The 1,116,883-nt window shown below is 39.9% G+C and overlaps 5 protein-coding genes, 1 long non-coding RNA gene, 4 other non-coding genes and 3 pseudogenes across 21 annotated transcripts in view; 6 read left to right on the top strand and 7 right to left on the bottom strand.

Moving 5' to 3' along the window:
* Positions 1-29,222: 29,222 nt before the first annotated feature.
* Positions 29,223-29,327, bottom strand: LOC136332694 (U6 spliceosomal RNA). The gene has a single exon (XR_010730856.1). It is a non-coding gene; the product is annotated as a U6 spliceosomal RNA (small nuclear RNA).
* A 17,191-nt stretch (positions 29,328-46,518) lies between these two features.
* CDKN2C (cyclin dependent kinase inhibitor 2C) lies at positions 46,519-52,498 on the bottom strand. Its single transcript, XM_066269223.1, has 3 exons — positions 51,263-52,498; positions 50,674-50,813; positions 46,519-47,261 (listed from the first exon to the last, which is right to left on the bottom strand). Exons 2-3 carry the CDS (start codon positions 50,800-50,802, stop codon positions 46,884-46,886), a joined length of 507 nt encoding a protein of 168 aa, XP_066125320.1. The 5' UTR covers positions 50,803-50,813; positions 51,263-52,498; the 3' UTR covers positions 46,519-46,883.
* Positions 52,499-62,555: 10,057 nt separating this feature from the next.
* Positions 62,556-558,641, top strand: FAF1 (Fas associated factor 1). Its single transcript, XM_066269224.1, has 19 exons — positions 62,556-63,069; positions 134,936-135,004; positions 196,572-196,618; positions 209,062-209,273; positions 241,238-241,329; positions 259,242-259,333; positions 284,140-284,245; positions 330,902-330,988; positions 386,539-386,634; positions 393,898-394,024; positions 394,967-395,030; positions 395,985-396,066; positions 413,719-413,873; positions 440,904-441,040; positions 444,901-444,989; positions 489,779-489,859; positions 491,081-491,158; positions 506,536-506,748; positions 558,385-558,641. Exons 1-19 carry the CDS (start codon positions 63,025-63,027, stop codon positions 558,466-558,468), a joined length of 1,956 nt encoding a protein of 651 aa, XP_066125321.1. The 5' UTR covers positions 62,556-63,024; the 3' UTR covers positions 558,469-558,641.
* Positions 104,454-133,567, bottom strand: LOC136328727 (proline-rich protein 3-like; annotated as a pseudogene).
* LOC136332746 (U6 spliceosomal RNA) lies at positions 237,703-237,810 on the top strand. Its single transcript, XR_010730898.1, has one exon. It is a non-coding gene; the product is annotated as a U6 spliceosomal RNA (small nuclear RNA).
* Positions 361,924-362,124, top strand: LOC136332516 (U2 spliceosomal RNA; annotated as a pseudogene).
* LOC136328728 (F-actin-capping protein subunit alpha-1-like) lies at positions 538,679-539,400 on the bottom strand (annotated as a pseudogene).
* Positions 542,560-542,634, bottom strand: TRNAA-AGC (transfer RNA alanine (anticodon AGC)). The gene has a single exon. It is a non-coding gene; the product is annotated as a tRNA-Ala (tRNA).
* A 16,875-nt stretch (positions 558,642-575,516) lies between the features above and the next one.
* LOC136329062 (uncharacterized) lies at positions 575,517-577,062 on the bottom strand. 2 transcript variants are annotated; one of them, XR_010730147.1, is made up of 3 exons: positions 576,526-577,062; positions 576,074-576,274; positions 575,517-575,737 (listed from the first exon to the last, which is right to left on the bottom strand). It is a non-coding gene; the product is annotated as an uncharacterized lncRNA (long non-coding RNA). The 2 variants fall into 2 exon arrangements; XR_010730146.1 differs by having other exon boundaries at positions 575,517-576,274.
* A 572-nt stretch (positions 577,063-577,634) lies between these two features.
* DMRTA2 (DMRT like family A2) lies at positions 577,635-583,111 on the top strand. 3 transcript variants are annotated; one of them, XM_066269227.1, is made up of 4 exons: positions 577,635-577,979; positions 578,161-578,359; positions 579,482-580,045; positions 581,332-583,111. In XM_066269227.1, the coding sequence occupies exons 3-4, from the start codon at positions 579,490-579,492 to the stop codon at positions 582,378-582,380; spliced, it is 1,605 nt and encodes a 534-aa protein (XP_066125324.1). In that variant the 5' UTR covers positions 577,635-577,979; positions 578,161-578,359; positions 579,482-579,489; the 3' UTR covers positions 582,381-583,111. The 3 variants fall into 3 exon arrangements, with proteins under 3 accessions (XP_066125324.1, XP_066125323.1, XP_066125325.1); XM_066269226.1 differs by lacking the exon at positions 578,161-578,359; XM_066269228.1 differs by lacking the exons at positions 577,635-577,979; positions 578,161-578,359 and having other exon boundaries at positions 578,367-580,045.
* Positions 583,112-745,410: 162,299 nt separating this feature from the next.
* ELAVL4 (ELAV like RNA binding protein 4) lies at positions 745,411-913,329 on the bottom strand. Of its 9 annotated transcripts, none has more exons than XM_066269238.1 (7): positions 913,313-913,329; positions 797,640-797,880; positions 770,792-770,895; positions 755,352-755,505; positions 753,034-753,259; positions 751,364-751,402; positions 745,411-748,398 (listed from the first exon to the last, which is right to left on the bottom strand). In XM_066269238.1, the coding sequence occupies exons 2-7, from the start codon at positions 797,866-797,868 to the stop codon at positions 748,029-748,031; spliced, it is 1,122 nt and encodes a 373-aa protein (XP_066125335.1). In that variant the 5' UTR covers positions 797,869-797,880; positions 913,313-913,329; the 3' UTR covers positions 745,411-748,028. The 9 variants fall into 9 exon arrangements, with proteins under 9 accessions (XP_066125335.1, XP_066125331.1, XP_066125328.1 ...); XM_066269234.1 differs by lacking the exon at positions 913,313-913,329 and adding an exon at positions 839,089-839,199; XM_066269231.1 differs by lacking the exon at positions 913,313-913,329 and adding an exon at positions 837,141-837,265.
* Positions 796,538-796,613, top strand: TRNAP-GGG (transfer RNA proline (anticodon GGG)). Its single transcript has one exon. It is a non-coding gene; the product is annotated as a tRNA-Pro (tRNA).
* A 28,145-nt stretch (positions 913,330-941,474) lies between the features above and the next one.
* AGBL4 (AGBL carboxypeptidase 4) overlaps positions 941,475-1,116,883 on the top strand; it is a 1,318,466-nt gene continuing 1,143,057 nt past the window's right edge. The window contains exons 1-2 of the mRNA XM_066269248.1: positions 941,475-941,569; positions 1,083,111-1,083,233. Coding sequence (XP_066125345.1) covers positions 941,536-941,569; positions 1,083,111-1,083,233 — 157 coding nt within the window. The 5' untranslated portion in view covers positions 941,475-941,535. The remainder of the gene's footprint in view (positions 941,570-1,083,110; positions 1,083,234-1,116,883) is intronic.

A 1,116,883-nucleotide genomic window follows, 5' to 3' on the forward strand; every position in this document is an offset into this window, starting at 1 on the left:
CGTAGGTGAGACATAAAAGTGAAACTAAGACACATTGATAAGAGTGTGGTGGTTACAGGGGGAGAGGGGAGAGGGAGAGGGAAAGGGGGAGGGGGAGGGGCACAAAGAAAACTAGATAGAAGGTGACAGAGGACAATCTGACTTTGGGTGATGGGTATGCAACATAATTGAACGATAAGATAACCTGGACTTGTTATCTTTGAATATATGTATCCTGATTTATTGATGTCGCCCCATTAAAAAAATAAAATTATTAAAAAAAAAAAAAAGAAATTACATTTCCCTAACAATAATGATGTTGGTCCTTATTGGCCATTTAGATATCTTCTTTTAGTAGTACTTGTTCAATTCTTTTGTCACTTTTTAAATTAAAATTATTTTTTCCTTTTATCTTATTTGTAGAAATTCTTTGTAAACTCGAGATACAAGTCCTCTGTTAGATATATGTGTTGTGAATATCTTCTCTGGATTGTAGCCTTTCTTTTCACTTTTTACTAGTCTTTTTGATGAACTAAAGTTCTTAATGATGTTTAATTCATTTATTTTATTTTATAGTTAGTGTTTTTAGCCATCCCATTTAGATTTATGATTCATCTTAACTAATTCTTATGGATGGTATGAATTAGAAGTTAGGTTTCATTGTTTCTCAAATAGATATCTATTTTACCTAACACCATTGTTTAAAAAAATTCTTCTCCCACTTAATTGCAATTACATCTTCATTGTAAATCAGGTGACTGTATATGTGTGAATCAATTTCTGAACTCTCTCTTCTGTACCAATATTGGTCTGTATGTCTGTTGTCTTAGTTCAGACTGCCATAACAAATTACCGTAGACTGGGTGGTTTAAATAACAAACACTTGTTTCTCATAGTTCTAGAAATTGGACAGTCCAAGACATAATGCCTGAAGATCCAGGTGTGGTCCTGCTTCCTGGTTTACCGATGGTTATGTTCTCTTTGTAGCCTCACATGGTGGGGAGCAGAGAGAGAGAGCAAACTCTCCTATCTCTTTTTATAAAGGTACAAATCTCTCATGAACACTCCATCCTCAAGATGTACTTACCTCACAAGGCTCTACCTCCTAATATTGTACTATCACATGGTGATTAGAATTTCTTTCTTTTCTCTCTTTCTCTCTCCTTTCCTTCTTCCTTTCTCCCCTCCCTCCCTCCCTCCCTTCCTTCTTTTCTTGTTTAAATTTAAGTGAGAGAAGGGGAGATAGAGAGACAGACTCTCACATATGCCCTGACTGGGATCCAACCAGCAACCCCCATCTGGGGCCAATGCTCTGCTCATCTGGTGCCATGCTCACAACTGAGCTATTTTTAGCACCTGAGGCAGATCTATTGGAGCCATCTTCAGTACCCAGGGTGAATGTGCTTGAATCATTAGAGCCATGGCTGCAAGAGGGAAAAGAGAGGAAGAGAAAAGTAAGAGGGGGAGGGGAGGAGAAGCAGATGGTCGCTTCTTCTGTGTGCCTTGACCAGGAATTGAACCCGAGACTTTCACATGCCAGGCCAACACTCTACCACTGAGCCAACCAGCCAGGGCCAGGATTTCAACATATAAATTTTAGGGAGACACAAATATCTAATCTTTTGCCAATACCACAGTGTAATAATTATTGTACCTTTATAGTAAGTCTTCATAATTTGTTGTTCTTACTCAGGATTATCTTGGCCATCCTGAGTCCTTTGCATTTTCACATAAATTTTAGAATTAGCTTGTCAAAACTCAAATATAGGATTTTTGATTGGATTGCATATAATATATAGAAAAAATCATGGGGAATTGACACCTTAATAATATTGTTTTTTCCTTCATGACCATGGATTATCTCTCTTTTTATGAATGTCTTCTTTAATTTCTCTATACAATGTTTTATAATTTTCAGTATAGAGATCTTTCATATATCTTGTTAGATTCTTTTCTTAGGTATTGAATTTTTATGTTATTGTCAACAGTATAGCTTTATAACTTTTATTTTTTGTTTGTAGCTAGCATATAGAAATACAACTAACATTCATATATTAAACTTGTATCTAGCTACCTTGGTAAATTCAGTTATTCTGTAGATTTAAAAAACATTTTTATGTATATAATTATATGATCTGCAAATAATTCAACTTTTACTTCCTTTTCAATCCTCATACATTAAAAAATTTATTTTTCTTATTGCACCGACTAGGATCTCTAGTCTACCAAATAGACTACAGTGAACATTGATGCATCTTCCCAAATTCAGAGAAAATGTAAACTAGGTGTAAGTTTTGTGTAGTTAAATTTTATCAGATTTTTAAAGTTTTATTTTTTTCTTATTTTTCTGAAAATTTTAGCAGTTGACGTTTATCAAATGTTTTTGCTGCAGCTATTGAGATACTGTGTTAATGTGGTAACACAGTATCTCAGTAAATTAATTGATTTTTAAAATGTTAACCCATGCGTGTTTTCTGGAATAAATCTAACTTGGTCATGATATTTTACCCTTTTTATATATTATAGGGCTTAATTTGCTAATACTTTGTTTAGGATTTGGCATCTAAGTTCATGGGAGATATTGGCCTATAATTTTCTTTTCTTATAATGTCTTTGTTAGGTTTTGTAATTACGGTTTTGCTGCCCATATAAACAAGATGGGAGTGTTCACTCTTTCACTATAGTCTGAAAGAGGTTATTAATATTGGCATATTTCTTTCCTTAAATGCTAGGAATAATTTACCAGTGAAGCCATGTGTGTCCAGAGTTTTCTTTGTGGAAGAGGTTTTAATTTTAAATACAATTTCTGTAACAGACATAAGACCATTCAGATTTTTTCTTTATGTATTTTAAAGCTATGTTAATTAGGTGCATACAAATTCAAGATTGTTGACTATTCTTTTAAAATTAATACTTTAATCATTTTCAAATATCTTCCTTTGTATCTAGCAGTGCTTCTTGACTTAAAGTTACTTTTTTCCACATTAACAGCTGTGATAATTTTCTTTTGGTTAGGCTTTATTTTAAACCTTTATCTCTTCTAATTTTCTTTTTTCTGAATTTTTCTGAAGCCGGAAACGGAGAGAGACAGTCAGACAGACTCCCGCATGCGCCCAACCGGGATCCACCCGGCACGCCCACCAGGGGGCGACGCTCTGCCCAACAGGGGGCGATGCTCTGCCCCTCTGGGGCGTGCTCTGTTGCAACCAGAGCCACTCTAGCGCCTGGGGCAGAGGCCAAGGAGCCATCCCCAGCGCCCGGGCCATCTTTGCTCTAGTGGAGCCTCGGCTGCGGGAGGGGAAGAGAGAGACAGAGAGGAAGGAGAGAGGGAGGGGTGGAGATGCAGATGGGCGCTTCTCCTGTGTGCCCTGGCCGGGAATCGAACCCGGGACTTCTGCACGCCAGGCCGATGCTCTACCACTGAGCCAACCGGCCAGGGCCTCTTCTAATTTTTATAGAATGTCTCCTCTAAACAGCATATAATTGAATTTTGGGGTTTTTGTTGTTGTTGCTTTGTTTTGTTTTTAGGTGAGAGGTGGGGAGATAATGAAGCAGATTCCCACATGCACCCTGACCAGGATTCACCTGGCAACTCCATCTAGAGCTGATGATTGAGTACTGAACTATTTTTAGTGCCTGAGGCTGACACACTTGGACCAGCCAAGCAATCCTCAGTGCCCAGGACCACGCTTGAACCAATCGAGCTACTGGCTGCAGGAGGGAAAAAGGGAGAGAAGGGGGAGAGGGAGAGGGAGAAAAGCAGGTGGTCACTTCTCCCATGTGCCCTGACTGAGAATTGAACCTGGCACCTCCATATGCTGGGCCTACGCTCTATCCACTGAGCCACCGGCCAGGGCCTTGAATCTTGTTTTAATCTTTCTGACAATATTTATCTTTTCATCAGAATGTCCATATACATTTACATATTAATATATTTATATTTAAATCTGTCATCTTGGCCTTGGCCAGATAGCTCCATTTGTTAGAGCATCATCCCAATGCGCAGAGGTTGTCTGCTGGCTCTCTGAGGGGCACATACAGGAACAGATCAATGTTTCTGTCTCTCTCTCCCTTCCTTTCTCTAAAATCAATCAATAAAAATAATAATTTCCTCCCTTAAAAAATGTATCATCCTGTCATTTGTTTTCTGTTTGTCTCATTTAATCTTTAGTTCTTTATTTCTCCTTTCCTATAGTTATGATCATCTTTTCCTTTTGAATTAGTGAAATTTTAGTTACACCTCTTTTGGTATCATAGAAGGGGTTACTTTAGAACAGGGTTTCCTCAAACTCAGCACTATTGACATCTTGAAACAGACAAGTGTCATGGAGGCTGCCCTGTGCCTTATGTTTGTCAGCTAGTAGCAGTACCTGACTTACACCTAGTAGCAGTACCTTTCCTTCCCATGGTTGTGAAACTGCCAAATTCTCAAGATATTGCCTGATGTTTCCTGAGTTGGCCAAATCAAGCCTGGTGAGAACCACTGCTCTAGGTTAGTTCTGTCCAATAGAAATAAAATAAGCAATATATATGTAATTTAATTTTTCTAGTAGACACATTAACAAAGCAAAAAAAGAGGGGTAAAATTACTTTAATAATGTTTTTATTTGATCAAATGTAGCTAAGATATTACCATTTCAACATTTAATCAATGTAAAAAATGGTAAATGAGATATTTCACTTTTTTTTTTCATAATGTATCTTCCATATCATGTGTTTTTACTTTTACCAGTGCTTCTCATTTTGAACTGGCAACAACAAGCACTTAATAGCCACATATATCTAATATCTACCAAGTTGAACAATACTCTATAGATTGCACTATTTCTCCCTAACTTATTATAATGACATTTGGATTATCTGTGGTTCTGGCTGTTTGTTTTTTATCTTGATTATTAGTGTTATTTTTTTCTTTATATATATATATTATAATTTTTAATTATATGCAGACATTACATAAAATAGAACCATAGAGTATCCTGGTGATTTTTTTTTTTTACCCCAGAGATAGTTTATTCTTTCTCTAAGTAAATGGAGTAAGGTGAAGATCATGATAGAACATTCTGGAATGAGCTATGTTGGAGCTGAGTCAGTGTCATTAAAACCCAGTCCATCTCTGATTTGTCCCTGTTCTTTAGGGGTGGCTTTTCTGAGCTTTTCATTGAAAGCTTGGTAGGTCTGCAGTACTGACCTACTCTGGGAAAAGTCTGGAACACCAGTGGAGATTTATTCAAAGGTTTGCCTACTGTGACATATAAAACGATTTTATTCTATCTTTCAAGCCCAGATCCATCCTCCAGTGTGACCATCCCAGGCTTTTGGCTGAAAATTTTGTTAGTTTCATGTCACTTCTGCTCTGAAATTTCTATGGATGTTTCATTGGAAATAAAGTCTTGAACTTAATTTTTTTTTTGCTTCTCTCCTCATGTAGGTTTAAAATCTGGCAGATTTCTTGAGAGGAAAACCTCTTGTGTGTTTATCACAGATCCATCACTTTAGCAAGACTCTTTGTAGCCTAAGCACCATGAAATTTCACTCTGCCTCCCTGGCCCAGGCCACCAGCTTCCTGATCTACTCTGTCAGAAAATGTCTCGTGATAAACTGGCTGCACATTGGGGTGCTTCTAACTTCCAATTCATTATGCCAGCCAATGTGGCTGTCAAATGGTTTTCTGTTTCTTTTTCTCCCAAGGGAGTTCCTCTGACTAGGCTAAATTCAATTCCTCTTTCTATGCCTACAATCAGCAAGTATAATGAGGAAAGAAAACAGTTGGCTATTGTCAGCTTACCTGGAGAGCTCTTCCTTTTGAAATTTTAATTTATCTAATGAATGCTGATCTATTTTAAAAGATGATTTTTATAATTTCTCCAGTTTTTCTAGTTGTGGTAGGGGAACATTGGTCTAGCCTTCCCTATCCTATCCACAGGTGGAATTATCATTATGATTTATAGTGAGTTTTTTTGATTGCTAATTAAGTTGAACTGTTTTTATGTATTTATGGGCATTGGTGTTCTCTTTTTATAAAATGTATTAGTCTTTTGCCTTTTTTTTTTCAAATGGGTTATCTACTTTTTAATGATTTCTAGGAACTTTTCAATAGATTCTTCTAGAATGAGTTCTTTATGAGGATTTGTGTTGTAAATATATTTTGTTCCTCTGTGACTTTTAAAAAAACTTTTCTGTGGCCTGACCAGGCGGTGGCACAGTGGACAGAGCATCGGACTGGGATGTGGAAGACCCAGGTTCGAGACCCCGAGGTAGCCAGCTTGAGCGCGGGCTCATCTGGCTTGAGCAAAAAGCTCACCAGCTTGAGCCCCAGGTCGCTGGCTCAAGCAAGAGGTTACTCGGTCTGCTGAAGCCTCAGGGTCAAGGCACGTATGAGAGAGCAATCAATGAACAACTAAGGTGTTGCAATGAAAAACTGATGATTGATGCTTCTCATCTCCCTTCATTCCTGTCTGTCTATCCCTCTCTCTGACTCTCTGTCCCTATAAAAACAAAACAAAAAAAAACAACAAACTTTTCTGTGGATATGTAATATATTCTAATAAAAATGGTTTGTTTTGTTGTTTTTATTTTGTATTTTTTCTGAAGCTAGAAACATGGAGAGACAGTCAGACTCCCGCATGCGCCCGACCGGGATCCACCCGGCACGCCCACCATGGGGCGACGCTCTGCCCACCAGGAGCGATGCCCTGCCCCTCCGAGGCATCGCTCTGCCCGGACCAGAGCCACTCTAGAGCCTGGGGCAGAGGCCAAGGAGCCATCCCCAGCGCCCAGGCCATCTTTGCTCCAGTGGAGCCTCGGCTGCGGCTGCGGGAGGGGAAGAGAGACAGAGAGGAAGGAGAGGGGGAGGGGTGAAGAAGCAGATGGGCGCCTCTCCTGTGTGCCCTGGCCGGGAATCAAACCAGGACTTCTACACGCCAGGCCGACGCTCTACCACTGAGCCAACCGGCCAGGGCTCTAATAAAAATGTTTTTTAATTAAACTTTTTATTTTGTAGTTGTACAAAATATTTAGACATGGTAAGATTGATATACCTGTAGACTATCTAAAACCACCACTATAAATTTGGGAGTATATTTGACACTTTTTATGCATTGCCTCAGACTTCTCACTAGTCTTTCTAGGCCTCAGCTGCTTGCTTTGCCCCAGCCACTGCTCCATGACCAGTTCTACAGACTCCAGTGGATGCAACTGGTTTCATAACTGAATCTTGAAATATCTGACTCCTCCCACAAATTCCAGGCTCAGATGAAGGATTATGCCGCAGAGTATGAGATCTTGATTATCCAGAAAGTATAGGAGAGGCCAGGTGATTGGAAAGTATAATTCTTCGAGGGGCAAACTTTGACAATAGAGGACAGGACACAGGATGTCTAGCCAGTAAATTCTTTCTTCATCCTTTCCAGTAGACTTTCTGAGGCATGGTGTTTCTGTATAATTTGTCTGGAGATATCCTGTTTAGGTAAGTTTCTAGCTGTGTAACTTTGAGAAATAATGTACCACATGGTATTTGCTACCCGCTTTTCCCTACCTCTCTTTTTTCCTCTTCCTTTTATGATAGCACCTCAGCTTTGCCTTAGGATTTGTTTTCTCAAGAATAGAGCTGAGCCTGACCAGGCGGTGGGGCAGTGGATAGAGCGTCGGACTGGGATGCAGAGGACCCAAGTTCGAGACCCCGAGGTCGCCAGCTTGAACGTGGGTTCATCTAGTTTGAGCAAAAAGCTCACCAACTTGGACTCAAGGTCACTGGCTCAAGCAAGGTGTTACTCGGTCTGCTGAAGGCCCATGGTCAAGGCACATATGAGAAAGCAATCAATGTATGAGAAAGCAATCAATGAACAAGTATGGTCTTGCAACAAAAAACTGATGATTGATGCTTCTCATCTCTCTCCATTCCTGACTGTCTGTCCCTGTCTATCCCTCTATCTGACTCTCTCTCTGTCTCTGAAAAAAAATAATAATAATAATAGAGCTGAGTTCAGAATGGGAACAGCTAAATTTGGAATTATTACAATTTAATGCTTAGTCTTTTTCTTTCTCAAATTCAAATTCTTTTTTTTTTTTTTTTTGGTCAAGTTAGAATGTGGTGAGAATAAGATATTTATCACATTTATGTTTATTGATTTCCTATTACATAAACTGCCCTTGTGGAATTTATGATCTATTTAGGGGAGATAAGATAATCTGTAATTTCATAAGATATACAATTTGTTAAATGATTCAGAATAAAATATAAAAAATAAAGTGCCATAAATTTAGAGATAGGGAGTGTTCAATGTCTAAATAATAAAAAATATATATGCTAATTGGAAGCTTATCATTAAAACTGACAGTTGTAACCACACAATTGTTTAGAACTTAGACTAAAGATTTTGGGAAGAGGAGTATTTTATCATTGACATAATTTCAAAGTGGGGGTGCATGATGACAGTAAAAAGCAGATGTACTTTTAGTCAGTTTTATTACTGTTTTTAATTTTCTACATTTGGTACCCCTTTATTGCCTTCATTCAGAGCAGGCCCCTCCCACAATCCCATTGTTAGTACACTACTAACTCTAACTTGGTTTTCCTCATAATAGGCACTCAATAAAAATTAGTAGAATGAATATTTACATTGCCTTATTTTATTTTGACAATAATTGTAGGTACTATTTTTAGCCCCATTTTTAAAATGAAAAAATTGGAGAGATAAAGTAAATAACTTGCCAAAGTTCACGAAGCTTGTAAGATTTCAGAGCCCAGCTTCTAATTTCAGTCTGCTTTTCTCTAAAGCTCAACTGCTTCTCCTCTATACTATAAATGGTTTCCACTGAGACAAGGGTGATTATTGTAAATAAGATTATATTTGTGACTGTAAACTGGTACAAACTGGGAAAATGTCAGTTATATTATTATTATTAATAATGATGATAACAAGATTATACAGACCACTTATTAAACACCTTTATATATCAGGCATCACGAGAGGCATTTTCTTTTTTATTAATAGACTGTCATTTAGGACAGTTTTAGATATACAGAAAAATTGGACAGACAGTACAGAGAATTCTCATATATCTCCTCATCCACATAGTTTCCCCTTTTATTAGCACCTTATGTTAATAATATAGTATATTGTTATAAATAATGACTGAGTAGATATATTATTATTAACTAAAGCCCATAATTTATACACATTTTCTTAGTTTTTACCTGATATCTTTACTCTATTCCAGGGTCCCATGTTACTTTGTCTTGTCTCCTTAGGTTCTTAACTGTGACATCTTCTCAGACCTTCTTTGTTTTGAAATCCTTGACAGTTTTGTGGAGTACTTGTCTGATGTATTGTAGGATGCCCCTTTAATGGAATTTGTCTGGTGTTTTTCTCATGATTAAACTGGAAGTTATGGTTAATTTATTAATTCTTTAAAAGACTATTTCTTTAGAGAAATTTTAGGTGCATAGTCTAATTGAGAGAAAGGTTTAGAGATTTCCCATTTATCCTCCACTCTTACACATGCAGTCTCCCCGATATCAATATCCCTCTTTGGAGTGGTACATTTGTTACAAATGATGAACTGACATTGACACATCATAATCACCCCAAATTCATAGTCTACCTTAACGGTTAACTCTTGTTCTTGTACATTCTGTGGGTTTGGACAAATATATAATGATATGTATCCATCATTATAGTGTCATACAGAGTATTTTCACTGCCTTAAAAATCCTCTGTGCTCTGTTTATTTGTCCTTCCAAACACCTAATCCTTGGCAACCTCTGGTGGTTTTACTGTTTTCATAGTTTTGCCTTTCCCAGAATGTTATATAGTTGGAATAATGCCATATGTAGCCTTTCAGATTGGCTTCTTTGCTTAGTAACATGCATTTAAGATGCCTCTATGTTTTTTTATGGCGTGATAGCACATTTCTTTCCTTGTCTGTATGTACCAGAGCTTATTTATTTATTTACCTACTAAAGTATATCTTGGTTGCCTCCAAGTTTCAGCAATTATGAACAAAGGTGCTGTAAACATCCACGTGCAAGTTTTTGAGTGGACGTAATTTTTCAACTCCTTCAGGCAAATACCAAGGAACACAATTGCTGGATCAAATAGTAAGAGTATGTTTAGTTTTGCAAGGAACTGCCAAACTTCTAAAGTGGCTGTACCATTTTGCATTTCCACTAGCAGTGAACAAGTCCCCTTGTTTATCTACATCCTTGCCCAAATTTGGTGTTGTCAGTATTCTAGATTTTAGCCATTCTCATGTAATGGTATGAGTTTGGGGTTTTTGAGGAACATTACAAATGTAAAGTGCCATTTTCATTATATCACATCAAGGTTACAGACACATGACTAACATGACTTATGACTGTTGTTGTTGACCTTGATCACCTGACTAAAGTAGTGTCAGTCAGGCTTCTTCACTGTGAAGCTATTCTTTTTCTCCCCTTTCTGTATTGTACTCAGTGAAAGAAAGTCACTATGCACAGCCCACATAAAAGAAGTGGGAACTTAGGATCTCCTTTCTTTAGGTTGGGATATCTACATTATTTATTTGGAATTCTTTTACATGGAATATTTATCCATTTCCCTCTATTTATTAATGTATTCATTCATTTATTTACATCAGTATAGACTCATGGATATTTATTTTATACAATACATTGGGGTATAATCTGGTGCTCCTTTTATTTTATTGCTCAAATTGTTTCAACTTTGGCCGTTGGGAATTCTTTCAATTGGCTCCCATACACCTCTTACATATCTTGCCAATGTGTGTGTGTGTGTGTGTGTGTGTGTGTGTGTGTGTGTGTGTGTTTTACAGTTCCTTACTTTCTGATACTATGAAATGATTCAGGCTCATCTTGTATATTTTTTACCCCTGTCTTAGGATCATCCATCTTTCCAAGGAACCCTGGTTTATTTTCACAGAAAATGACATTAGAAGCTAAGATCTAGATGTTAAGTGTGCTCATTGTGTTTAGGATATCATTTCTTCTAAGCTCTCTCAGTTGACAGAACAAAGAAATATGTGAGCATATTCTAACCCAATTAATGTATATATACATCTTTATACATATTTCTAGATATAATCATCTGTATTTCTATAAATTAAACATGAATTCTTTTTTTTGTGTGTGTGTGTATTTTTCTGAAGTTAGAAGCGGGGAGGCCGTCAGACAGACTCCACATGTGCCTGACCAGGATCCACCGGCATGCCCACCAGGGGGCGATGCTCTGCCCATCTGGGGCATTGCTCTGTTGTGGCTGGAGCCATTCTAGCACCTGAGGCCAATGCCGTGGAGCCATCCTCAGCGCCCAGGCCAACTTTGCTCCAACGGAGCCTTGGCTGCTGGAGGGGAAGAGAGAGATAGAGAGGAAGCAGAGGGGGAAGGGTGAAGAAGCAGATGGACGCTTCTCCTGTGTGCCCTGGCCAGGAATCAAACCTGGGACTTCCACACACAGGCCAATACTCTACCACTGAGACAGCGGGCCAGGGCTTAAACATACATTCTTTATTTTCTTTATTTTTTTTTTTTGTATTTTTCCGAAGTTGGAAATGGTGAGGCAGTCAGACAGACTCATGCATGCGCCTGACAGGGGTCCACCGGGCATGCCCACCAGGGGCCGATGCTCTGCCCATCTGGAGCGTTGCTCTGCTGCGACCAGAGCTATTCCAGCGCCTGAGGCAGAGGCCACAGAGCCATCCCCAGCACCCGGGGCCAATTTTGCTCCAGTGAAACCTCCGGCTGGGCTACGGGAGGGGAAGAGAGAGACAGAGAGGAAGGAGAGGGGGAGGGGTAGAGAAGCAGATGGGCGCTTCTCCTGTGTGCCCTAGCTGGGAATTGAACCTGGGATTCCTGCCCACCAGGCCGATGCTCTACCACTGAGCCAACCAGCCAGGGCTAAACATACATTTTTACTGATGCTTCCAACTCTAAGCCATTACAACCTCATTCTAGCCTGTTGGCCTGACTTGTCTGTAAATTCCCACCCATGAGAGGATTTATGTATATAATCTTTTTTAATCCTGTAAAATATCCATTCATAGTGAGGCTCAGCGATGATACATTTTCTTCAATGACACAGAGATTAAGAGGGGGAGCTAAGACTTCCTCTGAGAGAAAAAAAAAAGACAATGCATGGAAATGAAAAGGCATATGGTTTGTGCACTAGACTATTCCAGTGAATCAGTAAAGTGGATTAAAGCTACAATATATTGGTATAGCCATATATTAAACATGAATGAATTTGAAATCATGTCAAATTTTTCAATGTTATGTGTACCCTTGGGGAGCAAACTATTATATTGAAGATCTGTTATTAATTATATATCACCTCATAAGTCAACTTTAAATTTGTGTTATATCTTCTAAAAGAGACATAACCTGCTCTTGTCATATGATTATTTTGTGTTCTATATTTAAATAAATTGATTAAAGGATAATAAATAGGAGAGGAATACAGATTAGATAGGGAAATTTTACCTCTAGTCAATTTTTTTCCTGACTCACTTAAAAAATCCGAAACAATAACCATGCCTACCCCAAAATATGCCTCATTTTGAAATCTTTATCTTTGACAGCTCATTGAAGAATGGGTTCTGAACAGTATGGTGATTACCAGAGGAAAGGTGGGTGGAAAAAGTAGAAGAGGGTCAAGGGGGGATAAATGGTGATGGAAGGAGACTTGACTTGGGGTGGTGAACACACAATACAATGCACAGATGATGTGTTATAGAATTGTACACCAGAATTTTATTAACCAATATCACCCCCAAAAGTTCAATTAAAATAAGTAAATTTGTATTAATATTTAATAAATAAGTTATTTGTTTATTTAAATAATTAAGAGCTTAGAAAACTGTGTGTATATTATATATCAATCTCCTCATGCAAATTCATATTTGCTTATTAAAGTTACTGATAAAACCTGCAACACCAAAAAATCAATTCAACTTTTGTGTAACTATTTCCCAAATTTATTTGTCCATAAAATACTTTCTTCATGTAAGGGCAATTAACATCCCCTATATCTATATTGGAAACTCAATTATTTATTCATTTCATAAGAGAAGGCACTTGGTTTATATTTTCTGTTTTCAGAATCTTAAACAGAGCCTGGCACATGGTAGGTACTTAAGATTTATCAAATAAGGGGCTAAGCAAATATTTATTAAGGATCTATTATATGCCAGTCACAGAAATACAATAGTAAAAAAATGAATATGGTTCTTGCTCTATGTAACTTATAGCTTACTGAAGAAGATTGAAAATAAGCAAGTAAAAAATTAAAATTTTAAGACAAGTTATTATGAAAATAAACACAATATTGAGATTGAGAATAAAAGAGGTGACAGGAATGGTACTTTAGAAGATAAGCAGCTAGCTCTTTAAAGCATTTACCCAAACAATAGTTTGGAAAATAGTTTGGCTCAATAGTTAAGCAAAATCTGAATATTCTAACATCAACTTTCATTCAGAATGAAGCATGGTATGCTCAAAAGGATTTAAATTAAGATAGTTTTTAAAAGGACTATTTACATAGATGTGAATGAGAATCTCAAGGGAATCTTAAGGGAAGAAGAGAATCTCAAAAATCAAAGACAGCCAAAGTCATTAGATCCCTTAGACCTGAAAGACAGGGGAGTGAGTGAGAGTGAAGTATTGGGGGTTGAATGAAAAAAATATATAAATATATATATGATATATATATTTATTTTAAGAATATAGGTCATAGGTAGACACTATAAACAACAGCTATATAAATAGGCTAAAACTGTGATTTCAAGTAGCAAAAACCAAATTTGTCTTCTTGACTTGTTTCAGCACCTATCACAGTCGTTAAATGTAGTGGCACTCAAATATGAGTTGATTATATAAATGGAATCTAACAGGCATTACTTTTTTGAACAGTAGAATCTTATATGTTTAAACAAAGATAACATTTCTTTTAAAGAGTTATGATTCTTCTAAAATTTTGCATATAAAGTAGTTACTGTAGTTAAAAAGTCAGAGTAGCTTTAATAAGACTCTTTCAAATTTAGAACTATGTCCTATTTGGCAGTTATATATTTCAAATGAAGAAAACTATTCTCTCATGGGACTAGTGAAGAAACCAGAGAGATCAGCAATAAACTAAACAGAGGTTTAAAAGGATACTGGCACAAAGGTGTAAAATGGGTCTTCTTTTTATATATTTTTAAGTGTGTGAGCAGTGAATTAAAGAGCCTTAGAAAAATGTATTTTTGCCATTTAGAGAAATTTACCATAAATTTGCATATATTATCACATTATTTTATTCTATGTGAAAAAAGATAGATTAGCATTGTCTCTTTGCCTGGCCTGTGGTGCACAGTGGATAGAGCATTGACCTGAACACTGAGGTCACTGATTTGAAACCCCAGGCTCGCCTTGTCAAGGCACATGAGAGAAGCAATCAATGAACAACTAAAGTAAAGCAACTACAAGTTGAGGCTTCTTGTCCTCTCTCCTTCTCTCTCTAAAATCAATAAATCAAATCTCTTTTTTAAAAAAAAATATTGTCTTTATTATTATTATTTATTGACTGATAGAGAAGAAGGGGAAGAGAGAGAGAGGGAAAGGGAGACAGAGAGAGAGATACATCAATTTGTTGTTACACTTATTTTTTAGTTCATTGGTTGAGTCTTACATGTACCCTAATCAGGGATGGAACCTGCAACCTGATGTATCAGGATGATGCTCTTAAACAACGGAGCTAACTGGCTAGGGCCTAGCATTGCCTTTTTAAAAGAACCAACTGACTTTAAATAATTAAAAATATCTGGATATTTTTCAAAAAAAATTTGTTTAGATCATAGAAATTAAATCACATTTGAAAACATGTTACTCATGAAAAAATTTAATAGAGCATTATAAGCACTAAATACTGGATTTACTACTTAGTATCCTGTATATGTATAAAATTATTTAATGTTTATACCAATAAGCAATTAAATGATTATACTGCAACATTATAGTCCAAATCATATTTTTTCCAGAATCAATTCATCTAGGTACTTTGAGTAGGATTAACTCAGTGTCCCAGAGATGGGTATAACTCCATTTTGGACAAAGCCACAGTAATTACTTCACAGATTGGTATATCAGCTAATTAGAACCAATGAGGCTCAATGATAGAGGAGGTAAGAAATCATCAGATTCATAATATATTATATTATATTTTGGTGATGCAATCAGTAGGATTTGCTAATAGTTTAGATGCTGTAAGAGGAAGAGAAGAGTTAAAGCTCATTAACCTGAGCATTTCTTTGATGGTGGGCCATTTGCTGAGATTGGAAACACAGAGGAGAAGAAATAAGTTTTATGGCCTGACTTGTGGTGGCACAGTGGATAAAATATCGACCTGGGACACTGAGGTCTCAGGTTCAAACCCCGAGGTGGTCCACTTGAGAGTGGGCTCATCCAGCTTGATCACAGGCTCACCAGCTTGAGTGTGGGATCATAGACATAACCCCATGGTCTCTGGCTTGAACCCAAAGGTTGGGGGTTTAAAGACCAAGGTCACTGGCTTGAGCAAGAGGTCATTGGCTCGGTTGGAGCCTCATGGTCAAGGCACATATGAGAAGCAATCAATGATCAACTAAAGTGTTACAACTATGAGTTGATACTTCTCCTCTCTCTCCCTTCCTGTCTGTCTCACTAAAAACAAACAAACAAAAACAAATTTAATAGAATAAAAGCTAAGGTTTTAGTATTGGAAATAATAAATTTGACATGCCTATTATACACATAATAACGGATGTCAAGTAAACAGTTGTACAGATGAATTTAAGAGAAATTTAGAAATCCTTAGGGTAGATTCTTAGTAGTAGAGTTGCTGGATCAAAGGTCACTGCATTTTAACAGAGTTGTGCTGGAGCCAGCTCCCACTGGCTCATGAGAGCAGTTTGTTAAAATTTCTGAGCCAGTTGTTTAAAATAGACACTTTAAAAATTAAGTTATACAGACTTACAATTAAATACATTACATTTTTAAAAAATGATAATGGAGGTAGTGTCGAGGAAGACCTAGTAGAGTGAGGACATCCACCATTGTTCAGCAGTAATGAACTTACTTTCCTCTTCTCCAACACTGTCAGTACAGGTTACATGGGGAGCAGTAATGAAGCACTCCTATCATTCCCAAACAGGGTGGTATCAATTGAAGCACTAATAAGGAGCTAGAATTCCCATCCCTGCCCAGCAGTAATGAATATCTCCCACTCTGCACATCAGCAAAGTTTAAATCAGAAACCTGGAATTCTACTCCTACTTGGCAGTAATGAGTTGATGTGCCCCTTACTCCCCTGCCATGGCAATAACTGAGAAAACTGGCTAAAACAGATAAGATCCAGAGTCTCATAACACAAAACACAAAATGCCCAAGTGTTAGTCAAAAACTATACATCTTTTCCAGAATGAGGAAAATATCAAGCCAAATTATATATATATATATTAAAAAACACACACACACAGCCAATAGCTGTCTACCTTATATTACAGAGATGTTAAGCATATTTGACAAAGATTTTAAAGCAATCATCATAAAATACTTCAATGAGAAATTGCAAAATGCTTGAAACAAATGAATAAATAGAAAGTCTTGGCAAGAATTAGAAAATGTAAATATGAACCAAATGGAAATTTTAGAATTGAAAAATATAATGACCAAAATGAAAACTCAATGGATGGACTAAACAGCAGAATAGAGGGATCATAGAGAAGAATTAGTTAACTACAAGATAGAACAATAGAAATGACTTAATCTGAACCATGAAGAAAAAAGATTTAAAAAAGTGAACAGATCCTCAGGAACCTGTGGACTACAACAAAAGATCTGATATTTATGTCATCTGAGTCCTAGAAGAATAGAAAAAGGGGATGGCTGAAAACATACTTGAAGAATAATGGCTAAAAATTTTCCAAATAATGCAAAAGACATGACCCTGCTTATTGAAGAATCAGAGTGAACCCCAGAAAGAATAAACCCAAAGAAATCCAAATCAAACATTATAGTCACACTTTTGAAAATGAAAGACAAATTTAAAAATTTGAAATCAGGGAGAGAGAAACACACCTTATCTATTAGAGAAAATTCAAATGACTATGGCTTTCTGATAAAAATCCATGGAGTCCAGACAGGAGTGCCACAAAACTCTCCAAATGCTGAAAGAACGTAACTTTGAATCCAGAATCTTTTTTTTTTTTTTTTTAATTTTTCTGAAGCTGGAAACGAGGAGAGACAGTCAGACAGACTCCCGCATGCGCCCGACCGGGATCCACCCCGCACGCCCACCAGGGGCAACGCTCTGCCCACCAGGGGGCGATGCTCTGCCCCTCTGGGGGGTCGCTCTGTCGCCTGGGGCAGAGGCCAAGGAGCCATCCCCAGCGCCCGGGTCATCTTTGCTCCAATGGAGCCTTGGCTGCAGGAGGGGAAGAGAGAGAGACAGAGAGGAAGGAGGGGGGGATGGAGAAGCAAATGGGCGCTTCTCCTATGTGCCCTGGCCGGGAATAGAACCCGGGTGCCCCGCACGCCAGGCCGATGCTCTACCACTGAGCCAACCGGCCAGGGCCTGAATCCAGAATCTTATATCCAGCCAAAATATCCTTCAAAAATGAAGGGAAAATCAAACATTCTCAGATGAAGGGAAAATAAATTTGTCACTACAGACCTATATTAAATGAATGATTGAAAAAATTTCTATAAATAGAAAGGAAGTAACTAAAAGAAGCAACCTTGGAGCAGCAAAAATAATAAAAGAATATAATAAGTAAAAATATGATTAAAAAGAATAGATTTTCCTTTTTTTTGAAGTTTCTAGTATGTTTGACAGCTGAGGCAAAATTGTAACACTGATATGGTGGTAAATGTAAATAAAGAAAATATTTAAGACAACCATATTACAGAGGGGGAAATGTAAAGGAACAGAAAGAAAGGTAAGGATTCTATACTCCCCTTCAAACAAATAAAATGACAGCAGTAGACTGTGATAAGTTTCATATATATGACCTGATATGATCTGATACCTAGAGCAATCCCTAAAAAATCTGTACAAAGAGATGCACTCAAAAACACTATGAATACTAAGTGAATTTTTAAAAAATTCAAGTAACCTACAGGAAGACAGGAAACCTTAGAACAGAGACCTTAGAAACAGAAAGAATAAATGAAAAATAAAAAATAAAATGGCAACATAATCTATAACTAATCAATAAATATTTTAAATGTAAATGGTCTAAATATCAATTAATAGAAATTGGCAGAGTGAATTAAAAACATGACTCAGGCCCTGACCAGCTTGCTCAGTGGTCAGAGCATCAGCCCAAAGTATGGATGTCCCAGGTTCAATTCCTGGTCAGAGCACACAGGAAAAGTAACCATCTTCTTCTATCCTCTTTCCTCTCCCCCTTCTCTCCATCTTCTCCTCCCACAGCCAGTGGCTTGATCGGTTTGAGAGTTGGCCCCAGGCACTGAGAATAGCTCATTGGTCCAAGTGTCCACATCAGGTGCTAAAAATATTGATAGCTTGGTTGATTTGAGCATCAGCCCCACACAGGGGTTGCTGGGTGGATCCCGGTTGGGGTGCATGTGGGAGTCTGTCTCACCATCTCTCCTCCTCTCACCTAAAAAATTGGAAAATAAAAGAATTTTTAAAAAACAGAAAACATTGCCCAACTATATTCTATCTGAAAGAAACTTCTTTAAATATGGTGCATTGGCCTGATCTGTGATGGCGCAGTGGATAAAGCAACGACCTGGATGCTGAGGTCGCCGGTTCAAAACCCTGGACTTGCCTGGTCAAGGCACATATGGGAGTTGATGCTTCCAGCTCCTCCCCCCTTCTTTCTCTGTCTCTCTCTCTCCCTCTCTCTCTCCTCTCTAAAAATGAATAAATAAAATAAAATAAAATAAAAAATTAAATATGGTGCGTTGACAGTAAAAGAATAGAGAAAGATACAAACATTAATTAAAAGAAAGTAGTAATGGTTAAATTACCATAACATTAGAATAAGTATACTTCAGAGCAAAGGAAATTATCAGAAACAGTAAAATACATTATACAATGGTCAACTTACCAAGAAGACATAGACATATCATACTAAATATATAAGCACCAAATAACAGATCTGCAAAACAAGTGAAGTAAAAAATAATAAAACTGAAAGAATAGACAAATCTACAATTATAGTTGAAGACTTTGACAACAATCTGTCAACAGATATATTGGATAACAGTTTAAATATAGAAGCTAAAGTTATTAAAAGAAAATTAAGTATACTTCATAATCATGAATTAGGCAAAATTTTTGCAGACAAGACCCAGATAAACATAACAGAAAAAAATTGATAAAATGGACTTCATCAGAGTTTTAATATTTTACTTAATGACTCATTAGGTAATGGACATTTGAATTGTATCTTTTTTTTAGCCATTATGAAGTATGCTACTATGAACATGTATACAAGTTTTTAGTGTATGCTTAAGAGTAGAATTTTTAGACCACATGGTATTTCTATGTTTAACAATTTGAGAAACTACCAAACTGTTTTTTCTCAAGTGGCTCTACTATTTAATATTCTTACCAGCAGTGAATGAGGATTTCAATTTCTCCACATCCTTGTCAACACTTTTAGTCTTTTCTATTATAGCCATCTTACTGAATATGAAGTGGTATCTTCTTGTGGATTTGATTTGCTAATGATATTGAGCATCTTTTCATATGATGATTAATCTTTTTTTTTTTTTTTTTTTTTTTTTCATTTTTCTGAAGCTGGAAACAGGGAAAGACAGTCAGACAGACTCCCGCATGCGCCCGACCGGGATCCACCCGGCCCGCCCACCAGGGGCGGTGCTCTGCCCCCCAGGGGGCGATGCTCTGCCCATCCTGGGCGTCGCCATATTGCGACCAGAGCCACTCTAGCGCCTGAGGCAGAGGCCACAGAGCCATGCCCAGCGCCCGGGCCATCTCTGCTCCAATGGAGCCTTGGCTGCGGGAGGGGAAGAGAGAGACAGAGAGGAAAGCGCGGAGGGGTGGAGAAGCAAATGGGCGCTTCTCCTGTGTGCCCTGGCCGGGAATCGAACCCGGGTCCTGCGCACGCTAGGCCGACGCTCTACCGCTGAGCCAACCGGCCAGGGCCGATTAATCTTTATATATAATTTTTTATACATATATTCAAATTCTTATGCTCTTTTTTTTTTTAGTGAGCAAGAGAGAGACAGACAGGAAGGGGAGAGATCAAAAGCATCAATTTGTAGTTGCAGCACTTTAGTTGTTCATTGATTGCTTCCTCATCTGTGCCTTGATGGGGGATTCCAGCTGAGCCAGTGACCCTTTGCTCAAGCCAGTGACCTTGGATTTCAAGCTAGTGACTAAAGGGTCATGTCTATGATCCCATGCTCAAGGCAGCAACCCCTCAAGCAAGCTGGTGACTTTAAGGTTTCAAATCTGGGTCATCAGCATACAGGTTGATTCTGTATTCACTGTGCCACAACCTGGTCAGGCTCTTATGCTCACTTTTGAATTAGGTCTTTGTTTTATTATCCAGTAGTAAGAATTCCTTTTATATTTGGGATTCAAGTCCCTTATCAAATATGACTTACTTAAAATTTATTTTAAATTAATTTTTGTGTGTGGTATAAGGTAAGGTCAAGATTCTTTTTTTTTTTTCCATATAAATATCTTGTTGGTTCAGCATCATTTGTTAAAAATATTAAACTTACTCCCTTGAATTACCTTATATATGTTGAAAATCAATTGGCCATAATTGCATAGAATTATTTCTGGAAATCCTATTATACTCGATTGATTTATATATCTGTCCTTATGCCAATATCATACTTTTTTGATAAGTGAATTAAATGATTATTCTTTTTATTGTAAAATATATATAATATAACATAAAATTTACCATTTAAATAAATAACTGTCCTTATTCCAGTACCACACTGTTGGGTTTTTTGTTTGTTTGTTTGTTTTTATTAATTTTAACTTATGTGTTTACATAGATTCAAGTGTCCCACTGAATACATCCCCCCACCCCAGTGTTCCCCTCAACATTCCCCTTGCTTCCCTCCCCCCAAAACCCTCCCCCCTTCCCTCCAGGATTTGCTTTTCTGCTCTCTATAACACTGTGCTATGTATATATAATTTCACCAATCTCTCTTCTCTGATCCCATAGTACCACACTGTTTTAATTACCTAGCTTTGTAGCTCTCTTTTTTAAAGGTTGTTTTGGTTATTCAGGATCCGCTGAGATTCCATATAGATTTTAGTATGAAGTTTTATATTTCTGTAATGCTCTTCCTCAAAGAAAAACTCACAAACAAAACAAATGATTGTTGGGATTTTGATAAGGATTGCAATAAATCGGTAGACCAGTTTGGTAGTATTATCATCTTAACAATGTTAAGTCTTCCAATAAATGAACATGGGATGTCTTTCCATTTATTTATATCTTCCTTTAATTTTTTCCTTTTAAGTTTCTTTTAATAATTTTTTGTAGTTTTCATTGTACAAGACTTTCATCTATTTGGTTAAATTTATTTCTAATTATTATATATACAGTTGTCCCTTGCCATATCATGGTTCACTTTTTGCGGTCTCACTGTCTCGCAGATTTTAAAATTTTATGTATCTAGTTTTGTATTGCGGATTTTTCACTATATTGCAGGATTTTGCGGTATATAGGTATTTTTATATATTTATTCTTTTTTTTTTTTTTTTCATTTTTCTGAAGCTGGAAACAGGGAGAGACAGTCAGACAGACTCCCGCATGCGCCCGACCGGGATCCATCCGGTACGCCCACCAGGGGCGACGCTCTGCCCACCAGGGGGCGATGCTCTGCCCATCCTGGGCGTCGCCATATTGCGACTAGAGCCACTCTAGCGCCTGGGGCAGAGGCCAAGGAGCCATCCCCAGCGCCCGGGCCATCTTTGCTCCAATGGAGCCTCGGCTGCGGGAGGGGAAGAGAGAGACAGAGAGGAAAGTGCGGCGGAGGGGTGGAGAAGCAAATGGGTGCTTCTCCTGTGTGCCCTGGCCGGGAATCGAACCCGGGTCCTCCGCACGCTAGGCCGACGCTCTACCGCTGAGCCAACCGGCCAGGGCTATATTTATTCTTTTAATAATTTTGCAGCAAAATAAGTGTGGGAAAGGTTTATAAGAGTGTGAGGAGGGTTTATAAAGCCTTAAAATATATATAAATAATAAAATAAATATAAGGTCGCTACTTCACGGATTTTCTCCTATCGTGGGGGGTTTGAACCTAACCCCGCATGATAGACGAGGGACCACTGTATATTTTTATGCTATTGTCAGTGGAATTTTTATCTTAATTTCAATTTCAGATTGCTAGTGTATAGAAATGCAACTGGTTATTGTGTGTTGATTTTGTATTCTGCAACTTTTGCTGAATCCATTTATTAGCTCTAAAGTTATGTGTAGAATTTTTAAGGTTTTCCACATACCATCTGTGGACAGAGATAATTTTATTTTTTTTTCCAAATTGGATTTCTTTTATTAGTGAAGTATTATAGTATATCTTGAAATCAGGCACTTTATTGTTCTCTTCAAAATTATTTTAACTTTTTAGGTACTTTTCATTTTAATGTAAATTTTAGAATCAGGATGTCACTTTCTACCAAAAAGTAGCTTCTAGGCATTTGAATGTGATTCTGTTAAACCTGTTAATGAATTTGAGGCCCTGGCCAGTTTGCTCAGTGGTAGAGCATCAGCCCAGTGTGTGGAGATCCCGGGTTCGATTCCCAGCCAGGGCACACAGAAGAAGTGCCCATCTTCTTCTCCACTCTTCTCCCTCTCCTTTCTCTCTCTCTCTCTCTATCTCTCTCTCTGTCTCTCTTCCCCTCTTGCAGTCAAGGCTCCATTATAGCAAAGTTGGCCCAGATGCTGAGGATGGCTGCATGGCCTCCACCTCAGGTGCTAGAATGGCTCTGGTTGCAATGGAGCAATGCCCCAGATGGGCCAAGCATCATCCCCTGGTGGGCATGCCGGGTGGATCCTGGTTGGGCGCATACAGGAGTCTGTCTCTCTGCCTCCCTGCTTCTCACTTCAGAAAAATACCCCCCCCAAAATGATAATAATAATAATAATAATAAATAAACCCATTAATTAATTTGAGAAGGTTAATGTTTTAGTGGTATTGGGCTTTCCAGTCTGTGAAATGAATATATTTCTCCATATATTCACAAATTTTATCAGCAATATTTGTGGTTTTCAATGTATAGGATCTGCACATGCTTTTTATTAAGTTTATCATTAAGTAACATGCTATTATGAAATAATTTTTTTCTAATATCTATACCTTTTATTTCTTTTTCTTACTTATTTTGTTGCCTAGGAGGGTCAATACAACTGAATAGAAATGGTGTGTGTGCACCTTGTCTTGTTCCTGAACTAAGTGAGAAAATATTCAGTCTAGCAATTAAGTATGAAGTTAGCTGTAATTTTGCACAAATTCCCTGTGGAGGTTAAAGAAGTTTCATTTTATTATGATTTTTAAATTTTTTAAAATTATACCTCGGTATTGAGTTGTGAAAATACTTTTTTCTACATCTATTGAGATAATCATGTGACTTTTCTCTTGAATTCTGGTAATGTAATGAATTAAAATGATTGGCCTTAATATTAAACTAACTTTGTACTTCTGGTCTAACTTTTACTTGGTCAAATTGTATCACATATTGCTGAATTCTACTTTGTTTAGAAATAGAGTATTCATGTTTATGAGGGATTTTCTATAATTTAATCTTTTTTGTATTACCTGTTTGGTTTTTTTTTTTCTTTTCCATTCATTCTTTTCTTTTTTTCTTTTTTTTTTTTTTAAGGAGAGGAGATAGTGAGACAGACTCCTGCATGCGTCCCACTGGGATCCACCCAGCAACCCTGTCTGGGGCCTAGGCTGGAATCAACAGAGCTATAGTATTTTTAGTGCCTAAGGTTGATGTGCTCCAACCAAGCGAGCCATCCTCAGCACCCAGGGCAATGCTTGAACCAATTGAGCCACTGGCTGCAGGAGGGGAAGAGGGAGAGAAGGGCAGAGAAGCAGATGGTTGCTTCTCTTGTGTGCCCTGACCGAGAATCAAACTTTGGGCGTCCACACACCAGGTCGACTCTCTATTCACTGAGCCAACCAGCCAGGGCCACAATACCTGGTTTTTGTATCAGGATAATGCTGATGTTATAAAATGAATTGTAAAGAATTTCTATTCCTTTATTTTCTGAGTTTGTGTAAGATCAGCTTTGGTTCTTCCTTAAAAGTTTGATGAACCACTGAAGTCATTTGTACCAGAAATTTCTTTTGCAGGAATTTTTTAAACCAATGATTTTCAACTGGTATACTGCAAGAATTTTTAAAACATGCAATGCCTTACTATTTAGTCAATGTCACTGACCTCTTTCCCCTTATACTGTCAAAAAAAAAAGGCAGCTAACACAATAGCCATCCCATATGAATGCCCTGTCTTGAACCATAAATATATAGGTTATATAATAGAGTTGTATATTATTGGTCACGTCGCATAAAAATGTTGCATCTGATTAAATAATTCTTGGTACCAGAGGTCCTTAAATATAATTTAGGCACCTGATTTTTTTAAAAGTCACTTTGGGACAAAAAGGGTAGGTAATTAATATTATTATTTTTTGTAAATCAATCACAATTATATCTATTTATTTTGTCAGGTCAGCAAAAAATATAATTCTAGTAATTAATTTATGTGTGCCAGGAGGTGAAAAAGGTTAAAAATAGTTGTTTTAAATTAAGAATTTATGGCCTGACCAGGTGGTGGCGCAGTGGATAGAGCGTCGGACTGGGATGCGGAAGGACCCAGGTTCGAGACCCCGAGATCACCAGCTTGAGTGCGGGCTCATCTGGCTTGAGCAAAGAGCTCACCAGCTTAGACCCAAGGTCGCTGGCTCCAGCAGGGGGTTACTCAGTCTGCTGAAGGCCCACGGTCAAGGCACATGTGAGAAAGCAATCAATGAACAACTAAGAAGTCGCAACGCGCAACGAGAAACTGATGATTGATGCTTCTCATCTCTCTCCGTTCCTGTCTGTCTGTCCCTGTCTATCTCTGCCTCTGTAAAAAAAAAAAAAAAAAAAAAAAAATTAAGAATTTATGTTTTTAAATAGTCATATGACCATTTAGCTAATCAGATTTGTATTTCTTCTTGATTCAGTTTGATTATGTGTTTGTTTTCTTTAAGAAAATATGTGTCGGCCTGACCTGTGGTGGTGCAGTGGATAAAGAGTCGACCTGGAAATGCTGAGGTCACTGGTTTGAAACCCTGGGCTTGCCTGGTCAAGGCACATGTGGGAGTTGATGCTTTCAGCTCCTCCCCACTTCTCTCTCTCTGTCTCTCCCTCTTCTCTCTAAAATGAATAAATAAATAAAAATAAATAAATAAAATTTAAAGAAATAAATAAAAAAAGAAAATATGTGTCCTCTTCATTAAGGCTGTTAAATTTATTGACAAATTTTAAAATAATATTTCCTTTTCCTTTACATATCTAATGATTAATTTTTGTAATAATTATTTTTCAGTTAATCTAGCTAAAAGATTAAAAATATGTTTAACTTTTAAAAGAACCAGTTTTTGGTATCTTCTAACAAGATCATTCATCTACCTAATCACATATTATTATTTTACCCAAGAAATTTACCATTGATTTGTTAATTTTGTCCAATATACAGTCTATATTAAAATTTTTCTAGTTGCCCACAAATGTTCTTTAATGCTGTCTTTTATTTAATCAAGGATCCAAGCTAAGACCATGTGTTTTATTGCTGCCACATATCATCTTTTAGTAATTTGTAATCTATAGAAGTTAACCCTGCTTTTTTTCTTTGATAATACTAGTATTTTAAAAGTCTAGCCAACTGCCTCATAAATGTCTCATAATTTGTATCTCTCTGATTACCTTTTCAAAATTAGACTGAGGTTAAATGTTCTTGGCAAGAAATTTTCTAAGTAATATTGTGTACTTCCAACTGGATCACATCAGAAGGTGCATAATGTCAATCATTCTATTATAGTCATGCTAAATTTAATCACTTGATTAAAGTGCTATCCAGAATATCGCTCCATTGCAATAATTAATATAAGTAGTAATCTTAAGGATGATACTTTGATATCATTTAAATATCCTGTTACCCACAAACTTTCATACAATGATTTCTAACTTAAGTATTATACTGGTGGTTACAAAATAGGATTTCTTAATTTGCTCATTCTACTTTCCTTTTTCATTCAACACATTTTTATTGGGTGTCTACCATATATTAGGCACCATACTAGAAATTAGGAATAGTGAGGTGACCAAAATGAATACATTTCCCTATTCTTGTGGAGGGAAACAAATAAGGAAACAACCTCTTCTCAGAACTCCAAGAAGGAGCGATGCAAATTAAAATATCTAAAGAACAAGTTGTACATGTAGTCATCATCTTTGTATCAAGTAACAGACAGTAGACACACATCTGGCTGGTTTTACTTGTTTGTTTTTGCCTCTCCATTTTAAAAAGAATGATATACACTTCATATACCATAAAATTCACTCCTTTAATAAGGTATAAAATTCAGTGGTTTTTTTAGTATATTTACAAAGTTGTGCAGTAATCACCACTGTCGAGTTCAAGAACATTTTCATCACCTCTAAAAGGAACTTTCGGCCCTGGCCGGTTGGCTCAGTGGTAGAGCGTCGGCCTGGCGTGCAGGGGTCCCAGGTTCGATTCCCGGCCAGGGCACACAGGAGAAGCGCCCATCTGCTTCTCCACCCCTCCCCCTCTCCTTCCTCTCTGTCTCTCTCTTCCCCTCCCCCACCGAGGCTCCATTGGAGCAAGGGTGGCCCGGGCACTGGGGATGGCTCCTTGGCCTCTGCCCCAGGCGCTAGAGTGGCTCTGGTCGCAACAGAGCGACGCCCCAGAGGGGCAGAGCATCGTCCCCTGGTGGGCAGAGCGTTGCCCCCCCCCCGTGGGCGTGCCGGGTGGATCCCGGTCGGGAGCATGCGGGAGTCTGTCTGTCTCTCCCCGTCTCCAGCTTCAGAAAAATTAAAAAATTTAAAAATTAATAAATAAATAAATAAATAAAAGGAACTTTGTACCCATTATCAGTCATTTCCCATTTTCTGCTCCAATAGCTGCTGACAACATTTAATCTAGTTTCTGTTTTTAAAGCCTATTCTAGACATTTTAAATAAATGGACTCATGCAATGTGTTGTCTTTTGTGTCCAGCTTCTTATATTGATACCTAGCATAATGTTTTCATGGCTCATTTAGGTTGCATCATGTATCAGTATTTCATTCCATTTTACAACTAAAAATATTTCATTGTACTTATATCTCATATTTTATTTGTTCATTCATCACTTTATATCAGTTTATAAAGTACTTCTTAACTTCTTAAATGACTTCACAGTTCTCTATTGTGTAAATGTACAACAGTTTATTCTAACCATTCCTCATGGATGAACATTCAGGAATTTTAGAATATCTTGTTGTTACAAATAACGTTTATTTATAGTGCTATTACAAATACTTACACATAATGAAATACTTGTGTACCTATGTTTCCTATTTGGAAAGTAGTTTCAGGTGAAATTCTTATCATTATAATTGTAGGGTTAAAACATGAATGCATATGTAGTTTTGTTATGTGTTGCCAAATTCACTTCTCAGAGGTTGTACCATTATTTTATTTCCAACAGCAATGAATAGAGTACTTGTTTCCACATAGTCTTCCCAACAGAGTACACTGTACATTGTTTTACTGAATTTATTTATTTTTACCAAACTTAGCATTGAGATTTTTTTTTTACTTTGTGTTTATCTAATTTTGAATTAACTTGAACAGTTTTTGAATGATTAAAGAGCATTCTAGACTATCCAGCCACATCTGACCTGGCACAGATGAGAAAAACCCTCTAGCCAACCTTAAAACTATATTAAAAAATAAATCTTGGCCCTGGCCGGTTGGCTCAGCCGTAGAGCATCGGCCTGGCGTGCGGGGGACCCGGGTTCGATTCCCGTCCAGGGCACATAGGAGAAGCACCCATTTGCTTCTCCACCCCCAACCCCTCCTTCCTCTCTGTCTCTCTCTTCCCCTCCCGCAGCCGAGGCTCCATTGGAGCAAAGATGGCCCGGGTGCTGGGGATGGCTCCTTGGCCTCTGCCCCAGGCGCTAGAGTGGCTCTGGTTGCGGCAGAGCGACCTCCCGGAGGGGCAGAGCATCGCCCCCTGGTGGGCAGAGTGTCGCCCCTGGTGGGCGTGCCAGGTGGATCCTGGTCGGGCGCATGCGGGAGTCTGTCTGACTGTCTCTCCGCATTTCCAGCTTCAGAAAAATACAAAAAAAAAAAAAAAAAAAAATCTTGTGTTAAGCCACTAAGTTTTTAGGTGGTTGGTTGTGCAACAAAAGTTAACTCATATAATCCAATTGGTTAACACAAATCATCTGACTGAGCTTAAATATAAGAGTCTGGATAGTAAGTCTGACTTTTGTGGGCAGAATGGCAAATTTACCTGGCAAATAACATAGATACAAGGAGCAGAGAGTAATTGTTTTTATAATTCAATCTGCCACAATATTTTTCATTTTTCCTCTCTTTATCAAGTTTAGCATTGAAAATTTTCCCTCTTTTATGATGTTCCGGAATAATTTAAGTATCATTGGAATTGTGATTGAGAGGTAAGTAAAATTTACCTGTCAAACCATGCTTTTTATTGAGAGACAGTTCTTTCATAATTTTCTCTATTTCTTCTACAGAAATTGATCTATTTAAGCTTTTTATATATACTGGGGTCATATAAGTAAATTTTATTTCACTAGAAATTATACATTTTCTATAGAGTTATGCAGAATGGTCTCTCCTACTTGGTTCTAGGATTCTCTATATCAATGTTTATTTCCTATTTCCATTTCTTATTTTGCATATGTGTGCTTTCTCCCACTTGATTAGGTAAACTAATGGTTTTTCTATTTTATTGATTTTCTCCAAAGAAACAGAAATTTTAATTTATTTGTTATATAGTTTCCCTGTACTCTACCTCAATAGTGTCTGCATTTATATTTATTATGTATTCCTTTTGCTTTCATTTGAGTTTTCTTTTTCTACTTGAGTTGAAAAATTAAGTCATATATTTTTATTCTTTTATTTTCCTCTGGTCACTACTATTATGTCACTTAGATTCTGACAACTAGACATTATTTTACTTATTTTCAATACAAAACACTTCACGAATTTGCATGTCATCTTTGCACAGAGGCCATGCTAATCTTCTCTGTATTATTCCAATTTTAGTATTATGCTGCCAAAATGAGCACTAGACATTATTGTTTTCCAAGAAATTCTGGAATTTTCATTTGTATTTTCCTTTTCAGCCAAGAGTTATTTGCTAGAGGGTTTTAAAAATTGTAGTTGTAAGAAGCTTTCTGGGTTTTTTTTTTTACTTTATTATTGATTTCTAGTGTTCTTAAAAATGGAATAAAAGAATGTTATTAGTAATAAATATATGGTATTTGTTGAGATTTTTGTTGACTCAATATGTGACTTACTTTCATAAATGCTCATGTGCACTTGAGAAGCAGGTATATTTTCTACTATCAGAGTGTGAATTTTGATATATGCATTAGAGCTACATATTTATTATATTGTTTTAGGACTTTTTTATTCTTACATCTTTTGTTTAAATTGCCATGTCTTGAATTAAGAATCATATGTTATAGATTCATACAATTAGTGTGTTTCTATTTTTTTTTCTTTCACCTCTTTTAAGTACAAATTTATGAAGGTAAATTATTTATGAAGTTGTGGTATTAGTTGGTTCATATAATTCCTAATTTTTATACTTCATTGTTGCTTTAAGCATAGGAAGTATCCTTCTTTGCTTCATTTAATGTTTTTGGCATGAATTCTACTTTGATATTAGAATCATATACCTTGCTTTCTTGTTGTTTGTATTTGCCTGGTATTTCTGTCCATCCTTTTATTTTTAAGCTTTCTGGCTCACTGTATTTTAGATATGTCTCTTAAATAAAGCATATATTGACCTTTGTTTTACCCTGAAATTGAAAATCTTTCTTTATTTAGGTGAATTAAGTCCATTTATATTTATTATTTATTTATTTAATTTTGATCCCTTGGAGAATCATTTTTTACTTTTTATTTAATTTATTGGAGTGGCATTGGTCAATAAAATTATATAGGCTTCAGGTGTACAATTCTATAATCCATCATCTGTGTATTATATTATGTGTTCACCACCCCAAGTCAAGACTGCTTCCATCACCATTTATCCTCACTTTATCCTCCTCTATCTTCCCCCACCCCTTTTTCTCTCTGGCAGTCACCATACTGTTGTATGTCTCCAGGAATTTTTTGTTTGATTGTTTTGCTTAGTCCTTATCCTTTTTCACCAGCTCCACAATCCCACTTATATTTATTGATATGACGTATGTATTTTATCTCAACTGAAATAATACAAAGTATATTTCCTGACCACAGTTGAAATAGCCCATAGGTCAGAAAAGAAGTCACAAAGGAAATTAGAAATATGTTTAATTGACTGAAAAAAACGCAACATATCAGAATTTGTGGCATTCGGGGAAATTTGAGAAACTGTTTCTTTTAGAAACAAGGAATGTCTTGAATCAATAATCTAAGCTTCCACTTTAGGAAATAGAGGAAAACTAAACCAAAAGGAAGCATAAAGAAGAAAATAAGAATGTTAAGAGCAGAAATCAGTGAAATTGAAAATAGAGAAACTAAAAATAATGAAGCCAAAGCTGGTTCTTTGAAAAGTTCAGCATAGTTGATATATTCAATTGATCAAAATACATAAATGAAAGGGAGAGCAGATAGTAATTGCCAATACTGGAATGTAAGAGGCAACATAACTACATATGCTACAGACATAAAAAAATACAAGACGATATTACAACCAATTTATTTTCAACAGGTTTAACAACAAAAATAAAATTCACATATTCTTTAAAAGATATAAACCACCAAAGCTTACTAAATAAGAACTAGACTGCCTAATAGTCCTATATCTGTTTTTATATTTGAATTTATAGGTAAAACTTTCCCACGAAGAAGTCTCCAGGCCTAGAAGTCTTCACTGGTGAATTCTACCAAACATTTAAGAAAGCTATAATGCCACTTGACCAGGTGGTGGCGCAGTGGATAGAACGTTGTCCTGGGACACTGAGGACCCAGATCAGTTTCAAGAACCCGAGCTCTCCAGCTTGAGCACAGGCTCACCAGTTTGAGCACAGGGTCACAGGCTTGAACGTGGGATCATAGACATGACCCCATGGTTACTGCCTTGAGCAAGGGGACACTGGCTCAACGGAGCCAACCCCCATGCCGGTCAAGGCACATATGAAAAAGCAATCAATGAAAAACTAAGGTGCTGCAACTATGAGTTGATGCTTCTCATCTCTCTCCTTTCTTGTCTGTTTCTGTCTGTCCTTTTCTATCTCTCTCTCTCTCTCTAAAAAAAATAAATTTAATTAAATTTAAAAAAGAAAGAAAAAGTTATAATACCAGTTCTATATAAATTCTTTCAGAAAACAAATAAAGAGGGAGCACTTCCCAATTCATTTTATGAGGTCAGCATTACTCCAGTACTAAAACCAGAAAATGATGTATGTTAGTCCATTTGTGCTACTATAATATAACAAAGTATCACAGACTGGTTGACTTATAAACAACAAAAATTTATTTTTTACAGCTCTGGAGACTGGGAAGTCCAAGATCAAGTCTCTGGCAGATTTATTGTCTGGTGAAGGCCCACCGTGAGGTTCACTGTGAAAGGGGTTAGAGAGCTCTGTGGGGGTCTCTTTAATCAGAGCCCTAATCCCATGCATGAGAGTGGTTTAGGCCCCTTCTCCTAATACCATCACATTGAGTATTAGGTTTCAACATATGAATATTAGAAAGACACAAATATTCCACCTATAGCAAGATATTAAGAGGAAAAAAACTATAAACCAATATAAATCATGAATATACACACTAAAATCTTTAACAAAAAATAGCATATCAAATCCAGCAACATGTAGGAAGTATAATACATCATAACCAAGTGGGGTCTTTCTTAGGAATGCAAAGTTGTTTCAATATTTGAAAATCAGTGTAATTCACCCCCTTAACAGACTAAAAAATATCACCTCAATAAAAGCAGAAAAAAACATTTGACAAATTCCGTATCTGTATTATTTTTTGAAAAAAAATATAAACAAATAAGTATAGAAAGAAACTTCCTTAACCTGATAAAGGGGATCTATGAAAAATCTAGATCTAGCATCGTGGTAAAAGATTGAGTGCTTTCCTCCTAAGATCAGGAATAAGACAAGGATGTTCACTCTCATTACTTTTTTTCAACTTAGTATTGGAGGTCATAGCCAGTTCAGGAAGACAAGAAAAAGAAATAAAAGACATAGATTTGAAAGAAAAAATAAGCCTGTTTGTATTTATAAACAACAAAGTTATGTTGAAAATACAAAAACATCTACAAACAACAACAAAAAAACCCTAAAATAATTAGTGAGTTTAATTAGTCAGTTTGCAGGATATAAAGCCAGTTTACAAAAGTCATTTTATTTCTATGTGCTAGCAATAAACAATTGTTAACTGAAATGAAAACAGCATAAAAATGTGAAATACTTAGGTACAAGTCTAGTATGCAAGATCCGAATACTGAAAGTGGCAAAATAATAATAAATGAAATTTTAAACCTAAATAAGTAGAGAGATAGTCATGGTCAAAAGATTCAAAAAATGGTTGAGATGTCAATTCTCCCCAAATTGACTTACTAATTCAAAATAATTCCAATCATTTTTGAGAATTTGACATGTTAATTCTAACATTTGAAAATTAATGCAAAAATGAAAGGACCTGAAATAGTAAAATTAAATTTGAAAATAATAGTTGGAGAAGTCATACTACTTGATTTTAACTTATTATAAAGCTATAGTAAAATAAAAGAAAGAAAATGACTATGGCAGTCAAGAAAAAGCTATAGTAATCAAGACAGTGTAAGATTTACATAATGATAGACATATAGATCAATGGTATGAAATTAAAAGTCAGAATTAGACCTATATATATATGGTCAATTGATTTTTTTAAACAAACATGTTAAGATAATTCAGTGGTTAAGGATAGTATTTTCAACAAATAATCCTGGAACAAGTGAATATATAATACATACACAGGGGGAAAAAAAAAAGTCAACCCTTATCTCACACCATATATAAAAATTTGTTTGAAATGTAAATTAGGTCATAGACCTAAATGTAAGATTATAAACTATAAAACTTGTAGGAGAAAAACTTTATTTCCCTGGTTTAGGCAATGATTTCTTGGATCACACAAAGCATGAAGAAGCAGAGAAAATGCCTAACCAGGCGGTGGCGCAGTGGATACAGTGTTGGACTGGGATGCGGAGGACCCAGGTTCGAGACCCCGAGGTCACCAGCTTGAACGTGGGCTCATCTGGTTTGAGCAAAGCTCACCAGCTCGGACCCAAGGTTGCTGGCTCAAGAAAGGGGTTACTCGGTCTGCTGAAGGCCCATGGTCAAGGCACATAGGAGAAAGCAATCAATGAACAACTAAGGTGTCGTAATGAAAAACTGATGATTGATGCTTCTCATCTTTCTCTGTTCCTGTCTGTCCCTATCTATCCCTCTCTATGGATCTCTCTCTGTCTCTGTAAAACAACAACAACAAAAAAAAAAGAAGAAGGAGGAGGCCTCTGTCAGTCTTCCTTGTCACAATTCCCCTAAACAGTGATTTTTAATGGGTATGCTGCAAGAATTTTTAAAACATGCAATATCTATTCAGTCAGGGGCACTGACCTCTTTTCCCTTAGAATATCAAACAGAAAAATGACAACAGACAACACAATAGTCATCCCTTGTGGATGCCCTGTCTTGAACTATAAATACATATATAGATCATATAATAGAGTTGTATCTTATTGGTCACATCGCCCAATCAGGTTGTGCCTAGTTGGTTAATTCTTGGTAACAGAAATCCTTATACTGTATACAAGTATAGGCACCTGATTTTTTAAAAGTCACTTTGTTATTTATTTGTTTATTTATTTTCTTGGAGGGTTGAATCTTTTATTTTGTTATATTTTTAATTGAATTTATTGGGGTGACACTGGATAACATAATTATACACGTTTCAGGTGCCTAACTCTACAACACATCTCTGTACTCCATATTGTTTGTTCACCCACCCAAGTCATGTCTTTGCCTATCACTATTTATCACACCTACACCCTATTATTGTTTTTATAAATCAATTAAAATTATACTTATTTTTTCAGTAATTAGTTTATGTGTGCCATGAGATGAACAAGGTTGAAAATCATTGGCCCAGCCTAAGCATTGTCTTTTGTCTTCCCTTTTAAGTCTCTTTAAAACTAAAACTTGCCTGACCAGGCGGTGGTGCAGTGGCTAGAGCATCAGCCTGGGATGCAGAGGACCCAGGTTCAAAACCCTGAGGTTGCTTGTTTGAGCACAAGCTCATCCAGCTTGAGTGCGGGTCATTGGCTTGAGCATGGGCTAATAGATATGACCCCATGGTCGCTGGCTTGAGCCCAAAGGTCACTGGCTTTAGTCCAAGGTCACTGACTTGAGCAAGGGGTCACTGGTTCTGCTGTAGCCCCTGGTCAAGGCACATATGAGAAAAGAATAAACAACTAAGGAGCTGCAATGAAGAACTGGTGCTTCTCATTTCTCTTCCTTCCTGTCTGTCCCTATCTGTCTCTCTCACTAAAAAAATAAAATAACTAAAACTAAAACTTAAGTGCTATGGAATGAATTGTGTCCTCCCACACCCCTCAAATAATGTTGCAATGTGATTTTATTTGGAAATTATTCTTAGCAGATGATGAAGTTAAGGTAAGGTTATTAAGTTGGGCCTCAATTCATTGTAACTGGTGTCCTTATAAAAGGAGAATTGAGGACACAGAGGCAAAAACACACACACATATAGAGCAGAGATAATGTGAAGACACAGGAGGAATATCATCTGCAAGCTATGGAACACCTGAGGTGTTCATAGGTGAAAGGTCATTGGCTTGAGCATGGGAAGAGTCTCACTCAGCCCTCAGAAGAAACCAACTGATTTCAGGCTTCTAGCATTTAGAAGTGTGAGAACAAATGTCTGTTGTTTAAGCCACCTAGTTGTGGTACTTTGCTATGGCAGCCTCAGGAAGCTAACAAGATAGGGATCAGTGAATGCTCCCCAGAGCATCTGGCATTAGCACTCACTTTCCCTCATTTTTTATCTCTGTAGATATCTCTTACTTTCTCACCAGAGCAACGCTGCATTCCAAAGTATGTTTTATTTTATTTTTATTTTTTCCTTTATTATTATTACTTTTTTTAATTAAGTGAGAGGCTGGAAGGCAGAGAGACAGCCTCCCGCATGTGCCGTATCTGGGACCCACTTGGCAAGACACTTACTTACTGGGCGATGCTCTGCCTATCTAAGGCTGTTGCTCTGTTGCTTGGCAACTGAGCTATTTTAGTACCTGAAGAAAGGCCTTGATGCCATCCACCCTCAGCACTGGGAACCAACTTGCTCAAATGAGCCAAGGCTGCAAGAGGTGGGTAAGAGAGAAGAGAAAGAGAGAGGAGGGAGGGATGGAGAAGCACATGGTTGCTTCTGCAATGTGCCCTGACCAGAATTGAACCTGAAACTTCCACATGCTAGGCCATCACTCTACTGCTGAACCAATCAGCCAGGGCCTCCAAAGTATGTTTTTAAAAGTATCTTATTTGTTTCGTTTTCAAAAGATTTTTTTAAAAAGGAAATCTAGTCTTCAATTTGCTGTTAATGTAAGTCTACTTGCCTCTTCTAGAGTGACTTTTTTGATAATGGTGTTTCATTTCTCTCAGGTACTTATTACTTTCCAAGTCTAATTTATTATTTTTATTATTATGCCTTCATTATGCCTCATATTCTATTATACTCTGTTTATGGTATTTTTCTCATTAAATTGCTAGTTTCTTGAAAGTTGAGAGGGTGTCTTACTCACCTTTTAATACTCAGCATATAGAAAAATACCTCACATTTAATAGGTATTTAATAAGTGTGATTATTATTTTTTAAGTTATAGTCTTCCCCCCTCCCCCTTTTTTTGTATTTTTTGAAGTTAGAAGGGGGCGGGGAGGCAGTCGGACTCCCGCATGTGCCCGACCAGGATCCACCGGGCATGCCCACCAGGGGGCGTTGCTTCGCTGCAGCTGGAGCCATTGTAGTGCCTGAGACGGAGGCCATGGAGCCATCCTCAGCACCCGGGCCAACTTTGCTCCAGTGGAGCCTTGGCTGCTAGAGAGGAAGAGAGAGATAGAGAGAAAGGAGAGGGAGAAGGGTGGAGAAGCAGATGGGTGCTTCTCCTGTGTGCCCTGGCCAGGAATTGAACCCAGGACTTCCACACGCCAGGCTGACGCTCCATCGCTGAGCCAGCCAACCAGGGCTAATAAGTGTGATTATTAAACTGAATGTATCTGTATATTGGTCACATGCATAAGTATATGAGTTACATGAAGTGATGGCTTTAATTCTTAAATCACAGTTTTTATTCTTAACCACAGATGTCTGTTACTCAAGGTTATGGTCACTTAGGAGGGATTTTTTTTCTTTCTATTAATATTACTAAAAGTCTTAGGTGTATGGCCTTCCAAGTCTCCCAGAATATGAAATAACTTACTAATAAATATTATTCCTAATTATTAGAATCCTATAACATAAATAGTATTGTCTCCATTTTACAAATGAGTAAAGAGGATTAGAAAGATTAAGTGCGTATTTCAAGGTGAGATACATAGTAAGTACAGTACCAGGGTTAGAATTAGTTTATTTGGCTGTAAAACTAGTCATTCACTATCTTACACTGACTTTCTATAGATCCCATCATGTACTAATTGTGAAACTTCTAGCTATTTTTCTATCCCCACTTGAATCATATTTTCTTATTTCAAAATAATGAAAGCTACCTTTCAAAATTCCTGCATTTGCATGCTTTTTATATTTTATACCCATGTAGTCACTTTCTATTGTTCAACTGATATAATAGTATCTATTAGCTATAAACAACCTCAGAGCATACATGCTAGAAAAACAGTTAATTATTTAAAGGTGGCTTTTCCTTTTTCTTCTCAGTAAGGGAAGTTTTCCACTGTACTATATTTAAATCCATTCATAAGCCTCCTAATAAGACTTTCCCTAATAAGGCTGCTTTTTGGGTGCAATCTGTACCACATACTACCATGCACTTGCTCATGCCTTGCTGCATTCCAGCTGTTATGTGTATGCCATATGTAAACTTTATTTACCCAAATAGTTTTTGGTAATTTTCTGTTTCTTTGTATTCCTCATAATAATAGATGCCATTTATTAAAGGCTTACTAAGTACCAGGAAATTTATACACATTTCATTTTTTATTTACAATAACATGGCAAATTAGGTATTATTACCCTTATTTACAGATGTGGGAAGTCTCAGATATAATTAGTGTCAAGGTTGTAAACCTGTTAATTGACTATAATGATGGGTCCTTAATGTGAGATTGCTGAGTTGACTGATTTGTGGCAATTTCCCTGAAAGAGCTTTCCATGTGGCCATAATGAAGCTAAAAAAAAAAAAAAAAAAAAAAAAAGACATGGATTTCTATCCTTATGCTATAAATGACCAGCCTGTGACCATGAGCAAGTTACATAGCATCATTAAATCTGAGTTTCCCAATTTGTAAAATGAGAGAATAAAGCCCAATCCACAAGGGGGCTATGGATATTAAATTAGGTAATACAGATAAAAAATAATAAATATAGATTTATTAACTTACTTGATTTTATTTCTTCTCTCTCTCCTTTTACTAAGTATAAGCTTAATTAATATATGTATAAATTAAGAAGTATCAAAAGAAAGACATTTATTAGAGTATATTCTATTTTTCTTTGTATATTTACAAATGAATAGCCTACTAGATGATGACAAAATTCAATATAATTCAGCACCTTTTGTATGCTAACATACTCATGAGTACATTAAAAAACCTTCAGAGAATCTTCTCATTAATTACCATCACACTTTCTGAATAAAGACCTACTTGTTTTTTAGGATGTTCATAGCCCTTTGCCAAATATTTAGGATTTTATTTCCTACAATATTAGATAAGAAATCAGTAATCTTTTCATCTAATGGAAAGAGATTTTTATATTTTGCTCTTACCACTCTTTTCCCCAAAATTAATAGGAGTTTTGTGCAAGACAATTTTTCTGTTGGTTGATTTAATATTATTGTTGTTCTGTAACTTGAATTTTATGTTTTGATCTGATTTCTCTTCAGGCTGTTCTATTCATGAATAAAGCGAAACCTCTCAATGGCCATACAGAGCTCTATAGTTTAAATATAGTCCTATATATTTAAACTCAAAACAATGATATAAAATATTACTATACTTTAGAAATGTTAATCTTACATTGATCCTAAATATAATCTATTCATTCAAAATAAGTGTTACTAAAAATTCCCAGATCTTCATCCTGGTCATTCCAGACAGAACATTTTCCTTAGAAAGCACTGATTTTAAAGTTCTTTTATGTTGGTAAGCCACAAACTTTATTTGCTGATCTTAGGTTATGGTTGATGATCTTTCATTAGGGTCAGATGAATTAAAGGCACTTTGGAGTACTTTTGGGGGTGGGATTTGAAAATTAGAATGTTAATAAGTTGGTGTTGTGTGTTTTATAGATATTAGTCATATTTTGAATAACTGCACTTTTAATCTTTAACACATAACACATAAGCCTTTTTAAAGAAATTGAAAGCAATCATTTATTTCCTGCTAACTTCTTATATACGGTTCTTTTATATTGCTACATTAATATTTTCCACATGACATCTGTGATGTCCCTCTGAATGCAAAATATCTGTATTCCTTCTTTAAACTCTCTTGTATAAAGTTATTTGCTTTTCCAGTAGGTACACGGTGTATTTAAAAAGCTGTAGGAAATTTATACTAGCTCAGAGCCATTTTGATTACTCTTAAGCAAATCAGCCAGCATTTGGTCAGTTCTGTGTTCTCTCTCATGTGCCCCTACTCAGGCTTCACGTTAAACAGTCCCTTCGCCTAGTCCAGACATCCAACTGTATCAATTCACCATTTTAGAATGGTGAACTTACTATTTTGGGGCAGAATGTGTATCTGTTGTATTTAAATAAAACATATATATGTAATTTAAAAATATGCCTACAAATAGTAAGTGGTTATTCTCTAACCTTGTGTTTTAAAAGCATTATCCAAGTGAAATGATAAAACACTTCACTGGAAACTGCAAAATTATCCATACCAAGAAATTAATTTGTTTATATTTCCCACGATGATGTAATAAAAAATATTTGGTAGGGGCCATATTTGCCCTGCTTTTGAACTCTTGGGCAAATATCTTTTACTGCTCTTGTTTTGTCCTTGCTTTTGGATTATTTAGCAAATTGCCCATCATGTGATTCATATGAAATTAACCTGCAGGCATGGCTATCCAAAACATTCAAAATATCCATTCTTCCCTCTTGTCGCTGTCACAATTCCATAAATATTTCAAGTATTTCAAATTTGATTATGTTGATTGTGAATGTTAGTGGCCTTCATATATATTTACCTTATGACAAGAATTGGAAACAAAACTTAGGTAGAACTAGGACCTGCATCAGTGTTTCCAGTTCTAAGATTTTAATTTATTATCCTTTCTTAGATCATTAATGAAAATGACCACACCCATATCTAAAAAATTATCAGCTTATATTTATGTATCAGACCATAATTTAACATCTTAAAAATTGTAATGTTAAGTGAACTGGTAGTATTTGCTCAAAATATCTATTTGCTCAGTACTAAACTTCAGTAAGAAAGTTTAGAACAGAACATCTAAACATACATACATATACAGGACAACAGAGTATTATTTTTACTACCTGTCTAATACCAACAATATGTTTATAGATAAACATAAAAAGGTTTGCTCCTTATGTCAAATGTGAAAAAAATAATAAATACTATAATTAAAATAGATAATTTATCAGTCAAAGTAATTTACTTTTAAAAATTGCTTTAGATTTGATATCATAGTTCTCTCCATATTTTTTGTCCACATTTTGACTTTTTATTGGTTAAAATAATTAGCCTTATCTTAATATAGCAAATTAAAATATATTAACTTATTTTCTAAAGACCTGAGATTAAATTTAAGATTTTCTAAATCTTGATTGTATACTGGAACTCTTAGCATATATTGAAATATTAAATACATTTTAAGATTCCAACTAATTTATATTCAAGACATAAATATAAACTTGCAACAACCTAACATCTGCACTTATTTCACTTTATTTTAAATAAAATACAGGCTGAATGGTTACACCCATAGGCCTATGAGCAATTAAAGTTAATGGGAATAATAATTACTTTTAGCATCACAAAATATGATTTTTTAAAAGTTGAAGTAATCTTTGTGGATAGAGAAATAGATGGCTGAGGAAGCAGGAATAAAGGAAAATTGGAAGCCTCTTTCTCATGCTATTTTTATTTATTACTTAAAATGTGGAAGCAAAAAAATAAAATAAATAAAAAATAAAACAGGCACAGCCAAAAATATAGGTGAGTGTAGTGGAATATATTTTTAAGAGATTATTTTAACTATATTTTACTTAACATTGAAGAAGAGATTCTGGAATGATCAATTGCCTTTATATTTCATGATGATTACTATATAACATTATCTTTCACAGTTGAAAATCTTACCACGATATACATTATAGCTTATTTGAATATTGAGATAGGGAATACTGTATGTATAATCATCAAATGCTACCCAATTTAATAAATTGATCCCATTTATTCTTCTAATATATGACGTTTTAAAATTTTCATCTTGAATCATCACCACACTATAATACTGATTTACAAAACAATTATTCTAGGTCTTTCAAATGTTAATGTTCATTCAAGTCTGTTCTACACTTTGACAAAAGAAGAAATGCGTATTTTTTTTTAATGGCCTATGTAAAGTAAGTTAGGTCTGAAGTTCTTGAATTCGCAGAATGGGCATCAAAATGCTGCTGCACAATTGAGGACAGTCTATTCTTAGCAAAAATATCTGAAAGAGAAAACTGTGAAACAAAACCTATTTGGGCCAAGTGACTTTTACAAATAGTTTCAAAACATAAGATTAGGATGTATTGTTACATTAACTGTATACAGAATAGTTAAATTATAGAGTAATTAGTCCTAAAGACCATTAAGTTATATTTTACTTTAGGAAATCCTGCTTCCAAAGCATAAAAAATAAAGCAGACTTTATTTAACTCAGGCAGACTTCTTTAATCAGCAAGTTGTGCAAACTGTACACTTAGAAGAAACAGAGGAGTGGGCCGTATTTTAATATGGTTGTGATAATCTGGTTGCATTTCTAAATTAAAATTTTAACATTAAAAGATGTCAGTTTTATATGTGAACTTTCCCTATTCACATAACTAATCTGAAAAACTAAGGCATATAACTAAAAGAGAATTTGTCAGCATGATGCTGCTTTATATAGTCAAGATAAAGTATCAATTTTTTTCTAAGTAACTACTGTAGAAACTTTTTTCTCCAAACATTTCAATGGAGATGTTTCTATAGCTTTTCACCTATTAATTCCATAAACTGTCTCATTATATAAAAATAAAATGACAATTAACATCACTTCTGTTATACCAATTTGAATGCATTTCAGGTCCTGCTAAATTTCTTCTTTCATAGTATTGGTTATATGTAGGATTTCTTTTTAGTACTCAAAAGAAAGGACGGGAGGCTGGATAAGGATTCATGGTTTTTTAACTTCCTCCCTCAAAGAGCTGATGGTTTTGGCTAACTGGTGTTTTTGGGGGGGGGAGGAGTGAGAAAAGAGAAAAAGGCTGTATATAGAATTATTGAATAGGCCTACACTAAAATTCTTCCTTGACCAATGAGGATGGGGGTGGGGAGAAAGAGATGAAGTGGAATAGCTGAAGTGCAATAATATCTGTATATATATTTTAAATGTACAAACTCTTCTCCCGTACCACCTCCTCGTATGTGCTGGTACCTCTGGATGGTTCGGAGGCCATTTTAGAACCTTAGGAAGCAAAATATGAGCTACACTTGTGCTTTTTTGCAGGTGCTGTGGTGGCAAGAATAATCTTTGCTCGCTTGCCGGGTGTGTTATCATGATGTTATTCAATGTCTCTGAGAATTAAAGAAAGTACAGAAATTCTAAACCCACATCCTAACACCTGAAGCTCGCACAATGTTTCTATAGCAGATGGCAAAACATTTCACTGGAACTTTAATTTACCAAGTCAATAACCAGATCAGGGGAGTTTTTATTCTTTTCATGTATCACTGAAGATCCATAACTTGATTTTTGGATCTATTCTGGGTTGATAAAAGAAGACCCCTTCTAGGTATTTTGCGCACTCCAGCCCCACACAAAGTCCCTGCGGGCCTGCAATTCTCCGTGTTTCGGTGTGAGGGTCTTTCGAAATGAACGTGCATTTTCAGTTGACAACAGCAACACCCTGGGGGATCTTTATGAATAGTCTTAGGGCTGACAAGCCTGAAAGGCATTTGCCTCCACACATTTGAACGCTAGGCTCGGACTGTCCTCAGCTGTCACAGGGGGAGGAGGAGGGAGTGCTGGCATGGGCAGACGGCATGGAGTTGTTCAAGCCGCCGCGCGGCGTCCCGCCGCCAGCTCACCTCTGCAGAGAGCTAGGCACTCACCGACCCGCCTGCTCTGCTCCCACAGCACCCTCTGGCCCCAGTCCTCAGGCGTAGGTCGCCGGAACCATCCAGTGGATGGCCGCCGTCTCCTCCGGGACAGCTGCCTGAGGGCCAAAGCTGGGGGACCCGGGCCTCCCCGGGAGCGGCTGCCCGGGCGCGGCGGCGGCGGCCGGGAGGCGCCGGGGCCCGCTCCTCCTCCCCGCCCCCCGCTCCCGCCTACTGCCCGCCGTTCCGCGCGCCCGCTCGCGCCAGCAGGCTGGCGCTGCAGCGCACCACTCACTCCGAGGGCGCCTCCAAGGTTACCCGCAGGGTGGGGGCGGGGGCAGGCTCCGGCCACCAGCCTCCTCCGCTGCGTTCCGACTGTCGCGGCCCTTCCGCTGCTCCACGGCGACGGGGTTCCAAACCCCAAAGCAGAAAGGCTCCAAAGTCCCGGGAGGAAAGTCGAGTTGGGAAGCAGACAGGCGGCAGGGGGCGGGGGGGGGGGGGGGGCGGCCTTAGTTGGGTGTGGGTGCCGGGAGAGCAGGGTCAGGCGAGGTCGCGGCAAGAGGGGCCGTGGCTTCGGCGGGCCCCCTGGGCCGCGAGGGCTGGGCAGGGGGCCGCGAGCAGAGCAGGGGCTGCGGGCAGCACCACTGTGCCCGAGGCGCCCCGGCCCCGCTGGGGGAAAGAGACAAGCGGGCGGCCAAACCTGCCGGGGAAACTAAATAAAAAGAGACTGTTATTTAAGGCGCGGAAATTTGAAATATTTGGACAGGAAGAGAAAAGAAAGAAACCTTAGCGAGGGAGGGAGCAAAAAAATTGCGAGCTAACGGTTTTGAAACTCCTCCACCCCCAACCCGGGCTTTTCTGCGCGCCCTGAGGGAGCTCTGGGCTCAAGCTTCCTTACTAGGGAGCCGGGAGCTGCAATTGGAGTTGGGACGGTTTCGAAGGGACACGAAGGATGTCTTCGCAGCCTCTCTAGAGAGGGACTGGGTTTGCTATGGGCAGAGCTTTACCCTCAGTCTCAGGCTGGAAGATTGTCTCCTGCCTCTTACTAGGTCCCTGCGTGGACCTGTTTGCGTGTGTGTGTGTGTGTGTGTGTGTGTGTGTGTCTGTGCGCGTGTGTGTGTGTGTGGGGGGGGGGGGGGGGTTGAACGGCCGTGTAAAATCAAAATAGTCTCTAGAGACCAAGAGAGGGACTCCTCCACTCACCGCCCTCGTAGCCGTTTGATGAAGGTCACTCTGGGCAGTTAGGAAGGCTGCGATTACGACCCTTTCTCGCTCCAGCGCTGTGATCTTGCAGCGCTTCTGGGCTATTCTAACCCGGGCTAAAGCCGAAAGCTCCTTTTTGGGAACTGAGATTTCGAAACCAGTCACCGGCCACGGTTCCCCCAACGTTCGTCTGATAAACACAATAAATGAAATTTATAATATTACCAATTGAATATCTTGCCAGGGACAGAATTCTTTTATTAATCACCCAGCGTTGTGTGTGTGTGTGTGTGTGTACTAGCTTATCACTCCATTACGAGATGCGTAATGTTTATCAGAAAACTATAGATTCACTACCAAAATATGGTTAAATGCAGTTTGCATAATGGCTGGAGAACCAGAACGTGGACTGAGGTACAGTTAATGCCCCTCACCCCCAAGTGTAAGTCAGCTTATACTAGGCAGTGCCTGAGTTTCCCGACCTGGATGCGGATACTGGAGAACTGAACTTAAGAGCGCATCTCTATTTAGCATCCTCCATCCTTTCTATAGGTTGGCCACTGGGGCTCTGATCACTTTATTAATTAGCCCTTGCCTCTCCACTCCGTCTTTTGCATAAACTCAGACCCTTCCCCACCTCAGTTAACTGCAAATTGGACCCCATTAAACTTAGCAACACCATTTCTTCCATACTACACATTTCGGCATATTCAAGAGTCTTACTGAATATTATAGTGGTTTTTGAGAAACCATATAATGGCTTTTTATATTTCCTAGAGGGGACCACATAACTCATTTCTAAAATACTTAGATTAGCAAAGCTATTTCCTGCGAAGAGCCAGAGAAATGTGGCGATGTTTAATGCCTAGCGAATTTTTGGCTGATGAAAAGATAAGAGCTCCCTCTCCCCTTGTTGTGCTCCAAGAAAAAAGCGACTGCAGAAGTACTTCTCTTTAGCTTTATGGGCGTCCTATAACTCTATATTTAAAATCTCTAAAGAGCAATTTTAATTCTGAGACTTGGTGGATACTGAAAGGCCATTAAACTCAACTTTAAATTCAGAAATGTTCATCTTTACAGTTGCGACTTGTGAGAGGGTTTTTTCCCTTTTTAGTAAAAGTCTTGTGTTTAGACAATATTCATCTTACTTAAGCTATGTGTTTTGTACATTGATTCTAGTTTTAAAATCCAAATATAACACTTTTCCCTTCAAAACCATCCCAATTTCTACTTTTTTCTAAATTTTAAATTAACTCATGTTTTAAATTCAGTTTCATGTTGCTATCAAATTTATTCAGTAACTTGTGGTTAAAGGTGGCAGATGTTGAAATCTTATTGCACTTAACTTAGAGTAGGTGAACTTTAGTGCCAAATGAAAAGGATTAATCTTACCCTCCTATATTCTTTTTATATTGTTATGGAAAACAAATTCTTAAAAACCACTTGGCTGCAACCATTTCAATCTTTGTTAAGGGAGGCATCAGAACACATCAGAACCATGTCCTTCAATAAACCTTGAAGTATTTTGTTCTTTTTGGAATGAGGGCAGTGAGCTTTTTGAAACAGGAAGAAAGTTTCACATAAAACATCTTTGTTCATGTGGGAAATGATGAATAAAGTGTTTATAAATTTATAAATGGTAACTGCATTGAAATCATTTAATTAAAATCTTTAAAATGACAGAATAGTAGATGCTGGAAAATACTCTTGGATAGTTGATATTTCTGTTTCATTCAAAAATTATTTTTAGCTAAACATATTTTAAAAAATATTTTATATGCCTTTACTAAAAAGGTTTGTGGGAGTCAAGTACTATATATAGGAATAGCCTATTTATTTATTATAAAAGTTTTTATATTTATTATACTGCAGCCCCTATATTACTTATGACCCTCACATATAATTTATATTTTTTATTATTGCCGAGCTTTCTATCTCCTAAAAATGGATATTTGCACAATACCTAAATATTTTGTAATTTTACACTTCTGTCATTTGAAGAGATAACTATACTATGTTGCACTTAGTATACTATGATATCACTTTTGGGAAATTTATTTACCAGTTGTTTCATTTGTGGTTTAAAAGAATCAACTACTGAGAAACACTTTTAAGGTGGCAGTCTCTTTTTAAAGTGTTTTTTTAGAGCTAATTGTTTTTAGATCGCTATTCTGAAACCTGTTTTTCAGCTATTCAAGTTAAATTTGAGAAAAATGGAAGATTGAACATTAGGATAAATTCACACTGAGGTAATTTCAGGTTTGATCTTTCAAAAATGTTGTTCTTATCCTATTTTAAAGCAGAAATTCTGGCACCAAGTACACTCTTTTGGGAGAGGCATCAGGAGAGGAAGGAAAGAATAACTGAACCCTTAAGAGAATATGTCTCATTTTCAATTGGTCTGCATTTTCTAATGTCAGGATGTAAAACGTCTGATCTTCTAGCAAGTGGTAAATTATATGGGGGTTATAGAGGAGTGGAAATGACATAAAAACACTGTCCTGTTTTGAAAAAGTGTTTTAATTAGGCAAAAGAAGCATCAGGACAAAGCTTTTTAAAAACGTCTCCAAGTTGGGTATTGAGACTGGCAAAGGGAGAAGCAAGGAAAAAGTCAAGGTAAGATAAAATAATAAGAAAGCCAAAGCTATTTGCAATTACATGTTAGAGCTCAGGATTTTGCAGGTGAAAACGATGTTGCTTAAATATATTCATAAACCTATAGTAATATTTCCATTTAGCAGTTTCAGAAGATTTAACAAGCTGCTTAAAATATGACAAAACTGAATTTTAACAAATTATTTTAAAATCAGAAAGGCAACCATTTAACTGACAAAAAAGACAGTGTGGGAGAGCCCTCCCCATATTCATTGTAGATTCTCAGCCCCTTCCGCCGGGTTCCCCTCCATCAGACTGACAACGTCGTTCCTCCCATAGAGCCTGGCCAAGTCGCAGGCGGTGTCCCCCTTATGATTCCGATGCCCCACTTTGCTGGCGGTGTGCTTCACAAGGAACTCCACTACCGGGAGGTGGCCTTCTTTGGCAGCCAAGTGCAAGGGCAGGTTTCCTTCATTATCCTCGATGTTAACATCAGCATGAAACTCCAGCAAAGTCTGTAAAGTGTCCAGGAACCCCGCTCTGGCAGCATCGTGAATGACAGCGAAACCAGTTCCGTCTTTCAAATTGGGATTAGCACCTCTAAGTAGTAGTCTCCTGGCAATCTCGGGATTTCCAAGTTTCATAACCTAGAAAAGACGAAGAAGAAAAAAGAATCCTTTAAGTGCTCCTACTATAAGAATATTTTTTTAAAACCACCTCTCTTATTTTTGTAACTATTTATTTTTGGTGAAAGAGTACTTGGGGAAGACCCATACGATGGAGTTTGAAGAACTCTGTTGCAGGAAGGAAAGTACTAGTAGGTAAAAGTAAAATAGAAGAAAACTTATAAAAATTGAGTTTCTATGATAGAATATCTTAAATGGGCCCCCAAATAAGGTAAGTTTATCAACAAAATAGAACAAGTCTAATTGTATAAAATTCACCCCCAACTCAGTCCTGTATTTCCCATTAAGTTATGTCATTTCATGATTTTATTAAAATAAATGGAATTTGAGATTTAAATTAAGTCTCCTTCTGTGTTTGTTCATATAAAATATACCTACAGTATTTACTCTGGAAAATCAAAGTGGGCAGAATTTATTTTCTAAATATCCACTGAAAAGAAATAAGGAGAGCGAGTTTCTTTAAACCCCCAAAGAAGTGTTTCTACAGATCAGACTCCATCACCTAAATGTAAAAATGATCTATTAAAAATCCAGACCTGATATTTTCTTAAGTGATTAATTTTCACAAGCTCTCTCCCAATAGATACAATGACAAATTTCCAAGTGGTCTTTAAATTTTTTTCTTTGCAAGTTATTACATATTGGCTACAAGGTGTATTCAGTGCTTAGAATCCTCCACTTGAAAATTTAAAATGTTACTGATTATTAAGGTGTTAAGTAAAAGTGTTCTACATGGTTTATGATGTTGATTTATCTAAAGCTATGTTCACGATACGCCATGTATTAGATAGGAAATGATTGTGTGGCAAGTGGATGAAACAGTCATCTTACTATATTATTTTCTGTTTCTGAAAGTTCTAACTAGCCTCTTGATTTTCAAGTAAGCAAAAGAAGAGAAAATAAGATATTTAATGTGTACTTTGGGACAGACAGCTTTATCTGTGGTTTGAGCCCATTAAATAATCAACTGGTAGTCCCATCTTATTTCCCTTTTGCAGTTATTGTCAGGCATTTAGGAATGGCTATCTGTAAACTACCAACACTTTAAAAACTAGAATGTTGTATTAAAATTTGCTGTCAACATACAAATAATTCACATGACAAAGACGTATCTGTTGTTGTTTGAATATATTTCACTCTAATAAGAGGTCTCTATTAGGCTCTCATAATTATAAGATATCTTGTAAAGCAGCATGCAGTTAAACAATATATATCATTTAGTTGTGAAAAAGTAGTCTCATTAACATGCCAGAAAATTTTAACATTTTAACTGCTTTCATTTATATTTACCTATTCTCATAATAATATAATTTTATAATAAATAGATTGCATAATAAACATTCAAATATTTGTGAAATTAAATATCCACTGGAAAATACAAAGTTGAGCTATCCCCTTTAAAACATGTGTTTTCAAAAATAACCACAAATTAAGCAATGTAATAAAATATATTCAGAATAAAAATATTTTATAAATGCAAACTATATAGATGGCCAAGATATTAAGCTTCTCTGTCGATAAAACCCTGCTGGCTTTTAGCCCTTCCTTTTGGTCAGTAGTAAAACTGATAGATAATTTATTTTATAAGAACTTCAATGAAATATGCATTTTGGTTATTAAAAATCAACACTATCTAATTTTTGCCACAACTGCTTCTGAAAATTTAGTCACATTTAAGAACCTAGACTGGGAAAAATAAGATGCAGACACCTTGGATCTTTGCAAAGCAAATATACGATTAAGGCCTTTGATATTGTCCTGATTGAAAAGCTTACTCTGGCAAGGGGGTGGGGAACTTTTACAATTGAATTAAATAAACAAATGTAGAAGAAAATTTGCCATCTTTCACAGAAAATAATGGTAATATTGGAAATTATTTGAAAAGAAAGTTCTTTCTTGAGTTATGACACAATTTCAGAGTCAGGATTATACATACTGAAAATAAGCTTTGAGACTCCTGTTTGTGTGTGTTTCATTATATGTACAAGGACTAAGCCACAAAAGTGGGTGTTAGTATCTTGATAAGTATGTTTAATATAAACAAGATTGCGGAATTGTATTTAAAATGTTTGTCAAAAAAAATTTTTTTTTCAGTTTTAACCTCCCAGTCTTCCTGTTCGTCAAAAGTTCTGTAAGATCTTATTCTGAACATGGGTTAAGTGGTTCATTGTTTGTGAGACTTATATAATCTTTTAGCTTTCAATAGGAAATTTTAAAATAAATTAAATTTGTGGCATTGCTACCATAACCAAACCTGTTAAAACTACTAAATAGAAAAAGAAAAAATCCTTTCCCCATTTAATCTACTTGAAATAACAAGATAAAATATTAATATCTATGCATAAGCTTCCACAATACTGAAAAATTTTGCAAGGTCAGTGTATTCTGATTTAAAATGTACAGATTGTATAAACTTCGTCAGTTAATAGTATATCTTCTGCCACTTAAATTTCTAATTCTTGTAACTAAAACAAAGCACCCTAAAAACCCTCTCTCCAATTTTCAAAGCTTCAAGTGTGGCATTTTTGCATAAGAATAGTTCATAAGAATATTATCTGAACTCTGATGAAGCAATTATTTGAGACCACTTTTCCATTTTTCTGTTCTAAGCCCTTCAACTAAATTACATGATAACGTTCAGAGGAGTAAAATTATTATCAGGTACAATACTTGGCAGCTGAACATGTTTCATTTGTTGCTTGTAAATCTAATTACTAAAAATTAGAACATATCACGGCATGACCACAGAGACAAAAACATGAGCTGAGCTCTGATTAGAAAATTCAACTTTTTATTCCTCCTCAATCTTGAATGGGTGGATGGTATTACATTAACTGTGAAATGTACATCCTGTGCCCATGCCCAGTCCACCCATTCCAAACGAGGAAAGGTCGTTTGTCAAAACTTGAAGCATTTGAAGGAAAAACACCCTCGCCAGTAGTCAAGAAAATTAACGTTAAAGTCAATTATTGGAGCAAAGTACGGAAACCACTAATAGCAGTGCATTTACTTCAAATAATAATCACAATAATGTGTTTACAGAGCTGTCTAACACCCCCCACACCCCCCAAAAAACAAAACTTGTCGCTTCTACGATTACTTTCAAATCCCCACCGTCACAAAAACATTCCAAAAATTAAGACCAAACCTGGAACTCACTTGATATCGAGGATGTTATTGGAGTTGACGAGTTTGTTCAAAGTACGTCATTTTGGGGAGTTGGATCCACTTAAAGATATAAAATATGGCAACCAACTAGGTTTAAAAACAGTGAAATTTTGTACCCCTGAAAGCTTAAAAGCTGTTATTCAAGAAACCCGGGTCACGTAGGCAACATTGTTGACCTGTTTTCCCCACCTCTGTGGATACCAACCTGCAGCGCAGTCCTTCCAAATCCATTTTGTGCATTGACGTTTACATTATTTTGCAACAAACTAGTAAGTTGCTCTAGGTCCCCCCTGGCAGCTGCGGACGCCAACTCGTTCCCCCAAGGTTCGGCCATTCTTTAGGGTCCTGACGATCGGGAAAAGATGAATTAGTTGTTTTTCTTTTTTCCCTTTCCTTTGGCCCTAACCAGGCTGCATGATGGCATCGGAGACTGACAGAAAGACTGGGATGGTTAATCTGGAGTACAGCTTGGTAGTAAATACTAGTAAGATCTGCCTGCCAAAAGCCCGCCCCTCGATTCACACGTGATTATTCAGCAAAACTGAGCCATTGGAGAGGGGCTCTGCTCCTTGCTTTTTAGCTTAACCCCTATGAAGAATTCTGGTGATTCAACAGAGAGACACACAGACACATTTCTGGTAATTACTCTGGACATAAAATGTAGGCAGAGCTGTCACTACTACAACACTACAGATCTCTGCGAGGAACGTGTACGGAGGCTTAAGGGACTAGACCCGGGAGAAAATACCGCGGAAGAAAAGACATTTGAGGGTGAAGAAAAGGCATTAACCCACCCTTGTTCACGGTGGTGACTTGAGCCGTGCGAGCCAGAACTGCAGGGGCAGGTCCTCGGAGAGGCTCGGTCTCCATCCGTCACGCCCGAAGGGGTAGTAGTCCTGAGTCCTCTGCGGCAGCTAGAGCGCCGCTGTAGCTGGATGCTGACGTACTCCGGGGGGTTAAAGATGATCGCCAAAGGCAAACGGGAGTAGTAGTTCCGTGGCCCTGAAGTTACAGGTCGTAATGACTCCTCGGTAGCCTCGGCTTCACGGGAAGAGCCTTTATTCGAGTCCGGGCTGAGCTGCGGGCTAATGCCGCGCGGGCAGGCTCCGGAGTCCGCCCGCCAGGCCACTGCAGCCCCGCCGAGCCTCAGAGGCCGTGGGAGCAAGGCTCGGCGCGCGTCTTTGGAGACCGCCGGGCGCGCGGCGGGCCTCGGGCAAGCGGGTCATGGCCGGCCCCACCGGGTCCCACGACTCCCAGCAGCGTGAGAAAGGGCAGAGCGATGCGGGAAGCGTCTAAGTGGCCGGGGCTTCTGGAGCAGCGCGTGGCAGCATCGCGGCTGCACCAGGCAGCCCACCAGTAACTTCCCGCCTACGACCGAGCCAGTTCAGACTTCCTACTGTAGACGCTCATTGAGCTGCCGCTGCCGTCTTTTCCTTCCTTTCCCGGTTTTCTGAAGGTCTCCGGAGATCAGGAGGGTCGTGGGGAGCTCGGCCCAAGCCCCGAGTAGGGGCAGTCACCACAATCCCAGGACGTAGCCAGCCCCGCTACCCTTTCGGCGAGAGCCCAGCGACTTAGGCGACTGGTGCCACTTCGCCAGCCTCTCGCGGTCCCCCGGCCTCTGCCCTCAGCCTGTGCCGCCGACAGGGCAGCGGCCACCAGCCAGCTGTGCCCTGGAGCCGAACCGGGTAGCGCTGCTTCCTTTTGAGCCGTAGTGCTCCCAGTGACAGTTTCTTTTGTAGCTGGGTTCTCCAAAATCGCCGGTTCCTGCGCCCTGCACCCCTACAGATACTTGAGCGTTGTCCCCCTTTCTGCTCTTTTCCTTGCCTCCCTTCTTAGCTTCTTTTTTCACTCAAACAATTGCTGCTTCTGTTGCCGCTGCAGAGACGGTGCCGGTTTCTGCTCTCTTTTTTCCGACCTCATCAGCTTTTTTTGAAAAGAAAAAAATTGAGCGCTTTTTGAGTTGAAAAACCCGCCCCCATTTTAACGGCAGAGTTTTAAGGAGGCTCTGTGGAGTCGCAGCGCCGGGGGAGCGGGAAGGCCGGGCCCCGCCCACGCCCCGCCCCCGGCCGGGTGGCGCTCCCCCTCCCGCCTCACGCTCCGCCCCCGCCTGGCGCCCTTTCTCCCGCCTCCTGGCTCCCCGCCTCCCTCCCTCAGTCTCCTGCTTTGGCCCCTACCCGCCCGCCCCGCGGCCTCCTCCGGCTGGCGGGCGGGTTGGAGTGGCGACGCGAAACCCCGGGCAGCAGCGAGCCCGGCGGAGGCGGGCGTGAGGGGAAGAGGCTTGTTAATTAAGACGGCTGCGGAGAGCCGCAGGGCCTTAGAGGCTGGGCGCCTCTGGCTGCTGCAAGGCGGAGAGCCAGCCGGCCTCTGCGCTCCCCCGCTAGGCTCTCCAAGTTCCGGCAGCAAGGCCTGTGCTGCTGCCGCCTTCTCTGAGGCTCGTGCTATGTAAACTTGGCTTCCTCTCTGCCGCCCCGGCCTCGCACCTGCCAGATCAACCCAGGGCCACGATGGGCAGAGGTGGCCGTGGGGGTGGAGGAATAGACGCGGACTGACAGCAACAATAGTGCTCAGCAAAAGCAAAAGTCTTTTATAGAGTGATTTTTTAAGAATACTAAAGACATGGTATATAGGTAAGAAATCATGACGAACTCTGAAAACCTAATAATGTTCCAGGGACTTGAAACTGAAATATCCCATTTCTTCGGAGGAAGGGAGAGAAGCAGTTAACTTTCAAGCAAAACTTGGGAAGCGTTTTCTAACAAGGTCGTCTCTTTATTGCCTAAGTTCTCACTTTGACTACATGGATGGGTTTTTTGGGAGGAGGGGAAGGGGTGTCCAAATGTAAATCGTTTATTTCAATCGTCCAGGCACCAGTTATCTCTACTACTTTCAAACCTCCTTTTTTTTTTTTAGCTGTATAAGATTAATTAACTACAGCTTTCCGTATTTTTTTGTTGTTATTATTAAAAATATCCAACACGGTTACATGAGCACCCAGTGGTCAAAATGAAACCAAGCAAAAAATGACAAGTGGTCTAATTAGTACCGGTGTCTAGCAAGTATATCCTCAAGCAACATCTGTACCCAGCTCCTTGAAGTATAAAGAGGATATTAGCAACAAAAACACACCAGAAACATCTGGATAATCATCTAGCAACAGACTGGCTGGTAGGTGGGGGCGGTGGAGGGGGGTGTCGTGTAAACTGGGAGGATTCCAGCAGTGTTTCCTTTTTTGTTTTTTGTTTTTTTTAATTTTTTAATTTTTTATTTTTATCTTATTTATTTATTCATTTTTAGAGAGGAGAGAGAGAGAGAGACAGAGAGGAGAGAGAGACAGGGGGGAGGAGCTGGAAGCATCAACTCCCATATGTGCCTTGACCAGGCAAGCCCAGGGTTTCCAACCAGCGACCTCAGCATTTCCAGGTCGACGCTTTATCCACTGCGCCACCACAGGTCAGGCCAGCAGTGTTTTCTTTAACTGAATTGTTGAGAAAAAAATAACCAGAGCTCTCTCTTTTCTTAGGTAACTAAACTTGAATGTGAACCAAGAGTGAACTATAACCACAAGAAATTAACTCTACTCTTTTCTTACACATATTTAGACATTTCAAATAGAACGTGAAGGGTTCCATTCTTAACCGCAAATAATATGAATAATACCATTAACTTTTGATTATTTTGCAACTTACTGTGTAATATTTTAGTACAGCTGGAGGATGTGATGATATAGCAGCACAGTTGACTGATAAGAGATTACTGGCATTAATCCAATTCATAAGAATTGCTTTCTAGCATTATGGTTTCCTGCTAAGAGAAGATAACTGTCAGAATGTTAAACAGTACTCGTTATTTAACTCGTAATAACATAGCTACACATGTGTTATAATTTTCATGAAATAAAATACTTTTGCTGAGTAATAGTAAATAAAATTTATGGCAATTTAAGATGCATACAGTGGATTAAGATTTTTGGAGGTACTAAGCACTGAAAAGATTTTGATGTCTTACCACCTCACCTTATATGTAAAAAAAAACCCAAAACATAATTAAGTATAAAGAAGTCCAATAAAGTTGTTTTCCCCCATGATGACTACTTCAATGTTTTTACTGAAATATTAAATCCTTTAAAGAAAGTACTTTTGTTTTTCTCTTCTGTTGTTGCTGGTGCCCTAAAGTATATGTTTAGTCTGCTTATTGTGTAAACTATAAGTGGCAGCACAGAGGTGTTAGTCTTAGTTCAGAGAGCATAAATAAGCACTACAAAGTAGCTTCATTGAAAATCTATTTATAGAGTGTCAGTTCACTGAAGGAGATTCAAAAGTGAGTATGTCTGCCCTCAATAAGCTTACATTCTAACGGGTGTAGAAGAAAAATTCACAATTAAGTATCTATTATATTGAAAGTGTGGTTTCTCTTCTAATATAGTAATGGCTTCTCTTTCAAACACAAAATGGAGGCCTTATAATTGGATATTACTAAATACTTAGTGTCATGGAAATCTTTTTTTTTCAGCAGTTCATACTTATTTGAAAGGGTTTATAGAAATATAATTTAATCAGACTTTCGTGACTTTCCCTCATTGACTTAAATGTGCACAATTTCTGAATTATTAGCTTATGGAAATATGTATATGGTGATTACAATTTCTTTATCTAATATATATATATATTATTGAGAGGCAAGGAGGCGGGGAGGCAGAGAGACAGACTCCCACATCTCCCCACCCCCCACCAGGATCCACCCAGCAAGCCCCCTACTGAGTGACGCTCTGCCCATCTGGGAGTATTGCTCAGTTGCTCTGCAACTGAGCTATTTTAGCACCTGAGGCAAGGCCATGGCGCCATCCTCAGTGCCCGAGACCAACTTGCTCAAACCAATTGAGCCATGGCTGCAGGAGGAAGAGAGAGAGAGAGAGAGAGAGAGATAGAAAGAGAGAGAGAGAGATAGAAAGAGAGAGAGAGAAGGGAGAGAGAGGTGGAGAAGCAGATAGTTGCTGTATGTGCCCTGACTGGGAATCAAACCTGGGACTTCCACAGGCCAGGTTGGTGCTCTACCTCTGAGCCAACGAGCTAGGAACTCTTTATCTAGTTTCAAAGTTGTTGTTTTTTTTTGTATTTATAAATCCAACAGAGGTGGAAAGTAGACTGGTACCCTCAGGGGACTTTTTAATCATTTCATAATTGTAGGTTTAGCATTTTATTTATATATTTTAAAAAATATACTTATTGAGCCTGACCAGGTGGTGGCACAGTGGATATAGCATTGGACTGGGATGCAGAGGACCCAGGTTCGAGACCCCGAGGTCGCCAGCTTGAGCACAGGCTCATCTGGTTTGAGCGAAGCTCACCAGCTTGGACCCAAGGTCGCTGGCTCAAGCAAGGGGTTACTCGGTCTGCTGAAGGCCCACCGTCAAGGCACAGATAAGAAAGCAATCAATGAACGACTAAGGTGTCGCAACGAAAAACTGATGATTGATGCTTCTCATCTCTCTCCGTTCCTGTCTGTCTATCCCTCTCTCAGACTCTCTGTCTCTGTAAAAAAAAAAAAAAAAAAAAAATTACTTATTGATTTGAGAGAGAGAGAAGAAGGAAGACAGAAATATTGATCTGTTTCTGTATGTGCCCTGACTGGGGATCGAACCAGCAACCTTTGCATACAGGGGCAATGCTCTAACCAATGAGCTATCCAACCAGGGTGGCATTTTATTTCTGAGATTCAGTGGGTTTTTTCATGTGGGTACTCACATTACTTATGAAAATCTTTTTGTAAAGTAAGAAAACATTGCCCAGTAAGCAATTGAGAAGCTTAAAATTACAGGGGTCCTCGGGTTATGTCACAGTTCCGTTCCTATGACAGCGGAACTCGAATTTTAGTGTAAGTTGAAACGCAACCTGTCACTTACCTATCCTAATACAATTGTAAAATCATAATCTAGAACATAAAAACACAACTGAGCCACAGAAAAAAAGGAAAAGGACATAAATATACTGTGCTGTAGTAACAGAAAAAAAATGACAAAAAATGAGTATAAAAAATTCCTTACCTTTATTCCTGTGGTTGGCTTGCACATTGGAAAGGGCATTGCAAGGTGGGAGAGTGATCTATTAGGAGGAAGAAGCTGGAGAGGCAGGATAACCTGCAGAAGGTGCTGGAGATACTGGGCCAGTTGAATCAAGATTGCCTAAGGACCATGCGGGAGACACTGGAGATGATTCTACCTGTACTACAGGTGTTTCATCTCAAGAAGCAGTTGATGTAGAGGGTACAGGATCTGTTGCAGGCCTCTCTACCATCTTAAAGAATTGATCCAGGCTAGTCTGGAAGGTTGATGATTTCTAACCAAACTATTTTGCCCACATAGTCCATAAGTACACTCCTAACGGTGTAAGCCGAAACACTCATGTCTCAATTATTATTTTTTTTTATGTGCCTTGACCGTGGGCCTTCAGCAGACCTAGTAAACCCTTGCTTGAGCCAGCGACGTTGGGCTCCATCTGGTGAGCTTTTGCTCAAACCAGATGAGCCCTCGCTCAAGCTGGCGACCTTGGGGTCTCGAACCTGGGTCTTCCGCATCCCAGTCCGACACTCTATCCACTGCGCCACCACCTGGTCAGGCTCATGTCTCAATTTTTTAAAGTTTTTATGGGAGTGAGTGTTGTAAACTTGAAACATCATATGTCAACACTGTTGTGACCCGAGGACTCCCGTATAGCAATAATTAATATTTGTATAGTGTTTCATAGTTTAAAAAATGTGATGCGCATATTATTTAGTCTTACAACTCTTTGGGGGAAATAATTATCTCCATTTTTCAGGTGAAAGAATTGAGGCTTATAGAAATTGTGACTTAAAGCCAGTAAGTTGTGGGCCCTGGCTGGTTGGCTCAGTGGTAGGGTGTCGGCCTGGCGTGCGGGAGTCCCGGGTTCAATTCCCGGCCAGCGCACACAGGAGAAGCGCCCATCTGCTTCTCCACCCCTCCCCCTCTCCTTCCTCTCTGTCTCTCTCTTCTCCTTCCACAGCCAACAGCCAAGGCTCCATTGGAGCAAAGTTGGCCCGGGTGCTGAGGATGGCTCTGTGGCCTCTGCCTCAGGCACTAGAATGGCTCTGGTTGCAGCAGAGCGATGCCCCAGATGGCCAGAGTATCACCCCCTGGTGGGCATGCCGGGTGGATCCTGGTTGGGTGCATGTGGGAGTCTGTCTGACTGCCTCCCCGTTTCCAACTTCAGAAAAATACAAAAAAAAAAAAAAGAAAAAGCCAGTAAGTTGGGGATATAGAATTTGAACTCAGGTTTTGAGACCTCTACATCTTTTTTGTTTTGTTTTGTTTTTTTGTTTGTTTGTTAGTTTTAAATAAATTTTTATTAATGTTAATGGGATGACATTAATAATTCAGGGTACATATATTCAAAGAAAACATGTCTAGGTTATCTTGTCATTAAATTATGTTGCATACCCCTCCCCCAGAGTCAGATTGTCCTCCGTCACCCTCTGTCTAGTTTTCTCTGTGCCCCTCCCCCTCCCCCTAACTCTCTCCCTCCCTCCCTCCTGCATCCTCCCTCCCCCCACCCCTGGTAACCACCACTCTCTTGTCCATGTCTCTTAGTCTCGTTTTTATGTTCCACCAATGTATGGAATCATGTAGTTCTTGTTTTTTTCTGATTTACTTATTTCACTCTGTATAATGTTATCAAGATCCCACCATTTTGCTGTAAATGATCTGATGTCATCATTTCTTATGGCTGAGTAGTATTCCATAGTGTATATGTGCCACATCTTCTTTATCCAGTCTTCTATTGAAGGGCTTTTTGGTTGTTTCCATGTCTTGGCCACTGTGAACAGTGCTGCAATGAACATGGGGCTACATGTGTCTTTACGTATCAATGATTCCGAGGTTTTGGGGTATATACCCAGTAGAGGGATTGCTGGGTCATAAGGTAGTTCTATTTGCAGTTTTTTGGAGACCTCTACATCTTATGCCTCTTTTATTACTTAAGAGTCCAGGATTAGGCACTAAATTACTAAAGAACATTAAGTCATTAGATGAAATATATTTGATTACTTAAATGTGGATGTAACACTGTAGTAGCATTTGTCTTCTCATGATTAATCAAATAGTAGTGTATTGTTAAAAAGCTTGATTAACTTAACCAAAGGATCAAGGTTAACACCACCAGTAATGTCACGTTGGTTACATGTGATGAAGATACATTGCCTTTGTGGTTTTCTTCCTCCAAATCCATAAACTTGGTATAATTAGAGAAAACATCCGAGAAACCCAAACTGGGGGACATTCTGTAAAGTTTCTAACCACTACTCTTCAAAAGTCAGGACTGAGGAAATACCATAGATTGGAGGAGGTTAATGAAACATGACAACTAAATGTAATGTATGGTATTCTGAATTGGACCTGGAACAGAAAAAGGATATTGATGTAAAAATCCAAATAGAATATCTAGAATATAATTAGTAGTATTATACCAATGTTAATTTCTTAGCTTAATAGCTGTACCATGGTTGTGTAAGTTAATATTAGAGGAAGCTGGATAAAAGGTAAACAGGAACATCCTGTAGTATTTTTGCAACTATTCCATAAATCTAAGATTATTTCAAATAAAAATTTATCCTAATAAGTACAAATAAACTTTACTATATATATTTGAAGGAGAAATGAAATAAAAGTTCTTTTTAAAAGGGTAATGATGCCTGACCAGGCGGTGGCGCAGTGGCGTCGGACTGGGATGTGGAGGACCCAGGTTCGAGACCTAGAGGTTGGCAGCTTGAGCGCGGGCTCATCTGGTTTGAGCAAGTCACCAGCTTGAGCCTAAGGTCGCTGGCTCCAGCAGGGGTCACTAGGGCTGCTGTAGCCCCCCCCACCCCCCACCCCCGTCAAGGCACATATGAGAAATCAATCAATGAACAACTAAGGAGCCGCAACGAAGAACTGATGTTTCTCATCTCTTTCCCTTTCTGTCTGTCTGATTCTCTCTGCCTCTGCCACAAAAATAAATAAATAAATAAATAAATAAATAAATAAATAAAAATTTAATGATAATTTCAAAGAATATGGAGATTTAAAAAAAGATCTATATAGTATTTGAATTAGGCTGGTGGGCTCCATGAATTAATACAGTAGAACAAGTATGAGAATGGATAGATTAAAATGATTTTTCTTTGTTCATGTTTATGTACAGAGAATCTCTCTGTGTATTTATTCTCTCAGTTTGTAACACTGAAATGAAATTGTTTCTCTTAAGGAAGGAATTCTGGAGAAATGAAAAGTGAAGTTTTTCTTACTACAGTATTTTTCTTTCATTCTTTTCCCTTTAGTAGACATTAACTTGGATATTAGCTATCCAACCATGAAGAGTTATGTCATAGGGAAGAATTAGTTTTATATGGAACTGTACAAACTTTGCAGCATGGAGGGTGAATTGCAGTGAGGCAATGGGAGGTGTAAAGAGCACTAGTTTTGACCTAGTCTTGAATACTAGGTCTGTCACTTTGTAGCATGAGTTTGGGAAAATTCCTAACCTCTCAGCAGTTTTTTATTCTGTAAAATAGTGGTTGTAAGAATTAAGTAAGTGTCAAAAAAAAAGATAATTAAATAAGTGACTACAGTACTTATACATTCTAGATATTCAATACAAATTAATTTTACTTTAATTTTTTTTTTTTTTTTACAGGAACAGAGAGAGTCAGAGAGATGGATAGACAGGCAGGAACGGAGAGAGATGAGAAGCATCAATCATCAGTTTTTCGTTACAACACCTTAGTTGTTCATTGATTGCTTTCTCAAATGTGCCTTGATCGCGGGCCTTCAGCAGATGGATTAACCGCTTGCTTGAGCCAGCGACCTTGGGTCCAAGCTGGTGAGCTTTTTGCTCAAGCCAGATGAGCCCGCACTCAAGCTGGCGACCTCGGGGTCTTGAACCTAGGTCCTTCTGCATCTCAGTCCGACGCTCTATCCACTGCGCCACCGCCTGGTCAGGCCAGATTAATTTAAAAATAGTAGTTATGTACCCAGAACTTTGCTATGTATGAACTATGCTGAATATAAAACTATGCGGGATGAAATGGCTTATAATCTCAAGGAATTTTCAACCTTTGGGGAGAGATTAAAACATGCATAGATGAAATTTAGCGATAATATTTACAGATTTTATCAGGGCATTAAATTGTGTTGTAAAGATAGTCCAAGTAGTGATTCGAAAGAAGAATCCTGTTGGCTTAAGTTTTATAAAGAGGTGGCCCTGAGAAAAGAATTTAGGAACTGGTATAGAGTAATAGCACCTAATACATTTGGAGACCTTTAAGGCTTCTGAAAAGTTTTCACAAGCATTATAATACTCAATATTCACAATTATCCTACGAGGAAAGTTTTATAGACCCTATTTTACAGATAAATACAGTCTTTTGAGACTCAGAGAAGTTTTTTTTTTTTTGAGAAGTTTTTTGTTAAGGGTCAGAGTTAGAACTCAAGCCCAGTAAATGCTGACTATGAAATATATGCTCATTTTGTAAAAATATTTTGTTTTCCGTTCATTTTTAAAATTGTTTTCTCATCATGTGAATAGTCATGTCAGAAACATAAGTCAGAGAGGCTAAGTAACCCATTCAAGTTCCCCAGCTAATACTTGGGAAAGCAATACTAGAACACTTATGCCCAAATCTCTAGGGCATATTCTTCTCATTTTCTGTATAACTACATTATTTTACTTTCCAGATGGGGAGAAGGGAGGCAGAAGAGGTACAACACTGGATCTGAGTGGGATGTTTTGTCATTACAGAGAAAAATCTCAACTTTTCAGGGTTGCATTAATTTTAGCCCTGTAACTAGAAACAATTATTTACCTGCCTTATGCTGCCAGTGACATATATGAATTGGACAACTGAATTGCCACATTTAAATTTCAATACTATGTTTCACCTCATGCACATTTAGCTATATTTTGGAATTACATCCTTAGGACTGGCAAACACTTCAATTCATGTGGCTATGATGAAGGGTTCTATTCCTTATCTAATTAATCCAGGTATAAATACAGATATTCACATATGTTGTAGGCCAGACTCTTTTTACTTAAAGAAAACACACAGAACAAACATAGGTCTTTAGTACAGCCTAGTGCCTCTGCTTTGTATTCACGGAATATAGAGACCCTCTCACACAGGCCTTGATTCTATATGGTGATTTCACTAATCTGTAGTTCAACTTTACAGCACAAAATCAGCAATCTTACTTCACACTTTCAGGATTTTACAGACTTTCCAAGGCAAGTAAATGCTTTATTAAGTTCGTAAGATGATATTTTCTCAAGTCAAGGTTGAACATATTCTTGTCACTCTTCCTCCCATTACACACTGTCACACTTCATTGTACATCGTCTTTGGCTATTCTTTGCTCAAAGCTTGTCAAAGCTGAAACTTTTAGTAATTCTTCACTTATGAAACTGCTTTAAATAGACCGGGTATATTAAAAGCTGGACTCAAGTTTTCCTCATTTGTAAGATGTTGTCTCTGACTTAAAAAATAATAGGTTTTTATTTCTCACAAGAAAATGCTCATCTTGGTCGATAGTTTTACGTTTCTCAGCTGCCATGTCTCCCCTGTGTCTACTGCGGCAGCCTGATTAGCTCCGTGTTTCTGAGGGTCTGAGGTTGCAGGAGTCAGGGAGATTGTGTAAACTGATTTAGACAGTGAGATTGAGCGTAAAAGACTGTATATGAAGTTAAATTTTGGTGAGACTTTGTTGGAGTAAATGTACATTTATGAAATGCTGTTTGTTAGACGGGTTGTCAGAGTGAGCTGAGTTAGGTTGTGAAGCTTGGTGTGTATGTGTGTGACTATGTGACCACGTAAAGCACAGAATCTGATCTCCGCCCCATCCAAGGGGAGGAGGTACCGCGAGGTCTTTGCTTCTCATTCCAAGCCGGAATAACCTGTTGCGGGACTCCCGCAGTTGTAGGGCGGCGTCCTCGCCAGCGGCGTGCAGTTCCCCACCCGATAGTGGCGCGCCCAGCGCTTGACAGAAGGGCAGTCACGTGGCAGCCGCAAAGCGGTGCTTTGCGACCTCGATGACAGGCAAAATGTGCGACAGCCGTGGTGCTGGCCAACCAGGGGCGGAGGCGGCGGCCAGGGAGGAAGAGGCGGAGGCGGAGGCGGCTGTGGCGATCGCCCGCCTGCTAGTTCGCTCGGTTTCCCCGCCCCCGCCGGTCTAGCCTCGGCTGAAGGGAGCTGGGTCCGTGCTGTCGCAACCTGACCTTATCGTGGCCGGTTACATTAAGACCGGACCCGCATCCAGAGCGACCTCCGTGTCGAGGTTTCTGCGGCGCGTGCTCCGCGGGGTGCAGGCGACCGGCCCAGGCTCCTGAAGGTTACCGAGTGCATGAGCTCCTAGCCTCCCGCGCTGCCCCGCCCGCCGGCTCGCCGGCCCGCCCGCCGGCTCGTCCGCCCGCCCCTCGGCGCCCGGCGGCGGCGGCGGCGGCGACGGCCGCAGGAGGCGCCGTCTCCCTCCCAGGTGCGTGCTTCGCTCCCGGAGCCGCGGAACTCGGCGGCCGCCATGGCGTCCAACATGGACCGAGAGATGATCCTGGCTGATTTTCAGGTGAAGTATCTGGCCCTGGCTCCTCCCACCTCCAACCTCGTGGGTTCCCGGTGCCAGAAGGGTGGTGTCTTCTCAGTGTTTGTTTGAGCACTGCAGTGGTTTGGGCTTTTATACGTTACGTGGCGTGTGTGTGTGTGTGTGTGTCTGTCTGTGGTGAGCCATGAGGGAACGTGTAATTAATGTGCTATGTTGGGTGTGTATAGGATATGTAATGTACAGCATGAATGGGATTAGTAGGATGAAGGGGTATTGTGGTAGGTAGGGTTATGTGTGCGGACTGTGTAGTGTTGCCTGTATTATATGGTGAATGTGTAGAATTTCAGAGTATTAAGTGTGGAGTGTTTTGGGTCAGGAGTTTAGGTTGCTCCGTGAGGAGAGAGTGTTGTATGGAGTGTGGAGGGTGTGGTGTTGTGGGCGTGTTGTATTTAGGAGAGTGAAAAAGGGTGGTGAGGAGGAGGGGGTGAGGGTAGTGGGGCATCCTGGTTAGTTTGAGGAAGAAATAAACACTGAAGACATTGATGCTTTATTGGAATCTTCTGAGGGTAGGAAGGTAAGGAGGAGGCAAATAGATTATATATATCACAGTATCTTTGCAATGTATTTACAAGCTTAATAAATTACCAATTGCTATTTGCAGATTCCCCTTTTCTACAGATTTGAACTGCTTGGTTGGTGTTCTCTCTCCAGGAATTATGTAAAGGATATGCAAAAGTTATCTCCTCACTGAGCTAAACAGTGACATTGGTATATCTTAGGGAGGCATTTTGAAAGTAGAGCTGTATACATTATGAAGACTAATACCCTGTGAACACCACCATTGTCTTTTGATGTTTAGTCGAAATATCATAGTGAGATCTTTTTAACCATTCATTTTGGTATTAACTTAGAACTTGTTATGTACAGGCAGACTTTTTCCTCTTTTTTTTAAAATTAACACTGTCACCACTGCACAGGGTCTAACATTGCAGGCAATATTTTTTCTTACTGAGATTTTGGTGGACTTTTTTTCTCTTTCTCTGATTTTTTTAAGCCCCCTGCTTTTTACACCTCAGTATTTTGATGGCTATTTCCAGAGTGTGCTCTTTTGATTATCCAGATGTATCTGACATATTAGGGATATACACATTATCTGCATTTAATTATGCTGTAATTTCCAAACTCAGATAGAAGTAATTCTGAAATTAAAAGTTGACCACAATAGTTTGGTGTTTTGTAGGATTAGGAATGGCTTGAAATTTTCTTGCCTGCCTTAATCTTTTCATCTTCTTTTTATTCTCTAATTCAGTCATTTATCTAACGTGGAGTGTAGCTGCTTGAAAAAGGTTTCTATATTTTCAGGAGTAGTTTTATCCTATTATACTATTGTTATGTTTGGGTAGGAAGGGCTTTAGACAGCAACAGAAAGTGTAGTTTACCTCATTTAAAAGCTCTAAGGTAATGATAACTTCGTTCTGCTTTCAGCGAACTTTTTATTTCTCTAATAACTTATGATTGCTTGCTCTGTTTTTATTTTTATTTAAAATTTTTTCTTCCTCCCTCCTTCTTTTGTTTGCTGTCTTCTTACTTGTGACAATTATGCTTATTGTGAGCCTTATATTGGCCAAGGACAGGAAATTTAGGATTTTTGTACTTAGAGGCAAAGTAAGATTTTCTGATGAGCATTTGGGACAAGCATTTTGGTCATATCAGTACATTCTAATAAGTTTTTCTCTTCAAACCAGTGGCAATGCTGTGAACAATTATTTACAAAATGGGAAAAAAGCTTAAGCATCTAAAGTGAACAATTGTTTGCTAAATTGTCTGAGTTTCACATTGTTAAATAGGTAAGCAAACATTATTGGTAGAATAGAAAGTTACTTAGTTTAGGAACCTTGTTTTCTTCTTACAAATGATGATTCCTGATCAATTTGGTCTTGTGGACTTATTTTTAAAATTGACTAGTCTTTTTATTTTTAAATATTCAAGATTTTTTGTAGGATTAATTTTTATAAATTAGCATTTATCCAGTTATCAGAGACCAGGTAATTTGTGTTAAGGATTACAGCTCAAGATGGAAGTGAATACTTGGATGATACTGGTTTCTTCTATAACTGGGCAGATCAGTTTTCCCTCTCAAAAGTGAACATAGCAAAACTATATTCTATTTATTTCATATGATTGTGAAAATTAAAAATAGATTTGAGAACTCAGTTTTGCTTTTGTAGATAGGGACATAATTTTTAAGTATGATTAGATTTTAAAAATAAATAACTTTTAGATTTCTGATTGTTGCTGGATAGTGGGTTCTTATAAATTCAATGTCTAAATATGGTAAAGGTTTTGAGAAAGATTTTTGTATTGTCTTTAAGTATTTCAGCTCAACAGAGAAAGTATCTTCTGAAATCAGTAGAGGAATGGATAACAATTATATGAGGTTAAGAAAACATAATTTGACTATGTTCATGTTTGGGTAAGGAAATTGATTTGCTTGGTTATGGAAGAAACCCATATCATTCAAGTATCCAGATTCCAAGTCTTGAGTTATAATTATATACACATATATTTATATATATACACACATATATAAATAAATAAAACCTGGTTTCATATAACTGGATAAATAGTAGATAGAAGATTATAGCTGAGACTTAATGGAATAGGTTTGGGATTTTGTAGGTGAATAACTCATTACAAAGCAAATATATTCCCAGTTGTCCTATAAAAGATTTTTTCCCTCAAATCAAATCAGCTCCCAGTTAAAACAAAATTTAAATTGTGGTGAAATACCCATAACATAAAACTTTCCATTTTAACCATTTTAAATGTCCTGTTCAGTGACCTTAAGTACATTCACTTTTTGTGACCATTACCATCTTCTATCTCTAGAACTTATCTTTTTTTCTCTATAGTTGGTTCTCTTTATAGACTCTGAATGTAGGAACAGAGAACTTTTTATCTTGCAAAACTGTAATTCTGTACCTACTAAACAGTAATTTCCCATTCTTTCTCTCTCCAGCCCCTGGCAACCATTCTGTTTTCTGTCTCTATGAATGTGAATAGTCTAGGTAACTCATATAAATGGAATGAATCATAATTATTTATTCTTTTGTGACCGCCTTTTTCCACTTAGCATAAAATCTCCAATGTTCATCTGTGTTGTAGCATGTGTCAGAATTTCCCTTTTAAAGCTGAATAAAAATATATTTTGTGTATGTACCACATTTTATTTATCTATCTGCTGATGGACACTTTTTTTCATGTTTTGGCTGTTGTGAATCATTGATGCCGCTGTGAACATGTACAAATATCTGTTCCAGTCTCTGCTTTCAATTCTTTAGGGTGTACACTCAGAAGTGGAATTACAGGATCATATGGTATTTTTATTTTTTATTTTTATTTTAGGGAACTGCCATACTGTTTTCCATAGTGGCTGAACCACCAAAATTTTGAATGGGGAGAATGACAGCACCCTGTTTAATCAGTTATTTGTAAATTCAACTCTGAGCAAATGAATTTAGAATTTGGGATAGTTTAACAATAATCAGCTTTAGTGTAAATAGTGTTAGCATAGTATGCTGTTAGAATGAGTAGAGTAGTACACCTGCAGTTTGGCCAGAGCCAGGTGGGAGTGTAAAGGAATTTCCTGGGTTTAGAAAACAATCAGTCATTGGTGAATCATGAGATTTTTTCTTTAATGTCTTTTTGTAACAAAGAGATGCATTCAAGTGAAAGTTCCAAATCTTGTTCTTTTTGTAATTGAGAATTCTTTTAACTTTAGGTTAAGGCATAGAGCAAAAATAATTTGATCAAACAAACTTTTGAGACTGTATTTGGTTTGCTTACAGATTTGAAAATACTTAAACAATTGCAGTTGCTGTCATGTTATTTCAGTAATATTAGTTACCTCTTACTTTGGGTCCAGATAAACCCAAACTGAGTCGCGTCCCCCTTAATCATTCTTTCTTTTTCTTTTTTTAAGTGAGAGGAGGGAAGATAGATTCCTGCATGCACCCTGACCGGGATCCACCCGGCAACCCCCATCTAGGGCCATGGTTGGACCAGCTGAGCCATCCTCAGTGCCCTGGTCTGATGCTGGAACCGGTCGAGCCACTGGCTGTAAGAGGGGAAGAGAGAGAGAAGAGGGAAAGGGAGGGGAAGAGGAGCAGATGGCCGCTTCTTACAATGTCTGTGCCCTGACTGGGGATTGAACCCAGGATGTCTGCATGCCAGGCCAATGCTCTATCCCTTTCCACTGAGCTAACTGGCCAGGGCCTTTAATTTAATTTTTCAATTAACGTCATGCTAATTTCTTTTTCCTCTAAGACAGTATTTTCATAACAGTTTTTCTGTGGGAACAAAAAGAGTGGTGTAGCTGTTTAGATTAATCTCACATGTTAGTCTCATTTTTTAGTTTATGTTTCTTTATTACTGATAATATAAAGACAGATCATAACACTACTGAAGCAAAGGAAAAACAAGAATAACTCATTAGTAATATTTTCTTTCAGACTTTTTCAGGAACAAAACCTTATCTGCCTTGCTAAAAAATACTCTTTCTGAACCTAGTTCCAGTGGTCACAGATTAAGAGCCCTTTTATTTTTTTTCTAATTTGGCATTGATTTTTATGTTATTTTCAGTTATGTTTCAGTTATGTTCAGTTATGTCAACAGAATTATGCCTTTGTTTTCTTCTGGTTTTTCCAGCTGGTAATACTTTTGTTGCCTAAATTGCTGTATACATTTTCATATATTGGATTATCACTGTGGGACTTTTAAGTTTTCATGGGCCTATCAACTCCTTTTTGAAACATACACTCTTCCATTACACTACTGGTAACTAACTTGTAAATGATTTCTGCTCCTTCATAATATTTTTTCTTCTAAATAAATCTGTGATTCCCTCTTCTTTCTTTTTAGTTTGATACAAAGATATCTCCTACAAAAGAGGATGCCAGACTATGTGAGTGGAAATAATACTGATCCAAACAAATAGATATCTTCTGTGATGTTATGGCTTAGGGACCAAACTAAGTATTCATGGAACATCATATATATTTACTGGGAGAATACCTTGTGCAAGACATTGAGAACTGTGGCCAAAAGTAGTCTTATTTCCATCCTTTCTTTCCTTTCTTCACTATCCACTTCTCTTTATTGGAGGGACAGATCATGTTGTTTGAGGGTTTGGATTGTTGGTCACTGGAAAATAGTGTGGTATGTAGAAAAAGTTTAGTAGTTAGTGGTTAAGAACATGGACTTTGAGGTCAGTTCACTTGGGTTTAAATCATAGCTCTGCCACTTACTCTTCTTGTGATCTTTGACCAGTCACTTCATAACTCTTTGCCTCAGTTTCCCCATAGGAAAGATGAGTTAATCCATGTAAAGTAATTAGAATAGGTGTCTGATGTAGAAAGTGTTCAATACATTTATCTGATATTTTCATTTTTACAGTTCATCTTAGCCAAAGTCTGAAAAATGATATGTTGTTTTCATTTTTTGACAATTTTAAGGTACATACTTTTTCTCTGCTGGGGAATTCAGAGATCATCTATTTATAGCTTTTCGTTTTTCCTTTTGTGCAAGTTGAGAACCCAGAAAAAGGAAGTGGCTTGTCCAAGGTCATGGGAAACAAAGATTTTATCCAGGTGTATATAAAAGTGTTCATTTCTAGGTTAATTTGTTAGCTTGGAGATTTAGAGGAAGATAAGATCCATTTTTCAGAAATTTCTCCAGAGAATAAAACTTACATATAAAATAAATTAACAATGCCTGGTGTATAGCAGACATGCTATAAGGAAGGAAGGGAGAAAGGGAGGGAGGGAAGGCGGACAGATAGAGGGGCACAGGGATAGAAGAAGGAAGGAAGGAAGGAAGGGGCTGGCACTGGCACTATATCTGGTCCTTCCTCTCCTACCATTCATTCCAGTCTAGTGCCTTGTTTCTAAGCGCATGGGTAGTTGGAATCTTCAGATTTTTTTGAGCATGGTTGAGTTGATGCCTGTTGTTTGCCAAACTGGTCTTATGGACTTTGTAGATCAAGGATCAGGAAATTATAACCTATAAGCTAGCTGCCTGTTTTAGTACATTAAGGTTTACTGGAACACAGCTGCATCTGTTCTTACCTATTTCCTATGACTGCTGTCTTGCTTCAGTGACAGAGGTGAGTAGTTGAGACAGACTTTATAGCCCACAAGCCTAAAATATCCACTGTCTGGGCCTTTAAGATAAAGTTATCCCCCACCCACACCCTCAATGAGACAAACTCTTTTCCCTAGGATTTAGTAACTGCAAAAATACCTCACAGGCTATTGTATGGTTATGTATGATATAATACCATAAACATTATATGGTTACACCTCCATAACAGGCAGTTGTTAGAACATTGCACTTAGGCAGACTAGAGCTCTAGTTTTTTTCTAGCTTTTTGCTTTGCTTTTTGTTTTGGCTGTGGTTCTTTGAGAAAGAACCACAGGCAAAACTTACCCTTTCTAGGATTCAGTTATTCAGTCTATAAAACTGAGGTCCTCTATCTACCCCCAAACAGAAGACTGTACTAGATCAGGTATTCAAATAGAGTCTGGACAATCACTCGGCAGCAGAAGGTTTGAGGATATTCATTTTTTTTCCTTTTGTAATTTATTTTATTGGGATACCATTGGTTAATAGGATCATATAGGTTTCAAGTGTACTATATTAAGGTTTATTGGAACACAGCTGTCTTACAATGATACATGATCTGAATATTGCATGGTGTGGCCATCACCCAAAGTCAAACCATCTTCCATCACCATATATTTGGCCCCCTTTACTCCCTACCCCCACCGCTTTTGCTCTGGTAACCACCATGCTATTGTCTATGTCAGTGAGTCTCAGTTTTATATCCCACATATGAGTGAAATAATATACATAGTTCTTAGCTTCTTCTGACTGACTTATTTTTGCTTAGCATAATAGTCTCAAAATCCATCCATGTTTTGTAAATGGCAGTATTTCATCTTCTCTTTTGGCTGAGTGGTATTCCATTGTATATGTGTGCCAAATCTTTATCCAGTCCCTTTTTGAATGACATTTTGATTGTCTCAATGTCTTGGCCATGCAGTGAATAATCCTGCAATGAGCATGGGGGTGCGTATGAGGGACATTCATTTATAATTTAGGTAATTGATCTAGATTAGGGGTCAGCAAACTACATCCTGAGGGCCGTTTTTGTCAATAAAGTCTTATTGGAAGACAGTTATACTTATTTGTTTATATATTGTCTTTACCTTTAGGAGCAGAGTTTAGTAGTTGATTTCATAGCCTACAAAGCTTAAAATATTTATCCTGCTCCTTATAGGAACATTTGCTAACCTCTGATTGAGATTCGTGGTTTTCAACTGTGGGTGATTCCTGTTCCCCAAGGGATATTAGGCACTGTCTAGAGACATTTTTTTTTTGCCATTACAACTGGGGGGTTGCTACTAGCATGTACTAGGTAAAGGCTGCTCAACATGCTATAATGCACAAGACATCCTCCTAAACTGAAGAATTGTCCACCCTTAATTTCAATAGTGCTGAAAAGCCTGGATTTAAATCTGTGGTTCTGAAGCTTCAGCTTGCATAAGAATAAATTGGACTTGCTTGACTTCTGGTAGCACAGTGGATGGAATGTTGACCTGAAATGTTGAGGTCATTGATTTGAAACCCTGGGCTTGCCTGGTAGGGATACATATGGGAGTTGATGCTTCCTGCTCCTCCCTTTCTCTCCCCCTCCCAAATGAATAAATAAAATCTTAAAAAAGAAAAGAATAACCTGGACCTGTTCAACTACTGTTGGCTGGACCCCCCACCCCAGAGTTTCTGATTTAATGGATCTTTAGTGGAGCCTGCAAATTTGCATTTCTTTTAGGGCTCAGATTATGCTGATGCTGCTGATCCAAGGACAACTTGTGAACAACTGATGTAGATGACTTTTGACATCCATACCTATGATTCTTTGATTTTGTGATAATAAGTACTGTTCCATTTTATGACTCAGGAAAATTAAATATTTCAGTATATGCTTGATGCTCGCAATAAAATGTGCTGTTTCATGACTCTGTTTTTGAGCTTTTTTGTCATGTCCCTTTGGACAACTTCTGTTTATCTTTTAAAATTCATCCCTTACCTTTGCTTGTAACGTCTCTGCCCATTGTCTCTTATGCACTTTATCTTCTTTTGAGTCTTATGTCACACTGTCAATAATCCCTTTACAAGTTTCTTTACCCTACTGTCAACTCTTTGAGTGAACAACTGCCTGTGTCTTAACTATCTGTTCCTCTAGTATCTATTAAGGGGTACTCACTGAATTTTTTGAAGGAATATTATGAATATTGGTGGGTATGCTACAAATAAGTAGATTAGAATTATAAATTTTTATGTATTTTTAAGCATCTATCCTTTGCTGATGTGATTTTGGTTTTATTTTGTTTTTGTTTTTTATTATTATTTTTAAATTTTTATTGATTTCAGTGGGAGAGAAAGGAAGAGAGAGAGAGGAGAACATAGAGCTGTTCCTCTAGGTGCCCTGACCAAGGATTGAACCACAACCTTGGTGTTTTCGGGACGACACTCTTAACCAACTGTGCTAACCGGCCAGGGCTGAACTTTTTTTTTTAAAGTCAATTTTAGTTGTATTACGTGGCATCTAGATAAAGTGAGGTAGAAATACAATTGAGCGTTCTAATTTTAGGTTTAATGGGGGAGGAAAAATAACATTAGCATCTAGCTATTGACTGCTTTGTATGTGCCAGCAACTGTACTAGGCTCTCAACATCTAAATTCTATAGTGATCTTTTGTTGGGATCCAGTGATATGGTTCTCCATGGTTTCTGTGTGTCTTTTGAGCAGAGACACTGACTGCTTTTTGTTTCTGTGTTTTCAAGGATGTTCATATAGTGAGCAGCTTTGGATGATAGAGATAGTGTCTCCCTTTGGAGTAAAGGGCAGGAATGCATAGTATTCACTTTTATTATTACTTTTTTTTTTTTAAGAGTTTAAAATGAAAATGAGTTTTTTAGTGAAGTGATAGGAGAAAGAAGGGTACTCCACAGGCAGAGTGTCCCATAGCATCCATTTAAAAATATTTGGGTTCTCCAGGCCCTGTGTTCCTCTTCTGTAATGCAGTCCACTGCATGTGCAGGTGTCTGTTGGCCTACTTTTGTGTTGCCCTGTGGGAAATGGGGCTGGGCAACTGCATGAGAGAATGCTGGTACTCTCACTACAGAGATTGCCATGAGTCATAAAGTTGATTTTCTCTAACCCAGGAGTCTAGGTCTTTTGCCAGTACCTATGAAACTGCAGGCTAACTTGTTAGCTTGCAAGTATAGTAAAATCTTAGATCTTTCACTACTGCCCTTAACTTGGCAACAAGGATGGAATGTTGACAAACATGACTTTTTGAAAGAAGGTTGAAGGTTTAATGGTCAGATTAACAGGATTTGGGGAGAGTCCATGGGAATTGGTAGCATGTTGACCAAATTATTGACTAAATTGTTGAGTGGCTCTCTACTTTATTGCCTGTTAATGAGGAGGAATTAAGAAGGTGGTTGCAAATTGAGTTCTAAGAAGTAGTTTTAGAAACAGTAGCCAGAACATTCCTCTGGTTGTTTTCTACTCTCAACTCTCACTTAATCCCTTAGGTAGGGGGGATTAATTTTTTTTTCTTAGATTTTATTCATTGATTTTATGGGAGTAGGGGTACGAGAAGTATCAGCTCATAGTCGCTTCACTTTAGTTGTTCATTGCTTGCTTGTTGTATGTGCCTTGACCAGGCAAGCCCAGAGTTTCAAACCAGTGACCTCAGCATTCCAGGTTGATGCTCTATCCACTGTGCCACCACAGGCCAGGCCAGGGGATTTTTTTCACCTCTCTTATTTGTCAGGCTCAGGTTCAGACTCCACCCATTTTAACAACGGGTACTAAGATTTGTCCTGGCTGGACAGAAAGTTCTGCCTCTATTCAGACAACACTTACAGACATTTGTACACCTATACTTATATGTGAAAGGAGGCAAATTTTCAGCCCCTGGGGTCAAAAAGCAAAGTTGTTAGGCCTTTCACTGCTTTGTCTGAGATGAAATGACAGGGGTACCTAATGTTTTGTGGCTCAGCCTCTTCTTTAGAGGGAGCTTAGTTCCCAACTTCACTGTTTGAAGCAAAGCCACTGACTCAGTAGAGTCCTCAATTCATAGAGGTTTCCCTAAACCTGAGCCTGGTGCTTCAGTGGTTCAGCTATGCTGGAACTGATTTTATCTCATCTTCTGGGACAGTTCAGCCTTAGCACGAGCTATGCAGACTGATAATGGATGTGGTTGCTCTGTTCAGTGGACAGAAGTCAAGGCTGTTCTTACAGCTCTGGCCAGTACTCTCCTTCATGAAACTGTATTTCTTCTAACCCTTGTTCTGTTGCCAATGGTCTATTTGGTCTGCCATTTATAAATTGTAGACTGGTAGGTTGAACACAGCTAGCTGTGAACAATGGAAACAAATTATAGTTGCTGATCAAACTGCCTGGATCACTCATGTAGATGCCCACAGTAAGGTCCTGTTCTCTCATGAAGTCCCCTGAAATCAAGCTTCTGATTGAGCCTGCACTGCTCAGAGCCATCATTGTTGCCTGGATCTATTATTGTATCAGATGTGACAGCATATTAACTACCATAAACTGCATGCAAATGAAAGGATTTTATGTTTTTGATGCAGACAGTACTACTGCATGCCAGACTTGTGACTCCTGCCAAAAGTTGACCGGTTTGTCACATTATGAGAGATGCCACCTTGCATGGGATTTTGGTCCCTGCCTGCTTTTAGCAAATTGAATATGTTGGATCTCTGCCCTCCCTCTCAGAGGTATCAGTGGTGCCTCACTTCTGTTGATACTTTTTCTGGTTATGGTTTTACTGTTCTAGTCCAGTTAGGTTACTGGCCACAACATTGTGGTCCTTGAAACTAGTATGTGTTAGGCTTTCAGGTTTTCTGGACCATTTGCAGATGATAGTGTACTTTTTACAGCAAAAGCTTCTCAATAGTGAGCTGATTGTCAAGATTAAGGGATTTTCCATGTTCCCCGCCATCCATAGGTATCTGGTATATGGATGAGTGATGAATGTTAGAATAGCTTCCTCCTTAGTAAGTCAGTTTGGTCACTGAATACAGCTGTCCCCAGAAAGGAATCATCTCCTCTTGATCACTTGATCACTTCCTGGATAAAGAAGGGATAGGAGGTTATGTAGCCTTATTTTGAAAATTCAAGATTTCATCCCGACCGTTGCTGGGAATGATACTTTTTTCCCTTTCCTAGCCGCAACTCAATGCCAATCTGTTGTTATATCTTCTATTTGACAGCTCTCCAAAAGGTGGCCTAGGAGGTTCAAACTTAATTCTGCTTCAGCCACCTAGCTTTCTTTTGTTGGGTTGACACGGTCCTATTATAAGGATAAATCACTACTCAGTTGAGTACACTGTTTGCAGAGTCCACTGTGGTGGCCCTTGTGGGTCTGTGGGGACTATAAATAGGTTTCTATAAAATTCCTTTGACCCTCTTGTGAATGACATTTCCAAATAAAAAGCCTGAGTGTGAGTAGGAGATGATGATTGGGAAAAGGATGAAGTTGTAACTACTGGATGGGGAATGGTTTTGTGGTAGTGGAGAGAAAGCAACAATCTCATCATCTGGGGAGGGAATACCTTATAACTGAGAAAGTTTGGGGAAGGGAAAGACATTAATGTTTTTTGTCTTTCAGAACTACACTTGAAGTCTAATCAGTTTGTACTGTTTAATTTGTGATAGCTATTGTTATTCCCATTTTAAAGATGAAAAACTGAATGTGTAAAGAAGTTAAGTACAATAATTTCCTGACCAGGCGGTGGCGCAGTGGGTAGAGCGTCGGCCTGGGATGCAAAGGACCCGGGTTCAAAACCCTGAGGTCACTGGCTTGAACACAGGCTCATCTGGCTTGATCACTGGCTCACCAGCTTGAGCGTGGGTTGCTGGCTTGAGCATGGGATCATAGACATAACCCTATAGTCATTTACTTGAGCCCAAAGGTTGCTGGCTTGAAGCCCAAGGTCTCTGGCTTGAGCCCAAGGTCACTGGCTTGAGCAAGGGGTCACTCGTTCTGCTGTAGCCACCTCCCCCCATCAAGGCACATACGAGAAAGCAATCAATGAACAACTAAGGTGCTACAACAAAAAATTTATGCTTGTCATCTCTTTCTCTTCCTGTCTATCTCTCTGTCTCTGTCTCACTCAAAAAAAAAAGTTCAGTAGTTATCTAATGTCAGATAGTTAGAACTAGGCTGGGTTTGGCACTCATATCTGCTGTACTCCATAGTTAAGTCTACAATCTTAAATATCCATATTTCTCAAATAAGTATGCTAGGGAGTACTTAAAGCTACCTGATAAGTAGCACATCTTTTTGTAGCACCCATTTAAAAGAAATTTAAAAAGAATTATTGGTTTTTAAAAATTTTATCAGCCCTGGCCAGTTGGCTCAGTGGTGGAGCGTCGGCCTGGCGTGCGGAAGTCCCGGGTTCGATTCCCGGCCAGGGCACACAGGAGAGGCGCTCATCTGCTTCTCCACCCCTCCCCCTCTCCTTCCTCTCTGTCTCTCTCTTCCCCTACCACGGCGAGGCTCCATTGGAGCGAGGATGGCCCGGGCGCTGGGGATGGCTCCTTGGCCTCTGCCCCGGGCGCTAGAGTGGCTCTGGTCGCAACGGAGCTGCGCCCCGGAGGGGCAGAGCATCGCCCCCTGGTGGGCAGAGCGTTGCCCCCTGGTGGGCGTGCCAGTGTGGATCCTGGTCGGGCGCATGCGGGAGTCTGTCTGACTGTCTCTCCCCGTTTCCAGCTTCGGAAAAATGCAAAAAAAAAAAAAAAAAAACTATCATGAAATAAATTAAATTTTGCACGAATTTTAAATAAAAGATGAAATTTCAAAAAATTATAGGGATGTGGCTTACATTACTTTGGTTCATTCTCCTTCTTCCATGAAGAAACATGTTTCCCTTTCTCCATCATTATGACTGGAGTAGTTGAGAAAAATAGTAAGTGCTGCATTATACAACGTTGGCTATTAAAATACAAATCAGAGCTGCATCAGTTTTTTATTTTTTTTATTCCTTCGTTTTGTTAAAGCTTTGTGAAACACAAAAAGAAAAAAAAGTTTTTCTGATGTCCTTGGATTTACCAAGGCTACTAGAGGAATCAAAAGAAGAAAAGAAAACGAACCCTGGCTGGTTGGCTCAGTAGTAGAGCATTGGCCTGGTGTGTGGAAGTCCCGGGTTTGATTCCCAGTCAGGGCACACAGGAGAAGCGACCATCTGCTTCTCCCCCCCCTCCCCCCATCTCTTTCTCTCTCTTCCCCTTCCTCTCCTGCAGCCATGCCTCTGTTGGTTCGAGCACATCAGCTCCAGGCACTGGGCACTGAGAATGGCTCTGTGGAGCCTTTACCTCAGGCATTGAAAATAGCTCAGTTGCGAGCATGGTCCCAGATGGGCAGAGCATCGGCCCTAAATGGGGGATGCTGGGCGGATTCCAGTCAGAGCACATGCGGGAATCTATCTCCCCTCCTCTCACTTAGAAAAGAAGAAAAAAGAAGAAAAAACTGGGATTCATTGATTTATGAAGCAATGATTGCTATTGGGATTTAATACTTCAGCAAGAGATTATCCTGTCACTGGTATTATTATTATTATTATTATTATTATTTGTATTTTTCTGAAGCTAGAAACCGGGAGAGACAGTCAGACAGACTCCCACATGTGCCCGACGGGGATCCACCCGGCACGCCCACCAGGGGGCGATGCTCTGCCCCTCCGGGGCATCGTTCTGTTGCGACCAGAGCCACTCTAGTGCCTGGGGCAGAGGCCAAGGAGCCATCCCCAGTGCCTGGGCCATCTTTGCTCCAGTGGAGTCTCGGCTGCGGGAGGGGAAGAGAGATACAGAGAGGAAAGAGAGGGGGAGGGGTGGAGAAGCAGATGGGCGCTTCTCCTGTGTGTCCTGGCCGGGAATCGAACCCGGGACTTCTGCACACCAGGCCGACGCTCTACCACTGAGCCAACCAGCCAGGGCTGGTATTATTATTATTATTATTATTATTATTTTTGAATTCAATATTCCTTTAATGCATGTGTCCCCAGTGACAGACAAAAACCTGAACTGGTATAAAGGCAGAGGAAATTCCTAGTATCTCATGATGTTATTTATTTATTTATTTTTTAATATTAATATTTTTTTTATTAAATTTAATGCAGTGACATTGATAAATCAGGGTACATATGTTGAGAGAAAATATCTCTAGATTATTTTGACATTTGATTGTGCTGTATACCCCTCCCCCAAAGTTAAATTGTCTTCTGTCACCTTCTATCTGGTTTTCTTTGTGCCCCTCCCCTCCCCTAACCCCTCTCTCCTTCTTCACCCCCTCCCCCCTCCCCCAACCCCCCCCCCCCGCCCCTGTTGCCATCACATTCTTGTTCATGTCTCTGAGTCTCATTTTTATGTCCCTTCTATGTATGGATTCATCTCAGTTTTTTTTCTGATTTACTTATTTCACTCCGTATAATGTTATCAAGGTCCATCCATGCTATTGTAAATGATCCGATGTCATCATTTCTTATGGCTGAGTAGTATTCCATAGTATATATGTACCAAAGTTTTTTAATCCACTCGTCCTCTGACGGACACTTGGGCTGTTTCCAGATCTTCGCTATTGTGAACAATGCTGCCACAAACATGCGGGTGCATTTCTCCTTTTCGAGCCGTTCTATGGTGTCCTTGGGGTATATTCCTAAAAGTGGGATAGCTGGGTCAAAAGGCGGTTCGATTTTCAGTTTTTTGAGGAATCTCCATACTGTTTTCCACAGTGGCTGCACCAGTCTGCATTCCCACCAGCAGTGCAGGAGGGTCCCCTTTTCTCCACATCCTCGCCAGCACTTATTCTGTGTTGTTTTGTTGATAAGCGCCATTCTGACTGGTGTAAGGTGATATCTCATTGTGGTTTTAATTTGCATTCTCTAATGATTAGTGATGTTGAGCATTTTTTCATATGCCTGTTGGCCATCTGTATGTCCTCTTTGGAGAAGTGTCTATTCATCTCTTTTGCCCATTTTTGGATTGGGTTGTTTGTCTTCCTGGTGTTGAGTTTTACAAGTTCTTTATAAATTTTGGTTATTAACCCCTTATCAGACGTATTGTCAAATATGTTCTCCCATTGTGTAGTTTGTCTTTTTATTCTGTTCTTGTCTTTAGCTGTGCAAAAGCTTTTTAGTTTGATATAGTCCCATTTGTTTATCCTGTCTTTTATTTCACTTCCCCGTGGAGATAAATCAGCAAATATATTGCTCCGAGAGATGTCGGAGAGCTTACTGCCTATGTTTTCTTCTAAGATGCTTATGGTTTCACGGCCTACATTCAAGTCTTTTATCCATTTTGAGTTTATTTTTGTGAGTGGTGTAAGCTGGTGATCTAGTTTCATTTTTTTGCAGGTAGCTGTCCAATTTTCCCAACACCATTTGTTAAAGAGGCTGTCTTTACTCCATTGTATTTCCTTACCTCCTTTGTCAAATATCAGTTGTCCATAGAACTGTGGGTTTATTTCTGGGTTCTCTGTTCTATTCCATTGATCTATATGCCTGTTCTTATGCCAGTACCAGGCTGTTTTGAGTACAATGGCCTTGTAGTATAACTTGATATCAGGAAGTGTGATACCTCCCACTTTATTCTTCTTTTTTAAGATTGCTGAGGCTATTCGTGTCCTTTTTTGGTTCCATATAAATTTTTGGAATATGTGTTCTATATCTTTGAAGTATGTCATTGGTATTTTAATTGGTATTGCATTGAATTTATAAATTGCTTTGGGTAATATAGACATTTTAATGATGTTTATTCTTCCTAACCATGAGCACGGTATATGCTTCCACTTGTTAGTATCTTCATTGATTTCTTTTATCAATGTTTTGTAATTTTCCGAGTACAAGTCTTTAGTCTCCTTGGTTAAGTTTACTCCTAGGTACTCTATTTTTTTGGTTGTAATTGTGAAGGGGATTGTTTCCTTAATTTCTCTTTCTGACTGTTCATTGTTGGTGTATAAAAATGCTTCTGATTTCTGAGTATTGATTTTATATCCTGCCACTTTGCTGAATTCATTTATCAGGTCCAGTAGTTTTTTGACTGAGACTTTAGGGTTTTCTATATACAATATCATATCATCTGCAAATAATGATAGTTTTACTTCTTCTTTTCCAACTTGAATGCCTTTTATTTCTTCTTCTTGTCTGATTGCTGTGGCTAGGACTTCCAGGACTATGTTAAATAAGAGTGGTGAAAGGGGGCACCCCTGCCTTGTTCCTGATCTTAAGGGTATTGCTTTTAATTTTTGCCCATTGAGTATGATGTTGGCTGTGGGTTTCTCATAGATGGCTTTTATCATGTTGAGGTATGTTCCCTGTATTCCCACTTTGCTGAGAGTTTTGATCATGAATGGGTGCTGGATTTTATCAAATGCTTTTTCTGCATCTATTGAAATTATCATATGGTTTTTCTCCTTCTTTTTGTTTATGTGATGAATCACATTGATTGATTTACGAATATTGTACCAGCCTTGCCTCCCCAGAATAAATCCCACTTGATCATGGTGTATGATTTTTTCCATATATTGTTGGATCCGGTTTGCTAATATTTTGTTGAGGATTTTAGCATCTATATTCATCAGAGATATTGGCCTATAATTTTCTTTCTTTGTGTGGTCTTTACCTGGTTTTGGAATCAGAATTATGCTCGCCTCATAAAAGGAGTTTGGAAGTCTTCCTTCCTCTTGAATTTTTTGAAATAGTTTGAGAAGGATAGGAGTTAGTTCTTCTTTGAATATTTGGTAGAATTCCGTTGTGAAGCCATCGGGCCCCGGACTTTTCTTTGTTGGGAGTTTTTTGATAACTGTTTCGATCTCCTTTGGTGTAATTGGTCTGTTTAAGTTTTCTGATTCTTCCAGATTGATTTTTGGAAGATTGTACGTTTCAAGGAATTTGTCCATTTCATCTAGGTTGTCTAGTTTTTTGGCATACAGTTCTTCATAGTATTTTCTTACAATATTTTGTATTTCTGTTGTGTCAGTTGTTATTTCTCCTCTCTCATTTCTAATTTTATTTATTTGAGTCCTCTCTCTTTTTTTCTTGGTGAGTCTCGTTCCAGGTTCATCAATCTTGTTGACCTTTTCAAAGAACCAGCTCCTAGTTTCATTGATCCTCTGTATTGTTTCTTTAGCCTCTATGTCATTTATTTCTGCTCTGATCTTTATTATTTCCTTCCTTCTACTACATTTGGGCTTTACTTGCTGTTCTTTTTCTAATTCTTTTAGATGCAGGGTTAAGTTGTTTATTTGAGCTTTTTCTAGCTTCTGAAAGTGTGCCTGTAGTGCTATGAACTTCCCTCTCAGCACTGCTTTCGCTGTGTCCCATAAATTTTGAGTTGTTGTATGCTCATTGTCATTCGTTTCTAGGAATTTCTTTATTTCTTCTTTGATCTCATTCTTAATCCATTCATTATTTAACACCCTGCTATTTAGTTTCCATGTGTTTGAGAATGTTTGAGCTTTTCTGCTGTGATTCATTTCTAGTTTCATGCCGTTGTGATCGGAGAAAGTGCTTGATATGATTTCAGTCTTCTTAAATTTGTTGAGAGCACTTTTGTGCCCTAACATGTGGTCTATCCTAGAGAATGTACCATGAGCACTTGAAAAGAATGTATATTCTGCTGCTTTAGGGTGAAAGGTTCTGAAGATATCTATTAAATCGAGTTGATCTAGTGTTTCCAATAAGTCTGCTGTTTCTTTGTTAATTTTCTTTCTTGAGGATCTATCTAGTGATGTTAGTGGGGTATTGAAATCCCCTACTATTATAGTATTGCTGTTGATCTCTCCCTTTAAATCCATCAAAGTCTGTTTTATATATTTGGGTGCTCCTATATTAGGTGCATAGCTATTTATAATAGTTATATCTTCCTGTTGGATTACTCCCTTTATCATTATGTAGTGGCCTTCTTTATCTCTTACTATATCCTTTGTTTTAAAGTCCAATTTGTCTGATATAAGTATTGCTACCCCAGCTTTTTTTTCATTTCCGTTTGCATGAAACATTTTTTTCCATCCTTTTACCTTCAATCTGTGTGTGTCTTTTGTTCTAAGGTGTGTCTCTTGTAGACAACATATGTATGGGTCCTGTTTTCTTATCCATGCAGCTACCCTATGTCTTTTGATTGGATCATTTAATCCATTTACATTTAAGGTTATTATTGATATGTAGTTGTTTATTGCCATTTTCTTCTTTAAAGGTGTATTCCTTTTTCTTTTTTTTTTTCTGTATTCTTTTCCCACTTTATCTGTTTACACCAGGCCCCTTAATATTTCCTGCAGCATTGGTTTGGTTGTAATGAATTCCTTGAGTTGTTTTTTGTCTGGGAAGCTTTTTATTTCTCCTTCAATTTTAAACGATAGCCTTGCTGGATAAAGTAGTCTTGGTTGTAGGTTCTTGTTCTGCATTACTTTGAATATTTCTTGCCATTCCCTTCTGGCCTCAAGTGTTTCTGTTGAGAAGTCAGATGTCATCCTTATGGGGGCTCCTTTGTGGGTGATAACTTTTTTTTCTCTTGCAGCTTTTAATATTTTCACTTTATCGCTTAGCTTTGGGATTTTAATTATGATGTGTCTTGGTGTAGGTTTCTTTGGGTTTCTCTTTAATGGAGTCCTCTGTGCTTCTTGGATTTGTGAGAGTTTCTCTTGCATTAATTTAGGGAAGTTTTCAGCTATGATATGATTGAACAAAGTCTCTATCCCTTGTTCTTTTTCTTCTTCTTCAGGAACCCCTATGATGCGGATGTTATTTCTCTTCATGTTGTCACAGAGCTCTCTTAAGAGTTTCCTCTGACTTTTTGAGTCTTTTTTCTCTTTTCTTCTCTGCTTTCATGCCTTCATTCCAGTTGTCTTCTAACTCGCTGATTCGATCCTCTGCTCTATCTATCCTGTTTTTAATTCCTTCCATTGTGGTCTTTATTTCTGATATTGTATTTGTAGTCTCCAACTGATTCTTTTTTATACTTGCTATTTCTTTATTTAGGTTTTCAAACTCCCCCTCCATTGTTGTTCTAAGATCCCTAAGCATCCTTACAATCATTATTTTGAACTCCGCATCTGGAAGTTTGATTATTTCCATATCACTCAGTTCATCTCTCGAAAGTGTCTCTTGTGGTTTCATTTGGATTGCACTCCTTTGTTTTCTCATCTTCTTCTTTTTTTTTTATTTGTAGAGTTGATTGAGTCTAGGCTTGGTGTTGTCTGCCTCCAGTTTTCAGTTGTGTTATTTTTAGGTCTTCGTGGGTTGGTATCAGCTATTATTTGTGGTATTATTTTTTTAATGTCACTTTTACATTTATCAGTATCAATAAAGCATTTTGTTATTATCAATCTAAATTTATGATAAGTAATTTTGTTCATTTCTCTGGGAATACTGTCATTTTTGGGTATATTACTAAGGTCCTAGTAGTAGGATTTAAAAGTAATGATGTGGCAAAATAGTAGTATTGATTCCAGCTAAGACAAGCTGGCCCCAAGTTCTCATACACATGGACTTTATTTTAAAAGATTTTATTTACTTATTTTAGAGAGAGAGCAAGAAAGAGGCGAGAAGGAGCGGGAAACATCAACTCATAGTAGATGCTTCTTGTATGTGTCTTAATCAGGCAAGCCCAGGGTGTCGAATCTGCAATCTCAGCATTCTAGGTTGACACTTTATCCACTGTACCACCACAGGTCAGGCAGGACTTTGTTTTTTAATCAATCTTTTTATTTATTGATTGATTTTTTTTAGAAAGAGAGAAGGAGAATGGTGGAGGAGAGAGAGAGGAAGGGTGAGGGGGGGAGAGAAAGAGAAGCATCAATTTGTTGCTCCACATACTTATGCAGTCATTGGTTAATTCTTATATTGAACCCTGACCAGGGACCAAACCCACCACTGTGGCATATTGGGTTGATGCTCTAACCAGCTGAGCTCCCCAGCCATGACCCACATTGACTTTGTTTTAAACTACCTTGTATTTTAGCCTGGCCACATGTTGGTGCAGATGATAGAGCATCGGATTGGGACATGGAGGACCCAGGTTTTTTTTTTTTTGTATTTTTCTGAAGCTGGAAACGGGGAGAGACAGTCAGACAGACTCCCGCATGCGCCCGACCGGGATCCACCCGGCACGCCCACCAGGGGCGATGCTCTGCCCACCAGGGGGCGATGCTCTGCCCCTCCGGGGCGTCGCTCTGTTGCGACCAGAGCCACTCTAGCACCTGGGGCAGAGGCCAAGGAGCCATCCCCAGCGCCCGGGCCATCTTTGCTCCCATGGAGCCTTGGCTGTGGGAGGGGAAGAGAGAGACAGAGAGGAAGTGGGGGGTGGAGAAGCAAATGGGCGCTTCTCCTATGTGCCTGGCCGGGAATCGAACCCGGGTCCCCCGCACGCCAGGCCGACGCTCTACCTCTGAGCCAACCGGCCAGGGCCAGGACCCAGGTTTGAAACCCGAGGTTGCCGGCTTGAGCAAGGGCTCATCTGGTTTGAGCAAGGCTCACCAGGTTGAGCCCAACGTTGCTGGCTTGAGCAAGGGGTCACTGGCTCGGCTGGAGCCCCCCCCCTTCAAGGCACATATGAGAAAGCAATCAATGAATAACTAAGGAGCTGCAACGAATTGATGCTTCTCATTTCTCTCCCTTACTGTCTGTCCCTCTCTCTGTCTGTCTCTGTCACCAAAAAAAAATTTTTTTTTAAACTACATTGTATTTTAGAAAACATTACTTAGTGATTACTATGGTATAATATAGTAAGAAATATTTTGCCAAAGTTGACTGGATTTTTATTGAAATCAAATCATTTTTTTTAGATGTGATAATGAATTGGCTTATGTTTTTAAAAACAGTGCTATCTTCTAGCAGTATATACTGAAATATTTATGGATGAAATGATATATCTCAAATTTACTTCAGAACAATCTGGGAAGGGTTTGAGGGGTTGAGGGCATGAAACCAAGATTGACTATAACTTGGTAATTGTTGAATGGGATCTTGTGTTCATGGCTGTTCATTTTACTGTTTACTCTTGTATATGCTTGAAAATTTCCATAATAAATAAAATGATGTTTTTCCAAAATAAAAATGACTTAGGGAAAATTCTAACCTTTAGTATAATAACTCCATGTCCTAATGGACTGTGTAGGATTAGAGGAGTGATGGTGAGACTATCACAATGAAGTTGTAACAGCAACTTCAATTTTCTATAGAAAAATCCTTGCTCTGGCTAAATTGAAAATAGTTTACTGAATGTTAGTATTTGTAAAAATCCTTGCCCTGGCTGGATAGTTCAGAGCATTGTCCTGAAGTGCAGAGTTTGCTGGTTCGATCCCTAGTTGGAGCACATACAGGAACAGATTGATGTTTCTCTCTCTCTCTTGCACATTCTATTACTGTTAATGCAGTCACCTTACAATTTTGTCATATATTTAAGGGATAGTGACATAAAATACTACCTGAGAAGGTAAGCCATGTCTCCCTCTCCTTAATTTAATCATTTGAAATTCTCAAGCTAATTGAAGTACTTTTCATATATCTTTGTTAACTTCCATACTTCTACCTGTTCTTAATCATCTGTTTAGGAATTTGCTCCACATCAAATTTTTCTTGGCTTGTGCATCTTCCTTTCTATCAATTCCCTCTTCTCAAACTATTTCTAGTTTAAAACCTTACCAAGCTCTTCTCTGAATTTAAATCACCCTTCATTGATCCCTACGCCCTATTATGAATGCTTCCTTAATCCCCCTGGCATGTCTTGTAAGTGTTAATGAATCTTAAGGATCTGTCCTTGTTTCCCTTTCCATTTCATCTTACTTCATTACATTTGGTTTCTTTGGATGATTATCTCTTTTTTTTGTTTTGTTTTAACTATTTGTTGCATATGTGCCATTGACTACCAGAGCAGCAGCCTTATTCCTAACTTCTCCTAACCCCATATTCAATTGCTTATATAGGATGGAAGTTTAGTTCATTGGCATGGCTTAACAGAGCTCTTTGTATTTGACTGATGTAATATATACTTTCCCTTATCTGGCCTTAATGTAGCCTATACTTTTCTTGTTCTATAGTGATACTTTGATGCTTGTATTTTTCTTAAGCTTGTATCATGTCATGTCTCTTTGCCTTTGCTAGTTCTTCTATTACCTGCCTCTATGTTTTCTGTTTATCCTTTAAGACTCTGTGTAGGCATTGTCTACTATGAAGGCTTCTATGATACTCCCTCCTTTGTATTTATAATTCTTATACATACACATGTCATTGTATCTATCACATTACTTTGTAAATATTTGTTTACTTGTCTTTCTTACTAATTTGTGAGTTCCTTATAGTCTGGAACTAGATACAGGTATTATTCATCTTAGTATTCCTAATGCCTCACATGCTCCTGGCACATAATGTATTCTCATTGAATATTAAATGGAACTGAACTAGATAGTTTTGAGTTTATTGAAATAAGGATATGATTGAGTTTTTGAATCCTGATTTTTATCATCAGAATATAAGCTAGATTAGCTGTGTCATTTGTGTATGTAAATGAATATGTCTGTTAGTTAACACTCTCTGAGTGTTTGAATTGTTCTATGGCCTGACCTGTGTTGGCACAGGGGATAGAGCCTTGACCTGGAATGCTGAGGTCGCCAGTTCCAAACCCTGGGCTTACCCAGTCAAGGCACATATGGGAGTAGATGCTTCCTGTTCTTCCCCCTGCCCTTCTCTCTCTCTCTTTTTCTCTCTCCCCCTACCTCTCTAAAATGAATTAAAAAAAGGATTGTGTTGTATTTATCTCTGTATGCTAGCACCTAACACAGTGCCTGCCAGATGTCAGGCTACCAGTGTTTATTGAACTGAAGCAAATTTAATTGAAATTAGATGCAGGTATTCATGCTTCAAAGATACAATATGGCTAGTAGCATTCATCTTTACTGCTATATCTTTAAGAATAAATCGGAGAAATTTTGTCATTTGCCTTATTGAAATCCAGAATAGAAAATATTTGTTGTGTTCCTGATATGCAAGTCAAATTATCAAAAACTGCTTTGGCATCATTTATTCATAATGATCACTCACTTCCCCTTCTAAGGATTTATAGATCAACATCTCTAAGGATTTGTTCTAAAAATTTGCAATAATTGATAGCAAAATAATAGGCATATAATTGTCTTAATTTTTCTATTTTTTTCCTCTTTTGAAGTGTTCCTAGCATTCTTCTTATTTGAAAATAAAATCCCAGACATGTCCAGTTGGGTTTAGATCTAATTGGAAAGATTTTTCAATACCTTTGCAGGTTCTTATGCAAGAGAGAAATTTACAGATCCAGGAGGTTTAGTGAGCATGAAGTATTGATACAAAGAAAGCCTCAGACAGGCATATCATACTCAGAGTTCTGAAAACCAAAGATAAAAGTCTTAAAAATATCTAGAGAGAAAAAAAAGTCATCCCATGAAAAGAGCAATGAGAAGAATGATATAGTTATATAATCAGAAAGAGTGGAATGCAAGAGACAATGGAATGATTTTTAAGTGCAAAAAGAAAAAATTATCAAACTAGAATTTTATATCTAGTACAATTATCCTTCTAAAGTGAAAGTGAAGACATTTAAGAATATAAAACCTGAGAGAATTTGTTGCCAGTAGACCTAACCATTATAAGAAATGCTAGAGGGCCAGACTTGTGGTCGCACAGTGGATACAGCATTGACCAGCAGTGCTGAGGCCATTGGTTCGAAATCCTAGGTTTACTCAGTAAAGGGGTGTATGAGAAGCAGCTACTGTGAGTTGATGCTTCCTTCTCCTTCCCATTTTATCTCTCTATCCTCTCTCTAAAATCAATAAGTAAAATCTTAAAAAAGAAAAAGAAAAAAAAGAAATACTAAAGGAAGTTCTTTAGGCTGAATAGAAACGATATCAGATGGAAATGTGGATTTTTGGAAGAAGTGAAGGGCACTGAAAATGGCATATATATGGTTAATTATAAAAAATGATATCTCTTTATATAATTAAAAAACAATTGACTAACAAAAATAACAATGGAGTTTTATATTTTATGTAGAAGTAAAATACATGACAGTAGTTGAAAGAAAAGACGTAAGTAGACTATCTTGTAAGGTTCTTACATTATATAGGATGTGGTAATGTAATAGTATTAACTCAAGAGAGACTGATAAGTTACAGATGTATATCATAATTTATAGAACAACCAGTAATAAACAGAAGAACTATAGTCAAAAAGCCAATAGAGGAAGGCCTTGGCCAGATAGCTTGGTTGGTTAGAACATTGTCCGGAAGCGCAGAGGTTGCTGGCTTGATTCTCGGTTGGGGCACATACAGGAATAGATCAGTGTTCCTGTCTGTCACTCTTTCCCTTCCTCTCTCTAAAATAAATAAAATAAACTTTAGGGGGAAAAAGCCAATAGAGGAGATAAAATGGAATGATAAAAATAGGCTCAATTTTAAAGAATGCAGATAAGGAAGAAAACTGAAGGAAAACTATTGGGACAGATAACAAACAAAAAAGATGGTGACTTAAACTCAATTCTATCAATTGTTATATTAAATGTAAATAGACTGACCTGTAATAAAAATGTAGAGACTGTCAGATTAGATAAAAAAGAAAAACTGATCTATTGTTTTCAAGACAGGCATTTGAAATATAAAGATTTCCCAGTTAGGTTAGAAATAAAAAGATAAAGAAAGCTATACCATGTGGACACCAATGAACAAAGCTGATATGATTAATTAATATTAGGCCAAGGAGACTTTAAGATAAAGCAGTATTACTAGAAATAAAGATGCCTGGTCCACTGTTCTGCTTTCTTAATCTGGGTAAATCATGTAACCTTTTGTTTTCTTATCTATAAATAGCAGTTAATATTTGAGCCCTTATGCTAAGCACTTTATTCGCATTATCATCAGTCCTTTGCATATCCTTGCAAGATGATTGTTATTCCCACTGTTTGGGTGAAAATACTGAGGCTCAGAGAAGTTAATAACTTTCCTAAGGTCACAGGGCTGGTAAATGTTGGAGCTTGGATTTGAAGCCAGTTCTCCTTTGATTCAGACTTGACTTTTTTTCATTGTACATTGTTCCCTGCCAACATATCTTCCTGGAAAGGATTGTACCAGCTTTATTATCAACACACCTATTTGGAAGAGCTGTCCTGAGGTCACCTACCTAGTTCATCATGCCCTTTTGGAATCCATTCCTCTTCAAGAATAGCTATATTCAAATGTTATCAATAGGTTGATTGGAAAATTTTAGTGTTGACATCATTATTTTACTATTCATCAGTGCATTTCAAAGATGCTTCTCTCCTGAAATACTTTGTTAACTACAGCCCCCACATTCCCCTAAGTCAGTGTTAATTTGTTTACATTTTAATTAAGCTAAATGAAAGAGATAAAGTGTTTTAGATAATTAGTGTCCACTTGGAGAAAAAATATTGGCATTTAAAGCCTACTGCGAATTCTTTATATAATTTGCATAATGCATGTTATTTGCCTCTTAGAGTTGTAGACTAAATTAATGGTATTTGTTTAGACTTCTTTATCATATTTGTAGTTTCTGGTCAGAATAATACTATAAATTGTAATTTATAGTAATGCTATAAGAAAGCTAAGAATGATTTGTTTGTGCTCATTAAAGAATTAAAAAATCTCTGGACGGACTTTGTTGCCTGAAGTATTGTGATACTTGAGAGCAGGAGCTTTACCTTTTACCCACAGTATTCCAGGCATTGCCTGGTTCATGCTAGGCACTCAGTTAAATACTTTCTGGTAATTGCTTTATTATTATTTTTTCCAATTATTGTCACCTAAAAGTCTTCTGTAAAAATTAGTGTCGAATGAAGTTCTCATAGAGATGTGTTAAATGTTTGCTCCCTCTTGTGGAAATAAATAAGATTGTAAGCTTTTATAATGAATCTGTTCTCTAGATTTGTTATTAAAAGAGTACTAGTAAAATTGACCAAACTTTTCCTCTTTTTGGAAGGATAGTAATCCATGCAGTATTATCGAGTTAATAAATTTTTTAGTTCACATACACTCATAAAACACAGAATTCATGCTCATGTATCGCATTTTTAATGTCCAGGATAAAATTTGAATACTCGTAGGTCACAACTTAATAGCATTTTTGGACATATTCTTTCTGCTTTTCTGCATATAAATTGCATGATTCATGAAATAACTGTTTTCTGTTTTAGTTCTAAAACAAGATTAGATATTTTTGGATATATGTAAGAGTATTAGTGAGAATATTATTTCCTAATGGTGTTAAGCATTCCTTTTTTTAAATCAAACTAAAAATAAGTTTGCCTTCACAATTTTTTAAAATCAGAACACCTGACTAAACTTTCTTTTACAAGTGCATAATAGTTTTTTTTTTGTTTATGTTTTTGTGACTGAGACAGTGAGAGGGACAGATAGGGACAGACAGGAAGGGAGAGAGATGAGAAGTATCAATTTTTTGTTGCAGCACCTTACTTGTTCATTGATTGCTTTCTCATATGTTCCTTGACAGGTGTAGGCAGGGGGCTGCAGCAGACCGAGTAACCCCTTGCTAAAGCCAGTGACCTTGGACTCAAGCTGGTGAGCTTTGCTCAAACCAGATGAGCCTGTGCTCAAGCTGGCGACCTCGGGGTCTCGAACCTGGGTCTTGCGCGTCCCAGTCCGATGCTCTGTCCACTGCACCATCACCTGGTCAGGCCAATAGTTTTATTCTAAGGTTTGTTTTTTAAAAGATTTTTATTGATTTTTAGAGGGGGATGAGAGAGAGAGAAAAAGAGAGAGAGAGGTGGGGTGAGCGGAGTTGTGGCAAGCATCAACTTGTAGTGGTTGCTTCTCAGGTGCCTTGACCAGGCAAGCTTGGGATTTCAAACTGGTGACCCAGTATTCCAGGTCAACTCTTTATCCACTGTGCCACCACAGATCAGACAATAGTTTTATTCCAAAGAATTAACTGAGACTATAAGCAGCTGGGCCTTGTGAATGCTTTGACATATAGAAAAATATTTTTAATACATGTATATATTCTTGACATTTTTTTCTATATACTTAGAAAATTTCATATTACTTTCTTTGACCCCTTCAACTTCTGTCATTAATAGAAGTTGAATTTCATTTTGAGACTGTTTTTGGAATAAAAAACAGTACTTCCACCATTTCAGAAGAATTGGACTTTATGTGTCAAAGGCAAATATGTAGCATGCCATGAATGTGCACTGTAGTGTGGTTATTGGACTCTCAATATGGCTCACTCACTGGACAGATGACTTGCTCCTGAAATCAGTCTCACTGTGAGCATGGTCCAGATTCTCATCTAAGCAGAATAACAACTTATCTGTCATTAACTAAAGCAAACGAAGAACAAAAAAAACCTTTGTGCTGGTATAATTACACAGCAGAGCACACAAATCATAAAAGTATAGTTTTGTGAACTTTCACAAAACGAAAACATTGAAGAAACCAGTACAGGGGGGACTCAAGTTACAACAGTCTCAACATACAACATTTTGAGTTCATGACACTTATTGCCATAAAAATTTAAAAAAATTGAGACATGAGTGTTTCAGCTTACGCCATTAGTGTCATACTTTTTTTTACACTCATTTTTTCTGTTACAGTACAGCGTATAGTACAGTATATTTATGTCCTTTTCCTTTTTCTGTGGCTTAGTTGTGTTTTTATGTTCTAGATTATGATTTTACAACTGTTAGGATAGGTAAGTGACTTAGGCTAGGGTGTGTTTCAACTTACACCAAAATTCAGGCTACGTCACTGTCGTGGGAACGTAACTGTGTCGTAACCCAAGGACCCCTATACTCAGGTCAAGAAAAGAGAATATAAGTAAAACTCTAGAAGCCGCCTTCTAGCCATTTGCCCATGATCTGGGTTAACCCAGTACTTTGAATCTAACATTATTATATGTATATTAATTTTGACTTTTTAAACTTTATATGCATGAAACCATACAATAGGTTTTATTCTTACTGTGATAAAACACATATAACAAATTTATATTTTAACCTTTTTTAAAAATTAAAAAACATTTATTGATTTGAGAGAGAGGGAAACATCATTTTGTTGTTCTACTTATTTATACATTCATTGGTTGATTCTTATATGTTCCCTTAACAGGGTCGAACCCACAAGCTTTGTGTATCTGGGTCAGGACCCATTTTTAACCATTATGAAGTGTAAATTCAGTGGCATTAAGTACACTTACGTTGTGCACCATCATCATTATCTATCTCCAGAATTTTGTCATCTTTCCAAGCTGAAATCTATACCCACTAGCAACCACCATACCACTTTTTGTCTCTTTGGATTTAATTTTTCTACGTTTATCATCTAAGGGGAATCATACAATATTTTTCCTTTGTGTCTGGCTTATTTCACTTAGCATAATGACCTCAAGGTTCATGTATGTTATGGTATGTTTCAGAATTTCTTTTTAAGATTGGATAATATTCTGTCATGTACATACCACATTTTGTTCATTCATTGATCTGTCAATGGACATTTGTGTTGTTTCCACCTTTTGGGTATTGTCAATGATGGTGCTGTGACTATGAGTGTACAGATATCTGTTGAAGTCCCTGCTTTCAGTTCTTTTGTGTATATAAATAGAAGTAGAATTGCTGGATCAAATGGTAATTCTATGTTTAATTTTTTGAGGCTACAGTAGGCTTTTGTCATATATTTGTTTTATATTTTGTGACCTTACAGATTCTCTTATCACTCTAGAAGGTTTTTCTTTTTAAAAAGTTCAGAGGGTTTCTATATACAGTCATTTCTCTGTGATAAAAGAAATACCTATACTTTCCAGTTTTTATGACCTTTTTCTTTTTCTAGCTTTGTTGCATTGGCTAGGACCTTCTGAACAGAGTTGACTAGTGGTGACAACAAACATTCTTGCCTTGTTCTCAATCTTAGGGAGAAAGTATTCAGTCTTTCACTATTGAGTATGATGTTATTATAGATTTTTCATAGATTTCTTTCATCAAGTTGAGGAAATTTTCTCTATTTCTGGTTTGCTAAAATTTTTTATCATGCATGAATGGGTGTTAAATTTTGTCTGTTAGCTTTTTTTTTTTAGTGAGATAATTATATTGATGCCATTGTTTTGTTAATAGGGTGAATTAAACTGATTTCTTCACATTAAACTTAGTCTTTGCTTTGTTGGAAGAAACCCCACTTGGTCATCATGTGTTATCCTTTTTATATATTCTTGGATTTGATATTGTTAAGGATTTTTGCATCTATGTTTATGAGGAAATCAATCCAGAACTGGAAAATTGAGGACCTAGTTCCTACTCCATGTCAGTGAGGAGATCCAGCAGATCAGTGACAATGTGTATGAGCTACAATAGCTCCTTGGGCCATATCCTAACTTTTTTGGTGCAGTAATGCCTGCTGCTTCTCTTCTGCCTTCTAAATTTTGCACAGATTTTTCTTATGGTCATTCCTGACCTGAAAATACTCAGGGAAGACATTTTCAGAAATTTAGTTTTAGTTAAGTCTGACACCAGCAGATATCATCTTGGCCATACCTTGTACTATATACCTCTCAGTTTTCCTCTTGTTGGTATAGGGAATAGAGTAAACAAGCTTACTTAACTCAGTCTGTCTTGTAATATATTATACCAGTTAATGCATAATGTAGAATTTTATGAGTATGCTTCCATTTACCCCTTTCCATCCTTTGTTTTGTTCTTTTCATTTAGTTTACTTCTACATGTGTTCTAAACCTCATAATTAATCACTATTATTTTTGTTTTAAAGAGTTTACTCTTTTAAAAAATTAAAGAAGCAAGAAAAAATAAAAAGGCATGTGTTTACCATTTTTGGCATTCTGTAGATTCCTGGTCAGCAAACTGCGGCTTGTGAGCCACGTGCGGCTCTTTGGCCCCTTGAGTGGGGCTCTTCCACAAAATACCACGTGTGGCCGCTACCTTGATAAGGAATGTACCTACCTATATAGTTTAAAAATTTGGCTATGAAAAGAAATTTCAGTCGTCGTACTGTTGATATTTGGCTTTGTTGACTAATGAGTTTGCCGACCATTGGTGTAGATCAGGGGTCCCCAAACTACGGCCCGCGGGCCGCATGCAGCCCCCTGAGGCCATTTATCCGGCCCCTGCTGCACTTCCGGAAGGGACACCTCTTTTTTTTTTTTTCCTTTTCTGCATTTTTCTGAAGCTGGAAACGGGGAGGCAGTCAGACAGACTCCCACATGTGCCCGACCCGGATCCACCTGGCATGCCCACCAGGGGACGATGCTCTGCCCATCTGGGGCGTTGCTCTGTCGTGACCAGAGCCATTCTAGTGCCTGAGGCGGAGGCCACGGAGCCATCCTCAGCACCCGGGCCATCTTTTGCTCCAATGGAGCCTTGGCTGCGGGAGGGGAAGAGAGAGACAGAGAGGAAGGAGAGGGGGAGGGTTGGAGAAGCAGATGGGCGCTTCTCCTGTGTGCCCTGGCCGGGAATCGAACCGGGGACTTCCACAAACCAGGCTGATGCTCTACCACTGAGCCAACCGGCCAAGGCCAAGGGACACCTCTTTCATTGGTGGTCAGTGAGAGGAGCATAGTTCCCATTGAAATACTGGTCAGTTTGTTGATTTAAATTTACTTGTTGTGTTCCCGTTTTGTTTTTTACTTTAAAATAAGATATGTACAGTGTGCATAAGGATTTGATCATAGTTTTTTTTTTTTATAGTCCGGCCCTCCAACGGTCTGAGGGACAGTGAACTGGCCCCCTGTGTAAAAAGTTTGGGGACCCCTGGTATAGATGATCATTTCCTTTCAGCCTGAAAAACTTTTTATTATCTCTTATATGCCAGAAAGATCTGTTGGTGAGAAATTTTCTCAGCTTTTATTTGAAATTGCCTTTTGATTATTTATGGGTTTTTTTTTCCTGGTGAGAGAAGGGGAGATAGGCAGATTCCTGCATGGGATTTGGCCGGGATCTACCCGGCAACCCCAGCTGGGGCCAATGATCCAATACTGAGCTATTTTTAGCACATGAGGCTGATGTGCTCCAGCAGAGCTATCCTCAGTGCCTGGGGCCATGCTCAAATCAGTTGAGCCACTGGCTGTGGGAGGGGAAGAGAGAGAGAAAGGGGAGAGGGAGGTGGGAAGAAGTAGATGGTTACTTCTGTGTGCTCTGACCTGGAATTGAACCTGGGATGTCCATACACTGGGCCAATGCTTTTTTCATTGAGCTACCAGCCATGGTCTTTTTTTTTTTTTTAATTAAGAAGTTTGATGCAGCCTGACCAGGCGGTTCAGTGAATAGAGCGTTGGACTGGGATGAGGAGGACCCAGGTTCGAGACCCCGAGGTTGCTAGCTTGAGTGTGGGCTCATCCGGTTTGAGCAAAAGCTCACCAGCTTGGACCCAAGGTCGCTGGCTCAAGCAAGGGTTTACTTGGCCTGCTGTAGCCCCACAGTCAAGGCACATATGAGAAAGCAGTCAATGAACAACTAAGGTGTCGCAAAGAAAAACTAATGATTGATGCTTCTCATCTCTCTCCGTCACTGTCTGTCTGTCCCTATCTATCCCTCTCTTCTGACTCTCTGTCTCTGTAAAAATTAAAAAAAAAAAAAGAAGTTTGATGCATTGGTAAACTTAACTGTGTTGGGTATTTAAAAACATTTTGGCTAAGTATTGATATATTAAAATCATTTGGGATGTCAAGTCTCTGCTACTTTACATTTTTATTTCCATTTTTCTTTTGATAAGTAAAAGTCAATTTATTTTGCTGTTTAGAACTACAAAAATTTTATATGAAATTCACATTTAGTGAAATGCACTTTAAGTGAACAAGTTGATGATTTTTAATAACTCTATATACCCCCTTAATCATCATTGTAGTAAAAATATAGCATATTTCCTTTTTATATATATATATTTTTCTGAAGTGAGAAGTGAGGAGGCAGAGAGACTCCCGCATGCGACCGACCAGGATTCACCTGGCAAGCCCAGTAGGGTGTGATACTCTGCCCATCTGGGGCATTGCTCTGTTGCAACTGGAGCCATTCTAGTGCCTGAGACGGAGGCCATGGAGCCATCCTCAGCGCCCAAGTGAACTTTGCTCCAGTGGAGCCTTGGGTGCAGGAGGGGAAGAGAGAGAGAGAGAGAGAGAGAGAGAGAAAGGAGAGGGGGAAGGGTGGAGAAGCAGATGGGCACTTCTCCTGTGTGCCCTGGCTGGGAATCGAACCCAGGACTTCCACATGCCGGGCCGATGCTCTACCACTGAGCCAAGTGGCCAGGGCCTAGAATATTTCCAGTTTTTTAGAAAGATTTTCTCATGTTGTATTCCATTCAATCCCCACGCCTTGTAGGAAACCACTATTCTGATTTCTGTCTTGGTAAATTAGTTTTGCCTTTTATTGGACTTCATATAAATGAAATCATGCAGCTTGCAGTCATTTGCATCTTGCATAATGCTTTTGTGCCTTATCCATATATGAGTGTATATGTAGCCTTTCAAATTGCTGAGTAGTATTTCATTATCCCAAGAAGGATATAGAACATTTTCATTGCTCCAGAAATGTTCCCTGAAGGTCTTTTCCAGTTAGTCCTCATGCCTTATAGGAAACCTGATTTCTATCACTGTGGATTAGGTTTGCCTGTTATTTGGCTTCATATAAATGATACCATAAAGCATGCAATGGTTTAAGTCAGATTTCTTTCAACCTGATGCTTTTGAGGGTCATCAGATATGTGTACTATGAATATTTCTCCCAGTCTGTGTCTTGTATTTTTGTTTTACCTTAGGGTCTGGCGTGTTTGTTATCTGAGGTCTTGACCCTTGTCTGGACCTGAAATATAATTTTTGTCTTGTAAGACTGCCAAAAACTATGCTCTTTTCTTTATATGGTTTTTACTAAGATTTCTAACTTTCTAACCTGTAGATGCCTAAAACTTATTAAATGTTACTTGGCAGAAAATTGGCATTATGTTTGAGGCTCCCAAAATTTCATGAATAATATGAGGAAAATATATAATAGTGTATTGCAAAATGGTATTTCAGACAGAATTATAAGAGAACAGAAAGGGAAGAACTGCATTTTTTAAGGCCTTTATACATGAGGGACTTTTAAACCTTAAAGGTGGAATATTTAAGTTGTTTTTTGGCATTTTCTCTTACATCTCAAATGGAATCTGATGAAATGCTAACTAAAATCTCTCAGATTTTTTGTTCTGATTTTCTAATTACAAGTAGTTTTGGAAAAACAGTTTGCCAATGGGATAAGAATTGATGGTAGATAATTAGAGTAGCATTGATTTACTCTGTTTATCATATGCTTATTTAGGAGGAAATATGCTTATATTAAAAAATGCTTTGTTTGGCCTATAATTATTTTTTAGAGTGAGAGAGAGACAGAGAGATAGATAGATAGGAGCAGAGAGAGATGAGAAGTATCAGCTCATAGTTGTGGCACTCTTAGTTGTTCATTGATTGCTTCTCATATGTGCCTTGACTGGGCGGCTCTAATTGAGCCAGTGACCCCTTGCTCAAGCCAGCAACCTTTGGCTCAAACCAGCTACCTTGGGGTCATGTCTGTGATTCCACTCTCAAGCTGGTGTGCCCGTATTCAAGCCGGTGACCTCATAGTTTCGAACCTGAGTCCTCAGCGTCCCAGGTCAATACTCTGTCCCAAGGGTCGGGAACCTTTTTGGCTGAGAGAGCCATGAATGCCACATATCATATTTTAAAATGTAATTCCGTGAGAGCCATACAATGACCCGTGTACATTACGCATTATCCAATAAAAATTTGGTGGTGTCCCAGAGGACAGCTGTGATTGGCTCCAGCCACCTGCAACCATGAACATGAGTGGTAGGAAATAAATGGATTGTTATACATGAGAATGTTTTATATTTTTAACGTTATTTAAAAAAAAAATTTTTTTTTTTTTGTATTTTTCTGAAGCTGGAAACAGAAGCAGTCAGACAGACTGCCGGGATCCACCCGGCATGCCCACCAAGGGGCGATGCTCTGCCCATCTGGGGCATCGCTCTGTCGCTACCAGAGCCACTCTAGCAGCTGGGGCAGAGGCCAAGGAGCCATCCCCAGCACCCGGGCCATCTTTGCTCCAATGGAGCCTTGGCTGTGGGAGAGGAAGAGAGAGACAGAGAGGAAGGAGAGGGGGAGGGGTGGAGAAGCAGATGGGTGCCTCTCCTGTGTGCCCTGGCTGGGAATCGAACCCGGGACTTCTGCATGCCAGGCCGACGCTCTACCACTAAGCCAACTGGCCAGGGCCAACGTTATTTTTTTAATTAAAGATTTGTCTGCGAGCCAGATGCAGCCATCAAACGGCTAGCGAGCCATAGGTTCCTGAAACCTGCTCTTTCCATTGTGCCACCATCTGGTCAGGCTATTTTTGAAACTTACTTATATGCCTACGGTAACATAAGCAATTACCTTTTTGGTGTGTTTGAAAGTGAATGGAGAGAAGATCTAACTTTAAAGTTCTTCTAAGACTGAATCATAGTTAATGCCAAGTTCTGATATTTCTGAGAAATGTGGTTTAAATTATTAGAGAGTGTGGCTTACTTATCAGGAATCCATAGTCTGGTTTTTTGCCTTGCAGACTTAAATATTTGATTTTTATCTATTATTCATCATTGTTAATGTTCTGGGAATTGAATCAGAATAACAGATTCACAAGAGACTGGTTTGTTAACTAGAATATCAATTTACAATAGGATAGATATTTTTTACATTGACCACAATACTTGTAATATTATTCAGAACATCCTCTTCCTGGTTTAGGATACCTGAGATATCAGTTTAGTCATCAGAACATGGGTTGATAAGCATGAAAACAGAACAAAGTAACTGGATTGGTTTGTGGGATGGTTTATCCAGGCTGTGGTAAGGAATTATTCCTGCTCTATTTCTTTTGTTTGGATACCCTCCGTTTAATTAATATCATTTTTTAGTATCTTTAGATACATCTTTATAGTAAGTTTTTTCTTTAATGTTTACTGTATTGATTTGAGAGAGAGAGGAAAGGAGAGAGGGAGAGAGAGACAGGAACATCGATTTGCTCCTGTGTGTGTCCTGACTGGGGATCAAACCGGCAACCTCCACGCTCTGGGGGGATGTTTAACCGACTGAGCTGCCTGGCCAGGGCTGTGGTAACTTTTTTGATCATTAATGAACAATTTCTTTCTGATTATTTTTCCTATATTAAAAGTACCCTTCTGCTCAAAACTTAAGGCATATATTAATATTATTAGTTTGATATTTTATCTCCTGTTGCTTACAGTTTGCTCCTAATGAAATTGAGGAACAACCCAAGTCTTTCTAAGACTGTGCTACAGATGTTCTTCTTTTTTTGATGTTTATACCTTGATGTAATTTGTAGTGGAAAGATTGTGCACTTTGGTGTTTTGGCTCAAGATTCAAATTCTGTTACAGCCGCCAAGTATCTGAGCAACTTGGACATGTTGCTTGATCTCTAAGCTTGTTTCTTTATCAGGGATACTTTATCTTGTAAGGATGATAAGAGGATTATGAATTAATGCCTAAAGCTTATAAACAGTATGTAAGAACTGTATTTGTATCTAATTCATCCAGCCATTCATCCTTTCAACATGTTTTCATTGAATGATCGACTATGTGTCAGGCAATCTGCTGTGCACTGGGATTATAACACAGACCATGGTTGTCAGTGATTTTTGAGTTTATGGCATTTACAGACTAGTGGGGGAATAGAGGCACATATCAAGCCAGTTATAATACTATAAGTGCTATTATAGTTGATAGAAGCATATTTATAAGTATTTTTAGAGGTGCCTTAAAAATTCATTGTCAAAATATTTAAGGCTTTTTAAAGCTTTAGTCCCCCAGCTTACTAGTTGTACTTGATTAATTTCTGTGAATTGACTGAGTAACTTAAATGCAGGAAATATTTCTGTGAAAGATAGCTCATCAGAATTTAATTCTGGTATGGCTTCAACATTTTAAGTTATTTTATTTTAAAGAAAAACTTAATGTTTTAAAAACTTTTAAAGAAAAGTTATTTAGAAACAAACTGGGTTAGTGACTGATAATATTTCCTATCAAAATTTGACAAAATGCGTGGCACTTGCAGTATGGTACTGTTTGACATTTACACAAACTTGTGAGTAGATTGCATCAATGTAGATCATATGTCTGCTTATTTTGGGAATTGGTAGAGACATGATTTGTTTTTCTTAATACACATTGCCAATGGAAGTATCTGTATAGGTTGTTAAAACCAGACTAATGATGTTAGAAAAAATGATAACAGCACAGTCATGCTTGGTAAAATTTAAAGTAGTATAATTCAGTAGTCCTTTTTACCACCAGTTAGTTATACTAGAGATAGTTACAAGTGATGAGCTACAAAGATGAACATGATGCCCTGTCCTGTTGGCTCAGTGGTAGAGCGTTGGCCTGGCGTGCAGGAGTCCTGGGTTTGATTCCCGGCCAGGGCACACAAGAGAAGCGCCCATCTGCTTCTCCACCCCTCCCCCTCTCCTTCCTCTCTGTTTCTCTCTTCCCTTCCCGCAGCCGAGGCTCCATGGGAGCAAAGATGGCCCGGGCGCTGAGGATGGCTCTGTGGCCTCTGCCTCAGACACTAGGATGGCTCTAGATGCAACAGAGCGATGCCCAGATGGGCAGAGCATTGCCCCTTAGTGGGCATGCCGGGTGGATCCTGGTTGGGCGCATGCGGGAGTCTGTCTGACTGCCTGCCCGTTTCCAGCTTCGGAAAAATGCAAAACAAAACAAACAAACAAAAAAATGAACATGACACCATTTATATCTTTGAAGAGATAATAGTAATATAGTAGATTATTAGGATATAGTACACTAATTATTATAATGTATGTATATGTATGTGTGTATATTTTAGGGTTTGTTGAGATACACACACACACAACGTCCTGAGAAAACAGGTAAATAATTTTTTCACTGGTTAGAGTTTAGTGATAGTTAGGGAAGGAAAGGTTTTTTAGAATGATGTGTGTTGAGTAGTAGAAAAGTCATTAATGGCACTTTAAATATAGCAAGTTATTTAAACAAAAGATGGGGTTAGTTTGAAAATGTATTAGATACTAACAAATATTATTTAGTTGTACAGTTAGGATAAAAAGGTGACCAAGTTTCTGCATTTCAAGGTACCAGAATTAAATAGAGATGAAAGAGATTTGTAAACAAATAATTATAATATAGTCTGATAAATGCTTGGGTTTTATTTGGGAGTAGTAGGGAGAAGGACCTGGATCATCAGAAATTACTGCCAAAGTTTAATTTAGTTACAGTTGATTATAACTTTTTTACCATACATTTTGATTTATAAATTTGTTTCAGACAGAAGAGTAAATCTGGTTATTGTTACTGTATGTTTGAGAATCCTTAAAAATTTTATTGTTGAATACTATAAAAATATTTACATGGTTACAAAGTGAAATTTATAAGTCAAAGTATATTCAAAGCAGTCTAGCTTCTTTTCCCTTTTGCACCTTTCCTTTTTTAATGTTAAAAATTATTTCTTTTGCCACTTTAAAAATAATAGAAGTGAATATTTTTATATTCTTACCAATCTTAAATGATAGCACGGTACACAAATTTTTCTATAACCTTTTTTATTTGCTCAAAGATATATTCTGGAGGTCTCTTAATTGTAATTAAAACACATTTATTTATTGATTTTAGCAAGAGAGGAAGGGTGGGGGGAGAGAGAGACAGAAACATAGATCTGTTCCTGTATGTGCCCTGACTGGGGATCGAACTAGCAACCTCCGTGCTTCATGATGATGCTCTAACCAACCCTGCTATCTGGCCAGGGCTAGAGGTCTCTCAGTTATAATATATAGAACAATGCACATTCTTTTTTTTTTTTTTTTTTTTTTGCGAGAGAGAGAAAGGATGGGAGAGAGATGAGAAACTTCAACTCATATTTGCAGCACTTTAGTTGTTCATTGATTGCTTTCTCATATGTGGCTTGACCAGGGGGCTCCAGCTGAGCCAGTGACCCCCTTGCTCAAGCCAGCGACCTTGAGCTCAAGCCAGCGATGTCTATGATCCCATACTCAAGCTAACGACCCTGAACTCAAGCTGCTGAACCCTTGCTCAACCTGGCAACCTTGGGATTTTGAACCTTGGTCCTCAGTGTCTCAGGTCAACACTCTATCCACTGTGCTACCACCTGGTCAGGTTGCTCATTTTTACTTGCTTATTTATTTATTTATTTATTTATATTTTTCTGAAGTGAGAAACGGGGAGGCAGAGAGACAGATTCCTGCATGCGTCTGACCAGGATACACCTGTAATGCCCACTAGGGGGTGATGCTCTGCCCATCTGGGGCGTTGCTCTGTTGCTCCTAGCATCTGAGGCGAGGCCTTGAAGCCATCCTCAGTGCCTGGGTCAACTATTGCTCCATTGGAGCCTTGGCTGCGGGAGGGAAAAAGAGAAAGGAGAGGGGGAAGGGTGGAAAAGCAGATGGACGCTTCTCCTGTGTGCCCTGGCCTGGAATCAAACCCAGGACTTCCACACACCAGGCTGACGCTCGACCACTGATCCAACCTGCCAGAGCTGCTCATTTTTATAATTGCAAAATACTGTTCAAGTGTTTTTTAAAATGGAAATCCCAGATATAGTATTTAACTCCAAACTAATGCTATGGCTAAGCAGCAGACCACTCTAACTCATTGTCTTCAAAGAACAATTCACTCTTATTTAGGCATTTGCCATGAGTTGACTATCTAGGCTGACTGATGGCTGGCTGTACTTCAAGGTACAAGTCTAGTTGGGCTTGGCTCCAGAGCATCTTGGGCTCAGATATGTTCCAAGCATATTCGTTCTGAGATCCTCTTAAGGGATTGCAGGTAACCCAGGAAATACCTGGTTTCACATATGTAATAACAGATGTAAGAGGGCAATCAGAAATTCATGATATCTCTGGAGGCCTAGGCACAGAGTAGTCATAAGACACATCTAGTCATATTCCAAGTCTTATATACAAATTCCAAAGTTTTCTTAGTGGTTTTCCTTGGTCTACTTATAAAAAATTTTAATCCTTTTCCAATGTTTCATATCTCCCTTCCCTGCTTTAAATCTCAATTTATCACTTTTAAATCCATATGTATATATTTAAACTATCTTGTTTACTGTCTGTATCTTCCCTTACAATGCATATATAACAAGAGCAGAATTTTCTATATTTTTATTCATTGTATTCCCAGCACCTAGGACATAGTTGATACTCAGTCATATTTGTTGAACGAATAAGAGAAGGCATGAAGTGAAATAGGATTGGGGAGACTTATCACTCATTTTATTTTCCCTCCAGTACCCTTCTTTTTTTTATTGTCAAGGCATACATTTATGAAATATAATGCTCAGTTCTTAAGAGTATAGTTTGAAAGATTCAACAAAAGTATACTCATGAAACCATAACTTTAATTAAAATATAGAACACTCCTGTCTCCCTAAAAAATTTCCTCATGTCCCTTTCCTGTCAGTTTTCCTACCTACAGAAGCCATTCTCTTTTCTGTCACTATAGATTAGTTTAATCTCATCTTGAATATCATTTATATGGCATTTATAGCATATAGTTTTTTGTATTTCCTACTTGCACCCAACGTAATGTTTTTGAGATTTATTCTTGTTGATGCATTTATTAGAAATTAATTCTTTATAAAATAAACTTAATGAAGTATATGAAGGACCTATACACTGAAAAATATGACATTATTCAAAGAAATTGAAGAAGACAGGGGAATGGGAAGACATTTCTTATTCATGTATTGGAAGAATCAGCATTAAAATGGCCATATTACCCAAAGCAATATATACAGATTTAATGTAATTTCCATCAAAATCCTAATGACATTTTTAAAGAAATTGAACAAGAAATCATCAGATTTATATGGAACCACAAAAGACCCTGTATAGCCAAAGGAATTATGAGAAGAAAAAAGAACAAAACTGGCAATATCATATTGCCTCACTTCAAATTATACTATATAAAGCAACAATGATCAAAACAGCATGATATTGGCAGAAATCTTGAACTATTGACAGACTAGTAAAACAGAATTGAGAGTTCAGAAATAAACCCAGATGTATACAGGCAAATATTTTTGTTTCTACTGCATTTATTACTAATACAAAAATTTTTTTAAAAAGAAGAAAAATCATTTTCAGCTCTTTGGCAGCTCTCATCTCTCCCTCTTGCCCACACAATTCCTGACCCGTTTCTTCAGGGCCAGTTCAAAACTGAGCCTGTTCACTGCCGTTTCCACAGAAAACAACCAGTGCCAGGGATGTAGGGGAAGAAGGTTGGGAGAGGACAAGAGTACTCTCCAGGTTCCACCCAAAGATAGGCCAGGTAGAGCTTCACAGAATTCACAAGGAAGGGTTGATGGCCTCACAATGACATAGTCTGACTAAAATGGGCTGTAGGGGAGATAGCAGAGGTTTTACAAGACTTCTCATGGGCCCCTGTCAAACCCAGAAAAACTGATACCAAAAAAATGGGGAGGGCAGGGAGGCAGTCTTGTGGGAAGTGTCAAAATTCTCCCATGTTGGGTAGTGGGGAAATTCTAGAGGGCACCAAGAACCTCACTAGTTTTGGCAGAAATACTCTAGTGTTGGGAAGCCACAAAAATGCCATGAACACTGAGGAAGGCCCCAAGGGGATACACGTTTCACAAAGCACAGTGATCACAGACCATGGCTGTGGGGTGGTAAAATTAGGAAATCCAAAAGCAGGAAGAATGGCCTTTTCAGGAGTGACTCTGTCCTAGTCATCCAAATTTGACCCCAGGTCAAAAAGCTTAGTGAGTTTAACAGAGCATTGCCACCATTGGAGTTAGGGGGTATCACATACAAAGGACTTAAAACAAGCAGTCAGAAAAAGGGAATGTAGGAAACTGCTCCAGGTCCCAGGAATAGAGGGCAGTACTGGGTACTAGGTGGACAGATCGCAACAAACAGCACCAAATAAGTTTTCTGTTTAGCAGTCAGCTGATGAGGGGGAAGAGGATCCAGGAGCACTTGAGGGAGCAAAGATGGGGTCCTGAAGGCGAGTCTCTGGAGGCTGATCAGAAGAAAGAATGCATACCTTGCACCAGTGATGAAACACAACTCTGGACCCTAAATGGAGGTGGTGGATGGAGTGGGCATCACTGACTGAGGGTGGTAGGGGGACACAGCCTCACAGTAGCCATCATGGGACCATGGGGAAATATATGGCTGCTAGGTCACAGAGGGTTCCTTCCAGCCTAGAAGGAAAGGTACAGTCTCACAGAGGAGGTTCTTTAATGCCTCGGTGGTAGAAGGCACAAAGGTCCTCATATTGACAGTGGCCCTATTTGGCAAAGTGTTGGCAGATAGGGTGTTCAGATTTGTCATCCATAACCTGGGGTTCATCCTTGGGTGGGCAGCTATTCTTTTTTGTTGTTGTTGTTGTTTTGTTTAATAAATAAATTTTTATTAATTTTAATGGGGTGACATCAATAAATCAGGGTACATATATTCAAAGAAAACACGTCCAGGTTATCTTGTCATTCAATTCTGTTGCATACCCATCACCCAAAGTCAGATTGTCCTCCGTCACCTTCTATCTAGTTTTCTTTGTGCCCCTCCCCCTCCCCTCCTCTATACCTCCTCCCCTCCCCCCGTAACCACCACACTATTGTCCATGTCTCTTAGTCTTGTTTTTATGTCCCACCAATGTGTGAAATCCTGCAGTTCTTGTTTTTTTCTGATTTACTTATTTCACTCCGTATAATGTTATCAAGATCCCACCATTTTGTTGTAAGTGATCTGATGTCATCATTTCTTATGGCTGAATAGTATACCATGGTGTATATGTGCCACATCTTATTTATCCAGTCTTCTATTTTTTTTTTTTACAGTGATTAAAGCCTATAAAAGAGTAGTGTCCTTAACATGTTCACCAAGTCCAAGTTGGCCCCAACACCATGCCAAGTCCCTGAAAAATGCAACCCAACCCCAGTTCAGTCTGTTAGGAGTTGTGCCAAGGAGCAGGAGTCCAGGAAAAGTTCACATCCAGGAAAAGTCCGCATGGCACTGGAATTGTCACAATTCTATACTTTGCAGCTCACGTCCAAGTCCCAATGACCGCTGCTTCTAGCTGGTAATGATTCAGGTAGACTGGAAAAGCCATCTGCAGCATTTGTGGAGATGGAGTTTCTGTTCTCCTCTGCCTGGAGAGATGAGACCAGGTTGCTTTTCCCTGGAGCTCTGCGACTGTAGCTTGGTAAAAAGAACCTTGGGATACACTAAGCTGGGTCGCAAAGGTAGATTCATAATAGAAGTTGGCAAAAGGGAGAAAGAGAGCTCTAAATTAGGAGTAGGTCCCAGCCTGAAATATGAGTGGGGCATTGAGGTAGGAGGAATAAAGGAAACACTATATATTAAACAAAGCAGCAGAAAATAGGACTATCAACACCCACAACAGAGATCTTTGAGGGAAGAATAAAAAACCTGACTATTCAGGCAAGACATAGTTAAGTGGCCCTTGTGCAAATGAGATCAGTTTACCTGCTTCTTGGAAGAAATACCCTAGGCTCGTCCACAGTGTCGTAAATGGGGCCGACGGCCTGGGGCCCCTTCAGCCTTCAGTGGCAAACCCCAGCATTCTGGGCAAGGTTAGGTCATAGGTGGCTGGAGCAGGGCTGGAAGAGACTGAACCCTCCCTTAGAGGAGCGAGGGGGAAGCCCACCTTCCAGTGTCCCTGTTTCCTCACAGCAGAGGCATGTAAGTCTAGCAGGCTTTAGCTCAATGACCTTCCTTTCCACTATTGAAGCAGGACCCAGATGGCATCCTATGAGACCCCTTTGGGGCATTGGAGCCTTTAAGGGCGTATCCTAAAAGCTGGTAGTTCCCCTGATCTCTATTGGGCTTTTTCTGCCTCTTGGTATCTTTAAAGCCATGCTCAGAAGATCTCGCTAAGGGGTTTGAGGATCCCCATCCACCTATATAAATCTTTTCCATATATCTGGAGCTATTTGGAAAAAGACAAAACAATGTTATTAACTGGATCAAATAAAGAAGGTAGTAGTTTGCAGGAGAAAAAGATTTGGCGTCTCTTGTTAATCAGCATTCAAAAGAAATTAAAAGTTTTTTAAGTAAAAAGCATGATATGGTAGACCCGTAGGAGTTCCAGGATATGACTCCTCCCTTTTAAATTTTTTTAAATTGACCTTAAAATATTTGCTGGGTACACTTTAATAATACCTTGACTTTAAAGATTGTAAGAAATACCCATAATTTGAAAGGTTTGACAAAATACAGTAAATGCTTTTGCTACATATGCAGGAGCATTGTCAGTTTAACCAGTTTAGGAAATTCAAAAATAGAACAATGCATACAGACAATGAGCTATAACATGCTTAGCAGCCTCTCTTCTTCTGACAGAGGTTACTATAAATCCAGAATGTGTATCCACTGTAACGTGGACATAGGACTGTTTGCCAAATGAAGGTATATGAGTAACATCCATTTGCCAAAGTTGTCCTGGTAGGGGTCCTTGAGGGTTACTCCAAATGGACAGATTGTAGTATAGGACCCCTTGGGCAGGATTTCCCAATCTGCTGTGCTGCTTCCCGAGAAAGTTGAAACTACTTACACAGGGCTTCAGCATTCTGGTGATGAATAGTAAGTCTGAATTGCTCGATCTGTCATGGTTGCTCCAAATAATTTTCTTTTGGGTACCTTGATCAACAAGGGCATTCCCTTGTGCTAAAGCTTCAGGGAGCATGGAGTGAGCTCGAGTATGTCCTATAAAACATGGAGCTCTATGTTGACATACAAGTCTTTGAAAAAGGAGGAAGTGCTGAAATAGTTCATCAGCATTTGTCCCTAAGACAGCAGTCTTTATAGTGGAACCACCATAAGTAAATATTTGCTGTCTGTATATAGATTAAAGGGGGAATATGGCAAATGCTGAAAAGCCATGATAATGGCATATAATTCTAGTCTTTGAGCTGATTTTATGTTGACAGTTTCAGTATAAAGTTGTCCATTGATTTGCAAGAACGATTTGCCATTTAGTGGAAGTTTCCCAGAGCCATTGTTGTTGATCCTTTGAAAAAAGGAACAACAATAATTTTGAGGCTCAAAACCGATAAGCTGTAAGGGTCGCCTATACCCCTTGATAATCCAGGAGGCAACAAGATCAAAATATGGAAGTGTATTCCATGGGCTACTAGATGGTTCAATGTGCCCAAGCTGTAGCTGCTTTTGTACCAATTGAGCAGCTGCCCTAAGTTTCTCCTGAGAAAGGGGCCATTGGTCTACCCATACAGGATTATCTGATTTCCAAGTAATTGGGTCTGCACAATGCATTATTGAGGTAGCAGGAGCTACCAAGGCCCCTATGCTAAATTTTGATATCCTAATCCACACCTTCTGGTATTGGGTGCACATCTATGGGGGTGAGAATTCCTCGCTGTTCTTTCCCTAGTCCCTTGGTGGGCAAAAATCCCCGATGCAGCATCTGAGTACTGACTAAACCATTAGGACTGACAAGCAACGCTCCCATATTTTTCAAAACATCTCTACCCCACAAATTAACTGGCCATCCAGGGGTCACATAAGGCTTAAAAAATCCAGAATGACCTTCTTAATCTTCCCATTGCCAGGGGCTTCGTTGAGCATTTTTTCATATGCCTATTGGCCATCTGTATGTCCTCTTTGGAGAAGTGTCTATTCATTTCTTTTGCCCATTTCTGGATTGGATTGTTTGTCTTCCTGGTATTAAGTTTTACAAGTTCTTTATAAATTTTGGTTATTAACCCCTTATCAGACGCATTGTCAAATATATTCTCCCATTGTGTAGTTTGTCTTTTTATTCTGTTCTTATTGTCTTTAGCTGTGCAGAAGCTTTTTAGTTTGATAAAGTCCTCTATTTGTTTATCCTGTCTTTTATTTCACTTGCCTGTGGAGACAAATAGGCAAATATATTGCTGCGAGAGATGTCAGAGAGCTTACTGCCTATGTTTTCTTCTAAGATGCTTATGGTTTTATGGCTTACATTTAAGTCTTTTATCCATTTTGAGTTTATTTTTGTGAATGGTGTAAGTTGGTGGTCTAGTTTCATTTTTTTGCAGGTAGGTGTCCAGTTTTCCCAACACCATTTGTTGAAGAGGCTGTCTTTACTCCAATGTATGCTCTTACCTCCTTTGTCAAATATCAGTTGTCCGTAAAAGTGTGGGTTTATTACTGGGTTCTCAATTCTGTTCCATTGATCTATATGCCTGTTCTTATGCCAGTACCAGGCTGTTTTGAGTACAGTGGCCTTATAATATAACTTGATATCTGGAAGTGTGATACCTCCCACTTTATTCTTCTTCCTTTTCAAGATTGCTGAGGCTATTTGTGTTCTCTTTTGGTTCTATATAAATTTTTGGAATATGTGTTCTATATCTTATAAGTAAGTCATTGGCATTTTAATCGGTATTGCATTGAATTTATAAATTGCTTTGGGTAATATAGACATTTTAATGATGTTTATTCTTCCTAACCATGAGCACGGTATATACCTCCACTTGTTTGTATCTTCCCTGATTTATTTTATCAATGTTTTATAATTTTCTGAGTACAAGTCTTTAATCTCCCTGTTTCAATTTATTCCTAGGTACTTTATTTTTTTGGTTGCAATGGTAAAGGGGATTGATTCCTTAATTTCTCTTTCTGACAGTTCATTGTTAGTGTATAAAAATGCCTCTGATTTCTGTGTATTGATTTTATATCCTGCCACCTTGCTGAATTCATTTATCAGGTCTAGTAGTTTTTTGACTGCGACTTTAGGGTTTCCTATATACAATATCATATATCTGCAAATAATGAAGAAAATACTTCTTCTTTTCCAATTTGGATGCCTTTTATTTCTTTTTCTTGTGTGATTGCTGTGGCTAGGACTACCAGAACTACGTTGAATAAAAGTGGTGAAAGGGAGCACCCCTGCCTTGTTCCTGATCTTAAGGGGATTGCTTTTAATTTTTGCCCATTGAGTATGATATTGGCTGTGGGTTTGTCATAGATGGCCTTTATCATGTTGAGGTATGTTCCCTGTATTCCCACTTTGCTGAGAGTTTTGATCTTAAATGGGTGCTGGATTTTATCAAATGCTTTTTCTGCATCTATTGAAATTATCATGTGGTTTTTCTCCTTTCTTTTGTTTATGTGATGAATCATATTGATTGATTTTGAATATTGTACCAGCGTTGCCTCCCAAGAGTAAATCCCACTTGATCATGATGTATGATTTTTTTCATATATTGCTGGATCTGGTTTGGTAATATTTTGTTGAGGATTTTTGCATCTAAATCCATCAGGGATATTGGCCTATAATTTTCTTTTTTTGTGTTGTCTTTACCTGGTTTTAGAATCAGAATTATGCTTGCCTCATAAAAGGAGCTTGGAAGTCTTCCTTCCTCTTGAATTTTTTGAAATAGCTTGAGAAGGATAGGAGTTAGTTCTTCTTTGAATATTTGGTAGAATTCACTTGTGAAGCCATCAGGCCCAAGACTTTCCTTTTTTGGGAGTTTTTTGATAACTGTTCAATCTCATTTGTTGTAATTGGTCTGTTTAGGTTTTCTGATTCTTCCCGATTAATTTTTGGAAGATTATATGTTTCAAGGAATTTGTTCATTTCCTCTAGGTTGTCTAGTTTTTTGATGTACTGCATAGTATTTTCTTACAATACTTTGTATTTCTGTTGTGTCAGTTCTTATTTCTCCACACTCGTTTCTAATTTTATTTATTTGAGTCCTCTTTCCTTTTTTCTTGGTGAGTCTGGTTAAAGGTTCATCGATCTTATTTACCTTTTCAGAGAACCAGCTCCTGGTTTCCTTGATCCTCTGTATTGTTTCTTTAGCCTCTATGTCATTTATTTCTGCTCTGATCTTTATTATTTCCTTCCTTCTACTAGCTCTGGGCTTTACTTGTTATTTTTTTTCTATTTCTTTTAGATGTAGGGTCAAGTTGTTTATTTGAGCTTTTTCTAGTTTCTTGAGGTATGCCTGTAATGCTATACACTTCCCTCTCAGGACTGCTTTTGCTGTGTCCCATAAATTTTGATTTGATGTATGCTCATTATCATTTGTTTCTAGGAATTTTTAAATTTCTTCTTTGATCTCATTGTTTACCATTTGTTATTTAATAACATGCTATTTAGTTTCCAAGTGTTTGAGTATTTTTCAGTTTTTCTGTTGTGGTTGATTTGTAGTTTAATGCCATTGTGATCAGAGAAAGTGCTTGATATGATTTTAATCTTCTAAAATTTGTTGAGACTGCTTTTGTGCCCTAACATGTGGTCTATTCTAGAGAATGTACCCTGAGCGCTTGAAAAGAATGTATATTTTGCTGTTTTAGGGTGAAAGGTTCTGAACATATCTATTGAGTTGATCTAATATGTCCTTTAAGTGTGCTGTTTCTTTGTTAATTTTCTTTCTTGAGGATCTATTTAATGATATTAATGGGGTATTGAAATCCCCTACTATTATAGTATTGCTGTTGATATCACCCTTTAAATCCATCAAAGTCTGCTTTATATATTTAGGTGCTCCTATATTAGGTGCATAGATATTTATAACGGTTATATCTTCCTTTTGGATTGCTCCCTTTATCATTATGTAGTGACCTTCTTTATCTCTAACTATAGTCTTTGTTCTAAAGTCCATTTTGTTTGATATAAGTATTGCTACCCCAGCTTTTTTTTCATTTCCATTTGCGTGAAATATATTTTTTTATCCTTGTACCTTAAGTCTCTGTGCATCTTTTGATTTAAGGTGTTTCTCTTGTAGACAGCATATGTATGGGACCTGTTTTCTTATCCACACAGCTACCCTATGTCTTTTGATAGGATCATTTAATCCATTTACATTTAAGGTTATTATTGATATATAGTTGTTTATTGCCATTTTATTCTTTAAAACTCTATTCCTCTTTTGCTATATTCTTTTTCTCCTTTGATCTGTTTACAACAGGTCCCTTAGCATTTCTTGCAGCATTGGTTGGTTGTAGTGAATTACTTGAGTTTTTTTTTTTTTCTGTAAAGCTTTTTATTTCTCCATCAATTTTAAATGATAACCTTGCTGAATAAAGTAGTGTTGGGTGTAGGCTCTTGTTCTGCATTACTTTGAATATTTCTTGCCATTCCTTTCTGGTCTCAAGTGTTTCTGTTGAGAAGTCAGAAGTCATCCTTCTGGGGGCTACTTTGTAGGTGATAGTCTTTTTTTGTCTAGCAGCTTTTAATATTTTCTCTTTATCAGTTAGCTTTGGTGTTTTAATTATGATGTGTCTTGGTGTTGATTTATTTGGGTTTCTCCTTAATGGAGTTCTCTGTGCTTCCTGAACATGTGAGATGTTTTCCTGCCTTAATTGAGGGAAGTTTTCAGCTATGATATGCTTCAACAAAGTCTCTATCCCTTGTTCTTTCTCTTCTTCTTCAGGAACCCCTATGATGTGGATGTTATTTCTCTTCATGTTGTCATAGAGCTCTCTTTGAGTTTCCTCAGACTTTTGAGTCTCTCTTCTTTTTTCTGCTCTTCTTCCGTGCCTTTATTTATCGTGTCCTCTAACTCGCTGGTTCGATTCTCCGCTTCATCCATCCTGCTTTTAATTCCTTCCATTGTGTTCTTTATTTCAGATATTGTATTTGTCATTTCTGACTGATCCTTTTTTATTATTTCAATGTCCTTTTTTATATTTGCTATCTCTTTATTTAGGTGTTCGTAATGACCATCTATTGTTTTTCTAATATCTTTGAGCATCCTAACAATCGTTATTTTAAACTCTGCATCTGGTAATTTGGTTATATCTGATTCATTTAGGTCCTTTTCTGGGTATTTCTCTTGGTTCATTTGCGTTGCATTTCTCTGTCTTCGCATTTTCTCTGTAGAGGAAGGTTTTGTCCACTGGAGTCCATTGGGTATGGCCTCTGTTCCCTAGGTATGGTCTGTCTGGAGGCCCGCTACCCTCTCTTTTGTTGCTGCCTAGGGCTTTTGGGTTTGGGCATTGCCAGTGCCTGCCCACTGGGACTGTTGCTGTGGTTTCCACCTCTCCTTCACGGGAGTGGCTGTGATTACGTGCTCGGGTGCACAAGCTTTGTTGGTCTTGGCCTTTGCCTTGTCCCCATGGGTGGCGTTATGCTCGGCCCTGAGGGCAGTGGCGAGCACCTTTGCTTAGCTGCTGATCTCTGCCTGTTTCCAGGCTTTCGCCCTGCCTTTGCAGGAAGAGCCTGCTCGTGGAACGGCTGCTTGCCTTGGCTCTACCGGCCAGGCAGGACTGCGTGCCCACGCTCAGCTAAGTAGTGGAACTCCGCCTGCTCTGGGCTTTTGGCTCCATCTCTGCGGGAGGAGCCAGCTCCCAAGTCAGGCCACAAGCCTCCGTTCCATGGGCAGGGCAAGGCAAGGCTGTGCTCCTGCGCCCTTGCTCAATGGCTGCCTCCACCCCTTCCGGGGTTCCTGCCCTTCACCCGCAGGCTGATTTACAGGCTGCCAGCAGCTGGGATTGACCGCTTTTGCATGCCTACTCCTCCCCAGCCGGGTAAGACTGAGCTCACACATCAGCCCAGTGCCAGCCAGCAGGCTTCCGCTTCTGCCAATGAACTGCTCCTCTTGGTCCCATCGCAACCCACCCTCTGGCGAGCCCTCTGCCATGTGGGGTGCGGGTGCTACAGCTCAGACCCTAACACTCACTACTGTAGACCCGAAAGCTTCCTCCTTCTAAGCAACTCTGCTCTGAGTGCTGTGGGAGACCTTGTTTGGCTGGTGTCCTGCTTCCCTTTGCTCGTATTGCTGTTTCCGGGGGAAATATTCACTTCAGATTTGGGGAGTGACTCGTCCCGGGGGTTAGAGTGGCTGTCTCACAAAATGTTTCTCCCTGTGCCTCCTAGATTACACTCTCTTCCTGCCACTCTGGTCCTCTCCTCTCTCCCCATCCCTTGGAACCCCGGGTGAGTGGTTGTGAGAGAGATGTTCTGTGTGGTCCCTTTAAGAAGAATCCTGGGTCTGAGAAATCAGACTCTTTCTCACAAACAGTATCCTACTTGTTTCCAGCTAAATACTGTCCTTATGTCTCTTCTGGGCTCTGGGGCTGCAGGCTGGGGCTTTGTTCCTGGGACTCAGAACCCTCCCCTCTCTGCTAAACTAACTTCCTGCCACGTGAGTCTCTCCCTGCTGCCGTTCGCTCCGGGGAGCTGGGCAGCCCTCTCCACGTTTCCGCTTTTCCTACCAGTCTCGGTGTGGCTTCTTCAGTGTTCTTTGGTTGAAGAGTCCTCTTAGTTTAGTCCAAAGTTGTTTTTTCCAGATGATAGTTCTTAAAATTATTTTGTAATCCACTTTGGTTCTGTGAGGTGGATATTGGTACGTCCGCCTAGTCCAGCGCCATCCTGTCTTCGGGGCAGCTATTCTTAACAAGTGACCAGCTTTTGAGCCTTTGAGCATGGCTTTGTTCTTTGTTAAGCCCTCCCCTGCTGGGACTGCCGTGGCCTGGTCTGGGAAAAGGAGGCTAGCAATTGACTTCCCACCAACCTCAACCATATAGGCCAGAGCTGGGGCCCAAGCCTCCTTTAGATTTGGCCTCTGCCCTAGGGAGGAGGTGTGAGACTCGGTGGTGGTGGATTCATCAGTGCCCTTGATCCTAGAGATCCTCTGTGAAGAGATTCTTTTGTGGTATTATTTTGTGTCTGACTTCTTTTGCTCAACATCATATTTGTGAGATTCATCCAGGTTGCCTGTAGCAGGAGTTGATTCATTTTTATTGCAGTGTAGTATTGCATGCACACACAACAGTCTACTAAGGGTGGACATGTGGGTGAATTCCAGTTTGGGGCTGACTTGGGGTTACTGCGCTTTCCATTAGCTATAGGGGGAGGGCTCAGAACTAACAGGCTGGTCCAATAGGACCCCCGTCCTCTTCATCTCTATTTCTTCCCACTTGGCAGTTGGGGCTGCAGGGCGGTAACTGCTGCTGATTCTGCTCTTGTTTTAGCACAGTGATTGTGGCAATGTCTGCAATGGGATTTAGAGGACAGTGAGGCAGCTGGGCAAATAATTTTTGAGAAGGGCACTAAAAACATACATATAATAGAGAAAAGAAAGCCTGTTCAGTAAATGGTGTTGGGAAAATTTAAAAGCCAAGTGCAAAAGAATGAAACTAGAGTGCTACTTGTCTAATACATAAAAAATTAACTCAAAATGGATCAAAGACCTGAATATAAGACCAGCAACAATAATTACATAGAAGAAAACGTAGGTACTAAACTTATGGACCTTGGTCTTAGAAAGGATTTTATGAATTTTACCTCAAAGGCAAGGGAGGGATGTAAAGGCAAAAACAAATGAATGGAACTATATTAAACTAAAAAGCTTCTGCACAACTAAAGAAACTGCCAACAAAAGAAAAAAGCAATTGACCAAATGAGAGAAGATAATGACAAGAGCTCTGACAAGGGGTTAATATCCAAATTATATAAAGAACTCTTATAACTCAACAACAACTGAACAATCCAATTAAAAAAGTGAGCAGAGGACCTGACCAAACACTTCTTTCAAGAAGGTATACAAATGGCCAACAGATACATGAAAAGATACTCAACTTCACTAGCCATTAGGGAAAAGCAAATCAAAATACATGTCAGCAGAAGAAAGGAAACAGGAAAAGTTAGAGCAGAACTAAATGAAATAAGAGAACAAGAACACTATAGAAAAAATTAATAGAACAAAAAGTTGGTTCTTTGAAAAATAAATACAAGTGACAACCCCCTGGCTCGGCTCATTATGGAAAAAAGAGAAGTGATTCATAAACAAAATCCAAAATGAAAGAGGAGAAATTTCCACAGACATCATAGCTATACAAAGCATCATACTAGAATACAATGAAAGATTATATGCCACAAAATTCAATAACACGGACAAAATGTCTAGGTTCCTAGAACTATACAATCTTTCTAGACTGAGTCATGAATAACAACAATAGACCCATAAGCAGGGAGGAAATAGAAACAACTATCAAAAATTAAAGAATAAAAGTATAGGACTGGATGGCTACCCTAGGATATTCTACATTCAAAAAAAATTTGGTACCTATTCTTTTATACTTTTCCAAAAAATTGAAGAAGCCATACTCCCTAACACATTTTATGAGGCCAACATAACCTTGATACCAAAACCTGGCAAGGACAACACAAGAAAACTATAGATCAGTCTCTTTATGAATACAAATGCAAAATTCCTAAACAAAATAATAACAAATGGAATAGAACAATACATTAAAAACTTAATACATCACGATCAAGTGGGATTCATTCCAGAAAAACGGGGATGATAGTTCAACATTCAAAATCAATCAATGTAATATATCCCATCAACAAAACAAAAGACAAAAATCATATGATTCTATCAATAGATGCAGAAAAGGCATTTGATAAGATACAACATCCATTTATGTTTAAAACACTCAATAAAAATGGGACTAGAAAGAAAGTACCTCAACATAATAAAGGCCATATATGACAAACTGTCAGCCAATGTCATACTAAATGGTGAAAAATGAAGGCTATTCCTCTTAAATCAGAAACAAAACAAGACTGTCCACTCTCTCTACTCTTATTTGACACAGTACTGGAAATCCTAGCCAGAATAATCAGCCAAGAGAAAAAAATAAAAGGCATCCATTTGGTAAAGAAGAAGTAAAGGTATCATTTTTTGCAGGTTACATACATGGTCCTGTATATAGAAAATCCCAAATACTCCACTGAAAAACTTAGAAACAATAAACCAATATAGTCAAGTCACAGGATACAAAATTAGTATATAAAAGTTTATAGCTTTTTTATACACCAATAATGAAACTTCAGAATGGAACTTAAAAAACACCTCCCAAAACAACTCCTTTCACAGTTGTACAAAATAATAAATAAAATATCGAGGAATAAGGCCCTGGCCGATTGGCTCAGTGGTAGAGCGTCGGCCTGGCGTGCACGAGTCCCGGGTTCAATTCTCGGCCAGGGCACATAGGAGAAGCGCCCATCTGCTTCTCCACTCCTCCCCCTCTCCTTCCTCTTTGTCTCTCTCTTCCCTTCCCGCAGCCGAGGCTCCATTGGAGCAAAGTTGGCCCAGGCACTGAGGATGGCTCTATGGCCTCTGCCTCAGGTGCTAGAATGGCTCTGGTTGCAACAGAGCAACGCCCCAGATGGGCAGAGCATCACCCCCTGGTGGGCATGCTGTGGATCCCCGTCGGGCGTATGCGGGAGTCTGTCTGACTGCCTCCCCGTTTCCAACTTCAGAAAAATACAAAAAAAAAAATATCTAGGAATAAAGTTAATAAAGGATGTGAAGGAACTATATACTGAAAACTACGAAGTATTATTGGAAGAAACTGAAAAAGTGAAATGGGAAAATATTCTATATTCATGGATTGTAAGAATGAACATAGTTTAAATGATCATGTTAACCAAAGGAATATACAAATGAAATGCAATCCCCATTAAAATGTCAGTCACTTTTTAAAGAAATAGAGCAAAAAAAAAATCACCAGTTTTGTATGGAATCATAAAAAACCCTGAATAGCCAAAGCAATCCTGAGAAAAATGGATGAAGCTGGAGATATCACACTACCTGACTTTAGATTATTCTACCAAACCACAATAATCAAAACAACATGATATGGCGAAGAAACAGACATACAGACCAATGGAACAGAATTGAGAGCCCAGAAATAAAACTTTATGTATATATATGGACAAGAAAAGAGCAGAAAACATACAGTGGAGAAAAGAAAGCCTCTTTAAGAATTGTGCTGGGGAAATTAGAAAGCCACATGCTGAAGAATGAAACTTGACTAGTTTGTCCCCATCCACAAAAATTAATTCAAAATGAATTAAAGACCTAAATATAGGATGTGAAGCAATACATTACATAGAAGAAAACGTAGGAACTAAATTTGTGGACCTTGGCCATCGAGAACATTTTATGAATTTCAAAAGCAAGGGGAGTAAAGGCAAAAATACATAAATGGGGAGAGGAGCAAAGAGGGACAAATATGCAGTGATGGAAAATGATTTGACTTTGGGTGAAGGACACATAACACAATCAACAAATGCTATAGAAATGTTTGCCTGAAAACTATGTACTTGTATTGATCAACGTCACCCTGTTAAATTTAATTTTGTAAAGGAAACAAAAAGAAAAAAGGAAATATGATAATAGTTGAAGATTTCCCTAACCTTGGGGAAGGAAACATGTCATCCATGTTTAGGAATCTCAGAAAGTTCTAAATAAAATAATTCAAAGAGAACCACACAAAGACCACAGTATAATTAAGTTGTCAAAGTTAAAGACAAGGAGAGAATCTTAAGAAGCAGCAAGGGAAAAAAAGTTGATATGTAGAGGAAATAAATCCCCATAGGACTATAAGCAGATTTTTTTAGCAGACACTTTGCAGGCCAGAAGAAAGTTGCAAGATATATTCAAAGGGCTGGAAGAAAAACAAATAAACAAACAAAAAACCTGCCATTCAGGAATACTCTAGTACAGTGGTTCTCAACCTGTGGGTGTATAATAAATATGTATTTTCCGATGGCTTTAGGCGACCCCTGTGTTTTGGTCATAAAAAGGTATTTTGTATGATTTCAGCCTTTTAAAATTCACTGAAATTTGCTTTTATTTGGAGATTTTAATCTTTTATACCTAAAATAATCACTGTTAAGGAAGCATTTCTTTCTGCTGTTTTGCTATTTTGTATGTTTCATGCCCACTACCCCAATTTCTTCATTATTGCCTTCTTTTGTATTTAATTGACTTTCTTGGTATTGTACGGCTTTGATGTTCCCCCCACTTTTTTCTGTATATTTTTTATTTTCTTAGCGGTTACTCTAGGGACTAAATTGACTTATAGCAATTTATTTTGAATTAATACCAGTTTAACTTCAATAGTATACAAAAACTATGTTTCTATACAGCTCCATCTCTCTCTTTGTTATCACAACTTGCATCTTTATAGATTATGTTCCCGTTAACGTAAATCTATAATTATTGTTTTATGCGTTTATGTGTTAAATCATATTGAAAAAAAGTGAATTTACAACCCTAAGTATAGTAATGTTAGCATTTGTATTTATCCTTATGATTGTTCTTAATTTCTTTTTATGGCTTCCTCTTGCTGTTTATTGTCTTTTCATTTCCCCAGAGGGACTTGTTTTATCATTTCTTGTAGCATAGGTCTCATAGTGACAGCCACCTTCAGCTTTTATATTGGAAAGTCTTTATATCTCCTTCAGTTTTGAATGATAGTTTTTGGCTTATACCTTTTTTCCTTTTAGCACTTTAAATACGTAATCCTATTGCCTTCTGACCTTTATAACTTCTGATGAGAAATTAGGTGTTAATCTTATTGAGGAACCCTTGCACATGAAATACTTTTCTCTTGCTACTTTCATGATTCTCTTTGGCTGTTGATAGGTTGATTAAAATGTGTTTTGGAATAAGTGAATGGGAGTATATCAAACTAAAAAGCTTCTGCACAACAAAGAAACTGACAACAAAACAAATAGCCAACTAAATGGAAGATGATATTTGCAAACAACAGCTCTGATAAGGGATTAATATCTAAAATATATAAAGAGCTCACAAAGCTCAGCAACAAACAAGCAAACAATCCAATTAAAAAATGGGAGAGGAGCTGAACAGATACTTCTCCCAAGAGGACATACAAATGGCCAACAGATATATGAAAAGATGCTCATCCTCACTAGCTATTTGAAAAATGCAAATCAAAACCACAATGAGATACCACCTCACACCTGTTAGATTGGCTATTATCAATAAGACAGGTAATAACAAGTGTTGGAGAGGCTGTGGGGGAAAAGGAACCTTCACTCACTGCTGGCAGGAATGCAAATTAGTACTATCAGAAAGTATGGAAGAAAGTGTGGTGATTCCTCAAAAATTAGGACTAGAACTGCCATATGATCCAGGAATCCCTCTACTGGGTATCTACCCCCAAAATTGAAAAGCATTGGTACCTAAAGACACATGCACCCCCATATTCATCGGAGCATTATTCACAGTGGCCAAGACATGGAAACAACCAGAAAACCCTTCAATAGAAGATTGGATAAAGAAAATGTGGTACATAATATACTATGAAATACTACTCAGCCATAAGAAAGGATGACATATTGCCATTTATGACAACATGGATGGACCCTGAGAACATTATACGGAGTGAAATAAGTAAATCAAAAGAAGCTAAGAAATATATCATTTTACACATAGATGGAACATAAAACTGAGACTCGCCTGACCTGTGGTGGTGCAATGGATAAAGCGCCTACCTGGAAATGCTGAGATCGCCAGTTTGAAACCCTGAGCCTGCCTGGTTAAGGCACATATGGGAGTTGATACTTTCTGCTCCCCCTCTTCTCTCTCTCTATCCCTCTTTCTCTCTTCTCTAAAACAAATAAATAAAAAAATAAAGAAAAGAATTCTTACCACAATTAAAATTAAAGAAAAAAACAATTACAAAAAACCTGAGACTCATTGACATAGATAAAAGTAAAGTGGTTACCAGGGGGAGAGGTATGTGAGGGAAGGAGTGGGGGAAGGGTGTAAAGAGGGACAAATAATATGGTGACAGAAAATGATTTGACTTTGGGTGATGGGTATACAGCATAATGAAGTTCAAATGCTATAGAAATGTTTACCTGAAACTCGTACTCTTACTGATCAAATTCACCCTGTTAAATTTAATTTTTTAAATAAAATAAATAAAAAGAAAAAGATAAAGCTTAACAAACAAAAAAAATTTGTTTTGATATGGATGTTTGCATTTATTCTACTTGGAACCTTTTGAACTTCTTGAATATGTAGTTTCTTTTATCAAACTTGGGTTGTTTTCATTTATTATCTCTTCAACTATTCTTTCTGACCTTTTCTTCCCTCCCTCCCTTCCTTCCTTCCTTCCCAGAGAGAGGGATAGATAGGGACAGACAGACAGGAACGGAGTGAGATGAGAAGCGTCAATCATCAGATTTTTTTTTTTTTTTTACTTTTTTTTTTTTCATTTTTCTGAAGCTGGAAACGGGGAGGCAGTCAGACAGACTCCCGCATGCGCCCGGCCGGGATCCATCCAGCATGCCCACCAGGGGGCAATGCCCTGCCCCTCCGGGGCGTCGCTCTGTTGTAACCAGAGCCATTCCAGCGCCCGAGGCAGAGGCCACAGAGCCATCCCCAGCGCCTGGGCCATCTTTGCTTCAGTGGAGCCTCGCTGCGGGAGGGGAAGAGAGAGACAGAGAGGAAGGAGAGGGGGAGGGGTGGAGAAGCAAACGGGCGCCTCTCCTGTGTGCCCTGGCCGGGAATCGAACCCGGGACTCCTGCACGCCAGGCCGACGCTCCACCGCTGAGCCAACCGGCCAGGGCCAATCATCAGATTTTTGTTGCAACACCTTAGTTGTTCATTGATTGCTTTCTCATATGTGCCTTGACCGCAGGCCTTCAGCAGACCGAGTAACTCCTTGCTCGAGCCAGCGACCTTGGGTCCAAGCTGTTGAGCTTTTTTTTTATGCCGCTCAAGCCAGATGAGCCCGTGCTCTAGCTGGCGACCTCGGGGTCTCAAACTTGGGTCCTTCCATATCCCAGTTCGACGCTCTATCCATTGTGCCACCACCTGGTCAGACCTGAAGTTTTCTTTCATCTTCCAAGACTCCCTGTTTTCCGTATGTTGGTACACTTGATGAGGTTTCACATAGTTCTTAAATTATATTTATTTTTCTTTGTGTTTCTCAGACTGAATAATTTGAGTTGAAACTTACAATATTTTTATTTTTATATTTCTTATATTTGTACCAACATAACGATAGGTATATGCGTTATGCTTATAGTTCTCACATGATAAAATTTAAACCATTTACAGATTGAAACAAAACCAATAAAACACAAATTAACCACATTAAGTTTATTTACTAGAACAAATTATGCTGTTTTGCTCAAATAAAATGATGTTTTGCCACAAAGTAAAAAATAATGAGTATATAATTTAATAGCAAAGAATGGTAGTTTCATATCTCATTCTGTTTTTTAAACTGTTTTTGAATGTTTTTACTTGAATAATAATGAGAACCCTTGTTCACATAGTATCTTGTTCAAACTGGTATTGATAAATGTAAGCCTTTTTCTCCTTCTTTCAAGGTAATCAAAAGAAAAGTTAACCAATCTTATGAATTGCTATTTTAAAAAGTTGTGAGTTGATCGACTGAAGAAATTAACAATTGCCTTTATTGCCTTCTTTAATCACTATTGAATCTTAACTAACTTCAGAATTTGGAAAAGAAGCATTCTTTACTGTTTATTTGCTATAATGCTTTTTGGTAATAAACTATTGAGTTACTCCGTGTAGGAGCCTGACAACACAATATTATTGACTGTTAGGTACAGATCTTTTTTAGTGAATATGAAATATTGTCAGGTACATCAGTGCAGCAACAGCACACCCTCACTGTTCTCATTCTCATGGACTCTGTTTTGCAGCTTTAACAGTTTTTTTTTCCAGATCAGATTTTAATTTTGAATACTTTTTTTTTAAAGATTTTATTTATTCATTTTATATAGAGGGTAGAGAGAGGGAGAGAGAAGGGAGGAAAAGTAGGGACCATCAACTCCCATATGTGCCTTGACTAGGCAAGCCCAGGGTATCGAACCAGCAACCTCAGTATTCCAGGTCGACGCTTTATCCACTGCGCCATCACAGATCAGGCTGATTTTGAATACTTAACACTATTGTTCTTATGATAAATACTGCCAATCTTTGCATCCATTCTCATTCTTCACTTGATTATAGACAAAACACAATCTTTTCAGGTGAAATAAAGTAACCAGGATCTGGTGGCATTTTCACCATTTGGAAGAATTAATGTATAATAAATTTTTGAAAACTCCCTCCCTGTATTGTCGTTTGGAAAATTAAAATTTCTTACTTTTAAAATTATGATTTTTTTCTGTCTGCCCATTGTTACTATTGTAACTCTGCAGTTAATTGTTCATTTCAGTTTTTTTTTTCTTTTTCTTTTTTTTTTTTTTGTATTTTTCTGAAGCTGGAAACAGGGAGAGACAGTCAGACAGACTCCCGCATGCACCCGACCTACCGGGATCTACCCGGCACGCCCACCATGGGCGACGCTCTGCCCACCAGGGGGCGTTGCTCTGCCGTGACCAGAGCCACTCTAGCACCTGGGGCAGAGGCCAAGGAGCCATCCCCAGCGCCCGGGCCATCTTTGCTCCAATGGAGCCTTGGCTGCGGGAGGGGAAGAGAGAGACAGAGAGGAAGGAGGGGGGGTTGGGGGGTGAAGAAGCAAATGGGCGCTTCTCCTATGTGCCCTGGCCGGGAATCGAACCCGGGTCCCCCGCACGCCAGGCCAACGCTCTACCGCTGAGCCAACCGGCCAGGGCCTCATTTCAGTTTTTATACTTTTTAGTTTCAGAATTTCTTTTTGGTTTCATTAAAATCTTTTTTTTCCCACTTTATTGAGATTTTCTATTTCTTGACACATGATGGTTTTTTTGAGCTCTTTGAGCATATTTGAGATAGTGATTGAAAGTCTTTGTCTAGGAAGTTTGATGTTCTTCTTCACAGACAGTTTGTTGATTTTTCCTTTGAATGAGCCATACTTCTTTTTGACATGCTTTACATTTTTTCTTCTAAAAGTGGACATTTAAATATTAACATAACTCTGGAAATGAGATTCTTCCCCTGCTCATGGTTTGTTTTGCTTTGCTTTCTATGGGTTGTAGTTTTTTATTTAGTAACTTTTTCTAAACTACCTTTGTAAATTTTTTTTTTGTAATGAGTGGTCTGTGTCTTAGTCTGCCTGAGCTATCATAACAAAAGATCATAGAACAAATTTATTTTCTTAACAGTTATCAGGATGAAAGTCTGAGGTCAAGGTGCCAGTATGTTTGGTTTCTGGTGAGAATTCTCTTTGTGACTTGCATATGGCCACTTTCTTCCTTTGTGCTCACATGGCAAGGAGTGATGCAGCGGGTGGGAGGGAGAGAGAATATGCATGCCAACATACACAATCTCTTCTGGTGACTCTTATAAGGGGCTACTAATCCAATTATGCCCCCACCTTCATGACCTCATCTAAACCTAATTACCTACCAACAACCCTATCTCCTAGTACCATCAAATTGGGGCTTGAGGCTTCAAAATATAAATTTTGATGAGAGTACAAAAATATTTAGCTCATAAAGTTTCTGAGATCTCTTTTTCTTCAGCTGTGGTCTGCTAGTGTTGAGAAATTTCCTTGAATACCTGGAATTAAAAATAATAGAGCCCTGGCCGGTTGGCTCAGCGGTAGAGCGTCGGCCTGGCGTGAAGGAGTCCTGGGTTCGATTCCCGGCCAGGGCACACAGGAGAGGCGCCCATCTGCTTCTCCACCCCTCCCCCTCTCCTTCCTCTCTGTCTCTCTCTTCCCCTCCCACAGCCAAGGCTCCACTGGAGCAAAGATGGCCCGGGCACTGAGGATGGCTCTGTGGCCTCTGCCTCAGGCGCTAGAATGGCTCTGGATGCAACAGAGCGACGCCCCAGAGAGGGCAGAGCATCGCCCCCTGGTGGGCATGCCAGGTGGATCCCGGTCGGGCGCATGCGGGAATCTGTCTGACTGCCTCCCCGTTTCCAGCTTGGGAAAAATGGAAAAAAAAAATAGAAATTAGAGGAAAGTAAAGAAAGAAAAATTTTTTCGAGTTTTTGTAGACTAGCTTTCTATTTTGGGGCACTTTAAAGGTTAGCCAGGCTGTTTATAACACCATCTTATCCTTCAATTCTGACTTGTATTGAGCCTAGAGTTGAGCCAGTTGTTTTGTCAGGTCTTTGCTGAGTAGGTGTTTTTTTTTTTTGCCTTGGACATACACATGGTTTTCTAAATTTCCAGTGTTTTTCTTTTTTTTCCCAAAGTGTTTTTTATTGCTTTTATTTACCAAAGAAACTTTCTTCCCAGTTTTCTTTCAGATTTTTGGCATGTGTATTGTTTGCCTCAACTGTAATATTTTACCAGATGGTAGTGGGTTTTTCATTTACCCTAAAATGTTTTTGAAGAGCCTGACCAGGCGGTGGCGCAGTGGATAGAGCGTCGGACTGGGATGCAGAGGACCTGGGTTCAGGACCCCGAGGTCGCCAGCTTGAGTGCGGGCTCATCTGGTTTGAGGAAAAGCCTACCAGATTGAACCCAAGGTCGCTGGCTCCAGCAAGGGGTTACTCGGTCTGATGAAGGCCCGTGGTCAAGGCACATATGAGAAAGCAATCAATGAACAACTAAGGTGTTGCAACGCGCAATGAAAAACTAATGATTGATGCTTCTCATCTCTCTCCGTTCCTGTCTGTCTGTCCCTGTCTATCCCTCTCTCTGACTCACTGTCTCTGTAAAAAAAAAAAAAAAAAAAAGTTTCTGAAGAATGCCCTCTGTATAGCTGCTTTTTTACCCTAAGAGAGTTCCAAGTTGATGAAACAAACTTGAGTTCCTGGAGTCCTTCAGTTAGCCCCACAAATGTCACAACAAACTAACAGTACAAGTTCTTTGAGAACAAAGTCTGTTCTCCTTAAGAACCAGGGACTATGGCTCTGGCCGGTTGGCTCAGTGGTAGAAGGTTGACCCGGTGTGTGGAAGTTCTGGGTTTGATTCCCAGTCAGGGCATCTGCTTCTCCACCCCTCCCTTCATCTGCCCCCCTCTCCCATCCTCTCCCCTCCTCTCCCGCAGCCATGGCTTTATTGACTCTAGCAATTGGCTCGAGCAGTTTGGCCTTGGGTGCTGAGAATAGCTCCATGACCTCGCCTTAGGACCTAAAAATGGTACCGGTTGCAACGTAGCAAGAGTCCCAGAGCAAGCCCTAGTGGGCTTGCCGGGTGAGTTCCGGTCCTGGCCCAAGTCTGTCTCTGCTTTCTCTCCTCTCACAAAAAAAAAAAAAAAGAGAACCAGGGACTAACGTTCAGCTGTTGCTGCTAATCCAAGAGGGGAAGGGGAAATGAAAAGAAGACAAACTTTCACAATGTTTTTTTTTTTTTTTTTTTTCTGGGGGTGGTGGTATTGAGGAAGCGTATTTTTGCTTACAGGTTCTGATATTTGCTGCTGTTGGGTTTTTGCTCTGGTCTCCCTGTAGTTTTTACCTCCACTTTCTTCTGTGCAATTTCTGCCCTTAGTTGTTCTTACCAGTTTTTATTTGTATAATTTAAGCCTTTGGATTATCCCTGTCTTTTCATTTAGATTAAAATGAGATTGCCTCTTTTAATGTTTAATTTGTCTTTTTTGTTTTTTTTATGGTGTTCAGGATACAAACTTCCACCCTAGACCCCTGGTAATCATTGATATGTTTCCTGTTGTTATAACATTACCTTTTTAGAATGTCATATAAATGGAATCATACAAGCCTTTGAGTTTGGCTTTCTCTTACTATAATACTTTTGAGATTTATCCACATCATTTTGGTATCAGTAATTTATTCATTTTTGTTCCAGAGTAGTTTTCTATTTTATGAATATACAGTTCCAGGACATTTGAGATGTCTTTTGTTTTTAGTGATTATAAACTAAGCCAGTGGTCAGCAAACTCCTCATTAGTTAGCAGAGCCAAATATCAACAGTACAACTATTGAAATTTCTTTTGAGAGACAAACTTTATAAACTATATAGGTAGATACATTGTTATCAACTTAATTAGGGTACTCCTAAGCTGGCCAAAGAGCCACATTCAAGGGGCCAAAGAACCGCATGTGGCTTGTGAGCTGCGGTTTGCTGACCACTGAACTAAGCTATCATAATTTTTTTTTTTTTTTTTTACAAAGACAGAGAGAGGGATAGACAGGGACAGACAGACAGGAAGGGAGAGATGAGAAGCATCAATCATTAGTTTTTCATTGTGCGTTGCAACACCTTAGTTGTTCATTGATTGCTTTCTCATATGTGTCTTGACCGCAGGCCTTCAGCAGATCGAGTAACCCCTTGCTGGAGCCAGTGACCTTGGGTCCAAGCTGGTGGGATTTTTGCTCAAACCAGATGAGCCCGTGCTCAAGCTGGCGACCTCGGGGTCTCGAACCTGGGTCCTCTGCATCCCAATCTGACGCTCTATCCACTGCGCCACCGCCTGGTCAGGCTATTATAAATTTTCATGTTAAGATAAGTTTTATTTCCTTCAGATAGGTACCTAGGAGTGGGATTGTTGTGTCACAACTTTCTAAGAAACTGCTAACATGTTTTCCAAAATGGCTACATCATTTTGCACCCTAATCCACAATGTATGTGATTTCCAGTTTTTCTGCATCCTTAACATTACTTGATATTGTCAGTGTTTTGAATTTTAGCCATTCTAATGTATGGAAGTGGTATCTTCCTGTGATTGTTTTGCATTTCTCTAATGAGTAATGATAATGAGTATTTTTTATTTTTTCATTTTCCTTTTTTTTTAAATCTTAGTGGGAGAAGGGGAGGCAGAGACAGACTTCTACATGCGCCCAAGCTGGGATCCACCTGGCAAGTCCACTAAGGGGTGATGCTCTGCCCATTTGTGACCGTTGGTTGCTTCATTGCAACTGGAGCCAGTTTCTAGCACCTGAGGCAGAGGCCATGGAGCCATTCTTAGTGCCTGGAGCCAACTCACTCCAATTTAGCCATGGGTGCAGGAGGAGTGAAATAGAGAGAGAGAGAGAGAGAGAGAGAGAGAGAGAGAGAGAAAGAGAAAGAGATAACTGAGGAGGAAGGGGAGAAGCAGATGGGCGCTTCTTCTGTGTGCCTTGACCAGGATTGGAACCTGGGACATCCATATGCTGGCTGATGCTCTACCAATAAATCAATGAGCCAGGGCCATTTTTCTTATTTTTTAATTTTTAAATTTTATTTAGAAAATTCATTTATTTTTGCTTTTACTTTCCTTGCCCTTAGGGTCAAATTCATAAATTGTTCTCTACGGCCAGGGTCCATGAGCTTAGTACCTATGTTTTCTTCTATGTAATTTATTGTTTTGGATCTTATATTTAGGTCTTTGATCCATTTTGAATTAATTTTTGTGCTGGAGGACAAACTGTAGTCAAATTTCAATCTTTTGCATGTGGCTTTCCAATTTTCCCATTTCTTTCTCTTTTTTTTTCTTACAGAGACAGAGTCAGAGAGAGGGATAGATATAGGGACAGACAGACAGGAATAGAGAGAGATGAGAAGCATCAATCATTAGTTTTTCGTTGCAACACCTTAGTTGTTCATTGATTGCTTTCTCATATGTGCCTTGACCAGGGGGCTACAGCAGACCAAGTAACCCCTTGCTCGAGCCAGCAACCTTGGGTCCAAGCTGGTGAGCTTTACTCAAACCAGATGAGCCCACACTCAAGCTGGCGACCTCAGGGTCTCGAACCTGGGTCCTCCACATCCCAGTCTGATGCTCCATCCACTGTGCCACCACCTGGTCAGGCACCAGCACCATTTCTTGAAGAAGCTTTCTTTTCTCCATTGTGTGTTTTTGGTTCCTTTGTCAAAGGTGATTTGTCCGCATATACATATGTGGTTTTATTTCTGGGCTCTCAGTTCTGTTCCATTGGTCTGTATGTCTTTTTCTGCCAGTAACATGCTGGTTTTTTTTTATTTTATTTTTTTATCGTGGCTCTAGTATAATTTGAAGTCAGGTAGTATGACACCTCTGGCTTCATTCTTTTTTCTCAGGATTGCTTTGACCTTCTGTGTTTTTTTATGGTTCCACATAAACTTGGTAATTTTTTTTTCTATTTCCTTAAAAAATGACATTGGGATTTTGATGGGGATTGCATTAAATTTGTATATTGCTTTGGGTAATATGGCCATTTTACTATGTTGATTCTTCCAATCCATGAACATGAATATTTTTCCATTTTATTGTGTTTTTTTCAATTTCTCTCACTAATGTTCTATAGTTTTTAATACATAGGTTCTTCCCAGACTTTTAAGTTTATTTCTAGATTTTTTTTATTGCAATTGTAAAAGGAATTGTTGGGTTTTTTTTAGTTTATTTTCCGAAGTTTTATGTTTGGCATATAGAAAAGCAATAGGCTTTTGTATATTGATTTTGTATCCTGTGACTTTACTGTATTGGTTTATTGTTTCTAATAGTTTTTTGGTGGAGTCTTTGTCGTTTTCTATATACAAGATCATGTCATCTTCATAAAGTGATGCCTTTACTTCTTCTTTCCAATACGGATGCCTTTTATTTTTTTCTCTTGCCTGATTGCTCTGGCTACAACTTTCAGAACTATGTTGACAAAGAGTGGAGAGAGTGGGAAGCCTTGTCTTGTTCCTGAATTTAGAGAGGAAAAGCCTTCATTTTTTTTTTTTTTTTTTTTTTTTTTACCATTTAATACGATATTAGCTGATAGTTTGTCATATATGGCCTTTGTTATGTTGAGATACTTTTCTTCTATAACCATTTTATTGAGTGTTTTAAACATAAAGGGATCTTTGTATCATATTGAATTCTTTTTCTGCATCTATTGATAGGATCATACGATTCTTTTTCTTTGTTTTGTTGAATTGTATAACGTTGATCGATTTCCATATGTTCAACCATCCTTGTACTCCTGGAATGAATCCTACCTGTTCGTGATGTATTCTTTTTTTGAAGTGTTGTTGTATTTGATTTGCTATTTGTTTAGGATTCTTATGTTTGTATTTATTAGAGATATTGATCTGTATAGTTTTATTTCTTTGTGTTTTTCTTGCCAGGTTTTGGTGTGAGGGTTATGTTGGCCTCATAAAATGTGTTGGGGAGTATTGTTTCTTCTTCTATTTTTTGGAAGACTTTTAGAAGAATAGGTACCAAACCTTTATGAATGTTTGGTAGAATTCACTAGTGCAGTCTTCTGGTACTGGACTTTTGTTTTTGGGGAGGTTTTTAATAATCATTTCTGTTTCCTCCCTGCTTATAGGTCTATTTAGGTTTTCTACTTTTTTGTGACTCAGTTTAGGAAGATTGTATAGTTCTAGGAATTTATCCATTTCCTTTAGGTTGTTGAATTTGGTGTCATATAATATTTCATAATGTTCTACTGTGATCCTTTATATATCTATGTCTGGTAATTTCTCCTCTTTCATTTTGGATTTTGTTTATATGAGTCCTTTCTCATTTTCCTTAGTGAGTCTAGCCAGTGGTTTGTCAATTTTGTTGATCTTTTCAAAGAACCAGCTCTTTGTTATATTAATTTTTTATAGTTTTTTTATTCTCTATTTCATTTAGTTCTGCTCTTTTACTACTGTATTTCCCCATATATAAGACACACCCTTTCCCAAAAAATTTGGGGTCTAAAAACTGGTTGTGTCTTATACAGTGGTTGTAGATTGTTTTACGTGCATTTCCCACTTTTTTGCACTTGTTTTTGTGCTTATTGTTGAAGATAGTGATTTGTCTTCAGACATAGGTGAGGACAAGCTAATGGATGGGAGTTTTGACAGTGATGAGGAGTTGTATGAATTTTATGATAAAACATAAGTTAAGTAATTTTATGTAATACATTTCTTTTTCAAATTTTGGGCCCCCAAATTAAGGTGCCTCTTATACATAGGCGCATCTTATACCTAGGGAAATATGGTATTTCCTTTCTTCTGCTGACTTTGGTTTGCCTTTGTTCTTCTTTTTCTAGTTTCCTAAGATGTGATGTTAGGTTGTTTATTTGGGATCTCTCTTGTTTTTTGATATAAGCCTGTTGTGATATAAACTTCCCTCTTATTACTGCTTTCATTGCATCCCAGAAATTTTGATATGTTGTGTTGTCATTTTCATTTGTCTGTATATATCTTTTGATATCTGCTTTTACTTCTTCTTTGATCTAGTGATTATTTAGAACTATGTTGTTGTTATAATTTCAATCCTTCTGAATTTGATGTTAGTTTTGTAGCCCAACATATGGTCTATCCTTGAGAATGTTCCATGCACACTGGAGAAAAATGTGTAATCTGACATTTTGAGATGAAATGTCGTATAAATGTCTTACTATGTCCATTTAGTCCAGAGTGTCGTTTAAGGCTGATATTTCTTTATTGATATTCTGTTCGGATGATCTATTTAAAGCTGTCAATGGTGTGTTGAAATCTCCAAGTATGATTGTTTTTTCTGCTTCTATTTTTAGATTGTTAATAGATGTCATATATTTTGATGCGCCCTGGTTTTGTTTATATACGTTAAGGAGTGTTATGTCTTCTTGCTACAATGTCCCCTGTGTCATTATGAAATGTCCATTTTTGTCTCTGGTTACCTTTGTTGTCTTGAAGTCAGCATTGTCAGGTATGAGTATGGCCACACCTGCTCTTCTTTGGATATTATTTGCTTGGAGAATAGTTTTCCAACCTTTCACTTTGAATCTACTTTTGTCCTTGCAGCTTAAATGTGTCTCTTGAAGGTAGTTTATTGTTGTCTTTTGCTTTTTGATTCAATCTGCTACTCTCTTCCTCTTTATTGGTGAGTTCAGTCGATTTACATTTATGGTACTTATTGACACTTGAGGATCTCCTATAGACATTCATTTATTTTATGTTTTGTTTTCTGGTAGCTCTGTGTCTTGTTTGGTTCTTTTCTTTTTTATTTTTGTCAGTTGATTTTGTTTGGTGGTGTTTCATACTTCTTTTCTCTGTTTCTTCTTTTTTTAAGCTGGTTGTTTCAGTAGTGGCTTTTTAGTGGGTGGTCACCATTAGGTTATTAAGTGAAAAATGTTTATATGTACAAGACATCTTTGTCTTGACTGCTTCTGCACTCCATCCTTTTTTGCTACTGCAGATATTTATCCTCTCCCCTTTTATATTATGTTGTCACAGATTATCCTTGTTTTTATTCTGACCTTGTTGGAACTTTTACTTATAGTTTTGATTTGTCTTTGTATCTGGTAGAATAATCCCCTTGAGTATTTTCTGCAGTGAGGGTTTTCTGGTGATGAATCCCCTTAGCTTCTGTATGTATGTGAAAGTTCTTATTTCTCCTACATATTTGAAAGATAACTTTTATAAATAAGTATTTTTGGCTGGTAAGTTTCTGTCTTTCAGTACTTTGAATGTGTGAATCCACTCTCTTCTGGCTTGTAGAGTGTCTGCTGAGAAGTCTGAGGATAACGTAATGGGCTTTCCTTTATATGTTATGTTCTTCTTTTCCGTAGATGCCTTGAGGATTCTTTGTCATTGATTTTGACAATTGTAGTTCAGTATGTCTTGGAGTAGGTCTGTTTGGGTTGAGGTAACTCAGTGTTCTGTTTACTTCTTGAGTTCGAGGCTCTAACTTTTCATAGGCTTGGGAAATTCTCATCAATTATTTGTTCGAAAAGGCTCCCCATTCTCTTCTCCCTCTTCTTCTGATATACCCATTATTATTATTTTTTTCCACAGAGACAGAGAGTCAGAGAGAGGGATAGATAGGGACAGACAGACAGGAACGGAGAGAGATGAGAAGCATCAATCATCAGTTTTTTCATTGTGGCACTTTAATTGTTCATTGATTGCTTTCTCATATGTGCCTTGACCATGGGCCTTCAGCAGACTGAGTAATCCCTTGCTCGAGCCAGTGACCTTGGGTCCAAGCTGGTGAGCTTTTGCTCAAATCAGATGAGCCCACGCTCAAGCTGGCGACCTCGGGGTCTCGAACCTGGGTCTTCCACATCCCAGTTCGGTGGTCCATCCACTGCCCCACTACCCAATCAGGCTGATATACCCATTATTCTTATATTGCTCTTTCTGATGGAGTCATATAATTCTTTTAAAGTTCTCTCATCTCTCAGTTCTTTTAATTTGTGAGTTTCTCTCCACTTCTCTCTGTAGCATCTCTAGTTGCCTGTCTTCGATGTCACTGATTCTTTCCTCTATTTGGCTTGTGCTTTTAGCTAAACTTGCTACCTCAGTCTTCAGTTTATGTATTGAGTCCTTCATCTCTTTTTAATGTTTCAATCTCCTTGGTGAGGTATTTGTTTTGTTGGTTAATTTTTTTCTGAGCTCATTAAGTTGCCTGTTGGTGTCTTCTTGCATCTCATTGAGTATTTTCAGAACTTTAATTTTGAATTCTCTATCATTTAACTCCAAGGTTTTCATGTGGTTGAACCGCACTAAATGTGGTTCAAATTCAGAGAATTTCTTTTTGAAGTATGTCTCAGTCTTGTGTAGCCATGGTATTTGATTTTTTTTCCTTGATGGCATTTGAGAGTGGTATTGTTAAGAACCTGAACAAAAATACAACTAAAAAAGATAAAAAATCAAAATGAAAAAAAAAACCCCACAATAAAAATAGAAAAATTAAAAAATATGACAGGAAGAAAAACCACAGAGCAAAGATCTAAAGCAAACAAAAAATAAAAGTAAAAAACAGAACACCCACAAAAAATGAAAATTATAAAAATTAAAGAAAAGGAAATCCCAAAATGAAAGAATAAGAAGAAAAAATGAAAAATAAAGTTTGGTTTATTTTTTATTTTTTTTAATTTTTCTGAAGTTGGAAATGGGGAGGCAGTCAGACAGACTCCCGCATGCGCCCAACCGGGATCCACCTGGCATGCCCGCCAGGGGGCGATGCTCTGCCCATCTGGGGCGTCACTCTGCTGCAACCAGAGCCATTCTAGTGCCTGAGGCTGGTTGGGCAGCCTCAGCGCCCGGGCCAACCCCACTCCAATGAAGCCTTGGCTGTGGAAGGGGAAGAGAGAGACAGGAAGGAGAGGGGGAGGGGCAGAGAAGCAGATGGGCGCCTCTACTGTGTGCCCTGGCCAGAAATCGAACCAGGGACTCCCACATACCAGGCCGACGCTCTACCACTGAGCCAACCAGCCAGAGCCTAAAGTTTGTTTTTGAGAGGTTTTTTCCAATAGGTGTCATTTTATTAAAACTTTTAGCTCTGTGAATTTCTTGAGCTATCCACTGTGACGTTGTTGTCACAATGATGTAGGTGGGGTTGTAGTCACATTGGTGGGTGGGGTGTGTTGTGGGGCCTTTTTGGCTTTGGCCTTATGGCTTTTGCTTTCTGGCTTCAGCTTTCTGGCTTTATGGGTCTAGCTATGAGTCTAGGCTTCTGGGGCGCTCCTTCCCACGTTTCAGTAGACCTGGGGACTGGACGTGGAGCACCTCTGTTCTTCAGGGGAGATAGTGGCTCTGGAGAGCTTGCTGTGGGGTTTGTCTTTGCCACTTTCTGTACTGCAAGGTGAGCAAGGTAGAATGTAGGAGGCTGGGGACAGCACTTTAGCTTTCTCTGTCTCTGCTGAGTACGAGAATACTCGCTTTGACCCCACGCTAGGGCTGCTTTGGTTTATCTGCCCCTCTGTCTCACTGCTCTTCCTGGCAGAAGGAGACCAATCACTATGATTTTCCCTCTCCATATCCCCAGACAAAATCCAGAGAGTTTGAGCTTTCCTCCTCTCCATAGTCCAGCAGAGAAAAAAAGGATTCCAGTCACTCCAGGTTTGTCTCCTCTCCTCTTCAAAGCCCACTGCGATTGCGTTTAATCTTCCGCTCCCCCTTTCACCCAGTCCCACCTTTAGTTCGTTTGGTGCATGGATATTTCAGGCAGGCCTGTGAGCCCACCTGGGGTTCCTTCACTGCATTATAGTTGTTCAATTTGTTGAAATTTCAAGGGGGAGTTTAGCAGTATCTCTCAATGCTGCCATTACTCTGACATCATCCAAAAATTTCTTTTGTCAGACATTTTCTCCTAGATCCTGCTGCTTTTTTAAAATTACCTAAGAAGCAACACTGATGTGTGAGCATTTTTTTCATGTGCTTTATTCTCATCTGTATGTCTTCTTTGGCAAAGTTATCTTAAGATCTTTTGCTGTTTATTTAAATTGAAATTTGAGAATTTTTTTCATGCTGGTTATTAGTCCTCTGTTAGACATGTTTTGCAGATATTTTCTCCTTCTCTGTGTTTTTTTATCGTCTTACCAGTGTCTTTCAAAGAGCAATTTTTAATTTTAATCAAGTTTATTTTGTCAATTTTTTGGATTGTTCTTTTGCTGTTGTATCTAAAGTTTACAAAATTTTCTCCTATCTTTTCTTCTCGAACAGCACAATAAATAGTATAAAAGTCAAGTAATTTAAAATTTGAGAACCCACATTGGAAAACAAAAAAATTAAATATTGTTTTATTTAAACTTGTATATTCAAGATGATCATTTCAATGTATCATATATTATATAGAAAAATTATTACTAGATACTTTATATCTTTATTTTTGTACAATGTTCTACCCTGGTATGTATTTAAGCCAACTCATTTCAGCACAGTTGATACACATTTTATGGTCTCACTAGCCCCATGTGTCTAGTGGCTATCATGTTAGCATCAATTGAGAAGTTTTATGTTTACTTTAGGTCTGTTATTTATTTTGAGTTAATTTTTATATAAGGTGCAAGGTATATGGATGTGGATTATTTGTACAAGGTGTAAGAGGTCAGATTTTTTTACATATGGTAGTCTGTCAGAAACTTTTTGCTAAAAATTTCTCTGGGCAGTTAGAGATCTAGAGATCATTCTGGACTCCAAAACACAACATTTAAACATATTTTCTTATACTGCTTTCTTTTATTGCACTGTAAATGTAAATTTACTCTTTAATTAGCAGTTTTTAAACTGTATGTGTAAAGTGCTCAGAAGTGCTAGGCATTAAGTATTTTGGCTTTATTAGCATACCTTATTCAGACTTAAGTTATTCATTATGTTATTTGCCTTTTTAAGATTAATTAACGTTCCATTCTCAAAATTATATATAAAATTCTTGTTTACTTTGTTTCCAGGCATGTACTGGCATTGAAAACATTGATGAAGCTATTACATTGCTTGAACAAAATAATTGGGACTTAGTGGTAAGTACTTTTTTATTTTTCCAACTTTATTGAGCTATAATTGATATAATGTCATGTAAGTTTAAGGTGTATAATGTGATGATTTGATACACAGATGTGTTGTGAAATAATTATAATAAAGTTAACACATTCATCACCTCACATGATTAGGTTTTTGTGTGGTGAGAACTTTTTTTTTTCTTTCCTTTTCCAAATGAGAGGAGGGGAGATAGAGGGACAGATTTCTGCATGTGCCTGACTGGGATCCACCCAGCAACCCCCATAGGGGGCTGATTGTCTGCCCATCTGGGGCCATGCTTGCAAGCGAGCTATTTTTAGTGCCTGAGGCAGAGGCTCCACAGAGTTGTCTTCAGCACCTGGGGCTGATGTGCTCCAGCTAACTGAGCCATGACTGCTGGAGGGGAAGAGAGAGAAGAGAAAGGGGAAGGGGAAGGGTGGAGAAGAAGATGGTTGCTTCTTCTGTATGCCCTGACTGGGACTTGAACCTGGGAAATACACACACCAGGCCAACGCTCTACACTGAGCCAATCGGCCACGGCATTGAGAACTTTTAAGATTTACTCTTACCAACTTTCAGGTATAAAATATTGTTAACTATAGCTACCATGTTTTACAGTATATCCTCAGAACTTACAACTGCAAGTTTATACTCTTTAACTATCTTCACTCATTCCCCCCCAATCCCTTGGCAACCACCAGTCTACTCTGTTTCTAAGTTTGGTTTTCTTTTTGTAGTCTACATTATAAGTGAGATCATATAATATTTGTCTTTCTGACTTATTTCAAGTACTTTTTTGTTTATCTGACCACTAATCAAGTTTTATGAATTCTTGAATGTCTTCATATTCTTATAGTTGATTCAGCATACTATAGCTCATCTATAACTTTAATTTGAATGAATAAAATTCAAATGTTATATCATTAATATAAAGTTCATATTTAGTTTAGTATTAAATTACTAAATTATGAATTCTTATGTAACTTAAATAATTTATAAACTTCTCTTACCTTACTGGCTATTTAGGTTCTTCTCCCTATAGTATTGTGGTGGAGATACTTGGAAGAGGAGAATAGTCAGACTTGTCTCAATAAGTGTATTTAATGTTTCCTTCTCACTTCCTGGGGCTTTCACTGATGATTACTCCTTCCCACAATTGTTAAAGAAGTGGCATTCTGCTGTGGTTTTCCTTATGAGCTTCAGGCAGTCTATTATAAAAGTGGTTTTGGTTTAGTTTTTTTTGGGGGGGGTGCTGGGGGAGGTGGCAGGCACTCAAAAGGCAAGGCCCAGTATAGCACTATACAGTCGCAAAATTATAATTCATTTACAATTGCAAAACAAACTAAAAAGTGTAAGACAATTAAGGAGCACTATTGATTGTATTGGGATGGCACAGATGTCTCGTATTGCCTTTGAAATCCTAAAGTCTAAAATTGTAATTTAGAAGTGTTAAGTTTTAAAAATCAAAACTTGAGGTGTATACTCATAGCTGAGATTAGATTTATAGGTATTTTCAAGTCTTTATATAGACTTATATAATCAACTATTGGTTATCTGTGTGTTTTGGGTAGATTTACTACTATTAATTTTTTTACTCAAAATATTTATTTTCAGCTTGTAAAACTAATAATGCTCATTGTAATGAAATGAGAAGATAGAGAAATTTACAAAGAAGAAAGCAATCACTTTTAATCCCATCACTTAGAAGTAGTGATTGTTTAACATTTTTGGGTGTATTATTCCAGGGTGTTTTAATTAGGTGACTAAAAATTTTTTTTTCATCATAAATGAGATTGTTCTGTTTTCTGATCTTCATTTTTCAGGGTAAATGTGACTGTTCATCATTTTAAAAAATGTTTGTTTAATGTTTGCATGTTATTATCATGGTGTGGTTGTATCATATTAATTTTACCAATCAGTAGACATTTTGAATTTAGCAATACTTTGCTATCATATACATTACTGTAGAAAACATTTATGTACATACATCTTTACATACTGAACCTATTATTTTCCTAGATGATCTTGAATAAATTCAATTTAGAATTGAATTTCTGGCTGCTCTACTTTAAATTTCTATCAGCTATATACGTTTTGAGATTGCCTAGTTCATTAAAGCAGTGTTTCCTTATTATTATTTTTTTAATATTCTGGCACTTGTCAAAATTTACAAATATTTGTATAGCCTGCCTCCAGTATGCTTCTACCACTGTGCTGTAGTCTTAAGAAAGCCTGGTGTAGGAGAAAGGGCCAGCAACTTATTTGTAATGTGTCCATGGGTTTCTTGTCTTGAAGCTTCTTTTGCAATAAAGGGCATTGCTTTATTTAGTTTGTATATTTTTTGTATGATATTTTTTGGAGAGGCTGATGTAAAATTACTGGTTTGGTTAAAAATGCTACTGAGCCACATTTGCATGGTATGGATGAGAGGGATATGGGATGAAGTAAAGGTCGGCTGTGCACTGGTAGTAATATGAACTACACATCTTTGATGAGAGAATTACCATTTATGGGAGATGGATGTAAGTTCTTTCCTTATCTGCTTTATGTTCATTAGGTTTGAAGTGTAAACCATTTGTTGGTTCTGGATATTTTCTCAGTCCAGTCTGTCTATTTGCAGGTATTTCACAGATAGTGTTAAATAATTGAAGGGTACAAGTGCTCTCCAACTACTTCTGAGTTAATTGATTTTGGAAAATGTTATAATAGCACTTGGATTAAAACTAGTGGTGCTATATTTTTGCTGAATTGTAATCTTATACTGTATTGGACCCAAGCAAAAGCATCAGGCTATCTTTTACAACGTGTTAAAACTTAGGCTTTCTTTTGAAATATATGTCCTAGCTGGCTTTTCTCTATAAGTAATCCACTTTTATCCACAGTAAAGATTTGCTGTACCATGTAACTATCTTGCTCTATAAATTTTCTCATTTCTCTTGTTTTTATACCATACTTAACATTATGTTTTTTAAGAAATGAAACTTAAAATATTTTAAATAACCCATTACTAGTTCAAACTTCATTATAATCATGGAACTTATTGTATGGTGTTTTCTGTAGTTTGCCTGTGTGTTGTATTTTGTGTTTCTACATTGTGATGACCATTTCTCTGTATTATGGGCCTTGTGGAACAGTTCATGTAATTTGAGTTTTTAACCTAAGACATGTCTGTATTTTAAGTATCCTGTACATGTTAGTTACATCTCTTCTCCAGTGTTTTTGTACAGAAGTGTAGAGGAAAGTGAGTTAGGCACCACAATTTGAAATTGTAATGAATTTATAAACTTTAATAGCAAAAAACTCATTCTCTCAGTACTGAGTACTTATAGTGTAATTTATTCTAGATACAATGGGGCATAAAGAAATGTAACTGTCTGACTTTGAGAAATGTACTGAAAAATAAATAAAACATGTAGTACAATCAGAAATGGGAACAACTTCCTGAAAAAATAATTGCAAATATTTTTAGCTATTTTATGGATATAGACACACAAATAAAAAAGTATTCTATATTGAAAATATGGTTTCAGGAATTTTAGTCATTACTTTATCTGATTATGCACGTTATTTTCATTATATAATTATACACAAAGCAGTACTTCCAAACCCTATGTTTCAAGCACCCCACAATTAGACTCTACTTATTTTGAGGCAGCTGCAAGTTGGCTTATGTGTTTGCTAAAATTTTGAAGACAAAATAACATAAACTTGAATACTATTGGAAGGCATCTTGGGCTATTGTTTTACTTGACAGGAAGCCTGCAGTGCCCTACTGCCTCTGTCTGCTTCAGATTTCCATGTTGTCCTGAAGTTGCAGTTGATTCCTTCCTTGCAGATGAGTATTTTCAATTTATTTCCTAAAAGGTAAATATCTAAGGAAGAATCGTTAGTAATGAATTAGAGTTTTGGCCAAAGGACTGCCTTCATACATGGAGCATGCTGCATGATTCCTATAGTCATCTGGGGTCCAGATTGACCCACTGCTTATTTTCTGTTTTTAGTATAGAAGGATTTGGGTCAGTGGAGAGTAGAAGTCTATATGGTTTGTGTTAATTTTGAATATTCAAAATGTGAGACAGCTAACTATAGTGGTAAACCCATTGCATTAATCTTGAATCAGGAGCCTTGGCTTTTTTCAAATCTGTCATTATTTTATTGAGTATAGCCTAAATTACTTCTCTCTGAACTTCATATAAAATAAGGAGTTTGGACCAGATTATACTCCAGATCCCTTGATACATGAAATATATATATGAAGAATCTGTTTATGTCCTAATTTCTGTTAAGATTTTACAAAAAACAGTCAATTATGATAGTAGTATAAACAAACATTTTAATAGAACTTTATAAGTTTGAAACACTTGTACATGTATCATTTTATTTAACTCTTTTAACATCTTTATAATAATATAGATAATAGCAGAACAAGATGCTATGCTAGTTGTTTCACAGAATGTCTGTTTATATGAAATTCTTTCAATTAATTAAAATTTCCAATAAACTCTAGAGGGTCCAAGGAAAGATATCTGACATATACTTGGAAACCCAATGCTAAGAGAAATAAAGTAAAAGTAAACGTTAACCTAGCCATACTACATTTTAAGTACTCTGTGCTCACAGGAAATAACTTTTGAACTTTGTACTCAAATTCTGTTCTAGAGTGGTGCCTCTGCTGACATAGCTATTTTGTTGAAGAAAAACTCTATTCAGAAGACTTGTGTTTATCTTTGACTACGTGTTCCAACTTAAGGCAAAAATGAAACAAATCAGCCTACTTTTTGGATCTTTACTGAATTTTTAGTCTTCAAAGATACTATTGTATTAATAGAAGCTTATAATAAAGTCATAAACACTGAAGAGTCAAACCCAAGGAAAATTATCATGCATATATAATCTGTCTCATTTAAAGATTTATTTAGGTTTTTTAAGACATTTCCATTCCACTGATTTTCACTTATGAAGAAATGCATCTTAATGATTATCCTAAAATTCCTTAGAACATTTTCTTCCACTACCCTACTCAGGATGTGGCTATAGAGTTCCTCGAATGTGCACTGTTTTTCTACTTTATACAGTGTTATGAACACCTGCAGTTTTATGAATGAACTAGTTTAACCAGTGACATAATGAGTCTCTGTCATCCTCATAAAGCAGCCAAGCATTGAGCGCTGCCCTTCATCAATGGCTGTTAGACACTGGCTTATGTTTGCACGGATCCTTACTATGACAAAAGAGAAGTTACTGTGGAAGAAATATCTCATCATATCAATTTCTCCTCCTTTGATATAACCTTCTTTGTATTCCTTGTTTTTAAGGGATTGTAAGCCCTTTATTCTACAAAATTTCTCAATTTGTAATTTGACCAGCATCCCACCTCTACTGTATCTCCTTTTATTTAGAGTCTACTTTGTGCTAGTATCATGTCGAGTGACTTACCTATATTATTTCATTTATTCTTTACATCAGCCCCCAAAAGTGGATAGGTAGGCATTATTTTTATTTTATAGATGAGAAAGAGGTTGATTGATGTTAAGTAAACTGTGCATGCTCACACTGCTGATAAGAGGTGAAACTGATTTGGAACTCATCTGTCCATAAAATTTTTCATAGCTTTAAAACAATGGTTTAGGTTATTAGATTTTCTGTATTTAGTGTGTTATTCTCTGAACGTCTGTATTTTTCTTTAAATTTTATTTTAAAGTTTACATTCAATATTATATTAGTTTTAGGTGTACAGCATAGTAGTCAGACAGTCATACACTTTACGAAGTGATGCCCCTGATGTATCAAGTGCCCATCTGGCACTATACATAGTTATTACAGTATTATTGACTGTAGTCCCTATGCTGTACTTTATATTTATATCCCTCTTACTGCTTTGTTACTACCAATTTGTACTTTTTTATCCTTTCACCGTTTTCATCTAGTACCCCGGCCCCCCTCCCCTCGCAGCCATCAGTCTGTTCTCTGAACTTTTATATATTTTTTTCTATCACTCACAACTAATTTTACATTGTTAAGTGAAAGAGTTTTTGCTATAGTTACAGAGTAATACTTTAAGTATGCATATGTTTTGTTGTTAAATATACTCTAATATTCTAGAGTAAAGGAATTGTGCTTTGGCTCATGGTAGTTGCTTAATAATGCTTATTTGACTAATTGGTTTTATTACTATTTTAAATATTTTTTATCTCTATCATTTGGATATTTGAAAAGTCTTTGCTGTTAAGACTTTTTACTGTTATTGCTATTACTGTTCCTTATCTGGCAAACATAAGGTTTAAGAAAACAGGGTAACCCAGATACCCAAGGAATAGGATTGGGCTGATTTCTTTAAAATTAAATTGTCTCTACCTATTACAGCTTTTGGAGAAATATATATATATGTATGTATTTTTTTTTTTTTGGTATTTTTCTGAAGTTGGAAACAGGAAGGCAGTCAGACAGACTCCTGCATGTGCCTGACCAGGATCCACCTGGCATGCCCACCAGGGGGTGATGCTCTGCCCATCTGGAGCATTGCTCTGTTGCAACCAGAGCCATTCTAGCGCCTGAGGCAGAGGCCATAGAGCCATCCTCAGTGCCCGGGCCAACTTTGCTCCAATGGAGCCTTGATTGCGGGAAGGGAAGAGAGAGACAGAGAGGAAGGAGAGGGGGAGGGGTGGAGAAGCAGATGGGTGCTCTTCCTGAATGCCCTGGCTGGGAATTAAACCCGGGACTCCTGCACGCCAGGCCGACGCTCTACCACTGAGCCAACTGGCCAGGGCTTAGCTTTTGGAGAAATATTTTACACAAACAAATCCTTTCCTTTGCAGTTTTTTTTCTAAGATCCTCATAAAATTTCTCCCCATTTATTTCTGGCTGTGCCATTCTACCAGAAAGAAAACTCATCATATCCTAACCTATTTGAAATTTTTTATCAGTTCTGTCTCTCAGGAGAAAATTTAGTGTGATAAAAGACTATTGTTATCTAAAACATAGTTAAGTGGGTATCAAAGAATTGTTATGTCTATTTCAGAGGAAAACTTAAGTTTTTACAAACATAAAGTTCTCATTTTTCTACATCATGGTTGTTTACATGATCCTATCAGAACTGTTTAAGGTCCACATTTCCCCCCTGACTGCAACTTGATTTTTTGTTTACAGTATTTTTTCATTAGATTTTGCTTCATACATTGTGTTATTTTTCTTTAAAATATAATACAGTTCTATAATTATTATATTGATGAATCAAATATCTTTTCTTTTATAAAAACCTATGGTAGATAAAAGTTCAGAAGCTTTAAGACTTAGTAAAATTGTGTGGTGTCAATCATCTAGCAGAAATGGATGTTCCCATTGTTAAGTGAAATTTGGAAATGTGGTTGATATTTACTTTTGACTTCTAGTTCTGCTTTCTAACGTGTTTCTGAGCACATTAAACTATTTAAATTAAATTATAAAGAGTCAGTTCACTGATGTGAAACTGAGCTAAAGACTTTATGCTAATTCTGAAAGAAGTAATAATATATATTGCTTGAGACTTGAACCTTTAAAAGAAAATAAAAATTTTAATGGTTTTTTTATTTTTTTGAATTTTTAAATATAAATATATATTTTTAATTGATTTTAATTTATTGTGATTACATAGATTCTAGTGTTGCCCCAAATGCATCCTCCCCTCCCCCGTATTCCCCTCAACATCTCCCTTCCTCCATCCCCATGGTTTTGTTTTCAAAATTGTTCAGTTCAATAAGATGTAGTTTGATCTTGATACTTTATAAAGCATGTGAACCTGCAATTAGCTTGATTTTAAAAATGAGGTGTTTTTTCAACAAATTGCCTTGCTGTGTATGCTATTTAACTAATTTATTTCTATTACTGGAAGTGGTTTAAACAAAACATTGCAGTGATGGTAGTGGTTTAGCACACCTGTAAATGTGATGACTTGCAGTTCCTCCTGCTGGTTTCAAGGACCATCTGACATAAATCAATGTGTGCTTGGGAAAGAAAAAATAATATGGCAGTTTAAATTCCTGATTTTATAACTCTTTATATTTGTATGACAGTTAAAAATTTTTGCTACTTAATGATAAAATAATTTCTTTAAAATTTTAGTTGTACTTGTATCTTTAAGTAAATATAAATTAAAATGTTCACATACAAAATTTTATATATTCTAATTTCATTTTCATTCTTTTTTATTACAAAAAGTTTTTGGAGATGAGAATGCTTAAGATCTACTCTTAGCAATTTAATTCTCTTTTAATCTATTTTTGGAATTTGTTTGGCTATATTTTAATTTGCTGTTTTAGTAATTTTTTTAATGTTTTTGGTATACTCATTTGTATTTCTTTCCCTCTTGAGCATAGGTTTCCCTTAAACACACATACTTGCTTTATATCTTAAAAAAAAATCATAGTCAAACTTAAAGTCTTCACTATGGTAAATAGTGGTAAACATAGTTCCATAGTTCTTCAGACCCGAGATGCTCTAAGCCAGCAGTTCTCAACCTGTGGGTCGCGACCCCGGCGGGGGTCGAACGACCAAAACACAGGGGTCGCCTAAAGCCATCGGAAATACAAGGCGACCCCTGTGTTTTGGTTGTTTGACCCCCACCGGGGTCGCGACCCACAGGTTGAGAACCGCTGCTCTAAGCTCAACTATGCTTTGTCTACATTCACTTCAGTTACAGGAGACTGAACAGTGGTGTTCTTTGCCTCTTGCAGAATTTGGAGCATCTTCTTTAGCTTAATGTTGAAAACACTCTATCATTTAACCCTGCCTCTTCATTATGAATGAGCTTATGTAACTCAGAAGCAGGTATGACTTCATAAAGCCAAAATAGCCTGTAATCTCAAACATACTTGATGCATTTCTACTGCCAGGCTTTTGTTGTTTAGGTCTCCTATGGATTTTTTTCCCCTCGCTTTCTTTCTGTTGCCCATCCAGACTTTATCCTTATTTTAAGGCCTAACAGCCTCTTCTCTGAGTATATCTCTTGTGGTACTTTGCTAGATTGTTGGTTCCTCTTCCCTTTACTCCAACACCTGGGTGCATGCTCACACATAACACACATACACTCTTTCTCTTTTTTGCGCACACTTAAAAATGTAATAATTGTTTTTTCCTTTTCATTGAATGTATTGGGGTAACACTGGTAAACAAAAACTATACAGGTTTCAGGTGCACAGTTCTACAACACATTATCTATATACTGTATTAAGTTCACCTTCCTAAGTCAAGTGTCTGTTTATCACCATTTATCCACAGTATACCTTCCTCCACTGTGCCCCACTCCCCTGTAATAATTGTTGAAAGAATTAAAATGACTTCCAGCTAGGGTGTGTAAGGAAATGCTTTATGAATAAGCATACACTTTGATTCATAGATATAGTTGGGAAAATACATGAACTGATACCCTTAATAAATTTATTGCTAGCAGCTGTGTAGAAGATGTCTTTGAAGCTTATTTGAGTAGTTTTGATGTATTGCTATATTATTACCAACATGTTTGTATTTTGATATTTTTTAACCAAGAAGTTGTTTATTATTATTATTTTAGTAAGAGAGACAGAGAGAGGAACAGATAGGGACAGATATACAGGAAGGGAGAAAGATGAGAAGCATTAATTCTTTGTTGCGGCACCTTAGTTAGTCATTGATTGCTTTCTCATACGTGCCTTGACTGAGGGCCTCAGCCCAACCAGTTGACCCCTTGCTCAAGGCAGTGACCTTTGGGCTCGAACCAGTGATCCCTTGCTCAATCCAGCGACCTTTGGGCTCAAGCCAGTGACCATGGGGTCATGTCTATGATACCACACTCAAGCCAGCAACCCGGTGCTCAAGCTGGTAAGCCTGTGATCAAGCTGGATGAGCTGATGCTCAAGCCTGCAACCTTAGGGTCTTGAACCTTGGTCCTCTGTGTCCCAGGCCAACGCTCTGTCCACTGCACCATCACCACCACCTGCTCAGACCATTATTTTCTTAATTTCAGAACTAAAGTATAGTTCTAGAGAGAGACCAGTTGTCTCTATAGTTAGAGATCTGTATTGTAGTTGACATGGCAAGTCTAAGCATGCTCATAAATTCTAGGCTTGAATATTGGGATTTTTTTTTTTTAGTAATTCATGTAATGCAGAGAATGAGTAATTTTAAAATATGTAATGGCTGATAACGGTGTGTTTAGAACAGGAACATTTTGAAATGTTAAGGAATTGCAGAAGAATTACAAAATAGTGCAGAGTTCTTGATACCCTTCATCAAACTTCTAATGTTAATATCTTACATAACCACAGTACAATTGGTACAGTACTCAGTTCACAATTTTGGTACAATACTACTATAATACAAGTATTATTGTACTGTTGGCACAATACTATTAAACTATAGACCTTATTTGACTGTCACTAGATTTTCTATTGATAATACATTTTTGGTTCAAGATCCAATCTAAGATCTTTAGTGCTTTTAGTTTTCACATCTCCATCGCCTCCTTCAATCTGTGATAATTCCTCAGTTTTCTTTGTTTCATGACCATGAAACTTTTGGAGAATGTCAAATGGAGCTTGAGACTTGTTTGGAGGTTCTAGCAGGGGAGCGCAGCTCCTCATGTACCCTTGACTGAAGAACGGTCCTCTCCTCTAGCGGGGAAGGTCGTCCTCTTCGACCGAGTGCGCAGCTTCGGGAGGGATGCACATGGAGCGGTGGGGGAGGAAGGGGACACCCGCCTAGCCAGCCAGATCAGCCGAATCAACCCTGGGGATCAATGGGTGACAGATGTCGCAGCCAGATCGCTCTTACATCCTGGAGAATGTCATATACATAGTCTGTAGTAATCAGGTATTTTGTAGCATATCCCTGAGTTTGGATTTGTCTGATGTTTTTGCATGCATGATATACTGAGCTAAATCATTCTTGGTGAGAGTACTACAGGTGTGATTTTATGAGTACTCAGTGTAACAGGAGGTTCTTTATGTCAATAAGTCTTATTACTTGTGAGGTTACCTTTGCCACTTGGTAATGTTAATATCTTCCAGGTGTGTCCATTGTAAAGTTACTATTTTTCCCTTTGTAATCAGTAAGTACCAGTATCTTTTTTCCTCTTCTTTTTCCAAGTGAGAGGAGGGGATATTGACAGACTCCTGCATGTGCCCAACAGTATCCACCTCACTACCCTGGTCTGGGGCCAGTGCTCTGCCCACCTAGGGCCATGCTTGCAACTGAGCTATTTTTAGCACCTGAGGTGGAGGCTTCAAGGAGCCATCCTTAGTGCCTGGGGCCAATGCAGTCAAACCAGTTGAGCCATGTCTTTGAGAGAGAAAAGAGAGAGAAGGGGGAGGGGGAAGTGTGGATAAGCAGATGGCTGCTTTTTTTGTGTGCCCTGACTAGGAATTTAACCTGGGACATCCACATGCTGAGCTGATGTTCTACCACTGAGCAAACCTGCCAGGGCAATTAGTAAATATCTTAATGAAGAGATATGTTGAGATTCTGCAAATATCATGTTTTCTTCGGATAGTCATCTTTTAGAGCAATAAAATGTGAACAGGAAATAATTTTGTTTTTTTTCATGTTTTATTTCTTTGGGTAAATTTAAGTTTTTGTTATCATATTCCTTCTTCCTAAACCACTTCCTTTAACATTTCTTGTAGAGTAGGTTTGTTGGCAATAAATTCTCAGTTTTTTGTTTGAGAGTTTTTATTTCTTCATTTTTGAAAGAGACTTTCAATGGCTGTGGAATTCTGGGTCGATTTTGTTTTGTTTTCCTCCAGCACTTTAAAGATTCCACTCTGTTATCATAATCCCCCCCCCCCCCCCCCGCTGCCTTGAAGATTTTCTCTTTGTGTTCATTTTTTATCCATTTGAATATGATCTGCCTGGGAGAGAGAGAAAGAGAAATAGAGACAGAGATAGAATGTGTTCATGTGTGTATATGTGTGTCTAAAGCCCTGCTTTGTGTTCTTGGATCTGTGGTTTTGAAGATTTTTAAAAATTGAGACTAAATTCACATAACACACAGTTAACCATTTTAAAGTGTACAGTTCAGTGATATTTAGTTTATTTGCAGTGTTGTGCAGACCAGCATGTTTTTTTAGTTGGTTTTGAAAATTCTTGATTATTTTTTTCCTGCTATTTTCTATTTCTTCTGTGTTTCTGGCTATGCATACTATATTAAAGAGTTTTATTTTGTCCTACAGCATTTGACACTCTATTCCATTTTTCCCAAATGTTTTCTATAGACCTATCTTCAAGTTCTCAGATTCTTTCCTTGTGTCAGTTCTACCGATAAGCATGTTGAAGGCATTCTTCATCTGTTACTGTTTGTTATTTCTAGCATAATTCCTATCGCTCTGCTGAAATTAACCATTGTTCTTATGTGTTGTCCATGTTTTCTGCTAGAACCTTTAATATATTAATCGTAGTCATTTAAAATTGCTTGTCAAGTTTAACATCTTTATCCTACCTGAGTCTGTTTCTGGTAATTGCTTACAAATGTGTTTTATCTGGCCTTTTCATATGCTTTGCAATTTTTTTGTTATTGAAAGCTGGACATTTTATTTAGGATAGTAGAAACTAAGTTAAATAATTTTTATGTCTGGAAATAGGCATGCTTTAAAATAAAAGTATTTTATTTATTGATTTTTACAGAGAGAGGAGGAGGGGAACGAGAAGTAGTTGCTTTAATCGACTTGTCCATTGGTTGCTTGTTGTATGTGCCTTGACCAGGCAAGCCCAGGGTTTTGAAACAGTGACCTCAGTGCTCCAGGTCGGCCCTCTATTCTCTGCGCCTCTGGTGACAGGCGAGGTAGGCATGCTTTTATGCTAATACTTTAGTGCAGGTGTTTGAGTTGATCTGATTTTGAGTTGAGTTGGGTTGGGTTTGAATTTAAGCCTTTAGTTTCTTCTCTTGATACCTTGTATTTAGGGTGTTGACTAGTTTGCTAGATTTTTTTTCATCTTAAACAAAAAGTTTATTTAAACAAGTTGATTGACTTGAAGGGAAAGTTTCTAGGATTCATTTATTTTAGAGTAATTTATCCTTGCTTAAAGAAAGATCACCCTACATGTAACAGCTATACAGAAAAAGGTTATGCTTGTCTTTGGATTTTAATGTGTGTGTTTTTTTTAATTTTAAAAATATTTTTAGTTAAACAGTGAGAGGAGAATAACTCGTGGAATATAAAGATAAGAGCTGAATGAGCATGCTGTTAATGGAAAAAGGGGGTATTTTCACAGAACCAGTATTTTTCCCCATCCCATCTTCATTTGAGGCCTGTCAAAACACACCATTGACCATTTAGTTTAAAGAAAATGCAGGCCCTGGCTGGGTGGCTCAGTGGATTAAGCATGGACCCAGTGTGACAGAGTTTGTGGATTCAGCCCCTGGTCAGGGCATGTATAAGAAGCAATCAATGAGTACACAACTACATGAAACAAAAGAAACAATGAATTTATGCTTCTCTGTCTCTCTCTTTGTCTCTCTCTCAAATCACTGGAAACCCTTTTTTTTTTTTTTTTGTATTTTTCTGAAGTTGAAAATGAGGCAGTCAGACAGACTTCCGCATGCGCCCGACGGAGATCCACCCGGCATGCCCACCAGGGGGCGATGCTCTGCCCATCTGGGGCGTTGCTCTGTTGCAACCAGAGCCATTATTCTAGCGCCTGAGGCAGAAGCCATAGAGCCATCCTCAGTGCCCGGGCCAACTTTGCTCCAATGGAGGCTTGGCTGCGGGAGGGGAAGAGAGAGACAGAGAGGAAGGAGAGCAAGAGGGGGAGGGGGAGGGGGAGGGGGGAAGAAGCAGATGGGCGCTTCTCCTGTGTGCCCTGGCCGGGAATCGAACCTGGGTCTTCTGGATGCCAGGCTGATGCTCTACCACTGAGCCAACCGGCCAGGGCCCCCTCTTTTTTAAATTAAATAAGAGATAGGGAGGCAGAGACAGACTCGTACATGTGCCCCAATTGAGATCCACCTGGCAAGTCCTCTACCAGGTGATGCTCTGCCCATCTAGGTCACTGTTCTGTTGCTCAGCAACCGAGCTGTTTTAGTGCCTGAGGTTAGACCAAGGAGCCATCGTGCTCAAACCACTCGAGCCATGGCTGTGGCAAGGGAAGAGAGAGAGAGGTTACAGGGGGGAGGGACGGGGGAGAAGCAGATGGTTGCTTCTCCTGTGTGCCCTGACCAGGAATCGAACCCGGGATTTCCACATGTTGGGCTGATGCTCTACCACTGAGCCAACAGGCCAGGGCCAACATTTTTTTTTAATGCAAATGTGTGTATATATACATCCATTTCTTTAGGTACAATAAAGAAATGTAGTAGTCAGGATGTGGTAGAACCATACGGCAGTTTTCTAATTGGGAATGTCTTCTTGACCTGGAGGAACAGAGTTCTGGAGTAAAGTAGCAGGTTCCCTTTTTAGTAGACACCTCCTGTCTACTGCTGGAACACATCAATTGTATCTTCATTCTCCATTTCCAACTGTGCTGGTATGTTTGTTTCATTATTTGGCTGCCTGTCAAATTGGAATGTGATCTGCATCATGGAGGAACCCTGTTGTTCACAAATAGATTTCATTAGTTTACTAAGTGGTCTGTATCACAGAACCATCCTTCAAATTATAAGATCCTTATTCTCAGTCTTCACTCCTTCCTTGAGCTGTTCTTCAGTCATGGCGAGCCTAGGACTCTTCTCAACTGTTGCTTCAGGAAAGAGGTATCAGGTCTGCACCCATCAAGCACACAAGCAGTGTCAGGAGTGGCAGCAGTGGAGGACAGAGAAGGTGCACTAGAGATTTTTTTTTTTAAATGTTTGTTCCACCGTCAGCTTTTGATTTCTCCCTTTGAACTATGCTTCAGAGAGTGTGTCTTTTGCAAGGTACTTATTATTCTGCTAGCTATCCTGGCCATGGGGAGTTGAGGGCATTTTCTCTTCTGTTAATAATACTTAATCTTCTGCAGGCATTGAGTCCCTGGGTCTTGGGTTTGGTTTGGGACCTTCTCAAAGGTATTTTTCCAGCTATAATTCTGAGGCAACATGTTTTCCTGCCCCTCTTTCTGGGAAATAAAATTCACATTCCCACTGCTTACCTCTTATTCTGGTTGCCCTGGAAGATAGCATCAGTGCCTGAAGGTTTCAATGTTTGTTGCCCATCTCCCATTCAGTTAAGGCTTCTGAATTGTGAGGGAGGTGGAAGGGTCTTTGTAGAGTTTTGTGCCCCTCCAGGGTCTACTGCTTCTCCTCTTTTGTTCTGCACCTGAGAAGAAACTTTCTTAGGACTTTGCCAGTTGAATTTTTATATGTGCACTTGGTGGTTTTAATGGAGAAACCACCCATATATGCCTTAAGTCTCTTACCAGTGCACTGTTAGTCTCCACCAATTTGTCAGTGCACCCTATTTTAACTTACTTTAGTAGGCCAATGCTCACATCTTACTCTATCTCTCTGCATGCATTTTTCTTAGATATTTGCCTTGTAACTTTAGCATTCCAGTTGCTCCAGTAAGTCATGAACTTGGTGTTGTCTTTCTCTATTATAAGGTTGGAAGCAGTGCTCCATTGTCATTTTATTTTAAATGAGAGGAGGGGAGATAGACAGACTCCTATATGCACCGTGACCAGGATCCACCGGGCAACCTCTGTCTAGGGCTGGTGCTCAGATCAATCGAGCTATTTTTAGCACCTGAGGCTGCCGCTCAGACCAACCCAGCTGTCCTCAGTATGTGGGGCTGATGCTTGAACCATTCGAGCCACTGGCTGCGGAAGGGAAAGAGGAAGGGAGAGAGAAGCAGTTGGTCCCTTCTTTTGTGTGTCCTGACTGGAATTTGAACCTAGGACATCCATAAACTGGGACAATGGTCTGTCCACTGAGCCAACCACATAGGGCCAAAGATATTATCTTTATATTTGAAGTTTAGCAGTTTTAGCAGAGTATGTCTCAGAGTTGATCAAACTTGATTAATTTTCCTTAGGCATCCAGTGAGTTATTTAATATATAGATTTATGGCTTTTTTTGTATTTCTGCAAAGCTTTCTTAGAATATAGTTTTACATTTTAGTTCTGATCCATTGTTTTGCTTCTTGTTTTCAAGAATTTGATAATATTAATATTGTTGTATTGTATCCTTTCCATGTCAACTACTTTCTGATCCTTTTTACCTTTTCCTTTATGTTATTTTCATTCTCTCGGTCTTTTTTTTGCCTTTCTTCAATGCAATTTTCCTCATTAAATTTATTTGGCATCTGTTTTCCCTTGGGTTCTTTGTGATTTATTCATTTTTGGGGAGTTTAATTTTAATTTATTGTGTTTATATAGATTATAGTGTGCCCCTGAATGCATCCCCCTGCCCCCCCGTATACCGAGTACATCCCCCTTTCCCCCCTCCATGCAATGCCCTCCCCTTTTTCTTCAGGATTTGCTTTTCTGCTCTCTATAATGTTGTGTTATGTGTGTATAATTTCACCAATCTCTTTCCCTTTTCCAATCCCTTCCTGTCATCCCCTTTCCCTCTATCCTCTTTCTCTCTGGACCCTTTGATCCCACCTCTATCTCTATTCCATTCCTCTGTTCATATTGTTCATTTGATTCCTCAAATGAGTGAGGTTATATAATATTTTTCTTTCTCTGCCTGGCTTATTTCACTTAACATAATGGTTTCCATGTCTATCCATGTTGTTGTAAAAGGTAAGATTGCCTTCTTTTCTACAGCCATGTAGTATTCCATTGTGTCCCTTAATTCTACTGTTACTTTGTTAATTTTTTTTCTTGAGGATGTATCCAGTGATGTTTGTGGAGTATTGAAATCCCCTACTATTATAGTATTACTATTGATCTCACCTTTTATATCCATCAAAGTCTGCTTTATATATTTAGGTGCTCCTATATTAGGTGCATAGATATTTATAATGGTTATATCTTCCTGTTGGATTGCTCCCTTTATCATTATGTAGTAACTTCTTTATCTCTTACTGTAGCCTTTATTTTAAAGTCTATTTTGTCAGACATAAGTATTGCTACCCCGGCTTTCTTTTTTTTTTTTTTTTTTTTTTGCATTTTTTTTTTTTTTTTTTTTTTTGCATTTTTTTTTTTTTTTTTTTTTGCATTTTTCTGAAGCTGGAAACAGGGAGAGACAGTCAGACAGACTCCCGCATGCGCCCGACCGGGATCCACCCGGCACGCCCACCATGGGGCGATGCTCTGCCCACCAGGGGACGATGCTCTGCCCATCCTGGGCGTCTCCATGTTGCGACCAGAGCCACTCTAGCACCTGAGGCAGAGGCCATAGAGCCATCCCCAGCGCCCGGGCCATCTTTGCTCCAATGGAGCCTTGGCTGCGGGAGGGGAAGAGAGAGACAGAGAGGAAAGCGCGGTGGAGGGGTGGAGAAGCAAATGGGCGCTTCTCCTGTGTGCCCTGGCCGGGAATCGAACCCGGGTCCTCCGCACGCTAGGCCGACGCTCTACCGCTGAGCCAACCGGCCAGGGCGGCTTTCTTTTCATTTGCATTTGCATGAAATATTTTTTTCCATCCTTTTACTTTCAGTCTGTGTGTATCTTTTGTTTTCAGGTAGGTCTTTTTAGACAGCATATGTACGGGTCCTGTTTTCATATTCATTCAGCTACCCTATGTCTTTTGATTAGAGTATTTAATCCATTTACATTTAAGGTTATTCATATGTAGTTTATTGCCATTTTTTTCTATAAAGCTACATTTTTCTTTTGCTAGATTTTTTTCCCCACTTTGTTAGTCTACAGCAGGCCCCTTAACATTTCTTGTAGCATTGGTTCGTTTGTGATTAATTTCCTGAGGAATTTTTTTTTTTTTGGTCTGGGTTTTTTTTTTCTCCTTCAATTTTAAACAATAGCCTTGTTAGATTGGATAAAGAAGTCTTGGTTGTAGGCTCTTGTTCTGCATTACTATAAATATTTACTGTCATTTTCTTCTGGCCTCAAGTGTTTCTGTTGAAATGTTGGATGTCATCCTTATGGGGGCTCCTTTGTTGATGATTGGCTGTTTTTCTATTGCAGCTTTTAGTATTCTTTCTTTATCTCTTAGCTTTGGTATTTTGATTATGATGTGTCTTCGTGTAGGTCTTTTTGGGTTCTTTTTTAATTGGGTTCTTTCTGCTTCTTGAACCTGTGTGACTCTTTCTTGCATCAATTTAGGGAAATTTTCAGCTATAATTTCTTCAGACAGGTTTTCTATCCCTTGTTCTTTCTCTTCTTCAGGAACCCCTATTATGTGAATATTGTTTCTCTTCATCTTGTCACAGAGCTCTCTTAGAGTTTCCTCAGACTTTTTTGATCCTTTTTTTCTTTTTGCTCTAAATCGCTGATTTGATTCTCTGCTTCATCCAGCCTGCTTATAGTTCCTTCTAGTGTAGACTTCATCTCTGATATGTCATTTCTGTCTTGTTCTTTTTTATGATTTCCGTATCCTTTTTGATGCTTACAATTTTTTTATTTAGGTACTCATTAAGTCCATCCACTGTAGATTTGAGATCCTTAAACATCCTAACAATCATTATTTTTTTTAAATTTTTTTAACTTTATTTAGGTGTGTTTTTTTTTTTTTAGAGAGAGAGAAAGAGAGAGAGAGAGAGAGAGAAGGGGGAGGAGCAGAAAGCATCAACTCCCATATGTGCCTTGACCAGGCAAGCCCAGGGTTTTGAACCGGCGACCTCAGCATTCCCAGGTCGACACTTTATCCACTGCGCCACCACAGGTCAGGCAACAATTATTATTTTAAACAGTGCAGCTGGTAACTTTATTACTTCCATTTCATCCATATTTTTTGGGGGGGATTTCTTTTTTTGATTCATATGGCTTATGTTCTTCTGTCTTCCTATTGTTTCTGTTTGTGGTTTGCAGGCTTGTTCAAGTTGTGGTCTCCTTAACTAGTAGAGCTGCTTTTCCGTTTTCTGTATCTTAACTGGGTCAGGTATGAGGAGCTGTTCCTTAAGATATCACTCTAACAAGGGTTGTTAGGTCCTGAACTGATGCCTTTCGTATCTGACTTCTGGATGTGCCCTTCCTGGACCTTTTTGGCTGGAGCCTGGTGCAGACCAGTGGGTGTCGCTGCCTATGACTGGCCCATATCTATCTATTTGTAGCAACAGGCGATCCAGTTCCTATGGCTGCCTCTGCTGATCCCAGGTGCCATTGTAAGTATCTACTTAGGCTGGCTTTTATATACTTTTGGCCAGGAGGAAGTTGGTTTAAATGTTCATGTTCCCCTGAGATCCGCTTTCCGCCGTCTTATTGGTGGGTCCTTGTTGGGCTCAGTACTTTAAATCGGATTAGAAAAGGTATTGTATGTGTTTGCCCCTTAGCCTCAGGTGTCATTCTATCCAACCTTCTATTTTATTTTATTATTTTATATTTTTCTTTCTTTTCAGCCCTCAAAAGGGTGTGGCCACAGGAGTCCAAAGGGTGTGGCCTTTGTGTTCCTGAGGTGCGGTCTGTCCGCAGGCCCGCTCTCACCCTGCTGCCACCTTGAGCCTTCAGGCATGCATGTTGCCGGTGCCAGCCTGCCACTGCTGTTGCTGAGGCTTCCGCCTCTCCTTCCCAGGTGGGACTGCGCAGGCGTGCCTGGTCTGCAAGCTTTGACTGGCCCCTGGCCTTAGCCTGCCCCTGCACTGGGTGGCAAGCCTGGGCTGGTTTTTTTACCTCCGCCCCGCCCCCGCAGGCAGGATTGCTTTTGGGTGTGCAGGCTGGAAGCCTTGGCCACCCTGCCTCTGCCCCCGCGGGCCAGACCGCGCTCCCTGGTCTGGCCACAGCCCGACCTCTTGCAAGCACTTAGCAGTATGGAAGAGGCATTGTAGCTCAGACCTCAGCACCCAATGCTATATCCCTGGTGGGCTTCCTGCTTCTAAGTGACTCTGCTCTGAGAGCTTCCATTTGGCTGGTGACCTGCTTCCCTTTGCTGATATTGCTGGTTCTAGGAAAAATATTCACTTTAGATTTGGGTAATGACTCAGCCCAGTGGTTAGGGTGCTGTCCCTCAAAGTGTTTTTCCCTGTGCCTCCTAAATTATACTCTTTTCCTGCTACTCTGGTCCTCTCAGCTCTTGCCATTCCCCGGAGCCCTGGGTGAGTGGTTGTGAAAGAGATTTTCTGCATGGTCTGTTTAAGACTAATATTGGGTCTGAGAAATGTGTCTCTTTTCTTGCAAACAGTATCCTGACTTGTTTCGTAGCTAAATACTGCCCTTATGTCTCTTCTAGGCTCCAGGGCTGCAGGCTGAGGCTTCGGTCCTGTGGCCACCACCCTCCCCTCTCTGGTAAAACTCCACCACCACGCGAGTCCTTCTGGGCGGCTGCTCACTCTAGGGAGCTGGGCAGTGCTCTCCGCTTTTCTGCTTTTCCTTCCTGTCTCAGTGTGGCTTCTTTGGTGTTCTTTGGTTATAGATTCCTCTTGGTTTAACCTAAAGTTGGTTTTTCCAGATGATTGTTCTAAAAATTAAGTTGTAATCTACTTTGGTTCTGGGAGGTGGAAGTTGGAACGTCCGCCTACTCCATCGCCATCTTCACACCCTTCGATTTATTCATTTTCTTAAAAATATATTTCATATATTGATTTCCTAGGGAGAGGAGAGGAGAGAAGAGAAAGAGGGTGGGAGAGGAGTGGAAGCATCAACTTGTAGTAGTTACTCATATGTGCCTTGACCAGTCAAGTCCAGGATTTCGACCAGGTGACCTGAGCATTCCAGGTCAATGCTTTATCCACTGAGCCACCACAGTTTAGGCTGATTCATTCTTTATTTAAAGAATTTTTTTTCCCCTGAGTATCATTAACTTCTTTCATTTCTTGCTGCTTTTTGTGTTGTTGTTCATTGTTTTTGAACTTTCTATTGTAATTTAAAGTTTTGGGTTTTTTTTTTAATGATCCTGACATGCTTATTTAAGTATATTTAAATATCAATTTGGATTACTGATTTACAGGTTTTTTTTGCTGTTTCATGTTTTTTTTTGAGGGAATTTTCCTCAGTAGATCTACATGTATGAAATTTCATTTTCTGATTTTTTTTTTTTTGCTGTAGCTCATATATTTGTAGGTTTGTGTGTATGCTCATTTTTTTTGGTAATGCCTGTGATTTATAAGATTTTTATTTAATGGCGCCCTCTTCTGTCAGCTTGGCTAAGTTCAGATATTTTAGCTAGGGTTGTTTTTTGGGGGGGTTGTTTTGACGTGTGTGGGGGAAGAAGTATAGGGGTAGTGAGGAGTAATGACTGCTTTGACTTTATGGTTGTTTGTCTTATAAGACCCTAAAATTTCCTGTTTTGTTTCTTCTTTCCTTTATTATTCCATTGCTGATGGGAGTTTTTCACTGTTTTTGTTTTCTTTTCTCTATAGAAGCTGTGTGTTTCTTAGACTGCCTCTTTAAATTCGTACCCATTTCTTTACATTGTATTTTTTGAAATCCCTTTTCTGTGAGCTTTGCTCTGATGTGGTTACACACTTTTCAGTGTTTTCAGATAGATAATACTTAGGCTCTCAGGCAGTAGTTTTAGAGCAGTTCAATTCTCTAGCTTTGTCTGTTTTCCAGTATTTCTGGGTCTGTCGTGCATGAATGGGACCAGGAGAGGTCATATGAGGACACTTGGTAATTTTTCTTTTTATTTACAATTATTTTGAAGTTTTAGTATTCTCTTTCTGCAAGCCATGATGAGGACATGCTTTTTGTTCAGCTTTATTTCCCCCTGTTATTTAGCATTGTTTTGGTTGGTATAACTTTTGTGTTAATATGGAAAACCACACAATCTGTTAAACAGGTGAGGTTTAATAGAAAGAACTGCTAACTCTGAAGAGATATGAGGAAACTATCTTGTGCCCAGGATTGAACGTGAGTATTCAAAGAAGGGCAAATTAGAAGGAGTTAAGGTCTTGTTGGAGAAGTAGTCACTGGGCAAGTAATTGGCACTGTCAAGTATACAGATGTGGGAGCAAATCAGCAGTCAGTATTGTGGGTGTGCAGTGGGCTTGCATGGGATTGGGGATGTTTTGGGCACAGACAGGCTGCATGTGTAGAGTAGGGGACTTTTAGAAGGACTAGAAGCATGATGTGAACCCACTGGCCATAGGAAGGTGTGCATAAGGGCCTTATAAGAGATTCAGGGTACTGGATTGGACAGGAAACCTTTGGACACTGGTTTCCATGTTGAGAGGACCATGGAAAGATTATATAGGCCAAAACTACTAAGGTTGCAGAGGGACCATGTTTTGAGTCCATGGTTGGGGCAGCACTTCATTGGGTCTCCTCCCTCCCATCCTGCTGGATTCCATGCTGCAGCCAGAAAATGCTGGAGTACCTTTTCCCTCTGCAGTGTCCTTTCCCTTCTCTCTACTGAGAAAACGTAACATTGTGCTCACTTTAAAGGAGAGATGTTTAAAGGAATTCTTGTGGTTTTTTTTTATAACTGAATAAATGAAGCATGCATTCAAACATGAGAGTTAATATATTACTAAAATAAACGATGCAGATATGGTAAATAATACAGATGGAAATTTTGGATGACAGATAGGCAACCACTGTTGGCTTCAGTTACCCAGAAGGTCCCACAAGATATTATATAGCTGTTACCTTTTTCTTATTAAACTCTTCCTTTGGAATGCCATCCTTTGGCCCTTCAAAGCTTTTTTTTCCTCCCAGCCTGTCAAACATTTATCCTGCCTCAGGCACACTCTGTTACAATCTTGACTTTAACCTTTTCATTACCAATCACTGATATCTCCTTCATAATCTTAATTTCAAGCATCCCTTTTTTCCACCCCCATCTCATCCTCTTTAATGATCTGACTTGGAAAATCCTTTAAGCACATTAGAATATATGGTTCATTGATTTTGCTACCATTACAGTCTTTCTGATCCTGTGTATCCACTTTTCCTGACTAGATTTTCTGGTTCCATCATTATATTGACACTGTGATAAGGCCAAAACTTGGAAGTCTAGTTCTTCTGACTCTAGATTCAGATTTTACTATAGTAGACACAGCAAACAGTTTTTGCACATAAACCAACTCTGTTCAACTTTTTGTTTTTCCCTGTGAGCAATGTCAATTGATAGTGTCTGCCTCAAAAAGTGTATTAAGATTTATGAGATCATGTCCATTTTAGCAAGAAAAATGACATTAATTGCTTTTCAATACCTACCATGGATGTATAATTCTCATTGTAACAGTATTTGTTTAAAAATACTGTAGAAATCAGTTGTGTTCACTAGTATGTTCAAGTAAATTTAGGTTTTGGTTTTATTTTTTTTTATTTATTTTATTTTTATTTTTTTAATTTTTTTTTTTTTGCATTTTTCTGAAGCTGGAAACAGGGAGAGACAGTCAGACAGACTCCCGCATGCGCCTGACCGGGATCCACCCGGCACGCCCACCATGGGGCGATGCTCTGCCCACCAGGGGGCGATGCTCTGCCCATCCTGGGCGTCGCCATGTTGCGACCAGAGCCACTCTAGCGCCTGGGGCAGAGGCCACAGAGCCATCCCCAGCGCCCAGGCCATCTTTGCTCCAATGGAGCCTTGGCTGCGGGAGGGGAAGAGAGAGACAGAGAGGAAGGCGCGGCGGAGGGGTGGAGAAGCAAATGGGCGCTTCTCCTGTGTGCCCTGGCCGGGAATCGAACCCGGGTCCTCCGCACGCTAGGCCGACGCTCTACTGCTGAGCCAACCGGCCAGGGCTTAGGTTTTGGTTTTAGACAAAGATAAATGGTGTTGGTAATGTCTGTACCCCAAATACCTGGCATGTTGTTCTAAAACACTAATATATCATTCCAAAATGAATTTATCTAAACTTTTACTTATTAAATCATTAAGATATGATGTTGAATCCCTACTATGTGCCAGTACTTTTCTAGGCACTGGAAATATGGTGGTGAACAAGACAAACAAGGTCCATGTCTTATTGAAATGAATAGTCTTGGCTGGGTGAGAGCCCCATTAACTGCAAGTAAATTCATAAATATAAATATAATTTTAAAAAATGAAAAATACCATGAAGAAAACTAAACTGGACTGGAAATAGGGTAATTTTATATTAATAGATCAAAGTAAGGTTACTTTATGGGGTAGCATTTTAGTTGATACCTGAGAATGCGGAGCCAGCCATGGAAAGATCTAAGGCAAAAGTATTGTAGGGATGGAGAACAAATGCAAGGAACCTGAGGTGTAAAAACCAGCCTGTGTCTGAGGAAGAGGTTGAAGTCTGATGTGGATAGAGTATAGTGACCAAGGAAAGGGGAGTACCTAGAGGAGCTAGAACAAGATGGGGGCCTGATTTTGTAGGACACTATAGATGAGGATTTTGTGTGTATCAGGAACATTTAATTTGATAACTCATAATTCAAAAATGATTTTCTCATCAGTGCATGAAACATTTAAATACATGCTTAAGAATGATACAAAATTATATTGGGTTAGATTACAAAGGTAGTGTTCTCTTACAGAAGACCTCAAATGACAAGCTATGGTACTACCTGTCAATGAAGAAACAATGGAAGAACTCATTATGTTCTGAAGAAATCATTACTCAGCCTGTCAGGTCTTTTTGGACTTACCTGCCTTTTACCATTTGAACTGCATTGATCTAGGAGCTCAAAATCTAGAGTTTTACATCAGGATCAAAGTATTGGTTCTGGTTAGTCAATGTGAAAGGGTTCAGTGCTTTTAGTGAGTGTAATGAGGTTCCCTGCAGTTAGTCAGTATATCTGGGCCTAGTACTCTTTTTTTATTAATTTTTAGAGAGGAGAGAGAGTGAGAGAAAGAGAGAGAGAGAGAGAGAATGGGGAGGGAGGAGCAGGAAACATCAACTCCCATATGTGCCTTGACCAGGCAAGGCCAGGGTTCCGAACCAGCGACCTCAGCATTCCAGGTCAACACCCCATCCACTGCACCACCACAGATCAGACCCCAGTACTCTTATTTAGTGTGACAAGACTCAATATACTTAGAGAAGTATAAGAGAATCTTACATTCAGTAAGTGAAATGAAGTCCAGAGTTCCAAATAAGTTAGAAAGTGTAATGAGGCTCTTGCATTCCTAGTCAGTCAGGAAATGTAACCAAGTCCAAATCTTTTACTTGGTCTAGAAATGTAATGACCCAGCATTCCTAGTTAGGAAGTATAATAATCCAACACTTAGGCAGATATTACTTAGCAACTGGCATAAAGGTTTGATGGAGAAGAAATAGAAACTAATAGTCACAGTGAATGAAGTTTTGGAATCATTACTTTATTCAAGCTGTGCTTTTGATCTCTAGAATTGCATGCCTCATATCTAGGTTTTCGTTTTTATCTTAATAACGTTCTTTAAAAAATCTTTTACTGGCCCTGGCCTGTTGGCTCAGTGGTAGAGCGTCGGCCTGGTGTGCAGGAGTCCCGGGTTCGATTTCTGGCCAGGGCACACAGGAGAAGCACCCATCTGCTTCTCCACCCCTCCCCTTCTCCTTCCTCTCTGTTTCTCTCTTACCCTCCTGCAGCCAAGGCTCCACTGGAGCAAAGTTGGCCCGGGTGCTGAGGATGGATCCATGGCCTCTGCCTCAGGCGCTAGAGTGGCTCTGGATACACGCCCCAGAGGGGCAGAGCATCGCCCCCTGGTGGGCCTGCCGGGTGGATCCTGGTCGAGTGCATGCGGGAGTCTGTCTGACTGCCTCCCCGTTTCCAACTTCAGAAAAAATAAAAATAAATACATAAAAAATCTTTTACTGTCTGTTTCCATTCTCTCCAAGTATTTTTGTCTCATATTAATTGATTGGCCAGTTCAAAATAATGCTTTTCAAATATCTTCAAATTGTTTTCTCTTTTTTTCCTTTGCTGGTCAAAGGCCCAGAAGTCTTGTCCTATCTTCTTTTTACTAAAACCTTATTGGTAAAAGGAAAACAAATGAGAAACATAGATAGCTAGGTTTAGCCTCTTTCTTCTGAGTTTACTACTATTAATTTTTAAAATATAATTATCTTTTGATACATAAATATTATTGGAAAAATTGAAAAGTACATAAAAGCAACAAAGGAGAAAGCCACTTATAATCTCACACTACAAATATTGTGTGGCATTTTGGTCTATTTCCTTTTAGTCTTTATTCTTATACTTGTGTGTAAGCGTGCTTACATGTATATCACTTTTTCTTAAGCTATTTTAAGATACACATCTTAAAATTTTTGAAACCTATGAATGAGAGAAAATTACATAAAAGATGACAAAATTTATATATATATATTAGGGTGATTCTGGATTCAGTCTGTCAGCATGGGTTTTTTCATTTACTGTCAGGTGTTTTGCTGAATCATTTTTTTTTTTTTTTTTTACAGACACAGAGAGAGAGTCAGGGAGTGGGATAGACAGGAACAGAGAAAGATGAGAAGCATCAATCATTAAATTTTCATTGTGACACCTTAGTTCATTGATTGCTTTCTCATATGTGCCTTGACCGTGGGCCTTCAGCAGACCGAGTAACCCCTTGCTCGAGCCAGCGACCTGGTGAGCTTTGGCTCAAACCAGATGAGCCCCATGCTCAAGCTGGCGACCTTGGGGTCTCGAACCTGGGTCCTCCGCATCCCAGTCTGATGCCCCTTCCACTGCACCACCGCCTGGTCAGGCTGCTGAACCATCTTATTTCAGATCTTGTTCTGCTGTTGCAGTAGAGCCATAGCTGCACCAGATCTTGGGGCCATGGTAATGCTATAGTTGACATGTAACATTACAGTTACCACTCATAGTTCATATTCACTGTTCACTATTTCTGTCAAAGTATGACACAAAGGGGCTGGGTCCTGAGGGACTTTCAGGTTGAGTAACATGTGTGCCAGCACCAGTCTTAGGTCAGTAACCCAGGTTACAGTTTTTGGTCAACTGACTAGTATTCCACTGAAAGATATAATGTTTATTTACTTAATCCTGTATTGATGTACATTTAAGCTCTTCTTAATTTTTTTATATTTATTATAAGTGGAACATAGGTGCAGTAAATACCCGTATTTGTACTTGTCTGTTTTCTTACAATGTATTCCTAGAAGTGAAATTGCTCAGTCAAATTTGATAATTGTCTGGTTGCACTTGATTAACATATTGATGTATAGACAACAAAATTTATCTTTGCTAACATTGGTTATTTTGAAGTATTTTTATTATAATTTTTGTGAAGTGAAATGCATAGATCTTATACAGGTAGATGAATTTTGACAATCCACTACACCTGTGTAGCTAATACCTCCATCATAGTATAGAATACTTACATTATCACAAAATGATTTCCTTGTGAATCTTTCTCATGTGTTCACTTACTTATATTCTTTGGTGAAGTACACAGATCTTTTGTGCATTCTATTTGGATTGTTTTTCTTATTACTGAGTTAGAGTTCTTTATATATTCTCTCTCTCTCTATAAGATAGTGATCCTTTGTCAGATGTATGCATTATAATTATTTACTCCTGGAATATGGGTTACCATTTCTTTTTCTTACTAGTGGCATTTTAAGCACTGGCTGATTGGCTCAGTGGTAGAGCATCGGTCCGGCATGTGGATGTCCCAAGTTCGATTTCTGCTCAGGGCACATGGAAGTGCTGATCTGCTTCTACGCCTTTCCCCCTCTCCTTTCTCTCTATCTCTCTCTTCCCCTCATGCACCCAGGGCTTGATTGGAGCAAAGTTGGCCCAGGTGCTAAGTAAGGATGGCTCCAAGGCCTCTGCCTCAGGCACTAGAACGGCTCTGGTTGCAGTGGAGCAAGGCCTCAGATGGGCAGAGCATTGCCCCTTAGTGGACTTGCCAGACGGATCTCGGTCTGGCGCATGTGGGAATCTGTCTCTCTGCCTCTTTGTTTCTCGCTTCAGAAAAATACAAACAAACAAACAAAAAAAATAGGGGTATTTTAAATACAGAGAGTTTTAATTTTGATGTAGTTCATTTTATGAATTATTTATTTAATTGTTCATGCTTTTGTGTCTTATCTAGGAAATTTTTTTTTCTTTTGTGACAGACAGAGAGACAGACAGATAGGGAAAGATAGGAAGGGAGAGAGGTGAGAAGCATCAGTTCTTCGTTGGGGCACCTTAGTTGTTCATTGATTGCTTTCTCATATGTGCCTTGACCGGGGTGGGGTGAAGGGGCCACAGCAGAGCGAGTGACCCGTTGCTCAAGCCAGCGACCTTGGGTTCAAGCCAGTGACCTTTTGTCTCAAGCCAGCAACCATGGAGTCATGTCCATGATTCCATCTTTAAGCCAGAAACCCTGCACTCAAGCTGGTGAGCCCATACTGAAGCCGGATGAGCCCGCACTCAAGCCTGTGACCTTGGGGTTTTGAACCTGGGTCCTCCATATCCCAGTCCGATACTCTACCTACTGTGCCACCGCCTGGTCAGGCTAAAAATCCTTATACTGGTCATAAAGATTTCTTTGTTTCCCCCTAAGCTTTAGCTTTTACATTAAGGTATATCATCCATTTTGAGGTAATGTTTTTGTATGGTATGAGTTTAGATTTGAAGTTCTTTTTTCTTCTTCTGCCATTGAATATCTAGTTTTTTGAGCACCATTTGTGAAAAGATTATTTCTTCCTCATTAAATTACTTTGTCACCCTTATTGAAAACCAGTAAACTTACAGAAATGTTATACTATGGCTTTGTGGAATGGGTTTGTTCAGAGTGTTGAAGTATGGGAAATCAGGATCTAGGCTTTTTCTCTCTGGAAGTTAATTTTTTTAAAATTCTTTTTAATTTTTATTTATTTATTTATTTGGTGACAGAGAAGAGAGACAGATAGGGGCAGGCAGGCAAGAAAGGAGAAAGATGAGGAGTATCAATTCTTCGTTGTGGTTTCTTAGTCTCCTTAGTTCATTCATTGCTTTTTCATATGTGCCTTGACCAGGGGGCTACAACCGAGTGAGTGACCCCTTGCTTAAGCCAGTGACCTTGGGCTCAAGCCAGTGACCTTGGGCTTCAAGCCAGCGACCATGGGGTCATGTCTATGATCCTATGCTTAAGCTGGTGACCTCGGGGCTTCGAACCAGGGTCTTCTGTGTCCCAGTCTGATGCTCTATCCATTGTACCACCGCCAGGTCAGGCAATTTTAAAAAAATTCTTAAAAATTTTTTTTTACTGATTTTAATTTATTGTGTTTACATAGATTCAAGTGTCCCACTAAATACACCCCCCACCCCATGTTCCCCTCAACATCCTCCTTGGCCCCTCCCCCCTTCCCTCCAGGATTTTCTGCTCTCTATAACACTGTGCTGTGTGTGTGTGTGTGTGTGTGTGTGTGTGTATATATATATAATTTCACCAGTCTCTTTCCCTTCTACGATCCAATTTTCTCATCACCTTTCCCTCTGGTCCTTTTGATTCCGCCTCTGCCTCTATTCCGTTCCTCAGTTCACATTGTTAATTGGATTCCTCAAATGGGTGACGTCATATGATATTTTTCTTTCTCTGCCTGGCTTATTTCACTTAACGTAATAGTTTCCAGGTCTATCCATGTTGTTGAAAAAGGTAAGATTTACTTCTTTTCATGGCCCCATAGTATTCCATTGTGTATATGTACCATTTTTAATCCACTTATCCACTGATGGACACTTGGACTGTTTCCAGATCTTGGCTATTGTAAACAATGCTGCCATAATCCTGGGGGTGCATTTCTTCTTTTGTATCAGTGATTTCTTGTTCTTAGGATATATTCCTAAAAGTGGGATGGCAGGGTCAAAAGGTAGTTCCATTTTTAATTTTTTGAGAAATCTCCACACTGTTTTCCACAGTGGCCGCACCAGTCTGCATTCTCACCAGCAGTGCAGGAGGGTTCCCTTTTCTCCACACCCTCTCCAGCACATATTATGTGTTTTTTTGTTAATGAGCGCCATTCTGACTGGTGTGAGGTGGTATCTCATTGTGGTTTTAATTTGCATTTCTCTAAATGATTAGTGATGTTGAACATTTTTTCATCTGCCTATTGGCCATCTGTATATCCTCTTTGGAGAAGTGTATATTCATTTCTCTTGCCCATTTTTTGATTGGATTGTTTATCTTGCTGGTATTGAGTTTTACAAGTTCTTTATAAATTTTGGTTATTAACCCCTTATCAGACGTATTGTTGAATATGTTCTTCCATTGTGTGGTTTGTCTTTGTATTTTGTTCATATTGTCTTTAGCTGTTTTCAGCAGGGCATGTTCAGATTTTTATTTTAGTTACTGAATTACTAGTTCTGTCAAATTATCTTTTGATATTGAGGATTATACAGGTTCATAGCCATCTGGGAATGGTTATTAGAAGGACATTTCAGGTCATGAGCATCATTGTGGCACCCCACTCTCTCTTCTTGTGAAAGATTTTTTGCATGTGGCTAGAGAGAATGAAAGTAAATTTGGCAAAGGATTGACAATTACTGAATCTTGTGAAAGGTATATTAATGTTCATTGTACTAATCTTTCAGTTTTTCTCTAGTTTGTAATATTTTTTTTTTAGATTTCATTGATTTGAGAGAGAGAGAGAGAGAGAGAGAGAGAAGGGTGGTGGTGGGGGGAACATGAAGCATCATTAGCATCATTTCGTAATTGCTGCTCAAATGTGCCTTGTATAGTCAAGCCCGGGGTTTCAAACCGGCGACCTCAGCATTCCACATCAATGCTTTATTCGCTGTGCCACCACATGTCAGGCTAGTTTGAAATTTTTCAAAACAAAAATGTTGGCAACAAAATCTCCACAAAGAATAAACTTTGATATTAGGATAGTGAAACTTTATTGGTTTAATTTTTAGCTGTAATATCTTTTGCAAGAGATTATTGAATATATCATGATATACGCTCAATAGTTATTGATTTCCTTCATTTTACTAATAGTATTCTATGATTTTAGAGTGTTTTACTGTTTAAAGAACATATATAGAGGATTATGTACACTCTATATTTTCATTTGTGAAATAGATAAGATAGGTGTATATTCTTCATTTTATAATAGAACAATGTGTTGTTTAGAGAAATGTGACCAAGGTTATAGCCAGCTACCTTCATTCCAAGATTTTCTCCCAAGTCTGGAACCCTCTTTTCTGTGTAATTACTCATCGGACACTTCCACCTTGATATCTCAAATGCCATCTGCCACAAACATCCTTCTCTCTTTTTCTATTCTATAGTTAATGGTGCCTTTGTTTACCCAGATGGACTGGTCAGGCACCTGGGTATCATCCTACAATTTCTGTCCTCACTTCTAATTGGCTTTAGGGTGGAAAGAAATAGGGAAAGAGAACTAATATTTTTTGTGTGTTTGTTCAATACCCTGTTTTGTATGTTTGCTGATTTTTCATAAATCATCTTAAATCCTCTCAGCAACAACTATGTTAAGATGGTGGCTTTGTTTTTACAATTCCAGAGTAGAACTGTCCTAGGAGGAAATGTTCATAAGCATTCTTTCCCTTTATAACACCACCATTTCTTAAGTCTCACTGAAAGAGCCTACATAATCAGCCTTTCTACTATCAACCTCATTTTCTTTAGTTAAGCCTTTAATGTTGTTGGCATAGTGGTCTTTCTAAAAAGTCAATTTAGTCATATTGCTTCTTTTCATTGATGGGATGAAAACAACAAATAAAGTATTTCCTATGATCTAGTTTCTACTTATTTCTCTTATCCCACTTTATATGCTTCCTCTGATCAACCTACTTGCCAGCCACACTGAAAAACTGAATTGTAGCTGTGTATTTGTTACTGTCTACCACAGGGGTTGGGAACCTATGACTTGTGAGCCAAATGTGGCTCTTTTGATGGCTGCACCTGGCTCACAGACATGTCTTTAATAATAAAAAAAATAACGTTAAAAATATAAAACATTCTCATGTATTACATCCATTCATTTCCTACCGCTCATGTTCATGGTTGCGGGTGGCTGGAGCCAATCACTGCTGTCCTCTGGGACAACACCAAATTTTTATTGGATAATGCCTAACGTACATGGGTCGTTGTATGGCTCTCATGGAATTACATTTTAAAATATGTGGCGTTCATGGCTCTCTCAGCCAAAAAGTTTCCTGACCCCTGGTCTACCATGACGGCATGCTCTCATATTTGTTATTACTCTAGCTTTTTTATTCTTTGCCATGTTATCTAATTCAGGATTCTAAAGTGTATGTTCCTACTGGAAGTCTCTGCATAACATCTTCACTGGGTGAATTAGGTGTTTGTTTTTTCCTCATGCATATTTCTGGTATGGAACTATGTTTTAACTCTTTGTTTTATGCCTTTTTGCTATAAACCTGTGAACTCCTTGAGAGTCATAGTTTACACAGGTTAGATATTCAGTAAATATTAATGGACTACATTTAATCCTAACACTATGAAAATACATTTCCTTAAGGAAGCTGGCATTTATTATTTTTTTTCATAGAGTTACTGTGATTTTATATTTATTTGTTTTATTTATCTTCAGTGTTGGAATAGTAATTGGGGAACCTGATTTTTAGTTTTGGCTCTGCTCCCTATATATTATATTCTCTTAGACAAGTCATTGTAACTTTCTATCTTAGTTTCCTTATCCAGTTAATGACAGATTGGATTACATTTTCTGATCCCCCATCCATCTTTCCCAGAAACTCTGATTCCATCCAGGAGATTTTCGGTTAGAGACATGAGACATTGATGGTGGTGCTAGAAGTTTCACTTTGATATAATATGTAGGATAGGTTGGAGGGGATAGACTGGATAGCTGCGGAGAGACCAGTTAAGGGAATAACATGGTCAATATTTGGGAAAGGGGAAATTATGAAAGAAGCTTTACAATGTGGAATGGTAAGGACAGAGTAGAGTGAGTTGTTTTCTGCCCATTCCACTTCCCCATAAGTGGATTCCAAGATTCAAAGCCTGTGCTGACTTCTGTAGATAACTTGATTTTCCAATTTGAGAGAGATGGAACTAGGGGAATAAGTAGTGTAAAATTTTAATTTCTGCCTTTGTCTCAAAAGGGAATAAGAATTGGTACTTCATAAACAGAGACGTATCCTTTCCAGATTTACACAGAAAATATATCAATATTTTCCCACTTGAGGCAATGGCTCCCTAAAAACATATAGAACGTTATGAGTTAAAAACAGCATAAAGATTCAAAAAAGAGGTTGGCAAATTCTATTTTAAAAATCAAAACTCAGCTATTTGAATATGCTCATTGAGTTCAAAGGCTGTGAAATTACGTTTTGAGATTTTCCTCACTGGGACATACATTGTGGAGAAGGTCTTTTTGTTAGTATTATTGCTGTTGTACCTTTAAATTTAACATTTGTTCAGCGCTCATACCTGTTTAGAGAGAGCGTTAGAAAACATCTCTACTGTACTGTAAGGATGCTATTGGTACTGATTATGCCAGAGAATCAAGAAATTCAGAAAGCTTTCTGGTACTAGGTCTGAAAATTGATACTAGGTCTGAAAAGTGCCATGAATAATTATTTTGTTACTGTTACTACTATTGTATTCTGTCCCAGTACAGGACAATGATAACAACTGTTTCAGGCAGCTGTTGCTAATGTTTGTACCACTCTAAAAGTTCTAAATAATGGTTATGCTGTCTTTTTAAATATGTTGAAAGGAAATGTGTTGGTTTTTCCATTTCACCCTTAATATACTTTTTGCCACACTGCACATTCATGTTTCTGATAGTAAGTGTATTAGTTTCTTAGGGCTGCTATAACAAATTACTCAAAACTTGGTGTCTTAAAACAACAGAAATTTACTCTTACTGTTTAGGAGACCCCCAAATCCAAAACCTGGAGGTAGTTGGCAGGGCCACACTCCCTTTAAAGGATTCAGGGGGAATCCTTTCTTGCCTGGTCCAGATTCTGATGACTCCTGGTGTTCTCTGGCTTGTGGCAGCACAACTCGAGTGTTTGCCTCCATCCTCACATGGCCTTCTTTTCTTTTCTTTTTTTTTTGTCTCTGATAGGATACTTTCATTTTCATTGAATTCAGGGATCACCCTATTTCAGTATTATTTTATCTTAATCCTTACCTTTAATAACATCTACAAAGACCCTATTTCCAAAGAAGATCATATTTTTAGGTTATAGGTGGACCTGAAATATTTTCTGGCACATTATTCAACAACTATAAGAAAGTGCTAGCAATTTGAGATATCTTATCAGTGGTGACATTGCTTTCTTTTGATCATTCTCATTCATTTGCTCAAAAAATATTTCATGAACTGCAACACTGAACCAGGGACAGGTTTAGAGAAAGATGGACCAGATAGATTCTTTGGTCTTAAGGATCTCCCAATGTGTAGTTGAAAGACAGATAGAGACCTACAATCCATGACAAGCTGGATAGTAGAGGCTTATACCAGGTGCTGAATACACCTATGTGTATTCATCCTGTGTTTGTTGTGGAGGGACTCAGAGGGTGGAGATGAGGGGGAGAGGAAAAACAACAAAAGACATGACATTTGAATCTTGAAGGAAGACAAGTTACTGAGACAGGTAATATCAGGTGTAAAGACACTGTGGATTGAGAGTGGTCTTAAGAAAACTGTAGGTTCTGAAGTACCACTGTATCATAAAATATGTATGAAGGGATAAGAATAAATAATAAGTTTCTGTTTTCTTACAACATTGGCTTATTGATTCTGCATTGTGATAATCCTATGACCACTGTGACACAGACAATTACTATAATATATCTCCAAATCCTTTTCCACATTATTTCTTCCTGAGCAAAGAGAAGAGTTGATTTTTCTAGCCCTTTTGATTTACATTGGGTCATTACTACCTCTTTCCCTTTTTCTCTCCTTCTCTCCTTTCTTCCTTCCTTCTTCCTAAACTGTGACCAGTGATGAAAGTTGTGTCATATGGTGGAACTCTAATATTGCAGCAGCCTGAATCACTACATGGAAGACAGCTATCCTGGAGAGTTGCCCATACTTCAGCAGGTTTTGCAAGAGTGAGAAATAAACTTTCTGATTTGATAATCCACAAAAATTATAGTATTATTTGTTACTACAGTATAGATTATGCTATCCTGATTTACATAGTTTAAAAAAAATTTCCTTTGAATACCTCTCACATTAAAAATAATAATGGCAAAGGAAGATAGTTGCTAGTTTTACATTTTAGATTGAAAATGTATTTCAAGTAAAATTGTATATTTCAAACTTACCTCTTATTTTACAATTATGAAAGTCATATAGATTCATTTCATTGAAATTAGACTGTAGAGAAGCTACTTTTCTGCTTGGTTATTAATAAATATTGTTAGTAGTTTGACTTAAATAAATTTCTTTCCCAAATGATTCTTCTATAAATTATTTTTAATATATTTTTGAAAAATGATAAAATATTTTTATAAAGCATGGTTTTTTATTTTTTAAAAACTGTTTATTTTAGCCTGACCTGTGGTGGCGCAGTGGATAAAGCATCGAACTGGAACACTGAGGTTGCTGGTTTGAAACCCTGGGCTTGCCTGGTCAAGGCACATATGGGAGTTGATGCTTCCTGCTCCTCCCTTTCTCTCTCTATCTCTCGCTCTCTTTCTCTCTAAAATGAATTTAAAAACCTTGTTTATTTTATTGATTTTTGAGAGAGGAAGGGAAAGAGCAGGAGAGAGACAGGAACATTTTCCTGTATGTGCCCTGACCAATGATTGAACTAGCAACCACTGCACATCAGATGGTGCTCTACTAACTGAGCCATTTGGCCAGGGCTAAAGCATGATCTTTAATGGCCCCACCATATCCTATCATGGAATGTGGTATTTAAATCAGCCTCCAATTATTATTCATTTGGTTCTATGTTTTTTTTAAACAATATAAACACCACAGAGAATATCATTGTAGAAAAATCATGTAGAAATTCCTAATTATTTCTTTAAACCAAAAATCTAAGGATAGAGTTGCTGATTTAAAGGGATCCCCCTCCGTGGCTGGTTTTTTTTTTTTTTTCTACAGGGACAGAGAGAGGGATAGATAGGGACAGACAGACAGGAACGGAGAGAGATGAGAAGCATCAATCATCAGTTTTTCGTTGTAACACCTTAGTTGTTCATTGATTGCTTTCTCATATGTGCCTTGACCGCAGGCCTTCAGCAGACCGAGTAACTCTTTGCTCAAGCCAGCGACCTTGGGTCAAGCTGGTGAGCTTTGCTCAAACCAGATGAGCCCACACTCAAGCTGGAGACCTCAGAGTCTCGAACCTGGGTCCTTGGAATCCCAGTCCGACGCTCTATCCACTGTGCCACCGCCTGGTCAGGCTCCGTGGCTGTTTTTATCAGATTAACTTCCAGAAAGGTTTTATCTGCTTGCAGTCTCACCAACAGTATATAAGAAAGCCTTTCTATTGTATCCTTAGTAACACTATATATTTTTGTATGTATGTGTATGTGTGTGTTTGTCAGTCTGAGTAAGCATGATATTTTTGTTTTGATTTTTATTTCTTTGGTTGAGATTTTGTACCCTCATATGTGTATTGTTCATTTATATTTATTCCCTGTGAATTTTGTATCCTTTATTTATTTTTCATTTATTTAAAAGAAGTTTTAGTGAATTTCTATAACTGCCTATTAAATGCATGTACTTTTAAAAAATGATCATGTATGTGCACCTATTTTTTTCTTCTTTATTTAAATTTCTGGGCTTATGGATTTTACAGTTTTATTTTTGTGTGGTCAAATCTGTCTACTTTTTTATTTTTTCCTTTGTTAGTATGCTTAGATAGGGCTTCTTTACTACAAGATCATATTAAACATGCACATATATTTCTTCTAGCCCTGCTGTGTTTTCATATTTTCTCACATTTAACTCTAATTCACACAGGGTCTGTTATTGTGTAAATAATCATCTAACCCTCTTCTCAGTTAATTAGTTGTTAATTTCAATTAACTGGGAACATTTTTTACAACCTGTGTTATCTCTTTGACTTGAAATATCACCTTTAGCATATGTTCAGTCTTTTTATGTGCTAGGATTTCTTTTCATTCCCTTGATTTTTAAAATTTGTTCTTAAACTGGCTTTAAGTTGTTTTCCTTAAAGTAACTTATGTACTTATATATTTATATATGATAGGTGAATGTATTTTTATTATACTTTTTTCTCAAAAATGTTTTGCTTGTTTTCAGTTGTTTTTTCTTTCAAATACGTTTTTGACTTGCTTTGTTCAGCTTACAAAAAGAGAGTGTTGGTATTACTATCGGAATTTCTTTATTCTTATAAGGTAAGTTGGGAGGAATTGGCATCATTTCAATAGTGTTTGCCAGTCTAGAATAATTCTCATTTCTTCTCATTTTTTTCAGCACAATGTTAAATATATATATATTTATTTCTTATTTTAAATTGAGATGAGAAGCCATTGGAGTTGATAAGACTTTGAGCCCTGGGAGAAGCCACAATATAGAATAGCTTTTCTATGTATAAACTAGTAACAAATTCTATTCAGATTATAAAATGTAGGTGGTAAAACTTGGAAATGTTTTTATAAGAGGCGTACTTGGCCTGACTAGGTGGTGGTGCAGTGGATAGAGTGTAAACTGGGGACACTGAGGACCCAGGTTTGAAACCCCAAGGTCACCGGCCTGAGCGTGGGCTCACCAACTTGAGCGCGGGATCACGGGCTTGAGCATGGGATCATAGTCATGGCTCTATGGTCACTGTCTTGAGTCCAAAGTTGCTGGCTTGAGCAAGAGGTCACTGGCTCAGCTGCATGCCCCCAGTCAAGGTATGTATGAGAAAACAATCAATAAACATCTAAAGTGACACAAGTACGAGTTGATGCTTTTCATCTTTCTGCCTCCCTGTCTGTCCCTCCCTATCTGTCCCTCCCTGTCTGTCCCTCTCTGTTACGTTTAAAAAGAAAAAAATGTACTTGCTTGCTGAAGTGGTCAGTCTGAATTTATCTAATGAATGCCACAGAAAATTTGTAGGAACAACCTTTTAAAGAAATGTATGTGTCTTAAATGACACCTTAGGGATGATGAGATGTTTAAGCAGTGTTTAATTTAGATCTATGTGATGTGGATGCAGTTTTCTTCCACCAGCCTACCTGAATCTTCAAAGGATATAGCAAGGCAACAAGGTTTGGGTGGTGTGTGAGGGCCAGATTTGAAATGACAGAACTTCTATTACTTTTGTAACCTCACAATTCCTTTTAGGCTACTAATAATGGTTTTTTATTTGGAATATTTTTCTTATTTTACTCACTTGCAAAAGAAGTTTGGCTCATGAGATTTAAACAACTGAAGTGCTGGCTCTTGGTTTGTCAATAATTGGCAGCTTAGTTACAGGATGCAATATAGCTGCCCAGATTTAGAAGAAACAAGTGGAATAGGAAAAAAGAGAAGGGTGTGTGGGTAGATTCTTGGTTTCCTGATGTTTCCACTCAGTGGTACAAAATGCTCTGAGAGAGGAATGGCCTTTAGGGAAGGTGTGTTGCCTTTGAGTGCCTTTAATCCTGAGCAGCAGTCTCAGTTTCCTACTTATTCTGGCACACATGCCTGTTTTCTTATTGTGGAATGCATTGAGGAAGGCAGCAGATGGATGTCAGCACTTTGAGGTTAGGCTCTAATGAGAGGCCACTCGGTTGAGGGTGAATTAATTTATGGTTTATAGCACATGCTGTTAGTATTTCACAGTTGATAACACTGTGAAAGCCAAATTGTGAGACCGTATTGGACAAGTAGGTTAAGAATATTGAGTTTTCTGTGGTTTTGTTTGTGTGTATGTGTATTCTGCTTTACCAAACAACAGCCCTTTCTGATTAGTCTGGTTCCATTTTTCACCTTTATGTTAGAGTGTGTAGATTCATTCAGTAGAGCACCTCCCTATTCTGCTTTCCTCCACAGTGTGATTGTACCACATTCCCTCTTTGACAAAAGTCGTACCATTTACATTACTATTAGCAGATTATGAGCATTCCAGATGTTGTATATCCTTGCCAGTACTTGATATTGTCAGCCTTTTTATTTTTAACTATGCTCCTGAGTATATAGAGGCATTTCATTGTGGTTTTAATTACTAACGACCATTTGGTTGTATTCTCCATGTACCCACTCAAATCTCTTGCTTATTTTTCTATTGGATTGTATGTCTTTTTGCTGTTGATTGCAAGAGCTCTGTATATTTTCTGTTTAGGAGTTCTTTGTTTCTTGTAAGTGTTGTGAAAATCTTCCATTCTGTGGCTTGCCTTTTAGCTTTTGTATTGGGGCTCTTAATGAGCAGGAAGGATTACTTTTACTATAGTTCTGTTTATTAATCTTTTCCTTTATTGAATTAGTTTTTTGAGTCCTGTTTTAAAGTAACTTCTCCCTACCCTAAGCTAATGAAGATGCTCATCTAGATTTTTTAAAAGAAGCTTTGCCTTTTACATTTAGATTGCATTTCATCTGGAGTTGATTTTTGTATGTGATATGAAATAGGCCCAAGTTCTTCTGTTTTGTTTTTCTCATGGTTATCCATTTAAGATTTTTTTATTGATTGATTTTAGAGAGAGAAAGGGAAGGAGTGAAAGGAGAGAGAGAAACACCAGTTTGTTCTTCCACTTATTTATGCATTTATTGGTTGATTCTTGTGTGAGCCCTGACCAGGCATTGAACCTGCAATATTGGCATATTGGAGCAGTGCTCTAACCAGCTGAGCTAACCGGCTCGTGTCTTGAATATCCATTTGATTTACCATTATTTATTGAAAATATCATTTTTTCCCCTACTTCTCTGTAGAGCTATCTTTGTTGTAACTCAGGTATTCCCATATTTGTTTATCTGTTTCTGAACTGTGTTCTGTTCCATTGCTCTGCTTGTCTGTACTTGCTTTAATACTACCTTGTTTTATTTAATAGTAAAAATACTTGATAATCTGCTGGAGTAAATCTTCAAACTTTGTCCCTTTCAAGATTGTCTTAGTCTTGGATCTTTGCATATTCATATTTACGCAATCAGAATATCAATTACAAAAAATCTGGCAGGGTTAGAACTGAGATTATATTGATTTGAAAATGAAGCTAGAGAGAAATAACATCTACACAACAGAGTCTTCAAACCCATCAAACCCATGAACACAGATTGTCACTCCATTTATTAAACTAGTCTTTTTTTTTTAAATTTATTTTTTACAGAGACAGAGAGTGAGTCAGAGAGAGGGATAGACAGGGACAGACAGACAGGAACGGAGAGAGATGAGAAGCATCAATCATTAGTTTTTCATTACGCATTGCAACACCTTAGTTGTTCATTGATAGCTTTCTCATATGTGCCTTGACCGCGGGCCATCAGCAGACCGAGTAACCCCTTGCTGGGGCCAGCGACCTTGGGTTCAAGCTGGTGGGCTTTTGCTCAGACCAGATGAGCTCAAGCTGGCGACCTCGGGGTCTTGAACTTGGGTCCTTGGAATCCCAGTCCGACGCTCTATCCACTGCGCCACCGCCTGGTCAGGCTATTAAACTAGTCTTTAATGTCCGTTAGTACTCTTTTTTGGTTCTCTTTGTTGTTATCTTGCATGTTTTTCATTAGGTATTCTCTAGGTACTTAAATGTTTGTGATACTGCCGTAAATCTTGTGTTTCTTAATTCTCAAAACATTTTTCAGTATATATTGTATATATATATTTGCATGTGGTATTGGTTCAGACTTCTTGTACAGTGTTAAAAGGAGTAATACTAGTGGGCATCGTGAACTTAAAGATTTCACTCTTTAAACTAAAAGTGATGTTAGTTACAGATCTTTTGTAGCTATGCTTTATCAGGTTAAGGAAATTTAACGGTTTGTTTTTTGGGCATGCGCACACGTGTGTGTGTGTGTGTGTGTGTGTGTGTGTGTGAGAGAGAGAGAGAGAGAGAGAGAGCGAATTTATTGAGGTGACATTAGTTATTGAAATTATATAGGTTTCAGGTGTACAGTTCTATAATACATCATCAGTATATTGTATTCTGTGTTCACCAACCCAAGTGTATACTATTTATTTTGTTAGGTACTTTATTTTTGTAGAAAAATATTAAGCTTCACAAATAACTTATTATTATTGCTCTTTCTTTTCTTTCTTTCCTTCCTTTCCTTTCCTTTCCTTTCCTTTCCTTTCCTTTCCTTTCCTTTCCTTTCCTTTCCTTTCCTTTCCTTTCCTTTCCCCTTTCCCTTTCCCTTTCCCTTTCCCTTTCCCTTTCCCTTTCCCTTTCTTCCTTCCTTCCTTCCTTCCTTCCTTCCTTCCTTCCTTCCTTCCTTCCTTCCTTCCTTCCGTCCTTCCCCCCTCTCTCTCTCTCTCTCTCTCTCTCTCTCTCTCTCTCTCTTTCTCGATGGGAGATAGTGAGAGAGACTCCCACATGCACCCTCACCGGGATCCTCACTGGCAACCCCATCCGGGAGCCAATGCTGGAATCAATTCAACTATCCTCAGTGCCTGGGGCTGGTGCCTGAACCAGCTGAGCCACTGGCTACAGGAGGGGAAGCAAGAGAGAAGGGGGAGAGGAGGAAGAGAGAAGCAGATGATTGTTTCTCTTGCGTGCCCTGACTGGGACTTGAACCTGGTACATCCTTACACTGGGCCAATGCTCTATCCACTGAACCACTGTCCAGGGCCTATTATCATTGCTTTAAGTTTAAGCAGTCACAATTCATTTAGATTTCACTATATTTTGCCCCATCTTTAAAAAGAAAAAATTTTTTTTTTTTTTGTATTGGTCATCTTCAATTTAGGATTATTTTTCTTCTGCTGTAGTATATACTTTAGAGCAGTGGTCCCCAACCCCCGGACCACAGACTGGTACCAGTCCGTGGGCCATTTGGTACTGGTCCGCAGAGAAAGAATAAATAACTTACATTATTTCTGTTTTATTTATATTTAAGTCTGAACAATGTTTTATTTTTAAAAACTGACCAGATTCCCTTTGTTACATCTGTCTAAGACTCACTCTTGACGCTTGTCTCGGTCACGTGATACATTTATCCGTCCCACCCTAAAGGCCAGTCTGTGAAAATATTTTCTGACATTAAACCAGTCCGTGGCCCAAAAAAGGTTGGGGAACACTGCTGTAGAGTTTCCATTAGTGCAGATCTGATGTGGGCAAACTCTTCCAGGATTAGTTTATCTGAAGCATCCCCCCTTGTGTGTTTTTCTGTTTTTTGTTTTTTTTTTGTTTTTTGTTTTTACAGAGAGTCAGAGAGAAGGATAGATAGGGACAGACAGACAGGAATGAAGAGAGATGAGAAGCATCAATCATTATTTTTTCGTTGCGACACCTTAGTTGCTCATTGATTGCTTTCTCATATGTTCCTTGACTGTGGGGCTACAGCAGACCAAGTAACCCCTTGCTCGAGCCAGTGACATTGGGCTCAAGCTGGTGAGTTTTGCTCAAACCAGATGAGCCTGCACTCAAGCTGGTGACCTCGGGGTCTCGAACCTGGGTCCTCCACATCCCAGTCCGACACTCTATCCACTGCACCACCGCCTGGTCAAGCTCATTTATTCTTGATGCATATTTTCCCTGGGTATAGAATTCTAGATTGGTTGTAACTTTCAGTACATTGATTGAAGATATCATCTGGTTTTGTTTGTTTATTTCTGATGGGTAGTTAGCTCCCATTGTCACGGCCACTCCAGTAATTGTAATCTGCCCTTTTTATTTGACTTCTTTTATAACCTAATTTTTAAAATTGGGACATAATTTATATAGAGTGTTTTATGTACTCTTTAAGAGTTTAGTTCAACTACCTGTGATACACAAGTACCATGTTTTATTGATGGCTTTTTATAACTAGGAAGCATCTTCAGGATAAAATTTTAGGTACTTGATCCAGGCTAATCCTCATAGGGTCTCCACTTTATATATCTAAGGATTTGTAGTAACTCAAACACTGATCATAAATCTTGCTAATAATATCTTTAGACATTGGCTAATGTATCATTTTTAACTTTGGATGGTAGGAAATTTTTCTTTATGCCACTATTTTTCTCTTAATTTCTCAGATGCAGTAAGTTTTTCCTACCTTATGACATTTATACATTTAATTTCCTCTCCCTCAAATATTCTTTCCCCAAATTTTCAAGTAGCTGACTCATGATCATTTGTTAGGTTTTAACATATGTTTTACCTCTTCAGAGGACTTTTATTTTATTTATTTTTAATTTTTAATTTTTTGTATTTTTCCAATGTTAGAAGGGGTGAGGCAGTCAGACAGACTCCTGCATGCACCCTACGGGGATCCACCTGGCATGCCCACTAGGGGGCGATGCTTGGCCCCTCTGGCTCATTGCCCGCTGCAACAGGAGCCATTCTAGCACCTGAGGTGGAGGCTATGGAGCTGTCCTCAGCGCCCAGGCCAACTTTGCTCCAATGTAGCCTTGGTTGCAGGAGGGGAAGAGAACGAGAGAGAGGGAGGAGTGGGGGAAGGGTGGGGAAGCAGATGGGTGCTTTTCCTATATGCCCTGACCGGGAATTGAACCCAGGTCTTCCATAAGCTGGGCCAACACTATTGCAGGAACGACTTTTATTTTATTTTTAAAAAAGATTTTAGCCCTGGCCGGTTGGCTCAGCAGTAGAGCGTCGGCCTAGCGTGCGGAGGACCCGGGTTCGATTCCCGGCCAGGGCACACAGGAGAAGCACCCATTTGCTTCTCCACCCCTCCGCCGCGCTTTCCTCTCTGTCTCTCTCTTCCCCTCCCGCAGCCAAGGCTCCATTGGAGCAAAGATGGCCCGGGCGCTGGGGATGGCTCTGTAGCCTCTGCCCCAGGCGCTAGAGTGGCTCTGGTCGCAATATGGCGACGCCCAGGATGGGCAGAGCATCGCCCCCTGGTGGGCAGAGCGTCGCCCCTGGTGGGCGTGCCGGGTGCATCCCGGTCGGGCGCATGCGGGAGTCTGTCTGACTGTCTCTCCCTGTTTCCAGCTTCAGAAAAATGAAAAAAAAAATAAAAATAAAAATAAAAGTGTACAATTCAGTAGTCTTTAGAGTGTTGTGCAACCACCAGCTCTTTTATTTCAAAACTTTTTCATTACCCCCTTAAAACAACCTATACCCGTTAAGTATTCTTTTCCTATTTTCTACTTCCCCTCCCCCCTGCCCGGTAACCTTTAATCTGCTCTCTCTCTCTCTATGAATTTGTCTATTGTAGATATATCATATAAAAGGAATTATACAATATGTAATATCTGGCTTCTCTCACTTAACATAATGTTTTCAACTATTTTGGTTCTTCCAACATTTTTTAAAGTGGATTTTAAAAAGAGAGGAAGGTGGGGGTTTATATATAGAGAGATAGACATTGATTTATTCCACTTATTTATACATTCATTAGTTGATTTTTTTTTTTTTTTTGTATATTTTCGAAGTGAGAAGTGGGGAGGAGGCAGACGGACAGACTCCTGCATGTGCCCAACTGGGATCCACTTGTCATGTACTCCAGGGGGTGATGCTCAGCTCCTCTGGGGCATTGCTCCACTGTAATCAGAGCCATTCCAGCACCTGAGGTGGAGGCCATGGAGCCATCCTCAGCTCCTGGGCCAACTTTGCTCTAGTGGAGCCTTGGCTGCAGGAGGGGAAGAGAGAGATAGAAAAGAGAGGGGGAAGGGTGAAGAAGCAGATGGGTACCTCTTTTGTATGCCCTGGCCGGGAATCGAACCTGGAACCTCCACACAACAGGCCAGTGTTCTACCATTGAGCCAACTGGCCAGCGCCCATTGCTTGATTCTTATATGTGTCCTGACCAGGGATCAAACCTGCAAACTTGGCTTATTGTGATGATGCACTAACCAACTAAGCTACCTGGCCAAGGCCTTTTCCAACACTCTTAAAAGTAGTTTGACTTATTGAAGTCCCTCTATTAATCTATCATTTTCACCTGCTGTATGGCCAGTAGTCGTGGCCATTGTCACAGCCATGCACGTGTAGTTTCACATTGGATTCAGGCAGATGGTAAAGAAACAGTGGAGCCAAAAATGGTGGGTCATTTCTTTATTAAAGTCTTGCACTAGTCAACGAGCAACACATACAGGGAAAACACTTCTCTTTCACTCAGGGCTCCCAAAGCCACTGACATATTATCCAGTTCAACAACCAGGAGAATTGTCTCCAGTTTCTCCTAGAATCAAAGGCCTCACAAGTCGAAGTAGGACTCGCAAAGCCTCTCACCTCTGGTTCCATCTGCACACCTTCTCTTTCCCTGCCAACATGGCTTCTTCCTTAGCACCCTACATTCTCTCTGCTCTCACTCTGCAAACATGGCTTCTTTCTTGTCTTCAAAACTCTCTGGTGCAAAAACCTCTCCTCCAGCAAACATTAGCAAAACAATGGCCCTTCCCAAGCAGGAAGGTAATTTGCAATTTCACAGATCACATATACCTGGCGCTGCCCAGCCCCCAATACAAACTGTAAGTAAGCAAACATGAAAATCACATTTTACAAACTTATCTGACCAACACCTGCCTTTGACAATAACCCTCTACCAAAAATGTATGCTATTAATTAACTAACGTTTCCTCATCTACTCTCTAAAAAATGTATTTATTTTAATCCTCTCTCCTCCCCTCCCCTTTTAAAAATTTTTATTTATTGGTTTAGAGAGAAAGGGAGAGAGAGAGGGACAGGAACATCAAACTATTTATATATGTGCCCTGACTAGGCAATCTCTGCGCTTCAGGACAATGCTTTAACCCAGTGGTAGTCAGCCTGGTCCCTACTGCCCATGAGTGGGCGTTCCAGCTTTCATGATGGGCGGTAGTGGAGCAACCAAAGTATAAATAAAAAGATAGATTTAACTATAGTAAGTTGTTTTATAAAGATTTATTCTGCCAAACTTAGCAAAAATCCGACAAAGTACTTGGTAAGTATTGATAATTATTATTATATGCTTTAACTTGCTGTAACTCTGCTTTATAAATTTTATAAAGTTAAGTTACTTTCCTACTTTTTAAACTACCATTACTGTGGAACCAGTGGGCGGTTAGAAAATTTTACTACTAACAGAGATAAAAAAGTGGGCTGTAGGTATAAAAACGTTGACTGACCCTGCTCTAACCAAATCTGCCAGGGCCTCCCTCTCTACCTTTTTCGTTCTTTCTTTGCAGGTATCTTTTTAAAGTGCTTTTTGTGTGTGTGTGGTAAGGAATACATGTCATAAATTTACCTTCTTAAACCATTTTTTTTTTGTATTTTTCTGAAGCTGGAAACGGGGAGGCAGTCAGACAGACTCCCTCATGCGCCCGACCAGGATCCACCTGGCACGCCCACCAGGGGGCGATGCTCTGCCCATCCGGGGCGTGGCTCTGTCCCGACCAGAGCCACTCTAGCACCTGGGGCAGAGGCCAAGGAGCCATCCCCAGCACCTGGGCCATCTTTGCTCCAATGGAGCCTCGGCTGCGGGAGGGGAAGAGAGAGACAGAGGAAAGAGAGGGGGAGGGGTGGAGAAGCAGATGGGCGCCTCTCCTGTGTGCCCTGGCTGGGAATCGAACCCGGGACTTCCGCACGCCAGGCCGACGCTCTACCCCTGAGCCAACCGGCTAGGGCCACCATTTTTAAAGTGTACAGTTTAATACTGTTCAAGTAAATTTACATTGTTTTGAAACCCATCTCAGAACTTTTTCATGTTATAAAACAAATTTTATACTGATTAAGCAACAACTTTTCCCTTCTCCATTCCCTCTCCTCCCAGCCCCTGGTAATCGCCATTCTACTTTTTATTTCTATGAATTTGACTACTTTAGGGGCCTAATAATAACTGGAGTTATACGTGTGTGTGTGTGTGTGTGTGTGTGTGTGTATTTTGTAACTGGTTTATTTCACTTAGGATAATGTCCTTCACGTTTTTCATGTTGTAGCCTGTGACAGGATTATCTTCCTTTTAAAGGCTGAATAATATCCTATTGTATGTATGTAAATTTTATTTTATCTATTTACTGATAGGTGGTCATTTGTCCGGCTTCTACTTCTTTGCTGTTGTGAATAATGGTGCTGTAAACATGGGTGTGCAGACATTTTTTTGAGATCTTGTTTTCTATTATTTTGCAAACATACCTAGAGTAGAATTATTGAGTCATATGTTAGTTATATTTTTAATTTTGAGAAATCTCCTTACTCTTTCCTATACTGGTTGCAACATTTTACAACCTCGTCAACAGTGTTTAAGCATTCCAATATCTCCGTATTTTTGACAGCACTTTTCTTTTCTCTCTCTTGTTTAAATAGTAGCTATCCTAATATGTGTGTGGTGTATTTCATTGTGGTTTTGGTTTGTATTTCTCTGATGGTCATTGAGGTTAAGCATCTGTATGCTTATTGGCGATTTGTACATCATCTTTGGGGAAATGTTTATTCAAGTCCTTTGCCCATTTCAAAAGAGAAGTACTTGATCTTTTGTTGTTTTGAGTTGTAGGAGTTCTTTATATATTCTGTGTAATATCCCCTTACCAGAATAATGATTTGCCAGTATTTTTTTCCTATTCCATAGATTGCTTTTCACTCTTTTGATTGTGTCTTTTGATACATAAACATTTTGAAGTATGATATAATCCCTTGTATTTTGTTTTTTTGTTTTGCTTCCTTTGTTTTTAGTGTCATAGCCAAGGAATCATTGGCAGAACCAATTTCGTGAAACTTTTTCTTCTAAGAGTTTTATAGTTTTACTGAATATATCTGGTTTTACTTATTCTTTTGTTTTGAACACTGTATCCTACTTTTTTTTTTTTTGACAGAGACAAAGAGTTAGAAAGAAAGAGGGACAGGTAGGGATAGACAGACAGGAAGGGAGAGAGATGAGAAGCATCAATTTTTCGTTGCAGCACCTTACTTGTACATCGATTGCTTTCTCATATGTGCCTTGACCGTGGAGCTACAGCAAAGTGAGTGACCCCTTGCTCAAGGCAGTGACCTTTGGGCTCAATTCAGCGACCATGGGGTCATATCTATGATCCCACGCTCAAGCCAGATGAACAGTTCCTCATGCTCAATCAAGCTGGTGAGCCCGTGCTCAAGCTGGATGAACCTGTGCTCAAATTGGTGATGCTGGGGTTTCGAACCTGGGTCCTCTACATCCCAGTTTGACGCTCTATCCACTGCGCCACCACATGGTCAGGTTGTAACCCATTTCTTGATACATAGTAATTACTCATTAAATATCAGAGGGAGGGAGGGAAGGAAGAGAAGAGTAGAGGGGAAAGTAGAAATGAGGGAAAAGAGATAGAAAAACTTGTCTACTGAATTATAATAATTCCAGCATATTTGGATTATTTAATAAGTGGCCACAGGGGTCAGTGTCTCTCATTTCCTCTCTTACATCTTTTCTTTTACCTGTTATAATTAAGACAGGTGTTTGCTAAAACATTACTTTCCTCAGATATTTTATTGGTAAAGTGTTTTATTATTATTTGAAGTTTTCCTCCCCCTCAAATAAAAAAACCCCACACTTTTCATATGAAAAGGATACATGCTTCTTAAGCGTCTGTACAGTAGTGCACTCTGCTGTCTTCTTTTTTCTATCTTCATATTTGGATCAGATAGCTACATTCACTGTGGTTTTTGTGACTGAAGTTAGTCACCTGTGGGCTACCTCTTTAGGATCTATTTTTATTATTAGTGGCTAGAGGAAACATGTTTCATTAAAGCAGTGATATTCTGCTCATTCTTTTATTTGCTAATTTTTTTTCACTATTGCAGGAAACAAGTAACTTTACAATTCCTTTGTAACTTTACAAATGATTGGGGCAGTAGGGTGGTGTGCTAATTTTTGGAAGTCCGTCTTTTATATAGGTAACCGTATGTTTGTTCTAGGCAGAGAGTTGTTCTGATAGGAACAGGAAGGGGGTGGTTATGAAATGTGTGTGGTGCTGATAGGGGTCTTATTAAGTATCTGAGAGGTAAAAGTGAAGATGGCTGCAACTATAAGAGAATAGTGCTGTGGGTAGAAAACCAATTTTCAGATAGTAAGAGAGTAGACTGGATGCAATTCAATCATGCCTTCTGTTTTTTTTCTTTTTGTATGCAGCAATGATAATGGAGTCAGTTGTCTTTTGTTAAGCCCTTAATTTACTTTCTGTCTCTCAACTTGCCCGGTGTTATTATGGCAACATGTGGCAAAGCAGAAAGAAAATGTGGCAGGAGGGCTTTCAAAGAAATTTGAAATAAAATGTTACAGAATTATTGGTTGTGATTTTCTCTATCCCAGTACTTTGATATGAGACTTGAGAAGTCACAGAATTGTTAGTGTAATTTTAAAAAAAGTAGAGGAAAAACTAATTTAGTTTTTTATCTTTTAATGCAGGGGTAGTCAACCTTTTTATACCTACCTCCCACTTTTGTATCTCTGTTAGTAGTAAAATTTTCTAACCGCCCACCCGTTCCACAGTAATGGTGATTTATAAAGCAGGGAAGTAACTTTACTTTATAAAATTTATAAAGCAGTGTTACAGCAAGTTAAAGCATATAATAATTACTTACCAAGTACTTTATGTCAGATTTTCCCTGAGTTTGGGAGAGTAAATCTTTATTAAACAATTTACTATAATCTATCTTTTTATTTATATTTTGGTTGCTCCACTACCGCCTACCATGAAAGCTGGAACGCCCACTAGTGGGCGGTAGGGACCAGGTTGACTATCACTGTTTTTAATGTGTCCCAAAGATAGTGTAGATGGCAGCTGCTTTTGTCAGCTTGTACAAGAAGCAGTTTTGCAGTTTATATTATTTGTATTTTTAGACTGTGGTTAGATGCTCAGGTGTGCTATGTTGCTAGTGCTACTAACATCTATGGATCGTTGGCAGACAAGATGTGTTTAGACATTTTGTCATCTTGTGTTGCTAAAGGATGGATTGTATATGAGGCAAAATTATTTGTCTCTTGGTGTTTGTATGGATTATAGTCCAACAAACATCAGAGAATTCTTTTTTCAGAGACGGAGAGAGTCAGAGAGAGGGATAGATAGGGACAGACAGGAAGGGAGAGAGATGAGAAGCATCAATCATTAGTTTTTCCTTGCAACACCTTAGTTGTTCATTGATTACTTACTTATATGTGCCTTGACCATGGGCCTTCAGCAGACTGAGTAACCCCTTGCTCAGGCCAGCAACCTTGGGTCCAAGCTGGTGAGCTTTGCTCAAACCAGATGAGCCCGTGCTCAAGCTGGCGACCTTGGGGTCTTGAACCTGGTCCTCCGCATCCCAGTCCGATGCTCTATCCAATGCGCCACCGCCTGGGCAGGCTGGAGAAATATTTTAAGGCTGAACAAGTGTATTTGAATGTTTCACGAAACCATTTGTAGCAATTTTATCTTCTTTTAAAGAATTGTACTATATTCATTTATATTCCAGATAAATGAATTCAGTATTATTAATTGCAGCTCTTTTTTATATGGCCATTATGTTTTCAGATACTGAACCAGCATAATTTTGCTATACTTTATGTATGTAAAATTACTATTTTATATTATTTAGTTGGGAAAAGACAGAATTTGTCTTTTATATAAGCTCAGTGTATTTGGCTAGGTCTATTGATATTCAGAGTTTTAATTATTAAGATCTATTTTTAAAATATTTAAAAACCACTCTTTACTCCATCCCAACCCAGTTTAATAGTTCTAATGTTGAAAAAATATATTATTAATTTGTGAGAATCATATTAGTTCAGGTACTCGATTGTTTTATCTTGAGGACTATGTACTTCTTAAGTAATCCATTAAATAATGGCAGGTAAAATACACATATTCCTGTTGAAGCTTAAAACCAAGAGAACACCATTGATTTTTGGTAGTGGTCAAATTAGTTTGGGATTAGTCATTCTCAAACACTTGGGGAGCTTAATTCGGAGTTCTGGGTGGAAGGCTACAGCGAATACACTGGAAATGAAGGGTTTTGGTTCATTCTGTTACTCAGTCTTCAGGTGTCCTAAGTCTAAATCCCTACGTTTTGAGGTTCTGTTTCTCTTGTTTGCCCATCTATTTCAGTATCCCACCTCTCCTTCCTTTCCCAGCCTCTTACTTATCAAAATGACATCTCTTGATATTTATTACAGGTACCTACAAAAAATGCTGTAAGGAAAGGCTTGATAAAATACAAGCCTTAGAGATGAATGTGAGAATTTTATGACATAATATTAGACATGTGCTTAAAAATCTAATTTAGAACTCTGTTTCTAGTACATACTATAAGACTGTGGCTAATAGGCTAAATTAACTGCTTTAATTGTGAGGTAATCATAATTACTTCAAAAGATTATGAGTTTTAAATAAAACTACACATGGAAAGTGCCTAGTATTGTTCTTGTCAAATTGAATCTCATCTAATATTGAGTTTTCAATATGAAAAAGTGTTTCAGGTACTGTTGCTGTGTAATAAACTACTACAAAACTTAATGACATAAAACAGACACTTTTTTATGCTCACAGATTCCACAGATCAGAAATTCAGAAAGATTATGGTGGGAAAGGCATATTTGCCTTATGATGTCTGGAGTCTTTGCTAGGATGATTCAAACGGCTTAGGGTGACTCACGTGTTTGGGAGTTGGAATATCTGGGGCTGGAAGATTTATTTTTAGGATGGTTTCAGTAATTACCTGACTGGAACCTGGACTGGGATGACTGTAAGGTTGAGCTTAGCTGGCACAGTAGACTGATTAATTTCTGAACTGGTTCTCCATGTGTCTTGTGCGTTTCTCACAGCTTGGGGTTAAGTTCTGAAAGGGAGTTTCCCAAGAGTGAACATTTAAGAAAACCACGTGGAAGCTGTATAGCCTATTATCACTTAGCTTTAGCAGTCATATAGTTGATTACCACTGTATTTTATTGGTTAAAGCAATCACAAGCCTACTTAGATTCAAGAGCCCACTTCTTGATGGGAGGATTGTCTAAGAACTTGTGGCTAGTTTTTAAAACCTACAAAGAATCCTTAGAGATTTTATATCTAGTTCAGTTTTTACCTTTGAACTGCAACACTGGTTCTTCCCTAGGTCTCCAGCCTGCTGGCCCAGCCTGCAGTTTGCCAGCCTCTATAATTACATAAGCTAAATCCTTAAATAAATTTCTTCCTCACTATATAGACACATCACATGGTCATTTACCCCAGCCCCCTTAGATTTACTGATTTGGTAACAAAGGCTCAGAGAGATAAAGAAATTGGCCATGGTCAAAGAACAAGTTATTGAGAAAGCCAGAGCATGAACCCAACTCTCCTGACTTCTGATTTAAAACTCTTATCTGAAATTGCTTTGCCCAAAACAAGCCAAATGGAAAAGCTTACCCTCTCCAACTTCAAACAAAAAATCAGGATGTTGAGTACTTTTTATACACCAGGTCCCATCCTGCGTGGTTTTTTTCCCTCCACTTTGGATCTATGTATCCATTTTTCTCAGATTTTACACTCCTTGGAAATAAGTATTATTATTGCCTTCCATTTTGCATATTGGGAATTCATATTGGGATAACACATTTAGTCAGTGATAGGCCTGTTATTTGAACTTAGAACACCAACTCTGGAACTGCATTCTATCTATTTATTTTTTCCTGTTCCCTGAGGATATTAAGCAACGAAAAAGAGAATTGAGTTTACTCAACTTTTTCTTTTCATCAGCCTGAAGCTTTTCCTTTTGTTGGTTTGGCAGAATGATAAATGATTTATACTTAACTTTAGGCCTTAATTATTTACTATCTCATCTTCTGCTATCTTCTGCTGCTGCTGATTCTCTTTAGAGAGGAAATATCTGGGCTGTTGTCTGACCATTGGTACCCAAGAAACTGATTTATTTGCTATGGAATCATGTCCTCAGGACACACATACGTTCTCTGTTGCCACTACTCTATCTTACTCTCTCCTGCCTTCTGTCCCTTCCAGTGGTGGCAATGGGAGTGTGGGGAGAAGGAGAGAGAGCGTGGTGGCGTTCAGATGGAGTTTTTAATCTAGGTGGAAGTAAGCAGGGAATATTTTTCAAAATAAGTTGCATACAATGCAATCTACAGATCACATACCATAGAGATGTACACCTGAAACCTATTAACCAACGTTGCCTATTAAAATTAATAACAAATTTTAAAAAGTAAGTTGCATATCACTTTCAGTTATATAAAGTTAAAAGGAGAACTTAGTTTATAGAACTAAAAATGGTAATATATATATAAATTAAAAAAACCAACTGAATGGTTTGTATCCCTTGTAGCACTTTGACTTCTGAGTGCTAATACTTAAAAAGTGTGCAAATGAGACAGTAATCAGTTAATAGAGAAATCAACAGTTGGGAATTGGAATGACCCTGCAGTTTTAGTACCTTGTGCAAATTGCTCAAATTTACTGAAGTTGAGGTAATTGTCCTGTAGATTTATTGTATAATAGCTTGAAGGCAATTTTGTTTGTCATCCTTTAGTTAACAGGGGTCCCCAAACTTTTTACACAGGGGGCCAGTTCACTGTCCCTTAGACCATTGGAGGGCTGCCACATACAGTGCTCCTCTCACTGACCACCAATGAAAGAGATGCCCCTTCCGAAAGTGCGGCAGGGGACCGGATTAATGGCCTCAGGGGGCTGCATGCAGCCTTAGTCTGGGGACGCCTGCTTTAGTATATATGTGAAGCACCAGCTCCACAGCTTTCCTTCTGTCTTCTATAAAATAGGTCAGCTCTAGTGTTATGGTAATGCATGGGCTCTTGTCTCTGAGAACACAGACTTCAGCTGAAGACAAAAACACATAGGAGATAAAAGAGTAACATTATAAGGCAAAATGTAGTATGTACAAAGTGAATATCCATAAAATAAGTGTCTTCAAATAGGTTTAGGCAATAAAAATTGAGAGAGAGTAAGAATGATTCAGAATGCCTAGGGTTGGAGGAGAGACATAAATTGGGCTTTGTGATTACTAGCTGGAGTGGATGAGCATAGCTGCCTTTTTTTTCTTTTTTTTTTTTTTAAGTGAGAGGAGGGGAGATAGACTTCTGCACACACCTCGACCAGGATCCACCCAGCACCCCCCTGTCTGGGGCCAATGCTTAAATCAGCTGAGCTATCCTCAGCACCCAAGCCTGATGCTCAGATAAATTGAGCTATCCTCAACACCCAAGGCCTTTGCTAAACCACTGGAACCACAGGCTGTGAGAGTGAAAGAGAGATAGAAGGGGGAGAGGGAGGGAGAGAGAAGCAGATGGTTGGTTCTTCTGTGTGCCCTGACCAGGGATCGAATCCAGGATATCCACACACCGAGCAGATGCTCTCTCCACTGAGGAAACCGGCCGAGGGCACCTACCTGCTTTTAAAATAAATATAATAATTTATTGTCTGTTCATGAATTTAAGATGATTCTCATTTTCACAATGACAAAATAATAAAAATGTTTTGGTCAGCTTGAATATATAAACTGGTTTAAGCTTGTAGAAGAAATAGTGATTAAGTTTAGCTATTGTTATACATATATATATTTAATATTATATAATATAAAAATATAACTTTGGAAATACTGCTTTTTTATATTAATACCCTTCACATGCATTTTATTTATTTTTCTTTATATGCAAGAATAATTGTTATATCAGTTGTAGTTTACATTCAGTCCTTCACATGCATTTTAAACATTAGTGGCTTCCTCATAATCAGTCAGTCTTTCTCAGTTTTCCAGAGAACATGATCATGAATTTTTTTTTTTTGTTTGTATTTTTCTGAAGCTGGAAACAGGGAGAGACAGTCAGACAGACTCCCGCATGCGCCCGACCGGGATCCACCCGGCACGCCCACCAGAGGCTACGCTCTGCCCATCAGGGGCTACGCTCTGTCCACCAGGGGGTGATGCTCTGCCCCTCCAGGGCATCGCTCTGTCGTGACCAGAGCCACTCTAGCGCCTGGGGCAGAGGCCAAGGAGCCATCCCCAGCGCCCGGGCCATCTTTGCTCCAATGGAGCCTTGCTGCGGGAGGGGAAGAGAGAGACAGAGAGGAAGGAGAGGGGGAGGGGTGAAGAAGCAGATGGGCGCTTCTCCTATGTGCCCTGGCCGGGAATCGAACCCCGGTCCCTTGCACGCCAGGCCAACGCTCTACCGCTGAGCCAGCCGGCCAGGGCATGATCATGAATTTTAATAGTTTCACTATGGCCAGTGTGATGGGAATACACTAAAGGTGAACAAGGAAGGGCAAAGCAAGGAAATCAGAAGACTATTGCAATAATGGAGGAGAGAGAAGATGGAGGCTTGGACCAGAGTGGTCGCCATGAAATGTGATCAGATTCTTGATGTGTTTTAACATCGCAGCAATCAGAATTTGCTAATGAATGGGGAAGGAAGAAGTGATGAGGAAAAGAGGGAGTCAAAGATAAGTTCAAGTTTTTGGCTGGACCTACTAGAAGAATGAATGGAATTGCCATTTATTGAGATAGATACTTTCTTTATTCTGCTTAATATTATTTATATTTCCTCCTGTTTTTCAAAGTTTGGGCTTGTATTGTCCATGTGTTATCCATAATTGCCTAGCTCTTACTTACAGTACTTGCAACCTGCTTTCCTGAATTAACTTGATTTTATATATTTTTAAACCTCAAATTGAAAGCAGTTTTATTTAGGACTTTAGTAACAAGGAAAAATGTTTTCCTTATGTGGCTTCTTGTAATGTAAAGCAGATATGGCTTATTGGCTTTGCTGAACCATCCAAAAGTCTTCCCTTGAATACTGTAGGATAACTACCGTCATAGATTCGTCAGACTGCTAAACCTTCAGACATTTTTGTCTTTTTTAGTTTTCAGCTTGCAAATTGAATCTAGAAATTCACTTACTCTTTTAAAATATATAAGTAAGGTTTAAATCCATTTTATTATTATCAACTTTTAAATTCATTCAATTTTTTTCTTGGCTTTCCACAGTGTTAATCTTAAGAATAAAATGTTTTGTTAATTATAAAAATGCAAGGTACCCTAAAGTCATATTTGGTCAAACGATTTGACTGGAGAAGATTCCTGTAGGACAGATATGAGAGAAGGCCAGAAAGGAAGGTTGGAGCATTGGCTTCTAGGCTGTGGAATTTTGACTTGGCGCCCTTTAAGCCCTGGGAGGATCTGGTTGGGGTAGCACTCAGGTTTTTATGTGGTTCTCCCAGTTTGCTGTTTTATTCATAGATATTTGTTAGACAAGTGTGAGTCTCTTACGTACTGTTATTAGTCTTAGGATCTGCCTCAGAGATTTATTTTTAATTTCGTCTGCACCAGTCTTGATTCTGAATGTTGGGCTATTTTATTTTGATAGTGATAACTACTTGGAAGGATTTGGTGAACATTTTTTGCATTTGTTAAAGAACAGATTTTTGAATGGTTACATTTATTAAATTGTCCTGCTTTTTGTTTTCTTTCCTTTAAAAAATCAAATAACTTATTAAAACCAAATATTTGGCCGTTAGGAGCTGTTTTCAGATTGCCAATTGGAATTCTTTTCTGCAAAAGTAAACAGCAGGGTTAATAAAAAGAAATTTGTTTTTAGACAAATTTTAGTTGTAGGTCTGTTAAACTATTTACTCTTCTACTTGTTCTCATCATCTTATCTAACTGATAGAGCATTTCGATGATGGTAGAATAGTACTTAAATAGTGATGAGGAGAAACATCTCTAGAAACAAGTTGTCTGCAATAAGTAAATGTTGTGAGTAGAAACATTTTTATTTTTTATAGTCTATTCTTTGCCTTCAAATGTTTGTGATTAGAAACTGTTTGTGATTTTAAATAAATATAAACATCAGCCTGACCTGTGGTGGCGCAGTGGATAAAGCGTTGACCTGAAAATGCTGAGGTTCAAAGCCTGGGCTTGCCCGGTGAAGGCATATACAAGAAGCAACTATGAGTTGATGTACCTTCTCTCCTCTCCCTCTCCCTCTCCCTCTCCCTCTCCCTCTCCCTCTCCCTCTCCCTCTCCCTCTCCCTCTCCCTCTCCCTCTCCCTCTCCCTCTCCCTCTCCCTCTCCCTCTCCCTCTCCCTCTCCCTCTCCCTCTCCCTCTCCCTCTCCCTCTCCCTCTCCCTCTCCCTCTCCCTCTCCCTCTCCCTCTCCCTCTCCCTCTCCCTCTCCCTCTCCCTCTCCCTCTCCCTCTCCCTCTCCCTCTCCCTCTCCCTCTCCCTCTCCCTCTCCCTCTCCCTCTCCCTCTCCCTCTCCCTCTCCCTCTCCCTCTCCCTCTCCCTCTCCCTCTCCCTCTCCCTCTCCCTCTCCCTCTCCCTCTCCCTCTCCCTCTCCCTCTCCCTCTCCCTCTCCCTCTCCCTCTCCCTCTCCCTCTCCCTCTCCCTCTCCCTCTCCCTCTCCCTCTCCCTCTCCCTCTCCCTCTCCCTCTCCCTCTCCCTCTCCCTCTCCCTCTCCCTCTCCCTCTCCCTCTCCCTCTCCCTCTCCCTCTCCCTCTCCCTCTCCCTCTCCCTCTCCCTCTCCCTCTCCCTCTCCCTCTCCCTCTCCCTCTCCCTCTCCCTCTCCCTCTCCCTCTCCCTCTCCCTCTCCCTCTCCCTCTCCCTCTCCCTCTCCCTCTCCCTCTCCCTCTCCCTCTCCCTCTCATGAATAAATACGAATGTCAGTATGGAAATCATTAGAATAAAAGCAGCTCACCTTTATTCAGTGGTTGGCTATGCATCAAACATTCAAGCATTTTATATGTGTTAACAAGTTTCATAAAAACTCAGTGAAAAAGTACTGTTATTACACCTCCATTTTACTAGTGAGAGAACTGAGGCAGAAAGAAATGAACTTTCTCAAGATTATACAACTAGTAAATGATGGAGCTGGAATGTTAGCTTGAGAGTCCTTACTTTGAGCATATTTAAAAACATGAATTTATGAAAGATCTAATACTTTAGACCTTAAGTAACTTATGAAATAACAAAGAATTTAGAGGGAAATAATAGACTTTATGTGTAATGGCAGCCCTGGCCAGGTAACTCAGTTTGTTAGAGAGTCATCCCAATTTTCTAAGGTTGTATGTTGGATCCCCGGTCAGGGCACATGCAAGAAGAAGCCAGTGAGTGCACAACTAGGTAGGGCAACAAATCGATGTTTCTCCTTCCCTTCCTTATCCTTATCCCCCATCTTAAAAAACCAATGGAAAAAAAGATTTATATATAATGGCAGAGTAAAAAATTTTATATAGATATCTAAAATTTATCCTATAAATTCTCTGTAGTTTTCCCCAAACCTGTCTGTTTATCACAATTACTTGAGGAGTTGGGGGCGGGGCATGGGGAGATTTCTGGGCCTCATTCCAGACCATCTATAATTGAATCATTAGGAGCAGGATTTAAATATATCTGGATTTTTAACCCAGCACGAGACAGACATTTGTGCACCACTGGTATATATCACATACAAAATAGATTAAAACAAAAACACTATGTAATGGTGGTGGATAATTACGGTGGCTAGTAGTATTTATGGAATTCTTTGTCTGTATTACCTCATTTAATCCTTATAACAACCTGGTAAAGTAAGTTGGTCTTATTACCTCCATTTAGTCAAGTTAATATGACGAAAGTCACACTGTTTGGTAGTTCTTATATAAAGGTAAATATATAACCTAGCATTTGTACTCTTAAGTGTTTATCTGAAGAAATCAAAATATATACCCCCCCAAATAATTATGTATTAATATTCGTAGCAGTATTATTTGCAATGCTGGAAGCAACTCAAATGCCCAACAACAGGCAAATGTTGTTTTGGGTATAGCACTGTATACAATGGAATACTACTTGGCAATATAAAGGAACAGACTATAGATACATTCAACTGCATGGGTACATCTCAAAAATATTAAGCTAAATGAATGAATTCAGACACATAAGAGGAAATATATGATTTCATGTATATGAAATTCTTAATTTGCTCTCTATTTTAAAAATACAGTTCAAGGGTGACTTGGGATTGGTGGGGAATGATAGGGAAGGTACTATAGGGAAATTTAGGGATGAAGACTCTGGTGATGGTGTATATACACTATCAAAACTTAATCATTTTCTACACTTAAAATAGATTAGTTTTATCATCAGGAAAGTTAATTTTTAAAAAGAGTACCACAAAGAAAGCCACTTCTAACACAATAGGATGGCTGGAATTAAAAAGACTAATGACACCAAATGATGGTGAGGATTTGGAGGACTAGAACTCGCATACATTGCTGATGTGAGTGTAAAATGGTACAAGAACTTTGGTAACACTTTTAATGATTTGTATAAAGTTAAACACACACTGATCAAGAATCTACAGTTCTGCTCTCAGGAATTTACCCAATAGGAATAAAATATATGTCTACCAAAGGCTAGTACTATTTTTTATTTATCCTTTAGTCTCAGTTGCGACATTGTTTAATACAGGAAGCTTTCTCTGAGCCTTCCTCAAATCTTGACTCTGAAGCTGTTCTCTGGATTCCTAGCATTATTCATTTAACAAATAATCATTGAGAATCTTTTATACATTGGCACTGCGCTATGGAACGGGGATTAAGAGGTGAACAAACTTAATATCATTTCTTCCGTCATGGGGCCTGTACTGTCTAGTGAGAAAGGCAGACATACAACAAATAATCACCAAATAAGTAATTAGCAATTATATGAAGGAAAAGTACAGGGTTCTTTGTGAGAGCAAACCTACTTAGATGGGGTTGATCAGAAGAAAAAAATTAAATAGTATATTTAACAGAAACCTCTATTATGATTATTAAGGTTTAGCCAAACAAAGAATGGGGAAAGGGCATTGCAAACAGATATTGTATCTCCATAGGCTTTAAGAAATAGAACTTGATGCTCTTGAGGAATAAAAAGCAGGCCCATTTTGGCTGAGATTGTGGTATTAGCTCATTATTACAGATGAGGAACCTAAGGCTCAGGGAGGTTCAGTGAATATAGATTATGTTAAGGTCATCAAATTAATAAGAGAGTCTAGATTCAAACTTTGGATTTTATAAATCCTTAATACTCTTTTTGTTATACCTAGGCATTCCCTAGTGAAAATTGGAACAAAATCTTTCCAAACTATGGTATTTTGTTTATTTTCCAACACCATAGAACAATCGTTTACCATTTTCTATTTTTTAGCAAAAGTGATAGTGTATGTGGAACTGTTGCTATCAACAGAAAAGGGATAATTGACCTGGCGCTAGGCAGAGGTACTTCCATTGAATTTGTGGCTTTGAAAACTGATTTGAGCATTTGCTTGACTCAAAGGATTTTTTGAGACTCTAGAGTTGTTGGGGCTATGGCATATACTGTCTATATTAATTTGTAGATTTCTTTGTTTTTTGCCAGTAGAGCATTACAACTCTCAAAATTCATAGCAAGCATCTTACATTCTATTTCCATTCAACAGTATAACATTGTAAAGTTGACCCGCCTCTGGCAAATATTTAAGTTAACGTTTCACAAAATACACAAACTCCTTTGGCAATTGATTTCCAGACAGCTGATAAAACATTGAAGTGTTAGCTTTGTTTTTCTCCCCCTTTTAATGTGGATATAGATGGAAAAGTAGAAGGAAGAAGTTATGATACAAAAATAAAGTTGGATAGAACATTATTTTCTTCCAGATAATCTTCTCTATTACCATGCAGTGAACTGTCCACAATCTAGGATATAACAGCCTGATTGCTTAGTAGACTTCAAAAAAACGTATGTCACAGTTGTGCTGTGTTCTAAGTAATTGGTGACTTGTTGACTTAGAGACCAATTTTAGGAATGTTTTATATAAGGAAACTTCCCTAGTGATGCTCCTGCCTCCTTTTGTAATCTGATAAAATCGTGGTGGTGTGTTTGTCAAAGAAATTATGCCTCTATATTTTTTCCTTCTAAATGTTCTTTTCAAAAAGATGATTATAACTCAAAAGAATGAATTTAATTCCTGAGCTAATTTTTGGAGTTTTGGAGTTTTAATTCTTTTTGGAGTTTTAAAAAAAGATTTTTTTTTATTTGTGACTTTGTATCTTGTTCTTCTCAAACTGAGGAAGAAAGTAATGTTAGAAAGATTACTTAGCCCTGGCTGGTTGGCTCAGCGGTAGAGCATCGGCCTGGCGTGTGGGGGACCCGGGTTCGATTCTCGGCCAGGGCACATGGGAGAAGTGCCCATTTGCTTCTCCACCCCCACCCCCTCCTTCCTCTCTGTCTCTCTCTTCCCCTCCCGCAGCCAAGGCTCCATTGGAGCAAAGATGGCCCGGGCGCTGGGGATGGCTCCTTGGCCTCTGCCCCAGGCACTAGAGTGGCTCTGGTCGTGGCAGAGCAACCCCCCGGAGGGGCAGAGCATCGCCCCCTGGTGGGCAGAGCATCGCCCCTGGTGGGCGTGCGGGGTGGATCCCGGTCGGGCGCATGTGGGAGTCTGTCTGACTGTCTCTCCCTGTTTCCAGCTTCAGAAAAATACAAAAAAAAAAAAAAAAATAGAAGAAAGATTACTTAAAGGTACTGATTTTACTTGTTTTGACATCCTTAAACATTGGTTTTGTGGATATTTTGCTTAAATGAGAGCTGTGGAATTAAGCTTATTTTGAGTTAAAATTTGGGAATATTATGTGCCAAATAATATGTTTTAAAATTTTTCTAAAATACGGTTTTATTATAGAGCTATAGAGAAACATTTAATAATATTTTGAATCATTAAGAATACATTTAGTATTTTGTTTAGAATTTTCAAAATGTATTTATTTCTCTTTATAATGTTCATAACCCTGTTGCAACCTACCCCTGAACATTTTTCTCTTTCTTTAAATAGCCTCTGTTTTCTGTTTGCAGGCAGCTATCAATGGTGTAATACCCCAGGAAAACGGCATTCTACAAAGGTATGTTATAAGGTGCTTAAAGGTAAGATGAGAATTTAGCCAAGCATAAAAGAGACATTTATTAATATGTTGTTTCACATTTTGATAGAGCATTTGATCTTTGGTGTATAAGTTCATTTTAATATAGTTACTATTCTTTCAGACATTTTTGTCATTATATTTCCTAAAGTCTAACTTTTAACCATATAATGTTATTTCAGATTGGGTGATATAATTTTTAAAGGTGGTTTTATTTTATTTTTAAGAAAGCTTTTTTTTAAGATCAACTTCTAATTTTTAAGATGGAAGGAACTGAAAGCTTTAAACCATTGGTAGCAAGAAAACGATATGATTCAGTATCCCCAGAGCAAGGTTATCATCTACGAATATAGGCTTTATCGCTAACTTTACTACATTCTTTTTTCCTTTCTTTTGGTTTCTAAATTAAGTTCATGATTACTTTCCATAATCTCAGTTAGTCCTTAATAATGAAATTCCCAGAGTGCTGAACTGTATTTCCTTAAGAATCCAGTATTAACATGTGGAATGGTCTTCATGGTTTTGTGTCATTGCCAGAAGTTAAAATTGGAAGGTGATGCCAAGAGAACTATAATTGTTACAAAATAATTTGTTGAATTATAATTTTTCTCTCTTTAAAATCTGAGACTCTGGTTTTGGGGCTCTGGTTTTGAATTAAACAAGCACACTATAAAGTCATAGGAGGTAAAACCATTCTCCTTTCCAAGTGTAGTTTAATTGCTTGATTCCCAAAACTTTGGCTTGAATTTTGGTGGCTGGGATTTCTAAGTCACTGAAGCGTGATCTGTTAAGTGCAGATGAGGCAAACAGAAACAGCAGACTAGGAATGAAGTTGTTTTGGAGAGGGAGAAAAGTGCTGTTGCAAAAACATTTGAAAATTCACCAGGAATGGCAAAATGTGCTGTCAACTGTGTATATTTATAAAGGAAGCAAAATTCTGTTTGGTACCTGTACCACCTAATGATTAATGGTTTTTAGGTAAAAGCAAATGGAGCTATTCCCTACCCTTTTAAAAAAAACTGTTAGAGGTTCATCCAGAGTAAATGTAGCTGATTTCCAGAGCCTGTGCTACCATTTTTTTTTTGGTTCAATCATTTTCTTTTTCTTTTTTTTTGGTTCAAAAGCATTCAGTTTTAACCTTGCCTAGAAAGCAGACCAGATGATTATAGGAGCCTCCTTTATGATCATTTTTTCCCCCTTGGTTTAGAAAGTTTTAGACTGCTAAATATGGCTTCAGTTTTATTCTTGAATAAATGTTATTCTACTTCTTTTGCCAAAATTTTTGCTTGCTAAACCCTTGTGGATTCAGCTGCTGGGTTCTAAGTGCATACTGGATATATCTTACATTTTATAGTATTTGCTATGGATGAACTATAGAAATTCCCTCATACCTGGAAACATTTCCATTTCCTTTGTTGCAGATGCTTTTTTTTGCTTAATATATTTTATACCTAGAGATTTAATAATAAGTTGATTTTCAATCAGGTTACTATAATATTTGGGTTTCACTTTCATCAGAATAAGTTTTTTTCATTTATTAAATTAAAGGAATAAATCATGTCCATAGAAGATACAGTTGTATCTAGTAATAGTCTTTAACTATTTTCCTTCCTACTAACTTTTCTTCTTCAGCTTTGGAATCACTGTGGATTTGAAATATCTGAAAATTCCTCTGTATGGCTGCTGACCAGAGGAAAACGAAAGTGGGCTCTTTGTACTCTCTCATAGGCTTAACATTGAAAGTGGAAAACACAATACTAGGGATGTAATATGTTGGCATTTAAAAGGCTCTTTGTTTTGTATGTTTGACTTTTGTACTAAAGTTGAATATAGTGTGTGAATACACGTGACTCTTAATTTGTCAGTTTATACCTTAACAGAGAAAAAAGTTAGCAAAAAGAGTGTTTTTGTTTTGTTTTGTTTTATATAAAGATGAATTATTTTTGGAGGGAGAAGAGCACCATCTCTGTGCTTTTTAACTTTTCTTGAAATCAGATTTTTGTGTGAATTTAAAAGTGGGAATATGGATTTTAGTGTACTGATTAAGTTTAAGGGCAAAGAAACTTACATTATTTTAATGCTTAGCTCATTAATTAAGTAATTAACATGTTTTTCCTTATTTAATAGTCATTACCAACCTTAAGAGATAAAATGTTCATTATCATAGATGAGGAAACTGAAGGTTAGAGAGTTTACGTAGACTTGGTCAAAGTCACAAGAGTAGTAGATAGTGAAGCCTGAACTGTTAGTTATGCTTTTTTTTTATACCACTCTGTCCTCTTCAAGGTTGGTAAGCCAGAATTGTCACAACTTTTGTCTTAAGAACTTTTTCCTTTGGGTTGAGGAGTTGATTTTTTTTAAGTGATAGAAGGGGAGATAGTAAGATAAACTGCTGCAGGCACCCTGAATGGGATCCACCTGGCAGTCCCTGTTTGGGGTTGATGCTCGAATCAGCAAAGCTGTTTTTAGCACCTGAGGCTGACATGAACCAATTGAGCCATTGGCTATGAGATGGGAAGAGAAGTGGATTGGTTGCTGCTCCTGTGAGCCCTGACTGGGAATTGAACCTGGGTTACCCATATGTCTGGTTGATGCTCTATCCACTGAGCCAGCCAAAAAGTTGAGATTTAATACATGTGTATAAAATATCTTTCTCCCACAGCTTTGTGTTTAGTTATTATCTATATTGCTCACAAAAATTAGGGGACATTTCAAAATGAATATAAAGCAATAAAAATCACCTAATTTTTGTGAGCAGTATAATTTAGTGGTTATTTGAGTAGAGGCAGATATTATTATCCCTTAGTTTATAGGTAGAGAGAATAAGCCATGAAGTGACTTGGCCTAAGTGGTTCAACATGATGTTACTGGAGTCAAGAATTTAAGTGCCTGACCAGGTGGTGGCGCAGTGGACAGAGCATCAACTTGGGACGCTGATGACCCAGATTCAAAATTCCCAAGGTTGCTGGCTTGAGGGTAGGCTCATCTGGCTTGAAAGCAGGTTCACCAGTTTGAGTGTGGGGTCACTGGCTTGAGCATGGGATCATAGACATGACCCCATGTTTGCTGGCTTGAGTCTAAGGTTGCTGGCTTGAGCAAGGGGTCACTGGCTCAGCTGGAGCCCCCCAGTCAAGGCACATATGAGAAAGCAATCAATGAACAACTAAAGTACTGCAACTACCAGTTGATGCTTCTCATCTCTCCCCCTTCCTGTCTGTCCCTGTCTGTCTGTTTGTCTCAAAAAAAATTAAGCAAGTCTTCTGCCTCACTCTTCAATACTTATTTCACTAGATGAAATATTGCTAATAAGACATATTTACAAAATGTGTAACTTATGCAGTCACAAATGTAAGTCAGTCAAAAACATCAAGTGTGTACATTATATTTATTACATCTTGGTATAAAGTTTTTGTATATTTATCATATTGTCCAGAGCCCCTTTTAAAATTATTTTTGGAAATAGTTATTGTTAGAAAGAAGTGCTACATAGGTGGGATATAAAACTGAGACTCATGGGCATAGATAAAAGCGAAGTGGTTACCAGAGGGAGGAGGGTTTGGAGGAAGGGGTAGAAGGAAGGGAGTAAAGATGGACAAACATAAGGTGACAGAAAATGATTTGACTTTGGGTGATGGGTATACAACATAATCAACAGTTCAAATGCTATAGAAATGTTTACCGGAAACCTATGTACTCTTACTGATCAATGTCATCCCTTTAAATGTAACTTTTTAAATTCAAATTAAAAAAAAGTAGTGCTAATGAATTACAAGTAATTTCTAAAAGAGAGCAGATCCTATGTTTTCTAAAATTTTATGAATAGTGTAATTTTACCCATTGACTAAATAGGTGCTATATATTAATTCATATTTGTTATGACCTAGAGAGATGTATGTTTTTTGTCTGTTGTATTCAAACCTTGACCATTATGATTTCAGAATATATAAATATCAAAGTTTTCTAATTTAGAAAAATCAATTTTTCCCAGTTAATTTCTATTTATTATCTTTTCTTGTACCCATTTAGAATATTTGATTTTTATTCCTAAAGACAAGTTTATCTTTTAAACACATTTTTTTTGTATATAGAGATTTTACCATAATGTAGACTTTTAAAAATTGAAATAAAGTGTAGAGTTATTGTTCACTGTCTTTCAAGGAACTGTGTGGTTTGTAGAGGAAAATTGAGAAAGGATAAAAATACTCTTCTAGTTGAAGTTTAGGTCTAGAATAGATTTCTCTGTAGAGTTTCTCCTACCAATCAAAGTCCTTTGTAGAATTATTTTTTAATTTAAAATTTATTTTTAATTACATTTTACATTTAAAATTATTAACTAGAAAAAATACTGAGGTCAAATTAAAGGATAGTAGTCTACATCCTATAGTGAAAAATCTTAAAAATACTTTTTTTGAGTCAACAAAATTTTTTTTAATCTAGTGAGGAGGGGAGGCAGAGAGACAGCCCACTAGGGGATGATGTTCAGCAACTGAGCTCTTTTTAGTACCTGAGGCAGAGGCCATGGAGCCATCCTCAGTGCCCAGGGCCAACTCACTCCAATTGAGCCATGGCTGTAGGAGGGGAGGGGGGAGCAAGAGAGGGAGTGGTGGAGAAGCTTCTCCTGTGTGCCCTGACTGGGAATTGAACCTGGGACATCCACATGCCAGGCTGACACTCTACCACTGAGCCCATGGGCCAGGTGCTGGCAGAGGGCCTAGTCAGCATTTTGGATGCCTTTGCACTTTTTGATGTCATTGAATATTAGTCAAAGTTTATAAGTTCATTTATTAATTGGTAGTCTCTTCTCATTTTTTGGATTGCTACTGAAAAACTCTAATATAAATTCTCTATTTTATATTGATCTTGAAATAGAGTAATTGTAGCCAATAAGCAAATTCTCAAATGATAACTTAAAACTGACTTTGTGGCTGACAGCCACACTAAATAACCTACTCTAGTTAGAACTATTAAGCTACCTCCTAGAATTAAGAGTTTGATAAAGAAAAAGAAAAGCACACTAGGAATTTCAAACAGAGGGAATTTTATATAGGGAATTAGTTACACAAATGTGGAGCAGGCTGAAAGAGTAAAAAGGGGATGCCAATAAATCTAGCTATGATCAGAACCAGTTATCCCAGCAAGTACCCCCTTTTTTGCTAGTTGTTTCAGTAGCATAATTAGAATTAGAATTTAGTGGGAGTACTGTGAAAACGTTATGTAGTTAGGATCTATGATTATGAATCACCTAAGCCCAAAGTTTCAGGAAGCAAATTTTGGTGAGTTATTAGGCATAATAGGAGGAAACACTATCACCACTTAATTCTCATACCCATGTTTTCTGGCAACATAGGTAATACCACTGTGTTTTGGTCACTGATGAAAAGCATATATACCACATCTTTAAAGGTGGAACACCAAGCTTTGAGAGGATTGTCTCCCTACCTGTGCTGTAACTGTCTTCAGCAGTCCAGTCCACTGTTCTATCAAGCTACTTGTTCTGGGTAGTGGTACACACAAATGATACCGTTGCTTCACTTCTTTTGCTGTAAAATGAATTCCTGGGTTAGAACTAGAGTTGTGCTGAAATAGATCAATAAGGCACTCCCTAATCTGTGAGTGGTGGTGCTGGCAGAAGCATTGCTGCCAAGGAAGTCAGTTTCTTATCCAGAAAACTGTTGTTAAGTGAAAATGATCATTGCCCTCTCCATGATGTAAGTAATCTATTACTAGATCTCTGGAAATGGTTCCATATTGGTCTTGTTTACATTTTAGGCAGTATTTTTCCTACCCAGATTCAGATTTGGTGAGGGGGATTTGATGTTAGGTCTATGCCTAAACTCCACTTCTATTGGCATGGACACATTGTACATAAATGCCCCGAGCACCGCTGGGACAGCAAGAGGACAAAGCTGATTGACATCGATAGAACTATGTCATCTTATCCATGTTGAGAACCTCCAGTTCAGTGGATAGCCTGTAAACATTCACCTCAGAAACATACATGGTCACCTTTTGTGTTCATTCTAGAACACTGTTCTAAAAGATCTATTTGCAAGTTTTTTTCCTTGACTTCCCTTTTATTCTTTCTGAGTCCTGATCCAGCTGGCCAACCTATTAATATCAATGTGGATATCTGCCTCAGGCTCTTTTTCCTTCTAAATGAAGCGGTCAACCTGTGGCACATCCTTAAATTGTCCTCACTGGGAGGCTTTTCTTTTACTGCTGTCTTTCAGAGATATCTTTGACTGGGGCTGTAATGCTTTAGCAATCTTTTTGTGGTTGGTGTCAGTATATAATAACCATTTATTTCCTTTCCCAGTCCAAACATTTTTCTTGCTCACTTAACTTAGTTATCACATATATTGATGGGAAGTGCAAGGGTACAGCAACCGGCATTTTACCCTGCTATGCTTCTGACCGTTGGACCACGGAGACTTCACCAAAGTGGCATGTGTCTTCCAAAGCATCCAAGTACTTGATACTTTTGCTCTTTAGGACAACTCTCCATTGTCATCAGTGTAACATTTTATGGAATATCTAGGTGATCAAGATCTCTCCAGACTAGATTACTGTGACAAAGAGCAGGAGAATTAACATATTTTCAGGAAAAGACAGTGACGATATATTGCCTTTTACTATTCTGGGTGAAAGCAAAAGTACTTGTCATGGTCTTGCAAGTTTTATAGAGAAAAAAACCTGTGTGCAAGATTAGCTGCTTCTTGCTGTCCCTCTCTACATAATAACCCAGTCTCAATGGAGTAGGAAGCCAATATGGGATGTCTACCAGTTACTGAGTGTCTCTCTTTCAATTATACATTCAGGCTCTGGGTTTCTGGAAAAACTACAGGATAGGCTGACAGATTGTTTGAACTCAGTATAAGTGAATTTGGGCCAAAACTTCATTTATCACCATAAACACACTTTTATATTCCCAGGAATATAAGGGATGATTTTTAGAGTTAGCATTTAGTAATCCCCAAGAGAGCTTGATTATTTCCCTTTTATCATTATACATATACCCTAGTAAATGGCTGCAGATCTCTGAGGGAATGTCTTTGAGGAAACTCTACAGTTACATGCATGTGGCTCTGTTGAATTTTCTTTGGGGACACCAGAAACTATTTCTATGAATGAACTTGCATTTGGAAACTGGAAGTGACTCTAACTTTCCATTGTGGTTAGGGAAGTTAGGATTTAGAGTGTCAGGTCTATGGTTTCTACTATAAATAGACCAAGTAATATTTTAGTAGTCTGACTTTTACTTTTGTTCCTTAGAAATACCATGTCCAATTAAGTACTACTAGAGATCTCAGCAGGTTGAAATGCCTCTTTTTTGTCTGTGCTATCCATTAACTAATTGTTCCCACCTTTTTCTTGCTAAATTCTGCCATTTGACTTCTGCACTCCGAGATCTGTCATGATCATTAGGGAGTCTTTTTCAGTGGTGCCATGACATTCCCAACCCAGAGAAGACACCCCTACAGGGTTTTTCAAGAATTCAGATAATCTTACTAATGTATTTCTCAGTGCTTGACTGCAATGTCCTCTGGGACCTCATGGACGATGTAATAGGAGAATGTGTCTATAATTAGCTTGTACATGGTAAATCTCCTCGAGCATTTGTATTTTTCTAAGCATCTGGATTTCTTCTACATTTTTGCCAGGAAAGTTTGGGCATTTATTTCTTATTCAGTGTAGATTCCTTTGGAACTTAAGTTTCATTCAGTCAGCAAGCAAACTATTAGAGGTACTTGAAGCTACTTAAGCAAACATGTTATATTTGGCCCTATCCAAACTCTTGTGGTCAAATTCACTTTAAATGTATTTTTATACCTAATCCCTAGGTTTTTGCTGATACAATTTAGGAAAAATCTTATAATTGTTTTTGGATATAAGTTACTGTCTCTCAGTTAAGACACTGTACTCGTTTTCTTGGAGTGTGCCTAGATTTGGTTTTGGAGGCAATAAAGAATGGTAGAGTTAGGTTTTAAGAATAGGTATCCATTTCAAGGCACCTGTCTCAGGTTCGAGTATTGATAGTTTTCAGTCAAAGGCAAAGAGCTAACCTTTTCAGTCATGGGGGTGGACACTCAGAGAGTCTTCAGGGATTCCTTTCTAACCATTCGATTCTACTCAGGAATCCTCATTTTACGTCTTAGGGTCCCACTCCTTCAAAAACAGTGCCTAACTTTTACAAGAAAGACTTAGAAAGTTGTATGTTCAACTTTCATTTTAATTATGCAAGCTGCAAAATTAAATTTTGGGTCTAATTCTCAGCAGGATCATATCCATGGTTACAGAAATAAAGAAGTTTTTAAAGGGCCATGTCAGAAGCTCTGTCATTCTCTTATTGTGACTTGAATTGAAAGTTAAAACCCCTAGATAGGTTATTTTCTTTTGTAAGCTCTCCTTTAGAATCAGAAGCAGCCAGCCCATAGTCCTTGTTGTCATTATAACCACCATCATGGACAAGTCAGACCATCATTTGGGCCTCCTGGACATTTGTTTCAAAGGCATGTGATTATAATTCACTGCCAGTGATAATTTAATCATTATTCCTATTATGGCTTGGATCACTAGTATCCCATTTTCCACTGACAAGGAGTTCAGCAGTGCACTGAAGGGGGGCAGAGACATAATCAATCCAGAGCCTGAATCCTTTGTTTCCTGAGACATCTCCATTATCAAGAAAATCAAACCACACTAGGGTTTTTCAACACAGGGGATTTAATAAAGGATTGGTTAAATAAGTGTGGAAGACTAAAAGAGAGGGAAAAAAAAGTAAAATGGAAATAACCTAGATATAATAACTGCTTTGGGAAATTACCACTCTTGGATCTAGGGAAAAATGGACTAACAGAATTTTGAAGCTCACAGGGAACCCTTGACGCTGAGGATTAAACCTCTGGAGTGCATACTGTTCAGCTACTACTGGTATCTGTGAGGGGATGTCAAGAAGTTGGTTATAAAAATGTTGGGGAAAAAGCGGGCGACAGACCTACAGGATGAAGCTGATGGAAATGTATGCAAACAGGAAGAAGAAAGTTGTTCCTCTTCTCTTCCTAATTACTAATCTTTAGTATCCTTCCTGCATAACTTTATCAGGAAATAATATGCCAAAGGGAAATATGGGATGGGGCAAAAGTAGGTTTACACTTATTCACGTGGAAAATAGTACAATATAATAATACAAGAATAAATTCAGTGTTTTGCATACTCCCAACTATACACCTATTTTGCCCCACCCTGTAAATAATTTTGTAGAATCCTAGTCCAAGCATCAAGAATAGACTATAGAATGGTGAATTTGGAGTTAGGAAAACAGTAAGTCAATGACCAGCTTTACTACCTTTAGTTGTTTTCTTGGGTTCTAAGAAGTTGTGACAAAATTTAGACATGTGAAGTATCATTGCATAGATTCTATTCCTAGATACTTAGGAGCTCACATTGGATTCCAACAGTGACATTCTTTCCTGCCTTGGGCATTTTCTCTGTTCCAATGTCTTCCTTCCAAGATTACTTTCTTTGAATCTAACAAGTGGGAGAAAGGATAGGGTTTTGTCTATGGATCAGTGATTATTCTAGTACCTAAACTCTGGTAAGAGCTAAGCTAGTCATGTTCAGACTTTTTTGACTATAACCTACAATGAGAAATACTTGGGATCCAAAATACACATGTACAATTATGTATTAGAGTAAAAAGTTTTATGAAACAAGATTTGGTCCTAATATTAAGTGACACATACTGATAATTTCTATTCTATTCTATTCTATTCTATTCTATTCTATTCTATTCTATTCTATTCTATTCTATTCTATTCTCTAGGAGATTGATAACAATTCACTAAATCAATTATATACTCTCTAATTTGGTAAATACTGATTAAAGCAATATTATGAAGTAAATGTAAATATTTTATCCTGCTTAATTGTATGAACAGTGCTTAATTTGGCATGTTTTCATCATTCTTTTTGTTCTGATTCTGGTTTCCAGTTTATTGTTTTTCCTTAAATTCTGGGTGAGAAGAAAAATATTTTAGACTGAACTTGTAGTTTTTGTGGTGATGCAAGATACATATACATATATATATCTATATATCTATTCATATATAGATATATATATATATGTATGTAAAATGTTCCAGTGGAAGCATTCCATATGTTCTTTTCATTCCTATTTTCCCAGTAAGGAAAAAAATGATAAAATAAGATAGTCAGAAGCATTCCATATGTTCTTTTCATTCCTATTTTCCCAGTAAGGAAAAAAATGATAAAATAAGATAGAGAAAAACCAAATTCCTTAATTATTATTCCTCTACTCATTACTTTGTCAGATATTGGAGCACCTTCTATATTTATAAAATTTTGAGCTCAGGGCAAAGATACAATTATTAAAAACATAAATGTCAGCTTCACCCTTGTGGAACTTACATTCTAGTGGGGACCTAAATGTCAAATGATTGATTATGCAACTAAATATATAGTTATTGATAGTAATGAGAAATTTGAACTAGTCTGAGATAGTAAAACATACTCTGATTTGGTAAACATTCAGTTTGAGATATGAACAATAAATATAATTAGCTAGAAAAAGCATGGAATTTGGGCATTGAATGGGTAGGAAAGAACAGTTTTAAAAGGAATAGTCTTTGTTTCATGAAATAAGATCAAGGTGAGACAAGAAATGAAAGGTTGTTGTGGCTGTTAGCATAGAGATATGGAGATAGCATAGCATAGCACAAGACGAGAATGGAAAGGTAGATAGGATTCAGGTCATACAGGACCTTGTATGCCACTTTAACTGTTGATAGGAAGAGCAGAGAAGTATTGAAGAAAATGACATGAAGACAGTTCTGTCTTTAATTTCAGTCTAGTGGTGAGAAGGAATGAAATTCAGGGAGTTTAGATAGGATGCTTTTGCATTAATCTATATAAAATAAAGTGATTTAACTAGGCTGGTAGCTTCAGGGGGGAAAGGTAGATGACTAATCTAAAGTAGGTGACATTGAGAGGACTGATTAGATGTGGGAGTTGAAAAGGGGTTGAAGATAATGCCCGCAGGTTCTGGCTTGGGAAACTGATATGAGGAATAATGGACAAGGATCAGGCTTGGGAAAAAATTAATGAATTACAACTTTGGATATACTGAGTTTGCCATCGTACTAGGTACCAGGCATTGTGCTAAGCTTTTCATACACATTATCTCATTTAGTCCTTACAAAAATAATTAATTTCCTTAGGACCAGGATTTTCTTTTTATTTTATTATTTTTATATTTTTTAGTGAGAGAAAGAGAGGCACAGACAGGGACAGACAGACAGGAAGGCAGAGAGATGAGAAGCATCAACTGTTGCTGCACTTTAGTTGTTCATTGATTGCTTTCTCATATGTGCCTTAACTGGGGGAGGGGACTCCAGCTGAACTAATGACCCCTTGCTTAAGCCCCCAACCTTTAGGCTCAAGCCAGTGACCTTTGGGCGCAAGCCAGCAACCATCGGGTCATGTCTGTGATCCCACGTTCAAGCTGGAGACCCTGTGCTCAAGCCGATGAGCCCGCACTGAAGCTGGTGACCTTGGGGTTTTAAACCTGGGTCTTCGGTGTCCCAGGTCAATGCTCTGTCCACTGCGCTACCACCTGGTCAGGCTCCTTTTTATTTTTTAAGAAGAGAAATACTTGAACAAGTTTAAATTTTTTTGAGAAGAATCCAGAAGAGAAGATGTTGAAGATATTGGAAACGGAAGGGATAATAAATAATTCATAATGTAAAGCTAGTGAGAAGATGGTTTTAGATTTGGCATAAATAGAGTGATGTCTTCTCTATTTTATAAGAAGAGAGAGTACATACGTGGGTTAGTTTATGGATTTGATGTCAAAAAGGTAAGGGAATTTTCTCTTTATGGCATCTGTTTTCTCTGCAAAGTAGGAAAAAATATCTTTTAAGACTACAAGTGAGATGGGGTAAATGCAAGTTTAAGGAATGTAAAGTGTCAAAATAGTTTTTGTGAAAAGTAGAGTTAATGAATCAAATGAGTCATTATTTACAAATGAGTAAATTATTTGAGAGTAAGATTCCTAATTTATACACACACACCATATATGTGTATATATGTATATATAGTATAAAATCACAGAGTTCAAAATAATGTTTTACCAATATTATAACAACATAAGGCAAAAATTAATTAAATGCTGAATGATATGTATGATACTGCTGATAGATGTAGAAAAGCAAGGATGGGACAGAGAGTAATGTGGCCTTCAGTCCCTTGGAAAGATTTTCTGGAGGAAGAACTTAAAGTTAGACCTTGATGCACAGGTGGGTAAGTTTGATAGGAAGAACAACACACACCAGTTATGGAGCAGGTTCTTAGTGGTGATCTGTAATGATTTGGTTGATGATAATCCTTCTTTTATGTCAACATTTCAGTGACTATGGAGGTGAAACTATCCCAGGACCTGTATTTGATCCAGCAAGTCACCCAGCTCCTGCTCCCGCTCCTGCTCCCTCTTCCTCTTCGGCATTTCGACCTGTAATGCCATCTAGGCAAATTGTAGAAAGGCAACCTCGGATGTTGGACTTCAGGGTTGAGTACAGAGACAGAAATGTTGATGTGGTACTTGAAGACAGCTGTACTGTTGGTAAGGTTTTTCCTACCATAAAGCCTTCATAAATAATTTATTAGTTAAACATTCGGTTAATATTTTTTCCTTTGAGTTGACTGCCAACAAGAAGGGAATAAAGCAAATTGAAACTGTTTTCCCATATAGATTATTGCATTCTATTTTTAAATACTGTATTGTGTTGAGGTAAGTTTGAGAATTATTTTGTATTGTTGTTCCACATATATGGAATGGTATATGATACAGTTTAAAGACAGATGCAGATCAAACATCTAAGAGCTTAAAAACCATAATCACTAGGTACATTTCATGTCTGACTTTATAGCTGAACCTTACTTACTTTTTATACTATGGTTTAGGAGAGAGAAGAAGTAAGACCTGTTTCTACCACTCCTCCTTGTGATGGAAAAATGCTTCATTCAGCACTATTCTTCTTTTTTATTTATTTATAATAATTTTATTTTTTTAATGGGGCGACATCAATAAATCAGGATACATATATTCAAAGATAACATGTCCAGGTTATTCAGCACTGTTCTTTTAAAAGAATACTCAAAGTATATACCTGCCATTTTTATTAGACAGACTTGACTAAATTTCTATAGAGAATCCATGTTGAGCTCATGTTTGGTTCAGATTGTTTGATCTATGTTAATTGTAGAACCAGAAATTGTATTAATTTTAATTTAGTTTTGCCTTAAATCTAAATTCTGGATATTTCTGAAATTTTGACTTTGTTCCTTTTTATTTATTTATTTATTTAGTATTTTTCTGAAGTTGGAAACGGGGAGGCAGTCAGACAGACTCCCACATGCGCCTGACCGGGATCCACCCAGCATGCCCACCAGGGGGCGATGCTCTGCCCACCTGGGGCGTTGTTCTGTTGCATTCAGAGCCATTCTAGCACCTGAAGCAGAGGCCATAGAGCCATCCTCAGCGCCCGGGCAACTTTGCTCCAGTGAAGCCTTGGCTATGGGAAGGGAAGAGAGAGGCAGAGAGGAAGGAAAGGGGGAGGGGTGGAGAAGCAGATGGGTGCTTCTCCTGTGTGCCCTGGCCGGGAATCGAACCTGGGACTCCTGCACGCCAGGCCAACGCTCTACCACTGAGCCAACCGGCCAGGGCTGCTTTGTTCCTTTTTAAAGAGATTCTTTCCTAATTTTATTAATTTATATCTGAGAAAAGCAAAGCTGTTAAGAATAATCATTCCTAAACACTAATCAGATTGTTATACCCTTCTTTAAAACCATTTAGAAACTTTCTGTTGTTTTGAGAATGCTCACTGTGCCCAAGTTTTAGTGCTTCTTTCAGTTCTTTGAAATGGTTCAGGGTCTATGTACTTGTTTCTTCTTCTGCCTTAATTCCTCTTCTAGTTCAGCCATTTCTCTCCATGCCAATCCCTGTGTCCCCAAATATTCTCCTGTACATTCCCATTTTAAAAAATAGTGGTTAAGAAACACATATGGTCTGACTTCTTAACAAAATTTTAAGTGTACAATATAATTTTGTTAACTATATATACATTGCTGTACAGCTGATCTGTAGAACTTCTTTTTCTTTTTCTTTTTCTTTTTTTTAGTGAAGTGAGAGGCAGGGAGTCAGACAGACTTCCGCATGCGCCCTGACCAGTATCCACCCGGCAAGCCTCTTACTAGGCGATACTCTGCCGATCTAGGGCAATGGCTCCATTGTTTGGCAACCGAGCCATCTCAGCACCTGAGGCAAGGCCATGTAGCCATCCTCAGTGCCTGGGGCCAACTTGCTTGAACCATTTGAGCCATGGCTGCAGGAGGGGAAGAGAAAGAGAGCTAGAGAAGGAGGAGGGGTAAGGGTCAAGAAGCAGATGGTTGCTTTTCCTGTGTGCCCTGACCAGGAATCAAACTCAGGACTCCTAAATGTAGGGCTGACACTCAACTGCTGAGCCAACTGGCCAGGGCCAAGTAGAAATTTTAAAATTTTGTTCCACAGATAAAAAACAGCAACTTTCCATTTTCCCCTCTGACCAGCCTCTGGTGACCATCATTTTGCTTTTTGCTTCTGTAAGTTTGATTACTTTAAATATCTCATATAGGCCCTGGCCGGTTGGCTCAGCGGTAGAGCATCGCCCTGGTGTGCAAGGGACCCGGGTTCAATTCCCGGCCAGGGCACATGGGAGAAGCGCCCACCTGCTTCTCCACCCCCAACCCCTCCTTCCTCTCTGTCTCTCTTCCCCTCCCGCAGCCAAGGCTCCATTGGAGTGGAGATGGCCCGGGCGCTGGGGATGGCTCCTTGGCCTCTGCCTCAGGCGCTGGAGTGGCTCTGGTCGCTGCAAAGCAACACCCCGGAGGGGCAGAGCATTGCCCCCTGGTGGGCGGAGCGTCACCTCTGGTGGGCGTGCCAGGTGGATCCCCGTCGGGCGCATGCGGGAGTCTGTCTGTCTCTCCCCGTTTCCAGCTTCAGAAAAATAAAAAAAAATAAAAAAAATAAATATCTCATATAATTATAATCACACAGTATTTGTCCTTCTGTGTCTGGCTTATTTCACTTAGTATCCTTAAAATTGGTCTATATTGCATTATATTATGGGATTTGCTCCTTTTTTGAAGATGAATGATAGTCCAGTTTATGCATATGTCACATTCTTTAATCCATTCATCTGTTGATGAACAAGTAGGTTGTCTTTGCTACTGTGAATAATACTGCAGTGAGCAAGGAATTGCAAATCATTTTCAAGATCTTGCTTTCCATTATTTTGGATAAATACCCAGAAGTGGGATTGCTGGATCATGTATTAATTAGTTCAATTTAAAATTTTTTGAATAACGTTTTTATTTTTCTTCCATAGTAGCTGCTTTATTTTACATTCCCTCCAATAATGCATAGGGGTTCCAACTTCTCATCCTTACGAACACTTGTTACTTTTTTTTTTTAATTTTTTAATTTTTTATTTTTTTTGTATTTTTCTGAAGTTGGAAACGGGGAGGCAGTCAGACAGACTCCTGCATGCACCCGACCGGGATCCACCCGGCATGCCCACCAGGGGGCGATGCTCTGCCCATCTGGGGTGTCGCTCTGTTGCGAACAGAGCCATTCTAGCGCCTGAGGCAGAGGCCACGGAGCCATCCTCAGCGCCTGGGCCAACTTTGCTCCAATGAAGCCTTGGCTGCGGGAGGGGAAGAGAGAGACAGAGAGGAAGGAGAGGGGGAGAGGTGGAGAAGCAGTGGGCGCTTCTCCTGTGTGCCCTGGCCGGGGAATCGAATCTGGGACTCCTGCACGCCAGGCCGACGCTCTACCACTGAGCCAACCAGCCAGGGCCTACTTTGTTTTTTTTAAAAGATTTTTGTTGTTGTTTTGTTTTCTTTTAAGCTTAGGTCCTGGCCAGTGGCTCAGTGGATTGAGCATTGGCCTGGCATATGAACGTCCTGGGTTTGATTCTGGTCAGGGCACAGAAGAGAAATGACCATCTGCTTCTCTCCCCCCATCCCCTTCTCTTCCTCTTCCTCTTCCTCTCTTGCAGCTAGTGGCACAGTTGGTTCAAGCGTGGCCCTGGGTGCTGAGGATGGCTCAGTTGGTCCAAGTGCATCAGCTTCCGGTGCTAAAAATAGCTTGGTTGATTTGAGCATCGGCCCAAGATGGGGTTGCCGGGTGGATCCCAGTCGGGGCACATGCAGGAGTCTGTTTCACTCTCTCTCCTCTCTCACTTAAAATATAAATAAATAAAGAAACGGCCATCGTAACAGGTAGAAGATGATATCTCATTGTGGTTTTGGTTTGCATTTTTATGATGATTCATAATGTTGAGCATTTTTTTCATGTTGATCATTTCTGTGTCTTCTTTGGGGAAATGTCTATTTAGGTCCTGTGTGCATATTTAAATTGGGTGGTTTACTTTTTTGTTATTGAACTATAGGATTTCTGTAGATATTTTGGGTATTGATTTCTATCACATATATAGTTTGCAGATATTTTCTTCTATATTTTGCCTTTTTACTCTGTTGATGGTTTCTTTTGCTTTACAGAAGATGATCAGTTTAATGAAGTCCCATTTATTAATTTTTAATTTTAGTTTGTTTGCTTGTGGTGTCATATCCAATAAATCATTTCCAGAACCAATGTTGTAGACCTTTTTCTAGGAATTTTATTGTTTCAGATACATTTAAATCTTTAATTCAGGTAAAGATCCAACTTCATTCTTTTGCATATAGATGTCCAGTTTTCCCTGAATGATTTGTTAAAGAGACTCTCCTTTCCACATTGTGTAAATTTGGCATCCTTTTAACCTATATGTGTGGGTTCATTTCTGGGTTCTCCTGTTCCATTGGTCTGTCTGTATGCCTCTGTTTATACCAGTATCATGCTGTTTTGATTACTTTGTAAAATGTTTTGGAAGTCAGGCAATGTGAGGTCTCCAGATTCATTCTTTTTCCTCAAGAATGTTTTGGCTATTCAGGGTTCTTTTTGCTTCCATATGAAATTTAGCATTTTTTTTCTATTTCTGTAAAAAAAATGTCATTGGGATTTTGATGAGGATCACATTGACTCTTAAGGTCACTTTGGGAAGTATGGACATAATAACACCATTAAGTCTCTCAGTTCATGAACCCATGATGCTTTCCATTTATTTGTTTCTTCTTTAATTTCTTCCAGCAATGTTTTGTAATTTTCATTGTGCAAGAGTTTTGCCTCCTTGGTTAAGTTTATTTCTATTATTTTATTCCTTTTTAAAATGCTATTGTAAATGAGATTCTTTTCTTTTCTTTTTGGATTATTAGTTGCTTGTGTATAGAAACAACTAATTTTTGTATGTTGATTTTTATATACTGCAACTTTACCAAATGTTTTACTTCTAATAGGGTTTTTTGCTGTTGCTTGTTTTCGTGGAATCTTTATCTATGAGATTATATCATCCATGAACAAGGATTATTTTACTTTTCTGGTTTGGATGTCTTTTATTTCTATTTGTTGCCTAATTGCTCTGGTTAGGACTTTTAATATTATGTTGAATAAAAGGGATGAGAGTGGGCATTTCTTGCATTATTCATGATCTTTTTTTTTTTTTTTTTTGCATTTTTCTGAAGCTGGAAACAGGGAGAGACAGTCAGACAGACTCCCGCATGCGCCCGACCGGGATCCACCCGGCACGCCCACCAGGGGCGACGCTCTGCCCACCAGGGGGCGATGCTCTGCCCATCCTGGGCGTCGCCATGTTGCGACCAGAGCCACTCTAGCGCATGGGGCAGAGGCCAAGGAGCCATCCCCAGCGCCCGGGCCATCTTTGCTCCAATAGAGCCTTGGCTGTGGGAGGGGAAGAGAGAGACAGAGAGGAAGGCGCGGCGGAGGGGTAGAGAAGCAAATGGGCGCTTCTCCTGTGTGCCCTGGCCGGGAATCGAACCCGGGTCCTCCGCACGCTAGGCCGAAGCTCTACCACTGAGCCAACCGGCCAGGGCTGTTCATGATCTTTTAAGGAAAAGTTATTTTCACCATTTAGTATGATGTTAGCGTGGGCTTTTCATACATAGCCTGTATTTTGTTGCGGTAATTTCCTTCTTTTCCTGTGTGTTCACTGTTTTTATCACATAATGATGTTGAACTTGTCATGAGCCTTTTCTGCATCTATGGAGATGATCATGTGATGTTTTCTCCTGCACTGTGTTAATTTGGTGCATCACATTGATTGGTATTCACATGTTGAACTATCCCTACATCCTATGGATAAATTCTACTTGGTCATGGTGTATATAATTTTAATGTGTTGAATGTTTTTCTAGAATTTTGTTGAGGAGTTTTGAATCTATACTTGTCAGAGATATTGGCCTGTAGGTTTTTTGTTCTTTTAGTGTCTGTCTGGCCTTCGTATCATGGTAATGTTGATTTTATAAAATGAGTTTAGAAGCATTCCCTTTGACTTTTGGGAAGAGTTTAAGAAAGGTTTATGTTAGTTTTTCTTTTACATGTTTGATAGAATTTCCTGTGAAGCAATCTGGTGCTGGATTTTTCGTTGTTGGTAGGTTTTTGATTACTGAATCATTCTCCATACTAGTTATAGGTTCTGTTCAGATTTTTTATTTCTTCATGATTCAGTGTTGGTAGGTTATATGTCTCTATAAATTTATTTCTTCTAGTCTATCCCATTTGTTGGCATATAATTGCTTATAGTAATCTCTATAATCCCTTTATTTCTGTGGCATCATTTATACTGTCTTTTTTTCATTTCTGATTTTTTTTTTTCAGAGACAGAGAAAGTTAGAGAGAGGGATAGATAGGGACAGACAGACAGGAATGGTGAGATGAGAAGCATCAATCATTAGTTTCTCGTTGTGACACCTTAGTTGTTCATTGATTGCTTTTTCATATGTGCCTTGACTGCGGGCCTTCAGCAGACCGAGTAACCCCTTACTCGAGCCAGCAACCTTGGGTCCAAGCTGGTGAGCTTTTGCTCAAACCAGATGAGCCCACGCTCAAGCTCGCGACCTCGGGGTCTCAAACCTGGGTCCTCGGCATCCCAGTCCGACGCTCTATCCACTGCACCACCGCCTGGTCAGGCTCATTTCTGATTTTATTGAGTCTTTTGTTGTTGTTTAGGCTAAATTTTTTTCATTTTGTTGATCTTTTCTAGCATCAACTCTTAGTTTTTTGTGTTTTTTTTTCTTTTTGTTTTAGTGATATTTTTATTTTTCTCTGCTCTAATCTCTGTTAGTTCTTCTCTTTTGCTAACTTTGATCTTAGTTTGTTTCTCTTTTTCTGGTTACTTGAGGTGTAAAGGTAAGTTGTTTATTTGAGATGTTTTTAAATTTAGATATTTACTGCTATAAACTTCCCTCTTAGTGCTACTTTCTGTCCATCCCATCAGATTTGGTCTGTTGTGTTTCTGTTTTCACTTGCTTCTTTTGATTTCTTCTTTAACCAATTTGTTGTTCAAGCATAAGTTGTTTAATTTCCACATCTTTGTGAATTTTCCAGAATAGATGGCATATTAGGTCATAAACAAGGCTTAACAGATTTAAGAAGATTGAAATTTTATCAAGTATGTTTTCCAACCAAAATATAATGAAGCTAAAAATCAATAGCAGTTTCTTTCTGCTTTTTCTATTAATTTTTGTTTATTTGGGAAAATCTTTAATTTTATTAAATTTATTGAGACTTGTTTGTGGCCTAACATACCATCTACCCTGGAGAAAGTTGCATGTGCACTAAGATCATGTATTCTGTTGCTGTTAGGGAAGAACATGGTATTGCAATTTTACTTTTTTTCTGTGTTATATAGTTTTTGTCCCTCTTTTCCTACCTTGCTGTCTTTTTATTATTATTATTAATTTTAATGTATTGTGTTTTGCCTTTCTGTCTTATTTTGTGTTTGTTGATTTTTTTTGTAACATCATGCTTTGATTCTATTCTTTCTTCTGTGTATCTTCTATAGATATTTTTTTTGTAATTATCATGGGGCTTACATAAGACATCTTAAAGTATAAAATTTATTTTAACTCAATTTTACAGACACACAACACACACAATCTTTAATTTCTTATTCTCCCCCCTTTTACTGCAGTCACAAATTACCTCTTTTTTTGTTTTTGGTATTTTTCTGAATTTGGAAACGGGGAGGCAGTCAGACAGACTCCCGCACGCGCCCGACCGGGATCCACCTGGTATGCCCACCAGGGGGGGATGCTCTGCCCATCTGGGGCACCGCTCTGTTGCAACCAGAGCCATTCTAGTGCCTGAGGCAGAGACCATAGAGCCATCCTCAGCGCCTGGGCCAACTTTGTTCCAATGGAGCCTTGGCTGCGGGAGGGAAAGAGAGAGACAGAGAGGAAGGAGAGGGGGATGGGTGGAGAAGCAGATGGGCGCCTCTCCTGTGTGCCCTGGCTGGTAATCGATCCCGGGACTCCTGCATGCCAGGCCGATGCTCTACCACTGAGCCAACTGGCCAGGGTCCTTTTTTTTTTTTTTGACAGAGAAAGGGACAGATAGGGACAGACAGGCAGGAAAGGAGAGAGATAAGAAGCATCAATTCTTCGTTTTAGCACCTTAGTTGTTCATTGATTGATTTCTCGTTTGTGCCTTGATGGGGGGGCGGGGACTACAGCAGAGCAAGTAATCCTTTGCTCTTGCCAGCGACCTTGGGCTTCAAGCCAGTGACCTTTAGGCTCAAGCCAGCGACCATAGCGTCATGTCTGTGGTTCCATGCTCAAGCCAGTGACCTCATGCTCAAGCTGGATGAGCCTGCTTTCAAGCCAGCAACCTAGGGATTTCGAACCTGTAACTCTGCATTCCAGTCAGATGCTCTATGCACTGCGCCACTTCCTGGTCAGGCACAAATCACATTTTTTATATTTTGTATCCATTAATGTATTTTATAGCTATCCTTATTTTTTTATACGTTTGTCTTTTAACTTTTATGCCAGAATAAGTGATTTAAACACTTATTTATTTATTTTTAAAAGATTTTATTTATTCATTTTAGAGAGGAGAGAAGAGGAGAGAGGGAGAGAGAGAGAAGGGGGGAGGAGCAGGAAGCATCAACTCCCATATGTGCCTTGACCAGGCAAGCCCAGGGTTTCGAACCAGCAACCTCAGTGTTCCAGGTCGACGCTTTATCCACTGCACCACCACGGGCCAGGCCTAAACACTTATTATTTAAAAAAGAAATTATGTGTTACAGTATTCTGCATTTGCCTACAGGATTCTGTAGTTGTCTATATATTTGCCTTTACCAGCAAACTTGATATTTTGGTGTTGCTGTCTGGTATCCTTTTGTTGCAATTTGAAGTTCTTATAAGCATTTTCAATAAGGCAGTTCTAGTGTGGATGTATTCTCTCAACTTCTGTTTATTTGGGAAAGTCTTTATTTCTCCTTAATGTTAGAGGACAGTTTTCCTAGACTTAGTATTCTTGTTTAGCATTGTTTTCTTTCTGCACTTTGAATATATCATCCTACTTCTTTCTAGCATGCATGATTTCTGCTGAAGTATATGTTGATAGTTTGTGGAGGAGCTTTCTGTTGCTTCTTTCAAATTTTTTTTTTTTTGTCTTTACTTTGACAATTTGATTTTAAAGTGTTTTGGTGCAGACTTCTTAGAGTACATCTCTTTTGAAATCTTTGTGTTTCATAAAATTGTGTATTTGTTTTCTTTTCCGGATTTGGAAAGAGTTAGGCCATTATTTCTTCAGATAAGTTTCTGCCCCTTTCTTTCTTTCTCCCCTGTGACTCCCATAATGCAATGCATATATCAGTTCTTTAATGGTACCTTGTAAGTCCTTTATGCTTTCCTCACTCTTTTTCATGTTCTTTTTCTCTTTTCTCTTTTGAATGGATAATTTCAAATTAAATGTCTTCAAGTTTAGGCCCTGGCCAGTTGGCTCAGTGGTAGAGCGTTGGCCTGGCGTGCAGAAGTCCCGGGTTCGATTCCCGGCCAGGGCACACAGGAGAAGCGCCCATCTGCTTCTCCACCCCTCCCCCTCTCCTTCCTCTCTGTCTCTCTTTTCCCCTCCCGCATCGAGGCTCCATTGGAGCAAAGATGGCCCTGGGCGCTGGGAATGGCTCCTTGGCCTCTGCCCCAGGCGCTAGAGTGGCTCTGGTCGCGACAGAGCGACGCCCCGGAGGGGCAGAGCATCACCCCCTGGTGGGCAGAGCGTCACCCCCTGGTGGGCATGCCGTGTGGATCCTGGTCAGATGCATGTGGGAGTCTGTCTGACTGCCTCTCCCCGTTTCCAGCTTCAGAAAAATACAAAAAAAAAAAAGAAAAGTCAAGTTTATAGATTCTTTATTCTGATTGATCAGTTCTGTTGTTGAACCCCTTTAATGAAATATTCAATTAAATTATTATAGTCTTTAGCTCTAAAATTTTTGGTTATTTTTTATAGTTTATATCTCTTTGTTGATATTTAAAATGATTTCAAAAATCACCAAAATCCATCTACTGATATTTGGAAAATAATTTTTTTTTTTTTTACATTTACACTAGTGGTTTGTCAGAATTGACCATGCTTATTATTGTTCATTGGGATTTTTAGTAATACTGCTAAGGCATCCTTGGTGTATTATTAGGGGACTCCGTAGATAGTAGGGAATTACTAGGCCTTTACTTTTTCAGTTTATTGATGAATATTTTATTTTCATGGGCCAAGGAACCCAATGCCTTACACTTTTTTTTTTTTTTTTTTGTATTTTTCTGAAGCTGGAAATGGGGAGAGACAGTCAGACAGACTCCCGCATGTGCCCAATCGGGATCCACCCAGCATGCCCACCAGGGGGCGATGCTCTGCCCCTCCGGGGGGTCGCTCTGTTGCGACCAGAGCCACTCTAGCGCCTGGGGCAGAGGCCAAGGAGCCATCCCCAGGCCCGGGCCATCCTTGCTCCAATGGAGCCTCGGCTGTGGAAGGGGAAGAGAGAGAGAGGAAGGAGAGGGGGAGGGGTGGAGAAGCAGATGGGCGCTTCTCCTGTGTGCTCTGGCCAGGAATCGAACCTGGGACTCCTGCACGCCAGGCCGACACTCTACCACTGAGCCAACCGGCCAGGGCCTACACTTTTTTTTAAATCTTAAAATTATCTCAGACTTTGTGTGTCTGTGACAGAGAGACAGAGAAAGGGGCAGATAGGGACAGATAGGAGGGAGAGAGATGAGAAGCATCAATTCTTCATTGCAGCTCCTTAGTCTCCTTAGTTATTCATCGATTGCTTTCTCATATGTGCCTTGACCGGGAGCTACAGCAGAGTGAGTGACCCCTTGCTCACGCTAGTGACCTTGGGCTCAGCTCAAGCCAGCGACCTAGGGCTCAAGCCAGTGACCATGGAGTTATGCCTATGATCCTGTGCTCAAGCCAACGACCTCGCACTCAAGCTGGTGAGACTGCTCTCAAGCCAGATGAGCCTGTGCTCAAGCTTGTGACCTTGGAGTTTCGAACCTGGGTCCTCTGCCTCTCAATCCGATGCTCTATCCGCTATGCCACCTCCTGGTCAGGCAAATCTAACGTTATGTCAGATTTTTGTCTGTTTTAAGAAAACTGGAATACAGTCTTATGTTAAATAAGTTTTAACTGTTCTTATGTCACATGTGGCTGAGCTGTTAATGTTAACAGTTTTTCATTTCAAAGTGACCTCGTTCTATTTGTTGATGCAATATTTGGCATATGGTGGAAGTTCATGAATGTTTTGATCATATGAACTGCTTTTGTATTGGTTCACTTAGTCAGAACTTACTTCAAGAGTGGTGTTCAGAAACACTGGCTTCTCTGGATTATATATATATTAATATTTTAATTCCATTTTAAGTTGGAGAATATGACTGTGGAACTGTTTTAAAGCTTTGTTATGGAAATGTGTGGTAGAATTTCCAGGGATCACATTTTGTAATATATTGAATTTGTAAATCACTGTAAAAGCTGAAGTATGGTAGAGTAGAAGCAGTCAAATCATCATTCTGTTTAAAAAAATATTAATCATTTAAATAGTTACAAATACATTGTAAATGAAAAATGATTCAAAATGAATTATAAGTCAGATATTGTTATTGTACACTGTGCACCTTCTCCTGCTTCTCCTTTTTTGAGTTTTTTATTTGTTCTGGATTATATTCTCTTATTATGAATTAAATTACATTGCTATCAGAGAATCACGCACCTTCTCTGCTTGTTTTGTTAATAAGCATCACTATGGGAGGTATGCTCAGGGATATTTGGGATGTTATTGGAAATTCTTTCTTCTTTTACTCCTTTCATTGTGTTTCATTGTTTAAGAGCTGTTAGTTTTATTATAGTATCACTTGAATTCTTCCTTTATTTTGGACCTCCTTATTACAATTCAGGAATTAGTTTCTTTCATGAATTATTAAAATCTTTATTTTTTTTTTAGTTTCTTCTAGTCTGTATTTTACATAATTGTCCTATGGTGATCTTTCTAGACTATAAATATCCTCATTTATCTTTTAGTGGTCCTTATAGCTTATATCCTATTTCATTTGCCCTTTCCTGTTTTAGTTTTTTAGAAAACTAATAGTCACCTTTGAATATCTCACATAAATATTTCCCCCTTTGAAGTCTTTCTTGATCTCTGTGGACATAGTTAAGTTGAGTCATCTCCTATGCCCTCATAAAATGTCGTTTGGACTTAGTAAATGGATTTTAAAACATCTTACTCTTTCTTTATGTTTCAGGTTTCTCTTGTGAATGTTAACTTTTCAAAGACCAGGTCTTATTTTTCTTCAAATTCTCTCTCTAAACACAGTGTTTGGCACCAAGTAGTACCTGCTGAGAGGCTAAATGGCTAGATAAATTAGCACATGTATATAATTTATATGTACATTAATTTACCTTCCATAAGAAATTTAAAAAATAGACTCAGTTTATTTTATGTGACTTGCAATATAATTATTAGTTTATAGATAAGGTCTACAGTAAGATCATCTTACTGTTAATTAAGAAACTGGATAAATACTGGTTTTTCTATGTATGTATAAATATAAGCATGCAAAAAGATGCTAAAAAATATAATGCAATCTTTCATGTTATTACTAGGAAGACTCAAAGTATAAAAAGCAAACCTAAAGGCAGCCAAGAACTTTATATCAGAGTGACACCTAGTGGTCATTGTGTTGGTCTGTTAATGGTTTTAGTGTCTTGTTTATTACTGCAGTTTCATTTTATTACAAAATCCTGGGTTTTCTTACCTTAAATAAATTTTCAAAATTATTTTAAATAATTGGTCCTTTTATAAAATTATTAGCTAGTGTGATGTACTGTGATATTGAATATAAGAATTAATGTGCATTATAACTAAGGTCTAGCAGAGGATTTAATTTAACCTAACAAACAGATATTTATCCAGTAAAATTAGTTGAATCAGTGCTGTCATCAAACCTACGTTTGCTGGGCTTATTCAACATAGCCTTAGTTTCATTTCTGGAAAATAGCAGAAAAATAAGTCTGCTTTTTTTTTTTTTTCCCTATATTTAATCTAATTTCTGAAAGTTACCTTTATTATGTTAGATACCATTTTAGTTTAAAAGAAACATTGAGTATGGAAATAGTAAAGGTATTTAATTTAGTAAGTGCATTTTGAGCCTGAAAAAGTAGTTCAGGGTATTTTAAACAAGTATTTGTCTTGAATCTGTAAACTTAGTTTCTGGTTTTGACTGCAACTCAGATCAACTATGTAATTTTTGGCACATGTCTTGAACCTTTTGTGCCCTAGCAACCCTTTATGAATAGGAACCACTATATAAGAGCTTGGTTTTTGTTATTTGTACAAGTGAAAAAAGGGAAAGAGTAGCAATCTTACTGGCTTTGTACAGATGTTAGGAGTATGAAATGATAATCGTAGCTTGTACTTCTGAGGAGGAAACACAGCAAATGTGGTGCATTAATAGTGTTGTTTTTTGGTCCATTTGCAAACTGGTGTCTGTTTCCTCTATGCCAACAATATGCACTCTCCAAATTATATATAAAATCATTTTTAAAATATAAGCAGCATCTCAAACTGTGGTTAATATATATAGTTTATTTTAATTTATTTATTAGAAGTGTTTCTTCAGCTTTACTTTTTTTTTTTTTTTTTTCAGGGACAGAGAGAGAGATAGACAGGGGCAGACAGACAGGAACGGAGAGATGAGAAGCATCAATCATTAGCTTTTTGTTGCGTGTTGCGACACCTTAGTTGTTCATTGATTGCTTTCTCATATGTGCCTTGACCACGGGCCTTCAGCAGACTGAGTAACCCCTTGCTCGAGTCAGCGACGTTGGGCTTAAGCTGGTGAGCTTTTGCTCAAACCAGATGAGCCCGCATTTAGCTTTACATTTTAAAATACTGAACTCTGAGTAAAAATGTTTTAAAATAGAAAAGTATGTAGAGAACAAAATGAGTATCTTCCCTTTTGTCATTCTTAATTTCTTCCTATTATCAATTGTGTTTATAGTTTAAGATTGCTATTTTATAGGAAGCCTTTAAACTTCACTTTATTTAAAATTACTGTTCTCTCAATTACTTTTATCTCTTATGTCACCTTTGTTGTCTTATCTTTTAAGCAAGTGAAGATCAGAAACTAGACTATTTTCTAACATCTTTCTACCATTCGTCTCTGTCTCTTCTTTGATACTTCCCTATAATCTTTTATTCTTCCTTTTAAAGATTCTAAAAGTTTTTTTTCTAAAGGAATAAACATATACAATAATGGATATAATAGGTAATAACACTTTACTTTTCCAAGGTCTCACATTTTGCAATTACTGCTGAAATTAGGAAGTAAATTTCAAAGACTTTTGTAAAATCTGAGTTGTAGAGTCAAAACCAAGATCTTTCCAATTTTACAATTTCTGTGAGGATATTGTAAAAGGAGCAATTAATTCAATTTTAGCTGGTGTTTTACAGAATGGGGAGGGAATAATTAGGGTTATGGGTTTGTTAGGAAAGATTTCAGAGAGGGATCAGTCTATGAAAGTAATATGAGTCAAAATATGTCATGTGGACAAAGTGAGGGGAAGTGTATTCTAGGCAAAGTAAAGCAGAGAGACAGGAATGATGATGATGTGTCTGGAGGAATAATGAGGAATATGCAGTATAGTTGGGGTTGTGGTGTTCATTTAGTTGAAAGGTAAATAGAATCTCTTTTTTTTTCACCGGTGACAGATTATTCATGCTACCCTTCCCTCCTTTCATGCTATCTCAGTACCTGCCTCTGTTATTCTATACTCATTCACATACTTATTTTCACATTCTCTTTGTTTGTTTTTGTTTTGTTCTTTGTTTCTTTTTATCTCATGGGAAAATAATTTAGTTCCAAGTTTTCTTTTTGTTTTTTTGGTTTTGTTTATAAATAAATTTTTATTAATGTTAATGGGGTGACATCAATAAATCAGGGTACATATATTCAAAGAAAACATGTCCAGGTTATCTTGTCATTCAATTATGTTGCATACCCATCACCCAAAGTAAGATTGTCCTCCGTCACCTTCTATCTAGTTTTCTTTGTGCCCCTCCCCCTCCCCCTTCCCCTCTTCCTCCTTCCCGACCCTCCCCCCCCAACCACCACACTCTTGTCCATATCTCTTAGTCTCATTTTTATGTCCCACCAATGTATGGAATCATGTAGTTCTTGTTTTTTTTCTGGTTTACTTATTTCACTCTGTATAATGTTATCAAGATCCCACCATTTTGTTGTAAATGATCCGATGTCATCATTTCTTATGGCTGAGTAGTATTCCATAGTGTATATGTGCCATATCTTCTTTATCCAGTCTTCTATTGAAGGGCTTTTTGGTTGTTTCCATGTCTTGGCCACTGTGAACAATGCTGCAATGAACATGGGGCTGCATGTGTCTTTACGTATCAATGTTTCTGAGGTTTTGGGGTATATACCCAGTAAAGGGATTGCTGGGTCATAAGGTAGTTCTATTTTCAGTTGTTTGAGGAACCACCATACTTTCTTCCATAATGGTTGTACTACTTTACATTCCCACCAACAGTGAATGAGGGTTCCTTTTTCTCCACAGCCTCTCCAACATTTGCTATTACCTGTCTTGTTAATAATAGCTAATCTAACAGGTGTGAGGTAGTATCTCATTGCAGTTTTGATTTGCATTTCTCTAATAACTAATGAAGATGAGCATCTTTTCACATATCTGTTGGCCATTTGTATTTCTTCCTGGGAGAAGTGTCTGTTCATGTCCTCTTCCCATGTTTTTATTGGATTGATTGTTTGTTTGTTGTTGAGTTTTATGAGTTCTTTGTATATTTTGGATATTAGGTCCTTATCTGAGCTGTTGTCTGAAGATACCATTTCCCATTTCGTTGGCTGTCTGTTTATTTTGTTATCAGTTTCTCTTGCTGAGCAAAAACTTCTTAGTCTGATGTAGTCCCATTCATTTATTTTTGACTTCACTTCTCTCTTGCCTTTGGAGTCAAATTCATAAAATGCTCTTTAAAACTTGGTCCATGAGTTTAGTACCTATGTCTTCTTCTATGTACTTTATTGTTTCAGGTCTTATATTTAGGTCTTTGATCCATTTTGAATTAATTTTAGTACAAGGGGACAAGCTATAGTCGACTTTCATTCTTTTGCATGTGGCTTTCCAGTTTTCCCAGCACCATTTGTTGAAGAGGCTTTCTTTTCTCCATTGTATGTTGTTGGCCTTTTTTTTTTTTTCATTTTTCTGAAGCTGGAAACGGAGAGACAGTCAGACAGACTCCCGCATGCGCCCGACCGGGATCCACCCGGCACGCCCACCAGGGGCAACGCTCTGCCCACCAGGGGGCGATGCTCTGCCCATCCTGGGCGTCGCCATGTTGCGACCAGAGCCACTCTAGCGCCTGGGGCAGAGGCCACAGAGCCATCCCCAGCGCCTGGGCCATCTTTGCTCCAATGGAGCCTTGGCTGCGGGAGGGGAAGAGAGAGACAGAGAGGAAAGCGCGGCGGAGGGTTGGAGAAGCAAATGGACGCTTCTCCTGTGTGCCCTGGCTGGGAATCGAACCCGGGTCCTCCGCACGCTAGGCCGACGCTCTACCGCTGAGCCAACCGACCAGGGCCAAGACAGTAATGATAATATAGTATGACAAAAAAGATAGACAAATAGGTCATTGGCACAGAATAGAGAATCTAGAAATAGATTTAACATATACTTGTTAAATCAGTTTTGAAATAGATACTTTTTTCAATAAATGGAACTGGCACAACTTGATAACCAAATGCCAAAAATAAGAACCTTAACCCATATACCATTAACCTCAAAGAAGAAGACCTTAACCCTTATATACAAAATTTAATCCCAAATAATTCACAAACCTACATGTATGAGTTAAAATTGTAAAATGTATTACAAAATCTTGTGACTTTGGGTTAGGCAAAGTTTTTCCATTTTTTTCAGATAGAACACAGAAAACACAAAGTATAAGTGAAAAATTGAAGTATTGAACTTCATCAAAATTATATACTCTGCTCTCTGAAAGACGTTTTTAAGAAAATTAAAAGATAAGCTGAAGACTGGGAGAAAGTATTGTAAAACTCTCTACCTTATAAAGGACTTCTATTTAGATATCTAAATAATTCTTAAAATTTAATTTTAAGAAGACAAACAACCCAATAAAAAAAACAGACCAAGATTCTATCAGACACTTTATCAAAGAAGACATGGGGAGAAAATAATTATGTGAAAAGATGTTCAACACCGTTAGTTATTAGGAAAGTTTGAAATGTTAACATTTTGTCACATTTGCTTTATTATTTTCTCTTTATATTCTTCTTCTTTAACATTTAAAAATAATTACAACTATGATATTTCTTTAACACTAAATACCGCAGTGTGTATTTTTAAAAAAATATTATAATGACATACAACCGCACACCTATTAGAAGAGCTAAAATTAAATAAGACAACACCAAGGGCTTATAAGGATGCAGAGCAACTGGAACTTTCATGAAAGGTATCTGAAATGGTAATTACACTTTTGAAGACAGTTTCGTAGGATCTTATAAATTAGAACATGTACTTCCCATATGACCCAGCAATTCTATTTTTAGGTATTTCCTCAAGAGAAATAAAAATATATCTCACAAAGACATGTACATGAATATTCAACAGTGTTATTCATAATGGCCTCGAATTAGAAACACCTCCGTCTATCAACTAGTGAGTGGGATAAACAACTTGTGGTATAACCATGCAGTGGAATAATACTTAACAATAAAAAGGAACAAAGTACCAATACAGCTAACAACATGATGTATTCTCAAAATATTATGCTTAGTGAAATAAGCCAGACACAAAAAGGAATCTGTATTATTCCTTTTATATAACCCTCTCAAAAGGCAATACCACCTGACCTGTGGTGGTGCAGTAGATAAAGTGTCAACCTGGAAATGCTGAGGTCGCCGGATCGAAACCCTGGGCTTGCCTGGTCAAGGCACATATGGGAGTTGATGCTTCCAGCTCCTCCCCACTTTCTCTCTCTGTCTCTCTCTCCTCTCTCTCTCCCTCTCTGTCTTTCTCTCTCCCCCTTTTTCTCTCCTCTCTAAAATGAATAAAAAAAATAAAAAAAAATTAAAAATAAATAAATAAATAAAAGGTAATACCAGTGAAAGAAATCAGATCAGTGGTTACCAGTAGTTAGGGATAGGTGAGGGAATTGGCAACAAGGAGGAACACAGGGCAGTATTTCGTGGTGATAGCAATATTCTTCATCTTGATTGTGGTGATGATGTCACAGGAATATATACATGAATGAGATCTCATCTCATAAACTGTACCCTTTTAGGATAATTCAAGTGCATTAGCTTAGTGCGTGCGCACACACTTGGGCCTTTTTATATCTGGTCTTATTTTAGTTTTCTAGCCCTACTACTTTTCTTTCCTTATAAGCACCACCTTTTTATTTATTTATTTATTTTACAGAGACAGAGAGAGAGAGAGAGTCAGAGAGATGGACAGATAGGGACAAACAGACAGGAACGGAGAGAGATGAGAAACATCAATTCTTCGTTTGCGGCTCCTTAGTTGCTCATTGATTGATTTCTCATATATGTCTTGACCGTGGGCCTTCAGCAGACCGAGTAACCCCTTGCTCAAGCCAGCGACCTTGGGTCCAAGCTGGTGAGCTTTTGCTTAAACCAGATGAGTCTGCGCTCAAGCTGGCAACCTTGGGGTCTCGAACCTGGGTCTTTCGGATCCCAGTCCGACGCTCTATCCACTGCGCCACCGCCTGGTCAGGTCCAGCTTCTGATTTCTTTGTATTTCTAATGTGTTTCGGGTGCTATTTTAGTCTCTTAAGAATAAGCTTGGTGTTAAAATTTGTTTTATTAAACTCTTACTGTAGTAAGCAGCTCTAGGGGTCAATAAAATATAAACCAAAAAGGACAAATTAAGCAGGTAGTATGACAGAAAGCCACTTTTAGGCAGAATTGTTTTGTTTGTTTGTTTTTGAGACAGAGAGACAGAGAGAGGGACAGATACGGACAGACAGGCAGGAAGGGAGAGAGATGAGAAGCATCTATTCTTCGTTGCGGCTCCTTCGTTGTTCATTGCTTGCTTTCTCATATGTGCCTTTACTGGGGTGGGGGGGCTACAGCCAAGCAGAGTGACCCCTTTCTCAAACTAGCAACTTGGGAGTCAAACCCAACGACCTTGAGCTTCATTCAATCCAGTGACCTTTGGGCTTGAGCAAGTGGTCATGTGGTCATGTCTATGATCCCATGCTCAAGTCAGCGACCCCGCGCTCAAGCTAGTGACCTCGAGGTTTCAAACTTGGGTGCTCTATGTCCCAGTCCAACACTCTATCCACTGTACTACTGCCTGGTCAGGCAGGCAGAAGTAATTGTTAACCTCAAGTTGTATGAAGCACCAGTTCTGTGGCACAGCCACAGATCATGGGTAGTCTGCAACAGCATGGAGCTGGTACAAACAGGCTTGAGAACTAAATGTTTATTTTCTTTTTCCATCCCTCTCATCCTCAGGTTCTACCAGTTATAGAACTTCTTCAGGAAGGTTTCTAATTTTGTGCACTTAAAAGTCACCTAAGGATGGGAGTGGGGCGGCTGAATCCCATAGATTTAGATTTTAATTCTGTAATGCAATAGGGCCCATAAATGTGCTATTTTAAAAACAAACAGTACATGTGGTTCTGATTACATTGATTCAAGAACTACATTTTGAGACACATTGCTAGAGTCTTTTTCACAGATTACTGTCTTATATGCAATCTTATTCCATTTCCAACATAGGCAGTTTATATATAGTTTAATTCACTGTTTTCTGTCTTGATATTTCAATGCCCGCTGATAATAGGTTTCATCTTTTCTGGTCCCCTTTCAGTTCTTTCCTCCACTGCTAGATTTTCTTGCTTAAAATCTATAACTAGTTCCCCATTGCTACTGAATATATATGGTTAAAATTTGGCACTTAGAAAAAAGCATTTCAATAGATACTAGTTGCTTTGTTTATTCTTTCTTTCTTGATTCCTAAGAAAGAAATTGCTTCCCTCTGTTTTTAAATATTTTATTTCTAATCACATTTCTGCTATAATGTTCACGGTAAAAAACTTATGAAATGGGCAAAAGTGTGAAAAAGCAAAAATTGCCACTAATTCTATTTTAAATTATAGTTAACATTTTGCTGCATTTGTTTCCAGTTTCAGTCTATGTCTATTGTATTACTCAATATGTATCAAAATTGAGATAGACTATATCTTATGTTTTTGTCGTTTTTCCCTTATAGTATTAGATCATGATCTTGCTACGTGTTTTAAAATACTCTTCAAGTACACAGTTTTTAAAGCCTGTACCATGATTTATTGGGTCATTATATTATTGTGAATTCCCCTCCATTCCTGATATTTCACTGTAACATTTTGCAGTGAATTTTGTTGAACCTTAGTAATTACTTGTCTTAATATTGATTCATAGAGGTGCAATTCTGTGTAAGAGGACATGCACATTTTTAAAGTTTTAAGTAAATTCTGCTAAATTACTCTTCATTGAAGTCTTAATAGTTTAAATTACCATTCCCAGTATACTAATTTGTATACTTTGCCAACAGTATGTGATATTAAAAAAAACAAAAAAAACCCCCAAAACCTCAAAGACCTAAAAGTAAGTGCTAAAAATATAAAATTCTTGGAAGAAAATATAAGGGAAAAGCTTCATAACATTGGGTTTGGCAGTGATTGGTGTGTGACAGCAAAAGCACAGGAACAAAAGAAAAAGTAAGTAAATCAAACATCATCGAAATGAAAAGCTTTTGTGCATCAAGATACACTTTCTATAGACTGAAAAGACATCCTACAGAATGATAGAAAATTTTACAAGTCATATATTTAATATGGGATTAATATCCTGATATGTAAAGAACTCCCTACAACTCACAAGAAACCAAACAACCCAATTAAAATTGTTCTCACTATAAAAAAGAAATGATAATTATTTGATGTAGTAGAGGTGTTAGCTAATAACATTATGGCGGCAATCATAATTCTTTACAAATGTATGAAATCAACAGGTGGACACCTTAAACTTTATTTTACATGTTTGAAAACTTAGAACCTGGAGAAACCTTACCACCATGGTTCAACAAGCAGTTCCTATCAGACCCTGGAAATAGCCAGCTACTGTCTTGATTCTCAGTCCACTCTGCTTTCCACTAAACCTAAAACAACTTTGTTAAAAAACAAAACAATTTTTTTTTTCTTTTTTTTTTTTTCTGAAGCTGGAAACAGGGAGAGACAGTCAGACAGACTCCCGCATGCGCCCGACCGGGATCCACCCAGCACGCCCACCAGGGGCAGTGCTCTGCCCCCCAGGGGGCGATGCTCTGCCCATCCTGGGCGTCGCCATATTGCGACCAGAGCCACTCTAGCGCCTGAGGCAGAGGCCACAGAGCCATGCCCAGCGCCCAGGCCATCTCTGCTCCAATGGAGCCTTGGCTGCGGGAGGGGAAGAGAGAGACAGAGAGGAAAGCGCGGCGGAGGGGTGGAGAAGCAAATGGACGCTTCTCCTGTGTGCCCTGGCCGGGAATCGAACCCGGGTCCTCCGCACGCTAGGCCGACGCTCTACCGCTGAGCCAACCGGCCAGGGCCAAAACAAAACAATTTGTTGTATGAATGACAAGTACAGAGTGTATTTATTTGGGCAAAGGCTTTATACAATACAAGAAACAAAGAGGTAAATAGAAAACACATTTATAGCCCTGGCCAGTTGGCTCAGTGAGTAGAGCATCTGCACTCCATTGTTGACATCCTAGATTCGATTCCAGGGCACAGAAGAGAAGTGACCATCTCCTTCTCTCCCTCTACTCTCTCTCTTCCCATCCCCTAGTGGCTCAATTGGTTTGGGTACCAGCCCCAGACAGGGTTGCTGGGTGGATCCCGGTTGAGGTGCATGTGGGAGTCTGTCTCACTATCTCTCCTCCTCTCACTTAAAAAAAAGAAAACACAATTACTAGTGAAAATTGTTTGATAATCTTTGTTTCATAAATGACCAGAACTTTTGCACCCTGTGAAGTTATTTTAAATACATACTTCCCTTATCTATTAATTACAATCTTTAGATTTCTTTCAATGTTAAGGTTAACATTTAATTTTGGGGAAAAAAAAGATGACTTAATCTCACAAACACCAGCCATTAGAGCAATCTTATAGAGTGTTTGTATGCATTGTTGGCTATAATCTCAAGTCCTATAGGATCCCATAACACACTGTAAATGACTTTGTAAAAATTAGCGGCATTTTCTGGAATCCTTTTGTCTCAGACCCCCCAAATATTCACATACCTACAGACATACACTGCTTAAGAGTGGGGATACATTCTAAGAAATAGGTTTAGGCAATTTTGTCATTGTAAAAACATCATAGAATGTACTTACACAAACTTAGATGGTATAACCTACCACACATCTAGGCTATAAGATATAGCAACCTATTACTCCTAGACTACAAGCTGTACAGCATGATACTGTGCAAAAGAACATGAACTTAAGCACCAGGGAAAATAATGCAATGAAGAGACTGTAAACATGAGGTGAATGAGGCTGCTGCCACTATAACATGACATAATGTTTAACAGCAAACTATTTTTTATAAGTAGAAAGAGTGTGTTCTAAAATGACAATAAAAAGTGTAGTATAGTAAATATGTAAACAAGTAACCTAGTCTTTATCATTATCAACTATTATGTACTGTACATAATTATATGTGGTACATTTTTATGTGACTGGTAGCACATAGATTATTTGTAACAGTATCACCACAAGTGTGAAGTTATGCCTGATGTTATGGCTACATCGTCGCTAGGTGATATGAATTTTTCAGCTTCATTATAATATTATGGGGCCACTGTAGTATATGTGGTTCATTGTTGACTGCAATGTTTCTTATACGGCACATGACTGTATTTTTGATTTCTAAAATAATTATAGCTGTTATCTTAATGATATTTTTTATTAAATATGTGTATTTGAGCAGCAAGATATGTAGGAGCTGCATCTTTGAATCTTTGAGATTAGAATGTTATAGAGCAGTGGTCCCCAACCTTTTTTGTGCCACAGACCGGTTTAATGTCAAAATATTTACACGGACCGGCCTTTAGGGTGGGATGGGTAAATGTATCACGTGACCGAAGCAAGCATCAAGAGTGAGTCTTAGACGGATGTAACAGAGGGAATCTGGTCATTTTTAAAACATAAAACATCGTTCAGACTTAAATATAAATAAAATGGAAATAATGTAAGTTATTTATTCTTTCTCTGCGGACCGGTACCAAATGGCCCACGGACTGGTACCGGTCCGCGACCTGGGGGTTGGGACTACTGTTATAGAGGGAAAAGCAATGGAGTCTTGCTTTGTAGTCTTTGCTGTTAAGTCACTACTTGTTCTTGGGTAAATCATATCTCAAAGTGCTTTTAAACAGCCTTTGAGATAGGTTCTTTCTAGTCCTGAAAATCTAATATATGTCCTATGATAAAAAAAAATCTTAATCTGATTTTTTTCTCAAAAGAATAGCTTTTATAGTTGAAACAAGTATTTGTAGGGGCTCATGTCTTATAATGTTTAAAATGAGGAAATGAATAGTGGCAGTAAAAGATTTTGTCTGCCATGACAAAAATGTTAATGGAATGAAAGGAGAGAAAATTTGTTTTTGAGAATTGTGTTTGAGAAAAACCCACATGACATTTTTTATACATTTGTTTCTTGTAGGTGGCAGTTTTGATTTCTTTATTGTGTGTACTTGAGATAGGTTGTCTCAATTTTCTTTTGGGGACAATTTTAACCTTTCGTTGCCACCTTGTGTTGACATTTTCAAATTTAAAAAATGGTGTTAGATGAAATTAATATGAAATGTAGTATGTAGTCTTAGTTTGTTTTTTTTTAAGAAAAGTTAATGTGGAATTTGAGGCTCAGAGAGGGTCTGTGATGTGGCTCAGTGACAGTCATGAAGTGATGGAACTGACATGCTTTTTCTTCTGTGTGATTGTAGTTTAACAGTACCCTGTATTCTGCCTGGAAATTATTAGTATACTTCCAGTATAGACTATTTTCTTTATACTCCCCATGTTTAGTTCTCTACAAATTACAAAAGTTCAGTACTATAAATTTAAATTACAAATTTCTTCCAACTGATCTTGAAAGAAGATAGTAAATTATATGGATAATGTATTTATTAAAACTTGGGAACCTGAAGGAAAATAAAAAGTTATATAAAATTATTTTTCTCAGGCCCTTAATTGGCAGATAAAGTATTTGTAAGTCTGTTTTCAATTTATTGGAATATAGCAGACTAAACAGAATGACCTTTTGCCAATTATTTCTATGTTGGACAGGCCAAAATCTGTTTAGAATAATAGCTGACTAAGGTTTGAGGTAGGCTTTTTTGTCTTTTTTTTTTCCTCATCACTAAAAACTGGGAAGTTTTAGAGAAGGTTGCTATTTAAAAACAAAAGGCAAGGACAGTTTTTATACTCACAACATTTGAATTTTCCATATTTATAAAGTAAACTGGTTCGTGTGAATATAAAACTATATGAATGTAAAGTATCGTAATTTCCAATGTAAAGATAAGCATTACCCTGTAAAATAGAATTAATGTGTCTAGTAATGGTCTCATATGCTTTTCTGAGCTATATTTGTGTGTGTGTGTGTGTGTGTGTGTGTGTGTGTGTTAAGAGACAGAGACACAGAGGGACAGACAGGAAGGGAGAGAGATGAGAAGCATAAATTCTTTGTTGCGACACTTTAGTTGTTCATTTATTGCTCTCTCATATGTGCCTTGACGGGGGGCCGAGGGGAGGCTACTACAGACCGAGTGACCCCTTGCTCAACCTGGGTCCTCGGTGTCCCAGTCCAACAATATATCTACTGCACCACCACCTGGTCAGTCTGAGCTACATTTTTGACTGGTTACTTTTCCTGAACTGTTCAAACCAGGGAAAACATTGGGATTTTTGTCTGTAATAACTTTGTATGAGAAATTACAAGAGTTTCTGCTTCTGCCCTCAGAGGAGTAACAGGCATAATATCTGAAACAGTGTGTTTAGGTATTGGACAGTGGGCAACAGATTAGGCCTGTGACCCCTGAGGAAACGGAAACAAACAAGGTAAGCTCTGTAGTTGTCTCTGATTTTTGCCTGGAGGGAATTTATGGACCAGCCTTTAGGGATAGGGAACACAGGCAGAGCCTAACATTTTTGCTGGGTTGAAAAGAAAAAGGTAAGAGATCCATAAGGCTGAAATGACTGGACTCTACAGTATAGAGAAATAGAGAAAGGAGAGCTACATAGAGGAATAACTCTAGAAATCTGGATTGTGCTCCCTTCACATATTTGACTGAATAGTAATGTGCATATCACAGGATAAGCCAGACAAATTCTTGAGTTCATAGGTAGGGTTAGGAGACTTAAATTTCTTTTACCTAGAGCAGCGGTTCTCAACCTGTGAGTCGCGACCCCGGCGGAGGTCGAACGACCAAAACACAGGGGTCGCCTAAAGCCATCGGAAATACATATTTATTATTTTAAATATGGCGACCCCTGTGTTTTGGTCGTTCGACCCCCGCCGGGTTCGCGACCCACAGGTTGAGAACCGCTGACCTAGAGGAAAGAGAATCTGTTGAACATGTGGAACAATTATTAGAGTCCAGAGAAATATTTTTATATTAGTAATTAAAAATGAGAAATTTAAGTATTCATTAATAAGTAACAATAATGAAACCTATTACCTGTTAACATGAATGAGATTCTTAGTGAAAGATAGCTTTCTAAAATATAAAAAATACTGAGAAAAAGGGCACTGTTTTACATTTCTGCAAACTCTTCTATCTCTTGATGTAGAAGACAGCTAGATTGTTATATTTACTTCTCTTTTTTGTAATGTGTTACTTCCATTGAAGTATTTTAAGAAAATGTGGTCACAAACAGATACATAGCTGGAGAAGGGAGGAGTATTTTAATAGTCCTTTCAGATAATATTTTTATAGTCTTATTTGATGCTGAACCAAAACTTGGCAAGTGGTGGTGGTTAAAGGTTAGTTGCAATGTAAAATCTGAAACCATATCAGTGAAAATTTAGCATTCTGTTATTTTAAAATTTAGTTTAATACCTTTACTTTTAATTTTAAGTCCCTGATTTTATAATATCATAAAATGAAAAGTAAATTTAGAAAATATTGGTTTAGTTTATTATAAAGATCAACCAAATGTTATTTAACATGTTACATTTTATAATATCCTTAAGTCAGTTTATATCATAACTGATCTCACAGAAAAATATTTTAAGTTTTGGGAAACTATCAGGCTTATAGTAGCATATATAAAAATTTGGGGTGATTGGCACACAATACAATATACAGATCATGTACCATAGAGATGTATATCTGAAACCTATATGACCCTATTAACCAATGTCACCCCATTAAATTTTTTTTTAATTTGGATTTTAGTTTGAAGACTCAAATTTTACCAGTTTTCCTCAGATTGACAGGCTTATTCTGTTCATTTTTGAGAAAATATCAAGTCTGAATAATATAGTGTGCAGTCATCTGTTCAAGCAAAAATGATGCTCTGTGAAAAAACTAGTTCATCTCACAATGCTAACAAATGCTTTTTCTCAAGACTAACATTGCACTTTAATATGAAGCAGATATTCTTCATGGGTGTTTCCCATTTCATCATACACAGTATTAAAAGCATTAAGATTTGATTAATAATTTTTGTTACTACATGACTTAAAAAAAAAAGCCAAGTGTTTGGTGATGAAGAAAAAGACAATACAGTGACTACTGGTTCAGCTTAGCACCACTACGTTGCTTTGTGGTCAAGTTTTACTTAGCATTATTTTGTATAGTCAGTTTCAAGAATCCCAGGAATCTGTAAACTATACTTTTGAGAATCACTGTCCTAATTCCACTCCCAAAAAATGTTGTAAAGAGGTCTCAAAAGACTTGATATGCATGACATTTAAGGGCCCATCAAAATAAACTTTTGTAGTCTCTAAAGGCAAATCACTAAATATGGACACTTATTAATGTACTTTTTATGAAATCTGGCATTCAATTAAAAACTAATAGACAGGAGAAGTACCAAAAAGTGACTCATAAACTAAAGACAAATTAGAAATTAAAAATATACTTGTAAATGGAAAAAATAATAAAAATAGAAGAAGATTTAAAAACAGCTTTCATAAATACACTTGAGCATTTAACCCTTTGAGTAGTATGAATGTTCATGTATGTCCTCACTCAAAGGGGTAACAAAAAAGTCACTACTCAAAGGGTTAATAGAAATCAAGAACTTAATGAGGAAGAAAATGAAAACATTAAAATATAACCAAATGAAAATCCTACAGCTAAAATTTAAGATTTTCAATAAAAATTTTTTCCAAGAGGATCTAACAGATTATATGCTGTTGAAGAAAAGATAAGTGAATTTGAAGACATAGTACTAAAAACAATGCAAAATGAAGTATGAGTGGCAGAAATACAGGAGAGGGTGAGAACAATCGAGCCTGAAAGAACCATAGGGAAATACGAAGTGGTCTAATGTATGTGTGAATAGAGTCCTGGGAACAGAGAGGCTTTTTGAAGGGGTTATTTTAAAGAAATAATAGCACAAAACTATTCAAATTTGATAAACTATAAGATCACAGATTAAAGAGGCATAGTAACTCCAAGCAGGAGTAACTCAAACCAAATCATGGTGCTTCATAATAAAATGAAGAAAATCATTAGTAGAAAAAACTTTAAAGTAGTACCAGGTCAGGAAACAAATACACATTCCAAATAGGGAAAGAGACTTTAAAAATAATGACTACAGACTTTTCTGAAGCATTGAGAGCCAGGAGAAAATTTGGTGATATTTTTAAGTGCTGCAGGAATAAAATGTCAAGCTGGAATGCTATATCTAACAAAATATCTTTCAGAAATGAAGACTAAATTTATTTTTCACATAAATAAAAACTAAGAAATGTTAAAGGAAGTTAATTAGATTGGAAGGGAATAATAATAATAGCTGGAAAATTAGATTAATACAAATAAATGAATACCAGAAATGATAAATATATGAAAATTTTTCTGTCCTATTTTTAATTTTTTAAAACAAAATTTAGTGCTCACTTTGGCAGCACATATACTAAAATTAGAATGATACACAGATGACCCTGGCCAGTTAGCTCAACAGTACAGTGTCAGGTGGGCATTTAGAAGTCCTGGGTTTGATTTCCAGTCAGGGTACACAGGAGAAGTGACCTTCTGCTTCTCCACCCCTCCCCTAACCGCTCTCCCTCTTCCTTTCCTTCTCCATCTTCCCTCTCTCCCCTCCCATGTCAGTGGCTCAAATGGTTCAAGCAGTTTGGCCCTGGGTGTTGAGGATGATGGCTCCATGGCCTCACCTCAGATGCTGAGATAGCTCTGTTCCCAGTGGAGCAGCAGCCCCAGATGGGCAGAGCATTTCCACCTAGTGAGCTTGCTGGGTGGATCTTGGTTAGGGTGCATGCGGGAGTCTGTCTCTCTGTCTCCCCACTTCTCACTTAATAAAAAAATAAAGAATGATACATAGATGATTAGCGTGCCCCCTGTGCAAGGATGACATGCAAATTTGTGAAGCATTTTATATTTTGTGTAGTCCTCCCACCTTTTGCTTATTACGTCAGAAGAAGCAATGAATCAAAGCATGTGTGGCATAAAACAGTAAGTATGTAAATGTTATGTTAGTAACATTCTTAGTAGATCATGTTAATGGTATATGAAGTAGACTTCTGGACAAGAAAAATTATGAGAGCTCAATGGGAGAGGGAAATTTTATACTTATGAAAAAATTCATCACAAAAATCAAGTGTTCTAAATGTGTACATATATAGTAACACTTTGAAAGTATGAAGTAAAAACAGAACTGAGAAATGGACAATTTGCAATTGTAATTGGAAATTACAACTCTCCTGTCTCATTAATGTTCAGAACAACAAGAAGCTATGAACAACATATTAACCAATGTGATTACTTGAAATGTATGTATAAAATGCTCTTTATAACCACAACAAAATACATATTCTTTTCATGTACAGTTGCTACATTCATTAAAGTTGATATGTGCAGATATAAAAACAAGTCATAAAAATTTAAAAATTGCCCCCACCGGTGGGCCGCAGCGCGCCCCTCAGTGGTGTGGCGTGCCCTATCGCGCGTGGGGACCTGGGGACTGGGGTCCGGTGCAGAGAGCCCCTCGTCCTGGGAAACGGGGCGCGGCCGGAAAGGGGCCGCCCCCTCGGCCGTCACGCAACACATGTTCCTGGGGAACTTGGTGCTAAACCATTCATAGACGACCTGCTTCTGAGTCGGGGTTTCGTACATAGCAGAGCAGCTTCCTCGCTGCGATCTATTGAAAGTCAGCCCTCGGCACAAGAGTTTTAAAAAATATTAAAAAAAAAAAATTTTTTTTAATTGTGTGGTATATTCTCTGACAACAATAGAATTAAAATAGAAGTTGAAAAGAACCTAGAAAATTCTGATATATTTAGAAATTAAGTAATATATTTCCAAATAAACCATTGGTCAAAGAAGAAATCACAAAGAAAAGTTGAAAATACTTTGACCTGAATTATGGTGGCAATATGGCATATCAATATTTGTTTGATGCCTACAAAGTGGTAGTGAGAAGGAAATTTATGGTTCAAATGCTTAAGATCCTAAAAACATTGATTAAAGCTTCCACTTAAGAAATAGAGAATGGGCCTGACCAGGCGGTGGTGCAGTGGATAGAGCGTCGGACCGGGATTCCGAGGATCCAGGTTCAAGACCCTGAGGTCACCAGCTTGAGCGCGGGCTCATCTGGTTTGAGCAAAGCTCACCAGCTTGACCCAAGGTCGCTAGCTTGAGCAAGGGGTTACTCAGTCTGCTGAAGACCCGCGGTCAAGGCACATATGAGAAAGCAATCAATGAACAGCTAAGGTGTCGCAATGCGCAACGAAAAACTAATGATTGATGCTTCTCATCTCTCCGTTCCTGTCTGTCTGTCCCTGTCTATCCCTCTCTCTGTCTCTGTTTTGAAAAAAAAAAAAGAGAAAAAGAAAAAAAAAAGAAATAGGGAGTGAACCACCCCCTTTACAGATACTAGATTTAGCTTCATTCTAAACAACTAAAACCACCCAAAAGGTTTCGAGGGAACACGTTCAGGAATAGTGTCTATACCCACCAGCTAGATGAGAAAAACCTCGTAATTTATGAAGTTTTGGGTAGAGTACTCAGAAGTCTCTTGTCTAAGTAGTGGGAAATAATTATCCCCAGATCAAATAGTGCTTGGGTAGTATCAACTAATATCTTGGAATCAAGATCCAAAAGCATTGAACTATTTCCAAGTAACATAATTGCATGCTAAAACAAAACTCAACAAGTTATCTATAGGAATAAAAACTTCAATACCCATCAAGGTCAAGTTCACAAAGTCTAGCACTAGTAACAAAGTCCGGACACACAAAAGTGCAGAAAAACCCAGCCCATAATAGGGAGAGAAATCAATCAATTAAAAACAGTCCAGAACTGACATAGATGTTGGAAATAGCAGATAAGGACATTAAAACAATTGTACTAACTGTAATTCTTTGCTCAAAAAGAGAGAAGAAAGATTTAAAATTGTAAGTCATTAAAAATGTAAAACTGTCTCAAATCATATGTCTGAAAGCAAAAACCATGATGTCTATGGTGAAATACCAGATGGGTTAACAGAAGATTAGACATTGAAGAAGAAAAGATTACTGAACTTGAACACATTACAATAGAAACCACTTTGGAGAAGTGTTTGGCACTTTCCCTGCAAAGTTAAAAATACATTATTGACCATTCCTCATTTAGGTATTTACCCAAGATAAATGAAAGCATATGTTTATCAGAGATGTGTACATTATTTTCCATAGCAATTTATTTGTATAAAAGCCTCAAACTGTAGAAAACCCCAAATGTCCATAAACTAGTGGGTAGATAAACAAATTGTTGAATAATCACACAATAGACTACTACTTAGTAATTAAAAACAATGGACTGTTACATGCAACAATGCAAAAAGAAGCCAGATTATAAAAATACATTCTGCAATTTCGTTTATATAAAACTCTAAAAAATTTGAAGTAATTCATAGTCACAGAAGTCAAGTCACTGGTTTCCTAGAGATGAGAAGGGAGTGGTGTGGAAGACTTCAATTACCAAAGGGCATAAGAAACTTCTGATGGGTCGGTGGGTATGTTCATATTCTTGATCATGATGGTGCTTTCACAGTGTGAATATATTTGTCAAAACTTATAAAATTGTAGATTTTAAATATGTGCAGCTTATATTGTTAATCATACATAATAAAACTTGTTAAATTAAAAAAAAAATTGAACTCAAAGTCCAAAAAGAAAAACAATTATACAACACATGCATAGAAAACAGTAAAGCAGACAGTGGCTACATAGTAGAGAAAATGAACAAACTAAAGCTCCTTTTTGGAATATTAATAAAATTGATAATTCTCTTGCTACTATGAGTAAGAACAAAAGAGAAAACACATTTATATTGAAAATGAATGATACCTACTTTCATTAAATAGATTCTAAGGCAACATTAAGAACAAATTTATGTCAGTAAATTTAATAGTTAATTATTTTAAAGTTACAAGTTGTCACAACTAACAGAAGAAACAAAGATATGAATAGCTCTACATCTAATATACAAATTGAGTCAACAATCAAAACCTTCCCATAAAAAAGCCCAAGCCAAGATGGCTTCACTGGTAAAGTCTGTATAATATATATTTAAGCAAGAAATATTAGCAATCATTAACAAATAGAGAAAAATGAAGTATTTTCTAATTCATTTTATGTAACATTACTCTAATACCAAAACCAAAGACATTACAGGCAAAGAGAAGTACAAATTTTTTTACAAAGTATTTGCAAACAGAATTTTGTAAAATATATAGAATATTTACATATATATATATATATATATATATAGTTTAACTCATGGTCAAGTGGGCTTTTGTTAGTAATATTTGATTTCTTCTTATTTCTACAGGAGAGATTAAACAGATTCTAGAAAATGAACTTCAGATACCTGTGTCTAAAATGCTGTTAAAAGGCTGGAAGACTGGAGATGTGGAAGACAGTGTGAGTTTCTTTTTTTTTTCTTTTTCAATTACAGTTCACATTCAGTATTATACTGTAATGGTTTCAGGTATACAGCATTCTGGTTCTCATATACTTTAGCAAGTGGCTCTCACAATATTTTAAGTACCCACCTGGCCCCATACAGTATCAGTTTTTTAAATTGCCTAAAAATAAAGTTTAGTTGATTAAATAATGTATAAAAATGGGTTTTTATTAATGTTGTTACATATGACAGGGGTAACTTTGGGAATAACTTAGTTTTAAAAAAATCAGCAATGTTTTTCAAGCTAACACATCTTTATGGTAAACCAAAACAGTTTTACAAAGTTCAGTATATAGCCCTGGCTGGTTGGCTCAGCGGTAGAGCATCACCCTGGCATGTAGAAATCCTGGGTTCAATTCCCAGTCATAGGACACAGGAGAGGTGACCATCTGCTTCTCCTACCTTTCTCTTTCTTTCTAATCTCTCTTTCCCTCCTGCAGCCATGGCTTGATTGATTCCAGCACATTGGCCCTGGACACTGAGATTGGCTCCATGGAGCCTTCGCTTCAGGCACTAAAATAAATACGGAGCTTGATTGCGAGCAGCCTCAGATGGGCAGAGCATCGGCCCCAGACGGGGGTCACTGGTGGATCCCGGTTGGGTTGCATGCGGGAGCCTGTCTCTGTATCTCTCCTCCTCTCACTTAAGAAAAAAAAGTTTGGTATATAAATGAAAACACTATTTGGCATATCTTTTATATTTTATAGGAGTTAGTTTGACAGTTTTTGAGAGCTCCCGCCTTTTTTTCAAACCTCAGAAGGTGTAAGTGTTCTGGGATAATAATTTACTAAACAATTACTAATTGGACTGAAAGAAGTCATACATGGTCCATATAAGTATGCCAACTATTGATTATAGAACAAAGATAATAGGAAAAATTTTAATCTTGGAAAATTTAAATGGTAAGAGTCTTTCTTGTTTACTTGGACATTAGCAGGGGCATGGATTGAATGATATTTTAAGAATTTTAAAAACTGTTGCAATTTTAAAGAAGTTGTTACTATTCTGAAGGATTCAGTAGCAGCCTTAGGTTTAAAATATTTCACACATTTTTCCTTTTTCTGATAGAGAATGGGGAGAGATAGAAAGAAACGACTTAACTCTAAAGTTTAGATGTTTAAGGTGGAAATAATTATCTTTTTTCCATCCATCCATCCATCCATCCATCCATCCATCCATCCATCCATCCATGGCTTCTGGTAGACATTGTGCTCATAAATACTAGTATGTGTGAGTTCACTTGATATATGGAGATGTTGGATATTTCAAGATATTTATAGGAATTTCATGTTGGCAAGATATATATAAATTTAGGTACCAAGTTAGTGATGTGCTGTATTCAGGGTCAGCAGACTTTTTTGTCTAGAGTCAGGTAGTAATACTGTAGGCTTTGTGGGCCAGCTAGTCTCTGCTGCGGCTGCACTGTTCTGCTGTCACAGAGTGAAAGGAGCCATCAGCCATATGGAAAAGAGTGAGAATTTGAAATTTATGTAACTTCATGTTATGAAATACTCTTCTTTTGAATTTTTTTAAACCATATAAAAATGTAAAAACATTCTTAACTTAACAGGCCATATAAAAACAGGCAGTGGGCTGGACTTGTCTCAGAAGCCATCATTTGCTGACCCCTGGTGCTGTATGACTCTACAAGTTGAAATGTAGATTAAAAAATAAAAAGAACTGCTGACTGAGAAGTGCAAATTTTTAGCAGAAATAAAACACCAAAGTGCATTAGTTTACATAGCTCTATCATTTATTCATTTTTTGAGAAACCTATGTGTATGATCAATCTTTTTTTTTTTTCTTTTTTTTCTTCTGAAGCTGGAAACGGGGAGAGACAGTCAGACAGACTCCCGCATGCGCCTGACCGGGATCCACCCGGCACGCCCACCAGGGGTGACGCTCTGCCCACCAGGGGGCGATGCTCTGCCCCTCCGGGGTGTCGCTCTGCGGCGACCAGAGCCACTCTAGCGCCTGGGGCAGAGGCCAAGGAGCCACCCCAGCGCCCGGGCCATCTTTGCTCCAAAGGAGCCTTGGCTGCGGGAGGGGAAGAGAGAGACAGAGAGGAAGGAGGGGGTGGGGGGTGGAGAAGCAAATGGGCGCTTCTCCTGTGTGCCCTGGCCGGGAATAGAACCCGGGTCCCCCGCACACCAGGCCGACGCTCTACCGCTGAGCCAACCGGCCAGGGCTATGTATGATCAATCTTGCATGAAATTTTCAGCAGTTTGTGAAGAGAAAGGCATCATTTTGAAAACATCTTAAAGCTATATACATTTTAATATTTGAACATAGTCTTTATTATCAATAAGATTTTCAGTTTCTTATTCCTGTGTATTTTTTTTTCTCTAGGTGATTTCTGCTATTCCTATGATGTTAATTTTCTGATTGTTCCCAAATTTTTATTTCCAGGTTATACTTCTATGAATTTCCATATCCAAATTAATATTTCACTTTTTTATTTGCATACTTTATTGGCATCTTTAACTTAACAAATTTAAAATAGTACTCTTGATTTTTTCTATCTTCCCTGCCCTTTCTTCAACAGTCTTCCCCAGTAAATGGCAGCACTATATAACCAGTGTTAAATCCAAAAATGTGGGCATCAATTTTTTCACATTTAAAACAACACCTAATTTATTGGTAAATCCTATAGATTTAATCTCTAAAATACATCTCAATGATGGGAACTTTTCAGTATTTTTATTGCAACTTCTAACCCAGGCCATTACTATCCTTTTCCTGGACCAATGTAATAACTTCAGCATTTTTAAATTCATTTTAATGGGGTGATATTTATAAATCAGGGTACATATGTTCAGAGAAAACATCTCCAGGTTATTTTGACATTTGATTATGCTGCATTCCCATCACCCAAAGTCCAATTGTCTTCCGTCACCTTCTAACTGGTTTTCTTTGTGCCCCTCCCTACCCCCAAACCCCTCCCTCTCCTCCCCCCCACCCCGTAACCATCACACTCTTGTCCATGTCTCTGAGTCTCATTTTTATGTCCCACCTATGTATGGAATCATATAGTTCTTAGTTTTTTCTGATTTACTTATTTCACTCAGTATAATGTTATCAAGGTTCATCCCTGTTGTTATAAATGATCCGATATCATCATTTCTTATGGCTGAGTAGTTTTCCATAGTATATATGTACCAAAGCTTTTTAATCCACTCGTCCACTGACGGACATTTGGGCTGTTTCCAGATCTTTGCTATTGTGAACAATGCTGCCATAAACATGGGGGTGCATTTCTTCTTTTGAAACAGTGCTATGGTGTTCTTGGGGTATATTCCAAAAGTGGGATAGCTGGGTCAAAAGACAGTTTGATTTTTAATTTCTTGAGGAATCTTCATACTATTTTCCACAGTGGCTGCACCAGTCTGCATTCCCACCAGCAGTGCAGGAGGGTTCCCTTTTCTCCACATCCTCGCTAGCACTTATTCTGTGTTGTTTTGTTGATGAGCGCCATTCTGACTGGTGTGAGGTGATATCTCATTGTGTTTTTAATTTGCATTTCTCTAATGATTAGTGATGTTGAGCGTTTTTTCTTATCCCTTTTGGCCATCTGTATGTCCTCTTTGGAGAAGTGTCTCTTCATTTCTTTCGCCCATTTTTTGATTGGATTGTTTGTCTTCCTGGTATTGAGTTTTTACAAGTTCTTTATAAATTTTGGTTATAAACCCCTTATCAGACGTATTGTCAAATATGTTCTCCCATTGTGTAGTTTGTCTTTTTATTCGGATCTTATTGTCTTTAGCTGTGCAAAAGCTTTTTAGTTTGATATAGTCCCATTTGTTAATCCTGTCTTTTATTTCACTTGCCTGTGGAGATAAATCGGCAAACATATTGCTGCGAGAGAGCTTACTGCCTATGTTTTCTTCTAAGATGCTTATGGTTTTATGGCTTACATTTAAGTCTTTTATCCATTTTGAGTTTATTTTTGTGAATGGTGTAAGTTGGTGGTCTAGTTTCATTTTTTTGCAGGTAGCTGTCCAATTTTCCCAACACCATTTGTTAAAGAGGCTGTCTTTACTCAATTGTATGCTCTTACCTTCTTTGTCAAATATCAATTATCCATAAAGGTGTGGGTTTATTTCTGGATTCTCTGTTCTGTTCCATTGATCTATATGCCTGTTTTTATGCCAGAGCCAAGCTGTTTTGAGTACAATGGCCTTGTAGTATAACTTGATATCCGAAAGTGTGATACCTCCCACTTTATTCTTCCTTTTCAAGATTGCTGTGGCTATTCATGTTCTCTTTTGGTTCCTTATAAATTTTTGGAATATGTGTTTATATCTTTGAAGTAAGTCATTGGTATTTTAATTGGTATTGCATTGAATTTATAAATTGCTTTGGGTACTATAGACATTTTAATGATGTTTATTCTTCCTAACCATGAGCATGGTATTTGCTTCCCCTTGTTTGTATCTTCCCTGATTTATTTTATCAATGTTTTATAATTTTCCGAGTACAAGTCTTTAATCTCCCTGTTTAAATTTATTCCTAGGTACTTTATTTTTTTTGTTGCAATGGTGAAGGGGATTGCTTCTTTAATTTCTCTTTCTGACAGTTCATTGTTAGTGTATAAAAATGCCTCTGATTTCTGAGTATTGATTTTATATCCTGCCACTTTGCTGAATTCATTTATCAGGTCTAGTAGTTTTTTGACTGAGACTTTAGGGTTTTCTATATGCAATATTGTATCATTTGCAAATAATGATAGTTTTACTTCTTTTTCAATTTGGATGCCTTTTATTTTTTTCTTGTCTGATTGCTGTGGCTAGAACTTCCAGAACCTACAGTGTGTCTGTAAAGTCATAGTGCACTTTTGACTGGTCACAGGAAAGCAACAAAAGACGATAGAAATGTGAAATCTGCACCAAATAAAAGGAAAACCCTCCCAGTTTCTGTAGGATGATGTGGCAGCATGTGCGCATGTACAGATGATGACATAACAACGTGTATACTGCAGAGCAGCCCACTGCCATGCCAGTCGAGATGTGTATGGTACAGAGGACAGTTCAGTGTGTTCTGTGGCTCACTAAATTCGAATCCGTGACGAAAGTGCAATGTGAATATCGGCGCATTTATAACGAAGTGCCACCACATAGGAATAACATTACTCAGTGGGATAAGCAGTTGAAGGAAACCGGCAGTTTGGTGGAGAAACCCCGTTCTGGTAGGCCATCAGTCAGTGATGAGTCTGTAGAGGCTATACGGGATAGCTACCTAAGGAGCCCTAAAAAAATCTGCGTGAGCCCACTTCAAAATGCACTGAATAGGTATGAAACTGGGAGAGTTTTCCTATTATTTGGTGCTGATTTCACATTTCTATCGTCTTTTGTTGCTTTCCTGTGACTGGTCAAAAGTGCACCATGACTTTACGGACACAACTGTCTGATGAATAAGAGTGGTGAAAGGGGGCACCCCTGCCTTGTTCCTGATTATAAGGGATTGCTTTTAATTTTTGCCCATTGAGTATGATGTTGGCTGTGGGTTTGTCATAGATGACCTTTATCATGTTGAGGTATGTTCCCTGTATTCCCACTTTGCTGAGCGTTTTGATCATGAATGGATGCTAGATTTTATCAAATGCTTTTTCTGCATCTATTGAAATTATCATGTGGTTTTTCTCCTTCCTTTTGTTTATGTGATGAATCATATTGATTGATGTGCGAATATTGTATCAGCCTTGCCTCCCCAGAATAAATCCCACTTGATCATTGGTGTATGATTTTTTTTTTTTATGTATTGCTGTATCCAGTTTGCTAATATTTTGTTGAGGATTTTAGCACCTAATTCATCAGGGATATTGGCCTATAATTTTCTTTCTTTGTGTTGTCTTTGCCTGGTTTTGGAATCAGAATTATGCTCACCTCATAAAAGGAGCTTGGAAGTCTTCCTTCCTCTTGAATTTTTTGAATAGCTTGAGAAGGATATGAGTTAGTTCTTCCTTGAATATTTGGCAGAATTCACTTGTGAAGCCATCAGGCCGAGGACTTTTCTTTTTTGGGAGTTTTTTAATTTTTTTTAATTTTTATTTTATTTTTTGTATTTTTTGTATTTTTCTGAAGTTGGAAACGGGGAGGCAGTCAGACAGATTCCTGCATGCGCCCGACCAGGATCCACCTGGCACGCCCACCAGGGGGCGATGCTCTGCTCATCTGGAGCATCACTCTGTTGCAACCAGAGCCATTCTAGCAGCTGAGGCAGTGGCCACAGAGCCATCCTCAGCGCCTGGGTCAACTTTTGCTCCAATGGAGCCTTGGCTGTGGGAGGAGAAGAGAGAGACAGAGAAGGAAAGGGGGAGGTGTAGAGAAGCAGATGGGTGCTTCTCCTGTGTGCCCTGGCTGGGAATCGAATCCGGGACTCCTGCACACCAGGCCGACACTGTACCACTGAGCCAGCCGGCCAGGGCCAGGAGTTTTTTGATAACTGTTTCAATCTCATTTGTTGTAATCGGTCTGTTTAGGTTTTCTGATTCTTCCAGATTAATTTTTAGAAGATTATATGTTTCAAGGAATTTGTCCATTTCATCTAGGTTGTCTAGTTTTTTGGCATACAGTTCTTCATAGTATTTTCTTATAATATTTTGTATTTCTGTTGTCAGTTGTTATTTCTTTACTCTCATTTCTAATTTTATTTATTTGAGTCCTCTCTCTTTTTTTTCTTGATAAGTCTGGTTAAAGGTTCATAAATCTTTTTTACCTCTTCAAAGAACCAGCTCCTGGTTTCATTGATCCTCTGTATTGTTTCTTTAGCCTCTGTCATTTATTTCCACTCTGATCTTTATTATTTTCTTCCTTCTATGACCTCTGGGCTTTACTTGCTATTCTTTTTCTAGTTCTTTTAGATGCAGGGTCAAGTTGTTTATTTGAGGTTTTTCTAGCTTTTTAAGGTATGCCTGTAATGCTATGAACTTCCCTCTTAGGACTGCTTTTGCCGAGTTGCATAAATTTTGAGTTGATGTATGCTCATTATCATTCGTTTTTAGGAAGTTTTTTTATTTCTTCTTTGATCTCATTGTTAACCTATTTGATATTTAATAACATGCTATTTAGTTTCCAAGTGTTTGAGTATTTTTCAGTTTTTCTGTTGTGGTTGATTTCTAGTTTCATGCCATTGTGATCAGAGAAAGTGCTCAATATGATTTCAGTCTTCTTAAATTTGTTGAGACATCTATGTGCCCTAGAAAATGTACCATGAGCACTTGAAAAAAATGTATATTTTGCTGCTTTAGAGTGAAAGGTTCTGAAGATATCTATTAAATCGAGTTGATCTAGTGTGTCCTTTAAGTCTGCTGTTTCTTTATTAATTTTCTTTCTTAAGTATCTGTCTAGTGATGTTACTGGGGTATTAAAATCCCCTACTATTATAGTATTGCTGTTGATCTCGCCCTTTAAATCCATCAAAGTCTGCTTTATATGTTTAGGTGCTCCTATATTAGGTGTGTAGATATTTATAACGGTAATATCTTCCTGTTGGATTGCTCCCTTTATCATTATATAGTGACCTTCTTTATCTCTTACTATAGCCTTTGTTTTTTGTTGTTTTTTTTTACAGAGACAGAGAGTCAGAGGGATAGACAAGGACAGACAGACAGGAACGGAGAGATGAGAAGCATCAGTCATTAGTTTTTCGTTGCGCATTGCAACACCTTAATTGTTCATTGACTGCCTTCTCATACATGCCTTGACTGCAGGCCTTCAGCAGACCGAGTAACCCCTTGCTCAAGCCAGCGACCTTGGGCTCAAGCTCGTGAGCTTTTGCTCAAACCAGATAAGCCATGGATCAAGCTGGTGACCTTGGGGTCTTGAAGAACCTGGGTCTTCCACATCCCAGTCCGATGCTCTATTCAATGCGCCACTGTCTGGTCAGGCTATAGCCTTTGTTTTAAAGTCCATTTCGTCTGATATAACTATTGCTACCCCAGCTTTTTTTTCATTTTCATTTATGTGAAATTTTTTTTCCCATCCTTTTATCTTCAGTCTATGTGCATCTTTCATTTTAAGATGTGTCTCTTGTAGACATCATATGTATGGGTCCTGTTTTCTTGTCCACACAGCTACCCTATGTCTTTTGATTGGATCATTTAATCCATTTACATTTAAGGTTATTATTGCTATGTATTTGTTTGTTGCCATTTTATTCTTTAAAACTGTATTCCTCTTTTGCTATATTCTTTTTCTCCTTTGATATGTTTACAACAGGCCCCTTACTATTTCTTGCAACATTGGTTTGCTTGTAGTGAATTCCCTGAGGTGTTTTTTGTCTGGAAAGCTTTTTATTTCTCCTACAATTTTAAATGATAACCTTGCTGGATAAAGTAGTCTTGGTTGTAGGCTTATGTTCTGCATTACTTTGAATATTTCTTGCCATTCCCTTCTGGCCTCAAGTGTTTCTGTTGAGAAGCTGGAAGTCATCCTTATGGGGGCTTTTTTGTAGGAGATAGCCTTTTTTTCTCTAGCAGCTTTTAATATTTTCTCTTTATCACTTAGCTTTAGTATTTTAATTATAATGTGTCTTGGTGTAGATTTCTCTGGGTTTCTCTTTAATGGAGTTCTCTGTGCTTTTTGAACTTGTGAGACGTTTTCCTGCCTTAATTGAGGGAAGTTTTCTGCTATGATATGTTTGAACAAAGTCTGTATCCCTTGTTCTTTTTCTTCTTCAGGAACCTCTATGATGTGGATGTTATTTCTCTTCATGTTGTCACAGAGCTCTCTTAGAGTTTCCTCTGACTTTTTGAGTCTCTTTTCTTTTTTCTGCTCCGCTGTCGTGCCTTCATTTATCTTGTCCTCTAACTCACTGATTCGATTCTCAGCTTCCTCCATCCTGTTTTTAATTCCTTCCATTGTGTTCTTCATTTCTGATATTGTATTTGTCATTTCTGACTGATTCTTTTTTATTATTTCTTTTTTGTATTTTTCTGAAGCCGGAAACACGGAGAGACAGTCAGACAGACTCCCGCATGTGCCCGACCGGGATCCACCCAGCACGCCCACCAGGGGCGACGCTCTGCCCACCAGGGGGCGATGCTCTGCCCCTCCAGGGCGTCGCTCTGCCATGACCAGAGCCACTCTAGCGCCTGGGGCAGAGGCTAAGGAGCCATCCCCAGCGCCCGGGCCATCTTTGCTCCAATGGAGCCTTAGCTGTGGGAGGGGAAGAGAGAGACAGAGAGGAAGGAGGGGGGGGGGTGGAGAAGCAAATGGGCGCCTCTCTTATGTGCCCTGGCTGGGAATCAAACCCGGGTCCCCCGCACGCCAGGCCGACGCTCTACTGCTGAGCCAACCGGCCAGGGCCTCTTTTTTATTATTTCAATGTCTTTTTTTATATTTGCTATCTCTTTATTTAGGTGTTCGTAATGACCATCTATTGTTGTTCTAAGATCTTTGAGCATCCTAACAATTGTTATTTTAAACTCTGCATCTGGTAATTTGGTTATAACTGACTCATTCAGGTCCTTCTCTGGGGATTTCTCTTGATTCATTTGTGTTGCATTTCTCTGCCTTCTCATTTTGTCTGTGTAAAAGAAAATTTTGGCCACTGGAGTCCACTGGGTGTGGCCTCTGTGTTCCTTAGTTGTGGTCTGTCTGCAGGCCCGCCATCCTCTCTGTTGCTGCTGCCTAGGGCGTTGGAGTATGGGCGTTGCCTGTGCCATCCCACTGGGGCTGTTGCTGTGGTTTCCACATTTTCTTCACGGGAGGGGCTATGATCACTTGCTCCGGTATATAAGCCTTGGTGGCCTTGGCCTTAGCCCTGCTCCATTGTGTGGGGTTATTTTCGGCCCTGAGGGCAAGGTGAGTACCTTTGCTGAGCTGCGGATCTCCGCCTGATTCTGGGCTTTCGCCCGCCCTGCAGGAGGAGCCCTCTCGCAGGACTGCTGCAAGCCGTGGCTCCACCAGCTGAGCGGGGCTATGTGCTCATGCTCAGTTGCGGGACTCCACCTGTTCTGGGCATTCACTCCACCCCCACCGGAGTAGCCATCTCCCGTGTCAGGCCGCAATCCTTGATTCCCGTGGGCCGGGCAAGGTGTTGCTCCTGCACCCTTGCTCAAGGGCCGGTCTCCGTCCCTTTGGGGTCTCCTGCCCTTCCCCCGCAGGCTGGATTGCAGGCGGCCCGCAGCTGGGCTTGAACACTTTCGCGCGTGGCCCCTCCACCCCTGCTGGGCAAGACTGAGCTCACACCTGGGCCTCAGTTGTGGCCAGCCAGCTTCCACCCTTGCCGACAGAACTGCGTTTCCGCATCCCGCTTCCACCTGCCCCTGGGTGAGCCCTCAGCCGTGTGCGTTGGGGCGCTATAGCTCATACCCTAAGACTCACTGCTGTAGTCTCGAAAGCTTCCTCCTTCTAAGCGACTCTGCTCTAAGTACTGTGGGAGAGCTTGTTTGGCTGGTGTCCTGCTTTCCTTTGCTGGTATTGCTGTTTCCAGGGGAAATATTCACTTCAGATTTGGGGAGTGACTCGTCCCAGGGGTTAGGGTGGCTGTCTCCCAAAATGTTTCTCCCTGTGCCTCCTAGATTACACTCTCTTCCTGCCACTCCAGTCCTCTCCTCTCTCCCCGTTCCCTGGAGCCCCGGGTGAGTGGTTGTGAAAGCGGTTTTCTGCGTGGTCCCTTTAAGAAGAATCCTGGGTCTGAGAAATCAGTCTCTTTCTTACAAACAGTATCCTGACTTGTTTCAGCTGAATATTGTCCATACGCCTCTTTTAGGCTCTGGGGTTGCAGGCTGGGACTTTGTTCCTGGGGCTCAGTACCCTCCCCTCTCTGCTGAACTCACTTCCTGCCATACAAGACTCTCTGGGCTGCTGTTTGCTCAGGGGAGCTGGGCAGCCCTCTTTGCGTTTCTGCTTTTTCTACCAGTCTCAGTGTGTGTTCCTTGATTGAAGAGTCCTCTTAGTTTAGTCCAAAGTTGGTTTTTCCAGATGATGGTTCCTAAAATTAATTTGTAATCCACTTTGGTTCTGGGAGGGGGAAGTTGGTCTGTCCGCCTACTCCAGCGCCATCTTTTTCGCCATTGCCCCAGCATTTTTTCCCAGCTTTCTTTCTTGGGTTCTTCCAGTGCATTCATCACACAGCTGCCAGGGTGGTCTTTTAAATACATAAATCGAGCCTGACCAGTGTTGGTACAGTGGATAAGGTGTCAACCTGGGACACTGAGGTTCTAATTTTAAGCTCTGAGATCACTGGCTTGAGCCCAGTCTCACTGGCTTGAACAAGGGGTCATCAGCTTGGCTGGAGGCACCCCTCCCCCCCAGGTCAAGGCACATCAGTGAACTAAAGTGCTGCAACTGTGAATTGATTATTCTCATCTCTCTCCCTTCCTGTCTCTGTATCTCTCTCGCTAAAAGTAACTAAATATGTAAATTGAATTATATCTGTCTCTGGTTATAGCCTAGCTTTTTATTGTACTTTGAATAATTTCCAGCTCCTCACTTTCGTTTAAAAGACATTGTATTATTTACCTTCTCACTACAACCTTATCTTCAGCTTTTTCTGTCCTCACTTTTCATGCAGCAGTCACACCCACTTTCTTTTTATTCTTCTGATAGATCTTTACCTGATAGATGCTGTTCTACTACCTGAAGTGCTTTACCCCTCATTCTTCACATTGGTGGTTCTTTTTCATACTTCAAGACTCAGCTTAACTATTACTTTATTTAACAGATCTTTGTATAAAATGTGGCCCTCATCTCAGCATTGTTCATCACAGTACCATGAGTGGAGGGACCATATTTGTTTCTTTCACCATTGTATATCCAGTGCTTGGTATAATAAGCATCAAATAAATGTTCATGGAATGAATGAATGAATAAATGACTTCAAGAAAGTATCCATTTAATCATGCCATATGTGATTTGAGGGGGATGATTTAGTGGAAAGTCTTTGGATGATGGAATGGACAATAATAACTTGGTCAAGTGGGAAGGCCTAGCATTTATCAAAAGCCCACAAAGTAAAATAATGAAAGATATGGTAGAAATAGCTTTCCTATGTTTATATGCATATTTGGTTTGTTTGCATGTTAACTCTGCAGCAGTAACACAGATCAATTTCAAAAGGACTTATTTGACATAAAGATTCAGAATTTCAATGTTTCCTGGTAGATTCTGACTTTATAAGTAATTAATTGGCTGCTACAGTGTTTTGGCTTTTTTTTGTGAAACCATGGGTCACAAAAACCATTAGTGGGTTGTGAAGTTAATTGAGTGGCTTATAGTCATAATGAAAAAAAAAAGATGTCAGTGTATTGAAAATAAGCTTATTTCTTTTTGTTTAACACATAACTAATATGACTCAATAGTAAATTCCATTGCCTTTGGAGTAGTACAATGCACTTAAGAAGGACCCTCTTGGTGAGGGGTCAAGAATGGTTCTTCATGTTCTATGCTTGGCTAAGCTCAGCCTCCCCAAGTGTCTCTACTTTTGTCTGCGGGGTTGAGAGGAATTCCTAGACATCAACTCCACCTTGCTATCTAACATGTTCAGTTTTGAGATTATTATTGGCTTTGATTCAACCAGGATCTTGATGCCTTTTCCCACTGTTTATACCAGTTACTGCCAGATGTTCTAAGATTCTCGTGTCACCCCTCACTGAGATCTCCAGTCTCTTCACAGCCTTTGTCTTTCTCTATCCTTTTTCCTTTATAATGCCCCAAAACTTTTGCTATGGCCTGTGGAGCTAACTCATCATTAGCAAAATTTCTTCTCTGGTTACCTCTTCCCTACACTTTGCCTTTTCCATCTTCCTCTGACTGAAATCTTTGGTTTCGAGGACATTATTTCTCTGTAGCCTTCTTAATTGCTTTTCTCTAGCAACCATTAAACCTGGACTAACTGGTGAAATAAATAGTAGTCCCTCTTTATCTGTGGTTTTGCTTTCTGCAGTTTCAGTTACCGAGGGTGAACCGTGGTCCAAAGATATTAATGGAAAATTCCAGAAATAAACAATTCATAAGTTTCAAATTGCACACCATTCTGAGTGGTGGAAGGAAATCTCTCATTACCCTATCCTTCCCAGGATGTGAATCTTGTCTAGCATGTTCACACTGTATGTGCAGCACAATAAGATATTTTGAGAGAGATCCCATTTGTATAACTTCTATAATATTACAGTATATTGTCATAATTGTTCTCTTATTAATTATGGTTCATCTCTTACTGTGTCTAATTTATAAATTCAACTTTATCATAAGTATGTATGTATAGGAAAAAAATAGTACATATAAGGTTTAGTACTGTCTGTAGTTTTAGACATCCACTGGGGGTCTTGGAACCTATCCCCCATGGATAAGAGGGGGACTACTGTATGTCCTCATTTTTCCTCATTTCCACTTTCATACCTTTATTATTACTTCCTCTCTAAAAATTTTCAGCTTTTAATTCCATGTCAAAAATTTTTTATCACCTACTATTGAATCATCTCCCCTAATGTTTTGATGATTTTTAATTTCTTGTTTATAATTATTCTGTTTTAATTTTTAGTAATTTAAATATCTTTGTAAATGATTCTTCTAGTACCTTGGTCTCTTAGTTCCTTGAACTTCTTTCCTAAAAAGACCTTTTCCTTTACCCTATGTCAACCATATTTTCCCATGGTCTTATCATTTAATTACAGCAATTCTCAAATCTTAATTTTAAGCTTCAGTTTTCTTCTCTCATCTTTCTAGCTCGCTTTCTTTAGTACCCTAACTACAGCAGTCCTTCAACTCCATTCATACTTCTAATTCATTGTTTGTATTATCTTTTCATGATCATTACCTCTTCATGTCTTCTATTCCTTACAGTAGGCTAAAACCCATGGTCAATTTTATAATCACTTTCTTGTGTGTAGCCTCAACTCTTGCTTCATGGTTCTTGCTTGACAAAAGTTCTTACCTAGGGTAAATTTAACTCTTTCTGTTCTGTGCCTCATAAATAAATGTGACTAGAGACAAACAAAATTATTTCGATTGAGATGTCTTTGAATTTATAACCAAGATTTTCAAGGGGCCTCTTAATATTGCTCGGCAGTCATAGCAAATGGTTTATTTTGGTTTACGGCATGCTTCTAAATGGCTATTTTATACTTATCCTCACTCCAGACCTTTGAAACACCTCTACCCTATGTTCACCCTCAACTGTTGATTTCACTTTTTATTTTGTTTCATGGACAAAATAAATGCAATCACAAGAGAATTTCCATAGGTTCCCAACTTGGTCTCTGTTTACTTATTGCATCTTACACACACTGCATTTTTTCCCCTACTATTCTAGATCAGTAATTTTTCAACCATTTTCATCTTGTGGCACACATAAACTAATTACTAAAATTCTGTAGCATAACAAAAAATGTATTTTTTGCTGAAATGAGAAAAACCAGGTATTAATTGATATAAAAAAAGTAATTACCTACCAGTTTTGATCCCAAGTGACTTAAAAAAAAATATATAAAGATTTCTGGTACAAAGAACCATTCAGATGCAGCCTTATTATGTGACATGACCAATAAGATGCAACTCTATTGTATGACCTATGCATTCATGTTTCAAAACAGGACATTCACATTGGATGGCTATTGTTTGTTGGTTGTTGTCACTTTTTAATTTGACAGTCAAAGGGTAAAGAGATCAGTGCTCCTGACTAAATAGTTATTGCATGTTTTAAAAATTCTTGCTGCACATTGGTTGAAAATCGCTGCTCTAGATGGCCTGTTCAATCTCCTGAGACCAAAACATTCATGTTTGCTTTGGATAACATTTTCTATCCCCCCTATCCCTCTTGGCCTATTCAAAGACTTCATTTTTCCCTGTCTTTCCGGCATCATCAATATTTTCCTCTAGTAGAGCATTACCATGACTATTCAAACATGATGTTATTTCTTTCATTTTTCTCTTCATCCCATCTGCCCTTCCCAAAATCACTTCATTTCTCTAGTCCCCTGGATAATAAAACTTGCCCCAAAGAGTTATCTATATTTGTTATTTCTAATTTTTTTCCTCCCATTTCTCATGGGCTCAGTCTAAACAGAGAACTCCTGGTGCATTTGTCAGGATCACCAGTGATCACATTGCTAAATTTAGTGCCAGTGCCATGGCTTTTAAGTATCATCCATATGCATTATCAGTTTTTTATCTCTAATTTATATCTCCATTCTAGACCTGTTCCCTGAATTCCAGGTTGATATATTCAGCTGCTTATCCTCTCCACTTGAATGACTATTGCATGTTTCATACCTCCATGGCCGAAAGAGAAGTCCTCTTCTGCAGTTTTCCTCATTTCATTTGACACCTTTCTTCTGATTGTTCATTCTAGTATCTTTTAGTTCATTATTGATTCCTTTCTGTTATAACCTTTATCCAGTTTGTCAGGAAATCCTGTTAGCACCACCTTCAAAATATATCCAGAATCAAACTACCATATTTCCCCACGTATAAGACACTCCCATGTATAAGACACACCTTAATTTTGGGGCCTAAAATTTGGGGGGGAAAATGTATTACATAAAGTTATTGACCTCAAGTTTTATTCATCATAAAATTCATAAAACTCTTCATCACTGTCAAAAACTCCTGTCCATTAGCTTGTTCTCATCTGTGTCTGGTGACATCACTCTCTTCAACAGTGAGCACAAAAACAAGTGAAAAAAAGCGGGAAATGCAAGTAAAAAAATCTACAACCACTTTGTAAGATGCACCTAGTTTTTATACCCCAGATTTTTTGGAAAAAGGTGATTCTTATACATGGGGAAATACGCTATTTTGTTTCTAGTACATCACACTGGCATAAGCCATCATTAACCTCATCATAGTAGTATATGTCATTAGCCTCCTGTGCTTCTGCCTTCTTCTGTCAATACCTTTTCCATCTATTTTCAACACAGCTAACAGAGTGATCCTTTTAAAACATGATTCAACCATATTACTCCAATAGCTTCCCATCTTATTCAGAGTAAAAGTCAAAGCCCTTGAATTAGCCTAAATGGCTCAACACATTTCATTTCAGGCCCCTCCCATTACTGTTACCTCTCTGACCTGTCTCCTACCAGTGCTCATTTGGCTTCAGTTACATTGAACACTTTATTCTTTATTAAACATTTTGCCCAGCTTTTCTTTGCTTGAAAAAAAATTTTTTATATATATTCTCATGGTTTTCTCAACATTTTCAAGTCTTTACCCAAATAAGAATGACTTTGATTACCCAGTTTAAAATTACGTAATTCCTTATCCCCATATTCTTCACCCCTCCTTCCCTATTTTGTGTTTAATAGAAAAAAATACTAGAAAAAAATAATAGATTACTAAAACTCAATTACATAAGCTACTTATTTTATTTATTCTTACTCAAGTATAAGCTCCACAAGTTTAGCATTTTTAGACTATTCTGTCCACTGTTATATTCTTAATGTTTAGAATAGTCCTGGCCCAGAAAGCTAACTCGGTAAATGTGTTCAATAAATATGTATGTCCTGGGTTTTGGCGTAAAGATGTATAGTATGCTTTTCTTTCATTCAGTTTTATTGGGGTGACACTGATTAACATTTATACAAGTTTCATTGCTCAATTCTATAACACATCCCTGTACACTGTGTTGTATGTTCAGCCCTGCCCCCCTCGTTTCCAATCACATCTTTGCCCATCACCATTTATCTCCCTTATACTCCCTTTATGTCTCCCTCCACCCTTACTCCTCACCCCCTCCCCCAGCATCACCACACTGTTGTTCATGTCCATGGGTGTTTTTATTTTCTTGTCCTTTTTTGGTCTATCCCTCTATCTTCTTCACTCAGCCCTCCACCTCTACCCCCTGACAACTGTCAGCCTGCTCTAAAGGTGTATTGCTGTCAAGAAATATTTGAAATACTAGCAGGTGTTTAACATCAAGTTGTAAGTTAGAAAGATATGTAGTTTTATAATAAAGAAATTTAGTGCCTGACCAGGCGGTGGTGCAGTGGATAGAACATCGGGCTGGGACGCGGTGGACCCAGGTTTGAAACCCCGAGGTCACCAGCTTGAGCACAGGCTCATAGAGCATGGATTCACCAGCTTGAGTGTGAGGTCGCTGGCCTGAGCGTGGGATCATAGACATGACCCCATGGTCACTGGCTTGAGCCCAAGGTTGCTGGCTTGAGCAAGGAGTCACTTGCTCTGCTGGAGCATTTGGTCAAGGCACACATGAGAAAGCAATCAATGAACAACTAAGGTGCCACAACGAAGAATTGATGCTTTTTATCTCTCTCCCTTCCTGCCTGTCTGTCCCTATCTGTCCCTCTCTCTGATTCTCTCAGTCTCTGTCAAAAAAAGAAAAAAGAAATTACTGAAACTTTATAGTTATTAAGACAGTAAGATCAGATGTAGCCCAAGAGTCATTCACTCCAGACAGAATGTTTTAACAAAACAATTCTCTGAAGTAAGGGTTAAGTGAACTAAGTTATTTAAATAACACTTAATAGAGACCTCATTCAAGTCACTTCACCTTTCAGGCTGCAGCTCCACATCTGTAAAGTCTTTGAGGTGCTCTCTATGATCTTTTCTAGGTTTAATGAGCTCTGAAAAGCTACATTGCTAATTTTTGCTGGAGTGATCCTGGAATGAAGTGCATTTTGTTGCCATGATATACTTCTACAATGAACATATTAATGAGCCTTAACTGTGTTCTATTTCTATCTTTTCATGAGCTAAATAATTTGTATTTTAATGTTCTTTTTTATGCTAATTTATGGAATATGTATGGGAGAAACAAGGTTATCTAGATTTCAGTAGTTCTGCATTACCCTATTTAGGAAATTGTCAAAAGATGAAAATTCAAAATACAATATTGACAGTTTTTCAAGAACTATAGGAAAAAATGTACAATTAAGTCATATTTTGTTTTATTTTTTCTTTTTCAGACGGTCTTAAAATCACTACATTTGCCAAAAAACAACAGTCTTTATGTTCTTACACCAGACTTGCCACCACCTTCATCATCTAGTCATGCTGGGTAAGGTGTTTACTTTTTCTGTGACTCTGAAATGAAGAGTTTAATTGTTAAAGATGTTGCTTTAAACTGTATATAAATATCAGAATCAAATAAAATCTTATTGAAGCTTTAAGTTATTGACAGCTATTAGTTATATAAATTTTCAAATTACGTGGTCTGGGTAGTTATGTGTTTGGTTTTAATGGGGGCATCTTTTTTCCAAAGAAAATCTTTAGCAAAACTCCAATATGTAAAAAATAGTAAAAAATGTCACTACCCTTTTTTTTTTTTTTTTTTTTTTCTTTCTCTGAAGCTGGAAACATTGAGAGACAGTCAGACAGACTCCCGCATGCGCCCGACCGGGATCCACCCGGCACGCCCACCAGGGGGCGACGCTCTGCCCACCAGGGGGCGATGCTCTGCCCATCCTGGGCGTCGCCATGTTGCGACCCTCCTGGGTGTCGCCATGTTGCAACCAGAGCCACTCTAGCGCCTGGGGCAGAGGCCACAGAGCCATCCCCAGCGCCCGGGCCATCTTTGCTCCAATGGAGCCTTGGCTGCAGGAGGGGAAGAGAGAGACAGAGAGGAAGGCGCGGCTGAGGGGTGGAGAAGCAAATGGGCGCCTCTCCTATGTGCCCTGGCCGGGAATCGAACCCGGGTCCTCCGCACGCTAGGCCGAGGCTCCACGGCTGAGCCAACCGGCCAGGGCGTCACTTCTCTTTTTGAAGGGGAAGAACTAGAGTTGGAGGGAATAGATGAGTGAGTAGAATTCCAGCCTATTTCATAGCTAAAGAAGGCATGCCTTTGAGGAAAGTCATTGGGTTTTGCAGAATACAGCCTGAAAACACTGATATATATATTTTTTATATTGCTGATATTATTTTCTCTCAAAATTACTGTGCTCTGTAAAAAAAAAAGAGAGAGAAAAAGAGTCCTAGAAGGCAAGTGAGGCTAGATGATTATTTTTTTACTTAAGAAAAACTGTGTGAAAAGATCAGATGGAGAGTTAATTCTTTTAAAGTCCTGTCCCCTCACCTCCCCTTTGGCAACCATCAGCTTGTTCTCAATACTTATGGGTCTGTTTCTGTTTTGTTTTGTCTTTGTAGATTCCACATATAAGTGAAATCATCTGGTATTTGTCTTTCTGTATTTGTCTTATCTCACTTAGGATAATACCTTCTAAGTCCATCCATGCAAATGACAAGATTTTTTGTTCTCTTTTTTATTGCTGAATAGTATATACAGTATATCTCTCTCATATCTTCGTTATCCACTCATCTGTAGATGGACACCAGGGTTGCTTCCATATCTCAGCTAGTACTAATAATGGTGGAATGAATAGGGATACATGTCTTTTTAAGTTAGTGTTTTTGTTTTCTTTGGATAAATACACAGAAGTGTAATTGATAGATCATATAATAACCGTAAATTTAATTTTTCTGAATTAAATTTTAAACAGGAATCTTTATACTGTTTTTCATACTTCACTAATTTACAGTTTCACCCACAGTGTACAAAGCTTCCCTTTTCCATGTTCTCACCAGCACTTGCTATTTGTTGGTTTATTGATTACAGCCATTCTGACTGGTGTGAGGTATCACATAGTGGTTTTAATTACGTTTCCCTGGTTATTAGTGATGTTGAGCATCTTTTCATATGTCTTTTAGCTATCTATATGTCCTCTTTTGAGAAATGTCTGTTCAGGTCCACTGCCCATTTTTAAAATTAGATTATTTTTTTGGTGTTAAGTTGTACCAGTTTCTTACATATTCTGGATATTAACCATTTATCAGACATATAATTTGCATTTATTTTCTCCCAGTCAATAGATTAGCTTTTCATTTTGTGCAAAATCTTTAGTTTGATATATTCCCATTTGTTTATTTTTTCTTTTGTTTTTTTTTGGCCTGAGGAGACATATTCATAAAGATATTGCTAAGATGGATGTCAAAGAGATTACTGTTTATGTTTTCTTCCAAGAGTATGGTTTTAGGTCTTACATTTAAGTCTTTAGTCTATTTTGAGTTTTTTGGTATATGGTTTAGGAAAGTGGTCCGGTTTCATTTTTTTAATGTGTCCAGGTTTGCCAGCACCACTTATTGAAGAGATTGTCTTTACTTCATTATGTATCCTTGGCATTTTTGTTGTAGATTTTTTTATCATATAAGTAAACAAAGATTTCTTTCTGGACTCTCTAGTCGGTTCCATTGATCTATATATCTGTTTTTATGCCAGCATTATACTGTTTTGATTATTGTAGTTTGTAGTGTAGTTTTATGTCGGGGTGTGTAACACCTCCCATGTTGTTCTTTCTCAAAATTTCTTTGGCTATTTGAGGTCTTTTGTGGTTCTATATAAATTTTAGGATTAGTTCTAATTCTGAGAAGAATGCCATTGGTATTTTAATAGGGATTGCATTGAATCTCTAATTTCTTTAGGTAGTAAGGACATTTTAACAGTATTAATCCTTTAAATCTATGAGCAAGATATATCCATTTATTTTTATCTTCTTCAGTTTCTTTAATGTCTTACAGTTTTCAGAGTACAAGTCTTTTACCTCTTTGATTAAATTTATTCCTAGGTATTGTATGCTTTTGATGTAATTATAAATGGGATAGTTTTTAAAAACTTTCTTCTGATCATTTATTGCTGTCTAGAAATGCAGATTTTTGTATCCTGAAACTTTCTTGAATTCATTCATTCTGTCAGTTTTTTGGTGGAGTCTTAGGGTTTTCTATATATAGAACCATGTCATTTACAAATAATGAGAGTTTTACCTCTTTTTCCAATTTGTAGGCCTCCCTCCCTCCCTCCCTTTCTCTTTCCTTCATTCATTTCTTTTTTCATTCCTTTTTTTTTTCTTTTTGTCTAATTGCTGTGGCTAGGACTTTCAATACTATATTGAATAGAAGTGGTGATAGTGAGCAACCTTATCTTGTTCCTGGTCTTACAAGAAAAGCTTTCAGCTTTTCACTATTGAATATAATATTAGCTGTGGGTTTGCTGTATAGAGCCTTCATTGGTGTATGTTGAGATATGTTCCTTCTATTCCTTTGTTGAGTATTTTTTATCACTAAAGGATTTTGAGTTTTGTCAGATGCTTTTTCTCCATCTATTGAGATGACCATATGATTTTTATCTTTTATTTTGTTAATGTGATGTATCCTGTTGATTGATTTACAGATGTTGAATTATTCTTGCATTCTTGGGGTAAGTCCTACTGGTCATGGTGTATAATTCTTTTAATATATTGTTGAATTCAATTTGATAATATTTCATTGAGAATTTTGCTCATCAAGGAAAATTGGCCTGTAGTTTTCTTTGATACAAAAATTTTGTTAAGCCTGGCCAGGCTGTGGCGCAGTGGATAAGAGCATCGGACTGGGATGCGGAGGACCCAGGTTCGAGACCCTGAGGTCGCCAGCTTGCTCATCTGGTGTAAGCAAAGCTCACCAGCTTGGACCCAAGGTCGCTGGCTTGAGCAAGGAGTTACTCGGTCTGCTGTAGCCCCCACCTCATCAAGGCACATATGAGAAAGCAATCAATGAACAACTAAAGTGCCACACGAAAAACTGATGATTGATGCTTCTCATCTCTCTCGGTTCCTTTCTGTCTGTCCCTATCTACCCCTCTCTCTTTCTCTCTGTCTGTAAAAAAAAAAAAAAAAAAAAAAAAAAAAAATTCTATCTATATATTTTGAATTATTAGAGGATCTATCTAATTCTTTCTTCAGTTTTTACAATGAAACTTGTTACATTTATAGAATGAGCAAATTATTTTAATGTTTAATTATATGTTATTGCTAGATGAAGCAAACTGATCTAAAGTGAATGATTATTAGATGCTAGTGTTAGTGTCATAATTTTTGTAAGTACAATGTCATTTCTGAACTGTGTTTAAATTTTAAATTTGTATAACTTTATACACATTTTCTTTTTTGATATAACTTAGTGATTTTGTATAGTAGAGAGACATTTACCCAAAACTTTGAGTATTGTCAAACTTTTACACACCACCTACCAAATATCTTAAAGTGAATTTTATTTTATTTTATTTTTAATTTTATTTATTCATTTTTAGAGAGGAGAGAGAGAGGGAGAGAGTGAGACAGAGAGAGAGAGAGAGAGGAGAGAGAGAGAGACAGGGGGGAGGAGCAGGAAGCATCAACTCCCATATGTGCCTTGACCAGGCAAGCCCAGGGTTTTGAACCGGCAACCTCAGCGTTTCCAGATTGACACTTTATCCACTGCGCTACCACAGGTCAGGCCCTACCAAATATCTTTATCATTTACGTAGTGGAAGGAAAAAATTCCTGTTTTTCTCTACTACACTACTCATAGACACAAAATATGTGGGCTTTGTTTCTTTTCTGAAACACCGGGCACTTCTTCAGCACCCGACAGGTGTTCTACAATTTAACTAAATCCTGATACTATCTACCTGGAGTAGCATCTGATCCATCACATACAGGGCTCAGTCCTACAGGGCTGCCCCCCACATCAGCCAGCAATTGCAAGTCTAAGGTATCACCTCTTGTTTCTGATCAGTTGGCTATAATTAGAGGTTTGTATAACCTTTTTGGGGTTGATAATTTACTAGAACAGCTCGCCACTTTCAGAAATGTTCTCTAGTTAATATTACTGATTTATTAAAAAGCATATTTTATGGGCCTTGGCCTGTTGGCTCAGTGGTAGAGCATTGACCGATGTGTGGAAGACCCAGGTTCGATTTCTGGCCAGGGCACACATAAGGGCCCATCTGCTTCTCCACCCTTCCCTTTCTCCTTTCTCTCTATCTCTCTCTCTTCCCCTCCCACAGCCAAAGCTCCATGGGAGCAAAGTTGGCCTGGGCACTGAGGATGGCTCCATGGTCTCTGCCTCAGGTGCTAGAATGGCTCTGGCCACAGCATAGCAACACCCCAGATGGGCCGAGCATCACCCCCTGGTGGGCATGCTTGGTGGATCCCGTTTGGGCGCATGCGGGAGACTGCCTGCCTGCCTCCCGGCTTCTAACTTCGGGAGTGGGGGAGCATATTTTAAAGGATGTGAATGAACAGCCAGATGAAGAGATACATTCCATGAGATCCAGAAGGATCTGGAGCATAAGAGCTTCTGTCCCTGTAAAGTTAATGCTGTGCCACCCCCTAGCACATGGATGAATTCTTATTCCCCTTCCTGGAAGCTCTCCAGAATCCTTCAGCTAGGGTTTTAGTTAACATTGACTAAATCATTGGCCAGTAGTGATTAACTCAACCTCTCATTCTCTTTTCTCACTAGAGGCAGGGAGGAAGGGGAACCCCATCCCAAGGAGTTTTCTGTAAATCACTTTATTAACAACTCAGGTGTGGATGAAAGGGGCTTGTTATAAATAACAGAAATATCCTTGCTCCTTTCCCTTTATCACTCTTTTCACATAGAAAAATTGTAAGGGTTTTAGGAGCTCTGTGTAGGGAAGAAGATCAAATAGAAATTACTGGACTGAAATAGTTAAATCTAATGTAATTGTTTTTTGTAGTCTGTAAATAGTTCATTTTATGGTAAGAATTTAAAGATTTCGTGGGTTGTTCCTTATCCACTATGTTTAAATCATATATTAGTGAAAATTGAATTTGCCTACTATCACAAACAGCCAAACAGTTTTTGTAGCCCTGCTATTTGTAGTAATGTCTGTATAAACACTAGATGAGATTAAGTTAAAGAGTTATAGATATGGTTCTTTATCTTGTCAGGTAGAACATTATTTTGTAGATTAGTTAATAGTGTAATCACTGTCATCCAATATGTAATCCACATAATTATAGCAGATAGGAGATATTATTGGTTATAATTTATTACTTTTCTGTGGCATGACTAAATAGATTTATCAAAACGTCTTCCTGGGCTAATGGAAATATTCTTCATTGCCATGTAACTGACTTAGTTTAATTGCCAACTGTTCAATCCCTAGGTAAGCGGGAGCCTACAAGGCTTTGAGAATGCAGTGTTTGTTGGAAAAGGGAGTCTTCATATAGCACTAAAGTAGTATTTTCTAGTTGGCTTTTTAGATTTTTACCAAGTTATAATGATGCTGTTTCCCCTATTGGAACAATAAGAAAGAAAAATTCAAAGTGGAACAAAAGACATATAGCACAGAGTAGCTGGGTGGTGGGAGGAGGGACAAGTAGAATTTCCTGCTAATGAAAAAGTCATATTAATGAATATTTTATTAAAATATAACTAAAAAGTCCAAGGTGTATTTATATGTGTTACTATATCTTTCTATAAAACTAGAGCTTATTTTTCTTTTTTGAGTATGATGTATATCTTAAATTCAGATTTCTTAGGAGATAATTTCAAAAACCAAATATTATGTAGAACCTTAAAGGCTAATGGTAATAATTACTTCTAACTTGTGATTTTCATTTTGTGTTTCACCAAAAATAATTTTTTTGACATTTTAAGTACATAGTGGAGTCCAAAAACAATTTCCAATTGAGTATAGCTATCAAATATGGTAGACAGATAAAATTGCTGTGTAATACTTTTTTTTAGAAATTTTTATATAATGATTTGAGAGAGAGAGAGAGCAATATCAGTTTGTTCTACTTATTTATGCACTCATTGGTTGATTCTCGTATGTGCCCTGACCAGGGATCGAACCCACAACCTTGGTGTATTGGGATGACGCTCTAACCATCTGATATACACAGACATGGCACTGTGTACTAAGCTTTACGATGACTTAATTTGATTTGTTTTTCCAGAGTTTTGTTATAACTGGTGAATTCATTGAACTCTTATTTGTAATCTAAAAAGGAGGGGAAAAGGTATGATTTTAGTGTTATATTTGAGAATTGGCAAATGAATTGGAATTGCTCTGAAATTGGTAGAGGAAAATAAAAAAGTTTAGTACATATCCCTTTTTATATATCGGGTTTGGGGTTTTTAAAAATGATCTATTTAGGTGTTTGGCTTGATTTTTTATTGTTTTATTTTTCTGAGTTGAGTCAGTGGAAGTTGGGACATGGAGGGGAGTTGCCCATTAATTTCAATGCAAAGAGCTATGACAAGGTCCTGCTGCTGCATCTCATCACTCCAATTCCAGTGCAGTGGCAGATACTGGGTTCTTTATCAAATACCAGTTTTCTTTAAGAAGACTAGACAGCATTGGTATTTATAAGTAAATCTGGAAAATAATATGATTATAACTTATTTCTCCTGACAAAAGACATCAAAGTATAATGAGAAGAATTTTGGATTGCAGTCTCAGCTTGATTAGGGTCTTAAGTTTTTTATTTATAAAATAGGAAGCATTGTTTAGTGGTCAGTATGGTTTTAATAACTTGTAAAGAGGAGTGGTATATTATATGCAAAAGCACAAATTACAGGCCTGACCTGTGGATAAAGCATCATCCTGGAACACTGAGGTCGCTGGTTCGAAACCCTGCACTTTTCTGGTCAAGTCACATATGGGAGTTGATACTTCCTGCTCCTCCCCCCTTCTCTCTCTCTCTCTCTCTCTCTCTCTCTCTCTCTCATATTCTCCTCTCTAAAATGAATAAATAAAAAAAATTTTAAAGGCACAAATTACAGAGAACAGTAAAAATTATTTATGCTAATAAATACCTATAGTAATCCTTTTCATTCAACTCCTAATTTTTATAACAGCCCTGAAAGGATGCAGGTTGATTTTGACACCTCTATTTTATAGATGAGGAAATGGAAGTATTTAGAAGAGTTTTGTGGATTGTTCAAGGTCAACAGTAAATACTTTGACTCTGAAGTTCCCCCCTGACTTTCTAGAGCTTTCAGATTCTTGACAAAAATATACAAAGCTTTATTTCAAAGATGCCTACTCTTTTTGAGGCTGATCTTTAGAATGAGATTTTATAAAATCTTATAATTTGTCATTATGTATTCTTTGAAAAGTATTTAAATACATTATTTCACTTTTCTTAAGAATGTTTATGAAATTTCAGTATGTTAATTAACTTTTAGTTACAATACATTATTAATTATTTAGTAATATATAGATACAAAATAACATGCTCTAGAACTGTTGACTGACAAACCATTTTAATCTCAAAGTTTGGTGAGAACTACAGATGCTATAAAATTTTTTAAACTTGATTCTACTGCCACTAGGGGGTGCCTGGTAATTGAGTCTTATTTTGAATTTACAGTTTCTTTCTGAAAAAAGAAGGCAAGAACTGAAAAATTATGATATGAGTACCCTATAATTGAATTATATTTAGAATTATTTTACAGTAAATTATGTTTTTCAGAAAACAAAATTTCAAGCTTTCTGAAAATTTAAGAGCAAATTCTTAAGTCATACTTTTTATAACCGTTGAAAGCATTTAAAAATCTTTTTAATAAAACAGATTTCACTAATTAATTGAAAGGTAAAGCAGTACCTCTGTGGGACAACTTCAATTTATACTGTAAATCATAGTAAAATTAGAAGGGGAAAAATACTGTTTATGTGCATGTTTCATATTATTGTAGGAAAGATTCAATCTGTCGAAGATTTATTGATTACTTACTGGATAAAAACAAGCTCCTTCCTCAAGGGTCTTATAACCTATTCCTTACAAGCATTAGACTTTTAAAAAATTTATCTCTTTACAGAAATTTTCCTAGATACCACTCATTCTTGGTGTTTTATCTGCCATTCAGGTTGATTGTTCTGTCAGATCCTTTCTTCATCTGCCCTAAAGATTGGTGTTCTTGAAGGTTCTGTTTTTAGCAGTCCCTGTACTGTGTCTTCTCCCTGACATCTAGCCTCAATCCTTTATTTTCTAAATATGTAAAGATGACTCTCAAATCTTTGCTCTCATATGTATAGTGGTGCAAAATACTGCTGCAAAACAGATAGGATGATTATTTAAAAGACCATTGAATTTGGCATATAAGGGATTAATGACTTTGTTGAAAACATTTTCGGTACAAAGAGAGGATGAGATCAAGATTAAAGTAAATTTTAAGGGATAAATGAAAAGTGAGGACATCGAGTTACTCTCATTTTCAGAACACTTGACTGAAAGGAAGGAGTTGAGGGAGGAATTAGGGTCAAGATTATTAGAAGTATGAGGAGAGATAGTAAGTAGGGAAAACTTTAATGTAAAACCGAAAAGGGATGATGGCCAAAAAGGCTATGGGAATGTCTTAGCTCAAACTGCTGTAACAAGATACCATGAACTGGGTGGCTTAAAAAATAGGCATTTATTTCTCACAGTTCTTGAATCTGGAAAGTCCAAGATCAGGGTTCCAGCAAGGTTTGTTTTCTGGTGAGAGCTCCCTTCCTGACCTTCTTGCTGCATACTCACATGGCAGAGAGAGAGCTCTAGTCTCTCTTCTCATTATAAAGACACCATTCTGTTGTATTAGAGTCCCACCCTTATGCCCTCATTTCACCTTAATTTTCTCCTATTAACTGTTTCCAAATACAGCCATATTGGGCTTAGGACTTCAATGTAAGACTTCAGTTCATAGCAGTGAGGCAGGGTGGAATCCAGGATTAAGTGTTGAAGCCGGGTAGCAGATTTAGAAATAGGAAAGGTAGAGGAATAGAAGCTTGGAATAAATAGAGAACATTTCTGAGTTCTAGATTTCAAGTTGTTCCAGTCATAGTTGATGACAGAGTGCAAATTATAGATAACACTGAATAGAAGATAAGTGATTGTTGTAAGAATAAGGATGTTAAGGAATTGATCAAGTTACAAGTATATCATAAGTGAAAGAGACCCTTAAGAAACAAACATTTGTTGTAATGAATATGAGAAGTTTCCTCACTAACTGAGGAATGTGATTTTTGGTTCATGCATCTGTAGTCTCTTCATTGGCTGTTTTGTTTACTTTCAAATTCATCATAAAATATTTTTCAGATAAATTAAGAGTCCATTTATCATGTTATTCACACAGGATGCCAGTTATTCACTCATTTACCACTCATTTATTTACCAGATACAGATTGAGTACCATCCTACAATGTATTAAGTTCTTGTCTGAGGTGTTGGGGATACAAGGAGAAACAAGTTGACAAGCTGCCTGCTTTCATGACGTTTACAATATAATATGTGTAGAGGTGGGTGTAGGATGGGCAAACAAACAGCAAACTATAAACAAGAAAAAAAATCAGATAAGTGATTTGTAGAAAACTAAAATAGAGTGGCATGAGAAGAAGTAATTGGGTGACTACTCTAGGTTGTAAATTCTGGAAAGGCCTTTCTGAAGTTGTACTGTTTAAGCTGAGACATGAATGAGGAACATTTCAAATTAATAAAGAATATTCTAGGCAAAGGAAATAGCTAGTGCCAAACCCCTCAGGCCAGATAGAAAGGTACTAGCAGGAGGTTTAATTTTTTAGAATTTGGCATTACTGATGATCATCTTGCTAGGAAAGTACTGAGTGAGTGGCTGTCCTTTTTCTGATAATAAAAGACAGTCTTTTCAACTTTGTTTCAGTTACATTGTACTAAGTGATGAGAATGTCTAGCTCTACTTTAATTAGATAGATTTAAAAAATTTTTATGGCAAGGTGTTAGAAAATAAGCTATGCCTTGTGTGTAGATTTACAAATAGTAATTGAATCTTACTCTTGAACTTTGACCTTTTTATAATGGGAGGATGGTTCCAGGTAATATTTTAATGACTGCTGGCTTATAGTAGAGGCTCAATAAAGCCTTTAAATGGATGGGTAAGTAATGCCACTCCTTCAGGAAGAGAGTTACAGCTTCCAGAGGGGGCTTCTTTAGCTTTTTTTTTGTTTTGTTTTAATTTATTTTCAAACTAGAAAAAAATAGTAGGTTGTTTTTTTTTCCCCCTGAAGCTGGAAAGGGGGAGAGACAGTCAGACAGACTCCCGCATGTGCCCGACCGGGTTCCACCCGGCACGCCCACCAGTGGTGACGCTCTGCCCACCAGGGGGCGATGCTCTGCCCCTCCGGGGCGTCGCTCTGCTGTGACCAGAGCCACTCTAGCACCTGGGGCAGAGTCCAAGGAACCATCCCCAGCACCCGGGTCATCTTTGCTCCAATGGAGCCTTGGCTGCGGGAGGGGAAGAGAGAGAGAGGAAGGGGGGGTGGAGAAGCAAATGGGTGCTTCTCCTATGTGCCCTGGTCGGAAATCGAACCCGGGTCCCCCGCACGCCAGGCCGACGCTCTATTGCTGAGCCAACCGACCAGGGCCAAAAGCAGTAGGTTTTAACTTTTAAATATATAATTTGTTGCTGACCAGGCTGATAAGAGTGTCAGACTGGGATGCGGAGGACCCAGGTTTGAGACCCCGAGGTCGCCAGTTTAAGTGCGGGCTCATCTGGTTTGAGCAAAGCTCACCAGCTTGGACCCAAGGTCGCTGGCTTGAGCAAGGGGTTACTCGGTCTGCTGTAGCTTCACGGTCAAAGTACATATGAGAAAGCAATCAATGAACAACTAAGGTGTCACAATGAAAAACTAATGATTGATGCTTCTCATCTCTCTCCATTCCTGTCTGTCTGTCCCTATCCTTCCTTCCTTCCTTCCTTCCTTCCTTCCTTCCTTCCTTCCTTCCTTCCTTCCTTCCTTCCTTCCTTCCTTCCTTCCTTCCTTCCTTCGTATTTTTCTGAAGCTGGAAACGGGGAGAGACAGTCAGACAGACTCCCTCATGCGCCCCACCGGGATCCACCCGGCACGCCCACCAGGGGCGACGCTCTGCCCACCAGGGGGCGATGCTCTGCCCCTCCGGGGCGTCGCTCTGTTGCGACCAGAGCCACTCTAGCGCCTGGGGCAGAGGCCAAGGAGCCATCCCCAGCACCCGGGCCATCTTTGCTCCAATGGAGCCTCACTGCGGTAGGGGAAGAGAGAGACAGAGAGAAAGGAGAGGGCGAGGGGTGGAGAAGCAGATGGGCGCTTCTCCTGTGTGCCCTGGCTGGGAATCGAACCCGGGACTTCTGCACGCCAGGCCGACGCTCTACCACTGAGCCAACCGGCCAGGGCTTCTATCCCTCTTTCTGACTCTCTGTCTCTGTTAAAAAAAAAAAAAAAAAAAAGTGTGTGTGTGTGTGTGTGTGTGTGTGTGTGTGTGTAATTTGTTGAAATGTCATTTGAAATCTTTGTTCTAGGAGTGTATCTTCTTTGTGGTGGCTTTTAATTGTTTAATATTTGTGAAATTTTAGCAGTGTGGCAGAAAGACCCTGAATAACCTATAAATGAAAGTTTTCTAAAAACTTTATACATGCAAGTAAATGTTCTAAATGGATAAATTAATTCTTTTCTAAACCTCTTTGCAAATCAACTTTTTTTTGTTTTCAGAAAGAATAGTCATCTGTGAAAATGTTTTAGCAGTGTTGTAATCAGTACAATGTTTGATAACAGTTACTTTAACTCAAGAAAAAATTCATTTATAAATTTATATTTTATTAATTTGTCTATGATAAATTTCTCAAGAATGAATTGATATAGTAAATGTTTCAGGTGCATTTTTGCATACTGTTCAACTTAAATTTATTTCTAGTGAGTGTTACTAGATTTTCTAAAAGTGAAATTTAGGAAGTATTGAGTTGGTACATGTGTCAGTAAGTTTTAGTAAGCTACTGAAAAGTGGCTTTTTAAAAAATTGTGTCTTTAAGTGAGAGTAGGAGAGATAGACTTCTGCATGCTCCCTGACTGGGGTCCACCTGGCAAGCCTCGTCTTGGGCCGATGCTCTGCCTATCTTGGACCATGCTCGCAACCAAGCTATTTTTAGTGCCTGAGGTATAGGCTCTATGGAGCCATCCTTATGTGCTCGAATCAATCAAGCCATGGCTGCAGGAGGAGAAAAGAGAGAGAGAGGGAGAAGAGGGAAGGGGAGGGGTAGAGAAGCAGATGGTCACTTCCCCTGTGTGCCCTGACTGGGAATTGAAACTGAGACGAAACTTCCATCCACTGGGTCGATGCTCTACTGCTGAGCCAACTGGCCAGGGCCAGAAAAGTGACTTGTTTTAAGAAGAGGACATTTCCCTAAAATTATTCATTCTGTATGAAACAAGAAACTTGCCCCCAGTTAAAGCACTGATGGAGAAGATTGCAACACATCTAATTGTATTGTTGTACCAAACCCATTTATATAGATTTTACTGTCTACTGATATGTCAGTGATCATTGACATTAGCTTATCAACATCACACTTTGAAAAAGAACTGCAGGTATTCTCTATAGCTGATTTAATGGACACTCAGAAACATTGTCAGCAATTCATGAAACAAAAATCATTATATTTATAAGTGTAAATTTGGGGCTTTCTTCAAATTTTGGATGGATAGAATTATGTTTTGACAGTTTAGCTATAAATTACATGATGAATTACAATATATCAATATCACCAGTAATTACCACATTTTGATTAATCTTATATAGTACTTTGGTTAATACATTTTGCCGAATCCAATACATCTCTATTTTGACACAGTAATTATAGACATAAGGACACCTGAACTTTGAAATCATCCTGAAAAATGTTATTAAGAATTATATGAAACCAAATGTTTATCTAGACATATTTAATTGCCAGCAAAGAAAGCAATTAAAAGTTGCTGCAGAGTAAAAGGCTAACCTTTGTTAAACGTGGTTTTAAGATTGTTACAGAACTTATGGTGATGATAACATGGTGTCCTGGAGGATGTTAACAACTGTAACAGAGTGTTAATTAAGAATGATGTAATCTGCGGCTCAAAATTATTAATATCATGTTAGTTTAGTTGGACAGGAGCAAAACCTAGTTTCAGTTATGATGAAGGCTCAGGTTGTATTTATAGTGGAAAGATTAACATTTTCTTTTTATGCTTTTCCTGAGACAGTTTTAAAATCCTGAATGAAATACAGTCAAATGTAAACATCAAGTCCCTAGCTCATTTACATATGTGCCAGATTTTCAAACTGATTGCTATTTGAACCTAATCTGTCAATGCTGGCTGCATTAGCTACAACAAACATTACATTTACATATTGATTTCTTATTTTGTTTTAGTGTAAATAACCCATAATTATAGTAAATTTGGTCTTTTGTTGACAAGAGCTCATATGACAGTAAGTTTAGAATGGAGATTTAAATTGCCCTGTGCCATGCTTTTTAATTTCAGATCTTGATATGTCTGAAAGGGTAAAAAGATCATTGTCGATCATAATGTATTTCCAACTAAACAAAAGGGAACATTTTGTAAAGCCTTTTGAAATGATAGAAATTATAAAATATTATAGAAGTGAAAAATGCAATGGCACATTCCAAGTTTATTTACATTTTTATAATAAAAAATCACAATAATTTGAGAGAAATTACTGTTTTGCTTCAATATCAGGTCATATTTAAAAAATGAAATCTCTTGGGTATTAGCTTTCTAAGCCTATTGTTTTACATTATTCTTTTGTTTCTTTTCTTTTAAAAAAATATCCAGTGCAAGAAAATAAATAGAATACTCACACAGCAGGGATGAAATAGGAGATTTTCAGTTTCTATATAGGTGTTAGTACTTTACTCAGCTACATATACAGCATTAATTTGAGAAGTTTAATTTCCCTGACAATCCATATTGTACCAGTGAACATATATGGTCTTATACTAAGTAGCAATGGCAACAAATTCATAGTTTTTGTTTTCATTAATTAAAACTGTATGGTATTTTTGAAGTTAAAATATGTGCCTATTTTATTTTTTGATTTTTAGAGAGAGAGAAAGAAAGGGAGAGAGAAAGGAGGGAGAAGCAGGAATCATCAACTTGTAGTTGTTTCCTATATGTGCCTCACTTGTCTAAGCCCAGGGATTCAAACCAGTGACCTCAGAGCATTCCAGGTTGACACTCTACCCACAGCACCACCACAGGTCATGCAATATTGGGCCTATTTAATTGCAAAAATGGTGGCCACCAGATTGTTTTTTATGATTTACAATTTTTAATGGAGATATTTACATACAATAAATGCACAATTCTCAACCATCCCCCATTTATATGAGTTTTAACAAAAGCATATTGTTTTCTCCTGTGGATTTTAATGAGTATTTTAATTTGTATATATATATACAGGTGTTTACAGACAGACAGCCATTTAGAAGCCTGTGCTGAACTGATGCCAACTGTTTACTTGAGTGTTGTGGATACAGAAGTCCTGAAAGCCCTGTATTAGTCAACTCAGCCTGCTATAACAAAATGCCATAGACTAGATGACTTAAACAACAGACATTTAGCCCTCAACTCTGGAGGCTGGGAAGTACAAGATTAAGATTTGCTCCCCCATGACAGAGCCCTTTTCCTTATTTGCAAATGGTTACCTTCTCACTGTTTTCTTATTTGACAGAGAAGAGAGACAGAAAAAGTAAGTTCTAGTTTTTTTTCTCTTAGAAGAACACTAATCTCATCATGGGCCCCACTTCATGTCTGTTGAAACTTTAGCACCTTCCAAAGGCCCTATCTCTAAATACTATCACATTGGGGGTTAGGCTTTCAGTATGAATTTGAAGTGGAATACAAATATTCAGGCCATAACATCCCTGAAGCCCAAGACTGAATTTGTTGTTTTCCTAGACTAATTGTTTATTTATTTATTTATTTATTTATTTATTTATTTTTTACAGGGACAGAGAGAGAGTCAGAGAGGGATAGATGGGGACAAACAGGAATGGAGAGAGATGAGAAGCATCAATCATCAGTTTTTCATTGTGACACCTTAGTTGTTCATTGATTGCTTTCTCATATGTGCCTTGACTGTGGGCCTTCAGCGGACTGAGTAACTCCTTGCTGGAGCCAGCGACCTTGGGTCCAAGCTGGTGAGCTTTTTGCTCAAGCCAAATGAGCCCGCACTCAAGCTGGCAACCTAGGGGTCTCGAACCTGGGTCCTTCCGCATCCCAGTCCGACACTCTATCCACTGCGCCACTGCCTGGTCAGGCTAATTGTTTCATCTTGATGGAGTTGTAGTTTATAACTGTGAGTGCTTCCCCTAGAACTGTTACTGTTTTACTTGGAAGGCTGTTGTTTAGCCTGGTCAAATCTTCTGCCCACTGCAGACTTTAAAAGGATTCATTACTCAAAAAATTGCTGGAGAGGAAATCCTTATATTACTATTAACTATTCTTGGTGCAAGGCACCCTGCCTACTACTGTTCTAACCTATGAAATGGGCTTGCTTCTCTCTGGTAGTAGGGGAACCATTCCACTTCTTAATTGGGAATAATGCCAGGTATATAGCTACATGATGATCAGGTGATTGTTTCGCTACTGTAATGCAGTTTTATGTTAATCTTGGAAAATCACTGCGTTCTAAGTGTTAAAATAGCCATGTGCTTTGGTCACTGAAGTGCTCTTTCAGTGTGAAATAAACACAGTCAAAGCAGTAAAGACTGGTAACTTTTATTTATTTTTAATTTTTCTGAAGTGAGAAGTAGGGAGGTAGAGAGACAGACTCCTGCATGTGTCTGACAGGGATCCATCTGGCAAGCTCACTAGGGGGCAATGCTCTGCCCATCTGGAGCATTGCTGTGTTGCAACCTGAGCCATTCTAGCACCTGAGGCAGAGGCCATGGAGCCATCCTCAGCACCCAGGCCAACTTTGCTCCAATGGAGCCTTGGCTGCAGGAGGGGAAGAGAAAGATAGAAAGGAGAGGGGAGGGTGGGAAGCAGATGGGTGCTTCTCTTGTGTGCCCTGTCTGGGAATCGAAACCAGGACTTCCACAGCCCTGGTCGACACACTACCACTGAGCCATCCGGCCAGGGCCAACATTTATTTTTTTAATGTTGCTTTTATCAATACTGGGCTATGAAAGTCAAAACTGTATGGCTTTTTATGTTTGAATGTATAAAAATGTAGCTTCATTTATTTATTGTGTTAAAGTTTGCTATACTGCCTGACCAGGCAGTGGAGCAGTGGATAGAGTGTCAGATGTGAAGGACCCAGGTTCAAGACTCCAAGGTTGCCAGCTTGAGCGTGGGTTCATCTGGTTTGAGCAAAAAGTTCACCAGCTTGGACCCAAGGTCGCTGGCTTGAGCAAGGGGTTACTCAGTCTGCTGTAGCTCCACGGTCAAGGCACATATGAGAAAGCAATCAATGAACTAAGGTGTCACAAGGAAAAACTGATGATTGATGCTTGTCATCTCTCTCTGTTCCTATCTGTCTGTCCCTGTCTGTCCCTCTCTCTGACTCTGTCTCTGTAAAAACAAAACAAAACAAAAAACCAAAAATTTGCTATACTTTTTATTATGTAAAAGAAGTGGAAGGTAATATAAAATGTTTTAAATTAAGCTAGTAAATTAAAATGAATTTTGTACACATTAGAAGGTAGATATTTTACAGACTACTTTTCTGTTTCTGATAAATGTTACAAGTAAATTGGAATGGGATCTGCTCAGACAGAGGTGGACATTCTGCTAATGAAAGAGTACTGGATGCCCTGGCCGGTTGGCTCAGTGGTAGAGCGTCGGCCTGGCGTGCAGGAGTCCCAGGTTTGATTCCCAGCCAGGGCACGCAGGAGAAGCGCCCATCTGCTTATCCACCCCTCCCCCTCTCCTTCCTCTCTGTCTCTCTCTTCCCCTCCCGCAGCCAAGGCTCCATTGGAGCAAAGATGGCCCAGGCACTGAGGATGGCTCTGTGGCCTCTGCCTCAGGCGCTAGAGTGGCTCTGGTCGCAACAGAGCAACGCCCCAGATGGGCAGAGCATCGCCCCCTGGTGGGCATGCCGGGTGGATCCCGGTCGGGTGCATGTAGGAGTCTGTCTAACTGCCTCCCCGTTTCTGGCTTCAGAAAAATACAAAAAAAAGAAAAGAAAGAAAGAAAGAGTACTGGAAGCCCAAGACTTGTAGATAGAAAGGACGCAGAGAAGGGGTGGTCTACTGAAACTATTTCTAGAATTGTGTTAGTGGCTTAGATACTAATGCTTAGTTATGATACTGAAAATTTTAGTGACTATCCATTCATCCATCCATTTGTATATCTATTCATCCATCCATTTATCTTCACATCCTACCTAGCCCCCACACCCTGCTGCCATTTTTAAATTAAGAAACTGACTAGGAGAATTTTGAGATAGTGTATATGAAAATTTCTAGCACTTTTCCTACTAATTGTTTAAAAATGTTCACATTCCTTGTATTATATTGTATTGTATGATATTTTTTGCAAATAGCTGCTAGCTCAAAGCTTTGGGACAATGTATAGGGTTCTCATTACATTTTAAACATTAATTTCAGTCTGATTTGAGGGTAGAACAGTGGTTAAATTGGAATGGCAGGGTCTGAATGTTAAGTTGGTAAATGTAAATATTCAAATGCATAATTTTATAATGGAGAATGAAAAATTAAAAACCAGTGAAAACAGATGTTCTGTCAAGACATTTATTGCACTGACTTAAGATTCAGACTGCTTTTAAAAAGTTTCTACATTTGCTTACATGTTTCCATCTCTCATGTAATTGAAGAGAAAACATGCCATTACAAAAGAAAACCTGTTTCATGTTGTTTTTCTTCTACCTATGTTGGTTGACAGTCATCCTCATAGCTACTGTAAGGGTCAAAAGTTGAAGTGGCGTGAATGACTGCAATCTGAACGTGAAAGAGAGCATGCTTGAAGGTGAGCTAACCATAGCTAACTATCCTAACCAACCATTAGAAGACACTGTTAGGAGAAAATTGCTCCTAGATGTAGGAACTAAGGACTCTTTCTGCTAAACAGCAACTATAATCAATTTGCCTAGATATTATTTTAGCAATACAGTTCTTGCAAATTATGCAAATCACCATGGTAAATATCTTAAATAGCCTTTCCTTTCCCATCCCTCTACCCTTAAGAAAAAGGAAAAAAACCTCATGAGGCAAAACTTAACTCAGTTTGCGAGCCAGAGTCTGTGGATTTCTTATTTCCATAGCATCTTAGGAAACGTGATGTTAGAGTTCTTAGCAAACTACTGTTTATCTGCCTATCTCTCAATAAATTCAATGAAGTCATAAGTATGATTTTACTAGGTTCCCTTCTCCTGTACCTAGAGGACAGATTATGAGTTAGACCTGGGTCACTACTATTTATTTGTATATTACATTAAGCAAGTAACTTAACATCAGTTTCCTCATCTGTAAAATGAAAATAACTTCTTAAATTGACAGGAAACTCTTTGCCTGGTACATAGTAGCACTCATTGAAAGCTAGCCATTATTAATGGTTAAGTGAGTAAATCAGGCTTAAGTTTGAGGTTGCAGATAATACCCTTAGCTTACTCCTCCAAACAAACTACTCTCCCAGGGAACCTGTATGTGCTATGTCAACCTCAGACAAGACCTGTACAAAGAACACTGAGTCTGAATCACATGAGGTATCATACAGTATGTTCAGTGCATCAGAAAAGGTTTTACACTCCGTGAACTCCTGCAGAGGAGTGGAACTAAAACATGAACAATAACTGCCGCAGAAGCACATGGGTTGCTTATTCATGTTTCACTGTCATTGCAGGATTTTAAAGTATGGAAATCCATCAAAAGTATTCCTTTTTCAGTAAGTTATAACAGGTCACCTTAAAATTATATGCAATAAAAATTCCCACTTGGCTTTCTAAAATTTAATATTCAAAGTTCAATGAAGTAAGGGCTATTATCCTCTTTCTGAAGAGGAAACTGAGAATTTATAGAGTAATTAAGTGCCTAAAATGGGGTCTTGTATGTAGTAGACACTCAATACATTCTATTGAAAGACTGTATGATTGAAATTTCAGTGTCTTATAGCTAGCACATAGTAGAGCCAGAGAGTCAAATCTGGCCCTGAGATTCCTGAGCAGTTTAAAGCCATAAATATTTTATCTTGCTAATTTACCCCTCCCCCAGGGCTATTGAGGAATTGTAGAAATAGACTAGATTAGTGTTCTTCTGCAGTAGTTTGGCAGTCAGTACTGGTCCTGGCAAACCTTTCTGCAAAGTTATTACACAAGTCTGCCATTCAAGATCAAGAAACACATCTCAGTAATTTCACAAAGGCGAGCACTAAAAGTATTAAACACATGTGTAGATTCATAGGTGAAGATAAAGGGAGATCTATATAATAGTCAAGACTTCTGGAATTCTGAGCTCCTTATTAGCCTAGCATTTGAAGCCCCTATATGTAGGTCCTTAATGTTTTTCAAGTTTTCTCTTTCACAAACCCTTTTCACACCCCTTTAAACTTCTTCATTGCTTTCTACACTTTTCTCTGTATTATCCAGTTTCTGTCTCTGCTCAAACTAGTCTGTATAAAATTGTCCTCCACATCCACTTTTCAAATTACTATTTATTCTTTTTCAAGTAGTTCAAAGCACTCTCCCACATCTGTACGATCCTCATGTCTGTTTTAATCTCTGAATAGTCTTTCTTGAGGTCAGTGGTTACCTTTTATTCCTGTATTATCACAAATAATAGAAATAAAATAATTATGGAAAGAATGATTGGTGAACTCCTAACAGTTGTTCATCTTTTTATGCAGCCTAGCCATTTGGGAGATAGGATGCTGATGTGTAAAGAACATAGAATCAAATATAGTTTAGACACTGGGTTCCACTTTTTTTTTTGACAAAGACAGAGAGTCTATCTCAGAGAGAGGATAGATAGGGACAGACAGACAGGAACAGAGATGAGAAGCATCAATCATTAGTTTTTCATTGCAACACCTTAGTTGTTCATTGATTGCTTTCTCATATGTGCCTTGACCGTGGGGCTACAGCAGACTGAGTAACCCCTTGCTCGAGCCAGTGACCTTGGGTCCAAGCTGGTGAGACTTGCTCAAACCAGATGAGCCCGCGCTCAAGCTGGTGACCTCCAGGTCTCGAACCTGGGTCCTCCACATCCCAGTCTGATGCTCTATCCACTGCGCCACCACCTGGTCAAGTGGGTTCCACTTTTTTTATAACTGCATAACCTTGGACAATTCCTTAACCTTGGTGAACCACAGTTTTGTGAATAAAATGGCAATTCACAGATAGGCTGAAAAACTGAGAATTAGTAATTTTTTTATATGCAGTTCAGAATATGCAGAGACATTTCTTAATGTTTATGTAATTGAATCACCTTTTAGTATGAGAGTTGCCAAAGGGAAATACTGATGAATAATAAGATATTTACCCTCTAAAGGCTTATAGTCTTGAGTTTAGTACTTTCACATGTGAAACAAAAAGCAAACTGTACAAAGCACACTATAAGCAAGCATTAAATACAGTATGTGATATAGGAATTTAGAGAAAAGGAGTTCTATAATAAATAAAAATGGTAGACCTTTAGGTGATCTGAAAGCTATGCAGTATTTGGGACTGGTGGGGGATGGGAAGGAGGACAAGCAAAACATGAATAGCAATTGAATTGAGTATGATGTGATGTTTTTGACATGAGCGAAGTTAGCCAAACTCTATAGCCATGTTTTTCAACAATCGTTGGGTCTATAATCTTCATTCAACATGGGTGGTTAACCCTTTTAGGGACTACACAAAATTTCTGGCGGACCGACAGCAGTCCATGAACCAGCAGTTGAAAAACACTGCATTAGAGCAAAAGCCACATTTTAGAAAATAGTTGTGAAATCAATCTACCTGTGAAAGGTCTTGAAACTACAAGTAGGCTCTTGGTTACTTGCCACTTTCACCCCAAATGCATTTAACAGGCATATGTTAAACATTGATTCAACCACTGTTTTAGCCTCACTACCCTACTCTCACACACTTTAATTGTGGTCACACCGAGCTTTTCATGATTTCCTGAGCATGGTCATTTTTTCTGGCCTTACTGTACTTACTGTATGAGCACCTCTTGGCATAATCGCTCCTAATTGAAACAGTTACTTTTTTGCTCCTTTATACTAGATTTTCTTGATTTTTCTTTTATCTCACTGACCATTTGCCAATCAAGCAAACTCCTCCTCTTCTGCTTGTCCTCAAATTATTGGAATGCTCAGGACTCCATTTTGGACTTTCTCCTTTTCTCTAAGTAATCTGGTTTCCCAGGTGATTTCTTTGGCCACAAAACCCAAATGCTATGTATATGCTGTCAACTCTCCTGCTCTGAGTTCTTTTGCTTGACCTTCAACTCCTATGTAACTAACTATACATGATATCTCTTTCTGGATGTCTTATAGGCATTTGAAAACTTTTTTTTGAGAGAGAGAGATGCAGAGAGAGAAGGACAGACAGAGAGATGAGAAGCATCAACTTGTAATTGCATCACTTTAGTTGTTCATTGATTGCTTTCTCATATGTGCCTTGACCAGTGACCCCCTGAGCCAGTACTAAAGCCAGTGACCTTGAGCTTCAAGTCAGCGACTTTTGGGCTCATGTCTATGATATCCCACGCTCAAGCTGGCAACCCTGCACTCAAGCTAGTGAACCTGCATTCAAGCTAGATGAGACTGGGCTCAAGTCAGTGACCTCAGGGTTTTTTTTTGTGTGCGTGTTTTTGGTTTTTGGGTTTTTTTTTGTATTTTTCTGAAGTTGGAAACGGGGAGGCAGTCAGACAGACTCCCGCATAAGCCCGACCGGGATTCACCCGGCACGCCCACCAGGGGGCGATGCTCTGCCCATCTGGGCCGTTGCTGTGTTGCAACCAGAGCCATTCTAGCGCCTGAGGCAGAGGCCACAGAGCCATCCTCAGTGCCCAGGCCAACTTTGCTCCAATGGAGCCTTGGCTGCGGGAGGGGAAGAGAGAGACAGAGGAGAAGGAGAGGGGGAGGGGTGGAGAAGCAGATGGGTGCTTCTCCTGTGTGCCCTGGCCGGGAATTGAATCCAGGACTCCTGCATGCCAGGCCGACGCTCTACCACTGAGCCAACCAGCCAGGGCTGACCTCAGGGTTTTGAACCTAGGTCCTCAGCATCCTGGGCCGACACTATCCACTGTGTCACGACCTGGTTAGGCACATCTTAAAACTTAATGTTTTTAAAACTTCTCATCTCAGTTTTCCTACCCAGCCTCGTTTTTTGTTGTTGTTGTTGTAGTTGTTAAATGCAGTTCCATCCTTTCATTTACTCAGTCCAGAAGCCTTGGGGTTATGTTTTTGTCTTGTACTCCATCAGTAAGTTTTCTGGCTTCTACATCTAAAATACATGTTAATCTGACAACTCTTCGCCATCTCCTGTTTTATTTTCTTCATAGCACTTAGTATTCTCTAAAATTACTTATTTAGTTAGTTAATTATTATTTATGACCTTTACTAGAATGTAGATTTCATAAAAGCAGGGACTGTGTTTTTTCTTGTTCACCTCTGGTATCTCTAACAACTAGAACAGTGTCATAAACATTGGTAGATGCTCAATAAATATGTTAACAGAATGAATGAATATGCTGTGTTCTACTTATCCTTCATATTTTAACTTATCTTTCTTCTCTGAAGCTTTTTTTTAATCTCTTTCTTCTCTCACTGAGACAGAGTTTGATACTTCTCAGTTTTTGTTGTATTTCCTCCCCAGTTTCTCAGTTCTATCTATTACTTATATTATGGCTGTTTATGTATTTGTCTACCTTTATAAGATTGTGAAATATAACCTGGAGATGTTCTCTCTGAACATATGTACCCTGATTTATCAATGTCACCCCATTAAAATTAATTTAAAAAACCCAAAAAACAAACAAAAAAAAGATTGTGAAATATTTTATGGTTAGGAAGTATATTATTTGGGTTGGTTGTCTTAGCACTGGAATAATGTGAAGCATTGATTTAATGTTGATAAATAAATGAATCAAAATTTTAATTCCCATGGTAGTTTTCCAGAGGCAAGATTGCTGTTTCCTTCTGGATTTTTACAATTCATTATTCAATCAATACTTATCTTCAATGTGCAAGGTACTATGCTTATGTACTAAGGAGACAGTGACAAAGGTCCTTGCCTAAAGAAACTATTTTTAGCAGGGTTATCATTTCCTTTGATTTTGATTAACAGTATTTCATGCAGTATATTGGTGTTGCCTGGGTAATTTTAATCAGTAATCCACCTGTGAACTCTTTAGGAGACAATAAGACAAACAGATTAACTGCCTAATTTTTAATCTTATGTATGTTTATCACATAGTTACATATTGGCAGAGGAGTGATCAAGGAAGGACAGAATGATATAATACACCCAAAATGTTTCCTGATTCCATAAGCATGGCATAATTATAGAGGCTGGTGGTACTGATTATTCATAAATAATAGTAATAGATTTTTATCGTCAGTACTGATAGTGCTTCTTAGTATTTTCATAAACAAATAGAACCATGACTTACGCTTTTTAAAATATATGACTAACTGCATTAACTCATGGTTCTGACACATTTCTACTATTTTAGAACTTTTTTTTGGCATAGAGTTTAATGTTGTTCTGAATTCTTCAGTTTCTGAATTCTGTGTATTTCTCATTCCTAACTGAAAGCACAATTATTTTGAAGGATTTTGGTACAGCAATTAAAATGTATAGATTTCAGTATATCAAGAATTTTTACTTAAATCATATTTCTATTCTTATAAAACATTCATAAATATAAACATTAGTTTCATATATCTCTTCTTTTAGAACAGTATTCATTTTAGTAACATACCTGGAATTTGATATAATTGACAAGTTTGGTCCTTTTAAAGGTAATACATATGCAGATACGCAGACATTAGCAATAATATATGACTTGTAAAAAAGTCTATGTATGCAAAGTATTTGCAATTGAAGTTTAAAAATACATTGGTAGAGAAGGAGTTAACAGGTTAGCTCCCCATGGTTGTTCTCAGCATGCTCTTTTGCCTTTAGGAGCTGCAAAGATGATAACATTGGGCCCAGACATGCCTGCATGGAGGTTATGGTACTCCTGGGGTTTTTGCAGCTAGTTGTGAAACAAGCTAGAACTTGTTCATCTCAGAGTTTCTTGTTTTTCTTTCAACCCTTTCAGTGCCCTGCAGGAGTCATTAAATCAAAACTTCATGCTGATCATCACCCACAGAGAAGTCCAGCGGGAGTACAACCTGAACTTCTCAGGAAGCAGTACCATTCAAGAGGTGAGTTATGTCTCACAGCTGAGGAATAAAGGTAGCTCATTATAGCTAATGTTGACCCTGTTAAAGAGGGCTTATCTGTTCTGGTTGGAAACTCTCTTTATGTTTCATTATTGAGTTCTTAATTTTAATTAACTGGGACATCATGATTACTGTAGATATATTAAATGACTTGACCTAGAAAGACAGATGTTATAAATGGGAGCTCTTGATAATCTTAAAATAGTCACCTTAAAACTCTGCTTATAATACTCATTATAATTTACCATATTTTATGGTTTTATAGTAATTACTCAAAATATTAAATTGGAAATTGTTGCCAGTATGCATTTTTGAACATACTTATGTTTTGTTTCAAAGATTGCTCTCAAATATATCACTTAAAATGTATACCCTGTTTCCAAAAAGAATATGAAAAGGCTTTTCTTAAGCAGCTCAATCCCAGTCTTGGGCAGTATTTGAGAGATGCTGATGAAACCTTAAGTCATTTAACTCAGAATATCTGAGAAGACTATTTATGGTTAGTATTTTTTTTCTTCAATGTAGCCAACCAGGGCCACTGTTTCAAAAAGGAACCTCTCCCAATAGAGAAGAGGTACCTTCTGGCCTGTGACCCCACCTAGCTAAAAGCCAGTGATTTACATATCTCCACTGGGGGGAAATGTATCAGGCTGTGACAGGACTTGTGTTTAGAAACACTGAAATGATGATTATATCACATTACCCCTTTTAAGTTGTGAAGACAACAATCATTTCTCTACTAATGTTTTTATAAAGAGAATCACGCTTAAACTTGGATTATTTTATAAATTTTTTCTTGGACTACATACATTGCTTAAAATAATTACTCATGTCATATTGAAAGAACAAGTGGTTTTCATCCTAATCATTTTTAGAGGTGTATGAATTGTGGCAGTAATGGCTAGATTATTAGTGGTTCCCTTTTGTCATGTTCTGTCAATGAATTTCAAGTTCTGAATTTGTCATAAATCATAGCTTGAAATTATTTTCTGTTTATCACTTGTATAGTTGCCTGATTAGTAATTAAAACCTTTAAAAGTATTCTTGGCCCCTAATTTGGATCAAAGGTTTGAGATACTTGATCTTTTTTTTTATAGTTTAAAACGTTGCCATTTCATTTTTAACCTGTATAATGGATGTCCTAGACTCTAAACTTAGATTCTTTATTTCTTGAATAAACATCGTTGTTTTTACACAAGGAATAGTATTTATGGCTCTATCACAGAGTTTTTCTGGAAACTTCATGATAGTAAAACTTAAATTATATATTGAATATAATTAAATAAGGGAAATTTAATCAAGAAAAACAAAGATACTGAGTAAATTTTATTCTGTTGATTTATTTTTAAATTGAAGACTAGTATAATACATGATGGATAAACATATACTATTTTATTTTTCTTTCTGAATGGAATTTTTATTGCTAAAAATTTAATGTTTTTTTCATTCCCAATTTCTATAGTTTGAGTGTGTTTCTGCTTTCTCCCACAAGAGGGCAGAAAGGACTATTAAACTGATAATCTAAAAATGCCATTCAGTGTTTTCAAATTAGCTTCTCTTATATTAACAAAAAGGAGCATAATGGCCAAGTTATTGTTTGATTTACAGATAATTGGCATATTGCAGGGAGGAGACTTAATTTCACCCTTTTAAATTAAACAGGGAGATTTAAAAAGACATAAAATATTCATTAATGTTCAGTGATTATAAAGTAGTGGCATATATTTATTTTGCCTTTATTACTGTTTCGATGGGGAAATACTGCAAATATTTCCGAAATCGAGTTGGCCATACTGACAAGTTGAAATGTTTAAGCAGCGTTAATGCAATGTGTTCACACCTGATATCCTATGCAGAATGATTCAAAATGACTGCATCAATTATTAAAAGAAATATTTAAAATTCTGTAAATGTGCCATTGGATGCCACAGTTAGCTGAAACTGTTCTTTATGGCCTGCTATTTAGATTATCAAATACATTTTAAGCTTCAAGGACTTGAAAACAGTCAGTATTTCTTATACCATTTTCTAAATGAAATAAATTCCAGATTTTTTTTTTTTTTTTTGTATTTTTCTGAAGTTGGAAACGGGGAGAGACAGTCAGACAGACTCCCGCATGTGCCCGGCTGGGATCCACCCAGCACGCCCACCAGGGGGCGACGCTCTTCCCACCAGGGGGCGATGCTCTGCCCCTCCAGGGTGTCGCTCTGCCGAGACCAGAGCCACTCTAGCGCTTGGGGCAGAGGCCAAGGAGCCATCCCCAGCACCCGGGCTATCTTTGCTCCAGTGGAGCCTTGGCTGCGGGAGGGGAAGAGAGAGACAGAGAGGAAGGAGGGGGGGAGTGGAGAAGCAAATGGACGCTTCTCCTATGTGCCCTGGCCCGGAATCAAACCTGGGTCCCCTGCACGCCAGGCCGACGCTCTACCGCTGAGCCAACCGGCCAGGGCCCAGAAATATTTTTGCAAAGACATATTCCTATGTATTTCTTGGCAAGAGTTTGGTTTCTTACTCTGTTTCACTTTTCTTTTTTTCTTTTAGTTGATTTAAATAATACTTTGAAGTGCTATTGATGGGAATAATAAGTCCTTTTTTTTTTTTTTTTAATAACAGTTGCTTTTCTGTGTGAAGACCAGGTACACACAGGTTCTTTTATTCTGTACAACTTTTAAAAAGGATGTGAATTATTGTCTCTAGGCCTGGGATAACACTCTGTAAGCCTAGTCCTAAAACTTGCCCCTTTAACTTGTGGACTAACTGATGAGGGGGAGTTTCAGGACAAGAGGCTCATATGCTACATACTTGCAGTTTTTATTGTGCATGATTAAAAGTCAGTTTGCTATAATCTTACAATGATTTTGCAGTGTTATTTTATAAACTCTAGAATTTTTGCTGTTAATATAGAAGCTTAATGATGCCATATATCCTAAATTATAAATTAATTTATATCATCATTTCCGGTATTTCTTTTCAGTATTTTTAGATAGATCTAAGAATGAATTCTGATCAATATATGAAGGAAAGTAAGAAATGTAAAAAAAACCCATTTTTTTTCTTTTTAAGTGTATATTTGTTGTAGGTGAAAAAAATATATTGGTACTTTTAAATTTTGGAAAGCCTTGCATTTTTGAAAGAAAGCTTTTGTAATATTTTTCCACCAAAGGGAATCTACTATTACATGAAATAGGGTTGAAAAGGACGCTATGATTTCAACTTTTAATTTAAACAAAATACACTTTTTAAAATACTGAATTAGAAAATGGAACGTAGATGCAGTTAGAATTTCAAATAAACTATTCAGTGACCATATGTTCATGCAAGTTAGTAGTGATAAACCAATAGTTGCACAAGTGTTTGTTCATTCTGGTCTGGTCTCTTGCCTCACAATGTGTGACATGTCTTTAGGGTGCTCTAGATTTTAATTTAAGCTAGTTAGATATTGAGGTTATTTTTTTAAAAAGCTCTTTACAAATCCTTCCACTTACCCTCCTACTTGAGGAAAAGGCAGAGATAATATAAAAAGGGCAGAATGGAGAGTTACAAGTAATCATAAGAATAAATGTTATTTCTCCTTTCCATTATGTGAAATAGTTTGTAAAATGTATCAAATAATAGAATAATAACTTTGTGACAATCTGTCTTACCTTTTTGGACCCTCAGTTACTTACTTGTCACACCTTAAAATGTGAATTTCCTTGAAAATTTAAACAAGCTTACCTTATATTAATGAATATTTTACACTGACAATTTCAATTTTTAAACAGTTAATTGTACAGATTCTAGTAATTCTGTCATACTGTTAAAGATCTGTGGTATAAATGCACTTGGGATTGGTTAAATTGGGGTGGGGGTGGGGGATTGATTTGCCTACTGCAAACCCTAAACCCAGATGTGGAAAAGGATATAAAGTCCCTGAAATCAAGCCAGTTTTTTCTTGGAAACGAATTCTTTGTTGTCTTTTTTACTACTGCAAAGCTTCTGTTGGGCTGAATATCCACTTTTCTTTGTAGAGGTCACACAAATTTAAGGAATACATACACGACCCAGAATAACAATGATAAGAAACCTAAGTATTTTTGGTGAGAATCATATTACCTATCCATTACAGCAAGAAGCACAATGAATAGCTATTGGAATTATTTAAATCCTCTTTGAAGTTTCACTTTACCTTAGAATTCTCACTGTTTTATTAATGTTGATTTAGTTCTTAATGGGAATAGAGGGGAAATTGGCAACCTATAAAGATATATCTTGCATGGAATAGTAAAACATTTCGCTATGGATACTAGTGATTGTCCACTGGGAAGCCAACATTGTGAATTAGCAATAAGAAGGGAACTAAATACATAAATTGTACCAGTCCTTCAAAATAATCTTGGCTAAATAATTGTGAAATCATGAGGCTAATTCTTATTCTGCAAATGTGAGACTTTTGTTGACTTTTGTTTTTGTTTTTCTACTTGCCTCTTTCTCAACTTGTTTGGCTAACATATATTTCAAACTATTCTCAAATACTGGAGGTCATTAACAGTAATTAAATATATAGTATTTTACAGATTGTACTAATGGACAATTTTCTAGTAGTGGATTGACTCTTAACTTTTTAACTAACATGCCCTTTCTGTAAATGTTTTAGAGGGGTAATGGGGGGTTTTCTGTTTGTTTTTTTGTTTTTCAGTATGGAGGGGGTGGGGGTGCTGGCACAGAAATGAAGAGCAGGGTAGCTTAGAATCTGCATATACAAGAGGGTAAATTAAATTGTGTGTATTTAATTAAAAGTTTCAGTAGTTTATTTTTACTTCCAGATAAATGGCATATTATGAGCTCAGTTAGAATGAACCCATTTTAATTACCATGTATCATAGTTTGAGTTTTTAAAATTTGAAATTACAAATGACATTTTACCAAGAATGAAAGAAATATCATTTCTTAAGCTACTGGGAATGAATTCAAGCCTTCATTCAGCTTTCAGAAAAGGAGATTATGAGTTTCTTTCAAATATACATGTTTATTATTATTAGTTTCAAGTTACATTTTATAACTGAGATCTCTTGAAGTTATACCATTTCAACTGAACAGATCAGTAAAGGCCATTTTAAAAAATTGAGGATTTCTGTGATTCTTAATTAATTATCCTATTAGGAAATAAGTTTATGTAATATTTACAATGCAGCCATTTGGAAATGACAAATCTTTTTCTCTCTTTGAAAGTATTTTAGAATAATCTCTATTGGAAATTATTTATAGCCTATTTCTTCACCTACATTTCAAGAAGATAGAAACAAAATTTTATTAGGAATTAAGGGCAATGCTTTAGTCCTTTGTTATTTAAGATACTTTTATTCTAACATCTACTTGGCCGACTACGTTTCACAATCTGTGATTTGTGGGTTGGCAGTTTTGAAATACCTGCGTTAAGAGAAATTATGTTCAGTTATCAGAAACTAATAAACATAAGACATTTTTATATGCAAGAAAAGGCAGAGAGTAAATAATTGCACTGGTGACCAATACTGTAATAATCCTGTTTTACAATATGCACTTGACAGGTTGTAATAGTGCTAATTGAAGAGACTAATTCACACTTGCTTCATTCTATTCAAAGGCAAAATCAGCAGCTTGTTTTGCTTTTGACCAGATGGTCCTCATGAACACCTACTGTGCACTTTAAGTGCTTTACTAGAATTACAAAGGCTGGGGCTGCGTTCGACTCCAAATGATTTGAGAAGCGAGGGGGGGGACCCTCTGTGCTCAATGGATTTGGTGCAAGTAAATTAATTCTAGTAGACCCATTACACACTGAGCCCCCTTTTCAAAGCTCCGAGTCTCCTCGCTTGCTCTGTAGCAATGAGAAAGAGAAAGAGAAAGGCAGATTACTGCAAACAGAAATAAAAAAAAGGGATATGAAAGGGAGAAAAGAGGCCTTGAAGCCTTTCATATCATTTGAGTTTTTCAAGTGCGTTATTTTTGGGGAGGGTGAATATATGAAAAGCCAATTGGAGTTTTTTTTGTTTTAAAGTGCGCTATTTAAGCACCGTGAATATAGGCGCAAGAGCAACAGTTGACTGAGTTTACTGTGGTGAAGCTTTGTGTCCGAGGATGAATCAAATTCATTATATTCAACTCTTTGTGTTTTAACATGAATGTAGGGTTAGTTTCACAAGACTGTGTCTGTTTAGGATAATTATAATTTAATATTTTCCTTTCATAAAGTTATCACTGTAGATGTCTAAAATTTTAATCAAAGCAGATTTTGTACATTGACTTTGAAGCACCCTGACAGTTTAAAATTCAAAGGAAAGCTTTTTTAGTTTTCAGAAGAAAAGAAAGGCTTATTCTAATGACATTGAAGCAGAGATTATTATAACTAATTAGAAGTCACACATCTGTTAGCTTTTAGTTTGTGACTTACTTATATATTTTTTGAGTAAAATATATACTTTAAAAATATATTGCTGTCATTAAATGAACCCAAAGGGATAAAAATGAACTTAAAAGAGAACCATTTATTTGAGCCAGCCATTTTTGCAGATCTCTACATGTTTCCATAAAAATATGTAATGTATTAAAATCCATTAAATGTAAATTAGAGTTGCATAGTTAATAACTTAAGTTGGAATGCACTTCTAAACATTTTTACATTTCTTGTTAGCATAATTCTGATTATTTTTCTGATTACTAAAGTTATGAAATAGCAATATAAGCAGACCCAGTTAATGCAAATGTATAGTTCTTTCTTATCCTTAAAGCTCTTTGTATACAATATAGTAATTTGGAATACTGACATTATAAAATAATTCTTATTGCAATCTGTGTGGGTTAAGATATTGGGGATCACATCTAGAAATACATGTCATTTTCTATGTTTTTATACTTTAATTCTCTTGTGATTATATATTTGTTGCGTGGTTTACTTTTGTTTGATGGTATATACTACTGACATAATTCAGGTTCATTTTAATTATAGTTATTAGCAGAGAATACAACAAAATTATAACAATATTTTATAATTTAATGATGATTATAAATATTTCATAGAAAATATTTATTTCTAAATCTCTTTAAATTAATGCCTTGATTTATATTTTAAAAGGCAAAATGTACCAATATGCTTTATATATCAATATGCTTTAATTACATTCTTCAGAAATAAAACATAGAAGTGCAAAATACAACCACAAAAATAGTTTAGATTTTATTTCTCATATACAGTATAGAAGTTTTAGTGAAGAAAATAGCATGACCTTTTTTATATTCAGAGTAAAATTGTATTAATTTCCAGTTAGTGTGGGCATTGCGTTGGGACTTATTCACAGAAATATAAGTTACGGGGTGGGGAAGAATATAAGTGGAATCCCCGAACCTTCAACCAAAAAAAAATCCAATGAAATTTATAAGCAATGAGGTGTTAATGAATGATATCCTTGGGGGGGGGGATAGAATTTCAAGAAAAAAATTAAATGATTAAAAACTTCCTAAAAAATGTTTTTGCAGTAAACTATTTAAATAAAGGTAAGATTACTCAATTCTCTTTCTTGTAGGTATAAAAAGCTATCTTTAAAGCCGGAACCTCAATTAGCAGAAGTTGATTGATCTTGACCGTGTAGTAACTTAGGTATGGTTGGTTCTTTGGTTTCACAGACACAGTACTTGAAGATGTTCTCATGAAGAAGAGTATATTTCATTTTAAAACATTAACCCTTAGATTTCTGAATTCCAGAGACAAGATTCTCTCCTGGAGGGTGAAGGTTAGAAAAGGCTGTGATTTCTTGTTATGCTGAAATACCATGTTATTTTAGCCAAGAAATATTTTAATATTTAAGTATCCTCCAGCCATAAAGTAAAAATACTAATTTCCATAATCATCTTCTCACCCTACCCTAGCAAAAACAGAAAAAACAAAACAAAAATACTAAAGAAACAAGTATATGAAAGGATAAGTGAAAGGGAGAGTGCTAGACCAAGACTAGGTATATTATAAGGCCTGCATGTAGAAAATTATTTACATTATACACCAAAGATTTTTTTTTACTATAACCTCTTAAAACATCTGTTTATGGTAATTTTTTTTGTATAATGCATCTTGTATATAACTTAATACTATCTTGTCAAGGAGTTATTTTTCAAATATATTTAGTGTGGCAAACATACTTTAAAAATCCTATCATACAATTTAGGGCTTTATTACCTTATTTTTGCCCTTAATATATTTCTGTCATTTTTCTAAACTTTTTTTTTTTTTTAAGGAAAAACGATTTTAAAAGCTCATAGCGAACATATTCTATAAATGACAAAATGTATTCCTTGCTTTGTGGTCATTGCGTGACCAGACAGTAGAGTACTGGATTGTTGTAAGGTTTTTACAGCTGCAAGGCAAAAGCATCTGCTCATTGCAAAGCCGGCATTGTTTAATTTTGACACTGACTTTTCCATGCGTCTTGTACCAAGTACTGGATTAGATGCCACTAAGATGAAATTTGTTTTAAGTTGCTCCCAAAGTGCAGCTGTCCCCATCTACAGCCTTATAGCTTAACCAAAGTAGATGGACATAGGATCAATCAGAATCTTTCTACAGGGTCACTCACTGGACTAGGGAGGCTCAGAGAAAGAATGTTAATGATATTTTTATTGTGAATAACTGAAAAATTAGTTTCCAGGCTGATTTAGTGTATGTAGAATATATACCCTCCCACATACCTTTTTGGGGCAGTAGAATCATTATTAAATATTTAACTTTTAAATTGGAGTATAATAGTCAATTATTAAGGTGCTTGTGTGTGCATTAGGCTCTATTCTTCTGCTATCAATTGGAAGAAAAATGATCAGTTTATTGGTCACTAAAGTAGACTGAAAATAAAACTCAATCTAAAATGGCTCTACTAAAATCTTGAAAAATTGATATTTTTATAGAATGATAATTTTTCTTTAATGTTTCAAGTGAATGAAAAAAGAAAGAGCACCTCACTTCCCGGGTTTCCTGGGATTGTGTGATTTTCTACCCAGCTGGTCCAAATTGATTGATACAGGGCCAAATACTTGTCTGCCTACATTTCAAAGTCTATAATTTGCTAATGAATTGTGGTAATAATCTTTCATCATACATGAAAGATTTAGCTCAACAATTTGCTAAGTATGTATTTTGATCATAAAATTTTTGGACATTCACCAAGCTTTACATCTATTTTACAGCTAATACATGGGGGTTGAGGGGGAGCAGGGGGGGAAACAATACTGAACATGGACACTTGATGGGAAGAGATGAAGGGAACAGGAGGGAAGAAGGTAAAAGAGTAATGCCAGGAAAGTCCTATGAGTGGCAGTGGAAAACAAGTCAGATTTGCACTTAGAATGCAAAATAGAAGTTTGAAAATACTGGCAAAGTTTTATTCTATGGTGCCTTAGGTATGTTATCCATGTACATGAAGGCAAGGAAGGAATTTTTTTCATTTTTGGCTACAGCTATTTCACACATTGATTATGGAATAATTTTTTAGAAGCTTTATGCTAGAAAAGTAAAATGTCTGCAAATTGGAAGTAATTGAAAGAATAAGAATAAAAGCCAGAAGTTTGTTAGGATTGATTTGAGACTTAAAAAAACCCAAAAAAACAGTGAAGAAATAACTGATTTGACCAATTCCCAAGGTGAGAAAGGAACCTCCCAGTTAAACTTTTGAAATGACTGTAAGCATCCAAGAAAATGTTTTCTCCTTTCAAATACAGACTATACAAATGAAAATGAGGTGTATATTGGGGGGTAGGACAGAATAACCTCTGTTTGGGAAAGTGCAGACCTTATTTATGTATAAATATTTTGTAGAGCAGCTTAGAGTATGTTCTAGCAGAAGTCCAGGTAAAAGAGACTGAACCTTCCATCTTACAGATTTTAAATATAAGCAGCTCTAGAATTTTTACATAACTGCCGGACCTCTTTCTTGTATATGTCACATTTCCAGATCATTAATATGTATCCATTTGAATAATTTTATTTTTGTTCTCTGATAGATCTAAGCCTGTTTAAATGTTAATATAGTGAATGTCTATTCAAGATGGCACCATTAAAACTAAAAGTATTTAGGAAATTGAAAGATATATATATTTTATTGATTTAATGCTTGTCATAATTTCTTCATAGTTTTATTGTTATCATATTGTGATATGTTATGGCAGTAAACATAAAAGAGATCCTATAATCATTAAGGGGAAAAATCACTAAAATTATATTTAAATACAATCAATTATAAGTGAGATATGAATGACATTCCTGATTCTCTTACTAACAATTTTATAAAAGTTTCATTTCAAAATTAAAAATTAGAATTATAGATTATGTATGTTAAACTTAAAACATGCTGTTGCCATTTCTTTCTAGGTGTCTTTTTTAATTTTAGTGTTCTGTTATCCAAAACACATTTGCACGCCTATCTTTGCCTGGTTAAAATATGAAACATTTCCTAAGAACTATATGTGTAATGTCCAGTGATGATAATAATAGTAGTAGTATCTATCAGTTAAACATCAGTTCCTTATCCTTATTGTACACAAGGGCATTTTATTGTGTGTTATTAAAGGCTGCTGTTTTCCTCTAGGTGAAAAATTTTGTTGATAACAGATTCACATTGATCATTTTACTTAGAATTTGAAATTTCAGAAATATAGTAAAATGTTATAAGAGTCCTGGCTCCTGTTGCTAACTGTTATTTCAGATATTATAACTGACTTTTGTAGATGATGAATGGAGCCATATGTGAAACATGATCCTAAAGTAAATGTGATTGATATATTAACATGCATACATGTCATAAATTTAAGTGAATGTTGATAGCTTCAAATTAGTCATCTTTGTTGTTGATAATCCAGAAACATATCTTCTATTTGCTCAAAAGCTATTCTGGATTTCCAGAAACTGGCTTTAGAGACTATATATTCATTTTCTGGTTTTTTTGGAATGATCTCAATTATGGCCAAACTTTATGCTGCAAAGGGGGAATATTGATTTTTTTGAAACTACCAAAAGTAATTTGAAGCCAAATATTGTAAGCCAGGTGGTTATTCAATGTGTGTAGTCAAATTTATGGTTATTCACGTTAGGTATCTCTTTCCTGAGCTCCTCTCTTCCTGTGAGCATATGTCTGTCATAGTATTTTTTTTTTTTTTTTTTGTATTTTTCTGAAGCTGGAAACAGGGAGAGACAGACAGACTCCTGCATGTGCCCGACCGGGATCCACCCAGCATGCCCACCAGGGGCGATGCTCTGCCCACCAGGGGGCGATGCTCTGCCCCTCTTGGGCGTCGCTCCATCGCCTGGGGCAGTGCCCGGGCCATCTTTGCTCCAATGGAGCCTCGGCTGTGGGAGGGGAAGAGAGAGACAGAGAGGAAGGAGAGGGGGAGGGGTGGAGAAGCAGATGGGCGCTTCTCCTGTGTGCCCTGGCCGGGAATCAAACCCGGGACTTCTGCATGCCAGGCCGACGCTCTACCACTGAGCCAACCGGCCAGGGCCTTTTCTGTCATAGTATTGACCACACTCATTTGCAATTATCTGTTTACTTAACCCCCAACCCCATCCCACCTCTGTCACTAAGGTGTCACTAAGTGCACCTTAAGAAGAGGAAAGTATTGCATTAATCTTTTTATTTTGGGGTCCACTGCTGAATTTGTCAGAGTAGGTATGCTTAATAAATGACTGAATTTTAGAAGAATCTATAATGATATCTGATACTTGTGACTGAAGGCATTTTCAAAAGCAAAGTTACCCAGGTATTCTTAAGCATTTCAGACATTAATATTAACATAAATATATACTTTCTGAGGGGATTATTATGAGAGGATCTCTCTGATTGGGCCTTCTAAATTCTCATTTATTTGTTTAAAAGGATCTGAGAATAGTTTGCAGAGTGTGCAAAATAAAAGTCCTACTTTAAAATTTGTTTATGTCATCCTCTATTTGCAATATCTGCCAGGTAATTACATGGTCGTTTCCTTCTAAATGAGGTTATAGCTGACTTTTTAAAAATGGTTTTGAATCCAGAGACATGTTTTACTCAACGGTACTTTTAAATTGGCAATTTGTTAGCTTCTGATAGTGCAAAGTTTATTGTGCTGTGGTGTAGGGAATCTGAGTTCTAATCCTCTTGCCACTGACAACCTATACGATCATCTAGCCCTGAGTGGTCTGATATATACTATTTCATTTATTTTTCTTTTTTTATCACATAGAACTGTAGAAAATCAGTTTTTTGTTAGTGGAAAACATAAACTGTCTTGGAACCTTGACATATGTAACTTGACCAGTCAAGCCCAGGGTTTCAAACCAGTGACCTCAATGTTTCAGGTCAATGCTTTATCTACTGCACCAACCACCACAGGTCAGGCCAGATTTTACCTTTTTAAGGCTGAATAAATAGTCCATTGCATGTGTGTATCACATGTTTTTTGTCTATTCATCGTTTATAGGACATCTGGGTTGCTTCCACCTTTTGGCTATTATGAATAATGCTGTTATAAACATGGATGTACAACATCTATATATTTAAGTCCTGCTTTCAACTCTTTTGGAGATATACCCACAAGTGAAATGCTGGAATTCTATTTTTAACTTTTTGAGGAACCATCACACTATTTTTCATAGTGGTTGTGCCATTTTATGTTTTTACCAGCAACACATAAGGGTTCCAATTTCTTCATAGTCTTACCAACACTTATTTTCTTTCTTTTTAATAATAGCTATCCTAGTGGATGTGAAATAGTATTTTATTGTGGTTTTGGTTTACATTCTCTTAATGACTAGTGATGTTAAGTATACATTATCTTATTTCTCCAAAGAAGATATACAGTGGCCATTTTTTGTCTATTTTGAGAGTGTTTTCTTTGTGGTAAAAATATTCTGAGATTTCTTACTGATGATGGTTGCACAAGCTTGTAAATGTACTAAAAAGCACTGAACTCTACAGTGCTTTTTTATTAGTAAAAATAATGAAAAGTAAACTAAACAAAAAATGAATATGGAGAACTGAAAGCTTATAAGAGAGCTATACCTACAAATTGAATTGTTCCAAAAAGCTGGATTAAGGAACCTGGAATGATGCCACCAAGATAAAGTCTAGCAGAGTACCAAGTTTCAATTAATCAATATTTGCCAAAAATTTAAAGACTTCTTTTTGGAATATTAATTAAATACCTGCCCCTTCTATTGAAGTTAAACCAGGAGAAAATGGAGTTTGGAGATAATTTTTTTTAATTTGATATTATGCATTGGAGAGTTTTATGATACTACATTTTGTAAGCATTTTTGTTAAATATTTAAAAGGGAAAAAAGATTTTTACTCTGTAAATTTGATGGCTAGTCTATTGCACAACTCGAATAACATTCCATGTAGTCATGAGTACCAACTCTTACATGGCAGAAGTCTGATCAAAGGTAGTATTATAGGGTTATGATTATATCATCATACAAACTAACTGATTTTGCATAATGCTTCCATCAGATTGTTACTGTGAATGTTATAGACATATATCTGATCATGGAATGAATATGGAGATTAAAAAGATTAGTCTGTTTGAGAAACATGTATTTTCTGTGATGTTAAGTAAGCATCATTTTATTTCTCCAAAGTAGATATACAGTGGCCATTTTTTGTCCTTTAAAAGTAGGGCAAATTATCTATCATCTATAATCTAGTAGTGACCCATTAAAAAGGGGGATGGGTTTTATTTTATAGTAATTTGAATTAATGTTTATGGGGACTCTTCTGGTCAATGATATTATTTGTTGACCTTAAGTTGTTAACAACTTCATTGAGGGGTAGGAAGAGGAAGCTTCACATTGGCTTAGTGTTTTGTACTTTTCAACTTCCTTTCACCTGCCTTAGTTAGTTCATTCGATTCTTATAGCATTTCCTAGTGTTAGGCCTGCTGCATATGGCTGTGCAGGTTGAAAACGGCATTTCCTGAAGCCGTGCAATGAAATAATATTTTTATTAATTTTTTTTAAGTGAGAGGAGGGGAGACAGACTCCCTCATGTGCCCCAACTAGTATCCACCCAGTGACCCCTATCTGGGGCCAATGCTCAAATCCAACTAAGCTATCCTCAGTGCCGGGGCTGACATTTTAAGCAGTTGAGCCACTGGCTGCTGGAGGGGAAGAGAGAGAGAAGGGGGAGAGAGAGAGGGAAAGAGAAGCAGATGGTTGCCTCTCATGTGTGCCCTGACTAGAGATCGAACCCAGGATGTCTGCATGCCAGGTTGACGCTATATCCACTGAGCAAACCGGCCAGGGCCCAAAATGGTCTTAATAAGCATGTAAATGTAGGACTTGATGGTCACTCTTCCTGCTATGTAGATAGAGGTACTGAAAAAGTTTATAGGTAAGTGGTGTCTAAACATTGCTTTTTCCCACTGTATGAATTAAAGTGAGTACATTATTCAAATCTTAAATTCATTAACATGGTTTATACTGAGCAGTAGCTTATTTCACTCTCCTTCAGTTTTGGTACATGGACTCTTTCCTCATCTGTAAAAATAACACAGTGGTAATATCACATGTCTGACAGGTATTTAATTGTGAAAATGAAAATGAGACAATATAGGTGAAAATAGCTTTATTAACTCTAAAATACTTTTTATAGAGTTCTGTGTACTTCAGATTTTACTAAATGATATTACTTGTCTCCGAACATGCCTATTTTTAAAAAGATTCCTTTAACTCTTCTTCTTCTCCTTGACTCCTACTCCTCACACTGTTTGGAGACCCCTATTTATTTCAGGAAGACCAAATTCAATTGAATATCCCATAGGAAATCTTCTATAATCCTTTGTCCTACTATAATGTAACGTCTTCTTACCTCTTGATTTTGCCTTCATATGCCACAGAGTGGTATTGTGCCTCATGTACTCATTTGCCTAATTGTCTTACATGCTTTTTGAAGGAAGTGGGACTTTGTCTTATTGATCATTATATTATCTATAGAACCAAGCAGAATCCTTTAACAGTAGAAGGAAAAAAAGCATCTGTTGAAATTAATTGAGTTTCATTAAACTGGTTTAACCTCTTCGATCTACATCTATTATAACACTTATTGATGTTAACTTGCAAAAATTCATTTGAAGTCATTATTTATATAGAACTAGAAGTAACTTCTGTCAGTGCAACAAAGCTGACTGTTAGATGTTTAGGAATTTCGTGAACCTGATAAACCTATTGGTAGCTTAAAATCGACCACAGTGAGAGTATTTACACCATGGAAATTGGCAAACTCTTCAAATCATAGATTTTTGTTTTGGGAGAGCTGATTTATCAACTCATCACTGATTGTATATCTCTAACCCCAGTATATTGTGAATTCCTTTAGATTCATTTCTGCCTCAATGCATGGGCTATGATAGGAACACTCTTTACTGAATAAATGATTAAATAATTAATAGAACATATCAGGTGCCTTATTCTTCTACTGCCTGACTCATGCTGGCAGATACTGAATTTCAAAACCTAGTGTATTTTTTGAGAACAAGTTTAGAAATAGCCCATTGTTCTGGACTGCAGTTTTTTTTACTGCTTCAGAGTTTGAACCAAAAAAAGTGTCTATTGGAAATCAAGGCTATTAAACAGACATGTTTCAATAGCACAGTAAGGATGGCACTTCTGTCCATTATCACCTTGTTAAGCAACTCCTGCTCTGACTTTACTGTCTACTAAGTTTTTGGCATCCATTGCTTAACTGCCTGACTCACCCTTCAGTTTCCAGGTTGGAAGCCAATAGTGTGAACCATCACAAATTAGCTGAAAGATTTTTTTCACATTATAAGAGGTAACTGACTGATTAATTCTATTTATAGATGCTATAAGTTTCAACAAATGAAAATAACATCTTAGGACCTTAAAATATTACTTTAAAAATTACTATGTTAAAACAACTTGTACTATTTTTTTCTATTAATGTCCTTGTCAGTTCTATAAAAAATAACATATAAAATGAATTTTAAAGATAATAATGTCATTTGGATTTTTAATTTTCTAAAGCATCCTCCATAATTAAGATGTATTTAAGCTTAAAAACAATAATACTCTTTTCTGACCATTCCATGTGCCATCAATTGCCATCTAAACTTGAAACCATTTTTATCTTTTGAATTTTGAAGAAGATAAATACTATGTTTGAATCTCAACATTAAGTAACAAAATAATAGGAATAGCAACTTACTCTCTGAAGATCTGAGTAAGTTTTATGTTTTATACACCATATCTTATATGACATATACCAGTGTTTTTCAACTGCTGGTCTGCAGACCAATGTTGGTCCGCCAGAAATTTTGTGCTGGTCCACAAGAGTTAACCACCCTGATGTTGTGTGAAGATTATAGGCCCAGTCATCTTAGTCAAATACAGTTATACTCAGGGCAACTGCCACTTAATAACCTTCCAAACTTATTTGTCATTAGCATGCAAAGCCTATATTATCATTGAAAATACTATTGAGGTTGTCTTAGATGTTTTTGGAACTTGTGGTTTGAACAACCTTTTGCAACATGCAGAGCATTTGAAATTATTCACAATAGACAAAACACATTCAGACAAACTTATGTAGTAGTAACCAGTGCATCGTACATGTTGAAGTCAAGTGCCAGCTTGTATCTTGTTGCACGGTTATATGAAGTAAGATAAAACTTCATTCATTCTGTGTTTCCATTTCCAGTGGGCTAAGTTGTACGCAGGCTCTAACTCCCACTCCTTCTCTTTGCAGTTCACCTTTTTCACGCTTGCACAAATATTTAGAATGTGTCCATGTTGTTTGCAAATAAATTATGGTATTGCATGTTTCAGTGTTGTTGTAGTGTAAATTTTAGACCCTATAAAGTGGAAAGAAAAAAACCAACAAAACATTTTAAACTTCAAAAGTGAAAACAATAGTTAAAAGAAAAGTAGTGATGACACCAAAAGTAAATCAAGTACTTGTTCTTCAAGTTAAAAAAAATGAAAAAGAAATCGCCCTGGCCGGTTGGCTCAGCGGTAGAGCGTCGGCCTGGCGTGCGGGGGACCTGGGTTTGATTCCCGGCCAGGGCACATAGGGGAAGCACCCATTTGCTTCTCCACTCCCACCCCCTCCTTCCTCTCTGTCTGTCTCTTCCCCTCCTGCAGCCAAGGCTCCATTGGAGCAAAGATGGCCCGGGCGCTGGGGATGGCTCCTTGGCCTCTGCCCCAGGCGCTAGAGTGGCTCTGGTCGCAGCATGGCGACGCCCAGGATGGGCAGAGCATCGCCTCCTGGTGGGCAGAGCATCGCCCCATGGTGGGCGTGCCGGGTGGATCCCGGTCGGGCGCATGCGGGAGTCTGTCTGACTGTCTTTCCCCGTTTCCAGCTTCAGAAAAATACAAAAAGAAAAAAAAAAAAAAGAAAGAAAAAAAGAAAAAGAAATGTGTTGATAATTTGAAAGGTGCAACAGAAACAAAAAAATGGAAAGAAAACTTTGTTAGTACGGTAAGGAGTATTTAAAACTTGATTTCACTGTAGCACCTGGTAGTAATTATTGCCATGGCCCTTGTGTGTAGTATGTTCTGAAATTCTGTCAAATGATGCAGTGAAACCTTCCAAACTTATTTGTCATTAGCATGCAAAGTACAATGATCTTGATGAGAAGCCCCTGGAATTTTTTTTTTAAGAGAGAGAAACGAGTGGAAGGGGCAAAGGGGGAGAGATAGTTGTGTCACTTTAGTGTATGTGCTGCTGAAGTGAGCATGGTTGTGTCACTTTGGATTTCCATTGATTGCTCTCACACAGGCCTTGATTGGGGGACTCAAGCCAAGCCAGTGACCCCTTGCTCAAGCCAGCAACCTTGGGCTCAAGCTAGCATCCTTTAGGCTTAAGCCAGTAACTATGAAATCGTTTCAGTGATTCCCACACTCAAGCCGATGACCCCATGCACAAGCCAGCAACCTTGGGGTTTGAACCTGGGTCCTTAGTGTCCCAGGTAGACTCCCTATGCACTGTACCACCACCTATCAGGCTCCCTTGGAACTTTTTGAAAGATTACACAACCAAATGAAAGTCAAAAAATTCAAATGAAGAAAATGATGACTATTGACAAATCGATGCTTTGAGCGTCTACCCTTTAAATATTGAAAGTGAATAAACCATTCCCTGTTGGTAAATTAGTAAAGCCTTGCATTTTAGATGTCACTCAGGAAATTTTTGGTCCTCAAGCTGCACAAAAACTTGAGGCTATACTGCTTTCGGATGATACCATTCAGAAAATTGTTGATATAGCCAGTAATATTGAAGAATTAATTGTGGAGGGGATAAAGAAATAGAAATGTTTTGCCATTCAACTTCATGAGTCAATAGACAAGAGTAACCTTGCTATTCTACTTTGCTTCATGAGGTATATTGATGATAAAAGACTTTAGGAAAGAACTATTCTTGTTGTCTTGATCTACCTGTTTGTACCAGTAGTTCAGAGATATTTAATGCTCTTGAGTACTTCCAAGCAGAGGGCTTAGTCTAGGGAGAGTGCGTCGGAGAGTGTACAGATGGTACTGCGAGCGTGATTGGACACCACTTGGGTAGTTGCAGAAATAAAAGTCAGTGCATATCTAGAAATGTTATCCACCCACTCTGTAATTCACTGGCAGTATTTACTTGCAGAGAAAATTTCCCCTGAATTGAACACAGTGATGAATGATGCAGTGAAGATCGTTAAGGATATTTGTAGTCAAAATTTGAACTCCAGACTGTTTATGACACTGTGTAAAATCATGGATTCACAATATCAGTGTCTCTTTCTCTATATGGATTGAGGTGTCTCTCAAGAGGAAGGGTTCTTTCATGCCTTTTCAAGCTGACATAAGAAGTGAACCAGTTTCTGCAAGACAAAACTCTGCATTAGTAGAGCTTTCATGGGATGAAGAATGGATGACTAAGCTTGCATATATGGCAGATATATTTAGCCTTTTTAATTAAATATTTACCTAGTAGTTTTACATTAAGAAATAAAAGCCTGACCAGGCGGTGGCACAGTAGTTAGAGCGTTGGACTGGGATGCGGAGGACCCAGGTTTGAGACCCTGAGGTTGCCAGCTTGAGCACGGGTTCATCTGGCTTGAGCAAAAAACTCACCAGCTTGGACCCAAAGTCACTGGCTTGAGCACGAAGTTACTCGGTCTGCCAAAGGCCCGCGGTCAAGGCACATATGAGAAAGCAGTCAGTGAACAACTAAGGTGTCACAACGAAAAACTAATGATTGATGCTTCTCATCTCTCTCCATTCCTGTCTGTCTGTCCCTATCTATCCCTCTCTCTGTCCCTGTAAAAAAATAAATAAATAAAACACATTCTCTCTCAAATCAACATTAGGAAATAAGACAGATACATTCAAAAAGAAACTCGTTCTTTGGGAAAGTTGCATGCAGGAATAAGGTGTAGAAATGTTTCCACTTTTCGAATACTGTTTTGATTGCTGTAGACATCAACTGGAAATTCATGTTTAATATAATAAGTCAACATTTAAGAGCTTTAGTTCAAAACTTTGACCATTATTGCCCTGAAAATGAGGATCCCCATAAAGGTAACCTCTGGCTCAATAACCCATTCATGGAAAATATCAACCCCTACTCTCTTAATTATTGTGAAAAAGAAAAACTGATAGATTTATCTTCTGATACCATTCTGATGTCCAAATATAAAATGAATGCAGTCATGACAATTTTGGATTTCACTGGAAGAAGAATATCCATCTCTTAGTTACAAAGCTGTTAAATTTTTAATCGTATTTTCTACTACCTACTTATGTGAGACATTTTCAGCCCTATCACTAATAAAAACCAAACAGAGAAACCGAATGGATTTCCACGCAATGCTTCATCTCTCAGAATCAAAACTGCAGCCTTGATTATCAAGTATCTTGCAAAGAAGCAACAGCAGATTACGCACTAGCTTTTACTTGAATTAAATATTGTTCTCTAGAAATTTCAATTGTATACGATTAAAAATATATATTTACTGATAATGCACAAAATACTGATAATTGTTTTTATTTCTGCCATAGTGATTCTCAAGATAATTCTATTTTCACCTGTTCCTAAGTGTAAAAAGGTTGAAAACCCCTGACATATAGTACCTTAAATTCCTTTCAAATAGAATGAGGTATACTGGTGTTTGTTAAATATTTAGCAGATTCACTCTTATAAGCGAGGAGGTAAGTAGGCAAATCATATTTCAACATTGTTTTTGAAGTTCTCTCACTTGACACAACAGGTTAAATATTTTGTTGGTAAAATTGTGAAACAGAAAATGACATTAGACAACATGCATATTTTTTTGGTTTTATTGAAAGTGTGAAAATTTCAAACAGTTCTAATTAGGTATAAGTGTTCTCTATCTCTAGAGGTACAACTCAGCATCAGCTATTCAGTTGCACATTGAAATTATGTGCTGTATGGGATTAATATGTCCATGGATACTGAAGACGTTTGATTCAAGAATAGTAATAATGGAGTGGTGGCATTTTAATAAAATCTTGACTGTTCTATGGAAAAGTTAAGGGTAGAAGCTATTCAGAAGAATGGGAGGTTGTTTGGTTAAAAATTTGTACTGTGCTAGTATTTGTTTGCAGGTGTATAAGAATACTATTGAATCATTTCTTGAGACTAAAAAGCATTTGAAATGTACAGTAAATCAAAACAAAAATTAACTCCTTTTTGTTTTTCTGACAGTCAATGTCATCTCAAATTTTGGTAGAAAAGAAGCATGCAACTAAGAAAGTTTTCTTTAAGGCATTTTACAAAAAATAATCGAATATAGTGTCTGTGATCTATAATGTGGGCAGTTTGTATTTGTAAAAGCAGCTGTTCAGTTTACCATACAGGACAGCTTTCTATAGACTCCACATATAATTGGTTCACATAAATTCTGTGCTTAAGTGGTCAAACTATAAAATGGGAAAATCAGAAGTACTTTAAGTTGATCTGAGCATCAGACAGAGGGATAAAAATTCTCTCAAAATTCTGATTACTTGTGAGTGATTTTTGTTATGGAGACCATTGCGTTGAGTAGTTGTTTTTGCCAGATATTCCCATGGTCACCACTTAGAATCTGTGATATTTTCAAATACTATGAAAGAACATAATTTCTTTAGAAGTTATCCTTTATATAAAATGTATCTTATCTAAATAATGTATAGCAGGAATAAACTAGAAATTATAGTTAATATTTACTGATAAAGCTGTTAACAATACCTGAACACTAGTTTTAAAAACCATTATTTAAATATTTCTTTTATTTGTCTGTTATACATTCAGTGCTTACCATCTCTTCAACTTGGAAAATACTATTTTAATATTTTTAGATCCCCTAATTCTATATGCTAATTTCATCTGTAACCAAAGTGATTTCTTTAGAACCTACTATGTGTGGTAGATATATCACAGTGAAAGTGATTTTTCTTTTTCAGCTAGATTTTATCTCAAGCCAATGTACTACTTATTTTGAAATAAAGGTGTAAGTGCCAGGCTCTAGAACTTATTCCTGTTTAGGTCATTTACCAAAAATGGAATATAATGTCAGTCTGTGTGGTGATGTTATTAGATGTATTAACTTCCAAGATGTATGGTTTATTTTTTTTTTCTTTTTAAGTGAGAGGAGGGAAGACAGAGAGACAGACTCCCACATGCACCCCAGCTGGGATCCACCCGGCAAGCCCCCTACTGGCAATGCTCTGCCCATCTATGGCTATTGCTTGACAACTGAGCTATTTTTAGCACCTGAGGCTTCAGGGAGCCATCCTCAGCACCTGGGGCCAACTTGCTCAAACCAATCAAGCCATGGTTGTGGGAGAGGAAGAGAGAAGGGGCAGGGTGGAAAAGCATATGGTGGCTTCTCCTGTGTGCCCTGACTGGGAATTGAACCCAGGATATACACACACTGGGCCGATGCTCTACCACTGAGCCTACAGGCCAAGGCTAAGATGTATGGTTTAGATCAGTGATTTTCAACCTTTTTCATCTAATGGCACATATAAACTACTAAAATTCTGCAGCACACCCCCCCAAAATTTTTTTTTGCCAATCTGACATAAAAAACAAAGTAATTTTGGCTCATTTCATTTTTTTTTATTTGACAATCCAAGGGAGAAGAGGTCAATGCCCCTGACTAAATAGTCAGGTATTGCGTGTTTTAAAAATTCTTATGGCACACCAGTTGAAAATTGTTGGTTTAGACTCTGCTTAAGTGCATGTAGAGAAGTTTGCATTTAAAATATATGTGACACACAAATACATGTGTAAATATATAGCAATTACCATATTTTTATTTTATATTTACCTACTATGTGCTTTACATTTAACTGCATAATATTATAAATTTATTAATTAGTAAAAATATGTTTGCAATAATACTAAATTGAAATATAACTGATAGAAATAAAAAATTACTGAGAGGCCCTGGCCGGTTGGCTCAGCGGTAGAGCGTCGGCCTAGCGTGCAGAGGACCCGGGTTCGATTCCCGGCCAGGGCACACAGGAGAAGCGCCCATTTTCTTCTCCACCCCTCTGCCATGCTTTCCTCTCTGTCTCTCTCTTCCCCTCCTGCAGCCAAGGCTCCATTGGAGCAAAGATGGCCCGGGCGCTGGGCATGGCTCTGTGGCCTCTGCCTCAGGCGCTAGAGTGGCTCTGGTCGCAACATGGCGACGCCCAGGATGGGCAGAGCATCGCCCCCTGGTGGGCAGAGCGTCGCCCCATGGTGGGTGTGCCGGGTGGATCCCGGTCGGGCGCATGCGGGAGGCTGTCTGACTGTCTCTCCCTGTTACCAGCTTCAGAAAAATGAAAAAAAAAAAAAAAATTACTGAGAATTACCACATTTCCTTCTATACTTAAATGCATAAGGGCTCTTTCCTACCTCTTACCCTTCTGTTTTGCTTTTTTAATTTTTATTTATTGAATTTAGAGAGAGAGAAAAAATAACTAATTTGTTGTTCTACTTATTTATATATTCATTGGTTGATTCTTGTATGGGCCCCATGGGGGTTGATCCTATAAACTATGCATATGGGGACAATGCTTTAACCCAGGGGTCCCCAAACTTTTTACACAGGGGGCCAGTTCACTGTCCCTCAGACCGTTGGAGGGCCGGACTATAAAAAGAACTATGAACAAATCCCTATGCACACTGCACATATCTTATTTTAAAGTAAAAAAACAAAATGGGAACAAATACAATATTTAAAATTAAAAACAAGTAAATTTAAATCAAGAAACTGACCAGTATTTCAGTGGGAACTATGGGCCTGCTTTTGGCTAATGAGATGGTCAATGTGCTCCTTTCATTGACCACCAATGAAAGAGGTGCCCCTTCCGGAAGTGCAGCAGGGGCCGGATAAATGGCCTCAGGGGGCCGCATGTGGCCCGCGGGCCGTAATTTGGGGACCCCTGCTTTAACCAAATGAGCTACCTGGTGAGGTTTACCCTTCTATCTGGAACATTCTTTGCATGATTGGCTTCTCATTTTTCAAGTCGCAGATCAGCTTATAAAGACCTTCTCTTCCACCAGCTCCTCAATCTGATTAGTTCTCCCCTCTTTTGCTAGTTTCCATCATTAAACCCAGTTTATTTCCTTTATAGGATTGATCATAGTTGTAATAGTGTACTTGCTTACTTGTCTTTTCTATTAGACTATAGGGCTCCTGGACACAAAACCATGTATATCTCATTTTCTGGCATAACCCAAACACTTAATTCAGTAGATACAACAAAATTTTACTGCCTTTAAGAAACTTCTAGTCAAACTCATTCTTGCCTCTCTTATACTGAAAAAGCACTTTGTACTAGATCAACCACTTATTAACTATCTGACCTTGGGAAGTTATTTAACCTCTTCCTGCCTCAGGTTCCTCATCTCTGAGGAGATGACATATCTCAAGGATTATGAAGATTAACTTTATGAGTGCATTTAAAGTTGTTAATACAGTGCCTGAAGCATTATAAGCACTTAATACATATTTTTAAATATTATTTTAAATGTGTTATTGCCTGGATTGTGTGAAAATTGTTTTACCATTGTGTCCGTTGCTCTCTTTGCTGTAAGTTTTAGGAGGGGAGCAGGTTGTCTTACTTGTCTATACTACTATATCTAGTACAATCTTTTGTAGCACGTTATGGTCTAATTCAGTGCCCATTTGATCCTTGATTCTATCCCCTAAATATCAAGAGTGGTAATAATTGCTGGTGTAATGTCTGAATCTTGTTATAAGCTAAAAACATAACATCACCTTTATTCCACCTTCTTCAACAGATGCTCCCACCGCTTAGGCTGCTCTGCATACTTTAGATACCCATCCCTGCAGCTTCTTGTAGCTTTGCTTGCTTGTTCATGCTGTCCTCTGCTTTGTCTTTATATTCCAAGTCCATTTATAGAATTTTTTTTTTTCAGAGACAGAGAGTCAGAGAGAGGGATAGACAGGGACAGACAGACAGGAATGGAGAGAGATGAGAAGCATCAATCATCAGTTTTTCATTGCGACACCTTAGTTGTTCATTGATTGCTTTCTCATATGTGCCTTGACCGCGGGCCTTCAGCAGACCGAGTAACCCCTTGCTCAAGCCAGTGACCTTGGGTCCAAGCTGATGAACTTTGCTCAAATCAGATGAGCCCGCGCTCAAGCTGGCAACCTCGGGTCTCAAACCTGGGTCCTCTACATCCCAGTCCAATGTTCTATTCACTGTGCCACCGCCTGGTCAGGCCATATATAGAAAATTTTTGAGGTTCATGTTTAAAAGGACTACCTTCCTAAGCCTTTCTCTAATCATTCATAGAGATAGAATAACTTTTTCCTCTTGGTTCTTTATGACTTTCTTTTGATACCTAAAAGTGTACTATCTTAAATTTGTTTATTTGTATGAAGATCTGCCTATGTAAAAGAAATATAGACTCCTATATTTAACAAGTATTTATGGTGCTCCTACCATGTACTAAGCACCATGCTAGCAGCTTATCATGAGGAGAATATGCATGTAGATTCTCTAAGGAGATAAACCCAATGCATATTACAGTTGATACAGTAAGTGCTGGAACAGAAGTCCATTGGAAGATTGCAAGGACTGGGGTTAACTTTACCTGCGAGGTGAAGAAGGCCTTCTTTGGAGTACAGTGTGTCCGTAAAGTCATGGTGCACTTTTGACCGGTCACAAGAAAGCAACAAAAGACGATAGAAATGTGAAATCTGCACCAAATAAAAGGAAAACTCTCCCAGTTTCATACCTATTCAGTGCAGTTTGATGTGGGCTCACGCACAGATTTTTTAGGGCTCCTTAGGTAGCTATCCCGTATAGCCTCTACAGACTCGTCACTGACTGATGGCCTACCAGAACGGGGTTTCTCCACCAAACTGCCGGTTTCCTTCAACTGCTTATCCCACCGAGTAATGTTATTTGTATGTGGTGGCACTTCGTTAAAAACGCGCCGATATTCTCATTGCACTTTGGTCACAGATTTGAATTTAGCAAGCCACAGAACACACTGAACTTTCCTCTGTACCGTCCGCATCTTGACTGGCATGGCCATGGGCTGCTCTGCGGTATACTGGGTGTTACATCATCATCTGCGCATGCGTACATGCTGCCACATCATCTTACAGAAACTAGGAGGGTTTTCCTTTTATTTGGTGCAGATTTCACATTTCTGTCGTCTTTTGTGGCTTTCCTGTGACCGGTCAAAAGTGCACCATGACTTTACGGACACACTGTATATGAGGTGGACCTTTAATGTAAGAATTTTCCAAGTGAACAAAAGAAAAGGATGGAGTTGTGAAATAATTGTGTTTTAAGGAAGCATCATTTGCCTGATATACCTAGAAAAATTGTTTTTTTAATCTTTTAAGTCCTCTCAGGGTCTACCCAGCATAGTGCTTAACATATGGTAATTTTTTTTGGGGGGGGGAAACAGACAGAGAGAGGGACAGATAAGGATAGACAGACAGGAAGGGATTGAGATGAGAAGCATCAGTTCTTCATTGCAGCACCTTAGTTGTTCATTGATTACTTTCCCACACATGCCCTGACCGGGGGGCCACAGCAGACCAAGTTACCCCTTGGTGAAGCCAGCAACCTTGGGCTCAAGCTGTCGACTTTGGGCTTTCAAACCTGGGTCCTCTGTGTCCCAGTCCGACACTCTATCTACTGCTCCACCACCTGGTCAGGCGACATATGGTAATTTTTTTTTAATTTTTTTTTTTTTAAAGCTAGAAACGGGGAGAGACAGTCAGACAGACTCCCGCATGCGCCCGACCGGGATCCACCCAGCACGCCCACCAGGGGCAATGCTCTGCCCACCAGGGGGCGATGCTCTGCCCCTCCAGGGCGTCGCTCTTCTGTGACCAGAGCCACTCTAGCGCTTGGGGCAGAGGCCAAGTAGCCATCCCCAGCGCCTGGGCCATCCTTGCTCCAATGGAGCCTTGGCTGCGGGAGGGGAAGAGAGAAACAGAGAGGAAGGAGAGGGGGTGGAGAAGCAAATGGGTGCCTCTCCTATGTGCCCTGGCCGGGAATCGAACCCGGGTCCCCCGCACGCCAGGCCGACGCTCTACCGCTGAGCCAGCCGGCCAGGGCCGACATATGGTAATTTTTAATAATAAAATTAACACATGATATAAGTCTAGTATAAAGTAGCATAAACTGTTCTCTGTGTCCATCTCTTGCTTCTACTTTCTTCTGAACTACTTCTTTTCTCAGTATCTTCCCAAATGGTACTACATAAAGCTCTGAGTTTATTCTGCTAGATTGGTAACTAGTGAAATTTGCCTCTCATAGTTAGAACAGAATTCTTGCTGCTGATTTAACTGGCTCAGCTTAGGTCCTATATTTTCTTTAAACGAGTAATTTGGTAGTGAAAGGTAGTGTTATTAATTTGAAGAAGTGGAGGCCACATCATTCTAAGTGCAATGGGATGCTTTTAAAAGTTTTAAATTGAGAAATGACATGATCTAGTTTATGTTTCTTTAAAATACTATGTTTTGCTACTGTGTGTGGGATGGATTGCAGAGGGCAATAAAGGGCCTAGACTAGTAAGGTGGTTATTGTAATAGTTTAGCTGAGAGATGATGGTAGTCCTGTTTTGGTTATGGATTCAAAGGAATGGATGGTGAGATTAAGGGGTAAGTGCAAGATTTCTAAATTTTAACTTATATAACTGAGTGGATAGTAATACCATTTATTGAAATAGGGAGGACTGAAATGAGGATAGTTTAGTTTTGGCTATGTTACCACTATTGTCTGTTAAATGTCTGCATAAAAAAGCAGATGCATCCTTAGGGGTCATTTTTCTCATCTGTAAAGTGGAAATAATGCTATCTATTTAAAGGGGTACTGAAGGATATGTTCATGTATAAAGCATATGGCATTTAATAGTTGAATGAACAATGTTTTTATTCAGAGCCTAATAACTCCACACTTTAAAAAGTTGAAACTGGCTTCCTTTCCCTCAGTAGTTTTGTTGCCATATTTAGCAGGACAAACTACAAACTGTGTGCTTATTGTCATGATAATAAATGAGTGTACTGTGTGTTGATTATCATATTTGGTAGATAAAGAATTTGGCATAAGAGAATGGAGTTTTTAAAAAGCAACTAATTTTATTTTGTCAAATTGTCCAGTTTTTTGCTTTCTCCTTTGTGTTTTTCTCATAAAATTGGTGTGTTTTGTGAAATGTGTAAACTAAAGGGAAAAAGGATTTTCCATAGTACCCTGGTCAAACACTAATAAACTTACCCTTAGATATATGCTTGACATTGCCTGGTCCATGAGTTTAAATAAAAGTGACACTGTGGTTTCAGTAGTGTACAGTTGCCTGGTTACTCAGTTCCTGTACACTTGCCTATGAGGCTAATGCTATTTGGACTTGAGAGAATTTGGGAAAATGCCTCATGCAGTTTTTAGATTTTGTATTGTGAGCTTTTTTTTTTTCTGAAGCTGGAAACGGGGAGAGACAGTCAGACAGACTCCCGCATGCGCCCAACCGGGATCCACCCGGCACGCCCACCAGGGGCGCCGCTCTGCCCACCAGGGGGCGATGCTCTGCCCCTCCGGGGTGTTGCTGTGCCGCGACCAGAGCCACTCTAGCGCCTGGGGCAGAGGCCAAGGAGCCATCCCCAGTGCCCGGGCCATCTTTGCTCCAATGGAGCCTTGGCTGCGGGAGGGGAAGAGAGAGACAGAGAGGAAGGGGGGGGGGAGAAGCAAATGGGCGCTTCTCCTATGTGCCCTGGCCGGGAATCGAACCCGGCTCCCCCGCACGCCAGGCTGACGCTCTACCGCTGAGCCAACCGGCCAGGGCGTATTGTGAGCTTTCTTAAAGTGGAGGTGTGTGGGACAGGGTAGGTAAAGCTGCATGAAGCAGGGGAAGGGCTTGAGATCAAGTGTTAATTGTGAATGGACAGTGTCTATATCAAATAGTCTTAAATTACTCAAAATATACGAACTAATTACTGGTATTTTCCTTTTGTAGTTTATGTAAATGGCCTAGATTTGCTTCCTAATTCACAGTTTTCTAAACTTAGTAATATGAAATAAAATGAAGAAATTATCTCATACATTCAGGTTGACATTGAAAAGTATAACAATTTTTCCATTATACTGTTAGCAATTTTTTAATTACTAAAAAAATGAATAATATTTTTACTGTAAATAACTTAGAAGTCTAAAAAATAATATATGACAGCCCTTCTTTGTGAGTTGTATGAATTTCTCTAAGCTAGCTACTTAGAAATAGAATGGCTGTTTGAAGGTTATAGTCATTTTTTTTTATAGATATTGGCAAATTGCCTCCCTCAAAAAAGCTTTACCTACTTCTTTACCCACCAGCAGTATGTGAGCATGCATGTTACATTGTATTCTTATCAACAATGTATTATGTCAGTACTTTTAGTTTCTGAGTTGAAAGGTTTGGAAGTTACTTTGTTTTAGTTTGTATTTCCTTAATTACTAGTGAAGTTAAGCATTTTTTTGTGTATCTTGATATATAATTTCTAAACCAATTTACTTTAGTGTTTATTGAATTAGAAAATGATTAATTAATGTGCATGTAGTAATGATTGAATTATAACAATGCTGAAACACTGGGTTCACATTGTTAATTCTACTATAGACCAAGTTGTAATATGGTTGTAGTATGCAGTTCCTTACTGCTTTCATATATATCAACTGAAATAAAAGAGGCAGAATCACAGGTGTTTGAAAGTATGGACTCTTGCAGTAGAATACAGCTTTAGCACTTGCTATTATGTGATCTCCACTAAGTTATATATACTCTCTGTGCCTAGGTCAGTGCCCTGGTATTCAATAAACTGTAGTTGCAGCTGTTATAATTGGTCTCTTCTCTGTGCCCCTCCTGAACTTTATTGCTATCTTGATCATAATAATGATCACATTGCACCTTGAATATTTGTTTCTGGATTGCAGCCTTCACAGGCTGTTACCTGCCTGAAGACAAAAATACTGTATCTATCTTTGTATCTCTCCTGCGGAGGTTGTAACAGGCAACTGCAAGGCTTTTGTTTGACAATCAGTATTGGTCCCAGAATGTCTTAAATTTGAACTGGTTGATGATATTTAGAAGTTAGGAGGCTTCCCTTTTAAAGAACAAAACAGGATTCCTGGTTCCTGTCTCTCTCAAGGAATTAGAAAATTCTGGCAACACCAAACCCCAGATTTTTCATAGCAAGAATCAGCTTTTCTGAAGTAGCAGCTGCCTCCTTGAATGGGGCATGCTCTCCGGTTTGCCATAGTCCCCTGTGCCCCAATATGGCTTCCTCAAAACTAAGGCTGAATGCCATTTACCCATCACATTCACTCATTTAGACACTTGGATTTGAGAAAGCTGCTCTAAATGACTATCAAAGAGTCTGGAACTTAGGATGTACTCACCAAATGTTTGCTGAATGGATGAATGAAAGAACCACGAACATATAAAAGTATAGAAGGTTTACCAGATTTACTTTAACACTTACAAGGTGATAAGGGCCTAGCTCTGCTTTCGCAACAGCTATTCCCATCATCTTTTTCAGTTAGAAAATGGAGGAAGTGGTAATGTTGGGATGTCAGAACATGTGCTTAAACACTGGTTTTCATTGGATGTGATTGCCAGGTTGCCACATTTTCAAAAATAGACATCCTCAAATTTATTCAGTACTGGCATAATGCAGTGAAAAATGACAAAAACTATGATCAAATGCATTTGCCATTTATTTTTGGAATGCATGACAATATCTATTCATTCTAGCAAAAACATACAAACAATATCCAACTTGTTTGAAGATAGGATATCTTTGATCAGAATCTCTGAAATACGCCTTTGAGTTAGCTATTAGTATAAACTTGATTAAAATTTGAACCTGACAGTAGTTTGAGATTTACAATGATTTAGTCTAGTTGTACTAAGACTTGTCCCAAATCTGTGAAGGAAGACTTCGTCAAGTAAGCAAACAGGGTGGGTAAAATTTCTTTGGCAATGATTTGGGGGGAGCATATTGATCTACTGAAAAAAAAATCCAAATTTTTCCATTCTTAGTTTTTACAGAAGTATCATGGTACAGTAAAAAGGAAAAGTGCCTCAGAGTCCTGTAGATAGATTTTCTTTTGAAACCTGCTTCTGCCACTTCCATGGAGAATTTGGATGCTCAGTTGCTTTTTCAGTAAAGAAAGATTTAAAAAGCTTCATTGAACTTGACAGTAGAATTAGAGAATATATACATGTATGTAAAGCACCTGATAAAACCTTTGCATTTCATGTTTTCTCCAACTGGAACATTCTTCCTGGGATTTGTACCTTCTTATTCAGGGTTCAACTCACCTAAAGTTGAGAATGACTGGTAGGACTCTAATATTACCCTTTATAAACCTTATGTAATTTTGAAATTATCTGATTTATTCATTCACTTATTTTTTTTATCTCCTTCTTTCTCTTCTCCTTTCCTCCCACCATACATATATTTTAGAATGAATGTAAGCTGCATGAAGGTTTTTCTTGTTTTTTGTTTTGTAATTTTCCAAAGTTAGAAGCTGGGAGGCAGACAGACTCCCGCATGTACCCGGCCGGGATCCACCCGGCATGCCCACCAGGGGGCGATGCTCTGCCCATCTGGGGCATTGCTCCATTGAGTCCGGAGCCAATCTAGCACCTGAGGTGGAGGCCATGGAGCCGTTCTCAGCCCCCGGGCCAACTTTGCTCCATTGGAGCCTTGGCTGCCAGAGGGAAAGAGAGAGATAGAGAGGAAGGAGAGGGGGAAGGGTGGAGAAGCAGATGGGCACTTCTCCTGTGTGCCCTGACTGTGAATTGAACCCGGGACTTCCACATGCCGGGCCAACACTTGACCACTGAGCCGACCAGCTAGGGCCCATGAAGGGTTTTTTGAACACAAGCACTGTAATACCCAGATAGTCAATCTGGTAACTCAGATGACTACTAAGTCAATTTATTAATGGTTGGGTAGCATATACAGTGTGGATACTCTGGACAAAGGGATGAGTCACATCACAGGTGGGACAGAGCAGGACAGTAGGAGATTTCATCACATTACTCAAAACAGAGTATGCAATTTAAAATTTACAAATTGCTTGTTTCTGCAATTTTTCATTTAATATTTTAAGACCACAGTTGACGACAGGTAACTGAAACCATAGAAAGTAAAACCATGGGTAAGGACAGACTACTGTACTACGAAATACTATAGTACCTTCCTCATAGTAGGTACTCAGTATAGATGTATATTGACTCCTGGAAAACTGAATGAGTGCTCATGTATTATTAGCACTTAGTGAATGTACTTGTTAAATTTAGAACAGATTTATCTGTTGCTTATAAGTCCAGTGAGAAATTCTCCTAGCACTTTGTAGCAGTACATTATGCATTTTCTTTAAACATACTCTTTAATGTCACCCTAATTTTAAACAATAATAAAGAGATGACCTGCTTTTTGTAAGGAGGCAGAAGTATTTTCTATTTCATTCTTATTGACTCTCTTCTCTGCTCCCATGTGCGGTTTTTCATTCATTTATACAGTCATTTTACTTACATTTAAGAAAAACCCTCTAACAAGTGTATTTGTACTGTAAATAACTATTCACATACTTTATCCCCAACTAAATTGACTTGCTTAAGGGAGTGTAGAGGTCTTTCTTTGCTGTACTGTAATCATTCAATTGATAGGTGCTCAGTAAGAACTTACTGAATCAAGAAGGAACTGAGTGTGAGACTGGTAGTGGTTATAGCATCCATTATAGTTGTCTCTTTCCAGCTCTGCTCCTGTGAATGCTTTAAGAATCTTAGCTCAAAAAGAAGAGCAGTAATTGATTTGAATCATCACTCAAATAAAAAAAAGTGCCAGGTATACAAGTAATGTGATTTATTATAGTAACATCTGAGTCATTGTAATCGTTCCCTGGTAACCATTTTGGGAATAAATGAATGAATTAATGAATATTAGAACCACTTAAGGTGGCAGCTATGTTAGTCAAAGTTACAGTGTTCAATTAAAGAATATTTTACTATCCTGGATATTTAATAACTATAATATAGTCCATTATTGATCTGGGTTCCAGGAAGGTATCATTTATGTATATTCTGTAATTATTACTTCAGTTTGGGGATATACTAAAACATATAGTTACTAATGATCCATATCAGGCTACTTTAAAATAATGTCATTAAAATCAGTGAAAGTATAATTATGAAAAAATTAATTTAGCACTATATTTCTACCTTTATGTCTCAAGGACTGTAAAGAAATAAAATTGAGATGATGCAATAAGTATATCGTTTTATCAGTGGTATATTCTTATGTTGCTCTGTATTCTCTACTTCCTTAATGAGGTGTAGTTACTAGCTACATGTGGCAATTTAAATTAAAATTAAATACAGTTAAAAATTATGTTCCTTAGTCATACTAGCTATGTTTTTGGTGTTTAGTGGCCCCAGAGGGCTAATGGCTACCCTGTTGGAGAACACAGATATGGAACATTTCTGTGATCACAGAGTTCTGTTAATGCTGGTAGACCATCCTACACACAGTTTTGTACCCTTTACTTTGTCATACTGTATGTTAGATTTTTTGTTTGTAATTTGAAAATGGAAGTTAATATATCCTAGAAACACTACATTGCTCACTTTTTGAAATCTTTCTCCAAAATGGTTGTTTTATCAACTATATATTTAAATCATGTTTTTTCCCTTTGTTTTTCCATTTATTAACACAGCCAACATCTGACATTTCATCATTATTTAAAACTCTAAATTCTGTGATGAATCCAGTTGAAGTAATCCTACTGTTATTCGCCTTTAAGACAACGCAGTGGATGACAGTGTCTCCATGAGCCTCTTACCATATACCATGAAAAAAAAATACTTATTAAGTGGTGATTTTTCTCCCTTTATCTTATTAAGTAAATTATATGGTCCTTTTTTATGGAAGCCTCCATAGTTAGAGATGTAAAACAGCAATTTCTTGGTTCTATAGCATGACATAGTTCAGAGCTGAGATTAGAGAAACCCCATAGAGTTGTTAATACTTGAGGGCATCCCCAACTAGAAAAGTATGTGAATTTAGGCATGGGAGGAAGGAAGGATCTGCTTTAAATTTAGTGTAGGGTCACTGAATCTTAATGATAGATTAAACAAGGGAGGTAGAATAATGAATGGGGTATGCAGTGTGTAGCACTAATACCAGAAGTCCATGGTTTGTGGCGGTTTTGTAATGTCCTTTCCCATATGGTTTTGAATAGAGTAGGTTATGGCAGGGATGAGCTAAGGAATAGCTTTGTTAATGAATAAATAGGAGTAATTTCTTTTAACAGGAGACTTCAGGCAGTTTATTTAGAATGTCTGTTACTCGTGATTAAAAAAAACATTTCTGATCTTAATATAATACATTAGTGGAGATGCCAAGGTATTCCTGTTATTTTCTTTATAAAATAGGTAAATTTACATTTCAGAGCCAGCCCTAATGTGAGATCCTTGGGTTAAGGTCTTAACTGCCTTAATTAAAAGCCAGCTTTATGAAGTTTCTATATATTGGCAGCATCAGTCTTTAGTTAGGGTTTGGTGTGCAGTATTGGACTTTGTTCATAGTGTCCGTTCATCTTGATAAGCTTTAACTAAATTGTCATTTGGAATCAGGTTTCTAACTCTATCTCCTTAACCTAAAATTAGATATGTAATGTTGGTGTCTGTCCTTTTGATATAACTTTGCTCTCAGTCCAGACAGGTGCTTTCCTTAAGATATCCTCCCTGTTCTCCCACTCACATCTTGCTCAGAGACAGTAATGCTGAAGTCTCATCTTGGAAAGTAGCAAGTTCAAATGAGAAAACCTGACAGACACACTGTTAAATATTTCTCAGGGCTGTTCTTCAGAGGAGACTACTTAATATTTCCGAAAGGAGCGGTTATGTAGGTTGTCTCTGCCGTCTTGGTTAAGTAGAGTGAAGGAGAATGTAACTCTCCTGATTTCAGGGACCCAAATGCAAACACTAACCTAGTTGTTCCCAAACTTTCTTCTTGATGTGGGTGACTTGAATGGTTTATTTTCCCTTGATGAGCCACACACCCCTGGCCATGTTAGTATTCATGGCAAACCCCAACACTAAGTCCCTTTGTTGTCTTTGTTTTTTGCATTTTTTTGTTAATAAGAAAAGATAAAATTATAAGAGACCTGATTATATAGACTGATGTTCAATTGCTAATGGTTCCCACCACTTTTTTCAACATCTCAGAGAAAGGCAAAGGCCTGGATGGGCAACGGAAAGCAGCAGAGCAAGCATAAATATCATGTCTGAGCATCAGTTGTGGTGCTACCAGAGAGGGAAACAATACAGTCTTCATCAAAATATAAAGATGGGCGTTTGCCAAAAACAGTAAGATTGTCAGCATTTTAAAAAATTTGAAGTTTGTTATACAAGCATTGGTCTTTAACAAAAACAATTTTTTGAGAAGAAAGAAGAAAAGGTTTAAGAATTTTTAAAACCTACTTTACGATCCTGATTTACACATTAACTAACTGAATGACATTTGAGCAAGTAGTTCAATTTGTGTGCCGTCATGCGTGTATATGTGTAAAATTTAAAAGAAAATGCAAGTCTATAAAACACAAATTAGCAGAGTATGGCATTGCCCTACATTTTATTTGAGAACTTACAGAGGTTGCAAATAAAACAGATATTTGATTCAGCATTTCACTTGTTCAACAAATCAAAAGCCTGTAACAAGGGTTGGCAAGAGTGCAAAACTTTTGAGAGGGAGAAAACTGGAATAACAAGATAGGGTATAACTGATTTACTGTAGATTGGTAACGTTGCAGGAGCAGGTCCATCGTGTGAGTCTCTTCACATGCTTTTATTCCATACAAAATTTACATAGTAGGGAATGGAGACTCAGAAGGCATTGGGCAAAAACTGGTAAGAGGACGAGCCTTTGCTAACCCTCACATGATAAAGTTTGCTTACTGTTCTAATTCTTCTTTTACCTTGATGTATTTTCCTAAAATTTTTTTTCTTTTTCTTCTTTTAATCTTGCTGTTTCTTTTCCAGCTGTGTGTGACACCAGCAACTGCCCTCTCACTGTGAAGGCAGCATTCAGTTGTTGAAACAATAACAAGTTGCTATTTGATCTGGCAGTTGTCCTTCCTCTGCAGCACTTTAAAGTACAAAATTGACAGCCTGTAACCTCTTCATTGCCTGTTGCAGCACAGGCAAAGACTCACTTGATCTCATGACAGAGGTTTTCCTCATAGTTGATCACTCTTAATGTTACCACATAATGCCCACTTAATGCCACTTAATGTTCACAGTGAGTGTAAATGGTCTCATAGAAAATTCTTATACATTACAATTAAAGTGTCACATGGAAAATAATTTTAAAGATGATTATTTCAACTCTTTAATTTACAGAAGAGCAAATCCAGTGTAAGAGAAGATGTCATAGTCCTGAAAGAATCTAGACCAGGGGTCGAGAATCTTTTTGGCTGAGAGAGCCATGAACGCCATGTATTTTAAAATGTAATTCCGTGAGAGCCATACAACGACCCGTGTACATTACACATTATCCAATAAAAATTTGGTGTTGTCCCGGAGGACAGCTGTGATTGGCTCCAGCCACCTGCAACCATGAACATGAGCAGTAGGAAATGAATGGATTGTAATACATGAGAATGTTTTATATTTTTAACGTTATTATTTTTTTATTAAAGATATGTCTGCGAGCCAGATGCAGCCATCAAAAGAGCCACATCTGGCTCACGAGCCATAGGTTCCCGACCCCTGGTCTAGACTCGCAGAACTAAATTAGGTTAAATCCTAATCTCACCACTCACAAAATTGGAGTAAGTTTAGGCAAATTATTTGTCTCTGAGCCTCAGTTTTCTTATTTGTAAAATGAAGATAATAACACACCTCAAATGTATTGTGAGGATGTTATATTAACATAAAACCTAGTTTTTGGTTTTTCAAAGATGCTCAATGAGTGTTCAGTTGCCTCTTTCTCTTTCCTTCCCATTTTCTTTGTTCTAGGGCCACTCAGATAATTAGTGGCATAGCTGAAATGAAATGAAAACCATGTTCTGATTCAAAGTGCATGTCTTTACTTTGAATAAAAACGTCTATTTATTTATTTATTTATTTATTTTTGAGAGAGAGAGACAGAGAGAGAGGTGAACATTGAGCTGCTTGCTTCTGTATGTGTTCAATTCCTAAATTGAACTGGAAACCTCTGCTCTCTGGAATGATGCTCCAATGCATGGAGTTATCAGGCCAGGGCTTAATTTTTATTGATTTTTAGAGAGACAGAGAGGAAGGGAAAGAGAGGGGAGAGGGAATTGAAGCATTCATTTGTTGTTCCACTCTGTCATGCATTCTTTGCTTCCCGTGTGTGCCCTGACTGGCATCAAATCCACAACCTTATCATTTTGGTAGGACACTCTTAACCAACTGAGCTAACCAGCCAGGGCCAGAAGAACAAAATTAAAAATTTTTTATATTAAGAATAAAAACTTAGCCTGACCAGGTGGTGGCACAGTGCATAGAGCGTTGGACTGGGATACGGAGGACCTGGGTTGGAGACCCCTAGGTCACCAGCTTGAGCGTGGGCTCATCTGGTTTGAGCAAAGCTCACCAGCTTGGACCCAAGGTTGCTGGCTCAAGCAAGGGCTTACTCAGTCTGCTGAAGGCCCGTGGTCAAGGCACATATGAGAAAGCAGTCAATGAACAACTAAGGTGTCGCAACAAAAAACTGATGATTGATGCTTCTCATCTCTCGCCGTTCCTATCTGTCTGTCCCTATCTGTCCCTCTCTCTATCTCTGTCTCTGTAAAAACAAACAAACAAAAAAAAACTTAGAAAAGATAAATTTGCAGAAAATAAAAATGAGTCATAATCCCATGATCCAGGTGGAGCAAATTTTAACATTTGTTACATTTTTTTTTTGTTCACACATATACAATAGTATAGATACATATCTATAATAAGGTCTACCGGAAAGTTCTGTCTGTTTCTATCACAAGTTTCTACACGTAAGCACATGTTTATTTGGCGCATGTGTGCCTCTCTATTTTTATCACTTAATGTATACATACTGATGTAGCAAATTAACTAAAACAAAGTTGATTCACGTTAGTCTTATGTGTGAAGCCATAGTATACCCATGGCTACTGATAAAGTTCATTTATGCCACTGTAATTTTTACGAATTTCAACAAGGAAGAAATGCTACAGAAGCATGTCTGTCACATCTGCCATATTCCCCGGACTTAGCACCCTCTGACTATCACTTGTTTTTGTCCTTACAAAATTTTTTGAAGGGCAAAAAATTCGAAAATGAAGAAGATATCAAACAAGCACTGGTTCAGTTTTTCGCATCAAAAGATAAACATTTTTCAAAAATGGGATATACAAATTGCCCTCATGCTGGCAAGAAATCATTAATAATAATTGCAATTATATTATTAATAAAGTTTATTGATGGTAAGAAAAATTTGTATTTTGTTTTATTCCAAAAATGGACAGAACTTTCCAGTAGACCTTAATTTAAATATATATATATATATATATATATATATATATATATATATGCCTGACCAGGCGGTGGCGCAGTGGATAGAGCGTCGGACTGGGATGCGGAAGGACCCAGGTTCGAGACCCCGAGGTCGCCAGCTTGAGCACGAGCTCATCTGGTTTGAGCAAAAGCTCACCAGCTTGGACCCAAGGTCTCTGGCTCTAGCAAGGGGTTCCTCGGTCTGCTGAAGGCCCATGGTCAAGGCACATATGAGAAAGCAATCAATGAACAACTAAGGTGTCGCCACGAAAACTGATGATTGATGCTTCTCATCTCTCTCCGTTCCTGTCTGTCCCTGTCTATCCCTCTCTCTGACTCTCTCTCTCTGTTTAAAAAAAAAAAAAAATATATATATATGTATGTACTTAAAATATATATTAAATATATTAAGCCTATATATGTAAATATTTATATATGTATATATGTAACTTAATAACAAGCAGAAAGGTACATAATTTTGTAACCTGGTTTTCTTTAATCATTAACAACTTTTAATGTTATTAAATATTCTTTTACATTGGGGTCAGTAAACTTTTTCTGTAAAGGCTAGATAATATTTTAGGTTTTGCAGGTCATACAGTTTGTTATATCTACTCAACTATACCATCATGATAGTGCAAAAGCAGCCACGGACAGTATATAACCAGTGGAAGTGGTGATGTTCCAGTACAGCTTTACTTACAAAAGCAGACAGCAGACTGGATTTGGTCTCTGGGTTGTACTTTGCTGACCCTAGTTCTACATCATTATTTTAATGGCTGCATGGTATTTCACTTTTTTATTTAGCTATTATATTATTGGATATTAAGATTGTGCTAACTTTGTGCGTGTATGATGATAAGGCTGCAATGAATATTCTTGTAGCTGAATATTTGTTTTACATATATGCTTATGTCTTTAAGATTAACTAACGCACACTGCTTCTGATGTTACATCACATTGTTTAGATACTAAAATTCAGGCTTAAAAATCAATTGGTGTATGTGACCAATCTTTGAAGTAGTATATAAAATTGAACTTTATTAAATGGTTTTAGGTTAAAGTGAAACTCCTAAAAATGTTTTTAATTGTTGTAGTTCAGGGGTCCCCAAACTTTTTACACAGGGGGCCAGTTCACTGTCCCTCAGACCGTTGGAGGGCCAGACTATAAAAAAATCTATGAACAGATCCCTATATGCACACTGCACATATCTTATTTTAAAGTAAAAAAACAAAACGGGAACAAATACAATATTTAAAATAAAGAACGAGTAAATTTAAATCAACAAACTGACCAATATTTCAATGGGAACTATGCTCCTCTCACTGATCACCAATGAAAGAGGTACCCTTCCAGAAGTGCAGCGAGGGCTGGATAAATGGCCTCAGGGGGCCGCATGTGGCCTGCGGAGCCGTAGTTTGGGGACCCCTGTTGTAGTTAGTAGTTATTTCTAGGGTTGACCTTTGTCTTAATTAGTATTCTTTGTGCAAGGAATTTTAAGTTCATTAATTTACATGACTTTAAAAAGGGAAAATTTAAGAGCATTTATTGAGTGACTGGTGTTTCATTCATTGCAGGCAATAAAAACATTTGTATCTTTTAGGACATTAAGTAGTTGGAAAAAATTTGTTCTCTCACTGTTTACATGAAATATAGAGAGGAAATATTTCCCTCCAGGACAAGGTCTTGACTGGCTGATGGGGATGTTAGCTTCTTACTGTTTTTCCTTTGGGTCTTGTTTAAGTTAGCTTTTGAGAGATAGAAAGAAAAAAAAATCAAACATTAGTTTGTTTAGTGTTTATGGGCATTTCTTCAATTCAGTGGATGTGTACAAGTGTCTTCCAAGTTTATTTAATGTGACCAATAGATCATTTATTATGGATTTAATTTTTACTGCAGTATCCAAATATGTATTATAGCCAGGAAGTTTTGTACCTTAAGTTTAAGGCAGAAAAACTGAAGGTTAACACAGATTTTTAATGATGGCTATTATCAATTATTTCAGTGTTGTGTAGTCTGTAGTGAAGAGATAGTGCCTTCTCTTATTAATTTCTTTGACTAAAAATGACTATTATATCATCCAAAAATGCAGTAAATCATTATATTTATTCTCAAAAAGGACTTGCTATGTTAGGCTAGAGTTCAAAGAACGTTAGAATCAGTAAACTGGAGTGGTATGGTATCTGGGAGAGCCTGTAATTCATACATCCTAAAACAGTGCTTCTTAAACTTTGTCTTTATAAGAATTACTTAGAGGGCTTATTAAAACAGATTCCTGGGCCCCAGAGTTTCTAATACACCAGGGTGAAGTGGGTCCCCCAGATTCTCCTATCTAGTAGTTCCTAGGTGATGCTAGCATTGCTTGTCTAGGCACTGCACTTTGAGAACCACTGTTGTAGAAAAATAATTGTTCCAGTTTTTGTTGTTTTCTTATGATTTCAACTTTTGCAACTTTACAATTTCTCTAAACTTTTTTTCCCTTAAAATTTAGCATCTTTTCTATTTGTGAAATATGCTCAGCCTTACTCATCTATATTTTCTTAGCACTTTAGGAGTTCTTTTTTAAAATCCAGGCTTAACCTTTAACTAAATATAATTATATATAAATTGACTTTAGTAAATACATGACTGTAGTTCACTTTATATATAATCTAACTTTGCAATTTTTATATCATTTTCACCCACCCAAACTCCTAGGAGAGAAAATTATGACTATAACCATATTTCTAATGAAAATGTTAAATCTTATTCTCAGTAATTTTTCAGGATGGCTAAAATCCATTTTCAACTATATACATTCCAAGTAGTTTCTATATTTGATTAGCTTTATTGTCATTCTAAATAATATCTGAAGATACCAATTTACAAATATTGTTACATACAAGTCAGAGGTGTGGTAAGTTTTTAAAGTATGCTATACAAAGCAAAACTTACAGTTGTTAGAAGAATTCCATTAGAGCCAAAGATGTTTTAAAAGATTAGAATATACCAGGTTCAAAACTGATTGAAAGCAACTTCAATTTTGTAGTTTTTTTCAAACATCATTTTTGTTTTCTAGAAAGATGGTATTTGAGAAAAAGAAATGTCTCAAGTTACTGTTTTTATGAGAAGAGAATTGCTGAGTTTTTTAAATGGTTAATGAGAAGAAGTAATAGTTAAACACTTTGAGCATTGATTTCTGATTTGAATTCTCCAACACAGGCCAGCCCTGAGGGAAGGAGGAAAAAAGCTTGCTAATTAACATTTGATTACTGATGCTACCTTCTCAGTCCCTTTGCACTATCCAGTTCCAAGTGTTTTTGTTCAGGAAGGATTTTTAGGAGGGTTTTAACTTGCATCTTAGTGAACAAATCCATGTGCAACTGCAACGAGTATACAGTTTGTTTAAAAAGAAATAGAAAAAGCCTTAGATATGAAGTATGTATTCAAACTCAATCTGGATCAGAAGTGATTGGTTTCTTAACTATGAGCCTTTCAGAGCACCAATGATTTCTAGGAAACTGGAACTAAGCCTAGTCTGTATGCCTTATTTTGATTTAAACACACACACACACACACACACACACACACAAATATTTGTTTAGTGCAGTTATTATTTAGTAAACTCTTGCCTAGAGCATCATTTAATACTATGAAGTACTTGGAGTTCAAAGTTTGATATATTTTAATTTGGGTAAGTTCAAGTTCTAAGTTTTTTTTTTTCTCTAAGATTGGCAAGATAATGAGATAGATGTCTAGTTTCAGGGTGCTTTTTGTAAGGGTTGCAATTTACCATAGTTATCTTAATTCACAAAATCTAGAATCTAGAGTGCTAACACAATGATAGCTGTTGCAAACTCATGCAATAAAATATTTTCTACTTTTTGCTATATTAAAATGTTTGATATGTGAAAAATCAGGACCAGATTTAAAAAATTTAAAGATGTTGAAATAAATTAATAGAACTTTACAACTATATCACTTAGTTACTAGTGTCAAACCATAGTCTCACTGATAACATTTGGCTGATGGAATTGTTTTTGGGGAAACCAGTGTGACAAGCTTTGTTTTCAGATAAGATCTCATAAGGGGAATTTAGACTTTAAAAAAAATCTAGGCGTTTTAGAATAACAAAAGTAAAAAGCTAAGACTTTTCTTCATCCAAGAAAAATATTCACCCTAAATGCTTTTTATATCTATATTTCTTATCCGAAATTATTTGCAGTTTTCCTTTTAGATGTGTTGTATTTATGATCTTACTTTTTTTTGTTTTCTAGCCTAAATAGATTAAACTTTTCCTCATTACTTGCTTGTCTCTGATATATTTAGCTCTTCTTTTCCTGTACATAGGAATAACTCCAATATTTTGATAAAATCATATGATTTTAGAGCTCTGAATATCAGAAGTGATCTTGTTTATTTTCTTTTAACACTGAGTAAACTAAGTCTCAGAGAGGTTCTACCAACTTGCCCACAGTAACAACTGGACAAATTTAGGGTGAGAAATCTTTTTTTCTGATTCTCATTATGCTATAAAACCTCAAACTTTGTGACATTTTTGTTTTCAGAAATTTTTTCAATTGTATAAATGTTTGACCAACTTTTAGCTCACAAGGAATGATTTTATTATAGCTGACAAATTTATAAGTTTTATATTTTTCTACAGTCAACTCATAGGAATCTAATTCTGAGCCTCAAAACTTAGTTTCGCAGAGTAACTTTCTAATACTTTTTTCTAAGAAATTCTGACAAAATTTAAAATAAAAACTGAAAATTTATGAACTTTTAAAACTTTGTGAGAGGAAATACTTTATATGATTTTATATTGAGCAGGTCATAATAAAATTATCTTTTTCCCAGTGCTGTGCTCATCGACGAAGTACGAAGTGGAGATCGCTGCTTTGTTTCTTACATTAATTATAGTTTATAAATAGATATTAACAATGAAAAGCAAATAGACAGTTCAGTCACATATTAATACTGTACCATTTCAAGTTAATCTGATTTAAATTTTTTCTTATTCACAACTCTTAAACAGTGAGAAAAACATTTTCTTTTTCTCAAATGTAGAAAAGAAACTGGAAAATCTATTGTCAATCTAGGACAGAGTATAGTTTGTAACATAATTTTGATATTTAGCTGGTAATTAAAGCATTTATTAAATTTCTTCAGAATTAATTGAAACATTTGCATAATTTAGCATCCTGAAATCTCATAGATTTAGAGCTTAATGCGCAACAAAAATTAAAAAGATTATGAGGGTTCAGCATGATCTTTAGTCAATGCTGATCAAAGAAAATGTGTAAGACAAAAAGGCCCTTAGGAAATACTACTTTGTGAAGTACCACTTATCCTTAACTGGAATTTAACACAAATCTCTAAAGATGAAATTCCATCAGAAGTAGCACAGTAATGGCAGCTGGGCATGCCAGCTACAGCACCCGGCCTCTGATGTTTGCTGTTGCTCTCAAGTGCTCGCCCATCTCTCAGATCAGTCAGTGATCTCCCACCCTCTCTCTCCTCCCCCTCCTTTTGTTCTCCCCTTCTTTTTAGTTCTTCCTCTCTGTCTCCTCCCTTTCTCTCTCTCTCCCTCTTCTGTTCCCTTATCCCTCTCTGAAAGAACTGCCCTTCACTTATTTCATGAAGACCTTACATTTTTCAGCATCATTTTATATGTAGCTGTATTTTGTCTCTTGGGTTTTCTAAACTACTAATATTTTTTAAAACATCATATTTACTTCTGCTTTTTATACATTTTGGATTTTTTCCTTTCCTGCAGAATTGTGACTTAAACTTTTAATTAAAGAAAATCATCAATAAAGATAATGGAGTTTTCATATTTCCATTAGTAAAACCTTTGCCCACTCTGTACTTTTCTGTCTTATCACGTGTTTCTTCAATACAGTGTTAAAATCTGCCTATGGTTACAGCATTGATAAACATAGAATTTTTTTTGACAGTCTAATTTGTTTTTAAGTTGTTATATAGTGATTATGGTTGAACACAAAATTCTTTTGGCTTAATCTCAGAATCTCTGTGAATTTATCTTTTCCATTGGACAAACAATAGTCTAATATGCTTTCCTTTGTACCCTCTCAGCCAAGTTCTTTCTGCATTAACCAGTTTATTCTATGACAAGTTGCTTAACAGATGTCATTCTGGGGAGAACAATGAAGCCAAATACTTGTGCAATGGCTAACATTACTCTAACTTTGATCACTTTTTTTCAGCACATCATTCTGGCGTTGTGCTTTATACCAACATCACACTATAACCAGAACTTGCTTTTCAGGCTTAGAATAGCAAAGGAATGTTATTCATTTCAGTGCAGTTACAAGTGAGTTAATGAAAGAAGAAAAATACTGTTTATTTCATAATACCATATTGTTGTGTTTAGGAATTAAAGTGGAATTTAAAGAATCCGCTCCATAGTTAACTTGTTTGTATACTCAATTCATAGTATTTGTGTGTACTCTAACACTGCGGTAGCCTTGCTGCAACCTTTTCTACAGATACAAATACTTGTCCTGTATTTTCTTTTTTAAATTTTTTTCAGAAATATCTAGACAATGTAACTGGAAAAATAACTGTAAGAAAGGAATTTTTTTGGCCTGAGCCCTAAAGTCTTATACTCTCCTCTTCTTTTTCTTTCTTTTATTAATATAATACTTTGGGTTCTGAAACACCTTTGCACTAATGTTTAAACATGACAGAGTAGTCTTAGCTAGTGGAGGTGGTCAGAGGTTGCATTTTTTAAAATTGTTGTGTTTATAATGACTAAGAAAATTTCCAAACTTTATGTGACTGATCATAAAATACTACATGGGAGACTGGCCATTGCTAAGAATCCCTGAAGAAAAATGCTGTTCGTTTGAATTGCACAGGAATCAAGCCATTCCCCCCACACTTCTCAGTTCTCATTTACTAAGCCTTTTTTCACAGGTGTACATTAGAGATAAAAATAGATTGAGTTCCATGTTGTGTTTTTGTTTTTTCTTTCACTGGTACATATATATCTCCATTTACAGGAAAGGTAACTTAGATGTATTTATGTATAATAAACAGAAATTTGATACACAATGCTGTGATTGGACACTATGATACTTTAGAATTCTACATTTCAAAACATGAATGAATGAATATTGCATATTTTCTCAAATGAAGTCATATTATACAATGTACAGGGTCAGGCAAAAAAGAAGTATACAGTTGTGAGTACACAAAACACAAAGTTTATTCTTGTATTATTATTTATTGTATTATTTTTCTTATGAACAAATGTAAACCTAATTTTACCCAACCCAGTATTATATGCAACATTGAATACTAGCTGCATTTGTTATAGAAGGGTAATCCTATAACTAACCTGAAGAGTTAACATAAGTAATTTGATAATTTATTTGTAAATATGGAACAGAATAGAATTTTGGACCTATTTAAAACTGAAAGTCCTGGCTGGATAACTAGGTTTGTTGGAGTGTTGTCCTAAAGTGCAGAGGTGCAGGTTCGAAACCTGGTTGGTACACATACAGGAACAGCTTGATTTTCCCTTCTTTCTCTCTCCCCCCCCCCCACCTCTCTTTTAAAAAGAAAATCTGAACAAAGATATAATACTTCTTAATTAATGGACAAAATAGAGTTTAACCTTCCAACACTTTATTTCTATAAATTACCTCCTCTCCTTTCAAAGTGAAAGGTATAATATTGCATGTTGAAAATAGTTTTTCATCTTTGACAGTATTGAAAATTAAAAAGTACCATTACTATATTTTCTTTTCAGGAAGGGCCTAGATAGTACAGATGGGTTAGTTAATAAATAGTCTGTTGAAATAGTTTTTAATTTGGGATGATTTCAAAGAAATAACCTGTGCTATTTTATTAAGTTTTTATATCTTCGAAGTTTTTATCAAATAATAAAGAAAACTTTAGGTTTTCCTCTCACCTGTTCCCCCCCAATCACCCTTCTTTCTCCCACATAGAAACTTAAAATATTTCTCTTGTTTGAATTATTTCATATCTTGAGTTACTTAAACATTGTATAGATTATTAAAATTTATAATTATATTCTGTCCTAGGTGTACTATGTACCTAAAGTTTCTTAACTGAAAAGAAACTTGAAGCCATCCAGGAATATAGAAAAACAATCAGTGTGTGGTGGGGGTTGTTTCTTTTTCAGTTATATTTTATATTCAGTATTATTTTATATTAGTTTCAGGTTTGCAGCATAATGGTTAGATGTTTGTATACTTTACAAAGTGATCCACTGAATAAAGAAGACTATTATTGACTGTGTTCCCTATGCTCTACTTTATATCCCTTGACTAGATTGTAACTACCAATTTGTACTTCTTAATCCTTGCACCTTTCCCACCCATTCTCCCAACGCCCCTTTCCTCTGGAAACCATCAGTCTGTTCTTTGCAGATTTTATCCAACCTTTTTTGCGAATATGCTTTTAAATTTGGTTTAGATTTTTTTACAAAATTTTTCTGACTTATGTTTTTCTAGTTTCAAATTGTTGTTTTGAAGCTAGAAGAAAACAGGATATACAGTGTATATTACATAAATTGAATGGCAGCAACCCTAAGTTATATGGAAACTCTATTTTTAACTTCTGTGTTCCTTTTTGCAGGTAAAAAGAAATGTGTATGACCTTACGAGTATCCCCGTTCGCCATCAGTTATGGGAGGGCTGGCCAGCTTCTGCCACAGATGACTCAGTAAGTAACAGCTGACTCAGCAGTTTTATATCCTCTTCTCTCATTTGCCACTTTCAATCTAATTGGCTGTGATAATAAGCAGAATCAAACGCTCTGAATATTCCACTGAAAAATTCTATAAATAAAATACTGTGAAAATAAGAGTCGTAATAATTTGAGTTCACTTGTAGAGCAGGTATCATAAGGTCAAGAATGTAAACATTCTGTTGATAATATTACTATTTCAGTATCAGGAACTTAATGCTTCTTGACTTGACTTAAAATTTTCCTTGATCAAAATAATAAATTCAGCTATTACTGATGAAATGTCCCAAATAAAAATATTTTTTCCTAAGTTACAGATACCTCAAAATCAATCTAATTGTTACATATTTAATTTTCAAGCTGTGTTTCTTACAGTGGACTGGTTTTTAAAAAGTTAACTTTTATAGTGAATGTTAATAGCAGTCTATTCTTAAATATACCGATAATTTTCACTACCATAAAAAAATGGAAGAAAAGATTTAGTCTGCAATTTTTACCTGTTATAGCTATATAAAATGATTTTTCTGTTGTCAATTTTGAAAACTTTCTTGTCACCACCTTATTTCTAAGAAATTATTATTTTCCAAGAGAGTAAGTTTTATCATTTGAGGAGGCCAACTGAAATTACCGTATTTCCTCATGTATAAGATGCCCCCATGTATAAGATGCATCTTAATTTCTGGGCCCGAAATTTGAAAAAAAAAATATTATATAAAGTTATTGAACTCAAGTTTTATTCATCATAAAACTTATAAACTCCTCATCACTGTCAAAACTCCCACCCATTAGCTTGTCCTCATCTATGTCTAATGACAAATCACTGTCTTTAACAGTGAGCGTAAAAAGAAGCGTGAAAAAGCGGGAAATGCAAATAAAGAAATCTACAACCACTGTATAAGACACACCTAGTTTTTAAACCCCACAAGTTTTGAGAAAAGGTACATCTTATGCATGGGGAAATATGGTACATTTTGACCTCTTTTACCCATAGTCTTGATTGTTCTAATCAGATACTCTTTTTTAATTTTTTTAAAGATTTTATTTATTGATTTTAGAGAGGGGAGAGTGAGAAGGGTGAGGGGGAGTGGGAAACATCAACTCATAGTACGTAGTTGCTTCTGTTATGGGCAAGTCCAGGGGACCGAATCGGTGACCTCAGTGTTCCAGGTCGATACTTTATGCACTGCACCACCACAGGTCAGGCAGATACCCATTTTTTAAAAAAGTAAAAAGTGAGAATATGTCAAGATTTCTAAAGTTAAATTTGATTTAAAAAATAAATAAGGCAAAAGAAATTGAGACTTTGTAAATAAACATCTTGTAATAATAAATACCCAAATAATGATATAAGAACTTAATTACCTTTTTTATATTTTATAGTTAATACACATTTCTATCTGGATAGTAATTACTCCTTTTCTTGAGCACTGCAACTTAACATTTTAAATGAGGAAATTCTTTGCGGAAGACAGAAACATTTTTAAAGAAGTTCTTTATATATATATTGATTTCTTCTCATATGTGCCTTGACTGGGGGTTCCAGCTAAGCCAGTGACTCCTTGCTCAAGCCAGCAACCTTGGGCTAAGTGACCCATGGGCTCAAGCCAGCAACCATGGGTGTCATATCTGTGATCCTGTGTTCAAGCCAGCAACCTTGGGGTTTTGAATGTTGGTCCTCAGGGTCCCAGATCAGCACTCTATCCACTGTGTTACCACCACCTGGTTAGGTTTAGTTTGTTTTTCTTTTTTCCTGTTAGAATGAAGAATTTGACAGAAAATGTGTTACATTTAATTTTATAAAAATAAGAGTAATTTTTATAAATGATAGCCTTCTTTTCATCTGAGGAGACATGAATAAACCAGAAATGTTCATAGCATTGTCTAGTAACCTATACAAGAAATAATAATATTAATAGAAGGAAATAATTAAGAACTGAGTGTGTCACTTAAAATCACAAAGCTTTAGTTACCTGATTTGCAGCATTTTATGAGGATTAGTGGTATGTGGCTCATAGTAGATAATCAATGAGATTCAGTGTTACAATATTAGCAACTCAGAAAAAGATCACAGGCAAGTAGATGAAGTGGTATCTGATACTTGCTTCAAAATTACCTATAGGGATGGGGAGTGGTAGGGGATATATAAATAAATTCAGGTTAGCTATCTATTGATCATTGTTAAAGCTGAGTGATAATGTGTATTGGGTTTATTATATTATTCTCTAAACTTTTATATATTTGTAAATCTCTATAATAAAAAAGTTTAAAGCAAAAATAATTGTCATTTAAGAGCAAGAATGTAAGATAATAAAGTCCAGAAATGTGGGACTTCATAGGGTTGGAAAAGCCAAAACTGCTGTTGGATCCCACACTTTTAGAAACTAAGTCTTATCAGATGCAAGATCCAAGAGTGATAGGCAAATTTAGTGAAATATTATAAATTCTTCTGTAGCACAGTGACATTACATTTCAGGTGTTAAATCATTGAATGAGTAGCACCGTCTTTTATGAAGCTCACGTTGTAATGATAGGCATAACAATTTGCATTTTTACCAAGAGTGCTAATGCAATTTCAGTAGTATAAGAAAACAGGAAAGCAGCTAACCCTTACCATTTCCAAGATAATAGTGCTACGCAGTGCTGTATCTAAGTCAAGCAAACACAAGAGGGAGTCTCCATTAAGAGGCTTGATTCTTTGCCTCATTATTCCTATTTGCACCTTGTCCCCAAACCTGTGAAATGATGCCTGCCCAGGCCTCCCAAGAATAAATGTTGCTATATTGGCAGGATGTTGCCTTGAGCTGCATGATTTGCTACAAAAAAGATGTTTAGGGCCAAGCTGCTTTTAACTGGTGCGGTAGCAGATCCACTAGCTCCAGTGCTTGAGTTTTGGCAAAAATGGCTTAAACTGTAGTCTTTTAAGGAGATCCTAGCCAAAGAAATGTCATGAAGCCTTTCATTAGGACTGTAAAAACTCATGAAGCCTGGTGCTTGTAATCTGTATTGTTGCAGGCAATGGTGTTTTTATACTTACTTAAATCACTCAAGAGGAGGCATCTGCTACAAAACAAGATCGTCTTCACAGCTCGGGACATGAATTGGGTACAGCTGAGAAATGTCAGCTGTGTAAACAGCCTGAAATGTGTTACCAACAAAAGTATAATTAAATTATTTCCAAGACATTGTGCCATAACTTAACACTTAGAATGGTTAACGTTTAGAAAAAAGCACCTGAACATTTTCTTCCCAGTGCCAGAGTAGATGATTGGATATAAAGGCCATTGAAAGTGAGGTTAGTTTGCACTTTGTGTGCTCGGTTGCAGAGACTTGTGTGGCTTGAAATATGGTATAGTAACTTTGAGTACCAATGGCTTCCATGAATTTATGGAAATATCTTAGATGAAGAAGTTAATGGCTTTGGGACGACGGTAATGTTCTAAAATGACATTGTCGCAATAGTAATGCAGCTGTAAATTTACTAAAAAGATCATTGAACACTTTAAAAATGAGTAAACTTAATGGCATGTAAAATATACCTTAATAAAGCTATTTTTATAGAAGTTAAAGAACTAGACTCAAGTACTTTGTTTTGTTTTTATGTTGCATGACAAATACTTTGCCATAACACTGGAGGTGTTTTCTTCAGTGTACTTCTCATTAACCTTTGACTTAGCAAACAGTCCAAAGAAATAGACTTCTTATAATTAGATTCTTGTAACATCTTGAGTCACTTCTCAACCTGACAGACTACAATCTTTGACACTTTCAGCACTACTCATTTAAGTCAACAATCATTAGAAACACTGTTGCCCCATCTTCCCTCAGAGTTAAAATATTTTCTTTCCCTTTAGTCTAATGGGGTGTGGGATATTGTATGAATTGTTGATAACTCTTTCAGTTCCATTTGGGCTATTTTACCAGGGAAGTGGTTGGTTAAGCACCAGTCATAGGGGAATGTTTTCATGCTGTGGCAGTTCAGCTGTGAGAACAAGAGGTTGCAAGTAGGCGAAATCTCATTATACACTTTAACAAGGATGCTCTTGGTTTCCAGAGTAGAAATAATTTTAACCCTGTGAATTATGTCTAGACACCTTATTATAATGCACATACTATGATACATGTCATTTATAAAATTCAGGTTTTAATAATGCTTATGCTAGGAGGAAAAAAAATTCTTCAGTTTTTAATACTCTTTTGTTGTGTGTGCCCCCCCCCCCCCCCGAGATCATAATGGTCTTCTGTGGTTCTCTCATTGGCTAAGGAATGTATACCAGAATTTGGGAAGTTCGAATTTTAGAATCAGAGGTCTTTAAGCATGTGTTAGGAGTCAGAAAGGTACTTATTAAGTACTTTGACATAAAAAAGGAGATCATTTCTAAATAGAACCATTACACAGTGGTTTTTCTATGAAATAAAAATAAAACAAAGGCTACACACACACCACCTTCCTTTATTTTTAATAAAAAAGGAATTTATGAATGAGAGAATGTAATCTACTTTTATCCTTCTGATGGGGGTCATTTTCTTCTGTAACTTCTCCCTGATACATTGTGTTTGGCAGGTGTCAAATTATGGACATTCCTCTAATACTGGATCCCTATCCTCCACTTTATAGGAGCTGTCAAGATACAGATTCACAATTACCATATTAATATATTTACCATACTGTAGTTACCTTCTAAGTAAACTCATAAGCCTCCACTATAGTCATTCCATCTTTACTGTAAGGTAAATATTTCTGAAGAGCAGAATGACTCTTCAGAATGAATGTTCAACTTTGCTTACTTATCTTCAGTGGCAGCCTAGTACTTGCTGATTATATACAGATTTTTACGCTGGCATTTAAAACCCTTCCTTCATTGGTCTGTAACTTCTCTTCCAGATTTATTTCTTCATACAAGCCCAAAGTAAATGCTCAATAAATATTTCTTGAATAATTGATTGAATGTGATACTCTATGTATCTCAACTTTAGCTAAGTAATCATTTTTCCATTTGTCAAATACACTTAGTTGCTCTCTCCCACTGTGTCATTTAATCATACTATTCCTTTCACCTATGATACCTATAGTAATTAGCTGCTCTTTTTAAGACCTTTCTTTGAGAAGTTTTGCCTTTATCCTTCTTCCCATGCCTCCTTTTTCAATGTGGTAAAAAATTAGTTTATATTTCTATTTTTTAACTTTTTATTTTTTCTTATTTTGTGTTTACCTTCCTTCATTCCAGTTTTACTAACATGAGAATGGTTTTAAAAATGCCTTCTCAGAGAAAGTGACATCTGATTACATCTTAATTTGAAAACAGTAAGTCTCCTCTATTCACTCAGGATACATTCTAAGAACCCCTAGTGAGTGCCTAAATCTGCAGATGGTATCAAACCCTGTATATACTATATATATATTTTTTTCTATACATTCAGACCTTTCACTCAAAGGAAACACTTCACAGCTTCTCTTTTGCATATCTGAGTTGCCAACATTACTTGAACACAAGCACTGTGATTCCACAACAGTCAGTCTGATAACTGAGACAGCTGCAAAATGACTAGTGGATTGGCAACTTATACAATGTATATCCACTGGACAAAGGGATGATGCATATCCCAGGTGGGACAGAGTGGGACAGTGCGAGATTTCATCGTGCTACTCCGAGCAGTATGTGATTTAAAACTTAAGACTTGTTTATTTCTGGAATTTTCCATTTAATATTTTTGGGCTGTGGTTGATCACAAGTAACTGAAGCTTCAGAAAGTAAAATTACAGATAAAGGAGTGCTGCCATACTTGTGTTTCTCCCTTTTGTAAATTCTAAAAATTGGGAGCAAGACCTGTTTTCCTCATCTTTCTGTGCTGTGCAAGATCAAACATAGTGTCGTTTTAATACAGTCACTCACTTGAATTGTTCAGAACTCCACTAAATTGACATCTATGAAAGTAAACAACTTAATGAATTTGTATGATCATAACTCGATAAACTGAGAATTAGGTTTATTTTCTTTCTAATTTTAATTAAATTACCAAAATTCTTTAGTAGCAAAGAGAATACCAGATGTAGGAAGGGGAGCTACACTGAGCTGATTAGTACCAGAGAGAAAGAGAGTGAGAGAGAGAGAAGGGGCAGACCAATTCAGATTTGTTGAATCCTAATATTTCTATTATTTGGATAAGTTAGTCTATGAATTTCAGTTTCCTTATCTGCAAAATGAGGATGATATTAACACCCTTGAAACTCTATTTTGAAGATTAAATTGATTACATAATAGGTTGGACCATATAAAATTGCCATTTGTTAAGGACAAAATGATTTGAGTATTTACAACTCCATATGGTTTTACCTAATGTGTAAAGTATGTATAACGCAGGCTTTGGCAGTTATGACTGTTAGCCCAAATCCCACTCACTATCTGTTTTTGTAAATAGTGGTTTTTGGAACACAATCACATTCATTTGTTTATGTATTGTATATAGCTACTTTTATATTATAATAAACAGTTTCCATTTTTGGTTGTAGCAAAACCACATGGCCCACAGAGTCTTAATTATCTGCTATTTGGTCCTTTACAGAAAAAATCTGCCAGCCTCTGGTATAATATCTGGCATTTAGTAGGCATTCAACAAACGTTAGCTCCTTTTCCCTTGAGTAAGCACCTTCTATATATTGCATACACATGCAGAATCAGAAGCATTCTTTGAGTAGCTTCAGGGTCATCTTATGCTATTTAAATTACTATGTTAGCCTGTCCTAGGTCAGACAGACTCAGGCAATCTTTGGACATTTTCACTGGCTTTTTCTTTATTTGGCAAGGTCATGGATAATGTTGCTTCTGATAGTGGTGAGACTCAGTAGCTTCAGAGGGTTCACTGCCCTTGTCAACATAGAGAGTCTTTTACAAATAACACAGGAAAAGACTAAACAGACAGAAAGAACAGCTTTGAAAGCAGTAAAAGAAAGTTTGAGTTTAAAAGGAATGAAAAGTTATGAAATGGACTATATTTTTAACAGAGAGAGTGAAAAGTTCAGGAAGGTGGATGAAGTATTCAAAGGACATATTTATTCAGTCAGTATGAGGGAGAATACATGAGGTGCGGGATAGCCCCCAACAGGAAATAGACAAGCACTGTGAACCTTGATTTTGATTTATTAAAATTATAAACCTGAGCACCACTACATCTGCCAATGAAGGGGTAACTGCAATGAGAATTTTATTCCCTCTGTAAATAACTAGAAGACTGATTAAAATATGTGAAAGAACTGTTTTCAGATATTAGACAGCAGGTAGTACAGGACTGTGAAAAAGGAAACAAATGAGTCCTGTGGTAGTCTTATATTCTGCCTAGAGGCAATTTCTCGCTCCTAGAGCAGGGAGAAGAAACCAAAATGGAACCTGGTGATTTTATTGAGTTTGAAGAGGTGAAAAGTGGAGTGCATAGAGGTAAAGGCAGCTAGACTTTGCAAGACAGAGTGCTAGCTCCAGAAAACTACATAGGTTTGCCCTGGTCTTTAGCTGAATACTAGTCAGTATGTGCATAGCTAAAATTCCTGGAGGCTGGCTGAGACACAGTTGCCAGGTAAAAGAACAATTAACTAGAAGCTATAAGGCAGGGGTCCCCAAACTATGGCCCGCGGGCCACATGCGGCCCCCTGAGGTCATTTATCCGGCCCCTGCCACACTTCCAGAAGGGGCACCTTTTTCATTGGTGGTCAGTGAGAGAGCACAGGATGCATCCTGTGTGCTATATGTGGTGGCACCACAAAGCGCAGCGATGCAGGACGCATGCGTCAGGGCTCCAGAAGCGCGTCATATCACTTGTTACGGCTAGCATTGACAAATATGGAACTAGACACTGACCATCTCATTAGCCAAAAGCAGGCCCATAGTTCCCATTGAAATACTGGTCAGTTTGTTGATTTAAATTTACCTGTTCTTTATTTTAAATATTGTATTTGTTCCTGTTTTGTTTTTTTACTTTAAAATAAGATATGTGCAGTGTGCTTAGGGATTTGTTCATAGTTTTTTTATAGTCCGGCCCTCCAACGGTCTGAGGGACAGTGAACTGGCCCCCTGTGTAAAAAGTTTGGGGGCCAGTTATATGCCTCCTGCTGTAAGGCATATAATTCTCAGAGCTCACACAGTTGAAGAATAGTTTGAGTTTTCACCAGCCATAGTAGAGACATCTCAGCAAATACACGGGCCATTCAAGAAATATCCGCAGAAGACTCATACCTTAGTGGAGTGGGTAAACTAGTCCTAGAGCAAAGGCTACTCTAGGACTGCCCTTTTATAAGTGTAAAAACAATTTTCAAAAGGAACAAGCTGATTAACAGAATCTAGCATCCAATCAGATGTTACTATGCATATGGAGAAGTAGGAAAGTGTAACCAATAACAAGAAGAGAAATCAATCAAAAGAAATAGACATAGAGGAGATTTAGATAATGAAATTAACGTATAGAAATTTTTGCTATTTTAAATATTGTGAATATGCTCAAGGAAAATATGCATTTAATGAGAGAATAAATATATAAAATAGAATAACTTTTTCTTTTAAATATAACAATATACTATCTGAACTGAAGATTTTTCTGGATGGTCTCAACAACATATTAGAAACTGCCAAAGAAAAGACCAGTGAACTTGAAGATATAGCAATAGAAACTATTTAAGCTGAAGCATAGAGGGAAAAAGATAAAAAATAAATATATAAAGTATCAATGATACTGGAACAAAATTGAAGCAACTGGGCATACATGGAATTAGAATCCTAGAAGGAGAGAAGAATTGAGATGTGGGAAGCAGGAGAGCAAAGAAAACAAATTGAAATAATTTCTGAAATTTTTCTATATTTGATGAAAACTATAAAACTGATAGATTCAAGATGCTTAATGAATGCCATGAAAGGCAAATACAAAAAAAAAAAAAAGAATTCTACAGTAAGGAGTTTATAATCAAACTGCTGAAAACAAGTGATTAAGAGAAAAATTTCGCCCTGGCCGGTTGGCTCAGTGGTAGAGCGTCGGCCTGGCGTGCGGAGGACCCGGGTTCAATTCCCGGCCAAGGCACACAGGAGAAGTGCCCATTTGCTTCTCCACCCCTCCGCCGCGCTTTCCTCTCTGTCTTTCTCTTCCCCTCCCGCAGCCAAGGCTCCATTGGAGCAAAGATGGCCCGGGCGCTGGGGATGGCTCTGTGGCCTCTGCCTCAGGTGCTAGAGTGGCTCTGGTCGCAACATGGCGACGCCCAGGATGGGCAGAGCATCGCCCCCTGGTGGGCAGAGCGTCGCCCCATGGTGGGTGTGCCGGGTGGATCCCGGTCGGGCACATGCTGGAGTCTGTCTGTCTCTCCCTGTTTCCAGCTTCAGAAAAATGAAAAAAAAAAAAAAAAAGAGAAAAATTTCATAGCAGATAATAGAAAAATACATATTATGCAGAGGAACCACTATAAACTCTTTAGATTTCTCCTCAGAAACAATACAAGCCAAAAAACAATGGATTGACAGTTTTAAAGTACTGAAAGGTTAAAAAATGACAACTTATAATTCTATATCAGGTGAAAATAATCTTTGAAAACTGAAGCCAAGGCCCTGGCCAGATAGCTCAGTTGGTTAGAGCATCATCCCGATACACCAAGGTTCTGGGGTTTGATCCTGGGTCAGAGCACATACGAGAATCAACCAATGAATGTATAAACAGCAATCTCTTTCTCTCTCTCTGTCTTCCTCTCTCTCTCTCTCTCTCCAGAAATCAATAAAAACAAATTTTAAACTGAAATCAAAGACTTTTTCACACAAGCAAAAACTGAGATAATTTGGTGCCAGCAAACCTGTAGTATAAGAAATATTAAAGTTCTTTAGGCAAAAAGAAAATGATCACAAAATAAACTTGGTCTGTACAAAATAATGAAGAGAGTTAGTAATGGTAAAAATATTTAAATATAAAAGATGTTTTTAATTCCTTTAAAAGGTAACTTTAAAGAAAAAACAATGTGGAATTTTGAACATACATAGAAGTAAAATGTAAGACAATGACACAAAGTGCAGAGTGAAATTATACTGTTGTAGGTTTCCTGTGTTAGGTACAAAGTGATATAATATTCATTGAAGGTAGTCTGGAATAATGCATCTTGTAAGCTTTAGAGCAGCTACTAAAAATACAAAGAAATTATAAGTAATAAGGCTTTAAAAGAGATAAAATGGAATATTTAAAATGCCATAATAAATAAGGCAGAAAAAAGAAAAAGGAAAAAAATAAGGTGGAATACATATAAAACAAATAGCAAAATCATAGGTATAAATTCAACCATAATGACAATTACAGTAAATATAAATGGTCAGCACATTAAAGGACAGAGATTTTCTTTCTTTTTTTTTTTTTTTAATAAATTTTTATTAATGGTAATGGGATGACATTAATAAATCAGGGTACATATATTCAAAGAAAACATGTCTAGGTTATTTTGTCATTAAATTATGTTGTGTACCCCTCGCCCAAAGTCAGATTGTCCTCCGCCACCCTCTATCTAGTTCTCTGTGCCCCTCCCCCTCCCCCTAACTCTCTCCCTCCCTCCCTCCCATGTCCTCCCTCCCCCCACCCCTGGTAACCACCACACTCTTGTCCATGTCTCTTAGTCTCATTTTTTATGTTCCACCAATGTATGGAATCATGTAGTTCTTGTTTTTTTCTGATTTACTTATTTCACTCCTTATAATGTTATCAAGATCCCACCATTTTGCTGTAAATGATCTGATGTCATCATTTCTTATGGCTGAGTAGTATTCCATAGTGTATATGTGCCACATCTTCTTTATCCAGTCTTCTATTGAAGGGCTTTTTGGTTGTTTCCATGTCTTGGCCACTGTGAACAGTGCTGCAATGAACATGGGGCTACATGTGTCTTCACGTATCAATGTTTCTGAGGTTTTGGGGTATATACCCAGTAGAGGGATTGCTGGGTCATAAGGTAGTTCTATTTGCAGTTTTTTGAGGAACCACCATACTTTCCTCCATAGTGGTTGTACTACTTTACAGTCCCACCAACAGTGAATGAGGGTTCCTTTTTCTCCACAGCCTCTCCAACATTTGCTATTACCCGTCTTGTTGATAATAGCTAATCTAACAGGGGTGAGGTGGTATCTCATTGTAGTTTTGATTTGCATTTCTCTAATAACTAATGAAGCTGAGCATCTTTTCATATATCTGTTGGCCATTTGTATCTCTTCCTGGGAGAAGTGTCTGTTCATGTCCTCTTCCCATTTTTTTATGGGATTGTTTGTTTGTTTGTTGTTGAGTTTTATGAGTTCTTTGTAAATTTTGGATATTAGGCCCTTATCTGAGCTGTTGTTTGTAAATATCATTTCCCATTTAGTTGGAAGGACAGAGATTTTCAAAATGAATTTTTAAAAACAAGGCAGCTATGCCTGACCTGGTAGAGGTGCAGTGGATGGAGCTTTGGCCTGGGACGTGGAGGGATGCAGGTTCGAGACCCCAAAGTCACCAGCATGAGCATGGGCTCATCCAGCTTGACCACGGGTCGCTGGCTTGAGTGTGGGATCATGAAAATGATCACAGAGCCACTGGTTTGAGCCCAAGGTTTGCTGGTTTGAGGCCCAAGGTCACTGGCTTGTACAAGGGGTCACTTGTTCTGCCGTAGCCCTCCAGTCAAGGCACATATGAGAAAGCAGTAAAACAGCTAGGGTGCTGTAACAAAGAATTGATGCTTCTCATCTCTCTTCCTTTCTATCTGTCCCTATCTGTCCCTCTCTCTGCCTTTCTCTGACTCTGTCAAAAAACAAAACAAAAACAAGGCAACTATTAATATATATACTGCCTACAAGGAACATTCTTTAAATATGACAATGATAAGGTAAACATAAATGACAACAAAATATTTACCAGACAAACTAAGCATTTACAAAGCTGTAGTGACTCTGTTAACATCAGGTAAGATACAGAAAAGGAACATTACCAGGACTAAAGGGAAACATTTCATAATGATTAAAAGAACCACCCACCAAGAAAACACAATTTTAAATGTGTATGCACCTAACAACAGTTTCAAAATATACAAAGTAAAAACCAATAGGACTAAAAGAATAGACAAGTCCACAATTAGAGATTTTCACATTTCTGTCTCAGCAATTTACAGAAAAATAGCGGATAAGGATAGAGATTTGAGCAATGCTCTTGACCAACTTGACCAAATACTTTATATATACTTCAGTTAACAATAGCAGGATACAGGTTTTATTTAAGCATGCCTGGTACATTCATCAAGATAGACCTGGACCATAACTAAAAATTACATGTTTTATAATTAATAATTTACATAAATTGTCTTTATTCTTATACAAAATGTTTAATGGTTTGTTTTGTTGTATATTCAATATAATCAACAAAAAAGCTACTAAACATGACAGGTGAAATTCAGTGTCACAGACTACAAGATTTAATATACAAAAGAAAATGTGTTACTATATAGCAACAAAGTGAAAATTTTTAAAAATGTTACCATTCATAATTTTATCCAAAACTGTCAAATATTTAAGGATAAATTTAAATATGCATAATATCTATTCATTGAAAATTACAAAGTATTGCTGAAAGAAAGTCCTTGATATCATGGTCATGGATTGGGAAACTTGGTATTTTATGGTGGTAGTTCTCCCCACACTAATCTCTGGATTCACTGCAATCCCAAATAAAAAGAAAAGTAACCCTTTTGGTAGAAATTAACAAGTTAATTCTAAAATTTATATGGAAATATGCAGGACCTAGAATTCCCAAAACAATTTTGAAAACAAAATAACAAAGTTAGAAGAGGTTAGTTTCTGATTTCAAAAAATAATAACGTATTCAAGACAATGTGGTATTTGTGTAAAAACAGACATATTGGGTAGATAATAAAACATTCAGAAATAAATCTATGTATATGTAATCAAGTGATTTTTGTGCAAGGAGAGGATAGTCTTTTTAAAGCAAACAGTGCTAGAACAACTGGATATCAATAAGACCAACTTCAACCTTTACCTTATTCCATACACAAAAGTTATCTCAAAATGGATCATAGACCTAAATGTACAGCTACAGCTGTAAAACAGAAGAATATTTAGGAGAAGAATATTCTAAGACCTTGGGTTAGGAAAAAATTCCTTGGAGAGGACACTAAAAGACCTACCATAAAAGAAAAAACTGGTAACTTGGACTTCATCACAATTTGTAACTTTTCCTCTTCAAAAGAGACCATTTAGAAAAAAGAAGGTGAGGCAAGCCACAGCTAGGTGAAAAGACTTGCAAAATACCTATTTGGTAAAGGGCCTGTATCCAGGTTACATAAAGAAGTCTTACAACTAAATAATATCATATAAAGCAATTTGGGGAGGTGATAGAAATTTTTGATATTTTGACTGGGCAATTGGTGGATACAAGAGTGTATATGTATGTCAAAACTCCTTGAACAAATACACTTAAAATGGATACATTTTAACTAGTGATTTAGAATGAATATGTTGATCTGAAACCATACTGGTGAGTGAGAAGGTGAAATGCAGAACCAATATTCAACTCCAAATTTGCCAATGTTCTTTCTCTGTACTTTTGCTATTTCTTAAATGTTCTGTATTTCTCAAAACAGTTTCAATTTTAAAATATCCAGCTTAATTTTTTTCCAGATTGGACTCATACTGGTTTGAAACTTTACAATTACTCAGTAAAAGGCAGAAACAGAGAAACAAGATCTGCCTTTATTTTCCTTTATTAGATTAACACTTTCATGTCTTGAATATAAGTGAATTTTAAATTTTCACTCTAGCACTTTGGTTTGTATGTATATATGTTCTTGAATAGTAGCTGTATTATTAATAAAGCAGGGAATGAGTAGCAATACTCACTGTTTTGGTAACCACAATTACTTATACAGTGCTAGATGAGTAGATTAAGACACATTTATATAGTATTTGTAGTTTACAAAGCATATTTCATATATTGATACATGATCTCATTTGAGCTAAGTAGTACATTATAAGTAAATAATTTTTCATACAAATAGTATACAGTGGAATACAGCCCCTATCTATTACTGTAAATTTTCCTAATGGTTATTTCAAACCACTGTTTCCTTCTGGCTAGCTCTTAGAGTATTTGTAATAATGTATTTGTTTACATATACTTGTCTTTATGAAACTATGATCTCCTTGAGGGCAGGAAACAGGTCTTTTTTTCCCCTAATTTATTGATTGATTTTAAACAGAGAGAGAGAGAGAGAGAGAGAGAGAGAGAGAGAGACATTGATCTGTTTCTGTATGTGCCCTGAACGGAGATTGAACTGGCAAACTTAGCATTTCTAGAGGATGCTCCAACCCAGTTATCTGGCCAGGATAGGGAGCAGATCTTATTTATCTTTGTGTCTTGTGTGCCTAGCATAGCCCCTGCCACAAAGTAAACACTCATTAAATGTTTTTTATCTTTATATTAAATGTAATACTGAAAAGTCTAGTGATTGGCTTTAATTCCAATAAATAACTGCTGACCCATTACTCCAACACATATTACAGTACTGCTTTCTTCAAAGGTGCCCCTGTTCTTTTTTTTTTTTTTTTTAAACAAGCTCTTTTCCTCTGTTTTGAAAAAGATCTTACTGGAAACCTTGTACCTGTTCCTTTTCTCTAACTGAGAAATGGAAGGTTGTTTATAATGCACATGTGTACTAGTTAATCTCTGGCATTTGTGTTTGCAAGTTAACATGCTGTCTATTTCATTTGAACAGCTGTAACATATGTGATAAGATTTCTTAATAAGTCATTTTCTTAAGCAGTGAAAATATGAATATGAAGAGTAGCATTCCTAGCTTGTTAAGTTGTGATTTTAAACCCTTGGGTTTTAGATATAATCAATTGCCTGTAATTCTCTATTTGAGAAGGGTAGTGAAGATAGCATTATAGCCTGGTTTGAGGCTAACAAAGATCCCATGCCATTTTTTTTGATATGCAAAAAAGGGGGGAGAATGTCTGTGACTGTGTCTAATTGTCCAAATTCTTATAAATTTTCTAACCAGAGAAGACTTGAAATGAACATTTATGCAATATAAATAGCCTTTTGAGCTCAAAGTAACTTAATTGTAGTCATTTCAACTGCTGCTCCATATCATGACATTGTTTAATATTCTACATGTAGAATATATAAGGTTGTTTTTGATAAACATCTAAAAGAGATTGTTGTTCCCACAGCCAATGAAAGTCTTTTTGTTCTTTTATTGTATGTTTGTTGACAGTTGTGATCAACACAGAATAAACTGCTTTACAGTTTATTACTTTCAAAGTACAAATTTGAATGCTGTGGATTCAGATGTATAAAAGAGATAAAATTACAGACAGCTTTGAGTGGCAGTTACACATCAAACCTCACGGGGGTTTGACAGGCAACGAATATCGTTATTAGACGCTTTTTCCATAATTGCTGACATTTATCCAGTGTTTCACAGTATTTGCTAATGTATTAATGCAGTCAATCTCTGAGAGGCTGCACATGCCTTCTTAGCCCTGGCTTTTATGGGATTCTGAAATTCATAGACCCACAGATACTTATTCCCTGCTGGTTGCCGTAGTGACAGAGCTCAGAGATAAGCCAAGACAGAGCCCTTTTGTGATTGCTTTTCAGGTGACATTCAGCGGCAGCTTGAGTAGAGTGTCCTTTTATAGTTCCTGTAATTCAGAAAATGATAACAGCTTTTTGCTGCTTAGAAGAGTAGTCTGCAGACTGCTCCCTGTGGGATTTCAGTTTGCTGTGCCACTTCATACCAACACCAGCCTGATAAAGTTCTTATTATTGTGGAGATTTCAAAGTGCAAGGGGATTGAATTAATTATGACAGGTTAGGAAATACAGGACTGATACTACAAATAAAACTTTAAAGAACCAATAGATGTTCTCCAACCATATGTAACAAATTAATTTGGACATTTTAAGCTATTAGTAATGATATACTTAGGTGCTCGCTTAATAAGTAAATGCACCTGACTTCTGAATTGCTTATGAACTAAACTAGCTGTTTCATCTCAAAGTTTAGAAGTTATCTTTCATTTCTCATTTGAAAACTGTTGCTTCTACATTTTATTGTTTGGAGGCAGATAGCTTTATTTGGACATTTTCTTAGGGTTATTACATATATGCTTTTTCAGTATTCTCAGCAGTAGGATAGTTAAAAAATGAATGTTTTAGCCCTGGCCAGGTAGGTCGGGAGCATCATCCCAATACACCAAGGTTGCGGATGCGATCCCCATTCAGGTCACATACAGAATCAACCAATGGATATATAGATGGGTGGAGCAATACATCAGTTTCTTTCTCTCTCTCAGATCAATAAATTTTAAAAATTAAAAATAAATAAAAATGAATGTTTTATAAGATATAGCTTAGATAAAATGCTTCAAATTGAGAAGAAAACACTTGTGTTGGAAGAGCATGGTTGGGAGTGGGGGCAAAGGCAGTTCAAGTGATAACTGGAGAAAACAGAATCTTATCAGGAAAAAACATTGATGTCCTAAGAAGCCATGTTTTTTTCCCTTGATTGTTAAGCTGGGGAGGGGGGGTAATATCTTAATTCTGGAAGAACTTCAGTAACAGTAGGTAAGTACGGGAAACCTTGAGAGCCGGAGACCACTGTCTTTGTAGTTGATGGTTCTTGAAAGGAGGCAAAAACAAACAAACAAAAAAAAACACAAGAGGAAGCAGGAACACTAACCCAAATTAAAACATGCAAATCTGAAAGGGAGGTATGAAGCACTTAAATATCATACCTCTATACTTTAAATGTAATTCACAATTAAACAGGAAGTAGGTAGAAGGAGCTTAAATAACTGGAGAATCTGAAGAGATGGAAAATTTCTGAATTGCTGGTAAATGGTGCTAGATAAACAAGCATATGGTTAACACATCAGTGAAAGCTCAGAAGAGAAATCTGGGCCAAAATATCAAATTGGTTATCTTGGATTAGATGTGCAATTGAAAAGCCAGAGATCTGATCTGTGTTACTTGTTTCTAACCTTTGAGTCTCATTTAGAGCCAGATATAAACTCAACTGTCATAAAATTCAAATATTTGTAATTCAGACAAAAAAAGGATAACCTTCAGACTAGTGACAAATACAACATTTCAAATGATATTTAATTGACATTTATTAACACTTTGTTACCGCATGGTGTTCATTGCCTTTTTTTTTTTTTTTTTTTTGGTAACAGAGACAGAGAGGGACAGATAGGGACAGACAGACCAGAAGGGAGAGAGATGAGAAGTATCAATTCTTTGTTGTGGCACCTTAGTTTCTCATTGATTGCTTTCTCATATGTGCCTTGACCAGGTGGGGGGGAGGGGGCTACAGCAGACCGAGTAACCCCTTGCTCAAGCCAGCAACCTTGGGATTAAGCTGGTGAGCCTTGCTCAAACCAGATGAGCCCACGCTCAAGCCAGCAACCTTGGGGTTTCAAACCTGAGTCCTCCACATCCCATTCCGATGCTCTGTCCACTGTGCCACTGCCTGGTCAGGCTCATTGCCTTTTTTTGCTTCTTATGGTTAACTTAATAATTTATCATCTGCTTTGAGTGTAAGAGAACAAGCAAGAGAGAAGAGAAATTTGTTAGTTGTATTACTGTGTGAAGTGCCTTTCTGTGCTATGGTTATCCACTTTGAGTCTTTCTCAAAATTTAGTCATCCACCGAGGTCTTAAACCATGAAATTCCCATAATGTTTTAGAATTGATAAGCATCAGTTTATAATTGTTACTAAAACAAAACACAAAACAAGTAAGCAAACAGTTCTCCCCCCCCACAAAAAAAAGAAACCTGTCGGCCAGGGGAAAATGGGCAGATGCTTGCTCACAAAGTGTAGAGACTCCCTTTTAAAAAATGGTTATTATATTCAAGGAATTACCATATTTTTCGCTCTGTAAAATGCACTTTATTTTCCCCAAAAGTGGAGGGGGAAATGCCTGTGCATCTTATGGAGCGAATATTCATATTCATTTTTTTTTTTAGCTGCTGCAGGTTCCTGGACAACTAGAAGAGTATTTGAACATTAAAGTCTCTTCTCATTTGTTAAGAACAGTGCTAATGGTTGTTAATACTGCTGTTGAGTTTGCATTGTTGAAATATTATTGTGGTATATTTTATTAAATATTTTAGCACACCATTTGGTTCAGAATTTTTTTTCTTATTTTCCTCCTTAAAACCCTAGGTGTATCTTATGGCACAAAAAAATACAGTAGTTCTTTTTACTAACATGACAGCTCATCCCCTGACTTCAGAAACTCAAGAATTTTTTTTTTTTTTTGTGGATAAGCAAAGCTTTATTTAGAGCGCATCCCGGGGGAGGTTCGCTGGTCTGCAAGACAGGGGCCAAGGAAGTCACGCAGCTTCTCTGACGGGGGGGGGGGGGGGGGGGGGTTGTTTATAGTGTTGGTAGGGTGGTGGTGGGTTGTGAAATTTTATTGGCTGACAGACAGTTGCTTTTTTTTTCAAAATTCTCCTGGGCCGTTTCTTTTGGTGGGCATGAGTGTGACCATTTCTTTTGGAGGTCATGCATGTGGGTGGTTCCTCATGTGACCTTCCCCCATTGCCAACCGACCTCATATTCCGACCTTTTATGTGAAATAGGGGCACCACTATTCGTCTGGCTACTTCCTGCTGGTTAGGGGCATCGTGGGGAAGAGAGGTCGGAAAGTGGAAACTCAAGAATTTTATTGTAGTTCTTGCTCATGATATTTATATCTACTTTCAGATGACTGTAAAGTCAAAAATAATTAAATAAAAATTAGCCTTTTGCAGTGTGACATCACAAGTTTTGCTGTGAGCACATGTTACAACTAAATATGGAATACCTTTGTGACTTGACCCCTGGGAAATGCCAAAAAAAAGAAATGCTATGTAAAATTTAACTGTTTTTCTTGACCACAATAATTACTAGTTTTGTTGTTATTAATAAAACAGTAACAAGAGGGACAATATCTATTTATTCTACTTTGTCTTAGGCACTTTGTTGGGTCTTTAGATGTTTCATCCATAATCATCCCATTATCAACCCAGAAAGGTAGATGTTATTAACCCTATGTTTACAAATGAGCAACTGAGGCTTAGAGTAGTTTAGTAACTTGTCCAACAACACACAGATAAATAGTGGCAAGGGGATGCTGGCCCGGGTCCCACTCTGAAGGCTACCTCTTTCCACTAAGATTCATAGGGATTTCCTTAGGAACCTTAAATCTAAGTTCTTATTTTTCCTTCCCTTTCATAGTTCTCCAAACTTTACCTATTATGAACATTCAGATATTTTCCTCGAATAATCTGTATTGTCCCCCTAAAATTGGTCCTTTTGCCTTAAGCTCATCTTAGACCTGTCTCTCAGGGATAATGACAACTTTAGGTAGCACTTGAAAATACTCTATATATTTTAACAATATACAGAAAATAATATAACTCAATCTTCCTAACAACCCTATGTAGTAGTGGGTATTGTTTGCCGAATTTTATACATGAGCAAACTAGTAATGTTCATATGAACTCAAAATTAATCAGTGGAAATGGTATTTGAACCAGGTAAATATGCTTCTCACAATAGCAGAAGAAAATTGGTTATAGAATGTCTTTAAAAGCCTTATCATCATTTGTGTTCTTCACCATGCTATACATGTTCATTGTAGAGAGACTGAAGAATGAGCATGCCACATTCATTGTGGCCATAATTTTACTTTCATAGAGTATGAGTTAGAAATGGAAACTAGATCTATCATTTACCGTGAGTGTGACCACTTTGTTCACCATGTCTGCCAATTCTCTTTGTCTTTCTTATAATTTCACCAGTCTAGAGACAGTTGGCAAATTTAATTACTCAAGCTTTTAACATCTAAGAATGAGAAGTCATCATCATCCTAGCCTTTTTCATCTCTAAAGCAATGTTAGCTGAGGGTTTATTAATTGATCCATAAAACTCCAGGAATGATATGATAGTGTGTTATATTCCATTTAAACATGGAAGATACTATGGGCTAATTATTTATAAACAATCCAAGGCCTTAGAGACAGGATTAAAACTTGGAAGCTCCTTACACTGAGCATTAAAATATTGCCACTAGGCCAGGCCCACAGTTTCAAATCACATAGTTTGTAGAAAAAGATCACCAGATGTGGAGGGTCAGAAAACCTTGTTTCTTGTCTGAACTGAGTCAGGTCATCCCTTTACCTGTGCTCTGTACCCCATCTCCTTCTGTAGTCTCAGGACTATGCATTATCAGTAATCTTTTCTTTGCTATTTTTATTAATCTCATTCTACTAGATATTCTATCTACATTTAAACATGAAAAACCTCTCATCTTAAAGGAAGCACATATGTACGGTACATTATATAAAAACAAAGACAAAAAGATTCTCCCCGATTTTAGCTATTACTTTCTTTCCTCTTTGTAGCCAAAAATCAAAAATAGTTATCTGTATTTAATTCCTCAACTTACACCACTCTGGCCTCAACCCAACCAGAATAGCTTTTCTTCAGGTACCAATGATGGTCATGTTGCTAAACAAGTAGGCCTTTCACTCATCATTGTACTTCTTAGCAGCATTTGGAAAACTTTCTATTGAAATACAATTATTCAGAAAAATGTACAAATCGTAAATAGATAGCTTAGTGAATTCTCATAAAGTAAATACCTTCATGTAACCAGCATCCACATTTAGAAAGAAAACATTCCCAGCATCCCAAAAGCCCCTCTCATGTCCCTTTCATCCTGGTGTTAAGCATATATATATGCTTAACTAATCATAATAGTATATGATTCCATATATATATGGAATCATATACTATTTATGTAGCTGGCTCCTTTCTCCCTGCCTTCCTTCCTTTCTTTTTTTTCAATCTTATGTTTATGAAATTGATCCATATTCTTATATATAGTTAGAATTTATTCATTCTTACTGCTTTATAATTTCACAATATTCATCTATTCTCTTGTTGATGGGGTGAGCATTTGGGGAGTTGCCACCACTGGGCTAATTTAGATACTTCTCAGCAGCATTTGACCCTATTGAAAACTTCATCTTGAAATTATCTTCCCATGGCTCCCAGGATATCATACTCTCCTGGTTTTTTCCCTGCCTCTGTGGCGCTCCTTCCTTTTCTGTCTCCTTTGGAAGCTCATCTTCACTAAATATTGAAGCTCCTTACGGTTCCATGTAATCATTTTGTCTCATCACATCTATAGTTTAAATTATCACCAATGTCATGGTGATTAACAAATTTATATTTCTAATGCAATGCTCCCCTGTCAGCTTCAGAAGAGCTTTCTTTATCATCACCACTTAAGGTCCAAAGGACCTTAAATTCAATATATCCCAAATTGAATTTATGTTTTTCCCTGGCCATACTTGATCCCCTTCTAAAGTTCCCTAATTCCGTAAGTGGCATCACCATGTACCCACTTTCTCAACCCAAAGAGGAGTTACTTCTGATAGCTCTCTCCCTTACTGACCTATCAAATGATCAACTACTGTCAATTTTAATTCCTTATTTCTCATTCATTTAATTCTATCCATTTTCACTGCCATTACCATAATAGAAGCTATCAACTTCTTGAATTTGTATTATTGCAAAAGCCTGAAAACTGCTCCCATATCCACTCTTATTTCCCTTCAGTATGTTCTTGTTCTACATCAGGGTAATCCTTTTTTAAAATGATGTAAATATGTTTAACCAATCTCCCTATTTAAATCTTCCCAAATGAAGACAAAATTTTTAACATACTCTACAAGGCCCTATATAGTCTTATTTCTTCTTATTTCTTCAGTATTGTCTTATTTCGTACGGCCTCTTGTTCTCTAACTAAACTGGTCTTTTTTCACTTCTTCCCATGCACCATCATTAGGCTTTTGCAAAATCCTGTTCTTACTTGGAACAGTCATCCTTTCCTCAATCTCTTCTGTATACTTCTCACTAATTCTTCCAACTCAAACCATTTTTTTTTCTTTTAAACGGAAGATTCTTAATTTTTTTTTTTTTTTATTTATTGATTTGAGAGAGAGAAGATGGGTAGAGAGAGAAAGAAACAGCAATTTGTTGAATCACTTTTTTATTCATTCATTGGTTGATTCTTGTATGTGCCCTGACCAGGGATCAAACCCACAACCTTGGCATATCAGGATGATGCTCAAACCAGCAGAACTAACTGGTCAGGGCTTTAACTGTTTTCTCTTGGGAGCCATTCTTTTATTGCATTTACCATAGTTGTGACTATATTTTATATAAGTGATTATTTCCTACTTTAAACTGTAAGTTCTACAAGGGTAGATGTCTGTTTTTGTTTACCATTGCATATCTGATGCCTTCTGAGTATTTAATAAATTTTGATTGGATGAATAAACCTCTCTGAACTTAAGTTTCTAATTGTTAAAGTTATCCAACATTATTTTAAGGTTCAAATAATATACATGGAAACACTCCTTAAAATATAACACATCAAGAAAATATAATGTGTTGGCATCATATACCCAAGCGGATAGATTATTGCTACTGAAAATTATAATTATTAAATCTTTCTGTGGTATTATGCAAACAAATGGCAAGAATTGTGATTTCAGTTCTCATCCTTTGGTTTATTGATCTGTCATCCTGTCATTCTGCCATTCCTGCCATAGGTCAGGCTCTCACTATTTCCTCCTGGTTTCCCCATTTCAGGACTCCCTCTCTTCCCTTTCCCACCCAGTTCATCGTTCCTTTTGTAGTTATCTTTGTTAAATGCATTTCCATCATACTACTCCTCTGCTTCAAATTGCTTGTTGTTTCCCATTGACTATGGGATAATGTCTAAGCTCCTTAATGGATATTGATCTAGCCTTTGCCTTTCTTTTCACCCGTCCCTCACCATTTTGCACCTTACCTGCCCTCCCACTACTTGTTTCTTAGATATATTACGTCCTTTCTTGTCATTTTGCCATTGCTTATCTAATGTCCTCCTAAGTGCTTGCCCACTCATCATGGTCTACTCCTTAATCAAATCATTCTTTTAAGATTCAGCTGGCACTCCTTTATGACATTTTCTCTTGAAGTCTTCAAAGTTAAGCATTTTCTCCCAAAACGTTTATTAAGAGATTTACCACATTTGTAAAATTAGTTATTTACACTTCTTAGATACAAGTACATTTCACTACTTGTTTGTGAAACCCTCAGTGGCAGGGATAATATTCTTTTTATCTCTCTATCTATATAAGGTAGTTGGTATTTATTGACATGATTAGAAGAAAACACTAACCAAGGAAAATGAGGAATAGACTCTAAAGTGTGAAAAGATATGTGGGGGTCAAATTCATGTTGTATTGTGCATTCTTTCTGTTGTTGTTTAGACTCAGGTCAGCTATAGAATTTGGGTGCTTTTGATTTTGGCTAGTTAGGCTTCTTATTGTGTCATCAAGATCACCTTAACAGTCAGATGTTTTATTGCATATCTTTTTAATAGATGGCACTTGAATTTGTTTGTTTTTTGACAGAGCCAGAGAACCAGAGAGAGGGACAGATAGGGACAGACAGACAGGAGAAGGGAGAGAGATGAGAAGCATCAGTTCTTCGTTGTAGCACCTTACTTGTTCATCTATTGCTTTCCCATATGTGCCTTGACCAGGGGGCTACAACAGAGCAAGTGACCCCTTGCTCGAGCCAGCAACCTTTGGGATCAAGCCAGTGACCATGGGGTCATGTCTGTGATCCCACCCTCAAGCTGGTGAGCCCGTGCTCAAACCAGATGAGCCTGCACTCAAGCCGGCGACCTCAGGTTTTTGAACTTAGGACCTCTGTGTCCCAGTACAACTCTGTCCACTACACCACTGCCTGGTCAGGCTGGCACTTGAGTTTTGCTTTGAGATTTATTTATTTATTTATTTATTTTGAGAGCGAGAGGAACAAACAGGAAGGGAGAGAGATGAAAAGCATCAACTCATAGTTGCAGCACCTTAGTTGTTCATTGATTGCTTTCTCATATGTGCCTTGACCGGAATGGGGGTTGGAGGCTGCAGCCAAGCCAGTGACCCCTTGCTCAAGCCAGCAACTTTGGGCTCAAGTCAGTAACCTTGGGCTTCAAGCCAGTGACCATGGGGTCATGTCTATGATCCTGCACTCAAGCCGGCGACCTCAGGGTTTCGAACCTGGGTCCTCATATCCCAGGCTGACACTATCATCCCCTTTGCCAGTGCATGGTCAGGCTGCGTTGAGGTCTTATAAAGCAACCAAGGTGAATACTTATGAAGAGTTGAAGATAGGATAATGCTGGTGTTACTTACGTAGTAGATAGAATGAGCCTGGTAAATGTTGAATAAAATCATTCATCTGTTTTTTCAGTGTAAGTCATTTTACATGGACTGACACAGTTTTTCTATAATCTTTGAATCAGACAGAAGAGTTATTTTTTCTCCTACAAATGAAGAAAACCTGAGGTTCAGAGAAGTAAATGGCTTTAGCAAGAACACCAGGAAATTAGAAAGTTGCAGAGTCTGAACTAGAATCCCATTTTTCTGACTTGTTTACCAGAATGCCTTACATGGAACCAACCTCATGGCCTCTCTGGTTTGCCACTTCAGCATAATGCCATTTGTGCTTTGATCGGTGAGAATTTTTTTAATATGGAAAAAATTGTTCTGAAAATTTCTAAACTGCAGTTAGAGTGGAACATTTTCCTTAAAATGCCACAGATAAAAAGAATGAATATAAACTAGCAAAATCTCCAGCTGTTCTTTACTTGGTATCGGCTGGTTCAAGTTTGGTGCATCTGTTGAACTAGTTGATACCTGAGGTTCTAAGGAGATGAAACTCGATATAGATAAATATAGTTGGAAGATGGCGAGAGCAACAGGGTTATGGTGTAGGAGAAGATGATATTAATGAGCCTAGTGCGTACTATGGAGTTACCAAGTCTAGGGTGATGAAAGAGAGAACCAGGTCCTAGAAGAGGGTTGGAGGAACACATAGAGTCTAGATGAAACTGCACGCTACCTCCCAGGTATACATAGTTACACTGTCATGGTTCCCCAGGGGAACTGGATTTTGTGACCACCACTGTACCCAGATATACATAGTTACACTGTCATGATTCCCCAGGGGAACCGGACTTTCTTTTCCTCATAGTACCCCCAAGGATATCCCCCTCTCTTAGAGAATCGATCACTGCCACTTGGCCCTTGGTTGCCTATATATGTCTAAAATGGCAGCCTACTGGTTCTTAAGCCCCAAGGAACCCAGGTACCTTCGTTGTTCTTCTTTCCTAGCAGACTTCTCCCAAGACTGGTGATAGCATGGTATTTTTTTTCTCCCAGGCCATAGTTGAGTAAAGATTTTAGTGTTAGGAAATTGGAGACGGTCAAGTTTGAGGTGATATTAATTTGGTCCTGTCAGATAGGCTTGAATGTCATTTTAGCAGGGCAAGAGTTTATATGACATCATTTAAAGAGGCTCTTGGATTCAGTGGTGGTGAAATAATGTATCTTGAATGACAGAATGTAGAAAAAGAATGTCGTATGTTCAAACCTACAGGCCCAGCTAATATCTCCCTACTGCAACTTGTCACCTGTTTAACCTTGGATAAGTCGTGGAAGTCCTCTGGACTTTGGTTTCCTTAGCAGACAAATGAGTTATATTAGAAAACGTGCCTGTGACCACGTAATAGAAGATCTCACAGTAGCTTTAGATAGATTTACTAGCTTTGCTAAGCCTCTGTTTCCTTATCAGTGATATGGGAATGTTAGTAGCTTTAGGATTAAATGAGTTAATGAATATGGATTTCCTAGCTAGGAAAACTTTATTTCATATGGGTGAACAGATACAGACCCTAAAATCAGAACAACTTAAATTAGAATTAAATTTTAACCCTACCAGGAGCAAATACTTTCTCAGTACTTTTCCTGAAACAGAGGTAATAATACCTACCTCATAGAGCCCTTGCATTAATAAGAGGTGGGGGGATGAATTTAAAGTATCTGGTACATAGTAGGTTATCAATATGTACTAGAATCCTCTGGCTTTTATTCTTCCATCTTCTCTACCCCCAACTTCAAGGTTTCGCCTAACTCTAAAATTCTGAAATTCTATATGATTCTATTTACATAAGTATTTAGCAAATTAAGTGGATCGACTAAAAACAAGTAAGTTAAAATAATATAAAATTCCTGAATGATAACCTTACTTGTGTCCTTAAAAAACTAAAGCTTTCCTTAATTCTCAAATTATTTCTTGTGCTCATTTTGCTGAAAAGTCTCTAGGGATTCTTTATGTTTGTTTTTGGAGGAATATTTTTAACATTCTTACTATATGTTGATTAAAATAATGTATTTATTCCCAGTCTCTGAAATTTTTTTTCACTTTTTAGTTTTGTTATATTCATATTAAAGGTTCTATATTTTTAAACTATAGTACTTTTCAACAAATTATTTTCAGCTCCAAGTTACAGGTTGATTCAGTTTTTGAAATGTAGGATTTATAATTAGCACACAACAGTGATTACTGCATGTTTTGGAGTGTTAACACTTTAGCACAACTTTCATTTTATAGTTTTTTGGCATTGATGAGTGACACAGATATGAATCTGCCCACAGAAGACATGCTTGACTCTGGAACGGAGCATTGTTTTATCATGGGTCAAAAAATTTTAAAGACATTGGATTTGAGAAATTTTTTTAATACAAAAAAATTATGCTTGGGGGTATGTACATATACATTTAAGAACCAGCAAACCAGTAAATAGATACATACACATGTATTATAGGGAGATTATTTACTAGTTCTAATATCTACCTGAGTGTGAATCCTAAAATATATAATATATAATTAAATTATGGGATAAATTATTAAAAATCTGTTATAGTATTTTTCTAAAGATTTTACTCATTGATTTTTAGAGAGAGGAGAGAGAGAGAGAGAGAGAAAGGCGGGGGGGGGAGGAACGGGAAACATCAGCTCATAGTTGGTTCTCCTGTGTGCCTTGACTGGGCAAGCGTGAGGTTTGAATCAGTGACCTCAGCATTCCAGGTCGACACTATCCACCTCGCCACCACAGGTCAGGCTTTAATATTTTTATATATAGTTTATATTATTGGATTTGGATAGTTTCTATACCACTCTGAAAATGTTTTTATTAGCTATATTATGTATCCTTATAAATTTGAAAAGCATATCTTACATGGTAAAGATAAAATGACATTTGAATTTCTCTAGTTCCTGTGAAGTTCACAGAGATGGAATATATTAGAATACACAGATAATTATACACTAACATTAAGTATGAAATGAAACTAGTATGACATTGTAAAAACAATGAAAATATATGTAAGTTCAAATTATGTTGATGTTGAATTTGAGTGATCTATGTTTTGCATATTTTGACTGGTAAGTTTCAAGTCATCAGTGACTACCAAGTTGAATTTCACTTCTCTTAAGTCAGAATTCTTTTGAGCTATGCCTTTCACTAAGACCCGGAAGTCAATCAGACAGCCTAATGATCGTTGTTAGTACTTCTTATTTTACTATGGAGTGGTTTCCAGGTTCTTTTTCTAGGTAGATTTTTATTTCTCTAGAAAATTACAAGTATCCATAATATTTTATCTTGGCAAGGAAAGTAGGAAAAGTACCAATTTAAATTCGAACAGTAGACATTTATTATGTGGCTGGCCTATCAAAGCAACCTACTAAGCCCTAAGAGGGTAAAAAATGAGAATATAAGATTAAGGTTGTTTCCTCAAGGACTTTAGGTCCAACACCTAAACACAGACCAAGAATTTAGATGTTTATAATCAGGGTATGGGAGTTGAGCAGAAGGAGAAAAAACACTTGGCTGGAATAGGCCGGGCATAGATTTCTTGTTTCTAGTTTATACCCACTTAAGCTGCTGTGCCTAACTTGGTATAGTTAATTCAGAGTGTTTTCCCCAGGAGCAAAAGCCCCAAGATGCCCAGCAACACAGGTGCTGAGACCAAAACTGTTAGCATAACTACCTGAGTTTTACCAAGGAATTCAATACTGCTGGAAAAATATCTGGAGCTCCTATGTTTGCTATCCAAAGAATTCCACAGTGTTGTTGGGTAAATGGCATCCCACTATTGACTAGACATATGCCAAATGGCTGATTGTACTCTTTATGCATACAAAGCAGGCTTGAGATGGATCCTTCTGTATTGGAAGGTTCTGTGGTTATGATTAATACCACTGATTAATACAGTAGGTCCATAAAATAATGATGTTTCTTCACTAGCAGAACCTTTTTATCAAACTTAAATGAGGAGTAAGCCTTAGGTAAAAACAACTCTCTGACCTAAAATTTTGTTTTGATTCTCTCTAAATATGTTTTCATTATAGAATAAGGCAAAGGGCTTGTTTTGATGAGATCCTGGATTCATTTAATTAGTACTTCCTGTGTTGACTTTATATGTTTTTGTTAATAATGACTTTCTAAATGCTAGAAGAATGAAAAAAAGAATCTTGAGGAGTGTGGTTTTTTGTTTTGTTTTATAAAATACTCCTTCTGTATTTTGGCTTAAAAATTCTGCATTTCTATTACATCATTCATGTGTATGATGGTTTTAAATTTTGTGAACTATTAAGGTCCTGAAACTATTACCATGCCAAAATTACCATAGATTCACCATGGATATGATTTCCTGCAAGCAAGTCAGCAAGCAAAACAATTTCTTCTGTTGAATTCCTGCTCACCATAAGTATTTTGTCCTTTGCTTTTTACAAGTATTTAAAACTTCTAGATTCTGTTTCAAACTTAATCTCTGGCTTGAATTATTGAATCAGGTTGCTGTGTGTGTGTGGTGTGTGAAACAACATTGAATTCCTTTTAACTCTGACCAGGTGATGGACATTGGCATTTGTGAAGCAGATCATGTGTGTTGTGGCAAATACAGATCCACTCACTGTTGTTTTGTTAGTGTGCATTAGCACTGATTATGAAGTAGGCGTATTTATTTTTCAGACTTTCTGGATTGTCATCTAAGTAACAGCAGCAAATAGTGAAGTTTCCAGAGCTTAGCCATCATCATTTGGTGTGTCCGTGAGCCCAAATTGAAGTAAAAATAGTGTCAGAGACCATTTTATTTTAAGTTCTCTATCTGGAGAGAGTAATTAACTCAGGATCCACAATTAGCCTCACAGCAGTCCTTATTAACCACCCCAACCCTCCCAGGTCTTTCAGAGGTGGCATAATTCTGAGATTATTTAAAACACATTTAAGAGTGTGAGTTTTTTCCTTCTCCATTTTTTTGTGTTAAAGTCTTTCTCTAATGATAATTTTCTGGTTTGCAAGTGGAATAAAAACAAATGTTAGGAGAGAAGGCTTCCTTCCTACCTAGTTATAAAGCTGCCTTTCCTTTGGTAAATTGAGCAGTAGCTGCTTTGCTTAGCTAGAAATTTTGATAATGAATTAGCTACATGACACAGAAGAATTAAAATGAATCAAATATTCAGTCTTTGGAGAAAACCATGAAGAAAACAGAGAGGTCCACTCATCAGCATTGCCTCCTGGTAAAGTATCACCACTGGCTCTTCCTTGTTTACCTTTTGGTTTGGTTTGGTTTTAAAGGAAATGTTCAGTTGCAGAGCATTCCTGCGTGATTGAGATATAGCACAAAGCTTGACCCTGGGAACTTTTTTGAATATTTTTTATGCAACCTGCTTTAAGAGGTTTAAATTACATTCTGTGACACTGTTTTTGTGGTCGAATTAGAAACTTTTTTTTTTAAGTTAAACCTGTGATAAGTAATTGTCACAGTTAGCGCACTTGTACAATGCTAATTTGAAGTGACATGTCCATACTGGCCTGCCCGTAACATGAAGAAGCCTAACAGGTGTGAGGGGGTGTGGCTTCCCATGGGCTCTGTTGAACTTCTAACCAGAGAAAAATAGCAGAAAAAGTGAAATGAACCTTGAATAAAGCTGTCAGCAGTAATTATCTCAGCAACACTTTGTGGGGAAATAAAATAAGAAGCCCTCATGCTTTTATAACCTGAACACACTGCACCCAGGATAGATTTTTCACCCATTTAACAGAAACTACCGAATACCTTTCAAGAGATATTTTCATAGGGCCTAATTAAACAGCAACAACAATAATAATTATCATTACATATAAATTGTTGGAAGATATGCATTGGTTTTTATTTGGCAACAACTTTTTCTCCCCATGCTTCTGGTTTTGAAAAGCCATTCTGGTGTGAAATCTCAAGTAGAGTATAGAAAATTATATTATCTCCTGGGAAGAGATTCCTTTACAGAGAGAGAAATGCTTCCAGATTTGGTTTCCAGTTACTTTAGAACTGTTCAGTGTTATTGGCCTGGCCCATATGGAGCAGGGCACTATATGTTAATGAGCTGAATGGAGCACATACCATCATATCACCACAGCTACCTGTACTTCCTTGGAGAGGTATAGAAGCGCTGCACTTCTTGAGTGGAGTAGAAAGAATCCAGGGAGAATTTGATAAATCTTTTTCAATCTGTTCTTCAAGTACCATCATTGTTATTTTCTTAGAAGTATTTTAAAAATATACTTTAATTTACCTACAAAATAATTTAAGTAACATGATGACCATGTTTGCCTGACTTGAATCAAAATGTGGAAAAGTTAAACTGTAATTTTTCCTAACAAATGTCAAGGCTACAGAAGCTAACTGGGCAAAAAACAGATGAAATTTCTCAACACAAATGACACTCATTTATTTCTTTCATCACCTTTCTATGCCTTAGAATAGAGTTATGATTTTAGGTAATCTAATGACATCTAGAGATTTAAAAAAATTTTTTTATAATACAACTTTACCATATTTCTGCTAACCATAAATCAGAGGCTTACCAAGTTAGCCAATTGGTTCACATTTAAAGTAGAGGGGATGTCATTTAAAAAAAACAAACATATCTCTTCTTGGCCTTTTGGCTAAGATCAAGTGTAGTATCTGTTCTTATCAGTTTAAAAAAAAACAAAACAAAAAACTAGGAGTCAACATATGTTAATCCTGACTGCTGTATATTTTAGTTCTGTGATTTGGGGTGAAAATAAGAGCCTCATTTGTACTAAGCTTTTACTGAGGCATTCTTGCTTAGGGTATATACCTTATCTCCCCATGTATAAGACGTACCTTAATTTGGGGGCCCAAAATTTGAAGAAAAAAAAAAGTATTACATAAAGTTATTGAATTCAAGTTTTATTCATCATAAAATTCATACAACTCCTCATCACTGTCAAAACTAGATTAGCTTGTCCTCATCTGTGTCTGATGATGAATCACTATCTTCAACAATGAGCGCAAAAACAAGTACAAAAAAGCAGGAAATGCAAGTAAAATCTACAACCATTGTATAAGACGCACCCAATTTTTAGACCAATAATTTTCCGAAAAATGGTTTGTCTTATACATGGGAAAATACAGTAACAAGTATTATTATATATAACAATAAAATAGATCTAACATGGTCTATACTGTATTCACAAGCCTATAGCTTAGAAAACTTCATCAAAGCAGAAACTGTTCACCATGGCTGTATCCCTAGCACTAGGTTGAGTTCTTGGCATATAGTGGATGCTCAGTAACTATTAGTTAAATTAATGAATGATACTGTTTTGCACTCTACTTAAAACAAATGTATATAGTATTATCTGTCCCCCAAAGTTACATAAAAAAATATCTACCACCTATCATATAAGATTGATGGTAGAAATTTAGTATATATATATTCTTTAAGCCTCACAACAATGTTATGACTTAGAAACTTTATTGATAGGGAATTGAGGCACTGAGAAGACAGGGAACTTTTCCAAAGTCGTACAGCTATCAGCTGGCAGAGCCAGGATTTCAAATGCTGACAGTGTGGCTTTGGAGTCCAAGTTCATAATCACTCTGCTTTTGTACTTCTCCAAGGAAATGTAGTGACATCTGATTACCAAATAAACTGACTTATAGTGACAGATGTTCTTCCAGAAACTACCTTGTTACAGGTGCAAATGATTTGGGGAGAAATGGAGTTGCATTTTAGGGGGTAAGATTTCTTCCTTATTAGTGGGACACTCCTCCCCCTGACCTGAAACAGCAGGTTCCCTGATCCACTATACCCATTGAAGCAGCATCACTGCCTTTCTTGGGACTACCTCTTCCTCAGAAACAGAAATATAATACAGGGCTATGGCCTGAGTAGACTTCCACAAACGTAGGGTGACAGTTTTGATATCTAGATACTTGGTTTTTCCCTCAGTTGGGTTCAGTTCTTGGGTCATTCTTTATTCCCTTTAACCCAAACCCTGATCTACCCACATAAGACCTCTATCTTTAAAATCTATCCCCACTGGCTGCTTCTACTCAGCTCCAGCCTGGAATTCTGGTCTTTCCCTCAAGAACTAGCTGACCAAAACATGTTTATTTCCGGAAGATTTGTACAAGTGTCAGTAGGTATGATTGACTACCAAAAGATAGCAGATATTTTAAAGAACAGAAATTTTTGAAATTAGGCAGCTTATTGAAGGCTTTGGGAAAGAGATTGAGCTGAATTTTGAAGTGTTTTCACTTTTCTTGGAGGATCTAAACATAGCTATGAAGTGGACAGGTGGAAAGGAATAGGGAGGGAAACCAGGCAAGAGTAACAGCTTGAGCAAAGCCTAGGATTAGACAAATGCAAGCCGTCTTTTTGTATTAATGAGTAGACAAACCTAAACACAGTATAAAAAAGTAGTGGGTGTTAATGGCTAGGAAGGTGGGCCAGATTTTGGCCTTGAAAAATTTGTTCAGAGTGAGAGAAAAGAACTTGGAAATTGTCTAGTCCATTTTTTTTATAGGTGATAAAATGGAGAGAAGAGAGTTAATCAAGGTCTCACAATGAATAAGGGACAGACTTAGAATTTAAACCCAGGCCCCTCTCCTTTTTTAAAAGTAGTGTTTTTGTATTAACTCAGCAGTGTTTTTACACACATGGAATCATCACAGGCAGCATTGATGGGAGAAAGTCATAAAATGGCACCGTGCAGCCTTAAGGAATAAAAGAACAATAACTGTCTTACTTCAATAGTGATAACAGAAGAGAATTAAGTTTACAGGATGGTTAAATATATTTAAGCTAAAAGTTCTCAGTAAGCTAACCTGGTCTCCCAAACTCACAGCAGCAGATAGGAACACTCCTTTCCTCTGCCCTCAGTAACCTGTTTCCCTGGCCCTCAATCTTGCCAAGGTTCCATCAGATAGGAATTAAATGGGAAGTTTATAGCAAGTTCCACTTTTGGACATCACCTTTAACATTCTTTTAAAATTTTGTTATAAGTAGGTAGTGAATGTCAGAGGTGGGCTTTTAGAAACACTCAGAGCCAAATTATGTCTAAAAAGACTGTCAATTCAGTGGCACTTAGGTGAATGTCATACAAGTTTTTGAGTAGAGAAAAGAAATTCCTACATAAACTTACTTGGTTCACCTAAGAAGAAAATATTTTATTACATAATTGGCCAACGTCTGTATATCTTTGGTGTGGAAAAGGTTGAAGTAATACATTTGGTGGTTTTGAATATGTTTCAGGACACATTTTAATTAACTTAAATGTAGTTGACATAAGATGTTGCAAAACACTTCACTTATACGACGATCCTGTCATCTAGGCTTAAATTCTTAAAGACAGTAATTGAGGATTGCCTCTGAAAACACCTACATCACAATCCTTCCTGGCAAAGGGCCAAAAATGAAGTGTTGCATGGTAGTAGGTTTCTTTGGTATTTTTTTTAACTTATAAATTAATTAAGTTTGCTGTTAGGCACTTTTTTATTTATCTTTTAAATGATGTCAACAAAGATGTAATTCCCATCTCTCAGGTGAGGAAACTGAAGTCTTCTGAGGTCTAACAACTTCCCTAGGAATGACATTAAATAATCAAAGCCAGGATCCAAGGCCAAGTTATCTGCCTCTTAAGTGCTGACATATAATAGGAACTTAAATGCTTATTGAATGATTAATTATGGACTCTGAGTAACTATATGGTTAATATTACTTATTCAGCAGCTACTATCTCTAAATTATAATTACAAGGAAAAAAGGCAAGTTCATGAGAAATCTATACATTTCACTTCCTCCTCACCAGCCTTGTGAGTTAGAGGCAATGTGTTTAGTAATATGTTCTTTCCCTGTTCTGCCCTCCACCAGAGGGTGCTCTTAAGCAATTAAATGTCAAAGCAGTAGAAGAAACAGGAACTAAGAAGTAAGTGCGATTTTAATTCACAGCATAGATTATTGGCCTCTGGAAAATAGTTGACGGAATTCTTGATTCAACTGAAAGTCGCTTCTTTGATTTAAAGTTGCCCTGCAAATAACATCTTGTCTGCCTGAGTATTTTTATATAGATAAATGTGACTATTGTTACTAAATGAGTGTAAGAGAGACTATGCCACTAGGCAGTGTTAAGCTGATTTAATAGGTCTATATTTCTTACATTGATGTTTTTCAGGAGTACTTCTAGTGTACACACTAGAATAATAAAATCCAAGAATGTTATTTAGTTTATAAAAGTACATCTTGTTTACTAATTTTGCTAATTATGTTACAGTGTCCAACTCTTTATCTCCCTGTGGTATAATCTGGTTTAGAGGCAGAGGATTTAAAATAACAAAAGCTTTTGTGTTCAGCAGCCTCTTCTTGATAGAAAGAAGTCAAGGTAATGTTGGGTCACTACAAGGAAGTATGAAGCTGAGCAATAATGTGGAAAAGTAGCATCAGATGATTCTCCTTGTTTTCAAGAATCCCAGCAGATTAAAGGAAACAAAAACAAGTCAGGATCACTTTCAATTATTTTAATTTTTTTTCTAAAGTTTTACTTTGCAAATTTGAGATATGTAAACTAAAAGAGTAATTAGTATTTTGCAACAAACCATGACATCTTTGAAAAATGTAGTTCAGATTATTTACTAGGAAGACCTAGGTTAGGAGTTAAGAGAACATGCTTGTGCTTTCGGTAAGTAGATGTGTGACTTGGGAAAACTTCAGCTCTGTACCTCTCAGGTTCTAGATCTTTTTTTTTTTTTTTTTTACAGAGACAGAGAGAGGGATAGACAGGGGGACAGACAGACAGGAATGGAGAGATGAGAAGCATCAATCATTAGTTTTTTGTTGTGCATTGCAACACCTTAGTTGTTCATTGATTGCTTTCTCATATGTGCCTTGACCGTGGGCCTTCAGCAGACCGCATAACTCCTTGCTCAAGCCAGCAACCTTGGATCCAAGCTAGTGAGCTTTTGCTCAAACCAGATGAGCCCGCGCTCAAGCTGGCAAGCTTCTGGGTCTAGGACCTGGGTCCTCGGCATCCCAGTCTGACGCTCTATCCACTGCGCCACTGCCTGGTCAGGCTGTTCTAGATCTTCTTATGAGGATCAACTGCCTTTCATTTGGAATCTTTTGGAGATGATGGGCTACTGATAGAAGAAGTCTAAGAGTAGGCTGCTGATAAACTTCTCTCTGGGGATTCTCGTTTACCAGCTGGGAATGGAGCAGGGCATGCTTGACGGGGAGGTTAAAGCAGCAGTACTTAACTTAGCTAGGGCTTCACAATGTGGAGTATACTGGATGGCATACAGCGATTGATGAATTCTAAAGACCCTTCTAACTAATGTCTCATGAGCCTAAACAAATCATTTATAGAAGACCATAACACAGCACAGCCAGGCAAAGGACAGTTTTGAGCTACTTACGCAGGAGTTTTGTAGATAATTGATTTTGACCTGTACATCTCATAATATTTCATTGGTTTTAGATTATTTTTAGTCACTTCCTTTTTAACAGTATGCTTTTTATTAAGGAGGTGACTAAACTGCTCTTTAACCCTGCTACAAGAATGTGGCGGTGGGCTAGTCCAGACAAGTGAATGTACACTTGGTAACTAACATTCTTAATAAGCTTGCTTCAACCTGCCACAAATTAAAGCTCTGTGATTCTTTCTAACACATGCATTATTTTTTTAGAAAGCTTGGATTGTGAATAAATAAGCTTTTTTGATTTCCACTCTGGTTGGCAGTAAATGAAACTTCAGTCTCATGATTCTTTTCCTCTTAAAACGACCTTAATAATCTGTCTAGCTGAACAGTGAGCATCCGAAAAATTTGAAGAGGTGATCTAGCAGTCATCTTAAGGGCTCATGAAAGACTTTGTATCAGTCAGACATGTGATGTAGACCAGATTTGGAGTCAGATCTGGTTTGCCACTTAGTACTTGATTGATCTTAGACATGTTATTCTATATCTCTAAGACCATTTTGTGATTGATGCAATTATGATTATCTTTAATTGGCAGGACTGTCACGTATGATAGATATATGTTAAATAGTTAATAAATAGTTCCTGAAAAATTGAGTAGTTGTTTTAATTAATCCAAAGAAAGTAATTATTGTTTATCAGACCATAGGACAACATATAGTAGGGCCTTACTAGCTGTTTGATTGAATGTTTTTTACATGGTTCTGAGCTAAAACTGCTTGAGTTTGAAATTTGGCTAACTACTCAGTAGCTGTGTAACCTTAGGCAGGCTTCTTAATCTGTGTAAGGGTTAGTATCATCTTTAAAATGAGGATTAACAGTAATACCTCTCTGGCAGAACTATTGGGATTATTAAGTAGCGTGATGCATATAAAGCACTCTGCATAATGCCAGTACATGTTAAATTCTCAGTAATAATTTTTTTTTTTTGGTATTTTTCTGAAGTAAGAAGCAGGGAGGCTGAGAGACAGACTCCCACATGCACCGGACCGGGATCCACCCAGCATGCCCACTAGGGCGTGATGCTCTGCCCATTTTGGGGTGTTATTTTGTTGCAACCAGAGCCATTCTAGTGCCTGAGGTGGAGGCCATGGAGCCATCCTCAGCGCCTGAGCCAACTTTGCTCCAGTGGAGCCTTGGCTTCGGGAGGGGAAGAGAGAGAGAGAGAGAAAAAAAAAAAAGAGAGGAGGAAGGGTGGAGAAGCAGATGGGCACTTCTCCTGTGTGCCCTGGCCGGGAATCAAACCTGGGACTTCCACATACTGGGCTGACGCTCTACCACTGACCAACCGTCCAGGGCCTCAGTAATAATATAAAAATATTTTTTAAACTACTGAGTGGTTTCATGAGTATTTATATAACTCCCAATTTATATAATATAAGTTCAAAACTTACAAAAATTATACATTTCAAAATGTGTGGTTTATTGTAGATCAAGTTATGCCTCAATAGAGGAACACTTGGTGGTATGTGTGTAGTGTAGATGTGTCTATCTTCTTTGTACTACAATAATTGGGTTTAATGCTGTTGCCCAGTAACATTCCCAAACCTGGTTCAAATTAATTATGCTGATGCCTTACCAGGATGATGGCAAGCTTGAAATATGGTTTTTAAAAAAGTTCTTAGATTAGTGTTCTTTTCAAAACACAAGAGAATTGTATTTTACAGACTGGTTTTTAAAAGACACAAATAATATAGCTGTAGTTTGAAAATTGTTGGGTTGTGTTACTAAATGTGTCATATGCCAGGCAAGGATTCTGCAGATGAATGAACTGAATCTTCTTTGTGACATATTAAGAGCACAGCTCATTAGAGCAGGAAGAGATCTGAGAGATCATTCATATGAATTGCTCCTGTGTTTTACAGAAAAGGATAATTCGGCTCCTGACAACTGGCCCAAGGTCCCAAACTCAGTCTCTAAGTTAAAGAGTATTGTACTAAATTCTTGTCCAATACTCTTAAAATGTCTTTGTGTTTGTCATCAACAATAAGGAAGAAAGACAGGCTGCAAGTATGTATTTGGAAGAGGACTAAAATTTTGCTAGAAAATAAAGAACTCTTTCAAAAACGAATTCATATTTTTAAAGCATTATTAAAAAGGGCCTTATAAATACCCTGAGGAACAAACTTAAAATAATTATTGTCAAAGATAGCCAGTGGTTAATTATGGTTTATGGGAGTTGTCTCTTGCACATTGTCCTAATATTTCATTTTAATTTGTTTATAAGGAAAGCGTTGTATTGCTTTCTTAGCTACGTAAGAATAAACATTGAGAAGATTCTACAACTTTATAAAACAAGGTGTTTTTTTGGACTTTCTAGTGTTTAAAATATTTTCATTGTTTATGAAAATTAGTTTTATCTGTACATAGAGCCTATTCCAGCATTATATTACTGTTTATGAATTGTGAATTTGAGAAAAAAATATCAAAGACTCCTAAAGAGCTACTGTTTGTATGGATCATATCTTACTGACATTTGTCATTCAAAATTAACATTGAGAAAAAGTATTTAAAATAACAACTCTGTTATATATTAATATAAATAACACTTTTTATGAAAAGTAATTTTTCAAAAAAATTAAAAGTGAGTGACATTTTACACTTTTACACATCTCCTTAATGTCTGTCTTCAGAGAAGAGAACCCCATTCTCATATCTTCTTCATTCACCCTGTTATAATATATTATTTTGATTGAAATACAGAAAAAATATCTGACCTCACACATCTCTAATTGGAAAGGGAGGAGTATTTCAACTGTCTTTTCAGATAATTGTAGATTTTTTTATTGTGACAGAGACAGAGAAAGAGAGAGTCAGAGAGAGGGACAAATAAGGACAGACAGACAGGAAAGGAGAGAGGTGTGAAGCATCAATTCTTCATTGCTTGACTGGGGCTACAGCACCTGTTGCCTGAGCCAGCGACCTTTGGGCTTGAGTCAGCAACCATGGGGTCATGTCTGTGACCCCATGTTCAAGCTAGCAACCCTGCACTCAAGTTGGTGAGCCTGTGCTCAAGCTGGATGAACCTGCATTCAAGCCAACGACCTTGGGGTTTTGAACCTGGGTCCTCTGTGTCCCAGTCCGATGCTCTATTCACTGTGCCACCGCCTGGTCCAGCTAATTGTGGATATTTTTTATACTAAACTGGAACTCGACAAGTGAAGTTTTCTAAAGGTTAGTTTCAATGTAGTATCTAGAGCAAGGGTCGGGAACCTTTTTGGCTGAGAGAGCCATGAATGCCACATATTTTAAAATGTAATTCTGTGAGAGCCATACAACGACTCATGTATGTTACGCATTATCCAGTAAAAATGTGGTGTTGTCCCGGAGGACAGCTGTGATTGGCTCCAGCCACCCGCAACCATGAACAGGAGCGGTAGGAAATGAATGGATTGTAATACATGAGAACATTTTATATTTTTAACGTTATTATTTTCTTTATTAAAGATATGTCTGTGAGCCAGATGCAGCCATCAAAAGAGCCACATCTGGCTCGCAAGCCATAGTTTCTCGACCCCTGATCTAGAGCCATACCAATGTACTTTTTGTACTTTATTACAGTAAAATACTCTACCTCACACTTTCAATAGCTCTTTTGCCTGTGCGTAATTTTATAACATTATGTATTTATCATTGATTTGAAGAGTATTGGTCCTCTGAGTTACACAGATTTTCTAATGTTAACATATTTCATTATATGATATCAAAATATCACATCTGTAAATACCACTACTGATTTCATTAGAATAATTAGAAAGCTGTTTGAGCTCATAATGGTGGATAGTTTTCCAAAATTTTAATTTTTACTTGAAAACTCAAATTTTGTCATTGGCAATCAATATTATTAGACTTGTTTCTTGAAGTAACAGACTTACTTCATTCATTTTGGAGGGCATTCCTGTCAAATACTTAAATCCAAATAACCACAATTTGTCTGCCAGTCTTTTAAGTAATATTTGTGTTCCGTGGGGAAAAAAAGAGCTCATTCAGCACACAACTCCAACAATTAAATAAGTGCTTTATTCCTCAGCACAATAATTATACTCAGAATATGCTTTATGCAAATTCCCATTTGTCACATACAGAATTAAAAGACATATTTAAGCCTGACGAAGTGGTGGCACAGTGAATATAGCATTGGCCTGAGATGCTGAGGACCTAGGTTCGAAGCCCCTAGGTTCCTGGCTTGAGCGTGATATCACCAGCTTGAGCACGGTGTCACTGGCTCGAGTGTGGGATCATAGACATTACCTCATGGTCACTAACTTGAGCTCAGAGGTCCCTGGCTTGAGCCCAAAGTTGCTGACTTTAGCAGAGGGTCACTGGCTCATCTGGAGCCCCCATTCAAGGCACATATGAGAAGCAATCAAGGAACAACTAAGTGATGCAAATACAAGTTAATTCCTCTCATCTCTTTCCCTTTCTGCCAATCTCCCCCTACCTTGCACTCACTGCATGCAAAAACTAACTAACTAAATAAATAAAAGACATGTATTAAGAGTCAAAGTTAGGGCCTGACCTGTGGTAGCGCAGTGGATAAAGCATCAACCTGGAATGCTGAGGTTGCTGGTTCAAAACCCTGGGCTTGCCCAGTCAAGGCACATATGGGAGTTGAAGCTTCCTGCTCCTCCCCCCTTCTCTCTCTTTCTCTCTCTCTCTCTCCTCTAAAATGAATAAATAAACAAAAATAATTTTAAAAGCCTACAGAAGGCTTTAAAGATATTTTTTTTAAAAAAAGAGTCAAAGTTAGCCTGACCTGTGATGGTGCAGTGGATAAAGCGTTGATCTGAAATGCCGAGGTCGCCGGTTTCAAACACTGGGTTTGCCCAGTCAAAGCACATACGAGTTGATGCTTCCCGTTCCCCCTCCCTCTCTCCTCTACAAATCAATAAATAAAATCTTTAAAAAAAAAAAAAAGTTAAGCTCAAATAAGAGTACTAATTTTTACTGATTTAACAGGGACATTCTTAAGTGAAATGAGCACTTTTACAGTGAATACATGGCACTGGAGACTAGCACAGTTTAGTGCTACTACCTTGATTTATGGTAAGATACCAGCAGTTTGCCCACCATTGTTTTTCTTCACCATCAGTGTGAAAAGACACAATGAAAAATAATACTTTTAAATATTATTATGAAAATTATTTTGACATTGTGGAACTTCTAAAGGGATTTCAAGAACACTGTGTCTGTAGACCACACTCACTTTGAGAATCATTGGCATAGATAATATGTTCTTAAGAAAATACTAAATACTTTCTTATTCTTTTTTTTTAGATTTTATTTTTTATTGATTTTTAGAAAGAGGGAGGAGAAGCAGGAAGCATCAACTCGTAGTAATTGCTTCCTATATGTGCCTTGACCTCAGTGTTTCAGGTTGACACTTTATCCACTGTGCCACTACAGGCCAGGTACTACATATTTTCTATAAGAAGAAAAGAAGAAAGGCCCTGGCCAGTTGGCTCAGTGAATAGAGCATTGGCCAAGCGTGCAGACATCCTGGTTTTGTTTTGTTTTTTTGGTTTTTTTTTTAGATTTATTCTTCCTTTTCAAGATTGCTGAGGCTATTTGTGTTCTCTTTTGGTGCCATATAAATTTTTAGAATATGTGTTCTATATCTTTGAAGTAAGTCATTGGTATTTTAATTGGTATTGCATTGAATTTATAAATTGCTTTGGGTAATATAGACATTTTAATGATGTTTATTCTTCCTAACCATGAGCATGGTATATGTTTCCACTTGTTTGTATATCCCTGATTTATTTTATCAATGTTTTATAATTTTCTGAGTACAAGTCTTTTTTTTATATAAATAAATTTTTATTTTAATGGGGTGACATCAATAAATCAGGGTACATACATTCAAAGAAAACATTTCCAGGTTATCTTGTCATTTAGTTTTGTTGCATACCCATCACCCAAAGAGAGATCGTCCTCCGCCACCCTCCATCCAGTTCTCTCTGTAACCCTCCCCCTCCCCCTCTCCCTCCTTCCCTCCCCCCACCCCCCGTAACCACCACACTCCTGTCCATGCCTCTCAGTCTTGCTTTTATGTCCCACCAATGTATGGAATCCTGCAGTTCCTGTTTTTTTCTGATTCGCTTATTTCACCCCCGCACAATGTTACCAAGACTCCACCATTCCGCTGTAAGTGATCCGATGTCATCATTTCTCCTGGTTGAATAGTATACCATGGTATATATGTGCCCCATCTTCTTCATCCAGTCCTCTATTTTTTTTTACAGTGATTAAAAGCCTTTAAGCAAACTCTTGGCCAATCCAGCAAGAATCCATAAAAGAGTAGTGTCCTTAACATGTTCACCAAGTCCAAGTTGGCCCCATCACCATGCCAAATCCCTGAAAAATGCAACCCAACCACAGTTCAGTCTGTTAGGAGCTGTCACAGGGAACAGGAGTCCAGGAAAGTTCCCCACAGGAAAAGTCTGCATGGCACTGGAATTGTTGTCACTATTCTATACTTTGCAGCTCATGTCCAAGTCCCAATGACCGCTGCTTCTAGCTGGTAATGATTCAGGTAGACTGGAAAAAGCCATTTGCAGCATGCGTGGATATGGAGCTTCTGTTCTCTGCCTGGAGAGTTGAGACCAGGTTGCTTTTCCCTGGAGCTCTGTGACTGTGGCATGGTAAAGAGAACCTTGGGATACACTAAGCTGGGTGGAAAAGGTAAATTCATAATACAAGTTGGCAAAAGGAGGAAAGAGAGCTCTAAATTAGGAGTAGGTCCCAGCCTGAAATATGAGTGGGGCATTGAGGTAGGAGGGATAAAGGAAACACTATATATTAAGCAAAGCAGCAGAAAATAGGACTATCAACACCCACAACAGAGATCTTTGAGGGAAGAATAAAAAACCTGACTATTCAGGAAAACATAGTTAAGTGGCCCTTGTGCAAATGAGATCAGTTCACCTGCTTCTTGGAAGAAATATCCTAGGTTCGTCCACAGTGTCGTAGATGGGGCTGACGGCCCTGGGCACCTTCAGCCTTCAGTGGCAAACCCCAGCTTTCTGGGCAAGGTTAGGTCATAGGTGGCTGGAGCAGGGCTGGAAGAGACTGAACCCTCCCTTAGAAGAGCGAGGGAGAATCCCACCTTCCAGTGTCCCCGTTTCCTCACAGCAGAGGTGTGTAAGCCTGGCAGGCTTTAGCTCAATGACCTTCCTTTCCACTATTGAAGCAGGATCCAGATGGCATCCTATGAGACCCCTTTGGGGCGTTGGAGCCTTTAAGGGTGTATCCTAAAAGCTGGTAGTTCCCCTGATCTCTATTGGGCTTTTTCTGCCTCTAGGTATCTTAAAAGCCATTCTCAGAAGATCTCGCTGAGGGGTTTGAGGATCCTCATCCGCCTATATAAATCTTTTCCATATATCTGGAGCTATTTGGAAAAAGGCAAAACAGTGTTATTAGCTAGATCTAATAAAGAAGGTAGTAGCTTGTAGGCGAAAAAGATTTGGTGTCTCCTGTTCATCAGCATTCAAAAGAAATGTAAATTTTTTTTTTTTTAAGTAAAAAGCATGAAATGGTAGACCCATCGGAGTCATTGGCCTGGTGTGCAGGATTCCCGGGTTCAATTCCTGGCCAGAGCATACAGGAGAAGCGCCCATCTACCTCTCCACCCCTCCTCCTCTCCCTCCTCTTCATCTCTCTCCTCCTGCCTGCAGCCAAGGCTCCACCGGAGCAAAGCCACCCCAGCCTCTAAGGATGGCCCCATGGCCTCCACCCCAGTCGCCAGAATGGCTCCGGTTGTAACAGAGCAACACCCTAGACATTCCCCCCTGGTAGGCATGCCAGGTGGATCCCAGTCAGATGCATGCTGGAGTCCGTCTGACTGCCTCCCCATCTCCATCCTCAGAAAAATACAAAAAACAAATAAATAAAAGAAAAAATACTACAAGAAAAAGGGGGGGCCATTCCCTTGTGCTAAAGCTCCAGGGAGGATAGAGTGACCTTGAGTATGTCCTATGAAACATGGAGCTCTATGTTGACATATAAGTCTTTGAAGAAGGAGGAACTGCTGAAATAGTTTATCAGCATTTGTCCCTAAGACAGCAGTCTTTATAGGGGAACACCATACGTAAATATTTACTGTCTGTCTATAGATTAAGGGGGAAATATGACAAATGCTGAAAAGCCATGATCTTTGTGCCCCTCCTCTCCCCCAACCCCCTCCCTCACCTCCCCCCACCCTATAACCCCAACACTGTTGTTCATGTCTCTGAGTCTCATCTTTATGTCCCACCTATGTATGGAATCATATAGTTCTTAGTCTTTTCTGATTTACTTCTTTCACTCAGTATAATGTTATCAAGGCCCATCCATGTTGTTGTAAAAGATCCTATGTCATCATTTCTTATGGCTGAGTAGTATTCCATAGTATATATATACCAAAGCTTTTTAATCCACTCGTCCTCTGATGGACACTTGGGCTGTGTCCAAATCTTTGCTATTGTGAACAATGCTGCCATAAACATGGGGGTGCATTTCTTCTTTTCAAACAGTGCTATGGTGTTCTTGGGGTATATTCCTAGCAGTGGTATAGCTGGGTCAAAAGGCAGTTCGATTTTTAATTCTTGAGGAATCTCCATACTGTTTTCCACAATGGCTGCACCAGCAGTGCAGGAGGGTTCCCTTTTCTCCACATCCTCGCCAGCACTTATTCTGTGTTCTTTTATTGATGAGCACCATTCTGACTGCTGTGAGGTGATATCTCATTGTGGTTTTAATTTGCATTTCTCTAATAATTAGTGATGTTGAACATTTTTTCATATGCCTGTTGGCCATCTTTGTGTCCTCTTTGGAGAAGTGTCTGTTCATTTCTTTTGCCCATTTTTGGATTGGATTGTTTGTCTTCCTGGTATTAAGTTTTACAAGTTCTTTATAAATTTTGGTTATTAAACCCCTTATCAGACGCTATGTCAAATATATTCTCCCATTGTGTAGTTTGTCTTTTTATTCTGTACTTATTGTCTTTAGCTGTGCAGAAGCTTTTTAGTTTGATAAAGTCCCATTTGTTTATCTTGTCTTTTATTTCACTTGCCTGTGGAGACAAATCAGCAAATATATTGCTGCGAGAGATGTCAGAGAGCTTACTGCCTATGTTTTCTTCTTAGATGCTTATGGTTTCACGGCTTACATTCAAGTCTTTTATCCATTTTGACTTTATTTTTGTGAGTGGTGTAAGTTGGTGGTCTAGTTTCATTTTTTTGCAGGTAGCTGTCCAGTTTTTTCAACACCATTTGTTGAAGAGGCTGTCTTTACTCCATTGTATTGTCTTACCTCCTTTGTCAAATATCAGTTGTCCATAGAGCTGTGGGTTTATTTCTGAGTTCTCTGTTCTGTTCCATTGATCTATGTGCCTGTTCTTATGCCAGTACCATGCTGTTTTGAGTACAATGGCCTTATAATATAACTTGATATCTGGAAGTGTGATACCTCCCGCTTTTTTCTTCCTTTTCAAGATTGCTGAGGCTATTCGTGTTCTTTTTTGGTTCCATATAAATTTTTGTAATATGTGATCTATGTCTTTGAAGTAAGTCATTGGTATTTTAATCGGTATTGCATTGAATTTATAAATTGCTTTGGGTACTATAGACATTTTAATGATGTTTATTCTTCCTAACCATGATCACGGTATATGCCTCCACTATTCGTATCTTCCCTGATTTATTTTATCAATGTTTTATAATTTTCCGAGTACAAGTCTTTAATCTCCTTGGTTAGATTTATTCCTAGGTACTTTTTATTTTTTGGTTGCAATGGTGAAGGGGATTGCTTCCTTGATTTCACTTTCTGACAGTTCATTATTAGTGTATAAAAATGCCTCTGATTTCTGAGTATTGATTTTATATCCTGCCACCTTGCCAAATTCATTCATCAGGTCTAGTAGTTTTTTGACTGAGACTTTAGGGTTTTCTATATACAATATCATGTCATCTGCAAATAATGATAGTTTTACTTCTTCTTTTCCAATTTGGATGCCTTTTATTTCTTTTTCTTGTCTGATTGCTGTGGCTAGGACTTCCAGAACTATGTATGTTGAATAAGAGTGGTGAAAGGGGGCACCCTTGCCTTGTTCCTGATCTTAAGGGGATTGCTTTTAATTTTTGCCCATTGAGTATGATGTTGGCTGTGGGTTTGTCATAGATGGCCTTTATCATGTTGAGGTATGTTCCCTGTATTCCCACTTTGCTGAGAGTTTTGATCATGAATGGGTGCTGGACTTTATCAAATGCTTTTTCTGCATCTATTGAAATTATCATGTGGTTTTTCTCCTTTCTTTTGTTTATGTGATGAATCACATTGATTGATTTGCGAATATTGTACCAGCCTTGCCTCCCAAGAATAAATCCTACTTGATCATGGTGTATGATTTTTTCCATATATTGCTGGACCAAGTTTGCTAATATTTTGTTGAGGATTTTTGCATCTAAGTTCATCAGGGATATTGGCCTATAATTTTCTTTCTTTGTGTTGTCTTTGCCTGGTTTTGGAATCAGAATTATGCTCGCCTCATAAAAGGAGTTTGGAAGTCTTCCTTCCTCTTGAATTTTTTGAAATAGCTTGAGAAGGATAGGAGTTAGTTCTTCTTTGAATATTTGGTAGAATTCACTTGTGAAGCCATCAGGCCCAGGACTTTTCTTTTTTGGGAGTTTTTTGATAGCTGTTTCAATCTCATTTGTTGTAATTGGTCTGTTTAGGTTTTCTGATTCTTCCAGATTGATTTTTGGAAGATTATATGATTCAAGGAATTTGTCCATTTCATCTAGGTTGTCTAGTTTTTTGGCGTACAGTTCTTCATAGTATTTTCTTACAATATATTGTATTTCTGTTGTGTCAGTTGTTATTTCTCCATTCTTGTTTCTAATTTTATTTATTTGAGTCCTCTCTCTTTTTTTCTTGGTGAGTCTCGTTCCAGGTTCATCAATCTTGTTTACCTTTTCAAAGAACCAGCTCCTGGTTTCATTGATCCTCTGTATTGTTTCTTTAGCCTGTATGTCATTTATTTCTGCTCTGATCTTTATTATTTCCTTCCTTCTACTAGCTGTGGGCTTTACTTGCTGTTCTTTTTCTAGTTCTTTTAGATGCAGGGTTAAGTTGTTTATTTGAGATTTTTCTAGCTTCTTGAGGTTTGCCTGTAATACCTATAATGCCTTTTTCTAGCTTCTTGAGGTATGCCTGTAATACCTATAATAAGTTTAATGCTATAAACTTCCCACTCAGGACTGCTTTTGCTGTGTCCCATAAATTTTGAGTTGATGTATGCTCATTATCATTTGTTTCTAGGAATTTTTAAATTTCTTCTTTGATCTCAATGTTAACCCATTCATTGTTTAATAACATGCTATTTAGTTTCCAAGTGTTTGAATGTTTTTCAATTTTTCTATTGTGGTTGATTTCTAGTTTAATGCCATTGTGATCAGAGAAAGTGCTCGATATGATTTCAATCTTCTTAAATTTGTTGAGCCTGCTTTTGTGCCCTAACATGTGGTCTATTCTAGAGAATGTACCATGAGCGCTTGAAAAGAATGTATATTCTGCTGTTTTAGGGTGAAAGGTTCTGAAGATATCTATTAAATCGAGTTGATCTAATATGTCCTTTAAGTCTGCTGTTTCTTTGTTAATTTTCTTTCTTGAGGATCTATCTAATGATGTTAATGGGGTATTGAAATCCCCTACTATTATAGTATTGCTGTTGATCTCGCCCTTTAAGTCCATTCAAGTCTGCTTTATATATTTAGGTGCTCCTATATTAGGTGCGTAGATATTTATAATGGTTATATCTTCCTTTTGGATTGCTCCCTTTATCATTATGTAGTGACCTTTATCTCTAACTATGGTCTTTGTTTTAAAGTCCATTTTGTCTGATATAAGTATTGCTACCCCAGCTTTTTTTTCATTTCCATTTGCATGAAATATTTTTTTCCATCCTTTTATCTTCAGTCTATGTTCGTCTTTTGTTTTAAGGTGTGTCTCTTGTAGACAGACAACATATGTATGGGTCCTGTTTTCTTATCCACGCAGCTACCCTGTGTCTTTTGATTGGATCATTTAACCCATTTACATTTAAGGTTATTATTGATATATAGTTGTTTATTGCCATTCTATTCTTTAAAACTGTATTCCTTTTTTGCTATATTCTTTTTCTCCTTTGATCTGTTTACAACAAGCCTCTTAGCATTTACTGCAGCATTGGTTTGGTTGTAGTGAAATCCTTGAGGTTTTTTTTGTCTGGAAAGCTTTTTATTTCTCCTTGGATTTTAAACAATAGCCTTGCTGGATAAAGTAGTCCTGGTTGTAAGCTCTTGTTCTGCATTATTTTGAATATTTCTTGCCAATCCTTCTGGCCTCAAGTGTTTCTGTTGAGAAGTCGGAAGTCATCCTTATGCAGGCTTCTTTGTAGATGATAGCCTTTTTTTCTCTAGCAGCTTTTAATATTTTCTCTTTATCACTTAGCTTTGGTATTTTAATTATAATGTGTCTTTCTTTTTTTTTTTTTTTGTATTTTTCTGAAGCTGGAAACGGGGAGAGACAGTCAGACAGACTCCCGCATGCGCCCGACCAGGATCCACCCGGCACGCCCACCAGGGGCGAAGCTCTGCGCACCAGGGGGTGATGCTCTGCCCCTCCGGGGCGTCGCTCTGCCATGACCAGAGCCACTCTAGTGCCTGGGGCAGAGGCCAAGGAGCCATCCCCAGCGCCCGGGCCATCTTTGCTCCAATGGAGCCTTGGCTGTGGGAGGGGAAGAGAGACACAGAGAGGAAGGAGGGGGAGGGGTGGAGAAGCAAATGGGCGCTTCTCCTATGTGCCCTGGCTGGGAATCGAACCCAGGTCCCCCGCACGCCAGGTCGACGCTCTACCGCTGAGCCAACCAGCCAGGGCATAATGTGTCTTGATGTGGATTTCTTTGGGTTTCTCTTTAATGGAGTTCTCTGTGCTGCTTGAACTTGTGAAATGTTTTCCTGCCTTAATTGAGGGAAGTTTTTAGCTATGATATGTTTGAACAAAGTCTCTATTCCTTGTTCTTTCTCTTCTCCTTCAAGAACCCCTATGATGCGGATGTTATTTCTTTTTATGTTGTCATAGAGCTCTCTTAGAGTTTCCTCTGACTTTTTGAGTCTCTTTTCTTTTTTCTGCTCTGCTTCCGTGCCTTCATTTATCTTGTCCTCTAACTCACTGATTTGATTCTCAGCTTCATCCATCCTGCTTCTAATTCCTTCCATTGTGTTCTTCATTTCTGATATTGTATTTGTCATTTCTGACTGATTCTTTTTTATTATTTCAATGTCCTTTTTTATTTTTCTATCTCTATTTAGGTGTTCGTAATGACCATCCATTGTTGTTCCAAGATCTTTGAGCATCCTAACAATCGTTATTTATACTCTGCATCTGATAATGAGTCACATTGGGTTATTTGTGACTCATTCAGGTCCTGTTCTGGGAATTTCTCTTGATTCATTTGTGTTGCATTTCTCTGCATTCTCATTTTGTCTGTGTAAAAGAAGGTTTTGGCCACTGGAGTCCACTGGGTGTGGCCTCTGTGTTTCCTAGGTGTTGTCTGTCAGCAGGCCCGCCACCCCCTCTGCTGTTGCTGCCTAGGGCGATTGGGTATTGTCATTGCCGGTGCCTGCCCATTGGGGCTGTTGCTGTGGTCTCCACCTCTCCTTCACAGAGTGGCTGTAATCACGTGCTTGGTTGTAAAATCCTCCTTGTCCTTGGCCTTCATCCCGGCCCTGTGGGTGGCGTTATGCTTGGCTCTGAGGGTAGCGGTGAGTACCTTTGCTCAATTGCGGGTTTCTGCCTGATTCCGCGCTTTTGCCCTGCCCCTGCAGGAGTAACCCACTTGTGGGATGGCTGCAAGCCTTGGCTCCACAGGCCTTGCAGGACTGCGTGCCCATGCTCAGTAGCGGTACTCCGCCTGTTCTGGGCTTTTGGCTCCACCCCCGCGGGAGGAGCTGGCTCCCAAGTCAGGCCACAAGCCTCGGTTCCCTCAAGGCTGTACTCCTGCGTCCTTACTCAAGGGCAGGTCTCCACCCTTTTGAGGGCTCCTGCCCTTCCCCCCACAGGCTGGATTGCAGGCAGCCCGCAGCTGGGCTTGACCACTTTTGCACGTCCCCTCCTTCCCAGCCAGGCAAGATTGAGCTCACACCTGGGCCTTAGTGGTGGCCAGCTGGCTTCTGCCCTTGCCGACAGAACCGCTCTTTCACGTCCCGCCGCCGCTAGCCTTTGGACGAGCCCTCAGCCTTGTGGGTGGGGTGCTACAGCTCAGATCCTAACGCTCACTACTGTAGCCCTGAAAGCTCCCTCTAAGCAACTCTGCTCTGAGTGCCGGCAGAGAGCTTGTTTGGCTGGTGTCCTGCTTCCCTTTGCTGATATTGCTGTTTCCAGGGGAAATATTCACTTCAGATTTGGGGAGTGACTCATCCCAGGGGTTAGGGTGGCTGTCTCGCAAAATGTTTCTCCCTGTGCCTCCTAGATTACACTCTCTTCCTGCCACTCTGGTCCTCTCCTCTCCCCCTATCCTCCAGATCCCTGGGTGAGTGGTTGTGAGAGAGGTTTTCTGCGCAGTCCCTTTAAGAAGAATCCTGGGTCTGAGAAATCAGTCTCTTTTTCACAAACAGTATCCTGACTTGTTTCCAGCTAAATATTGTCCATACGCCTCTTCTGGGCTTTGGGGCTGCAGGCTGGGGCTTTGTTCCTGGGACTCAGGACCCTCCCCTCTCTGCTAAACTCACTTCACGCCACGTGAGTCTCTCCCGGCTGCCGTTCACTCCGGGGAGCTGGGCAGCCCTCTCCGCGTTTCCACTTTTCCTACCAGTCTCAATGTGGCTTCTTCAGTGTTCCTTGGTTGAATAGTCCTCTTAGTTTAGTCCAAAGTTGGTTTTTCCAGATGATGATTCTTAAAATTAGTTTGTAATCCACTTTGGTTCAGGGAGGTGGAAGTTGTTACATCCACCTACTCCATCGCCATCTTGTCTGGAGAGGTAATATTTTTAGAGAGGAAGAAGCTGAAGTTTGAGATGTAAATTATTGATTGGAGAAAATAATGGAACTATGACTAGTAGAAATAAATTTGAATTCAGGACATTCTGACTTTAAAAGTTTTTCTTTTCAAGAGAATCAGAAGACAAGCCACTGGGAGAAAGTGATTACAAAAGATACATCTAATAGGGACTGTTATCTGAAATATATAAAGAACATTTAAAACTCGGTATTAAGGGGAAAAAACAGTTAAAACATGGGTTGAAGACCTTAGCAGACACACTGAGGAAAATATATAGATGGCAAGTAAGCATATGAAAAGATGTTCCATATCATATATCAGTAAAATGCAAATTAAAACAACAGTGATATACCACTACATATCTCTTAAAATGGCCAAAATTCAAAACACTGACAGCACCAGTTGATGGTGAGGTTGTGGACCAACAGGAACTTTTACTGCTGATGAGAATGCCACTCTTGAAGACAGTTGACTGGTTTCTTACAAGATTAAACTTACTCTTACCATACAATGTAGTAATTATACCCCTTGGAATTTACCCAAGGAGTTGAAAACTTAGGTCCACACAAAAACCTATGTACAGTTGCTTGTAGAAGCTTTATTCATAATTACATAACCTGGAGACAACCAAGATGTCCTTCAGTAGGTGAATGCATAAATAAACTGCAGGACATCCGGATAATGGAATATCATTCATCACTAAAAGGAAGTGAAATCTCAAGAGAGGCTACATACTATATAGTTCCAACTCTATGACATTCTGGAAAAGGCAAAACTATAGAGACAGTAAAAAGATCAGTGGTTGCTAGGGGTGGTGGCAGGTGGAGATGAATAGGCAGAGCACAAAGAATTGTTAGGGCAGTGAAAATATTCCGTATGATACCATAATGATAGATAAAATGCCATATATCTATATCTCTTTTCTAAGCACATAAAATATAAAACACCAGTAGTGAACCCTAATGTGAACTATGGGCTTTGAGTAATTATGATGCGGCAATGTTTGTTTTTGGTTAAAAAAAAAAATTGCACTCTTGTGAGTGATGTTAATAATGGGAGAGACTGCATATGTGGGGACAAGGGATATAGGATAAATTTTTGTACTTTCCTCTCAGTTTTGCTGGAAGCCTAAAATTACTCTAAAAAATTGTGTACATATATGTGTGTGTGTATTAGATATATAAAACACATTCCTACACCATTTAGCAGAACTCATTATAAATACATACACACACTCACAGAGTGTTCAGTGGCATAGGAATTTGTTTTTGTAAGCAATTAGTGAAATTTTAAAAATGGAAATTCTACTTTTTCCCCAATTTCTTCCATCCTTATGCATCCAGAAGGTTATACCCCCAAATATGCAGCCTTTACTATATTTAAGGGTTTAGGATAAAATAATAGAATCTTGCCTTTATTTTGAATTCACGAACCTATTTTGAACGCCTCTACATGTGTGATGATGGGAATTCAAAGAATTGCAGTCAGCATGGCCAGAAAAAGAATGAATAAAACCTTGAAATAGATTTTGAAAAGGAGTTATAGTCTTTCACTGTATTTTAGGTTAAAGCAGTCTTGTGATTGAGGATTACAATTATATATAAATTAATTAACTAATGTATGTAAATCTAAAATTATCAAGATAACCGTCTTCGACTATATATAATGTCAAACCTGCAGCCCTAATCTTTTACCCTCAGTTTCTGCGTAATAAATACCCCAATGATAATAGTATCGATCTTGTACAATTACATAACCATTTGGTTTCATATATAATATCTCATTGGATCTTATACCAGGTCTGTGAGGGAGATAGAACAGATTAACAGATTGTATTACCATATTTGGTGAATTAAGGACAGTATTACACCTTTCTTTCTTTCTCTCTCTCTCTCTCTCTCTTTCTTTCTCTTTTTCTTTGTTTTTAATAGAGAGAGAGAGGAAAGGATGTAGGGGGGAGAGAGAAGCATCAATTCGTTGTTCCACTTAACTGTGCACCCATTATTATACATACCCTGACCAGAGCTTGAACGGGCAACCCCGGGTTCAAGCAGGTGCCCTTGGGATCAAGCCAACAACCTTGAGATTGAGCTGGTAACCTCTGCACTCTGGGACAATACTTTATGCACTGCGCCACAGGCCGGGGCTATACCATTTTTCTAAGAAAACTGAAGTACAGAAATGTCAAGTGACTTTTGCCCATAGTCATTGGACAATTGAATGATTTAGCCAACCTGGAACCTCAGCCTTCTGAGCTTCACATCTTTTATATAAGTTTAGGTGATGGGTTCCAGTAACCATTTATTTTAGATCTATTTTTTAAAATCACTCTTTGAGTTACTCTTGCCCCTTCCAAGGGCTCTCCAGCCCTACAAAAACTGCCTGTTGGAGATACATCTCCATCTTTACTCACTTGTACTTCTTTGTACCAGTTTTTATATGCGTATCTTGTCTCCCCAACTGGTATACATATTTCCTTAGGACAAACACTGTGCTTAATATTTAATTAGCACTCAGAAATTCCTGATCATTTAACTTCCCCAGTGCATTGTGATTACTAGGATCTGAAATAGTTATTCAGATGCTCAGCTGGTCAGTTGTAGAGCAAGGAGAAAGTTTTGGCCACTCTCCTCTTATCCTCAGGAACGATTAGTAGCTATGGGGATCATTAATGTTGTTGACTAGATAGGCCCATTGAGGAGCCAGCTAGTTGTAGGACCGTGTACTGTCAGTAAGCCCTTTTCTCTGGTTCCTCCTGTGACTGGGCTGTCTGCAAAGGTAGTCACAGTGGGAAATTACTCACCATTTCTCTTCTTCAGGTCCTAAAAATAATGATTATTGGAATGATAACAGCTCTTCTGCCTGTGTCAGTATAGTTTCAAAGCCAGCTTTTACTTACCTTACTGCATTTAACCTTTTCAAAAGTTCATTGAGCTATTAGGGCAGGGCCATTACTGACCAATAAGTGAAGAAACTCTGGCTTAGAACAGAGAAATGACTTTCCCAAGATCAGGAGGCTCAGCAGTACTTGACTGGAGATTTTTTTGGCTCCTGGTCCAGAACCTTTCCATTATACTACACTGCTTCTGATTGTCAGTGATGTTTACCATCATTATTATTTGATTACTAGACGATTTCACAGTGGGGTTGGAGGCCTTTTTTAAATGAAAAATATTGTGAAGGTAGTATGGCCTATGCTTCTTATCCAACTTAGCTTTGCTTTTATTTAGCCTATGCTTCTTATCCAACTTAGCTTTGCTTTTATTTGTACTGAAATGAAATAAATTGAGCTAATTATGACAATCATGTTGATGAATATAATTGAATAGAAATAACAGGATCAATGCATTTTTGCTTTTTAAAAAAATTAATCAGGTTTAGCACTTTCAAAGTATAATGCCAAACCATCTAGATGTGAAAACAAATAAAACCTCTAGCCAGACTTAAATGAAAAATAACAATACTGAAACATGTATGATTTTTATTAGTATAATCTGTATGATGACAGCACATGATAGAAAATATTAGAATATTTCTTTGACATTTACATTTTTCATTTTATTATATGTCTTCAGATAATTAGCCTGATTATAACACACTTTGAAATGTTGTTTGACCAACCTATTATGTCTTTGACTGCTCCTGAGAATTTACAGATATTTGGGTTTTCTCAATTAGTACTTTAATTCATACCTCCCCAGAATTTACCAAATGGATGTTTTCAGTGTGCTGTTGGATACCCTATTTTATTTATAATAATAATAAAAGAAACTTCACTGTAATGTCATTGTTACATTAAATAAACATACTTCATTTCATGAACAACAAGGAAAAACACCTCTGTTAGCTATTTAATATTATTTTAATTTTCCTATATAGACAAAATAACATGCACTCATATTTCTTCATATTTGCCTAAACTTAATTGAAACCTCAAAATAGTTATTTAATATGCGACTCACTATAAACTTCAATAGAAGTAAATATATATTGCTTTATTTGAGCTAAACTAGGCAGATTTTTTGGGGTAGTGTTTTAGATCATAGTGGTAATAAAAATGGTAGGCTGGATGTGTGGTGCTAGGTCTTGTGCCAAGTGCTTTACATAAATTATAGATTCATAAGCTATAATAATGATCTGAAATTATGGATTAATATTGATTGAAGTGTAAACGATATAGTTACCATGTGTGAAAATTTTTTTAATATCTTCAGCAAACACTCTTTCAGGTACCCTCCAAAAAAGATTTATAAAGTATTGCCCTTGGAATTAGGAAACTGAGGTATTCTACTAATCAGAAAGTTAACAAACATATTAGTGTGGAGGGAGATGTATAGGATAGCTATCTTTTTTTTTTAAGATTTTATTTATTCATTTTAGAAAGGGGGAGGCCAGGAATTATCAACTCCCATATGTCCCTTGACCAGGCAAGCCCAGGGTTTTGAACTGGTGACCTCAGCATTCCAGGTCAACACTTTATCTGCTGTGCCACTCTTTTAGGCTTGTTACAGTTTCCTGAAGCTCAAGTCTATTGTCTAATGAATAATAAATAGCCTCAACTATTGTAGCATCCATGTGTGGAAAAATTTCAAGTTTCCAGAGCCTTCCTGGTAATATAATAACTGGGCTACTAGGGTAATCTTTCTAATATTGCTTCAGAAATAATAAAAAATATCCCAAAAGTAAAATCTTTTTGTGAGCATGGCCTCGTTCTATTTACAAATGATGGCTTCTACTTTTTTCAGATGTGTCTTGCTGAATCAGGGCTCTCTTATCCCTGCCATCGACTTACAGTGGGAAGAAGATCTTCCCCTGCACAAACCCGGGAGCAGTCCGAGGAGGTAAGCCTGTTTGCCAGCTTTCAATGACTAGAAGGCCTATCCTCCACCCACCTGCCCACTTCCTATTTTTATCTGCCACAGCAGTGAATAGATAAAGTTAATGTAGTGTGAATAAAGTCTCAGTAAATTCTTTAGGGCAGAAACTTTCCATGCTAGGTTATTGCTAATGTGGTCTTTCATGTTCTATAAGTTTTGTGTTTCAGCAGACAGAATTCGGGTGGATTGGTTGAAAGGGTTTTTACTTAGAACTGTCAAGTTAACAAAGGGATTTTTCTTTTCTGCTGATAGTTCAGGATTGACCTTCTGTGAGCCAAGGCATTGTGCTTGATATTAGGTAATAAAGATGAATAACAATGTACCTATATCAAGGTGCTCAGAATGGAAGGTAATAGATTAGTAAACTAATAATCATGACTTATTGTAATAAATGCAGTGATAGCAGTCAGTGTACATAGGGTGCTTATAGAAAAAGAAAAGAGTCAGATAAGATGAACATGTTTATGTATGTGGTGTGCCTGTGTTTGTCTTTGTGGGTCGGAATGATATTAAAAGGCGCAGTGCCTTTTTTATGGATACAAGTAGCATTCTCTGTACAACTATGACTGATTATAAGAGAATGGGAAAGTGAGCCTGAAGATTATTGTTTCCCTGTTTAAAAAGTATTTATTGAGCTCTTGTTAAATGTATGCAACAGAGGTCATAATTAAATAGCACAGAAAAACTTTATTTATACCAGTGTTTTCAGGCTAGAGCGTGACACAAGTATTTAAAAGCTTGGGATAGTTCAGTAAAACCATTTTCCACTTAGAGTCTGTATAAAATATGATTGCAAATTTTTACTTAAGCTGGGTTTTTGGACACTCCTTTTGGGAACTGCCACAAGTCCTCTCCAGCCATCCTCTGCATATGTATTTATATCACTTAAATATGTGGAAGAAGAATGAGACTACATACGTGAAGCTCTAGTCTATGGTTATTCTGTAAAAATGATAATTTGCTACTCTCGATTTTTAATATTTTTTTTAGAAATCCACAAAGAAAAAAAAGTTTTCCCCTGCTCCAAATACTACTGTACAATTTCCTTGGGCCTCTAAAAATGTTAATTTCCTTTAAAGAACCCACATTGTTTTTCTAGCACTTTATCTCACTAATCCTCATGAAAGACAAAAATAATATTGAGTTTTATGCTTGGCAGAATTTGCCAGAAATAATTTATTGAAATATTTCTACTATTTCTGAGTATATTTTAAATGGCTAAAGTAGGTGATGCTTCAACTCTTTAATGGATAAATCTCCTATCATTAAAAGGGAGCCAACTAGCTCCACCCAAAATTCTTAATTGTTCGGTTCTATGAGAGGTGACAGATACCTGTTTGACTCCACTTTATGTCCTTCTCTTACCCTTGCCATCATATATGTTGTTGGGGCAGTTCCATGGGCAGAAAGAAGTCAGAGTTAGAGAGTGAGAAGTAATGTTTGTGAAACTGGCACACTCTAGGTTAATTAGAGAAGGTAGACTGGGGTTGGTAGGCTTTGCCAAATTAAAGCAGCCACAGCCTCAGAATACCTTAAAATCTGATTATCTGAGATGAATCCGTTACTTTTTTCTTCCCTGGCTAACTGCAAATGCCATCTCCTCCTGGGAGCTGGTGAGAAATGGGAAAGAAGCTGTAATGTGGTTTTTATGTTGTCATAGAGTTATAAAACTGGAAAGGATTTTTAATTTAATTTCCACTCTTCCATCCATCCATTCTTCATTCATTTAAAGTTATTTACTGTCATTTACATCCAAACATTAGGACCAGTCTCTGTGCTAAAAGAGCTCACCCAAAATATCCCTTCAAAATATTCCTTTGTTTTACCTCTAATGACAGGGTTCTGACATCATGAGGCCACCAGTTCCATTGTTGAGCAGCTCTGTCATGTGACCCTAAGTGAATTTAACTATTAGAGTCAGCTAATAGTTTTGTAAGATACCATGCTATGCCATCTCTTCATTTTCACAGCCACCTTTGTGGGTCAGTATTAGTCACATTCTACAGTGGGATGTGAAGACACTTGCTCAAAGTCATAGAGAAAATGGTAGAATAATCAATGCAAAATCTTTTGGTTATAAATTCAGATGTCTTTGTGGTGGTTTTCTTGTCATAATATCATAGCTATCTCTTTCTTAATTTTCATCTTATTGAACCTTTCTACAGTTCTTGTATCCATTGAAACTTTCTCAAACTTTGCTTCTCAGATTCTTTCTTTCAACTGAGTTTATAATTTTTGGCAGCTGTCTTTTCATCTTACTATTTTTCTTCCTTCACCAATTGAAATATTTATATATTTTTTATTTATACATTAATATAAGATATAATTACCAGTATAGTATATACTCTGTAAACTTTTTATCACTCTTGTTCTTTTATTTTTTAACTGATCTTACTTATTTTTATAAACTCAACTATGATTTATATACTGATGATTCCAAATGTACATTTTTTTTCTGGGCTTCTCTCCTGAGCTGCTAAGAAGATTTTTATTCCAGCTGCCTACTATTTTTACCTGGATGTCCTACTGTTCCTCAAACTTAATTGATAGCTGGTCTCAGTATCCTCCCTCAGCAGTGTAACCCTCTCTACCCATTCAGTTACCCAAATCTTGGTATCATATTCACCTCTTCTATTTTGTTTATCTTTTAATCTGTTTGGTCAACAGTTCCCATCAGTTCTGCTGAAGTATATTTTAAGTCTGTTCCCTTCACTAAATTCTCAGTGCTACTGCTCAACTATATGTTCTCAAGTTCTCTCACTTGGAACTTTGAAATAAGTCTCCCATTTCATGTCCTCAGATCTGATCTGCCATGTGACACCACACCACACCACACCACTGCAAACACACACACACAAACACACACACGGAGTCATCAGTTATTCCCTTGAACAGTCCTCTGCCTAAAAATTTTTAGTGATTTCCTTCTTGCCATCAGTAATTTTTTAGGTAGCTCCATACTGCTTTCCACAGTGCCTGCACCAATCTACATTCCCACCAACAGTGCACGAGGGTTCCCTTTTCTCTACATCCTCACCAACACTTGTTGTTTGTTGATTTATTGATGACAGCATTCTGACAGGTGTGTGGTGATATCTCATTGTGGCTTAATTTGCATTTCTCTAATGATTAGTGATGTTGAGCATCTTTACACTAGGCATTATAATTATATTTTATGTGGTATTCTTTGAGAGAATATAATCTATTATATTCTCCAAGGAGTGTGGCACTTAGTAGGGGTTTATAAATATTTGTTTAATGCTAAAAGGAATAAATGAATGTAATAAACAGCTAAAATCAAATTGCAGATTTTTTTAGCTGTTTTTAAAATTTTGAATAAATAGCTTCTCTGTATTCAAAGAATTTTAGGGCAGCCATGACTGAACCAAATAATTATTATTCTCATCAGCAAATATTAATGAAAAAAAGATTATCTCATTTTTTAGAAAAAAGCTTTTCCTAACCTGTTAGATGGCTGTTAAAAAAATGTGAAGAGATTTCAAGCTCCTTATACATAATTAACTAGCTCATTCTTCCATATTTCAATAATTCATATTTGAAATATACTTTTTTTCAACAGAATTCGCTTTTTAGATACCTTCCTTTAAAGCTGTTATCATTTCACTTTCTGGGTTCTTAAGGGATTTGGGAACTCTATACTTTGTGAAGACAAAATGAATAGTGGGTTACAAAGGCACGAAATTGAAATCACCATTCTAGTATGAGGTAAAGTCCTATTGTTATGGGAAAGGGCTGTTATTAGATTGAAAACTGAATCAGGAGAAAAATCGATATGGGGGACTAAAGTAAAGGGAGTGAGAAAAGAAATATGACATATAGAAAAACCCTTTTCTTTTCATCTGTGTTCTTCAACCCTCCTTTTTAACCCAGTGCCTCATAAAGGCGGGGAGGGTACTAGGCAGGACTAAATGAAGGCTGAGATGATAGCTTAGCTAATAGAGGATGTGAGGTTTGTCATTGCTGACCTTTTGTTTCTTTCTACTTGCCTGTGAACTTGGGTAAGCATCGTAAAGGAACATGTAGTGTACCTTGAAGGTCCTGAGCCTTTGCCTGTTTAAGGCTGAGCCTTGGAGTTGAAGGGAACTTCATGCTCCAGATATTTGCCTGCCTGAAATAGAGGGAATTCAAGCACATAGATATGTTATTTTGTGGAGGAGGCTCCTTCACTGCCTTGAAATGAGAAGGTATTTAAAATACTTAAGCTGTTGAATTGCTAAAATCAGGAAGAGGTCTTGGCTATACAAAGCAAAACACTAAAGTAGGATTAGGATCACAAGTTAAAATAAGGCTTCTGTGAGAAATAGTGGTAGAGTCAGAATAACAGATAGACTGCTTAGGGCAAGGACCATTCATTTTCATTCATCCAGTAAGTATTTGTTTATTACGTTCTCTGTTCAAACCATTGGGAAGACTTTTTAAAATAAAAAAGGAAATGTTACAATTATAGGAATTACCGGTAATTCTTGGGATATATGCAAGGAAGAAATGCTAAGCCTACTAAATCAAACGTAGTAAATATCTTGGCTGCCTCATTTGGAGCTGTTAGACTCACTGGATCAGTAGTTTTTAAAATCATTCCATAGTATCCTGAGAGCCATCTGAGGTACCCAGCTGTCAAAGGGATATGAGCAAGAAAAGGCCAAGCGCAAGAGCATAGGCTCCCCTTTGCCCTCTCCTAAACCTCTATCAGAGTGGACTTAGTTTTTATATATTGTATACATTATAATTTTATGTAATGTTGTGCTTGGGGCCAGCGGCGGGAGGTAACCCTATGAAAAGAACTTTGGAAATTATCTTTAAAATTCCTTTTAGCTTTAAAACTGATTTTGTGACTGTCTATACTCAAATATTCCCTCTAGCTAAGTTTTATGAGTCTTTGATTCTAAGTGTCTCTTAATGCTTCTCTAGCAGATATTTATCACTAAGTTAGGCTCTTTTACATTGACTGAAGCATCAAATAGTTTCCTCATTTTCATAACTTAAGTATCTAGCACACTGTATTTTAAAAGATAGAAATTTCATTTATTAAATAGATTTTATAGAATTTATTTGTTGAACATAGTACAGACAGGTATTTAGCCAGATACCTTGCTGAGGCCTTGTTCTTATTTCAAGGCATGAATATTTGTCAGTATCCACAACTCAGTTTGAGTGTTTTAAGTCTCAGTATTTTTGAAATCTTACTCTAACCAGAGATCAGCAGACTAGTTTGTAATTTCAAACTGCTTTCAATGGTAATACCTTAAATTTCACCCAATATTGCTGAAAACGAAAGAAGCAGAGCATGTTTATCAGTAGTATATTTTCAATAGATGTTTATTTCATTGAAGCATCATTATATTTAATAGCCTGCAGTGTGTATTTTGTTATCTTCCAGTAACACTGGGAGGATAGTATGCAGTATTTCACTGAAGAAAAATTTGAGAATCATTGCAGTAAGGCAGTGCCAAGTTGGAAAATGCTACCTTTGCTTTATCTGCCAAATGTAATTTGAGTGAGCTTTTTATGTCTCATATAGCTACTTTGTCTCTGACCTCTTTGATTATACCTATCTCTTCACTTATTGAACAAATGTTTATTGAGCACTTAATTGTGTTATTATAGGCTAGGGATGAAACAGACTAAAATCCCTGTCTTCATTAAGTTTGTAAGCATCCTTTATTTTCCCTCAGTCTCCAATCTTTAGGGCAGTGATTTTCAACCTTTTTCATCTCATGGCACACATAAACTATATAATTATTAAAATTCTGCATCACACCAAATATATATATATTCAATCTATCAAAAAATATATAATTTTGTGGCCCTGGCCGGTTGGCTCAGTGGTAGAGTGTCGGCCTGGCGTGTGGAAGTCCTGGGTTTGATTCCCGGCCAGGGCACATAGGAGAAGCACCCATTTGCTTCTCCACCCCTCCCCCTCTCCTTCCTCTCTGTCTCTCTCTTCCCCTCCCACAGCGAGGCTCCATTGGAGCAAAGATGGCCTGGGCACTGGGGATGGCTCCTTGGCCTCTGCCCCAGGTGCTAGAGTGGCTCTGGTCGCAACAGAGAGACGCCCCCTGGTGGGCAGAGCATCGCCCCCTGATGGGCGTGCCGGGTGGATCCCGGTCGGGCGCATGCGGGAGTCTGTCTGTCTGTCTCTCCCCGTTTCCAGCTTCAGAAAAATACAAAAAATAAAAAAAAGAAAACAAAAAAATATATATATATAATTTTGATTCATTCACAGTAAGCAGCTAGTGTTGTGTTGGCTGTTGTCATTTTTTATTTGACAGTCTAAGGCAGGGGTCCCCAAACTACGGCCCCCTGAGGCCATTTATCTGCCCCCTCCGCACTTCCGGAAGGGACACCTCTTTCATTGGTGGTCAGTGCGAGTACAGTACTACTTCCGGTGACACGAGATGCATGCGTCACGGCTCCGGAAGCGCATCATATCACTTGTTACGGCTAGCATGGAACCGGACATTGACCATCTCATTAGCCGAAAGCAGGCCCATATTTCCCATTGAAATACTGGTCAGTTTGTTGATTTAAATTTACTTGTTCTTTATTTTAAATATTGTATTTGTTCCCATTTTGTTTTTTTACTTTAAAATAAAATATGTGCAGTGTGCATAGGGATTTGTTCATAGGTTTTTTATAGTCCGGCCCTCCAACGGTCTGAGGGACAGTGAACTGGCCCCCTGTGTAAAAAGTTTGGGGACCCCTGGTCTAAGGCCCTGGTCAGCAAACTGCGGCTTCTGAGCCACATGCGGCTCTTTGGCCCCTTGAGTGTGGCTCTTCCACAAAATACCACGTACGGGCACTACATCGATAAGGAATGTACCTACCTACATAGTTTAAGTTTAAAAAATTTGGCTCTCAAAAGAAATTTCAATCGTTGTACTGTTAATATTTGGCTCTGTTGACTAATGAGTTCGCCGACCATTGGTCTAAGGGAAAAGAGGTCAGTGCCCCCGACTATAAATAGTCATGTACTACATGTTTCGAAAATTCTTGTAGCACATGGTTTGAAAATTGCTGGTCTAAGAGTATCACAGCAAATTTAGAAATATGTGTAAGCTTTAAACTGAAAAATATTAAGCTTTGCTCTAGCAAATGGCTTTTTCTTTAATAAAAATTTTATAGTGCTAAATGTGATTATATAACTTATATTTTGAAATTTGATTTCCTAAAGTCAATATGAAACTAATCAGGACTTTCCTTAAATAGCAAAGCACCGATGTTCATATGGTTAGTGATAGTGATGGAGATGACTTTGAAGATGCTCCTGAATTTGGGGTGGATGATGGAGAGGTATTCGGCATTGCATCATCTGCCCTGAGAAAATCTCCAATGAGTGAGTATTAATAACTTTCTGGGTCCAGCACTTAATCCTCCCTCCTATTGCAGAATAGTGAGCTTAAAAGTTTCTTAGTGACTTTCAAGTTTGGAGAGATAAAATATAGCAAATAGGAATTATTCATTAGAACTAGAGCATATTGAGTTTTTACTTTATTGTGTCCAGCGATTCCCAATGCTTTTATAAAATTCATTAAAAATGCAAGGGAATGTAATTTGTTTCAAATGTATAATTAGCTGTGAATATGTCTCTTTAAACCTAGGGGCTGGTAAACAAATAGCTGAACTTTCTGTGACTATAGTTGTTTCCCTACGTTTTATTGGAGATACCAGTTTTAAGAGTAGTAATATTACTTTTCCATGAATTGTTACCCATCTTTGAAAGATAAAAAGTAAACTAAATGTACTATCTCCCTCACTTCCACTTTACAAGATACATACTATAGAATTATAAGTGATTGCTGTATACATAATGGCTGTTAAAATAAGCCTTTAAATGGGTCATTCACTCTGAAATTACAGAAATCCTGGGTGTAGAAATAGATATATTTGCATTAAATTGACTATTTTTCTGATTAATAGGGTATTAAAATAAATTGAGATCCTTTAAATATAATTTCATCACAAGATGCCATTTCAAGAAAACATCGAAATTCTTTTGATGCCTGGCACATGCTATAAATGCTTATTAGGATTGTGTCAGTTGTATTTTGAAAATTTGTGAGCTTGGAATTTTTCTAAGATTTGATGAAATCTTCTAATGTTTATCAAGTTAAAAATGTCTCCTCAGATATATCACAGACGCTAAAATTTAATTTTATTTCCTCTTTATTGATTAAATATATTTCTTATATGTGGGATTAGATGTTATGTGGTTTGTTTTTTGTGTCTATTTGTTTTGTTTTTTTTGTTTTTGTTTTTTCTTTTGTTTGTTTTTTAGTGCCAGAAAACGCAGAAAATGAAGGAGATGCCTTATTACAATTTACAGCAGAGTTTTCTTCAAGGTAGGGTTAGGACGTTAACTATATAAAATTCATGTTCTTTTAATGCCACTGTGATTTTTCTGGATCTATTTTAATCATAGTTTGATTGTTTTTAATTTCTCCTTAAAATATTCAAAGAATACATTTATCAATGTATATAGTCCAGATAGTGAAACATGTAGTATTTAATGTCGAATAACTAGTTAATCATTTATGCCACTTCAGAGATGTGTTCATCTTATCTCTGTATCTTTATTGAAGCACAATAAATGGATCACTAATTTAATACATATATTGACTATATTCTGAAAGGGCTAGGTTATGAAACACTACTTTTTAGTGTATCCTAAGACAACAAAATAAGCTTTAAAATAATATTACATAAAAAGATAATTTAAAATGTAAGCAAATTTTTTTTTAATTTTTGTTTTGGAATCACTTAGCATTTCTTTTAAGAGTCTAATATAGCATGTTTATATATTGAGATTCTTCTAAGGTGTTTAAGTAAAGAGAATTTCAATATTAAACCCTAAAATTTTATGAAAATAATATTTCTCTTTAATTCTATTTTCCAGTGTAACAGTATAATTTGGAATCTGTAGGATACCATTTTTCCCTCTCTGTTGAACTTCCATAATAATAGAACTAAAATGTTAAGGCCATAGTAGCTAGGAAAATCTAATGAAAGTGGGTAACCAGAAATTGCTACTTATAAATGGCATGGTTTTGTGACATTTATTAAATACATTTGCTAGATGTACTTAAAATTCCAGGGTTCTAATATATCAGTATAGGCCACGAAGAGCTCTAAAAACTAATGAAGCTCATTCTCAAGCCTTTAAATAAATGGTATAATGTTTGATCTGTATGTAAGACACATTAGCTCCAAATTTACTTAAGTCATTGGTTAGACTTGTGAAACTTTGAAGTTAATTTGAAATGTATTTTAATTAACAGACACACTTTTTCCTATAGATATGGAGACTGCCATCCTGTATTTTTTATTGGCTCGTTAGAAGCTGCTTTTCAAGAGGCCTTCTATGTGAAAGCCCGAGATGTAAGTGCAATCTTACCTTTCTGATTAAAAAGGGCATCTCAGGCCCTGGCTGGTTACCTCAATCAATTAGTGTCGTCCCAAACTCCAAGAATGCAGGTTCGCTCCCTGGTCAGGGCACATGTGGGAAGCAACCAATGAGTGTGCACCCAATGAAGTGAAACAAGAAATAAATGCTTTTCCTTTTCTCTCTGTCTCTCTAAAATCAATCAATAAATTAAAAAAAAAAAAAAAGTCCTTCTGAAGGGTTTATCACCAGACCTGAGGCAATGCTTAATATTTTTTGTTTTTTTTCAGATTAGAGACTTGATTTTGTTTCTAGTTCATTTACTGACCTAATCATCACTAAGGTGCCCATTTCAGAGGGTCAGTAGCATGATAGGGTACTACTGGCTCTGCAGGAGGCCTTAAAACGGGGTTTTGTTTTTGTTGTTTGTAGAGAAATAAAAAAGGTGGACATGCTTAGAAGGGACCAGGCTACTTGTTTGTATTCTTTTAAGTTATGTGATTGACAGGTTCTTGCTAAAATATTTGTCCTTCAGTCTTTTTCCAAAATGATTATTCCATCTTTTTTTTTTTTAAGATTTTATTTATTTAGTATAGAGAGGGGAGAGAAAGAGAGAGAGAGAGAAAGAAGGGGGGAGGAGCAGAAAGCATCAACTCCCATATGTGCCTTGACCAGGCAAGCCCAGGGTTTTTTTGAACCGGCAACCTCAGCATTTCCAGGTTGACGCTTTATCCACTGCGTCACCACAGGTCAGGCGATTATTCCATCTTTTAGTATGTATCTAGTAGCTATAATATTTTTTTTCCCCCAAAAGTCACTTTGGGTGGGACAAATAAAGGGTGATGGTAAAAGAAAAAAAAAAAGTCACTTTGGACAACAAGAAGATTCTTCCTTAAACACAGGAATAAGCTTTGTGATCTTGAAATCAAGTAGACTGAAGTTTATAACAGGAATTCAGAAGGCATGTTTTGAGCAAAAAGGTTCTATGCAATCATTCTAAATTGGCAGAGTAGTAGAGACTCAGTAAACTGGTTCCTGCCTATTTGTACAGCTTCAGTTTTTCCCCTTCCCTGCCTTACACTTAATAGATCTAGCAATAATATATTATTTGTATTTTCCCATAATCTGACTCTTTTTTTCATGTTTCCTCAGTCAGGAATGGCTTTCATCCTGCTCTTTACCTGGTGACTCTACACTTACTCTGAGACTTATCCTTTCCTGACATACTCATTTTTACACTGACTACACCCACTCCTGTAGTACTTTGCAGTGATACTTTCTGCTCTTATCTTCACACTTAACACATTGGTTATAAGTATCCATTCTCTCTCTATATATATCCTATTGAGATTTTGTTTTCTTTTTAGCAGTGATTGGGTACCTTATATCCTTATACTACATAGCAGGTACTCTGTATATTTGATGAATGAAGAAAAAAAGAGAGGAAGTAATACTGTGTAGATGAAGCAGAAGGAAAGTTATTGGAATTAAAGAGGGCACAGAATTTTGATAATAGAGTATAAGAATGCTTCTAAGATTTCTAGTTTCTGTTAAACTCTGCCCTAAAGAAAAAATTATCATAAACGGATTTTAAAAATTTAACTCCAGGACAGTAATGACAAAACTTACTAGAGCTATCAGAAAAGAAAAAACAAACAGAAGAAAAAAAAAACCTTAGAGCCATCACAGGCAGTTTAATGAAGGAGATTAAGAAATCTAAACATCTGCCTAACCAGTGTTTACCTGGGATGCTGAGGTCCCATGTTCGAAACCCCAAAGTTGCTGATTTGAGCACCGGTTCATCGAGCTTGAGCACAGGGTCACTGGCTTGAGCATAAGATTGTTGAAATGATCCCCTGGTGCCAGCTTGAGCCCAAGGTTGCTGGCATGAGCAAGGGGTCACAGGCTCAGCTGGAGCTTCCAGTCAAGTCACATATGAGAAAGCAATCAATGAACAACTAAAGTGACACAAGTTTGATGTGTCTCATCTCTCTTCTTTACTGTCTCTCTCTAACCTTTTCTGAAGAAATAAAGAGAGAGAGAGAGAGAGGGAGGGAGGGAGGGAAGAAGGAAGGAAGGAAGAAAGGAAGGAAGGAAGGGAGGGAGGGAGGGAGGGAGAAGGGAGGGAGGGAGGGAGGGAAGGAGAAAGAGAGAGAAGAGAGAAAGGAAAGAAAGAAAAGAAAGAGAAGAAAAGAAAGAGGAGAAAGAAAGAAATATAAACATCAACTGCTTTTTTAGCTTAAGAATAGTGGAATAACCTGTTATAAAGGCTGTTTTAGGAAACTATTTTTAACTCAAATCTATATGAAATGGACATTATTTTTTAAGAAATACATTTTTATAATACATGTTTATAGTTTCCATAAATACACGTTTATAGAAAATACTGAAAAGGAAAATATTCTAACACAGATTAAAGATACATGCTTTTCCGTAATTTGTATTAGATATTTTGCTGAGCATATTTGCTAATATTTAATATGAAATTGAGTCATTATAATTATGTTAAAACAGCTTATTTTTGCCTTTTAATATGATTATTTTTTCATAATTATATTTTATAATATTTTAACTTTTTATTAAAATGATTTTAATATGGGAAAAGTAAAACAATAGTGAAAGCATCCAAATTCCCTATACCTAGATTTAATAATTACTAAAATTTTGCAAAATTTACTTCTTTTATATACAAGCCATTTAAAAGTTTAATGGGGTTTTAAGCTTTAACAGCTTCAAAAGTTTTACTGCTACTCAAAGCATTTTGTATTTAATTAAATATGTGATTTTTATGAATTTTTTTTCTGAAGTGAGAGCGGAGAGGCAGACTCCCGCATGCACCCAACCGGGATCCACTCGGCAAGCCCACCAGGGGGCGATGCTCTGCCCATCTGGGGCGTTGCTCCATTGCAACTAGAGACATTTTAGAGCCTGAGGTGGAGGCCATGGAACCATCCTCAGTGCCCAGGCCAACTTTGCTCCAGTGGAGCCTGGGCTGCAGAAGGGAAAGAGAGACAGAGAGGAAGGAGAGGGGGAAGGGTGCAGAAGCAGATGGGCGCTTCTCCTGTGTGCCCTGGCTGGGAGTCGAACCCGGGACTCCTGCACGCCAGGCCAACACTCTACCACTGAACCAACCGGCCAGGGCTGATTTTTATGATGTTTCATTTCTTCTCTGAAAATGGCAAACATTGACTGGAACACAAAATATATTTAAAATATATTATTGAAGATTTACAAAAGGAAACAAATGTACAAGAATATAAAGTTCCAAATGATTTTTTAAGGTTATAGTTATTAAATGTTTAAAATTATTAAAACTTAAAAACTGTATATTCATTATTTTTTACTAAACCATTTCAAAGTATATTACAGACAGCATATTTTACCCATAAAAACAGGTGTGTGCATTTTCCAAAAATAGTTATATTCTATATCATCACAGTCCCATTATCACATAAAACAAAATTGATAGCAGTTCCCTAATATCATCTAATATCTTTTTAATTTTTTTTTTTTTTTGGAACCACGATCTACTCAAGAAATATGAATTATATTTGGTGTTAGATTTATTAAATCTCTTTTAAGTAAGCACTACCTCTCTATTTTATTTTTTTCATGAAGAAATCGTGCTAGATGACTTATATGTTGTTCCAAATTCTGGACTTGTGTGATTGTTTCCTTGTGATGTTATTTAACTTGATATCTATCTTGGTATTTCCTGAGGAATGGATATGTGGTCTAAAAGCTTTGTTTAATTCAGTTTGAAATATTTTTGCAGAATACTTTGTAAGTAACTTTGAATACTTTATTATAACAGGATTTTTAATGGTTATAGAGTCTCATTGTATTGCCATGTTTTTCATATTTAAGCAATTACTTATTATTAGATATAATCATATTTGAAAGAATACCTAATTATAGCTTTAAATTATTTATTTTTCATTTCATTCTTAGATCAGAATGTATTTGAGGTATATCTGTCTCTGCCTCCCAGCAAGATTGCTAAGCAGTTGAGGTAACCAGAAAATATTAGGAGCTTTTGTAACATAAACTGAAGCTCACAAAATAGAGATAGACATCTTTTAAATCACATTTTAAAAGCTACTGTAAGATGTACTAGGAATATCTTAAACATTACATTTTAAATGAAGATACTAAATATATAAATAACAAAAGAACTTTTACTAAGCGTTTTACGCAGTAAATTGACATTTTTATTCAGACTAATGATTCCCAGAGGAACATAAATTCTTACTTGCTAACATCTGAGTATTTCTGATGAACCAATTGATTGTTTTTGATCAGTACCTTGGTGTTTTAGCAGATGAAAATCATTGGTTCATATAATTAAATGTTTTGCCTCATACTAGATTCCTAGCAAAATCTGCTGACCCCTTTTGACTACTAAACTGTCCCTTCCTCCCATTGTCCAGGGCTTTTTTATTTTCTCATTTCTGTTTTCCAAGTTAAAGATCAACTGTTTATGCATTGATTACTCTATTATTCTAAATTTAAGTAAAACTTATCCACATGATGAATAAATTATTCAATATTAAATCTAAGCAGATACATTTCTTATGGTCATCAACCAAATTATACACATATAATATCAACATTGACATTGTAAGGATAAGGAAGCTCAGAATAGCTAAATGACTTGCTCAAAGACACATAAATGGTAAGTAGTACAGGCCAAATAAGAGCTCGAGTGTCCTAACACAAATAAGTGTTGGTTTATACTATACCACCATACTCATTTTCAATGCTAACTGCTGTATTGCAGAATTCAGTTATCAAAGTTTATATCTCCTTTTCAGATTTTACATTTGAGAGTTAAAAATAAATTTTTTTCAACATTTTTTAAATTTCTGAATGAGTCATTTTTAAGAAAACCGTTTACTGATCAAATATTGTAAGTTAAATGTGACTGATACTGTGGCATTCTTACTAAATTTCTTTCATCTTAAATATCACATGTTTACTTTAAATTGTGGGAGGCACATTAATTTTATCAGGGCAACAGATGAGCTTCAAGCACCAGCATTCTTCACTTCAAGTGAGAAATTGAGTTTCTAGAGTAAATAAAAACAAGATTGAAGGTTTAAATCCTCTGCTAGGCTTTTTGAACTTGTATACTCATTAAATGTTTATTGGAGTGGTGGGATTACAAAGGATTTAGGGAGCTTCATCAACTCGTATATAGTTAATCACTAAGTAAAACACTACATTTGATAAAGTGTTTCTCACAATGCCACTTTCAATCCATCTTAATGAAAACTGCTTCAAACTGATCTTATTTGAGAGCCCTTCTTGGTGAGAGTACTCATAGTTCTGTCGTCTGCCTTTTCCATGAGAAATTTACAATATGGTACAAAGCAGAGCTCCAACTTTAGTAAAACAGATATTTTAATTTCTTGTGTTTAATTAATATATTGTGACAAACTTTGACTTTTGACAATCAAGTGGTAAGTTTTATGACCTCTTTTTTTTGTAACTATTAAGGATGTTCATTTAGTTGAAAGCTATAAATATTGATCACATCCCAAATAGTGTATAGAGGTTTCCTGCCCTTAAGAGCTTGCAGTCTAGTGAGGAAGATAAGACAATATAAACAGCTCTTTATAGTATAGTATAACATGCTATAGAAGCAAAGAGGAGAGGTACTTTATCTACCTTAGAATTTTGGGGAGATCTCTTGAAGTACCTCTGACTGGAATTTTATGACTAATATTTAGGCAAATAACAGAGTTATTAACAGAGGGAAGAAAAGAAAAGAAGATAAAGATGAAGGAGATACAAACCAAAAAATTAATACAGAGACCAAAATATGCAAGACAAAGAGTTGGATTTGGATTGCAAGGCATGAGTCTGGATAGATCAGCAGGGGCCATGACTTGAAGTGGGTTGTGATTCCCAGCATTACCTAGCATTTCAGAGATAATTGCTGAATGATATTTGTTGAGTGAAGCTTATGTTTTATCTTTAGGTAAGTGAACAGTGATTAGCTTCCATAATTAAGGTTGCAGAAGAGTTACCACTGACCACATCATGAATTCCTGGGAATTTCTTAAAAGAGGGTTCTTTTTTTCCTTAAAGCCTTTCCACCTCTCATTTCTGCTACTCCTGAATTCTCTTTACAACAAAAAGTACCCTAGAGAATGATTAGACATTTGTAGTAACTAAAAATCAATTGCAATAAAATTCCCAGTGCCAGGGTTTACCTCCCATGTGAAGGATTGTTCCTTTTCCAGCACCGCCTTGAGAGACTGGGCTTTGATATCAGCAGTCCTGTTACATCTCCTTAGATCTTGACTTCAGAATAGTACTATTCCCAAACATTATACATAAATTAAGGAAACCAGTGCTCAATTTTTTATTTCCCATTGGTAACTGTGTCCCCAAACAACTAATGACCCTGTTTCTAATCTGGGGGTAAAGGGGGATGATGATGTAATGATTATGATATCTACTTTTACAGTGTGATTAGGATTAAATGGGGTGTACCTAACACTGTGGCTGTGGTGCTATTAAGCAGTTGTGAACAAAATCAAGAAATTTGCAACCAGCATGCCACAATGATTTTTAAATCATGCCATACCTGACTTTAGTCAGGGGCACTGACCTCTTTTCCCTTAGATTGTCAAAAATAAAAAATGACAACAGCCACACAACAGTAGCTGTCTGGTGTAAATGAATCAAAATTATACCTCTTTTTTTTGTCACATTGGCAAAAATATTTTTGATGTGCCACAAAATTTTAGTAATTAGGTTATGTGTGTCATGAAATGAAAATTTTTTTTCCTGCTATATAGGAATAAGTAATGTGGTAGCAGTTTGGCAGGATGAATTGAAAGGGAGAAACTGGTGGCAGTGAAATGAGCAGCTGTGTATATGTGTAGTTTGGAGTGTCAGACAAGAATAAAAAAACAGTACAGTAGTAGCATAATGTAATTTACAAACTTTTTATTTAGAGACAGATAGGAACAGAGAGATGAAAGCATCAACTCATAGTTGTGGCACTTAGTTGTTCATTGATTGCTTCTCATATGTACCTTGATCAGGAGGCTCCAGCTAAGCCAGTGACCAGGGGGTCATGTCTGTGATCCCATGCTCAAACCGGTGAGCCTGTGCTCAACCAAGTGACCTAGGGGTTTTAAACCTGGGTCCTCAGCGTGCCAGGTCTGCGTTCTATCCACTGTGCCACTGCCTGGTTAGGCTATAATTTGCAAACTTTTTAACTCCTAAATAATATAGCCTGTTAGCTTTTGTGTACTTTTTTATATGTACATACGTACATATACATATCTTCTAGTATCCTGTTTGTTTTGCACTCTCCTTGGAATGCCTAACAAAACAGAAGAGGATAATACTACTACTTTTGTCGTACACCTAACACTGATGTGTTCTGCCCTTTCTTTCCTCTATAAAGCATTTCAGTAGAATCTGTTTATTTTTTATTTACTTATCACTTATAGTCTTATAAGTAACTATATTAAGAAAATCAAAATATTTCTGATGATAAATAGCACACAGCATTTTTATTAAAGGTATTGGACACTTAATTTTTCTTGCATATACATTTATGAAGAACTCCAAAAATCAATAAGAAAAAGACAACAACACAGTATAAGTAAGCTATATGAGCAGGTATTTCACAGAAGAAGTAAAATAACTCATCAGTATGAAAAGATGTTTCATATTTTCCATAATGTAAGAAATATGAATTAAAATTACACTGATATATCATTTTCAGTTTTAATAGCAGATTTTCTTCTGCATATATATAATACTTAAGCATATAAGAAATAAGATAAATACAAGGACATTTACTATAGCTTACTATAGTTTTTGTTTGTTTTTAGCGAGACAGAAACAGACAGGAAGGGAGAGAGATGAGAAATATCAACTCATATTTGGGGCACTTTAGTTTATTAATTGCTTCTCATCTGTCGCTTGACCAGGGGGGAGGGGCTCCAGCCAAGCCAGTGATCCCTTGCTCAAGCTTAGCAACCTTGGGCTTAAGCCAATGACCACGGGGTCACGTCTGTGATCCTACGCTCAAGCAACAACTCTGTGCTCAGGCCAGCAACCTCAGGGTTTCTAACCTGGTTGCTTAGCATCCCAGGTTGATACTCTATCCACTGCACCGCCACCAGTCAGGCTACAGCATTTTTATAATAGCAAAAAATTGAAAGTACGTTAAATGTTAATTCATTCAATGGAATACCATTTGGCCATTAAAAAGAATGAAGCCACTTTATATATACTGATGAGGAATGATATTCAAGATACATTGTTATGTGGAAAGAGTGAGTTACATAATGTATATATATAGTATGTCTCCTTTTGTATTTTAAAAATTATGTATGTATAGATAGCTAAATACTTAAACCAATCACTTACTATGACTTCATCTGTCCTGTTGGACTTTTTAAGTCTGTATAATATGGCATGTATGGCATATTAGGTAGATCAGTGGTCCCCAACCTTTTTTGGGCCACAGACCGGTTTAATGTCCGAAAATATTTTCATGGACCGGCCTTTAGGGTGGGACGGATAAATGCACAAAATAAAATTATGCGACCAGTGTAAAAACTGGTATTTTTAAATATAATTGTCGAACTTACGAGACGAGCGTCAAGAGTGAATCTTAGAAGGATGTAACAGAGGGAATCTGGTCATTTTTTAAAAATAAAACATTGTTCAGACTTAAATATAAATAAAACGGAAATAATGTAAGTTATTTATTCTTTCTCTGCGGACCGGTACCAGTCCGCGGCCCAGGAATTGGGGACCACTGAGGTAGATGTACATGTCAGTGTTACACTATTACAGATCCCAGTAGGCAGGCTGTCCTCTCTGGATATGGATAATTAAGTGGATGAGACTACATTGATAGCAGTGAAGGCTTTCTGTGATCCATGCATGAAGACTAAGCTAGATACATACCAAGTAGCAACCTCCATGTCTTTTGGCTTCATCCAATCATGGTTTCTATTTGGCCTTCTAAGGATAGGGTCCCCTCCTCTCATCTCACTAATAGATAACACAAGATGGAGGTTTCTTTTTTTTCTTTCTTTTTTTTTTTTTTTTTTTTTTTTTTGTATTTTTCTGAAGCTGGAAATGGGGAGGCAGTCAGACAGACTCCCGCATGCGCCCGACCGGGATCCACCCGGCACGCCCACCAGGGGGCGATGCTCTGCCCATCCAGGGCGTCATTCTGTTGCGACCAGAGCCACTCCAGCACCTGAGGCAGAGGCCATAGAGCCATCCCCAGCACCCAGGCCATCTTTGCTCCAATGGAGCCTTGGCTGCGGGAGGGGAAGAGAGAGACAGAGAGGAAGGAGAGGGGGAGGGGTGGAGAAGCAGATGGGTGCTTCTCCTGTGTGCCCTGGCCAGGAATCGAACCCGGGACTTCCGCACGCCAGGCCGACGCTCTATCACTGAGCCAACCGGCCAGGGCAAGATGGAGATTTCTAAATGACAAGTCAGATTATTTGCCTAAATCCAGCGGCAGCTAAAATCCCTTAAAGCAGTGGTCGGCAAACCGCGTCTCTTGAGCCACATGCAGCTCTTTGGCCCCTTGAGTGTGGCTCTTCCACAAAATACCACATGCAGGCGCTACCTCGATAAGGAATGTACCTACCTATATAGTTTAAGTTATAAAAATTCAGGTCTCAAAGAAATTTCAATCATTGTACGGTTGATATTTGGCTTTGTTGACTAATGAGTTTGTCGACCACTGCCTTAAAGTATAATTCAGGGCCCGTTGAAGGCTGTGTCGTTCTGATGGGCCAAGAACAAATCTATAAATGTGAATCTTCAGATCTTATGGGTTAATGTCTATCATTTTTATGTATGACTAAGGATTTTTTTTAATCAAATAAGAGGAAGAGAGGAAGAGACAGACTCCTCCCACATGTGCCCAGACCACTGTCCACCCAGCAACCCTCATCTGGGGCTGATTCTCTGCCTATCTGGGGCTGATGCTCCGTTGCTCAGCAACCAAGCCATTTTAGTGTGTGAGGTGAGGCCATGGAGCCATCCTCAGTGCCTAGGGCAAACCTGCTCATTTGAGCCTTGGCTCCAGAAGGGGACAAGAGAGAGAAAGCGCACACACATGAAGGGAAGGGGGAGGGGTGGAGAAACAGATGGTCGCTTCTCCTGTGTTCTCTGTCCAGCAATCGAACCCAGGACTTCCGCACACTGGGCCGATGCTCTACTGCTGAGCCAACTGGAGTTTTTATAGTTAACCTATTGTAAGAGTTAGGGTTGGTTTTAGTTGCTTGTAAAAGAAAAATAAAATGGAAGCTAATTTCTCCCTTTTCTTCAGGATGTCCACAGGTAGTCTGTCCAGGGCTGTTCACATCTTAGAGTCAGAACCTCAGGTTCCTTCTAATGAATTGCTCCACTGTGTGGTGCAGTTCAGGTTATATCATGATTCAGTGTGACTAGTACAGCTCGGATTAGCACTTCTGCTTATATTGTCAGTACTTGGTTACATAGCTACCCTTGTTAAAAAGGGAGTCTGAGAAAAGCGTTCTTTATTTCAGTCAGCCATTAATCTAACTTAAAAATAAATAAGTTTCCTCTCTAAAGAAGAAATGAAAAATATTTAGGGACTACTAACCATTTCTGCCACTCCTATTGAATGAGTGGCTAATAGTTACTACAATTCTATATGTTTAAACTCATCTTAGCTCATTTTTATAATTTACAACATTCTTCTTTGAAATTTGCCAGACATTACTTGACAGGATTAGAAAGTTACTGAACATATATGCACCCACAAATCACTGGCATTCCTATAATTTTTCAGGAAGGATGTGATATTATCAATACCTTTTTAATGAAAAATTACTGTTACTTTATCTTTAACTCTTTATTGCTGTGGTTTCCCCACTCCTCAAATATGGAAACAGATGTGATAGGTAGGCTAGGGTTCTTTTTCTCTTCCCCAGTGGCTTAAAAGTGGGAGAAGGGTGTGTTTTTTGACCTTTGCCTTTCAGAGTGGTGATCTCACATTCACACTCCTGTTCTGCCTGTTCATCAGGCCCCTGGTTAACTAGGGATAGTTATTCCTCTCAGAGGAGAAAAGGATCAAAAAAATCCTGCCTGCTCTTTTCTGTGGCTGCGTTTTCAGTCACTGTTACTGTTCCTAAGTATTCACCTGGAAAACCAATGAGATAAGATCTCGGGTCTGGCTGAAACTGCCTACTTTTTTGCCTGTATACTCTCTCAGCATCCCCAAAAAGCTTGGCTGCCTCTCTGCAGTTTGCCATAGTAGCCAATCGTTTGAACTTCAAATTTCCTTATTCATAAAAACTTTAGTCACATATTGTCCTTCCTTAAAGGCACTTCATGACTTGCTCATCAGAGTCTTAACAATGAAGACTGATAAACCTTTACCCAGGGAACCTTTGTCAGCTTATTTTGTGGAGTGATTTTTCTTAGGCTTTTTGCTTGTTTTTCTTAACCTGTGACTTCCATTTGAGAGTTCTTCCTGTGAGACTTAAATACATCTGTGTCCTCAAGATTTCAGAGTGCTGTCCCAACATTTTTGCTTCAGGAAGTGGGAGGGAAAAGACACCATCCTGCCATCTCCTCATTGTGGGTAGCTGGCTGTTTCCTTTTGGAAACTCTCCAGTTGGTTGCTGTCATTGGTCCCGAATTCAGCTCTGGGAGCCAAAAAAAGCAAAATGTCATGATTCTTTTTACAAATCAGTTTGTATTCTGGTTCTTCCTTCTTCAAAAATTACTTTGAAATCTTTGAACACATCAGATGATATCACTGGGCTTTTCCCAAACTTTTATCTTTGCTTTTTCTCTTTTTCACTCTTTATTTTTTCCCACAATAACCTAAATTTAAAATTGCATGCCAAAGTCACAGAGAAGTCAGGTACTATCATCTACTTTTAAAATTTAGTCCAAGATCACCTTCATAAAGAGACAGCCAACCTAATGTCCATGCTTACTCCCTGGGACCTCCTCTGTCATAGCACTCATATCACCACTCCCAGCCAAACAAAGGGTCAGACTTCTGACCTCCAGAACTATATGACACCCAAGGCACAGAAAAGTGAAGTATCATTCCCAAGGTCACACAGCTCGTAGGTGGCAAGGCAGGAATTGAAACCTAAACACTGTGGCTTTATGTTGCCCTACTTCTATTTCCTTGAGTCACCATTGCATGCTCAGCTAGGCCTATGACTATCCATATACAGGGACAGGATTATGGAAAGGGGCAGTGTACTAGAATGATCATAATTAGAGCCTAAATTTAAAGCAATAAATGAAATAGTTACAGAGGACATGATGAGGTACTTGGGGACATTTGAATATGGACTCTAGATTAGATGATATTATTGTAACAATATTAAATGTCTTGGGTGTGACAATGATATTATGGTTATATAAGGGTATGTTATTGTTTCTGAGGAGACAGAACTTAAAGTGGGTGGAAGTGTCATGATGTTCATGATGTAAACAACTTTAAATATTTCAGGGAGAAGCATACAAAGAACGATAAAGCAAATATGGCAAAATGTTAATAATTAATAAATCCAGAAAAAGAATAAATGGGTGTTTATTGTTGTATCAGTGTATCAGTTGTCTGTATCTATAAACCATTCCCAAACTTAAAACAGCAAATAATAGTGATGATGAGGATTATTATGGTGATAATGATGATAAAAAAGAAGGGAAGGCCTGACCTGTGATGGCGCAGTGGATAAAGCGTCAACTTGGAACCCTGAGGTGGCCGGTTTGAAACCCTGGGCTTGCCCAGTCAAGGCACATATGGGAGTTGATGCTTTCTGCTCCTCCCCCTCCCCTTCTCTCTCTCTCTCTCTCTCTCTCCCCCCCTCCTCCCTCTCTAAAATGAATAAATAAAATCTTAAAAAAAAAAAAAAAGAAGGGAAACGGGAAGGGGAATAATAAAGTCAGATCCCAACTTACACCAAGGAAATACTTTTATTTTGAATTTATTTTAATTTACTGAAAAAAGTGACCCATCATTTCTAGAAATTATTTCTCATATCAACTTTAAAATCATTGAACACTCAGATTATGAATATTCTGGTACTCAAAAGGAAACGAGACAACTTCCTTGCCAGTCCCATCAGCAAACATTTTCTGAGTGTCTGTTCTATACCTGGCTTGTTTTGAGAAAGAGCCAGCTCATTTCTTCCAACTCTGTTGTTCTATGGCTCTGTGATGCTCAGTGTCCAAATACAATAGCTATTGTAGCTCAAGGCCAGGTCACATTGGTTGTCATTGTCAGTTTGGCATTTCTTAAGCATCAACTTAGTTCCTTCCTTAGTTCCTCAATTTGTGAAGATTTAGGGAGGCCTTAAAAGCAGGGACACAATTAAGCATCCCAAACACTGTTGCCAGTAGGAGAAATGAAAGTGCTGCATAATCTTCAGTACATTTTTATGGCTATCATTTCTCTTGGAATAGTGTTCAGATCTTTTATGTTGTGTGGATAATTCTGAAATCTTCATCCTAACAGCTACATTTTATTCAGCACCTACTATGGGTAAGACATTTTAAATAGGTAATTTACCTACTTTATCCACAAGCTTTACTACCCCCATCTTGCCCCAAATAAAGCCAAGTGGCAAAACTGAGTTTTAGCACAGAGCTTTCTGTTACTTAAAATTAGTAGACTTTCCTTTAAACCATGTGTCCAAAACCTAGATCATGAAGAGGGAGTCTGAGGAGAGTGTAGCTGGGCTGCTTGCCTTTGTCTACCTGACTTACATCCTCTACCAAATTAAAAAGAACAAATAAAATACAGTTTTTTTAATTCCCCAGCTTTATTTATTATATAGCGCTGTGATGAAATCTTTGCTTTCCTATTCACCACCCTTCCCCCAGATTTTTGAGGGCAAAGGGAACTTTGTTAATTCATCTTTATATTCTCAATGCCTAACGCATAGGTACTCCGCAAATGTTATTGAACTAAATTATTAATGGGCCAAAGGGAAAATGGTTATAGTAATGGAAAACAAAACATTTTCTTATGTTTTTTTCTATGTACTAGATGCCCTTTCTTCACAAAAGCAGTTTTCTGATGTGCTGAACTCAGTTCTCACTGTTTTGGACTGTGTTTAATTGAGCTCAATAAAATAATCAGAAATCTGAGCCTGGGCTTCATTTAGCTACACCTAAAACTTAATGAGATTTATGTAGCCCAAATTTAGTAGCATTTGCATATTATTAAGAGTCTATATTTTGTTCATTATTACTATCATAATAACAGAAAAATTTTTGTTGAAAGCTTGTTATTTTAGAGAGAAAATATTATTTTAAGATTATTCCATCTCCATTTTTGAAAGCGGCTATGGGAGTAAGTTTACCAATCTGAAGATCCTCTTCTGATACTCTTTTTATCATCTCCTTTCTCACAGTTTAGAGATTAAACTGCGAGTTTTGGTGTGTGGTTTTGTTTTTTTTTAGTGTGTTTTGCTGGCATCTCATATTTTAACAGTGTCAGGGGTTTGTGTCCCTTGAACGAACACTGTTTCTCCAGAGCCTTTTTTCTCTCAGCTTCTAGTGAAAAGAGGGGCGAGGCGAGCCAGTAGCTTACCACAAAGCAATGCCACCACAAAGGAAAGATTAAGGGTTTAGAGAGAGGTCAATGTGGGTTTTTCTCTAACTAAACACTTTCCTAAAGTTTCCTTGTGGAAAAATAATGAAGTCATCTCAGAGTTTTTAAAGAATTTTTATTTCTTTTTCATCATCTGCATTCGCTTGTCTTCTCAGCATGGATGTTTAATCTTCCTAGGCTTTGTGAATTGGCCCAAATGAATAAGTGGTGAGCTGTCTCTCTAGGAGCTGGAGGCTTATTCTGAGGGCCTAATCACTGAGTAAACACATCTTTGCCCTCCCTCTCACTACTGCGATATAATAGTCGAGATTCTAGCACAGTAACCTGGATATTGCAGGGACCAATGCTTTGAAATGCAGAATGGTTGATCCCCCAAAACAGACAGTGCCTGATCTTCGCCTGCCTCTTTCTTCTTTTTAAAATTAAATATTGCCAAAGAGATGCTGTTTTATTACTTGATATTGTGCATTAGTGCCCTGGATTTCCAAGTTTAGTTTCAGTCAACACTGCTGGCTGCACTTATAGGGAACTCTGCATGTTGGGTTTCTTAGTAGCCTCTTTGGCACATGTGTGTTTGGTTTGGAAGAGCATTTAAATTAATTCAGTGAGATAGCAATGTAAGTCACTAATCTCTTTCTCAAAGTCTAAATGTTTCATTGCAGTATTCTTGAGAGAAATAGGCACTTTAAAGATTTAACCATTGCCTTTGTTTGGTTAGAAATATGCTGATTTAAAAGTGGACTGCTCTCTTGTTCCCAGTGTCTCATTAAATGTAGTTGCTGAGATACGATCAAGCAGAATTAGAGGTTGACATCCCTCTGTCTATTCAGCTAGAGAGCTCCTAAAGAGGCACCCTGAATTTGTTAGTGCTGCCAGGCTCACGTTCCTTTCCCTAAAACAGCAGATTTCTTGATTCATTTACTAAAAGTGATTTGGCATTGCTGCTGCCATTTGGTGCCCTTTAGGGAGGGGGTTGAAATTAGCATTTAAGTTTTATTTTATCAAGCATGCTGAGACCTGTGCTATTTAAGGGATGCAAAGAAGACTGAAAGTGACCCAACCCTTACACTTGAGAGACTGTCTAAGGGAGGGTACTGGCAAACAATTATAATACTGATGGAATGAAGTAGAGGCCCAGAAAACTTAACTCTGCTTAAGGGAATCAGGGAAGGTTTCACAGAGACATTTGCCTTTAGCCTTAAAGGATGAGTAGGAATTTATCAGCTAATTATCTCTCCAGCAATGTATCTGATTACAAACTTCTTAGAAGCCAGCTACTGTTATCTGCAGACTTCAGCATGGTTTAAGAACCCTGAGTCTTTCTTATTCACCCAATTTATCACCACAACTTCCTGCTGGGAATGCCACAGAGTATTTCAACAAATGCTTGTTGAATGAATGAATGAATGAATGAATGAATGAATGAATGAATGACTTGAAACATGGAAGCAGCTAATGTTCGAGTAGCTGAGCTACTTATACTTAGGAGCCATGTCCTATACCCATTACATGCTGTCTCTGAGGCTCCAGAAGCACTGATGTATGAACAGTGGCCAATCTGGCATCTTCTTATTGTATAAGCACTTTAAGCCTTGCCTATAATGTTGACAATTTACCTCCTGCAATCAAAGAAAGCAGTAGGCTTGGAGTCAATCTGGGTTTCAATTCCAGATGGAATTTAGGGCAAGTCGGCTTTCTACGCCTAAATTTCCTCATATGCTAATAAAGTTAAGGATAATATTTTACAGGTTTATTCTGGGACTAAAGTAGATAATAGGTGTATAACTAGCTGCTTCTGTACCTGTGCTGCCTTCATCTAGTACAAAGTTTACCTTTGAAGAAAATATTTTAATATCTTTTTGTTATTATTATGTGGAGTAATCATCAAGATAATTTCATCAGATAAATTCATCAGACTTCATTAACCTTTCATCAACATGAGCCTCATATTTTGCTATAAATGTTCTTTTGTTTAGTATGTCACACAAAATTTTCTTTATCATCATCACATCCTTATTTAATATAAAAGGAAAGACCCTGAGCTTCCTTGAAAGAATTTCCGATTGCCAAAATTTCCTTTGCCAGAATTTTAGATTGGTTTGTACATTGACTTTACCATAAAATTTAATCTTTTATTTTCTAGTAACTGACTCTTCTTAAACTCAGCTCTTCAGCGAGGTAGCTTAGTTATTAACAATTTAGGCTCTTTAACTGTGTGTTGTTAAAGGTGATATGTTGCATTTGATATTGCTCAATTTTAGTTTTTAGTTTCAGTTATTTTATTGAATGTCCAAATATGACCAGACACTTTTAAGAAACCAAATGTCATTTCTTGAAAAAAATTTTACCAGGCAGAAGGAAAAGAGTAACTGTACATAAGAGAAACTATATTGGACATTTTTCTGAATTATAAACTAGAAATCTATAATTCATGTGAACATTTTTCTATCCTTTCAAATGACAGTAAGATGTTACATGCTCTTAAATAAGACTTTAATATAGAAACATATTCAGGACTTCGAAATTACCTGTAGAACTAAAACAAAACTTCATTTCAAATCTTTTCTTTCAAGTAGAAGAGACTACTCGTTGTTTAGATTAAAAACACGAAAACTGAGAGAATTTGTCATTCAATCTTAATCAGTATATTTTTCTTTCAATAGTTGAATAGTTCAAAATTAATTTATCCTTTAAATTTAAAGTGTGTATTAAATATGAAGAATGGTAGATCTATTTTATTTAAATAAGTGCAGTTCTTTTGCAATTTCTGCATGAGAGGCTTGCACATGTTAACAGGAATCTGTGTCAGCAGTCTGTGAAATGGAACATAATCTTCCCAGCCTCTTTAGCGTTTAAGGAAGCAAAATTATTCTTACTCATAAATACTTTAGGAACTCCAAGTGTTGGGTACTCTTTTGGAGCATAGCATTTAATTTTTATCTTTGCTGCTTATATTGACTGATTATGCCCTTTTAAAATTCAAGAATCTTACATTAATGTCAGTTTTAACTCATCAGGTTTTTTCTTCTCTTTTCAGAGAAAGCTTCTTGCTATCTACCTCCACCACGATGAAAGTGTATTAACCAACGTGTTCTGCTCACAAATGCTTTGTGCTGAATCCATTGTCTCTTATCTAAGTCAAAACTTTATAACCTGGGCTTGGGATCTGACAAAGGACGCCAATAGAGCAAGGTAATAATGTTGTTCACAGGTTATAGTTGGGCTTCTATTTTTTTTAAAAGTCATCATTGTATTTGGTTTCTTATCATCATAAACATTTTTATCCTCAGCATTAAATTCTCTACCTTTATATTTAATTAGATATAAACTATTGTAGCTGACATATGCAGTTAGTCAAAGTTGTGAATTCCTTAACTTGTAAAGATTTCTTAAATTCAAGAGTAACTAGAAATCCAAAATCAACACATTGTTCTCATCTTTTTGCAATAAAATAGATACAGTACATTTCTGTTGTAATATATTGTTGAACATTTAGAGAAAATTGGTGTTTTTAAATAATGTTTAGAAAAGGCAAGGGAAGTCTTAACGTATAACTCTAGTAGTAAGTTTATTTTTTAATAATTCCAGTGAAGAAGGCAGGACATTCTGGACCAGTCCAGTGTAGTTGGGAATAGCTTAACTCTAGCATATGCTAATTGATGTGATCGCTTTATTGCACACATTCTTTTACACACATCTATATTCTCAATAGGAAAAAAATCCCTTTTCTAGCTGTCAGGGTAAATTTACTTAGTTTGTTAATCATGATATCTGTAAAAGATGAATAATTCTTCCTATTTTGCCTATTTGCATTTCTCATCTGAAATATATTTCATCATGTTTAATTACATATGTGGCCATAACATCCCGTGATGCTACTTTGGGTGTGTTAACACAATCCCGATCATAGGCTGCTGGTTAGTAAACAAGGAGATTAATTCATTTTAAGGCACATCTATTGTAGTTAACTAATTTAAATGAATATAGAACAATTAGAAATTAAATAATCTGATTTATCTTTTTATTGTTTTATGGATCACTGAAATTTTGCTCATCATTCAGACTGTGTTTTATGTAAGCTAAATCTGAAAAGAAAGATGATTCTTCCTTTAATGTGAAGCAAAAGAATGTTGAAGCAATTCCTTCATCTAATACTTCATTTCTTTAAGCAAATGGTTAGGAAATTTCGTAGGATGGCTTCGTTCTGCCTTGGAAATGTTCTGTTATACGTAAATAAAGATCCTTTAGCACCTGTATTTGTTTAAATTAAATCAGGCTATTATTCACACTCAGTTAAAGGTGATGAAAAGCAGTGCCAAAAACAGATAAAAATGCAGCATCGAAGGTCTTTCATGAGGCAAAATACATAGACTGGAGACTTGGCTAAATCTTTTGCCATTCACTGGCAGTAAGGAATCCCCTCCTTTCCTTTTATCAACAACTTGATGGAGAAGGAAACACTATTTCTAAACCATCTGTAGTGGCTAAGTTCAGCGGGCTACCTGCTGTTATTTTGTTCTATCCTCCATTTAATTCCTTAGTTCCTTTTATTTTACAATGACAAAAAATTGCAGTGTAGTTTCTTTTGAAAAACAGTGTTTGAGGGGTTTTTTTATGACTGGCAATCAACAGCCATGTAATTGCTTTGTTATGTTTTACTAAAGAAGTCTGTTAAGTAGCACAACTTTGATACACTAGTAATAAGAGTTTGCAGGTTACAGAGACACCTGTGGTGACCAAAGCGACAGAAGCTGCTTATTAGAAAGAGCCAGTACAGCTGTGTCCTATTAACTCCTTATGACACTTTTTTAAAACACAAAATAAAGGCCTTGTTTAAGGCTTTAGAGCTATTTCTCAATGAATCGCAGGACCTACTATGAAGAATGATAGAATATTTAAAGCTACGTTTTTTAAAATGTGGCATCCCATTATTAAGTTACTGTCATGAAAATAAAAAATAAATATAAAAACCTGAAAATAGCAGTATCTAGAAATTTAATTTAATAAACAGAAAGAATGTAATGATTTCTGGAATTTAAAATACTTGACATCCTTATTCAAAATTAAATTCTATTGATAATAATTAAAAACTTTTAAGGAGAGCTATTACATTTCTTTCTACAAAGTAACAGAATTATGTACCTACTTTTCATGTTCAGCTCCTCATTATTACTGTTAAGGCAAATGGGAGAATACACATTTCATGAACATGATATGAAAATTCATTGGAATGGCATATTCCTAAAGGAAAAGAAAAGTGAATTTCCTTTTGACATATGAAACTGTAAATGAATTAATTAGGAAGATATATTTTTCCAAAAAGGGGTTTACTTTAGCCAGAAGTTTCTTACCACCCAGCACAGATTCATCTAAATAAAATTTTCTAATTAAGTTTCATCTCTGTGGTCTTAGATTTTAATCACCACATTTATCCAAAGGTTAATTATGCCATGAAATTTTCTTGCATCATCCATTTGATGTTATTACCACTGAGTAACAAAACCTCAAACTTTCAATTCAGTAGAAGATCTTTGCACTTATATTTATTGATCAGTGGGCTACATATCAAAAGTTGTTAGCCATCCTTTGTCTATTACCAGAGAGTTAAAATGGGACAGATTAATAGTTGGAAATACAGAAGAGATTTCTAGGCATCACAAATAAGGTTGTTACTGTGGGTTTCCTTTTACCTGTGGTTTTTTGTCTTTTTTTATGACAAATATAAAAGTTTGGATATACATTTCTGGTGGATGGCTTATCTGATCCCATATCTGGCTATTTTAGCTGAAGCTAATCATATAAACTTATAGAATCCTGAACCTGTATGCTATTAAGTCTGGATGCTTCCTTAGTGGTTTATTGGGATTACCCTTGATACAATAGCCAGGAAAAATTAATGCCTAAGATGGGGAGGGACTTGCCAAGCAAATTTACTTTTGCTTAAGAAATATTCTGATTAAGCCTACAGAAGCATTAGTTTCCACAGTTTACTGTGAATCTCATGTGTGTTAAATATAAGTGAAGGATATTGAGCTAAGTAAGTGAATGCTTTGGTAGGGTTTCTAGAATGTCAGTTGATATTATGTTAAATTTCCTCATTTCACTAATAAGCAAGAGTAAAAAAGAGATTTCTATAGCATGTCACTCCTTATACACCCCTGTGATGTTGATGTTTTCGGATTTCCCACCTCCAAAATGATTCTAATAACTTTCTAGGTTGAATACTTATGTTAACCAACCTATATCTGTATCAAATGAATTAGAATAATTTCTACATTGATCTTAGAATATTTCAAATATGAATGAAGATATCAAACTTTAGCTGTAAGAATTATTATAGTTGTTCATGCTCCCTAAATTATGATCTTCTAGAAAGGCTTATTAATTTTACTTCTCTTATTTTTATTTGTCTATTTATTTGTCCCAAGAAACTACAAAATTTTAGAAAGATAACTCAATAAGCTTTTGACAGATGAAAGTAATGTGTTTAGATCATTGCTTGTAATTTAAGTATTGTATATTGAAATGGAGGTTCCTTTCTTGGAAAAGCCTGAACATTCTTGTTGGTTGCCATATCTAGTTGGATTTCAGGTCCATTGTTTCTTAAAGCAGCAGGCAAAAAGCCCTTGTTAGTCTTGAGAGGTGCTAAAGGATATAATTTTCTAAAGATCCATTTAAATGGATGATGTCAGAGTAATGGCGGGGTAGGAAGCGATACCGATAAATCTCACCCAAAACTCAACAAGATCTTCAACCAGAAACAGAAAAACCTATCCTTGGAGCCTCCAGATGTTTTGCAATACACCCAAAGGTATGGTCGAGCGAAAAATTGGCTAAATATAAAATCAAACCCTGAAGGAAATAGGGAGTAAGAAATGCCCCGCCTTCCTCACTAACCTAAGCAGGGCGGCTTTCACTGGGAACTGAGAATATAGAAACTAAGGCAGGCAAAGGGGGTGAATAGATCCAGGCCACAGCCCAAACGGCTGAACCAGGCTGTGGCACGGAGATCCAAGCTGAGGAAAAACTGTTCCTGTGGCAACCCGAGCAATACAAGCTTCAAATATGAAGGAGAAATAAAAACATTCACAGATATAGAAAAGATGAGGGAATTTATCATCAGAAAACCCCCACTCCAGGAATTACTAAAGGGGATTCTCCAATCAGATACAAAGAAAAAAAAAAAAAACAAAGCCACAAGTAAAAGCTCCAAGAAGAACACAATAAAACCAAATTTAAATTGTGACAACAACAAAAAGAAAGAGGGGGAGAAGATGGAGATTAACAGTAGCAAAGGACGATGGAGTGCAAAAGTACTCACAAAATAGTGTGCTACAATGAACAGGGTAGGAACCCTTTTCATTACTTAAAGGTAACCACCATTGAAAAAACCACCACAGGCCCTAGCCGGTTGGCTCAGCGGTAGAGCGTCGGCCTGGCGTGCGGGGGACCCGGGTTCGATTCCTGGCCAGGGCACATAGGAGAAACGCCCATTTGCTTCTCCAACCCCCTCCTCCTTCCTCTCTGTCTCTCTCTTCCCCTCCTGCAGCCAAGGCTCCATTGGAGCAAAGATGGCCCGGGCGCTGGGGATGGTTCCTTGACCTCTGCCCCAGGCGCTAGAGTGGCTCTGGTTGCGGCAGAGTGACGCCCCGGAGGGGCAGAGCATCGCCCCCTGGTGGGCAGAGCGTCGCCCCCTGTGGGCGTGCCGGGTGGATCCCGGTTGGGCGCATGCGGGAGTCTGTCTGACTGTCTCTCCCTGTTTCCAGCTTCAGAAAAAAATACAAAAAAAAAAAGAAAAAAACCACCACAGAAGCACATGAGATAAAAAAGATAGCAACAGAGGAAAGGTGTATGGAATACAACCAAATAAAAACAAAAGATAGAAAAACGAAAGAGAAGGATCAAACAAGACACAAAACTAACAGAAAACAATCTATAAAATGGCAATAGGGAACTCACAAGTGTCAATACTTACACTAAATGTAAACAGATTAAACTCACCAAAGAAAGGCACAGAGTAGCAGAATGGATTAAAAAAGAAAATCCAACTGTATGCTGCCTACAGGAAACTCATCTAAGTAACAAGGATAAAAACAAATTCAAAGTGAAAGGCTGGAAAACAATACTCCAAGCAGATAACATCCAAAAAAAAGCAGGTGTAGCCATACTCATATCTGATAATGCTGACTACAAGACAGCAAAAGTACTCAGAGACAAAAATGGCCATTTCATAATGATTAAGGGGACACTGAATCAAGAAGACATAACAATTCTTAATATATATGCACCAAACCAAGGAGCACCAAAATATATAAGACAGCTACTTATTGACCTTAAAACAAAAACTGACAAAAATACAATCATACTTGGAGACCTCAATACACCGCTGACGGCTCTAGATCGGTCATCCCAACAGAGAATCAACAAAGATATAGTGGCCTTAAACAAAACACTACAGCACCTGGATATGATAGACATCTACAGGACATTTCATCCCAAAGTGACTGAGTATACTTTTTACTCCAGTATACATGGATCATTCTCAAGAATTGACGATATGTTGGGTCACAAAAACAACATCAACAAATTCAGAAAAATCGAAATTGTACCAAGCATATTTTCTGATCATAAAGCCTTGAAACTAGAATTCAACTGCAAAAAAGAGGAAAAAAATCCCACAAAAATGTGGAAACTAAACAACATATTTTTAAAAAATGAATGGGTCAAAGAAGAAATAAGTGCAGAGATCAAAAGATATATACAGACAAATGAAAATGACAATACGACATATCAATCTCTGGGATGCAGCAAAAGCAGTGATAAGAGGGAAGTTCATATCACTTCAGGCCTATATGAACAAACAAGAGAGAGCCCAAGTGAACTACTTAACTTCACACCTTAAGGAACTAGAAAAAGAAGAACAAAGACAACCCAAAACCAGCCTAAGAAAGGAGATAATAAAAATCAGAGCAGAAATAAATGAAATAGAGAACAGAAAAACTATAGAAAAAATTAATAGAACAAGGAGCTGGTTCTTTGAAAAGATCAACAAAATTGACAAACCCTTGGCAAGACTTACCAAAGAAAAAAGAGAAAGAACTCATATAAACAAAATTCAAAATGAAAGAAGAGAAATCACCATGGACACCGTAGATATACAAAGAATTATTGTAGAATACTATGAAAAACTTTATGCCACTAAATTCAACAACCTAGAAGAAATGGATAAATTCTTAGAACAATACAACCTTCCTAGACTGAGTCAAGAAGAAGCAGAAAGCCTAAACAGACCTATCAGTAGAGAAGAAATAGAAAAAACCATTAAAAACCTCCCCCAAAATAAAAGTCCAGGCCCTGACGGCTATACCAGCGAATTTTATCAAACATTCAAAGAAGACTTGGTTCCTATTCTACTCAAAGTCTTCCAAAAAACTGAAGAAGAAGCAATACTTCCAAACACATTTTATGAGGCCAACATAACCCTCATACCAAAATCAGGCAAGGATGGCACAAAAAAAGAAAACTACAGACCAATATCTCTAATGAATACAGATGCTAAAATACTAAACAAAATACTAGCAAATCGAATACAACAACATATTAAAAAAATAATACATTATGATCAAGTAGGATTCATCCCAGCATCTCAAGGATGGTTCAACATATGTAAAACGGTTAACATAATACACCATATCAACAAAACGAAGAACAAAAACCACATGATCTTATCAATAGACGCAGAAAAGGCTTTCGATAAAATACAACACAATTTTATGTTTAAGACTCTCAACAAAATGGGTATAGAAGGAAAATATCTCAACATGATAAAGGCCATATATGATAAATCATCAGCTAACATCATATTAAATGGCACTAAACTGAAGGCTTTCCCCCTTAAATCAGGAACAAGACAGGGTTGTACACTCTCCACTCTTATTTAATGTGGTACTAGAGGTTCTAGCCAGAGCAATCCGACAAGGCAAAGAAATAAAAGGCATCCATATCGGAAAAGAAGAAGTAAAGGTATCACTTTTTGCAGATATGATCCTATACATCAAAAACCCCAAAGAATCCACAAAAAGACTACTAGAAACAATAAGCCAATACAGTAAGGTCGCAGGATACAAAATTAACATACAGAATTCAATAGCCTTTCTATATGCCAACAATGAAACAATTGAGAACAAACTCAAAAGAATAATCCCCTTCACGATTGTAACAAAAAAAAAAAAATACTTAGGAATAAACATAACAAAGAATGTAAAGGACTTATATAATGAAAACTATAAACCATTGTTAAGGGAAATTGGAAAAGATATAATGAGATGGAAGAATATACCTTGCTCTTGGTTAGGAAGAATAAATATAATCAAGATGGCTATATTACCCAAAGCAATATACAAATTTAATGCAATTCCCATCAAAATTCCAATGACATTTTTTAAAGAAATAGAGCAAAAAATCGCCAGATTTATATGGAACTATAAAAAAAAAAAAACCCGAATAGCCAAAGCAATCCTAAAGAAAAAGAATGAAGCTGGGGGCATTACAATACCTGACTTCAAACTATATTATAGGGCCACGACAATCAAAACAGCATGGTATTGGCAGAAAAATAGACACTCAGACCAATGGAACAGAATAGAAAGTCCAGAAATAAAACCACATATATATGGTCAAATAATTTTTGATAAAGGGGCCAAGAACACACAATGGAGAAAAGAAAGCCTCTTCAATAAATGGTGCTGGAAAAACTGGAAAGCCACATGCAAAAGAATGAAACTGGACTACAGTTTGTCCCCCTGTACTAAAATTAACTCAAAATGGATCAAAGATCTAAACATAAGACCTGAAACAATTAAGTACATAGAAGAAGATATAGGTACTCAACTCATGGACCTTGGTTTTAAAGAGCATTTTATGAATTTGACTCCAAAGGCAAGAGAAGTGAAGGCAAAAATTAATGAATGGGACTACATCAGACTAAGAAGTTTTTGCTCAGCAAGAGAAACTGATAACAAAGTAAACAGAAAGCCAACTAAATGGGAAATGATATTTTCAAACAACAGCTCAGATAAGGGCCTAATATCCAAAATATACAAAGAACTCATAAAACTCAACAACAAACAAACAATCCAATAAAAAAAATGGGAAGAGGACATGGACAGACACTTCTCCCAGGAAGAAATACAAATGGCCAACAGATATATGAAAAGATGCTCATCTTCTTTAGTTATTAGAGAAATGCAAATCAAAACTGCAATGAGATACCACCTCACACCTGTTAGATTAGCTATTATCAACAAGACAGGTAATAGCAAATGTTGGAGAGGCTGTGGAGAAAAAGGAACCCTCATCCACTGTTGGTGGGAATGTAAAGTAGTACAACCATTATGAAAGAAAGTATGGTGGTTCCTCAAAAAACTGCAAATAGAACTACCTTATGACCCAGCAATCCCTCTACTGGGTATATACCCCCAAAACTCAGAAACATTGATACGTAAAGACACATGCAGCCCCATGTTCATTGCAGCATTGTTCATAGTGGCCAGGACGTGGAAACAACCAAAAAGCCCGTCAATAGATGACTGGATAAAGAAGATGTGGTACATATACACTATGGAATACTACTCAGGCATAAGAAATGATGGCATCGGATCATTTACAGCAAAATGGTGGGATCTTGATAACATGATACGAAGTGAAATAAGTAAATCAGAAAAAACCAGGAACTGCATTATTCCATAGGTAGGTGGGACATAAAAGTGAAACTAAGAGACATTCATAAGAGTGTGGTGGTTACAGGGGGGAGGGGGGAGAGGGAGAGGGAAAGGGGGAGGGGAAGGGGCACAAAGAAAACTAGATAGAAGGTGACAGAGGACAATCTGACTTTGGGTGATGGGTATGCAACATAATTGAACGACAAGATAACCTGGACTTGTTATCTTTGAATATATGTATCCTGATTTATTGATGTCGCACCATTAAAAAAATAAAATTTTTTTTTAAAAAAAAGATCCATTTAAACAATAATACTGATAGAAACAGTGAGATATGCCTGTAATGAAAGAGATGGAAGAGCTAAAAAGAGTTGGATACTAATAAATAAAGAGATCCTACAAATCACTTCTAGAAGTGGCTAAAATATATCTAGGAAAGGTATGTTTCCTTCATGTTTATTCATTGAATAAACATTTACTGAATGTTTTATATGAACCAGGGATGGTGCTCTGCAGTGGGCAAAAAGTTGAAAAAAATAACAGTGCTAATGTTTAAAACATTTGTAGTCCTGTAGGTAAGACAGACATAGAGCTAAAATGTAATATGAAGTATGTTCAAGGTGCTTGAGAGTGTAAATGAACTTCATGCTGAGTCATCCTATGTCGGGGGTCAGGGAGGACTTGAAAGAGAGGGCACATGGAAAGAAGAAATTAGAATTTTTTTTTTCTATTCAGAGATTTTTATATTAGCAGCATTGCTAGTTTATTGGGTTGCAGATATTTGTTATTCTTACAAAAGGATATTGGTATTTTAAACCTCTTTATTAGGTGTCTGAAATGAAGGGTTTTTCTCCCATGGTTTACCTAATTATGGGAGAGAAAAAAATAGAAGGATCTGGCCAGCTAATATATTCCTAAATGATCTGAACAAGATTGAGGATTAGGGCCAACCAACTGGGTTGGGCAGATGATTCACCCCAGTTTTGGCAGATGCTTACAGGCAAACAATGAAGCAGAGATCAGATACTCTTTTATTATTATTTCTGTTATTATTATTGACTTGTTTGAGAGCTTCAGAGAAAGGAAGAAAGAAAGAAAGAAAGAAAGAAAGAAAGAAAGAAAGAAAGAAAGAAAGAAAGAAAGAAAGAAAGAAAAAGAAAGAAAGAAAAGGGAAGGGAAGGGGAAGGGAGGGAGGGAGGGAGGGAGGGAGGGAAGAGAAAAAAAGAAAGAAAAGAGAAAAGAAAGATAGTAGATAGATTTGTTGTTTCACTTATTTATGCATTTATTGGTTGATTATTGTATGTGCCCTGGCCAGAAATAGAACCTGCAACCTTGGCCTATCAGGATGACACTGTTACCAGCTGAGCTGCCCAGCCAGGGCTAGATATTCTTTTGTATTATGTGTAGAAAACCATCATGGATTAAACTAAACAAACAAAATACTTTTAGTGAATAAATTCTTGGGTGATGAAAAGATAATTTCTTAAAATTCAGGATAGCTATCACCTCTCGGGAGCCTTGCCTCTCTCCACCCTGCTCTTGCCGCATTCTGGGTGAAAATGCACATTCTATATGCTCCCACAGTGTCCCTGCGCTAACTATATTGATTGCACTTGTTGCAGTGTATGGTTGTTCTCTATCTCCCTGCTGGATTGTCAGCTCTCCAAGGGAGCTACGTGTATAATCTCATTGTTACACAGTACCTTTTTAAAAGTGTTATTTTGATAAACAATCTCTACTAGGCTTACTGAAAAATGAGAGAGACCAGCTTGGGTAGTTTAAAGAGTATTAGAAATGCAGCTACTGTATATCCCTCTAATTTTGTGATCTTCCCCCATAGTCATTAATAGGACTATTAAAGCAAAAACTCATTCCCTGCAAATAAACTGAAAATATCCACACTGGGTACCATGTCTTCTGCTGACTCTGCAGCACCCAAGAATATTGTAGCCTATGCTCATGAGTTCTGGTGCCTGCAGGCCATCTGGAAAGAGGCTTGAAATCCACCCTAGATCAGTTTATCCAGTGGTTCCAGAGTTTCTGCCCTAGATTTACCAAGTCTCTATGATACCCTTGAAGCAACTGGCATCTCATATTGGGTCATTCTGGGATGGTACTCTGAGCCTTCTGCAGTGGTGGTGGCATTGATTCAGTAAACATGTCCATAAGACCAGAGTACGAAACTGGCTGTCTGGTGAGATATGCCCAGCAACCAGGCAAGTTCCATTTGGGCACCATCAGAATTAAATAGAGACAGCACTGTATTTATACTAATGCTATCTAGCACAATAAAAGCATTAGTTTGCTTTCCTCTGTTAGATACCTGCTGGGTACATGGAAAGATCGGCACACGAGTGCCCTCACTGCTAAGCTGTAGGTTCTTGGCTGAAGCTGCTTTGTCAGAGAAAGCCGCTGAATGTGTATGGAACTGTAAACCACCAGTGTCATCAGTAATAAGTGAGTTAATAGGTAACTAATTAGGCCCACAGGCAAATGTCTCCATTTGTCCATCCTGTATAGGTATTGGTTTAGACTATCTTCATTCTAAAAAACTTAAACACTGAACTGACTAGGATAGTGCCAGCTGGGTAATCAGCCAGCTACCAGTGCTGAAGAATGAGTTGCTTGTATGTAAGATCCTGAGGTGAAAATGTTTCGCACATCAGTGTACATGCTACAAAGTGTTAAATCAAGCATTGCATACCATTTCTAAGCAATGTTCAGAGTAGCTGCAAATGTTCCCAAGGAATTGCTGGACAATGCCTGAGTTACAGAGTTTGCATGTAACATATACGTAGTATTGTGTTAAGTTTTGCATACACACTACCAATGTTCACAGCAGAATTCTATTACCTGTCAATATTAGCTTTTGAACTTAATGCCCTTGGGTGCAATATTTCAGTTAACTAAATTTCTGCTGCTGTGCTGACAGGTACTTGTTAGCCTTAATATTCAATGAAAGTTTTCCACATTACTTAATCTTTGGCAAGAGTTAATTGACTTAAAGTTCTTATTATTAGTAGCTGTCTTCACCTGCACTTTCCATCTCAGTAATTAGCCATATTCACAGCGGCTTACCCTTAATTCCAAACTAGTCAGTAGCTCATGCCTGGCTGAAACCTAGCTGACCATGTTGAGTCTAACCCTACACTCTCATTGATCCAGCAAATATAGCTCAGGTGTGAGGTCTGCATGGGAAACACAAGGAGTGTTCATTTGTGGCTGCTACCTTAGGAACAGAATCAGATTCTACAAAAGTAGCTGATAAAACAGATGGACATGTTGTGGTCAGGAAATTAAGACTTTCAGAGAGCCTTCAATGCCAGACTTCCATATGCTTTTCCTCAAACTTCTTTATTCCCTTTGTGCTACATTTTCCTTCCAGTCGTTTTAAAGGGAATGTATTGCCATCCTAAACATCTTAGGTCAAAGGCTTAATTAATGCTTTAAAATAAAGGTTCCAAAACACCAGGAGAGTTTGTCATTTTCTCCCTGGTTTGTTTTGTGAAGAGGGAGGAGAGAAGGTGAGGAGGAACCCCTCCTGTTCCATGATTACATCCTACCCACTCATTTTCTCCTTTTCTCCTCTGCTTTTGATTTTTAGTGGCGGTCTTAACAGAATGTCAAGATCAATTTGCAGCATGGTTTAACTCAAGGTTTGCGTTCTGCCAGCAGCAATTGTCCTTGCAAACAATGCCGCCGTGTGTTCTTGTAACTTCAGAAGCTTTTAGAAGGATCATGGCAAGGGCAGCATCTAATGACTTTATTAGTGTAGGGTTTCAAATGGACTCAGTAATTGTTCATATCTCTTTGTCAGCAAGTCATAATTACTGCTCAGCATTGTCCAAGGGAGTATTTGTGAATAGTTTTCTAATAGTTCCACAAGGAAGGGAAAGAAGGAAGTGATAAAAGGTAATATATGATTGAGAACAAGCCAGTCTGTATATTGATGATGACTAAACTGTTTATAATACATTCTTTACTCTTGTTAAAATAGAAGATTATCCTTTTAAAGATGTTTTTTGGGATAATTTTAAATTACCAGTTTACAAGCCTTTTTTTACCTGATTTGGATACTTCCCACAACACTACCTAGTCCTATAATCATAACTGTCTGATGAGAATTTTTATCAAATCTTATTTTTCTCATGTACTAGATCTTTCTTGTTACTTGGTATTCTGCCCTTACCAGTTTGTGATGATCTAGTCATAGTGATCTTAGTGAGGTGTAGCTAAGGAATTATTTTCTGACTTTTTTGCCAAAAAAGGCATTCTTTTTTTTTTTTTTTTACTTTTTTTTAATAATAACAGCTCACTGTTTATTTTTTATTTATTTATTTATTTTTATTTATTCATTTTTAGAGAGGAGAGAGAGACAGAGAGAGAGAAGGGGGGAGGAGCTGGAAGCATCAACTCCCATATGTGCCTTGACCAGGCAAGCCCAGGGCTTTGAACCGGCAACCTCAGCGTTTCCAGGTTGACGTTTTACCCACTGCACCACCACAGGTCAGGCAAAAGGCAGTTTCTTTACCCTTAGAACTGTCCTCCAAGCTCATGTCATTTGTGACAGGTGCTTCTATGAAACTATCATTAGCCAAGGGCAAGACTATTACTGTTCACTGCTGCATTTAAAAAAAACAAAGCAGGCCCTGGCCGGTTGGCTCAGTGGTAGAGCGTCAGCCTGGCGTGCAGGAGTCCCGGGTTCGATTCCTGGCCAGGGCACACAGGAGAAGTGCCCATCTGCTTCTCCACCCCTCCCCCTCTCCTTCCTCTCTGTCTCTCTCTTCCCCTCCCGCAGCCGAGGCTCCATTGGAGCAAAGTTGGCCGGGCGCTGGGGATGGCTCTGTGGCCTCTGCCTCAGGCGCTGGAATGGCTCTGGATGCAACAGAGCAACGCCCCAGATGGGCAGAGCATTGCCCCCTCATGGGCATGCCAGGTGGATCCCGGTCGGGTGCATGCGGGAGTCTGTCTGACTGTCTCCCTGTTTCCAGCTTCGGAAAAATGCAAAAAAAAAAAAGCACATAATAACACCCTGAGCCATTAATTAAGCACCTACTATGTGCCTGACAATATATATGAGTTCATTCAATCCTCTATGCATTACCTCATTTAACTGCAATTTTGAAAGGTAAATTGCAAAGCTACAATTTCACATAATGAAGAAACTATTTTTGGCTCATAGAGCTTCTGTAACATACCCAATGTCATGCAAGTGGCTGTACTAGATGTAAATCCCAAATCTACCTGTGCTTTTCTGATACATAATTCTTTACTTCCCATGACCTTGCCAGGCTGGATTATTCAGCAACAAAAATGTACTGAATAACTGTGTGCAAAGTCCTGTGGGGGAAATAAGAAATGGATAAGGCATGGACTTTTTGCTCAGGAACACGTAAATATGAGATTCACCAAATATTAAGAGTGGCGTTAAAATCATTCTCGGTCAGTGTCAGTTTGCAGCCATGCAGGTATTTTGCCCTACACAGGCAGGTCTCGCTTTATTGTGTTTCACTTAATTATACTTCACAGATGTTTTGTTATTTACAAATTGAAGGCCAGGCCCTCCACCAGCAAAACGATTAAAACTTGCTTTATTGCAGTGGTCTGGAACCAAACCCACAATATCTGAGGTATGCCTGTAATATGCTCAACTGATGTCACTCCAGTTTCTAACTCAGCACTACTCAGAGAGCAAAAGGAAAGCTTCAAAAGATAGTATATATATTTTTAAATTTTATTTAGAAAATTAAATTTAACAGGGTGCCATTGATCAATAAGAGTATATAGGTTTCAGGTAAACATTTCTATAGCATTTGAACTATTGATTATGCTGTATATCCATCACCCAAAGTCAAATCATTTTCTATCACCTTATATTTGTCCTTCTTTACACCCTTCCACACATCCCTCTTTTCCCTGCCCCCTTCCCCCGGTAACCACTTCACTTTTATCTATGTCCATGAGTCTCAGTTTTATATCCCACGTATGTGTGAAATCACAGTTTTAGCTTTTTATGATTTACTTATTTCACTGAGTATAATGTTCTCAAGATCCATCTATGTTGTCATAAATGACATTGTCATCATTTCTTTTTTTTTTTTTTTTTTAATTCCGTGAGAGAAGGGGAAGCAGAGACAGACTCCCGACTGGGATCCACCCGGTAAGCCCTCTAGGGGGCGATGCTATGCCCATCTGGGACCCTTGCTTCGTTACAACCAGAGCCATTTTTTAGCACCTGAGGCAGAGGCCATGGAGCCATCCTCAGCACCCGGTGCCAGTTTGCTCTAATTGAGCCTTGGCTGCAGGAAGGGAGGAGGAGGAGAGAGAGAGAGAAATGAGAGGAGGAGGGTGGAGAAGCAGATGAGCGCTTCTCCTGTGTGCCCTGACCAAGAATATAACCAGGGTCATCGGCACACCAGGCCAACACTCTACTCTACTACTGAGCCAAGCAGCCAGGACTGTGCCATCATTTCTTATGGCTGAGTAGTATTCCATTGTATAGATGTACCACATCTTTATCCAGTCCTCTATCAAGGGACACTTTGGTTGTTTCCATGTCTTGGCTACTGTTGAATATGTTTTGATCTGCTCAAAAGCTGAAAAAGGTTTTTGCTCTAGTGCTTCTTCCTATAGAGAGTTTCTGCAATCTTCTCCCTTTTGGTTCTAGTTTTGGCCTTGGAATAAGCCAAACTTCTCTTCTACATGACAATTCTTTATCAGTGTCACTGCAGCTATCTTGTTTGTCCTAATTTTCTTACCTTTTGTAACCAAGTATATTTATTTCTTTCCATTGTTCCTCACATGACGGTGTCTAGACTCAGCCTGCTCCAAAGGTGCCCCGAGTTGTATATAGTGCTCCAGGGGATGTTCTTCTGGTGCTATCCTCACATCTATTCTGTAATTTTATTTATTATTGGCTCCTATTGAACTGGGAGTCAACTACCCTCTACTAGCAGGGGTCCCCAAACTACAGCCCACGGGCCACATGCGGCCCCCTGAGGCCATTTATCCAGCCCCCGCCGCACTTCCGGAAGGGACACCTCTTTCATTGGTGGTCAGTGAGAGGAGCATAGTTCCCATTGAAATACTGGTCAGTTTGTTGATTTAAATTTACTTGTTCTTTATTTTAAATATTGTATTTGTTCTCATTTTGTTTTTTTACTTTAAAATAAGATATGTGCAGTGTGCATAGGGATTTGTTCATAGTTTTTTTTATAGTCCGGCCCTCCAACGGTCTGAGGGACAGTGAACTGGCCCCCTGTGTAAAAAGCCCCCTGGCTTCCTGTGGGGAAGAGGTCTTATTTTATACTACTCTTCATTCACAAAAGAAACATCTCATGTCCCTCTCTATTCTTTTCAGCTACCCTCACTAGTTGATTGAAAAAACAGAAGTCATCAGACAGAAATGAGCTTAATATTGTCTTTATTTAAATGTCTCTTCATCAAAAAAGTCTGTTGAACCTTTCTAGAGAAGGCTTCTCTACCCTTATTCTCTTTCATAGTACTCTCCTACAACTTTTCATAATAAGCTAGTACTTTTGCTTATTTAAAAACATTGTTTTCTGATTCTTTCACTGAGATATAAGCTTCATAAGGGCAAAAATTACATCAGTCTTTTTCACTTTTATTTCTTACTACAATCTCAATAATTATTTGTTGTATAAGAATGCATGAGAGCATAATGGTTAAGAGTATGAATGAGTTTTGGATTTAGTCAGACCAGAATTAGAATTCTAGCCATGCCACAAGGCCACTGTAGTGACGTTGGGCAAGTTGATAAAACATTCTAAGTTGAAATTTCTGTACTGGAAATTGATGATTAAAAAAAAAAAAAAAGACCACATCCTTAGGAGTTGTTTTTAGAATTGAATGGGATGATTGATTTTTTTAAAGTCTGGCAGTACATATATATTTTATTTCTTGCCTCAGAGGAGGCAAAGCCAAGTGGTAAACTATTTGAAATCACTCTCAGTTTAGTAGCATTCCAGAGGTTCAATTTCCTGGTGACAAAGAATTTATCTAACTTAATTTATGTTTCTGAATCTTATTCTAAAAAGGATTTTTAGCTACCTTGTCACATGCCTTATTGAATTCCAGATAGTTGAAGTTTATGGAATGCTCCAGAGTTCTCAGTCTGGTAACCTCATAGTTAGTTGGGCTTGTTATGTTCTAAATAACCCAGTCACCACCTACTGTATTCTAAGTATTCATACACCATTTGTCTCAGTGACTTTTCTAGTTTTATTAAGGAACTGAGATCAGGTGTGCTGGTCTGTACTTTTTGAAAATCAAGGTATTTACTTGTCTTTAAGGTAATATGGTCCTCTGCTCTGACCAGATGGCTTGGTTAGTTAGAGGATCGTTTTGAAGTGCAGAAGTTGCTGGTCTGTCCCCGGTCAGAGCACATACAGGAACAGATCTATGTCCCTCTCTCTCTCTCTTTCTCAAGTCAGTAAATTTAAAAAAAAAATTTTTTTTAAGGTAGTATGGTCATTAGTTGATAGTAATTTCTATTATTCATTCTAGCTCTTTGCTGTCCCATTTGTTCTACTGCCTATCCATTTGTTATCTAGTACAGTATGCAGTAAGCATTCACTGTACTATATTGCTCCCATTTTCTCTCCTACATATTTTTGTCTGATTTTCCATTTAGCATTTATTCTTTTCCTACTTTAAAAATAGATACAATAGCTACACAAGAATAGATACAATATAAAACAGGAAAATAAAAGTAAAATAAGATGGAAACCAATTGAAAGTGTCAAATAATGCATATTTATAAACACTTGGGTTGACTAAAGTTTTTTTTATATAAATACTGACTACAACTCTGTAATTCTGGCAGCTAATGGAGAAAAAAGAAAATATAATAGATATAGCCTCATTTATTCATTTATCCATCTAATATATACTTATTGAGTTCCTGTTATTTCCCAGATATGATAGCCTCAAGTTTATAGTTCATCATTTACAATTCTCATTGTCTGATTAAAGGAAGCCTAATAGTTCAGTCAACATCTCAAGATGTCCTGGCACTAAACCTATCAGTATGATCACTTTTTAAGTGATACAGTTAATCACTATGTTGTTATACCTGAAACTCATATAACATTGTATGTCAACTGTAATTGAAAAACTAAATAATTTTTTTTTTTAATTTTAACTTCCTGGTGCTGAATTTAGGGGAGAATTCTATTACATGCTTTTCTGTTTGACAGTCATTATGGAACATAATTGACAATTATTTTCTACTGTTATTTTACATAAGATAGATTATTATAAGCAGATGTTTCTTACATCAATCCCCTGTGAAAAAGCAGAGGGCTTTATGTTAAATCTTTTTTCAGTGATGGTAATTCTTTGGGGAGCTTAGGTAATATGGTCCTTAAATATTTCATTTTGATGATCTAATTCGTAACAGGTATAGAGCTCAGAGGAAAAGCATACAGAGTCAACCTATTCATTCAACTCTGTCAAACATCAGCTTTCTCAAGTGAGCCTTTGTGAAGTGCTGGGTTGTAATTGATTCTTGCTTGAAAGCTTTGATGAGTTGACTGAAGTGCTATTTATTGTTCTGTGCTGTTGGTCATTTCTCTTTTCAAGACCTTCCTCCTGTGTATAAGATTTCTGTTAACGCTCTCCCACATTTTTTATCCATTAGAATGATAGTTCTTTTCAAATACATAAGGAAATGTCAGGGTTCCAAGAGAAACTGACCAACTCTGAAATAAATGACAGTGAACATATTTTATATAATAAAATCACAGTCTCCAAATTTTGCAGCTGGAAAAAAATCAGAGAATGTGACAACATGAAAAAAATATATTTTATATATATAATTTTTTATTTTTACTTTAAATCGCTATCCTAAAATAGGGTATGATCTTAGTATGCTATTTATACAGACTATAGAATTATACAGTGTGATATAGTGCTAACCATGGTGCCAAGTATAACTCTTTGTTTAGGTAGATGAGTGTGAGATTGCTACTGTAACTTTTATTAGGAACCGTTTTGCCATAGCCTTAAGTTGGGCGTGCAGAAAGAAAAACCAGTTTTGACTCTGAAAAAGGAACAGGTTTTGACATAAAGAGGAAAAGAAACAATATTTATTAACCCACAGACTAATTCTAAAGTAGATATCATTATCTTCACTTTATATATGAAAAAGAAACAATCAGCAAGTAAAAAGCCAGGTTTGTTTAACTCTGAAGTCCTTGTTCTTCCCACAAGTATTACGCTGCTTGCCGTAATTCCTGCTTTCTCTAATGTGTTAATGTTTGGATATTTTAGACCTTTTTTTTTTAACCTCTTTTAAGTCATATTTTCTGTCAGTGGATGGTGACAGGATGAAATTATGTAAAAACTTCAGTATGCTAAAAATTAAGAGGAAAGCTTAGAGTCATGAACTTGTGGATCAATACCTGCTTACTCTGCCGGTTCTAATGACCTGTGGAGGTGGAAGCACAGTAAAAGGGGCTTTGGAGACCACGATAAATCACGCCAACTCTCTTAATTAAAACTCACTTCAAAAGTAGTTGGAAGAGGTAAAGGAAGGTTGTATGGTCAACATTGCCATTGTGAAGATAAAGATAACTGAAGCATGAATTGGCCCATTCATGCAACAAATGCATGTTAGTCACTAGGTGCTAGGAATGCAGAGATGATTCCTCTCCTCCTAATAGCTCTCCAGGGGCACCATCGTGGAACACAAAGTTCTCCCTGAATTCTAAGATCTGGTATTCCCTTCTCTGATTCCCTCCAGCACTTAGTCAGAACCACTAAATCGAGGCCCCTGGTATGTACCATATATGTTTCCTTTTCGGAGTCTTTGATTTACCAAACCCAAAAATATCTTTATTATCTTAAGAACAGAAACCATGTTTTATCATATATTTAGTGGGTCCTTATAAATATTGATTGATTGGTAAAAGGAAGAACACAGAAGAAATATTATCTGGCATTTAACATAAATTTTGCTCTTTTATACAGTCCGTGGAAAATGAATCTTCTCTTTACAGTTCTAGAGAAGGGATTTCTACATTTGATAGAGATTAGATTTAGGTGTTTTCTCTTATCCTTTCCAACTAAGATTTATATGGGGTATTTAAAATAAATGTTTATATTCTTACTAGTGGTAAGAAAAAGACAGCCAATTATCTATTTATTATTGTTGTTCCTCCAAAAAATTAGTATAAATTAGCACCTTATAGATTAGCTACAGACCTGTCATTAAACTTTCAGTGCCTCAAAGTCTTTTCAGTTGAATGACTTACAGATGACAGTAAGCAGATAAAGAAGTTATTTTGGTTTTTTAAATTGTCCACTAATCTGTTGAGACAATTTAGGTTTACTGGTATTGGAAAGTCTTAGCCTTGGTCAGGTGAGAGATACTTTTGAGATTAAATGTACCCACGCTAACTCGATGTTTTCTTAAATTTGGCTGTGTTCTCTGACATGCATGCAATATTTTCATTTGCATGGAGAGGCATTATGTCATCCTTTTAGAAAACAATTTGATAATATGTATCAATAATCATTACATGATTCTTCCTTTTTATCCTATAATTCCACTTCATAGACTTTTTTTTCTAAGGATATAATTCAGGATATTTATCCCAGCATTTCTTATAATAATAATTTTTAAAATACTGAAAAGAAACATCTTGCTTTAAGTTAATAGTTATAAATATGGCAATGTATATATCTACTCAGTGGAATATTATTCAACCATTTCAAATGTTGGTTTATTAATATTGTGTAGAAGACTAAAATACTGTATCCACCTAGACTGTGAGCACCACAAAAAGGAAAAGATATACTTGCACAAAACTAATAAAAAAAATAAGAAATGTGATTAACATTGTGTTTAAAGTTGATGGAATTGATATTACTTGCCATTTTTATTTATATAAGGGGATTGCTATCTTTCAGATTTCATATTTATTTTATAATTGGTTGATATATTCACATTGGTCAAAACTCAAAAGGCATAAAAAGGTAAATAATAAAAAGTCTCCTTACTCATCTCAAAGTTACCTTCCTCAGTGACAATGTTAAAAGTTTCTTACTTATCCATCCAGAGATCATTTAATATGTAAACAAGCTAATATGCTATATTTATTTTTCCCTAGTTTACACAAATTGTAAATATATACTATTTAACACCTTGCTTTTTCCATTAACATTGTATCTTAATATATTTCAAATCAGTTAATAAAGAACTCTTCATATTTTATGGCTATATAGTATTCCTTTAAATTTCAAAAAATTCTATAAGTTATTTAATCAAACCCTATTGATATAGACATTTGAATTATGGTCAGTATTCTGTTATTATAAGCTTACAATAATTGTGCACTTAGGTAATTTCCACATAGAAGTATATTTATAGACTAAATTCTCAGATGTAGAAGTGCTAGTTTAAGAATATAGATGCATTTTTTCATTTTAGTATATACTGGCAAATTGCCCACAAGAGAGTTGGTACCAATTTCACTTTTACTAGCAGGTACAGTAGTAGCCGTTTGGCTATAATCTTGCCAATGCATCATATTGCTAAGTTTTTTTACCTTTACTAATCTGACAGATAAAATTTTTTTATTATAACTTTAATTAGTTAACTCATTCTAAATTATTTTAGTATCCTTTCACATGTTTCTGAGCCATTACTATTTTCATTTCTGGGAGCTGTCTTTATATATTATTTGTTGATCTTTTTCCTATTGTTTTATTAGAGTTCTTCATATACATATTAGGGAAATTAGCCCTTTTCTCCATGATTTGCAATTCAGACATTTCCCCTCTGCTTATCATTTCTCTTTGGGCTAGTTATGGTGTTTTTTACCATAGTCAAAATTGATAATTTTGACTTTTATACTTCATTCTGCTCCAACAATACTAACCCTCTTGTTGCTTTTTTATTTGCTGTTCTCTCTGCCCAGAATTCTCTTCCTGGAGATGGGTGTTGTGTTTCCCTTCTCCCTTCACCATCTTGAGTCATTGATCAAATATCAACTCTGCAGTGAGACTTACCCTGACTACTCATTTTATATTGCAAGCTCCCCTTCTCTGCTTTGTGTTTTCTCTGTCACCAGGAGTTCACAGACTTTAGAGATATTTGTTTGTCTCTCATCAGCTTGCAGCACATCTATAAAGATAAAGCAAGTGAGAATTAACATCTTCTGTGGTAACCATCTCAGGAGACTTGACACTGGGTCTAGTGAAGCTGCCATTGCCCAAATATTTTGGGTATAACTTCTTTAAAAACTGCCTTCAGAGACAGTTTAAAGCAGCGGTTCTCAACCTGTGGGTCGTGACCCCGGCGGGGGTCAAACGACCAAAACACAGGGGTTGCCTAAAGCCATCGGAACCGCTGCCTTAAAGCCTTACAAGGAAGCAGACCTGTGTCCTGAAAGTTTTTAAAGTGTGGAAATGTGGTCTGTTAGCCTGGGGTGGGATTAGCAGCATATTAAAAAAGCAGTTTCCTGGCCCTTACCCCAATTTATTAACTCAGAATCTGAGGGAATGGGGCGGAGGAACTTGCCTTTTAAATAAACTTCCTAGAGGATTCCTAGGCCATGAACGCTTGAAGATCACTCTGTCATGGTCCTTGTTCACCTAATTCAGTTTGAACCAAAGACTTCAGACTGTTTCCAACAATCAAAGCCACTGTCAAGGGACAAAGGGGTATGTGCCAGGGGTGCTGAAGCTTATTCCTAATGGGGAAACTCCAGAAATGAGCTAACAATGGTATGGCATGCAGACTTGTGGAAATGATGTTGCCAGAGATAAAACTCTTTTGCTAGCCTGGTTTGCGCATACCTTCAGTGCTAGCAACTTGGTAAGTCTCACTTCTGTATTAAAGGGAAAGGGGGAGGAAAGGAGAATTTTGTATTGGCAAATAGGTAGATGATCTGTAAGGTACTTTACATTATGTTTGGTTTTTCTACTGATGTACATAAATGTGATTGAACAAACTCATGAATGAATACGTGTAAGTCATGAGGCTTGTTACTATAGCCAAAAATACTAGTTTGATTTGTTACTAACGTGTCTTCAAAAGAAGTAGTATAAGGTTAGCGGCTGCAGCTAAGGAAGTCTATACGAACGATTTACCTCAAACTATTGGATAATACTGAGAAGTCCTGCAGCACTGTTGAATTATGAATTCCTTCTGCTCAGTAAACTTGTTTTGGAGCAATGGTTCACCCATTATCAGAAAGACATTTAATAGTTTAATGGCTCAAGAGTAAGCAGCCAGAAATTTTGATGTTGATTCCTGGTTTTCAAGTAATCAACGTTGTTAAACAGAGCTGCATTAAAAAGGAAATAGTGGTTTTAGTTTTGTATTCACTTTTAAATATGTGAATTTTGTGGTATTGCACAACTACAGCATCTATAATTACATTTTCTTACTTTCCAAATATCGATGCCTGCTCTTTCGTTCTCTGAGTGAAAGAAAAATCAGTGACTGTTTTTATTTAGTCAACAGTTCTTTGATGCTGTGTCTTATTATGCTAAAAAAATAATCTTTTCAGTGTTGGCCTGTCAGTATAAGCTATTATTTTAATCCTGAAAGTTATTGTGATAAAATGTTAAATACCATTATACAGCTAATAATAATGAAACTGTTACCAATTTTAAGGGACGACCATATTCTGAGCACACTTCTGAGTAGGCTTCCTATATCTTACAAGAATATACGTGTTTTAAAGATAAATATTATTCCCACTTTACATCTCAGGCGTCTTTATTTTTATGGGAGTCACACTGAATGTATTATAATATTCATATTCAGGAAGCCAGACATAGTTTTGTGGCCTCCATTTTTCATCAAGTGTGCCTTGTTTTACATTTTCTAGTACAGAGTAGATAGGTGGTGTTTGTGGAATTTCATCACCTTCCCCCTTAAACTGGTGCGTTTCTTTTAGTACATTTTTAATTATGACTTTGATTGAAAGCAACAAAACTATATCCTATTTTGAATTAAAATGAGATTACTTTTTCCCATATCTGATTTATTAGTAATCCCTATTTCCATTAGCAAGTTAGAAAAGATTTATACCTCAGCGACTGAAAATTTTACTAATTTTTCTTTACATTTAAAGGTAAGATTTGTTTTTTAGATTTCTAATAGCAAACTGGTGAATAAGAGCTACTGCTTCTATTTGTTTCTTTACCAATGTCAAAGTTTGAGGCTTCCCACACCCTAATCCCCCATCTCCCAGAGACAAATGAGTTGCTTTATTATACCTGATTTGTGATTAACTGTTTTTCTTGAATTGATTTTCTCAACCCTTCCTTTTTCTTCTCCTGCTTCCCTTCTTCTCTCAATAATGTTACCCCTATAGTGAGAGCATTTGTTTTTTGTGTTTTCAAATTTGTTGCTTTAGCTTTTGGTTTAGGGGGTTAATTAAGCAACCTGTTATTCCCCAAGTAGGTCTATGATGAGTAGGTTGTTTGATTTATTAAAATACATATTTTATAATTTATAAACAGCCATTTCTCCTTGCCAATGAACAGTTGTCTCTGCTTCTTCCTTTGGATTTGAGACTTGTGGAATTCAATTGCTGTAGAAACCATTTATCCCTTCATGATACCTCTCCATGATGAACACCATATGCAGTTAGTTAGGTTGAAAACTCTGGGCTTCCACTAAATGCACTGACACACTTAACCTCTTCTATGGGAAGGAAAGACCATGATTAAAAGAACCACATTGTTGTTTCTCTTAAAACAACTTGTTTTTTCCAAATCTGTTTCTGTTCTAATATTTTGACCTGGATTTTTGCTGCCGGTCATGTGCTGTGAATGCCAGCTTGGTGCTGTGAATGATCTTTAGAGGAAGAAGCAGAGCCTCCCAGCCATGAGAAGGATTTGGTATCTGTGCGGTGAAATTCTTGTAATGGTAGTGGGCGGAACTGACAAGCAGGCAGTTTGTAATGTGTGGCTCTCCGCTGCTCTGTAGGGTCTCAATGATTGCAATTTGAAAATCTCAAAGTAAACATGATTTAGATCTTAGGAAGATTAATCATATTAATTAAAATTTTAACAAAGTCTCTCTTTTATTAGAACAGATTGTTAGTTAAGGCCACTAGAAAGCATCACCTGGCTGAGTGATCCCCATACATTTCTCAGCGGTCTCAAAAAATTAGAATAGTTTACCAATACCTGGTAGAAAACTGATCACTTTTGTTTTTTTAAGTTTACTTGACATCCAATGTGTCTTTGAAGTCTCCCCCTCTCTCTTATAAAATATAAAAATATATTTTATGTAGTTTTAAAATTTTATTTCAAATATTATTGTAAACCAAATAAGATAACTACATTTTTATAATTATATTTCCTTCTAGCTCATTTTCAGAAAAAGAGAAGTTGGGAAGTACACAATTTTCAGGCAAAATTGTCTTGAAATTGAATTCATAAAACTACTAGCCTGCCTGCCTTCCTTTCTTCTCCCCTCCCTCCCTCCCTCCCTCCCTCCCTCCCTCCCTCCCTCCCTCCCTCCCTTCCTTCCTTCCTTCCTTCCTTCCTTCCTTCCTCTTTTCCTTCCTTTCCCTTTCCTTTCTCCTTTTCTTCCTTTCATTTTGAGGAATATTCCATTTAGGTAGTATTTAGTGTCCACTTTCAATGCTAGTTCTGTGATGGGCATCTACTGCACGATATCCATTTAATCCATTAGTGCAGCGGTTCTCAACCTGTGGGTCGCGACCCCAGCGGGGTCGCCTAAAGCTGTCGGAAAATACATAATGCATATCAGGTATTTACATTCTGAATCATAACTGTAGCAAAATTACAGTTATGAAGTAGCCACCAAAATTATTTTTTGGTTTGGGGTCACCGCAACATGAGGAACTGTATTGCGGGGTCACGGCATTAGAAAGGTTGAGAACCACTGCATTAGTGTAATAGCAACAAGGACTTATTTCCCCCCTTTTGTAGGAAATGACATTCCAACTTTTTTTTTTCTACTTCGAACATTTTAGTAAGAAGCGGAAAGAAAAATGAGAGCTTTCTAGTCTCCTGAACTACACATCCCCTTTGAGAAACTAAAACTATATGGTTGTTGGGAAATTTGGTATGGAGGCTTAGGCTGCTTGAAGCACCTTTTATCCCATAATAGTTGTGGAATGTGAAAATCTGAATTTGTGTAGGAGCACTGATATTCCATGGCCAACAATGGGTTTCCTAAGGCCTTGTCATTTCACATTGGCATGAGGTTTGGTTATTGCTGTTCTAAATGTGTATCTGAACCTGCCTCCCAGTGAACTTATTTGCAGCAGTGCTAACTTGTCTTCACATTCTTGCCAACAGTTCTAGTGGCCCACATCACAGTCTAGTTTATGTAGTCACATCACAGGTTTTGTGGAGGATTCAGCCTAAGTTTTGGTGATGAATTTCTGTAGACAAGAAACATATTGCTTTAAAAATTAAGAAGTTTGATTCTGTTTTGAATTTGGTTATCAAATGAATCTGAGCACATGACATTTCAATGCCGTTTGTCTTCTCAAATAGATTTACCTTCTAATGCATGTGATGACAGGACTTTGCTCATCAGCTAGAACATACATTTCAGAGGAGTTGTTACCTAAAATATTATCATAAGGCATAAGAAAACACATGATTTAAGTTGCCTTTCATGAACATAATTAAGAATTAATAAGCCAGTACCAGTGGCTAGTCCCCAGAATTTCCACTGTTTTGCCTTTTGTGACCTGTGTTATTAAAAGTCCATTATTTTTACAGACTTTATTAAATTGGATCTTATTAAAGCATTCTATATTTGCATTTGGTCTTTCATAATTCATTATTATTATGACATTTACTTTTTACCATCAGATCTGAAAACATATCATAAGCTACCCTTTTCTCTTGAAAGAAATGCTAATTTCAAACAGTCCTCTAATAGAAGAGAAAAGCTTTATCAGTTTTTTCATTTATTCTAGATCGTGTTAAGAATACTAATGCTAGACTTCAGTATGCTAATATCTTTGAGATTTTTTTGGTCAAAAGCTTAGAATTATTATTTTTATTCCATACTAAGTATGAAATTAGAAAATTTGCTACTATTGGAGAAAACATAATTCTAAAGTACAATTCTTGAGTCTAAACACTTGTGAAAATGTTGCTAAATCCTGTTTAAATTAGAATAATGATAGTTTAACTTTGTACCATGAAATATTTGTCCTATTTAAGAAATTATTTTCTCTTAAAATTCATTTTATTTGTTTTTCACGTGGTTTAGGGTAGTACAGGTTAGAGTATTTAAGGATCCCGTGCTGTCAACCCCAGACAGCAGGTAAGGTGTGCTGCCTGCTTTTCTGTATGATAATCATTTCTGTAATAGTAGAAAACTCAGCATTGCAAGACTTTACATATTGATATCAAACAAGCTGCTTAATTTTAACATAACTAATAAAACAATGAGTTTTTTGTTGAGGTACTAATAAATGTATTAAACTCTGAAATGAAACTTACTTTAAATTTTATCTCATTTTAGATTTCTGACAATGTGCAATAGACACTTTGGCAGTGTTGTTGCACAAACCATTCGGACTCAAAAAACAGATCAGTTTCCACTTTTTCTGATTATTATGGGAAAGCGATCATCTAATGAAGTGTTAAATGTAATACAAGGTAAAGTACATTTCTTAGGATAGTATAGTATCTTCTTGTGTATATGATAACCTTATAATATTTACCATCAAAACTGATAGTAATTTTTGTACTGGTGAATAATTTTGCATTTTAAAATATAGAATTTCCTTCAAAAAGTATAGGTACTATGAAAAACAAAATATGCTGTAGGAAAATCCAACAGAAACACCTTAATAAAATTGCACAGCCCTTGGGACATAGGATAATCATGTTAAATGTTCAGAATTGCTAAATTCTCTAAACTACCAATTAAGTTATAACCAGTTGTCAAATATGGCATTTCATGAATATATATAATATATACATATAGATGTCTTGCTGTGATGTTGATAAGTTGAAAGAAATGCTTATCTTTAGTTATCTAGAAAAACCTATGGCTGAATATTGTGAATGGAATTGTTTACAGTCACGGTCATTTCCCTCTATTTAAGTGAATCCATGTCTAGGCTGCAACTCTGAGGCATGAAGTTATAGGATACCTGTGAATTTAAACTTAAACAAAAAATTTAATCTTTATTTACATTCTTTATAAAAACAAAAAAATAAGTGAATGATTTTTTTCCTGTTACTCATTTACCTTAAGGATTCATATAAAATTTTGCCCTGTTCATGGCAAAGTTTAAATTGAAAACAATATCTCTTCTCTGCCACAGGGAAAAAGATAATGAAAATAAAATATTATAGTTGGTGGTTCTCAAAGTGTGGTCCGTGGTTCCCAGAGGTCCTCTACCCTTGCAGGGAATCCACAAAGTCAAAATTATTTTCATAATAGTAATAAGATTTTTTTTTTTTTTTTTTTTTTGCTTTTTACTGTTGACGTTTGTACTGGCTGCACAAAATCAATATTGTTTAAAAGCGCTGGCACCTTAGTATGAATCAAGGCCATGACACAAAACTATTCTAGTAGTCATATTCTTCACCTCGATATAAATGCAGCTAACAAAAGTATTACTTTTATTAAATTTTAACCCTTTTTATAATTTGTGTAACACAATGGAAGGTATGGCTAAAGCACTTCTGCATATCTAAGTAAAATGGCAGTCTCAAAGGAAAACATTTGTGTGGTTGCTTGAGCCAAACTAGTCATTTATTTTTATAGATCATCATTTTTTACTTGAAAGTGACTGACAAACTACACTTACACAAACTGGATATTTCCTTTCTCCAGAATAGCAAAGTGAGTCTGCCACATCAAGAAGGAGAACTGACAGTATCTGTTGCCAATGATAAAATTTGAGCTTTTAAGCAAAATGTCACATCTTTCATCTTTAGATTGATAGCTTATGTTAACAAATATAATTTTTTAATATATCTAATTAGGTGTAGTCGACATTCAGAAGAAATACATAACTCAGTGAACCAGTATTTCAAATGCCCAGTGCCTGATGTTATAAAATCACACTTAAGTAAAAGAGCCATTCAAAGGGCAAGATATAGACCAGTGGATCTTAATAAAGTACAAAAAGTTTATTGATACGGTTTCAGATTCCTCACGTAGCTCACCTTGAAGAAACATCCACTTGTCAGTTTGGATATATTAAGAAAGAATGTCTACAATTATCTATTAAAATACTTCTCACTTTTTTGTCTGCATATCTGTGTGACATCAGATTGGTTTCATAAATTTCAACCAAGACACGGTATATTATAATTGGTTTAATGTATATAGAAGTAGATATCAGAACCCAGTTGTGTACTGTTAAACCAGACATTAAAGAGATTTTCAAAAAATGTTAAAACAATGCCATTATTCTCACTAAACTTTTTTCTTTTGGAAAACAAAGTTATTTTTCATAAAAATATTATTTTTCATAAAAATATAATATTCATATTAATACATAAAGGCTTTATTTTGTCACTTAAGAAAATTAATTAAGTACATTTTAAATATTTATTTTAGTTTTAATTTTTAGCACAGTAAATGTTGATAACTATAACCACATGCAATTCTTTAGGAATCTCAGTATTCTTGAAGAGTATAAAGGGATTCTGAAACCAAAAAGTTGTAAAGCTACTGCAGTAGGCTATAAAGAAGAAATTTACTTTGAACTACTTTCTCATCGTAGATCATTAAGAACTTAGGTATAAAGTGCCTATAGTTCAGTTTGGCAGTGAGTCCTTACAGTTAACAGCTGAAGTATAGTTTATAAGCAGTAGTTTAAGCCTGGAAATTAATGGTCAGTATATAGTCATTTCTACACTATGGATGGTATTTTCCCATTGGTGATTTCAGTACCCTCCATAAACTATTCATGCCCTATACTTTGAGTCTTAGGCACTACAGTTTACAAATAAGAAATGTAAACCCAAAGATTTGCCTAGGAGCAAAATCTGCATTAAATATGATCCTAAACTTTTTGCCATTTATCATGTCTGTTACAAATAACCAGTGATTGTGTGTGTGCTGTGCACCAGGCCCTCCCTATGAGGGCCACTACAGAAGTAGTGTTATCTTCATTTTTCAGATAAGGAAATTGATCCTTAGAGAGCTTCACTTACTTATTTGTTCATTTGTTTATTAAGTGAATATTTGTTAAACCCTTCTCATGTGCTAGGTAATTTCTGGGTACTAGATCAAAGTGGTGGAACTAGGGTTATAACTATGATTACAAAACCAGTTTTGCAATCTCAGTGCCATGATACCACACCAACATAATATTTGTTCTCTAGGTGATTTATTGAGAAAGTAGGGCTGATGTGACCTAATTAAATCATTTTCTTTTGCTAAAGACTACAAGTGTTCTTTAACCCTTTGCTGTCAGCGGCCTTAAGGAAAATTGAGAAAAGGACCATTAAAAAATCAAGTTAGTCAAGTCCTGCTCTGGAAGAACACCAGCAAGAATACTTACTATTTGTTGTCTCATTAGTGGCCATTAATGAGACAAAAAGACCTCTCTTCTCAGGCCCTGGAGAAAGATAGACTCTTTGGGCTGTAGGTTTGAAAGAATAGACAAATTGCTATATCTCTCTGAAGCCTCATGGATTTCTTTCTTGCAGGTGCATCCAAAACAAATAACAGGACTTAATGCATTTAGGAAGTGGCACATGTGTACTATTTTTGTTATGGACTTGGACAGAGAATAAAATACCATTAAGGAATATTAAACATTTTAAATATCCTCTTCATAAAAATGACAATATAATCATTTGAAAACAACTGAAAAGGAGAAATATTACTTGGGCAAAAAAGGAATCAATTTATTTTCAGAACTTAAATTACTGTTTGTTTCACCAAAGAACTTTTAGAGATAGAAAATGATTCTAAGTAAACAGTGTATTGAAGTGGCAGAGAGGACAGGCTTAGAGTCAGACTCATGGTTTCAAATCTTAGCCCAACCACTTAACCAGCTTTATCTTGTTTGGCAAGTTACTTGTGCTTTCTAAGCCTCATTTTTCTTCTCTTTAAAATAAAAATCATAATGACACGTTCATAAAATTGTTGTACAGATTAAATGAGATGATACATATCATGTGCTTAGCCTAATCACTGGCATATAGACAAATGAAAGTTGTTGCTAGTTAGTATTAAGTAGATATATTTTCATAACATGGAAGAACTTCTGACTCTTATGACTTGTACACTATTACTTATGCTGCTAAAAATATTTTTTTGTTCCCTAAAATCTAAATGTTCTGAAATTTTAGCTGACAATATACTACTTTACTCTTCCTCATTGAATATAAGAAACTTTTCAATGAAAACAAAAAAAATTTTAACTACATAATAGCATACTAGTTTGTACATTTTTTATTGTAGTTATTTCTTATGATTAATTCAGGAATGACTTCCCATTTTATAATAACTAATGTGAAGTTTGGTGATTTCCATGTGTTGCTAGGTAACACAACAGTGGATGAGTTAATGATGAGACTCATAGCTGCGATGGAGATCTTCACAGCCCAGCAGCAGGAAGATATAAAGGATGAGGTAAGGTGAAAGGTTAAGTAGACCTTTACTAGGATTTTGATGAGATAATTTGTCAAGTGATGATGCTTGCCTATGCCATAATTGATAAGTAAGGATGATGAAGATGTATTTCCAGATTAACAGGATTTTATGCCATTGAGTTTACTTTGCAGTCCATTCTTTTCATGACCCTATGACCTAGCAGTTTGTTTAACTTTATGGACATTTATACTTTGCTAGATTTGGCATGGTGACAGGAGGTCAATTTGTAGGAAATTAATTCCAAAACATGTTTCTGGAAGAAACTACCATCCAGGAAAATTTGTCCACTATGTGGGTTTTTCACTCACTTTTAAAGTACTTTTTTATTCTTTTTAAATATTGAGATTGATTAGCAATAAAGACATTTTACATTTGAACATGTTTTGAAGCACTGAGAGCCTGACCAGGTGGTGGTGCAGTGGATAGGGCATCAGACTGGGACATGGAGGACCCGGGTTTGAGACCCCGAGGTCGCCAACATGAGCGCGAGCTCATTGGGTTTGAGCAAAGCTCACCAGCTTCAGCCCAAGGTTGCTGGCTCGAGCAAAGGTCCACTCGGTCTGCTGTAGCCCCCCGGTCAAGGCACATAGGAAAGAGCAGTCAATGAACAACTAAGGTGCTGCAACGAAAAATTGATGCTTTTCATCTCTCTCCCTTCCTGTCTGTCTGACCGTATCTGTCCCTCTCTCTGACTCTGTCTCTGCCACAGAAAAAAAAAAAAAAAAAAAGCACTGAGAATTAGTAAAAAATCTCCAAAATTCTGAATTTTTTAGTCTTTTCAATGTTCAAAATTCAGATGATATAGAATACATGAGCATGGAACCTTAAATGAAATACTAATAACAGCAACACTGATAATGACAATGATAGTCAACACTTACTGAATATTTATAATGTGCTAAGCATTTTATATTTATCATCTTGTTTGGTCTTCAAAACAACCCTGTGAGGTTGTATGAATCAATCTGGAAGGAAACAGATAGCATTTTCAAGCTGAGTTATTTGAAAAGAGTTTAGTAAAGGAACTGTATAAAGATATGAGCAGGAATTATGGAAGTCAACAATGGATTGTACAGAGTCTAGCACTGTGATGGCGAACCTATGACATGCGTGTCAGCACTGACACGCGTAGCCATTTTTGATGACACGCGGCTGCATACCGCATGCCGAGAAGGACGTTTCATCCTCGGCTCCTGCACGGCCAGGTACAGTAAGTAGCCGGAGATAAAACATTTGCTATAGTGTAGACACTCTGTGCCAGAGGTTTGTAGACCAAAACAACAGAACTCTGGCACAGAGCATCTAGTTCTGAGACTTCCAGTTAGGCCGTTAGGGGATCTTTGACCTCACTTCTGGTCAGTGGAGCAGGGAGCAGCAGAATGCTGCGGGGGACGCATTTCTGGGGGCCCTGTGATCACCATTACCAGCAACCACATAACCATAGCAACCATCATCCAGTCTACTGTTCTGGGGTGTCGTGGATTTCGAATTGACCATCATTACTGAGATAAGTGAGGGGAAGGCTGGGAGAGGTGAGGGCCTGGACTATGGGTGCCATTTCCCGCCATTAGAAATAGTGGCAGCCATCTTAATTTACATGAGATGCAACTTGCAGAATTTCAAGACAGCATCTGGGCTCAGGTGTTTGTTGACTTGAGGTCAAAGCTTGAGAATCTGGAAAGGTGCCGCTTGGAGAATCAAGAGGAGTACCACTACGAACAGGAAATTTGGAGTGCCTGGAACCGATTGCCAGATACTTTTAGCACCCTGAAAAATATAGCAATGGCTTTACTCACAATTTTTCCCTCTACATACTTTTGTGAGACCTTATTCTCAGCGTTAAATAATATCAAAACCAACAAAAGAAACTGATTGACAGATGAAGTTAGTAGCGCTTGCTTGGGCTTGAAGTGTACAAAATACCAACAAAATTCAGCAACAAAAAAGTCACTAATAGGCAGGTTAGTTAAAGAATTCCTCCTCCCCCTCACTTATCTTAGTTCATGGCAACCCACACAAGTTAAATAATATCAAGACCAACAAAAGAAACCGACTGACAGATGAGCAAAGAAGTCACTAAGCAGGTAAGTTAAATAATTAGTTTTTGGTTTATTAAATATAGTTACATATTACAATTATACATTTTTGTTATTTAAACTATAAATATCGCAAAATTATGGGTTTTTTCTCAAAGTGACACACCACCTGAGTTATGCTTGGTTTTTTGGCGAATTTTGACACACCAACCTCAAAACATTGCCCATCACTGGTCTAGGAATAAACAGCCATTACCGTCCCTGTGCTTGAAGCCCTGCGAAGGGAAGGTGGTATATGGAGAGGATAACTTCTGATAGAGGGATACAGCCAGCCCTTGGTGACCTGGTAGGGAAGAAACCAGGGAATAGCTTTACTCTCCTTCCACACTCTCATCTCCTGCTAGTACCCCGTTAACCTAATTCATTAGAACCTCCGTGAACAAAAGCTAGGTACAACATGGATACTGAGGGGCAAAAGGGAGACAATCTAACAGACTGGTATTATTATCTATTATCTCTACTTTTCAAATGAGAATACTGAGAATCAAAAAAGTTAATTTGCCCAAGGTCATATAGCTGGTGGACCTACAATAATCTCAAGTAGTCATTAGGGCTTTATCAATCAAGAAATTTCTAGCTTTTAAGATAAAATAAGAAGCAAATGATAACAGGTATTTATAAAATTACTCTTTTTAATTTTGTTTCTTTTTAATTTAATTACAAAGAGATTTCTATAGAACATATAAGGGAGAGTTTGATTTCTGAACAATGATGAAAGATTTCCAGGTATAGTGAATGTTTCCAGTACAATACCCTTTATCTGTTGCAAATGGGAAACGTAGACAATTTTAATGTAACCTTGTACTATTGTATTCTACTTTACTTGTTTGTCTTTCATAAGACTGAGTTTGTTAGAAGAATAAGGATTATACCGTATTTGCATTTGTAACTCTGTTCCCTGACAGTATACTTAGGAGTAGGCACTTTAATAAATGTTTTTTAAATGATTGGGTAAATGAATACTTGGAAGAATTTACATGAAAAAAAGGTACTTAAAAAATAATACTAGAGCCTGACCTGTGGTGGCGCAGTGGATAAAGCGTTGGCCTGGAACGCTGAGGTCACCGGTTGAAGCCCCAGGCTTGCCTGGTCAATGCACAAATGGGAATTGATGCTTCCTACTCTTCCCCTCCCCTTTGCTCCCCTCTTTTCTCTCTCTCTCACTCTCACTCTCATTCTCACTTCTCTCTAAAAAATAGTCTTTAAAAAAATAATACTTGATTACAATGATATAAAACCTGACATGTCCACACTAACAAATGTGAAAATTTGGAGTGTTATAAGTAGTTTGCAGTTTTAATTCTCATTAGATATCTTATGTTGCTGTAAAAATGTTAAGTTTGTAATTTTTCTTAATTCTCTTTCATTTCTCTGAAAGGTAATCAGGTATATGGTAGAAAGATGTTTATCTGTTACTCTATAAATTGACAGTGACATTTCAAAATAATGAAGTACTGTACTTAGTTAGGAATTTGTAGTAATAGGTGTGTTGCCATTTAAGATTATTATACTTATCCTAAAATAGTCATTGATTAACAATAATTTGCTAAACACATTCTTCAGCCATTTGAATGTTGAGTCTCATTAGTACTAGATCTACAGATTATGCTGTAAAATAATATGAGTGCACATTATTTGCATGCATACTCCTAGTTCATTCTTTCCTCTTAATTTATGTTTCTCATAATTCATTGGTAAAGAAATTTACTTTAATTCCTTTAATATTTAGCACAAAATTGAATATGAAGGTTACAGGAAAAATCCCATGCTCCATATAATTGAAATTTTAATTGAAATTTAACTGCAAAAGATAAGGATTTCTCTTTGTTTTTAAGAGTGCCTTCATGAAAATTATCATTCAGGCCTTAAGTAGAGAATTCCTAAGAAAAGCTCTTCTGAGTTTAAAGACTTCTCTTGGAAAGACTATACATAGTTCATAATGACTTGGTATCTGCCACGTGTATGTGACAAGAAGCACTGTTCCTTATAGTTGTGAATTTGCCTTCAAATAAGACATCTTGAACTCCCAGTTAAAATAAAATTCCCGAACAGGTTTGGAGGATGGCTTCCTAGGCCTCAGTTTATTTAAACTTAACCAGTTATATCCATTACTTCCATGATTCTGTTGTATTAGTGCAGCCTAAGATACTCATACTATATAAAACGTTTATTAAATAAAACTGAGTCCATTCTTCAGTGGCCCAGACTGGACTAGCCTTTATATCATTAATTGTTCTATCTCTAACCAGGAAGTATACATTATATGAACCTCTATTTTGACAGAACTGCCTATAGCTTTTTCATAGACATTTTCATTAACAATATGTTTGGTTTTTAAGTGTTTACTGAGCATTTATCAAGTATATAGCCCTGGGCTAGGTCCTGGAGACACAGGTACTTTGCTGCAATGAGGGGCTATTGGCAACAAAAGGATAAGGAGGAAAGCAATTGTCACTACATGACAATAGCTACAATCTACAGTGGTACCTTGACACCCGAGTTTAATTCGGTTCATGGCCAACCTCGTGACTCAGTTTGCTCGTGTGTCAAATCCAATTTTCCCATTTAAATTAATGGGAATACAGTTAATCTGTTCTGGCCCCCAAAAACCACACGAATTTTTTGTTTTATATGCTTTTAAATAAGAAAATGTACTTTATAAATAATAAATACATATACACATACACACATACACATAATAAGAAAGAATGTAAAGAAATAAACTGGTTTATAAAGTGTATTTACCTTCAAGGTCAGGCGAAGATGCTGGCGGAGGGGGAAAGACATTAGCATAACAATTGCTCTTTTACAAACTTATTTGGCCAACATTCCACCCCTTTTGCTCACTTTGCAATTCACACCACAGGCATTCCTGTGCAAGGAATTAGGCACATCACATAAACAAATTAGAGCAACAGCATAAGTCATACAATTTCAACCAGACCTGCTCCCCCCTCCATCAGGGTCTCTCATATTGTCCAAAAGCCACATGTCCATCCAACAAAGAAGCTGATGCCCCCTCTGGTCACAGTCCAAGAGTCAGTTCACACACATGAGGCCTCAGGCCTCCCCCCCTCATCCCTGCCATCCTGGCAGCTCTTAAGATGCTACCCCAAGGGGGAGCACATGGCAATGGCAGCCAACATTTCCACCTCTGCTCCAGAGAGCATGCTGCCATCCACCCTATGTCCCATAATCATAGCAAACCTACCAGGGGCTTAGTAGGTACTCTTTGCTGCTGGGCTTTTACCTTCTGGAGTCTTTGAATGGCAGCTTCATCCCCAGTCTCCTCATCCTCAGAAGAGGAGCTAGAAACACCTGCTCCCACTGACTCAGAGCCACTCCACCGGCTAAGCATGGCTCCAGCTTAGGCTTCTGTGGCTGCCAGCTCTCCACAACTTCCAGGGCAAACTGCAACTCATGAATCTGTAATTCCTTCTCCAGATACTGCTCTCTGGTTCCACAACCAGGAGAACCTAATCTGGTTTTTCGTAGAATCAAAGGTCCCCATGAGTCTCAGTCACCTCTGGTTCCCCATCTGCACACCTCCCTTCTCCTCTCTGCACAAACTGGCGTCTCCTTTAGCACCCTCCCATCTTGGCTTCTCTCTCTTTCCCTGCTGTCGTGAACCAGCACAACTAGTAATTCCAGGTCCTGAGTGGGAAAGGCACGGAATTAAGAGAATACACTTAAAGAATTAAAGAATGGGTTCGGGAGGGCTCTGCAAAGCTGATAGCAGAAACAGAGCTTGCTCAAAAAACACATCTTTGTTTATAGGACAAAATGGGCCATTAGCAAATCAATGAGATCTCTGATTACATTTCCAAGGCAACCCAAGAATTTTACCAAGTACAGAAAACCCCCACCATACATAACATCTTAACTTTACACAAAACAGGATAGAAGAAACTTGCCTTCAGTCTTTCCGGGCGACTTGGGGGTAGGATGAGTATCAGCTAACATGGAGGTTTGGGGAAGGGCTTAGCCTTTTGTAACTTAATCGGGCAAGTGAGGTGGGGGGGTTGGGCAGACTGTCAGCTTACAGCCAGTTCCGCACACCTCAGTCCCCCAAAAATCTAAACTGCAAAAACCCTGTTGGTTTTTCGGTCCCTAACCACCCTGCCATCTCGGGTCCTCTTTCAGCACTCTGCATCCTCTGCTCTTGCTCTGCCATCATGGCTTCTTCTCCTTTTTAAAACTTTTCTGGCACCAAAAACCTCTCCTCCAGCCAATATTAGCATAACAATGGCCATTCCCAAGCAGGAAGATACCTTTTCCTGTACCAGTTGGCCATCTACATATCTTCTTTGGAAAAGTGTCTATTTAAATCCTCTGACCATTTTTAAATTAGATTGGTTTGTTTGTTTTTGTTTTGTTTTGTTTTGTTTTTTGCTATTGAGTTCTATCAGTTCTTTTTATATTTTGGGTATTAACCCCTTATCAGATATGTCATCTGGAAGTATTTACTTCCTTTCAGTAGGTTGCCTTTTCAGTTCATTGGTTTACTTTGCCATGCAGAAGCTTTTTAGTTTGATATAGTCCCACTTGTTTATTTTTGTTTTTATTGCCTTTGCTTTTTGGTGTCAAATCCAAAGAACCATTACCAAGACTTAATGTCAAGGAGCTTACCACCTATGTTTTCTTCTAGGAGTTTTATAGCTTCAAGTCTTACATTCAAGACTTTAATTCATTTTCAGTTGATTTTGTGTATGGTGTAAGATAGTGTTCCACTTTTATTCTTTTGTGTGTGGATGTCCAGTTTTCCCAGCACAATTTATTGACAAGACTTTCCTTTTCCCATCGTATATTCTTGGCTCCTTTTCCCATTTATATACTTGGCTCCTTCGTTATAAAGTAATTGAGCATATATGCGTGGGTTTATTTCTGGGCTTTTTATGTTATTCCATTGATGTGTCTTTTTTTATGCCATTGCCGTACTGTTTTGATTACTATAGCTTTGTAATATATATACTTGGAAATCAGGAAGCATGATGCCTCCAACTTCGTTTCTCTCTTTCCAAGATTGCTTTGGCTATTGGGGGTCTTTTGTGTATGAATTTTAAGATTCTTTGTTCTATTTCTGTAGAAAATGTCATTGAAATCTTGATAGGGATTTTATTGAATCTGTGAGTTGTATGGACATTTTAGCAATGTTAATTCTTCCAATCTATGAGCATAAAATATCTTTCCATTTATTTGTGTCTTCCTCAATGTCTTTTGTTTATAGTTTTAAGTGTACAGATGTTTTACCTCCTTGGTTACATTTATTCCCAAGTATTTTATTTTTCATGCAGTTGTAAGTAGGGTTGTTTTATTAAGTTCTCTTTTGTTTTTAGTGCAGGCAAACAACAAATTTTAATATGTTGATTTTGTAGCCTGCAACTTTACTGAATTTATGGATTAGTTTTGACAATATTTTGGTGAAGTCTTTAGGATTTTCTACATATAATATGTCACCTTCAAATAGTAACAGTTTTACTTTTTCTTTTGCAATTTATTTTTCTTGCCTAATTGCTCTGGCTAGGACTTCCAAAACTATGTTAAATAAAAGTAGCAAGAGTGGGTATCCTTGTCTTGTTCCTAATTAAGAGGGAAAGCTTTCAGCTTTTCACTTTTGAATACAGTGTTAGATATGGGTTTGTCAAGTATGGCCTTTATTATGTTGAGATACATTCCCTGTATACCTAATTTGTTGAAAATTTTATCTGAAATGGATGTTGAATTATGACAGATGCTTTTTCTGTATCTATTGAGATGATTGTGTGGTTTTTATCCTTTATTTTGTTAATGTGGTATATTGTATTGATTGATTTGTAGATGTTGAACCATCCTTATATCCCTGGAATAAATCCCACTTGATCATGGTGTATGATCTTTTTGAAGTATTTTTTAATTTGGTGTGGATTTTCACATTTATATTTATCAAGGATATCAGCCTGTAATTTTAATTTCTTGTAGGATCTTTGTCTAGTTTTGGTATCAGGGTAATGCTGGCCTTGTAAAATGAGTTTGGAAGTGTTTTCTCCTCTCATTAATTCTTCTCTAGATGTTATAGAATTCACCAGTGAAACCATCTGGTCCTGGAATTTAGTTTGTTGAGAAGTTTTAATTACTAATTCAGTCTCTTTACTCTAGTAATCAGTCTGTTCAGATTTGCTACTTCATCCTGATTCATCATAATAGGTTGTGTGTTGTTAGGAATTTTTTCATTTCTTCTAGGTGATCTAATTTGTTGATGTATAATTCATGTTCATAGCAGTCTGTTATGATCCTTTTTAGTTCTGTAGTGTCAGGAACAACATCTCTTTTATTTCTGGTTTTATTTCATTTCTTATTTCTTAGTCTAGCTAAAGATTTATCAATTTTATTTATATTTAGAAAACAGCTGTTAGTTTCATTGATCTCTTCTATTGTCTTTCTAGTCTCTATTCATTTGTTTCTGCTCTGATCTTTGTTATTTTCTTCCTTCTGCTAAACTTGAGGTTTGATTTTCTGTCTCCTTTGAGATATAAAGTTAGGTTATTTGAGATCCCTCCTGTTTCTTGATGCATGCATTTATCGCTATGAACTTTTCTCTTAGAAGTGCTTTTGCTGCATCACATATGTGGAATGTTGTATTTTTATTTGTCTCTAGGTGTTTTTTATTAATCTTTTGATTTCTTCTTTGACTCATTGGTTGTTTGGTAGCATGTTTAGTCTCCATATATTTGTGAATTTTCTAGTTTTATACAATTGGGTTGTGAAAGATGCTTGATATGATTTCAATCTTAATGTATTAAGACTTGTTTTGTGACCTATACATGCCATGGAAAACAATTTGGCAGTTCCTCAAAACATTAAACATAGAATTATTACACTACCCAGTAATCCACTTCTAAGTACATACCTAGAAGAATTGAAAACATAGACTCATATACTTGTACACAAATGTTTGTTGCAATGTTATTCACAGTAGCCCAAAAGTGGAAATGATCCAAATGACCGTTAACAGGTGAATGAATAAACAAATGTGGTCTGTCCATACAAGAAATACTATTATCCAGTCATAATAAAGTTTGAAGTACTTATATGTGCTGCAACTCAGACAAACCTTGATGACTGTAAAATGAAAGATGCCAGACACAAGAGGCCAAATATTGTATGATCCCATTTGTATGACATATCTTGAATAGGAAAATTCATAAAAACAGTAGCATGGAGCTTACCAAGGATGAGGATATGGAGTGGCTTGGGGTTTTATTGTTTAGTGGGTATATAGTTTTTTTGGGGGAGTGATGAAAATGTTATAGAACTAGATAGTGATGATTATTTGTAAAACATTGTGAATATTTGATACTACTAAATTGTATATTATGTATATTTTACCATTTAACATAAGAAAACACAGACAATGCATGTCAATGTTCAGTACTTTTAAGTACAAAGAAGTGACAAATTGCTGTGGGCTGGCAGTATGAGTAGTTGATTCTTGGGCTCAGTACTTGCTAGACACTACTGAGAACTAACAGAGTGGAAAAAATTCAAGCTCTGCTCTCATGAGCTTTAAACATGAGCATTTTATTACTCTATATTTAAATTATAAACTTTTACCTCTTAGGGAATCAAAGATGTAAGTTGAAATACATTAAAGGAGTGAACAAGCAGGTAGTGAATGTATGCTAATGCCAAGCACTTTCTGTAACTAATCTCTTTTAGGTTTCTTCATTATCTTAGGAGATGGTTATTGTCCCCATTTTATTGAGGAGGAAACCAAGGCTTTTAGAAGTTAAATAAATTTTCCAAAGACATACAGTTATGTCAAAACCAAAATAAACACATATATTTTGCATACATCAGGATTCCTTATAAAGCTGAGTAACATGTATATTTAAAATTCATGGGACAAACTGAAGCAGTCCTGTTACCATGATTAGGTAGAACTGGAGTGGGTTGACCTGACAAGTAGGTCAGACAATCTCAGATTCCCAAATATCATATTTACTTGAATAGAATAAGAAAGTTTGTCATAACTGTCTACTCTTGTGTATGAAATAATTATTGCTCACTGTTAAAGAGTTATGTCCACACCTGTTTATTTACATTTGTTGTTCTTAAAGTGCCTACTGATGGATCTATTCATCCATGCTTGACACCTCAGAGTAGAAGTTAATAATTTGTCATGTATGAAACTAATGTAAAGAGATTTATGACAACTTTGGCATTACAATTCAGCACACCTGTTCAGAGCCAGCCCTTCACATTTTTTCTTCCTTTGCCTGAGGTGAAGATTTCTTCATGGATTACAGTAACACTTTTTGACAAGCTTAGACTGGGTGGAGCTGCCTTGTAATGACAGAACACAATTGATGATATCTCAGTAATGCATTCTTTTTTGATTTGGGCTGTCAACATTTATTACTGTTAAGGCGCTCATCGTTAAATAGCTGGCCCAACCTGTCCACTTTTTGTTTTTATTAGCAGTAGAGTCTAACAAAGTATGTTTACTTTCTAAAAACACAGTGTTTGCTAGCTTTGGGGGAAATACACCTCGTTATTGTATTTCCTTTTATGTACCATTGTTTTAAAAGTAGCTATCTTAGTGTTCTCCAAATAAAAATTAAAACCTCTACTTCTTCCAAAGCCTCCTCAAGTGGAAGCTGAGACCTTCCCTCAGTCATAAAACTAATAGGCACCTAAGGAAAAATGTTAACTGAAACTCTCTTAAGGCATATTCTTTAAAAAATTTTTTTGAAGAAACAATTCTTGTCTTAAATATTACACTACCTAAATCTCTTATCTTTGGAGACAGTCACTTCTTTGGTGCTTCCCCTCCCCCCCCCATCCCCCCGGCAGTCTATGACTGTGTTTATGAGAGGGAACTTGGTCATTCTGCCTTTACCTTGAATTTGTGTGCTGTGCCAGATAGAGGGCTTCCACTGATTGGTTTTTTTTTATTGTTGGTTGTTTTTAAAGTCTGAGGGACATTACTTTTCTTTGAGGAACTTTTTAGAGTGAAAAGGCTAAAGTATATTCTTACAAAAGTAGTTTCTTATGTGACATAGAAGACATTAGAAGGAGTGATCCTTATAATCAGGAGAGACTTCTCTGAAGAGGTAAGATTTGACTTCATGCTGGAAACTACAAGACAGATTGTGTGTGCAGAGAAAGTATGAGCAAAAGAATGAAGAAGTTGTAGGCGAGTTGGCCCAGCTTATAAAAAGCAGAGAATTGTATAGAAAAATAGCAGGAGGAGAAATTCAATTGCCTACCATTAGGGTTTTTGTTTTGGTTTGGTTTGGTTTTGGTTTTGGTTTTGGTTTTGGTTTTGGTTTGACGTGAGGGGAGGGGAGGGGAAACAGTGAGGCAGAATCCCACATGTGTCTACTGGGATCCACTCGGCAACCCCATCTAGGGCCAATGATTGAATACCAAGCTATTTTAACACCTGAGGCTGGTGAGCTCCAACAGAGCTCTCCTCAGCAACAAGGGCCACTCTCAAACCAATGGAGCCACTGGCTGCAGGAGGGGAAGAGGCAGAGAAAAGGAGAGAGTGACAGGGAAAAAGCAGGTGATTGTTTCTCCTGTGTGTCCTAACTAGGAATAGATCCCAGGATATCCATATGCCAGTCTGACACTCTATCTGCTAAGCTACTTGCCAGGGCTCCATTAATATTTTTAACAAGTCGCCTTTCCTTTTCAAATTACTTTTCTCTGATTTGATTCTTCTCATGGGGGGGAGGGGGTTTGAGAAATATTTGGTACTTGTCTCCCAGTTACAAATTTGCCTCGACTCCAGTTACCCTTTCCAATTACTTATCATGCCACCAAATGGGCAGTTGCAATATAGTAAGAAAACACAGCAATAGCAAAAAGTACAAAGTGCAGACATGGCACAAAGAAGACTTCTTAGGGAGGAAACATTGAGTCTTAAAGGAAGATATCTAGAAGTTCACCAGATAAATCACTGTTAATTCATTATTTTGGCCCTTAAACCTACACATTTTTATTAAGGACCTGTTATATGCCCACATTGTGCTAAGTACTAATAGATATAAAGGATGACACAGTCCTTTAGATATTCAATGACATGAAAACAAAGGATCCCAGTATAATAATAAAATTCCCATGATGGGAGTATAGGCAGGGTGTTAAATCTGCCTATCAAAATTAGAAAGACCTCACCAGGGAAAATTATTTTAAGCTGAAAGGGGGGAGGCAACATTTTAGTAGCTAGATTTGTAGAGATGTATCTTCTAGAAGAAGGACGGGTACTTTTCCAGTAGATGGCTAGAGTGGAAGACATCATCAGCCAAAAGACGCATTATACTGGACGGAGTAAAAGTAGGTTTATAGTTGTCAGTACATGAAACACAGTTTATTTTGTATTGTTATTAATTATAGTATTATTTTCCATATGAACAACTGTAAATCTACTTTGCCCCACCCTGTATAATTAACTAGAGACGACTTGGTTAATTAGGAAGAGTCTAATTTCAGATTAGCTATTTCACTTCAATAGTAGCCACATATACTTCCCATTTCCCATTATGTCTGTTCTGTCTTTGCAGACCAGTTTTACCATAAAGCTCGCCAAAGTCAGTCAAGGCAAAGAAGAAATGATTCTCCACACTTCACACTACTAAATGGTTGTTGTTGTTGTTGTTGTTGTTACCAAAGTCAGTCAAGGCAAAGAAGAAATGATTCTCCACACTTCACACTACTAAATGGTTGTTGTTGGTGGTGTGTGTGTGTGTGTGTGTGTATTTTAATATCTGGACATACAAAGGAAAACATCCTAGAGAAAATTTTAGCAGACTAGAGAGAACTATTTTAATAGAGGAGTTGCTTTTGGAATTCTCAGCTGTACCTGTTTTATTGAAGCAATTCACTCCTCATGTGTTAAAATACTGTCACCAGCTTTGCACAGCTTTGGGACCTTGGACTAAGGATGCTAAGGTATTCTGATAGAGAATAACAGGAACTCACATCCATTGCTGATGGGAATACAAAATGGTTGAGCCACCCTATAAAACAGTTAGACAGTTTCTCATGTAGTTAAACATACATTTAACACATGCCCCAGCAATCTCATTTTTATTAATTCCAGAAAAATGAAAGCTTATATTCACACAAAAACCTGTACATGAATGTTCTATTTATAATGGCCAAAGCTGGAAACAACTGACATGTCCTTCATTGTGTTTCAGTTCACCTTCAGTTACATGCATGCAGTGGAATATACAGCAATAAAAAGGAACAAACTATTGATACTTAAATGTATTACAGTGGCATTATGCTTAGTAAAAGAAGTCAGTCTCTAAAGGGTACACAGTATATAGTTTTTGTTTGTTTTTTGTGGCAGAGACAGAGAGTCAGAGAGAGGAACAGATAGGGACAGACAGATAGGAAGGGAGAGAGATGAGAAACATCAATTCTTCGTTGTGGCACCTCAGTTGTTCATTGATTGCTTTCTCATATGTGCCTTGTCCAGAGGGCTACAGCAGAGCAAGTGACCCCTTGCTCAAGCCAGCGACCTTGGGCTCAAACTGGTGAGCTTTGCTCAAACCAGATGAGCCCATGCTCAAGCTGGCGACCTCGGGGTCTCAAACCTGGATCCTCCACATCCCAGTTCAACACTGTATCCACTGCGCCACTGCCTGGTCAGGCCACAGTATATAGTTTAATTGTATCATGTTTTTAAAAAGACAAACTATAGGGGTGGAGCACCAGTCAGTGGTTGCTAGGAGTTAGGCATCAGGAGAAAGTCCTGAGGAACAGCACCAGGGATTTTGGGGGATGGGGGACTGTTCTCTATCTTATTCTAGTGGTGGTTACATGTATCTATACATATGTTAAAATTCATAGAACTATACACCAAAAACAATTTTACTATATGTTCACTTAAAAATAAGATTAAAAGCAAGGAAAATAAATAGTTTATAGAATTGACTTATAGTCTTTAGCAAAAGTGTTTTTGTGTTTTTATTTGTATTGCTAACTTTGTGTGCCTATAATAATAGCTAACATTTATTGAATTCCTATTCTTAGGCATAAGACTGGGCTACTTACATTCCTACCATAATTCTTCAAGACAGGTTTTATTATACCTATTTGACAGAAGAGGAACCTGTGGCATAGCACAGTAAATAACTTTCTCAGATCAGATACTAATTAGAAAATTTTTTTCTATATAGCAGTTAGCATGACACTAAATTTAGTGATATAAACTGCAGCCATTGTAACATCAGTTCTCAAGTGTGGTATAGTGGCTAGTAGCATCACAGTCACCTGGGGAGTTTCTGTAGGTTTTTTTGTTTGTTTGTTTTTGTTTTTTAATTGATTGAGAGTCTTCCATACCGTCATCCATAGTGGCTACACCAATTTACCTTTTTAAAAAATTATTCTATGTATTTACGCTAGAAAAATACTACTTAAATTCTGTTGTTCATAAAGCTCTTATATCATGTGCATGTGTTTATATTTTATTTTATTTATTACTTCAACAGTTGTAAAGTGTTTACCTTGAGAAAAAGATAGAATAACTGTACATAAAATGCAAAGAATACAACCTGTGAAATCAGGTATAAGTGAGACAAAGTAGTCCCGAACTAGTTTATTCATACAAAGCACTAGAACTATTCATCTTTGCAACCAGCCCAAAGTATTTGTGAATGCCTCTTATCTGGGAAGGGGGTGAAATCTATACAGCTTTTTTTTTTTTTTTTTAGTAAGAGAGAGACAGACAAGGACAGACAGGAAGGGAGAGAGATGAGAAGCATCAACTCATAGTTCCAGCACCTTAGTTGTTCATTGATTGCTTTCTTATCTGTGCCTTGACCAGGAAGGAAGGACCTTGCTCAAGCGAGTGACCCTTTGGGCTCAAGCCAGCCACCATGGGGTCATGTCTATGATCCTGCACTCAAGCTGAAGACCTCAGGGTTTCAAATCTGGGTCCTCAGAGTCCCAGTCTGATGCTCTATCCACTGTTCCACTGCCTGCTCAGGCCCTATACAGCTTTTTAATCCAAATAATAATTTTAATGTATAGCTATAGCTATCTAATTATTATTTACTAAGAGACTGAACTACAGAATTTCACTTGGAAAGTCAGGACCAGCCAATCATGGAGAACAATCCTTCATATACTTAAGAGCCCTTTCATATTTGCTTCTCAGAATGATAGCCTCTTTCAAGGAAGGAACTAACAAATACCTGCCCACTCACTCTCTCATTCCATGTTGGAAGAACTACATATTCCCCATCCATGTGCTTTCTCTTTAACCACCAAACATGAGTTAGCTGGTAAAATGCTTGCTCTGAATTTCAATCCAATAAAAATCCTTTCAGTGCGTGCCTATCGTGTGCCAAGCTATACTGGGTAACACAGTTTCTACCCTCAGAGAACTGCCACTTATCTCTAACAATGAAACCTCAGTACATGAAGCAATTATTGAATCATTAGGTTCAAAGCAGGGAGATGTAGTCCATAGACAAGTGGAATAGAAGGAAGTGAGTTTGCAAGATTAAGAGATGAGAGTAGACAAGAGGAATCTGAATGGAGATATGCTTTGAATTAGGCCCTGGGTAATTGGAAGAGAGTCCTTGCTTAAAAGTATCTCATTGTCTCATTAGAGCCAACTAAAAGTTAATAGTTAAGAGCTTATAGTGCCATATTACCTGAGTTCAAATCCTAGCTCTGCCACTTAGCAGCTATATAACCTTAATCTCTTTGTGCCTCAGTGTCTTCAATTAGTAATTATTTAATAGCATTAAAGCAGTTGATACATGTAAGTGCTTAGATTCATACCTGGTATCTAGTAAGTACTTACAAAATACTTTCTATAATAATAACATAAACTGAGTTTGGGAGGATGAGTAGGAAGTAATAATTTGGATTAAAAAGGAAGTACATTGGGGAAAACATGGAAATGTGATAAGCATGTAGACGTAAAATGACCTGGGACATATGGGCAATAAGAAGTAATTTAGGAGGACAAGAAGGAGGTGTTGGTAGAAGGAAACCAGCAGAGAAGGGGCTGTAAACGTACATTGGAGACACATTTTGAAGGTACTTCTATGCTCTGCTGTAGAGTTTAAACCTTAAACTCTAGGCGTGAGTAGCCATCACTTCTTTTAAGCAGGAAATGACATGATTATATAAATATTTGTAATTTAGGAAATAATTCTGTTGACTGTGCTATCTGCTTATCACTTTGTTCATATCTTTATGATAGGTGCTGTAATTTATCTTTTTTTTATTTTTGAGGTACAGTGCTTTTCAAAGTGTGGTCCACTGACCACCCATTTACAAATTACAGGTTTTTTGAGTTTCCATGCTAGACCTACTACTGAATCAGAATCTGAGATCGGCTAGATAATCTGTTTTCACTAATTTTCTGTAAAACTAGTGTTTCCTATGTACCTTAAATTTGAGAACCATTGGTTTAGTAAAAAGTACATAGGCCTTAAAAATAGATAGATTTAAATATTAAACCTGATCCAGTCCCTGACAAGCTGTATACGACAGGCAAATTACGTAGCCTCAAGTTCAAGTCTGTTTATGTCAAATGGAAATAATAATACCCTACAAGAAACAGTGTGTGTAAAATGACTAATCCATAATAGATCCTCATATTTATTGACTTCCTTTCCAAGCTTATACTTTTATCTCCTACAATTAGTGAGAAAAGGAGATTATGTCTTATACTCATCCTACTGTTTCCAGTTTCTAACACAAAGCCTAACATATAGTAGGTATGCATACATGTATTATAAATGTATAAATGAATTAATGAATGAATTTTACAGGGAGGGACCAGAGGTCAGGAGACCTATTATGAGACTAATGCTATAGTCTAAGCTGGAGATAACAAGGGTCTGAACCAGAGGCATCATGCTTGAAGAATGTGGTTTTATTCTAGGTTACCAAGCAGTAAGAAGATTTTCTCTGGGTTGGGATAGCCATAACATAAACTCTCACAAGCTAAGCCTGCTTCCTCTAAAGCAGACACTTAAACAGCAGTCCATCATGTGAAACCCTGCCACTAAAGAAATTAGCAAACCAGTCTTAAATCCAGCTTTTCAACTCACTCCCACATACCACTCTATCCAGATGAAAAAGAACCTTTTCTAAACACCTCCACCGGAAATTCCAGAGACTTACACTCTAGCAAAGCAAGACAATCTTAGGACTTGGAAATTACTAGCTACTTGTGAATTCGTCTCTCTGTTTTTTATAGCCCTATGATGGACTATCTTGAAATGTCTCTGTTTAAAATTTTTGTTAACTAGAGTTTAAAATGTAACCAGATTTCTAACACTTAGGCTCAGTCTTTGATATAATAGGTATCAAACCTGGTGTTTTTCGGTATGTAACTTGAAAGAATGTTGAGTGTCGGGTTTGCCATAATCCTATTTCACTGTTTTTGAGCAGTTCATTAATGATTTTACAGGCAAATCAGTTTAACAGATATAAATATATAATGCAAATTCTCACTCATTAGAATTTCTAAGGACCTATGAAGGAAGTACCAGGCACTGCTTGGGACTTGGGACATAGAGCTAAAAAAAAAAAAAAAAGGTCTCTTCTTTTTGTATAGGGTCTGAAAAGAAAAATAAACATGTAAAAAGGTAATGACAACACTGCAGGATAATACAAGGCTGGTGTTACCTGTACAGTCATCCCTCACCATATCACGTTTCACTTTCTGCAGTCTCATTGTATCGCAGATTTTTAAATTGTATACTGTATATCTAATTTTGTATCACGGACTTTTCACTGTATCACGGGATTTTGCGGTACAAATATTGATCGACTTACACCTATGCAACCTACAACCATTCGACTTTACGACCACAATTGCTAGCCACGACTGCTCTGCATCTGGCAGCACAAGTGTTGCCCAGCTGGGCGTATGACAATGCGGACCAGCTTCCGGCAGCACTACCATCTCCGCGTGCACCATTTCAACTGTTATCCCAGACTCGGTACAGCAATTTGTGTTTTGTGTCTTGGATATTTTTCATCAAACCCCTCCCAAGATGTCTACCAAGAGGAAATTGTCTTTGCAAATATTAAACCAGTTGTACTGGTAATGCAGTGTTTTACTTAAACCTGACTAATGTAAAAATAAAATGGTGTAGAGGTGATACAAATGGCATAAAATAAAAAAGAAAATTATGATATATAACAATAATGAAAGAAAATTATGATAAAATATGACTTAAAGATCTTTATAACATCATTTCACAGTACTGTACATATAGCCTACTCAACTTACGACCAAATTGTGTTACAACCAGTCTGTCGGAACCAATCGTGGTCGTAAGTCAATTACTAGCTGTATATAGGTATTTTTATATATTCATTATTTTAATTTTTGTGGTAAAATAAGCATTTTCTAGTCTAAAAAAATTGAAAATATTAAAAATATAAAATATTAATTAACACAAAAGAATATTAAATCAAAATACATAGCATAGAATTTTATATGTCGTTAAAATTACATAGGTTTAAGAGTGTAGAAAGTGTTTAAGAGCTTAAGAAGTACTTATAAGAGTGTGGGAAAGGTTTATAAGAGTGTAGGGAGGGTTATAAAGCCTTAAAATATATATATATAAATAATAAAATAAATATAAGGTCACTACTTTGCAGATTTTCACCTATTGCGGGGATTCTAGAACCTAACCTCCACAATAGACAAGGTACCACTGTCTCCCTTCCTTACCATCTTGCTCTTCTCTATGGAGAGTCCATTCGTAATAAAAGAAAATAAAACCTATATTTGTTTTTCCTGTTCATTTCTTGCAGCAAGTGAAAATAGTATGTTCCTTGCAGCAAATGGAAATAGTGTATTCCAAGTGAAAATCATTCCATGACTATCTCGTACACTGATCCAAGGACTCTTTTTTTAATGTCTGGAAGGAAGAAAATTTAGGAGGGGAAAAACACAATGAGCATTTAGGTTGAAGAGAAGTGAAATGACAGAAAGCTCTAGATGAGGTACCAGGTAGCCTGCATTCTAACAAGCTGTGTGACGCTGGGAAACTCACTTAAACTTTCTGAGTCTCAGTTTACTCATCTCTAAGTGGGTAAAAAAGTCCTTTCCTGGACAACTGAATTAGTGTATCACATGTGAAAGTGCTTTGTAAACTTTGAAATAGAAGACTTTAAAGTGTTAAAAGTCTTAGATTAAAATATAGGGGGGGAAATTCATTAATACTGCATTTTCCTTTGCAAATACTTAGTTAATGGCAGCTTTGATTAACAGGGAAACAAGCTTTTTATAGAATGGTGTAAAAACCATTGGTTTTTTTACACCATTCTGTAAGAAGTGATAAATTAGGCCTAGAACCAAGGAATTCACTGTTATCATAGAGGGGATGAGAACTTTTAAATTATTCCTAATTTCATTTAACAAAATGATCATTTCTTTTTTTTTTTTTTTTTTTTTTGTATTTTTCTGAAGCTGGAAACGGGGAGAGAGTCAGACAGACTCCTGCATGCGCCCGACCAGGATCCACCGGGAACGCCCACCAGGGGGCGATGCTCTGCCCCTCCGGGCGTCGCTCTGTTGCGACCAGAGCCACTCTAGCACCTGGGGCAGAGGCCAAGGAGCCATCCCCAGCACCTGGGCCATCTTTGCTCCAATGGAGCCTTGGCTGCCGGAGGGGAAGAGAGAAACAAAGAGGAAGGAGAGGGGGAGGGGTGGAGAAGCAGATGGGCGCTTCTCCTGTGTGCCTTGGCTGGGAATCGAACCCGGGACTTCTGCACGCCAGTTCGACGCTTTACCACTGAGCCAACCGGCCAGGGCCAAAATGATTATTTCTTTCAGTCTGGAATCTTTAGCACATTTTAGAGCACAGTCCCACCATGTGTTCCTCTATTTAGTTCTCACAGCCTAGGTCACCCAAAAGTAGAGCAAACTTAGGGGCTTGCCCTAAACATCATTCTAAAGAGTCCTCCCTCAAATTAGCTCCCACAACCTGCAACTTTGAATGTGATTACCTAAAGGCAGACAAAGCACTTATGGAATAAGCAGAGTAGTTTCACCAAATAAACAGGAAGAGAGAGAGAAAGAGCAATACCTTTTTGAATTTGATATTTCAAAAAAATCAAAATCAGAGTTTGGTCAGACTTCTGAGACTTATTTTACAGTATAGCATTACTTTTTCTTCTAAGTTGTATATGTTGCATAATATGTGCTTAGGACCTCTAAATATTCTCATTTTCAGCCCTGTGACAACTCTCAGAGCCCTGGTATACAGAGTCAGTGGTTTGGGTGGAATACAGCAGTCAACCAGGGCACAAGGGAAGATGCTTCAGAGCCCTGAGGCTTGTGTTCATGTAATTGTTTATGAGCCTTTCCCCGCTTCCCCTCCTCTACCATTGTCAATTTACCTATAGAAAAATGCTGCTATCAATGAGTGGTGATTTGTCTTAAGTCCTCCCTAGGCAGTCCTTAGAAGAAATTCAGAGAAATGCAACTGTTTGGCTAAGGTTACACATCTAGTTACTAGAAAGAAGAGGATTAATATTAGCATGATGGTGGTGGTGATGATTTGAATAACTTTTATAAAATACCCCCTGAAGCTCCAGATACTATTGCTAGGTGATGTGTATTCATCATTTCATTTCACCCTCCCAATAATTCAGTAAAGAGTTACTTTTCCCATTTTAGAGATAAAATTAATCAGCAATGAAGAGGTCAAGGAACTTGCTCAAGGGCCCTGGCTGGATAGATCAGATGGTTAGAGCATCATCCAGAAATAGAGGCTGCTGGTTCATTCCCTGGTCAGGGCACATACAGAAACAGATCAGTGTTCTTTACTTCTCTCTCCCTCTCCCTCTCCCTCTCCCTCTCCCTCTCCCTCTCCCCCTCCCCCTCCCTCCCTCTCTCTCTAAAATAAATTAAAAAGCAAAGAAAAAAGAAAGGAACTTGCCCAAAGACACAGAAATGAAGTGACAGACCTAGAACTTAAACCAAATCTGTCTGTGTTTGAAGCCCAGGACCTTTTCCCTGTACTGTTCTGCCATCAGGATGGAACAATGACTAGGAGCCAAGTTATTTGGCTGGAAGATGAGGGTCCTGGCTGCAGCACACCATGGAGCCAGTGCTGTCAGGCAGCACTTCTTTTGAATGCCAATTCAACACACCTTTTCAAGCAGTGCCCTCATCATTTATACTTCAAGTGCAGAAAAATGGAAATGTTCCTCTCCCTTCTTTCACTACAGAGAGCTTTGTTGTTACTTAGGTCATGGCTCAGTAGCTGTCAAGATAGCAACTCAGGTGACTTTCTACTGAAATTTTGATACTTGGAATCTTATTTAAGAAGAAATTTACATAACCCAAAATTAAACAATTTAAAGTGTACAATTCACTGACATCTTACACATTCATAATGTTATATCTCTATATATACTGCTCACAAACATTAGGGGATATTTTATTGTTTCATATTCATTTTGAAATATCCCCTAAATTTTGTGAGCAGTATAGTTAGAACAGTTTCTATCATATAAGTAAGCATTCACTAAATGTTTACTACTAATAATCTATCAAGTGCAACTTGGTGGTGTTAACTTATGCTGGAAATTCAGAGATTAATAAAACAGTATTTCTGCCCTCTTAAGTGCTCAGTCTAGTAAGAGAGACAAATATGTACATGTATAATTATAATAATACAGTGTGACTGGAACATAGAAGTGAAGTCATTTCAACCCAGGGGTGGAGGGATCACATGTGAATGCCTAGACACTTAAATTGGGCCTAAAAAATGGGTGTGATTTAGCATGAAGAAGTGATGAAGAGTATTCCAGGCCAAAGATAAGGGTGTACAAAGGCATGAAGGCATGCAAAGCCTGGTCTGTTCAGGGAGTGATGAGAGGGTTGGTATAGCTAGAGCATAGAACATGTGGAAGGGAGAAGTGGACCAGCTTCAGCCCAAAGACATAGTTTGCTGACCTTTCACAGTTTGTGATTGAAAGTAAGCTTCCTTGTCCTATTTTATCTTTCTACCTCCAGGAAGGAGTCTTGACTGGAGAAGTGGCCACAGAATTTAGTATTTATATTTTATCAAAAACCATTACATCATCTTTGTTACATGCCAGCGCACACGTGCACACACACACACCAAAAAATCTCCAGAGCATTAGCTAGACTTCCCATGTAACAGGGCTGCCATATTGGAGAGGAAATATATTTTGTCTTTCTCTGTTATCTTTCAGAGTGTATAAGCTTAGGAGACATGTTCCTGTGTGAGCAATCACCATGTCCATTTGGGAACCTGTTTGAGGAATCTGTTCAAAAGCACAGGTCTTATCTCCTAAACTTCTGTCTGGTTGCTAAAGGATTAGATCCTAGTCCTAGTATTTAACCATTCTTCTGCAACATTGTGGCTGAACTTTCTCCATTTGTGGCTTTCCTAAAAACTAATCCATTTCTGTTAGAAATTTTCATTAAAATTGTAGAATCTGATAAAGGACATCTATAAAAAAACCTATAAGCTAACATTTTACTTCTGGGTGAAAGTCTGAATGTCTTCCTGCTAAGATCAGCAAAAGTGTAGGGATGTCTTTTCACATCACTTCTATTCACCATTGAACTGGAGATTCTAACCAGTCTAATAAGCAATGACTTTTCATTCCCTGTCCCCTTAGTTCCTGGTAACCTTTAATCTACTTTCTATCTCTGTGAATCTGCCTATTTTATGTACTACATATAAGTAAAAACATACAGTATGTGTCTTTTGTGTTGGCTTATTTCACTTAGCACAGTCTTTTAAATTTTATCCATGTTATAGTATGTATCAGAACTGCATTATTTATTTATATTTATTTTGTGTATGTGAGAGGAGAGGAGGCAGAGACAGACTCCCTCAGGTGCCTCAATCGGTATCCATCTGGCAAGCCCACTAGGGGGCAATGCTCTGACTATCTGGGGCCCTTGCTCCATTTAAACCAGAGCCATTTTTTAGCGCCTGAGGTGGAGGCCATGGAGCCATCCTCAGTGCCCAGGGCCATCTTGTTCCAATCAAGCCATGGCTGCAGAAGGAGAGGGGAAGAGAGAGAGAGAGAGAGAGAGAAGTGAGAGGGGGAGGGGTGGAGAAAGAGATGGGCACTTTTCCTGTGTGACCTGACCGGGAATCGAACCCGGGATATCCACATGCTGGGTTGATGCTCTACCACTGAGCCAACCAGCCAGGACTACATTCCTTTTTATGGCTGAATAATAAACAACATTTTGTGTATGCATTCCTATATTGATAGATACTTGGGTTGTTTTCACCTTGTGTCTAGTGTGAATAATGCTGCTATGAATATGTACTTATTGGCATTTAGATCTCTTTAGAGAAATGTCTTTTCAAGTCCTTTGCCCATTTTTGATTTGGATTTTTGTAATTGTTTAGTTGTAGGAGTTCTGGATATTAATCTCCTACCACATATATGATTTTCAAATATTTTCCTCCTTTCTATGGATTGTCTTTTCAGTCTCTTGATAGTATACTTGGATACACAAAAGTATTAAATTTTGATGAAGCTCTACTTACTTTTTTTTAGTTTTAATGCCTCTGCTTTCAGTGTGATACTTAATAAATTATTGATCCAAGATCATGAAGATTTTTACCAATATTTCCCTTTAATAGTTTACTACTTTTGACATAATTTTTAGGTCTTTGATCTGTTTTGAGTTGATTTTTTTAAAATATGATATAAAATGAATGTTCAGGTGTGTTCTTTTGCATCTGGATATCAAGCTTTCCTAGAACTATTTGTTGGAAAAAAATTCTTTATTCATTGAATGGTCTTGGCAACCTTATCAAAAATCATTTTGCCACCTGACCAGTGGTGGCACAGTGGATAGAGAAAGCATCGACCTGGTATGCTGAGTTCCCAGGTTCAAAACCACGAGGTCGCCAGCTTGAGTATGGGACCATCAACATGACTCTATGGTTACTGTCTTGAAGCCCAAGGTTGCTGACTTGAGCAAAAGGTCACTGGCTCGGAAGGAGCCCTCTGGGTTAAGGCACGAATGAGAAGCAATCAATGAACAACTAAAAAAAGTGCTGCAACCGCAAATTGATGCTTCTCATCTCTCCTCCACCCCCCACCCCCACCCCAGCAAAAAAGAAGAAAAGTCATTTCACCATACATGTGAGAGTTTATTTCTAGGAACTCTGTTCTACTGCATTAGTCTAGATATCAGTCCTTGTGTCAGTACCATAATGTTTTAATTACCATAGCTTTATTGTACATTTGGAACCAGGAAATGAGAGTCCTCCTAACTTTGTTCTTTTTCAATTTTTTTTTTTTTTTTTTTTTTTTTGGCTATTTGGGGTCCCATGAGTTTTCGTATGAATTTTAGAATGGATTTTTCTGTTTCTGAAACATCATTGGGGTACACACAGTTGTTCCTTAGAGAGATGTAAATAGTAATAAATACTAGCTGTTAAATTACCTAAACTCTAATTTATAATTCTCTTCATTGCTTTGTGTAGATCCAGATTTCGATCTGGTATTTTTCTTCTCTATGAAGGACTTTTTTAAACTTTCACAATATTACACATCCTGGCAGTTAATTCTTTTCACTTTTGTATATCTGAAAGTCTTTATTTCACCTTCAGTTTTCCTTTTTTTTGCCATTTTTATATAGATCCTTTAATTAATTAGTTTTTAATAATTTTTTTTCTTTTTTAAAAATTTTTATTAATTTTAATGGAGTGACATCAATAAATCAGGGTGCATATGTTCAAATAAAACATGTCCAGGTTATCTTGTCATTCAATTATGTTACATATCCATCACCCAAAGTCAGATTGTCCTCCGTCACCTTCTATCTAGTTTTCATTGTGTCCCTACCCCTCACCCTCACCCTCCTCCGCCCCCAACCACCACACTTTTGTCCATGTCTCTTAGTCTCGTTTTTATGTCCCACCTATGTATGGAATAATGCAGTTCTTGGTTTTTTTTCTGATTTACTTATTTCACTCCATATAATGTTATCAAGATCCCACCATTTTGTTGTAAATGATCCAATGTCATCATTTCTTATGGCTGAGTAGTATTCCATAGTGTATATGTGCCACATCTTTTTTTTGTTTGTTGGTTTTTGTTGTGTGTTTTTTTCTCTCTATTTTCTGAAGCTGGAAATGGGGAGACAGTCAGACTCCAGCATGCGCCTGACCGGGATCCACCTGGTATGCCCACCAGGGGGTGATGCTCCGCCCATCCAGGGCATTGCTCTGACGGGACCAGAGCCTCTCCAGCGTCTGGGGCAGAGACCACGGAGCCATCCCCAGCACCCAGGCCATCCTTGCTCCAATGGAGCCTTGGCTGCGGGAGGGGAAGAGAGAGACAGAAAGGAAGGAGAGGGGGAGGGGTGGAGAAGCAGATGGGCGCCTCTCCTGTGTGCCCTGGCCAGGAATTGAACCCGGGACTTCTGCACACCAGGCCGACGCTCTACCACTGAGCCAACCGGCCAGGGCTGTGCCACATCTTCTTTATCCAAACATCTATTGAAGGGCTTTTTGGTTCTTTCCATGTCTTGGCCACTGTAAACAATGCTGCAATGAACATGGGGCTGGATGTGTCTTTACGTATCAACGTTTCTTAGTTTTTGGGGGTATATACCCAGTAGAGGGATTGCTGGGTCATAAGGTAGTTCTATTTTCAGTTTTTAGAGGAACCACCATACTTTCTTCCATAATGGTTATACTACTTTACACTCCCACCAACAGTGGATGAGGGCTCCTTTTTCTCCACAGCCTCTCCAACATTTGCTATTACCCGTCTTGTTGATAATAGCTAATCTAACAGGTGAGAGATGGTATCTCATTGCAATTTTGATTTGCATTTCTCTAATAACTAATGAAGATGAGCATCTTTTCATATATCTGTTGGCCATTTGTATTTCTTCCTGGGAGAAGTGTCTGTTCAGGTTCTCTTCCCATTTTTTTATTGAATTCTTTGTTTGTTGTTGAGTTTTATGAGTTCTTTGTATATTTTGGATACTTGGCCCTTATCTGAGCTGTTGTTTGAAAATATCATTTCCCATTTAGTTGGCTGTCTGTTTATTTTGTTGTCAGTTTCTCTTGCTGAGCAAAAACTTCTTAGTCTGATGTAGTCCCATTCATTTATTTTTGCCTTCACTTCCATTGCCTTTGGAGTCAAATTCATAAAATGCTCTTTAAAACCAAGGTCCATGAGTTTAGAACCTATGTCTTCTTCTATGTACTTTATTGTTTCAGGTCTTATATTTAGGTCTTTGATCCATTTTGAATTAATTTTAGTACAAGGGGACAAACTGTAGTCGAGTTTCATTCTTTTGCATGTGGCTTTCCAGTTTTCCCAGCACCACTTGTTGAAGAGGCTTTCTTTTCTCCATTGTGTGTTGCTGGCCTCTTTATCAAAAATTATTTGACCATATATATGTGGTTTTATATCTAGACATTCTATTCTGTTCCATTGGTCTGAGTGTCTATTTTTCTGCCAATACCAAGCTGTTTTGATTGTCGTGGCTCTATAATATAGTTTGAAGTCAGGTATTGTAATGCCCCCAGCTTCATTCTTTTTCTTTAGGATTGCTTTGGCTATTCGGGGTTTTTTATACTTCCATATAAATCAGATGATTTTTTGTTCCATTTCTTTAAAAAATGTCATTGGCATTTTGATGGGAATTGCATTAAATTTGTATATTGCTTTGGATAATAGGGCCATTTTGATTATATTTATTCTTCCTATCCAAGAACAAGGAATATTTTTCCATCTCATTGTATCTTTTTCGATTTCCCTTAACAATGCTTTGTAGTTTTCATTATACAGGTCCTTTATATTTTTTGTTATGTTTATTCCTAGGTATTTTTTTGTTGTTGTTGCAATTGTAAAGGGGATTGTTTTTTTGAGTTCATTCTCTAATATTTCATTGTTGGCATATAGAAAGGCTATGGACTTTTGTATATTAATTTTGTATCCTGCGACCTTGCTGTATTGGCTGTTTCTAGTAATCTTTTTGTGGAGTCTTTGGGGTTTTCGATGTATAGGATCATTTCATCCACAAAAAGTGATACCTTTACTCCTTCTTTTTCGATATGGATGCCTTTTATTTCTTTGTCTTGTCTGATTGCTCTGGCTAGAACCTCTAGCACCACGTTAAATAAGAGTGGAGAGAGTGGACAACCCTGTCTTGTTCCTGGTTTAAGGGGGAAAGCCTTGAGTTTTATGCCATTTAATTCAATGTTAGCTGATGGTTTATCATATATGGCCTTTATCGTGTTGAGATATTTTCCTTCTATATCCATTTTGTTGAGTATCTTAAACATAAAATTGTGTTATATTTTATCGAATGCCTTTTCTGAATCTATTGATAAGATCATGTGGTTTTTGTTCTTTGTTTTGTTGATATGGTGTATTACGTTAACCATTTTACATATGTTGAACCACCCTTGAGATTCTGGGATGAATCCCACTTGATCATGATGAATTATTTTTTTAATATGTTGTATTCGATTTGCTAGTATTTTGTTTAGTATTTTAGCATCTGTATTCATTAGAGATATTGGTCTGTAGTTTTCTTTTTTTGTGCTGTCCTTGCCAGGTTTTGGTATGAGGGTTATATTGGCCTCATATAATGTGTTTGGAAGTATTGCTTCTTCTTCAATTTTTTGGAAGACTTTGAGTAGAATAGGAACCAAGTCTTCTTTGAATGTTTGATAGAATTCACTAGTATAACCGTCTGGGCCTGGACTTTTATTTTGGGGAAGGTTTTTAATCGTTTTTTCTATTTCTTCCCTGCTAATTGGTCTGTTTAGGCTTTCTGCTTCTTCTTGACTCAGTCTAGGAAGGTTGTATTGTTTTAGGAATTTATCCATTTCTTCTAGATTGTTGAATTTAGTGGCATATAGTTTTTCATAGTGTTCTACAATAATTCTCTGTATATCTATGATATCTGTGGTGATTTCTCCTCTTTCATTTTGAATTTCATTTATATGAGTCCTTTCTCTTTTTTCCTTGGTAAGTCTTGCCAATGATTTGTCAATTTTGTTGATCTTTTCAAAGAACCAGCTCCTTGTTCTATTAATTTTTTCTATAGTTTTTCTGTTCTCTATTTTATTTATTTCTACTCTGATTTTTATTATCTCCTTTCTTCGGCTGGTTTTGGGTTGTCTTTGTTCTTCTTTTTTAGTTCCTTAACATGTGAAGTTAAGTGGTTTACTTGGGCTCTTTCTTGTTTATTCATATAAGCCTGAAGTGATATGAACTTCCCTCTTATCACTGCTTTTGCTGCATCCCATAGATTCTGATATGTCGTATTGTCATTTTCATTTGTCTGTATATATCTTTTGATCTCTGCGCTTATTTCTTCTTTGACCCATTCATTTTTTTAAAAGTGTGTAATTTAGTTTCCACATTTTTGTGGGGATTTTTTCCTCTTTTTTGCAGTTGAATTCTAGTCTCAAGGCTTTATGATCAGAAAATATGCTTGGTACAATTTCAGTTTTTCTGAATTTGCTGATGTTATATTTGTGGCCCAACATATGGTCAATTCTAGAGAATGTTCCATGTACATTAGAGAAAAATGTATACTCTGTCGCTTTGGGATGAAGTGTCCTGTAGATGTCTATCATATCCAGGTGCTCTAGTGTTTTGTTTAAGGCCAATATATCTTTATTGATTTTCTGTTTGGATGAACGATCTAGAGCTGTCAGTGGTGTATTGAGGTCTCCAAGTATGATTGTATTTTTGTTGGTTTTTGTTTTAAGGTCAATAAGTAGCTGTCTTATATATATATTTTTTTTTTAACATTTTATTTTTTTATTTTATTTATTCATTTTAAAGAGGAGAGAGAGGGGGAGAGAGAGACACAGAGAGAGGAGAGAGAGACCGGGGGGAGGAGCTGGAAGCATCAACTCCCATATGTGCCTTGACCAGGCAAGCCCAGGGTTTCGAACCGGCGACCTCAGCATTTCCAGGTTGACACTTTATCCACTGCGCCACCACAGGTCAGGCTGTCTTATATATTTTGGTGCTCCTTGGTTTGGTGCATGTATATTAAGAATTTTTATGGGGACCTGAAAATGGCAGTGGAGTAGGCAGATGCACAGACACCCAGCTCTCACCACCAAACTGGAATACAAATCAATTTAGGAAAAATCAGCATGAAAAACCAACACTGGACTAGAAGAACAGCTCTCAAAAACCAAGGAGCAAAGAAGAAGCCACAACAAACCTGGTAGGGAGCGCCTGAATCTCCCCTGCTTACAGGAACGGAGTGGGTGTTTGAGGCTGAGAGCCCAGAGGGGATCTCACTCCAGGGAAAAGAGCAGAAAATACTGCTCACAGCCACTTGCCTGGCAACCAGGGAGCAAGGTGTGTTGAAAAGACCAGCTTATCTCCCAAATGGAAAGGAGAGAGAGAGACTGTGAGGGGCTAAACAATGCAGGAGACGACCTAAAAAAGCTGACTCATCCATGCTGGAGGTGGCCATAGCTGGGGTAGGGACTGATCCTTCCACAAAACAGTACTGAATTGCTTCCGGATCAGAGATCTCCAGACATCTCTCCAGCTGCAATCAGTGCAACAAGTGCACAGCTGAAAACAAGAAGTGGGGAGGAGGGTCAGTAACTCGGATCTCCATGGAGATCTGAGATACACCTCCCCCTACTGAAGCTGAGAAAACACCCTGCCCCCAGAGAGATTAGTTGGTGGAAGAGGCCTTCAGAGTCTGAGGTTACACCCATCCCATTCCTGGATACAGTTTCAAGGAAGCCCCCTGCTGAGATCAGTAAACAAGACTATCACCTGTTAAAAAAACAAACATCAAAATTTCAAAGCTGCCCAAATCCAAAAGTGGATTACAAATAATAGCTGATACCAACCCAAGAAGACCTAGAAATAACACAATTGAAAACTGGAGGCAGACAACACCAAGCCTAGATTCAACCAACTCTACAAACAAAACACCCAAACACAGATAATGAGAAGACAAGAAAGTGCAATCCAAATAAAACCACAAGAGAAACCTTCAGGAGATGTACTGAGTGATATGGAAATAATCAACCTTCCAGATGTGGAGTTCAAAATAATGATTGTAAGGATGCTTAGGGATCTTAGAACAACAATGGATGGTCATTATGAACACCTAAATAAAGAAATAGCAAGTATAAAAAAAGATATTGAAATATTAAAAAAGAATCAGTCAGAAATGACAAATACAATATCAGAAATAAAGACCACAATGGAAGGAATTAAAAACAGGATAGATAGAGCTGATGATCGAATCAGCGAGTTGGACGACAACTTGAATGAAGGCAAGAAAGCAGAGAAGAAAAAAGAAAAGAGACTCAAAAAGTCTGAGGAAACTCTTAGAGAGCTCTGTGACAACATGAAGAGAAATAACATCCGCATCATTGGGGTTCCTGAAGAAGAAGAAAAAGAACGAGGGATAGAAACTTTGTTCAATCATATCATAGCTAAAAACTTCCCTAAATTAATGCAGGAGAAACTCTCACAAGTTCAAGAAGCACAGAGGACTCCATTAAAGAGAAACCCAAAGAAACCTACACCAAAACACATCATAATTAAAACACCAAAGCTAAGTGATAAAGAGAAAATATTAAAAGCTGCAAGAGAAAAAAAAAGCTATCACCTACAAAGGAGCCCCCATACGGATGACATTCGACTTCTCAACAGAAACAATTAAGGCCAGAAGGGAATGGCAAGAAATATTCAAAGTAATGCAGAACAAGAACCTTATCCAGCAAGGCTATCGTTTAAAATCGAAGGAGAAATAAAAAGCTTCCCAGACAAAAAACAACTTAAGGAATTCATTACAACCAAACGAATGCTGCAGGAAATGTTAAGGAGCCTGTTGTAATCAGATCAAAGTGGGAAAAGAATATAGCAAAAAAGGAATACACCTTTAAAGAAGAAAATGGCAATAAACAACTACATATCAATAATAACCTTAAATGTAAATGGATTAAATGATCCAATCAAAAGACATAGGGTAGCTTCATGGATAAGAAAACAGGAACTGTACATATGCTGTCTACAAGAGATACACCTTAGAAAAAAAGATACACATATATTGAAGGTAAAAGGATGGAAAAAAACATTTCATGCAAATGGAAATGAAAATAAAGCTGAGGTAGCAATACTTATATCAGACAAATTGGACTTCAAAACAAAAGATATAGTAAGAGATAAAGAAGGCCACTATATAATGATAAAGGGAGTAATCCAACAGGAAGATATAACTATTATAAATATCTACACACCTAATATAGGAGCACCTAAATATATAAAGCAGACTTTGATGGATTTAAAGGGCAAGATCAACAGCAATACTATAATAGTAGGGATTTCAATACCCCGCTAACATCACTAGATAGATCCTCAAGAAAGAAAATTAACAAAGAAATAGCAGACTGATTGGACACACTAGATCAACTCGATTTAATAGATATCTTCAGAACCTTTCACCCTAAAGCAGCAGAATATACATTCTTTTCAAGTGCTCATGGTACATTCTCTAGGATAGACCACATGTTAGGGCACAAAAGTGGTCTCAACAAATTTAAGAAGATTGAAATCATATCAAGCACTTTCTTCGATCACAACAGCATGAAACTAGAAATGAACCACAACAGAAAAGCTCAAAAATTCTCAAACACATGGAAACTAAATAGCAGGTTGTTAAATAACGAATGGGTTAATAATGAGATCAAAGAAGATATAAAAAAATTCCTAGAAATGAATGACAATGAGCATAAAACAACTCAAAATTTATGGGACACAGCAAAAGCAGTACTGAGAGGGAAGTTGATAGTACTACAGGCACACTTTAAGAAGCTAGAAAAAGCTCAAATAAACAACTTAACCCTGCATCTAAAAGAATTAGAAAAAGAACATCAAGTAAAGCCCAAATGTAGTAGAAGGAAGGAAATAATAAAGATCAGAGCAGAAATAAATGACATACAGGCTAAAGAAACAATACAGAGGATCAATGAAACTAGGAGCTAGTTCTTTGAAAAGGTAAACAAGATCGATAAACCTTTAACCAGACTCACCAAGAAAAAGAGAGAGTACTCAAATAAAATTAGAAACGAGAGTGGAGAAATAACAACTGACACAACAGAAATACAAAATATTGTAAGAAAATACTATGAGGAACTGTATGCCAAAAAACTAGACAACCTAGATGAAATGGACAAATTCCTTGAAACATACAATCTTCCAAAAATCAATCTGGAAGAATCAGAAAACCTAAACAGACCAATTACACCAAATGAGATTGAAACAATTATCAAAAAACTCCCAACAAATCAAAGTCCAGGGCCCGATGGCTTCACAACTGAATTCTACCAAATATTCAAAGAAGAACTAACTCCTATCTTTCTCAAACTATTTCAAAAAATTCAAGAGGAAGGAAGACTTCCAAGCTCCTTTTATGAGGCGAGCATAATTCTGATTCTAAAACCAGGCAAAGACAACACAAAGAAAGAAAATTATAGGCCAATATCTCTGATGAATATAGATGCTAAAATCCTCAACAAAATATTAGCAAACCAGATCCAACAATATATGGAAAAAATCATACACCATGATCAAGTGGGATTTATTCTGGGGAGGCAAGGCTGGTACAATATTCATAAATCAATCAATGTGATTCATCACATAAACAAAAAGAAGGAGAAAAACCACATGATAATTTCAATAGATGCAGAAAACGCATTTGATAAAATCCAGCACCTATTCATGATCAAAACTCTCAGCACAGTGGGAATACAGGGAACATAACTCAACATGATAAAAGCCATCTATAAGAAACCCACAGCCAACATCATACTCAATGGGCAAAAATTAAAAGCAATACCCTTAAGATCAGGAACAAGGCAGGGGTGCCCCGTTTCACCACTCTTACTTAACATAGTCCTGGAAGTCCTAGCCACAGCAATCAGACAAGAAGAAGAAATAAAAGACACTCAAGTTGAAAAAGAAGAAGTAAAACTAACATTATTTGCAGATGATATGATATTGTATATAGAAAACCCTAAAGTCTCAGTCAAAAAACTACTGGACCTGATAAATGAATTCAGCAAAGTGGCAGGATATAAAATCAATACTCAGAAATCAGAGGCATATTTTATTTTAACAGTGAACAGTCAGAAAGAGAAATTCAGGAAACAATCCCCTTCACTATTACAACCAAAAAAATGAAGTACCTAGGAGTAAACTTAACCAAGGAGACTAAAGACTTGTACTTGGAAAATTACAAACCATTGATAAAAGAAATCAGGGAAGATACAAACAAGTGGAAGCATATACCATGCTCATGGTTAGGAAGAATAAACATAATTAAAATGTGTATATTACCCAAAGCAATCTATAAATTCAATGCAATACCAATTAAAATACCAATGACATACTTCAAAGATATAGAACAAATATTCCAAAAATTTATATGGAACCAAAAAAGAACACGAATAGCCTCAGCAATCTTAAAAAAGAAGAATAAAGTGGGAGGTATCACACTTCCTGATATCAAGTTATACTACAAGGCCATTGTACTCAAAACAGCCTGGTACTGGCATAAGAACAGGCATATAGATCAATGTAACAGAACAGAGAATCCAGAAATAAACCCACAGCTCTATGGACAACTGATATTTGACAAAGGTGGTAAGGAAATACAATGGAGTAAAGATAACCTCTTTAACAAATGGTGTTGGGAAAATTGGACAGCTACCTGCAAAAAAATGAAACTAGATCACCAGCTTACACCATTCACAAAAATAAACTCAAAATGGACAAAAGACTTCAATGTAAGCTGTGAAACCATAAGCATCTTAGAAGAAAACATAGGCAGTAAGCTCTCTGACATCTCTTGGAGTAATGTATTTGCTGTTTTATCTCCACGGGGAAGTGAAATAAAAGACAGGATAAACAAATGGGACTATATCAAACTAAAAAGATTTTGCACAGCTAAAGACAACAAGAACAGAATAAAAGGACAAACTACACAATGGGAGAACATATTTGACATACATCTGATACGGGGTTAATAACCAAAATTTAAAAAGAACTTGTAAATCTCAACACCAGGAAGACAAACATTCCAATCAAAAATGGGAAAAAGAAATGAATAGACACTTCTCCAAAGAGGACATACAGATGGCCAATAGGCATATGAAAAAGTGCTCAACATCACTAATCATTAGAGAAATGCAAATTAAAACCACAATGAGATATTACCTCACTCCAGCCAGAATGGCACTCATCAACAAAACAACACAGAGTAAGTGCTGGCGAGGATGTGGAGAAAAGGGAACCCTCCTGCACTGCTGGTAGGAATGCAGACTGGTGCAGCCACTGTGGAAAACAGTATGGAGATTCCTCAAAAAATTGAAAATAGAACTGCCTTTTGACCCAGCTATCCCACTTTTAGGAATATACCCCAAGAACACCATAGAACGGCTACAAAAGGAGAAATGCACCCCCATGTTTGTGGTAGCATTGTTCACAATAGCAAAGATCTGGAAACAGCCCAGGTGTCTGTCAGAAGACGGACTAGTGGATTAAAAAGCTTTGGTACATATATACTATGGAATACTACTGAGCCATAGGAAATGATGACATCAGATCATTTACAATAACATGGATGGACCTTGATAACACTATATGGTGTAAAATAAGTAAATCAGAAAAAACTAAGAACTATATGAATCCATACATAGATGAGACATAAAAATGAGACTCAGAGACATGAACAAGAATGAGATGGCAATGGGAGTGGGGTGGTGGGGGAGGGGGCTACGAAGGAGAGAGGGGGTGGGGAGGGGGAGGGCACAAAGAAAACTAGATAGAAGGTGACAGAAGACAATTTGACTTTGGGTGAGGGGTATACAGCATAATCAAATGTCAAAATAATCTGGAGATGTTTTTCTCAACATGTGTACCCTGATTTATCAATGTCACTGCATTAAATTTAATTTAAAAAATGAAAAAAAGAAAGAGAATTGTTATATCTTCTTGATTCATTGTCCCCTTAATCATTATGAAGTGACCATTTTTGTCTCTGAGTACTTTTGCTGTCTTGCAGTCAGCATTATTAGATATGAGTATTGCTACGCCTGCTTTTTTTTGGATGTTATGTGCTTGGAGTATTGTTTTCCAGCCTCTCACTTTGAATTTGTTTTTATCCTTGTTGCTTAGATGTGTTTCTTGTAGGCAGCATACAGTTGGATTTTCTTTTTTAATCCATTCTGCTACTCTGTGTCTTTTTATTGGTGAGTTTAATCCATTTACATTCAGTGTAATTATTGACACTTGTGGGTTCCCTATTGCCATTTTATAAATTGCTTTCTGTTAGTTTTGTATCTTGTTTGATTCTTCTCTTTTGTTTTTCTATCCTTTGTTTTTGTTTGTTTGTATCCCATACTGTTTTCCTCTGTTGCCATCTTTTTTATGTCCTGTTCTTCTGTGGTGGTTTTTTCAAGGGTGGTTACCATTAAGTAATGAAGAGGGTACCTATCATGTTCATTGTAGTATACTATCTTATGAGCACTTCTGCACTCCATCGTCCTTTGCTACTATTAATCTCCGTCCTCTCCCCCCCCCCCTTTTTTTGTTGTTGTCACAGTTTAAATTTGGTTTTACTATGTTCTTGGTGGAGCTTTTACTTGTGGTTTTGTTTTGTTTTGTTCTTTGTATCTGGTTGGAAAACCCCCTTTAGTAATTCCTGAAGTGGGGGTTTTCTGATGATAAATTCTCTCATCTTTTCTGTATCTGTGAATGTTTTCATTTCTCCTTTGTATTTGAAGGATAGCTTTGATGGGTATAGTATTCTTGGCTGAAAGTTCCTATCTTTCAGGACTTTTAATATTGGGGTACACTCTCTTCTAGCTTGTAGAGTTTCTGCTGAGAAATCCGATGATAATCTAATAGGCCTTCCTTTATATGTTGTATTCTTCTTTTCCCTGGCTGCCTTGAGAATTTTTTCTTTGCCATTGGTTTGTGCCAATTTCATTACGATGTGCCTTGGAGTGGGTTTGTTGGGGATAAGAAAACTCGGTGTCCTGTTTGCTTCTTGATTTTGAGGCTTTAGTTCTTTCCACAGACTTGGGAAGTTCTCATCTATTATTTGTTTGAATATGTTCTCCATTCCATTTTCTCTCTCTTCTCCCTCTGATATATCTATTATTCTTATGTTAGTCTTTTTGATGGAGTTAGACAATTCCTGTAGGGCTTTCTCATATTTTTTTAATTTTTGAGTCTCTTTCTTCTTCTCTCTGTTGTGCCTAAAGTTACTTGTCTTCTATTTCACTAATCCTACCTTCTATCTGGTCTGTTCTATTAGCTAAGCTTGTTACTTTGTTTTTCAGTTCATGAATTGAGTTTTACATCTCTGTTTGATTTGTTTTTATAGTTTCAATTTCCTTGGTAATATATTTTGTGTTCATTGAGTTGTTTTCTGAGCTCCCTAAATTGCCTTTCTGTGTTTTCTTGTATATCTCTGAGTATTTTTAGGATTTTTATTTTAAATTCTCTGTCATTTAGCTCCAAGGTTTCCAATATATTAAATTTTTTCTCCATAGGTATTTCCTCATCTATCTGTGCTACATCTCTGTCTTTTGTATCCATGATATTTGATTTCCTTTTCCTTAATGGCATCTGAGGGTGCTTTTGTTGATAGTACTTCGTGTTCATTGTGTGGTACTTCTAGACGCTCCAAGGATAGATTTTTCTGTCTCTGATTGAAGAACTTGTTGAAATTTTGGGGAGATTTATCAGTATTGCTCCTCATGGTGCCATTTCTCTGACGTCACCCCCATTTTCACACCCTCAGTTTTCAAAGCTATACTTAGTGGGTAAAGAATTCTATGTTGGCCATGGCCACTTGGCTCAGTGGTAGAATGTCGGCCTAGCAAATGGAAGTCCAGGTTCAATATCCAGTTATGGCACACAGGAGAGGTGTCCATTTGCTTCTCCACCCTTCCCCTACTCGCTTCTCTCTCTCTCCCCTCTTCCCCTCTCCTGCAGCCATGGCTCAATTAGAGTGAGTTAACCCCAGGCGCTGAGGATGGCCCTATGGCCTCCGCCTCAGGCAGTAAAAAATGGCTCCAGTTGCAACAGAGCAAGAGCCCCAGATGGGCCGAGTATCGCCCCCTAGTGGGCTTGCTGGGTGGATCCCAGTTGGGGCACATGTGGGAATCTGTCTTTGCGTCCCCTCCTCTCGCTAAAAATTAAAAAAAAAAAATCTACGTTGACAGTTTTTCTTTCAGTGCTTTAAAGATGTTGCTCCACTGTCTTGTATTTTAAATTTATATCCTGCATGAGAACCATGTAAATATATCTGTATCTGATGAGAAGTCTGCTCACATTTCTATGCTGTTAACCTATACATATTATATGTTCTTTTCTCTGATGGCTTTTAAGATTTTTCTTTCTAGTATTAATTTTACACAATTTGGTTTAGATGTGCCTTGATGTAGCTTTATTTATGGGTTTCTTTAATTAATTAATTTTTTTTACCTGGTCTTTATTTAGATTCTTGGATCTGGCTATATATAGTTTTATGAAATTTTAAAAACTTTCGCTTTTTTTTTAAGTGAGAGTGACAGAAACAGATAGGGACAGACAGACAAGGAAGGGAGATGAGAAGCATCAATTCTTCATTGCTGCACCTTAGTTGTTCATTGATTGCTTCCTCTTAATGTGCCTTGACCAGGGGACTGCAGCCAAGCCAGTGACCCCTTGCTCAAGCCAGTGACTTTAGGCTTCAAGCCAGCAACCATGTGGCTTGAATATCTGAGCCCACACTCAAGCCAACAACCTAGTGCTCAAGCTGGCAAAACTGTGCTCAAGCTGGCGACCTTGGGATTTCAAACCTAGGTCCTCTGCATCCCAGGCCAATGCTCTATCCACTCGATTCACTGTGCCACCACCTGATCAGGCTGGCCATTATTTCTTAAAATAAGTTTTCTCCCCCTGCCCCCTATTTCCAGATTCCAATTACACTTACAGATTGCTGGAAGTTATCTCACAGATAACATTTCCAACTCCCTTCCCTGCTTGAGTCCAAAATAAATCTTTTGGTTCTAATTGGGCCTCTAGGTTACCAAAATGATAAATTACCTTGTCCAGTTCCATATTATTTCATCATTTACAGCTTTGATTTTCACTTTTGTCTGTATTTGTAGTACCTAGGAGTTTCTCTTTCACATGCTGAGTACACTTTAACATTTTTGCTATATTTTATCTATTTATATTGAAAGAATTCTAGGTTATCTTGATCCCTTTCTCTTTAAGGATATATACCAGGGCCATTTCCCTATTTACAAGATCCTACTTATTAAGGGCACAGAGTAGGCTATATATTCTGACCTGGGCATTTAAAAGAAAAATTAAATATATGGTGTGTTTATTTGTGTATGTTTGGTGAGTATTTGAAATAAGCCTAACCACTATAGCCTATTTCAACTTGATAATTCAGAACATTTTATTGGTCTTTTGGGAATATACTGACCGTTACTAATTTTTTAAAAAGATTTCTTATTTGATTGATGGATTTTAGAGGGGGGGAAGCATCAACTCATAGTTGTGTCACTTAGTTGTTCATTGATTACTTCCCATATGCATCTTGCCCATGGGGCTCCAACTGAGCCAGTGACACCTTCCTCTAGCCAGTGACCTTAGACTTCAAGCCAGCGACCTTTTGCTCAGGCCAGCAACCTCAGAGTTTCAAACCTAGGTCCTCAGCATCCCAGATTGATGTTCTATCCACTCTGCTACCACCTGGTCTTGCTATTGTCATTATTCTTAATGGGTTGTTATGAAGTTTGATTCAATAGCTACTTTCTCAGAAATATAGAAGTATACTGAGCTACCTGGTGTGGCACAGTGGTGGGGGGAAACAGACTTTTAGGGTGAGAAAGACTAGGTTTGAATTCTTTTTTTTCTTTTTTTTTGTATTTTTCTGAAGTTGGAAATGGGGAGGCAGTTAGACAGACTCTCATATGTGCCCGACCAGGATCCACCTGGCATGCCCACCAGAGGGCAATGCTCTGCCCATCTGTTGCGTTGCTCTGTTGCAACCAGAGCCATTCTAGCACCTGAGGCAGAGGCCACAGAGCCATCCTCAGTACCTGGGCCAACTTTGCTCCAATGGAGCCTTGGTTGCAGGAGGGGAAGAGAGAGAGAGAGGAAGGAGAGGGGGAGGGGTGGAAAAGCAGATGGGCACTTCTCCTGTGTGCCCTGGCCGGGAATCAAACCCGGGACTCCTGTATGCTAGGCCGATGCTCTACCACTGAGCCAACCGGCCAGGGCTTAGGTTTGAATTCTAATTCCAACACTCTTAAGTTATATAATACTCAGAGTAAGAAATATACTTACATAAAAATTACCTGAAGAATACTCAGAACTTCAGGTATATTACTGTTGAGCACTGATAGTTCCACTATTTTATCTAACAGATATGTAATGAATGCCTGCCATGCGTAAGATAGTACCCTAGATATTATAGGAGAATACAGAATCCTTCCCCTGTGGAATCTTACAGCTCAGGTTGGGAGCAGTGAAACATATACAAATGAGTGTAGCACAAAGCAGTATAAGAGCAGTGATAAGTGTGCTACAGGTGGAAGACTCAGTGGAGGATATTAGTTCTGAGCAGCCTGGCTTCTCACATTAGTGTGACAAAGAATATTTTCATACCAAGCAGCCTAAGCCATCCCCAGCAGCACCTGAGACCTGTTCCTGAACCCGATTATTCAACTCTTCCCCTTCTACATAATCAATTCTAGTCACTTTGATATGTCCTCTCAGATTTAGCAAGACGATCCTTCAAAAAAAAATTATTTATGGGACACAGGAGAAGTTCCAAGAGGCATATCTCCAGGTTATGAGAATCCATTTAGACATGAAATGCTAACCACAACACCTGGGATTTTCTTTTAAAATCTAATCATGTAGAATAATACAGGTAAAGCACCTAACCAGTGTTCTCCAAATCCCAAAATTGGAAAAGACTATAAACAGTACAGTTGGAAAGAAAAGTATAAAATCTACAAGACAGAAAATAAGAAATCATAGCCATTCCCAAGCAACTACCAATACACACAAAACTATGAACATGATGAGTTTAGGAAAATTCATGCTGAGTCAGCCCTTCTGTCTGCGATGGTCAGAGAGGTTTGTGGGCAAGGGGAAGAGCATTGGACTATGGGGAAGAGGGTTAGGGAAGGAAGCTTCAGGGAGACCTGGGTTCAAGTATAAAGTCTGCCACTGACTTAATGGGTAGCCTTGTGTAAATCACATATCTTCATATGATTTCAATTTCTTCATCTCTAGTGGCTTTTTTGGACAATGTTGGTTTATTATCTTTCAGGAAGTAAATGAAAAGCTGGTAGGATTTTGAGTAATAAAGCTGATGGAGCAGGAAGTCTTTCAGGTAGAAAGAGCCACCTTATTTAAGGAACGGAAGGAAAATAATATAAAACTTGAACACTGGGCTCTTCACAGTAAATCAGTAGACTCCATAAAATAAGGATGAAAATGGTCCAACCATGGTTATCTATGTCTTCTCCTGTTAAACTTGGCCTGCCTCCATATCCCCAGTACTAGGGTGATGCCTAGTATATAGTTGGTGCTTAATGAATATTTGTGAGAGGGAAGATAAGTAGAAGAGAGAGAGAGAGAGAGGAGAAAGGAAGAAAGCAAATTAACTGGTTCAAGAAGTCCTCTCACAACAGGTGCCTGATTTTGTGGCAAGGATCTCTGTATTTAATGGCCTTTCATTTTTGCAAGTGTTTTAAAACGGAGCTGTTTACTTAGAATGTTTTTACTATAAACTATATTTGTGCTGGAAAGGCTTCTAGCTGTGGTAGTTTTTAGATGGTTCCTTTGTTGTGTGTACATAGTGTCATAACAGGTCATTTCTGCCCCACTAGTCAGTTTCATTGACTCAAATGGCATGAGCTATATTTTTTTCCTCCTTAATTTTTACTGAAGACAATAAATATTTTATGCCTGGAAAGAGAACTCATTTATTCAACAAGTGCTTATTAAATACCTCCCAGAAGCTAGGCATTGTGTGAAATACTCAGAATATAGAGGTATATAATGTAGACAAGGTCCCTGCCTTGATGATATGCAAAGTGTCATGAAAAATCTCACATTAAATAAATAATTATATGATTATTAATGCAATTGTGATAAACATTTTCAAGAGAAAATACAGAATGTTATGAGAGAAACCTAAACCAATTTGGAGGGGTAGGGTCAGGAAAGTAAGGTAAAATTAAAACTTTAAAGGTTTTAAATATTTTCTCATTTGAAATATAAAAAGATAAGGTTACTCCCATGGGTTATTGATTATATTAGGTATATCTAAATTTAGAAAGATAAACATGTCTACAGAAGCATAGAATCCTTAGAAATTCAATTCTTTAATTTAATAAATGACTACAAAGGGAGACATTATTTACCCCTGAGCACATAGCCTGCTTCTGGCGGGGGTAGGACTTGAACACGGTTCTGTGATCTGCCCATTACTTCTCTCCTCAGTGACTTAAAAAAAGAAGACATTTCATATCAAATATAGATCAGCAAAGGCCAAATAAATCATTAAGGCCTGACCTGTGGTGGCGCAGTGGATAAAGCGTCGACCTGGAAATGCTGAGGTTGCCGGTTCAAAACCCTGGGCTTGCCTGGTCAAGGCACATATGGGAGTTGATGCTTTCAGCTCCTCCCCACCTTCTCTCTCTCTCTCTCCTCTCTCTCCCTCTCTGTCTCTCTCTCTCTCCCTTTCTCTCTCCTCTCTAAAATGAATTAAAAAATAAATAAAAATTTAAAAAAATAACAAAAAAAATCTTTAAAAAAATTATTAAGTAACCACTCTGTACAAACTTGTATATTGAGTGAGGGAAGGAGTTTATAGAGAGTAATGAATTAGTCAAATACAATTGTAAAAAGAAACAGAAAATACATCCTATCAGGCTCATTTTATCATAGTAAAGCTGTAGCATATAAACCAAAATGGGAAATACCCAGTTGGAATTGGTGAAAATATATTTAAAGGAATATTAAGTACAAGTCTCCAAGTAGAAGAGTTTAAAACCCATTTTTATTCATGTATGACATTATATGACATGTAAATTATTCCTGATATATTTTCCCTAGCGTACCCTTTCATCATATAAAGTATAGAAGTTAGCTTCATGCCTGGCCGGATAGCTCAGTTGGTTCGAGCACCTTCTGGAAGCACAGAGGTTGCCGGTTCAATCCTCCATTAGGGCACATACAGGGACAGATCTATGTTCCTGTCCCTCTCTCTCTCTCTCTCTCTCTCTCTCTCTCTCTCTAAAATCAATAGATAATTTTTTTTTTAAGTAAGCTTCAGTCTAAATAACATCTAAATCTTCCTAATTTTTTTCTTTTTTTTTTCTTTTTTTTTTTTTTACAGAGACAGAGAGAGAGAGTCAAGAGAGAGGGATAGACAGGGACAGACAGACAGGAACGGAGCGATGAGAAGCATCAATCATTAGTTTTTCCTTGCGCGTTGCAACACCTTAGTTGTTCATTGATTGCTTTCTCATATGTGCCTTGACCACGGGCCTTCAGCAGACCAAGTAACCCTTGCTTGAGCCAGCGACCTTGGGCTCAAGCTGGTGAGCTTTTGCTCAAACCAGATGAGCCTGTGCTCAAGCTGGCGACCTCGGGGTCTCGAACCTGGGTCTTCCGCATCCCAGTCCGACGCTCTATCCACTGTGCCACCGCCTGGTCAGGCTAAATCTTCCTAATTTTTTATTTGAAAGATTAGGAATCAATAAAATGTCACTATTCAAACCAGAGGTTGTGAAATTGGTTTAATCAGTGAAACTAAAAGGAGTATGAGACTCCAGGGAGAATTTCAGGCTTGAATTAGAGAGCGCACCAAGACAATGCTGAGCCTGTACTCAGCCTGGAGTAAGCGTAGATTGAGTAGGAGAGACAGAAAGTTACAAAGTATTAAGTTAAACCATATGAAATTCCATTTTTATAGGTCAAAATTATTAAATATCAGTGACTTTATGTGATTCAGCCTATTATACAAAATGACCAAAAAGGGATCTATAATCTAACATCAACATGATGTATTAAATTTAAATACATATATATTGACTAAACTCCAGAATTTAACAAATGAGAAGTTTTAGCAGGTTAAATAACTTTTAATTTCAAATGACATCGCAATTTAAATGTAGGCAGATGGCATCATTACTTCAGAAAGTAAAAATATTCTAAAAGATCTTCAATTTATAGAAGTTCTAAGTTATTCACACTTCATGAGTGTGAATTTAGTAAGGAAGTACTTATTTGATAACCAAGCTTTAGTGGTGTGGGTGAACTGAAGTACTAGGGTATTTTGCTTTCAGACTCTGTGCTGACCAGGTATTATTGCCTAGTCCATAATCCATTCCTTAATCCCAACCCTGACAGTTTCCAAGTTTATTCTTTTTTGTTTGTTTGTTTTTACAGAGACAGAGAGAGAGAGAGAAAGGGATAGATAGGGACAGACAGACAGGAAGGGGTAAGATGAGAAGCATCCATTCTTCTTTGCAGCTCCTAGTTGTTCATTGATTGGTTTCTCATATGTGCCTTGACTGGGCAGCTATAGCAGAATGAGTGATCCCTTGCTCAAGCCAGCAACCTTAGGCTTCAAGCCATTGACATTTAGGCTCAAGCCAGCAACCATGGGGTCATGTCTGTGATCCCACACCCAAGCCAGCGACCCTGCACTCAAGCTAGTGAGCCTCTGCTCAAGTCGAATGAGCCCATGCTCAAGCTGGCAACCTCAGGGTTTTGAACCTAGGTCCTCCATATTCCAGTCCAATACTCAATCCACTGCGCCACCACCTGATCAGCCTCCCAAGTTTATCTTTGAAAAATCAGGAGGAAAGTGGAAGGAACTAATTGTGAAAATGAACTGTCAGGTGCTTTGCTGGACAGTTTATATATTAGTGCATTTAATTCTCACAACAACACTATGAGACAAATATTATTTCTATTTTATAGTTGAGGAAACTGAGATCTAAAAAGGTTAAATAGGCCCTGGCCAGTTGGCTCAGCAGTAGAGCATAAACCCAGTGTGTGGAAGTCCCAGGTTTGATTCCTGGTCAGGTCACACAGAAGAGGCAACCATCTCGTTCTCTACCCCTCTTCCTTTCTCTTTTTCTCTCTTTCTCTTCCCCTCCCGCAGCCTTGGCTTGATTGATTCGAGCATGTTGGCCCCAGGGGCTGAAGATCACTCTGTGGAGCCTCTGCCTCAGGCACTAAAAATAGCTTGTTTGTGAGCATGGCCTCAGATGGTTAGACCATCAGCCCCAGATGGGGGTTGCCAGGTGGATCCTGGTCGGGGCACATGCAGGAGTCTGTCTCTATATCTCTCCCACTCTCACTTTAAAAAAAAAAAAAAGGTTGATAACTTGTCCAAGGTCACACAGTTTGTAAGTGGTAGAGAGCTAGGCTTCAAATATTCTTTCACTGCATACCATGCTACTCATCTTACTGTTTATTTACTTATTTATATTTTATACGCCTTAAAAGTGGCTTGTTTACTTAAAATAAATTCACACATGAGTAAAACAAGAGGATTGCCATTTTTAAAAATAATAATAATATGGTTAAACACATTGGAATCTTTTTCTTTCTTTTAAGGATGAACGTGAAGCCAGAGAAAATGTGAAGAGAGAACAAGATGAGGCCTATCGCCTTTCACTTGAGGCCGACAGAGCAAAGGTAGGTTTGGTCAAGGGACTTCTGGATAACGAACTCAGTCCTAACTGGTCTTTCATTACTTAAGTGCCAGCCCTTTTATCATTTTGATCCTTAAGAATGTTAGGTTTGCACTAGAGAAAGCTAGATTCAATTAACAGAATATATTTCTAGTCCTTAATGTATGGTTTGACAAGTTAAAGTTTGTCAAGAATCATAAAAATGAAAACAAAAAGGGGCCTAGTATCTACTTTATTTTTAGTCAGTCTATATATGGTACAAACTAGCAATTTTTTTTTTGAGAGGGACAGGAAGGGAGAGAAATAAGAAGCATCAGGTTATAGTTGCATCACTTTAGTTGTTCACTGATTGCTTCTCATGTGCCTTGACCAGGGAGCTTAAGCCAAGTCAGTGACCCCTTGCTCAATCTGGTGAGCCTGCACTCAAGCCAGTGCACTCACGGTTTCAAACCTAGGACCTCAGTGACCCTGGTGACTCTCTATCCACTACACCACCACTGGTCAGGCACAACCTAGCAGTTTTTAAAAAACTTTTTCAGGTAATTCTAAATGTGCAGTCAGGGTTGAGAATCACTGATTTATTTAATGCATTTTGAGCACCTGCTTCTGTACTGGACATTGAAGGAAGATAAAATGAATAAGGCACAGTTATTCATGCCCTCAAAAGAAGACTCACAATAGGGTAGAGAGTAAATTAAGTCAAAGACACAGATAGCTGTAATACTTAGGCAAGGATCCTAAATGTCATAAGAGAAGTACTGAGTTCTGTAAGAGTTTAGTGGAAAGTTTTTTTAGCTTTTTGTAAAGCCAAGAAGTAGGAATGGACCAGGAAGGGTTTCAAAGAAGAGCTATATATGTGAACTGGATAAAGAGGGGTAGGAGAGAAAAAATCGTACATGCTAGCAGCAAGGAGCCAGAAAGCAAGGGGTGCACAGTAAAGGCTGGAGTGCATAGAGCTTGACATTTGGGTACATGTAACGTAGCAGTAAAGGAAGACTGGAGAAAGGTTGTGGTGAATGTGAAACTACCCAGAGCTACCTAGGTATCTTAAAAGGAACCCAACATGAACAGAGAGATATGCTTTGCTGTTGCTTTCATTTTTATGTTTGTTCCAGAGAGAAATACTTCCATTACCACAGTGTACTTGGGAATGAACTTTTCTTTCCTTTTTTTTTTTAAGTAAGTTACTTATTGAGTGCTGGCTTCTTTTCCCTTCTATCAACAGAGGGAAGCTCATGAGAGAGAGATGGCAGAACAATTTCGTTTGGAGCAGATTCGCAAAGAACAAGAAGAGGAACGAGAGGTAGGACATAACTTTTAGGAAAGTTATTCAAAAGCTAGGTTTGTTTTCTCTGCCTTTGATACTGGGGCTGTTCATCGATCTTAGAACATACTTCTTTATATTTTTCCCAGATTCCTTTTAGTGTGGAAGATCTAACCTTTCCTAATTTGTTGTATGGAACTCTTAGAAAAACTTGACCTTGGACTAGATTCATAGTGTTCTGTTCAATTCCTTTCCCCTCTTGTTGCCTTACAAACACTCCCATCCTTCCTGAATATTGTCTCACCCCCAAAAATACAGAGTTTGTGTGTTTGGCCTTTTCCCCAGGCTTCATTTTACCCACCGAAAGGCACTGTGAGTTACTTATGTAACTTCTTGCACTGGGCCCCTAAATATGGGAAATCTATTTAGCTTGGCTGATTTTTTCACCCATAAGTTCATGTCATCATGTCTATAGTAATATAGAGAATTTTTCATTCACGTATTTTGCAAATTTTTAAAAATACTTAGTACATGCCCAAAATCTGTTAGGGATAGGGATACAGACATGGGTCCTCCTGTCCAGGAGTTCATAGTTTTTAAAAATAGAATTAAAATGCCATTTGTAACATTATGAAAAAGGTTTGTCTGAAGTGCAGTGAAAACAAAGAGAAGGTATCAAATGACTTTCTAGGGTGGCTTCACAAAAAAGGACTTTTCTTTTTCTTTTTCTTTTTCTTTTTTTTCATTTTTTCGAAGCTGGAAACGGGGAGGCAGTCAGACAGACTCCCGCATGCGCCCGACTGGGATCCACCCGGCATGCCCACCAGGGGGCGATACTCTGCCCCTCTGAGGCGTTGCTCTGTTGCATCCAGAGCCATTCTAGTGCCTGAGGCAGAGGCCACAGAGCCATCCTCAGCGCCCAGGCCATCTTTGCTCCAATGGAGCCTCAGCTGCGGGAGGGGAAGAGAGAGGAAGGAGAGGGGGAGGGGTGGAGAAACAGATGGGTGCTTCTCCTGTGTGCCCTGGCCAGGAATCGAACCCGGGACTCCTGCACGCCAGGCCGACACTCTACCACTGAGCCAACCGGCCAGGGCCAAAAAAGGACTTTTAGAACTTTTTTCTGGACATGAGATTAATACAAGAGTCACTTATAAAAAGAGGAAGCCATCTAACAAGTGATGGAAAGGCCTGAAGGGCTCTAACTTGAGTTGAGGAAAACGCCATTAGTCATCATTTTTAGTCAGAGAATGCCACCTCGTACTTATTCAACTCATCTTTTGTGTATGAAAACTGTGCAGAGCACTGAAAGATAAACAAAGGATAATAAAATATTTTCTGCCTGCCAGAAGAAATTACATCTTGTAGGGAAGATGCAGATTGTCTGCAAGTAACAGTTAATCAAGGAAAACTTTAAAATACCACGAGAAGTAAAAGCAAGTTTAAGGGCAAAGTAAAAATCAGTTACAGCTTTGAGATCAGACAACACTTTAGAAGAAGTAATATTTGAGCCCATAATATTCAAATATGTGCAATATTTTACTGTTTGAAAATCGAAGTTTATTCACATATAAATACTTATTGAGTGGTTTGAGACATATATATCATATATGTACAGAATACTATCCTGACAAACTATAGTGTCTGTGTGCTGAGGGGTCTCTGTTATGGAAGGTAGAAAATATTTTCTTGAGCATCTTCTGTACCTCAAGTGCTCTGCTAGCTACTTTATATTTGCTTACTCGTTGACTGTTAAACTACAAAGGCCATGGCCAGCTCACTTAATGTATAGAGCATTGGTCTGGCAAAAGGATGTCCTGGGTTTGATTCCCGGTCAGGGCACACAGGAGAAGTGACCATCTGCTTCTCTTCCCCTCCCTCTCCCACTTCTCTCTCTCTTCTACTCCCACAGCCAGTGACTTGATTGGTTTGAACATCAGCCCCAGGCACTGAGGATAGCTCAGTCGGTCCCAGTGTCAGCCTCAAACACTAAAAATAGCTTGGTTGATTCGAGCATTGGCCCCAGATGGGAGTTGCCAGGTGGATCCTGGTCAGGGCATGTGCGGGAGTCTATCTCACTATCTCCCCTTCTCTCACCTAAAAAGACAAAACAAAAACAAAACCAAGCTATAAGGTTAGAGATTCTTCACCTGACCAGGGGGTGGCGTAGTCAGTGGATAGAGCCTTGGACTGGGACGTGGAGGATCCAGGTTCAAAACCTCGAGGTCACAGGCTTGAGTGCAGGCTTATCTGGTTTGAGCAAGGCTCACCAGCTTGAGCCCAAGGTTGCTGGCTTGAACAAGGGGTTACTCGGTCTACTGTAGCCCCCAGGTCAAGTTACATATGAGAAAGCAATCAATGAACAACTAAGGTGCCACAACAAATAATTGATTCTTCTCATCTCTCTCCCTTCCTGTCTATTCCTATCTGTGTCTCTCTCTGTTTCTGTCACAAAAATAAAAAAATAGAGATTTATCTAAAGTGAGAGAAACAAACTCATTCAGAAGTCACACATAGAAAAGGGAACCGCTGAGATTCTCATCTTGGTCTTTATGACAACAAAGCTCATGCTGTTGTGCTTACTCCATTCCAGTCTAGGGCCATATGCCATTCTCTGTGTCTATAGGAATCACTTATGCAAAGTTTCACAAAAGTTTAGATAAAAGGGGTATCTGTTACTGTGCTTTGGGCTATTTTAGGAAATAAAGTTTAAAAATATAGGACTTTTGCTCTTTCATGTTCTTTTACACATGGTCTCTCTTAATAGCATGTCTTCAACCATTTACTTGCCAAATGTCAATTAACTGTGTATTCTGTAGTAGTTGCTTCCCATATGTGCCTTCACCTGGCAAGCCCAAAGTTTCAAACGGGCGACCTCAGTGTTCCAGGTCGATGCTTTATCCACTGTGCCACCACAGGTTAGGCTGTGTATTCTGATCTAGAGCTTGGAAGCATATGTACTTTCTTCTGGTGATTTACCTCTTTACCCTCAGCTAAAATTTTCTCCCTTTCCAAATATAGGTAAAGCCTGTCCTCTCATTTAGAAGGCTCCGTAAGCATTCTTTAGCATACCTCAATATATATGTTCCAGCTTATAAACATGTAAAAGGATGGGGAATGGGGAAAGGAGGACAAGTCATATTTTGCAACTAGTCATTACTTACACTTGCTCATTCCAAGAAAACAAGTTCAGGCAGTACTATGTACTCTACACATCTCCCCAGAGTGTTACAATTAAAGGCTCTTTTAAATCCCACCATTAAGAAACTTATTTTATATTTATTTTAATTTAAATAAAGTCCTACCCAAATTTAATAGATCGTTTTTCCATGGAGCAGTAGTTAACACGTTTCAGCACACTAGTATGCAACAAACCAGTGGTCCCCAACCTTTTTTGGGCCACAGACCGGTTTGATGTCAGAAAATATTTTCACGGACCAGCCTTTAGGGTAGGACGGATAAATGTATCATGTGACTGAGACAAGCCTCAAGAGTGAGTCTTAGACAGATGTAACAGAGGGAATCTGGTCATTTTTTAAAAATAAAACATCATTCAGACTTAAATATAAATAAAACGGAAATAATGTAAGTTATTTATTCTTTCTCTGCGGACCGGTACCAAATGGCCCACGGACTGGTACCGGTCCGCGGCCCGGGGATTGGAGACCACTGCAACAAACGATCCTTTGGGGAAAGCTAGTATTGTGCAATCTTGAAAGAAATTGAGACCCAGAGAGATTATGCGGTTTGCTTATCATTACCAAACTGGTTGGACGCATCTGTACTAGAAGGCAGGCACCTGACTTTTCGTAGTAATACTGCCTCCTTTCTAAGCAGAAATCCTAACCCATATAATTGCATTGAGGAACAAGAATGGTTTTATTATTATTATCTTTAGTATTTCAAAATCCTGTACAAAAATGAAGTATTGAATAGTCAAATCACCTTAGTTACAGAGAAATACCTTAGTGTTTGGCCTCATTTTGCTGTGTGGTAACTGTTGGAGTGAAATCAGTAAAATCTAGGAAGGCGTATTGATCTGGTCCTTGGCCATGTAAGGAGAAAGGCTTTAAGACTATTCTGAAGAAAAAAAAAAGAAATGATGACAAAAATCTCCCCTAGTTTACTAATTTATATATTGACTTATATCTAAAATGAGTTTCAAGTAACCTACATAAATACTTGCAATCCAAGTGCACTAAAAAAGAAAGAAAAGAAATTGTAATCCAAGCAAATAAAGGCAAAGGTAAGATTAACGTAGTAACAATAAATAATTCATCAGAAGCACCAGATGCATGTGATAGTGTTCTGTACATTTGTTCAAGATGAACCACAGAATTTGTTGTATTCTTCTCTTGGGCTAAAACAAAGGAAAATATGATTGCTTACATCTTTTACTCTGTAACATCAGATAAAGACCAGTATCTTAAAAGGCTACCAGATTTTTTAAGCAGTAAGACCTTAGAAATGTCTCCTGTGGTTCCCTTTGAAGAGGAAGCTATGCAGTATGGTGAATACTATCCCGACTAATCCAGTACCTATAATAGCAATAGCAAGTCATGTTATAAAAGCTTCTTATAACTTTATGTAATTCAAATTCATAAGGCCAGAGCATGATCTAGTAAAAACATCTCTGCAAAGGCCCAAGTAATATATTTTTCTGATAATCCATTTTATTTATTTTTATTTTATTTATTTCTTTTTTAAGTGAAAGGAAGGGAGATAGTGAGACAGACTCCCACATGTGCCCTGACTGGGATCCACCTGCAGCCCCAACCGAGAGACAATGCTCAAATCAACTGAGCTATCCTCAGCGCCCTGGCCAATGCTGGAATCAATCAAGCTACTGGCTATGGGAGGGTAAGAGGGAAAGATGGAAGAGAGAAGCAGTTGGTCACTTCTCTTGTGTACCCTGACTGGGAATTCAATCCAGGATGTCCATACACCGGGCTGACCCTCTATCCACTGAGCCACCTGATAGTCCATTTAAGAAAATAGAATTTATAGGAACTAGAGAAGTGTATGAACTACATACCCTTTAAGAATTCTTTCTTGAATATTATTTTTTGCCACTGAGTTTTTGGTAAATAGAGAAGGTGTTAGCTAAGATTTTTGATTCCCAGGTCTTTTAGTTAGTCATTATTCTGCAAATAATTATTAATCTTCTATGTGCAAAATACTAACTCAGGTGCTATGGAAACTATGTAGTATGAGTGAGACATAGTCCCTGTACTTAAGTAGCTCATTGTCTAATACAGAAGGGTAGAGGGATACAAAATTACTCAGGGAAAAACTATTCAAATAGCACAGAGTGCTGAAGATACTTGGAAGAAGATGATTTCTGCCTAAAGCTAACAGGGCCAAGTTTTGGGGAGTCATAGGTCAGTGAGAATGGGCAGATAGCTGTTGCCTTTTACTGCTAGTTCCCTTAGAAAGGAAAAGTGTTGCATTTTTGCCTATCTACCCAAAATTATTCCTTTTTACATCTTGGTGCCTCAAATATATAGAAAGTGTTAGATAATATTCAAGATGATTAATTGAGAATGGGAGAGCACGAAGTTTGAAGCCTTAGTACTTCCCTTCAGTTTTCTGATTTGATCTTCACAACCATTCTACAAAATGGGTAAGGAAGATAGTATTATAACAGGATTTAAAAGCCTATTTTAAAATTCTTACCTACCTTTTGCCTGGGAACAGCTTAACTAGAGTTATCTGGTGTTCTTTCTACCTATTCCAAGAATGAAGGTGGGATCATGAATAGGTTATTAAAGTAAAATTGCTGCCCTGGCCGGTTGGCTCAGCGGTAGAGCGTCGGCCTAGCGTGCGGAGGACCCGGGTTCGATTCCCGGCCAGGGCACACAGGAGAAGCGCCCATTTGCTTCTCCACCCCTCCGCCGCGCTTTCCTCTCTGTCTCTCTCTTCCCCTCCCGCAGCCAAGGCTCCATTGGAGCAGAGATGGCCCGGGCACTGGGCATGGCTCTGTGGCCTCTGCCTCAGGCGCTAGAGTGGCTCTGGTCGCAATATGGCGACGCCCAGGATGGGCAGAGCATCGCCCACTGGGGGGCAGAGCACCGCCCCTGGTGGGCGGGCCGGGTGGATCCCGGTCGGGCGCATGCGGGAGTCTGTCTGACTGTCTCTCCCTGTTTCCAGCTTCAGAAAAATGAAAAAAACAAAAAAACAAAAAAACAAAAAAAAAAATAAATAAATAAAGTAAAATTGCTCTTTGTAATTTGTGACTTTATCTTATATAAGTTGCTTCTTGGCACATAAAAATAACACCACTAGACTGAGCTATAAGGATGATCCTCCCTGCCACCATCATTATCACTCTCTATTATGCAATTAATATGTGGTAAACTCTGTGCTGAGCACTTAACAAACTTATCTTATTGAATCTCTTCAACAATGTAATAAGATAGTGGCCAATACATAAATACACCTCATTATAATTACAGAGACCATCTATCCACAATTTTTAGATAGTTCCATTTTGAAGTATTCCATTAAAATAGACTAGAAATACTAGTTTCGTGGTATCCAAATCACAACCCATAGACTGATTCTCATACCTAGCAGCAACCCAAAGGTCATATATCTGAATTGTGATTTAAGAACTATGATCATTTGCCTTGACTTACTTTATCCAACGGTGATACTGTGTTTTCAGTAAGCTAGTCAGACTCTCTAGATCAGCGGTTCTCAACCTGTGGGTCACGACCTCGTTAGGGGTCGAACAACCAAAACACAGGGATCGCCTAAAGCCATCGGAAAATACATATGGCTTTAGGCAACCTGTGTTTTGGTCGTTCAACCCCCGCCGGGGTCGCGACCCACAGGTTGAGAACCGCTGATCTAGATGGACTGTTTGCCAGGAGCAGTAAATGCTGCTGAATGGGGTCAGAACAACTGTTCCCACATAGGATCTGTTGTATTCTTTTGATGATCTTATCTGGTACCATGCCTTTAAATACTGTCTATACGTCTGAATTTCAAATTTATATCTCCAGCTCCTCCCTTCTGCTGATCTTTAGACTTCAATATCTAATTTCTAGCCCATCATCTCCATTTAGATTGCTAACAGACATCATAAAGTTAACATGTTATTAACGTACCCTCCCACCCAAACCTGCTCCTGTTTTTGTAAGTAGAAAATCTTTCCTGTTGTTTGAGCCGAAAACTTGGAATCTTTCTTGACTTCCCCCTTTCATGTGAGCATATACTATTGATAATGCCTTCAAAATATGTGCAGAACTCAAATGCTTCTAACTTCACCACTACCACCCTCATCCAAGCCACCATTATCTGTTACCTGAATTACTTTAGTAGACTCTCAGCTTGACTCCCCGCCTTCATTTTTGCCTTTCCTGTATGTCTTTCAGCAAATCTTTTAAAAAGCAATTGGTACATTGCATCACTTCAGAAATTCACAATGGTTTCATATCTCAAAAGCTAAAATCTTTACAGTGATTCTAATCCACATCTCTGCAGATTTTTTTTTTAGGAACTGGCAAAGTAATTCTAAAATTTTTATGAAAAGGCAACAAAACTGGAATAGCCAAAACAATTATGAGAAAGAACAACAAAGTTGGAGGACTCACAGTACCAGAATTTAAGATTTAATATAATCAAGACAGTGTGGGAATTGCCAAATAGATAAATTCCATTGATAAATGAAACAAAACAAATAGCCCAGAAGTAGACCTACACATGGTGAATTGATTTTCAACAAAAATGCAAAGGCAATTCAATGAAGAAAGGAAAATCTTTCCAACAAAGGATGTTGCAATTATCAAAAAATAAAATACAATAAAAACCTTTTAATGTATACCTTGTATCACATACAAAAGTTAACTCAAAATGGATTATAGACCTAAATATAAAACCTAAAACTATTAAAGCCCTAGAAAAAAACATAGAAGAAAATCTTTATGATCCTAAGTGAAGCAAAGATTTCTTAGATCTGATTCCAAACGTGTAAATAAGAAATATCTAAATTAGACTTAATCAAAATTAAGAACTTCTGTTCAAAAGACACTGTTAAGAAATTGAAAAAACAAGCATCAGACTGGGAGGAAATCATATATCTAATGTCCAGAAGATATAACAAATCTCAAAATTCAGTAATAAAACAACCCAACTTTAAAAATGGGCAAAATATTTGAGCATTTTCTCAAAGAAGATATACACAATAGAAAATAAGCATATGAAAAGACCCCATTCCTAGTCATCAGAGAAATGCAAGTGAAAACCACAATAGATACATACCAATTAGAATGGCTTTTTAAAAAGGAAAAAGGATAATACCAAGTACTGGCAAAAAGGCAGAGCATCTGAAACTCATACATTAATGATCGGAATTATTGATAGCTCATCCACTTTGGAAAATAATTGGACACTTTCTTATAAAGTTAAATATACACAAGCCGTATGACCCAGTGGTCACACTCCTATGTACTCACAGAAGTGAAATGAAAATAACAGTAAATTTTGTTTACACAAAAAGCTATACACAAATACTTATAGTGGCTACATTTGTAGTTGCCAAAAACTAGAAACAACTCAAGCATTCCTTAGCTGGAGAAGGAGTAATGAAATTACTATATCTAGACAATGGAATACTACTGATATATTCTACAACTTGGATGAATCTCAAATGCATTACACTAAATGAAGCAGCCATTATATGATATTTTCAATTAAATTTATATAACATTTTGGTAGAGGCAAACTTAGGGACAGAAAACAGATTAGAAGTTGCCTGCAACTAGTGATGGGGAGTTTTTTTGGGGGGGAGATGATGATATTGGCTATGCAAATATATATGTATATTTGTTAAAATTTACAGATCTATACATTTAAAAATATAGGCTTTACTGTATATTAATTATACCTTAATTTTAAAATGGGGATAAAATCATTAAGTGGGCTGCTCAAGGCCATATATGTAATCACCCCTCTCCCTTGATTTCTAACTTCAACTCTTAACTTCTCTGGCCCTTAACAATTTGCTCCAGCCTCATTGGCTACCTCGCTGTGCCTTAGTCAAGACGGGCACCAGAGCTTCACAGTTACTGTAACTTCTGCCTATAATCCTCTCTCAGATCTAATTGTGGACGTGACTCCCTCCCCTTTAGTCCTTTGCTTATTGAGGCTTACAGCAAAGTTGTACCCCTTCCTCCCTTCTACCAGCGCTCTGCACTCTAGATACCACTCATCACTATGTGACACACTGCACATTTTCCTATGTGTGTTTTTGTTATCTTTCTCCCACTCTTCCATTCAACTGAAATACAGGCTTCATGTAAGCAGAATTTTTAGATCTATTTTGTTCACTGCTATTTTGCCATTACCTAAAACAATACCTCGCACATGGAAGGTGCTCAGTAAGAATTTGTGGAATTCATGTTAGCTTTAGCCTACTTCCCACTCTGCTTCAACCATCTGTAAACTATTATTTGATGGTTACTCGTAGAAGCATAGACTGTGTGTGTGCATGTATTTATGTATGCTTGGTGAGTACAAATTTATTGTTAATTATAAGAGATTGGTGTGAGTAGCTTTCCTTTTTTTAAAAAAAGTAATTGTGTAGAAACAGTCTTTTCTGGGTATATATCTTTACTGCCTAATATTTGAAAAAGTCTGTATTTCTCATCCCTTTGATTTGAATGCTCTGAATATTTATGTTTTAGTAACAGAAAGTCCAAAATCAGTTCGTATTTCTAACTTATACCAGGTTTCCTTGTATTGTTAAAAACCTAAAATGCAGATTTAAAAAAAAACACCTTTATAGCATTTTCAGTATTGTTTACTAGGCAAGGCCTTTGCTTTTAGCTATATATTTCAAACTGAGCTACTGATACAGTGTTGTTCTTTTTTGCCAGTTAAAAGACTTGCATATTTAGATCCCAAGATTGCCAACTTACCCAATATCTCTTCATTGTTTGCCTCATTGGACCAGTGGTGTGGGATCTCTGAGGCCTGTTTTCATTCTGGGGAAAAGCCCTAGAAACTGGGTGCATTGAGAAGCAGACATTGTCTGCACAATGAATGGGGTAATGAGCTACTGTTGTTTATTCTTCTGTAGTATAATTGGTTGAGTTCAGACAATAGTGTAGCATCTGTTGTTATACTTTGCAGGGAAATGTCAAAACAGAAAGCAAGCAGACAGGTGTATTAAGGGGAGATTAGGAGGAGAAACCAGGAAATATCACATTAAGTTCTGATTTAAAGTACAGTGTGTCTGTAAGTCAAATAAAAGGAAAACTCTCCCAGTTTCATACCTATTCAGTGCAGTTCGATGTGGGCTCACGCACAGATTTTTTAGGGCTCCTTAGGTAGCTATCCCGTATAGCCTCTACAGACTCGTCACTGACTGATGGCCTACCAGAACGGGGTTTCTCCACCAAACTGCTGGTTTCCTTCAACTGCTTTTCCCACCGAGTAATGTTATTCCTATATGGTGGCGCTTCGTTATAAACGCGCCAATATTCACGTTGTTCTTTGGTCATGGATTCGAATTTAGCGAGCCACAGAACACACTGAACTTTTCTCTATACCGTCCACATCTCTACTGGCATGGCCGTGGGCTGCTCCACTGTATACATGGTGTTACGTCATCATCTGCACATACGCACATGCTGCCACATCATCCTACAGAAACTGGGAGGGTTTTCCTTTTATTTGGTGTAGATTTCACATTTCTATCATCTTTTGTTGCTTTCCTGTGACCGGTCAAAAATGCACCATGACTTTACAGACACACTGTAGGTGCAAAGAATAATGATAATGATATGATAACAACAAAACCGGCTGTCATCCATTGAGCACAGTGTTACAGCAGAGGCTCCATGCTAGGCACTTACTGAGTGCTGGCCATGTGTCAGCACTTGCTAAGTGTTTTATAAACATTACTGCATTTTATACAAGAACCTTTGTGAGGAAGATATTACTGGCTCTATTTCTTATGTGAGGTAACTGAAGTTCTTAAAAACTGACATATGTCTAATGACCAGGAATTGAACCTTTGTCACACCCAAAGCCTATTCCCAATCATACATTACATTTAATTTAAATATTAAAGTTTTTTAAACTGCAGTGTTAAAAGTCAAGATAGTGCCTGACCTGTGGTGGCACAGTGGATAAAGCATTGACCTGGAAATGCTGAGGTCGCCGGTTCGAAACCCTGGGCTTGCCTGGTCAAGGCACATATGGGAGTTGATGCTTCCAGCTCCTCCCTCCTTCTCTCTCTCTGTCTCTCCTCTCTCTCTCTCTGTCTCTCTCTCTCTCTCTCCCTCTCCTCTCTAAAATGAAAAATTTTAAAAAATTAAAAAAAAAAGTCAAGATAGTGATTTACTTTGAGGAAGGTAATTCTCAGAAAGTGGCAAAGGGACTTCTAGATACTTGATCAGAGTTCTATTTATAGGGGTATGTTCTCTTTCTGAAGATATATGAAGTTGTACACTTATCATTGTATGTTAAGTTACATGAACATTGTAATTCAGTAAAAACTTTAAAACAATGACAAAATACATGATTGAACGAAAGATAAAGCTTTATGCAGTGTAACACTGATTCAAATTTTGTTTGTAAGTTTAAATATATATAAAACATGCACGAAAAATTAATGGAGAATACCTGTTTGGAGTGATGAAAAGGTTTTAGAAATAGTGGTCACGGTAACACAATATTGTAAATTCACTTGATACCACCAAATTATACAGTGAAAAATGGTTAAAAAATTAATGGGTATAAACACTCGAGTGATGGCAGTGGCTAACTCTTCGTGGTGAATCTAGAAATTAATTTCAATTTTTTTTATTTAATATTTTTTTAATAAATTTTGTTACTTTTACAATCAGGAATAATGTTTTATAATCTAAAATAAAATAAGGTTTTAAGGAACCATCAGTGTTAGAAAGGAATAGTCAAATGATACCATTTTATAATTTAGTAGATGTGAATAACACTAATCCACAGAGGTAGTTTACCCTAAAAGCAGTTCATAGTTAGCTTTTAAGGGACACAAATCTAGAAAATCAGTCTGAAAAGTTAGTGCTGGAGGGAGTTAGACCTCAGATTATTTAAGCATTTGTTGAGCACCTACTGTGTTTATCACCATACAAAGCACTTCCACATGCACTATTTCAGTTAACATGTTAGTTTATTCCATCTTTAACATTACATGTAGAGCATCTCTTTTTTTTTTTTTAAACTTTATTTTGTTGATTTTAGAGAGAGAGAGAGAGACAGACAGACAGAAATATCAGTCTGTTTCTGTACATGCCCTGACCAGGAATCAAACCAGCAACCTTGTATGATATTCTAACCAACCAAGCTATCTGGCCGAGGCTTGACCGTCTATTTTGTGCTATGAACTCACTGCACTTGGAATAAGAAGTTAAGACATGTTCCCACACTCTAATGTAGGATAATGAGGAACCCAGACATTAACAAGTACCTACAGTCCTGGCCAGTTGCTCGTTGGATAGAATGTTGTCCCAGCTGCCAAAATTGCTCGTTTGAGCCCTGGTCAGGCCACATATGAGAAGCACCTGATGAGTGTATGACTAAGTGGAACAAATTGATGCTTCTCCCTCCCTCCCTCCCTCCCTCCCTCCCTCCTTCCCTTCCTCCCTCCCTCCCTCCCTCCTTCCCTTCCTCCCTCCCTATCTCTCGCTCTCCACCTTCCTCTCTCTTTCTCTCAATTTGAAGGGGAAAATGTTTTAATTATTAAAAGATTACTATGGTACAATATAGGGAATACTATAAAGACATACTACAACTGGAATATAATTTTGTTGTACACAGCATCATGTATTCATTGGGTTATTAATATATGATGGCATTACTAAAATAGTTTACTACTTGAAAATATGCAGCTGAAACTCATTCCTGACCCAGGACACCAATATTAAATAAACTGCTATGTGTCCTGTCCCAAAAAAAAGGCAAAAATAAATAGTTTAACTTCCTATTCTTCTAATTTTTGAACTTTCTTTTGTCTTCATTTCTGGGTATCAGCTTCCTCATATGAAAAATGAGATTGTAAGACTATTTAGTGCAACCTTAAGCAAACATTAACTGAAGCATATTACTATATCAGACACCACACTGGAAACTTTATTATATATATATCATGTATATAATTCCCACCTTTATAATCCCCAAATGTAGATGGTGTTACCCAATGCCTTCAGAAGGAAAATAACCTCAAAATCCAAGAAAAGATGAGCTTTCTCCACATATTCTTAATGTTTTTTAAAAAATACTTTAGTATTAGCCTGACCGGGCAGTGGTACAGTAGATAGAGCATCAGCCTGGGATGTTGAGGACCCAGATTTGAAACCTCGAGATCACTGACTGTAGCGTGGGCTCATCCGGCTTGAGCACAGACTCACTAACTTGAGTGCAGGGTCGCTGACTTGAGCGTGGGCTCATAGACATGACCCCATGGTTGCTGGCTTGAGCCAGGTCACTGGCTTAAGCAAGGGGTTACTGGCTCAGCTGTAGCTCCCCAGTCAAGGCACACATGAGAAAGCAATCAATGAACAACTAAGGTGTTGCAACAAGAGTTGATGCTTTTCATCTCACTTTCTTTCTGTCTCTCTGTCTCTCTAAAAAAAAATTTTTTTTTTTAGTATTAGAACCACTCAGTTCAGGGGTCGGGAACCTTTTTGGCTGAGAGAGCCATGAACACCACATATTTTAAAATGTAATCCATGAGAGCCATACAACAACCCGTGTACATTACGCATTACCCAATAAAAATTTGGTGTTGTCCCGGAGGACAGCTGTGATTGGCTTCAGCCACCCGCAACCATGAACATGAGCAGTAGGAAATGAATGGATTGTAATACATGAGAATGTTTTATATTTTTAGCGTTATTATTTTTTTAATTAAAGATTTGTCTGCAGGCCAGATGCAGCCATCAAAAGAACCACATCTGGCTCGTGAGCCATAGGTTCCTGACCCCGACTCAGATTATCCTAAATGACAGAATACTGTCATTTCTTATCCATACTGGTATCTGAGAAAACTTTGTTTTTCTGTAGGTTATTTTAAACATTTTTAAACATAATATATTTACATAAGCCAGAAATCAAAAATATTAAAAGGTATATTCAGAAAATACAGTCACCATTTCTATTTCTAAAAATTTTTATCACCCCAAACAAAATCTTTCTATTCCACTTTAATGTTAATATATTATCCAGTATTATACAAACTCTTAAGTCATTTCTACTTAGGCAATGTATGTTTTTTAATATAAATGTGTGTGTGTGTTTTGTAAATTCTTCCAATAACTTTAGTTTTTTTCCTAAAAAGGAAACAACTGGCTATTTGATGCCTTTTTCCTCGATCAGAAATACCTGCAGCTTTCAGTTAAAACATACACACACACACACACACACACACACAATTAAATTGCCATTTTTATGGAGGTACCTGTCAATAATATGTGTCATCAAGGTGGGATTTACTTTAATTTATTGCCTATTGGGTTAATACAGTGATTTTCAACTGGTATTCTACAAGAATTTTTGGAACATGCAATACCTGACCATTTACAATCCCTTAGATCAGTGGTCCCCAGCCCCCGGGCCGTGGACCAGTACTGGTCCATGGGCCATTTGGTACCGGTCCGCAGAGAAAGAATAAATAACTTACATTATTTCCATTTTATTTATATTTAAGTCTGAACGATGTTTTGTTTTTAAAAAATGACCAGATTCCCTCTGTTACATTCGTCTAAGACTCACTCTTGATTGACACTTGTCTCGGTCACGTGATACATTTATCTGTCCCACCCTAAAGGCTAGTCCGTGAAAATATTTTCTGACATTAAACCAGTCCGTGGCCCAAAAAAGGTTGGGGACCACTGCCTTAGATTGTCAAATAAAAAAATGACGACAGCCAACACAACAATAGCCATTGAGTGTGAATGCCCTGGTTTCAACCATAAATATGTATATTGGTCACATCACATAATAAGGTTGAGTCTGATTACCTAATTTTTGGTACCAGAAATCCTTATATACAGGTATGGACACCAGATTTTTTTTTAAGTCACTTTGCAGCAAAAAGGATAAGTAATTACTATTACTATTCTTTTTTTTTCTTTTGGTAAATCAATCAAAATTATACCTATTTTTTGTCAGATCAGCAAAAATATATGTTTTTTGGTGTTTTATAGAATTTTAATAATTAGTTTATGTGTGCCGTGAGATGTAAAAGGTTGAAAATCACTGAGCTATTTAAAATAACATATGATTCCATTGTTAAAGTGGTAAGTTTGGTTAATAAATGAGCAATAACTTTTTGATGAGCTAGAAAGCAACAGATTTTTTCTAGTGTCTCTCTCCCCCACTCCCCAGTCTCATCCCTCACTTAGTTTAACACCTGGTTCTGCTCTCCATAGGCCATTCGGCTCTCCTTAGAGCAGGCCCTGCCTCCAGAGCCAAAAGAAGATGCTGAGCCTGTGAGCAAACTGCGGATCCGGACCCCCAGTGGAGAGTTCCTTGAGCGGCGTTTCCTGGCCAGCAATAAGCTCCAGATTGTCTTTGATTTTGTAGCTTCCAAAGGATTTCCATGGGATGAGTTCAAGTTACTGAGTACCTTTCCCAGGAGAGACGTAAGTTCCTATGCCTATCTCTGGAAGTGTGCCCAGATGGGAGATACCCATTATTAGCGCTGGACAACCTAGTCCAAGGACAGTCCCATCCATGATTCAGCCTGCTACAAGACCACACACCACCAGTCCTTCATTGCTCTGTACACCATTCTTTCCTTAGCCTTCAGGGAAGGTGTGGTTTCCGAGGCTAGCAGACAGGTGCACAGTAGCCTATGCTACCATTTAGGTACTAGGTCTTCTAGCTATTTTGCCTGTTCCAGCATTCATACAGGCTTTCCCAAAATCTCATCTCTGTAAACCTCAGAATAAATCTAAAAATTGTATGCTTAACAGCTTAACAGTTAGATCAAGATCAGTGATTTTAAGTTTACTAAAAACAAGTTGTGTTAAAACAAGATTATTTTGTGATTTGATAGTTCTTACTAGCCTGGGATATCAGGGAGGGTAACCTATATTCATTGTGTATCTACATTTCAACAAGACGCTTAATAGTCTCTCCTGGTATTCTTAGGCAAAGTAGACAGGGTACTCTGCAGGAGGTAGATTCACTGCTGATTAAATGGTGGTGTCCAGAAAGTGTTGATTAAGAGACCACCCTCTCCCTGGAGGGAACCAAGAGGTTTAATAACTTTCTTTTTCCAACATTTTTATTGTACAGAATTCCACCTAAAAATGCCTGACAGACATATACAGATATTTTTATAGTGAATATTTTAAATACATTCTCAGTTTTCTCTATCCAAAAAGCAATAAATCTTTACAATTGTCAAATTTTAGGAATAACCCAATTTACAGTTATTTTCATAGTGGACTAAATAGATGGGAAATGTAGAAAACAATGGATAGGCAGTCTTCAGCAAATTAAATCAAAGAAGACAATGTACACAGATTGTACAAATATGCCATGTGCACAAAGTTACTTAAGATACTCTAACAACAAAAAAATATTAATCTGTTAATTCTTAAGTAGTGGTTAAAGATTTAAATAATTTCCATAATAGAGATGATGAGATGATGTCATATGTGGTAAATGATAATTCTTGAATGAACTGTGAGGTAGTTTTACTCTTAGTTATCAGAGAATGGAATGATCATTTTATATGAGGAATGAAGACAAGACTGAAAGCTCTCCAGTGTGGTATTCAAGTCCAAGTTTTGAAAATGAATATGATTATATGTATAGCAGAAACCTGTTTACTACCACCACCACCCAGTATTCTTCTACCTCAGTGTTTTCTTTCTTTTTTAAAAAAAATTATTGACTTTATTGGGGTGACATTGGTTAATAAAATTACACAGGTATCAGGTGCACAGCTCCACAATACATCAACTGTATATTGCGGTGTGTGTTCACCACCCCAGGTCAAGTATTCCTCCATCGCCACCTACCCTCTTCCTGTACCTACCTACCCTCTTCCTCCTGCAGTCCCCACACTGTTGTCTGTGTCTGTAAGGTGTTTTCCTTTGCTTTATCCTTTCACCTTTTTCTCGCAGCCAATTTGACAAGAGGTTTTATATTTAATTTTTATTGCTCACCATACTTATTAGCAGCTTAAATGAAGACTTTATGAGATTTTTGGATTGTGAAAAATAAGATTCAAGAAAACTTTAGCCTGACCAGGTGGTGGCGCAGTGAATAGAGCGTCGGACTGGGATGCAGAAGGACCCAGGTTCGAGACCCCGAAGTTGCCAGCTTGAGCCAAAAAAAGCTCACCAGCTTGGACCCAACGTCGCTGGCTCAAGCAAGGGGTTACTCCGTCTGCTGAAGGCCCGTGGTCAAGGCACATATGAGAAAGCAATCAATGAACAACTAAGGAGTTCCAACAACAACAAAAAAAAAACCTGATGATTAATGCTTCTCATCTCTCTCCGTTCCTGTCTGTCTGTCCCTATCTATCCCTCTCTCTGACTCTCTCTCTATCCTTGTAAAAAAATAAAATTAAAATTTAAAAAAAAAAAAAAAAAAAGAAAACTTTAAGTACTAAAACAATAGACAAAAATAAACCTAGAGAAATACTATAGAAATATAAAGAGATAGAGTATTACATTCAGGGGTCCCCAAACATTTTACACAGGGGGCCAGTTCACTGGCCCACAGACCATTGGAGGGCTGCCACATACAGTGCTCCTCTCACTGACCACCAATGAAAGAGGTGCCCCTTCCGGAAGTGCGGGGGGGGGGGGGGGGGACAGACAAATGGCCTCGGGGCCGCATGCAGACTGTAGTTTGGGGACACCTGCGTAGGTTTAGAAAATTATTATTTTTTAAATATATTTTTATTAATGTTAATGGGATGACATTAATAAATCAGGGTACATATATTCAAAGAAAACATGTCTAGGTTATCTTGTCATTAAATTATGTTGTATACCCCTCGCCCAGAGTCAGATTGTCCTTCGTCACCCTCTATCTAGTTTTCTCTGTGCCCCTCCCCCTCCCCCTAACTCTCTCCCTCCTTCCCTCTTGCGCCCTCCCTCCCCCCACCCCTGGTAGCCACCACACTCTTGTCCATGTCTCTTAGTCTCGTTTTTATGATCCACCAATGTATGGAATCATGTAGTTCTTGTTTTTTTCTGATTTACTTATTTCACTCCGTATAATGTTATCAAGATCCCACCATTTTGCTGTAAATGATCTGATGTCATCATTTCTTATGGCTGAGTAGTATTCCATAGTGTATATGTGCCACATCTTCTTTATCCAGTCTTCTATTGAAGGGCTTTTTGGTTGTTTCCATGTCTTGGCCACTGTGAACAGTGCTGCAATGAACATGGGGCTACATGTGTCTTTACGTATCAATGTTTCTGAGGTTTTGGGGTATATACCCAGTAGAGGGATTGCTGGGTCATAAGGTAGTTCCATTTTCAGTTTTTTGAGGAACCACCATACTTGCCTCCATAATGGTTGTACTACTTTACAGTCCCACCAACAGTGGATGAGAGTTCCCTTTTCTCCGCAGCCTCTCCAACATTTGCTATTACCCGTCTTGTTGATAATAGCTAATCTAACAGGGGAAAGGTGGTATCTCATTGTAGTTTTGATTTGCATTTCTCTAATAACTAATGAAGATGAGCATCTTTTCATATATCTGTTGGCCATTTGTATTTCTTCCTGGGAGAAGTGTCTGTTCATGTCCCCTTCCCATTTTTTTATTGGATTGTTTGTTTGTTTGTTTGTTGTTGAGTTTTATGAGTTCTTTGTAAATTTTGGATATTAGGCCCTTATCTGAGCTGTCGTTTGAAAATATCATTTCCCATTTAGTTGGCTGTCTGTTTATTTTAATATCAGTTTCTCTTGCTGATCAAAAACTTTTTATTCTGATGTAGTCCCATTCATTTATCTTAGTCTTCACTTCTCTTGCCGTTGGAGTCAAGTTCATAAAAATGTTCTTTAAAACCCAGGTCCATGAGTTTAGTACCTATGACTTCTTCTATGTACTTTATTGTTTCAGGTCTTATATTTAGGTCTTTGATCCATTTTGAATTAATTTTAGTACACGGGGACAAGCTGTAGTCGAGTTTCATTCTTTTGCATGTGGCTTTCCAGTTTTCCCAACACCATTTGTTGAAGAGGCTTTCTTTTCTCCATTGTGTGTTGTTGGCCCCTTTATCAAAGATTTTTTGACCATATATATGTGGTTTTATTTCTAGGCTTTCTATTCTGTTCCATTGGTCTGAGTGTCTACTTTTCTGCCAATACCATGCTGTTTTGATTATCGTGGCCCTATAATATAGTTTAAAGTCAGGTATTGTAATGCCCCCAGCTTCATTCTTTTTCCTTAGGATTGCTTTGGCTATTCGGGGTTTTTTATAGTTCCATATAAATCTGATGATTTTTTGTTCCATTTCTTTAAAAAATGTCATAGGAATTTTGATGGGAATTGCACTAAATTTATATATTGCTTTGGATAATATGGCCATTTTAATTATATTTATTCTTCCTATCCAAGAACAAGGAATATTTTTCCATCTCATTGTGTCTTTTTCTATTTTCTTAACAATGCCTTGTAATTTTCGTTATATCGGCCCTTTACATTCTTTGTTATGTTTATTCCTAGGTATTTTATTTTTTTTGTTGCAATCGTGAAGGGGATTATTTTTTTGAGTTCGTTTTCTAATATTTCATTGTTGGCATATAGAAAGGCTATGGACTTTTGTATGTTAATTTTGTATCCTGCGACCTTACTGTATTAGTTTATTGTTTCTAGTAATCTATTTGTGGAGTCCTTCGGGTTTTCTATGTATAGGATCATATCGTCAGCAAAAAGTGATACCTTTACTTCTTCTTTTCCGATATGGATGCCTTTTATTTCTTTGTCTTGTCTGATTGCTCTGGCCAGAACTTCTAGCACCACGTTAAATAAGAGTGGAGAGAGTGGACAACCCTGTCTTGTTCCTGATTTAAGGTGGAAAGTCCTCAGTTTTATGCCATTTAATATGATGTTGGCTGATGATTTATCATATATGGCCTTTATCATGTTGAGATATTTTCCTTCTATACCCATTTTGTTGAGAGTCTTAAACATAAAGTTGTGTTGTATTTTATCAAAAGCCTTTTCTGCATCTATTGATAAGATCATGTGGTTTTTGTTCTTTGTTTTGTTGATATGGTGTATTATGTTAACCGTTTTATGTATGTTGAACCATCCTTGAGATTCTGGAATGAATCCCACTTGATCATGATGTTTTTGTTTTTGTTTCATTTTTCTGAAGCTGGAAACAGGGAGAGACAGTCAGACAGACTCCTGCATGCGCCCGACCGGGATCCACCCGGCACACCCACCAGGGGCGACGCTCTGCCCACCAGGGGGCGATGCTCTGCCCATCCTGGGCATCGCCATGTTGCTACCAGAGCCACTCTAGCACCTGGGGCAGAGGCCACAGAGCCATCCCCAGCGCCCGGGCCATCTTTGCTCCAATGGAGCCTTGGCTGCGGGAGGGGAAGAGAGAGACAGAGAGGAAGGCGCGGCGGAGGGGTGGAGAAGCAAATGGGCGCTTCTCCTGTGTGCCCTGGCCGGGAATCGAACCTGGGTCCTCCGCACGCTAGGCCGACGCTCTACCACTGAGCCAACCGGCCAGGGCGTATTATTTTTTTAATATGTTGTTGTATTCGATTTGCCAGTATTTTTTTTTAGTATTTTAGCATCTGTATTCATTAGAGATATTGGTCTGTAGTTTTTTTTCTTTGTGCCATCCTTGCCAGGTTTCGGTATGAGGGTTATATTGGCCTCATAAAATGTGTTTGGAAGTATTACTTCTTCTTCAATTTTTTGGAAGACTTTGAGTAGAATAGGAACCAAGTCTTTTTTGAATGTTTGATAGAATTCACTAGTATAACTGTCTGGGCCTGGACTTTTATTTTTGGGGAGGTTTTTAATAGTTTTTTCTATTTCCTCCCTGCTGATTGGTCTGTTTAGGCTTTCTGCTTCTTCATGACTCAGTCTAGGAAGGTTGTATTGTTCTAGGAATTTATCCATTTCTTCTAGATTGTTGTATTTGGTGGCATGTAGTTTTTCATAGTATTCTACAATAATTCTTTGTATATCTATGATGTCTGTGGTGATTTCTCCTCTTTCATTTTGGATTTTATTTATTTGAGTCCTGTGCCTTTTTTTCTTGGTGAGTCTTGCCAAGGGTTTGTCAATTTTGTTGATCTTTTCAAAGAACCAGCTCCTTGTTTTATTGATTTTTTCTGTAGTTTTTCTGTTTTCTATTTTGTTTATTTCTGCTCTGATTTTTTTTATCTCCTTTCTTCGGCTGGTTTTGGGTTGTCTTTGTTCTTCTTTTTCTAGTTCGTTAAGGTGTGAAGTTAAGTGGTTTACTTGGGCTCTCTCTTGTTTGTTCATATAGGCCTGAAGTGATATGAACTTCCCTCTTATTACTGCTTTTGCTGCATCCCATAGATTCTGATATGTCGTATTGTCATTTTCATTTGTCTGTATATATCTTTTGATCTCTGCGCTTATTTCTTCTTTGACCCATTCATTTTTTAGAAGTATGTTGTTTAGTTTCCACATTTTTGTGGGTTTTTCCCCCTCTTTTTTGCAGTTGAATTCTAGTTTCAAGGCTTTATGATCAGAGAATCTGCTTGGTACAATTTCAATTTTTCTAAATTTGCTGATATTGTCTTTGTGGCCCAACATATGGTCAATTCTTGAGAATGTTCCATGTACACTGGAGAAAAATGTATACTCTGTCACTTTGGGATGAAGTGTCCTGTAGATGTCTATCATATCCAGGTGTTCTAGTATTTCGTTTAATGCCAAGATATCTTTATTGATTCTCTGTTTGGATGATCGATCTAGAGCCTTCAGCGGTGTATTGAGGTCTCCAAGTATGATTGTATTTTTGTCAGTTTTTGTTTTAAGGTCAATAAGTAGCTGTCTTATATATTTTGGTGCTCCTTGGTTTGGTGCATATATATTAAGGATTGTTATGTCTTCTTGATTCAGTGTCCCCTTAATCATTATGAAATGACCATTTTTGTCTCTGAGTACTTTTTCTGTCTTGTAGTCAGCATTATTAGATATGAGTATTGCTACACCTGCTTTTTTTGGGGTGTTGTTTGCTTGGAGTATTGTTTTCCAGCCTTTCACTTTGAATTTGTTTTTATCCTTGTTGCTTAGATGTGTTTCTTGTAGGCAGCATACAGTTGGAGTTTCTTTTTTAATCCATTCTGCTACTCTGTGTCTTTTTATTGGTAAGTTTAATCCATTTACATTTAGTGTAATTATTGACACTTGTGGGTTTCCTATTGCCATTTTATAAATTGCTTTCTGTTAGTTTTGTATCTTGTTTGATTCTTCTCTGTTTTTCTATCATTTGTTTTTGTTTGTTCATATTCCATACTTCTTTCCTCTGTTGCTACCTTTTTTAAGTCAAGTGTTTTTGTGGTGGTTTTTTCAAGGGTGGTTACCATTAAGTAATGAAAAGAGTACCTACCATATTCATTGTAGTACCCTATCTTATGAGTATTTCTGCGCTTCATCGTCCTTTGCTACTGTTAATCTCCATCCTCTCCCCCCTTTTTTTCTTTTGTTGTCACAGTATAAATTTGGTTTTATTGTGTTCTTGGTGGAGCTGTTACTTATGGTTTTGTTTTGTTTTGTTCTTTGAATCTGGTTGGAAAACCCCCTTTAGTATTTTCTGGAGTGGGGCTTTCTGATGATAAATTCTCTCATCTTTTCTGTATTTGTGAATGTTTTTATATCTCCTTCGTACTTGAAGGATAGCTTTGATGGGTATAGTATTCTTGGCTGAAAGTTCCTCTCTTTCAAGGCTTTAAATATTGGGATCCACTTTCTTCTAGCTTGTAGAGTTTCTTCTGAGAAATCTGATGATAATCTAATAGGCCTTCCTTTATATGATGTACTCTTTTTTTCCCTGGCTGCCTTGAGAATTTTTTCTTTGTCATTGGTTTGTGTCATCTTCATTATGATGTGCCCTGGAGTGGGTTTGTTGGGGTTAAGAAAACTCGGTGTTCTGTTTGCTTCTTGAATTTGAGGCTTTAGTTCTTTCCACAGGCTTGGGAAGTTCTCGTCTATTATTTGTTTGAGTATATTCTCCATTCCATTTTCTTTCTCTTCTCCCTCTGATATACCTATTATTCTTATGTTATTCTTTCTGATGGAGTCAGACAATTCCTGTAGGGCTTTCTCGTTTTTTATTATTTTTGAGTCTCTTCTTCTCTCTGTTGTGCCTCAGGTTGCTTGTCTTCTATTTCACTAATCCTATCTTCTATCTGAGCTGTTCTGTTAGCTAAGCTTGTTATCTCATTTTTCAGCTCATGAATTGAGTTTTTCATTTCTGTTTGATTTGTTCTTATAGTTTCAATTTCCTTGGTAATATATTCTTTGTGATCGTTGAATTGTTTTCTGAGCTCCCTAAATTGCCTTTCTGTGTTTTCTTGTATATCTTTGAGTATTTTTAGAATTTCTATTTTAAATTCTCTGTCATTTAGCTCCAAGGTTTCCAATATGTTAAATCTTTTCTCCATAGATTTTTCCACATCTATTTGTGTTACCACTCTATCTTTTGCATCCATAATATTCTATTTCTTTTTTCTTATTGGCATCTGAGGGTGGTCTTGTTGATAGCACTAATTAGAATTAATAAAGAATAAAAAGAAAAAAAAGGGAAAAAAGAAAAACACCCCACAAAAAAAAAAAAACAGTGATAATTTATTATTTCCCCCTTTTTTCTTTCTTCTCTCGCCCTCCTCTCCCCTCCTTAGGGAAATATTGTGGTGACCTGTGAATTATATTATGCTAAATGAACAAAAACTGCCTATAACGGAGGGCCTGATTTGGGGTGAAGAGTTCAAGGGGCAAAAAAGGGAGTAGGGACCTACTAAATGCAAAAAAACGGAGAAAATCTTAGACAAGTATAAAATGATTTGCTTGTAAGTGATGGTCAGCTAAGAGATATAATGAGAGGGATAAGAGGGAAACAGAAAAAAGGAGAAAAAAATAATTAAAGAAGAAAAAAAATAATAAGTAAAAATCTGTTGTATTAAGTGGAGCAAAGACTAAATACAATGGAGACCTTGGGTTGGGAGGAATGCTAATGAGTTAAAATGCAAAGCAAAAAGTACCCAAAATGCCACAAAAACAAACAAAAGAAAACCAAAAGCAAAAATAAAAACCAAAAAAACTTGATTCCCAAATTAAATAATTTGTTCGTGATTGAGGATTGAATGGGAGGAAAAGTAAAAGGAGAAGAGAAGAAACGAATAGAAAGGAAAAAATAAGAAAAAGAGGAAAACGAAGGAAGAAAAAAAGGAAAAGAAAAAAAAACAAAAAGGGAGAGAGTGAGAGTTAAGGGTTTTGGAGTGTAACCCTAAAGGAGAGTAAGGATGAAGAAAAGAAATAAAATGTAACACTCATGGGTAGTGTAGTTCAAGAAAAGGGAAGCATAAGATGGGCAGAGAATAAATGGACCAAGGTGGAGGAAATAGAAATAATTATAATATAGGCAATAAGATAGAAGAAACAAACAACAACAAAAAAAAAATAGTGGAACAAATTATAAAGTCTATGGATTTTTCTTGATTTTGAGAGGTTAACTTCTTCCTTTTTCTTTTCTCTCCCTCTTCCTGGTCGGTGACTCTGTACCCCAGGCTCTGCCCCTGTGTCATGCTTAGGTAGGGATTTGCAGTTGATGGGATTCTATGGCAATGTCACATAATTGGCTTTAGTCTTGCTGGTAGTCAAGGCTTGTTGGCGTTTGCAGGGTCCAACAATGAGAGAGTTTGCTTTCCCGGAGTCTCTCTCCTAGTCTCCCCTTCCTGAGCTAGCAGCCTGGTGATCCAGCTATGAGGCTGCCACTGCTTCTGCCTGGGGAGTAAGAGGCTCAAAGAGCTGGGAAATCCCCACTCTATCCCCACTCAGCACAAGGCTCTGGGTAAGGCTCTGGCAGTCAGAGCCTCCAGCGTAATCAGGCGGGGCTGGGAATCAATTGTTGTCAAGGTGACTGTTCAGCGCCTAGCATTCAGTTGGACCACTCAACCCAGGCTTTCCACACTTTGTAGCCTGTTTTGGCTGGGAAGAAGAGGAACTCCAGAATGCTCCGAGGATAAATTCTTCTGTTTCTAGTTGATAAACTTGTTGAGATTTTGGGGAGATCTGTCAGACGCACTGCTCACGGCGCCATTTCCGTGACGTCACTCCCAGGTTTAGAAAATTAATTGCTCAAGTTTGGATGGGAAGATTGTACTTTAGCAAAGATTATGGTTGAATTAAGCTGAATATACATTGTGTTTTCTCTACCAACAAAAAGCTAGCTGTATTTTTAGAGATATAATCTTATAATTCCAATAAGAGGATAACTTAATGGTCCAGTTCATCTCTATACTAGATAAACTACCCCTGAAAGAGCCCTTAGACTCCACACAGAAGTGTGATGAAACAGGAGCATGTCTAGAGCAGGGCTGATAGGGAGGTGAGGGAACTGGAAATTGTATAATTTGAGGAACATTTCCTCTAGAGAAGGAAAGGCTGTGGGAAATGTGATTGTTGTCTTCAGCTAATTGAAGGCCTGCCATGTAAAAGAGGGATCTGACTGCAAGCTCCAAGGACAGAAATGATGCTAATCAGCTGATAGTTATAGGAGGCAAGAAAGTGTCCTATAATAAAGTATTTTCTTTTGTTCTTTTTTTTTTTTTAAGGTGAGAAGGAGAGGAGATAGTGAGGCAGATGCCTGCATGCACCCTGAGCAGGATTCAGCTGTCAACCCTATCTGAGGCCAGTGCTTCAGTACTGAGCTATTTTTAGCACCTGAGGCTGATTTGCTCCATCGGAGCTATCCTCAGTGCCCAGAGCCATGCTCAAACCAATTGAGCCTCTGGCTGCGCGAGGGGAAGAGAAAGAGAGAAAGGGGAAAGGGAAGAGTAGAGAAGCAGATGGTCACTTCTCCAGTGTGCCCTGACCAGGAATGAAACCTGGGACGTCCATACGCCAGGCCAACACTCTATCCACTGAGCCACCAGCCAGAGCCAAGAAAGTATTTTCTAAGAGAAAACTATCTTGTGTTGTAAGGTAGTGATTTTTCTATTATTGGAGATAACTCAACACTAGTGAATGATTGCTTTCTGCAATAATATATTAGACAAGGAGTCATTCTTGGTGTTCTTCCTTTATATGGGATGCAGCTTAGACTAGCCTACCTTTAACATACATAGTAAATCTTAATATTCTATGATTCTATTACAATTGAGTAATGTGAGGCTTAGTAAACTGGACTTTATCTAATATTCAAAGCCCAAGAATTTAGTTAATGTTCATCTTAGTCCCTCACACTGGCTGTCAGATTTGCAGGATAGATACAGAAACCAGTGGTATGTGTAGCTCCACCAGTTAGCTACAAACCCCCTAGGGAGCATGAGGATCCTATCACTTTTGCCTAATTCAAGGAGACTATAGTGGTCCCCAGGTACTGGCCTTTGGCCTCTCTCTCACTAGCTCCACCCATTGCTCCAACCTCTTCCTCTTTATTCATATACTATACGATGCACAGACTTGCACAAGGGAGCACATGTATGCACATACTGTGTCCAAGTAACTTAAATTCTGTCACTGTAGTTGAACTCTAAATATGTGAAGCTTAGAAAAGAGCCACTATTAAGGGGTTCTGTATCAGCTGTGTGCTCTGTGATAAACATCTCACCTTGGAGAAGTTACAAAACTTAGGTGCTAGTTAGTCCTCCTCTCCCCTTGTTTTGTTTTTTAATTGTGTACAGTTGACATAACTTTATGTTTATTTCAAGTGTGCAACATAATGATTCGATATTTGTGTACATTGTGAAATGATCACCACAATAAGTCTAGTTAACATCCATCACCATACATAGTTACTAAATATTTTTTTCTTGTGATGAGAACTTTACCAGCCTAGCCCTCGGTTATTTTCACTGCCCTTCTTCGCCTCATCTGTAAAATGGAAGTACTAGAAGAGATGGAGTCTAAGGAGACCTTCCTGGCTTTTAAAATTATACTTTATTTTCTTTCAAATTAATTTTTAACCCTGACTATTGGAGGTGGGATACAAGTAACAATCTCCTAAAAGGATCTGGGTTTTATGATCAGTGTTAGTGTTAATGATTCTTCCCACAGGGTAAAAATGTTGACTGTGGGAAGTAGGGGATTGTGAGTGAAACGCAGAGGGTTCTTGGGCCTGCTACCTGCTTGCCTGGAACTCTACTGATCAAGAATTCAGTGTCTTTGGTGCAGCATCTTAAGTGACAGTATATGGATTAGCCCTAAATGGAGGATCAGTCACTTAATCTTAGAGAAAATTTACTCTTAATTTAGATCCCAATCATGCATGCTTTGTTTTACACTGCTGAACAGTCTTGTCTCCCAATGTCCCTTTCATACCTGACCCCATTTCTACCTCCAACCCTATCCCAAGGGCGATTTAGATTAAGTTTGGCCCAGTTGCCCAGAGGAAAAGTCTAACCAAAGTTTTGTTCCTGTAGGAGAAATCAAGAGCTTAGCAGAATCCAACACAGGACCATTTTAAGGTCCTTGATCAACATGGAATTATCTGCTACATAGTGGTTTTTCTAAAACCCCACTCTGATCATCCTCTTTCTTGTTTAAAAACGTTAGTAGCTTCCTACTGCCCTAGAATAAATACAGACCCCTTAGAATGTTTTCAAAAACTCTTCACAATCTGGTTTATACTTACCTTTCCCAACTAAGATCCTGCCTCTTATTACTTATTTCCACTACCAGAAGCTATGAAATTGCTTACTGTTCACTAACAACACAAGAGACTCTCATTCCTCTGTGCTTTTTTAATTCTGTTCTCTCGCTCTCTCCTTTGAATATCTACCCTTTCAACTTTCCCTAGCCTGTTAGAACTTATCTTTTAATGTGCAGCTCAAATGTCATCCTCTCTGGGAAGCCCTCCCCTTTTCCCAAGCTCCTCACCTATCTACCCATTACAGTTTGTATATTCTTCTCACTAGCACTTGTTCTATTGGTCTGTAATTATTTACACAGACTGTCCATATCGTGTTTATGTCTATCTCCCCTGACCCAGCATGTGCCTCACCCATAAGCATTCAGTTACTGTTGTTGAATGTTAATGACCTCAGGTCTGATCCTAAATCTCTGATTCCAGAATGAACAAGAGAGGTTGTTCCAAATAAAAACAGATGCCCTAAGCCCACCCAGATTCCAGACCTAAACTTAAACATGAGAGCCCACCCAGGACTCATTAGTCCTCTTAAAGCCAGAGGTGGGGTGAGAGTTAATAGCTCTTCATCCTTCTCTGAATGCTTTTTCAAGTCAAATGACTAGTGTTTTTGCAAGGCTATTCTGTAACAGCCATCTGTGTCTGCAAGGATTAGGATCTAATTTGTAAAAGTCATCTTAAATTACAGCCAAACTAAAGACTGTTAAAAAGCACATCTTAAGACCTCACCTCTTTAATAACAAATAACATTAAGACTTAACTCGAGGAGTCTTATTGTATCTTCCAGCATTTCTCCACAACACAGAGACTGGTTTCTCACCGAAGAACCTGTCAAATGTTCTTCTGCACCCCTGCCCCCAACCAAAACAATACTCGTGTTAAGATTTCCCAGCTCTCCAACTATTTACTAAATGTCCGGTGGGTATACCACGAACTGAGCACAGTGGAAGGACCAAAATAGCAGCACAGGCCTCCCCCAGGATGCTGGGAACATTCAGTTATTTGTTTGTGTTTGTTATTTTCTCCATGTTGTTAATAACAGTTACCAAGAGAAGATGCAGTATTCACTTCAGAGCTTTGGTCATTAAGCTCTACTTCTTGGATATGTTAGAGCAGGGGTCTCAAACTCGCGGGCCGCATGTGGCCCGCCGAACAATTTTGTGCAGCCTGCAGACTAATCCACGAAGTTCAAAATATTTTGGATAAAATTAAGTAAACCTAGGGGCCTACTTGTGTTTTTCATTTCTCTAGCATCCTAGCTAGATATTAGCTTAGTTAACAGCAGTTGTGATGCGAACTACAGTTTCTGGTCGTTTTGTGACACTGAGTAAACTGCATGTACGATTGTGCTTGTTGTACTGATTTTTTTTTTGTTTCCAACTGCAGTGAGAAAAGTGTTGCGTAACAGTTGCCTTTTGTAGACCTAGTGCGGCCCGCCAGCCAACCGGCTGTGATCTTGCTCTGCGGCCCACATGCTGAGTTGAGTTTGAGACCCCTGTGTTAGAGCCATGTAGACATCAGTGGCCTATTTGCCTTACTTGGGCATTACCAGTTCGAAGGTAGTGAAATAGTTGAGTCCTAAAAGCTGAGGAATGACACTGATCTCCACTAGGAGCCCAGAGAAAGGGGCCCCACCAGCCCCCTACTTTCCCTCTGGACCTACAGTGGCCCAGCACCACTCAGAGTGAGGCTGTCAGTATCCCTCAACCTTCTACCTATTCTCCTTTTCTCACCCTTCCCTTTCTTCTTTGTAATCCTATATTGCCCTTTTTATCCTCTTCTTCTTTCTACTCATTCCTGTTCCTTACTTTGCTATCCTACAATTCTTTCCTTTCCTGCCCCCTCTGGTCTTTTTTTTTTTGGTCTGTTCATATCATTTCGCTCAGAAGCTTCACTTACAACTGGAAAGTTAGATGTTTCTATTTATAAAATGCAGAATACATTGGAAAGAAGAATAGTAATGGCAGGTTGACTTCAGGACAGATGGCCTGTGTGCCTTGCACTTATGTCATTACACAGCCCCTGTTCTTGTCCCAAAAGACATTTCTTCCTCCAGATCTATAAATGCAAACCCAAAAAAATGGAAAAACATGCATTTAGAAATACAGTTTCACACATTTTGTGGGTATTCTAAAACAAAGAATTAATGTACTTATATTTTCTTCTAACTTCCTAGGGGGGTTTTTCTTCATAAATGTTTTCTTTGTCTCTGTAATGTTTAAAATATCAGGAAAGTGAGTATAAACAAGCTTCTAGCAGGGTTTTTCACAGAGTAGGCCCTCAGTAAAGGTTTCAATGAAGTGTGAGAAAAGCCTTACAAATTAAGGGTACACACATCACTTCCTCTGTCACCCATCTACCTTTATTTTGCTAAGCACCATGCTAAGCACTAAGCTCAACAGGGGGAATACTTACTGGAAAATAATGACACAGTTCTTACCTTTGTAGAACTTAAAGGCTGTACCCAGAAGCTCCTTCTGGATGACGACGTCTGACTTCATCGATAATACAGGAGTATCTTATTTGCCACCATTTGGGTATATAAGTAGTTTAATTTACATTTTATTCATGTATTTATTCTTTCATATATAGCAAGTTATTTGTTGAGTAACCACTCTGCCAGCCACCATACCAGATGCTAATCATACAGAAATAAATTGTTACTGACTTTTAAGAGTTCACATTCTAAAGAAAATATACATCTAAAACAAATGCATACCAAATTGTACCCACACTTAGAAGAATGGGTATTTTCAGCCTTCAGTGACAGAGAAGGCATTACAAAGGAAATAAATTTGACCTGAGCCTTGCATAGAGAAGTGTTGGGTGAATGGAAACACAAAAGCATAGTTAAAAATAAAAATTTGGTTCATAGTTAGACCTGTATCTGAATCCCACTCCATTATGTTCCTGCTCTATGACATTGTACAACTCATTTCAGTCTGCTAAACTTTTATATCTCTTTCTTTGAAAGAGAAATAATATCTTGTTCAGAGAGTTGTGGTAAGAGTTAAATAAGTGAATATAAACTACTGTGTACCTCCCATATAAAATATAGTTTCTGCTATAATTATCCTAAGTGGAGAGAGGCAGTAATGAGGGGAAAGGCTTATAGCTAAAGAAAGCATGGTAGCAGTTAATTCTTTCTGTACAGCAATGGTAGATATTTGTGTTAAAAATATCCAAATCCTCTAACCCAGATTTAAGAATGTATCGTTGGGGCCCTAGCTGGTTTGCTCAGTAGTAGAGCATCAACCCGGGAGGTGGAAGTCCCTGGTTCAATTCCCAGTCAGGGCACACATGAGAAGCAACCATCTGCTTCTCTTTCTCTCCCCCTCCCCATTCTCTTTCTCTCTCACTCTCTCTCTCTTCTCCTCCTGCAGCCATGGCTCAATTGATTTGAGCATGTCAGCCCTTTGAGCCTCCACCTCAGGCACTAAAAATAGCTCAGTTGCCCGTTGCCTCAGATGGGCAGAGCATCGGCCCCAGACGGGTTGCCGGGTGGATCCCAGTCAAGGTGCATGCAGAAGTCTGTCTCTGTATCTCCCCTACTCTCACTTAAAAAAAAAGAAGAATTTATTATTGGAATCATAATAGCTTATATTTGAAAAGGATCTCAGAGATCTCAAAGCCAATACTATCCTTTTACAGATGGAAGGATGAAAGCATGGGAAAAAATATTCTTAAGTCACATGGTCAAGTTGTAACACGGCTGACACTAAAACCAAAGTAGATTGTTGGTTCCTTTTAAGAATCTGTTCATACATTATATATACTGCTCACAAAAAGTAGGGAATATTTCAAAATGAATATGAAGCAATAAAATATCTCCTACTTTTTGTGAGCAGTGTAGTTCCACTTAAAAATTAGAGCCATTAGCCCTGGCCGGTTGGCTCAGCGGTAGAGTGTCAGCCTAGCGTGCAGAGGACCCAGGTTCGATTCCCGGCCAGGGCACACAGGAGAAGCGCCCATTTGCTTCTCCACCCCTCCACCGCGCCTTCCTCTCTGTCTCTCTCTTCCCCTCCCGCAGCCAAGGCTCCATTGGAGCAAAGATGGTCCGGGCGCTGGGGATGGCTCTGTGGCCTCTGCCCCAGGCGCTAGAGTGGCTCTGGTGGCAACATGGCAACACCCAGGATGGGCAGAGCATCGCCCCCTGGTGGGTAGAGCGTTGCCCCATGGTGGGCGTGCCGGGTGGATCCCGGTCGGGCGCATGCGGGAGTCTGTCTGACTGTCTCTCCCTGTTTCCAGCTTCAGAAAAATGCAAAAAAAAAAAAAAGAAAAGAAAAAAAAAATTAGAGCCATCAGATAATAGAACTAGAATATCAGCATTAGAGACCACCTGGTAAATGCAATAAATTTTGGCTCTAAGCACCAATATTTAAAAATATTGTACTTCAGTGACTTTCATGTGCTAATGCCTCTGATACTGCCGTGGGATTGCTTTTCAATTTATATTAGACTGAGTTTGTTTCTAAAAACAAAACAACAAAACCAGAAGAAAAAACTGTAATGGCATTGAACTACCTGTCAATTGATGGTCACTGGCACTAATTCAATACCAACAGGCATCCCAATTTGGAGTGCAGTGAAGAAGAAAACTGTGATGGAAAACAACTCAATTGTGATATAGCATGTGCTGTGGAACAGTTCAATTGTGAAACAGCAAGGCTATGAGGCAGCCCTCTGCTCCTCTGCAATCCTCAGTGGAAAGGAAGAGTGCTTTCCCAGATCCACAAGGGAGCTGGTTTATATGAATAGAAGTTCCCACCCCTGGTCCATGATTGGTCTGTTTGTATGCAGATAAGGACTCCAAATCTTCACAGTTTGATTGGTCCAAAAGGCACTGTCCTGATTGGTCAGAATAGAGACACTCTAGTTGGTTGGAGCTGCACAGCTCTGTATCCATGGGGAAAGCCTCAGTCCTATTGGTTGAAATAGGATTCCAGGACCTCCTTTATTATAAGGGCTGGCTCAGATGGCAGGAGCATATTGCAGGCAGGCAGTTCAGTGCAGGCCTCTCCTTGAAGTGCAGCTTGCATGAGAGGCCCTGTGTGGAAGTGCTGCTAGGCTCTGCTTTTTTAAAATTCAAGCCTAACCCTGGTCAGGTTGCTCAGTTGGTTAGTGTCAACCCAATACACCAGGGTTGTGGATTTGATCCACGGTCAGAGCACATAGGGGCATCAACCAATGAATGTACTGTAAGTGGAACAACAAATCGATGTTTCTCTCCCTCTCTCCCTCTTCCTCTCCTTCTCTCTCTCCCTCTTTCTTCCCTTCTTCCTTTTCCTCTTCCTCTCCCTCTCCCTTCCTTCCTCCTCTCTGTCTCCAAAATCAATAAATAAAAATTTTTTTGAAGATTTAATATTCAACCCCAGTAGTCACCAGGAGGCTTTCTTGGTAAGTGTCTTCTTTCTCAGGGTTCACAAACCTGAGCCCTGCTATGCTTTCAAGATAAAGCAAGATGAAGCATCTAATCAGTGAAATACTTGTTAGTTACTACTGCATACTTCTGAGCTTGTTCCATTCCCCTCAGGTGTGTTATATCTCCATATCTAATTATTTGAGATTCTCCAGTTCCTAAATGATCAAGATTTGGAGAATAAGAACTATGATTGCAGAGTGGGGTGCAATTAATATCTAGTTAGTTACTATATCAGTTCTGCCTCTAAACTTCTCTCAAATCTGTTCTTTTTCTCTCCTTCCCACATATCACTGCCCAAGTCTTCATATCCCAGTTTAAATACATAGCTTCTTAATTCATCTTCCTGACTCCAATCTTCCCTATTTTTTTGAAACATAGAAACATATTTCATCTTTCTCTTATTTAAAAAATGCCTTAGTGGTTCTAATGGCCTACAGGAAAAGCCCAAACTCCTTACTCCAAAGCATACACACCCTTTATAAGCTCACACTGTCTCCTTTTCCTGCTCGGTTCTTCTCACTCCCTCCCACATGTATCCTTACCACATGCATCCCACCATTAAGCCACAATGTACTTCTTGACTAAAAGAAATCAAGATGTCTTACTTACTCCAGTGCACTGTGTATTCACAGAGTTATTTCATTCCTCTTCTTTTGGCTTTCAGAGGTAGCAGGAAAGGTGGAATTAGTGCTGCTCAACAGATGGGGAATGTGAAGGCCTGAGGTGAAATGACTTTCTTGAGAGCATGCATTCAGTTACTGACACTCAGAACTACAGTCTGGGCCTTTCAGTTGCTTTATTTTCAACATTGATGTTATAAGGAGAAATGCTCCTGGAGTATTTTGACCACAGGATACTTGAGTTTGTAGGTTGAAGTAATTTGGTAAACTGTTTACATAATATTTACAACAAAAGTAATTAAATAGCAAAACTTTTAAAAGAATGATGGTGCTGCTGCTTTATTGTTCTATATGGAAAACTCTAATCTGACATAGCAGCAGTCTAATTAAAGGGAAAACTTTCTATTTGGGTTATTCATTTTGTTTAAGAAATGTATTAGTTACCAAATTATGTTTTGATTGTTTTTAAGTAATGAGAAGAACATCCAATGCTTTAACAATGCCTGACAGAGTGAATCAGTCTGGAAGGGCATAGTGAGGTGGTCTTTATGGGATCATTGGAGTAATTGAGGAGATGGGCTAGAGAGGAAAGGCAATGTTACAGGGGAAGGAACATTGGACTGAGAAACAGAACATCATTTATTACTTGTGCAGCCTTGAATAAGGCACATCCCTAACTCAATCTCAGTTTTCTTCTCTATAAAATAGGAATAACAAATTATTTCCCCAGGACTATAGCATGGCTCAAATAAGGCAATGTACATAAAAGTGCTTTGTAAACTGAGATGCTGTCTAAATATAAAAAGTAATGATCATTATGATTATCTAACTGATTAAATGTTTAGGATAAGATTTTCTTAATAATAGTAGTTTTGAGGCCTTACTATACTAGGTATATTATAAGTGCCCTGTATCTCATTAAATCCTAAAAACTATTCTAAAGGTAAATATTCATACTGTCTTTACTGAGATGAGGGAACTCAGGCACTAAAGAGGTTAAGTAATTTGCCTTAACCTAGCCCTAACCTCCCTCAGAACCAGATACAGACCTAAGAGTGTGACTCTAGAGTAGGGGTCCCCGAGCTACAGCCCACAGGCCACATGCGGCCCCCTGAGGCCATTCCCCCACCCCTGCTGCACTTCCAGAAAGGGCACCTCTTTCATTGGTGGTCAGTGAGAGGAGCATAGCTCCCATTGAAGTACTGGTCAGTTTGTTGATTTAAATTTACTTGTTCTTTATTTTAAATATTGTATTTGTTCCCGTTTTGTTTTTTTAAATACGGTGGATGGTAGTGGAGCAACCAAACGGCGCGCGATTGGCCCACCATGAAAGCTGGAATGCCCACTAGTGGGCGGGAGGGACCAGGTTGACCAGCACTGCAAAAGTGGGTGGTTTTTATAAAAAGGTTCACCATGCCTGACCTGTGGTGGCGCAGTGGATAAAGCATCGACCTGGAAATGCTGAGGTCGCCGGTTCGAAACCCTGGGCTTGCCTGGTCAAGGCACATATGGGAGTTGATGCTTCCAGCTCCTCCCCCCACTTCTCTCTCTCTGTCTCTCCTCTCTCTCCCTCTCCTCTCTAAAAAAATAAAATAAAATAAAATAAAATAAAATAAAATAAAATAATAAAATAAAATGGTTCACCATCACAATTGTATTTCATACTGTGGTTACCCAACATTCTAATTTTGCCCGGCCCCGCTCCAGCTGCTAAGGAATAAGGGTTTGTCATTGTCTTTGAGACTGCCCTGACTTCTCATACAAATAATCCTCATAGTACAGTTCATGGGTTCTAAGAGTAGTCAGACAAAGAGGGCAATAGATATCAGAGTTGGCAAAGATCCCTGCTGGCCTGGGTGACCAAGAAAACTTTTTAAATAGGAACTAGCAAGTGAACAAAACTTTTAGATAGATAGGATTTTGGGTGGGCTTATAAACAGACAGCTTGAGGAAAGAAGCTAATGTTGGAATGTTCAAGGCATGGCTAGATGGTGGAATGTAGAGCACATTCGTTGTAATATGAGGTTTGTGATGTAAAGTTCTGAGAAAAGGCTGAGGGGGGTGTTGTATAAAACCTAAAATATCAGGAAAGGAAGCGTGGCTTTGTTCCGTGTAAAGTTTTTTGAGCAAGGGAATGATGTGGCCATTATCATCAAAGTAAGAACAATTACCCATGCATTGCTCCAGTACAAATTTACATTAGCTGACCCATTGCAAGTGCTCAGTAAATGTCAGTCCCCTGATCTCTTATCTCTCTCTCTCTCTTCTTAATTTTTTAAAATTTACTCATTTTAGAGAAGAGGGGGAGGAGGGGGAGCAGGAAGCATCAACTCCCATATGTGCCTTGACCGGGTAAGCCCAGAGTTTTGAACCGGCGCCCTCAGCGTTCCAGGTCGAGGTTTTATCCACTGCGCCACTACAGGTCAGGCTTATCTCTCTATCTTGATTATCTTGGTAATCTCATTCAGTCTTGTGGCTTTAAATTTCATGCATAGAGTTACAACTCCAAAGTGTATATCTCTAGCCCAAGCTCTCTCCTTAACACCAGGCATTTATACATACAACTGCCTACTCAGCATCTCCGCTTTAAGTCTAATTGGCAGTTCAAATTAAACAGTCAAAACATAACTACTGATTCCTACCCTCCACCAAACCTGCTCCTCCCGTAGTCTTCCTTATTTCGTTAAGGGGCAGCCTCGCTTTTTTGTTCAGGTCAGAAACCTTGGAATTATTCTTGACTTACCTTTCTCTCATTTTTTTATCCAACTCATAAGCAAATTCTATTGGTTTTACCTTCAAAATGTATCCAGTCCCTACTTCTTACTGCCTCCACAAAACTTTGATATGGATAAGATTTTTGGTGTGCTGATAAAGACAGAACATTCCCAGCAGCTGGGACAACTAAACCCTAGTCCAAGCCACTGTGTTCCCTGGTCCAGATTATGGTAATGGTGTCCTAACTGTCCACTCTGCCTCCATGCGTAGCCCCCCTTCAGTCTCTTTTTTGAAAAAACAAACTGATTATTTTTTTATATAAGGCAGATTATATCACTTTCTCTTCTCGAAACCCTATAATGACTCCCCTTATAGTTCAGAGTTTTCGAAAGGTCCTTCCTCAAGTGACTCCCTGGCATTTCTGGGACCCCACTCAATCTTATCTAGTCACCCTGGTATTCCTTGCTAGTTTTGAAATACCATGAAACATTTTTTTATCTCCGCACCTTGCACTTAAACTTTCTTCCTGTAGATACCTGTAGTGCTCATGCCCTTACTTCCTTCAGGTCTCTGCTCAAATAGAGCCTTTTCCCTGAGGCCTTTTCTGACCAGCTCACATAAAATAACGGTCTTCTTTCTCTCCTCTCTGCCCTTACCTTCCCACTCTGGCAAACTGACAACTCCTGAGTCTCCTACCCTGCTTTTTTCTCTCCACTGAACTGACCACCATCCGGCATAATATTTAGTTGTTAGTGTCTACCACCTACTATAATGAATCTTTTTGAAGGCAGGAACTTGAAATGTTCTCTCCTGTATGCCTGGCACTTAGAACAGTACCTGGAACTTAAATGAATCTCAGTAAATATCTGTTGAGTGAATAAGGCAAATAACCTGTGAAGTACTAATAATGCTGTCTACCACTCATTGAGTTCCACTGTGTCAGTTACCTGTGCTACGTACTTTGCAAGTATCAGCTAATTGAATCCGTATAACAACCCTGTGAGATTGGTATTATCCTTACTTTATAGTTGAAAAAATTAGAAGCACAAAGAAGCAGATGTCTAACCTATGTCCCAAACCTATTATACCAGGCAAATAAAATTTCCCATTTTACAAGATACAGAAACTAAAACTATAAGTTAAGTGTTTTGAGCAAGATCACACAGCCAAGAAGTAGAAATGAAATATAAAAGTACTGCTTCTTTCTGTACGTCTCACTGGCAGCCCGGAAAGGTGCGCTGACATGGGGAAAGCCTGTGGCCAAAGAGCCAGGGGTGCTGCGCTATTATATTAAAGTGAGACTGCTGAAACCGCAGGAAGAAGGGCAAGACTAGAGAGATACTTCTGTGTACTCTCCAAACACCTAGACTAAGTATTTTGATAAATGTATCCGTAGCTTCTCCTGGTCCCTCTCTGCTTGGAGTCAGGAAGAGTTTTGTTCTAACACTAGCACATCCATCTTTTTGTGACTTTCACAGAGTGCCGTCTTTCTCTTTTCTGTACTTCAGTTCCTTCATTTTTTTAAGTGAGGATTGTGCCATGTGTCCTCACAGATATATTATGATGATAAGATCAAAAGTGATAATGAAAACACTTAGTAAACGTCAGAGGGCCGTGCCATTTGATTTAGCAATGCTGAGTTTCTTTAATCCTTCTCCAGTAAGTTACCATACTTGACCTGTTTCTAGCCTTTAAAAAATTAGTTTTAGACCCATTCCTCATTCTTAATATAACCTGCCCTTTGTCACTTATGTTATAATAGAACCTTCCTTGGAAGAAAGTCCACTATTTACTGCAGTGTCCCTAGGGCAAGAAAAATGTGTTTTGAGTGTGGGCAGTCATGACAGGGAGACAACATGATAATATGATACAAGGAGCCAGATGTCAGGACACGTCCCACAACCTCTAAACTGGCTTCTTCAACTGTTAAAGGCAGGCAACAATAGCCATATATGAGGTAGTTTACGAATTAAGTGAGTTGATTTGAGGACAAGCACATGAAACATGTTAGATACTCAGGACATGTGATGCTTGAAGATATGTAGTCCTTATGCTGAGAATAAATAGCACAGCTCACCACTGCATGTGTCCCTGGACAGGGTGCTGTGTGTAGGAAGAAATACACCGTATCACTTTCAGTCACACTTTTCTTTAAGGAAGCATGTTCTCTCTCCTTCTGTGTTACTGTTTCTACAAACCGTGGCACAATTTTCTGCTTAGTTTCAAGATGAGTTGGGTCTAAACCTTCCATAAGTATGTGGATTTCTGATATGAGTTTTCTTTGAAGTTTTGTGGCTAATTTGGTGAACTCTTCGGTTCTTACAGCCTTTTCCAGCTTTCAGCCAAACAGGGAAATTAATTATTAAGGTCCTACTCTGTGCCAGACACTTCAGAAAATATTCTCTCACTTAGTGTGTATACAAATTCTGCGGTATAGCTAGCAGCCCCATTTTGCAAATAAGACAATTTGAACCTCCAAATCCTATGCTTTTTATCCCAAACAGAAAATTTTTTTATAAAATGTGTCAAGAAGTCCCCAAGACCACCTCCAGGTTTGAACATTTCCTGCCATGACTCAAGCGGAAAGCTACAAAGCAGTATCAGCATAGTGGAGAGGCACAGTGGGCAAAGTCCAGGGGGAAACCAGGCACAGGCTTCCAAGGGTCCTTTCCCAGTGGAATCACCAGGGAGCTTAATTCCCTCAGCAGTGGTTTGAGACATGTGAAAAGTGGCCAAGCAAGGAAGCTTATTAGGGCCTCATGTGCATGGGGGTTTTTTGGGCGCTGATCTCAGAAGTAGGTTCCCTTTGCCTGGCACAAACCAGAATTCCAGAACCCCAGAAGGAAAGCAGATAGTCAGCATAAACTTGAACAGTTTGCACAAATTTTATAAGCAAGCCTTTTTGTTGTTGTTGTTGTTGTTGTTGTTAGCAAGCCCTTTAAAGAATAGCAGTCAGGCCTGCTATGTTAACTTTTCTGCACAGAAAAGTTTTTGCTTTTCCCCCCCTTTATTAGTAGTTTATTAAATATCAGAATGTCTTACAATCAATGGCATCTTAGATTTATTGTCAACATGGTATTTTGGAAAACTAGAGGCAACATTTAAAAATTAGGAAATTATACACCTAACAACACACTTTTCTGTGTTCTCTCTATTAACTCAGAAGGTCCAGCTCCACCAGGTGGCATCACTCCCAGTATGACAGCAGTTGGGTCCCAAGCAGCTGCCCCTTGAACTGAGACAGGCCAGTTCTCTACCATCCCTTCCACCCTATGGTGCTCCTGGACCTTGAGGCTGTGTCAGTTGTCATTTTACCCCCCTTGCTCTTGACCAGGACATCTTTACAGAAAAATTATATTCAGTGGGACCCTATATGCAGGGTGACAACACCTGCAGTCTTGATGTCAATTGTGCTTTTGAGAGATCCCAGACATAGGATCCCTAAACTATTACCCATTAAGGTCTTTCTTAGAAAGCCAGGTGTCTTCCTCTTTGAGTTTCTGTTTTAACCCCCCCCCTTTTTTTTTAACCTGGCCCAGGGCATCAGTTCAAGTACAACACAGTCCTGGCTAAGTTGAACCTGACCGTGATGCCTTCCAGGGCTGAGGCAGTGTGGTGATGGCAGGGTACACACAAGAAATACAATTCCAGAGGGCACACGTAGTAGCCCTGCAAACAAAGTTTCCAATGTTAGAGCACCCCAAGCAGGACATGCTCACTTATCAGGCTTAGGTTCTCAGTCTGTTCAAATAAGTTAGTTCACCCCTTGGTTTCAGAGGGACTGTCCAAAGCAGTCTTTGTTTTGCTGGTTCATGACACTAGTCCATTCACTTCATGAGTGTAGACAACATCTGGAGGTGTTCTGTATGGAAGTGTAGTAGCTGAGGCCGTCTCTTGTGGTCACCACTGTCAGGTGTGATTGTAGACTCAGCAGTCATGTGGAATTCAAAGCATTCACAGCAGCTTGGAAAGGTGGCACGGGGAGTTTTCCATCAGGATGAAGTGAAAGTTTCCAGGAAGTTTTGAAAAGCAAAGATCTTTAATGCCTTCTTACCTCCCCAAGTGCCAGAATGTTTTGTTTATATTGTTTTTCTCCTTTGTTACAAAAATATGTGTCCCATTTTAGCAATCATAATTTTACTTTTTTGTTTCTTTAATTGTCCTCTACTCTCATCCAGACCTTTCTTCTGGAAGGATTATATTTGTAAAAGGGACAAAGATTTTTATTAAAAATTAGTTTTATAAAACTTAAACAGAAAGACATATCATGGTTAGGAATTGGTTAGGACAATATTCTGAATTATAAAAAATTTTCAAAATGAGTTTACATGACCTCACATCCCCTTCATCCTGTTCATTTATCCAGTGAGCTGGCCAGAAAAGATCAGTTTCTTTGTGAGAACAGTAGCATTTAATAATCCAACTGTCTTCCTAAGATGTGTGCCTCAGGAGGGAAGGTAAGAGAGGTAAAGACAAACTATTTATTAGTCCATTGTTGCAAACTGCAACTAATCTAGGAAGTTGAACCCAAGTCAGCAGCAGTGAGACATCCCCCAAAGGAAGGCAAGAGTGTCCATCTGTAAGGAGCAAGCAGAAGGGCCAAGTCCTCGTGGTGCCCTCCCCTGACTTGCAGTTTCCGGCAGGACTCACAGGTTAAGAATGCAGTCAGTTTCTGTATCAAGTAGAAGCCAATTAGCAGCTTGGTTCTAGATGGTCCCATCAAAAAACAAATTATTTCCTGTGGGCATTTTTATGTGACCCCGAGCAGACAGTATCCATGATGTTTCCACAGTTTCAGGCCCCAGAGAGGTGTACTAAATCTCCAATGGTCCCAGCATCAAAAAGTCCTATTTGTAAACCTGTGCTTGCATTCTGTTCAGCACAGCGCATTCTGATGCTGAGACAGCTTACACCAGACGATGTCAGGTGTTAGTTAGGGTCAGGTCCAGACAATTAGGATCTGTGGAGTGAGGATTTCAAAAGAGGCCAGCAACTTTTCTTTAGCAGCCAGAAAGCCAAGATGCTGCAGGGCCAGAGAGCTGTTTTCTAAATTCAAGTGACAGGCAAGGCTTCCCTAAGTCTTTTGGTCTTATTCAAATTTACCTACTCAGAAATATGCATCACGCTGGAAAATCATCAGCCTCTAAAGATCTGATATCTGATTTTATAGGAACTCATTAACAAACTAAAAACTGCTTTTTAAAATCCCCACAGTGCATGTCCAGAATAGTGCCTCTTTTCCATGTTGTCCCCATTTTCCTAAGGCTCCAGTAAGGAAAAATCATGAGTTCTAGAGCCATGTTCTGTTTCCAGTACTCAAAGAGTCTTAATACGAACCCATTCATCAGCTGCAAACTGTAAGGAAATTGTGTTCTAACACATCTTCTTTGCAGATTTCTTTGGTTGGGATGATTCTTCTAGCATTTATGAAATTAGAAGCATATAATGTTTTATATCAATTTTTACTATATATCCAGATAGAACAAACACAAAACAAAATCATTATTAAAAATTCCTGCATCCTTTTGTTTCTCATTGCAAATTTACTCCAACACCTGGCAGTAAATTTATCATTTACAGGGTTACTATTAAAGTTGCTGGGGAAAAGGTAGGGGCTGGAATGCCAAGGAAGTGGAGGCGGGGCAATGCTCAGCTGCAGCGCAGGTAACAACAGCTTAGGTGAAGAAATGGTGTTTTTCTCCCTTTTCTTCCCTCTTGTTTATCTAAAATTGCATTCCAGCTCTGGGACTTTTTTCTTTCTTCCACTTGATAGAGAGAATAGTGGAACTTGAACATTTTTCGCCCATCCAAAGCTCACCTTTGGGAATTCTGGGACCTTTTTTGTCTTGCCATCTGAAAGAGAATGAAAACCGAGGGCATTAAAGGGTGCTTCTTTTCACCCTCACTTTGGCCAGTACAGCCCAGACCAGTCAGGGGAGCCAGCAGGCCAAGTCTTCTGGGATGGAATACATAGTTTTAAAATTCCATAGTCAGCGTTTACCCTTCACAATAGACAGCAGCTCAGCTATTTTCATACCTTGGATGAATGACTCCATATCCATCCAGGCTCCAAAAGTTCATCATTCCCTGCCCCTTCATTCTTTCTTTTCTCAAACAATATTTTCACCATATTTTGATGAGCCAGATCAGGTTCTTTTCAATCCCACTTCTGACACCAACTCAGTGGGGGTGGGTTCCTGAGACCGTTCCAAAGTTTGGCGATTCCCTAGCAAAACATACAAGACTCCGCATACAGTAATGCCCACAGCTATGATGTGTTACAGCAGGAGGATGCAACACAAGATCTGCACAGAGGAAAGCACATGGTGTGAAGTCCAGGAGAAACCAGGCACAGGCTTCTAAGAGTCCTCTCCCAGTAGAAGCACACAAGATGAGCTTAATTCCCCCAGCAGTGATGTGAAACAACACATGTAAAATACTGCCAACCAAGGAAGCTTATTAGGGACTTAGTACCAAGGCTTTTATTGGAGGCTGACCATGTAAGTACCCTTTGCCTAGCACATACCAAAATTCCAGAATCCCAGAAGGAAAACAGGTATTCAGCATAAACTTTGTTGTTTGCATAAACAGTTTGGGCTTAGTGAGCCACTCTTAACAGTTCTGTGAATGGTGAGAACAACCCCTCCAAAACCCAAGTTCCCAAATGCCATGCTTGGGCCACCCTTGCAAGCAGGCCTTTCAAAAGAATAGCTGTTAGGCCTGCTATGTTGACTGTTCTCTGCATGTATAGTTTTAGTTTTGAAGATATTTACACCTCAGATTCACTTCTGGGATTTACTACTAGATATGTAAGTAGAATGCCTGTACTAGAAGGAGTGCTAAGCTTCTGACTTTGCCTCTCCCTTCACTCATAAGAGAATTTAGTCCTGTACAAAAGGTGAATGTGGCCTCAGAAAAAAAACTAATAAGTACCAATTAACCCTGTATTTTCAGCGAAGAGTTTCAAGAGAACCTGAGGGAGACACAATCCCTGGATATGGCCGTCTCTCAGTTTCTAGAGTGCCAGCATCTTCTGTGAAAATTGGCCCAAAGGGCTGCAGCCACTTTTCCTCATAGACGGAGAATGAGGAAACCTGGCTGCTTAAAATAAAGGGGAACTTGTTGGTATTTATTTTTCCTTCCTTGTTTTATAAGCAAATATGAATCAACACTGTAAGGATGATTTATTTAACACTACCCGTTCTTTTCAGTCATGTTCAGAAGCTCTGTAGCCTGAAACAAGAACTTACGTAGGCTTTGGACTCTAATAGACCTGGCTGGGAATTCTGGACCAGCTCTTCATTGAGTGATCTTAGATTATTTGATCTCTTGGTAAAATAGAAGGAACCATACCTACTTCAAAGGGTTATTGTGAGCATTAAATGAGAGAATGAATGTAAAAGGTTTAATACAGCATTTGACACAGTAAGAATTTAATAATGGTAACTGGTGTGATGGTAATGCTGATCATTCCTCGTCTTATCCCCACTTCCTCCTTCCTGTCCTTATTTTTTCTTTTATGTTTTGGTTTCAACAGGACAAAAGGTCTTTGTTCAATATTAACTGTTTGGAAACTACCAGTTTTTAAGTAGGGATATCAAACAGTATACTGTACATACCTAAAAACAAAAGGTTGAGAGTCATTTTCAACTAGAAATATTTATGATTTAATACCTGCCTTCTGTTTGTTTGTTTTTTTGTTTTGTTTTTTTCCATTTTTCTGAAGCTGGAAACAGGGAGAGACAGTCAGACAGACTCCCGCATGCGCCTGACCGGGATCCACCCGGCACGCCCACCATGGGGCGATGCTCTGCCCACCAGGGGGCGATGCTCTGCCCATCCTGGGCATCGCCATGTTGTGACCAGAGCCACTCTAGCGCCTGAGGCAGAGGCCACAGAGCCATCCCCAGCGCCCGGGCCATCTTTGCTCCAATGGAGCCTTGGCTGCGGGAGGGGAAGAGAGAGACAGAGAGGAAAGCGCGGCGGAGGGGTGGAGAAGCAAATGGGCGCTTCTCCTGTGTGCCCTGGCCGGGAATCGAACCCGGGTCCTCCACACGCTAGGCCAACGCTCTACCGCTGAGCCAACCGGCCAGGGCTGCCTTCTGTTTTAACAAGCCACAGATTTGTTTCATAGTTGAAACATTACTGAATTAGTTTCTGGTGTTTTTCCTAGGGTGAGAGATAAGGATTATATCCTTATGGAAATCTTTGCCTCATTTGTGTCAGGGTCCTCTAGTGCCAGAAGGACTCTGTGTAAGCTCATTTAGAGCATTAGCTATACTGTGTCTATTTACCTTTGTACCCCCACTTTCTGGCACAGGGCCTGCACAGGCCTACCACAGACTAGAGGCTCACCAAATTGTTCATGGTTTGAGGATAAATGTATGGATGGCATACACTGTGGAAGATGTGATGATGATTATGACGAGGTCTCAGTCCATAGGCCAACTCTGGTACGGGTGATAAGGCAGATCACTCTAGCCGGCATGGGGGACATCCTGCCAACCTTAGACGCAGCATGAAGAACACACAGATGTAACTGAATATAAAGGTCTGTGCCAGTGGTGCAGATGTGGTAAGCGATGTACCTGATGTTAAGAAATTGCCATTTTTATTTTATAGTGTAGGCTGTGTGAAGCAATATATTGGTTTTTGAATTGAGAAGTACAGTGAATTCTCATTTTTCACGGTAGTTATGTTGTGTAAAATTGCCACAAACAATGAATTAGTGAATATTGAACATTGCTCCTAAGGGAAATAGAGGTTTAAGTTCCTTTGAGCCTCTGGTTACAAATTTTCATCAGCCAATCAATAAATAACCTTGTTTTATGTATGTTTCTATTCAAGACACCTTATTTAATATAGAATATTGATTCATTAACATTGAACTCATGGCCAACAATACTATAAGTCATGCCTGAATATAGCCCATACTTAGTTACCGGGTACTTGCTAGGCACTAAAGTTACAAAGATGTGGCCCTGGCCAGTAGCTCAGTAGATAGAGGGTCGGCTCAGTGTATAGACATCCTGGGTTTGATTCCCAGTCAGGGCACACAGGGTAAGTGACCATTTGCTTTTCCCCCACCTCCCTTTCCCCCTTCTCTCCCTGTTCCCCTCCCACAGCCTGTGGCTCAGTTGGTTTGAGCATGGCCCCGGGCACTAAGGATAGCTCCCTTGGAGTGCATCAGCCTTGCATGCTAAAAATAGCTTGGTCCTTAAGCATTGGCCTCAGATGGGGTTGCTGGGTGGATCTCAGTCAGGGCGCATGCTGAATTCAGCCTATCTCCCTTCCTTTCACCTTAAAAATACAGTGTGTCCGTAAAGTCATGGTACACTTTTGACCAGTCACAGGAAAGCAACAAAAGACAATAGAAATCTGAAATCTGCACCAAATAAAAGGAAACCCCCCCCCCAGTTTCTGTAGGATGATGTGGCAGCATGTGCGCATATGCAGATGATGACATAATACTGTGTATATAGCAGAGCAGCCCACAGCCATGCCAGTCGAGATGTGGAGGGTACAGAGGAAAGTTCACTGTGTTCTGTGGCTCGCTAAATTCAAATCTGTGACCAAAGTACAATGTGAATATCGGCACGTTTATAACGAAGCGCCACCACATAGGAATAACATTATTCGGTGGGATAAGCAGTTGAAGGAAACAAGCAGTTTAGTGGAGAAACCCCATTCAGGTAGGCCATCAGTCAGTGACGAGTCTGTAGAGGTTATACGGGATAGCTACCTAAGGAGCCCTAAAAAATCTGTGCATGAGTACACATCGAACTGCACTGAATAGATATGAAACTGGGAGAGTTTTCCTTTGATTTGGTGCAGATTTCACATTTCTATCGTCTTTTGTTGCTTTCCTGTGACCAGTCAAAAGTGCACCATGACTTTACGGACACTGTGTGTGTGTGTGTGTGTGTGCGCGCGCGCGCGCGCGTGCACACGTGCATGTGTACACACACACACAAAGCTGTAACCAAAGCTCTTATAGATGAGCAAAAAAAGAAAGGTATTTAAAGGTGAAAAATGCTGTCATTGTTGATGCTGGCTACAATGGGAACCCAGGGAACAGGTTAGTAAAGCTTCACAGAAGAAACCGGGTTTTAACAAGTTTTTTAGAACAAAACATGTATATTTCTATTGGACTACTTGATTCAGAGAATAGTATGAACATATTACCTGTCTATATCAGTAACAGGGCTTCATGGCTTGAAAAATGTTCTGAACAGTAAAATGACTTTAGGATAGATCTCTAGGGCTTCGTGGCTTGGAAAATGTTCTAAACAGTAAAATGACTTCAAGATAGATCTTCTTCTTCATCATTAAATATAGCAGATTTTAAAAAAAAAGATTTACAAGTAGATGTAGTGAAAACAGAAAATTATAAGACAAAGAACACAAAAGTATCAAGACAGTGTTGTAGGTTCAACAGTATTCCATGAGGCTAGAAAACCTAGCTTTGAAAGCCCTAGCACCAGATATCACTCTTGTTTATAAATCACTTATTTATTATATGACCATACATTGAACCCTTTTTTTCCACATACTAAAATATCCTGCACTCATCCTTTAAGCAGTCTGCTTTTCTTCGCCAGTCTTGTAGCTAAGTGTCTTGCTCCAGTCGATTTTTTTCTTTTTTTTTTTTTTTTTTTTTAGAGAGAGAGTGAGTCAGAGAGAGGAATAGACAGGGACAGACAGACAGAAACGGAGAGAGATGAGAAGCATCGATCATCACCCTTTCATTGCGCGTTGCAACACCTTAGTTGTTCATTGATTGCTCTCTCGTATGTGCCCCGACCACGGGCCTTCAGCAGACCGAGCAACCCCTTGCTGGAGCCAGTGACCTTGGGTTCAAGCTGTTGGGATTTTTGCTCAAACCAGATGAGCCCACACTCAAGCTGGCGACCTTGGGGTCTTGAACCTGGGTCCTCTGCATCCCAGTCCGACGCTCTATCCACTGCGCCACCACCTAGTCAGGCGCTCCGATCGATTTTGATGTGGATAATTGGAAGCTGCTGCAGCACAAGGCTTTGAATGTGATGTCTGACATTGTTTGATAATTTCCACTAATTGCTGTCTAATACTCGTTTTCTGCATGCCCTGTAATTTTTATAAACTCCTTGGCAGTTTGGACTTCATTTGAAAGAGTTGCTGAATCTAGTACATCTTTATGACTAATCAGTTGAACATTGCCGTCTTCATAATCATGTACCTGAATCTTAAGAACTCCTAGGCTATATGTAGATGATAGTGAACTTCTGTTGTGATCTCCAGTGACCATTTTAGAAGGTTTTAGGCTGAAACTACACACAATAATGGTTTGTTGCCCATCAATAGTTTTAGCATAAATAGTATGGAAGCCATTGGAATAACGATCTTTCATTACAAAGAGAATCACAGAGTTTTCTCCAAGAGTTCAGGTCTCCATCTACTTCCTCTGGCTGGGGGTTTCTGTAAATGATCAAACTTAAAAGAAATTTTGTTTCACTGTGTTCTATAAGACCTGAACTGATTCATGTTATACTGGGCAAATGCATACACTGCCCCTTCCTTGAGGAGATTGTCGTTATTAAGGAGTAGCTGGACATTGTTGAATACTTCTTTAAGTTCTCCTGGGGATGTATGAGTGATGAATTTAGCAGCTATGCGCTCCTTCTCCTTATCTGACACCAGATCCTTGAAGTAGGCCATCTTGGGCCTCTGTTGAACAAGTATTTTTTTAAAAGGAAATACTACTCAGCAATAAACAAGAATGAGCTCTTAATACATGAAACAACTTGGCTGGCTCTCAAGGGCATTATGCTGAGCAAAAAATTCCAATCTCAAAAGGTTACACATTATATGATTACATTTATATAATAACATTCTTCAATTGACAAAATTATAAAGATGGAAAACAAATTTGTGGTTACCAGGGATAGAGAATGTGGTTTCAGGAAGTGAGTGTAACTAAATTTTACAGTTTTATTCTATACCTTGATTGTGGTGGTAGTTACACAAATCTATACAAGATAAAATTGCATATAAATATTCACAGGCATACACTCAAATAAATACACATAAAAACTGATGAAATGTGGACAAGGCCTGTAGTTTAGTTAATGTCATACCAGTGTTGTTTTACAGATTTGGTATTATAGTTATATTTAAAGGAATGGCCATTTGTCAGGCAGAAATATGAACAAAACCTTAGGAATATAAGCCAGCATATATCTGGGAAATTGCACAGTCGGCTATGATGGGATTTAGGATGTAGTCAGGCATGGAGCAAAATGAAAGAGGAGTTGGAAAAAAAATGACTGAAGGACTTTCTATGCGTGAACCCAGAGATTTTCAACTTTTGTAATCTCATGGCACATATAAACTATTTACTAAAATTGTGCAGCACACACAAAAACCATTTTTTGCTAAACTGACCAAAAAGGTATAATTTTGATTCATTTACACTGGACAGCTATTGTTTTTGGCTGTTGTCATTTTTTCATTTGACGATCTAAGGGAAAAGAGGTCAGTGCCCTGACTAAATTGTCAAGTATTGCACGTTTAAAAATTCTTGTGGCACACTGGTTGAAAATTGCTACATTAATCCAACAAATATTGAGTACCTCTTATGCTCAAGGCATTGGGGATACAGTAGTGAATAGGCCAAAGTTCTTCCCCTCACAAAACCAATTCCAGTGGAAATTTGAACTAATTAAGGTAGGTATGGATGATGAGAAATGTAGGCTTAGAACTGCCAAATAACGAACACAAATTGACATAGCTAATAAGTTGAAGAGCAATGGCTCCACCTAGGTCTTTTGATTCCACATTTCTGCCTTTTTCCTACTGCCTCAAACTTGTTGGTTACAGTATTTTTTATCAGGAAGGATTAGAGTAGGGAGACCAGCTAGGACTATTGCAGTAGAGGAGAGCAGGCTGTGAGAATCTAAGATGGCAGCAGTGAGCTTACAGAGAAGGCAGAGAATCAGGAGGAAGGAAGAATCAGTGGACTTGGTGATTTTCTAGTTATGTCAGGGTGGGAGCAAGAAGATGTTAGAGGTGGCTTAGACGTTTCCAGCCTGGATGGCTAGAGGGATCGTAGTTCATGTGCAGAAATCAAGGAAGACAGGTGAGGAGGTAGATTCAGTTTGGGATTTGTTGTGTCCGAAGTGCTGGAGAAAGTATAGGTGATGCTTTCTGACAGAGGACAAAGAGATTGAAACTGTAAGAGTGGCCAATACCAGAAAAGCCCCTGACTGGGGTGAATTTGAAGGAGATGAGTGATGGAGAAACAGTATGGCCTTGTGGTTCAAAGATTGGGTTCTGGAGTCTCAGACTGACTCTCAGCTCTGCATTTCCTAGCTCTTTGATCTTGGGCAAATTACGCCTCTATGTAGCTCAGTTTCCTCATCATAAGGATAATGATAGTACATATCAATACTTCAAAGGCTGTTGTAAAAATGAAATGAAGTGATACATATAAAGCACCATCACATAGCAGATGCTCAGTATTTTAAGCTATTATGATAAGGTTGATGGCATGGAGAGGAAAAGCTCTTGCTAGAGGTAGAGGTATCAAGAGAGAGGGGTGGAAAAAAAAAGAGAGAGAGAGGTGGAATATGTAAGAAAACCCATTTATGCCCCGACCAGACCAATGAAATACATAAAAGAGTTTAAAATTGTTTGAGGTGATTACAGCCATTTCTTGGAAGCTGGGTGGAATTCAGTCTTAATAAAAATCTGCCAGCCTTGGCTGGTTGGCTCAGCGGTAGAACGTCGGCCTGGCGTGCAGAAGTCCCGGATTAGATTCCGGGCCAGGGCACACAGGAGAGGCGCCCATCTGCTTCTCCACCCCTCCCCCTCACCTTCCTCTCTGTCTCTCTCTTCCCCTCCCACTGCCGAGGCTCCATTGGAGCAAAAGATGGCCCGGGCGCTGAGGATGACTCCTTGGCCTCTGCCTCAGGCGCTAGAATGGCTCTGGTCGCAACAGAGCGACTCCCCGGATGGGCAGAGCATCGCCCCCTGGTGGGCGTGCCGGGTGGATCCCTGTCGGGTGCATGCGGGAGTCTGTCTGACTGCCTCCCCATTTCCAGCTTCAGAAAAATACAAAAAAAAAAAAATTGCCTCTGCTCCTTTCTAACTTATTTACGAAACATTTGGAGTGGTAGGGCTTGATGGCAATGAATACAGCCATTTATTTTTGTGCCTGTTGTATGCACAATCAAGTATATTAGTTCTCTGAAAGAGATAATATCCCCATTTTACAGATAAGGACGCAGAAGCTTAGGAGAGCTTAAAATTCTCAATACCAGTAGTTGATCCCCCAAATTTCCAGTACCATGCTGAACATAAGATGGAGTGACTATTACTGATTATGTATAGGTAGGGTGATAGATTTAAACCTTTAGTAAGTTATTTATTTTTCCCCAGAACTTAATTTTTTTGTTTGTTTTTGTTTGTTTTGGGGGGGGGGCTCATCCAGGATAGAACTTAATTTTTATAAAGTGTTTATAAAGCACTGTAATATTCAAAGTACTATATCAGAAATCAAATAAACTTTTTTTTTTTTTTCCTGAAGCTGGAAACGGGGAGAGACAGTCAGACTCCCGCATGCGCCTGACCGGGATCCACTCGGCACGCCCACCAGGGGGCGACGCTCTGCCCACCAGGAGGCGATGCTCTGCCCCTCCGGGGCGTCGCTCTGCCGTGACCAGAGCCACTCTAGCACCTGGGGCAGAGGCCAAGGAGCCATCCCCAGCGCCCGGGCCATCTTTGCTCCAATGGAGCCTCGGCTGCGGGAGGGGAAGAGAGAGACAGAGAGGAAGAAGAGGGGGAAGGGTGGAGAAGCAGATGGACGCTTCTCCTGTGTGCCCTGGCCGGGAATCGAACCCGGGACTTCTGCACGCTAGGCTGACGCTCTACCACTGAGCCACCGGCCAGGGCCTCAAATAAACTTTTGAAAGCTGTACATACAATCCAATCTGACTTCATTCAGCCATAAATAAAAAATCATTAGTTCTGTGCTCAGTATTCCAGGTGTTAATGCAGACAAGCTTTGCTCACTTAAAGTCTGTATAGTAAACCCACTGTAAATATAAACAACTGCAGACGTGTATATGTGCAGATTAACCTTTTCCAGACACTCACTGTAATTTTCGAAGCCTGTGCTGCAGTTCCAGAGTGCATTAGCACGGGCATCAACATGCTACATCCTCCTGCCCCCTCGCAGTGCCTGCCCCAGCCCTCTTCACCCAGACCACACTCTGCTCTTCACCCAGAACCAGAACCTCAAGGCTTTAGGATGGATTCCTTTCTACAGCTGAGTCCCAAACCTGAAGACTCTTGACATTGCCAAATTTATTCCACTTTCCTTCCTCTAGTTGGCTGTATGTAAGAGCCTGTGTGAACAGGCCTTCCTCATGCCTGCCTATTACACTGTTGAGATGAGAACAAGAAAAAACATCTATTTTATAGATTTTAAAAACCAAGATGCAGAGAAGGAAAGTAATTTGATCATGGCCTAGATCAAGACACCAGAAGTAGAATGGTTAGCCCAATTTTACAATAGTCACAAAGTAAAGTAAGATAGACATTTTGTAAACAGAAAAATAAAAATGTACACATCAAATCTGAAGCTATTTGGGATTATATCTAATACATCTGAGTACAGTGCCTGCTACATAGTAAGCAACTAATATTGGTTTGTTGTTTATGAAAGTGTAAGTCAGTAAAATGATGAGAGTGTAGCATATTAGAGTGAGGCACAGAGGAAAGAGATACATGGAGCTGATTGAGACTCTTGGACTGAGGGAGGTGTTTAGCTCCCCCACTGCCCTTTTCCCTATTGTAGTCCTTTACTGTTCTGAATTGCAGTGGGTGGATTTCCTGCATTGTCTGCACCTGCTTTACAGCCTACTGCCCTTGAGTGCAGAGATGGTGCCTCTTTATAAAGTGTTGATCTCAGTGTCTAGCACAGTTTCTGACATAGTAAACATTCAGGAAATACTTGTTTAGTAAATAAATGAAAAGAAAAAATACTCCTACCTATTCATGAGTCTACTATTTTTGCTTTTGTATTTTCTATCTCACTGGGCAGAAACTTATGGTACCCTTGAGGATAGGCAGGAGAGAGGCCACATTATAGTGACATTCACCGTCACGTATTCCTGGTTTTCCACCTTTCCTCCTTCCTCCTCCACTCCCCCCATAGTCATGGAAGAAAACTCCAAAGTCGGATGTACAGGTGTTTTTTTAATAACCATTTTATTGTCAGCCTCCACCTCCAGCAGAACATTCTTAGAGGAATGACATAGTGGGAAGGGGACTAAGGTGAGAGCCAGGCATCCTGGGGCAGAATTTTGATTTTCCAGCCATTTTGTTGTATGATCGATCTCATGCAAGGTACATGCTTCTCTGGGTCTTGTTTTCCTCTTCTGAAATATAAAGAGATTAAAGCAAGTGCTTTCTAAACCTCTCAGCTCTGATACTATGTGATTCTATGATTAAATGACCTGGATATAGAAAATACCTGCCTCACTGACAAATCTCTTCTGAGAGCTAGAACAAAACCTTTGGCTTCTTGGTCCTGGTGGCTTTACTTAATGACATCTTCTCCTACACCTTTTATATGAGAATGTCTCTGTCCCAGGCAGTTTATGAGGACTTAGCTTTTATTTACTGTAGCTGGAGGCTCCTATAAGCTGGAGCTTTGACAATATTTTACATTATTTATCTGAGCCAGAGCTTAGGATCAGGTGGCAGTTAAGTCACTTAAGGTTATCCAAATGCACTGAAAATGTTGCTTAATAATTCAGAACCAGTTTTCTCTATTTAGAGTATTAAGTTTTTAAATCCTTCTAATTAGCCAATTCCAACAGCAGTTTAGGGAAAAATATGTCCCTTCTGAAAGGGCAACTGATGCAAACTTACTGTCAGTCCCAGTGTCTGTGCAGCAGGACTGACTAAGGCAAGGGCCGGAGAGAGCCAGGGGACCTGCTGGGATGACCTGCTAATACATAGTATCTGCTCATAGTAACAGTTCTGCCTGTTGTAGAGGTGAGGCTGAGGGAAGAGGTCTAGGGATACATCTCCTCTCCACTCCCTTTCTTTGGCTTGGGGAAGGGTCTAGTGAGTAGTGGGGTGCCTCCTCTCAGCTAGTCAGTAGGTAGTCTTTCAGTAAACATCCATTGAATTCAAGCTGTTTCCAGCAGTGGAGTAGGCCCTGGGGATATAAAGCCAGTGAGATCTTATTATATATATGCCCTCAGAACTCACCCTAACTGAGAGACAGACTCATAGACAAGCAATTGCAGAATAACCTGAGACATACAGATGGATAACTCAGTGTGAGACTGTAGCTGACCTTTACGTTAGATCTTCCAGAAATGCATTGCCTTGCCTGGTCAAGTGCTGTTTAAGCAAACAACCTTGTTGATATTACCAGTGCCTCCATTTCAGTTTGAACAGTGACCTTCAATCTGCCAGCAGACCTTGGCTGCCACCTTGTCTGAGGATCCTAAGGTAAAACAAAGGTATCAATGCAGCAAACGTGAATCGACCACATCAGGGCAGTGGATTAGGCACGTGAGGGAGAGCCCACAGTGAACATACACGGCCCCTGTGTTTCAGGAGTGACTGGGAGAAGAAGATACCACTTCTGATTACCTCTGTTAGAAGGAACAGGAGAGATCATTTGGGCTCTGTCGCTTAAACTCTGCCTGGTTTTATGGATGAAGCAGCATTTGAGCTGGTCCTTGAAGGATATGTAAATTTTCAACAGGGAATGAAGAACAGTCAAGTAGGGAGAACAACAAAAGCAAAGATTCAGGTAAGAAAGGCACCAGGCATATTTGGGGGATAGCAAACTGCTCTGATTGGCTGCAGCATGAAGTCCGTGAGGGGATAGTATTTAGAGAAGGAATGTTGGGGCCAAGCCATGACCACTCTTTCAAAAAGTTTAGGCCTAGGTATCACTTACATGATGTATTTTTTTTTCAAAATGAAATAGAATAAACATCTATTTTGCAACTGAACTCTAAAATGTTGTTAGTAAAGGCTTGCTCTGTATTTTTATATGTTCAATGATAGTCAACATTCTCTGGTCTGATCATTTATTCAACAAGCCTTTATTGAGGGTATATAATATACCAGGTTCTTTACTAGAAGCTGGAAATACAGAAACAGGAAACACACAGTTCCTGTCTTTAAGTTACTCGAAAGTGACTTGTCCGAGATCACACAGGTAGTCCAAAGAAGAATGCTGGGGTTTGGGCCAGGTTTGCAATCTCCCGGAGGATGTGTGTTCCCATCTCTCCTCCACTGCTCTAAGCCCTGACCCTCTCTGGGCACAGAGAGCAAGCTGATAGAAAGTGGGTGTGCAGAAGTCTGGCCAGAGGAAATACACATTGCTATCCATTTTCAAGTACCACTTCCTTAGCATCTTTTCTCCTAAATTCTCTTGTTTCTCATCATGGTACTTGTCCTTAAATCCAGGAGAGAGTTTGGGAGTTACTGGTACAAGTTTGGTATTGTACTGGTGCCTGCTGGACCAGCCTTCAAAGAAAACACTGGTTCTGTTCACGATTCTTGCCTTCCAGTTTCATAAGCTTTTGGGCAGATGAAATGTAATAAGAAAATAGCTCCGAGAAAGCCTTGGTAACATTTAAGATAGTGAGCATGCTGCATCTGGTAACTAGAAAATTTAATGATCTCCTGCTGTTTTGGTAATTGGATAAGTAAATACATCAGAATAAATCACACCGGCAAGTCTTTTGTATGTCGTTAGGGACTCAACTCTTTTAACTCCTGTTCAAAGCTCCAGCTCTTGCGTGGTGTTTGCGTGCAGTTACATACGCACCAGCTCTGTGGCCCTGCTGGAGTATTAAATGCTTCCACAGTGCTCACTTGCTCCCTAGCCACTCTGCCTGAAGAGCACCTTGAGCATGCCACTCCAGGATTCTCTGAAGCCAGGGAGTTTACATTTAATAAGACATTCAAGCCCTTCATGATCTGTCTCCAGACTGTCTTTTCAGCCTTGCCTTCCATTATGGATGTGCTATGAACCTTGCCAGAAACACCACCCATTTACATATTGGGAAAATGAGGTCAAAGCAAAGGGGCCTATCCTGTTGCCCTAAGGAACGACTTAAGAATTTTAAGTAGAAGAGAGACAGGATCAGATATTTTATTTAACTTACCAGTGGCAGTGTGAAGGAGACCTGAAGAGAAATGGTCTGTTAGAGCCTATTAATTGTTTAGTAATGTCACCAGCTTACAGATGGGAAATGTGAGTCTTCTGGAGGTTAAATGACTTGCTCAAGAGCATACATGCAAAACTGGGATTCAAAACCGGCCAGTGTTCTTTCTGTCTGCCTCCTAAGTAGGACTTACTTACTCCATGCCTAGTGACAAAGCTCTGCTCAGGCAGTCATCAGAATTGCTTGGGTTTTTAAGATGAGGTAGCTGTTCTGAACCTAGCCAATTAAGAAGCTTCTCTCCAAACACAGTGGTTAGTGTTGTGCACCAATCTTTTTTATACAAGAACCTGGCCACCTTCTATGGTAACAGCCTCTGAAAGTGAGGTATGTTCCCTAGGATAGTGCTTCCCAGCCTTTTCCAAATCACTGCACACATTGAAAAATGTCTGTGTGCCTAGGTTGCTCAGAACTGTCTAGAACACAGCTCTAGCATAGGAAAGAAGAATCCAGATTTGGTCCCAGATCTGCCAGGAATGCTCAGGTAAATTCTTTCCATTGACTAGGCTTTTCTGTCCCCATCTGTTACAGACAGGACCTCTAAAGACCCCCTCCAGCTCTACAGTCACTAAGTCTGTGATAATTGAGGAGCTAGTTGGTGAAATTTGCCCAAATGCTTCAGGTAGTGATATACTCTATTACGGGGGGATACGTGCTTCAGCTATGTGAAGGGGACCATTCTTTTAAGCAGGAGACTTAGAATAAATAGTCCAATGTGTGACTATGGCACTAAAATGATATAGTGTGGTGGTTAAGGATACTCTCGAGCCAGACCTAGTTTCAAATCTTTGCACTACCACTTCCTGCCTATGCAATCTTAGGTTGTATAAACTCTCTGAACTTCTATTCCTCATTTTTAAAGTGGAGGTAGTAGTACTTCCCTCATAAGGTTGTGTAGTACTTATAGTGAACAGTTAGCACCTAGTAAGCTCCCAATGAATGTTAACTGTCATTATCATTATTATAATGTGATAAATGACAGGTCAGCCTACAAGAACAATTCTCATTCCTTGGTCACTTTAGTCTTCCTTGTTCTTCCTTTAAATTTTCATTCATTCTGCCTTCTTCCCACCTAAAAAAAAAATGTCAAGGAAAGAAAATGTGCTGTAGGCACTCTGTGCTTTGCAGCGACAGAAGCCCACCCAGCCTCGCTCTCTAGCAGCCTTGTTGTTCTAGCACAGTTTAATGTGGAGCACCTGTCACTGTTGCCTGGAAACCCTCACTGCAGGACCACTTCTTTTCTGTGATCCAATGAGACATTGGTCCAGAAATTACTCAGGAAGCTAGAATGAAAATAGCCATAGAGTAGTCCCATAGTGGACCCTTCTAGTCTGGAAGTTCCTTTTTTGGGTTTCATTACCACCTGCAGCAATTGCAGAGGAGAATTTGCTAGGAGCTACCGCTGATTTTGTGGATGGTGATGATGGTGACAACAACGATGATAATGATGATTATAATCCCTTATGTTTGCAAAAGACTTTATAATTACAAAAGCCTTTACACCCTGATCAGCCCATGACCAGCAGTTCAGCTCTTACATTCTCTCTCTGATACTTTGTGGGTATAACGTCCTTCTTTAGGGATTCCCAGTTCATCAAAAGGAGTTTAAAGAAAATGGGCAATTAGTGACTAGGACCAAGGTGACAGTAACAAAAGATAACCTATAGGGAACAATAAAACCCATACCACAACAGGAACATGAGCCACACAACACAGCTCAGAGTGCCTGCTTTCTCAATGCCCGAGGGAAAGCCAGCTAGTCACATTAACTGTCTGTTTCGAAGTAGGATCAGAGGTTAAGGGGCAACGAGGGGCAGTGCTGGGAACTCACAAACCCGGGTGCACATTCTGGCCTCATCTTTCTAGTTGTGTAATCTCGGGCAAGTCCCTTAATCATTTTTGATCTCAGAGAATTCATCTATAAAATGGGAATAACAGGAGTACTTATCTCATACAGGTGTTGCAATCATTTAACTAGATAATATATATAGAACAACTAGTATAGTGCTTGGTACTTAAAGTATCAAAGAAATTGTAACTTTGTTGGTATGACATTATTTATTTTTAAACTTGTCATATTTAATAGGCATGTTTGTTAATGAGGTACTAACAGAATAGGTTACTCATAGCATACCAAAAGGATTAGTTATTCCTCAAGTTCAAAGTAAATGCTAATTTTTAACAAAACCAAAAGCAGATATATTCAGCTTGACTGTGATCTGGGAATTTGCCTATGTAGCTTTTGTGCTGTCTACTAGAATAAGAGTTCAGGCTTTGAAATGAAAAGATCTGAGTTCAAATGTTAGCGCCACCAGTTCTAGTTGTATGGCTGCGTACAAGTAATGTTCCTACTATTTGGGTGGCAGTGTTCTCACCTGTGAAAATGAGGGTCAACCAGCCCACCCTCCTAGGAGAGCTCTGAAGGTTAGGTACTGTGGGAAAGTGCTTTGAAAGCTGTAAAATAATAGTCACTATTATTACATACACAGATTTTTCAGAAAGGAGATCATTAGCACATTCATTTTGTGTTCAAATAACTTGGGTTTAAAGAAGCATCTCTTGGCCCTGGCCAGCTGGCTTAGCAGTAGAGCATCAGCCTGGCATGTGGAAGTCCCGGGTTTGATTCCCGGTCAGGGCCCACCTGCTTCTCCACCCTTCCCCCTCTCCTTTCTGTCTAGCTCTCTCTTCCCCTCCTGCAGCCAAGGCTCCATTGGAGCAAAGTTGGCCCAGACGCTGAGGATGGTTCCATGGCCTCCGCCTCAGGTGCTAGAATGGCTCCGATTGCAGAGGAGCAATGCCCCAGAGGGGCTGAGCATCGCCCCCTGGTGGGCATGCTGGGTGGATCCTGGTCAGGCGCATGAGGGAGTGTGTCTGTCTGCCTCCCCACCCCCCCCACTCCCAGCTTCTCATTTCAGAAAAATACAAAATATATATATGAAGCATCCCTTTAAGAATAAGCTCCATTGTAACTTTATGTTACAGGTGGGAAATGTATTTTTGAATCGATTTATGTCCTGATTGGGGGACTCTCTCATCTTCTAATCAAGGCCAAACAGACTTTGAGAAAAATAGACCTGTAACCCTTGTATCAGATTACATCAAATCATGATTGTTAGTACTATGGGGTACTTGGTGGTTTTAGGACTATTAAATAATATATTTTTACTTAACCTAATTCAAGACTAATTGACTAATTGAAAGACATAGGACTCAGGTGTGGATTAAAATGTCGCCTTTTGGCCCTGGCTGGATAGCTCAGTTGGTTGGAGCATCGTCATGAAATGCAGAGGTGGTCCGTTCTATCCTAGGTCAAGGCACATACAGAAACAGTTTGATGTTTCTGTCTCCCTCTCTCCCCCTTCATCTCTCTGAAATCAGTAAAAAATAAAATACAAAGATATATATCACCTTTGTTACTGAAAAGGATGATCAGAGATTGTGGCTTGGGCAATTGGCTTGCTGATACATTCTCTGCCCCTAAATTTTATTGATCTGCCCACCCAGTTCTTGGCACGGCTGGACCCTGCAGGCCCCTTGTACCTTGTAACAGGAGGGCAAGTTGGTTCCAGAAAAGGGAAGGAAATGGGCTGAGTTCGGATTCTTCTTCCTCCCTCACTAACAGACAGATCTCACCCCATGTGAGCAACAAGGAGAGTATCCAGAGGTCCCTCCACATGGCAGCACGAATATGAAATAAATGTTTCATGGGTTATAAGTTTTGCCTTGTTTAATCCTCACAACAACTCTGGATGGCAAAACCAGTCTCAGTTTTATAAATAAAGAAAAACCAGTGAACCAGAAGGTTAAGTAACTTACCCGTGGTTATCAGCTAGCTAGGAGGTTATAGCAATGGGACTCCATCCCACATCTCCCTCCCTAGATTACACTTTTACCATTCCAACCATCGGGAAGCTCACGCCATACAGGGGACATCTACTAGACATAAAGAAGGCATTGAGCCATAACACCTTCCATATGTCAAGTTCTGTGATGGCTATTTTAGCCCCTACAACAACCCTTTCACCCAGTGGGACGGGAAACTGGAGCTCAGAGCATCTTACTGATGTGGCTAAGAGCTGGAATTTGAACCCAAGTGCTTCTGTTTCCAAGCCCAGCTGTAGCCCAGTTAATTCTATTGAGTCACTGTCCCCGCACTTTTAAAAATGTAAAAATTAAAACGTAGAGGATAAAAGTGATGTCCATAGTTGCACCACAAGAACCAGCACTGGAACCCATACATCCGGCCCTTTACATCCCGACATCAGATAGTGTATAGCCCCTGCAGTCGGTACAATGGAGTATGGAGGAAGGAGAGCCTGCTGAAGTCTGAACGATGAGACGGACGATTTGTAGGGGGATATGGTCCATAACTGCAGGGCTGGATTTCCTCATCCCTGTGGATGTTGATTGTGTCTGTGTGGTGTGTATCTGATGGAGAGGATGGGACCTGGTTGTCATTCACATGGGGGTAGGGAGAGATGGAAGGGGTATGGATGAGATTCTAGTGTGTTCTCTGCGTGGGCTACAAGGGGTTTGTAAATTTCCTGCCAGTGTGGCAAAGGGTTGCTCCTGGGGTCGGTTGTGCAGGGCCCTCTCTGCTCACAGAGCTGCCAGCACACCGTCCAGAAAGGGACTGTGAAATCACCAGAGGGGAGCAGGCAAATACGAGAGGAAATGTGAGAACAAAGCTTTTCTCCTCTTGAAAATGCTGTAACTTTTTGAAATCAAATTTTACTCTAAAAGCAAGAATACATTTTGAGAAAGCATTGATGATTTATTGCTGCCCAGTTACACTGAACCTGAACTGAAGGCTGTAACTCATGGAGTGAGAGAGAACCCTGTCAGGCCCCTGTGGGAGGTGGGGGCATTATAGTGGAAATAGTGAGGAAACAAGTAAGAAGGCCCAGGTTCTGCCCCTGCCCCTACCTCTGCCCCTGCCAGGTATGGTATGTGTGAAACCCAGTCTCTGGGTCTGGTTTCCTCATCTGCAGAGTGAGGCCAATTCCCACAGCAGGATTTCCCAGTGTGACTACAGTGCATTAGCCCACACTCTATTAAAATACATTGAGAACCTGAAAAAAAAATTCAACCTAGTATGTTTTTTAACACCTTTTTTTTCTTGGCACAGTTTTAGGTATATAGCAAAATTAAGCAGAAAGTACAGAGAGCTCTCATATAACCACATTCCCACACATGCACAGCCTCCCCTGTCATCGACATCCTCCATCAGAATGGTACATTTATTACAGTCAATGAACCTACAGTGGCATCATAATCATAGTTTACATTAGGGTTCATTCTTGGCGTTGTGTATTCCATGGGTTTGGACTAATGTATAATGGTGAATATCTGTCATTGTAGTATCATGCAGAGGGTTTTCACTGTCCTAAACATCCTCTGTGCTCTTCCTTTTCATCTCTCCCTGACAAATAGTGTTTGGGAGTTTTTTCTTTTACTATTTCCCTAATTTTACCTATTCCAGAATGTCAAATAGTTGGAATCATACTATATGTAGCCTTTTCAGATTGGCTTCTTAGTAATACGCATTTAAGGTTCCTCTGGCTTTCGGTAGCTTGATAGCTCATTTCTTGTTAGCACTTCTTGGTTGCTTTCAGGTTTTGGTAATTATGAATAAAAGTGCCATAAACATCTGTGTGCATGTTTTTGTGTGAACGTACATTTTTAGCTCCTTTAGGTAAATACTAAGGACTATGATTACTGGATTGTCTAGTAAGAATATGGTTCTTTGTGTAAGAAACCACCAAACTGTCTTCCAAAATAGCAATGTCATTGTGCATTTCCAAGAGCAGTGGTTGAGTTCCCATTGCTCTGTCCCCTCACCAGCATTCCGTGCTGTCAGTTCCGGATGGATCTTGACCATTCTAATAGGTATGTGGTGGATCTCAGTTTTAATTTGCATTTCCTGGTGGCGTCTGATCTGGAGCATCTTTTCATATGCTTGCCATTTATCTGTCTTTGGAGAGGTGTCTTTCAGGTCTTTGGCCCACATTTTAATTCAGTTGTTTTGTTATTGAGTTTTAAGAGTTGTTTGTATATTTTGGATAATAGTTCTTTATCAGGTGTGCCTTTTGCAAATATTTTACCAGAGTCTGTTGACAGTGTCTCTTCTTTTTTTTTTTTTTTTTTTTTTGCATTTTTCTGAAGCTGGAAACAGGGAGAGACAGTCACACAGACTCCCGCATGCGCCTGACCGGGATCCACCCGGCACGCCCACCATGGGGCGAAGCTCTGCTCACCAGGGGGCGATGCTCTGCCCATCCTGGGCGTCGCCATGTTGCGACCAGAGCCACTCTAGTGCCTGAGGCAGAGGCCACAGAGCCATCCCCAGCGCCCAGGCCATCTTTGCTCCAATGGGCCTTGACTGTGGGAGGGGAGGAGAGAGACAGAGAGGAAGGCGCGGCGAAGGGGTGGAGAAGCAAATGGGCGCTTCTCCTGTGTGCCCTGGCCGGGAATCGAACCCGGGTCCTCCGCACACTAGGCCGACGCTCTACCGCTGAGCCAACCGGCCAGGGGATAGTGTCTCTTCTTGATGGTGTGTTTCACAGAGCAGAAATTTTTAATTTTAATGAAGTTCAGTTTGTCAATTATTTCTGTCATGGATTATACCTTTCATACAGTATCTAAAAAGTCATCACCATCTCCAAGGCCATTTAAGTTTTTCCCTATGTTATCGTTAGTTTTATATATAGATTTGTGTTTTACATTTTGAGTTAATTTTTATAAAGGGTGTAAGGTCTGCATCTAGATTTATTTATTTGCATGTGGATGTTCAGTTGTTCACCATTTTTTGAACCTAGAATTTTCCTAAAAGTGAAAATATTAGATCCAGACTTTCCTTTATTCAACTGCAAACTAAAAGCATTTCTTTAACAAAATTAAGAAAAGTAAAAATTGTTGATAATAATACTTAGCCTACATGATTGTGAATTAATGGTTATATAAATATCTTACAAACTATAGAACATTATGCATGAATCGCTGCTACTGTAATTTTTTGTATCACTCAGCTCCTGCCTTCAAGTAGCTCCCAGCCTACTAGTAGTATGATATTTATGCTCAGATTTTTTTGGGTTTTGGGGGGGGGGGTTTGAGTGAGAAGCAGAATGGTGTGACCCGAAAGAATCCTAAAATAGAAGTCAGAAACTCTGGGGCAGACTATGGCATCCGCACCTTACCAGCTGTGTGACCTGGGCCAAGTCACTTGACCTCCCTGAGCCTCAGGTTGCCCACCTGTGAAATGAGGGGGCTGGACTGTTTGGCATTGTATTAATAGTGAGAAAATATATGCATTCAAGTTTCCCAGGTATAATGAAGAAAGTGTTAAGATGGGTGAATTTCATTTTCTAACATAAACAAAGTCAGGCCATCCCTCTTCTCTGAGAAGACCCTTCTTCACGCGAGGAATCCCAAAGGTGGGTTTCTCTGTTGATTTAGAGTCAATAATTCAGTAAAGTCCCAAGTAAATGGCAGAACACAAGCTCAAATTGGGTTTTTGTATTTGTATTTTGTAAACATTTCAGGATTTTTTCTCGCCCCTTTACCTTTTGCCATTCTTGAAATGTAGATCTTATATCCTGGAAGCTTGGTTAGAAACAACTCAGATCATCTTATCCAGCTTCTTTCTCCGTGTGGCTCTGCTCTTAGCAACACTCTGGCAGAAGAGTCATAGTTAAGCATGGATTTCCAAGCTAGGTTGCCTTGACTCACATCTTGCTCTGCCTTAATAGCTTTGAGACCTTGGGCAAGTTAGTTCCATGGCAGAGTTCTTTCATCTGTACAATGGGAATAATAATTATTCTTACCTCAGATAACCTACCCCAGAAGGTTATTATGAAAATTATTTTTTAAATGTAAATTGCTTGGAATATGCCTGGTACAAAATAAATGCTCAATAAATGTTAGCTGTTACTATCATCATCATCATCATGCTCTTCAAATTTGAATACTCTAATTGAATACTTCTAGAGACATTAAAGAGTAAGTCACCTTCCTACCCTAAGGGAGCCTGTTGACATGTTGGCCAGAATGTTTCTGGCCATCATGTGCTTTGGAGTCAGACTGAGTTTGAAATTTTATTCTGTCTGCAACCTTGGGTGAGATAAGTCTTGGTATTAGACTATAAAATGGCAATAATAACACCAACTTCACTTGGTGTTTGGAGGACTAGATAAGGTACAACACATACAGCAGTTAGCATGATTCCAGCATGGTAGGCACTCAATAAATGGTAGCTACTGCGATGATGATGATGATGATGATGATGATGGTGAAGAAGAAGATGAAGAAGAACAAGAAGAACAAGAACAAGAAGAAAATAAAGGACAGAAGGAAAAGGAAAAAAGGTAGAAGACGCAGAAGTAGCCACAGCAGCACCTGCTGCTATGTTAGTTCTTCCTGACCAGCTGAGTTCATTTCTTTGCTACTTTACCTCATTGATCCCAGCTCTCCCCACTGAGCTGCACAGAATACGTCTGCTGTCTCCTTGTCAGTCCTTCGGATGTTCACAGAGGGCTGGCACAGCCCCTGCCTGTCACTGTGGCAGCACAACCACAACTTCCAGCACCCTCTCTCCAGGGAGACACCTCCCACTCCCAGCATTTCTCAGAGAACATGGTTCTTAGGACTTTCCTGCCAGGAGGTCCCTCCGGGCATGCTCCACATCCTTCCTTCCAGAGCACGGCAGCATGCTTTCACAATATGGCCACTGTTTTTGCTAGAATGAAGCATGATGTCCTACATCCCCCAGGTTCCCACAGTCTCTTTGTCCACACCAGGCAAATGAAAATGGAAATAAAGATTGTCCTGTTTGTTTTGAAATTTCTGTCTGAAATGACCTTCAGAGAAAAAAAAATTGCTATGATATGGGGCACTAGGTCAGGCAGCCCCAACACAGCCATGTTCGCTGTGAAGCAGTCCAATGTGGCCCAAGCCCCGTGGCAGCTGTAGAAGGGGTCATACATATTGAGGCAGCACCCTGTCAGGGGCAGGGAGTACTTGCTGGGCGTTGGAGGAGAAGTAAGAAGGTGCAGGTGTGAGCTCCAGGAGGTTTTAGAGAAAGCGCTCCAGCATTGAGGTTAGACAACACTCCAGCCAGTAATGGCTACTGCCCACTGAACACTTCCTGGCATGGGCACCGTGCCAGAGTCTTCACCAGCATCATTCCATTTTAGCATCACAGCAACCTCTAAAGGAGAAACTGTGATTATTCCCCTCATACAGATGAGAAAACTGAGGCTCACTGGTGTATAACTTTTTCAAGGTGATAGGGGTAGTTAGTGAGAGCTGGGATTTGAATCTAGGTTTGCCTCATTTTGTTTATCCATTGTACTGCATAGGCAGAACCTTGCCATCCATGTGGCTTTAAATAAATAGCAACCATTTTTATCATTTCTACCTACTCTGAATAGTTTTTCTAGGAATTAAATGGAATAACGTATTTAAAGTGTCTGGCATGTAATAAATGTTCAAGAAATTTCTCCCTCACATCCCAGCTCTCCCACTTAAAGTAACAAGGAAAATCACAACTTTTTCTGGACTTAATTTTCTATGTATAAACTAGGTGTATTTTCTGAACCTCGAACCTTGCATGTTGACAAGTCAGGCAGGGTTCACTTGGGCCTGGGGCTCCAGCCTCCCGGCCTCTTTGTAGCATCTTTCCGCCAGTACACACAGCCCTGGAACAGTTATGATTATGGTTTCTCCCAGCAAGCGTCATATTTACAAACCACAAATAACAAAGCAGAAGATGCCGGAAGAGCTCTGGCATGTTAATTAAGAACAATAGCGGAAGCAGCTGGGCAGAAAATGCCAGTGAGTCAGAAGCAGAGGTAGCATAGCCATTTGTTGACAGAAGCCAGCGGAGTTGTACGTTAATTGGGGAACTAGGTAAACATTTGCCAGCAGCTTGCCCCCCAGTGCATTGGAAGATGGACAGTAGGCTGGGCCCTCCCCACCGCCTCGCCTGCCCATCTGCCCAGAACCCAAGAGATACCAGTAGCACAGCTTTGCTCTGGGTCCCATAGGCAGAGAGGATTCTAGAGGTGGATGTGTCTCCTTAAATGACCCTCCTGGGCATCCAAGTTTCCATCTGGATACAGCTGAAGATAGTGTTCCTCCTTCAGCTCACCAGCCTGCCTGTGACTTGTGGCCCTCCAGGACCCCCCTCTTGTCAGCTAGAAGATAGTGGAGCCATCCTATTAGGTGTGGCTTGAGTAGAGCATAGGTCAAGATTGCCTGCTGTGGTCTCTGCCCATGAGCCCAGAGCTCCTGTATTCGACAGAGCGCACTGCCCAGCCCCTCTCACACACACTTGGGGCTGCCCACTTATTGGTGTCCATCTACACAGTTTCTCACACACACAGCAGCCATTGTTGAATGCCGGCTCTGTGCCAGACACTGTGCTAATTATATATCTTTTCTCATTTAATCCTCGCATCATTCCTGCAAGATTGATACTAACTCCAAAGCCACAAAGCTAATAGCCAACACAGCTGTGATTTAAACCAGAATCTTTCTGATTCCAAAGCCCATTGTCCTTTCCACTAAACCAGTATTGCTCATCGTTTTAAAATTCATGATCCCTTTTGTTAAAGAGGAAGTATTTGTTTCTTTCACTCTCCAATTTAGAAAATGTCCACGTCCCATCCCTGCCCCAGCCCAGGAGGTCAGAACCCTAATTTAGGTTCCCTGTGTGATTAGCATATCCCAACCGAGCCACGATTCTGTCTAGCTTTACTCTCTATAGTTCATATTATAAAATGTTTTTTTAATTTCTAAAATGTCATTATGTTATGACATTGACTAATTTTGTCAGACTAAACAGCCACACACACACGCCCAGCAAGATGATTATGACAAGCCTCCCTGAGGAATCTCCCCGGCAGCGGAGGGATTCATCTTGGTCACGGTGGAGTGGGTGGAGTGGATGGAGTGGGCATCCTAGGGTTTATTACAGGTGGGTTTAGCAGGGAGATGAGCCCTGAAGACTTAATTCTTAGACAAGCAGAAAAGACCCTCCCTGCTGTGTCAGGAGTTAACCAGGAGAGGTCCTCACAAACGCCTCTTGGTTGGTAACCAGCAGCTTTTCCTGTTCTGCTGGCCAGGCTGAGCTGAACAGGAGGCAGCAAACCTCCACCTGCCCAGGAAGAGGTTCCGTCTCCTGAACTTAGGCCTTGAGGCCAAATGCCAGTTCTTCCACTGAACTGGGAGACTTGACCTCTCTGAGGCCTGGTTTCCTTGTTTATACAATGAGAATAACAACACCTACCTTCCAGGGCTATTTTGAGGATGGGATAAAGAAAATGTTCATGCCCACACATACTAGGCTCCGAAAGCAGTGTGCATGGATAGGGTCTGAATGTCACGTGGAGAAAACAGTGCTTGTTCCAGTCTTTTGAATGTGTGTTTTCTTTCCTTTTAGATAACCCAGCTGGACCCAAATAAATCATTAATGGAGGTAAAGTTGTTCCCTCAAGAAACCCTTTTCCTCGAAGCGAAAGAGTGAACACAGCCCAGCAGTGGAACCAGCCATTCCTTGACAAGCCGGAGGCCTGCATCAAGAGAAGGGCTCTTTGCCAACCCACCTACACGCTCGTCTCACTGAATTCAATGTCACACTTCTGCCTCTTGCAAGATTGCTGGAAAAAGTAATAATAAACATAGCTACTTAAAATGTCCCATCCACGAGTATATGTTCCCAACCCTCACAGAGAATTACAACTCTGCCCCTCCCGTGTCCCTTCCCTCACCCTCGTTCAGTGGCTCCTGCACTGTGCAGTGCGTGTGGTCACACAGTAGGGTTTATACTTCTCCAGCGCCCATCTTCTCCCCACTGTGTCCTAGGACACCAGGCTGCTGTGCATTGATATGTCTCATTGAGCCAGGGCTCATACACCTCTGCCTTTTTATTTTCATAACTGGATTTCTACTTTGTCGCCTAATTTTAAGAGGTAGGGGGGAAAATCAAATGGGACTTCTTGGCCTGGAGATAAAACATTATTTTAGGGGGGAAAACATATCATTTTTGGTGGTACTTTCTGACCTCTTTTACTAAGATGTAAGGTTGTGTTTGAGGACTGCATTTGACACATATGCAAGATATTTATTTACTGCTGCTGCCGTGGGTGTTCGGTTCCATCTCGGAGGCGTTTGCCGTTCCATTGCAGCGAGGGAAACAGTTGAAGCACACCGTGTGAATGTTGAGATAGCGTCCAGGGGACCAGTGCCAGGACGTCGGTGTCTGGCCCGGCTGCAGGAAGCTACAGTTAGGTTTGCATCTGGGCACTTGGAACCCCACGGATACCAGCGCCCAGCCTGCTGGTCCTTCAGTGTGCAATGAATACAATCCCTCCTGTGTTTCTTTCCCTCTTTCCTTCACTAATGTGGACCTTGTCACTTCGTGGTTAAGCCCCTTGTCTATCATTAGAGTCAAATCAGAATCGCCAAGCTGCAGCTTGGACTGTGAGACCAGCTATAATAAGGAATTTGTTCCACTTGTTATCCTTTTAATGTTTTAATATTAGATATTGAGCTCCCATCACAAATGAAAGGGATCTCAGTCAATGGCTGAAAATTCTGATTTCATGTATTTAAGAAAGCAAACCTGGGCGCTCGGCTCAGAAGACATGTTGCCTGAACCCACATATCATAATTTGGGGATGATTTAGTATATGTGGACTTTTGTTAATCTATGGATTTGAGGTTTAGAGTTCAGTTCATGGAAGTGCTGTTTATACCTTCACTGACAATGATTTCTTTTGAGCTGTGGAGTGTTTCTCCTTATCTGTTGGGATCCTGATTTGACGTTTTGTACTTGTTCAAAAGAGAGTTTAAGTACTGAGTTTTTTGCCCTGGCACAAGCCACGGTGTTAACAGAAGATTAACCAAGGCAGAGGGAAAATGACCAGAGATCCGCCTGGTTATTTTTTCTCTGCACTGAAGTGGGCATTGGCCAAGAAAATTCCATCTGTGTCTCTTTTCTGATGCCCCAATCAGGTACCTTCCCAGAGCACTCTCTTTAAAAAGAGAGGTATTCCTAACAGACCAGTCTGCGTCTGCCTAGGTGCAGGCCTCCTCTGGCCCAGAGGTCTCTGCAGGACGGCCAGGAGGAAGAGACCCGCTAAGGCTTTCAGCCTGAGCACTTCCTCTCCAGCTCCACTCCACCTTAACCTGTGGCCCGCACGCTGCAGGCGGGCGCACTTGGCACCAGCTCCTCTCCAGGGAGACCTGCTCTGCAGCTGCCATGGGAAGCTACCGCCCCGCCCCGCACTCAGGCCACACTCAGGAACAGCAGCAGGGTGCGGGCGGGCCAGAGGCAGGACTCTGAATTCACTTTCATGTGTATCCTGTTCCATTCGAATTGGGTTTGACACCATCATATTGTTTCCTCTATTGTCTTCACTTCTGTATTCCAATAATATAGACTTTACTCTGAAATTGATTTCATAAAAGTTATTAAATGCTACTTGAATGTGTATGGAGTTCACACACCGTTTTTCAACCCTGTCTTGGAAGGTTCTCCGTGCTCAGTCCCATGAAATCCTTTCCCATAGGCCCCGTTGCTGGGAAAGGCCTCAGGAGGTTCTCACTGCTGACCTGCCCAACCTAGTCTACTGAGCTCCTGCACAGGAGGCCAAAGCAGGTTATGCCTTTTCTTACAAACAGCGTTAAAATGACTAGAAAAACATTAAATGACTTGCTCCCGCCTCCTACCCTTAACCTGCCTGAGGCTTTCCATCAGCCTCCAGACAGCTCTGTGCTCAGTGCCCTGAGGCCCCGTGTTCACAGTGCAGTCCCAGGGCTCCTCGCCGGTCTCACCCTGTTCTGGTCCACGCTTCTGTGTTCCTGGAGTATCACTTGTACACTTGGAGCATTAGTTTGAAGGTGTACGGAAGTATCGCCAGTTTCCCACCGCCCCTTGGAAGGTGCGGTTTGGGGCAGGTTTCTGGTTAGTGGTGCTGTCATGCTCTGGCACCACTATACAGATGGGACACACCGTGTTCTTCCCTGAACTACAGGCATCCAAAGTCTGAGCTGGAGGGGAGCATCTTCTGTAATAGAGAATAGGATTTAGAGTTTTATTAATATTGCTTGGTGATATTAGAAATAGGAGTTTGCAGTTTCATTGTTCCTAGGGTGTGAGAGAGGGTCTTATTGTCTCCATGAGCAGCACCATGGGCTCACTGCCTCCATCCCTCATCCACCTGGTCCCGGGTTCCCTGGGGCGGGATGTGGAATTCTAAGTCCAGGCATAACTCACATAGCTGTCACACTACAGTCTCAGTGACCCTTTCTCATCTCCTTTGATTCTTTATAATGTGTGGTGGGAGACCACACACACTCCAGAGAGCCAGTGCCTTCCAGCTGGAGCCTTGTTGCTGCCACTGGAGGGGAGTAACCTCTCTAAACCTCAGTAACCTAGCCTGACCAGGCGGTGGCGCAGTGGATAGAGCGTCAGACTGAGCGTCAGACTGGGATGCAGAGGACCCAGGTTCAAGACCCCGAGGTCGCCAGCTTGAGCGTGGGCTCATCTGGCTTGAGCAAAAAGCTCACCAGCTTAGGCCCAAGGTCGCTGGCTCGAGCAAGGGGTTACTTGGTCTGCTGAGGGCCCGCAGTCAAGGCACATATGAGAAAGCAATCAATGAACAACTAAGGTGTCGCAACAAAAAACTGATGATTGATGCTTCTCATCTCTCTCTGTTCCTGTCTGTCTGTCCCTATCTATCCCTCTCTCTGACTCTCTCTCTGTCCCTTTAAAAAATAATAATAACAATAAATTAAACCTCAGTGACTGATCACAGGGAGAGCACACGGCAGTTTGCCACGCCTTTCACGCCATCACAGTCCACTGCTGCGAGAGCAGCAGGGCACGGTAGAGCATTCTGTTTTACACACAGGGCACAGGGCTTGCCTGATGTCATACAAATGTCAGCAGAAGAGTCAGGACTCAAGCCCTTGGCTCTGATTTTCAGGTCCACAGCTCTTCTATGAAGAACCTCTAAATCTCACATCCAGGAAGTTGTTGGAATGCCCTACAGTTTTGTACAATTGTGACCAAAAAGATCTGTGCACTTTTCTGGGTGAGGAAATCTGTATTCATCAGATTCTCAGTGGGCTCTACTGATACCAGGAAATGAAACCACCATTCCTCTCATGCAAACTATACCAAACTATTTGGGAAGTTGTAAGCTGTCCATCAAGCCATATTCTAAGGGCTGCAACCCCCAAAGAAGGTGAGAGGCAGCAAGTAGGGGTTCTTGCCTTGAACCTCGCTCTGTGTTTAATGCTTCTTTCTGTCTCAGTCTGCTTTGGAAGATGAGCCTCAACAATCCCAACTGGTCAGACAGCTAGCTCCTATTGGCTGTATTTTGAAAGTTTGGTCTAAGAGGAAATGCCAATAAAAGCCTTGCTCTCCAGTCTTCCGCCTGTTAATGCTTAACTTGTACATGATTAGTTGTGGTTCTCAGTTGAGAGGTGATCCAATGTGTGGTTAAGAGAAAAGCTTCTGGAGCCTTATTGCCTGGGTCCAGGCCACTCCACTTCCTAGCAGTGTGCCTGTGAGAGGTCACCGCACCTCCTGGTGCCTTGGCTCTCTAGCTGTAAAATGGAGGTAACAGTACCTGGTTGGTCATGATGTGAAGATTAAATGAATTAGCAGCCAACAGCTAACATGTAAAGCAGAACAGCTATTACCTGGTCGGCAAACGCATACAGGACTATAAAAGGAAAAGGTGATGGCAGCAATGAGAAGAGGCAGGTTAAGGGAAAAGACACAGAAAATGAAAAGCAGACACACCATGTCCAGGAGCACTGCTCCAGGACCCCCAGGGAAGGTCAGAGAGTCCTGCAGAAAGTGCCACTGTCACTGATGTCCGTAAGGACAAGACTGGGGCATCATGGGACAGAGGCAGGAGGAGGAAGACTAGCTTGCTTAGCACTTAGGATGTGCTCATTCTGTGTTCGGAGCCTTTCGTACATTATATCATATAACCCTCAACAGCCCTGTCAGATGGGTGATCTTGACCCCATTTTCAAGAAGCAACAGGCTCAAAGAGGTGAGGTGGCTGGCCCAAGACCCGCTCCCCTAATAAAGAGCAGTTTAAAGTTTGGGACTTGGGCCTGACTACAAAGTTCCTGCTGCATTTAGGACAACGCAGTGCCACCTTCAAGGAAAGTGTGACATATTACCAAGGCATATCAAATAACAGTTACAATAATAACACTTTTAAAATGTTGATGGATGCAGGCAGTAAAGCCACAATTTTGTAGAAAACTCAGCTCTCCAAAATGACTTATCCCCCAATGTGTCAGGAGCCAGAATTGAAGCCGTTCCTTTTTTAAAGCACCTGCAGTGATTGAAGAAGAGTCGCATAGCTTCTGCCTCTGCCATCTCCAAAACCTATTCCCTGCTCCTTCATCTGTTACTCCACTACCGTCTTTCCTTCAGCCTTTACTGTCCCTCCCCTAGGTTATAAAACCACATCCTGATTGACCTTCCTCCAGTCCCTCCTCTTCTCGACCAGTCTCCACACAGCTGCCAGAAAGCTTTCTAAAGCACCTGCCTCTGCGTGAGGCATTGCTGCTTCGATCCCCTTAAAGGCTTCTTATTGCCCTTCAAATAAAACGCAAACTTTTGGCTTAGATTTAAAACTCCTGCCGTCTGCCCCTCCAACCCTGCCCCACCCCATACCAGCCTCCCCCCACCCCCACACCAGGCGGCAGTACGTCAGCCTCTTGTCCCTGGCTGTTCTCCTGAGGCCCAGAGTCCAGAGTTTTCTTCAATTGTAAAATATATTTTTACTTTTCAGCCTTCTAATTTAATAAATGATCTATATAAAAATAAAAATAAATAAATAAAATAAAATAAAAAAACTCCTGCCGTCTGGCTCCTCCTGCTCCCCGTCTGTATCACCAGCCACGCCCCTCACACTAGGCCCTGAGCTCTCAGAAGTTCCCTGGAAGCCTGTGCCTTCCCTCACCCTGGCCTTGCACTCTGTTCCCTTCTCCCTGCGTATTTCCCCATGACAACTAGACTCCTATCACTCATTCCTCCTTTGCTCCCAGTGCAGTCTGCACTTCCTCCAGGATGCTTTCCCGACCATTGCCACACCCTCCAAGTTAGGTGGCTGTGCTGTACGTCTTCAGCCTGTGCTGCCCTTCTCATAGCACTGGCTCCCCTACCCCCCCCCCCCCGCAACTCCTAGACCAGTGGTGGTCAACCTGGTCCCTACCACCCACAAGTGGCGCTCCAGCTTTCATGGTGGGCAGTAGCGGAGCAACCAAAGTATTGATATAAATAAAAAGATAGGTTTAACTATAGTAAATTGTTTTATAAAGATTTATTCTGCCAAACTTAGCGAAAATCCGACATAAAGTACTTGGTAAGTAATTATTATTATATGCTTTAACTTGCTGTAACTGCTTTATAAATTTTATAAAGTAAAGTTACTTCCCTACTTTATAAATCACCATTACTGTGGAACCGGTGAGTGGTTAGAAGATTTTACTACTAACAGAGATACAAAAGTGGGCGATAGGTATAAAAAGGTTGACTACCCCTGCCCTAGACTGTGAGCCCCCGAAGGGTTTGAGGCACTTCATATCCTCTAGGCCTAAAGAAATGACAAGTACATAGTAAGCACACAGTAAATTGAGATTTATAACTGAATTTAAACCAAAAAATAATATATCCATGTGCTAATAAGCTGGTCACTTCCATCTATAACACCCAACTCATCTGGGAACATTGTGCAACAGAGACCTGACCATAATTATCTGTTTCCCTTCAGAGCCAGCCCAGGGCTTGGCACTTGGCAGTTGTGCTCCCAGCGTTCCTGAGGCAGTTAGTTAATTGGAGCTGGAGCAAAACCAGCTGGAGCTCCCGAGAAGAGACGAGTAAGGGAACCGAAGCTGGGTCCTTGCTGAGCCCTGCACCATGCTGGGGCTCTTGGCACTCTGTCCTCCCATGCCATCCTCTGATCCTGGGGGAAGTCACTGCTATCAGCATCCTACTTGACAGGAAAACTGAGGCTCAGAGAAATTGTGTCATTGTCCCAGAGACACACAGCCAGTAGGGAGAGAAGCTGAGCTTCCACTCTGGATCTGAGCCCAAGGCTCATGGCCGCTGTTTCCCTGATGGAAGAGGCCCCTCTCTGATCTGCTCAGTGACTGTAACTCCTAACCCACACACTGCTCCCCTGTCTTCAGTACTGCCCTTCTCCAGTTTCCCTCCCACCTCTGGAAGGTCCCCTCACAGTTTTCCTGCTCCGCTTGCTTATGAAATGTCGCCAGCCCCTGAGTTCCTGGCTCCACTCTCTGTTCTCCTCAATGTCTCCTTAGATAAGAGGCATTTTGTACTTCTAAGGCTCAGTTAGGATTTGCCTAAGGTAAAAACTCCAGGAGCATAAGGTCCGTGTTGATCTGGTTGTTTTATCCCTCAGCACGGGCCTGTCACTGTGTAGGTTCTTGAAAAAGAGCTGTTGATAATATAGTGAACAGTTATACCATGTTTACTGTATGCCAGGCACTAAGGGCTTTACTTGTGTTAACTCATTTACCCCTCATGACAGCCCTATGGAGTAGGAGCTGTTATTGTCCCCGCTGTAGGAGTGAGCAAGCTGAGGCACAGAGGTTACTTGCCCAAGGTCACACAGCTAGGGAACCAAGGAGCCAGGATTCAGACCCAGGCAGTTTGGCTCCTGAGTTCAGGCTGTTACCGCTCCACCTCCAGGAAGCCTCATGGGCTCTCCAGGACAAGTTAGGGGCCTCCTATAACCCTGCATTTGCCCCTAACAGAGCACTTATCGCATTACTGTGATTATTTACACAGAAATCTCCCCCTATGGACCCTGACAGGTCTGTCATCACTGTGGGCACAGACAACAAACGTTATATGAACGAATGAACTGACAAAACGACCCTGTGAGTGGAACATGCTATCCCTGTTACATACACTAACGTACGGAGGCTGAGAGAGGTGAAACCATTTGTCCAACGTCTCGTAACTACTCTATAACTCTATCTCCACAAAAAAATATTTTTTCCACCATGCATTTCATCAGGCCACCATTTAATTTAAGGACAATTTACATGCCCTTTGCCTTACGAAGGCTGGCTCAGTTTTGACTCACCCATTCATCACGTAGGCTTTTTGCTAAACGTTGGATTCTCAGCCTCCACATTTGGCTCGGAGACCCCAGCCTGGGGTGGATCCACCTATTTCAGGGCAGTGTGGTCAATGCTAGAGGATTTCCAGTCCAAACGGTCAGAAAGGCCTGTAGGGAGAAGGAAAACCCATCTAAGAACTCCGGCCAGAGTCCACCGCCCAACCTGACAGTCAGAGATCTCAGGGTTTAAAAATGCAGGCATCCTACAGGGTGAGAATGGAGCCTGCCCCTCTGGGCTCGGGTCCCCAGACCCCTGGAGGTACTGTCTGCAGTACTTGGGCACAGGCTGATAACATTATAATAGGACTTTTCTGAGGAGTTCGCAACAAAGACAGTCTTATTGAAACTTTTCTCTGTGGTTTTGGAGGGTCAGTCAGAAGTACCTGTAGGGGAACCAGGTGTGGAGACCAGGACCTTTGCTGTATTTCCAGGGGTGGGTACCAAGGCCACAGCTGGATGGAACATCCCTCATGGGAACATTTTCTTGGCTGGGTCTGCATCATTCTTTTTTTCACTTCAGAGCATTTCCCGGTCCGGCAGGTCTATCTTTCCTCAGTCTACAGATGGAGAAACTAAGGGCCAGCGCAGTGAAGGGACTTGGCCACAGCCTCCTTTCTGACATGCCTTCAACCACACGCCCAGTACCAGTGAGGAGCTGGCTTGCACAGATATTGCTTACATGTCTTATTTCCTTCATATAAAAATGAGGTGCCTTTTATGAGTTGTACACACTATGGGAGGTCATGGACACAGAGGACAGAATGTGTTCTCTGGAATTAAAATGGTACAGAACCCATCCCCTGCCTTTGGGGAGTCCCACTAGGAACCTGCAATGCCACAGTGTTCCCCAAAGAGTGGAGGTCCTGAGCAGAGCCAGGTCAGGGGGCTTCCAGCTGGGGGCAGGCTCCAGGCTGCACTGCTCCTTTTCTCCCTGCCCAGTGACCCCTTTGTGCTTCATGGCAAACGTCTGGTCACTACTGGATGCCCTAGAGAGGGTGGCGGGTGGAGTGCCCGGGGAAGGAGATGGCCCAGCGTCTCTTTGGGATCCCAAGCACCTTGGGCCTGCTGGAAGGTCTCTGAGCCATGAACACTGATCCTGGGGGGAGTTTTCAGATTATGGTTCAAGAGCAGAGGTACCTCCTGTTGCCAGCTCCCAGCTTCCCAGTCTTCTTTATTTATTTTCTTCCTTCTTCTTTTCCAAGTGAGATGAGGGGAGACAGAGAGACAGCCTTCTGCATGCACCCTGACAGGAATACACCCGGCAACCCCTGTCTGGGGCAGATGATCTGCCCATTTGTGGCCATGCTCATAACAGAGCTATTTTCAGCACCTGAGGAGAAGGCTCCCCAGAGCCATCCTCAGTGCCTGGGCCAGTGTGCTCAAATCAATTGAGCCATGGCTGTGAGAGGGGGAGAGAGAGCGAGAAAAAGGGGGGGGAGGAAGGGTGGAGAAGCAGATGGTCACTTCTGCTGTGTGCCCTGACTGGGAATTGAACCCGGGACATCCACACGCCGGGCCGACGTTCTACCACTGAGCCAACCAGCCAGGGTCCAGTCTTCTTCCTAAGACAGGCAAAAAAGTACTGAGAAATGAATGATTTTTCTCTCTGGAGTGAAGGCAAAGAGAACCCATTCATCCAACAACTGCCTAACGCATACAAATACCCAATGTACATTGAGTGTTTACTCCGGGTCAGACGCTGAGAAGGGTTTTACAGGAACTGTGTTAGTGAATCCTCAGAAGGACACTATGAACGCTTTATTTTCCCTGTCATCTTATACAAGAGGAAATGTGACATGTGCAGGACTCCAGCTCAGGTCAGCCAGGCCTGGTGACCAAAGATACCAAAGGTACATCCAGGGTGTGTCCGACTCTTGACTGGCACTGGGAACACAGTGTGGTCGGCTCTGAGAATAAAGGGGGGTTGTAGCTGCACAGAAGGAAGTGAAGAAACTCCAAAGCCCAAAAGAACTGCTCCCTCCCACAGACCCATCCTCAGGCCTCACCCCCACATCCCGGTCTCTTCTGTAGACGGAGAGAACAGCTTCATCCCTCCCCCACCTAACTGAGTGACGCTGGGAAGGTTTTTTCTTTTCTATGCCTCTGTTTCCTCCGATAAGAATGAGAGAGGACGATGGATAGTGTGTGGCGGCAGAAAGGGTAGAATGCACGGGCACTCAGAGCTTGCAGGGTCAGCACTCCCCTAGCATGTCTCTGACAGGAGACAGTGGGGCGTCCTGGGCACTGGATCCTAAAGGATGAGAGATTTTCTGGGCCAGTGACTGGCCTGGAGCTGGGAACCCGAGGAAGTATCTGCCCATCAGTGCCACCTCAAGCCTGTGGTCTGAACCACCCATTGTGGCAATAAAGCCAACTGTGAGCCAGCTTCCCAACTCCTCCCCACACTCCAACTCGCAGGAAAGAGATTTAACATGTTGGGCTCCAGGCCAACCAATATGGGGCCCAGCAAGAGAAGTGAAGGCAAAAATTAATGAATGGGACTACATCAGACTAAGAAGTTTTGGTGTTTTTTTTTGTTTTTTTTTTTTCATTTTTCTGAAGCTGGAAACAGGGAGAGACAGTCAGACAGACTCCCGCATGCGCCCGACCGGGATCCACCCGGCACGCCCACCAGGGGCGACGCTCTGCCCACCAGGGGGCGATGCTCTGCCCATCCTGGGCGTCGCCATGTTGCGACCAGAGCCACTCTAGCGCCTGGGGCAGAGGCCACAGAGCCATCCCCAGCGCCCGGGCCATCTTTGCTCCAATGGAGCCTTGGCTGCGGGAGGGGAAGAGAGAGACAGAGAGGAAAGCGCGGCGGAGGGGTGGAGAAGCAAATGGGCGCTTCTCCTGTGTGCCCTGGCAGGGAATCGAACCCGGGTCCTCTGCACGCTAGGCCGACGCTCTACCGCTGAGCCAACCGGCCAGGGCAGACTAAGAAGTTTTTGCTCAGCAAGAGAAACTGATAGCAAAATAAACAGAAAGCCAACTAAATGGGAAATGATATTTTCAAACAACAGCTCAGATAAGGGCCTAATATCCAAAATATACAAAGAACTCATAAAACTCAACAACAAACAAACAAACAATCCAATAAAAAAATGGGAAGAGGATATGAACAGACACTTCTCCCAGGAAGAAATACAAATGGCCAACAGATATATGAAAAGATGCTCATCTTCTTTAGCTATTAGAGAAATGCAAATCAAAACTACAATGAGATACCACCTCACACCTGTTCGATTAGCTATTATTAGCAAGACAGGTAATAGCAAATGTTGGAGAGGCTGTGGAGAAAAAGGAACCCTCATACACTGTTGGTGGGAATGTAAAGTAGTACAACCATTATGGAAGAAAGTATGGTGGTTCCTCAAACAACTGAAAATAGAACTACCTTATGACCCAGCAATCCCTCTACTGGGTATATACCCCAAAACCTCAGAAACATTGATACGTAAAGACACATGCAGCCCCATGTTTATTGCAGCATTGTTCACAGTGGCCAGGACATGGAAACAACCAAAAAGCCCATCAATAGATGACTGGATAAAGAAGATGTGGCACATATACACTATGGAATACTACTCAGCCATAAGAAATGATGACATCGGAACATTTACAGCAAAATGGTGGGATCTTGATAACATGATACGAAGCGAAATAAGTAAATCAGAAAAAACCAGGAACTGCATTATTCCATACGTAGGTGGGACATAAAAGTGAAACTAAGAGACATTGATAAGAGTGTGGTGGTTACGGGGGGGAGGGGGGAATGGGAGAGGGAAAGGGGGAGGAGGAGGGGCACAAAGAAAACAAGATAGAAGGTGACAGAGGACAATCTGACTTTGGGTGATGGGTATGCAACATAATTGAACGACAAGATAACCTGGACTTGTTATCTTTGAATATATGTATCCTGATTTATTGATGTCACCCCATTAAAAATGAAATTATAAAATTAAAAAAAAATAAAAATAAAATGAAAATTAAAAAAAAAAAGAGATAACATAAAAAATATATATATATGGGGCCCAGAGCCAGCCATGCGGCTTGGAACTTGCGCACCGTACACAGCCTGGAAGCAGAAGGCACAGTCCCAGCAGAAAGTGGTGCTGGTGGAAGTCAGAGCAGAAGAACCCTCTGAGGGGAAGATGCCCAGGGTGATGTGTGAGTGTAGCCCGGAAAGACAGATTAGGTCTCTCCCTCCTGGCCTTGTTCCTCCATCATGTCTTCATTTTGGTCGTGCGTGGCCTTGGGGTTACAGGCTGGAAGTATGTGTCTGTGGAAGGGTGGTCCCTCAACGTGCTTCCAAGAGGGGTGGGGGACTCAAACCCGGGCAAATCCTGCCCAAAAGCCTAGTCCTAATGCCCTTCCTCTTCATAACTCCTCCCCGTTTGCTGGGGTCTGGCTTCTGCTGTCCTTCTGGCAGTCTGATTCCAGGGTGGTCAGGAGGTGAGCCCAGAGAGCGCTGGCAACTCGTCCATGGTTACACAGCCTGGAGAAGGCTCTGAGTCTGGGTGGCGCATGGGTCCTGGTGGGAGGCAGTACTAATTCCCAGAACCACTGTTTCCAAAGGCCCCCTTGGGGAGATGGAAGCCAGAGAGAGGAAGGTCTAAAGAAGACCAGCCTACAGGTGCACACCATGCCCAAAACCTCAGAAGGACCTGCAGATCATGTGGACCTTTGCATCATTTTCTCTGAGCAGAATCGCCTGTCTCCTCACTTCCTCGACTTGGTCAATACTGGGTCCTTCCAAACTCAGCTTCCAAACTCAGTTCTCACTAAAAATAATGAGAACTATTTTTAAATGGGTGAGAGAAGGGAGGGAGGCCTGTTTAGTGATAAATATACTATAAACAGTAACTTATGTTTCTGTCATAACCAGTTAGATGTTGTAATGAGTGAAAAGATACCATCCACAATAGCTACATAATATATACCAAGGCATATGTTTAAGAAACAGAAGTATAGGAACAAAATGACAAAATTTACAAAGGGACATAGAAGTCATGAATAAATGAAAGCCATACCTGGTCCTAAATGGAAATATCCCACATTGTGAACATGCATAATCTCTTTCAAGTTAATTTCTAAAAATGACTATGTCAAATTTTCAAAGGGTTTTTAATTTTCTTTTTGAAGCCAGCCTTTAAGTATTCTAAAAATATTCATTCAAAAAATTATCTTTCCAAAACACCCATGAGAATTTTGGAAAAAAAAGAACCAGGAATCAGAGCATGACTTGCTATCCCCAGCATTACAGAACTACAATGATTAAAATAGCAAGGCTGCCGTAAAAGTCAACAGCTCCCTGGAAGAGGGAGCGCTGAAGCCGCCTTAGGCCACCTGAGAGTTTCCTGCTTCGTGCAGGGGAGGGGTGGAGGGGGGATCATTAAGTAGTGCTGTGATAACTGGCTAATCATTTGGGGAAAATTCAGTTACAAACTTACTTGACACCAAAATTAATTTCAAATGAATTGCAGATATAAATGCAAATCATGAAAAAGTGCTAATACAAAATACAGAGGAATGCTCTTAGAAAGTTAGATTTGAAACACTCAAGTATAATACTGTAAATAGAACTAAAGAAAAAGCGAGAGATTTAGCTACATTAAAACTTTAATTTCAGTATAACAATAACAAAACAGGATGAACAAAATAAATGAGAAATGCAGCATATGTTATAGATTAGAGAATACTAGTGTCTTTAATATATAAACAGCTATTACAAGTTAAGGAAAGGAACATCTCTATGCTAGAAAAATAAGCAAAGGACATACACAGAATTTTTTTTAAACCACAAGTTACTAACACATATAGGAAAAACCAAGGAGTAATTAAGGATATGCAAATTACAATGACAAAATACTCTTTTTTCCCTCTGTTCTAACTGGCAATGATTTAAAAGATCGGCAAGATTCACTACTGTTGAGTTTTGTTTGTTGACACAACTTTTCTGGGGGCTATTGGACAGGTAGCTGTCAAAAGCCTTAAAAGCCTCTTAACAATCAATCCTATTTCTAGGAATTTATCTTAAGGAAATAATAAGGCAAATTCACAAAGAATGTTTATTGTAGCAATGTTTATTATAGCAAAATTAGAAACAAACTATCAATTAATAGGAAAATAGCTAAATAAAGGTACATCCATAAAATGAAATGTCAAGTAATTGTTTTAAAAGATTCCGTAGACATGAAACAGTCTATCATTTATAAATAAAAAGCAGGTAATTAAAAGTTTATTGTTGTAAACACTGGTATACAAAAAAGATATATTCCAAATATACTTTTCTGTGTTGTCTAAAATGTTTTATGTTTTGCTTTATCAGAACTCGCAATAGGAATGTTTCCGTTTGGGAAACTAACCTCTCACATCAGGGGCCCTGTCTTGAGTAGGTCTTCCCTGTCGCTCCTCACCCACTCCCACCTCAGCCCTGTTCTCTCAGGCGAGGGACTCTGTCCTCAGGTGGCTCTTTACGGGCCCACCCATCACGGTTGATTTAGCTCCCTCCGGTCCTCAGGGCCTGGGACAAACTAGTGATCGACGTGAGCAAGCATCGAATGAAGGAATGAAAGGCCCCGTTTTCTCATGTTTCCGTGAATAATCGGTAAATAGGATGAACTCAAACTGACTGAAAGGCTCTAGGTTAGGATCCTATCCGGCCAGAACTGAAGGTAAGAAGGGGGAAAAAAGAAAAGAAAACTAAGAGTGGTATTCGGGTCTGAGTCCCTACCCTCCTGGCTCAGCAGCCTTGTGACCCCGAGCAAATTACAGGTCGCTGGACCTTGGCCGACGGGTCTCGGAAACGTGGAGCGCCACGCTTGCCCCAAGGACCGCGCACCGAGCAAGGCAGCACACGCCACGCTTTGGGCGGAGTGGGGGCGCACAGTGGGCACTCAGCAACAGAAGCAGACAGTCTGGCGATGGGCACCGCTCTCCACGCGTTCGGCCCAGGCTCAGATGCGCCCATCTCGGAGACTGTGCAGACAGGAAGCTCGCCGGCCCCGGGCGCCGCCTCTCCCCGCGCCCCTGAAGACGCCAGTGTCTGGTCCCAGGCGGCCCGAGGGCGCCGCGGCTCTGCGCGCGGGTCCGGACCGCGCTCTGGGCGCCGGGGCTTTCGCTCTCCCGCCTCAGGCTGCGCGGGGCCCACGCCCCTGGTGGGCGGTCAGGGGCCCCGGAAGAGGCTGAGCACAGCGAGTCCCGCGGTCCCCGAGGGGGAGGGCGCGGAGAGGGCCACGGGCCAGGCATCCGGCCGCGCATTCTTCCGAACCCGCTCCTGGAACCGAACAGAACCTGGGACTCGGGTCCAGGTTCTCCTGGCACTCCAGGATTCGAGTTCTGCCCTGCTCCCTATTAGTTGTAAGATGTAGGACAGATGATCTCATCTCCCTGAATCTGTTTTCTCACCTGTGAAGTGAGACGGTGACACCAGCCTCTGCCTCGCAGAGGGGCGCCGCTTAAGACCCTGCACCGGCAGCCCGGGCGCGGGGCCCGCGCCGGGGGCGCCTAAGGGCCCACTGCCGCGCTGGGAGAGGTTCTTTCTGGCTGCAAATTGGTGTCCGGGTCTCCAGCCCTGGCCTTGGCTGGATCCGTGGCGTTAGCCACGCAAAAGGGCTGTCTTTTGCGGACTCGGAAGCGGGGACAGCAAACCAGGCTGAGTGTCTCCCTGTCGGCCCGGGGGTGCCCGAAGCTGGGTCCTAATTAACATAGCTCGAGAAAATGTTGTGGCGTGTCTGTGTGTGTGTGTGTGTGTGTGTGTGTGTCTGTGTGTGTGTCTGTGTGTGTACAGGTGTTCGACGTGCGGACAAGAGCGTCCGTGTTTGTGTGGGAAGCCGTGCAGCGGACGGCCCGCGTAGACTCCCCCTTTTCTCCGTACCCCTCCCCGGTTAAAAGTTGTAGCCAAACTGACGGAATCTGGCGCGGCCGAGGAGGAGTGGGAACGGGAGGGGCGATTTCGTCCCGGAGCCACTGGTTTGGGGATAATTACTTTTAATGTCAGAAAGATTTAGTTTAATATCATCTCTATTAGGCTGCCGGGAGGGTAATTAAACGGGATGCGCCGCAGCCGGCAAACAGATGGCGTCTGCTTGCTCCGAGGCCGCGGACTAACAGCGCAAAAGTCAATGCCTCCCGGGTCCCCCCTCAGCGAGCGCCCCCGGCCCTGCTTCTCCTACTCAGCGCCACTGCGCCGCGCCACCAGCACCCTCCCCGCCCCTCACCCTCAAACCCCGCCACCACCCGGGGCTCCGCCAGCCCCATCGCTTTGTTCCCCTCACTTCCTGGGAGAAGGGTGCGTGGGGTGGGGTGGGGTGGGAGCGAACACCGGTGGAGGTGGATTTTTCTGGATGGGAGCGCTCACCTGGGGCCCCAGCCCTTGGCACAGCAAAGGCGCCAGCAAGTGACCCTGAGCTAAGAGAACACGTGTGAGTGAGCTTGTATGTGTGTGACCGCGTGAGGACGGGCTTTCTGCCCTCAGCTGCCTCATTCGTCCCGGAAGTCTGGCTTTCTCTGGCCAGAGTGCAGCCACGAGCAGGACCCTGGAGTAGGGTTAGGTCAGTGGAGGAACAACGGTACACTTGTGTGAGCATATGCTCCTGTCTGGGTATTCAGTCCCGAGGTGGACACTGCGCTTCTGAGTGAGAAACCACACACCAAGGGGATGTCCCAACATGTGGACATACTTTGAAAGCGCTGTGGAGTCAATGGAAATTTCTGAAGGGGTCATTTTGGGGGGAGGGTAGCCTCAGAGTGAGCGCACCCCTTGGGTGGTGATTGCCCGCAGGTGTGAGGGTGTGTCCAAGACTGTGCAGAGTGAGCGCACACGTGTAGGTGTTGTGTCCAGGTGTGAAGCCACAATCGACTGAGAGTAGAGGGGTAGCCCCTGCTACTTAAATCCGGGCGTGCCTTTCCCCACTGCTGTCGGCCCAGCCGGCCACCCCTTCTAGTCTGCTCCCCTCCTCCTGACCTGAGTCCAAACCAAGACTAGGCCCAGAGTGGCCTGGGAGCGTGTGAGTGTCCATCCAGAACGTTCCTCCGCCTCTCTGCAAGACACGCTCACTCGCACGGTCACCCCAACCTCGGGGGCACCAGGAGAAAGGTCGCGGGTCTTGGATCTACTGGACTGTGAAGAGGAGAAAAGAGGATCGGAAGGCGCCTGCTGTAGGTATAGGCAGGTTCCTTCTGGCTGGAATCGTGGTCAGGATGTGTTCTCTCCCCCTCCTAAGAAATGAGGCTCCTTGCACTCTAGGGGAGCTCCGCGTCTCCAAGTCTGAATGCTCAGCTGGACCCTTGACTCCACAGGCTCGCTTGAAGAGGAGTGGGGAAACCTCATAATGGCTTGATCTCAAGAACGAAGAGGGGTGTCTGGGTCACCACCCCCGCCTAAAGCTAGGTTGATTTCTCTAGTTCATTTATTTTGAGGTTTAAAACAATTTCTGAAAAACTTAGTCCAAGGTAGCTCTGAAAGAAGGCGCCTGGCTGTTCCCTCGCAGGATCAGGCTGCGGTCTCGCTTCCCGCTTCAGCGCCACCCCCAGAGCGCAGTCAGCGCACAGATTTCCTCGACCTCATAACCTCAAAGTGTTGGGAGGTGGGGTCTGGGTCCTACGCTCCTGAAAAACAGGTGATCGCAGACTCACTCCCTTACCCTCACTCCCCGTGAGAGACCCCTTTTTCTCTCCCAAGTTCTCAGGCTCCGGCGAGTGGTATTTGCTAGTAGCGCAGGGCCTGGTTTCTGTCGCGGTCACAGACTCCGTCCGGGTTGGAGTCTGGTCCCGGCTGGACCCGCGCTCGGGTCTGGTCAACTTTCTGGAAGCTCTCCGCCCCACTCTTGGCGCACACCATCCTCTTTCTCTCCCTCCTCCCCTAGCCTGGTCCTAGGGTTTGGCGACCCGGAAGAACCCGTACGAGGTTTCGCTGCCTGAGGTGAGAGGCCCGGCCCGTCGCACCTTCCTCCGGGACCCCCAGCCGTAGGCGTCAGAAACGGCAGGCCCGGCAGGGCGAGACCCAGCGGTCCCGCCGCGTGGAAGCGGCTGCGTTCTGAGGCTCCTGGGCCAAGTCCGCACGCCCAGTACGTCCACGCCCCGGACGGCTCCGGCCAGAACCCGTGGACCTGGGAAGTTCGAAAGAACAACGCGGAAACGCACGGTCTGGAGTGGAGAGAGAGAACGATGATGGGAAACATTTTTCTTTTCTCGCTTAAACGAATGTTCTTTATTCTAAACAAGAGAGAAAAGTAGATAATAAAAATGAGAGTGGGAGAACATTAGAACGAGGAAAAGATGGAGAAAAGGCGTTGAGAACCACACAGAGAGAAGTCCCAGGCGATCACGCCCGAGGACCGCGGCATTGATTCCAGATGTTCTCATTAGGAAGGGAAACAAAACCTGAAACCTGTTACCTCCTCTGCGAACCGAGCTGTAACCCAAAGCTGTGACGTCAGGACGGGAGAGGAAGGCGAAAGTTAGAACTGCTCCTGGGGGCTGCCGAGCTCGTCTCCAGCCCTAAGGATGGACAGACGGCTGCGCGTCCTGCTTCCAAGAGGCTCTTGGGGAGAGGAGGCCACTTTTTACTTTCGTTTAAAAAAGAAAACTATTTGTTCATTTAAAACAACAACGACAAAAATAATTCCACTATCACGGAAAAGAAATCGAAACGCCGCGGAAGCAAGGAGAGGAGAGAGTCGGAGGGGCAGAGGGACGGGGTTAGGGGGGCGGAGAAGAAAAAGACGCAAAGCGCGAGGGACACGCGGGGCGCAGACAGGAAGCGCAATCTCATTTCATCTCTCCGGGATCCACTTTAAAAACAAATATCTCAAATAACCACACTTACCCTCCGTGATGCTTTATCGTAACAGGGTTTAAAAAAATAATTTGCGTTTTCAAGCCGTCAGGAGGAACACCAAAACAAGCCCCTGACTACCCCAAATGCATGGGACTTGGGGGCACGTCTAAACAGAGCCGGAAGGAAGCAGGAAAATCGTCTTGGCATTGCCATATACACCCTCCTTCTCCACCCCCGTTTTACCCGCTCCCCCCCCCCACCCGACCACGATAATTGAATTGTCACCTGTCCCCAATTCGCCCCCGGCCGCCAGGGCCACTTGGGAAAGTCGGCCTTGCCAAGCGCCCCCGGCCAGTGCGGGCGGCGCAGCAGAGCCTGCGCCCCAGAAGCCGAGGGTTACACAGGTCTACGTAGAGGCACCGCCGGACACGGTAATTAGGCGCAATTCACACGCCTCCGGCGCACGGAAACTACTTGTCACGATATTTTCAAGGCTCCTTCTTGCCTACTTTCTTCCACTACTTTCCTGGCGCGCCCCTCCCCTCCCGGGGGCACTCAGTGTACCCTTCGGAGTTTCGAATCTTTCGGACACTGTAGAATGCGGGGCTCCCCGGGCGCGGGTCCGGCCAATCAGAGTGCCGTCTGCCTCCCCTGGCCAATGGCAGGCGCCACATTGTTGTCCAATTCTGTCTAATGGAGCCCTAAGGAGCAACAATAGAGCGGGCGGGCGGCTCAGTGAGAGTCTGGCAGTGCAGGGCAGCTGGGGCCCGGCTGTGCGCAGCGTTCGGCGCGCTCCGCGAGGAGACGCGGCGTGGCGAGGACCGGGTGGGGGGTTCCAGCCAGCTGGCGGGTCCCTAAACGGTCCCCCGGCTCCGATTTCCGAAAGAAGGGTTGGACTCCCAAGCGTTCTGAGGGGTTCCGGAAGTTCGGACATGGTGACTGAAGGCGGGTGACGTGGTCACATAAGGGGCCGGGGGCAAAGAGAAGAGGCCAAGAGCGCCGACGTCGCGAGCGGAGCTGGGAGGCGCGTGCAGCGCCAGCGAAGGAGGAGGATCCCTTAGCTCAACGCAGGTAGTTGAGGGCCGCAGGGAGGGCAGGGGAGGAGGCCTGGCCTGAGGCCCCTGTTGACCAAACCCGGGCAACGCTGGCCTTAGGGACTGCTTGGCCCGAGGGGCCTGAAGGAAGAAGCTGAGAGAGTAGAGAGGGGAGGGGTTTAGGATCGTTGGGAGGTGACACCAGGATTCTGTCTCAGGCTCCTGCGGGGACCGGGGAACCCAGAGCAAGCGGTGGAGGAAGCTCGGCGCTGGTGTGTTTGGGCCTTCTTGGCCTGTGGGACGCAGCTGGGACTCCTGTGTTCCCTCGGAGCCAGTTCCAGAGGCTATTCCCCTGCCTCAGCGCTGCCTGCTAAGCCATCCAAGTCCCAGGAACCCAACTCTGATACCAGAATGCAGGTCTCTGCGCCCCAGCCGGGTCCTGCGAGGCCCTAGCGTGGGGAGGGTGCGGCTGACGACTGGGTGCCTGCACCCAGAGGGGAGGAGAGGCAGCGTGCGGTGGTCAGGATCTTTCTCCTGCAATACCTAACTTTTGCAAGACACTTTCTCCTTCCTACTTCTCCAGACTATAATTGCGCCATAGGCTTTACTCCATACTCACCCCAGCCTATGCCTGCAGGTTGTTTTCTTCCCTTCAAGCACACCTCTCTCCTCTGCACGAACCCTGGGACCTAGACACCCGTGTCAGCTGTTTTCTGAGGTCCTCAAGCTAGCTAATCTTTAGACTGGGTTTGTCTATCCAAAGCTGAATTTTCTCTTTAATCATCTTCCTCGGGCATCCTAAATTCAGCTCCACACCCATAATCTTCACCACTCTACAGAGGCCCACACTACGGACTGCAGTTCCCACAGTTCCATGGATCCCTGGGTCCCTGGGCCTCTGGGCCTAAGTTTGCCCCTGAGTTGTTTCCTACCCCTCACTCCACTTCCTAGAGCTATGCTTTCTGTTCCTGGTTTTTCTCTTGAACTCTCCTGCTCCCATCTGCAAAAAACAAACCCAAAAAGCCTCCAGCCCAACCCTTCACCCTTCCACAAAACTGGACATTTCACTTCGGATGTTTCTGTTTTGTTTTGGCATCAACCTGTTGGGTCAAAATATTTTCTCTCTAATACAAGTCCAATCAAACAAATATTTCTCTCTATCCTATCTCATCCCAATGAAGCTAAACTTTTGGAGGGGAATACTATTTTCTCCTTCAAACTCTCGTTACATCCATCTGAACCAGTGACTTTCAAACTTTGTTGTTGTTTTTCCTAGCAGAACCACTTATTCAAACGAAGTATTACACTCAGCGCATACATCAGATATAAGAAGAGCTGTGGTGGGAGTGGGGTGGGGAAGCTCGGCCTTACTACGGCTCCAAAGGCACCTCCTCCTAGAGATTTGACAACCAGTAGCCAAACATCTGCAGCCGAAATTTCCTATCTAATCCTGGTTTCCTCGAGGGTCTGCCGTGGCTTCGCATTCCGTGCCCTCCTCACCGGGAGTCTCTCCCCCCTTCCCACGGTCTTCCACGCCAGGTCCTGACATGGAGCTACGCTCTGAGTTGCCCAGTGTGCCCGGCGCAGCGACGGCGGCGACGACAACGACGGGGCCGCCCGTGGCATCTGTGGCGTCGGTGGCGGCGGCGGCGGCGGCGGCCGCCTCGCTACCCGTGAGCGTGGCAGGCGGCTTGCTGAGGGCGCCGCCGCTGCTGTTGCGGGCGGCGGAGAAGTACCCGCGGACCCCCAAGTGCGCGCGCTGCCGTAACCACGGGGTGGTGTCGGCGCTCAAGGGCCACAAGCGCTACTGCCGCTGGAAGGACTGCCTGTGCGCCAAGTGCACGCTCATCGCCGAGCGCCAGCGCGTCATGGCGGCGCAGGTGGCGCTGCGCAGGCAGCAGGCGCAGGAAGAGAACGAGGCGCGCGAGCTCCAGCTGCTCTACGGCACCGCCGAGGGCCTGGCGCTGGCCGCCGCCAACGGCATCATCCCGCCGCGGCCCGCCTACGAGGTCTTCGGCTCCGTGTGCGCCGCCGACGGCGGGGGGCCGGGAGCAGCAGCCCCCGCGGGGACCGGAGGCGGCACGGCGGGCGCCGGGAGCGCAGGTGAGCGCACTGCCGGGTCGGGGGGGAGAGGGGAACAGGGACGCGGCCCGGGGACGCGCGGCCCAGGGACTTGACCCGGTACTGAAAGAGGAGAATCCCCTTCTCCAAATGTCCGGATTGGTAAGAGTTGACCGCACACCCAGCCCCTAATTTGGGCATAAACACATGAACTCTTCTTTCTCGCTCTCCTGAAGCATTTGTACTTTACTCCTTTCCTTCCCTGCGGGCCCAGTTGTGAACGCTTTAGTCTTATCTCTTAAGTAGACACGTCCCGGCTTCCCTGCTCACTTCGCTGCGTCCTCTCTCCAGCCTGGAAATCCGCTTGTCTTCTCTTTTCCTTCATTCTGGGTTTCTCTACAACGGGCAGTTTTCTCCGTTACTTCTCACTTCTCTTCAGAAATCCAGCCCTCTTCCAAGCCCCCTCCCCTGTCCCGCACCTTCTCGATATGGAAGACACCTAGTTCCTTTTCCACCTGTGGTTCCTTTAATCATGTTCCTAACGCCCTTCGGACAGCCGCGTGTTGCGTCCTGCTCCTTTCTAGCTTCTTTGCCAACCTGTCCCCCGTTTTTCAGAGCAGAGCACTCTCCCTTTCCCGGTGCCCGCTCCTTTTACCCCTGTACTCCCGGCCTGGCCCCACCCTCTTCTTAAAACTCCCTGGGCTTTTTCTGGGGAGGGAGGAAATCAGGCAGACGCCATTGGGGCCCTCGCAGCTCTCAGCTTGGGAGGCAAGAACTTCTTAGGTCTTAATTTTGGAAAGGATGTCTTATAAATAGGGGTTTTATTGTTGCCTGCAGAGAGGTTTGGAATCTTGTAGATGCCGGAGGCTCGTGTATTTACAGGCCGTGCTGTCCAGGGCCAGAGGGCGCCCAGGCCTGGGCTGGCTCCTGGAATGGCAGTGGGCTCTTCTACACAGAGTGTAACATAGGTGGGAGATCTGCTGGCTTCTGTTTGAACCCGGGGCCAGGTCACTTTTCCAGGGCAGGGCAGGGCTAGGGAGGAGGCTGAGGGTGAAGGCGTTGGGGCACAGATGTAGGAAGAAGGGCATTGAACACTGAGTTTGCAGGACACAGGTGGTTGGGTTTCTGGGTGCAGAAAGCGAGCGCTCCCTGGGGGCCGAGGGAGAGATAAAGGGCTGTAGAGACTCAGAAAAGAAGAAATAGTGGGGAGAAAAGAAAGAGCGCCGGCGCCCACTAAACGGGGCTCTGGGAAAGGAAACCGGCTGCGCAGTTGGTGTGGTCGCCTCCTCATTTCCGTTTTTCACATCTTTTTTTTTCTCCCTTCCCAGATGCCAAATTACAGAAGTTTGACCTATCTCCCAAGGCGCTGCTCCGAGCAGGCCGTCTGGGCAGCCCGCCGCCGCCACCCGGGAAGCCCTTGTCACCCGACGGCGCGGACTCGGGTCCCGGGACGTCGTCCCCGGAGGTGCGGCCGGGGTCGGGCTCCGAGAACGGCGACGGAGAGTCCTTTTCGGGGTCGCCCCTGACCCGGGCCTCCAAGGAGGGAGGCGGCAGTTGCCTGGGCAGCGCCGGCCCCGGAGGCGGCGGCGAGGAGGACAGCCCCGGCTCCGCCAGCCCGCTGGGCTCTGAATCCGGGTCGGAGGCCGACAGAGAAGAGGCGGAGGCCGCGCCAGCTCCCGGGCTGGGCGGGGGCCCGGGGCCGCGGCAGCGGACGCCGCTGGACATCTTGACGCGCGTTTTCCCGGGCCACCGGCGGGGCGTCCTGGAGCTGGTGCTGCAGGGCTGCGGCGGCGACGTGGTGCAGGCCATCGAGCAGGTGCTGAACCACCACCGCGGGGGCCTGGCCGCCGGCCTCGGCCCCGCCCTGCCCTCCGACAAGGCCGCAGCGGGCGCGGTGGCAGCTGCGGACGACGGCTGGCCGGGCCGCGTGGACGCCGCCGCCGGGGGACCCGGGCTGCCCGCGCCGCTGCAGGCCGGCCCCGCCGCGCCCCCGCACCACAGACCTTTGCTGGCCGGCGCCATGGCTCCCGGGACGCTGGGCTCTCTGAGCAGCCGCTCGGCTTTCTCGCCTCTGCAGCCCAACGCCAGCCACTTCGGCGCCGACGCGGGCGCCTACCCGCTGGGCGCGCCGCTCGGCCTCAGCCCGCTGCGCCTGGCCTACTCGGCGGCGGCGGCGCATAGCCGCGGCCTGGCCTTCATGGCCCCGTACTCCACCGCGGGCCTGGTGCCCACGCTGGGCTTCCGCCCGCCCATGGACTACGCCTTCAGCGACCTCATGCGCGACCGCTCCGCCGCCGCCGCCGCGGCGCACAAGGAGCCGGCCTACGGCGGCGGCCTGTACGGGCCCCTGGTCAACGGCGCCCCCGAGAAGCAGTAGGGCGAGGGGCCCGGCGGCGGGCGGCCCCACACCCGCAGCCTGCCCGGTTCCCGGGGGCCGGGGGCGCCTCCCCGGCCGTGCGCTCTGCGGTCTGCTCGCTCCGAGGTGGTTCTCAGTTCTGTTTTGAAGGGTGAGGGGGAAAGCTGAGCGCGGGCGCAGCTGCGGGCGGTGTTCTCGGAGGAGGCGCGCGGCTCGGGTCCTCGTCCCCGACCTCCTTCCTCCCCAGGCCTCCCGGACGTTCCGAAGGGGACAGTCCTTGCGAATTCGAAGGCTGCTTCCTAACCCATGTCCTGCCGCTCCCTAGGCTACACCCCCCCCCCGCCCGCGCGCTCAGATGGATGGCAGGACAGTTCCAGAGTTTTCGTGTTTCCCTCTCCCCTTAAAGAATTTTAAATATTTGTTCTAACAAATATAAATGTAGGATGTATAAATCTCTTGGCACTGAGTCGAGTCTTTGGGACACACATATATATCCATATCAGTTGTGAAGAAAAAGGAAACGAGTCCTCCAGTGCACTTTCCTCGTTGCGGTATTTGTCGCTCTTTTTGCTTATGCCGACAAGCATGGGTGTCCTTGGTGCAGTGTGAGTTTTTATATATGTATAAATCTATATATAATCTATACACAATATACAAGCCAGTGTATAATGTTATAAAATGGAATTCTAAGTTATTAATTGTAACCTGTAGGTGACCTCGGTATTAACGTGAAAAAAATCAAAATAAGCAAAAAAAAATTAGACTATGCGCGCATTGTACTATCAGGTTTTATAGACTAAGTATACTGTAAACTCGGACGAACCCTGACCACCTGCGCTCCGCCCGGGCCGGTCGAGGTGGCACCGAAGCGGGAGCAGAGCGACGTGCGGCCGAGCCGGACCCGCCGCGGCCCTCGCGCCCTCTCCGCCCCGGACTCGCCGAGCGCCCGGCGACGGGCGGACGCGGGAAGCGCTGCTGCAGAGAATGGCTCACTTTGTGCTTTCCTTTGCATAGACACGAGCTAGAAATAAATGTTATTTTCTAAGAAAACAACATCGAATCCGTCCTCGCTCCTCCGGCAGCGAGGGGGATTGAAAAATTGCTTTCGGCTCGGCGCCAGGGAGAAGCCGGACCGAGGTCCCGCCGCGGCTCCGGCCCTCGGGGATGCGGGGCAGGGAGCGCGGCTCGGGCGGAGTCGCCTCGCCAGGGCTCTCGGTCCCGGAGCGTCGAGCCTCCTTGGGAACCCTGAGGGGCTGACAACCAGGTTCTGGTTCTCCCCGGGGCGCAGATTGGGTCGTGAACGGCGCGTCTCCCTTCTCAGGAAGCTTTGGGACCAGGGGCGCAGCGGAGGCAGCTGGGAAGGGAGGACGGTCTCCCACAATTAATTTTGGGCAGTACCGGGAGTTATTGGGGGCATTGCGGGGCCGCGCCCCCCCGAGGCAGTGATCCGCGAGTGGCGGTGCGGACGCGCCCTCCAGCCCGATCCCACTGCGCCCCGGTGCTGCCCTCCTCCCGCGGAGCCGGGCGCGCTGTAGGCTCCGGGCCGACCCCCTCCGCCCGAGGTCCGTCCCCCTCCGCCCGAGGTCTGACCCCCTCCGCCCGAGGTCCGTCCCGCTCCCGACAGGGCGATCCCCCTCCTCGGGAAACAGGGCGCCCCCCCCCTCGGCCGGCCCCGGCGACGTCCCAAGGTAAACTTCTGGGGCCGGCTCGAGTTCCGCCAGGCGGTGAAACTTAATAGCAGGACAAGAAAACGCTTTAATAAAGAACTAAGGGCTTTAATAGGGAACTAATTTGATTGAGTTGCCTAATTCCACTTTAATTGGAAAGGGGTTTGGCTGTTTGGTTATAAAGTGCGAGGGTGACGGTGCGAAGTGGGGGGGGGCAGGAGCGAAAGAAGAAAGATGGGGGACGAGAGAGGTGGGGCAGGAGAGGGAGAGGGAGAGAGAGAGAGAGAGAGAGAGAGAGAGAGAGAGAGAGAGAGAATGAAGACAGGAAGGAGAGAAGAGGGACAGGGGAGGAAAGGCCGAGGGAAGAAGAGTCCTTAGAAGTAGCGGCAGGCGCGAGTCGGGGCGTCTGGATGGGAACCTCTGTCCGTCCCGCCGCCTCTCCAGCCGCCCTCCCGCCCCCGCTCCACGTTCCCGGAGCCTCCCGGCCTCTCTCAGCCCGTGTGCAGCCGTCCCCTTCCCGCTTCTGCCTTCATCCCACCCACGAGGAGCCTGACAGGCCTGGGGTCCTAGTTTTCAAGAGGGAACGACACGCGCGGCGGCCCCTGGAGCCCCTCGGAGGGTCCCCGCCGAGGCCGCAGCCAGACCCGGGGGCCGTGTCACTCACTCGCCCGGACCTCCGGAGCTTCGTAGATTTCGTATTTTATTTCACTCTCATAGCAAACCCGAAAGAATCCAGTGAGTTTTATTATGATTATGATTATGATCAACTCCATTTCACAGAGGAGGAAAACTGAGGTCCAGAGTGGTTCAGGGACTTGTCCAGTCACTCGGCGTTCCGGGCCTCTCCCCTCCCCACTGTTCCGGTGGCCGAGTCCTCCTCACCCTCCCACGACGAGCTCTCTCCTGGCCGACGGTGGGGACTCGGCCGAAACGCCCTCCCCTGTTCTCCTGTGGCCCAGAGCAGGACCGCGGCCTGGCCGTGGACCCCACAGAGGCCGTGATCCCAGCTGTGGCTGTGAGCGGCTCGGGGGAGGTCGGCATGATTCGAGTGAGGGAACCAGAGGGGTAGAGTAGTGGGGGCTCTCGGCTCCTCTCCTCCCCGCCGGCGGCTCTCCGTGGCCCCGGCCCCGGGGTGAACACTCGGGGCGCCGAGTCACAGCCTTGACGCCTGGCAGCACCCTGCACCCACGCGCACCCCGACCCCACCGTCCACCGCGCCGTCGGGAAGATCGGGGCCCAGAGTCGCAGGTCCAGGCTCCGAACAGCTGGAGTCAGAACCCAGGAGCTCGAGCCAGGTCGCGAGCAGGTGGCGGCGCGGATGGGGGAGGCGAGGGGAGGTGGGGCGCCGAGGAGGCCGCTCCGGTTCGGGGAGCTGCCGAGGCCGGTGGGAGCGGACTAGGGCCTGAGCTCGACTTCAGGTCGCCGTTGCAGGTGAGGACAGGGGCAGGAACAGCAACTCTTTTCTGCGGGGGAGTGGCAGGGAGATGGGGCCTTTACTGTCCATGTTTACTCTCCAACTTCCCCCTTCTGCCGGACCCGACCCGGCCCGGGCACTGAGCGGACCTGGGCCCAATCTCCTGGGGAGCTCTGAATGTTGGGGAAACAGACTCACCAGGTGTTAGTTGTTTATAAATTATTTTTTTTTCTCCTCCTCCTTCCCCTCTCCTCCTTCTCTTTCTTCATAACAACAGCAGCAGCTACACACTACCGAGTGCCTACTGGCTGCCAGGTTTGTACTAAGCTTGCTCTAATCAGGATCCTGCTCAGTGGGCGAGAAAGGGCATCGAGCTGGGATCCAGGCTCTGTCGCTAGTTTGCTTTATTCATTCATGGACGACTTCAGTCAGCAAATATTTGCTAGGTACTACTGTGTGCCCAGTCCAGTTCTAGGAGCTTGGGATACCAAGTTTTGAAAACAGGCATCATTACTGCCCTCTCAAAATCCACAGTGTGGTGGGGCTGCAGCCGCAACTAAACCGACAAGGAGGACACACTGATCAGGGCCCCCAGAGCCCAGGAGGTACCCATCGAAAAGGAGAGCTAGGTAGGACGCTGCACTTCAGTTTCCTCCTCAATTCAAGAGGCTAATAGTGTCTGCCTCTCTGGGTGCTGTGACGATCAACTCAGGTAATTTGCAGAAAGCTTAGCTCACTGCCTGCTTATGAGGTGTTCATTTTTATTCTTAGGTCCTGAGGTGTAGGTATCGTCCCATTTCACAGAGGGTTAAGCGCCTCAGAGAGATTGAGTGGCTGGAGAAAGTTCTTATAAATCCTCTAAAGTGTTGGCCCTGGCTGGGTAGCTCAGTTGATTTGAGTGTCATCCCAACATGTTAAGGTTGTGGGATCCTTTCCTGGTCAGGGTACATGCATGAATCAACCAATGAATGCATAAGTAAGTGGAACAGCAAATCAATGTCTCTCTCTCTCTCTCCCTTCCTCTCTTTGTTTAAAATCAATCGAAAGAAAGAAAGAAGAAAAAAAAAGCTTCTAAAGTGTCACAGGTTATTGGAGATGTCCTGCTCAGAGCAGGCAGCCACAGAAAAAGATCATCAGATGGGAGAGAGTGGGCCCTGGAGATGCTTCTAAAAGAAAGCAAGGCTGTACCTGAGTCCCGGGGGCACTGGTGAGGGGCAGCATTGTGACCCATGGCAGGAGGTCGGTGAGGGAGTGAAGGGTCCTTGTGGAGGAACGGGTGAAGAGGGACAGGCTGTGACGCTGGACAGAAATCAGAGGTCAGATCACGGAGAGCACGAGGGACCTGGGTGCCAGAGGGAAGGAGTCACCAGCCGCATCATCTGTTGGCCTGTGCTTTTGGGTTGGCTAGATTGTAGGGGAAGGGCTGAACCCTTTGGAGAAGGAGGAGCCGTGAGAAACGGAGGCACCCAGAAATTATCCGTAGGAGAAGAGACAGGGAAAGAAGAGGTTGGCTTCAAGAACTGCTGGGAGTCAGACTCTCGACTATTGATCCACCATGGGGAGTGAACCAAGGAGGAGGACTCTCTGATGGATCTTAGGTGTCTGTGGTGGGTGACTCACTGCTGGTGACACTCAGAGTTATGGGACACTGGAGCACAGCCAAGATTGAAGTGTGAGGAAAAACATTCAGTGTTCAACATACAGCGTTTGAGGGGCTTATGGGACCTGTGGATGTAGACACCCAATAGTACAAAGAGTCAGCATATGGGTGGCTGCAGGGCCTTGGTAGAGATGACGTATTTCCCCTTCATGCCCATAGGACAAAAGACTGCCTTAGTGGTGGCCACAGGGCATGTGTGTGTGTGTGTGTGTGTGTGTGTGTGTGTGTGCACGCGCGCATGTGTGTGTGTGCGCATGTGTGTGCGTGCATGTGTGTGTGTGTTGAGAACCCAGACATTAGAGTTTTGCCTTTTACCATTTCTGTTCATGCCAAGAAAGCTAGTCCCTTAAAAGCATTCTCTTAAAATTTTGCACCTTGTAAAGGTCTCTGTCCTGGGGTAGGACTCTGGGCAGCCTGTCATTGTGACTCCAATTAAGCTTAATCTTCAGGGTTCCCCAGCTGTACAGATAGGTCCCTTTCAACCTGTCCATACCCTCCCCCTCCTGAAGCTGTAGGCTCAGGGCTGTTCTTCCCTCTCGCGTTTGTCCATCCCTACCTCCCCAGGCTCCTGCCTTCCAGCCGCTCAGACTCAGAACAGACCGATGCACTTTCCTGCTTCTTTGTACATGTAAGCCCCTCTTTCTGCAAAGCCCTTTCCTGGCCCTCTACTTTGAGGATCATTCTCACCTCTCCCAAGTCCCAGTGATAGCAATGGAGCTTCAAGTTCAGGATTTGTGGTCTGTACAGGCCCCTTTCAAGGTCTTCAATTTGTGCTTGTGGTCAAGTGACTTCTTTTACTTTTTTTTTTTTTGTATTTTTCTGAAGCTGGAAACGGGGAGAGACAGACAGACTCCCGCATGCGCCCAACCGGGATCCACCCGGCACGCCCACCAGGGGCGACGCTCTGCCCACCAGGGGGCGATGCTCTGCCCCTCCGGGGGGTCACTCTGCCGGGACCAGAGCCACTCTAGCGCCTGGGGCAGAGGCCAAGGAGCCATCCCCAGCGCCCGGGCCATCCTTGCTCCAATGGAGCCTTGGCTGCGGGAGGGGAAGAGAGAGACAGAGAGGAAGGAGGGGGAGGGGTGGAGAAGCAAATGGGCGCTTCTCCTATGTGCCCTGACCGGGAATCGAACCCGGGTCCCCCGCACGCCAGGCCGATGCTCCACTGCTGAGCCAACCAGCCAGGGCCGTGACTTCTTTTTCTTGAAGTTTCAGTACCCAATAAAAATTTTAGCTGCCACAGCCCAGCTTAGGTCCCACCTCTGGCTTCCTGCTACTGTTAACTATTGCTGCATAACAAGTGACCCCAAAATTTAGTGACCTAAGAAAATAATCATTTTATTAACTCATAATTCTATGGGTCAAAAATTTGGCATTCCAGAGTCATTCCTTTGTTCCATAGAATGGTGATGGAAGGCTCATCAGTACTCAGCTGGTACATTTGTTGGTCTGCAGGGTAACAACTTCGGTCACATATCTGGTACCTCTGCATAGATGCCTGGAAAGCAAGGCTCAGCTAGACCACCGATTGCTGCATACACGCAGCCCTTCCATCACAGTGGCCTCAGGGAATCAGACCTTTTACATGTTGACTCAGGTTTCCAGGAGCAGATGTTCCAATGAGCAAAGTGAAAGCTACATGGCCCTTGGTGATCTTGCCTTATAGGTCAAGGGATGTGACAAGACCCTACACTTTGCAAGTGACTGACACCCATGTCATACTGACTTAGAAAGAGAGTTGACCTCCTCCTTGAAGCCTGTCCTCAGGCTTCTGCAGCAAATAGGACCTACCTGCTAGAAAACCAAGCTTTCAAGATAGTTGACTCTTTGCCACTTTCAGGCAATGAGTCACTATCTTGGTTTTAGCATTGTAGGGTCGAAGCTTTATAAAACATGCTACTTGCTTTTCCATTTTATTTTTCAAGGGACAAGAATTTGGGATTCTACAAGTTTTGATTCAAATTCATTTTGGGATAGCTCTGGCCGGGTAGGTCAATTGGTTAGAGCATCATCCCAATATGCCAAGCTTGTAGGTTTGAGCCCCAACCAGGGCACAAACAAGAATCAACCAATGAACGCATAAACGCATAAATAAGATGAACAACAAATTGACATTTCTCCTCTGTCTCAAAAAATTAATATATATTTTTTTAATTTAAAAAATTCATCTCAGGATGTGCCATGATAAGGCTGTAAGATATTATTGGATTGAAGGTTCATTGGCTCTGGTGCTAAGAGACTCAATATTTCTGGGATTTTCTGATGCATTTTTAATTTTGAAAACCTTTTATTATGAAAAATTTCAAGCATATAAAGAGGAGAGAGAAGAGTATAATAAATCTTTATATACTCATCACGTAATTTCAATAATTATTAACATTGGCCATATTTGCTTCACCTAATTTTTTCTCTGAAGAATTAAAAGTAAATTATAGATATTATGAAATTCCACTGTGAAGTACTTCAGAATTCATCTCTGAAACATGAGACATTTTTTAACAAAACCACAATATCATTTATATACTATCAGTATCATATCCCTGGGACCTTTTAGTCCACTGGTTTCTAGCTTCCAAGGTCAGTTTCTGTCTAAGGGCTTTTTATTTCAGAACCACAGAAGAGAGTGGCACACCAGTTTGGGGTAATGAGAGGCATCCTTCTCAGAGTAGTCAGTGAGTGGGTGCATTGTTTGTAGAGAATTTAAAACAATAGTAATACTGACTATTAGTTGGTTTGCTTTGGAAATTACTACCATAGGCCAGTAATTCTAAACAATTTCAGAGATAAAATATTACTCACCTCAAGAAACTCTAGTTGGTGGTCAAAGTTCAAAACAATCTTGATTGTTGAATTTAAATTATGTTTGCACTTGTGCACGGGCATGGGTATGCAGATATATAGACACATATGAAATACTTTTATTAATATTGTATCTTAAATGGTTACGTTATTTTTTATGTTTACATACAGCAACACTGACTTTTTTCATAGTACGTTTCTAAGTTTGAACATATGTATAGATTCGTGTAACCACCATCACAATCAGATTCTGAACATTTCCATCAACCCAGAAAACCTCCTGGGGCTGCTCCTCTATGATCAAAACTTCTCCCCAGCCTCTGAGCCAGTGGTTCTCAAACTTTTTGAAGTCAGGGAACATTTAAAATCCTACAAATAATTGCAGGCACACTGTATACAAATTTCTGAGAAATATGTTATAATAATTAAGTCAAATATTAAAGAAAAAAAAGTCCAAGCATGCTTTTATGGTAATTAAATGAAATAAATTATGACAAAAATTATTTGAAATAAAATATGACAAAATTAAATTTATTCCGACATTAAAAAACATTTTTATGTTACATTTTTTAAGTTATGCTTTTTAGAATTTGTAAAAAAGAGGGGTTAAAAACTTTAAAAAACTACAAAAATGTTATCTTCATATATATATATAGATAGATAGATATAGATATAGATATATTCTTAGTAAGATTTAGTAAATTGGCAGGTCCTGGCACAAATGTGTATTTTCATTTTTGTGTTTATGAGAAACATGAGCCTGATGTGTCCTAGCGATTTCTTCAATGTTTGGGCATCTATTTGAAAGGCAAACTTTCATTTCCTCATCAATACATTGAAGAATTCCTCTCTTTTTACTCTTAATCGTGTTGAGTGCAGAAAACCCCCACCATATATATATATCATCTTAACTTTACACCAAACAAAGGATAGAAGAAACTTGCCTCCAGTCTTTCCAGGGAACATGGGGGGTAGTGTAAACAATCCAACACCACAGCTTAACAGCCTTTTGCAACCTAATCAGGTAAGTGAGGTGGGTTGTTGGACTATCAGCTTACAGCCAATTTCCACACATCTGTGTCCCAGAAATCTAAACTTCAAAAACCCTGTTGGTTATTTTGTCCCCAACAGGCACATATTTCTCTGGAATAACATAGGGCACACCTGGAAATCTTCTAGGGCGCACCAGTGCACCCTGGCACACACTTTGAGAACCACTGCTCTAAGCCCTCGCAACCGCTGACCTGTTCTGCCTTTACAGTTTCTTCTTTTCCAGCATGTTATAAAAATGGAATCATACAGTATGTAGTCCTTTGACTTAGCATAATGCCCTGAGGAGTGTTGAAGTTGTTGCATGTGTCAAAGTTAATTCCTATGTATTTCTGCATAGACTCAATTATTTAGCTGTTCTCTGTTTGTTACTCCACTCACTGTTTTTTATTTTTGTTTTTTTTTTTCATTTTTCTGAAGCTGGAAACAGGGAGAGACAGTCAGACAGACTCCCGCATGCGCTGGACCGGGATCCACCCAGCACGCCCACCAGGGGTGACGCTCTGCCCACCAGGGGGCGATGTCTGCCCATCCTGGGCGTCGCCATGTTGCGACCCTCCTGGGTGTCGCCATATTGCGACCAGAGCCACTCTAGCGCCTGGGGCAGAGGCCACAGAGCCATCCCCAGCGCCCGGGCCATCTTTTGCTCCAATGGAGCCTTGGCTGCGGGAGGGGAAGAGAGAGACAGAGAGGAAGGAGAGGGGGAGGGGTGGAGAAGCAGATGGGCGCTTCCCCTGTGTGCCCTGGCCGGGAATCGAACCTAGGACCCCTGCACGCCAGGCCGACGCTCTACCACTGAGCCAACCAGCCAGGGCCGGGTTTATTTTTTATGGTTGAGTATTTTAAAATAATAACTTTATGAGATATAATTTATATACCATACAATTCAGCTACTTAAAGTGTGCAATTCAATGACTTATAGTATATTCCTATATACTATATAGTGAAACCCTCACTATGATCAGATTTAGAACATTTTTGTCACCTCTACAAGAAATTTAATACTCATTAGCTGACACTACCCACTTGCCCCAAACTTTCCAAATTAGTGTACAGCCACTAATTTACTTTCTGTCTCTACAAATTTGTCTGTTCTGGAAGAATCATATGAATGGAATCAAACACCATGTGGTCTTTTTTGGTTCCTGACCTTTTTCACTTAGCACAGTGTTTTCAAGGTTCATCCATGTTGTAGCATGGATGAGTACTTCATTCCTTTTCATTGCTGAATAATACTCCATGGCATGGATATACCACATTTTGTTTATCCATTCACTTGTTGATGGACATTTGAGCTTTTTCTGCTTTGTGGCTATTATGAATAATACTGCTATAAACATTTGTGTACAAGTTTTTGTGTGAAGATATGTTTTCATTTTTCTTGGCTATATACCTAGGAGTGGCACTGTTGGATCATATTATAATTCTATCTTTAACCTTTGGGGGAACTGCCAACTTTTCCACAGCAACTACGACCATTTTACAATCCCACCAGCAGTGCAATAGGGTTCTAATTTCTCCACATCATTACCAACAGTTGTTATTATTTGCCTTTTGGCAGTGGCCTCTTTTTGTGGTTTTGATTTGTATATTCCTGAAGGTCAATGATGCTGTACTTTTTAAAATTTTTTTTATTTTTATTTATTCATTTTAGAGAGAGAGAGAGAGGAGAGAGAGACAGGGGGAGGAGCTGGAAGCATCAACTCCCATATGTGCCTTGACCAGGCAAGCCCAGGGTTTTGAACTGGCGACCCAGCATTTCCAGGTCGACACTTTATTCACTGTGCTAACACAGGTCAGGCCTCCATATTCTTTTTGACCACTTTTCTATCTTCTTTGTAGCAATATCTATTCAAGTCTTTTGCCCATTTTTAATTGGGTTGCCTTTTTGTTATTGAGTTGTAAAATTTTTTTATCTACAAGCCCCTCATCAGCTAGATAATTTGTAAACATTTTCTCCCATTCTAGTGTTGTCTTTTAACTTTCTTGGTAGTGTCATTGCAGTACTGGTTTTTAATTTTGGTGAAGTACAATTTATTTGTCTTTATTTCCTTTTTTGTTTGTATTTTTGATGTTATATATAAGAAGCCATTGCCTAAACCCGTGATGGTGAACCTTTTTATAAAAACTGCCCACTTTTGCAGTGCTGGTCAACCTGGTCCCCCTTGCTCACTAGTGGGTGTTCCAGCTTTCATGGTGGGCGGTAGTGAAGCAACCAAATGGCACAGAGGTTGACCCACCATAAAAGCTGGACCACCTACTAGTGGGCAGGAGGGACCAGGTTGACCAGCACTGCAAAAGTGGGCAGTTTTTAAAAAAGGTTCGCCATCAGGGGCCTAAACTAAGGTGATGAAATTGTATACTTATATTTTTTCTTTATAGAGTTTTATAGTTTTAATTCTTTTATTGATCTTTGATCCATTTTGAGTTGGTTTTTGCAATATGTGTGAGGTACAGTCTTAATTCATCTTTTTGCATGTGGACATTTCATTGTCTCATTACCATTTGTCAAAAAGATGATTTTTTCCCATTGAATTGTCTTGGCAATTGTCAGAACAATCATAAATGTGTGGCTTATTTTTAAATTCTGAGTTCTTTCTGTTGATCTATGTCTATTTTTATGCCAATACCATACTCTCTTGATTACTGTAGTTTTGAGGTAAGTTTTGAAATTGTATAGAAGTGAGTCCTTCAACTTTATTTGTCTTTTTCAAGATTATCATGGCTATTTTATGTCTCTTGAATTTCCATATGAAAATCAAACTTAGGCTTTGATTTTCAATTTCTACAATGAAGTCAGAAAGTTGGTATAGATCACATTAAATGTTAAATTTGAGAAGTAGTCCCATCATAACATTAAATCTTCTGATCAATGAACATAGGATATCTTTCTATTTAGTTTTTAAAATTTCTTTCAACAAAGTTTTGCAGTTTCCAGAGAACAGAAGTTTGTACTTCTTTTTACAAATTTATTTCTAAGTATTTTATTATTTTTGATGTTATTGTTATTGTAAAATAAATTGTTCTCGTAATTTAATGTTTGGATCATTCATTGTAAGTGTTTAAAAACACAATTTATTTTTATATGTTGACATGTATCCTTTATTCTTGCTAACTCGTTTATTCATCCAAACAGTTTTTTTCCCAGTGGGTTCCTTAGGGTATTCTGTACAAGGTTATGTTCTCTACAGACAAAGATAGTTTTATTTCCTCATTTCTAGTCTGAATGCCTTTTTATTTCACTTTGTGCCTAAGTTTCTTAGCTGGAATTTCCAAAAAAAATGTTGAATAGAGAGGCAAGACTGAACATCCTTGTTTTGTTCCTGATATTAGGGTGAAATCATTCAATTTCTCACCATTAAATATAATACTAGCTGTGCATTTTGGGTAAATGCCCTGTATTAGGTTGAGGAAGTTCCCTTTTAGTACTAGTGTGTTGAGTGTTAATGGTGTTGAATCTTGTCCAGTGCTTTCCCTACATCAGTTGAGATGATGATATGACTTTATCACTTATTTATTCAGGTGGTATATTATATTAATTGATTTTTGGACTTTAAACAAACATTATATTCTTGAAGCAAATATAAACTGGTCATGCTGTATAAAACTTTTTGCATGTTGATAGATTCAGTCTGCAATATTTTGTTGTAAACTTTTGCATTTATATTCATAAGGCATATTGGTCTGAAGTTTTCTTGTGATGTCTCTGTCTGTTTTGGTATCAAGGTATTGCTTTTTTGTAGAATGAGTTGGGAAATAGTCTTCTCTCATCTATGTTTTGGAAGAGTTTGTGAAGAATTGGTATTGATTCTACCTTAAATATTTGGTAGAATTTACCAGTAAAACTATTTGGGCCTGGAATATTCTTTGTGGGTATTTTTTTTTTTTACTACTAATTCTATCTCTTAACTTGTAATAGATGTATGCACATTTTCTGTTGCTTCTTGAGTCAGTTTTCATAGTTTGCATCTTTCTAGGTTGTCCATTTCATCTAAATTATCTAATTTCTACTTTTTAAAGATTTTATTTATTCATTTTTAGATAGAGGAGAGAGAAAAAGAGAGAGAGAGAAGGGGTCAGGAGCAGGAAGCATCAATTCCTCTATGTACCTTGACCAGGCAAGTCTGGGGTATTGAACTGGTGACCTCAGTGTTCCAGGTCGATGCTTTATCCACTGTGCTACCACAGGTCAGGCTATAATTCTTTTTTAAAAAAATTTTGTAAGGCTAGTTATTATGTCCCTTCTTTCATTCCTGATTTTAATAATTTGAGTCTTCAGTCCTTTTTCATGATCAGTCTAGTTAAATGTTTGTCAAATTTGTGATTATTTTCTAAAAACCAACTTCATTTTTGTTTTCTCTATTGTCTTTCTATGCTTTACTTTATTAATTTCCACTCTATTATTTCCTTCCTCTTATCTGCATTGGGTTTAGTTTGTCCTTTTTATTGTTGTGTGTTGAGCATTCTTTATATATTCTGGATACAAGTCCTTCAGGATTTACAAACAGATTCTTCCAGTCTTTAGCTTATCTTCTCATTCTCTTAACAATATCTTCCACAGACCAAAAGTTTTAAATTTTCATAAAGTCCAGTTTATAAATTTTTAATGGATTGTGCTTTTGACATCCATTTTGCCTAACAAAGATTTTCTTTTCTCTTTTCTTTTAAAAATTTAATAGCTTTATATTTTGCATTTAGATCTATGATGCATGTAGAGTTAATATTTGTAGAAGGCATAAAGTATAGGTTTAAACTCATTCTTTTGCATATGGATGACCAAATGTTCCAACACTATTTGTTTAGAAGATTATCCTTTCTTTATTGAATTGCATTTGCACTTTTGTCAAAGGATCAGTTGCCACATTTTTGTGCATTTGTATTGTTTCTGGACTCTGTTTTCTACCATTGATTTATGTATTTATCCTTTTGCTAATACCACACTGTCTTCATTACTGTAACTTTATAGCAAATATTAAAATTGGGTGCCATGACAGAGGACTAAATAGATACTTCTCTAAAGAGGACATACAGAAGGCTAATAGATATATAAAGATATTCAACATCACTAATTGTCAGAGAAATGCAAATTAAAACCAGAATAAGATATCACCGTATACCTGCCAGAATAGCTGTCATCAATAAATCCACAAATGACAGCAGTTGGCAAGAATGTGGAGAAAAGGCAAACCTCACGCACTGCTGGTGAGAATGCAGATTCGTGCAACCACTGTGGAAACAATAGGGAAGGTCCTTAAAAAATGAAATGTGTAACTGCTTATGATCCAGTGACTTCGCTTCTGGGGATTTTTAACAAAACAAAACCCAAACACTAATTCTAAAGAATGTATGCACCTCTATGTTCATTGCAGCATTACTTACAATAGCCAAGATATGGAAGCAACCTATGTGTCCATCAATAGGCAAGTGGATAAAAAAAAAGTTATGGTACATATATACAATGGAATATTATTCAGCCATAAAAAGAATGAAATAGAAATCTTGCTACTTGTGACAGCTTGGATGTACCTAGAGGGTATTATGCTCAGTGAAATAAGTCAGTCAGAGAAAGACAAGTACCATATATAATTTCATTTATATGTAGAATATAAAGAAAAAATAAATTAACAAACAAAATTTAAGCAGACTCATAGATTCATGGCCGGGTAGCTCAGTTGGTTAGAGCATTGACCCAATACGCCAACGCTATGGGTTTGATCCCTAATCAGGGCACATACAAAACAACCAATGAGCGCATAAATAAGTGGGAGGCTCAGTTAAGTTTACTGTCAACTCCCAAGGCTCCAAGCTCTATTGTGAAAACTAGAGGGCCTTCATAGCACAATTTAAAGAAACTCATCTCCTGCAACGGGAAGGCAGACCATGTCAAAAATCAGCCCAAGATTTGATTGTAAGCATGGCTGAGTTACAGAAGAGACCGACTCTACAGCCCTAGTAAGTCCTGGGCTAAAGTCAGAGTCTCAGTAGAGCAGAAGTGAGACCCTGAAACTTGGGATTCAGACTTGAGAAACTCAGACACCCCACACTCTGCTGAGCCCCATAGGTTGGCACAAATGCCTCCCTTCCCTGAGTTGACAATGGACTTAACTGAGCGGGACAGATTCTCTTTCTTCAAGGCTTCTGTGGCAGGTAGTGGAAGCTAATCAGCTCCGCTATCCTTATCGTTACTATTGCTGCCATAGCTCTCCAGTGCTGGGGCTGTTACACAGCCTTCAATTCCCTTTCCACTTGTTCGACTGCCCCATCCTCCACAGGCCAGAGTCGTTAATGGTGATGTTGCTAAAGCATCCCACTTCCCACCAGAAATGAGCTTTTTTTTTTTTTTCCATCTTAGTGATTTTATTCTAGACTCTTTTCCTGAGCTCTTTTTTCCTGGGTCGTTTCTGTTACCAACTGCTTAGTGTGGGTTTCTCCCAAAGTTAATCTGGAGACAAGATTGTGGGTGTAAGCAGTTTATTTGGGCGGTAACCCTAAAGTGGCACAGAGAAGGAGTGTGGAAGTGAGACAGGAAATGGAGAAAAGCTAACAAAGGGTAGGCTAATGAATGGGTTACCTCTGGCATCACTAGGCACTCGGTTCAACTGGGGACCCTTTCAGAGGCGGAGTGGATCACTCCTTAGAATTGTCTCCCTGAGGGCTAAAGCAGGAGGCCTTATCCACCGACTCCATCCTTCTTGCGAGAGCGCTGCTCCTGGGGCCTTAACTCCTCAGCATTTCTGGCCCGCCTCGCCTGTGGCTGAGAAGACTCCCACACTGCAGAAAGTTCTCAGGTGGAAAGCCGCAGACGCTGTTGGCATGCTTGGAAACTGTGCGGGTGACCTCCTGGGCAGCTGAGAGGATGTGGGCTCCAGGCAGCCAGCATCTCCCTTCTGATCCCTGCAGCCTCCTCCCTGGCATCCCATGGCTCCGCTGACCTCGCCACACTGCTGTTTCAAAAACTGGAGTGGTTTCCTGGGTTCTCGGGATAGAGGAGCTGCTGTGCTCCGAGGACCAGTGAAGGCCGGTACTATTAGACCTCGGGGGGAATAATACCGGAACCCCTTGCTTGGAGCATCCTGTGTGCCGGGCTGTCCCCTTGCATCGGTCACCTCATTCTATCCTCTCACTCCCCCCTGTCCTCTCACTCCCCCCTGTCCTCTCACTCACCCCCTGTCGAGGAAGAAAGGATCCCTCTTATCTCCATTCTGTGAAGGAAGAGGGTGGGGCAGGGCTGGGGGGTAAGTGGTGGACTGAGGGACACCTGCTGCAACTGGAGGCCAGGTTTTTGGAGACCAAGCGCCAGCACGAGCCTCTCCTGTACCATCTGCTTGGTGTGCTCAGTGTCCAGACTTTCCTGACAGGCTGGACATTGCGGGTGGGGAGCAAGCAGGACCAAAATCTCCTCTCTTTGTCCCTGAAGGGACAGCGAGCATGTCCAGACCTCCCACCGCTGTCCAGCTCTGTTCTCTGATTCCTGTCAGTAAGCGGCGAGGGTGCGGCAGGCGGTGCTGACCCACCGTGCACCAGGTCTGCAGAGGGCTCGATGGAGGAAAGGGTGAAGAGACCTGATTCTGAGTCATCCGGGTCCATGTGCTGAGTCATGCGATCTTTCTGAGCCTCAGTTTCCCCAAGTATTATATGGAGAAATCTTTCTCAGCAACACTCCACACACTTGGAGACCAAATGTCCATGTCCCTCTTTATGTTGTGAGGATTCAACAACAAAAACATAATAATAATAATAATAATAGTTGGTGTTTATTGAGTGTTGATTATTCTGGGTTATTTAATTCTCACTTCAACCTTGTGAGGTGAGTGAAAAAATCAAGGCACAGAACACTCAAATAACCCAGCTAGTAAATGATCCTAGTGCTAATTCCATGACTTAACGACTGACCTCGTCATCTCTTATCCTCAGTTTATTCCTCTTTGAAATGGGCTCATAATAGGGTCTCACAAAGGGGGACAGCAGCACTTGGCACCTATGAGGAATCTATTACTATGAGTAGGACTTCCTCCCCTTTTTGCTGTCGGATTTCCAGTCTAGCCCTCTCTGTCTCCCAATTCTTCATTTTTCTGCCCTCTTTTTTGGATATTATCTATCCTTCTCTAGGTCTTTCTTTCAGCCTCCTACCTTCTCCCCACCCCATCCCCAAGACCCTCTCGGTTTTCTCCGCCTGTCTTCTGCTGCCCCCGTGTGGCCAGATCTGGCAAGGCCGCCCCTCGCGGACCCCACCCCTCCGCGGGCAGCCGCGCACCCGAGGACGCAGCTGGAGGTGAGCGGTCCATCCAGCTGTGGTACCCGCGCTGGAGGCTCGCTGTCTGCACCCACCTTGCGGAGGGTGTGGGTTTGGCATAAGCCTTCGTCTTGACTAACCCCCTGGGACTCTTCTGACCTCGTCTTGGGGTGGGGGACAGAGGCCTGTCTCTAACCTCGGTTTGCGTGACACCCCAAGCCCTTGGGCCCCGCCCCTTTTCCCGGCGCGGTGGTCGCGACCTCGCTCCCTCCTCAGCCTCAGCCCCAAGTGGAATTCGATGACAACTGAAGGATGATGGTCTTTCGCTAGCCTGGGTTACCCTGCGGACCCTCCCCCACACACTCCGTTGCTTTTCCTTTTCAACAGTTGTAATCGCAGGTTACAACGCGTCGGTAGAGGAACTGATTCGCCTTCACGGCACAGTGCCAACGAGTGGCGGCGCTCAGATTCGAACCCACGGCGCCTCCGAATACTTACACTCCTCAGACCCCTCTCAGAACTTACACACCCTCCCGTCAGAAGCGTGATGAACGTCCTATTCCTACATTATTCGATATGGTTTCACAATATTTAACTCTTTCGTGCTTAAATATATCTTAAAATTACACAAGAAATATATGGTTATTTTAGGAAGATGAGAAAACACAGCAAAGGATTTCCAATGAAGGAAAGGGTCAGACACACACACTCTTTCCTGAAACTCCACCAGAATGACAGCAAACAGATTTTATTAAATATTTAAAGCCACAAGGACAAAGAGAAGGGGAGAGCAGGTGACAGCAGCGGCGTCGGGTAGTTGGGAGCAGGGAGCACGTGTTTGACTCAATCTCACACCCCAGTGAGTCTAAACCAGCTCCTGGGTCCGCAGAGGGAACCCAGAAAGGCTCAGGCGCTGCTGGCAGCAGGTGGGGCTGAGAACAGAGAGCTGGCCGCCCCCGGCGTCCTCCCCCTGCGCCGGGAACACTCCCCGCCCCTGCCTAACTCAGGTAGAAGTCTGGAGGTTTCTTTGAGAACGACTCTGGCCTGGGGGTGGGATTGAGGGTGGGCACACAGGAGATCAAGGGAATGCTGCGTCCGGAATGTCGAGTCCCTAGCTCAGCACCGTGGCCCTGTCTGACTCAGCTCTGGCACCTGGCCGCCAGGCGCACACCTCCAAGCCCGAGAATGGAAGACGGAACCGGGCCGAGGGCAGCACCCAGTGAAATGGCCCCGTCAGCCGGCTCTCTCCCCCCAGGCCCGCTGTCAACACGCTCCATGCAGGTGCACACAGCTTCCCATCAGCTTTCTAATTTTTTCTTTTACCTGTTTTTTTTTTTTTTTTTTTTTGGGGGGGGGGGCTAATTTCAGACATAGAGAAAAATTCCAAGAATTCCTGTCTACTCTTCACCAAATTCACCTGATATGTACATTGTTTTTTTGTTTGTTTGTTTTTTACTGAACATAATGCCCCTTTAACCCTAAATTATTCAGTGTGTGTTTCTCAAAACCACCGACATTCTTTTTTAACGTTGACATTAACATTGATTCGGGGCTATTATGGCTTATTTAGATTTTGCTAACTGTGCCAATGATGTCCTTTAGACCAGAAAGTCCCAGATCATGGGCTGCAGTTCACTGTCCTGTCCCTTTAGTCTCCTTTACTTTTTTTATTTTATTTTATTTTTTATTCATTTTAGAGAGGAGAGGGAGAGACAGAGAGAGAGACGAAGAGAGAGAAGGGGGGAGGAGCTGGAAGCATCAACTCCCATATGTGCCTTGACCAGGCAAGCCTAGGGTTTCAAACCAGTGACCTCAGCATTTCCAGGTCGACGCTTTATCCCACTGCGCCACCACAGGTCAGGCTTCTTTAGTCTCCTTTAATCTGAAACAGCTTCCCAGCCCTTCTTTGCCTCATGACACTGACATTTTTTCAAGAGTAGAGGACAAGTTCTTCGCAGAATGTCCCTCGGTTTGGGTTTCTCTGATATCTCCTCCTGGTTTACGCACCGTCGGCAGGAACACCACAGAAATGCCGCTGTGTCTCAATGCATATCAGGAGGCATACAATGTCCATATATCCCAGAGACCGTGGTGTTAACTGTGTGTCAGCCAGATACCTCTAGTGTGAGGTTACTGTGTTCCCTTTATAATTAATACGTGTCTTATTACTCACTAGTTTTAGCATCATTGATGGTTCTTGCCCAAATCAATTGTTACCGTAATGCTATCTGGTGGTAATTTTCTAATTTCGCCATTCCTTTTGTATTTACTAGTTTTCTAGTACTCTGAGGAAGAGCTCATTCTTCTTCCCACACATTTATTTATAAAGTTATATTAATGTGAACTCATGGATTTTATTTCAGTCAGTGAGTTATATAGTCTGTTACTATTGAGTATCTATCTACCTATCTCTGTACCTTTTCTCTTTGTTCTAGATTTATCCAGTGGGCGATCCTTCAAGCTGGTGCTTGTGTGCATCATTACATCATTTCTTTGAGCACTTTTGGTCACAAAGAGCTGTGCTGGGCTCATCAATGACTTTCTCTGTCCTCGTTCAGAAATCAGCGCTTTCTTCAAGGAGTCTTGGTTCTCTCAGTAGTGCCTCACATAAAGATAAGAAAGGATCATTAGAGAGTTCCCCCATCCCTCCAAAACCATTTCTAGTACAAAAGACAGAGACAAAACAAAACAAATGAATACACAAACAAACAAATAAATAAAAGTTACTTGGCAGAAACATAGACAATATAGGGAGAGAAAAACTAAAAAATCCAACACACTAGCATGAATATTTTCAGAGTTAAGGGAAGCTATTGCATCTGTTAAAGAACAGGATGCTTCGAAAAGAATGACCAGGAAAACTGTTGAATGTTAAAACTTGAAAGCATAAATGAAAAGCTCAGTTGAGAGGTTATGAGATGAAGCTGAGGAGACACCCTGAAAGGTAAAGCAAGAAGACAGTTGGAAAATGTAAGCTCAAAATCAAAACAGATCCGAGTTCTGAAAGGTAGGTGTTCTAGAAAAAGGGAAGAGAGAAAAGGGAGGCAAAGTCCATGGTGGGGAGCTGGGTGATGGCATATTTGGGGAAACCAGCCTTTTGCCGAATGAGGGATGGAGCTGCTGTTTTGGGGTATTTGAAGGCTGTTAGGCAGAAGTGTGCTGGCAAGTTTTTAACAACGAGCTCTCTAAAAATGCATGTCTATATTTGCATTCATTAATTTACTATAAATTTTATTGATGTGAATAATGCAACATTTACAATCATACAATATACAATACTCTTTATGGTAAATTCTATAGCCAGCTGAGTCTCATGGAATACTTTCACTGACTTTCCCAAACTCTCACGTCTGCTAAAGGGCACTGCCGTTCAACCCTAATCTGACAAATGGAGCTGCGTTCCAATCTGCTCTTTTCCCACATAAATTTATTGTCATTAAATCTGGTAGATGTTCTTCTGTAGGATTGTTTCTCAAACCTCGCACAAATTATAGTCATAAAATTTGAACCTCTTTAGGCTTCAGCACTACATAATTTAGAATTCTACCTGTTTGTCAATGAAGTGAATGACCTTTCCCCTGCAATAAATAATAGTTTGTAAATATCAGGGAAATAGTTCCTCAATATTGTATGTAACTTACAATGTAACAGCTATAGACCCGACACGTTAATAATCTGCATTATTAATGTTTTATACATTGCTTTCTTATGTCTAAAGGAGAGGTCAGCAAACTCTGTAAAGGGTGAGATAGTAAATATCTTAGGCGCTGTGAGCCCATGTGGTTTCTGTTACTTATTCTTCTTTGTCATTTTTTCCCCCTAGCATTTAAAATGTAAAAATTAATCTTACGTAAAAAATAACATGTTGGCTGTAATTTGCTGATTCCTGGTCTAGATAATCAACAAAACAGTAGCTCAAGCCTGCCTTTGCCATGTTTGCCAATTTCTGGGTATATAAATACTCTCACCATGGTTGATTTTAAGGTACCAGTGTGATGTCCCTGAATACAGAGTTGGGGACAGACATACAGTAGCATGCCACCATATAGTATTTATGGCATAGAGCATTAGTAGATTAAATAACCTCAAGAGCATAGGGAGTAGTAAAATGTAAGACAATAATTAGCAAGAACAGTGGTACCTTGAGATACGAGCAGACCAACATATAATATTTTTTTAAAGATACGAGCTGTGACTCAGTCTGTATTTTTGTTCGGATTCCGAGTGAAAGTCCGAGATACGAGTTGTGATTCGGGAAGCTGCCGCTAGTTGGTGCGTTGGCGCCCGGGTCCAGTATCTGCAGCACAACACCAGCATCTCGTTCTTTCTCACGTGTTACCTGCAGAATCAAGTCGAATCTTGTGCGCTGTACTCATTCTTGCATTTTTTTTCCTTTTTACAGTGACAGAGAGAGAGTCAGAGAGAGGGACAGACAGGGACAGACAGACAGGAACGGAGAGAGATGAGAAGCATCAATCATTAGTTTTTTGTTGCGACACCTTAGCTGTTCATTGATTGCTTTCTCATATGTGCCTTGACTGCAGGCCTTCAGCAGACCGAGTAACCCCTTGCTGGAGCCAGCAACCTTGGGCTCAAGCTGGTGGAATCTTGCTCAAACCAGAGGAGCCCACGCTCAAGCTGGCAACCTCGGGGTCTCGAACCTGGGTCTTCTGCATCCCAGTCCAATGCTCTATCCACTGCGTCACCGCCTGGTCAGGCCATTTTTGCATTTTTTTACCAACTTTTTTTGTGTACTATCATGGGGCCGAAGAAAGTGAGTGTAAAGGACAGTGGTTAGAAGAAGAAGAGAATGATCTCGATAGAAGTAAAGCAAGAAATAATAGAAAAACATGAACGTGGTGTATGAGTGATTGAACTGGCAAGGCTGTATGACCGCAATACATCTACAATTTATACCATCCTTAAACAAAAGGATGCCATCAAAAGTGCAAATCCAGCGAAAGGAACTACAATTCTGTCCCAATTAAGGACAATATCCATGAAGAAATGGAGAAGCTTCTGCTGGTGTGGGTAAAAGAGAAAGAGCTGGCAGGAGATACAGTGACGGAGACTGTAACATGTGAAAAGGCACGTGTTATTTACGGCGACTTGAAGAAGAAAGAACCATCAACCTCAAAAGAGGCAGCAGAAGATACGTTTAGGGCAAGTCACAGCTGGTTTGAAAATTTCAAGAAGAGATCTGGCATCCATTCGGTGGTGAGGCATGGTGAAACTGCGAGTGCTGACGTTAAGGCAGCTGAGGAGTACATCACACGTTTTGCTGCACTTATTGCAAAGGAAGGCTACATCCCCTAACAGGTGTTCAACTGTGATGAAACAGGATTGTTTTGGAAAAAATGCCCTGGAGGACTTTCATCACTGCAGAGGAGAAGAAGCTGCCAGACCATAAACCCATGAAGGACCGTCTGACCCTTGCACTGTGTGCAAATGCTAGTGGTGACTGTAAAGTAAAGCCACTGCTAGTGTATCATTCTGAAAATCCTCGAGCCTTTAAGGCTCACAAGATTCTTAAAGAAAAGCTGCAGGTTATGTGGCACGCCAATGCTAGGGCATGGGTTACATGGCAGTTTTGTGAGGTTTTCTGACAGTTTTTTTATTGAAAGGGTAAATCTTGTCTTTGGTCCTGCAGTGGAGAAATATCTTCAAGAAAATAAACTCCTGATGAAAGCATTACTAATCCTTGAAAATGCTCCAGCCCACCCACCTGGTCTTGAAGATGACATTCTCGATGAGTTAAAATTCATGAAAGTCCTCTACCTCCCACCCAACATGACTTCAATCTTGCAACCTATGGCTCAGCAGGTCATTTCCAACTTTAAAAAGCTTTACACAAAGCACTTGTTCTGCCACTGCTTTGAGGTGACTGAGAATACAAATTTAACCCTTTGAGAGTTTTGGAAAGATCACTACAACATTGTGATATGTTTACGCATTATTGACTTGGCATGGCAAGAGGTTACAAGAAGAACCTTGAACTCAGCATGGAAAAAGTTATGGCCTGATGTTGCAGACAGGGGACTTTGAAGGATTCGAACCAGAGACTGAGACCAAGGTAGAAGCATTGGAGGAGAGTGTGTCCCTCAGAAAGTCGATGGGTCTGGAGGTAGATGAGGATGATGTAAACGAGTTAGTCTAGGAACATGAGGAGGAACTCTCAACTGAGGAGTTGAAGGAGCTACAGATGATGAAACATATGGAGCTTCTGCAAGAATTAGTAGTGAGAAAGAGGTAGAGTCGGAGGAAGTGATTTCTACAAGCGAAGTTAAAGACATGCTGGCAATGTGGGAGAAGCTTTCAAGCTTCATTGAAAAGAAACACCCAGAAAAAGTTTCAACTGGTTGTGCTTCAGCACTTTTTAATGACACTTGTTTGTCACATTTCAGTAACTTTTTTTTTTTTTTTTTTACAGAGGCAGAGATAGACAGGGACAGACAGACAAGAACGGAGAGAGATGAGAAGCATCAATCATCAGTTTCTCGTTGCGCGTTGCGACTTCTTAGTTGTTCATTGATTGCTTTCTCACATGTGCCTTGACCGTGGGCCTTCAGCAGACTGAGTAACCCCCTGCTGGAGTCGGCGACCTTGGGTCCAAGCTGGTGAGCTCTTTGCTCAAGCCAGATGAGCCCGCGCTCAAGCTGGTGACCTTGGGGTCTCGAACCTGGGTCCTTCTGAATCCCAGTCCGGTGCTCTATCCACTGCGCCACCACCTGGTCAGGCACATTTCCGTAACATTTTAAAAGGCAGGAAAAAGCAAACCTCTTTGAATAGATTTTTATTCAAAAGTCTTGCAAGTGAAAGTGCCAAAAGTGCAGTCCCAAAGGCAAAAACAGGTGATGATTAAATGAAAAATACGTAATATTAAGCTTAGGTTAAGTTTAAAGTTAAGAAAGTGCATTTTTTTTTTACAATTAAGTTTTTGTGGTTTCATTTTAAGTAAAGAAAGTGCAGTTTTAGTTTTGTTTAAAGAAAATCCAGTTTTAGTTTACATTTAGTGTTGAGAAAGTGCAGTTTTAGTTTACGTGTCTACAGTGCCTGCATCCCTTCCTCCCTCCGTCCTCCTCCGCCATTCACCTCCGTTAGCCACACTCGTCTGTCTCCAAGGTAAGAATACAGTATTAAATAACACTTTTTAAAATTTCATATATTTTGTTATGCATTGGTAAAGTATACATGTGTGTTTCTTTATTAAAAATCTGTCTTTTTTCATAATTTAGGATGGTTTGGGGATGTTTCACAGGGCTGGAACAGATTAAATCTATTTCAGTTATTTTAAATGGCAAAAATTTGTTTGATATACAAGTTGACTGACTTACGAGCTCGGTTATAGAACGAATTAAACTCGTATCTCAAGGTACCACTGTAATACATTTTGAGTATGGGTCAGCTTTGTTTTCCTACACAGCTTATCTAATTGTAAATTTATTGAATTTAATTTTCAATAATGGTGGTGTTAAACAACTGGGGAGCAGGTGAGGGGGATGGTAGAAGATGGGAGGGGTCGAGGGGTGAGCTCAGCCTTTAATCAAGGTCAGGACTCAATCTATGGGTACAGCGAGAATCAGGCTGTGGCCTTCATCACGTGACCTTCATCATCGCTTAGTCTTTATGGGACTCCATCTGGGGTTAATATTTGGGCTCGATATATGACCTCAGAACAATTGAGCTCATGTCCTGGTGAAGTAGAATGACCCTTGCACAACTGGATGTTCAAACCCGGACCTCTCCATTTACAAGCCTGGGAATCAGCTCATGGACAGCAGGCTAAGAGTACTGTGTTTTCCAGTTTTTTGAGTGAAGCCTCTCCTCCTGTCATCTCTGCATCTGCCACTAGAGGGCAGAAGAGACTTGACTAAAAGGAAAATGCCAGTGGAACTTTCACGTAGGACAGAGGCTGACGCCTGAGCCAGGCTTGATGGCAGGATCTGCGAGTGGGGGAAAGAATTTCACCTCTCTACTTGCGCGACCACCATGGTTCTAGGATAGCCTTCTGGCTGAAGCTCAGCTAGGGGATTCAGTGGCCAGACTCTGGAAACATGACTGACCCTAGCCCCTCCCCCACTCCCTGCCTCAGCCCTGGCTCTGCCTCTCTGGCTACATCATACACTCCTGGCGGTTCAGAGTGGGGTTGATTGAATTTGTACTCCCAGAGCCCGGCAAAGAGCCCAGCACTAAATTGGTGCTTAGGAAATATTTACTGAATCAGTACTCAGAAGGTGGGGCAGTGCAATATGTGGAAAAGAACCTTGCTTTAGAATCAGACATAATTTAAAGCAGTGGTCCGCAACTCCTAGGCCGCGAACCGGTACTGGTCTGTGGGCCATTGGTACTGGTCCGCAGAGACAGAATAAATAACTTACATTATTTCCGTTTTATTTATATTTAAGTCTGAATGATGTTTTATTTTTAAAAAATGACCAGATTCCCTCTGTTACATCTGTCTAAGACTCACTCTTGACGCTTGTCTCAGTCACATGATACATTTAATCATCCCACCCTAAAGGCTGGTCCGTGAAAATATTTTCTGACATTAAACCGGTCCGTGGCCCAAAAAAGGTTGGGGACCACTGATTTAAAGTCTAGCTTTAGCTATGTGACCTTAAGCAAGACACTTAGCCTCTCTGAGCCTTTGATCATCTGTTTGTAACAGGAAATACCAGTATGTAACTTGAAGGGCTGTTGTAAGGATTAAATGAAATGACAAGAGAATGGTCCCAGTACAGTACACACTAGTTTCTTAATAAAGGGAGCAATTATTATGATGAAATTTTGAGGAATGGTGAGCACTGAGGTTGGGATGAAGGACTAGATGGGAGATGAAAGATGTGGTTGTCAAAGGAAGACGTTGAAGGTCATAAAGGAGCCTAAACGCCATGTTGAGGACAGGTGATTTTCTTCTGTCTACAAGGGGCAGCCCCTGAGGAACTGTCAATCTATTTGGTGAGACGAAACCAAGACATCGGAAGCTTCTTATCTCAGCTCTTTGGCAATGTCTCTTATTGAGAATTTAATGTACACACACGAATTTAATTTGAAAATCATTTCAAATTTGCAGAAGTGTTGCTAGAAAGAATACAACATCCTTTTTATCCAGGATCACCTACTGTAAATTATCACATTTGTTTTATTGTCTCCTCCCGCCTGTCTCTCTCTGTGTATTATTTATTATTCCTGAACCACTTGAGAGTCGGTTGTGTACGTCATGACTCTTTGCCTATAAATACTTTAGTATATATTTTGGAAGGATAAGAATATTTTCTTACATAAACACAGGATAGTTATTAACTTCAGTAAATACATCATTGATAAAATAAGTCAATTACTGACTGTGTAGCCAGAATAATGCCCTTCCCCCATGATGTCCATGTCCTAAATCAATCTGTGCTGGTTTAAGCCACTAAATTTGTGAGAATTTGTTATAGCTGCAATAGAAACCAACACTAATACTTCCATTAATTCTGACCATATCAAGTAATTTTTGATAAAGGGGTCAACAACACACAACGGAGAAAAGAAAGCCTCTTCAACAAATGGTGCTGGGAAAACTGGAAAGTCACATGCAAAAGAATGAAACTCGACTACAGTTTGTCCCCTTGTACTAAAATTAATTCAAAATGGATCAAAGACCTAAATATAAGACCTGAAACAATAAAGTACATAGAAGAAGACATAGGTTCTAAACTCATGGACCTTGGTTTTAAAGAGCATTTTATGAATTTGACTCCAAAGGCAAGGGAAGTGAAGACAAAAATAAGTGAATGGGACTACATCAGACTAAGAAGTTTTTGCTCAGCAAGAGAAACTGACAACAAAATAAACAGACAGCCAACTAAATGGGAAATGATATTTTCAAATAACAGCTCAGATAAGGGCCTAGTATCCAAAATATACAAAGAACTCATAAAACTCAACAACAAACAAACAAACAACCCAATAAAAAATGGGAAGAGGACATGAACAGACACTTCTCCCAGGAAGCAATACAAATGGCCAACAGATATATGAAAAGATACTCATCTTCATTAGTTATTAGAGAAATGCAAATCAAAACTGCAATGAGATACCACCTCACACCTGTTAGATTAGCTATTATCAACAAGACAGGTAATAGCAAATGTTGGAGAGACTGTGGAGAAAAAGGAACCCTCATACACTGTTGGTGGGAATATAGAGTAGTACAACCATTATGGAGGAAAGTATGGTGGTTCCTCAAAAAACTGAAAATAGAACTACCATATGACCCAGCAATCCCTTTACTGGGTATATACCCCCAAAACTCAGAAACATTGATACATAAAGACACATACAGCCCCATGTTCATTGCAGCATTGTTCACAGTGGCCAAGACATGGAAACAACCAAAAAGCCCTTCAACAGAAGACTGGATAAAGAAGATGTGGCACATATACACTATGGAATACTACTCAGCCATAAGAAATAATGACATCGGATCCTTTACAGCAAAATGGTGGGATCTTGATAACATTATATGGAGTGAAATAAGTAAACCAGAAAAAACCAAGAACTACATGATTCCATACATTGGTAGGACATGAAAACGAGACTAAGAGACATGGACAAGAGTGTGGGGGTTACGGGGGGGTTGGGGGGAAGAAAGGGAGGGAGAGGGAGAGGGGAGGGGCACAAAGAAAACTAGATAGAAGGTGACGAAGGACAATCTGACTTTGGGTGATGGGTATGCAACATAATTGAATGACAAGATAACCTGGACATGTTTTCTTTGAACATATGTACCCTGATTTATTTATGTCACCCCAATAAAATTAATAAAAATTAAAAAAAAGAAAAAAAATTCTGACCATATTCCAATTTTGTCAGTTGATCTAGTAATGTTCCTATAACATTTTCTCCCTCTAGTACATGGTCACACGTTGTATTTAATGGCGGTATGTCTTTCATCTTCTATGACTTGGAATAGCTCCTCAGCATTTCTTCATCTTTTATGACAGTGACATTTTTGAAGAAACAGTCTGCCCCTTGCTCCTGCCCCTTGCTCCTGCCCCTTTCTCAGTGGAATGTTTCTCATTTTGGTTTGTCTGACATGTTGCGGTGACTGGATTCAGGTGCTGCACCAGTGGCTGGAACTCTGAGCAGTGTTGTGTCCTTCTCAGGGCACCGTCAGGAGGCGCTCTGTGTCCATATACTTCTCATTTGGTGATATTAATTTTGGTCCCACAGTGGAGGTATTTTTAATACTTGGTGCCACCTAAAAAGCATCCCATGGGCTGGGAACTGGTACAATTTGCATTGGAGTTGTCACCCATCTGCTGGGAAGTGGGCACCAGGAGACAGGTGACACCTAAAGCCCGTATTAGAGGACTACACAGCCTCCCAAGAAGCTCCCAGGCTACTGGGAAGCCAGACAAGCAGACACGCATTCGTGCACACATCGATTCCACAGCAGTTACAGAGCAATTCCGCAGGCCTGCGCGGGGACACAAGGGGAGTGGGGGAGCTGGTGCTGACCTTGATGCTGAAGCCCAGTGAAGGGGATGATGGGATAAGATTGCTGTGTCCCCGGCACCCAGAACTCTGCCTGTTACAGAATAGCTGCTCAGTAAATAGGGGTTGACTGAATAAATTGTTAAACATCAGAGCAGCATCAGTCATTTCCTAAAGGCACTGTTTTCCCCTCTTCCCTTCACAGGTGGGGAAATGGGGCTTAGAGAAAGGAGAATGGCCCTCTGTGGCTGAACCAGGTGGCCTTAGGGGCTGTAAGCCCTGATCCTCATGAACAGAGCAGCCCAGGACGTTGGAGTCTCCTGTCCGTGAGCAGCCAGAGGCTGGCTCATCTTAGAAGAAGCCATCTCCCCTGCCTTCCTGCTGGGCTGCCTCCTCTCCCTCTCCTGCTCCGGGGCCTGGGGCCCCTGATTGGGCCTGTGGTTATTTAGTCAGCGATAATATTGGATTTACTTTCATTTCTGAATTGCATCAAATGTCGCCAGTGACATTTAGCTGACACACAAGGAGGCTGGCATTTTTAGATTGTCAGCGTGTTGCAGATGTAGAAATGGATTGTGTTGGGGCGTCTGGTTTACTGTTAATTAGAGGGAGCTGGCTAGGCCTCCTCTGTGAGTGGGCGGATAAGCCCTGCCAGCCTCCACTGCTCCCCTCCTCAAACCGACTTCAAACCCCTCCCCGAAATTAATGAGGCCCTGCCAGTTTTCCCATTGTGACGCGGATTCGTCTCAGAAGTTGGGGGAGCCAACGGTGAAGTAAATTGTTCTCCATCTGTGGGTCTCTTATATCTCAATTACGCCTTGACAACTTACTGTCTTTCTCCTTTGCAACTGAGAGGTACAGCGAAAGGAGAACAGTCAGATGTAGACAGCAATTCACATTAGTTCAGCCAATATTTATTGAGCGCTTACTAGCTGATGCCAGGTTAATTCCTTAACCTCTCTGCCTCAGTTCTCTAATCTGTTAATTAAGGGGGAGGTAATAATAGTCCTGCCTTATATAGGGCTGGTTGTTGTGAGGATGAAGTGAATTTAAACATTAGAAGTACTTAGTGCAGTGCTTGGCATACAGCAGGCCCCGCCCCCTTCCGCACCCACGACTCGCATTGCAATGCTTACCATCAGTGTGGTGGGTGCTGAGGAGGTGCAGAGCTGTGGAAGACCCACCCCCCCAATAACTTATAATCTGATGGAGGAGGTGAACATATCCTTGACCAACTCTTCAGAGTCTGTGCTGGTAATATTTCAAGAGTCTATGATTATAGGACTTGAGAGTTCTGTGATTTCATTCTTTTAGGATTCTCTAAAGTTAGAATCCTAACATTCTATGGGTCTATGAGTGTAAGTTTCTGTGATTTTCAGTGCCAAGAGGTGATCTGAAATGACAAACACTGGCTTATTGGTCACCTAACCCATTTCCCTTTCCTTTTGGGCACACAGACTGTTTTTCCAGTCTCCCTGTAGTTAGATGTAGCCATGGAGCTGGGTCCTGGCCAAGGAGAATGGGTGGAAGTGGTGTAGACCACTGCCAGGCCTGGCTCTCGAAATCTCCTGTAAAATCCTATTGTCAGGAAGAGCCACAATATGGAAGGAGCCTGGGCTCCTGAAGGAGCATGTGGAAGGTTGTTCAGCCAGAAATGTGGGCAGGAACTGAAATTCTCTTGTGTTGAGCCATTGAGGTCTTGGGACTTATTTAATTTGGCAAATTAAATAAATTTTAGTACATTCAGGCACTTGTTAGGAGTGATAAGGAGTCAGAGGTAACAGAAGTTTGGGGCAGATGAGAAGGCAGGTGGGAATCTTTTTTGGTAGAACCTCCTTCCCCTTCTTTCCCTACCTTCCATTTGCATCAGTTCTTTCTCACTGCCTTCTCTAGCCGTGCAGCTGGGTCATGATGTCCCCAACATACAGGCCCAGGTTCACCGCATTCTGATCCCCAAATGCAGCTTTTAGCAGGAGGGGTATAGAACTGTCTGCTATGGTCACAACCTGTGGCCGAGTCCCTGCCTCTCCTGGCCATGCAACAAGTTAATGTCATTGCTCTGACTTTGAGGCTGAGGACCCCGTCCTGTGGGCAGATCTGGGACTCTCATGATGTCCCCCCTTCCCATTCTCTGTTGGAATAAGCTGGCCCAGCTCTTTCCCTGGGTGGGCATGAAGCGGGTCTCTCTTCCCTACTGCCTGCACCTGCACGGCCCTCCCCTCTTCCCGGGTCCTCTCCTCTGAGCATGCCTGTGGGCGGGGCAGGCTGTTTCTCCCTCGCTGCCAATAAAGAGCCTCCAGCTCACCTAAAACTGTGGCCTGAGGACCCTGGACACCCCTCAGGAGAGGGAAGAAGTTGCTTCTGTGGAATTAACAATACACTCTCTTCCTCATCAAAGGAAACTTTTTGAAATTTATGCTTCAGTTCACAGGGAGAGACTGTGTTTTCAGCTCGATAAGTGAATGGGCACATAGATAAGAACCTGTCTTCTGCCAGGGCCTGGCTCACAGCCTGAGATCTGAACTTTACAGACAATCCCATCCACCTTTAGGCTACAAGGAGCATGGAGGTTGGGGGAGAGGGGAATGTGGAATCTTGTCCTCTCTACACAGAAGACCCTCCTGGCAAGCTGGAGCTCCCAAAACACCTCCTCCAGGATGCTTCCTCATTCCTCCAGGCAGAGTTATCCTCCTTTCTCTGTGTCTTAGTTTCCTCACCCATAAAAGGCAGCTGCCTATTCTCAGGGCCACGCTGAGGATTGGATAAGACTTCCTATACAAGTATACATAACATATGCAGACCAGGGTCTGGTCCTAGTGCCACTCCATTCTGTGAGCTGTGCTCTTGGGTGGTGTTGGTGTTGGGATTAGGCTGGCTTGCTAGGATTCCAGTCTTCATGATGATGCACTGACCTTCTGGGAAAAATACCACTAAAGAAAACTTTAGCTTCGGGAACCATATTAAGGACTGCCGCAGACCAGCGCGGCTAGTAATTGTCCAGGTCCTGAGTGAGAACGGTGCAGAATGAAGAAATAAACTCAGAGAGAAAAAGGATGTGATTGGGAGCTGATAGCTTGCAAGAGCAAGTCTCCACCCCCAAACCGCTTTATTTATAGGGTAGAGCAAAGTCATTAGCAAATCAAAGAGATCTCTGATACAAAGCCACATTTCCAAGGCAACCCAAAAATTCTCCCAAGTGCAGAAAACCCTCCACCCTGTATAACATCTTAACTTCACAAAACAAAGGGTGAGAGGAAGGGCATGTAAATTGCCTCTAGCAACTTAAGCAAGCAAGTGAGGTGGGGGGATGAGATAAGTACAAATATTCAGCTTCATAGCCAATATGGCATTGTGGGGAAGAGCTTAGCCTTTAGCTTAAGCCTTAAACTGCAAGGGCTTTGCCAGCTTGCAGTCTCCCACAAAGGACTGAAACAAAAAGGGGTGGGGGTGGGGGTGGAGGGAATGTCCCTAATGGATGCTGCCTCTACTGTGTTTTGAATGATGAACTTCTTAATGGCCTTGTCCGTGGCATGCATCAAGCACAGTTGGAGTGGACAGGCTGCATGTGGCCACAGCCTTGGCATGAACGCAGTTCCTTCTTTTCTCAGTCACTTTGGAAGCGAGGGACCGAGAGAGGCTGTAAAGCTAGTAGCTGTGGCCACCATCACAGCCGCCTGGCCCATGCAGATTCACATTTGATTTGGACAGACGGTAATGAAACAATGGAGCCAAGAACTGGTGGGCCATTATCTTTAATCCTAGCTCACACTCGGGGTGAAAAATACACACAGTGAGAAAAAACTTCCCTTTCCATTCAGGGCTCCCAAAGCTACTGACTCATCCCAGTTTTCCTAGAATCAAAGGTTTCTACCTCACCAGCCTTATTTACCTCTGTTCCCCAGCTCCTTCTCTCTACACAAACTCTGCACAAACTGGCTTCTCCTTCAGCACTCTGCCTTCTTGGCTGCCTCTCTCCTGCAGTGCTAATTTCAGAAACAAAGAGAGCGAGCGAGCCCCCTGTCTGCCCCATTTTATAGTGTAGCAATCATAAACCTTTAAGCCAATGTACAAATAAGGAAGTCTCTGATACAAAGTCACTTATCTGAGGCATAAATGGGATTCCTCATAAGAGTGCATCACCCCACATCATGCAACAGTCAAGGGTGGGGGAAAAGTTTAGTTTTGAAAAGATCTTAGTATTAAAAGGGCAGGAAAGGCTTAGTCTTAAAACTAAGCCTTAGGCTATAATGACTTTGCTTGCTTATAGCCTGTCCCCCATACCCAATGGAAACTATAAGCAAGCAAACATATATATCATATTTACTAATTTGACCAATAGAGGCGAGGGAAACACTTCTGAGCAGGGACATGAAATACCTTCCAACCCAGCTCTGCAGCAAATATTCATCCCAGATTCCTAAAGAGAACAGCCCATGTTCTCAGTGGAGACCCATGCATGAGAACTGGGGCAATCTGGTTCCCAGAGAGTTCACACCCAAAGAAGCTGAAGTTGAGAGGGTAAGTTTCCTGCCCAAGGTCGCACAGCCATTAACTGTCAGGGCTGCGGCTGAAGCAGCAGTCTCCAGATCTTCCCCTTCATCTGGTCCAGGGCCCACATGGATGTGGGCGCGGCTACAGAGGCAGAGAGTGTAAGAGTGGCCTCCCAGCTGGCAGAGTTGGAGCGGGCAACTGGGAAGTGCTGGATGCCACCCAACAGAAATCATAACCCTTCCCATGAGGCTGGGGTCTCGTGGACCATCATTCCCCTTTCCCGAGACGGCCTTTCCCTCCAGCTGGCTGGCAAGGAAGTCAGGAACATCACACGTGCTGCCTGCTCCCTGCAGATTAGCCCTTGTTTGCAAGGGCCATGTACACTGTGCATTCGCTCTAGGTAAATAACAAAAAGGCAGGCTCTGTCACCGTGCAATCCTGCAGTCCCTGAGCAGGTCCTCTTTTCCTTGGGGCAGTCAGAGGCTTCCAACTGAAAGATGTTTAGATATTAATCTATTTCTCCCGAGTTGCCATCTAAATAGCAAACGCCTTTGCAGCCGCATAAAAATCTTACCCATGCCAGGTTGGTGGCCAGGGAGAGAGCAAGCTGGGTGGAGGTGGGCTTCGTGCGCTGTTATTATTAGAACATGGAGAAAGGCCTTCAAGACTTGAGAGAGGTTTTTCAGGTTAGTTGTGCTTTCAAAGAACGGAAAGAGGCTGGAAGAGGTGATGATTCTTTAGTGGCAGAGCCTGAGATAGAAGGCTAGAATACTTGTCACCTTTTTCATCTGAGTTTTATAGGGATGAAATTTAGTGTCTCTCTTGTTCACCTTATGGCAGCCTCCAGTTATGGAGCTGCTATGACGTGTAGCAGACACTTATTTCTCTTCTTTGCAAGAGTCCTCCCCGGAGTCTCGCTGAATCCGTGGCCAGCAAGTCTGCGGTGATTCGCGCAGACACCTGTGCATCAGAGGTGGCCTGAGTGTGGGAGAGCTTTGATTCTGTGGGAGTTCACTCCTTGTGTCTGCTGCAGAGTCAGAGGGCACGTGGACAGCTGATCTCTGATTAATGGTGACCTCATAAATAACCTTAGATGTGGATGTGTCCTGAGATAGGGAAAGAAAGTCAGTAGGGCCCTGGCCAGGAGGCTCAGTGGATAAAGCATGTCCCGGTGTGCCGAGGTTGCAGGTTCGATCCCTGGCCAGGGCACCTAGAGAAACAACCAGTGAGTGCACAACTAAACGGAACAACTACATGGAATGAAAAGTTGATGCTTCTCAACTCTCTCTTTTCCTCTCTCTCTTTCTTTCTCTCAAGTCAATGGAAAAAAGTAAAAAGAAACTAAAAAAAAGAAAAAAGTCAGGAGGAAGCCCAGTCAACAGGAGGGTGGGGAGGTTATGGGATGGCTCCCCATCACGTGATTGCAGGCAGCCATGCAGAGAGAAAGACACATGTGTTCCCGAGACACGTCTGGGCTGCGGACTCGGGTCTGCCGTTTTTGATGGTCAGGCTGGGAGGATCATTTCACCTCTGCAGGCTTCAGTTTTCTTAGCGGGAGCAGGTGATAGTCCCTGCCTTATAGGGATGACATGGAATAAGAAGAGGAAGGTTCCAGCAACCAATGGATGCTCAATAAGTGCTGGTTCTGCTCCCCACTGGAGACAGCTGGGTTGCCTGTAGCTTTGGTCTGCTGCATTTCCGTATTTTCTTTCTCTGTGTATATGTCTTAGAAGCCAGGCTGAGCGGAACAAAGACACTCTAGGGGTGAGGATCACGTGGTCCTGTTTTCTACAGAATAACTGACATTTTTGAGGTTTGGAATGTCGTGGTCACACTTTCTCTTGACATAGGTAATTCTTCAGCTATAGATTAAAACGTGAAGAACTCAGCCCTTGGTCCTCGGCTCACAGTGGCTCCCCTGTAACTACCTGTGGTGGGATGTTGGCCAAGGAATCGACAGTCAGGGCCTGTCCTACTTCAAGGGTTACATATTTGAGCTCCAAGCAGGAAATGTGTTCTGACCACCTGCCCTTGGAAGGGGCTGAGCGCTGACACACCCGGACTTGGAGTACCCTTCAGTTTCCTCAAGTGAAGCTTCTGCACAACATGCTAGGGATACGTGGAGCCGAGAGGGACTAGTGGTCTGGGGGTTGGGAAGGCTTCCCAGAGGAGGTGACATTTGAACTCAGTCTTGAAGATACACAAGAATTCTCCAAAAGGAGAAAGAGAAAGAGTGCTTCGGGCAAACAGCACATGTAAAACCCAAAGGCATAAAGGTGAGCTGCAGTGAAACCTGAGTGCTGAGACAGCAGCTCTGTGACCCCTTGGAGGCGCGGGTGCTTCCCACACACAGAGCCCTGTGAGGAGCTGCTCAGCTACTCACCCAGCACTCCGTGTGTGCCTGGCGCCCAAGGGGCTTTCCACACACCAAGTCCTTTCATCTCCATCAGGCTTGTGAGGAAGCTACTATTTATCCCTACTTTAGAGATGAGGAAACCAGGAAACTGATGCCCACAGAGGCCAAATAACTTGTTGAAGTTCGTGTAGCTAAAGGTGACAAGCACCCCTCATCCCTTTCCTCTAGTTTAGTCACTGTCACTTGATGTCTCCCGTGGGAGAAGTGTGCTGCCCACAGACTTATTATATGATAAGGTCAGAATGAGCCGCTATTTTGAAAATCATTGTTCAGCTGGGGATGGGGTGGGGAGGGAGGAGGGAAGAAGAAATTGCATGCGATGACAGGGTGGGAAATTAGAGTTGGCTAAAATTAAGTGGTATTACTCACTCACCGCAGACCTGCTCCCACTCCTGGTTTTCATCCCGTTTGCTCCCTCCCCCCACCCCCATTTAGTAGGGCGGTCACAGGTCACTGGTGATAAGACACAGAGCCTCACAGTGTCCAGAGTGGTGTCCCTGCCGGCTGGTCTGGGAGACAGCACCCACCCCTTGCTGCAGGGGCCACTTTCGTTTCTGCTTATCTCCTTTGTCTTTCTCTTCTGAGGCTTGACTTAAAAGTTCCCCCGCACCTGTTGAAGGCACTGGGGATCAGGAAGTTTGTCAGTAGGGATGGTGGGGGGTGGCAGTGGGATGGAAGGAGAGGAAAGGAGGAGGGAACTGAGGGGAAGTGGGGGGAGAGAGGGGGAGGGAATGGTGAGGGCCAGGAAAGGGAAGGGGAGGCTGGGGAAGGGGAGGAGGAACACAGAGGAAGGAAGGGAGGGAGAGTGGAGGGGAAGGGAGATGTTAGATGGTGCTCTGGGGGCCCTCTTCTCCCTGCCTCTCTGTCTACCTCTGGGGTTCAGGAGGTGGGAATTGTCCTTCCAGTCTACAGACCTCGGTGGCCAGGGTAAGGCCAGGTGCAGGATCCTGGGCACCCACGCCTGGGGTTCTGAGCAGAGTAGGTGCTCAGTGGCTGCACTGATGTGAACTGAATGGGCACGCTCACTGGAAGGGACTGGGTAGCCATCAGTGACTGTGCGAGGCTCACTCTCAGACTCTAGTGGAGGGATGGCCCCATGGGGTGGGGGCTGCTGGGTTGTAGATTCCAGCAGACCTGTGTTCAGATCCCAGCTCCTGCCACTCTGGTCACACCAGATGTGTGACCCAGGTAAGTCACCAAAGCTCTCTGTGCCTCAGCTTCCGTTATGGCTGTTTGGGGGTTACATGACATACAAACTATAACAAAGTAGTTGGCACATACAAATTCCTTTCTTTCCCTCTGCTATTAACTACTTGTGTGACTCTGGACGTACCATGCCATGTCTTTAAACCTGTTTCTTGATCTGTAAAATGGGAGAAATAATGACAAGGTCAGCGTGAGGATGAAAAGGCACAAAGAGTCTTTAAAATCTATAAAGACTGTGAAGAACTGGACTGATGGGAGACATCACTGAGGAATTGGCTGTGTTGCTTTTATCTGACCGCTGGGTCATAGAGGCACAGGGCTAGCCCGAAGCTTGCATGACTGTGTCTCTGAAAGCCTCAGGGTTTGAAGAACTGCAGAATTCCTCTATGGTAAGGGAAGCGTCGGGGGTGCTGTCATGTTCTCTATTTTGATCTGGGAGCTGGTAACACAGGTGGTGAGCTCTGTAAAAATTCATCAAGCTATACATTTTTGATTAGTGCACTTTCTGTATGTATTTTATATAGTAATAAAAAGTTACCTAAAATATTTGTGTGCTAATTGCATTTTTACAGATACCAATGAATTGTTAAAATTTTTAGTTAGGTTAAGTTTATTTGTTTAAAACAGAAAAATTCTTATATTTTAAAGATACACATTGAGATGTTTAGGAATAAATGAGTGGAATTTGATTATAAAAAGCACACCGAGGGCTGGGTAGATGGTGGTCAAGGCTGGCCACGGTGGGTGATGATGAAGCTGGAAGATAGGTATATGCAACTTCAGTACACTCCCTACTTTTGTGTATATTTTTAAATGTTCATAATAAAAATGCTTTAAAAATATTAAGTGGTTTGTATACACCATGACCAGGCAGGAGTTATCTCAGGTATGCAAGGCTGGTTCAACATTTGAAAATTAATTAATGTAGTCTATCACATCAACAGATCAAAGAATAAAAATCACATGATCATATCAATAGATGCAGAAAAGTATTTGACAAAAGCCAATATCCATTCATAATATAAACTCTCAGCAAACTAGGAATAGAGGAAAACTTCCTCAACTTGCTAAAAAAAATCTACAGAAAAACCCCTACAGCTAATATTATACTTAATGGTGAGAAACTCACATGCTCACTAAGATCAGGAAGAAGGCAAGGATGTCCCCCCTAAACACTAGTTTTCAACATCATAATGGATGCACTAGCTAATGCAACAAGACAAGAAAAGGAAATAAGAGATATACAGGTTTGGAAGGAAGACATAACAGTCTTTGTTTGTTTTCAGATGACCTAATCTTTCATGTAGAAAAACCAAAAGAATTGACAAAAACAACAACAACACCCTTTTGGAACTAATAAGTGATTATAGCAAGGTTTAGGATTCAACAGTAATATACAAAAGCCAATCACTTTCCAATATGCCAGCAATTAACAAGTGGAATTTGGAGTAAAAATACATTACCATTCACATCAGCAATCAGCAAAATGAAATACTTAGTAATTTCAACAAAATATATGAAAAATCTATATGAGGAAAACTATAAATCTCTGATGAAAGAAATCAAACAACTAACTAAATGGAGAGCTATTTCCTATTCATGAAAAGGAAGAATCAATATTGTGAGTGCTTCCTAATTGATCAGTAGATTCAATGCAGTTCCAATAAAAATCCTAGAAAGTTATTTTGTGGATATTGACAAACGGATTCTGAAGTTTATATGGAAAAGCAAAAGACCCAGAATATTCGACACAATATTGAAGAAGAACTAAAAGAAACAGAGAGTAGAATGGTGGTTGTCAAGGGCGGGGGGCTGGAGAAATATGTAAAGGTTGGTAAAAGGTGCAAACTTTTAGTTAGAAGATGAATAAGGTCTAAGGATAATGTATAATGGCACCTGTGGTTGATAACACTGTATTGTACAATTGAAATTTTCTTAGAGTAGAAATGAAGTGTTCTTACCCCCAAAAAGGTAAATATGTGAGGTAATGGATGTGTTAATTAACTAGATGGGGGGAATCTTTTCACAATGTATGCATATATCAAATTATTATGTTGTACACTTGAAATAAATATATTACAATTGTATTTGTCAATTATACTTCAATAAAGCTAAAAAAATTATTCTTAAAAAATTTTTTGGCCTGACCTGTGGTGGTGCAGTGGATAAAGTGTCGACCTGGAAATGCTGAGGTCGCCGGTTCAAAACCCTGGGCTTGCCTGGTCAAGGCACATATGGGAGTTGATGCTTCCAGCTCCTCCCCCCCCTTCCCTCTGTCTGTCTGTCTGTCTCTCTCTCTGTCTCTCCCTCTCCTCTCTAAAATGAATAAAAAAAATAAAAAAAAATATTTAAAATAAAAAGACAATATATGTTAAGTACCTAGAACCATTCTGGGCTCAAAAACAGAAGAGGCATATGGTATAGTGGTTGAAAGCTTAAGCTCTTTAGCCAGACTTCCTGGGGATAGTTCTGGCTTTGCCACTTATGACCTGACCTGTATAATAACCTTGGGCAAGATCAGTATCTCTAGATGACTCCTTAGTTTAACCTGAGACACTACAGACTGGGAATGTCAAATCTTAGGACCTGTGAGACAACACCCATGCACCTCTCCTGCCTTGGACTAGGCAGCCCTGAAAGGAGGCGGGGCGTCTAATTTAATCCTCATGTCATTGGAGTCCTGGCTCAAAGGTAGAGGCAAGAGAAGCAAGGCTAAGATGGGAAGAAAAATACTAACATTTATTGAGACCTTTTTCCATATTCACCCATTTAGTCAACAAGAATTTAATCGAGCACCTATCATACACTAGGGGGCACTCTAGTTGCAAACAAAGCAGAGGAAGGCCCTCAGGAGCTTATAGCTTATGGGGAAGACAGACAACAGGCAAGTGCAGATAAACAGGGTACCTTCAGATTGTGGTTTCACCCTGGAGGTGAGTGGGGTGCTGAGATGGGAGGGACTGGAACACCTCCTCTAGGTTGGGTAGCTAGGTAAGGCATTCCTGAGAAGATTACATCTGAACTCTGAAGGGGACGAGCCATGAGAAGGTCTGAAGCCTAGGACTTGGTTATATTATTATTTCATGTAACCCTCACAATAATGCCAGATATAATTATTCTTCTTTAATAGATAATGAAACTGAAGCTACAACTCCCTGGGGAAATGTTAGAGACACATTGAGCCCAGGTCACTAAACACAAAGTGCCCTTTGGGTAGTGTTTTTATGAAAAAAATAAAGGTAAAAGACCAGCAATTTATCTTGTAGAAATAAAGAATCAAATTGGCTTGTGAATGACGCAGTCTTAAAAACGATTCTCCCCGTAGGAGTGTCCTCGAGGCAGGTCGCCCCTTGCACATCTTCGCCTGGGCCAGCTTCAGTCTTGGCCGTCTCTTGCTTCTCTGTGCTTGTCCACACCCTCCCGTTGTTCAGGGTGCGGCTTCAGCGGCACTCCTCAGGAGACCTCCCAGGGGAACTCCAGGCCCCCCATATCCAGGGAATGCCTGCTAGAAAGGAAAAGAGTTTTGGCGAGGGTCACCCAGCTACAAAGGGGCGTCACAGCCAGAAGGCTGGGTTCCAATCCAGTCCTCCTCGTGACTCCCTCCTATCTCCTTCACGGATACCACCCCTTCCCTGGCTTCGCGCGCCCCGCCCCGTGCCTGTGGGCAGCTGTGTCTCACCTGCTGCAGACTGTGGTGCCCTCCCTCCGCCCCCCTCCCTGCTCTGATTTCATTCTGGGAGGAAAGAACTTTCTTCTTCCCTCGCAGAGATGACTCTATTGTCGTGGCCATAGATTACTCCTGACACCTAATTATTGTATATCATCGTGCCATAAGATGATGATTGGAGGTGTCACTGTCCCAAATTTGTGCTTATAAAATACGTGTTCTTTTGTTTTCCTCCTCTGCATATGTCTGGGAGAAAAGACAGGCAAATTTATTCCAACTTTTCAAAGGAACTTTAAAGCACAGGAACAGAGGAGTTTTAGAGGTGGGTGGTTTTAAAAATACCCTGCAGAGGCAGGAGGCCCTAGTCCCGCTAACTTTGTGCGGCCCAGGGAGAAAATGAAGACCTCGGTGAAGATGTTGATTCCTAATCTGCATTTTTTATTTTGCCTTGGTTGTCCTGGAAAACAAATCCCTGCTCCATTCTTTCTTCCTTCCCTTATTCCCCTACCCCATCTTTATCTCCCATTGGGCCTTTCTAAAGAAGCATTGGAATGTGGTGGAAAAGGTTCCCATGCTAATGCCATCCAGACTTGGGTTCAAATCTTGCCTCTGCAGCTCAGCAGTCCTGTGACCTTGGATAAGTTATGCCATCTCTAGAGTCTTGGTTCCATCACATGTAAAATGGGAAAATACAAATCCTACCTCAACCTCACACAGTGGCTACGAGGTTTAAGAATAAAACCATCACAGAGGTAAAGCACCTACTAAGGGGCCTGACTTGAAAGAGGGGCTCAATGAATGTTTGCTCCTTTTCCTTCCCTCAGAAAATTCTCTTGCCTCTTCTCCCTAAGATGGTTCTGAAATCCTGGGCCCTTTACTAGGGTGCCTTGAATTCAGCAGGGAGCAGGCTGACCCAGCCACTGCCCTGGCGAAGCTGCCAGCCTGAAGCACGTTCAGGATGCTCTAAGAGTCAGGATCCCACGCCAGAGGGTTACCCGATTAACATTCCCCCTCTCCTTCAAGCCCAGGCTGCAATCAGGAGCCAGTAGGAAAGGAATCTGATTAAACCAGTGGGCACCAGGGTAGAGGCACTGGTATCCATTTAGTCCTCTGACAGGCAGGAACATGGACATTTTGAAAGAGCGATCTTACTTATCTGTGGGAGGAACCAGGAAAGCCTGCTTGTTTCACCATCGTCCCTGCAACACAAGCTCTCTGCCAGTGGCTTTCCTCCCTCTTTCCTCTTCTGATGGGCTTGAGTTGTCTGCCTCCTGAGATTTACCTTTAGAATTCTCTCTCTTGAGGCCCCATACTGGGTCCCAGCTCTTGTACAGTAACTCCTGATCTATGGGACTGGTTTTTTCAACCAAAATAACTTGTCTTGTGAATCCAAACTGCCTTGCAGGCGATTCCCAGCCTTAAGGGGGGTGGTGGCTTGAGGACTTTTGGTGGGAAAGAAGAGGATGGTTGCCATGGGGTTGGGGGGCGGCTTTCCGCATATCACCTCTGCCAGGTAAATACCTCACCGCTCAGGCTCAGTCCGGAAGCAGCCTCCCCTGAGTGCCTGCCTCAGCCCTGGCTTGAGGTATTGGTTTCCCACTCTGGGATCTCTCTGTACAGGACTCCCGCCTCTATGTGGCACTTCCTCAGTTGGCACAGGGTCTGTGGTTGTGCATGGGTCTGGGCCACCCTCTGGCCTGGGATCCTGACTCTTAGAGTGCCCTGCACATGTCAGTCCAGGACAGTGGCTGGATCAGCCTGCTCACTGCTGTATCCAAGGTACCTAGTACAGGGCCAGACACACAGCAGGTGCACAGTGAACAATCATAGTAACACTGGGACTTCCTCTTGTCTCAGCACAATCTAATAATTGATATAGTGTTATCATCCCAGTATAGTATGGCAATTCAGAGCAGAGTACCTGGATTTTGGTCCTAGCCTCACCTGCTTATTTACTGTGTGACTTTGATTAAATCAGCTAACCTTTCTGTGCCTTGTTAAATGTGGGATAACTATCTACTTCCTAATAGGGTTGCTATATGGTTAAATGAGTTCACACACAATACCTATATATTAGGTATTATCCCCATTTTGTGGTGGCAAAAATGGAGAGAGTGAGCTCTGGTAACTTGCCCAAGGTCACACAGCTGAGAAGGGACAAAGGTATGAGTCAAGACTCAGCCATGGCCCTGGCTGGTTGGCTCAGTGGTAGAGCGTCGGCCTGACGTGCAGGAGTCCCGGGTTCGATTCCCGGCCAGGGTACACAGGAGAAGCGCCCATCTGCTTCTCCACCCTTCCCCCTCTTCATCCTCTCTGTCTCTCTCTTCCCCTCCCGCAGCCAAGGCTCCATTGGAGCAAAGATGGCCCGGGCACTGAGGAGGCTCTGTGGCCTCTGCCTCAGGCGCTAGAATGGCTCTGGTTGCAACAGAACAACGCCCCAGATGGGCAGAGCATCCCCTCCTGATGGGAGTGCCGGGTGGATCCCGGTCGGGCGCACACAGGAGTCTGACTGCCGCCCCGTTTCCAACTTCAGAAAAATGCAAAAAAGAAGCAAAAATGCAAAAAAAAAAAAAAAAAGACTCAGCCACTGCATGCTCTTACTGAAGAGGCACAGGTCGTCTCTCCTCATCTGACACCAGCAGCTGAGAAGGACGCTGGCCTCTGCCGCCGCCCGGCCCTGTCCGAGCCTGTTTTCTAGGATGAGCGCAGCGCGAGGTCCGCCTGCCCGCTGACACGCTGGGCTGGAGGGTCTCGCCCTGTCACGGCAGCCCGGCCAGGTCAGGGCGGGTTGGAAGTGGGTGGTGTCCCGACAGCGGGGGTCCCGGGCGCAGCGGCTCTTCCTCTGGCCAGCAGGGGTCAGCCGCTGCCGCTGTGGTGGCCGTAGGTGAGCGGCGGCGAAGCGCGGAACACACGGCTCCGGACTCGGTGCGGAAGGACCCTTGGAGGTCACGTGCCCACGGCTGGACCGAGTCCCCGGGGTTGGGGACTGCCCAAGGTCACCCAGGGGTCCGTGCGGACAGGGCAGGACCCCAACTCCCCCCTCTTGTCCCTGGCTCTTTCCAGAACTCTGAGAGGCCAGCTCCAGGGGCTCTGGACACCCGAGGTTCAGGCTCCCTGGAAGGTTCCATGGAAGGTCTGGGTCCCGGTGCTGGTTTTACCAGAGACGGATTGTGTGACCTTGGGCAGGTTGACACCCGATCTAGCCCCAGCATGTGTCCAAGGAGGGGGCTGACGCCAGTGGTTCTAGAGAGGGTTCCTCTGTCATTACAGCATCTCCCGGCCTTAAGAGTCCGGAGTTGGCCCAGCCCGGCTCGGAGCTTGCCTTTAAAAACTCCGCGAGCGGGGTCCTAACCCCTCACAGAGGACGGCCGGGCGAGGGCGAGCTGGGCGCGGGGTGCCAGGTTTCCGGCAGGGGGCGCTGTCGCACCGCGCGCGGCTTCCCGCGTGTCCTCCCAAGGACAGACAGTGGGGAAGCGGCGGGCGGCGCAGGGGCAGTGTCTGGCTGAGTCCGGCCGCGCCCACACGACCGTTGCGGAGCGGATTTTGGAGATGCATGCGGTCTGGGACTTCTGAGGTGGAAAGAGTCATCGGACTTCTGGAGCTTGGTGTGCGGGGTGGGGATGAGAGTAGGGGCGAAGGGAGAGGGGACCAGACCCACCTCTCTCTGTGACCTTGAAAGGTCACTGCCCCTGTTCTGGGCCTCAGTTTCCTGTCTCTTCAAGTGAGTTTATTGAATGAAGAAGCCGATGAAATAATGCATGTGAAACTGCTATAGGAAATCTGAGTCCCAAGGCCGGAGCAAATCAAAGGCTTTTATTGAAAAATAGCCATATCCTGCTCGTTCAATCCATCTTTCGAGTTCTGCATCCTGGTTGCAACCATTTTAGCCATTCTTACCTGTGTTTCTGATGTTTACCTACACATTTCGAAGTGATATGCTTATGCAGCTGTTTCTTAATTTACCAGCTTCAGCCATTATCTATTGTCTTCCAGTTGGAATAAATAAGGGATTTTAGCTGTTTTCCAACCCCATCCCCCTGCCCAGTATGTCTCAGGAGCACTATTTTTAGGTAATCCAGTGACCAGCATTCCTATTAAGAAAATGTGGCTCCTCATTTGCCTCAAAGCTCCGTCAGAGCTGCCCTCCACCTCTCATCTCATATTTTATCCCATAGTAGCTTTGTCATGTTCCCCATTCTGTCTTGGGCTCCCTTTCTGTGGTGTTAAACTGCCAGACTGCTCTGCCTCGCTGTCTGCCAGGACTTTCTCCCTGTGCCCCTGTTTCTTAGTCTTCTGTCTCTACTGGTTTATTCCCTTCTTTTGGAAACTCCAGTTGCTTCCTAAGAAAGAAAGGAGGAGTCAGAAATTTTCCTAGATGTGGACTTAATCTGTATTCTGTCTTCGCAATTTGATTGATAATTCAGCTAAGCATAGAATTCTGTGTTGGAAATTATTCTTCAGGGATTCATGCTCTGCTTCACTGTCTTTTGCACCTAGCATTGCCATTCAGAAACATCATGTCTTCCGATTCCTTTTTTTATGTAACTTTTTTCTCTCATTCTGGATTTTAAAAAAGAATTTTCTCTTTTATCCTTGGAATTCTGGAATTTCATAATGCATGTGACTTATTGGTGACTTTGTCATTCATTGTGCTTGGCCCTGGGAGGCCCGTTTTAGTCCGATTCTAGTGTCTTTCAGTTCAATGAAACTTTTTTTTTCTTTAATAACCTCCTTCTCTCTGTTCCCTCTTGGGAACTATGTATTATGAGTTGGAAGCTGAGCCTCCATCTTCCAGGTCTCTTTTCTCACAGTTTCCTTGTCCTTGTCTTTCTGTTCCCTTGAATCGAAGTCCCAATCATTCTGTTGAATTTTTTATTTCAGCTATCATATTAATTTCCAAGAGTTCTTATTAAATTTCCCCATAAGATAGATACAGTCTCTTTATCTTTCTGAAAATATTACTTAATGATTTTTTCCCCTCCTGTTCCCTGACTTATCTCTGTCTCCTCCAGTTTCCCCATTTTGCTTGGTTGGTTTATTGTGGTCTCTCTCTCTGGCTCTTTGTCACTCATCACGTTGGGGATATCTCTAATGTTTTGTGGTTCTAGCTAAGGAGAGGGGTCCAAGAAGCTGACTGGTATTGGATGTCCTGTGAAGGCAGGTGGGTCAGCTTCCCTTTTTTTTGGTTGGGGAACATAGGAACATCAACAAGAGGAATTCTTTTCTTTGAGACTGCTTTGTTTCTCTGGTAAGGCAGGATGGGTGTGGTTAAGAGCATGGATTCTGTAGCCTGACTACCTGAGTTTGAATCTTAGCTCTGCCACTTACTACCTGTATGGCTTTGGACAAGTAACTTAATCTCGTTGTGCCTCAGTTTCCTATCTGTAAATTAGAGCTAATAAAAATATTACCCCTTGGGTTGCTGCATTTATATATGTAAAGTTCTTAGCCTGGCACATCGAGCTAGGTGTGGGGGTCGCTCCCCATGTAGCCACATGTTTTCCAAAATAGAAAAGAAGACTGTGGGCTCTCACTGCCCCCCTGGGCAGATTCTTAGTCAATCTTTCTGTTTTCAGCCCTTTCCAACCTCAAAATCTCATCTGCTACCTCCCAACTGCCTTCCTGGCTCTGGGAGGTGGCTGACTTTCTTCTCATCTTCTGCAGGTTTTGTCTCAGTAGAAACTAATTTAAATTTAGTTGATCAAAAAATTGTTTCAAGCAAGAAATCATTAAAAAATGAAACACACATTGTAAGTATTTTGTTTTGACCTAAAACACACAAATAGCTATTTCCTTTTCTTTGAGCATGGGCTGTTAACTAGCATTCTGTAGGGTCTTTCTTGTACAAACCTCCACACACAAAGCATTGTCTACCATTTCCTGAGGTGGCATCCTTACAGTGCAGCTAAAACGCTAATGAATTTAGGGAACAATCCTAATGTAGGTTCCTTCTAGATTTATATAATTTCTTCCCAATCTGTTATAATTGCTTATCTGCAACTCATCTGAACATTTAAAAAAAAATAGCAGCCTGCCTTCACTGAGTCAAGACACTCATCTTAGTTTCATAAAACAATTCCCCGTTCACAATCATATTTTATTGGCTTATTAATATTAAATTGAATCACATAATTACAAAGCAAGTATAACTGGCATAAACAGGGTTGGGAATAGGCAATTATTTCTGGGGAAGCAGATAGATTAGCTGAGGGAGAAGTGCATGGGCATTCCAAGGGACATCCTACCAGACGGGACATCAGCCCATAAAGGTTGTAGAGAGAATGACGAGTGTGGCTATTCCAAGACTGCTCATTTGTTGTTGGTGGAGCATGAGCGCTTAGGTTGTGCTGTGGCTTCCTCTCCTCTGCAAAATAGGTACCATTCACTCCTCCATCCCCTTTCAATCTTAGAGAAATTTGTTGAACTTTCTCATCCACTAATGACTCCTCTTCCTTTCTTCCTGTCCTCTGGGTTTATATCTTCCCTTTCCTCTACTGTCATTGTAAGGGGAGGGGGCTGTAGAGAGAGAGAGAGAGAAGATAAACATTAAAGTTCAAGCTGCCATTTTTTTTTAATAATTTTATTTTTTTAATGGGGTGACATCAATAAATCAGGATACATATATTCAAAGATAACAAGTCCAGGTTATCTTGTCGTTCAATTATGTTGCATACCCACCACCCAAAGTCAGATTGTCCTCTGTCACCTTCTATCTTGTTTTCTTTGTGCCCCTCCCCACCCCCTATCCCTATCCCATTCCCCCCTCCCCCCCGTAACCACCACACTCTTATCAATGTCTCTTAGTTTCACTATTATGTCCCACCTACGTATGGAATAATACAGTTCCTGGTTTTTTCTGATTTACTTATTTCGCTTCGTATCATGTTATCAAGATCCCACCATTTTGCTGTAAATGTTCCGATGTCATCATTTCTTATGGCTGAGTAGTATTCCATAGTGTATATGTGCCACATCTTCTTTATCCAGTCATCTATTGATGGGCTTTTTGGTTGTTTCCATGTCCTGGCCACTGTGAACAATGCTGCAATAAACATGAGGCTGCATGTGTCTTTACGTATCAATGTTTCTGAGGTTTTGGGATATATACCCAGTAGAGGGATTGCTGGGTCATAAGGTAGTTCTATTTTCAGTTTTTTGAGGAACCACCATACTTTCTTCCATAATGGTTGTACTACTTTACATTCCCACCAACAGTGTATGAGGGTTCCTTTTTCTCCACAGCCTCTCCAACATTTGCTATTACCTGTCTTGTTGATAATAGCTAATCGAACAGGTGTGAGGTGGTATCTCATTGCCGTTTTGATTTGCATTTCTCTAATAGCTAAAGAAGATGACAAGCTGCCATTTTTATCCGGACAATTCTTTCCTAAGACTCCCTACATCTAGTAAGCAGCAGAGCTGATTATTATCTCCACAAAGGTCACACTGTTGTAAGTGACAGAAGCCAGTTTCAAACTCAGGTCTGTCAGAGGCTGTCGTGGATACTGTGGCGCTTTGCTCAGATCCCCTCTCCAGGGTGGACACACTATCCCCCGGCCGCTGGGAATATTGGTAGCTGGTGGCATGCTGGAAATTGCCCTTGGCTGTAAGAACTGCCTCACCCTAGTGTAGGCTTTAGCTTGGGGGCTCATGGTGGCCAGTGACCAGCTAACGAGGGGCCCAATCCTATTCCCTAAATTTGGGACCATTCTGAGGCACCAGAAGCTCCAGAGTTCCAGAGCTCCTTGTGGGATCAGCTGAGACATCAGTTACAATTCACTGTGGGTCAGCTTGTTCCTCTGCTTAGTTATAGGTGTGACTCCAGTAAGCCTCCTGCACACAACTCCTTGCTTCAGAGTCCATTTTTAGGGAACACAATGGAAGGCAGAGGTCATGGTCCCTGGTCTTCTGTTGCCTCCTCAGGTAGATAGACCCTGAGCTCCCAGGCTATATCGTGGGGTAGGATTCATTGGCAGGGAAAGGAAAACAGGGTTGAGGGTGGTTGTTGCAGAACTCAGGACCCAGCAGGGGCTGACCTTCTGCAGGAGGGGCAGGGATGGCACAAGCCCGGGTGTGGTTGGAGGGTGGGGTGTGGGTGACAAGACTGAGCAGGCAGGGGCTATGCAGGTCCGGCTTCCTGAGGGATTTGTAGTCCATGGGGAGTCTTTGGAGGGTTTTACACAAGGAGTAACATGGCCAGCTCTGTGATGGACCAAGATAAACTTGACTCCAAGATGGAGAGGAGGGAGCCTGTGGGCAGAGAGCAGTGAGGAGGCTGATACAATGGTCCAGGAAGGAGGATGAGGCCTGGGCTGGGGCACTGAGGAAGCAGAGACGGTGCTCAGTGGCTGACCACGCCCCACCCAGCACCCCGATCCCTACCACCATGCTCCTTTTCTGTACTTTCTAACATGCCACATATGGACTTAATAGTTACAGTTATTATCTGTTTTCCTCCACTATAATGTAAGCTCCACAAGGGCAAGGATTCCATCTGGGTTTTTCACTGACGCCAACAATAGAAGAGTGCCTGGCACATGACAGGTGCTCAGTAAATAATGATGGATGGATGGATGCATGGACGCATGGATGGATGAATCCTTATAAGCTGTGTTCAGTGGTGATTTTCCATATGATGACCAGAGGACTTGGGTGTAAAGGGGTTTCAGTAGGTTTCTACTTTGAAATGCTACTTATCTATCGGGTTCTTGGCCCAGGCTTTGCCAGCTGACAACCCTGAGCCTGAGCTCTGCTGGTGGCTCTACCATGAATGGGCTCTGTACCTGGTGGACTACTACTGAGGCAAAGTGGCTTACTCAGAGAAGTCCTCCTGGGCCCCTGCCAGTCTCCTCCCTCTCTGATGGTTTCCAAGGTACCCAACACTGCATCACATTTGAGTCACTATGGGATTGGGAGAACTGCTTGTCAAATATGGCATTGGCTCATGAACAGGAAACAGGGAGACACAGACAACTGCTTTCCTGGGTGGGAAGCATGAAGGTTGAGGCTCTCTATGGCATGTTGGAACTTGTTAATTTGTTTAATTTTGATGTTCTTCTCTAACGCCCCAGAGCTGATCTTTCCAAGATGTACCAATTTCTGCTTGGATGTTTACAGGAGGGAGGGTGGCATTGCAAAGGCAGCACGTGTGAAACCTACCTCATTACTGCTCCTCCCACCTTATCATGGCCCCTCCCACCACATCACAGCCCCTCCCACCTCATCACAGCTCCTCCCACCACATCACAGCTCCTCCCACCTCATCACGGCTCTTCCCACACTGCTTCTCCTGCTCTTTGTGCTGTCACTGTCCTCTGTCTGAGCAACTGTCATTCTGTCCTGCCTCTTTTTTTTTTTTTTTTTGTATTTTTCTGAAGCTGGAAACGGGGAGAGACAGTCAGACTCCCGCATGCGCCCGACTGGGATCCACCTGGCACGCCCACCAGGGGCGACGCTCTGCCCTTCCCCGGGGGTCGCTCTGCCTCGACCAGAGCCACTCTAGAGCCTGGGGCAGAGGCCAAGGAGCCATCCCCAGCGCCCGGGCCATCTTTGCTCCAATGGAGCCTTGGCTGTGGGAGGGGAAGAGAGAGACAGAGAGGAAGGAGGGGGGGTGGAGAAGCAAATGGGCGCTTCTCCTATGTGCTCTGGCTGGGAATCGAACCTGGGTCCCCCGCACGCCAGGCCAACACTCTACCGCTGAGCCAACCGGCCAGGGCTGTCCTGCCTCTTTATTATCTTTCTTTTCATTGTTTGGAACTATCTTTATTTTGCCTTTGTTCTTTACAAAAAGTTTTATTGTAGAAAATTCAAATTCATTCAAAAGTGGGAAGAATAATAATAAGTGAGAGAATGATGAACCCCCCCGTGTGCCTATCACCCAGCTTCAACATTTACCAACTCATGGCCTATGTTGTTTCCTCTACTCCTGCTCACTCCCCTTAACCTACCATGCCTCCAGATTATCTTGAAGCAAAGATCAGAAAGCATACCCTCAAGTTTGTATAAGGATGCATTAAAATACATAACTATAGAAATAAGTCAATAACAAAGAGACAATACTGTATGAATTCACTTACATGTGGTACTTGGAGTGGTCAAATTAGTAGAGACAGAAAGTAGAATGTTGGTCTCCAGGGCCTGGGGTTAGGGGAGACTAGGGAGTTATTATTTAATGCATATAATTTTACAAGATAAAAAGATTTATGGAGATGGATAGTGGTGATGGCTGCATAACATTATGAATGTATTGAATATGACTGAACTGTTAAAAATAGTTAAGGTGGTAAATTTTAAGTAATGTGTATTTTACCAAAAGAAAAAATTGGAAAAAACACACAACTATGTCATTACCATACCTAAGAGAATACAAAAATTTTTTAATATCGTCCAATATACAGTTAATATTTAAATATCTTAAGTAAATTTATAATTTTATTTATTCTACAATTTGATCCAGGGTCCAAATAACTTCCTTATGTTGCAATTGATTTATAGTGTCTTTTAAGTCTCTTTCGTCTGAAACTCACCCATCCTTTAATTTTTCTCCCACTGTTTACTTGTTGAGGAAACTGGGTTGTTCATCCTGTTCCCACATGCGGACTTTGCAGATTGCACCTCATGGTGTCCTTTGCTATGCTCATCTGTCCCCTGTATTTCTTGTCTATTAGTAGTTAAATTTACAGGCTTTGATAGAGTTGATTTTGGGGCAAGAATACTTCAGAGGCGGGGTGAACATTCATCAGGAGACACAAAAATGACATGTCTCTTTTGTTGTTAGCAGTCATTGATGATCATTGGCTAGATCCATTAGTTTTTCACAGTTTGCACAATAGTGATATTCTAATTCTATATATATATATATATTTTCTCATTAGCTGGCCCTCTATGAAGACTAAATGGATAACTGGATACCCTGAGATACAATTGACATTGAAAAGGAAGGATTCATTTTCAGTTTTTTCTTTCTTTTTTTCTTTCTTTTTTTTTGTGGGAGAGACAGAGAGAGTCAGAGAGAGGGACAGATAGGGACAGACAGACAGGAAGGGAGAGAGATGAGAAACATCAATTCTTCATTGCGGTTCCTTAGTTGTTCATTGATTGATTTCTCATATGTGCTTTGACTGGAGGGGCTACAGCAGATCGAGTGACCCCTTGCTAGAATCAGTGACCTTGGGCTCAAGCTGGTGAGCCTTGCTCAAACCAGATGAGCTCACGTTCAAGCTGGCAACCTCGGGGTCTCAAACCTGGGTCCTCCACATCCCAGTCCAATGCTCTGTCCACTGCATCACCGCATGGTCAGGCCAGTTTTTCTTTTTTAAAAATTTAAGTGTGAGGAGGGGAGATAGACAGACTCCTGCATGTACCCTGACTGGGATCCACCCAGTGACCCCCATCTGTGGCCAATGCTCTGCCCATCTGGGGCCATGCTCACAACTGAGCTATTTTTAGCATGTGAAGCGGAGGCTCCATGGAGTCATTCTCAGCACCCTGGGGTCAACTTTCTTGAATCAATTGAGCCGTGGCTGTGGGAGTAGAAGAGAGAAAGAGAAGAAGGAGGAGGAAGTGTGGAGAAACAGATGGTCACGTCTCTTGTGTGCCCTGATGGGGAACTGAACCCAGGCTTCCACATGCCAGGTCGACACTGTACTGCTGAGCCATCATCCAGGGCCCATTTTCAGTTTTTAAATTGAGTTGGTTCCCTAGTGTTATCCGAAGATAACCAATGAGATTATTTTGTATCCTTATGAACTCATGGATTTAAGTAAATGTGGTGTATTTCTATCTATTTTTTTTTCTTTATAGCTGCTCATATGATCCCACCTTTGGTTAATGGGAGCCTCTTCAACTTGGCTCTTGAATGAAGCTAAAGTCCTTGATTTCTAAGATGACAAGAGGTCCCATTTTGTACATTTCCTGCCCCAAACTTGCAATCAGCCAACGGTGTTTCAATAGGTTCCTAGTTTATTTTTTAATATTATATTTGATACATACAGAAGTATGTATGTATCATACATACAATTATAGAGATCATGTTAAAATGCCTCCCCACCAGCCACCACCCTACTTAAGAATTGGAGCATTGCCAATGACAGTTCATTTTGAATGTGCTTCTTCTTTTCTCAGTCCTTCCTCAGGCTCCACCCAAGAGGGTCTATTGTGTACTTATCATTCTTTTGCTTAAACAGAAGTTTTATCAGATATGTATGTGTCCTTAATAATAAATATGTTTAGTTTAAAGAGGAGTTGGGGAGGACAAAGAGGACAAAGGGGGTCAAATACAAGGTGACAGAAGGAGACTAGACTTCGGGTGGTAAGCACACAATATAGAGTGTACATATGTATTGTAAAGTTGTACACCTGAAATTTATATAATGTTACTAAACACTGCTATCGTGATAAATTTAATTAAAAATCTTTAGTTTAAATGGTTTTGAGCCTTGTAAGAATATTATCATGATGTATGTTGTCTTCTGTGACTTGCCTTGGTTTTATTCAATGCATTTTTCTAAGATTAATTCTGTTTTTTTTTTTCTGGTTACAGTTCATTTATTTCCAATGCCGCATAATATTCCATTGTGTGATCACACCATAATTTATCCCATCCATTCTATTTGCAGACATTAAAGTTTTTAAAATTGATTTTTTTAGAGAGAGATGAAAGGAGAGAAAGAGACATCTTTATTGTTCCCCTTATTTATTCATTCATTGATTGATTCTTTTAAAAATATTTATTGTATTGATTTTAGAGAGAGGAAGGGAGAGAACAAGAGAGAGACAGAAACATTTGTTTCTGTATGTTCCCTGACTGGGGAGCCTCTGGGCTTTGGGACGATGCTCTAACCAACTCAGCTATTCAGCCAGGGCAATTGGTTGATTCTTGTGTGTGCCCTGACTGGGATCAAACCCACAACCTTGGTGTATAGGGACAACATATTAACCAACTGAGCTACCCGGCCAGGGTTGGACATTTGAATTGTCTTTAGTTTCTGCTATTACCAATATTTTCTATGATAATGCTATCATAGGCACTCTGTTTTTGTCTCTGGTTCATGTGTACAAGAATTTGTCTAGGACAGTGGTTATCAAACATGTTAGTCTCAAGATCCCAAAGAATATTTGTTTATGTAAATTATAGCTATCAATATTTATACCCCATCAGAAATTAAAACTAAGAAAAAAATAAAATTTTATTTATTAATTTATTTTAAATGATACAATGAACTCATCTGAATATAAATCATAAATTCTAAATGAAAAGTAACTATAGTTTCTAAGACAAAATAAATTAAGTAAGAAGGGTGGAAACTTTTAAAGTTTTGCAAAATCTCTTTGATATCTCGCTTAAAGAATGCACCTGAATTCTCATATCTGCTCTGTGTTCAATCTGTTGTAGCCTCCATAGAACTTCATTGTATACTCAGGAGCCACTGAGATAGAAAAAGTCAGAAAATGCCTTTCAAAGAGGTCCTTTTTGGGCCTGGGGATTTCTGGAGAATTCAGAGGTGGTCAAGGTCAGCCCATGGGGTGTGGCTACTCCTTTGTCCCTGCTGCTGTCCCAGCTCATCTCTTGATCCTGGGCACCCCTGCTCTCTGGTTCCTGGGAAGCTTGCGTCCTCCCTGAGGGCAGCCGCACTACTCTAGGCAGCAAGCTGCCTCTCTCCTCCACCCTGGGTCTCCTCCCCTGTTTACCAGACATAGAGGAGCTCTGTCACCAAAAGCTGGGATTTTAGTTTGGCCAAAAACAGCACACAGGAAATAACCATTGGGCACCTGCTGCATGCCAGGCTCTGTGCTGATCTCTGAGGTTCTAGCAGTGGACCTGGCCTTGTCTTTTCCTCAGAAAGCTCAATCAGGGGGAGACAGACATCCTGACAGACACTAGCCATGTAATATGTTCTATAAAAATGAGAAGGCTACATTCCTAAGAAATCTTGTGTGAGAAAAAATGGAATAGTGGAGACAATTGTTTCAATGGGGAGAAAGAAGTTAAGGGCTAGTTTCAGACTCACCATCACCAAGTTGCCTGTCCTTCGGGAATGTCAATGATGAAGGTGTCTACAGCTCTCAGGGCACAGCTGTAACTCCCGCGATCACAGAACAAGCCCAGCCTTAGACATCGCCCACTTCTGCTCAAGCGGAGCAGCCTCTCTGCTCTGTCACACAGCACTGTCACTGGGGCCGGTTTCTGTCACCTTCCATTCGCCTTGACCACCCTCTGCTGGAGGAACACGGTGCAAACCCCTCTAAGGAAGCATCTTAAGGACATGAATTCCCTGCTGTCCCAGTCCCGACTCGTCCACTAGTCCCCTGGAGCAGATTCCTCCTCTCTGCTGTGCGGTGACCAGCCGCGGTCTGCCCAGCGTAGACTGCTTTCTCATTAACAGATCATGATAGTTAATTTTCATTTGAAAATATCACCATAGGAGAAAGTCTTACGGGGTGTAAGAACAGAAATAGGAGTATGAAGAGGGGGTGCCATGTCACAGGTAAGGACGGGGCCTCTGGAGCCAGTCTATGTGAGTTGAAACCCCAAGTTTGTCATTTACTAGCTGTGTGACTTCGACAGGTCGCTTCCTCCTCTGTGCTTCCTCTCTAGAAGGGGGAGAAAGGTAGCATCCCCTTCCTGTCGCATGAGGGTTAGAAGAGAATAATTGTAAAGTCTTAGCACAGAGCCTGACACATAGTCAGTGCTTAATAAATGTTAGCTATTCCACTTGGCCTGGGGTGGGGTCTGGGGGTGGGGACTGAGGAAAGTCACTGCAAAAGGAGACACTGGAGCTGGACTTGAGGGGCAAACGGGATTGGACAGGAGGACGAGGTAGAGGGAAGGGACGCAGTGAGTCTCTTTGGAGGTTCCCCAAAAGGGCCTGGATTGACCAAGGCCATGTTTTCTGGTTAACACTGACTGCAGTAACACATAAAACTCTAATGGCTTATCATAATAGATGTTAACTTCTTGCTCACATGAAATTCAATCAGTAGCAGTGGGGTAGAGGGGTACCCTGCCTCTCACCATTATCTAATCACCCAGGCTAACAGAGAGAGGCTCTATAACCTTGCCTGTGGCTTCCAAGGTCGCCCTGGGCATTGACCTCCAGCTGGCAGATGGGTGACAAAAGTGTAGATGATCATGCAGGAAGCTTTTAAGGGTCATGCTTGGAAGTGGCACACATTACTTCCTCCTCCATTTTATTGGCTAGAACTTAACATACGGACACATCTAACTGCAAGGGAGTTTGGGTAATACGGTTTAGATGTAGTCTTAGAAGAAAAGCAAAATAAATTTGGTGACTAGTTAGCTGGTCTCTACCCCAGGTTCTGGAGCTAAGAGGTATACCAGCTCAGCGGAGCAGGGGTTCACTGGTGCTCAGTGGCGAGAACTGAAGCGTTGAGCCAGTGATCTTGATCTTGATCTGAAAACAGTGAGGGCCACTGGAGGGTGTTCCTTAGGGGAGTGATGCAGACAGACAGTGCCAGGGCAGGGGTCGGGAAACTTTTTGGCTGAGAGAGCCATGAACACCACATATTTTAAAATGTAATTCCATGAGAGCCATACAACGACCCTTGTACATTACGCATTACCCAATAAAAATTTGGTGTTGTCCCGGAGGACAGCTGTGATTGGCTCTAGCCACCTGCAACCATGAACATGAGCAGTAGGAAATGAATGGATTGCAATACATGAGAATGTTTTATATATATATTTTAAATTTATTCATTTTAGAGAGAGAGAGAGAGGAGAGACAGAGAGAGAGAAGGGGGGAGGAGCTGGAAGCATCAACTCCCATATGTGCCTTGACCAGGCAAGCCCAGGGTTTCGAACTGGCGACCTCAGCATTTCCAGGTCAACACTTTATCCACTGCGCCACCACAGGTCAGGCTGTTTTATATTTTTAATGTTATTTTTTTTTTTTATTAAAGATTTGTCTGTGAGCCAGATGCAGCCATCAAAAGAGCCACATCTGGCTCGTGAGCCATAGGTTCCTGACCCCTGTGCCAGGGGGTTAATTGGCTCACTCGTCTGGCAGGTGGAAGGATGTGAGAGGGTCAGGAAGAGATAAGGAAGACCAGCTAGGGGCAGTTGCAGGATCTAGGCAAGAACTGATGAGGCCAGGACTCAGCCATGGCCATGGGGACAGGAAGGAGGGATAGCCTTGCTAAACCTCATCGAGCAACAGTTACTTAGAAGATGGCTGCTAGTCCATAATCCTAGTGCTCAGGAGTATAGGACGTAGAAGGAAAATACACCAGGCCGTATCTGTTGGTAGCACACACTCTGTTTACAGACATGCAACTGACAAAGATAACTTTTTGCAAGGTATTTTCCCGCCGAGGAAGAAAGAAGGGCATAGGCACCAAGTGTGGAATAGCAAAAGCTTTATTCAGAACGCATTCCGGGCGAAGTTCTCTGGTCCGCGAGACGGGCCAGAGAAGTCACGCAGATTCTTCAGCCCGGGGGATAATTTATAGCATCGGTAGCGTGGTCGGGTTGATACGACATGGCGAAATTTTATTGGTTGACAGACAGTCGTTCTTTTTCAAAGGGCTCCTGGGCCGTTTCTTTTGGTGGGCATGGGTGTGAGCAGTTCCAGCCAAAGTTCCCAGACCTGGTTCCTCACGTGACCTTCCCCCATTGCCCACCGACCTCACATTCTGACCTTTTATGTTAGATAGGGGCGCCGCTATTCATCTGGCTACTTCCTTCTGGTTAGGGGCATCGTGGGGAAGGGAGGTCGGAAGGAGGTGGCTCTGAGGGGAGTCACGTATATGGGTGTAGGAGCATCTGGTTGACTGTGACTCGAGAAACCTCACGGATGCGGCCCTGTAAGAATCTAAAATAAAAGAGTAAATATGAGTAATATGCTGATAATTAGAAGAGGACCTAGGATAGGGGCAGCCCAGGTGAGGATGGGTGACTGCCACCAGGAATTAAGTGGGTTGTGGGAGGAGAGATTCTTGTGCAGTTTCTTTTGCAGATGGTGGAGGACATTGATGTTTTCTTCCATCAGGCCAGTCTCATTGATATAGAAATAGCATTGCTCTCTACTTTAATTCACTTTGGCGGCAGGTTCCCGGTGGGAGGGACAGGAGTAACAGGAGGATCTGCAGGGCCCAGTGGTTCTGACTGCCAGCGGTTCGTATGGGGTCCCGTCCACCTGGGCTGTAGGGAGCCAGGCTGGAGTTCCCTCAGAAGAACCCTGTCTCCTGCTGGAGGGGGACTGCTGGGTGCGCTTCATCTGGACTCCCTATAGGAGGCAAGGTCCGGTCCACGTGTTCCCTGAGAAGATGGTGAAGTAAGGATAGAAAGGGAAGGTATGTGGCAAGAGGAGGGGGGTTGACAGGTAAGCTGTGATTGATTAGGAATGGTCTACCGTAAACCAGCTCAAAGGGGCTGAGTCCAGTGGGATTTCGCAGGGTTGCTCTGATTCTGGTGAAAGCCAGGGGGAGGAGGTTTGGCAAGGAGAGCCTGGTCTCGATGGAAAGTTTAGTTAGTTGACCCTTCAGCATGCCATGGGCCCTTTCCACCTTACCCGATGATTGAGGGTGATAGGATATGTGGAGCTTCCAAGTGATGTTGAGAAAGATGGCATCCTGCTGGGCTATTTGGGCAGTGAAGGCTGGGCCGTTGTCTGACTGGATGATAGTCGGCAGTCCAAACTGCGGGATGATACGTTCAACGAGAATGGAGGCAACGGTGTCTGCCGTTTCTTGAGAGGTGAGAAAGGCTTCTATCCACCCTGAAAAGGTATCAACAAAAGTTAGGAGATAATGGAGTTTTTTGTGAGGGGGCATGTGAGTGAAGTCGATTTGCCAATCCTGGCCTGGCACGTGCCCCCTCAGTTGATGAGTAGGGAAATGGGGGCGAAGACCCCCTTGTGTAGAGGCTTTGGAATAGACAGTGCATGCTGTGTGTACCTTTTTGATAGTCTGCTGGAGGCCTGGGAAGAAAAAGAGTGGTTGCAAGAATTGATAGAGAGCTTTTGGCCCTATGTGTAAGAAACAGTGGATATCAGAAAGGAGAGTTTCAGCCTGTCCTTTTGGTAAGGCAATTCTATCTCCGAGAAATATTCATCCCTGGTTGCACACGTCTCCACCCTTTCTGAGGAGGGCCTGTTCTTCCTCAGGAGTGTAGGAAGGTTTCAAGGAGAAGGAGAGAAACATGAGAGGAGTGGGGGAGGCTCCCAGGGTGAGGTTTTGAACTGCTGCATCGGCCCGAGCATTTCCCAAGGCCACCGGGTCCTGAGAGGTTTGATGGCCCCTACAATGTACCACAGCCACCTCAGCGGGAAGCTGTAATGCCTGCAAGTTTTTAGAAATGAGGGTAGCATTGATTATGGGGAGCTCCTGGTAGTGAGGAAGCCCTTTCCTTCCAGAAGGCAGAGTGGCTGTGGGTGATAAGAAAAGCATATTTAGAGGCAGTATATATGGTTACGCATTTTCCCTGGGCCAGAGTGAGTGCCCGCGTGAGGGCAATCAGCTCTGCTTTCTGGGAGGTGGTGCCCTCTGGCAGCTGTTGGGCTTCTAGGGTGGAGGAGGTGGTGACCACTGAGTAGGCTGCCCATCGTCACCTGTCGGGTCCCTGTACAGAGCACTCATCTACAAAGAGTATTAGATCTGGAGCTTTTAAAGGAGAGGGGGTGCAACTGGGTTAGGGTGATCTGTGGTAGTGGGACAGCCTTCAGTCAGGAGTGGTAGGAGTAGGTGGGAAGATGTTGTCAGCTGGATAGTGACTCTGAGACTGTGTAGAATGTCCCGACCCAGAGGGGTACAGGGCATGAAGGCATAACTAAGAAGGAGTGCGAAAAGGGGATTCCATTCAAACTACATGTCAGGTGTGGCGTGCAAAGGGGAAACGAAGGGGTTCCATCCACTCCCATAACCGAGACCTGTGAGGGAACTAGAGGTCCAGAGTGTGATGGCAAAACAGAGAAGGTATCCCCATGTCCACACGAAATGAGATGGACTTACCCACTACCTGCAGCATTACCCTGGGCTTGGCGAGGGTGAGGGGGGCTTCAAGTCTGGGCCACGTCAGTTGTCCATGAGGCCGAGGAGTTCTAGAGATGGGCCTGCCTGACTGGCTTGACCTCCCATTTGGGTGGCTTGTCCTCTGCATGGAGGTGCTGAGGAAGAGCCTGTTGCCCAAAGGGGGCAATCACTCCACAAGTGACCGGGCTGCTTGCAGTTAGGGCAGGGCTTAATGGGCAGCTGCGGGCAGGGGCACTGCTGGGACCAGTGACCCTGCTTGCCACATTTAAAGCAAGCTCCTGGTGGGGTTCCTCTTTGAGGCCTGGACTTAGGTCAGGCACCTCCTATGCCTTGCCCCTGTTGCTCTGCCGGCCTCAGGGCTGCCACAAGAGCCTGGGTTTGGAGCGTTACTTTCTGCTGCATGCGGGCCTGGCGAATAGCCTCAGCCTTTTCCTACCAGCCACGACCATTAAAAACTTTAAATGCCATGTTCATCAGGTCTTGGATAAGGGTTCGGGGGTTGAGAATAAGAGGAGGGGGGGCTCCTGGGGAGCCCAGCACCCAAATTCAGCCAGAAACGCTGGTGCCAGAGGCAGGACAGGGCCAGGCCTTCCTGCAAGAAGACCGGGGCTGGGCAGTGGGGTCAGGAGCCCTGTAAACCCACTTGAGGGTCAATGGCCTGTGGAGAAGGGCCTGACGAAGGAGGGGTTTAAGAACACAGCGGAGAAGGAAGGGGCTCCTGGCCAGCAGGGGAGGGGGCTTCCTGGAGGAAGAGACTGAGTGGAAGAGGTCCACAGAGGGACCAGAAAGGGGTCCCAAGAGAGGGGCACCCCCTGGGGGTCAGGCAGGAGGAGGGAGAGAGTTGGGGGTTGGTGAAGGAGGAAAGATCAGGAGCAGAGGGTTTAGCTGAGGTTTCTCTGGCCAAAAAGGGCCTGTGCCATAGAACAGGTGGCAGAGAGATTAGGATGGGAGCACAAATACTAGAAGCCCTGAATGTAAGGGATCTCCAACCATTTCCCAGTTCTTTGAAAATAGTTAAATTGGTGAGGGTGTTAAAGTCGAAAGTCCCTTCAGGAGGCCACCTGGTTCAATTTTCCAGTAGGTATCGTGGCCTGGCCATGGTGGAGAAGAAGATCAGTTTCTTCTTCTTTAGGGAGGGAGGGATTCTGGATAAGGCACTCCAGGAGTGTTTTTGAGTCAGGTTTATTCCTGTGTCTCTATGGCCGCCCTCAGTCTCGAAATGATTAGAGATGAGAATTGACGTCCTACAACTCAATCTCTGGCCACTGGATGGTTAGGTAGAGTGGGAGTTTTCAGAATGTCTCCACGGGCACACACACACTTGGAACAGATAAGAGGTCCCTGACGCAGCTGCGATTACAGACAGGGAGTCTCGGCGGAAAGAACTGAGGGGAGGCTGGAGGCAGAGACTTACCACATTAGTGCCGAAGTAAGTGGGAGGTCGGAGGTCCTGGTTCTTCCTCAGAAGGGAAGGGGAGAGGAGCGGCCCCCCCACGGGCTTCAAGCTCCTCCAGGGTTTCAACACCAAATGTAAGGTATTTCCCCGCCGAGGAAGAAAGAAGGGCATAGGCACCAAGTGTGGAATAGCAAAAACTTCAGAACTCATTCCGGGTAAAGTTCTCTGGTCCACCAGACAGGCCAGAAAAGTCTTGCAGATTCTTCTGCTGGGGGAGGGGGGGTTTGTGTGTGTAATTTATAGCATTGGTAGGGTGGTTGGGTTGATATGACATGGTGAAATTTTATTGGCTGACAGTCATTCTTTTTCAAAGTGCTCCTGGGCCGTTTCTTTTGGTGGGCATGGGTGTGGGCGGTTCCAGCCAAAGTTCCAGGACCTGATTCCTTATGTGACCTTCCCCCATTGCCAACTGACCTCACACTTTTAATCATAAAAACTTTGCAATGAACTGGCCAGGGTTATCTTAGAGTGGCCTTCTATGTACTTGAACTCTGCCATCTATTTCATTCCATCTCTGCATTCTCTCTCTCTCTCTCTTCCTCTCTCTCCATATTTCATCTTTGCTTCTCTCTGCATCTGACTTCATTCTCTCAACCAGGCTGCCCCCACCAGGCTAGGACCTTAGCTGAAGCCAGTCCAGGGCGCATTCACATGTCTTGGCACTAGAGAGACACAAATACTTGATTATGACTTAGAGCAGTAGATTCTCACAATTGAGAATCACCTAAAAGGCTTGTTAAAATGCCAACTAGTGGGCCCCAGAATTTCTGATTTAGTAGGTGTATTAGTTTCCCAGGGCTGCCATAACAGACTACCACAGACCAGAATGGCGTCAACAAGATAACTTACTTCCTTACATTTCTGGAGGCTAGAAGTCTGAGGTCAAGGTGTTGACAGGGCTGATTCTTTCTGAGGTCCATTCTCCTTTGGCTTGTAGATGGCCACCTGCTATGGTAATTTCACACGGTCTTCCCCCTTGTATGTTTGTGTCTAATTTCCTCTTCTTCTAAGGACATCAATCATACTAGATTAGGGCCCAATCCTGTGATCTCACTAAACTTATCTCTGAAGAAAGTCACATTCTGAGTACTGGAATTAAAATTTTAAAACATACATTTGAGGGGACATAATTCAACTCAGATAGTAGGTCTGGAGTGGGCCCTAGAATGTGCATTTCTGACAAGTTCTCAGGTGATGCCAGTCCCTGGACCACACTTAGAGAGCCACTGGCTTGGAGTAGGTACCCTCTCCCCGGTGTATATGCGCTTAGAAAGAGCAGGCTTATCATATTAACGGGAAGGAATGCCATGTATTTGTAACTGAAAAAGGGATGAGGGTTTTAAGTTGAGGAATTTTTGGCATTTCCCAAATTACAGGCCTCTGGTATTACGGGCCTTTCAGCAACATGTGGCCAAAGAGAGCGCTCAGCTTTTCACATTGGAGGCACCCTGGATCCAATCCGGGCTCTGTCCTTTCTCAGCTAATTTTGAGTAAGCCACATAACAAGTTTGAGTTTCTAATTCTTCACCCATAAAATGGGAGTGAAAATAATATCTATAGGGTCGTTGGAATTAAATGTAATAATTTATCTAAAGGGCCTGGCACTTAGTAAATGGCAGCTATTACCGTTGCTTTTTATTTGTGCATTTGCTCATCAAATATGTGACTAGGAGTCAAAAGACAGGAGGTCTAGTTCCAGCTCCGGAACCTGACTGTGTGCCCTTGGGCCCCACTTAACCTTTTCTTACCCTCAGTGTTTTTATCTGTCAAACAGAGAAGAACACCTCTCTCCTACAACTCCCAATCATGGTTGTTTTGAGAGCCAAATAAGATAATGTGACCACACTGTGCACTCAAATAACATTTTTTGGAATAGTCAACCATAAGAGTGACTGCCTGTCCCTCCTTTAGGGTGTCTGTGCTCTATAATCCTGCCCGGCTGGCCAGAAGTGTGCCCCTAACTCCACCAGGCCAGTCAGAGGGCTTGCGTGGGACTTCTCAAACTGGAAAGCAGGGAAGAAAATCCTAGATCCTTTCTGACAATGGGAGTTGTTGGCTGTGGGGCTCGGGATGCGCAGGTTTCACAGTTCATGCCACGTGGAGAAAGCTTTGTCATCTAGAATGGGACGACGCTGACATGCCGAGAGAGGCCGGGATGCGTCACAAAGAGTCCTGGTGGCATTGGAGACCCTGGCTTCTGCAGTTCCCCAGCTCAGCTGGGCCTCAGTCACTGCAGACGCCCCAACAGCCTTCCCCTTTTTATCTAGGCGAGTTCCAGCTGGGTTTCTAACACTGGCAATCCTGACAAATACATTATTCACTCAACAAGTATTTATTTATTGAACACGTATGCTAGGCTGCCCGCTGAGCTAGATGCTGGTCAAGTGAAGTAACAGATTGGCAAGGCTGTCTCACTGCCCCTGTCCGCTCTGCCTGCCTCCTCTTCACTCCTCAGGGGGCACCAGCAGAGCCCACCTCCATCCCTGGCTTAGCCAGACCTCTGGGAATTGTAAAATCTTAGTCTCTTAGAGATAGTGAGCCAGAAAATAATGAACTCTGAATTCTCACAGACTTTAGGGAAAACCCTTATATGGAAGCTACAAAGCCTTTTCAACTTACCACGGGGGGTGACTTTTCTACACTCCTCACTGGGCCTTGGGGTGGAGGTGGGAGTCAAGAATCATTTTAAGGGGGGTCCTCTCACATTTAAGCCAACACTGAAAATTGGAACCAATTTCAGCATTTATTTAAAATGATTCCAGGCCTTGCCCAAACCATCTAAACAGAACGTTTAGGGGCAGGATGTGGAGATCAGTATTTTTAAAAAGCTTCAGAAGTATATGTCGGGCGGCCAGTCCACAGGGCTCTGTGGTGGAGGCTCACGTGTTCCTTACCTTCCTTTTCTAAAAATGAGAGAAACTGGACAAGGAGGGGCTCAGGGACATGACTCAGGGGGCCAAGGTGATAACCTTATCATTTTGGTTCTTCACATTTATTTATTGAACACATGACATATACCCAGTCTTTTTGCTGGTCAGCCCTTCTCAGAAATGTGTAAAATGCACGGTTTCCCCTTCACCCTGGGCCCAAGGGGAGCACGGGACGCAGCAACCCGCCCTGACCCTCAGCACCACGTGTGGTCCGTTCCGTCTCCTTCCATCGCTCTCACCATCCCTCTTCCCGCCGCACTAGTCCAGGCCACCACCCCGCGTCAGGGAGTCCAGCTCATTCTCCTCCCCGCACGTCCAATCCAGGTTTCTCAAGGCAGCCAGAGCGACGTTCTAAAACACCAACCATGCTGCTTCTCTGCTCAGGACGGTTCCGTGGCTCCCTCCTGCCCTCCGCAGAAAGAATATGGACCTATGTGTGCACTCACCATGCCCCCACGCCCTGGCCCTGCTCTCTCCAGCTTCCTCCCGTGTGACATCTTCAGACCAGACCTCACCTGGCTGTTTCAAAGATCCACGGCACCCATGACACGGCCTCTGCGGGGTTTCCCTTCCTGCCTGCGCCTGCTCAGTTTGACTATCACCGTCTCTGTGAAGACAGTCCCGAGGTTCCTCCGGTAGAGCTGACCCCTTTTATCCGCTGTAGCAATGGTCTTAGAGAAAGAAAATCGCCACCCAAGCTCACAAATGAAATGTGTCGTGGACCTTCTATTTTAGACGCTAGGGCTGTCAGAATACACAGACTGGCTGATTTAAACGACAGACACTTGTTTTTGCACGGTTCTGGAGGCTGCAAATTCCAGATCAAGGTGCCAGCAAGGTTGGTTTCTGCTAAGGCCTCTGTTTCTGACTTGTAGATGGCCACCTTCCTGCTGTGTCCTCACGTGGCCTTTTCTCTGGAAGGCGTGTCTCTTCTTCCTCTCTACGGGCACCAGTCCTGTGTCCCCACATACTCTTATGACCTCATTTCACCTTAGGTACCTCTCTAAAGGTCCTTTCTCCAAATACAGTCACGCTGGGGCAAGGACTTCAACATATGAATTTTAGAGAAACACAATTCAATCCATAACACCCTTCTTGCTAGAGGCTCAAGGCCAGCAAACATATTAGTTCAGGGGCAAAGGGGGCCCTTGCACGTCCTGTGGAGTGAAAGGGGAGGGGCAAGGAGGAGCTGTGGTTTGGAAGGAGAGGCAGAAGGCGGCTTCAGGGATGAGAAGGGGAGGTTCTCCTAGCGTGGGGTGAAGACAGGGAGGGAGGAGCAGCCTGTGTAAGGCTGTGGGGGCTGGACTAAGTGTGAATGTGCTCTGGGCTGTGAAGGGGATGGGTGTGGAGGAGACGGCGAGCTTGGGCTGCCCTGCCCGGGGCGGGAGAGGAGAGCAGGTCTCCTTGTTGGCAGGACAGGTGGTCACCAAAGGCTGCCGTTCCTGTGAAAGCTCAGCACCTCCCGCCAAGTCCTCACGCTGTCCTTCAATCCTGCTGCATAGAGATACACATCCCATCTGGGTAACCAGTCTCCTGGGCAAATTGTCTGGCAAGTAGTAATGCCAGAACTTGAACTCAGAGGTCATAATCTCCATTCTGGAGTCCTTTCTCCACTCAGGGTCAGGACTCCGCTCAAGGTGAGTTGCCTAGGGTGCAAAGTTGAGAGGCACTTGCACAATCTTTTCTCGTCTCACCCTTGATCAGCCCTCAGGCGTCCTTCTTTGTGGTGACACCCTCTTCTCTCTAATCTCTGCAGCCAACAAGCTGCAGCCACCTGCAGCCGGGCTTGGCTTTTTCTCCTAGCCAAGTGGGAGGCATTAAGTTAATGGTCCTACAGGTGAAATCAATCTAGTTAAAATTATTGCCATCTCCTTCCCTTGCTTACTTTAGGAGCTAGCCATGCAGCATTATCTGTTCTCATCTTCCCAGTTCCCGTATCCTCTGGGGCCACTTTTAACCATGAGGGTAGCAGGCACATGGCTGGGTTAGGGCTGATAGAGAGGGGTGAGGTCAGAGACTGCTCAGGAAGCATAGCTGAAACCCTGATGTCAAGTCCTAGCTCTACTACTTCCTGACCGTGGCACCTGGGCATTTCTCTAGGCCTCCTGAGTCTCCTTGTCTCCTCCGTGAAATGGATGAAGTAATTTTACTCTCTCATCTCCCAGCCTGCAGTGAGAGGTTGACGTGAAAATTCTTTAAAAGCTAAACAGAAGCGGGGTAAAATAGGGAAAAAAGTTGCTGTCACTTTTATCATACTTATTGTGTGCCCCTATAACTCCACCGATGTCCCCATTTGGAAAGAGGCCAAGGCTCCAGGAGTTAAATAGCTGGCCCAAGGGCACACGGCTCAAAAGTAGTAGAGCCGGGTTCAAACCCTGGCAACCAGCTCTAGATCTATGCTCTTACTCACAATGCTAGTTTTTCTTCTGGGACCTTCCCCACCTATTCTAAATGTTAGTTAAGAATGATCAGCCTGCCCCGAATGGCCAAAACAATCCTAAGGAAAAAGAATGAAGCTGGGGGCATTACAATACCTGACTTTAAACTATATTATAGGGCCACGATAATCAAAACAGCATGGTATTGGCAGAAAAATAGACACTCAGACCAATGGAACAGAATAGAAAGCCCAGAAATAAAACCACATATATATGGTCAAATAATCTTTGATAAAGGGGCCAACAACATACAATGGAGAAAAGAAAGCCTCTTCAACAAATGGTGTTGGGAAAACTGGAAAGCCACATGCAAAAGAATGAAACTCGACTATAGCCTGTCCCCGTGTACTAAAATTAATTCAAAATGGATCAAAGACCTAAATATAAGACCTGAAACAATAAAGTACATAGAAGAAGACATAGGTACTAAAATCATGGACCTGGGTTTTAAAGAACATTTTATGAACTTGACTCCAATGGCAAGAGAAGTGAAGGCAAAGATAAATGAATGGGACTACATCAGAATTAAAAGTTTTTGCTCAGCAAGAGAAACTGATATAAAAATAAACAGACAGCCAACTAAATGGGAAATGATATTTTCAAACAACAGCTCAGATAAGGGCCTAATATCCAAAATTTACAAAGAACTCATAAAACTCAACAACAAACAAACAAACAATCCCATAAAAAAGTGGGAAGAGGACATGAACAGACACTTCTCCCAGGAAGAGATACAAATGGCCAAAAGATATATGAAAAGATGCTCAGCTTCATTAGTTATTAGAGAAATGCAAATCAAAACTACAATGAGATACCACCTCACCCCTGTTAGATTAGCTATTATCAACAAGACAGGTATTAGCAAATGTTGGAGAGGCTGTGGAGAAAAAGGAACCCTCATTCACTGTTGGTGGGACTGTAAAGTAGTACAACCATTATGGAGGAAAGTATGGTGGTTCCTCAAAAAACTGAAAATAGAACTACCTTATGACCCAGCAATCCCTCTACTGGGTATATACCCCAAAACCTCAGAAACATTGATACGTGAAGACACATGTAGCCCCATGTTCATTGCAGCACTGTTCACAGTGGCCAAGACATGGAAACAACCAAAAAGCCCTTCAATAGAAGACTGGATAAAGAAGATGTGGCACATATACACTATGGAATACTACTCAGCCATAAGAAATGATGACATCAGATCATTTACAGCAAAATGGTGGGATCTTGATAACATTATAAGGAGTGAAATAAGTAAATCAGAAAAAAACAAGAACTACATGATTCCATACATTGGTGGAACATAAAAATGAGACTAAGAGACATGGACAAGAGTGTGGTGGTTACCAGGGGTGGGGGGAGGGAGGACATGGGAGGGAGGGAGGGAGAGAGTTAGGGGGAGGGGGAGGGGCACAGAGAACTAGATAGAGGGTGGCGGAGGACAATCTGACTTTGGGCGAGGGGTACGCTACATAATTTAATGACAAGATAATCTAGACATGTTTTCTTTGAATATATGTACCCTGATTTATTAATGTCATCCCATTACCATTAATAAAAATTTATTTAAAAAAAAAAAAAAAAAAGAATGATCAGCCTGACCAGGTGGTGGCACAGTGGATAGAGCGTTGGACTGGGATGCGGAAGGACCCAGGTTCGAGACCCCGAGGTCGCCAGCTTGAGCGCGGGCTCATCTGGCTTGAGCAAAGAGCTCACCAGCTTAGACCCAAGGTCGCTGGCTCCAGCAGGGGGTTACTCGGTCTGCTGAAGGCCTGCGGTCAAGGCACATGTGAGAAAGCAATCAATGAACAACTAAGAAGTCGCAACGCGCAACGAGAAACTGATGATTGATGCTTCTCATCTCTCTCCGTTCCTGTCTGTCTGTCCTTGTCTATCTCTGCCTCTGTAAAAAAAAAAGAATGATCAGGTGCTGATTTATTGATGATAGCTATTCTGACAGGTATGAGGTGATATCTCAGTGTGGTTTTAATTGACATTTCTCTGATGATTAGTGACTCGAGCATCTTTTCCTATGTCTATTGACCATCTGTATGTCCTCTCTGGAGAAGTAGCTATTCAGGTCCTTTGTTCATTTTTTAATTGGATTGTTTGTTTTTGTGTGTGTTGAGTTTTAGAAGTTCTTTATAAAACACCCCAATAAATTCAATAAAAAGAAAAGATAAAATATCTACATAAAGATTTAAAAAAAGAATGATCAAGTGCTTACCAGAGGCCAGGCACCTTACATACAATTCTCTCATTTGATCTTCCCGAGATGATGGAAATTATTCACCCATTTCTCAGACAAGAAAATTGAGACTTAATTGTTTAACCACTATGCTGTACACCTGAAATTAGTACAAAATAATGTTGAATGTAAACTGTAATGAAAAAAAAAAATTAGCCCTGGCAGGTTGGCTCAGTGGTAGAGCGTCGGCCTGGTGTGCAGGGGTCCCGGGTTCGATTCCTGGCCAGGGCACACAGGAGCAGCGCCCATCTGCTTCTCCACCCCTCCCCCTCTCCTTCCTCTCTGTCTCTCTCTTCCCCTCCCGCAGCGAGGCTCCATTGGAGTAAAGATGGCCGGGGCGCTGGGGATGGCTCCTTGGCCTCTGCCCCAGGCGCTAGAGTGGCTCTGGTTGCGACAGAGCGACGCCCCGAAGGGGCAGAGCATCGCCCCCTGGTGGGCGTGCCGGGTGGATCCCGGTCGGGCGCATGCGGGAGTCTGTCTGACTGTCTCTCCCGTTTCCAGCTTCGGAAAAATACAGGAAAAAAAAAATTAAAAACATACCAAAAAAGAAGAAGAAGAGGCGCATATAGCTAGTGAGTATAAAATCACGATTCCAACTTAAGCCTCTCTCTGTTCTAAAATGGTAACAATAGCGATGACAATACGGCAACATGCGTAGGAGTAACAGTTATTATGCAGATACTGCTCTCAGGGACAAGATAACGTGCATTCTCACCCTGGCCTTGCCTCTGATCAGTGTGAGAGCTTGGCCAGTCCCTCTCCTCTCGGGGGTCTCACGTTGCATTGCAGCCTCTGGTCCGCGGGTCCCTCCAGCCCTGGCAGGCGGGGTGTCACCAGGGTTGGCAGTCTCAGGGAGCTGATTCTCTCAGATGGAGGCATTTGTTATCTGTACATTGAAAATATTTATGTGTCTCAACCTAATTAGTGAATAAGCATAATAATAATTTAAAAAGCTACCCTGGAAAGGGAATTGCAGTTGGAAACAATTGTTTAGACAAAACACCATTTGTTCCCAGAGCTTGTTTCCTGCTGGAATGGCAGGCCACTTGTTTTGGTGACAGATGCCTTTTGACTGGGGTTTTGGAGCGTAAGCAGCTGCGTGGAGTGGGGGTGGGGGGCGGGGCTGGCCCACTCTCAGCTGGCCTCTGAGGGGATTCCCAAGGTCTCCTGGAGGTAGGGCACTCTCTGCCCACCCGGCAACCATAAGGGCCCCAGACCTCTGGAACACAGCTAACCCCTTAGTCCTGATGTTAACCTTTAGACTTTGACTCAGAATTGTGGTTCTGAGATCTCTAGCTACTTGCCCAAGGTCACTCAGGAAGATGGTGGCAGAGCCAAAACTAGAATTCACATCTCTGAGTTCCTTCCATGGTGGTGGCATGTGGTCTTCTGAACCAGTGATGCAGTCACCTCACCTGCCTTTAGCACCTGGTGTCTGGTCTGCCTGCCCATGCACGAGCCCGGGCAGGAATTACTAACTCTGTGTACTGCCAGTGATCCTAAGATTACTCTCACCCTCTGGCCTGGACTGATACCAGAGGGGCTGGCGCTGGCTATGTGGTCCAGCAAAATAAGTGTGTGGGGCCCAGTCAGTCTCTTGAAGCAAGTAGAATAGTTTTGGTCTTAGCAATGTGATTTCCTTGCTTGTGTGTGGTTAGCAGGTACCACTATTCCCCAGCATATTTTGATCTTAGTTTCTTCATTTATGAAATGGAGCAGTAATCTCTGCTCTCCACATTCCTTTCACAAGGGCACTGTGCAAGATCAATTACACGGAGAAATAAAAAAGTGCTTGTAAACTAAAGAATGTTACAAAAATAGTATTAATAATAGCGGCCAACATTTACCAAGCACTTTTTAACGTGTGTGTTCGTTGAGGTATTAACACTTGCTGTTGGAACACACAATCTCCAAATCTCAGTGGATTAAACAACAAGGGTTTACCCCTTGCCCACCATCATCAGAGGTTGGCCAGGGGGCTCTTGGAAGCAGCTCTTTTCTAACTTCACTTTCCTGGAGTCTTTCCCTTTCCGGCTCACAGACAGGGTGAGAGAAACATGGAAGGTGTGGGGTGGACTCGGGGCCAAGGCTGGAATCGGTGTCCACAGTCTGCTGGCTAGAGTTCAGTCCCATGGTTCCTCTTGAGAATCGAGAAGTGAAGTCAAGCTGTGTGCCCAGGAGGAAAATACAATTATTTGGCGGCCACATGGCATTGTTTCAGCTACAGTGTGCCATGCACCTTGTTCATCCTCATCAAAATCCACGAAATGGTTTTATTACCCCTCCTTTTTTCCCAGATGAGGGAATAGAGACTCAGAGAAATCAAATAACTTTCTGAAAATGTGAAAATAATGCGAGGGTGGTGATCTAAATTCATCTGTCTGGCTGCACAGTCCCTGCAATTTTATTTTTTTTTCCAGAGAACTTCCAGCTGCGAGTGGGTCAGTTTAATTCATGCTATTTATTCTGGGCCCACTATGGACTGAGCAATGTGCTATAGTCTGTAAAATGTCTTAACCATTTCTCTTCCTCTTCCCTCTGCCTAGACCACCATTATTTCCCCAGCCATTCTCATTCTGTCTAGTTTTCAAGGTTCATCTTTTCGACTGTTCCCTTCAAGAAGTTTCCCTTGATTGCCTCTGAGCATCACTGCTCTCTGAATCTCTCTGGGGCTGGTCTTAGTTCCAGGAAATAGTGTGCAGGAGAGAGTGAGGGACAGAGGGAACTCTTTTTTTTATTTTTCCAGGAACTGACAACTAAAGTTAATGGCTCAGAAAAAATACACCGAGACTGACTGGAAGTCAGGATGGCCACTGCGGGCTGAGAGGATTCTGGTTTGGAAAAGCAGCAGCACTCCTACCTCTTCCACCTAAAGCAGGAGGGATGGGAGAGGAGAAAGCCGTTACCTCCCATCTCATTCCTTTGGAGGAGACAAAGGATTTCCCCTCCCTGAGACAGGTTCCCGAGAAAGAGTGGGATGAGATTTTGCTTCTCATTTAAGTACCTGGCCGTAAGTGCCAGGATTGCAGCAGAAGAGCAGGGGAGAGGTGGGTGGCCAGACTGAAAGGGCAAGGACAGCCTCGCTATCCAGGTCAGGTCTGGAACGTGCTCACAGGGCTCTGATTGGAGGCCCACGGAGATCAGAGAGGCTCGGGACCTTAGGCAGTAGGGGACATGAGACATTGAATTGTGAGACCATGATGGGGGCTGGTGGCTGATAATGAGGGACATGAATGAAGATCACCAGAAGCTGCTTGGGGAGGACCCTCATCAGTAGAGTTTATGGGAGTCCCATAAGGACTCTACAGGTGAGAAGCCCTCTCTGTGAGCTGTCACACGAGGTGTCTGCTACCTCCTGCCTCCCTCCTCACACCCAACACCAGAGCAGTGGAAGGGGGATAAGGGGAGTGAGAGAATACCCAGCCTCTTCCAACGAGAGCTTCATGCCTGAGCTGGGTTAGAGATGGGGGTGGGGAGTCAGGGGCAGGGAATGACATGGGCGGGGAAGGAAGATATTTGAATAAAATATAAGAATAAAAATAAAATAAAATAAAATAGGACTGAGTCTTACAGAAGCTGTGCAAATAACTGAAAGTGACTGAAAAGTCACGGCCTCAGACTGAGAGTTTGCTAAGGCAGCCCGCAACCCAGCAGGAGAAGGGAGGGTTCAACAGAGCACAGTGGGTATCAGTTAGTAGAAAAATAAAACTATTCTAGGTTTTATACCCCAGTGAACTAAAACTCTACAGTAAATCAGTTTCATACTTATCTATTTAGCTACTAATTGTTGAGCTTCTAGTCCAGGGGTCAGGAACCTATGGCTCGCGAGCCAGATGTGGCTCTTTCGATGGCTGCATCTGGCTCGCAGACAAATCTTTAATAAAAATAATAATAATGTTAAAAATATAAAACATTCTCATGTATTACAATCTATTCATTTCCTACCGCTCATGTACATGGTTGCGGGTGGCTGGAGCCAATCACAGCTGTCCTCCGGGACAACACCAAATTTTTATTGGTAATGTGTAACGTACATAGATAGCTCTCATGGAATTACATTTTTAAAAATTTATTTATTAAATTTAATGCAGTGACGTTGATAAATCAGGGTACATATGTTGGGAGAAAACATCTCTACATTATTTTGACATTTGATTGTGCTGTATACCCCTCCCCCAAAGTTAAATTGTCTTCTGTCACCTTCTATCTGGTTTTCTTTGTGCCCCTCCCCTCCCCAACCCCTCTCTCCTTCTTCACCCCATCCCCCTTCCCCCCATCCCCCACCCCTGTTGCCATCACATTCTTGTTCATGTCTCTGAGTCTCATTTTTATGTCCCTTCTATGTATGGATTCATATAGTTCTTAGTCATGGAATTACATTTTATTTATTTATTTTTTTTTTCATTTTTTCATTTTTCTGAAGCTGGAAACGGGGAGAGACAGTCAGACAGACTCCTGCATGCGCCCGACCGGGATCCACCCGGCACGCCCACCAGGGGCGACGCTCTGCCCACCAGGGGGCGATGCTCTGCCCATCCTGGGCGTCGCCATATTGCGACCAGAGCCACTCTAGCGCCTGAGGCAGAGGCCACAGAGCCATCCCCAGCGCCTGGGCCATCTCTGCTCCAATGGAGCCTTGGCTGCGGGAGGGGAAGAGAGAGACAGAGAGGAAAGCGCGGCGGAGGGGTGGAGAAGCAAATGGGCGCTTCTCCTGTGTGCCCTGGCCAGAATCGAACCCGGGTCCTCCGCACGCTAGGCCGACGCTCTACCGCTGAGCCAACCGGCCAGGGCCTACATTTTAAAATATGTGGCGTTCATGGCTCTCTCAGCCAAAAAGGTTCCCGACCCCTGCTCTAGCCTTTACCAGACAATGCTCTTGGCATTGGCGGTTCCAAGTTTACCCTGATGGGGATACAGACAAGTTAAAAAAGAACTGTTCAGTATGAAAACTGCTGGGAGATAGGGCATTAACATACTGTCGGGCATGGAGCAGAGAGGACCTTTGGTATGGCTGTGTGTGCTGGGCAGGACATGACAAGATTTTCTGGGGTCTTGAAGAATGAGCAGCAGGAGTTGACTAGGCAGCTGCATCAGGGAAAGACACCAGTGTACAATGGCACAAGAAAGCATAAAGTAACAGGACACATTACGGGAACTCTAAGGAGTGTGTTAGAGCAATGCATAGGAGGTGTGCATTGTTACCATTTTGCTTCTTATTTTTGTTTTATTTCCTTTGCTGAATTGGACTGAAAGCTCCTTTAAGGAAGGGCAATGTCAAATCTCAATTTTATCCAGTACTACAACTGGCATAGGTGTACACATGTAACATTGAACTGCTTCTCGCTGGAGGTGATTTAGTAGGAGCAGATGATTCTCAGGGATTGGGGGGGTCCTGTAGCAGGAGGGGAGAAGGTAGGCCTGTCTGTGGCTTTGGGCAAGTCATCTCCCTCTCTAGGACTTAGTACTCCCTTCTGTATGCAAGGAAATTGACCAGATGATCTCTAGACTTAGTTTGAAATTAGCCTGAATTTAGAATTTGGGAGACAAGAGCAGGGGATCGGAAGTCAGAAGACTTTTCCAGCTCTGTCATTGGCTTAGTGTGTGACTTGTCCTTACCCCTCCAGGCCTCAGTTTCCCTGTTTGTAAAATGCAAGAGTAGCACACTGTATCTCTAAAGTCTCTTTTAGCTCCATCCAACCTTCTATGTTTTCCTTACCGAATGTAGTTGACCTTGTCTTGACCTTGTCCTTGCTCAGAAAGGCCCCATTTTCCTCAATAGACTGCAGACATATTTTCAGACTCTGTGGGGTGAGGGAGGGAGAGCAGGGCCAGGAGAGGGTATTTGAGTAAAGCAGTGAATATTTACAACAGATGCCCCCACCAGAGGACACATTGGGTCTTGCAGCATAACAAAACTGAATTACCATGAAATAAACTTTCTTAATTAAACAAATTAAATTTCTTCGCAGTATGTAATTTAGAAACTCTGATAAACCCTGGTTGAAAAGGTTTGTTTTAGCCTTAAGCTGGCTGGGAAAGCAGGAACATCTGGCTGGTGGTGGAAAGGCCTGTTTAGGCTCCAGGCAATGGGGGCCCCCCCACGTCATGACGCTATCCATGGTGCTGAAACAGCTCTGCCTCACGGCCTCAATAAAGGACACAGGCAGGCCGGAGCCCGTGGTGCTCAGGAGACGCGGTATTTCCAAGACAGTGTCCTCCATTGTAGGTATGGAGGACTTTTCTTTTCCTTTGCTTGACAGCAGCTACTCGGAAGTTAACCATGTTTTCTTTCCACCCCCACAAATCCACTACAGTTTGAAAAGATGCCATGAATTTTTTTTTTTTTTTTTTATGTTTCTGGAATCCTAGACTTTCATAGCTGGGAGGCAAGACCTGGTTTAACTTATTTATTAAAAATAAAGGAAATTGTTCTTTAAAGAGTTAAAATGACTTGACCTAATGTCACACTCGATCCATGACAGAATTGAGACTCAAGCCCAAGTCTCTGAATTTACATTCAGTGCTCTTTTTACTAAGATGTTCCTATAGTTAGTTAGAGAAGCCTTTGAGGGCAGGGGCCAGGTCATGTTCACCTTTATTTTAATCTGGAATCTATCTTAGTGTCTGGGAAACTCTTTGAATGAATGTGTACATGCATGCTCTTCTTATTCTTCCATAGTCAAATACATTCAATAGCAACCAATGCACAGTACTATTTACACGAACACAAACATTTACATTTGTAAGATTGTTGCAGCTAACAAAATGCTTTTTGTCTGTTACCCAAATGATTCTCACAACAATTTTAGAGGCAATAATATTAGTCTGATTTTATACCAAGGAAAGTGAAAATGAGGGGTCTAGTGACTTGTTCAAGGGCACATGGAGAGTCAGTAAAGAAGCTGGAGGTAGGATCTAATTCTCCTGATTATTTGCCATAAACCACGAACAGAATTGAGCATTTTGGGGAAAGAAACATAAAGGCACAAAAGGCTCCTGCCCTCAAACCACAATCCAATCATGCCGAAATTCATTTCCCAACCTCTGAAACCACTGACGAGAAGGAATTGCTGCCTAGGAGCGACTTAAGTTGGAACAATGACGAGAAGCAGACACTGAATCTGGAAACAAAAGGGCTGAGTTCCAGTTCTGCCTCTGCCTCTTTCTGGCTGTGTGGCATTGGGCTTGCTATTCACACTTCTAGGATCATCAGTTGTTTCATTACAAAATCAAGGGAGAAGTTACTTCACCCCTTTTTCAGGACTGTAGAAATGATCAGAGTAAATATCTAAGTATAAATGCTTGGTTAATTATAAAGTGCTAAAGCAATATATATGTTAATTGTTATTATTTCTTTTGTATCAAGCTTCATACAGAAGACAGACAGTTAAGTCACCTCTCTGGGTCCTTGCTTTCTTGTTTATGGAATGAGATGATAACTATTCCATCCACCTTACAGAAATGGTGTAAAGTAAAAAATACTCATGATAATAAAGCGAGAGGTGCAAACAAAAAGCATGACTGTATTCCTGGATGAGGACCAGTGACTGAGTAGAAGGCAAACCCAGGATTGTTACTGTAAACTAACATCTGTACCCGAACCCATTTAGGAAGAGCATTCACAGCCATTATCCCCTCCTTTTCCCTCTACAGCTGTGAGCTGAGCCTGGAGGGATAAGCCTATCATAGATGTTTAGCCTCATCTCACAGATGAGAAAACTGAGACTCAGAGGAAGTGGAGAGCCCAGAAGCTGAATCTTAGTGTAGCCTCAGAGTCATCTCCCCTCCTTCCTTTCTAGCCAGCCCCCCAGTTTCCTAGTGTGCAGAACTCTCTTCATGCAAGTCAGTTGGGAAGGCAGGCCAAAGTCATGTTCTCTTGAACTTCCGCCTTGCCTTGGGGAACAATACTGGTCTTTTTCCCCATTCAGTACCTAGCTCTGGGGGTGCTTGGTAAAATCTATCTCAAAAATGGGTTGGAGGTCTTATCTTCATGGGGTACCCTTGCAAATGAATAAAGCCATCTCTAATTTTTTCTTTATTCAAAAGATTCCAGATGGGAGATTAGCACAGCTTGCACACTTCTTAGGATGCTTTCAGCTGCTCAGGCTGTCTCAGCCAAGTCATGCTCTCCTCTGCTCCTGATCTCAGTTGAGGACTGTCCTCCCCATTATGCAGACAGGAGCCTAAAGGTTATTGCCCTCTTCTTTATTCTTGCTCCTCCTTTGCTGAAATCTGCCAGTGACTGAATTATGTTAGTCCCATGTGTGTTCTCTTCCTCATAAGGACCCTAAAGTAGAAAGAATTGTATTTTAATGTTTGTGGACAAAATTTTATTGTGTTTTGTTAGAGGGTTTACTGCAAAGAATCTTTTCCACACTGTGGCCATGGGAGTTTGGAAGACTCTTCAATAGAGTCTGAATATACAGAATCCTGGCAGTAGGGTTTGGCTAAGTCTTCCCTCATTAGGGGCAGGATCTGGGTATAAAGTATACAGATCCAATTAGGAGGAGAAGGGATTATCAGAGGCAGAGCTGGTCCAGGCACAGGAAATGCTAATGCTTGCCTCCTGGGGAACAATTATTGGCAGATGATTATCTTCTAGGGGTCACCCAGGTACCCATTCTTTCAGGATGATTCCTTGATCTCCAAGCTATGTTGAGAAAGTGTCTTATTGGGCTCCCAGATCCCTGAGCTTCTCTCTGTCCCAGCCCTTATCACACTGTGTGGTTATTATCTGTGTTAGTGACTGTCTCCCTCCACTGGACTCTGACCTCCCCTGACGCTGGTTCTGGTTCATCTTTGTATCCAGTTCCTAATGCAGGGCTCAGCATACAGTGGATTTAGCTCTGTGGTGAGAAGCATGGGCCAGACCACCTGTATTTGATTCCAAGTTTAACCACTCATAGCCTGAAAAGCCAGGACCAGCCACTTAACCTCCCCAGGTCTTTTTTTCCTTATCTGTAAAGTGGGAATAATAATGGTAATTACCTGATAGCATTGTTACAAGGATTACAAATGTAACACATTTCTAATAGTGCATAGCACACAGTCAATGCTATATAAAGCTTGGATATTATTTAAATCCTGATTCTGCAGTTTAGGTGTTCACTTCATGTAAAGCAGGTCCACTTGCATTAGGAGGTGTAATCCCTGCCTCCCTTCTCCCCAGCCTGGCTGTGGGAACGAGTCCCAAGTGTCTGGGGCTGGATGACTGCCCAAAGGAGATTGCACAGGACAAGTTATAATTTTTTTTTGTGAAAAATTTGACCCTTAATAAAGCATCTGTGTTCTGTGACATGAACTGTAATCAGACTGACTTCTCCTTTCTCTACCCCTAATCTGCTCAAATGACACTCATTACTTGGGTCCCGTGGATGCTGAGAGGCATTAACATAACAACAAGAAGGCCTTCTGAAGGCTGATCCAAACTGGCCTCAGATGGTCTGTGTTCAGTGACCTGAGTGGGAGAGGAGGGGAAGGCAGCCAGTGGAGAAGGGTGAGCAGGAAGTACCAACATGCTTCCTTCCTCCTGCTGAGACGGTCGGTAGCATAACCCACGGATGTGTCTGCAGGGCCCACTATCTGGCGCTATATAGGTATTTGTTAAATGAAATAAAACACACACCACATTAATCTGGTGAGGGAGGAGTCCTGGAATGGCCTTAGGGGCATGGCAGTCTTGGCTCTGCCACTTACTGGTTGTGTGATCTTTGGGAAATTTATTTGCCATTTAAACTTCAGTTTCCTCTTTTGGAAAATGAGGGGTGGAAAATCAATGTTCTCAAACAAAACTACAATCAGTATTCTTAAACTAAGTCAACATTCTCAGTCCTCATCCTAGAGAATTGAATTAATTGGGCCTGGGATGGGGCCCTGGAATCTGTCCTTCTAAATCAGTGAGCAGGTAGTTGTGACACGTGAACTTCATTTCATGTGATCAAACGAGTTCTTCCTGGATTTACTATGTTATGGGTCTACCAGTCTCTTAAGATTAAATTACAAATCTGACCATATTGAGCTCCGTTTTAGGGCTTTTCAATGGCTTTTTTTTTCCACCCACCCCTCCACCCCCTCCCCTTTGGCAATAATCAGTTTGTTCTCTGTATCTGTGAGTCTGTTTCTGTTTTGTTTTTTGTTTTTGTTTATTTTTTAAAGATTCCACATATAAGTGAAATCACATGGCATTTGTCCCAAATCTTCAATGAATGCTGGCCCCCAACTCCATGTCTGGACTCTTCTTCTATGTCATATACTAGCCATACAAGGACTGTTTGCTGTGCGTTTCCCACCCTTCCCCTCTGCTCAAGCTCTTCTCCCTTTCTGTTGTATTCTTCCCTTTTCTCCCTTTGAAGGCCTTGCTCTGCCTTACTTCTTCCTTGACACACAGCATAACAACTCCAGCCACAGAAGCACTTGGTACCGCTTGCTGGTCATGGGGCAGACTGCCTTGTATGGTTATGTATTTGTGTCTTAGATTTACCACGTCCACATGAGGCTGTAAACTCCTGGAGAGCAAGGGTTTTATTCATGTCTCCATACCCTCTGCTTTAAGTTAGCAGAACATCATAGATGTTTGAAGATTAAGGATACCCTCTCTCATAGAGTGTGGGACCCTTATCTCTGCATTTGTTGGTTGATGGCCAACCTTGGGCTGATCCAGTTTGTTGCTTGTTTCTTAGCTGGGAAACACGCTGTAGCAGCTAATTGCAAAATAAAAGAGAATTCTATGACTAGCAATGTTATTTTTGCTTCTAAACTTATCATCCTGAAATTATCACCCATTAATGAGAACAACAGACTTTTATAATTTGTTAAAACTGGAAACAATTCATAGTTATTATTTAATGGTATTATAAAATCTTATTATCTAATTTAATAATAACAATGTTTTCTGTAGTTGTTTAAGGAAAGTGTGTTTATGCTCAGATGTATCTGTTTAATAGACAAAACACAGTGAAGGGGTGTTTGTGGAAGATGAGTTTATTGAGCACTTCTGGGGGCTGAAAGCTCCATCCAAGACTTCTTTCCTTTCCCTTCTGCCTTCCTCAACTTGGGCCACACGGCTGCCATTAATTCTCATGTCCACAGAATTTTTACCTAAATAAATAATTATGATTCTAAATTAAGAGGCCTAGGGTTTCTGGAAGGCAAGCTGACCCAGACACCGAGAGGACCCATGGCCCCAGGAGTCTACAGGGGCTTTGCAGCTCGGCCCTTAGCTACACCAGCCAGTTCTGTTCCAGATAGAGAGGGCTTTTCAGAAGCTGAAGTCATGGACATTCATTTCCCAATCTCCACTGCCAATTATTGTGGCTTGGGGAAAGCAGCTCTGGCCTGAGAGTCAGGTGGCTTAGTAATAGTTCCATCTTCATCTCTTGCTTGCTGGAGCAGAGCTTCTGAAACTTAAACGTGCCTGTGAAGCAGCTGGGGGGTCTTGCTGATTCTGGTTCAGAAAGTCAGAGAGAGGGGGCTGGGACTCTGCATTTTTAGTGAGCTCTCGGGAGATGCTGCTGCTGCTGATTCCTGGACCCTACTCTCAGTAGAAAGGAGCTAAACCATGAGCTTTCTCCTCAAAGTGTCATCTTCTTTATCTTCCCGGTGAAGGTGCTAGACTTGATCTCTGAGGAGCTGTCCCGTTCTGATTTTCTGTGATTCCACAATGAATCATAACCATGGCTTTTGTAGCCAACGTTTACGGCAGCTTTATTCATAATAACCCAAATACGACATAAAGAACCCAAATATCCATCAAATGGGTAAAAAGATAAGAAATTTTGGTACACCATCCAATGGAAAACTACTCATCAATGAAAAGGAATGGACTACTAATACATTCAATAACATGGATGAATCTCCCATGTGTCATGCTAAATGAAAGAAACAAGACACGAGGGATGACATAATGTGTATTCCATTTATGGGAATTCTAGAAATGGAATACTTTTGAGGACTGAAATCAGGTTAGTGGTTGCTATAGGCCACCAGTGGGGAGAAGGTAGTGATTGAAAGGGGACACAGTAAAGTGTGTTGAAAAGGGTTATGGAAATGTTCCATGTCATGATTGTGGTGGTGGCTACATGACTGAACACGCCTGTCAAAACTAAATGAATTATACATTTAAAATTGGTGAATTTTATGGCATGTAAATTATACCTCAAGAAAGAAAGAAACCAACCCCTCCCTCCAAACTGATATCCCATAGCTATTTTTTTATTGAGTATCTACTATGTGCTAGACATTTTACAGAGATCGTTTCCTTTCTTATTACCCCATTCACGGTAGGATTATCCCCAGCTGAGAAATTTAAGCTTAGATGGGAACTGATAGCTTTCAAAGAAGAGGTAGGATTTGAACCCATGTCTGATGTCTCTGTGGCCTCGGATGCTTCTGGATGGCTGCCTTGGCTTTCACATCACTTTAGTCCTTTCAGCCCTCAGTCCTAAGTGAATTCTAAAAGGTGTTCGAGGGCCATGCCTGGCTCCTTGCCTCTCTGCTAAGGACTTTCATTTTTAACAGGGATTGTTATTATGCATCCTTTTGCTGAGCATGAGACCCACATTGGTTAGAACACTCCTCCAAAGTGACATCCACAGCCTGATGGGTGCAATAAATCATTAATACACACAATGTTTCATGTCATTTTTAGTTAGGAGGAAAAAGTTTCTTCTGGGAGCATAGAGTGTTTTGGGGGGTGGGGGAGTGGACTCAGTGGGGAAGGCAGAGCTCTTGGTTAGTACACGTAGACGGCACAGCCCCAATGGCCCATCACAAGGTACCTGGGAGTCTGGGATTATTATGTTTTCCATTTTTCAGACTGAGAGTCTGAGGCTCATAGGGGTTGAGGAAATTTCCTGAGGTCACAGCTCGTTAGTGGCAGAAGCCAAGCTTGAACTCTGTTTTTTGTGGCTTTCAATTCCATGCCCTTTCCCTTTCTTCACAAACAAGGAGAAGACAGAGCTCTGTCCTTGAAGAATTAATAGGGACAGAATGGCTGGCTCACAAGCATTAAAAACACCAAAAATCAGGCCATAATCCTATAAACTCCATAAAATGGTTCAGAGGAGAACTTGGCCAGAGGGTGTCAGGAAAGACTTCCTGGAGGAGGTGAGGCTTGGGTAGGTTAGCCATGGAGGTTGGGTACAGCTGGGGCAGGCAGGGGGGGGGGGGAGTTATATCTGTATCCCCACTCGCAGCTCCCCAGGAAGACCTTGATCTGAGCCATAGGAAGAAGACTTGAACCATGGAGAGAAAATGAAGGAGGTGCTAGGCTTGGACGCATACTGGATGGTTAGGAAATGTTTCCATTGTTCTTCTCCCACTTCTGTCCAGAGGGCTTGTTTGGGAAGGGGAGGCAGAAGGAAGGGCATCACCACATATGTGCAAACGGGAAATAGAAGAGTGTCCTAAGGGTCTTCCAAATGGCCTTCCTCTCAGCATGGCCAACATAGCCAGCAGGCCTCCCCATTGAGTCAGATCAGGCACCGGCTCCTGCTGCCCCACTGGCTCCAGATGTGGCCAAGGAGCTGCTGGGTATTACTCAGCTCCCCCAGTCCTGACCCTGCCCCCACCTGGGACTAGGCCACCCTTCTGGGCACTCAGGAGGCCTGTTGGCTCCAGCAGCTGGAGCAGGATTAATAATTGAGGCTCTCTCCTGAGCCCTGCATCCATCAGGGACTAGTCTTCCTGCTGTCTGCTATAATTGTGCTTCGATCAATTAGTGGGGAAGAAATGAGGTCAGAGAGAGCAGGTGTGGGCTTGGCTTTGTTTCCAGGAAAGGCTTAGTCTGGGTGGAGTGGCAATGATGAGGAGACAGGTCTCAGGGCTTTAGGCCATGGGCAGTAGAGAGAGAGTGAACCACAGCAAATACAGGGCTTTTAGCTCAGAGTTGGCCTTTTAGCTTGGCCTCACTGTTGCCAAGAGATAAAAACAGCATTTGGAAATATTTGTGCTCCGGGCTGCACTGGGCACTGGGATGGGCCCATTAGCCACTTAATGTCCTGGATAATGACCCTCGGCTTCCGAGAATGTCAGCTGGAAACCCAGACTATACCAACACTGTGGAAACAGGCCAGCATCCTTGGCTTCATGTTCAAAGCCGTCCCCATCCAGCCAACCAACCTCAGTTATTTCGTCTATAACCTTCTTCTAATGTAGTTCTATGCTCCAGCAACCTGAGCATGTCCTGGGCTCACTTATTTCCCTTCCTTTGCTTAAAATGTTGCCCTTTTTGCCTGTCTCTATTCCATCTCTGCCTGGTGAAATCCCCTCATCCTTTGTGCACCATATCAGAGGCTAGCTTCTTTATGAAGCCTTCCCCTCTAGCCCGCATGAGAAATTGTCTCTTGCCTCTGACCTCCAGAATGCTGACAACATTTTACCTTATATTAAGGAAATCTGAACTTGTTCTCATCTTCTCCTGCCTGAGAGCACTGGAATCCCAGAAGGTCATGACTTGTCCAGCATGCTTTTCTGGTACACAGCAGGTCCAAAGAACTGTGTGCTATATCTCATACTCACCTGCACGTTGCGGTCCATTTCATTTTATTACTCTAAAAATCTCCTGAATGTGCAACGTCTTTTACACATCTCTGACTTTGCACTTGCCATTCCCCTTGGCTTAAGTACCCTTTCGTGCTCTTCTCTCTGGCAAGATTCAGCTCCAACTCGGGTCAGTCTGTGCTCTCTCTGTATCTTTTATCCTGTCTTCGGTGGCATGATTTGCACTGTGCTGTGAATAAGGCAGCCTTTCCCTTCTCAAAAGATGGAGGACAGCTTGGCAAGCCGAAGAACAGCTACAGCACAGTCTTCAAAACTAAGTGACTCCAAGGATCCAGGCTTCGGTGTCGTGAAGATTCAAATAGTATAAAAGGGTAGGTAGTCACAGGTTTTTCTTCTCCAAAATCAGAGCTGCTGTTCTGTTGCACAGCTCCAGGGACTCCATTGCCATTGTGGTCTAGGTATGTGGCTGTCCCGGGCTCCCACAGTGCACAGGCTTTACAACCACATCTGGCAGCCCTGCCCAGCCCCTCACCTGTGGCTCCATTCCCCAGAAGTAACCACGGGTACATTTCTCTTGTATCATTTCCGATTCATGCACATATCAAGCATTTGTGTGTGTATATTCTTTTTCTTTTTCTTTTTACAGAACAAGATTATACCATACACAATCTTTTTCACATTGCTTTCTTAATGTATCTGGAAAATAAGTTCCTGTCAGAACATCTGATTGACTCAAAATTCAAAATTTGAAGCTATTGCTAAATATCTCTTCAAAGACTGACAGTCTTCTCAGATGAGTAAGAACGAATAAGGCAAAGGCATGGGCATGGGGACAGCATGAGCAAAGGTAGGGGTGCAGCCTGTTTGGAGGAATTGAGCCATATTATGTGGCTGGATTATAAAGGAAGCATCATGGCACCGTGAGTGATGAAGCGAACCTCTCTGAGGCGGTGGCCAAGTCATTCAGGATGCTACGGGTTGGTTTAAATCATGGAGACTGGTAACTATGGCTCAGTGGCCAAATATGGCTCCTTGTTTTGGTGAAATAGACCTATATTGAAACACACCATACCCATTTGTTTACTTATTGTCAGTGGCTGCTTTTGCTACCATAGCAAAGTCGAGCGGTTGCAGCTGAGTGCACGTAACCCACAAAGCCTACAATCGCCGTCAGAGTAGCCTGAGGACATTGGTAGGCACTGGAAATTTTGAAGGTACAGAAGGACGTGGTCAGCTTTGCATTTTGGAAAGGTCATTATTGCCATGCAGAGAAGTTGGGGGGAGGTGCCGAAAGAGCAGGAAGGAGGCTGGTGTCATGACTCAGGTGAGAGATGATGGGAGCAAGGCCAAGGCCCTGCCGATGGAGAGGGGAGGGTGGATTTGGCGGTGCTTAAGGAACGACTGGGTGTGTGAGTGGGGACGGTCCACTTGAGAAGTCAAGCATGTCCGGGAACATGCTGTGTAGTGGTGTTGACAGGTGAGACAGAGGAGGCAGGCACCCTCAGAGCCTCTGATTCTGTTCTGGCTGCTGGTGCCAGTGCGCAGGCTGGCTGTCTCTGACCCAGGGTCTCTGATCTCTCTTGACTTAAGGGACCAACCTCCTCTAATGCTTAAAGTGGCATCAACAAAAGGAGACCCACAGATGTCTTCTAAGGCTGTGCTCAATTTCTATCTCCTCTTACAACACCAGTTCAGCTTTGACTTTACATTCAACCAGCCCTCTTCTTGATTTTCTGCCCATTTAAAAGTCCATCATCAGGATGACTCAAGTGATCCATGAAGTGGTGGGGAACTTGGGCTCATGGGACAGCTCAGGCTGCTGAAGACAATATCCTGGTCACATCCCACAAGAGAATACTTTCCTCCTTCTTTGAGCAGGCAAGGGTATCTCATTTAAATTTAAGTATAAAGACCAAGCGAAAAGCTAGGAATAATGAATCACTAGAATTGGAAAGGGTAATGACAATTGAAATCTGCCTCTCCAGAAGTCGGTGACACAAGTCTCAGAGTCACTGTTGCCTGAGTCATAAGGATTATGTCCTAATGACCACACAACGCAGACCATTGTCCAGATAAAAGCAGAAATAAGGAACAAGCTTAGTTTAGAGAAGCCTGTGGTAGTAATTTCTCTGAGTTTTAGAACAGAGCAGTCTGGGCCATCTACTGGATGTTCTAAGATTGACATAAACTACAGTGAAACAGGGCGAGAGAAGAAGGGAGAGGAGGGAGAGCAGAGGACAGAGGGAATGAAGAGCAGGTGATTAAGAGTAGAGATGAAGAAGAAGAAATGGAATGAGTGCCTGTGCGCAGAGGTGCAGTGAGCTGGGTGCAGTGCCAGGAGCTCCATCTGCATGGCTCCTGTGTGCCTTGTAATAACACCGGAGTGTGGGCAGTATCATCATCACTTGAAACAGGTTCAGGGAGGGCGAGTGACTTGTGCAAAGTCTCCCAGAGGGTAAGTGACAGAAGTGGGGCTTGAACTCAGGACTAACTGACTTCCTGGCGTGTGCTCTTCCTGCTGTGCCCTACAGGGCTGAGAGTGGGGACTGGGTAGACTAGGGCAGGAGGGATGGAATCCAGGAAGGCAACGGGGCTGGAGGAGGCTCACACAGACCAAGTGCTTGCCAAGTGCAGCCACTCATGCCTGAGCAGCCGCTGATTTTTCATAAAATAAAAGAAGTCCCTGAATTGAGAAATATGTGTGTCTCCTAGATTGGATTGTGCAGTGAACAGTAGCCAGAGCGAGCAGTAATCCATCACGGCCTGGCGTTGGCGGGTGGAACTGTCATGAAGGTGACCTTGGGTGGAAAGCCAGGGTCCAGCCTCTCGCTGCCTCCCCGGAGTCTGGGCCTGGGGTGGAAGGGAATGGGTGGCAAGCTCCCTCCACTATGCCGCTGAGCTGTTTTCCTCCATTTTCTTTTCAGTGTTTTACATTCTGCTCCAGTGCCGGCCTGGCAGCAGCGGGCCAGGTCCCAGGAGCCGAAGATGGGGCTGATGCTGGAGAGGAGGCTCGAGCCAGCAAGACCCAAAATCTTACACTGAGACTCGACTTGCTGATCCGTGTGACTCCAGACCTCACTGTCTTCATTTGTTGGCTGAAGGTTCTGGTGCGGGGCTAATCAGCCTGAGGTGGGCCGTGGAGGGCGGCCCCTCTCCCGGGGAAGGCCAGTGGTTAGGGATTCTGGCTCTGTAATCAATAAAACCCGAGTTCAAGTCCTGGTTTGTTTATCTACTTACTATCGGTGTGACTTGGGCAAGTTACCTAACTTTCTAGAATCAGTTTCTTCATCTGTAAATGGGGATTCTTAGTATGCTTGGGAGAAAGAAGTAAGATAACATAGGTAAAGAAATCAGTTAAATGCCTGATGTACTGTCTTCACAAAATAGTAGTAAATTATAATTACTTCCTTTATTCCTCAGGGTCAACCTGTCAGATTGGAGTTATTTATTTTATTTTGCAGAGAGCTAAAGGTGTACCTCTCTGTGCTTTTGTGAGTTTAGAAAAGACTGAGGGCTAAAGGCTTGTTTTCTGGAATCCATGTAAGCTTTGAAATCTTATGATCTTAGGCAATGGTGTTGGGCTTTCTGGCCTCCTGAACTCTTGGCTGAGTGCACCATGCTCCAGGCACCGCACTAAGCTCTTCGTGAGCATTAGCAGTACTCAGGATAGCACTAGCTGCTAGAACAAACAAATTCATGAAGGCCTAATAGAAGCTTATTTCATCCCTGGTAAAGTCTAGAATGGGTGTTCCTGATTGATAGGAAGCTCTCTTCCAAAATGGTAAGTCAGAGACCCAGGCTCCTTGCATAGTGTGGGTCTGCCAAGTTCAACACGTGGGTATAGACAGGAGCACTCTCACGTACACCCAGTGGCAGAGTAGGGAAAGAACATGGAGGTTTTAGCATGTCAGGTCAGAAAGCGGCACACATTGCTTCTGCACACATTCCACTGGCTAGATAAAATTCAGTCAATTGGCTTCTCCTGATGACAGGAGGACTGGGAAATATAGTCTAGCCGTGTGCCCAGAAAGCAGAGGACGTGGGCTTGATAAAGAGTTAACTAGAGTTACAGAGAAGGTGAAGGGATTAGTGAAATTATATATACATAACACAGAGATACAGATATCAGGGCAGCAAATCTCCCCCTGAGAGAGGGGGGAGGGAGTTAGGGGGGAGGGAGGGGGCAAAGGGGGTGTATTGGGGACATGGGGGTGGGGGTGAGGGTGTTATATTGACTGGATTGGGACACTTGAATCCATGTTAACACAATAAATTAAAATTAATAAAAATGAAAAAAAGTTAGCTATCACACATCATCTTTCTATTTTATTCTTAAAATGAAAGAGAGAGAGATAGAGGTAGAGAGAAAGACTTCTTCCTTTGTCTTAGTCAGCACCTTGCTATAAATTCCTTTTCCTTTTCAGTCTTCCAGTATCTACCTGGCCCTTTAACCTTGATATTCTCAATTGATTCCCTGTTTCTTCCTTCCTTCCCCTATCTACGTTCTCTCATTCTAATTATTTCTATAGGGTAATAGGTATTTGTATAAGACTCAATGCATTTGTAAAGATTTTCGGTAGATGATGAGCGTTATCCATAATGATAGGCAACACTTATTGAGTGCTGATGATATCCCTGAAGTTTCCCAAGCATTTTACACACGTTAACTCATTTAATCTTTTGAAAATAATTTTAAAATCATCTTTATTTTTCAATCACAGTTGACATATAATATTAGTTTCAGGTGTACAACCCAGGGATTAGAAATTATATAACTAAGTGATCATCTTTATAAGTCTTGTACCATCTGACACCATATATAATTATTAGAATATTATTGTCAATATTCCCTGTCTTGTACTTTACATCTCTAGACTGTTCTACAACAACCCATTTGTACTTCTCACTCCCTTCACCTTTTTCATTCGTCCCCCGAGGGCCCCCTCCCATCGGGCAACTGTCAAAATGCTCTCTGTATCTGTGTTAACTTGTTTAATCTTCACCACCATTTACAAGATAGGTTCTGTAAGAATCCTGTTTTAGAGATGAGAAGACTGAGACACAGAGAGGTTTAAATGACTTGTCCAGCCTGACCTGTGGTGGCGCAGTGGATAAAGCGTCGACCTGGAAATGCTGAGGTCGCCGGTTCAAAACCCTGGGCTTGCCTGGTCAAGTTGATGCTTCCAGCTCCTCCCCCCTTCTCTCTCTCTCTCTCTGTCTCTCTCTCCTCTCTATCCCTCTCTGTCTCTGTCTCTCTCTCTCCTCTCTAAAAATGAGTAAATAAAAAAAATGACTTGTCCAGGGCCATCCAGTGGTGGGGCCAGAATTAGAATTCAACCAGTCTGACTCCAAAAGCAGTGCTGTGGACAATCTAGTTTTGAGCAGTATTGTGTGTCAGGTCCAGAACTAAATACTCCACAGGGATTAACAACAAACCTAGGAGGAGGAGATAGTTATCATCATCTTCACTTTATGTATGAAGAAGAACTCAAGGATCAGAGGGGTTACGTGACCTGCCCCCAAGGTCACACAGCTAGTAAGTGACAGGTCTGAATAAGACTGAAGCCAGACTCTTAATCACTAAGCTCTAAGAACAATAAGGAGATGGGGTCATAACCATATTTTCATTTTCTACTGGAAGTAGAAAGACTTTCTTTTACAGGATGAGAGAGTGAATGGCTAGTGTGCCATTTCAGGTGGTTCATATACATTTAGGGGAGCAAGCCCTGAGGGAATGGAAGGGACTTTCACATTCCTGGATGTGAGAAGGAACCTCCAGTTATTCTGATTCCCATTTGCATTATTGTACCCAGGGGCTTGAATGGCCTTGCAGAAAATCCGTGCATGTTAGCATCCAACAAATCCATGTTCAAATCCCAGATTTGCCCTCGATCTTGAACAAGACCAAACCTCTGTGAGTCTTATGTTCTTATTTCTAAAATGATGCTATTAGTGTCTGTCTGCACTGTAGGGTGTGTAGTATCCTTTACAGAGTCTGGCACACAGTGGGTGCTTAAAAATTGATTGCGCTTGTGTGCCAGCTAAGAGGCTGTGTAGCTGGCTTGTTGTCACAGAGCACATGGGCAGAGAGCAGAGGTGCAGAACATCCTTTTCTAAAGATGGCAAAACAGAGGCTGAGGAGTGAGGGACTAACTTTCCCAAGTCACACAGACAGTTGACAGCAGCAGCAGCCCTCCTGGCCCAGAAATCTTTCCACAGCCCAGCCTCAAACACCACTCAGCCTATGGATTCCATGCTCCGCGCTCTTCTCTGATGGGTTAAATGACAAAACCAGGACCCCAAGAACCACCCTGACCCCACAGAGCCCCTGGTGGAAAGATAAATCGCGACCGAACCTTCTGCAGTGAGCTGGAGCTCGGTCTCCCTTTCTTTTTCAAGGGGGTTACAATGGGTGACTCAGATAGCCGCGACCTTGAAGCTGTACTGTGGAACCCGCCAATAACCTCCCCCTGTTTGTTAGCTAAATGCCTGAGGATTAAACTCCTCACCTATCAAGTTCCCCTTGTCTCTCAGATGCCTTTGAGGTTTCCGTAATTGAGAAGCTAAACCACTCCCTTGGCCGAGTCAGGCCAATTGTAGCCGATGTTCTGAGATGGTGCTGCCCACTCAGATCCCTCCCCTCTCCACTCTCTGTCCCACTGGCCACCCCACGCCCTGGCCCAGCCCTCACACTCTCTGACTGGGGCCCTGAAGCTGCCTCTGCTTGGCCTCCCGGTCTCCCTCCTGCTCTCCTCCAATTCACTGTTCACACCCAAGCCAGAACTGGTTTTCTTGCCCTGGTGCTCACCTGTCTAAGAAACACTTTTGGCTTTTCTCTGCTAACTGAATAAAACTCCGAGCTTGTCTGGGCCTAGGATTCTCCCCCTCCACCGACTCCCACACTCCTTGCTGGCCCCAATACCTCCACCTGCCCCGAGCATTCCAGGTTCCAGGCCTCTGCCCCTGCTGTTCTGACTGCCACCGGAGCTGGTTCCGTCTCATCTCTCTGCCCTGCCAAAGCTGCTTCTACAGCAGTTCTTTTATAGCACTTGTCTCATTGGATGGTACCTGGTGTCTCCCTCTCAGCCCGGCTCCTTAGTTTCCACCTGGTCTGTAAACTGTCTACAGAAGGACAGGGCCTTGGGACTCCTTCACTGGTATGTCCCAGTCGAATCACTGGGCTGTACCAATAAGGCCCTGCTGATTACCAAAACATTGAAACATTTTTATACCGGATGGCAATAACTGTTCTGATCTTTCACCTGGGACCATCAGACTTCCTACAGGCTGGCAGGTAAAGAGTCAATACTGAGCATAGAAGGGGGCTCCCAAAAAAAAAAAAAAAAAAAAAAAAAAAAAAGAAGGGGGCTCCCGATTGGTCAAGCTGGTTGCTACATTTCTAATTTTACTTAGAGAAGCTCTTCATAGGGAGTGGGCCTGCCCCATCCTTCTCTATCCGACAAACACCCCAGGTTCCTCTCAGGTCTTGACTTCCAGATTATGAATAGTCTCAATGGCTGTGGAGGCCTTGCTCTCTGGAAAGTAACACAGGCTTTCTCTCCAATATGCCCAGATCTGAGAACATAGAAAAGCGTGGCCCTTCCCTGGGGTCTGAGCCTGGAGGCAGGCCACAGGCTGTACCTGGGAGGGCCGAATAGCCCCGCTCAGTTACAGAACCTATACTCCATACTTAGCACCAAGCGAGGCCCCGGGCTCCAGAGCTGCATCGGGGTGGACCTGCTGTTTGGAGTTCACAGCCTGGATGCGGGGACAGGCATGGAAACAGAACAATAGCATGGGGTCTTGAGGTGGGGGTGGCAGTGGCCCAGATTCAGGGAGGGCTCCTCGGAGAATGAAAGAGGTTGGCTGGGGTTGAGTTCTGTTGGACTGCACAGTGGAGTTCGGTCTGGGTCCAGGGTCACCCCCTACAGGCCACTGCCCTCCTGGAGGAGCCACACCCAGGCATTGCTCTGTCTCGTACCGATCTTCTCCTGCCAAACCACAGTGCGAATAACAGCAGTAACTGAAACGCACATAGCGCGTACCGTGTCTTTAAGTTCTTGACATGCGGTCATTCATGTGGTCCTCATGACAATCCTACCAGATAGTTGAAATCAATATTCCTATTTTACAGATAGGGAAACTGAGGGAAAGAATATTTTTGTAACTTGCCCAAGGTCTCAACAGTAAGATGTGGAAGAGCAACCAGGCAACCTAGTTCTCGGGTTTCTGTGGGCTTAACCACCATACACACTGCCTCAAACCAGCTCCAAATATTATCGTTGGTGCCCTCACCTCTGTAATCAGCAGCAGGAGGTGATGCCTCAGGTATTTGGAAGGACTTTTACTTAGAGTACTGCCGTGGGCCAGCGCGGCTCCTAATAATGGTGCGGAATTAAGGAAACACACTTATCAAAACAAAAACGATGGGACCTGGAGGACTCTTCAAAATGCCTGGCAGTATCCGAGTGCCCCATAGTCCCAGCTCGCTTTATTATATAGCCATATGCAAATCAAGGACCCTGATACAAAGTTGCACATCCAAGGCTAAGACAGGAACTCTCCCAAGGCATAAAACAGGATGCATTAGTGAAATCTACCAACATCCGAAAACAAACAAAGAGTCAGAGGAAGGGCATGTATATTGCTTCCAGCAGCCCAAGGAAGCAAGTGGAGTGGGTGCAAATACTCAGCATCAAAGCCAAATATGGAGATGGAGGGGGGAGAACTTAGCCTTTTGCTAAGCCTCGAATCTAACAATGGCTTTTTGCCATTTACAGTCCACAACAGAGTACCATTAGTTGATAGTCCCCACAGTCTCAAGCATCGGGCACCTTCTGATACAAGCTCCTGAGAGTCCAGTGCTATGTTTGTCTGTTGGGAGTCACAGTGAGGGTGCCAGCCATGGGCAGCCACATGCCATCATCCCCTTGAAGCCAGTGTAAGCTCCTGGCCTGCAGGAGCTTTCAGGAACCCAGCCCCGATCAAGGGTCTCTGAAGTTGTGAGGCTTATTGTTGCTCACACTGTTCTCATCTTTTTCTGTGTCTAGGTCATCGCAATGCCCTCTCCTCTCTTCTCAGAAAAGGCTGCATGGAGGAGGTGACATCTAAGTTAGATCATGAAGAGTGAGGAGGAGTTTTTCATGCAGAGGAGAGTGGCACAGACATTTGGGTAGAAAAAGCTGCCCAAGGACTAGCATGGGCGTGGAATAGCAAATGTGTTTGAGGACTGGGCTCTGGTCTTCAGATAAAGACCCAAGAGTCTTCAGGGGAAGGAAGAACCTAAAGCCCCAGCAGGGGGTGATATCCTCCAAGGAAAGTGTGTCGTGACCCCAGGAAGAAGGACTGAACAGTAGGCCCTGAGGGAGGCCAGCCACTCAGGGCTGGGCTGCAGAAATACTATCTTTAGACTGTAAGGTGTAATTCATTCATTCAGCAAACTGAGCACCTTCCCTGTGCCAGGCTCTGCGCTTCATGCTGTGAATGCAGCAGACGAGACAGGAGAGAATCAGTCCCGTGGAAGCACAGCTTTGTGGGGAGAGATGGACATATACAAAAGTAAAACATGCAGCAGGACAGATGGTGTGCTAAGTATTTCAGAGGCTAATTAAGCAAAGGGGCTGGGAGGGTCAGGTGAAGGCCACAACTGTGGTTGTGGAAGGTCTCCCAGAACAGATGACGTTTTAATGAAGATTTAAAGGAGGAGAATGAAGGCGATATCTGAGGGAAGTCTGCTCTAGGGTGAGTAAATAGCAAGTGCAAAGGATCTGAGGCACAAGTGTGCCTGGCATGTGGAGGGCAGGGGAGGAATAGCTAGGAAGCCATGTGACTGTCACCAAAACGTGTGTATTATTATTATGTAATTGTTATGTAGCTTTGGGATTTACCCTTGCTTTGTATTGCAATGATTTCTATGGACGTGTTCTTGGGCAAGTCCCTTAGCCTCTCTGTGCCTCAGTTTCCTTATCAGTAAATGGGTATAATAATAGTGTTTACTTGTTGATTGGATCATATGAGTCAGTACAGCAAATGAGTTAGTATATGTAAAGTACCTTGCACAGTGCCTGGTACAAAGTTGGTGTTTGCTGCTATTAAGTATTATTATCATCATTATTATTGTTTTTATCCTCTGCATCTCTCCTCTTTAGACTGCAAACTCTTTGAGGACAATGGCTATGTGTGGTTCTTCCCCACAGCCTGAGCCAGCCCAGGGCAAGGCTCACAGTGCGAGCTATGCAAGGGGAGTGTGTGGATAGAAGAAACAAGGGAATAAATGGCAGGACAGGGAAGGAGCCAGGTTGCTGCTGGCCCCCCTCCCCCGGCTCCCCAAGCCCCACGGAGCTGGCTGGAGCCTGGGCGGCTGCGGCTTGAAGCGGGCCCAAACTCCGCCGCAGCGCGTGCAGAGCCTCCGGGCCTGACAATCTATTTGTTATTAGGGTAATAAATAAACAAGTTGCTTGTCAGCACGGGGACTGGCACGAGCGCCTTAGAAGATAAATGCTGCCTCTGAAATAGACAAATATTTACCATCCTCCAGACAAAGTTGTCAGCCCTGCTAAAGGCCTCCGGGGCTTAGAATTAAAGTGAAAGTTAAGATTTTTTTCTTTACCCTAATGGGACTATGTCAGCGTACATTCATAACAAAGAACGTGAAATTGCCTGTCTTTGAGCACCTACTATGGGGCTTTCTGTCATGTTCACCTCAACTTTTTGGGGTGGGGACGGTGGTCACCACGTCACAGATGAGACCTGACTGAGGGAAGTGAACTGCTCAAGGCCACACAGCGGTGGGGGTGTGCTGGGGGTTTGAGCCTGACCTTGAGCCCAGGCTCTGGGTTGGTTTCTTGTAGCCAATATGTTGGGACCCTTGGCTCAGTGGGAGAAGTGGGAGGCAGGAAGACAAGCTTCTTTTCCCTGCTGACCCTGGGGCCACTTTTGTTCCATGGGATAGACAAATGGGGCCCACATGGTGCTGTGTACCTGAATGACGTGGTCACAGGAGCATGGAGGGAACTGAGCCACGAGATGGCAGAACACCAGCAGGGAGAGAGGCCTTAGAGTTCCTTGTACAGATGGAGACCAAGGTCTGGCTCAACACTTATACTACATACGCTTCTCCTGTGTGTGCAGGAATCAACTGATGTGGTCCTCATTTTACAGATTGGGAAACTGAGGTTTGGAAGGCCAGTGACTCGTCCAAGACTACATGGCTATGAATTGGCAGCCCCAGGGTTCCAAGGTAGAGCCCTTCCATAATGTACAGCAAAGCCCACCTTGCTTTTGAATCTCTGAGCTGGATGGAGCACCCTTTCCAACATCCTGAACCCTGGGTCTCTTTCGTTTTTCCAACGAGACCCCTGCATCTTAACTTTCTCTTTCCTCAGAGCAGCTTCTACCTGACTCCTTCATCCTGTGTTTAGAAAGACTTGATTTCCTGTTCTAGTTTGAAATTCTTACAGGAGCATCAGTCCCAAAGTTCCCTTTACCATTTTCCCCCAAGGTTCTTGGAGCCCCGTTATAGACGCTGTTGTCCTAGGATTCCAAGGTAGATGTGCAGATTAGGTTTCCATAGTGACATCCACCCAGCTACAAGTGGAAGAACTTGGAAGTGGAGCAGACAGGCTTTATCCTCAGAGAGGTGTTGGTTTGGATCTGGATCTACCATTTCTTTGCCATATGGCCTTACAAGTTATTGACCTCTCTGAGTTTCTGTCTCCTTTTGTGTAAAATGGAGACATAATCACTTATCTCACAACAGTCAGACCTAACTCACAACAATAGGAAATAACCTTCATAAAGGGCCAGGTTAGTGCCCCTCAGGTTGACATGAGGAAAAGTTGAACTTATGCCTCCTGTTAGCACACAAATAACTATCTACCCACGGCCTGGAATGCTTCTTGCAGAGCTGGGACATCCTATTTCTTCTCTTTTGTTTCTTTGCCATCTTTTCCCTCAAACTATGAGATCTGTGATCAACTCCAGATCTGTTACCTGATTTATTTTATCCTCACAATCTGAGGTGGGCCCAGAGAGATGGGGGAAGGTAACAGGGTCACACAGCCAGGCAATGTCTGAGCAAGTCCTTGGACCTGCGTCTGGCTGAGCCAATGCTGTCATCTGATAAGTTGATTGGTTAGAGCCTGAGAGATGCTAGAACATTCTGATAGAACATTCTAAAGCTGCTGAATATTTCATTCAAACAACATGATGCCAATCTCAGCTCTTTTCCACAAACAAATTCACAATTTGTGATCATTCAGAATTTGTGAGCTGGCCTGAAATTTACCTTCCAAATTTTCGTGAAGTCTTGGCAAAGGTAAATATTTCTGAAGAAAAAAATGGCCATGCAGATGTTTAATTGATATTAAATATATTAACATAAAGTGCTCATGGCAAAGAGCCATATTTGCTCATATAAGTGAGTGATTCTAAGCATGTAGAGATGTGGGCACAATGTGTATCCTTGCTTTCATACTGTAATTCACACGTTTCTTTGTCTGAGTCTCTGAGCTCCTGCCCACAGCCAGTCATACTAATTCTGATTATTTCTTTTTCAGTGCAGTTACAATGGGACAGCCCCCTGTTCCTGCCAATCACTTTGCCATTTACTCAGGTTGAAGATGAGGGCCCAGTGGTGAAGGAAGGAGTCCTAGAGGCTAGTCCCAGTTCCCCATTGACTCTGTGTTCTCGAACAGGTTATTTAACCTCTCTGGGTATTTAACTGGCAGTCAAGTCCCTTGGCTTTGGCTTACCTTACTTTTATAGCCTCAGCTCCCACTTACCTTCCACATATCCCTGAACCCTCCAGTCGAACAGGCTTACTTCCCATTCCAGGGACATGCCTCAGCTCTCCTGCTTCCTCCTTCACCAAAATGTACCTCCTTTCTTTACCATTAAATTCCTCTGCACTTTTGAAAGCTCAGATGAGAAGCTGTTTTCTTCATTAAGCTTTCTTCCCAGTTGTTTATGAGCCTCCCCATCATCCCTTTGGGAGATTTTAATCACATTCTACCTGGTGTTAGAGTTCTTATAAACATGCCTTTTTATTACTTCTAGATGGTAAGCTCCTTGAAGGCAAAGCGAATATCTTGTGTGTCCTTGTAAATCCATATTGAAGACTCGGGGTGCACAGCTGTGTGTAGAGGAGCTGGAATTCGTATTTGCTAGTTTTGACTACAAAGCTTCTGCTTCCGAATCCCTAGGAAATGGGTAAGAGAACCTCAGTTTCCCTGGCTTTCGAATGCAGAAATATTCTGTGCTCTGTGTTACTCGTAAGGGTGAATTACACACTCTGAAATTCTGTCATTCTTAGGTTATGGGATAGCTCTGGAGTTTTAGATGCACAGGCTGGAAATTCAGCAGGAATCCAGTAGTGGCTCTATATTATGGACTTTAGCTTGGAGCCCAAGGCTGGATCTAGGAGATGGCCAGGACTGAGACTGACCATTTCTCATGCCTGGGCTCTGGAGTTAGATAGGGCTCTGAGCTGATTCCCAGTCAGCCTTCCTTTTTTTTTTTTTTTTTTTTCCCGAAGCTGGAAATGGGTAGGCAGTCAGACAGACTCCCGCCGCATGCGCCCGACTGGGATCCACCCAGCATGCCCACCAGGGGGCGATGTTCTTCCCCTCTGGGGCGTCGCTCTGCTGCATTCAGAGCCATTCTAGCGCCTGAGGCAGAGGCCACAGAGCCATCCCCAGCGCCCGGGCCATCTTTGCTCCAATGGAGCTTCGGCTGTGGGAGGGGAAGAGAGAGACAGAGAGGAAGGAGAGGGGGAGGGGTGGAGAAGCAAATGGGCGCTTCTCCTGTGTGCCCTGGCCGGGAATCGAACCCGGGACTCCTGCACGCCAGGCCGACACTCTACCGCTGAGCCAACCGGCCAGGGCCAAATACCAGTCAGCCTTCTTATACCTCAACACTCACTTCCCCAATATCTTCAATGCAATATCTATTCAAAAAACATTGGCTGATCTCTCTATGCATCATGCATTGAGCTAGGCTCTGGGAATACAAAGAGTAACTAGACATGGTATTTATTTGCCTTTTAGAGGGAGACAGAGAAACAAACAAAAAAATGATAAACCAAGGAGACACATGTGATGGTAGAGGGCAGCCCAGGGGTTAGGGTGGTCCAGAACAGGAGCTCAGGAGATCTGACAGATCACACTTCCTGCCTCTTGCTCTTTCTGGGCTGTGGAGGACATCATCTCACTGTGATTCCTCAGGTCACATTTGCTCTCTGGCCTTGGTTTCCATTCTCCACATAGCAAGGTGTCAGGACTCAGTGGTTGCCCCAGGTATTAGCCCATAATACTTACCTCTTCATGCCTCTGTGCTTGTGCTGCTGGCACCATGCCAGTCCTCACCTTACCCTTCATGCTTCTCAAGAGGGTAGAGGCCTCCCCAGAGGTCTACGCCCCACCGGGCAGAAATTCTGGCATTGGGGAATTGACTCTGGGACTTCCGGAGCAGTCCAGGCCTTCTATAGTTGTTTCAGGCGGCAGAGCTGCATGTGGCCAGCCTGCTCTGGGCACACTGCCTACCCTCCTGCTCTTTCATGGGAGGGGCTGCTGCCTGTGAACTTCATGCCAGAACCTGGGCGTGCAAAAGTGAACAAAAACAGATGCAATTGCTAACCTCATGGAGTTCACAGACTAGCTGTGGAGCAAGCATTAGTAAAACAGTCACACAAATAAGTGCATGATCACATCATGATATAAGTTCTTGAAAGCAAGAAACATAGCCTTAGAAGAGCAAGTATAATAAAGATAGAAAATGACAACATATTTAGCAGTGTAAGGTCATTATTGAGAGTTGTTTTGTCAGAGTGATGGGTCCAGAAGCCACAAGGGAGCAAGCTGAGGAGCAAGCTGGTGGGAAGGAAGTGGAGGTGGTCCATGGAGATAGATGGTGGATGAGGTCACTCAATCGGTGAGCACTGACATGGAAGAAATCTTAGACATCGTTCATGGCAGGCGCTTGATAAAAAGGTTACAAAGCAATTCACAGACATCATCTTTGCAATCCTCAGGACAGTCTTGTGACATGGGAATGTCAGATTTTGTTCCTCTTTGACAGATGAGAAACATGGAAATTCAGAAAGGTTTTGTGTCTTGAGTAGAGTATTCACAGAAGATCAAGGACTGGGACTTAGTCTCCAGAATCCCTGTCTGCTTCTGCTCTGAATGGATGTGGATGGTTTTCACCACGCTCCAGGTTTATTTATTACAGTACTTCTTTCTTCTCTTCTCCGTGCTGAAAGATTCAGGACCACGGCCAGCACCCAAACAGCCTTCTATAAGCACTGACATAAGCCTCAATCAAGCCTTAGCCAACGAGTGCAGCACCGCCTTTGTAGCTGGTTTTCTTAACAAACATCAACTAAGTGTCAGGTGCTGCGAGTGTCGCTGAGGACACAGAACTGGAAAGCTCCCCTCAGAGAGCCCACTGTCCAGGACAGAGAGGACATGGACACAGAAAATCACAATAAAGTGTGAGATGTGCACAGGGATCCTGAGATCAAAGAAGGCTTCCCAGGGGAGGCTCAGCCTGAGCTGAATCTTGAAGAGAGCTGCTGAGGGGTTTTAAGCAAGGGCAGAACAGGTCACATATGTGTTTTTGAAAGATTTTACAGGTACAATGTGAGAACAGAGAAGAAGGTGAAAGGAGAAAGGGAATGACTCAGGAGACTGAATAAGAGGGAGTCTCTTCAAGCACATCCTAAACGAGCCAGGTTTTAAATCTCACTTGCACGAGGAGATGGAAATATTCTAGGTTTTTCATGGGAATTTTCACCACTTTGCCTGGCTGAAGCTGCCCCTGTGAGAGAATTGGGTTGCTGGTGGACAAAAGGGAATTGAAATATGAAGAAAGAAGGGAAGAGGGAGGGAGCAAGGGAGGGAGGGAGGAGAATTTAATTTGTGCAACAGCGTCATGCTAGGTGCTTTTCACACATTCTTAGTTAATTCTCCTAACAACCTGAAAAGAAATGAGGTCCCTAGTTTTCATAAAGAGAAACTGAGGATCAGAGAGGTTAGTTAACTGCGGCTCATGGCCACACAAATAAAAGGAACAGCCAGGCCTTGAACCCAGGTTGGCATAGCCCCAAATTCCTCACACTCCCTCTTCATGCACACGCTGTTTCAGTGCAGAAGGCTGTGGAGACCCAGCCGACAGAAGAGCAAAATAATGGCTCCCTGGGTGCCCCTCCTGCAGCCTCTGTTCCTACATTAATAAATAAAAACATGAAGTATCCCTCTCTTGACCTCTAAATTTAGGAGATTCAGAAGGCCACCGATGGACCCGGGACCTGTGACATGGTCCCTCCTGGGCTGGGTGGGTTTTGCTTGTTCCTTACCACTCCATAGTACCCTGTCTTGCCAAAAGGAGTGCTTGTGTGTTCAAGGGTGAGAAGAGGGACTTCATATTGGTGCCAGTTACCTGTTTTGACACCCTAAGGTACCCTGGGCCCCCACATTTGGGAGTCTGCGCCATTCTCTCTGGGTCTTTTGCGGTGGCTGTGCTGGCGTCTGCCGCAGAGCCTGAGGAAGCTTTATGGAGATGGTCACACTCCAGTGCCCAGCCTACTTGTTGGAACTTTCCAGAAATATTGCACTGCAGACATTTTCCACGCTGTTATGCTAATGGAATCAGGAAAAATCAATTGTCCTTAAGGAACAGGGGAATGAGACGTGCTGTAAATGCCACGGGATGAGTGATTGGTTGATTGCTTGCCGGCGATGGGAGCGTGTCTCATCTCTACATTATTCTGATGAATTTTTATGGCATACCTCCTCTCTTGCTTGCTTCCTCCCCCCACCAACCCCCCCTTAGCTGGGGAAGAAGGTTTATGGCTTGCAGCTTCTCAGTTGATTGAATGCAGCTGGCATTGTTGCAGCAGAGGACAAATAGGTACATTTGCTTTACAGGCTGAGAAAAGTGGGTTTGGAGAAGTTGCACTGCCACGTCCCTCTGCAACAAAGGCGCTCTTAAACATGCAGATATTTTTTATAAAATGACTTTACTCTCCTTCTTGGCTGTCCCTAATCTTCCTATCAGAGGAAAGGGCAAAAAAGAAAAAAAAAGTTTGAGGGAAAGGAAAGAAATACATGGCTTGCAATTCTGTGGAAATCCAATTTTTCATTCTTATCACAAAGGAAGCTAACGAAGGCATTTCATTAGTATTCATTTTAGGCCGATGTGATTTTCTCCTCCTTGCTAACATAAAAAGAAATAAATAAACAGCCGAACCATGTCTGGGAAAGTGCCGATGAGGCGGCCTGGAGCAGAGGTCAGCGTTTTCTGAAATAAGTGTGCACCACATTCAGCAAGGTGGCCAGGAAAATGGACCCCGCTCCAGTAAGGGCCACCTGGGGCGGGGACGAGACAAGATTTAGGTGGAGACGGGTCCCTTGGGGTTCAAAGCTGGTGTCCAGATTGGCCATGGCAGTTTGTGGACTGGGGTAGGTGGGACAAACAGGCTGTGACTATTGTTTTCCTCAGGGAGTAGGCTGAGGGTCTGGCTGCTGGCCCTGAGGCGGGAGAGACTTCACATCTGGTTGGGGCACTGGGGGCCTCCTGCTGTTGTCTGCTCTTTGCCGTTTCTTCTCAAGGACAGCTAACCCCTGTTGAGGGTTAGGAAATCATACTGGGTGAAAATATAGGAGTGTTTGGCTGGGAAGAGGCAATTTTGGAAACACAGCTGTTGCCTTCACCCCTCCAAAGGGGCCTTGTGGGCACAGGAGCAGGCTTCTGGCACTGGACTCTCGAGGGCTAGACTAGGATCTGAGGTGGGCGTGACAGGGAGGCAGAAGAATCCAACACATTTGAGATCAAACTGCAGATCAAGCATTTTCTTGGTTTAATATATTCATGGGCAGATTATTAGTGCCCCTTAGCCTCGGCATCCACGTTTGTAAATTAGAGTAAAACGCAATCTCTTTATTATTTTCAAACTATTGTCAGGTACAGTAATATGCAATGCTGGGAAGTGGGTATCAGCGGCCCCTTTAAAGAGAAGGGAGAACCCAGGGTCAGGGACGTGGTAAGTCACACGAGCTCAAGGGAGCAGGCCCCTGGTCTCTGAGGCCAAAGCTCTTTCCCTCCTGCGGCAATGGGCCTCGTGGTTTCGCTGCTCCTCGGGCTGCTGGGAGGAGGAACTCTTTGTCCTTGGATAAAAATTCTTACCCAGTTTGTCTCAAATACCAAGTCACTGGGCTCCCCACCCCACCTCTCCTGGGTTGTGCACTCCCAGAGGGCAGAGTCCCTCTGTGCCTTCTGTGCTGGAATCAAACACTGCGGCAATTCCTGACTTGCCCTAACATGCCACGCCCTTCGATATTCCTGGCCCTGGCTTGCGCTATTGCCCCTTCATGGAGCTTCCTCCCCTTCTTTTTCCATTTGGCCAAGTCTCTTCCTTCTTTCAGCTCAGATGCCGTCACTTCTGGGAAACCTCCCCAGAGACCCACACAGGTCTTTATTCTCTCTGTGCTCTTGTTGGGTCATTGGGCAGTTGTTTGTAGGACTATAGTAATAACAAAAAAGCAGTAGAAATTGAAGTCAGGTTGACCTGAATTCAAGTTCTGCCGCTGAGGAGCAATCATGAGCGAGTTACTTAAACTGCCTGAGCCTCAGCTTCCTCAATGGTCAATGGGAACAGTAGTAATACTGTACTTACCTCAAAGGGCTGTTCGGAGGAGTTGGTGAAGACTATTTGCAAAGTACTTTGCTCAATGTCTGGTACATAGGCAACACTAAGCAATTAAAATTGATGAATGAATGAATGAATGAAAAAAATTTCTTCCCAATTGATGAGAAGTCTTGACAGAGAGAACTGAGGACACACTGCTCTCACTCCTCTCCACTTTCCCTTAGTCTCAGTCCTCCCTAAATGTCCTACAAATAATAATTAGCTCCACAATGTGTCAGGCAGCGGCAGGTGCAGGTTAGAACTAGGGACCCTAGGCTAGGGCTGTTTTTCACTGTCCTCCCTCCTAATCAGGACTGGTAGTTTGTAAAGGGCAGGGCTCTCATCTGCCTCACCTGTCTCCCCTGCTGTGCCTCCCACAGGTCAGCCCCCTCCCGTGGGTAGTCTATAAAGGGTTGTGACAGAAGGGTCATGGACTCACTGGCGGGAAAACCTGAAGCCCAGTTCAACCCCTGGCTGGCGGTGTGATCCTGGGGCCATCAGTTTTCTCATCCACTGTGGGGATGATAGTACTTCCTGCTAACCTACTGCACAGGGCTACTGTTAAAGAGAGAAGAGGAGGAGGAGAGGGAGGAGGGTGCTTTGTCCATCAGCTCTTAGGCATCTAGGAGTTGAAATGATTGCTGCCTTTGCTGCTGTTGTTATTTCCTCTCAAAAAAATAAAAAGTCAGGGTCCTGGAGCCAGTCTCTTAGAGGAGATGGTTCTGCCCTTGAAAGCCACTCTCTCAGTCTGCCATTTCCTGTGGGTAATTTGAAACTGGGGCTCAGAGAACTGAACTCCAGTTAATGGTTTTCAATAAAGAATTAAGTGCTGCTCGTCAGGCTGGCGCTGGGGCTGGTTTCCTGGAAGGGAGGGGGAGGGGAGTAAGCTGGGGGGGGCAGTTGCATGCATTTAGGGATCCGTTTGTATTTTCTGGTCAGTTAGGCAGCCTGATGAAAATGGATAAGATCAGGCTACAGCAGCCAGAGGGCAGAGTGGTGGGTGGGTGGGGGTTTGGCAAGAAAGACCCAGATCATATACTGTACAAGCATCAGAGAAAGAGTAATGGTGATGGCATTAGAGCTAGATGAGCTATTCTTCAAAAAATGCCCATCTGTTGGCACCTGGCTAGTGCCCTCTCCTCTTGGGGCAGCCCCTATAGGAAGGAATGCTGAAGCTTTTCTGCAAGGGCTGCCTCCTACATCAGATATCAACCACAGCTCTTGCTACAGGATTTGTGTGTAAAATAACTACTTTGGCCCTGGCCGATTGGCTCAGTGGTAGAGCGTTGGCCTGGCATGCAAGGGGTCCCGGGTTCGATTCCCGGCCAGAGCACACAGGAGAAGCGCCCATCTGCTTCTCCACCCCTCCCCCTCTCCTTCCTCTCTGTCTCTCTCTTCCCCTCCCCCAGCGGAGGCTCCATTGGAGCAAAGATGGCCCGGGCGCTGGGGATGGCTCCTTGGCCTCTGCCCCAGGCGCTAGAGTGGCTCTGGTCACAATAGAGCGACGCCCCCTGGTGGGCAGAGCGTCGCCCTCTGGTGGGCATGCTGGGTGGATCCTGGTCGGGCGCATGCGGGAGTCTGTCTGACTGTCTCTCCCCGTTTCCAGCTTTGGAAAAAAAAAAAAAAAAAAAAAAAAAAAAAAAAAAAAGAAAGAAAAATAACTCCTTAAACCTCATCTACAACCCTAAGGGGTTGCTGTTATTTTCGTTACTCCCATTTTGCGGAGAGAAAACTGAGATACAGAGACGTTAAATAACTTGCCCAAAGTCACCCAGTTTCTGAGTGGCAGATCTGGGCTTCAAAACCATAGTCTGACACCAGAGATTATGCTGTCTGTATAGTATAACCGACTATGCTCTACCAAGATCTCTCTAGCTCACGAGGTTGTCTAGAGGTTACTAGCTCTGTCTCACCAGATAAGGAGCTTGAGGGTCAGAGAGGTATGCTTGGGCAAGGGGCACTCCAGAGAGGGGAGGTGAGGAAGGCATCCAGATCTGAGGAGTGAGGTAGAAAGGCCCCATGAGAAAGGCAGCAAGGTAGCAAAAGCCTGAAAATGTTCGTATCTTATGACCTCGTATTTCTGTTTCTGAGAGTCTGCCCTATGAAAATAATCCTGCTAAAAGACCATCCTAAATAGAAGATTGATTATTTGTAATATCAAATGACTGGAAGAAATTTAAGTACCCTATCATGAGATATAGATAAAGTTTGGTGTTTACACCTGATTTAAAAGTCGGAAAGCCATAAATAGTGGTTTTGAAGGTAACGTAGTAACCTGGAAAATACTTTTGATATAATGTTAAATAAAGAAACAAGTAAGAAAAAATTATCTAAATAATAAAATGTCAAGTACTGTATGTGCTAAGCATATAGAAGATATGCAAAATAATAGCTGCTGTGTTAGGATGATCACATTGTAAGCTCCTTTCCTCTGTTGTTCCAACTTTCTACAATTATAGATAAATTGATGAACTTGATATCATTGGATGACCTAGGAAAGGGCCCATCTTTTCTCTATGCCTCAGTTTCCTAATCAGTAAAAAGTGAATAAAACCCCCTTCTTTTCAGGATGGCTGTATTTAATGAGACAATACGTACGATGTACCTAGCACAGTCCCTGTGTGTAGTATGTGATAAAGTGATGTCAATTACCCACTGAGGTTTCTTCCATTCCTCACATGTTGTCTTATGATTTATTGAGGTTTGCACAGTCAGGTCCTAAGCTGTATCCCAGAGACGGAGGCTCCTCAGAGTCAGGTATAGATAGACAAGTCACTCCTCTAATGCCTGACAGCAGCTAAAAGAATAAAGGCTAAAACCTCCAAGAAGGGTCAGCTGAACCCCAAGCCCTAAGGCAGCCTCTGAGACTTACTCATCCCTTAGTGTGTCTCTGAGCAACACATACAGCTAAGCTAGCTTTCTGGATAGCATATCCCCAGAACTCCAGACAGGGCATAGAGACTTGTGTGGTTCTGAGGATGCCTGCTGGGGACCCACAGGGTATCAATTCCCTCATCCTCTTGTTCATTCATTATTCATGCACTTTCACTCACTGAGTCATGTAGAGTCCGCTAGCTACAGTAGATCTCCATTGAGTGTTGCCTTAATGTTTATGGGGTGTGGAGGCAAAGGTATTTGTACTGGAACTTTCACTTACCTTAGCTTATTGATTCTTTTAGTTTATTGAATATCTTCTCTGCAGAGGAAGTTTACTAAGTAGAGCTTGGCAGTTTTAAAGACCAAGTTATGAGCGTCTCCTCTCATTGTTAGTCAGCTGGTCCCCTAGCCTTGCCAAATCTGCCTCTTCAGTGCCTTTTGGATCTAATCCTTCTGTTCCAGCCCTCAGCTTCAGCCACTTTCTCTCTCTCTGCCAGCATCATCTTTTAAAAAACCCAAACCAGACCTAGGAGAGCATTCCAGCTCTTCTGCCTGGCAAAACTGGCTTCTGGTGGTCTGATCCCCCTCCATGTACCTCGACACACAACTACTGCCTTCTCCCTTCTTTTCAATGCCGCTTTATGAACTCTTCCTGCTTCCTAGAATGCCCTTACCCAAATGGCAAACATTTACCCATCTTCTAAAACCTAGCTCAAATTTCCTCTCCTCTCTGGCTCCCATACAAGATTGCTCTTCCCCCTCTGTGCCCACCTCCTACTGATTTGCAGTAAGTCCCTACTCTGTTTTCCTCGGGCTCCCTTCCCCCCAGGACTATGCATCTCTCAAGTGCAAGGACCATGTCTTTTTATTTCTGTGCCCCTAGAGCTTAGCTCAGAGTCTGGCCCAGGCAGGAGGCCCAGTGAGTGCTTGTTGAGTGAATTATGGATGACAGTGTGATCTCAGGGTCTCTACCAAGGAGGAACAACAGAGCCCCACTGACCTCTTGGGAATGGGAAGTGTTCTCAGCTGAATTCTCCTGGCAGACACTTTTCAGCATCACCAGCTGCCTACTCCCCAGAGGCCCTCTCTGCTCAGCTCCCCGATGGGTATGAGAACATTTGGCCATAAACCGACCTAGCTGTGGGATCGCTGCCATCCCCTTGCAGGGAGCTCACCCGGACAAAGCCCCCACCTGGACAGCTGGGAGTACAGCCCGTCTCATGGTCTGGCCCTGACACATCTCAACCCCATGCCATGCCTCTCTTCACCCTTATGCTCAAGGCCACAGCCAGACTGAGAAGTTTCCTGAAGGCATCTAGTGATTTATCTTTTCTTTATGGTTCCTTCTTCCTGGAATATTCATCTGCCCTCCTCTCTTTCTTTGCCCAGGTGAATTCCTGCTGATTCTTCTGCTTGGGTCAAGAGTCACCTGTCTCCTGGGCTGGGGGCTTGCCTTGGACCCCTCCAGCCCCTGTGGCACCTCCATCATTGCACTGTTCATACAATGTTTTCATTATCTGTTTATTTTCCCAGCAAGTCTGTGGGCTCCCTGAGGGCTGGGGCTTCATCTGATTCACTCTGGAGTTCCCAGTGCCTGGATCATGATAGGTGCTGAGTGGCCGTGTGGGTACATTTTGCGAGGACCCTTCCCTGTTGTTCTGTATCACGCCGCAGTTCACATGAGGTGTAAGGGTGAGAGTTACAGGATGGAAGAAGACACACCCAACTCTCAGGCTTGTAGGGCAAATAAAACCCCCTGTTGGCGAAGGAGAGCTGAGACCCACCCTCATGTCCCCTGGTGCAGCCATGAGCTGGAGGGAGACCTGAGCTTCAGGACCAGCCCTGCGGCACACTGTCTCTGAGCTCGCCCTTCACTGGTCAAACAAGGGTCCTGATCTCTAAAATGAGAATCATAATGCTTGCTCAGCATACCCCACAGAGTTATTGTGAGGATCAAGTATGGCAATGCTTCAGAAATTACTGCATAAACTGTGAAATGCTGGACCGGTATTTTTTTACTCTTGGAAAGGGGAAGCTGAGTGCTGTAACATGGCGATGCCCGCTAGGGGGAGTGGCAGAGCAGGTCTGGCCCTCCTGGTTAGGGCCATGTGGACGGGAGGTGCCAGCTCTGGTCAGAAAGAGTGTAACAAGGTCCAAGACACACCATGGTCAGGCTCCAGGCTCCCTTCTCCTCAGCGTTTCGCTCCAGATTCAAATGACATCTGGGCTATGTTTGAAATGCTAGAAAAGAAAAAGAAAATCAGAAAAACTCTCTCCTCACTCGATGACACAGGGGGCAGCCTTAACTTTCTGCCTTATTAATGGGGGTGGTTATGGGCAGGATGGAAAGAAGGACCTCGAGCTCTTTCCTGTGAGCACTGTTTTTCCCTGTTAGCTCAGGAGCCTGAATTCTAGAGCTCTGAGACCATTGTTTGGCGGGTATAGGGCACATCTACTGGCTTCTGGAATGCCACCTTAGGGGACAGGGCTGACGTCTGCACAGACCTCCCTCCATGGATGCCTGAAACCTGCAGGCTCAGCCTCACGGTTGATTAGCTTCCTCTTCGCTGGGGCGGGTGGGACCAGACAAGGAGGCCAGCTGGAGGAGAGCTCTGTAACCCAATTTGCTGTGCAGAGAAGCCAGTCTGTCTGGCAAGAGCTAATTGGAAAGCTGCTTCCTCTAAGCCTGGACCCAGGAGGTGCTGGGCCTGGCTGGGCGGGGCCCCCTTGGCTAGGCCCACATCACTTAGTGCTTTGTGGGAGCTGCTCCCAGCGGGAGAGCACTTAGCACTGGTAATTGGCCAGGCAGACTCATCATTAATTCATGCCAAATTGTATTTTTTCTTTTGAGAGAGAGAGAGAGAGAGTGAAAGAGAGAAGGGCGGGGTATGTGGGAATGCATGAGTTTCTGAAGGGAGGAGTCTGTTTAAGGGATTGGTTGAAGCAGCTTCAACTTGGAACAAAGGAGATCAGAGATTCATTTGCTAACTTGCTGTTGACCTGAGCAAGTTACCGTACCTTCCCGTAGGAGGTCTCAGTTTGCTAATTTGTGGTAGGAAATAATAGTGATCTATCTACCTCAGAGATGGCTTTGAGGATTTAATCCAGACAGGAGAGGAGTGCTCTTCAGATGATTTCAACAGGCCCAGGGAGGCAGGGGCATTTACATTTCCCGTTAATTCTTGATATAGAGTGGGCTTTATCATCTTTTGAATGAACAGTAATCTTTTTAATGACTCCATTTTATCTCTTTTGTTGGCTTATTAACTCTTTGGTGTGTTATTTTAGAGGCTGCTTTAGGATTTGCAGGGGTGGTCAAACTTTTTATAAATACTACTCACTTTTGCAGTGCTGGTCAACCTAGTCCCTACCGCCCACTAGTGGGCGTTTCAGCTTTCATGGTGGGCGGTAGTGGAGCAACCAAAGGGCGCCTTGATTGGCCCACCATGAAAGCTGGAATGCCCACTAGTGGGCGGTAGGGACCAGGTTGACCAGCACTGCAAAAGTGGGTGGTTTTTATAAAAAGTTTGATGACCCCTGGAGAGTATACATCTCTCACATTGTACTCTACTTTCAAGTGATACTGTAACACTTCATGTAGAGTTTTCAATAGTACATTTCCATTTCCCCTCTCCTGATGTTATTATGCTAACATCACTCATTTTACTTAGGAACTCCACAACATATTGTTATTATTTTTGTTTAAATCATCAATTTCCTTAAAAATTTTTTATTGTGGTAACATACCCACCACATTAGCCGTCTTAACTGTATAGCTCCGCGGTACTGAATACATTCTGAATACATGCTGTGCAGCCGTCCCTGCCGTCTCTCTCAACTCCTTATTTCGTAAAACTGAAACTCCATATCCATTATTGTCAATAGTCTTTTAGAGGGATTTAAACAATAATTTAGAAACCTTATACATTTATCCATGTAGTTGCCATTTCTGGTATTTTTCACTCCATTGTGAAGCTCCATGTTTCCATCTGGTTTCTTTTTCCTTTTGACTGAAGTTCTTCTTATAACATGTCTTTTAATGTTGTTCTGCTGCTGGTGAATTCTTTCAGCTTTTGTATATCTGAGAAAAGATTCATTTTGCTTTCTCCTTGGAAAGATTATTTTCACTAGGTATAGAATTCTAGGTTGACAGTTTTCTTTCTGTACTTCAAAGACACCACTCCACTGTACATTGTTTTCATCTTATCTTTCTTCCTCCTTCCATAACTTGTCTCCCTATGAATGCTTTTAAGATTCTCTTTTACTACTGGTTTTGAGAAATTCAATTATGATGTATCTTGATGTCATTTTCTTTACTTTTCTTGCGTTTGGGGTTTCTTGACCTTCTTAGATCTGTGAATTCATAGTTTTCACTAAATTTGGAAAAAATTTTTAGCCATGATTTACTTAAATAGTTTTTCTGTCCTTTTTCCTCCTTCAAAGACTCTAATTAGGTTGCTTTACATTGTCACACAGGTCACTGATAATCTCAACTTAAAATTTTCTTATTTTTCTGTTTTATTTTAAATAGTTTCCATGTCTATTTATTCAAGTTCACTAATTTTTTTTTGCAAGGCCCAATCTGCCTTTAATCTAATCCAATCTAATGTATTTTTTCTTTCTCTTGGTCTCAGTTATCCTTTTTAAGAGCTAAGAGTCTCAATGGTCTCAACACTGAAGACTGTACTTATGTTGTTCTGAGACTGAATTGAGTAAGTGAACAATGACACAACGACACATTCCCCCCCCTAAATTTCATAAATAATTCTGACCAGTACCAGAATGATGGTGACCTTCTAGTACCCTCAGAATCTATTGTGACTTTGGAACTTGAAGGGACAAAAAATACCCACAACAAGTTATTTTGCCTAAGCCTCTGTATATGAAATGCAATTATAATGCTCTCTTTATGTTGTATTGTTCTTTTATATCTTTGCAATTTAATTTAATTATTAAAAAAATTTATTGCCTACCTACTATGTGCTAAGCACTTTTCTAGTTGCTGGGGGAAAATTAGTGGATAGATAATCATCTCTTCCCTCATGGGTCTTACATTCTAGTGATGGAGGAAAGACAATACATAATAAATACAGGAAATAAATACACAAACCATAAACTGTATTAGTATGTAATAAATGGTATTGCTTATAAAGCTCATCACTACAGGGCCTTATACACAGTGGGTACCCAAGAATGCTTTCTGGGAAAGCCAGTGTGACTTCCTCACATTGGGGAGCCAATGATAGCCAAGCTAAGGTACCTGGGAGGAGTCTATTGGGCATAAGGATAAACATTGTTAGAGGTTGGAGATGGGGAACATATCTGGGAAGTGGCTGAAGTATCATCCTTTAACAAACCTATGTAGTGCCTGTATGGGGAGAATGCATCCGGCTTTCCAGGCTGGCAGATTGAAGTCGTGTCAGTACCACGGAGAGCTCCAAGGGAGCCCAACCTCTACGGAGAACTCTTAAAGCAAAAACAGTCGCCTGGCTGCTGACCAGCTAATTTGTCTGACCAACTCAACCCCAAGTCAGAGTGACTGTCCTAAGTTCAGGCCAGGCTGCTATCTGAGGCTGAGTCTCAGAATTGGAAGCTAGTCTAACCCCGCCTTACCCTTGTTTAAGTAGTTGGCAGAATCTTGTGGCAATAAAATCTCTGGAATTGTTATTTAAAGACCTGAGTGTGAATCCGAGTTCTACCAAAGAGTATTGCATGGCTTTTGATGGGGCAGTTAGCTTTTCATCTATAAAGTGAGGATAATGGAATGTTAGTGGTGTTGTAAGGTCTAAATAGGACAGTCCTAGCAAATCATCTTGTGCAGTGCCTGGAACATAGAGGCTAGCTTGAAATACTTCACTGAAGGGTAAGTGAAATGTCTCAAAATGTTAGGACCTCTCTGGAGGCAATGCATAGGATCTCAGGGGTGGATAAAGGGGAGAGGATATTGCAGGCAGAGAAAATAGCTGGAGCAAATGTAGGGAAGCTTGAGAATGGATGGTTTGGCTAGGAAATGGAGAACAGTTTAATCAGATTGAAGCTATTCAGCTGCCACTTTTATTCTGAGGCCTCCTTATTTTCAGCACTGATTACTCTGTTGAACCTAGACTTTATTTTCAGCTAGCCTATTGTGCATCCCAGTTGAAAGATCTACATGCCCCTCTGACCCACCTTTCCAAAACAAAATTCATCACTGTCCTCCAATGTGCTCTCCTCAGATGGCATGTTAGAAGGAAGAAGTGTGTCTTATGAATAGTCTTAAATTGGATGAATGTTTTCTTAAAGGATATGGTGACCTTATTCTCTGTTCCAAGTGAAAGCAGAAAATGAGAGTGGTTTAACAGAAAACATGAGGTAATTGGGTTAGAGAAGGAAGAACTTCCAATATCATAGATTGTAAGGAACTCAAGAGGTGTGATCAAAGGAGGCCATGCAATTCTCTTTCCCAAAGAAGAGGAGGCACCATTGTCTAGTTGGAATATTCTTTTTCATCACCATTGGTCTCTATTATAATAATTGAATTATTAATACCCTTTTAACAACTTACATTTGTATAAAGCTTTACAGCTTGTAAAAGGTCTAATTTGATCTTAATTGCCACGTTGTGAGGTGATCGAGACAAAGATTATTAACTCATGCCACACCCCCCTCATTTTCTACATGGAGAAGCTGAAACGGCCAGCCACACAGTGATGCAAGTGGCAAGAAATCAAGTGATGCAGTCAGGAACAAAGCTACATCTCCCAGCTCCCACTTAGACCTCCGGCCCCCATCCCCCAACAGCACTTTGGCTATCAACTGAAAAACAACAAGAATGACAGTTAAATATGTGACTAAAGATCCATAGAGCCCATCTTTCTGGTGTCAGCTGCTGCCAGGAGCAGAAAATGAAGACCTTCCCTCAAGCAATTCAGGAGTTTAGGCTCGAGGTCCCTGAGCTAAGTTATTAGAAGGGAGGGGGCCTGGATGCCATGTGATTTTTAACCGAGAGAATTGGCAATCAGCTATTTCTCTCACAGTCTAGGGCTTGACCACTCACAAAAAAGCATTTTTACACTGCCTCCCTTATTCGGCACGCTCCCACCATCCTGTGAAGAATGTGTCCTGGTTATCACCCATTTCCCAGACATGGATGAGGAGTTGCAGAAAGCTGAATGGATTTGCCTGAGGCTCCTGGTCAGGGACTGAGCTGGGGTCTGAACTGCCTGTTCTGGCCTCTTGGTTTAAACCCTTTGCCTGGCTCTTTCTGCCACGGCCCAGCTGCCTCTGGCCAGACCCGAAAAACAAATCCTGTAATTGAGTTGGAATGTGGGTGCTGGGACCTGGGAGACAATGTTTCCTGCTTTTCAATCTGTTCTTAATTTATTAAAGTGATGAAATAAGGAAGAGGCCCAGGAGGGTGGATGTTTTCCATCAGTGAGTCACAGGGACGTGCAGAGGCAGGAGGTCAGAGGAAGGCGCTGTCGCGCAGGCAGCTCCCGCCCCTGGCCGAGCCCACACAGACCGGCGGGGGGGGGGGGGCGTCTGCTTAGAGCTGCCCCTAGAGTGACATAAGCCAGAGGGGACAGGCTTACAGACATCTCCCCACTCTCCATAATCTTACTTCTGACCACCTGAGCACCTTCCCTCTCATCTGACAAATGCCCAGTGTCCCAGGGAAGACAGGAGGGGGCCTCGCCCAGCCTTAGGGGGAATCACATAAGGCTTCTTAGAGGAGATGACATTGAAGCCAAGGCTTGAAAGGTACAGAAATGTTACCTGGGAAAGGGGGACATGAGGAGAAGAAAGCGTTTTCCAGGCAGGGGAAACAGCAGGGAAAGACCCGAAGGTGAGAGAGAGAATGGCTACAACCAGCAGGCTGGGGAAATGAGGCTGGAGAGGCAGAGCGACTGGCAGTGCTCAGTTCCAGAAGGGCCTTCCGGGTCAGGCTGAGAAGTTCGGTTTCCTCCTGAGAAAGGGTTTCGTTGTTAGTTCAATTTCTTTGGCTGTGCGCAGACAATGGACTGCAGCAGCCCGAGGCAGGGAGAGCTGGCGGCCAGAGCTGGGGCAGAGGGAGTGGGGATAGAGACGGCAGAAAGAATGGAGGGACGGAACAGGATCTAATTAAAGAGTAGGACCCCCTTGTGGATGATGATTGGATGGGGGAAGGGAGAGGAACGAGGTGGCTTGGCTCAGGCCTTGGTGACTTGGCCCAGGGGACCGCTACTGACATTTGCCTCTGCGCCGTGGATTTGAGGGCCAAGTTCTCTAATCACTATCCTTATTCAGATTGCATTCCATCCGCTAGGCAAAAACTGCCTGTGCCAGGCTCTGTGCTGGGCACTGGGTGTTCAGTGATGATTCAGAAGCTGGCCTTGTTCTCCAAGTGAGAAGACAGGAATATAAACAGAGGCGGCCACCTGGTGTGAGGAGGGTGGAACTGAGAGCTTGCAGGAGACCAGACAGAACACCAGAAGGAGGTTGGAAGTCAGGGTAGGCTTCCTAGAAGAGGCAACTCCAGAACTAGGTTTTGTAGCTTGGGTAAGAGTGCGGTGACTGAGGGAGAACAGACTATTTTGAAGACAGAGGGGTTGTGAGACAGCATGGTGTGTTCAAGGGGGCCTATGGGCGGAACCAGCCGTGGGGGGAGGACACGGGCAGGACTGAGCGTTCCTGGCCTGGCTGTCTGTGAGCTCTGTTGTTTCAACTTGGGATGCTTCTTTCTTTGGCTCCCTTCACCACTTCTCAAGGTCCACTTTAAATTCAAACTCCCTCTTGAAGCCTTCTTTGATCCTCTTCATGGTTACAAATAATTTATTAAGAACCTACTAAGTGTTCTCTATATTTTATTTCATTTATTCACAACAGCATTCCTGTGAGGCCGGTGCTTCAGTTCAGGTTTACCAAAGAGAAACTCTGATTCATGTTTATTTACAAACTGACTTTGTTCAGGGCCATAAGGATAGTAAGTGGAACCACGCCCCAGGTGACACTGAAGTCAGTGCTCTGTCCCCCAGAGTTGTTTTTCAGCTCATTAAAGGCAGAGTCCAGCATTGTAAAGTGGTCCTGCAGGGACAGATCTTGAGAAGGGCATGGGAACTAGCCCTTAGGAATTGTTGGCGGTCAGCATTGGTGTTCTGAGGCCAATCCCACTTGTTGTGCCTGCGTCCCTTCCTCTGAGCTTCCCACAACCTCCCACCCTCACTTACCCTGGTTCTAATCTCATGGAGAATGACTCTTGGTCCTTGTCCATTATTTGATGAGTTTAGATTCCTTAGAGCCCAGCACAGTGTCGGAGCTGTTTGTCAGAATCTGATCCTCTCACATTGGATTGACTTGAATTCTCCTTGTTGACTTCCACATGCCTTTACAGGGTTTGCACGTGTGTCTATGCCTATGTGAGTGTGTTGAGTCTGGGGGTTTCTGTGTGGGCTCATTCATAGTCTGCATTGTGTAGGTATAGCTCCTGTGTGGGGCCTTGCGTTGACTCTGCATGTTTGCTACAAGGGCATGCACTGCCCTCTCTGAACCCTGGGCCTCCTTGCCTCATCAGCATCTTATCCTGACCAGCCTTAAATGTCCCTCTCTTCTAGAACTGCATTTCAGGGTAACTTGTGTCTCCTAGCCCTGCCCGAAATACTTCTGAACACCCTGGGGTTTGAAGCTGGCCTCTTCGTGTGTATCAAGAGCCTGCATTTGCCAGTGGGCTCCCCAGCTCTGTGACGGCTGACCATGAGAGCGAGCCTGCTCGGTTCGGAAGGGAAGCGGGCAGTATGTAAGACAGCATCCAACCCCCTGTACTGTTTGCGGACTCCAAAGCACCCCAGCTGGCTTACTGCTTCTCTCAGGGGCTAAGCTTTGGGGCCAGGGAGGGAGAGGCAGGAATTTGGAAATTGCTGTCTTCAGAGAGTTTTCGCTTCTGGGTGTATAAGTACTTCCCCACCCCCAGCTGATCATGGTGTTTTAATAACTAAAAATCATGAATATTAAACTGAGAGAAAGTTGACAGTATTTAAATGAGCATCATTAAGAGACACATAAATTAACAGGGTTTTTAGTTCTCGTGGAACTGCCGTTTCAATGTTAATTAAACAACCGGAGTGCTCGGGTGCTTTCGCAGCAAACTGTCCCCAAAGTGTGCTGCAGAATATCATTATGGGTGTCTGCCTTGCTGTTTAATTATTTCCAAGTTGATTTTTTGTTGTTCATTGTTGTAGTAGTTTTATGCTTGTCTTGCATTTGGAAAAGGTGATGGGAACGAACCTCCAGGGAAGCGGTGGTGTGATCTGCTTGCCCCGCCGTGGAGACCCGAGCTGGACAATGTGTGTCCCTTCATGCTGACTCTGGGTCGGAAGCCCCGATGACACGGGCTTTCTTATGGGCTGGTCCATGGCTGAATCTAGGAGGCACCTGGGTCCTTAGATTGCAGGCCGTGTCGCTCTTAGAACACGGAGGGTCTGAGTTTGGATGGAACCTTGAGTCAGGAGAGGAAAGGCAGGGGTGACGGCGAGGGAGGGGTGTGAAAACCTGCGTGGCTAAGTTGGAGGCAGCGTGGAGGAGCCAGCAGCGCAGGAGCAGGAGCCCTGGGGGCTGCGCTGGACTCCCAGGTTCTGAGCTTGGTGACCTGGAAGCACTACTCCCTCGCCCTCGCTGGCATCAGTCTCTCCAGCTGTAACATGGAAAGGTTAGACCAGATCACGCATTTTCAAAGGGGGTAAAATTGCCTCCACAAGGATAAAAAGTGGTTCCTGGACATCAAAAAAGGTTTGCTCTTTTTATTTTACTTTTTGTGACAGGGACAGAGAGAGTCAGAGAGAGGGACAGACAGGGACAGACAAGCAGGAAGGGAGAGAGATCAGAAGCATCAATTCTTTGTTGAGACACTTTAGTTGTTCATTGATTGCTTTCTCATATGTGCCTCGACCATGGGGCTACAGCAGACCAAGTAACCCCTTGCTCAGAGCCAGCAACCTTGGGTCCAAGCTGGTGAGCCTTGCTCAAACCAGATGAGCCCGCGCTCAAGCTCGTGACCTTGGGGTCTTGAACCTGAATCCTCTGCGTCCCAGTCCAACACTATCCACTGCGCCACTGCATGGTCAGGCGGTTTGCTCTTTTTAAAATGTGTAAAACACAAACATATACAGACTACATAAGCAAATACACAATGTATCTATTGTATTAAAATTTCATGAGAATGGGAAAAAATTAAGAGACCAAGCATGTTTAAAATGACTTGTTAGGCAGATAATAATGGAAAAAAGATTGAGAAACAGTGGATTGTATGAACCGCATGAGCTTCATCTGTAAAGAAAAGAAAATCTAGGCCCTGGACAGGTAGCTCAGTTGTTTAGAGCATTGTCCCAGTACACCAAGGTTGCGAGGTTGATCTCTGGTCAGGACACGTACAAGACATCAACTAATGAATGCATAAATAAATGGAACAACAAATTAATTTTCTTTCTTTCTCTCTTTCACCCTTCCCCTTCTTCTCTCTCTCTAAAATCAATTAAAATAAATAAATAAAAGAACATCCACTGTGAGGTGGCCAGATGACCATATGTGCTGGGATACAGAAACGGTCTCCTTTATTACCTGTGTGAACTTGGCTGGGCCTTTACCTTCTCTGGGTCTCAGGGGCCATGTCTGTCAAATGGGGACATACATATCTTACCAGGGGGCTGGACTAAGTGAATTTTGATCTTTAGAAGCCAAGGAAGCAGCAGGTGGAAAAGAAGGATGCAGTTCTGAGTTCACAGTGGCTACAAAGGTAGAGTGTGTGGCTTCTGAGACCAGCCTACTGACATCAAAGCTTGACTTCACTGCTTATAAGCTGTGGGCCCTTGACTGTGTTCTTCACCCCATTAGGAAGATGGGGTTAGGAATAGTACATATTTCACCGGGTTGTTGTTAAGATTAAAGCAATCAACACAAAGAAAGACTTTAACAGGGCCTGACCCACAGTAAGAGCTCACTGAGTTTTGTTGACTCTACTCACCACTATTAACATTATCTTTTTAATTGTCACTATTAAGTGGCCTTGAGCAGCTCACTGAGCCCCTTAAGGTCTGGTCTTCATGTTTTGCCCTAAGACATGTTTCATGGTTTCTTGATGATTTTGCACACTTTTTTTTCTCTCTGCTAGACTGCCCTTCTGCTGGTGCCCATGGGCAAACTCCTACTGATCCTCGAACCCGCTCCCTGCCATCACCTCCCTGGGAAACCTCCCTCGGCCTCTCACGGAAGCTCAGGGGTTCTCTCCGGGCTCCTGCATGGTATGGTCCCCCTGCCTTGGACTACCCTCCTTCGCTCCTGCTCTTTGTTTATGTGTTACCCCTATACTCTTCCCTCCTCACCGCCAAGTCTTTGCTCAGATGTCATTTTCTCCATGAGACTGTCTTTCACCACCATGTTTAAAACTACTTTTTTCCAAGACATACCCCATCTCTTCAGCTTTGTCGTCTTAATAATTTCCTTTCCTGTCTGCTCCTTCACCAGAATGTATGCTCCCCGAGGGCATGGATTCAGGTCTGTTTTGGTCATTGCTGTAAACCCAGCATTTAGAAGAGGGCCTAGCACATAGGAGACAATATTTATTAATCAAATAAATGAATGAAGTGGGCTTTCTTCTTACAGCATCCCATGCTGGCTGTATTGGTGAGACCAGTCTGCGGCTATTATCAAGGGACTTAGGATCAGCTGAACCCCCCCCCCCCCGGCTGACATCTCCTCTCCCTTCCTTCTTTCTTTTAATATATATTTCCAGGATATACTTGCATGGGAGAGGATCAGCAAATCTACTGAAAAAATTGAGACTAACTAAGGTTTTCACTGCAAGCTTCAACACTAATAACCCCAGGGAGCTGAGCTGGGTCACAGGGTAAACTTCTTTTTAGGAAGCTCATCATGGCTGCATTTCCCCAGACCACAGCGGGACATCGATGCTGAAACCCAGGTCTCATATTTTGCCACTATAATTCAAGGGAATACTAATCCAATTCCCAGAAAAGTGGAGGGAGGGAGTAGCCGAAAGTGGGTGCTTGTTGCTATGCCCAGTGCTGACCAGCCAAGCTGCAATAGATTGTTAGGAGTAAAGAGACCCTCCAAGGAGAGGTGCTTGAACAAACAATTTCTGTTTTATGATACTTTAATATTCATTTATTAATTCTATGTCTCCCCAGGGTAGATTTATTTAACAGTGTAAGACAACTTTCCTAATATATTATTAAATGTAAAAAAAAACAAACATACAACTCTATCATCTATCTTTGTATACATTTGAATGAAACACAATCAACTGCTGTTGAGAGTTCCGATTACCCACCAGGCAGTGCATCAGAACACACGTGAGAAGAGCTCAAGGGCAGATCTGGACACAGGAAACAGCTGGAGTTGGGATGACCTGGGTCTGGGGTGAGGTTGGGCTCCCCTCTTTTGGTCTTGGCCTCTGGCTGGGCCCAGGTTTGTTCACTGGGGACCCCAGTTAAGGTGGCCTCCAGCCAGGGGTCCACCTTCTTTCTTTCAAAACTCAATGAGACAAGTAAATATTTATTTAACTTTGGGGTTGTGGAAGGCTTTCAAAGTCAAGAATCCAAAGACAAAAATCATAAAGAAAAACATTAATAAAGCTGTAAAATTTTTAGGCATAATGCTTGTCAAATTACTAAAGTTACTTGTTTAAGATGTTTTCCTTATTAGACTGTAAACTCCATAAGAGTAAGTACTGTGTATGCCTTTCCCACTGTTATCCGAGTGGTCTCTGGCACATAGGCGGTGCCCAGTAAATAACAATAATGTGTAATAATAAATAAATAAGAGGGAGTTCACCATGCTCTCAGTATATGGCATGATTATTGGAAGTAATTTAATAAACAACAATAACAAAAACTTGCTTTGGACTGTTCTCCACTCTTTTTTTCCGTGCATATGCCAGGATTAATAGAAAAAAAGTTCATAAATCTTAGAGGAGATTTAAAAAATTATCCCTTTTTTTTTTTTTTTTTCAAATTCTCCTGTCAAGAGTTGGACTCCATTTCAGACTGGCTTTGTGTCTTGCTTTGGCCAATAGAATAAACGACTTTGAGAGAATTCTAAGCGTAGACCTTAAGAGGCCTTGCAGTTCTTGCTGTTCTTGAAACACCGAGACTACCATATGTGACCAAACCCAGGCTAGCCTGCTAGACAATGAAAGACACAAGGCTTAGTTGACCCCAATACACTCAGATGACAGTCAGCTAACTCCCAGAAACAGAGTTTCCTAGCTGACTCATGGCTATACATAGAGAAAGAAATAAGCCCAGTCAAAACCAGCAGGAAAGCCTGACCTGTGGTGGCACAGTGGATAAAGCATCAACCTGGAAGGCTGGGGTTGCTGGTTCAAAACCCTGGGCTTGCCTGGTCAAGGCACATATGAGAGTTGCTGCTTCCTGCTCCCCCACTCTTCTCTCTCTCTTTCTCTAAAGTAAATAAATAAATCTTAAAAAAAAAAAAAGACCCAGGCCCTGGCCGGTTGGCTCAGCAGTAGAGCATCAGCCTAGCGTGCAGAGGACCCGGATTTGATTCCCGGCCAGGGCACACAGGAGAAGCGCCCATTTGCTTCTCCACCCCTCTGCCGCGCTTTCCTCTCTGTCTCTCTCTTCCCCTCCCGCAGCCAAGGCTCCATTGGAGTAAAGATGGCCCGGGCGCTGGGGATGGCTCTGTGGCCTCTGCCTCAGGCGCTAGAGTGGCTCTGGTCGCAACATGGCGACGCCCAGGATGGGCAGAGCATCGCCCCCTGGTGGGCAGAGCTTCGCCCCTGGTGGGCGTGCCAGGTGGATCCCGGTCAGGCGCATGCGGGAGTCTGTCTGACTGTCTCTCCCTGTTTTCAGCTTCAGAAAAATGAAAAAAAAAAAAAAAAAAAAGACCCAGCAGGAAAATGGCCCCTTTGAAGATAGGCCAATCTACAGGAGATCTGAATAAATGGTTGTGTCAAGCCACCAAGTTTTAGATGGTTTGCTATACAGCAATAGATAACTAATAAAGACCTCTTCAGAGGGACATTCAGGGCTAGTTAGAAGGTATTTTGTCTTAAACCTTGTCAATAGAAACACAAATAAAATAACCAAAGTTTATTGGAAAATATTGTGTAATGACTGTCATGATATAGGAGCAACATTTTCAAGAAGAGCCATGCTAAGCAGATATTTCCATTATAGATTATTGTCTGATGGAGAAACTGCCGAAAGTTGGTGGTGGTCGTGGTAGTGATGTGGTTGTGTGTTGGTGATAATGATTGTGAAGGTCCAGAAGTTCCTCCAATCCTGAAGGTAAATGTTTCCACAACTCCTTTTCCTGGGCCTCAAATAGTCTTTACTCACCCATTCCTCTCATCTCAGTGTCACTGGAGCTCTCATCCAAAGAGGGTCTCCATTACTTGCTGAAAAGTATTTAAACTCCCTCTATACTACTTGACCTTAAGAGACTTACCCATTCCCCTTCATGCCCCAACACCATCCCTTATCCACTATGCCATCCAGACCAGTCCTGATGGCCTAAAAACATGTCTCTTTCATACCTTTTTGTCTTCATATATGTCTCTTCTCTATTCAGACTCCTTTTCCATCTGGTGAAACCCCACTGTCTTTCAGGGCCCAATTTTTATGAATTTTACCCTCTTTGGGAAAATGTCTTCATTAGATAAATAATCAGTGGGGTTGTCTGTGAGCTCCCAGATCTCGGTTACAGCACCTGGTCCTATGAGCCAAGCTTTTCTCCTTTCCTTGTCTTCTTGTTTCCTGTCTCCTCTCTGTAACTTGTCTTTTCTCCATCTGCAAGGAGAGTTCCCATCTAATGCCTATTCATAGGTCAATTTCCAGTACATGATCTAATATAGCATAGAAACTAAAATATATTCTTTGAATGAATGAATGAATGAATAAATGAAAGCCAATATTTGAAGAGAGTTTTGTAGCATGCAGAGTATTTTCTCATCCATCGTCTCAGATGTCCTCATTAGCCTCATTTTCTCAATGAGGAAACTGAGACTCGGAGCGGCTGGATGACTTGGAGGCTTCTTAGCGAGTAAGCAGAGGAGATGGGAGCCAAGGCTTTTGAATTCTAAAGCTCAAGCTGTATAAGGCCTGTATAGACATTCATTTACTCATTCACTCTACAAATATTTAATAGGTTAATTTGTAACAACTCTCTGCCAGGTCTGCCCCCACCCATCTCCCCAATTTCCACTGGTGGTGTAAATCCTGCTAAGATCAGTCTTCTCTCCACTTCCCTGTCTATATCCTTCCCATCCGCCTCCTGGGAAGTCTTCATTGAACCCCAGCTGGGTTATGTCCCTTATCTCTGTTCCCATAAACTCCTGGGTTTTCTTGTATTCTTGTCTCCCTTACTGGGCTATGAGGAGCTGGAGGTCTCTCCAGAACCCCATTATGATCCCCATATCCAATAAGTTCTTGACTGGGGTAGAGTGAGGGAACCATGTGAGTGACAAGGGTTGGGGTGGTCAGCAGAGGACAGATCGTGAAGGGGCTTTTTAATTATGTGAAGAGTCTTAGACTTGATTCCTCAGTCAATCAAGAGTCAGAGAAGGGTTTCGAGCAGGTGAAATTCCATCATTTAAAGCATCAGAAAAGTGGAGCTCTTACAGGAGAATAAGAAGGGATAGCCGGAGAAGCTGGGAAACTGACATAAATGGGAAACTTCTAGCAGATAATGTGGGTGCTCTGCGCAAGTCCCCTCGGATCCCCACCCCTCACTTCATATGCTTTCAATAGCACTTGTGGCTTTAATTCAACAGACTGCCCTCAGCCTACTGGTCACTGTCACTAGCCAAGTATCACGGGCAACCAGGAGTGTCGGGGAGTTGACCAATGATAGTTTGGTTGTTGGAAGGGAGAGAATGAAAGATCAGCTTCGCTCTCAAGTTGAGACAACTTACACTCCAGGGTTCCCCTGAAGGATCTAGTCTCCGCAGGAAGTTTCCTGAGATTACACCCTGTTTGGCTCCTTCCTCTTGCTGTCCTGCTTTCCCCAGTTCCTGATTGGTTTCTCCTGGAAGCTTTCCCTTAATAAATCACTTGCACATGAATCCCCATTGTAGAGTCTGCTCTCAGAAGCCAGTCTAAGACACATACATGGGTTACATACACAGATATACAAATGGGCGTACAAACTGTGCTTCTGCCCTAAAGAAGTGGCCCAGAAACCTATATTATTTCCTTCCCATACACCTGGGGCTGTGAACGGAGCCAGAGGGTGTGGATCCCACCTCCTAGGATCCCAGTAAGGATCGACAGATCCCATGAAGCTGAAGTGAATGTCTGCCTTCTTCATCCTTGAGAGATGTGTTATTCTCTCCGTCTCGGAGCTCTGTCACATGAGTTCCTTCACCACACGCACAAAACATTCTGCAGTATAGGTGGGGTGTGTTTCAGACCCATTTAACAGACGAGTACATTGACATTCAGAGTGATTGAGTGACTTGCCTGAGGCCGCAGAACTTCCTTGGTTTCCTGGTTTTCACTGTCTGATTTTCTTTACCATTCAGTTCCTCCAAGGGCTACTGGATTTAAATCTAGGGAAAAGGCTCACATCTTTGTGCTACAAGATAAAGGTGAATAAATGGGTCACTGCATGGAAACCCAGTGCATCTAACCAAACCAAAGAGACAAAGATGTCTGGAGTTAGTGTCAGGCCAGACAGAACAGCTGAATGGTGGACAGGAAATAATGGGAAGTATGGAGGTTGAAAAAAACAACGACTGTGTTCTTCAGGGCCTGCTGGCCAGCGGAAGAGCAAATGTGTCGCCCGAAACAGACATGGCATCCAACACGGTGTTGGAAGCAATTGGAGAACCACAAAGTGAATTAGACCACATGCTCAAAACAATGATACAAACAGGACGTTGCAATGAGCTGCTCAGGGTCTCCTGGCCTCACAGGTCTAGCATCATCTTCTAGAAGGCGTTCCGTGGTCTCACAGACTGGATGATCAGTTCTTCTTTTATATTCTTACTATTTCCTGTTACCCTCTTTTATAGCTTTAAGAGTTGATAGAGTAATTTCAGGTTACTGTCTCCCTGACTGGACTATGGATTGCATGAGCAGACACTAGGTTTAAATCTTTAATGAATCACATTGCCACATCACAAGCTGGGCCATGATCCTGACCAGAATTTGGCCTGGGTCTAGCCAGAGACAGGTCTTGGACCTCAGTTTTAAATTGAGTCCTAATCTTGGCCACAGACTGAATCTTACTCCTGCTTATAATCTGAACCTTGATCTTGCTCCCAACCTGAACCCTAACCTTTGTCCCACCCGGAGGTCTGATCCTGGCCATCTATTGAGCCATAAACCTGGCCCCACACTGAAGTTCTGACCTTGGTCATAGCCTAGACCCTGGATCCATCTAATATGGCCATCATTTCACAAGGGGGTTAGTCCAGCCAATGCTTTTGTTATTTAAACAATTCCTTGCATACATGTTTGCTCTCCTTATTTCACCTGTTTCAGCCTCATACCTCTGTTAGACCTTGAGCACCCCCATGGCACGCCTACCTCACAGGCGGGCACCCGAGAGGCTCTGCAGGCTGCTGACCAGGGCTGAGTCACTGACCAGGCACTAATGAAAATGAGTTTGTCGTAGCTATACTGTGCAAGAAACAGGAACCTAGAAGGCAGATCATAAAGAAACTTCTTGACTTCCTCTACCCTGGCCATCTCTGTGATCAAAGGACAATAGAAAAAGATTTACCTTTTTATATGCAACTGAATCCCAGGTAACAGGACCTGCTTTTCCTTCACCAGGCTTCCAGAAGTAGGAGAACAGTCGGGAACTTGAGAGAAAAGAAATTGGGAGGGAGAACTTTTGCCTTCACAGGCAGAAAATCAATGATAAAATCAGATTGTTAAAAAAAAAAAAAATCAGATTGTGCTACCAGAATTGTTTATATCTATGTTTAAGAAATTTGCCATCTTCTGAATCTAATAGATGGAGCAGTCAGAGCTTGACTGCTACAACAGTTTTTAATTTGTTTGAAAATTAATCCAAATAATGAAATAATGCTTTTCAATACAACATGAAGGCAATGTAGTAGGCAATGACAACACAATTCTCTACGTTGATTAATTAAAGAAATGTGTATATCAGAAACAGGTTGGTTGTAAACCTTTTGTTTGAGGAATGCCGCTAAGAGGATTCTAATACCTAACAAGACTTCATGGTTTAGCACTTTGGTGGCCGCATCATTTTCGCCCAGGTGTTGAGGAGGGTCTGGAGTTAACCTCGGCTCCCTTTTCAGAGATGAAACGCAGGCTCAGAGGAAAGGAGGCATCTGCCTGGGGGCACACCTGAGCTAGTGCTTTCTGTACCCTCCCTGCTATCTCTTTCTGAGTTTGGTAGAGGCTTTGCCCTGATTAAAAAAATAAGTAAATTGCTTTCCCTTGCAATTTGTGGGCTCTAAAATTGGGCGCATCAGTCTAAAGCAGTGGTAATCAACCTGGTCCCTACCGCCCACTAGTGGGCATTCCAGCTTTCATGGTGGGCAGTAGCGGAGCAACCAAACGGCGCTGCGATTACATACTAATGGACTGTTGACCAGTCAAGATCAGGACAGCGGTCAGACTCTGTTACAGGGCATTTGTATTGGGACCGCACCCGACCTCTTTCACGACCACCTGACCCGCATTCACGAGTGGTGGGTACCTGACCCGGGGTCCACACACGCCGCCCGACCTGGCGGGCAGTTTATGACCACTATTGTCACCCCGAAACTAGCAGTTTGTCGTTTTATTACCCCGTAGACAAAGAACTCCATGGTTCGACGCTTCTTTCTATGACAGAAACTGCCGGACAATGGAGACACCAATTTACTCATATTTTGTCTCGATTCCTGGATTTTAGGGTAATAAGGTGACATTTTAGGAACCCTCCCTTGTACTGCCAAAACTAGCCGATGTCTTACTACTTCTCCCTGACTGCAAAGAAGTGATGCCATTGGCTAACACCCACTACATAAAATTTTATAAAACGCATAACCACAGATACTCACTAACTTAGTCTCATCTTGACAAATTCTCGCTCAACCACGCCACTTGTAACGTTGCAACCATGCAACAGACTTCAAGCGCATAAGTTTTGTTCACATTATGTAAGTGAAACTAAATCGTTACGTAATTAAAACTAAAGTCAGTATGTAGTTAGATTTCTGAGAGCAAGCACGTGCTTACAGCTTCAAACAAAATATTGTTAAATATCATGAGCCCATGTCTTAAAAAAAAAAAATACGCATGCGGCTATTCACCAGAGTATCTGAAGATGGGTTTCATAGAATCTGTTGCAAATAAACAACATCCAATGTGTTTATTGTGCCATAAAACATTATCCAATGAGTCAATGAAGCCAGGTCGATTGCGAGAACATCTTTCTACAAAGCATCCAAATGACAAGGACAAGCCCAATGAATATTTTCAGGAAATATATAAAAAATTTCAAAATCCTTCAACTATCATTGCATCATTTAAGAAACAACATACAACGAACGAAGATGGATTAATTGCCACTTATCGCATTTCACAAATAATTGCAAAAAGTGGTAAAAGCTATAATATTGGAGAAACTGTAATAATACCCTCTATAAAAGAATTTATCTCAACAGTAATGCATCAGGATATACCTCAAATTTTAAAAACATTGTCCCTAAGTGATAGCACAGTTAAGTGACAAATTGATGAAATAGCAGTTAATGTTGAAAACAAACTTATAAGTATTCTCCAAAACTCTTCATTTTCCATGCAATTGGACGAATCTACCATTGCAGATAATGATGCTTTATTGATTGCATATGTATGCTATTTTGATGAAAACAATATATTACGAGAAGAAATGCTATTCGCAATAAATCTCATCACAGATACAAACGGATTACCTATATTTAATACTGTGAGAACATACTTTACAAAAAATAATGTTCTTTTGAATAATATTGTTGCATGCGCTACTGATGGAGCACCATCAATGGTAGGTCGCTATCGTGGATTTGTTGCTTATTTGAAGCAGGAAGTGCCAAATATTTTATGTATTCATTGTGTGGTGCACAAACAACATCTTGTAGGAAAACATCTAAGTACAAGTCTCCATTCATCATTAACTATAATAATTTGAGCCGTAAACAAGATCAAATCCAATGCAAAGAATGATAGAATGTTTCAGCAGCTTTGCCAGGACAATAATGAAGATTTTATTAAGTTACTTTCGCACACAGAAGTTCGGTGGCTGTCAAAGGGTACATTTTTGGCTAGATTTGTAGCATTATATGATAGTGTCATACGATTTTTTGAAAGTAATAATGAGACCAATCTGTGTCAACAGTTAAAAACAGTAAAGAACTATGCCTTTTACTTGGCAGATATTTTCAAGAGATTTAACGATGTCAATTTGCAGCTTCAAGGAGCTAATAAAACTCTTATAGGTTGCCAAACTATTGTGCTATTACTTATTGACAAACCTGAACTACTTCGTCATAATCTATTGAAGAGAGAATTTAATCAGTTTCCTCATTATCATCTATAAAAGATGATGTAACTCCAGAGAATATTGACAGATTCAGTAGCCACCTCAACGAACTTAAATTGGACATGGAAAAACGATTTGAAGATATTTTGAAATTGAAGGTATATGACTGGATGAAAAATTCTTTTATCGCAAATATTGAAGAGGCTGATACAACTTGCCAAGAAGAACTGTTAGGAATTAAATATGATGAAGAAAGTAAACATAAATTCGACAGTGGTGGATATGAAAACCTATGACAAAATAAAAAAATGCCAGTCTTATATCCAAATATGTGGAAAATGGTATTCAGTTTATTGATACCTTTCCCTACCTCATATCTTGTGGAATCAAGCTTTAGTGCTGTTAATCGTATTATGACGAAAGAAAGAAACCATCTGAATATTTCCGAAAGGGGAGACCTTCGTGTGTTCCTCACAAAAATTGAACCGGATATTCAATATTTAGTTTCCCAGCATCAGATTCAGGGATCCCACTAATAATTCAATTAACTAATGTAATTTCTATGTATGCAAAGTATAAATAAAAAGATAGATTTAACTATAGTAAGTTGTTTTATAAAAATTTATTCTGCCAAACTTGGTGAAAATCGAACATAAAATACTTGGTAAGTAATTATTATTATATGCTTTAACTTGCTGTAACTCTGCTTTATAAATTTTATAGAGTAAAGTTACTTCCCTACTTTATAAATCACCATTACTGTGGAACCGGTGGGCGGTTAGAAAATGTACTACTAACAGAGATACAAAAGTGGGCGGTAGGTATAAAAAGGTTGACTACCCCTGGTCTAAAGTGTTAACGATGATTGGTGATACGAAGTCTGTACATTACAGACTCAGAGCCCATTTTCATGTAGAACTGTGTACCTGCCCCAGTTTTACCATTGCCAACCCCTGTGTGGTCTTGTGCACATCACTTTTCCTCTCTGAGCTTGTGTCCCCCTAGCAATGGGGTAATATCTACCTCACTGATTTGTGTAAAAGTTAAAAGATATTGTTAGTATGTTAACAAATAGTTGTATATTAGCTGAATAGTGCTTATGTTAAACACTGCTCAAGACCAAGATGTTATGGCCTCTAAAACCATGTCTGGTCAGTAAGTTGCTGAGCTCTACCTCCTAAGGTTGTCTCTGTTGGCAGGGTGAGATGTAACCCTAAGGATTCAGGAGCCTAGAATGGCATTTCTCAATAAGCAATTGAGCTTTGAGAGATCTGGTCATACAGTAAAGCTTCTCAAACTCACCACTGAAAAGGTGGGTGGGGGTCCGCATTTTTGTTCCCTGTTCCTTCTTCCACTGGGAAATTTCAGTGGAGAGAGGGAATGGTCTGGTGGGGCAGGCTGGTCTATTATTTTAGCTGAATATTCTTTTATTTTATTTTTCTGGGTCTTGAGAGGTAGATCAGATTTCAAAAAGCAAACAGCTGAAGGAAGGGTTTACTAGGCAAAAGGAGTCCTAGCAAATATATCAGAGGTGCTGGGAGTGGGGGTGGGAGGGGCTGGGGAGGTGTATGGGGTGGGGTGAGGCTAAGAAAGTAGAGCTGTTCTTCCAACAGCTGGGAGCCATTGGCCATTGACGAGCCTGGGGGAGAAGAGTGGTTGACTGATTTTTCTGTCAGGTACTCTGGACAGATATTTAACTCTGTGAGGTTGTTACCCTCATGCCCGTTTCACAGACTGAAAAGCTGAAACACAAAAGGCAGAAGTAACTCGCTGCAGCCCCATAGTTCAGAAAAGTGAGATCCAGGATTTGAGGATTTGAAGCCAGTTCTGATTCATTCCGAGGCTCTTGCTTTTTCTAGCACAATGTGTTACCTCCCAGTGCAGAACAGTGTCTACTCAGGTGGGAAATTGTGAGGTCAAGTCCCCAGGGTTGGGGGCCGTGCGGGGCTGGGAAGAAGGGGAGACCAGAACTGCCAGCTTCTAATTTCCTCTGTTTCTCCCAACAGGAGGCTCAAGAGGCCTTCAATACTAGGTATCCTCCCCTCCTTCCTTCCTCTCATCTTCTCACCCCTGCTGCTCTAATGGCCTCCCTCCCCCTCCAGCCTGTTATCCAGCCTTTTATCGTTCTCTGAGATGTCTGAAGACCGTCTCTTTCAGTGGCTGGGTCTGAGTCCGGATGAATGATTTGCATGCACATCACACAGCTGAGAAATGGTGGAGCTGGGCTGGAATCCAGGAAGTTAGAGCTTTTCTCATTGTACTGTTCTCACCATGCCTAACACATAGTAAGCGCTCAACGAATAGCAGCTCTTTTCCCTCCCTGCCGGACCCAATGTCTGTCCCACCGGGGATTCAGAATTTTAGAGCTTAAAGGTACTTGGACCTTCCTTTCCCTTTGGAGGTGGCTCATGTCACTGGCCAGATTTTCAGCAGCTCCTGAAGGAGTAGGAGCAGCGGTGTCTGCAGCTTAGGCCGGGGAGCCTGCGGTCCACGGGTCTGGGCCCGATGAAAAAAGAGTGGCTCAGGGAGGCCCTGGCTGCTCTGCCTGCGGATGAGAGCTCCTCTGGTCAATTTGCTTTCACTAATGTCAGGCCCCTGCGGCGCCTTCGTTGGTTGCGTAGCAACTGGCCAGAGCCGCACGGCAGAGGTGGCCATGCATAAAAGATGACACATGATGGTGGGGCGCGGGGTGACGATTTGCAAATTTAGATACAGTCGCAGCAGGAATATGAACTGGGCACTAGACAGGCGTGGTGGTGGGTGGCTTTCTTTGTCTCTTCCTGCCTCATTCAGAAAACCAGTTTCCCCCTAAAATTTTAGAAGTCTGGGGGAAAGGAGCAGAAAGGGGAAAGTGTGGCTTGACTTTAGCCCCCTGAAAGTCAGCGGCTAGGTTGGTAAGGCTGGGAAGGGGAAAGGACAGGAGACAAAGTGAGCAGTGATGCCAGTGTGGACACACAAGAGGCTCTGGGCATCCTGAAGACCCTGCTCAGGCAGCCTGGCTCCGGGAGACCGTTCCTTCCCCAGACGTGCCCCCACGCCAGCGGCAGCATAGCGGAAACAGCTGGTCTGGACACCCCTCCTCGCCCTGCAGGTCTCCTTTGCAATTCCTGGTAGTGGCAAAGAGATGAGGTGTGCTGGACTTGGCATCCCCAGGTCTGGGTTCCAGTCCTGCCATTTTCTGATAGTGGGAACTTCAGTAGATGACTTTAAATCACCTTCAATTTAATCCATCTAATACAATTTGAGCACCTGCTAGGAGCTGTGCACTGACCTAAGGCCCCGGGAAATAAATAAAAAAAAATACAGTCCCTGTTCATGAGGAGCTCTCAGTGTGGTGGGAGAACAGATGTTCAAATCAATAAATTATACTCTAGTGTGCTGAGTGTAAAAATAGATGGGCTAGGGAGGAGGTGACTTCTGCTCTGAGTTTTAAAGGCAATGTGGAGACTGGCCAGGACGGCAAGGGATGGAAGGGTGCTCCCAGGCAAAGGAAGCTGTGTGTGATCTCAGCAGGGTGTGAAGGGAATCGAAGGTGTTTGAGGTGGCCGGGGAGTAAGACTTAGTGCTCAACTTCCTGTCTGCCTGCTATGTCACCATACAAGGGGCAGACGGGAGCAGGAACTTACCCCAAATCACACACGGTGTCAGATGTGGACCTCTGTGTTCCGGCAGCGCTGACATGCCCTTGTGTCTCCACACCTAGGGTTTCTGTTCTGGAGTGAATTGCTGGTAATCATGACAATGGCAACAGATCTTGGGAGTTTGGCCTAGAAAGTTGGATTTGCGGCTGTCACTGAGGAATAAAATTGTCTGGAAAAAAAAAGATGTCATTTGGCTAAAACTTTGCTTGGGCCTCCCTGAATGGGATCATATATCAAAACAGAAAATCTGACCAGGAAAAGTAGCTTCCCTCATGCCTCATCACACTTTTTCATCACCCTTGAGAACCAAATAAGAGTTTAAATCCCAGCTCTGCCACTTACTTGTTGGGTGACTTTGTGTAACTCATTTTGCCTCTATTCTATTTCTCAGTTTCTTTCTCTGTAACAAGGACACTAGTAGCATCTCCCTTATGGAGTCGTCGCAAGAACTAAATACATCAATACATGTGACACCCTTAGAACAGTGCTTGGTGTGTGGTTAAGAAAACCACTGTTATTGTCATGGAGGAATGGAATCCGTCTGGGATTGGAGTTAGGAGATGGAAGGTGGGAACCTAATAGCATGAACTCGGTGTAGAAAGACATAGGAGGTAACTAGAAGAAGAAGTGAAGGGAGGTACTGAACTGCAGGGGCTCCAGCCCTTTATTTCAGGGATGAGGATGAAGGCCATGCAGCAAGTAGTAGTAGAGCCAGGCCAGCCAACCAGCCCAAGGCCTGAGCGGAGAGGAGAGCTCTGGGTACACCAGGGGCAAGGCCTGAGGATGAACATGGCCCAGCCCTTTCTGCTGGGGCTGTTTTTTGGTGAGCATAAGATGAGGTGGGCCTTCTCCAATGTCCAAAAAGTCAGAGGGAAAGCCAGGTCCTGCTTGATCTTTGAGCTGACCCCTAGGGAGAGGAGCATGGGGCGGGGCGGGGATGCTGGTGTTTGGAGTCTCTGGTGGTTGAGGGGCTCACTGAGCTGCCTAGGAGAGGAGTCAAACCCTGGCCCCTGGTGGGGATACGTGATCTGTATTACTTATGGATCCGGGATCGGAATGGGGGAGCAGCTGCCTGGTTTGTTTAAAGTCCGGGGAGGAGCTCAGAGGAGCCAGATTTCGCCGCAAGCCCACATCTGCTACGTGAGGCCTGTGCATTTTCAATAGCCTCTACAGCCTTGACAGGCTTCGGCCCCTGGGCGGGGTTGGACAGGGATTCTTACCTGGAAGATCCCTGGGTGAATTCTTACCTGGCAAGAGCCCAAGAATGTTGTCTTGGAGACACAGTTCTCCTAAGATGTGTTCTGCTTGCTCCTGGAGGGCAAGTCATGATGACCAAGGAGACTGGTAGCTTGTTGGGGACAATTGTTGCCATCTGGAGAAATGCACCAAGGGTTCAAATCTCTTCTTTACCTCCTCCTGGGTACCTGGCCTTGACCTAGTTACTTAACCTTCCTCCTATTCTTCATCCATAAAATGGGGACAATAATAGCACCAACCTCAGGATTATTCAGATGGTTAAATGAAGCTATTCATGTTAAACACTTGGCAAAGGAATGACCTGATACAAAGAAAGTGCTCAGCCAATGTTCACCATCATAGTAGGGTCTCGAATTTAATTGGCACTCTAATCCAAATCTGCAGAAAGTTTGTTTGCATTATTTTTTATAATAAGGACCCCCACTGCACCCCCACTAGTTAGAGGGGAACAGTGTAACATTTAGTTCTAACCAGGATAAAAATCTGGCTATTTTTTTAAATGTTAGCGGCTAGATATTTATCTTTCCCTTGGAATTCCTTCTGGAAGATTCTCAACTTCACATTAGTCAGACTGGGTAAGGCCCGTGTACTTAGAGAAGCAAAGGAGAATAATGCATTAACAATTTCCGCAATATTGCCTCTGCTACCCTTTTATTATCATAATAATGAAGCAGGGCTCCCATCATGCTCCGGTTGTGGTTGGGGTTGCAGCCCATCGCACACCCCGAGGCCAGAATAAGGCCGGACCATCCAGGGCGGAACTGTTGAGTGGGCCCTTGAGGGCACCTGGCTGCACTTGCAGAGGCAGCTGGTCACAGACGCCCCAGGCAGATGGCCCCTCATCTCTGCACAGACCCATCTGCACCCACCCCTGCTCTCCCTGTGCCAAGCGAGCCCGCCGTCCTCCCAGATCTAGCCACCTGATCTCTAGCTGCAGCCCTGGACTGGTCCTCGGTGACTCCTTTCAAGAGTAGTTAACAGAGAAAGGCATTGGCTCCAGGGGTTTGTGTTATATTTCTTTTTTTTTTCTTTTCTTTTCTTTTTGTGTGTATGTGTGTGTGTTATATTTCTTTATGAGACAAATAAACAGACAAACGAACAAGCCCCACTCCCTTTGCTCCTTCTGACAAGTCTTTCCTGGATTGATATCCAACTGAGTCTCACCCTCCAGCCGTGCAATCCAGAGTCCCAGTCAGATGGAAAGTGTCAGAGGGCCCTGGAGGAGTGGCCTGACCCACAGTTGCCACCACTGGCATGGGCTGGGCCCCGAGGAATCCATCTGCAGTTACCCCGGACTTTGTTTCTGAGGAGTTCCCGTGCCTACAGCTCCGGCAGCTGCAGGGGCTGGAGGAGCTCCAGGCCCCTCGGACTCATCAAAGCTGCATGGTTTTAGGTGGCATGTGAGATGGTTTGAGGTGACCTTTAGCAAGTTACTGAAACTCTCTCTGTTTCCACTCTCTAGAATGGAAACAATGCTATACCACATAGGGTTATAATGCAAATTAAATGTAATGAATGAGTTAATTTCGTTAAGAGCTTTTAGAACAGCCTCTGACACAGCCTGTGCTATATAAATGTTTGTTAAATAAATAAACTGCGAAGGTCATGGCATTGAACAGCATGGCTCACACGGTGAGCACGTGGATTCCACAGAACTCCTCTTTCAATCTGCCTGATTGCCTCGAAAGGTGCGGACACCTTATTTTGCACTCACACCTGGAGCATCTCTCTAATACTTGCTTTTTCCCTCGAATAGGGAGCTTCAGGCTCAGAACCTCTGGTAGGAAAGGGCTTCTCTAGCATTCAATAATTCTGTTTTGTTTTCAGTGCAATTAATTTTATATTTACTTTCTCTTTTTTGGTAATTAATATCAGTTTTTCATGTACAGTAGAGACATTTGGTGACTTGTGGACATGGTAAAACTGTGATACTAGGAAGTAAATTCTGCAGAATAGGGTAATGCAGTAGTGAAAAGTTTACTATCTATTATTCTCTCTCTATACAGAACATTTTATATATATATAATTCCTAAAGGGAAGAGGGGTGAAGACAGCGATTCTCAGATCTGCTTTAAGCAGTGTCTTTGCCTGCGTCCCACACAGGCCCAGCTGGCAGAAGACACCCTACTGCAGTCTGTGTGGCCCAACTCTCCAGACATGTCCCAGGCTAGCGCCTCTTAAGGCTCTGCCATGGCAGGTCTCTCTCCCCTCATGCTCTCTTTCTCTGTTAATCTTCTTGCCTGGCAGAGTGGCTGTAAATTACCACATTAATTTCCAAATCAAGCCACGTTCCATAGTAACAGAATGGCTTCCACCCGACCTGAAAAGATTCATTAGGAAGTTGATTTGCTAAGCTCCCTCAACTTATTTCTTCAGAAGAACAGCTGCATTTACCCAATTCTGAGAGCTGGGGCTCCAGCTAGCTGTGAGCCTGACACCGGGCTGCCAGGGTGAGTCCTCGAGCTGGTGGGGTGGGGAAGTCAGTGGAATGTTCACCTGGTGGGGGGCAGCAGAGATCTGAGTACCCCAGGGAAGGGGATGCTCATCTGCCTGCCCCCTTTGAGGACTCCTGGATGTCTCCAAGTTCTACTTGTGGGCAGACTTGCTAATCCTGCTGGGAGATGTGCTTAGGCCATGCATTAGGACCAACAGGTCTTAAGATGCTGGAATTTTGACCTTGGGGAAAAAGCAAGGGCACAGGACACCCCAACCTCTTTATGTGAGGGGAGGGACTGAGTAGCCAGGACACATATTTCATGGTTAAAAAGTGCTGGTATAATATTTTATAAAGTTCAAGTCAATTTTGGTATAAATTGTCCCCAATAAGCTATTGTTCAGAAGCTTCCATCTCATCCATTAAACGATACCTTCTCATGGGGTTGTTGCACAGCCTGAATGAGATCATGCATGACGGGCACTTAGTACTTACTGTGCCTGGGATGAAACTTCTTCTCTATCTATGATGATGGCAGTGATGATGATGATGATGAGAAGGTGATGATTCACAGCCACAGTACTGCCACCAGCACCACAGCCTACCTATCCATCCCTCCCCCTCCCTTGGCCCTTGCTCCCTCCGCAAGTGGGCAGATCCCTACGGTGCCCTTTCCTAAGCATCTCTCCATTCCACCACTTGCTCTCCTCCTCTTTGAGAAGCTGTGCTCATCTTTCTTTTGGAGGCTGGGAACAGCTTCCCAACCAGGGTCTGTGCCCCAGTCACAGCTGAGTGGGGCAAGTGAAGCAATTTCTCCTCCTTTCCTCCCCCTCCCTCCCCTCTAAGCAGTAGTGGTTCGGGTCAGGTTCTGGAGAGGTCAAAGCTCCGGGGAAGACAGACACAGAATCTGACCAGGATCCACCACTCTCACTTTGGGCAAGAGACTTGACTTCCCTGAGACTATGGAAAACTGTGATGCTTCTTACCTTGTGAAGGACTGTGAGATTCAATGAGATAGCGCTTGTGCATTTGTGTCAGCCCAAAGCCTGGCTTAGAGCAGATACCTGGTAAATTCTTGCTTCTCTGTTCATTCTCCTGAGCTGGGCCTTGTGCTGGGCCCTGAGGCTCAGAGCTGGATAAGACACAGGCCCTGCCCACCAGGTGCTCACTCTCAGGTGGAAGAGATGGACATCTGCAGGAACAACTGTAAATTAAGGTACCAGAGGTGGGTGCAGGGACTGTCTCAGAAAGGCTTCCTGGAGGCGGCCACAGGTAGAGATGAGCAGGACGCACCATGTGACTGCGGAATGAGCATTGCACACAGGAACAGAGATACCTAGACCTGTTCCAAACACACCCTCCTGCCAAGACCCCCAGTCCAAGTCTCCTGCAGGGATCTGAAGAGAGAGTGCTGTCTGAAGTAGCTGGCCCGGCCAATATATCTGTGACATTTTCTTGGGGGGGTGGTGGTAGAGGAGTGACTTTAGAGCCAGGTTTTTTTTTTAATACTTGAGAAAATATTTTAAGGAGACATTGTGTTCATTACTTTCACATACCTTATATGATTTAATTTACATTTAAGAAGGCAATAATAACAATAGCTGACAAATTACTGAAGATCTGGTTTGTAGCCAAGCTCCAACTAAGTGCTTTTCATGTATTATCTTGTTTGATCCTCAGACAATCCCAGGAGTTTTATATGACTGCTGTTTCCCCATTTAGCTGATGAAGCGAAGGCTCGGAGAGGTCACGCTGCCTGGGATCCCACAGCCAGAACATGGTGCCTGCCTGACGCCCCTCCCCCCACTCCCTCCCCGGCACTGGGGCACCGGCACCCGGAGATTCAGACGGAGATGGGAAAACCAAGGCTCAGGGGGTGGCAATGTCTTTTGGAATGGAGTTGTAAGGCAGTTGTGACATGTGGGGGACTTGAGGACTGGGGGTGGGGGCCACCCTTCCAGCAATAGGACTAAGGTGCTGCCCGTCTCGACAGAGGTCCCTCTCTGAAGGTGCCCAGTTGTGGGCCAGCGATTTCCCGTCTGTGCTGACACTGTGTCAGGCCTGGGTGCAGAACCGGCCAGCACCGTCCTCCTAAGGGCGCTGGTGTTTGCTCTGCACACTTCTGCAGCCTGCGGTGGGGAGGCTGTCCTCCTGTTAATTGGGCCAACATTAATAAGTCTGAGCAGAGAGACATCACACGTCGGGGTGAACATGGCACCATCACCCCCTCTAATTTGCTAGACAACACGGCCCTTCTGTAGCTCCCACTCTCAACGAGGAAAAATAAACACATGTATATTAATGACTATAAATGATTTCCATTTAGCCAAGCATGTCTTTTTTTTTTTATTATTCAGCATGTTCTCAGATCAATAATTAGTCCCCATACATTTTAATAACTGGAGTTTTCACTTATGATTGTTCTGTGAGGTTTGACAAGTTTGGGAGCTTGCTCAGTTTGAACAGAGAGGAAGAAAACCGGGGACTGCGGTGCCCAGGATCTAAGACGCTGCGGAGGGCGGGCTGTGAGGGGCTCACGGGAATCCGGGAGGCTCTTGGCCTGACTGTGTTCTGGGTGGTTCTAACCTCAAGGGGTGGGGGGTGTTGAAGGGGGGTGGGGATTGGATTCTTCATCCTTCACTGCTCGTTCTGTTTTGTTTGGCTTTGCTATCAGCAATCGCCCTGCTCAGGAAGGGGACACACTGGGCAGGCGATGAGCTGCTCACAGCCAGCACAGCGTGTTCTAAAGGTATCTCGGCCCCCACACTTCTAACTTTGGGCTCCTAGCTCCTTCAAGAAGGGCGACTGTCACGGTGGGAGGGACCTGATATCCACTGACACCTACTTTGTGCCAGGTCCTTTCTGTATTGCCATCTAACCCCTGACAAACTGGTCCAGCATGTATTACAATCCCACTTTACAGAAGAAGAAACTGAGGTCCTTAGAGGGCAGGTGATGGCCCAGCACGTGAGTAAGTTCTTCCAGGAAGTCATCTTGGCCCCTCTGGTGTCCTCTGTGGCCTCCGTTCCACTGTGCTTGCCTGACAGGCTCTGGTCTCTGCTATGGACACGTGTATCAATGCCCCATAGCCGTGCTCCTGGAGTGTGGACCTCTGCATACACCAGCGATGTTTCCCCTATTGGAATCTGGACTCCTCAGGGTAAGGACTAAACCTTATTTATCTTTGTGTTTCCAGGCTTGGAAAATAAATATGTGTGGAAGAAAGGAAGGGAAGGGAGAAAAGAGAAAAGTGGGATGAGTTGTACAAAAATAAATTGAGCAGATTCTAAAGTTTCAGTCTTTCTTAATGTGCCATATTCAGGCTGAATATGAAGAAGCCTCATTTACCTTTTCCCATCTTTTTCTTTTTCTTTTTATGAATGTGAAGGTTTATTTATTATTAAAGGCATATTGTTATTTTTAAATGAACTAGGTACTCTGCATAAGGCAAAGAAGGCTCCAACATGATCTTCACTTTACCAGACCTCGTAATGGAGCTTGAGAGACACACATATGGGAGGTGTTAAGTAACTACTAAATAAGGGAGCGGATGATTCAGAAGGGGGTGGGGTGGGAACGCAGTTATTAAGCATCTGCAGTGGGTCAGGAGCTGAGCTAGGTACTTTCCATACATTATCTCATTCAATCCTCACACTTGTGCAGTGGGCATGGCAAACCCCATTTGATAAACAAGGAGACCGAGGCTGGGTGGCAAGGACTAAGTGATTGATGGAACTAACTCGTTAGGGATACAGAACCAGTTTGGTCAAATTTCCAAAGCTGTTCATTGTCAAGTTAGTTCCTAAATAAAAAGAATAGTCAACACAAAGTACATGGGTTTCTAGGGGCCGTGGAGAAGATATTCTGTTTGCTTTGCATCTCCTGGTCTGCTGAGTTTACAGTCCCAGGTCTCTCTCTCTCTCTCTCTCTCTCTCTCTCTCTCTCTCTTTTTCTTCAGAGACAGAGAGAGAGAGTCAGAGAGAGGGAATGATAGGGACAGACAGACAGGAACAGAGAGATGAGAAGCATCAATCATTAGTTTTTCATTGCGTGTTGCAACACCTTAGTTGTTCATTGATTGCTTTCTCATATGTGCCTTGACCACGAACCTTCAGCAGACCGAGTGACCCCTTGCTCGAGCCAGTGACCTTGGGTCCAAGCTGGTGAGCTTTTTGCTCAAACCAGATGAGCCCATGCTCAAGCTGGCAACCTTGGGATCTTGAACCTGGGTCCTTTGCATCCCAGTCCAACACTCTATCCACTGCACCACCGCCTGGTCAGGCTCCCAGGTCTCTCTTGCATCACCCATTCCCTGAACCATCTGGCTGTTGGTGGATGGCATTGAGCCTCAATCTTACTAGTAGGTGGATTGTGGAATTAGGCTCACAGACTGATCCTGGCATGTTGGATACCTGCTGCTCTGACCTGCATTACACTTTCTTGATGTTAACCCAACAGATGCTTGCCTCAGTTTCCCTGATGGAGCTCTAGTGTCTGACAGGGGCTGCAGCCCTGCCCTCAGCCTATTTAGCTGACATCTTGATCCTAGAACTGACTATTCCTTCTGACAGGAGGAGTAGAAAGAGCAATGACTGTGCCAGCCAGTGTCTAGTCAAGAAGCAAATCCTTCCAGGTACTCTAAGCAGAGATACTTTGTTACAAAACTATTGGATGAGCTGGAGAGCAAAATAGGGAATAAAGAAGGTGCTCTCCAGATATCAGTCACTGAAAGGTCATTGCTGCTTCTGGATCTGAAGAAGTAAAAGGGGGAAGTGCAGGCTGGACCCCCATAGACATTCCTAGAATTGATGTCAGTGAGCTCCTACAATTCAAGAGTCCACACTCTCACAGGTAACTGAAGCCTAAATTGGCTTCAATTTTCTCCTTGCCTTGTTATGGCCCATGTGTGATTTCCACCTGCAGAACCAGACTGGAACCCAGCTGACATAGGAGCCTGAAAAATGTAGTTCTCAGGTTTCTAGCCCTAGTGTTGCATAGAAGGGAACAGAATAGCAGGTGTAAGGCTGAAGACCACAGATGGAAAGAACAAGTCTTGGGAATCGAATAGCTTTGGGTTCAAATCATGGCTTGGCATGAATGAATCCTTTGGTGGATTACTTAACTCCTTTCACTTACTTATCTCATCTGTAAAGTGGAACTAATAATAAGAATATATTCCCACAGTGCTACTTTGAGGCTTAAATAAGATTATACAAACAAAGCACTTAACACAGTTACTGTTCATAGTAAGGACTCTCTATAAATGTTAGCTGTTGTTGGCAGTAGTGTATTTCAGTTCAATTCCCTTCCATATACTTAGTCCTGTTTTTCTTGAACTGCTTATCACTGCTTGCTAACCATTACAAATCAGTGCCCAGGTTCACCACTCATGGGAGCTTTTAAAAACAAGCCAGATCTTCAGAAGATGTATATTTGCAGAAATCTTTCTATCTACATTGCATTGAAGTGGGATCCTACCCAAAGTTGTGCTTTTCCTCACTCTCTTTACCTCCGTTTCCCTGGTGATGCCAAGAAAATTATCAGGAGTTGGGCAAGAGTAGAAAGTGTTTACTCTGTGCCCATATCTGTGATCTCCTTGACTCTCCTTGCCAACCTTTAAGGTAAGGATTATCGACTCCATTGCAGGACAAGACTGAGGTCCAGAGATATTGTAGATTCAGGTGTCTCGCCTTCTGCATGCCACCTGCTCCTGTCTCCAATGCCCCGTGGTAGGAGTTGGGAGACTGCAGTGCTTGGGTGGTGCTTAGCTCCTTTCAGCAAGTGTTTCCTGGGCGCCCACGGGTGGTGGGCACTCAGCCAGACAACCACTGCCAAGCCCATCCAATCTGGAGTCAACTCACGAGAGTCATGCTGCTAGGAGGGGGTTGGCAGCAGGAAGAGGATGGTGTGAGAAAAGAACATCTCATGTTCCCCTTGCCCACGCATGAACCTCTCCTGGAGAAATGGGATCCAGCCACTTTATCCTGCTTTTTGGCTCTTAAAATGCGATATTGGTTCCAATTCGATCCCATTTCCTATAGGTTGATTGAGCATCTACACAGGTGGGTCAGGCCCAGTGTCTTCCCTGGAGGAGCTCAGAATCTGGGGAGGCAGGTGCGTGTGATGACACCATGTAGTCAGTGTGATGTCAGGGAGGCTCAGGGCTTGTGGGAAAAGAGGCTTCCAATTCTGCCTGCGGAGTCAGAGATGGCATCTTAGAAAGAGTAACTACTGCGATGAAGCTTGAAGGAGGCAGAGGAGCTGGTTGGGTGAAGCTGTTGGGGATGGTGGCCCAAGCAGAAGGATCAGAATAGGCAAAAGCCATTTGGGGAACTGAGAAAGGCTCATGTGGCTGACCCATGGAGGACAAAGGCAACTGAGGCAAATGCTGAGGCTGTGAGAGGTAGGAAAGGGTGGAGCCATGAAGGGCCTGTGACTTACATCTGTGAGTTTGGCCTTCGTTCCGGGGACACAGGAAGCCACTGATAAGTGAAAGCAATATGGCCTCAGGGAGACCACTGAGGAAAAGCTGTTGCTGTGTCTGGGGTGAAATAGTGGTGGCCTGGACGGGATCAGTGGCACAAAGAATGGAGAGAAAGGCAGGTTTGTTCAGGAGATACGTAGGAAGTAGAAGCAACCGATGTAATAACAGCAACTATTACGGTGAACACGGAACTCTCGCCATATGCCGAGCACCAGTCTAATTGCTTGAATGTAACTCATTTAGTTCTCACAATAACCCAGATAAATAGGCCCAGAGGAGTATATTTTATGTCCAAGCTATATACCTAGTAGATGGCGAAGGCAGGATTTGAACTCAGGTAGTTTGGCTCCAGAGTCCATGCTCTCAAAGGTATCATACTGCCTTTTGAGATCAGAGTACTTGGTGGCAGGTTAAGTGTAGGGCATTGAAGGACAGGGAGGAGTCCACTGTGATTTAGTTTCCATAGAAGCTCATACTACCCTGTGCCTTTAAGCAGAGCAAAGGCAATGCTGGAGGATGAGGGAGGAGGAAGCAGAGCTGGACTCTTCTGTGGCTCACAGCCACCTAGGATCAGATCCTATTTTCTTTCCAGACCTAGCTTTCTGTCCTTACTTTTTGCAGAACTGAACATTTGTGTCTCCCCCCCCCCCCCAAATTCGTATTATGAAACCTACCCTCTAATGTAGTGATATTTGGAGGTGGAGCTCTTGGAAGGTGATCGGGTCATGAGGGCAGGGCCTTTATAAATGGGATTAGTGCCCTTATGCAAGAGACTCCAGAGAGCACCCTTGTTCCTTCCTCCATGTGAGGACACAGAGAGGGCGGCTGGCTGTGACCCCGGAAGTGGGCTTCACCAGACACCCAACCTGCTGGTGTCCTGATCTTGGACTCCCAGCCTCCAGAACTGTGAGAAATAATGTTTTGTTTTGGTCACCCATCAATGGCATTTTATTATAGCAACTCAAACACATTAAGACTTCCTGGCATCCTGTGTGTGGCCTTGACATTGTTCAGGACTCTAAGCTTTTGACAAACTGCAAGTGTTCCAACCCTGTCCTCCCCAAGGGGTTCCGAGGACACACAGATGCTCCAGCTATGGCCCCTGTCTTGGGCAGTCTTGCTGGGGGACTCCCTGCATCCTCTCTCTCCCCTCCTCAACATACCCCATGTGTTAGTCTGCCCTCTGATCTATCCGTGGTGAAGGACCTTTTATTTTTCCATTTCCAATACGTTCTGGATCAATACTTTTGTAAAGTACAATAAAAATGTCTCAGCAATGCCAAATTGCTGTAAAGGTTTCCAAGTCCTGGAAACCTTTTCCTCTTTGTATTTCTCTTGACGTGGACTGGTTATAGTTCACAGATCGGCCTCAAGTCACAGACCTCACTTTGTTGAGCACTGCTTAAGCCTCTGTCTCCAATTCCACTACTGCCATTCTGGACTAAGTTACTCTTATCATCTGCCTAGACTTCCGCAGTGCTCTCCTAAATGCTCAACCCTCATCCATGCTGGCCCTCTAACCCATCTCCACCTAGCAGCTCGAGGAATAGTTGGAGCCAATAAATCTCACCAGGTCATGGCTGCACTTAAATCCTTCTGCAACTCCCCATTATCTTCAGGGTGGTTCATAATAGACCCATTTCTACTTCTTGCTTCCTATTTAAATTCTTACTTTCCTCCTTATTCACACATACCAGGCTTCAAGTCATACCAAATTGACTGTGACAGTCTTAAAAAAAATGAATGTACACTCTCATGCCTCAGGGCTTTTGCACATGCTGTTCTCTCTGCATGGACTGTCTTTTATTGAAAATTGATTCTCTCTTTTTTTTTCACCACCACTGATGGGACACCTACTGTGAGCTAAACTTTATGCTATGCACTGGGACTGAAAAGATGAAGGAGATCTAGCTCCTGCCCTCTAGGAACTCATGGTCTAGCGGGAAGAGACAAGTAGATGGCCAGTGACTGCACAAGTGAGGTGAGGCAGTGACAAAAGAAAGCACAGGTGCAGGAGGAGTCGAGAGGAGGGCCTTGTAACTCAGCCTGTGGCCAGGAATAGCTGCCTGGATGAGATAGCACTTGGACAGGTCACCCAGGATCGTTTAGAGTTAGCTCAGCAAGAGCTGTGGGTGAAGAAAGGTGATCTGGATGCAGGAACAGCCTATACAAAGGCTCAGAGGTGCCAGGCAGGGTAGGCGACAAAGAAAGGCAAGAGAGGTTTTTCTCATCGCCCAGATGTTTTTTGCCAGGCCTAAGGCTGGGTCCTAGTGACAGGGCCATGATGCCAAATACCTCACATGTACATACATACCTACAGACTTAAATACCTACAGATGTAAAATCATCTACAGAGAACCTCAAAACTATCACGCTAAGTGAAAGGAGCCAGGCACAAAAAGTCACACATTGTATGAATCCATTTATATGAAATATCCAGAATAGGTAAATCCATAGAGACAGAAAGCTGATGGTGATTGCTGGGGTGGGGGTGGGGGGATATGGAGTGACTGCTCGATGCGCACAAGGTTTCTTTTTGGAGGTGATGAACTGGATGGAGGTGATGGTTGTAAAACATTGTGAGCATGCTAATGCCACTGAACTGTACACTTAAAAACGGCTAATCTTGCGTTATGTAAATTTTACCTCAATTAAAATATATATGAAAACCCATAGACATATTCATGTAACAAATATTTACTGCACACCTCTTGTGAACCTGGCACTGTACAAAGCCCCAGAGATTCAGGGAGAGTTCCCGCCCGGAAGGTTCCTCACGTGAAAATAGGAACACGCAGCTATGAATCCATACAGGCAAGCACATGCCTCATGAAGATGCAGGTACTTTCACTTAACATTCATTTAACAAGTGTTTACTGAGTGCCCCCCGTGTGTTGGGCAGTGCTCCCGAGGCTGGGCGGACAGTGGGGAACGGACAGACACAATCACTGTCTTCGCGGCTTATGGACACAAGCACGTGCTCACCTAGAGGCACGCCTGGACCGAAGCACACAGACACACATACCTAGACAAGGACATAGCCGAAGTCCACCAGCCAAATGTGTGTTGGGTGCAAGGGATGATCAGTAACACACAGACCAGCAAGCAAAACCCCCCATGCTCCCTGACACACACACACACATCCCTTGTGAAGTCAATGGGAGTTCCAGTGAAAGTCAGATTAAAACTGGCCCGGGATTTCAGAGCCTTCCCGGGAGAGGGGAATAAACAAGCCTCAGTAACAGGTCCTGGAGCTTTGAGGAAAAAAAAATCTCCAAGTTTCACTTAAGTGATTTTTGGCAGAAATCAAATTAACGGCGAGACTATGGACTGCTGACAAGGTGCTCCATCATGCTCTGCGGTGTGAACGTGTTTCTTATACATGTTGTTTTCATTAGCACTTCATTTGATAATGATAAATGGCATTTTCATTTGAAAGGAAAATATTAAAAAGTTCTGATTTGCAAGAGCAAGTTAGAATAAATGATATTATTATGTCCTGTCACTTGTTCGGCTCAGAGAAAAATAATAATAACGATAATAAAAAAATCCCAACAGCTTTCTCTGCTGAAGAAACACAAGCATTTTATTTCTCCAGTGGGCCATTTGCTTGCCATCAAATCTGTCCTTGGCACAGAACCTGCAGAAAGATGATCGTTTAGGAGGGTGGACGAGAAATGCTGGAGACCTCGAAGGCTGTCGGGGGAAGGATGACCTTGGGAAGTGCTGGGCCCCTTGCAGGCTGCTCACCAGCTCAGGGTCTGCAGGGCCTACAGTGCACTTTCTTGTCTTTGAGTCTGATTTCTGCTTTCCTTGTACCAGTTTATAGAAGCTGGGCCTTACTTCTGAACTTACTTCGAGCACCCCAGGGTAGTTATGATGGTTGACCAAGTCACTACTTAGCTCAAAACCCAGGAAGGGTTCTCCATCACTTACAGGATAAAGTACGAACTCCTTCACCTGGCATCCAAAGCCCTTGGCTACCTTGACCCTGCCCCAAGCTTCAACACCTACCTGCCTCCACACTCATTTCATCCTGCAGTTACACTGAACTCAATACCATCCCCTACATACGCTTGCTTTCCTACCCACATTGCTGGCCTGGGACAGCTCCTTGGGTGAACTCCTACTCATTCCAAGAACCAGCTCAAGTATCTCCTCATGAGACCTTGTCTGGATTCTCGACCAGGAAGGGGCTTACTCATTGGTTCTCAAGTCTTATTTCTACATTCCTTATCATGAGTGTGAAGGCATGGAACGGCCTGGTGCAGAAGAAAGCCTGCTGCGTTACTGGCATGCTGGGGCAGAGGTTGTGAGCAGATGTGGCTGGAGCTGGGTCCAGCCCTTAGAGGGCTGATATCTTCAAAATCTCTATGGTTTTTCCCACCTTCAGCTAGTCAGCACTCCTTCCTCTGGCTCCCGCAGCATCCCGGGCTTCCCGTCCCACGACCTATCACTCCTCAATGTCCAGAATTGTCTTGGTCAATGCTTCTGCCCCTTTCTTGCCCCTAGATCGGCAGCTTCTTCAGCGCAGGGTCTGCTCTGTGTTCTTCTGGTGCTCCCAGGGCCCAGCTCAGGGTCTGCTCCTAGTGAGCACTTGTGAGATAATCAAGAGAGTGGATGGTGGCATGATGACCTAAGAGGGAATGTCACCTGAACTTAAACACAGGCTGTGAAAATTGAAGCCTAGAGAGAACTGTTGTTTGGATGACTTCTTTCTTGCTGTTTCTTCATATCAATAATATAACCTTTCTTTCCTCTAGAGGTGAATCAGAGTCAAATAGGCTTGTTTGAAAATCAGCACATCTCAGTACGAGTCGATGGCATTAGCATGCGTTGCGTGATTTCCAATGTCTGGCATCAGCTCAGACGATTGATGAATCTCCCTCCTGTCTCCTTTACAGCAGAGGGAGCTTGATGTGATGGAAGAGGACTGCTGCCTCTGGATGGAGTGAGATCTGCTCAAGGTCAGTGACCACGGCAGTTATGCAGAACTCTGAGTCTCACTTGACCATCTACTACCTCATTTGATGCCCTCCAAGAGCCCAATTTAACTAACATGAGATCAGCCCCCACTAAGTGCCAAACACGTTATTGGGTAATATTGCCAGGAAAAGTCTGACTATTCCCATTCTATAGATGATGAGACTGAGGTTCAGAGAGGGGAAGAGTCTGCCCGAGGTCACACAGCTGGATATTGGATAAATCCAAGTCTGTTTTACTTTTACATTAGTTAATGACCTCCCTCTCCCAAAGCAGCCGAAGGTATTCAACCCTGGAACAGGCAAATGAGAGGAAGGGCTGAGTGAGCTATGGAAATTGGTATCGAGAGGAGAATTTGTATTCTGGATGACACTGAGGGCCTCCATTGCCAGGCCTCACTTGTGTGTTCAGCTTCCTTTCTGCTCATCCACATCTTGGTCTGTATCGAGTCACAGCTAAGCATTTCCTAAGCAGTCCCTGCCACTTTCCCCACTCTATGTCCTTGCTGAAGATACCCCTCCTGCCTGGAAGGCCCTTTTAAAATTCCTAGAATCCTTTAGGCTCCAGCCTCTATCCCACTTTCTCTAAGAAACCTGCCAACTACATATGGTTTGTTATCTATAAGCCTGTAGGGCAGCGGTTCTCAACCTGTGGGTCGCGACCCCGGCGGGGGTCGAACGACCAAAACACAGGGGTCGCCTAAAGCCATCGGAAATACATATTTTATTTAAAAACGTATTGTATAATAAATATGTATTTTCTGATGGCTTTAGGTGACAAAATATGTATTTTGGAGTCACATCTGCAGGGGTTGGATTCAAAAGACGATCTGTGAGGCGAAAATCTCAAGTGGTCAAAATCACCATCGGAAATTCTTTAGCTGCCCCTAAAATCCAGACTACACAGCAGCAGTTAGTTGGGTTACATCTGAGAGCAGAAAGCCTTTCTTTATGTAATAGAGTACCATCCACACAGCAAGATGCTTACCTATGAAAAAAGGGATGAGGAAAGTCAGATTGTTTTTGTGGAATCAGCAGATCTATGCCTGTACGTACAAGTTTTAGCATCACCTTTAAAGGATTCCTGGACCTCAAAGCTCAAGCATGGTCCCCAGATTAAGAACTTTTGGTATAGAGCTTTAAGATGTACAAACTCCTTATCATGCAGAAGCTTATTTTAAGTCTCAAAACCATCTTTTGAAATGGATATTATTGCTATTATTCTTACTTTATAGAAAGATGAAGACATTGAGACTCAGAGGGGCAAAATGACTTCTGGCCCAAAGACCTGGCCTCTTGTCCGATGATTTTGCCCCCAAACTCCCCCATTCCATAGCTTTGAATACCATCTTGAGGGGCTGCACTGGGTCTTGATCCATTTGTTGATGGAATATGAGAATGTGTGACCTTAGTCTAGTCTCCTAACTTCTCTGAAACCCAAGCTTAGTTTGCAAAATAAAGACAATATCCACTAGATAGTGTCCTTGTAGAATTAAATGAGCCATTAGTTAGTGAAATTGCCCGGCAGGTGCCTAGGATATGGCAAAGGCTCCCTAAGGGCCACCTTCCCTTGTCCCTCTCTGCTGGCGTTCCTAGGAAACCAAATAGAGAAAAGCCTTCCTATGCACAGTGTCATCTGCCCTCTGGACATTTAAAGGTCTTTCAACAGTTGGAGTCTTGGGCAAAAATGCTTAAGAAGATGCAAATACCGTTTCTTGTCTTTGACATTTGGGGGCCTTCAATGCCCTTTATTGAGCACTGAGTAGAGAGCAGAGGAGCAGGCACCAGGAGTTTGCTCCATCACAAATTTTGTGTGACTTCCATTCAAGAAATGCTAATGGGAACACAAATGCCTCATTTAGGCTTTTGAGGCCCTTCACAAACTTCTGCTTGAACCCACCAATGGCTGCCCATTTCACGTAGAGTAAAAGCTTAAGTCATACAGAGGGCTATGAAGTCCACGTCCATTGGGGAACACAACCCACACCAGGCATGGTGATCATTTAATACAGGGAGTTAGTTACAAAAGGGGTAGAAGAGTTGGCAGAGCAACCAAGGGAAGGCGAGGCAACTCCGACATCAGCACATGCAGGGGCTGCCACTTCCCCCAGGGAGGCAGGAGTAAAAGAAGGAGGCCCCGTTCCTGCAGCCCAAGGGCCGGAGCTGCCTCACCAGAGTCAGAACCATGTTTGGCCTGTCTGGTGGGACCTGAAGCCGTGGGGACCTGCTGCCCCTGCTAGATATGCCACTTGAAACAGTGTGGGAGATATCCCGGTGCCTTGAACAGTGCCTGGCAAATGGTGAATACTCAATAATATTTCTTGAGTTAATTATATATCAAGATCCCATTAGCCCCTTTAGTTTAATTCATTTATTCAATAAACTCTAGTGTGGAGGATGGATAGGAGTGGGGAGTATAAAGAAGCAGTCTGAATAATTAAGATGCACCTCTGGTTTCTGAGCCTCTGTTTCCTTATCTATGAGGCAAAAGGGCTGAGTAGGAGACCTCAAAGAACCTTTCCAGCTGCACCATTCTACAAACCTATGAGTATTTTCCTGGCAGAAATACTAGGAAGAGAAAATTAATTCTCTTAATCAGCGGTTCTCATCTCCGCACGTGACTTGTCAGGGGAACTTTTCTCTGATGCTCACACGATGCGGGAACTTGTCACATCTTCCATCTCTGGGAACATCCTCACCTGCAATTGAAAGGTAAATATTTCAGTTGTGAGTCTCTCTGTCATGACTCAAATAATTTTAAAATTGCTTAGATGTCTTTGCCTAACAATGTTCAGATTGTTCTAATGCAGGGGAAAATGGTAGTTTTAGACACAGTAATATTGATAGCAGCTAGTAATTTCCATGTATTTCTCACGGTTATTGGCACTGTGAGGATTACCAAGGAGAACTTTTTGCTTATTAAAAAAATGATTTATGTCAAAGGGCTAGCACGGTGCTTGGCAATAGAAGGTGCTCACTAGATGATGACGTTGACAATAATTATTTTCACGGAATTGGGTTGGAAAATAGCCATGCTAGGTTCTAGAATGTTAAAATGTCATAGGAGGATCTCAGCTCAAGGGGGTTTTGTCCTCATTGGACCCCCTTTAGAAACCAGGACAGGCCCACTGCAAAGAGTAGCAGAAACTTTGTAGGGCAGAAGATCATTGAAGGAGTAAGAAGGGTTGGAGGCTAGGGGCCAGCAGACAGACAGCCCAGAGTTGGCGCAGTCCTTCCCTCATTCATCCAGCAGATAGTCTTCTGTGCCTTCATGAGAGTCAGACTCTGTTCCTGCTCCCAAGCACCTTCCTGTCTAGTCGGAAAGACAATATAATGTGTTGTAAATATCAGGGAATGGGCCTCAGTGCAAAGGTAGGGGAAGGTCCGGGTATTTCCTTGAGGCTTTCGAACAGCAAGGAAAGGTGTTTCAAAAACTATACACCGAATTAAGCACAAATTTGGTTTTTTCATTTTCATTCACCAGTCCTAGGAAAAAGAGTAAAGGAACTAATATAGTAAGCAAAAATCACCATTTAAAAGACTATACTGTTTACTTATGTGGTGATTTTTATTGTCTGTTTCCTCCTTGAGGCCAGGGAATTTTACATCTTGGTAACTGCTCTAGCCCAATAAATATTTGTTGGCCGATGAGCTAGACCTTCCCAGTCTTACTACACAGGAGAAGAAATAAAACTGGACCCTGGTGAAGAGAGAAGCTAGAGGGCCCCAATGTTCATAAAGTCAATGGGGTGCACAGTGGAGGGGATGACAGTTGGGAGGGAAAGACAGGGTTATAGAGATCGGTAGTGTGGTCTTGCCCTAAGACTTGAATGCCAGTCTCAAGTGTGTTGGCCTGTGTCCTGAGGCCTTGGAGAGGCAGTGAAGAATTTTTAGCTGAAGTGAGACCTCCACAGATTTCTGCACCATGACAGTCTCTTCCTTTCCAAAGAGATTCCTAAGTTTCTTTTGTGCCACTTGCTTTATTTGACTAGCCTAGTCTTACTTAAGGGTTCTCTCACTAGCAAAACATTTCATCTTTCTCATGAAAGGGAGCTAGATATATCTGTTCTTCCCTTCCCTAAATGCAACTCAACCCAACTGAAACTCACAGTCTTCCTGTAATTAAACCCAAACTACAGCTAAAGTAGGCAAATGGTTTAAAGTGGCAATTCAGGCCTGACCAGGTGGTGGCGCAGTAGATAGAGTGTCGGCCTGGGACACAGAGGACCCAGGTTCAAAACCCTGAAGCTGCTGGCTTGAGCATGAGTTCATAGACATAACCCTATGGTTTCTGGCTTGAGCAAGGGGTCACTTGCTCTGCTGTAGCCCCCTGGTCAAGGCACATATAAGAAACAAATCAATGAACAACTAAGGAGACTAAGAAGCTGCAACAAAAAATTGATGCTTCTCGTCTCTCTTCCTTCCTGTCTCTCTGTCCCTGTCTGTTCCTCTCTCTGTCTCTCTGTTTCTGTCACAAAAAAACCCCACAAAAACAAAAACAAAAGGCAATTCAGGAAGGACGTTTTAGTAGCTGTGTGATGAAGATATCAGATCTTTGTCATCTCCTTGTAGACTAAAGGACAGCTGGGAAGAAGTCACTCTGAGGGATTTTAATCAAGCGTCCAAATCTTGGTGTGTATAAAAATCGGGACAACTAGATGCCATTTTCAGAGAAGGTGGGCCAAACTTCTGATTGATGTGTTTGTCCTACCTGCCGTGTATCAGGCTCTTTATATATGTATGCATGTTAACAAAATGCTATATCACTGACAAATATTTCTTAAGCGTGTACTAGGTTCCAGACACTGCCTAATGCTGGGTGGGGGATCTAGTGTACACAAAAAGTCATGTCCTTTTAGGGTCAGGTACTTCTAGCAGTAGAAGTACTGCCCTTTTAGTCTAGAAGGGAAAATTTGACATGTGGCCTAACAAGATCACTACAACAAAAACAGCTTTCTTTATCTACTATGTGTGATTGACATACCTTTTTTTCATTTAATTCTCAAAGCAACCCATCAAGTTTGATATTTTTTTTATCCCAGCCTCTTTTGTGGTTAGTGTGGCCCCATAGAAATCTCCAAGGTGTGATCCTCCCTCTCCCTCTCTCTCTTCCTTGCCTGCTGACTAAATGCAGAGGAGCCCAGGGATGTAAGGACCTTGGCTATACAAGTTTCCACTTGGAAGAGAGCTTCCTAACCGTCAGGAACACCCCAGAGGACTCTGTGTGAATGGGAAATAACCGTTAAGCCACTGGGTGGGGCAGGTTACCTGTCCCAGTAGCTCGTAGCCACCTTTGCTCAGTGATCTTCAAACTCGAGCATGCACAGACCACAGCAGAGTTTGTTTGCACACAGACTTTTGAAAATTAAATTCATTTGGGTGACACTGGTTAATAAAATTATATCTGTATTCTAAAATACATCATCTGTATATTGCATTGTGTGTAAAACGCAGATTTTGGGGGCTCCATCCTGAATTTCCAACTGAGTAGGGCCTGAGATGGGGCCTTCACACTTATAATTTTTACAAGTTCCCAGGTGATGCTGAGGCTGCTTGTTGGGGACCCACTCTGAGAGTCACTGTCTGAACTAAAGGCTTTTTACCCAGTGGGAGAGGAATAACCTTGGGTTTCCTGAGGATAGAGACACAAGCTGCATCGGGAGGGACCTTGCTTAGATGATGATGATGATGATGATGATGCTGGTGATGATGATGATGATGATGACGACGATGACAAGGACGATGACGACCAGGACCAAACATTTCCTAGTCACTCACTATGTGCTAGCCTGTATTCTAAATCCTTAAATCCTTCCAACAACGCGATAAATTAAGTATGCTAAAATTTCCACCTATGAGGGCCAAAGGCTCTTGCAGCAGAGGTGCCTTAGCTGTCCCCATCCCCCAGGACGTCTAAGGAGGAAAGAGGAAATGTCCCTGGGAGAGGGAGTGACACTAGAAAGAGTACGCAAGTTCCGGAGCAAGAGAGACCAGGCTAGAATCCCAACTTCCCGACAGACAAGTCACCTGGCTCTTCTGCATCTCAAATCGCTCACCTGTAAGGTGGGGAAAACGCTATGTACTTCAGTGGGATGTGGGACGACTTACAGAGAACGTATGAAAGCCCCTGGCTCCTGATCTGCACTCACGCAAGAGCAGACACTCTCATTTATGCTCTGAGCTCCCAGACGCCAGGCCCGGCTCAGGCCTGGCCATGCTATTGTGTGGAAGCCTAGCCCCTTTCCCCAACTGCCCGCCTCCCCGTTCCCCCGGAGCAGCCCCAGCTTGCCGTCTGAAGAGGGAGGAGGAGCAGCCGCTCTCTGTAGCCACCACTCTGCCCAGCGGCTGTTGACCTGGACCTCCAGCCAGTTTCTCCCAGATCTCCAAGGCACACAGGACTGACTGGCGTGATCCAGATATCCTACTCCTTTCGTAATTTTCTTGGGACTCTCCTGACCTCAAGGTTACAGTGTCATTGATTTATATTTCACTCTCCCTGAATACAGAGCTGAGGCCCTCGAGAGGTAGAGTGAGGGTTACTGACCAAGGCAGGGGTGGGGGTAGACAAAGCAAGCCCCAATTTTGTGATTAATGGGACAGGATTCCAGGTTCCAGGTACTTTCTGTCAGTAGCTTACTTCTCAACCCGCCTCCTGAAACACCAAGAACTGAGCCAGCACCAGGGCTGGAAACCCTCAGGCAGTGCTAGGAAATGTCTTTTAACTTGCACCTTAGCAAAACAGCTCTTGAGGAGTTTTACCACATGTAACCTCTTTAAATGCAAACCATCTCTGACTTTCCCTTTTGCTTGGTCCATGCTTTTAACGATCTGGTTAAAATGTTTTTCAAGCTTTAGCCACGATACCTGTAAATATCCCTGGCTAATCTTACGTGAACCTGAAGACAATGGTACAAGGTAAGCAGGTCAGAAATGGTTATCCCTAGATTACAGATGTTGAGTTCAGAGGGGAGCGATACTTCTAGAGGTCGTGAGCGTCAGCCTGGCACAACAAGGATCCAGGTCCTCAGGTCTTAACACTCCTCCACGCTCTTTATTTAGAAAGTTAACAAGACAGGTGAAGTCAAGTGACCTTCGAATAAAATACACATTCCTTCCCAGTGTCTGTAAAAGCCTGCAGGATCTGGCCAGCTCTCCTGTGTCTGTTGGCACCTCTGTCCCTCCTCTCACTGTTCTGCGGCCCTCTGGCCACCTGCTATTTCCTAGAACTCATTAAGCTCTTAACCCACCTCTAGGCTTTTGCATTGTTGTTCTTTGCCTGGCTCTTCCACAGTGACTCCTCCTCCTTCAGGTCTTATTTCAAAGTCGTTTTCTCAGATTTCAAAGGCCACTACCCTGTCTCAATAGAAGGCCTCTGTTATTTTCTTCCACAGCGCCTTCCTTCCCAGCCTTTATCACAATCTGTAATAACAGTTGTGGGGATACTCCTGTGCCATTGAAAATCCACTTACAACTTTTGACTCCCCCAAAACTTAACCATAGTCCCTTGGTTTCCATGGAAGAATGGCTCCAGGATCCCTGCATATACCAAAATTTAAAGATGCTCAAGTTGCTTATATAAAATGGCATAGAACAATGCAGATAGTCAGCCCTGGCATCCACAGTTCCCAACCATGAATCAAAAGTAGTGTTTTCATTTTCAATCTGTGGTTGGTTGAATCCATGGACACAAAGCCCAGGAATATGGAAGGCCAACTATATATTTACTGAAATAAAATCTGCACAATTGTGGACCCATATAGTTCAAATCCATGTTGTTTAAGGGTCACCTGTATTTTATTTATTGAATGAACAGAAATTAATTTAATTATTCATTTATTTAACAAGTATTTATTGAGCACCTACTAAAGACCATTGTTTCAGGAGCTGAGGTTATAATCACAAACAAAACAGATACAAATCTTTGCACGATGGGGAGGCTTTCTAGGGGGTAGAAGAAAAACAAATGGAGTTAAGTGTTGCTGCAAGGGTTTGGGCTTGGGAGACCGGAAGGCTGGTGCTGCCATTTGCTGAAATGAGGAAGAGAGCAGGCTGGGTTGATGGGAGGAGAAAAGAAATAGCTATTTTATGTTAGACAGCCAACTCAGCAACAGCACATATGTCTCCAGAGTTCAGGGCAGAGATCTGGGTTGGAAATCTATTTGGGAGTCATTCAAGTAGTAATTATATTAAAAGCCACAACAAGAGATGAGTGATTATACTTAGAGAAAAGGTTCAAGAACACACCCTCCAACATTTAGAGATCAAAGAGTTAAGGGAGAAACTGAGAATGGTGAGAAAGGTAGGAAAAGGGAGCAGAGAGAGTCCTCGCTTGAGAATGAAGATGCAGGAGGAGGCACTGGAGGTTTAAAGGAGAAAGCGAGGAAGTGCCATCCAGGAGAGGGAATGAACTAGGGAGATGCAATGTGACCTTCAGGCAGCTTTAGGGCCCGCGGGAAGCACTAATTTATAGGGAGCTGGGTTAGCATTAATATATATCTTTCTCTTGCTGTGTTCAACTGTGAAGGTGCAGGCGCAGAGTCATGGAGAGCTTTGGTTGAGTCAAAAGAGTACAAGATAAGGGAAAAACAGGGAAAATGCAAATGTATGCCAAGGCAGGATTGGCTACGTGAGCATGGAATTCAAGCTGGATAGAAGGGGAAGTAAAGACATGTAGGGTTTAGGGGAGGAAGAGACAGTCAAAAATGAGTTGAAGGTCCCAGGGGGTTAAGGGTTTTGTTTGAATCTGAGTGTTGAAGGAGTGAGACAGGCAGTGTCTAAGGTAGTGGCAGGAGGGAGTGGAGCTGGAAGGAGAAGCAGAGGACAAGGAAATGAGAAGCCGGGAGGGTGTTGGAAGAATCATCTCTGTGCACATTGAAATCATCAAGAATTACAACTGAGTGGTTTTGGAGAGAGTCTTAGTGAGGGCTGGGGGAGTAAATCAGATGAGGTATGCACCTGGCACATGGTGAATCCTCAATCAGTGCAGTTTAGTTATTTATTTGCTTAATATTTGTTCAGGGTGCTGGCCTCCTCCATCAGTTGCTTCCAAAACATAGGTTCAAAGAGGGTTATGCACTGCGCTGAGGGTGGAGATGGGGGTTGGGAGACATGGGTGGGGTTTGAGCCTGGCCTCAAGGGGAAATCCATGTCCCGTCGCTGAGGCTTACCCATAGTCTAGGGTCCAGGTCCTTCTGCTGGCTTCAGGCCGGACTCCCACCAGAGCCTCACGCTTTCAGCTCAGCAGCAGCAACGGCAGATGGTGAGAAGTGGGTGGGCTGGGGGCATCTGCAACTGATCCCACAGTTGCCAGATTAATGAGGCCTCGTGCCCGCCTTCTTTTCTGCTGTGTGCCAGCCGACAGTAGCTTCCTTTGCCGGGGTGGGTTTGTTTGTGGGAAATTTTTTGGCAGTGAAGGCTCAGCACCTGACTGAAAACTTCCTCTGCCCCCCATAGCTCCCTCTCCTCTGGCTCCATGACTGGTTTTAATGTATTTTGGGGCCTCACATTTACCCCTGGGGTTCTTCCTGGTGTCAGACTGATGAAGCTGAGGTCAGGCAGTCCTGTTCCTGCATTTACAAATGGGGAAACTGAGGCCTAGAGAATTTCATCATGCATTCTGTGGCACGAGACTCAGAACCCTCCCTACATTCCACACTCTCCTGGTGTCTAGCGTACATCCTCAGGTATAGACCCCACGAGGAAGAACTTGGGTTGTTCGTGTTTGGGGTTCAGACATATATAAACAGGTCCAGTGGGTATTGAGGTCATGGGGACAGGGAGCCCTGGAAATCAGATTGCAATGAAGACAAAGGGGTCTTGAGAAAGAAAAACATCACTTTCAGGAGGGCATCTGGCACAGAGGGCCAGGCTGGCAGACAGGCTCTAAGACAAGGAGCACTGGTTGTAAGCATGTGTAAAGCTCTTAGCCTGCTCTGACCAGGCTTCCGTAGCAAACAAACAAACAAGCAAAACTATTTCACTAAGTCATTGGTGCACCAAAGCTGCTCTGTCATAGTATGATTCTGTCCCCAGCAAAGGGGGAGGAGAAATAAGGAGGGTACAGCCCTAAAGATGAGAAAGACAGACAGAGAGAGAGAGAGAGAGAGAGAGAGAGAGAGAGAGAGAAAGAGAGAGAGAACAAGCAAGAGAGAGAGGAGTGCTGGAGGTGAGCAAAGATGTCGAGATCTTCTAGTCAGTGGGGGTGGGAGCAGTATTGAGGGCTTGAAGGAGCATTAGAGGTCAAAGGTAGGTCTGTGCCTCTGGATGGGTATCCCAAGAGGAGCCTTAGATGGTAGTGGTACGGACTGGTACCACAGGCTGGTAGTGGTACAGCAATGACAATCTGGAGGCAGGTGGGGATGGGACTCCTAGCAGTTGGGACAACAGGCATCTGGAGGGGCACTGGACATCTTGGGTGTGTCTCAGACCAATCTGGGCCTCATGAACACGGTCAAACTGAGGGCTTCATTGCATTGTTGTTGGACAAGTGGGACAAAGTTATAATCAAACTTAACCAGTGAGGCAAAGTTGTCTAACTTTTCACCTAGTAGCATACATACAAAAATATTCATTTCTCTCAATAATGTAGAGGAAAAGGTTGCCTGGGGCTAAATATGAATGGCTTGGGGGGGGGGGTTAACAGTCCAGGGCCTCACTTGACTGCTCAGAGGGCTGAGGAGAGCACATCTATAAGACTGTTCACTGGCTGGGTGGGGAGGGCTCTGCAGTAAGGAGTGTGTTTTCTTCAAGTACTAAGAAGTCCAGAGGACACACCCCGGGGCTGCTATGGCAGCCTAGAGATGTGATCGAGAACCCAGGAGCCTCATGTGTTTCCAGTCTGCCATCCATGAGGTGATGCAGCCCCAGACATCATACCAGCGTTCCAAGTGAGGAGAATAAAGAGGCGAGGGGGTCGATGACAAAAGGAAAATTGTGTCAGCTGAGTTTGCTCTCTTTTAAAAAGTTTTCCTGGCAGCTTCATTGCTGCATCTCATTGGCCAGAGCTGTGTGATGTGGCCACCTCACACTACAAGGAAAACGGAAAGATGTCCTGTAGGTAGGCATTTTGTTGCCCTAATAAAATGAAGAGTTCTGTTAAGAAGGAAGAAGAGACCGGTTGGCTCAGCGGTAGAGCGTCGACCTGGCGTGCGGGGGACCCTGGTTTGATTCCCGGCCAGGGCACATAGGAGAAGCGCCCATTTGCTTCTCCACCCCCACACCCTCCTTCCTCTCTGTCTCTCTCTTCCCCTCCCGCAGCCAAGGCTCCATTGGAGCGGGGATGGCCCGGGCACTGAGGATGGCTCCTTGGCCTCTGTCCCAGGCGCTAGAGTGGCTCTGCTCGTGGCAGAGCGATGCCCTGGAGGGGCAGAGCATTGCCCCTTGGTGGGCAGAGCGCCGCCCCTGGTGGGCGGCCGGGTGGATCCCGGTCGGGCGCATGTGGGAGTCTGTCTGACTGTCTCTCCCTGTTTCCAGCTTCAGAAAAATACAAAAAATAAAAAATAAAAAAATAAAAAAAAAATAAAAAAAAAGAAGGAAGAAGAGAGTTAATATGGGTAGGCCTGTGCCAAAAAACTGTCATATTCGGGGAACAGTTAGTAGTTTTGCATAGCTTGACCGCAAATTGTGAGCAGGAAGAGGAGAGGGATCATCAGAGCCTACATGATGCAGGGCCTTGGGAGTCATACTCAAGTGTCTGGACCGCATCACTTGGGTGATGGGACTCCACCAATGGTATTTAGCCAGGGGGGTGATTTGATCCGATTAATTTTTTTTTTTTTTTTTTTTTACTACAGAGACAAAGAGAGAGTCAGAGAGAGGATAGACAGGGACAGACAGACAGGAACAGAGAGATGAGAAGTATCAGTCATTAGTTTTTTGTTGTGACACCTTAATTGTTCATTGATTGCTTTTCATATGTGCCTTGACCACAGGCCTTCAGCAGACTGAATAACCCCTTGCTTGAGCCAGCGATCTTGGGTTCAAGCTGTTGGGCTTTTGCTCAAACCAGATGAGCCTGCGCTCAAGCTGGCAACCTCGGGGTCTTGAACTTGGGTCCTCTGCATCCCAATCCGACGCTCTATCTACTGTGCCACTGCTTGGTCAGGCCGATTAATGTTTTAAGCAGATTATTCTGAGGAGATCAGGGCACTGCAGAAGGTAAGGAGGGGGATCTCCTCTGAGGTTAGTGCTGGAACCTATGTATATAGCAGGTATGCAGTTAATAGGTAGTGAGATGACAAGACAAACTAGGATAACAGCTACGAAGAGGGTCAGGAGGGGCTGAATTTGAAAAAAATTCAGGAGGTGAAATTGACAGGGTTTGGTAGTTGATTGATTGGTTGTTTGGGGAAGGGGTTTGGATTTAGGATCAGCCCTAGGTTTCCCATCATTACCTGGCACATGGAGCACAGAAAAGGAGCAGGGCTGAAGTACACTATTTGGCCAAAAGTCACACAAGAAATTGGTGATACAGCTGGAACTTGAACTCCAGTCTCCTGGGCTAATGTTTTCTCCTTTACTCTGTACTCCAACCTCCATCTGCTGAAGTCCAGGACGGCCACTCATTGAAGTCTTTGGAGCCACTGATTCTTTCCCCCTCTCTCCACCCACAAGTCATGAGAGCCCGGGGATGAAGTTAATATGGTGGAGGCATCTTGCTCCTGGAGGGCCCAGTTTGATGAGGGTATGCAAAGAGGGTGGGCAGAGGGCCCGAATTCACACAAGACGTCAGGGAAAGAGCTGAGCATTCTGACTCCTGGTCCTGGGTCACTTTCATTGCTCCCCTTGTGATGCTCCTGACCTTGCTCCAGTGCCTGCCTGTCCAGGTCCGACTCATCTTTCAAGATACAGTTGATCCCTATACATCTCTAGGATGCCTTTCTTGTTACCTTCAGCTTCATCCCCCCAACCCCCTGCCAGAGTTAGAACTGACCGCTCTTTTCTGTGTTCCTTACACATCTTCCAGCTCTGATCTTGCCCTTCAGTGATCTGCGTACATCCGAGCTCTTCCAGGGCAGGTACCTTTCTGGTACCCTGCTTTCCTAAAAGAGTCCCCTGCCTCAACCCCAGAGTCCACCTCTTTTTCTGTTATTCCTCTGCTGTCCTCTTGCTGCTGCCTACCCGGACGCCTCAACACCTGCTTCCATCCCTTCACTGACCCCGGGCGGGCCTGCCTCACCTCTACCTTGTCTGACCACTTACCATGGTACTGGACAGGCTGTTCGAGCTGCCTACCCTGCTCCAGGCCCCTCCTCAGGGCAACTCCTCCAAGCCATTCTTTACCAGCGGGCCATGTTTATCATATGTGACCCCAGCCTTGGCTTCACCTACGTGAGCCAGGTTGGACTGTGTGCGGAGAATTCATGGTGCCAGCAGCCTGTACAAGCTGACCAGTCAGGGCCAGTGTGATCTTCTTCTCTGGAATTTGAATTGTTTATTCAGGGAGAATTAGACTGCTGCTCAAGGGAGTATCACTGAAGAGTCACAGGGAGGAGGCGGGATGGCTTCAGTCATTGTAGTGCAGTGGTCCCCAACCCCCGGGCCATGGACTGGTACCGGTCCGTGGGCCATTTGGTACCGGTTTGAAGAGAAAGAATAAATAACTTACATTATTTCCGTTTTATTTATATTTAAGTCTGAATGATGTTTTATTTTTAAAAAATGACCAGATTCCCTCTATTACATCTGTCCAAGACTCACTCTTGAAGCTTGTCTCGGTCACATGATACTTTTATCTGTCCCACCCTAAAGGCCGGTCTGTGAAAACATTTTCTGACATTAAACCAGTCCGTGGCCCAAAAAAGGTTGGGGACCACTGTCATAGTGGCTGAGCACTAGAGGAGGGATCAGTGAGGTCTCTGATTGCTCGTGTGGCTGGAGTTAACTGTGTTTCCAAAGCAGCTCAAGTTCCACAAGGCCAAGTGAGATTTCCAAGAGCTTATATCCACGTGTAACCGGACTATTTCCTTCTTCCCTTACTTGAGAGATGTTCTTTACATCCAGAGGAACCCTCCAAATTCAGTCCCCTCTGCCAGAGCACCCCACCTGAGCTCTCAACCTCCGGGGACTCTTTCTGGCTGCTGTTTAGTTCCTACTATTCTTCATCCAGTGCTATGAACTTGACATATTTTATCTCTAATCCTTCCTTCTCTGATCAGGAATCTGAGATGTTGTGATTGCCCAGAGCCTACTCTCTTCCCACTAGGCCACGCCCTTTCCTTCCCAGGCCCCAGATACCCCTTTTACTCCCCACAGACTTTCAAAGTTTCCTGTAATTCTCCCTCTAGCACAGAAACAACCTGGCATGGCTCAATAACTGTTTCACACATCTTGTCTTTGTAACAAAACTCTAGATTTCCATCCCCTCCTTTCTTGGTTTCTTTCCTGTCATAACCCACTGCACAGTGCCACACAGATAATAGGTGGATGGGAAAAAAAGGCTGAATATTCATCCTTGTGTTCCTGACTCAGTGACTGGCATATGGCAGCTCTTCAGAGAAAGGATTCTTGGATAGACAAGGTTAGGCTGGTTCCCCTAACCCCACCCGGCCTTATCTCACAGGTAGGTGGGTGTCTAACAAATGGTGGTGTCGCATTGAAAGGCCATTGGTCTGGTGTAGTGGAAAGATGTTGAATTGGAGCCAGAGGATATGGCGGTAAATTCCAACTCTGCTATGTACTGTGCAACTTTGGGCAAGAATCTTAACTTCTCTGAGCTTGCTTTGTCAAGGGTCGCCAACTGGCTTTCAAATCTTCTTACCTTCCAGTCCTGTCCTCAATTCCTTTCTGACCTGCTGACTTTCAGTGATTTAAATAGATCTGTTAACAAGTAATTTCATTTTCAAGCACTGATGAACAATAGTTTTAAAAAAACTATCACTTTCAGTCTTTCTGGGTCAATTTGCCTATAAAACAGTGTCATGGATCTTTTCATGAAAGATCTGGGGAGGCATGAGCCCCGGACACTGTGCCTTACTGTTCCTTACATAGCAGGGCACCTCTCCACCTTGGACCCGGGTGAGGACTGCGTGGTGATTGTTTGGCTCTAAGAATGACGGAACTGGTTCAACACCGGGGTGGTGTAACGGGGTCTTGGGGGTCAGTTAGGCCTGTGTTTGAATTCTGTTTTCACCACCCAATTATGTGTGCAAGATAGCAAATCTCTCTGAGTCTGCTTTTGCTTAATGTAAAAGAAGGGCGATGCCCCTCACGAGCTGGCAGAAGCGCTAAATGCAGGTAGAGTGCCTGGCATATCTTAGAGACAATAAGCACTAGTGCTCTTTCTAGAAACAATTTCTTTTCCTTTTTTTTTTAAAGACTTTTTATTTTTATTGATTTTAGAGAGAAGAGAGAGAGAGAGAGGAGAGAGAGAGAGAGAGAGAAAGGTGGGAGGTGGGGGAGGAGCATCAAATCGTAATGTAGTTGCTTCTCATATGTGCCTTGACCGGGCAAGCCTGGGGTTTTGAACTGGTGACCTCAGTGCTCCAGGTTGACGCTTTATCCACTGCGCCACCAAAGGTCAGGCTAGAAACAGTTTCTTAAACCTCAAGAACTTTGCTGGAAACTTTAAAATAATTACATGGCATCTGTAATGGTACATGAGTCCACTCTGCATTTGAACCATGGGTAGATTAAGCTAGACTCACATAGGGAAGCCTTCTGGTAATTAAGCTGGGGTTGGGAGATATTAAGCTAGTTTTCATTCTGCCGCAGAAACAAAGAAGATGAGACCGGAGAAATGCTATTCCTTTAATTGAGGGAACACTTTTATGTTCTCAGGTCTATTTTAATCTTAAGTACCAATTATGCATCATTCTCTCCTGTTAACAGACATTTCTGTAAGTGATCTGCACAGAGAGAAATACAATTCTTACATAAATACTGTACCATGAGAAATTATCTTATTACCTAATATGCCAAAAAGCTAATAAGATAAAGGAATGGTATCTGTCATTTTGGACAATACTGAAACTTGATTTTAGCTCATAGAAATAAAGTGTAATTTCCTTGTATCATTCTCTTTCTAGGCAGAACAAAGGCAGTGAAGGGTGTGGGGCTCTCACACAGCTGAGTCTGGGAGGTCCCCTAGGGCTGTGGAGTGCATCCGCCAGGATGGCCTCCCATTAAGATTTTAATGTCTTTTCCGTTTAGAAAACACACTCTAGCTGTTAATACTGTCTTGTCCAGGATGATTTTCAAATTTTCAGGGAAAAGCAGAAAAACCTATTTTCTATTTAACTGTACAAACACTTGCCTCTGTGTGTCTGCGTGTGTGTGTGTTTGTTAAGGAACACATGTAGCGTATCTACAGAAACTAAGGGCAAAGAATGACGGGACTGACAGTCTCCTAAGTCATCTATCGCAAAAGGTGAGTAAGTGCCAAATTTTGACAAGGTTAGGGTAGCCAGACCCAAATACCGGCTGAGTAGGGGCCTCACAACTCTTTGTGAGTTTCAAACTTTTAAACTCACAAATGTACTTGTAAACCACAAATGTTCTTTGAGGCTTAAATGTTTTATTTGCAAATGAATCAGTAATGACTGGTGTTGATGAAAAAACTTTAAACGGGACCTGTATTGGCTGTACGCATCATTTGGTCAGTGTCTAATCTTTGGTGACAGACATGAGTAGCTTTGATACTTACTGGTGATGATGATGTGGGATGGTTACAGACACAAGGACATGTTTTTTGCATTCTTCCCTTGCTATCACTTTAACAGAAATAACACTAAGTAAATGCCTTCAGCCTTCGCTGGCATGCAATTTTTCATCCAAGCATAACATGATGTATTGAAGACCTATGAGAAATTTAATAATCCCTGCATTCTTGTGATTTGTTAGACCTTTCCAACAAACACCTGCAGAAACTGTACAGTATTTGCCTGGAGATTTCAGGTAACAGGCTTACACTCGCAGCAAGAGGAATGTTTTATTTGATGTTAGGCAGACACGTTGTGCGGGGTATTGGGAAGTGTTGCCAAGACAGTGTAAGTAGAATGTCCTTCTATGGATATTTTAATGACCTATTTAAATACTTACAGCTTTTGGTGAAACATTCAGGATAGATCTGTTGGAGGCTGGGGAATGAACTGTATTGAACTGGTAAGATCCCACCAACTCACTTAAGTACACTAAAATGACACCTTTAATTAAGAAGCAGGGGTGGGGATGATTGGTAAAAACTATCATAGGCTTGGCAGCAATATTTTTAGGCCCTATACACGTTTGTGAAGCTCTGCTATTCCTGTGGGCAACTGTTAGTTTGAATGCCCAGTTTTCTTCAGGAAAGAAACATATGGGCTTGTTTTTAAGATAAAACTAAAATAAAAACCTTGAAGTTTGACTGTGTGAAGTTCAGGCTGATGGAGTTTTAATATTTAGCTTGGTTAATTAAATACCACTCTTTGCCCTGAATTTAATTATCCCAACTATTGATGTAATTTAACATAATAATAATAAAAAAAGGGGGTTAATGAGAAATGGTAGAGAATCTGACTATTCCTTCATCTGCCTCATTGGGGGTATTTCTACTTCAAGTGTCAGTTTATGGATGAGGATGTTTTATGGGGGAATAATGAATTTTCAATTAGTGAGAAAATGAAAATGAAAGGATATCATCTAAGAGTGATTGTATCAGGAAATCACTAAAAAGCTCATCTGTAAAGTTCAGGGCATATTTCAATGTGACTTCACGATACCTCAGGCAGCTCTTTCCCTCCAGACTGACTTTGAATCATGTTCTTTCTTCACTGTATGAATAAGTCCTTGGCTAGGGTTTCTATTTAAAGGTGAGGAAGTCAAACCTGTGCTGGTTCTAGGCAAGAATGAGTGCTAGCACGAAAAGGCGCTTTCTTGTGTAGTCGTCACACCCAGTACAAATGGTCTGTTTCCTCAATATTGCTCGAGCTCTGCACCTCACGCTGAGTGGCCGCGCCGGAGAATCAGCCTCGGATTCAACTCCCAGCGGGAAGCTTGCTAGCTATTTCAAGAGACTCAATTTCATGGAGCCTCAGTATTATCATCTGTGAAATGAGGATGGTGCTATCTGCTTCTCCCAGATGGCGGGAAGAGAAAGCGAGAGGATGGAGAGGCCACCGCACAGCCCGTCTGACACATATCGACGCTCTGCAAATGGTGCCTCCCTTGCGACTGAATAAGTCACAAGTGCGCTTATAAATGAGTAACAGGCACTAATGTGTCATAATGCCAATAATAATGCCAAATGTGCCAGCTTGTTATCAACCAGCACAGTGCTCCTCACACTTTCAAGTACCAGTGATTCACTTGGAGTTCTGGTTAAATATAGATTTGCATTCGGCCTGAGAGCCTGCATTTTAACAACTCCCAGATGATGCTGATATTGCCTGTTGGAGACCACACTTTAGTGGCTGGAACTAGGGTAATGGCTTTTGAATACTGAGTTGATTTTTGCAACTTACCAAAACAGAATTTAACACTACCTTTTGTGTTCTTTTTTAATGGTAAAAATATTGGGGAAATCTGAAGATGCTACAGAACAAAACATTTGAATGAACACATTTAAAAATCTGGGAAGCTCAAATCCATTCTACACACTTTCATTTATTGTCTGGACAGATAAAGTACAAAAAATTCAAACACAACAAGATTATGGAAAAAAAACAGTTACAATACTTTCCCTCAGAAATCATCTAAACTAGCAAGATTAACATGAAGTCATCCATTATAACTAAAGTATACAACTGCCTGGTCCTAAGATTTTTTTTCCTTTTTTTTCCCCCGAGTGTGAACACATTATAGAGAAGAGATTTTGGCATGCTTTTCCCACTAATGCTTACTTAGCAAATGCATCAAAACTTTGCCAGCAAACTGCGTTCATTCATAGCAGATGACGTAAAGGTTTCCCTGAATGTTGAACGAGTGTTCTCAGAACTAAAATCTGGTTTTGTTTTGTTTTTTTCCAAAATCAAAAAGAGGAAAAAAAACAGAAAAAAAATTGAAAGGAGGAATCTATGACGCAGCCTTGGTTTTCGTTACCTGTCTGCACTACGACGACTACTACAAAGTCTGCCTCTTCAGTGTGAAAACAAGTCTGTCTACATGCACTTAGTGGGTTCAGCATGGGAAAAAACGCACAAAATAAGCACAAGTTATAAAGAACCATAACGTTTTATTACCATTAAGACTAAACTTGTATTGAAAAGATTTTATATAACAAGACAAGAAAAGCAATAGCAAATTTAACTATCAACTAGATTATGCATAGCGAGTAACTGTTTCTATTACCCAGGGAAGAGCATGAACCCTTGTATTTTTTTGTTTTGTTTTCCTTTTAAATATATAACCGTACAAAGCACAAACATACTAAAATGATCAGTGCACTGGACGTGGGAGAATGCTCCCTCAGTCATTTTGTTCCCTTAGCTCTGTTTTGTTTTCCCCAATCTGAATTACATTAAAATAAAGACCCAGTTGTTTTTATTTTTCTACTGTGCAGTAAGAAAAAATATTCACAACAAACATGACAATATATCAAACAATAGTTCTACACAAGTTACCTTGATACCTCTTTAACTGTCACTTAAATATCATAAGAAAACATTTTAAGACATTACAAACAAAACTAGCCAAGTGTTACAACTTATAATAAATTAACCCAAAGAAAAATAACTTTATATATATATATATATTTATATTGTATATACACATACACACACAACAGAATGACACAATAATATGCTTCTTCCCATAGTTTAAGTAAACAAATAAGTAGTCTAGCCAATCTAGCTATATTTGATCTCGGCCATAGGCATCATCACATCAGCGATTAAATAAATAAGTGTTTCAAGCAACATAAACAGTGTTTCAAATGTACCAACACAGCCCAATTCTATCAGCATGGGCTACAAAGTGAATTGGAAAATTCCATAATGAATCGAAAGCAAATGTATCTTTTGTGTTCCTCTCCTAAACACATTACATTTAACTATGATACTAAGATATGTAAATAATTTTGTAGCACCTACTGCTCAAACTAAGGAAGTTTTAGATAAAAAGAAAAATTAATCTTTAAAATTTTTGTTCTGCTGACATCCCATACTGATGACTTAAAGAAAAACTGTCTTTCAACTCATCTCCTTGCTTTTGGGTTTTGACTGTGGGGAACTGTGGTACCCTGGGTAGAACGAACACTCCTTTCCCCTAGTAATTAATCATTTTTAATTATTATTACATGCTATGAAAAGATATGAAGATCATCTGTTTATAGCCCATCCTCCAAAAAACAGTCTACGAATCCAGTTTAAAACACACATCTTGATCTCTAAAAAGTTACCAGTGCAGTATGAACGCGACAAAGTTGTCAATTTCCCCTAAATTAGCCAGTCAAAATATTTTTTTTTCTCAAATCCAGATTCTCTTGTAAAAATTCTTTATATTTTATAAAAATAGATTTTTCTTGAAACCCATTTTCAGCAAAGAGACCACCTCTTTGGCAACAATGTTAATGTTATTAAATTGTTAATGTCATCAGGTATCCCCCTTGCCCCCATCCCCTAACAGAAGACTGTTTTAGTTCACATGATATAAAAGAAAAAAGGAAAAATAAAAAAATTTGCAAAAGTTTTTTTCATTTTTGCAATTTTTATTATTCCTCTTTAATTTGTGTGGGGTTTTTTTTTTTTTTATATACCAATCTGATTGGATCAACATTTTGACAAAAAAAGAAAACTTTTTTTCTTTCTTTGAATGCCATTACTTTGTAAAAATTGTTTTATTTTTATTATTTTTTTTTTGTTTTTTGTTTTTCTTCTTCAAATGAGCGAATGGTCATCTTAAAAAGACCCACCTTCAAGGAAGGTAGTAAAGTTAGCTGGCTGGGTAAAAATCCCTGCACATTGCTATCTATGTATATTATATTCAACAACGACAGCTATGAAAGAACATTCAATGCATCAAAGTTATTTTTTTGTTATTTTTTTTTGTTTTTTGTTTTTTTTCTAAGCATTATAAAATCCTCTCCTGGTACACCTCAGGATAATCCAATGTTTTAATACTTAGGCAACACTGGCTTATAAAGTCCATGGTTGAATATAAGCCTTGAAAGGTTTGTTTCTCTCTCTTTTGTGTGTGTGTGTCTATGGGTGTGTGTGCACGCGTGTTTTGTTCGTATATATTTATATATATATTTTAATAATTAAGAATGGGAAATTCAGGACTTGTGGGCTTTGTTGGTTTTAAAGGAAACTTGTAACACTCGGTCTCCCAGGCGGTACCCGTTGAGGCTGGCGATGGCCATGGCGGCTTCGTCGTAGTTGGTCATGGTGACAAAGCCGAACCCCTTGCACTTGTTGGTGTTGAAGTCACGGATGACCTTGACGTTGTTCACTGCGCCAAAGGGGCCGAAGAGCTGCCAGAGGACACTCTCGTCGGAATCAGGGGATAAGTTGTAGACAAAGATGCACCAGCCTGTTCCTGTGTGACCAGGGATGTTCATTCCCACAAGGCTTGTCATCCCATCAATGGTGATTGGGGAGAACCTGGGGGGACAAGCAGAAGGGGGGACTGGTCCAGACATCAGTCTGACCAAGGATAACACAGAGATGCACAGACACAGACATGGGGCAGAGGGCTGAGTGAGTGTTTGCAGGAGAGTCTTCAGGGTTTAAAAACCAAAATGCAAAATCTAATGTCTAGGGCATTTTTCTCTGATGGAAATGGCTACACTGGATTAGGCACGTATATGCCAAGAGAAAGGCCTAGGTCAATTTCTAAAACCACAAGGAACTCCCAGGGCAAGTCTCTATCATAGTTCTATCACAAAATATATTCACAGCATATCCCACCCCACAATAGACGATGAGCTCTTGGGGAAGGGGCTCAATTTCATTCATTCTGTTGCTCTACTTATTTATTCAGTGGAGCACATACGGGAATCACACACATAGTAACACACAGAACTCAATAAATGTTTATTAATTAAATAAGTGAATAACATTGGTGGATGTCAATGTTTGGGAAATTTTATTAATTTTTTTAAAGAATGGCTTTAGAAGTGCTCAGGTCTACCATCTTTGCAGTCCCTTGACTTAATGGTTGTCAAAGATCTCTTGATCTTCTTGAGGACGGAGATATGAAGAATGAACAGACACGTCTGGTTATTAATCAGATGAGTGGCTCATATTTCATTTAGCATTTATTCAAAAGAGCCTCTCCAACAAATGAGCAATAATAATAAAGATGTATCACTCCTTGATGCTACATTATCTGGAATTCATTTCTAAGTATCACAGGAGTGAGATTGTAAGTGGTTTGTGCATTTATATATCTTGAATCATTGTACATTAAAAAAAATAAGCAGAAGACTGTGATTTGCCCTATTACAACTACTTTTGTATTTGGCTTCAAAACCTTCTCAATTTTCATTTAATCTTGAAAAGAAAACAACAACAACCCTTCATATTCTATTCACTGTCTGATAGAATCTATCCATGTGTGATTTATGATGGATGCCTCAGATGAAACAATGAGGTTGCCAGTGCCTACAGCAGAAAAATCTTTAACATTTTCTTTTATACCAAACTTATATAGGGATTTTGACCTTATACACTGACTAGTATCTTGCTTTTTATTTTTATTTTTAATTTGAAGGAGAGGTAGGGGAAGGAGAGGAAGCAAAAACTGGGGAAGAGAATGGGAGAAAAGTGTCATCTAGGACTGTTTGAAAAATAAGCACATCTTCTTGGAGATTTGAAAGTCTTATTAAAGGAAAGTTCTATGCCTGGAATTTAGACAATCAAATGGCTGCTGAAGATATGCTAAACATAACAACTTAACAGACATTATTTTTGGTATTATTCATTAAGTCAATCTTCTCTCTTGCTTATAAACAAATAACCAGATGAAACCAAAAACATCATCGTGCAGATTCTTACAGGGGAAAATCCGTGTCTAATTGTTATTGGTATTATTTCTGAAGACTGTCTTCTCAATCTTTTCTCCTCCAACCGAATGAATTGACCTCGTTCAAGTTTATAAGTAGAGAATAGTTAAGTATTTATGATAAGGCCAAAGTCAGGGTCAGCAAAGAGGTTTCAACTTTAGTTGGTTACAGCTGCCTGAAACACTTTGGTAGGAAAGCTTCTGGGTCCAAATCCGGGTTTAAGAGGAAAAGAGAATGAATGCTCTTATCCACGAGTGGTGTTTACTATATGTGGGGACCTGGAGGAGGTGGAGGCCATGCATCCTGCTGCTGTGTCTTGCCTGGCCTCATTTATGTATAAGTGTATCTCTCTCTCTTCATAATATTTGCTGCTACTTCACTCAGTTAGAGAGGAGCAAAGGTAGGAGATGGACTAGGAAATATGTAAAAAGCATGGGAACAGGCAAGCAGTGTGTCAGACACGCGGAGATCATTCACTCCCTCGTCCTGGGACTGAGATTTGAGAGACTGCTGTTCTGAACGCGGAGTCTGCTGTCAAGTCACGGCCTCCACCGGGTGCCTGTTTCCATGGTCGGGGCACTCACCATGCACGGCCAAGTGGTGAAAGAACTGCCTCGTTCAGGGGGTGTGATGAGGACTATTAAAAACCCTATCTCCTTCCGTTGACTGTACGGAGGGGAATTAAACTGTGCAGCTCTACTGAGCAGGATGATGAAGATGCTATGTCCCTAGCAGCTCAGTGGAGCTTATCGAAAGCACATTTGGGAATCCCATGGACACAGTGACATAACGCGCTCAGCTCCCTGAGATTCAGCTTTCAGACTAGGCCTGGAGCACCCCTGCGAGTGCATTTAGAGAGCCCCAAAAGCTCTGAATCAAATAGACTCCCCAACCTCACAAACAGGCTGTAAGTGAATGAAACAGCAAATTCAAACACACATACATGTATAATCATGGGAGCATTTATAAAACCGTTAAAACCTGTAACAAAAGCCCCACAGAACCCCTGGCTGAGGTGCACACAGGTACGCTTCACTCCCAGGCTGTGCCCCGAGATGCACACTGAGGTGGGGGCGGGAGGCAGGAGGTCCCTCACGCATTTGTTCACGCTTTGGCCAGGGGCTGGTAGTCCAAAATCTAATTTTTCCACTGACAATCATAAGATTGTCAACCATGATTAGCAAACTGTTCTAATTTTGATTTGCAGGAATTTGCCCTCTTAACTGAATCTTGGCATTGCTAATGCAAAACAGTTGCTCTGCAAGTTTGCAAAATGGGTGGGCAGAGCTGGAGCCTCCCCCTCAGGGAAGCCGCTGGGGGGTGGGGGCCAGACGATCAAGGGCTCGGTAGCTGTGGCACCTGAACCATGGGAGAAGCCCACCTGCAAATGAAAGAAAAAGTGAAACACACAAACAGACTTTGTGTGCCCTGAAAGAAACAAAACCAACTGAGGTCCGAAATGAAAAGTAAGAATTTGACATGCTGGTGGAAGAAAAAGGAAGAATTAAAAAAAAAAAAAGTAAAGTTAGTGAATTAAAAAAAAAAAATTCTAGCCCCAGTCTGTGCCAACACGGACATCTGGCAGTCTGCGGAGTTTTAATTACCTCTTTACGCCATAGGCCATATTAAGCAAATTGTCCAGCCTGCAAAGAGAAGGAGGATCTCTGGGTTAATGCCTCGCAGATGGCAAGGTCGCTCAATGGAACTATTAATAAGAATGCTCCATTTTCAAAGAAGAAAAGCTCAACAACTTGCCCCGTGCTTAGGAGTCTATCCACCAGCAGGTCCACCCTCCCTGCCTCCTACTGCCAGTCATTCATGTTCAGGTCAATGCTCGAGTTTAAAGCAAGTGTCTAATGAATCTCGCTTTCTTTCAAGGTCTGAACTAATCCCACTGCCCCCACCTCTTAGCATTCGTGTGTATTTTATTTTATATTGTGCATGAAATTGTTAAAAAGAGGTGATGGCTTCTTAAGTTGTTCACATTTTATTGTAATTAAACCTGTGAATAAAGGTCTTTTTCATATTAACAAGACATGCACACATGCCATGCGTATCAGAATAAATCTTTTCTCTTAGTTTAGCTACATTAACTAAATTTTCTTATTACACACATTTTTGGGGGAGTAGGGGAGGTTTTGGGGTGAACATTAAAAAAATTCACTATTTACAACCTGCAAGCACCTCGCAGTAAACTGCTATTATGCTATAATCTCCCTCATGCACAGTACCTTTTGGGGACAAGCTATTCACACCATGGGGCAGTAGTAACCATAGTTTCCACCATTAGAAGCCTGCTGGAAAGCCTTTTTGCATAAATACTGCATGTGCTCTCACACAAAATAAAAATTAGATGACTTGGACTCTTCATGAAATCGTTAACCATTTCGAATTCCCAGGGCACGGAGGCCCCTGCAGAGGCGGAGCGTTCTCCGCCCTGTGGCCAGCTGGGAGGGCGCCTCTCTTCCCACGCGGTGTGTGAAACGGGAAAACACCCTTCATTAAAGGGAAGTTGGGACATGCGTGGAGTAATTATTAAGAATTATTATGGATAGGTCAAGAATATTCTTATTATTTGCACAATAGAGGCCATTCAAACTCGCACTGCCTTTCTGGAGAGAAACCTGCCTTTCTTCTTCCCGGGAGAAAGGAGATGCCCATTGCATCAGGAGCTTCTGGGGTGGGGGGTTCTTAAAGGAAACACTAATAAGGTGTAGATAAAAATCTTCCTCCTTGCTTTCCCAGAGATCGCTGACTTAATAGTCAGAGTGAAGTTAACACAAAGGAGAGTACCCCCAAAGAGAGTACCCCGCACACCTAACCCATCAGTTACCTACAGAAGAAAGGGGGGTCAGGCCAACCCCCTCTCTCTGGCAAGGACCTGCCTTCTGACCTACTCTTTTCTCTGACTTTATTAAAGCCACTGCCTTAGCCTTAAGTCTAAGCTGCTGGATCTGGTCACATCTGTGATTAACTCTTGTTGAAACTGAACCTTCTTATTTGGTTAAATGCAGAAATTTTGTTTCCACCCAAGAAGCTGAAGTTTCACCACAGTCATGGTGGTTAAGTTGGAAGGGGGCTTGGAAGAGCATCTGATCCAATCATCTCATTTTACAGGAGGGAAGACTGAGGCTGAGGGAGGGGAATTTGCACCATCATTCCTGGGGGTGGAGGTTTTCACCCTTGCCCCATCCTCCGGGGCCACGGGCTTCCCTGGTCCTTGCCCAGCTCTGTACCCAGGTAGCAAGGTGAGCGGTCACGTGGGCATGCCTACCTGAACCTCTGAGCCTGGTGGTGAAGCGGGCCGGGGTAGCGCCGGTTGGGGGACTGGTAGAGCTGGGAGAGCAGGGCCTGGCTGGACTTCTGGCTGGGGTTGTTGGCAAACTTCACAGTAATTGGTTCTGTAGTACCGCTGGGCTTCTGGCCATTCAGCCCTTTGATGGCTTCTTCTGCCTCGATCCTTTTATCAAAGCGGATGAATCCCACCCCTCTGGACACTCCTGGGGAAAGAGAAAGAACCTTCATAAAGAGGGAACAAAATAAGCTAGTGGACATCTCAGGGAAGTGGTGGGCTGGGCCCAAGGGCATTCTGTGGAGAGTCAGCCCACCGGTGGGGCTAGGGCTGAGCCTGGCTCCCTGAATCTCTCTCACTCATCAAAACGCCTCTGCAGCCTTGGCTGGTTGGCTCAGTGGTAGAGCGTCGGCCTGGCGTTCAGGGGTCCCAGGTTTGATTCCCGGCCAGGGCACACAGGAGAAGCGCCCATCTGCTTCTCCACCCCTACTCCCTCTCCTTCCTCTCTGTCTCTCTCTTCCCCTCCCGCAGCCAAGGCTCCATTGGAGCAAAGATGGCCCGGGCGCTGGGGATGGCTCCTTGGCCTCTGCCCCAGGTGCTAGAGTGGCTCTGTTCACAATAAGAGTGACGCCCTAGAGGGGCAGAGCATCGCCCCCTGGTGGGCAGAGCATCACCCCCTGGTAAGCGTGCGTGCCAGGTGGATCCCGGTCGGGCGCATGCGGGAGTCTGTCTGTCTCTCCCCGTTTCCAGCTTCAGAAAAATACAAAAAACCAAACCAAAACAAAACAAAAAAACGCCTCTGCCTGCACTCCTGCCCCATCGTGGCTCTGGACAGGTGCCGTCCGCCCACAGAACACAGGCCTCTCTCACACCTGGCCCTTGCAGACCGCCACCACCTCCCTGCTCAGCCCTCATCTCCCTTTAGTTGCTGAAACTGATCACCCACTGTCCAGCTTCCCCTCCTCCAGGGGGGCTTACGCACCTAGCAACTAAGTACACTATTTGGAAAGCAAACTCTGACAACATTACAACCTTTAAAATCACCTTCTATACCTTTTTCTTTTCAATTTTTACCTCATGCATGGTACCTGTTCCTCATTGCCGCCGACTCCAAGGACAAATTAACAAATAAAATCCAGGAAAGAAACCCTCCATGTTGCAAACAGAGGAAGTTCAGACTTTTTGGAGTGGCACTTAATACCCTTGACGACCCTGCCCCAAAGCTGCTGTTGAGCCTCATGCCAGCCAGATGTTCCTAGGACAGGTTGTGTTCTTCCTGGACTTCATGCCTTGAACTGTACCCTACTAGCTTGTGCTATGGGATACACCCTATCTGCCCAGAATGCTCTATCCTTCCTTCTTGCAGAAACTGCAAGTCATCCTCTCAAACCTTGTTTAAACTCTGCACCCTCAATGGAGCCCTCTCAGCAATTCCTACCAGGCAGAGTGTGCCTTCCCCTCTGCTCGCACGGTGCACTGGACAGCCTCAGGCCTAGCAGGTGCATCACGCTGGAGTCCTGTAAGGGCTGTGCCTCCTTATCCCTGGACCTTAGTGCCTCCTCCATCGCGGGACCTTGGTCCCTCTGCACAGTCTGTGGCACAGCCAGCTCCAGTGAGGGTTTGATGCCTAAATTAAATGATGAGCATGTGCTGAACTGCTCCTAGGGGGTGTTTTAAATTGGGATCAAGTTGGGAGTAGGGGAAAACATTTTGTTATTAAAAATGCCCAGGGTGCCTTATGATTTTTACTGAGAGGAGGTGGTTGCTTTTCTTTAGTGTGGATAATGTACCTCAGCACTGGGATCTGGGTTCAGATCTCTGTACTGACACTAACTAGTTGGACCGAAGTCAGTTTCCCACATTTTGGACCTCGGGTTCCTCATGTGGGGCAAAATGAGGCAGTTTGAGGTTCCCTCTAACTCTATGATGCTACCATCAGGGTTAGAGCGATACATACACGTTATTTTCACACTCAAATGTAATGTTACCTGGTTGGGGGCTGAGAAAGACTTTGAAGGCCATCTATCCCACTCTTAACTTGATGCCTGAATCATCGTGACAGCCCTGCCGACTGCTGCTGCAATAGCTCCCCTGACGAAGACCTCTGGCCTCCTGAGACGGCACTTTCTAAATGTGGGAAGTTGATGGAGAAGAAGTCTTTCTCCTAGGTCAAAAACCTGTCTGCTCATCTTCTACAACCTTCATCCTCAGTAACCATTACCCCTCTGTTCCTATGGGTCACAGGGCACGGGCTGGTGACACTGAGACACAAAGAAAGAAATGACAAAGAAACACCTAACCTGTGACTTGATCGACCAGGATTCGTGAGGTGATGATACGGCCATATTGCGAGAAAAGCTGCTCCAGTTCCTTCTGGGTCATGGTTTTGGGAAGGCCGCTAACGTAGAGGTTAGCATCCCTGATTGAGGCAGAGCTCGGACGGGCATATGAGACCTAGGAAAAGGCAAGAGGAGCTAAATCCATTATAGGCAATACCCTCCGAGTAGAGACTGAGTCAACAATCAAGATGAGAGTGCCTCATCTATCATTCTAACTAATGGTGTCAGTTTAAATAACGCAGTAGCTCAGATTTTTAGCTACTCTTGTAATAGTGATGAGAACCAGGAGAACAGCAATAGAGGAACAAGAGGAGAGTTGACAATAACTTAAAACAAATGCACAGATAAGGGTCTCGGACTGCAGAACAAAATAGCTACTGTATGGCAGCTGTTAAATGCAGAACTACCCACGCCTAGAGTTCTGAAGATTTACCTCCTGGGTGTGGGTGTATAGATGATTTACTGTATCCAACACATAATAATCTTTGAATAAACCAAAAAAAAAAAAAACCTATAAAATTCTGCTCTGCTGGTTTCTCTCCTTGCCACCCTCCCCACCCCCACCCCTTTCTTCTTGAGCACATAAAAGCGATCAGGTTCTTGGCAAGATTTTTTATGTTCCATCCTTTGTGTTGCTCCAATCTGTTCCCACAAGGTCTGCTCTCACTGAACGACAAAGCGCTGGTGAAATGGGGCTGAATGAACATCTGCTTGCGAAACTGGATATGTGACCTTGTCATAACATCTGCAGGAACCAGGTGCCTTCGAACTTGGAGGCGGAGCAGATAAAACCGGGATAACCAGAACGAGGGCACGGTGGACAGGAGGGACAGGAGGGCGGCAGGAGAGACGTGAGCCTCACCGACGGTTATAATAAGTTCGACTTTGTAAATTTGTCCTCTCAGATCGCTCAACTGTTTCTTTCCCCCAAAAAGCTAACACAGAATTGTAAACAGATCTGAAATTCCATCTGCAAGAAGCCAAATCTGTAAGCAATACACACAAGCAAAGCAAACCCCAGCAGTCATTAATTTTAGACTTTCATTTACTTATTTATTTATTTTTTAAGAAAACAACATGAGACGTTTGAAATATAATTTACAGCTAGTCTAACAAAAGCACTTTCCTGCTAAAGCTATTTCTGGGGCGGTTATGGCTCAGAATAGATGATGAAAACAGTCATTTCAGAGAACATCTGACAACGTCGGACAGGAAGGGACCTGTATGCCTTAGAAATTTTCAGTTGAGAGTTTTATTTCATCTACAACCAATTCACTAGACCTGCTAAGACTATAGGGCTGAGTGTGTGTATGCGTGCACACGCACACTGTGCACACACAAAAGCATGTGTGCAAAAGGAATGGTACATGTTAAACTGGACCTTCAGCATTAAGAACAACATCTCAAGCAGTGAAGCGAACCTTGCGTCTGAGACGGGGTCTAGCAGAGAGGAACGGTAAATGAGCAGACCCCGCACCACGACAGAGGTGCTAGGCGCCCCTATGAGTCCCACACCTACAAAGAGATGTGATGTCAGTGACTAATCTATCTCTGGTCTCTCTCTGCTGAGTAAGGCAGTATGCCTGCAGTGTCTACTTCTAGAAACTCATAGGTGGCCCCTCCAGGTCCCTTCCCAGGACATGGCTGACTGGCAGAGGGGCCTTAACATGAAGGGACCCTGTGTGTGCATTTTTGGGGGAGTGGGGAATAAAGAACCAAGAATCCCATGAGACTGCTGGACAGGATGCCCCTCCATACCAGGCTACCCCACCCCTATCCTTTAAGGGACCAAGTCTTTCTGGTTATAACCTTGAAAAACTCTTTGTAGGCATAAGGAAGGAGCGGTAGGAGAGAAAAAATAGAAACACAGTGATATGTCCCTGATAATGAGGGTCACCCTTGTCTCCCCTTCCCCCTTACTGACAAGTTAATTATCTGAATGACCTTTTTGTTTCCTTAAACCATACCCTCCTATCATGATGCGTTTGTTCATGGGGGGGGGGGGGGAATTTCCCACCCACTTCTTCAGATTCTCTTTCAGATTCAGTTAAATGCCACCTTCTCTAAACAGCTTTCCCTGATCTCACCTCCTCCTAACCCCCACCCACCCCCACCCAGCAGGGCTCTCAATGAGCCCACCCACGGTACTTAACCTGTTCTGACCTTGATTCACCATCTCTCCATCGAGTCTGCTGATCTCCTTGAGGCTATGGGTAGTATGTGTGCGTCTTATTCATCTCTGTGGCTCTAGCTCCCGGGACAGAGACCGAAAACCACAGGGCACTCAAAGACTACTGAAAGAGTGAGTGAACATCCACTAGTCATAACAAATGATGCTGACACTAATGGCTCTTTGGGGTTAACTGCAGCTTGGATTCCTGAGAATTAAGGGGAATTATTGAGAATTAAGCACCCCAAATCACAGCTGTCTTCCCCACTTTCCATTCTCCAGTGTCTGAGGTTGGAAGGACTGAGAGAGTGTTCTAGGGCTAGATGTCACTTAGAGGCTTTCTCTTAGCAAACATTTCCTGAGGGTCTACTATGCGCCAGGCTCAGTGCTGCATGCTGGGGATATACAACATGCAAGAACAAGGCATGTTCTCTTGTCCTAAAGGAGCTCCAAGTGCAATGGGTACAACAGACAACACTCAAAAGGTATTCAACAAATGAGTAAAGTGGAAGAATGGATTAGTACACATGTAGACCACCTACCACAATGCCACAAATGTGTGGGCTACATATAGCTGCAAATGAAACACAGAGAAGAAAATGATTAATCTCCCTTTAATTAAGGCTTCAAAAAGTCAGGAAGGAGACAGAGGTGAGATGAGACTGGCGGTGACAGGTGGTGTGACAGTGTGTGCTGGTGTCAGGGAATGGTGGCCTGATGCTATCCTTCCACTATTGTGAGGACCAACAGGAAGATGAAGGTCAAGAGCTTAGTGTAGTGCCTGCCTGGCATCCCGTAAATGCTCAGTGGATAGTAATGACCTTGATTCCCATTAGTTCTGGGAAGCCAGAACTGGGGTACAGAGGGGAGCAGGCTGGGACAGACCTGAAAAAGGAGCTGGCCCTCAGCAGCCAATGACACAATCAGAACCATTTCCTCAAAAGACAATTCTGACAGAGGGCGAATCGCAGTCAGGGAGAATTACTGCTCTCCGTCCCCAGGGGTGGGCCCCAGCCACAAAGCAGCAACAAACCCCAAAGGTGAACAGCACCTGATTATTCTCTGCCAAGCCAATCCCTGCTGCTTAGTTTTTCTCCTCTATTTGAAATCATAAGTCTACTGTTCTCTTAGTCCCCTTTCCTGGAAACATATAGGAGGGGACCAAAAAGAAAAGGATCTTCCCACATTCAGAATCCAAAATACTCATTCCAGGATCTAAACTTTTCAAGTCTCCTCATACATTTATTAAATCCTCACTAAGTGACTACAGGTAGCAGGCCCTTTGTGAGGGTGAAACATTTCTGAAAATCCCAGTGTTCAGCTCCTGCAGAGGCAAACATTGCTGGCTTGTTCACCCCACTGAGCCAGTGACTTAGAGCCCTGGGTTTCCAGTGCTGGAGGCAGCATCCTGGAGAACCCCATGCCTAAGACCATGGGGGTCCTGCTTGCTTCATTCATCCAGAATCTGAAGACAAGTCTGGCATTTCTAGGCCAGCATCGATCTTGCTCTGGGGCTCAGAAAGAGCTGGAAGTGGACAGCCAATCCTCTCTCTTGGGTAAAGGTGACCCAAAGGCAGGTAGTGGAGAATGGCTGACTTTATAAAGGATCTGGAAGGAAGATCTGCAGTCCTTCAAAATTCCCCATCCCTTCCATCTCTGCAGGCTCATAGCAACCCTACCCCTTCATACATGGAGCCACCAGCCTTGGCTGTGGGCCAGCTCTAGCACTTACTAGCTGTGTGACCTTGGGCAAGTAATTACATGTTGATAAGTCTCAGTTTCTTTACTGTCAGAGGGGAGGACAATTCTCCTTTGATGGGTTATTGTAAAGCACTGAGATAATAGATTAAATGTGTCTAGCACATAGCCAGAATTTAGTAGATATTTAGTAAATGTGATTACTGATGAGTCACACAGGCTTTTGTGTGGGCCAGCATGGGACACACTTTTCAATTTGGCCACACAAGCAAACATTTCCAATTGGAACACCACCCGTGAGTTCCTATAGAGGCACTGTCCTCTGTCACCACTCTGTCATCCTGGTGGGGTCTGGATCACCCTTTACCCTGTCGCTGCCCTGACTTAGCTCCAGCACATTCCTACAGATTCCGCTGCTTCCCATCCACAAAGTACTTTGCATTTTCCAAAGTGACTTCACAAAGTTGCTCTCAGAGATTCTCACCAAGGTCATACGGCTGGCAGGCATTGTCATGCCCCACAGTCGGAGCTCAGGACCAGCACTGGGGGCTGCTCATCCCCAAACAGCACGCTTGTCTGCCTTCCCCTGTGCACAGTCAGGGGCTTGGCCTGGGCAGGCCGGCAGAAACAGCGCCGCCTGGGGAGAACACTTCCTGGATCATCTGGCAACGTCTGCCCTTGTCTGAGCCACCACGGTACAGAAAAGGCGGAGGACTTAGATGAAGGCAGGACCTCGGGTGTTCTTAAGGAGATGAGATGAGAGGAAAGGCATCGTTCTCTGCTTCAGAAAAACACTGGCATTAGAAGATGGAAGTTCATTCATTCCACTCCTTCCTCAATGCCTCCTGCGTGCCAGGCCCGGGGGGACTGAGGGTTGCGGGTTTCTCTGCTTCAAGGACCCCACCAGCTCAGGAACTAAGCGCACAATGAAGAGTGTGAAGACAAAGGCTGTTCCTGAAGGAAGATACTGGCGGGGAACTCTCACTTTACACTCCCTGTGTTTCCTTCCCTGTGAGGGAGCCCCCAGGAGGCGCAGTCTGAGCCCCTTGTCCCCTCTCCCCTCTCCTTTCCTGGGGGAGTGGAGCATCTGCTCTAAACCAGCTTCAGTGAAGGAAACAGCACCGAGCTGCAGCACTTCCTGCTTCCTCCCTCCTGGGAGTCAGAGGCCAGCCAGAAGCGCACTTTCTGTTCCAGGTTCTCAGGTTCTGTGGGAGCAGATTATGCTCTGGTATGGGGGCCAGAGCACCTGTGACAGGGTATGCCAATCTGTCCAAGTATGGGGTTCTGTGTTAGGAACCTCATTGTGCCCACTGAATCCATATGGGGCCTGATCAGTAATAAAGATGACCTTAGGATTCCATAGGCTTTTCTCTTGTGTCTCATCTCTCAGTGGGTTTAGAACTTGGAGGAGTCATTTGTTGGGCCCTTCGAAAAACAATAAGGACTTCTACCAATGACTGTATGCTTTTATGAGCTCCTCATTCTATTCACAAAACTGCCAATCTCTACAACCACGGTTCATAGTAAGTGGAAATAAATGTGATAAGTGACATGGATGATCCTAACAGAAAGCACCATCCTTGAAACCTGCGTCATAGAAACTTGATGTGGTAAGTGACCTCAAAAGTGCAAGGCAGGATCCACACAGCTGGCTACCCACTAACACATTTCCAAGGACGGGAAGCTCACTTCCTTAAGAAGCATCCTATACCATCATGGCCATCAATAATTATTGGAAAATTCTTTCTTCTACTGAGCTCAAAACTGCCTCCCTCATAACTTCTAGCTTCCTATTTCTATTCTAGTACACCAGGAGCATCCTTCTTGTCTTTATCACCTCTTATCTTATGGATCTCACTGATCGGTACTGGTTAAGAGTATCAGGCAACTATATTTTGAGACAGGCCACTACAAGGAAGTTCTCATTTATGTCACCTTAACTGAAATTAAGCATCTATTCTGGACTGGAAAGGAGACGGAGTAGCCTCATTAAGAGCAAGGACTTTGCGTTGAAGAGATATGGGTTTGAATTCTGACCACTTACTGGCTGCATAACATTGGGGTAAGTCACTTAAACTTTCTGAGCTGCATTACTTGACTAATGTAGTTTAGGATTAGAGATGTTTAAGGGTTAAACAAGCTAATGCATTTAAGATTCCTAGGCATAATGCCTGGCTCACAGTAAGTGCTCAATAAACAGTGGTTTTGATACGATTGCTATGTAATCAGCCCGTATGCTAGACACTGGGGGTGCAGAGATGAATACAATAGTCCCTGACATGTAAGACTATTAGTCTAGCAGAGGAGACACAGAGACCGATCATTCCAAGGAGCAGACTGCAGATTTCCCCCAATCTGTTGTAACACACTCTGAGTGCGCACAAACTCCCCAGAGTATGCAGATCCCTAGGGGACATTCGCTCCACAGAGGCCGGGAGCACAGCAGCGAAGAACAGACTCTGGTGTTGCTGGGGCTTTCTGGGAGCAACCTTCCTCGGAACCTCCAACCCCGCCTCCAAGAGCCAGGGAGAAGAACAAAGCCAGTTGGCTCCTGGAAGCCACAGTTCTAACTGTGAGGGTCAGCCTCTCACAGGTAGGACGGGTGTCAGCTTATGTGGCCCCTGTCCTCATACTTCTCCCATCTGCCACCTGATACATGATACCCTGTCATCGGGAGCAAAACCTGATGCTAAACAAACACTTCTGAGGGAGTTCTGAATGCGCCACATCCCCCTGCCCCAGCACCCTGTGATGGAAGTTCAAAACCCTTCCCTGAACATTCAAGGCCCTCTGGGGTCCAGCCCAACCTCTCCTCTTCTGCTAATCTCTCCATGCACTCTACACCTCAATTCACAAAAAAGTAAAGGTGGGCTGAAAGTTTCTATGTCCATGTCTTTGTTCCTGCTGTTTGCTCATCATTATGACAAATGGACTCCTGCCCATCCTTCTAGGCCCAGCCTGAACGCTGTCTCCTCCGTGAGGCCCAGGCACAAACGACTGCTCTCTCGTAGGGCTCCACAGATGGCAACATTTCAATGGCAGCAGTTATCACGCCCTGCTCCCGTCACAGCCATCTGTGCCAACACTGTCTCTGCCCTAACAGTCTAAGCATTCTGGTGGTTTGTGCAGACCCCCGGTGGCATCTAGCTGCAAAGCCTTACGTAGGGCAGGAGCTGAATAAATGTTCTCTAGATTGATACAGAAGTGTGTAATTCACTGTGTGCAGTGAATTTTAGGTCCCAAGAGCTGACTGCCATGGAGAAGGAGCTAGAGGAAATCATGGAGTTGAAGAGAATCTAAGAATATCGTGAGAGCCTCTGGCACACAGTAGGCTGATGTGCTAATGGTTTCATGGTCTGGTTAGTGGAAAAGATGATCTGACTCAGGGCTTCAGACACCCACTCACTCTCCTCACCGCCACTCCTGCCTCTGCTCTATGGAAGCCTGGTGAGGTCACTGTGGCCAGCCGGAAGTGCCATAACACTTTCCACTCTGCAAAGCCTTTTCTATATGCTGCCTGAGGCTTGATAAGACCCAAACTTCTTCATTATGCACCTCTGGAACATGTAGATGGGAAAAAGTCTTCCCCTCTCCTTATGTAATTTCCACCCTAGGAGTCACCCTATTCATCTTCATTCTGGGGATCATGACTGAGCGCCCACTGTATGCCATGATTACCTATAAGAGAGATATCATTAGTTCTATTTTCTGGATGACAGAATCTGGCTCAGTGAGGTCAAATACTTATCCAAGGTCACCAAGACAAACTAAGACAAGCTGGATATGACCCCAAGCTTTGGGATCTTTCTGCGATGGCAGACTAACTTGGACAGCAAAATACAAGCCGTGCACCGGGCACAAACTGCTATCACCTGGGAATGTTACCAAGCTGGAAAGATTGTGCTCTAATATTTTATTAGTTAGACTGTTAAGGGCTGGAAGAAACCATTCTCCAGATGAGGAAATAAGTCCAGAGAAGCCAAGTAAGCTCCCAAGGTTATCCTAGTAGCTTTTGACAGAGCTAGGCCTTGACTCCCCATCTCAGCTCAGGCTCTTTTGACTGAATAACAAGGGGGGAAGGGAAGACGGAAAAGCTTTTTGACCTTTGATCTACCAGCCGATTCGTTCTGGGGCTTCATGATAACCGCAGAGAAGTGATTATTTCCCGGGGCCACTGATGTTTTAGGCCAGCGTTGCCCAATATAATGTTCTGGGATCATGAAAATATTCTAGATCTGTGCTGTTGAGTATCTGAGCCGCTAGCTACACGTGGCTACTGGGTACTTCAACCATGCTTAGTGTGACTGAGGAACTGGACTTTTCATTTTTTCAAATCTTAATTTAAATTCAAATGATAGCCATATGTGGCTAGTGGTTACTCTACTGAACAGGACAGCTTGAAGCCCCCAAACAACATAAAGTTACAGCATCTCAGACCTACAGGGGACCTTTAGGATCATTTATTCAGACTCTAGGCTGGTAAAGGAATCTTTTCTACATCATCCCTAATGACTCCATTTGAAGGCCTTTGACAATCAGGGACTCACTATCACCCAAGGCAAAAATGTTCTACCCTCATAGCTCCATAAGTTCTCTTTACAGATTTCTGAAATATAGGATTGAGCTTCAGAGTCACCTCAGACATCTTCCCCTAGAGAATGGTAAAGTAACCACTGCGGGGTGAGTATGTGAGTGGAGCACCCTCTTTGCTATCTTTGTCATTTGCCTCTGGACAACCCCAAGGGTGACTGGTCTTTTAAAATGGTGAAGCTGAGATCGGACACAATACAACAGGGATGAGTTCACCGGGCATGACCTAGAAAGGACCACTAAGTCCTGTGCTCTGGAGCCCACACTTCTCCACCACAGCCAAGGTGCGCCGAGGTTCTTTTTTAAGCAGCTTACATCACACTGTTGGCTGCTTTACTCCTGCAGACTGATAAAGCTGAAGCCCCGTTCCACGTGCTTCTGAAAACCTTCATTTCCTCCCTACCTGGACCTGTTCAATTTTCTTCTGTAATCCAGACACAGGGCACTGTGGATGATCTCTAAGATACTGGGATCATATCAACCTCACTGGGCAGAGATAGCAGGGAAACTATCTCTCAGACTTCTACTCCTGTGTCTGAAATTATCCACTCAGAGGAAGCTGAGAGCGCACTGGGAAGCCCAGCAGCCCAGCAGAGCCTCTCACGGGAGCGAGAGCGCAGCCTGGTACAACTGGGGAAACGGGTCTCCAGTTTCCACGGCAATGCCTTGTCCCTCTCTCGGCTCCGCGGGGATTTGGCGATCCAGCTGCCCTTGCTGTCCTTGGTGGGGACATGCTCCTGCACTGGCTCCAACTCTAGCTGCAACGGAGGGGGGGGGGGGAGGAGGAGAGAAAAGTGCCTTTTTGTTATTAATAAGATTAAGGGAGGCAGTCTATTATTTCTGGGTGGGGTGATAGCCGTCAGCAAAAAATGATCTGCTAACTCTCCGGGAAGCATTAAGGACAGTGATAGGAGGAATAATTGCTTATGCCAAGTGCAAAGAAAAGATGCCTCAGCGGAATGAAGGTCTTTAGTGAGGCAGGTGGACGTGGGGGGAGGGAGGGCGGCATGGCTCCTTGATGACCCCGGGCTAGAGGAAGGAGGGGAGGGACAAACTGGAACCTGCAAAACTCATGTGTGGGAAGATTCCCTAGAGGCACCGTAGCGCTATCAGAAGAATAAAGTGAGAATGGAGAAGTGGCTAAGCAGCATCACAGCACAGAGGCTGGATAAAGACCTCGCTCTTCCTCTCCTTCCGGAAGGGAGAAAGCCTTCCCTCACACACCTTCCCCTTCCCTAGTCCACCGCCCTTGAGCTGGGCTCCTGCCTCACAGCAGAGCTGCTTCTTACTCTGCCACCCCACTTCCGGAGGGCCAACCCTCCTGGGCTCACTGAGTAGCAGAAACAGCTCTTCCGTCCCCTTATCCCTAACCTAGTCCTGAGATCACGTTCTCTTCCAGTTTGCACAAGAGCTCTGAGAATGTTTTTCTTAAAAACATACTTTTATAATTTGAGTAACAGCTTAATGCAATTATTAGAAAAAGAAAAGACATCAAACCATTTGCAAACATGTAACTTAATGAAAAAAGGAAGAAAATATATAAAAATGATAATCACATTGAGTTGGGATGGCTGATACTGCCTTCATTGTATAATAATGCATTTTCCAAATCATCCATAAGCATGTCTTGATTTTGAAATGAGTAAAAAAAAAATTCTCTCAAGAGAGCTGATAAAAACCAATGTCCAATGTTGACAAAAACCTACCGCAGCAGCCTGTAAGCTGCTGGTTCCATTCATCAAACACCCAGGTGAACCTTCTTAGAGCTTTACTTTGACCAGCTCCCTCTCCTTAAACCCTGCACAGCTCCCTACTTTCCTACAGCCCCTCCAAGTCAAATGGGAACCCCTGTGTCCACATGACCGCCCCATCTCACTGCTTTAGAGTTGGTCTTTTGCATGTGTGTCCCCTACGACAGTGGTCCCCAACCTTTTTTGGGCCATGGACTGGTTTAATGTCAGAAAATATTTTTACGGACCGGCCTTTAGGGTGGAATGGATAAATGTATCACGTGACCGAGACAAGCGTCAAGAGTGAGTCTTAGATGGATGTAACAGAGGGAATCTGGTCATTTTTTAAAAATAAAACATCGTTCAGACTTAAATATAAATAAAACGGAAATAATGTAAGTTATTTATTCTTTCTCTGTGGACCGGTACCAAATGGCCCACGGACTGGTACCCGTCTGCGGCTGGGGGGTTGGAGACCATTGCCCAACGAGACAAGAGGTTCCAGAGGTGAAGCAGTGAACAGTTCTCTAACCCTGCTCCTCAGACTCAGGTTAAAATCCAAGCAGGTATACTGTGAACGTTTTACTGGGAGGAATTGCAAACCCTCAAATCCTATTGTAAATAACTTTTTTACTGCACGTTCTCAGTGTAACTTGCACACATATCCAAATTTTGGATAAACATATCCTTCTTTTGAAGTACCACAGAACCATTTGATTTCCTTTGTTCCTAATTAATATGACAAAGAGCTGGACCACCGCAACTGGATTCAATGGAGTGCTTCTTAATGAGAGGCTGGAATTACAGTGCAAGTTCAGAAGCTGCTCTTTTGGAGCTCGCGGAGAGGTTTGGGGCTGAGACAGGCATTGACATGGGGTCCAGGGGGGCTGGAAATCATTTTCTAGAATCCGTAGCCATTTTACCAGATGCTTTCTAAAGTGATCTATGTTGGTGACAAATGGGGAAGAAACTAAACAGATAGCACCACAAAAGCCCTAAGTGGGACAAATCATCTCCATTAGACGCAGGGTGAAATGTTGAGAAAAGACCTCGTTTCTCGAGTGAGGAGCCAGGCTCTGTGGCAGGCTCGCCGATGTAAGCACCGTGCCTGTCTGACACTCATGGGCAGAACGATCGCTGCGGCACTGCCTGGGAAGCAGGGGTCTGAGAAGAAATGCTCGGAAGTCAGGTCAGTGGCCAGGGTGACAGCAGCAGCCCCGAATCACGAGCCTGTTTACTGAAGAACCTGGAGAAGACACGCAATTCATTTGTCTGCTGTGTGTGGCTGCGTCCCACGTCCGGGCGTATAACCCATGTGTGTGCTGAGCCAAATGCACTCCCACACACTTGCAGAATGCACGTGCTTGCTGAATAAACAGGCAGTGTGACATCCCAGCGGGTACGACCTACTGTCAAATTCCTTTGAAAACATTTTTTTTTGGTTACTCCAAATCTTGCTACCAACTGTGTGATCCTGAGTAAGTCTCCTAACCTCGTGGGGCCTCAGTTTTCTCATTTGTATAAATAGCATCTCCTTCCAGGGCTATTTTAAGAATTAGAACTGCTCTGTATAAAGCACCTAGCTTTAGGGATGTTTCAAGGATTAAACGCGATCAAGCATGTAAAGGAGTTAGAATAGTGTTAGGCACACAGTAAATACTCAATATAAGGTAGCACCACTATTATTATTATTTCCTTTCAAGCTCCTGGTCACATATTAAACAACTTCTCTCCTGACAGACCCTTCACAGAACCTTCGGATGCTAACTGAGCTGCACTGCTCACCACTTATGTGGCTTGGACAGTCACTTCATCTGTCGGAGCCTGGTCTGTAAGATGAGCGGTGGGAACCTAGCCACTTTCTTCCACTAAACAAGTTATAATCGAAAGAGCAATTCCTCTGCAGTCCCTGGCTTGCAGACATGTACTAGACGGTTCTGAGGAGATCTCTGTAATGCATACTTCCAGATAAGATACTTGTTTTTCCAATGGGCACGTTATCCACAGTCATCCACATTAGTCATTGCGGCTGACGTGTCTACGTCTAGACTGTATTTCTCACGGACGACAGAGGCCTGGCCTTGCCTTCCACACACCTCAGTATCTGCACGCTCACATCACATCCCCCATTAATAAAGGAGAAATCAGTATTTGTTAACAGAGAACCATCATTTGTGGGCACCTTCTACTAGCAGCCAGTAATGAGTCATTCGCTTCCAATCAGCAAAACAATGTTTGCGTATTTAAATTTGAGTTCAGAGGCTGCCAACTGCATGTCTACAGGTTCACTATTAAGTTATGTTTGGCCCACTTACATAATGCTTTAAAATGTTTTGGTATCCAACCTTTAGAAACGAAGAGATTTGGCATAAAAAAATCTGGATTTCATTTTCTATTCAATGATTGGAAGATCTGGCAACTATCTAGGCTTAAGCAATCAGCAATAGCCGAAGAAAAGCTTCCCTTTTTACTGCTCTCCAGCTCACTGCAGCTTCTACTGCCCTCACGGCTTTCCAGAACTATCTCCAAATCTAGCTGTTAATCACTAACTTCCAAAGCTTAGGAATCAACTCTTGGTTTGCCTGCATTTGTGATGTGCATTACATTTAAAGTAGCATGTTTTGCATGAAGCACTCCAAAAATGCCCTCTAAATCTGAAAAGAGGGGAGAGACTTGACTATAGCTAGATGATTCTAAGGAGATCTCTATAATGCATGTTTCAGAAAAATCTTGTTTTTGTTTCCCCTCAGATAGGTAAGTTATCTATTGCTTCATGGAGTCAGAGTAGAGAGATAAATCTCATGCCACTCGTCAAAGCAAGCCGAAGCAGAAGAAGTAAACAGTGGCCTGAAAGGCAGAAAAGCAATTTTTAAAAATTAATAAATAATGAGACTATTAACAGCACATAAAAAAGGTTTGCTTTTTTTTCTCCCCTTTAATATGAGTTTTACCTTAAACACTGTGTCCCTTTAGGAAAGAAAAGAAAAGTTAATAAAGGAACCTATCACTCAAACTTAATTTTTAGTATGGCAAATAAACTGCTTTAATGAAAGGGCTGAATTCCCCAGGTTTGCACATTAAATTTTCATCCGTCGTAGAGAATGGAAATTATTGATTCAGCCGTGGCATCATGCATTTTCAATCCCACAGTGCCTTGGAAGCCCACGTTACTGCTGGGTGCAAATGTGTTGGCAGCATTTTGATGCAGGGTGAGCACAGGGTGGGTGAGGGGGTGGGGGAAGGAATATGGAGAAGGGAAGCCAGCAGACTGGCTCTTCACAGAAAGAAAATAATCAATGCTCTTTGTCGCTAAGATCCACTTAGACAAAGCACTGCTTTTGATGGTGAGGGGTGCATTCTCAGATCAGAAAGGCTGGGTTCACCCGGTCCTTTGGGACATACCTACGGCTTCATGGAATACTTTAAAAACATAGACACAGAATGGATGGCTGATAATTTGATCCTAAGCTCTTGGGGAAATTTGGATTTCAAGAGAACTGCAGAGGTAAGAAAAGTATCTTTCTCACTCCAAGGTCAGGGTGTCTATCAAGGGAAGAGTAAAAGTCTGACATTCTGATGCTAAATTAGATAGCACAGAAAAATCAATCAAACGCATAAATACAGTTCTCAACCTGGTATGGCCTCATCAAAGAGTCTGGCGATGTGAGCATCCCATCTTTACTTAAAGCACAAGAATAGTTATGTTTCTCCTTCAAAAGAAATTAATTCTCCTACTTCTCAGAGGACTACCCCATAATTAAATAATTCTCAATTATTTCCCATAGAGAACTCATAGGGATTGACTCTAAGCTGAGACTGAGGCAACATGAACCAGGCCCATTTGGGGGTCTGTGTGTACCACAGACAGTATGAGATCAGGAAAACAATCATCTGTATAAATAAGGAAAAACTCAATTGGAAAACTAAGGGTGCTTGAGGAAGGACAAAAGAAAGGAGAGAAGGAAGGGAGGAAGCAAAGGAAGAAGAGAGGGGAAAAAGGAAAAAGGAAGGAAGGGATAGAAGAAGAAAGGAAGGAAGAAAATCACATAATATAGTCTCCAAAGAGAAGGCCTGGTTTTGTTTTGGCTATGTTTTTATTTTGATTACCTCCCAGCTAAGATAACCTTATATCACTAGTCTCCTCTGTTAGTCTGGATGTTGGAAAAGTCACTCTTGTTGAACTAAAAAGTTCTGGTTTTGTGTTTTCAGACACTGAGAGCTAGTGCCATCTATAGATTTCCATTCTGGGAGAGGTTTCTCTTTTGTCCTACTTTGTGTCAGACTTGCTATCGTGAGGATAAGAGTGCCCAGGAGACGCCTCCTCGTGGTTTAATAGGCTATGAAGAATGGCACTCATTAATCGGCTGGCAGCTGCCCCCAAACAGGATGACGCTAGGTGGGGAGGACGGGCAGGAGGCAGGCACCACTCGGGAGCTCAGCACTGACTGTTGGAAGGGGGCCTCAAAGCCAAAACAGCAAAGGTGAAGTCTGAACACAAAGTGAAAATCCAGCTATAGAAACCTTGGTCTGGAGGAGCAGGCGCTGGGTAACTGGTTGTCTTTCTCAATCTAACCCTTTATGAGATATTATGTACCAGTCTGATTATTTTCAGATGGCTGGAATGTTCCTTTTTCTGTCATTCCTTTACTATGCTCCCACAGATCTTATATATACTGTTACGCTAGTGTGTTTACTTATAACTGGTTTTTCCTTTTCAAGTCTCAGTTAGGAGGGTTCTTTCTACCTTTAGCTCAGCTTGGCATAGGAGATCCCTGCCCCCAGCTCATCTTTTCATTATCTCCCCATCAAACTGAGGCCACACTGCTCTATACGCTGTTCTCCATTCACTACGGTTATATTCACGTTCACAGCTTGCATGCGCTGTTCCCTCTGCCTGGAATAGCTTCCTTGCCTCAGCTTCTTCCTGCAGCTCAGTTCTGGCCATCTCTGCAGATTCAGGCTCACAGGCTTTCCAGGTGGGGTGGTCATCCCTGACAGCCCATCTGCCCTCCAGACCGGAGGTCCCACAGCTCCTGGCCCCTTCCCTACTCAGTCTTCTCCTCGCTCTTCTGTAATGATCTGTGTTCCCCACAAATGCCCTTTGAATAAACAAAGAACACCCCTTCCAGCTCCCTCATTGCCATTATTCATTAGGTCGAAGGATGAAATTAACCAGCGCCTCCCCAAGCAGGAGCCAGCATATCACCTCTTACCTTTATGGTTTTGGTCTGGAGTCTGAGTCCATTTAAAGTGTTGATGGCTTTCTCTGCATCCTTTGGATCAATATAGTTAACGAATCCATACCCTAAACTCTGTCCTGTGGAAACATTTTTTAAAAAAGAGAGAAAGAGATAGAGAGAGCAAAAGAGAGAGAGAGAGAGAAAGAGAGAGAGCTCAATATCTTTATAAGGTAACACTTCCCATTGCAGTGAATCCAAACCCTCCTCTAGTATATGGTTTCTTTTATACCAGGGTTTACCCCCAGGTCGAAAATTTTCAAATTCTTTCATGTATCATTATGGTCAGCTTTAAATTCATGGGAGCTGCCCAAGCTGGGAATAGGTAAGAGCCCCTGCACATCCATACCATAGATACACAAAGGTCCACTTAATGGGGAAGAGGCAGGACAGGGTAGTGGAAAGAGAACAAGTGTCATTTGTTAGAAGAGAATTGAACTGGAGTCCTGGGGCTTTCACACAGTCAGCTGTGTGACTTTGGGGACAAGTCATTTAAGCTCTTGTCCCACTCTACCCCCACCCTCCATCTCTTCTCTGGCAATAACAGCACTTGCCACAAACAGGTTTGAGAGGGTTAATGAGATATTGTATATAAAATGCCTACCAGGGGCATTGCCTAGAACATAGTAGCTGCTCAACAAACGACAGCTGTGCTCTGGTCAGTCCTGTAAAACTGGGGCAAGCGCTGGACACAGTAGCTGTGTCTGCTGCCTCAGTTGTGCCGGCCACACCTACACTCAGGAATGTAGCAGGATCTAAGCAGCAAAGACTGGAGACGTTATAGTGAAGGCACGGCCAGAATCTAAAGCAGTTGCTACAAATTATTCATTGCCTCCATCTCCCCCCCCCCCCCCCCCCGCACAACAACAATAAAAAGGGTGGGTTAAAGAACTGGAGAACTGGGGAGCTCCTAACTTAAAGGGGGGGGGTACAGTGTGCAGATGCATTCTTCAAAGAGGATTTAGCTCTGTTTGGTGGAGATTGCATTGACCTGTCTGCAAAGAGAGGTGGCAAGTGACAGCCCCCCCCCCCCCCCACAGCAAAGTAAAAATAATGTGTTTGCGATCGTGCCACTGATTATAAATAGTCCATCAGCTCTGCATGTGTCATCAGCCAGAAATATCATTAGGAAACTTTACATTTTCTGACATAGCCTTTAAGAAACACAGAACTCAGGGTGGCTGCAAAACCAGTTTGAACTTCCCAGGCAACGTTATTGATTTGTGGGCGGCAGCAGAGATGAAGGGAAGGAAAATGACAGGACATCACATGTCAGGAAGGACTGATTACATCAAGTTCCCTCTGGAGCACAGGGGCCAGGGCGGGGAGACAATATAGCGAGGAGCCTGCCATGTCCTAGTGACAGGAGCCTGCTTCAGCAGCCAAAAATTCTTCCCAACAGCTTCTGTTTTTGCTGGTAAATGTCTGTGTTTGTGTTGGTTGTAGGAGGGAACCTGGGAAAACAAGTTGGGTTCTGGATCAGAAAACGAGTGACATTGTTATTCTCTATAGGAAGGAAACAAAGAGAGTTGTGAGGAAACTCAAATACATTTTTTGTCTCCCATATGAAAACCCCAAATGACAATTCTTTCCATTAGGATATTCTCTTGTTTTGGAATACCAGAGTTATAATAGGAAAAGACCAAGGCAGAGGCCAGAACTAGAAACTGAGAAAGGAGGAGAGAATGCTGAGCACCCTCCAGGGGCTGGGACCCTTCTCTCCCCGTGTCCCTGTGCTTGTGGGGTGTGTGTGTGTGTGTGTGTGCGTGTGTGTGTACACAGAAGAGTAAGCATGAGAGAGGTGTGTGTGAATAGCAAGACCCTGCTACCTGTTCCAAGAAAATTTTTGCAATCCAAAGAATAACAGAGATCATTTCATTGATTTAAAAATACCATTTATCCTAATTTTGACACCACCTCAACAAGTCTAACTAAATTTACCTAATTAAATCCATTTTCATCATGCCAATTTATTAGTTCTATTTATCTTATATAGAAAAGAAGCCTTAATAACTACTGTACTAAAATATTTTTACAATTATTTATTTTAAACAGTCACACACCAAGTTGAGCTGCTTTAAAGGGCATTTTTTAAAACAATAATTTCAATGATAAACCTTAGATATGAGTTTTAGGAAACAGGTCGGATATCAACCTACCTAGCTAAATTTAATTTGTGTAAAGTTAAAATGAAATATGAAAAAATATAGACAAAACACTTGCCCCTTAACTGCAAACATTGGACCTAAATCCAAATAATTCATAATTCATCATAATGATGAAATATATGTAAAGAGATTTATCATGCCTACCAGTGATGCATGTTCCCTGATAAACTATCTTTCTGTCTAATTATTCATATACTTATGGAAATCTAAAATAAATACAGAGGTGTGCAAAAGTAGGCTTACAGTTGCTCAGTGGAAAATAATACAGGAATTAATAAATAGTAATACAAGAATAAAACTCTGATTTGCTTACTCATAACTGTAAAGCTACTTTTGCCCACCCCTGTAGAGGGGCTATGATTTTTACCTTCTACATTTTCTCTTTATTTTAGACCTTTGTTTCAGGAGGAAGGAAAACACTCTCAGGTCCTAGGAAGGTTCTGAAGGTTAAGTGAAGGAAAGGACTTCTGTGTCACATCTGCCCACCTGCCTTTTCAGTCCCCCAACCCACCATCACCTTAGTACCAGACTGCAACCAGCACAACTGGGTTATCGTTACGTGCTCTAGCTTTAGAGACTGCGCTCAGCATCAAGAAGGAGGGTGCTTTAGGACAAGTAAAAACCAGGGGAACATCGCTTCAGAGAGCAAGAGGAAAAAAGATTGGAGGTTCTCCTTGATACAGAACAGAACGCTGCATGGCACCAGAGGAGGACAGAAGAGGAGAGACTTGCCTGTGAATTGCAAGGTATGAGATAAGGGGCAGCCGGGGGCCACCAGCTGCGGTAACCCAGTTCACAAACAGGCTTCCTCACGGGCCTCTCGCCCGCGGAGGAGGAGTCCAGCTAAGACGAATACAAAGTACTCTATGGAAATAAACATTCTCTTTAAAACTGCCTACAGAGGATTAAAGCCCTAGGTAAAAAAAGATAAAAACCCAAGACTCATTTCTTTCAGAAACTCTTTTAGTAGTAGGGGAGAGTAAAATAAGGAAGACTTTAATGTTTTTATTCTGGTGGCCATGTATTGGTTATGGGTTATGAATTTGTAGCTCTGTATTTAAATGTTACATAGAAAAACACAGACGAAGCACAGTCACAAAAAATACCAACACTATTTCCATGGGGACCAGGAGAGCCACCACGCTGGGAAGGCCCCAGGGACCCAGTCAGGAGCTGAGGGCTGAGTATGTGTGCATCTGCATTCCACACATAGGTCAGGTCCTCGTGTTATTTTTCTTTCTTTTCCCAAATAACTATGTCTTCTTCCTTTGTTAGCTGCAGCGAGACTTGACTATAGAGGTGTGGCGACAGGACATTAATATTTAGAACAGAACATTAAACTTCATTTTTGTTCTCAATTTATGAATTTATTTTGAGAGCAATTTGAACAAATAAAAAATTAAATCACCAAAGTTATGTTTATTGAATCATCAGCAAAGAAAAAATAAATCGATAAAGAAAAGATGTTATATAACGAAGACTGCCTCTAAAATTTAGAAACTATGGTAAGTACCTAGCTTTTTTATGTCTAGATGACCTACAACCCTTACTTACAAGGGACCAGTCCTTGGTAGCCCGGTCCAGCAGGCATGGGGAGGCGTCTCCAGAGACCATGCATGGGAAGGACATGAATTCTTAGCACTTTGGGATAGAAGCTTAAGATTAGAATGTTGTTTCCAAGGGAAAACTGTTATACATAATGCCTACATTTTAAGGCATTTCGGTGGTTTTAGATTAAACAGATTCTTTTCTTAACAAGTTTTTCTTAAATTTGAACCTGAACGTTTCTGTTTTTATAGATCACACATGCACACACACTCAAACACATGATGTGTCCTCCTACTATGACATTCAAACATCTCTATTCTGTTATAATAATTTGTATACCTTACTTCTCGTCTTAGACACCAAACACTTCTCCCTACAAGAATAACCTTATAAAAGTTAGCATCTTTGAACATGGAAGGTACTCAACAAATATCTGCTAAATGAAAGAATGTATAAACATACGTGTACTAATTCTTCCTTTCTGGAAGCATAGCACCAGCTGTTCTTATGTATGGAGGAGAAGAGGTAGAGGGCGGGGACCTGGGGCAAGGGGAGAACAGGACAACAAGCTGCCACCAGAGATGACTGGAGAACAAAACACAAACAAAAAATGTCCTGGGTGGGTTCTCCTACAGTATTGTTCAGGTAAACAATAAAAACCATCCCTGCCCACCTTTCCACAGAGATTCTGAGTTCCCAAAGTGTTCTCCCACCCCTTCTGTCACATTGATTCTCACGACAGCCCTGTGGGAGAGATAATCATCATCTTACGGACGTGGGAACTGAAGCTCAGAGAAAACAGTGATTTGCTCTACATTACAGAGCTGGATCTCAATCTAGACAAGGGTTGGTAAAATTTTTATGCATAGGGTGAGACAGTACATATACTGCTCACAAAAATTAGGGGACAATGCAAAATGAATATAAAGCAATAAAAAAAGAAGCATTTAATTTTTTTTATTAAACAAGAACATCAGAAAAGCAAATGACAAGTCAAAGAAAATTGTTCGATTATGCATATGAGATGCAAAACCAACTTTTATTTCATTGGTGAAAATGCACTATACAAAAGGCTGAAAGTACTGGAGTATCTGCCCGTTCCCTGATCCCCTAATTTTTGTGAGCAGTGTAGTTTAGTATTGGTGGGTCCTCCAGTCCCTGTCACGACAATTTGCCATTGCAGCATGAAAGAAGCTACAGACAATATGTAAACCAATGAATGTGTAGCTGTGTTCCAATAAAACTTTATTTAGAAAAATGGGCAGAGGTCTCAATTTGGCTTTTGGGCCATAGTTTGCTGGCACGCTGGTGTAGATCTTTTGACTCCAAATCTAGTATCCTTTTCCATAACCACAGTTACTCCATTTGAACTAAAATATTACTGACAACTTTTTTGAGGCCCTGAAATACCTATGAAGCTTTTTTGAATCACCTAAGAAAAAAGTAGATTATCTTTGATAGTTTGTGTTAAGCATTTTAAACTTGTACTCTAACTCTAGGAAGGATTGCCATATAGCTGATTATAACCCCTCATTTTCCAAGTCATTCTGAATCAGAGTGTTTCCCTTTGCCTTTGTGGTCATGGGGGTACCGACAGCAGGACTTCAAATGTGACATCCTCATGGCTGATGGCAGCGGTGCAGAAGCAGTCTGTCCCCTTGCAGGGCTGGCTGGAAGGAACCTCAGCATTTCTGCACTGCTAACCTGCACAGCTTGCTTTTTCTGTCTTTAAAAATCGTCGTTCTCCAGAAACTGAAGAGTTACTTTCTCTCATCTGCACAGCCCCCAAGCGGGCAGCCAGATGGGTAGCTGCTGTTGATGAAAACTTCCGAGTTGAGTAAGGAATTTTTGTGGATGTTAGAACCCCTAGCTCAGGCTGAAATTCTGTTCTCAAAGCACATGATAAAATCCCCGGTCACCTCGAGATCACCTGCGAGGCGGAAATCCACATGCTGAGTTAACCGCGGTCAACCCCACGTCCCAGCACTCCCTCCCTGCCGGTCCTGGGGTGGCTTCCCCAGCTGTCAGCTGCCTTGAAATCTACCTGAGCTCACTCAAAAGGGGGTCAGAGAGCTCTGTGGCTGTTACTGCATATATACGTGTGTGTGTGTGTGTGTGTGTGTGTGTGTGGCTTTAAAACCATATTTCCTGTGTAACATTGGTTAAGTCGTTTAAGCTTCATCAGCCTGTTCCCTTATGTGGAAAAACAGGGATAATCCCTTATCCTCCCAATCAAAGGATCACTGTGAGGATTAACTATATTAGCATGAGGATGAAGAACAGTTACAATTTATTCTGTGCCTACTTTATGCCAGGCACTACCAGCAATGGCTTAGTAAGAATGCCTAATTTAATCCTGTGAAATGGGTACATAGGCCCATTGTGCAGATAAGGATAGTGAGACTAAGAAATGTTAAATAACCTACCCAAAGTCAACCAGGAAGTAGGCTCCAGGGCTAGGATTTGCATGAAGCCAGGTCTGTGTGACTGCCCAGCTCCTGCCTCTCCCTGTGGGGTCTGGCCTCTGTGCAATGGCACAGCAGAGAGGCTGGCATCAGCTAAGAACTCAAGGGGAGGCACACACTGCGTGCTGGAGTCCCTTGCCCTTCTCTACACTGGCTGCGGATGCTTCGCGATTCTGGAGCAGCCCGGGCTCTGCCCCGTCCCAGCACCCTTCCGTGAGGGTTTACATGTGTTTGGCTGTCTGAGTCTTAGCTTTTCTCCTGCAAACTCAGTGTTTGTAAAGCCAACTAGTCAGAAGATTTATTTTCTTTTAGTAGTTCACACAACTGTTATTTAAAGTCTTAACCACTCTAAGTATGGTCCCTCCACCAGCGTCACTGGCATCACCTGGGGACTTATAAGAACTGCAGCTTCGGCCTCTCGTTGTGTGACCCTGGCCAAGTTATGTTCACCTCCCTGCACCTACACACCTTACCCAGAGTCACAGGGGAGGGATGCTCTGATAGGGAAGCTCTCAGAATTCCTTAATATTTGCTATTTCTTTTCAGCCCCAAATTTTGAATTCAGTTGAAGTAATCTCATCTGTAAAATGGACTTAATGTTACTTTTATCTTCAGGGAGCTATTAGAGGGATTAAAAGCAATCATGCATGTGAAGTGCCTGGCACATGACACATGCTCAGAAGGTGGTTCCTCTCATCCTTCTCCAGCCCTTACACTATGGCCTGTGAGGACACTACCTCCTCAGTGAGCCCCAGCCTCCTCGAGAGTGAAGGATGTTTCTGATGTTTTTCTTTTACACTGGAACACATACTGTAACAGGCATGCAGATTCCACATGTAACTATGAGTGGGCCCCAAAATGACCAAGAAATTGTTCCTGCCTTCAAGGGGCTTATTATGTAGAAGGGAAAGACAAATATAAGAATTACAGTTCAAAAATAATAAATATAGGGTAGGGCAAAAATAGGCTTATAGTTGCTCATACAGAAAATATAACAATATGTAATATAATAATAAATAATAATACAAGAATGAAGTCAGTGTCCCGTGTACTCACAAAGTAGGTATAAACCTACTTTGCCCCACCCTGTATAACAGAGAATTTTCTCTTAAAGTTATGTATAGGAACAGAGAGGATGTAGAAACTAATTTTAACTGAGCAGAGTAAGGAAGGCTTCCTGGAGGTGGGGGCATTTGAGTTGGGCTTTGAAGAAAGAGCAGAATTTTGATATGGGTTCCCTTATGAAGGGATGAGATTCCAACCTGAGGGCTGAATTCAAGCACTATATTAATTTATCCTATAGATATTTATTGAGCACTTATTATGTGCCAAGTATAGTTTCATTCACTGGGAATATAGAGAGAACAAAAAATACTTGGTTTCTGTCATCATATTTGGGGTGAGGGAATAGGACAAGAAACATATAAATAAAATATAAAATTTGTCAGATGATTGTGAGTTCAAGGGAGAACATAAAGCAGGAAAAAGGGAAAGGCAGTGGGGGGGGAGGGTTGCAATTTTTAAATACAGGGTCAGGCAAGGCCTCACTGCAGAGGTGACATGATAGCAGAGACCTGAGGGGTAGGAGGGGGGGTCAGTCCCCCCTCTGAGGGAAGGCCATTCCAGGCAGAGTGAACCTCATGCTCAAAGGCCCTGAGGCAGGAGCATGCTTGGCAGGTTGGAGCAACAGCACAAGTGAATATGAGAGGAACTTACCAATGCATTTGTCAAACAACTGAAAAGAGGAAAGAGGCACCCCTGGTTTCTTCAAGCTGATTCTACAGCACTGCTGAGTGAGACATATGTGAAAATCAAGCTAGCCGCGTCCCTCTGCCTTACAGATCAGGTGAACATCGTCACTGACACACCTTTTCAAAATGACCTCTTAATGTATTATCATTCATCACCACATAGCGGCAACTGGAGGCCAAGATCATATCTTATTCATCTCTGTACTTTCCCTACCTGCCAATGTTCATGAAATTATTTGGACATCCAGTAAATTTCTTTTGGTTGAATAAATGAGTATTATTTATTTATATACATATTTATATCCTCTTAATCACCCTCAACCTCCCATATATTAAACGGAAAGGGACCAGGAAGAGCAGCAAAATCTTTTGCCAGGGCATTATGTATGTCCAGATGCTCTTAAGAGGTATGGAATCAGATCCCATGGGACACATCTTTAAGACCTGTGGGCTTTAGTGTGAAAGAGAGAAGACTCTAGAGGTGCTTTAAGCCCCTTCCAATATTTGAAAGGCTGTCATAGAAAGTCAGGGGTCAATTTACTCTGCTGGGCCCCCGGGAAGAAAGTGAGACTCAGACAATAGAAGAGGGAGTACACATTTGCTTTGATAAAAGGAAGAACTGTTAAATAATGATTTTATAAGGGTATGGGCAGTCTTGTGAGGTGGTGAGGGCTCCATGATTAGAATGATGGTAAACATGAAGCCAGACCTACATTTTATCAGGAGATGCTATAGCAGTTAGCAATATCAACCCACAAGATCCCTCCGAAGATTCAATGGTTCTTTATTATATTTATTTTAGACCCATGCTCACAGCCAGTTTCCATTTATTGTGATTTCTAATTAAGAAAATAAAAACAATAGAGAATATGTATTGAATACCTACTATGGGCCAAGAACTTTACCTATACCGTTATTTAAATCTTTACAACCTCTGGAGAAGCATTCCGATCCCTGTTTTACAGAAAGGGAAGCCGAGGCCCAGAACGGAGAAGTAACAAACCCAAGGCCATTTGGCTAGAGAACATAGTCAGGCCCATGTTCTTCCCTTCCCATGACAGCTTCTCAGCTGTGCCCTGGTTTCCTGAATATGTGCTCACCTGTGTGCTAAACGCCTGCCCTGACACCACGCAACGTCCCTGAGACTTGGAGAGAGTCTGGTTTTCGAGTACTATCTCCAAGTTCTCGTTCTTTTCATTTAATTTGAATGTACACCCCAAAGTATCCCATTCCCATCTTCCTACTTGGCGTGTCTGTCAGACTGAATCTGCTACATCACAGAACCGAAGTCTTGCAAAGGACTTAAGGATCAAACACCTCCAAGTCTCTTTTACAGATTTGGAAACTGAGGACTAAGGAAGAAGCAAGGAATTCATGGTCTAGTAGGCACATAAGACCTATTAATCAACAATGATCGTCCTAGAGTATGGTGAAGTGCCGTGACAGTGAGGAGGGAGGGTTTCTGGAGGATACCTGAGCTGAGACTGATATGAAAAGACTGGTAGGAGACAGACAGGCAAAAGACAGAGAAGAGCGCTCCAGGAAGAGGGGACAACATGAGCATCCAGCCCTTCAGGAAAATAGATTGCCACTGATCTTACAGCCATTGCTTCCTGGAGGCCAAGAGTTGTTGATATCAATCTGGACTGTCCATGCTGTTTCTGAGCTGAACCTGTGCTCAGACGCACAGATAAGATCTCCCTATGCCTCTGGCAGAGACATCTGGAGTCGTGAGTGTGTCTGCGCTCTGCCAACAACAAACACTATTAAAAAAGACAGAACATAGCTTTCCTTATTCTGCATTCCCAAAGTATTTAAAATTACATTGAGCCAGTACTTGGTTATTCCCAGAGGCTACAACCTGGCTTTCTAAGTAGATGTAATTTCCCAGAGGTTGAGCACTCACATTATGGCATCGAGATGGCAACAAGCAAAGCACTTGGCCCAAGGTGGGCATTCAATAGATACTCGTGGAGCTACATGTGTTCCTCAATGGACACTAAGTTCCTTAGGGCAGGGCCGGGGGCCTTACTAATCTTGGTAAGACCACTGTGTGGTACATAGTAGGCTTTCAATAAACCTATGTGAAATGAATGAATGAATTAGTTCAATAATCAAATGAACAGTATAAAAAATTAGTTATTTTTTAGTGCTTACTGTGTGCTGAGTGCTGTACGTATTTCTCTCAGCCCAGTTTTACTGAGGTATAATTGACAAATAAGATTGTGAGATAAAGTATACATCATGATGACTTGCTATACATATGCATTGTAAAAGGATTTCTCCCACCTAGTTAATTAGTACATATTTATCTTTTCTTTTCTTGTTACACAGGAATGCTTTATTTTTATTATTCATCTATTCCTAAATAAAACAACCCTACAAGGTAAGCCATTTATAATCAAGAAGACTAATGTCCAGAGGTCTCAAGACCATCTGGCTCCAAAGCCCAAGCAGGTTTTAATAGTGTTTTTTGATTTCAGAGAAGATAAAAACCAAACTGCTTAGTAAGATGCCAATGCCTCTGTTACCATAGTAAGGCACATGGAAATCCACAAAGTATACACGGTGATTTCCAGCAGTCCCCAAAGCAAGAAGGACCAGCTATGAAGCTACACTATTTCATAAAGAAAACTAACCAATCAAATCTCAAAGGAGTTTTTTTAAAACATTTTTTTTTTTTTTGGTTTGTCCTATAATAAGTTGCTGCAAATGACAGTACTTATACATTTCAATAACAAACCTCAATAAATGAAAAAAGAGAACTAATCTGAATCTTATTTTTCTTCTGGTTTTATCAAGGAAGAAAGACGATTCATGTGATAAAAAGTATCAAGTTTTACTTAAAAAGAAACTGAGAGGAAAACATACTCTAGGTCAGTGCTTTTCAACACCAGTCGGCAGACGTGCTGGTTTGCCAGAAATTTCATGTGGGTCCACAAAAGAGTTAATCACCCTGATATTGTATGCAGACTATAGATCCGTTGATTATAGACTTTGTGGACTGGTTGAAAAACACTGTTCTAGGTAATGTACCAGAGACAATAGAAGCCTCCTGACAACTATCTCAACTTTAATATTTATCACATGTGAAAAAGTGTTCAGATTGATGACCCTGGCAATAAAAGATTCTTAATCAAAACAACATGAAATTAAATTATATTCAGAATATTTTTACCCATAGGAATAAATAGTCACACATTTAAAAATATTTTTGATAAGGGTTGGAAACAAAAAAAAGAGGAGGAATTTGGCAAACTTCCAGCTAGCCAAAGAATGAACCAGAACTCTTCATTCTTGGTTGGCTGACTCTCACATAAAACAGAGGTCTGGATGTCAAATAGCCAAGACTTTCTACCCAGAATGGATGTGAACCAACAGGGGATTCCAGAAATGCAGCTGATGTTAGACAAGGGTTTAGCAAGAAAGGAAGAAGAGGTAGAAAATGTTACCAGGTTAATACTAATTACATGCCCTGTAAATAGCAAAATCGAGACTGTCTGTGGGTGAAAGAAGCTGTTGTACGCAGGCACTAAGACAATGGCTCCAAATCTCCCATCAGACACTATTCTTACAAAGGGCATATGGAGGCACTTGATATCATGTTAGGATTTAGATTATGTGAGGTAAGTTATAGGAAAAGGCTTGGCACATGTAGATGCCTCTCAAATATTAACTGAATATAAATCTATTAACACTGCTTTTATTCAAAGTAAAAGGAAATCCATGGCTCTCAAGGAAGGAGGTGCGATAAATAACTTGTCTGTGCAGAGATAATCCAGGATGTCAAATATGAGCTGGAGAAGGACTTTGTCCGAAAGTCTTTGTCAGTAGGTCACTTCTGAGCTAAGGGTTTGGGGTCCTCTGGCCTTGGACTTACCACCGATTGTGTGAAATGCAGAGATGAATACCCTGTCCCTATGCCAGGAAGTGCATGGATAGTGAAGGACCAGACGTGAAGCTCATGACCATGGTCCGACAGCTCAGTTCAGTTCTAACAAATGTTAAAAAAGACATGAATTCCCCAGATCCAGAAAAAGAAAAGAAACAAGAAACAAAACTATGCCTTCCTTTTTCATCACCACTCAGTTTGCAGGTATGAAATAAGACAAAATAAAGAAAGAAAACCCAAGCACAAAATAATTCATGCAGAAATGAATCTGTAGAGTAGAAATTGAGGAGGAAAGCCATTATTATTATTATTATTATTCTCCTTCTCCTTCTCCTTCTCCCTATTCTTCTTCTTCTTCAAGTGAAGGGCTTTTCCAGCAAGTGTGACCAGCCTCACTACACTGAGTCAAGTACCTGGAAGAGGTGACAATGAAGGAGTACCCAGCAACGTGTGTGAGAATCGCAAAATGCGAACACCTTCTAATGGCTCAGCAATTTTGGGCAACAGAAAATGAAATGTCACCCCGACAGTCAGGAAACCAAACGAACCTATAATTTAAATCATGCCCAGGACATGCTCAGAACTCAGTAATTTTCAACAGAAATGCCTAGCAGGTGCTGGTGGGAGAAAGCTGGGTCCACCCTTTTCTGCTCCTCTGGAGAGTCATAAGACTTTGCAAGGTGTCCCCGCGCCCACCCACGTGCAGCTGACGCCACCTCTTTCCCAACCAAAGAGATCTGAGGTTATCAGGTAGGAACAGTCCTAAACTGCCTCCTTCCCTTCTACCCACAACTTATTCCTAATGCAGCTCCGCTCTTTCCTCCTGATTTAGAACATACAGTCCACAAAATGCTGAAGAATAAAAAAGCTTCCTTGGATAATGAATGGTATGTGTTACGCCATTCCTTTTAAGATTTGTGGTGCACATTAACATAGACTCAGAGAAGTAGTGATAAAAAGAAACCCTTTTTGAAGTTGGTTCACTTCAGTTTTCCAAACTCATTTGGTCACAGAATTCCTTTTAAAAAACAGGTTACCAATATATTATACATCTTTGTGAAAGACTTTTAGATGGGATTCCCAAATGATCATTACTGTTTGACACAGGACTGAATACTGTCTCCAGATTAATTTCTCTAAGATAGCAGAGGGGTTTGGGCCCTCACTCTGAGCTACGGTTCCGGAGATACCAGCAGAAACAAAGAGACCAAGCCAGCGAACACTTCTAAGTTCTCTTTTCATTGTGATACTGCATGATCATGTTTCTCAGAAGACGCTACAAGACATGCTTCTGGGATAATGTAGTCAGAGGATAGACATATGTAGTGGGAAGGGTGTCAGACATTTGAGGGCATATTTTCGTGTTAGTGTAAGTTGTACAAGTTTGGTTCTCACTCATTTGTGTCATTAAGTAGCATGCAGTGAGCACATGGAGTTTCCTTAGAAGAGTCAAAGAGCCAAGGAAAAAACAAAACATAATTGTGTGTGGCTGCGTGAACACCCAAGCAAAAGCACAGGCATGTCGGTGCACACATACAGGCACGCACGTGCACAGCAGCTACGGTTAACTAACTGGGCATAACACAGGGGAGGCAATATAGTGTTGCAGACTAAAATGGAGGCTTCAGAGTCAAACAAACATGGATTCAACTTTGCTCTGCCCACTTAGAAGCTGTGTGATCTTGGATAAACTACTTAACCTTTCTGAGCCTGTTTCCTCACCTGTAAAACAGGACTAATAATACCTACATCTCACAGAACTGCTCTAAGAATTACATTGCTATATGTCAGCTGCTGAGTGTTTTACATATACCGATTATAACAACAATCCTACCAATACCCCTGTTCTACAAATGAGAAAACTAATTGAGGCACAGAGTGGTTAAGAATCTGCCTGTTATACAGCCAGGAGGTGGTGAAGCTGGGATGCAAATATAAGCAGTCTAGCTCTTAATCACTAGGCTATCCTGTATATCACAGTCCTGAATTTTAGTAGGTCCATGATATTCCCCTGGACAACACAGACACTCTACGATTCTTCTTCCTCTCTGGCTCTTAAACCGTGCTATTTCTATCATTAGTTTATTACATGATGCAGTTCAAGTGGGCAGCATGCAGACACCAGCTTCCCAAACACAAGGATCCTCTGTGGCTGCTCAAGGAATAGAAGAACAAATGCCACCCTGAGAAATGTAGTTCATTTTGAACGATGACTCACAACCGCTGTTTTCACAAACAGCCTGCTAATTAAACTTTCTTATGAACTCTGCTAACTAATTTTTCCAATGCATGGAGGAAAAAATCATTCATTAGAGACCGGAATCCAAAATCTAATATTAGCAGCACAAGTAGGATCTGTGGCATTATAATTTGATCAGCTTGAGCATTAATAACAATTAGACAGTGATGTCTGAGAGAGTTAATCAGCTTTTGTTGAGATGCACATAGATAACTGAACAAAACATCTGGAAAGCAGACCAGAAAGCAAAGCTAGCTTATCACGGGGGTTTTAGTATTTGCTTTACCCTTGTCAATCCCCTTCTTACAATGCCCTATCTTCTGGGTGACCACTGTAATATCCTGAACAGCACTTAATGACGTACCAACACATGAGCAGCTCATCTGACGTCACAACGTAGAGTGGAAAAAGCCCGTGTTATTATCCCCATTTTAGGCACAACAATCTGAGACACAGAATTAAAGTCCCCCAGTTACAACTAGAATGAGAATTGGTGGATCCTTCTATGTTATCATGTTGCCACTCATAAAGGTGGCCTGATTTAAAAAACAATCTCAGAAATCATCCTGACATTTTCAATATTGAAACAAAGGCTTTCATTTACAACCTTCCAAAACCACTGGAGCTGCTGTTCATTACCACTGTGGCTATTCCTGCGGCGTGCTGGAACACATCCTGCACAGCCCAGCCACGTCCACAACTCAGGAGGAAATAGCGAGAATGTGGGGAACCCTCTATGAAGGTCTCTTGTCCCAACTGGCAGCAGCATGTGGTCAGACAGACATGGGTACACAGACAGCTTGGTCACTTGCCAGCTGGGTGACCTAGAATCAGTCACTTGAAACTTCAGGAGCCTTGCCTTCCTTATCCAGAGAATGGAGCCACCATTACCTCTTGGAGTTGTGGTCAGGATGAAATGAGATGACAAATATAAACCAGTGGCATCTAGCAGTGCTTGATAAATGTGAGGTCCCATTCCACTCCCCTGCTGTCTCATGCTGTCTCCTACTTCCTCCTTGCATCACATAACCGAGGACTGAACCAGGAGCAGACAGTCACTTTCCTTTTCCTCTCTTTATCCACTTGTTGGCCCAGATTCCAGGCCCTTGGTGAGAAGAGGAAAGGAGTTATGAGACTGAAGGGGCCCCTCTCACTTATAGGTTACTTTAATTTATAAGTGTCTTCACATGTGTCATCTGGTTTGAATTCACAAGTACCATCCAAAGAATATAAGTAAGGTAAGGATTCATCTTCTTATTGTATATTGAGAGAATGGACGTCCAAGAAATAAAGGGACTCCTGCAAGGCCGCGCCTGCACCTGGTGTGTATCTGAACGAGGGCTGGAGGCGGGGCAGGGCTTCACTGAAGTCTGTCTCACTTCTGGTTAGTTCCTTGCACTACTGTACCTGACAAGAAGTGTTTGAGGGATGTGTGTTTCAGGGTGGGGGCTCTCGGGTAGTGTTCTGTTTCTTTTCTACTTAGAGAGTGGTCTGTGTCATTGGGAGGGCTCCATCAATTGGCAGGGTCTGCTGGGAAGAGAAAGGTGCCTGAGAACCAGTTCCCGTTTCCAGGATTAAGACCAGAAAATTAAGGGGACATTGGATTTTCCTGTTTGTTGTCCAGCTCAGGGCCCTGGGCATTAGGGATCCTGCCAGAACTCATTGCAGGAATCCTCACCAGGAAGACAGAGGCCAAGGTCGGAAGTTCCTATGTGCCCAACCTTGGGGTTTGAGGTGAGGGGGAAGGCTGAGGGTCTCAGAACCAGGAACACCTCAGTCCAGGGCAGCAAGCAAGGAAGCCCCTTCAAGCCCCTCCTTTGCCACGCTGTTGACACCGTATGTTTATGAAACAGGGGCCTACTCCGGCAGCTTCTCTGTGTCACTGCCTGCTCTGGCCATGAAAACAAGTCAGTCAACCCAATGTGGGGTCAAGCAAGAACAATGAGAAGATAAAAACACGATGTGTGTGATTTCAGGCTTCCTGTCGCATCCTGGATTATAGCTGACAGCTGCCTCCACAGCCACCAGTGGGGTGGGCATGAGGGTGGGGCTGGGATCCTGGTTTCCATTTGAGAATGGGACCAAGGAAGTCACCATCTAGTTTTCCTTGATATTAAGAAAACTCAGGCTAGGTGGTCTGTCAGCTCTCAGAAAAGTCACCTACCCACATTTAATTTATAAAGTTTCCTTCTTGTCTCCTTTTACCATTCAATGCCCATTTCCTAGCTCTACCTTGCTTTAAAATATTTATGAGTATTTTAGTTTGAGCTCTTTTCCATATCCTAGTATAAGCCAACTCAAATCCTTTTTGGATCAAATGGCAAACAAATAAATGAGAAGGCAAAAAGGGATGGCAGGACAGAAAAGAAGCAGAGGAAAGAAGAAAGGAAGAAGGAGCCAGAAAAATAAGTAGCCAAGTATTCTGAACTCAAGTCTTTTTTAGACTTCACTGGCCTCATCTTGAGTCAGGACCAACATTACCTATACAGTATTGGCAATTTCAAGAGGGTCAGAGGAAGTACTAAATAGAAAAGTCTTTGATAATAAACATTAAGGAAAATATTGGGGATTATTAAGTACACATTTTATGCTCATACCACCAATAAAATGATTTAATTTGATTCAAGATGTTTGTGATGAGAAATTTCATTAGCGGTTGTAGGAATCAGAGTAATTATCCTAACTAGCTGTGTCCACTTCATGTTGATGGGGCCTCGCATTTCACCAGACATCCAAATACAAAACAAGGGTCAAGCAGAAAACCAAACTTATAAGTTAGCAGGAAATTGCAGTAGGCGGAAAGGAAGTCACCGAGAGAACACGTACCTGACCTCAGTGAGATAAACAATGATTCTCCCATCACAGATGTCATGGGAAGTCTGAAAACAGTCTACTTCCTTCTGTTGTAGGTCAGGGTATTTACTAACAAAGTTATTCTGTGATAGAGCGGGTTATCCATAGTCCAAAAGACTTAGGTTCAAATCTCAGCCCCACTGATTATTATCTGTGACTTTAGATAAATATATACTTTCTTTTCTGAGTCTTAGTTATTCCAATACAAAGAAGGTGCTAACACTTACCCACAGAGCAATCCTGACTGTTTTAGTCACTATCCCTTGCAGATGTCTGAAGCTTGGCTCAGTCACTTCCTCCACAAGGATCTATCTCCCACAGTCTGCTCGCTACCAAGTTCATGGCTCACTCCTATTTTATACTTGTTCTGAGAACCCCAGCCCACTGCTATCTTTTTCTCTTTGAATAGGTAGAACTGAGGCCTTTATCTTCTTTCAGCAGAGACAGAGTGGTAACAGTCAGACAGAGCTAAGCCCTATTCTCCAGCTAGCTGATTCTAAGCCTTGGCTTCCTTATCTGTAAAATGGGGATAACACCACTGATGATGCAAAACTGACATAAGGCTCAATGAGATAACATGTAATATGCTTAGCATTATAGCTGACACATAGTAAGCATTCCACCAAACCTCCAACTTTGCTGTTTTATTACAGCACCTTTGTGCTATCTTTCTAATGACATTAACAGCCAGGATAAGGAAGGGTGAGTTTGAGTCACGGTGAAAAACAAAAATGCCCCCAAAATAGCAAAGGTGGATGTGTAAGGCATATGCACTCTAAGCAGGCTCCCTGCCTCCTCCAGACCTGCCGCTGCTGTAGGCCCCGCCGTTTGTCCTGGCTGCCCGACTCACTGACTCTTCTAGCAGCAACATGTGGGCACAAACTAAGTCTTATCCCCTTTGGCTTCCTCACAGATCCTGATACAGAATTTCAAAGAAGAGAAGGAAAGGAAATAATTTTTACTGGTCTCAGAGGGGCAGATACAAAATAAATACTTGGCTGATTGAAAATGTTCTCAAATGTAAAAGCCTTATACAAATATACGGTCTCTATCTGAATTTTATCTTTCCTCCAAACTAGAAATATCTTCTTCCATCAAAGCTCAATTTGGGAACTGTAGAAAAAACAAAAAGCAACTTAAAGATCTTTAGTTCTTAGAAGGAATGAAGACATACAGAGTTCATCAGTTAAGAGCAGTAGAGAGATGTGGGATGAGGGAGGGGGAGCAGACTGAGAAAAGAAATCACCACTACCACACCTCACAGAGGAGAAGAAAAAACTGAATTTCCCATTAACACGTTTCAGAAAGCACTTTCCTCCTACCTTGAAGCTGATGAATTACATTTTTAGATAATGTGTGGAAATTTCAGTTTGACATTACCTTCCTGCTTAGTTCCTAGTCTCAATCAACCAGGTCATTCTACAGAGAAGGAGGGAGTGAGCAAGTGAGTGTGTGGGTGTGCGTGTGTGTCTTTGTTGGGGGAATGCAGGGGGGCTGGGTGAACAGGGAATTGGTCTTACGAACCAAACAGTCAGCTAAGGCACAGAAATAGAAAGTGCCTGATTCACATCCTAGGTAAAAATCCTTTGAGACGTCTCTCCTGGGATGTGAGAGTACTTTCCTCCAGTTATCTGAATTGGGAAGCAGGGCAGAATCATCTGATTGGGAAGGGAAGATGAAGGGGAAGATAGCCAGGGGGCGAACGGAAACCATACCTGGTCTGTAATCCTGACTATTGCCATCCTGGGGAAAAAACTGTGCCAATAGAAGCAGAACGTATCTGTAGAAACTCTCAACCTCACAGCTTCACTTCTATCCTAATTAGAAAGGATGGGAGGTCTATGATTGCCTTTGATGGGTGTCTAAGAGGCACAATAATCACGGTTTACTGTTTGCACTTAACATTCTGACATTCTCCAGACTCCCTCAATAAGGCTGACTTCTATTCTCTCATTTTGTGATCCCATTAGGTGGCCAAATCCTTTCCTCACTTAAAAATTTTCCATTCACCTTAAACAATGTGTCTCCCCAAGTCAACAAATAAAAAATATTTTACTCTTCTTTGAGAAATACCTATAAGGTGACTGTGGAGAGGTGATAAATAAAATGACAGATGCTAATCTACCTGATTTTCCTCTGAATTCAGGAGACACACTGCATTGTACCAAGGCCATCAATAAAACCAGCAGCAGAATGTACTGATAAATGCTACTATTTCCTTCACCCTTCCCACCACTGACGAACAGCTCTCTGGAGTGCGTGTGGAAAAGTTCATTTAGCTAATCAATATCTTGGGATTTACTTGGATATGCATAATTGAGGCTGGGTGTTAACTATGCTTAAATTTAAGGCAGCATCCATTTCAATTTGGTGCTTGAAAAAAAAAAGGCGAACATAAGGAAGGGTATTTTGTGAAGAGAGAAACCCTGAAGTTAAGAACCACTTCAGATCTATTCCTCCTTGTTCAGGTAAGCAGTGATCTGTCTGATTGAACAAAAGATCCATGGCATTTATTTTTAAAACTCAGTGTGCTCTTTTCCAAAAACAAAAGAGTTTGAACCCTAATTATGTTTTTCCTGGACTCAAAGTTCTTAGCTCCTGGATAATATAAGCCGAGTTGGTTTGTAAAGGGGAGATGTCAATTTAGTATTTTTAGAAAAAATGCCAATGATAAAGTATAAGTTGGACAACTCACAATGAGTCAGAAAGCCCTGGGTTCAAGTCCTAGCCTCTATTTGGAAGCTAAATCACCTTGCACAAATTCCTCAATTGTTTCTAAGTCCAGGTTTCTTCACCTGTAAAATTACTCTCTTGAGGATTACATGAAATCCCATATACTTATCTCAACATAATGTTTAGCACATAGTAGGTGTTCAATAAACATTGGCTATTATTATGAATCTTGAAGAAACCCCAAATTGCTATTTATTTATTTTTAAAGTAATTTTAATTAAATCATAGTTGACATACAATATTATATTTGTTCCAGGTATATAAACAAAGAACTTCGATATTTTATACATTATGAAATGATCACAATTAGTTACCACCTTCATTATACAAAGTTATTATAATATTACTGACTATATTCCCTATGCTGTACATTACATGCTCATGAGTTATTTATTTATAACTGGAAGTTTGTACTTCTTATTCCCTTCCACCTGCTTCACCTGTGTCCCCTTCCCCCCACCTCCCCCTTCTGGCATACACCAGTTTATTCTCTGTATCTATGAGTCTCTTTCTGTTTTGTCTTGTTTGCTCATTTGTTTTGTTTTTTAGATTCCACACATAAGTGAAATCATGTGGTATTTGTCTTTTTCTGTCAGATTTATTTCACTCAGCATTATACCCTCTAAAGTCTATCCATGTTGTCGCAAATGGTAAGATTTCATTCTTTTCATGGCTAAGTAATAGTCTATTGTATATATACACATTATATATATATATATATATATATATATATATATCTTCTTTATCTATTAATCTATCAATGAACACTTAGGTTGCTTCCATATCTTGGCTATTGTCACTAATACTGCAATGAACGTAGGGGTGCATCTATCTTTTTGAATGAGAGTTTTCATTTTCTTTGGTTATATACCGAGTTGTGGAAGGATCATAAGGCACTTCCATAGTTAATTTTTTGAGGACCCTCCGAACTGTTTCCCACAGTGGCTGCACCAGTCTGCATTCCCACCATCAGTGCACCAGGATTCCCTTTTCTCCACATCCTCATCAACACTTGCCATTTATTATCTTTTTGATAATAGCTACTCTGACAGGTGTAAGGTGGTATATCATTGTGGTTTTAATTTTCATTTCCCTGATGATTAGTAATATTGAGCATCTTTTCATGTGTCTGTTGGCCATCTGTATGTTTTTTAGGAAAAATATCTATTTAGGGTCCTTTGCCCATTTTTAATCTGTGTTTTTTAAAAAAATATCGAGTGTATAAGTTCTTTATATATATATGTATTTTAGATATCAACTCCTAATTGTATATATTATTTGCACTAATTTGCTTATTTCAATGAGCTACTCTTTTTTAAAGCATTTACTATAGTGCCCAGAACACACAAAAGGCACACAAAAACATACAAAAGTTGATGCTATCATTTTTATTAGTCTCTTCTGTGTGCTGTAAGAAATTATGCCAATAAATTTACTTTAGGACTTAATGGGCATTTCAGGAGTGAATTCAAAGCACTTAGGTATTTTAGGATTTTTCAGAGCCTTTTATGGTTTATAAAGTTATCTCAGAAGTAAAACTCAAATTCCCATAGTGTCCCTTTAAGTCCAGTTCCTTAAAAGTGTATGAGGTGCCCTGGCCGGTTGGCTCAGTGGTAGAGCGTCGGCCTGGCGTGCAGGGGTCCCGGGTTCGATTTCCGGCCAGGGCACACAGGAGAAGCGCCCATTTGCTTCTCCACCCTCCCCCTCCTTCCTCTCTGTCCTTCTCTTCCCCTCCCGCAGCGAGGCTCCATTGGAGCAAGGATGGCCTGGGCGCTGGGGATCGCTCCTTGGCCTCTGCCCCAGGCGCTAGAGTGGCTCTGGTCACAACAGAGCGACGCCCCCGGAGGGGCAGAGCATCGCCCCTTGGTGGGCAGAGCGTCGCCCCTGGTGGGCGTGCCGGGTGGATCCCGGTCGGGCGCATGCGGGAGTCTTCTGTCTCTCCTCGTTTCCAGCTTCAGAAAAATACAAAAAATACAAAAAAAAAAAAAAAGTGTATGAGGTAACACAAAACAATTCACAACTCTCACTCTCCTCTCTCACTTCAGCTCGAGACTGTCTTCCATGTAATGCCTCTTGGCCTTGATGCTAGAGCCCCCCCTCCCCTACTGCTGTAGTCCATTTCCCACATCTCATCTACTGAGAAGGACACACAGAATTACTGTCATTTGCACAAATCCAGAAAAGAACGGAAATTACCTGAATCAAAACTGAGTTGATTCTTTTAATCAGAGATGTGATTCCAGATACAGAGGCAGTGACAAAGTATTCACCCTGCTGTGCACAGTAATGAAGGTGGTTTTTTTTTTTTTTTTTTGGCCTTATTTTATCTTTTCCACTAAATGATAACATTAATTAAGCCAAAGACATGTTATAAAGGCAGAGATGGATTAGAGGTGAGATTTAGGAAATGCTATTTTTGTTGGTTGGGCTGAAACTTCAAACCAACTTTATATTTTGGTATGCTAAACTTCATCGGGCAATGCTGCTTCATATTAGACTACTGCCTTCAAAGAGGCATGTCTAAATCACAAGAGAATGAAAGAGGCTTCTGTTCTTAGACTAGAATTTTAGCTCTATTCCTTCGCTTGTCTCCCCCTGTACCTAAATTTGAACCTCATCTTTTAAACCTTCCCTAACAGCTCTCAATAACACAGAGCTCACCCTTTCTCAGCCATGCACAGCCTTGATCGTCCGGTTCATGCACCAGTCACTCCATGTATTCAGTTTTATAACCAGTAATGTACAGTGTCAACCACCCTGTCCTCAAAGCTCATCTCAGAGCTCTCACCTGCCTGAAATGGATAGAAAACTACTCTTAAAAAACTATACTTCATGGGCACACAAAGAGGGATATTTAGTAAAGACAAATTTCTTTTTTACCACTGTGAGGCAAATAATCACACACCCTAGACGGGCAGATCAAAATTGTTTGTTGTTGTATACCAATTTATTTCTGGGGGTTATTCTGCTATTTTTTTCTCCTTTATTCATTTTGGAGTGGGGTGATAACAAGTTAAGCAATTTTCAAACGTAGTTTAGCACCCCAGCTCTGCTGGCTTTAAGGCACACCCTGAGTCACTGAGCTCTGTCCAGCCTCAGCCACCTCTCCTCCCTCAGAACTGATCATCTAGGAGCCTGGATTCAGTAATACAACCTCAAAGCTTGACAAAACAGAAAGACAACTAATATAAAATATAAAAAATTCAATTCTCTGCAGTCCGTGGGAATAGTATAATTTCTTCCAGGGGTTCGGTGTTCTGTGCCCGAGTCTCTAGGTTGCAGCAGTCCCTGCTGGCCACAGTCCACTCCGCTTCCTCTCCAGCAGCAGAGGTTGCAGGTGGATGAAGGAGAAAAATAAAGGACAAGGCTTCCAGGGCCATCACGTGTCCATGGCAACTTGGGACACATGTCTTCTCTCTTCCTGTTATCTAGATTATCTTGATAAGTGTCCTTTCTCAATTGGAAAAAGAAAATCTAATATCTCTGGGAAGATAAGTAACAGAGATGTCCAAAAGCACTGTACGGGAATCTTAAACCGGGCACTTCCAGTAAATTTGGCTTTACTCTGAAGGCCGACTTGCATCCCCAGAGGAAGATAAACATTATCTTGGCCTCCTGTGATACACTAGAGTCTTGTTTAAAGCCATAGTGCATTCTTGGTAGATTCTCCAGAGTGTGGCCAGAAACTGCACTACTCAGAGGAACAAAATATTTCCTTGGGTTATGAAATGAGGGTTAGGTGGGGATCTTCCCTTAATATAGTTGGACTACCCTGAATATGCTTCTGGATAAGATCCTGCTTTGGGAAATGGGGGTGACTCCCAGAACCACCATCTATCTGCTAATAATTGTGATGCCTGGTTAAGTTACTTAACCTCACTAAGTGTCAGAGTCCTTATCTAAAAAAATGGAGGTTGTTCTCAGTGTTAAATGAAATAAGGTATGTCTAGTGCTTAGCAAGTACCTGGCATAGAGTAAATACTTGATGAATGACAGCAATTATGTCCTCAGTACCAAAACACTTCAGTCCGTGCTCAGATTTCCACTCTGTGTTCTCTAATGGAGAATACACTGATGACCCACAGCCAGGAGTGAATTCAGACTACTGGTGATGCTGAATGAGCAGAGTCTCTCTCTCCTGCTATGTCTGTCTATCTATCTATCTATCTATCTATCTATCTATCTATCTATCTATCTATCTATCTACTATCTATCTATCTATCTATCATCCATCCATCCATCCATCCATCCATCCATCCATCCATCCATCCATCCATTTTAGACTCATCTAAGGGAACCTATTATATTCTCCGAGAGAGTGGTTTGGGCCGGAAAAGCTTAATCTTGAATTCTTATCTCTTTGCCACTTCCCATCCCCCAATCCTCCCACTGGATATTTGAAACTCCTTATAAACTTCACAGGATCGAGATGCATTGAGATCCGTAGGAGGTGTTGAAGGAAAAAGGGGGACTGGGATGTTAAAAATCAGGGCAACAAAAATACCTATGATGTAATTTACCCTGACTTCTGAACCAGTAGCAGCAGCCTTCCAACTTGGCTGGTGTGATGCCTCACTTCTCCCAGCCCGTGTTGTCACTCACCCCCAGACGGCCGCAGAGGGTCTTCTGTTTGAGTGATTCCCACTCCTGCCCCACCTCCCACAGACCTATCTCTCCCTCCTTCTCTGACTTTTAGCGTAGCCAATTAAACCTGAACAACGGGTGGATGGAGGAAATATGCTGCATCTATGGAATGGTACAGCAGGGACCAATTTCACTGTTAATTTAAAATGCTAGAATTAATTAGGTAGTGTAAATGAAGAATTTAATAAGCACTCTTTACAACCACAAGTTCTACTTTTATTAAACACTGCTACCAAATGAGGGCAAATATCCCCAGTCTCTCTGTATTTCCTACCCTCGTTCCCATAAGTTCTCTGCAAATAAATTTTTTTGCCTGAATTTTTAAAAAATGCGTAATTATAAATTTATGCCCGAATTGTATTTTTGCTTTCAACCCATAAGCGTGTCTTTAAGCTCAGATGCTATTGTATGTCTCTGCTTGTGCTGAAGAGGGTGCTAAACAAACCAAAGTTGACAATTTTGGTTTTTGTATACCAAATTAAAGGCTGTCTTGGAAGCTGTCACTCCTATTCAAATCCACTCGGTGAACTACCAAATTAGCATTCTTTCAGTAAAGGAATCTGCTTGTTTAAACATGTGTCTTTAGAAAACAAGGAACAACAACATGAATCAGTACCTCTCAGAAATCTCACTACGGTTCTAAGGGAACTCTTTTGAAAAGGTGATTAATAATATTCCCTAATATAGTGGCAGAGTCCCTATTTAAAAGGTAAGGCTACGCCAAAAATACATTTTCTATACAGGAGTGGGAGGAAGAATCATATGGTTAACTGGTTTTAATTTGGTTTGAATTATCATCCTATTATATAAAGATTATTCCGGAGTCTAAACATTGGCTCTCTGAGAGCACAGGCAATTCTGTTAAAGAATGGATGATCCAGTGCTCTGGATAAGATCATCAAAGCCCTGGACCTATTTGGAGACCTTGATAAAATTTCTCTGTTCTAGCTGCACTTCTTGAAGCATGCCAACTGCATCTATAATAAGAACATCTCCCCTTACTGAGAGACTGCTGTGCAATAGGCATTGTGCTGGGCAGTGTATACCCAGTCTTTCATTTAAGCCTCACAATAAGCCCATTGAGATAACTATTATTTTCCAATTTTACAGATGAGAAAATTATGTTTGGAGGGTTATGTGACACAGTTTCAACAGTTATTTTAGTTTTATGGTTCTGTAAAGTACTTAATTTATATGGGGGGCAGATTTGCAAGTGGATTAGAAGAACTGAAGAATATATATATGTAGACTACATATACATATATATCTATATGCACACATATACATTGGATTCTCTATTTAAATCAAGATGACGTATCTTCTTATTTTAATGATAGAGTTTCCTTTTTCCTATATAGGCTAGTTGTTCATCATGTAAACTGTCCAGAAAAGTGGAAATAAGAGTCAACACTCAAAGATGACAAATATGGCCCTGGCTGGTTGGCCCAGTGGTAGAGCATCGGCCTGGGGTGCAGAGGTCCCGGGTTCAATTCCCGGCCAGGGCACACAGGAGAAGCGCCTATCTGCTTCTCTATCCCTCCCCCTCTCCTTCCTCTCTGTTTCTCTCTTCCCCTCCTGCAGCCAAGGCTCCACTGGAGCAAAGATGGCGGGGGCGCTGGGGATGGCTCCTTGGCCTCTGCCCCAGGCGCTAGAGTGGCTCTGGTTGCGGCAGAGCAACGCCATTGCCCCCTGGTGGGCAGAGCATCGCCCCTGGTGGGCGTGCCAGGTGGATCCTGGTCGGGCGCATGGCGGAGTCTGACTGACTGTCTCTCCCCGTTTCTAGCTTCAGAAAAATACAAAAAAAAGAAAAGACAAATACTTAAAGGTGCGAGTGAGTGACTTTGGAATGGAGCACCAGGGAGCAGCCGCTTCACTCCTGTCATGTCTCCCCACTATTTTTCTAAGAAAATGTTCTCATTTCCAAAATGATTACAGAGAAACTCTTCCATCCCCAAGAATTACAGCAGTATCAGGTCCCCAGTGAATGCTTGTGGAGAGGAAAAAAATCAGAACCTAAAAATATCAAGTATTGAAGTCGAATAGGGTATTGTTTCACTTTCAAGTAAAAAGTCTCCCAGTTCTCAAGTCCACTGCTTTAAAACATTGTCTCACACATGGAAGAACATTGGACACACACAAACCAAATGTTCGAGAGGAAAGGAATAAGTAGATAATAACTAAGGTGAAGTGTAAGGAGGGCAGAGGGCAGAACTGAGGACTATAGAACAAAAGGAAGGGGTGGCTGGTTAAGAATAAAAGGCGATAAAACCAAAGGATTATTTCACAGAAAGTAAAGCTGAGAAAGCTTTGAATTCTTCATTTCTTCCCCAGCCCACCACTCCTCACATGGTTCTTGCAGTGCACACACATGTGAATATCTGACTGGGTGCCCACACCATCCTCGGATGCAGGGTCCACACTGCAGGTGCTCAGGTGCATCAGCACTCACGTGCATTTCTGCTGAGGCCTGTGCAGCTCATGGAACAACACAGCTGCGAATGCCAAGCCTAGAATACTGAAGAAGAGCATACCTGTAATTTTGTCTCTCACAAGTTTGCAGGATTCTATTTCACCGATGCTCCCAAAGAGACTTCGGAATTCCTCTTGGGTCATATTCTGGGGTAAATAGTTGACTATGAGGTTGGTTTTGCTATCATCCGTGGCCGCCCCTGTCTGCATGGGAGAAGGACAGTTTCTATTGTTGCTGGAGGGTCCATTGCTTGTATTGGATGTCGGGCCATTTGACACCTGAGGCTCCATGGTGCTAATTATCTAAACAAAAATAGAATAACAAAAATAATAAAATTAAGCTTTTTAAAAACTCAAAGACATAATAAAAGCTTTTAAAAATATTTAATTTAATTTATTGAAAAGAAAGAGAACAAGATAAAGCAAGATGGAGCAAGAGACTGGATTGTGAACATAGCCAATTTAGAAGCATGTTATAAAACAAAATGTTAAACTCCCTTTGCTATTTTTAGGTCAGCCCATGATTTTGAACACAGACTAGAATGCACTGGGAACTCTCCCATTATTTTGTTAATGAAAAGCTAATTCCTGTTTTCATTACACAATCACTCTCAGAAATGTATACTTAAGCCACACCAAATTATAATTAAAATGTAAAGTAATAATCATGATTAAAATTATAGTTCCATTAAAGCTGAAAAAAAAACTAAATATAGAGGGCTATGCTCACAAGATCAAATACAGTACCTGTTTGTTAACTATCTCCTAAAGTAAAATGACATTACATTAAGTAGAGCTATTCTATATAGGAAGGGTTAAGATTTTCACTGATGGCTTAATCACTGATCAAACTTCAGATTTCACAAGCATATGCTGGGGAACTACAAAGTCATCTACTGGTATTTCGACCTAACCATTGTGTTACTATTTTACCTGGACTTCTATTAAAATAAAAAACATGAAGGAAAAGCTCTCTCTAGGTTTCCACCTTATGCCCAGCACATCCTGAGCCTGCCCTTTCACACATTACTCAAAAAGGATGTTCTCTGGATTTGAATACTTAAATATTTCCACAAATGCCTGAACTGTCCCAGGCTGCGTGCATGAGAATAAAGGATAAAAAAAAATCTTAGTCTCTACCCTCACAGAGTTTACTGTCTATATAAGACACGGACAGGCAAACGGCTTGCAGAAGGACAAGAGACATATAGTGGAGGAGTAATTAACCCTGCTAATAGGATAGGGGGATCAGGGAAAAGTATTGAGAAAATAATGCTAGAAGGAGGTTTTCATGGAAAATTGATATAAGCTCATAGAGCTAGGTCATGAAGATGCCCCATATGGCACGACAAACACGGAGAATCACAAATTTCAGAGCTAGAAGACAGTTAAGGGAATAAAATCTAGTTCAAAACACTCAAGTTTGAGATGAATTCCAGTGACTTCTTTGTCATCACAGGAAAGTGGGGCAGAGACTGGGCCTGCGCCCAATTTTCCTGGCCTCAAATGCAGCCATCAGTCCCACTTTTCCATCCTGTCCTACTACCATCTCTTACTCATCCTTCATGATAGGGCTTCAGTCTCCTCTGAAATTGATCATCAACTCCTTGGAAATGGACTCATGCGTGGCCATTCGCTAGCTGTGTGACCTTGGGGAAGAAACTTACATTGTAGGCGACTAAGTTTTCTCATTTGAAAAAATGGGAATAATGCCACCTGCCATGCTAGGTGGTAAGAAGGCTCTGGCAACATGATGTATTTAAAACAACTGAATAGTGGTGGGAATATAACCACAATCGCTGATATTAATTAAAGTCACTCTGCCCATCATCTGATGTGACTTCTCTCACAAGAAGGTAATGAAGCATATTCTAATATTCTCTATTTCTGTAGACAAGAAAACCACAGCTTAGCAGAGGTCTGATAACTAGCAGCTTCGTTATTACTACTGTTTGGCTGCTCAGAGAATTTGGGGGAGCAAGCATTCCAATACACTATACAGGTGGCAAAGTATATAAATAACTCAGAGAATGTTTACAAAGTGAACGCCACTCTTACCTATCATGAGTAACCACCTTTCAGATCACTATACAGACGACCAGCATCCTGGAAACCTTTCTTGGTTCCCCAGCCTCACTACTCACCCTCCCCCCCCCCCCAGGTAGCCATTTCTAATCCACAAGTTTTTAAAATCTGTTTTTGAACTTTATATACATGAAGTCACGTAATACATACTCTTTTATGTCTTTTCATACATTATATTTATATCAAATGTGGTGGTAGATTGCTCTCCACTGCTGTAGAGAATTCCATTGTGTGAAAATATCACATTTTATTATTTTTATCCCTGTAGGGAATATTCCTGGGAGTCTATCTTTGTGTCTTAGGGTATAAGTATGCTCAGGTTAAGTAGATACTGTAACAGCTTTTCGAAGTGGCTGTACCAATTTATACTCCCATTATCTCAGAGTATGAAAGTTTCAGCTGCTGCACATCCTCATCAACATTCAGAGACTGGTTTTTGTCTTTTTTGTTTTTCACTTATTTTCTCATCTGAAGCACAGTGGTATAGTAAAATAAAAATAAGTGTTTAGTCACACAATGACTTAAAATTCTATTTCTATCACTTACTAGCTATGTGATCTCAGACAGGAAGCCTCGATACCACAAGCCTCAGTGTCCTGTCTGTAATAGGAATAAAGCCTATTGTGCAGGGTTATCATCCGAACCACAGATCACATATGTATTTAATTAAGTGCCTAGAGACATAACTATTATTCTCCACCAGGCCCTACATAGGTGATTGTTCTTATAATTGTTTCCTCTTCTGATGATCACAAATGGGAAATGAAACAACAACAACCAAAAAATAAAACAAGAGGAGGCAGGGCAAGAAGGCAGATGGAGTTTAGTTGGGGAGCTTCTAAGATTCTTCACATCAGATAAGTAACTTTCATCACATCACAAGAACTTTCTTCTTGGCTTCAGGTCAATGATGAGACTCTGGAAGGCTGGTCCAGACGGCAAGAAGAGAGCAAAGAGCCCCTGAGAAGAACCTTAAATTAAGCACTCCTCAGCACAATGGTAACTGCGCCCAGCAAAGCCTGTTTAGCTGCTCTGCCCTTGAGGCAAGGGCCCAGGAAAAATAAGGAAGCTGTGCCCAGAGAGGACCCTGCTAGTGGAGATGATGGTATGGAGCATCACCACAGTGTCTGCCAAGCCGCCCGGCCTCCTGGGTCTGTGCGGTGCCTCCATTTGCTGTGTTGTCTCATTGCTTTAGTGAGTCAGGTGTCTAGGCAACAAACACACAGAGCACTGCCAACTCCATAAGAAACTTGAAAAGCAGTTTATCCAATTCAGGAGGCTTGGCTAGCAGAATCACAAGGCTGCCCAACTACTACATTTTGATATAATGGGAAAAAAAGCCAGTCCCAGAATCTATAGAACACCTTCCCTGCTTTCCACCTTTCTTTGGTTACTATTCTTACAGCTCTCCCACAAATATCCTATACTTTTGTGGTATCTTTCAGGGGGTTAAAATGGAGTATGGGGAATAATATGTCACACCTAAGCAGGCTGAGATTCTGTGGGACTAAGTCTGCTAAATGTCACCTGACAGTCCGTTTCATCTTTTGTTCACTGGGTGCTTGCCTCACAGATACACATGGTGAAAGCCAACCACTCGTCCATGTGAACATCTCACAAGTCTCTCTGCTCCAGAAAGATCTAGGAAGTATCAAGACTGCAGCAAGGAATTTTAGCTCCTCAGTCAGCTTTCTGGATCTCCTCACATCCTATGTGGATATCGTAATATATGTTGACTCACGGAGCTGAGCCCCATCTGTAGATCAGACAATCCATACTGGGCTCAAACCTTTGAAAAGAAGCCATTAGACACCAAGTCATTCCCGTCTGTCTGATGGAGCTGGAGCTTACTTTACTCATTACATGCACTACAGAGTTATGTTTTAGTGTATTCAGGAAGAACTGATGAAAACACACACACACACACACACACACACACACACACACACACACACACACAGCTTTTTCTCCATAAAAACCTACAGTTCTAAAGTTAAGAAACATTTGCAAATGTATTAATACACTTCATGTAATAAGACCCCTCACTGGTCTCAGTGATGCGCCCCAGGATGCAAGACAGGTTTACAAAAAGAATCAGAGATATAAAATGTCAGAACCAAATCTGGCAGGTAAGTCAACCAGGAGGACTTTAAATCATTACTTGGGCAATGAGAGAAGTTACCAACATATAAAGATAACAAATCCAACAATATGAAACTACAGCATTTTAGGTTTACATGATAGATTCTAAAGAGAGGACACCTGTCATCTCTGCTTGGGAAACAGATCAGAGGAAAATGTGTGCATTAGTGGAAAGCATACGCTCCGATCAGCAGAGGCTGGCTCTGCAAAAAGTAGAGCCCTTGCCTCCCCAGCCTATGACCTTTGGTAGTCTTAACAGCACCATTTTCATTGCAATTAAATATATCAGTTATTCAAGTGTGCCAATGTATTTTAATAAAACATTTTGTGTGGGTTTCACAGCCAACTTTGCAGCTGACTGGGTTCCAAACCCCTGACTTGTCCTCCTTCCCTCTTCTGAATGATAATTAAGAAGGAGAATTAGAGTCGGCATCCAGGATAGAGCATTGAGGAGGTTCAGTTGACTTCAAACTCTAATGGTTGTACAAAGCACTGCATTAAATCTTTTATATTCCCGTGATATATTTTAAGAAACATTATACAGGCAGAAAATTTCAGGGATAAACTATTAGAGCAGTGCACAATAACGTAGGCACTCAAATCCTGTCATTGTAAATGTCAATGGTTTGAATGACTAATTACTCACACTCAGCGCATTAACCTCACCCCTCCCACCACTCTTTTCTGCAAAATATACAACAAAAGCTGGAGAGAAGGCCTCAGACTTGCAGCTGCTGGATCATCACTCAGGGTCGTTTATCACTGTGGAGCAGAGATAAGAAGCAGAGGCTGGGTCAGCCTCTTTGTCAGGGTGCTCCGGGGAAAAAAAAAGCCAGCCCTCTTTACTCTTCATGGCTTCTCCCTCACCACAATCAATTACTTGTTCAATCTAATCTCTCACTATTAGCTGCTCAAGGTATCTGTTATATTACTTTCTGGACTTGCCAGGTCATCTACACAGAAAAAGGGTGTATTTCCACTATGACTAGATCTGGCTATGTTAGATGAACAGAGATGGAGCCCTGTGTGCTAGGCACTGTGCTAAGTCCTGGCAATACAGAGATAGCAAAGACAAGGGCTGGCCCTCACTGGGTTCCCTGTGTGGATGCATGATGGATATCAGAGAACATAAGGGACCACAGAGCCCAACCCCATAATTTTGATGAGGAAATTGAGGGCAAAAAAAAAGAGGGAAATGATTTGCCCAAGGTCACACTGCTAGTTAGAAGCAGAGATGGGACTTGAGGCCAGGACTATAGACTACCTCACTTGAGTAGTCTTGTGACAATGCAAACAGGGATAAGGGTTTACTTTTCAAATTCATTTATTTTTTAATCTTTTTTTTAGGGAGGAAGTGAGAGGTGGCTATATCACCGAAATGCATTTGAACTGATGAAAGGAAGTGCAGAGACTTGTCTACCTCCATAGTTTTCTAAATGTAACACGTTACAGTTTATAAAGAATGACAACCTGAACTCAGCTCCAGGCCAGAGACCATATCTATTTTATTATAGTACCTTCTGCACGTAGAACAAGGCCTGACAATTAGTAGGTTCTGGATAAAGAACTACTGAATGAATGAAAGTCCTTGCATACCCAAGGGTTCACTATATCCCTCAAGCAACCCTATGAAATGCAAACTAATAATACATTAATGTCATTTTACATAAAACAAAAGAAGACAGAACAGTAATTGAGTACCTGTTATATGCCCAGCATGCATTCAGGCATTATTTCAAATGCAGATTTTAAGAGACATTCATTCAAGCAGGAGGGCTGAGACTTTGGCTGACATTGACCCCCTTAGAGAACCTGTCAAATGCCTTTCCCCTTTCTCTCCAAAAAATGTACATGCATGCAACAATTTTATCTATAGTAAAGCCAATCGTCTGTCCCAGATTGAAACCCCTAAATTGATTTTTTCCACTTAAGCCTGAAATGTTTTTGGAATACCTCTATGTAGACTAATGTTCTTTTTACATCTTTTTTAAAACTTTATTTATTGATTTTTAGATAGAGAAGAGAGAGAGAGAGAAAGGAGGAGAAGCAGGAAGCATCAATTTATAGTAGTTGCTTCCTGATGTGCCTTGACCAGGCAAGCCCAGGGTTTTGAACCGGCAACCTCAGCGTTCCCAGGTGAAGCTTTATCCACTGCGCCACCACAGGTCAGGCTCTTTTTACTTATTGATAAGACAGTTTACAACCCCACTCCCCTACCTTCCCACTCACCTACCCTCTACTCAATTCCTCACACAAGGTGGGAGAGAATGGTCAGTTGAGCATGCTGGAAGCATTTAGTCCATTGCAGAATTCTAAAAATGTGTTAAGTGCTAAAGTACTAAAATTGTACTGAAAACTCCCTCTAACATTTCTTCCATCAGCTCACGAATACCTCACATCCCCCTTGGTCCCCGCTCTTCACAAGGCTTGTGTTTGCTCAAGTTTGGGGAAGTCAGGCTAGAGTTACACAACTGAGGACAGAGTCATCGTCCTGGGGCCTCAGAAAGCCACATCACAGGTGAGACCACAGACCCCTCACCAAACCTGTCAGCCACACCATATCCTGTCTTTGTTCCAACACTTTCCATAGAAAAGGTCTTCCATTTACATATGTTAAAGTATAGGAGTAGCTTACACTTTCACAATTGAATTCGTGAAGAAAATCAAAGGTTACAAGTTTACAGGAGAGGAACCTGCCCTGCTGCCGAATTCACTCCTCACATTCGTTATCTCAGAGGCCAGAGCAGAGCCTCTGTGTCTCCAGCACAGTGCTCCGGGCAGTCAGTCCTCTGCTGCTGCTGTTTCGGTGGAGAGGTGGCCTCGGTGCTTAATTCAGGCCAAAGGATCATGAAAAAAAAAAAGAACCTAAAATGTCACAGAAATTTGACATTTCTTTTCCAAATACTGTCCCCTCTACTTTGAGCGCCCTCTAAGTGTCAGCATTCCCAGAGATGAGAAAGATGCTCAAGGAATGTGCTGACTGCAGCCATAGCGCAGGTGTGAACATCTGAGACACACACATGTATTTTATTAAAGATTTTAATGCATATTTAAAGGTGTTTTCTTTTTTCATATGGGAAGGACTTCTCAAAATTTATGTATGAAGGCTAACCCTTATGTAATAGAACGAACGCTCCCAAGAGCATGAAGAATAATGTTTACCAAGGGCAGTCACTGAATCAAACCATTAAAGAAATAGATTTAAATTATTCATGAGAACAAAAATAAAAGTCCTAATTCTCTTTGTGGGCTTTTCCCACTTAACCCTTATACAGTCTGACAGGCAGCGTGTTCCATGCCGGTGGGGCAGCCCGGACTACAGCAACTCCGCCACCTCTCAAAAGTCTGGAAAACAAATTCCCGAAGTTAGAAAATTCCACAGCGGGCTCTGTGTTCCTGAAGACAGTGTTATTTTTAAGAGTGATTCTTCACTTTATCTTCTTGCTCTTTGAAAGATACTAAAAATGACCTTACAGCCCCCCAATTTCATATTTCTTTAAAGTTTTGTCCATCAGCTCATAAATCCATACGCTCCCCTCCTTTTCAAGAGGTTTTGATTTGCTCAAACCCCTTCAGGTTAAGATTTTTTTCTAAACACAATGTTTTCCTGGTTATGATTCATTTGGGAATAAGACACTGTTATTAATGGGGTCCAAAGGGGGGGCTGAGATTGATGATCTTATCACTCCAGGAAAAGGGAATTTGGAAATATATGCCCCCAACCAAATTATAGGTGGTGACTCTCAGAGACCCCTGGAAAGGGGGATGTGGTTAAAGACTGCACTCTTATTCCCCCAGACCCTTCATACCAAGTTTCTATAGATTCTGCTGGAAGGTAACTAGTACACTAAAAAAAAAAATTAATTTCAACTGGGAAAAACATGCTGATAGTTTAATAATAACACCTTTGGGCAGATACACGAATAACCTGAAGGACCTATTTATTCAAGGAAGTTAAGTAGTAATAAATTGTCAGCATTTCCTTAAAACAAGTGTATTCAATTCAACACAAGTTTATTGAATGCTATTATAGACCAAGGCATTGTTCTAGGAGTTGGGGAAACAAAAATAATTCGGTTCCTGCCCTTGAGGGTTCAAGACGCGAGAGGAGGGTAGGTAAACAAATAATTAATTAGAATTACTTGTATACACCCCTTCCTTTTAAGCACTCTACTCCAAGTTTCTCTAATGACTCTCCTTCCTCACTGAAAGCACATAAATGAAATACACACAGACTAGTCCTACCCTGTTCTGACACAGAAATGACAGTCCAGTTTCCGGTTTAAATGCCCACATTTTAAACAAATGACAGTTTGTAACAATGAGGTAAGCTTGAGGCATTACTCCTTTGAAATAATATCTTCTTCGCTGGAGGTGAACACCAGGCGAGCCGCAAGTATTCTCAGCGGTGGTAGTCAGGGCTTTTAAAAAATCAGCAGCCACTGGAGAGAACAAGAGGCATTAATACTTAAAATAGCAGGGCCAGCATGGATATGAAACACATAATCAAAATTTAATTTCTCTTAGGCATGATTCTCAAATTCACAGAAAAGCAAGTTTTTAATCTTCTTCCGCAGACACATCACACACATTTCTCCTGAATAAAATACTGGCTTCCTTTATATCTTACAGTGTTTCTGTAGGGCTTCAGGTTGCCCCTACAATAATTTCCTGGTGTGACTATCCTGGGGCAGTCCTGGTAAAACCCCTGGGCATTTGGTTTTAACGGACTTTTACACCAAACTCCGAGATCTTAGAGATCACTCGATTGTCTACTCCATTACAAAGATGAGGCGACCATTCCTTCACCGTCCCTTCCGAATCCAGTCCTCTTTTCCAAAATGGCCACTAAATAAATACAATTGCAAACTTTCAATAAGCATTTTTTTTATTATTAAAAAGACAAATGTTTTCATTTTCATATAAATACAGTTTCGTGGGCAAGCTCTCAGGATTCTTGCAAAAATATTATCTCTAACAAAAACAACAACAACAAAAAATCAATTGAAAACAATTCCTTCCCCATCCTACCCTTTAAGCTCCCAGACTCCGAATGTTTAATGTGGGCATAGTAATCAAAATGCCTACTAATAAGCTACAAGTACCTGTTGGGATAGGAAGCAGTTGTGATGGTAAATATATTATCTTCATCTTCCATACAAAGAACATTAATGAATCATTTGTAAAACTGTCCACAGACTAAGTCGGGCTTTTCTTCTGATTAAATGCACAAATAGCCAATGGCACAGTTCATATAAACATAAATATTGTATATTTATAAAATGCCTGGCTAGTGGATCAGAGTGTGAGAAAACTCACTAAGATTCAGCTGTAAAAAGCAATGTGTCATTCTGTAGATCTGTATCATGATCTAAAGATTTGGCTCATCTCTGAATTTAAGTTTTATGCACACTAAGATTAAATTCTTTAGAAACCTACATAAAACTATTTTTTATTTTGAAAATTAACTATTTTTTTAACACATCCGGGGAGAAGAGTGGGGCAGGGAGGAACAGTGGGAGTTTGTATCTAGAAAACTCTGCACACAGCAAACTTTTTTTTTGTTGAGAGGAAATGTATGCCTATGGCTCTTCCAATTGTGCAATTCAAAGGACAGCCTTTTGGGGGGCATTCTAAATATACTGAGTGAAGTAAAATAGTTCTAAACACCCAAATGTATGTATCAGTGGCCAATGTTAATTCGACCTATGGACAGTTCATACAGCCTCACGGTATGTGTATATGTTTATTAGTGAAGAGACTCTGAATATGTTCTGATAGGGTAGTTTTAAATTTAGAAACAACTTTATTATACTTGAAATTTCACTTTTAATTTCCTCTTTCTTTCTCTTTCTTTCTTTTTCTTTTTCTCCCAATAGGAGAACTCTATCCCTCAAGCTATCTCAGAGAGGTAGCTGGACTACCATCCTCCTGCACACCCTCGGGGAAGGCAGATGCCCATGAGTGAGACTGAATCAGTATTGGTGAGAATGCAGACTTGAGCTGGTGGAAGTGTCTTCGAATTATTTGTGGACAGCATGTCTACAGAGCCATAGAAATTCAAAGTTTGCAATTGTTATGCTTTAAGGTGCAATAAAATAGTCTCTTTGTTATTGGTGGAAATATGCATTGACACAGCTTTCTGAATGTTATAGTCATATTTTTGGACCCAGTAATTCATTCTTAAGCTCAGAAGAGAATCCAAAAATTCTGTAGACCAAAAGGTTACACAACAAGACATAAGAAAATTGTATCTAGGAGCTTTGAAAAAATAGAAACAACTTAAGAGCCTAACAAGGAGGATGACTAACTTATTGCATAGTTTTATAGTATAGTATTCTGCAACTGTTAAAGTTATGTCGATAATGGTCTTTTATGACATATGAAAATGTGTATGATCAATATAGAAGAAAGGTAAAAATTTTATTGTCTCAATTATATAAAGATGTATGGAGTGGAAGGGAAAAATAAAAATGTTAACAATAAATGGAAGAATTATAGGTGATTGTTATTCTTGTCTCCATCTTTATTTTCCAATTTGTTTATATATTTTACAATGAAAATACAGCACTTTTATAATCCAAAAGGAAGTTATTTCTTTAAAAAGCAAGAAAATAAATCCTTCAAACTAGTTTGGAGCCATAGTATCAAAAATGATTCCATCTCCTTCTCTAAGTCTTTTTGCAGGATTTCTCCCTGGCCACATTTTGTTTGTTCCTATACTAGAGGACCCAGAGGGGCTCAAATGAATAAAGATCACATTTCTTGAAACAGTCTCTGGTTTGGTCTGCCCTTCACCTGACTCACTGCGTGTTTGCAAGGTTACAATCTAAGTCTGCCTTATCGCCTGGCAGCAACCTTCACGAGGACAGCAAGGAGAGAAGATGATTTATAAGAAAACCACTCCCTGGATCAGGGAGTGAAAAGTACTGATCCGTTCTAAAAGCTCCTGCTGACAAACTCTGATATTATGAACATTCTGCACTTGGACAAAAGCTCCCACTTTTCTTAATTACATGGTTTGAGCAGGAGCCTGCTTTCAGGATCTGCCCAATCACACAACAGCCATTTATTTTCCCAACTGCAGCTGCCAAAATTTTCCCTGATCTCTGTTCTGTGCTCCATCTTCAAGGACATCTTGTGAATGTATGGCACTGTCAAGCAACATTCCATGCCATGCTTTTTAAGCTTCTCTCTCTTCCCTGCACACGGAAATCCTCCTAATACATATTTATTAAAAATCTCATGAATAAGACGCAAATACTAAGTATCGTTACATTTTGGTCTGCTTTGAGGCAAACACTTTATTATGACAATGAGCCACTAATATCCTCTGTCCTCTGTGAGATGGATTAGCTTTTGTTTTATGGACTTTGCATCCTGCAATTCATTAGGTCCTCTCTTTGTACTACTGCTAGGAAAATGGTGCTAACTCTGCAGCTCTCTGTGTGTGGAAAAAGAGCAAAGGGCTTCACTGCAAACTTTTCATTGCTTTTAAAAAAAGACAAACTTTACCTCTAAATTCATCTTATTTTTAAATTCTCTTGATTTTCCTTCACTTTAATTTTCTCATTCTATTTTTTTTTAAATCTCCCACTATATGTATTTTTTATGGTTTGCCGTATAACAACAGAACATTTTAAATTAGAAGAGAGAATAGTTAATATTTCTGTCTTTTCAATCTTGTCTTTTTCAAAATAGATTTTTGAAACCTTACTAATTCATATTAACTGGGCAAGAGTCAAACTGGCATTTAAAATTTCAGAAATAGTAAGAACTTTTAAAACTTAAGTTTTAAAATTACTACCTTTACACTAAAGTTCAAACTGCATGATACATAATAACTCTCAGTCCTTTCAGGACTAATTTAATATGTCCCTAAGAAAAATTTGGATATGATACCTGTATATACACTAAGGTACTGAAAACAGTTTATTTCTTTGAGTAAGGTAACCATGTCCTTTGAAATCACAGATACAAAGTAAATTTGCTTAGCAAACTCTTCCAACCCTTGAAATATTCTTTTTATTCCAGAAATTTACCTTTTAAAAATGTGAAAGGTTAACAAATATTCAGAATCAGCTGTTGTGCAACCTAAAATATCTTTTGTACAGGTATCCTTTAAAGCAAGTTATAAGTCACAACTTAATAATGATAATATAGTGCTTCATTTAAACAGCCCCTTCCCACAACTGAAGTTGGCTTTTAAAAGAAGAAAAGCAGTTCAAAGAAACAAAAGCCAAGCTAAGTTCCTTAACATTAATGAGCTCCTTTGATGGACCAGAAGCCATTATGTTCAATGCCAGGGATACAAGGAGAGAAAAGAGGTTCCTGCCTGCAAGAAAGTAAATAAATAGGTAAATAAGCAATTACTATATAATGTCATAAATGTGGTAATGAAGAAGTATATTCAAAGTGCCTAGCAAAGTCCCTGCTCAGAACATGGCAAAGGCTCAAGAAACAGAGAAACTGTGATCAAGCTGATTAAAAAGTGCTTTGGGTTACACAGGAAAATGTTTAGGCAGGCAATGACCATTAACTCCTTCCAATGCCACCAACAGTTAGCACGTAATAAATGGTGATAGGTGTCTTCACACACACGCATTACTTTACTTAATTCTCTCACAACTCTGCAAAGTAGGTCACTGTCATGCCCCCGTTTATTACTGAGGAAGCCTAGGCTTAAAGAATGAAGTCACCCAGCATGATGGAGAAATGAGGCTTCGGGCAGTGTCTGCTGTCCCTCAGCCAGAACTGCAACTTGAACGCAAGTCTGAAACCAAATTCTATGCCCTTTCCTCAACCTCGGAGTCTGAGGGGAGAAACGTTCCTATCACCACAAAACGCAACCCAGTTGTCTTAGAGAAGGTAAATGATCGGAGCCGATTAAAACCATTCTAGGCTGTGTATCTGCTTGCTATTGGTCAGCAAATACTGACAGATAAGTGGAGCTTACAGGAAAGAGCTTAATTGAAAATCCTATACAGTGTAATGAAAAGAGCATGAGGTTTGAAGTTGATCTGATCCGGGTTTGAAAACCAGCTCCGGCCTTGACCTTGGTTTAGCCACTTAAAGACTCTCCAAGGTGCAATTTAAATTTACTCATCTGAAAAATTTGAACAATTCTATCTGCCTTGCGGTGTTGCTATGAAGATTAAAAATAACACACATAAGGCATCTGGTTCAGAGCTCAGCACAGGTAAGCACTCAATACATGTTCATTCCCCTTGTCCAAAATGTAACATTCTGAAGATATATGCCCATTAAATAAAGTGTTGCAGGTAGCAAAGGTGACTAATCTAAGAGCTGGTAAAATTAATCCTTGGAATTTAATTTCTGAAGTAGAAAAGAACACTTCAAAAGGTTACTAGTCATCACCTATCTCAATAGCTGTTTCCTTCATCTTCAAAATGCTTCACAAACATTAACTCATAAGGTCTCACAATAATACCAGTCAGGAAAATACAGCCAAGGGGGAGGGATTAAGGAAACTTTAAAAATGAATAATGAAAGCATCGTTGTTTTTTTAACATTTACTTACACAATTTTTGGTACACTTTGTCCTTTTTAAAAAACCCTCTACTGTGAATGAATTAAAGTTAGATACTTCGAATACATGTAACAAGCAGCCATTAGGGTTTCTGATTTCCAGAAAAGAAACCCTTCTTGTTTTCGGGGAAATTTCAGTAAACTGCCACAGTGCACTCTGTGTACTGGCCGCAGAAGGCACCTCTGGCCTTCCACACAGACCCAATCAGGGTGGAGGAGCAGCAGTTACTCTTGGTCCACCCTCCGCCTGGACCGCACATCCTTCCCTGGCTCCAGGAGCAGGCACATTCACCAAATGCACTTTAAGAGGACTTTCCAGGATCCCTTCAGAAAGGTATGGTTGGAAGTGCAGAGAGGACTCAGCAAGTCTTATCTCTCTGGAAAAATGAGATGAACTTTCAAAGTCACTAGAAAGAATTCAGTAAAGCACGTGTCAGACTTGGGGAATTTTGTGAGCACATTTACACCCAGCACCTCATTTCATCTTTAGGAAGACATTGAGAGATGGGTGGGATGCTGGCCCACCCCTCTGCCCTCATCACTTGCATTTTACAGGTGAGCAAACTAAGAGTTAAGGAGCATATGGAGGGTGAAGTGACCAGCTGTTCACAAGGTGCAGTGTTGGGTTCTGAACTGAGTTCTTCCTGGCACTGATGCCCATCTTCCTTCTCACCCACCACACCTCCCTAAACCCTGGAAAGCACCCTCCGGACTACATCCTTCTGCAGCCAGAAATGACAGAACATACTGGGCTCTGTCTTGTGCCACATCCCGCACAAGCACCCCTGCTGGCCTGAAGAGCCCTCCTCTCGCCATCACGCCTAATGACTTTCCTCAACACCTTCCTCCACGGCCCCACCTCTGTTCCTTGTACACCCTTCCATCATAGACACTTATCACACGGCACTGAGATTCTTCATCTTCCTGTCTTTATCGTTGGACTGTGTGCTCCTTAAGGACAGGTACTGTATGTGATTCATTTGTAATCCCAGGGACCAGTGCAGAGCTCTGGGTTTTGTTGGTAGAATAAATGAATGAATGGATGGCTCTTGAGGTGCTCACCTGCTCTCCATAGCTAAATCTCCTTTCCTTGCTCTGTTCCTCGCCACTGTGGCTACATCATAAACCTCTCCTATCTTTCCTCTTCAAAATCAATTTAATAATAGGAGCACTTGCATCTTTTAAAGCTATATTGCTCTTATATTGTCTCCCTCAACTTCTTTCAAACTGTCCCCAAAGAGTGTATTTTTAAGGCCAGGTGTTTCCATTTTCTGGGTAGGGCCATCTTTACAGTGTCTATTTCTCCACTTCCACATTCCTTCTACCTCTGATCCCCTGTTTCAGGCCTAAACCCGTTTTCACTTTGGGTCTAAATCTGGCTAAGAGCCCCACATAACATTTCCACCCGTGAGAGTTTCTCCAAGTCACAGAAGCTAAAGCCAGAGCCAATAGGGACTCTGAATATTTTGCTGTAACAACTGGTAGAGCTGGGCATACCTGGTAAGATAAAAAACAACAACAACAAAACAAATGAGTGAATAAGTAATCATGTAATTACTTCTACATCCATTCAATGCAAATCAATTCAAACACCTGTTCAAAATCTACTGTATAACATAATGTTTAACAACACAAGCATTAGAGCCTGAATGTCTAGGTTCAAATCCTTGTTCAACTGTGTGACCTTGGGCACGTTACTCAATGGTTCTGTGTCTCCGTTCTCTCAATGTTGCTAGGGTTCCTAGGAATGTGGCAAAGGCTAATTATACTATTATTGTTAGATAACTAGGTACCAAGGCATTGCATTTCTGGCTTCTAGGAATTCAGTCTTGGGGGGTGGAGATTACTTTGATCTGTAAACAAACAAAGTTCCATATGCATTAAGGCAAGTGCCAAACTCTGCGTACATCCTGTGGTATGCCCCTTCCATGTCAATGCTTCCATGTCTTTGCATGTGGGCTTCCTTTCCACCACTAAAGTTTCTCTCATCACTGTTTCAATAACCCTGTCACTTTGCAAAACTCACTTGAAGCCTACTTCCCTGACCCACACAAGCCTCAGGCACCTCCTCTCTCTCCTCCGTTGAGGCACTCACTACTCAAGATTCAGTATGGTTTACCTGCTTCTCTCCTCATTGACTGGGAGCTCTTTGAGAGTAAGGCTTGAATTTTGATTGACTTCTTGTTCCCAGCATTCACTACACAGATAGAATTAAACCAAAATCCATTGAATGAATCAGTGATCAGAGGCAGATTCAAGGTGCTAGGAGAGCTTAGAGGTAGAGAACATGAGGATGTTGAAAGGGACTTTCTTTTCCCAACCTACCAGGTTCTACAGTGTGCTGAGAAAAATCATAAGAGGAACACGTGGTTCTATATTTTTTTAAAATCCTTTTCTAAAGGCTTTTCTCTTCCTGCTCTGTTTATTTTAGATGAGTACTGCATTGAGATAAAAATAAAGGTGAACTAGTGGCCAAGGAGGTCAAATAAATTCTCAGAGAATCATAGCACCATCATGCCACTAACCACAAGAGAAAAAGAAAATTTAGGAATCGTTCAGTGCTCTGTACAAAAGGAGTGCTGTTAAATGTTTAGACAGTTATTCTTCTACTCTTAGGAGCGTTTGATGGAGAGTTTAAGTAATTTTAAGTTTGTATTTATACATTGCTAACGAAAACAAAGGAGTTTTGTGATGAGAAACTATCTCTTTCTTTTTTTTAATCTTAAGATTTTACTCTAATTTTATGCAGTAGCACACAGAATGGAAAAACGAAATAAAAATACATGAAGATTTTTATCTAAATTTTTTAAATAATGCTTCCCAGTTGTTGACCCTTATGCATCAAGTAGGATTATATTCAATTCCAGGTAGTACAGGATCCTTTGCCTGGATACTTTAACCTATTAAATACGCATGCAGCATTATGTTCAAGAAAGTACAAAACTAAAAAGCAGCACACTTAAGAACTGAACTCAGGATTACAGACTCCAAAGCCCTTGTACCTAGGGACTTTCTTCACAGTTTCCCTTAGAGCCTGTGACTCTAGGAGGGTGGAGCCAATACAGCTTTGTGACAGACTGGCTGTTCTAGTCTCTACCATATTGATTTGAGGCAAATCAAATCTTATCTTCCTCTAGCAACCACAATTCTTTCTGGGATGACATGCCCTTGGTTTTAAGATGATCTCTTCTACTATTTGAAGGCTATGCAATGGGAAGTAACTCACATATTTTAGCCTAAAATTTCTCTCCCTGTGAGCCCCGCAATAAATGACTAATATAAAAAATGTACACCCTAATGCAAGAATGATTCAACATATGAAAATCAATGTGATACAACACATTGTATTACATTAACAGAATAAAGGGGAAAAAATCATGTAATCACCTCAATAGATGCAGAAAAGACATTCTACGAAATTCAACATCCATTCTTGATAAGAACTCAATGAATCAGGCATAGAAGGAACATAACATAATAAAGAACATGTATGACAAGCCTACAGCTAACATTATATTTAATGGTGAAGGGCTGAAAACTTTTCCTCTAAGATCAGGAACAAGACAAGGATGCTCACTCTTCGCACTTTTATTCCACATCATATTTGAAGTCCTAGATAGAGTGATCAGGCAAGAAAAAGAAATAAAAAGTATCAGAATTGGAAAGGAAGAAGTAAAATTATCTCTATTGGCATACAACATAATTTTATATATGAAAAATCTTAAAAACAAACCAAAAAACCATTAGATCTAATCAATAAATTCAGTAAGTTGCAGTATACAAAATTAACATACAAAAATTAGTAGTGTTATGTGTTGTAGAATTGTATACCTGAAATCTGTATAATTTTGTTAACCAGTGTCACCCCAATAAATTCCATAAAAATTAGCAGTGTTTCTATATACTAAGAACAAAATTTCTGAAAAAGAAATAAAGAAATTGATCTCATTTACAATAATCAGAACAACAAAACAGGAATAAATTTAACCAAGGAGATAACAGTTCTCTACACTGAAAACTGTAAGACATTAATGAAAGAAATAGGAGAAAACACAAATCCATAAATAAGTGAACAAATCTATCTTTCTCTCTCTCCCCTCTTCTTCCACTAAAAAATTAATAACAAAAGAAAAAACCAAAAATAAATAAAAAATATTCTGTATTCATGGATTGAAAGAATAAAAATTTTTTGAATGTCATTATTACCAAAGGCTATCTATAGATTCAATGTAATCCCTATCAAGATTCCAATGACAATTTTTTTTAAAGAAGTAGGAAAACACTCCTAAAATTTATTTGCAACCAAAAAAGATACCAAATAGCCAAAGAAATATGGAGAAGAACAAAGCAGAAGGTATCATATTTCCTGATTTCAAACTGTACTAATCAAAACGGTATGGTACTATCATAAAAACAGATAGACCAATGGAACAGAATTCACAGCCCAGAAACAAACCCAAGTATATATGGTCAACTGATATTTGACACAGGAGTCAAGAATGCTCAATGAAGACAGACAGTCTCGTCAATAAATGGTGCTGGGATAATTGGATAATCACATGTAAAAGAATGAAACCCGACACATTTCTTATACCACTCACAAAAATTAATTTGAAATAAAGACTTAAATGTAAGATCTAAAACCATGAAACTCCTAAAGAAAATATAGAAAAAAAGCACTGTGACATGGGTCTTGGTAATGATATATATTTTTTTGGTATGACATCAAAAGCATAAACAACAAAATAAAAACAAAACAAAACAAATGGGACTACATCATAATACAAAGATTTTGCATAGCAAAGTAAACCATCAGCAAAGTGAAAAAACCTATGAAATGGAAAACATTTGCAAACCATATATCTGATAAGAGGTTAATATTCAAAACATATAAAGAACTCAACTCAATAACAAAATCAATAAACCAATTTAAGTACACTATGGGCAAAGGACCTGGATAGACATTTCTCCAAAGAAGATATATGAAAGTCCAACAGATACATGAAAAGATGCTCAACGTTGCTAGTCACTAGGGATGTCACTAGTCTCAACATCTCATGCTTGTTAGAAAGGCCATCATCAAAAAGACAAGTGGTAACACGTGTTGGTGAGGATGTGGAGAAAAGGGAATCCTGTGTACTGTGGGTGGAAATGTATATTAGTGCAGCCACTATAGAAAAGAGTACGGAGAATCCTCAAAAAATTATAAAAAGGGGTACCATAAGATACAACAATTCTACTTCTAGGAATATATCCAGATATAACAAAAACACTAACTCAAAAAGATATCTGTATCCCATGTTCATAACAGCATTATTTACCATAGCCATGGAAACAATCCAAGTATCCATCATTAGATTAATGGATAAATAAGCTGTGGTACATATATGCAATGGACTATTATTCTTAATAAAAAAAATGAGGAAATCCTACCATTTGCAACCACATGGATGAAACTTGAAGGTATGAAGGTTTCATGCTAACCAAAATAAGTCAAACAAAGACAAATAATGAATGATTTAACTTATATGTAGGATTTAAAATAAAAAAATCTGGACTCATAGAAAAAGAGATCAGACTTATAATTACCAGAGGTAGGGAGGGGGAGGCGAGGGGAAACCAGGATCGTGGTCAAAAAGTACAAAATTCCAGTTATAAGTAAGTACTAGAGATATAATATACAACATGATGACTATAGTTAACACTGCTTTTTGATATGTAGGAAACTTTTAAAAATAAATCCTAAGAGTTCTCATAACAGGAGAAAAAAATTTCCCTTATTCTTTTCTTCTGTTTTTTATTTTTATTGTATCTATGCGAGAAGAAGGATGTTAGCCAAGTTTACTGTGGTAACCATTTCACAATATATGTAAACCAAACCATCATTTCTGTACACCTTAAAGTTATACACTAATGTATGTCAAATTTCTTAATAAAAATGTACACCCTAGGAGGACTGTACCATTTTTTAAAATTTGCTTTTATTAAATGCCTACTGTGTGCCCAGCCCTGAACCAGGCTCTTTACATATACTAACAATTAATCCTTTTTATTTTTTTTAGGTGAGAGGAAAGGAAAATAGCAGATTCCCACACGCGCCTGACTGGGATTCACCCAGTAACCCGTCTGGGGCTGATGCTCAAGTACCGAGCTATTTTAGCACCTGAGGCTGACATGTTGGGACCAATAGAGCTATCCTCAGCATCTGGGGCCAGGCTTGAACCAATCAAGATGCCTATGGGAGGGGAAGAGGGAGAGAAGGGGGAGAGAGAAGGGGAGAGAAGTAGATGGTCACTTCTCCTGTGTGCCCTGACTGGGAATTGAACCTGGGATGTCCATACTTTGGCCGACACTCTTTCCATTGAGCCACTGGCCAAGGCCACAATTAATCCTTTAAATAAGCCTATAAAGTAGGCATTATTAGCCCCATTTTACAATGAAACCAAGGCTCAGACAAATTAATGACTTTATCAAGACCCCCAAACAGGTAAATGGAGAAGGAAAATAACCCGTCGATTCTCTGACTCCAAAACCCATGCTCTTAACCACTGGAATGCTCTTATGGAAATGAATAATCCTATGATAATGCCAATAACTACTGATCTTTTTAGGTCTGTAAAGAGCAATTGGGTGATCCTACCACATTACTTGACAGAACATCCTGGATGGTCCTGTCCTTAGCTGGATGATTAACTAAACCTTTCTTCTGACTTTCTCAGGGCATTTATCCCATTTCATAGCTTCAAATATAAGAACATAGAATGAAGCCTCTCCTTCTTTGACTGAGTCCCCTGATCTACTTATGAGTTCTCCATGTTGGGTTTCCCTGTGGCCCAGACACCTCAACCTAATCGTTTAATTTCTTGCTACTCCAGGGCTGACCACCCCACACCTTGAGTGCAGTATTCACTCATGAGTCAGCATCTGGATGTATGAAGCCTAGCCTTTCAGATCAAGGTGTGGACTGCTCCAGCTCATGAAGACACTGGCTGAACCACTGGTGGATTCACTGTGTTCACAAACAAGTACTCAGTACTTTCACTCTTCAACCCATCATCCCAATGTTTTTTTGTTTGTTTGTTTATTTTTTAGTGAAAGGAGGGTAGGCGTAAAGACAGACTCCCACATGCACCTTGATCAGGATCCACAGGGCAAACCCACTAGGGGGAAATGCACTGCCCTTCTGGGGCCATTGCTTCATTGCAACAGGAGCCATTTTATAGTGCCTAAGGTGAGGCCATGGGGCCATCCTCAGTGCCCGATGCCAACTTTCTTGAGCCAATCAAGCCATGCTTGTGGGAGGAGAAGAGAGAGAGAGAGAGAGAGAGAGAGAGAGAGAGAGAGAAAAGGGGGGGGTGGAGAAGTAGGTGGTCACTTCTCCTGTGTGCCCTGACCAGGAATCAAACCTGGGGCTTCCACATGCCGGGCCGATGCTCTACCATTGAGCCAACCGGCCAGAGCCTCCATGTATTTTTAAAATAGCACTTCATTATGTGAAATTATAGACTATCACACAATAGGTGATATCTACTAAAATTGACTTATTCACTGATGCTATTGTCTGTCTTCCCCCTCTAAAATAAAAGCTTCACGAGAGCAGGGGCTTGTCTTCAACACCACTCAATCTCCGGCACCTACACCAGTGTCTGGTATATATCAGGCACCCAACAATTGTTTGAAGAATGGGACACGAGTTAATGTTGGACGTCAACAAGGACAATCATCAGCACATTATATGTCAGCCACCATTCTAAGTCTTTAATATGCATTGATCCACCAAATCCTCATAAGAATTCTAGTTTACAGGTAAGGAAATTGAAAGGTAGGAAGAGTAAGTGATTTGTCCAAGGTCACAACTGGTTAAGACAAAATTTGAACTGAATGCTGGCGGTCTTGATCTAAAGTCTTATTAATAACAACAAGGCTAACATGTCTTTTTTAGTCTTTTAGTGCCTACTTTTTAAGAGGTGAGTAATACAAAATGGAAGACAGAACGTGGGCATTGGAATCAAACAGACTAGGCTTGGAATCCCAAGTCTGACATTCCTACCCAGGTGACCTTGTGCAAGTTATGAAACCTACAAGGTGCTTTTTCTTAAAAAATGGGAGTAAAAATACCTGCTTCCTAAAGTAGTTGTGAGGTTTAATGAGATAACCTAAGTAAAATTATTTTTGCAAAGCCTCACAATATACTATAAAGGGTTGCTATTATTGTGGTGTATCATTGTTAACTGTGTGGTACAGACAGCAAGTGATGGAAAGGAGTCTAGAATGGCAATTTCCAACCAGTGTGCCATAGAATTTTTGAAACATGTAATACCTGACTATTTAGTCAGGGGCACTGACTTCTTTTCCCTTAGAGTGTCAAATAAAAAACCGACAACAGCCATCACAACAATAGCCATTATAACAATAGCCATCTGGTGTGAATGAATAAAAAATATACCTGTTTTTTTTTAGATTGGAAAACAATACATTTTTTGGTGTGCCATAGAATTTTAGTAATTAGTTAATGTGTGCCATGCGATAAAAATGTTGAAAATCGTTAAGTCTAGAAGACAGAAGAATTACTGAGAAATTACAGGTGAGTCATGGTGATCAGGAAGTTTCATGTAAATAGACATACTTAAGTTTTTCATCTCAAAGTTATAGAGCTGTGGTTAGTGAGCTACAGTAATGTCAAAGTCAGTTTGTAAGACAAGGGGGCTTTGGGTCCAACATCCCTCTCATAGATCAAAAGTTAACAGGGCTCCTGATGGGAGACCATATATTATAGACAACCTAACCAATAGCCAACTACCTCATTCAGTTAACAATTAATTACTGAGTGACTATTATTGGGTGCCCGGCACCAAGATAAACCCAGTTCTGAGTGTGGAGGTGATGGTGAAACAGACAAATCAACATATTGATTACAGAGTGTGGAAGACCAAAGCTGAGGGAGCTGGCAATGCAAACAGAGGTGGCTCTAGCCCAGTGTGAGTTAGGGCAGTCCTGGGTGAGACGAGCCTCCTCCTTGTCTCATGGTGAAGGAAAGCAGAAGGCTGTTTGAGACCAAGGGGTCTTGGTGAGCATAGGTGTGGAACAGCCTGGTGCAGTTCCACAGTGGAAGATAAATGGAAGGCAGAAAGCTGCAGGGGGGGGGGGCTGGCAAGGAGGGCAGAAGCCAGGCCACAGAGGGTCTCCTGGGTCTGGGGATGGCGGCTGGGCTTAGTCCTGATCCACAAATCAATTATATAGCCATCTCCGAGATATATCTCAATGGTATGACTATAGCAAATGACTGTTCCCCATGAAATACAAACAGAACAGCATTAAGAGGGGGAAAGTATACATTATCTTTTTAGGCTCACTGCTGAATATTCTTTGTGACCCTATTTTCCTCCTGAATAGATCACGGGCATTTTTAGCACAAGCGTAGTTTATCACCACCTCATGATACCGTTCCCCTTTTGTACTCTAATGTCGTTTTCAACTCAACTCTGTTCAGCAAATGTTATTCTCCCTTCCTCAGTCCAGTGCTCTGATCAACTTGGTCAATATTTGCTGAATTGGACTGGATTCATTGAGCCTCAACTGTGTAAGATAACACTGTGCCAACAGCAAGGGCTTTGGCCCAGGGTAGGGGAAGATAAAAAGATGATTATCACAGCACCTTCTCCTCAATAAACTTGAACTTCTAATGATACAAACTAGACGTGCATGGCAATCATATATTATACATACCCCAAGGCAGACCGCAGGGTGCTGCATTTGTTCATAGTGGCCTCTGCAGGTGGTGGGAGTCAAATCCCACGCTCAAAGCACCTTCACCAGACAGTCAACTCCTTGAGGGCAGGGGGCTGTGGCTCCTTTCCCACTAAATCCTCAGAGACCACCAAAAAGTAAGGGCTTAGTAAGTATTTATCAAATGGATCTGTTCGATTCTCACAACAGCCCTGGGAGGTATAAATCATTTTACAAACGTGAAAACTGAGTTTCAGAGAAATCATGTCACTTGCTTGATGTTATAAGGTTAGTAAGTGGTACAGTAAACATAACAATAATAATGATAACAATAATAATAATTATTATTCTTTTCAAATTAAGGAAGGCTACACTCCATTTATCATTCTCTAAATGTCTGTGCCACAATATTCTTTTCCCATACTAAGATGGAAAATGTTTTTTCTTCCTGAATGAAAGTTAGGTTTAGAATTTGAGTTACTGAGCTGAGGTTGGCTTTCTTCTGCTGCCAGTTTTAGTTGTTCCAAAAGACACTGACTGGCTTTAGGACAGATGGATCTGTCACGTCGCAGGTTATGGCATTCTTCAACACAAAGTTTCCCTGATGCTCTCCCATTTCCTCCCCAGTCTGCAAACAAGACTTAGCCCAACTTCAATATAATTAAGCAAATCTTTGTTGAATACCTACTATGTGCTAGACACTTTTCTCAGTACTTCCAGAATAAAACACAGTATGAAAGGGTCTGAGCCTTTGCCTCTTGTGAGTAAATCATATCTTACCCACTTTCACGTGTAGTAAAACCTCAAGGGCAGCTAGTAAACCCTTTAGGGCCGAGACCAGCTGAACCACTTATCTCTATGTAAAGCAGTACAATCCTAACACAAAGTAGGCATTTTAATACATTTTCATGAAATGAATAAATCTTTTACATGTTGCTCTATAATTAGACTTGGGTTCAAATCAAATCCTGGCCTAATCAATTCTGGGTGTGTAACCTTAATTTACCTTTTTAAACTTCAGTTAGATTATCCATAAGATAGCAAAATTAATATTTACCCTTTAAGATTGTTCTAAGGATTTAAGGCGATGGTGTGTGTAAGGCACAGTGTCTGACTTATAGTTAGAGCTCAAGAAATAAAAGCTAATTTCTAGTCTCACCTCTAGGTCACCTCCACTATTTATTGTTGTCATTATTATTATTACTTTGTAGCTTCAACTAGGCAGCATGACTAAGGAATGAGGTTTGCTAATTAATAAATATTTTGATGAAGAGCAATCCCTAACATATACCATGTGGACATCAATTTTCAAAGATTTAGTTCCACATTAAATCTAAAACAATCACAAGCTATCCTATCTTTAATTATTTGGAAGATACTAGAGATCTTGCATTGTACAGCTGTAACAAAAAATGGACTCCCCCCCCCCATCATCTAGGACAGCATTTCTCAAACTTTACTGACCATGATCAAACAAAGCACAAAAAAAGTAAGAAATATATTGAACTTAATATCGCAATTCAGAACACAGATAACTGAAACAAAAGTTTCATGATGGAATACATACTTATTACCCTTACTAAGTATCAGCCACTGATATTTTTTTTTCTATTTTATTCTTTTCTAGCATGCTAATGTTTTAATTTGTTTAAATTCTGGTCAAGACTCAGTAATATAATTGGTAAAACTAGCACGTAATAATTTACTAATATTATCATCTTGTTTGTTAGACTGTATTGACGATATTGCTTAACTGACCCTCCAATCAAGCTACAAAGTTGTATTAATTCTATTTTATGTATTGAGAAACTGAAACTCAGAAAGGTTAGGTGACTTGAACTAAAGAGATGCCCATTAGTTGATGACACACCCAAGACTTCCAAGACTCACAAGTCTTCTAACTGTAGTTCAGTATCTTTAAAAAATTGTAACACAATTCAACAAACATTTATTGTGTACCTACTATCTTCCCAGCACAGAAATAAGGGAGTATTTGACATCATCTCTGCCCTCCAGGGCTCACAAACTACCAGGGAGGACAGGCATCATTTGGTACAAGCACATGGAAGTCTGAATGGGTACTTTTCTATTCCGGAGGAAATAAGCTGACTCACAAACCGCCACCCTCCTCTCTCTGGCCACACAGTATCCCACAAAATAAGCACTGGTACCTGTTGGTGAGAGAACGCAGCGTAGTCCTCTAACGGCACATTTCTTTATGATCTGAAATTAAGTCAATATTTTTCCTCCTACTGCTTTTTGGCACTGTAATCAACCCTAAAACAATCTGCAATGTGACTTCACCAATGAGCTTCATCATCATAGCATCACACTATAATCAGTAGTGTTCTTTAATGCTGCTTCCCTCTAAATAACCAATACCTAATTTAGGAACAATTTTAGAGTGACTTCAATTTCTGAGAAATCATGACTCAATAAAGACAGCTCTTTACCCTGCAGAACAATCAGGAAACTACAGGTCTCTGATCTAAGACATTCCATAGCCATCAATTCAAATAAAATCAACACCACATCAAAATACCATAAGTGTCCTAAACCTTAACCTCTACTTGTCTCTCTGGCACTATTTTTGTACATCCCAAGCTGCATTCACACCAGACTATTTACTATTTCTTAAGCAAGTTCCCATCTCAGTGTCTTTGCTCTTATTCTTCTCTTCACATGGAATTCCCTTTTCTTCTTATTTTTCTGCCTATCATGTTTTCCTGGCTCCACTCAAATGCCATTTCCTCCACGAAGCCTTGTTTCCTTCCCTCAATAAGAAAGAAGGCCTTCCTCTGTTGTATATGTGCCCCCTCTGCCAAGGCACATTTTGCAGTCTGCCTGTCATTGTCCTTAACTACTATATTAGAGGATGTTTTAAATACTGCCACATTCCAGGAGGCACCTAGAATGTGGTGTATATTCCTTTTGGTCTTTCATTAATAAGTGTGAAATTTTTCTACACTTTCTTCAAATTCAAGCCCCTTTCCTCCACAGATCTACTTCTGCCCATATAAGCACATTCCAAAAATCAACCACAATTCTTCCAGAGTTTGGGCACCACATACATGGCTGCTTACAAAATCCTTACAAGAACCTTATTGAAGCCTTGAAACAGATACACGTGGAAAGAGAAGTTCTACTGTCTGTTTAACAGCAAAGCTCTTTTTTTATGAAAGCGTAGGGCCTGCAAAGTGGCACTTGGGGATCAGATCAATGTAGAACCCTTCCCCACGTTTGAAGGATGAACCGAAGGAAAGAAAATGCTCCCTTTCGCATCCTTCGCATGATCACATGAAGTGAAATCCAAAATCCCTGACATTAAAACAGTGTTCTCAGGTTATGTTTTCAGTTTGTCTGGAACCCCTTCAGGGATGACTTGTACTATTTCTTCATCCTCACTGGTGACAGCAACAGGTTCCAATTTAAAAGTTTGTGAATTTATTTAATGTGCCTATTTATTCACCCTGTCAGAGTCATGGCAAACAGGTACAAAATTAGGCTCGGTCTAACACCTGTCCTGACACCACCCCCGACCCCTCCCCACGTGTGTGTGATCCACAGCTACGTCAGGCTGTGGAGTGCTTTTCCTCCTTTCTCTTTCTTCCCTTCAGGTGGGGGTAATGAGCTGCGGCCAGCACTCCGCTCACATCGCCAACACCTCTTCAGGCAGCCCGATCACTTCTGGAGCTGTTTGCATGGCCATAGCATCCACCACCCTGCTCACCAAGCAGGAGAAGGAAAACTAATGGCAACTTAGAAAAATCTCACTAAGCCACTTTTTGCTTCAACCTTTCACCACTCCTTGAGAAACAGAACTTTAAAATTCAGCCTATTGGGAAAACAAGAGGGATAGAGAAAAAAGGCTGATGTAGCGAAGGGGAAAAAATAGCTCCAAAGAAAGTTGGTTTCTGGGCCAAAGTCAAGTAACACACAGGTTATTATATATCATATATATTTATTTTTTTAATTAATTAATTTATTTTCCTTCTGGTTGACCTCTGAATTTCCTAATAGACTTTCATGAAACTAAAAAATAAAATAAAATAAAATAAAAAATAAGCACTGATTAAAATTAGATTTATGTTCTCCTTTTTTTCTCTTTTAATAACTAAATCTTAAATTAATTCTAATTTTAAAGAAAATCATGGGTTCCAAAACTCAAGTAGAATGCAGAAAAGAAAGCCATACGATTCTAGAGAAAAACTGAGGGTTTGTCTGTCTAAAAGCCACTCTGTCACACTCACACTGCCTCTGGAGTTCGGGGGAGAGGATGGAGACTATGAGGGTAGCACACGATGTGTTACTTCTTCCCAGGGCATCTGGAATAAGCAGGAAGACCTGAAGACTGAAGGAGACCTACCGTCCTCTAAGCACTTCTCATACCAGGTTCTGCGTCTGGTTGGTGCCTTCCAACACTGTTCCTCATCTGAGCCTCACAGAAACCTTGGGAGTCGGGCATGACCATTCCCATCTTAAAGATGAGGACACTGGGGCTCAAAAACTGAAGCACCTCATCCAAGATCACCCAATTACAAATTGGAAAAGTCAGGGTTCCAACTCAAATCCACCTGACTGTAAGTCCTTTGAACTTCTTGGTTTCTTACAATGAAGAGCAATACTTCCAGAGGGTTCCTATTATTATTCATTATATCACTTTTGTTTTGTCTGTGTGCACGCACACACCATGAAGGTCCTCTGAGTCTCGAGACCGACTTGCGGTTCCGTGGCCTCTGAGCTGGCCCTGCCGACAAAGACATAGGAAAAATGGTATCTAGGAGAAACAAACCTAATTTTTCTACATGCGTACAAGTTGGTGTAATATGTTTTTTAGCCCATCTGCAAACCGGCCCTCTGGGTCTTAATCACAATAACCAGGTTGTTTTTAGAATTAGAACCTTTTCCATTACAGAGGTGATTAAAATATAATCAAGCTAGAAAGTTATCCTCCCCCAAAGCCACTTAAAACAGAGAAACTCCAAAATAAAACCAATTTACATATTTTAGCCCAAATTAAAAAAGTAAAAGCTAAGGAATTCCTTTTAATATCCTGAATAATAAATGCACATTTATGTAAAGCTTACTTTGGGGAACAGTTACTATGAGGACAACTTTCCCAATATTATTCATAAATATCACTTCTGTTTTGGTGTTACAGTAAGAACGTGGACTTGTGGGGATTGTGCTGTCTGTACTGAGTGCATCCACAGAGATAATTAACATTGAAGACATGCACAATATCCAGAATTTTAGATGTGTGGTTGGCTGCAGTACAAAAAGTAACAGAAAAGATGAGTCAAATCTGGTCAAAATCACAAATTGTAGAGACTTAGTTGTTTATTCCATTTTAAATGAGCCCTATCCTAATAATGAAAGTTTCATTAGTAAAGACTGCAAGTTCTCGAGCTTTCCACCACAGACTTTTAAATAGCACTAAGAGCTAAAATTTATCATTAAAGCTGTATTTACTACTACTGTATCTTCAAAGGGGGCACTTGAAAAAAAATGTTCAACTGAGCCAGTTATTTCTCATGCACAAATTAGAAAGCAAAATTCTAAAGGGTTTAGACTGGCAGCTTAGGAAAACACTGACTACTTGAGAATCTATTATTGCTACACCCAGGGCACACTGGGGTCATGGCTGTCCGTCTACTCCTCCTCCCCACATACACTGAATGCAGTTTCTTACTGTGGATGCCGAAGTGACTATGTTTTCTGCTCCACCAAACTCACGGTTTACACAGGGGCATGCCAAGAGGATCACTATCTTCTCGGGTCCTCCTTGGAGGCTAACATGGGAAAAGGTATTCAAAGAATCATCTCTGTCAGAAGCAAGGCATTCCTATTTCTGTAAAAGTAACAGGCTTTAGCCAAACTCCATGGCCAGCAGACAGAAAGACAAGTTCTTCCCAAATGTCCATACTTTACTTTTTCCTGAGTGTGAACATCTGGATATACGAAACCTTATAGAAAAAAATGTCCAGGAGATCTTTTACCTATCTTTTCGAGTCATGCCTAGACTCTTACAAATACAAAAGAAAAAAACATTTATGTATTTGAATGTTCAACAGATCTTTTCTCATAATTTGATGCAAACCTCACTGTATAATGTCTAATCTTAAAGTCCCTCACCCCCAAAATCCCCAATCACAGGGATTTAACTTTTAATTATATCTTTTGATTAGTATCAAAAGAAAAAGAGATAGTGACCTTGAATTCTACATTCCAAAGAAAGGCACATAAGTTAGTCCTCAACAAATACATCTTCATCCAAAAAAAAAAAAAATGATAGCTAGGCTTTACTTTGAACGCAGTTAACAAAACAACTTCAAGGGCTAGCTGTTAGAGAAGAACAGACAATCGAAGGTAACTGATTCATAGACTGAGCAAGAGAGGCTTCAACGCCACTAAGTGCAAAGAGAGAGGAAACCTCCATGCTACAGTGTGTTTTTCAGAATTCACCATCTTGGCTGGAATTGTTTCTCTGCTTCCTTATATCCTGAAAAAAAGAACTAAAGTTCTTATAGAAAAAAATCGATGAAGTACATTTTTATATCTTTAAAATGACTAATTTAAAAATTAAAGTTTAAATGTTATTTTCAAACCAAGAGTCCAAGAGAAGTTATTTTTAGGAGAGATCTACAACTTATAATTTTTTTCCATTAATTATTTATTGCTAGCTTTGCATTTTACTTTCATAATTAAGAATAAAGCTCCCCCCAAACAATAACAACAACAAAAAACAAATTGCAAAAACACAATTATACTGACCTTATTTCTCCAACATTTTCACTGCTTTCTCAACAAAATTATTTTAAAATTCCATTTATGGCATTCAGCATTTCTTGATTCTTGCAGAGGGGATCCGTAGTGAGGGGGGAAATCTCTCTAGTGTTAGATACAACAAGGATCTGAATAATGATCTTCCCCAAAGCAAAAGCGGTCAGTTCTAAAATGGTCCGGCAAAAGGCTAAATCTCAGGGGTGAAGGGAGGGCATGGGGAAGAGAGAAGGAAATATAGGTAGAGAGATAGAAAGAGAGAGAAAGCTGCTGACCTATTAGGAGCTCTGACACACATAAGTTATTTCTTAATGAATGTACAAGAAACGGCATAAATATTACCATTAAGCAGAGTGGCTGTGAACATCCAACGCAAGCTAGCTGGCTAGCTGACTGCTTTTTCATTTTCTGTTCTTTTGTAACAATTCCATTTCCAAAGTGCTTGATTCTTAACACTGATGCTCCAAAGCTATTGTGAGCACACTGCCTGAATACTTAATGAGATAAACAAATGAAATGGCTCATCTATGATGCCCCCAGCTAGCATCCCAAAGTGTATATAATTAAAGGTGTGAACAAGACAGCAAAGAAGTTATGAACCTGCAAAGTCAAGGTTCTGAGAAATTATCAGGCATCCGGAATGGCACCAGTTCAAATTTATCACATATTATCTCTTAAAATGCCAAGGCGCAGACCCACATGTTGGTATCCCTCTCTACTCCTGCCCTCCAGCCTTTTTCCCCCCTTTCCATTTCTAGATGGCTAATTTATTACAATCGCTACTTGTGACAACGCCCACTCACCCACCCACGGATCACCTTTCTTTTTACCCTTAGAAAGCTGCTGACCTATAAAAGCCCTATACCCTTAAAACATGCTGACATTTTAAAAATACAAAGATGTTCCCAAAACACACACACACACACACACTCACAAAACAAAGCATGAGATGCTAACACAGCTACCCTATCTCCTCCTTCTTTTTACCAATGGTTAAAGACGAGGTTCAAATGCTCCCAAAGCAAAAACAACTCTCCTTCCATATATGCCTACATTTTCATTTGAATCCAAACCCTTGATTGAAAGGGCAGCTTCTAGTTCTCAGATATGGTTATAATTTGCACATTTATTGTTCTCAAGTGCCCAATACAGAAGTGTTTGGTTATTAATGAAAGTGTATAGGGTGCGGATATCTTTTTAGATGAAGTTCTCTATTTTTCTAATAAGAACTCTCAGAGTTTGTGAGGAGAAAAAGCCACTTCTTACGAGAAGCCAACCCCGTTAGGTTTTCTTCCACTTCTGAATAGACATATACTTGCAGGTACATGTATACACATTTGGTAATACCAAACAAGGAAAGCCTAAGACCGATTCAGGATTCCAGAAACACACGCTTACACTGATATACCCATACAGTCTCCCTCTCGTACACACGCTTTCCATGTCTCTCAAATGGATGGGAGAATGGATAGTGGGCAATAAAAGGTCGACCGGTTTCAAAAGAGGAATCGGCCATTTCTGTATGACATGGTCCATCGAATGTTTCTGTTTCTTCACCTCCCAAAATTCCCAGTGACATTGGGAAAAATACTGCATTGCAGCATTTGCCAGCACACTCTCATGTGCCTGGCATCCGCTGGCCAGCTCACCAACAAATGTACATATTAAGTGTCCAAGCACATAAATTAAGTGCTCGGTGGCCACAGATCATTGGACCTGATAAAGAAATTTGTCAAGGCCAAAGTATTTCCGTTCACGCACCATGACCTCTATCAAGACCACCATTCCCTACTGGTGGTTCACAGAGACAATTTGTTTCATTAAAAAATAAAATAAAATAAAGCATTAAGATGAAAGAGCTAATCGAAGCAGCATATCTCTTCATGGAAGGAATAGCATTTGGTCTTCACATAGGAAGAAAATCTACCCGCAATGAGGAAATAAGTGCAAAGGGAAGAAATTAAACCAAAGAAAAGGACTTGCTCTGAAGAAACTCTTCCATTGTTCATGGTAACTCTTACTTGAGAAAAACACCTTGCTTCACCCGCAAATTCTTTAAGAAATGTTGAACACACACACACACAAAGCAACATTCATGCAATAATGTCTAGATTTGACATTTCAAATAAATTATCGCCAATAGAAATGCTAAGTTTAAAGTTTTCTAAAGCCTAACATGACCCAAGCCCTAATTCAAGACTAAGTTTAGAACTAAAATGCAAACGTGTAGCTCATTTTCTCTTTTTCTTCCAAAAATATTCTATTGTTATTACCTTACAACAATATGGCCTTCCTCTCAGAAAAAAAAATCTTCAAATACTCAAAGAACCAAGGAAGGATTATAGGGTGAGAAAAAAGTTTTAAGATTTTGGAAACTATCAAACAGAAACAAGCTCATCTGTATTTGGTCAGAAGGATGACTTGAATGAATGGCAGTTAGGAATGAATGGGAATGAGATCACAAATGAATGGTTAAGGTTTCCTGGGTTTTTTGCTTGTTAGGTTTTTTAAAATTACAATTGTCTTTTAATTCAATAATTCTCAAAAGAATATTTTGACTATTTCTCCATCTATGTTCATTTAACCCTTTTAAAATTAAAATATTAAATCATTTAGCCATATTACAATGAGATACATGGACATTCTGATTATTAAACCTGCAATGAATCAGGTGTTCTTTGCAGCAATATTTCCAAACAGATTTTCATTTCTTAATAAACGCACACTCAGCCATGTACTCCCGGAAAGGCACACCTCCACGGGCAGGTAGTAGGCATTAATATTTTTAAGACAAAGAAGTGAAAAAGGTCAACAGTAGAACCACGTGTCTGTTTTACAACCAAAGCTAAGGTGACAGTTCCTATAGATATTGTTTTACTCTAACTAAAAAATGCTGGAAAATTCTCAGGAAGAAAAAATCTGTATTTAGAGATAATAAAAAACTATTCTATTTTTAATAGCGACGTGTTTACACACTCCAGATGAGAGCAAGGTTCAGTGTAGGACAAAAAATATCTTTATTTATTTTCAGCCCAAGAGTCAAAACAAATTTTAAAAATCTCCCAAGAAGACAGAACAAAAAGAAGCATCAGCGAGGAAAAAAGAATGGGGGGTGGTGTGCATGCGTGCGCGCGCGCGCGGAGATTGCAATGGGGAGAGTAAAAAATTAAGAGTACTTTTCAATAAAGCCAATTAGATTTCTTAACCTTTTACCACATTTCTGTATTTTTATATCTCTCATTTTGGAGCTTAAAATTCGCTGCCGGATCCTGTATCAAATTTGCTTCTCAGGAAGAAAACATAACAGATATCCTTTCAGTCGTTTTTGCCTTACCTCCTATTCGCTTAAGTACTATACCTTTCAGTCCTTCTGGAAACCCACCATCATGAGAGAAAGGGGCTAGTAAAGCACACTTAGAGCAAAAGCGAGAGGAGCCTGTCACCAGCACACGCATGAGTCCCAGACGTTCTGAGACACTGAAAAAAAAAATCAGCTTTTCACTCAGTTGATGCTGAGACCAGAACTGGGACCAAGTGCCAAATGGAAGGTAGTGGGTACAAGGGTGCAGCCTGCTGGATCCTGTGGCCGGAGATGTGAAAGGGAGGCATAGCGAAAGGCTAGCTTACAGTTTTTCATTTATTGTTTTTAAAAGTAATATCTACTCAGGATATAAAATGAGAAATACAATGAACTCCCTGGAACTGTAGTATCAACATCTGATTTAGTCAAAATACCACTATCAACTAGCACAAAATCATTGTTTAGGCTAAATCTATTCTACCTATATTCTGCCTATGGATGGATATTTGCTGGAAATTTCTAAGAAATCATGAGCAGAACCTATCAGCTGTAGGAGTTTATTATGCTTCTGTCAACTTCATTCAATATAATTTACATTTTTTTTCAAATGGCCTCATAGGATTCCTTGCGATTTTTCGCACGTACAATTTCACAGCAGGGAAAAGGGGGAGGTTGAGAGAGAGAGATTGCAAGATTTCGTACCCTCCCTTCCCCCTCTCTTTCTCTCTCTGTATTTTAAACCAAAAAAAAAAAAAAGAGAGAGAGAGAGAAAGAAAGAAGAAAAAAACAGGGGAGACAGAACAGATGCTTAAAAATAGATTTCTAAAAATCACTGTAAACCAGAGTTAGAAATGTAATTAACACCAATTTATAAAGAATAATTAAAGTTGGGCTGGCCACAAAGAACAGCAAAGATAATCGAGGTCCCGTCCCCCCCACCCCTTTTTACACTGTTTGCAGTGTGTTCTCATGATAGCCACCTGCTCCCTACTCGGCTTTTCCTCTGTTCGTTTCCCCGGCAACCTTTCATTGGGTTTTCCTCCCAGCTATCGCTTTCAGTTGGGCTGCTCGGTCTAATCTTATTTGTTTTACACCCATCAAAACAAGCAGCCAGACAAAGGCAATCCTCTAAGAATGGGAAAAAGACCACAGCTTTGTTATAACATCTATGCAGAGCGAAAAGTCCTCCCGGGCTTTTCTAGTGAGAAATGAGTGAGATGGATATGAATTTACAGCCTCTCCCATCCTCAGCTTTGAACCCCCATAAAAGCTTTTGCTGGTGGAAATTCAAAGTCAAAGTGAGCACTCGTGGCATCTGATCTTGCCATTTTGTGACATATCTTCAGGGTCAACATCAGGCGACAGGAGCAACACTCAAGGAGTTTCCCTGATTCTTCCCCCCTTTTTTTCCTTCAGAAAAAAAGATGCTAAAAATAGATTTACTACTTTGGCAGAAAGGTTTTCCACTTCCCCTTCCACATCCAAAAGTCCTGTTTCACAGTCGCATCTGCTGGTACTGAACCTCACCTCCTCTAGCCCTCATCCCCAGCCTTCCCCATCACTCCTAGCAGGAGACTGAAAAGGAAATGTGCCTTTAACTTCCAGAGTCGTGCAATTCCATTGAAAGCTCACAGAGACGGTGGACCCGCCAGCCAACAGCGACTGTGACATTGTGATTGTCAAAAAAGACACCAACCTGGCTTGGCTAAAATGTGTGCTCTGTGGAAGAGGCAGTGTGTGTGCCTTGTGTGCATGCAGTGCCGTTACACTTGGAGATGGATGCTGGTTTTCGGAAAAGAGAAATACTAATAAACACACTCATACACACACAAACGATCTGCACAGTGATTTACGATGCACAGCCCACCATCCTTACACACACACACACACACACACACTCGGCTGGAATCTCCAAGCTGCCTTCCTCTTTCACTTACCATCTTCAAGCCATTCCACTCCATCTGTGATCAGAAGAAGATGGACCCTCACACAGTGTGTCAAAAGCGGAAAGGAACGTTATGTAAAAGCTGACATTCCTTCTTACAGAGCTGCTGCCCAGAGAAGGAAGCAACAACTCAACACGCCAGGCACCGCTACACATACAAGCCGCCTCCTCTTTTTTATGAGGTCATGACAGGAAACTCTTTGAAATACAAGATGCAGCATTTACTGAAGCCCAAATAAATCACTCTCTTTGCCGTTTTGACTGCGCAGTCCCCAGAAACACAAATGCCCATCTCAACGTTCAGTATCCAGGAGCTGCCTGTCAAGGTTTAAATTCCCAGCACGGAAATGGAGAGATTCCCTAACCCGCTGCATCCACCCCCTGCCCCACCAAACCCAGGCACGTAGGGCAAACCGCCTCTCCCTTTACAAAAAGAAATCCCTTCTTTTGCCTTCACGGTCTCATGTGATATAACCTCTTTCAACAAACCAGCAGTTATTTCAGCCCACCTTCCCCCACCCCTGCCTTTATGTTGAAGGGAAAACTGGCAATGACCTGTTCAAAATGACAATCTATTTCCCCACTGCTTTTCAATAAAAGGACCTACCCGCACTCTCTACACAAAAGAGATAGTAAATGTAGGAATCAAACAGCAGCAGAGAACTAAACTCTTGGTCAAGGTGTAGATGCTTTTCTTCCCTCCAGCAGCACAAACAACAGATTATAAATCTAGTCATACCTACCATAACCATTCTTATTGGCAAATATTGGGTCTCGCAGAGCTTCGACTCTTCTCTTAAAATTTGCAAAGGTTTCAGAATATATATTTTTTTAGATGACTACTATTGTTATATATATTTTAAAGATCCACAAAACACAGTGTGGATGATTGTAAAGTAAATTAATTATTTTAGGGGGGATGGGGAAGAGAAAGAAAAAAAAAGAAAGAAAAGGAGCAGTGAGCTGAAACCCCCGATTCTAGGATGTAGATAAGAACAACTGAACAGAGCCTTGCTGAAATTGGCTCGAAGCTTCCCCTTTTTACATCCATTTATGGGACCATCTGTCAGCCGAAGCCAGGATCTGATTGGTTGGGGAAACGCAGGGAGGCGTTGCAACATCAGGTGCTATTTAAATTAGCTACTGCCAGATTGACGATGTTAATGATTTGGTGACCTCTACAACAACAGAGACCAGATTTCTGAACTGCTTCTTGTGTCTGGTAATTAAGGCCAGGCTGAAGCAACAACAGCCATACTTGTATTTTTACCTTTTCCCTCCTCCCAGCTCAAAAGTACTGTAACAACTGCAGGTCACTGGCGGCTTGTAAACCTTAATAGTGGGAGTGTCCTCCCTCTCCCCTGTCCAGAGGGCTGCACCACCCCACCCCTCTGACAGAGGGCTTCTCCCGGCTGCAATATTTTCAACCACCTTATCTTTCTCGACAGTTGCTTTCTAGCGAAATGCATATTTAATGACCTGCCTCTAGGCTTAAGGATACAACAAAAGCACTTTAATGTGCTAATATATCTACATTTTAACTTTGTTTCCTAATATTGCTGATTTTTCAGTAAGGACTGCTCTTTCTGTCGCTAACATGGCCAGTGTTTCAGAAGAAAGCAAGTTTGAGAGTGTGCTTGCTCCGTGAACTAGGTTCATACAAGTTTGCTTCAGAAAACTCTTTCCTGATAAACAAAAAAGAAAAGAGCTGGGCGGGGGCGGGGGGCAGCTGTCAGCCTCTACCTTTCTGCTTTCTGTCTGAGCTTTTCAAAACAGAGAATGATGAATGATTTATTTAAATGAATTTATTTCTCAACTTGGATAGAGGCATGATTTGAATTTTTAAAAATCCACTAAAACTCATCCTCTCTTTGCTTTCCCTACCGTTTTAAAGGTAAAACATGCTTTTGACAACTGCCTCATTTCAGAACCGGTGCAGAGTGCTTGCTTGCCTCGCTTAACTGAACACGTGATTTTGTTCTCTCCTTCAAACGCTGTCATTTTTCCTCTAGCCTCTTAGAAGACTTGCAAAGAGACATTTAGCAAGTGTGTGATGACGTATACAGTTTGTCTGTCTGTGTTATACAATTCATAACCTCTACTCTACCAAGCCTTTCGTAGTATAGTATTTTGTCTAGTTTGGGTTTTCTAAGCAGCCTGCTTGAGGTGTTGGTGCTTTACTTCTATCCAAAAACTAACTTATCCCCATTTGTTTAACTCATAACTTCATCATTTTTTTCCTCAATGAATACACAAAGTTAACAAATATAACCAAAGATAGAACTCAACATAATCTTTAATCTTTGACAGGAATTGTCAGCATGATGGGACTGGGCAGAGTAGAAATATAGGCTGAAAATCATGCTATATTCTGGGCTTCAAAGTCCGAGAATAAATGGGTCAGTGAAAAATTATTAGAAAAAAATAACCTGTACATTTAAAAAAGTTAAAACAATTTTCTACAAGCTACCATGTCATAAACATACACATATACATATATATGTATATACATACACTTTTAAAAATACAGATACATCATAATACAATATGTGTTGGATACATTATGTGAACTATTATATTTGAAAATAAATAAATTCAGCTGCTAGAAATAAAAATACATGAAAGAGAAAAGTGAAAATGTTAAAACTATAATCCCTTTAAGTGGAACAACACTAAATTTAGTAAACATGAAGTAATTTTTTTAGCAAATGTATAGAGTCCAATGAATCATAATAGTACTACAATATCTATTGAACCATGAACTAAGGATGAATTCATAGGTTAAGTCTCCTAAAGAGCTCAACATATGTACACAGAGCAGGTACAGGTGCCCAAATCAACAACCAAAACTTTGAGTGTGATTTCACCAAAATAAGAATATTGTGAAAAGTAAACATGAACACCACGCTGACACACTAAATAAAAACAGCTCATTCGGAACAAAATATTTACTTTGTATTTCTTGGTAGGTTACAAAAGTCACAATTTCTTAAAACCCTTTTCTCCCATCCATACTAATCTCAGCACACTCAGTGACCCATACATTAACATTAGGTATACCAAAAGATGTTCCGGCCACTTTTCCAAAATAGGAACTAATATAAACAATTAGCTGGTTTTGCTAGACTAAAAAAATCCATGCACTTTGTATATTGATCACTTCTCCCAAAACCTCCACTCTAAAAGTCTTTCAACAGAATCCTCAAACAATTGCACAAATGTCCTCAGAGACCTTTTCTCTAAAGACAAAGGCAGAATCCTATTGTTGGGAAAAGTCAACCTTATTATTGCATTTCCAATAGTACCATTCATCTTTCCGAGTGAGGGGCTGACCGCTACATCAGTGGTGTGACATTTGTAAAGCAACAGATTCTCAATATATTATCTCAAGAATCAGGCAGGCGAGGCTCCCAGTCATGCATGATTTTTTTTTCCTGCCACAATCCTCCATCACCACAGAAAGAAACTTGTCTCACTCAAGCAGCTAAGGCAACCTAAAAATGATATCCCAGAGCTGTGGGGCTGCCAGCGCCGCTGTATCCTTCTTACCATAAATGAGCAGTTTCTTGACTCATTAATAACAATTTCCCTTAAAAGAAGTAATCTCATATCAGTCAGCCCTTCGCCACCATGCACACATCCCAAAGGTTGCAGATATCTCAGCATCAGTCGCCGGCAGCCAGCTTTCCCACAAGAGTCCAGATGGACTGTACCAGAAGCCAATTCAGCGTTAATAACTACCTACTCCGCGCAGTGGAGAAGCCTTACGTGGCACAATGGGCCAGGAAACAGCAGCCGGCTGAAACTGCAAATAGAAAAGACAACCAAATTCTCCAAAAGCACCAAAGGAGAGGAACAGAAATGGAAGCACGAATTGTATTTCCTTGACTTCCACGAAAAAAAAGAAAGAAAGAAAGAAAGACAGAGGAAAAAAAAAAAGAACCCTTCATAAACATGGGGGGGGGGATGAAGCAAGGGGGAAAAATAAACAAACAAACAGATGCTGCCCAGAAAAAAGTGACGAAATATTACCTCATTATTTAACAAAGCAGCATTAAGCGTCCTGCTGATTTCAAACATCTTGCCACAGATTTTGTTTTAAGAGAAACAGATAGAATCCTTTGCAAAGCACTCCGTCTGCAAAGGGTTCTTCAATTTTCTTGCGCACCACGGAACAGTCAATATATTATTTCCCTAGAGTTCGCACATTAAAACCTCTAGTCAGTGAGCTGAATTTTCCCCTTATCTCACACAGTAGACTCCTGTTATATGTACTGCTCTCTTTGCAAGAGCAGCCTGCCCCAAACATGGCTGGTGTTTAAACTACTCTTTAAAGTAACAGTTCACTATATAACCACCAGGTGGGTAGAGTGCACAGATCTAAATGAACCATCCTAAAAGACTGTGATTTTTTTTTCCCTTGGAATAGCTTTTGGGTGTAGGATATAACATGAGAAACAACAGCATCCTAATAAGCATCTTGTCTCTTTCTCTCTGTATCTTGTCAAAATAAATAAATAAAATTCCTTCTCAGACTTATAGTGAGAAAACAAAACAAAACATCATCACCAATTCTAATAAGAACTGTGAAGAATGAAACACAAATGAGCTTTGTTTCATTCAGCAAAGGATGAACAAGGAAAATTCAATCAACACAGAGCAAGGGGGAAAATCAAAAACTCCATAAAATATTTTTCTTTAGCAAAAAGAGAAAAATACTGACTCACGTGAGAAAAACCCAATTCAAAAATATGCATATGAACAAAGCACATACACGATAAAGACAATAGTGTAAGGGTGCAACTTTTCTCCTGAGTAAACCATTGGATTTATTGGATATGGTCTTAAATGCTAGGAAATAATCAAAAGCTTAAAGGTGAAGACTGAAAAAAAATCTTAAGCACCTCTTTTAAAAACACAGTTACACAGATAGTTATAAACAACCACAAGAGCAAACTAGTGACGTAACTCTCTCCAATGCTGTTCTTTTTCCCTAAGATCATTCCTGAAGTGGAACATTTCTGTGGTATACTGTTTTGGATATATAGCTAACGTAGTATCTCCTTTGTACATTTCTATTCCAATTAATCTGCTCTTCCGTCAGGAATAAATATAATGTCCCAAGTTGAAAGCCCCAGGTGATGGAGGTGGGGAGATGCTGAAAGGATAGAATAACACTTGAACAAAAATAAATCTCATCACTTATACTGTTTATGGCTTGATTTTAAGTAGGGTTTTATTACTTACAGAGCACGCAAGCACCATTCTACGTTCCCGCGTATCTAAAAGAGAAACCAATGCACACCGATACCTGGGATTTTGTTTTCTTGGCTGGACAAAATTAAAGCCTTAGAACTTTCACTTCCTCTTGCAAACACAGATGTTGATACTAGTATTTTTCCAGCCCATCCCAGCAACATCTAGCTACACACAGTGACTGTCTCCTTCATCTTTAAGTCAAGGCTGCATCCCTCAATCGCATTTAACCTCCTCGCACATATTAAGTTTCAAGTGACAGTTTTTAACTGGGGAGTGGGAAGGAGGAGTTGCTCTCATCAAATTCTGGTTGTATGAAATAAGCTAATTTGTACACTCACCATATGTCTTAAACACTAATTAAAAAAAATGTCACTTTCTTCAAACATTAAAATGTAATCAGCCTAGTAAATAAAATATTCTCACGTTTTCTTGCCTTGGTGATAATTTAAAGAGTGTTTATCTCAAGGTAACCTCTCTATTTTGATTACCAAGGAAGGCTTTTGATTTGAAAAGAGAGAGAGAGAGAGAGAAAGGAGCTCCATGGGGCTGGGGGAGGGAGAGAAGAAAACCACAACTGTACGTGGCTGCACAAAGGGAAAGAAGACGAAGCGGGGTTTTAAGGACCCACAGTCCTGCTACCCTAAGGCAAATCCAGCCAATCAATACCACCCACTGACGGTCTACCATCTGCCATGCTACCCAGTGATGTGGCTAAACAGACCTGTTCCATATGACCGTAGCCGGCTCATTTTCAGTCGATTAGGGCAGTTCCAGAGCATTCACGTGCATAGCACAAAACTCCAAGTCAGACGGAGCCTCTCTCTTCACACCCGTCCCTCCGAGCACAGCTGCAGACCTTCTCCTCCTGTTCCGGCTGTCTGGATCATCCCTTCTTGCCCCTCAATTGAATTAGCAAAATGGGGTGGGAAGGTAGAGCAAACAGACACTTGCAAATTCACACACATGCAGATAATTGCTGGTCCTTCTTCAGTGTCACGCAGGAATCAGGAATTCCATGTGCTCTGCCCTAATATGATTATGGCACACCATTTAAACAGCGTCATCAGTAACTATGACCTGACATTTTCCTATGGCTCAATTTCTTTTTATCCTCTCCCTCTTCCTTTGAAAAATAAACCTAAACCGCTGGCATTTCTTCCTTTAGGAAAAATGCAATCAGTCTGCCCAGACAGTGGTATACTATATTTAAAGGCTTTCGATAAAATTTAAAGCATAATTTTCCTTTGATGAATTGTGGGGCTGGGCTTGTCTTATTTGTTTTCCTGAGGAAACATTAAATCGAATTCTGTAGGAAAATGCAAACGTACCACGAAGACAAGGAAGATGCACCAGCCTGACATGGAGTCTACTGGTAGGATGAGGAAGCTGCTGTCGATGTTCTCTTAGAGATAAATGAGCTGACGGTGTGATGCCTTCTCCTTCCTAAGTAGTTCTGTCTACTACAGACTGTGGGGAAGAGCAGAGGAACGCTGCTGTGTGGGGAAATGTAGACAAATGGCTGTCTAGTCCACTGAAATTGCCAAGAACTCACCTGGGCTGGTAAGCTAACCTTGGGGTTGATTCACACTTGATCTTCCTGTCTTACTTCTATGCTACTAAGCCTTACACTAGAACAGCAGCTGAAAGCAGAAGGACTCTTCCCAGAATCACTGTGCCTTTGACCACACTCTTAAAGCACTAGGGTGTCCTTCTGAGAAAAAAATAAATTGAAGGACAGGAAAACTGCCTTACAGAATTCTGAAAAAGGTAAATACACACTTATCCAAGAAACCTCATTTAGGTGGAGTTCCTGTCTGAACTTTTCACGGCTATAGCCTTCACTATAGCTTAAGAAAACTAAGTAGGGTCAACATGCAAACACAGATATATCTGAAGTTCTCTGCATGAAGGGATTTTGGGGGGCTTTTCATTTCAGTTCAGATGAGCTTTACTAAAAATAAAAATTAAAAAGAAGAAACAAACAAAAAAAATCTTAGTATAAATATAAATCTTTAACAATCAAAGGCCACTGAGTAGATAAAGAATGGAGTAGCTACTCATACCATTAAAGGATACAGTGTTTAACCAGCTTAATACAATTTTGACAATAATTCAATATAGAATTATTTAAAAATATGGACTGAGTTATAATTTTATAGTCATAAAGAAATGATTGTATTGTAAAAAGCAAGAAAGGTAATTTGCAGAAGGAGGAAGACCTGAAGGAAGGAACAGTAAAGGGGAGGGGAGAAGAGGTAGGAGAAGAAATAAAGAATAGTACTTATAAAATGCAAATAAAAACTGCTATTTTTTTAAATCAGAAGTCTACTGTGTACCAAACACTGCACTAGGCACTTGACATGCACAATTTGGCACAACATCATAGTAGTGATAATTGTTATATACAAGCATTCCTTCAGAAAGGTGTCTTCCTCATCTAAAGTAAGATCTTTTCTCCATCACTTCTTTGAAGACTATGCTTAGTAAATATTTGTTGAATGAATGAGGAAGATAGGCACAGACAAGAAGAGAAAAGAAAGGGAGGGTGGAAGGAATGTTCAGTTTTTCTCAACTAAAATGACCAAGAGATTTCTTTGTGATGTGCTTTTAACCAGGCATGTCCTCAAAATTGTGTCTCATTTAATCTATTGTTGTGATTAGATTGTAAATTTGGAGTGAGAGAAATACAAAGGATTAAAGCTGGAAAGTATAAAGCAGGATGAGTATCTGATTGAGTCTCCAGTGTCACTCCCTACTTCTTTTTCCAAACCTGCCAAAACTCCCTGCCTAGAGCAGCACAGTTCTTCAGACCCTTATAGCACAGAGCCTGGCTCCAGTAGCACTCAGTTATGGGGAATGAATGAAGACCAACAGTTCCACTCATCATCACCTCAAATACTTCCCTAGGCCTATTTCATTTGATTCATCTTGGGACCACTGAACACCTTCTTAGGGGAGAATGATATGCTAGGTTCCTTAAGCCTCAGCTTCCTGTAAAATGGGCACAGTAATACTTGCCTTAGGGTTTGTTCTAGGATTAAAACAGAAATAGGCTTAGTGGAAGCAGCACTTTAAATGGTAGCTATTGTTATTAACATGGAGAATAGTTGGGAAAACTATAAATTAATACCTAGCTACAAGATAATTCAATCATGTTGAAGAGGATAGAATTCAAAGCAATTAGAGAATGAAGCAATAGTAACAAAGAAAGTTTGAATGGCTTTTTACAGGTCTAATGAAAAATGCCTGCTGCAGAGAAACATTTCCTTAGTCCTGTGGGCAAAGTTCAGTGCTAAATTCTTAGTGTGGAGAATAAAAAGAAAAACAAGTAATAGTATCCATCTTCACAGAATTTACATTCTGCTGGGGAAAGAGCTTTCTTTGCTATATATCAACCAATCCTAGTAACGTAAGAAAGAATGCTACAATAACAGTACCAAAACAAAATGCTGAAGTTAAATCAGTTTAGATTTTTACATACAAGTGAAATAATATGATATCTGTCTTTTTCTGATTGACATTTCATTTAATATAATATCCTCTTGGTCTATCCATGTTGTTGCAAATGGCAAGACCCTCCCCCCCTTTTTATGGCTGAGTAATATTTCATTGTATTCCTAAGGTATATAAGTGTCTAATCACTATGTTAAACCTGAAGCTAATATAATATTATGTAATATATATATAATATCAGCTGTAATTGAAAAATTGAAAAATAAAAATAATAAAAGAAAATACTGAAGGATTGTCAATGGTGCAGACACCATCTGGAATGATGGGGGAAAGCTTCATGGAAGAAGCTGGAACTGCTTCTCTATTGGCTTAGAGAAGGATAAAATTTGTCTAGGAAAATGCAGGATATTTCACATAAGAGAACAAGGGTCGGGGAGGAGGGCAGAAATGGGATAATGGCAGTCAGTTCATTAGAATTAGACCATTCCAAGGTCTCCTCTGAATCTATTCCAAATGCTTCCATTTTAAAATGTTATAAATAGAGGAATATTATGTATGATAACTGTGGGAGAGCAAACCTCTTATTCAGTAAGTACTTTCATTAAAGGAACAGGGATTAATATTTATTGAGCATCCACTATATGTCACTCATTGCACTATACTTTGCTTATAAATCCCATTTAATCTCACAACTCTGAGATGTCCAAAAAGGAAACTAAAGACTAGAGAATTTAGGTAATTTTCTGAAGATCACACAGCAGGTAAGAGGCAAATTTAGGTCTCAAACTTATATGTGTCCAAACCTAGTCTACACTTGTCTCTATAAATACCACCTTATGTAGAAAATGTAGATCTAAATAAATTTTAGTCTTATTCTGTGTTTTATTCTATACTCAAAAACCAACATTTAGAGTAATGTTTTTGACATCTGCTGACACTGAAAATGATAACAATAAAAAACTAAACTAAACTAAACTAATCTATGCTCGCAATTTTAGTATTTTGCCACCAGGTGATGATAGAATCCTGGTCCTATGATTTCTGCCTACTATCATTTTGTGTGCTATTCCCTCTTACATCTCCATAAATGGAGGAAACAGTGCCTGATCTTGAGATGGAATTACCTGTTAAAGCCCCAAGACATTAATCTTTCCAAATATTTTCCAAATTATGTTTATCAAAAATTGAATGGTAAGCATAATTCTAAACAATTCTATTATAGACTGTATTCATTAAATTATAGTTGTTACTTTCACATTGCACTGTGAATTTTCAGTGTAGAAATTGTATGTTATTTGCCTAGAACTCCAGCGTGTAGAATATCAGGGTCTGAAGCATAGTAGGCACTCAATAAAAGAACATAAAAAATTGATCCGAAATATTTTAGAAAAACTTTTGAACCAATTGCTTAGGGCACAATTACTTGGTTCCTTATTCATTAATACATAACTTTCTTTATTGAGTCCCCCTTAATTTTGAGTTATTATAAAAAGCCTTTTCCTGAGGCTGGTCGTTAGCAGAAGTAATTCTCTCAGTGCTTAGATACTTCCTTCTGCCTTAGACCTGGATAGTCTATAGTCATGATAAGCCTTGCCCTGCTCAGTAGCCTAATTTACCTTTTCAATGTTTTTATGCCCAGAAATGTTGCTTCCTTTCTCTATGGGAGACGAAGAAGAAACATAAAAAATAGGAAAGGCATGCTATATAACTGTCAGAAAGAGGCCACTCTCAACTTGTCCCTTTTTAGTTCTTCCTCTCTCTGACTCGGAAGCTGGGGGCATGATTTAACTACTTTTTAAGCAGAAGAGTAAAGTTACACATTAGTGCTGAGTAGTTCATTTCCCTTAGCAACCCCTTAGCAACAGCAGCTTCGAGTTCAAAATACTTCCTTGAAAAGGATCACATCTTTAACGAAGATGGGTATTTTTTTTTTATGTAAGGTTTTTGAACAGAAATTTGAACATTACAACCTGAAGCCTTGTAGGCCGCAACTACCTACTTCATGATAACTTTCCTTTAAACTAATATTATGTGATAGCCATAAAGAAGCTGCGCTCCCGCAAAATTTCAGTCCCTGGGAAAAAGCCCTGGTCCAACTCTGAAATTATTTGCAAATATATAACTTTTACTTTATTGAGTCACCATCATTCCTAAATTATTATAGAAATTACACTTAAGTTTAAAAGGGTTATTGATGTTGAGCTCACTATTCAGTTTGCGCCCTTCCCGAGAAGACTGAAAAAGTTTTTAAACCTATATTACATGTGACTAATATAGCTAATAAACCTATATTAAGGTTCTTTGGACAGCTTAAAGAAAAATGTTTTTAGAATTCCAATTTAACCCCGAATTTTATAATTTGATACCTACCATGCCTATTTCAGAATCCATAAAGTTGATCATGAGATAATCAAGTAATCATCCCATTTAAGTGTTTCTATATTGTTAGTGAAATAAGCATGCTTACAAAAGGTTTTGCTAGCCTTCTACAACCCTAGGAGTGTAAAATGTGTGTGTCACATATGTCATTAAAACTTCCATCTTTTTCAAAATTTTTGAAACTCTTTCTTTGTCTTAAAGGTTTCATAATTCAAATAATATACAAACTTCTGTTTGAAACTTGTTCTTTATTATCTATTAGCACATGGGCACCTCGGGACACAAGGACACAAACTGCACAAGGGTTTAGAACAGTAATTTCAAGGTAAGTCTTCACCGCTAAACATGCATTATCATGTAAGACTACACAATTCATGTGTGCCAGTTCCAAGATATGGATAGTGAAAAGACAGATTTTTTTCTGTCTCTGTCTTTTACTTGCTCTCAGCAGAGAGCTACACTGTGCCATCCGCCCGATATGAAGTTTTACACATTTCCACGTATAAGGGGTTATACCAAAGAACATGTCTAGAACAGCGGCCCTTACACAGAGTTAAGTGCTCAGTGTGCGTTCTTGAAAGCAAGATCCATTTTAAATCACTAGGCACCACAGCAAGAGGAGCCAGGAGACCTCATGGCCGATGTTATCTCTACCACTAATAATTGTATGACCTTTGCAAATCACGTCTCCTCTTTGAACCAGGATCTTCCTGAATAAATAAGAAATAAAACCAAATGACTTCTGATGTCTCTAGTATGTCAGAGTCTATAAATAAATAGTTTTTAATTAGTAAACAAAATTTTTGGTAAGATTAACTCCGACTTTCAACTGCTTTCACAGTAAACATGCTGACTAAAGAGAAATTAAGCTTTTGAAAGTGATTTTAATATCCACCTCAAATGAAGAGTCAGGATAGCATCATGTTCCAATACCTAGTCTGGTCACCAGAGTCATTTAAAAAAATACAGAACTGGAGATAGTTGGTTAAAATCATTAGAACCTAGGGCTTTGATCAGGACCTTGATTAAATCCAGATACTCACTGAACTTCAGTGTCATCATATTTAAAATGGGGACAATAATAATGCCTAAGGTTGTGATCCTTAAATGAGATAATGTGTATAAGAAACATATTACAGAGTTTATAATATTCTGTTTGAGTAGTGAAAATGCTAAGTACTTTTTATGAAATACATAATTTCGATTTTATAGGTCAAAAGCAGGCAAACACTGTCAACCTACGTTCAACCGATGTTCTGTTACTATTGTAACCTTCCTTCCATGATCCTCACTGCTTATATCATGACCAATTAGTCATTAGGGCATTCAAGGCTCTATACAACCTAACCTTCATTTAAGCTTCCCAGCTCCTCTGGGACATTCCCTTTCATACGCACAGCTCTAGACGTGCCAGTCTACTCTCCCGTATCAGCTGGCCCTTCTACCCCATGCCTTTGTTCCTGCTATTCCTTCCAATTTGGAAGGCTTTCTCTCCCTGGAAAATTATACTCATCCTTCAAGGCTTAAATCTCACTAAGCAAAATTAGCTGCTGCATTATCTGAGCTTTTATAGCAGTTTATTCTTCCTGCCTCCACAGACCTCATGCCAGATTATTACCCGAGTTGTTTACAGGCCTGTCTCCCTGCGCTGTTTTCAAGATACTCCAGGGCAAGGGCTGTTCTTTTCTGTCTTTGTTTACCTCCAGCTAGTACAGTGGCTGTCTCATAGTTGGTGCCCAGAAAATATGTGTTAGGGTAGAGTGAATATATTCACATGATGGGCTAAGATATGGCTTCTCTTAGAAATAAATGATAAACAGATGAATCTCAAAGATGAATTCCCCCTACTACTCTCCCAAATGAATTCTGGAATCTACTCCTCTACAGAATAATTTTTCTGATGAGAGAAATCTCTGCCAAAGATAGGCCCTTTCTCTCTAGAAATGTTTGAGTGACTAAGATCAGAAACTCTAAAGTGGAAGTTGCTGTCCAGGGCCAGTCCACTGAGCTGAACCCATGAGTGTTCTCAACAGAGACATTGCTTTACAGCTAGAGGTGGCAATGCTCTGGCTGCAGCCTTTCTTGGTGAATATGATGTGAGGGTTTTCACACAGAATTTGTGCTTCTACAGCTGAAGAGGCCTTCACAGAGAATTCCAGTAAGGCTCAGAGGATGTGAAAGGCATGGAAAACAGAAGAGTGCTGCTGCTGATGCAGTCTGGGGTATGAATTCATCACCCGCACACATTCCTACACTCCATGCAACCAGCACTCTGGCAGAACTCTGGGAAGTACAAGTGCTTTGGAGAATTTATAGGATACTCTAAATATTATTTAAGTGATGTTACTGTCTATTTAGGCAGTTAATATTTAAAGTATATATGTATATGTGTATAAAATTATATAATTATATAGCTAGATATAGATATAAATATGGATCTAGATATATAATTAGTTTAAAGGAGAGAGTAAGTCTGCACTATAGGAGTATCAGGCTGTTCAGACAGTTTGTAACCCTAGAGGATTTAATTTCAATTTTCTTATGTTTTTTTAATAAATAAATTATTACTATCGTCATACTATATAAACAAATAAAACAGTGCTGTTCTCCCGGTTGGAAAAAGAGTAGGCTCCTCTAAACATTTACCCCACACCAATACATTTTCTGGGGCACTCTCAGGAACTTGGCATCCAGTGAGGAAGCCAGTCTGTTCTAGTCTAAATGAGACTGCAGTGGGAAAAAGGGTGAAGTGGGCATCAAAAGACTTGGGTTCTAGTATCAATGCCACCACCCTTAGGCCCAAGCCTCCTTGGCTAGTACATCTAATTCAAAGCATTTGCTAACTTCCCTCCAAGATTCCAAATGAAATGTTTCAGTTTCTGGGGCTCCCCAAACACCTACGATAAGAGTGCATATTTTTCTCGTGTTTTCTAACTATATTAAAGCTTCACAATTAATGTTCTCAGATATTCTTCACTTACAGAAAGCAAAGTACAACCACTAACAGTGGGGATGCTCAATGCCGACAACACAGATTTCACAAGAGCCCAGAGAAGACTTAGTGTTTAGACCATGTCCTTCAAGATATACCTTTCTCCAGTCAAGAAAAGTTGTCTATAAGCTTCTCAAAGAGTCCTGCCAGCCACCCAGTTGTGTAGATTCTATCTCCTTAACTCTATTGAGATCTACTGCTGCTGCCTTGGTTCATGTCTCTGCATCTCTCTCCAGGAATATTATCATCAACATATTTTTACCTCCAGTTTTGACTGAACACCATTTACCAGCCACAGCAACCTTTCTAAAATGCAAATCTAATCTCATTGCTTCCTTGATTAATATGATTCAATGTCCATCCCCTCTTCTGCTGAAATTTTCAATGAGTGGTCTGTGAAGGGTAACCAGTGGACCTTTCAGACTCCATAAACTTATAGGATGTTGTTTCATTACACAAATGTATGTAATTTCTTTTGCATGTCTGTTTCTCGTGCCAGGCTTGAGCTCTTTGAGGGAAGGGTTCATGTCTGATTCATAATAAACAATGGCTGAATAAATTTAAAAATGCAACATTCGGCCCTGGCTGGTTGGCTCAGTGGTAGAGTGTTGGCCTGGCGTGCAGGAGTCCCAGGTTCGGTTCCCGGCCAGGGCACACAGGAGAAGCACCCATCTGCTTCTCCACCCCTCCCCCTCTTCTCCCCCTCTCCTTCCTCTCTGTCCCTCTCTTCCCCTCCCGCAGCCAAGGCTCCATTGGAGCAAAGTTGGCCCGGGCGCTAAGGATGGCTCCATGGCCTCTGCCTCAGGTGCTAGAATGGCCCTGGTTGCAATAAGCAGAGCATCGCCCCCTGGTGGGCATGCCGGGTGGATCCTGGTGGGGCGCATGCAGGAGTCTGTCTGACTGCCTCCCTGTTTCCAACTTCAGAAAAAATAAAAATACAATAAAAATGTAACCTTCCCTAAACAAAACTTTCAAATATCTGCTTTTCTCATATTTAAGCTGCAGAAAGCTATAGGTAGCTCTGTTCCATTTGCAAAATACTTTCAAAAAGTAACTGCTATTTATTGAGCATTTACTGTGTCAGGCACCAGTCTTAGCTCTTTACAAGCATTAACTCAATACCACAGTAATCCTATAAGGTAGGTAGTATTTTTGTTATTCTTGCACTGCCAGAGGAGACCATTTATGGCAAAGGAGTTAAGTATCATACATTGACCCATTATGGTCATTCAACAAACACAATGTTTACAGTGCTATTCTCATAGCTAACTATGAGAAAGACAGGATATGTACAATCATCACTTTGAAATAAGGACCAAGAAGAAATCAAATCTTATTCATCCTTAAGAATCTCTGGAGTATCCAGAATAGAATCACATTCAATAAACATCTGCTGAATAACTGTTGAATTGGTGCTCCTGAAATCTGGTAGTGAGGCTTTCTACATCCACCACTCTCCTTGACTAATGCTTGAGAGAAGAGACCCTTCTTCCTTCTCTCGGTCAAATCCAGACACTTTTGAGAGTGTAAGGAGACTCTATCAATAATAGCAGAGACAGCAGGCACAAACCAGCACTATCTAAGGCAAATCAGTTTATGTGGTCACATTACCTATGAGCAACTTAATCTGATACCTACTTCTGAGTATTAACAAAGTTCTTGGCTACTATGTGCTGATATGGTTAACCTTTCTAAGATACTTAGCACAGCAATGTGTGAGGGGAATTTGGAAGAAAGAAAGAGAGAGAGAGAGAGAGAGAGAGAGAGAGAGAGAGGGAGGGAAGGAAGGAAGGAAGGAAGGAAGGCAGGCTATTATCTAGAAAGTTCATTGATATTCACAGTACAAGAACACCCTCTGGAATCATATTTAGAGAAACAACAGTTAGGTAAATAAAAATATATACTTTTGAGTATGTCTTTGTTCAAGCTATTTTCTCTGCCTGGAACACCATTTCCCCTGTTTCCCCTTGGTAAACACATACTCATCCTTCAAAATCAAGTTAAAGTATCAATTGCCATGAATTCATTCAGAAAATATCTCTTGAGTATCTACTATGTGCCAGACACCAGGGATTCAACATATCCCTTGCTTTGGGAGTTTACACTGGACTGGGAGCAGAAGGTCAAGCTCCCCATTTTCCCCAGATGGAATTAGCAATTCCTTATCTGACCACTCACACAACTTGTTCCTCAGATTACTCCATCCCTCAGGGAATCACAATTACTGCCATCCATGTCTACCTTCCAGTCAAGACTGTGAGCTCTGGAGGGCAATAACCCACCTTCATTGGTGTCATCCATGACTGGTATAGTGCTGGGTTACCTAACTGAGCTGAAGGCCACATGCTTTCTCTCTCACAATGCCGCACCCTGCTAACATTCCCTGGGGCTCACTGTTTGATTTCTAAATATGATATTTTAAAATTACCATGCAGCTCCTTGGCACCCACAGTATACTGTTCTTAGTTCTGGGATAGGGCATGTAGCAAGAATACAACATGGTTCAAGACTTTTGAGCAACTCCAGTCAGACTAGGGAGCCCAGGTTTACAGACTGAGGGCATGAACAGAATATAATCAAGGACTAGACTATGTGGGTCAGATCCAAAACATTCCCTACAAGAGATGTCACTATGCATCCGGAACAAGGATGGACACACGCATTCCATGCTATGATTCTTCACTTGTAGTGCAGTAATGCTGCTAGGGTGCTCTCTGGGGTTCCCCAGTATCCAAAACTATCCCCAAATGTGCCAGGATATCCTTACATGGGCCATATTCTCTCAAGCTGCTATACTTTTGCACATGCTGGTGTCCTGTCTGGGATGCGCCTATATCCTTTAAATGTTTGATAATCATTAAGGTTCATTTTAAATGTCACTTCCTTTGTGAGACTACCCTTGACCTTCCCGAGAAGAATTGGTCATGCTTTTACTGTGTGTCCAATCCTGCTCTTTCCCATATAATACCCATTACACCCTGTCTTTACATATAATTGTACCCATCATTTATTTATCTTCTTGTCCACCTTACCTACTAAACTATGAATTTATTGAAGGTAAAGAACCTCACTCATCTTTGTATCTTAAGCACAATGCCCATTACAGAGTTTGTGGATGGACAGATGGAAGAATGGATGAACATATGGACAGAGTCGGTTATAATGAGTTGTAGAAACCCCCACACATCCCACCAAAAAAGCACGACTGGATAATAATCTCATGTTTTTAGTGAAAGATTAGGGAAGTGTAGAGGTCCAGCACTAACCCTGAAGTCATGTCTTAAAGACCTTAAGGAAGTAATTTAATCTCTCTGGACCTCAAGTAGTATAATGTATTAAAAGGGAATAAAGCATGAAATCTCTACCTCACACAATAATGACTGGGAGTTTTAAATGAGATGACAGAAAATATTGTTTTAATATAATGTGATTTCAGGACACAGAAAGCATCAGCCACAGTAATGTTATCTGGAGATATTTTTATCGGAGGCCAATACTTTTTCCCCTTCCAAACTAACACAGGGCTGTGCCTTTTCTAGGTCTGCTAATGAAACAAATAGGTGACAGATCTCTGTGCTGAGACACTCTAGGGTGAGTTTCTTTTTCTCTTGCTAGACAGGAAAAGGAGGACTTGTCCTCTTTACAGGTCTGGGGTTTCAGCTCCCGAGGTCTAAACATTTTTGATGGCCTTGAACTAATTTCGGCCACCATCGACAGAATGGGAGTGGAAAAATCCCCACCACATCTGCCTTGTCAGGGGGTGGAGGAGAGAACTTTCTAAATAGCCTCATTATTGGTCCCAGCTGAATTCTGCTCCTGTTCCATGATGCCAGCAAAAGCATTTTAGTAAGATGCTGCCAGCATCAAAAGCAGATCCACTTACTGTTTCCTGTAAGCGTATCTGCAATGGCAGAGGGTGGCGGGAGGCCAGGTGTGAGTGTGCGTGCTAAAAATCTCCAATACGTCAAAGCTGGAAGAACAATTTATGAAACGAAAGTCAATGTTCTATTTCTACTCCAAGAACTCGGTTTCAGGCACCAGAAATTCGGCTGGGTAATTCGGCTCCCAGCCTCGGCTGTTTTTTCTGATCCGGAGAACCTCAGATAGTAAGGTGCTCTTCATTCTTCTGGCTTGAATGTCCCTCACCCCACCCTAACAGGACATTCCAGATCAGGGCTCACGGGACTCTGTTTACATAGTTTCAGGGAGAGGGGCTTATTCACTACTTTTCCAATAATTTCCCCAATTTAGGTTAGTTCTGACTCTGGCCTTTGTTGAATAACTCAGTTTCGGCTATTGGAATGTGGGTGGAAGTGATGACTTCTAAGTCTGGCCCCTAAACAACTTCTGTATGATGCTCCACCTTCCCTCCATCTTCACTTGCCGACCATTTATACGCAGAGGGTACAAGAGAGAATTGCGTGGCCATAAAGGAGAACCAAGACGCCAGCTGAAATGGGCTGGGTCCCTGAATGACTGTGTGGAACTCTGCCTCCTGTGGACCCACGCTGAACTGTGATATGAGTGAGAAATAACCTTGACTGTGTTAAACCTCTGAGATTGGAGGGTTATACTTGCTATAGTAGTAATTCACCTATTCTGACTAATACAGATCGTTCCTTCCCGTTTTTTCAAACAATACCAGACTAAGTCTTTCAGAAGTTATTCTATCATCATCTCCCTTAGAAACCCTAGTGGCACACTTGGTGGAGAACATTTTAGTATATCTCTATGTACTACTAGCTCCAGAGGTGGATTAAGGTTGGTTGAGGACCCGGGTGCAAAATATTGGGCCCCTTACATTAGAAAAAAGTGTGAAGTTGGGGTTTTGCAGGGCCCTTCAGAAGTCAGGGCCCAGGGCGCAGGCCTGGTGCGCTCGCCATTAAATCTGCCTCCGACTAGCTCTTAAATAGTGAAATGTAGTGGTGCAAGAAGGAAGGGGAAGGAGGTATGGGAAGGAAGGAGAGGTGGGAACCCCACATTTTCTCAAGTACCTGTGTCCTCCTGTAAGTTTTATTTAACCCTTATAACAACCTTATGAGACAGAAACACCATAATTTTAAACAAGAGTAGACAGAGACTCAGGTAGGGTGAGGTCCATAACCTCTGATTGAGCCTGCTTGGATTCCGCCATTACCTACTGATATCAGGACCAGAATCTTTCAACAGCCTCCTGTGGACAGACCTTCTCACAACTTCCACCTGCCCCTCCACCTGCCCAAACACCAACCTCAGAATTCCTGCATCTCTGCTTTCCATGCTGGGACCCCAAATGCCAGGTTTCTACCTGACTCTTAAAACAAACAACTGAGTCCCTTGGACACAGGGTTTCCCCATCTGTCCGCTCCTCTGCAGGTGGCCTCACCCAGCAGCTGTGCTTTCCTGCATCTGGCCTCACCTTCCCATCCCCAGTGGCATCTAAAAAGGTCCACCTGCCCCTCCAGCCCATCCTAACAACAGAAAGGGTAAAAAAAGAAAAGATATTTTTAAGAAGTCAACACTTGAGAGAACGTTGAAATTAAATCAAAGCTTAAAAAAACATAAATCAAAACTTTTTTTTTTTAAATCACAATTAGAAGCTATGGTTATCATCTTGGAATCTAAAAGAAAAACCAAGGTAATATTGGCTTCTCTCTTTAACTTAATTCGGCCAGTTACTAAGAACCTACGTTAGGTGCCTCCTCTCAGCTTTTACAGCTTCTTCTGTTTCCTTGCTGCTATTACAGAACTCTTCACACTGTCATGTTCAGGTTATGGGTCTTTCTTTTCCACTCCATTGAGAGCTCCGCGCCGCCAGGGCCCATGTCAGATTCTCCTCTATCCCGCTGCCTGGTGGGGTGTCAGATAATCCTTGAGGAGCTGGTTTATTATCAGGGTGGTTTGTGGTTACAGAGCTGCTCAATTCTTTTGCTGTGGAACCCTCAAGCCATGCTTTGGGTCAGCATCACCAGCCATGAAGTAGGGGTATGGCTGTACCCAGCCTGCTTCACAAAGTAACTGCCAACCCTCAGTAGGAACCAAATGCAGTCGTTTGAGTGGATCTGAAGTGTCGCTGCCTCTTGACAAGGTTTAACTGATTATTCTACTGTCTAGCATTTGGAGAACAGGGTCTGTGGGAGGATGTGAGAGGTGCTGGCTGGCTATGTGGGTGGGTGCCCTTTCTTGTTTCCTAGTTTCTAGTGTCCTGAGTGATCCACGGAGCCTGTCTGTCCTCAGAGGTGGAGGACATTTGGTGGTTAACATTATGGAAGTAGCATTACCATTCTGCTAAGAACTGCAGACCAGCAGTTGACTGTCTTTTATTTCAAGAACTTTATGAGGCATAAGGCCATACATTTTTAGATCTCATACTTTGTCTAAGGTTGCATTGTTAAATATTTGTTTCCAATTTTTACATCAGCTGGATCCCTCAGTGCCAGGGCACCAGCTCTGTGGTTGGGAAGATAAGAGGCTCAGAATTTTGTTAGAGATGCTTTTGAAAGAGTTGGTCTACAGAGGGAAAGGATGAGCTGGATGACCTTCTAAAAGGAGCCTATGATTCAAATGTTTTACACAAATGTTAATGAATAACTCAGCATGGCAGGGAAGACAAAACCAGCACAGTAATGCCGTTCAGGTATTATGTGCATTTGCCTTTAATTAAGTGATTTCAGGAGCCCAGAAGTGAGCTCCCAGCCCAGCAAAGACCTCTGGCCTCAGTGACATTACAATGCTTATGCATATTTTATTCCTGGTTCAGTGGAGGACAGGTCAGCTTCCACCCACCAGTTCCGTTTGCAAGCCAGGATATTTCCAACCAACAATAGGCTATTTCTTACAAGTAAAGCAAGTGCTCTGAAGCGCTCACCACTCAAATGCACAAAAGGTACCAGAGCATCAAAGTAACAACCTTCAGAATGATTTTTCTAAAACACAGATCATCTTCAGGAATCTTATAATTGGAATGTCCACTGGGTCTAGGAACCAGAATTTAATAACACAATAAAACTTTTGTATTGGTCAACTCAGACTGCCATAACAACTTATCATAGACTGAGTGGCTTAAAAGACAGGGAGGCATTTCTTTTCTCGCAGTTGTGGGGGCCAGAAGTCCGAGATCAGGGTGCCCTGAGTGCTGATGAGGGCCCTCCTCCCAGTTTGCAGGAGCAATCCCTCCCATGTCAGCTGGGTGCTTACACACAGAGAGGAAATCGCTCTCTTTCTCTTCTTATAAGGTCACCAATCCTATTGGATTAGGACTGCACCTGTTTGAGCTCATTTAATCTTCATTACCTCCTAAAAGCCCTATATCTAAGCAGTCATACTAGAGATTGGAGCTTCAACATATGAATGTTGGAGGGACACAATTCAGTCCATAGCAACTTTCATGTAGAAAATTCAGGATCTTCTGGTGGTTACAATTTACGTCACATCACTAAGGTGTATTTCACAAAAATAAAATTATATTTATTCTCAGTGGGGTATTTTAACTAAGAGGTTTTTGAAAAAATAGAAATCTAAGAGATGCATTCTGTTGTTCATAGCCAAAGTTGTAAAATATACTTCTCTGGAGATGGTGAGAAGGGCACCGGAAGGTACTGGAGTGGAAGACATGAACACCACGCCTCTTTACTCTGTAACTAGCTGTGTCATCTTGGCTCAGTCCCAGTTCTCTCTGTGCCTCTGCCTCTTCATTCTACAAAGCTGGTTTAAGGAAGAAAACACATTAGAGTGGTACTTTGAGATACGAACAGACCAACAAAGGTTTTTGTTTTTTTTTTCTTTTAAATACGAGCTGCGACTTGGTCCGTATTTTTGTTTGAGATCTGAGTGAAATTCCGAGATATGAGTCGTGATTCGGGAAGCTAGTTGGCGCATTGGTGCATGGGTCCAGTATGGGCAGTTTGATATAAGAGTTGACTGACTTACGAGCTCGGTTACAGAACGAATTAAATTCATATCTCAAGGTACCACTGTAATTTAAAATAAATCATATTTCAGAATACCACTTCTGGTTGGTTGTTTGGGAACTCCAAATCAGTCTAGTGACTAGAAAAACAATCTACTACCCAATAGGGGTCCTACATAAGGAAAATAATGAATGATACAATAAATATTTTTAAACTGCGGGCTCGTTTTCTTTAGTTTTAAGAGCACAGATAATTGATTGCCCCTCTGTGCCCACCCTCTTCCTTGGTACGAGCATTAGCCTTTGGAAAAATGGATGAGGACAATCAGCATTTGGGACTTTCCCTTTAGCTGATGAACAGCCAAGGCCAAAGAGTGACTTGAGGGGCCCACAATGAAGGACTGGCCTTGGACCTGCAGAGCCCCCGAGAGACAATGCATTCGCATTACAGCAGCCCCCATGCCTTCCAGAATATAATACACAACTTCCTCTCACTGAAAAGCAAGCAACAAAGAAACTCTGGCCCCAATCCAATTATGTGGAGGTGGGGGCAGGTGCAGCACTCCCAGGACAGCAAGAAGAGCTCTGAAAATGTGTCTCTTACATAGAATGCAGGCTTCTGGCTTACAAACATTAATTTTGTTGCCGAGAGTGACTGAACAATTTCCCAAGGATTCCCAAGATCTCTTAAGCCATAAAAAGCACCCTTATTATATTAGTATGCTAAAGGGTTCCTCCGCATACTATTCCAGGAGATAGCAGGGAGAGCATGAATAAAAATAAAAAAAAGCTAAGAGATTCCAAGGAACTAAACAAAGCAATACCTTTAAAGCTTATCTAGTTAGACCTTATTTTGAAGTCCTTTTGTTTTCAAAGCCAAGTCGGAATAAAGTTCACACCAGTTTGGAGGAAGGTATTACAGAACCAGGTTTTTACAATCAAACATTTTCAATGTTCCTTTATACAATTAAAAGGCAACTTCTAAAAAAGACATGCTAATAAAAAAAAGTATCAGTAGCTGTTTATCCAATCTTAGACTTTCTTAAGCTTAAAAGCAATTAACAAGGAACATTATTGGTAGAATTTACTACATGTAAATTAAAAACTTTGGTAATCTAAAACAGTAAAAATTATAAAGAAGGAAGTTGGAAACACATTTACCATGGATATAAAACAAAAGAATTACTGCATTTGTATTTAAAGCACTCACATAAATGTATTACAAAAGATACCCACATAGACTCAGACAAGATAGAATACATGAACAGTTACCCAAACGGGGACTTAGAACTGGTTAACAACCATGTGGAAAATATTTAACCTCACATGTAGTTTTAAAACCATGTACATTAAAACAATGCTGAGACAGGGAAGGTCTTGGTATCTGTCTGCCCTTCCCTGCCCATCTAATGAAGAGGCTAGAAGAAATAAATCCAGTCAGGTTCAAAAGCTTTTTACTGGATCGTGGCCTCATAGGATAAGGATTCTTTCTATTGCATGCATTAAATATTATCAATTTTTAAAGTCTTTGTTAATCCAATATATGTGAATAAAAATGGCCCCTCATCTGTCAAGGAGATGATATTGAAATGGCATTCAGACAGGTCCAGACCAGGATGATAGGGCAAGCAGTCTTCTTTGGCTCTGAACAGTTCTTTCTTCATCATTCTGATGCAGACATAGAGAAGAAGGGGGTAGGGGCAACCCTATTTTTAGGCTCTAACCACCTCCAGGCCCAGCATAAGAAATTCTTTGCAAGATTATGAGGGCTGAAGACAGAGTTCGCCTGTGTTTCTCTGCTTGCCCTTGTTCTCTGCACTTACATTTCTCTGTATGACCTCATAGGAAAAGGGGTTCAGAAAGGGATTTGGGTGTTCTTGGAACTCTGGCCAAATGTCAACTTTATATCATTCCCTTATCAAATGAGTTGTTTTTTTTCCTGAAAATATATCATGTGGATGAACTCTGGTGTTATTTATTTAGAAAATTAAATTTATTTAACAGGGTGACATTGATCAATAAGAGTACACAGGTTTCAGGTAAACATTTCTAATAGCATCTGAACTGTTGATTATGTTGTATAAACTTTACCCAAAGTCAAATCATTTTGTCACCGTATATTTGTTCCTCTTTACTCCTTTCCCCTACAACCCCCTTGCCTACACCCGCCTACCGCTGGTAACCATTTAACTTTTATTTATGTCCATGAGTCTCAGTTTTATATACTACCTATTTCCATTCAACAAAAATGTCCTGGGCGCCTACAATGAGCAGGCATCACTTGAGTCACCTATTAAAATTGCTAACACTTTTCTATTTATATTTATTTAATGAACTCATTAATGTTTAAACCAGTTGGTTCAGGTAATAAATTCACAAATGTAAACTTAGCTAAAACTTTTAAAACTGATCATGCTGGCAAGGGTGCAGTGAGGCCGATAACCTCCCAGAGGTCATGTGAATGAATTTTAGATTACTGGGGTGAAATTTTTACAGTATTAGGATGCAAGAACCTTATAGTTTTTCTTACAGTTTAACCCAGTATTTTTTTTAATTGGATTTCTATATTTTATTGAAACATATCCAAATGCACTAAAATGCAGTAGAAGCATTGCAGTTTTACATTTTGTTCAAACTGATAAAGTTTTTTTTTTATAAATTTGTATTAATGTTAATGGGATGACATTAATAATTCAGGGTTCATATATTCAAAGAAAACATGTCTAGGTCATCTTGTCATTAAATTATGTTGCATACCCCTCACCCAGAGTCAGATTGTCCTCCGTCACCCTCTATCTAGTTTTCTCTGTGCCCCTCCCCCTCCCCCTCTCTCCCTCCCTCCTGCATTCTCCCTCCCCCCACCCCTGGTAACCACCACTCTCTTGTCCATGTCTCTTAGTCTCGTTTTTATGTTTCACCAATGTATGGAATCATGTAGTTCTTGTTTTTTTCTGATTTACTTATTTCACTCCGTATAATGTTATCAAGATCCCACCATTTTGCTGTAAATGATCTGATGTCATCATTTCTTATGGCTGAGTAGTATTCCATAGTGTATATGTGCCACATCTTCTTTATCCAGTCTTCTATTGAAGGGCTTTTTGGTTGTTTCCATGTCTTGGCCACTGCGAACAGTGCTGCAATGAACATGGGGCTACATGTGTCTTTACGTATCAATGATTCTGAGGTTTTGGGGTATATACCCAGTAGAGGGATTGATGGGTCATAAGGTAGTTCTATTTGCAGTTTTTTGAGGAACCACAATACTTTCCTCCATAATGGTTGTACTACTTTACATTCCCACCAACAGTGTATGAGTTAACCCGGTATTTGAACCTGTTTGCAACCATCATAAGAATGAAAAATGTGTTCTCCTCAGGCAAGGTAAACAAGAGAAATAATAAACAAATGGGACAAGATTTAACTAAAACGTTTTGCATAGCAAAAGAAACCATCATTAAAACAAAAAGACAATCAATTGAATGGAAGAATATGTTCACCAATGATACATCCAATAAGGAGTTAATATCTAAAACTTATAAAGAACTTATCTAACTCAACACCAAACAAATATTCCAATTAAAAAAATGGGCAAATAACCTGAATAGACATCTCCAAAGAGGACACACAGCTGGCCGATAGACATATGAAGAAATGCTCAATGTCACTAATCATCAGAGAAATGAAAATTAAAACCACAATGAGATATCACCTCACTCGTGTCTGAATGGCTATCAACAAATCAACAAACAACAACTGTTGCCAAGGACATGGAGAAAAAGAAAAACCTGTGCACTGTGGGTGGGAATGCAAATTGGTGCAGCCTCATGGAAAACAGTATGGAGGCTCCTCAAAATAATTAAAAATGGAACTGCCTTATGAACCAGAAATTCCATATCTGGGTACATATCTAAAAAAACCCAAAATATAAATACTAATTTAAAAAGATTTATGCACCCCTATGTTCATTGTGGCATTATTTACAATGGCCAAGTGGATAAAAAAGCTGTAGTACAACTTCACAATGGAATACTACTCAGCCATGAAAAAGAATGAAACCTTACCATTTGCAACAACATAGATGCAAATGGACCTAGAGGGTGTTATGCTAAGTAAAATAAGTCAGACAGAAAAAGACAAATACCATACGATTTCACTCATATGTGGAATCTAAAGAATAAAATAAATGAACAACAAAACCAAAACAGACTCATAGATGCAGAAAACAAACTGATGATTGCCAGATGAGAGAGGGGTTGGAGGGCTGCATGGAAAAGGTGAAGTGATAAGTTCAAATTGGTAGGTATAAAATAGCATGGGGATGTAAAGTACAGCATAGGGAATACAGTCAATAATAGTATTACAACAACCATATATGGGGCCAGGTGGGTACTTGATTATCAGAGGATCGTTTCATAAATTATATAATTGTCTAACCATACACCTAAAACTACCATAAAATATTGAATGTCAATTGATATTGAAAAATAAAATAAAAACTAATGTCAGTGAAAAATAATACTAAAGTATTCTGTATACAAGAGTGTTCAGAAAATACAGAATGTATTGGCATAGGCTAGACCTACAAAAATGAAGGTGACACATGGATATGATAAAAAGGTAAATAAAATAAACTAAGTGTAAGTTGTAATGTGTGCCATGAAGGAAACTCATGAAGACCTAAGAAAAAGAGCAGGACATACTTGAGACACGTTTAGGGAAAGACTGCACATTTGAATGGGGACCTAAAAGATGAGAATAAACTAACCATTTCAGATTGAGACGAGAGTGTTTGAGGCAGAGGGAATGGCACTGCAAAGGTCCCAAGGCAAGAACATCCTTGCTTGCACCATGGTGGCCAGAAAGTACAGAATGTATAGGCATAGGCTAGACCTACAAAAATGAAGGTGACATAAGGATACAATAAAAAGGCAAATAAAATAAACTAATTGTAATTAGTTCCAGGGTGCAAGGTAGAAGGAGGTATAAAATGAATTCAGAGAGGGAGGCAGAGGCAGATCATATAAGGAAAATGCTTATGCTATTATGTTAAATGAAAATGAGAGGGTCAAAAATTGTGTTCATAGTATGTTATCAGCCATGAAAAATATGCGTAAAAAAAGACTTGGAAGAAACATAATACAATGTTAATGGTGGTTAAGTGGGAGAGACACAAAAAAACATACTGCTTTGGAACTAGGGAAAAAAACCAGAATGTTATAACCAGGCTTCACTACTTCCCACTTAAGAGGACAGTTATTTAACCTTTCTAAGCCTTAGTTACCAAATCTATAAAATTAGAATATTTCACCTGTCTTACCAACAGTGGCTGACACCCAGTAGGCATGCCTTACATAAAGAGCATTTTAAAATTATTACTACCATTATTCTTGGATAAGAAGATTATGGGTGATTTATTTTCTTTATACCGTTTTATATATTTGTAATTTCTTTGTACCATTTTACATGTTTCTTTTATAATCAGAAAATTATAAACTTTATTTTTTAAAATATTCTGATGGCTAAAGGAAAATTAGCTCTACTGTGTTGAATCAAATGTCTCTCCATTGCAACAAATGCATTTCCATTGGCATACAAGGCATTCAGGGAAGCCCAGCCCAAACATTGAGGGCAATGCAACATTTATAAGGGACCTTTAGCAATAAAGGTTCAGCTATGCAAACATGCAGAGACTCACAATTAACTTGAAATATCAAACAACTTGTTATTGACCTTTTAGGAGTGTCAACAATGCAGCAGGTTCTCTATAAAATATAAAATTAAGATACATGACTGCCCAGTTTGGTCTTAAAACAACCTTCAGAAACCTCTATAAAAATCACAGTAAGCATTCTTTTCACTTCAATACAATTGATTTTTAGATTTCCCAGAAACTGGAAAGACGTTAGTAGCAGTGCCCTGGAGAAATTCATGGCTTGCTAACTTACTTTCTTGAAAATGGAGTTTTCTTCTAAAAGTCTTTTTTTAATGAGAATGAAACTGACTGGTGGGCCTAGAAAAGGCCGATGAGCTTTGGTGCCCACCTGCAGGTAGCTAGAAATATGTTCATCCAGAGAAAAGGAGCAGAGATCTCTGGAGCCAGACACACCTGGATTCAAGCGACAGTCCAACCTCGATGACTCTGGGTGACTTAAGTGGTGGCATAATCCCTTTAACTTTTCTTCACCTGTGAACTACTTTGCTAGGTTGGTAACAATGTACCTAAGAAGCCTTAAAGTTAGTATTTTTTTAATTAATTAATTAATTTATTTATTTATTTATTTTTGTATTTTTCCTAAGCTAGAAACGAGGAGAGACAGTCAGACAGACTCCCGCATGCACCTGGCCGGGATCCACCCGGCACGCCCACCAGGGGGCGACGCTCTGCCCACCAGGGGGCGATGCTCTGCCCATCCGGGGGCGTCGCTCTGCATGACCAGAGCCACTCTAGCGCCTGGGGCAGAGGCCAAGGAGCCATCCCCAGCGCCCGGGGCATCTTTGCTCCAATGGAGCCTCGGCTGCAGGAGGGGAAGAGAGAGACAGAGAGGAAGGAGAGGGGTAGGGATGGAGAAGCAGATGGGCGCTTCTCCTGTGTGCCCTGGCTGGGAATCAAACCCGGGACTTCTGCACGCCAGGCCGACGCTCTACCACTGAGCCAACCGGAGAGGGCTAAAGTTAGTATTATACTGTAGGGTAGGTTACTCCCAGACCAGTGCCTTTCAGCTTTCTCCATAAAAAACGCCCAAATTCCTGGGTAATTCCCGTTCCAATAGGTTGGCTCTTCCTGTGGCTCACGTTGGCTAACTAGGCACAAGGCACAATGCATAGGGTGATTCATAAATACAAGTGGGTAGGTACAAAGGTACATAGGTAGACAGCCAGGTTAACAGGCAGGCAGATACAAAGAAGAGGAGTGAGAGAGAAAAAGAGAAAGGACAATCTGTTCCATAGTTACAGACCAAATGCTAATTCTAAGTTGCAATCCATGTATGGAAATGAAGACCATGTCTTTTAAGCCCAAAATCAGGACATGAGGTTTAAAATGAGTGTTCTCATGGAACATCTGAAATTGTGACTTCTATACAAAATTGTGCTAGTTGCAAAAAAGTGTGTAAATGGCTCCATAAAACCCGTCCCCACTGCAGGATGTGTGAGGGCCACATCCATTAGAATCACCCTGGGGTGCTTATTAAACTGGAGATTTCTAGATCTCCAACCCAGACCCATACACACTGAATCAGAATCTGGATTAGAAGCTCAGAAATCAGCATTTTAACATAGCTCAGCAGGTGATTCTCAGGCATGGCAGGAGCCACTAGTCTTAGGAAAAAAGAACTTAAAGTATTCTTGATTAATAGTGCTTTCATCAGCTCATGAAGACATACAGTTAAGCTCGTGTGTATCTACCACTTCAGCTACCAGAGACCTCTTGTAACCAGACGTGACCTTTCTCCATGTGCTGTTCCTAACCTTCACTCTGGGCATTCTAATGTTCTTGAAGAACTGTCAATGCACCAGAGACAAACTGAACTCAGCTGGGGCGTGTTTTGCTATACTCTCATTCTTTAAAAATCTGACATTATTTACCTATGGTAGGTTGACTAAAGAGAACAAGGGAAATTCAGGACACTGCTCTCAGCCTGGCGAACAAGGTTTGTGATGCTTCTAGCATTTCCGGGCTCTTTCAGCACCTCCACAAGAGGGCAGTCAGGGGAAAGTTTTACTCCTGTCAGAAAGCCTCTCCTTAAAAAAACTCTTTTTATCCTTGGATCACAAGGTGGTTCTTGGTTCTTGGTTCTTGTTAAAATGAAGAACCAAATCAAATATCAGATACATTAAGTCACAGTTTTAGAGATATGTATAACTGAGTATTGACTCTACAGAATGTAAATTTTAAGTAAAGGGGCTATGCATGTAACTTCTCCCACTCTCTCCACCCTGACACTCTCTCTCCAACAGATCCACAAATTCATTTTCCTTTCATCTGGAAGCTCACCATCTTGGAGGAAAGGCAGTTCAGGGTGGTAAGTGCACCATGGCATTGTGGAGCAGCCAAGGAAGGCTGCCTGGTGGAGGTGACATTTGAACTGAGACCTGAAGGATGCTTGGGAATGAGTCTTTCTGGGGAAAGAAAATGGCAAGCACAAAGACAAGCAGCATAAAATATCCTAGCATATTTAGAGCACTAAAAGAGATTTGCTAAGACTTTAGATTTTATGGTGGAGCTATTAGGTATTTAGGCAGGGAAGTGACACAATAAGATTTGTGAGTTAGAAATATAGCCACACACACACACACACACACACACACGACGTACTGAGATAATTATTCTGTGAATTCCATCATCATATAATTTCTCTGAAACGTGTGTGTGTGAAATCAAAGACGTCTTACACCTGTGAACTCCCATGCACCGTTCTTTCTCTAAGCAGGTGTTCTTTGGAATTGACCCAGAGTTGCTCAATATTCTTGATCTCTGGAACATTCATCTTTTACGTGAATGGCTTTGCCGACATGTCCTAATGTCTGAGCCCTACAGGCTGACAGAACTGGCTCCAGAGTCAGCACAAAGTTGGGAATGCTAGGGCCGGCCCTCAATTATGTTTAATTAACCTCGCCAGTAGGAATAGTTAATGTAATGTTTAAAAACTGCACTAAAACTTAGGATTCCTCTGAGCCTGTATGGAATGTAAAGTGTGAAGACAGACAGTCAGAAAGTGCTTCCAGCTGCTCCAACCACCCTGGACTAAGGTCAGAGTTCAGACCAGTCATTTCTGTGGAAAGGAAATAAAATCAAACCAACCCTAGAGGTTTTAAAATAGGTTGGCATAAGCACTTTTAAGACAAGATTAATAACAAGAGAGCGAGGGGAAAGGGCATCTTTGGGGAGGTGAGAGGAATAAAAACAAGGCTATATGCAGACTTCATGATTCCTACTATGGACCTATTCTAGGAAAATAGATTCAACTCTGTTAAAGAAATATGTACTGAGCCCCAATAATCTTACTATTTATATTAACAGCAACTACAACCTTACATTTGTTTAGCACTTTACAATATGCTTTTGCATGTGTCTGCTTTCCAATAACCCGTGATGCTGCCACTGAGGTAGACGCTGTAATGAGCTGCCCAGACCCTCCTTCAGGACCAAATGACTTAGTCTCCTAGACAGCCCTACGCTGACTGAAGACAGCTGTCCTTGCCAAGGTCATGCCCCTTCTTGGGGTGCCCACATCCATGGACAGGTTGACATAAGGTAGAAAGGCCTGCACCCTCACCCCGACTCAAAACAGTTCTAAGGGGCGATCTCAGCTTCAGCACTACTCCTGGGTTGGCCAAGGCCTTCAGTGAGACTGCTGCAGCCTGACTTCTCCCTCCACCTGCCTGCTCCCTGCCCTGTTCTCTCCACCCCTCATCTCCAACCCCCATCCTCCCCTCCCCAGGTCAGCTCCTGATCTCAAGAGCCCTCAGGTCCACATATATGTCTGCCTCTCAGGGAATCCAACCTGTGACAGTTACTATCCCAACTCTGAAGATGGGAGAAACTAAACATTTTAGGTGGTAAGCCCCTGACGAAAGATGAACAGAACTCAGTCCCAGCAGATGTTACTCAGTGGGGCCAGTGTGCTAGGGAGGCAGGGGCTGGAAGGATGGGTAAGGCCCCCACCCTCTGAGCTCACCACGCCAGGAGCAATGCAAACACAAACACAGCCACCACCTGCATGGCCACCGCCAGAGGCTCCAGTGTTAGGCATGAGAATGGAGAAGCGAGAGCAACGTCAGCAGGCTGTGGGATTTGCATGGGGGGGGGCCCTAAAGACATTCCAGGGTGCCTGCAAGGAACACTGGCCCAGTTCCTCTTCCGTTAGCCAGCCTCACCACCGAGGAAAGCAGATTGCTGGGAAGCAAACTGAGGGGTCAGTGCTGGGATGGACTCGCTGCCCAGTTCCATCCACCCAGAAATCCTACACTGGCTTTGGAGTTGGGCCTTTTTGCTCTGGCTGGTGCTTACCACCTGCTGAGCGAGCTTCCATCTCTACAGCTGTAAAATGGACCGTTCTGCTGGCAGGATTGTTAACACTCATTCTGAAGCTTGGTGTGTGGCAGACCAGGGGTCAAACATGGATAGTGACCTGACCTGTGGTGGCACAGTGGATAAAGCATTGACCAGGAACGCTGAGGTTGCCGGTTCGAAACCCTGGGCTTGCCTGGTCAAGGCACATATGGGAGTTGATGCTTCCTGCTCCTCCCCCACTTTTCTCTCTTTCTCTTTCTCTCTCTTTCTCTCTCTATAAAATGAATAAATAAGGTCTTAAAATGTTTTTAAAAAATTGATAGTGGCCCAACTAGTATTCTGTAAATTCTCAGATTTTAATGCCTTTAAGTTATTAAGACACTCCCTAGTTCTCCACCCACCCTGTCTTTCCTTACTGACTTAAGTCTTTAAATTTTCTTTCTTTTAGCCTGACCTGTGGTGGCGCAGTGGATAAAGCGTCGACCTGGAAATGCTGAGGTCACTGGTTCGAAACCCTGGGCTTGCCTGGTCAAGGCACATATGGGAGTTGATGCTTCCTGCTCCTCCCCCCTCCTCTCTCTCTGTCTCTCTCTCTTTCTCCCTCTCTCTCTCCTCTCTAAAAATGAATAAAAAAAATTTAAAAAAACAAAAACAAAAAACAAAAAAAAACAGCAGTTTAAATTTTCTTTCTTTTATTATTTTTTTATTGATTGATTTTTAGAGAGAGGAAAAGAGGGAGGGGGGAGAGAGAGAGAGAAACATCACTTTGCTGTTCCACTTATTTATGCACTCACTGGCTGTTTCTTGTATGTGCCCTCACTTGGGATCCAATCCGCAATCTTAGAGTATTGGGACAGTGTTTTAACCAATTGAGCTGCCCAGCTACTGCCTGACTTATTTTTGGCTACTTCACACACTGACACTACCTCACTGGCCCCTGACTGCATGCGAGTCTGCTCTCTGTGTAATCATCACCACCACCACTACCACTATAACATCCGTACATATCATATAAACATACTATCTATACATATTTGTATACTAAATGCCTAGCTCTGTTCTAAGCATTGTACAGTTATTATCCCATTTCACAGAAGATGACACTAAGGTGCAGAGAAGTTAATAAGTTGCCTCTAAGGTCCTGCAGCCAGTGATAGGGCTGGGATTCTAACCATGGCAGGCTGGCTCCAGAGCTTGTGTTGCTCCTCAGCATGTCATAGTGCAGGCAGTCTGTGTGCAGTAGTTATAGACATGGATCCCTCCAAGGGGTGAAAGGAGAGAAAGACCACTGTAAGAAGTGAATGAGTCAAGTGCAGTAAAACAGTATGGTAACCAGCACCTGGGAAGCACAAGATAAATGCAAGCTAGCCTCCGAAACAGACTCATAGATGCAGAGAACAGACTGCTGGCTGCCAGAGGGGCGGGAGGCTGGGGAGCTGGGTGAGAAAGGGGAAGGGATTAAAAGTACAAACTGGTAGTTACAGAATAGTTACAGGGATGTAAAGTACAGCATAGGGAACATAGTCAATAATATTATAATAACTAGGTATGGTGCCAGGCGGGTACTGGAAATACGGGGGACACTTTGTAAGTATATAATTGTCTAACCACTGCACTGTACACCTAAAACTAATACAAAATAATATTGAATGTCAATGGTAATTGAAAAATATAATTTAAAAGAGAGAGCTCAGGACCAAAAACATCCAGAACTATAACATTAAAATGTATTGGAGTGTAAGTGGCCATGGGTGATAATATTTGCATCTTCCTAGGTAGGAACTTCAACATAATTTATGAAATTTGCTATCAGGGTTAAATGAAAATAGGAAAAAAGTAAAATTTCATCAAAATTTCAATATTTGAATCAAATGAAAAATTTTAGCTACCCAATAGACCTAACTCTTGGTGGAGAATTCATTTCCATCCTATTCTTATGACAAAAAAGAATTTGGAAAAACTAGATTTGTTTCCTTTTCACAAGATCATTCAGGTGTGTGTGTGTGTGTGTGTGTGTGTGTGTGTGTGTGACAAAGACAGAGAGACAGATAGGACAGACAGACAGGAAGGGAGATAAGAAGCATCAATTCTTTGTTGCAGCTCCTTAGTTGTTCATTGATTACTTTCTATATGTGCCTTGACCGGGGGGCTACAGCAGAGCGAGTGACTCCTAGCTCAAGCCAGCCACCTTGAGCTCAAGCCAGAGCCCTTGGGCTTCATCAAGCCAGCAACCTTTGGGCTCAAGTCAGAGACCACAAGGTCATATCTATGATCCCATACTCAAGCCAGCAACCCCACATTCAAGCTGGTGAGCCTGTGTTCAAGCAGATGAGTCTGCATTCAAGGTGGCAACCTCAAGGTTTTGAACCTGGGTCCTCTACGTCCCAGTCCGATGCTCTATCCACTGTGCCACCGCCTGGTCAGATAAAATCATTCAGTTGTTAACTGTAATGAAGGAAATGATCTGAAACTTCACAAAATCAAAGACTGATCAAAAGTTTTGTTAATGAATAAAATGTTTTCAAGTCACAAAAAAATGTAAGCTAGACTCAGAAAGGAATAACATTTTCCCTTTGTATAAATGGTGATACCTTTTACATTTATATAGTATTTTATTTTTTAACTCATACATCATTGTCAACCATGGGAAATGTTGATGGTTAATTTATGTGTCAACTTAAATGGACCACAGGATGCCCAGATATTTGGCCAAACATTTCTCTGAATATGTCTATGTGGGTGTTTTGATGAGATTAATACTTGAATCAGTAGATTAGTAAAGCCGATTGCTCTCCCTAATGTGGGTGGGCTTCATCCAATCAGTTGAGGGCTAGAATAGAACAGAACGATTGACCCTCTTGTGAGTAAGAGGGAACTCCTCCTGCCTGACTGCCTTGAGCTGGAATATCCATTCTTTCCTGCCTTAAAATTTGACTGAAACATCTTTTTGGGTCTAGAGACTGCAAGCTTTAGTACTAGAACTATAGAAACAGCACTCTTGAGTCTCCAGTTTGCTGACTACAGATTCTGAGACTTGTCATCCTTTATAATCACATGAACCAATTCCTTATCATAAATCTCTTTATACATATATACATACATATATATGTAACCTCATATATATGTGTATAATGCACCTGGCATACAGAAAGTGCTCAATAAATGGCAGCGATCATCGTCACTATTACTGTAGTGCTATTTTTGTACCTGATCTTCCTTTGATTTTTTTTTGAACCATCCTTTTATTCAAATATATACAGAGTGCCTATTCTGGAGTATATACAACAAGGATAGTTAAAATAACGAACTATTCAGAGACTGGTTTCTCAAGAAATTCAGGGAGATAAGACAAAACTATAAATAACTATAAAACAAGTCCTGAGCAGTATAAAAGAATCTGCCTAAGCTTCAGCCATAAACTGAAGAAGCCAGACCACACTACATGCACAGACCACACTACATGCACAGCCATGGCCCCAGATCACACTACATGCACAGACCACACTACACGCACAGATCACACTACACACATAGACCACACTACATGCACAGACCACACTACGTGCACAGCCATGGCCCCGATCACACTACATGCACAGACCACACTACACACACAGACCACACTACATGCACAGCATAGCCCTGAACCTTTGATCTTAAGTGTTACCAGTACAACCTCTTAAAGTGTGTTATCTGGACTACAGACCACCAAACTCATTCACCTTTCTTTTCTGACCATGTTGATGACCCAGCACACCTTGGAGCCATGACTAGCCAAATGCCATTTCACAGTCTTGTTCATGTGGTCCACTCAAGATGTCCAGAAGGGAAGGGAAATGAAGGCTTGGGAGTCTTACCTGGGAAGTCCAGAGTCTGGCAGTGTCTTAGAGCTCAATTTTTCTAAGCACTTCAGTCCTTTGGTACCCATAGCAGTTTGGTTATGGCCACCATTATACTCAGACAAGGCTCTTGCTATTTTTCTCATCTACAAAGCCACTACATCTCAAATCCTAGTGGATGTTAATGTTTCATATGTGTGTATATTCACTAAAAGGTAAGGAGTTGTTTTATATTTAATTTATCTTTTCATAAAATTTTCATGTATAGTATTGATTTTGCATTGAAATATTTTTGCAAAGCATTTTAGCTAGAATCCTTATTTAGCATCTTGCAGACCACAACTCCTAGTAATAATGATTTTTCACAAAAAGAGGGACATGGGTTTCTGTTACTTTGCTTTAAAAAAATCAATAGAGCATTTGTGTCTGTATTAGAGATTAAAAAGCTTTTTCTGCCTCACTATCAAGAGGAGCTTTTATTTTCTGATAAAAGAGACTTTTTTCAAATATCCTTCCTTGTCCCCATCCACAAAATTTCTAAGTTTCTTAGTAGTTTAAAGATACAGAGGATGAAAAATGCCAAATATGAAATTAAGTACCCTGAGTTGACATCCCAACCTCACTGCCTACTAAGGGAGACTGAAGAATGATTTTTTCCTCTGTAAAGGTGGAGTAATAGCTTCTACCCCCAGGTTCTGTGAGACTCAAGGGATACTGGGTGTCTTAGCAAAGGGCTGAGTAGAATGCACAGGTCTAGGCACCTTCTACCTTGCAGCTTGAGTTACAGAAGCATTATCCACAAAATATAAATTTTAAAATTTCATCTTAATAACTGTTGACTGAGCTGGGCATCAGGGGTGAATGGGGATTAAAGGTGAAGAGGATCTGTCTCTCTTCCAGAGTTCATGGTCTGGCAGACACAACAGCCACCTTAGAGAGTGATAAACCTGAATAGGTTCTGGAGTCGGAGAACTTCATTTTACCTCAGGTGACCTTAAGTTTATCTCCATTTTCTAGCTGGGGTACCTTGGGAAAGTCCTTTCACTTCTTGAAACCTCAGTCTCCTTATCTGGAAAATGGGGATAGCAATAGTATCTATACTCCCCAGTGTTGTGGAAGGATTCAGATAAAGGACTGAGCACGATGTCTAGCATTAGCAAGTACTCAATCTTTGTATCGGGATTTTTATTTATGTCATTACCAGCAATGGCAAAGACCACAGATTTGAGGCACATTAAAATTAGGTTGGAGTCTAACTGCTAAGACAAGGAGGATTTTGATGATCTAAAGGAAGAGATGACTTGTCTGTAGCCCTTTCTTTCCCAAGCTTCTTGTCATTCACCTATGATGAGGATGGTGAGTGTCTGTCTCATAAAACAATGGGAAGGCTGAGTGGGTGTGTGGGCCAAGCGCACCTGTGTCTCCAATGGGGAGGAAGTGCATCATGGCTCACATTCATGCAGGGGCACAGGAGACATCTGTGAACTATCCAGGCCACAGTTTATTTCTCTTGCTCCTGGCATTTTGGCTACAGTGCCTCCTTCAAATGATGGACAGGAATTTGATAAGTAAAGGAAATTGAAACTCACATGGGTTGAGATTAGGTTTGGGCATTAGTCTATTTATTAATTCACTTCAGAACTTGAACTCAGTACTATCTGATTCCAGAGTCCAGATTCTTATAATGCTAAAGGGCCCTCCCATGCTTACTAAATGAAAACAGGAAGCAGAGGATAGCGCAACAGGTTGTTTAAACTCAAGGAAAGCTCATCATTAATACTAAGACATCTAAATCTTTCCAAGTGTTTCAAATCATTTCCAAGAGTGATTTAATAATTTTAATTTAAATAATGGATGCCATTTGTTGAGTACTTACTGGGTGGCAAGCACTTTATATGCATTTATATCTACTTATTTAAGTGCCAGTTGACATACATACACTGTTATCACATACATTTTTTCAACCCTTGTGTGGTAGGCAGTTTCTCCCCCAACTCTCTTCCCAGTTACGAACTGTATTTTACAGATAAGGAATCTGAAGCATAGAGGACTTGAACAAGGTCACACCATCGGTAAATATAAGGCGTTCAGTACCCCTTGCCTGTCCAGTTTGGTTACAGTCCCATTATGATCAAAGCTATAGGTGTTCTCTTCATCTATGTGGATCCAGTTCTCCCATCCTACCTTAGCTGTCTCTTTAAAAACCAGCTGCCAGTGATACGGCTGCACCTAACTATGCCTACCCCAAAAGGCAGTCACCTAGTCCCTAGGAAGCTGCATCTATAGTGGACCTCAATTTGATGCCGAATCTTTAGTTTTCCAGTAAACTTTTATTAGTTAAATTAGTAAACATAAAAGATGCATAACCCAGGAAAAAGCTTACAAAGCTGAAATTAAGAAGATTATCTACGCCTTCTAAAACAGATAGTCCCAGGTATGCTTATAGTCATGACAAAAGATACTGTTTGAGTATTTACTATGTTCCAGATGCCATTGGAGGGGCTGAGGGGACAAGGAAACAAGATATACTATGTGCCTGCCCTCATGGAGCTTATATTCAAGTGAGGGGAGAATAAACAAGTGATCAGATGTAAAACAGTTTTAAGTAGTAGTATAAGGAAAATAAAGCAAGGTAAGGGGGATAGATAGAACAGGGAGGCCAAGCTCTTTTGAGAGTTGGTCAGAAGGCTCTCCAAGAAGGGGTCATTTGAGCAGAGGCCTAAGCCCAGTGAAGGAGGAAGCTACCTGAGGGTCTGGAGATGCAGGCAGAGAAGAAAGGCACAAACCAGGAGCCAGTTGGGCCTCCTGCAACAATCCAAAAGGACCAATGGGGCTGCAGTAGGTGCCCTGAGAGTGGGTCTGAGAGGCAGGCTGAGCTGAGATGGTGTCAGACGCTGCAGGCCCCAGTTAGGAATTCGGACCTCATTTACTCCACCAACAGTTCTAGGGAGTATGTGGCATTCACAGAGGAAAAACAGAAGTCTACAATGATTATATAACTTTCTTGGCCCTATGAAATCTCACCATTTAGTGGTGGAAGTTTCATAGTCTATATTTTTGCTATAAAATGAAAACACAGGTCAGTTAAAAGGAAAATTTTAAAAAAGGGAAACGAAGTCCCATAGAAGTGCCCATTCTCCAGGGTCCACTACAAGTAGTGTTAAATGTGTGGACACCTGAATGAGGACCCAGGAAAATAAAGGCAGTGTTCAGCCCTCTCTGGCCATACAATTCTATTGCGCCTCTCAAAAAACTAGAAATACTGTCCCAGGAGTCGCTTTCCCTTCCATTCTAGTAATGTAACACATATCCTTCTGTGTTAAACCACATTTATGGTGCCAGGAAAGCTTGGGAAAACAACAAATCCTGTTGCTTGGCAAAGCCGGGGCAGACAGCACACCAAATCTAGCCTAGTCCAGTTATTCCCTGTAATAATCATGTACTTCGCAAATTCACCTCAGAGCAAACACAAACCATGGAACTTCATAGAAGATATTAATAACAGCCATGGCATGAAAATAGAAGAGACTTAGAAACGTTTAAATATGTAAGTAATACGTTTAATCAAACTTCACCAGAACTTTATAAGGGCTGACTCCCTGTGGGTTATCAAGCATAGAAAGGGGCAATATAGTAATATTGCACTGAGGTTAGGAATGTGGGCTCTTGAGTCAGAATGCCTGGGTTCAGAGGGTAGTTGTAAGGGTTATTAAGACAATTCATGTAAGGTGATTAGTATAATGCCTAGCATGTAGTAATAACTCTAAAACTAAGGTATTATTATTATTATTATTATTATTATTATTACAGAAAGAGATAAGCCCCAGATGCTGCCTCAAGGATAGTGAAGTAAATAACATCACTAAAAGTAATGCTGCTAACCTGAGACAAAACTGAGACACCAAGAACAAATTGCAGTGGGATAGAGGAAGCAAGGACACACACCTAAGACACATTCATTGAGCACGGACTCTGGCCAGATACTGATGGCTAGGAATACAAATAAGTTTGACTATATAGTCTCTACCCTGAAAGAATTCACTGTAACTTTCCTTTCAGTCATGAGTGATTCTGAATCAAGCAAGTGGTTTTTAAGCAACCATATCTAGTGATGCAGAGAACGTGAATGTAATTCCTGGTTGAAAACATAGCTCTTGGGTTAGAAAAACATACAACTGCTGATCAGGCGGTGGCACAGTGGATAGAGCATTCACCCGGGGGGCTGAGGACCCAGGTTTGAAACCCGAAGGTTGCCAGCTTCAGTTCAGGCTTATCTGACTTGAGTGCAGGCTCACTAACTGGAGCACGGGGTCACTGGCTTGAGCATGGGATCATAGACACGATGCTTTTCATTTCTCTCCCTTCCTGTCTGTCTGTTCCTGTCTGTCTGTCTGTCTCTCTCTTGCTAAGAAAGAAAGAGAAAAAAAGAACATACAACTCATCTAAAGAGACAAGACTCAAGCATAAGATATCATAAAAGAACAAGTTAAGTATGAGAAGGTGTGGGGTAGGTATAAATGGTAGGCAACCAGGATCAAGAGAGAATACTGGGGGCCAGAGAGGTCCAGGAAGGTTTCATTAACCAGGGGACAGAGAGCGAACTGTCCTCGTCAGCACAGTTACTAGGTCTTCATCAACAGCAGGCAGTCCTCTTGGCTGGTAAAATGATGCTGCTGCTAAAGAGATTGAAACATGACACACAGATCCATAATCAGAGCCTCATGGAATGGAATCGGTCTCACACAAGACAGCAGGATGTAGTGAGAGCAGAGTCAGAGCCACCAGGCCTCAGTGACTGCTGTCTGTGAAATCCTGGCTCAATTACTCTCTCCGAAATAAACAAATGTTTGTGGATAAGTGAAATAAGTAGAAATTAGATTACCATGCTCTAAGTCAGGTACAGCTTTATGGACAGCAAAACCACTCTCTGCTCCTAGAAAGAGAAAATGCCTAGGAAATGAAAAGGGGGTTACTATTAATTTATGTCATCTAGGGATGCCAAAACAGAATAGGCCATGCCTTTTGGGAAAACTTACTGGAGGCCTCCATTTAGATCCAGAGCTGTCTCAATGGAATACCTGCAAGATCCATGGAGTTCACACAAGCACACACATGGGATGTTCAGGAAGGTAACTCAAAAATCAACTCTTGCCTGACCAGGCGGTGGCACAGTGGATAGAGCATCGGACTGGGATGCGGAGGACTCAGGTTTGAGACCCCGAGGCTGCCAGCTTGAGTGCGGGCTCATCTGGTTTGAGCAAAGCTCACCAGCTTGGACCCAAGGTCCCTGGCTCGAGCAAGGGGTTACTCAGTCTGCTGTAGCCCCACGGTCAAGGCACATATGAGAGGATAATCAATGAACAACTAAGGTGTCACAACAACAACAACAACAAAAACTAATGATTGATGCTTCTCATCTCTCTTCGTTCCTGTCTGTCTGTCCCTATCTATCCCTCTCTCTGACTCTCTCTCTCTGTCTCTGTAAAAAAAAAAAAATCAACTCTTGATCACCTACTATGTGTCATACACTAGGACAGGCAACAAAGATACGGAGATGAAAAAGACACCATTTCTGCACCCCTGCGAGTTCATAAGCACTTGAACGATCCTGTTCTAACATAATGCTAGAAGCCCTTCTCTCTACTATTAGACAGCACAGACTTTAACCCCTGAAACTTCTAGGCAATGGCCCCAGCCTGGTCCTGCTTTCTCTCACTTCACAGCCCTTTAAAATACTAGAATATAGAGATTCACCAACTCTCCTGAGCCTTATTACAGCATTCACCCATCCCCAAAATAGTCCAACTGGACTGCTCTTCCCCCAAAATACTTCAGATTCTCCCATGTCTAGCCTTTTATTTCAAAAAGACCTTTATTTTCCCAAAATCATCTCTACACATCCCTGACCACCTATCTAAAACAACATCCACCAGATCTATCCCCCTTAACCTCCTAAATTTTCTTCATAGCATTTACTGATGACCTGAAACTACATTATTTTAATAGTTTATTAACTTGTTATCTATATGCCTGGTTGGAATGTAAGCTATGTCCCCAGCACCTACCACAGTGCCAAGATGCAGGAGAAATTCTATTTTTTTTCCATATCTTAAAAAAAAAATTTTTTATTTAGACAATTAATTTTAACAGGGCGACATTGATCAAATAGAGTACATAGATTCAGAGAAAACATCTCCAGATCATTTTGATAACTGATTATGTTGTATAACCATCACCCAAAATCAAATTGTCCTCTGTCACCTTTTATTTGGTTTCTTTATGCCCCTCCCCTCCCCCATCCCTTTCTTCTCCTTCCCCTCCCCCTGGTAACCACTGCACTCTGATCTATGTCCATGAGTCTTAATTTTGTGTCCCACCTATATATGGAATCATACAGTTCTTAGTTTTTTCTGATTTACTTATTTCACTCAGTATAATGTTATCAAGGTCCATCCATGTTGTTGTAAATGATCCTATGTCATCATTTCTTATGGCTGAGTAGTATATTCCGTAGTATATATGTACCACATCTTCTTTATCCTATCTTCTATTGAAGGGCTTTTTGGTTGTTTCCATGTCTTGGCCACTGTGAACAATGCTGTGATGAACATGGGGCTGCATGTATCTTTACGTACCAATAATTTTGAGTTTGGGGGGTATATACCCAGTAGAGGGATTGCTGGGTCATATGGTAATTCTATTCTTGATTTTTTGAGGAACCACCATACTATCTTCCATGATGGTTGTACTACTTTACATTCCCACCAATAGTGAATGAGGGTTTCTTTTTCTCCACAACCTCTCCAACACTTGTTATTACCTGTCTTGTTGATAATATTAATAGCTAATATAACAGGTGTGAGGTGGTATCTCATTGTAGTTTTGACTTGCATTTCTCTAATAGCTAGTGAAGATGAGCCTCATTTCATATATCTGTTGGCCATTTGTATTTCTTCCTGGGAGAAGTGTCTGTTCATGTCCTCTTCCTATTTTTTTATTGGATTGTTTGCTTGTTTGTTGTTGAGTTTTGTGAGTTCTTTGTATATTTTGGATATTAGGCCCTTATCTGAGCTGTTGTTTGAAAATATCATCTCCCATTTAGTTGGCTGTCTGTTTTGTTGTCAGTTTCTTTTGCTGTGCAAAAGCTTCTTAGTCTGATGTAGTCACATTCATTTATCTTTGCCTTCACTTCCCTTGCCTTTGGAGTCAAATTCATAAAATGCTCTTTATGGCCAAGGTCCATGAGTTTAGTACCTATGTTTTGTTCTATGTAATTTATTGTTTTAGATCTTATAGTTAGGTCTTTAATCCATTTTGAATTAATTTTGGTACAAGGGGACAAACTGAAGTTGAGTGTCATTCTTTTGCACGTGGCTCTTGTTTTCCCAGCACCATTTATTAAAGAGGCTTTCTTTTCTCCATTGGGTGTTTTTGGCTCCTTTATCAAAGATGATTTGACCATATATATGTGGTTTTATTTCTGGGCTCTCTATTCTGTTCCATTGGTCTGAATATCTATTTTTCTGCTAATAACATGCTGTTTTGATTATTGTAGCTCTATAATATAATTTGAAGTCAGGTATTGTAATGTCCCTAGCTTCGTTCTTTTTCCTTAGGATTGCTTTGGATATTTGGGGTTTTTTATAGTTCCATATAAACCTGATGATTTTTTTTATCCATTTCTTTAAAAAATGACATTGGAATTTTGATGGGAATTGCTATTAAATTTGTATATTGCTTTGGGTAATATGGTCATTTTGACTATATTATTCCTATCCAAGAACAAGGAATATTTTTCCATTTCATTGTATCTTTTTCAATTTCCCTTAACAATGCTTTATAGTTTGCATTATATAGGTCTTTACAGTCTTTGTTATGTTTATTCCTAGGTATTTTTTGTTTGTTGTTGCAACCATAAAAGGGATTATTTTTTTGAGTTCATTTTCTGATGTTTCATTGTTGGCATAAAGGAAGGCAATAGACTTCTGTATATTAATTTTGTATCCTGCGACCTTACTGTATTGGTTTATTGTTTCTAATAGTCTTTTTGTGGAGTCTGGGGTTTTTGACGTACAGGATCATATTGCAGAAAGTGAAACCTTTACTTCTTCTTTCCCAATATAAATGCCTTTTATTTCTTTCTCTTGTTGGATTGCTCTGGCTAGAACTTCCAGTACTACATTAAATAAGAGTGGAGAGAGTGGACAGCCTTGTCTTGTTCCTGATTTTAGAGGAAAACTTTTCAGTTTTTTGCCATTTAGCACGATGTTGGCTGATGGTTTGTCATAAATGGCCTTTATTATGTTGAGATATTTTACTTCTATATCCATTTTGTTGAGTGTTTTAAACATAAAATGATATATTTTGTTGAATGCCTTTTCTGCATCTATTTATAGGATCATATGGTTTTTCTTCTTAGTTTTGTTGATATGGTGTATTACATTAACTGTTTTACATATGTTGAATCATCCTTATGATTCCTGGATGAATCCCACTTGATTATGATAAATTATTTTTTTAATGTGTTGTTGTATTTGATTTGCTAGTATTTTGTTTAGGATTTTAGCATCTGTATTCATTAGAGATATTGATCTGTAGTTTGTTTGTTTTTTTGTGTTGTCCTTGCCAGGTTTTGGTATGAGGGTTTTGTTGGCCTCATAAAATGTGTTTGGAAATATTCCTTCTTCTTCAATTTTTTGGAAGACTTTGAGTAGAAAAGGAACCAAGTCTTCTTTGAATATTTGAAAGAATTCACTAGTATAGCCGTCTGGCCCTGGACTTTTATTTTTTGGGGAGGATTTTGATAGTTGTTTCTATTTCCTCCCTGCTTATGGGTCTGTTAACTGAGTCACGAAGAAATAGCCTAAACCCCTGGTCAGCAAACTGCAGCTCGTGAGCCACATGCAGCTCTTTGGCACCTTGAGTGTGGCTCTTCCACAAAATACCACATGCGGCACTACCTCAATAAGGAATGTACCTACCTACATAGTTTAAGTTTAAAAAATCTGGCTCTTGGCCCTGGTCGGTTGGCTCAGCGGTAGAGCACTGGCCTGGCGTGCGGGGGACCGGGGTTCGATTCCTGGCCAGGGCACATAGGAGAAGCACCCATTTGCTTCTCCCCCCACTCCTTCCTCTCTGTCTCTCCCTTCCCCTCCCGCTGCCAAGGCTCCATTGGAGCAAAGATGGCCCGGGCGCTGGGGATGGCTCCTTGGCCTCTGCCCCAGGCACTAGAGTGGCTCTGGTTGCAGCAGAGCGATGCCCCGGAGGGGCAGAGCATCGCCCCCCGGTGGGCAGAGCGTCGCCCCTGGTGGGCCTGCCGGGTGGATCCCAGTCGGGCGCATGCGGGAGTCTGTCTGTCTCTCCCCGTTTCCAGCTTCAGAAAAATACAAAAAAATAAAAAATAAAATAAAATAAAAAATCTGGCTCTCAAAAGAAATTTCAATCTTTGTACTGTTGATATTTGGCTCTGTTGACTAATGAGTTTGCCGACCACTGGTCTAGGAAGATTGTATTGTTCTAGAAATATATCCATTTCTTCTAGATTGTTAAATTTGGTGGCATATAGTTTTTCATAGTATTTTATGATAATTCTTTGTATATCTATGATATCTGTGGTAATTTCTCCTCTTTCATTATTGATTTTGTTTATATGAGTCCTTTCTCTTTTTTCCTTAGTGAGTCTTGCCAAAGGTTTGTCAATTTTGTTGATATTTTCAAAGAACCAGCTCCTTGTTTTATTGATTTTTTCTATAGTTTTTCTGTTCCTATTTCATTTATTTCTGCTCTGATTTTTATTATTTCCTTTCTTCTGCTGGTTTTGGGTTGCCTTTGTTCTTCTTTTTCTAGTTCCTTAAGATGTGATGTTAAGTTGTTTACTTAGGCTCTCTCTTGTTTGTTCATATAAGCCTATAGTGATATGAACTTCCTTCTTATTACTGCTTTTGCTGCATCCCAGAGATTCTGTTATATTGTCATTTTTGTTTGTATCTTTTGATCTCTGCTTTTATTTCTTCTTTGACTCACTCATTTTTTAGAAGTATGTTGTTTAATTTCCACATTTTGAGGGATTTGTTTACTTCCTTTTTGCAGTTGAATTCTAGTTTAAAATCATAGTCAGAGAATATGTCTGGTATAATTTCAATCTTTCTGAATTTGTTGATGTTGATTTTGTGGCCCAACATATGGTCAATTCTTGAGAATGTTCCATGTACACTGGAGAAAAATGTATACTCTGGCATTTTGGGATGAAATGTCCTGTAGATGTCTATCATATCCAATTGTTCTCGTGTTTCATTTAAGGCCCATATTTCTTTATTTGTTTTCTGTTGGGATGAACGATCTAGAGCTGTCAGTGTTGTACTGAGGTCTCCAAGTATGACTGTACTTTTGTTGGTTATTTTTAGATCAGTTAGTAGATGTCTTCCATACTTTGGTGCTCCTTGGTTTGGTGCACATATATTAAGAAGTGTTAAGTCTTCTTGATTCAATGTCCCCTTTATCATTATGAAAGGACTATTTTTGTCTCTGATTACCTTTGCTGTCTTGTAGTCAGCATTGTTAGATATAAGTATGGCTACGCCTGCTTTTCTTTGGATATTATTTGCTTGGAGAATCATTTTCCAACCTTTCACTTTGAATTTGTTTTTATCCTTGTAGCTTAGTTGTGTTTCTTGAAGGCAGCATATGGTTGGATTTTTTTTTTTTGATCCACTCTGCTATGCTATGTCTTTTTATTGGTGAGTTCAATCCATTTATATTTAATATAATTATTGACACTTGAGGGTTTCCTATTGCCATTTTATATATTTCTTTCTGATAGCTCTGTATCTTGTTTGGTTCTTCTCTTTTGTTTTTCTGTCATTTGTTTTTCTTTGGTTGTATTCCATACTTCTTTCCTCTGTTTCTTCTTTTTTTTTAGCCATATGTTTCTGTAGTAGTATTTTCAAGGGTGGTTACCATTAGGTAATAATAAGGATATATATATATATATATATATATATATATATATATATATATATACACACATATATATATGAGTGCTTCTTCACTACATTCTCCTTTGCTACTGTTAATCTTCGTCCTCTCCCCCCATTTTTTTGTTGTCACAGATTAAACTTGTTTTTATTGTGACTTTGTTGGAACATTTATTTGTAATTTTCTTTTGTTTTGTTCTTTGTATCTGGTCAGATAACCCCCTTTAGTATTTCCTGAAGTGAGGTTTTCTGGTGATAAATTCCGTCATCTTTTCTATATCTGTGAATGTTTTTATTTCCCCTTCATATTTGAAGGATAGCTTTGATGAATATAGTATTCTTGCCTGGAAGTTCCTCTCTTTCAGTACTTTAAATATTGGGGTCCACTCTCTTCTGGCTTGTACAGTTTCTGCTGAGAAATCTGATGATAGCCTAATGGGCCTTCCTTTATATGCTGTATTCTTCTTTTCCTTGGCTGCCATAGGATGTTTCCTTTGTCATTTGTGATAATTTCATTACAATGTGTCTTGGAGTAGATCTGTTTGGGTTAAGGTAACTCAGTGTTCTGTTTGCTTCTTGAATTCGAGGCTCTAATTCTTTCCACAGGCTTGGGAAGTTCTCATTGATTATTTTTTTGAATATGTTCTCCATTCCACTTTCTCTCTCTTCTCCTTCTGATATACCTATTATTCTTATTTTGCTCTTTCTGATGAAATCAGACAATTCCTGTAGGGCTTTCTCATTTTTTAAAATTCGTGAGTCTCTCTCCTATTCTCTTTGTATTATCTCTAGTTGCCTGTCTTCTATGTCACTAATTCTCTCCTCTATCTGGCCTGTTCTATTAGCTAAGCTTGTTACCTTGTTTTTCAGTTCATGTATTGAGTTTTTCATCTCTTTTTAGTTCCTTTTTATAGTTTCAATTTCCTTGGTGAAGTAAATTGTTCTTTTTGTTCATTGAATTGTTTTTTGAGCTCTCTAAATTGCCTTTCCATGCTTTCTTGTATTTCCCTGAGTATTTTAAGGACTTCAATTTTTAATTCTCTGTCATTTAACTCCAAGGTTTACAAGCAATTGAAATTTTTTTCTAGAGATTTTTCATCATCTATCTGAACTACATCTCTGTCTTTTGTATCCATGATATTTGATTTCTTTTTCCTTATTAGCATTTGAGAGTGGTATTATTAATAACACTAATAAGAGATAATTAAAATAAAAAAATAAAAACTGAAAAGATACAGTGAAAAAATTAAAACTCTATAATGATAAGTGGAACAAAAACTACAGAGAACAGGGAACAGGAACTGAGTGAAAATGACAAAGAGATAATAAATTAAGTCAAAAACATGCAAAATGCCACAAAGAAAGATATGAACTCAAAATAAAATAATTTGTTGATAAATGACGATTGAATGAGAGAAAAATAAAAAAAAAGTTAAGGTTTTTGAAATGTAAAAAAACAAGAATGAAAGATGTAACAAGTATGGATAATGAAGTTTAAAAGGAAAGGAAAGAATAAAAAGGAAAGAAGATAAAATGACCAAAGTGAGAAAAAAAGTTATAAAAATGTACTTTTTCCCTGGTTTTGAGAGGTAGCTTCTTCCTCTTTTTTTTTGGCAGGTGGTGCTATACTACAGGTTTTGCCCCTGTGGGTCCCTTGAGCAGAGGTTTGCTGTTGTGTTGCTATGGCAATGACGTATGCTGGCCCTCAGTCCCATTGCTGGGTGGGGCTTGTTAGGGCTTGGAAACTCTAATAATGGGAGGTTAGGTTAGTTTTCCAGGTGCCTCTCCCCATGTCTCTCCCACCTGAGCTAGCAGCCTGGGGACTTAGCTGTGAGGTTCACCCTCCCCACTGTTTGCAGAGCAAGAGGCTTTAAGAGCAGCCAGGACCTTCTTCCAGTACTGCTCAAAGCACAGTTCTGGGTAAGGCTGTGCCAACTAGAGCTGCCAGCGGGAGCAGGCAGGGCTGGGAGCCAATTGCAGATCTGGCACCTTTCTAAGGGCTGGCAGACAGGTCTAGCATGTCTCAACATGTTGTGGGCTGGGAGCTGATTGCAGATCAAGTTTCTAAGGGCCCCCGGGCAAGTCTAGAATGCCTCAGCACTCTGCAGGTCTAATCTCCACAGGCTTCTCTCTTGTGCACTGTTTGGTAGCCCACAGCAAGCTGCATGCATGCCCAGCCCCCATGCCTTCAGCTGTGCACATGGAGGCTTGCACCTACCCACTCAGGCGGACAGTGCCTGTGATATCAGTCAGAGCCGGGAATGCAGTCCCACAGAGGAGCCCCGCCCAGGCAATCTCAGGCTCAGGTGTCCCGGCCCTTGTGCGCTTCCCATGCTGTTGGTTGGGGAGCCGGGACCACACTGACTACAGCTCAAGCAGATGTCCACTGCTGATAATCTCGGACTAATCCCTCCAGCCCGCGAGTGCATGCACCACGCCAGAGGTGCCAGGTGGAGCCACTTGCACACCGCCCACGATCACGGACCTGGGAGCACACAAAGCTGCTAGCACTGACTTCCGGTCACCCTGCACCGGCAAACTCTGTCAGAGCCTGCCACCTGTGCTCGCCCCCTCATCCACGATCTGAGGCTGAGCCAGCCTGCTCTCTCCTCTGCTTGATCATCCACCCTAACCCAGCTTCTTCCCGCTGCCCCAAATCCTCCATTTCTCTCCATTCCAGATGAAAGTGGCCCTCCCTCCTCAGATCAGTGAGAAAAGTGAAGTACTCCGTTCTCCATCTTATTTCCTTCTGAGTGGATTATATATTCAGCCACCTTTTCACCCAGGCATACCTTTGTCTGGTGTGTGTACAGTTCAGGTGCTCCTGAGATTTTTTCTCTGTTTTTAGTTGTTGAATTTGTTAAAATTTCAAGGGGAGATGTTGGGAGCACCCCTCACAGTGCCATTTCTCTGACGTCACTCGGTATTCTATTTTTGTCAGATAATTAAATGACAGAAGATACAAACTCCGTACCACTTTATCATTTTCTGATATATCCGTTTTAACATGGTAATGTTTATGTGCATACTCATATGCATAACTATGTCTTCCCTACATGGTTGGAAACTCATTAAGAATCTGTATATGTTTTACCTTTGTATCCTCTGGGTACCCAAGGTAGAGCTTTTCCTTGGTTAAGACCTGTTGAATAAATGAATAATATAGTCACTTCCTCTTCAGGCGGCTTCTTCTTCTTCTTCTTCTTCTTCTTCTTCTTCTTCTTCTTCTTCTTCCTTCTTCTTCTTCTTCTTCTTCTTCTTCTTCTTCTTCTTCTTCTTCCTTCTTCTTCTTCTTCTTCTTCCTTCTTCTTCTTCTTTTTCTTCTTCTATTTTTCTTCTTCTTTCTTCTTCTTTTTCTTCTTCTTTCTTTTTCTTCTTCTTATTTCTTCTTCTTCTTCTTCTTTCTTCTTCTTCTTCTTCTTTCTTCTTCTTCTTCTTTCTTCTTCTTCTTCTTTCTTCTTCTTCTTCTCCTTCTCCTCCTCCTCCTCCTCCTCCTCCTCCTCCTCCTCCTCCTTCTTCTTCTTCTTCTTTTTTGTATTTTTCCAAAGTGAGAAGCGAGGAGGCAGAAGACAGACTCCCATATGCACCTGACCAGGATCCACCCGGCATGCCCACCAGAGGGCAATGCTCTGCCCATCTGGGGCGTTGCTCTGTTGCAACTGGAGCCATTCTGGCACCTGAGGCAGAGGCCATGGAGCCATCCTCAGTGCCCGGGCCAACTTTTGCTCCCATGGAGCCTTGGCTGCAGGAGGGGAAGAGAGAGACAGAGAGAAAGGAGAGGGGGTAGGGTGGAGAAGCAGATGGGCGCTTCTCCTGTGTGCCCTGGCCAGCCAGGAATTGAGCCCAGGACTTCCACACAATGGGCTGATACTCTACCACTGAGCTCACCAGCCAGGGCCCTCTTCAGGCTTCTTAATTTGGTCTTTGTCAAAACTCCCTCAATGTTTAGAATTATGAACATATTTGGTTGATAACATGAAACCATACAGAGCCTTTATAACCACATTTTTACTGCTTCTTTTTAACAACTAATTACTTGACTACCACATTTAAAGGTTATTTTTCCCCATCCATCAACCTCTTACTTGATAGCACTTTTGCAAATACCCATCAATTTGGGGAGGAGGGGTAAAATATGAATAAAATCTTTAAAAATGTGCTCTTTTAGAGTGCACAATCTCTGCTTGCTGTGGGTTCAAACTATTTTTATCAGGTGATACTGTGATATTCCTTTTCAACATATGATATTCACTCTTTCAAGCTGTTCAGTGCTGTTCTATTTGGTTTCATGTTACATCAATGAGACGATTTGAAGGCAAAGGAAAAATGGGACATGCTATATTTAGTAGCACCACTAAAACCCTAAATAAAAAAAACTCAAATTTCCGGAGCTCCTTGGCTACCCAATCTATATCCAGGACCCTACCTACTACCTAAGATTAAAGCCAAATGAGAAATGCTTTCATCCAGAGATTATTTCTCAGATGTTAATTACCGTGTCTCTATTTACAGCAGCTCTAAAACTTTAAGGGGTTAAAAGTCATACATAAAGGTCACATAAGGGCCTAACAATTACTACATGTATTTCGTATTTTCATAGCATTTTTACTAGGAATTATCAGTCTAATTATATTTTAAAATAACACATCTGGTTACACATCTGGGTATGCTAAGTTTGAGGTGGTCACATGACAACTATGACACATTGGCTGACAAGCAACTAGACATAGAAAAACAAAGCTCTGGGAGGTTTAGGCTGGAGTATCAATATCTCTACATAAAACTGGACCATGAAACCATGAAAGTAAATAACACGAGCCTTGAAGAGTCAGAACAGCAGTAGGCTGAGGAGGAAACCTTACTGCTCACATGTTAGAAATCAATGTTGCCGGAAGAGTAAGAAAAGGTTTCGATAGAAGTATGTGCCTGGTATGGTATCTAGCACCGGGTAAAGGCTCAAAAATATTCAACCCACAGTCTCATTATAAGACTCACTGATTATAGGAAAAGGTCCTTGTGCTCTGTAAACCATAGTACTGTGTTTGTTTCCTTCTTTCCAGAAGAAATGTACGAGTGGTGTGGTAGAGCAATTGCAAAATTGGCCACAATCTTTACAATTCCTTGTAGCCATGTCCTTTCAATGTGACTTTGCAGATTTTCTTAAATAGAAATGTAGTCCATTTTCCACGCCTATATCTGGGCTGGCCTTGGGACTTACTTTGACCAAAAGCACACAGTGCAAATCCCACTCTACCAGCTAGTTCTTGCTTACTCTTTCATTTTCTTGGTATCCTGCCCAACTGTTATGTGAACAAACTCTCATTGTCCTTGTAGATGAAGAAAGACCACATGGAAAACAGCCATGTGAGTCCAGTTAAAGCCATGCTAGAAGAGCCTATAGCCAGTTGGCCAAGCCCACACATGCAAGAAAGCCCAGACAAAGTCAAAAGAGTTGCCTACCTGCCCTAGAGCTGACTGCAAATGTATGAATGAGTCCTACATTCAAAAGTACTGCCCAGCTGACTTGCATATTCATTCATCAGCAATAATAAACACTCACTATTTTAAACCACTGAGTTTTAGAGTATTAGTTATACTATATATAGTTATAGGTAACTGATGCAAACAAGTAGCAACAAATGAACTAGCCTAACAGGGGCCTTACTATATGTGTGGCACTGTACTAATAAACACTTTACAGGAGTTATTTCATTTCCTTCTTATAATAACTTTATGCAGTAAATATTGTTCCCATTTTAAAGACTATAAAATTGAGGTGCATGGAGTTTATTCATTTGCCCAATGATGCATAACTAGCAAGCAGTGGTGGCCAAAATTCAAATCAGGCAAACTCCAGGGTAGCAATTAATCCAACAAATAAGAAATTTATTCCAGTCTTTTGTAGGATAAAAAACATCTATTTTAAGCTTACTCTGCACTTCTGATTGTTCCAAGTTAAAAGGTCATTTCTACTAAGAATGACAATAAGGAAAGTGACTTCATTTGTTGATACCTTATGTGATCCTTACAACAACCTGTGAAGTTCATATCATCACCTTTGTTGTTTAGAGTAGAGGGGGAAAATCTAAAGGGGGAGGCTCAGAGAGGCTAGCCCACCTCTCTAAGTCGCAGAGCCTGTGAGCAGTCCACAGGGCTGTACCTCTGGAGTCCATGCCCATGGAGCCTGGCTGCTCTTCTAAACCACCTCCAGTTGTCCATTCCTTCCTGCAACTCAATCGCCAATCAACTGTTTCACTTAGTAAACATATACCAAATATCTCCAAGTCTCCAGTCATACGACTGGCCCTTGAGGAGGCTTCAAAGCAGTTAAATCAATGTTTGCTGCCCTCAAGAAACTTGAAATTAGTTGGAAATGCAAGGCATGCCATTAGGCCTCAGCTAGGCATGCCATTAGGCAATGGGCACATAGACAAGTAGAAGGAAGGCCAGAAAACACCATTTAAGGTGCATATGATATGGTAAGACAGAGGGTTCCTATGAGAATATAGAGCAACTGTGGCCAGCTCAGTTTGGGGAGGTCAGAGGACATGACAAGCACCCTGGACAGTATAATGGTATGGCCCAGGGGATAAGAGGAAGGATGGTCCACACCAGGAATAGAGGAGGTGAGGAATAGTACAAATTGGGTTCCTTTCCTCTAGACCAGGGGTCTCAAACTCGCGGCCCGCGGGCCGCATGCGGCCCGCCGAACAATTTTGTGCGGCCTGCAGACTAATCCACGAAGTTCAAAATATTTTGGATAAAATTAAGTAAGCCTAGGGGCCTACTTGTATTTTTCATTTCTCTAGCATCCTAGCTAGATATTAGCTTAGTTAACAGCAGTTGTGATGCGAACTACAGTTTCTGGTCGTTTTGTGACACTGAGTAAACTACATGTACGATTGTGCTTGTTGTACTGATTTTTTTTTGTTTTCAACTGCAGTGAGAAAAGTGTTGCGTAACAGTTGCCTTTTGTAGACCTAGTGTGGCCCGCCAAAGGGCTGTGATCTTGCTCTGTGGCCCACATGCTGAGTTGAGTTTGAGACCCCTGCTCTAGACTCTCAGGGCACCCTCCACTTATCTCATTATTGCACTAAGAGCAAAGATTGAAACCATCTGCTAACTTTCCTTGTTTTCTGCATTAGAGTATGAGCTCAGTGGGATCAGAGACTGTATTATTCATCCCTGTACTCCTAGAACCCAGCAGAGTTTCTGCGATACAATGGATACTTAATTGAATGCATAGGAACTTTAGCCTGGGGAGGTAACACACCATAATGGCTAAGGGCATGATTAATAGCACTGAAACTCATTTTGCTGTAAGACCCTGACCTACTTGTCCTTGCCTCAGTTTCCTCATCTGTAAAATGATGATAATATTAGTACCAACCTATATCAGTTGGATCCCCCAAGAAGAAGACACTGAGACAGAGTTAGGAATATAAGAGATTTATCAGTTTACAGGGGGTCCTCGGGTTATGACACAGTTTCATTCCTATGACAATGATGTAGCCCGAATTTTGGTATAATTTGAAACACACCCTAGCCTAAGTTACTTATCTATCCTAACACAGTTGTAAAATCATAATCTAGAACATAAAAACACAACTAAGTCACAGAAAAAGAAAAGGATATAAATATACTGTACTGTATGTACACTGTACTATAATAACAGAAGAAATGACAAAAAAATGAATGTAAAAAAATTCCTTACCTTTATTCCCATGGTTGACTTGCACACTGAAAGGGGCATTGCAAGGTAGGAGACAGAGACCAATTAGGAAGAGGAAGCTGGAGAGGCAGATGAACCTGCAGAAGGTGCTGGAGCTACTGGGTCAGGTGAATCAGGATTACCTAAGGAACATGCAGGAGACGCTGGAGATGATTCTACCTGTACTACAGGTGTTTCATCTCGAGAAGCAGCTGATGTAGAGGGTACAGAATCTGTTGCAGGCCTCTCTACCTTCTTAAAGAATTGTTCTAGGCTAGTCTGGAAAGTTGATGACTTCTTCTCTTCCAAAATCTGCCTTTAGCATTGCAAGGCATCCATAACAACTCTGTACACCTTACTGAACCTGTCATTGCTGGGGTCCTCAGCCTGAAATCTTTCCAACCCATCTTCTACCATAGAACAACCTTCTGCCAAACCCTTGGTAGTAAATCTCTTGGGCTCTGGAGTTTCTATTTCTTTCTCTTCAACCAGCTGCTTCTCCAGATGAATGAAGTCCCCAGCAGACAGCTCCTCTCCTCGTGATACCAGTAGCCCTGACTTTCGTTTTTGGAGCCATGATAAGGACCAAAAAGTCATCAAATAAAGCAACACAAACAGAACACTTGTGCTTTTAACAATCCCAAATGGCGTAGGTAAGCTACTGGGGACACCAACTCCCTCGCTCATAGCCTGCGTTACTGCATATTCTTCCATCACACGCAACCAAACTAGTTCGCCATGTAGTCGGTAAGTATGATGCTAACAGTGTAAGTAGAAACACTCATGTCTCAATTTTTTTAAGTTTTTATGGGAGTGACCATCGTAAACTCGAAACATTGTACGTCGAGACTGTCATAACTCGAGAACCCCTGTACTTGTAAAGACATGTTCATAACAGCATTATTCACAATAGCCAAGAGGTGGACACAGCTTGAAAGTCCATCAGTGGAAGAATGGATAAATGAATTGCTGTATCTATATATAATGAAAAGGCACACAACAGAATCAACAGTTCAAATGCCATAGAAATGTTTGCCTGAAATCTATGTACTCTTATTGATCAATGTCACCCCATTATATTTAATTTTCTAAATAAAATTTTTAAAAAGAGAAGAGGATGAAATTCTGATACATGCCAGAATGTGGATAAACCTCTAAAATACACTTAGTGAAAGAAGCCAGACAAAAGAATGTGACATTATGTGATCCCATTTATATTTATATAAAATATCCAGAACAGAAAAATCCAGAGTCAGAGTCATATTGATGGTTGCCGGGGCTGGGAAGGGGGGAAATGGGGAGAAATGCTTAATGAATAAGAGGTTTTACTTTGGAGTGATCTGAATGTTTTGGAACTAGATAGAGCTGGTGGTGGCACAACATTGTGAATGTATTAATGTCACTAAATTTTCACTCAAAAATGGTTAATTTTATGTAAATTTCACCTGACTGTGTTATTAAAAAAAAACCCACCACTATCCTGTCATACAAAATTGAAATAAAAGTTATTGTGCTCCCTGAAGTTTGCCTGTCATATATCATTCTGTGCAATTAAAAACAGAACGAATTGTCAAATCTCTTTAAATATGATAGATCCCAGAATTTCAGAGTTCAGAGGGATTGGTATGACCTTTTTATGTGTCATCAAGGACTGTCATTTAGGCATCTGACATCTATATGTCAATAGCATTACTTCCAATAGAAAGCTGTATGACTTTCCACGATACATAATCAAGTTTAAAAAGTGTATCCACATTCCTTTTCCCCCTTCAGCAGGTCAGAGTACATTAGTGTGTCCCATTAAGGAATGGGACTTTGTAATTAAGGAATCACTTTGTAATTAAGTCAGAGCACTAGTGGGGCCAGGACCAGGTCCAGATAGTGGCTTAGGACTTTGTGAAGAGTCCCTTGCTATTGCCATGTGGAGGAGGGCCTGGGCAGGCTGCATCTGAGAATATGCTGGACTGGGCCCTCTTCTGACTACTGCACTGCCACCAGCACGATCCCACTTGTAGTAGTATTCGGCCACTGTCATGGCCGAGTCTCAAACAGGTCTCGGAATGCAGTAGTACTGTGAGCTAACGTTTCCACCCCCAGAATCCTAGCCACCTGACAGCTGTGTCACCTCTTCTTGAGGTCTGGCTGGACAAAGGTGTTTGCTTACTTCCTATGGGCAGATACCCTGAGTGACTTGTAATATTCAAGCATAATTTATGCTCCTCTTTCAAAGTAATTTTTTTCTTTTTCTCTTGTTGCAGAGAAAATAAATAAACAATATTTAATATCTAGCAGGTCATTTCTATACATTAAAAAAACCAAAACAACTGAATAACCAAATGAAGAAAAAAAATCTCAATATTCCTTGATAGCTTTTGAGATTGTACTGTCAATACTAAAATATCAGAGAGGTCAAGACCACTAGCATGGATTTAGGGCCCCCGAGATACTCTGATTAATTGTTAATGAACAAAAATGATACAGAAAATCTTTGCATAGTTTCTGTTTTATTTTCTTTCATAAAATTAAATACAAATTTAGTTTTCTTTTTTCTTTTTTTTTTTTTTTTTTCATTTTTCTGAAGCTGGAAACAGGGAGAGACAGTCAGACAGACTCCCGCATGCGCCCGACCGGGATCCACCCGGCATGCCCACCAGGGGCGACGCTCTGCTCACCAGGGGGCGATGCTCTGCCCATCCTGGGCGTCACCATGTTGTGACCAGAGCCACTCTAGCGCCTGAGGCAGAGGCCACAGAGCCATGCCCAGCGCCCGGGCCATCTTTGCTCCAATGGAGCCTTGGCTACGGGAGGGGAAGAGAGAGACAGAGAGGAAAGCGCGGCGGAGGGGTGGAGAAACAAATGGGCGCTTCTCCTATATGCCCTGGCCGGGAATCAAACCCAGGTCCTCCGCACGCTAGGCCGACGACAAATTTAGTTTTCAAAGTTTGAATCTTACCTGGGCTTGAATAATTGCTCTTTTCCTTGCTATCCTTTTTCATCTGAATATCTCTAAGCAGGGTATGTACTCCCCAGTAGGCTACAGAGACCATCCTCCCCATACTCCATTTATCTTACTCAGGTCCGTTTACAATTTGTGTTTCCTGCCAAGCTCCTGCTGTCATTTGAATTTTTAATTTCCAACACAGACTCAAGTTTTGAAGTTATATGTAGTGTACAGACAATTTTCTGTCATACCAAATACTTTAATGGTACTACTAAGTTTTGGACACTGTTTCAAGTATTTTATTTACACTAGCTAATGGGAGCTTCATAACCCATCAGGCAGTGTAGCCATCGTGCAGGTGTGCCATTCAGAACTTCCTTCAAGAGAGAATTCAACTTTACCTGTAAGGAGTGCAGTTTGATTACAGCCTCCAGCTGCAGCACCGTTAGGCCATGCTTTCCCTGGACAGCCCCAGTCAATGACTGAGCACAGTGGGGATACTGTGGCCTGACCATATCTGCCCAGTGTGGGGCCTCCTTCTAGGAAATCTTTGTTCCAGAGCTCTGTTTGGGTAGGCCAATCTTTTGTCTGATCTGCATCATATCTGAGGCTATTCTTCTCCAGTTCTACTTCCTCCCCAATATGTTCCTATAGTACAGGGGTCCTCAGGTTACGACAGTCTCATCAACATATGAAATTTCCAGTTTACAACGCTCACTCTCATAAAAAGTTAAAAAATGAGATGTTAGTGTTGTACTGATGGACTACATGGGCGAACTAGTTTGGTTGCGCGCAGCAGAATACGCAGTAACGCGGTCTATGAATGAAGGAGTTGGTGTCCCTCAGCAGCTTACCTACGCCATTTTGGACTGTTAAAAAGCACAAGTGCTCTGTTTGTGTTGCTTTGTTTGGTGACTTTTTGGTCCTTATCATGGCTCCTAAATGAAAGTCAGAGCTACTGGCATCACATGAAGAAGACTTGTCTGCTGAGTACCTCATTCATCTGGAGAAGCAGCTGATGGAAGAGAAAGAAATAGAAACCCCAGAACCCAAGAGATTTACTACCAAGGGTTTGGTAGGTTTTCCTATGGTAGAGGATGGTTTGGTAAAATTTCAGGCTGAGGACTCCAGAGCTGACAGATTCAGTGAAATCTACAGAGTTATTATGGATGGCTTGCAATGCTAGAGGCAGATTTTGGAAGAGAAGAAGTCATCAACCTTTCAGACTAGCCTGAAACAGTTCTTTAGGAAGGTAGAGAGGCCTGCAACAGACCCTGTACCCTCTACATCAGCTGCTTCTCAAGATGAAACGCCCGTAGTACAGAAAGAATCATCTACAGTGTCTCCTGCATGTTCCTTAGGTAATCCTGGTTCACCTGACCCAGTAGCTCCAGCACCTTCTGCAGGTTCTCCTGCCTCTCCAGCTTCCTCCTCCCAATAGGTCACTCTCTCCCACCTTGCAATGCCCTTTCAGTGTGCAAGACAACCACAGGTATAAAGGTATATTTTCGCACTCCTTTTTCATCATTTTTTTGTTACTATGGTACAGTGTACAGTACAGTATATTTATATCCTTTTCCTTTTTCTGTGGCTTAGTTGTGTTTTTATGTTCTAGATTATGTTTTTACAACTATATTAGGATAGGTAAGTGACTTAGGCTAGGATGTGTTTTGAATTATACCAAAATTTGGGTTACATCACTGTCGTAGAAATGGAACTGTGTTGTAACCTGAGAGCCCCCTGTACTTGAATATTTCTTTTCAATTATTTTGGGTATATATCTAGAAGTGAAATTGTAGGTGGAGGGAGTCACTCTATACTTAACTTTTTGAGGAACTGACTTTTCCACAGTGGCTATACTGTACTGTTTTACATTTCCACCAGCAATGGGCAAGAGTTACGTTTTCTCCATATCCTTACCAACACTTGTTATTTTTGTTGTTGTTTTTAATTATTGAAGCCATACTTGTGTATGTGAAGTGGTATCTCACTGTGGTTTTTATCTGTTTTTCCTTAACAACTAATAATCTTTTCATGTGCTTTTGGCTATTTAAGAAAATATTTTAAACAACAACCAAGGATCCAAATTTAAGTTAATATCCAATTGCATGTGGGCTTCCAAATCCACAACTCACTACGTTTTACTTTAGTATTTTTAAACATTGATTGTAAAATGGGTTTCCATTTCAGAAATCATATTATAAAATCAGGGAAATATGGTGTTTAAGAAAATGTAAGTTTCGATGGAGAGACAAGATGGCGCTGGAGTAGGCGGATGTACCAGCATCTACCTCCCAGAACCAAAGTGGATTACAAACTAATTTTATGAACTATCATCTGGAAAAACCAACTTTGGACTAAACTAAGAGGACTCTTCAACCAAGGAACACTGAAGAAGCCACACCGAGACTGGTAGGAAAAGCGGAAATGCAGAGAGGGCTGCCCAGCTCCTTGGAGCGAACAGCAGCAGGGAGAGACTCGCGTGGTGGGAAGTGAATTTAGCAGAGGGGAAAGGGTCCTGAGCCCCAGGAACAAAGCCCCAGCCTGCAGCCCCAGAGCCTAGAAGAGGCATAAGGACAGTATTTAGCTGGAAACAAGTCAGGATACTGTTTGTGAGAGAGTCTGATTTCTCAGACCCAGGATCCTTCTTAAAGGGACCGTGCAGAACATCTCTCTCAAAAACAATCACCTGGGGCTCCTGGGGATGGGGAGAGAGAGGAGAGGACCAGAGTAACAGGAAGAGAGTGTAATCTAGGAGGCATAGGGAGAAACATTTTGGGAGATAGCCACCCTAACCCCTGGGACGAGTCACTCCCCAAAGCTGAAGTGAATATTTCCCCCGGAAACAGCAATACCAGCAAAGGGAAGCAGGAGAGCAGCCAAACAAGCTCCCCAACGGCATTCAGAGCAGAGTCGCTTAGAAGGAGGGAGCTTTTGGGTCTACAGTAGTGAGTCTTAGGGTCTGGAGAGCGGGCGGCAGCGGGAGACAAAAGTGCAGTTCTGCTGGCAGGGGTGGAAGCCAGCTGGCCACCACTGGGCTCAGGTGTGAGCTCAATCTTGCCCGGCTGGGGAGAAGGGGGCGTGCAAAAGCGGTCAAGCTCAGATGCCGGCAGCCTGTAATCCAGCCTCCGGGAGAAGGGCAGGAACCCCGGAAATGGTGGAGACCAGCCCCGGAGCAAGGGCAGAGGGGCACAGCCCTGCCCCGCCCATGCAACCCAGGCTTGCGGTCTGACTTGGTAGCCGGCTCCTCCCGCGGCGGTGGAGCCAAAAGCCCAGAAGAGGCGGAGTTCTGCTACAGAGCTGAGCTTGGGCACGCAGCCCTGCCCGGCGGTAGAGCCAAGGCTAGCAGCTGTTCCCTGAGTGGGATCCTCCTGCAAGGGCAGGGCGAAAGCTCGGAAACATGCGGAGACCCGCAGCTGAGCAAAGGTGCTCGCCAGTGCCCTCAGGACCAAGCATAACGTCACACACGGGGGCGGGGCAAAGGCCAAGGCCACCAACCCTTGTGCACCCGAGCACGTGATCATAGCCACTCCCGTGAAGAAAAAATGCAGAGGCAGAGAAATACAACACAAATAAACCAAGAGAAATCCCCAGAAAAGGACCTAAGTGAATCAGATATAACCAAATTACCAGATGCAGAGTTTAAAATAATGATTGTTAGGATGCTCAAAGATATTAGAACAACCATAGATGGCCATTACGAAAACCTAAATAAAGAGATAACAAATATAAAAAAGGACATTGAAATAATAAAAAGAATCAGTCAGAAATGACAAATAAAATATCTGAATTAAAGAATACAATGGAAGGAATTAAAAGCAGGATGGATGAAGCAGAGAATCGAATCAGTGAGTTAGAGGACACAATAAATAAAGGCATGGAAGCAGAGCAGAATAAAGAAAAGAGACTCAAAAAGTCTGAGGAAACTCTAAGAGAGCTCTGTGACAACATGAAGAGAAATAACATCCGCATCATAGGGGTTCCTGAAGAAGAAGAGAAAGAACAAGGGATAGAGACTTTGTTGAAACATATTATAGCGGAAAACTTCTCCCAATTAAGGCAGGAAAACATTTCACATGTTCAGGAAGCACAGAGAACTCCATTAAGGAGAAACCCAAAGAAACCAACACCAAGACACATCATAATTAAAATACCAAAGCTAAATGATAAAGAGAAAATATTAAAAGCTGCTAGAGAAAAAAAGACTATCACCTACAAAGGAGCCCCCATAAGGATGACTTCTGACTTCTCAACAGAAACACTTGAGGCCAGAAGGGAATGGCAAGAAATATTCAAAGTAATGCAGAACAAAAACCTACAACCAAGACTACTTTATCCAGCAAGGCTAACATTTAAAATTGAAGGAGAAATAAAAAGCTTTACAGACAAAAAAAACTCAAGGATTTCGCTACAACCAATCCAAGGCTGCAAGAAATGCTAAGGGACCTGTTGTAAACAGATCAAATGAAAAAAAGAATATAGCAAAAGAGGTATACAGTTTTAAAGGAAAAAAATGGCAATAAACAATTACATATCAGTAATAATCTTAAATGTTAATGGATTAAATGATCCGGTCAAGAGACATAGGGTAGCTGCGTGGATAAGAAAACAGGACCCATACATATGCTGTCTACAAGAGACACACCTTAAATCAAAAGATGCACACAGACTGAAGATAAAAGAATGGAAAAAAATATTTCACGCAAATGGAAATGAAAAAAAAGCTGGGGTAGCAATACTTATATCAGACAAAATGGACTTTAAAACAAAGACAATAGTTAGAGATAAAGAAGGTCACTACATAATGATAAAGGGAGCAATCCAAAAGGAAGATATAACCATTATAAATATCTACACACCTAATATAGGAGCACCTAAATATATAAAGCAGACTTTGATGGACTTAAAGGGAGAGATCAACAGCAATACTATAATAGTAGGGGATTTCAATACCCCATTAACATCATTAGATAGATCCTCAAGAAAGAAAATTAACAAAGAAACAGCAGACTAAAAGGATATATTAGATCAACTCGATTTAATAGATATCTTCAGAACCTTTCACCCTAAAACAGAATATACATTCTTTTCAAGTGCTCATGGTACATTCTCTAGAATAGACCACATGTTAGGGCACAAAAGCGGCTCAACAAATTTAAGAAGATTGAAATCATATCGAGCACTTTCTCTGATCACAATGGCATTAAACTAGAAATCAACCACAATAGAAAAATTGAAAAACATTCAAACACTTGGAAACTAAATGGCACGTTATTAAAGAATGAACGGGTTAACATTGAGATAAAAGAAGAAATTAAAAAATTCCTAGAAACAAACGATAATGAGCATACATCAACTCAAAATTTATGGGACAAGCAAAAGCAGTCTTGAGAGGGAAGTTTATAGGCATACCTCAAGAAGCTAGAAAAAGCTCAAATAAACAACCTAACCCTGAATCTAAAAGAACTAGAAAAAGAACAGCAAGTAAAGCCCAGATGTAGTAGAAGGAAGGAAATAGTAAAGATCAGAGAGGAAATAAATGACATACAGGCTAAAGAAACAATACAGAGGATCAATGAAACCAGGAGCTGGTTCTTTGAAAAGGTAAACAAGATTGATGAACCTTTAACGAGACTCACCAAGAAAAAAAGAGAAAGGACTCAAATAAATAAAATTAGAAACGAGAGTGGAGAAATAACAACTGACACAACAGAAATACAAAATATATATAGTAAGAAAATACTATGAAGAACTGTACGCCAAAAAACTAGACAACCTAGATGAAATGGACAAATTCCTTGAATCATATAATCTTCCAAAAATCAATCTGGAAGAATCAGAAAACCTAAACTGACCAATTACAACAAATGAGATTGAAACAGCTATCAAAAAACTCCCAAAAAAGAAAAGTCCTGGGCCTGATGGCTTCACAAGTGAATTCTACCAAATATTCAAAGAAGAACTAACTCCTATCCTTCTCAAGCTATTTCAAAAAATTCAAGAGGAAGGAAGACTTCCAAACTCCTTTTATGAGGCGAGCATAATTCTGATTCCAAAGCCAGGCAAAGACAACACAAAAAAAGAAAATTATAGGCCAATATCCCTGATAAACTTAGATGCAAAAATCCTCAACAAAATATTAGCAAACCGGATCCAGCAATATATGGAAAAAATCATACACCATGATCAAGTAGGATTTATTCTTGGGAGGCAAGGCTGGTACAATATTCGCAAATCAATCAATGTGATTCATCACATAAACAAAAGAAAGGAGAAAAACCACATGATAATTTCAATAGATGCAGAAAAAGCATTTGATAAAGTCCAGCACCCATTCATGATCAAAACTCTCAGCAAAGTGGGAATACAGGGAACATACCTCAACATGATAAAGCCCATCTATGACAAACCCACAGCCAACATCATACTCAATGGGCAAAAATTAAAAGCAATACCCTTAAGATCAGGAACAAGGCAGGGGTGCCCCCTTTCACCACTCTTATTCAATATAGTTCTGGAAGTCCTCGCCACAGCAATCAGACAAGAAAAAGAAATAAAAGGCATCCAAATTGGAAAAGAAGAAGTAAAACTATCATTATTTGCAGATGACATGATATTGTATATAGAAAACCCTAAAGTCTCAGTCAAAAAACTACTAAGGACCTGATAAATGAATTTGGCAAGATGGCAGGATATAAAATCAATACTCAGAAATCAGAGGCATTTTTATACACTAATAATGAACTGTCAGAAAGAGAAATCAAGGAATCAATCCCCTTTACCATTGCAACCAAAAAAATAAAGTACCTAGGAATAAGTCTAACCAAGGAGATTAAAGACTTGTACTCAGAAAATTATAAAACATTGATAAAAGAAATCAGGGAAGATACGAATAAGTGGAGGCATATACCGTGCTCACGGTTAGGAAGAATAAACATCATTAAAATGTCTATATTACCCAAAGCAATCTATAAATTCAATGCAATACCGATTAAAATACCAATGACTTACTTCAAAGACATAGAACACATATTCCAAAAATTTATATGGAACCAAAAAAGAACACGAATAGCCTCAGCAATCTTGAAAGGGAAGAAAAATAGTCACTTCTCCAAAGAGGACACACAGATGGCCAACAGGCATATGAAAAAATGTTCAACATCACTAATGATTAGAGAAATGCAAATTAAAACCACAATGAGATATCACCTCACACCAGTCAGAATGGCGCTCATCAATAAAACAACACATAGTAAGTGCTGGCGAGGATGTGGAGAAAAGGGAACCCTCCTGCACTGCTGGTGGGAATGCAGACTGGTGCAGCCACTGTGAAAAACACTACGGAGATTCCTCAAGAAATTAAAAATCGAACTGCCTTTTGACCCAGCTATACCACTGTTAGGAATATACCCCAAGAACACCATAGCACTGTTTGAAAAGAAGAAATGCACCCCCATGTTTATGGTAGCATTGTTCACAATAGCAAAGATTTGGAAACAGCCTAAGTGTCCATCAGAGGACGAGTGGATTAAAAAGCTTTGGTATATATATACACTATGGAATACTACTCAGCCATAAGAAATGATGACATAGGATCTTTTACAACAACATGGATGGGCCTTGATAACATTATACTGAGTGAAAGAAGTAAATCAGAAAAAACTAAGAACTATATGATTCCATACATAGGTGGGGCATAAAGATGAGACTCAGAGACATGAACAACAGTGTTGGGGTTACAGGGTGGGGAGAGGAGAGGGGGGGGTTGGGGAAGGGGAGGGGCACAAAGATCATGGCTTTTCAGCATTTGCCATATTCCCCCCTTAATCTATAGACAGACAGCAAATATTTACGTATGGTGTTTCCACTATAAAGACTGCTGTCTTAGGGACAAATGCTGATAAACTATTTCAGCAGTTCCTCCTTCTTCAAAGACTTATATGTCAACATAGAGCTCCATGTTTCATAGGACATACTCAAGCTCACTGCATGCTCCCTGGAGCTTTAGCACAAGGGAATGTCTCCCCCCCCCCCCCCCGCCCCGCTTTTTTTTGTAGTATTTTTTCTTTTATTTATTTAGTTTTTGTATTTTTCTGAGGATGGAGATGGGGAGGCAGTCAGACAGACTCCTGCATGCGCCTGACTGGGATCCACCTGGCATGCCTACCAGGGGGGAATGCTCTGCCCATCTGGAGTGTTGCTCTGTTACAACCGGAGCCATTCTAGCGACTGGGGCAGAGGCCATGGGGCCATCCTTAGTGCCCGGGGTGGCTTTGCTCCGGTGGAGCCTTGGCTGCGGGCGGGAGGAGAGAGAGACGAAGAGGAAGGAGAGGGGGAGGGGTGGAGCGGTAGATGGGCGCTTCTCCTGTATGCTCTGGCCAGGAATCGAACCCGGGAATCCTGCACACCAGGCCAATGACTCCGACGGGTCTACCACATCATGCTTTTTACTTAAAAAAAAAATTTTACATTTCTTTTGAATGCTGATGAACAGGAGACACCAAATCTTTTTTGCCTGCAAACTACTACCTTCTTTATTAGATCTAGCTAATAACACTGTTTTGTCTTTTTCCAAATAGCTCCAGATATATGGAAAAGATTTATATAGGTGGATGGGGATCCTCAAACCCCTCAGCGAGATCTTCTGAGCATGGCTTTTAAGATACCTAGAGGCAGAAAAAGCCCAATAGAGATCAGGGGAACTACCAGCTTTTAGGATACACTCTTAAAGGCTCCAATGCCCCAAAGGGGTCTCATAGGATGCCATCTGGGTCCTGCTTCAATAGTGGAAAGGAAGGTCATTGAGCTAAAGCCTGCCAGGCTTACATGCCTCTGCTGTGAGGAAACAGGGACACTGGAAGGTGGGCTTTCCCCTCGCTCCTCTAATGGAGGGTTCAGTCTCTTCCAGCCCTGCTCCAGCCACCTATGACCTAACCTTGCCCAGAAAGCTGGGGTTTGCCACTGAAGGCTGAAGGTGCCCAGGGCCACCGGCCCCATCTACGACACTGTGGACACATACCCTAGGGTATGTCTTCCAAGAAGCAGGTAAACTGATCTTATTTGCACAAGGGCCACTTAAGTATGTTTTGCCTGAATAGTCAGGTTTTTTATTCTTCCCTCAAAGATCTCTGTTGTGGGTGTTGATAGTCCTATTTTCCGCTGCTTTGCTTAATATATAGTGTTTCCTTTATCCCTCCTACCTCAATGCCCCACTCATATTTCAGGCTGGGACCTACTCCTAATTTAGAGCTCTCTTTCCTCCTTTTGCCAACTTGTATTATGAATTTACCTTTGCCACCCAGCTTAGTGTATCCCAAGGTTCTCTTTACCATGCCACAGTCACAGAGCTCCAGGGAAAAGCACCCTGGTCTCAACTCTCCAGGCAGAGGAGAACAGAAGCTCCATATCCACGCATGCTGCAAATGGCTTTTTCCAGTCTACCTGAATCATTACCAGCTAGAAGCAGCGGTCATTGGGACTTGGACATGAGCTGCAAAGTATAGAATGGTGACAATTCCAGTGCCATGTGGACTTTTCCTGTGGGGAACTTTCCTGGACTCCTGCTCCCTGTGACAGCTCCTAACAGACTGAACTGTGGTTGGGTTGCATTTTTCAGGGATTTGGCATGGTGATGGGGCCAACTTGGACTTGGTGAACATGTTAAGGACACTACTCTTTTATGGATTCTTGCTGTATTGGCCAAGAGTTTGCTTAAAGGCTTTTAATCACTGTAAAAAAAAAAATAGAGGACTGGATGAAGAAGATGGGGCACATATACACCATGGTATACTATTCAGCTAGGAGAAATGATGACATTGGATCACTTAGAGTGGAATGGTGGAGTCTTGGTAGCATTGTGCGGGGTGAAATAAGCGAATCAGAAAAAAACAGGAACTGCAGGATTCCATACATTGGTGGGACATAAAAGCGAGACTAAGAGGCATGGACAGGAGTGTGGTGGTTACGGGGGTGGGGGGAGGGAAGGAGGGAGAGGGGGAGGGGGAGGGGTACAGAGAGAACTGGATGGAGGGTGGTGGAGGACGATCTCTCTTCGGGTGATGGGTATGCAACAGAACTAAATGACAAGATAACCTGGAAATGTTTTCTTTGAATGTATGTACCCTGATTTATTGATGTCACCCCATTAAAATATAAATTTATTTATAAAAAATAAAAATAAAAAAAATAAAAAAAGGAAGAGAAAACATATTACATATTGCGTTAGTGTAGAGAGAGAGAAAATTGGGGCAAAATAGACTAAAGCAATTTATCACTCCCATTCAGGGATGAGAAGCTATGTTGGTGAAACCCACGGCTTTTTTTTTTCTTCATCTGTTTTCATTGAAATACAGTTTTAAACAAAACATACTATAAAATTATTGAGTTAAGATACTTTATGTGCACTTTGCCAGATAATTGTATAGGTTTCTTAATTAAAAATACTGAACTATGATAATAAAAAAATTTTTCCCCTTAAAAAAAAAAAAGAAAATGTAAGTTTCACAAGGGCAATAATTTTTGCCTATATTGTTGTCCATGTCTGAACAAGCCACATATTAGGTACTCAATAAATGTTATATAACAAAAGAAATCAGGTTAACCATCTGAACCCAGAATCTGAATGAAGTTGATAAGGTAGAGGGGTGAGTCCAGGATAATTTCTCAAGATTCATCTGCATAGGTCCACTGGTGCCATTTATTGTACTAGGTTACTAGGTATAGAAATAACCACACTCAGCTACTGAGTATGATATTGGCTGATGGTTTGTCATATATGGCCTTTAGTATGTTGAGGTACTTTCCTTTCAAACCCATTTTATTAAGTATTTGAATCATAAATGGATACTGTACCTTACTAAATGCTTTTTCTACATCTATTAATAAGAACATTATTTTTCTTTTGTTTTACTAATGTGGTGCATTACATTGATCAATTTGCACATGTGGAACCACCCATGTGCCCCTGGAATGAACCCTACTTGATCATGACGTATTATTCTTTTTTTTTTTTTTTTTCATTTTTCTGAAGCTGGGAACAGGGAGAGACAGTCAGACAGACTCCCGCATGCGCCCGACCGGGATCCACCCGGCACGCCCACCATGGGGCGATGCTCTGCCCACCAGGGGGCGATGCTCTGCCCATCCTGGGCGTCGCCATGTTGCGACCAGAGCCACTCTAGAGCCTGAGGCAGAGGCCACAGAGCCATCCCCAGCGCCTGGGCCATCTTTGCTCCAATGGAGCCTTGGCTGCGGGAGGGGAAGAGAGAGACAGAGAGGAAAGCGCGGCGGTGGGGTGGAGAAGCAAATGGGCGCTTCTCCTGTGTGCCCTGGCCGGAAATCGAACCCGGGTCCTCCGCACGCTAGGCCGACGCTCTACCACTGAGCCAACCGGCCAGGGTTCGTATTATTCTTTTATGTACTGTTGTACTCAATTTGCTACTATTTTGTTTAGGATTTTTGTATCTGTATTCATCAAAGATACTGGTCTATAGTTTTCTTTTTGTGTTGTCCTTGCCAGGTTTTGGTCTTAGGGTTATGTTGGCCTCTAAAATATGTTAGGAAGTATTGCCTATTTTTCAATTTTTTGGAAGAGTTTGAGAAGGATATGTAGCAAATCCTCTTTGAATGCTTGGTAGAATTCACTAGTGAAGCCACCCGGTCCTGGACTTCTATTTTTTAGTTTTTGATGGTTGTTCCAATTTTCCTACTGTTAATCAGTCTATTTAGATTTCCAATTCTTCATGACTCATTCTAGGAAGGGTATATATTTCTAGGAAGTTATCCATTTCTTCTAGGCTATTTAATTTGATAGCATATAGCCTTCCATAGTACACTAATATGATCCTTGTATATCTGTGGCGTCTGTGGTAACCTCACAATACCACAGTCTCATACCAAAGTCTTATATGAGTCTTTTCTCTTTTTTCCTTAGTGAGCCTAGCCAGGAATTTTTCAAGTTCTTTAATATTTTCAAAGAACCAGCTCTTTGTTGTATTCATTTTTTGTGTAAAATTCTACCCAGCCATAAGAAAAAATGAAATGCCATTTGTGACAACATGGATGAACCTGGAGAATATTAGCTAAGTGAAATAAATCAGTCAGAAGAAGTTAAGAACCATATGATTTCACTCATATGTGGGATATAAAACTGAAACTCATAGACACAGACAACAGTATGGTGGTTACCTGAGGGAAGGAGGTGAGGAAGTAATAAAGGGAAAAGGGGGCCAGGTGTGGTGGCGCGCGCCCGTAGTCCCAGCTACTCGGGAGGCTGAGGCAGGAGGATCGCTTGAGCCCAGGAGTTCTGGGCTGTAGTGCGCTATGCCCGATCGGGTGTCCGCACTAAGTTCGGCATCAATATGGTGACCTCCCGGGAGCGGGGGACCACCAGGTTGCCTAAGGAGGGGTGAACCGGCCCAGGTTGGAAAAGGGGGCCATGTATATAGTGAGAGAAGATGATTTGACTGTGAGTGGTGGTCACACAATACAATAGACAGATTATGTATGATAGAAACATACACTTAAAAACCTATATAATCTTATTAACCAATGTCACCCCAATAAATTTAATAAAAATAACACTTGTGATAAAGGAATTATCTCAGAATTCTATTAATTCAAAGTTTCACTTTTACTTCTTATTCAATTTTCATGATCCTTTTATATAACCCTATGTAAAAAAAAGTAATAGAAAAGAGATAGGGCGTTCTACAAACATAAGGTAATAATGCTGCTACTTATAAACATTTCTACCTTAATATTCAGTGGTTTGGTTGGTTTTTCTTCTTCTATGTCCTATCCTGTCCTCATCCTTGCAGAGTTTCTCTTCATCCCATATATGTCCAATGTTCCACGGTTTTTATTAAAGTTACAGTATTGGCTCTACCAATTTGATTTGGCAATGTATTAAGTCTGTTCTCTGGCTTATGAATTAAAGAATGTCTCCCACTGAACAGAACTTATCTAGAAAAGCAAACCATGGTCCACCGTGACTCTATATGACACACCACTTTGTGACTAGAGGACAGATCACTAAATTTTAGTTTATTCTGATCACTTCCTCCCTTGTAGACTGTGCTTCTTCCACAATTAAAGTCAGAAAAAGAATTCAAGCTTGCTTTAATTTGGTTTAACAACGTTTTGGTACTTCTTGTCTCTTGAAATTCTTTTATTATAAGAATACCTTACATAATATCATATATACCCCAAAATAGATAATACCCTTGAAGGGGAGAGAAATACTATTTCAACACACAATAAAATTGTTCCATGAAAACTAAAGCTTCTTGAGCTCTGTCCTTCTGTCACATATCTCAAAAAAACATAGCAATTTTACCTCAAATTACAGTATAGCATTACAGTTTGTATCATTTCCCCCTCAAACAGTGATAGCCTCAGTGGACAGGAATGATTTGTAGTACAAACTCTTCCTTGTAATACAAACTCGGGATCTGACTTCAATGATTACAGTCACGCACCAGGCACTTTCAGGAACACTAGTTCCAATGACCTGAGGAAGATCCTCAAAACTGCTACTCCAGGTGACCCTTTGTCCAGAAACTCATGCTATGAGAACTAAAAGATCTTTAATATCAGAGAGGTAGGGAAAAGGTGGTCAATCTATCTTTGGAAGTAAGGAGAAAACTAAACTCCCTTCTTTAATTACAGAGCAAGCTAACAGGTCAACCACAGGTATCCAAAGGTTGAGTAAGAAACCAAAGTTGTACAAAGTTTCAGTCAGGCTGCTAGTGGCAAAAACATTTATTATTTAGGAATTCTCTGGCTGATGGAAGCTCAGAATTTTTGCCTTTTATTTTCCTTGTTCCTACCCTCATTCCACCTTTCTGATATTTTAAATCAGTAGAAACAACTTCAAAACTTTTCTTGCAAAAGTTTTTGGTTGAAGGAGATTCAAACTGAGTCATTTGCTCAATAAACACTTGTTGACTGTCCACTAAGGACAGGGCCCTGGACCAGGCCCCAGGACTCAAGGGATACAATGGTAAGATCCAGTTTCCGCTCTTGAGGAGTTGGGCCTCTTTCCATAAGTCTGGCAGCTCTGCCTGCAAGGCCCAAAAAGCTTCATGGGATGTTTTCCAACAGAACTTTGATTGGTAAGTGGTTCACTTGACAGATGATGGCCTTGAGGGCAAAGATAGTGATATTGTAGGCACAGAAAACAGAAAACCAAATAGGCAGAAGCAAATGTGAAGCATGTTTGGCTCACTAAAAATAATTTAGTATTGGAGCAAGTGTAGGATTTTAGTGGGAGAAAATAGAGGGGCATGAGTTTAGATATAGCAAGGGCAAGGATAGGTGGAGAATGACAAACCAATAAGCTTAGGATTCATTCTGTGGATAGCTGGGGACAGGAAAATGACAGGGTCAGATCTACATTTTAGAGACAGTGTTTTGTGTAGACCAACTGGAGGGAGAAAGACTGGAAAGTAGAGCAGAATAAAGAGATTTTATAGTAGACCAGTAGAAAGATGAAAAGGGGAAATTATAGAATATTAACTTATTTTCATCACTATAAATAACCAAAAGCAAACAGTTTAAGTGCTTCCAAATTCTGTCTCCATACTGCTCTTATGAAGATATGACATGTTTAGGTATTTGTTTATTTGTTTGGAGGAACAGGAAGGGGAATAGTATTTCTTTTTAAAGAGCCCTATTCTTTATAAAATCCCTTCCATGATTAAGGAAATAATGCTCGATAATACTCCATCATTATACACCAGCTGGGATATGTTCCTTTGGGTTATAATCAAAATTGATTACGCCTCTGAGTCACAAAACCAGGATTCAATTTCCCACTCTGTCATTTATAGATGTCTATCATTGGGCAAGTTGTCCAACTTCTCTAGGTTGTCATCTTTAAAGGTGTGTATCAGTCAGGAAACAGAAAGCAGACTCAAAGAGTAAAAACTGAGCTAGGTTTATGAAGAAAATTCATCAAGGGATGATGAGACACTCTGGGACTAGCAATAATGGAGACTCAATACCAACCCTTGGATCTGGAGGGAGGGAGAGGGGGTGAGGGAGAGAGAGAGAGAACTGTAGCTCTGGGATGGATAGGGGCTGTGGCCTCTACACAGCCACTGCTAACCAGCAGCCTAGTAAAAAGGGAGCTGGGGAAAAACACCTGAAACTCACACTTTTTCCCCCCCTCAATTCTGGCCAGTGCCAGCATTGGCTGAATCCTTCCATAAGTGAGACCTCACTGATATAAAAGTCAGCTTCCGGGGTCCCAGAAAGAATTAGCAAAGGGCAGAGTAGATCCAGAGGTCAGATGGAAGAAAGTCAGTCAAAAATGTAATAATGGTTGTCTAACTCTCACGTAGATTTTCTGTGAGGGTCAAATGAGATATTATATGTAAAAATAACTTTAGAATGATAAACAAAATATACAAATATAATAATTATGAGGTCCATCCTATAAGAAGTAAACAAGAAAGTATAATGCCAATCTATTGTATGATTCTCCTGGGATTGACAGACTTCAAATTAAAATCAAGAATATCTTCTATAGTGGAATTTTTATTATTTCTGGTGAAAATTCAAATCATGAAGATAAAAATTACACTGACAAAATAATTTTTCAGCACCAAACAGTTAAGTCTAACTGAAAAATTAATTCCCTAGTGAGGTCGATGTGACAACGGTCGGGCAGAGTTTAGACACCTACACATCAGCATCTCCTTCTTAGTTTCCTGTGCCTTTCCTTTCCCAACTCAATTCTAACCTTTGCCATCAGCAGAATTAACAACAATTCTAGAATCCTATTTAATTTTATACTGTGGTTCAGGACCAGTTCTTATAAGTACCAATTCATTTGCCAAAGAATATTCAATAAGCATTTGCAAAGTGCCTATAATGTGCTTAGTATAAAAGTTAAGAGTCTCTCCATTCATTGGTAGATAATAAGCCATGATAATATTTCTTCAGCATACAAATCTTTTTTTTTTCTTTTTTCTTTTTTTTGTATTTTTCTGAAGCTGGAAACGGGGAGGCAGTCAGACAGACTCCTGCATGCGCCCGACAGGGATCCACCCGGCACGCCTACCAGGGGGCGATGCTCTGCCCATCCGGGGGCGTTGCTCTGTTGCGACCAGAACCACTGGAGCGCCTGGGGCAGAAGCCAAGGAGCCATCCCCAGCGCTCGGGCCAACTTTCGCTCCAATGGAGCCTTGGCTGCGGGAGGGGAAGAGAGAGACAGAGAGGAAGGAGAGGGGGAGGGGTGGAGAAGCAGATGGGCGCTTCTCCTGTGTGCCCTGGCCGGGAATCGAACCCGGGACTTCCGCATGCCAGGCTGACGCTCTACCACTGAGCCAACCGGCCAGGGCCAGCATACAAATCTTATTTTCTGATTTATAATCTTTTCCCATTCTTGTTCATTCTTCTCCAGCCATACTGACCTACATGTACTTGTTATTCATTGAACTCCTCTAGGTACACTCTTGTGTTAGGGCCTTTACTCTGATGGTTCCCTCTGCTTATTCTTCAGATAGCCACATGGCTAATATCTTCACCTCTTCCAAGTTTGTTCAAATACCACCTTCTCAATGCCCACTGTTTTCAAGACTGCAATTCCCAACCAAGCTCCTAATTCCCTTTATTCTATTCTACTTTCCCTCCCATAGCACTTATAACCTTCTAACTTCTATATACTGCACTTACTTATTGTGGTTATTTTTGATGTCTACCTTCCCTTGTGCCCCTGTGGACAGGGGTGTTTATTTTGTTCACAAATGTAGCCCAAGCATCTAAAACTTAGACTGGCCCATACTGGACACTCAACAAATATTCATTGAATTAATGAATGAATGAATCAATCGTCCAATCAGTCATGTGAAATCAATTTCAGTACACTCAATGACATTAGCAAGTTTTGTTAATGGAAAATTTAAAAGTGGAAAACAGAAAACTATGTTGGCGTATTTTAAATCTAATAGCTTCATCTCAACTATAATTTGTTTCAAATGTTTTGCTTGTAGGTGAAAACTCATATAAAGTGATGATTAATCCCCATTATAATTAAATGTAAAAGCTGCAACATTTCTATTAAAGGAAATATAAGATTAAGCATCAAGCTGGTCCTATTGATAATAAGTGTTTGTAATTAACTTACTGTGGATAACTGTAAACTCTGTCATTACACTAATAAAATGTAAAAATTCCTAAAGCAACTTGGGACTCCACGGCAGCTGTAACGTGAACACCGGCCACTTTGCCAGTTGTTCAGAGGCTGTGCAAATTAGCACAAACTGGTTGTAACACGTATAATGCATTTGGGAGCCATTTTTGCACAACATACGTTCAGAGGCTTTTTTCTTTCCTTTAGATAAAATATCACATCTTGATGCATGCACAGGTGAGGCCAAGATGAACTTCAAACTGGTAAGGAGAATAAACCCTGAAGTAGGCAGTTTAGGTACATCTCTGAGCAAATTATCACCAGGCTCTGATGGGAGTGAACAAAGCCTGCTTGTGCAGCAAATTTGGATTCCAAAATTCATGGCTTGAATATAATATAATTATTTTGTTGCAGAGATACCTGGAAATTCAAACAAAGAGCTCATATGACAGAACTAGGTATAAAAGCATCAAAGAATTAAACTTTGTTTTTTTTCTCCAGAAATCCAAACCTTCCTACTTCTATCACCCAAGGTGATATACAGTCAGAAAGACAAGGAATCCCTGCACAGCCAGTCGTCTTTCTTAATCCATCAAGGACATGATTTTTAGTGGACCCAGTCACACCTTAAACTCAGCTTGGACAGTGACCTGAACTCTGCTTCAAGGGCAGTCAGTCTCACACGTAAAAGGTGCATGTGTGCATGTGGGTACCTGAGAATATGTTCGGGTTTCTCACTGCAACAGAGATTTAGATCCAACGCGAACTGTTCCAAATCAAGAATTAAAATCTGACTTGTTAGCTTTTTACTAAATACTATGTGTTGTGGGATAAACTATGTCCCCACAAAACTCATATGTTGAGGTCTTAACCTCCTGTACTTCAGAATATCACTGTATTTGGAAATATGGCCTTTAAAGAGGTAGTAATTAAAGTGAAATGGAATCATATGAATGGGCCCTAGTCCAGTATGCAATGTCTTTATATGAAGAGGAGATTAGGGCACAGAAACACAGAGAAAAAAACATGTGAAAACAGACATAAGTTAGCCATCTACCTACTAAGGAGAGAGGCCTAAGAAAAATCTGCCAGTACCTTGATCTTGGATTTCCAGACTCCGGAAATGTGTGGGACAAGATTTCTATTGCTTAAGCCACCCAGTCTGTGGTATTTGTTATGGAAGCACTAGCAAACTAATACATCATGTATGATTCATCTCATTATATTGCAGAAACAAACCAAGAATGCAATTTTAAAAATCCAGTTTCCAATCACAAGTATGAATGTCAATAGATTCTTCACTTATGCAGTATCACGAAGGAATAAATTATTCTATATTAAGTAAAATTTCTGGATAATTGAAACTTGCCTCTTAACAAACGAATTTATATTCTAATCATATCGATGAAAATGTTTCTAAGATGCATCACTATATACTATTCGCCTTTTAAAATAGAATATACCGAAAAGCAACCCTTTTAAAGAATAAAATTAAAATTTCCCGCTAAATCAGCAATTGTTAAGTGCTATAATTTAATTATTTCTTCTACCTAAGATTAAACTTATTTCTTATGTCTTACTTCTGGGTATATATATCTGAAGAAATCCAAAACACTAATTCAAAAGGATATATGCATCCCTATGTTCATTGCAGCATTATTTGCAATAGCGAAGCTATGGAAGCACCCTAAGTGTCCTTTGATAGATGAATGGATAAAGAAGATGTATTACATATATATAATGAAATATTAGTCACAAAAAAGACTGAAATCTTAACTTTCGGGACCACATAGGTGAACCTAGAGGGTATTATTTTAAATGAAATAAGTCAGGCAGGGACACACAAATACCATATGATTTCACTCATAGGTGAAATCTAAAAAATAAAATAAAACAACACACAAAACAGAAACAAATTTACTTTTGTAATAGGTTTGTCCTTCACTCCCACCTCACATTTACTGAAATTTCTAGTTTATCTCCTCTCCAACAAGCCTTCTCATTGGCCATAGGCTGAGAAATTAAGGAACTCAGCACTATGTCTCCAGGCCTGAGGAATCCAAAGGCTTGAGGAAAGGCTCGAGGAGCTCCAGTGTGAGTAAACTTAACATACTCCTTGTGGCATATATTTTTTGTTTCTCAGACACGTTTTGCGTCCATTGTTATTTTTTCCTGTATTTCTAAGAGTTAACATTGAAAAGTTCATGAGCACTATGTCTGAATAAGTGAAATTTTATTTTTATAATATTTTATTACTAATTATTGGCTTGTTACCACTTCATAGGCTTACACACACTGTCTTTACTGATTATCATAATTGGTTTACTGTTGATTTCTGACCTCCGAATGAAACATGTTTATGAACATATCAACTTTAATAATAATAGGTAGCGTGTATTAACGTTTACTATGTGCCTGTTACTTATGCTAAAAGCTCTGTAGGTAACTCCCTAACTACCAACAATGTGAAAGCAAGGAAAGGGATGCAAAATCACTATGACCTCTCAGAACCTGTGTTTTCTGGATAGATATACAGGGTGGGGCAAATGTAGGCTTACAGTTGTGAGTACACAAAACATAGTTTATTCTTATATTAGTATTTATTAATTATTGTACTATTTTCCATATGAACAACTGTAAACCTATGTTTGCCCCACCATGTATTATGCAAATGAGCACCCTTGGATAATAAAAAAAATACATTTTAATAGTTTTTAAAAGCTGCTAGTAAAAACTAATACCAGCCCTGGCCGGTTGGCTCAGTGGTAGAGCGTCGGCCTAGCGTGCGGAGGACCCGGGTTCGATTCCCGGCTGGGCACACAGGAGAAGCGCCCATTTGCTTCTCCACCCTTCCGCCGCACTTTCCTCTCTGTCTCTCTCTTCCCCTCCCACAGCCAAGGCTCCATTGGAGCAAAGATGGCCCGGGCGCTGGGGATGGCTCTGTGGCCTCTGCCTCAGGCGCTAGAGTGGCTCTGGTCGCCAACATGGAGCATTGCCCCATGGTGGGCATGCCGGGTGGATCCCAGTCGGGCACATGCGGGAGTCTGTCTGACTGTCTCTCCCTGTTTCCAGCTTCAGAAAAAGGAAAAAACAAAAAACAAAAACAAAAAACTAATACCACATGCAAGTTCTTAATTGAATATAATCTTGGCATAAGCCAATCATTCTTCTCCACGGACCATCACTCCTGAAACAAGCCTAAAAAACTAGTGCTCCTTCTCTCTACCTTCCCTATGACCCAACATGAATTTACGAAGATATGTGTATGTGCAGAGGGCTTTCTGGAAGTAAATCACTAGTAACTGCTGGTATATCAACTTCCACATCCCAAAAGACATGTGGAAGTTAACTTTATTCAATTAATTTTGAGGTGTAATTAAATGCACATCTTAAGGGTTCAGATCCGAAGGGTTCAGTTTGATGAGTTTTGACAAAGGAATACACTCTTGTAGTCAACATCCCAATCAAGATATCGCACATTTCAGTCACCCCAGAGAGTTCCCTTCTGCCCCTCTGCAGTCTCTCTTGCCAACTGTAAGTACTTATTTTTAAGTAGATATCATAGCAGTAATGGTAAAAGGTACTGTTTATGGATGGTTAACAACAGGAGTATTTACTGAGGGCCCACATGCCAGGCACTGTACATATATGGTATTCCACTTAATTCCCATGTCAAATGTTGGTATTATCCCCATTGGTCTATTTGGAAGCAAAGGGTGGGGGGAGGTAGAGGAGAACCAATAAATTAATTATGCATGCAAGATCCTATAACAACTAAGTGGTGGGATTAGACCTGAACAAAAAATATCTAAATTAGAATCCCTCATGCGAAACCATACTACCTCTACACAAATGCTAAGGAGTTTTCTGTTAATTCAAAAAACACACTAAGCAGTGGAGTGAGGCCACCAGCTCAAAATCACAACCCCATCTCTATCACAAACATACCCAAGTACTTCATCTTAATAAGCAAGCAAAAGTTTCAAAGACTAATACTAATGATAATTAAAGAGGATTACTTACTAGTTCTTTGACTGCAGGAAAATCCCTCATGTATTTCTAGAATAGTTAGGAATGGGAAAATATCCTCTATATAGGTGTGAGGGTCACAACCCCATCAACCCCACAATACAGTTAGTGCCTTGGAAAATGAATGGAAGGAATCCAACCACCTACTTGTTCTTGGTCAACCACAGTCCACTCTACTGAAGTGCCACAGTCCCCTCTACCCAAGAGTCACAGGCTCTGTACATAGGCTGTATACAGCACTGCACTATCAATTTCTCAAAGAAGCTAGGAGGCAAACATCTGGATTGAACCTTTTGATTCCTAGTCACATTAATTTTATTCAGTGTTTTAAACTCAACCTACTCACATTTACAAAACACTTCACACAGACTATTTCCCTCATGAATGGAGCTCCATTCACCTCTCACTTAAAACATCAAACTTATTCTGAAATGACTGAAGTGAAAGCTTGTTCAGTGTCAATTTGCAAGTATTATAAAAAACTAGGCGCACAAATGCAGGAGGGTAGGGTATCCTCTTTAAGGGATTCTACTAAAATAAAGCAGATAGGTAAGGAGCTCAGGTAGACTTTCAGGAACCCACAAGCGCTGATGCCAAGCTGTGTTGTGGAGGTGGGTATTTGATTCCCTGGAGTAAAGATATGAGAATTACCACCCTTAAGCAGTGCCAGCTTACACGTTGGGAATCAATATGACTCATTTTCCCCCCAACTGGGGTTGTTTTTCTAGAGGTCCCTCCCCTCAGTTTCCCTGTGGTCTCCCTAAGTCCCTTAACATATATTGCGGGGAGGGCGGTTATCACCTTTTTAGAACCAATTCGTCTCTGGCAGGTTCAAGATTTCATGACGTGTGTTTATTAAGTCCTAAACGTTTGACAACCCCCGGCGCAAGGAGAGAGAATAATTATAACAGACCAGTCTACCCTCCACAACACCCGAGCCTCCTCTTTCCACCGTTAAACAAGAGCACTGCTTAGCACAACGGAAGCTCGTCCTAATGTCGTCTAGAAATACCCCAAGTTCTAGGTCCGCCGTGGGCTCTAATGCGGGAAGCACCGGAGGATGCTGCTTCTCCACAATTAGCGGGAGCCACGCGGGGCGGGGCGGGGCGGGGGTGTCGCCGAGGCTCCGCGCTCACCGCCCAGCACCCTGGGGCCCCGCTCGCTCGCCGCCCGGACTTTTTGGCGCCACCCGTTCAGCAAAGCCACTCCGAGGACAGCTCGGGAAAGGCGCAAAGGGAGTGGCGCGAGGCGGCGGCTTCTCCGGCTGCCGGGCTGGTAGGGGCGGGAGGGTGCATGCTCTGACCCAAGTGTCGGCGCCTCCCCTGGGCCCCGGAAGTCTGGGGGGCGGGAGAGGGAGCGACCCGGCCAGGGCCGCCGGACGGGCAGTAGAAAGGGTCGCCGGGAGTCCCCAGCCAGAGGCGCCGGCGGGGATTGAAGGGGGCTCCCTCCCACAGGGGCCCGCGCCCCGTCCCCGGGAGTCGAGGCAGGCGGGCTGGGGGACCAGAGCAGCCCGCTCGTGGCCACGTGGCCACGCGGCCGCCAACGCCCGTGACAGCAGGTGGGCGGGGCAGGCCCGCGGAGCCGTTACCTGGTTCTTGAGGCGCATCTTCTCGGAGGTGTAGCTGGGCCGGAGGCGGCGGAGCCTGAGCGTGGCGCGGCGGGCGGGAAGAGGTCCCCGGAGTCGCCCCGCGCTCGCTCTATCGCGGGCTGGCTCGCCGGCTCGGCGCGGCGCGGCCGCTTCGCCACCCCCGCCGTTGTCGCTGCCGCCACCTTCCACCTTCACCGCCGCCTCCAGGGGGCGCCTGGCGCGGGCAACGGAAGACTGAGCACTTTGAGTCAAGTTCCCATCCGTGGTCCTGGAGCCTAGCTCTGGGCTTGGCATCAAGTTATGCTCAAGAAATTGAATGAACAAATCTTCCTTTTCTTCAATACTGCTACCTGTGCTTAAGTTTTAAGTGAAGTAAAATCCCTCGCAGTTCAAGTCCAACAACACCATTTGGACAAATGTTACTAGCAAAACACTTAAGCCCTGAGGTTTCACAAACACTAATTTTGAACCCTTGGAATGACTCTCACCCTTTAGGCAGAGATGCATTAGAAAGGGGCCTGTCCCCAGCAGGGAGTATGAGTACCTTAAGTGGATCCTTCAAGCCATGTCTAGCCAGTTGATTGGTGTCTAAGTTATGTCCAAAGTGAAAAATGGAGACAGAGATTGACATCAGTAAGCCCCAAACAAACCGACCAAGGCTTTTTTTTTTTTTTTAATGCATTGTGATTTTAGGTAAAAATGTTTTACTCTGTAAAACATTCCTGAACCACAGAAGTATTAGTCTGGTGTTGAGTAATGTGATGATCATTATAAGAAATGGGCTTCTTTGGCCCTCACTTGATGAAACTTCCCCTCTCAGGGCTCAGAAACTCGCAGATCGTTGCGTTGTGGAGAATGCCCATTACTGCCTAAAGAAAATCCATCTTGATTAAAAATACAGGAAACGAAGACTTTTCTGGGTTGAAGTGTTAGAATGGAAATAATAAAGCAGCCATCTTATCCAATATTCTTCTTTGTAGGTGAAGGCTTTGAGGTCCAGAGAAGACCTGCCCCCAGTCACAAGAAAAACAGGAGGTAAAATTGTGAACGTTTTTCTGACCCCTGGCATATTGCTTTACTTCACAATCCTTGGGAATTTGAAGTTCTCCCCATTTTTAGAACTTCATCCATTCAGACTTTCAAAGTGACCCAAATAAAATAAAGAGAAAACCTACACAGTAAAAGGACTTGGAATGACAAAAGACACAACTATAAAAGAAGCTATTAGTTACTGAACACTTATTACATGCACTTTCCATGGATTATCTCATTTATTTCAAGTTTTAGATTATTTTATTCTTAATGCAGCCTTAAAATTGAACAATCTTTAATAGCTAAAAGGGGTTTTTTCTTACTTTGTCCTTTAATACAAAAGGGTTTTGTTCCTGGACACATGGGGATATACCAACTCAATTCTGCTAATGCGTATCCTGACCCAGCAGTTCTGTTTTTATAAATTTATCTTAAGGAAATAATTATTAACACATTCAAAGACTTGATCCTGTTTACTACAGCATTCTTTGAAATATGGAGAAATTATAGTCTTTAATGGTCAACAAAGCAGACTGATCATCTGTACAGTGGAATATTCTGCAGACATTAAGAATGATCTAATTGATGAACCTTTATCAACATGGAAATATATTCACAATATGTTTCAAAGTGAGAAAAACAGGTCACAAAATTTATGTTTGGAATGATCTTGTATTTGAAAGGGTAATAGTGATTATTTTGGTAGGTGAGTTGAGAGATTTTCCCCCCTCATATGCTTTTTTGTCTTTTTTTAAATGTCAATATTAAATATTTATTATTTTGTAATTAAAACAAAATTTGTCTTAGTTTACCACTATCTCTGTTATCAAAGTACCAACAATGAACAAAACACTGTAGCAAGGACTAGCAGGCAAGAATTTAGTGCAGTTTAGTACAGTAAAGAACATAATCTTAACCACAGTAGTTAAGGTATTAATCAGACCTGGGTTCAAAATCTTAGCTCTGCCCTTTTTAAGGCATGTCATCTTGAACAAGTTATTTGGGATTTCTAAGCCTATAAACAATAGTGTTAATAATAACTTTTACTGAGAATTTACTTTGTTCTGGTCACTGTACTAAGGAAGCACTTTGTAAAGTCTCACAGCTGGTGAGGAAATTGAGGCTTGAGTTAAGGAAGTTAAATAACTTGCCCATGTTTATATAGCTAAATAAATATATCATACTGTGATGGTGAGAATTAAATGTGAGGGGAAGCTTAAAACACTTAGCCTAATACATTACCAGATGAGATGAAGTTAGATAGGTTATAGATAGATGATAGATAGATAGATAGATAGATAGACGATGATAGGTAGATAGATATATACATTTGATACATGTTATTTTTAATAATTTAAGGACAACCCATGTAGCAATTTCTGCTCCTTTTTATTACTCAAACCACTTATCCAGAGAATCTAATTTGGCTATTTCCTATGGTCAGTAAGAGCATGGGCTTGTATCTTAGCACTACCACTTACTAGCTCTGTGATCTTGAGTAGGTTACTTAACCTCTTTGTGTCTCAGTTGTTTTGTCTGTAATATTGGCAAAATATTAGAACTGATTTTATGGAAATTGTTCTGAATATTAAATGAGTTAACACAGATAATAAGAATAGTGCCTATTATACTAAGAATGTTTTCAATGATTGCACATTTTAAGTTATATTTTACAGTAATATAAATATTTTAGTGTATATTCCTTATATTGAGACATGAACATATTGTTATTAATGTCAAAGGTTTATATAAATGCACAACCTGTCAGAATTTATAGTAGGAAGCTGTCTTCATTTAAAAGAAATCCAAATAGCATTTACATGTGCTTCTAACATTAAAACAAAAGTCAAATCCAGGCACAAGTTATACAAAACATACCAGTTCTTTCTGTCTAACTTCAATAAAATCAGTTCATTCATAAATTCTTTAAAGAAAAGAATCTGGTGTATTTAGGATTCTACTTTGTCATGTATTCTCTGGATTTATATATAAGGTCTTTTGAAAACAATTGAAAAATGCCAAACGAAGATAAAAAATATCATCAAGTTTATGATCAAACATGTTAATGCTACTTATGAAAAATCTCATAGAGTAAATTACCTAGTATTAAGAACCACGCTACAGGCAGAAAATATTATTTCTCAACAACGGAAGATATACTTTAGTCTAATATATATATTAGCCTAATACACACACACACACACACACACACACCCATATATACATGTGTTTTGAATTATGTTAAATTCTCTGAAGTGTAACATTAATTTAGATTACTTCCCAATACAAACCATAAACAGAATCAGTGATAATTTTACAATTACAACTCATATTGTGGCTCTAGAATAGTCAACCTCATGTAATGATGCAATTAGTAAGAGCACGGGAACTTACTTTCCTCCTTTGAAAGGCAATTCCTATATTGAGTAATGTTATCTTTCTTTAAAAGTCCTGAATCTTCACACAAAGGCATTACAAGCTCATTGTGCACCTTAATTATAAGGGCACCTGTGTTTCTTTGTTTATCTGGTTGGCTGGACCTGAGGATTTGATTTGCCATACTCCTCCCCCGTCCCGCCCTATTTCTTGCTTAATGAGAAACAACTTAACAACAACATCTGTACAACCTCCAAGGCTTAAATAATTACTGGGAAGGAACAGAACGAACAGAAGTATTATGTTAGGGAGCACTTGTTGCTTAAACTTCAGGTAAAGAGCTAAAATTCAGGGTTAGTAAGCATCAACTTGGAGAATAGCTCAATTTTAAAACATATGAGAGGTTTCTGAGAATGAGACCCCGTCCACACCTTCACCCTATCCCCTTCACCTCCAGATGCGGATTTAACTGTGGGTACAATGGGCACGCTCCCAGAGTCCCAACTTCTGAAGGGCCTCACAAAACCCCAACTTGACTCTTTTTTCTAATGACACCAAGTTTGGTTTCATATGTGCAATTTTAACATTAATTGTACATAATATTTTTTATTTATTTAAAAATATGATTAACATGTATTTTTATTCTCTCTCTCTCTCTCTCTCTCTCTCTCTCTCTCTCTCTCTTTTTAAGGGGCCCAATATTTTCTTCTGCACCCGGGGCCTCAACCAACCTTAATCCGCCTCTGTTCTCCCCAGCTCTCCACCACCCAGTGCCCCCTTCTCCTCCCTGCGGAAGCAGTGTGGTATTAGGTGGAGTCAGATTAATCCCACCTCTGTCACTCAGGAGCTCTGTGAACTTTGGCAAGTTTCTTTAATCCTCTGAGCATCAGTTTCCATATAACCGAGATAATAGTACTTACCTCATAGGTTATAGAGATGATTTTTAATGTTAATGGAGAAAAATGTGTAAAAGAATCACAATACAAGTTGCTTCTTTTTCCCCTTTCCCCTCTGCATTGGAAAGATTTTTAAAAAGTCTCCAACTATGCACCTCAATAGAATAGACATGTATAAAGGTATGGATATTGGAGAAATTTGGGAATTTGATATAAGAAAAGAGAAGAAAATTTATGGACACAAACAACAGTGTGGTGATTGGTGGGGAAAGGAGGGTGGAGGGAAGTCAGGGAGGGTATAGGGGATAAATGGTAATGGGTGAAGACTTGACATGAGGGTGCAGATGATGTGCTGTAAATTGTACACCTGCAATTTGTATAATTTTGTTAATCAATATCACCCCAATAAATTCAGTAAAAAGGAAAATCCACCTATTGTCTTCATTAGGAACATTTCCTCAAAAAGGAAGAAATTCATTTATTCAACAGGTATTCACTGAGCACCTACTAAGTCTAGGACTCATGCTAACCACTGGCAATAGACTTGTCCTCGGTCCTGAGAAGGTCACAGCCTGAGCACACAGAGATGAGGAAATGACAGACAGTAACAATACAATGTAACACAATGTAACAAGTACTAAAATAGAGAGGAGCATTAGGGACTGGGAAAGCACAGAGTGAGGGCAGCCAGAGCAGCCTGGGAGAAAAGGGGTAGGGGGAAGGAAGGGTCTGGGAGATTCCTGGAAATAATGATTCTAGAATTGGGTTTTGAAGAACAAGTAGGAGTTGGAAAGTAAAAAAGTGAACAGTGCAGCTTCATAGAGGTGCCTTTTAAAAAAGGCTTACTCTACATAACAGTGAATGAGGCTGCATTGTAATGCCATTGACTGTTATGAATATAACAGAATTTGTACATTTTCTAATGTTTCATCACATGAGATTTTAATGAGGACAATGAATAAGCGCTGTTTTTGAGTAAGCCCATGAGCATATGTTCAGAAACATTTGACTAGAGCCTTTGCTCTAACAGTTTCAACTATTCTTAGTTGCTCTTTAACAGTTACAGTTTACACTTAATACATTTGATAATTAACTGCTTAATAGGAGAAAACTTAGCAAATCATGACATGCAAGATATGATTAAAAAAAAAAAAAGAGTGCTTGGTCTTCACGTAGATTTTAGTGCTGCAAAGGACCTTAGAGATCACTGACATCCTCCCCATCTTACTGGCAAGGAGGAAAAGTCAGGTCCGGGTGAGCTCAGTGATTTACCCAAGTTCACACAGCTGGTGAGCAGCAGGGCCAGGATTAACAGTTCTCTGCGCTCTCTGCCCATTGCTTTCACCAATGGCAGTGGCTTCTGTTCACTGGCTATTTCTAATATGCTAACATTATAACTGAAATCTCTAAGTATTTTTCATTTTATTGACATTTCTAGTCCAACACTCATGCCTGAATCCTTGTGGAATGGATCAAGGAATACTTTTCTAAAATAAATATATGTTGTGTAGATGCCAGCAAATGAAGAAAGAATGTTCACGTATTTATTTCATTAGCTAATAAATGTGTTTCTTTCAAAGCTGACTTAGTTTTATACACATCTCTCAGATTTTGTTTTTAAGGTTCTCCTCTAGTAGTTTGATTTCATTCAGTTCCATTTGACAAACATTTATTGAATCCTTGTGGCAGTGAAGGTGAGTCTTCCTTTTCGGCTGCATCTGTCTGGATGTCAGGCTTCAGGAGAGGCCAGGAGTCAAGTAGGCTTAGGTTCAAATCCCCGTCCCACAACTAGCTGTTTCAGGGACCTTGAAAAAGTTGCCTACTATCCTTATCTGTAAAATGAAGGTGTGAATTAAATCTTCCTTACCGGGTTGTTCTATGGATTCAAATGAATAAAATAACTGAATTGAATCCATTTTGTTCAAGGCCATTTGTTCTTCAGATTACTCATATTCAGTAAGCTGAGTAATATTCTGTTAAAGGTCATTTATTAAAATGTGTGGCAGATTGTATTATCCAAATGTGGCTACAACAATAACTCCCATTCCACCTGCCCTTCTGCAGTGTGACCTCTCTACTCCTTTACCAAGCTGGGAATCTAATTCCCTTCCCCTTAAGTGCTGATCACTCTTAGTGACTCGGGGTCATGCCATCCACTGAGCCTTCCTTCTAGCTAATAAGAATGCAGAGGTGGCCCTGGCTGGTTGGCTCAGTGGTACAGTCTCAGTCGGCATGTGGATGCCCTGGGTTCCAGCCCTGGTCAGGGCACACAGGAGAAGCGACCATCTGCTTCTCTATCCTGGTCAGGGCACACAGGAGAAGTGACCATCTGCTTCTCTATCCCTCCTTTCTCTCTTCTCTCTATTTTTCTCTTCCCCTCCTGCAGCCATGGCTTGGTTGAAGCAAGTTGGCCCTGGGTACTGAGAATGGCTCCATGGCCTCACCTCAGGTGCTAAAATAGCTCTGTTGCTGAGCAACAGAACAATGGCCCCAGATGGGCAAAGCATCGCCCCATAGAGGGCTTGCTGGGTAGATTCTGGTTGGTGCACATGTGGAATTCTGTCTCTCTGCCTCCCCTCCTCTCACTTACTTAAAAGAAAAAAAAAAAGAATTAGAGGTTATGGTGGGAGCTCTGATACAAGTTAGCAGAACAACAAAATAGAAAGACCCTGGAATCTGGAGGATTATCACTGTTGTCATTTTGTCTGTGGACTATAAACTCAGGTTTGCATGGCATTGGAATAAAGTTTTATTTTATTTAGGCCACTTATTTTGGACTTTCCTGTCACAGCAACCTAACCAATATCCTAACCAACACAATCAGAGACACTGCAAAGAATCTAGTACATTTCAAACCCAAATTACCTACTGCTCTCAGGACACAATTACACCTTTCTGGGTGACAGCTATACTTGGCTCATTGACCTCTTCCACAAAGCCTTCCTCTTATCTCTACCCTCCAAGTCATCAGCAAACAACTGTAATCTTTTTAATCACTGAATCAACCAATCCTTGAATGCCTCATGGATAATGATTCACGTTCCCTCATTTCAGCCACCCAGTTTCACAGCTGACACCAGGCTTCATCATGACACTACATGGCACCACCTGTAAATCTTAGAATCCTGCCATTTTTCTCTCCAATTTCTGCTCCTGGTCACCTCTCTTACTCCCTCACTATTACAAGCCCATATTATTTTCATCATGTTCTGCACTTCGAGGCCCTACCCTATGTATCTAGTATGATTTTCTGACTGGCATTTCTGCTGGGCATAAACTGTACAGTTAGTAGTTTTCCTTCCATTTTAGAATATTGCCCTACCCTCTTCATCTTCTGCCATTTCTTCCTGGTCAGTCCAGCTTGTGGCTGGACTGGACTCCCACAGCCCCGGTGCAAGCCTCCATCACAAGTGCGATTGCTCTGTTTTGTCAATTTCAGTTTGTGTATTTGTCTCCTCATCAGACTATGAGCTTTTTGAGGTTGGAGACTGACTTATTCATCTAAGTAACTTTAATTTCCAGCAAAAACACGTCTACTAGTTGGAATGTCTCAGTTTTCTTTGCCTCCATGCCTTTGCTATGTCATTGCATTGCCTCCTTTTAACATCAGATGAATCCTGGAATAATGTTTATGTCACATGCCATCTCCAAGAAGTTTTCCTGATACACTTTCCTCCTCTTTTGAAGCTCTGAAACATTTTGTCATCTCTTTGTGGGCACTTTGATTTTATAGTCAGCTCAATTACTGAACGCCTACTATTCACTCCAGGATATGCTGCCCACCTCACTCGTGGCTGTCCTTTGCTCCTTCTAAGTACCCAGTCATCTTGATTTTGCAAATAAAGAAACTAAAGCTCTGAAAGTTTAGTGACTTTGCTCAAAGTCACACAACTAGAAAGTGGCAGGACCACGATTCACTCCTAGGTCAGTATTCTTAGCTAAACCTTGTTGCTCCATTGCTTTAAGCTTCTGTCCTTTGTGTAAATGGGCCACTGTGTTCATCTGTGTGAATGGGACACTTGTGTTCACCTGTGCAAGTTCTTTGTGGGCAAGGGCTGTGTCTCTCACCTTTATGTCTCCTCTAACATCTAGCCCAGCTCTCGCCCAGAGTGAGTGCAACAAAATGAACAGAAAATAAAATACTGACTCAGGGACTACTCTCAGAAAACACATGTAGAAGGCAGCATGTAGTCCCCTCCCTTTATTCCCATTTCCCTCAAGGGGCCTCACTGCCAATGACCTCATAACACTCTTCCAGGAGCAGGTGCTAATTCAAACAGCCTCATTAGCAACCTGGGGGGCCCCTGCACTAATTATAGTGGAGTTTTAACTATATCCAGTTTCTTTCATTCAACAGCTCCTACTTTTAACTCATAATGGTAAGATCTACAGGAGAAGGAACTGACAGGATCCAGTATTCTTCCATGTCATCCTATGTCCCATCTGAGTGTTTCAGAGGAAAAGAACCCGTCAAAAAGCAAGAAAGTACATTAAGTCAGCTGCATAGATTGTTGATTCACATCTCACAATTTATCTGTTCCCTGGCCCTGTAAATATTATAATCTTTAAATCAAGATAAATCTGGCCCTGGCCGGTTGGCTCAGCGGTAGAGCGTCGGCCTAGCGTGCGGAGGACCCGGGTTCGATTCCCGGCCAGGGCACATAGGAGAAGCGCCCATTTGCTTCTCCACCCCTCCGCCGCGCCTTCCTCTCTGTCTCTCTCTTCCCCTCCCGCAGCCAAGGCTCCATTGGAGCAAAAATGGCCCGGGCGCTGGGGATGGCTCTGTGGCCTCTGCCTCAGGCGCTAGAGTGGCTCTGGTCGCAACATGGCGACGCCCAGGATGGGCAGAGCATCGCCCCCTGGTGGGCAGAGCGTCGCCCCATGGTGGGCATGCCGGGTGGATCCCGGTCGGGCGCATGTGGGAGTCTGTCTGACTGTCTCTCCCTGTTTCCAGCTTCAGAAAAATGAAAAAAAAAAAAAAAAAAAAAAAAGATAAATCTGAAAACCTAAGAAAATTTACCAAGCTACCATCAACTACGAGAGAATAAGCACCCCTTTCCCCAGCCATGTAGTTTCCATGACACCTCAGCAATTTTATACGTTCCTTTTCTCCTAAACATCATTCCTCTCCTAGGAAAGGAGGCGTAGGCCTCATAAGGTTCAGTCTGGTTTTGTTTAGTGTCAGTTTTCCCTATTTTACTTTGAACTTGTTGAAGCTGCAACTCACTTATTTCTTGTGAATTTTTTCTTGGCAGAATGCTTAGAACAAATTACACATAGCGAACGTTTGTTGAATGAATAAATAATCCAGCTTGGTGTTATTCAAACATTTAAAAAATGATACAAAGTAAAAAAAAATCTAATTTATGTTCTCCTATATCCCTCTGAAACAAAGATTCTATGAAGTAATGCTTACCTTTACTACCTGCAATGAAAGCTGATGTTTTCTATCTAATCCTAAACTATCCTATTATTTTATTTCTTTTAAATGCTGGTTGTGATCCAATACATTGATTTATGAAAACACTAAGGAGTGCCAAACCTAATTTGGGTCATATTGGATTAGGTATAGGAACTATATTTTATTTTGGACATGGTTATTTTATTTAATATCACCCTTTTAAAAATTATTTTCAAGTGTTGAGTTAGGGCATAATTTAAAATAAACATATGGGGAGAAAGCCTTTACACAGAACATACAATAGCTCAGGGGTCCCCAAACTATGGCCCGCGGGCCGCATGCGACCCCCTAAGGGGGGGGCCCCCACCGCACTTTCGGAAGGGGCACCTCTTTCATTGGTGGTCAGTGAGAGGAGCACATTGACCATCTCATTAGCCAAAAGCAGGCCCATAGTTCCCATTGAAATACTTGTCAGTTTGTTGATTTAAATTTACTTATTCTTTATTTTAAATATTGTATTTGTTCCCGTTTTGTTTTTTTACTTTAAAATAAGATATGTACAATGTGCATAGGGATTTGTTCATAGTTTTTTTTTATAGTCCGGCCTCCAATGGTCTGAGGGACAGTGAACTGGCTCCCTGTGTAAAAGTTTGGGGAACCCTGCAATAGCTGATAGTGTTTAAAGTTTGCCTTGGAAACATGATGAAAACTCAGGGTCAGAATGTGTCATTCTTGCCAATGAGTGTTTCCCAAAATGTATGTGTTCATTCTTCCTTAGGTCACCAAGTAATAATAACACCTAATATTTACTGAGCACTTACTATACTCTAGGTACTATTTTTCTAATTATTTTATATGTATACCCTTATTTAATCCTCACAAAAGACTTTTAGGTAAGAACTATTAGTTTTGCCACTTTATAGGTGAGAGAACATAGGCACAGAGAGACTCAGGAAAGAGCAGAGCCAGTTGAAAGCTAGTGTCCTAAGAGGATATGTGCATCACAGTTAGACTGCTCCATTCAGATTTTGTCTCTGTCTCTTAACATTTCTGCACTTATGTTTTCTCAACTATAAAATGAAGTTTATGTTAATATCAACAGTTTCTATTCATAAGATTTGGGGAGGTTCAGGCAGTTTATATATAATACTTAGAACAATGTCTGGCACATGGTAAGCACTGTTTGTTCTTATGTTGGTTTCAGAAACTGCACCCTAAACCACTGTAATAACTGCCTTTATAGTCCATATATGTGTCTTCCATGGTGAGAGAAACATTTGTGACGACATTAATTCTTGAGGTCAGCTAGTTCCACTTGGTCATTTTACAGTTGGGGATGGCCTGAAGAAAGGAAGGGAATTGTTTGTCCAAATGTATGAGGCAGACCTGGGACTAGAACTTGGGTATCAAGTTTCCCATCTAGTGTCTGTTCCACCACCCTACTTCTTCCTTCCTCAGGTATCTTGTGAATGCTGCTATCCCTCCACTCCATTCTCTCCATGTCATTATGTTTCTAGGAATAAACTCAAGGGTTGAATGCTGGGAAACTCTTTTACTCAACAGGCTCTACTGCAAGCATCCTGCTTTCTATATTTATTCATTGCAGGTATTTAGTATTTTATAATATTATAACATGTAAAGTTAGAAAACACAAAATTTAGAAGAAGGTAGACCTGCCAATCCTGGCTCTATCGCTTAATCTCTTCTGGTGCCTCCGTTATCCTCTTTTAGCCCAAAGCCTCTCCAGGCTTTCCTGTATTTTCTGTCCCTATAGTCTATTCCCATTGCAGTCTGAGTGAGCCTTTTAAAAATTGTTATAATATCGTTGCTCTGCTCAAAAACCTTTCAGTGGTTTTGCGTAATTCGTAGGGCAAGGACCAAAATCCTTAAAATGGCCTACCTGATGACCCTGCTTGTCCTGGCTTCTGCCACTCCTCCCATATTGCTCTCCCTTGCTCCACTTGACTTTCTTTTTTTAAATTCTTTCTTTCGTTCTCTTTTTTTTTATTCAGTGAGAGGAGGTGAGGCAGAGAGACAGATTACTGCATGCACTCTGACTGGGATCGACCTGGTAAGCCCACTAGAGGGTAATGCTCTACTCATCTAGGGCCTTGTTCTGTTGCTCAGCAACGAGCTCTTCTTAGCACCTGAGGTGGAGGCCATGAAGCCAGCATCAGCACGCAGGGCCAACTCACTCCAATTGAGCCATAGCTGCAGGAGGGGAAGACAGAGAGAGAAAGAGAGAGAAGTGAAAGGGGGAGGAGTAGAGAAGCAGATGGGCACTTCTCCTGTGTGTCCTGACTGGGCATGGAACCCAGGGCATTCGCACGCCAGGTCAACCCTCTACCACTGAGCCAAGCAGCCAAGGCCTCCACTTGACTTTCTTAAAAGCACTATTATCTCCCTCACCATAGGAACTTTGCATGTTCTGTTTCCTTTGTCTTTTGTCTTACTTGATCCTCCTTGGGGCTTTATTGAAATGATTTATTTTACCTTAGTCATCACTTTTTTTCAGGGGAACCTACCATTTTCTAAATCACTTGGTAGAATTCATTATTTTGATAATTTTATTATTTTGTGCTTAATTTCTTGATTAATCTCCATTTCTTCCACTGGATTATAAACTCTGTGAGGCTAGGAATAATATATTGTTTCTCTCTTTCCAATTCAGAGTTTGCTATGTGTTAATTACTCTTTTGCTATGGATCTAACCCTACATTATATCTAATTGTCATAACGATCCACAGGGCAAGCCTAGTATGTCTTTTATAGATGAGTAAATTGAGAGTCAGGAAAGTTGAGTAACACACATAGAGTCATATATCAAGTAAGTTGTGAGGTTAGAATTTGAATTTGTCTTTCCAGTTCCAAAACTAGTATCCATCCTTTACACAGCATTGCCTGTGACAAAGGAAGCTTATAATTTCTATTATTTCTTATTAAAAAAAGAAAAGAAATTATCTTAATAGTACCTTAGCTGAATGCCCAATTTATTTGCTGGATAGGTGTATATTTTTGATTGGGAAGATAGCAAGAATTGCAAAACCACATAACTATCTTTCAAAAAATGTCACCATGCCTTTGTAGTTTTCTTCTAAAACAAATATTAGTGACTTAGTTTAGTTCATCTAAATTCCTTGTGTCAGATATCACTGTGTGTATTTGTATGTTCACTGTGTTTTTGGTTTTTTTCTGCCCCAGAGACTAGTATTTGAGAAATAAACTTTGCCTAGGAAAGGCCGAATCAGACATTTGAGGTTTAAGTACCTTGGCTGTCCTGCGTTTCTGAGGTTTAGGGATGTGCAATTGTTACTAGCCAAGTAACATTTATTCATGACTTCCTCATGTTTTCTTTATTTCTACTCATTACAGCATTTTTACTATCAGTTTGAAACAGATTTTTCCTTTTGTATCTTGTTAGTTTTATCTCACCAGAATTTGTTGTAAGGAAGTAAATTGTAGATTTCCCTTTGATTCTGATGCCTCCCGGAACTTCAAAGATACTGTTCCCTCAGAGAGAAGATTGGATTCTAATTTTTTTATCTCAGAAAATTATACAGGCAACATATTTGAAGCAGTATAGTGGGAAAATCTAAAAGAAGAAATGAATGCATGAGTTCTCCTTTTAAAGAAGGTGCAGATAAGAAAGAAACAGGACTTTATGAAGAGGACAGGCCTCCCTAAGCATTCAATGGAAAATCTAACAGAGTAAACTTTTTTTTCCCTTTAAGGTAAAAATGATCTCACAGGAAAAATGGGAACTGACTGTGATTTTCAAGGCATAGGATAGAAAACTATACTTACTGTATTTTTGTTCCAAAAACGCATGAGCTCATATCGCTCTTTGGAAATATCTTTGAACCCCAACATTCCCTAATGCAAGTGGCCAAGCAGTGCCCCATTGGAAATACTGCTTTTTTTGAAGTAAAAACATAACCAGAGAGGGGAAGCATAGCTCCCTACTCCTTAAGTGTGAACTGTACCTGGCGACTTCCTTCCTAGAATACAGTACAGAGAAGAGGGGAAGAGAGTAACTTCACAGTAGAGAAATCTGACAAACACTACCTCAGCCAGATGATCAAGGCCAACATCAACATCAAAATCATACTGATAGTGTGTATCCCTGATATGATGTGATAAAAATGACACTTTGCCTCTGTGATCATCTTCCCCTAAACCCATAAGTACTATCTAATCAAGAGAAAACATCAGACAAATTGTAGTAGAGGGGCATCCTGTAAAATATTTATACTTGAACAATATTCCCCAAACTGTCAAGATCATCAGAAACAAAGAAAGTCTGAGAAAATGCCACAGTGAAGAGTAAGCTCAGTGTAATGTAGAATACTGCATGGGATCTTGGGAAAGAAAATGGACATTAGGAAAAACGAAGGAAATCTGAGTAAACTCTGGACTTTAGTTCATAATAGTGTATCACTATTGGCTCCGTTGTAACAAATGTACACACTAATATAAGATGTGGATAATAGGGGTAACTGTCTGCAGGTATATGGGAAGTCTCTATACTATCTTCTCAATTTTTCTGTAAACCTAAAACTGTTACAAAGTAAAATCTACTAAAAACAACAAATAAAAATGTTTGTAGGGTCATTTGAAGAGTTTCCATGAGAATTTAGGAGAACACAGAAGTAATGAATGCTACATAATAAGAGCTAACATTTGTTCAGTGATTGTTGGTTTAGGAAATGCCGTAACACATACTATCTCATTTGATTTCTAAACAGTCTAGTGAAGTAGATACAAGTAATTACTCCCATTTTACAGTTAGGAAACATGGAGTTGGAAAGATGAGGTGATTTGTTGGGAATCAAACCTGATCTGACTCTAATTCCGATGATCTTTCTTATCACATCCCAGTTATCTCTCTATTTATTGTCCCTAAATGTTAGCAACAAAGCAGGCAATAACAGCACCAGGGTGTTAATACTTGATTAACATAAGCCAAATGAATAATGTCTAAAGTCTTTCCTGTTTTCCATCAAATGACACTACCTAAAATCTTCAATTGATTTGCCTCTGACAACGAGGATATTGAGTGTGTTACCATTGAGGGGAGAGGGTAATGTGCATGGGCAGTAGTTCACTTCTCATCAGGAAGCTTTATTTTTTTAGGTCTGCACACTTTTGGAATATGACCTTCACTCAAGGCTACCTTAAACGTCTCATTTGGCTTTTCAGAGCTTACTGATAATAGCTGATGTTCTTCTGTACTTTGAATGGGGGAAGTGTTCAAAGACCAGCAATGTTTTGGGGATAGCTTACAAAGCATTCCAGCTGTGTTGGCCATATGCTACTCCATCTGCCTGTATTGTGTGGGTATTGTTCTGCAGTGTTCCATAACATGTCCACTCTTGCTTTTGGATTACAAACTCCTTGGGGTATGGATGTAGTTTTTTGTTTAGACCATTGTACCTGCTGCAAAGCAACACATACTATTTTCCCCTCCAAATACAGAGGACATGTGACTCTTAAAATGGAATTGTAGGAACAATGAAAATATGCATATGTGAAATTGTATCTTTTGCAATTTGTTTATTGTGGGGCATCTGGAAGTGGGGGAACTACTATTTAAAACATCTGCCAAGACACACAGCAATAACAACAATTATTGGATATTATTAAAGGTAGTTATGTGAGATTAACTCACCATACAGAATCTATCTCTAATCCCATCAGAGAATCTGGTTTGTAATTATGGTTCTCATTAGATGTCCTGATGGCTAGCTAGCTTGAGTCTCTTGGTTGGAGAGTAGATGTGAGAGGTAAGTGGACAGGGAATACAGAGAATTTTAAAGAAGAGAACTCCCTAATAAATGCTGTTTTTACTTTCCATATTGGTGGAAAATCTACTCAAAGGAAAGTCAAGATTATTTCATCACCTTTTGGGGTATTTAGAAGAAGGATGTTTTACCTTTGGGGCTCAATATATTTATAAGGCTTCAGAGACTATACTCAACTCCTTCAGCCACACAGGAGCCATTTTCTGCTGTTCACTGTATTGTTGTGTTATTCCAGATTATCTTCAGTTTCCTGAATATTCAAACTGATTTTTTCTTATACTCTGCTCCTCACATCTGCTTTCTTTCCGTAGGATCCCTCCTTTCCTCCTTACTTGTCCTTTAAAACTCAGCTTACATTTTACCGTTCTCTAAGAAATCTCTTCTGATCATACCCAAATTTAACTGCAAATTTAAATCATCTTAAGGTGCACCACATTTTTTATTTAATGCAGTGAAAGAAGGGGAGGCAGAGAGACAGATTTCCGCATGTGCCCTGACTGGGATTTACACAGCAAGCCCACTAGGGGGTGATGCTCTGCCCATCTAGGGCATACCTCCATTGCTCAGCAACCAAGCTCTTCTTAGTGCCTGAGATGGAGGCCATGGAGCCATCCTCAGCGCCTGGGGCCAACTTGCTCCAGTCAAGCCATGGCTGCAGGAGAGAAAGAGAGAGAGAGAGAGAGAGAGAGAGAGAGAGAGAGAGAGAGAGAGAAATGAGAGGGGGAAGGGTGGAGAAACAGATGGGCATTTTTCTTGTGTGCCCTGACTGGGAATTGAACCCAGGACATCAATGCACTGGGCTAATGCTGTACCACTGAGTCAAATGGCAGGGCGAGGTGCATGCACCATTTTTGTACTCCCCAAATACTTGTATGTACAGTTATCATAGCTTTCTTTTGTTCATTCATTTATTTAATTGTTTATTCAACTTATTTTTTAAATACCTACTATGTGATTATAAGTCAGAGAACATTGCAATTTCTGTTCCAGATTTATATCATTGACTGTGATACTCAGCTTTCTTTTTGCATGTTATATAAAAAAGCCATGGCCTAGTGTTTCATTGCATAGACATACATTTCCAGATAATTCTGGGATTTATATGCTTACATACACAATTTCAGGGATACTGTGACTTTTTACTGGACATAGTTAACTTCCATATTAATCACCTCCTCTTAAAACTAATAGAAGAGATGCTTATTAATTTGGACATGTCCTAATATTTGCATCCTAACAGCAATTCTGTATACTTAAGTCTATTGGCATCATAATCTGTGAATCTCTTATGAAACTGTCACTCAGTTTTACCATGTATTCCTAGATCTCTAAAATTATTTATTCTTTGAGTACTGGAAAATGAAGTGCTGAGTCTCTAGTTCAACCTAAATGTCTTCCTTGAACAAGTCAGCAGCAGCTTGATTTTAGTCCTTACAGTTTCAAGATAAGTTTGTTTAGATATTTGTCACACGAGTAAGAAAGTCTAATCTTACTGACACTCGGAGACCTAGTAAAATGGCTATCTTAGAGTCCTTTAGTTCCAAGTCTTTTGTTTTAGATCTTAATAAGCTTAAACAATCAAGTCATTTAATATCATCAAAATAAAATAAGTTTTCATACCCTTCTTTGCCTTCTTTCAAATACCCCATAAATAAGTACCAATTAAAGGAATGAGAATGAAAAACACTGGAGATCATGATCTGTTCTTCTATTAAAACACAGAGAACTCAGCACAGCTAGTTCCTACACACACTCTGTTTGAAAGAGACATGAAGTCTCTTTGTGTGAGGTACACAACCATTCTCTAGTGATGGAAATAAAGTGTTGAAAACAATTTCCCTCTTTTTCTCGCAGGTGCCCCTTCTGTGACAAGTACAATCAGCTTTTCCACGTTTAAACCAAACTCCTTAAATTTCTTCTTGGCAGATGGTTAAGCTCTATCACTTCATGTGTCCTGGCTAATTGGGTAAAATAGTTTTTTCTGTAAATATCACAGCCAGATGTTGACAAGGGTATCATGTGACAATGTCACAAGGGAATCTACACTGTGCTAGTGGGAGCATAAAGAGATGAGGTCTTTGGGGAGAATGATTTGTCATGTTTCAATAGCTTTGAAAAGTTCATGCCCTTTGACCTAGCGACCTTATATCTAAAAATCCAAACCAAGGACGTAATCAGAGATAATGAGCAAAGATACCTGTGCAATAATGTTTACTGCATTATTATTTATAACATATAAAAGTAGAACTTGTTTGACCAAAATATCCAAAAAGAAGGAAATGGTTTATTAGTTACGATGCATCCCTAAGATGTATATTTTGCAGCAACAGGAATAATATCTTCAAATAATACTTTATGACATGAGAAAATTCTCATGAATTAACATTAAGTGGAGAAACTACTTATGCGTAAGTAATACAGAGTGTAATATCTGAATTTAAAAAATAACATTTATATATGGTTATAATGCATTCTCCCCTTCAGTCACTAATTACTAAGGTTTTGGTGAGGTGTGATCCTTCTTGGACCCCCCAGTCCTACTAATCTCCCCCAAATGAAAATCTACACAAGTTCCCTGTGGAGGTAGCTCTTTGAAAGGAGTAAGAGAAACAGAGACTGGAACCCATCATCATCATCAGTCCCTTTTATGGAAAAAGTGAAGCTTTTCAGACTTGGGCATTCAAAAAGAGGGTGGTCTATGTGGAAATATCCATCCTTGGGACCTTTTCCCCTTCTCAGTTTCACCCATTTGCTTGCAAATCCCTGAGGTCCATGCTCTCATTTCCTACTTTGGGAATCTACTCTTCATCTCTAAAGGAAGATTATTATCTGCTTCTCTGAACTTTTGTGCATATCTGATTTGGACCAGCTTTCCCTCAGCTCCTACTCTTCTTAGTTACTGCCTATTCCTAGGAGAAACATATCACTGTTGATTTCCTCATTAGTCCACCTAAGAAGTAATTATATCTCATCAAAGATGAGGTGTGTGCCAATCATATGTCAGAGATGATCAAAATTTACCGAGGACAGCCTTTTCCTTCTATTGCCACGTAGTTATCCTTGCTCCTTTCAGAACAGTAGTCCCTGGCATTGCTGTGTTAAGAAATCATTGGTTTGTGTTTCATATCCATTAGAATAGCTGTCAATGGCTCTTCCTCATTGCTACCCAGAGCGGTGTCAATGCCAATTACGTTTTCTGTATTGACATGCCTTATCATGATTAGGAGCTAATAAGGGGACAGGCTTTTCAGTTTAAATTGCCACAGTGTCTTTTCCACTAGGCTGTGAGTTTCCTTAAGCTGATATCAAGTCTGACTCATCCAGATACCTCCCTACCCCCACCATCACTCTGTCCATCAAATCAAGTCCATACAATACTCTGTCTATCAAATCAAGCTGCCTTTATGTCATTGATATGATTTGAGAATTTATTATGAAAAAGGCTGGGAGCTAATGGACTATATTCATAAAGAGCATGATTTTTGGAATCAAGCCCAGTTTTGAGTCTTAACTCTACTACCTATTAGCTGTGTTATATCAGGCAATTTAGATAACTTGCCTCTGTTTCCTTAGTAAAATATAGATAAAACCTGTCTCACGAAACTACTGTGAGACTAAAATTAGAATGAAACTTAATAAAACTTATTAAATAGTGTCAGTTATTATGATAAATTATAAGCAGCCTTAAACCTGGAACATGAAAAAATGACTGAGATGGAAGTGTGCTTTTGAACAGAAATAACATTTATTTTATTGTAAAACACAGATATAAAAAATGTACAGCTTCATGAGTTTTTAAAAGCAAACATCTTTGTACCCACCAACCAGAACAACAGAACTTTACTAGCGACTTCAAAAGCCCCTTCATGTGGTCTTTCCTGATCACAATTCCCTGCCTACTAATTTTATAATGGCAACTTCTGTGTGTTTTTTTATAGTTTTATCACCTAAGTGTGTATCTCTAAACACTATATTTGGGGCCCAAAATTGGCTCAAGAAAAATACAAAATAATAACCATTTAAAGACTTTGAAATGTTAATATTAAAAGTTCCCCTTGAGGCCCTGGCCGGTTGGCTCAGTGGTAGAGCGTCGGCCTGGCGTGCAGAAGTCCCGGGTTCGATTCCCAGCCAGGGCACACAGGAGAAGCGCCCATCTGCTTCTCCACCCCTCCCCCTCTCCTTCCTCTCTCTCTCTCTTCCCCTACCGCAGCCGAGGCTCCATTGGAGCAAAGATGGCCCAGGCACTGGGGATGGCTTCTTGGCCTCTGCCCCAGGCGCTAGAGTGGCTCTGGTCGCAACAGAGCGATGCACCGGAGGGGCAGAGCATCGCCCCCTGGTGGGCAGAGCATCACCCCTGGTGGGCGTGCCAGGTGGATCCCGGTGGGGCGCGTGCGGGAATCTGTCTGACTGTCTCTCCCCGTTTCCAGCTTCAGAAAAATACAAAAAAAAAAAAAAGTTCCCCTTGAAATTCTCTAGGTTTAGATGGCCATTTTATTTTCTTAACATAGATATAAACAATCTAAATAAAATGGCTGAGTTCAACAATGCATTAAAAAAATAAACTGTGATTCAATAGTATTTATTACAAAAATGTAAAGATGTTTTAATATTAGAAAATCTATCCATTTGTTTCACTACATTAAATAAGAAAAAAACAAATGATTATCTTGGTAGATGCAAACAACAAAACTTTGGACTTAAATATTAATATCCATTTGCAATTGAAAATCTCTTTTAAAACGTCCTGTCTTTTATTAGTGAAATAAAAGACAGGATAAACAAATGGGACTATATCAAACTAAAAAGATTTTGTACAGCTAAAGACAATATGAACAGAATAAAAAAAAACCATACAATGGGAGAACATATTCAATAATATGTGTGATAAGGGGTTAATAACCAAAATTTATAAAGAACTTGTAAAACTCAATACCAGGAAGACAATCCAATAAAAAAAATGGACAAAAGAAATGAATAGACACTTCTCCAAAGAGGGCATACAGATGGCTAATAGATGAAAAAATGTTCAACATCACTAATCATTAGAGAAGTGCAAATTAAAACCACAATGAGATACCACCTCACACCAGTCAGAATGGTGCTCATCAACAAAACAACACACGATAGGTACTGGAGAGGATGTGGAGAAAAGGGAACCCTCTTGCACTGCTGGTGGGAATGCAGACTGGTGCAGCTGCTGTGGAAAACAGTATGGAGATTCCTCAAAAAATTAAAAATGGATCTGCCTTTTGACCCAGCCATCCCACTTTTAGGAATATATCCCAAGAACACCATATCACCAACTGAAAAAAAGAAATGCACCCCCATGTTTATGGCAGCATTGTTCACAATAGCAAAGATCTGGAAACAGCCCAAGTGTCCATCAGTGGATGAGTGGATTAAAAAGCAGTGGTACATATATACAATGGAATACTATGGGGCCATGAAAAAGAAGAAAATATTACCTTTTGCAACAACATGGATGGATCTGGAAACTATTATGTTAAGTAAAATAAGCCAGGCAGAGAAAGAAAAATATCATATGACCTCAGTCATTTGAGGAATCCAAGGAACAATCAGAACTGAGGAACGGAATTGAGACAGAGGAGGGATCAAAAGGAACAGAGGAAAAGAGGACAGAGGGAAAGGGGATGATAGGATGGGATACACCTGAAGGGAAGGGGGGAGGGTGCCTAGGGAAGGGGGTAAGGGAGATGTTGAGAGAAATATGGGGGAAGGGGGAGCATTCGGGGCGACCCTAGAATCTATGTAAACTCAATCAATTAAATAAAAAAAACAGAAAAAAAACCATCCTCAACTTGACAAAGAATTTCTGTCAAAAGCTACATTTAATGGAAGAACTTTAGATTCAGTTTCTTTACTATCAGGAAAAGATAAGAATCCCAGCTGTAAACTACTTTTTACCACAAGTTAGAAGCTCTTGCTAAAGCAATAACACAAGAAAAAGAACATACAGCAATACCTTGGTTTTCATTGACTTCAGTTATCATCGATTTTGGTTTTTGTTGATTTTTTTCCACAAAAAAATTGTCTTGGTTTTTCTTGGTTGCCTCAGAATCATGGGCGTGCCCACATGACCTCTCTGCTAATTTTGCGAAAACAAAGAAGAACCTACACATTCTCCTGCTCAGTGTGGTGTTGTTTCTTATGTGAGCATCACTCCTCACGTCTAGCTAAACAATTTCATTGCTTTCCAGTGTTTTTGTGCTTTTTTTTATTGATTGCAAGTGCTAACACCACAATTACATGTAAGTGATTACTGCATATACAGTATTTGTGTAATTTGTTTATTTTGTATTTTTCATTTTCAAAATGTACATAATGCGCATAAGATAAAATTACATCTGCTTAAATCTTATTGTCCCTGTTAAGTGTTCCCCTTGCTAATAAGTTAACCCTTTCCTTTTAGCTCCATCATGGGACCAAAGAAAGTTTCCAGAGCCAGCAGCCCTTTGAAGAAGAAGGCCACAATTGAGTTGAAGAAGGACATCATTGAAAAATATGAGAGTGGCTTTAAGGTTGCTGAAATCGGCCACATGTATGGGAAGTTGCCATCCATAATAAGTTCCACTGTGGCAAAAAATGAAACAATAAAGGACACTAATGTAGCAAAAGGCGTTAATGCGCTAACAAAACAGACATTGCAAACAATTGAAGATGTTGAACAGTTATTATTAATTTGAATCAATCAAAAACAGTTAGATGGTGATTGTGTTTCAGAAGAGCTGCAAGACCTTCACCTAGAAGTATAACAGACGGCAGATGAAGAAGTTTCTTCAGATGAGGAGGAAGAGAGGGGAGAATGTACCTTCTTCAGAGATTAAGGACATCTTCTCCATGTGGAGTAAGGTACAGGGATTTGTGTAGAAAAATCACCCAGACAAAGCTGTTTCAGGCCGTTTCTGCAACTTGTTTAATGATAATGTCTTGCCCCATTTCAGGCAAATCTTAAAGAGGCAGTAGAAACAGAATTCTTTGGACAGCTTTCTTGTGTGACATGGGTCCACTGATTCTGAAGCTGGCCCTACTGCCAAAAGACCACGAAGGGAAGTGACCCCAGATAGTACCTTGATACCTAAGGTCCTTATGGAGAAGGATTCTCCTTCCACACAATAATTTCTGCACCTCTCTCTCCCCTCCTTGCCATCTTCCATACACCAAGAAGAGTCTTCAGAAAGATAAATGTCATGTTAAGTGTTCATTAATTCTTCACATTAGTCTTTTATATTCACTTTGTATTAATTTCTTATTGTTTTTAGTATTAAATACTACATTTATTCTCTATAAAATGTGTTTTTGGTATGTATTTTGGAGTGTCTACAAGGAATTAATTGGATTTACATTGATTCATATGGAAATAATAGTCTCGGTTTTCGTTGGTTTCAGATTTCACTGATTTTTTTCAGATGGATTATGGACAAAAACCGAGGTATTACTGTACATTAAAAGGATGGGAAAGCAACAGACACTTAGCTACCCTTTTGCTGTTGATTTTTCTTATAGGCTAAAGGAAATCTTAAACAATGAAAATCTATGAGATATAATATACAAAATTTTACTGAATATTATCATACCATTATAATGTAACTTATGACATCAATAGCATTTATCTACATGAGTAAATCAAGCAGAAAAATTATAGAACATAATATACCATTCACAATACTATAAAAACTATGAAATACCTAAATAGTGTTGTCAGGCAGGGAAAATCCCTCCAATAATGTAACATTTGAGATGAGACCTGAATTAAGTCAGTCCTTCCAGGAGAGGAGAAAAGAGCATTCTGTTTCGAGGAAACTACAGGGACAAATGACTTTGTACCATTGATTTCTCTCTTCCTTTCAACATGAGACTATTTTCCTTTCTGTTGAGTTCACTCATGTTTTAACATTTCAATATTTTATTCAGGTTAAGAAGAAATCCTCAAATAATTCTTTGATAGCCTTGGCAAAAGGCAGGTTTTTTAATTTTTATTTTTTAAAACAAAATTTAGAAGCCAAATAAGAAAAGACATAACATTTCTAGAAAGCCAAACCAACATAAGCAGAGTAGAAATAAAAATGACAAGCTGGATATAAAGTAACTTACCATTTTCATTTCTCTTCTCCTCACCCTATGCTTTATCTGGCTGATTATATCCCCCGCCCCACCACCACTCAGCTCAAGAGTTAATTCCCTTTGAAACTTTCTCCGACGCCCACTAAGGGCATCCCTCTTTGAAGCTCCTACATTTCTGAGCATCTCTATCGCTGTCCTTACCACATTTTGGGGGAAATTAATTGTAAACTGGTTTTGTGTGTGTTAATTTTATTCTTCCCAATCAGTTTGTAAACTTCAAAGGCAAGATTTTGATGTGAATGACATGAGATGACGTAGGTGATTTTCTTAGCATCTTTCCAGTCTTCCCTGGGTCTGCTACTTTCTGACTGAGTGAATTTGTGTACATTACTTAAACTCTCTGGATCCCCATTTCATCTTTTGTACAGGATGATAACATTAATGCCAATTTTACAACATTGCTCTGAGAAGTAAATGAGTTCACGCATGTGAGATATATGATTATAACTTGAATGTTTCTTTCATTCCATACTGCATCTAACTCAGTGCCAGGCACACGAAAGGTGTTACTTTAATAAATGTTTACGTAGGGAGTGGGTGAATCCTACAGAGACTATTTAATCAGAAGGAAGGCACCCTGGCTCTGGAGTAGGTGGGTGGCTGTCTGTGGAAACAGAAATCACATGAGACCCTTGCGGAAAGCAGACTTCCCAGGGACACTCAGAATGATAGCTTGGGGAAATCAACTTTCAGGGCTTCTGTTGGAGGCATCCCTAACCCACTTCCCTTGGTGTGCTATTTCACACAACAAAAGGGAAAACTCTGAGGACTCCTCCCTGAAGAGGATCTGACACACACAGAGCTAAACCCAGTCCTGTCAGTGTCAGCACTGATTTTCCAGGCATTCCATGTCCTCTACCCAGTTGGCATTTCTCTATCAATGTTGTCCAACAGAATTTTTCTCTCGTGATGAAAATATATACTATATGCTGCTTAATATAGTAGTCACTAGCTGCATGTAGCTATTGAGTACTAAACATGTGGCTAATCTGACTTAATAACTAATTTTTAAACTTTAGAACAAATTGAACAGTTCTATACAAACATGTTTGTTGATTTTTCAAATTATCATTTGATGAGAACCTTTATGTGCTACACACATTGGTATAGAGTATTTACTACACAGCATCCCGATTTTCCCACTCTAATCTGCTCTCTACACAACAATCAAAGCATCTGACCAGGTTCTTGACCTGCTTAGCCACCTGTCAATGGCTTTCTGTCACTTACAGGATCACGTACCCCATATATAAGTTCTCCAGACTCTGCCTGTAGGGCCAATAGCCGCGGCCATGCAGGTGCAGGGTCAAAGGCACCTACCACTCTTAGTCATCTCTGGTTCCCTATCTGCACATCTTCTCCCTCCTCTTTTCTGCACAAACTGGCTTCTCCTTCAGCTACCTGCCATCTTGGTTTCTTTTCTCCTCTCCTTCTTCCTCACAAACTCTTCTTGGGTGTGAAAACCCCTCCTCCAGCAACATTAGCATAACAATGGCCCTTCCCAAGCAGGAAGGTAATTAGCAGTTTCACCTGGGCAGTGGCCATTTTTAACAATAAAAGTGAGCAAACATAAAAATCACATTTTACAATCTCATTTGCCCAACACTGCCCTTACCTATTGATTTAGCTACTCCCGGCCCTGCTCTTTGCCTCATATATACTTTCCTTTAGTTTGCTCATACTTTTCCTGTTGTCTCAACCATCTTTTCTCCCTGTTCCCTTATTTTCTTTGCCCAGCTTACTCCTACTTGGCCTTGAAAATCAGATGCTCTCTCCTCCAGGAAGCTTTCCCTGAACATCCCTTTACCATCCCCATGCTATCCTCTATCAGAACACTGTTCATGCTGGGCTGTAATTACTGATTAAATCTCCTCCCTCCTGGAATGTGAGCTCCTAAAAACCATGAACAGTGTTATATTCACCTCTATCTCCAGCATCTGCACAGAGCTTGTCTCACAAGAGAAATCAAGGAATGTTTAGGGAAATTATTATAAAATATGTTGAGATCTGTATTTATTGGAATTATACTTGTCAAATCCTTTTTAATATATCATCCCATTTATGACTTAGAGCACTCTTGGTAGTAGGCAGGGCCTTTGTCTTAGTATGTTGGAAAAGGACACTGAGGCTCAATGACTAGAGTGATTTACCCAGCGTTGCAAAGCTATGAGGTCTGAGTTGAAATAGAGAACCTTGCTCTTGAAACTCCTTTTGTCCACCTTCCTGTATTTAATGAAGCTCCTTTGTCTTCCTCAGTGATTTTTCCCACATTAAAATTTCTACAGCTCTCAAAGCACTTACCAGTCACTAAGACTGATTTGGGAAACTTGTATATTTCTATCTTGATGGTTGTGTTGACATGGCTTGTGAATTTTTTTTTTTTGTATTTTTCTGAAGTGAGAAGTGGGGAGGCAGACAGACAGACTCCCACATGCACCTGAACGGGATCCACCCTGCAGGCCCACTTGAGGTTGATGCTCTGCCCATCAAGGCCCGTTGCTCTGCTGCAACCGGAGCCATTCTAGTGCCTGAGGCAGAGGCCATGGCGCCATCCTCTGTGCCCAGGCCAACTTTGTTCCAGTGAATCCTTGGCTGCAGGAGGGGAAGAAAGAGACAGAGAGGAAGGAGAGGGAGAAGGGTGGAGAAGCAGATGGGCGCTTCTCCTGTATGCTCTGGCTGGGAATCGAACCTGGGACTTCCACACACTGGGCCAACGCTCTACTACTGAGCCAACTAGCCAGGGCTTGGCTTGTGAATTTTAAACTGCTCAAATGTGAGGGCTATTTCTGATGAATATTTTCATATAACTTTCTGTAGAAGATTCTTGTGGTACCTACACATTATCCCTAATTTCAGTGCAGGTGAATGAACTGTTCTATGTGTGTTGTCAGCAACCCACTCCCAAAGCTTCCTGGTCTCAAGGCTTTTCCGCTCCAGCCTTTCTCACCAACTCTAGAAGGCTGCTTGGCCTTGGACACAGGTCACCAGAAAATGTGAAAGCTTTCAGACTGGGGATGAAGGTAACTCTCAGTCAATGGGGATGGAAATTAAGGTAAAGGACTTAGCTTCCTTGTTCTTGAGTGGGACTATGCTGAAGCACATTCTATAAGGTTCCTTAGAGGGTCTCCAGTAAGTTAAACCCAGTTGTCTAAAACAATCAGCTCAATAACACACACACACACATATATTTTTGGCTTTTCCCTCATCTGTCTTTCACTTTCTCCATGTACTGCTTCATTGTCTTACCTCCCAAACACATTACCAGCACTGAAGCCCCTTCCTCAGGCTCTGCTTTTGGGAAACCTAAATTAAGATACCACCTAACCACAGGAACTTCTTTAGAGATAGCACCTTTCTTTACGTGATTTGTGCTTTAGCCATACTGGACTTCTTGTACACTGCTCACAAAAATTGGGGGATTAGGAAACGTGCAAATACTCCAGTACTTTCACCCTTTGGTATAGTAGACTTTCAACAATGAAATAAAAGTTGGCTTTGCATCTCATTTGCATAATTGAGCAACTTTCTTTGATTTGTCATTTGCTTTTCTGATGTTCTTGTTTAATTAAAAAAATTAAATGCTTCTCTTTTTTATTGCTTCATATTCATTTTGAAATATCCCCTAATTTTTGTGAGCAGTATAGTTTCATAGCTGACACCCCCCCTCCCCCGCTCTGTTTGTTGGCTCATGCTGTTCCCTCTGCGTGGCACACTCTTCCCCTCCTTTGCCTGGCTGACAGCTACTCATTCTTTAAAACTCAGCTAGGATATCCACTCCTTTCATGTCTCCACTGATTACTCCCATCCCCCAATTTAGAGTTTCATCTCCATGATCTTGTATAACTTGGAATACTAGTTAGGCTCTATCAAAGCCCTTCTCTCTTCTACTTTCTCTGTGAGCCCCTTGAGCAGTGAGGGCCCACCTAGCAAGATACGTACTTGCTAAAAAATTAAATGCTTAGCAAACTGGTAGGAATGTGCAGTAGTGAACTTAGGAATCATTTTTCATTCCATGAACATTTCCTGAGCACTTGTGACAGCACTATGCTGTATTAAGGAGTATACAAAGATGAAGAGACCGACCAGGGCATCAGGGGAGATCACTGTCAAAAGATGAAAAGAGAAGTAACTAATGTATAAAACACCGTAAGTGTTAGGGCAGTGATGCACAGGGGACGTTGGGCTTTTGCGTGTTTTCGGTGGTGTGGGCACGGAATTACTAATTCTCAGGCATTTCAGTTGAAGACATGTTAACCAGCCTTAACACCAGGCCAGCGGCGGCGGAGCATGCTCAGTTGCCAGGACGCGGTGGCCCGGCTGCGGGAAGCAGCTCTGCGGAGCCCCAGCCCGAAAGCGCCTGGGCCCTGAGGGGCTCACGCCGAGGGGGCGGGGCCTCAGATGCTCGCTGCCTCCTCTCTTTCCCCGCCCGCCGCCCGCGTGCCGCCGCTCGTTGCCCTGACAACCGTCGCGCCGCGTCTCGGTGTGGCTAGCTCCAGTCGGCCCGCAGATCCTATCGCCGGTTCCCCACTGCCCCGCGATTTTCGCGTGGGCTCAGAGGCGGAGGGACAACCAAAAATGGCGGAGCGGAGCCAGACGGCGCCTGAGGCAGGTCTGTGGGGGCGGAATACCCGGGGAAGCGCTGAGGCAGCACTGCTGTCCTGGGCCCGAGGGGACAGGGGACTCGAGCATGGCCCTACTGCTAAGCAGGCAACCCTCTGTGTTTGTGCGGGCGGTGCGGCAACGACCTCGGGGTCAGAGGTCAAGGGAGGTGTATACCCCTCTGAGTGGCAGGCAGGGACCTCGGAGTCCCGGTGGTGCAGAGGTGTCCATGGGGGGTTGTGCACACCTCTGAGAGAACAGGGGCCCAGAAAGGGCTGGGACCCCAGGGAGGACTCAGGACTCCAGGCCTGAGGGGCACCCGTGATGGGGGCTGATTGCAGGAGTAGGCTGAGTTATGGAGGGGTATGACAGTCCTATGGGAATATGGGGGATCCGTGAAGGGGCATGGTGAGGGGCTTTGACTCTTGAGGAGGCAGGTGTATTTGAGAGGAGTGTTACTTCAATATTAGGCAGTGCCATGGAAGGGAGATACACACGGAGTATATAGTACTTTAAGGTCACAACAGAGCAAGTAGGCAAATGCTCATGTGGGTCCCTGAGAGGACAAGAGGCAGAGGGTACCCCAGAGCTCCAGTCCTTCAGAACTCTACCAAAGGAGGCTGGGTCCTGAGTGTAGATGGGCATGAGCAAGCTTGAGATCATTCACAATCAAAGGGATGCATGTCCACATATCTGCGGGTGGAAGACAGTCTTTAAGAAGAAGGAAGACTGACAGGAAGGGAGACCCAGGATCATATTCCTGAGGTGACACTGTTGTGGGCATGGCTGGGCTTGGAGAGATAGTGACCTAGGTGTCTTACAGAATCATAGAAGAGAGCAAAGGGTTTTTATAGTACTGTGTATGTGGGAAGGAGTTTGTCCCTAAAAGGGGCTGAAGAAGGAAGAACTGGAGCCTCGGAAAAAGTGGTGATCTCTCTGTGTGTAGAAAAGCGGTGGTTTGGGATATGTGTGGTGATGGGTGATGGAAATGGTATGTGTAATCTTGTATTTGTGTCCTGATTAGGTATTTTGGTTACAAGAGTAACCCACTTGAATGATCCAATCCTTGGGGGGTTGGGAGGGTGGTGGAGGATATGGTAAGACCATACAATGACTGGAACTGGAAACTGTGTGAAGCCATCAAGAATGGTTCAAGAGACTACAATCTCTCAAGACCTGTATGGTTTCTCTTTCTTTCATGGCAACTCTGTTTCTTCCAATAAGGAGTTCCCTTCCTCATTTCATGGTTTAAGCTCCCTCATAACTTGAACATGCTTATTCTTTTATTCATTCATCCACTAACAAATGTATATTGAATGCCAACTGTATGCCAGAAAACAAATTAGGCACTGGAAGCTCCATGCTTGTGATTATCTTATCTTGTACTTTCTTTCCTCCTTAATATATTTGAAGACTTACTGCCTTCAAATATATTAATCTACTGATTATTTTTATTGCTTATTGTCTGTCTTCTTCCACTAGAATGGAAGATCCATGAAAGGAAGGGTCTTTGTTGTGTTTACCAATCCCGCATGTCCAAGCTGTACTTGGTGTAGAGTAGGTTATTAATAAGCATTGTTAAATGGATAACTGAATGACCTGATACGGTCTAGAGGTTTAAGAAGTTTTCTCTGAAGAACTGATATTTTAGCTGAGAAATAATCATGATCGACTAAATGAGGAGAAGGGCAAAGAGTGGTCCAGGAGAGGAAAACCATGTGCAAAGACCCTCATATAGGAGGAAACATGGTGTGCTGTGTTTAAGAAACTAAAAGGAGACAAGTGTGGCTGCAGGTAGGGCAACTGGAGGAGAAAGAGGTAAGCTGAAGCAGATCTTGTAGAGTCTTACAAGCTATGATACAAATTTTGATTTAAAAATCTTAAGAATAATAAGTTAATGACAGCTTTTAAATGGGAGCATGACATAATTAGACTCATTAAAAAACAACAAAAAAGCAACTCTGGCTATAGTGTGGAGAGTACAGAAGATACAGACTTTTTCTTTCTCTCTAACAATATGACTATTAATAATAAAAAAGAAACTGTATAGTTAACTAAATATAGGGATATTAGTCTCAGGCTAGATGAGAACTGCATCAATTTTTCAGATTCTCCTTTTCCTGTCCAACTATCATCTCTATTTTGAGATATCCGAACAAGTAGAAAGATTGACAAGGCGGTTGAATGAACAAGAAAAGTCTGAGCTGGCCTAGAATTGATTACTAAAGCCATGGTGTGGATGAAATTACCTCAAGGGAGAGTAAAGAGTGTGGGGAGAAGACTGAATATAGTAACTGTGATATTTCAGTGCCTTCCAAAGAGACTGAGAAAATACAATCACAGAGATAAGAGGACAACCAAAAGAGTGTTTCAAGATAAGCAGCATACTCAAAAGATTGAATGCTGCCAAATGATTATGAAAAGGATGACTAGATTTAGCATCGTTGGTAACCTTGATGAGAGAGAATAGATCAAGATAGGAGTCAAACGTTTTAGCTTCTGAATCACTACTAACTGGCTCAATTTTTGTCTCTTAATTCAGATTCCTAAAGGAGAGAATGTGATTGACACACATCATCGTTTCCAATCAGATTATGACATAGATCACAAGCCAGAGTAGGATTGACTGACTTTGGAATAGATGTCTAGCTATTGCTAGCCTGGAGTCATCTGGTACAAAATATGTCTATTGGGTGATTTTTCATCTTAATAGCAACAGCTAACATTTATGGAGTGTTAATGTGCCAAACATTGTGTTAAGTGCTTTATATGTCTTAATCCGTGTTAGCATTGTAACTACTCTCTAAGGTACTTTCTCTATTCAATTACTATATGAATCCTGACCAGGCAGTGGCACAATGGATAAAGCCTCGGCCTGGGACACTGAGGACCCAGGTTAGAAACCCTGAGGTCGTCAGCTTGAATGTGGGACCACAGACACGATCCCATGTTTGCTGGCTTGAGCCCAAAGGTTGCTGGCTTGAGCCCAAGGTCACTGGCTTGAGCAAGGGGTCATTTGCTCAGCTGAAGCCCCCCCCCCCCGTCAAGGCACATATGAGAAGCAATCAATGAACAACTAAAGTGCTGCAACTACAACTTGATGCTTCTCACCTCTCTCCCTTTCTATCTGTCCCTGTCTGACCTCTTTCTCTTGCTAAAATAAAAAAAGAAAAAGAGAGAGAAAAAATTAATATGTGAAGAAATTTTGTCAGAGAATTTAAGCAACTTGCTTACGATCTGCATGCAAATAATTAGTGTAAGGTGGTAGTTTTTTGGCAATGTTAGCATTATCTAGATTTATTATTTGGCTTTCTGTTTGTATTGTGACATATAATATACTGAAGAAATAGCCATGATGAATATTCTTGCTCTACAGGAAATATTCTAGGCTAAGCATACATTAGCAAAGGCGAAGTGGAAGGAACTGGGGCTCAGATCCTTGTTTAAATTCTATTTCTGCAATTTACTAGATGAGGACTTTAGATTCAAATATTCTGATCAGTTTCTTCATCTGTAAAGTGGAAATATTTGTAGGATAGTTGTGAATAATAAAGATAATATATCTGAAGAACCCTAAAACTGATGTTTCCCTAGTTTTTCTGAAGCTTGAATATTAAATAATTCAAATGTATTACATACACTTTACATATAAATGCAAGCTTTAAACATACAGTAAATAAAAATTAGACATTCTTCATTTTTCTTCATTGATATAAGTGATTTGCTATCTGAAGAAAGGCAGACACCATGTTCTGGAGAATGTGGAATCATTGTCTGAACTGTGTTCATGGGACACGTCTTATATGAGGTAGATTTTGAGGAATTACTTGAAGGAATGAAAGGACACATGATGCTTTTTTGGTCAAGCATGCACATAGTTCTGCAAAAAGGTCAGCTTGGCAAAAGGAAGTTTCTTCTTTGAAATATTGTACTTGAGAATCAGGACATGAATGTCAGAATTTTTCTCCCTCTCCAACAATTTGACTATTAATAATAAAAAGAAACCTTATAGATAGCTAAATATAGGAATATTAGTGTCAAGCTAGATGAGAATGGCTTCAGTTTCTCAGATTCTTCCTCCTCCTGTCCTATCAAAAAAGCTTTTGTTTGAATTACCTGGTAAAATAATTTGTTCCCCTATATTGCCAAGTTTGTTACTTTTATGGAGCCCCATATAGCCCAGAAATTTTGGAATGGTGCCGTCTGTTAAAATGGTCTGTACTTCATCACTTTCTTTGTGAAATAAATGAGTTTGAAATGAGAAACTTTATGTATCTGACATCATTTATAGGCAGAATCTTGAAATTTTATAATGCCTTTATTATGAGAATAATGTTTTCTGTCTTTTGTTAGTAGTTGGGGTCTAGTTTTCGTATTTGTAAATTGGTGATAGTAACACGTAGTTTCCTGGTGAGAATTAGAAATAAGGTATGAAAAGTATATAGTCTTACACCCTCAAATAAACGGTACCTTAATTGGTGTATGTGTGTGTATGTGTGTGTGTCTGTGGGTGTGTATGTTCCTTTTCCCAAAGGCTTACTAGTAAAATTAGTGTTAAAAGAAGAGGAAATCCAGGCCTACAATCCCTTGTCTGCAAACTTGGGTGCAAATATATTTCGGAATTCAGATATTAAAAATTATAGATAGGTAATACATATGTATTGTTGATTTCCTATTATCCCCAATGGGATATGGGAGAGTACCCTGTTGTCAAACACATTAATATTGCATTCATACTATTTAAATAAAAATTATAAGTAACTTTATATCAATTTAGTTTAAGTTTTGCTGACAAATTAGTTTTGGCACCAAAATTATGAAAAGTATTACTGTTTTTAGAGACTTGGGGATTCTAGAATTGTGGAAAGGGGGAATGTGGATTTACATCACTGTATCTCTTTTTCCAAAATACTTTTAAAACTTCAAATTCTTTTTTGTCACCTTTATATCTTCTGTAACATCAGTGACCATAGCTTTATTAAAGATCCCAAAAGTATTGAGACAGACATGCCTTTGTTTCCTTGACACTCATGTACTTATTTCTTCTAAGGAGCTCTGTTCATTTCTGTATTTTTGAGCTCTATGAGTGGTGTATTTGGCTTCACTGTCAGTATCTTGGCTCAGTGTTACTTTAAATGAGAGATACTAGAAAACTATATGCGTTAAGGAGGTCAAAAGGCTGTCAGTATTTTATATACATAGTCTTATTGAAGTCATAGCTTTGTGAGCCATTAGAGCAGCACAGTCTTATCTGAGTTTCAGAATACTTCTATTAATTGTTAAATTTCAGTAGTGGAGTAAGTGTTAATTTTAGTATTGATTTAAGAGAAATTCTATTCTTAGCTGAATTTGATTTGTCTGATTATAAAAAATTATTGCAAGTGTGAAAACTTGCAATAATTCATTGATGCTATTCACCATATGGGCATATGATATTTTTACTATTTATTCTTCCCATTTAGTCAAAAGATTTTATAAAAGAGATTTCTGTTTTTTCAAACTCTAAAAGAAGATATTTTTATTTGTCATGTATTTTTGAGAGTTCTTGATTGTGAACATTTGAATCTCTAAATAGGCTTGCAAAATAATTGTCTTGCATGTCAACTGAATGAAAACAAATCAAGCATGCACAAATAGACTCCTAGATTTTTATATGGGATTCAAAACTTTTATATAGGATTGGAAATTCACAAATAAATACTTTCAACAAGGTTTTGAAAAAAATCTCTGAGTTTTGGTAGAAGGGGCTGGAAAAAACAGTCTGTCATCAATTATATATAGTTTGCTTGACCTTTTTCAGGAGTCTTAGAAGTCACTAATTTATTAGTTTCTGTGTCATGGCTTTGTAAAAGAAATCACTATGTTGTGGACTGTGTTATTCATTTTTAAAATTATTTATTCAAAAATATGTACTGAATACCTGCCATGTACCAGGCATTGTGCAAAACTCTGGAAATTTAGAGATGTATTAGACAAAATCTCTGCCTTTACAGAATACCCATTCTAATGATGGAGGAATAGAGTTAGAATATCATCCAGGCAATGATAGTTGTATAGAGAATTCTGAGCAAGGCCAGAGAATGGTTTCCTGACATCCTGAGGGTATTGATGGTGTCAGTAGTTGTTCAGTAAAGCTTTGTGGAGGAGGAACACACGAGTCTTGAATATTAAGAATGAATTAGTCCAGTGAAGGTGGTAAGCAGAGGAACTGGGAGTGGAGAGGATGAATGGAGGGCAGAGAGAGCTACATGTGCCCTGGAAAGCTGTGTGGGGAGAGAATAAAGCTTACTCAAGACATTGCTAGTATTGCACATCTAGCAACAGAGCTAAAGACTATATTACTCTACCCACTTGTGTTTTGAAACATTTCTGGGGTCATAGATCCCTTTGAATAAAAAGACAAATTCTTTCTCATGAAAATGCATGCTATGTGCAGTCACAAAATTTTGAAAATGTTTTCAAGAGATTATATTCATATTTAGAAACCTAGGTTAAGAAGTCCTCTACTTGTTAGTACTGAGGTTACATTTAAGAATCTGAAATCTTCAAAGTAGGAATACTTTGTTGGAAAGGGTTGATCTAATAGCATCTGTGCTAAAGCAGGTCCAAAGCAAATTGTGGCTCCTAAATTATTTGTTCATCAGTTTATTGTATACTCTTAGCTTCTTTATAGTTTATTATTATTATTTTTTTGCTTTCTTTCATTTGGCTTCACAATAGAACCTGAAGAAAGAATCTAAGGTTACACAGGTAGGTTAAAGACTGGAAGTGATTAGTGCAGGCTTATGTACCTAGAAAGCTGGTCTTTCTGATTCCAAAGCCCAGACTCTACATTCTTGCTCCCCTGTAGTAGAAAAGACAGGCATAGAATTATCACGTACAGTAAGGGAAGTATGAACTTAATCACTAGATTAAGTGACTTACCTAGGGTCACACAACTAGCAAGAAGAAGAGCCAGAACTGTCACCTAAATTTCCTGATTCCTTTCAATAAATAATAATGAATGCCCTAAAATGGAGAGAGATAATCGGGTAGTGTAGTAAGGACTTTTAAAAATAAAGTTAGTTATTTCAGTAAGCCAGTCTCTTGCCATTTGTAGAATACCTCCTTTTTTTTCAGGCTCTTTACATATATTTTGTTTAATTCTCACAAAATTCTTGCAAGGGGATATAATTATTGCACTTCAACACCTGAGACAATTGGGGATTAGAAAGATTAAGTGATGTACCTAAGGTTACACAACCAATAAGCACTAGAATTGGAAGTATAACCCAAGTCTATCTGGCTCTAAGTCTATAATGATAGGACTACTCCATTCTGCTTCCTAGTTTCATTTTCTAAATATAAAGTCTACTTAATGATAGGAGGGGATAGCACACAGTAGAACTTAAAATAACACCAATTTTCTTACTTAGAAGAAGAGGTAATACATACCTTAGTTTTCAGACACATGTATTACAAAGTGCTCATTTGTTTCTAATTGCTCTAATCATGGGGTTAATGAAGTTTCTCCTCTTAGACATCTCTATACACTCATTGAGTGAATTAGTGATGGGTAGTAGAGACTAAAATAGCAGTTAGAATATACTTGCTGTGTAGTAGGCATTCAATAACTATTTGTGGGCCAAATGAATGAAACATGTTTTATCTATAAATTTTAGATTTAAATATTTGAATTTGAGCTGTTGGAAGTTGAGATGTTGACACAAATGAAAGAAATGGAATAACTTCTGATATTTTACCAAAAAATCTCTAATTGAATATGATACCATCAGAATTGGTAAACTGGTGACAGAACAAGATAATTTAAAACCTATTTTGAGGTGTTTGTCTTTTTAGGCAACATAACACAGTAAATGGGACATGGGTTTTAGAATTAAACATATAAGATTTAAAATTTTAACATTACCACTTACTGAATAATATTTATAAATAGTGCTTCTCTGAGCGTCAGTTTTATTCATCTTTAAAATGGTTATACTAATCCTTTACTCAATACAGTTGTAAAAGTATATGTAATATACATGTTAGAGAGGAAATTCTAACTAATTAATGCCCTCTAGTCCCTGAGACATGATGCTGCTTATCTGTTTAAAGAGCCTTTGTGATCATATAGCTACCCCAGGTACCGGAAGAAAGCAACTTTACAAATGTGTATGTTTGGAACATGTGTCCTAGTTTCATAAATATGTTAAGAACTTAAAATAATTTTAATTAAAATTGGAAATATTATTTAAAGCAGTAATATTCTAACTTCCTATCTAGCTAATGTCATTACCAATGTATCACTACAAGAACAGCAATAACTATGAGAAATGCTAGTAAAATTTTTGCAGCCTGATAAAAATGGTTGTAAATGTTTTGAACTCTCCTATAAAAGACTGGAATGCCTTATCTCAGTTTATGATTATCAGTATTGTGGGTTTTTATTTTATTTGAAGCTCAGCATCACTCATATTATAGAACTGGATGAAGAATCAAGTGGTTTAATAAAGGGGGTAGACAATTTTTATTCTTTTCTCTGAAGAGACTAGATGTTTTAATTTAATATAAAAGTAGTCAAGGATTCAACTTTGTTAAAGCAACTTTCTCCTATATTTTGAGGAGAGGGAATCACGATCTAATTTATTCTTTTTATTAATTCCTAGAAGCTGATTTAATAAGGTCCTATGAAAGGAATTTTTCTTTTTTTGCATCAACATTTGCCAGAATTAGGACTAATTTTAAGTTGAGTTATACTGATTATATCTTTTCTATCACTAGGAGACTTTTATATTGTGAATAGATCAGTAGTTTAATTGAATTTCTTCAATTAAGGAACTCATTATATATTGAAGTTTTATATATATAATCAAAATCTAAAGTTCTCAGACAGTGGGGGTCGTAACTACTAGTGAACCATATTATCCCAAGGATCAAATTGGTATTTTGGAGGAGAGGAGGAGGAAGAAATTTTTCTTTATCATTTGTACATCTTTACTTTCAAAGTAGTTTGAATTTGGCAAAAAGTTGTTCTCAACGAACTTTACATTGAAGTTCATGTGATCCTGATGAAATGAAGTAAGTAAAATTTTCTTCAGGTAACTAATTTTTTAAAATTTTTATAGAAACTATCATTTTATTTCAAAAATTAAATTAACAGGGTAACATTGATCAGTAAGAGTACATAGGTTTCAGGTAAATGTTTCTATAGTATTTGAACTGTTGGTTATGATGTATACTTATCACCCAAAGTCAAATCATTTTCCGTCACTGTATATTTGTCTTTACTCCCTTCCCCCTTCCAAACACCCTTCCCTCAGTAACCACATCACTTTTATCTATGTCCATGAGTCTCAGTTTTATATCCCACCTATGTGTGAAATCATATAGTTCTTAGCTTTTTCTGATTTATTCCACTCAGTATAATGTTCTCAAGGTCCATCCATGTTTTCATAAATGGCAATATGTCATCATTTCTTATGGCTGGGTAGTATTCCATTGTATATATGTATTACATCTTCTTTATTCAATCCTCTATTGAAAGATACTTTGGTTATTTCCATGGTCTTGGCCACTGTAAATAATGGTGTGATGAACATGGAGGTGCATGTGTCTTTAAATACCAATGTTTCTGAGTTTTGGGATAGATACCCAGGAGAGGGATTGCTGAGTCATATGGTAGTTCTATTCTTAATTTTCTGAGGAACCACCATACTTTCTTCCATATGGTTGTACTAGTTTGCATGCCCAACAGCAGTGAATGAGGGTTCCTTTTTCTCTACAGCCTCTCCAACACTTATTACCTGTCTTGTTGATAATAGCCAATCTAACAGGTGCTTGTTATTACCTGTCTTGTTGATAATAGCCAATCTAACAGGTGTGAGGTGGTAATCCCATTGTAGTTTTGATTTGCATTTCTTGAATAGCTCGTGAAGATGAACATCTTTTCATATATCTGTTGGCCATTTGTATGTTTTTGTGGGAGAAGAAAAATGGAAAGTTCAGGTCCTTTTCTCATTTTTTAATTGGAATGTTTGCTTGTTTGTTACTGAGCTTTGTTCTTTATATATTTTGGATATTAACTCCTTATCGGAGCTATTTACAAATATTGTACCATCACCCATTTGGTTGGCTGCCTATTTGTTTTGTTTTCAGTTTCTTTTGCTGTGTAGAAGGATTTTAGTTTGATATAGTCCCATTCATTTATTTTTGCCTTTACAGTCAAATTTATAAATTCTTCTTTACAGCCAAGGTCCATGAGTTTAGTACCTATGTTATCCTTTATGTAATTTATTGTTTCAGATCTTATATTTAAGTATTTGATCCATTTTGAATTAATTTTTGAGCTGGGGAACAAACTGTAGTCAAGTTTCATTCTTTTGCATGTGGCTTTCCAATTTTCCCAGCACCATGTATTGAAGAGGCTTTCTTTTCTCCATTGTGTGTTTTTGGCTCCTTTGTTGAAGATTATTTATTCATATATATGTGGTTTTATTTCTGGGCTCTCGATTCTGTTCCATTGATCTGTATGTATGTTTTTCTGCCAGTACCATGCTGTTTTGATTATCGTGGCTCGTTAGTACAATTGGAAGTCAGGTGGTGTGATACCTCCAGCTTCATTCCTTTTCCTTAGAATTGCTTTGGCTATTCAGGCTTTTTTATGGTTCCATACAAACCTGGTGATTTTAAAAAATTATTTCTTTAAAAAAATAACATTGGAGTTTTGATGGGGATTGCATTAAATTTATTTATTTATTTGTTTGTTTGTTTATTTATTTTTTGTAGTTTTCTGAAGTGAGAAGCAGGGAGCCAGAGAGACAGACTTCCACATGTGCCCAACTGGGATCCATCTGGCATACTCAATAGGGGGTGATGCTCTGCCCGTCTGGGGCATTGCTCCGTTGCAGCAGGAGCCATTCTACCACCTGAGATGGAGGCCATGGAGCTGTCCTCAGTGCCTGGGCCAACTTGCTCCAATGGAGCCTTGGCAGCAGGAGGGGAAGACAGAGGTAGAGAGGAAGAGAGGGGGAAGGGTGGAGAAGCAGATGGACACTTCTCCTGTGTGCCCTGGCTGGGAATCGAACCCGGGACTTCCGCACACTGGCCAACGTTCTACCCCTGAGCCAACTGGCCAGGGCCTGCATTAAATTTATATATTGTTTGGGTAATATGGCCATTATAATTATGTTGATTCTTCCAATCCATAAACATGGAATATTTTTCCATTTCATTATGTCTTTTTCAATTTCTTTCAATAATGCTTTATAGTTTCAGTATATAGGTTCTTCATATTCTTTGTTAAGTTTATTCCTAGAAACTTTATTTTTTGTGTCAAAGTGTAAAAAGAATTGTTTTTTTTAGTTCATTTTCCAAAGTTTTACTGTTGGTGTATAAGAAAGCAATAGACTTTTGCATACTGATTTTGTATACTGTGACTTTACTGTTTTGGTTTGTTGTTTCTAATAGTTCTATGATGAAGTTTTTGGGTTTTTCTACGGACAGGGTCATGTCATCTGCAAAAAAACTTCCAGAACTATGTTGAGTAAAAGTGGAGAGAGTGGGAAGCCTTGTCTTGTTCTTGATTTTAGAGGAAAAGCCTTTATTTTTTTCACCACTTAGTATGATATTAGCTGATGGTTTGTCATATATAGCCTTTATTATGTTGAGGTACTTTCCTTCTGACCCATTATATTGAGTGTTTTAAAAATAAATGGATGTTGTATCTTATCAAATGCCTTTTCTGCATTGATGGATAGAATCATATGATTTTTGTCCTTTGTTTTGTTGATGTGGTGTATTACATTGATTGATTTCCATATGTTGAACCATCTTTGTGCTCCTGGAATGAATCCTACTTGATCATGATGAATTAATTTTTTAAATTATTTTTGTATTCAATTTGCTAGATTTTTGTTTAGGATTTTTGCATTTGTATGCATTAGAGATATTGATGTATAGTTTTCTTTTTGTGTTGTCCTTGTCAGGTTTTGATTTCAGGGTTATATTGGCCTCATAAAATGTGTTAGGGAGTATTGCTTCTTCTTTTAATTTTTGGAAGACTTTGAGAAAGATAGGTACCAAATCTTCTTTGAATATTTGGTAGCATTAACTAATGTAGCCATCTGGTCTTGGAGTTTTATTTTTGGGGTGTTTTTGATAGTTGGTATTTGCTCTGTGCTTATGGGTGTCTTTAAGTTTTCCACTTCTTTGTGACTATATGTAGGAAGATTGCATAGTTCTAGGAATCCATTTCTTTTAGGTTATTGAATTTGGTGGCATGTAATCTTTCAAGGTATTCTAGTATGATCTTTTTTATATCTATGATGTCTCTGGTTATTTATCCTCTTTCATTTTGGATTTTGTTTATATGAGTCCTTTCTCTTTTTTCATTTTTTTAAAATAATTTTATTTTTTTAATGGGGTGACATCAATAAATCAGGATACATATATTCAAAGATAACAAGTCCAGGTTATCTTGTTGTTCAATTATGTTGCATACCCACCACCCAAAGTCAGATTGTCCTCTGTCACCTTCTATCTTGTTTTCTTTGTGCCCCTCCCCACCCCCTATCCCTCTCCCATTCCCCCCTCCCCCCCGTAACCACCACACTCTTATCAATGTCTCTTAGTTTCACTATTATGTCCCACCTACGTATGGAATAATACAGTTCCTGGTTTTTTCTGATTTACTTATTTCACTTCGTATCATGTTATCAAGATCCCACCATTTTGCTGTAAATGTTCCGATGTCATCATTTCTTATGGCTGAGTAGTATTCCATAGTGTATATGTGCCACATCTTCTTTATCCAGTCATCTATTGATGGGCTTTTTGGTTGTTTCCATGTCCTGGCCACTATGAACAATGCTGCAATAAACATGGGGCTGCATGTGTCTTTACGTATCAATGTTTCTGAGTTTTGGGGATATATACCCAGTAGAGGGATTGCTGGGTCATAAGGTAGTTCTATTTTCAGTTTTTTGAGGAACCACCATACTTTCTTCCATAATGGTTGTACTACTTTACATTCCCACCAACAGTGTATGAGGGTTCCTTTTTCTCTACAGCCTCTCCAACATTTGCTATTACCTGTCTTGCTAATAACAGCTAATCGAACAGGTGTGAGGTGGTATCTCATTGCCGTTTTGATTTGCATTTCTCTAATAGCTAAAGAAGATGAGCATCTTTTCATATATCTGTTGGCCATTTGTATTTCTTCCTGGGAGAAGTGTCTATTCATATCCTCTTCCCATTTTTTTTATTGGATTGTTTGTTTGTTTGTTGTTGAGTTTTATGAGTTCTTTGTATATTTTGGATATTAGGCCCTTATCTGAGCTGTTGTTTGAAAATATCATTTCCCATTTAGTTGGCTTTCTGTTTATTTTGTTATCAGTTTCTCTTGCTGAGCAAAAACTTTTTATTCTGATGGAGTCCTATTCATTAATTTTTGCCTTCACTTCTCTTGCCTGTGGAGTCAAATTCATAAAATGCTCTTTAAAACCCAGGTCCATGAGTTGAGTACCTATGTCTTCTTCTATGTACTTAAGTGTTTCAGGTCTTATGTTTAGATCTTTGATCCATTTTGAGTTAATTTTTGTACAGGGGGAGAGACTGTAGTCCAGTTTCATTCTTTTGCATGTGGCTTTCCAGTTTTCCCAGCACCATTTATTGAAGAGGCTTTCTTTTCTCCTTTGTGTGTTGTTGGCCCCTTTATCAAAAATTATTTGACTATATATATGTGGTTTTATTTCTGGACTTTCTATTCTGTTCCATTGGTGAGTGTCTATTTTTCTGCCAATACCATGCTGTTTTGATTGTCATGGCCCTATAATATAGTTTGAAGTCAGGTATTGTAATGCCCCCAGCTTCATTCTTTTTCTTTAGGATTGCTTTGGCTATTCGGGGTTTTTTATAGTTCCATATAAATCTGATGATTTTTTGCTCTATTTCTTTAAAAAACGTCATTGGAAGTTTGATGGGAATTGCATTAAATTTGTATATTGCTTTGGGTAATATAGCCATCTTGATTATATTTATTCTTCCTAGCCAAGAACAAGGTATATTCTTCCATCTCATTATATCTTTTTCGATTTCCCTTAACAATGGTTTATAGTTTTCATTATATAAGTCCTTTACATTCTTTGTTATGTTTATTCCTAAGTATTTTATTTTTTTTGTTGCAATCATGAAGGGGATTATTCTTTTGAGTTTCTTCTCAGTTGTTTCATTGTTGGCATATAGAAAGGCTATTGACTTCTGTATGTTAATTTTGTATCCTGCGACCTTACTGTATTGGCTTATTGTTTCCAGTAGTCTTTTTGTGGATTCTTTGGGGTTTTCGATGTATAGGATCATATCATCTGCAAAAAGTGATACCTTTACTTCTTCTTTTCTGATATGGATGCCTTTTATTTCTTTGTCTTGTCTGATTGCTCTGGCTAGAACCTCTAGTACCACATTAAATAAGAGTGGAGAGAGTGGACAACCCTGTCTTGTTCCTGATTTAAGGGGGAAAGCCTTCAGTTTAGTGCCATTTAATATGATGTTAGCTGATGGTTTATCATATATGGCCTTTATCATGTTGAGAAATTTTTCTTCTCAACCCATTTTGTTGAGAGTCTTAAACATAAAATTGTGTTGTATTTTATCGAAAGCCTTTTCTGCGTCTATTGATAAGATCATGTGGTTTTTGTTCTTTGTTTTGTTGATATGGTGTATTACGTTAACCGTTTTACGTATGTTGAACCATCCTTGAGATTCTGGGATGAATCCCACTTGATCATGATGTATTATTTTTTTAGTATGTTGTTGTATTCGATTTGCTAGTATTTTGTTTAGTATTTTAGCATCTGTATTCATTAGAGATATTGGTCTGTAGTTTTCTTTTTTTGTGCCATCCTTGCTTGGTTTTGGTATGAGGGTTATGTTGGCCTCATAAAATGTGTTTGGAAGTATTGCTTCTTCTTCAATTTTTTGGAAGACTTTGAGTAGAATAGGAACCAAGTCTTCTTTGAATGTTTGATAAAATTCACTGGTATAGCCGTCAGGGCCTGGGCTTTTATTTTTGGGGAGGTTTTTAATGGTTTTTTCTATTTCTTCTCTACTGATAGGTCTGTTTAGGCTTTCTGCTTCTTCTTGACTCAGTCTAGGAAGGTTGTATTGTTCTAGGAATTTATCCATTTCTTCTAGGTTGTTGAATTTAGTGGCATAAAGTTTTTCATAGTATTCTACAATAATTCTTTGTATATCTACAGTGTCCATGGTGATTTCTCCTCTTTCATTTTGGATTTTGTTTATATGAGTTCTTTCTCTTTTTTCCTTGGTAAGTCTTGCCAAGGGTTTGTCAAATTTGTTGATCTTTTCAAAGAACCAGCTCCTTGTTCTATTAATTTTTTCTATAGTTTTTCTGTTCTCTAATTCATTTATTTCTGCTCTGATTTTTATTATCTCCTTTCTTCGGCTGGTTTTGGGTTGTCTTTGTTCTTCTTTTTCTAGTTCCTTAAGGTGGGAAGTTAAGTGGTTCACTTGGGCTCTCTCTTGTTTGTTCTTATATGCCTGAAGTGATATGAACTTCCCTCTTATCACTGCTTTTGCTGCATCCCATAGATTCTGATATGTCGTATTGTCATTTTCATTAGTCTGTATATATCTTTTGATCTCTGCACTTATTTCTTCTTTGACCCATTCATTTTTTAAAAGTATGTTGTTTAGTTTCCACATTTTTGTGGGATTTTTTTCTTTTTTTTTGCAGTTGAATTCTAGTTTCAAGGCTTTATGATCAGAAAATATGCTTGGTACAACTTCAATTTTTCTGAATTTGCTGATGTTGTTTTTGTGGCCCAACATATGGTCAATTCTTGAGAATGATTCATGTACACTGGAGAAAAATGTATACTCAGTCACTTTGGGATGAAATGTCCTGTAGATGTCTATCATATCCAGGTGCTCTAGTGTTTTGTTTAAGGCCACTATGTCTTTATTGATTCTCTGTTTGGATGACCGATCTAGAGCCGTCAGTGGTATATTGAGGTCTCCAAGTATGATTGTGTTTTTGTCAGTTTTTGTTTTAAGATCAATAAGTAGCTGTCTTATATATTTTCATGCTCCTTGGTTTGGTGCATATATATTAAGAATTGTTATGTCTTCTTGATTCAGTGTCCCCTTAGCCATTATGAAATGGCCATTTTTGTCTCTGAGTACTTTTCCTGTCTTGTAGTCAGCATTATCCGATATGAGTATTACTACACCTGCTTTTTTTTGGATGTTATTTGCTTGGAGTATTGTTTTCCAGCCTTTCACTTTGAATTTGTTTTTATCCTTGTTACTTAGATGAGTTTCCTGTAGGCAGCATACAGTTGGATTTTCTTTTTTAATCCATTCTGCTACTCTGTGCCTTTTTATTGGTGAGTTTAATCCGTTTACATTTAGTGTAATTATTGACACTTGTGAGTTCCCTATTGCTATTTTATATCTTGCTTTCTGTTAGTTTTGTGTCTTGTTTGATCCTTCTCTTTCATTTTTCTATCTTTTGTTTTTATTTGGTTGTATTCCATACATCTTTCCTCTGTTGCTATCTTTTTTTATCTCATGTGCTTCTGTGGTGGTTTTTTCAATGGTGGTTACCTTTGAGTAATGAAAAGGGTCCCTACCCTGTTCATTGTAGCGAACTATTTTGTGAGTACTTTTGCACTCCATCGTCCTTTGCTACTGTTAATCTCCATCTTCTCCCCCTCTTTCTTTTTGTTGTTGTCACAGTTTAAATTTGGTTTTATTGTGTTCTTCTTGGAGCTTTTACTTGTGGCTCTGTTTTTTTTTTGTTCTTTGTATCTGATTGGAGAACCCCCTTTAGTAATTCCTGGAGTGGGGGTTTTCTGATGATAAATTCCCTCATCTTTTCTGTATCTGTGAATGTTTTTATTTCTCCTTCATATTTGAAGGATAGCTTTGATGGGTATAGTATTCGTGGCTGAAAGTTCCTCTTTTTCAGGACTTTAAATATTGGGGTCCACTCTCTTCTAGCTTGTAGAGTTTCTGCTGAGAAATCTGATGATAATCTAATGGGCCTTCCTTTATATGTTGTATTCTTCTTTTCCCTGGCTGCCTTGAGAATTTTTTCTTTGCTGTTGGTTTGTGTCAATTTCATTATGATATGCCTTGGAGTAGGTTTGTTGGGGTTAAGAAAACTCGGAGTTCAGTTTGCTTCTTGAACTTGAGGCTTTAGTTCTTTCCACAGGCTTGGGAAGTTCTCATCTATTATTTGTTTGAGTATGTTCTCCATTCCATTTTCTCTCTCTTCTCCCTCTGATATACCTATTATTCTTATGTTATTCTTTTTGATGGAGTCAGATAATTCTTGTAGGGCTATCTCATTTTTTTTAATTTTTGAGTCTCTTTCTTCTTCTCTCTGTTGTGCCTCAAGTTGCTTGTCTTCTATTTCACTAATCCTCTCTTCTATCTGACCTGTTCTGTTAGCTAAGCTTGTTACTTCGTTTTTCAGCTCGTGAATTGAGTTTTTCATCTCTGTTTGATTTGTTTTTATAGTTTCAATTTCCTTGGACATATATTCTTTGTGTTCATTGAGTTGTTTTCTGAGCTCCCTAAATTGCCTTTCTGTGTTTTCTTGTATATCTCGGAGGATTTTTAGGATTTCTATCTTGAATTCTCTGTCATTTAGCTCCAAGGTTTCCAATATATTAAATTTTTTCTCCATAGATTTTTCCTCATCTAGCTGTGTTACCTCTCTTTCTTTTGTATCCATGATATTCGATTTTCTCTTCCTTAATGGCATCTGAGGGTGGTTTTGTTGATAGTATTAATGAGATTTAATAAAGAATAAAAAGTTAAAAAAAATAAAAAAATAAAAAGAAAATAAAAAATCGAAAAGAGTTGTTTTTTTAAAAAAATTAATAATGAAAGAAAAATAAAATAAAATAAAAATTTTTAAAAAAAGGAAATTATTCCCCCCCTTCTTTTTTCCTCTTCTCTCCTCTCCCCTCTTTCTTGAGAAAATCTTGTGGTGAACTGTGAATTATAACAACCAATGCCTGTGATGGAGGGCCTGAATTGGGGAAAAGTAATAAAGGGGCAAAAAAAAAAAAAAAGAAAAAAGAAAAAAAAGGAGCGTATGGACCCACAAAAAGCAAATAAGGAAAAAATTTGGGTCAAGAATAAAATGATTTGGGCCCTGGCTGGTTGGCTCAGTGGCAGAGCGTCGGCCTAGCGTGCGGAGGACCCGGGTTCGATTCCCGGCCAGGGCACACAGGAGAAGCGCCCATTTGCTTCTCCACCCCTCCACCGCACCTTCCTCTCTGTCTCTCTCTTCCCCTCCCGCAGCCAAGGCTCCATTGGAGCAAAGATGGCCCGGGCGCTGGGGATGGCTCTGTGGCCTCTGCCTCAGGCACTAGAGTGGCTCTGGTCGCAACATGGCGACGCCCAGGATGGGCAGAGCATTGCCCCCTGGTGGGCAGAGCACCGCCCCATGGTGGGCATGCCGGGTGGATCCCGGTCGGGCGCATGCGGGAGTCTGTCTGACTGTCTCTCCCTGTTTCCAGCTTCAGAAAAATGCAAAAAAAAAAAAAAAAAAGGATAAAATGATTTGCTTTTAGGTGTTGGTTGTCTAAGAGTTATGATGAGAGGCATAAGAGGAAAATGGAAAAATGGGGGGACAAATTAAAAAATTACTATTGTATTGAGTGGAACAAGAACTAGATAATATGGAGAGCCAGGGATGGGAGCACTGCTAGTGAGTTAAAAAGGTGAAGTAAAAACCCCCCAAAATGCCACAAACATAAGTTTGAGTCCCAGATAAGATAATTTGTTTGTTATTGAGGTTTGAATGAGAGGAGATGTAAAGGAGAAAGGAAGAAACTAATATAGAGGGAGAAAAGAAAGAGAGAGAGAGAAAAAAAGAGGGAACCACTAAAAGAAGAAAAAAGAAAGGAGAGAGAGAGAGAGAGAGTTAAGGGTTTTGGAGTGCAACCCTCATAGAGAGAAAGGAAGAGAAGAGAAAAGATAATGGGAGATGTAACATTTATGGGTAGTGTAGTTCAAGGAGAGGAGAGAGTAAGACCGGCAGAGAGTTAATCAGCCAAATTGGAGGAGGAAAAAAAGTATCAAGAATGAAGATAAGAAAAACAAATGAACAAATATAATAAAATGGGATAGGTTATAAAGTCTGCAGATTATTCTTGATTTTGAGAGGTTATCTTCTTGCTTTTTCTTTTCTCTCCCTCTTCCTGGTCGGTGACTCTGTACCCCGGGTTCTGCCCCTTTGGCACGCTCAGGTAGAGGTTTGTAGTTGATAAGTCTCTATGGCAATGTTATGTATTGTGCTTTAGTCTCGTTGGCAGTCTAGGCTCATTAGCATTTATAGGCTCCGACAGTGAGAGAGTCCGTGTTCCTGGAGCCTTTCTCCTAGTCTTTCCTTCCTTAATTAGTAGCCTGATAATCCAGCTATGGGGTTGCTGCTGCCTCTGCCTAGATAGTAAGAGGCTCAAAGAGCTGGCAACTCCCTACTCTATTTCCACTCAGCACAGGGCTCTGGGTAAGGCTCAGTCAGTCAGAGCTGCTAGCATAATCAGGCGGGCTTTCCGCCCCCTCAAAGACCTCTGGCTCTGCCACTCTGTCCGGTAACACAGGCAGGCGCCCACTTCCGGGGCGCTTGGAGGAAACTCTCACTCACTGTCTGTGACCAGGATATCCGGCCAGCAGTCTCACGCTCTGAGTGAAACCCCCAACCTCAGGGAAAAGTTGCAGCGTTGGAATTGAGTCTCGCTCCGTCCCTGTGCGCGGCTTTTGCAAGGCGCTGGGGCAGCCCGAGATTCCTCTTTGGCCCACACAAAGGCCCCTGACTCTGCCCCTCTGGGCGATAATGCGGGCGCGCACTGCCGAGGCACTCGGAGGAATCTCTCATTCACTATCTGCGCGCGCAAACCGGGATATGAGGCCCGCTGCGTTTCCCTCTGAGTGAAACGCCCTCCAGCACGGAAAATTTCCACTGTTGGAATTAGTTCTCACTCCCTCCCATGCGTGGCTTTCCCAGGGCGCTGGGGCTGCCCAGAGACTCTGCCCTCGGCCCACAGAAAGGCCTCTGACCCTGCCTCTCCGTGGGGCAACACGGGCACCCACTTCCGGGGCTTAGGAAGAAATCTCTCGCCCACTAACTGCGCGCTCGCCGACCAGGAGACCGGTAAAATGGCTGCTCCGCTTGTCTTTCTTTGTTTGGGTTTGGCGCGAGTGTTAGCTTATATTGCCTGGGTTGCCACAGGATCAGTTTTTCCTCAGCTTGGATCTCCGTGTCACAGCCTGGTTCGGCCGTTTGTGCCGCGGCCTGGATCTATTCACCCCCTTTGCCCACCTCAGTTTCTATATTCACAGTTACAAGAGAAAGCCGCCCTGTTTAGGTTAGTGAGGAAGGCGGAGCATTTCTTACTCCCTATTTCCTTCGGGGTTTGGTTATATATTTAGCCAATTTTTCACTCAACCATACCTTTGGGTGTATTGCGAAGCATCTGGAGGCTCCAAGTATAGGTTTTTCTGTTTCTGGTTGAAGATCTTGTTGAGTTTTGGGGGAGATTTATCGGTATCGCTTCCTACCCCACCATTACTCTGACCTCTCTTTTTTCTATAGTGAGTCTAGCCAGTGGATTGTCGATTTTATTGATCTTTTCAAAGAACCAGCTTTTTGTTGTATTAATTTTTTCTATAGTTTTTTTGTTCTCTATTTCATTTAGTTTTGCTCTAATTTTTACTCTTTCCTTTCTTCTGCTGACTTTGGGTTGTTTTTGTTCTTCATTTTCTAGTTTCTTAAGGTGTGATGTTAGGTTGTTTATGTAGGATCTCTCTGGTTTCTTTATATAAACTACATTTGTTCTTGCAGCTTAGATGTTGAGATCTCCCAGTATGATTTGGTGTGTGTTTTTTATATAACTAAGTGAGAGCAGTGGAAGCAGAGAGACAGACTCCCCATGCTCCCCAATCATGATCTACCTGGCAAGCCCCCTATGCGGTGATGCTCTGCCTATCTGGGGCATTGTTCTGTTGTTGGCAACTGAGCTATTTTTAGTGCCTGAGGTGGAGGGACTGAGCCATTCTCAGCACCCAAGGCCAACTTTGAAATAATCAATTGAGCCATGGCTGCAGGAGGTGAAGGGAGCAAAAGAGAGAGAAGGGAAGGTGGAGGGGTAGAGTAGCAGATGGTCACTTCTCCTGTGTGCCCTGAATCTGAAATCGAACTCGGGACATCCACATCCCAGGCTGATGCTCTACCACTGAGCCAACTGGCCAGGGCTGATTGTGTTTTTGTCTGTTTCTATTTTCAGATTTGTTGGTAAATGTCTTATATATTTTAGTGTTCCATGTTTTGGTGCATATATATTAATAAGTGTTATGTCTTTTTGATACAGTATCCCCTTTATCATTACAAAATGTCTTTGTCTCTGGCTGCCTTTGTTGTCTTGAAGTCATCACTGTGCTGGTACCTAATTTTAATGCCATTTCTCATGTTATCAAAAGTTGCCAGCTACCCATGAAAACATATTACCTCCCCACTTAAAACTCTGAGAATGAGTTTTCTTGTTTTAGAATGACAAAAGCATTCTTATCCTGTGGGTATCTGCTCTGAACAATACATACTTTGAAACTTTAAAAGTTTCAAAAAAATTGGTTTTCAAATGAGGGTTAAGTATTATCAGGAGAATAGAAAAATTTCTTTGCTTTTGTTCTAGCAAGCTAAATGTTCTTATATTGCTGATTTTAATTTTTTCAAGCTCTTTATCTTTTTACGTATCAATCCATTCTCTTTTTAAAAGAAACTAGAAATTAGTAAAATCTGTCAATTTTTTTTTTTTGTATTTTTCTGAAGCTGGAAACGGGGAGAGACAGTCAGACAGACTCCCGCATGCGCCTGACCAGGATCCACCCGGCACACCCACCAGGGGCGACGCTCTGCCCACCAAGGGGGCGATGCTCTGCCCCTCCGGGGCGTCGCTCTGCCGCGACCAGAGCCACTCTAGCGCCTGGAGCAGAGGCCAAGGAGCCATCCCCAGCGCTCTGGCCATCTTTGCTCCAATGGAGCCTCGGCTGCGGGAGGGGAAGAGAGAGACAGAGAGGAAGGAGGGGAGGGGTAGAGAAGCAAATGGGCGCTTCTCCTATGTGCCCTGGCCGGGAATCGAACCTGGGTCCCCCGCACGCCAGGCCGATGCTCTACCGCTGAACTAACCGGCCAGGGCCAAATCTGTCAATTTTTAATATCTAGCTTTCTTGAATTTTCTGCTGCAGGCTGTGCCTATCCCTTCATTGCCGTGGTTAAGTAGAAGAGACTGATCTATAGAATAAACCCTTGATCTTTTGTTCTTTCTTCCTTCTATTTTTAAAAATCATCCTTTCATTTTTATTACTTGGGTATTATCTATTTGGAAGGCCAATAGAAATCTCTGGTTCTTAAGTATTTCAGGTCTAAAGTAGATGTGCTACTTACTATTGCCAACTAACTATCTAGAATATTATGAATATTTAGTTCCAAAGAGAAGAAATAGTCTAGGAAGTGTAATTTAAAAAATACTTATGTATATGAAATGCCTAAAAATCAAGTTTGACTTTTAAATACCTCCGAGTTTTAAAAATGATAAATCAGGGCTTAAAACTCATTTTTTATTCATATTAGTTTTCTAAATCTAAGAAAACTGCTTCTGATGAAAAGTGAAGCACTCCTCAGATACATCAGGGGATCACCATGTTTCTTAACTCTAAAGCTGTCTTTATCTTTGCCTTCCAAGTTTTAACTAGTCATTTAAAATTGTAGTTATATGAAATTTAAATAAAGATAATTATTTCAAACTATTAAGGGTTTACTTGAACCATACTTATCACATTCTTATTTATACTGACATTATTTTGTGTATAGCTTTCCTAATTTTTCACATTTTCCCTTACAAGCTTATAAGTAAATTTGTATCAGGCACAAGGCAATATTTGCTGAGTGGAATGTCTAACTGAACTCGTGAGCCGAACCTTCCATTTCTCTCCACATTGGCTTCCTAGGGTTTTGGAAATGTAACTTTAATTTTTATTTTTAAATTGTAATAAGATTTAAAAATTTTAAATTAGGCTTTCATACAGAATGTAGAAGCATAAGAAACTTGAGGCCCTTACTTTCTTGTAATGGATGTCCTATCGGTCAAAATGTGTTAGCATTAAGGTGAAAGGCCTCTGGTGGTCTTTTCTGTTTCTTAGCCACCAGTCCCCCACAGTTAATTTTTGCGGACAACTTCCATGATCCTGAATCAGAACAAAGACAGGCTTGAGGACTCAAATAAATGCAATTGACTTAGGGGTATTGTGTGTTTTCATAGCGTAAGCCAAAGGTGAAATCATTTGCCTTTGGTCTATTAGATTCACCTACTCAAAATGAAGTTTATGATCATTCTTTCAAATTAATTTACCAGAGACTAGTTAGGGAGACTCATTTTGGAATGGGAGAGAGGAACAAATGACAACTGCACAGAAAGAACTCACCTTTAACAGTTCATTTACATAACAGGATCATTAGAGGCAGTGAATCAGGTGAAGTCTTTTTTCTCTCATCTCAGTGGCTATCAACAATAATTTCTTGCTATCAGGAAACAGCAGGAATACATCTCCTTTCATTATACCATGATATAATAAGATTTTCTTAGACCAGTGGTTGCAAACTGGCAGCACAGGGGATAGATCAAGTTATTAGGCATATTTTGTTGGGTTTATGAAGTATATAAACAAGGAATAAATTAAATTACATTGATTCTCAATTATTTAAAAATAAGAAGATATCACATAAAGGTATGGATTTCTGACTTCACTGGAAAATTCAGGAGACTTTGCAAAACTGTGCCTACATTGATGGATGTTCACTGTTGGCCGAAGCTACAGGCAAAGGCTCCTCGCTGTTTCCTCCTAATTCCTTGTTCTCAGCCAGCTAACTCATTTGGTGTTACTTGCATAGCTCATAAAATTTGCATCTCCTGTTTAAGGCCATTATTTTGAATACATGTATATACATACCCCACATTATATATATATACAAATATAGTATTACTTATATTACATATAAATTTAAAATATATTTTCTTTCTGGTTGGCTAGGTTAAAAAAAACAAGTACAGAGGTAAGTTTATATTCTTTCTTCTACTTTCATGGAAGGCACTTTCCTAGACTATCATATTTTATCTCAGGGTCATGTAAACCTTACCGGGTTAGCATATTTATAAAGCTACTACAGTTGATCCTTTGTCAATGTGGAGGTTTAGGTGCCAACCCCAGGCTCAGTTGAAAATCCACATAAAACCTATTTTTTGTATTTTTCTTAAGTGAGAAGTGGAGAGAGAGAGAGACAGACTCCTGCATGTTCTGCCCATCTGGGATGATGCTCTGTTGCAATCAGAGCCATTCTAGCGCCTGAGGCGGAGGCCATGGAGCCATCCTCAGCACCAGGACCAAGTTGTTCCAGTGGGGTGTTGGCTGCAGGAAGGGAAGAGGGAGATAGAGGGGAGAAGAGGAAGGGTGGAGAAGCAGATGGGCACTTCTTCTGTGTGCCCTGACTGGGAGTTGAACCCGGAACTTCCACACACCAGGCTGACGCTCTACCATTGAGCCAACCGGTCAGGGCTCACATATAACTTATGACTCTATATGTTTACTGAAAAAAACTTTTGGCTCTAGATATTTATTGAAAGATATCTGTATATAACTGGACCCACACAGTCCAAATCTATGTTGTTCAAACAAGGGTCAACTATACATAGATAGTTTGTCTTATGTGTCTAGTTCTTAATGCCACTTAAAATAATCTTTATTTTATGGAAAATTTAAGCATATACAAAATAGAAAGTATATAAGACCTTCTAAGTACACATTATCCAACTTCAACAGTTATCAACTATGCTCATCTTTCTTACTATCTTTCCCTCAGGACTATTTTGAAGTATTTCACAGATACATAATTTAATCTATAAATCTTTCAATATATACCTCTAAAAGACATATATATGTCATACTATATAACATGCACACACATATACAATAATACCAAACATATTTAATCACACCAAATAACAATAATTTTTTATAATAAAAATATCCAGTTAGTTTTTTTTAAATTATTAAATTTAATGCAGTGACATTGATAAATGAGGGTACATATGTTGAGAGAAAACATCTCCAGATTATTTTGACATTCGATTGTGCTGTATACCCCTCACCCAAAGTCAAATTGTCTTCTGTCACCTTCTATCTGGTTTTCTTTGTGCCCCTCCCCTCCTTCCCCCTCTCTCCTTCCTCCCCCATCCCCCCACCCCGTTGCCATCACATTCTTGTTCATGTCTCTGAGTCACATTTTTATGTCCCATCTATATATGGATTCATATAGTTCTTAGTTTTTTCTGATTTACTTATTTCACTCCATATAATGTTATCAAGGTCCATCATGTTATTGTAAATGATCTGATATCATCATTTCTTATGGCTGAGTAGTATTCCATAGTATATATGTACCAAAGCTTTTTAATCCACTCGTCCTCTGATGAACACCTGGGCTGTTTCCAGATCTTCGCTATTGTGAACACTGCTGGCACAAACATGGGGGTGCATTTCTCCTTTTAGAGCCATTCTATGGTGTTCTTGGGGTATATTCCTAAAAGTGGGATAGCTGGGTCAAAAGGCAGTTCAATTTTTAATTTTTTGAGGAATCTCCATACTGTTTTCCACAGTGGCTGCACCAGTCTGCATTCCCACCAGCAGTGCAGGAGGGTTCCCTTTTCTCCACATCCTCGCCAGCACTTATTCTGTGTTGTTTTGTTGATGAGCACCTTTCTGGCTGGTGTGAGGTGATATCTCATTGTGGTTTTAATTTGCATTTCTCTAATGATTAGTGATGTTGAGCATTTTTTCATATGCCTATTGGCCATCTGTATGTCCTCTTTGGAAAAGTGTCTATTCATTTCTTTTTCCCATTTTTTGATTAAATTGTTTGTCTTCCTGGTGTTGAGATTTACAAGTTCTTTATAAATTTTGGTTATTAACCCCTTATCAGATGTATTGTCAAATATGTTCTCCCATTGTGTAGTTTGTCTTTTTATTCTGTTCTTATTGTCTTTAGCTGTGCTAAAGCTTTTTAGTTTGATATAGTCCCATTTGTTTATCCTATCTTTTATTTCACTTGCCCGTGGAGATAAATCAGCAAATATATTGCTCCAAGAGATGTCGGAGAGCTTACTGCCTGTTTTCTTCTAAGATGCTTATGGTTTCACGGCCTACATTTAAGTCTTTTATCCATTTTGAGTTTATTTTTGTGAGTGGTATAAGCTGGTGATCTAGTTTCAATTTTTTGCAGGCAGCTGTCCAATTTTCCCAACACCATTTGTTGAAGAGGCTGTCTTTACTCCATTGTATTTCCTTACCTCCTTTGTCAAAATCAGTTGTCCGTAGAGCTGTGGTTTTATTTCTGGGTTCTCTGTTCTGTTCCATTGATCTATATGCCTGTTCTTATGCCAGTACCAGGCTGTTTTGAGTACAATGGCCTTGTAGTATAACTTGTTATCAGGAAGTGTGATACTTCCCACTTTATTCTTCTTTTTTAAGATTGCTGAGGCTATTCGTGTTCTTTTTTGGTTCATATAAATTTTTGTAATATGTGATCTATATCTTTGAAGTATGTCATTGGTATTTTAATTGGTATTGCATTGAATTTATAGATTGCTTTGGGTAATATAGACATTTTAATGATGTTTATTCTTCCTAACCATGAGCACGGTATATGCTTCCACTTGTTTGTATCTTCCTTGATTTCTTTTATCAATGCTTTGTAATTTTCCAAGTACAAGTCTTTAGTCTCCTTGGTTAAGTTTACTCCTAGGTACTTTATTTTTTTGGTTGTAATAGTAAAGGGGATTGTTTCCTTAATTTCTCTTTCTGACTGTTCATTGTTGGCGTATAAAAATGCCTCTGATTTCTGAGTATTGATTTTATATCCTGCCACTTTGCTGAATTCATTTATCAGGTCCAGTAGTTTTTTGACTGAGACTTTAGGGTTTTCTATATACAATATTATATCATCTGCAAATAATGTTAGTTTTACTTCTTCTTTTCCAACTTGAATGCCTTTTATTTCTTCTTCTTGTTTGATTGCTGTGGCTAGGACTTCCAGGACTATGTTAAATAAGAGTGGTGAAAGGGGGCACCCCTGACTTGTTCCTGATCTTAAGAGTATTGCTTTTAATTTTTGCCCATTGAGTATGATGTTGGCTGTGGGTTTGTCATAGATGGCTTTTATCATGTTGAGGTATGTTCCCTGTATTCCCACTTTGCTGAGAGTTTTGATCATGAATGGGTGCTGGATTTTATCAAATGCTTTTTCGGCATCTATTGAAATTATCACATGGTTTTTCTCCTTCTTTTTGTTTATGTGATGAATCACATTGATTGATTTACGAATATTGTACCAGCCTTGCCTCCCCAGAATAAATCCCACTTGATCATGGTGTATGATTTTTTCCATATATTGTTGGATCTGGTTTGCTAATATTTTGTTGAGGATTTTAGCATCTATATTCATCAGAGATATTGGCCTATAATTTTCTTTCTTTGTGTTGTCTTTCCTGGTTTTGGAATCAGAATTATGTTCGCCTCATAAAAGGAGCTTGGAAGTCTTCCTTCCTCTTGAATTTTTTGAAATAGTTTGAGAAGGATAGGAGTTAGTTTTTCTTTGAATATTTGGTAGAATTTAGTTATGAAGCCATTAGGCCCCAGACTTTTCTTTGTTGGGAGTTTTTTGATAACTGTTTCGATCTCATTTGGTGTAATCGGTCTGTTTAGGTTTTCTGATTCTTCCAGATTGATTTTTGGAAGATTGTATGTTTCAAGGAATTTGTCCATTTCATCTAGGTTGTCTAGTTTTTTGGCATACAGTTCTTCATAGTATTTTCTTACAATATTTTGTATTTCTGTTGTGTCAGTTGTTATTTCTCCACTCTCATTTCTAATTTTATTTATTTGAGTCCTCTCTCTCTCTTTTTCTTGGTGATTCTAGTTAAAGGTTCATCAATCTTGTTTACCTTTTCAAAGAACCAGCTCCTAGTTTCATTGATCCTCTGTATTGTTTCTTTAGCCTCTTTGTCATTTATTTCTGCTCTGATCTTTATTATTTCCTTCCTTCTACTACATTTGGGCTTTAGTTGCTGTTCTTTTTCTTGTTCTTTTAGATGCAGGGTTAGGTTGTTTATTTGAGCTTTTTCTAGCTTCTTAAACTGTGCCTGTAGTGCTATGAACTTCCCTCTCGGTACTGCTTTTGTTGTGTCCCATAAATTTTGAGTTGTTGTATGCTCATTGTCATTCGTTTCTAGGAATTTTTTTATTTTTTCTTTGATCTCATTCTTAATCCATTCATTATTTAACAACCTGCTATTTAGTTTCCATGTGTTTGAGAATTTTTGAGCTTTTCTGTTGTGGTTCATTTCTAGTTTCATGCTGTTGTGATCGGAGAAAGTGCTTGATATGATTTCAGTCTTCTTAAAGTTGTTGAGACCACTTTTGTGCCCTAACATGTGGTCTATCCTAGAGAATGTACCATGAGCACTTGAAAAGAATGTATATTCTGCTGCTTTAGGGTGAAAGGTTCTGAAGATATCTATTAAATCGAGTTGATCTAGTGTGTCCAATAAGTCTGCTGTTTCTTTGTTAATTTTTTTTTGAGGATCTATTTAGTGATGTTAGTGGGCTATTGAAATCCCCTACTATTATAGTATTGCTGTTAATCTCACCCTTTAAATCCATCAAAGTCTGCTTTATATATTTAGGTGCTCCTATATTAGGTGCATAGATATTTATAATAGTTATATCTTCCTGTTGGATTACTCCCTTTATCATTATGTAGTGGCCTTCTTTATCTCTTACTATATCCTTTGTTTTAAAGTCCAATTTGTCTGATATAAGTATTGCTACCCCAGCTTTTTTTTATTTCCATTTGCATGAAATGTTTTTTGTTTTTTTTTCTTAAGCTGGAAAAAGGGAGAGACAGTCAGACAGACTCCCGTATGCGCCCAACCGGGATCCACCCGGCACTCCCACCATGGGGTGACGCTCTGCCCACCAGGGGGCGATGCTCTGCCCATCCTGGGGGTCGCCATGTTGCGACCAGAGCCACTCTAGCGCCTGAGGCAGAGGCCACAGAGCCATCCCCAGCGCCCAGGCCATCTTTGCTCCAATGGAGCCTTGGCTGCAGGAGGGGAAGAGAGAGACAGAGAAGAAAGCGCGGCGGAGGGGCAGAGAAGCAAATGGGCGCTTCTCCTGTGTGCCCTGGCCAGGAATCGAACCCGGGTCCTCCACACGCTAGGCCGACGCTCTACCGCTGAGCCAACCGGCCAGGGCTGCATGAAATGTTTTTTCCATCCTTTTACCTTCAATCTATGTGTATCTTTAGTTTTAAGGTGTGTCTCTTGTAGACAGCATATGTACGGGTCCTGTTTTCTTAAGATGCAGCTACCCTATGTATTTTGATTAGATTACTTAATCCATTTACATTTATGGTTATTATTGATATGTAGCTGTTTATTGCCATTTTATTCTTTATAGCTCTATTCCTTTTTTGCTATTTTTTTCCCACTTTGATCTGTTTACAACAGGCCCCTTAACATTTCCTGCAGCATTGGTTTGGTTGTAGTGAATTCCTTGAGTTTTTTTTTGTCTGGGAAGCTTTTTATTTCTCCTTCGAATTTAAATGATAGAGTTGCTGGATAAAGTAGTCTTGGTTGTAGGTTCTTGTTGTGCATTACTTTGAATATTTCTTGCCATTCCGTTCTGGCCTCAAGTGTTTCTGTTGAGAAGTCGGATGTCGTTCTTATGGGGGCTCCTTTGTAGGTGATAGCTTTTTTTTCTCTTGCAGCTTTTAATATTTTCTCTTTATTGCTTAGCTTTGGTATTTTAATTATGATGTGTCTTGGAGTAGGTTTCTTTGGGTTTCTCTTTATTGGAGTCCTCTGTGCTTCATGAACTTGTGAGAGTTTCTCCTGCATTAATTTAGGGAAGTTTTCAGCTATGATATGATTGAACAAAGTCTCTATCCCTTGTTCTTTTTCTTCTTCAGGAACCCCTATGATGTGGATTTTATTTCTCTTCATGTTGTCACAGAGCTCTCTAAGAGTTTCCTCAGACATTTTGAGTTTGTTTTCTTTTTTCTTCTCTGCTTTCATGCCTTCATTCCAGTTGTCCTCCAACTTGCTGATTCGATCCTCAGCTCTATCTCTCCTGTTTTTAATTCCTTCCATTGTGGTCTTTATTTCTGATATTGTATTTGTCATCTCTGACTGATTCTTTTTTATACTTGCTATTTCTTTATTAAGGTGTTCATAATGACCATCCATTGTTGTTCTAAGATCCCTAAGCATCCTTACAATCATTATTTTGAACTCTGCATCTGGAAGTTTGATCATTTCCGTATCACTCATTTCATCTCCTGAAGGTTTCATTTGGATTGCACTTTTTTGTCTTCTCATTGTCTGTGTTTTGTTTGTAGAGTTGGTTGAGTCTAGGCTTGGTGTTGTCTGCCTCCAGTTTTCAGTTGTGTTATTTCTAGGTCTTCTTGGGTTGGTATCAGCTATTATTTGTAATCCACTTTCGGATTTGGGCAGCTTTGAAGTCTTGATTTGTTTGTTTTCTTAACAGGTGATAGTCTTGTTTACTGATCTCAGCAGGGGGCTTCCTTGAAACTGTATCCAGGAATGGGTGGGTGTAGCCTGAGACTCTGAAAGCCTCTTCCACCAACTAGTCTCTCTGGGGGCAGGGTGCTTTCTCAGCTTCAGTAGGGGGAGGTGTATCTCAGATCTCCATGGAGAGGTGAGTTACTGCCCCTCCTCCTCACTTCTCCCACTTCTTGTTTTCAGCTGTGCACTTGTTGCACTGATTGGAGCTGGAGAGATGTCTGGAGATCTCTGATCCAGAAGCAATTCAGTACTGTTTTGTGGAAGGATCAGTCCCTCCCCCAGCTATGGCCGCCTCCAGCACAGATGAGTCAGCTTTTTTTTTTTTTTAGATTGTGTCCTGCATTTCTTATCCCCTCACAGTCTGTCCCTCTTTCTTTCCTTTCCACTTGGGAGATAAACTGGTCTTTTCAACACACCTCGCTCCCTGGTCGCCAGGCAAGTGGCTATGAGCAGTATTTTCTGTTCTTTTCCCTGGGGTGAGATCCCCTGTGGACTCTCAGCCTCACCCCCCCCCCCCCCCGTTCCTATAAGCAGGGGAGATTCAGGCGCTCCCTACCAGGTTTGTTGTGGCTTCTTCTTTGCTCCTTGGTTTTTGAGAGCTGTTCTTGTAGTCCAGAGTTGATTTTTCACGCTAATTTTTCCTAAATTGATTTGTATTCCAGTTTGGTGGTGAGAGCTGGGCGTCTGTGCATCCACCTACTCTGCTGCTATCTTCAGGTCTTTCCAGTAGGTTTTTAATTTGATTAATCATCATCCTTTTTTTCTCTTTACAATTTTTTTGTTTGAATAAAGCAGATTGTTTTCCTGTAGTTTGCTGATTGCTTTCCTATAGTATATAGTTCTTCTGTTTTCTGTATTTCCTTTAAATGATTGCATATATCTAGAAGCTTGATGAGATTTGGGCTCCTTTTCCCAAGACTATGGTTTTATGTATTCCTACTGAGGGTTATAATGTTTGATTGTCTCAGTTTTTTTATGTTAATGGCCATTAAGCAATATACATGATTCAGATTTAAATAATAATAATTCAAAATAAGAATAGAATTGCAAAAACAAAAGCATTATAGCTGAACTCTAGGAACTCAGAGGAGGAAAAAGGTAATTTAGGACTAAATTGATCAGGGAAAAAGTTATGGCAATAGTGGTGCTTAAGGTAGATTTTGAAGAGTGGGAATGACTATGGTAAAAGGATGTGACATATTTGCCAGTTTAGGCTAAGTTATACAGTGATAATAAATGATGCAAAAATCCCAGGGGTTAACAACAGCAAAGATTTATTTTTTTTTGCTTCCAGTACATGTCCACTGTGGGTCAGTTGTAGTTCTCTTTCACATCTTCATGTTAAAACCCATCTTGGTGGAGTAGCTTCCAACTGGAAGATAGAGGGGAAAAGACCAGATAGAAAAGAAAAGATCATATTGGAACTGAACACTTGTTCTTATTAAAGCTTCTGCTAGGAAACGGCACATGTCACCTCTGCTCTGCTCACATTTTTGTTCAAGTGTTATAGCAAGCCTGATATTGATGGAGTGGGGTGTATAATCCTGCCATAGGGCTTGGCAGCAAGTGTTTTAGGGAATACTACATTCCATGCCAAGAAGGATTATTCTGTGTGAGAAGGGAAGGACTATTCTGGTTAGGAATAGGCAGAAGTGTATGCAGTATATTTGGGAGTAAGTAGATCCATTTTTCAGGAGTAGAATAGGTATAGGTAGAAGATAGAATAGGTCTGGATAGAAGAGTAGAAACTATCAAAGCTACAGAGGGAGGGTACAGTAAAGTTTAAATTCCAAACTCATCTTCAGGTAAACTCCTCTTCCACTGAAAGCTAGACTTTGGCATGGAAAGCTCTGTAGCTCAGTAATCCATATTTGTAATGTTCAATTTATTACTCACTACATTAAAATGTAAAAAAAACAGGTGAAATTAATTTTACTGTATTTTGGTGTGTTGAAATATAACATCCTGTTAGATTTGTCTCATTGCTTGGCCTCCCCAAAAGAAAGCATTTTTAGGTAAGTATAGAATAGTAATTATCTGTAAGCAAATATGGAGATGAGAGTACTGTTCCTTCTCTCATCTTAGAAATCCTAGGTCAAGAAAAAATGCACAGCCTTTTCCTAAGAGGACTGCAAGAGAAAAAGGGCCATCTAAGGTGATCGGATATTAGGTGGCAACGGGAATATTTAATGAAGAGGTCAGGAGCAGTGGAGAGAGTTTATGGGTTGCATTCCTACAGATCACGTTAGTGTTAGAAGGTAGGGTGACATGGAGAGCCAGACTACGTGGCAGATAGATCAGACAGGTGTAAGGAGGGTAAGTGATGAGGAGACAGTGGAGGGTTTGTACCCAAATGTGTCTGAGATAATCCTAAGGGAATCATAAAGAATCATAGGGTTAAAGGACCATATGGGAAGGCGGGAGGAAAGACCTCGGTTGAAGTGAACTGTTCTATGATTTTCAAATTGATGAAAAGTAGTTTAAGTGCTATTGTGAGCTAGAATGCCCTGTAAGCAGAGGCCTCTGGACAAGTTGGCTTGGCTTTCCTTTCCCTCCCTCCCTCCCTCCCTCTCTTTCTTTCTTTCTTTCTTTCTTTCTTTCTTTCTTTCTTTCTTTCTTTCTTTCTTCCTCTCTCTCTCTCTCTCTCTCTTTCTCTCTTTCTCTTTTGTGGCCATTGCTTCAGAAGGATAAGGAATTAGATAAGACTCAAATTGGAAGATTAAATGAAATTGTGAGAAGGGCTCACAATAGGTAGTGACAATGGGTACATTTCAAAGTAAACAATCTATAGTTCTTGATGACTGGGTGTGATGAAAAAAAAGAGAACTTGCTTTATCAGTATTTATAAGAGCTTACTATTAGGCACCTTATATACATTACATTTGTTTTACAAGACCCTGCAAGGTAAGTGAGATGAATTTTTATTATTTTTATTTTTATAGACATGGCAACTTAAGTTCAGAAAGGTCATAATAACTTGCTTAAGCTAATACAACTATTCAATAGTAAGAAGTAGAAACAGGAGTAATCCCAATCCAGTTGATGAAAGTCCCTTGCTATTCCTTCCATATGTTATCTTTCCAGAGAGGAAAGAAAAAGGGACCAAAAATATTATTTTTTTAAAAAATGTTTACTTTTTAGATTGAATTTATTGGGGTGCAGGTTCAGGCATGCAACTCAATAAAACATCATCTGTACATTGCATCATTGTGCACAGCTCCCCAAGTAAAGTCTCTTTCATTCCTATTTTACCCCCCTTTGACCACCTCCACTTACCCCTTATTCCTCTTTCCTTCTGGCTATCACCACACTGTTGTTTGTGTCTATGTGTTTTATATAAAAATGTGTGTCTGCTTATTTTTTCTTAACTTCTTAGGATCTCTAAGATGAGAGAAGGAACAGTATTATTTTTAGCTTCATATTTGCTTACAGATATATATTTTGCTTAATCCCTTCACCTTCTGTCATTCATTCCCCCAACCCTCCTCCCCTCTGTCAGCTGTTAATCTGTTCCATGTATCTACGTCTGTATCTTGTTCATCAGTTTAATGTGTTTATTAGATTCCACATGTAAGTGAGATGATATGGTATTTGTCTTTCTCTGCTTGGCTTATTTCACTTAATATAATAATCTTGAGGTCCATCCATGCTGTCACAAAAGGTAAGATTTTCTTTTTTTTATATAGGGCTGGGTAGCATTCCATTGTGGAAATGTACCTCAGCTTTTTTTTATCCGCTCATCTACTGATGGACACTTGGGCTGTTACCAGACTGAATTTTTAAACTTGGGAATCTTTTGACATAAATGGAAGAATCAAAGGAGGAAATGGTTTTGTTGTGGAAAGGATAGATATTTTAGGTATGTTGTATTTGAGGTAATAATGGGCTATCCATGTGGACACAGTGAGGATACAGTTAGAAATTTGAGACTTGATTCTGAGAGAGCCAGGAAAGAAGACAAAGCAGTGAAAGTTTATGTGGATGAATATATAAGTATAGATCTATATTGTCTAATGAGTAAGTTAAATATAAAAATGAATTCTTTATTTAAAGATTTTAAACAATTATAGTATTTAAAATTTCTGAGTATTACTAATAAAGATTTATGAAGATTGCAATGTGTCATTTCTAGAATAGATTTTTGTCATGTATGCAGATGCATAAAAATTTATTTGCATAGATATATTGATGACAATAACATATATATAATTATACATATGTATTTTTTAATATATATAGAAACTAACATCCTATAATGGGAATTCACATTATATTGGTTCTAATAACACTGCATGTAGGTCTTTGGATTCAAAACATTAATAATTGATGATTTTAATATACCACATAATATTCTGTCCTATAAATAAAAGGTTATTATATGTAAATATTGCAGCCATATAACAGTCTGGATTAGATAGCATGCTAAATCTTTCTGGCTTCATTGGGAGTTTGACTTGTAGATTTTTTTTTTTTTTTAATTTACTTGTTCTTTATTTTAAATATTGTATTTGTTCCCATTTTGTTTTTTTTTAATGTTTTATATATTTTTTTAATTAAATTTAATGCAGTGACATTGATAAATCAGGGTACATACGTTGAGAGAAAATATCTCTAGATTATTTTGACATTTGATTGTGCTGTATACCCCTCCCGCAAAGTTAAATTGTCTTCTGTCACCTTCTATCTGGTTCGCAGGGTTGACTTGTAGATTTTTAAACAAACATTTATTGAAAGGCTGCCTTTTGCTAAACATTATTCACATGTGCTATTTCATTTAGTTTTCAAATGGTCCTGTTATTTTCTTATATTAAAGAAGATATAACTGTAATATGATATGTCATCGATGATAATCTTACCATTTTTATAGCACTTTAGAACATACAGAGAAATTTTATATACATAATTCATATGTACAGGAGTCATTGTGTTAAATATGTGCTTTTTGTTACAGAATGCTTTAATTTATTTAATCCTTACAGATTTACTGTGACAAAGGTATTATTATCGTCATATTTACAATGAGGAATTTGAGACTCATTTAGTTAAAGAGCTTGGCCAAGGTTACATGCCTAATAAGTGAGAGATCATGGATGGTTTTAAGTGCATTATAATTTAAACCATTGCAGTTAGTATCACTATCAGCTTAGGCCTTGAAAAAAAATGTAGTAGCTAAAAGAAAATAAATGTGAAAAGCAAATGTCATTTTCACACTGGTGTTTATTTCATTTTAGAGCTTAGGTCCATTATAGAAATCATACAAATATTTTATACTTATTTTTAATTTATTTAGATTGTTTTACAAAATTGGTTAAAAACACAGTATGTTTACAGGTAGGGGATTTAACAGATGATCTCTAGCTCTTCCCAAACTCCTCATCCTCTAAGTATATATATCACGCAATTACTCTTTCAGGAAAGGAAAGAAATAGAAAATTATATTATTGAAGGCATAACCATTAGGAAAGAATTAAGTACCTTGGTTTTTCAGATACTCTCTGTATTTTTATATTATTCAAATCTGTAAGACATATAATTTCTCTGAGGAGATAATACTGTGAAAAGATAATCTTTTGGGGTTCTCTAGAACATTTCAGAATAATAGAGCTGATTAGAATGGCATTTTATATTTAAACTTATTTTTAAAGAGAGAAGTTATAGATGTATAGCTTGCTGATTTTTGTTTTTATATTGGGTCACATTGATCAATAAGAGTACATAGGTTTCAGGTAAACATTTCTATAGCATTTGAACTGTTGACTATGTTGTATACCCATCACCCAAAGTCAAATCATTTTCTGTCATCATATATTTGTCCTTCTTTATCCCTTTTTCCTCTCACTCCCCCTCTGCCCTTCCTCTGGTAACCACTTCACTTTTATCTATGTCCATGAGTCTCAGTTTTAAATCCTGCCTATGTGTGAAATCATACACTTCTTAGCTTTTTCTAATTTACTTATTTCATTCAGTATAATGTTATCAAGGTCCATCCATATGGTCATAAATGGCAATATGTCATCATTTCTTATGGCTGAGTAGTATTCCACTGTAACATTTCTTTCTTTAATTTTTCTTTCTTTTTTTTTGTTGACACAGAGAGAGAGAGAGAGAGACAGAGACAGAGACAGAGAGAAGGACAGATAGGGACAGACAGGCAGAAAGGGAGAGAGATGAGAAGCATCAATTCTTGGTTGTGGCTCCTTAGTTTTCATTGATTGCTTTCTCATATGTGCTTTGATAAGGGGGGCTACAGCAGAATGAATAACCCCTTGCTCAAGTCAGTGACCTTGGGCTTCAAGCCAGTGACCTTGGGCCTCAAGCCAGCGACCCTTGGGCTCAAGCCAGCAACCATAGGGTCATGTCTATGATCCCACACTTAAGCTGGCAACCCTGCACTCAAACTGGTGAGCCTATGCTCAAGCTGGATGAGCCTGTATTCAAATAGGCGACCATGGGGTTTTGAACCTGGGTCCTCTGCATTTCAGTCTGACACTCTATCCACTGCACCACCACCTAGTCAGGTATTGTAACATTTCTTGATTTAAAACAAAGCATGGGCTGGCATTAGCTCAGCGGTTCCTTCCAGTCAAGCTCACTTGTTAAAATAAAGCAGAATTCTTCAGGTAAATATCCAGAAGTGGAATAGCTTGGTCATATGATCATTCTAATTTTAGTTTTTTTGAGGAAACTTTATACCGTTTTCCATAGTGCCTGCACCAATTTATAATCTCATCAGTAGCACTTGATGGTTCCTTTTTCTCTACATCTGTGCCAATATTTGTTGTTTGTGATTTATTGAGGATAGCCATTCCGACAGGTGTGAGGCGATAGTTCATTGTGGTTTACTTTACATCACCCTGATGATTAGTGATGCTGAACATCTTTTCATATACCTGTTGGCCATCTGTATGTCCTCTTTGGAGAAATGTCTATGCAGGTCCTTTGTTCATTTTTAAATCAGATTGTTTGATTATTTGGTGTTTTGCGAGTTCTTTATTTATATTAGATACTAACCTTTTCTCTGATGTATCATTGGTAAATATGTTCTCCCACTCAGTAGATTGTCTTTTTATTATGTTGATATTTTCTTCACTGTGCAAGAACTGTTTAGTTTTATGTGGTCCCACTTGTTTATTTTTTTCTTTTGTTTCCCTTGCCTGAGGAGGCAAACAATGTTGTTAATAGTGATGTCAAAGAGCTTTGGTATTTATCTGAAGAAATATAGAACACTAATTTTTTTTTTTTGTATTTTTCTGAAGCTGGAAATGGAGAGGCAGTCAGACAGACTCCCGCATGCGCCCGACCGGGATCCACTTGCCATGCCCACCAGGGGGCGATGCTCTGCCCATCTGGGGCGTCACTCTGTCGCAACCAGAGCCATTCTAGTGCCTGAGGCAGAGGCCACAGAGCCATCCTCAGCACCCGGGCCAAATTTGCTCCAATGTAGCCTTGGCTGCGGGAGGGGAAGAGAGAGACAGAGAGGAAGGAGAAGGGGAGGGGTGGAGAAGCAGATGGGTGCTTCTCCTGTGTGCCCTGGCCAGGAATCGAACCCGGGACTCCTGCACGCCAGGCCGACGCTCTACCACTGAGCCAACTGGCCAGGGCCTAGAACACTAATTTGAAAAGATATATGTACTCCTATATTTATTACAGCATTATTTACAATAGCCAAGTTATGAAAACAAACTGAGTGTCTATCAACAGATGAATGCATAAAGAAGATGTGGTGCATATATACAGTGAAATATGACTCATGCATAAGAAAGAATGAAATATGCCATTTGTGGCAACATGGATGGACCTAGAGGATATTATGCTAAGTGAAACAAAGAAGAGAGAGAAATACCATATGATTTCACTTATATATGGAGTCTAAAAAGTGAAATAAATAAAACAGAAACAAATTTATAGATACAGAGAACAAAGTGATGGTCACCAGATGGGAGGGCTGTTGGGGGGATGGGTGAAAAAGTTGAAAGAGAAGTACAGATTGCAGTTATAAAAATAGTCATGAGAATGTAAAGTACAACATAGGGAATATAGTCAATAATATTGTAATAACTATGTGTAGTGCCAGGTGGGTACCAGACTTATCAGGATGATTAGTTTGTAAGGTATATAAATGTCTAATTGCTATATTGTACACCTGAGGCTAATATAGTATTGCATGTCAACAGTACCTGAAAAATAAATTTAACAAAAAAAGGGGGATTTCTAAATGGTCTAAGTAGAGGCAGTTTATTGATGTCAGTTTTGGGTTTGTTTGAGTAAGTCCTAAAGTTGCGAGAGGGGATCTGCTTTTTCTTTTGTTTGTTGTTGAGGAAAAGAAACAAGCTCCTCTGTTAGTAGAAATAAAAGTGTCAACTAAGGCTGTCGTACAGATGACAGAACTACCAGTATAGGCCTAGGTTAAGCTGTGAAAGAGATTCGTCCATGTAACATGCCTCTTCTGGCCTTGTCCCCACATTGTTCTGACCAGAGCCTTTTCTCCTTGGGCAGAGCATCAAGCTGTAGTTCTCCCAAAGATCAGCCTTCGTTACATTTAAAACCAAACATGTGTTGCCTTCTCTTTTCTTAAAGCTCTGTCACATGCTTCTTTTTGAGAAATTAATCCATTAGTTTATGTTGATGAACAATCATCTATTATTTCAGCCTACTTGGGAAATAAGACAGAGCATTTACTCTAGACTTAGCTGAGGATTTGAGTGGTAGCAGTCAAGCTGTGTGTGATCTTGGGCGTGTATGGAAACTTCTCTGACTCATTTTTTCTTACAATAAATTGTACAAGTCCAAGTTTATTTCTATCATTAATAGTGTAGCACTATACATATGTAAGGTATTAAGGTATTTTTTTGGTGTTATTTGGACCCTCAACAGCTTACTCTACTGGGATGCTCTGGCTTGCTGGAGAAACATTTTTGAGTACATAGCACAAAATATAGTCTGGTATTAATTCTCTTGCAGTTACTAGTACTAGTACTTCTACAAACTGGGTTTGAGGTTAGAGAGAACTGGGATTGAAGTGATTTTACAGCTGTAGAACCAAAAGTTTTTTCCAAATGTTCTTTGGTTGTTCTGGTAATGTGTGATGATCCTAGATGTATTTGATTTAGATCTGTTTACGTTAATAGTGAAACCAGTCAGAGGAAGCAGAACCATCGTGAATGGAAATCTGATCAGACTGGGAAAACAAAGACTTGGCACGCTCATTTTTTTTCTTTTGCTTCATGCAGGCAGGCTTTCCTTTTTAAAAAATTAACTTAAGGGATGTAGTGTATAGCATATTGAGCATAGTTAACAACACTGTATCATATATTTGAAGGTTGCTGAGAAAATAGATCTTAAAAATTCTCATTACAAGACAAAACACTTTGTAACTATGTGTGATGATAGATGTTAACTAAACTTATGGTAATCATTTCACAGTATGTGTGTATATCAAATAACTTTGCTGTTAATCTAAAATAATGCAATGTTGTATGTCAATTATATATCAATTAAAAACACCAAACACCAAAAAACAAGATAATATGAACGTCTTTTCATTTTGCCAGGAATACTATATCGTTGAAGGGAAAAGGTTTATTCTAGTGAGGCCATCTCTATTGTAGCTCTGCAAAGCCCTGGGAAATAGTAGAGGGAAAATAAAATGCCTGAGCAGGAAATTGACAAAACGGAATTTCAGTTTTCTTATTTCCCCCAGAATAATACAATGAAAATTGCCTATTGGTATTCTCAGATAGTATGCTTATAAAACACTAGATAAAAGGACAGATAAAAACTTCATTTGAATTGCATCCATATTAAAGAGTAATTAGAGAACAAATTCAAGTTACTTTTATTCTGAGTTTTGTAGTTCTAAACTGTTTAACAAAACCTTCATATTGTTCAAATTTTGAATTTTCTATTAATATATATATAAGATTGATGACATACTGTTTTAAACAAGCTAAATATTCATATAGTAAAAGACCATATTTCTTGCCTTTGAATCTCCTTATATATACCTTTCCTGCCTTAAATAAAGATCAAAAATTACTTCCCTGAAGTAAAGGATTAAAAGGCCAAATAGAGCTCAGATTCATTATTAAAAAGAAAAAAGGAATTGTTTTTATTATACTTATTTATGTATTTTCAGTCATTTGTGTGTTTAAAAGCATGAACTCAAGTTAGATTACCTGAGTTCAAATTCTGGCTATTTACCTATGATTATTTAATAATTAATTGAGTTAATATTTGCAAAGTATTGATACTTAGTATAATGCTAAGCATATAATATGGGTATTTGCTCATTGAATTTAAAAAGTTACAGTGTGAGAAAATTAGGTGAATTTAAAAAAAATTTATTTATTGATTTTAGCAAGAGAGAGGGGGGGCAGAGAGAGAGAGAGAGACAGAGACAGAGATAGGAGGAACATCAAGCTGTTTTTCTGTTTCCATATGTGTCCTGATCGGGGATTGAACAAGCATCCTCTATGCTTTGGGACAATGCTCCAACCAACCGAACTATACAGCCAGGGCAAATTTAGATGACTTTTAAGTTCATAGTACCTGTATCCTGCTTGAACAAAGTACGTATGAGCTCAAAGGACAGTTTTGGATTTGTAGTTACCTTACACATTATATGTGTTTGACGTATTTTAGATAAATGACACCTAACACAAAAATAATTCCCATTATTTTATTTGTTGTTACATTGCTATTTTATATAGCTCCTCACATTTCATAGAAGCATTGAAAAATATATTTTACTTGTTTTTTGAATACTGGTAACAGATCTCTTGAATCTCATCTCTCTAAAGATATGTCAGCTTGGCCACCTAATTATCAAAATCTGCTGAATTGGTTTGCCTTTAAGAAGAAATGTTTTAGGTAGTTCAGCTGTTGGTATCATAATGCTAATGTAAAAGTGTTAACAATATACCGAAGCTCCTTGATTTCTTTCTTAGGAAATGACATAAATAATTTCAAAACTCATGATTGAGACTGTTTTTCTGCCTCTTCTTGACACTTGTGGATAAAATTAGAGGTACTCAAAAGACATGGCATGGAATATAAACAAAACACTGCAAGCTATTAAATATAGTTGACAATCATAGTTAGCATATGCTGATGTGCTTTATAAATCTGTATTTTTCTCCCTAGAGTACATAGATCATTTCTTTTAGCAGCAGGGACGTGGTTTCCTACGGGAATAAGTGACTAAACCATCAAGTCTTCTGTAGATTTTAGGGGACAGATGATGTTAGAAAGGCTTCCCAGGTATCACACAAACATTTTCTTAAGAGATATGAGGAGAGAAAAGAAAAATTATAATTTGGAATAACAGATAACTGGTGGACTAAGATGTATTTAGAGTACATAGAAGAATATAGGTCTTATATTTTTGTTTACTGTGTGCATTGGTATCACATAAATTAATTCAGTAAGTTTAGTAAGAAATTTCTGGAACTTTGGGATTCAGTGAACAAGAAATATTAACAAAATATTTAGTTTTAAAATAATGTACTTTTAAATAAAAATCTGTGACAAATTGGTGCAAAATATTTTCAAAATGAACTTACCATACAAGATCTGGAACTATCTGAACTCTCATACACTGCTGGTGGGAGTTAAACTGGAATAACCATTTGGAAAACAGTTTGGCAGCATCTATTTAAATTAAGTTGGACATATGCATGTGCACCCTGTGGCACACGGTTAGGTATATACTTTCTCCAAGTGCATATATATGGCACCAAAAGACATGTTCAGGAATATTGATAGCTGTATTATTTGTAAGAGTTGAAAATTTTAGCAACCCAAATGTCCATCAGTAGTAGAATAGTGGGATAACTAGTTCATTACTATAATGGAATAATATATAGCAATGAGAATGAACTGATTGCAGCAACATGTGAAAGATATTGATGCAAAATGATATATGTCATATGATTATATAGTATAAAGTCCAGGAACAATAAAAGTTACTCTATAGTGTTAGAAATCAGGACAGGATTTTCTTTTGGGAATGAGTAGGAGATAGTAGTGATTGGGAAGCAGCAATATGATGACTTTGGAGTCCTGGAAATGTTCTACTTCTTGATATGGGTAGTTGTTATACAAGTGTGTTCATTGTGATAATACATTGGTTTTCAAATGTATGATTTGTGTATTTTTCTGTATGTATGTTATATCTAGATAAAGATAATTTAAAAATTAATCTGTTTCAGGATCTCAGTGATCTGTTATAGTATCTAGAATATTGTTAATAGAGGAACAGTAGGACATATTTTAAAAGGCATTATGGTAGGAGATATTAGACATTTTTTCTCTCTTTTTTTAAAGAACCTTGTCATTTACTAGTTTAGGGAAAGTTTTTTTTCTTCTTCAAACCTTAGGTACTCACCTGACCAGGTGGTGATGCAGTGGTTAGAATATCGACATGGGACGCTGAGGGCTCAGGCTGAAATCCTGATATCACTGGTTTGAGTACGGGCTCATCAGCTTGAGCATGACCCCTGTCAAGATGTGATACCGTGGTCCCTGGCTTGAGCCCAAAGGTTGCTGGCTTGAGCCCAAGGTCCCTGGCTTGAGCAAGGGGTCACTGACTGAGCTGGAGCCCCCCGGTCAAGGCACATATGAGAAAGCAATCAGTGAACAACTAAAGTATCACAACTATGAGTTGATGCTTCTCATCTGTTTCCCTTCCTATCTCTCTGTCCCTGTCTGTCCCTCTGTCTTTCTTTCTCTAAAACAAACAAACAAACAACCTTTTGTTGGTACTCATCTGTAAATAGAGAAATAGTACTTCTGAGGATCAAGAGCATGGTTGATTTTAAAGTATTATAAAATATGATGTAATTGCACCTGTTCTTATTAAATGAATCAAAGAGATAGTGAAGATCAAGTGTCAATACATTCAAAGAGCTAAACATCTATAGGTAAGAGATATATATATATTTTTTGTATTTTTCTGAAGTTGGAAACGGGGAGGCAGTCAGACAGACAGACTCCCACATGCGCCTGACCAGGATCCACCAGGCACGCCCACCAGGGGGCGATGCTTTGCCCATCTAGGGTGTCGCTCTGTTGCAACCAGAGCCATTCTAGCGCCTGAGGCAGAGGCCACAGAACCATCCTCAGTGCCCCGGCCAACTTTGCTCCAATGGAGCCTTGGCTGGGGATGGTGGGGGGGTGGAGAGAGAGACAGAGAAGAAGGAGAGGGGGAGGGGTGGAGAAGCAGATGGGCGCTTCTCCTGTGTTCCCTGGCCGGGAATCGAACCCAGGACTCCTGCACGCCAGGCCGACACTCTAGCACTGAGCCAACCGGCCAGGGCCGTAAGAAGAGATATTTAAGCAAGCAATCATTAATGAAAAGCTGAGCAGCAAACATGAGTTATTAAAGGGTATGCTGAAAGGTTTCTATTACTGTCCCCTTTCTCATGATATGTATGCCTTCTTGTAAGTGCCTCTCAGCTACAGAACCACAAATCCATTCCTCAAACAAGTATATTCCCTTTAGTTATTGCTCCATAATGAGGCTTTTGAAGCAGTCTATACAGTAGTTCCTCTTTATCCATAGGGGATATGTTCCAAAATCCCCAGTGAATGCCTGAAAACACAGACAGTACCTAACCCTGTGTGTGTGTGTGTGTGTGTGTGTGTGTGTGTGTATATATATATATATATTTATATATATACACAATGCTTTTCCTCTATGTACATACCTGTGATAAAGTTTAATTTATAAATGAAGTACAGTAAGGGATGAACAATAATAATTAGTAATAAAATAGAACAATTATATCATTGTACTGGTAAATGTTTTGTGAATGTAGTCTCTTAAAATATTTGCTAACTAATCTGGTAACTGAGAGGGCTACTAAGTCACTATGGGCAGGTAGCATATACAGTATGGGCAGGCTGGACAAAAGGATGATTCACGTCCTGGTGGGACGGTGTCAGAGTGAGATTTCATCATGCTGCTCAGAATGATGTAGTTTAAAATGATGTATTGTTTATTTCTGGAATTTTCCATTTAAGATTTTCAGACTATGGTTGACTGTGGGTAATTGAAACCATGGAAATCAAAACCATACATAAGGGGGAATTACTGTATTTGTGATTTCTTTTTTCATCACTTCACATTTTCTTTTCTTTTCTTTTTTCTTTTTTTTTTTTTTTTGTATTTTTCTGAAGCTGGAAACGGGGAGAGACAGACAGACTTCTGCATGCGCCCGACCGGGATCCACCCAGCATGCCCATCAGGGGGCGACGCTCTGCCCACCAGGGGGCGATGCTCTGCCCCTCCGGGGCATTGCTCTGTTGCGACCAGAGCCACTCTAGCGCCTGAGGCAGAGGCCAAGGAGCCATCCCCAGCGCCTGGGCCATTTTTGCTCCAATGGAACCTCGGCTGCTGGAGGGGAAGAGAGAGACAGAGAGGAGGGAGAGGGGGAGGGGTGGAGAAGCAGATGGGCGCTTCTCCTGTGTGCCCTGGCCGGGAATCGAACCCGGGACCTCCGACGCTCCACCACTGAGCCAACCGGCCAGGGCCTTCACTTCACATTTTCAATTCACCATTCCAACTTCCGCACCTATTACTGTAAGGAAAATGTACTCTCTAAGGTCAGTAATTATCTCCGAATTGCTAACTCCGAGTTTCTTAGGCCTCTTCTATTATTTATTCTATCTTTGAGTTACTTTCCTCTTGGCTTCTATAACACATTTTTTTCTATGCACATAGGACTCTAGGTGGGCAAGAAATGCTGGTTGAAGGCTAGAATGAGTGATTATATGATATTTAATATTGTGTAGATGTGTTTTCTTAGTCTTATTGACTCCTGTTTATTTATCTTAGTGTGGCCAGGATTTTACCCTTAGCTCTCTTTTCTTGATCTATGTCCTCTCCTTGAGTAATCCCATGAAACCCATAGTTTTAATCTTCTGTTTGTATCTGTGCAGTAATTATTCTTTTCAAGACTTATCTTTTGAGCCCCGTACTCAGATCTTAATGTCCTTTGTCTTGTGACTGGTCTGTTTTCATAATCTCCTTCTTTTGTTTCATTTATGCAATATCCTTTTATATCTATGATGGTCTCGATTTTACATACATACATGTATATGTGTATACATGTATAATGAACATTTCTTTTACTTTATTGCTTTTATTTTTCTATTTTTATTTTCTCCTTTTTATTTATTTTTATTTTTGTGTTAGAGACTTTTCAAAGATTCCTGGTGGTTTTCTCTGGCTATACTCCCATATTGAAAAGTGAGACATTGAAAAGCTGATTAGAACTTTTTTGTTTGGAAAACTTATTGACTGAGAAGATGCATAGATTGTTTCTCTTTGACAAGTAATTTTTTCCCCAAAAAAAGAATGCTTTAATTTTTTGCCTAGTAGAGAAAAGCAGGAATGCAAGAATTCTTGTTGATGACTGAGGGAAGAGGGCCAGGAAACTTATGATTTAGTGGATAGACTTTTACTTAAGCTTCCTAAGTTTAGTAAGGTTGCTCTACTTTTAGCATCACCTGGTATTTGAGTCCAGAGTCCAATGTAGTAAGCATAATGCTTCTTATACATATATTTAGTTCTCCTCTATTTGAAGTTAAATGTGTTCCTATGATATGTTGTTTTTTTTTTTTTGGCTAATGAAAAGAAAGTAGAGGTGACATGACTCTCTTCTGAGCAGTATTAGCTGTGTACATGTACCATAGCATTTTTATCTACTTGCCCACTGATGGACACTTGGGCTGTCTCCAGATCTTGGCTATTGTAAACAATACTGCAATAAACATGGGGGACCATATCTTTTTTTATTTTTTTATATTTTAATTTTTAGAGAGAGATGAGAGAGAGAGAGAAGGGGGGAGGAGCAGGAGGCATCAACTCCTCTATGTGCCTTGACCAGGCAAGCCCAGGGTTTCAAACCTGTGACCTCAGCATCCCAGGTCAGTGCTTTATCCACTGCACCACCCCAGGTCAGGCCAAAAACTTTATTCATTTTTAGAGAGGAGAGAGAGAGAGAGTGAGAGCGAGAGAGAGAGAGAGAGAGAGAGAGAAAAGAAGAAGAAGGAGGAGGAAGTGGAGGAGGAGGAGGAGGAGGAGGAGGGGGAGGGGGAGGGGGAGGGGGAGGAGGAGGAGGAGGAGGAGGAGGAGGAAGCATCAACTCCCATATATGCCATGACCTGGCAAGCCCAGGGTTTCAAACCGATTACCTCAGTGTTCCAGGTCAACCCTTATCCACTGTGCCACCACAGGTCAGGCTGGGGTGCATATCTTCTTTTGAATTAGTGTTTTGGGATTCTTAGGACATATTCCTAAAAGTGGGATAGCTGGGTCAAAAGGCAGGTCTATTGTATTTATAATTTTTTGAGGAAATGCCACACTGAATCCACAGTGGCTGTACAAGTTTGCATTCCCAATAGCAGTACAGGAGGGTTCCCTTTTTTTCCACACCCTTGCTAACACTTGTGTGTTGATTTGTTAATGAGATACCACCTCACACCTGTGAGGTGGTATCTAATTGTGGTTTTATTTGCATTTCTCTGATGATTAGTGACGTTGAACATTTTTTCATATGTCTGTTGGCCATTTGTATATTATTTGGAGAAGTGTCTATTCAATTTCTTTGCCCATTTCTTAATTGGATTTACCTTTCTGGTGTTGAGTTTTAGAAGTTTTTAAAATAAATTTTGGTTATTAATCCCTTATCAGATGTATCAGTAAATATGTTCTCCCTTTGTGTGGTTTGTCTTTTTATTTTGTTAATGGTGTCTTTTGCTGTGCAAAAGCTTTTTTGTTTGATGTAGTCCCATTTGTTTATTTTGTCCTTTATTTCACTTGCCCATAGAGCTATATTGGCAAAAATATTGATAAAAGAGATATCGGAGAGTTTGCTGCCTATGTTTTCTTCTAAGATTTTTATGGTTTTGTGACTTACATTTAAGTCTTTTATTCATTTTGAGTTTGTTTATGTGAATGGTGTGAGTTGGTGATCTACAGTAGTTTCATTTTTTTTGCATGTACCTGTCCAGTTTTCCCAACACCATTTATTAAAGAGACTGTCTTTATTCCATTGCATAATCTTCCCTCATTTGTCAAATATCAATTGACCATAAAGGCATGTGTTTATTTCTGGTTTCTCTGTTTTGTTCCATTGATCTGTATACCTGTTCTTATGCTAATACCAATCTGTTCCGGTTACAGTGGCCTTGTAGTATAACTTGATGTCAGGAAGTGTGATATCTCCCACTTTATTCTTTTTTTTCAAGATTGCTGAGGCTATTCCAGTTCTTTTTTGGTTCCATATCCAATTTTGGAATATTTGTTCTAGATCTGCGAAGTATGCCATTGCTATTTTAATAAGAATTGCATTGAATCTATGGATTGCTTGGGGTAGTATAGACATTTTAATGATGTTTATCTTCCTGTCCATGAACACAGTATATACTTTTACTTGTTTATATCTTCCTTGATTTCTTTTTTCAATGTCTCATAATTTTCCAAATATGTCTTTAATCTCCTTAAATTTATTCTTAGGTACTTTATCATTTTTTTGTTGTTGCAGTAGTGAAGGGGATTGTTTCCTTAATTTCTCTTTCTGACAGTTCACTCTTGATGTATAAAAATGCCACTGATTTCTGAATATTAACTTTATATCCTGTCACCTTGCCAAATTTATTTAAGAGATCAAGTAGTTTTTGACTGAGACTTTAGGATTTTTTATGTACAGTATCATGTCATCAGCAAATAATGATAGTTTTACCTCTTCTTTTCCAATTTGGATGCCTTTTATTTCTTACTCTTGTCTGATTGCTGTGGCTAGGACTTCCAGAACTATGTTGAAGAAGAGTAGTGAAAGAGTCTTGTTCCTGATCTTAAGGGGATTGCTTTTAAAATTTTCCCATTTAGTATGATGTTGGCTGTTGGTTTGTCATAGATGGCCTTTATTATGTTGAGGTATGTCCCTTGTATTCTCAGTTTGCTCAGAGTTTTGAGCATAAATGGGTGCTGAATTTTATCAAATGTTTCTTCTGCATCTATTGACATAATCATGTGATTTTTTTCCTTTATTTTGTTTATGTAGTGCATCACATATATTGATTTGTGAATATTGTACCAGCCTTGACTCCCCAGAATAAATCCCGCTTGATCATGATGTATGATCTTTTCAATGTATTGCTGGATCTGGTTTGCTAATATTTTGTTGAGAATTTTAACATCTATGTTAATTAGGGATATTGGTCTATACTTTTCTTTCTTTGTAGTGTCTTTACCAGGTTTTGGAGTGATGCTTACTTGATAAAATGATCTTGGAATTCTTTCTCCTCTTGAATATTTTGAATAACTTGAGAAGGATAGGTGTTAATTCTTTGAATGTTTGGTAAAGTTAGCCTGTGAAGCCATTCGGTCCAGGACTTTTGTTTGCTGAGTTTTTTGATAACTTTCCATTTTATTTGTTGTAATTGGTCTGTTTAGGGTTTTGATTCTTACAGATTGAGTTTTGGAAGATTGTATGTTTCTAGGAATGTATCCATTTTACATAGGTTGTCCAATTCATTGGCATATAGACTTTCATAGTATTTTTTTACAATCCTTTGTATTTCTGTGCTGTCAGTTGTTACTTCTCCACTTTCATTTCTAATTTTATTTATTTGGTTCTTTTCTCTCTTTTTTTCTTTTTTTGACAGAAACAGAGAGAGAGAGAGAGAGTCAGAGAGGACTGATGGGGACAGAAAAACAGGAAGGGAGAGAAATAAGAAGCATCAATTCTTTGTTGCGGCTCCTTAGTTGTTCATTTATTGTTTCCTCCTGTGTGCCTTGACCAGGGGGCTATAGCAGAGCTAGTGACCCCTTGCTCAAGCCAGCAACCTTGGACTCAAACCAGCGACCTTGAGCTTCAAGCCAGCAACCTTTGGGCTCAAGCCAGCAACCATGAGGTCATGTCTATGATTTCACGCTCAAGCCAGTGACCCCATGCTCAAGCAGGTGAGCCTGCACTCAATCCCATTACCTCAGGGTTTAGAATCTGGGTCCTCTGGGTCCCAGTCCGGTGCTCTATCCACTGTGTCACTGCCTGATTAGGCTCTCTTTTTTTCATGATGAGTCTGGTTAAAGGTTCATCAATCTTGTTTACCTTTTCAAAGAACCAGCTCTTGGTTTCATTGATCTTTTGTATTTTTTTTTTTGCCTCTATGTCATTTATTTCTGCTCTGATCCTCTGATCTTTATTATTTCCTTCCTTCTACTTTGGGATATATCTGTTGTACTTTTTCTAGTTCTTTTAGGTGCAGGGTTAGGTTGTGTATTTGAGCTTTTCCTTGCTTCTTAATGTATGCCTGTAATGCTATGAACTTCCCTCTCAGGACTGCTTTTGCTATGTCCCATAGATTTTGAGTTGTTTTATGTTCATATTCTTTTGTTTCAAGGAAATTTTTTATTTCTTCCTTGATCTCATTGTTAACCCATTTGTTATTTAATAACATGCTATGTAGCCTCCAAGTGTTTGAATGTTTTTTAGTTTTTCTATTGTAGTCATTTCTAGCTTTGTGCCATTGTGGTCAGAGAAGATGCTTGATATGACTTCAGTCTTCTTAAATTTATTGAAACTTGTTTTGTGTCCTAACATGTGGTCTATCCTAGAAAATGTACCATAAGCACTTGAAAAGAATGCATATTCTGCTGCTTTGGGATGAAAGGTTCTGAATATATCAATTAAATGCAGTTGATCTAGTGTGTCATTTAAGGCCACTGTTTCTTTGTTAATTTTCTGTCTGGAGGATCTATCCATTGATGTTAGTGGGATATTTAAATTGCCTACTATTATAGTATTGCTGTCAGTCTCATCCTTTATAGCCATCAAAATCTGCTTTATATAATTAGGTGCTCCTATATTAGGTGCACATATATTTACAATGCTTATGTTCTCCTGTTGGATTGCTTGCTCCCTTTATCATTATGTAATGACCGTTTTTGTCCCTTTCTATAGCCTTTGTTTTAAAGGCTATATTGTCAGATACAGGTATTGCTACTCCAGCTTTTTTTCCATTTCCATTTGCATGAAATACTTTTTCCACCCCTTCACTTTCATTCTATGTGTATCTTTTATTTTGAGGTGGGTTTCTTGTAGATAACATATATACAGGTCCTGTTTTCTTATCCATGCAGCTATCCTATATCTTTTGATTGGAGCATTTAATCCATTTATATTTAAGGTTATTATTGATATATACTTACTTATTGCCATTTTATTCTTTAAATAAACCTACAATCCTCTTTTTCTTGATTTCTTTTTTCCCTTGCTCTTTTTATAGCAGGCCCCTTAACATTTCCTGCAGTACTGGTTTGATTGTAATACATTCCTTGAGTCTTTTTTTCTCTGGGAAGCTTTTTAAACGACAGCCTTGCTGAATAAAGTAGTCTTGCTTGTAGGTTCTTGTTTTGCATCACTTTGAATATTTCTTGCCAATTCCTTCTGGCCTCAAGTGTTTCTGTTGAGAAGTCAGATGCCATCCTTATGGGGGATCTTCTGTGGGTAATTAACTGCTTTTCTCTTGCAGCTTTTAGCATTCTTTTTTTGTCTTTAACTTTGGCATTTTAATCATGATGTATCTTGGTGTAGGCCTCCTTAGGTTCCTCTTTAATGAGACTCTCTGTGCTTCTTGAACTTGTGTGACTTTTTCCTTCATCAATTTAGGGAAATTTTCAGCTACGATTTTTTTCAAACAAGTTGTCTACCCCTTGTTTTTTTCTCTTCTTTTTCAGGAACCCCTATGATGCAGATGTTTCTCTTCATGTTGTTGCAGAGGTCTCTTAGAGTTTCTTCAGTCGTTTTGAGCCTCCTTTCTCTTTGCTGTTCTGCTCTGTGTTTACATTTATCTTGTCCTCTAAATCACTGATTCGATACTCCACTTCATCCAGCATACTGTTGATCTTTCTAGTGCAGTTTTTATCTCTGATATTGTATTTGTCATTTCTGACTGTTTTTTTTTAATGATTTCAGTGTCCTTTTTGATGCTTGATATCTCTTTGTTTAACTTCTCATTGTGACCATCCATTGTTGCTCTAAGATCCTTGAGCATTCTAACAATCATTATTTTAAACTCTGTGTCTTGTAGTTTGGTTATTTCCATTTCAGTTAGTTCTTTTTTTCTGGGGATTTCTCTTGTTGATTCATTGGGTCATGTTTCTTTGCCCATTTTGTCTGTGTATTAGGTAGCTCTGCTCTGACTTTTAAATTTGTTTTGATGTCTTTATGAGGAAGATGAGCTCAGTAGTACTGGCCTCCAGGCCATCTGAGTCCCTTGCTCTAGGAATGCTTTTTGAGGGTGATATTTACCCTCCTGTTGTATGTGAGTATTGAATGCAGTTTGTCCTTTTGTGGGTCCTGTTATTCCTTCAGGATGGCTGGCTCTAAGGATCAACCTTGATCATATGTATTAGACATTGTGTGGTGTCTGTCCTATTGAGTGTTTTTATTCTCTGCAGTATCTGGTGCCTTCTGAACTCCTCCTTTGGGCATGTGCTTGTTTCGCTAGCTGAGTCTAGCATTGGTGCTATCTGCCACCCACTACTGGTTGTGTTGGTTCTGGGTCTTCTTGGGTTGGTGTCAGCTGTTGTTTGTAACTTGCTGTGGGATACCTGTCTGGAACTACTGCTCTGTTCTCTGTTTGTGTCAGCATTTTCTGTACGCTGATCAGAAAGAGAGAGGTACCTAGACCTACAGACTGTAAAGATAGTGGGTGGGGTCTGGACAGGAATTGAATTTTAGCTTAAAAACCACCAGGGAGGAATGTAATGGGCTGATGACAAAAGTCAATTCTCAGGCCAACAACCAGAGTGTTCCTTAGTTATGCCCGGGGCAAAGTTAGAGCACTCTCCTCCAATGAAATGGAAACCCACCAAGCACAAAATGTGGGAGGGACCAACCTGTGTATAAGGACCAACTTCTTCCTGCTTAGAGATGACAGCAGCTCCATGAAAGCTCCAAACAATGTAAGGTTTGTCTTCCATTTTTTCAGCTGCTCCTCCTCCTCTTGCAGCTGCCTGGTCTTCCCACAGAGTGTTCTGTAGAAAGGCTATACAGTGGTACCTTGAGATACAAATTTAATTTGTTCTGTAACTGAGCTCATAAGTCAGTCAACTTGTATATCAAACTGCCGATACTGGACCCATGCGCCAACACACAAACTAGCAGCAGCTTCCCGAATCATGACTCGTATCTCGGAATTTCTCTCAAATCTTGAACAAAAATACGGACCCAGTCACAGCTCGTATCTTAAAAAATTTGTATGTTGGTCTGTTTGTATCTCAAGGTATCACTGTAGTGTGGGCTCAGACTGGCCACATCCAACCAACCCCTCTATAGATTGCATGCTTGGTGGGTTAGGGCAGCTGAGGTTGGGAATACAACATTAGTGGGACCCCCTACTTCAGGGATCTCTTTGTCAGGAGCTCAGTACGGGAAAGTAGTTCCTACTCTATAGCCTAATCCCTCAGACAATGCTGGGTACTCCAATTCTGTTTCTCCCTAGTGAGGTGAGCAGCAGGTTCAAGTTGGGTGGGGCCGGCAGTCCCCTCTGCAGAAGTTCTTCCAGCTTGTCAGCACCTGGTCTCAAGGAGGAAGACTGAGAGAGTCCTCCCTTGGGGCTGACTGTGTCCCTCCCCAGAAGGTGGCTAAGCCCCTCAACTAGACCCAACAATAGGCTCGCAGGGACCTACAATTTAAATATCTGCTCCATCCAAGAAAATATGGTGACTGCAGTATTGGAGAATGACTTAGCACAGGTATTCTGGTGACTGTTCTGCACAGTGTTTCTCCCCAGGCCACCAACTTCCCACTCTCCTCATGCAATTTTAGTCCTCTCAGCTCTCCCCTGCTGGAGCCCCAGGTTAGTGGCTGTGAACAAGATTTTTGGTGCTGGCCCTTTAAGATGGAGCCTACATCTCCAAGAGCTCAGTTTCTTTCTTGCAGACAGAAACCTTGGCTCTTTTCACTGCCAGATGCTGTGTGGGCACCTCTTCTAGGCTCTGGGTTTCTAGGCAGGGACACCGGTCCTGGGGCCTAAAAACCTCCCCTGTAAGGGAGAACCTCCCTGCAGTGAGCAGTGAGAGTCCCTCCCGACCCTCTGCCCCACTCACTCTTGGGAGTGGGACAGCCTTTTCCACCCTCTGCCCTTCCTATGCATCTTGGTGTGGTTTCTTTGATTCTTGGTTATAGACTTCTCTTCTTTTAGTCCAAAATTAGTTTTTCAAGATGATAGTTCTTAAATTAAGTTGTAATTCACTTTGGTCCTGAGAGGTTGTAGTTAGAACATCTGCCTACTCTGTTGCGATCTTGGAAAATCTCCTGAGCAGTAGCATTGAATTGCTGGTGTGAGACTCACCTCTACCATGATGATCATGTGAAGCATGTGGTGAAATCATTAGCCTATGGAGGATAGCTTTCCTAAAGAGTTGTCCATCTGAATAAGAATAAAGCATTATTGTGCCAAAGTACGGAGTTTTGGGGGTTGTATAGTATGTCCTGGAAAATGTCTTAAAAGTTTTAGAAAGTTTAAGTGATCTTTTGCCAAGATGAGAGAAGGGCAGTTTCCTGACAGTGTGGGGGTGAGGGAGGTGATGTAAAGTGTAAATTTTCCTCATATGTTCTCTCAACCAGTCCTTCTGATTTTAGCTTCACCTGTACTTCAGTTTCAGAGAGATTCTGCATTTCATTTTTTTTTCTTTTTCTTTTTCTGTATTTTTCTGAAGTGAGAAGCAGGGTAGGCAGAGAGACAGACTCCTGCATGCTCCCGACTGGGATCCACTCGGCGTGCCCACTAGGGGGCGATGCTTTGCCCATTTAGGGCATTGCACTGTTGTAACTGGAATCACTCTAGTGCCTGAGGTGGAGGCCGTGGAGCCATCCTCAGTGTCCAGGCCAACTTTTCTCCAATGGAGCCTTGGCTGTGGGAGGAGAAGAGAGAGATAGAGAGGAAGGAGAGGGGGAAGGGTAGAGAAGCAGATGGGTGCCTCTCCTGTGTGCCCTTGCTGGGAGTCAAACCCAGGACTTCCACATGCCAGGCTGACACTCTACCACCACTGAGCCAGCTGGCCAGGGCTAGGGATTCTGCATTTTTATAGTGAGAATCAGCCTGCTTCTGGACTTTGCTCTACTGCCACCATAACGTTGAGCTTTCTTTGTTCTTTTTAGTTGCCATTTGTCTGTTAACTTTCCAGCTTCCAATATTTTGTTGCCATCACCTCCTGTTCTCCAACCCCCTTAGGATTTATAATGTTCAATTTTTCTCCTTCCTATCCTTTCAGTGAAGTTTTCAGGAGGGAGCTATTACAATACCAGTGTTTGACACACCAGGTTTAATAAAATAGATTAATGTTATTAACTTGGTCAAATTATTTCATATCTGTGGTCTTTAGATTACTTATCTGTGATTAATAAATTATTTGGATGATCACCAGGTTCTCTTTAGCTTTAAAATTTTTAGTGTTCTTATTCTTATTCTTTGGTAGAGTATGGGCAATAAATAAAACAACTATCATTTAATATTTCGAGCACCCAATACATTTTATATATTATTACAAATAAAGTTCCCTCATTAATGACAGGCACATGAGTTGTTTATGATAGTTGACAAATCCCTTGAAGTATAGAATGTGACTTTTACTTCATTTATTAAGTAGTATTTCCTTCTTATATGTATTCTTTTATACTAAATAAATTTTGACTGATTTAGGAATTTTTTCCCCTATTCCTTTGATTTTTATATATGATTTTCAAGTTTCAGTAGAACATGGCATTGGGGTTTTGTTGTTGATGTATTCCTAGTAATTTATTTGCAGTGAGATTTATGTTCTAATCAAGTCTTTTAAAAAATGATTTTTTGAGACTCATAATGTTGTTCATTCAAAATTTGATATCTACTTGCATGTAAATGTTAAAGCACCATCAAGGAACCTATTCAGAAGTACAATTTTTGTGATTTCAGAAGTATTTGAATTTCATCTACTGTTCATTTTCTTTAGAATAACTCTTGTGTTTCAAGGAATGGGAGTATTGGTGACATGCATACTACAAAACCAAGTTCCATAACTGATTCATGGTTGTACTACAACATTTAAAATTATTTTCTTTGTGAATTTCTATAACTATGAAAAAAAATTTTTAATTCCATTATCAAAATAGGTGTTTAAAGTTAGTAAATTCTTATTTTACTAAGTTTAATGTAGTTTTGGGATACTACTTAATCTTGAATGTATCTTATCATTCATTATTTTTAGATTCTTTTTTTTAAGTTATAAGATTAAAGAATATCCAAATATTTACAAAATAGTATTTTCACTGCAGCAGTGAATTTAAGCATTTAATTAGTACCTTTTGATGTCAAGAGCTGGACTCTAGACCCCATGACAAATCCAGTGAGCTTCATGTTTAAAACCAAATTGATGAAATGATTTTCAATTATAAAAGGGGAAATTTAAGGAAAGCATAAGAAGGAAATATTCCTGCCAAAGATTACAAAATTAATGAAAGAGGCAAGGAGTAGAATTAATTTCCTGTATTTACTTATAATTATGGCATTAAAATGTTCATAGGATAGATTAGGAAACTGGTCTAGAATCTTACCTAATTATAATAGCACATATTTATCTGTCTGGTACAACCCTGTGAAGTTAACACCATTATTATCTTTATGAGGAAACTGAGGCATAGAGATATTAAGTACATTACTATCCAGCTTGTCATTAGTGGAACTGTGATTTGAACTCAGGCAGTCTGAGTATATTTATATTATCATATAAATATATTAATATTTGTATATTATACATAAAATACAAATCAGATATTTAAAAATGTAAGTAGAGATAATATTCCTTTTATTTGGTACAATCTGAATCAATAATTAGTTAATTGAAAAAGTCCATTTTAAAGCAGTCAATTATAAAAGTGATACATACGTACTCTAAAACATGAATATATATTCACATAATGTGTTGTATACATTTTTCCAACTTTGCTTTCTTCAAGGTTGAGCAAGAATTTAAAGACACTTGTAAAGAAAACTGTGTAAAGAAGCCTTCTGGATTTTTATCATTTTAAATGTCTTTTTACAGTTGTCAATTTTGTACTTACTCCAATAGTAGTTTTTAGCTACCTGTCTTCATGTTCTTAGATTTCTGCAAGAATTTAACTATGTTTTTATATAAACATTCTGCTTTCACATTTATAATTCAATAGTTTATGTAATATTTAATTAAAGTAGTTATAATAACAAGTACAACTGATGTAAATAGTTTTGGTATCGAAGAAAGCTGAATTCTTTGAAACTGTGTAACTTGACTGATAGGGGAAGTGCATGGCACACTTGAAAGAACAGCCTCTTAGCCTTGAGCAGTGAATGTGTAATGAATCGGACAGAATGTTGTACAGAGGATACGGAGAACATCTCTTTATCTCGTAGGCTAGTTAAAAGAACAGTTTACAAAGCTTCTATTTATACTTTCAAAAGAATTGAAAACAGGGTCTTGCAATATTTTTATATTCATCTTTAGAGCAGCATTATTCACAATAACCAAGAAGTGAAATCAACCCAGGTGTCCTTCAGCTAATGAATGGATAAACAAAATGTGATGCACACATACAATAGAATATTATTCAATCTTAAAAAAGGAAATCCTGTCACATGTTACAGCATGGATGATCCTTGAGGACATTATGCTAAGTGAAATAAGCTAATGACAGAAAGACAAATCATATAGGATTTGTCACATACATTTTGCTAAAAATTTATATAACACAAAATATGAAAGAAAATAACCCATAAATACATTTTCTTCAATATAACTATTAATATTTTGATGTATATGCTTTTATTGTATACAAGGAATGCATATAGTGTATGTGTCTGTGTGTATGTTTGTATGTGTAAAAAAATAAATATTTTAATTTATGACTTAACTAAAATAAGGTATATATGCTACTTTATAACTAGTTTTAAGAAAACACAGCCGTTTATTGTGAATGTCTTCCCATATTTTATGTTATCATGTTTTATGACTTAATACAGTATGGATACACTGTAATTTGTTTAATTTTCTCCTATTGATGGGCATTTAGGTTTTCTAGTTTTGCTTACTGTAAACAACACTGAAATGAAATTCTCTTTATACATCTTTGACCAGAAAATAGTGAACTAGTGCCTTTGAAGTTTTGAAAATATTTTCAACCTGGAATTCTATGTCTAGCCAAACTTCCAGTTAATGTTAGGATAGATTAAGGTCATGTTCAGAGATGTGGTAAATCAGAATTTGTATCTCTGAGGTTTTCTATCTCAGCAAATTACTTACTGTTATATATCAGCAAAATTAAGGAGAATGTGAAAGAGAAAGAGAAAAGTGGATCCAATCCCAGAAGACTGAAAGAAATCAGAAGTTAATAGCTAAACAGCAGGCCTATGACATGAATCAGTCCAGGTTAGAATGAGAAGATAGCAGATTCTTGGAAGAATACTTCTGTAGAAAAGGAGATTCCTATGCAATAGATGGCCATTAATAATGCAATCAGGTATACCACAATACTAAATACATGGAGAAGAGTGCTATGCATAGGCACTCTTTCTACATGGAAAGAATATACACGGTCTTGGAAGGCTTGTGTGAGGAAAGGAGTGAAGAAAGATTCTTCAATTCAAACTTAAAAATCTAATTAAATAGTAAGAAAATCTAGGCGTTAGTTGGCCTCTGTTTTGTGGAGCTCTTCCAGAATGAAGTCTGCCTCCTCGTATGTATCTGACAGAAGAGCTGGTGAATAAAGCAGGGGATTTGGATAAACCAAACAGGTCACCTCTGCAGCCAGATTACAGCCAGTTCTATGAAACAGTCATAATTGGCACCCCTCACCCTGCCATTTAATGCACCCATCAAAAAGACTGCACAGATCAGTTAAAAGAAAAAAGTAAAAACACAAAAGTTAAAAAGGTTACCATGGTTTTGCTTTGTTGTACTTGCAATATCAATAGTAATAACAATTGTTGTAACAGTAATAGTAATAAAAATAGAAATTATTAGGCAGTGAGCACCAGATATTTGCAGAAACCATGCTAGGCATTGTACACACATTTTATTAATTATTGCATCAATTCTATAAGGCAAGTATTATTTTTGTTTTACAGGTTTAGAGAGGTTAAGTCTTGCTCAAAATATCATACCTTATATATCTTAGAGCTAGGATTTGAAGCTTGGCCTTTGATTCCAAAGCCATGATATACCACTATGGCAAGTGTTCAGACAGCAATTTGCAACTCTCGGGAGTCTGGACCTTGGCTGTGCAGGCCAAGAAAAAGTGCAAGACAAGCAGAACTGTTCTTGCCCATTATGTCAAATCATCTGCTGTGGAATTTCAGTGGTTATTTGTGGACATTTTCTTTTCTTTTTTCCTCCTTTTCCATGTGAGAGGAAGGGAGATAGAGAGACAGACTTCTGCATGCACCCGACCAGGATCCACCCAGCAGCCCCCATCTGGGGCCATGCTCAGAACCAAGCTATATTTAGTTCCTGAGGCTGAGGCTCCACAGAGCCATCCTCAGCGCTCAGGGCCAATGCACATCGAACCAATGAAGCCATGGCTGTGGGAGGGGAAGAAAGAAAAAGAGGAAGGGAGAGGTGGATAAGCAGATGGTTGCTTCTCCTGTGTGCCTTGACTGGAAATCACACCCGGGACATCTACACACCAGGCCAACACTCTACCACTGAGCAAACCGGCCAGAGCCTCCATTTTCTTAATATTGATTTGATGTAGACAAAACTTTAGGAAATATTTTCTCTCTACCCTGAATTTACACCATTTATACAATATGATTAATTTCAGATATGCTTCACTGCATGCAAATTAGCACTTTCTCAAGTAGCAGTAGAATGGTACAGAGGTTGTTTGAGTTTTTGTTATAAAATAGAATTTCATTACATCCAACACTATTTATTTAAGGGCAGAGTTGCAATTAAATTTGTAACTGCCATTGGTTTTACACACATAAAAGGTATTTTTAATATTTTATCTTATTTTCTGTAATCACTTTAAAATCAAATATGTAAATATGCTTGAGATATTAATTGCATTTGAAATTTGAATTTGTTTTATGCAGTTATTTAATCTGAGTTTCATTAAAAGAGAATAGTTTCTATAGCAACTAGCACATCATTTGATATCTTTGGAATCTCCAAGATATGGAACACTTTCATTAAAAAACAATGTATTCGGGATATCATGTGGACTTCTGTACAAATTTAAATGTTTAAGAAAAACATTTTGTATGTATTTATTTTTTCCTACTTATTATCAAGTTTATTCTTTTTTACTATAGCATTTTTCCCTTTAAAAACTTATACCATATGCACTTAAAAATAAAATGTCAAAAAATTCAATGAGGAGGTGGATATTGGAGAGAAAATAGTAGGAGTAAGTGTGAATTCCTTTCTGAATGAACTCTATCAGCACACATGTTACTTCTTTCTAGAAGAAAACCTGTTGGTTTATCTCTTTAAAGATATCCTAATAAGTCTTGAAAACCATTTCTAGAAAAAGATGATGAGATAGTATAATACCATTATGACAATGAAAATTAAAATAGAATGTTAGGTTATCAGTACCAGATCCCTGTTCTAAAGCATTTTTAGTACTTTGGGTTTTTTTTTTAATTAGTTCTAAGTAATGTGCACTGCTTTTGCCACTTATCAACAAAGAAAAGGCTATTTTCACAGTTGAAAATAAATATTGGTTTCTAAAATTTATTTCTTAAAGTTCTCTTTAAAATTGGCCTCATTTATGTAACTTGATTTGTCTAAGCCATATCCTTACCTCAGTGCTAAACATTTCCTCTGAAGTTTGTATCCTCCATTTACTTGTATTTAGTTATTATGATTTTTTAAAAATCACTTGGTTTTATATATATATATATATTAATAGTTTCCCATAAATCAGTATCTTTTTACTTATATACTCTGATAGTCAGCTTTGTTTCTCTTCATTGAGCTTCTCTAACTTGTTTACATGTTTCTGGTACTATGGAGAACAAAGTTAATGAAACTTTTTATGTAACATAGCTCTCCTGTCTAATATTCTTTTTAAGAGTCCAAGGAAATGCCCAAAATGTGTTTTAAAGAGTCTGTCTAGCCTGACCTGGTGGTGGCGCAGTGGATAGAGCATCGGACTGGGATGCGGAAGGACCCAGGTTTGAGACCCCGAGGTCGCCAGCTTGAGTGCGGGCTCATCTGGTTTGAGCGAGGCTCACGAGCTTGGACCCAAGGTCGCTGGCTCCAGCAAGGGGTTGCTTGGTCTGCTGAAGGTCCGCGGTCAAGGCACATGTGAGAAAGCAATCAATGAACAACTAAGGTGTTGCAACGCGCAATGAAAAACTAATGATTGATGTTTCTCATCTCTCTCCGTTCCTGTCTGTCTGTCCCTGTCTATCCCTCTCTCTGACTCACTCTCTGTCTCTGTAAAAAATTAAAAAAAATAATAAAAAAAGAGTCTGTCTAAGATGCCTTCATAAGACATACTCTTTCAAGTAATATAAAGTTGTTAAAAAGTTTTGATACCACAATAATTACTTATAAGAAAATTATCTTTCTTCCATGAATAGTTTTTTAATTTTATTTTTTTTTTTCTGTATTTTTCCGAAGCTGGAAAGAGGGAGGCAGGCAGACAGACTCCCGCTTGCGCCCGACCGGGATCCACCCGGCAGGCCACCAGGGGGCTATGCTCTGCCCATCCAGGGCGTTGCTCTGTTGCAACCAGAGCCACTGTAGCGCCTGAGGCAGAGGCCATGGAGCCATCCCCAGTGCCCGAGCCATCTTTGCTCCAATGGAGCCTTGGCTTCGGGAGGGGAAGAGAGAGACAGAGAGGAAGGAGAGGGGGAGGGGTGGAGAAGCAGATGGGTGCTTCTCCTGTGTGCCCTGGCCAGGAATCGAACCCGGGACTCCTGCATGCCAGGCCAACTCTCTACCACTGAGCCAACTGGCCAGGGCCCATGAATAGTTTTGTATCAATCAGTTTTTTCAGAGTTTGTACAAATAAATGATCATTTCTCTATTATGCATATTTTTTATGTCTTTTATTGCATTTTTCCACTAAAAATTAAATAAAATCGTTAAATTATTAAAAATCCTCATCCTACCTATTCAGGTTTTTTGGGGTTTGTTTTGTGTGTGTGTGTGTATGATAGAGAGAGAGAGACAGACAGTGACATATAGGAAGGGCGAGAGATGAGAAGCATCTCATCTATTTGCAGCACTTCAGTTGTTCATTGATTGCTTTCCATTTGTGACTTGATGGGGGGTGGCTCCAGCTGAGCCAGTGACACCTTGCTCAGACTAGCGACCTTGGGCTCAACCGGGACCATAGAGTCATTTCTGTGATCCCACACTCAAGCCAGCGACCCCATGCTCAAGCTGGTGATCCTTTGCTCAAGCCAGATGAGCCCACTCTTGAGCTGGTGACCTCCAGGTTTGAACCTGGGTCCTCAGTGTCCCAGGTCGATGCTCTATCCAATGCACCACCACCTCATCAGGCTATGCAGGTGGTTTTATAATACTCTGAGGAATGCAATATGTAAATGTAGGTGACAGGGGTAGACTAGTTATAGATATATATTATATATATTCATTTCTAATATCTTAAAACATTCTAATACCTCTATCTGTATACTCTAATAAATCAGTGCTGTCCAAATAAGTTTTCTACAATGATGGTAATGTTCTACTATATCTGCACTGTCTAACATGGCTGCTGTTTGCCCCATGGAGCTATTGAACAAATGAGACTGAGCAACTCTATATTAAATTTAAGTAGCTACAGATGTCTACTGGCAACCATATTAGACAGTACAGTTCTAAATGATTGGATTAATTGTTAGCAGTTCATTTGGTGGCCTGTTATACCAAGACTGTTATTTACAATCTTGCAGCTGGTTCACTTCATGAATTGTCACACAAAAGTAGAGACTAAAATCTAGTTTGTGTTTGTCTTGCCAAGCTCTGCACCTGGAAAAGATCTATATCCACCTAAAGGGGAAACTCTTTCTAATTTATACAAAGGCACCATATGGGCTGGCAGCAGCCCTGAACACCCCATCAGATGGTGTTTTTCCTTCAGATCCTGGTTCTGCTACTTAATGGCCTTGTGATTTTTGAATATGTAGTTAACTTATCTGGATCCTGGTTTCCTCCTCTATAAAATGGAGACAATATTACTTACTTTATACCTTTATGGTGATTGAGACACATGATACATGTGAAGTGTTTAGAATACAAAGTATTCCAAACTTTATCAGTTACTATGATTAAATAATACACTACCTTAATTTAGTAAACCTCTGTAGAATTTTCATTCATTCAACTTTGTTATTTTATACCAGGACAAGGAGATAAAAGACAGATAGCAGTTCCTACCTTCAAGGGGTTTACAACTGAATAGGGAAGAAAAGTTTGAAGGAGCTATGTAGCTTTTAAAATTAGCTTACTATCACATTATAGCTTAGGAACTGACTTAGAGAGTTTCTTTCAGCTAGTGATTATTACAGCTTTTAATTATATCTATCACCCCTTCTGACTTGAAGCTATTCAAAATTTATGTGATCTATTGCTATAGAAAAATCATGTTGTTCCACTTTCACATAACTTAGGAAGAAATATTTTCCATTTGTTAAGTACTTACTAATGCCACCACCATATCTGTATATTTTCAAAAAATTTAATCAGAATTAACAACCTTCTTTTTTTCAAAATTAACAACCTTTTTAAGTTGATGAGAACTTCCTAAGTCTATGGAAAGAATTAGATTCTCTAATCCAAGAAACAAACAAAATACTGAGTTTCCTCAACCCAAACAGACTTTCTCCAAGGCAGCATAGTAAAATTTTTGTCAAAAATCAATGATAAGGAAAGAATCCTCAAGGCAGCTAAGGGAAAGAAGAACATAACATATAAAGGAAGATCCATTAGGTTATCATTAGACTTTTCAGTAGAAATGCTACAAGCCAGAAGAGTTTGGGCCCATATTTTCAAAGAGAGGAATTTACAGCCAAGACTACTCTATTCCTTCAATGTTATCCTTCAAATATGAAGAGAAATAAAATCTTTTCCAGACATACAGAAGCTGAAGAAACTTACCACCAGAAAACCCCCACTGCAGGAAATACTCAAGGGGGTTATTCTATTGGATGCAAAGAACAAAACAAAATAAAATTACAAGTGAAAACCCCAAGGAGGATAAAATAAAAACAAGGATAATCTGTGACAACAGTAACATTTAAGAGGAGAGGATAAAGATCTGCAGTAACAAAGGATGATGGAATACAGAAACACTCATAAGAAAATACTCTAGTACATATGACAATTTTTCTGTTAATAACCTACTGGTAACCATTCATAAAAAACCCAATACTGAAACACATAGCTTAAAGAAAGAAGAAACAGGGGAAAGAAGTATGGAATACCACCAAACAAAAACAACTGACAGAAAGACAAAAGAGAACCAAAGGAGGCACAGAGCTACAGAAAACAAAACATAAAATAGCTATAGGAAATCTTCAAGCATCAATAATAACCCCAAATATAAATGGACTGAACTCACCAATAAAGAGGCACAGAACAGCAGATTAGATCAAAAAGCAAAACCCAACTATATGCTGCCTTTAAGGGACACATCTAAGCTGCAAGGACAAAAGTAGACTCAAAGTGAAAGATTGGAAAATGATTCTCCAAGCTAATAATACCCAAAGAAAAGCAGGTGTATCCATACTAATATCCAACAATGCTGATTTAAAGACAACAAAGGTAACAAGAGACAAAGATGTACATTACATAATGACAAAGGGGACACTATATCAAGAAGACATAACACTTCTTAATATATATGCACTGAATCAGGGAGCACCAAAATATGTAAGACATCTACTAACTGATCTAAAAATAGAAACAGACAAAAACACAATCATACTTGGAGATTTCAACACACCATTGATGGCTTTAGATAGATCATGCAAACAAAAAATCAATAAAGAAATATTGGCCTTAAATGACACACTGGACCAAGTGGACATAATAATAATTTACAGGACATTTTATCCTAAAATGTCAGATTATACAGTCATCTTCAGTGTGTATGAAACATTCTCAAGGATTGATCATATGTGGGGCCACAAAATTAACCTCAACAAATTTAAGGAGATTGGAATTATATTAAGCATATTCTCTTATCATAAGGCTTTGAAACTAGAATTCAACTGCAAAAAGGATGTAAAGAAACCCACAATTCCTGGCTGGGGCATCTGAAGAGGTTGGTGCCAGTCTGGCTACAAGGAGATCAGGTGGATGGAGCCGCAGAATCTTCTGCTGTGGTCAACGTAACACTGCGAAGTCTCATTCCCTTTCCATGAGACCAGAGGACTTGCCTTTGTCATATGGACAGCTGTGATAGTGCTGCATCCTTGCCCTTCTGTACGTGTGAGATCATTTTCTAGCACAGGAGGAGAGAGAAGATGGCAGCGGAGTAGGCGGATGCACAGACACCCAGCTCTCAACACCAAACTGGAATACAAATCAATTTAGAAAAAATCAGCATGAAAAACCAACACTGAACAGCAAGAACAGCTCTCAAAAACCAAGGAGCAAAGAGGAAGCCACAATAATCCTGGTAAGGAGTGCCTGAATCTCCTCTGCTTACAGGAAGAGAAGGAGGGGGGTGAGGCTGAGAGCCCAGAGAGGATTTCACAGAGGAAAAAGAGCAGAAACTACTGCTCACAGCCACTTACCTGGCGACCAGGGAGCAAGGTGGGTTGAAAAGACCAGCTTATCTCCCAAGTGGAAAAGACAGGGAGAGGGACAGACTGTGAGGGGCTAAGGTATGCAAGAAACAAAATAAAAAAGCTGACTCATTCGTGCTGGAGGCGGCCATAGCTGGGGGAGGGACTGAACCTTTCACAAAACAGAGCTGAAGTGCTTCCGGATCAGAGATCTCCGGACATCTATCCAGCTCCAATCAGCACAACAAGACACAGCTGAAAACAAGAAGTGGGGAGGAGGGGCAGTAACTCAGGTCTCCATGGAGATCTGAGATACACCTCCCCCTACTGAAGCTGAGAGAAAAAACCCTGCCCCCAGTGAGATTAGTTGGAGGAAGAGACCTTCAGTGTCTCAGGTTACACCCACAGCATTCCTGGATACAGTTTCAAGGAAGCCCCCTGCTGAGATCAGTTAACAAGACTATCACCTGTTAAGAAAACAAACAAATCAAGACTTCAAAGCTGCCCAAATCCGAAAGTGGATTACAAATAATAGCTGATATCAACCCACGAAGACCTAAAAATAACACAACTGAAAACTGGAGGCAGACAACACCAAGCCTAGACTCAATCAACTCTACAAATAAAAAAAAAAGGAAGAAGAAGATGAGAAAACAAAGGAGTGCAATCCAAATGAAACCACAAGAGACACTTTCGAGAGATGAACTGAGTGATATGGAAATAATCAAACTTCCAGATGCGGAGTTCAAAATAATGATTGTAAGGATGCTTAGGGATCTTAGAACAACAATGGAGGGGCAGTTTGAAAACCTAAATAAAGAAATAGCAAGTATAAAAAAGAATCAGTTGGAGACGACAAATACAATATCAGAAATAAAGACCACAATGGAAGGAATTAAAAACAGGATAGATAGAGCAGAGGATCGAATCAGCGAGTTAGAAGACAACTGGAATGAAGGCATGAAAGCAGAGAAGAAAAGAGAAAAAAGACTCAAAAAGTCAGAGGAAACTCTTAGAGAGCTCTGTGACAACATGAAGAGAAATAACATCCGCATCATAGGGGTTCCTGAAGAAGAAGAAAAAGAACAAGGGATAGAGACTTTGTTCAATCATATCATAGCTGAAAACTTCCCTAAATTAATGCAAGACAAACTCTCACAAATCCAAGAAGCACAGAGGACTCCATTAAAGAGAAACCCAAAGAAACCTACACCAAGACACATCATAATTAAAATTCCAAAGCTAAGCGATAAAGAGAAAATATTAAAAGCTGCAAGAGAAAAAAAAGTTATCACCTACAAAGGAGCCCCCATAAGGATGACATCTGACTTGTCAACAGAAACACTTGAGGCCAGAAGGGAATGACAAGAAATATTCAAAGTAATGCAGAACAAGAACCTACAACCAAGACTACTTTATCCAGCAAGGCTATCGTTTAAAATTGAAGGAGAAATAAAAAGCTTCCCAGACAAAAAACAACTCAAGGAATTCATTACAACCAAACCAATGCTGCAGGAAATATTAAGGGGCCTGGTGTAAACAGATAAAGTGGGAAAAGAATACAGAAAAAAAAAAAGAAAAAGGAATACACCTTTAAAGAAGAAAATGGCAATAAACAACTACATATCAATAATAACCTTAAATGTAAATGGATTAAATGATCCAATCAAAAGACATAGGGTAGCTGCGTGGATAAGAAAACAGGACCCATACATATGTTGTCTACAAGAGACACACCTTAGAACAAAAGACACACACAGATTGAAGGTAAAAGGATGGAAAAAAATGTTTCATGCAAACAGAAATGAAAAAAAAGCTGGGGTAGCAATACTTATATCAGACAAAATGGACTTTAAAACAAAGGATATAGTAAGAGATAAAGAAGGCCACTACATAATGATAAAGGGAGTAATCCAACAGGAAGATATAACTATTATAAATATCTATGCACCTAATATAGGAGCACCCAAATATATAAAACAGATTTTGATGAATTTAAAGGGCGAGATCAACAGCAATACTATAATAGTAGGGGATTTCAATACACCACTAACATCATTAGATAGATCCTCAAGAAAGAAAATTAACAAAGAAACAGCAGACTTATTGGAAACACTAGATCAACTCGATTTAATAGATATCTTCAGAACCTTTCACCCTAAAGCAGCAGAATATACATTCTTTTCAAGTGCTCATGGTACATTCTCTAGGATAGACCACATGTTAGGGCACAAAAGTGGTCTCAACAAATTTAAGAAGACTGAAATCATATCAAGCACTTTCTCCGATCACAACGGCATGAAACTAGAAATGAATCACAGCAGAAAAGCTCAAAAATTCTCAGACACATGGAAACTAAATAGCAGGGTGTTAAATAATGAATGGATTAAGAATGAGATCAAAGAAGAAATAAAGAAATTCCTAGAAACGAATGACAATGAGCATACAACAACTCAAAATTTATGGGACACAGCGAAAGCAGTGCTGAGAGGGAAGTTCATAGCACTACAGGCACACTTTCAGAAGCTAGAAAAAGCTCAAATAAACAACTTAACCCTGCATCTAAAAGAATTAGAAAAAGAACAGCAAGTAAAGCCCAAATGTAGTAGAAGGAAGGAAATAATAAAGATCAGAGCAGAAATAAATGACATAGAGGCTAAAGAAACAATACAGAGGATCAATGAAACTAGGAGCTGGTTCTTTGAAAAGGTAAACAAGATTGATGCACCTTTAAGTAGACTCACCAAGAAAAAGAGAGAGAGGACTCAAATAAATAAAATTAGAAATGAGAGAGGAGAAATAACAACTGACACAACAGAAATACAAAATATTTTAAGAAAATACTATGAAGAACTGTATGCCAAAAAACTAGACAACCTAGATGAAATGGACAAATTCCTTGAAACGTACAATCTTCCAAAAATCAATCTGGAAGAATCAGAAAACTTAAACAGACCAATTACACCAAAGGAGATCGAAACAGTTATCAAAAAACTCCCAACAAAGAAAAGTCCGGGGCCCGATGGCTTCACAACGGAATTCTACCAAATATTCAAAGAAGAACTAACTCCTATCCTTCTCAAACTATTTCAAAAAATTAAAGAGGAAGGAAGACTTCCAAACTCCTTTTATGAGGCGAGCATAATTCTGATTCCAAAACCAGGCAAAGACCACACAAAGAAAGAAAATTATAGGCCAATATCTCTGATGAATATAGATGCTAAAATCCTCAACAAAATATTAGCAAACCGGATCCAACAATATATGGAAAAAATCATACACCATGATCAAGTGGGATTTATTCTGGGGAGGCAAGGCTGGTACAATATTCGTAAATCAATCAATGTGATTCATCACATAAACAAAAAGAAGGAGAAAAACCATATGATAATTTCAATAGATGCAGAAAAAGCATTTGATAAAATCCAGCACCCATTCATGATCAAAACTCTCAGCAAAGTGGGAATACAGGGAACATACCTCAACATGATAAAAGCCATCTATGAGAAACCCACAGCCAACATCATACTCAATGGGCAAAAATTAAAAGCAATACCCTTAAGATCAGGAACAAGGCAGGGGTGCCCCCTTTCACCACTCTTATTTAACATAGTCCTGGAAGTCCTAGCCACAGCAATCAGACAAGAAGAAGAAATAAAAGGCATTCAAGTTGGAAAAGAAGAAGTAAAACTATCATTATTTGCAGATGATATGATATTGTATATAGAAAACCCTAAAGTCTCAGTCAAAAAACTACTGGACCTGATAAATAAATTCAGCAAAGTGGCAGGATATAAAATCAATACTCAGAAATCAGAAGCATTTTTATACACCAACAATGAACAGTCAGAAAGAGAAATTAAGGAAACAATCCCCTTCACAATTAAAACCAAAAAAATAAAGTACCTAGGAGTAAACTTAACCAAGGAGACTAAAGACTTGTACTCGGAAAATTACAAAACATTGATAAAAGAAATCAAGGAAGATACTAACAAGTGGAAGCATATACCGTGCTCATGGTTAGGAAGAATAAACATCATTAAAATGTCTATATTACCCAAAGCAATTTATAAATTCAATGCAATACCAATTAAAATACCAATGACATACTTCAAAGATATAGAACACATATTCCAAAAATTTATATGGAACCAAAAAAGGACACGAATAGCCTCAGCAATCTTAAAAAAGAAGAATAAAGTGGGAGGTATCACACTTCCTGATGTCAAGTTATACTACAAGGCCATTGTACTTAAAACAGCCTGGTACTGGCATAAGAACAGGCATATAGATCAATGGAATAGAACAGAGAACCCAGAAATAAACCCACAGTTCTATGGACAACTGATATTTGACAAAGGAGGTAAGGAAATACAATGGAGTAAAGACAGCCTCTTTAACAAATGGTGTTGGGAAAATTGGACAGCTACCTGCAAAAAAATGAAACTAGATCACCAGCTTACACCACTCACAAAAATAAACTCAAAATGGATAAAAGACTTGAATGTAGGCCGTGAAACCATAAGCATCTTAGAAGAAAACATAGGCAGTAAGCTCTCCGACATCTCTCGGAGCAATATATTTGCTGATTTATCTCCACGGGGAAGTGAAATAAAAGACAGGATAAACAAATGGGACTATATCAAACTAAAAAGCTTTGGCACAGCTAAAGACAACAAGAACAGAATAAAAAGACAAACTACACAATGGGAGAACATATTTGACAATACGTCTGATAAGGGGTTAATAACCAAAATTTATAAAGAACTTGTAAAACTCAACACCAGGAAGACAAACAACCCAATCCAAAAATGGGCAAAAGAGATGAATAGACACTTCTCCAAAGAGGACATACAGATGGCCAATAGGCATATGAAAAAATGCTCAACATCACTAATCATTAGAGAAATGCAAATTAAAACCACAATGAGATATCACCTTACACCAGTCAGAATGGCGCTTATCAACAAAACAACACAGAATAAGTGCTGGCGAGGATGTGGAGAAAAGGGGACCCTCCTGCACTGCTGGTGGGAATGCAGACTGGTGCAGCCACTGTGGAAAACACTATGGAGATTCCTCAAAAAACTGAAAATCGAACCGCCTTTTGACCCAGCTATCCCACTTTTAGGAATATACCCCAAGGACACCATAGAACGGCTCGAAAAGGAGAAATGCACCCGCATGTTTGTGGCAGCATTGTTCACAATAGCGAAGATCTGGAAACAGCCCAAGTGTCCGTCAGAGGACGAGTGGATTAAAAAACTTTGGTACATATATACTATGGAATACTACTCAGCCATAAGAAATGATGACATCGGATCATTTACAATAACATGGATGGACCTTGATAACATTATACGGAGTGAAATAAGTAAATCAGAAAAAAAACTGAGATGAATCCATACATAGAAGGGACATAAAAATGAGACTCAGAGACATGAACAAGAATGTGATGGCATTCTTGGGGTTGGGGTAGGGGGTAGGGGGTGAAAAAGGAGAGAGGGGTTAGGGGAGGGGAGGGGCACAAAGAAAACCAGATAGAAGGTGACAGAAGACAATTTAACTTTGCGGGAGGGGTATACAGCACAATCAAATGTCAAAATAATCTAGAGATATTTTCTCTCAACATATGTACCCTGATTTATCAATGTCACTGCATTAAATTTAATAAAAAATATTAATATTAAAAAAAAAAGAAACCCACAAAAATGTGGAAATTAAACATCGTAGTTCTAAAAAATGAGTGGGTCAAAGAAGAAATAAAAGCAGATATCAAAGATATATACAGACAAGCGAGAATGACAACACGACATATCAAAACTTCTAGGATGCAGTGAAAGCAGTATTAATAGGGAAATTTATATCATTATAGGCTTATATCAAGAAACAAGAGAGACCCCATGTAAACCACCTAGTATGACATCTTTTTAGAACTGGAAAAAGAAGAACAAAAGCTACCCAAAGTCAGTAGAAGAAAGGAAATAATAAAAATTAGAGCAGAACTAAGTGAAATAGAAAACAAAACAAATTAAACTATAGAAAATATTAATACAACAAAAAACTGGTTCTTTGAAAAGATTAATAAAATCAACAAACCCCTGGCTAGACTCATTAAGGAAAAAAGAGAAAGGATTCATATAAACAAAATCCAGACTGTAAGAGAAATTACCACAGACATCATAGATATACAAAGGATCATATTAGAATACTATGAAAGATTATATGCCACCAAATTTAACAATCTAGAAGAAATGGATAAATTCCTAGAACTATACAATCTTTCTAGACTGAGTCACAAAGAAGTGGAAAACCTAAATAGACCCATAAACAGGGAGGAAATACAAACAACTATTGAAAACCTCCTCAAAAATAAAAGTCCAGGAGCAGATGGCTACACTAGTGAATTCTACCAAACATTTAATGAAGATTTGGTACCTATCCTTCTCAAAGTCTTTTAAAGAACAGAAGAAGCAGCAATACTCCCTAATACATTTTATGAGGCCAACATAACCCTGATACCAAAACCTGGCAAGGGCAACACACAAAAAAGAAAACTGTACATCAATATCTCTCAGGAATACAGATGCAAATATCCTAAGCAAAATACTAGCAAATAGAATACAAAAATACACTAAGAAACTTAAAACATCATGATCAAGTGGAACTCATTCCAGGACCACAAGGATGGTTCAACATATGTAAATCAATCAACATAATACACCATATCAACAAAACAGAGGTAAAAAATCATATGATTTTATCGATAGATGCAGAAAAGGCATCTGATAGGTTCAACGTCCATTTATGTTTAAAACACTCAATAAAATGGTATAGAAGGAAAGTACTGCAACATAATAAAAGCCATATATGACAAACCAACAGCCAATATTATTCTAAGTAGTGCAAAACTGAAGGCTTTTTCTCTAAAATCAGGAATAAGACAAGGCAGCCCCCTCTCTCCACTCTTATTCAACACAGTTCTAGAAGTTTTAGCTAGAGCAAACAGGCAACAGAAAGAAATAAAAGGCATACATATTGGGAAAGAAGAAATAAAGGTATCATTTTTGCAGATGACATGATCCTATCTGTAGAAAAACCCAAAGACTCCACCAAAACTCTTGGAAATAGTAAAAAATACAGTAAAATCACTGGCTACAAAATCAATATACAAAAGTCTACAGCTTTACTATATATGCCAACAATGAAACTTCAGAAAATGAACTCAAAAACACAATCACTTTTATAATTGCAACAAAAATGTATGATACCTGGGAATAAAGCTAGCCAAGGATATGAAGGGCCTATATACTGAACACTACTACAAACCATTATTGAAAGAAATTTAAAAAGATACAATTAAATAGAAAAATATTTCATGTTCATGGACTAGAAAAATCAATATTGTTAAATTGGCCATATAACACAAAGCAATATATAAATTTAATTGCAATCCCTATTAAAATCCTAATGTCATTTTATAATGAAAAAGAATAAAAAGTCAACATGTTTCTATGGAATCATTAAGAACCCTGAAGAGCCAAAGCTGTTCTGAGAAAAAAGAATAAAGTCACACTACCTGACTTCAAATTATACTACAGAGCCACAATAATCAATACAGCATGGTATTTTCAGAAACACAGACTTACAGATCAATGCAACAGAATCGGGAGACCAGAAATAAAATACTTATATGGACAAGTAATCTTTGACAAAAAAGCCACAAACACACAAGGAAAAAAGAAAACCTCTTCAATACATGGTACTGGGAAAATTGGAAAGCCACATGCAAAGAATGAAATGACTACATGTTGTCCTCATGCACAAAAATTAAATCAAAATGGATCAAAGACCTTAATATCAGATCTGAAACAATAAATTACATAGAAGAAAAAAAAAGGTACTAAACTCATGGACTTTGGCCATAGAGAACATTTTATGAATTTGACCTGAAACACATGGGAAGTAAAAGGCAAAAATAAATGAATGAGACTGTATCAAACCAAAAAGCTTCTGCACAGCAGATACTGACAACAAAACAAAAAGGCAGTCAACTAAAGGGGAGATGATATTTACAAACAATAGCTCTGATGAGGGGTTAATATCCAAAATATATAAAGAACTCACAAAGTTGAGCAACAAGCAAGCAAACAATCCAATTAAAAATGTGGAGATAACCTGAACAGACACTTCTCCCAAGAAGACATACAAATGGCCAAAAGATATATGGAAAGATGCTCATCTTTGCTAGCTGTGCTACAAACGCAAATCAAAACTACAATGAGATACCACATCACACCTGTTAGATTGGCTATTATCATTAAAGACAGGTAATAACAAGTGTTGGAGAGGCTGTGGAGTAAAAGGAACCCTCACTCATTGCCGGTTGAATGTAAACTGGTACAGCCATTATGGAAGAAAGTATGGTGATTCCTCAAAAAAAAATTAAGAACAGACAACCATATGACCCAACAATCCCTCTACCGAGTATCTATCCAAAAAACTTAAAAACATTGGTATGTGAAGAGACATGCACCCCATATTCATCATAGCATTATTCACAGTGGCCAAGACATAGTAACAACCAAAGTGTCCATTGATAGAGGATTGGATAAAGAAGATGTGGTACATATATACAATGGAATACTACCCAGCCACAAGAAATGATGACATATTGCCATTTATGACAACATGGATGGACCTTGAGAGCATTATACTGAGTGCTAATCATAAAAAGCTAAGAACAATATGATTCACACATAGATGGGATATAAAACTGAGACTCATGGACATAGATAAAAGTGAAGTGGTTACCAAGAGTAGGCCTTTGGAGGGGAGGGAGGAGGTGGAGAGGAGTAAAGAGGGACAAATATATGGTGACAGAAAATGATTTGTCTTTGGATGATGGCTACACAATATAATCAACAGTTAAATACTATAGAGAGTTACCTGAAACCTATGTACTCTTATTGATCAGTGTCACCCCATAAAATTTAATTTTCTAAATGAAATTTAAAGAGAAAAGAAAAATAGCAACAACTACAACAACAAAAGGTAATTATTATCCCTGTTTTACAGATGTCAAAGCTAAAGCTTAGAAGGGAAATAAGTTGCCCATGACTACCTAACTGGCTTTAACATATCTTTTCCTGCTGCATTGTTTTCTCTGTATTTGTGTGTGTGTGCTGGTATGCTCTAAGAGAAATACATATATCTAAGTTCTCAAGATGAGAAAGTCTAATGATTCCTTGTAGTTAGATACTTTTTTTTAAAACTATAAAGTACAATGATACATTTAAAACTAATTTTCCTGTCCCATTTCCTTGCTATATCAGTCCCATCCTATACATACCTGGAAAAAAAATAAAATGTTACTACTATAGCCTTTACTAGTATGTAGAGTCCTTATCCTATCATTCAAGCCATAAGTAAGTCTCCCTGGAATACCTCTTCTATTTTTGTGACTTTTACTAACATTTATCTCTTTGATTTTTTACAAATTTAGTAAATAAATAACAGCAACATAAAACCTTATACATATATGCTTGTATGTGAGCAACACACACACCAACCCACTTTAAAGTGTAAAAGATGTACTATATGAAAGCAAACTTTGACATATTGAGATGAAACCCAATGGTCCATCAGTTTTTTTTGTTGTTGTTTTTTTATCATGAGGACACTCAGAACCTGGGATGATTCAACAGCCTTGTCTTTAGCTGAAACCTCTCTCCTGAATACCACATTTATATTTTTAACTGCCTATAGGACATTTAGGTGTTTGTAGATAAGTCAAGCTCAACATGTTGAAAGCTGAACTCATAATTTTGTCCATGTAAAACCTCTTCTTCTTTTATATTCTTTTTGCCCCAATTTGTTTGTTAGTTTATTTTGTTCATTAGGTTTCACATATAAATGAAATCATATGGTACTTGTCTTTCTCTGACTGGCTTATTTTATTTAGTGTAATACTCTCCAGGTCCATCCACGCATTGCAAAAAGTAAGATTTCTTTCATTTTTATGTCTGAGTAGTAGTACACTGTGTAAATTTGCCATAGCCTTTTTTATTCACTTATCTACTGATGGACACTTGAGCTGCTTCCAAACTTTGGTTATTGTAAATAACCCTGCAATGAAGCTAGGGGTGCATATTTTTTTGAACTAATGTTACAGGTTTCTTCTTTTATTGTCCTTTGAAGTTTATTATACTCAGTCACCCAAGTTAGTAACTTGGGAACCATCTTAGCCTTCTTGTACCTTACCTTTCAGATGCTAACATCTACACTTTTATTGTTTCGGAGTATGTGTTTTACATCATTGATTTTTATTGTATAATTTGTACATTTATTCATTATTTATTCTGTAAATGTTATGTACTAACTGCATAAAAGACTAAATATCCTTTGAACCTAGTTTCTTTCCTCTACTGATATAGTCACTGAGTCAGTTTAGGCCCTCATCTGTTGTCTCCTGGGTTACTTACTACAGTAGTCTCCCTAAGTCTGGTCATAATATATTCGGTATATTCTCCATACTGCAGTTCAGGTGGTTTTTCTTAAAAATGTATTCAACTCAGTGACGTCAGGGAAATGGTGGCATGAGAGATTTTCCGAATATCTCCCCTTGAAATTTCAACAAATTCAACAACTAAACAGAGAAAAAGAAAAACCTTAGGAATACTTGAAATTTACACACACCAGAGGTATGATTGGATGAAAAAGTGGCTGAATATGTAAGACAGAGGATGGGGCATTTTGCTTTCCGCTCTGATCTGAGGTAGGGGCACTTTTGTTTGGAGCTGGGCGAAGAGGAGAGGCTGAACTAATGGGGATGGATGTGAGAGTTAGGGCACCCAAACAAAGGAAAGAACACACTGCTCTGCCTGAGAATGCAGATACTGGGTGTGCACATGGGTGGTGGGATCCACCTAAAATTACCAGCACAGGTTGCCTGTGTGGACTGGCACCAGCATCTTTGTGTATTCCCAGCTCCACGATCACTGATGCAGTGCTAGCAGCATCACAAGCACGGGGAGTGAGTGAGAGTGCATGTGGGCCACGGTGCTTAGCCTGAGATGAACAACACTGGGCACCTGCATGAGCACCAGCATTTTGGGGCACTCCTGGCTCCATGATCTCCAGTGCTGGGCAAGCAACCAGGCCAAGACCCTTGGCCTGAGAATGCCTGTGCTGGGCGCCTGAATGGCAGCTGCAACCATCTGTGTGCAGTTGTGGGAGCTGGACACACACATGGCCTCTTGCGGGCTACCAAGCAGTGCAAGCGGGAAAAGCTCATAGAGATTAAAACTGTGGCATGCTGAGGAATGCCAGATATGCCTGCTGGCCCATAGAATTTTTCCTGTGTGTAACTAAAAGGAACTTGGCCCTTTGTCTGTGCCCTGCTCTGCCTGCTCGCACTGGTGGCTCTGGTTTCCACTGCCTTCCCCAGAACTGTGCTTTGAGTGGCACTGGAGGGGGGACCTAGCTGTGTAGAAATTCCCTTTCTGTGAGGACAGTAGCTGAGTTGGACCTCACAGCTAAGTCTCCAGGCTGCTAGCTCCAGTGGGAGGGACATGTGGAGAGGCACCTGGAAAACTGAGACTCCCATTACTAGAGCCAGATAATTACAAAGCCCTAACAAGTCCCTCCTACCAATGGGACTCAGGCCAAGCCTACATCATTGCCACAGCAACACACCAGAAGGTCTCTGCCTAAGAGCTCCACAGAGGGAAAACTCGTAGTATAGAGCCACCTGCAAAACAAAGGAAGATGCTACCTCTTCAAACCAGAAAAAAATTACTTTTTTAAATGCTTTTTGTCATTTTTATTCCTTTTGAACTACATTATCCATAGTTGTTACATTTTTCATTCTTGTTTTTTGTGAGGGTTCCATTTTAGAAACATTTTCTTCTGTTTTTTTCTTTCTCTTTGTTTTGTATTTTGTTTTTTTCTTTCTCTTTATTCTCCCTTCTCGCTTCTTCTTCTTTATCTTTTTAAAAATATTTTTGCTCTTATCTGATAATCATTTATCATCAAATAATTATATTTTGGACTTATATTTTAATTGTGGAATATTGCGTGTTTTTATTTCATTTTTTTCTCTACTATGTCATCTCTCCTCAGTTCCTACCCCTTGTTCTCTGTAGCTTTTGTTCCACATATCATTATAGAACTTTCATTTTTTCACTGTATTTTTTCAACTTTTATTTTACTTTCTTAATTATCTCTTACTAGTGTTACTAACAATTCCACTCTCAAATGCCGTTAAGGAAAAAAAATCAAATATGGGCACAAAAGACAGAGACATAGCTCAGATAGATGATGAAAAATCTCTAGAAAAAAATTTCAATTACTTGGAAACCTTGGAGTTAAATGACAGGGAATTCAAAATTAAAGTCCTAAAAATACTCAATAAAATACAAGAAAGCTCTAAAAGGCAATTTAATTTAGCTCAAAAAACAATTTAATGAACAAAAAGAATACTTTATCAAGGAATTTGAAACTATAAAAGAACCAAACAGAGATGAAAAACTCAATACATAAACTGAAAAATGAGTTGAAAAGCTTATCTAATAGAACAGGGCAGATAGAAGAGAGAATTAGTGACATAGAAGACAGACAACTAGAGATGCTACAGAGAGAAGAAGAGAGAGACTTGCGAATTAAAAAAAAAACAACAAGAAAGTCCTACAAGGATTGTCTGACTTCATCAGAAAGAGCAATATAAGAATAATGGGTATATCAGAAGGAGAATAGATAGAAAAAGGAATGGAGAAAATATTCAAACAAATAACTGATGAGAATTTCCCAAGCCTGGAAAGAATTAGAGCCTCGAATCCCAGAAGCAAATAGAACACCGAGTTACCTTAACCCAAACAGACCTACTCCAAGGAACACTGTAATGAAATTATCACAAATCAAGACAAAGAAAAAATTCTTAAGGCAGCCAGGGAAAAGAAGACTATAACATATAAAGGAAGGCCCATTAGGTTAACATCAGATTTCTCAGCAGAAACTCTACAAGCCAGAAGAGAGTGGAAAAACAGAAACTTCCAGCAAAGAATACTGTACCCATCAAAGCTCTCCTTCAAATATGAAGGGAAAATAAAAACATCCACAGATATAAAGAAGATGAGGGAATTTATCACCAGAAAACTCCCACTTCAGGAAATACTAAAAGGGGTTATCCGACCAGATACAAAGAACAAAACAAAACAAAATCACAAGTAAAAGCTCCAACAAGAGCACAATAAAAACAAGAATAATATGTGACAAAAAAAATAAAAAAAGGAAGAAGACAAAAACTAGCAGTAACAAAGGAGGATGGAATGCAGAAGCACTCTTGAGATAATGGAATACAATGAATATGATATACTATATTCTTATTACCTAATGGTAATGACCCCTGAAAATACCACTACTGAAACACATGGCTTAAAAAAAGAAAAAACAAAGGAAATAAGTATGGAATACAGCCAAATAAAAACAAGTGACAGAAAAACAAAAGAACCAAACAAGAAATACAGCTATTAGGAAGCATTATATAAAATGGCAATAGGAAACCCTCAAGTGTCAATAATTACATTAAATGTAAATGGATTGAACTCACCAATAAAAAGACACAGAGTAGCAGAATGGATCAAAAAAGAAAATCCAACTGTATGCTGCCTTCAAAAAACAAATCTAAGCTACAAGGATAAAAACAGACTCAAAGTGAAAGGCTGGAAAATGATTCTCCAAGCAAATAATATCCAAAGAAAAGCAAGTGTAGCCATACGCATATCTAACAATGCTGACTACAAGACAGCAAAGGTAATCAGAGACAAAGAGGGTCATTTCATAATGATAAAAGGGACATTGAATCAAGAAGACATAATACGCCCTGGCCGGTTGGCTCAGCGGTAGAGCATCGGCCTAGCGTGCGGAGGACCCGGGTTCAATTCCCGGCCAGGGCACACAGGAGAAGCGCCCATTTGCTTCTCCACCCCTCCGCCATGCTTTCCTCTCTGTCTCTTCCCCTCCCGCAGCCAAGGCTCCATTGGAGCAGAGATGGCCCGGGCGCTGGGGATGGCTCCATGGCCTCTGCCTCAGGCGCTAGAGTGGCTCTGGTCGCAACATGGCGATGCCCAGGATGGGCAGAGCATCGCCCCCTGGTGGGCAGAGCCGGGTGGATCCCGGTCGGGCGCATGCGGGAGTCTGTCTGACTGTCTCTCCCTGTTTCCAGCTTCAGAAAAATGAAAAAAAAAAAAAGTTAAAAAAAAAAAAAGAAGACATAATACTTCTTAATGTATATGCACCAAACCAAGGTGCACCAAAGTATATAAGACATCTACTAACTGATCTAAAAATAAAACTCAGCTAAAATACAGTCATACTTGGAGACCTCAATAGACCACTGATGGCTCTAGATCATTCATTCAAACAGAAAACTAATAAAGAAATATTGGCCTTAAATGAAACACTGGAACAATGGGATATGATAGACATCTACAGGACATTTTGTTCCAAAACATTAGAGTATACATTTTTCTCCAGCATACATTGTACATTATCAAGAATTGACCATATGTTCAGACACAAAATAACATAAACAAATTCAGAAAGATTGAAATTATACCGAGCATATTTTCTGACCATAAACCCTTGTAACTAGAATTCAACTGCAAAAAGGAAGTAAACAAACCTACAAATATGTGGAAATTAAACAACATACTTCTAAAAACCGACTGGGTCAAAGAAGAAATAAAAGCAAAGATCTAAAGATATGTACAGAGAAATGAAAATGGTGACATATCAGAATCTCTGGGTTGCAGCAAAAGCAGTAATAAGAGGGAAATTCATATCATTACAAGCTTATATGAACAAACATGAGAAAGCCCAAGTAAACAACTTAAGATCACATCTTAAGGAACTAGAAAAAGAACAAAGACAACCCAAAACCAGAAGAAGAAAGGAAATAATAAAAATTAGAGCAGAAATAAATGAAATAGAGAACAGAAAAACTATACAAAAAATCAATAAAACAAGGAGCTGGTTCTTTGAAAAGATCAGTGAAGTTGATAAACCCTTAGCAAGACTCACTAAGGAAAAAAGAGAAAGGAACTCTTTTTTTTTTTTTTTTTGTATTTTTCTGAAGTTAGAAACGGGGATGCAGTCAGACAGAGTCACGCATGCGCCCGACCGGGATCCACCTGACAAACCCACCAGGGGGTGATGGTCTGCCCATCTGGGGCGTTGCTCTGTTGCAACCAGGGCCATTCTGGTGCCTGAGGCAGAGGCCATAGAGCCATCCTTAGTGCTCGGGCCAACTTTGCTCCAATGGAGCCTTGGCTGCGGGAGGGGAAGAGAGAGACAGAGAGGAAGGAGAGGGGGAGGAGTGGAGAAGCAGATGGGCACTTCTCCTGTGTGCCTTGGCCAGGAATTGAACCCGAGACTCCTGCATGCCAGGCCAACGCTCTACCACTGAGCCAGCCGGCCAGGCTGAGAAAGGAACTCTTATAAACAAAATCCAAAATGAAAGAGGAGAAATTACCACAGATATCGTAGATATACAAAGAATTATTGTAAAATACTTTGAAAAAATATATGCCTCCAAATTTAACAATCTAGAAGGAATGGATAAACTCATAAAACAATATAATCTTTCTAGACTGAATCATGAAGAAGTAGAAAGCCTAAACAGACCCATAAGCAGGAAGGAAATAGAAACAACTATCAAAAACCTCCCAAAAAATAAAATCCAGGATCAGGTGGCTACTAGTGAATTCTATCAAACATTCAAAGAAGATTTGGTTCCTATTTTACTCAAACTCTTCCAAAAATTTAAAGAAGAAGCAATACATCAAAACACATTTTATGAGGCCAACATTACCCTCATACCAAAACCTAGCAGGGACAACACAAAAAAAGAAAACTTTAGACCAATATCTCTAATGAACACAGATGCAAAAATTCTAAACAAAATACTAGCAAACCGAATACAAGAACACATTAAAAAAATAATTCACCATGATCCAGTGGGATTCATCCCAGAATCACAAGGATGCTTCAACATATGTAAAACAATTAATGTAATATACAACATCAACAAAACAAAGAACAAAAACCATATGATCCTATCAATAGATGCAGATAAGGCATTCTATAAAATACAACATTATTTTATGTTTAAAACACTCAACAAAATGGGTATAGAAGGCAAATATTTCAACACAATAAAGGCCATTTATGACAAACCATCAGCAAACATCATATTAAATGGCAAAAAACTGAAAACTTTTCCTCTAAAATCAGGAACAAGACAAGGTTATCCACTCTCTCCACTTCTCTTTGATGTAGTGCTGGAAGTTATAGCCAGAGCAATCAGACAAGAGAAAGAAATAAAAGGCATTCATATTGGGAAAGAAAAAGTAAAGGTTTCACTTTTTGCTGATATGATCCTATTTATAGAAAACCCCAAAGACTCCACAGAATGACTATTAGAAACAATAAAGCAATACAGTAAGGTCGCAGGATACAAAATTAACATACAGAAGTCAATTGCTTTCTTATATGCCAACAATAAAACTTCAGAAAATGAACTAAAAAAATAATCCCTTTTACGGTTGCAACAACAAAAAAATAAAATACCTAGGAATAAAGAGAACAAAGAATATAAAGGAACTATATAATGAAAACTACAAAGCATTGTTAAAGGAAATTGAAAAAGACAATAAAATGAAAAAATATTTTTTGTTCTTGGATAGGAAGAATAAATATAGTTAAGATGACCACATTACCCAAAGCAATATACAAATTTAAGGCAATTCCAATTAAAGTTTCAATGTCATTTTTTACAGAAATGGAACAAAAAAATCATCAGATTTAAGAACCCTGAATAGCCAAAGTAATCCTAAGGAAAAGAAAAGGAATCTGGGGGCATTACAATACCTGACTTTAAATTATATTATAGAGCTACAATAATCAAAGCAGCATGGTATTGGCAGAAAAGTAGATATTCAGACCAATGGAACAGAATAAAGAGCCCAGAAATAAAACCACATATATATGGTCAAATCATATTTGATAAAGGAGCCAAGAACACACAATGGAGAAAAAAAAGTTTCCTCAATAAATGGTGCTGGGAAGACTGGAAAGCCATGTGCAAAGGAATGAAACTTGACTACGATTTGTCTCCTTATACAAAAAATAATTCTAAATGGATCAAAGACCTAAATATAAAATCTGACACAATAAAATACATAGAAGAAAACATAGGTACTAAACTCATGGACCTTGGCCATAGAGAACATTTTATGAATTTGACTTCAAAGGCAAGGAAGTAAAGGTAAAAATAAATGAATGGGACTACAGCAGACTAAGAAGCTTTTGTACAGCAAAGGAAACTGAGAACAAAACAGACAGCCAACTAAATGGGAGATGATATTTTCAAACAACAGCTCAGATAAGGGACTAATATCTAAAATATATAAATAACTCACAAAACTCAACAACAAACAAGCAAACAATCCAATAAAAAAATGAGAACATTGGCTAGTTGCCTCAGTGGTAGAGCATTGGCCTGGTGTGTGGAGTCCCAGGTTCTAGTTTCTGTCCAGGGCACACAGGGGAAGCACCCATCTGCTTCTCCACCCTTCCCTCTCCCTTTCCCTCTATCTCTCCCCATCCTGAAGCCAAGGCTCCATGGGAGCAAAGATGGTCCTGGCGCTGAGGATGGCTCCATGGCCTCCACCTCAGGTGCTAGAACGACTCTGGTCGCAATGGAGCAACAACCCAGATGGGCAGAGCATCACCCCCTATTGGGCATGCCAGTTGAATCTCGGTCGGGCACATATGGGAGTCAATCTGTCTGCCTCCCTGCTTCTCACTTTGAAAAAAAAAATGGGAAGAGGCAGAATAGACACTTCTCTCAAGAAGAATTACAAATGACCAATAGATATATGAAAAAATGCTCATCTTCACTAGCTATTAGAGAAATGCAAATCAAACCTACAATGAGATATCACCTCATACCTGTTAAATTAGCTATTATCGACAAGACAGGTAATAACAAGTGTTGGAGAGGCTGTGGAGAAAAAGGAGCCCTCATTCACTGTTGGTGGGAATGTAAAGTAGTACAACCATTATGGAAGAAAGTATGGTGGTTCCTCAAAAAATTAAGAATAGAACTATCATATGACCGAGCAACCCCTCTACTGGGTATATACCCAGAAAACTCAAAATCGTTGGTATGTAAAGACACATGCAGCCCCATTTTCAAAGCAGCATTGTTCACAGTGGCCCAAGACATGGAAACAACCAAAAATCCCTTCAACAGAAGATTGGATAAAGAAGATGTGGTACATATATACTATGGAATACTACTCAGCCATAAGAAATGATTACAGGATCATTTACAACAATATGGATGGACCTTGATAACATTATACTGAGTGAAATAAGTAAATCAGAAAAAATTAAGAACTGTATGATTCCGTACATAGGTGGGACCCAAAATTGAGACTCATGGACATAGATAAGAGTGCAATGGTTACCAGGGGGGAGGGGAAGGGAGAAAAGAGAGGGAGTGGTGGAAGGGTAGGAGCATAAAGAAAAGCAAATGAGCAAAAACTCAGAAACATTGATACGTAAAGACACATGCAGCCCCATGTTCATGGCAGCATTGTTCACAGTGGCCAGGACATGGGAACAACCAAAAAGCCCATCAATAGATGACTGGATAAAGAAGATATGGCACATATACACTATGGAATACTACTCAGCCATAAGAAATGATGACATCGGATCATTTACAGCAAAATGCTGGGATCTTGATAAGATTATACGAAGTGAAATAAGTAAATCAGAAAAAACAGGAACTGCATTATTCCATACGTAGGTGGGACATAAAAGTGAGACTAAGAGACATTGATAAGAGTATGGTGGTTACGGGGGGGAGGAGGGAGAAGGAAAGAGAAAGGGGGAGGGGGAGGGGCACAAAGTAAACTAGATAGAAGGTGACTGAGGACAATCTGACTTTGGATGATGGGTATGCAACATAATTGAATGACAAGATAACCTGGACATGTTATCTTTGAATGTATGTATCCTGATTTATTGATGTCGCCCCATTAAAAAAATAAAATTATTAAAAAAAAAAGAAAGAAAAGCAAATGAAGAGTGACGGAAAATGCTTTGATATTGGGTGATGGTTATACAACATAATCGAATGTCAAATGATCTGGAGATATTTTCTCTAAATCTATGTTCTCTAGTTGATCAATGTCACTCTATTAAAATTATCTAAATAAAACTATTAAAAATGCATTCAATTTTGGCACTTTTCTGTTTAAAACCCTAAGTGTTCATTAAATGTTTGCACAATGAATAATGTATTTTGCATAAATGATTAGTCTTTTGTAATTCTTCTCTGTTTGGTCTTATTTCTCAAACCTATATATAACCTCCATCCAGAGCTCAGAACCGACTTCTGTAGTGTTACTCCCAACACTAACAAAGTGATAGACATTCAGTAGACTTAATAAATCCAATAAATGAATTTAGTTAATTGCTGCATCTTTCTTCCTAATGAAGACATTAAAAAATACTGTTGTTATTTTAACCAACTAACTTTTAGCCTCCTTTCTATTGACACTGAATTAAAATACTCTTAGTAACCCAAACAGTCCACATTCCGAGTACTGTTATGCTGTTAGATGAATCATGCTATCTAAAATCAAATGTAAGTGCTTTTTGGTCATGGGTATCAGTTCGGGTTATGTTTTGGCTGTACAGTATATGGGAGAAAACCTTAAAATTACAATGGTTAAAATACAGAAGGTTATTTCTCTGTCATGTAAATGAAGTCTAGAGTTGGCAGTCCAGAGCTGGTTTGACACTGCCACTTTTTCATCAGAGGCTCAAACTTCTTTTTTTTTTCTTTTTGTATTTTTCCAAAGTGAAACTGGGAGGCAGAGAGAGAGATTCCTGCATGCAACCTACCGAGATCCACCTGGCATTCCCATCAGGGGGTGATGCTTGGCCCATCTGTGGAATTGTTCTGCTGCAATTGGAGCCATTCTAGCACCTGAGGAGGAGGCCATGGAGTCATCCTCAGTGCCCGGGCCAACTTTGCTCCAGTGGAGCCTTGGCTGTGGGAGGAGAAGAGAGAGATAGAGAGAAAGGAGAGGGGGAAAGATGGAGAAGCAGATGGACACTTCTCTGTGCCCTGGCCAGAATCGAACCCAGGACTGCCACATGCTGGGTTGACCGTCTACCGTTGAAGCCAACCAGGCGAGGACCATCAGACTTCTTTTTTGCCATGCTGGCTTTATCATCATTGAAGATGGCTTTAGATGCTTTAGCCATTATGTTCACATTCCAAGCTGGAGGCAGGACCCTTTTAGATCCACTAGGAATTCCCACTCAAACTTCTGTTTACATTTCAATGACCAGAACTTAATTACCTGGACAAATTTAGCTGTAAGCAATATTTGGAAATGGGCATAATGATTGGCATGCTATCCAGGGTTATGATATTAAAGAAGGTAAAAATGGATATTGGGAGGTAATTAGCAATCTGTGCCAAAATATTGTGAGAATGAGTAAGATAATCATCATCATCATCATCATCATCTTTGGCAAAATCACAAGTGCACTGTGATTAAAGTCACAGAATTGACTTTTACTCTGTATAGCTAAATATTTGAAAACATGTCACTACCCAAAGTCACTCTTCTGTGTCTATACATTGAACTTAGAATCCTGAGAGGTAGTAGAGAGTGTATATGTGTAGGACTCTAAATTATTGTTAATTTTATACACAGATGCTCCCCAAATACTCTTTTTTGAGTTGTGATAGTTTTTCAAGGAATTGCTTGTGGATCTTAGAGATAAAATATATTCCTTGTCCTTGAAAAATCCTTGAAAACTTTATACCCAGCAATCCATAAAAGAATAAATATAAGTAGTCAGCAGTATGGTAAAATGCTCTGCCTTATTAGTAGTCAAAGAAATGTAATTTAAACCACAACCAAGATATAATTTTTACCCTATGGAGTTAGCAAAAATGAAATAAGAGTTAATGCCTTAAGTTTGTTAAGATAGTCTCATATTTTTATTGTAGTACAAATTAGTTGCATAATATTTTTTAGAAAGCAATTTGTCAATTCTTTTAAGAATTTTAAACTTGTTTATACTCATTGGCTCAGTAATTTCACTTCTGAAAATTTACTTTAAAAGAAGTAATCCTGAATAAGTAAAATCTCTTTGCAGAATGAGGCAGGAGAGAATATTATCAAATTAGAATAACAGCTGATACTGAGTGGTTACTCAATTGTGGTATTGTTCTTAACCCTTCACATAATCCTCACAAGATCCTATGAGATAGGTACTATATTAGCCTCCTCCTTTTCATTCCATTTTTAAAAATGGATGAAACTGAAGGGCAGAAAGAATAAAACATTTTCCACTATTACACTGCTAAATGGAGATGGTGGGAATTGAACCCTGAAATTTGGCACTAGTATCTACATATTTAACCATCATGCTATGCTGTCTCTCTGTGCATTGCTTTGAATTTTCAGCAGCCACTATGTATATCAGGGAATAAGAATAGCAGGATAGTTAAGAAAACTAGAATTTGCTGGAATTCTGTGCATTTGTTAAAATTTTCATTTTTGAAGAGCTTGGGTTAATATGAAATATGCTTATGCTATATTAGAGGGAAAAGCAAGGTAATATTTATTTATGTAGAATAAAAATATGTAAAAATATAACTCTTAGCTTAGAATTTTTTAAAATGGGAAAGAAATACACCAAAAATATGTATTAATAATGTTTATAGTGGATATAATAATGTTTATAATAATGTTTATAATCGGGCTCTAGTTGAATTTTTCTTCTCTGCCTTTTGAATTGCCTTTAATGAACATTATAGCTTCTAGAATGAAAGAAATATTAAGAAAACCAGAAAACCATATCCAGGAATAGACAGATGCTATATAAGTTGCTACTTTTTTGGCCTTGTGATAGAACTGACCAATGTCTAAGCAAAGTCATCAGAGAAGTAGACCCCATATCCCTGTTAGACTGCCCTGTTTGTTATCTCATGACTGCTTTGCAGTATGCTAAAATATTCCCTTTGGAAAGATTGGACATTGACATTATAATTATCTGAGAATTATGTATAACTTTTAATATTTACATTAATATTTGTACAATAGATGACTTGCTAACCCAATGGTTTTTTGGACCCTAGAAATGGAGACTCTTTAAGTGAAGCTCAAAGTCATTATTTTGGGTGTATTTTGGCTTTTATTCTCTTGCTTGTAGTTTTATAAACTCATCATTTAATTACATATACTTAGGAAAAAGAGACTATCACAAAGAAGGAGTTATATGAACAGGATTGTATGTAGTGCTGGTTTGCTTATAGTCTTATGATAGAATCAATGTGATGCTTTCTACTCATGCCTCTTCTTAGCTTCCTGCTTTGCTGTCGATGAAAATTAGGGCCTAGATATCCTTTGATGAACAAGATGAGGCATCTCAGTCTTGGGTCACACTGAAATTATACTAGTTCCCCCTTATCCGTGGGCAATACCTTCTAAGACCTCCAGTGGATACCTGAAACTGTGGATAGTCCCAAACCCTATGCTTATATGCATGTTATGTTCTTTCCTATATATACATATCTATGATAAAATTTATTTTATAAATGAGACACAATAAGAGATAACAACAATGATAAAATAGAACAATTATAACAATATGTTGTAATAAAAGTTATGTGAGTATGCTTTCTCTCTCTCTCTCTTATAACTGATCTGATAACTGAGATGGCCACCAAGTGACTAATGGGCAGGAAGCATATACAGCAGGGATAGGAGGGATAAAGGGATGATTCTCATCCTGTGGGATTGAGCAAGTGGCATGAGCTTTCATTACTCTACTTAGAATGATATATAATTTTAAAAATTATGAATGGTTTATTTCTGGAACTTTCTGTTTAATTTTTTTCAGACTGTGGGTACCTGAAAGTGAGGAAGTGAAATCACAGATAAGGAGAGTATTGTAATTCAAATTCTCAATAAATAGCACAGTAGGGCAGTTTGTGTCATGGGTACATGCATGCTAACCTAGAGAGCATTGGGTTGAGGACAGTTGACAGCCTTTTTTTTTTTAATGAAGCTAGATTTTCTTTTCATTTTCAGTCTCAGAATAATATAATAATTGCAATAATGATAGAGAGGTTATACAGCTTGCCCAATGTTAATCACACGGTAAGTTCTCAGCTCGGTTTTGAACACCATCCTCTGGCTTCAAAGTTTTTGTTTTTTCTAATACCTCATCAACAAATACATAATTGCTTAATTCTTTATAATACATTTTATATTCATACAAATTTTTAGACTTTTCTTTTAAATTATAAGTAAAAACAAAGACTAACACCATAAATTAATTTGTGGAAGAGAACGGTTGGATCTAAATCATCTTAGTCAATAATACCTATTATAAATGTTTTGAGTTTTTTTCCAGAATAGTTTTATCCTGAGCTTGGATTTCAATTTTGAAATTAGACTCTATATTAAAAAAATGGAGACTGACTTCATTTATCATAACATATTATTTTAAAATCTAATAGATAATTTATTATTTACAATTCAAATAATATTAAAATGTATAATTTTTATAAATGATTGTTTAGTAAATGACTTTTATAGTTGTAATATAATAAAGTAGAGAGAGTGAAGTTTCTTACACTCCTGACATCAATGTTTATAACACTTATGGCCCTGGCTGGTTGGCTCAGCGGTAGAGCGTCGGCCTAGCGTGCGGAGGACCCGGGTTCGATTCCCGGCCAGGGCACACAGGAGAAGCGCCCATTTGCGTCTCCACCCCTCCGCCGCGCTTTCCTCTCTGTCTCTCTCTTCCCCTCCCGCAGCCAAGGCTCCATTGGAGCAAAGATGGCCCGGGCGCTGGGGATGGCTCTGTGGCCTCTGCCTCAGGCGCTAGAGTGGCTCTGGTCGCAGCATGGCGACGCCCAGGATGGGCAGAGCATCGCCCCCTGGTGGGCAGAGCATCGCCCCTGGTGGGCGTGCCGGGTGGATCCCGGTCGGGCGCATGCGGGAGTCTGTCTGACTGTCTCTCCCTGTTTCCAGCTTCAGAAAAATGCAAAACAAACAAACAAACAAACAAAAAAACACTTAGCTACCTAGAAAATATTCTGAGATAAAAATTTTAGAAAAAGACATCAATATTATTTATATTACTTCTACTGTTAATCTTTCCTCTAAATTTCTCAAGCACTTGTAATGTCTTAGGTAGCATATTAAAACTCTCACATACTTTATATTATTTAATCACAGCAACCATATGGTGTTGGTATTATTATGTACATTTTATAGAAGACTATCTGAAGTCTAATAAGATTAAGTAACTTATAAGAGGATACTTCGTTAATAAATGGAAGTGAAAGACATAATTCCAGGTCTGTCTTAATTTTATGCCTGTGTTCCTATTTTTAACTATTTCATTATATTTAGATGGTATTATTTGTCGAATAGATTCCCATTGATAGGACCACAGGCTGGAAAGGAAAAATTCTAAATTCTGGTAGGATTTTACTTGAATCAAGAAGAAAGAGATGAAATTTTAATGTAGAAAACTATGTATATGCTATTGTTACCTTGACATTGAGTCTTCTTTAATTCCAAGTTTCTTTTATCGTTATTTTTGCATGAGAAGCAAAAGCTATATTTCTAATTGGTATATAAAATTTATCTTATTACCCTAAACTTTCCATTCCACTCTTAGCTATCATTCATTGTATTCTTAAGAACAGTGTTTTTTTTTTTGAGGTATAGAGGATGTGGCATTTAACTTTAAAATAATTATGGTACTTTTAACCTAGATAGCTAAAAATGTCTAGTTTATAATGTTTGCCATTTCCTGGACTATATGGTCAAATTGTCAGGTTTAGTCATGAACTAAATATTCATTGGCAGTCAGAGTATTACCTATGTAAACTTTTGTTCTTTGTACTTGATGGAAAAATAAAGTTCAATATTCAGGACCTTGAGACAGTTATTTTCAGACACCTCAGATACTGAAGTACCTATTCAATGTGAAGACAAGCCTTTACTTCTGATTTTGGTCTTCTGGTGTGCCTACGTGGATTATTTTATTTCACTGAATTAGAGCCAAATGGAAATCATGTTACCATTGGGAGGTTAATAACTTATGAATACTGAGATAGTTCAAAGAGTTGTCAAAGCATCATTTTAGTGCTGAGGTTTAGAAAAGGAGTTGGGTTTTTCTTCTCTGAAGTTCCCAGTTCAATCACTAGCCTCTGGAGTAAGAGTGTGGTCAGGTAGGATGGCAACTAGTGGGCACGTGCTGTGTTTGTGTCACTTAGCTTTATTAGATGACTGTAGTCTTTTAAAAAATTATTTAGAAAATTACATTTAATGGGGTGACATTGATCAATAAGAGTACATATGTTTTAGGTAAACCTCTATAGCATTTGAACTGTTGAACTGTTGATTGCACTGTGTGCCCATCACCCAAAGTCAAGTCATTTTCCGTAATCATATATTTGTCCCTCTTTACTGCCCTCCCCCTACCCCTTTCACCAATAACCATTTAACTTTTACTTCTGTCCATAAGTCTCATTTTTATATCCCATCTTTGTGTGAAATCACACAGTTCTTAGCTTTTTTTTTAATGGGGTGACATCAATAAATCAGGATACATATATTCAAAGATAACATGTCCAGGTTATCTTGTCGTTCAATTATGTTGCATACCTATCACCCAAAGTCAGATTGTCCTCTGTCACCTTCTATCTAGTTTTCTTTGTGCCTCTCCCCCTCCCCCTTTCCCTCATTCTCTCCCCCCTCCCCCCCTAACCACCACACTCTTATCAATGTCTCTTAGTCTCACTTTTATGTCCCACCTACATATGGAATAATGTAGTTCCTGGTTTTTTCTGATTTACTTATTTCACTTTGTATAATGTTATCAAGATCCCACCGTTTTGCTGTAAATGATCTGATGTCATCATTTCTTATGGCTGAGTAGTATTCCATAGTGTATATGTGCCACATCTTCTTTATCCAGTCATCTATTGATGGGCTTTTTGGTTGTTTCCATGTCCTGGCCACTGTGAACAATGCTGCCATGAACATGGGGCTGCATGTGTCTTTACGTATTAATGATTCTGAGTTTTTGGGGTATATACCCAGTAGAGGGATTGCTGGGTCATAAAGTAGTTCTATTTTCAGTTTTTTGAGGAACCACCATACTTTCTTCCATAATGGTTGTACTACTTTACATTCCCACCAACAGTGTATGAGGGTTCCTTTTTCTCCACAGCCTCTCCAACATTTGCTATTACCTGTCTTGTTAATAATAGCTAATCTAACAGGTGTGAGGTGGTATCTCATTGCCGTTTTGATATGCATTTCTCTAATAACTAAAGAAGATGAGCATCTTTTCATATATCTGTTGGCCATTTGTATTTCTTCCCGGGAGAAGTGGCTGTTCATGTCCTCTTTCCATTTTTTTATTGGATTGTTTGTTTGTTTGTTGTTGAGTTTTATGAGTTCTTTGTATATTTTGGATATTAGGCCCTTATCTGAGCTGTTGTTTGAAAATATCATTTCCCATTTAGTTGGCTGTCTGTTTATTTTGTTATCAGTTTCTCTTGCTGAGCAAAAACTTCTTAGTCTGATATAGTCCCATTCATTAATTTTTGCCTTCACTTCTCTTGCCTTTGGAGTCAAATTCATAAAATGCTCTTTAAAACCCAGGTCCATGAGTTTAGTACCTATATCTTCTTCTATATACTTTATTGTTTCAGGTCTTATGTTTAGATCTTTGATCCATTTTGAATTAATTTTAGTACAGGGGGACAAACTGTAGTCCAGTTTCATTCTTTTGCATGTGGCTTTCCAGTTTTCCTAGCACCATTTATTGAAGAGGCTTTCTTTTCTCCATTGTGTGTTGTTGGCCCCTTTATCAAAAATTATTTGACAATATATATATGTGGTTTTATTTCTGGGTTTTCTATTCTGTTCCATTGGTCTGAGTGTCTACTTTTTTGCCAATACCATGCTGTTTTGATTGTCGTGGCCCTATACTATAGTTTGAAGTCAGATATTGTAATGCCCCCAGCTTCATTCTTTCTTTTAGGATCACTTTGGCTATTCAGGGTTTTTTATAGTTCCATATAAATCTGATGATTTTTTGCTCCATTTCTTTAAAAAATGTCATTGGAGTTTTGATGGGAATTGCATTAAATTTGTATATTGCTTTGGGTAATATGGCCATCATGATTATATTTATTCTTCTTAACCATGAACAAGGAATATTCTTCCATCTCATTATATCTTTTTCGATTTCCTTATAGTTTTCATTATATAAGTCCTTTACATTCTTTGTTATATTTATTGCTAGGTATTTCATTCTTTTTGTTGCAATCATGAAGGGGATTATTCTTTTGAGTTTGTTCTCAAATGTTTCATTGTTGGCATATAGAAAGGCTATTGACTTCTGTATGTTAATTTTGTATCCTGCGACCTTACTGTATTGGCTTATTGTTTCTAGTAGTCTTTTTGTGGATTCTTTGGGGTTTTCGATGTATAGGATCATATCATCTGCAAAAAGTGATACCTTTACTTCTTCTTTTCTGATATGGATGCCTTTTATTTCTTTGTCTTGTCTGATTGCTCTGGCTAGAACCTCTAGTACCACATTAAATAAGAGTGGAGAGAGTGGACAACCCTGTCTTGTTCCTGATTTAAGGGGGAAAGCCTTCAGTTTAGTGCCATTTAATATGATGTTAGCTGATGGTTTATCATGTTGAGATATTTTTCTTCTCAACCCATTTTGTTGAGAGTCTTAAACATAAAATTGTGTTGTATTTTATCGAATGCCTTTTCTACATCTATTGATAAGATCATGTGGTTTTTGTTTTTTGTTTTGTTGATATGGTGTATTATGTTAACCGTATTACGTATGTTGAACCATCCTTGAGATTCTGGAATGAATTCCACTTGATCATGATGTATTATTTTTTTTTAATATGTTGTATTCGATTTGGTAGTATTTTGTTTATTATTTTAGCATCTTTATTTATTAGAGATATTGGTCTGTAGTTTTCTTTTTTTGTGCTGTCCTTGCCTGGTTTCCGTATGAGGGTTATGTTGGCCTCATAAAATGTGTTTGGAAGTATTACTTCTTCTTCAAGTTTTTGGAAGACTTTGAGTAGAATAGGAACCAAGTCTTCTTTGAATGTTTGATAGAATTCGCTAGTGTAACCGTCTGGACCTGGACTTTTATTTTTGGGGAGGTTTTTAATAGTTTTTTCTATTTCTTCCCTACTAATTGGTCTGTTTAGGCTTTCTGCTTCCTCTTGACTCAGTCTAGGAAGGTTGTATTGTTCTAGGAATTTATCCATTTCTTCTAGATTGTTGAATTTAGTGGCATAAAGTTTTTCATAGTATTCTACAATAATTCTTTGTATATCTATGATGTCCGTGGTAATTTCTCCTCTTTCATTTTGGATTTTGTTTATATGAGTCCTTTCTCTTTTTTCCTTGGTAAGTCTTGCCAAGGGTTTGTCAAATTTGTTGACCTTTTCAAAGAACCAGTTCCTTGTTCTATTAATTTTTTCTATAGTTTTTCTGTTCTCTATTTCATTTATTTCTGCTCTGATTTTTATTATCTCCTTTCTTTGGCTGGTTTTGGGTTGTCTTTGTTCTTCTTTCCAGTTCCTTAAGGTGTGAAGTTAAGTGGTTCACTTGGGCTCTCTCTTGTTTGTACATATAGGCCTGAAGTGATATGAACTTCCCTCTTATCACTGCTTTTGCTGCATCCCATAGATTCTGATATGTCGTATTGTCATTTTCATTTGTCTGTATATATCTTTTGATCTCTGTGCTTATTTCTTCTTTGACCCATTCATTTTTTAAAAGTATGTTGTTTAGTTTCCACATTTTTGTGGGGTTTTTTTCCTCTTTCTTGCAGTTGAATTCTAGTTTCAAGGCTTTATGATCAGAAAATATGCTTGGTACAACTTTGATTTTTCTGAATTTGTTGATGTTGTTTTTGTGGCCCAACATATGGTCAATTCTTGAGAATGATCCATGTACACTGGAGAAAAATGTATACTCTGTCATTTTGGGATGAAATGTCCTGTAGATGTCTATCATATCCAGGTGCTCTTGTGTTTTGTTTAAGGCCAATATATCTTTATTGATTTCCTGTTTGGATGACCGATCTAGAGCTGTCAGTGGTGTATTGAGGTCCCCAAGTATGATTGTATTTTTGTCAGTTTTTGTGTTAAGGTCAATAAGTAGCTGTCTTATATATTTTCGTGCTCCTTGGTTTGGTGCATATATATTAAGAATTGTTATGTCTTCTTGATTCAGCGTCCCCTTAATCATTATGTAATGACCATTTTTGTCTCTGAGTACTTTTTCTGTCTTGTAGTCAGCATTATCAGATATGAGTATTGCTACGCCTGCTTTTTTTTTTTTTTTTTGATGTTATTTGCTTGGAGTATTGTTTTCCAGTCTTTCACTTTCAATTTGTTTTTATCCTTGTTGCTTAGATGAGTTTCTTGTAGGTAGCATACAGTTGGATTTTCTTTTTTAATCCATTCTGCTACTCTGTGCCTTTTTATTGGTGAGTTTAAACCATTTACTTTTAGTGTAATTTTTGACACTTGTGAGTTCCCTATTGCCATTTCATACATTGCTTTCTATTAGTTTTGTGTCTTGATTATTCTCTTTCATTTTTCTATCTTTTGTTTTTGTTTGGTTGTATTTCATACTTCTTTCCTCTGTTGCTATCTTTTTTTAATCATGTGCTTCTGTGATGGTTTTTTCAATGGTGGCTACCATTAAGTAAGGAAAAGGGTTCCTACCCTGTTCATTGTAGTGCACTATCTTGTGAGTACTTTTGCACTCCATTGTCCTTTACTACTGTTAATCTCCGTCCTTCCCCCTCCCTTTTTGTTGTTGTCACAGTTTAAATTTGGTTTTAATGTGTTCTTGGTGAAGCTTTTACTTGTGGTTTTGTTTTGTTTTGTTCTTTGTATCTCGTTGGGAAACCCCCTTTAGTAATTCCTGGAGTGGGGGTTTTCTGATGATAAATTCCCTCATCTCTTCTGTATCTGTTAATGTTTTTTGTATTTGAAGGATAGCTTTGATGGGTATAGTATTCATGGCTGAAAGTTCCTCTCTTTCAGGACTTTAAATATTGGGATCCACTCTCCTCTAGCTTGTACAGTTTCTGTTGAGAAACCTTTTGATAATCTAATGGGCCTTCCTTTATATGTTGTATTCTTCTTTTCCCTGGCTGCCTTGAGAATTTTTTCTTTGCCATTGGTTTGTGCCAATTTCATTATGATGTGCCTTGGAGTAGGTTTGTTGGGGTTAAGAAAACTCGGAGTTCTGTTTTCTTCTTGAATTTGAGGCTTTAGTTCTTTCCACAGGCTTGGGAAGTTCTCATCTATTATTTGTTTGAGTATGTTCTCCATTCCATTTTCTCTCTCTTCTCCCTCTGATATACCTATTATTCTTATGTTATTCTTTTTGATGGAGTCAGATAATTCTTGTAGGGCTATCTCATTTTTTTTAATTTTTGAGTCTCTTTCTTCTTCTCTCTGTTGTGCCTCAAGTTGCTTGTCTTCTCTTTCACTAGTCCTACCTTCTATCTGGCCTGTTCTATTAACTAAGCTTGTTACCTCATTTTTCAGCTCGTGAATTGAGTTTTTCATCTCTGTTTGATTTGTTTTTATAGTTTCAATTTAAAAAAAAATCAAGAATGAAGATAAGAGAAACAAACAAATAAATATAGTAAAATGGGACAGGTTATAAAGTCTGCAGATTATTCTTGATTTTGAGAGGTTATCTTCTTGCTTTTTCTTTTCTCTCCCTCTTCCTGGTCGGTGACTCTTTACCCCGGGTTCTGCCCCTTTGGCACACTCAGGTAGAGGTTTGCTGTTGATAAGTCTCTATGGCGATGTCATGTATTGTGCTTTAGTCTCACGGGCAGTCGAGGCTCATTAGCATTTATAGGCTCCGACAGTGAGAGAGTCCGTGTTCCTGGAGCCTCTCTCCTAGTCTTTCCTTCCTCAATTAGTAGCCTGATAATTCAGCTATGGGGTTGCTGCTGCTTCTGCCTGGATAGTAAGAGGCTCAAAGAGCTGGCAACTCCCCACTCTATTCCCACTCAGCACAGAGCTCTAGGTAAGGCTCAATCAGTCAGAGCTGCTAGCATAATCAGGCGGGGCTTCTGCCCAGTCAAAGACCTCTGACTCTGCTACTCTGTTCGGTAACATGGGCGGGCACGCACTCCCAGGGCGCTTGGAGGAAACTCTCGCTCACTATCTGTGCGCAGACCAGGATATCAGGCTGGCAGTCTCACACTCTGAGTGAAAGCTCCGCCCACACGGAAAAGTTCCAGCATTGGAATTGGCTCTCGTCCCTGCCTGTGCGTGTTTTTTTCAGGGCACTGGGGCGGCCTGGAGATTCCACTTTTGGCCCACACAATGGCCCCTGACTCTTCCCCTCTGTGGGATAACACAGGCACCCACTCCTGAGGTGCTTGGAGGAATCTCTTGCCCACTCTCCGTGTGCACTGACCAGGATATCAGGCCGGCCGCCTCACAGTCTTAGTGAAACCCCCGCCTGCACGGAAAAGTTCTAGCATTGGAATTGGTTCTCCCTCCCTCCCCGTGCGCGGCTTTTTCAGGGCGCTGGGGCGGCCCGGAGATTCCGCTTTCGGCCCACACAAAGGCCTCTGACTCTGCCTCTCTTTGGGATAACACGGGCACCCACTCCGGGGGCTTTCGAAGGAATCTCTCCCACTATCTGTGCACACCGACCAGGAGATCGGGGAAAATGGCTGCCCCACTTGTCTTTCTTTGTCTGGGTTTGGCGCGAGTGTTAGCTTGTATTGACTGGGTTGCCACAGGCACAGTTTTTCCTTCTCGGCTTGGATCTCCATGCCACAACCTGGTTCGGCCGTTTGTCCCGCGGCCTGGATCTATTCACCCCCTTTGCCCGCCTTAGTTTCTATACTCTTAGTTCCCAGTGAAAGCAGCCCTATTTAGGTTAGTGAGGAAGATGGAGCATTTCTTACTTCCTATTTCCTTCAGGGTTTGATTATATATCTAGCCAATTTTTCACTTGACCATACCTTCGGGTGTATTGCGAAACATCTGGAGGCTCCAAGGATAGGTTTTTCTGTTTCTGGTTGAAGATCTTGTTGAGTTTGGGGGGAGATTTATCGGTATCGCTTCCTACCGCACCATTACTCTGACATCATCTCCAGCTTTTTCTGATTTACTTATTCCATTCATTATAATGTTCTCAAGGTCCATCCATGTTGTTGTAAATAGCAATATATCATCATTTCTTATGGCTGAGTAGTATTCCATTGTATATATGTACCACATCTTCTTTATCCAATCCTCTATTGAGGGACACTTTGGTTGGTTCCATGGCTTGGCCACTGTGAATCATGTTGTGATGAACATGAGGATGCATGTGTCTTTATGGACCAGTGCTGTCGATTTTTTTGGGTAGATACCAAGTAGAGGGATTGCTAGGTCATATGGTAGTTCTATTTTTATTTCTGGGGGGAACCACCATACTTTCTTTCATAATGGCTATACCAGTTTGCATTCCCACCAGCAGTGAATGAGGGTTCCTTTTTCTCCATAGCCTCTCCAACACTTGTTATTACCTGTCTTGTCGATAAGAGCCAGTCTAACAGGTATGAGGTGGTATCTCATTTTACAATAGTTTTGATTTGCATTTGTAGCACAGCTAGAAAAGATGAGCATCTTTCCATAAATCTTTTGGCCATTTGTATGTCTTGTGAAAAGGCTCTGTTCAGGTCTTCTCTCCACCTTTTTTTTTTTGTGTGTGTATTTTTCTGAAGTTGGAATCGGGCAGGCAGTCAGACAGACTCCCGCATGCGCCCGACCGGGATCCACCTGGCACGCCCACCAGGGGGCGATGCTCTGCCCATCTGGGGCTCTGCTATGCTGCAACCAGAGCCATTCTAGTGCCTGAGGCAGAGGCCATAGAGCCATCCTCAGTGCCGGGCCAACTTTGCTCCAATGGAGCCTCTGCTGTGGGAGGGGAAGAGAGAGACAGAGAGGAAGGAGAGGGGGAGGGATGGAGAAGCAGATGGGCGCTTCTTCTGTGTGCTCTGGCCAGGAATTGAACCCGGGACTCCTGCACGTCAGGCCGACACTCTACCACTGAGCCAACCAGCCAGGGCCTTCTCTCCACTTTTTAATTGGATTGTTTGCCTGTTTGTTGCTGAGCTTTGCAAGTTCTTTATATATTTTGGATGTTTATCCCTCATCAGAGCTGTTGTTTGTAAATATTATCTTCCATTTGGTTGACTTGACTGCCTTTTTGTTTTGGTGTCAGTTTCTTTTGCTGTGCAGAAGCTTTTTAGTTTGATATAGTCCCATTCATTTACTTTTGCCTTTACTTTCCATGCGTTTGGGGTCAAATTCAGAAAATGTTCTATATGGCCAAAGTCCATGAGTTTAGTACCTACTTTTTCTTCTATGTAATTTTTGTTTTAAAACAGATCTGATATTTAGGTCTTTGATCCATTTTGAACCAATTTTGTGCATGAGGAGAACATGCAGTCAAGTTTTATTCTTTTGCATGTCGCTTTCCAATTTTCTCAGCACCATTTATTGAAGAGGCTTTCTTTTTTCCATTGTATGGTTTTTGTTCTTTTGTCCAAGATCATTTGTCCATATATACATGGTTTTATTTCTGGTCTCTCAATTTTGTTCCATGGATCTGTATGTCTGTTTCTGCCAGTACCATGCTGTTTTGATTATTGTGAGTCTGTAGTATAATTTGAAGTCAGGTAGTGTGATAGCTCTGGCTGCAGTCTTAATTAAAGCACAGGAAGAAGCTGTATTGGAAACTGATTCTTCTTTTTTTCTCTTGGGTTTTTTACATTTTAAAAATAAGCAAAACAAGTATCCAATAAAAGCATTTTTGGTACTTGTTATAGTATGGTCCAGAAGTCACTGTGATACAAGAACAAGAGGAGATGCCATGACTTGATACAAAGAGTACTGACTAGATGGTCGGGAAGTCTGGGTTTCAATCTTACTTTGACTAATAACCATATTTATGATTGGTTTAGTTAATTAATCTTTTCAATAATTAATAAATTATTTTTGTCACATAGACTTCATGTAATGGAGGGTTAGGTAAAATATAAGATTTCCTAAGATAACTTTACACATGATCTGGGCTCACTGAGAGGTAGTTGACCATGAAGCAGTTCATGAAATGATACCCTTAAAATCAGTTTTCCGAATGTAGCACCTACTTGGAACATTTTTTTTTAATTTTAATAATTTTATTTTTTTAATGGGGTGACATCAATAAATCAGGATACATATATTCAAAGATAACATGTCCAGGTTATCTTGTCGTTCAATTATGTTGCATACCCATCACCCAAAGTCAGATTGTCCTCTGTCACCTTCTATCTAGTTTTCTTTGTGCCCCTCCCCCTCCCCCTTTCCCTCTTCCTCTCCCCCCACCCCCCGTAACCACCACACTCTTATCAATGTCTCTTAGTCTCACTTTTATGTCCCAACTACGTATGGAATAATGCAGTTCCTGTTTTTTTCTGATTTACTTATTTCACTTCGTATAATCTTATCAAGATCCCACCATTTTGCTGTAAATGATCTGATGTCATCATTTCTTATGGCTGAGTAGTATTCCATAGTGTATATGTGCCACATCTTCTTTATCCAGTCATCTATTGACGGGCTTTTTGGTTGTTTCCATGTCCTGGCCACTGTGAACAATGCTGCCATGAACATGGGGCTGCATGTGTCTTTACATATCAATGTTTCTGAGTTTTTGGGGTATATACCTAGTAGAGGGATTGCTGGGTCATAAGGTAGTTCTATTTTTAGTTTTTTGAAACCACCATACTTTCTTCCATAATGGTTGTACTACTTTACATTCCCACCAACAGTGTATGAGGGTTCCTTTTTCTCCACAGCCTCTCCAACATTTGCTATTACCTGTCTTGTTAATAATAGCTAATCTAACAGGTGTGAGGTGGTATCTCATTGCCATTTTGATATGCATTTCTCTAATAACTAAAGAAGATGAGCATCTTTTCATATATCTGTTGGCCATTTGTATTTCTTCCCGGGAGAAGTGGCTGTTCATGTCCTCTTTCCATTTTTTTATTGGATTGTTTGTTTGTTTGTTGTTGAGTTTTATGAGTTCTTTGTATATTTTGGATATTAGGCTCTTATCTGAGCTGTTGTTTGAAAATATCATTTCCCATTTAGTTGGCTGTCTGTTTATTTTGTTATCAGTTTCTCTTGCTGAGCAAAAACTTCTTAGTCTGATATAGTCCCATTCATTAATTTTTGCCTTCACTTCTCTTGCCTTTGGAGTCAAATTCATAAAATGCTCTTTAAAACCCAGGTCCATGAGTTTAGTACCTATGTCTTCTTCTATGTACTTAAGTGTTTCAGGTCTTATGTTTAGATCTTTGATCCATTTTGAATTAATTTTAGTACAGGGGGACAAACTGTAGTCCAGTTTCATTCTTTTGCATGTGGCTTTCCAGTTTTCCTAGCACCATTTATTGAAGAGGCTTTCTTTTCTCCACTGTGTGTTGTTGGCTCCTTTATCAAAAATTATTTGACTATATATATGCGGTTTTATTTCTGGGTTTTCTATTCTGTTCCATTGGTCTGAGTGTCTACTTTTTTGCCAATACCATGCTGTTTTGATTGTCGTGGCCCTATAATATAGTTTGAAGTCAGGTATTGTAATGCCCCCAGCTTCATTCTTTTTCTTTAGGATTGCTTTGGCTATTCGGGGTTTTTTATAGTTCCATATAAATCAAATCAGGAACTTTAATACTGCTCCAGTAAAGGAAAAATTCATTACAAGACATCATTTTGAAAATTAACCTATTGGGAAGTCAGAGTTGAGATTCTTTTTATTAGACAAACTAATGAAGGGAGTGATTATCATGGAGTCCATACACTCTCTGTTATGCAGTATGATTCCATCTTAGGAGACTCTTTAGAGACAGTATCTGGTGTTTTTTTGCATTATGTCAAGTTTTTAGAATATTACTATACTTAATGCACATGTAGAAGTTTTTCTCTGGCTGTAACTAGGATATTCTCTTTCTGATCCTACTGAGAATGCATATGTTTCCATTACTGAGTAAACTATGATTTAGTTCATTGTCCAAACAACCGGAGTTCCTCTGGAATCTAACTGAAATTGTGATAAGCATACTTTTCAAGAAAATGATCTTTTTGAAATTATTAGAGCCAGTTTAAAAATAAGTATTCATAGAAACATAAATAATTATAAAAGCTACCTACTTTTAAAAAGATTTATTGAATTTAATTTATTGTGTTTACATAGATTCAAGTGTCCCACCAAATATATATCCCCAACCCCTCCCCCGTGGTCCCCTTGACACCCCTTTTGCCCCCTCCCCCCACACCGTTCCCCCTTCCCTCCAGGATTTGCTGTCCTACTCTCTATAATACTGTGTTATGTAGATATATTATAATTTCACTAATCTCTTTTCCTTCTCTGATAAGCTACCTACTTTTAATCTCAACCATTTTTTATGGCCTCTAAACCCGTTAGTGACAACTCATCAATTTTTGTGTAATCCATGATTCTCAGAGTTACATAGAAGGTGCTCCATTATTTGAGGTCCATTTTTCAATCTCAGTACCTGCCTTTCTGCCTTGAACTTTATGCTGTGGTAAATACTAGAACTTTTAAATTCCCACTCATACTTTTAGACTTCTGTTCTACAACATAGTGGTTAAGAGGCAGCATTCTAATTACAAACTTACTTGTTAGTTATGTGACCTGAAAATTACTATCCCTTTCTGAGATTCACATTTGTCACCTTTAAAATGGAGATAATGGCAACTTTTAAAAGTTATTAGGAGGGTCATAGTACCCAGTTTGTAGAAGTCATTCAGAAAGTAGTAGCTATTTTCTTCACTTTTCCTTACCTAGCACCCTTAAATTGGCCCTTATCTAAATTTCCATTCTCATTTTTCTACCTCGCCTCCTCGCAGAGACCTCACAGAGATCCCATGTATAACTATACCGGACAATTTACGGTTTCTTGAGTGCATCCGGTTTTCATCTGTGCATCTGTGACACTGTACACAGTTTCCCCTTTGCCCACATTGTTCTCTTCCACTTGTTTGCCTGGTGAACATTTCAACCAAAATTTAACCATTTTGTGTAGTTATTCCTGGCATTATTTGTCATTTTTGGGTAGAGTTAGACAGTTCTCCATCTGTGACCTTCTAGTGCCCTGTATAGATCTTTATTGTGCTATTTAACATACTACATTGTAATTTTTGTTTTTATTTTTGTCTTATTAGTAAGGACTAACTTAGTCATCTTATCTCCAATATCTGGCATAAATGTAGATATCTAGCAGCCCTGAGGAAGTATTTAATTAATAAGTTAGGGGATTAATACACTAACGTGCTTGAAATTTTTTAGATAAGAGATATCATTTTGTTCTTTAACTGATTCTAGGAGTAACATTTTGATGGGTTGTTGAGCTTAGAGATTCTTTAATAATGGTTTTCTTTTTCTTAAGCATTGTTGAACATGAAATTTACTCACCCTATATTACACAGGTATGATATTAGGATATTAATGCTGGTATGTTTTCTGACTATGTAAAGAAATAAACTCCTGTGCACTGAGATGTAGATCTAGATGTGGTTAAGGTTTTGGAATCTAATTGAAATTCTTCAAGAAAGAGGGAAAGATTCATGTGTGTCACTGTCAGCTTTCAACACTTTCAAATGATAAAACATTTTTTTTCAAAATTTTTAGTGTAGTAAAATACACACAATAAAATTTACCATCTTAATTATTTTAAGTGTACAATTCAGTGGTATTAGATACATTCACATTGTTTTGTCACCATCACCTCCATTCCTGTAGCTCTTTTCAATTTGTAAACCCAAAATTCTATACCTATTAAACAATAACTCCTCATTCTGCACTCCCCCCATTCCTGGCAACCATTATTACAGTTTCTGTCTTTATAGTTTTGACTACTCTAAAGTACCTCAGGTAAATAGAACTATACAATGTTTGCTTTCTTAAAACTGGCTTATTTCACTTACTATAATGTCCTCAGGGCTTATCCATTTTGTCACACATATCTCTGACATAGAATAGTGCTTAACTTTGGAAAAAAATTATAACCATGGAAATATAAATTATTCATTCTGATTGTGGACCTTATTTTTTTAATTGAAAACTGAGAGAAAAGGGGAAACCAAATTATCTGAGTGTTTACAGTGACTTTTAGCTTTATTTGTGTTTATATGTCTTATTTATTGCTTATTTATTCATGTATAAATGATTACAAGTTTTTGTACACAAGATGCTTTAAGAACAATAATTGTAATATTACTTTCCAAATAATTGTGAAGAAAACTTCTTTTCACTTAACTATCCTGTTGAATGGGGTATAGATCAAGTTATACACATGCATTTGTGCATGGGCACATGCTCACTCACTCACTCACTCACTCATGTCTTTCCTTATCTTAAAATGAGTAAATCCTGTTAAGATTTGAAATAATAATAACAATGGCTATATACTCTGCCTGATACTTTATTATCTTATTTAATTCTCACAAAATTCTATGAGATAGGATTCTAAAAGCAAGCTCAAAGTCATACTCATATTAAGGAAGAGAGTGAGGATTAGGCAGTAGGTTTGTTTTAAAGCTAATTTTCTTAACTACATGAAGGATTAAAAAATAAGTGCTTTGTTTTTATTTTAACGTATCCAGTTCTTCATCTGCACTCCATTTATTTTTTAGAGCATTCTCAGTTGTTAGCCAAATTAATAATTTTCTTAATTGTAGTGTAATGTGTCCACTAACTAGTTTTTGTATTGGCTGAAATTATGGCTACCTCCCCTATTTGGAATAAACTACATTTTGATATTTTAACTCACAATGACCAGAAAAGAGACATACACAAATAAGAAGTTCACATCCTTTTCTTTCCGATAAAATGGTGCCTCCAAATATTTAGCTATTATTATTTCTTTTTTCAGCTTTCTTCCGTTGCTTTTTTCCTTTCCCAGTCAAAACTGCCCTGGATTTAGGGCATGGTTTAGTTTGCTGCATGTTGGGTGTCAACACAAAGGGGTTTTACTTGCAGCTCAAACCAGACCACCATAGGGATAACCATATGGTTGTTTCAGGGAAGGGCTTTTCATCTTCATCTCAGGGCAGAGCTTACAGACTGGTGAGGAAGTCCCATACAGTCTCCCTGTGGTTCAATATACACATACCAAGGGCCCAGAGGACCTCATCCAAGCTAATCCATTAGATGTAAAACAAAAGACAAATTTGTTCCTAAGAAAATTAAACATTTGAGAAACAGGATTGCAAACAAAAGAACTTCAACTGAAATATCCCTGTAGTTTTTATTTCCCTCAGTAGTATCATTTAGCTATTTTACTGAAGAATAATTATTATTGAATATAATATTAGTATACTATATTCCTGTGTGAAGGAAATATTGTTGCATGGCTTGTACAAGGTAGGCTTTTCAATATTCACATGAAATATCACATAACAGGATCTAATAACTATTAGAGACAAATTTATATGTGATTGTAGTATAATGCAGTAATTACAATGACGAGTATGTTAAAGATGTTATGAAAGTACAGCAAAGGGATAGCTATATAATTAGTAGATGAGATGGAGGAGGTCAGAAAGTTGTCTCAAATGAGGTAATTCTTAAATTCTAAAGTATACAATATATGTAGAATTATATTTTCAGGCAGAGGGAAGAAAAATTATTAAGATTTAAGCATATAATATTAATAAACTTTGCTTCTGTCCTACTATTTGTTTAGCTATCAAAATTTTGAGTTAAGAAAATAACTCAGGTGGATTCAATCGACCAAATATATTTTAAGAAATGTTATGGCCTGACCTGTGGTGGCGCAGTGGATAAAGCGTTGAACTGGAATGCTGAGGTCGCTGTTTCAGAATCTGGGCCTGTCTGGAAAAGGCGTGTATGAGAAGCGACTACGAGTTGACACTTTCTACCCCTCCCCACCATCTTTGTCTCTGTCTCTCTTGTCTCTAAAATCAATTAAAAATAAAAAAGAAATGTTATGTTATACTGTATTGTGAAGGTGTGATGTAGTGATGCTTTGTTTGAAAATAATTTTTTTGTCAAGTTATTGTGATAAATTAAGTTAAACTTGCTTTTTCAAAGTTGAAGAAATTTGTTTGCAAAATCTATGGTTTGTTTAGCATAGAAAAATCTCTCATAGGCATTGCTGTCTCTCTTTGCTGCTCTGGAAATCTAATTCCCCAATGGCTAACTGCACAGCTGCTAATTTCATCATCTCTTCAGTGTCTCTGTTGCTGACTTGGAATACTGTAGCCATGCTTGTCTTTTGCCTACTGTGGCATGTGCATAGCTTCTGGCAGCTCACTTGGTAGAAACACAAGCTTTTTCACAGCTGGAAGTAGACTGATTGTTTACCTTCTTCATAAGAGATTAACTCTATGTATAAAAAAGCAACTTTCTTGAACATCTTTGCAACTTTGAGAAATAGAACATATGCCTTTAGTGAGCTATGCATGAATATGGCCATTTATTTTGACAACTGTTGCAGTTATCAATGAAGCAGCCTGGATTGGAGACAAATGACATTAGAAGTTTCCAGCTAATTCTTTTTAAAAGAACGAATTTCTTACACAAAAGTCTCATTTTGTTAAAAAATTTAAGATGAAGCAATTGTGGGCAGAGAGCAGAGATTATTTTTCTCAGTTGATATGTTGTTTTTGTACTAAAGTTGAATTTCAAAGACTTGGGAAGTATCCATATCAAATGTTTCATGCACAATATGGCCCCAATGTTGGAGGAAATTCAAATGCATGTGGAGAGATCTAAAGTGTATTTTGAGTTTAGATATGTCCCGTAACCTCTCTGAGGCCTCTGTTTCATCACCTGTAGCCTTGTAGAAAGTGTTAGTTGGCTAAATTAGCACTAAGGCCCTTTTTTGCTCTAATTGTCTATGATTGTTTTTTTAGGACGAGTTTATAGAACAAGTTCAATTAACATTTTCTGAAGGCTCGGACAAAGAACTGCATATGAATGAATTTACTATGATTTAGTGGAAGAGCAGGGGCCTTTGAAATCAGATCTGAGTTAAATTCAATAGCTATGTGATGTTGGTCTAGTTATTTTAGTCTCAAATTTCCCATTTGTAAAATGGGGATAATAGGATTGTTGTGAGGATTAAATGAAATCATGTATAAAAGTCCTTACACAATGGTTGGCATAAATTAAGCACTCAAAAAAATTTTTTTGTTGTTTCATTTTCTTTTTCAGTTTCATGTGTTTAAGAACTTGATGGGATGAAGGGCAGTGAGCTGTCTGTGGTCCTGAGTTTTTCTGGTTCAAGTGTGTTCTGAGCAACTCATTCCCTAATAGTCTTTTAATCCACATTTCTGCCCTTGTATGTTGCATACTATGATTTTCTTTCTTTTTTTTTTTTTTCTGAAGCTGGAAACAGGGAAAGACAGTCAGACAGACTCCCGCATGCGCCCGACCGGGATCCACCCGGCACGCCCACCAGGGGCGACGCTCTGCCCACCAGGGGGCGATGCTCTGCCCATCCTGGGCGTCGCCATGTTGCGACCAGAGCCACTCTAGCGCCTGGGGCAGAGGCCACAGAACCATCCCCAGCGCCCGGGCCATCTTTGCTCCAATGGAGTCTTGGCTGCGGAAGGGGAAGAGAGAGACAGAGAGGGAAAGCGTGGCGGAGGGGTGGAGAAGCAAATGGGCGCTTCTCCTGTGTGCCCTGGCCGGGAATCGAACCCGGGTCCTCCGCACGCTAGGCCGACGCTCTACCGCTGAGCCAACCGGCCAGGGCTATACTATGATTTTCAATGATTCTTGTTACTGTATCTTGCCTATGGTCCATTACTATTACCTTGAATCTTGTTGATCATGCCCATTTGAGTGTGGATTATACCTATGCATGGTTGTAAAGCAGATAACCTTGATAGAATTTACAGAAGAGAAGGGCCTAAAGTACTCTAATATTTAAGAAACAGATGAAGGAGGAAAAGAAACAGAAGGAAGAGTCCATAAAGGACTAAAAAGTCCAACTGAAGAGGCTGATGGAAAAACAGGATCAAGGGAAGAGAAGAATATTTTGAGGCAGGAGATCTATATCTCTTACATAACAACTATAAAATCTGTGTAGATAGGAACAATGCCTAATTTGCCATTGTATCCTTAGCATTTTATCAGAGTAGCTGGTACTTAGTGGGAAACACACACACATACAGGGGTGGGCAAAAGTAGGTTTATGGTTGTGAGTATGTGAAAGTTCATTCTTGTATTATTATTTATTAATTATTGTTTTATTTATTTGTATTACAACCATAAACCTACTTTTACCATGTACATATATTTTGATGAATGAATGTTTCTAGTATCTGTTACCTGCCACCATGACTACCTTATGTATGGTAGTTATTCAGTAATTATTAATAAAACTTGAATTTCTAGAACCTAAGTTTCTAGATTTGTATTGTATGTATTTCTTTTCTTCCCACTTTTTGACCTCTAAAAAGGACTACAGAACTCTTTGAAAGGTCAGTAGTGAGAATGACCATTTCCTTTTATGTACTCAGTGGTTGAGACTGCTAATCAGCCTTGTATAGAATCTAAACTCTTTGCCTGGCATTCTGACCTGACACCCCTATATTTTTCTTTCTTTGTTAATTACTGTTGCCTTGTGTGTGACCTACATAACTTTTCACAACTCACTGATATATTTAGTTCTTTTTATAACTCAAATTATATATGAGCAAAATTATAATTATTATAAGAGTGAGTAATTCTTTCCATAGTGGCTGCACTGTATTCCCACCAACCGTGCATGAGGGTTCCCTTTTCTCCACATTCTCACCAACATTTGTTGTTTGTTGACTTATTGATGGTAGCCATTCTGACAGGTATGAGATGGTATCTCATTGTGGTTTTAATGTGCATTTCCCTGGTGATTAGTTATGTTAACATCTTTTCATATGTCTATAAGTATTTGTACATCATTTTTGCAGAAGTATCTCTTCAGGTCTTTAGCCCATTTTTAAAATTTGATTGTTATTTATGGTGTTGAGTTGTATGAGTGCTTTATAAATTTTGGGTGTTAACCTCTTATTGGATGTATTACTAATGAAGATATTCTCCTATTTAGTAGGTTGTCTTTTCATTATGATGGTTTCCTTTGCTGTATGAAAAGTTTATAGTTTGATGTAGTTCCATTTGTTTATTTTTTCTTTTGTTTTTCCTGCTCGAAGAGATAGAAAAAAAATTGCTAAAGGAAATGTCAGAAATTTTACTATGTATGTTTTCTTATGGAATTTTTATGGTTTCAAATCTTACATTTAAGTCTTTAATTCATTTGAATTCTTATATATCATGTAAGAAGGTGCTGCTATGGAAAACAGTATGAAGGCTCCTCAAAAACTTAAAAATGGAATTGCCTTATGACTCAGTGATTCCACTTCTGGGTCTATCTCCGAAGAAACCCCAAAAACTAATTTGAAAGAATATATGCATCCCTAGGTTTATTGCAGTGTTATTTACAATAGCCAATATATGTAAGCAACCCAGGTGCTCATCAGTAGAAAAGAGGGTAAAAAAACTGTGCTAACTATATGATACCATTTGTGACAGCCTACACGGACCTAGAGGGTATTATGGTAAGTAATATAAGTCAGACAGTGAAAGACAAATACTATATGACTTCACTTATATGTGGAATCAAAAGTACAAAATAAATGAACATAGAAAATAGAAACAGACTCCTGGATATAAAGAACAGATTGATGGTTGTCAGAGCTGAAGGGATTTGGGGAACTGGGTGAAAAAGGTGAAGAAATTAAGAAGTAAAAATTGATAGTCACAAAATAGTCTCAGGAATGTAAACTATAACATAGGGAATATAATAAGTAATAGTACTGTAATAACTGTATATGGTACCAGGTAGGTAGTGGAGATGTTGGGGGGATCACATTATAAATTATAGGATTGCCTAACTACTATGCAGTACACCTGAAACTAAACTAAACTAAACTAAACTAAACTAAACTAAACTAAACTAAACTAAACTAAAGTAAACTAATATTGAATATCAACTGTAATTGAAAAATAAAATGAGAAAAACAAAGTATTTCTTTTTTTTTAAAAAAATATTTTATTTATTGATTTTTTAGACAGAGAGGAGTGAAAGAGAGAGACAGAGAGAGAGAGAAGGGGGAGGAGCAGGAAGCATCAACTCCCATATGTGCCTTGACCAGGCAAGCCCAGGGTTTCGAACCAGCGACCTCAGTGTTCCAGGTCGACGCTTTATCCCACTGCGCCACCACAGGTCAGGCCAACAAAGTATTTCTTAAATACCAGATATGGTCAGTTATTTCCCAGTATCTTTTATTTAATTCTTTTAAAAATATATGGTAGGTAATATTAATCTTTATTTTACAATAGGTAGAAACTGGCTAGAATTGCTTAGGGAACTTTCTAAAGATCACACAATTGTAAAGTGGTAAAAGTAGAAAGTTGAAACATAGGTCACTTTGATCCAGAGCCATTTTTATAGCTACTTCACATAAATGGTAGCCATTAAAAAAAACACCCCAGCATCAGTAGCACTTTTAAACAAAAGTGTCTATAATTCAAGGCTTCTTCATGTTTGTACTACAGCTGAAGACTCTGCAGAAGGATATATAACTATTTGCATGTCTGTTTAAAGAGCAGCTGTCAGTCTTCAATAGTATATATCAGAGCAATGTCTTTGTGAAGTAGGATGATATTCCTAGGCTATTGAATTGGAGGAGTTTCCCAGGAGACCATAAGCACATTCTGACATGAGCTTTTAGGTTCCCTGTTTCATCCTCTGGATTTGCTCTGCTCTGTTCTCTGGGAATCAAAATGTGGCTGTAGGTATCAGTGTGATATTTGCTGCATGTCAGGTATAGGAACAGTGTTGGAAATATGAAGAACTCTGCCATCTCATTTGTTGAATTTGTAACACCTCTTGGCATTAGCAGATGGTAGCTTTTGCAGTTAGAACCAGTATGTGAACAATACACCAAGAACTAAGACTATAACATCACTCAGTTTGCTCTTGGCAGAGTTGTTGATTATTTATCTGACCCATTCTCTGTACCCAGTTATTGAGCATACATTTATTACACACCTTCTTATGTACTAACCAATAAAATAAAATCAGGATGTGCAACTAATCTTATCTTACTCAAGTCTGTTTTTTTAATTAGTTAACCTTTGTGATTATATAGGCAAAAGTTGGTTATTTAATTCAATGTCCTTTATTTTACCGATAAATAAATTTAAGTCCATGTAGGTGGAATGGCTTTCTAAAGAACACATAATAAGTGGCACAGAAGGGACAGGAACCTATGGTTTATTTCCGGATCACAGCTCTTGGCAGTATACTCTATTGGCTCTCAGCTATATACACAAAGACAGCTGCTTATGACAATGGAAAGAAAGACATAATGCCATGAATTTTTGTATCTGCTTTCTCAACTTATTAGGATTCCCCCCCCACACACCCCATTTTTTATTTTGGTGGCTCTTTTTCTTAGGGAACTTTTTGATAACTCTGAAATGCTTCTGTATATTCCATTGAGGTTTTCATGCATAGGTTCATATTTATGGTATTTCTAAGACTCTGAGGACATTGACAAAACTGAAGTATCTGGAAAAGAGAAATGAACAGGAACTGGAATGATGCAGAGGAGTCATAGAAGCAGACTAGCATGTATAAGAGAGTGAACTGGGGATATAGGTAGAGAAGGAGAGAGGGAAATTATTGAAGTTGAAGGTAAGAGGGAAGTATGAAGCAGAAATTTGAGCTATTGGTGAGATCTAATTTTCTCACCTACAAAATAGGAACAGTCCTTGTTAGGCCTATCTCACCATATTTTTCTAAGGATCTTTGGGAGAAAGGATTTAGGAACCTCCAAGGCATAGTGTACTTTTAAAGGGGATGATGCTTGATGGAGTTGATAGTGGTTAAACGTGGTAGAAAGGAAAGAGATGGCAAGGAGATAGAAGGAGTATAGAAAGCATAGTGATTTGAAAAAAGCATTGGTAATATGTGAGAGAGCATAAGAGATAAAGAGAAAATTAAATACACTGCTCACAAAAATTAAGGGATATTTTATTGCTTCATATTCATTTTGAAACATCCCCTAAATTTTGTGAGCAGTATATATATTAGGTAAGGAGTCAGAGGAACACATAGAAGGAATAAATAATTTGAGTATGTTAATTTACTGTAAGTAGTAGAATGATTGGAATTCAGGAGGAACCTTATATCAGCCATTTGAAAGCTACTCCCCCCCACCACCACCGGCTTTAGCAAATCAGAGAAAGGCAGATGTATTTTATAGGCGATGTGGATAGAAGAGTTGATAGTGCTTCTATAGATTATAAAACAGTTATGAAAAAATACTGAGATGGTCCTTGCTAGACTCAAAGCAGGAACTTAGGTTGCTGGTTTGAGAAGAGACTATTTGCTGATGCTTCTGGGTGAACTTCAGGAAAGGAGGTGGTTGTTTTGGCTTTTTTTTTTCTTTTTGCCATCTTTGAGCTGAGTCTGTGTTTATGGAACCATCTTATCCAGCATGTTGAAATGGAAATGTTTGGGATGAATGATATAGCTCTTAAGGCAAGAGCTTAAATTCTAAGATTTGCTTTTCACTTCATTTCAAGGTAGGAAGACCTTTGCTATGGAAGAACATGAGCAGAGGCGTGGGAATGAATGTGAAGACCAGTGTCACTGAGTGAAGGCTGTGCACTGTCAGCTCCTCCTTGTGTTCTGCATTATTGTCTTATCAATTCTCTTGTGATTTCCGATATATCCTCTTGTTGGCCTTTGGGCTGGAAGTTCATTAGTCTGTATTATTTTCTCCTCTTCACCAGAGTAGCTTTTATTAACCATTCAAGGTTTATACAAGGTTTTACTTCCAAGCAGCCTTTCTTGGTTTATTAGATTAGGTTACATTTTCACCTTGATACTAATCACATTTTGGACCAGATAATTCTTTGTTGTGGGAGTCTGTCCTATGCATTATACCTTCTAGATGCAAGTAATATCTCCCACAGCTGTGACAATGAACAATATCTCTAGACATTGCCAAATGTCCTTTGGGGAACAAAATTGCCCAGGATTTAGAACCACTGTTACAGATAAAGAAATATGAAATTTTCTTATACATCTTTACTTCATTTCAGTGATATTTTAGAAAGAGGGAAGTTAACTTGTCTGCTTATTTTTTCATTTTGCATCAAAAACTACAATTAAACTTACAATGGGCTGTGTCCTCAGTTTCTGTTAGTTCTTTCTGTCCCTGGAACATTACAACTTTGCTTCTGCCTCGGGCTCTATACCTTTCCGCACTTCACCTGCGATGTTCTTTCTCGAGATCTGCACAGGGATCACTGTATCATTTTGCTCAGGTCCCAGATAAAAATGTCACTTCTTTGGGGTCTTTTCTTCTCAATCCCATTTACTTATTTTATTTTTCTTTAGCATTTATCACTACCTGCCATATTTGTGTTTAAAAGACTAGGCTTATTGTTAGAACCGACTAAGCTGAAATTTCACTGACTTAAAATAAGATTTTTTTTTTCTTATCGTGATCATAGTTTTGTGCTGGTTGGAGGGTCATGCAGCCATCCAGGGACTTAAACTCTTTCTTTTTCATGGTTCCTGCATCTGCTAGAATCCTGTCCTTCTCTCTTTTGACTGGTGAATGAGGAAAAGGAGTGTGGAAAATGGTGTAGAAAATAGGTCTGGAAGTGACATAATCTTTTTCTACAGTTACATTGGCTAGAATTTAGTTACATGGCCATACCTAACAGCAACAAAGGTCGGAAAATGTAGCCAGATTTTGTACCCAGGAGAACCATTTTTTGTACCCTGGGTGGAACCATCATCTCTGCCACAGTATTATTATATATGATATGTATTAAATATTTTCCCAAGAAGAATATAAATTCCAGGGGAGCAGGGATGTTTGATTGTTTTGTTTTCCATCATATCCCAAGTGCCAAGAACAATATCTGGTGTGTAACTGTGCTCATAATATTTGCTGCAAGAATCACTGAATGAATATTATCTGATTGGTCTGCCACTGTCCCCACACTTAGAGCTGTTCCTGGTAAGCAATTGGAACTCAATTACTTATTGTTGAATAGGTAGTAGTTTTGAAGTTGAAGCTGCATTTGTAATGGCTTTTCTACTATCTATGTGATGTTGGAAAACTTACTTAAAACCATTTTGAGGCCCTGGCCGATTGGCTCAGTGGTAGAGCATCAGCCTGGCATGTGGAAGTCCTGGGTTCGATTCCCAGTCAGGGCACACAGGAGAAGCGCCCATCTGCTTCTCTACCCTTCCCCCTCTCCTTTCTCTCTGTCTCTCTTTTCCCCTCCCACAGCCAAGGCTCCATGGGAGCAAAGTTGGTCCCAGGCTCTGAGGATGGCTCCATGGCCTCTGTCTCAGGCGCTAGAATGGCTCCAGTTGAAATGGAGCAATGCCCCAGATGGGCAGAGCATCACCCCTTGGTGGGCATGCTGGGTGGATCCCGGTCAGGCACATGTGGGAGTCTGTCTGCCTTCCCCCGGCTTCTCACTTCAGAAAAAATATTTAAAAAAACCCAAAACAACAACAACAAAAAGATTTTGAGCCTCAGTTTTCTCATCTGCAAAGTAAAGGAAATAAGAATTACTTCATTTGTTAACACAATAACCCAATGGGATTATTATATAACCTAATAATGCATTATCTGAAAAAATACATAAAAAATATAGCCCAATGTCTCACACATCCTAAATTTTGAATAAATGATGGCTATTTTAATTTTAACCAAATTTTACTTTGAATTCTGATCAACTCATTTTTTCTACTATGGTTCAGTACACATAATTTAAAAAATTTTTAAATATTGAAATGACATAAGCCTAATTTGAGACAGCTTCTACATATGTATTGTCAATTAATCATTTATTTATCCATTACTTAGTTGTTTATAACTCATCTATTCTATTTGAGACACTTTGTTACATAATATGAGGAGACAGGAAAATTTATATATTGCAGTGTTTAAATTTAGAGGCGTCTTATACAAGTTGATCAGTTCTATATTTAGCTAATATATTCAGGGAAAAATATGGGAGAGATTTTATCTTATTGTTTTTATTTTAAGGAAATATGCTAAACCTCTGAGTAATAAGAGACTCTCAGAGTCTCGTTGATGGGAATTCCATGTAAGTCATGTGATACAACTACCCTTTCCATTATCATTGGAACCCTCTTTAGAGTATCATCTCACCTCAAGAGCTAAAACATTTTTTAAATAAAATATTTTATTCCTTGTGAATTTTTTTTTACTGGTATACAGGGGATGGGTCTCTGGGTGGCTACAGCCCACCAGGGTCCTGTCCACTCTAATCTCCCTGGGATGGCTCTCGGAGCTTTCTCTTTTCCTTGGCGCTCTGCTCTTGCTGCGAGAGCTCTTCAGGCCCACTGCTGAGCAGCTATGCCTTGGAAGGGAATTTCCTCTTTTCTTGGGAGCACTCCTATTTCCTGCCTGTTCAGGGTCACTAACTGGTTAAATAAAATATTCTTTATCAGTAGTGCTATAGAGATGACCTCAGATATTTAGTCATTGCATTTTAAGTTTATTTTCCCATACATGTATTGGGAAGTAAAAAATATGTCATCACTTAAGTGAACTGGAAAAAGAATAAAAGTATTATCTGATTATTCAGTCGATGAAAAATTTAAAACCAATGTTGTCCAACCTGAAAGGACTAACTTAAGTCCCACCAAGTCCAAGAGGCCTCTCTATAAATTCATCTCTCGCCAGCCCCTACCTTTTAAAATCTTGTGCAGTATACAATTTATTAATGAATAAATATATAATTATTTTTAAATTATTTCACGGGTATTAATTGAATCCTCCCAAGTTTAGGATAAGTTTATTGAAGGCAGAAACCATATCTTACACTTTGTTTTGTTTGTTTTCTGTATTTCTTACTGGCTGGGCATGTAGTAGATGCTTAATAAGTTCTCTACATAATAAACTTTAAAGGATGAGTAGAGGCTGTCTTGTCAGCTTCCTGCTTCCGGAAGATGACTTTTCACAGAGAACCTAGGAATGACTAGCTAGCCTGTACTGTTATAAATGTCTCCCATGAAAAGGAGAGCGCTTTTCTAGGGCAGCCCATTTCCCTGGTGGAAGGTTATGCTCATTAGATGCTTATTTTATTTTTTTATATTTTGGGCTGAAATCTACCCATTGATGGTTCTAGCTCAGTCTAACAATGCAACTATTATAGTTCAGTCCGTTTTTTACTTGTTAGCTATTCAAATTTTCAAAGAAAATTATAAAATATCTGTTCAGTTTTTTTCCTTTGGTCTTCATTTATAAACATTAGGAATACCTACTGTGTTGTGGATGTGAAGTCAGATTTGTTACTGGCACTTTTTTTTCCCTCCTTAGTTATGGATTTTAGATGACTTTAACAGGTCATACGTGTGTGTCCCTTAAAATGTGATGCCTGAGCTATGCCAAAGTACTTCAGTTGTAATATGATCAGTAGAGTACCTAATTCATTAAAACTTATTATTTTACATAATTAGGATAACTTCTACCAATATTGTCAGAAGTTGTGTTGACTTCTTTGTAATATTGATTAACTAAAATTTGGAGAATATTTTTCCACATTTCATTCCACTAGAAAGGGTCTACATTTGTGCAATTGATTTTTTTTTATTATTATTTTTTTAGAAGGAGAGAGTGAGAGAGGGACAGAGTCAGGGACAGGCCGACAGGAGGGGAGAGAGATGAGAAGCATCAACTCATAGTTGTGGTACCTTAGTTATTCAATGATTGCTTTCTCGTATGTGCTTTGACTGGGGAGATCCAGCTGAACCAGTAACTCCTTGCTCAAGCCAGCCTCCATGGGGTCATGTCTATGATCCTATGCTCAAGCTGGCGGCCCTGTGCTCAAGCAGGTGATCCCATACTCAAGCTGGTGACCTTGGGGTTTTGAACCTGGGTCCTCAGTGTCCCAGGCTGATGCTCTACTTACTGTACCAACGCCTGGTCAGGCTTGTGCAATTGATTTTTAATATTGTTTTCACAAGCTAAATCAACCCTTCCTTCCTTCCTTCCTTCCTTCCTTCCTTCCTTCCTTCCTTCCTTCCTTCCTTCCTTCCTTCCCTCCCTCCCTCCCTCCCTCCCTCCCTCCCTCCCTCCCTCCCTCCCTCCTTTCCTTCCTTCCTTCCTTCCTTCCTTCCTTCCTTCCTTCCTTCCTTCCTTCCTTCCTTCCTTCCTTCTTTCCTTCCTTCCTTCCTTCCTTCCTTCCTTCCTTCCTTCCTTCCTTCCTTCCTTCCTTCCTTCCTTCCTTCCTTCCTTCCTTCCTTCCTTCTTTCTTCTTCTTTTTTTGGTCTTGTTAGTTTTGGCCTACCATCTTTGCTTATGAAGGTTGTTTGAACCTTGAGTCTGACATCTATAGTTACAGCTAGCCCTCCTAGATTTGAAACATCCAAAAAAATTATACAATAATCATTTATTTTCTGTAAGTCTTGAATGACATTTTGAACCTCTTTGAGTGATCAGTGATTTCTGGGAACTGTGAGGACTTAATATTGCCATGTTAAAAAGTTGCTGTTTCTAGATTGTTATCATCTGTCTACTTATACTCACTTATTATCTTTGATTCATTTTTAAGGGAAATGTAATTCCAAGAATGGGATAGAAGAATTAGAGAACTAACAACATCTAATTACTTGGCACAGCTTGTGGAAGCTCTAATTTTCATCTCACTCTTCATCTTCTTTGCTTGTACCTTAGTTCAGACCCCTCACCATCTCTCATCTACTACTGTTTCGGCCTCATAACTACATTTTCTGTACAATCTCATCCCTTTCCAATCCATTATTGATACTACTGCCAGAGGTGTCTTTCTATTGTACAAGACACATCCTGTAATTTTTCTACTTAAGATCCATTAATAATTTCATTTGTTTGTGAGATCAAGTAGACAATTTAACTAAGTATCTGAGGTTCTCCACAGCCTGATTTTTATGTAACTCTCTAGGCTGTTCTCTTAAATCTCTGGGTCTTGTATTTGCAGCTTCTTCATACGTTGGTTGCCTGGTGGACACTCACTCAAGACTAAGAGACCTCCTTTTCCTCTAGAAAAACATTCTGATTTGTTCCCCCCTCCTTTTCCCCAACACAGTGGATTTATGTGTATTTATAAGAAAATGTAAAACACTTTTTTGTTTACTTTTCATCTTCCACTGCCTAAACTCCTTGAAGGAGATCCTATGTCTAATTCATCTCTGGATCTTCAACACCTCGCACCATGACTGGCTCAGTGGCCACCCAGTGAATGCTGAGGGGAGATTAATGAGGACCACCAGAAATCATTGCTAGGCCACAGTTTGAAGAATACAGTGCTGGAACTCTTTGAATATTGACTCTCTGGCAGAAATAGATTAGGAAAACCAGCCAGATGTTGTTTTTAAGGATTCCGTTTTTAGCATGTAAATTAAAATTTCATTTAGAATTACAAGTCTAATTTGGGAACCAGAATTCAGTCGTAGAGCTTGACAAGATTACATATGTAAATTCTCCAAAGGCTGATCCATCATCATGCCTTCCTAAAACAGTGCAGCTTGTGTGGAAGTAGAATGGTCTTCAAATCTGCATCCCAGACTCCTGGCTCCTCTAGTCCTCCTGCTTACCTCATTCATTACCACCCCTTGTCCTATTGTACTCAAGTCATTATCATAGAGGCAGCTTTTCCCTTTTCTCTCTGAAAACGCTCTGGGCTCTGAGTCCCAGGACTAGATTGTACCCCCTCCTTCTTCAGATCCTCAGGGGAAGGTTTCTACTGCTTTTGGGATAAAAATCTAACCTCTTAGCATGCCTTATAAGACCTTCCATGATCTAATTCCTGTCTTTCTTTACACACTCCCACTTTGTTCCTCCATACAGCCTTCCTGAAACTTCTTTTCATAGTTCTTTATCTAATTTTTGTACATATTTTAAAAGTGGTTCAGAAAGCCTTCTGTGAGAAATTTTTAGATGTTGGTACTCTGTGTTCTTGTAGAATACCTTGTAGCTTGCTTACCCTACATTTCTAGTATTTATCACATTATACTATAGTATAGTAGTTTACTGAATTTCCTCTCCCATTGATGTCTTTCATGGACAGAAACATTTAAGGTTTATATTTGTATTACTGGAACCTAACGTAATAGGTGCATAAAAGTCATAAATAAATATTTTGTTAAATGAATTAATAACCACATACTCAGAACCAAGGATGCAATTTAAAAAATTGTTCCCATTTGGTATGAAAAAGAAAATTACACTTTTAAGAAATCCTTTTTCAATTCAAAAGCTCTTTATTGATATTGCCCTATATCTTGCATTTTTAGTTTACAGTAAATGCAAGTATCCCTTTTAATAGTAATAAAAGAAATATATTGTTCTTTGCACAATGACTAACACTTAAGTGAAAGTCAGTGTTTATGTGGGAAGTGAGCATGAAGGCATATACAATTAGCTGTAATATAAAATAGAATAGGTGTAAGTAGAGTCTTGGTAAGATCAAGGGAGGGAGATCATTTACTACAAAATGTTTGGAAATTGGATGCAACTATTCTTTCAGAAAAAACTGGGCTGACAATTTCTTTTGAAAGGATATAAGGTGAAAATAGAGAAGTCTAAGACCATAGCTTGCTGAATTGGGCTCATCCATGGTCAGGCACTTAAAAACTAGCCAAGCAAGGATGCAGCCTTAGGATCCCAGCTCTCTACATTCCATGGCATCAAACTATATATACTGTCTGTAGTGAGTTTTCCCTTCATACAGAAATATAACTTTTTTCATTATATGTATTTTATAAATTTTCAGTATAGCCCTCTAGATGGTAAACTTTTTGAGAGTGTATTGTTAGCATATCCTTATTATTTTATTGAGTGATAGATTGATTTATTGACTATTTTTCTTATACATATAGTCTTCTTAGTTATGGGCACAAGACAGGGTGGGTGCAAAAACAGATCTTCAATATATATTTGGTAATCAAAACATTCTGTGATTGATTGTAGCTTAACAAATCTAGACATCTTATTTGTATTACAGATACATATGCCTAGGGAGAAATAGTATATATGTATTTAGGAAGTTATTTTTTTTTAATTTATTGTTTTTTGAGTCCTTGCAGTATATCTTCTAAATATATTTGTAATGAGAACAAACATGGTACAATTTTATAAAATGCTAGAAAAAAGCTGTTTAGTGGCGACTGGTTAACTAGTTCACAAATCAATAGGTTCTCTTTCCTAAAACATCCTCCAGAAGGAATTTTAGATTTACTTTCTTGGCTGAGAATTTGTGGGTTAAGTCTCATCTTCAATGTAAGTTTCTCTCAAAATTATTAAGCCTTGGAAATACGGCTTTATAATGGATCTTTTGACAAGTCCTTTTAACTGTATGTCACTTATACATAGAGGTAATTTGTTACTTCTTTCAAGGTGTTTTAGCCCGAGAGGTGGAATACATATTCTATATAAAGGTCAGTTTTAATTAATAAGCTGTTTCCCTTGTTTTTGACCAGTATGAATTGCTTTTAACTTTTGTGTAAAATAGTTTTCAATGTAAAAATAAAACCAATTGAGACTATGTCACATCCATCATCAGCATAACCCACTTAAATGTCAAAAACTTTGTGCAGCCTTAAAGTCTATTTCTGGATGCCTCAACAGGCCTATTTATCAGAATAAAATACAATATAATTATATTATTGCATTAGGTACATCTGTAGATATACATAGCTATTTGTTTTTCCCTCCACAAGATATGTTTATAATTTTTATTGCTAGATATTTGTTATTTATGTAGTATTTTTTAATGACATAAATAATAATATTAATAACTTAGGTCTTTATTTCCTTAAAGATAAACCTCTATTGTTTTATTTTCTCCTTTATCTCTAACTTCCTTAGATTGAAAAATTTATTGTGTTACTCTATCTCTATGTTTGAAGACATATGTTTTACACACTATCATAAGAGTATTTTATATGGTGTAATTTATCTGGCTGTTACAGTATTCAGTGTTAATTTCAAAGAAAAGACTTTCACTAAGAGATTGTTTATGAATTTTAATTTAACTTATTTCCATCCTTTTTTGAATCCTCCCTTATCTTTTATATAATTCAATTCTTTATTCTTTTTGTTAAATACACTTCTTTCAAGATATAGGTGCCTTGATGATGAGAATAATGATCACTACTAATAATAAGTACTTATTGAGTAAATACTATATACAGCCTAAGTGATTTACATATATTTTCTGTAACCTTCAGAAAAATATAAAGCTAATAGACTCAAAGAGTTTAGGTTAAATTTCTTAACAAAGGTTACAACTACATATGTATCTGAGTTAGGTGTGTTTAATCTCAGATCTATGTGACTTTGAAATCCAGATTCTTACTATTAATTCATGCTATCTTAACTAAATTTGGGAGTATTGCAAAATAAGAGTAAAGAGTTTGGGTTCAAAAACCTGGGTGAAACAGCTATATGGCTGAATGTTAAAATGCACAGAATTAAAAAAAAATTAAAACTTCTCATTCTATAACAATTATTCCATAATTTTATGCCACATTGGATTGTTTTGTATTGCTGTAAATGCCATTATTTTTAATGGTTTTATATACATCTGTGATGTAATTGAGATATGATTTCTCTAAGAATAACATCTTGCCTGACCAGGCAGTGGCGCAGTGGATAGAGCATCATACTGGTTTGAGGAGGACCCAGGTTCAAGACCCCAAGGTCTCCAGCTTGAGCATGGGCCCATCTGGTTTGAGCAAGGCTCACCAGCTTGAACCCAAGGTCACTGGCTCGAGCTGGGGGTTACTTGGTCTGCTATAGCCCCCCAGTCAAGGCACATATGAGGAAGCAATCAATGAACAACTAAGGTGTAACAATGAAAATCTGATGATTGATGCTTCTCATCTCTCTCCGTTCCTGTCTGTCCCTATCCATGCCTCTCTCTGACTCTCTCTGTCTCTGTAAAAAAAACCCCCAAAAACAAAAAAACTCATTGCCTGCCTTGTATATTTAAATGCTCAACTATTATATTGCATTAACATTAAGGGGTATGGTCCCCCATTCCCCTTTCTGTCTTTATGTCAGTATATGTGTGTTTTGTGATGTATTGCTTTTGTTTACTATTTTGTCTCTGATTATATCACAATTATTTATCTTAATAAACTATAAATGTAAATGTGCTGTTTCTTTTGATAAATTTAAAGTATATTACATATTCACTATGCTCTCTACAGACAAAAAATATTTAATGTTGAAGTCAAATTCAGCCCTAAAAGTCCATTTTTATTCTTATTTCATCAAATTAACAAATATTTATAGAATACTGTCATCTGTGCTCCTCTATTATTATGAAAACAAAATAATTCCTCCACAAATTTATAAAATTCCCCCTAAGAATACTGCTGACATTTATAACTACCTCAACAGAATAATTAAAATAATAACAGAACCAATAAAATTGTCAGAAAGAGCCTGATCAGGCAATGGCACAGTGGATAGAGTGTCAGACTGGGATGCTGAGGACCCAAGGTCAAAACCTCGAGGTTGCCCACTTGAGTGTGGGCTCATCTGGTTTGAGTGTGGGCTCATTTGGCTTGAGCATGGGCTCACCAGCTTGAGCATGGAGTCGCTGACTTGAGCATGCAATCATAGATGTGACTCCATGGTCGCTAGCTTGAGCCCAAAGGTGTCTGGCTTGAAGCCCAAGGTCGCTCCCTGCCTTTAGCCCAAGGTCACTGGCTTGAGCAAGGGGTCATTCACTTTGCTGTAGCCCCTCGTCAAGGCACATATGAGAAAGCAATCAGTGAACAACTAAGGAGCCACAACAAAGAATTGATGCTTCTCATCTCTCTCCCTTCCTGTGTGTCTGTCCCTATCTGTCCCTCTCTCTGACTCTCTCTGTGTCTCTGTCAAAAAAAAAAAAAATTACCAGAAAGAGAATGTGAAGAATAATGTACACAATCCATTTCTTTTCCTTTCCTAGTAGAATGTCAGTAGAAATCATTTGATGTTGATAAATGAAGATATAGATGTATAAAGGTATTGTGTACAGTAATACCTGAGAAACTGAAAGCAGATATGATTAAGAACAATTGCATCTAGGGAATGAACAGAGTTCGAGGGGTATGAGCCATAGGATAATTTTACTTTTAAATACACATACAAATGCACACAATCAATTCTATGACAGGAGGATCATTATGGATCTTTCACTTTTAAACATTTAAAAATCAACTTTATTGGGATATAATTTACATATAATAAAATGTACCAGTTTTAACTGTACAATTTCATGAGTTTGGCAAATATATCATATAAAAATATATAATATATACCAATGTAATCTCCACCACCACCATACACACCCACATATATATGGTTCATATTTTTTTTCTTCTTTTTCAAGTGAGAGGAGGGGAGATAGGCAGACTCCTGCATGCGCCCCAACGGGTATCTCTACCCGGAAACCCCCACCTTGGGCCAATGTTCTGCCCATCTGGGGCTATGTTCACAACCAAGCTATTTTTAGTGCCTGAGGCAGAGCCTCCACGGAGCCATCCTCAGTGCCTGGGCCAATACACTCAAACCAATTGAGGCATGGCTGTAGGAGGAGAAGAGAGAGAGAGAGAGAGAGAGAGAAGAGGAGAGGGGAGGGGTGGAGAAACAGATGATCACTTCTGTGTGAACTGACCAGGAATTAAACCCAGGACATCCATACACTAGGCGGATGCTCTGCTACTAAGCCAACTGGCCAGGGCCTATGGTTCATATTTTTTGAAAAGATGTCCAGTTCTTCAAAGAATATTTGTTTTGAAGACTGTTCTTTCCATATTAAATTACCATTGCATCTTTGTTGAAACTTAATTGACCATATGTATGTGGATGTAGTGTTTGCACTCTCTATTTTGACCCACTGATTTATATGACTATCTTGATGCTCATACTGCTCTTATCTTTGTTTCTATAAGTTTAAAATAATTCTTGTTATGATGCAATGTAAGTTCTCCAACTCGTCTTATTTTTAAAAATTATATTGGATATTCTAGGTTCTTTGTGTTTCCATATAAATTTTCTAATGAGCTTTTTTATTTCTACAACATATGCTAAGGTTTTTATTGGGATTGCATTTAAGCCAGAGATGACTTTTTGGAAAGCTGTCACCTTAACAATAATGAATTTTTAAATACATAAACATGGTATACCTAGTCAGTAAATTGGGTCTTTCTTAATATCTATCAGCATTGTCTTTGAGTTTTCAGTATACAGTTCTTGTACCTAATTTGTTAAATTTAAGGCCGAGTATTTTGTGTTTTGTGATCCTATTATAATGATATTGTATTTCAAATTTCATTTTCCAAGTGTTCATGGCTAGTACCTTTCCTGGGATATCTGCTCAATGCCCTGGGTTTCAACATGGATTCCCCACTCAGGAGGGTTGCAGTTTGAATGTTTCCCACTCCTGTGTACTTTGAAAATTGTTTAGTCTACAACTTCCTGGTTGTTGTTTTTTTGCCAGGTCTTATGGAGTTTCACTCTGTAAGACTTAGTATTCAGCCGGTCTTAAGCAGACCTTTCATAGAGTTTTGGTTCTCTGGCTCTACATAGCTCTTTCCTCTTTAGTACTTTGACTTTCAAATTTAAGTTTTGTTGGCTTCTCCAAACTTTTATTTCAGTATTCTCAACTCAGAAAACCACCCTGTTGTGCTTGAAACTCTTTTTGTTTATACATTCAGCAGTTAAGACCATTTGGATTGTTTCCAATTTGGGGGTGATTATAAATAAAAGCTGCTATAAACATTCATGTGCAGGGTTTTCGGTGTGTGTGTGTGTGTGTGTGTGTGTGTGTGTGAGAGAGAGAGAGAGAGAGAGAGAGAGGGAGGAAGGGAGAGAGAGAGAGAGAGAGAGAGAGAGAGAGAGAGAGAACATATGTTTTCACATCTCTTGGGTAAAATACCTAACAATGGAATTGTTGTATGTTGTGTATATTTAATATTATAACAAAATGCCAAAGTATTTTTTTTTCTTGTATTTTTTCTGAAGCTGGAAACAGGGAGGCAGTCAGACAGACTCCCACATGCGCCCGACTGGGATCCACCCAGCACGCCCCACCAGGGGGCGATGCTCTGCCCATCCGAGGCATCGCTCTGTTGTGACCAGAGCCACTCTAGCGCCTGAGGCAGAGGCCATGGAGCCATCCCCAGCGCCCGGGCCATTTTGCTCCAATGGAGCCTTGGCTGTGGGAGAGGAAGAGAGAGACAGAGAGGAAGAAGAGGGGGATGAGTGGAGAAGCAGATGGGCGCTTCTCCTGTGTGCCCTGGCTGGGAATCGAACCCGGGACTTCCGCACGCCGGGCCGACGTCTACCACTGAGCCAACCAGCCAGGGCCGCCAAAGTATTTTTTAAAGTGGCCATTACCATTTACTATTTCTACCTGAAATGCATGAGATTTTCATTGCTCTTTACATTATTATCTACCCTTGGTTTGGTCAGTTTTTTTTTATTTTAGCATTTTATTAAGTGTAGCGTAGTATCCAGTGGTAGGATTCAGCTGGTTTGCACTGGTTTGGCAGAACCAATACCTAATTTTTTGTTGAGTTTGGCGAACTGGTTGTTAAAATGGGACTTGTAATCAGGGTTCTGTCTAAGGTGGGTGCTTGGGCATTTGCCCAGTGTGGAAATCACAAATTTACATTTCTTACTCTTTTTTAATGTTCATCTGTGCAACAGCATATTCTAAGTGCCATAGAAATGTTCATTCCATCCATAGGTGAAAAAAATTGCAAGTGAGGATGCCAGTCAAGAAGCAATATGGAAATATCTTAAATAACAGTTTTATTGTTTATTGTCAGGTATTCAATATTTTTTCATTAATATTTTAAAAGTCTTACAACATAATCTAATTTTGTGTACCTTTTATTGTTCTCATTTAAGTAATAAATGCATGAAATAATAAACTACCTTTCGGTATATTGTTTTTTTATACTTAAAACCGTCATTAGGACAGAGAACCACTTGTTAAATTATTTGAATCCCACCATTGGTAGTGTCTCATTGTGCTTTCAACTGCATTTACCTATTGACTAATGATAAATTAGCATCTTTTGAGCATCTTTTCATGAACTTAATTGACACCCATGTTTTTTTAGCAAGAGAGAGAGGAGGATAGAGAGACAGAGACAGACAGAGACAGGCAGATAGGAAAGGAGAGAGATGAGAAGCATCAACTTGTAGTTGCGGCACTTTAGTTGTTCATTGATTGCTTCTTATACATGCCTTGATAGGGAGTTCCAGCTGAGTCAGTGACCTTGTGCTCAAGCCTGCAACCTTTGGGCTCAAGCCAGAGACCATGGGGTCATGTCTATGATCCTATACTCCAGCCAGTGATCCCATGCTCCAGCCAGTGAGCCCACTTTCAAGGCAGATGAGCCTGCACTCAAGCCTGCAACCTCAGGGTTTCGAACCTGGGTCCTGAGTGTCCAGGTCGACTTTCTACCCACTGTACCACAATCTGGTCAGGCCATATATCTTCTTTAGTGAAGTATCTGTTAAAGTCTTTTATGTATGCTAGATATAGTTCTTAATCACATATGTCTTTTGCAAGTATTTTCTCTCAGTCTGTAGCTTGACATTTAAAAAATTAATAATGCATTTCAAAGATCAACAATTTTTATTTGATAAAGTTCAGTTTGTAACTTTATGGTTTATGATTTTTATGTCTTATTTAGGAAAAACTTTGACTAACCTAAATATACACAGATATTCTTATATATATTTTTGATTTGCCCACTTAAAAGTCTTTCCATTTATTTCATGTTTTAGAGTGATGTTTTTATGGTCAAATATATATAACATAAAAGTTATCATTCTAACCACTTTTGGGTATACAATTCACTGGCATTAAATACATTCACAACGTTGTGCAACCACTGCTACTATCCTTTTCCAAAACCTTATCATCAACTCAAGCAGAAGCTCTATACCCATTAAACAATAAGTCCTCATTCTCTCCTTTCCCCAGCCCCTGGGAACCTTTATTTTACTTTATTTCTCTGTAAATTTGCCTATTCTAGAAATCTCATATCAGTGGAATTATATAATATCTGTTTTTGTGTCTAGTTTATTTCACTTGGCTCATTTTCAAGGTCTATTCATGTTGTAGCATGTATTAGAATTTCTTCTTTTTATGATAGAATAATAAATATTCCATATATGTATCTACCATATTAGAAGAAATCCATTAATTTGTTGATGGAAATTTGGGTTGTTTTCACCATTTGGATATTGAGAACAATACTGCTCTGAACATTGGTGTGTGAGTATCTGAGACCCTGATATCAATTCTTTTGGATATAAACCTAGGAGTGGCCTTAATAGGTCACAATGGTAATTTTTATGTTTAAAACTGTTTTTATGTCATGAAACTGTTTTCCACAGTGGCTCTCCCTCTTTACATTCTCACCAGTAGTGTGTGCAAGTGTTCTAGTTTCTTGGTGTCTCTGCCAACAATTGTTATTTTCCATTTTGTGATAGTGACCCCCTAATGGGTATGAAGTGGTATCTCATGGTGGTTTTAATTTGAATTTGCCAAATGGCAAGTGATTTTCAACATCTCTTTATGTGCTCAGTTGCTGACTTTGAAGGAATGTTTATTCAAACATATGTTTGCATATTTTTAAAATTTTTTGCTTGTTGGGTTTCTCTATTGTTGAGTTGTAGGAGTTCCTACATATATTCCTACATATATAAGGGAGTTCCTTATATATTCTATATATTAATCCCTTATCAGATGTTTGATTTGAAAAATATTCTTGAGAGTAATGGCGGGGTAGGAAGCGATACCGATAAATCTCCCCCAAAACTCAACAAGATCTTCAACCAGAAACAGAAAAACCTATACTTGGAGCTTCCAGATTCTTCGCAATACACCCAAAGGTATGATTGAGTGAAAAATTGGCTAAATATATAACCAAACCCCGAAGGAAATAGGGAGTAAGAAATGCTCCGCCTTCCTCACTAACCTAAACAGGGTGGCTTTCTCTGGTAACTGTGAATATAGAAACTGAGGCGGGCAAAGGGGGTGAATAGATCCAGGCCGCCGCAGCAAAAACGGCCGAACCAGGCTGTGGCTCGGAGATCCAAGCCGAGGAAAATCTGATCCTGTGGCAACCCGGGCAATACAAGCTAACACTCGCGCCAAACCCAAACAAAGAAAGACAAGCGGAGCGGCCATTTTACCCGGTCTCCTGGTCGGTGCACAGTTAGTGGAAGAGAGATTTCTTCCTAAGCCGCGGAAGTGGGTGCCCGTGTTGCCCCACGGAGAGGCAGGGTCAGAGGCCTTTCTGTGGGCTGAGGGCAGAGTCTCTGGGCAGCCCCAGCGCCCTGGGAAAGCCACGCACGGGAGGGAGTGAGAACTAATCCCAACGGTGGAGATTTTCCGTGCTGGAGGCTGTTTCACTCAGAGGGAACCGCGGCCGGCCTCATATCCTGGTGTGTGCGCGCAGATAAGGAGTGAGCGATTCCTCCGAGTGCCTCGGCAGTGCGCGCCCGTGTTATCGCACAGAGGGGCAGAGTCAGGGGCCTTTGTGTGGGCCAAAGCGGAATCTCGGGCCGCCCCAGTGCCTTGCAAAAGCCGCGCACGGGGATGGAGCGAGACTCAATTCCAACGCTGCAACTTTTCCCTGCGGTTGGGGGTTTCACTCAGAGCGTGAGACTGCTGGCCGGATATCCTGGTTGCAGACAGTGAGTGAGAGTTTCCTCCAAGCGCCCCAGAAGTGGGCGCCGCTTGTGTTACCGGATAGAGTGGCAGAGCCAGAGGTCTTCGAGTGGGCGGAAAGCCCGCCTGATTATGCTAGCAGCTCTGAATGACTGAGCCTTACCCAGAGCCCTGTGCTGAGTGGAAATAGAGTGGGGAGTTGCCAGCAATTTGAGCCTCTTACAATCCAGGCAGAGGCAGCAGCAACCCCATACCTGGACTATCAGGCTACTAATTGAGGAAGGAAAGACTAGGAGAAAGGCTCCAGGAACACGGACTCTCTCACTGTCGGAGCCTATAAATGCTAATGAGCCTCGACTCCCAACGAGAATAAAGCACAATACATGACATTGCCATAGAGACTAATCAACTGCAAACCTCTACCTGAGCGTGCCAAAGGGGCAGAACCCGGGGTACAGAGTCACCGACCAGGAAGAGGGAGAGAAAAGAAAAAGCAAGAAGATAACCTCTCAAAATCAAGAATAATCTGCAGACATTATAACCTATCCCATTTTATTATATTTGTTCGTTTGTTTCTCTTATCTTCATTCTTGAGACTTTTTTTTCCTCCTCCAATTTGGCCGATTAACTCTCTACCGGTCTTACTCTCTCCTCTCCTTGAACTACACTACCCATAAGTGTTACATCTCCCATTATCATTTCTCTTCTCTTCCTTTCTCTCTATGAGGGTTGCACTCCAAAACCCTTAACTCTCTCTCTCTCCTTTCTTTTTTCTTCTTTTAGTGGTTCCCTCTTTTTTTCTCTCTCTCTCTTTCTTTTCTCCCTCTATATTAGTTTCTTCCTTTCTCCTTTACATCTCCTCTCATTCAAACCTCAATAACAAACAAATTATCTTATCTGGGACTCAAACTTATGTTTGTGGCATTTTGGGGGTTTTTTACTTCACCTTTTTAACTCACTAGCAGTGCTCCCATCCCTGGCTCTCTATATTATCTAATTCTTGTTCCACTAAATACAATAGTAAGTTTTTAATTTGTCCCCCCATTTTTCCATTTTCCTCTTATTCCTCTCATCATAACTCTTAGAAAACCAACACCTAAAAGCAAATCATTTTATTCTTGACCCAAATTTTTTCCTTATTTGCTTTTTGTGGGACCATACGCTCTTTTTTTTTTCTTTTTTCTTTTTTCTTTTTTTTTTTTTTCTCTTTCTCTCTTTTTTGCCCCTTTATTACTTTTCCCCAATTCAGGCCCTCCATCACAGGCATTGTTTGTTATAACTCACAGTCCACCACAAGATTTTCTCAAGAAAGAGGGGAGAGGAGAGGAGAGGAAAAAAAGAGGGGGGGAATAATTTCCTTTTTTTAAAATTTTTATTTTATTTTATTTTTCTTTATTTCATTATTAATTTTTTTTAAAAAAAACAACTCTTTTCGATTTATTTTTATTTTTTTTAACTTTTTATTCTTTATTAAATCTCATTAATACTATCAACAAAACCACCCTCAGATGCCATTAAGGAAGAGAAAATCGAATATCATGGATACAAAAGAAAGAGAGGTAACACAGCTAGATGAGGAAAAATCTATGGAGAAAAAATTTAATATATTGGAAACCTTGGAGCTAAATGACAGAGAATTCAAGATAGAAATCCTAAAAATCCTCCGAGATATACAAGAAAACACAGAAAGGCAATATAGGGAGCTCAGAAAACAACTCCATGAACACAAAGAATATATGTCCAAGGAAATTGAAACTATAAAAACAAATCAAACAGAGATGAAAAACTCAATTCACGAGCTGAAAAACGAAGTAACAAGCTTAGCTAATAGAACAGGTCAGATAGAAGAGAGGATTAGTGAAATAGAAGACAAGCAACTTGAGGCACAACAGAGAGAAGAAGAAAGAGACTCAAAAATTAAAAAAAATGAGATAGCCCTACAAGAATTATCTGACTCCATTAAAAAGAATAACATAAGAATAATAGGTATATCAGAGGGAGAAGAGAGAGAAAATGGAATGGAGAACATACTTAAACAAATAATTGATGAGAACTTCCCAAGCCTGTGGAAAGAACTAAAGCCTCAAGTTCAAGAAGCAAACAGAACTCCAAGTTTTCTTAACCCCAACAAACCTACTCCAAGGCATATCATAATGAAATTGACACAAACCAACAGCAAAGAAAAAATTCTCAAGGCAGCCAGGGAAAAGAAGAATACAACATATAAAGGAAGGCCCATTAGATTATCATCAGATTTCTCAGCAGAAACTCTACAAGCTAGAAGAGAGTGGACCCCAATATATAAAGTCCTGAAAGAGAGGAACTTTCAGCCACGAATACTATACCCATCAAAGCTATCCTTCAAATATGAAGGAGAAATAAAAACATTCACAGATACAGAAAAGATGAGGGAATTTATCATCAGAAAACCCCCACTCCAGGAATTACTAAAGGGGGTTCTCCAATCAGATACAAAGAACAAAAAAAAACAGAGCCACAAGTAAAAGCTCCAAGAAGAACACAATAAAACCAAATTTAAACTGTGACAACAACAAAAAGAAAGAGGGGGAGAAGACGGAGATTAACAGTAGCAAAGGACGATGGAGTGCAAAAGTACTCACAAAATAGTTCGCTACAATGAACAGGGTAGGGACCCTTTTCATTACTCAAAGGTAACCACCATTGAAAAAACCACCACAGAAGCACATGAGATAAAAAAGATAGCAACAGAGGAAAGATGTATGGAATACAACCAAATAAAAACAAAAGATAGAAAAACGAAAGAGAAGGATCAAACAAGACACAAAACTAACAGAAAGCAAGATATAAAATGGCAATAGGGAACTCACAAGTATCAATAATTACACTAAATGTAAATGGATTAAACTCACCAATAAAAAGGCACAGAGTAGCAGAATGGATTAAAAAAGAAAATCCAACTGTATGCTGCCTACAGGAAACTCATCTAAGTAACAAGGATAAAAACAAATTCAAAGTGAAAGGCTGGAAAACAATACTCCAAGCAAACAACATCCAAAAAAAAGCAGGTGTAGCAATACTCATATCGGATAATGCTGACTACAAGACAGGAAAAGTACTTAGAGACAAAAATGGCCATTTCATAATGGCTAAGGGGACACTGAATCAAGAAGACATAACAATTCTTAATATATATGCACCAAACCAAGGAGCACCAAAATATATAAGACAGCTACTTATTGATCTTAAAACAAAAACTGACAAAAATACAATCATACTTGGAGACCTCAATACACTGCTGACGGCTCTAGATCGGTCATCCAAACAGAGAATCAACAAAGACATAGTGGCCTTAAACAAAACACTAGAGCACCTGGATATGATAGACATCTACAGGACATTTCATCCCAAAGTGACTGAGTATACATTTTTCTCCAGTGTACATGGATCATTCTCAAGAATTGACCATATGTTGGGCCACAAAAACAATATCAGCAAATTCAGAAAAATTGAAGTTGTACCAAGCATATTTTCTGATCATAAAGCCTTGAAACTAGAATTCAACTGCAAAAAAGAGGAAAAAATCCCACAAAAATGTGGAAACTAAACAACATACTTTTAAAAAATGAATGGGTCAAAGAAGAAATAAGTGCAGAGATCAAAAGATATATACAGACTAATGAAAATGACAATACGACATATCAGAATCTATGGGATGCAGCAAAAGCAGTGATAAGAGGGAAGTTCATATCGCTTCAGGCATATATGAACAAACAAGAGAGAGCCCAAGTGAACCACTTAACTTCCCACCTTAAGGAACTAGAAAAAGAAGAACAAAGACAACCCAAAAGCAGCCGAAGAAAGGAGATAATAAAAATCAGAGCAGATATAAATGAAATAGAGAACAGAAAAACTATAGAAAAAATTAATAGAACAAGGAGCTGGTTCTTTGAAAAGATCAACAAAATTGACAAACCCTTGGCAAGACTTACCAAGGAAAAAAGAGAAAGAACTCATATAAACAAAATCCAAAATGAAAGAGGAGAAATCACCACAGACACCGTAGATATACAAAGAATTATTGTAGAATACTATGAAAAACTTTATGCCACTAAATTCAACAACCTAGAAGAAATGGATAAATTCCTAGAACAATACAACCTTCCTAGACTGAGTCAAGAAGAAGCAGAAAGCCTAAACAGACCTATCAGTAGAGAAGAAATAGAAAAAACCATTAAAAACCTCCCCAAAAATAAAAGTCCAGGCCCTGACGGCTATACCAGCGAATTTTATCAAACATTCAAAGAAGACTTGGTTCCTATTCTACTCAAAGTCTTCCAAAAAATTGAAGAAGAAGCAATACTTCCAAACACATTTTATGAGGCCAACATAACCCTCATACCAAAACCAGGCAAGGATGGCACAAAAAAAGAAAACTACAGACCAATATCTCTAATGAATACAGATGCTAAAATACTAAACAAAATACTAGCAAATCGAATACAACAACATATTAAAAAAATAATACATCATGATCAAGTGGGATTCATCCCAGAATCTCAAGGATGGTTCAACATACGTAAAACGGTTAATGTAATACACCATATCAACAAAACAAAGAACAAAAACCACATGATCTTATCAATAGACGCAGAAAAGGCTTTCGATAAAATACAACACAATTTTATGTTTAAGACTCTCAACAAAATGGGTATAGAAGGAAAATATCTCAACATGATAAAGGCCATATATGATAAACCATCAGCTAACATCATATTAAATGGCACTAAACTGAAGGCTTTCCCCCTTAAATCAGGAACAAGACAGGGTTGTCCACTCTCTCCACTCTTATTTAATGTGGTACTAGAGGTTCTAGCCAGAGCAATCAGACAAGACAAAAAAATAAAAGGCATCCATATCGGAAAAGAAGAAGTAAAGGTATCACTTTTTGCAGATGATATGATCCTATACATCGAAAACCCCAAAGAATCCACAAAAAGACTACTAGAAACAATAAGCCAATACAGTAAGGTCGCAGGATACAAAATTAACATACAGAAGTCAATAGCCTTTCTATATGCCAACAACGAAACAACTGAGAAGGAACTCAAAAGAATAATCCCCTTCACGATTGCAACAAAAAAAATAAAATACTTAGGAATAAACATAACAAAGAATGTAAAGGACTTATATAATGAAAACTATAAACCATTGTTAAGGGAAATCGAAAAAGATATAATGAGATGGAAGAATATACCTTGTTCTTGGCTAGGAAGAATAAATATAATCAAGATGGCTATATTACCCAAAGCAATATACAAATTTAATGCAATTCCCATCAAAATTCCAATGACATTTTTTAAAGAAATAGAGCAAAAAATCATCAGATTTATATGGAACTATAAAAAACCCCGAATAGCCAAAGCAATTCTAAAGAAAAAGAATGAAGCTGGGGGCATAACAATACCTGACTTCAAACTCTATTATAGGGCCACGACAATCAAAACAGCATGGTATTGGCAGAAAAATAGACACTCAGACCAATGGAACAGAATAGAAAGTCCAGAAATAAAACCACATATATATAGTCAAATAATTTTTGATAAAGGGGCCAACAACACACAATGGAGAAAAGAAAGCCTCTTCAATAAATGGTGCTGGGAAAACTGGAAAGCCACATGCAAAAGAATGAAACTGGACTACAGTCTCTCCCCCTGTGCAAAAATTAACTCAAAATGGATCAAAGATCTAAACATAAGACCTGAAACAATTAAGTACATAGAAGAAGACATAGGTACTCAACTCATGGACCTGGGTTTTAAAGAGCATTTTATGAATTTGACTCCAATGGCAAGAGAAGTGAAGGCAAAAATTAATGAATGGGACTACATCAGACTAAGAAGTTTTTGCTCAGCAAGGGAAACTGATAACAAAATAAACAAAGCCAACTAAATGGGAAATGATATTTTAAACAACAGCTCAGATAAGGGCCTAATATCCAAAATATACAAAGAACTCATAAAACTCAACAACAAACAAACAAACAATCCAATAAAAAAATGGGAAGAGGATATGAATAGACACTTCTCCCAGGAAGAAATACAAATGGCCAACAGATATATGAAAAGATGCTCATCTTCTTTAGCTATTAGAGAAATGCAAATCAAAACGGCAATGAGATACCACCTCACACCTGTTCGATTAGCTGTTATTAGCAAGTCAGGTAATAGCAAATGTTGGAGAGGCTGTGGAGAAAAAGGAACCCTCATCCACTGTTGGTGGGAATGTAAAGTAGTACAACCATTATGGAAGAAAGTATGGTGGTTCCTCAAAAAACTGAAAATAGAACTACCTTATGACCCAGCAATCCCTCTACTGGGTATATATCCCCAAAACTCAGAAACATTGATACGTAAAGACACATGCAGCCCCATGTTTATTGCAGCATTGTTCACAGTGGCCAGGACATGGAAACAACCAAAAAGCCCATCAATAGATGACTGGATAAAGAAGATGTGGCACATATACACTATGGAATACTACTCAGCCATAAGAAATGATGACATCGGAACATTTACAACAAAATGGTGGGATCTTGATAACATGATACGAAGCGAAATAAGTAAATCAGAAAAAAACAGGAACTGTATTATTCCATACGTAGGTGGGACATAATAGTGAAACTAAGAGACATTGATAAGAATGTGGTGGTTACGGGGGGGGAGGGGGGAATGGGAGAGGGATAGGGGGTGGGAGGGGCACAAAGAAAACAAGATAGAAGGTGACAGAGGACAATCTGACTTTGGGTGGTGGGTATGCAACATAATTGAACGACAAGATAACCTGGACTTGTTATCTTTGAATATATGTATCCTGATTTATTGATGTCACCCCATTAAAAAATAAAATTATAAAATAAAAAAAAAAAGAAAAAAAAGAAAAATATTCTTATTCTGTGGATTGCCATTTTAAGTCTGTTGATAATGTATGATGCAAAAATATTTTGAATTTAGATATTTTTAAATTTACTCATATTATTTCTTTTGATTCAGTGCTTTAGTGTCATATACAAGAAATCATTGCTAAAACAAGAATCAATGTCTTAAAGATTTCCCTCTGTGTTTCTTTTAAGAATTTTATAGTTTTAGTTTTTACAGGTAGATCTTTGATACATTTTGAGTTAATTTTCATACGTAGTAGGATAAAATAAGGATCTAACATTCTTTTGTGTGTGGAAAACTCATTTTCTTCTATAAGTTTTTGAGTTTTAGGTTTTAAAAATGGATCTTTGATGCATTTTGCATTAATTTTTATGTGTGATGTTTGGTTGTTGTTTTTATATATGAATTATGATTTGGTAGAACCATTTTTTGGGGTAAATTTTATTCTCTCTATATTAAATTTTACCTTTGCACCTTTATTGAAAATCAACAGGCCATATATGTGTGGGTGCACTTCTGAACAGTCTGTTCTGTTCCAATGAACTATGTCTGTCTTTCTCTAATTTGACATTGTTCTTCATTTCAAAATTGTTTTGGTTGTTTTAATTTGTTTGCTTTATTATACAAATTTAGAGCCAGCTTGCTAGGTATTTGGTTGGGATTTTGTTGAATCTATAGGTCAATTTATGAAAAATTGATATTTTGATAAGATTGAGTCTTCAAATCCATTAACATTTAGTTCAGCTTTTTTTGATCTAGCAAAAATGACAGATCTCGCACAGTCTTGTTGGTTTTATACCTAATATTTAATTTTTGTGTGTGTGTTATTGTAAATACTACTGCTTTTTAATTTCTAATCATTTGTTGATAATATATAAAAATACAGGTGATTTTTACATTTTGCTTTTTGTTCTGTAACCTTCCTGAACTCATTATTAGTTCTAATAGTTTTTTTAGCTGATTCTTTGAGATTTTCTACCTAGAAAATTATGTTTTCTATGAATAGGGACACTATGTATACCTTTTATTTCTTCTTCTTGTATTGTTTTCTTCTTCTTGTTTTCTTGTTTATTACCTTTAGAATGATGTTGAACAGGAGTGGTGAGAGTATGCATGCCTATCTTGAGTCTAGTATTAGGCAGAAAAATTTTAGCCTTTCACAATTAAATATAATTTAGTTATTCTTTCTAAATAGATATACTATTAAATAAAATAAATATATAAAGCAGACTTTATCTGCTTGAGGAATTTCCTTAATTCTTCATGTGCTGAGAATAGTAGACGTTTAATTTTGTCAAATTTGTTTTTTCCCTTTACTCAGATAAACATATAAATTAGATTGTTAGTCTGTTGATATGGTGAATTATAATGATTGATTTTTGAATGTTGAGCCAATCTTGCATTCTCAAGATATATTATACTTGCTCATGATGTATTATACTTTTACATTGATTTGCTGATTATTTGCTGAGAATTTCTAGTCTATATTCATAAGGAATGCTCGTCTTTAGTTTTCTTTTTTCTACAGTCTCTGCTTTGTCATTTCATCTTAGTTCACAAAATTACAGGCTTAAAATTGTTCATAATATTCTCTTACTATAATGTTAGTGCCTATGAGACTATAGTGATGTTCTCTTTCTCCATTCTATTGATTATAAAGATGGTTGTGTTGAAGGGGATCCAACTTTTTTTTGTTGTTGTTGTTGTTATCTTTCTTGTATTTTGAGGCTTTCGTTAGGTGCATACACATTTTGGATTATGTGTTCTTGGTGAATTGACTCTATTATCACTATATAATGTCTCTTTTTATTCCTAGTTTCATGTTTTGTCATTAAATCTATATTGTCTGACCTTAATATAGCCTCTCTGACTCTTTTTTGATGATTGTTTGCATAGTATGTCTATATCTTTTTAATCTTTTTACTTATAACTTATTCACGTTCTTATATTTAAACTTGATTTCCTATAGACATTGGATTTCCTATAATTGGATTTTCGTAGTTTCATCTGGCAGTCTATATCTACATATTGAACACATTGTTAATTTATCTTAATTAAATGTAAGATCTTTAAATATGTTTGAAATTAATTATAATATTGTTCTAGTTATTTTCTGTTTGCTCCATCTGTTCTTTGTTCCCTTTCTCCTCTTTTGTCTCCTGCCTTCTTTTGGATTACTTAGTTATTTCTTTTAGTTCCTTTTTATCTTCACTATTGGCATATTTATAATAATTTTTTAGTGTTTATCCTAAGTTTTTAAATATATCTTTAATTTATTATAGTCCATCTGCTTTCCAAAGCTACATATGTAGTTTAAGAAACTTAGAACAATGCATTTCTAATTACTCCCACCAATATTTTGTGATATTGTTGTCATGTATTTTACATTTATATATGTCATAAACACACAGTACATTGCTACTATCTTTTATTTAGACAATTATTTACCTTTTAAAGTGATTACAAATAAGAAAATTTATATTTACCTTCATTTATATAATTTCTGAAATCCTTTATTCTGTAGGTTTTAGTTTATGTCTAGTATCATTTTTCCTTCAACCTGAAAAACTTCCTTTAACATTTTTTATAAGAGTGACTGTTGATAATGGATTCTCTCATTTTTTGTTCTTTCAAAATACTTTTATTGTAGCCATAAGTCTTAAAAGATACCTTCATGGGGTCTAAAATTTTAAGTTAGCATTTTTTTCTTTCAATAATTTAAAGCTGTCATTACCTTGACTTCTAGTTTGCACAGTTTCTTATGAGTACTCTACTGTAATTTTTTATCTTAGTTACTTTGTATGTAATTTTTATTTTAAGATATGAAAGATACAGTTTAAAAACTGTATTCTGCTTGGTGCTTCATGGGTCTATAGATATCTTTCCTTTTTGTGGAAAAATCTCAGGCATTATTTCTTCAGATATTTCTTCTGCCTTGTTCTCTGTCATTTCCTTCTGGAATTCCAGTTATACATATGTTAGATCATTTGATATCATCCCAGAGCATTTTAGATGCTGTTTTCTTTCTTTTTTCTTTCCCCTTTTATCTTTGTTCAGCTTATTTCTATTGACCTAGAGTTCACTAATTACTCATTGTGTCAGGTCTATGGGTGTGTATATTGTAGACATTTATCTTTGTTACAATATGTTTTAGTTTTAGCATTTCCTTTGGACTCATTACTGTAGTTTCCATCTCTCTACGAAATTCCCCATTTGTCCATGCATTTTGTCCTCCTTTTTCACTAGAAGCTTTCACATATTAATTTTAGTTTAAATTCATTGTCTAATAATTCCAGTATTTGGTCATTTCTGAATCTAGTTCTGTTTATATTTTTCTCACCTAGAGAGTAGGTTGTTTTCTCTTGATTTTTTATATGCTCCACAATCATTCATTGAATACTGGATACCTAGTGTCAAGAACAGTAGAAAATGGTAGAAATACTACTGGTCACTGGGAATGGATACACTTCTTTTTCTAGGTAATTTGAGCACTTATATCCACTTAGAAGTTAAGCTGAGTTGAGTCTCTTTGTTGCTATAGTTACCTTCACTTTGTCACTGGCTTCAGATTGTTCTAGTGCTACTTTATTTGTGAAGGAGAGTGCTGGGGTGATTGAGGATATTTTCCTCAATATGATACTCTACCTGGTACTTTTGTCCTTTCCCGGTAGTAGTGCTACCACAGAGGTGGATTCTCTCAATAATTTTGTCTCTACCTGTATGGCCAATAGTCGCAGCCATCACAGCCAGGCATGTGCAGGTTCCCCTTAGATTCGGACAGAAGGCAGAGGAACTGTGGAGTCAAAAACTGGTGGGCCATTCCTTTATTCTAGCCTCACAACCAGCCAGCGAGTAAAAACAAACACACAGAGGGCTCCAAGACCCACTCACACATTCTCTGGTTCCACAACCAAGAGAATCTATTCTGGTTTTTCCTAGAATCTAAGGCCCCCACCAGTCTCAGCGGAGCTCACAAAGTCCCTCACCCCTCTGGTTCCCATCTGCCAACATGGCTTCTTTTTCTCTAGCACTCTTCCTCCTTGCTCTCACTCTGCAAAAATATGGCCTCTTCTTAAAACTTTTTGGCATGAAAACGTCTCCTCCAGCAACATTAGCATAAGAATGGCCCTTCCCAAGCAGGAAAGTAATCACAGGTCACATACCTGGGCATCAGACATTTTTAACAATAAAAATGAGCAAATTCCAACTCATTTGCCCAACACTGCCCTAGAAGTACATTGTTATTGTTTGTAACCCAGTGCTTGCTATCTTGGTTTTAAGGAAACAGGAGTATTTCTGTTGTCCTGGTAAATACTCACTCTTAGGCCCTATACATTCTGGTCTTGGAGTGGCGATTTAAAAAATAATGTCATCTCTCTTTCCTCTTTCAATGATGCCTTGATCTTTGATGTCTTGTATAAGACAGAGTTTTCTACCCCTTCTCTAGAGGTAGGAGCCGTCCAATAATGTTGATATATAGTCATAGGCCCATGACTATTCCTGGCCCCTTACCTGGGTAAAAAGACTTTTTCCTTTTGCTGCTCCTCCTCCTGCAATGGTCTCAGTTACAAATTTTGTTTTTCCTCCTCTAGTGGATTAAGACTTTTATTTCAGAGGGAGGGAAACAGATATTGGTGGGACTTCATGCCTTTTCTATAACAAAAGCCACTCCTCTTCTGCATCACTGCCGCGGACCAGCGCGGCTCCAAATAATGGTGTGCGGAATTAACAAAAACGATGGGACCGGGAGGACTCTTCAAAGTGCCTGGCAGTATCTGAGTGCCCCATAGCCCCAGTTCGCTTTATTATATAGCCATATGCAAATCAAGGACCTTGATACAAAGTTGCACATCCAAGGCTAAGACAGGAACTCTCCCAAGGCAAAAAACAGGATACATTAGTGAAATCTACCAACATCTGAAACAAACAAAAAAGTCAGAGGAAGGGCATGTATATTGCTTCCAGCAACCCAAGGAAGCAAGTAGAGTGGGTGCAAATACTCAGCATCATAGCCAAATATGGAGATGGAGGGGGAAGAACTTAGCCTTTTGCTAAGCCTCGAATCTACAATGGCTTTTTGCCATTTATGGTCCACAACACATCACAATGAAAGACATTTTCTAGTCTTTTGCCTTCTTCCTAATCTTTCTCCTAAATACCCAACAGAGGTACAGGAGTCCGCCAGTGGTTGTGAATTCCCTCTCATGCCTATGACTCTCACGGGTTCTACACTGTCAAGTTTCCTCTTCACTTGACTTTCAATAAATTTTTTAAAATTTAGCTTATTTATTCTTACTTACTTGTTATGACATCCAGTATTCCTTCCTTCTGTGCTCTGCCATAGAGGAGTTGATACCTACTTCCCATTTTCTTTTGATGGGGCCTGAATTTCCCTGGTTATCAGAATATTGGTTGCCCTACAATCTCAGTTTTCTGGTAGATTGTTAAAAGTCATGATTTGTTCTTTATTGGAATATTTCTTGTTAAGGTGGAAGCAAAAATCTTTCCAGCTTTCTACATCCTATGTGGAAATTAAACTTATAAATCTTTTAAAAATTAAAATTTGTGGTAAGAATTATTATTTCTGTGCTAATGCAGTGGTTCCCAAATTTTTGATGATGAAACATTAGGTAGTTACAATGCTAGCTATAGAACTATTGCTTTTTTCAAAATAAAGTAATTAATTATATATTTGTGACAAGTTAAATATATTACTGTTATTATTAAATAATTGATGCAATTTAATGAACAGTTTTTGCATTTTAGTAATCATGTAGATATTTTTCATATAATGCTCAGCAAAATTTTGAAACATGGATTTTACTATTTCCTTTTTTATGGATGAGAGAAACTGAGGCTTCAAGGGATTAAGTGATTTCATCACAGAGAATTAATGTGTAGTACAGATGAGATTTGAGCCATATTTTTCTGATTTCAAAATGTTTTTTCTCTTTGTACTCTACTACAATATGTTGTTAATTTCTCATTGCCAGGATTAGTACAAAAGGACAGGGAAAGGGGAAAATTAATGATAGAAATCTAATTAGATTTCTATTACTAAGTGCATTTTGATTTCTGTTTAACATAAACCACTTTTTTTTTAATAGGCAATGATATGGGAAAGGATGATGCCATCGGAGGGAATGTGAGCAAATATGTGGTGCTTCCAGCTGGATTCTGTGGACAGCCCAAGAAAGGACATCTTATCTTTGATGCTTGCTTTGAAAGTGGTGAGTGAGTGAAAGGCCTTTTTGCTTTTGAGCTTGTCTGGTGAGGGTGTTTTAGATTCCAGTTCCACCCAACCATTCAGTGTTATTCAACCCATTTAATATTTTATCTGAATGAAACAACTTGTCAGGGAAAAATAAATTTTGATGGAATTAACTTGGAAATACTTAAAAAGTGAAATGCAATGATTATGTTGTTATAAATTATTAGAAGTATAATGTCAATAGTGTTGAACATTTATATAGTACCTTGTATATTATAATGTCCATACCCAGATAATATTTTTGGGGATAAAACTGATATAATTTGACTATATGATAAATCAATTATTAAATGTCTATTATTTATCTGGTCCTGGATGACATTCTCACAGAACTTAATCTTTGGAAATAGAAGTCTTTCCTATAAAGAAATGATGAGAGAACAGATTCAATTGAACACAAACACAAACAAAACAGCAAGAGTAATATTGCATCATAATCAACAAATGCTGTGGGTATTCTTAAAGGGAAGATAGGACTTGATTGTGAATTCCTAGCTAATAGGGATTGGATCTTGTTAAATTCTTTATGCCTTGAGCCTCATGCTGTGCTATGAATAGAAAACAGTAAGTATTCAGAACATGTTAAAAATATTAGTGAGAAAGGTAACCTAAATTTATTTTAAAAATAATTATTTTTGTTTTTGAATAATGTGCTTGCACATGTGTGTATATGTTTGAAGGAATATTCCAGGTCTCTGAATTATAAGAACATTTTTTTCCATTCTTTTCCAAGAGGGAAGAGGGAATATAAAAGAGACAAACTCCCACATGTGCCCTGAGTGGGATCCACCTGGCAACGCCAGTCTGGTCCAATGCTTTTCCCATCTAGGGCCATGCTTGCAACTGAGCTATTTCTAGCACCTGAGGTAGAGGCTCCATGGAGCCATCCTCAACACCTGGGGCTGATTGCTCCAACCAATCGAGCCATGGCTGTGGGATGGGAGTAGAGAAAGAGGGAGAAAAAGGTGAGGGGAGGGTAGAGAAGCAGATGGTCGCTTCTGTGTACCCTGACCAGGAATCAAACCCAGGCACTTCCACAGGACAGGCTGATGCTCTACCACAGAGCCAACAGTCCAGGACCAGAATTGTTTATAGCAATTGAAAACTTGTTTATGCAGAGTTTTGCTCTTTGTTTATTCCATGTTGTTTAGTTTGCCAGGGCTAAGCTAATTAAAGAAAAAAAAATTTCATTGTTTAAAAAATTAAGCTATTTTACTAAAATATATACAAAAAATAATAATAAATAGATAAATGAGAAGATGTCAGAAAGGGGAAATAGCAAAAGAAAATTCAGCTGGATGGGTACATACAATTCATGGTATGAGATCCATACATTTCTATAAGTAGAAAACTAATTTAACTGTGTTTTCTGGCAGCTAGTGCAAAGAGATAAACAATATTTGTAAGATAAAAATAAACCAGGTACTGAAATCCGATAGAAATTTCTAAAGCACATACTGAAATGTGATGAACAACACCTTCGATGATACAACAATATGTTTCATAGGAGTGTATTTTGTAATATCATTCAATGTAGGATAAAGGTATCATTAAAAGCAAGTTCGGTTACCACTTGAAACAATTTGTTTGACATATGCAGCCTTCATTTTATCTAATTTAATTGAGGGATATATTTTAGATTATTTAAAGAAGGGAAGTAAGAGGGCTTTTATCTTTTGTGCTAACTCTGAGCTACTGGCTGTGGCTTCCTGGCATGCTGTGTTGAAAAGGATTCTATAGCTGTATCTAGATTTACTTAGAAGGAGTTAGGTGATTAATAGATCTAATGAATGAGGAATATTGGTTTATGTGGATGAGATATATTGCCTTCAGATAAGCCTTTATAATTATTTTGTCTTTTGGAGTTGTGTAATATGTAAAGTGCCCATTGCATTGCCGGGCCCTGAGCTGGTGGATATATATATATATTTAATATTTTTTTATGAGAAATAAGGTCTGCAGGTCAAATATGAATTTTCCTATGAATCCCTGATTTGTTTTTTTCTAAATACACCTCTCTATATTTCCCTTGGGAAAACAACCATACCACTCTAATTTTATTTTTTTAGAGACATTCAACACTTTTTATGATTTCTAAAAAAACTTCTTTTGTTCTCTTCTAATAGTAACTTGTTTCAGGACAGAATCTGAGTGTGATTAATCCCTGCTCTCCCAGAGAACCAAGCAGAGTGCTTACAAAGTTAAACACTAAATTAATACTGTTTTTATTTGTTGAATGAAGTAATTTGAGCAACAGAAATATGGGGAGAGATTGATTTTTCTGATAGCTTTGATGAAAAAGTCATATTTGTTTCTTATTCCCTAATCCACCAACTTCTCTGCAGTTTTCATACCTTTGCAGATGGCTGTTTTCTCTGTGCCCCAGGTGTCACTCTCTACCTGGGAAAGTGTTAATTCAGACTCAGTCCAGTGTCGCTTCCTCTGAGAAATGGCACATCTCAGGCAGGTTTGGCTGATTTATCTCTGCATTTTACAGGCATCTCTTAAGCTCTTCTGTGATAGCCATTATTGCATTGCAGTCATTTAATTGTCTTTCTTTTCCCTTATTACTAAAAGTCATGGATGGTTTCTTATTAATTTTTTTCCAGCACTTAGTATATTATCAGTCATATAGTAAGGAGTTCAATAAATATATGAATAAATGAGGGAGGACAGCTAATAAACATAATAATCTTCATAAATTAAAATATTAATATTAGTATTTTAAGATTAATAAAAATATTTTTACATTTAAATAAAAATTTAACATTAATACCAACAAGAACATTGGGAGAAAAATCAATAAAAATGGTCACTTACTTAATGCTTGCCAGACACTGTCTTGCGTTTTTATCATTTAATACATAACCTGCCTGACCAGGCGGTGGTGCAGTGGATCGAGTGTTGGACTGGGATGTGGAGGACCCAGGTTTGAGACCCTGAGGTCACCAGCTTGAGCACGGGATCATCTGGTTTGAGCAAAGCTCACCAGCTTGAGCCTAAGGTTACTGGCTCAAGCAAGGGGTCACTGGTCTGCTGTAGCCCTTTGGTCAAGGCACATATGAGAAATCAATCAATGAACAACTAAGGAGCCGCAACGAATTGATGTTTCTCATGTCTCTTCTTTCATGTTTGTCTGTCCCTCTCTCTGACTTTGTCTCTCTCTCTCTCTCTCTCTCTCTCTCTCTCTCTCTCTCTCTCTCTCACACACACACACACACACACACACACAATGCTCACATAACCTTCTGAGGTATTATATCTCCTGTATAGGTGAGCAGACTGATGCTCAAGGATGTAAAGCTATTTACCTGAAGTTTCTGACTGACAAATGGTGCAGCTGAATATGAAACTGAATTTCCTGGCTCCAAAGGCCATACTTTTAACCACTGCGTATACATATTATCTTATCGTAGGTCAATTTATCATATATGAATACTATACTGTTGAAAATTACTCCTTAGGTAATAAGACAAATAGAAAACATTTTTTTGTAATGAAGAAAAATGAAAAAATTTTTACTTGTTTAAATAAGTTATTCAAAAAAATACTATGTTTGGTTGCCATTTTATGGCAACTTGAGTATTGTTTTGTGATTGGTATGAGTATATGGGTGTTGAGTATGAAAAGAGCATTGTAATTTATACTTCAGATTACTTGGTGAGCCTGCAAAATTAAAATGTTTACTGTTGCAAGAAAAAGGTTCAGTTTAATAAAGATATGGATTAGTCATTTGCATACTATTTCAAAACAATGGAAATGAAGTATTAAAACTTTTACTTTTAATTCCTCCAATGGAATTTACTACATTTACTTGTGTAATTTTTAAAAATTATTGTTAATATGTTTTTTTTGATAGAAATGGCCTTCATTAATGGTGCAGTATAAAAATGTGCCATGATTACATTAGAAATCAAGGTTTTTAGATTAATGTCTCATTAATATTTTATTTTTTTAGATGTCTAAATGGATGGTATACTTGTTTTTTTAACTTTTTGTGGAATAATTGACAAATATAATTTATATTTAAAGTATGAAATATGATGATTTGATATATGTTTATATTGTAGAATAATTACCAAGATTAAGATAGTTGACACATTCTTTACTTCACATTCTTTAATTTTTTTTTAATAAATTTTTATTAATGGTAATGGGATGACATTAATAAATCAGGGTACAAATATTCAAAGAAAACATGTCTAGGTTATTTTGTCATTAAATTATGTTGCGTACCCCTCGCCCAAAGTCAGATTGTCCTCCGCCACCCTCTATCTAGTTCTCTGTGCCCCTCCCCCTCTCCTAACTCTCTCCCTCCCTCCCTCCCATGTCCTCCCTCCCCCCACCCCTGGTAACCACCACACTCTTGTCCATGTCTCTTAGTCTCATTTTTATGTTCACCCAATGTATGGAATCATGTAGTTCTTGTTTTTTTCTGATTTCCTTATTTCACTCCTTATAATGTTATCAAGATCCCACCATTTTGCTGTAAATGATCTGATGTCATCATTTCTTATGGCTGAGTAGTATTCCATAGTGTATATGTGCCACATCTTCTTTATCCAGTCTTCTATTGAAGGGCTTTTTGGTTGTTTCCATGTCTTGGCCACTGTGAACAGTGCTGCAATGAAACATGGGGCTACATGTGTCTTCACGTATCAATGTTTCTGAGGTTTTGGGGTATATACCCAGTAGAGGATTGCTGGGTCATAAGGTAGTTCTATTTGCAGTTTTTTGAGGAACCACCATACTTTCCTCCATAATGGTTGTACTACTTTACAGTCCCACCAACAGTGAATGAGGGTTCCTTTTTCTCCACAGCCTCTCCAACATTTGCTATTACCCGTCTTGTTGATAATAGCTAATCGAACAGGTGTGAGGTGGTATCTCATTGTAGTTTTGATTTGCATTTCTCTAATAACTAATGAAGCTGAGCATCTTTTCATATATCTGTTGGCCATTTGTATCTCTTCCTGGGAGAAGTGTCTGTCATGTCCTCTTCCCATTTTTTTTATTGGATTGTTTGTTTGCTTGTTGTTGAGTTTTATGAGTTCTTTGTAAATTTTGGATATTAGGCCCTTATCTGAGCTGTTGTTTGTAAATATCATTTCCCATTTAGTTGGCTGTCTGTTTATTTTTATATCAGTTTCTCTTGCTGAGCAAAAACTTTTAATTCTGATGTAGTCCCATTCATTTATCTTTGCCTTCACTTCTCTTGCCATTGGAGTCAAGTTCATAAAATGTTCTTTAAAACCCAGGTCCATGATTTTAGTACCTATGTCTTCTTCTATGTACTTTATTGTTTCAGGTCTTATATTTAGGTCTTTGATCCATTTTGAATTAATTTTAGTACACGGGGACAGGCTATAGTCGAGTTTCATTCTTTTGCATGTGGCTTTCCAGTTTTTCCAACACCATTTGTTGAAGAGGCTTTCTTTTCTCCATTGTATGTTGTTGGCCCCTTTATCAAAGATTAATTGACCATATATATGTGGTTTTATTTCTGGGTTTTCTATTCTGTTCCATTGGTCTGAGTGTCTATTTTTCTGCCAATACCATGCTGTTTTAATTATCGTGGCCCTATAATATAGTTTAAAGTCAGGAATTGTAATGCCCCCAGCTTCATTCTTTTTCCTTAGGATTGTTTTGGCTATTCGGGGTTTTTTATAGTTCCATATAAATATGATGATTTTTTGTTCCATTTCTTTAAAAAATCTCATAGGGATTTTGATGGGAATTGCATTAAATTTATATATTGCTTTGGGTAATATGGCCATTTTGATTATATTTATTCTTCCTATCCAAGAACAAGGAATATTTTTCCATCTCATTGTATCTTTTTCGATTTCCCTTAACAATGCTTTGTAATTTTCATTATATAGGTCCTTTACATTCTTTGTTATGTTTATTCCTAGGTATTTTATTTTTTTTGTTGCAATCGTGAAGGGGATTATTTTTTTGAGTTCGTTTTCTAATATTTCATTGTTGGCATATAGAAAGGCTATGGACTTTGGTATGTTAATTTTGTATCCTGCGACCTTACTGTATTGGTTTATTGTTTCTAATAATCTTTTGTGGAGTCCTTCGGGTTTTTGATGTATACGGATCAATATCATCAGCAAAAAGTGATAGCTTTACTTCTTCTTTTCCGATATGGATGCCTTTTATTTCTTTGTCTTGTCTGATTGCTCTGGCCAGAACTTCTAGCACCACATTAAATAAGAGTGGAGAGAGTGGACAACCCTGTCTTGTTCCTGATTTCAGGTAGAAAGTCCTCAGTTTTATGCCATTTAATAGGATGTTGGCTGATGGTTTATCATATATGGCCTTTATCATGTTGAGATATTTTCCTTCTATACCCATTTTGTTGAGAGTCTTAAACATAAAATTGTGTTGTATTTTATCAAAAGCCTTTTCTGCATCTATTGATAAGATCATGTGGTTTTGTTCTTTGTTTTGTTGATCATGGTGTATTACGTTAACCGTTTGCGTATGTTGAACCATCCTTGAGATTCTGGGATGAATCCCACTAGATCATGATGTATTATTTTTTTAATATGTTGTTGTATTCAGTTTGCCAGTATTTTGTTTAGTATTTTAGCATCTGTATTCATTAGAGATATTGGTCTGTAGTTTTCTTTCTTTGTGCCATCCTTGCCAGGTTTTGGTATGAGGGATTATGTTGGCCTCATAAAATGTGTTTGGAAGTATTGCTTCTTCTTCAATTTTTTGGAAGACTTTGAGTAGAATAGGAACCAAGTCTTCTTTGAATGTTTGATAGAATTCACTAGTATAACCGTCTGGGACTGGACTTTTATTTTTGGGGAGGTTTTTAATAGTTTTTTCTATTTCTTCCCTGCTGATTGGTCTGTTTAGGCTTTCTGCTTCTTCATGACTCAGTCTAGGAAGGTTGTATTGTTCTAGGAATTTATCCATTTCTTCTAGATTGTTGTATTTGGTGGCATATAATTTTTCATAGTATTCTACAATAATTCTTTGTATATCTATGATGTCTGTGGTGATCTCTCCTCTTTCATTTTGGATTTTATTTATTTGAGTCCTGTGCCTTTTTTCTCGGTGAGTTTTGCCAAGGGTTTGTCAATTTTGTTGATCTTTTCAAAGAACCAGCTCCTTGTTTTATTGATTTTTTCTATAGTTTTTTTGTTCTCTGTTTCATTTATTTCTGCTCTGATTTTTATTATCTCCTTTCTTTGGCTGGTTTTGGGTTGTCTTTGTTCTTCTTTTTCTAGTTCCTTAAGGTGTGAAGTTAAGTGGTTTACTTCGGCTCTCTCTTGTTTGTTCATATAGGCCTGAAGTGATATGAACTTTCCTCTTATTACTGCTTTTGCTGCATCCCAGAGATTCTGATATGTCGTATTTTCATTTTCATTTGTCTGTATATATCTTTTGATCTCTGCGCTTATTTCTTCTTTGACCCATTCATTTTTTAGAAGTATGTTGTTTAGTTTCCACATTTTTGTGGGATTTTCCCCCTCTTTTTTGCAGTTGAATTCTAGTTTCAAGGTTTTATGATCAGAAAATATGCTTGGTACAATTTCAATTTTTCTAAATTTGCTGATATTGTCTTTGTGGCCCAACATATGGTCAATTCTTGAGAATGTTCCATGTACACTAGAGAAAAATGTATACTCTGTCGCTTTGGGATGAAGTGTCCTGTAGATGTCTATCATATCCAGGTGTTCTAGTATTTCATTTAAGGCCACTATATCTTTATTGATTCTCTGTTGGATGACCGATCTAGAGCCGTCAGCGGTGTATTGAGGTCTCCAAGTATGATTGTATTTTTGTTAGTTTTTGTTTTAAGGTCAATAAGTAGCTGTCTTATATATTTTGGTGCTCCTTGGTTTGGTGCATATATATTAAGGATTGTTATGTCTTCTTGATTCAAATTCCCCTTAATCATTATGAAATGACCATTTTTGTCTCTGAGTACTTTTTCTGTCTTGTAGTCAGCATTATTAGATATGAGTATTGCTACACCTTCTTTTTTTTGGGTGTTGTTTGCTTGGAGTATTGTTTTCCAGCCTTTCACTTTGAATTTGTTTTTATCCTTGTTGCTTAGATGTGTTTCTTTTTTTTTTTTTTTTTTTTTTTTCTTTTTTTTTTTTTAATTTTATTTATTCATTTTTTAGAGATGAGAGAGAGAGAGAGAGAGAGAAGGGGGGAGGAGCTGGAAGCATCAACTCCCATATGTGCCTTGACCAAGCAAGCCCAGGGTTTTGAACCGGCGACCTCAGCATTTCCAGGTCGACACTTTATCCACTGCGCCACCACAGGTCAGGCGCTTAGATGTGTTTCTTGTAGGCAGCATATAGTTGGATTTTCTTTTTTAATCCATTCTGCTACTCTGTGTCTTTTTATTGGTAAGTTTAATCCATTTACATTTAGTGTAATTATTGACACTTGTGCGTTCCCTACTGCCATTTTATAAATTGCTTTCTGTTAGTTTTGTATCTAGTTTGATTCTTCTCTTTGTTTTTCTATCATTTGTTTTTGTTTGTTTGTGTTCCATACTTCTTTCCTCTGTTGCTACCTTTTTTAAGTCAAGTGTTTTTGTGGTGGTTTTTTCAAGGGTGGTTACCATTAAGTAATGAAAAGGGTACCTACCATATTCATTGTAGTACCCTATCTTATAAGTATTTCTGCACTTCATCGTCCTTTGCTACTGTTAATCTCCATCCTCTCCCCCCTTTTTTTCCTTTGTTGTCACAGTTTAAGTTTGGTTTTATTGTGTTCTTGGTGGAGCTGTTACTTGTGGTGGTGTTTTCTTTTGTTCTTTGAATCTGGGTGGAAAACCCCCTTTAGTATTTCCTGGAGTGGGGGCTTTCTGTTGATAAATTCTCTCATCTTTTCTGTATTTGTGAATGTTTTTATATCTCCTTCATACTTGAAGGATAGCTTTGATGGGTATAGTATTCTTGGCTGAAAGTTCCTCTCTTTCAGGGCTTTAAATATTGGGGTCCACTCTCTTCTAGCTTGTAGAGTTTCTGCTGAGAAGTCTGATGATAATCTAATAGGCCTTCCTTTATATGTTGTACTCTTCTTTTCCCTGGCTGCCTTGAGAATTTTTTCTTTGTCATTGTTTTGTGTCATCTTTATTATGATGTGCCTTGGAGTGGGTTTGTTGGGGTTAAGAAAACTCGGTGTTCTGTTTGCTTCTTGAATTTGAGGCTTTAGTTCTTTCCACAGGCTTGGGAAGTTCTCGTCTATTATTTGTTTGAGTATATTCTCCATTCCATTTTCTTTCTCTTCTCCCTCTGATATACCTATTATTCTTATGTTATTCTTTTTGATGGAGTCAGACAATTCCTGTAGGGCTTTCTCGTTTTTTATTATTTTTGAGTCTCTTTCTTCTTCTCTCTGTTGTGCCTCAAGTTGTTTGTCTTCTATTTCACTAATCCTATCCTCAATCTGGGCTGTTCTGTTAGCTAAGCTTGTTACCTCGTTTTTCAGCTCGTGAATTGAGTTTTTCATTTCTGTTTGATTTGTTTTAATAGTTTCAATTTTCTTGGTAATATATTTTTTGTATTCATTGAGTTGTTTTCTGATCTCCCTATATTGCCTTTCTGTGTTTTCTTGTATATCTCTTAGTATTTTTAAGATTTCTATTTTAAATTCTCTGTCATTTATCTCCAAGGCTTCCAATATGTTAAGTCTTTTCTCTATAGATTTTTCCACATCTATTTGTGTTACCTCTCTTTCTTTTGTATCCATAATATTCGATTTCCTCTTTCTTATTGGCATCTAAGGGTGGTCTTGTTGATAGCACTAATTAGAATTAATAAAGAGTAAAAAGTAAAAAAAAAAAAAAAAGGTAAAACACCCCACAAAAAAAAACAGTAATAATTTATTATTTCCCCCTTTTTTTTCTTTCTTCTCTTTCCTTCCTCTCCCCTCCTCAGGGAAATATTGTGCCTATAATGGAGGGCCTGATTTGGGGTGAAGAGTTCAAGGGGCAAAAAAAGGGAGTAGGGACCTACTAAATGCCAAAAAAAAAAAAAGGAAGAAAATTTTAGACAAGCATAAGATGATTTGCTTGTAAGTGATGGTCAACTAAGAGATATAATGAGAGGGATAAGAGGGATCCAGAAAAAAGGACCAAAAAAAGAATAATAAAGAAGAAAAAAATAAAAATAATAAGTAAAAATCTGTTGTATTAAGTGGAGTGAAGACTAAATACAATGGAGACCTTGGGTTGGGAGGACCCAAAATGCCACAAAAATAAACAAACAAGAAAAAAAACAGAAACAAAAGCAAAAAAGAAAAATAAAGTAAAAAAAAGCCTTGAGTCCCAAATTAACTAATTTGTTCGTGATTGAGGATTAAATGGGAGGAAAGTAAAACGAGAAAAGAAAAAATGAATAGAAAGGAAAAAATAAGAAAAAGAGAAAAACGAAGGAAGAAATAAAAAAGGAAGAGAAAAAAACAAAATAAAGCAAATAAAAAAAAAAAACAAAAGAGGAGAGAGTGAGAGTTAAGTGTTTTGGAGTATAACCTTAAAGGAGGGTGAGAATGAAGAAGAGAAATAAAATGTAACAGTTATGGGTAGTGTAGTTCAAGAAAAGGGAAGCATAAGATGGGCAGTGAATAGAAGGACCGAGGTGGAGGAAATAAAGGCAATAAGATAGAAGAAACAAACAACAACAAAAAAAAAATTAGTGGAACAAGTTGTAAAGTCTGTGGATTTTTCTTGATTTTGAGAGGTTAACTTCTTCCTTTTTCTTTTCTCTCCCTCTTCCTGGTCGGTGACTTTGTACCCCAGGCTCTGCCCCTGTGTCACACTTAGGTAGGGATTTGCAGTTGATGGGATTCTATGGCAATGTCATATAATTGGCTTTAGTCTTGCTGGTAGTCAAGGCTTGTTGGCGTTTGCAGGGTCCAACGATGAGAGAGTTTGCTTTCCTGGATTCTCTCTCCTAGTCCCCCCTTCCTGAATTAGCAGCCTGGTGATCCAGCTATAAGGCTGCAACTGCTTCTGCCTGGGGAGTAAGAGGCTCAAAGAGCTGGGAAATCCCACTCTATCCCCACTCAGTGCAAGGCTTTGGGAAAGGCTCTGGCAGTCAGGGCCTCCAGTGTAATCAGGCGGGGGTGGGAGTCAATTGTTGTCAAGGTGACTGTTCAGTGCCTAGCATTCAGTTGTACCTCTCAACCCAGGCTTTCCACACTTTGTAGCCTGTTTTGGCTGGGAAGAAGAGGCACTAGTCTCTGCTTGCGACTAGTGTAGTATAGATCTTATTATCTGCCAAGTCCCTCTTGTTAGCGTTTATCCCTGAATATGGAGGCTCTATCAATCAGAAGTTGCCCCGCCCCTTTAGCGAGAGGCACTAAAAAATATCACGCCTCTTGTCTTGGGTCGCTGAACTGAGAGAGATCTTATCAATTAGAACCGAGGGTGCGCAGATTTCATGGGTTAAGCTAATTTCAGTGATTGGGTCGCAGCTGTGCTCCCGAAGGTATTTTAGGCTGCCTGCGCGCGCCCCTCCCCCAATGCTTGATTGTTAGCTTGAATGGCTGGGTGAGGTGCCCCGCCCACGGAGAGAATCTCCCAAGTAGAAGACCACCCTGGTGCCTCTCCCGCTCGCCCTGCCGCTGGCAGCTGGATCGCACCAGGCGCAGGATAATGGGGCACCCTGGGCGTGCGGGCCAGTAGGGCGCTCTGGGCGTGTGGAATGCCCAGGGCACACGCGCGAATGGGGTGCTCCGGGCACCGGTGGCTGGCGACTCTCACTCACAGTGCGCCGGCCGCTGGGAACGTTAGCGGTGCTCGCTCTGCAACTGGACCGGGCGCGCGCCGGTGGCTGCTCGCGCTCCGGAGTGTGGGTGGTGCTCGCTCTGCAACCGTACGGGGCGCGAGCCCGCGGCTGCTCGCGGCTCCCGAGTGTGGGCTGACTCACCACAGGTGCACTCCCTCGCGGCTTGAATGAATGTCGCTGCGGTAGCTTCCTCCACACCCTCGTCTCTCAGATTCAAGTGATAACAGTCCTTTCGCTTTCAGTTTGTGTGGAACTCCGGAATGCTCCGAGGATAAATTTTTCTGTTTCTAGTTGATAAATTTGTTGTGATTTAGGGGAGATCTGTCGGACACGCTGCTCGCGGCGCCATTTCCGTGACGTCACTCCATATTACCCATTCAAGCCAAAGTTGGTAGCACTTGTACATTTAGAAGGCATTTACACATAATTGAGAGCATTCAAAATTATTTTATGGATAAGATAATCATTGAGGATTTGTGTCTTGCCATACAGTTTTTGGAAACTAACTTCCATGAGACCTTCTGTTGCACCTAATGGTTAACAAGGATATCGCTTTAGCGCCTCTGTTGTTGCTACAGTTCCCTCTGGCACTGCACTGCAGAGCCACACTGGGGACCCACCAGAAACATTCAGCAGATCTCATTTTAGCAAGTCAGAGGCCCAGAAAGGAGAAACACTCTAGTTTAGGCCTTTCTGATAAAAATCCAAATCCAGAGCTTCCCCATAATATTATAAAAGCAAAACCATCTCATTTGTGGGGGGAAAAAAGCTGAGCATATTGTAATGGGATCATTAAGATCAAACCTAAAGTATGTTCACAAATATGACAGCATTGTGGATACTAATTGCTATCTAAATACACCACTCCAGACTAAGTGCTAGTATTAGACAAGGGTCCATTCTGTCAAATGCTGTTTGGACCATAATTGAAAGAGTCATTAAAAATTTACTGAAAGGAATACTGGAAACACCATAGAGGACAAAGGTGTGTTTGGAGCTTCAGTCATTGTCAACGATGCCACATCGAGTGACAAGCACAGGGGTCTAGATATGGGAGGATGGATTTGAAGACAATGGTGCAGAGTGCTTTTTTTTATATGAATATCAGTCCCACAGCTGCCTGCCTTGAGCTCTGTAAGGCACACTGATGAAACATTGGTGGTCCCAAGCACTTCCATCTAAGAAATGTACCTATACTTTATGAATATTTAATACAGCTACAAATTTGAAAAAAATCACCAGTCTCTGAATTATTTAATTGTTTTTGTCAAAGCCCTAGATTATTTTTCCTGTAATAAAAAAAAATGTATTGGGTGGGAAACAAGATTCCAAAGCGGCTATTCCAACTCGAGCCCTAACAGTGGAGTTCCAGCCACACTGATTTTCTTTACGCGATAAGTGGTCTACTTGGCTCCAGAGACTTGGGTCAGTACTGTTGTTCCGCCCACTAGCACTGTAGCCTTTGTGCATTCTCCTTTGAATTAACTCAATCACCGGCTATTTCTTGGAGGGTATAATTAAGAAATTGGCCAAAGTTCTTGCAAGAGATACAATGTTGACATGAATTTCTTTAAAACATATAAACAAACCTTGAAAATAAGACAGGTCATGGTGAAAGGAGCAAATTTTCTTCCTTTAATATTTATGGGAAGAAAAAAAATCAAATACAGGAAGTGGCTTCTGAACATCAGCAATAGGTTAGGGGCAGAATGTTGCATGTGACTGTTGGGACCAAGCAGGTGACTAGATTTTGGGAATGACTGTGAGGAGATGTTGTAAGGTGCAGTAGTGTGTGTGTGTGTGTGTGTGTGTGTGTGTGTGTGTGTTAAAATGACATTAAATATTTATAGCTAAATAACTCATTATATGCTGAAAATTTAAGAGGATAGCAGATTTAACACTAGAAAATAGGGGGGCAAAAAAAAACGTTTAAAAAAAAAACAACATCGGCCAGCATTTCTATGGTAATGAAGATGAGGTGTTTACAAGAAAAGTCTTCAGAGAACTGTAAAAGTCATCATGATACCCAAATTCGCTGAATAAAGTACCAGATGGAGTCTAAAATGTTCCCATGGTTCCATATCTTGGTATTTATGCCTCTCATTATCCTCTCATTGACTGCAAGTAAAGATGGTGACCAGAATTTAACACTAGAATATGGCTCATGTGATGACTCTAAGGCTTCTCTGGGAGGAGAGTCTGCTCCTTGCTGGCAGGAAGAAAGCCATACTGGGAGGCCGCATGGGAAAGATCTGAGAACAGCCTCTAGCTCAGTGGTCCCCAACCTTTTTTGGGCCCCCCACGGACCGGTTTAATGTCAGAAAATATTTTCACAGACCAGCCTTTAGGGTGGGATGGATAATGTATCATGTGGACCGAGGACAAGCTATCAAGAGTGAGTCTTTAGATCAGATGTAACAGAGGGAATCTGGTCGTCTTTTTATAAATAAACACTGTTTCACACTTTAATATAAATAAAACCAGGAAATAATGGTAAGTTATTTATTCTTTCTCTGCCGGACCAGTACAAATGGCCCTCGGACCGATACCAGTCCCGAAAAACAGGCCCAGGGTGTTGGGGACCACTGCTCTAGCTGACAAGAAGACGTAAGAATCCTCGGGAAATCTCCATCAGGCAGCCTTGCAGGAATTGAATGCTGGGTTGTAGAGTTTCTCCCCAGTCAGGCCTCAGGATGGACTCTACAGACCCACCTCATACTTCAGAGCAGACTGTGACACCCTGAAGCAGAAGACCCAACTAATTGTGCCAGATACCCAGACCTATTGAAACTGTGACATAATAAATGTGTTGCTATAAGTAGCTAAGTTTGTGGCAGTGTTGTTCTACAGCAACAAAGAACAGAGATAGAAACCAAAGAACTTTGATTAAGTTCTTTCTTTCCAAGGGTTTCTTTTCACAGTGTGATCATCAATTACTAATACTACAAAAAGTAAAGATTACTAGGATGCCCTAGAGCACTGCATTGTATGTCAAGATATTACTGAGAAGAACAAAGTGATACACTGAAGAAACTATAGAACTAGTACTTCTGGATCTCCATTTACCCTCAAAGGAGGAGGAATTCTGACTTTCCAAAATAAATGTTAACAAATTTGTAGCACATCACAGATGTGCCAGCAAGGGAAAGTAATTCACATATTGTACATTAAAAGGAGCTTTGGAGTCAGATAGATTCAGGGTGGAATTCTATCTTTGCTATTTCCTAGGTTGGGACAATATACTGAATTTTGATTTTATCATCTAAACAACTGAAATAATCAAACTAGCCCTGTCGGTGGCTCAGTGGATAGAGTGTTGGCCCGTGTATGGAGATCCGAGTTCAATGCAGTCAAGGCACACAGTAGAAGCAACCTTCTGTTTCTCTTCCTGTCCTCTTTCCCTTCTCTTTCTCTTCCCCTCCATAGCCAGTGGCTTGATTGGTTCAAGCATGCCACCAGGCACTAGGATAGCTTGGTTTGTTCCAATGAGTCAGCCTCAGGCACTAAAAATAGCTCAGTACTCGAAAGTTGGCCCAAGATGGGGTTGCCCGGTGAATCCTGGTCAGGGCACATGTGGGAATTTGCCTCATTATTTCCCCTCCTCTCACCTAACAAAAAATAAAGAAGAAGGAAGGAAGGAAGGAAGGAAGGAAGGAAGGAAGGAAGGAAGGAAGGAAAGAAAGAAAGAAAGAAAGAAAGAAAGAAAGAAAGAAAGAAAGAAAGAAAGAAAGAAAGAAAGAAAGAAAGAATAATCAAACCAACCCCAATGGTGTTGGGAAAATGAATAAAATACATATCATTGGGTTGGAAGGTAATAGGTACATGATAAATATTAATTCTCTTCCCTTTTCTTTATACCATAAGATACTTAGTGCATCCTAAATTCAAAAAGAGAATGTATTATTTAAATCAGAGCAAGTATAGCACTAACAGGAAGTGTGGTCCTAAAAGTATTAGCGGTACTGAAAATGGAAATCTGATTATGTAATTATGAATAATATTAATAAAAGGGAACCATCCTAAGGAATCAAGGTAGCTAGAGTATCCTTGATAAGTTCAATTTTTCAAAAGCATGTGAATGGGGAAGAATGGGAGAATTACATAATCACTGATTCGGATGAGGAAAAAGAGGAGGAAGAGAAAATGAAATGTTACAAAGAATATCACAAAGTCCACAGGCCAGAAGTTACCTTTGGTAAAAAGCGCAAAGACGAAACAAAGCATTTAATGTGCTATGTTTGGAAAAAAAAGAGATGAAAAGTAAAATGGATAGTGTCTTTGTTTGAGAAAGATGGTATCATTTATCACATGGTATCAAGAAAACTACTTTCACTTTGCAATCATATTCACCAAGGTGGTGATCATCAAATAGAAATGTGAAAAATAAACACAATTAAGACATAACCAAAGAGTAAGAATGTGAAATTGATAAGGAAATTGTGTCTCCGCTCAGATAATTTACTCCTGGGGCAAAGAGTTTACAAAAAACAATAGGAGAACCACTAGTCAGTAATTTTTTAAATTCTCATAGAACCAGAGAAACAAAAAACTACAAGTAGGCAAAAATTTTAACTTTTAAATGGTAAACACTTCAGAAAAAATCTTGATACTGATCCCCAACTAAATTTTCCAACGGAGAATGAAATAAACAATTTGTAAGCAATTTGAGAGGAATATGATTAGAATAGGAACGCTGGGTTCACTAAGAAGATAGGAGGCCAAACAAATCTCATTTATTTTCCAACCAAATTACTGAATTGGTAAATGAGAAGATAGTGGAAGCATACTTACGAGATCTTGAAATGAAAATTAAAAGAATCATTGCATATGTAGTCTGTAAAAAAAGGCTTGAAAAAATGCTACCTTCACATGTTTCAAATACTATTATAAAGGGTTAAATCACTGATCATCATTGCACCCTTCAACTCTCAGCTGAGATGACTTTGAGGAAGCTCTCTCTAACACTGGGGAACAAAATTTTTGTTGCATCCACAAAAACGCTTGTTCTTAACCTAATTCGAGCGTGCTGATCTCAAATCTGACATTAGTTTTTCTCTGTAAGCTACAGTATTTTTGCAATTCAAGATTTTAGGTTTTCATCTTATTGTAAAATTTTCAACATTTAGTTTACAATAATGAAGTAGAATGTCTTCTTGGGCATCATCTTTGTGAAAATATAATTTATATAATGCTGTAAATACACCAATACACTAAAAGATATGATTGCATCAGAATTTGTCTACAATTTTGAAATAGAACATATTAAAACACTTATTTTAATCATAAAATTTGCACAAAACTTATTTAAATTCTATTCAGGCAAAAATTGGCATTTGTAGCTCTTGCGTTTGTGTACTCGTTGAGGACAATCTCATTTGATGCTCCAGCAGTAGTCTGCTCATCACTAACAGATGCTCCAAGATTTTTGGGAACTTATCAAGGTGACTGTTCAGGAAATGAATCTTAATGCTCATGTTACATCCAATGTTGCAGAAAGCCAACAGCATCCTTTGAACCAGAAGCTCATAGTTTTCTGCTTTTTTGTTGCCAAGGAAGTTCTTTTTAACTGCCACAAAAGACTGCCATGCTGCTTTCTCCTCCTTATTCACCTCCTGGCAAATTCTTCATCACATAATAAGGGTTCGAATTTGAGGTCCATCAAATACACCTGCTTTTATCTTCTCAAAAGACAAGGCAGGAAAAGCAGAAAGAATATGTTGAAAGCATTCACTTTCTCTATTCAAAGCCTGAACAAACTGCTTCATTAAGCCAAGTTTGATGTGAAGTGGGGGAAAAAATGATCCTCTCTCGATTAACTACAAGTTCATTCACAATATTTTGCATCCCTACTTCCAGAGCTTCACATTTCGGCCACTCTTTCTGTGTCCAGTGTTTCTCCCGAGCTCGGCTGTCCCACAAACACAGAAAGCAAGGATACTTCATAAAACCTCTGTTGTCCTAGCAGAAAATTTACCATTTTAAGATCCATACAAATGATCCAGTTATGCTCCTCATACTTCAGAAAGTTGAGGAAAATTTTTATGTCATTATAATCTTCTCACAGACAAGTTGAATAACCAATTGGAACCGCTGCATAAACATTACCTTTGTGTAGGAGAACACATTTCAGATTCCATTTAGAGCTGTCAGGAAATACCAGCCATTCTGTTGGACTGTTAGTGGTAACACCTAGCTGGCTGAGAAGACTACTGATATCATGACAGTAAACAAAGTATTTGTTCTTCAGGGAAAAAAAGTCCACAAAAATTTGTTTACGCTTCCTGAAATGGGATACTTTAGCTGACCGGTGAAGTACACTCTTTTCTTGAAGCCTGGAGGCTAATAACCTCAGCTGCTTTCTTTGATAGGCAGTCTCTTACTAAGTCATTCAATTGGGTTGGCTGAACTGCTGAGGGGTTAATAACTGCTTGGTATCAGAAGAAGACCCTTCAGATTCTACAACCACTTCCTCATGCATCTTATCAAAATACACTTGATCACCATGTTCACTTTCTACGTCCTTAGAAGAAATAAAACAATTGAAAACTGGAACTGGGAGTGTCTCAGAGTGTGGGATAGGTCATATTGCTGAAGGAATATTAAGATATGTGATCATATGCTGTTTTTTTCAGATATATTTTTATCATATAATAATTTTTTACATTTAAAACCAAATATAATTATGTAAAAACGATGTTTGTAAAACATAATTTCCTTGTGGTTATGTTCAATCCAAGAGCCGTTGCCTTTAACTCCAATTTGAAAATCAATGCATATCATTAACTATAACAAAAATAAATTAAAATTGCATAAAAACTAGAGCATGCATCAAAAAACAGATTTCATATTTGTAATCAGTGATGCAGAAATATATAGAAACAATTCTAAAACCTTATGCAACAGAAAATGAAAAAAAAATGTTCCCCAGTGCAAGTTCAGATTTGATATCCCTGCTATGTGTTACTATAGCACATCTGTATTTCCACTCTCATAGTACTTGGCAGAGTGTATTATGATTGCTTGTTTAATTGCCTAACTCGCCAGTGCATTCATAAAGTAAGATCCATAAGATAAGAGCAAGAACCCAGTCTGTCTATTTCATTGCTTTATCCCCAGGGTCTAGTCCTGTACCTGATATATGGAGAGTATTCCACAAAAAGTTTCTAGTAGAATGAACATGTAAATAAATAAATAAAAAATATTTTTACATCACAGACATGTAGTTTTCATGTCAATATGAAGAAATTTTTTATAATTATGAATCTTTGTAATTTATTCAAAAATTATAAATTCTTTGTTATTAAAATGTTCAAGAATAACCTGAAAAGAATGATTTATATGGTATTTTGTACAATGGAGTGGAAGTTCAATTAGTTGACTCAAAGCCATATTACCTTTTATAGTATTATAAAATGGAATCAGTTGTCAAGAAAAATCAAACCTACAGCCCCAGAATTCCAAAGTCAAAACAGATATGCCAAACAGTGAGCTCCTGAGAGTGACTTGATTCTTTTGGTGACACTTACTGGCCTAGAACAGGGCTTTACCCAAACAGATGGTTAATGAATTCTCAATAAGTAAATGATCACAGTAAATGTAGATTGTTTCTGAAGTGAAAAGAACAATTAAAATAATAAGTCCAACTACCTTGTTTCACAAAAAGGAAGTGCAGCCCTAAAGGTATACGTGACTTCTCAAAAGTCATGGCACTATTTAAAATAGAGCCAAGACTTGAACTAGTTCACTGCTATTTCCATCACTTTAGGATGCCCTGGAGCTCTTTGCAGAAACAACCAAAGACAAGAAACCCTGGGTTCCACGACAACTAGGCTATTTGAAGACACCATAAGCATCTCTACAGTCAAAAACTAAGGGGTCAAGTCATCATTGTGATAACTCCCAGAGGGATGTTGAACAGGACCAGAAGAGACAACACATAGAACCAGAGGAAAAAAAATATATAGAGAGGTTGGCAAAAGTAGGTTTACAGTTGTGAGTACACGAAACAGTTTAATCTTGTATTATTATTTATGGACACACTGTACATCTACATATATATATATGGCATCCAAGTTGACCATAAATTTTTAGGGTCTTTCTTTTTCCCCTTGGTGGTCTACAGTAATCTACATCACTAAAAATTTGTCAAATCTTCATGCAATTTTTACTCTTTTGTTACAGTCCACAGATCCAGAATCAATAGAAAAAGGTTTATCCAAGAATGTGTCCTAGTATGACAGGCATTTTGTTTTCTTGAACTATTTGATGACATGACAGACTTCTATTTTTGCCCAGTCCAAGGATAGTCCTAGAATGCCCATTGCATGGGAGCCACTTTGGTTATATATATTGCAAGCCGTAGCCCCCACCTTTAAGGAGACCATAACCAAGTACCAGGTACTATGGGAATGGCTTCATTGGAGATATGTCAGTTTCTACGGGAGTCCAAGCAAGGGGTACGGGACACCTAGCCCAGCTGGAGGAAACAGCTTGCCAGAGGAGGCAACGCCAGAGGTGACTTTAAAGTAGATTAGAAGTTAGGTGGGACAAGAAGGCAGCAGTTATTGAACAGCGTTTGCAAAAGCAGGAACTGCAAGCGGTCTGGCATGACTGAAGTTTCAGGGCCATGTGAAAAAATGCTTTCCTAACTCTGGTCATTTTCATACAGACAGGGACAGATGTCAAGGACTTCTCCCTCCCCTTTATCCTAATGTCATTGTCTTATTTCAGGCTGTCATTGCCTCTCTCTGGAGGTATTATCATAGCTTTCTAACCTCTCTGCCTTCTGACAATTTTTTCTCTCCACTTTTCAATCCATCCTCCACACGTCAAGGAATTTAGCTTTCCAGAACACAAGTCCGATCATGTCATTCTCCGATTCATCTTTGCCTATGAGACACAGTCCAAATTTCTACTGCAACACATCAACATTTATAGTCAGCCCCTGGCCTTTCTAACTTCATCTCCTGCCTTTCCCTCCTTACCGCTTACGTGCAGCAACACATACATGCTCAACAGACACTCCTGTCCCATGCCCCCTCAACACTCCTGACCTTCATACGCAGTATTTTCTCTCCTAGAATGCCTTTTCATGGAGAAAGCCCCAAGTTACCTTTCAAAAATGCTCTTCAGTAAAGCCTTTCCTGGCATGTTTAGGAAGTTATCCCTTCAACTTCACATAGTTCTCTGCACCTATCTCTACCATATCAACTTGCACATGGCACGAGTCTTTCTCTACATAATTTCCCTATCCACAGAAGGAACCACATCTCAGTTTTCTTTGATTTACCTTTACCCTTCAGAATTAGTCAGTGCCTCGCAAACAACAGGTATTAGTGTTCACTGAGTGAATTAATGAGCCACTATTTCTTCATATTAAAATGTAAAACTTCATTAGTTTTGTTCTTTATTTTCCTTATCATCACCATATTTCTTTTTTTCTTTTTTTTTAACTTTCTGAAATGAGAAGCGAGAGGCAGAGAGACAGACTCCCGCATGCACCCGGCCAGGATCCACCCGGTATGCCCAGCAGAGGGCTATTCTCTGCCCATCTAGGGCGTTGTTCCATTGCAACAGGAGCCATTCTAGCACCTGAAGCAGAGGCCATGGGGCCATCCTCAGTGCCTGGCGTACTTTGCTCCAATGGAGCCTTGGCTGTGGGAGGGGAAGAGAGAGACAGAGAGGAAGAGAGGGGAAAGCAAATGGGCACTTCTCCTGTGTGCCCTGGCCGGGAATCAAACCCAGGACTTCCACACACCAGGCCAATGCTCTACCACTGAGCCAACCAGCCAGGTCCATCATTACCGAATTTCTGAAGGTAGGAAATATGTTCAGCTCTCCCTTTTTTTTTTTTTTTTTTTTTTTGCATTTTTCTGAAGCTGGAAACAGGGAGAGACAATCAGACAGACTCCCGCAAGTGCCCGACCGGGATCCACCCAGCACGCCCACTATGGGGCATGTTCTGCCCACCAGGGGGCGATGCTCTGCGCATCCTGGGGGTCGCCATGTTGCGACCAGAGCCACTCTAGCGCCTGGGGCAGAGGCCACAGAGCCATCCCCAGCGCCCGGGCCATCTTTGCTCCAATGGAGCCTTGGCTGCGGGAGGGGAAGAGAGAGACAGAGAGGAAAGCGCGGCGGAGGGGTGGAGAAGCAAATGGGCGCTTCTCCTGTGTGCCCTGGCCGGGAATCGAACCCGGGTCCTCTGCACGCTAGGCCAACGCTCTACTGCTGAGCCAACCAGCCAGGGCCTCAGCTCTCCCTTTTGGTGCACTGTCCACCAAACAAGTGACCACAGAAACTACAGACATGCTTCCAATGCTATGAGGACTCACAAACAGAACAAACCACCCTACTAGGAAGCAATTACAGATGCCTTTGTTATAAATAACCTGTGTGAGTTTTAAACATTTGATAAAATTTGAGTGTGAATGTGAAGGTTACTGATTTGAGAACACATCACACAATGTTACTACAAACACAATAAAGTGCCTTGGGACAAAGGCCTAAAAGTAAATTCTTCCTGCCCTGAGAGAAACTAATGTGTGTGAGTGGGAGACCCATGTGGAGTCTTCACATTGCTGCTCCCCAGGAGGAGGGGAAGGGCTGCTGTCCATTTGGGGGGTAGTCGTCAGAAAGAGCGCACGCTAGAGCTGCTGATCATTCTGGTATCTCCACGCCTACTGGGCACTGTTCCTCCCATCATCCTAAGGACCGTATGTTAAGGAAGAGGGGCATTTACATGTGATTGCTGTCACAAAAGTTTCAATCTTAATCCCACGGTTCCTTCCCAGAATGTGGAAAAACATGTTGAGGTACTGATGGTCCAAAAGACTGATGATTGTGGAAAAAGTAGAACTGATATTATACCAAAAAAAACAAAAGTATGTATGTATAGTAAAAGTTAAGGTACTATTTGAATGTAATCAGCCTTTCCACAGTTATTTCATGGTCATAAATTTTGTGTTGATGCTGGCTAATTAGCCAAATATGAATTATATATGTATATTTTAAGTAAGTGTGTATGCATATTAAAGGGGTTTTTTTTTCCTTTATTTCATTGTGAAGCAAATCATTTAATGTGGCTCAGCATAAAGCTCTAATACACATCAAAAAGCAATCAACAAACTCTTTGAGTACATCAGGCAGGATAATTTAGATGGTTTTTAATCATAACTATGAAAACATAATTAGGTGCTTTCATGTTTGTTGTTGAATATACGAAGAGGAAAGTGATTCTCCAAATAGAAAATGTGGGCAGTATTACACAGAAACCACAAGAGAACAGAATGCAAGAGGCACAAACAGGCATACATGCATGAGCCTGAAACCGCAGCCCCTTTCCCAGCATATCAGCAGCTCTCATACTTAAAAAGAATATCATTTCTTTCTAGATGCCAAAAGAAATCTTATTTAATAAACTGATTACATAGAAATAGGTTGAAAAATATCTCCCTTTAATGTCACCATAAACTTCAGCTGTTGCCTGCAATTTAAAACAAATCCTCCCTGCCACGGTCCCAACAGGAAAAGGGGGAAAGCCATCGGTGTTCAAGCAGCTCATGTGTCATTAGCGACCTCCGGGAGTGCTGAGAGTAGGTACAGTCATGGATCTGCTCAGCTAAATGATTGTGCACTTGTGGCCTTTCCTAATCCATTTGAAATAAACCTGATATTTATTTATTTCCAATTGCCCAGTTTAGAAGTTGAAAGGATCTGTAAGTTCTCACACAGGAGAATGAATCACATACAAACAAACTGTTGGCTCAGCTGGCCTATGCAGACATCCCCACCATGGCCAGGAGAAGTGACAAGAAGGGCTGTACTCCTCCTCTGCGAGACAGCTTCCATTCCCACAGAGTAACCTGATGGACTTCCCCAAGCCACGTTTTCTCTTTTCCCCGGTGCAGCCAGAGTAGATTACTAGCCCCATTAGAAAAACTCATCCTTCCTAGCCCGTCTCGGAAATCATGTACAAGAGCCTGAGGTTGTGCTTGGAAATAATTTGGTCACCAGAAAATTGGCCCCTTTTTGGGCAATTCAAAGAGTTGCGGCACATGACTTTAATGAAGCCACAATTAGAGCAGCTTTCTTCCACACCGTGTGTAATCTCTTCTACCACGAAAATATGACGCTGTTGTCTGTGCACACAATTTTAGCATTTCTGGTTTTTATGCCATCTTACTTACAAGAAATTCCCAGCTGTTATAATTTGTCTCATCCATCGCTCTCTTGTAGAACCAGCCTTTGTTCCTTTTTTTCAGTGCCAGGGACTTGCTGCGTTTCACCTGATGTGATTTGTCCAGGCATTAATAATGCATCTTCAAGATGCAAGATGCATGAATTCCTTTAGTAACCGATCTGCTGGCAAAGGACTGCGTTGTATTGTACAGCTTTGCTGCAAAATGGGAAGGCAAGGGGACAAAGGGTAGGTCATCAGCCTCAGGGGTGAACAATATTGAGTACTTCAGAATATCACTCCAACCGGCTTATGGTAAGGACATACTGGGGACTTTGAATATTAGACCAACAATTTCTAAACAAAAAAACCTCTTGCAAAGTCTGCAATTTGTTCCCAGAAGGGACAGTGAGTTGCATACACAGATGAGAGTTCAGGAAGTCCAGGGCACCTGGCTATTCTCATATCTCACTTGGCACGTATCAAGGGAAATTTGTATTCCTAGGTCCTCCCTCTCCCTTCGGACCTCAGGGCACACTTCAGCTCCCTCCTCAGTGACCTTGATATGACTGTTGTTGTTGTTACTCATATGAATTTTTTATCATCCTGCATTTATGAAGAGCTTGTATTTTCAAGCTGCTTTATAATCATTAATAAGTTATTTCTCACAATTATCCTGAAAAGTAGGACAGGGTTCTTCTCTCAATGTTAGAGTTCAGGAAAAATCAGGGTAGATAGGTTATAATGCAGGGAGTTCACAGGGAGTGTGCTTTGTAAAGTTGGGACAAGGACACGACACATTTAGAGGGTCACCCATCTCCTAAACCAAATAGCTAACCCTGGAATGGTAATGTAAACCACTGAAGGCAGAACGTGGGACCCAATAATTGGGTGCTTAGTGGACACAGCCATAAACACTGCCGAGTGTCACCGGGCTGCAAGGGATCCAGTTTTGGACTCAAGGCTAGCAATATGACCTGTCTCTAACATCTTAGAATTTCTTACGAAACAATGAATTTACTACGTATTGTTGAAATGGGAAAGTTCAGCCACAGGTGCCAATGACCATTTCACTTCGTTTCTGAGGACTCCTGACAAAACTTGTGAATGTATGACCAAAGCACACTCTTCACACAGTCATTCCACTAGGTTCTCCTTCCTCCGACTCCCATTCTCACCACTGCCAACCGCCCCAAATCTCACTTAATCAATAACATTTGCTTTCAGGGCAGCTCTCCTTTACTGCTGTTCCATCTCTGTCTGGGTTACCATAGCAACTATTCTCAGAGCAGTGTGATACCCAGTTTATACATTTCAGCCTTGTCACATGACTGACTACCTGCTTCTACTTTAATCATTGCTGGAGGGAACACTCCAAAGTGGCTGCTTCCTGCTTCCTGTTGCAGTCCTCCAAACTGCCCTCATGTTTTACATTCCTCCCACAACCCAGAAAACACGTGTTAATTGCGCTGACTTCCAAAGCAGAGAAGGGGGAAGGCCACCGTGGTGGGGGAGAGAGCCCAAACTGCTAGAACTAGCAGTCATCAGGCCCTTGCAGCCAAAGTCTCCCTTTTCCCTGTAGATAAGCTCTCAGATGTGCCGCCACCACCCCCTTTTTTAGCCCTTAATTGTAGAATAAAAGATGTTCTTGACTTCATCCTAGCCTGAGATCCATCAGCCAGCGGCCCCATGACCTCTGAGCATTCTTGTAGCCATTTCATGGGCCCCCTACAAGGCAAGACCTGGAACTTGGGGCTCGCAGGAGCCTCCCCTGTTGCAGCTTTGAGGGGTCCGTTTAAATCACATTATAAACCTAATGAAACACAGCTAATGAAGCACAGATGTCCTATCAGATTTGGAGCTCTGACTCCCTATAGAAGCCCAGTAAAAATAAACGAAAGGAGCCTTGTATCCATGGAAATGAGCAGCTCACATGTTAATCCTTCCCCCTCACCCATTTATGAGTTCATTACCATCTCTAATTCCAGGGCTTCTGAAAGCATTTGTGGCTTCTGGGTCAATTACTTCCTGGAAATTCAGGACGGGCTGGGCTCAAACATCCTTGGCTTGGGCTCTTTGTTCAGAGATATGAGAAAGTAAATAGGTGTATACTGATTATTAGTTGCACAAGATCCTGGTTTATTTTTTCTGTTTTGTAAGGCGGAGGTAAAGCTAGAGTCCTGAGTCCTTAGGGGTCCTCTTGAAACCTAAAAGCAACCTTTCATGGACCAGACTACCATTTCTGTTGAGAGTAACTCTAGGGAATTCGATCAGGAGTGATCTGGTACCAAAGAGCCCTCTGTCAAAGCATCGATTATACCCAACCCTCATTCCTCCTCTAGATTGAGACATTAAGGTTCCCTCATCAGAGGAAGATGCTCTCAGCCATTACCATGGTAGCTACTATGATTTGTCAAGGTCATGAAGGAAGTGGCAAAAGGGGGAGGGGGTAAATTTTGTTGGAAAATAAGATTAAACTGAACCCAGAGTTTAAAGCACTCCTTGGGTAACAGGTGAGGGCAGGTCACTTAGGGAGAGCTGGGGGGCACCATGAGGGCATTGGCTGCCTAGTGGTCAGGGGATCCATGATAAAGGAGGATGTGCTATAAAAAAGGGAAGGAGTGTAGCATGTCTTCAGAAGTGACTCACTTCACTTGCCAATTCCGCTTGATAGGAATAACTAAGTGCCTTTTTTCAGGTATGGAGCAAGGGATAATGGGCAGACCTGCCCATCAGAAGCCTTGTTTCTTTAGTTATTTGCTTTATAGAAAGAAACAGTTAATGTTGGAGCCACAGTCGTTCTCTCAGGGACATCCTTTGGGGACAACCCTCTAAATACATTTTTTTTCAATTACAGTTTATATTCAATATTATTTTGTATTAGTTTCAGGTGTGCAGTATAGCGGTCAGACCATCACACCACACGTAGTTATTACAATACACTGACTGCATTTTTTATGCTGTACTTTATATCCTTGTGACTATTTTGTGTCTAAAAGTTTATAGTTCTTTATCTTTATTTCTGAGATTATAATTTTGAATTCTGAAAAATGTCTTCTAAAGGAAAGAGTACATGTTCTCAATATACACTTGATCTTAGCCAAATGACTGAGAGGTGATATGCTTTACAGTTAAAAGTAAGTATCTGAGTGCCAATAATACTTTGCATTCAAGTGCCCCATTAGAGAGAACTGTAGGTCTCGATTACTTAATCAATCCTGGAAACTGAGAATAAGATATAGTATAGATGATAAAACTTCAGCACAATGCAATAAGAGAGAACTACCTGGGCCATGCTTTAGTGCAGGGGTCGGGAAGCTTTTTGGCTGAGAGAGCCATGAACGCCACATATTTTAAAATGTAATTTATGAGAGCCATACAATATGTTTAACACTAAATACAAGTAAATATGTGCATTTTATGTAAGACCAACACTTTTAAAGTACAATAAGTCTCTTAATTCTTTTTAATAACGTTGTTATGCTTGCTAACCAATGATGAATAAAGTACTTCTTACCATTAATGCGACTTCTGGTGCTGCATGATTTTTTTTTAAGAATTTTTATTATTAATTTTAATGGGGTGACATTGATAAATCAAGGTACATATGTTCAGAAAAAACATCTCCAGGTTATTTTGACATTTGATTATGCTGCATTCCCATCACCCAAAGTCCAATTGTCTTCTGTCACCTTCTATCTGGTTTTCTTTGTGCCCCTCATCTCCCCCACATTTCTCTATTCCTCCCCACCCCTGGTAACCCCCACACTCCTGTCCATGTCTCTGAGTCTCATTTTTATGTCCCACCTATGAAATTATGACATCGGATCATTTACAACAACATAGATGGACCTTGATAACATTATGCTGAGTGAAATAAGTAAATCAGAAAAAACTAAGAACTATATAATTCCATGCATGGTTTTGCTGATGGCTTTGTAGTCTGGTTGATATGTGGTGAGGTTAAACTTCATGCAAGTGTTGAGACTTTCATCCGTTAAACGTAATCATAGGTTGGTCTTAACGTTCTTTAGATGTGAGAAAGACTGCTCACATGCATACGTAAAGCCAAACATTGTCAGTACAGCAATACTCACATGCTGCAGTGTGTGGTATGTGACGGGAAGTGCATACCAAGTTTTGACAATGAGCTGGTCTGCGGGTTGAAGTTTTTTTATTTCTCCCCACTTGTGTTTGCTCACCAACTCTGCTTGCTGTCGTGCAAGTCTTTCCAAATCTTCATTCAGTGACTTGAACTTATTCATCCACATGTCTGAGGCCTTCAGGTCAGCAGCTTGTAGATAAAATCTCTGACGGAGACACCGGGGATGTAACTCAGGTTGGCACTGTCCACTGCACACTCGTGTGGTTGGGTGATGAACTTATAAAGACGAATGCGGTCATGAAATTCTCCAAAGCACGCTTTGAATGAATGCAGGAGATTAGATATAAAGCCTGCTAGCTGCTGGAGATCAAGATGTTGAGCAGGGTCACTTGCTATGCATGCATCTTTAAACTCTCCCCGTTTTTCAAAGTGTTGTAAGCAACCTGTTTCAATGTCAGCAATGAAGAGTTCCAGCTTGTTTTCCAATGCAAGCACTGCTTGTTGAAGGGATAAGACTATATTTCCAACACCTTGCATTTTCACATTGAGCTGGTTCAGATGTTCAGTCATGTCCACAAGATAGAACTTCAGGAGCCACTCAGTGTTAGCTAACTCAGGATGCTCGACGTTTTTCATTTCAAGAAAAGATCGGATTTCGCTCAGACAAGCCACGAAATGGCTGAGCACCTTCCCTCTTGACAACCAACGCACATTGCTGGGCAGAAGCAGACCAGGATAATTATTCCCAACTTCATCCAGGAGTGTTTTAAACTGGTGATCATTTAAAGCTCAGGCAACAATAAAGTTGACCACCCGAATGACCAGTGACATCACCTCATCAAGCTGCTCACCACACATCTGAGCACAAAGCGCCTCCTGATGTAGGATGCAGTGAAAACTTAGGATGGGTCTCTTTTCATGTTCACGAAGAAGCGCTAGGAATCCTCTGTTTTTCCCCACCATGCACAGAGCAGCATCAGTACACACAGAAATAAGTTTATCCATTGGTAGATTTTTTTTCTTTAGCGAACTCAGTGAAAGACTTGAATAAATTCTCCCCTCTTGCTGTCTCTTTCATAGGGAAAACAGCAAGACTTTCCTCACGTAGTGTGTCACCGACAGCATACCTTGCAATCACACTGAACTGGGATAAATGGCTTACATCTGTTGACTCATCCAAAGCAAGAGAAAAGAATGGTGCTGCATTATGTCCATCACTTGTGTTGCTTTAATTTGATTTGCCATCATGATGGTATGATCATGAACAGTTCTTGCGACAGAGACATGTCTTTTATTCATTTGATTATCTTGTCTTTATCTGAAAAGTCATCAAAAAGTTCATTGGCAACATCAAACATGAATGTTTTGGCATAGTCCCCATCTGTGAATGGCTTTCCATTTCTCACAATTGCTAAAGCACCAGCAAAGCTAGCTGAATTCCAGTCACCTTGTTGGATCCAAACATGGAGTTGCTGCTGACTAGCTTGCACTCTGCACAGTAGCTTTTGACATGCTTCCTTCCTGCTGTCCCCTGCTGGATATTTTGATGCAAATGTAGTATGGCGTGTGTCGAAGTGCCGCTTTATATTTGACCATTTCATTGATGCAATTTTATCATTACATATTAGACACATGCAGAACCTGCTCTCTCCACAAAGATGAATTCCTCTGTCCATTCCTGCTGAAAAGTACAATACTCCTCATCTTTTTTTCTTTTACCCATCTTCTTTGTCAAAAGGGTATCTGCTATTAGCTAGCTGACTACTTGATTAAAAGGAGGGATGTTTACCTCCTGACCTCACAATGACCCGTATATGTTATGCATTATCCAATAAAAATTTGGTGTTGTCCCAGAGGACAGCTGCGATTGGGTCCAGCCACCCGCAACCATGAACATGAACAGTAGGAAATGAATGGATTGTAATACATGAGAATGTTTTATATTTTTAACGTTATTATTTTTTTATTAAAGATTTTTCTGTGAGGCAGATGCAGCCATCAAGAGAGCCACATCTGGCTCACGAGCCATAGGTTCCCAACCCCTGCTTTAGTGTAATAGAACTGAGAGCAATAAAATTGAGTGTCCTCAAAATAAATTTCAGATCCCAAGTAAGAAAGCATTACAAGCCTTACACACTTTTTCAAAACAATCAATTTTGTCCATCCTAATAGCTCAGAAATAAATGCTTTATAAAAATGGTCCAAGAAATTAAAGCTTAAGCTCGTGATTATTACAGTGATTTGTCAGTAGTGGTATGTGATTTTTGGAAGAGCACCAGCTGCATTAACCAGAGGATAAGAGTGCAGTTCATTTTTCATTTGCTTAATATAGATACTCTTGCCTCACCAAAGGAAGAGCTAAAAAGGAGTGATCAAGCACCAGTGATGCAGCAACAACAGCGACTTCACAGAAAATGATGTCAACCTTTTACTGCTTGCTAACACAAGAGATTTTTATCACTGATTTAAGTGAAGAGTTGTCAGAACTGTCAGAAACAGAAACAACCCTGAGCAAAAGAAAAAAGAGAAAGAGAGGAAAGTTAGGTGGGAAGCTAGAAATATTTCCCTACTCTCTACCATGTGACTCAGGACCTCTGAAGGATGACGTGTGTCACACAAACTAAATACAGTGCCCCGTATGTTCACAGGGAAGGTGTGGAAAGAGCCACCTGCTTATACGATGACAAGTGACATGTGAGTCATGGATCAGCACTACTGCCTCAGTACTTTCTTCTCCCAGTTAAGACAAAGTCAATAGATTTGAGCAGTAAACTTACTTATCAAGCAAAGCCAGCTAGCAATTCCCAGCACTCTTTGGCTAGTGCTGATTTTCTTTTCTAGCCAACTTTCTTGTTTTCCTCCTGGGCCTTTTATTCAAACCCCCTGCTGTCACACTTAGGAGCACATTTCAGACAGAAGAGATTAGCTAAGCGGATAGAACATCTTCAATATTTAAGATGCTTAAAGCAGGTCAATTTTCCCTCCACAATTCAAAAGGTAAAATAAAGACCAAAAGCGTAAGAATTGTTTTTAAACACCTTTAAGTAATTATTGACATTGTCAATCGAGAGATTTCCAATACTTTGACAAAGTGGATGCTTTCAAGTGAAGGAGAGGAGAATTTTCACTTTCACAGTTCTAAGAGTTAACTTTTCCTGTCACTTGCCACTCCAGCCGCAGGACAGGCGTGTGTGACAGAGACAAACAGGGTAAGAGGAGAAACCCACAGCCTTCTGCTACCCTTCCTCATTACTGTTCTGTCCTAAGTTAATAACAATTGTAAAGCCTCATCTTCTTGGGGAAATTCTACAAAAAAGGTAATATTTGGCATCAGAGAATAATGTCCTCAGAAATACACCTTAAGCTAAGAGCTCTGCATCTTGGCATAAACGAAGAGTGCTATTCCATTCTGTAGGGGAAGTATGTTTCTAAGCACTGTGACATCTCTTTGCACCTGTGTGTCTTCAGGATCCTACAGGAAAAAGAAAGAATTTCACAGATGAGCTACAGGGCTGAGCTCGGCTTGATGGCCCACAGAAAGCTGGGTGCAGACTTGGACTAGAATCTAGCTCTGCCATTGCCCAGCCTCTGTGCTGCCACTTTTTTCTAGAATTGAACACTCAAAAACAAATCGGTGTTATACTTTGACTTGGTGTTCCTACTTCTTCTGGAAAAGCACCACTAATATATAAAATCAAGGGACAAAATAGAAAATTCTACAAAACCATATTTTAAAAATGTAGTGCTCACTCTTGTATTAGAAATAAAACTATCTCTTGCTTTACTTGAGAGGTATAAATACATTTTATAATCATGTAATTTTAATACTAATAAAAAATTTAGTTCAAGTCACTGTATCACCAAATATACCTGGATGAGGGAGTCTAATGTTTTATCACTGGATATCAATTTTCTCCTTTGTAAAATAAGGTGATTAAACCAATTTATTTATAAGGTACCTGTCTTTAACTCTAGACACTATGAATCTAAAATCTATCTTTAAAGATACTAGGCTGTCTTCACAAACACACCATACTATTCATCCTAAATCATTCTCTCCGCTAAGAATGAAGAAGCAGTGCTTTCTCCTCTGCTCCTACCCAAGTGCTGCTTGCAGAACGAGGTGGATCATTTAGATTTAAGCAGAAGCTCTGCAGTACTTGCTTATGCTGAAGACCCCGAGGCCTCAAAGGGAAACCAGCCAGAGAATGAGAGAGGAACAGGTGCCTGAAAATGAATGAAAACTCGCCCAGCCAGTTCTCTTCCTTCAGCATCGCTTTCCCAAGGAGTCCACAAACTCCTCCCTATCAGCAGCCATGTGACCTCTGGTAGCTCTGCAAGGACCCTGCTCTTCAGTTGGACAAAAGACAGTAAACAGAAAGAGGATCTTCTTGGCTCTGCCCCAGGAAGAATAGCTTATGAGACATGGAGCCCGGAAAAAATTATGTCCACCACTTACAGTTTCATAGAAGATGAGGAAAATTATGAGTTAAGCATCAAAGATCACTTGAACTCTTGCACCTCCAAAGGTACTATCTAACAGCCTGGTGGTAGTGATGATGGTGATTATGAAGATGAGGATGGTGGTGGTAGCATATATAAATCAATATTTGTGTGACTAATCAATTAAGTGTTTATTAAGCAAATTACCAAAATATATTGGCAAAACCTTTACTTCCACCATAATATTTGTCTTGATAAATCTACTTTGAACCTCTAGCTTGAGAATTCATAAGAAAAATACATCTCTAAATGTGATATCTTGGTCATTTCTTCCATGTATTAATGTATTCATGGAATACCACTGGCCAATTGGCTCAGTGGTAGAGTATCAACCTAGTTTGTGAATGTCCTGGGTTTGATTTCCAGTCAAGGCACACAGAAGCGCCCCTCTGCTTCTCCACTCCTCCCCCTCTCGCCTCTCTCTCTCTCTCTCTCTCTCTCTCTTTCTTTCTTCTTCTTCTTCTTCTTCTTTTCTTCTTCTTCTTCTTCTTCTTCTTCTCCCACAGCCATGGTTTGATTGGAGCAAGTTGACCCCGGGCGCTGAGGATGGTTCCATGGCCTCCACCTCATGAGTTAAGAAGAACTCGGTTGCTGAGCAATGGAGCAATGCTACAGATGGGCAAAACATCAGCGTTTGTCTTTGCCTCCTCTCCTCTCACTGAATAAAAAAATATACATTTTTTTCAACAAATTAGTTCATCACCTTCTATATGACAGGCACTGTGTTAAGAATGAGAGAAAAGAAGCCAAAAAGGACACAGTGTCAGGCCTCAGTGGCCAAACTAACTAGAACAACTGACACCAACAACGCTATGATAAAGATACTACAAAGTACAGTGACAGCCTAGGAGAACAGAACTTTGATAGAGATTCACTTGAGAGAAAGACAAAAGCAGGTTGCCATTGAAAAATTAAAATGACTCTAACCTTAGTCACAATAAATGCTTAAAGGAAAGGAAAAAGTGAAATTATGAGGAAAAAGACCCTTAAAAACGGCATGGACATGGAAACACTCAGATGTCACAGTCTGGCATCTTTAGAGGGGCAGGTAT

Source organism: Saccopteryx bilineata, chromosome 3 (assembly GCF_036850765.1).
Source record: "Saccopteryx bilineata isolate mSacBil1 chromosome 3, mSacBil1_pri_phased_curated, whole genome shotgun sequence".
NCBI lineage: Eukaryota > Metazoa > Chordata > Mammalia > Chiroptera > Emballonuridae > Saccopteryx > Saccopteryx bilineata.

What these genes read in the sequence shown, in the direction of transcription:
- ELAVL4 (XM_066269229.1), bottom strand. Translation starts at nt 836,774, where the DNA reads ATGCTGAGATATCTGCAACCTTTGGGATGTGTGCATGGTGGCGAAGGG. An exon ending in TCCAGACCAAAACCATAAAG is followed by an intron (nt 755,506 to 770,791) that starts GTAAGAGGTGAT and finishes GCCTTTTCCTAG; the next exon opens with GTCTCATATGCCCGTCCGAG. An exon ending in ATGGCCTATGGCGTAAAGAG is followed by an intron (nt 748,399 to 751,363) that starts GTAATTAAAACT and finishes ATCCTTGGTCAG; the next exon opens with ACTGATGTCTGGACCAGTCC.
- CDKN2C (XM_066269223.1), bottom strand. Translation starts at nt 50,802, where the DNA reads ATGGCCGAACCTTGGGGGAACGAGTTGGCGTCCGCAGCTGCCAGGGGG. An exon ending in TTGGAAGGACTGCGCTGCAG is followed by an intron (nt 47,262 to 50,673) that starts GTTGGTATCCAC and finishes CGTCTTTTCTAG; the next exon opens with GTTATGAAACTTGGAAATCC.
- DMRTA2 (XM_066269227.1), top strand. Translation starts at nt 579,490, where the DNA reads ATGGAGCTACGCTCTGAGTTGCCCAGTGTGCCCGGCGCAGCGACGGCG. An exon ending in GGCGGGCGCCGGGAGCGCAG is followed by an intron (nt 580,046 to 581,331) that starts GTGAGCGCACTG and finishes CTCCCTTCCCAG; the next exon opens with ATGCCAAATTACAGAAGTTT.
- FAF1 (XM_066269224.1), top strand. Translation starts at nt 63,025, where the DNA reads ATGGCGTCCAACATGGACCGAGAGATGATCCTGGCTGATTTTCAG. An exon ending in CTGGAGATGTGGAAGACAGT is followed by an intron (nt 241,330 to 259,241) that starts GTGAGTTTCTTT and finishes TTTCTTTTTCAG; the next exon opens with ACGGTCTTAAAATCACTACA. An exon ending in GAAGCAGTACCATTCAAGAG is followed by an intron (nt 284,246 to 330,901) that starts GTGAGTTATGTC and finishes TCCTTTTTGCAG; the next exon opens with GTAAAAAGAAATGTGTATGA.